Here is an 818,410-nt window from a genome sequence, read left to right as displayed (position 1 = left end):
CAGCTCCAGTCTCAGAACAGGGGCCAGGGACTGGCAGCAGGAATGAGGCAACTTACCTTTTACTGGCTTAGCATCGATAGGTGGTAGTAAGGTCACCAACAGCACAGCCTCATGTCCTTTTAGTTATGTCCTGGGATCTGCTGGGTTTTAACATGGCTTCTGTCACTGAAGATCAGCTCAGATCTTTGGAGGCAGCAGCCAGCCAAGTCTTGGGGTCCACAGCAAGAAAGGCAGTGAGTGTGGCCTTGGTGCACCTCCCTGCACGTTTTCAGTACTGTGCACCTGCCCCACATTCACTGCAAGCAGGACTGTGCCAGACTCACCTCTGAGGTGTCCAGCCTACCACGAGGTGCAGCAGAGCTGTAATGATACTTCAGGAGACAGCCAGAGTGCAGAACACCTCACCAGAGGCTTGGCCCTGGCCTGCACCTGCTTGCCTGAAACTTCTTTTTGGCACTGAGACACAGATGTTCTTTCACCTCATCCAAGCCAGACAGTGCTGGCCACAGGCTTGCAGTAAGCTGGGGAGTGTCCATGTTTCATACCTCACTTCTAGGAGAGGAGAGGGTAGCTTTGGATTAAAGTCTGCTCCTTGTCCTGTTCCAGGCCTGCTGGAGGCCACCACAGTGGTGTAAGACCACAGCTCTCAGCAGAGGAGCAGTAAGCTCAAAGTAAGGCTCGCTGTCAACATGAGTACGCTGCACCCTTTCCGAAGCAGGTGGGATGTCCTGTGGGCATGTCTTCATGAAGGATCAAGAGCAACAACTTTCAGCTTCGATCCCAATACACGAAGTTCAAAAAAGGAAGCCTGGAGGCAGTTGGCAGGAGCCCTTGCCATAGCTTCCAAAGGGAAAGGTATCTCAGCCCCCACAGGTGCCAGAGCAAGGGGCCAACATTGGGGCCATAGACTGTGCAGGACTGTCTAGCACCAGTGCCAGTTCCATCCCAGATGATGAGCAGCTGCTCAGTTCTAGGTACTCCCTTGTGCTCTGTTGGGCAGGAAGGACGGCTGAGAGGCGGTTGCCCCAAGCTGCTGTTGCAAGATCTTGTTCATATTCCAACTCATTTCCCTAAGCCAGCATCTCTATGCACTGCCAAAGCTTTCTTGCTCAGTTTTAATCTTCCTTTGCTGCTTATAAAGTCAAGGGAATGAAGCTAGAAACAAATCCTGAAGTGAGGACAAAACTCTGTGAATCATGATTTCTGAGGTACTCTGCTGCCTATCAGGGCAGTAGCTCTTCCTGGGAAGAAAACAGCTCTTATTCTGAGCTCTCCACTAGAATGAGACAAGTAATGAAGGTTTCAAAGAAAAAAAAAACAAAATTATTTGGGTAGTTTGGAACAAAAGTGACAGACACCACAGATACTCACAGCACAGTCTGCTAGGCAAAGTTGGGAGTAAATTCATTAACAAAACAAAGTTACTTCTTTGACTGCATTGTGAGCCTAAGAATGTCCTTGGTAAATCTTGGAACCGCCTTCCAGGAGAGTGTGAACAAGCTGGACTCTCTAGAGCTTGCTGCTTTTTAATAGTATTACACTAGAGGGCATACCAGCCTCTGCTTGGGCAAGCTTGTATCTACCTGATCACACAAGGAACCACCCTTCTTCCTCTGGTGACTCAGATGAAGTAATTTAAGAAGCCAAATTTGCAGTTAGCTTTCAAAGGTCTAAAAATGAACATGTCTCTGCTCTCCCACCCTTCTTGTTAGGTCCTCAAGCCACAGGCAGCCCCAGGCATGGTACAGGGGAAAGACTTCACTCACCAAAATTGCAAATGACATGAGCTACTGGAGGAAGAGGGGCCTTCATTTACGTAGTGCCAGTAATGGAAGCTTTCTCTATAGATGCTCTTGCTGGATATCAATCTCTATCTACGATTAGCTGTAGCTACTTGCGAACTATGTGCATTTTTCATCTGGCAAAGATAAAAGTTGGTTTTACAGGAAAATAAATTACAAATTTGCTGTCAGAAACTTTGATAAGGGAAATCAGCCTTACCAGAGGTCTGGACAGTGAGTGAAGGACTGACCTCACTGCCAGGAGCAGAACAGAGCTGGGACTGGCAGTACCTGGTGCATAGTCCTGAAATCAGGTTGATGGGAAAGCTGCTTTCTGAGCAGAGCTGCTCTCTTGCTCACTTATCATTAAATGGAGTACATAAATGTAAGCAAGCAAGCATTAGGATTTTGAACATAAAGAATAAGAGGTTGAAACAGTGGGAACAGGTATAGCAAGTGGCAGAAAGCCCAGGACTTATGCCAGGAGACTGTTCCATAATCAAGTCTCTGAGCTCACTTGCTTAGAACAGCATGGGTGGCTCACCACCCTTCTACCAAGCAGCTGGATTTGACTAACAAGTTTCTTAAAAGGATTCAAATGAGCTCCTGCTGTACATTCTAACTGACAGAGGTCTGTGCTTTCAGCAGCACAGTTCTCCATATGGAAGGGGCCAAAGCAGTGGCAAGGGGCAGTTTTGGGGATAAAACACATTGCAAGAATTACGTTCCTATTCAACTGGTAACATGCTCACCAGTGGCTCTGTAACAAAGGGTAGGTTGCTGATTTTAATTCAGTAGTGGCTTGTAAGAGAGACCAGTTAGAGGACATGACTCCTTCTGACAGCCCCAAGAAGCCACTCAGGAACTTCAAGGTGGCTGACTCCTCCCCACCCGCGTCGCAAACACCACAGTATGGTGGCAGGGGCGCTGGGGCCCAACCTCCATCCTCTGCAGGTTATTTTTAGCTTCTAAAAGAAATTTGCTTTGGCAGAGGTTCTAAAATACCTTTAGATCTGAGATAGAGCCTTACTATAATGTTTGAATCCCATTCTAAGAGATCACACAATTAGACTGGTTTGAGCCAGGAGCCAAGTCATTTTTCAATACCTTCTTCTTTTGATCCCATTAAGTACCACCAGCTCTTCATGATTATGCACCAAACTTGGGTGTGTAGCTTGTTTTTGTTGTTCCTGAAATGCACCCTTGCCCACCTCAGTATCTGCAGTTTTTCCAGCAATAGCACAGAACCAGTAGCTGGAAGCAAAACTTCCTGCAATCCAGGTGTGGGGAGAGCGTTGGATACAAAACAGACCACTTCCTACCTGTTCAGATCATGGAACTGGATGCCTATCAGAGATCTTCTGGCTTAAAAGCCAGCAAGATGCTATCCCTTTGGTGGTTTTCATGCACTGCAATGCAGTTTACCTAAAGAGCCACACATCCCTGCAGTGAAACCCAGGACTCTCCAGCACAGGAAGTTCAAGTGTAAAGAGACTACACAGCAGAAACCAGAGAAGTTGTTTGGGTGGGGATTTTTCAACAAATAAATGTAGCAGTACACATCTCCCCAGCTAAATCAGAACAAAATCAGTCAAGCCAGTCTATGTTTTAATGGAAAAAAACAATGCCATAACTACAAAATATATTTAAATACATAAATAAGTTACTGTAATAAAAAATAACTGTTTGAACGTTGTATTTCTGTCTTATATAAATAGCACATCTGCACTTAAACTCTGATGCTCTCTTCATGGAGCTTTGGTCTGTATTATATTTCTCACCTGACAGCTTAACTACAGCGCTACCTTTGCAATTACTTCACCCTACAGTGGAGTAGGAGCCTGAATTAACTGCTTGTCTTCCATTATCTGCCCAGTGCATGGAATCACTGCCTCTGTGCAGCTGCTGCTCCTCAAGAAGAGGCTGTTCCCACACGCATTATCCTGAACAGTGTGTTGAAGTTGTTGCTTCTTATTGCATCCCGACAAGCACTGATCACTTGTGTTTTAGGTTTGCCAACTGCAAAGAGGAAAAAAAATGAAGAAAAGAAAAAAACCCTTCCGTTTCAGAGCGAAAAACTGGTAAAAATACTTATTTGATCCAGTCTGAAAATTTAGGGGTTTCTTTCAAATACTTTTTAAACACATGATGAAACACCACCTTTTTTCTAGTACATTAAAAAAATCCTTTCTTTAAAGAAGAATTACTTGTAGCTCTCTGTTTTATAAGAGCTCATTGGAAGGGGAATGCTATAAATAGACAAAAAAGTACCTCCCTCCCCAAAGACCTACAGGACTAATAATGCAGATAAAACAGCCCTGCTTAAGTTGGTAGTTGATTTTTTTTTAGCAGAATTATAAATTAAGAACTGAAGTAAATCTAAAAATATTTTAAAAGTAGTATGTTCAACAGAACTATCAATTTCTGCATCATTGAGAAATGTGGACACAATTCCAAATTGTTCTAAAATTGTGATCCCAGATCATACTGGACATTCACAGTTGACTGTTACATGTAATTGGCTATGACTAAAGAACGAAAGATTACTTCTAATTGAGTTTTAGGCCAAAAAGCCTGAAGTCACTTACGTCCCAGAGGTCGCCTGGGTTAGTTATCTGCCTCACTGGGGTCTGAGACTCCACATTCCCTCCAAAAACACAGACTTACCACGTAACCGCCCAGCTCTCTGGATTGCCTGATTCACGGCTTTCAGATTATTCAAGAGCTCTGTGTGATTGTTGCAACGAATTTTGTATTGGTTTATTAAATCTCTGTTCAGGTCATACAGCTCGCTGTACCGTGCCTTCATGTTTTTCCTGGGGAACAATCAGTGCAGTTATTTGCAACTCTGAGGACAAGAAAGTCATTCCTGGTTTGTCAATGTAGCAATACATGGTTATGATGGCTACCACAGCAACCTGCATGTCTGCCAGCTACAAGGCAACAGACCTGTCTAGACAGGTTATACTCATTACTATCCTAAAAACCCCAAACAGTCTATTTTTGCAGTTACTTTATCCAGCAAGCCGAAATGGAGATGCCGCTTTCCCCAGTGAAAGTACCACTGCCCTGCAGTAGCTTGGGCCTCTTTACTGCTGCTCTTCAGAGTAAAGCTCAGCATTAGCAGAAAACAGCAAATCAGAGTGAAAACCTGACACCTAAAACTTCTTTCTTGGTGTTCTCAAAAGCTCATACACCACAGATAGCTTTTCCTGACTTCTTCCCTTAATATATCTTTTCTATCACACCATCTTGAAGTGAATTCACCTCACCAGATATACATTAAACCCCTACCCTTATCCTCTTGCCTTCCCCTGACTGGTTCCCCACCTAAAGAGCATGACAAGGCTCAAGGAGAGCTCATGGTGAGACCATCAAAGGTGCACTTTTCTGCCTGAAAAGCAAAGACTGGCCGTTCTAAACCTCAAACACACAAGCCAGGCAGCAATTACTCACATGTCTCCCAGGAGCCGTGCATCTTCTGCCTGAACCAGCATGCCGCGGATGAGGTTGGAGTGTTCAGCCATGTCAGCAGTGAGCCTCTGATTCACTGCATGGTGCTCATCCACCTGTCCAATGGAAACAAGTCGTGAGCAACTTGGCATCTTGGGCACACAGGGCTCAGGCTAAATCTCAGCCCAGTGCAATAGAAAGTAACATCCCAACCTAACCAACCAGCACCCCTGAGATTATTCTCCTTCCCCTCACTGCCAGAGCAGTACCTTGGCCCCCAGAAAGGGTGATCATACTAAGATACAAATCTCACATGCTGACCCAAACCTATAGCTACTTTATCCTGAACAACCAACTGATGGGAAGCAAGGGCCTGTTCTACAGAACAAAAATAGACAGAAAGTTGAAGCTGTCCCACAGAATATACAGCAAGCCATTGTGGGCTGATTTCCACAACAAAGATAAAGCAATTTAGAGATCCTCTCATAAAAACCCCTAGTGACTGCTTATCTGGGGTGTCCTACTTAGAAACGCCCAAAGCCTCCTCACCTTCACCAACACTTTCCGCAGCTCCTCAAAGTAGGCAGGAAAATCTGCTTCCGCCTGCAAATCCTCAATGGCCAGGAAAGAGGCCATTGACTGGATAATGTCACCAGCTAGATCAATATCATCTGTGTTGATGGAAATCTGTCAGAAAGGAAAGAATGCACTTTAGCATTCTTCCATGCCAAAACATCTCCTGGAACTGCCTGGCAGTACTGCCTCTCCAACAGTTACTCAGGCTCAAAGCAGGTCCTTTTATCAAGTGAGTATGGGCAAGCTCTACAGCTTTCAGTAGACAAGAAGACACTGATTTCAAAGGGGCTTTTATTCAGGTTTGGGATAGAGGGGCATCTGTGCACACAGAACCAGTGCAAAAGTTACAGGCAGCCTCTGTGCCTCACATTATGGCTCCCTGAAACCACTCTGTATGAAAATAAATTCCCTTCTTCCTACATATCCACAGACTAAGTAATTTACTTCACTAACAGACCCTGGAATTTTGGCCATCAACAGCAAATGGACACAAGTTTCTAAAAGCATGAGTATTTTCTCTGCCTGTTCAGTTGACCTTCATTTTTACTGCCTCATACTGGCAGTGTGAGTATACTGGTTTCACTGGAGTATCATGAAAGGTACTCATGAAAGTACCTCATCCATGAAGGTACTCACCTCTCCACCAGTCTTGATTTTAATGCAGAGCTGACCTGCATTACGAAGGGAAGTGAAGCAAACCTGAAAAGGAGCGCTCTGAAACTCTGCATCCTCTGGCAGCAAGAAGCTCTGATTCAGCCACATAACGATCTTGCAAAAATAAAATTAAGAGCATCAGCCATCCCTTGTGTGGAAAGCCTGCGGAACCACACAATGTCCCTGTACATGATGTGCACCAGAACACTCTGTTCAGGTTACCCCAGAAATTCCATTTACTAAATTTCATCCCCTAACTCCATGCCATTAACTTGTGAGAATGAGGACAGTTGAAACCTTGCATCAAAGCTGAATATTCCTAAAAAAATCGAATCAAACAAGCAGAGACTGCTATGAAACTGAGCCACTACCTGAGCACTGTGCTGCCTTTTTCCTGTTCTCTGCTCATCTACAAAGCTCAACACTCTCTACAGGTCTCCTGCTATCAGCAGGCACACAGCAAACAAGATAGTATCTGAAACACCTCCTGATCTCAGGCCTTTATTTCCTGCAGGAATTCCTGATGCTTGGAACGCCTCAACTGAGTCATCTTTTAAAGACAGAGAAATGCAGGGTTGAGGGGAAATACACAGACTCCAAAGGCCAGTAGTGCAGCTCACCACAAATCTTTTCCTTTGCTTTTGGAAATCTCAAACTGATTGCAAACCCACCACCTAGGCAAGACCTGAAACCAGGAAGAAGAGTAGAAACTCACCCTTTGTGGCCTCTCATTCATGGTACAGTTTACAAAGCTCAGGGGCTCCGTGGCTGAGTCGGGGCTGCTCAGAGCATACATGGAGAAGCGGGGAAGCTGTCTCGTCAACTCAAATACGTGGAACTGTGTGCTGTAAGCAATCCAATGGAAAAACAGGGAGTTACTAACATAGCAGGGATTCACCTATTGAAATGGTCCCTGGTTGTTTTTTAGCTGGGGAATGACATCCAGACATCCACAGTTTCCAGTTACATTATCAGCTGCTTACTGCTTCCCAGGAAGAAACACTGAAACCTGAAAATTCCAGGCTTATCACATCATGAGGTTGTATGATTCCTCTCCATCGCTGTCATTTTCAATAACCCTTCCACTCAAGTATACACTCTAGGCTAATACAATTTTACTATATGATTGGGTATTTTCTTTGCAAGTTCAGTGATGTCTTATTAAAAGCAGTAATAAAGACAAATAGAGAAAACAGAAAGGGAATTCAGTCCCATATAGTCTTTTTGCAGTGGGTGGCTAACTCTCAAAATATGCCTCCCTGTTCAGGTAAGGATGCTGCCTCCTCAGGCCCCAAGAGCTCTGGCAGATGTGAGCAGGAAGAAAGTTGTTTTCAAGGATATATGAAGAGACATTTTATTTTCTATGGAGAAATATTTCTATGGGAGACTGGAAAAATGTTGTCTCAAAATCAAACAGGTTCTACTTTCTATTTGCCCTGAAGTCAAATGGGTTCAGGGTTACTTTACAGCTTGAGAGACACGGCTGTGTCTCCAGGCTTGCTCAGGTACTCCATCCAGAGCAGCTACCATGCAGGACCCAGAGAGGCAGCCCCTTAGAGATGACAGGATAGAGTCTCTCCATCTCTTGATTCCCTCCACACACCCACAGTAACACATCTCCCAGACAAATGTGCATTTCTTCCCTAAAGGCAGAACCAGAACACAACAGATCACAATGGTTGCAGAGCATTTAGACCTAGTCTGGGAAAGAACTCAGTGCCACAGGTCCATCAGTGTTTTTAAGAAAGCATCCCAGCTCTTCTTCCAGTAACACAGAGAAGTAGGGCATCCAGGAATTAACGGTACACTTCTCATGGGACAAGCATGAAGTCACATTATTGCTGTTTCCTGGTCCCACAGTTCTGGAGACCAGCAGAGATCACAACAAAAAACTCACCTGTTTCGGTAACCCACAAAGGCTTTGATGTGCAAATCCACAGGGACATCTTTGGGTGGAGTAAGGGGAACACGAACACAGCCTGAGAGGTTCTGGAGACTGGGGTGGACCACATGGCTCTCTCCTTCAAATATGCCCTCAGCAAAGATCAGCACAGCACGGATGATTGTGTCTTAGCAACAGCAAGAAAAAACAGTTCCTAAATTAAAAGCTGTCCTCTGGCAACAAAGCACCGCTGTTTTCATAATTAAGCATGGTCAACTCCTTGCACCCCTTCTCTGAATTACTGAAATATCCCAGGTGACCAGGACTGCCACACCTGAACCCAACTGCATCTGCAGTGTGCCTGGTGTGAGGTGAATGTGCTGTCTTGGGGTAGTTCCAGTTTTGCATGTAAAGCCAGCTGAGATCCAGCTGCATTCATGCAACACCCTCACTAATGCAGCTGTGGGTTGGTGTTTACAGTCAACACAAGGAGTGCTGCAGTGCTCCAAGGCTGATTTCATCCAAGTTAAATGTTAATTGCCTCAGAAGATAACATATAATAAGAAACAAATTCCATCAAACTCCTGTCCCCTAAGACCCATCCAAGGAACACAGCTTGACTGAAAACTCTGTGAAAGGAAAGAAACCACAAAGGGGACATTACAGACAATAAAGGGGAGACATTCAAATCACCAGCTAAATATAACTAAAAATTTGCATGAATTTACATGAAGTGAATGTCAATGGTTGCAGGTTACCACTCACCGTTTGTGGTGGAAATACACAGCTCCACATGGGCAGACTGGCTGTCAGAGCCCAGATTAACTGAGAGGGCTGTCTGGAGTTGGGTGTTTGCTGGAATCACACCTCTCTGCCCATCAGCTTCCTTCAACCGAGTGTTCAATTCAGCCTGTTGCAAAACACATACCCTTCAGGATCAGAATTTCAATATTTTCATTCAAAAAGCCTAGAAAACATACACACAAGTCAGTTCTCTTTCCTTGGAGAAGACTGCATTACAGCAACTCCCAGATACTTCCAACAAGCTATGAATGGTGGCTGGATTAGGCATGGAGCTGTGGACACTTGGACTATAATGTGCTTGAGTGTTTTGCCATGGATGGATCTAAGTTCTGTATCCAAACGTTTACTCAAAAAATCACTTAACATGTATCAGTTTTAAGCACAAGCTTATAGAATTCCAAGCTTCTGCCACTGGTGGTCATTTGCTGTTCAAATATGAGTTCGCTCTTTCCTCAGACTATCTTTTGAAACTATTTCTGCACATTCACCATCAAGCCACCACTGCACTTCCTACACCCTGGCAGTGCTCCCAGCCCTCACCCAGTGACCTGATCCTCTCACACAATCCCCTCTGACTCCCAAGCTGGCTTATGCACTGAAAATTACAATCTGCAGTCATAAGCCAAAGCACAGGGCTGAAGGGAATCCAGCTCTGAAAACAACTGTTCTGGCAAGAGGAAGGAGCAAAGAAAGCTTTATTAAAATACAAAAAGCAAGTTCTGAACTTGCACAAGGAGCAAGCCAAATGCAGAAGCAGGAACCCCCAGCAGACAATCTCACTACATCCTGACAAGCTACAGCTCTGACTTGTCTGGACTGCCCCACAACTGCTTCCCAGATTGCTCCAGGTTTATACCAACAGGAATATATGTTTTAGACCTACACATTATTTAAGCAGTACCTTTGCATTTTCCTCGTAATTTTTTAATTCCAGAAGCAGATTCTGTCTCTTTTGACTAAGCTCTCGGATCAGATCCTGCTCAGCACTCGTATCCATTAGGTTTCCTTTCATGTCCTCACCTCCTGGCAGATAGCCTCGGACTGTACAGAAACAAAACATAGCTCCTTTCAGCAAAGACTTTCACAGCCTCCCCAGAACTTCTGTTTCTGTGACATGACTCCCTTGTATCACCTCTGCAGCAGATACTAGTTCTGGTCTCTAGATAGTACTATTCAGCTGAAAACCTGAGCACTGATTTAGACCCACAGAGGCTCTCATTTTCTTGGTGACTGTGGCAAAAGAACTGCACATTAAATGAAAAGAAAAAGGTAATTTTCCAACCTGTCTTTAAGCTGTACTCATCTGACCAGACAAGTGCAGCACCCAGTCCTTTTGAAAGAGGATTCCCCCTGCAATCATTCTTTCAGGTGCTTAGGCAAGTTTACAATTATGCAAAATTAATAAAATGTGTACCTAGATTTCTAGAGCTGGTCAGAGGAGTTGTTGCTGTCTGGAAGTGACTGTAAGTCGCTGTTAATCAGCCAGTAAACAACATTTATACACACTCGTTTTTCCCCAAATCAAGGGATACTTCACTTCAAGGGGTAAGACTTTCTTTTCAGTAGCCCAGTAGAGCATAGAGTTATGGAAATACCTCTACCTGTCTGTGGAGACAGAGGACCTGAATAGGTGATGAGACAACTTTCATCTTGCTCTAGGGCTGTCTGACTGCAGCTGACAATGAAAGCCAGGGACAAAAGTCTTTTACCTGGGAAGAATATGCTGCCTGATTGCACATGACTGCTGTCCTTTAAAAAATTGCATGAAACGTGAAATCATTCAACTTTCACACTGTCCTCCAATGAAAGGACCCACTTTATTATTTCTGAGTGATTCATTTGTTTAAAATGAGAGCAAGACAAAAACCACACTGCAACACAGAAGAACACCTCATGTGAAAGGATGCTAGTCACAAATAGAACTCTAATAACATTGTCTATATAACCCCAGCCACATTAATTACTAAGGCCAAAAGGGATCCCCATCATGCCAAGGCTTGTTTACAATGGACCCATCACAAAAGGATGATCGTATTCAGTGATACCAACCTACACACCTCTGCTAGGATAAGGTACTCCAGAACTGCTTACAATGCTCCCCTTCTGTAAGCTTGGGAAAAAGGTTTATACGCTGAGACCCAAGTGCAGCAAATCCCCACAGCCTGTGATTAAGACAGCAAAACACTCTGCTATTTAACAAGAACAGGCTTTTGTTTCAAATGGGTTATGCCAGACCTGCTTGTCTCAGGCCACTGACGCCAAGGAGTCGGATAATCACACCAATGTCTTTCCTGAAGCCATCCCTGTAAATTCATATTGAGCTTATTTAAATAATCTGTGATCATATTTGTTTCCACTCACAATAACCAGGTCTGACTTCTTGAATGCATGGTGGGACAAATCCACCACTTCCCCAGTTTCAGGATAGCATTTTCCAGGAAACAAAATGCTGTTAAGATCTAAAATTTCTAACATAAAAACTCTTCATCTGCAGAAGAAAATCTAAACACACACACCCTTAGCTCTCTAAACACCTTTACCTACTGTAAAGTAGCCAAAGAACTAAAACATAGAAAAAAAAATTCATCTATTATAATGTAGCCTGAAGAACCAGAGTCTGTACTGAACATCATTATCTTTGCATTAGGATGAGGCTTCTTCCATTAGACAAATGAATTTTGATGGTTTCTTAGATCATAATGAAACACACGCTGATTCTCACAGAAAAGGCAATATTCAAAATCCTGTTTGCAGATAGCGTAACTCAAAATTCCCTTAACTGCACATAAAGCAAAGGGAATTTGGCACACAAAATGTTGGAACCAAAACAATGTTTAGCTAATCTGAGATGATGTGATGTGCCTGATATTACTGTATTACATTAATATCTTGAGCAATGCTTTTACCTTCACCATCAATTGAGCAGCAGATTAACTGGGTGCTCCCATCCATTCTGTAATCCCCCTCCACCAGTCCTGCAATTGAGGAAGCAAAGTTGTCCTTAAAGATGACCTCCCCAGTGCGGTCACTGCGTGCATCAACCTGGAACAACAAAGAGTTCTGAGCCTCAGTAGGAAGAGAAAAGCCAACCCCAAAACAAGTGTCGTGCCATACTCTGAGCTGTTAACTGAAAGCCAGCTCTATTCACAGAACTGCAGGTAAAGCTGCAGCTCTGCTCATCTGAACACCACACATGAAAAAAATACCACCAAGAAATGACCTCTAGGCAGACTCTAGAAGGAGCTCGAAGGAATTTCTCTTCAGAAATGCTTCCTTAAGTTACAAAACCAGAAAAGGAAGGAAATAAAAGGGATTGCAAGTCTGCACTAGAAAGTTTATACACATAGGATGCAGCAATGATCGGACTGAACCAGAAATAACCTTAATGCAGTATTTACAACCTCTCCTCTTTGCTGCAGCCCTTGTGTGGTGAATTATTTTTATACACAAATACCACAACCTTCAATTATCTTTCACTGGATAAGAAGGGTGAGGTGGGCTCAGTTCCATGCACTTTGTATTTTCCAAAGCACAGGTCACAGGATTGCTCTTTCTAGGAGTTTGGACCATTTCAGACCAACAAGTTGGGTAGATACTGCCAATAGAAAAGAACAGGAGTAAAGCAAGCAGAGGTTCTCTCTTTAACAATGTTGCACATCTAATCCAACGTAAATTACAACATCTCTGCACTCCAGACTGACAGCTTGATAAGAAGTTATTAAAGTGCCACAGGCTAATGAGAGTAATAAGAGGTGTGAAGAAAAAAGCCAAGCTTTACAGAAAAACCTGGCAAGCTGCATCCAAGAGATATGTGGCAGTTAAAACAGTCATTTCTGGCAAAGAGGAATACCAAGGAACAGGCTTAAAAGACTAAGACTGAGCTTTAAAGAATGCCTTTACATAAAATGAAATAATGCTTCATTAATCCTGCCACAGTAGAGAGCAACGCTGCTCTTCTCTTACATAACAGCATTGTCTTCCCTGTAGTTGGGAACATTTAGAAAACACTGCAGAGGATTATTAGCGTGTCCTCAAGACACACCCGAATAGAGACACTCAAGAACTCTAGGATGTGGCATAGGATCTCTGCTGCCATGGAAACAACTTGCCACACCTTAGCAATTGACTCCGAGCTAAGCAGGGGAAGCAGCTTTTCTCCGATCTTGCACTTGGCACAGAACTTACCAGCCAAACGAGATTTATTGCAATAGATCTCCAGTACTCAGGTTTCTAAGTATTTTCAGTTTTTGGTTGTTGTTCTCCAGATAACTTAACAGCCTGGTTCAAACACAGCCCCCATATCTACAGCTCCTCATTCTCCCCGTGTACAAACTCACCTTCCCATTAGACCAGCCAGTGATCAACTCACACACTCCATCAGAGTTCAGGTCAAAAGCATGTATGCTCATTGCTTGGTTTTTTGACTGAGGACAGAAAAGAAAGAACAAATTAAGCTTGGATATGTTTTCTAAATTGTGCATGTTTGACACATGCCAAACACTGGACTACAAGGCTACAGAGATTACAGAAATAAATACAACTATGTCTCTTAAGAGGAAGTCTGAGCACTACTATTTCTAAGGTCACACACACGAGAAATCTTAGCCATTGCACTACTAATCTAATCCACTGCTTTCAAAAGATCTGATCATTCCTTTAAATACATTTCCACCCAAGCAGATGATTAGAACTCACAGAAACTGTGTAAAAAACCAAATCCTCTAGGAAAAAAAATATCAGGGCTTCAACACTGTCATAAAACAAGACCATTGAGGACAGCCATGAGCTTCTTCCTGCCACCTCCTGAGGAGTTTTCTTATTACTATGAAATAGACTATTCTGTGTTATATTAATAATATTAAAATGAGCATCAGGAAAGGATCTTGACAAATTGATTTGCTGGAACAGCAAATTGTTATTGATGAGAAAAATTAACTTTGAACATAGACAATGCAAGATTTCAGTCTCTGAAAAACAGTTTACTGATTCAACCAGTTTCCTAACATGAACTCAAATGTCTCTGTTGTTAAGCTGAAGAATCCCTAGTTGTATGGGTGCATCCCTGCCATTTAAACCACGACCAACAGCCCAAAAGTAATGCAGGAACTGACATGGTATTTTATGTGAACCAGTATAAACAGGTAGATTTTGTAAGAACAAAATCAAGTTCTCTGCTCAGCAAAGTTCACCTAAGGATAACATCTGCATGACCTGAAATTAGATACCAAGTCTCCTGGCAGCCTTCAAGCTTCCAGTGACAATACACCAACAATGGACTAACCTTAATCCTCCAGTAGCGTGCTGTCTTGTTGTAAACTCCGACAGTGCCATTAGCAAGAGCATAGCCAAAGCGACTGCCATACATGGGGCTAAGTGCAGTGATAGTCTGGCGGGGAAAGGAGGGAGAGAGAGGATACAGGAGTGAAAACTTTTGCAGCTTCAAGGAGCAGGGAACAGGCTATAGATGTATCATATGAATCCTACAGTACTTAAAGGGTAAGTAAGTCTGTTGTAGGAAGTATTGAATACTGAAGTAACTACTTTCAACAATAGGTCTGAAATCACTGAAGGCTTTGTAGGATTTCTTCACACAAGCTATATTGCCAGTGTTAGGACACACTTCAGCAAGGATTGCAGAATTGCCCACAAACTGTGTACTTTGACCAACTATTTCCTACCACAGGCAGCAAAACAACTGGTCATAGGATTCCTGTGGTCATCAGTGCTAACACACTATTATTGAGAAATTACACACAACATTCCTTAAGCTTAAGGAGTTCACGATGCCAAAGGTTCAACTTGCCTGGGTTAGGAAAGCCCTGGAGATATTATTGGTAGAAAATCTTTGCCCAGTACTAGTGAGATAAAAATTAACAACTCCCACAGTTGGACTTCTTTGGAACACAACTGGAACACCAGGCTAGGTGTCCTACCTGAGTAAGTTTCAGGGAAAGACCTGAGAGTCATAACTTGGCCTGTTTCTCACTCCTTTTAAGACCCATTCCTCATTGAGCAAAGGTTCTCCAGGCTTGGAAATTCAGGTTTTCCCACACACTGAGACTAGAGATTTTAATGTCAGGAGAAATAATTGCAATCATCTCTCTGGTCTTCTGTACAATGCAGCACAAGAGACTTCCTTCAACGAAATTCTTCCCCAACGCCTTATTTAAACTCCTCTGACTGTGCTCCTTGGAAGTTTTTGCCATGAAACCTTGTTTTCAAACAATTTTCTTTTCTTCTCACAACCTTCTGCAGAGTCTTTCCTAAGTATCAAACTAAATTATGTCCAGTCAGGACAGAAGACTCGAGCAACAGTCAAACACAAAGGTAACAATACTCCCTAAATGTATACTTGATTGTCTATTTAGAAGAATCACAACAGTCTACAGCTTCCGTTTAAGCAGAGTAAGTGATTAAACACAGCAAATGCAAACTATCCAAGACTTCCAAACCAAACGTAATGTATACAGACATTGTTCCCTGGATTTACCTTCCTAAAAAGGTTTAGGTTCAGCTGTGTCCTTTTGTATTAGAACAGCAGAATTGTAACAGGCCTCCTACGACTGCAGGTGTAAATTTACTACAATTCTAATGTGGATCTGGAAATAAATCACACTTGAGAGTGATAAACATTTAGCGTCCCTTTAATGAGAATATCTACGTGACCAGACTGGCCACTGCACAGAAAGCAGGACATATTACAGGCCCAGTTCTAACTGCAGTGATAGCAACAACCTCCTTTTCCAGAACAGTGCCTGGATTTGTCTTTTATAGCTCTTCGTAAGTGGTTTATTAGCTAAGCCTTTTAGTCCCATCTTGGGCAGCAGGGAGATCTTTAAGGACAAAGGTCTGTAACCTTACTCTACCTTGGGTCCAGAAGGGCTGTGGGAAGACTGAGAACTCTTCTAAATGCAGTGATAAAGGTATTTTACTCCCTCCCAAAAAAAACAAAATCAGTGGGGATCTTCTCTCAGTTAGTAAGCTAAAGAACAACTCCTACACCTATTATTCACCCCTCTGTAAACCTATCTGCCCAATACCTTACTTTAGTCACAGCTCTTTTTATGCAGCCAATGTGTAACTCCAATTACAGTATAAACTTCCCTGGGCATCCCCCTAATACCCTGACATACACTGTCTGGACAAGTTACATCATCATGATTGCATCAAGCACATTTGAGGAAAACTGTAGAAGACATCTGTTTACGCAGAGGACGCTACGAGCTTCAATCACAATCCAGCAACTTTAATCACCTCTGCACAGGGTCCTGACTGTCAGCCAAGCAATTGTCACCTTTCTCAATGGGGTGAAAGGTTTGTAAATAAACAAAGCAAAAAACCCCCTGCATAATGAAAGACATTATTAAACTCCAACTTTTGCAGTTCTAGCAGGATACTGTGCCAAATAGTTAAATAACTACTTAACTACACAATAAATCTGAACCAGAAAAGCTTCAGAGTACACAACACTTTCAGCTCCATCAGCAACTATAATAAACATTAGCCAGAAATAATTTACCTCTGTCTCTGACATTTCTGCCACAATCTCATCTTCTTTAAACACACGGATGTCAAAATCTTCAGAGCCAACAAGAAGCTGAAAAAAAAATAGTGTTCCTTTAAAATAATTATGCAAGCTAAGGAAGCAAGCAACAGGATCCAGAGGACAAAAGAGTATTTCAAGCCCAGCAATCAAGTGGTTTTAACAGATCTACGAAATGTTGCCAGCATTGCACTGAACATCCCTCATTAAAAAAAAAACAACACATTAAAAAAAACCCAAACCAAAAAAACAAACAAAAAACAATAAATCAATGTACAACCACCTCTGTACCTCCAACCTAAATTGTGGCTGCCACTACTGCAAAGTATGAGTAAAATTATCAAAACGATTATACCACTAGGTATTGAATTGGGTGTTCTGCATCCTCATTCCTTACAATTTCTTATATTTTAGTTCTTTTCCTATTTCCTAGTTCATCAGGTAGAAAACATTTCAAATTCAATGAAAAGGAGCCCAGTGGAAAAGCTCATACAGAAGATGGTGACAAGTCTCAGGTTCTCTTTTGAAAACTGAGGAACAAGGGTGCAGATCTGCTCAGTGCCTTGTCCATAAAGTCATCCATCAAATCAATGACAAACAGAATTATAAATCAAAGTCTAAAACCTGGTAGTACTTTTCCCCACTGGAACCCCTAAGCCTTTCATCTTTACTTGGCAAAAGAGATACAAATCCATAACACAGTTGGATTTTTAAAAAGATTAACGGTTTTTTTCTTCCCAAGTAAAGATGCTTCAGATTATGTCAAACTAAATCACACCAATCTTAGTCTACTGCAGCTATTGAAATAATTTACAGCAATTAACATATTTAAGAAGCATACATTTACACATTTCTTGACCAAGCTGCAACCACCAGCAACAAGCAACCACCTAAAAACACGCAATCCTGAAACAATTACTGGGGATGTTGTATTTTCCAGAGGTTCATTACTTTGATTCACCACATCCACCTCAGTGACTTTCATTCCACTAGACAGAAATTTGAAAGAGCAAGTCAAAGTTTTGCCCCACAAAACTTTTTGCAAGACGGCAGAAAGTAACCTTCATCAATCCAAAAATCCTGAGGAAGACAGTGACAAGTTAGCTCTGTCAGCTACTAAAAGTATATTCGTGCAGTTTTAAAATCAGTCAATTTTAAATGCAAACGTTTTTACTGGGGTGGAAAGAATGGAAATGAAGCTAGCACAGTCAATTATCAGGTAAGATAATTTAAGAAGCTGTTTCTGTGCATATTCTCAGAACTTCAGTTTTAAACCAGAGGCAGTTTCACAAAAGCCACAAATAGAAGTAAATAAATATGCCAAAATGCTTTAAAATCACCTAGATAATTAAGATCAAAAAGAACCCTAAAAAAAATCTCAGTAAATGCATGTTGGGGTAACTGGCCCAACAAGGTAGTTGGATAATGCACCCAACTCTACTCAGCTCAAAGTAGTACCAGATTACACGAACTGCCGAGAATGAACCTTTCTCAAGCAGAAAAATATAGCAAAACAATACAAACCCACATAAAAGCACAATTGCAAACCATTTACAACTAGTGCTATAGATCACTTTCCTGGTTTTTTAATCGTTATACACTTTGTTTAAATACCTCTCAGCACATTAAAAAAATACAAAGAGGAGCTGTGAAGAAATTGATTTGAAACCCTGAAATCGTTTCACTTCCTGAAGATCCCAATTAAGCAGTGTCTGTATCAGTTTAGTGCTTATAAAAAATACATGGAAAATACTGAGGCCCTTTACACCTCACTATTATATAATCCAATTGGATATTCCAAATGAGGATTTTTCAGGAACTAAACAAAGAAGCTTATGTAATTATGTTTAATATTTTAAGACAGATGATAAAATAGTGTTTTTAGCATAATGATTTAACTTCATATTGACTTGCATCTGATGTATACTAGGAAACCATTACTCTTCTTAAAGATTCATATCTAGAAGCACAGTTGTTCATTTGGGATGAAGAAATGTTTCCAAAAGAGAATGCCATACTAATTCACAATTTCATCCATCTCTGGAAGCCTCCATTATAAGAACAGAAGCTGTTTCCTATTGTTTGTCTCACATCATATCAGCAAGCTATGTGTTACAAGTTATTGTCATTTTAAATCAGCAAAGCAAAGACTATTTCATTTTCCCAGGTCACTACAAGGAAACAGGAGAGTTGGATGTGAAGACAGATTTCTTGATTTTACCAAGTGAAGCTTTTCAAAAGGACAGCTTTTTAAAAGTTCACTTTTACATGTAAGATGCTTGCAAGTTGTTTCTCTGAAATTTAAAAGTGTTTATAACCATATGCAAGAAACACCACTGAAAGAGATGCCTTGCCAACTGATATCACAGACATTTCATTGTATTGCTCCTGGTGTAAAGAAAAATCAGAAACTTTAACTGGTAATATAAGTCAGTTGTATTTGATAACCCAAGGATTTTTTCTTATCATTTCACTGCAAGACCACAAGAACAGCTGAATTAATGTGTAAATGGTTACAAACCTCAGTTTTCCCATCACCATCAAAGTCACACAGTGCTAATGAACGGACATTGTCTCCAGTAACCTAAAAGGAGAAGGACAGTATTCAATTATGGTCATAGCTGTTAGAAGCTGAATTATGTTTATTATCTCAACTGCAACAGAACAGTTGACACAGTCAGTGTCCAAGCAATATCTGAGTATTGAATATGCAGCCAAAATACGGTTTAAGGGCTGAGATAAATTAAGAACAATCAACAACTAAATTAATGTTTATCATATTCAAAAAAATTCAAGATGAATCAGTAGCATTGAAAGAATCTAATAACACCAAAACCATTAGGCCTACCGTCCAAAAACGGTCATTTCCTTCATAATCAAAGCCCTGCAGGGCACAGTTCCCACCAATAATAGCAAGTGGAGGTGAAATATCTCCCAGCTTTCCAAGAACTATTGCATTGGCTCCATCTGAAACCTACAGAGAAGTATTAATGGAAAAAGAAACAGCAGACAATAATACATCAGAGTACACAAATCAAGAAAGCTTCCAACACTACTGCTGTCAGTTTAGCTGAGCTCTGAATGCCTATAATTTTTTTTTAATTTGGTCTTGCTAGATGATGTGTGACATATGAATGTGATGTAGTCTGTATGTGTGAGAGTAAATTTTTATGTATTTTTAAATACTGCAGATATTCTACAGACAAAATGTTCTGAATATAGTAGTAGAAATAATGCATAGCACAGATACATAATTAATTGACAAAGGAATGTAAAAACTGTAATCTTTACAATTCAAAGAAACAGAAAATTATGGAGATACTAAAAATGCACACAGTCATATTAACTTGCCTCTCTGTAAAACAAATCCGAGTTGTTATACACATCGTAAGCCAATAAATTAGTCTGTGTTCCAACCAGAAGACAATCATAACCCAGCTGAGGGTTCAGCACCCCTGAAGTCAGACAAGTGATCCCTTGATTAATGTTGAGAAGAGAAATGTCTGAATCTTGGTTACTTTGCACCATTCGGTTTGTGTTTGTTGTCTGTCCTCGGGCATGAGGATTGTGAATAAAAACCTGCAGAAACAAAGACATAAATATTAATACAACACATGTATCTGTTTGCATATAAACAGTAAATACTATTGTTTGAATAGTAACTGTGATGGGGAAGAAGGCATTCACTCAACCTAAATGAGGACAAAAGACTGAAGGTTTTACTGACAATAGTATTTCTCACAGTTATTCTTTCAACTCTGTCAGAAAAAGGGAAATGACAGGAAAAACTGTGCTCTGGACAGTAGGGTTGCAACACCATTGTTTTGTTTGTTTCTGAAAATGACAACTGACAAATCTTCAGCGCAAGGCAAAAATAGGAAACCAAAGGCAGCAGCAACAAACTAAACAAATTACATCTAGCTGGTAACAATGTTTGCAAAACACCCCAAACATTTGGGACAATTTACCTGGTACCTATCTGTAACCTCCATCTGTAGGTGAACAGGGTTAATTTGAAAAGGAACCCATGATGAATATGGTTTTACTCTCACTGACCAATATTCAGTCACTGCAATTGTTTGGAGCCAAGTCAGAGGATCACAGGCTCAACAGTTTGCTTTCTGGCTGTGCAGTCTGTCCCTCGGACAAGCCCTCGTTCTGTGCTGTTCTTAAAGGCGCCAAAATAAAATTAATAATGCTGGGAAACATCACAGATTAACCCTCTTTGTATTTACAACCTAAGTGCCTCTGTGGGTTTATGCTTTAACCTATGCTTTATTAGTCAGGTTGTACTTAATCCTGTTTTGTTTATGCTTCTAACTCAAACAGAGCACACAGGATGCTCTCTGTTCCCGCCAGGCTCTTTGTGCATCAGCCACAGAAACCTCAGCCCCGTTATCAGCACAGAGCTTGGTCTGTAACAGCGCCAAGGCTCACTGCTCTGTGAACGGCACAAAACCGATGGCTTCAAAAAATCCCGTTGTTTGCTAGAAAACGTGTAAGTTTCCTTGGCAACTTGGGTTTGTGGAATGGCTCAGGCTGGAAGGGGCCACAGAAGTCACCTAGTCCAACCTCCTGCTCCAACAGGGTCCCCCAGAGCGTTTTACTCCAGATTGTGTCCAGACGGCTTTTCAAATATCCCCAGGGCTGGAGACTCCACAGCCTCTCTGGGCAGCCTGTGCCACTGCTCAGCCGTGTCACCAGCTACTAATGTTTGCAAACTCTCTTTTGCCACAGAGTGACGTTTCGAGCATCGGGTCCCTGTGCCCGCACGCAGCTCGGGCGCCTCGGCCGCGGCTCTGCGGAGGGCGAGGGGCACAAGCCCCCAGCCCCTGGCCCGGCTCAGCCCTGGCGCCAGGGAGCTGGCGGGAATTAGTGCGGCTTTCGCGGCGGCCGGCGGGGCTGCTCGGCCGGGCTAGGCCGCGCCGCAGCCCCCGAGGCTGCTCCTGCCCCGTTACCTTGCCCGCCTGTGTGGCGGCCGCCAGGCAGGGGTGCGTCCCGTCGTACCGGCCCAGCGCCACCATGCGGGGCAGGATCTTGTGGTTGAGCTTCAGCGTGAACACGGGCACCAGCATGATGGGCGAGGGGCCGCGGGGCAGGGCGGGGCACGCCGGGGGAGGCCGGGCCGGGCCGGGCCGGGCAGCGGGGCCGCCGCCGGACGCGAATCACCGGCACCGGCACCGCCCGCGCGCACGCGCAGCCGCCGCGTCAGCGTGAGGGGCGCGGCCCGAGGGGCGGCCGCGTGGGGGCGCTGTGGGGCTGGGCCGGGTAGAGAGCTGAGGGGGAACTGGGGGGCAGTGGGGGAGATGGGACTGGGGGAGCAGCGCAGTGCGACTGGGGGAGCAGCGCAGTGCGACTGGGGGAGCAGGGCAGTGCGACTGAGGGAGCAGGACAGTGGGATTGAGGGAGCAGTTGGCGGAGCTGGGGGAGATGTGGTGGGATTGGGGGAGCAGTTGCAAAGGTCAGGGGAGCTGGGGTTCAGCTGAAGTGTAGGACTGGAGCGGGGCCACTCACAGAGGTCAGGGGAGGCAGGGGGTGCAACTGGAGATATTAGGGTGCATCTGAAAGAGCTGGGGTGTGTGTTAGGGGTCCGGGAGGGCAAATGCAGAGGTCAGAAGAGCTAAGAGGCAGTTTGAGATGCAGGGGACAGTTAGGGGAGCTGGGGGGCAGTTGGAGGTGTGGGACTAGGGGAGGTATTTGTGGAGGTCAGGAGAACTGGGGGAGCAACTGGAGGTATTGGAGAGGCCACTGGGGACAGGAGGATAGAGGCACTTGCCCCCCTGGACTGTCACAGTGGCCCTCAACACCCACATTGCCATCTCAGTCCCAGCTTCTCTGCAGGGTCAGCACCCAGCTGGGGCCAAGGGCTGTCTCCTCTCTGTCCCCACTGCCCTTGCCTCATCCCTTGCTGCTTGCCGGCCGCCACACACACCCTTATTCACACCTCAGTTGGAGTAGATCCAACTGAGTGATCTCCAAGCCAGTAAAACCCAACCCAGAGTTAAAATGTCCCATGAAGCCAAAAGCACAGCCTCAGAACATCATTGCTGCTGTTTTATGGGATTAGGCACTGGCTCATACAGCATCCAGCCATTGGGGCACTGGGAGGAGGTTGTAGATGGGGCTAAAATAGGGCAAACCCCCACAGAACCACAGTGTAAACACTGATGCTGGTCCTGGTGTGGATTTTGGCATATAGATCCTCGTGGGTCTCCCTGCAGTGCCCATTCCCTGCCTGGACACAGGCTGGATAGGGAAACACTTGCTCAAGGACATGACTTTTGAAATTCTTAAATTACTTTAGGTTTGAGAAATATTTTAACATGGTAACCCTCACAGGTGCTGTAAATAGGCAGTGCTCTCTGACAGTGCTTGAGTCCAGCACCTGCACTGGAACATTATCACCCACATCCCAGCAAGAGGCAGGTTTGGAAAAGGATGCCCTGGAAAAACAGCTCTTCCTTCCTTGCAGAGGCCACTGGATTAAGGCAAAGATTCATTTATTTCTAGGAGAGCTGGCAGACACGTCCCAGTTGGCATTTCATTGTGCGTTGGCTGAGCCCTGGCCGGCAGTGGTGTCCCTGCCCCGCATGCAGAGGAGGGCTCTCAAAAGCAGCACTCGAGCAGGGATCATGCGATTCTGAATGTGACAACCTCCTTTTTCTCTTTTTTAAATTGTTTTTACCAAGTTTCTCTGGCAGCTCTATCAATGTGCCGTTATGCTTGGAAAAATGAGGCAGCAGTCACGTGCAGCATATTAAGGAGGGTGTTTTTTCCCCTTTGTGGCTCTGTTTGGGGTGAGTGTGGGTGTCAGTGCCAGCCGTGCAGTGGGTCCCCCCTCCCTCATGCTGGTTTGGGTACCAGAGCACAAAGGCAAAGCACTGGCATGAACTCAGGCACGCAACAGGGTTTTGCTCTAGGCCAGCAAACACTGCTGTCCTCGCAGGAAAAATAGTAGAATTCTAGAAAGGTTTGGCTTGGAAAGAACATTAAAGATCACCCAGTTCCAACCCCCTGCCATGGGCAAGGACAAAATCTTCAGCTCCCCTTCCAGCAGTGCTGAGCATTGTTCTGCCAGGCTCCACAAACCCAACCAAGCAAACTGGGGGGAAAACTGAGCTTAGAGACCTTTTTAAGCTGATAACATTGAAAATAGATGGAAATTTCAACTTCTTGCTAAATATGTATGATTTGAGCTGTAAATATTATTTTGAATCACTAATTATGGTATTGGGTTTGGCACGTCTGCAACATGGTTAAATTACAGCTGCCACTTTGAATCAGCTGGCTCTGAAACTCTTAATATTGAAATCGTGGCTTTCAGCATTCATTTCCCTTCATTTGAAAGGCCCATCATCTATAAAATTGAATTAAATTTATTTATTTTATAAATAAAATAATAAAACATAATAAAATTTATTTACATCCAAATGTACGGCATCCAGTCCTGGATCCTAAGCAGTGCTCAGGACAGGGGTCCTTCCCTTTTGCCACTTTTACAATGAGGGAAATCCCGTAAAATCCTCACTAAGCCCCTGGGTTTCACTGCTGTACAGACAGGGGCTGCTTTGTGGCCAGGATTGGTGTGACAGTACTCGAGGGATTATTCAGCTTCTTCACTGGAACAGGGGTCTTAAAATCCAGCAAGACATCATCACTACCCTCCTGCCTGACTACTCTGCACAGGCTTGGCAAGGCAATGCCCTGTGACTGGTGTTGGCTCTTTTCTAGCTCCTACTAACATAATTTATATACTATAACCATTTGATATAATATTGTTTAAGCCAATACTATTTAATATAATATAATATCATATAATAAATTAGATATGAATGGATGGATGGATAGATAAATAGATAGATAGATAGATAGATAGATAGATAGATAGATAGATAGATATGATATCACCAGACATGCTTGGCACAGGTCCTGGCTTTCTAGGCAGGTTGCATGGAGAAGCTGGCCATGACAGCACAACAGTTATGAGGACCAAGAAGCTGTTTCTTGGAAAAGACTTCAAATCTAACAAAAAACACACTACACTTTCATCTGTCTGGCAGAGGAACGCTGAGGAGCACTCAGATATTGAGTTTGGGAAAATGTTGGCAAAAATAACCACCCCCAGCCTTCAAGAAGGGGATAATATGGCTGTAGGGAGTGGGGAGGGATGAGCAATTTCATCTGCACACCTAAGTACTCCTTAAAATGAATAATGAGCCTATCTGCAGGGACTTTTTCCCCATCCCAGGTTTGCTGCCTTAGCTGGAGCAGCATTTCTCCCCCACCATCCCATGCCCATTCCTGGGATAGGAGATGCTTTTGGACAAGGATGGAAAGAGCTGTGCTGCTCTCGGGGGAGGCAGGATCCAGCACAGCAGCTGCATGAATCATTCCCAGGATAGACAACAAGGATCTCTGGATCTCAGGAGCAGGGCTATAAAGACATCAAGGAAAATATCACATCCTTTTATTTCACACCTTTATACCAAGAGGGTTGGTGTTTTCTTTGCAAGCTCAGGCAAGTGTCTACTTGACATCCCAGGGAATTACTCATCCCCTCTACTCTTGGCTTCTAATTAACAACTAAAGGGGAATAAAATAATTAAATATGCCCAAGGTAACGATACTTGGAAACTTTGGGTCACGTTTCAGCCAGGGGAGGCGGCGAGTAGTTGGAGCAGGTGAGTTTGAAGTCTGTGGGAACCTGAAAGACACAAAAGGGAAGGAAAGATGTAAGGAAAAAAAAACAAAGAAAAAGAAAATCCAAGTTGTACACTGGGAAAGCTTTAGATTGGTCAATTAAAATCATGCCTAGAGTTAAGGTGATGCTTAAAGCCTGTCATGCAGTTGCCAGCAGTGTTGGGCAAAGTGGGGGATACCTGGAGAACCCCTTTCCCAGGAGAGTGCGCAGGGATGCTGGACAGCCCCTGACCCACTGTTTTTCTGCTCTTGTAGTTGGGGGACAAGGTAAATTCAATCATTTTTATTTCTCAGACAGAGCTTGGTTGATCCTCACCCCCTTCCTTCCCTTGGGGGCTGCAATTCAACCCTTGTTAGACCTCGAAGTAATTCCCATTAACATTTATGAGAATTTCATGATCAAAAGAGGAATCAGCCCTTTCATCTTCCAGACATGCCCCAACACAGATCACCTGGTCCCAAAAGCCTGTACTGCCAGGTGGGAGCTCCCACCTTGTGCCAGGGTCTCTCAGGATGCACACCCCAAAACTGGCAGGGGCTTTGTAGGGTCAGTTCACCTTCCTGGACCCAGTTCATGACATCAGTTCAGCATTTCTTCCTTTCCCTTCTCCCTATAAATCAGTAATCAACAAACCCTCACCCTCTCTGCACTGCTTTTTCAAGGGGAAGGTAATATTGATAGCGACGTTCCAGATAAGAAATAAGGAGTAAGGGCCAAGCCCTTGCCTGGAGCCAAAGGATGAGCCGGCAGCTGAGCCCGACTCATAATCCCGGCTTTGGGAGTCCCAGCCCTGGCGCAGCCGGCTGGGTCACAAGGCGGCTCCCAAAGAGCCCACATCAAAGCGTACTGCCGGCTTGTGAAAGCGTCCCAGGATTGCACGCCGTGCAATTCCTACTTAATGGAAATCTGCCCGTCCCCTTCCCACTGCCAGCGGGCCCTCGCTGAAGGTGCCTTCCTATGGTTACAGACGTGATGTGGGCCAGCAAGTCCCCAAGGAGGGCATTTCCCCAGGAAAATGGGGACATGTCATGTCTTTGCTGATGGCTGGTATCTGGAGAAGCACCAGCTGGGATGTATTTTCCTAAAGCTGCAATCAAGGTGCAGGCAGGGAAGCAGGGAGCTTCCCAGGAAGATGCAAGGAGGGAAAACAGGCAATGGGTTTAGCTAATGTCTGCCACTGGGAGCAGAACAAGTCTTTGCTCCCAGTTTTCTGGGAGACAGAAAGAAGTCTCCACAGCCTGAGGTCACCCCACTGATCCGGTTTCACTCCCAAGTGTTTCCAAGGCTTTGCCTATGCACATGGGGAGCGGTTGGGAATGGCTTCCCAGGGCAGACAAGGGATGATTCACCCTCTTCCTTCTCTGCCGAAGGGCTGGCAAGCGCCGGCAAAATAAAACGACGTCAGCACCTATTTCCCGTGTTTCAAACACTTGTTTATCATCAGCAAACAATAACCTGAGATTCAGATCAAAGCCGAGCCTGCTTTCTAAGCAGCAATCACTCCTAGGGTTTCCTACTGGCTTTCAGCACTTGCATGTGTTGGGTGATTGCTGGGTGCTAAAATAAGGTCCCTTATTTTTTCTATTAGGGTTTGAAAGGCCAGTCCCAGCTGGGCTACAGCTCTGTGCACCTCTGGCAGCTGAGTCCTGGCCAGTCGTGGCTCTCCTGCCCAGAGTCCAACACAAAGAGGCAGCTGGAGCAAGCAGAGCTGAGCTGTCCTTGCTGCTGCTGCAGTGTTGGGGACACCCGTGGGTACACTGCATCAGCACCCTGCCTGGCAAGCAATAGGCAATGGTGAGGGACAGGGTACCCCCAGGGACTGTCCCCCAGGGTCTCTGTGCTTTGCCCACATTGGGTTCGTAGCTCCCTTCACCTCTGCCCACAATCCATACCCATTGGGCCAGCAGAGGCCCCCAGCTACCTGGGATGTTGTATCTGGGGGAAGGAGGGGTCACCAAACCCATCACTGCTCCAGAGGGGATGATGAGCCCAGAGCAAGTGCTCTGGGGGGACATGTGCCATGAGAGGGGCACCTGTGGTGGTCTGCAGGGTTCCCTGAAGGCGATGTGCTGGATGGCGGCACCACGGGCAGCTGGAGGTTGATGCTGGTCCATTACACACCTCTGCGTGCCCACAGGTGACCGGAGCCACATGCCCTTCAACAGAGAGCCAAGGCAGACCTGTGCCAGCTCACCTCCACGGGAGCTGGCTGCTGTTCCTCCCTCCTCGCCTGCCTGGCACCAGCCTTGAGTCACTGCCAGTCACCGGCACCAGCCCTGGCACCTTCCCATGGCTTTCATCAATCAGCTGTAGGCGCCCCAGGTGTCACAGCAACAGGTGCTTCTGCCACTTTGTCCTGAAAGCTGTCAGCCTCCTTCACTCCCGTCCAGGGAGCCTTGTACCTTAATGTGCCTATAGTGATGCTCAGCCATCACCATCCTGCCGGTGAGCATCATCTCCTGCTCTGCCTGGAGCACTGGAGCACCACGCTGACTCACCCGTGTTAATCTGCCCAGAAATCTCGGGGTAATTGCCACGGACGTGCCTGGGGACAGAGCCAGGAATCCCACACAGGGGACATGAGCGCCAAGGGGCACAGCTCTGGCATGGCAAGGGCTGGTGAATAAATGCTATGCAGGGATCCTGCCTGTTTTGCTCGGCTCTGGGGAGCAGCATTGGGCCCATTGAAATGATGGAGAACCCCCAGGCAAATGGAGGGCAGGGCCCGGAAGGCAAACTGAGGCTGGCAAGACCTTGTCACAGAGGTATTTAAACAGCAGGAAGGTGTCCCCAGCTCATCACCTCAATCACAGGTTGCTTCTGGAGGTGGCCTGATTGATGTGTGTCTGCCTGACAACCCACTACTCCAGTCCTATCCCAAATTAATTATAAAATGTATCCCAAATTAATTACAGAATAGACCAGGAGCAATGCAAGATCTACCAGAGCCCTGACTCCCAGTCCTACATCACCTGGAAGATGTTTTTTTTCCTTTGTACAGAAAGGGAGGAAAGAAGGTAAAAAGGATTGGTGTCTGACTGAGAACACATGCTGGAGAGCTTTTCCTGCACCCTGTCCTTTCATGGCAGTGATTGCTCTTTTCCTTTGGTGTGGGCTTTACCTTCTTCCCCCAGGCTGGAGAAGAGGAATCCAAAGAGGCCACCTGTGTCTGTATCTCTGGGCCACCATCAGCTGGGGACAGGGCCAATTTTTGCCTGAGTCTCTGGGTGCCAAGCAGTGGGGCATGACACAACAGATGCCACGGTGGTATTGCTCTTCCTCATGTATCCATCATAACACAGCAGGAAACATTTCCCTGGACATACTACTGCACCACAGGAGTGCTTGGCTGATTATTTCAGGAGCAGACCAAATGCAAGATCCCAAGGAGATGTTGCCCCTCTGCCATGACACCAACACAGCACAGTGGGTCATAGCCAGGGTGGCAGGTGACCATTTGCACGTGTGTTTCCCATGTTTGTGTTTCCCTGCTCCCACAGGAGCAATAACACCCTTGGCATGCGCCTGGTCCCTGGCACTGTCCCCTGCTGTCACGCCCCAGTGCATCAGCAGCAGTGTGACATTCACACGACCGCAGGCAGGGCTGACATCCTGGCATGTCAGGGCACCAACAAGCTGCTCCAGGGTGGTGTTGAGGAAGGGACCCATCGGCTCTGCCTTCATTAGGCTTTTCCATACTGATTTCCCACACTGGCCTGGGGAGGCTAGAGGAGACACTGAGTTGGGGTGCTGGCAATGCTCCCCATCGGGTCAGCCAACAAGCTCCCAACAAGCCCAGACAGCTGAGTGGTAAAAATAGTCCCTGGGCCGCTGTTTCGGCTGGATTAGCATTGACAAACCACCTCAGGCAAAAACCCAGCTGGGATAAAACCCCAGGGTAAAGGAGTCACAGCAGGGTAGCTGGGATGGGGTATCACTGACATCAAAGATCATACAGAAGCCCAGGGATGAGGAGGAAGAATGCCCCACAGCTGACAATGCCTCCTGCACATGAAGTAGACTGTCCCCACACCAAAAATCTCAGCAAGCGGAGAGTTTTTTGTGCCTTCCACCCCAAACCCTCACTATGCTTTCGAGTGGGTGGGTAAAACCAGCTGGAGGAGTTGACCAGGGTGATGGCAGCTTGCCCGCCACCCTCCTCCCCTGCATACCCAGCTAATGGCACACGGAAATTAATTCAGAGGAGTAGGATGGAGCACCGCAGTTGGGAAGGAGACAGGGCCCCGAGGTGCCATGCACGGCGCCGAGGGGACGTGGGTGCCACTGTCCTGGGGCACTGGGAGGGCATGGCAGGCTCCGGCCAGGCCAGTCCAGCTTGTTGCTGCTCCTGCTTGTGGGGAGGGTGTAGGAACCACAGGACAGGGTCTCGAGTAGGGACTGCATCCCTGTCACCTCACAGTGCCAGCACCCCATCACCCCACTGTGCCAGCTCTGAGAGGAGGAGACAGATTTCCCAGCAGTGGTGGCACTCCCTGGATTAATGTATCCCCCAAGTCAGATTAGCAGATTGATTTTGGCATCAATCAATCAATCAATCAATGGCTGGACTGTGGGGGGCTCCCTGGGTGCGCCCCCCTCAGTCCCCAGCCCCGTCGAGTGGAGCAACACTTCCGAGACAGGTGTCATCTATGTGATGAGTTCTGACCGTTCTCTGCACCCCTCCCGACATCTCAGCAGAGAAGGGTGGTCACCCCGACAGCCCCCCATGCTGCCACAGCACCCCGGGGAGGGGGGCACGGGGGGGTGCAGGAGCCCCGGGTCACGCTGGGCCGCCCGGGGAGTGAATCAGCAGCGCCCGGGGCAGGAGCCGCGCTGAGCCGTGCGCAGGCTGCAGGGGCGGAGGTTTTGCACTCGCTCTCGCCTGGCCAAGGATAAATAGGAGGCGGCTGCGAGTCCTGCCAAAGCTTCTTCCCATCGCCCAACGCGTCCGACAAGCAGGCAGCCAGCCCAGCCAGACATGGACTCTCAGGATTGCCCTTGTGCCACAGGTAAGGCAGCGCTTCTTTCCATGCCGGGGGGCAGCGGGAGCCCCCACGTCCCAGAGGGAGCTGACACTCCCGCCTGCCAGCCTCCTCCGCCATTCCCGAGGTTCTCTCTCGTACGGGCTGGGCCAGCAGCTGAAGTCCTCTCCCAGCATTGCGGTGTCACACGGGGAGCATCTCACTAGGAAGCGGCTGGGAATGCCATGACCTCCCTTCTGAGCGAGGCTGAAGCATCAGTGGATGCTTGGAGGGGAGGCAATGCTCTCTCCCGCGGATCTCTGGGTTGTGGGTATCCCCTCCCACCACCTCCTCTCAACCTCTTTTTCTCCTTTTCTCTATGTTTTAGGTGGCACCTGCACCTGCGGGGACAACTGCAAGTGCAAAAACTGCAAATGCACATCGTGCAAAAAAGGTAAGAGGGATCCCTGAGCCCCCGGGGGAAGGAGGCGGGGGCAGAGGCACTCGGAGGGGTTTCATTGCACGTCCGTATATGCACTGAATCAAATCAGTCTCAGCATTGCCAGAGTTGATTTTATTCCTCACATAGCATTTTTTAACCCCCAAAGGAACACAGTGTGAATCCCACCCCTCTCCAGGCAATACAAGTCACCCAATATTACCTAAACCTGAGCATTGCCCTCGATAGCACCTCATGCTCAGCACAAGAGGATGCTGGGGAGGAAACCGGCACTGTGATTTCTTCTGGGTGCTCCCGATGCTGTCACCCCTAGCAGAGCCGTGTGCCGTGAGGGTTTGCCAAGAGAGGGACTGGGGAAATCCTGGTGAACCCCTGAGGGTTCCACACTCTCCTGTTGCCTCCCCAGTGCCAGCTGCGGCTGCACAAACACCCTGGGAGATACTGCCAAGGATGGGGATGCTGCTAAAAGGGAACAACATGCCTACATGGGAGGTCTCCAAAACAGTGAGACCTTGCAAGCTCCAGCCCACGACTTTCAGAGAATGTCCTAAATATTTTTTTGTCTTTCCCACAGGCTGCTGCTCCTGCTGCCCAGCAGGATGTGCCAAGTGTGCACAGGGCTGCGTCTGCAAGGGGCCCCCCTCCGCCAAATGCAGCTGCTGCAAATAGGTGACCCCTGGCCGCTCATCTGGGGGTGATGCACATCCAGGGGGCCAAAGAAGAATAACCTTATTGTGTGTGTTGCTTGTCTTTTTTTATATATGTGTTCATATTTCTTTAGTGTTTGTCACTTTGACATGTAATAAGCTACCTAAATAAAGCTATATGTATATAAAGGTCTATAAGGAACTTGGTGCTTCTGTTGGATGTGGCAGTTTCCCTGGGGAGCAGGAGGACAGTGCATGTGGGGGGTCATGGCAAAGAGCCTGAGTCTTATTTTTGCAGTCTTGGCGCTGCTCTCCCTACCAGCAATTCTGACTCTTCTTTTAACACTTTCCCTACACAACAAGGGATTTTTTTCCCCCTCCCACCCTCTTGTTACCCAGAGGCAAATCCCATGCTGTCTCCTCCACCAGAAATCCTCAGGGCTAATGAGCAGCTTATTATAACAAGCTTTCACTGTAATAACTACCCCAGCCCTGCCCATTTCCAGAGGGAATGTTTCCACTGCAGGTGGGGTGGCAGAGAAACAGGTTTAGTTTTCCTCCTGGCAGTTTTCCTCCTGGCTGGAAGAACCAAACTGCTTATCCACTTGCCACCTCTGCCAGCCTGGCTGGGTGCTCCTGGGGAGCCTCAGGTGGCCTGGTTCCCCACCATGGGGTGCAGTGCCCACGATGGGGTGTGATCCCCACAAAGGGTGCAACGTCTGTGATGGGATGTGATGCCCAAACCAGAGTGTTATGCCCACTATGGTTTGCAATGCCCATACCAGGGATGCAATGTCCATGATGGGATGTGATGGGGTGCAATGCCTGCGATGGGGTGGAATGCCCAGGATGGGATGTGAAGCCCACACCAGGCTGTAATGCCCACAATGGGATGTGATGCCCATGCCAAGGTGCAAAACTCACGATGGGATGCAATGCCTGCAATGCCCATGTCAGGGTGTGATGCTCACCCTGCACAAACACAGCCAAGCCGTTGCCAGAACACTGCACCCCAGGTGCCACATGCCACCCTGCTGCTTCCCAGGAACATGACAGGTTCTGCCTGTCCCTGCACTCCTCAAATGCAGTCGTTCATGGCCTCTTTTTAGGTTCAAAACATTTCCTGACCCACCCAGTCACTACTGCCAGGACTCAGCCAGGGATTTGGCACAGCCAACAGCACAGCACCCCTGCCCACAGGGTGATAATGCCAATCTCTAGGCTCCAGGAGGGATCCTCCCTCAGGGTGTCCCCCGAGATGTCACCATCACCCCACACTTCTGAGGGGTGCAAAGGCCACCCCTTTTTCAGCTGAATGTAGGACAGGGCAGGCACGTGGCAGGTAGGGGGCAATCCCACTAAACTCCACCCTGCGAAGAGCAGGATTATCTCTTTTTCTCCCTGACTAGAGAGATGTAAGTGCCAACCATACAAAAATATCACTGGTAAGACCACAATAAGAGTGAAGGAGAGGTGGCTAATGGGATTTATCACCAAACACATGGTTTAACCTGCAAAGCTCGCAGCATCCCTCTGGCTTTGCTGGCCCCTGGGGGTTTGTGCTGGTCCTGCCCCATGGCTCTGTGCTGTACGGATCCCTGTGCCCCATGGCAGTGTGATGGAGAGCAGCTGTCAGATGCTGTCCCCTGCCTTCAGGAGAAGGAGAGGGGGTGTAGATGGGGGTTCCAGCACCCCAGCTCTGAGCCCTGAGACCCGTGCTGGGCAGCTGTGGCTCTGCTGCTCACTTAGTGGTTGCTATAAAATCAGAGTTGGACCTGGCACTCCTCTTACATGGGAACAGACTTGGGTTTAACTACTCCAATCCCTGGGAAATTGGAATACCAGCAGTAATACAGGAGACCCCCCCCGAGTACTCCTCTCCCCATTGATGTCTGGCACAGCATTTCAGCAAGTCCATGGCTCAGGGGATACTCATTCATTCCTCCCTGCCCTGCTTGTGGGATGACCTCATTACTTAGTGGAAATGCACAGATTGGGAAATCAGGCATTTTCCAGGCTTTTTTGCTGTCCCAGCTTCAGACACAGTTCTGTGGGGATGCTGTGCTCTCTCTTCCCGCCCACAGTGACGGGTCTGGGACAATGTGTCCCGGGATCCAGCACAGCCCCTCCATGTATGACATGCAGGATTTCTAGGAATCGGGGAATTCCCCTGCTTTCCCCGCAACTTTGGCCCTGCACAGTCACTCCCCACTTTTGGTATGGTGCCGTGTAGGGGTGCACCATCCCATTTCGGTTGGTCAGGGCTCTCTATTCCCCGAACATGGGCGCAGCAGAACCCGCCCTGCTGGAGGGGGGCCCGCGGGGACAGCACATTCCCGAAGCACTGCGCTGGGGGTGTCCAGGAGGGAAGTGATTGCACAACCCGTGTTTATGTGCAGGAACACCACACGTGCTCGGTTATTCCACCTCTCCTCCTTCCCGCTCGGCCAGTGGCGTGTGCAATGCCCGCTGGCTTCGCCCCGCTGCTGCTGGCAAACCCTGCCAGGAAAAAAACGACTCCGTGCTTTAGCAAACAAGCACGAGCCGTCCCTGGCACAACCTCCCTGGCACACTGAACCTCTCCTGGTCCTAGAGCCCGCTGGCCCAAGGTCCAGGGGGATGGGTCCCGACTACAGCACCAGCTCTGAGCCCAGGCTTGCCCCATCTGCGACACCACCAAGAGCAGCGGGTGCAGGCACAGGGACAGCCTGGTCCTGGCCCAGCCAATATTTTCCATGCTGGATGTTGAACTGGCGACCGGGACATGCGAGGTGGTGGAAGCCAGTTGGCACACAAACACTGTGACAAGGTGGAAAACTCACAGGGTTGAGAAATTGACTCCCAGCAGCTCCCAGCTGGCAATGCCATGCTCCCTCACTGCATCCCCATGCTCACCCGAGGAAACAGCATGAAGCTCTGTCAAGGGAGGTTTAGGTTGGATATTAGGAAAAGGTTCTTTACGCAAAAGGTGGTCGGGCACTGAAATATACTTCCCAGGGAAGTGGTCCCTGCACCAAGCCTGACAGAGCTCAGGAAGTGTTTGGACAACACTCTCAGGCACGTGGTGTGCTTTTTGGGCTTGTCTTGTGCAGGTTCAGGAGTTGGACTTGATGATCCTTGTGGATCTCTTCAACTCAGGGTATTCTGTGTTCTGTGATTCACCCCTTCTGGGAGGCCATCTGAGCACTCCAGCCCCACGGCCATCCCACTCTCCAGTGGGATGCTGAAACAGCCTGTCTCATCCTCAGGGACAGCGCCCTGCACCCCATAGCCACCCCTGAAGTGAAGGGCACTGCTGCACCACAGCACTGCACACATGGGGCAGCGTCACGGGGATATCCCAAGTGTGCAGGACCTGGTGGCAGTGCCATGCCAGCGCTATTAGCCCCACACCCCGCGCATTTCAGCGTCTCGGGGTGCAGCACCCTGCCGGGGAGAGGGGTGCGAGTGGGACATCCCGGAGCGGGCTGGGAGAGAGGGTGGGTGGGCAGGTCCGTGACCCGGGTAAGCACAGCATGGCACGGCAGGGGCCCGGGGTAGGGCACGGCCCCGGGGTGAGCACGGCCCCGGGGTGAGCACGGCCCCCGGTGAGCACGGCACAGCCCCGGGGTGAACACAGCCCCAGGGTGAGCAGGGCCCCGGGGTGAGCACCACCTCCCGTGAGCACTGCCCCCGGTGAGCACGGCACGGCACGGCACCGCCCCCGGTGAGCACGGCCCCGGGGTGAGCACAGCACGGCACGGCACCGCCCCCGGTGAGCACGGCCCTGGGGTGAGCATGGCCCCGGGGTGAGCACCACCTCCCGTGAGCACGGCCCCCGGTGAGCACGGCACGGCACGGCACGGCACCGCCCCCGTGGGGGGGGTGGGGGGGGGGTGGGGTGGGGTGGTGGGGGGTGTGTGGGGGGTGGGGGGGGCACCGCCCCGGTGAGCACGGCCCGGTGAGCACGGCCCCGGTGCCGGCAGCCCCACTGCACCGTGCGCAGCGCCAGCACCGCCCCGCGTCTTGCCCCATAAATAGCGGGCGGCCGGCACTGGTCCGTACAGCTGCCAGCCCGCCGGACCGAGCCGACCCGACCCGACGCGAGCCAAGCTAGACTGAGCTAAGCCAAGCCGAGCCGAGCCATGGATCCCCAGGACTGCACATGTGCCGCCGGTAAGTGCCCCATCGTGTCCCGCTGAGTCCCGCCGAACTCCCGGCCGCCTGACTCCTGGCTGACTCCGCTCTCCTTCGCTCGCTCCCCAGGTGACTCCTGCTCCTGCGCCGGGTCCTGCAAGTGCAAGAACTGCCGCTGCCGGAGCTGCCGCAAGAGTGAGTGGGGGGATCAGGAACTGCCACTGCCCTGTGGGACATCCATGGGGACCTCTCTGCTCATAGGGGAACTTCTCCTGGTACTGTGGGGCTCCCTGGGCACCTCGCTGCTCCATAGGGGAACCCCTCCTTGCCCTGTGGGACCCCATGGACACCTTCCTGCCCCACAAGGGAACTCCTTGCTCTGTCGGACCCTCATGGGGACCGCCCAACTCTTGTCCTGTAGACAACCCCTCTTGCCCTGTAGGACCCCGTATGGAGACCCCACTACTCCTCCTCTTACCCTGTAGGACCCTCATGGGATCCTTCCCTTTTCCCCTGGCCCATCGAGACACCCCACCACACATCTCCCCTCTGGGGGTCTGCCACTGCCCTGTAGGACCCTCACGGAGAACTCCAACCCATTGGGATCAGCCCTGCTCACGCAGAGTTAGTGTTTCTCACTCTCCATCGGGTCGCCCTGCCCCAAGGAATCCCAATCCCTTCCACTTACCTCCTAACTCTTGTGTCCCCCCTAGGCTGCTGTTCCTGCTGCCCCGCGAGCTGCAGCAACTGCGCCAAGGGCTGCGTGTGCAAGGAGCCGACCAGCAGCAAGTGCAGCTGCTGCCACTGAGCCGCTCACCTCTGCCTGTAAATAGCCGGCACGCTTCAGGGATGGGGGGTGGGGGGCACAGAAGAGCCTATTTTTTTTTGTTTTTCACGTTTTATATTTTCTGTACCAGTGGTGAAACTGGATGGAAATAAAGGAGTTTGTCTGAAGGTACGAGTGCTGTTGTGGGGCTGGGCTGGAGGCTGAGCATTTTCGCCACGTGGGACACCTGTGTGGGAATTGTCGCTGCGGGATGGGAGAGGGCTGCTCACAAACTGCCCCTTGTCCTTCCCTAGGAGGGCTCTGCACCTCTCTGAGGGAGGAAAGGAGCTTCGCAGGGCATGGGATGGACTTCATCCTGCATGTGGTGTGGTTCTTGGCATCTTTAAGGTGCTGGTCTCCCACGGACGACAAATGATATGCCCAGGGATGTGGGCAAGCAATGAATGGCAGGAGGGGCTCCAGTCCTCTCCAGCCTTTCTTTGGCTTCATGGCAGGTGCCTCTGTACCACACTGGGGCTCCCTCTGGGTGAAAGAGCTTGTGAGAGCAAATGTGGTGGGTGGGAGGGTGACCTGGGCTGGCAACATGCCTGCCCCGAGCTGCTGCTAGAGAGCACTTGGGCAAATTCTAGTGGGGACAAACCTCTCTTCCTCAAGAGCTCGTGCTTTGCAAACGCCACTCTACTGCAGAGTAGATCCATCCCCAAAGGGACATTTCCCTTGCAGCCTCCCCAGGCCAAATACCTACAACTACAGTGCCTGACTCCAGCTGTGGGCATAACCTGCAAGCACTTTTTTTCCAGCTCATTTTTGGGAAGCACCTTGCTCAAAGCTGCAATGACCTCTAGATGCAGGGGGGCAGGTAACTGTAGCCATGAAGGCAGTGGTCCGCTGCCTGGATGAGGGGTGGCTGCTGGGCTGGGGGAGGGAGGGCAGTGGGAAGATGCATGGGATGTGTTTTACTTCCGAATGTCTCCGCCAAGTGAAAGAGTCACTTTTTAGGCGCCTGCTTGCCCATGCACGTCTCCTGGGTGTGCCCCACCACAGACGTAGGTTCCCAGCCCTGCTGCCCTCACCCCTTTTGTGCCTCTTTTTGCAATTGCACAGCTTGGCCTGGCAGGAAAGTCTGCAGCCCTTGGTGACAAGGCACCACGGACAGGACAAATTTAAAAAACAGCAAAATGCCCACTTGCATACCCAGGTAGTCCTTTCTGCTAGGCTGGGTGACACAAAGTGGGGTGTCTGCACAGGGGGAGCATGACAATACAGGGATGATCCAGGCATCCAGGATGATCCAGGCTCACCCCTTCCCCACAGGTTTGCCCAGCTTCAGCACATGGTTCTGCAGGGGGTGCCCAGACTGCTCAGCACCCAGCTTTGCCAGTGAGAAAAGCAACACCCAGCTCAGCACCCATTTGCCTTTTAAATGTGTTGCGTTATTGCATTAGTGTCTGCCTAAGCAGCCTCCCAGCACTGCTTGTTGCAACAGAGATGTAGTGCTGGGGATGGGTTTTAAGGGTCTGCCCTGCCCTAAATGCATTTAAAACCAATAAATCCCACGGGAATACGCTTTGCTGGCAAAGAAGACTGGCATGGCTCTGGTGCTGGAGCCACGTGAAGCACGGCTGGAACCCCGGCCACTGCAGCGGAGGGGCTGCAGCCCGAGCCCCCCGGGGCCAGGCGCCGCATCCTACACCAGAAACAAAGCCGGGCGCGGATGGGGTTTCCCCTCACAGGAAGCGCCCCAGGCATCAACCGCTCCCCGTTCCCAGCAGCGTGCCAGGGTGGGACGTGGGCACACACCTCTGCACCCTGCCGGTGCCAGCCTGTCCTTCCTGCTCCTCGTTCTGTCTGCACGCCCGTCTGGCAGAGCTGGGGACCCCCAGCCTTGGTGTCCTTTCCAGCTTCCTCAGGAGGGATTGGAGGTGAGGAAAGCCACAGGACCCATGTGAGGAGCTGGCCTGGGACGTATTCAGTGCCTGGCATTGCCTGTAGCTGGTGTCAGTGAGGTGGGTGGGGGCTGTCTGGTGCCCTCAGGAGTATTTTCTATGAAAAAAAAAAGAAAGTACTTTTTGATGAAGGAAGTGCTCTCAGCCTGCGGACAGCTCTGCATAGTGGGAGCGTGAGGGGAGCAAATAGAGGCTGATGTGCTTTATCCAGCCCCCCGAAGAAAAGCCCAGGTCAGTTTGCAGAGGTGGTTTGAGGTGCTCATGCATCCCTTCTGGGCACGCAGGGGAGCCAGAGCAGGAGGTCCTGGGTGCACTCCCAGATGAGCAGCCCTGCAGCTGCCCATGGGGCTGCATTCAGTTCCGCTTTTTGTGGCTCACTGTGTGAATCCCAGAGGGATGATGGATGTCCGTGACCCTGCGTGCCGCTGCCATACACCATGTGCAGGCGGGACACGTGTCCTGTGCAGACAGGATGTGCGCTCTGTGCAGAGGAGTGATGCGCTGTGTGCAGAGGAGACGAGCACTTTGCACACACGTGACAGGGACCTCTGTGCTGAGGGGACATCGTCCTGCGCCGAGGGGACGAGCGCGGTGTGCAGAGGGGACATCGTCCTGCGCCGAGGGGACAAGCGCGGTGTGCAGAGGGGACATCGTCCTGCGCGGAGGGGACAAGCGCGGTGTGCAGAGGGGACATGCACCCAGCGCAAACGCACCTTGTGCAGCGGCGATAGGCATGTGTGCACAGGGGAGCTAACGCCCCGCCCTCAGGGGATGTGCGCCCGGGACAGAGGGAAAATGCACGGCGGAGAGGAAATGACAGTCGCAGGATTATTGCAATGTTGGAAAAGCCCTCTAAGGTCATCAAGTTCCGCTCCTACCCCAGCATTGGCAAGCCCACCGCTAAACCAAGCCACGCAACGATGTGTTTTTTAAATCCCTCCAAGGGTGATGACTCCACTGCTTTCCTGGACAGTCTGTTCCAGTGCTTGACAACACTTTCAGTGAAGTATTTTTGCTGATACCCAGTCTAAACCGCCCCTGGCACAGAGAGGAGAAGCACTCTATGTCCAGGGGATGGGCACCCAGTATGGAGGTACAGGCATCTGATGTAGAGGGCACAGCTCCCTGTGCACCCTGGGCAAGGGAAGAGGCGCCCTGTGCGCCCCGTGCAGAGGGACAGGCACCCGCAGAGGGGACAGCACTCCGTGCCCTCCGTGCAGAGCACCCGGCTCCCGCCGCAGGAGCGGCTCTCCCGGGCGGCTCCGCTCGCGGTGCCGCCGAGCCCTTCCGCAGGGATCTGCTGCCACCTGCCTGCCCGCAGCACTGCCGCCCGCCCGGCCCCGGCTCCTGCCTGTCCCCGCTCCTGCTCGCTCCCCTACTGTTCCCTCTGCCTTCGGTCCCGCCCCTCAGGGCGGCTGTCCCCCCATCCCACCCCAGGGAGCACCAGCGCCGCTCTGGGGTGGACCATGGCTCTCCTCCTCGCTCTGCAAAGGTGCCCGGGAGCCTAGACGGACTCAGGGAGAGCTGGGGTGGCACAGCTACCCTGCCAGGCCGCCCATCCCATTAGGACACCGATTTTGCCAAGACACCCGTCACAGCAGGACCACCGTCCCACCAAGGCATCTGTCCTACCAGGGCATCCATTCCAGGGACAAGTGCTCCACTCAAACGGAACCGACAGGCAAGGATACACCCCTGACCCCCTGCATGCACTTTGCAATTAGGGGGAGCTACTGCAGCCCATGCCAGCGCTGCCTCCGGCCTGGGAGCTGCTTTTTACATGGGATTTTTTTGGAAATAGAGGCTGTATTAATGGGGAAATCTGTTCAGGTTTGAAGGTTTGATTGTGATGATTTGGAACAGTGGCAAGGTCCAGACATCATCTCTTACACAAGCAGGCTGTTGCACGTACCCTCGTGGGTCCATGAAATTCCCAGTTCCCAGATTTTGCCCAACAAATCCCGTGGCATTGGCAGTATCTGCTTTAATGGTATTCTGCGTGTGTGACCAAGAGGGGGCCAAGCACAGCAGACCCCTATGCACCCTCAGGACACCATTGCACTGGTGATGGCGAGAGCACCTGCTGGCTGTGAGGTTTGTTTGCTGGTGTATTTGGCCATAGGAGGTAAAATCGGTAAAAAATTCGTTACCCTCATTTCACCTCCCAAGGAATCAGCTCACAGACGGGGTTTGCCAGCAGGAGTTAGCGGTGACTAAGAAAGGAGGGGAAGAATAGAGAGGAACAACCCCATGCACTTTATTTCTGTCTGTACGTCTCTACTTTCGGTGATTACAGCACGGCACACGCAGCGAGGGGAGGCGGGAGGCAGTCTCGAACCTGGGACCTCCGGAGGCAGCCGCCCCGCCCACATTCTGTCCGCGCCCTACTCCGAGCTCCTCACAAAGTTGTTCTCGCGAGGGGGCGGGAACCGGCGCGCGGCGCTGAGCGGCGGCTGGGCCAATAGGAGCGCGCGGCGCGGGGAAGCGCGGCGGCTCGGCCAATGGGAGCGCGGGCACGGGAGACGGGGCGGCCAATGGGGCGGCGCGGCGCGGGCACGGCGGGCGCGGCGGGCGGCGCGGAGCGCAGGTGAGGTGAGGGCGCCGCGCGGGCGGGTTGGGGCTCAGTGTCCCTCTGCCTTTTATCCCCGCTTCTTCCCCACCTCCGGTGCTCGCTTCCCGCTCCCCCCGGGTCCGCAGCCCCTGGCAGCCGCTCTCCGCCCATGGCTCCCTCTCTGCAGGCCGCTGCGGCGGGAGGTTGGCTGGGAGCACTGGCAGGCCTCCTCGTGGGCCCTCCTGGGGCTCCCGGGAGTTGCCGCTGTCAATAACCCGCGCTACCGCAGCGGGGCCGGCTGTGGGTTGTGTGAGAAGGGGTCTCTTCTACCGAGCGGCTTTGTGCTTGTCGGCAGTGCCAAGCCCCGCTGTAGAAGAGTAGTTTAGTGTTGATCCAAGGTGCCGTATTGGTGCTTCAGGAAGCAGAAGTTCGTTGTCTGGGAAGGTTTCAGGAGAACGGATTTGTGCATGTGTGTGGTTTGGTGTCTGTTTCAAGTGCTGTGCAAGAGGGTCGTTGTTCAACACTGGGGTTATTGGTTGGCTCCTAGTAATTCACAGAATGTTAAGGTTCGGAAGGGGCTTTAAAGCTCATCTGGTTCCAAACCCTGTTACTGTGGGCAGGGACACCTCCTGCTAGACCAGGTTGCTCAAGGCATTATCCAGTCTGGCCTTGAGCACTGCCAGGGATGGGGCAGCAACAACCTCTTTGGGCAACCTGTGCCAGAGCCTCACCTCCCTCACAGTAAAGAATTTCTTCCTAAATCTAGATTTCTACCCTCTCAATATTTACCCATTACTCCTTGCCCTGTCACTACAGTTCCTGACAGAGTCCCTCTCTGGCTTTGCTGTAGCCCCCCTCAAATACTGGAAGGTCTCTATGATGGAAGTGTCACCTGCTGTCAGTGTTATGATGGTGACTCACGAAAGGCACGGTGCTCGCAGCCCTGCCCCCGGCTCAGCTGCTGTTTCACAGCAGGTTTTGGTAAGCTTGTGTGCCCTCGTAGTTCCTAAAATCATATCCTGAGCTGGAAGGGATCCACAAGGATCATTGAGCCCAGCTCCTATCCCTGCACAGCACAGCCCCAAGAATCACCCCACGCAATAATCACAGAGTTGTTAGGCTTTCATACACGCCTGGCAAGATGCAGAAGGTAAAGCGTTTATGATATTTGGGTCTCTGGTCTTTTTCAGATCAGTAGGTTTGATGCAGGACAGGATAGGTGTCTTTAAATGCTTAACGTGGACCCTTCATGTCCTTGAATGAGATTATGATTAAAATAAAGACTAACTGTTTGGAACAGGGAAAGTGGTAAGATGGCAAAACTGCCAGCTGAGTCAGTTACTCAGAACAGTGGGGACTTGAGACCATTATGAGGAATTTATAGCAGGTAAAAGGAAGTGTTCACAAATGTGTGATAGTGTGTATTGGAAGAAATCACTTAAAATGCCCACTCTTTAGATTCAGTTTAAATAAAGAACAGTGTAGAGTAGAGTTGTGTGCTCTTTCTTGTCCTTTCTCACAGTGGAAGAGCAAGTAACTCAAGGTTACTGCCTTTAAAACTTTGAAAAAAACATCTTTATTCAACATACCTACTCTAAGGGCTTTCTGGGGTTATAAGAAGATTGGACTTTGGCATATCTACCTACAGATGAGATGAAGAAGAAAATATGCAGGACTGAAAGCCTATTTATAGGAAGCAGAGGAGCATTAATTGATCGGTGGTGGAAGAAACAATAGGTTTGGAAGGTTGTTGTGTGGTCTATTCAGGTTTTTCCTGTATATGCCTTTTGTTGCAGAGGGAACAGGCTGTTGTACCACATGGGATACCAAATATAGCTTGAAGCTTTTAGATATTTGTTTTTATGCTGACCTATTGTGGTTTTATCTGGGTTTATCGTATGGAAATTTTCCTTCTGTTGGGTTTGACAAACATTTATTACTGTGTTTTACAGATGAGAGGATGGTGTGCTGAAAATGTGCAGCAGATATTTGGGTTGTACATTTGTCCACCTGCTCTTTGATTTTCATCTGTGTGTTTCCTAATGAGTTCCCCTGTCTGTAACACAGGGATTAAGTTGCTGACTTCCCTTCTGAAATGTCTGGATGTCTGCTTGTGCCAAGTGCCATGCAAGAGCTGGGTATTGTTGCTGCTGCTCATACAGAATTCCCCAGGCCTGCAAAATGGACCTTTTACTTATTCATGTTTAGCTTAACAGACATTCTGCTGCATTCTGTAGCAGCCCAGGCTTGGAGCCTGTCTAAAAAGCAGTTTTGCCTCAAATAAGCAAATAGAGCATTGCCAGCTTGCTCTTAACTACTTGTGCTCTTGTGTTTTCTTTCCAAAAGAAGCTGATCCTCACTCATCAGATGGGTCCTTCGAGCATTTTTAGGTGGGAATCTCTTTGAGAGGCTGACACTGAATTTCTTCCTTTTTGTTTCCTATTTTGAAGAATCTTTCTACAACTTGGGGAACTCTTGGCTCATCAGCTACTCTGAAGGTTGTGGGTGAGGCTTTTCTTCTCCCCTATGACGCCTTCTTCCTTTCTTTTTCCCAGAGCACTGGAAAAATCTAATTTTTTTGCTGTTTCTCAAAGTTAATTAGTTAGTTGACACAAACCCTGTCAATATGTGAAATACAACAGACACTTGCACATGCATTGGAGTATTTCAGCTTTGTGTCTTTCTGAATCTAATACTGTAAAATGTTCATCGTGGCCATATGTGGAATAGAATAGCTACTGTGTTCTTCCTTAGATAGCATTGTAGTGCTCTTGAGGAGTTTTTAGTGTTTTTTAGGTAAGAAATCATCAGTTATAATCAGTCTGAATAGACTTAAGAAACCGGTTATCTTTTCTGTTTTCTTTCTGGTTTAAACTTAGACAACTTGTACAATATATAGTGTTTATGTGTGGTTTTAAATGTTGGGGAGACATTAAACTGGGGTTTAACAGAATTGCAGTCTATTGCAGCAGCTTCTATTGATAAGTTACCAAAGTTGTTTTATAGAGGAGCCTTTTCAGTCCTGGCTTTTAGCCCAAGGTCAATCTGGCCAATTAACTGAAGTTAATTTAATTTCTGAAGTATTTTCTTTCCCTCAGGTGTCAGTTGTTGCTCCTTCCCCAGCCAGACATGAAAATCTGCCATTGCTGTGCTCTTTACTGTGGTAGCAGTTTCCATCTTGCACAGCAGCAGCATGAAGAGTCAGACTGCAGTCTCTTGAATGCAGTAAATTCTGTCAGGGTGGAGACAAAGTTGTTTGTGCTGTTATGAATATTCAGTCTAAATGTTTGAATTCTGTCACTTAGAAAAAGCTATTTAGTGTTGGCTAAGTTTTGAGGTGTTGCTTCCAGTGCTTGGTTGTAATCACAAGTACTTTAACTTGCTTCAAAATAACCAGTTTATTCCATATTTGCTGAATTAGGTTCCGTTTCACAAAGTTGTTGCAATTGTCCTGCACAGGCAAACTTACATGACAGACCTTACATGGAATTAATGTGGTGTCTGCAGCTAAAAAGTGCAGATTTGGGAGCAGTTCTGTAGCACTGATTGTTCACACTTTCGGTCTCAGTGCTCTGAGAAATTGGTGCTCCTTACACTCCCAGCTTTTTATCACAGTAATGAAAAGAGGAAGTAGACCAGATCGGATCAAATCAAGCTGATCTCTGTGTTGTTCTTGCAGTCACTGCTCCTGGAGGATCTGATCAGTTCTTAAATGTACAGGAGTGTGGCTATTCTGGTCAGTGTCTGCCAACAGAGGCTGTTCCTGGCAGGGGTGCATCTGAGTTATTGCAAGTAAACACTGGAAAGATGCTCTGTACTGCATTGCAGGGCATGAAGCTGCTTATTTCCACCCTCCTCCTCCCTGTTCCTCTCCATCTCGGTGGCACGCTAATCTGTTCAAACAGATCCGGTCTCTGCTATCTCACCTGCTTAACAAGTCATTGCAAATACGAGTATTCCCTCCCCCAGCTTTCCAGAAGTGTGTGGGGAGGGCTTATGAAATTCTCCATTCCTGGATGCTGCTGTTAGGGTTTGTCCTGGCACCGAGGCAGGAGGGATCATTTCCTCTCTCAAACTGCATATGTCTGAATGAATCATCATGCAGTGCTTTTAAATCATTTGTCCAGACAGAGGAAAGCACTGCTACTGCTCCTGGGTAGTTGTACTTGGGAATGATGGTGAGACTGAGAATGTGAAGAATGTTCAAATTGTACTGTAAAATTGCTTTGGTATGGTTGAGGGGTACCAAGAAATACTCAAACTGCAGGCTTTTGTTGATTTGTAAAAATCCATGTTTTCTTCTTAGTGGGTTCCCTTGAACCAGATAGTCTCCACTGATTTTTCTTTTGAGTAAATGATAAACAGCTGGAGTTGATGCTTGAGATCTGGTTTGTCTTATTTCATCCCAGGCCCTCTGGTTTTGGGTGCAAAAGTTACAAGAGAGGGGCCGTACTGAAGATTTCCATCTCTGTTGCACCATTCAGCACCACAGATTTCTGTGCTCTTCTGTGGCTTTACAGAGGTGCCTGATGCTCACCACATGTAGCTGGTTTAGCTGCAAACCATGATATGGCGTGTGAAATTGAGATTTTGGGTTTCATATTTCATTAATGTGGACACCATTGCAGCTACATGTCTTTTTCCATAGTGATCCCAAGCACATACACTTTTGTTCTTTCTGTAAAAATAATGGGTTCCATTCTGAATTTAGAACTGTACGATGCATTTAATGTCTCTTCTGTTACATCCCTTGCCTTGTGCTTTAGTTTCTTTAATTGTTCTGTCATTGGGTCAATGCAAGGAATTGTCACACTGGTAAAACTTTCTGCAGGCATTGAATTTAGACACAGGTCTTCTACATTGGAACAACATGAACTTACTTCTTTTGGCTGGGGGTTAAAGACATACAGAGTAATACATTTTAATAGATAGCTAGTTATGGCTGTTTATGTGCATCTATAGCTTGACTGTTTTGCTATTAATTTAACTTAATGTTTATGTGTATTTTCAGCCCTCCTATATTCCTATGCTTGCACGTGTATGCATCTTTCTTTATAATATATAAAAATATAGAATCACAGAATGGTAAGGACCATCACAATCATGGAGCCCAGCTCTCCAAGCTATCTGTTTATGAGTGTATGCAAGTAGTTTATAGCTATTTTAACACCAAGTTCTTCACAGGGACTTCTCTGCTTTCGCCCTCCTTTGTATCAAGGCAAAATATTCACTGGGATATGGCATCTGCATCCCACTTCTGACAGGTCCATAGATGGTAGTCCTGCAAGGGAAAGCTCTCTGGGACCACTTGAAAGGATTTCCTTGATGTTTAATGCCTGGGGAGGATAGACAGTGTATCCTGTTAAGAAGACTTTCTCTTGCCACTCTGTCTGTGACCCCACAAATGTAGAAACTGTTTATAGCTGAGCAAGAATTTTCCGTTTTTCTCTGAAGGTTTCTGTGTGTCTTGAGTGAAACCTGCAGCAGAGATGGACACAGAAGGCTTTGGAGAGCTGCTGCAGCAGGCAGAGCAGCTGGCAGCAGAGACAGAAGGGATCTCGGAGCTCCCGCACGTAGAACGCAACCTGCAGGAGATCCAGCAGGCTGGGGAGCGCCTGCGTTCTCGCACTCTGACCCGCACCTCCCAGGAGACTGCGGATGTGAAGGCGTAAGTACGGAGCTGACACTGGAAACTGCACATGGGGTGGAAGCTGTTTACGGGTTTCGTTTCCAGCGTGGGGGGAGTCCTGCCGGAAGAAATAGAATGACTGCAAAGCTTGTGGTTTTTTTATTTTTCCTCCAACCTTTCTCCCACTTCCAAAAAATAATGGGATAATTGAAGGATTTGTCTGAGGAGCTACTGTTCTTGATTTTGGACACTAAAGCCAAAAAATGCAGTACCTTGCTCTGGCTGCTGCTGAAGATGTTTACCAATGTGGTGTACATTTTTTCTGTTTGGAAGGACTTGGCAGCTGTGCAGCACTGCAGTGGAAGAGCAGAAAGATTTCAGCAGGGCTGAGATGTTTAGATAGAGACGTAGGGCTGTTCGAAGTTTGGTTCTGTGCAGTTTGTATAACACATCTGGGAGCACTGTCTGTACATGGCGAGCTGCTGACCTAAATATTGCCAATGAGTCTGGGTTTAGAGTTCTGTCTGTTCAATACTAATTTCATATCTGTACAATTTCTTCCTTATAGATCGGTTCTTCTTGGGTCTAGAGGGCTTGATATATCCCACATTTCTCAACGACTTGAGAGTCTAAGTGCAGCTACTACATTTGAGCCTCTTGAACCTGTGAAGGACACTGACATCCAGGTAGGGACATTTCTGACGTGTGAATTACACTGCCCTTGCCACTGCTCTTCCTTTGTTGTGGTTCAAAGCTGTTTGAAGTGTTCTGTGGAGATAGCCTTGCTCTCTGTTTAGTTCACTGGCTAGAGGAAGTGCCAGAGTTAGCCATGAGAAGCAGCATTAAGTACCAAGATCAAAAGAAGTACTTTAAGTTCCAAATTCTTGCTGAAGTCAAGAGAAGCTAGGTACATACTTACTCCCTTTGTGGACCTGTCTTTCTTGGCTATGCAAGCCTAAATTGCCCAGGGATACCCCTCCCTCATAGTTTTGAGATTTTTTTTTTTTCTTTATCTGTTTGGCAAAACATGTGGAACCACTTGGCAATTTTGAGGTGTTTAAATAGGGAGCATTTAAGTCAACAAGCAAAAGTGAGTATAGCTTTTGTCTTTCACTGTATCTCAGATGTTATGACCTTGTCTTGGTAGTAGACTGAATTTGCCATGTTTCATATGCTTTACCAGATGATTTAGTTTTGTAAATTTCGCTATAAATGTCTTAGATATTATAATGACCCACCTATTTTTGCTTTCTGATCATTGCCTGCCCTTGTAGAATATCTTCATGATGAAACCTGCAGTATTCATTACTCAGTTGAGAGCTGGTAACGGAATTGATGTTGTGGGTTGCATTGAAGGCAACGGTCTGAATTACTGGTCAATCATTTTGAAGCTTATCTTTTCTCTCCTTTCTGGAAGATGGCTCACTTAGGAGGGTCAAAGGACTTGTAAGCACTTCTTTCTTTTTTTGCAGAAGTAGTATGCTCTAAACTACTTCAGAAGGGGAAGGGAGGCATGTGAAATTACCCCATTTTTTCTAATGTATGCTTTATTTTAGCATTTGGTGCCATCCATTTTGGGTGGAGGGCCCTTAGTTTAATCTCATGCTAGTGTTAGGAGCTCTGTGGTCTCCTGTCTTCAGGCAGACTTATTTAACTCGTTTTCTAAGGCCTCTGTTTCACTAAAAATCAGTGCTCTCTGGAGACTTTATGTATTGCCTGATCATGGAGTGAGAGCTCTAAACCACTGGCATTGCTCACTTTCTGTTTTTTCCCATTTTATTCCTTTGTTCCAATTTCTGATGTTGTTGTCTTTCTAACTGGTGATGTTAAACTTGGTACATGTCTTTCTTGACCTCATTCTGTCTAGATTTTTTTCAACAACTCTTGCCTCTTTTTTCTTTTACTTTTTTTTTAGGTTTACTACTGCTGTTAATTCTTTGATTTCTACCTTTTTTCATTTATGCTGTAAGAAGAATCTGAGTGTAGATTCTCAAGCCCAGAAGCAGTGGAGCGCTTGACTCTTTGGAGCTGAGATTTGTGGTGTATGAGAAAATGGATATCATTGCATAATAATCACATTTTTATATTATTACTAGTTACCTGATTAAAATGTGATCTTCTTCTTTCTTAATTATAGCAGATCACAAAGCTTTATTTGAAATGGTAATTATGGCATATTCTGATGGTGATCTTGGTATGTTTTCTTATCTCCAGTACATATTTTTAATCACGCTTGTCAATATTTGAATATATCCTCCTGTTCAGGAAAAGCTCAAAATTTAACATAAAACCAGTGGTTAATTGCAAATCAATGTGTTTAAATGGCCATATCAGCCAATAAGATTCAGCCCTTTCTTTAGGAAAACAGCTAAAAAGTACAAATGAGAAACAGGATTAAAATCAATCATTTAAATCAAAGTTCCCTGTTTGCTGTTTTGAATCATGATTAACACTAGTGATTTAATCACTGATCGCTCTAACAACTCATCTCTGAGGCCTAACACTTGTGTGCTTTGAATCTTAAATTTTTTTGCAGGCCATGTGCAAAAAACATAGTGAATTAGCTAAAAGTGATTTTGCAGGGGTTAAGGGGCAAGGGGCTCCATTTTAGATCGTCTTGGAGGCACATGAATAAAGTGTCGGTTTTAAATGTTTTGTCCCTGCTTGTTTTTGCAGTTGACATGTGCAAGGATTTTATGTTGTCTTGTAGAACATCGTCCTCTACTCTGAGGATATTTGCAGTCACGCCTGGAGCTGGCTGGTGTCAACAGTGCTCTGTACTTGAACGTTACTTGCTTAGAATATGGACAGGTATCTTCACTCCTCTGTAGGTTCTGGTATGCAGTCATGTCATCAACACTTTAAGAATAGCTTTTATTAAGATTTTGTTAGTTACGTGAGAGTACCTAACACTTTTATTATTCTTTTGTGTGTGGTTCCTCATATATGTGTTCCTTAAGCTTTAGTTTGACCATGTGGTGTTATCAATTCATAAATACTTTACAGCATCATTTGACAAAGAAACTGAAACTTTTTTGAGGAAAGCACCTGAAACTGCTGGTCTGTGCCCTCTTCCCCTGTGAAGTGGTGGTGGGACTCTGCATTGGCGCAGCCTCTGTGCACCACAGCACAAGAGGAGGTGGTGAATTTGGGCACTTGTGCCAGAGGCACAGACCTAATGCTTAGCCTTTGCTGACTGTTGCAGTTGTGTGAAGGCTACAAATATGATTAAATCTTTACTGCATGAATTTTAGGGTTCTGCTGACTTTTAAATTCTATCAAAGCTCTTACAGCATTAAATACTCCTTGGACTTCCTGCCATGTGTTCCCACGTCACTCCTTTGCATCCAGAAATTTCTCTGGCAGTTTGCTTGAGTTTTTCTGCATTCTTACCTAAAGCATTTAGTTATTGTCTTTGTTCCTTCTTCCAGTGCAGTCTGTTCTAGCAGCCTGTGGGAGGCCAGCACAGAGAGATATGCTAGAATCTCATCTCTCAAATGATGGCAATCAGCACTGCAGAAGGAGAATGCCAGGAAGTACCCTATTTCTTATATAGAGAGTAAAACACAGCAAGAAAAATCAGAGGGGAGCATCCTAGGGCATGAAGTCCTAGGATGCTGGTGCAAGACATTCAGAAAGTGTTAAGAGAATCTAGGAATTCACCTTAATAGAAGTCTTAGCTTGGGTTAACGAGCAAGAGGAACTTTCTGTACAGAACCTCTTTAAATGATGGTCTATAGTGCTGACTAAAAAGTGCACCAAATTGCAGCTCAATTAATTATCTGAATTATTTATCAGTTGTAAAATGTAGATTGCTTGCACATAAAAGGGTTGTGAGTCCAGGAAATGTCTCCCACTAGAGCAGTAGGCTGGGAAGATTATGTAAAAGATTCTAGGCTTGCCATTAAATTATAGAAATTTGTATTTTTCCTCTCTTATTTCTAAGTTTGTGTTCTTAAATTGCATGCAGAACTACAAACACTTTGCAGTAAATCTGTTTTATAATAATTCTTACGTCAGGAGTTTATAAAGATTTTTCTTGTCAAAATGCCCTATTTTGGCAAAATCTTTTCAAAATTAAATGTTAGTCCAGTGATTCTTAATCTCATATTTAGCATGAATTTGTGTGCTTGAGTCTTTTTGTTTGTTTCTTTTTGGCTTTTAAAAATTCAAGGTAAGGTTTGATCATCCAAATCCATGTCCCAAAATGGGGTGTGTGTGTGTCAACATAACATTGACATTCTGTTCAGAAAAGGTATTTCTTCACTCTTCCAATGATGCAAACTATGATGTCCTCTTCTAGTGAGCACTGTGATAGCAGATTGTCTGTCAGGTCACAGTAATGGCAGCCAGAGGAGGAATTATTCCAAGATTGTGGAAAGGCTGTGTGACTGTAATACGTGAGGTGGGACCTGGCCCCTGCACTTGTGCTGTTTGGTTTATGTATGGAGGTCAGAGAGAGATTTGGTGCTGCTCTGTCAAACTGATTTTTGGGTTACCAGGCAGGAGTTAGTTGTTAGATCAAGGCCTGATTTAGTCCTTCAAAGGTCATTTGACTGGTTACAGTGAATGTTATGCTTTACTGTGGGCTTTGTGTTTTGAACATGTCACATTGGCTTGATACTAGATTTGGTCCCCCACGTGCTTGTTCTGAAAAATCTAAGTCCAATGTCTTGGCTGTAATTTTAAAAAATGGTTTTGCTCTCATTTTTCAGCCTTGATCCAGCTCTGTGCAGATTTGTGAAATGAATACTAGAAGCAGACACAAGCTCTCCTTGCATGCCTTGGTTATCTGCTTAGAAAGTTGGAGGTGAAGGGCTAGCTCCATTACACTGAAGGAAGATTTTGTTGAATTATCTCATTTGTACAACAGATTCACCTTGGCCTTCTAATCTAGGCACAACTGAAAGGTTGCATACTAGGGTTTGATTTTGATTTCTGGGTGTGGATATTCAGAGTAGTGACTGAGTAGCTCTCTGGAGGTCCAGATACAGAAGAAGGAGCTTTTATCTAAATGAGGGCAGAGGGTTAGACTGAAATCTGTCCAAGTGGCAAGAGAGACTGAAATTAAGTATGTGGGATGTTTTGAAGCTTTTCAAAATGCTGTAATAGGTTTTGTATCAAAAGTAGCTTTGACTTCTGCTTTAGTGTTGGTAGAATCTGGGACCCACGATGCTTCCCCCAGCCCTGTATATTCTGTTTGTGTGTGTGTGTGTGACTCACAATTTAAAAACTCTTACTCTGACATCAGGTACTGAAAGGGTGCATTATTCAACAATTGAGCTCTTACTGCTATTTTATGTTACCATTTGTGATATACTTTGTGGTATCTGCTAGAATAATACCAAAGCCTGTGGTAATCTACTGGAGTGTAACTGAAATCAGAGTTTATAAATGGAAATGCTGACACAACCTTAAAGGGCCAACCTCAAGTGCTGTTCACCATCCATTGTTTGCATTAGCTTAGCCTGAAAATGCATTTTTCCTTTTGCAGATTTTGTCCTTTCTCATTTGCCAAACATTGATTTCTCCCCCCCGCCCCCAAGTCCTTCAGTTCTAATGGAGCTTGAAATTAAGGTGGCTTTATTTTTCTGTCGCTTCCTTGTTCACCCTAATCGATGATGCCAGCACAGCTGTGGGGACCTTTTAACCATTGCAGAGCCATGATGGTGAATGCAAGAGGACAACCTTTGACCTTGTCTTTTTAAGGGTTGGTCATTAGCTGTTGGTTTCTTTGCACTGCTGCAGCCCAGATGAAAAATACTATTTGTGATCATAGTTGGGAGTTCTTCAAAATCTGTAGAAATATTTGGCTCCAAAAATACCTCTCTTCAAAGGTTAAGTAATTTTTTGTCTTCCCTTTACTAGTGCATGCTAGTATCCAACCATGTTGTTTTCTTTGCCTAGGCAGTCTGATTGCATTCAGGATTTGAGCCTTAATGTACACATTTAGGCATGTAAATCAAGAATATAAATATCCTGGTAATTAAATGTGGCCAGAGGCAGTTTGCACACAATGGAAGAAGGCAGTGGTGGGGAATGAATGAGTAGTTTGACATGCAGCAAATGGAGCTAAGGGATGTGGACCTTGGAAATATAAATTACACAAACTTCCTCAGCTCATCTCTGATGTGTTTGATGTCTCCATCTTCTAAGTAACGTGCAACAATTTTACATAAACTGCAGCCTGCCTGTGCTCTCTGCTGGGTGATGAGGCTTGCAGGGCCTTGGGCAGTTTACAGCCCCAGTGAGGAAGCCAAGGGATCAGTGGCCTGTCTGACACTTGACAGTCTCCCAGGGCCCCTCTGAATGAACAGGCTGGCCCAGAGCCTCCCAAGGCCTGTGCTGACTAAAGGATGCCCTGGGAAGTGCCAACTTGTGTGTAGATTGGGATGTGACTAGGATTTAAGAGTGCAGGCTTCTCTGATAGTCAGCATGGGGTGTTGGGGTTTGTTTTGTTTTTAAGTTAAAAGGAATAAAACCCAACAAAAGCAAAATGCCCCCTTCCTTTTGGTATCAGGTAGATGAGTGAATAACACTATCAAAAATAAAAAAGGAGGAGGAAAAAAAAGCCCAAAACATTGGGAATGTTTCTGGAGGATTTGGGGTTTTTATGATTTTTGGTTTCTTTGCTTGTCAATTTTCCCCTCACATTTGTAATTTACATCTAAGCAGCAGTTTCCTCTAGTTTTCATTACTGCTTTAGTGGCATCGTTGAGTGCAATTTAAAATTACCCTGGTCTTAATTAACCTTAAAAACAAACATGTGCACCCCCAAAAACCCCAAATCATGGTACCTTTAATGTAGAATACTCAGGTGTTTCATTAGTTGGCCAGATTACAGTCATTCAGTAAATTCTCTGATACTGAATTATTTTAAATTTTTTCTGTTTGCTTGGTTGCATACTAATTGGAATAATTATGTGGTGATCTTCCAGTTCATCATGGTTCTGATCATGGATTCCTAACCCTAAGGGGCTGGGAACAGGGAGAGAAGATACGTGATCTGCCTTTCTCTTTCATCATGGGTAAATAAGAGGGTATGAAAGAGATATTTCTGAACTTTATGCTAATGCAAGGTCATGAGATGGAAAAATTGGGTACTCTTGTAGCTGTATTTATTGATCTATTTAAATTCTGCTACATCCTGGCACATTTCACATTTCCTATCTGCTTTATCCAGATAGGTTCTTTGCATCTCAAATCAGGACAACTGTAGACTTAAAAAATATTTTTGTAATAGATACTTCAAACATCTTAAAACATACCAGATTTTGAGTCATAATGCTTGACTTCATTCCCCCTCCCCTGTTTTACTTCTTTTGCTGTGCAAGCTCTGCCCTTGCATGAAAATAGTTCCAGTTTCTAATTGAATGTTAACTCATACTCCTGTGAAGGAGCAAATACAGTATAAAATGTAGTTTGGACATGACGTGCCCAAAACACAGCCTCCCCTGTGCTGAGGTGTAGACATCTCTGCTTCTCTTGGTAGCAGTGCAGGATCCTTTCATAGCTGAAACTCAGGAGCAAACCTGGATGTGAGGATCTGAGCCAGAATTTCCCCTAGACCTTACTTGTAGCAATGTCACTATTGCAAGAAGTACCGTGGGATTATTAATGACTTTCAGGATCTGTGTTGCATCTACCCAGGAGGACGTCATTTCTGGCAAGGTGGTACCTCTTAGTGTCACGCTGTCCCATTAATTTAGTGCTCGCTGAGGTCTTGTATTGACTGCTGACCTAGACAGTGTGTGCTCAGCATGTGCAAATGAATTGTTGGAATTGGTGTTTTCATGGTGCTGGAAAGATTTAGCAGAATGGTTTAATCTCTCCCCTTATACAGATTGGTGAGAAGAAACAATGCTGAGATGCAAATTCTTCCAACCTGGCTATTTGCCTTCTTCACATATCATGTCATAGAGCACTTACTTGGATTAAAGAAATGGTTTTATTTATTTATTTGAGGCTCAAATGTAGCTTTTGCAAAGCAGAACTCCTGTTTTGCTTTGTAACATCTTTTAAACCACTACAAATCATAGATCTAATAGGAGAGGATTTGGAGTTTTCCAGTATCTTGATTATAGCACTGAAATAAAAGATTTGCAGGGCTGTGCTGGAATTTCACAGTGGAACTGATTATACACAGAAGTGAACCCAGTTCATCTGTGTTGCAATTAAAGGGAAAAAAGAATTGTCAAAAATTAACAAGAAGGTAAAGGAGATTTCTAATATATGAACAGCATTTTGTGTAGTAGCAGTATAAGACCACAATTGCAGGGGGGTTATTGTTTTCTATATATTTATTTTTAAAGCAATCCAGTTTTCTCCTTGGACCTTGCTATGACCTTCTAGTGCCTGTGTGGAAATTGGAAGTGGAAGCTCTTGGCTTTGGGAAGCCCTGCTCACAGCCATGCTGAGGTCTTGTTGAAGGGACTTCTCACAGGTGGCAGAAACTTTTAGTCCCAGTGTTGCAGTGGGTTAATGAATTTAAGCCCACACATAGGTATGGGATCAAAAAATTAACATTTACCTATTTAAATCAATACGGCTTTTTAGCTCTTCTGAAAAAGAGAAGGAAAGAAAGTTTCCTAACTGCAGTAGGAAAAAAAGAATTGTGATCTTCAGCAATCATGTCTGAAATGAGACAGAGGGGCTTGGAGCTGACCTATAAGAGAGGTGAATTTGTTACCTTTCTCCTGTGCTATTGTTTTTGTGGGTTTTTTTGCTAGTCTTTATTACATGAGCATTGTCTTGACCATCTTTCTCAACTAATCCCTCATGGTGCTGTGAGCTGTACAGACCAAATCACTCTTCCACAAGGGAAATCTGTAATGTGAGTAGGCCAGACTCTTTCACCGAACTCCTGTGGTCACAAACAGCATAAAAAACCTTGGACACTCTGTTTTCAGTGAGGCAGTTAATCAAATTTATTAGGAAAAGCAGCAGCTGCTGCAGCTCTCAACTCCCTCCCCTCCTCTCAAGATCCCCTCATTTACTCAAGCCTCTTGAAAGTGTTACTCCACTGATGAATTCCACTGGGGTTTATTACTAAACCATTTGCGTAATTTAGCAGTCTGGGAAAGGCCACAGGTATATTGTTGTGCATGCCCTCCTCTCCTCTGTAGTAATTAGTCAGTTTGACTCTACATCCAAAATCTTAATCCTAGTCATTATCAAGCTTTGGTTTAAAACAGTCGCTAACTAAGAGTGTGTCAACTGTTTCTCAATGACTGGACATCAAACTGTGGATGTACTTACGCTTCCCCATGTAAAACAGCAGCCTGAAAATCTGGCAGTTTGTGGAAGAAATGTTTGGGTTGTGTGCAGGGATGTTTAACTTTCCTTTTTGAAGTAAAAATGAAATCCTTATTCCTGCCAAGATACGTTCCTAAAAGAAAGTTGCAGCCTTTTGAGGTAGAACTAAGGATACGTGCATTTGTTTCACTGATTCAGATTTTTGGCACAACTTCTCACTGTCTCCTGTTTTCTTTCCTATCCTTTATTTCTCATCATTTTCCACTTTAATTTTTTTCTCCTTACTCCAGTTGCATTCATTCCCTTTGCCTTTCTGCTCTGAATTCATGTATTACCTCTTCCCCACACTTTAGTCTCTGCTTTGACACCCTTTTGGGTGGAAAAGAGTTATTTGTTTACTTTGAGCTAAAAAATTAAACTGTTCAAACAAACAACAGTTACTGCAAGATGTCTCATTGGTTTTCCATGCATGTGGAAATGACTGAAAGAAGCTTAGGGAGTTGGATATTTTCCATACCTTTCTAATATTTGTATCTCAGCAAGCATGCAAGATGCTTGATGGTTTCACCAAAAGCTTATGCAGCATTTTGAGCCACAACTAATAGATAATTTTTAAACTTTATTGGAGCAGCATGCTTAATTGTTGTTTGGTAAAAATGGCTTGAGAAGGTTGGAGAGATCTAGTTTTAAAATAACTTTATGGGGGAATGAAATATATTGCTAGCTGGTGTGACTGCAGTGGAAGTCTCTCTGGACTATGGTCTTCAAGTATCAATTTCTGGATAATCCAGAAATTGTTACCTTCCCTGTTACCTTCAGGGTCTACTGTGGGACGGAGGTAGGAAAGGGGAGAGAGGTTTAGTCACATGTGGTATGTTTGTGGGAGCAAAGGGAAGGTTTGCCAGTGTCACACAAGGGCTGTTCAAAGGCTGATGAACAAGGAAAGGTAGTGCTAAACACCTCAGTGCTTAGTTTCAGTTTCAGCAGCTTTATTAAACCTTTCTAAATCCTTTAGTTGGCTATCCTAGACTTGATTCAGGGATAGAGGTTTAGCTGATACCAAAGTTGTCAGGTTGGTTGCCTTTGCATGCTTTCAGTCAGCACTGGATAACTCGGAGGAGAAACACGGCAGAGATGTTCATGGGGATACCCACTTGCTTTATTAGGCTTCACCTTGTTTCCTAGTAGTTAGAGACTGGTTATCCTGAAGCATGAGGAATAATATTTATTTCCACAATTTCAGTGTTGAACTCAGCTCTGGGTACTGTCAATATCCATATACATACTGAGTCAGTTTTTAATCCCATTATGGTTTTGGCATTGCCATCTTCCTGTGGCAGTAAGTTCCACAATCCAATTACAGACGATGTTAAAATTTATTTCCTTTTATTGGTTTTGAGCTGGACATAATTTACACAGACATTGTTTCCTTTTTGTTCAGACCTATATGAACTGGATTTCAAGATCTGCCCTTTCTAGAACACTTATTTCACTTGAAGTACCAGCTCGTACTTTGTTCCTTTTTTAAAATGTTATTCATCCCAGAAGTGTTCCCAGACCATGTCACATGCTTTTGACAATTGCCCAAGTCTGTCCTGCAGTTTCTTTTTTAAAGGGTATCTGTTCAGTTTACACAGTGTTGTTGATAATGCTAGGTTGTTTGGTTTTTCTGATAATGATATTTGGTGTAGCCAAACTCAGTGTGAAAGGCAGAAGTAGTAATCTGTGAAGGATTTGATTTTAATCTTGGATAAATGGGCGTGCATAGGTGGAAGTACTGTACAGTATCATGACAAATCCTTATCTCTAAACACAAACCAGTGGGATTCTTTGGGCCAGATTCTAGTGTATGAGAAAAGAAATTTCTGAAGAGAATGGGGGAGAAAATGTGGAGGGAAAAAAACAAATCACATTTCAAATAGATGATAGAACCTGCATGTTATCTCCAGATCCTCTGAGCAGTAATTGATTTTGTCTGCTATGGTTACCATACAGTAACTCTGAAACATTCATTATTTCTTTCCTGCCTCAAGGCTTGTAGCAGAAAATGGCATATTTAAATCCTTTTACTCTGTCTGGTAAGTAGATACAAAAACCTGAAGGTTTTAATGAATCTGAAATAACTCCTAATGCACTAGTCAAAAGACTTGCCATTGTCTTGACTAAATGAGACCATGACCATCTTTAGGTCCTATTGAAAGCAAAATGCTGGAAGCTGGATGCACAGATCCGTCTCACTGTGGAATTACACATTTGGACCCTGTACTCTGGTTGTTTGTTTTTCATAGATCCAACCCTGCTGTATTTCTTTCAGGGTTTCAACCCCTCTATCATGATTTAATTTTTCCAAGGTTAAAAATGGCTTATCCAGAAAATTTGGAACTCATTGCTAATGGTAAGAAGCTTGATTACTCAACAGATACTGTGAATCAATATCACTTCTTTATTTTTGTTTTGCTGTTTGACTTGAGGTTGATGCTTTGGCTTCATATTTGCTGGTAAGATGAAGTGCATGACGTTGCTGTGCATAATTAGTTAATGTTACAATGAATGTTTTGTTGTTTATCTGTGCTTTCATGCTCTTAGATGCTTTATTCTCTACCTTTTCTAATGTCCTCTTGGTTTCTTCATTTTTTGTTTTGTTTTGTTTTCCTCATCTGAGGAAAAGTTTGGGTTTGTTTTTTGTTTGTTTTTTTTTTTAATGAATTATGGAAATAAGCTCTCAAGGTGGACACCTCCTCTGGTTTGTTGCTGGAGCACTGAGGGAAGCTGAGCTGGGAATGATTCCCATCAACTAGTAGTGTGAAATCTTTAGCTAAGAGTTGATGGTAACTTGTCACTCAGTTATATCCCTGTTAGTAACTCTAGCAGAACTGTAAGCTCTTCTTCTTTCCTTCCTTCCTTTGGGTTACTGTATTTGCTTTCACCTTGCTTTGGGATTTTCTCTGAGGAATTTCTCCAGCAGGTAACTGGTCTGTGTCCAGCACTGTATCTCTTGGAAGCTGTCAGAAGGCAGCTGCAAATCTCCAGGCCTTCCTGCCCCCTGGTGTATATTGAGTCCACAGAGTCAGCAGGGCAGTCCTCTGTGTGAAAAGAGTCTGGGACTTGTTTTGAAGGCTGGATAGTTCTTGCTGATATTTAGGGGTGCTGGATTTGGGGAGGAAACATTATATATGAGTCCATATGTCCTCAGCAGTGCCAGAAATGGAATGCCTTTTGCAAAGCATCACCAGGAAAAGAGACGCAAGTCTTGTTCATCAGTCAGAAGTTATTCCTATAATAAATACCCAAAGCTAAGCTTTGAGAAGTAACATTCTTCTGCAGCAGAATAGCAGAACAGATCTCCTTCCTGCAGGGGATTGAATCTGCAGTGTGTCTTAAAGGGCAGGATTTAGTTTTCTGTCTCAACTAGATCTGTCTTCTCCTCCTGGTTGTAGGTTTGCCCTGTTTGTCCTCAAAAATTTCTTCCTCAAACTCTTCGGCATGCATTGATTCTGAAGAATTGCCTGTAACATTTTCTCTGTCGGAGATTAAATACTAATTTCCAGCCAATATATTATGTATTAGCAATGCATCCTGGCAACAAATGTTGCTTGAAACCACATATTCCAAGAGGAAGGTGGGAAGCGCAATTCAAAGACTCATGTTGTTGCAGAGACAGTTCAGCAGAACATGTTGCATGTGGGAAGTGCCCCTGTGGATCCAGAGAAGGTTCATCTTGCTGTCTTGGGGGAGTTTCTAAATCCTTTTATTTTACGCAGACCTCTGAGGTGGATCCTTTTACTTTCAGCACCCCTGGTTGGTGTCATCTACAGGAAAGAACACACATTGGTACTGGGATTTGCAAAGCAATGTTTGTCTTGTGGCAAGCAGTCTGGATGGTCATGGCTATCCAGAAAAAACAGGGTTTTTTCCTGATACTTTACAGGAACCTTACCAGGGAAGCTTGAAACTGGAAAATCAGATGCTGAAAGAGGAGAAGGATGGCCACTGTTTGAAATGAAAATGGTTTTTGCTGGTGCTCTTTTATATGCTGATTAATTGACTTTAAGCAGTTTATACAGGCAAAAACTCACTGTTGCACTGCATCTGGTGCAGGAGTTAGAGTCTGGTTGTCCATGCCTTCACAGGCTGTGCCTTCCCATTAGTGAGGCTCTTTCTAGTGTCAAAGGCAATGGCTTGCTGATTTCATCCTATTCCTAACTGAACTTCCAGAGTGATAAATTGAAAACTGTCATGACCAGTATCCTGTTCCTCACTGCTTTATAGAAAATGCATGCAGTAGAGAGTGAAATTGAGTCTCTACTATGTGTGACTAAAGAAAAGGGCTTTTTGTGTCTTTGACAATTTATTTTCCAGAGCGTTGCAATTTGGTTTTGTAAGCTAAATGTGTAGTTAATTCACTTTATTAAGAATCTGAGGAGTTGTGTTAAATATGTGAATTTGTGCAGGGAAAGTAGGTAGGTAGGACCTCAGAGTTTAAACAACTCTTGAACTTATTTATTTTACTCAAGTTTTTTACGTCTTGAAACAACAGTTTCATAGTAGTAGTTATAGCACTGGATCATTGGCCTTGCTGTGTAGTATTGACTAATTATCTTTTAAAAAATGAACTTGCAGCTTCCAGAGCAAATCCAGAGTGACACCATGTCAGTACCACAGGTGGCAACCTTGTGTTCTGACAGAGGCCTCCATGTGGTCACACAGTAATGCTACTTAGTGTAAGGCTGCTGGCCCTGGGAAGTGCCAGATCTGAAAGGCTGAAGTTCTGGCCTTCCTAATACCGTTTGTGAAATCAGTGCAGTGAATTAATGAATGTAGCATTCATTGATGGGCACAGCTTCACAGACTAAATCGTACTTACTCAGACTGACAGTGTCACAGCTAATTCCACTGGAATCTTCCATGGCCATTGTGAGTGTAAATAATTTAAGTGCAGTGCTGCCTTTTGAAGTGTTTGTATGAATTCAGAGCCTTTTGATATATTGTGGTACATTCCATTAGAGTAATTTTACCTGTGGGTACATTGCATCAGAGTAATTTTACCTGTGGGATCATCAGAGCTTCCTTTTGTGTTAATATCAAAGATTTAGTTAATTGTTACTTCTGATAGCCCAGCGAAACGGAAAGGAAGAGATGTCTTTTGTCCCTTGGTTTTTGGATATGGTTTGGGTCTGGATTTTTGTTTGTTTTTACTGTTAATCTCTGAACTTGGCCAGGTGCAACTAGAAGCATCTGCTGAACAAGTTGCTGCTACCAGTAGTAGAAGCAAAGCTCTGCGGGTGTCAGATGTAATGTCAAATTTTTGTGGTTGGTAGCTAGATGTGTTGATTTCAAAAACCCTTAGTGATTCTTAGGATGTGTTATTGAAATATCTTTTAAAATACTTTTGGACTTTATTTTCAAGAGACATTTCAGCTACTTTAGAGCTTAGGTACATTGACAGGCCCAGGACATAGAAGCACAGGGAAATAAAGGCTGAAATAGGAGCAGGTTCATGCAAATCGGTATTGAGTGTATCTGTGGAGATCTGAGGACTGGAATCTCCAGCAGAGCTGCAATTCAATGTATTGAATTGTTAGTGTGCAGCCAGGTAGGTTATTGGCAATGCACGTCTGCTTGGCTTCTCCCTCCAGTTACAGCAACTTCCAGCTCACTGAATGTCACGTAGTTTAAAAGTACGTGCTGGGCACGGCAGCACAGATAGTGACTGACAGTAGGGAAATGTTGCCCTGCAAGCTCATAACTTATATTAATGACTGGCTAAAACAATTGGGAGTTTCAACTGCACATGGAATATCAAAATGCATTTGTCCCTGGCCTTTGACTTCTTGAGATCTGTATTGAGATCTAAGCAAATGTGCGTCCTCCACGGTTTGTGTCTGATGACAAATTGCATCTTACGTTGTTTTATAGCACACTTTGTGTGCTATAAAACAACTGAAATGGAGCCCAAGCAATTAGCTTTTGAAGCCAGAGGTTATAAATGAGATGCAAAAATGGGAGAATGTTCTGAAGTTTCAGGGTTTGGTTTTCTATTTGGGTTTTTCAGGGAAACTGAGGGCAGATTTAGAACAAGAGCTCATAAAGACCCAAGGATATAGTATTTCAGCACTTGAGATTTATCTATTTGTACTCACTGACTGAAAGCAGCACATTCAAATCAAACCAGCAAACTGCTGTCAGATGTATTGTGGATGAACAGGGAATGGGTTTTTTTCAGAGGTTCTGCAGGACAGAAGGAAGCCCAAACCTTGGAATGATAGGATTGAGCAAAACTGAGTGTGTTATAAACTTTGAAAGCAAGTGGCTGAAATATGTTCCAAGAGTATTCTGGAGCAAGAGTGCCAGTTTAAATATTTATGCAGTATTTTATTGTACTGATTCAAATATTGAATAGCACCTGACCCTTGAATTTTTGGATCCTTGCCTGACTGGCACCCCCTGATGCATATATTTACTTCGAAAATGGCCTTCTGTGGCAGCTGCTTTTCATTGCAGGAAATTGGGAAAGCTGGATTTTGATCCAATTTTTGTCATGATTGTCATGCTTGACTTTGAGTTCAAGAAATGCCTTCCTATGCCTGAGTTTCTTCAGCTGAAAATTAAAAGTTGCATTTATCACTGGCTCTCACAAGATTGTGAGATCCTGTAGTGGAAGCTCATATGGATGTTTTCCTTTTTGCTATTTTCTCAGACCTCTTTCTTGTTCACAGTCTTGAGCAACATTAGACAACATTTAGCTGGCCTCCTTGTGAAAAAGAAGGTTGTTTCTTTCCATCAGTAGTTTTCTAGTTTGGCAGTGCTGAGCAGTCCTTGGCTGCCGCTGTGGTGCAGACTGTCAGCAGAGCACCTTTCCCCACCTGAAACAAGAAACTGAAGCTGTGCTACAAACACCTGTCCACTGGCAGTTCTGCTGAAACTAGCCTTTTATCATTAAGACAGCTGCAGTGGCTGTCACCAGTCTGGTCTGGAGATGTTCAACTTCTCTGAGCAGAAACTGGGCAAAGACTGCTGTTAGTTGCTGCTCTGAGCCAGAATTGTGGCCATGAAAAAACCCTTTAAGCTGGCAGTTGTTTATAGAGTCATAGGCTAAAACTTTGGTCAATACAGCTACTGCCTGCTACACAATATAATCATTTTATGCAGCAGTATTTAGTAGTGTGGTGACTCTCACTTGAGATGGATTATTTAGGGTGTGCCTGATGCAGAGAGTGAGATGAAGTAGCAAAACCTAATGGTCAGAAGTCTGGCCTAGGCTATTGCTGGGTGTATACCCTGCTCCCAAACTTGAATTGTGTACTGGCAAACTGCTCCGTGTTCTGTGAGGACTTGGGTATTCCTGCTGTGTTGCCTGCCAGACTTGCAGCGTTGGCTGCTTTTGCAGAGCTCAACCTCAAGATGCAGATGTCCTGACTTCAAAATACCAGCAAAAAGTCTTTCCAAATTCCCAGCCATGCACTGTGCTTGTTTATGGCTGAAACCCCAGGGATGTAAGATGGTTTTAGCAAATAAACTTAAGGGATCTGTGGAGGGATTTCTGAAACAATCATTCTCTGTTTCCCTCTGTGTATTTGCAGACTCGGAGAAGAAAATGGAGAATTCAGTTGGCTTGTTTACCCAAGCTATTACGCTGGCTTAGCCATTCCATGATGAAGTTCTATTTCAGTACTGAGCTTACTAGGCTGTGAAGATAAAAATGATCAATTTGATTGTTTTTGTCCTCCTGTTTTTACATTCAGGTTTCACAGAGTTAGATCAATGTCTGCCGCCATTTCTTCCTGTAAAGCATACCCTGAACCTTTCTGCAGACATACACAGCTTCTCCAAGCATCCAAAAACTGTGGGTTTTTTCCACTGCCAAGAAATACAGTGGTGGCTCAGCATTATGGCCGTGGCTCTGACTTGGAAGCCAGAGTTAACTGAATTTAAAGCATTTGCATTTGCAGAGCAATATGGCCTGATGGTCTCGCTTTCCAGTGGGTGTCCAAAACTCATGCTCTGCAGAGTCTGCCTTTGGCTTCATTTGATCAAACTGATAGGATGGATGTGTTGAGGGATGGTGCAGGACTGATGCTGTGCAGGCAGTTAAAATCTATGAATTGGATTAAAATCCAAATGTTAGTATGCTTTGATGGGATTTTTTTTTTTTTTGTTTTCTTTTGACTGAGATGCTTTTTGGAGATAAAGATGGAACCAGCTCCTAATTTGCAGTTGCTTGGGGCTTTGCTGTTTGAGGTTTCTTTATTTTGCTGCTCTTACGTATTGACCTGCTTGATTAATTTTGTGTATGAACTTCTGTCCTTTTTATTCCTGACTCTTCTGCCCTGTCAGAACACAATTGAAAAACAAAAATCTACAGTTTAGGGGACCAGTTAGGTCTAGACTTTAAAATAAATGCTTAATGACTGTGAAATAGTATGTACTTCATTTCTTGCTTTGAGACTTATTTTTTTATTAGGAGCTGAGCTTGACAAAGAAGGATGAGGCCAGCAGCAGTTATAAAGGGTGCATTGTATTTTTACTGAAATACTGAAGTATTGATTGTTGACTTATTGATAGCCTTAATGCACAACCATTTCCTTAGTTAGTGTTTGAACGTCCATTAAAATGTGGCTTGGTGCCAGAATATTGAAATCTTACAGTTATAATGTAATTTGTCTGTCCAAAAGTACTAATGTGGTTTGGATTAAAAAAAAAAAAAGATAAATAGGCAAGTTTTGAGTTTCTTTATGTTGTATTTGTTAACCTTCACATGCTGAACCGAACCTCTGATGCAGGAGATGCTGAAAGGAAGACAGAGGGAAGCTGACAGAAATCCTAGTGTTTTGAGGTTTGTGCCTCTTGAAATTTTTCACCTTTCATCTTTGACATGCCCAGCATTTGCTGAGCTGTTGACACACATTCAGGGATGTAGAGTAATATTGCTGACTCTAATTTACTAATTTTAAACTAGTCATTGTTTTTTCTAGGGGAAAGTTTTTTATTTGTATAGCTTTACAAATGTGTTGCATGTTAGTAGCACTACTCATACAAAGATGCCTGTTGTGTTCATCTCTTTTTCGAGGCCTTTGCTGGTATTTGTGTTAAAGCTGACTTTTTTTTCTGCCATGGAATATCTTGGGCTTAGTGTTTGTTTCCCCAGTGATCTGACCTCCTCCATTCTCCTGCTTCAATAGTCTGCTGGAACTGATAGTTCTGTGCAGAGGTTGCCATCTCCATTGTTCACCATCTTCCCAAAACATACAAAGATGATGGAGAAAAACTTTCAGATTTTTTTTCCCTATGCAGTTCATATCCATTCAATTACTGTGGTTGGTCTGTGGAATTTTATGGTGGTTTTTCAAAATTTTGAGTTTGGGTGACAGATGATGAAGCAGTTTGGAAATTAGTCTCTTCTATTTCATCCCAAGTAGGAAAGAGAGAACATAAGAAGCTACTTTAGATTTTCAGCTCATCTTTGTGTGGAGTACAATACAACGTCTAAGCATTTGTACCCACTTTCCACAGACTCTTGTATGGCATGGTCCCAGCTTACCTGACTTATTCAGAGTTTTGCTTTAAAAGGTGGAAAAGAAAGGACATTACCACATAGCAATTTAATTAACACTATGGTAACAACTATTTATAGACTTTAAATAATTGCAATGCCAATTTAAGTTGCTCTGTTCCACTTTTTTAGATACTAGCAGTAGGACGAGATGATAAACTCCCTCTCTACAGGAGGGTGAATTAATAGGTGCCCCAGAAGGCCTGGAAGGGGCATGATTCGATTGCATTCCTCGAATGCCAGATACCTAAATCTCTCAAATTAGATAGCAAAGAAAATCTCTTGAAAGATTGACTTGCAAGAAAGGCCCTTGCTGATAATGGAGTACCCTAGGGAAGATGCATTTTGGGTGGTGTTAAACTTCAGCAGCTGAAAACAGGATCTTGTTTGGAACAAATATTAATAAAAGTTTTCTTTTAAAAGAAAAAGTCTTTTAAAAGAAATTCTTCTGTATCTTTGCCTCCAGGTTGTCCTTACTTCCAATAAATACACACAGGAAATAATGTTATTTGCAGGAGCCTAGTTCAGTAATAGTACATAAATAATACGCTATATCATAATTGAGTAGCAACAAATATTTTTATATATACTTTTATATATAAAAATATGCATTGATATGTGTAATGATAACCATGCTACTGAAACTGCAGGTCCACAAGGAGGTACTTGCTCAATAGGTGAAGAGTGGTTTACACCCCCCCTGTAAATACATCTGCAACCTGTGTTATTGTGCCCAGTAATAGTGAGAAGGGTAATGCTTCAGTGGGGATGTCTTGTGTTTTACAGCATGGTGTGGTATTAGAACTGCAATTCCTTGTGAAGATAGATGGGAGACACTCAAGTTGTGCTTGATGACCAGAGTTAAAGCAGCTACATTACTGGATGTACCTCCTGAGTGTTAAACATTGTGTTTACTGCTTTTCATTTCTGAAATGTATGTTGTGGAATCCTGTCTGCCCTCTTTGGATGTCCTCTGGAAGGATCTTCTGCAGTAAGGCTTCTCATAATTTACATCTGAGACTGCAGTGCTGTTACATCTCTAGGGATAATTGGAGCCTCTTCTGCTCCATGTTGGGGGAAAGGATAAAGGGCTTTTGGTGGTCTGTTTTTCACGAATATGTAAGTTGTATGACATTAGTGAATCAGCAATGTAATTTCACAGGAAAAGTTTCTGACAAAATAATACCAGAAACCTGCAATGTGATCTTAATGCTTGCTTATAGATACTAAGTGGGTGTTGTTCAATACAATATCTGATGTATCCAGAAACAAACATGTGAGCACACTAAAGTAGAGTATCATAACCAGAAGGAATAACTTAGCCATTTTAAGCAAATGGAGCGGTGCAGCTGTCACACTTCTGCATTAACTGGGGATAGGCACTTGGTGTCTGGGTACCCACCTAAGCCCTGGCTGTTCCTCTGGGACAGAAAGTAAATTCTGCATTGCTTTCTGCATGGATCTTGCAATATGGGCTCCTGTGTAGTAGGAGCTCAAGGAGGATTAACAGCACATTTTTGTTTACATCACTAATCAGTCTTTAGATGCTTTAGTCTTGGCACTACTGATCTAGTTCATGTTTGAAATAGTGACCTCTATTTGAAAGTCACTTTGTCCTTTTAATAGTTTTCTGAGTCAGCCTCTGTCCCTTCCTGAGAGTCTCTTTATCTATACACTTGAAAAGGTTGTTCTTTTTTTGTGAAAGACTAATCCCCATTTTGTATGGCTATGCACATTGCATTAAATGAAAGCTCTGTGTATTCCCCTCACTTGCCTGGAAGGAGTCCTTGCTTTTCTTCTAATCTAACAGCTGGTGATGCAGTTTCAGTGGGCTTGTTACCTTCAGTTTTGAAGGTTTGGATGGACAGATGAGGAGAAGGTGGTGGTGAGAGTCTCATTCCCTGCAGCCCATTGTTTCCCAATCTCTAGCAAGTTTATTTTGACTTTTGTCTAGGCATTTGCTAAAATGCTTTTATTGAAAGCATCTGCCTAGCCCCAGCTAGCTGACCTTAAGACATACAGCATTGCCAATCCTTCATCATCTTGATTGAGTCTAAGATTTGATCCCTCCCAGTTATTTTCCTTCTAGTTCTTCCCATTCTCTAGCTATCTGTGTCCTCACAATGTCTTTGCAAAGAATTACTGGGTGATAACCCAGAAGCAATGGTGGCATAAGTACTTTTCAGTGTCAGAACGACAGATATATAGATGGATAATCATTGGGAAAGGTGAAAGGCACATGAGTACAAAAGAAATAATTACTGACTTTAGTCTTCTAGTTTTGATATCCAGACAAAACCTCTGTACCTTTAGGATATGTGTTTTGTAAGGGATTTAAGGCCAGGATAAGCTGGTCATACCTTTGTTGTCCTTTTTCAGTCAAATTCGACAGATGGATGCTTTTATTTCCTCTGCTGGAAGTTGCATCCTCAATATTGCATCCTAATGTACGATGACAAGGCAAAGAGGTTCAGGCAGAGAAATGAAGTGATAAAACTCCAAATGACTTAATTAGGTCCACAAAGGACAGATTTTTGTTTGTCTTCCAATCATGTCAATCCTGCATGGAAATGTTGCTGGGAGAAGACCTGGTGCTTTTACTATGTATAGCTGCTTAATCATTCTGCTGATGACTATGATATAAAACCATTAACCAAGCAGACATGGCCATGCTCTGTGTGAGCCAGGGCTGGAGGAATCTCCCTTCCCAGTTGCTGGGTGTTCTGTGATCTGCTTGAACACTGTGTTTCCACTCCTCCAGGAAACAGAAGAGAACAAACGTTGACAGATGTTAGTCATGTCACTTAATGCAGGACTGGAAGGCACTTGGATATTAATGTAATGAGCACAGTATAAAGACCTGAATAGAGTAGACCTGACTTCTAATTAAGCCCGCTGACATGCCAATACTGATTTCATTTGTACTTTCACTATGGGAAATACATGTTTGGTTTGACAAAGCAGCCATGCACTGCTGTTGTTCACTTTAACCAGCATGCTTGTGGGTGTTCATTTCCCATGCTGGCCAGCAGTTCCAGTGCCACTTTCTTTAGAGCTGGCAGCTGTAATTAAAGCAAAAGCACATATTTAGCTTCTCTGCCAAGAAAAACCTAAAATGCTGTCTTCGTCCTGGCTTTTCACTGTTGACTTCAGAACAGCATGGCATCCCATCCCAAGAGAACATCCTTGTGCATTTTGGTATTCAGCAGGTCTTTTTAAGTCTAGTGCTGGTGTTTGTTGCCTCTTTGCACCTTGTGGTTTAATATGGGGAGCTGTCTGGATTCCTTTGGCAGAGAATTGAGCAAGTTGTTCTTCCTGAATATTGGGATGCTGCTAGAGGCCCATAGCTCACATCTAACTTGCAGGGTGGGCCCTTCAGAGGGAGGCTGGGGACACAATTTTGGGCAGCACTCATCATCATAAGGGGTGAATGCATCTATCTTTTTCTGTCTGCTGTTGGTGACCAGGCTGGGAGCCACAGCTTCTTCTGTCTGTGTGCCCAGTCAGGCCCTGGGCTGTAAACAGCTTGTGCTATGTGATGTAACGTGGCAAAGGATGAAGGTTCTGAATCTGCAGTCAAGTTTCTGTTACTGCATGGATTGAATTGCTGTGGAAATTAAAAATATGGACTTGGTTCTGCATATGTGACTCTTAGTGTTGCAAGTCCATGTATAATTGCTGTAATGCAGGTGGCAACACAGAGCTTTCTTCTGTCAGACCAGTCACAATTGATAATGCAACCCTGAAGAAACAAAGGTAATAGCACAGAATTGTTTCTGCTTTCATACATGTGGATGTGCTTTTCTGTGTGGTGCCTTTTGGGTTTTATGTGATGAGGAATTTGGAGACATTTTGTGAGAAGCAGGAGCATTGATAATTGCTTTCTGGTTAATCATCATAGAAGGCTCATGTTTGCTCCTAGCTGATGCTTTGCAGCTTCTGCCAGAGTTAATAATTCATTGCTGGACTGTGTCAAAGCATGCTCTTAAGTCAGGTTCCTCCGTGGATTGCCAGCATCAGTAGGAGTCAGAAAAGATGAAAGATGGGCTTAGTGTTTGACAGCCATTAACTTGGTGTGGGCCTCTAGGCAGTGTTAGGTTAACTTCTTCATCCTGTGCTTCCCTGCATTTGGGAATGTGAGGGACGTGGGAATTCAGCTTCCTGTGAAGCTGTGTTAAAAATTTCAGTAGCCAGACAGAAGAATGCTGCAATGAAGGTGTGAATATCAGTGGCCATATGGTTCTGGTTTAATAGGCTGTGGGTCGAGAGGATTTGCTTGCCACGATGCTGAGGTGACAGTTTTATAAAAGAGCTCTTTCACTACGAGGTTGAGTTGCTTTCCAACGGTCTGTGCCAAACCTCCCAGGGAGAGCATGCTTTTACCACCGAGAGTTGAATTTGGTCATGTCGTTGCTTACAGTCCTCTGCAAGAGGGATTGACATGCAGCGTTTGTACATAAAAAAGGGGTTAGCAATCTGAATTAAAAATTAACACATTCTCCTCATAATTACAGACTTACAGCAGGCTAATGCAGTACAAAAGAGGGCTTTCCAGACAGAGTTTAATGGCCTCAAAGCAGAGCCATCACTTCTCTCCCCCCTCCTTTTAAATTAGCATTGGCATGTTTAAAACACTCTTCAAATTCTGCTGCAAAATAGCTGTTTGGCTTTCAGTTGTGGTTTTTGGTGGTGTGGGTTTTTTTAAAGGTGATTATTCTTTTCAATGCTAAAGATGGAAAGTGGTTTGCATATTCATGTCACATTATAATTTTGAAAATAATCTCCTAGTGGATATTTAACAATGGCTTTGGGTAAATGGACACTTGTTGCGCTTTGTTTAAACGATTACATCTCAATTATCACTTGATGGTGAGAGCATGGGTAATACCCTCCGTTCTTTGTCAAACAGGCTCTAATTAAAACTGGTTCCTGCACTTGCCTCTTGGATAAATATGGACGTGAGGTAGTTCAGTGACACTCTGTCAAATTGCCGAATTGAGTGCAAGTTCCCCATTCATCCTGACAAATGATACCACTAATTGGGGTGTGGATGGCAGGAACAGCACTGCCAGTGTTGGTGCTAATCCTCTCTGCTTGGCTGGGCTCCCCCCACCTCTCCCCTGCTCGGGACCGGCACTGTTCTAATTTTACAGGATTTGTGTTTCACTTCCCCCTGTATCTGCCTGGTCACACAAGACACTGGACCTCAATCCATTCTCTCAGGGGTGTTTCCCACTCTCTGCCTTTACATACTGTCTCTTGTTTCTTACAAATTTAGTTCCAAAGCTGTGTTGAAACTCAGGTCTCCTTTGAGCTCTGTAACAAGCCAGTGACTCCCAGTGTGAGTGCTTTGGTGGTTTTTCCCCTGCAGGAGGATGGCTGTCTGTGATGATGATACTGGGTGTTACTGGAATTGGTCACTTCCCAGTTCTAGTTTTTCTTTTGACTCTGGATGACCCATTTCTCTTGGTCTGTGAAAGTTACCCTATTGCAACACAGCCCAAATTCCCTGCTAGACAGGCCAGTAACATCATAATATACTCAACCTGACGTTTTGCTCTTCGCTGCTTGTGTGTGAATGTAACTGTATTAACGTTAAAGTATTAGCCTGGATTTTCTTCCTCTTCTCTTCACCACAATCTGCTTGGAGAGGACTCCTGAACTCTCTGGCTGTTCTTTCTGCATCCTTCTGAAGGGGTAGAATGAGTGTGCAGAGCTGAAGGCAGAGGAAGAGACCTTGCCGGTCATTAGTGCTGGATAATCACCCTGCTGGCCTTGCAGAGAGGACCAGCTAATGCTTTCAGGCTTTCTCCAGAGCCAGTATGACAGTGCAGTATTTGCTGCTGCTGCTGCTACAGTGCTGGTTTAAGCAGAGAAGAAATTTTGGGAAGGAGCTACCTATCACTGTTACAACTCACTGCCAGCGATGTCTCTCAATTTTGCTGGCTAATCCTCACCAGCAATGGTAGACATTGAAACTGCAGAACTTCAAAAAGGAGCTAATACAGGAGCAGATAGAGGGATGCTGTTCCTATTCTTCCCCTTTTCCCTGTCCATTGCAAGACTGAAAGAAAATGAGATTATATCACTGATTGCAGATTACCATGTTTTATGGTTTGTTGGTGGGGTTTCTTTAAGGTAAGGGTGATTGCATCTTTTGGTTTTTGTAGTCATGATGAAGGAATCTGCTTCACTTCAGAGATGATGCTTTACCTGACAAGGCAGGAGGTCATTGTCGACACCCAGAGATGGAGTGAAGGAATGATCCTGACCCAGAGAAAGATATTCTTAGTCCAATTGCTTCTGCATTCTCTTTGCATTCTCATTCCCTTAGAGGATAGGATGCTTTCTACTCAGAAGGAAAACTTTTATGTTTTTCCTTAGCTGTGGCCCAGCAGCCCTGAACAGTAGTTTTCCCTCTTCTCCTCCCACAGTCACATCAGAGTGCAGAAGTGATTGATGCATGAGCTGACTGAATGCTCCACTAAATTGATTGCCAGTGAAACAGATAGCAGTTCCGACATCTTAGCTGGGTTAGCACTCACAGTTGTTTACACTAACAGCCATTTGGGGTGGGTAGTTTCTGTTCATATTCCTCAAAGCTGTTGTTTTAAGAAATCCATAGGTAAGGGGAGACAGTACTGTGCTGAGCTACACTGGGAAGGCTTTTCCTGGCAATGCAATATGCAAAACAAAGTATAGATATATAATTGTGCTGATTGTAATGCAGTTGTGAGTAGCTTCTGCAGTAACATTACATGGCCAGAAAATAACAAAGATTGTCTGTTGATAAAAGCAGCATCTTTAAAGTTGTGGCTAGCAGCTCCAGATGGATGGCTGTGCTCCTGAAATCCCTAGGAGGCTGCAGTCAGCCGTCTCTCTAGATACCTTTACCTGTTTCAAGGTTTGGCTAGAAGGCAAAGGCACTGTGTATCCTCTGTGCTTCTGTCTCTGCACCACTAGTGGGTTATGCAAACTAGAGGTAAATAGGGGGAGAAACCATCCAAAACCGGAGCAGTGTGTGTGAGGTGAGTGGCAAGTTACTGAGGGAAGCACAGCAGCAGGGATGGTGCCAGTCACAGATGCTCAGAAATGCAGGAGGAATGCCAGAGTTAAATTATCCCTGCAAATGTATTAACCTTCCTCTCCCAAAAGGGACTTTGCCGGCACTATGGCGTGTAGCTGGTTGTGATCAATAGTTTTCCCTGCAATGCAACTGACTGCAGTTTTCCACTGAGAATGTTGGATTTGGACCTCTCTTCTCCACTCATGAAATGCCTGGTAGGAGGATTCAGATACTCGATGTTCATTTGGTCACAAGCAGGGAGGTATTGCTCCTTGCAGTCATTTGAGTAAAATCACCTTTAGGATCAAGTTTGCTAGTTTCAAAGCCAGAACACACTGTAAGAGATCACTCTGCCACCTGTGAAACTCTGAACTGTGTGAGGTGCAGTGATGCCTTTGGGGTAGATGAGGCTGTGGCACAGAGGACATTCTGCAGACATAACCGTATTAATGGGAATTGCTCCCAAGCCAGAGAGTACAATGTTAATTCAGAGACTTCTGGTTTTTCCCTATAAAATGTCCTGCACCATATTTTTTGGTATTTTGTGTCCAGCATATATGTTGCAGCGTTGTTTAAATTTAAACAGAAGTGAAAATAATGAATTGGTGGTACTGGTGGTGATTCTGCAGATACATTAGTGTTCATGCACACTAAAACACTCTCCTGGTAGCTTTTTGTTCTTCATTAAACGTAGACATCCCAAGTCTGGATTTTTTTGCCTGTGTGTGTTTGCAAATCCAAGACATGGCATTTTGTGAGCAGAATTACTGAAGTGTGAAATGAAGTACTGTGGCAGTAGGGCTGTTCTGGAATTTAAAAAGAATGAACTTTGAATTTGGGAGTGTCACCAGCAGTTTGCAGACTGGAGCTGGGTTGGTAGCATGGGTTAAATGTGCACTTGGGACCTGTGACAGTAACTTCCCGATAGTGTTACACACACGTTCTCTGAAATGCTTCTTCATGGTTGTACATTTGGCATATTAGCAAATGCATTTTTTATTCCTTTGGTGCATCTAATTTTTTTCTTGAAGATAGGGGTGGTCTGTTTCTCGATTTTTCTGTGGCTTTCTGCACTGTAATGATGGCACCATCACCTGACTGCTGGAATACACTGGCCTGACTTTAATCATCGGGTGACTGGCTCTTAGCATGGTTTCATCTCTGCCGTTTTACATCTCCTCTTGTAATTGCATGATAGCTTGCAGCATTGTTTTTCTATTGGTGACAGTGAAAGGCACACACTAAGTATTTATGTAACCTTATACTTTTTCTTTTGATGTTAAAGTGTAGGTGAAGAAGCGGTACTTTGCAAATAAAATCCTCTTTATTTGATTGTAAGCAGCATATTTTCACCCCTCATGTGCAATCATTTGTAAGACAAGGTTATATATACACACACTCTTAAGTGTTGTATGGAGGAAGTAGGTTGAGCCTGTATGAATAACAGGGCTGCTTTTTGTAGTGCTGACATTTTCATTGATATATATATGCTTACAATTAAATAACCTGTGTAAAGCTACAAAAGAGGGATGTTCAATGTATATAGTATCTCAGTCTTTTAACTGCTAAATAACCAAACACAGTAAAACAATAGAGAATCAAAGCTCCCCTTTAAAGAGCATCAACACCAATTAATATGCAATAAAATCATCTGGATGTACAAGTTGTACCAACAGCTCTGCAGGTCTAAAATGGCAGAAGCTTTCTGTTGCTGTATAAAAATCAAACAACCATTTATTTCAGCCTCATGGTATGTGCAAATTCATGCAGCTCAGTTAAGGGAATAGCTTCACAACTGGTGTTACAATCTGTGGCTGGAGTGCTGCATCACAATGCAGCAAATGCATTTTCCACATTAACCAAACATGACAGCTGAAACGATTATTAACCATGCAATATGTCGGAAGTCATCAAAAATTCACATCAGAGTAATTGCAGTGGCTCAGGGAAAAAAATAGTAGCATCTCTCTCCTCTAGCCTGCCTGCCGCCTCACCCCCTCCTAATTCCTACATGGTACAGTCCGTTAACAATAAAATATCCTTCTGTAACCTATAAACTGTTACTCCCATCAGTTACTGGTTTCAGACTGATGCTTTCCCTAGAATTTTAATAAAGCACCACTGGAAAAAAAATATATAGATGCTTTACAGGCAGTGGTGTTCAGCCGTGGAAAGCAGCTGCTTTCTTATTGTCTTGCTGGACTCTTGACTGTCTCAGCCATTTCAGGACTTGCAGGTTTGATTTATATATATTTTTTTTAAGATGAGAAAACTTGAACATTAATAGAGATAGATACAGCTGTGTAAGCCTAAATAACAGGCAACTGAAGTGTGGCAGTTACAGCCATCATTAACAGGTTTGTAACTCCTCAATACTGAGATCTACAGGTAGGAATGTCTATCTTTTAAAATATATAAAATGGGGCTAAAAAGCTTGCTTTGATAAGAGAGAGTTTTCCTTCAGGTGTCTTGTATGGCGGTTTTTGTTTGTACTGTTGCTGCAGGTCGTTTAAATTTGTAGGTGAGTAATTAAAGAGAACAGGTGGGTAGTGTTGGAGGAAAGGTCCTTTGCTCATAGAAAAGAAACAGGAAGGTCTGTGTCTTTACCTTCCAATGTTCTTCGCTAGAGCAGCTGTTGGGTGGGGCAGTCCAGCGTCTGCTTTGGGTTTCGTTTGTGTTGCCTTTCTAAAGACCCTCTTGACATTGCTGACTTTGCTTTTCATTTAAGCAGAAATACAGTAGCATAACTTTCTCAATGCCTTTATTCCTGTTTTCTCTTCCCTAGGCTATGAAAAGTCTATGGAAGTATTTTAAACAAAAATAAAGATGCTACTTGATTATGATTTTTTTTTTTTCCTCCTGATTTTCATTGTGGTGCAAATATACTGGTCGACTCTGTTTCCCCTGTTCTTACAGATGTACTTATGATTTATTTAGAAGATATGTTAAACTTTCTTTATTTTGAAGTAAGGATTTCAAATGTGGGGTGAAAGTAAGAGAGCAAATAATTCTACTCTTTCAAAGTAAATTAAGACACTTGGAGATTTGCCTTTTTTGTTAATTTCTTAAATGAGATAGTGAAGCATATTTGCTTAGTCAACTGGAGTTTGCAGCCTAGATCCCACCTCTCTTTCAAGTGAATAGAATACGTTATGAAAAGGGTTAATCCAATAAAGTCATAGTAAAGGGAACCAGTCAGGGAATTAACATTTATATAAATGTGGTGGCCGTGACTAGCTGGGTGGGTGGCAGCTGATTTAATACTCTCAGATCTGGGGACTTAGAGGCTGCATGAAACTGGGAGCTCTGCCTGGCTTTGGTGTAGGGACAAAAGTACAGGGTGGGTTGCTTTTTCTCCTTCCCTTTCAATTCTATTTTTGTATAAGAAAGAAGGCAGTTTAATAAAACATACTGTGCTGGGGCAGCGTCTGAGATCTTGCAGTAGAGAGTGACTTCCCTCCTTTGGGGCTCCCTCCCCAAATATTAAGGTGTCTGTGTGCCATGTTCTGCACTCTTCCTTTTGTCAACTGAGAAATGCTCAGAGGGAAGACATGGAACAGTGGCATAGCATGGCCAAAAAGTTGCCTCTCTCCAACCAGATCTGCTGTGCAAAGTGGGGTCTTGCCACAAAACCAGCTCAGCAAAAAATCAAGTAAAGGACAATGAAATGTGTGGTTTGCGTGTGTAAAAATATGGAGGAAACCATCCCATCCCCACCGACCCCGTATTGGAGATGGCTCAGTTATCTTTGCAGTTGGTACAGTGTGGCAAATTATTTTCCTTTGTTTGAAGTGGGTGGGAGACAGAGTTCAACTAAGCTCCATAAATTAATGTATGAAAGAATGACTGAGCCACTGTGATGAATAATTAGCTGTAGGTCTCTTGTAGCAGGGTTTTCCGTGGTATCTGTTGGCAGCATCTGGACTTGACATTTAATTTACATTGAAGTCCGAAAGCTTGTGTGCCTTGTTAATGCAAGGCGCAAATAAAGGCATGCACTGCTAGACAGTTCCTTAGCCAGGGTGGAGTACAGCCGGAGGAGAAAAATGGAAACCTATTGTCTCTGGTGTATCCCCAGCACACCAGCCTCATGCCCCAAGTCTGGAAAGTTTAAACCTTAGGTTTATTACACAAGAAGAGAAATAAGCTGAAAAAGGATAAAGTGTTTATTGTAACATATTTATTGCAGCAGGGAATTTTGATGTATGCTTTTCTCTCTCAGAAATGTCTAATATTTTTAAATATAAATTGTATAATTATAACAGGCATATTTCAGACTTCTGTTCCTTAGTTTAATGATCTGTAATTAATAATTCATATATAATTTAAATAATTAACTTTGTGAAATGTATCAGTAACGCAGTAAAGAAAAATCTTTTCTAAAGACCATGGCATGTTTAAATTGAGGATTTAAAGATATCATGACGTGCATGAACTCCAAGTTGCTTGCTTTCACTGTCAGTAAAATATTTATATTTATTCCAGGGGATAAGGTGTCATGTTGAAAATAGCTATTAGGTGAACAAAGTAGCTATGATTTATTTACAAATATTGAGGAAGGATGGGGTAGCTAACTTGGGTTTATTTTTTTTACTCAGGTGGATGATTTTGCCAAATCATCTCATGTTATTTAAGAGGGCTGAACTTCAAATTGGCACATTTTCTTGACATTCCAGTATGTATTTAAAAAAAGAAAGTTATATTTTTCACTCTATAGTGAATGTAATTTTGTCTCTTTCTTTGTTGTGTTAGCCACTATCAGTGAAATAAAGTAAATTTAACTTGGGAAAGGTTTTCTTTCCCTGTGTGGATTTTTCCGAGAGACTTCAAATTGCAGCAGAAATGTTACAGGAACCCCTTTGTGGAGGAACAGCGCTGGGGAAAGCCACCTATGCTGGTTTAGGATTTGCATCCTGGTGTAACTTGGTTGTGGCATTTGCAGGGCTGACAGGATTTTGATGTCTGAACCAGGCGTTGTCCCTTGAAGGCAATGAGCATTCGCTGCCTGCATTGCTTTCTGTCTGAAATGCAGATGGAGGGTGGAAGATGCTGCTTGGCTTTTCTTTTCATGAAGCAGAAAGATAACTGGTGCTCCTGAGGAACGTTCAGGAAGGCAGTACGCAGGCTTTCGGCTGTGGGATGGGGGCACAGCAGCCGAAATCTTTCCGCTTGAGTCAGCCTGAGAACAGGGAGAGTGTCAGGCTCAGTGCTTCCAGGCGCACTACTTGAATCCAGAGCAGGTAAAGAGAACCAATTTTTTTCACTATGATTTTTTTCACCTACAGCTTCAGACTAACTTGAAGGCATTTAACTGTTTCTACGCATCTGAAACTGTGAAGGAAGAGATGTGGAAATATCAACCATGTTTTTGTTTTCAAAAAATCCTGAGAGCGTCCTTGTTTCCCACAAACAGCAGGGTTACGTGTTCTCAGTCAGACAAGCAGAAGGATAAAGCACTTAACGGGGTGGTGGAGACTGAAGGACTGCACTAAAATTTTTAGAAGTGAATTAGAGGAGGCTGGATGTTAATGAGTAGCAAGTTTGTTTAATAATTTGCCCCTCTTGCTGGTGATCCATGGGAAGTGTAATTTCAGGATGGGGAATACTTCACTGACTGATTGGGATGGCAGTTTGGCTTTTGGATGTGATCCTGAGAAATGAATTTTCTGCTGTCAGGTTAAGTGGGTTATTGTGGTTGCCTATATGTTAATGCTAATACACAATTAGTCCAGGAGCAGGCACTTCAAGCTTGTTCCTGTGCCTCCTTTATGCCTTTTGCTTCTCTTTTCAAACTACTCCCTTACTCTAGCTAGTGTTTTCTGTGGGGTTTGGAGAAATAACTCCTGTAACAGGGCTGGACACTCCTCTTTCCTCAGTTGTATCAATTTTTCCTGTGGTGCCCGTGGATTTCCAGTATCTGGTTTCTCAGTTTGCACCATCTCGGGAGACTCCTCACCAGCTCTCAGTACAGGGAATTGAGGTGTGGTCTGCAATGGCAGCTGTGGTTCATCCCTGCCCCTACCATGCAGGGACGTGACATGGGAGAAATTCAACATACAGGTTTCATTTGTCACTGTGTTATTTGAGCATGGTTTCGTCTTAGAGCAGGGAGAATGCACAGCTACTTCTTGAGGAAATGTGGAGTTAACCACGATGCTAAAATGGCAGCGAAAGAAATAAGAAAATGGCGTCATCAGTGAAATTGGTTTCGATGGCTTGATTTGAGGGCGTCCTGTCTGATGCAAGGATGTTTCCAGCAAGAGGTATTACATTACAGCCTTAGTTATGACTATACAATGAGGGTATTAAGTAATTTAAATCTGTAGGTTTTTTCTCACAGTATTCCCTTAAAAAACATGGTACTGGAGAAGCGGGTATAACGGCTTATTCTAGTGGATGATCAGAAATTTTTTTTGTTTGCATGCTATAAATATTTTTACTATGAGGTTGCTTTGTGGATCTCAAGCCTGCTGGAATTATCTCATAATTTAATTTATTTAAAATAAATTCCAAAAAAGAGGCAAAGCCATAAGTTTTATTTTGATTGTAGATCTCTTGATGCGCTTGCGATTTTTGTAGCATTGTATTTTTTAATCGTGATGCTAATGCAAGGACTTGTATAGTGCAGGGGAGAGGCTGTAGCCACTCATCATAACGCTGAGCAAAGCCCCACACTGAGGTCATCCTTCTGCATTTGAAAATGTCGAGAAAAACAGGTAGCCGTGTATTTGGAAACTCGATGAATGAGCTCAGGTTGCAGACTGTGGTCTCTTTGCTCTGTGCTGATGCCATTGCTGATGGTGAAATGCGAGTGCCACGGGAGATGGGCTTCCTGTGGGTCCTGCTGGCTTCATCTGTGTGGACAGCTTTCCTCACTCAAGAAGCTGTATTTCAAGTGAAGTAGCATTGTGTTTAATTGCCTTTGTAGCATTTTGGTTTCTTTATCTTGATTAAGACAAACAGAAACACCATCTAAGATGTTTTTAGGTGCAATGTGCCAGTCTTCAGCTGAATAAGTTCCTTCTGGTGTAACGTTTCCTACTGCCATAGTTGGCTGGCAAGAGTCTGTCCACCTTCTTTCTCTAGTTCTAGATATAGATTTTCATTGTTAATCCTCCTGTTCTTTGCATGACCTCTCAGCAGGTTAGGGCTATTCTAGACTTTCTTATTTGTTATTGCACAGATCTCCTTGGTGCTTTGTACCTTGATAGCACCTGGGATTCTTGTTGAACCACTCCCAGTTCTATCATAGGGAGAAGAAAAATAAGTATATGCCTGGGGAGAAAGACAGGATCACTAGAGAAAGTAACACTGTTGTTTACACTACTTTTGTGTTGCATTAACAATTGCTGTCAAAAATGATCTGTGCAGTGGAGGCTGATAATTGTATGTGAAAGAGAGCCTCATTCTAATCAACTTTGCTGTAAAATTTTGGATTAAAAAAGGTATTATCTTAGTTTTATGCCAATAAAGTCTTTGTGACTTTGAAAGAAGCCTACTAAGCTCCATTTTAACAGCATTCCCATGCACTGTGCGGCCCAATATAACATGGCAATGGCTTTTGGAGTAAGAATGAGAAACTAACTTGTGTAATTGAAGTTATTTTGGTTTCACTCTGATGGAGGGGACAGACAGAAAAAACAGTATGGATAATTACTAATGTATTAATAATTAGGTACACTGTGTAAGTAATATATAAATTATATATATTGCTATGGTTGATATATTGTAGTGTTTCTTAAAACAGTGTCCTACTTCACTAATTTTAATTGCACTTGTATTTGTTAAATCTTGCAAATGTCTCTGACATATTTTGTAAAATCTAAAATACACAGGAAGAGTGCAATGTATTTCCATGTTATGTTAGGCGTTAAGCTACTTGTAAGTACAATTTTAAGTAAAATATTGAAATCTCATAGTGCATGAAAGCCTGAACTCACTGAGCATCCTGCATTGAATTAGAAGAAACTAAAATTAAGCGGAGTCATGTTTCATGCCAGCAGTGATGATCTCCATTTATACATGGAACAAGCAGTGCCACATAGCAGAGAGTTCATTTTTGGCGCTGCTGAGTGCCTGGCACAATATTCCAGCAGGAAATCTGAGCAGTGGTATTTTTCTAGACATTTCCAGTGTGATAAATGTCTAGAAAAATGTCAGCTCCCTGTATGTTTCATGGTAAATTTTGCCTTTATTCACTACAGACACCTTGCACTCTCCTTGCTGGCCACATGCTGCAGATGTGTTTCAGAGGACTGCAGTTGGGTGAGGGATATGCTGATGCCTTTCAGTGCTGGTGATGGTTTGATATTAACTGATGGTTTGAGACCATCGAGGCCTTCCGTGCTTAATGGATGGTGTCCTGGCTGAAGTGAGTGCTAAGAGGTGTTTGTATTTCCTCCCTCCAAACCTGTATGTCTGAGGAACACATTTCCAGTCTTCACTTGCCAGATTCAAACAGGCCCAGCAAGAGTCAAAGAGCGTGCACCATCTGCCCCTGCTTATGTTAGAGCTGATCTGTGATTTCCCAAGGAATGCTTCTTTCAGCAGTTTGAGTTGTTCCTGTCACGGCTAGAAGGAATAATGATGTTTATCCAACACAGCAAAATTCTATGTTCCTGGATACCGTCTTAAGATTACTGTGAAAACTGCATGAGTTTCACAGATCAAACAGTCTAAACCAGTAAAATAATACAAAAAAAGTACCAGATCTTTGCATTGCGGGCACTAAACTGCGGCAGAGAGCTCTTTGTAAATATTTGCTTAAGGCTCACTCTGCAACATAAAGACTGTTCGAGCCTGGGCACTGCATCAATGTGTGCCAATAGCAGGGTGGGGGAGCTCTGTTCCTGCCCCAGGGCTTGTTTCTGGCAAAGGGTGCTGCTGTGCATCTTCCGTGGTGCATACAGCCCTGGGGAGAGCCTTGTGGGCAAGTGGAGGTGCCCCTCTTGTTCTGCGCCGTGCCTCGGCTCCAGCCTGGCGTGCATAGACTCCTGCTGCTGCTGGGGTGAGGTCCAGGTTGCTGCTTCTCCATCGTGAAGGGAGACAGTATTGCAGCTCTGCAAAATTTGATTTTGCTGGAGCAGGAAGCCACTTTAAAATCTAGCCACTAACAAATGCCTAGAATTGTTAGTCACGCAACAAAGCAGAGATGAAGCCAGGCTTTGTATATTTTAATGACTTACTGCCACTCAAATGCTATCTGCTTGCAGGGTGGAGAAGAACTCTCCTAGTTTGACTCTAAACCAACTGAACATGAGTATTGACAACAAGTGTGAAGCACAGTCACAGTGCAAGGGGGGATGTGATTCGAGACCCCTGTCATGGCAGGTAGCAAATCAGCAGATCATCCCCAAGCCAACTTTTTGCCTTTATTAACACAGTTTTGTGTCCTAGCTATTGCTATGTGCTTTTCCTGCTTCAACATGGCTGTTGCTTTGAAAGTCTCTGATGCAAAAACTGACTCTTAGGTCTTTCCAGACTGTAAAGCCTTCTGGTTTTTCCCTGCTTCTCCTGTTCAGTCAACAGGGAATTAAAAATGTTGCAGCATTTCCCACTCTAAACATGATGGTAAGGAAGTTGAGAAATGTATGTTATAGCTTGACAAGTGCAGCTGTCTTAGACTAGGGAATTTTTTTATTGCTAAGTCCTTAAATTGAACAACGTATAGAGCTATGGGATGAAACTCATGAGACTGTCCTTTCCAGTGGACCTTTGTGTCTGTGTACAGTGATACATTCCTTGCCTCTCACGCAGCTTTGAAGTGATACTGACTGGTGAATCACCATTTCTTGGGTTCTCTTCCTCTCTGAGGATCCCTGCACTCAGGCCCTCAGTCTGTTTTGGCCACATAGCAGTTTTGCCATCTGAAGCTCTTCAAGGAGGAAGTGAATTTCACAAATGCTCTTGGCTTATTGTGCTTGGTAGCTGATCTTAGGGCATCTGTTTTGCTTCTTTGAAGGGCACAGTATTACACAGGCTAAGGTAGGTAGGGAACTTGCTTATCTGCATGGCTTTAGCCCAAAAAAGCTGGTGCTTTCTGAAAAACAAATAATAGGAGACCTATGGAAGCTTCCAAGACATGTTGGTGTCATGCATACAAAGGAAGAGTGAATAGACTGAAATACTGCTCATGCTGCACTGGTGTGTCCCCATCCTCAGGAATACAGTAGTTGGCCACCCCATGGCTCATCCCCTTTGCCCTGTCTATTTAAAACCAGCTAGCAAGCGCTGATGCTTGTGTCAGCACAAACAATAATTTAGATTTAAAAGGTGCCAGTTAGTCTTGCTTCATTTTCTGTTTCCAGAGAAAATATGGCCAGGAGGATTGTGCCAGGGTACGCCACCTCAGGAGTCTGCTCAGATGCATTCACATTTTCAATACAATTGTATTTAGCAAATTATTTCATAGAATTGCTAGCAGAAATAATAAATTCAAGTGCCTCACCTGCAGTTGCCAAAGAGTGGTTTTTTGGTTTGTTTTTTTTTTTTTTACTGTCCCTGCTGGATTCACTGGATCTACTGGAAATCCAGCACTTGGAAATATTTTAATCAAACTGCAATTGACTTGAAATGGTCCCAGATTGTTCATTTCATTTTCTTCTTTCTTTCTGTGCCAGTGAAAAAGTACCCATTGCTGTCAACATCCAAGGCCTCAATATACTATTTGGCAACATTTTCCTTCTCTTGACAGCTTGAATACTGAGATCAAGTATTAAAAGTATGGCCTGGCTGATGAAAGTAATTAAGAGACTTCTCTCAGCCAGGAGAGTTTACTAACCTCATTTACTGCAGTAAATGGAAGAGACTTTCAGTCTCCTGTCAAAAAGAGACCATCGGTGCGTGCACGTGTGCCCTTTTGTACCGATAATGAACTACTGGAACACTCTTGCTGGAATTCAGGCTGGAGCAAGGCAGGTGCTGGTTGCTGTCAAATCAGTCTGTGGCAGTGGTTGTCTGAGATGAGAGGTAATAGTGGAGCAAGCACAGGCTGCCAGGGGTCCTGTCCTGCCCTTCTGCTGTGGGACCACTTCTACAAACCATGGTCGGCTGAGAGTGAGGCTGGATGGTTGCAAAAAGGGGAGGCTGTGAGAAGAACAGGCTGAAATTCAAGGTGTAAGAGGTCCAAGAGGATCTGGGATGTGCTTAGGAAAGATGCTGAGAGTCAGTAGACATGTGAGTGTAAGCGGGACTAACTGAGAAACGGGAACCTGAAGGTGGGAGAGTGGGTGTATTTCTATGCCTGTGTCCCTGTTTTGCAAACACCATCGCATCGGATATTGTACAAATGGTGTGTGGGAAACATTCAGCAGTGAGTGTTGCAGAGAACTGGTAATAGAGAAGAGTTACGCTGCTTCCCTTCCAAACTAGATGCAGGAAGGATGTGTAGGAGTCAGACAGTAACAGAGAGGAAAATCAAAAGCCACTCACTAAAGCAGGACAGAGTGATGTGACATTAAGACTTTGTGAGCTTTTTGCATAAACCTGCCTCAGGGAAGTAAGATTTTTATTTTCAAGCAAAATCCGGACTACGGTGGGATGCCTGCACTGGCAGAGCTCATGCACGGAGAGCTGCAAGGTGAGGTTTTCACCTCTGAGATTATAGCAATGCTTCTGTTGGCTGTTCCTATCTTTGCCATCTGCCTCTGCGAAATAGCCTTTTGTCTGCTAACAATAATCTCTGTTCTCCTCTTGCATTTCTCTTTGGATGCTGAATGCGAAGCAAAGTCTCGTTACTGTTGTACAATCAGCAGCATCTCCCCGGAGAGGGTGGCTCCTGCTTTGTGGGTCGTGCACTCCCCGTGTGTGCTGAACGCCGCACCTCCGTATCCTTGTTACAGTCTGCCAGCGTTCGTGGCTAAGTCAAACCTTGCCTCTGGGATTGCGGAAAGCTTTTAGGGCAGATGTAACTGGTGAGCACAACCGGCACTGTTCACAGCCCAGCCTTCTGAAGAGATACGTGAAACCTTAAAGTTGTGACCCGGGATTTCTGAGGACAAAAATTCTCTAGTGTAAAGTGCATCCCTTCCATCTTTCTGCGCATCCTTGTTCCGAGGCTCTGCTTTTTCACGCAGCAGAGGTGCATTTGTGTGCATTTATGTATGGCCGTGAAATCTCCATGTCTGGTGATCAAAGTATAGTGTGCCGCTAGGTGGCAATGCGATAAATCGAGGGAATCCTGCAGCCAGCCGGACACACCTCACTTTTTCTTAACGCGTCAAATTCTGGCCCCCAAAGCCTGCAGTGACACCCCCAGGAGCTCTGGTTTGGCCTAACTAAGCAGAAGCAGTCACACAAGCAGTAACAGGAGCTCCAGCATCAGTTACTGAAACTCCCTCTTCTGAGGTTTAACAATTAGCCTGTAATTAACTGAAGCAGCAATTGTCATGCTAGAGTCATAATGTTTAGTGCAAGACATAGGGCAGCCTTTTTAAAATGTACCACTCCTCAGTGAGGCATTAAAGATATTATTTGGAATGTGTGAGGATTTTCTTTTGCTAAAGTAGTAGTTTTTGAGATTGAAGAAGACAATTATCATCCTCTAATTGGCAGTTGGTGTAATGTAATCCCTTAAACAGACCTAGTGAACTCTCTGGGTGCTGGGCGGTTTCATTAAGATACTCAGCCTGGATTTACTGACATCAAGGGAAGTTCGAGAACATCTTAAATTACTCTGTTGATTATCATCATTTATGTGTACATTTTGTAGGCAGGTACCTGCTCAGCTAAGGGCATCCCTGCAAGGAAAGAGGGGAAGACCAAGGGCGGGAAAGGTAGGATTCTTATCTCTTGGGGTTTTCAGGAGTCCAATACTCACAGAGCGAGCAGGGAGCCAGGCATCCAGGACCTTTGCAAGCTCACGCCCTCCATCACATCCAGATAGCTGTAGGTCTGCATCTTGGAGCCAGTGGGCTGCTTTTGCCTGTAAAATTAGCAGCATTATTAGAATACAGCTAACACACTGTTCTCTGCAGCATCAGATATCTGCCATCAGAAACGGATCTGTCTCTTCTGCTCATATATTAGTATGTGCTTTGAAGGTCTAGAAGCATGGCTTGTGTTAATTCCAGATAATTTTTCTCCATTTTAGGTTAAAGGTGGGGAAATTAAAAAAAAACCAAAACAAAACAGAAAACTTCTTTCCTTCCCAAAGTCCTTCTATCTATGCAGGCAGGGACAAGCCTTACAAGGCATGTCTCCATCCCTCTCCTACACAGAGCTGAGGCTGGGTCTTGGCCCAGTTAGGTGACTGCGGCAACCCTTGTCTCAGTGACAGCTGCTGTAATAGCTGGTCCCCAGACGTGTGCAAGGATCTGGATTTAGCTTCCTTTTTTCAGATTGTAACTGTGATTTCTCTGTGGGCATTGTCTAAAAATAAAGCAGGACCTGGCGGCTGGTGGAATGAGGAATAGGCTGGGTAGCAGTGACCGCTCTCTTCGTGTGTAATTCAAGGGCTGTTTCTGGGGAACTGCACCGCACGTCTCTCGGAGGATGGTGGCTTGTTCTCTCTCTGGTGCACAGAAAGGGGTCACATTCCTATTTCCAGCTGAAGGGGGTCACAGCCTGTTCCATGTACCTCAGATGCTTGTTCTACATATTTCAGAAGGAAAGGGTGCAATGCCCTTTATTTCACGTGCTGGTGCTGGGTAGCAGGAAGGCAGGCACCACACCTATGCGGTGCGTTCCTGCCAGATTGCTTCAGGTTGGGGAGATTTCAAATGCTCCTCACCTCCCAGAGCTAAGTATCACTCTGTGATACTTGTGGTTGTATGTATTACTGCTGCAGGGCTGTTTCTAAGACCTGCCATAAATATATTTTTCCAATGGTCCAAATCTCCCTGTGTCACCACAGAAATTTTTTGCAGGAAGATGGGGATACTAAAAGGCACAAAATCCTGATTCCTGACAAATTCAGTTGGACACTGCTGCAATTGTGTTTTCTCTTTATAGAAGCATAAAGCATGGTCCATTGAGTTCCCATCTCTGGGTTTGTTAGCAGCTTTTAGTTTTAGAGCTGTGGAGTGAGTGTACAGACTTTTAACATATTAGCACTTAATGGAGTTGATAATTTATAGTTGATTACTTCAGAGTGAGACAAAGGCTGCTTTTTCTTTTTTATGACCTGAATAATGATTATGTTGAAGTCTGGGAGTACAGATCAACTTGGCTTGTTTAATTGGTGATGTAACAGTGAAAATGCAAAGTAAAGATATTCATGTTAAGATGTGATAAACATGTTCTGATTGTTGTCTGTGTGTGTTGCTGCAGTTTAGCCCACAGCTACTTTTTTTTTTTTTTAAGTTAAAACTATTTTATATTTCCTAGTATAGGTCATAAAAGTAACCTTTGGGATAGGGAGCTAACAGCTCATCTGAATCAGTTTGTTCATGCACACCTGACCTCTTTGAGATTTACTGATACACTGAAGATTAAAAATACACTTCTTTCTTTTTATGTACTCCAGCTGTATTCATGGAGAGAAGCTGTGTGGTAAACTTTTCCTGTATGCTTTCCAACTGTTTAGTTATTTCCATCCTTCCTCAACTGACTATTTTTAAGGCTCTTTTTCACAGTTCCTATCGGTCCTTCAAGAGCTCTGCTTCTGCCTGAAGCTGCCAAGTCAAAGCCTGTTTTATTTTTTTCGGCATACTCAAGTCCAACAATCTTATCTTGGCTTATCGCTCCTACCAGCTTCATCCTAGCTCCCTCAAATGGAGAGCAAGAGGAAGCAGATGCTGGGACACAGAGATAAAAGAGAATAGAAGCAGGACATTTCACTAGGATTTAATGCATATTAAAAGAGAGGATTAATGCATTTTCATTTTCACATTGCTCTGGAGGGCCATCTTACTGTACCTCTGGTGAAGTAAAGTGACCTTTAAACTTCTTGGGACTGGACTGCAGAGAGAGCTCTGAGCGCTTCTCAGAGCTGAAAGAGCTGAGTACTACAATATGTATCTGATGTTAGTGTGAGGCTGATTTTTTTGGCTGAAGTTCTGTTTCTCCTTTCCTGCAGGGATTTCTGAAGAATGAAAAAGATAATGCATTGCTGTCTGCCATTGAAGAGTCTAGGAGGAGGGTAAGTTGGAAGAAAGTACTGGTTTTTTTTCCTAAAAATAAAAACAGGGGAGCTTTGCAGAGTCCAGTTTTCTTCCCTTAAAAGGGATTGGTACTTACTCTGTAAGAAAAAGACAGAATTAGCCTTCCCCTCTTCATCTCCTGTATCTTCACATCTGAAAAAATAGTTGTTTTGAAGATCATCTGAGCAGCAACTTGCTTTCTGATAAGAAATGAATCTACTCCTGTTTCTGAATCTGTTTGTGCTTTTGATACCTGTCATGTTCTGGGACAGTGATTTTCACAATTGAATTATGCAGCATGGAAAAATGTTTCCTGTTGTTTATCTTAAAACTGCTTCTCGGAAATGTCATTCTGTGCTTCCTAGTGCTCATGTTACATTTGTTTCCCTCCGTGTACACTGGGGGCATCAGGTTTAGAACTGAGCCTGTGTTTTTTTCAAATTGTTAGAAATGGTATGTAAGCATTTTTTAATTATTTCAGTTATATAAAACCATGCTGCAACTATTGAAGCATATTTAAAACCCTGTTGAAATTATTATAGTGAAGGTGCGGATAAGACCTATATGCTACCATGAAAGTATAAAGTGAATTTATATAATGCAACAAAGAAACGCAAATCTTATACTCTAGTTGCATGCATGCACTGTAATTGTTTGCCAAATGTCACAAAAAACCAGCTATTTTTTCTCCTATCAATTTTTTTCTTCTGAGGAACATTTTGCCCATTAATTGACAATATCCTAACAGTGAACTTCAATGAAATGAAAAACTTAGCCAACCAAGACATTTAGTTATGTACATTGCAGCATGGAGCTGTGTAAACAGGAAAGAAGTAGAAGACACAATATAGCTTATTCTCTATTTAGAATTAGGGGAGATTCATTTATTTCCTGTCCTGGTATACCTGAGGCTGTTAGTCTTACCCCAACAAGAACAGAAAAGGTAGTGAAGCATCTTCTATATCCTAATGCTATTGCCAAAATAAGGGAATATTTCTCTCACTGAGGGAAGGGTTGTTTCCTCCCACATGTTCCCCAGTTGGATCTGAAGACAACGTAGCACATCAGCCATTTTAAATGCAAAGGTTGTTTTTTCTTGGGATGTGATTTTCCTGTGTGCTTTCCCAAGTTACATTCCTGATGAAAGAGATTTTTGGATTCTTTGACATTGGTTAATTTTCCCTTAATATTTTGATTTTTATGTTACCCTATTTCCTGTTTAAAAGGAAAACACACTGGTAAAGACCTGAATTGTTATGGGTAATAAACACACATCTTTGTTAAGAATGCAGCAACTCAGACTTTGTAGCCTGCAGAGAGGTGAAAAGCTAGTGGTCATTAGAGAAGTTAAGTCTCAACAAACCACACAGATCAATGATGACCTGGATATTTTGTGTGTGCTGCTAAGTTAAGAAGCAAGCCCACTGATTTTCAGCCTGCTCAGATTCGTATGTTGCAATGCCATGGAAGAGACACAGTTTCCCTCTTTTACCAGCTGGGGGTATGTGAGAGTTGTCTTAATTCCACACACTTACTTCTGAATTCCATACTTTCTGAATTCCCTTGTACCTGAACAGGAAGCCTGTTAAACTAGTGTGCAGCACACCATTAGCTCTTGAGGGCTGACCTGGTTGGTTTATGTAGTTGCTATTTTCTGTTTCATTTTTGGGCTTGTCTATTAATATAGCAGAGCTAGGCTGGTGGATGGTTATATATGTTCCTTAGTTCTTGTTCTTCGTCACCAACAGACTTTTGCCATGGCTGAGGAGTATCACCGAGAATCAATGCTGGTTGAATGGGAGCAGGTGAAACAAAGGATTCTTCATTCTCTGCTTGCATCAGGGGAAGATGCTCTAGATTTCACCCAGGAAAATGAGGTAACTCTGTCTTTCTAAATGCTGTTCACAGTCATGCACAGCACTGTACACAGTTGGCATTCCAGCACTGCTGAAACCACCTCTGAAATATTCTGCCACTACAACTGTGTGAAAATGAGAAATACCAAATCCCTGTTCAATTCTAAAATGGCTATGCCTAGCAGAATGCATTGTCTAGCGAAATCTCAAACCTTTGTCATTGTTTCTATTTATTGACCAATGGGTGCAGGCAATGGGGCTGCTATTGCTGAAGCTGTGTTTTAAGCAACCTATGTGCTGGCTGGAAACTTAGTCACACAAACACATACTAGGTCAATATACCCAAGGGACAGAAAACACACTGGGGAACTTCAGGAAACCTTTGCAGTGTGAGACCAGGGAGTTTCTCAGGTGTAGTTGTGCTTATGCATGGGTCTTAGAGTGCCTCTTTCCCTTATCACTGTGCACTAGTCTGGATTTATGGCCTTTGTTAGGAGGCTGATGAAGTCTCTCATGTTTCTTGGCAAAACCAAATGAATAAACAGCAACAAAAAAGCTTTCATTTTTATCTTGCTGTGTAGTGAAGAGCAGATTAGAATTTTGTGCTGCTAAGATCTCTAGTGTTCAGGTTAATCCAGCAGTGATCAAATCCTTTGGGCAAGACTGACTCCGTGTTTAACAAAAGAGATATTGACTATCTTGTTAAAACATTCCTTATTTTCTGTTACAACTTAAAGCTTTACCATTTATTCTCTTAAAGAAAATGGTTCAGTTAAATGAGTAGAGCAAAGCACAGTTACGTGCAGAGTGTTGGGAACTCAACCCCTCTGAGCTGAAAGCATCAGACAGCAGCTGTGATCTCTGGAGCACAAAGTTACATTGCAGCTGCGATCTCTGGAGCACAAAGTTACATTGCAGCTGCTGCACTGTGCACCATGCAAATGCTCACCTTGAGAGGAGAGGTGATAGGGAGTGGGGGAATGCAAGTTGCTGTGCTTTCAGGCCAAAAAAGAGAGACCTTTTTTATAGCCATGTTCTTCACCTATGAAAATGAATTCTTGTTCATTGGGATGACCTGCAAGTATATTAAAAAAAAAAAAAAAAGCCCTTTTTGCTAATGGGGTATGACCTGTATAGGGATTTGGAAATAATTAAAGCTGTTAATGAAATGTCCCTTTCTGATCGCTGTTCTTTTAAATATAGGTTAATCCCAGTTAGCATACCTCTTTTTATAGAGGCTGTCTTTCCCAGAAAATATTTTACTGATACTTTACTGGGACTTCTCAAAGGTTGTTCAGCTTTCCAATATTAGAAATACTAAATAATGCAGACTGAATTAATTTAAAACTAGGGACAGCTCTCCCATTATTTTAGGATGTGAATCTGAAGACTTGGTAGTTACACTGATAGGTTCTAACATCTTTGATTTGTGTGCTAGTTACTGGTATGGGGTTTTCCTTCTGGAGGGTGGATGTTAACTGCTAGCAGAAGTAATTTAATAAGCCACTCTGAACAGGTAAAACCCCTTTTCTGGTGTTTTAGTGTCAAATGGATGCTACCCCCAGTCCATGGCACTTGAGATGCCAAGCATCAAATTGGTGGGAGGAAGGAGGGGAGAAAACTCAGCTCCTAATGTTTTTCATGAATGAGTTTAAAGACTCAATGTACACTATCACTCAGAATTACTCCACTCTCTGTTTCAAAGCTTTCATAGTAGCACTATGTCATTTCAAGAGCATTTAAAATCCTTGATATATTCTAGTCTTAGCCTCAAGAAGTCAAAGGTCTGAGAGGTTTGAAGTGCATCTACTGTGTTAAAAGCCTGTTATCTAACCTCCCCACAGCAGGTTGTTCTTCTAAAGCCTTGTTCCAGTCAAATAAGTTTTTTGTGTGTATGTGACACAAACAGACACAGCCTGTAGAATACAGTAGAGGTTTAATTGATATCCACTGGAGATGGAGAATCAACTGAAAAGGCACAGATCCAAACACAGCAGGGGGCCAGTCTGCCTGCGAGCCAGTTCTCAAGCTTTGGACAAGCTAATTTGGGCAGAGTGAAATACCAACACATTATTCATGGAAATAAGACCAATTAACAGGCAAAGCTCATGATTCAAAGAACCTAGTGCAGGACTTGCCGTTAAGGTTTTCTGTTCCCCTTGTCCTTCAGCCTGGCCTCCTTGTCAGGGAAAACCAGAGCTGATAAAAAGCTGCTTCTTGTGGGGCTGAAAAGGGATGAAAGCTTGAGTTTTGTCTTCAAGGTATCAAACACCTATGCTCTCAAGGTGTTTGTTAAGACTGTTGTGCCATGAGGTGCCAAGGCATTTATTTCATCCTTTTATTCCAAGTTTTTCTTTCTTACACCCTTGCCTGAAGCTTTTCCACTCCTGCTGTCGAGCAGCACGTTCCTTCAGTGGTATAGCAACACTGGCACCTCTTGGTTTCTGTTTTGCCCCTCTGTGTCATGCCTTCATATCCCTTAGATCCCAAGGACTGCAAGATGCTTTCCATTCCACCACAGTGTATTTTGATGGGGTTTCTCCAGCTTGGTCTCCTGCCTAGATATTCACTGTGTCTACTGGCCAAGCCATTTGGAGTGCTGACAAAATGTCTGCCCAGACTTCTGCTGAGGAATGTGCATATGCATATGAGGATGATGAATAATGCATCTTTACGTGCACAGGGTTTGGTGTGCAAGTGAGGCTGAATGCTTGGCTGAGTGCAAATGAAGGAGGTCTCCTTTGAAAAGCAGCATCGTTTGGCTAAGTGAATTTAAAAGGTAAAAATGTGATGGCAGTGCAGCAAAGCTGCAGCTTTGAGGAATGGATAATATTCAGAATAAATATTACAGTTCTGAAAAATGTTTCGGAAGACTGAAATTCAGAGCAGGGTATAGCAAAGGCGGTTGAGAAAAACAGAACAAGCCATTCAAGTAATATCAGACTAGAGATACAGAAAGATATGTGTGTGTGCACTTGCAGTTCTGCAGTCCTTTGTGCATCCCCCACGTTTTTGCATTTCCTTTTGCTGCTCCAGTTAAACTTCAGAACCTGACCTGGAACACAATTCTTCTTGTATGCTCCTAGCTGCTTTTTGAACACATCTTTCATTGTCTTTTTCTTGCTTGCAACTTGTTAAGTTCTGACTTGCCAGCAAAGGATATCCTCCCCTGTCCCCACTTTCCCCCCACAAGTTTGTAGGGAATGTCTCTTCTTCTTGGAGAGGATTGCCTGTGCAACTCATTTCTGCAATTCAGGGGGAGCAGTGGAAAGTGGCCTTCGCCATGCTGACTCACTGCTTTAGTTTTCCTTCTGAACTTTCCTTTTAGCACAGCCATGAGATAGTTCAGTGAGCTAGTGCTTTCTTATAGTTTAATAATTCAAAGATGAAGCCAGAATGCACGTATGAGATAGGAAATAAAAAAAGAAAATAAGCTTGCTTCCGTGGCTCTTTTTCCATAGGAAAGAAAAGAATAAGAAAATTAGGACAAAATCTAGACTTCCTGATTTTTTTTTTTTTTTTGCTGAAGTGCCAAGTCAGTAGAATTTAAAGAATTTAATTTCAATGTGGCGGTTCTCAGCTGTGGCAGACAGTTAATAAGTGATCCTTAAAGCATAACAGTTAGGGTAAAACTAAAACTGGGGAAAGGAAAACCCAACCCCCAGAGCAGTTATTTCTTAGTTTCAGATGTGCACTTTTGAATTCAGATCCTTACCTGAATTGTTTTGAACCCAGCAGTCACACACCACTCTCTGGAGTGGCAGCCACGTGGGTGCTCTTTGGTGCTGCAAAGCAGAAAAAGGAGCAGATTCACAAACAAAGCCACAATCCTTGTGTGTCTGGTGCTTGGGCACTGGCTGAAAAGTGACACTAAGTCACTAGCAAGTACTAATCTTCACTTGCTTTAGGAGATGAAACCTCATTGGTAATTAATGACAACGTCCATAATTTAGCATTACTTTAAATAACTCTGCATTTTATCTGGCACAGCACAGGGGAACGCTGCAAAGCGCTATTTCTGCCATCATGTCTGTTTCCCAGGAAACCTGCTTTAACAGCTTCTTTGTTCTTTAGAACAAAGAATTTGTCGGGTTTTAGGTGGGTTTAAAGGAATTTGTGTCAGATGATTTGTCACTGAAAGAAAAATGCAGATGCTTCTGAATATCAGTACCATTAAGAGGGACTGTGAAGAATATTTTTAGTGTAAGTTCAGTTGCAGAAAAAATGTAGAATTGCTTTTGGTTTTCTTGTAACGCGTTTTTGTACAGCTTAAGGTCTAAATGCACCTGCCTGATTTTCTTATCAGGTTGGACATTATTTAAATAGCATTATTAATGAGAAATTAATGCAGTAATAAACTGATTTCAGCCATTTTAAAAGGTGGTCCAGGTTCATCCTTGGTACCTTCATTCATTTGTATTTCATTATATTAGGGCAAATGCAATGGAGTAATTTTTATTCTGTAATCAACTGTTTTATGCTGTGCAGAAAGCAGTAATCACAGATATCACAAATCTCTTATAATTTCTTTATAGAGGTCAGTGCCCTTATCTCCATATAAAAATTCCTAGCCAGTGCAGAACAGCTTCTTGGCCATTGCAATTGTGTAACTTTGTTTTTATATTTTAACTTGTGAACACTTTCCTGATCAAAACTGCTGGACCAGGACTGTGGGTAGCCATTGGCTTTGCAAAAACTTATGTTCATGAGTGTAAGGGGAGTATTACACAGTAGAAGATATTCCAGGCTAAACTAATACCAAAATAAAATTAATTTGGGAATGGCTGAGAGAATGTTCAGTGCAAAAGTGATCAGTACCATGTCGGGAAATTCATATGTTTGTATTATTTCATTTTGAAGTTGGGATACAGTTCCCAAAAAAAGTGAGATTCTTTTCAAGACTCTGCCAGCATTTCATCCTCATTTGAAACAAGAAATTGAGTGATGGTACCATCTGGAGAAAAGCTATCCATTTCTGGATCTGTTCCTGAAATCCTCACAAGCCAGGTCATGGCAGGAACATTGCTCCTGCCATGCTGCAGTCTGACAGGTGTCAGCAAAGCTGAACTCTAAAGCTGATTAAACTGGAAGTGAAAACAGTGATTTTTCTATTGCATTTGGGCTTAATGTTTTTTGTACAGGCAACAAGTTGGTCAATTTAAGTGAACTCTTCCGGGCAAGACTAGAGCATGTCCTGTCCTAAAGCAATCCTTGGAGGTGATCCTGTCTGCACCATAAAGTACTGACATGCTGGTAACCAGTGTAGGAACTGGTAGAGCGGTTTGACAGTATTGCTAAGGTGCACTGTAAAAGCTAATGAGGATGTTCAGCCAGTTGTAACTGACTTTGATGGTAAAAAGCTTAATTTTAAAACTCTGCAGATGTACCTGCTCTTTTTTGGAAAAAGTTGCTGGTTCCAGTTAAGATGAATATCCATGGCCTTGAGTTATATGGTAACAAACCTGAAAAACTTGCTTTTCTGAAAGCTTGTTTGTTCCTTTTTGCTTGCCCCAACTATGTCAATTGGCTTAATAATAAATATTATGCTTCTGTACTGAGCTTGTCTTGCTTTGATCTTCAGACCAGCATGGTTTCTGAAGCAGCTGATATTAAAGGACTGTTTACCTCAAAGGGATCTGTCTTTAAAATGATTGTACTTTATTTTTCAAACCCAAGACTTGCAATGCTGATGCTGAAATGAAGAATTATATTCTTTTAGAAAGCAGGAAATAGCAGAGAGTATTGTATACTTAGTTGGGAGTATTCTTTCCTCCAGAGTGTTGAACATCTATCTTCAGTGGTGGCTGTACTGAAAACATACCTGAGCCTTGTAGTGAATACTTTAAATCATTTTTGTGCAGCATTAGACCATTATGGCATGTTGTATTTTGAGTTTTATAAGAGTATGAATTTTGTATGCCATGACTCCATTGGCTGTCTCTCCCTGCTCAACACTCAAAATATCTCAGTCTTGGCATAGTCTCTGTGGATAAAAGGACTATTTTTTCAGGTCAGGATATTGCCAACATACTTCCTCCTATAGCAGACCAGCAGTGGGGCACTTTTCAGCACACAATGGGATGCTGCAGTCCTATTTTATGTCTATATCATGGCGCTGGGACAAAACTGGAATATCAGATCTGCCAGACTGGATCTGTTTGAGCTTGTCCATTGAATTCTTTGTCCTTGCTGTGGTGGAGGTTCAGACTAGATGCCTCACAGCGAGACACTGACAAGAAGCAACCTTTCAAGAAACAAAAGCAAAGAATTAAAATCATAAGATGCTACCAAGAGACACTGATGACCTAATTCTAGAGAGCTAATGGTTGGTTTGTGCACTGAATAAGGAGGATTTCTGTCACTTAAGGAAGTTTAAGCTATATTGGGAAAATATTGGGGTATTGCAGTGAGACTGCGTTTTTCTCTGTAGATAGTTCAAAATCCTGTTTTTAGTTCTGTCAGGAACATGGCTTTGCTGTTGTTCTTTAGGAGCAGATGTATTGGTGAAATGCACTATGGTAATTCTATACTTTATACCTTCCTATATGCTTCTCATTTAACAGCCCAGCTATGTTATTGAGGTGGGTCCTCCAGGTCGCAGCTCTTTGGACAGTGTGGAGATGGCATATGCTCGTCAGGTGAGTGGAGGCGAAAAAATTAAACATTGTGTTCTACGTGGAGAGAGACAGGGAAAATAAAGATTTGAGCTCAGTGTGTAAGAAGATGTAGTAGGTAAAACATGAAAATATCTGCCTGGAGATAAAACGCAATTTGCAAACACATAAATCTTGCATGGTGTTTCTAGAAGCATACTCACCTCTTTGCTGTAGGATATTTTTTGTCAAAAAGACATCCTGAGCGCCATATATGACTGTAGAAAGCATTTATGCTTGTAAAGTAAACTGAAATTCTTTCAAGTTTTCAAAAGCAGTAATTTTTTTTAGGATTTGTGTCAATCCATAATTGTATATAAATGAGGGCTTTGTATTCCGTTTATTTTCATATGTGGAACATCATTTTTCTTATGTGTATGTGTGTAGGAAAAAATATGCTGAAGTGTTAATCCTGATGTTTGTCAAATTATATCCTATTTTAATGACATCACTTATGAGAAGCTTTAGTGCATCAGCTGTGAATTAATATGCCTGGTAGCATTAGACTCCCTCAGAAAATTTTCAGGGAAAACTGATAAACCTTTACATAACCAATTTGTTACTTTTGTTATTTGAGATTATCTGTTTACCAGCACTGCTGAGAACAAAATGAAAGAAAAGGACTTGATTTTTCAAAATGGAATATGTGAAACGACATAGACAAAGTGTTGCCTAATTTGCACACAATTACTGTTATTGTGTGCTTTGGCTCAGTCTGGGCTGAGGCAGAGAGCAGCTTGTGCATCTGTTTTCCTACATCTGCATTCAGTTATGGTAACTGGGAAGAAACTAATGGCTAAAGGTGCACAGTTGTGCTGATAAAGTTTACATTTGATTTAGTGGCTGTTAATAGTTTGTTAGTTTAGTTCATATCTACTGGAATATACCCACAGTAAAGGTCTTCCTTAAAGCATAATTATTTCTGTAAAATTTTGATGCTGTCACTGTTACTCTGTGCTGGTTTTTGAGTATGGGAAGCCCAGTCTCTCTAGCAGTCCTGGCTTTGGGGTAGCCGTGGAGTCACCATGGCCGGTGGGCCCTTGTCAGGGTCACGGGCTGTGCACACACTGCTGCAGTGTGCCCAGGAAATGCAGTGTTTGTGGCCAGGCTTCTGCTCCCAAAGCACTTTGTGCAGTCACTGCGTGCTCCCAACAAGGGCTCCAGAGAAGCTGGCCTGGCTGAGCTGTCTTTATGTCAGCCTGCCTCAGTTCAACAATAACCGAGTGTCAGCAGTCTGTGCAGGGCTCCTGTGGGTTCACTGGAGAGTTGGGAGACCTGGAGGTCAGGCAGGAGACCTGCAGATCCTTGCTGCTTCAGTTTATCAGCAGCCATGAAATGTGTTTTAATTACACTGAAGTGATTAATTGTTCTTTGTGGATAGTTCAAACTGTCTCACAGGAACACGACGATGTCCACAGACATAATTTCACTGATGCTGCATTCTGTTTGCAGTCCTGAGCTCTGCAGCTTGTTTGCACGCTGGGCGTGTTGAAGTAGTGCATGCCAAAGGGAGTTGAAGTACAATGCCATTGCCTTTCTAGCATTGACAAGTATTATTTTCAGTCACAGTGGAAGATCTTTGGACTGGGAGTGGAATAAACAATAGCAGACGAAGTTCATTTAAGATCAAGAGTTAAAATGGGGAGGTGTGTGTATACATTTAAGGGCAGGCTCTGAAGGACCAACTTTCTGATCATTTCCCTGAATACTACCACAAACCAGCGAAATCCTGTTTCTTTCATGTCAGCAGGTAGGAGGCTGCCATGCAGGGGAGTGTCACAGCCATCCACTTATCAGATCACTTCTGAATCTTTATCCTCCAACAATTAGCTACAATTAGTCTAACAGGGCATTCAGCACAGTGCTCTGCTGTGCACATTCAGCACAGTGCTCAGCGCAGTGCAGAACCCCTGAACAGCTGGGCTGCTGGTGGCCTTCAGTCAGGCCTGGGGCTTAGGGTTGCTGTGAAGGCTCGGCTGATGCTGATGCCCATTCCTCTGCCATTGGATTACAAGCATCTGATGATGGAGGGAAGCAGAGGGACTTGCTGGGGACACTGTTTTTGAAGCCTGGTTCAGATTTTGCTGCTGTTGCTGGGGAGGGGATGGGGCATAACATGTATTGTTAAATGTGCTTACTTTAATTGTGTTTCAGATTTATATTTATAATGAGAAGATAGTGAATGGACATCTGCAGCCTAACCTGGTGGACCTTTGTGCTGCTACGGCAGGACTGGATGATAAGGTACTGCCAATGAGTTAACATAAGGAAATTCATTTAAGCAGTTTTCAGGCTGTGATTAACAGCCTGCTGACATTGAGGGGAAAAATACTGATATTGCCAAAAAATATTGCATGGCTCCACAGAAAACACAGAGGCAATCCTGGAATTTTCTCCAGTACAGCAGGGCCCACCTGCAATGAAGTTGGTCATGGTGAAAATTTCTTAACACAGCGAGGAAGAAACGAACCTGGTGTCCCATCATGAATGATAAGCTGTTGAGAGAAAAATTGCATTTAATTTTAGATAGATTCTGTTGTGTTTGGTTTACAGAATGTGGTCTCTTAATATCCTTTGAAGGTATTTAGTTGTAGGTAAAGCGTCTTCAATCAGACTCTGCTAGAGCTGAAATAGGCTCCCATAGCAAAGCATAAAACTCCTAGGATTGACTTTAAATCAATGATCTGCCTACTTTTCTTTTTTTCTATTCTTTTAATTGTGTTGCCTTGATCCACCCCAAAAAAGAAAACAAATACACAAACCTTGGAGAAATGCCTGGAGGAGAATGCTGCAGGAGGGTCAAGCTATGAAAAAACTGTGCAAATGGAGAGAGCAAAAAGCTGTTCAGAAGATGAGGGGCAAACTCTTCACTTGGATCTGAATTACAGATGTGCATCTTTGCTCTGAACAGCTCTGTTTGTTTTGCAAGGGGACAGCATGGGGAGTTTGTGTTCTTGCTGCTTTGAAGCACCGAGATCAAAGAGCTGCCCTTGCCCAAGTGAACAGTGCTGTTAGTTCTTAGTATTTTGCCATTTCAGCAGGGATGCCCTAGTCCTGTAGACACTGATACGATCCTGTCCTTGTGAATAAGCAGATCTGGATGGTTTTCAACCTTTATTTATAACTGAGCCTTTGTCCAAGTGATCAGTGTCCTTTTGATGCTTCTTATCACAGCTGATCAACAGCTTTCCAACAGCAGTCAGAGACATTGCTTACATGGAAAGCTGATGGTGCTGTGGTATTTATTGAGTGGGTAGTGTGAACTGAAAATGAGCAAGAGACTGAGTACCAAGTGCCCAGCCTAGTTTTGGAAATAGTTGTCAATTCTTGGGAACAGCTTCAGGTACAACATTTATAGCCGTCTTCTTGCACAAGAACTATGCAAAAAAGCCTGTGAAATTTTAATTCCACGGGACAGAAGCAGCTTACCTACATGCTTGTGTCCAGTATCTCCATTACAAATCTAAGCTGACATTACTCTTGTGTTCTTATGCTTTTCTTAAGCATCAAAACACCATGTAGCTCAAAACACTGTTGCTTGTTCATCTCTGTACTAATCGTTGAGGCATGGAATGACTTGTTTATAGAACATCTCCGAGATGTGGGCCATGGTGAAACAAATGACCGACGTCACCCTGGTTCCTGCCAGCGATGCCCTGAAGGTGCGGACCAACATGGAGGTGCGCATGGAGTTCGTGAGGCACGCTCTGCACTACCTGGAGGAAAGGTAAGATGGGTGCTTTGGTGCAGCTTAGTAGAGTTCCCTAATAATAAAAGCCAGAATGACTTTGTAATGCATGTAAAGAGTCAGCTACCTTGTGCTGCTCACAGATATATCTGTTGCCTGTCTTTTTTATTGTGGAGGGCTTTGAGCAGCTACTTAAATATAAAACTGTTTTAGTTTAACAGTGTTCTAGTTAAAAAGGCCTTGAATCTGTGGGGAGGTCATTTAGAAGATGAAAAGACTTTTATTCTTTCTTCTATGTTTATAAATATTCTATATATGCATAGTGATATGTGAAGGTTTTTCACTTGTGGAAAGTGATCTATTTCCCTTCTGCAAAAAAATATCCTCTTTTCTATATGCAACCCTTTCTGATTGCTGGTTGCTGTCAGTCTGTGAGGACAGCATGGGGACAAACCTGGTACAGTGAGTCAAGGTCTGATCATGCTGTTTCTATGCTGGCAAGTTTTTGGAAAAGTGAAGAAGTTGAAGTTGAGACGTGTAGCAGTGATTTTCAGACCGTAGAAAGTGGTTAACTGTGTGTATTAGCAAGTACTAACAAGCAATGGGGCCTAAGCTTCTTGACCAATAAAGTTCTTGGAGAATTGCAACCTGTGAAGTTGCCCAAAGCCAAATGCCCATCCACTGCACATGTGGCTACTGCAGTGTCTCTCTTCTAGCAGCTGCAATGTGATGGCAGCAGGCTCGTTCAGCCCAAGCAAGCAGTAACTGCAGAGTACATGGGCATTTGTTAGGGACACAGAGATGCCATCAGAGCATGGAAAGCGCTATGCTCTGACACAGCACTCTGGGAAGAGATGCTTTCACCTCCTGGCACAGCCTCTTCTTGGCCCTGACAGTTGGTTGTCACACCTCATCAGCACTTGGTGTCACCCAGGGGTGGTGGCGGCTGCTGCCTGTGCACAGAGGAACTGACACATCAGAAGGATCTTCTGTTCCCAGTTCTTCAGTCTCTGCAGAGTGTGATGAGCCTCTTAACCTGATTTGCCATATATCCAGCTGCTAATGGAAGTTAGGAATTAGTTATATGCAGTACTTCCCCAGTGCTCCCAACTGTGGACATGAGGCCTATCAGGCTTGATTTTTTTTTTTTTTTAAATTAAATCCTCACCCAAGCCCCATGTCTTCCTTTGTAGCTTTTCTTCCCTATTGGGAATTGACTAATACTGGAGTGTTTCCATGCCTCACCAGCCCCTCACTTGGACATGGAAGAGATGTAATGCCACTCACAGCTGTTCATGCATTAGTTCCTTTGGAACAACTGTGATCTCAAGCCCTGAGGCGCATGCACTTGCCTCAGCCGTAATTATAGTTATCAAGATACTCTGATACTTGCTTATATAGTCGTTCAGATTTATAGTCTGATGGTGCACGAGTCTAGCATGTGCTGCAGAGAAAGAAAAATAATTTCATGCCATTTGTTGCTGCTGCTTACATAAGTCGTCCTTCAATATACAAATTTTTGAGACTACTGCTTCTAAACATGAGTATTTGTTAAATTGATCTGCCTTGATTAAATGCTTTGATGGGTTATTTTAAAAGGTGTTCTTAAAGCTGCCTTTACCAGTTACATTTCTCTAAATTCCCTTTTCCCCTGGTATTTCCATCAGATAAGTCCATAGCCCTAAAGCTGATGTTTTTCGATGGGGTGGGGAGACAAACACATCTGTGGTATTTAACTGTTCTTTTGTGATAGGATGGAGAGTTAAAGTATTAGGATGGAAAGGCTTTTTGCCAGTTATGTAATTGAGCTTAACTTTGCACTATGAGAATCTAATAAGAGGAGCTTCATAACAGAGAGTTGAACTTGCAGCAGTCCACCACAGACTCCAAACTTGGGTGTCTCCTTAGACTGCTAAACACAAGGATCTTCCTAAATTAACCAATTTTTTTGCCTCGTTTTGTTGTAATGTAATGATAATGTTTGAACATCAAGTTAATCTGCTTTAAATTGCTAATTCTGTCAGATCTGAAAGGCAGTGCATGTTTTTGTGGCAGGTGTATCTCAGTCTGCTCATGTTTGTTTTGCTTGTGTGCTTTTTCAGTTACAAAAATTACACCTTTGTGACAGTCTTTGGAAACTTGCACCAGGCCCAGCTGGGTGGAGTCCCAGGGACTTACCAACTGGTCCGCAGCTTCCTGAACATCAAACTCCCAGCATCTGTCCCTGGTCTCCAGGTGTGTCCAGTCACCTTCAGTGACCAAGCTAGAATGGTAACACAAATCTGTTTGCCCCAGTGCAGCCACCTGTGGCTTTTCTGTTGTTTAAGCTGCTTTTAGGGCAACAGGTTCTTATTCCTCCTCTAGAATTTTTCACTAGGAAAATAGGAGATAGCAGACAAAATCACTCTTGAGTTCAGACCTAGTCCCGAAGCATGGTGGGTGCTCAGTAGCTTGAGTTCTAAATTCTAGAAATTGTGGTGTCTTCTGCTGGTCATCTTAGAAATCAACAAGCAAGAATTAAAATTCATTATTATGATTTGTAGCATTAACTTAAAAAGCAGTAACTTAATCTCCCTGTTTTGCTTTTTCTCTTTTTTTTACATTTATTGTAAGATAGTGAAAGCAGTTTTTTAATCACCAAATGTGTAATGAATTCATCTGAATTGTAGCCTGAGCCTTTTATTTAGGAATCTGAATAAAACCCTTCTTACCTGCCATGTAGTAGAAAGTGCATAGTTGTGCATCTACAAAATTGTCAGGCAGTGTGGGTTGTAAAATTAGATTTAAAAGTTAAATGAAGAAATAATAAATCATAACACTGGAGAGCCTGCTAAGTCTAGCTGTCTATTCCCTACCTGCTGAGATCAGTGATTAGTTTGATATCTTTCTGTTTCGGTAAAAATGTTTTTAATACCTCGGTGGCCTAATCCAAATCCATCTCCTGGGTGGGGAGGATAGCATATGCTAATTCTGGGATTCTCAGAACCTTCCTCAGAAATGAAATCTGGGCAAGCAGAAGAGACTCAAACCTTTCACTGCTGAGATGTGCAGACCTTTCCCACAACTTAACCCTCATGACTTCTGATTTCTGTAACAGAATTTTTTACCAAAATCAGAGTGTGGGTATAAGGGCAGAAATAATGAATGAGACAAAGGATAAAGAATAATAATTCAAATATGTTACTTTAAGAAAAAGTTAAATATGTCCTACTTTCCTTTCAGGATGGTGAGGTGGAGGGCCATCCTGTGTGGGCACTGATTTACTACTGCATGCGCTGTGGAGATCTGAATGCAGCCATGCACGTGGTGAAACGGGCACAGCACCAGCTGGGAGAGTTCAAAACCTGGTTCCAGGAGTACATGCACAGTAAAGACAGGAGGTAATTGGGAACCAGGAAGGATCTTTGTGAGGGGTGGGAATTGCTGTGGAGTGGTGAAATAATCAGTGGCTTGGTAGAAATAGAAGAAGCTAAGGTCTCCTCTGGTGGTGATGGCTGCCTGGTGTTTATATTACCTACCTAAATTACATGTAGAAGTTTGCATGTTTTAATTTGTGGCTTTGAAGTCAAGAAATCTCAACACAGAAATAGTTGTTTGAAAATATTAAAAAATTTACATTTCAAAAGTAATACAGTGTGGTGTAGCTTTACTTTTTTACAGAAGGATATGCCCAGTGTAACAGTGGGATATGGCATGCTATAGATCAGATTAATCTGCTGTCATGAGTCCTGTATCTTTTTATTTCCCCTGTTGCTTATTTTAGCTGAATTTCCTTTGGGGAACACTTTTTACTACACCTGTTTTCATACGAATGCTGCATAGGAAAAGCAAGCAGTGTTTGTTAGAGGTCTTTAGAGGCCTCACTCTCACATCTTTCTTGTGCTTATTCTCTTCTTCCAATTTTTGCTGTCCAGCACTAGAGGCCATTGGCCAAACTGGTGCTGATGTGGTTGCAAAGTAGTTGAGTTAGTGAGCCCTAAGGTGTGCTCTGAACTCCACAGTGGTTTTCTTTTCTATCTTTCCACTTGCAATGAATTTAAAAAAAAAAACACAAAACCCCCCAAAAATCAAACAAACCAACAAAAAATAACTAACCAAGCTAACAAAATAAACTGAAAGGATAAAAATCCAAGTGCCATTTACTGAGTATTGTATGCCATGGTGTTCTTCTATAAATCAACCTGTTTTGTAGAGTATCTAGGAGTGCTCATTATATCAAGGTTGTTCCAGAAACCTCGTTGAAGCTACTGTCACTGTTTTCATTACAAAGACTTTTATGAGATACAATATAATTGATTTATTTTGTTTTTATTACAGATATGAAAAAGTCCTCTGCCTGCAGATTTGACAAACAATGCCTTAGTCTAGGAGAAAGAACACTTTATTGATTAAATTCTGTAAAATTCTCAACAAGAGGTTGCAAGAAAAAAAGAATGACAAAGAGCATTATGACACTGTTTAATAATGATGAAAGTGTCTCTCCTAAAAGACCTTATGGGACGATGACCCATAACTTGTTAGTTACTAACACAAAGAATTCCAAAGATGATGTGAGCTCTCTTTTTCTGAAATGCTGCAATAGCAGAGTCAGACAAAAATAGCTCATCTGCCACAGTATTAATGTACCCCTAAAGAGACTGTCATATGTCCTTTTTTTCCCTACAGTGAGCATTTGAAGATGATCCTCCATAACTTTAATTATGTGTTTAAATTCATGTGTGCAAAATTTTTACCTACAGATATGAATAGGAAGTGCAAAAAATATTGGCCAGTGCTTACTGTTATTATGCCTTTGCTGTGGATAAGTACCTATTTACATTGATTTGTGTCCAGGTTTCCTCATACAGGGAAAATGAGTTTCATGTGTTTTACTTCCATCTTTTCTTTTCCTCAGACTGTCTCCTGCCACAGAAAATAAACTACGTCTTCATTACAGACGAGCTCTGAGAAATAACACTGACCCCTACAAAAGGGCTGTTTATTGTATTATTGGCCGTTGTGACATTACAGACAACCAGAGTGAAGTTGCAGATAAAACAGAAGATTATCTTTGGCTAAAAGTAAGTCTGGTGTTGGGGTTGTGGTGTCTAGTTTTTCTGTTTTTTAAGAACAGGTCTAAATGGTACCACATTTCTACACTGCTGTGCTACCCTTCTAGGTTTGGTGTTCTGTATCACTGTAGTGCACATGACTTGACCTTGAAGATAATGCAGGGCTGGGAACCTGAATCCCAGGGCTGTTCTGTTACCCTTTGTAATATCAGATGTTAGTTTGGGTACAATTGTCTTTGGAAGTGTCATGTTCTTCATTTGACACTGGTCTTTGGCAACTGTTTTTGCAAGTAGTATTAGCTTGCTACAGTGAGGATTCTTTAAATTCTCCTTCCTGCCTGGATATCTGAAATGTCAGTGTCAGTTTACCAAAGACAGTGCTGTCAATGTCTCTGTAGTCTAAAGTCCTTACAGTTCTGGTGAGTGCATGATAGACAGTGGTTGATACCTGTTTCTCCCCTTTATCAGAAAAAAGGTGGTAGAATGATGTATTTGTTAATATAATATTTGTGGCAAAAAATGCTGCTCAAGAGTATTCAGAGTTCCATCATCAGAGTTTGCTGGCATGGACAGATATGGAACCCCTGGGTTATATCTGCATGGATTTCAGCTGTTGCTGCATTAGTCATCTTTGCTTCCCAGCAGTGGATGGAGCTGATATTGTGACTAAATGCAGTTTCAAGTCAGCTGGTCAAATCCTAGGAGGGGCTCAGATAGAATGAATATTTTCTAAGTACATGGCTTGTGCAGGGGCAAATAGCTGTTTTTCTCTTTTTTGGACATGTTTTTTAGCTGAACCAAGTGTGTTTTGATGATGGTGGCACGAGCTCCCCACAGGACCGACTCACGTTATCACAGTTCCAGAAGCAGCTGCTGGAAGACTATGGTAAGAAACCACAGTCGGGGCTTTTCTGCTTAGGACACTTTCCAAATGTTATTTCACAAACCCCAGTCTGCACAAAAACCCTACAGCTCTCCACTAGTGACAGGCGTCTTCAGGGTGTCCATGGACAGCCTGCTTCCCTGGAGTCATGGCAGACTTCAGTAGGGCATGATGAATGAGTCCCATGTTTTCCCAGCAATCCAGAGAGTTAATACTCATCTGTGAACAACACTGCTGCTGTTTCTCCTTTATCTGTTAATTGTGGATTGATTTCTCTCACCATAAATATGCAGAAGTCTTTTAGCAGAACTTCCAGCTTTGGGAATACAGAACAGAAAAGCAATCACTAGTTAATGTAGGCATATATTTCCAAGCTTTTTCTCTGTGTGCATCTGATACTAATTTTTTCCCTTGAATTAGTATTTCAAGTAAATTTCACAGTTCCTTCCACTTCAGAAAGTTTTAAGAACATCCACGGAATACATTTTCCTGTAATCGTCTTCCAGTCAGTCAAAATTAAGTCACTTGGAGCTGTCCAAAACATACTGAATTTGATTCTCCACAGCCTTCTAGTTTGTAGTATCACTCACACTCAGATAAAAATATGTGGAAAAGAAATATAATAAGCTACTGTTGGTGTAACTGAGTAGGAAAATCCAGGTTTTTAACATTATTTGTACCACTTGTCATAAGTATAAATGAAGACAAAAGGTTGTGGTCTTTAGGGAATCGATCGCAGTCTATCAGAGGTGATGGTCTGTTGTCTGTAAAGAACAAAGGAACTTTTCTGAGTAACTGATTATTCTGTTTCACTTTTTGCATATGTCTTTATGCCGTGGTCTTTCATGGTAAATTTCCAGTGGAACAGTTGTAGGTGAGACACTGATGCATGGTTAGGAATTCAGTTTTTTGCACTGTGTTTATTTTGGCTGGCACCTAATAGTAATGATACACTGTGACAGAAAGTATCCACTGTCAGTCATCGCTGATTGCAAAATCATGAAAATGATGTGAAAATGCTCCATGTGTTATGGTTTTTCTTTTCAGGTGAATCACATTTTGCAGTGAATCAGCCACCTTTCCTCTATTTCCAAGTGTTGTTCTTGACAGCACAGTTTGAAGCAGCAATAGCTTTTCTTTTCCGGACAGAGCGCTTACGCTGTCATGCTGTTCATGTAGCTTTGGTCCTGTTTGAGTTAAAATTGCTCCTGAAATCATCTGGGCAGAGTGCACAGCTATGTAAGTCCTATTTACTTTTTAATAAAGGAATATTTTTTGAGCCTTCGGAGTACCCTGTAGAAACTGACAGATCTATGCGATTGATTGAACAAATAGCATTTATCAGAACAATCTCATAAAAGTGAATTGTTTTAGTTGCATTAGACCTCTAGATCATGGTTCTGACTAATTTGAGATGAAGATCAGAGTTTTCCTGGCATTAGATTCTGTGACAGTGTTGTTTCTGACATTGCAGTAAGCCATGAAGCTGGTGACCCTCCTGGTGTCAGACGTCTAAATTTTGTGCGGCTTTTGATGCTTTACACCCGTAAGTTTGAGTCAACAGATCCAAGGGAAGCTCTCCAGTACTTCTACTTTCTCAGGTAGGAACTAATATGTGTCTTTAGATTTTCTCCTAGTTATTACTGTTTCAGTATTCCTATCTGGAAAGTTCTCAGAAACAGGAGTACCTTCCTCCTTCTCTTTGTTTTGTAGGAACGAGAAGGACAGCCAAGGAGAGAACATGTTCTTGCGTTGTGTTGGTGAAATAGTAATTGAAAGCAGAGAGGTACATTTGGCCATGTTTTGCCTTCCTCAGTTAAGCTGAAATTCATTTCTTCATTTAAATCTTTATTAGTCAGGACAGTCTTATAGTTGCTTGCTCTTTCTGCCTGATGTAGACCTAGATGACAGAAGGTCTTGCAATTGCCTTATGTTTAACATATTTAATCATGTCTTTTTGCCTGTTATTTAGTTACAAATATTTTTGACATTGGTCACTGTTTTTCATTCAGTGACTCTGTCTTTGTACTTAATAAATATGTTATGAAATTCATCTATTTTTTTTATTTTTTCCTTCTTTACATCTATGTGGATATAGTTTGATATGATTCTCGGAAAGCTGGAAAAAGATGGTAGTAGGAAGGTGAGTTCACAATTTATGTTTATATTTTACATTAAAAGTACAACCTATGCATGATTTCCAAAGTAGTCATGAGGCTATCTTGCTTCTCTTTGTTCTTCACTAGCCAAATTATTACTGTTTGAACACATTCAAATTCTCCCAGTATGAGTATTTTACTATGAATAATCTATGACCTGCTCTAACAGAGGGGAGGTCAGAAATTGCAGGGCAGACTATGTCACTCTAGACAACTGGTGTAACTGAAGAAGCAAATGGCATTAAGGTAACTTTAGTGAGGTCAGAATTCTGTCTTCCCAGTAGGAAATGGAGTTTAATTTAAGTGGGTGTGTGAGAGTGTTGTGTGAACTGAGGTGTGCATGTGAAAATAATTTATGACATCCTCATTCACCTCAGAGAAGAAATGTATTGCAACCCTTGAAAAATCCTTGTAATTAAAGGAGCAAAGGCTAACGGACCAAAGCATAGCCACAGATGATCTGACCTTCATATAGGTGAGGGTGAGTATTGGATCAAAGCTGAACCATTTTTAGAAGTGATGGATCTTACTTCCACTGTAAAAACAGTTACCTAAAAGTAAAATGTAAGATTACAGAGTCAGAAAATAAAGGAAACCTTAAGGTTTTACCTGGAAAGAGGAGAGTGCATGCAAATGATGAAAATTTTAGATTATCAATGCAGGTTTTCTGTTTGGTGTGACAACTTTGGAAGACTTATGTGTAAAGCAGACTGCGGAATCATTTACATCTTAATTTTAAGATTAGGGCTCATGCTGCTGTCAAAAATCAGGGAAAAGTTATTTCTGGCAGGAATTTCGTTTAGATGCTTTGTCATTTCAAAAGCAGTGAGATTGCATGCAAAGAGCAAGGTAACTTGATAAACTTTACAAATATTTTGTTCTTTTGCACTTTCTTTGGTGTGAAGCCAGCAATTTTAAATTTAAGCTAAATTCTTCTAAATCGTATAGTCTTATTTTTACATGCTCAACTACAGTAATTTCCAGATACTGTTGACTCTTTCTTCTCTTTTATTCTACATGTTTATTATTTGTTTTGAAATTCTTGTTGGCCTTTCATTTATCTGTGTGAGATTTCACTTGCAGCCTGTCATGCCAGTATAAACAAACTGCATTCCTGGAGCCCCTGGAATGCTGAAGTCTTTTGTGTTTTCTCCTCTGTAATGTGTCATTAGCAATTAACAGCTCAAACTCTGAGTTATTTTATCTGGGTCATTTTGAATTAATTAGAAGCCAAGGATGTCTCAGTGCTGACTCCATTTAGGAGAGAGTCCCTCTTGCAAGAGCTCATTCTGTTTTTAATGTCTCACTTTTGCACATTCCCATGGAAATGGACAGGCCATTCTAATCATAAGCCAACATGTAAAATATTCATTGCCTTGACAGGATATTCTGGAGTATTTCAGCCTTTTGATTCCTCTTTCCTCTTTTCATTTTTGTCTCACTTCTTCAGCCTGGAGTGATAGACAAGTTTACAAGTGACACAAAATCCATTATTAACAAAGTGGCTTCTGCGGCAGAAAATAAAGGATTGTTTGAAGAAGCTGCAAAACTCTATGACCTTGCAAAGGTATATGTCTTGTGTACTGCTTTTAGTATGTACTTGGTTCACCTTTTTTCTTCCCAAACGTTTTCCCTGTGATTAGGAGGTTAAATTTAATCTCTGAGATTGAATTGCCCTTATTCAAGCAGTTTATTTCTGCTGCTGGAAGAGCAGAGCCGTGGGCTGCATGAAGAGATGTTTCAGTTAGCAAATCCAGATGGATTGCGCTCCAGGGATTGTGATTTAGGACATTGTGGCTCTTGATCAATGTGCTCTTTTGAAGAGAGTGCTGCACTCATGATTTAATTCTGTCTAGTGGAGTTATTTACCTGGAGTGTACTCTTCCAATTTCAGAGACATTGAACTGAAGTCTAAAATAGTTGGGCTTTATACTGAGTACTCTTGGTTCCTTTTGAAATAAAAGTGGATACAACCATAACCACTGTTGTAGAGAAAAACTAGGGGGAAATGCTTTTTCTTGTGACCCAGCAGCATTATGTTGCTTGTAGCTAACGTGATCTTGACTCTTCATGGGAGGGAAGTGGCTCTGGGGTTGCAGGAGGCACTGGTGCATGAGAGTTTTCTGCTTTTTCAGTGAGATTAAGACACCAAGTTCCATCATGCTTCTTTTATTTCTGTGACTTTAATGCCAACAGAACCCTGACAAAGTTTTAGAATTGATGAACAAGCTCCTCAGTCCAGTGGTTCCCCAGATCAGCACTCCCCAGTCAAACAAGGAGCGGTTGAAGAACATGGCCCATTCCATTGCTGAGAGGTAAGAATCAGGTAAAGGCAGGACTGGGTGATTCACCTTAACCTGACCTGGGTCTGGCAGTGCTGTGGGTATTTTTTCCTGACGTTGTTTCTGCAGCCTGGACTGTGGCATCTACAGTATATTTAGAAAGACAAAGAAGAGGTCAGAATTTACCCTATCCTGCTCCTGATGGCTTGCAGTACTTAAAACAGAAATCTTCAGGGGCAGGTCAGGTAAATTTGGGAAGAAGAAGCTTTATCTATTGGTGAATCAGGATTGCCAGCTGGGGATAGAGTCTGTTAAGGAGCAATAAATATAATGAATTGTATGTTTTATATTATTTTTAAAGCAAAATATTTTAACATTCACAGAGTTGTTGCATGCAATTCACTTGTTTGAAATAGTATTAAGAGAGAGCTAGAAACCCAGTAATTCTGAGTTGTAACAATAGTTCAGGAGCTGTCTGAAAACCTTTTTTCACTGCTACTTTAATGAAAGCTAAAAATGGAATATTTACGATGAACTGTGTATGGCTAATGCAAACGGTGGACCTCATGTCCACAGCCTGGTATATTAGTCAAATATTGTGTGGTGTCCAGAAAAGAAAGGAAGCAAGTGAAAGGAATGTCTCCCGCAGTGTCTGTATACTAATTAGTGTATGTGCTTGAGAGATATCAGTGCTTAAGATTCACTAGCAGCTAGAAATTAGGAATAACCTGATTCTGAAAGGCGGTAGTTGCAAAATATGTCCATGATTTTTTAAAATCATCGCCTTTTGGTGCATCTTGTCACGGTGACTGCCATGGTCAATTCCCATGTTTTACTAGAGCAAAATGTGGATACCTGTGAGAAATGTCTTAGTGGTTTTTATCAACCATCGAGCTGCAGAGAGAATAAAAATAAACCAAACCCACTTGCTGGCACTTTGAAATTGGGGAAAAAAAAATACAGAAATGTATTGATTTCCATCAGAGGCCTTTGCCTTTCTCCTTTTGACAAGTGGCATTTGCCAGTCACTCCTTCTAGTGATCCTTTCCTTCATTTGGCCAGGCTGGGATCGAGAGAAAATTGGTGCCATATTGACATAGTGAGAGACTGATTTGGTGGCAGACATTAAAGAGAATTAAATCTATGGCTTGAGTTAAAGCTTCAGCAAAGGCTGTAATGGGCTTTAGTTTGCTACATGCTTTGATCTGTCTGAAAGCACTAAATACTACTGGGCAATAATGCCACTTCACAGCTGCAGGCCTGGGTGATTGCAAATCTAGAGCAGTTCTGACTAGCACATCTTCTTGCCCGTTAAATGTAAGACAGGGCTTTTCCTCGTGCAATGTCCTGCAGACAGTGCTGTACAGATGCAGTATTCCTCCTGTGTGTTCTTTTGATGATTTTAGAGCAGGGGAGACACCCAGCAAAGAGGCCAAGAGGCTGTTTGGCTTCCACATCTGCAGCACCACTCCTGCTGTTAAACCTTGAGGGGGGAGCTTCTTTGTGACCTCATGCAGTTAGGAGTGAGAACAGGCAACCCTCCAGTTCATCCCATAGCCAGCGTAGCTCCCAAGAGCATGCAGAAGCACTTAATCCTTAAGTCTTAACTTCTTGCCTGAAGCAGGCAGTTGTGCTGGAGGATTGTCTGCTGTAAAACAGCGTGTTAAACATGCTTGTACAGAGCTTGCCTTGCAGGTCTCTGCTGCCTGGCACTCCTTCCCCATGAATGTGGGAAATGTAAACATTTAAAGGAAACAAATGCTGGATTTGATGCAAAACTGGAAGTGATTAAAAGTGTTTTTTAAAAGCCACAACCTGTGAAAATTATGCCTTCTGGTTAAGGAAAATGAAAGCTGTCCTTTGTTAAATGCCCTCTGTCCTTGAGTTTGGTGTCTCCACTTCCAAGAATTGCAAGGGCACAATTATAAACGGTTGCCATTTTGCACAATAAAATTGTAACACAATTTCTTTCAGGTACAAAGCACAGGGGATAAGTGCAAAGAAATCCATTGACTCCACGTTCTACCTTCTGCTAGACTTAATCACATTTTTTGATGAATATCACGCTGGTCACGTTGACAGGGCCTTTGATGTAAGTTTCAAGAGTTCTGTTTGAAGTGTAGCCTTCCTAATGCCCTTGAAAGCCCAGAATGTCTCAAATAACACCACTTTAAAAATTGTATTTAATGAGTTAGAAGGGACTGCAATGTTACAAGAATTTAAAAAGGTGTTTCTTCCCTATTGCTTGATAAACAGGGTGATCTTCCTGGAGCTATTTTGTAGACGTTGATCAAAATATTCCTGTTGCTCAACAAAATGAGGCGATAAACTAGTAAATGACAATGAAATTATTTCTCTTGAATGGAACCAGAAGCATTTAATTAATGCTTCAAAACCACACTTTGTTAGTATATGGTACATGGAATGTTGATGATCTGTCCTGATTCCTGCTTTTCTTTTTGAAGATTATTGAACGCCTAAAGCTTGTACCTCTTAGCCAAGATTGCGTCAAGGAGAGAGTTGCTGCCTTCCGGAATTTCAGCGATGAAGTAAGTAAAGTCTTGGATTTAGCTTCCTAAATCCCTTGGCTTTGTTAAAAGGATCTTAAAACCTTGTCATCTCATTATTCTTATTCTTTAATGGAGAAAAAGGATGAGATTATTTTGAATTTGTACAAGTAGACTCTTGGCTTGCAACTTTTTCTCCCTAGTACTGCCCTTTTGAGCACTAAAATTCCCTACCCAGAAATCCTGTTTTCATTTTGAAGAAGGCATCTGCAGACTGGAGCCTCCCTGAACTTGCTGAGTTTGATTCAAGAATTCAGAATATTGAAAACTTCTAACTTGCTGGTGACTTAGTTCTTCTGTGCTCTTAATGGTCACTAAGCATTTGTAGGGTGTTTGTTTCCTTCTCTTTAAAGTACAGGAGTTAATAGATTTGTGTATTAGCAAATGAAGCATATTGGAAGGCTGTTACTGCTCTTGAGCTGTTTTAACTAGAGGGTGACACTTCTTTTTTAGGCAGTAGTTGTGTGTATTTGCGTGCTTTGGGTTTTATCTGACCTGCTGCTAGCAAACATGATTGTGCAGCCATTGGGCATGTCTGTCTCAAAGCCCTGGGCAGTGTTTTTGCTGGATGGTGCAGTCATAGCAGGGGTAACTATTACATGTATGACTGTTACAAGAGTCTGTATAGCAAGGCTGATGGTTCTGTCAACCTGCTCTTTGCTGCAATATGTCCTTTTTCCCCCCTCCTTTGTGTAGATCAAGCACAATTTGTCTGAGGTCCTGCTTGCAACCATGAATATTTTATTCACCAAGTATAAGAGGATGAAAGGCACAAGCCCAACCACTCCTGCGAGACCCCAGCGGGTAATGGAAGACAGAGATTCGGTAAGAATATAATCCTCACTGTCTGACAAGTTTTCCTGTGTCCTGTTCCCCTGGTTTCAAGAGATTGGGCTTCAAGTAACTGTGAATCTAATGGTCTTGCTTTTGGCTTGCTGAGTTACTTAGACTCTTAGACTACTGAACTTGTCTAGTTACTTAGTCTCAAGGCTGGTCTCTGATGCTTTCAGCTTTGTGTAAAGAAAGGTTGGAACTGGATGATCTTTAAGATCCGTTTAAGCCTAAGCCATTCTGAGTCTGTGATACATTGAGCTAATGGAGATATCACACCTATATATTCGCCTCCTGGAAAGAGAAAACTGTTCACTTTGCTTCTTAGTGGAATCTTAGATAGTAAAGGAAATGGGGACAGCGCAGTGTCTCTGGGATGATTGATGTTGCTGGCTTGACAACTGAGCTCTTGCTTTTCAAGCACCTGATTGCCACTCCTTTCATTTGAGCAAGTGCCCACGTCTGGTGGAAAGACCTTCTTGACTCTTCCCCTTGTCTTGCTTCTGCAGTCATGCAGGCCAGCGTTTTCCAAGTGTTCTAGGGTGATGCACCAAGATGCTTGAGCACATCCCCTTGGTGAGCACCAGTGTTGTTCTGCTGCACCTGCAGTGGAGTGGGCAGCTTACAGCAGTGCTTGTTCTGGCTGCTGTTGAAATGCAGGACAGCAGTGGGTTTGACCTCACCACTCGAGCTGGTGCAGAGGCATTTCCCCAAGCCACTGGCTGGAGCCTCCACCTTCAGCAAGCTGCAGAACAGGCAGTGTTTAAAATGACACAGCCAGATTTGTGGGCACCCACCTGCCAACATGCAGGGTTGAGCAGAAGGGTTCTCAGCTTAACGCCCGTCAGGTTTGGTCTTGTAACTCTTAGTATGTTAAAGCTGCTGCAGGCACTTGGAAACCAAGGCCAAGCTATTCATCCCATCTTAACAGATTAGAAAATAAATATCAACTCCTTTTGAGAGTGAAAACCAACTTGGGCCATAGCCAGCTTTATTCCAGGCTTTAGTCAGCTGCAAAAGTGCCTTTGATCTGTAAATTGCAATATTGGTAGAAGTCTTAGTAGCATTTTTAAATTACATAGAAAAATGAAAGACTCAAGTAATGGTACAGCTTTTGTCTTTGGGGCACAGCCTGCGAGGGCTATGTGATCCTGCCTTACAGCGGTGCTTGTACTCTAGATCAGCAGCACTGGAGGTGGATACATGCTGCTTGGGCTTCTCCCACCTTAAACTCTGCATGTGTGAAGAAGTCCCAGGCTAACACAGTCTGTCACATGCTGTGTGGCTTCACAAGGTTGGCACTGAGCAAACAGCCTTAGCTGCTCGCTTTCCAAGTGAGTTGTTTGTGTTTTGGTTTTGTGATTTCAGTCTTGCGCCTCATGTAGATGCATTTACGACCTCCACAGGGGTGGAGTGCTGTCAGGTGTCAGCTCAGGATGAGTACCATGGGCTGATTGGGGATGGGATTAGCAGCCTTGCTGGCAGAGGTTTGTGCAGAAGGAAGCCACCATGATATTGTGTCATATCCACAGCGTGCTCATTGTTAGCACTGCTTCATAAACATGCTCTGCACTCTCATGCTGTCACAGTTGTGGCAATGAACTGATGATGTGCCTTGCTGAAAACCCTTGAAAGTTTTTGTTTTTTCAGGCTTTAAGTTTTGTTAATCAAGCTTCTGGCCTTGTGATAGAATCTCACGGCAGCAGAGTGTCAGTGATGTTGGGAACCTGGGGTTTCTGAGTCACAGGTCTCTGGCTGCCTTGTGCAGTACAAGCTGTGCTTAGCCATCAGAGGGGACAGATGTCCTCTGCCTCTGCTGTCAGGGAGGGGATAAGAGAACAGCTATGTGACTATAGTGTCACAAGGGAGCATAAATCTGCTGATGTAGGATTAGCAAGAGGAAAAAACCTACCGCCCTGTAGCTCCTGTCTGCCTAAAAATTCACAAATGCAGAAAAATGCCAGGCCTGGGAAGGTAGGATAAGAACGGCTTTAGCATGTGTTCCACTTTTTATTTACCCTGAAGAATTTCTTCCAAGACTGCAGGAGCAGGGAATCTAGATTGTTTCAGTTGGGAGGCAGCTTAGGGAATTTTAGTGGTGGGAAGAAATGAGGGCATTACAAATGTGAGGAGAGAGGTGTTTCTTCAGCAAAATCTCATTCACCTGGACAAAGATGGCAGACATGAGCTTCAGTCTACTGTGTGTGACAAGAATTTGTCTCCTGAACTTCCCTGGCAGAAGGGCAGCTTTTCCATATTCTCTGGGGAAACAAATTTATGGGGAAATCAGGCCCTTTCAGAAGCTTTAACAATCTCAGCACATTGCCAGGTAGACAATGAAAGTGAAAAATTTCCTTTCCTTGAATAGGTCTTTGAAATCCCTGGCTTTTCTCTAGAACCATCAGAACAGATAGATTCAGATCCCTCTGTTCATCAGAAGAAAAGATAGTAGCTCTTTGTATCTCTGAGGCTTACTCACATAGCAGGGGAACAGCGTCCCCAAGAGAGGAGCTCAGAGCTCTTGAATTTGCTCTCTGGTGCCAAGCACTGCTCTGCCAACCACCCTGAGCAGGATCCTGCTGCCGTGGGTGGGACTTTGGCAGGAACAGCATGGACCTGTCAGCAACAGCAGGATGGAGAGGAGGAGTACTACTGCTGGAGCCCCCCTGAACCCAGTAATCTCTCTGCTAAACATCTCTTGTCCCACTTTGGAAGTGGACTAGACTTTACTTAGGAAGGATCAGTTTGGGGTCAGGGCTGGCATTTCTGCATTGTGTTCATTTCAGAATGAAATCACCCAAGCTGTGTTTTAAGGTTTTTTGGGTGTTTTTTAATGTATATAATTAATTAGTTTTGGGAATGAGGGAGTAAAGTCCTGTCCCACTTGGCCTGATCCATTTTGTCAGATTTCAGGCAGAGATTTCAGGGAGCCCAGCCTGCAGTGCTGGAAACCATAGCTGCAGACACAGCCATGACCCAGATGCTGTGAGTGCAGGACAGCAATGTCATATGCTCCTCACCCCAGTCCAGGGTGGTGAACTCTCTGGAGCAGCCCAAGGGCATTATCTTGGCAAAAATTAGGTAATGAATGGAATGGAATTGTTTGGGGTTTTTTTTTTTCGTATCTGTGGTCTTATTTAAAATCACAAGTAACTCTAACATTCATTAAGTAATTACAGCCAATAGAACACCTAGACCTCCAGGCCGCTCTTAACCTCTGCAAACCTCTGTTTGTTCTTCCCAAAGTATTGTTTTGATTTTTAAAAATAGGCCAGCTCTGGTATCATTGCTACTGTAAAGGTAAAGAGAACACTAACTCACACCACTCTTCAGCCCTTCTTAGTCATGGTGAGAGTTTTTGCCTGTTAATACTTTACTGCAAAGAGTTGGACACCTTAACATGATTTTTTTTTTTTCTACCACCTGTTTTGACCTCCACTGAAAAGCAGCAGCTCAGACATAATTACACAGCCTCACTGTGTAGCACATTTGGGAACAGACTGGGAGACTGTGACTGGAACAGAGCGAGTGATTTCCAGGCCACCTTGTTAAGTTGCCAGTGCATTGGCAGTAACTGACAGCCTGGGAGGGAAACTGTCCTGGGAGATGTTAGCAATTAGGTCACTCTTGGGAAAACTCTCCCAGCTTTTCCGTTTTTCAGCCTCCAAAGCTTCTCTGTGGCTGTTGAATAACAGACTGGTTTAACATCACCCTGAAAAAAGGGTGGAATTGGCCAAGGAGGCATCAGGGATAGTGTTCATAACAGTTCCCAACCAGAGAATGGGCTTCGGTCACTTCTCAGTTTGTAAGTTCCTGCTGTCAGATTTACCATTCATGTGTCAAGAGCAACCTAAAAAACCTTTGTCTTTCCCTGCAGTCAGTAGGTGAAAGCAAGATCTGAACAGTAGGATCTTCTGGTGCAGTAATTTCGAGATGCTTAATATTTATGAAGAAACCCCACTTAGCAATCACAGCAGTCTGAGCAATTTTCTATAAAGATTTTGGGGCTTTTTGTATTCTCCTGACTTTTACCAATTATTGCAATGATTTTCATTTTACTTCACTGATGGTTTTAACAGATGAAACAAATTATTCCTGAATTCCTTCAGCTGTTCTGGTGTGCAAGAAGGGGTTTGGTTGCTTTAGGCAAAGGTCTGAGTGGGCTTGGTACCTCTGCATTCACTGTGTTACTGGTGTCAAGAGCCTTTGAGGAGATTGGTATGTTGTAGGTGATGCTGGAGATCTCCAGGTGTGTGTGCAACTGATTTGGTTTTGGTGCTTCTGCTTTGAGAACATTAATGCTACATTTAACAGGATCAACTTTATATTTTACAAGGTGGGAAAGAATCCTGTTGCCCTGGGAAGGCCCGCTTCATGCAGGAATTACAAGATTGCTGCAGTACAGCAATGCCCCACATTGTTGAAAATGTTTTTTCTTAGGTATTTTCAAATAAATGGGATTATTTTTTAAGCAAAAGAGTAACTTGACATGCTTTTAATGGTTGGAAAAGGGGATAATTGGATTTCCTTCAAGACAGAGAGACTCATTTTCCAGAGAGCAGCTCTGAGAAATGAAGATTACATGTGCTTGTTTGAAGAGACAAGTGTTTAGCTCATGTCTAACTTAGCTTTTGTTGGGGTTTTTTGATACTAAAGTAGCTGTACTTTGTTTTTCTGTTTTTTAGCAACTTCAGTCTCAAGCTCGTGCACTGATAATGTTTGCTGGGATGATCCCATACAGAACATCGGGAGACACAAACGCAAGACTGGTGCAAATGGAGATCCTTATGAATTAGCAGATCAGCTTTGGCTGGGGTTGCAGCAGCCTGTGCCTGTCTTTAGTACGTTCAGAGGGCCCATGGGACCAGTGTCATTTTGTATTCTGTATTTTTGTTGACAAAAATAAATTTCTTTGGTTTTGATATTTGTTTTTGACATTTTCATTTTCACCGATTCTTGTGTTTTTATGTTTTTATTAATTTTGTTTTCAATTGGTTTGCATTTAGAAATTTATTCTTAATTAGTTAATGGGCTATGCAGAGCAAGAAGTCATAGCTCTGCAGTAGGGACACGAATAAGGAATTTCGTAGCAGGAGAGGAAATGGAGAGGAAAACTTTGATTTACTGCTTGAGGAACGTACAGCTAGGAAGCTTTAGGGGGTTTTGAGTGCATGTTAAGTGTTGAAAATGTGTCTGGTGCCCCACCCACCGCTGTGACACACTGCCATCAGTCCATCCTGTTGTCTCGTGTGGCACATGTGCTGCTGCGGTGCGGGTGAGCTCTGTGTGCTGCACAGACCCCTCTGCTGGGCTGGAAACAGGTATATTTTGGTAGGAGAGTTTTTTGTGGGCAGCATATGAGTTTTTAGTCAGTTGCATTCCAAGTGGGCCCCTGTCAAGTTCACCAGAAGTGAGGAAGCTGAACCAGAGAGGCCCAGGTGTGGGTGTGTTGGGCATGGGTGGATATTAGTGTTGATTTAGTGGGAAGCCTGAGTCTTACAAAAGGAAGGGGCTTTAAAAATGGTTACCTTTCAATGTTTTGAGCTACAATTAAGTAAGTGTGAAAGCCCGAGGAGCATGTCACAGTAGAAGCTTTTATTTTTAATATAACTGCATATCTTTGAAACAAAATGGGAGGAATGTTGATGGTTTCTCTTGCTGCTCCCCTGCTGCTGTGTCACCCTCTTGTGTGACTGGGATAGGAGAGCATGTGGAGTTTGGAATGCAGACCAGGCAGCAAAACGTAGGGGCTGATTTCAGCCTTTGTATGTTACTAGCTATCATGGGAGAGAATTCATCTCCATTTTGCAATATCTAAGTTTACTGGTATGGAAGAATACCTGACTGACTTGATGACAATTTCCCAATTACTTTTTTCACCAGAAATGTTGTAGCATAAGTTTTGTCCACCTTTTGGACAGGAAGCAAAGGGCTTGCCAGCCACCCCAATCCATGTCTCAGCGTTAGCAAACCAGCTGCTGGGTTCCCAGTGGATAGAGCTAGGGATTGTGTACAGCATGGAGAGCTCCTGTAGCATGGCCAGGATTGTTCCACCTGAAGGCTGAGAGAGACCTGGACAACACCCTGCAAGTAAAGGGGAGTTGGTGAGTTACCAAGGAGTTATTTGGGGGTGGGAGTGGGGTAGAATCGCTTAACAAACTTGTCAACAGGTGAGTGTGGGAAGTTGTATTGGCTGTTAACATTTCTGGCATATTTGTGTGGAAAAGCTTCTTGGCATGTGTCAGTTAACAGTTGATTCCATCCCCTAGAGAACAGGCACTTCCCCTGTGGACAGTCGTGGTGGGGCCAGGGCTGCCTCACATGCAGTCCTGCAGGATGACCCTGCTCCTGTGTTTTCCTTGCTGGTGCACAGCCCCTGTCCCTGAGTTACTCCCAGCATCAAACCACTTCCCATACAGAGAGTCTGGCAGGTCTGCACCTGTCCTCAGGCAACCACTGACCTGAGCAAGAGAGAAACGACGTTTGCTGGAGTCTGGGAGGGGTGAAGGCCACCTTTCCCACTGTAATTACCTCTGCCTGATCTACTGTTCATGCAGGGACAGAAGTCCTTTGGGGCTCAGCTCTTACTGCTGCCGTTTCAGGACCTTGTTATCTCTTGCCCATGCCCTGCTCAGGAGAGCTGTCATGCTTCTTCACTGGCATGATGTGATGTCCAGTGTTGAACCAGGGAACCTTCTATAAGCAGCACATTGCCCTTTCTCTATATGCCCTTCAAGGATGGCTGTAGCACATTTCTGGTGCTTCTCAGCCTTCATGGGTGTTGGTGAAAGGGAAAGTTGATGTCTGCATAGTTTGTTTCCTTTGTGCTCAGTTGTGACTCCAGGCTTTGGTCTGTTTTTAAGCTAATCAGAAACTGAATTATTTCATGCTTTCAAAATCTGAGATGATGCTTCTGTAATGGACAGATGGGAAATAAACCCCAGGGAGTCCAGGTCCTGACACTAACCAGGTAAGACCAGCCCTGTTTCAGTCAAGACAGGAGGTTGTGGGTATAAAAAAAGTGCCACTGATGCTTGGAATTAATTTATTGCTTGTTGATTGCCCTGTGATTTCTTCAGGTCTGTGCAGGTGGTGAATGTTACTGCCCATCCGTCTTCCCACATTCCCTGCAGTGGCAGGTTCCAGCTCAGTGCCGAGGCCTGGCTCTGGCAAACCTGTCTCTTCTTTCCATGACTTCAAGTGCTTTGCTGCTTTGAGGTAGATGCTGACGCACATGCTGGTGCTTTGCTGAATAAGGCACCCCCATGGTTTTCCAGATGTCCCTGTTTTCCCTCCACCTCATGCTTATTCTGCTGGAGAGAACAACCAGCTTCTGCTCTCTCAGGTTTTGTATCATCATGCTCTGACTTTGCTAATTTACAAGTTTAGTCATTTTTAAATATGTTTATGTGCTGGAAGGGTGTTTTGGGATGTCTCTAAATGCATAGCTTGTGTTTGGTACAGCCTGTTTAAAGGTGGTGTCACTAAGCACACCCTTTACAGCAGGGTGTAGTGCACAGTGTGCAGCAATGCTGGGGATGTTCATCTGAGCTGAATTCATTCTGAGTAAAAACTGACAAATCTTCTCTAAGTCAGTGGAGCTCTGCTCTTCATATGAGAAGAAAGTACAGATTAAATTTAGGGTAATTGCATCTGCTTTTTCCTACTGTGAGATTAACCCCTGACGTTAAAGATCCTCCAGGTAGATGAGATGCATCTGAAGGGTGACTCATTGGTTTGAGTCAAATACAGCTCAAGCTTGTATTGCTGCAGGAGATCAGAGGAGAAAGTGAAAAAAGGTGTTTTCTGTGAAAGCATGTGACATCCTGCTCTGGTGTGGATGCAGCAGAGGCAGGCAGTCTCCAGGTCTGTGTCCCACAGTTTGCGTGGCTCTCTGGTTCTGAAACATCCACACGTGCTGCAATACCAGCACAGCAGCTCCTAAGGCTTTACAGGCTGTACCTCCTCCAAGGAACGAGGGCTGAACGATGTGGTCTGGATTTACAGGGGAGTTGCAGGGAAATCTAGAGATAGAGCAGAAGTTTACAGTGACTACGTTACCTGTCCAGTAGGGAAAAAATTAGTTAAAGCTCTGTCCAGGGTTAACCTGGTAAAAACTACACTGAACTAAGGGAAGACAGTCAGCTTCTGTGGGAATTGATACTGCTGAAACGTGCCTTGAGGGCCTCCTAAACATTGTCAGAGAGCTGGAGTCAGTGGATCCTGTCTTCTCAGCTGTCTCTGTGAGCTTTTCCTAGTCCCCACAACAAAATTAATCCTTCTAAGTATTTTCACCATTACCCCTGAGTATGCTGGTCATAGTCAGGGTACTGCCTACAGCCTGTGGGTTACATTCCTACTCCTCTGCCTTTTCTTGGATTTCCCCACAGAATGCAGATTCTGCATCTCAATCTGATTTTTTGTTGTGTTTTCCAGACCCTCTGGCTAGAGTGGACCTGCTAAATGAGGTGACTTCTATGTTCACCACCATTTCCTACTGCTGTTTGTCTAAGACAGAGTTTGGACCTTATTCCTTGCAGGAGCTGAAGGAATTGTGTTCAGAAAAAGTGAATTTAATGAACTTCTTTTGGTTTTGTTACTCTCCCAACCCTGGTCACCCCAGCCTCTCAAAGAAGCAAAATGTTTTCCTTCCAAGCTTGAAGAAGGAAGGGGATATTGTTAATTCCAGTTCTGTGTCCCTGGGGTGGGACAGCACTCAAATACTGCCACTGTTTGTGTCCTTGTACCAGCATTTTTGTCTTCTTTCTCTCTGGGTCTGAAGTTGGAAGAATGGAAATGGTGTCTGGAAGAGATGGGAGATGACCTCTATGTTCCCACTGGGAAAGGTTACTGGCAGTTGGCTGAATAACCATCTATTTTCTATTCCCAGGGTTCCTTTTCTGTGGTGCTGAGAAACTGAGTCCTGCTCTGCATGGTGGGTTTGCAGCACTGAGCCCCTGCATCGTTCGTGTGTCCTGTGTCACTCAGGGCGGTAGGTTCCCTCTTCCACAGGGATGGAAACAGGTCAATTAAAGCCTTTCAGAATATAACATTTTGGCAGTCATTTTAAAGAAGCTGTGTAAAGCACTGCACCATTCTCTGCTTAACTCTATTTTGGGTTCATTTGATACTTTTAATAGCCAGAACAAACTGGGGAATCCGAAACTGAGGGAAAGCCCTGCAGAAACAACTTGGCACCTCTTCCCTGTGAGTGGAGGGGCTGGAGGGAGGTGCTGCAGAGCTCCCCTCCCTGCCCGCAGCTCCCAGCGCCGCTCGGCCCCGGTATTGTTGCTGCAGCTGGTGTTGTGAATCAGGCCGACGACAAGCGCTTCCTACAATCCGGCTATTTCACTACACCAGGGTTGCATCATACCACTCGCTTCGCTCTTCGCCCGCCTCTGGAGCTCTCCTGTCTCTTCCGGAGCATCTCTGACCGTGCTGTGTTTAACAGACACCACCCTCCCCCCCTACTTAAGAGACTGATTTGTGCTGGTTTGGGCAAATCAGCAGTTTCGATGAAACAATGAGGTTCTAAAATAAAGCCATTTCTGCTGGGTGTGAGTCTGCTGGTGCATCTGTTGTGAGAGGAAGCTGGTGTCCACTTTGTGGGGGTGTTGTATGAGGTGCTGGGGTGTGGCTCCTTCCTAGCCCCCATCTCACCGATGTCCCTGCTCTCCAGGCTCCGAGGTGCTCTGCAGTGCTGCTAGGGCTGAGCACATGGATGCAGACCAGGCTGCCTGTCCTCAGCTTCCCGGGTAAGCGGGTGTGTGGGGCTTGGGTGATCACGGCCGTCTGCTCTCACACAAACAAGGGGGCTGGAGCAAGTCCTCAAAAATCAGGTCAAAATTTGTGAATGCAAAGGCAGCCAGAGGCAGCAGGGCAGGCAGGTCCAATTTTCCATTAACTTGCAAAGCCACAGGGAGCTGAAATTCCAATGGGCTGCCCTGAAATTTTATTGCCGGCCTTGTTTGCTGTCTTTGCTGATCTTATCTGTAAGTGCTTTCGTGGCACATGTGACAGGGGCTGCAGGGGTGTAACAGGTGCCCATCCCTCCCCCTGTCCTCACCTCCTGTGGCTGTGGGGTGCATGGCCACGCAGCCTCAGCTCATTTTGTGTGATGTGAGCAAGGGTTTAAGTGGCTTTTTAAATCAAGGATGGGACGGGGGGGGATTCTGAACCCTGGGTGTTCAGTGGTGCCCTGTACCCAGCTGGGCTGGGAGGGGAAGGGGGCTGTGGGACCATGGGCATCTCTGCTGCCTGGTACCAAGAGCTGCCAGCTCCCAGCCCTGGACAAGCATGGACACACTGCCACCACTCTGTGTATCCTGGCCTCTCCAGCCCCCTGGAATCTGAGTCCCAGTAGGGGCATTCCTCAGAACCCCTGATGTCACACCCCCCTTTTTCCCCTGGTTTCACTGGGAGATAAAGAGGCCATTTGCCTCTTTATCTCCCCGCATCCTCATGCCTCCCTGCATCCGGCCCTGCTCAATGCCACAGGCAGCATCTTGGAGACCAGCCAAGATGATTTGCAAGATCTGACGGGTCTGGGGCAGTATCCCAGGGAAGGACGAGGGTGCGTGGGAGTCTTGCTCCCTTTTTCCATAATAAATCCCTGTGGGAACTGAATGTTCCTGGGTCGGGGCCGGAGGCAAACTCAGTGCTGCATTTCTCTGCTGATCTGTCCTTGGGACTTAATCTCAAATCCGTTATCGCTGCCCCCATCGAGTGCTGGGAGGCAGTGATGCCCATTACAGTAGTTTTGGTATCCCTTCCAGCTATTTTTTTCCCCCTGACCAGCTCGGGGTGGTTCAGGCTGATTCCTTTCCTCTATTAGCATCAGTGGTGGGTGTGTGCCGGTCGCCTTGCTCCAGTTTTGCGGGGTATAAAGGCAGCGAGCCCCTCTCCACCCTGTCCCCCACCTGGCAGGCACCTGGGCAGGGGAAATGGCTGAGCTGCCCATCCCAGATCTGCCCCCGGCCCGCTGCAGTGGCCGCTTCACCATCAGCACCCTCCTGGGCATGGAGGAGGGGAGCCGCGGTTCCTACACACCCACCGAGGGGTCCGGCTGTGACAGCACCCAGCCCACCCACCTGTCCAGCAGCACCCTCTGCACCAGGACCTTCGGCTACAACACGGTGGACGTGGTGCCTGCCTACGAGCACTATGCCAACAGCAAGGGGGTGGGCGACCCCAGGAAGGGCAGGCCCTCGCTGGCTGACCTGCACTCCATCCTCAAGGTAACGGGGGCTTGGCTGTACCCATAGCATCTCTGGTATCCCCTGGCCATGCTGCTGGTCCCTACGATGTGTCTGGGGTGTGTCACTTTGTCTCCTGCCTCTTACTGTCATATCTGGTGCTGTGCCAACTGCACATCCCCAAGAAGGCCCTGGGAGAAGCCAGAGAACCCAGCTGTTTCCAGCTGTGTGCTCAACCAGAGCACTGCCTCCAGGGACGGCTGGTTGCAGTCCACCCTCACCTGCCTTGCCCTTGTCCCACAGCCTGACCCGGGCCGCCTGCGCACACCGGTGTCTGACCTGCAGCAGAGCAATGGCCTGCCAGAGGCTGGGCCAGAGGCTGTGCTGGAGGAGGCAGAAGGAGAGCCAGGCAAAGCCTCTGTGCAAGAAGAACCTGTCCGCTTTGGATGGGTGAAGGGCGTCATGGTGAGTGTGACCCATCCCACATGGAGCATCCTCCTGCCCTCCCACCCCCTAAGCAGTTTAACCTTGTTGCATTTTTCCCGATATTTTTTGCAAGTTTTTTGCCCCTGTGCTCTGGGTGATTCCCTGCCCTCCTCGCCGGGTGGTTTTCTCTGAGGAGCAGCAGAGAAATCCCCAGATGTCAATGCCCTGATGGCCAGTTCCCCTCTGTCCCTTCAGATTCGCTGCATGCTGAACATCTGGGGAGTTATCCTCTACTTGCGCTTGCCCTGGATCACTGCCCAGGCAGGAATTGGTGCGTGCTGCAGTTCACCAAGGGCTGGACAGTGCCTCTGGGCCTGTCATCACCCTAACACCTGGGGGTGGTGGGGCTCCTAGAGAAGGCTGGGGGCCTGAGGGGTGCAGGAATGAAGCACTGCCCTTTCCCCACAGCCCTGACATGGCTCATCATCCTCATGTCTGTGACAGTGACCACCATAACCGGCTTGTCCATCTCTGCCATATCCACCAACGGCAAAGTGAAGTCAGGTAGTGTGTTCCCTCCTGGTCACTCCAGGTATTTCTCTATTCTGGGGCTGCCCCGTGGATGTAAACTCTTGGCATAGGCTGTGAGGTGCAGGGGGACCCCAAAACCATGGGGGAGGCAGTAATGCCATGGGGTGTTCCTGCTGCCTCAGGAGGCACCTATTTCCTCATCTCGCGGAGCCTCGGGCCGGAGCTGGGCGGCTCCATCGGGCTGATCTTTGCCTTCGCAAACGCGGTGGCTGTGGCCATGCACACGGTGGGCTTTGCTGAAACTGTCCGGGACCTGCTGCAGGTAAGAAAGTGTCTCTGTGTCCTCTGGGTCCCAACCCCTCTCTACTCCTCCATCCCCACCTTCTCCTGGCACAACCTGTATTGATTACCGATATTTGTGTTATCATTGGACCACTAATAATCAAACAGTGGCTGCTAAAACTCATGGACAAATTAGTGGTTTGGCAAGGAAGAGGGTTATTTTCACAATGTGAATGGTTCCCCAGGAGCACAATTCCCTCATCGTGGACCCTACCAACGACATCCGAATCATTGGGGTCGTCACTGTGACAGTGCTGCTGGGCATCTCCCTAGCTGGCATGGAGTGGGAGGCCAAGGTAACCCTCTCTCCTGCTCACATCGTTCCCCTGGGCTGATAAGAGCTGTTCCTGCTGCCCTCAGGCATCTGAGGAGCAGAGGATGCGTGTAGCTCCCCAGAAATGGGCAAGGGTTTCTCCCAATGTATTCTTCACTTTCTCTGTGCCCAAACCCCCAACCCCTCAGCTGGCTCTTTCTGGTCTGGCAGGCACAGATACTGTTCTTCCTGGTCATCTTGGTTTCCTTCATTAACTACCTGGTGGGTACAGTGATCCCAGCCACTGCTGAGAAGCAAGCAAAGGGCTTCTTCAGCTACAGAGGTGGGTCCACCACAGGCTTGGGTTATACTCAGTAGGTCCAAGTGCATTGCTGGAGCCTGGTTTTTGCTGCAGCTGGGGGAGATGTTTGCAATGGGAAGGTGCTCCTTGCTGAGAGATGTCATTAAAAGCACAATGTCCCCTTCTGTGGGGTCCCTGCTGGCAGGACTATGCCTCTAGCCAGTGCTGAGGTGCTTTAGCCAGGAAAAAAGCAGCCAGAAGGTCCTAAATGCTTCTCCTCTGCTTCCTTCCCAGCTGATATCTTTGCTCAGAACTTTGTGCCCAACTGGCGTGGACCTGAGGGCTCCTTCTTTGGCTTGTTTTCCATTTTCTTCCCGTCAGCAACCGGCATCCTGGCTGGGGCCAACATTTCAGGTGACCTGAAGGTGGGTTGTGACTGTTGCTGCCTGAGCCAGCGTTTCTCAGGGCTCAAGCCCTGTTTTCCCTGGGGCTTTCATTTTGATCCAACCATTAGACTCTATTTTATTTCTTCTGGAAACTTTGCGTGGGGGAGAGGGTGTCAGCTAGGAGATGCTCTGTGGCTTTGTGATACAGTGAATTAAAATTCCTCTTTTAGCAGCCACAAATAAACTTCCATGTTAGCAGTGCTGCTGGAAAGTTGTCTTACATATCTCTGCAACTCCTTTGGGCAGGATCCTGCTGTGGCCATCCCCAAGGGCACCTTGATGGCCATCTTCTGGACTACTGTGTCTTATCTGGTGCTTTCTGCCACCATTGGTAAGCAGCATGTCCTGAGGAGCAGTGGGTGAGTGGGCTGGGTGGGTGGGCTGGCCCTTGCCCAGAATGGGAGGCCTGGGAGGATGCAGGTGGATGGGAACAGGAGCAAGCTGTGGATACTGGCACTGATATCCTGGTGTGAGTGCCACAGGTGTCAGACCTTGGTCATTGCTCAAAGCCATTGTGCAGTGAGGCAGCCCCATGGCAGGGACTTGGGGGTTGTCACAGGCAACAGGATGTGGGGCTGGACTTTGTGAATCCATGGAAAGATGCCAGCCCTGCTTTCACCCCATCTGTCCCCCCAGGTGCCTGTGTGGTCCGAGACGCCTCGGGCAGCCTGAATGACAGTGTGGCTGTGGGCTCACCAGGCTGCGAGGGATTGGCCTGCAGCTATGGCTGGAACTTCACCGCCTGTGCCCAACAGCAGAGCTGCCGATATGGGCTCAGCAACTACTACCAGGTGCCAGTCCCTCAGGGTTGGTGTGGAGGTTGGTGCACCAGGGATTCTGGGGTTCCTGATTCCATGTTTTTTGTGCAGAGTATGAGCATGGTGTCTGGATTTGGCCCCCTCATTACAGCAGGGATCTTTGGCGCTACTCTCTCCTCGGCTTTGGCCTGCCTTGTCTCAGCCCCCAAAGTCTTTCAGGTGAGGGGGTGGTGTGTCTGCACACCCCAGCTCCTTGGTGCACCGGATACTCCTTGGTGTAGGGCTCTGCAGCTGTGGGCCGAGGAGGATGCTGCCGTCAACATGGGGCATGTGTCCAGTCTGGCCCTTGCTCTTACGGATGCAGGAGCCACCACAGCACTGCCATCCCATGACCCTGGCAAAGCCTGCTGTCCCCATGGCTTCTCTCTTTGCAGTGTCTCTGCAGGGACCAGCTCTACCCTCTCATCGGCTTCTTTGGGAAGGGCTACGGGAGGAACAGCGAGCCCATCCGTGGCTACATGCTCACCTATGTCATTGCCATTGGCTTTATCCTCATCGGTAAGCGTTTGCTGCCCCAGTGCCTTCCTGGGCTCGCCACCAGCAGGGTGGCTCAGTCCCCGCCACTGACAGCTCACTCTCCTCCTCCTCCTCCCACAGCTGAGCTCAACGCCATCGCCCCCATCATCTCCAACTTCTTCCTTTGCTCCTACGCCCTCATCAACTTCAGCTGCTTCCACGCCTCCATCACCAACTCCCCAGGTGGGCTGTGCCATGCCACGCCGTGCCCTGCAGCCGCTGGCTCCCCATCCGGCTCCCCATCCCGGCAGCAGCCGCTCTGTGTGTTTGCATGCAGGCTGGCGACCCTCCTTTCGGTATTACAGCAAGTGGGCTGCGCTCTTTGGAGCTGCTGTCTCAGTGGTGATCATGTTCCTGCTGACCTGGTGGGCGGCCCTCATTGCCTTCGGCATCGTCATCTTCCTCCTGGGATATGTCCTCTACAAAAAGCCAGGTGCGTGGTGGTAACCTGGCACTGGCAATGCCCCAGAAGATGTCTGGCCCCATTGCTAATCCATCTTCCCCATGCAGATGTCAACTGGGGCTCCTCCATGCAAGCCAGCTCCTACAACATGGCCCTCAACTACTCCGTGGGGCTGAGCGAAGTGGATGAGCACATCAAGAACTACAGGCAAGGGCAGCTCATTGCAGTGCTGGGCACAGAGGGAGTGGGGTGAAGAGCCAGCTCCTGTCTCCGGTAAACCCAGGAAATCTTTGTGTCCATGGCCACATCCTCACCACCACCCTCAGTAACCAGGAGTTACAGCAAAATGTGCCTGTCTCCAAAATCCCATGTCTGTGCCATGTCGGCAAAGGTGGAAAGCTGGCCAAACCCTACCCTCCCTGTACCAGGCAGACATAGACACTGGTCTCACCTGCTATAAAAAGAACAAAGAGTGACACTGGACCCTCAGGCCACATAATGTTTTCTCATTCTAAAGATTGTCCCTATAGCTGCTGCTGGCCAGGCATGGGAGAAGAGACACGGCTCATTGCAGAGACGCTCGGTGGCTCCAAAGTACCATCCCTCACCTGCTCTTTCTCCTCCCTGCAGACCACAGTGTCTGGTGCTGACTGGCCCACCCAACTTCCGCCCAGCACTGGTGGATTTTGTGGGGACCTTCACCAAGAACCTCAGCCTGATGCTCTGCGGCAATGTGCTGATTGTGAGTCACCTGCAGAAACTGGTTGGTTCCTTGTCCTGGGGGCTCTGGCCACCTGTTGGTGGTTGGCTGGGAAATCCAGTTGTATCCTGGTGGGCTCACAGGGTGGAGATATCAATGCCTGCTTGGGTGCTGCTGGATGATGAAATGTGTCAACTGGAAGCCTCTGTGAGCTGTTAAGCAATATTGGTGAAGCATCAGGATGTCCTTATGGGCTTATGGCTTCCCTTTGCCAATGAATTGTGAAAGATTTGGAAGAATGAAGTAGCTGCTCAGATGGCAGGGGGGTCCTGCAGCCCTGAAGTCTCCAGAGCAATTGGGTGCAGTAAGAATCAGCTAATCTGCACCCACAGGACTGTAGGGATTGTGTGCACTGGCTATCAACTCCCTGGACTCACTGGTTTTCTTGCTGTGATTGCAAACTGCCATGTGTGCAGTGGTTACATCCACCTCTTGCCAATGATTTGGGAAGAGAGGAGCTAGAGGACCTTGGTGGCAAGACCACCAGTTGGAAGGGGCTGCCTGAGCTCCTGCCCCCAATTCCTGCAGGGACCACGGAAGCAGAAGATGCCAGAATCCCGGCTGATGGCAGACGGCCACACTAAGTGGCTAACAAAGAGGAAAATCAAAGCTTTCTACACAGATGTGGTGGCTGAGGATTTGAGAAGTGGCGTCCAAATGCTCATCCAGGTACAGCCATCACTTGCCTTCAACCAGCAGGGTCACTCCTCTTTGTCACAGCTTGGGGGGTGCTCTGACCACCCTCCACAACCTCCAGGCACCCCCCTTTGCTCCCCCATGGAGTGGACTGACACCACCTGTGTCCGTCTGTCCCTGCAGAGGGGTCTCATGGGGACATCTATCTGTAGGCTGCTGGCCTTGGGAAGATGAGACCTAATATCTTGGTGCTGGGCTTCAAGAGGAACTGGCGGACGGCATCTCCACAGAGCCTGGAGGACTACGTGGGCATCCTGCAGTATGGCCATGCTGGCTCCTCCACCTCACGGGAACTCTGGCACCTGGCGGTCGCTGATGGCTGCAGCCATGTGCTCAAGGTCCAGTGCCACCCCCCCATTAACTGCCTTCTCCTCCCTCCTTCCAGTGATGCCTTCGATTTCAAGTACGGTGTGTGCTTAATGCGGATGAAGGAAGGGCTGAATGTTTCCCGCGTGCTGCAGGCACACGGTAAGTGGTTTTGGGTGGCTGGGGATGCTCTGAGACATGCTGGAGTTGTGGGATGTGCCAGCCACTGCCATGTCTGAAGGAGGTCACAGTCTTGGCGGAACATCTCTCCTGTGCTGGGATCAAAGTAGATGGGGACAGTGAGGCACTGCTGTGCTGCCCTTGTTCTTCTCCTCCCTCCTCAGTTAACCCCACATTCGAGGCGGCAGAGCATCCCGAGAATGGCACTGGCAGCAGAGCAGCCCCAGGCACAGGTAGGTTGTGGCCACCTGGAGCATCCCCAGCTCTGAGGATTATTTTGTGGGCAGGAGCGGGGCTTTCAAGCATTGATGGGGAGCAGGGCTGGGACCAGGAGGAAGTGATGCCTTTAATCTGTGGCTGGTAGTGCCCCTTGCTGACACCAGAAATGTCTTGCCCCGGCAGTGGACCCCACCGCCTTGGCCAGTGAGCAGCAGGCAAGCACCATCTTCCAGAGCCAGCAGGGCAAGAAGACCATCGACATTTACTGGCTCTTTGATGACGGAGGTAACCTTCACCTTCCATCTCTCCAGCTAATGCGAGCCCAACACCTCCATCACAGTGCCCAGGAGGGCTCAGTCCCTGCCAAATGGGGCCAGGGCATCCCTGCCCTTTGGCACCAAGGAAGCTCTGGTGAGCCCAGGGGTCACTGCTGTGTCTCCCATTGGGTGTTTTGGGGACAGGTCTCACCCTGCTCATCCCCTACCTCCTGGGGCGCAAGAAGCGGTGGGGAAAGTGCAAAATCCGTGTGTTTGTCGGTGGGCAGATCAACAGGATGGACGAGGAGAGGAAGGCGTAAGTGCTGGTGGCCACTGCACCTCTTAGCCACTTGCCCACCGCCACTGACCAATGGGTGGTGACAGGAGCTGCTTCCCATCCTGCTGAGTGCTCCCAGTTTTTGCCATAATGGGATCTGTGAGCTCTGGCCTGACTGCTTTACCTCATTTCTCTGGAAATCCATGTGGTTGCAGAGTGGGAAAACCCAAAGTGCAAACTGAGGCCAGTGGCAGGGTTTTCTGCTGTGGCAGGTCCCTGTCAGAGCTACTATTCCCTGCTAATTTTGGGAAAATATGTCCTTTTCCCTCCATCAGGATTGTCTCTCTGCTGAGCAAGTTCCGCCTCGGCTTCCATGAAGTCCACATCCTCCCTGACATCAACCAGAAACCCCGGCCAGAGCAGTAACCAACTTCCTCCCCTTCCCCTGCCTCCCCAGCACCCCCAAACCTGCCCAGACCCTCTTCCTTGGCACTGTCTGCTTTTGTTGCAGCATCAAGAGGTTCGATGAACTCATCGCTCCCTTCAGGCTGAACGATGGCTTCAAAGATGAGGCCACAGTGAATGAGATGAGGCAGGGCTGTCCCTGGAAGATTTCTGATGAGGAGGTTGATAAAAACAGAGCCAAGGTAGTACCAGTGTGGGGGGATCTCCTGCAAAGTGTCTCCTGCTTTTTAGACAAAACTCAGTCTTTCTGGAAACATTATTTTGTGTTTCTCAATGCTCTTTGCTCTGCAGTCACTCCGACAAGTGAGGCTGAATGAGATTTTGCTGGATTACTCGCGAGATGCAGCACTCATAGCCATGTAAGTGCCAGCAGTGCCCTCACACCCATTTCTTGCCCCATGGAAAGGTCCCTCTGGATGTTCACCCCTCCCTGGGCAGGGAGATTCTGCACAGACACCATAATGCTGTGGTGGGATGGTGCCACACCACAGGAAAAAGCCCATGGAAGACACAAAGGGCTCCAGACTAAGTCCTGTTCATAGGGGAGGATGTGGTGTTGCCCCTTTTTAGGGAAATAACCTGCAATAACCTGCAACCCCCTGCCTCATGCCCCTCACTTGTGCTGCAGCACTCCACCCATCGGCAGGAAGGGCCGCTGCCCCAGCTCCCTGTACATGGCCTGGCTCGAGACCCTCTCGCAGGACCTGAGACCCCCTGTCATCCTCACACGAGGAAACCAAGAGAATGTGTTGACCTTTTACTGCCAATAAAACCTCCTGGATCCCTCACGACTCGGGATGTGAATTTTTCAGGCCAGTTTTCATCTTGGACCATGCTCCTCTGGGAGTCTGGGGGAGCAGAGAAGACAGGGTGGTTACCAGGCACAGCTGCCACCTTCTTACAAACACTTGACATTTCTGGTGCAGACAGCACCACACAAAGCAGGAGTGCAGCTCATCTCCAAAACCACAAGACTGGCTCCCTTGTCGAGCTGCAGAAGAAACACACAATATTCATTCACCTCAAGAGTTACAGAATTTACTGATAATCACCACCAGGATTAGAAGTGTCAGTAGAAAAATAAAATGTACAGAATTTTCAATCATACAAAGATTTGTTCATGACAGCTGAAGCTGTGAATGAGACGAAGCCAGGTGGAAGCAGGGGGGATGTCACACACAGGGAGCAGGGCCACAAGTGTAAGCAGGTGTTCCTCCAGGGCAGGTGGCTTCTCCAGAAGGTGTTTCCTTAACCAGTGCATTGGCTGAGCTCCCCAGCAGAGGCTCACAGCACTGTTGAGCCTGGGACACCTTGGTGTTGATGTTTTTGCCAGCTCTTTGCAGTTTTTGGCAAGTTTGACCAAGTCTACCAATACCTGCTGAAAACTGAAGGGATTCCTCCATGTGCCTCACTTGGAATAAAGGAGTGGAAAGGGAAAGCCAAACCAGTGAGGGGAGGAAACTGCCACCAGTGCTTCAACTGCCATCTGGTGCTTCAACTCAAGGCCATTCCTCCTTCCTACTTAGCTCTGGTTTTACTGGAGAGGGAGGTTGCCAGTGGCAGCCAGTGGAATGGAAGTTCTGTGAGCACCAAGGTAACACAAAAAACTTACCCCCTGTTCTAATACCAGTCAAGACAAATCAGCTGATTGTTCACCTTTTATGCAAGAATTCCCTGAAAATTTCACAGCAATACAGGCATAGAGAGACATTGCCAACTCCAAATACTCCAAACAGGGTCAAGCTGCCAACTCAAGTAAACCAGAACCTCCTCAAAACAGACTCTGGGAGATCCCAAGGGCTAGAAAACAGATTTTCACTTCACCCAGCACTGAGTGTTTTTATTGAGCAATTTTTCACTTGTTCTGAGCTCTGTAACTGCCCCATTTGCGTCCTGCACCCCTCAGCTGTTCCTGCAAGGAAACCTGCTCTTGCTGTAGCTGTACCATGGGGCACATGGATAAAGTGCTTTCTCAGTTGCAATCAGCTTAATGGCTATTGAGTGGTGCCAGGCACCAGGGCAGGGTAAGGGAGAGCACAGCAGGTGCTCGGGACATTGGTGACACCTGAAAGAGAAAGCCAGACCTACCCAATTCAAGCTCCATGAGATATTTTTAATCCATCCAGGAAAACACAGGATAATTCCTGTAAATTAAACTGTGCACTCTGTACACATGCTGAAATATGAAGTGGGAAGGGGAAAAGAGAGAGAGCTTATTCCTGCTTTTTCATTGTTTCTGCCCTCACAGGAAGACTGGCTCTCTATAAGCAGCACAGCACACAGAGCCCTCTACAGATCCAGGGTTTAGTATACGTTACACCTCTTGGACCTCACCCATCTAAGGAGAAGGACTCACATTAAATTATTTCCTAAAATGCACATCTATATTCCTTGAATTACCATGGGCTAAAATTTAGAGTAATCTCAGTATGTAGCTCCTACAAAACACCTCCTGCTGTCAGCAGACAACTCCTGAGAAGTCTGTGCTTAGAGAAACCCTTTTCCATTATAAACACAGTGCCCTGTAGAAGGATCACAGAATCAATTTAGCTTAGAACAGCCCTCTAAGATCGAGTCCAAGCTTTGACTGATCACCACCTCATCATCTAGACCATGGCACTAAGTGCCATGTCCAGTCATTGAGCCATGAGGATGTGGGCTCACAGCAGATAAATGGCATTAAGAAATGCTGCAGGTACAAAAGGAGCTGATTTGGAAACCAAAGGAATTCAATGAAGACACAGATGGGAACTGTCCCTGAAAGGCTGGACAAAGACAGCACTTTCCCTCCACAGCCTGCATGGTGTGAGCTGGGAACAGACAGACCACAGCCAACCCCTAGGGGTGGCTACACTGCCCAGCCACATCCCTGGAATTCAACCTCAGCTACCCCAAAGAACTGAGCCCCCAGAAGAACCCAGTTAGCTGCTCAAGTGCCCCAGCCATGTGGCACAACTCTGGGCACAAGTGCAGAGCTACCAATTAGTTAAAAGTCATTTAAAACCAAAACAAACTAAAACAATTCATGAGGAGACAGTACTGCCTGTCGATAAGGGTTGGTCTGGGGCTGTGTTCACATGGACACAGGAATCACCCAGGCTCCTGCCAGAAGCCTTGCAGCTCTCCCAGCCCCTGGCATGCTGTTGGCTGGATGCTGAAAACGCAGTGCACTCCCCACACTGGGGAGGCCCCAGGTCACAACCCAGCCTGGCCATGCAGCTCTCAGCAGCATGAGGAATTTTATCCAAGCTGGCCAGCAATGTTTCCTGATAAGTGCAGACACCCAGTTACACCACACCACCATGAACAGCACCAGCAAGTCAAAGGAGAATGGGAATGTTTGAAAACACACGTCTCCTTCAAAGCCTGAGAAGCTGTGCACACACACATGCACACCCTGGGATTTCTGGAGTGCCTATTCCTCTGGGTTTTGCCTCTGGGCAAAATGTCCACAGGGCCAGAAGGGCTTCACAGTAATAAAATTCACAAAACCAGCAACCTTTTTAATACCAGTCATTTCCCCTGTGCAGCATTCACAGCCAGAGCTCCCAGACACAATTTTGCCCTCTCATCCATCTAAAATGAGTTTTTCTTTTGATGCTCCCAAATTCACTATGGCTATGACCTGGTATTAAGAAGTTTGGGCCAGGAAGAAAACCAATTAATTTTTTAATTTAAAAAGTTGACATTAAATGAGCTTCAGGTTCACTGAAAACAAAGCAACAACAGATCAAAGCAGTGGGTGAGCTCTGAGGACATGATGTCAGTCTGGTCCTGTTCCTAGCCCAGCACAGCTGGTGTCACATCTTAGTTGTGTTCCACTACCACAATTCATCACCAGTGAAAGGTACCCAGGTCTCCTCTGGAAGCCAATTTCCTGCCCTCCAGAGAAATAAAGTTTCACTTGGCACTTAACGTTACCAAAAAGTAACAAAATTCACAATTTTTAAATTTCAAGCCACGCTGGAGGAAGGAGCAAGCCCTCCCAATTCCTTCAATCAGTGGAAGAAGCACACGGCTGGAGCTGTGCTCCCTGTGATTTGTTCTGAGGCAGCAGTCCTTCACTCCCCCTCTGGTTTGTGTTCTGCAGCCTCTCCAGAGCAGCTACAGAGTGGCCAGAATGCGCAGGAACGAAACCACCACCACACAGAACGTCTGGCCCACGCCAAAAATGAGGGCCTCAAAGGGAATCATCTTTTTCCCTGCAGCTCTGTAAACTCCAGCAATGGCTGCACCTGTGGAGAGGGGGAAAAGCCGAGATAGGAATGTGAGACAGCTGCTCTGCCACAGGGATGAAGGGGCAGCCTCAGGATGTGAGACTGGGGCAGAGAACAGCAGGGTCTGAACCCCTCCCTGCACTCCAGCAGGCAAGAACGCTGGGCTGGGGATGTGTGACAAACCTCAGCCTGTAACCCGTGCATGCTGGTGGCAATGGGTGAGCTAGTGCTGAACCTCTGCTGAGGCCTCCAGCAGATGTGGTTTGGGACATACCTTTGCCACAAGAACCCCCACCGAGAGCCCATGGGTTGTAAACATTACCCACTTCTGGGTACTGACACCAAGCCTCTGAGAGATTTTCCTCCAGGTGCTCAGAAATCTGAAAGCCCCCTTGGCTCTGCACCCGATGGGCACGTTTGATATGCCCGACACAGGGCTCGAGATGGGGTATGGCCCAACCCTTTCAAACGTGGGGCAACGGGGAAACAGAGCCAGAACGTTAATCCCCATCCCGAGGAACACCGCCATTCCACGCGCTCCCGACGGCAACCTCTGATCCCCGCGGCCGATACTGGCGGGCATTGCCGTACTTGTGAGCGTGCCGGCGGTGATGGGTCCCACGATGCCCATCAGCAGGACGCTCACGGACATGAACCTGCCGTACTTGTGGTGCCGCAGCGTGAAGAGGGCGAGCAACGCGGCCGGGACGTGGAAGGCGAGGGAGGAGACGAGCGCCCACAGGAAGACGCCGTACCACATCTCTGCGGAGAGAAGGGCGGTGAGGGCGGCCCGGGGCCCGCGGGCCTCCAGCCGCCCCGGCGGGCGGGCCCCGCTCCGAGCAGGGAGGTACCTGGGAAGGTAGAGAGCGGGCTGGAGTAGGTGGTGGTGCCATTGCCCACGCGGGGCACGAGGCGCAGGCTGAGGATCTGCTGCAGGAGCCCCCCGCCAGCGCCGCCCGCTTCGCCGCCCTCCATCCCCGCACCCGCCCCGCCGCCATCCGCCACCGCCTCTTCCGCCCTCCTCCTTCCGCCTATCCCAGCCAATGGGAAGCGTTGTCAGGTGACAGACAGGGCTCTTCTCCAATCACCACTGGTCAGCGGGCAGCTGGCTCCGCCCTGACCCCGCGCTGCCATGGGAACGGCGGTGGGCCGCAAAGAACGCTGGGAGCCTTCGGTGCGGCTGGTGGGACGCTCCGGCCCGCTTGGTGGGGCGCTCTGGCCCGCTGGCGGCCTCTTCTCGCTGCTTCCTGTGCGCGTGGAGGCGCGGCTGTTCTTCCTGTCCGCCAGGGGGCGCCCGCGGGAGGCAGCGGCGCTCTGGGCGCGCGGTGCCGTGAGGCGGCGGGCCGGGCCGGGCCGCACCATGTCGGAGTCGGAGTCGGAGCAGTACTCCTCGGCCGAGGATGACGACTATGTGCCCTCCGGTGAGTGGTGGCGGGCGGGAGCCGGCGGTCCCGGCGGTCCCGGTGCTCAGTGTCTGTGCTTGCAGGTGCGGAGTACAGCGAGGAGGATGAGAGCGAGCTGGTGCGGGAGGAGGAGCCGGCGGACAGCCCGCGGCCGCCCCGCGGCAGGAGGAGTCCCCGCCGCCCCGGCAGCAGGTACGGCCGTGCTGATCCGGCCCGGTGCTGGCGCTGCTGCGCGGAGGGTCGGGGGAACGGGAAACGCTGCTCTGCCATCCGGTTTAGCGGCAGGAGCAGAGAACCTGGGGCCTGATAGACATCGTGCCTGAAAACCCTCCCCAGCAGTTGTTTATATTAACCTTTTAAAGCGCAAAGCACGCACGTATGGGAGTTTCTCCCATTGAAATAAATATATACACACTTTAGTTGAGGTTGGTTTCTATCTAGCCCAAGTTCTCCTCCCCTCCTGGTTCCTGCATTATCCCAAAACCACAGGACCCTGGAATGGTTTGGGTTGGAAAGGACCTTAAAGTCCATCTTGTGCCGTGGGTAGGGACACCTTCTACTAGACCGGGTGGCTCAGAGCTCCATCCAGCCTGGACTTGAACACTTCCAGGGATGAGGCAGCCACAGCTTCCCTCGCCAACCTGTGCCAGTGTTTCAGCACATTATGTACTCACAGAAACACATACACACAGGCCAGTTCACTTCAGGGGCACTGGCTGCATCAGTCTTGCAGCATTTTCAGAGCATTTTCAGAGCAATTTAATGAAATACGTACACCCCCAAGGTTAAGAGTGCACCTCCCAGATTGAATGTCATAGTAAAAATATGAAATATTGTGTTGCTTTACCCAAACTTACAGTTTAGCTCTGGAATAGTGTTGCTGCAGCTCCATATTAGTTTTTTCTTTCTTTTTTGGTGTCTGCTTTCAGGAAGAGGAAGAAAGGCGGTCTCCTACTAGAGCCAGATGAGAAAGAGGAAGAAAAGGCTCAGCAGAACGGAGAGGAGCAGAAAGAGGAGGAAGTGGATAATGTAGAGCAAGTACAAAGAAGCAGAGAAGAAGAAGAAAAAAGGAAAGAGGATGCTCTTTGGGCCAGTTTCCTCAGTGATGTAGGACAGAAACCCAAAGCAGTGGCTGCTACACAAGTGACACAAACTAAGAAGGTAATGGGGGCCTGGACCTGCACCCAGGGAGTGTGGGAAGGGCCTGAAGGTTTAGAACACACAGTCTTGGCTCTGGGTGATATCAGGTGTTAGACAAAGCTGGGAAGAGGCTGGGTTTGCCCCTTACCCCTCTGCTTTGTAAGACTGGCATCCCCTGGTGGGCCAGACTGCAAGGTGCTAGTTTCCTTCCAAATCGGGAGGTCTGTGATCTGGTGGTGCTGCTTTTGGAGCAGTTTGGCAGCATCTCAGAGTGTCCCACGCAGCTCTGTCGGCTTCTGTTCCTGGTCCTGGATTCCTCTTGTGACACAGGAGTGATGAGCTTTGGTCAGAGTTGTGCCTGTGCCTTTCCTAATCCTTAAAAAAAAAAATAAAGACTCTGTGTGTATGTGAATGGGAAACAAGAGAGGTCTGTGCTGGCGTCTCAGTGACCCTAAGGAGGTCTGGAAGGTGCTGCATGTTGCACATTTGTAGCAAGATTGAATCTGGCTTTCTTGTGTCCTCTGTAAGCCCCAGTAAGGTGCTCTCAGTCTGCAGAGGCTTTTCTGGAGAGAGACTTCCGTTTGTGGTTGCTGTTTAAAAGGATTTGGTTCTCAGTAAAACCAACTGCATGTGTTTGCCTTGCAAAGCCTTTCATGCTTAAGGCAGCACAAGTGGAGAATGTACCAAAACTGAGCCTCTCTTGCTAGAATTAGCAGTTTGAGTTTTTTTAAAGGTTCAGCCAAAAAACAGTGTTCAGTAACACAAGTCTGGAGTCTGCCTGGTGAGTACAGTTCTGACTGTATGAAGCTTCTTTCTATGACTGTTGGAAGGTTGCAGAGCAAGTATAGTTGTGTAATATTTGACTGCAACTTTTGGAAAAAGAGTCCTTTCATCTTAGCCCTCCTGCTTCTCCTTATTACTAGCTGAGCAGCTGAGGTGGTTACAGGTAGAGTCAGAGGGAAGAAGAGAGGGAACGTTTTCTTCTGAGCGATTCTACTTTTATGGGCAGGTTGCTAAAGTGTGACATGTCTTTGAAAGTTCCTCCATGGAATAATTCATGGAGACATACGGTTCCTCTGTTCTCTTTGTGACCTTAACTTGGGCTTGCATTGTCTGCATGAAGATCTCTGTGGTATGTGGTTGATTGAGAGCAAGAATTTGGGTTCTATTTTAGTAGCTCACAGAGTCTGAGGTTTTTTATGTGTGCTTTTAGAAACTAGCTGTGACTGAGTAAATTAAGAGGTATTGTTGACAAATTGCTTAATAAAGATTTTCCCTTTTCAGATTAAAGAGATGTTATTGACAAGTGAGAAGATCAGCATTACTTTTTCTGCTGATGGGTTGTGTTCTTCTCTATTCTTGAGTAAAAAGCAACATACTTTTGTGGAATTTGCCCTGGCAGCTTTACAACCTGGTGGTGCTTAGTTTGGGAGAACCAAGTCTCCAGGCTTTTGCTTGCTTTCTGAACCACTGCAGTGTATTCTTGCTCCTTCCTCATTTATTACAATTTCACTTTTTGTTTTGAGTTTGTTTTGATCCTAGAGCTCCAGTGAGAGCCTGGAACAAAAATGGGGAATTTTGTTTTGGTGGAAGGGGTATTTATTTCCTTTTTCTTGTCTGTGGGTGACTTGCTTTGACTGCCAGTCTAAACTGCAGTGCTACCCAAGGTCTGTGTTGGGCCTTCAGCCCTTTGGAATGATAATTTGGTGTAGCTCCACAAATGCATTATTTTCCTTTCTCCTTCATGTATTTTGTAGGCTGAAGAAGAGAAGAGTGGGAATAAGTCTCAGGAGAAGCCAAAAGATTCAGGAAAAGTGACAATCACCAAAACATTCGATTTTGCTGGTGAGGAAGTCAAGTAAGTTGGCAGATGTGATGTGTCCACTGTGGGCCCAGTGCAAACTGGGGTGCTGCTGTGCTGGGGGCAGGCTGGAGCTGGGCTCTGGAGTACACTGAGTCTTCTCTTTCCTTCACACTGGTTGGTTTTTTTTTTATTCTGAGCACATACAGACCTCAAGGAAAATGAAGCCAAGATTTTACTGCCCGAGAGCTGCAGAGTATCCTTATATGCAGACCTCTGTCTTTGCTCAACTTCAAAACATTTGTAAACGTAATTCAAATTCACTTAGGCTTCCCCATCTGGCCAGTGTTTCTAATGGTTGGCAGAGCTCCCTGGTGGCACTGTCACTGAAGGTTGAGACAAGGAAGGAAGCCCCTCTGGTCCCATAGGGATGAGGCCAACACATTCCTTCAGGCTAGTCCAGGTCCTGTGCAGGGTCAGGATATTGGCTGGCACTTTACCTGGAGATGTTTACAATCCACGACAAAGACTTGCAGGCAGTTAGAGGTGTTTTGCTGAGCACACTAACAGCTGAATGCTTTTGCCTCTGAAACAGCTGCAGCAAAGGGGATGGGCTGGGTAAAATCATGCTTTAGGCTGAGTTTGGATTTCAAGAGGCCTCTCAGGCTGTGCTGCAAAAAGGGCGAGGTGTTTTATAAATGTGTAAGACCAGATCTGACTGGCTTGGGTGAATCCACTTGAAGTCTCACTGCCCTGTGACCTGCTTGGTTCTTATCATGGGGGCTTTTATTTTTATGTGGTAATCATTAAACCGGATTTTGTCAGGCTAACTGTTTCGTGTGACAGCAGAGGGCAGCAGTTCCCAGCAGTAACACTCACCCTGCCTAAATCTGGAGGAGGAGGAGGCAGAGCTGGGGCTTCTGCTGCTCTTGCTTTTCGTGTTAGCACTGCTGCCTGAGCTGTTCGAAAAATCTGAGAAGAGCTGTGAGCCATAGTAGGGATGTTGCTACTTCCCTGGGCAAGCCAGATTGTAGGAATACTGTTTGTTGACTGATGAACCTCATTCACTTCATTCACTGTCCTTTGAAAAGTTGGTTGCCTTATGTGAACAGAGGTTGTTCAGGGCTCCTGAGATGCTGATTTTATGCTTTTGACACCAGTATCTCATCTGTAGTTTTTTAAGGACTGTAACTAAGTAAAAGACATATTTTCTTGCACCAGTTGCTTTTCTAAGTGTCCTTCGTACTGCTCATTGCTGACTGTTTCCCTTGGGAATCTGCAGAGAAATCACTAGAAATTTCTACTAATTTTTGATGAAATAGGCAACAGCTGGAGGCTAAGTGACAACGAGAGTAATTCTGCAAACACCTAGGCTAATGCATATTTTGTTTACAGCAGTTATTGTATCAATAGGTTACAGAGCCAGCAACAGAATGTTTTACAGTGAGGTCTGGAGCACCATTTTCTGCTGGTACCAGAGTTAAAGTTACGTTCTTTAGCTTTTAGGTAACAGAAAAAACCTTCAATGTTTTTTGCCCCCTTGATTTTTGTCCTATTAAGAGCTGACGCTCTTGTGTTGTTTGCTACATCTTGCTTTTCTAAATGGGTTACACTGTTAGCTGTGGGTAGGGTACAGGGGATTGGCTACTTGCTACTCACAGCTGCTGGTACTTTCCCCTAATGGCAGTAGGTGAGGGCCAGAGGGCTGCTTTTTCTTCAGAATAGCAGGAGGTTTTCTTTGCACCACCCTAACGTCTGCAAATGCTCTGAATACCAAACACTGATGTCCTTGCCTGGGGAAGCAGCTGGCAAATCGTTGGTTATAAAAGGCCAGCACAGGGTAGTTATGTGTGTGTGCATTTGTGGACCGAAGGAACTGAAATGAGAGCTGTCTCTGTCTCTTCCCTTTCTAAATGGTTTGAGGCTACTGTTGAGTGTTGCTCTTTTGAAAGCTTGAGAAGAATTTAGATCAGTATTTAAGCAGTGAAAGATTCAGGACACAAATTTTCACAGTCTGCTCGCTGAAGCTCTTAACAGAAGATCATTTAACCCTGATCTCCTGTTGCAAAACAATTTATTTTCTCCTCTAAGAAGATGGTATGATCTCTCTTGCCTGATTGGAGTAGCAGAAGTATCTTGAAAGTGATCTCCAGCTACAGGGCTATACTGGAATAGTAAAAGGCTTTTGTGTTGTCAAATTCCCCTGTAGGTTATTGCTGCACTTAATGTCTGTTTTGATGAGTCTGTGCTTGTATCAGTTGCTAATGCTGAACTTCAGGTTCAGAGTGTTTAAAATTAAAAATTACCGAATGAAGATTTTAATTTAGTGGCTTTTAATTTTAGAAAATACGTTGTATAATTTTGCCTTGTAAAACTAAAGGTGTTGAATCCTGGAACCAGAAAGAGTCTTAAACTGATTACAGTCCTTTCCAGCTGGGACTTTTTTGTCAGCTTTTTCTCCCTCTCTCGTGTTAAATAGATAAGGAGCAGCAGGTGACTGTCACCCAAATGGCTGTAATTGTGGGCAGCAAGAGCAATTTGCAAAGGCAGTTCAGCATCTAAATGGAAGTTCAAGACGTTTCTCCCTGGCAGAGAAGATTGAAGCTCCTTTGAAGCCTCTAGTTTATGAACTTGCCTCACAGTACAGGACGTGTGTTTGCATTAATAGGGAATTGCATCCCTAGTGCCAGGGTTTAACTGTTGTGATTCGTAATTGCTTGTTTTCTCTTCAGCACTCCACAAACAGGTTTGGTCCTTGGCTTTCTTTAAATCACTGCTGTGTGCAGTACATCAAAATGGTTCTTCTGTGTCCTTTCCATGAAAGTCAACTTTGTGACCAGCTGGGACTGTAGCAGAGTGGAGCTCATACACATGAAGCTGGTCTGACCCAATGGTGTCAGTGTGACAACATGTGAGGGAAGAGCAGAATGAGATTATTGATTGTTATCAAGAGTAGATTTTACTTTGAAACATCTTAATTTGGCTTGTAGGAAGCAAAACGATATTCAGAGGAGTAATGGTGCCTGGCTTAGGTGCTAATTCAGGAATGGGAGATCCGTGTTCAGCATCACGCTTCATTCATACACCGTGGATTCCAAGTAAAGGACTCCAGACTGGAAACTTTGTATTTCTGTGCACTTGCTTTGTTTATGTGGTTTAAAGCCAGAGCTTTACACAGGTTATTGTGGTGGGAATGCTTTCCTGGTACTGCAGAGTTGCTGTACTGTACTGGTGGTGCTGTGTTGTGCTGGCAAAGCTGTGGCTTGTGCTGCTTCAGTGACCTCAGCCGCTTCCCTGTGTGAGTGAACCAACAGCCAAAGCAAAGCTCTAGTAGGGCTCCACTCTCCATCTGTCAATGGGGAAAGCCCTGCTCTTCTCCTGAAATCTGACAAGGTGTTCCTGTCACATCTCCCTTTACCTTCCCACAAGAATGTCTTCTCCAGGAATGATGGGCTGGGATCCAGGACTCCCAGCAAGCTGAGCAGTGACTTTTTGGGCAGAAGAAGCTAAGGTGAAGTAACTGAGAGCAGGTTCTCGTCAGGAGGCTTGTGTGTGCTAAGGAAAGCCCTTTCTTGGCCAGTACCCTGAGTCCCTGTACAAGAATGTCATTGATGATTGGAATTGTGCAGGCAGGGCTACAGGCCATGGACAGTTTCTTTTTTTGGTGTCCTATGAAGCTGTCAGGTTTAACTTAGGCCTGGTTTTGCGAGACAGCAAGGCCTGAGCCCAGTCTGAGGTGTTCTCTGGGCTGCTGGGCTCTTCATCTTGGTGAGGTCCTCAGTAGAGTTGTGCAGAGCTGGTAAAGGACTGATTTATCCCCTTGCATCAAAAAGTGCTGACCTCAGAGTGGAGCTGAAGTTATAATTCAGTTCTCTGCAGTTCTACAGTGCTGCTGCTTCAGGATTTCTTGATGCTGCCTACCCTTACTGAAATATTGATTTTCTTTTATTAATTTTAGCCTACCTGTGTTCTTGTTGAATGGACAGCTATGTCCTAGGACTGGTCACTGTTTTAACTCTGGATACGCTGTCCTGTTCTAGAGCTTCTTCCACTTGATCCCAGATCATTTTTAGGAGATAGCAGGTGGAAAGGGCTGCAGGAGAAGCAGATCAGACATTTGAGAACAGCCTGAGCTTTCCGCGGTCCTTGCTCAAGCTCTGATTCCTTATCAGTGGCTGATGTCCTCCCTGCTCCTTACGTGACAGCTAAGAGCAATCAAATGTGATTAACTTAACAAACAAAGGGTGTGTCAGCTGAGGAGTTTGGGAGACTGTCACCTATTTTGTTGCTTTGCTTTGAAGACAGTTAAGGTAGCTGTCTGAGGAATAGCAGCTGCTTCTGCTTCGTCCTGGCAAGCAAGAAGAGCAGAAGGAAAATCCTCTTGCTGATAATGTATTTCAAGGGGAATGGGTAAAAAGAGCAGGGAATTGACTTGCACAAGTCTCAAGATTCAGATCTGGCACAGAGAGCAATTTTAAAAATGTGTAATTGTCCATCTGTGTTCTTGCTCTGTGATCTCAGCATGGCCCTGTCAGACTTGTCAGGCTAACGAGCAGTGAGAGAGCACATAACACCATTAACTCTCTCCTTACCTTACCATCTCCCTGATGTTTTTCAGGGATCTCGGTGGATGAATCAATGCAAGGGGCTGGCAGCATGCTCACACTTCTTGCTGGGTGTGAATCTTGGTCATTTGGTTTGTGCTCATGGGATTTTGAGCAATGCTGAGTGAAGCACAGTAGCTCTTAAAATCAGGAGAAAGATAAGAGGTTTGGGTGGACATCTGATGTTGTAGGTGGTGTGGTGCACATCAGATCAAGGTTGATGTGCTTGATGTCTTCCATATGTGCTTTTTTGGAAAAGCTTTTGCTGTGTTGCTAATACCTGTGAGTGAGAAGACAGGTGAGCATTACCAGAATTTGTATCTTGAAGACTGATGTTTGGAAAGCCCTGCCTCTTTTCCAGGTGGATAGCAAGTGCTCCACAGCTTCCACCAGATGAGGTGGATGGGTGTTGTCAGGCTCGATGTGGAAAACAATGAACTGAACAAATAGGAGCAGAGGAAGAAATCACTCATGTTTTGATGTGCTTTTTGCAATGGCTTTGACTGCAGCAGCAAGGAATTGTTAGAAAAAGACAAATGAATTTCAGTTGCCATTGGAAAAGCCACTCTGAAGCTCAGACTCCTTGAGGACTTCTGTTTTGTGTTGCTGACTGTTGGTGCCAGATGTCCACAGGATTTTATCCTCAGTCTTCCTTGGCTAAGGTGTTTTAGAGAAATGTGTTCTAGCCACTTTCTGGTGGCATACCACTTTCTGAAGGAGGCTTGCACAGTGCAGGCAAGCAGCAAAATCCTTGGCTTTTAAGATTTTACCAGAAATTTATTCTGAACAGTAGAAGCCTGGAGATGTATGCTGTGGGACCATAAAACAAATCAATCCATTCAGAATTACATGGAATATCAATGCAACCACTGTTTAGAGGTGGCAGACTAAAAAGTGGGTGGTTGCTTTTCTACCAATTTATACCAAAATGCTGATCTTGGTATAATGGAGTGTCGGCAGCAGCCTGTTTCTGCCCTTATTCTGTTGTTTTTCTTAGAGGTCAAAGCATGCCTCAACTATCCACAGTTTATATTGGCTTTTCCAATTTAAAAAACAACTATTGATTTTTTTTTTTTTTTTTGGAAACCAATAAGTGAAAATATGTTACCTTTCAAGAATGACACAGTCCCAGGGCCGCATTTTGATAACCTTTCCTCTGTGTGCATCCATTCCCTGATGCTTCAGAATTTCCCTGGGGAATAGTAACATTGTGCAGTGCTGACTGGCACAACGGTGGCCTAGAGATGAGGTCAGTGAGCGTGAGCAGGAACTATGCTGTGTGCTGGTTCACTTGTGAGGAGGCATTTGCCTTTCTCAGAGGCAGCTGCAGAAATTGTAACTGCATAAACATAGCCAGGACTCTAAGCCAGAGCACTTGCTTCTGAAGTAAATCAGGTTATAGTTTGCTTAATGTGCTTAGAGAAGAGAATGGCCTAATGAACAGTGTCTAGTCCACATTCTTTTAATAGTAGATGTGCAGGTGAGGCTTCTGCTGAGACGGGGGAGCTGAAGCACAGAGGGGCTGTGAACAGCAGTGTTACACAGTTGCACTGCACTCACCTGACACGTGCTGACCCCCTGTTGTCTTCCTTTATCTCACCATGCTTTTGAAAAAGACTGAGCAGGTGCCCACCTGAAACTCATTTAGACTTCTAATGTGGCTTGATGCTTTCAGGGAAATAATTTACACGTGCTGGTTTCATTTGTGTGGGTTTGCTGGTAATCAGTGGGATGAAAAAGAAGGCTCAGCTGCGATCTCCAGAGGTAGGAGGAGTCTCAAAGCATCACCAAAATGATGGATTGACCTCCTGCTTTTCTTGGTCTTTCAAGCAGTGGGGTACCTGGGTGCTGCATTGGCTTTGAGAAAGGGGTGACAAACTCTGTTCTCTCATCTTCAGGTTCTTCAGTGTGTATTCTGCCTGTGTTCTGTGTAAGTTAGTGTGGAAGTACTTCAGTAAAAATCACACCCTTCCCCAGTAGAAGACCTTGTTTCTTTCCACCTGGCTTTCAGGCAGTTTCCTGGCTTTTAAAAATCTGGTAATAGAAGATGCTTAGTGACCTGTTCAGGTCTCACACAGGCTCTTTTGGTATTAGTAAGGGGGTCTTTGGTCCCTCCGTTCATGCCTTCATCTCAGGGGCCTCGGGTCCAGTCCCAGCATTTTGCTCCTTGGCCTGTTTCCCTTGCTTCCAAGCTGTTGCTCATTCCTGACAGCTCCAGGCTCAGAAAAGGGCTTTTGATGTCTGGTGAGATGCTGGCAGAGCCTGCTTTGCAGCCATTGGGCCTGGGGTTTCCCCTGCTGGAAAGTGCAGATTGCAAGATGCATTATTTTTTTCTGTAACTAAGAGATGGTGAAGCGACAGGGTTTCTGTGTTAGCCTGAAGGGAAGGCAGAGCTGTTCACTGCCTTACTATCTCATTACCACATTACAAACCAAGCCAAGCTTAGTCTGGCCTTTCCCTCATGGGGATGCTTCTGCTTTATAGTGTGTGTTGGCTCCTGTTGTGATCTGTGTAACCTTTATGTCCAGTGTTCATAGTGCTAAATGAATTTGGAACCCCTGACTCTTGATACCTATGGTACTCCTTCCTTCAGCAGGAGAAGCTGTGACATGAGTTCATGTCTGTGACCTGAGTGCTGCTCTGCTTTGTAAGAGTTGGGGGATTGCAGGGATCTGTCTGGCTTTCAGTGTATTTGCAGGTCATGGTTAACAGTGTCAGGGGACTGTCACACTCACACATGCAGCCGCTCTGCATGTGTGAGTGTTCACCTGGATTCACCTGGATTGCTCAGCTCTGAGGTGTGTTCCATGATGTGAGTTAATCCTTTTGAGAAGTACAAATTAAAATATAGAGATGCCTCAAAGACTGACATGCTAATGCATGGTAGGATTTTGAAGCAGTGCAATGGAGCTGGCCAAAGGAATAGTTATCCAAAGAAGCAAAAAGGGACCTGATAATTGGAGATGCTTAAAATGGGTGAGTAAGGCTCTGGTCAACAAGATGAAGGCTTGTGCCCTGGCTGTGGGTCAGCTTCTCCAGAGAGCAGTGTTTGACGTGCTCTACCTATTGCAAGTCCCAGTGGGAGCTTAATAAATGGAGTGCTGCTTCCCTCTGGATTTATGGAGCCTCTTGCAGAAGCTGCAAGCAGAAGTCCAAAAGGGGACTGACAGCTTGGTCAGCATCTCAGGAAGCAGCACTGTCCATATGTTATCTTTGCATCTGTCACAGAGTCTTTGTCATACAGGAGATGACAGAAAATCAGTCGTTTCCTTCAAGGCTTATGAAGTTAGGATGTGGACGTCAAAAAGTACTTCTTATGCATTATTGATGTTAAAATAGCATTCACCTTTGCTTGTTCTCAGGTGAATTGGTTTGAGATGCAGCCTGGGCTGACTGCTTGGATAGCAGCACACACCTGCTGTGAGGAGCAGCACCAGGCAGGCAGCTTGGCCCTTGCCTGACTCCAGGAGAGCTCTCATCACATTTGATTCTTTTTAGAAACCAGCCAGCAGCTTCTGTCTACAAACCAGTCAGCTTGTTCTCCCTATCTAGTCAGCCTACAAAATTATCAGTTATTCCAGCTTGGTCTTGTCTCTGTTGCTTCAGGGAATAGGCTGAGTTTCCCAGGGAACAGCTTTTCCCCCCTGGTTTGAAGAGGAAGGTTTGGAGAATAGTCTTCCCCCTTTCAGAAAAAAACCAGCAATGTTTTACTTTGAAATTAGAAAAGTGATGGGGATGTACTAATTTTTGCTCTGTCTGCTCTACACCAGCTAGTTCAACATAAAATACATACATATGCAGTGTGCAGGCAGATGTGGTCTGGAGGTTCACTTGTGTGAGGACTTACTTTCCTCCTGGAAAATACTGAACCTGTGCACTCCAGCATTTTCAGGACCTTGCAGGCTGGAGGATTGCCTCTCATGCAGTGCATCTGTCTGTGGAAGGCACACGGGACATTGCAGCTCGAGCACAAAAGTTCAGGAAAAAAATATTCAGAAGAGATATTCCTCGGCTCAAAAGGGATTAGGTTTTTTTTAACAAACCCCTGTAGATAAGTATTATTTTCTCCTCAAGTGATCATTCCAGAAGGCTGGAGGACTATTTATTGAGACTAAGCACAAATGGGTAATAGTGAGAAAGGGTAATTAGCCTCATTTTTGTCCTCCTTGGTCTGTGATTCCCCAGAGCTAACAACATTAAGATAGTGTGGAAAGTTTTATAACTGTGTCAGGTCTAAACTGGGGCAGGTTTCCCAAGTGAGGAATGTGTCCTAAGTACACGTGGTAAAGAGATGGCATTTTCCACAGCTTCCACTCTTGTTCTCCCTTTCTCAGAAGGAGGGTCAGGGGAGATGGTAACTTTGCACTGCTGTGATTGAAGATTTTAACTGTCTTCTCTGCTCTAAGTCCTCTTATACCCAAATACCAACATGTGTTTTTCAGCCTGATGTGCACCAGGTGTTTTGGTTAGGAGAATGTAGCTATGTTGAGCCACTTGGGGGTGAGTTGGAGGGATTTTGGCACTTGGGATGCATAAGGTTGCTATTACACTGCAGACTATAGATACTAGCCTGCGAGCCTTCTCGATATGCCTGTTTGTCTTTCCCAGCTTGCCCTTATCCTGCCTCCGTTTCCCCTCTGTGCAAGGATGAAGCTCTGCTGATACATTTCTCAAAGGGCTTGCAGGGCACCTTGCTGCTCACTGCTGAGCTGGGCACTTTGCTGACACACCGCAGCCTTGGCATCCCCTATGCAAGTTCTGGTTTTGGCCAGCAGGACTGGATTCAGCTGAGCTGGAGTGGAGGCATCTGAGCACCACACTGGGGCAAGTGCTGGGCTGTGGGTGTTGTGCTGTGCTACGGTGTGATGGACTGGGACTCTCCTCTTCACCCCCTGGTAGCTCTACACCTGGTGTAAGACCAGGGTGCAACAGACAAGTTGGTGTATTAGACTCACTCTGCCACTGAACTGAAGTATGAAAATTTGGGTTTAATCCCTTTCTGCAGATTAGCTGGAGTTGTCAGCGTAATGCTCATTCCAATATGTATTCCTCCTTCCTTGTAGCAGTTTATGGGGCTAAGGGCACTGCTGTGAGCAGATGAAGCACTTGTTCTTAAATTAATATGCTGTATGTCAGTACTGTAAGTGCTCTGTGGAATCCCTTCTGGGACAGCCTTGACAGCAGGTGTGCTGTCTTCATGTGGTTTGGTGCTGAGCATACATAACTGGGGCCTTTTCCATGCACATAGGTTGCAGCATTTCAGTTGGTAACTGTAAAAGGAATGGTGGTAAGTTCTTCGGTGGAAGTTGGAATTAACATATCACCACTGGGCACCAAACCAGCAGGCTGGGTGGGTATGGCTGTGCCTAAATGCTTGGGTGTCACTTTGAGCTCTGTTCAGAGATGAAGTGTCTTAAGAAGGACATCTGTAAGTATTGGAGGCACCTTGTGATCCAGTTTCTAGCGTGTTTTCCTTATAATAACTTCTAAATATGGAAGACATTTCTATTTTACAGTTGCACAATACCTTGTACAGTAGCATCATCTGTGCTACCAGGCTCTGGCATGGTCCAAAAAATTAATAACTGTTCTGTGTTTTGGAAATCTTATTATGCAATTTAATAGCAAAGCACTGTAATGAAATCTCTATGAGAAGTGATGAGAGTGAGTAGTTTTGTGTGTGAATTAAAGGGGCTGCTAGTGGGCGAGACACTAGCTACTTGTTTTATTACTGACAATATACTTATTTTCATGTTTATTCCTGGATTATAATGTGTGAATAGCATCCCAATAAACAGTCAGGCAAATAGTTATTTATCAAGTATTTAAAAGTGAAAGGTCTTGTAATTTTCCTTAGTAATGACTGTGATTTCTTCCAGCTGGATTAATGACTCCCATTTCTCCCCACGAAGAACAAGAATTGTTTTGGTTTCTACATGGAGAGAGTTATTGTCTCCCATAATAATGCAGACCAGAGGATTTCTTTTTCCTTCCTGGCCTGAGATCTGGGAAAGGTTGAAGTGTGCATAACCTGAATTAATACCTTGTAAAGCTCTTTAATACTCTTTCGTCATTCCTGCTGGAGTGGTGCAGAAGTTGCTGCTGGCATCAGCCCAGCAGCAGCCTGCCTCAGAGCAGCTTTTGTTTCAGTTTATGAGGCAGTAAGTAGGTCTTGTGATGGAGTTGCCTTGAAAGGTCACTTTTAATTACATTTCTGTTGCATTCCTGTGTCCCCAGCTGGGCAGTCCAGGTGGAGCAGGTTGCTTGCAGCTTTGCAGCTGAATTTGTGCAGTGGACAGCTCCAAAAATATATGCTAGAGCAGCTGCTGGCAGGCCAAAGGCTGCAAAGAAAATGGAACTAAGTGTTGTATTTTGTGGCCAGCCATTGTTGCTGGTACCCTGAGGTGGAGGAGGGTGCAAGTGTCGAAGCATAAGTAAACCCTTGGTAGCAGCCTGTCTGGTATCCCTGGATAGCTGAAGTGTCTGTCACTGAAGGCCTGTGCCAGACCCTCCCTGTGCATCATGTGCTTCATGCTGAGGGGCCTCAGCAGGCAGAGGTTTCTGCTTTCTCACCGTTTCTGGGATTGAGCATCTTCCTGCTCCAAGGACTGGGGCTTGCAGTGCTGGTGCAAGCAAGAGCGTGCTAACTCTGTCAGAGTGCAAATCCCTGGAGCTGTTTTTCATTTTAGCCTTGTGCCTTTCTTTGCCTTGGCTGGTAGATGAGACATCAGTCAGTTTTGTCTCTGGCTTGGAGAAGGCTGAAGACACTCAGGCGGTTATAAGGCCAAGGGCCCAGTGTAGAGATCCCAGCTCTGCCACTGGCTTTGAAGGCTTGCTCAGTGCTGTGTGTCCAGATCCTGTAAGCTGTTTAATTGCCAAATTCCTGTAGGTTTGTGGGAGCTGAGCTGGGCTGTCATCTCTTAGCAGAGTCAGTGGGAAGGCTGTCAGTGACCCCTGCCTCCTCTTGGTCCTACACTCTTCAAGGCCCAGAAACATGCAGGGTTCAACAGCTGGGATCCAACCCCAGTGCAGATCCTGTGGCTGTATTGAGACCAGTGCAGTTTGGGTCTTTTCCAGGGCACATGGTTACTATGCTACACCTGTCAGATTCCTGCTTAAGGTTGCCTGATGTTTCTCTCTGTGGCTCACGTGCTCCCTGCATGCTGGGGGTGACAGGAGTCACCCTGATGGCACAGCAGTGCAGGGGGTGACAGGAGAGGGACCCTGCCAGGAGCCAGCACTGCAGAGTGCACAAGAAAGGGTGCTGCTTCTCAGCTCGGCAGGGTCAGAGCTGACTGTTTAGATGCTGTGTTTGGAAATAAATAGACTCTGATTGCATTGATCTGAACTCAGCCTCATGGTTGGGGGGAATTCTGTCTTACTGCTGCATGAGGACACCAAGTTTATCCTGTCAAATGAAATCCATGGACGTAGGGTAACCTTTGGTGTGCTACTGCTGTGTGATGTGACCACTGTTGATGAGGGCTGTGACTTGATGGTGTGTTTCAGGTGTTCTAAATTGTGATGATGCTGTAGCAAGTTTGGCTTTTTTTTCCTAAACTGCTTTTCCCACCCCTTCCCTTACCAATCTGATCAGCAAACACTTCTAAATATTCATAGTGTGGGATTTGTCTCTATCCACATGACTGCCATGGTTTGAAAGGCATGTGACAATGCAGGGGGGAAATGGGGTTAATCTCCTCCTGCGCTTGCAGAACAAGGCTGAACAGTTGTACAGTCCAGGCGTGTATTCTTGTGCCTTTTCCATTGCATTTGCAGTCTGTGGAGAAGGAGAAAGAGAATTTCAGATGCTGATTCACTGTCAGGGTGAAGACATGGATGCATTAGTGTGCAAGTGAGATTTCAGGACATCAGTGCCTCCAGGGTTAACAGATAACTCCATGTCACTTTCCTTGATGCAAGCCCAGCAGAAACCCCTTTGGAGCTACAGCTCCTGGGGTTTCTCCATGACTAATACCTAGTTTTTTCATGGAAGTTGTGGGGTCAGGTTGGTGAGTAGGAAGCAAGCAGTGATTAGCCTGACTTGTAGCCACGTCAGATCCCATGATCAGGCAGGCTTTCAGCCTCTCATCAGCATATGCTCTAGACCAGGGATGAGCCTGCACACCCTTGCTGGAGCAGATGCAGCCGGAGGCTCAGGCTGCAGGAGGGTGGGATGGAGGATTGTTTCTTCTGGGCTGACAGAGCTGTGGGTCAGGCTGTCTCTGTGCCCATAGAGCTGTAGGGCCCTGGAGAGGCTCACAGGCTTGTGCTCCATGGGAGCAAAATTGTTAGCTTGGCAAATCAGGGCAACCTCATTAAGAGCTACTGAGAGCATGAAAAGCATGTTGCTGGAGGCAGGTCATGGTAAATGAAGGGGCTAAAGTAGCTGGGATTTTCTAACAATTAATTATTGAGTGGTTTTCTAGAGATTCTTTCTCATGTTTATAATTCGTTCCCCACTGTAGATGCCATATTGATTTATAATTTTTTGAAGTTCAATATTTTGCACCCTCGGGGCCTCAAACAAAAATTAACTAGAAAATGAGAGTAAATTTGTGCGTTCTGCCTTGTCAGAGCTTTCTCTCCCATTCCCCATGCCCAGAGCCGGTTTCCATGCTCTGGTTTGGGCTGCAGATGTTGCCAAGCCTGTGTGCCGTGGGCTGCAAGATGTGGGTGGCAGAAGACCAACAAATGAGGAAATCAAGAGCACAATTAAGAGCCTGGAATTGCCCCCAGTGACCTGAGGGAGAGCATTTAGTAGCTGCTGGTGAGGCAGGCCTGTTTGAATGAATAAGCATTCCAGTTTGTTGGAAGGAAAAAAAATCCCCTCCTCCCCCAGCTCTAATTAGCTACTCTTTTCCTTTTTTCTGCCATGAATATAGAGGGTTTGTCACTAGAATGAAATTTTAACAAGATGTGTGTTCTTCAGCTTGCAGCTGATGAAGGTGATCTCTTTGCAGGGGATGTGGAGACTCTTGTATCTGTTTTCTGTATTGCTTTGATGTATCTTTGATTTTACTGTTAGCTACAGCTCTTCCTCAGCCTCTGGTTTGTCTCTTTTCCTCCAACAGAGTGACTAAAGAAGTGGACTCAAATTCAAAAGAAGCTAAATCTTTTCTGAAGCAGCAAGAGAAGGTGCAGTCAGCAGCTCCAGCTTCCTTGCCGACAGTCTCGGGGTGAGTATGTGATTTCTCTGCTCAGGTGTGGGCCCTTAATGAGAAAGATGGCACTTGAGCCAATAGTACAGGCTGTGCAGTGTTTAATGGGTGTTTGTTTTCTGCAGGATTTCAGTGAGAGCAAGACTAGGCCTGGACAGATGTGATGATTTGGGCTGGAGGGAAGTGGGGGAAGCAAACTATGAGTTCCAGTGACTCACTTCATAGGTTCAGGCTCAAATTTCTTAATCCTCATAAATCATTCATCCTAGTAAGGAAACAGTGGTTTGAATGTCTCAAGCAGCCTGATGAAACTGCAGGTAGCCAAGGAACATGCCTGAGATAGCCTGCAGTTCTTTTGACAAGTGCTTCTCAGGGCTATAAATGGCCATGTCAGGCTGGGCTGTGGCTTCTTAGAGACTTTGGGTGAGCATTTAAATGAGAGACGGTTTTGCCTCTTTGATGTTCTCTAATATAATTTTGATGTGGATTTGTCACTTGCTGTTCAAGCTCTAACACCTAATTCTGAGATTATCATAATGCTTGTCAAAGATACAAGGAGGTCAGGGTCCCCTGTGCATCTGACATGCCACTCTGGTTCTTGATGAGCCAGGGAGATCACCAGCTTCTTAGGAATAGAGGAGATGCTTCTGTGTTCCAGTGATGATTTTTATTTAACTCAGTTGTTTGCATTTATATTTGAAAGACATAAGCTGCGTATGATTTGATCACATAGAAACAATACCGTTTAAATAAATACATTGTCCTTCCCATCTGCTTAGAGCAATTCTCCAGTGTGAGTTGAGGCTGCCTTTCCCTGAGAAGCTGTTATTCAGTTGCTGCAGCTGGATTGTCACTCATTTTTCCAGCTAAGTGTTGCATAGCTTATACTTAGCTCAGGGTAGTGAAAGCATAGTGTGTGTGCGTGCGTGACCCTTGACAGCTGCTGTTCCCGGAGGTGAATGAAGGCATAGATGAGCATAGTCTTCATGCTCTTGTTCACACTGCACAAAGGTCCATCCCTGCAGAGCTCATTAATTGTAACCTAAGTATTGTGTACAGGGTTTTGTGCTGAAAAACTTGCCATGGGTTGGGCTGGCATTCTTTGTGCAGTTTTGGTGGCCAGAGTTTGTTCGAGTGGTGGCTGAAGCTGGGGCAGCTCCTCACTGTGTGCACTGCTGGTGGTCCTATGTCTTCAAACCTGCCTTCCAGTTTCCCCAGCAAATGCCCTGCTGTTCTGAGTGCAGGCAGGTTTGGCAGCCCACAGGGAAAGCTCCAGGGGCTATTCACCTTCCAGTTATGCAGAGATTGATGTTTACTCCTGTGTCTTACAGGCCCAGGGGAGGAGCTGGGTGGCTAGTGGGCCTGTGCAGCCTGGTCATTACCAAGGGGCATGGCTGCTTTTGCTGGAGCTTGGATTGCTCAGGAGTAATAGCCAGAGCTCAGTTTGGGTTAATGCTGCAGATAACTGAAGAATTCACATCAAATATGGAAAAACGTGGACTAAAAATCAATATAAGAAATAATGAGTTCAAGGACGCCTTTAACTTTCCTTCAGTGTGATTATTTTGGAAGCAGCTTAATTAGGTCATCATTCAGCTTGCTGATGTGTGATGTCCTACTGACAGTTGCTTGCCCAGAACATGAGGTGACCTGCCTATGGAGAAGGGTGGGGAAAAATACCCTGGGCTTGTATGTCTTGCCTTTCTTCAGAGCACTAAATCCCAGTGCAGCACAGCCCCAAGTGCCTTCCCTTTCTCAAGCTCCTGCAGTGCATCCTGGCTTTGTGCAGGGATGCTACAGCAGAGGAGCAGCAGTGGTGTTTGCATTAGTGTGTGGAGCAGCCCAGCTCTTTTGAGGGTTTAGTAGGACGTTCTCTGGGACAATCTGGTCAGCATGTGCCCTCTGATCTGAGAGTGCTCCAGGGAGTCTTGGGTTAGTGTCCGAGACTGATCCGTGAGACTGCCAGCAAACATGCTTGCCTTTGGACTTAGGAGGATGCTTCCATCTGGGAAGCCAGCCAGGGTATTTTCAGGTGAGAAAATTACTAGCAGGCTTGTGGTATTCCTTAAAGCCAGAGGCAAGCCCCTTATGTTAAGAAAATTACAAAGGTCAGGTTTGAGACTTGAGCCAAGCTATCCAGGCCCTGCTGTTCTGGCATGGTGACATGCCACAACAGTGCTGGGGGACCAACAGAGCCTGGCATAGCCTGACAGTTCTTTGCAGGTACCTTTTGTCTACTTAAAACAGAAGTTTTGGGGGAGAGAGTGCATTTTTCCCTTATGCATTATGGGAGAGCCCCAGTCTATTGCTACAAGGCAGTGAAAAATGTGATTTTGGTATCCTAGCTGTGCCTGTGAACACCCACTGTGCTGCGAGCCATTGTCAGCCCCCAGGAGTTTTGTCAGCTATTTAAAAAAAAAAAAAAAAAAAGCCTTGCCCTGTGTGAAGGGAATTTGAGCAGCTAAGAGTGGCCTCTCCATCTGGCTTTTCTTTTTTCACCTTACAAGCAGCATGCATTATTTCTGAATGCAGCCAGCCTACCCTGCATTTATTTAATTTCCCTTCTCTAAACAGACAGAAGTAATCCACAAAAGCAACGGTCACAAAACCAAACATCCGGCTCCACGTCTCCATGTTACAAACCCTTGCAAACTAACTGGTCCAGGGGAGGGGATGTTTGGGGCTGAAAGTGCATTTCCTGAATGTGTTTAACATCCATACCGGATATGCTATAAAAAGCTAGATTTGTGCTTGTGAGGGACATGGGGGTGGTTGGAGGAGAATAACTTAAACACTTGGCTGTAATTAAAGCCAGGAGTACAAAACAACCCACCCAGTTCTCTCAGCAGGCTTTGCTAGAAAGGTCAGAAGCCCTTGGTTCCCAGGGATGTGATGGTTTCCCAGCCTTCACATTATTCCCATCGTGTCCCTCTGTGACACACAGCTAGGCAGTGTTCTGTCAGCAGAGAGTATCGGTTTGTGGGAGAGGTTTGGGGTTGTGATAACTCTGTTCCAGTTCTTTCTGTTGTGCTCTTGGGTTCTGTTAGCCTCTTGCCAATGCCATCAGAGGTATCAGATGTGGTGAGGGGACCCAGTGATCCCTTCTCATTTGCTGCCCCAATAAATGGGTGGAAGGCTCCTAGCATTCAAAAAAAGCCCTCCACCCACCCAGCTAAGCCTTCTTGTCCATGTGTTTTAGGGCTCATTTCCTATTCTTAACCACTGCTCCAGGAGCTTTTGGGGAAAGCAAGAGTAGCTCCTGGCTCCTGCATTGACTCCCCAATGCAGGTCATGCATTTCATGTAAATGAAATGCATGACTTGATGAAGGGGTCAGTGGGCATTCCTGGTATTCCAAGAGATGTTTATTGCCCTCTCCCCATGCCAGGCAGGACCTGTGAGCAGGATCCATCAGCTCTGCACTAGTAATCCCATTTTACAACCAGCATTTCATATTCAGAGGATGTTAAGCAAATGAAATCGTCCAAGCAGCTTACTGCATGTACTTGTGAGACATGACAGGGGGTTGAGCTCCAGGCTGGGAAAGCCCTGCACCGACCAAGCCCTGCAGTGGGAGCAGCTGCGATCTGCCCGTCGGTCCTTGGTGCTTGTCAAAGCACGGTGGAATTGCAAAGGGAACAGTGCTGCTGTAACAGTCCTGAAAATGGAAAAAATGTAGTTGGTGGATCTTATTTGAGATTCTCCTCGAGGCAGCTGTTTCTACACAGCCTGAACAGGAGCCAGAAGGAAAAAGAGAGGTTTTTCACTGGCTTTGTTCTTGTCTTTCTCATTACCAAAAAACCATTTGTAATTAAACGTGGACTTGCTCACTCAGCCCAGCTGTTGCTTTTCTGTTTGATCCTGCCTGAAATTACAGTGGTGGATGTGTGACCTCGTAGGCCTTTTCATGCCTTGTAGGCTGGTATAAACACAGGGTAGAATTTGCCTTTGAAGCAAGCAGGCACCGCTCCCACAGAGTTCAGGAGGTGCTGTGCTTGCTGACCCCTGGGAAGCATTGAGACTGCAAGGATTTGGACCTCAGTACAAGACCCAGCAGGAAGAGGCACTGCTGGAAAGCTCTGACCCTGAGACACATACTTGCCCCAAGCAAAGAAAGCCAGATAAACTCTAGCCTGTTCATGATGGATGCCTTCCTCCCAGAACCTACAGTAGAACAGTTCACATGGACTGACTATTAAATGGTGTGAAAAGCTTCAGGCCTTTACTTTTAGAAGTCATTTACTCTGCTGCATGCTAATGTTGGAGTAGATGGACTCCAGCAAGAAGATATCTGTCCATGGCTTCTCTCTCACTTTCAGCATGCAGGAGGAGGCATGGTGGCAGTCTATGTGAGAGGATAGGACCATGGGAGAACATGGTGCCTGTTTGCAGCATCCTGACATGTTACTGTAATTTCTAAGCTAACCTTCCTCTCTAGCCTGGCTCCTCCTAGGAGCTACTTTGCATCCAAAGCTTTTTCTTGCAAAAGATGCTTTTTCTGCATGACTTGGCTGGATCTCTTTGCTATCACGACCAAAACTAGTTACTTGAGATCATATGTGGACACTGGTGAGACAGGCATAGACTCTTATTTTCTGGAATCTTCAGACAATCCAGAACAAGTGCTACAGCACTTGTATTCCTCCAGGGAGCAATTTAATTTCACAGCAATCCCACTGGGATTTTTTTCCTCAGAAAGTAGGAATTTACTGTCTACAGCTCAGCATCAACTGCAAACAATTATTTAGCTAAAACTCTTGCACATTTTTCTTACATAGGATGAGTAAGAATGCCAATAAAGCAAGTAATCAAGACCTTTGGGGGAGCTGGAGGTGTTTTTTTTTTTTCAATAGTCATTTAAACACTTGAATAGTTCTGTTCTTCCTAGTGAATTCTAAGCTTCTCATCTTTCTCCTGCTCTTCCCTTACTGTGCTCCAGAGAGTGCTGTTCTCCCAGACGGAGAGATCCAGCCCCTTGCACCATAGCCAAACGTCTGGGTGTAGTAGCACATGACATACTTTTCTGTGAACATGGTAAACCAGCTAGGGGCAATATTCTGTGCCCTAGAGCTAGTTTTACTTATTTCCTATTCGTATGCTTCGGTTGTGAAAGATTAAATGTGGCAATAGCTGTTCCAAGTGAATAATTTTTCTTTGGGTCTTAGATTCCTTGTTGTTATTATCTTTATTTTAATTATTCATTGTTAGTGTCTCTCTACTGTTTAATGCGTATCCACTCCTTGAGTCAACGTGGTCATGAGGTTGGGTGAGTTTCTGGAGTATCTTGGTTTTATTTGCTAGTGGAACTGAAATGAATTACTCCGTAGGTGTATGAAAGGTGTTTGTATGTGTTGGGAAGGGGAAAAAAGGTGTTTGTATTGTCATTGGGAAAAATGATCTGTAGCTCAGTGTTGAAGTGTTTTCATCAGCCATAGTAAATAAGAAGCTGATTGCTGCACTCTTGTAAATCATTTGAAATACCTCCTCCTCTGAGCATCTGCCTCCCCTCTTGAAGTCAGTGTCGCATGAAATGAGAGCCCACAGGACAGAGGGTTCCCATCTCAGCTGGTGCAGGTCTGGCAGCAGCCAGAGCACCCACAGGGGTTTCACAGCCCAGCTGAGGAGCCAAGTGAGTCTCACTGTCTGAGCTGTGAGCCGTGGCTGCACTGCCATCAGACCCTGTGCTGGGGACCTGACTGCTTCCTGCAGCCAGGCTTATCCAGGGCTGCAGTCACCTCTGAGGCTTAGCTGTGGGTGGGAGAGCTCTGCCATTTTGGTCTTTGCCCTTTTCTGAACAGTTCTTTCTCTTGAGCTTATGTTTTAACATTTTTTGATAGGAAACAGAGCTCTGAGTGTGGGAAGTTTCATCCTCACTCTCCCAGACTCAAAGCAAAACGTGCACTAAACATCCTTGTTTTAAACTAGTCTCTCAGGAGCAGTTCTTTCTTGTTCTCAGGCCAAATGAGTCAATGCCTTCTACCCTGGCCTCTGTTTTGCAACAGAAATGAATGAGATTCTTTAGCTCTGTGCTGTGCTTTCCTGTGGCCGTGCTATCATGTGTGGCTGCTTTTCTTTGGGGCAATGGCATCTTATTGGAAAGAAGTTTAGCAGTGCCTGTACAGCTCTGTGCCTTACTCCAGTCCTCTGTCTTGATGTGGCTAAGCTGGATCCCTGGGCTGGACTAAGTGGGATCAGCTGTTTCTTTTTCTAGTCTCGTTGGAGGTTCAGCAGAATGGAATCTCAGCTATTTGAGGACTTACTTCTCTAAAGCATCTGTTTTATAAAATAAAAACAACCCCCCACTAGTTTCTGGCCTTTGATAATTCCCCAATGAAAGTTGTGGGGCAGTTTTCCCTTAGGGCAGTGCAGGTTTTATGAGGCTTATTTTCATTTTCTTTCATCTCTTGGATCATGAGCATTTCTCTTTCTCTCCCTGTGAAAATGATTGAGGAAATTAACTGCTAATGGGGAATGAAGCCAGCTGTATTTTTATTCCAGACCCCTTGCAAAGTTGCGAAGGGAAACCCCTGTATCTTCCCATGTTGGACTTGCTCTGATTGGAGTGAGAGGTGAGAAGGGCAGCCTTGCTTTATGGATAAAGCCTGGGATTAAAGGTAAATGCTAAGAGCTCCTGTTCCCAGCTGTGCTATGCCTCGGGAGTGTGTCTACCAAGAAGATTTGTTTCCACTCCTGTTTTATTTTGCTTTTATAGTGCTTCCTTGCATATTAACTGAGCTGTACCATGTCCCTTGAGTGTCTCCCCCATACCAGATGCTTGTGTTACATCCTCTTGCTTTCCCACACTCACGTTCCTCCCTTTTTCTCATGTCAAGGAGCAAGTTCAGCTGAATCATTCTTCATAAAATATGAACCAAGGAAGTCAGACTGGAGTGGCAGTCAGAGTAGAGTGATGCTCCCTGCTCTCAGGCAGTCCTGTTGCCCCAGGCTTTTCACATGGTGGTGGCTTCATTCACAGAACATCTCATACTAGTGGTCTCATTCATGGAAAATCAGCACACCAGTATTTTCCAGCACATTTGTTAGCCAAAACTTTGATCTGCACGCTATGTTGTCAGCCTTGTGCAGGACTGTGTTTAGAAAATGGGCATGCTCAGGCTGGCTGGATTGATATCAAGATGTGAAGTCAAGCAATTAGAGTTAGTTACCAGCTAAAATGCCAGCTTTCTCCCTTCCTGCCTGAAAGGTGGTGTCGGTGTGACTCCGAACTCTTCAAAGATGCTTGATCTCCAGAGCTGTAACCTCTTCAGCTGGCACCAGTCTCTGCCACTACTCTTTTGCTTGATTCCAGAAGAAGACCAGGAGAGGCTAAGCAAGTGTCTGCCTGGCCCATGGGGATTTCCTCTGCCATGAGGATGGTTAGGATGGCTGGGATTCACTTCCGCTGTTGCTGTCCTGGTATGGGGGTGGCAGAGCCCTCCATTTTTTGCACTGCTCTTACTCCTGCGGAAACCCTGAGCCTCAAGTGAACTGGTGCATAGTCTGAGCTGAAAGGGCACCTTAAACAAGCTCCAGTCTGCCTCAAGCTCTCCAGGGTGTTCTAATGCAGTCTGCCAAGCTATGGAGTACTTTGTTTCCCTATCCAAGGAGTTTCAAAGCCTTACTAATGTGTTGGGTTACAGCCCAGTCGTCTTTGCCCTGGAGTCCTTGCCGTTGTGCTTTTCAGAGTGTGCATGATCCTTGAGGCAGTTGCTGTACAGAGGGACCCTCTGCAGTGGCAGATAACCAGTGTTGTGTTGGCAGCAGATGTCCCTCCGGGTGTGCAAGGACATGTGTGACATGCTCTTGTACCCGCTGGGGCAGGGAGTGGAGGAAACGGATTTATTTGACATTTCTGTTGGAGACCGCTCTTGTTTTCTGGAATCCCAGGGGAAAATGTGTTTTGTGCCATCTCTTCTAAACAGCATCTACTTTTGATTCTTCCCTGTGAGAGTGATGATGCCCTGGCACAGGCTGCCCAGAGGAGCTGTGGCTGCCCTGTCCCTGGGAGTGTTCAAAGCCATGCTGGATGGAGCTTGGAGTAACCTGGTCTAGTGGAAGGTGTCCCTACCCATGGCAGGGTGGTGGAAGAAGATGATCCCTTTAAGATCCCTTCCAACCCAAACCATTCTAGGAGTCTACAATTATCAGCAAATAATAGAGGATATATATGAGTCTGATCTGACCCCGTGCAAAAGCCTTGATATCCTTTCAAGAGCTCATACTTCAGTGCTGTTACTAAAAGCCTCCAGGCAGCCAGTGGACAACAGTGACGCCTGTTCATTGCCCGACGGCCTGGCTGGAGAACAATGATGGCATTTCTTGAAGTAGCAAGTCCTAGGCATGTGCAGAGTTGGACTGTAACACTTCCCCCCCCCCTTTAAAAGCTGTAGGCTTGAGAGCAGCAGGTCTGGTTGAAGCATCCATGAATGCAAGTACAGAGGAAACTTGTACCTCTTGGAAAATACTGAAAGAAAGCGAATGGCTGTTTTTTAGATGCTTGCCTGTTTTGCATTGAGGCTGAGTGTGTGTACACTGTGTGTCACCAGTATATTTTGGCTGTTCAGAGGTCGGTTCAGATGCTTGTTTAGCAGCAAGGAGGGGGTTAAAGAGAACCCGCAAAGGCTGGCTGATTGCTGTTCATGGCTTTCATAATGCAAAGCCTGTGGGAATTCAGCCGGCTTGTCTCCCCCACCCCCTCCCCTCTGCTAGAGGCAGGATAACCTTCCTGACTCCTCTGGAGCTGCATCCCTGCCAGTATGGCTTGCACAGGGAAGCTCTGCGTAAACCCAGCAGAGGTGTAAGCGTGTGAAAGATGAGATTATTAAACTTTCTTGGGAGAACACTGAAAGAGTCATTTTCCAGCATGGTCGATCTGTTTCCTTACACTGTGACTGGGATGCAGCATGCCTGCCTCTTCATCTGTGACCTGCAGATTTCCCATTGCAGGGCGTCTGAGGAAGCAGCTGGTATATGCGATATCTCTAACCCTCTGGAGACTGGGATGTGGGGATGTCCTTGGCTTTGCCGTAGGTTCTGGATGATGCACAGCAAAGTTGTTTAGGCCAGAAAAATATGAAGGTGGTTCAGCAGTGGTTTGTACAGCACTCTGCACACTGACCTGTGCTGCAGCCAGCAAAGTTCTGTGATGTGCACCCTGCTACCAGAGGTTCCATGTAGCATCTGGCGTTAGACGTGCTAAACAGACAGTGCAATCCAGGGCCTTCTGTGCAATGTCTGCTTTAAGGACAAGCACCATCATGGTGTTTTTACTAATGTGTGAAATCCCTTCTCCCTCCCTGCTATTTGCAATAGCCCTTTGGAAAGCTGGAACGGCTCTCCATTTCCTTCCCCGCTCACATGCGTGCATTTGTGAGCCTCGCCAGCACTGTTTGGCTGTTTGCACTGGGAAAGATTTTTTTCTACTTTTCCAAGTCAAAGAAGAGTGTGTAGCATTTGTTTTGGAAACAAAAACACTTCTCAAGAATTACATGGCCCCTGCAAACAGATCAGCACAAAACAGGTCATGCTTTGGGCTGACTTTGAAGACTGTACAGGATAGCTGTCTCCATCCTCGCTTTATCGTTTCATGGCCCCTGTGTTTAACAAGGGCCCTTAAGAATCTTTTGAAGGCCTAGTATAGCAGCAGTTTTACAGGTCCTGTGGGACAGTCAGAGTGCTTAGCAGCTTTCCTGTGGTCTGTGTTGTGATTGCAGGGCAGGGTTGGGATCTTTTACGGGGATAGAATACCTGCACTCAAACAAATAGGCAGGGTTTTTCATCCTGACTTTGCTCAAAGCCTTTGGAAGTAAAAGTTTGCTGGTGAATATTAATAAGAGGTTTGTTGGTCATAGCTGCTGAAGGACACTACAGAGCTGTCTGTCTTCTACTTCCTTTGTTACAAACAAATGTCTCCTGGAAAAAAGTTTCCTGCTGCCTCCTTCCTTTAGCACTAGGCAGGCTGGATGGGAAGTAGGTAGCACTGCTGTTACAAGAAGAGCTTTCCTGTCTCTGCATGGCACAGGGATCCTCTGGTCAGCTTTCATACCTTCCTGCTCCAGAACCTGCCCTGCTCATGTTGTGATAGGTCAGTAGGTATTCGTGCTGCTTTGTCCTTAGCTACTGAAGTAATCTTTTACAAGTGTGTGACTCAGTGGCAGGTGTCACACTAGACTATTTGGAGTCAGATCTGTTCTTGAAATAAAAGGAAGGCTTTGAGTGCTGTCCAGTTTTGTCCACACTGGCAGACTAAACCATCACAAACATCTCAGCCTGAAGCAGCTTTGGGCAGCATGTACAGCTGTGTTGGAACACAGCGCCTTCATGAGCCCACCCTGGCCTCTCACTGCTGCTGTGTTTTTTGAGTAAGAAGGAAAAAATGCAAACCTTCAGTGTCCTTTCTTTGTCCGGAGCTGTGTTTTCCACGAGGGACTCTAGGCTTTAGCACCATTTTCTAGGCAATTTGAGCCAGAACCAGTGGGTTTGTGATGCAGGTACCAAAACCTTTGCTGGAATGGGTGACAATATTTGGGACCAACTGTCCTGTTAATGTACCACCTAGAAATCTCCTTTGCCTGGTCCTCATCACTGTGCTGTGGTTATTGTTTTCATTCATTCTGGCTGTTAAACGGAGAAGTGAAGGCACTCACAGGCTAGCATGCCTGAGGTTATCTGGCAAGCCTGGTGGATGTATTTCCCATATCTGAGGCTGTCCCTGAGCTTCTGGATTGCCCTTCTTGTAGTACTTGCTTCCTGTGCAGTCTTTGTCACTGCTAGGCTAAATACTGCTGCTTTTAGGTGAAAAGTGTGGTTGTACATGAAAAAATGTTTTCAATAACACAAAAAAAATAAAGACAAAACTCCAAAATCCTGTCTGAACTGGGCATGCCCAGTGTGGTGGGCCTGAAACTAGCTCCTTGACAGTAGTAGTCAACTACTGTCTGCCTCAGCTTCTGCATGGCACACTTCTCCCCAGCCACTCCTGTGCCAAACTAGTGACTTTTATCAGCCACTCTGGTAAAGAATTGCAGCTAATTTTAAGTTGAAGACCTCAGCAAATGAAGAATCCTCCCTTTCTTTGAGCTTAATTAATGGTAGCAACTAATTGTTGAACAAATAGTTTGAAACAGTTAAAATGTGCCAGAACTTCCCAGAATACAGCAAATTTCTTGAGCTCTGCTTTTGTAGGTTTTATTTAGGTGTCAACTAGGACATGGTTGTGTTTATGCCTGTTCCATGTGGAAGATTGCCACTGCTCCTATTGCTCTCCAGCTCTCTCTAGGTGTCTGTCTCTGAATTCGAGGATGCACAGGGGCTGATTTATGTCATTTACTGACTTGACCAAGGGCAAACTCCCGAGCTGTATAGCTGTGAGTGATTAATCTTTCCTCATCCATGGAGATAAATGTCAGGATGGATGTCAGCTGTCTGGTTGATGCATGAGTGAATCTGCTTTCATATGTGCACCTTGAGCCAAACATACATGCATGAATTTTTTACTGTTTGTGATCAACCTGGAAATGCAGATTGTGTTGGAGGAAGAGGCCTCTTGGTTTTAAATATTGATACCAATATAACAGGGCTGTGGCTGTGACAATCTGGGAGCCTTGAAGCTTCAGCTCAGAGATTATGCTGAATGCCGTGGGGGATTCAGTAGTGTGCAAAATAAAAGAAAGAGCTTTGCAAAGTGATGACATGCTTCGGATGGAGAAATAACGGATGGAGTCCTCTTGGGTCTGCGGCTATGGGGCTGAAAATGGGAAAGAAGAGATTCAGTCTGAGTCTTTGGAAGAGGCCCCTGACAGTTTTTTTATTTACTTTGATTTGTGATGTAACTAAAAAGAAAGCAGCTGCCTAGAAACTTAGGCACCTATGGATTGATTGCTGTGGAGGAAGAGGTGAAGACCCTGTTCCTTGGAAATGCTCAAGGCTTGATGAGTTGGATGTGGTAGGTCATCATCATCTCTAGAGCCTCAGTTCAGAGAGTATCAAGTACTTCTGCTGTGTGGTTCTTGAACTAATCAAGTTGAACAGTCATCCAGAAGGCATGCTCAGGGCTGAGAAACTTTTTAAAGCAACTTTGAATGTTGTTCTCATCTCTCCACTCCTTTTAGGACTTTGAGCTATGTGTGGAGGTAATGCACAGTCAGACACACTAGGGTTCCTGCATGTGCCCTTGCCTCTTCCCCATCACAGCTTGTGAATAAATTTTAAGAGGCCTGCAGACTCCTGAGCTGGCTCCATGCAGAGCATACCTGCCAGTTCTCAGAGAGCTTGCTAGCAAAGCAGAGCTTTGTGCAGGATGACCTGTGCTGCTTTCACATCTGAGCTGGCTTTGTGCCTTCCTGTGCGTGGTCTAATCAGCTCTCCGAGTGGGATTTGCTGGGCAGTGCCTGTTGAGGCACCCAGGCCAGCTGCACAGCGGTGAGTGGAGGTCTGACACTTTGGCCATTGCAGCTCCACTTCCTCCCCTGCTGCTGTGAAGGTGGGGAGCTGGCTGTAGGGTACTTTCTGGCTTTTACATTAACTGGTTGTAATAAGCGTAGTCTACGACATGAGTAATAGTTGCTCCTTATTTAATTTTTGCAGGCTGTTCCAATGTAGAATGTAGTTCTTGCTGCAAAAAACCTTCAAAACAAAGGGGTAACTGTTGATGAGGGTAGCAGAGAACATCCCAGCACAACTGGAACTCCTCTGGGCAAGGTAAAGCTGTGCAGGAGGAACTCCACTTTTGTACTGTGCCAGAGGGATTTCAGCACCTGACACATCAGGGAGCAGCCTGGGAGCACATTGTCATGAGTTAGTGTGTATGCCAGTTGTGTACACTCTGCCCTGTCGAGCACCTCAGTCGAGTTTGAGCACCTCAGCATGGTTAGTTGGTAAAGGAAAAGCAAGCTTATAAAAATTTAGGATAACTGTCTTCATGTAAAAAGATAACACCTCTGAGAGTCTGCAGGGGACAGGGAGGGGAATAGCAACCCAGTCTCTTAATTCAACTGAAGTTTCGCTCAATGTGGAGAGAGTAAATGAGAGGAAGTGATCTTTCTCTGCCAAGTCCTTTATTTAAATATAAAAGGTTTTCATGACGATTTGCAAAAGATACTGTTAACAGCATGGTCCTTTGCGTGACACTTCTTTCAGGCTCAGGCTCCTGCAGCGTCTGCCAGATGATCTAGCCACTGACTGTTGTATTCCGACTATTCCTCTCACATCCATGGTCGTTGGATCTTTTTGCTGAGCTATTTCAGTGCACTTAGTTGAAACTAGCCTGACTGCCAGCATCGCATGCTAAAACAGCCCTGCAACAGCTGAGTGCTGGAGACAGTGTCATGGAAGACATGGATAGATTTAAATTGTGAAGGAACTTAATTCTTAGTTAAAGAACTTAATCTTTCCAAAATGAGGTTGTTTTCTCAAGGCAGGAAACATGTACCAGGGAAGGACCGCTTTCTTCTCTTAGGTATGTGCTCTAGGGCAGTGGTCGAGGCAAGGTCCTGGATAAACCAGGCCCTTTGGACAACAGCTCACTTGCTATCTCCTGTTTTGAAAGCTGCTCTCTCTGTATGTGTGTTAAGGTTACTGTTAGGATAACCTAATAGTAGGATATTAGGATTATCGTCTGCTGTTGCATAGAGTTGCAAGAATAAATAGTTCATGTCCTAGTGCAGCATCTCTGGAGTCACATACATACAGCTGCTGGTGCCTGTGGTCTTAGCAGTCAGAGCTCATTCACAGATGTCATGATACCCTTTTCTTCAGCTTTTTAATTAAGCAGAGATTTGAATTCCATATATTTCTTTCCACGTTTCTTCAAAGCTCTTATGTTTGCCCCCTTCCCCCCACTTCGTCTTTCCCTAGTAGATTAGAGCCTGCTGGAAAACATAGAGCGCATTGTGAAGTCCAAAGCAAAAGCTGACTCAGCGATTCTTCCCATTTAGGCTGCCACTGTTCATGGAACAGGAGGTTAGCCTTAAACTACTTCTGCCAAAAAATACTACTGCCCATTTTATTAACTGTTGCTGTGTCCTTTAACTTAGTTTTTTTTAAAAATGTAGTCTAGTAGTGCCTTAACACTCTGGGAAAGAGGATTTTCTTTTCAAATGCTGGAATAATTCTCATTTCTCTGTAAGAAGGATTTGACATCTCCAGATCTCTGGAGAAAGGCTCTGTCCTAGGTTCAGCCTGTGTTGCTACCTACAGTGGCTCCTGTCCTTGAAGGCTTTCAGCTCATGCTCTTTTGAGGAGAGGGGCAGTGGATGTGGTGCTGGGTAGGTCACTTTAGAGCAGGCACAGGGCAGTACAGGAGTTAAAAGGACTTGGTTATCATTTTCATTATCCTTACTAGCTGGAGCAGATCCACTCATGACCCCAGAGCAGATGAGTGTCAAAACCTGATCCATGTGTCTCTCCACTGCATATGAACCTCGATGCAAACATGGCAGCAATGCTGGAGAAGCCACTGCAAAGAGAAAAGCAAATCTCATCAAGTTCCTGTGTTCTCCATAAGGCAATCAGTGACAACTTGGGGTGATATTCCAGGGAGAAAGTGGATTTTGAGGAGGGAGCTGGCCAGAGAGCAGTGTGTCATGTGATGGTGGTGGGAATTTGGGGTGTTTGTTTTTTCCAGAAATATGCTCAAGTGCCCTTTTTCCATTGAGGTATTAAGAATTTACGTAGACTCATCCTAGTTTCATTAGTGGATTTAAAACAGGTTTTGGTATAAGGCAGCCAAGCACATCAGGAGTGGAACAGAAAATATTCTTCCTTAGTCCAAGAGCCTGGAAACTGCCTCTCACTCCAACTAAAGCAAGTGACAAATGCTGGTTTTGTTGTAATCTAAAATCTTTCTCTTTTCTCCCTCCCCCACGTCCATCATGTGTATGAGTGCATAGGCTATTTATTAGCAAATTTAAAGCCACAGGCACAAAACTATGTAGAGTCACGCTAAGGCCCCTGCACTAGAGGAGGAACATGTTGAATTAAAAGATACTTACCAAAGCAGCTGAATTCAGTCTCTTGATTGCCTTGACTCGAGGTACTTTATTGATGCTTTTCCTTTTAACCCTTATTTCTTCTCCAGTTTGATCTGCATTTTTGACAGGTGATTATTATCACTGAAAGAGCTGACAGCTCGGGTAGTCTCAAGTGCTGCAGAAGTCCTGATGGTGGTTTTAATGCATGCAGGTTGTCTTAGAAAATTCAGAAGGATGAGCTGTAGAAAACTTGTACAAAACATATGAAGCTTGTCTGCGCTGTTCTGTTGGGGCAAGACCTACCCTGGTCCCAGAGCAGCCCTGAGATCACAGGGTGTTTTGGATATCAGTGGGGGGGCACTCCTAATTGTGAAATCCAGAGCAAAGGGTTGCCGATAACAACTAGACAACTTCTGAGCACTTGCCTGGCTCTGTCCTTAGAGGTGAATACCTCTCTCAGCTTGTGCTTCTCAGCTGTACATCAGTGACCCAGCTTCTGGGTTTGTTCTTCACAGCAGGCACATCTTACAAAATTCATCTTGTTAGTGGGCAGTCTGACTTGTCTGAGTCCAAAGGAACAGCTCATCAGGGTCAGACCCAAACCCAGGCTGTCACTGTGGAAATACCTTCCTTCTGTGCTGGAAGACTATAGGGACACTCAGACTGGTTGCTCAGGATGTCTCAAGCCATGTTCAGAGTTGAACTGTACTATATAAATGCTTGTCATACTTCAAGACCTGTTGATGGGAAGAAGAATATTCTTAGAATCCTAGAATGGATTGCATTGGAAAGGATCTTGAAGGGATGATCTTATCCAATGCCCCTGCCATAGGCAGGACACCATCCACTAGACCAGGCTCCTCCAACCCCCACCCAAACTGGCCTTGAACACTTTCAGAGATGGGACATCCACAGTTTCCCAAGGCAAGCTGTGCCAATGCCTTTCCACCCTCACAGTGAGGGATTTCTTCCTAGTAACTAATCTGAACCTCCTTTCTTTCAGTTTAGAGCCATTGTCCCTTGTCCTATTACTGCATGCGCATCCACCGTGATGGACGATGCGTGTCCTGGTGCAAAGCCTCATGTGTGAGGGTTGAACAACTAACAAATGCTAGGATGAAATCATTCCATGAAGGGCCCTATTTTTAACTTCTTAACATACAAAATTCTTTGTAGCTGCAGTTTGGCAGGGTTCTGTCTCTTGCAACAGGGGTCACTGCTTCCATACAGTGCTAGAGTTGGTTTATCCTATTTTTACTAAGCTGCGAAAGTTGTTTTTCTAGTATGCTGTGACTCTGCTTGCTTCCCCACCCTTAGACTCCATCTGTACACTTCAAAATAGAAGGAGGAAGAGGGCAGAGAAAGAACAAAGGCTCATAATACGAATGGAAGGAAACTAGGGAAATTCAGGAGGAAATGGACAGTGAGAAATACAAAAAGATCCAGCTGCGCTGAATGCATGGGGTGTGAATGCACAGGGATGCTTTCTACTTGTATTAAGAGCTCAAGACCTGCATTGTGGAGCTGAACTTTCCTTTGAGTCAGTGACCTATTCAGACACCTAACAATGTCCATTATGTACAGTCAGCTTGTTTATGCCCCGTGCAGGGCTTTCGTACCTTTTTCCATGTACAGTAAAACCACTTACAAAGGGGCCGGGCCAAGCTCAATTTTGCTGTACGAGCTCTTGACCATCAGCTTTCAGCAAGCATCTTCTAACTTCAGAAAGATTTAAGTGGAAAAACTGTAATGACAAGATGCTGAAGGAGAGCATCTGCTGATGAAAGCACTGTTCTTAGTTGACTGATAGCAAATGTCTCTTTCCTCTGAAGGACAGGGAGAGGGGAAAGAGGTAGCAAGAACTGAGTCCCTGCCCCTCTGGAGCTGTAATGATCAAATAGATACTGTAAGCCAGCCGGGAGAGGGGAAAGAGGTAGCAAGAATTGAGTCCCTGCCCCTCTGGAGCTGTAATGATCAAATAGATACTGTAAGACAGCCGGGAGAGGGGAAAGAGGTAGCAAGAATTGAGTCCCTGCCCCTCTGGAGCTGTAATGATCAAATAGATACTGTAAGACAGCCTGAAGAGGTGAGTCCAGAGCAATGCTGAGGCTTAATGGCTGTGTGGGACTAGCCTGACAACAATGCTTGTGCATCACTGTGGGGTGAGGATAGTGGAGAAGGGAAACCCCGGGAGCTGGAGGAGAACATCTCTGCCTTGCAGACCCAAGCAGTGCTGTTGCTGCCTTCATCCTTGCTGCAGAAGAGATGAGGCTGTCAGCCCAGAGCAGAGCTATGCTTGGGTTTGTTCTACAGCTGCAGAGCAACCAGCTGGCCCACATTTAACGTAGAAGGGGATTCCCCAGGAGGCTTTGTATGCTCTCTGTGGAGTTCGGGGCAGCAGCTGCACAAGTGCCTAACTGTGCTTCTCAGTAGAGATATCCTCTGTGACCTTGGGCAGCCCAAGGTTTTAGTCCTGTTGCTTGGAAACAGTTCCCACCTCCCCTACAAAATATAACGAGTTTTTGAGTCATGTGGTGGCTCTGATTAACATGAGAGCTGAGGTACAGCTTTTGGGGTAGGAGGAATCAGGACTTGACCTTAGCCTGTAGTTTTCAGCACAAGGATGTAATTCTCAGTTGAAGGAGGTACTGTTTAACCCAGCCCACCAAGAAGCAGCTGTAAGCAGTGACTGAAAGAGCTGGAGCTAGAAATAAGGTACATATTCGTGGTGAGAGCAATTTGGGCATTGGAGCAAGTCTGTGCAGGCACTGGTGCTTTCTCCTATTTAAAGAGAGAAAGCATTTTGGCAACTTGCTTGTTCTGTCTTATGCCCTTGTTTAACCACCACTCATTCAGTTAGAGCCACTTAGCAGCTTTTAAGACATTTCTTTAGGGGAAAAAAATGAATGCTACACATTCAGGAAAACATCTGTCATCGCTGGGAGCAGAAACTGTAGCTAATGTGGTCCCTAGAGCATGTGGGAGAGCTCCAGTTCGTTACTGCCTCTCTGCAGTCCCTTGTGAGAGAACAGAGCTGATTGTGAAGGTGAAGAAGGACTTAGCAATGTTGCCAAACATTTAGAAAATAAAATCAAGGGGTGCCTCTTTGAAACGTCAAACGTGTGCACAGCACATGATACACAAGCAGTGTTTTTATTCATGTTTGTTCTCAGGAAATTGTGTTGCTTTGTAAGCTGAGCTCTTTTAAGTGTCTTAAGTTTGGCACACTACAAGCTGGGCTTTAGCAGGCACTTCTGGAAGTTGTCAGTCTGAGCTGTATTTTCCTGACCCAGATCCTTGCAGTAAGAACTGAGGAATGGAGGATTTAAATAGAAAAAAAAGTAGAAGCTACAGTGTAGCTAGATAATGTCAGTCTTGTCACTGCTTTTAATATTCATCAGGCACAGCGATCACACTATGTCAGTTTTAAGTTAAGCAACCCTTAGTCCTAGTCATCTTCTGCCTACATACATGAAAGGGATGACTGAGCCCACAGCTGCTAAAGGCATCTCTCAATTACTTATATTTCACTGGATATTTAAAGATTAGGTCAGGGTGTAGAGGATGAAAGGGTTTTTCTTTATCTTTTAATAAGAAACTTGTATTTGCAGCTATGAAAAAGACCAAAGACTAAAGTGTCTAACATGCTCCTCTTTTCCCTGCTGCTTCCTCCAAATGGTGTGGGGGTAGGGAAGCATATGGAGATCCTACAGGGAATAAAACAATGTTCCTCTTGGTCTACTGCTTACCACAGCCCAGCCCCGTTTCCCAAAATTGATGGGTAAGGATGTGCTGTGCTGGAGTTCTCATGACATAGCCTTGCTTGCAATGCAGGAGACCAAGCAACATTCAGGGAACTAAATATATGGGCCTTTGCACGCTTTAAATATGAACAACAAAGGGGAGGATGTAATGCAAGAAGCACTGAAAGATTCCTGTAGTCTCTTGCTTTTGCTTTCTCTGCTGACTATCAAACACTTTTTGGGAAAAGGACCTCTTCATTAGCCTTGTGATGTTCCAGCCCTTCAATCAAAAACATAGTCATCCTTGGGATCTCCAGAAAATCATCTGGCAAAATCAGGGAGGACCAGATTAACCTTGTCGTAAACTCAAAGAAAGAAGCAAGGAAAAGAGTTTGGAGAAGCAAGGAAAAGAGTTTGGAGAAGGTCTTTGAGCTGTCTGTATTTAAACCTGTGGGAAGGGGGGTGAAAGGCATGGATCCCATTGTAAAACAAAGCCAGCAGCTTTCATATCCCCTTTAAGGCAGACACATATGCCAGGAGCAAAGATGCTCCACTTGCTGTAGCTGCATGATCTCAGAAATTAGTAGTGCATAGACTGCACTCTCCCCAGTGTGTGCTCAGGAGACGGGTGTGAGCTGTTCCCACACAACCTTCTCAAGAGCAGCCTGAAACCATGTTTAATGTCCTCCTGCCAGCCATTCATCATTATGTCAGCAGGTTGAAACAAGTGATGAAGTTGCTTGAAGAGGATTTGATGGTGAGAGTGTTGTGTGTGGCGTAACAGACTTTCCCAGTGTCTTAGGGTGCTTGCTTTGTTAGTAGCTTAACTGGACATAGAAAACTTTGACTTCGTGATCCATAGACTTGGGGATGTGGGGGAGAGCGGGACACACCAGACCCAGCACCCTCTGTATCACTAGATGCACATGATGTGGTTGAGGAGGACATGAGGCAAAGGCAGCATGTCTGGAGAGTAATGGAGATGCTGAGCAGCCCAGGCACCATGTAGCTTTGGGGAAGCAGAGTGAATCTGTGCATCCTGCTGCTGGGGTGCTCCAAACCAGCTTGGGTTTTCGAGGTGGCTCTGGGTGCAGCCACCCCATGCAGAGTGAAGGCCTGGGGGAAACCCTGCAGCTAGAAGTGCCCTTTGTTATTTGTCTGATCTTGCCTTCAGGCCCTGAGGCTGTTACAACTGGATAAGCTAAAAAAGCAAAGGGATCAAGGCACAGTGATAAAAATCCTTGATCTGGATTACAGGCAGGTGAGTTACCACCACTTCCATGACACAGCCAGGCTTTCTCAGCCAAGCTGTACATACAGGTAGTGTACAATCCAAAGGAAAGAAGTGCAAGGTGAAGAGGAGCTGACCCTGGTAGCCAGGCACAGCTAGGAGCCAGTACACATTGGCTCTGCCTCTGAGTTTGCTGTGTGACTTCATCTCTGCATACTGCTGTTTTCTTCCCCAAGTCGCAGGGTGTGCCTCACACCCGTGGAGGACTGAGGGGTTGTGTCTGTCCACTTCTTAAGTGCATCATTCCTTGTGATGCTTTAACCCTGAGAGTTAATACTGCCAGGTCACCTTTCCTGTTAGAAAACACCATCACCTGTAACTTTGGCCCCTCTGCTCATGTGTTCATGCACCAGCAATCCTTTGTTGCTCCTGAGTTTGAAAGAAGTGCTTGCTGCTTCCCACCTTCATCTCAACCAAATGTGCAAGGTCAGGAAGCCAGTAGGGAAAGCCAGCCTCAACTCAAAGGAGAGGAAAGAGGTAAAATAAACATTTGCCTTCTGAAGTTGCTACTTGGGACTGCACTGATGCAGACTTTCCATCTGCTCTGTTCTCTGTGGAGTTGAGCGCAGTAGGGTCTGTTCAGGTAAGCATCACCCCACCTGGGAGATGCTCCTGTAGGATTTTGCTGCGAGGGAGAAGAAAACTGAAGGGGGTTTTTGTTCATAACTGAAGAATCCCGCTTCTAAGCAGTGCCTTTAGGCATATATTTAAATGGCAAAAGCTGTCAGTTTTTCTTCCGTCAGAATTTATTCCTGTTGCTGCATTCAGGCAAGGGTATATGTGAAAAATGATCGTCTCTAGTGGCAACTTCAGAGTCTTTTGCCATTCAGGATTGGTCTTGTTTAACTCTGCTGCTGAGAAAGGGCATTCAGGCAGTCTTGCTTTGTTTTTGTTCCCTCTGTACAGAGTCAACATGGCAATGATAAGAGCAGAAAGTAAGCTTCAATTTCTCTTTGCACACTGTCACCAGGCTAGCTATCAGGCTTTGGGCATCTTTGTGTTCTCCCTGTTCTTTAAAGCAGGAGGGTAAATGGGAGTCCCCAGGTTAGATGTCAGCCAGCACAGGTGTTTGTGGTAACCCACAAGTAAGGAGGAACCCTAATTTGATGTGCCTTCATATTGAGTCTTTCATATTGACTGTCTGTGAGTTTTTCATGTTGTATCAGAAGAGTGTTTTTCTGAAAATTCTGTAGTTCTGCTGCTGGGCCAGTATGGACTGATTTCATACTCTGCTCTTGCTGCTGCCTGGATGGTTGCACTAGTAAACCTGTTTTTCTGAAGCATGACATTGCACTTCACCTTCTCCAGCACAGAGGATTTTAGAGGGTCATTCACATGGTCTGTGACCACAATACGGTCATTCAGAGTCCATGAGCAGTTTAACCCTTTAGTTTTTCTGCTCAAACTCTTATAAAAGGGACTCTGTGAAGAGCACTGATTTGGTGGCATATACCTTTCAGTCAGACTCTCTGGGCTGGGTTCTGGATAAGAGCTCTGCTCTACTCTTAACCAACCAGCACAAGCCTCTTGTTGCAAATTGAGTCACCCAGTGGCACATTTGATTGATTGTGGGAGGGCGTGATGCTAGCTTTGAATGAACTGCCGAGCCTTCAAACACTTGGCAAATTTTCCTTCTAAAGCTCAAGTCTTGAGGGAAAGCGATCAGGGAAGAACCTCAAGTTTGGAGCAAGGAAAAGAAAGTTTCTGCCTCTAATGGCTGGAAGGAAAGGACAGCCACTCTGGCTGGCTTAAGCTAGGATAGGAAACTAGGAGGCAAATTAATGCTGCTTCTGATTTTCTTCCTTTTCTGCAACGCCTGGCTTCAAGCAAACGTCAGCTGGAGGGGTGCGGAGGCTGACTCGGCTTTTGAATGCCGGAGTTGGCAGCTCTAGAGAAGAGCTCCCATGTGCTCTTGGTTACACTGATGTCCGTCTGCCTGGGAAACTTGGGTGTGTGCTCTGGTTTGCAGCACTGCTTGCTGCCAACATGTGGCTGGATGTAGGTGGCCTGCCGTTGCTGTAATGTGGCGGGTACTAATACATCAACACTATGCAAATCTGCCTTTGCTTAGCTCTTCCTCCTCCCAGATGTATGGCACTGCATGCGGGGTTTAGGTATCTGGAGCTGCAAGGGGAGTGGCTGCTGGAGGGTTGTATCTTGCCCTAGTTTAGTTACATGCTCAGAGACAAGACTTTGAATTGGAAAAAGCTGGGGTTTGCTATTGGCTTCTCAGTCTATCCAGCCCCCCTCTAGTCTAAAAAAATTGTTTATTATCAAGAATGTTACCATCCTGGTTGGAATAAAACTGCTGGGTGACTTCTAACTGCTTCGCTGCCTTAGTAGTTAAAGAAGGAGCAGATCAGCTGGCTTGATTTAATAGCAGAAGTGGAGGAAAGCTGATGGTGGTGCATTTCTTTTTTTTTTTTTTTTGTCTGCAGTGATCTTTAGCTCAGGAGAGCACATCTCTGCTAATTGACTATTAAACAAGATTGCTTGCTGAGGTGCGCTGGCTTGCCATTTCAATCCTTTAAGGAATAAGCCTCTGATCAGCTGCACATAGGGCTCTTAAATATAATCTGCCTAATGACTGGAGGGCTTTGACCTTCTGTTATTAAGGCGCCAATGTTTAGGGTTACAAACCAAACCTTTGGGGTGGGGGGCTGAGCAGGGGTGGGGTTTTTTCTGAAATGGTAATACTCCAAACAACAAAGGCTGCTTTTTAATCTCAAAGCAAGGCTTGGAAGCAGCACAGTCAGTCTAGAGATAAGTCTCTTTTAGCTCAAGATTTCTAGGATTGCACACGTGTTACCACATGTCTGGACCACCAGTTAGACACCTACCTGGCCACAGATCCTTTGTCCCAGTTGCTGTGCATGCAAATAATGTGTGTTTGCGTGTGTTTACCCAGTTTGGAAAAAATCTGAGCCCTGAGGGATTCAGGCTTCCTTTTGTGTTATGAAACGGGCCACACTGAGAGCCAGCTGAAGCAATGCTCACTGCCTGCTTTGCAGACACTGCAGGCTCCAGGAGGGTTTTGGAGCCTGTGCACTCAGTGTTTGAGGAAGGATGGTTAGTCTAGTGTTTAGTGAGGATTCCGACTGCCATTTTAAAGAGCTCTGCTGACAGGCTCCAGAGGAAATCCCAACCCAAGCCTGAAAGATAGCAGCAGCTTGGGGTCAGAGTCGGAAAGGGCTGGGCAAAAGGCGGGGCTAGCTGCAAACAGAGGTAGACTCACTCTTTCCCTCTTCAAATCTGTTTTGTTCAGCTGGCACCATCCTCCTCCACAAGCATGGATGCAGGGGAGGAATGTTCCTTGTCATGGCAGGCTTTGGGTACTCTCCCCAGGGTGTGGGGAGGGCACAGATTACTGGGATGCTTTCCGGTCCTGTTTCTCCCCCGCTCCAGTTGGTTGATATACATCATCCTAAAGCCTTAATATTGTGTGGCAGCAGGCTAGAAATGGGAAGGGGAAAAATACTCGCACTTGCTGGGCTGTTTTAGAGTAAATGCTCCAGGAACAGTTGGTATTTCATTGCTGATATTAAACCTGGATGTGGGGAGGGAAGGGAGAATGTGGCTAATGCTGAACACCTGCCTCTGACAAATAATCCACTAGAGACCCTGCAGTAATTTTGTAAATCACAAGCACATTTTCAGCCTTCCCAGAAATGTGGACTTCTAAATGCTAATCATTAAATAGCCTAAATTACCGATCCAGCAGACTAATCTATTAATTGAGGTAGGCTTAGAATAGCCATTGAAGAACAATATTTAGTAAGTGGTATCTAGTTCAGTACTCTCCATCTCTTGTTGTTCTGACCTTACAATACAATCTCTTCTTTGTGTTATATTAAAATGTGTCGTAGAAAGGCTGTTTAAATGGTATCTTTTTGACCCATCACATGGTATGTGTCTGTAGGAGAGAGGGCTCCTGCATGCAGCAATGCTGCAAAGTGGGAGACTGTGAAAGGAATGATGCCTAGAGCATCAAAATCCAGCCCACCTGTTTCCCCTGCTTTTCCTTTCTTGCACCAGACCCTTGTAATCAGAGAATACTGGAGATTTGTTGGATTGCTCCTAATAAAGCCTCAAAGCAAGGATCAGCAGTGGGAGCAATGTATTTCATTCGTTGTAACCTGAAGTAAAGCTGCTTCATGCATGTTCCACTAAGATGAGTCAGGTTGCCACCTCTTTCTAAGGTGACATTACAGGATGTCTGTCTGCAGACTTTGGCCTTTTATTTGGGAGGGGAGAGGAGGGAGTTGGTTTCCTTTGCAGCAGCAAGGGCAAAATAGGCTTTTAATAAAGCTTAAATTCTGCAGCTGCTGGCTAAGTTAAAAAAAGAAGTGCTGGCACTCTGTCCTCCTGGAGATGAGCCTTTCCCAGATCTCTGCCATGACCCGGGGATGTGAGCCATCCCTTCTGTTCTTTTTTCCTTTGTGCCACTTTCTTGGATGAGGATAATGGGAGAGCTTCTTCCCTTGGCAAGGCTTTACCTTGCTTCTCCTTTTCTGCTCATGGAGGTGGTTTCGGTTTGTGAATGGAAGGAAAAGAGTCATAGAAGGAGAAGTGCTGTAGCACAGATATCATGGAGGAGGCTGTGACTTTTTGTTGGTTATAAATAAACTCAAATACCTGATTATAGACCCTGAAGAGAACTAGAAACTCAAAAGCCAAAAGATAAGTAAAGGAGGAACTTTATATATGGCACAATAACACTTTCCACCAAGGTACGTGTGGGTCAGCTGCGTGTTGCTGGAGACCTGAGAACAGCCCAGCTGAAACACCAGATTACAGTCCAGATATGGGCAAGAACGCTTTGTCCAAATACTACTGTGATAGAGGCAGATAAGGGAATTTTTTTTGTTCATGCCGAAAGTTTCCTGCTTCTTACTGGTCTCCTGGGACATTCAGCATGACCTCCTTGTACCTGGCTATTTGCAGAGCCTGGTCCTGATGCTGGAGAGCCCAGCAGCATGAAGTCAGGAGCAGGGCAAAGCATCTCCCTCTCCCCTCCCTTCAAATGTAATTTTTCTCCTCCTTTGCTAACGGTAGCCTCGGGAGAGCATCAGAATTATTCGCAAGCACATTCTCCACTGGAAATCACCAAACGTTTTGAGCAGCTTGAGGCATGTGGTTTGACAGTAGAGGACTCAGAATACAGACATAACTGGGTGCTTAACGTCAGTGAGCACACTTCAGTGTTGGGGTATCCCAAGGTAGCTCCTAGGCAGAGTGTGACAGCCTTGACCCTTGATGCAGTTGTCACATATGAAGTTAAAGAAAATCAGGAATTATGCTATCAGTGAGATTCAGTGTCTCCTCGCTCTTGCCAAGGACTGCTCTCCAGGAACTGAAAGCAGACAGAATGGTGAGCAAGTCTTAGCAGTGTGGGTCATTGGGTGCTGCATGCTGTGAAGGCTTTCACTAGTCCTTATCTGGGAGTTTTGCCAAGAAACTGGTGCTGGGGGAACAGAATCTCAAGCTATGAGACAGAGAAACTTTCACTAAGAGATCTGATTGTAATTGAAAAATAAGGAAACAAAACCAGCTAGAGTAGGGTGACAAGGTTCAGAGGATTGCTCAGTAAGTTGTGTCAAAGGGAGTTTAGTTGTCCTGAAGCAGATCACAGAAGCAGTTGAAAATTGGGCTGGGCAGAGACATGGAAAAGGAGCATAGCCAAGAAAAGTCTTGAACTTCCATGGCATAGTGTAAAGGGCAGAAATTTCATGGGTTAGTTGCTTGAGGGTTCAAAGTGCATGCCCGGGCACTCTGCCTGAGCCCCTGCCTTCTCTGGGGTCGTGGCATTTTCCTGAGAGCTCCCTGTGAGCATTTGTGGTTGAACTACAGCCTGCATTTCTGAAAGAGGCATCCACTCACAGTGGAAAGACTTACAATTTGGGATCCACCACATCCTTTGAGAAGTTGTTCCCATAGTTAATGCATTTACCATGTAACTGTTTCAGTTCCCTGAAGGAGTTTGAGTCCTCAGCTGGCAACCTGCCTGCCGTGCTCAGCACTGCTGCATAGCTCTCTGCCTCCTGAGACTAAGGTCTTGCCACAAGGGGACTAAAGACCTTCCTGGGATCGTGCAGGCTCCTCTGGGACAGCCAGGGAGCTGAACATGCTCAGTCCAACCAAGAGTGTGGAGTGAGTTTTGTGAAGCATTAGTCTGTTCATTCATCAGCCGTCCAATGATCTTGTCTCCTCTCTGGGTGATGTGTGCCTTGCTGGTTTGTTCTCAACAGCTGGTAGGTCATGCAGGATTTGAGAAACAGCTCTGGCATTGTACCAAGCCAAGGCTGTGGGACACTCAACAGTGAATTCCAGAGATGATGTGTCATGAAAGTCCTGGCCCTGCCAGCCCCTCTGCACGAGACTGCTGGAGGTAGTGGGAGCCTTGCCGGGTTGCAGTCCCCATGTTCAAGGAGAGCTTTGGCTTTCTGAGCAGATTTTGGTCGGTGGATGTTAGCTGCAAAATCTCTTTGGGAACCTCCAGCTTTGTGAGGGCGGAAGGGAAGCCTTGCATTTACCCCTCTGCCTGCCTCCAGCTGGAAGGTGACAATGGAGGTGTGGTTGGGAGAAGTCAGCTGTTTCCATTTTCTTCCTCTGGGGACTTGAAATCTGTTTTCAGTTAGGTAGGTCCCTGGGAAGAGGAGGGGCAGCTCTTCTAAGTGAGTGCTGCCAAAGCTGAAAGGCACTGGGAGGTGGCCTTGCCAGCCGTACACATTTAAAACACTTCAGTCAAGCCCTGGAAGAAAAACAGAGGATAATCTTAGTTTCGCTTCTTGAATACATTTTGGGCTCTCTGCACTGTTCTCTGGTTTGTTACTTAGCTTTTCTGCAGCCTTGTTGAAACAACTGAGACAGTTCTTGTTGAGAAATAGAGCACATCCTTTCATCAGTTGACTTTCTGTTGCCTGTTCTCTCCTGGCTGCATATTATGTTTTATATGGCAATCATGTTTAAAGCTTTTAGGGTATTTCTCTTCTTTCCTTACCCCTGAAATACCCTCTTTGATCTGGATCGTTAGGCCAGCTCTTAATCTGGGCTGGAATAGGAGAAGGTAATTGTGATGGATCCCCCAGTGATATTACCCTTCCCAAAAGCAATTAAATGTGATCAAACCCTCATTTTTGTTTTATGACTGCTTGTAGTAGTGCCCAAATATTTATGGTCCCCCAAAGTCCCACGTGCTGTCAGGCCAGGCTTTCCACTGGAAGATAACATGTTATATTCATGCTATTGGTTAACTTGCACAACACTGCAAAGCAGCTGCTCCACTGGGCTCTAGCTTGTTGCTCGTTGTAGTGATGCATTTGTGCTATGCAGCCCTGATTCTCCTTCACCCTCACTTAATTTCCTGGGAACTTTCCCCTCTCCTAGGCTGCTTAGCTTTGTGAACATTTGCCAGTGGGAGGTGGTGTATTTGTTTTAATCAGATGTATTCTTAAAGCTGTCAGATTAATTGCTAGGCTAGGAGGGGGGACCCTCCCTGCCTCTGTCCTGCCGTTCACACCTCATTTTGATCAAAGCCTGGCATTGGTCTGATACAGTGGGAAGCTAACCAGGATTAAACACTAAAGCTGTCTAGGAGCCACAGGGACAGACCCAGGGACTCTGCATTGCTGGGGGGACACTGGGGGTTGTTTTCTCAAGGGTGGTTGGGGTGTTGGATCCTCCTTGCATGGCACACTGCGCTGTGAAGAGTAACCTGGGAATCACACCAGCTGCTTTGTCATCCACACTCATTCACTTTGAAATCCCTTTAGCAGTGGAACAATTCCATTAGCAGGACTTCTTAGGCCTGATTTGGAGTGGTTTCCCTGCCAATTAAAACTAAGTCCACACACCAGTCTGGAGAGCTTGTCATAACCAAGACATTCCCTGCGTACCTCGGGGCTGCTTGCAGCTGAAATCTTGAACAAAAGATCTGCTGTTAGACAAAGGAGGAAGGAGTGAGCCTCTGAAGAGAGGAAGAATTTCTCCTCTGGTTGCCAACAGTCCTTTTCTAACTGTTCTTTTTTTAAGGATTGGTCGCCAATAAATCCATATCATTTTGCAGACAAAGCTGTCAACATTTTTAAGGTTGCACGGTGAAATAATTTCAGTGCTGTTGGTTTTAGCAGCTCTGAATGTTCTCAAACAAATGCCTTTTAAGATAAAAATGGCCTGTGCTTGATCCCAGCCCAGAGTTGGGATCATTACTTTTGTTTTAAACGTCTCAACTGAACCCAGTGAAGTCAGTGAGAGCTGCAAGTGTTTGAAAGTCAAGTCACACTTATTTCCATGGCTAAATATGGGCGTAATGCAGGGTGTTACTCTAAAATGCTCCAGCCTGTGACCCAAGTTGGAGTCCAGCGAGTGTGCTGTGTGCCACAGACACCGCCTTCAGTAGCTTCTGACAGCTTTCAGGTCATTAGCCTGTTGGACCTGAGTACCAAAAGCATTGTGCCCTCTCACTCTTATTTTTTGCTCTTACCTGCTGTTGGGGTAGGAGTCACAGCCACGTAGGAGTGTAAGCTCACTAGCAACTTGCCTATGCGTGCATTTCTGCTGGTTTCTGTCCATTGGGTCAGAAATGAGAATGGTAGAAGCAGGACACCTTCCTCCTGCAATCCTGCACATTTCCCACACAGTTAGAGCTTTATAAGAGGTATTTCTTGACACTCTCAGTGGCAGCACTAAGATACAAAATTAAATCTAGCCCACCACCTTGCAGTGGGGTAGGCGCACTGGTTCTGTGCTGGTGCAGCAAAATCCATCTGAAACTGACACATTTATTATCCCTAAACGTTTGAAGAACTTAAGAGCAGTGTAAAATATATATGAAGAGCATGCATGAGATTTTTCAATAAAATTAATTAATACAAGCAGTGCTTTGCAAATTCGAGTGAGTCCATGTGGGAACAGCTTGGGGAGTTCTGGTGCATGTATTTAATCCTGCAGTTGCAGGAGCAGGTCTGGTTTGTATTGCATGGATGCCCTGGGTGGAGGAGAGCTCACATGAGGAGTGACTGCAGCTTCCAGCTGGGAAGGGACAGCTCCATCAGCATTTGTCCGCAGCTGTGGGGCTGTGTGTGCTAACAGGGGCGTAGCTCTGGCTGGAGACCAAGCCCGAGTTACAGGTCCTTACCCGTCAGCCGAGTATCAGGCTGGGCTGGTTAGTACTGGGCTGGAGTCCTTAACGTCTTCATAGTATCAGAAGTCATTTGAATGCTGCAGCTCTTTCAATTAAGCTCCTGTTGAACTCCACGCACAGATACTGTAACATAATTGGCTGGCCTGCTGCAAGTGCATTAGGAGAGTCTGCTGCTGAAACAGCCTCTGTCTGTGCTCCGGGCTGGAGGGGAGCCAGGGCGAGCCCTGGGCTCCACACAATGTCATACTGATTAGGAGGGTGCGAGATTTTGTTTTTGCTAAAATAGTTCTGCCAGTACAGCCGGGAGGGCAGCTGCAGTTACACTGGTACAGAGGGGCCTTATGCTGCTCTGAATTGTCCCTGGCTCTGGGGGCAGGCAGGGATGCTGCTGAAGTATCTTTATCCTGCAGTAACAGCCTGTGCATGGCAAGTGCTGCCCAGCTCCACAAGTGCAACTTTATTTTGTTGATATCCACCCCATAGCAACTTTGTCTCAAAGGCCCAAGGGAAATATTTTGCTTCCTCTAGCTGTTAGGAAGCGGGTTCTCCATGGCAGCAGTCCCTTCACAAAGGTTTCAGTGCTGAGCAGGAAACCCTGGTCCAATCCCTAATGAGCCCTTCCTGCTGATAAGGGAACTTGCAGGTCAGGGGCTCTGCCTGAAACAGCCAGCTCCCTGAGAACTGATGTGCTTTTTGATGAGCATGTCCTCCAGAGCCTGTAAAATGAGATTCTATGCCCTCCAGCGAGGTGGGTGCAGACTTAGATGCCACAGAATGGGACCTGCCTGAGGAAAGGACAGCTCTGGCAGAGCTGTGCACCTGTGTTATTGTTGCTGCTCTCTGACATTCCTAAGCTGGAGCATCCCATCTCTCCCCTGCTCACCAAGTTTGCCTCTTACTGTACATGGAGACACAACACTGGTTTTATTCTTGGAATAACTGTATTCATGTGTGCAATGTTATGTGTATTTACACCTGGGTTGTTCCCCAGTTTGGGAGGTGGACTGGAGAATAAGGTGCTGTCCTGTTTTGGAGCAAGGAAGCTCTTAGGTCTCTTTTTTCCAGCTTTGTGCTCTGAAAAGGCCTATCTAGTACAGTCCATGGAGATAAGATGAAGTATTTCTGTATCTTGGAAAGTGCACTAGAAAAGAAGTCACTGCTTGGTATCTGCACTGGCAGCCTATGGCATGGTGCTCTGCAAGCCTCCTTCACCAACTGCCATGTCAGTTTTGCTGTTCATTATCTGGTTCTATGACACTTATTTCCCTCCTCAAGGTGAGGTACACTCTGCCAGAGCGGCATTGTGCAACTTGTAAAGTCACACCTAAACTCACTGGATTAATAATAAATCCAGCAATAAACCTGGAATACTGGAGCACTGCCCTTCAGCAGGCCATTGCTTGTTGCTGCTGCTGGGAATTGGGAGTGACATGATTTTTTCCCCTGTGACAAATCTTTGTTCCCCACTGACTATATTTAGACACAAAAACATCCAGAATCAAGTGTGCCCATGGCAAGCTGTGCTACTGCCTGCAGCAGCCCTCACCAAGGCAGCATCACGTGGGCTTTTATTCTGTCGCATATGCCCTTGCCTCTCCACACTGATGGAAAACATAATTTCAGCCAGGCTTCGATTGCTAGGCTGCTGGGGTGGAGTGGTCTGGCTGTCCTTGCCTGATAGTGCCTTTTATCTCCATCTTAAACTTTTCAGCGTAGAGCCCGGCTGTGGGAAGAAGAACTATCTATCACTCTCTTTTCTGGAGAGGTTATACCTCCTCTTCTGTCTGCCACATTGCTGTTTGAACACTAGTGTGCTTTAGTTGTGATCCTGGATTACCTCCTTGACTTAATGGAGCCAGTGTCAAAGACTTCCTGCAGGTAGAAGGAAGCTGTGAACATTGTTCATGTATGGGTCTCCACCATGAGGCTATCTGAGGTCTTGGGGAGTATGGGGTGACATTAGAAACCAGAAAGGACCTGGGGCTTGGCTTGGCTTGGCTTAGCTCTTGAGATTGCAAAAGCAGTGATGACAAAGCAACTTGGGGTTAGCCTGGGTTGGCAAGCCTGAACAAAAGCCTGAGAAAAGTTAACTCACACTATCAGCTTGAGTTAAAACCCCCATTTCCTTGTTCCTTATAAGTACTTGCGGTCCTGCTGCAGTCAGACCATGATCCTTTTGCATGGGTGCAGTCAGAGCATTTTCACCATGAGCTGACTCCTGTTGGCAAAGCCCTCTGTGCAGCAGAAGTGAGTCTGCCTTGGTCTGCTGGCAGGATAACAGGCAGGATTATTCCCATTTTCCCAGTGCACTTGCATCTCTTGCTGCTTTTGGACACGGCTGCCTGCTCTGCAATGCCCTGTAGCACCACGCAATGGGTTTTGTCCAGCCGTGGCTGCTTTTCCACAATGGTTTGGTGCATGTCGCTCTTCAGAGTGCAGGAAGTTTGACAGCCCCCACTACAAAGATAAAACCCTGTGTCAAAAATCCCCACTACTCCTAGAGCACTTCAGGCAGGTTCTTTGGCTCAGTTTCTGTGTGCTTTAGGGTGTAAATGCTGGGTGCCTGCTACCAGCTCAGCAAGTGGAGCATATGGATGGGCACCCCTGGGTTGGCAGTGAGTTCCTTGGGCTGTACCACACTGGCCGGGTGGTGGGAATCCATCAGTCCCCTCCCTGCCAGATTGCCTTGGGCAATGTCCTCCAAACCGGATCATCACCAGCCCTCCAGCACCGTCCACCCTGCTTTTATCTTCATTTCCTCCTCGCTTGTTTTTTTTTTCCACCTGGGATTTCAATGTTTGTTTGTTTGGTGTTAGGGAGGCTTTCTTGTTTGCTTTTTTAAATACCTGTTGTGACAGGCAGAGCTGACAACAAGCCAGGCTGCTCTCTTCATCCACCTGAGAGCCTCTTTGGGAAACAATGCCAAGCAGGGGAGGTGGGGGTTTGGAAAAGTAGAAATACAGTTGGGTTTTGCCTGGGACATTTTCTGTCCTTGGCCAGTTACGTGCGGTGAGGGGGAGAAGAGCTGGTCAGTTTTAGGTTCTGAAGAACAAGACCTGTTAGATCATTCTGGGGAAGGTTTCTGCAAGTTGGCAAGCCGGTGCCTTCATTCTGCTGCGGTCAGCTCCATCCACCCAGACCATCTTGACCTTAAGGAGCACATGGCACTATGCTTGCCTTTCTGACATGTGCCTCTCTTGGTGCCTGCCAGTGTTTTCAATCCTCTGTTGAGGAAGACAGTGTGGGAGTGAACAGCAGAGCTGGCACATGGGCCACCAGCCAGGTCTCTGCATGCATCATTCTTGTGCAGTGTCTCTCACACCCTTGCACGCAGAGGGAAGGATAGCGGGGCGGGTGATCCATGGTGCTCTGGGCAGGAATCTTCCACTTTATTAAAATGAAAGTATTTACTGGCTACATCAGTTGCCCAGCTGTGGTTAGTTTGCATGAGAACCATTTCCTGCAGTTAAGGAAACTATTCAGCTTTACAGCAGATCGTGGAAGGAAGAGATACTACTATGTCCAAAATCTTGTGCTCTGCTCTCTGCTGAGTGGGCAAATTTCTCCTGAATCCCTGCCATAAAGCCCTGACTGGAACATTGCTGTGCTGCAAGTAAATATCACAAGTTCCAGTGAGGAAGGAAGGGGGACAGGAGAGGTGCAGCAGGGGAGCCAAGGCTTGGTGATGATCATGGTGCCTTAAGGGTTGCAGGGCCTGAGATGCCGTCTTTCTGCACTTGGTGACATTTACTTGCTAGCATCCTGTCCTGATGGTGGCATCTGACGTGCTGCTCAGCTCTGCAGGGAGCCAGCAGAGAAGTGGTTTGTGTTGTAGTGTGTGTTTGAGTTGAGTTCTTCTGCTTGAAGCCATTGCAAAGCGATTCAGCCATGCTGGAGATCTGGGAATGGATGCCTCTTGCTTGTCCTCTTCTGCCAGACATCATAAATACACTTGCCCTTGCATAGTGTCATCATCTAACACACAGCAAAAACTGTCCATCCAAGTTCTGAACCTTGCTTGAAAGTCGATTTTTATAGGTTGTAGGTGTAACCTGTCTTTTTAAATGGTAATTGGTAAAGGTGATCTGTGATAATCTTCTTCCAAAGGTTGGGGCAGAAGGTACAGGGGCTTTCCTGGCCTTGGAAGATTTCCTGCTGATGAAATCACGTCACCTCTGTGAGTCCACATTTATTTCTGCAGAAGGAAAGATTACTCTGCAGTGCCTCATGGAGCATTACCAGATGTTTTGGATGGATGCTGGAATGTGATGGAGTGTCCAGCACTAAATTGTTTCTGTTCTGGGAGGTGCAAAACCCAGCAATCAGGCCAGAGAAGTTGCCCCACTCCGTAGTCTTGTCTCCTCTACCCCATAGCTGCAGGATGTGCAGGATGCCTTAGTGGAATCAGCATAACCTAAAAAATATTCTTGGTCCAAGTCTTGCAGCAGCTACTTTGTCACAAGACCCTCATTGGCAGAACAGGTTATTTGCCATTGTTTATTGGGGCTCAGGGGGCTAGGTTTCATTAGTGGGGGGGAAAACAAGCAACTCATTTGTGATTTGCATACATCAGTGACTATCCTCTTCTGTGTGTTTGCTCACACTATTTCCCCGAAATAGCATAACAAGAAGTGGGGTAGGGGAACATTGGGGTGTTAGCTAAGAATCAGTAATATCCTGTTTTATGTTCAGCATTTTCTTCTTACAAATTGAGCCCTTCTTAAAAGTACTGATAGATTACAGAAATAAGGTCTTCCTGCTACAGAATTGTTATCCACAACAAGGAGGATACTACAAGGCAGATGGAGAAGCAGCACAGGGTCTGTGGTCTGTGAAGCCAGCAGAAACAGAGCAGCAGAGGGTTTGTGATCCCCAGGGGTGGAGGTCAGGCTCAAACTGGGGACACTGCTGGCTCCTTGGCCAACATATGAGTTAGGTGTCCTTTGGGCTCACTTTGTTCATTGGTGTTGGACAGTGTGGTCTGTCAGCTCCTGCAGTCTGACCCTGCTGGTCCCTGCCTGCTATTGGCCAGTCAGCTTGATCTTCTTTGGCCAACTGGTGCTGCTTCAGCTGCTAAATAGTCTCCATAGGTATTTCACAAAGACAGGAGTTTCTTTCCGTAGTGTTCCTCTTCAACAGCTGCAGCATGGCTGTTGTGGATAGGAGAGGCTGATTTGCAAAGACATCCGAGATCCACTGTGTCAAGGGAAATGTGAGGGCAAACAGGGGGAGCAGCACAGAGCTCTGCCTTTGGATAGCAGGAATGTTCTGCATGGATGGAGGAAGGAAGTGACTTGGCAGCAGTGGAGCAGACAGATACCTCAGTGAATCACAGGTTCAACATGAGTCACTGCTGTCACACGCTTGTGAAAAAGGCACACGTCACAGGGGGCTGTGTGAGGAGTTGCGTGCTTCCCAAGGCATCTGAAGCATTCCTCCTTCCCGGAGCCGGTAAATCCGTCACTTGTGCTAGACCCGTTTTGGATGCTGCATTTTGAGGAATATATTGGCCAATAGCCGAGAGTCCATGGAGAGCAGTGAGAGTGGTCAGAGGGCTGGAAAGCACAAGGAATGAGAAAAGCTTGAAGGGACCTGGGATTGTTTAGTCTAGGAAAAAGCAAGCTGGGGGGGCGGGCAGGCAATATGAAGAGCTTTCAAAGACATAAAAGGCTGCTGCAAAAAGTAAGGGAATTATCTGTTCTTAGTAGCTACTAGGAAGAAGATACTAGGTCACGGGCTGAGCAAGGAAATTTAGTCATTGGGGAAGACTTACATAAGTGAAAGGCTGATGAATTACTGAAGCCTCAGTGTATGTGGGGTTGGTGTCAGGAGACCTTTAGAGCACCCATCTCTGGGTGGATGGGAGAGGAACTCATCTTGCTTTGGCTGGTGGGATGCTCTATGAAGTCTTTGTAGCCATGTTCCCAATTGCTGGAAGATTATTTCCTAAATAATCAGACTTGTGATGAAGTCTGCCTCTTTTAAACAGGCATACATTTCCCAGATGCTGCTGACCTTCATGTTACAAGACATCAGGGATTACATGTGGCGGTGACACTTCATCACTGCTATAGCAACAACTCTCCAAGCCCTTGGTCAGCCTGAAGGCTTGCACCAAGATGGGGGGAAGCCTCTTTGTTAAGGACAGGGATATAGAGCATGTTCACCTGTGGTGGGACAGCAAGGGAGCCCATGGCTTGCTGCTTGTCTCTGTGTACGACCGTGCCAGATGATGCACAGGCAGTCCTTGTCCTGACAACATTAGCTAGTGCAGAGGAATCCCCCCTGCCAAGGCAGACCTCCCCAGCACTTTTTTATTTTTTTGGTTCGGGGGCTGACTTTGGCCATGCTTTTTAATTGTGAAAATTCAGAGCATGTCTTTGTGTCCTAAATAAGCGATTGTCCTGATTGTCATCCCTGGGATCCATTATGTCTTAGCAAATTACTTTCTCACTTTTAAATGCCTTAGTGATTAAAGATGCCACAGCAGATACCCTTAATGAGTACAAAAAGGGTAATAATTCCTCTTGTTGGCACTGAATGCAATTAATCAGGCCCCTTTACTTGCTTTTTAAACAGATGAGGCATTTAAGGCCAAGCAAGTTTTTAATTGGACTTTAATGTTTCTCATTTACTTCATTTTGGCACAAGCGTAGGAATTCCCACCCCCAGGTTTGCTGGATTTTTTCAGGGTGATAAAAGGCTCAGCATGGAGTGAAGACTCAGCAGCAGACTCAAACATGTCATTCAGCCTGTGCCTGGCCCCACTGCCTGGCCCAGGCTTGGTCCTGTTGCAGCAGCACAGAATTGTCTGGACAGGAGCAGAACCAGGTTATCCAGCCCAGAGCCAGTTTCTAGCATGGGGCTGACATTGAATATTAACAATAGTTTTGGAGTAGTCATCAACACAAGGGTGCAACATAGCCTGCCCTTTTTTGTCAGATTCCCTTGCCTTGAAGGAACTGTTGACTTGTGAGTATTCTTGGGATTATCTGGATGCCCTTGATGGAGGTCCATGTCATAGCCCAGAATCTGTAGCTTCAAACATGGGCTGAATTATCTTTTAAGTGATATTCCTGAGATCCATGGCCAAGAAGACATACAGAGGCCTTGAGCACCATTACAGATGGATGTGTGCATCCAGATATTGTTAATTTATGCCAGGAATTGTCATGGGAGAAAAGATACACGATGAGCAGTCCTCGTCTAGTTTGCAGCTGCTGTTCCCTCCTGTGAAGCCAGCACTACTTCTTCTTTAACCTCTGGCCATAAACCATCTTGCCTTTGGTTCCATTCTCTCCTATCTGTCCTCCACTGTGCTTTGGGGACAGCAGTGGCCTGTCAGCATGTCCCAGTCTGTGTTTCTTGCAGAGACATGTTTGGCAGCCCAGCTTGACCGATTGGCCCCTGTCCCAACTCAGCTCTTCCCCACCAGCAACCAACAGCCTGAAGTTCAGCCAAAAAGGCATCCGTCTTGGCATGTGTGAGCCTGCCTCTTAGCCTGCTTGTCACTCTGCAGGGCAGGGATTCCTCTAATGCCCAGGAAAGATCCCAGAACTTTCAGCTGGGTTTTTCCAGGTGTGTGCTGTGTCCTTTGCAGTCAGACCTGTCTGTATTTCAACAGACAGTGGCTGTGGGCTTCCACCCAAGGAAGGGTCAGTGGATGCAGATGAGCTGTGGATGCCCTTGGGTAGGTGAGATGGCTCTTAGGTCATTGGGATTTTTTGCCCCAAGAAAACATTCAGGAAAAATCTACAGACAAGGGATTACACCCTCCATTTCTGCATCCCTGCTTTTCCCACTTCAAAGGGAAAATCTTAAGCACAAGTGTGTCTGGAAAGTTAAGTGTGTTCAGAGAAATGTGGTTTTGAATACCTTGTGTTAATTTGAACACCTTCTGCTTGCCTGGCTTTGGGCAGAGGAGGTTTGCCAGCTGGATCAGCCACAGCACTTCCCTAGATCTGTGTCAGGGCATCTTTAAGGCCTCCCAGTGCAGTGTAAGGAACTGCTGTGCACAACCACCAGGCTCTGCTTTCCAGGCAGCTGCACAGCAGGGAATGCCATGGGGGATGCTTGCCCAACATTTTATTTGATTTGTCCTTACTTTTTGTCACATCTCCTATCCTTTGACTCTCTCACATCTTGAACACACATCTGATACTGGGTTTGGTGGTTGAGCAAGGCTTGTATAGTCCTGGGTAGCCAGATGTGGGAACCGAGTCTCTCTAATTTTATCTTGTGCTGAGAACATCTTTGCCCATTTTGCCCCCTTACACCACTTTCCTGCTACGTGCAGATAAGGATACCTGGAGCCATCATGCCGTGAGAAGTAAGGGAGAATTGGAGGCTGAGCAAGGCTCAAGGTTTTATTGTGAGATCATGGTGTGAAGGGCTGTAGACATCTTGATGAAATGTTCAGGTATAAAGGCGAATCAAAGAGCATCCAGCTTGTTCTGTGTCCCCGCAGAGTGAAAAACTGCTGCTTGTTGGCCTGTGCTACAGGGACAGCCATGGGCAGGGACTGAAAAAAATAAGAGGGCCAGGTCCTAGGACATTTCTGCTCCTCTGGCTGGTATTGAGGAGGGGCGGGCAGCTTTGTCCAGTTGCTAGAGAGCCTGCCAAAATGCTCCTAATCTCAAATATATCTATGTCAGGAAGCTGCAACCTCAAGTGACTCTAGCCAGCCATTCTTTCATTGGGAGTCTTCTGGCTGAAGCTTACAGAGTTGTCATTTTCTTTGATTTAATTCCATATAAACTGCAGAATTACTTTCCTTTAGAGGCTTGCAAATTACGGAAGCATAAACCATGCTAATGATCCGATAAGGACAACTTTGGATATGTTCCCGAGTACGGTTACCCCTGGGCAGGAGTGTGCTCAGAGAGCACTGATAGAGAGCAATTTGCCATGCTCACCTGGCTGCCTTCCTTGGGCCCCCCTTCCCAAATTCCTTCATCTCTCAGGAACGAGAATAATTTCCTCTCTGGCTTCTTGCAGAGGCAAAGGCCCTGCAGACCTGAAGTTATCTCTGGAATGTGTGTAAACACCGAGTTCAATGGGATGTGTTTGCCCCCCACTGCTGGAGGGGCTTAAGAAGGGTTAATACAAGTTTGTTTTACAGGTTCCTATCCCTGAGAATTGTCTTGCTCGGAGGGCAGCCCAGCTGACCTGAGCCTCTATGTGTGCATTTCCCAGCATAAAGGAGAGATTCAGGGGGCCCCACCATGTGGGTGGGATTTCACTCCTCTAAGAACAAGGAGATGAAAGACCAAAGTGGTCTTCCTGCCAAACAGGGACCTGGGAGATGGTTTGGGATCACAGTGCATGTGCGCTGGGACTCAGTGTGCAGCTAACAGGATTTAGGTGATGCTTGGACAGAAACAAGTCAGGAGAAGAGTGGGGGCTACAGGCAGGTCTGTGCTGCCATCTTCAAAGCATTGAAACGTAAGCGGGTGGACAAAAACTTAGAAGTGACGTGAGGGCTGGAACAAAATGGGAGGCATAAAGAGCTCTATCTGTTTGCATAAAAATAATTCAGATGTAATTTTGTTAGTAGTGTACGAGTACGTCACTAATGAGACTCACCTGGAGACCAGAGTGTTCTTGGATTTAGACTAAGCAGCAGCAACCAGAACCTAAAGCTAGAGAAAAATCAAGCATTAATACCAATGAAATGGTTAATTCCTAGATGTGTTGTCAGCACTGGTGACGCACTGAGGCTGGATCCCTTCCAGAAAACAACACTTTAACTGAAGACAAAGAATCAGACTTAGCACAGAGGTGATCAGTGGAATGGCTTGGCCTGGTATATACAAGGGGTCAAACGAGATGATTTAATGATCTCTTTTGGCCTGAAAGCTCTCTGTTCTCCTGAGAAGATAAATGAAAAAGCCCTTTCACAAAAAGCAAGCACTTGAGATATGTGTGTAATGAACTCTGCTGCTTCCAGGGGAACGGCAGAGCAGGATCTGCAGGAAGCGTGACCTTGCTGCCTGCAGGCTGCCTGGAGTTGGTGGCCATCTGTTTGGTGGTGGTGGCTCACCATCATCAAGGCCACCACTCTCACACGTGACATTTCTCAGCTCTGTTTTTAATTGCCATCTCCCTGCATTTAACTAACATTTGCTCCCTAATCTCCTTCAGGGTGAAGAGGCCAAGCGGTATGAGTAGCCTCCTGGGGAAGATCGGCGCCAAAAAGCAGAAGATGAGCACACTGGAGAAATCTAAACTGGACTGGGAGAACTTCAAGGAGGAGGAGGGGATTGTGGAGGAGCTGGCGATCCATAACCGAGGGAAAGACGGGTAAGAGCGACTTTATCTAAAAGTTGTCCAGCATTTCCCATCATTTCCTTTACATGTGGGAAGCCCGTTGCTTGCTACAGAGTTTGAAAACCCATGGGGTTTCTTAAGGATTTATTCTAGGGATACATAAAGCCAGTACCTGCTGTAGGCATCACAAGGAGACAGGCAAGTCTGCAAACACCTATCACTCTCTGCTAACAGCCTTGTGAGTTCTCCAAGTCCAGTCAATTCTGGCTTTTTTATCTCTTCTGCTTGTGACACAGAGCATGAACTGGTCTAATGCAGCCCCCCAGTGAGGAAACGCAATTGCCTTTGTCTTGTTTTCTTTTTTCAATTTGGGAGGTTTTTGTTCTGTTCTTCAAATGATGCATTTCAGCTGCATCTTCCTCCTTCTGCATAAAGATTTACGTAAACCCAGAACAGCTGGCAAGGTGCGTTGAAGATTATGGCAGTGCTGGGCGTTGGTTGTGTGCATCAAGCAACGTTCACTCCAATGAAGTTAATGGAAGTATCATAAAAGTAAATGGCAATGCTGTAAATAAAACAGAAAGTTAATAACATGCACTGCGGGGAGTGATAATGAGATCAGAAGCAGAATTTCCACTACAAGTGCTTTGCTAAGCTCTGGGAAAACATAACCAGCTTAGTGGACAGCTCATAAAATGTATATTTTATTATAAGCTATTATTTTACTCTGCAGGAAAAACTCAGAGCATTCCAACAGATTGGATTTTCTATTTTAAACAGACATTTTATAGCTGTCAAACTATCAAATAGATCTATTTTCAGTTTGGTCTTGCACCCTTCCACAACATACCTTCTCCATCAGGTGTCCCCTGATCTATTTCTGGTTGCATGCCCTTGAACAAGTAGAGCAATTCGGTAGGAGTGCTGGAGAGGGGCAGCTCTTCGTCCGAGATCCCTGAAGTCCAAGGAGGTGAATGATTTACACCACAGGTGGGGCAGAGCAGTGTTTTGTGTCATCTCTTGTGTGCCCAAACCCAGTATGTTAACTGTTCTTGGCCAGAGCAGTTTCCTTTCCCACCCCATCCAAGCAGGACAGCTTGCTCTTCATGCATGGCAAACCTTGCTGAAGACACTCACGTAATGGTCCTTGAAGGCTGAAGAAGGGATCAGCACATGGAAAAGATGAGCAAAGCAGAGAAGCAATTTTAAGAGCATCTTTAATCTTGGACAGCTTTAGGTTTTGCTGCCTGTCACATCCCAGGCTAGAAAATCTGCTGAGCTCTTGGCAAGCAGTTTTTGTCATTAAACAAATGAGGAACATAATGCCAGGATAACTTTAGACACTCCTTACAAATATGTTTATGCTACTCAGGCATGCAGTGTGAAGGGATCAACCAAGTATCTGCTCACTAGGAATTACTTCCACCTTCAAGGTAAAGGGAGAAGGGAGGAGCACCGATGGAGGCACAGCCCTCTGCATTTTTGCTTACAGGCCACCATGGTGTGAAGGGTGCAGTACCCTCAGAGAGCAGCCAGCCCGCCTGGGGGGCAGGTGACACAGACACAGCTGCTGCCGGCCTCAGGTCATTTCACAGGAGCCTGTTGTCCCTTCTGCAGCTGCCTCTTCTCCTTTAATAATGTCGACTGTGCTCACCCTTCAGTGGGCAATCATTTACACATCTCTATAAAAATTGTAATGAGCCGTTGTTAACCCTTCAACCCAGGCAGGCGGGAGCGGGGCACTGCCTTTAATCCCTGGTGCTGTTAAAAACCTCTGCTCCCCACGTGTCCTGCTGTGTGATTGTAAATGTGTGCCTGATGAGGAAAGCTGCAGCCCACTCCTGGAGATGTTTGCTTGATGCCACTCGTGCCTGTGCACTTACAGACATGGTCCATGCGTGTCTCAAGGAAGGCAGGAGGATTTATTTTTTGCTCAGGAGGGAAGACAGGCTGAATTTCTTTTTTGTTCTAATCCCATAGAAGCTGCTGTTCACAGCCCAGAGCTCCTCGTACCTCCCTGGCTCTTCTCCAGCAGTGGGTCTGTGGCATCTTTCTGCTGCCAATGCTGGTTATCAGCCAGCCACAACCTGGGCCTAAAATTCCTGAGGCAGAGGGGACATGTGCTGCCCCATGACTCTGTCCTCCCTTGCCTCTGATTTTCCACCCCTTGTACCACCAGCCCCCATCCAGTGATTTGCATTTCCCTAGGAGTAGAATCTGAGCTTTTACAGCCTGGCTGAATCCTGAGGGCCTGTTCTGGATTTGACAGGAGGGGCTGGAGTAAGGAGCAGAGGCAGCTCTCCCCTTTGCTGTTCATCTCTCTGATGTGCTTTATAAATGGAAATGTGTAGTGGCCTCTTAATTGGGCCACCTTTGTAGGGCAGCCCCGTGGGGGAGCAGCCGGCCCCATGCACTCCTGCACCGTATGACTGATGGTGACTGACAGGGGACAGGCAGCACCGCTGAGACCCTCCTCAGAGCAGCTTGCAGCTGCCCTTGTTAGCAGAGAGAGCCTTGCTCCCAATGGATTTACTTTGCTTTGCTGCGGTTCACAGCTGCCCTGTTTCCAGGCAGGTTGATAATTTACAGGAAGGTATTGATTCAGGTAGCAAAGGTTGTTTAGACAAGTGCAGGACGGGTGTTTGTGCCTCGCTCATGCACTTTGCACCGTGTTTGGTGGCGCCTTGGTGTCGGTTGCCCGGAGCTAGCTGAGCACAGGGAGAGCTGCAGCTCCAGCACAGGCTTCAGAGCACAGAGGGGCTTGTGCCGACCCTGCAGCTTTCCTGCTCGTGTCCATCTGCACCTCCAGCCGCTGTGTGCCTGCAGCACAAGCCAGCCAGGCCCCACGAGCCCCGGTGTATGCACAGGTAGTGCCTGGGGGATCTGCTCTGGCCCCTACAGCACTTTGCTGTGGCCAGCCAAGGACAACGCCACGGGATGACGTCGCAGTTCCTCCTCCATGCAGCGCTGCTGGCTGCAGCTGTGAGACCGCATTCCTGGTTCATGATCCATATCGATCCCCCAGGAGCCAGGCCCTGCCCACCGGAGAGGCACAGCAGTCATGAAGGAAGAGGAGGAGAGACTGACCCCTTGCTGGGGTTGATAGATGGGTGTTGCAGAGGGGCTAAAAGAACTTCAAGTTCAGTAGGTCAGGCTATTGCTGCCCAAGCCATTGGGGTGTTCCCAGATGAACATCGGTAACTCCTGTCCTTGTCTTCCCAGCTGTGGTTGTGGTTGGTGTTTAGCAGTGGAGGGGGAGAAAAATCACACGCCCAGCAGTATGACACTGAGCACATACAGTGTGACCTCCCAGCTTCCTTCCTGTGGCCTCTCTGAGCCCAGCCCTAGGAGCCGGTCACCTCCCTGCTTACAGGGATGAAGGGAAGCGACACTCCCCTGCCTGCCTTTCCTGAACCAGTGTGAGGAGGGGGCCTCGGCACACAGCCCTCCTCCAACAGCGAGGGGCAGGAGCCACAAAAATACCTCCTCCCAGCCACCTCTGCCTGCATTGCACCATGCTGGTCCCTGCCCCTCGCAGCCGGCGGAGATGAGCTGACCCAGTTGTGTCAGCATGAGAGAGGCTGGAACTGCGATGGGAATGGGGTGGCAGCAGGGACGCATGGGGCCGTTCACCCGCTTGGGGGAATCACTCGCTGAAATGAATCTGGATTAATTCATTTCCAATGATGACTGGATGGGCAGGAGCATCAGGGCTGTCCCTTGCAGCAAGGGCAAAGGCTCCCTGCTGGGAGCACATTCAGTACTGGTTCAATAGTTGTAGCATAAAGAATTGCGAAATCACAGAATGGTTCAGGTTGGAAGGGACCTTTAAGGGCCAACTAATTCAACCCCCAGCAGTGAGCAGGGATTCTTTATCTAGATCAGATTGCTTAGAGCCCCATCCAGCCTGACCTTGCAGGGACCTCATCACCAAATGTCCCTCTGTCTCAGAGAGACCACTGCTGATGGTAGGAGAGGCCTTCAACCTTCCCATGCAGTTGGGTCTTGGGCACCTTCATGCACACTGCCAGCCACCCAGCTGCCTGGAAAACCCGCAGAGCCTGAGATGCTTATCTTCCCTCAGGTTTTGGTCTTGCTTTCAAGCAGTGGGCTGCTCTGGTGGGCAGGAAAAGCAGTGACTGACAGAACAGCCAAATTCAGTGGTTCCCCATGCATCTCGCACATGAGTTTAATGACCTTGTCATAGCAGTCCAGTGTTTGCCACCCTGGAACAAATGCAAAACAATTGTGATGATTCAATTACAGCTCCTGTTTTGAATTGCAATTTCGCTCCCTCTGTAGGTTAATTAGTAGCACAGCCCCGGGCTGTCTGTGGCAAGGGTTTGCAGCGAAGTACATTAAAATTCAGCTGCATGCCATTAATGAGCAGGAAGGTGCTTTTCCAGGCACAGGCGTGCCTTCTTCCTCGCAGCACTCAGGTGCCATGCTGAGGGGCAGCACTAAATACTCAGTGGTGGTTAGAAGCTGGTCCTTGGCTGGGAAGCCCCTGGCCTGCATCCCTGAGCTGCTGCAGGCTTGCTGGGTGATGCTTTTTGCATCCCTAATGCTCCCTGTGCCTGTTCCTGGCTTGTATCATGGCTCTGTCAGCTTATATTGAGGGTTGTAGTTGGGTTTGAGGTGCTTTGCTGGGTGGTGCAAAGGCCTGCCCTAATCCACTTCAAGGTGTCTGTGGAGGGCATTCCTCAGCTGTAGGAGAAGAGCTGGAACCAGAATCAGCCAGTTCAGTTCTCTAGCCTATGGGACCACCAGACCTCTGGGGGTCCCCCACATGACGGCCAGCAGGTGACAGAGCAATTTTGGTTTCTGTAGGAGAAGTTCATTGCAGTGATCAGTACATGGAAAGAGAGGGAGGGAGGCAGATGGTGCTTTCCCTCCCTACTCGTCCCTCGGTTTGCCCCAGGATGGGGTCCACACCAGCTGCCACAGGCACACAGCCACAGCCTCTGCCTCTGCCTCCCTGCAGGTACATCGAGAGGAAAGCGTTCCTGGAGCGTGTGGATCACAGGCAGTTCGAAATCGAACGTGACATCAGACTGAGCAGGATGAAGCCCTGATGTGCCAGAGGTGGCCGTGGGGGATCCTGCTCCCTTCTGCGCCCCAGGGCTGGCTGAGGGCTGCTGGCCACCAACGGACCACCAAGCACGGAAACTGTTCTCTACCCAAGACTCAGCCTGTATGTCTCAACATACAGGGTTTTCCTTTTACTGTAATAGTTTGGGGAGGGTATTTGTCAGTGGACAGGGGGCACTTGGAGGGTTAAATGGCCCAGCAGGTGACAGAAGACACTGGTGTAATTCTGGCTGCAACTTTCCAAGGAGAAGAGGCAGTGGCACCCATCCTTTACCAATCCCAGGTGCTTCTGGCAGCAGGAGGAGCCACCAAAGCTGGGAAAGTCCTGGCGTGTTTGGTGGTGAGAGTGGAGCTGCAGGAAGGTTTCGTGGCTGCTGTGCATATGCAAGCTGTGGGCTGGAGCCCTTCTCCCTGCTCTGCCAGCCCCGCAGCACTCCCTGCCCCTCCGCCCTCTGCTCCTGTCCAGACAAAGCCAAACTGTCTGTACTTGTTTGTGGGGTCTGATGATGCTGGGGGGGTTAAGCAAGCTGGTGAAGAAATCCTTCCTTGTTCATGCTCTCTCAAAAAGATGGGAGCAGCTGCAGCAGGCAGGAAGGGCCAGGATCTGAGTGTTCACGTGAATAAAGTATTCCATCCCAACGCTCTTGCATGCTGGCAGTGTGGTTTGTGTGGGAAGCAGAGGACAAAGAAATTAAGGATCACATAAGAGTAAGGAGCGTCTGACTGCAGTCGTGAAAACCTCTCTCAGGGTGCCTGGTGGGTGCCCTGATAGCAGCCTGGGGGTCAGAGCAAGTGCTTGGATCACTTTCCCTTCTCAGTACTGGGACTGGTGGTGCAATTAAATCCAGAAGTGGGGGTGACTGGGTCAATGTAGTCCTGTAGCAGTGCTGCAGGAGTAAGGAAGCCCATCCAGAGCATGGCCACGCAGGGACTTTGAGCAAGTGCAGCTGCCCGGGAGGGCAGGCCAAGGCGCCTGGGTGTGGAATGAGCAGCTGGAGCTGGAGGCCAGCAATGCACCGTCATCCTGGCTATCCGTGCTGTCCTGGCTCTGGTGGAGTTGTGCAGCTCCTGATGTCTGGCCTGTGCACATCCTTGGAGTAGAGGTACTCACCAATGTTTCCCCACAGGATGGATGCTCTGGGCCTGCTTGGTGGGGCAGCCCGTGCCGGTGCTGTGCTGGAGGAAAGCCCCAGCCTTCCTGCCCACAGTTCAAGTGATGCCATCACTGCCCATGGCACCTTGCCTGTGGCTCTGAGCATGGTCTGAGCCTTGGGCTCATGTGTCCAGTGCTGAGTCAGCCCCTGCTCTGTGGCAGTGCTGCAGGATAGTTGAGAACAAAACACCACATGCTCAGGGGAGCTGCAGCCTTTGGCACCCTGTTCTGTACAGAATCAGCTGTAATGGACCTGCTTAAACAAGCCTGAAATTGGACAGAAACAAAACAACGGAGTGATGACATGTTTTCATCTCCAAATGCTTCCAAGCCAGTTGCTTCTCTGGCTTAGGCTGCAAAAACAACTGGAGTCCCTGTGCAGGGCATCATTGTGGGGATATCTCATCTTGTGGCTCCTGAGTGGCAGCAAGTGGCCCTGGCTGGACCTCGTGGGGACTGTGGTGCAAGGCAGGTGCTGCTGCAGCAGCTGGGCTGCTCTCCTGCTTGGAGTGGTAGTGCTGGACCATCTCCAGTACCTTCTCTCCTTGTGTGCTGGGCTGGGAGGCAGCCAGTCCTGCCCCCCTTACAGGGTTCCTCCCAACAGGGACCCCAAGGCAGCTCAGGCTTGTTTTGCTGCATATCCCCAAAGATGGTGAGATACCGAGGCGGCCACAAGCAGGGCTGGGAGGGCTGGGTCTGCAGTGAGTGCTGAGCAGGCAGCCAGGGAAATTATTTGCCTTTTGCTTCACTGGTGCTGGAAGGAGAGGAGGGAATATTTGGGAACTTCTCTGCCCTGTGTCCCTTCATGACTGTGCTCCTGGGGCCTCATACACTGGGCAAAGGTGGGGAAGGGTCATGTCACCCCTGCACAGGCTGGGGCCCTGTGGCATTTGGCTCCTGGGGGCTGCCAGCCAAAATCTTTGCTGCAGCGTGGGCATCCCAGCCAATCCAGCAGCTCAGCAGCACCAAGTAGGTAAGAAATGGAAAATAATTCTGTGCATTGTATTATGAACAAGAGCAGAATGGAGATGCAACAGGTACCCTTGGAGATCCTGAAGGCTAGAGGCACCAAACGCAGCCTTGTTTTTAAAAGCATTAAAGAGCTCCAGGTTATGTCCATAGTGAGTCCTGCAGCTGCATCTGGCTCTGGATGGCTTGGGGCTGACTTTGGATTCACGTGCATGCTAATGGTGTGTTAGAGAGACATGGCCAGCACGACCTTCCCTGGCATGCTGGTGAACTGGGAAAATTTATGACCTCCAGTTTATGGGATCCTGCCTGCCAGCCCCAGCTATGCTCTCCACAAACCCTCCAGCCTCTACTCTGGCGTTTTTTCTTCGGCTGAGCAAATGTGGAAAATCTTGAAATCTTGGAAGCAACCTGACCTGCTGGAAAAGTGCAGTTTAACAGCAGTGGCCGAGAGTCTCGACTCCCCTCTCTGCTGGGCTCCCCAGCTCGTGGCAGTGTGGCGTGCCCAGCTCAGCTTGAGGATGCTGGGCTGCAGTGCCAGCTCCCGGCCCAGCAAGCTGGGACAGGCTTGGCGGGACAGCCGGGAGGCAGCCTCCAGCCTGGGCTGATTCGTGGCTTCTTCCACACTCCCAAGCGTCCCGCGTTTTTGCTTGGTTGGATCATGTATTCCTCGCCTCTCTTTCCTGAAGACGAGGAGTGATTTACAGGTCTCCAGAAAACACAGCTTGGCTGCTTTGAAAGGAAAAAAAAAAACCAACTAAAACCCCTCTCTGCTTGCTATTTCCATTGCCCAGTCGCCTTCCCACAAATGGGGGTGGCCCAGGACCCACCAGCCCTCAGCATCCCCACCAGCCCTTGACATTCCCACCAGCCCTGCGCTTTCTGTAAGGAGCAATGTTCTGAGGAGATGTGGGTCCCTCTTTTGAGACAGTCCTACCTTGAGCTGTCTTCTCTGGGAAGCTCACGTGTCCTTCATGGGTAGGGACCCATCCTGGGCATTTGTTTGAGGTAATTTTGGCCCTATAAGGAGTCCCTCATGGCCAGAGCATCACCTCACCCTGAGGAGCTCCCCCTTCCCTGGCCGCCTGAAGGGGCCCCTTGTGCAGCTGAGCCCCAAACAAGGCTCCGATTGTGTCCATGTGCCCTGATGGTCGGGGCTTTTGCAACGGCGTCCGTGTGCTGGGGCCGTGGTAAAACCAGCTGTATCCAACCCACACCCACAGGCTCAGCTTTACTGCTCTGCTGGGGTTTGGGGAGGCTGTTACAGTGCTACAGGAATCACAGCAGGGAGGTAACATTGTGCATTTCATGCTGCTTCGGTGGAAGAGATGCAGGAATAAATGTTGGCTCTTGACACGGGAGGAGACTGAATGCCAGCTGCCTCGGGCTGCATCCCATAGCCCCAGCCAGACTGTCCCAAGGAGACAGTGGACAGAGCTGCCATGGGGCAAAGCTGGGAGAATGAGAGACCAGAGTGTGGAGCTGACCCCAGGAGCATCTCTCCAGGGCAGCAGTTCCCCGAGGGGCAGAGCTGTGCCTGGAAGGTGATGGCTGGCAGCATCACACCCTCTTTTCCAAGATGATGTTTTCAGCTTCTTCCCACCTCTTTCCCTCGCAGCAAAGTCCCACCCAGCAGCACAGTGGGATTCTGTTTGCAGTGGGTTCAAAACTCATGGGGAGTAATGGAGCAGCCCGGCCCGTGGGTCTCCCACCCCATTTGGGGAGGGTCCTTACCCCGGGGCATCCTTGTGCTGCTGATGGGTGCTGGCACTGGCATTTGAACTCAGCCGATGGCAATGGCACAGCCAGTCCTTCCCGCTGTCAGTCCTTCCCGCTGTCAGCCCTTCCCACTCGCAGTGGTGAGCCCCAGCCGGGGGCGCGGATCAGCGCCAGCCCTCGCCAGGGGATGAATGGGGAGACAAACAGAGCTGCTACTGTTGGGGCAGCCTGAGGCCCGCAGTCTGCCTCGGCTCTGCTGGAAGTGGGGGTTGCCCTGCCATCCTGGTCTTTGGAAAGGCGAGCAGCCTCCCCTGACATCTTCTCTCCACCCCTAAGAACCAGCCCAGTGCCATGGAGAAGCACGGGGATAAATCCTGGTTGTGATCCTGTTGGGTCCCGTGATATTACAAGCCAAGAGAAGTGTTCTCATTATTTCCAGAATATTGAAGTCTAATAAATCCTGTCCTGCCTTATAGGATTTATTTCTCCGTTCATTGCTAGGAGACTCAGTCCTGTGTAATCCTATTGCTGCTCCAGGAGGTGGGGAGCAGCTTTCTGAAGCACAGACCTGGCAGGATTGTGGGCAGAAGCAGGAAGCCCCAGCTGAAGCTGCTGGTCCCTGAAAACATCCCAATGGGGGGACAATTCAACCTCCTTGTGTGTCTGACTGTCCCAGAGCTGTGCCCTGTATTTGATTTACCAAAATGAAACTCATCCAATGGTTGGGGCATGGCTGGGCCAACAGGACATTAATTGCAGCTAGCCAATTAATATGGCATGGCATGGCTCAGCCTGCTTCCCCTATCCATTGTACATCCACCATGGTCCCCCAAATCCCACTGTGGAGTCCTCCTACACCTTCTCACACCAGATCCAGCAGGAAAAGCTGCAAAAACCAGGAAAAGCCAGGCCCAGCACAACCAGTCCCCTGCAGGCACAGCCTGCCTGTGCAGAGCCAGCCATGCCTGGCTCACCATACACCAGGGACTCTCCGGAAGACAATGATGGACACATGAATATGGCTGGAAATTTTGCCACTGAAGTGTTTTCCATAGCAACCGTTGCTGGGGCAACCTTCATCCCGAGGAGCATCCATCCCGAAACACCCAGCCCTGTGTCCACTGGAGCTGGCAGAGAATCACGGCATGCCACTGGTGGGACCCTTGCCATACCCCACCAGCAGCAGCACAGGGATGCTCTGAGCATCCTCAGTGCTGCAGGGCCCCTGTAACGCTCCACTTCTCATCTTCTTTTTGGCATTTCATTTTCTCAAAAGTGGGAGAAACCAAAGAGAGACCTGTTGGTGCCTGTGGCCCCACGGGCGCTTGGCTGTGGAAGAAGGGATATGCAGGAGCTGTTGCCAGCTCAGGGTGCTCAGCAGATGCAAGCAGTGATTTTTGGCTCCGATGGACTGAAAACGGGATCGAGGTCAACAGTGAACACTTTGATCTGAGCATCAACACAGGGAGAGGGAAAAGTGAAATCCGCACTGCTTTTAAGTCCAAAAGCAGGGAGCTCGCAGCCCCTCAGCACCTGCCTGAAGTCTTGTGATGGCAGCTTCACCCTGGGGACACTTCAGGGATCCCAGGAGACTCTCACTGCTGGCCTGGTAGGCCCACACTGGGCTCACTGGGCTCTCCAAAGCAAATACACCCTGGCTTCATGGGATCAGCTGCAGTGGTGGGAGAAGGGCTGGGGAGCTTGGAGCCCATCCCAAGGATGCCCACGGTGCTCAGTGCCTGTGCTGTCACCAGTGTCACCAACAAGAGGAAACCGCAGTCCTCAGGCTGCGCCTGCTGGGGCAGCTGCGGTTTGTGGGCGAGACCGCAGTCCCTGCCACCGGATGTCTCTCACCCTCAGCTGTGCCTCAGTTTCCCTTTCTGCCAGTGATACACAGGGACACTTGCCTCCAAGCTGAGGACAGTGCTGGCGGCTCAAGTACTGCTTTTTGGTGAAGGGCATGTGTTCGCAATCTGGCCTCAGCTCTGCCACCTCACCCTGGTGTGGCCTGAAAGTAACCCCGGAGGGTGAGAGGAAATGCCGTGGTGGGGGTGGTGGCCGGGAGGCACGTGCACAGTCAGGGGCACATTCCTGACCTGTCTCCACACGCACCACTCGCTCACTGGCCCGCAGCTCTCACGCAGGTCCACTCACTGCCCACTTGCCCATGAGCCCGCTGGCTGCAGGCACCCCTTGTATCCCATCCCTTCGTTCCCTGTGCTCTGGCTTTGACATGCTTGGGGAGCAGCATGGGTGTCCATGCAGCTTGTGCATGTCCATAGGTCCTGTGTCCCCACGCAGCTCACGTGTGCCTCACAGCTCCCAGCTGCAGCTGCCCTCCCAGCCTGCTCCCAGCTCTCCGCAGATGATGGCAGGGACTGTGGCACAGCATACGGTGACACCAAACCCAGGTTTACCAGCTGTTGGGGTACCCGTGGGCCATGTGGCCCGGGGTGTTGGAACAGGCCATGCAGGCAGCCATGGTGTGCCACAGGTATCATGGTATGCCCTGTAGCACACGTGTGTGCCATGTGTGCCAGGGTGTGTCATGTGTGCCCATGTACTGTGTGTGCTAACTGTGCCATGCTGTGCCATGGTAGCCATTGCACCTACAGGTACCCACTACCTGCCCCATATATCCCCCTGCCATTACACACCCTGCCTATTACACACCCCAGAACACTCCAGATACCTTACTGTTACCCTTTAATGCACACCCACTGGACACCTGTTACATACCCATTAACCTTTAATGACCTTTGCTCATTACGCACCCATTGCAGAGCCTTTTTCCTTCATCTGCACATCCGTTATACACCCATTACACACCTGTATAGCCTTTATTGCACACCAAGCGCAGGCCCACTGCAACACCTGTTGCACACCCTTCTGTGCACAGCTGTTGCACGCCCGTTCCACTCCCCTTACCGTCTGTCGCACTGTCACAGCCCCCGGCACGTGTCACCCGCCGTGTCACCCCTTTACACACGCGCTGCTCGCGCCCCGCAACCCCCGAGCCCCTCGTGCCCGCCCCGCCCCTCGCCCCGCCCCTCGGCTCTGGCCCCGCCTCCGGGCGGGCGCAGCCAATGGGGGCGGGCGGAGCGGCCGGGCCGGGCGCGCGCGGCGCTATAACGATCCCTACGGCGCCGCCGCCGCCCGCGCGCCCCGGCCCCGCCGCCCCCGGCCCGGCCCGGCCCGGCCCTCGGCCCCGCACCCGGCCCCCCGCGGCCGGAGCGGCCCCGCGGGAAGATGAACTACCTGGTGAGCGGGGACACGGGGGAGGACACGGGGGCGTGTGCGGAGACAGCCGGGGCGCGGGGAAACGGGTGCCGGGGGGCCCCGTTCGAGGAGGAGGAGGACGAGGAGGAAGGCCGCAGCCCCCTCGCCGCTCGGCCCGGGCAGGGCCTCTCTCGCGCGGCCGATCCCACTGGCGTGACCTTGGCCGAGCCCCCCCCGCACCGGCGCGGCCAGGCCTTGCCTGCCCTCCCTTCCTCCCGGCGGGTCGTGGCGCTGCGGGATCCGCGGGGGGCCCACCGGGGCCAGGGGCCTCCCCAGGCCTCCGCCCCACCGGGCGGGTCGGCACCGGCGGCGGGATCCGCGGGAGAGCCGGGGTCCGGCCCTGCCGTCCCGGGCGGGCCGCGACCTGTCCCGCCGCCACGGCCCCGCGCAGCGCTGGCAGGTGCCGCCGTGGCCCGGCTCGGGGACCCCGCGGGGTGCAAGGGGCCCGGCTCGGGCTGCCGTGGGATGGCCACGGCCACGGCTGACTCACCGCCCCGGCACTTCCTCCCAGTCGGCGCAGGGAAGGGGCGGGAGAGGCAGAGGCGGCCCCCCGAAACCGGGGAGGCGGAAGGGCCCGGCCCCTTCCCAGCACCACCTCTGGGAAGGGTGGGTTTTGCTCCAGTGGGGAATCCCGCGGTGGCTGGCGCGGGGAGATCCAGCCGGCGGGAGCTGCTCGGCGAAGCCCCCGGCCCGCGCGGCTCCGTCCCGGTGCTGAGCTGCCGCCCCGCTGTTGCCCGCCGGGATGACGCCCCACCGGCCGGCGGGGCCCGGCTCACCGCCCCGCCGCGGGGCTCTCTTCCAGAACGTGCTGGCCAAGGCGCTGTACGACAACGTGGCCGAGTCCCCGGACGAGCTCTCCTTCCGCAAGGGCGACATCATGACGGTGCTGGAGCGCAACACGCAGGGGCTGGACGGCTGGTGGCTCTGTTCGCTCCATGGCCGGCAGGGCATCGTTCCCGGGAACCGCCTCAAGATCCTGGTGGGGATGTACGACAAGAAGCAGCAGCAGCAGCAGCAGCAGCAGCAAGCGCCTGGCCCGGCACAGGGGCAGGCACCGCCGCAGCCTTCGGTGCCCCAGTCGACTCTGCCCTTCCACCATCAAGGGGGCTACACTCCGCTGTCGCCTGCCTCGCAGTACACACCCATGCACCCTGCTTATGGCCCCCAAGGGGACAACATCTACCTGATGCCGGTCCCCAACAAGGGACAGCAGGGTCTGTACCCAGGCTCGGCACCCACTGGACAATTTCCTCCTGCCCCAGCTAAGCAGCCTCCCACCTACCCGAAGCAAGCGCCTCCCCACAGCTTCCCCAACCCTGGCCAGGAGATCTACCAGGTGCCCCCCTCCCTGGGCCAGGCAGCAGAGGCGTACCCTGGGGGCTCTGCCAGTCCCCCCCAGGATGTCTATCAGGTTCCTCCCTCAGCTGGTCAGGCTCAAGAAATCTACCAGGTGCCACCGTCATTGGACATGAGGAGCTGGGAAGGGCACAAGCCCCAAGGAAAGGTAGGACAGGGAGACTGGAGTGGGGTGGCTGTTGAGGTTGTGGGGTGTTCTGTGGGGTCCACGGGTGGGAGTGGGTAGCAGGACTTGGATTTCTCAGCTTGCCACTCTTGGAGCAGGTAGCCCATGTGCCTATTGCTGGGGCTGTGTGGGCATCCTTGCCCGCACTGCTGGCAGGAGTGGGTGCACTGAGAGAGTCCCTGCAGTGGCTGTGGTGCCCCGGTTGGCATGGGCTGCCTCTCTTGGGGCTGGCACAGCATTTAGCACTCTGGTCCTCTTGTGTGGGCTCTGCTGGTGTCACCCAGGGCATGGCAGCATGTCTGGTGTGGGCATAGGGTGTAGATAACCCACAGGCTGCTTTGGGATGCCAGATTCTGGAGCTGTGGAAGTAGCTTTGGCACCCGCCACAAGGTTTCGTTCCTCCTGGGAGCGCACACAGGAGCAGACAGGCAGTGCCAGCATTTCCCGACTGTGCCAGGCAGCCTGCCAGTACTTGCTGGATATACTGGTGAGGCAAGGGTGAGCCACCAGCCTGTCCCCAGCATGTAGCCTAACGGCTAGATCCGCCTGGCTCTGCCCCTTCCCTGGCACGTCATCCCGGGGAAGAGGAGTGAGGTGCTTTCAGTATCGTGTTTTCTGGGAAGGCTGCTCCAACTCATACCCCTGGGAAGCATCCTGTGAGGGGAGGGAGTTGCCAAATCACAGCCAGGGCAAAAGGAAAATCCTAAAAGGAAGGACCAGCCCAACACCTCAGCCCTTCTTGGCACTGGTTGGGCAGGGTGCCATTACCCTCTGGGTTTGGTTATATTTCACTCTGGTGTTGCCATGAAATGACCCATTTGGGCATGGAGCCACGGGCAGGGATCTCCAGGCATTGGCCGATCCCTGCCCACGCCTGGATGCCCAGATCGGCTGTTGCTTTCTGCACGCCACGGCTGTGCTGGCCGGGCTTTGTCTCTCGTTGAGACTCTATCGCTGCTATAAATAACCGGTGATATCATCCCGTCCCCGGCAGCACTGCACGCCCGGCCGGGGAGCGCCCTCCCGTGGCACCGGGCAGACCCTAATTCCAGGCAGTCCAGTATGGAATCCAGCAGCCATCCTCTCGCCGGCCCCATTGCTGGGTTTTGGGGGGGTGATGCGGGGTAGGGGATGCTCAGCCGTGCCCACATCATGTCTTTTCCATTTCCAGGTGCTGGTGCCCACCCGTGTGGGGCAAGTGTATGTTTATGACTCTCCCAAGGGTGAGCAGGTTGAGTACGATTTCCCTCGCCACCTCATCTCCACAGTCTCCCAGGAGATCTACGATGTGCCGCCTGTCCGAGGAGGGGTCCCGAGCCAGTTCAGCCAGGAGGTGAGGCTGCTTGGGGTGTTGGGGGGGATCTCTGACTCTGCCCTTCAGAATGGGAGATGATCTGTCACACCTTGGGATCCAAAACTGGCCAAATTGCACCCAAAACTCTACTTTATGGACCTCGGTGCTGCTTCTGAGCACCTCCACCCTTCCTAGCTGGTCCCTGGGAGGAGATGGGTGCCCACAACATCCGTGACACATCATCCCATGTCCCATTCCCCCCGCCCCCATCTTCCTCCAGGTCTATGACACCCCTCCCATGGCAGTGAAGGGTCCCAATGGGCAGGACCCGGGGCAAGAGATCTACGATGTGCCCCCCAGTGTGGAGAAGAACCTGCACCAAACTGTAAGTGCTGCTGAGAAGCTCCCAGTTTCTCTGTGTAAGAAAAACAAGCAGATTGTTACAGGGAGAAAAATAATTTACTGGATCAGTCTCCCCAGAGATGTGGTGATGTTCCTGGCACTGGAGGCTTTCAGGATGCCAAGGAATGGGTTGCTGAATGTAGCATCCAGGGGATGAGATTGAAACAGATGATCTTTCAAAGTCTCTTCTGACCTTGGCTGCTCTTGGATTTTGTGATTCCTGTCCCAAAGGGCAGGGGAGCACGTGGGGTGCATGGCTTCATCCCAGTGCCCACCCAGTGCTCACTTGGGTGCCCTGCAGCTCGGGGTAGCTGGCCTGTGCCTCCACAGGCCAGTTCTCCCAGCAGTGCTGATGGTGCCACTGCTCTGCCCTTGCAGGTGTACGATGTCCCCCCCTCAGTCAGCAAGGATGTGCCAGATGGCCCAGCGCGGGAGGAAACCTACGATGTGCCTCCTGCCTTTGCCAAGCAGAAAGCCTTTGACCCCTCCCGCCACCCGCTCATCCTGGCCCAGCAGGAGCCATACTTGCCGGAGGATGTCTATGATGTGCCACCGGCAGCTGGGAAAGGTGCTCCTGAGCTGCCGCTCTCCCATGAGATCTATGATGTGCCCCCCAGCCTCAAGAAGCTGGGGGGACCCACCTTCCCCTCCCAAGAGGTGTACGATGTGCCCCGGGACCTGCACGCCCCAGGCAAGGGCTCTGTGGACACGGAGGGCGAGTACATCTATGACGTCCCACCACAAGTGGACCGTGAGGCCAAGGGTGCTGATGGCAAGCGCCTTTCGGCCTCCAGCACAGGCAGCACCCGCAGCAACATCTCCACATCCTCGCTGGACGTGGTGCCTGTGAAAGAGCCAGCCAAAGGAGCAGGCAAGGAGTTCTCCCTGGACTTGGATGCTGCCATGGAGACACTGGCCAAGCTCCAGAATGGCGTCAGCAGCGCTGTCTCCTACCTCATGTCCTTTATCAGCACCAACTGGCGCAGCCTTGAGCACATGGAGGCCAACGCTGCCAACATCCGTGGGGCGGCCGAGGGCGTCCGGACAGCCCTCCGGGACCTGCTGGAGTTTGCCCGGGGGGCAGTGGGCAATGCTGCCCAGGCCTCTGACCGCTCCCTCTACACCAAGCTCAGCAAGCAGCTGCAGAAGATGGAGGAGGTCTACCAGGCCCTGGCACGGCACGGCCAAGCGCTGGACGCTTGCCACTGGGCCCCCAGTGCTCTGGCCAGCAGCAAGCCGGGCACAGATGACTTGGAGCACTTCATCATGCACTCACGTGGTGTTCCTGATGACACCAAGCAATTGGCTTCCTTCCTGCATGGCAATGCCTCCCTCCTCTTCAAACGGACAAAGCTGGCAGCGGAGAGTGGTGGCCATGGGCCCCCTCACCCCTCTGACAAGGCCAGCAGCATCCAGTCACGGCCCCTGCCCTCCCCCCCCAAGCTGCTGGCCCAGGAGTCACCTGATGGGCCCTATGAGAACAGCGAGAGCGGTTGGATGGAGGATTACGACTATGTCCATCTCCAGGTGAGCATGGGTAGGGGGGCTGCTTACCACAGGGAGAGTTTGTGATGGTGTCTCCCTGGCACGGGGAATGAGGCAGTTCTGCTTCTGCCACCCCTGTTCTGCTCTTAACCTCCAGCTTGAGGGCTGTGGGGACCAGGGATGTCCCAGGGCAGGTGGGGGCTCTCTCTGGCAAGGGTGATGTTGCTGATCCCTTCCATGTCATGCCCCTGCAGGGCAAGGAGGAGTTTGAGAAGACCCAGAAAGAGCTGCTGGAGAAAGGCAACATCATCCGGCAGAGCAAGGACCAGCTGGAGCACCAGCAGGTAAGGGCACTGGGGCAGGCAGGTGGGTGCTGCTGGGCTGAGCACTTTGGGTGGGCAGGGCTCCAGGTCCTGCTTCCCTCATAACTTATGCTGTGCCCGTGGAGAGGGACGTAGGCACCTTGATCCTGGAGAGGGGCCTGGTGTGCTGTCCTGGGGCTAGCACTGTCCCTCTCTGTCTCACTGCCCTGGGGGTGGTGGCCATGGCCACCTGTGCTGGTGGCTCTGTGGAAGGGAGCAGGTGCTGGCTCAATGGCTGCCCTGCCTCACGCCTGTCTCTCCCACAGCTGAAGCAGTTTGAGCGGCTGGAGCAGGAGGTGACGCGCCCCATTGACAATGACCTGTCCAACTGGAGCCCCCCTCAGCACTACAGCCCCGCGCGGGGTGGTGGGACGCTGTGTCCCGCCGACCGCCAGCTCCTCCTCTTCTACCTGGAGCAGTGCGAGGCCAACCTCACCACACTCACCAATGCTGTCGACGCCTTCTTCACCGCCGTCAGCACCAACCAACCCCCCAAGATCTTTGTGGCCCACAGCAAGTTTGTCATCCTCAGTGCCCACAAGCTCGTCTTCATTGGGGACACGCTGTCCCGCCAGGCCAAGGCCCAGGACGTCCAGCACAAGGTGATGCACTACAGCAACCTCCTCTGCGAGATGCTCAAGGAGATCGTGATGACCACCAAGGCGGCTGCCCTCCACTACCCTTCTCCTGCCGCCTCCAAGGACATGGTGGAGCGCGTCAAGGACCTCGCCAACAGCACACAACAGTTCAGGATGGTGCTGGGCCAGCTGGCAGCCATGTGATGGCCTCAGGGCCATCTCTCCCCTCTCTCTGGCTCCCACCCCTTCCCAGACACGCGCCCCCCTCTGTGCGAGTCCTCTCTGCCTGGTGTAAGCAGACATGTACATAGAGACTCCCATGCACACCGGGGGGCTGGGCCTCTGTGGGGACAGAGGTGAGGGGCTGCAGCCATCATACCCCTTCCTCTTCTCCTTCTGGCTAGGGGCTAGGAATGGTTTCAGAGCTGTGCCCATAAACAGAGCAAAGCTGGGAGGTGGATCTATGCCCACTCCTTCCCCACTGTCCTCCCCATAAAAAACCGGCAGCCAGTCCTGGCCTGGAGGGCATGGGGCCATATCCGTGTTGAGACAAGGATGTGTCTGGCAATTTGAGGTGATGCTGTGGCTGCTCTGCTCTCGGGGGAACTCTGTAGTGCACTCTGGAGCATGCTGCGGTGGCCAGGAGAGTCTAATGGTGTGGAAGCCATCCCCTGTGATGGTGGGACAGTGTGACAGAGATGGGTTGTACTGTCCCCTTGTGCTGGAGGCTGGGGATAGGGGTCCCCAGGGGAGTAAGGGGTGGTGGGGAGCTGCTGGGGCAGGAAGGGGCTAACCTGTGCGTTCTCACGTCTCGGGCTGTGGTACAGTACCAGCTGTAACCGAAACGCGAACTGAAATTGGTGCCTTTTGAACACAGGGGAAGCTTCCGCTGGTTCCCGGAGCTACCAAGTGGCAGCCCCCTCCAAAACCTGGCCCCAAGTCCCCCAGCAGCATAAAGATTTGCCTAGAAACATCCTCCATCTTCTGGGTATCTGCATCTGCCTGCTGGGGTGAGGGAAATGCCCGTGGGGTAGGGCTGATCCTGGGATACAGGGAGATCCTATCCTCCCAAAAGATCTTGTAGCTTGGGAGACGGCTGGTGCACAGAGGTTTAATGGCACACAAGGGATTGGGCCTAAGAGGGTTGAGGGGAAATGAGGGGGGACAGTGGGGCCACTATGTCCCTGAGCTGGCTTGGGGCAGATGTCACTCAGAGCACCTTGCGAGGGGTCATAGACACCACGGGGGCTAGGGGTTTGGTGTGGCAGAGAGGATGGTAGCCACGACCCCAACCATTCCTGGTTCTGGCTATCCATCCCTTCCAGAACCTCAGGAAGCATGGCACCCTCAGACCTAGTGGCACCTCTGCTAGTGCCCTGGGACCTCAGCACACCTATGGACACACACAGTCCACAGCTACACAGGTGGTCCTCACCCCCAGCACCTCCAGTGGTCCCAGGCCCATGGCCCCCTTCATGCCCACAGTACCGACAGGGAACCAGAGCCCAGTGCCACGCAGGTGCTTGTTGAGGGCCTTGCGGGTGACACCGGGCTCCACTGTCACCGAGAAGTCCTCGAGGCTCAGCTCCGCGATGGCGTCCATGCGGCTCAGGTCAAAGCAGACGCCACCCTGGCACAGGGGCACCCAGGGCTGTGGGCACAGCAGGGCACCAAGAGCCCCTGGGGGGTCAGAGGTGCCTGGGGAGCTGATACCTGCACGGCGTTGACGCCTCCTTCGAGGCCGGTACCGGTGCCAAAGGGCACCATGGGCACGCGGCAGCGGTGACAGAGCGCCGCCAGCTCCTGCACCTGCCCCACTGCCTGGGGCCACACCACGACATCCGGAGGGGCACAGCTGGGGGACAGGCAGCATCACTGAACCACTGACTTAACCCTCCCCATGGCCCCTTGTTTACCCAAACATTTGCCAGCCCCAGCCCCTCCTGTACGACCTTCCCCAGGGCTCCCAGCTCCAGGGGCACTCACGGGTGCATGGACTCATCGTGGCCGTGCTGCTCCCGCACCGCTGCGGCCGTGGAGACGTTGGGCGCCCCAACCACAGCCCTCAGGCTCTCCACGAAGTCGGGGGACAGCGAGGGCTGCGGGGGGAACAACGAGGATCCCGTCAGGGGTGCAGTGGGGAGACTCTGATCGCGGCCATGGGCCAGGGGCAAGCGGCCAAGTGGCCACGTCAGGACCTCAGCGACCCCCGGGAGCCCCAGCCCCACCTTGGAGCAGCAGCTGCGGTGCCCCAGGGCTGCCCCCAGCGCCAGCACCCTCCGCAGGGCCATGTCGCGACGGGACAAGAACGGCAACATGGGAACTGCCCAGGAGCAGGACGTTGCCCTGCCCCGCCGCCTGGCTGTCCCTCCCCCACGCTGACACCTTAAGGTGGCTCCAGCCACATGTGAGTGTGTCCCTGCCGGGGGGACCTGGTCCCACCAGTACCTGTGGTCATGTCGCCGCCCTGCCTCTTGCCTGAGCGGAGTCACTGCATTCTCCATGGCCCCTGTCCTCCCAGGTGTCCCCATGCCTGCTCAAGTATCCCCGCAGCTGGTCAGGGGTCCATGACCCCGTGGAAGACCACATGTCCCCGTGCTCCTCCCCTCCCAGCCAGGAGTCACCGTGTCCCTCTGTCCATCTGTCCCCATTCCTAGCCAGGTGTCCCTGTGCTGCTCAGCCCTGCTGGACAGCTGTCCTCATGCCCAGAGAACTGCCCCAGCCCCCCGCTTGTCCCCATCCCCAGCCACGTGTCTCCCGGCCACCCGCCTGCCCCGTGCCCGTTCCCGTCCGTCCCGCCATGGTGACAAGGACACAGCGCTCAGGGGGGGTGGCAGCGTTTATTGTTGGCTTCAGTTGGCCTCCAGGATGGAGTTGATCCAGTCGCGGAGCATGGTGACGCGGGCGTACACGCCGGGCGTCTGGGTGTCGCAGGTGCTGCTGCCCCAGGACACGATGCCCACCAGGTTCCAGGCGCCGTCCTTCTGGCACACCAGCGGGCCGCCGGAGTCGCCCTGCACAGGGCAGCGGGTGAGCACCGGGGCGAAGCCCGGGGGCAGCGGGGGCAGAGGGGGCCGGGGACACGTACCATGCAGGAGGAGGCTCCATCGGCGCCGGCACAGACCATCACGTCGCGGATGCGGAAGCCCCAGAACTCCTTGCACTGGGCGTTGGTGAGCAGGGGCAGAGCCACCTGCTGCAGCACCGACGGTGTTTGCGAGTCTGCGGGGAGCGGGGGGCGTCAGCGCCGGCAGCGAGAGCCGAGCGGGAATGGGGACAAGGAGTGGCACGGGCAGAGGGGCAGGAGGAGGGGGAGGAGGACAGGACCGTGATGATAGTGGAGATGGGAACAGGAATGCCTCAGAGTTGGGGACTGGTGACGGGGATGAGGAATGGGACAGGGATGAAGATGACGGTACGGGAATGGGATGGAGATTCAAATTCAGACTTGGATGGCGACCTGGTTGGGAGGTTGGCACGGGCATTATAACTCAGATGAGGACAGGGACTGACAGCGTGGATGAGGAAAGGGACAGGGGAGACAGGAGACAAGGATGGGGATTTGGACGAGGCAGGGGGCAGGAATGGGGATGGGCACAAGAAAGGGCAGTTACCGCTGGAGTCAGTGAGCCCCCAGCCAGTGGTGACGCAGGTCATTCCCCCCGGGAATTCCTCAGTGGCCTTGGGCAGGCACACGGGGGACACACGATCCGACAGCTGTGCCGGAGTGGCCAGTTTGATCAGGGTGATGTCGTCGCGGATGGTCAGCATGTTGAACTTGGGGTTCTTGAAGACCTGGAGCAGGCAGCACTGCTCTCAGCACCTGCACCCCTTGCCAGGGCGCCAGGCACTGGGCGCTCCACAGGGACCAACAGGGAGCCCAAGGACCAGCGGGGACCCCGGGGATCGCTCCTCTGGCTCCTGTGCTGGCAGGGTGTCTGAATTGCAAAGCCCAGTCCCTGGGACACAGGGGAGCAGGCACACACCCCAGGTCACATCCTCTGCAGGGGTGAAAGGGACCCTGGCGGCTGGACCCCCATCCCTTGGGAGTTCCTGGGAACATGGGGACACCCAGGAGACCTGACCTGAAGGATGGGTAGGAGCGGGGACACCCCAGAGGATTGCAGCACGGGCATGGGGGACACCGTGGACACCCCAGGGAACCCAGGATAAGGGGAACCGGGAACTCCTCAAGAACACAAACCCCAAGACAAGGGGGACCCGGACATAAACCCCCAGGCCCCCTGTGGTGGCTGTGGCACCCCGCAGGCGCAAGGACCCCGCCCCGGCAGTACCTTCTCGATTTTCAGTTCCTGCTGATCAGGGCCGGGTGCGCTCTGGTCGTAGGCGCCCACCACCACGGTGTCGGTTTTCCTGGGCACAGACAGGCACTCAGCACGGGGCACCGGCACGGGGACGGGGAGTTCCCTGGGCACCCCGTGCCCGTGCCCAGCCCCGGGCCGGCCGGCAGCAGAGCCGGTGCCTACCTGACGCCGCAGTGGGCAGCGGTGACCACCCAGTTCTCGCTGATCAGGGAGCCGCCGCAGAAGTGGAAGCCGTCGTAGCGCTGGCGGGGAGAGCTGTCCTCAGCACCTGGCACTGCCGCCGGGGTGCTCCGTGCCCGACCCCCACACGACACCCACCCCTGTGCCCGGCCCGCCCCGGGCTCTCACCTGGAGGGACACCTGCCATGGCCAGGACCCTGGCACCGCCGGCTCCCCGTTGACGATGCGGTTGTAGCCGCGGATGACGGGTGTGATGGCGGGCACGCCGCAGTCTGCGGGGCACAGGCAGCCGTGGGACGGCGGCTCCGGCCACCCCGGCCCCGTGTCCCCTCCCCACCGCTCCTGCCCGCCCAAGCCCCGAGCCCTCCCCACCGAGCCCCACGACCCCACGCACTCTCAGGGAGGGCGGCACGGGCAAAGCCCGCCAGAGCCAGGCAACTCAACACCCACAGCAGAGCCATCGCCACTTGTGAGGACAGACCTACCTGGCACCCGGCAGCTCTTATATGCACCCCTGGGCACCTCCCCGCTGCTGCTGCCCTTCCCACCGCGGCCTTGGGAGATAGCGCGGCACCTGGTACGGCACCGGGACGTGGCATGGGAGCATGGCACCTGGAACCATGGCCTTGGCACTGCACTGGTCTGGTCTAAGTGCTGCCTTCAAAACATCCTCGGTCCCCTGCATGGGTGGGCTTGCCTGGATTAATTTTGCTCCTGGAGCTGGAATTCCCCCAGGCCTTTCATAGCCTGGTTCTAACAACTCCTGTTTCACTGCTCATATGTTCCTGTGGGCCTACAATTCCAATTTGTTCCTATTGCAGTGGATGTCTGAGCTGAGTTTTGTTCACACCTCTGAACAGGGATCTTCTTCCACCTCCTTTGTACATGCTAGATTTAAAAAAAAAAAAAGTAGCCAAGAGTTATAGACAACATGTTCTATTATGTCCCTTCCAACCATAATCAGTTTATCATGATACCATGACCAATTGACAGCCCATCCATGCAGGGGACCAAGGCCATGGTTCCAGGTGCCATGCTCCCATGCCACGTCCCGGTGCCGTACCAGGTGCCGCGCTATCTCCCAAGGCCGCGGTGGGAAGGGCAGCAGCAGCGGGGAGGTGCCCGGGGTGCATATAAGAGCTGCCGGGTGCCAGGTAGGTCTGTCCTCACAAGTGGCGATGGCTCTGCTGTGGGTGTTGAGTTGCCTGGCTCTGGCGGGCTTTGCCCGTGCCGCCCTCCCTGAGAGTGCGTGGGGCCGTGGGGCTCGGCGGGGAGGGCTCGGGGCTTGGGCGGGCAGGAGCGGTGGGGAGGGGACACGGGGCCGGGGTGGCCGGAGCCGCCGTCCCACGGCTGCCTGTGCCCCGCAGACTGCGGCGTGCCCGCCATCACACCCGTCATCCGCGGCTACAACCGCATCGTCAACGGGGAGCCGGCGGTGCCAGGGTCCTGGCCATGGCAGGTGTCCCTCCAGGTGAGAGCCCGGGGCGGGCCGGGCACAGGGGTGGGTGCCGTGTGGGGGGTCGGGCACGGAGCACCCCGGCGGCAGTGCCAGGTGCTGAGGACAGCTCTCCCCGCCAGCGCTACGACGGCTTCCACTTCTGCGGCGGCTCCCTGATCAGCGAGAACTGGGTGGTCACCGCTGCCCACTGCGGCGTCAGGGAGGCACCGGCTCTGCTGCCGGCCGGCCCGGGGCTGGGCACGGGCACGGGGTGCCCAGGGAACTCCCCGTCCCCGTGCCGGTGCCCCGTGCTGAGTGCCTGTCTGTGCCCAGGAAAACCGACACCGTGGTGGTGGGCGCCTACGACCAGAGCGCACCCGGCCCTGATCAGCAGGAACTGAAAATCGAGAAGGTACTGCCGGGGCGGGGTCCTTGCGCCTGCGGGGTGCCACAGCCACCACAGGGGGCCTGGGGGTTTATGTCCGGGTCCCCCTTGTCTTGGGGTTTGTGTTCTTGAGGAGTTCCCGGTTCCCCTTATCCTGGGTTCCCTGGGGTGTCCACGGTGTCCCCCATGCCCGTGCTGCAATCCTCTGGGGTGTCCCCGCTCCTACCCATCCTTCAGGTCAGGTCTCCTGGGTGTCCCCATGTTCCCAGGAACTCCCAAGGGATGGGGGTCCAGCCGCCAGGGTCCCTTTCACCCCTGCAGAGGATGTGACCTGGGGTGTGTGCCTGCTCCCCTGTGTCCCAGGGACTGGGCTTTGCAATTCAGACACCCTGCCAGCACAGGAGCCAGAGGAGCGATCCCCGGGGTCCCCGCTGGTCCTTGGGCTCCCTGTTGGTCCCTGTGGAGCGCCCAGTGCCTGGCGCCCTGGCAAGGGGTGCAGGTGCTGAGAGCAGTGCTGCCTGCTCCAGGTCTTCAAGAACCCCAAGTTCAACATGCTGACCATCCGCGACGACATCACCCTGATCAAACTGGCCACTCCGGCACAGCTGTCGGATCGTGTGTCCCCCGTGTGCCTGCCCAAGGCCACTGAGGAATTCCCGGGGGGAATGACCTGCGTCACCACTGGCTGGGGGCTCACTGACTCCAGCGGTAACTGCCCTTTCTTGTGCCCATCCCCATTCCTGCCCCCTGCCTCGTCCAAATCCCCATCCTTGTCTCCTGTCTCCCCTGTCCCTTTCCTCATCCACGCTGTCAGTCCCTGTCCTCATCTGAGTTATAATGCCCGTGCCAACCTCCCAACCAGGTCGCCATCCAAGTCTGAATTTGAATCTCCATCCCATTCCCGTACCGTCATCTTCATCCCTGTCCCATTCCTCATCCCCGTCACCAGTCCCCAACTCTGAGGCATTCCTGTTCCCATCTCCACTATCATCACGGTCCTGTCCTCCTCCCCCTCCTCCTGCCCCTCTGCCCGTGCCACTCCTTGTCCCCATTCCCGCTCGGCTCTCGCTGCCGGCGCTGACGCCCCCCGCTCCCCGCAGACTCGCAAACACCGTCGGTGCTGCAGCAGGTGGCTCTGCCCCTGCTCACCAACGCCCAGTGCAAGGAGTTCTGGGGCTTCCGCATCCGCGACGTGATGGTCTGTGCCGGCGCCGATGGAGCCTCCTCCTGCATGGTACGTGTCCCCGGCCCCCTCTGCCCCCGCTGCCCCCGGGCTTCGCCCCGGTGCTCACCCGCTGCCCTGTGCAGGGCGACTCCGGCGGCCCGCTGGTGTGCCAGAAGGACGGCGCCTGGAACCTGGTGGGCATCGTGTCCTGGGGCAGCAGCACCTGCGACACCCAGACGCCCGGCGTGTACGCCCGCGTCACCATGCTCCGCGACTGGATCAACTCCATCCTGGAGGCCAACTGAAGCCAACAATAAACGCTGCCACCCCCCCTGAGCGCTGTGTCCTTGTCACCATGGCGGGACGGACGGGAACGGGCACGGGGCAGGCGGGTGGCCGGGAGACACGTGGCTGGGGATGGGGACAAGCGGGGGGCTGGGGCAGTTCTCTGGGCATGAGGACAGCTGTCCAGCAGGGCTGAGCAGCACAGGGACACCTGGCTAGGAATGGGGACAGATGGACAGAGGGACACGGTGACTCCTGGCTGGGAGGGGAGGAGCACGGGGACATGTGGTCTTCCACGGGGTCATGGACCCCTGACCAGCTGCGGGGATACTTGAGCAGGCATGGGGACACCTGGGAGGACAGGGGCCATGGAGAATGCAGTGACTCCGCTCAGGCAAGAGGCAGGGCGGGGACATGACCACAGGTACTGGTGGGACCAGGTCCCCCCGGCAGGGACACACTCACATGTGGCTGGAGCCACCTTAAGGTGTCAGCGTGGGGGAGGGACAGCCAGGCGGCGGGGCAGGGCAACGTCCTGCTCCTGGGCAGTTCCCATGTTGCCGTTCTTGTCCCGTCGCGACATGGCCCTGCGGAGGGTGCTGGCGCTGGGGGCAGCCCTGGGGCACCGCAGCTGCTGCTCCAAGGTGGGGCTGGGGCTCCCGGGGGTCGCTGAGGTCCTGACGTGGCCACTTGGCCGCTTGCCCCTGGCCCATGGCCGCGATCAGAGTCTCCCCACTGCACCCCTGACGGGATCCTCGTTGTTCCCCCCGCAGCCCTCGCTGTCCCCCGACTTCGTGGAGAGCCTGAGGGCTGTGGTTGGGGCGCCCAACGTCTCCACGGCCGCAGCGGTGCGGGAGCAGCACGGCCACGATGAGTCCATGCACCCGTGAGTGCCCCTGGAGCTGGGAGCCCTGGGGAAGGTCGTACAGGAGGGGCTGGGGCTGGCAAATGTTTGGGTAAACAAGGGGCCATGGGGAGGGTTAAGTCAGTGGTTCAGTGATGCTGCCTGTCCCCCAGCTGTGCCCCTCCGGATGTCGTGGTGTGGCCCCAGGCAGTGGGGCAGGTGCAGGAGCTGGCGGCGCTCTGTCACCGCTGCCGCGTGCCCATGGTGCCCTTTGGCACCGGTACCGGCCTCGAAGGAGGCGTCAACGCCGTGCAGGTATCAGCTCCCCAGGCACCTCTGACCCCCCAGGGGCTCTTGGTGCCCTGCTGTGCCCACAGCCCTGGGTGCCCCTGTGCCAGGGTGGCGTCTGCTTTGACCTGAGCCGCATGGACGCCATCGCGGAGCTGAGCCTCGAGGACTTCTCGGTGACAGTGGAGCCCGGTGTCACCCGCAAGGCCCTCAACAAGCACCTGCGTGGCACTGGGCTCTGGTTCCCTGTCGGTACTGTGGGCATGAAGGGGGCCATGGGCCTGGGACCACTGGAGGTGCTGGGGATGCTTGTGCTCGTGGATGTGTTGGGAGTATTGGGGGTGCCGTGGTGTCCATGGGTTCACTGTAGTCCCAGGGGTGTCCATGGGAGTGGAAGTGCCATGTCCCCAGTGCTTTTGGGAATTCCCATGTGTTTGTTGTTGTTGAGGTCCCAGTGATATCCATTTGGGAATGAAGAGAATCCCCACCTGCCTCCTCTTCCCATCCCCTTCTCGCAGACCCTGGGGCCGATGCCTCGCTGTGTGGCATGGCAGCCACGGGTGCCTCAGGCACCAACGCGGTGCGCTACGGCACCATGCGCCCCAACGTGCTCAACCTGCGCGTGGTGCTGCCAGATGGGCGCCTGCTCCACACCGCCGGCCCCGGGCGCCAGCCCAGGTGGGCACAGGGAGGTCAGGGGGCTGTGCTCGGTTGGCCATGTGCCACATGGGCACCTGCTCACCAGCTCTGTGCAGGAAACGGGCAGCCGGCTATGACCTGACCTCTCTCTTCGTGGGCTCCGAGGGCACCCTGGGTTTCCTGACTCAGGCCACGCTGCGCCTGCACCCGCTGCCTGAGGCCACCGCTGCCACCATCGCCTCCTTCCCCAGCGTGGGGGCGGCTGTGGCTTGCACCGTCCAGGTGCTGCAGGCCGCCGTGCCTGTGGCCCGCATTGGTGGGTGCCTGGGGCCAGAGGTGGGGGGGGAGGTCCAGGTGTCACTGGTGGAGCTCAGCGCTGCCTCCTCCCACCCAGAGTTCCTGGATGAGGTGATGGCAGATGCCTGTGGCCGCTTTAGTGGGGTGGGGCTGCCAGCAGCGGCCACACTCCTCCTGGAGCTCCATGGCTCCCGGCGCAGCCTGGCTGAGCAGCAGCAGCAGACGGGTATGGCTGGGAATACGGATGATGAGAGGGTGTCTGGGGCTGGGGGCCATGATGGACACCCAGGGATGCGGGATGGGTACCCAGGGGCACGGGATGGGGGCACCAGGGGTGTTCTGGAGTGAAGCATGGTGCTGGGGGGCCATGATGTGTCACTGGGGTGAGGGATGAGTGCCCAGGTACCTTTTGGGATTTCGAGAACATTGAGATCATCAGGATGAGGGACAGGTTGCCACAGCCTAGAACTGGGGGACTGGAATCATGGATGGCTGCCTATGGATAGGGAATGGGCGACTGGTGGTTTGGAGGTGAGGGATAGGTGCCCAGACCAGGGAGAGAGGGACCAGCAATGGATGCTTGGGATGGTGGCTGGGAATACATGAGGGTGAGGGATGGGTGTGTGGCTGGGGGTCTACTGAGGGGCTCAGGGACATGGGACAGAGGGGACCAGGGGTGTCACAGGGCGGTGGACAGGAGGATCCAGGGACAAAGGACAGAGGGACCAGGACTATCCTGGGCTGTGAGATGGATACCCAGGATGGGCAATGGAGGTCTTGGGGTGAGGGCTGGGTGCCTGGGGGTGCCGTGGGTCCTGTCCCAGAGCTCCTGGTCACCATCAGAGGAGATCGTGCGACAGAATGGTGGCTCCAGCCTGGCCTGGGCGGAGGGGCTGGAGGAGCGAGAGCAGCTCTGGTCCATGCGCCACAATGCCTGGTACGCTGCCCTGGCCCTGCGGCCCGGCTGCCAGGTGAGGCACAGGCACAGGGATGGGGATGATGGCAGCAGCGTCCTTGGTGCTGTGAGTGCCACAGCTCTGCCCTCCCTGGCCCAGGGCTACTCCACGGATGTCTGTGTGCCCATCTCCCGCCTGCCCGATGTGGTGGTGGAGACCAAGAAGGACCTGCAGGCCTCTGGCATCACCGGTCAGCAGGGCCACAGCCCCTTGGGACAGAGGGGGTTGGGGGGTTCCCGCCCTCCCCACGATACCCCATCTAACCTGTGGCCTTGCAGGACCCATGGTGGGACACGTGGGTGATGGAAACTTCCACTGCATCCTTGTCTTCAACTCTCAGGACCCAGAGGAGGCCCAGCGCATCCACACCTTCACCGAGCGCCTGGGCAGGTGGGGCCGGGGTGCTCTGTGGGGCCAGGGCTGGACCGACAGACGTCCCCATCCCCTGCCCCTCCCTGTCTGGCAGGCGGGCGCTGGCGGCAGGCGGCACCTGCACCGGGGAGCATGGCGTGGGGCTGGGCAAGCGGGCACTGCTGCAGGAGGAGCTGGGCCAGGAGGGGCTGGACACCCTGCGCTCCATCAAGGCTGCACTCGACCCCCACAACCTCATGAACCCCGGCAAGGTGCTGTGAGGGGGAGCACCACACTGAGCTGGCAGTGGGGGGGCCTCAGTCCCTGGAGTCAGGGCCAGGGTGGCCATGTGGCCCTTCACTGCCACCATCTGTGTCCCCACAAATGCTGCTATCCCCACCTCTGGAGGCTGGGGATCCCCAAACCCCAATAAACCTTTTTGCACTTGCAGTGTCCATGTGCTGTGATGTTTTCTGGGGGGCAGGACTCCCAAGCCTCTTCTCAGGGGGCTCCTGTCCCAGACAGCACACACAGGAAGGGGCATCATGGGGGTCCCACTTCAGCCCCTTCCCCTGAGCCGCAGTGCTGCCGGTGCCAGGTGGGAGCTCTCTGGGACCTGCTGAGCACCACTGAGGCCATCCCCACATGGCAGGCACAGGGAAGGGGAATCGGTGTGGGTGGGTGGGTCCAGCACCCCACTGGCATCATCTGCTTCACCAAGAAAGCCAGTGAAATAAAATAACAGTGAATATTTTATTGAACATTGTTTTAATACCATATCAAAACACCTCGACTAATGAAGGAAGCTCCCCCCAAGCTCTGAACTCTTTTTTTCCCCCGGTTTTTTTTTAATATATAAATACAGAAAGGTTTCCCGCAGGGGCACGGCCACCGGCAGGGGAGGTCTCACCAACGAAAACGCGCCCGCCGCACCAGAAGGGGACAGGGATGGGCGAGGGGGGTCACTGCCATGAAATGACACTGTCTTGGCACCTCCAGCAAAGCCACCTCTGTGACCAGGGGTGGCTGGGGGCATCTGGGGGGCCATTAGGGCCCTCCCTGTACCCTCTTCAAAAGGGTCCAACTCAAAGCCAATGGAAAAGAAAGAGGGGGGTGGTTTTGGCAAGAGGAGCCCGGCAAGGGGGCACGGGAGGGGCGGCGGGGATGCTGCAGCTCTCCAGTCTCTGAGTGGTTATAGCTGAGTTAAAGAGTGACCAGTCTGTAAACATCACCGGGGCAGGGAAGCTCAAATTGAAGAACACGCCAGTCAACACGAAGCTTCAGTTGTGGTTTGTTGTTTGGTTTTTTTTTTTGTCCATTTTCTCTTTTTTTCTTCTTTTTTTTCCTTTTTTTCCTTTTTTTTTTTCTCATTGTAAACACTTGAAAGACGGACCCCTGCGACTCAGCAGGGGGGAGCAGTGGCCCCGCTCCCGGCGTGGGGCAGAGTCCCCATCTCAACGCTGCCGGGGCCAGGGTGGAGATCTCCAAAAGGGAGATGGGAGAGAGGAGAAATTTCCCATTTAGTCAGTGCAAAAAAACCGAGCAGAGCCCCCGGGCGAGTCCGGGTGGGAGGTGGGGGGGTTGCCGGTGAGAAATGCCGCGTGCTCCGTTTGGCCGGCTGTCCCCCGGCAGCTTTCCCCTTTCGGTTCGGGGAGAAAAGCCAAACATCATGGCAGGGTTTCGGCCGAGGGCGTCCCCGGGGCCTCCCTGGCGGGCAGAGCTCTCCTGGTGACCAGCGGCTGTGGAGGGGAGAGCAGGTCGCTCCGCTTTTCTCACACTGTCTTCTCCTGGATGTTTCTTTATGTTTTAAATCTTTTAAATTAAAAAACAAAACAAAACAAAACAAAAAAAAAACAAAAAACAGAAAAACAACAGAACAAATAAAAATAATAAAATAAAATAAAAACTGCGCCGTTGTCCCAAGTGGATTCAAGTTTCTGGGTTTTATTTTTGTCTTCTCGAGGAATTTAAAGTCAGCCCAAAACTCCAGGCGGGGCAGGGGGGACGGGGAGAGGAGGTACAGCAGGTATAGCAAGGTGCCCTGCAAAGGCAGAGAGAGACCATCCCGGGTGAGGAGCAGGAGCCCTGGCTGTCACATCCCACCCTATCCCACCCATCCTCCACTTCCAGCCCCGGATTTAAACCCAACATGGGAATATCCCTTCTGAGCAGCCCACCACAGGCTCACCTTAGAGAGAAGTCAGCAAGCACGCCCGGCGGGTCAATCAGAAGGATGCTCTGGGCAAGATCTGTTCACTTCAAACCATGAGTCTATACAGCTGCAAGAGGAGAGCATGTTACCACCACACTGCTGAGCCTTGGGTCCCCTCCAGTCCCCTTGCCACCCATCTGGCTGTCCCTTCATGGTACCTTTTGTGATAAATGCAGAGGCAGGGCAGCCTGGCTATCGTGTCCCCCTGCAGCAGCTCCTCCAGGCAGATCACGCACTCGCCAGCATCCTTGGTCAGCACGTCATCTAGGAGGGGAGGACAGGGCAGCAGTGAGACAGGGACCACCATAGCATTCTCCTCCCTGGGATGGAGGGGAGCCCACGGCCACTGCTGCAGAGGTAGCTGGGATGGGGTGGAATGGCAGCAGTGCTGGAAAACACTGGCAGGAGGCACATGTGGAGGCACAGGAGGGAGATGGGTCTGGAGCATCCGGAGCAAACACAGCCCCTACACGTGGCTTCCAAAAAATCCCCAGCGAGTAGGGGGTGAGCATCACTCCCACACCAACGGTCAGGAGAGAGGTGGGCGATGCCAGAGCTTGCAGCCCAGTGCTCAGCCTCATGAACCTCCCTGCTGGCAAGCAGGGAAGGAAGGCAAAGACCCTTCGAGGGGTGGGGAAAGCCCAGGAGGACATGCAGCCCCTGCCCTTGCCAGGCAGGGCCAGCAGGGCTCCCTGTGGCACAGAGAGGAGGGGAGGGGGGGCCCCCCGGGTTAGGGGGCTGTGTTACAAAGGAGCCCAACAGCAAAAGCAGCGATGTTGAGCCATGACAGGGGAGCAGAGTGGAGCTGGGACTGGGTGCTGCACCATCCTGCCGGAGCACAGCCCTCTTGGGAAGCCCAGCCAAGCCGCCTGACCACAGCAAACATCTCCCCAGCCTGCCCAAAGCCATCCCAGGGCGGCAGGACGCCATGCCCCCCCCACAGCCTGGCCCTTACCGTTGTAGGAGAGGCGAGGTTTGCTCAGACACATGATAAAGTGCATTTCCATCTCATCAGAAGCCACAGATTTGGAGCAAATGGGGCACTTGAAACCTGGAAGGAGAGCAAAGAGACGAGCCCTTAGCGAGAGCAGCAGGAGGAGTCCACCCTGCATCCTGGGGAATACCTGGGGTATGGCAGCGGGCAGCGCCTCACCTGCTGCCTGCATGGTGATCCTCACCCCACAAAGCACCCCCTGGGCACCCGCTCATCCTGTGCCGGCCACCAGCAATGCCAGCACAGGGGACAGCCACCGGACAGGGGACAGCCGACGAGCTGGTGCGCTGGTCGTCCCTGTGCCCGCCGCACAGAGGGCATGGAGAGTTGTGCCAAGGCAGTGCACACGTGGCCATCAGCTGCTGCCAGGCCTTAAAGGGCGAGCAGCAGCCTGAGGCATGCAGCACCCAGCCACTGGCAAGTGCAGGGGCACGTCCCCGTGCCTGGACAGTGCTGTCCCTGCTGCCAGAGCTCAGCACCACATGGCTGAGCCAGAAAAGCTGCAAGGAAGGAGGTTTTTTGTATGGTTGCAGCAGAGGACTGGCAGATCGGAACCTGAAACACAAATGGCTGCTTTGTCCAGCTTTTTGCGGGTGTGAAGTGGGTGCTCACCCCTTCGATGCCAGCCTGCATCCTCAGGAGCAGGGGGACCCTGCAGGCTGATGAGCCAGCTTGACCTTGGACCTGCCTGGTGACTTGGGCTCTTGGGTAAAGCTGGATGGGATGACCAGATCTGCCCTGTAACCTTGCTTGAGCTGGTGCCAAGGTATCACACCAGTGTCATCTCCTGCTTGAACCCTGCAGACCCCCACGGCATCGTCCCCAGCCCCACTGAGTGAGGCTGCCCCAAACCCAGTCTGAAAGCCTGAAACTCACAAGGAGCAGAACCCCAACCAGCCCTCTAGGTCACCCATCTGGGACTCCCTGCCATTCCACTGCAGGCAGCTCGAGGCCATGTGGTTTGTCACTGCCCAGCAGAGCAGTGCAGCTCAAGCTGAACACGCGCGTGCCACCACCACGGGTTTGCACCAGAATATCCAGCAATTCCCTGCCTGCAGAGAGGGAGAGGGTAATTTAAGGATCTGCCTTCTAAAAGCAGATCAGGTTTGACTGCAGTGCCGCTTAAGAGCTTTCTTCATATATATGCAAAGGTTGCTCAGGAAAGAAAAGAAAAGGAATGTACACAAATTATCTAAGGATGAATCAGGTTCTTGTTTGCCACCACGTGGATGTGGACAGTGCAATTTTTTTTTGCTTCTTATAAGGGAGAAAGTACAGGGTGGCATTAAGGAGAGACAGCTCAGATCTCTGCTGTGCAAACAGCCCCAGTAACTGCTCAACATCCAAGCGTTCATCAGCAGCAGGATAAATACAGCTTACTTCCCAGGTCCTTGGATGCTGCCCCTCCAGAGTGTGGTTATTTCCCAGGAGGGCGCAGAAAGGATGAGCACCACAGCTGGTGTGGGATTGGCTCTAAAAAGAAGTGTCAAAAGAAGGAGCCCTCAAGCCCAGAGGTCCCTCCAGTGGGGTGTCCTGCTGGCCTGCAGCATTACCACCATGGGAACACATCCCTGCCCCAGCCTGGCCGAGCCATGGGGTCTCTGAGTCCAGCCCCATTTGCACCAAGCCCCAGGCGATAGGGCAGCGCCACAGCCAGGGCCTCGTGGGCAGCAACACCGATCTGCCTTCTCCTCTCCAGCCTAATTTTACTCCTGACCGATTTATACCTTGTGGCAGCCATGCCCATTAGCTGAAGTAGCTGGTTTTTTCCTCCTCCCAAGTGTTTACCCACCCGGTGTATTTATAGCGTGGATAGCTCGGATAACCTCCCAGCCTGCCTGCTGCAAGACCCAACTGGCCTCCCCTTGCGAGACACCCTCCCGCTGCCCTGCTCCCCTGGCAGCCCGCCTGCCCCTGTCCCTGCCTGAACTGATCCTGCCTGCAGCGGATGCTTTGCCAGCACCACGGGGGAGCTCTGGGGACTGCTTTCCAGCGGCAAGTCCCTGGAACGGCTGTGAAGGGCTCCCTTTGGAACAGGCATTTTGTCTGCAAACTCTGTGTCAGGACAAGGCATTTGTACAGGTTCAGTACTGTTCCCTGTGCAGCGTGCGGGCAGACCTCGTTTCCTCTGGTCCCCCCTTTTCTGTGCCAATGTGTTATTTTAAACAGCTGTCCCAGATCTGCCAGCTCTGGCAGCACCCGAAGGGATCCTATGAGACGTGCAATTGATGTAAAGGGAAAAGGCCCCGGATGAAACTGCCTGGTCTGCGGCTGCCAGGGCACGGCCGCCAGCAAAGCAGCAGGCCAGGCAAAGAGTGAGGCCCTTCGCAGGCTCCAGCAAGCGGCTGTTGCTGTATCTCCAGGCCTCTTTGCTAGCTGGGATAGCTTTAGCACGGTTATAAATAGCTGGCATGAGCGCTCGTCATGCTCCTCACTGCTCTCTGGGCAGCTGGCTGGGGCACCGGGACTCCTGACACCACCACGGCCTGTGGCAAGGACGTGGGGACGCTGGGCGGACTGAGGGGCCCAGGCTCAAGCCCCAGCACGTATGTGGCATCCTCCAGCCAGACAGGTCTGGGGGCTGAGCCAAGTGCACAAGCACACACACACTTTTCTGGCTCTGCATTTTACAAGATGGAGGGGGAAAAAAAAGAAAGATGAACATGTAGTTGTGTAAATTCCCCAGTTTGAGCAGGAGTGAAGAGCCGGTGTGGAAAGGCCCCTCAGGGCAGGGGGCTGCTCCACACCCCAGCTGTTGGCACAAATACTTGACGTTGCAAAAGCAACTGCTTGTGTTTCCCTCCACGGCAGGCACAGGAGCCCAGCACCAGCTCCTGGTGAGGGGAAGCAGAGCAGGGATGAACTCCCTCACCCCTTCTCCAGGTGACCTTTGGGTGAAGGTGACAGGCACACAGGTGACAGGCCAGGGGACAGCCAGCACCAACACTGGCAGGCACCAAGCCCACTGCCTTGGAACATCCCTTCACAGTTCAGGCAGGAGCCTGTCCTGCCGATGAAAGAGCTGCTCTCCACATGGCCAGCCCCCTCCGGGCCATGGTATTTTCCACATTCCCCGAAATCCCCGTTAATTTATCCTGCCTAAGCTGCCAGCCGGAGCAACGCAGGAGATTACATTTTGACAGCTGCTCATGGAAAATTCAGCTCCCTCCCTCCTCCTCGAGCCCTTTCCGTCCTCCTCCCACATGCCTAAAAAAATCAGAGGAAGGGCCCAGCTATTCCTCCTTGCCTGGGCCTCCCACACCCATGGGGAGGCCGGGGGGTTGCTCCAGGGACAGGCCATGGACACTGCCTCTCTCCTGAGGTATCTGGGGCAGCTGGCGATGCTCCTGCCCATGGCACATTAAACCTGAAGCTGGCACTGTCACTTCTTGCAGAGATGTGTGGGCAGGTACCAGCTACCGACCAGAGTAAGTGAAGAAGATGAGGGTGCTGCAGGAAGGAGGCTGGCCTGGAAAGGCAGGTTCAGGTCAAGACCTGGACTCTTGTGTCTTGCAGGAGACTTTGAGAAAGCCAAGAGCTTTCCAGGGCTGTGAGACACAGGCTGGCAGGTGATCTAATCTCTCCAATGGCTTGGTCTAGAAACCAGGAACAAGTGGCGCTGGTGCTCTCCAGGGGCTACTGCCCTCTGAGTATTTTTAGGAAGGTTACATGGTTAATTTTAGAGAGTTGGGCAAAGTAGAGCTGGGAACCTCTGCAAATCTCCACCCAATCCTATGCATGCTGAGAAAGCCTGGTGCTTAACCCTCACAGTGCTAAAAGCACTGCCACAGAACTGCAGGGAATTTAGTGGTGGTGGGAGGGTCAAGACACCTTTCCAAACCATTTTTAAGTATCCCAAACAGAGCTGATTCTGAAGCTAGGATAAGAAATTCCCATCACATGTGTTTACTGAGCACTACAACAGGGTCAACCACACCATGTCCTGGGAGTGGAAGTGGCTGCTCCCCGCTCCCCTCAGAGATGGGTGAGACCATGTCCACGGGAGCTGCAAGCCTGTCCCAGATCCCAGAGAAAGGCATGTGCCATGCCTACCTCCATCTGCCAAACCCTCCTCCTGCTGGGTGTGCCTCCAGGCAGACTGCTTACAGGCCACGGTGCCATTAGCAGCAGCCCCAGCAGTAGGACACCTTGTCTCTGTCACTTGCTGCACAGCACCTCCAGCAATGGAAGGAAGACACCAGTGGGGATGATGTGCCCTGAAGGCAGGAGGAAATAACAGCCCAGGCACAACGCCAGCAACCCACCCCATTCAGCATTCACCAATGGGATCCCTGGTTGCCCAGTCCCCCACTACTGCCATGGGATAAACCAGGAGCCCTGCGAGTGGGAGTGGCAAAACAAACTCCCCAAAATCCTTGTGTGGATCCCAAAATGTGCCTGCCCCGGGAGGGGTTCCTTCTCTGGTGCCCAGCCACCCCATAGGACACCTGGAGAACCAGGGAGCTTGGGGTAAGCCCCAGGCTGCCCGATGATCATAGATTTGGAAACCTCAGCTGCACAGCCCATCTCCATGTCTCTGGAGAGCATCCTGGGCTCCCAGCCAAGGGAGCTGGCTTGTACCAGGTAAGGATGCATCCAAGCATGAGATAAAACCAGGGAATATTTGGTCCAAGCATGCAGTCCTGGTGCCTCCTCCTTGCTGAGTAAACCATGAGCATCCCACCTTCCCCCATGGCTTCCCTAACACTGCCAGCTGAACCAGCACCAGGTGGAAGCTCGAACATATGGATCATCTTGAAAAAAACCTGGGGTAGTGACTGAAGAGGAGGGAAAGACTGAAAGATCAGATGATCAATCTGAAGCATGTGGGGTTGGGTGAGGCAAATGGGCTCCAAGTCCTCCCCTCCCCTTACCCCTCGAGGACTCCAGCCCAGCCCCAGGAGGGAAGAAGGGATGAGGCAGGAGCTGCTCTCTGTGCCAGGCAAGTGAAGGAAATCTGAAGAGCCATGATATTCAGACCCAACCTCTCTGGGAAAATAAATTCCCTACAGTCTTAAAGCAGTCTCATTTTTTTAAAGCGATGGTCACAGAACAGCACATTGGAGATGCCAAATGGATGCACAGCACACCTCTCCAGCATGGGGGCACAACAGGGACCTGGCAGCTGAGGACTCCATGAGTGTCCCCTCCTGAGTGGAAGCTCACCATGGAAGTGATGCTCTACCAGCCTCAGTGATGCAGTCATCGATGCTGCCTTGCACCAGGGACAGCAGGCGGCATCAAGTGCCTGCAGGCCAGGGCACCCAGCAGAACCAGGCCAGAACCCACTTTGCCCTGAAGAAGGCAATGGCATCAGCTGCATGGGCAGAGGCAGGAGCCGGGGTCCAAGGCAGCCCTGCTGCCCTGGCAGGACTCAGGGCACCAAGTGAACTCCATGATGATGCTGGACTATTGTGCAGCAGAAAGGCTGACACGAGCAGGGACACGTAGGCAGGAAGGAGTAAAGCACTTAAGCTGCCTCATTTGCCAGCTTTGAAAAAACAAGTGTCCTTCCTCCTGATTCAAGGCTGCAGAGAGGTGGGAGAGCATGAAGGACGGGTCCAGGGCGGAAATAAGACATCCCACCTTCCTGGAGACGGAAGGGAGGCCGGGCTGGGGGAAGCTAATGAGGCAGCCCCAGATGATCAGCCAAGTAGGGGATGTGGTTTGGATGGGACATCTCTGGATGGCAGTGCTTGGAAGAAAACTCAACTGTTTCTGCTGCCTTGGCAGAAGGATGGTCTTGTTCCATCCCCATCCCACCTCATCATTTTCTGGCTGATTGAGTCAGTCCAGCTTGCTGAGAAGGGAGAAAATAAATGTTTGTAATGTGAAAGCAGCACCCAAAAAAATAAGCTGCTTCTGTGCAAGGCCAGGTTTTACAAGGTATAAGAAAGGCTGTCCCTGGTGTGCAGGGGCTCCTGGCAAAGTCCCCACGTGGCAGGTGTCTGCTGTCAGGTCAGCCACACACCAGCCAAAGGTGGCAGGGATGTGCCATGGAACACAGAGCTGGCCAAGGCCAGCACCATCCTAATGCTCAAGGCATTGTTAGGGAGACACCTCTGTCCACTCTCACCCAACTTAAGCCATGAAGAGGAGATGTAGCAGCAAGGAAAAGGCATTAGTGCTTTAGGTGGGATGTGGGGAAGCCACTGGGGTCAGAGGGATGCAGGACACAGAGTGGGAGGGCTGGGTGGATCACATCGCTGAAGCCCAAGACTGGCTTGCTGCAAGCCAGGAGGCAGAGCTTTTTTTTAGGCAGTTGGGTTCTTATGGGGGTGGTGGGGGAGGACGGGAAGAAGGAGAACAGATTGCAATTCTAGGGCTGAAGAAAGCTGGAGAGTTGGAAAGGAGTAGGAGACACAGGAGAGGGAACCCCACAGGAACATTTGTTCCAGAGCACCCAAAGCTATTGATTCTCAGCAGATGGACACACCAAAGCCTTACAAAACAACTCCAGCACAGGCCACAGACACTGACAAGCAGGAGGGCAAAGAGGCCTGGTTATATGGTCACAGAATGTCCAGACACCAAGCATCCTTTTTGCCTATCATTGTTTGACTATTGCAATTACAACCATGAAAGAGGCAATTTTTGAACAGAAGTACCAATGCTACAGGAGAGATCATCTTCCTCCTATAGCTCAGGCTATGCTGCAGGATCCATTCCCCCAGACCTGGATGAAAAAAGGCAACTTCCCAGGGTCACCCTGTCTTCTGGTGAGCCCTAGTTTACCGCAGAAACACTCCCCCAACTGCTGGGAACAGGTTTCATAAGGAAGACTGTGTAGCACAAAGTTAATTTTAGCATCCCGGAGAAGAGCAAAGTTAAGCAGAGGGGTCCTGGGTGATGGCACAGCGAAGGCCTTAACACCTCCAACTCCTGATGTCAGGCTGCAGAGCTCACATTTACCAAGTTACGAGCTCATCCAGGGCTCCTGCTAGTCACAAAACATGTCTGGGGCCATCTCATGGCTCAGGAGAACTGCAGGGATGCTCTGGTGCTGCCTCCACACCTCTCAAGGGATGCTCAGGTTTTCAAATTTACTGCCCTGAGACGACAATGATTCTTAAGGCACACCTGGGAATTTCCAAAGGGTTTGCCTGCATGCCTGTTTTTTTCCTCCCACATATTTCTCGTAGGAAAGAGGAGGCCCAGCCAAAGCCCTGCTGTGGGCAGCAATCATCCGCAAGATGCACAGAGCCAACAGAGTAACGAGGGGGTCCCAAGTGCTGAAATGAAGGAGCGCAGGGGATCCTCTGGCAGCACGGTGGGATGCAGCAATTTGGAAATCAGAGCAGAAAGGGAGAGTTTGCCACTTTGGCTTGACAAGGGCTGGGAGGGAGCAGCGAGGAAACGTCACGCGGGGATTGGTGGGGTGAGTCATTTCTGACTAAGACATCCGTTGGGGAGGCACCCACGGAGTCCCCACTGCCAGGCTCCTGCACTGCGGAGCTGCCAGAGGAATTCCCGCTTTTGGAAAGGTTGAAATGCACAAGCCTGACCTGAGCCACTCCCAAACACAGTCGGATCTGACCTCATGGGGTGATCTGCTTCCTGACCCCCGGGTTTTTCCAAAGCAGAAAACTTGTGCTTTGATGCTGCTGAGGTTCCATCATGCCTCAGCTTCAGATGATCTCTTGGGAAGATGATGGGACACCCAAGAAGCACATGATGACATGCCCTGGATTTGTGAGGCTGGGAGTATGGCCAAGCACTGATTGCACCCACATACCCCTGCCTGCCAGGAACTGAGCCCAGTCAGCTCTTGGGACACCTCTTCCCCAAGCATCCCACAGCAGCACCGCACAAAGAGCATGGTGGAGGGTGGCTTTGTGCCTGGCCCGTGGTGGGCAAGATCCCTGAGGCAACTGATTTTCATCAGTGCAACACCCCCAGTGCCTGGGGTGCATGGAAAGGATGACACACTGCTTTTTGAGGTAGAGAAAGGGCAACTTTTATGTAGTACGCAGCAAACAGAGCATAAAACAGAACTGCACCCACAAGCAGTGCATGGCTGGGAAACATATGTGGCCAGTTCAGACCAGTTGTTTCTGCAGAAAGACAGAAAAAACTATATTTTTACACCATTGGAAAAAAAAAAAAAATCTTAGTGAGGAGCATGCTGCAGAGCAAACCCTGATCTCACCTGCCCCTCATGTGGTAGAAAGGGCTGCATGACACAGAGCATCACCCTGCTCCCCAGGAGGGACTGTGATTGATGAGGGATACCCAGTGAATGTTCTAGGCTACCAGGACAGCAGGAAGGGGAAGAAGCAGGTGCAAAGCTGGAGGGTGATCACACCTCTCTGCTGTGCATGGTGCAGAAGGGAAGGGATTCTCTACAGCACCAAGCTACCTGGACAGGCAGCACGAGCTCACCTTTGATAGCCAAAGGCTAGGGATTAGGGAGGAAGATCTGTGCTGAGGATGGGGATACACCACTCCAGAGCTTCCCAGCTGCCTTTGGAGCGTGGAGGCGGCTGGCAGACAGAGGCAACTTTCTGCAGCTCCAGGACCCCTCCAAAACACAAAGCATGGCACCTCAGATGAATGAGCCCCTTGGTGAGCAGCAGGGTTGTGCCCACACTAGATCCTGCTGGAGGAGGCAGGAGGGGCTACACACTGTGCCACAGGCAGGAACAACCCTGCCCAGGTGTCCCACCTTCTCTGCCCCATCGCTTCAACATGTGCCAACCTCCAACATGGGAAGGGCTCCTTCTGAGGAAGCAGACAAAATGATGACAAAAATCCCAGCTGTGGGATTTGAAGTTCTCTCTCCCCATCAGAAAAGGGAACACCCAGAGAAGCACAGTGTATCCCCACTTCCAGATATCCCCACTTCCAGTGTATCCCCCCTTCCTGCGCAGGGCCTTGCGACACAGCATCCTCCTGTGAAACATTCACTCATGACTACGTGCTGGGTGCCACCTGTTTTGTACCTGTCTACAGGGAGCAAAAAGAAATCAAAGGCATCTACAAATCCCCTCAAAAGAGTAAGATCCAGGCAAATAGCAGACTTCAAGGGCTGTGAAATCAATGGTGCAATAAATAAGCAGATGGACAGTAATTTCAAAGCAGCAAGATCTGACTGGGGATAACCTGAAATACCAAGGCAGCCAAGACAGGGTGCTCAGCCTCAGCCTGTCCTGCTCAGCACCAGCTTAACAGAGGGTTGGCCCCAAAACTGATCTCAGCCCATACTGACTCGACCTTCCTGCAGACAGTAATTTAAGCCATCTGCCTAGAGCCAACCCCCCCTCCTTTCCCCTGGCTACAGATGTACAGGCCTTGGATGGATTGAAAGGTGGATCTAATTCCCCTGCAGCGCTTCTGACAAAGTGCAGCTCCATCGCCTTCTAGGGAGAACTCCCAAATGAAATACTGCAAATACCCTGGCTGCAGGAGAAACTACAGGTTTTCCCCTCACTTGTGACAAAGACTTCTCCACAAAACAATCCCCCAAATGCCCACCAATGCAACCATCCAGGATGTAAAGAGCAGAGCCCCCAGTACCACCCTCAAATCACTGAGCTGTGATCAGAGAAACTCACAGCCATGGTGAAAGCCAGCGGGAGAAGGAAGAGAGCTGCCTTTTGAGGCAGTAACAGGCAAAGAGGCACAGAGGATATGGAAATGTCAGTGGCCTCATCCTGGAAGGAAATAAAATGCTGGGCAGAGACATGGGACAGGGTCAGCATCACTCAGTTCTCCTGCCTGACTGCTGCTTTCCCTCTCTTGTGTTGCAGGCAGCTGGCCTCTAAAAATACCCACTGCTGTCACGCTGTCCTGCCTGCTTGGGCCAGGAAACAGCTCTGAGCAGCTTTCAGTTCCATTCTTCATCTGCGCTGCTGTGATTCCTTCATCAGGATCTGTCCCAGCCCCTCTTCTGTGCTTGGCAGGTGACAGTCTCTAAGGAACGATGGCCATAACTTGACATAGACTCAATGAACCACAGGTGCTAACTGGGAATATACAATCCCTGGAAATTTCTGCTAGGGTTGCTAAAAATAGCAAAAAGGTAAATATTTCCACAGCATCTCTCTGCTTCTCTACAAAGTGCCACAAAACTGTTCCACAAGGCACACAGCCTGGTTTCGTGCCACTGATGGGAGGCCCACAGCTACATGAGTGTGCATGGCCACAGGGAGCCACAAATTTCTCAAGCTCATTCAGCCCACAATACCACAACTGTCCCAGGGTCACCCTGGTGCTGATGCTGGCCAGCTCTGGTCAGAAGGGAAGGAGGGAAGAGAAGAGTGAGCTCCACCTCAGACGTGCAGTACAGCCTCTCCGATGGTGGGAGATACAAAATACAAATACACCCTGGATGGAACACCTCCAGCTGCCCACAGACCCAGTGTTGGGTCAGACCAATGCATCTGCTCAGGCTCAGCTCGTTGCACATGGCCCAAACCTGGCAGCATGTGGGCACAGGGACCACAGCAGGGAGCACCAATGGGTCAAGCCCCATGCCAGCAGCACAGAGACCAGCCATGAAGACCTGCCTGCTGCCTCCCTGGCATTTCCTTCCACCTTCCCCAAACCCTAGGCTCTACAAACCCGCAGCAGGCTGAAAAGTTAAACCATCAAGAGAGAAGCAGTCCTTGTCCCCCACCACAAGCACTCCCCTCCCTGCCTGCAGCCCAGCAGGGCAGGAAACCTGCTGGCAGCTGGGCTCTGCCCACGGGAAATGCTGTGCAACGACACGAGAAGAGGCCCCAGGCAGTAGAGCTTCCTGCAGCTGCACCTCCAACAGCCTCCCATAAAAAAGCACTAAGCAAAAGCATTCAGCCAGGCAGCACCTGCAAGGGATAGCAGGAGCACTCCTGGGGGGTACTCAAGCCCCCAGTGGGTTCACCTGCATTTGAAACCTGCCTGGTGGAACCAGTGCAGGGGAGACATTCAAGGCCCAGCTTTAACCGCTCTTCTTCTATCTGAAATAGAAAATTGGTCTGTCTCTATAGAGGGAGGCTTGCTGCACCTTGATGTACAGCCAGGCCAGAGCAGGGGGAAAAAATGGTCTGCACCAGAGCCTACTGCTTTACAGCATCACTTGGCTGCCCATGTACATCATTCCCAAGCCCTTATTATTTGAATTTTCAAGGGACCCAGGAGAAAGCCAGGTCACATTTACTCAAAACCAAGTACTCAGCACATCTGGGGTTTTGGTGTACCAGTAGCAGATGCCACAAAATGCACCTCATGGTTGCCCACCATCTGCTTGAAGCACTACGGGACTGGTCCCTGCAAAGGGAATTTATCTGAAGAGCCCTTTACTGTCTGTCTGTTCTGTCACATGGGAGATTACATTGGAGGGGGAAAAAAAAAGCCTTTTTTTTCTCCTCCTCCAAAGTGGGTTTTTCTCCCTCCCTGCACTTCTCTTGAAATTAATTTTTAGCATTTAGCAGCATTTTCCCATGACTCTCCGCGGCTGCCTTGGCCAGGCGCCAGCCTGATACTGCTCCTCCACCAAAGATGTCTGTATCTGATTGATCCTCCGGCCAGCAAACAAGAGAGAGAGGAGCCTTAATAGCACATTAATAAATAAGAGAAGCCTTTACGGTTATTCCAGTCACCGGAACAAGCATCTCAGCAAAACAAACCAGCATGGGATAAACTTACGTCACGGGCTGGGAAGACAATCCTGGCTGGGAAGTGGGTCAGCCCAGGAGCACGAGAGCATCATTCTCAGCATCTCTGGAAGATACACGTGTGGAAGGGGGAGAAGGCACCCAGCTACCCTATACTGATTTATGCACAGGTTTAGAGAGGAGAGAGCCCAGCTAATGTGCACAGCAATTAGTGCCTAGCTCCTGAGGAAAGCAGTTGGGATTTCAGAGGGCACTGGGGAGGCAAGGCAGTGCAGAGACAGCCTGCGCTAGCTCTCACTGCGGAGACTGAAGATAACTGCCGCCACCGCCGGCTTCTCACGCACAACGCCAACGTTGACGCACTTAAACTTCATCTCCAGCTCTGGTGTGCATTAAAGCTGCCTTTGAGTCTCCTGTCTTCGGGTGTTCAGCACTTTGCTCTTCCGAGGTAGCTGCTGCCTCTTCCCCCTGTCCCAAATGGATGCTGCCCTGGCAGCTGGCTCAGAGAGGGCAGAAGCAGAAAAGCACCCTCTCCAGACCTGGAGAGCCCAACAGCTGAGCATCACCAGCATGGGCAGTCATCAGGACCATTTCTGCACCCACTTCCCAAATGATCCACAGGCCTGGCAATGATGCAGGTGCTTGATCTGGCTGTCAGACAGTTACCAGCACCACAAACCCCACAAAAAGATGGTTTGAGGACAGTCATCTTTGGAAATTTCCACTAACAAAAATAGATTCAGAATGGCAAGTTCGTGTAGACCTTGGGGTGCCCTTCCCCTGCCCTAGCTCCTGGAAGGGGGGAGGGAAGCACATATGATGTCTGCATGTTGAAAACTTCATAGACTCATACAATATCCCAAGTGGAAGGGAACCACAAGGATCATCAAGTCCAACTCCTGGCCCTGAACAGGACAACCCCAAGAATCACACCGTGTGCCTGAGAGCCTTGTCCAAACACCTTCTGAACTCTGTCAGATTTGGTGCTGCGACCACTTCCCTGGGGAGCCTTCCAGTGCCCAACCACACTTCAGGTGAAAAACCTTTTCCTAACATCCTACGTAAAGCTCCCCAAGCACAGCTCCATAATCTTCCCTTGGATCCTGTCACTGGTCACAGAGAGCAGAAATCGGTGCTGTCCCTCTGTTGTCCCTCCTGTGGAAGCTGCAGCCCATGATGAGCTCTACCCTCAGTCTCTTCTCCAGGCTGAAAAAGCCAAGTGACCTCAGCTGCTCGTTGTGTGGCTCTTCCTCTAGACCCTTGGCTATCTTAATGTCCCTCCTCTGGATGCTCTGTCACAGCTTAATACGCTTCTCGTATTGTGGTACCCAAGTCTGGACACCTGAGTTGAGGTGAGGCCACACCAGTGCAGAGTAGGACAATCACCTCCCTTGACCAGCTGGCAATGCCATGCCTGATACACCATGGGATACAGTGGGCCGTTTTTTGCTGCCAGAACACACTGGTGACAAGTTGGCGGCAGGACAGTCAGGGCTGAGAGCAGCTTTCTGACTAGCAAGCTAGAATTCAGCCTTCTCGTTCAGGTTTAGAGAATGTCCTGTAATGGCAGGACTATCTGAGGAGCAAGGATTGCCAGGCACCAGCAAGAAAAGGCTCAGGACTCAAAGCTGTTGGAGTACAGCAAGGGTTCACCACAGACAGGACTCTTCCCAGCTTGCAGAGATGGGGGCTGCCCAACACAGGCGTTCACACACCTTCAGCTCATACTCCAACAAATAAGCCCTATTTCCCACCCCATATCCTGGAGCCAGACTGAAGAGTACTCCCAGCCTTTTTTGCTCTCAACTGTGCCTGGAGAAGGACCCAGCCCAGAACTCTGGCTGCCATCTCTGCACCAAAAACCTTCCTGTCTTCCGCAGGCTGGGCCCTCCTGCTTTGGGAAACTGCAGCTGAGAACACAACAGTTCATTTGGCAAAGAAGGCCTCCTGATATTGGTGCTACCAGAATCCAGGACAAACAGCTTGCTTCATCGGTGCACAGAAAGCCAGTGACATTCCTGGTGGTATACTGCACAGGAGGATGAGCTAGGCATTTCCTTGGGCTAGCCAGCAGACAAGGAGATATGGATTTATTAGAGCTTCAAACACTCAAGGGCTTTGGGTGATGAGTGGGATTTCCAGATAAACTTTAAGCTACTTATAGCCTCTGCAAACTCCCTTAGATCCTCTGATGAAGATGAATAACATGAGATACTGAGAGAACCACACAAAGCTGAAGACACGCAACACTAAACCATGTATCTCTGTGTTCTCCCATCTTCCCACTAGCCTTGGCTTCAGTGAGAAGTCCTAATGGTCACAAAGCTATAGAGGTAGGGTCAAGTGCTATAGGTAAACTCCAAAGTTGCACAAGATGTGCCATTTTCGACTCATGGAGGCCAGGAAGTGGATCTCAGAAACCCTAGGAAGACAGGGAAATCCCAGAGCAGTTTCACGTGGTGTTGGAACAGTTACATAGCTTGCGTAAATTGTGGATATGACTGGGAAAATCCCCATCAGGAAACCAGACTCACCTGCAGAGGTGTTGTCCACTTGAACGGAGGGAGAAGCTCCACCATAAAGGTCAGGGCTCCTTGCCCACACTGTTTGGAAGATACAGGTAGGCTTTGCTGCTCATAAGAGCTGCATCTCTCCTGCCCTCATCCTGGGACACGCTAGAGGCCATCAGTATCTAACGGCTCCTCCTATCCCAGCAGCCACAATAGATTCCAGAGGGTTTGGCAGTGGGCTCTTCTCACTGACCATCACCATATACAGCACCTTACAGTGATGCTGCAGCATTCACTGGCCTTGGGGATCACTTTGCAACCTCCTTCTGCACAGGCTTCCCAGCACAGCCCTCCTCTCTTCCTCCCCAGGCACACCTAGCTCTTCTGCTGACCTTCAACTGCAGAGAGGAGGAGTGACACCGACCAGGGCAGAGCTCAGCTTGCCCCAGCTCACTCCTCAGGGTCCGTGCTGAGGGGCCAGATGAGCCATGAAGCAGCAGGGGAGGCACAGAAACTCTGCATGGCAGATAAAGGGAGCAGCGAGGCGCCACAACTATCTGCGTGCTCCTGTTATCACAGGCATGCTGCTGTGATGACAGCACCTTATCACTGCCCTCAAGTCAGGGCTCCTCGCTGTCCCATTGAGGACCCCACAGCTCAAAGGTTGCACTTTGAGCTCCCAGATCATCCCCCAAACCCAAGTACTCCTGGAAGAAGATGAATGCAACCTTCCCCATGTATAGAAATCAGCACCATCCAGGGTCTTCAGAAAGAGGCAGGCAGGGCAAGAATCCACTATCCAGCCCTGTTAGCCACAGAGTTTGGGGGGCTCCTCTCCTTGGTAGTACAGCAGCTTAGGCAGATCCCAGAGATCCCCAGGCATGCCTCCTGCTGAGTGGGTTTGGTACGTTGGCGGGTCCCCTCATCCCCACCCTCGAGTCATCCTTCAAAGGGAGCAGGGACAGTCACGCGCAGCAATGTCAAAGCTCCTCTCCATTTACCAGAGCACTGCTGTTTCAGCACTTTCCAGTGGCTAATGGAGTGGCTCAGCACTGTGAAAGGAGCAGGTCGATGGGGAGGCAGGGGGGAAGACACAAGTAGCTCCTGACTGCCCTGCTGGAGGTTAACCAGCTGTAACGGGAGATTAACAGGAATTTCAGCAATCTTGAGGTGGCTTACTTCCCCCCTTCCCTGCAGTCTCCAAATCCTTCATTAACTTCTTACACTAAGAGAGGAAGAGTGCAAAAGTTAAATGAGCTCTGACAAGTTTCCAGAAGGGTTTTCAAGCATCCTCCAATCCTTTTGCTATTAATTAGCAATAAGGAAGAACCACCACCAGGAGAGGCTTCGGCACGGACTGAACAGCTCTCGCTGCTGCCCGCACATGCTTCAGCTCAGCTCAAATGCTCTCAGAGGGCCCCAAAAGAGGCACCAGAGAAACCCAGTTCTTGCAGCACTTCCCACAGCTCACACTGCAATCTTTCAAGGGCACCGTGTTTAACTTAGCAGCACTGCACTAACTCACTTGAGCGGCTGAAAAACAGCTTACTCCATTTTGCAGCTGGTTTGTTTTTATGAACAGGTTTTTGCCTCTCAGCACTGCAGTTTAAGAACTACCATTTAATGCAACTGACACTCTCTGACCAACCATTGTGAGCTGCAGGGTGTTTCTGTGACGAGACCCTCCTCGCTCCAGTGCCAGGCGCAGCCAAAGCCCCCATGGCCCTCATTCCCACAGAGACTTGAGAAATAACTGGAAGGATGTTGTGCCTTCATTTCTCTCTGTGTTCAGAAACCAGCACAGCAGCACAGTCTGTGCAAGGTCATGGAGCAAGAAAGTTTGCAGGAGCGCTTGATCTCAACTCTGGTGCCACATGCCAGACCTCTCCATCTGCCAGGGAGGATGGCAAGCGCTTGGCTTATCCGGATCAATAGGAATCAGACCTGGGGCGTTCTGCCACCGAGGATGCAATGCAAGACATACATCTTCGATCTAATGGAGAAGAGCAGCCCCTGGAGACTGGGCAAAGGGAAAAAAATCCCAAGTTTTTTTTTTTTTCAAGAAGTAGGAAAATGGGCCCCACGAGACTCTTCTTGCACTTTGTTTTTATCCACTGGTTCAGTTTCAGGCCTTCCTGAAAATGAGGCATTGTCCCAAGGCATATTATGAAATTCCCAGACCACGTCACACAAGGAGAACACAGCATTTGTGGGGGGGACGGGTGGGAGAGAAATCCCAGACTATTCCAGGAAATGCAAGGAGACATCCCTGAAATGACTTCCCCTCCAGCCAGGAGGGGAAGGGAGGACCTCCCACCTCGCTCCCTGTACCCAGCCAAAACTAGGTCAGTGACACAGCCCTGCTCACAGCCACAGCTCCTCTCCAGACACCAGGACACATGGAATAATCTTGCCAAGAGGGTGAAGGGGGTAACCTTGCCCCTTCCCATAGCCTGACACATTTCCTGCAAGAGAGCCCAGCTAGCTCCCCAGCCCTGTTAAAGAGGCAGGCAGTTCCTCCTCTGCTTCCTCCTCAGCACCACAACAGTGCCAGCTGGCTTGAATGAGAAAACCCGCTTTGACCTCTCGCTGGACCTTTATCAGACAAAACAAAGGAAAAAAATCCCTACACCTTGCTTTCAAAGGCTTCCTCTGCCTCTTTCCCAATTTTTAAGGCTGGGAACTGCTATACCCGACTGGCAACCCCCAAACACCTTCAGAAGAGACACAAGGAGCTCAGCCTGGTCTACAAAAACCAAGGTCTTGAGCTACAGCACCCTCAAGACCTCAAGACCACCATACCCCAAGTCAAGGGGTGGGGTGCCACATCCACTGCTTCACATTCCAGAGCCAAAACACCTCTCTTCTAGAAAGCCGCCTCCCTTCACAGCCCCTTCCTCCCTTGACCTTGACACAAATGCCAGCTCCAGCACGCACCCAGCCGTCCGTGCCAGGGAAGGGATGGGGATGAGGGTCCAAGAGGGGGGCAGCTCCCCCTTCCCGGGTGAACCGTGCCCACTGCCGCCCCCGGGCACCCACGGAGGGAGGGGAAGCGGGGGGAAGGCTCCGGGGAGCCGGCACTCACCGCTGTGCGAGCTGAACCACCGCGGTGCGATGTGAAGGGGCAGCGCGTCGGCCAGCGAGGCCCTGGCGCCCAGGTACAGCATCCCGTCTCTATGGTGACCGCCTCCCGTCTCCTGGAAACCGTTGCCATGGGCGTACGTGGAGTCGGAGCCCGGACCGCCGCCGCCGCCGCCCGGGGCCCGCTCGGCCTCCCCCGCCGCCCGTGCCGCCGCCGCGTACAGCCCGAAGGGGACGGCGCCGGCCGCCGCCGGGTCCATGCCCATCCCGGCCACCGAGCTGACGGAGCGGCTGCGCAGCCCCATCGCGCCGCCGCCGCCGCCCGCCCGGTAATGGCCGAAGGGGGGCGGCCCCCCCCCTCCTCCCGGCGGCGGCACGGCGCTGTCATCCGTCGACACCCCCGGGAAGGGGCCCCGCGAGCGGGTCGCCGTGCTCTGCTTGCCCCCCATGTGGGCGCCGCCGGGCCGGAGGGAGCCGAGCGACAGCCCCCCGCGGGGAACGGGGCCGCGCCGCCCCCGCTGGGAGGCGAGAGGGGGCGGAAGGAAGCGGGGGGGCGCGAGGAGCTACGGGCGAAAACCCATCCCCGCCCCAGGCATCCTCCCCCCGCCGGGCCCGCAGGGGCGAGGGCGCCCCGAGTCCGCCGCCGCTGCCGCCGTCACCCCCGGCGGAGGCCGCCGAGGGCTCCGGGGCCGCGGAGCGGGGAGGGAGCGGCGGGGGAGGCGGGGGGTGGACGCCGGCAGGGTCGCTCCGCCCGCCTCGCTGGTGCCCGGGGCGCGGCCGGGAGCCGGGCGCGGATCAGCTGCGGCCCATGGGCGGCGGGGGCGGCGGGGGCGGCGCGCCCCGCTCCGCTGCGCTGCGCCGGGCACGGCCTCGCTGCGGCCGCCGCCTGGTGCTGGGCGCCGCGCCGGAGACAATAGCGGCCGGCAGCACGCATGCTCCCGCCCCCGGCCCCCCCGGCCCGCCGCCCTTAACCCCTGCGCCGCCGCCGCCCGGCGCTGCGCTCGCCACCGCCGCAGGACGTGGAGCCGCCGCTGCACTGACTGGCGGGCGCTGCCCCGCGGAACACAACCCTCGATCCACGCCCCGTACACATCGTGCTCTGTAGCGGGGCTCCGACCACCCGCCGGCCGCCGCGATCAGAGCCCCTCCGGGGAGGCCGGACCCGCACAGGGACCCCCCTCGGGCCGCGGGACCCCCGCCGGCTCCACGGGACGCGTTGTCCCAGTTCACCGGGACGGGGGCGGGTGGGGGGGTGGTGAGCAGTGGCACTACATCTCCCAGCAGACCCCGCGCGGCGCCCCGCGGTGCGCAGGCGCGGCGCAGGCTCCGCCGGGGCGGCCCAAGATGGCGGCGCGCTGGAGCAGCGAGAATGTGGTGGTGGAGTTCCGCGACGCCCAGGTCGGGGGGCTCGGGGGCTGCCGCATCACCGCGCCGCGGGGGCAGCCCCCGGCCGGCCCGTGACGAGCGGAGCGGGGGGAGGTCCCGGCCCGGGAGGGCGCTGCGGCCCCGCGGGGCCTTTCGCCGACCATGGACGGGGCTGAGGCGGTCTGGAGTCGTTTGCGCGGAGATAACGCCTTAATTCACGGGGCTCTTAATTTGTAATTTTAATTAGGTCTTGTGTGGTTTTTTAAAAATACATTTTCAGGCTTAATATAAGATATTACCCTTTCCTGTACATCTTTCTTCATTTCCTTTTCCTGGAGGCGCTCAAGGCCAGCGTGGATGAGGCCCTGAGCAACCTGTTCTAGTGAAAAATGTCTCTGTCTATGGCAGGGGGTTGGAACGAGATGAGCTTTAAGGTCCCTTCCGACCCAAACCATTCTACGGCTCTAGGAGTTTCCCCCGAGGCTGTTACAGCTACTGTCTCACTGCTGTATAAATTGCTGGGTGTTGCTCCACTAAAACGAAAAAGTGGGTTCTATTTTTTTATAAATAGCAAAAAGGTCAGCTTTTGTTTTTGAAACTGATGGTGACAGGAGAACTCCCCTCAGAGTTTGCTTATGTGCTCTATTAGAAGTTGTTCTCACATCCTTGGAAGTGTTGATGGCTAAGTTGGATGGGACTTGGAGTAACTTAGCCCAGTGGAAGGTGTCCCTGCCCACGACAGGGATTTGGAATGAGATGATCTTTAAGGTCCCTTCCAAGCCAAACCATTCTAGGATTCTGTCATTCTGTTCTAAGAAATGTGGGTCTTTTAAAGTGTTGGCATTTGCTTAACAAAGCTACATACAGTGACGGACTATGAACTACTTCAGCAGGAAACCCAGAAAAGTTAAAAAAAAATACGTCTGGAAGCTCTCTCATCTTGCATGACCTCTTGTTCTGGAGTGGTGTCAGCTCTGCCTTCAGCATTGCAAACAGAGATATTGAATCCTGTGTGCTGCATCCAGCCTACCCTCTGTAAGCTCACAAAGCTTTTCACTTTCGTACCTCAAAAGCTTTGTGCATCAGTTTTGTTTTCCTCCCAGAAGTGTTAAAGGAGCCTTCTCTGCTACTGAGGGTTTGCCCTCAGGAAACAGGTAATGAGATACGAGGGTACATCTTCCTATATCACCGATTCAAGTTGCATCTGGCTCAGGAGATAGGAGGCCTCATGACTTTATTGCTTACTCATAATGACTGGTGTGTGGGAGCAGAAGGGACAGGTGTTGCCATCCCCTGCTGCAGCAGTTGGTTTCAGTGTCACTCCTGCACTGGCACAGACCTTGGCAGAGGGTGAACACGGGGGTTTTGGTCACTTTGCTTTACTCCAACGTGATCTTTCTGGAGCTGTTCTGACCTGCCTGCTCTCCTGTGTGAAACCAGAGAACTGCTGTGTCTGGGGCTGCCAAACTGCTGCTTCAGGCTAAATTCATTTATATATTTGTGTCTGAGCTTTTTTTAGGAGTCTGCAGGAACATTTTTGCAGGTGGGAAACCTGAGCTTGAGAAATTGGAGCACTTGGGCTGAAATCATCTAGTACCAGGCTTGAGCTCTGCATGTAGGCCACACTATCTCCAAAATCCCTACCCCAAAACCAACCTAAATGGAAGCAAGAGTCAAAAAAGTGGGCAGCTATTACATTTATAGCCAGTACACATCTGCAAGCGCTGCAGTTGTCTTTCTTCACCATGCTGGAGTGTGTCATGTGAAAGCTACAGCACCCAACCTGTAACACTACAGAAAATCACCTTGTTTTGGGGCCAGTGTTACCTACAAGTGTCATCTTTCTGTACAAGCTGACAGAGGTGGCAGTCTCTGTGCTTTTCTGATTTAGGTAAGACCCACAGGCTCTTCTCAGGCTGCTGGCACTATCAAAAGGAGAGTAAAACTCACTGCACCCACTGGTGAAATAGAACCATTTGTAGCCACTCATTGTGTAGATGGGAGGTTAAGTATTCAGGGAACTGGTATTGCTTGCTAAGAGTTTGCAGCTCTTGAAAAACAGCATAGCTGTGTCAAATTGGGTTGGTCTGTTGCCCCTCAGGTGGACAGAAAGAAGCTAGATTGAAAACTAATGGAAGTTCAGACATGAAAAGGAGTTTTCCTTGGCTTTCCTAGCAGAAATCAAGTGAAATACCAAAGTAGATGCTTGAAGTCTGAGAAGATGCTACTCAGAGCAGGTTCTTAAATGTGCAGTGCTTCTGCTGTGCTTACTCCTGTATTGTTATTCATGAACAGCAGTTCTAGTTAACCTCAGTGTTTTAGGATAAAAACTGCTTTCAGGTTGGTTTGTTCAGTTTCAACTCCCCCATTCTGGAAGGCTGTGCTGTGAAGACTGACATATCACTATAGCAAGCACATTAAATGACAGCTATTTTGTTTTTTTTTCATGTGCCTAGATAATACTCTTGTATCGTAGGGAACTGTTTGTTCCTGTAAAACAACTTAATTTGTGACCGCCTGATATGTGAAACTTTTTACTTAATTCTGATTGTTCACTACAGTTTATGATGTTTGGTGCCTGGAATAAAAAACAGTTTACCAGTGTTCATTACTGAAAACAATTTGTAAGGATTTATGAGATCCTGCTGCCAACACTAGAAAAAATAAACTCATATATGAAATTATCAATCACTTTAAATTGACATGGTTTTTTTCTTTCTTGAGGAAAAATGGCCCCAACTATATGAAATATATCTCCTGACTAGCTCTTCATCCCATGAGAAGGCTCTGGTGACTGTAATGGCTTTAATGATCCTCAATTTCTCAGAAGAAAAATGTGTAACATCTGGGAAAAGTTCTTTCTTCTGTTGGTTTCTTTTGTTTGTTTCATGTTTTTTTATAGATTCAGTAACCTACTTTGTTGTTTTGCAAGGTGCTGTGGAATCTAGAAAGCTGGAATTGTTTGTTGGTTTGTTTGGTTTTTTTTTTTTATCATTTAGAGACTTAAAACCAGCTGCTAATTTACAGCATTAGTTTTAGGACTAGGGAAACCTTACCAGATGATTGGATTTGCTACCTAGGAGAAAAGTAAATGAAAGTAACTGGAACTGTAAAAGTGGTGAAACTGGCCTTGGTTTACCATGAGCTCCTGCTGAAACTGCAGACAGCTACAGCTCTTTGCCATGTGGTCTCTAGAGAAGAATAGGTCTGTGATGCTGTTTTACCTTCACTTGGGATATTTGCAAGGAGGGGATGGGCCCTGGTTGAAAAAGCTCAGAATTTGTGATGGTTGTTTTACTGTCAAATCTGACTGAAATGGAGTGAGATTTCTGTACTGTCTGTCAGGTTTTAGTGATTCTTGTAAGTAGTAACTGTGGGACATCCTGAAGTCTTGTTACATCCATGCTGAGAGCACTTAAAATCCTGAGCCTTCAGAGAGGCAGCTTTGAAGATGACAGCAGTTAGTGTGAAGAATGTGGGGCATATTCTGATTTTGTACTGTGAATGCTTAAAACTCTATTGAAGTCATGTCTATGTTTATGGGCTGAACAGTTTGGCTTTCTGAGTAAAATTTTCCTTTCTTCTCATGGCATTTAAATAAGATGATCAGCCAGTGCATTCTGCACAAAAAAGAGGGGAAAACAATATCCAAACAGTCCTGGTTTTAATTTTTTTTTTTTCTAGTGGCCTTTAAGTTGTCTCATAGCCTTCTTTACAAGCAATGCCAAAGTAAATTCTGATGCCTCTTGGCCATCTTTCATTTTTGGAGACCAGCCATACACAAATGGTTGCACTTCTATCTCCCAGTATATATATAATTAAATCTGGCCCTGCAATGAAAGAGAGAGAGACTGAGAAAGTTCCTGAGCAGGAGCAGAGGCTGATTAATACAGATTATTAGAGATTGCTGATTGAAAGGCTGCAGCTGTGATTGCCATAGTGGGGAGAAGGGAGCAAGGTCTTAGTGCTCATAATGTTGTCTGCCAGGCTTTGTCTTCAGTTTATGCTAACAAAGATATTTTCTGTGTGCTGTCCTGCATCCCAAAATCAACCACTGCACCCCATTGCCCATCTGTGCAACTTTAAGGGGATGTTACTTTCCTGAACTCCTCCCTAAAGCCATGTGTTTGCCTGAGCAGCTGACCTGACAGGTGTCATTTAGTTTTGTTCTGTGTTTCTCTTTACAGGCGACTGCGATGTCAGTGGATTGCCTGGGACAGCGCGCTGTACTCTCGGGGTGAGTGTGACAGTCCCTGTTAGAAGTGACAGTCATTTCCACATGCCAGAGCAGCAACCTTCAGGCTGACCTCAGCTGAAGGGTTGATGGATTGTTTCAGAAAGGTGCAGCTGAATTCTGTTCAAGGCTTAATGAAACGGATTCTGGGTCATGTTCCCAATGGGATACAGAGTAGAGGGACAGCAACAAGAGCACAATAAAATACTGTTGTGGCTTTCCTGGTAAATTATTTCCCAAATCCCCATATGGGAGATGGAACATCATGGAGTACTATTTGGATTCTCTTGAAATACAGATTAGATTATTTCCTAACACAGAATTTGCCCCAAATATTCCTGTGGGACTCTCTGACCTGCTTCTCTGCTGGTTCAGTGTGGGCTGGTAACTCACCAAGAGCAGTAGGTGCCACAGACTCCCAAGCTTCCAGGAGAGCTTGGTCTTATGTATCCACCTCCAGGGCAAGTCCAACCAGCTCCTGCCTTTCAGTACTAACAGCTATTCCTGTCCTCCTCTCAGTGACACAATTGCCACACCAATTAGGATGTTCATTTCAGAATCATGTGGGTGTAGCTGATCTTTGGTCAGCCTTCAAGGAACCAAGTCCTTTGGTACAACTCAGGGATGCTTGCTTCCATGTAAACCCTTAGTCTGACAGCTCTGCACAGGAATAACCAGGAGGAATGGCCAGTGCTCAGAGCAGCTCTATGGTCACTATGCAGCTGAGAGATGATGCTGGTGGGGTTAATTATGTAAGGTTCAATATGTTTTGATGCTAGTCTGCCACAGGGTTCAGCTGCCTCCCAGTTATTTTCTGGGCAATTTTTCTTGCTTGTGAGATGAATCACACAGGATGATACCTTGCTTTGTGGGGAGTTGGCCACATCCAGCAGGATGCATGAGCTCAGGTCTGCCTTCATGCAGAATTATTTCTGCTGCATATAGAGTTAGCTCAGGTAAGTAATGGAACCAGATCTGTGCAGGACTGTGTCCGCCCACGTTAACAAGCTGCTGCTGCAGAGCAGGAGCTCTGTGCAGGTGTTCTTGTACTGTCGGTGGAACCAAGCCCTCTAACTGGTGTGGAAAGAAGCACCCACGTAGAATCATCTTTGTCAAGGTTCATTAACTCTTGCTCAGAGCTACCTATCCTGGCTGAAGCTGTTGCCTTGTGCTCCCAGCCCTGTGTCACTTAGGTTCTGCTGCTGCAGCATTAGGCCAGCAAAACCTATTTGAATGTGTTTTCACCGTTTTCCAGCACTTCCTTTTGTATCCAAGTTATCTGGGTTTTTCTGTGGTGTGGGCTATCTATTACATTTGCAGATCCTGTCTGCTTTCACTGTGTCTTGTCTTTGTTGGTGGGTTGTGATTTGTTTTTTTTTAAAGTGGGTTTTGAAGTATGTGGTCAAAGTAGCATTTTCAGGAATAATGTTTTCACCTGTCTTGTGAAATGCTTCTCTCCTTTTGATCCTTGCACCTCTAGACACAAGGCTGTGAGCTCCGTGTGAGCTTGGGTTTTGAGATCAGTCCTGTGAGATGCAGCCCCTTTGTGTCTGTGTGTTTTGCAGCCGCCGTTTCCTCTACATCGTCAACCTGGATGCACCAAATGAGGGTCATCGAAAGATCTCCCGGCAGAGCAAGTGGGACATTGGGGCAGTGCAGTGGAACCCCCATGACAGCTACGCCTACTACTTTGCAGCTTCAGTAAGTTCACTCATTTAAAAGCTGTAGCTCATCATCTTCCCTGGTCTTTCTTTCATGGGTGAACCTCTGCAGAGCTGGAAGGCTGTGTAGAGCTGGCACAGACATGCTTCTGCAAGTCACATTGCAAGATCAAGGCCTAACTCTGATTTACTGCCAGTGAGTTGTTCAGCTTGATGGCTCTCAGTTATTGGGCAGTCAGGGCTGAATCTAGTTTTGCTTGCTTGTCATTTACAAAACACTTTGCCAAATAAATCAGGAATCCAAATGGTCCTTTTCTGGAGGGAAGTGCTCTATTTCTGATTTCCATTCTGAGATTTTTGCACTTCTTGAATTTCTTGCTCTGTGCTGTTCTGTTTTCACCTCCCTGCCTTGCTGCTGGGCTGTGGTGGACCAGGCAGTCTGTAATTAGCACAAGTCAATACTAGCTCACTGCTGTAACAATTGGGGTTTACAGCTGGGCATTGACTGGATCAGTGAGGAGTTTCATGAGTCAGTGGGCTGGGCTGAAGAAGCAGTAATGTCCATGTGAAACTGAATACAGGTTTTGGCTCTGCTCTGTACTCTGTCTGTCATGCTCTGCAGCTTGTTCACCCAGAGCCCTGAGCTCTGCCAGTGGAACTCTCAGCTGTCACCCACGGCACCGTGGCAATTGGCACCAGCCAGGTGCAGACTGGTCTCAGGGTGAGCTGCCTTTTCTGCCCTGTTGTGTTTGCTTGTATAGCCTGAGAGTTCTGGACTAGCTAGAGATGGAGAGGTTTCATCCATTTTTTTGAGAAAACACTTAACCGAAGGTGATTTCTTGGGATTTTTGTTCCTTTTGCTTCTTGGACTGGCTGTGATTTTAATTAAAGGCAGTTTTAAAAGTGGACTGGTGCTGTCAGCTGGGAGCCTCTGCCTATTTGCCCTCTGACATTCCCCAGCCTGTCTCTTCCCAGCTCTGGCACATGACTGACATCTTAAAGGCACTTTCAGCAGCGGTCTGCTTCTGAGCAGAGAGTTAGTAAAACTGGCAAAAATGAGTCCTTCAGTGCCACTTCTGGATACAGTCTGTGGAAATCAAAACCAAGTAAGGAAATGCACTGGGCAGGCCACAAGTGGAGCAGGAAAACTTCTTTTTGGACACACTCTGAAGACAATATCCAGTGATGAGTTCATGCTGATCTGAGCAGGACCCTGCTGCAAAGGGGTGCTGTGCCCATCTTGCCCATCTGAGCACTCCTGTCTCTTGCTGCTCTGAGTGGACACAGGAACCCATTTTGTTCCAGACTGAAACCAGGTGTAGCTGGCATCAAACCTTGCTGCTTCTGTTTATATACAAACGTGCTATGATGCTCTGGGGATTTGAACATAGTTGCTGTCACACACTGGTTAAAGAATCCCCAAGATGAGATCAGGCAGCTTTTTCAGTTTGGGTCAAAACCGTCACAGTTTCAGCCATTTCACTGTGTTGTACACAGCCCAAGGGTCTTATCCCTCAGTATCCCTGTGGATGGAAAAGGAATGTAAAAGGCTGCCATCCTGTTTGCCAGCAGCCTCACCTGGTTTGCAGTTCTGTTAATTGGAAATGGTGGAGGCAGAGGGGAATCTGTCCTTGTGTTTAACTTCTTTCCAGAAGAGCTGGAGCATATCCTTTTGCTGTGCTTGGCTGCATCTGCCCTCTAGCTCAAGCGTGTTTCTGGGGACTCCTAAACTGTTATTTCAGAGATGCTGTTGTTTTCAATCCTAGATCCTTTCTTTTTCTTTTGTGTGGCCACAGATGCTTGAACAAGAGGGTGATGAAATTGTTGGAAGTGAATACTGATCTGATACTTATGAAAAGAGCCATTTTTTAGAAAATGCTCCTGTTGGGAGGAACAGTCTCTCTGGTGATCCTTATCTTATATCTTATCTCTGGAGTCTAGATAAATCCCATTGAGTAATTTCACTCTACCCCTTAAATACTTCTGTCAATGAGAGCCATGCATAGAGTTTTTTCTTGCCCCAAGCTCTTTTGCAGCTCTGCTGTGAGCAGTTAAAGGAATGCCATGTATTATTGCTGAGCTGGGATGAGACCTTCCCTTTCAGAGAAGGCTGTAATCAGTTTTACAGCCTTTTTTTACAGCCTAATGCAGTTTTATCTAACTGCAAGTTGAAATTAACATGAAGCAGCTTTGGGATAGGAAGAAAATTCGCCCCCACCAAAAAAACTGCCACAAAAATTGTAAGGTAACAGTTGGACTCAGTGATCTTAGAGGTCCTTTCCAGCTTCAACAATTCTGTGTTTCTGTGAAGTCTCTTTATCTTTTCCCTCATCTATCTGTAAGTCTGAAAACAAGGGGCTAATGAAGAGAAAATTTTAAGGCTGTGTTCTTTCTAGTTTTGTGAAATCAGCATGAATTTCCAGTCATGGCTCAAGACCCCCTGTGCTTGGCACTCTGCACCCACAAAGGCAAGTCCTGCCCCCACATAATTAGAGTTGGCCTGGCCCGAAGTGAACCTTGATTGAGACAGAACATGAACTTACAGCATAATAACTAGTTTCAAGTAACTTTGTGTGTGGCTGCATTTGGGCAAGGATTTATTCTTGGAATGAGTGAAGGAACCCTAAGTAATGTTGTCATTGATACATCTGGTTTGCCTTTGTGGTTTACAGTTAGTGATAAACACTTGAAGCTTTTCTCCTGGGCTGGCAAGGATGGGGGGGAGTGCCCTTGAGGAGTTGACCTTGAAGCCATTATACTGTATTGTTTGGTTTGACAATGGCCCTGATTATCCCAGAAGGGAATTGAGAGAGAGTTGAGGATGACTAGTCGTAATCCATCATCCCCCTCACCAAAAACTCCAGTTGTGAATCAAACAGATTGGCAGGGTATTCCTGCACAGAGAGAATTTGTCTGCCTGTTGCCCACAGTTGCAGCATGTTGTTAGGAAGTAAAAGCTCTGAGAACATAATTTTGTGGAAACATTTTGCAATGTGGGGTTTTTTTCTCCAATTCTAGTTTTATCTCCAATTTCAAGTGGGTGTAATTAAAGTGCAAGCTTTTGAAAGTCCTTGCAGCCTGTGGTTTCATCTTTGCTCTCCTGCTTTGGGCAAGGACTTTGCTAATCACAGTGTGACTCCTTGTTAACCGAGGTTGTTCAAAGTGAAGGGAGCCTGGTTCCAGCACACAGATCCCTGTCCTACCTTGTTGGCCTGAGACTGTCTCTCTTCCATCTAACTGCAGAGTAATCAGCGTGTTGACCTGTACAAGTGGAAGGAAGGTAATGGGGAAGTTTGCACATCTCTGCAAGGACACACACGTGTGATCAGGTGAGGAACAAGCAATGCTGTGGGCTACTGAGTGGAAAATGATGTGTTGTTTCATAGAATGTTTCAGTTCTGGCCCCACTCAGGCTCTGCTCTGAGCCTGTTTTTACTCACTTCCTTGGACTGGACTGCCGTCACATTTGGTGATGATGTCATGTGTGAAGCAGCTTACCTTCTCATGGGTCCCCCAGTATATCAACTTAGCCCTTGATGGCTTGAGTGTCATTGCCTTAGGCTGCTGTCCTTGTGAAGAGCAGCAGCCATCATCTGGGAAACAGATAGCAGCATGTTTATTAAATTGAATCCCAGCTGTGTTTCTGTGTGATAGCAGCTTAATTAAAGCAGGTAATCCCAAAGACCAAGTTCAGAGAGTGTTACAGTGATGCAAGGGGAGATTTTTGCCTCTTGTTTTAAGGTCATATTTCAATGCTGCATTGGAAATGCAGTTGAAGGACTCTTTTTACTCAAGCTCCTGACTGTGGAAAGTATTTGCAGCCCTTGAAATGACAGTTGTTTGGGCTGACTGGAGGCTGTTTGTGTCCCAGGTGCACTTGGTGCACCCAACAGGGAGGCATCCCAGAGTGAGGGGTTGATGCCAAGGATGTGTGGTTACTGAGAGCTCTTTGAGACAGTGTCCCTTTGCCTGGAGGGGAGAGAGCACACACATGGTAGCTGTAAAGTTCAGGGCCAGGAGGATGCTTCACTGGAATTTACTTAGAAGCATTTCATTGCTTCTTGGAATTTACTTAGAGAAATTATTAAGATCTTGCATTTTACTTACAAAGTTTCAGTAGATGTCATGGAGTTGCTGTGACTTTGTTGGAGAAGGTACTGGCAGCTTGTGAGAAGTTGATGCAAATTCTGTGTGTGCTTTTCTTTACTGATCTACTATGATTTTACATTTGCAGCGACCTGGACTGGGCAGTGTTTGAGCCAGACCTACTGGTCACCAGTTCTGTGGACACATACATCTACATCTGGGACATCAAGTAAGAACCAGTATGTTTCTACATTGTGGGGAAATCACTGGACTCCTTTCCATAATTACTGAAGCATGCCCTGACAGATGCTGCTCTTTAGCTGTGCTTACAGGGGCTTCAGCTACTTCCCATTGTGTCCAACATGACTTCTGCTCCCCTATTTTCAAGCCAGTTCAGAGTCAGTGAAGGGCAGTAGAGTGGTACAGTTAGGCTACAGCTGTCTAGCTTCACTCCCTGCCCACTTCAGGTATTTCCCTGGGGGCTATTCCTGGAGCCCAAGGATGTTCCTCAACCTGTTGGGTTTTTTTGGCTGAGTTAATGAGCACCATTTAATGATCCGATAGCCATTTTCTACTAAATTCAGTGATTGTTGCTGGTTCTCCCTCAGTGGTGGGAAGACTGACAATGTATTCAGGAAGGTTTTCCTGTTTGTACTTTCCCTTGTTTCCTGCTGCTGCTTTCTGTCACGAGTTTTTTCAGGGTAGCACGTATTTCCAACTATGTATCCAAACTCCACCAATATGTAAGCCCCATATTTTACACTGGAGAAGCAAGGAGCTGGCACTGGGACTGTGGGGTTCTCTTACTGGCTGTACAACTCTTTATGACCCCCAGCAAATCACTTTGTTCCTCTCTGCCTCCCTTGCTCAGTTATAATAGGAGGATAATTATATAACCCCACTGCACCAGGCTACCCGGAGGCTTGCTTAGCTCCTATGAGCAAGCACTTAGATCCTTGGTTAAATGGTGCTTGAGAATGACAATATATTATTAATGTGTGATTAAAAGGCACAGAGATACAATAACTGCTGGTTGTGTTTTCTTGTGATACTATCTTAGTGCCAAGCAAAAAAAAAGTATCTCTGAAGGTTGTTATCAGAAGTCCTCTTTTAATTCTGTTGTGCCCTTCCATTGTTTTGTGCCTGCCTGTATCACTTGCTCAGAAATGCTTCCTTAGGCAGTCTCTGAAAGCCTCTACATCCCACTTGTGCTAGGAAGGGCTCTGAGCTTGCTGTGGTGCTGAGGTCCTGGCGCTGCTGGCCTCCAGAAAATTAACATCCTGCTGAAGTGACTGTCTCTAATGACACCCTAGGGAGGTAGCCCTGCAGTAAGGGCAGCTGGAAATTCCCCACTTAAATTTTTCATATAAAATAACTTTTTGATTAGGCAGAATTTCTTGGAGGGAGAGGTGCAGTCCATTCCAGAAAATGTTCTGCTTTTGAGCAAACAGAAAAAGCTGAAGACAATATTCCTTATTTTCACTGTCACTTTTCATGAAAGAGAAGGTGAATTCCTGAAGAGCAAGGTCAGGAAGTAAATTATTGCCTTGATCTATGCCCTGGCTGCTAGGAGTTGTCATGGTGCCGCACTGGCTTTTGCCACTGCGGAATTTGGTTTGTAGACAGACAGAATTTGGTCTGCATACAGCTGGGCTGATTTCCTACTAATTTTGTTATTATATGCTAGACATGAAGTTTTTGCTCTGTAGTAACTGCTCCATCTGCCTTGAATCAGGCTCTGCAAAGGCTCAGTGAACACATCAGTGGCTTTTGTTGAGTGTTTCCACAGCTCTGTTTGTTCCTTTTAATCCTCCTTGGAAAGGCTGTTTTGTTTCTTCCTGCAGCAACAATTTGTGAGCTCTGTTTCCTTGCCTACCCAGTTGCAGTATGCTACACTTTGTGTATGTTTCTCCTCCCTCTAGCCCACTCCAGCTCTGTCCTAAACCTTCCTGCTGCACATGGTGGCAAGATGGGATCATAGAACGGTTAGGGTTGGAAGGGACCTTGAAAATCTAGTTCTATCCCTCTGCCAAGTTCCGCTAGACCAGGTTACTCCAAGCCCCATCCAGCCTGGCCTTGAACACTTCCAGAATGGCTGTTGTCCTCCAGCTGGTCACCTTTATGCCATTTAATGTTGGTGTATTTTGGTAAGCAGAAGGTGCATTAGGTCCCAAGCCAGCAATAACCTGGAGTAGCAGCGAGCTCACTGGGAAGGCTGGACTTCGCTGTGTGTACTCACAGTGGCCACATTGTATTTCAGAGACACCAGGAAGCCCATGGTCTCACTCTCCGCAGTTGGTAAGTCTGACCTGTGTGTGATGTAGACATTAAGCAATGTTATTGTTGCATGCTCCTACTGTTATTCCTTCCTCCCTTCATGCTCTGAGGCCAGGTGTGACAAAGTACAGAAGTGCCACCATGTGTGGTGGTCCTGTGTAGAAGCAGCCTGAGAGGCTCCAGTTCACAACTCCTTTTAGAGAAGCAAAATTTAGAAGAGATGTGGAGCCCCTTGAGGTTCCCAGGCATGGAGGGCAGTTGTGGTACTTGGACTTGCTGCCCTGACACTGGTGAGCAGCCACATGGAGCTTCATCCCTGCTTAACTGCCCTGCTGCACTGCTTGTCCTGGGTTGCCTGGCTGTAATTTCCTCATGTCCTTTTGTGTTTGATTGAATCAGATAAGGAACTAAACCACACCCCAGGCAGCACTGTGCCAGCCTGTCCCCACACTCACTGAGGGCTGGGTACACTAGCTGGCTGTATCTGCTTTCCTGGGGCACTTGCAATGTGCAGGGAGCACACAAGGTGCTGTCTTTGTCTGTGCTTGCTCTGGAAAGGCTCCTGTCCTGGCTGCTGGCAGGGTGAGTGTCCATCCCCTGCAATACTCCCCACTGGCAGGTGCTGTGTGTCTGTCCGCACCGGCTGGAGCTGGGACTGGGCATGGATGATGAGCAAAATGTCTTTTCCCTGAGTTACTGTCCCCAGTACTGGAGCAATCCTCACAATGTGTAACTCTAATGCTCTGCTGCTTACACCTCGTTAGGCTACACATCTGCAGCAGCTCGAAGTTCCCTCCCGGCCAGCAAACCTCTCTGTCACAGAAATGCAAAAACGTTACTGAGTCAGAGAGAAGCAGTGGTCAGTTCTGGTGTCTGGGGTGAGATTTCAATGCTGAGCCAGCCCAGCAGCCTGCTCCCCAGAAAGCTTCCTTGCTTCCTTCCTTGCTTCCTCCTGTGCCTGATGCTGTTTAATGCTGGTCCAGACGTTTGTGTACCCTTCAGTGAGTGGATCAAATCAATCAACTGGCAGTCTATTTGCAGCTTTTTATCCCCCAGAATAGCTTTTTGCCAGGTTGTCAGGATGAATCTGCTCACCATGCAGCAGGAGGTGGTAGTGGAGGTGGGGAATAGCAGCAGGCTGAGATCTGTTTAGCTTTCTCATGGATCTCACCTTTCTGATAGCTCAAAAGATTTGAAAATACTGGCAGAATAAGGATGAACAGATGCATTATGCTTACAGTATCTGAATAATCCACATTAACGAAAGCTGTGCTTTGTTTCTTATTAGAAATAACTACCCGTCTTCTGATTTGACTGATGGACATATCCATCTGAGCTAATGGATAGGAGTATTTTAATCAGATACAGCCCCTGGCTAGAAGATGTGATAAAGATCTCTAGGCATGCAGCTGGAACACTTGCTTTGCTGTCCTGAGGATACAAATGATACACTAAGGAATCAAGAGTTAATAATTTTCATACCATCCTTCATGCTGGCTTCTGGGATATCCTTCCTCTGAACTACCTTTCCTGGGCTAAGAGCAGCTCTAGGCCCAGGTCATTGGAACCACTGTGCTGTTTTCTCTTTAATTGCTTGTTTTGGCCTGTTCTGTTTGTGCTGCAGCTGGAGCTTCCCAGGTGAAGTGGAACAAGAAAAATGCCAACTGTTTAGCAACAAGCCATGATGGGGATGTCCGAATATGGGACAAAAGGGTAAGCTGAGGACTTTTTGAGCAGTTTGTACGTATTCCCACCTACACAATATGGATATTGCTCTGGTGGCTGATAAATACTGAGGAAATGTACTACTTTATCCCAAATCTCTCTTGTGGGTCAGTTTAAACTTGAGAGAATTGGGAGTCCAAGAGCCTGAAGAGAGTCTGTAGGGTAGTCTCCTTCCTCAGAATCTCTGCCCATTAACATTGTCCTTTTGATCTCATAGTACTTAACTGTTTAACTGAGTATAAAGTATCGTTTAGGGCTGCACTTGGTGACTGGAATTTGCCACACCTTCACAGGATTTTTTTTCTTCAACACTTTTGCTGAGCTATTTGCCCTTCCCCAGCAGTGGTGGTTGTTCTAACTGTCTTGCCCCTGTTAAAGTGTCTCATTTTATGCCAAAGAACTAGACCAAATTTCAGGAGTCCTGTGCTGAGAAGGACAATGTCTCTCCTTGCAGAAACCTAGCACTGCAGTGGAGTATTTGGCAGCTCATCTCTCCAAAATCCACGGTCTGGACTGGCATCCTGACAATGAGTATACACTGGCCACTTCCAGCCAGGACAACTCTGTCAGGGTAAGTGTTGCTTCTGCAATTCCTGCTAGTGAGGTGGAAGGATCATGGAGCAGATCCCCTCCTGCTGCTGCTGAAGTTTTGGGGAGTACTTGCCATTGGCAAGATCTGGACCTTTGTTGTTTGGTTTCTGGCCACCTGGTGTGTTGAGCCAGGACTGCACTTTGAGAACAGGCAGAGAGCTCATTGAAGAATGGGTGCACATATGTTTGCCACATATCTGTGGTGATTAGGGCAGTATTGAAGCTGAAAACAACTGCCTCTGCCTGTTGCTTGCCAGAAAGGAGCAGACCACACATGCCAGAAGAGCCTTTTTCCCGAAATGCAGTGTTGCCAGCCTCAAGCTGATTACAGCAACTTGAGGGGAAACATTCTTCAGCCCCTGGAGTTTCCAAACTCATGTTGAACAGGATTATCAATAAGACACTGCCTGCAAGCACTGCTGTGCAGGGCCTCCTACTTGGGGGGAAATAGTGTGCTTTGTATGTCAGCCAAATGGAGTTCATTCACATTGAGCTAAGCTCTGAGGCAAATGCAATTGATGTGTATTCTAGCAAAGCAAAAGGTTAGATTCTTCATTAGAAAATTAGCAGTAACAGCAGGGTGGGCCTGCCTCCAGCCTGGACTGGCACATTGGCTGGGAGCCTGCAGGGTACCTTGTAGCTCTGAAAGCCCAAGCAGGCTGCCTGTCTCTCTGCTCTAATTACTCAAGCTATGATCACTGTGAATATGACCCCAAGTCACTCGTTTTCTAAGGGATGCTGCCAGATGCTGATAGCTTGGTATTTGTCCTTTGGGGCTGTCTCTGCTGTTAATGAATGGGATTACTAATGATGCTGTGGGCACCCTGGCACGCTTTTTGGTCTGTTCTATCTGCAAGACACATGGAAAACTACAGCCTGAAAGTATAGCCAGCTGACTCCTGCCTTTGCTTGCTTTTCTCTTATTTGTTTTTTTTTTGTTTGTTTGTTTTTAAGTTCTGGGATTACCGTCAGCCTCGGAAATACCTCAATATTCTTCCCTGCCAGGTTCCCGTCTGGAAGGCAAGATACACGGTGAGTGAGAAACTCCTACCAGCTCCACTTGTGCTCTGAGAGGAATGCACAAAGAGACAGTAAATAAAAAACTGCCAAAGGGTTTCTCAGCAATTCTACTTGTGGACATTATTTAGTTGATTTTAAAAATCCCTCTTGGTGCCTAAAAGGCCTAGAAAAGCAGCATCCACAGTGGGGGCACTCAGGAGAAGGAGTGAATGAGCACCCAGCCATGTGAAGCTAAGGCTCTTAACATCAGTCATAACTGTTTCCTTCCCCAGAGCTCTGAATGTGGCCGGTGCTGTGCCTTGAATCTTTGATCCCCTTTACCTGTCCTGACAGTGAGAGGTGTAGGATTGGGTTCCATGTTCCTCTGAGCATTATGACCCTGAGGAGCTGCTGGGGCTCAGTCCCTGAGGTGGCAGTTCTTGCAGCTCCAGGCAGATTGCAGTAGGGATCCCCAGTGAAAAGTCTTTTCATGGTGAAATCCCTCCAGCCTCACAGCTGAAATGTGAGGAAGCAGCAGAAGGAAATAATTCTTCTGAAGTGGGCTGCATTGAGTGTCTCAGTGTACTACATCTTACCCCTTGAAAGACAGTGGTTTTGCACAGGAATTGCCTTGGACCGTCCCAGGTTTTGGCCTTATTCTGTTTTGTGCTGAGCTCATTTAGCCCTCTCATTTGTGTTGGTGGGAAAAGGGGAAAATGAGAGTGTAAAAAGAGCAGCATGGGAGCATAACTCTCCCTGGCTAACTGGTAGGGTGTTTCTCTCTCAAGCCATTCAGCAATGGGCTGGTGACAGTGATGGTCCCCCAACTCCGCCGGGAAAACAGTCTCCTCCTCTGGAATGTCTTTGACCTGAACACGCCTGTGCACACTTTTGTGGGACATGATGATGTGGTGCTGGAGTTTCAGTGGAGGAAGCAGAAAGAGGGTGAGTTCAGGGCTGAATGTGCTCTCTTCCCTGCAGTGTGGCTGTCAGCTAACCAAGGGTGTAGAGACCAGGCTCGTGGTTGCAATGCTGTTGCTGTTTGACTCTTGCCTTTCCTTGGAGTAGCTCCAGCCCACCTTCCTGCCCCCCTCAAACTACAGCTGTTCTGTACTGGTTTTATGGCAGTGCCCACAGAAGCACTGCCTTGTTTCCATGCTAACAAAGCAAATCTGTCAAATGCTGAGTGGGTCAGTGGCGACTCTCATTGCTTCCACTCTCCTGGGAGTCTCTTTTTAAATGAATCTTTCAGAATAAACTGTGCAAATTATTAGATAGGTGCACAAGTGCAGGCACCCTGTCCCTGCTCAGAGCTCTGCAGGCTGACCAGTTAACTCCTCACATCATGGCCTGGATTAGCAGCCTCCAGAATATCCCAGACCACAGACCCAGCAAGCCCACATTATTTGTGTACTGGCCAAGGCAAGGGAGGAATAATATGGGATAGAGAGTCTGCTGTTAGAGTTCAGTCCTGACTAAATTTTCCAGTGTAAGCGGCTAAGAATAGGAGATTCCATACCAGAGGTTGCATAACCACACAGAACACAGCTTTGTTTCCAGCACCTCAGCTGCCACTGACAGAATGTGCACGTCTGGTTTTGGTGTCACTTGTGCTACAGCTTAGCAGTGCTTTATAAAAGTGCTGGTCCAGCCCTCTGCCACCAGCTGCTGGGGCCATTCAGCTAAGTCACCTCCTTCTCCATAGCTTGATTTTTCTCTTTCAAAAAGGAGAGTTATGGAGAACTGTTTTTGGATCTGGAGGCACAGTCTAAGACAATTTGTGAATGAACACTGAAGCTGGCTTGAGCCACAGTTGGTTGTCTTAGCTGAGTTAATAGATACATACCTGGGGCTGGCCGTCTTGCTTGTCTCAAGCAACATAAATCAATCACACAAACATTCCAAGTCTGCTTCAGAGTGGAGACAACAAAGATAGCACAAATTTCCTTGCACAGTTTGTTGTGCTGTATTTAGACAGCCCCTGTGCCTCAGCAGAGGGGTGTAGGAAACAGCTGTGCAGCAGCAAATTCTTAAGCATAGCAGCTGTTTGACAAGGGAAACTTAAAACTCTATCACAAGACCTAAACATGGACATAAATAGGTCTGTGTATCTCTGCCTGTTGATAGATAGTATGTAGTTTGATCTATTTCCTTATGACCTGAACTTGGCATCAACCAACTCTTTCAGAAGCAAAAAGAGGGAGGGCAGAACCACCTTCCCTTAGCTTAGAAATGTTTTAAAACATCTGCCTCTCAAAACTGATTTGATGAACTAAAAGATATTCTCACTTTACAGTTATAGTTGAGAAATATTTATTTTTATAGTACTATTTCTTCTATTGAAATAAATGTTTTTGTGAATCTTGTTCATTCCTAGTTGGAAAACTTGCATCACATTCATTATAATTTGTGCTTTTGGCTTGTAAATCACAGTCTGTTTAGTGATGTGGTAACTGTGGTGTGGGGAGGCACAAAGGCTGATGTACCTGAGTCAGTTCCAAGCAGAAAAAGACTCACTTTGACTTACAGTTTAGTGCCTTATCATTTGGATGTGTCTGTTGGCTTGTTTGACTCTGTTTACACTAAACACAAGGCTGAGATAGTCTCTCTTTTCCAGGGGGGTCTCTAATTGTTTGTGTCCTCTTTAGGCTCTAAAGATTACCAGCTGGTTACGTGGTCCCGAGATCAGACCCTGCGGATGTGGCGGATTGACTCGCAGCTGCAGAGGGTATGTGAACACTTTGGCTCTTGTGCATTAAACAGTTTTCTTACAGGCTGGATTCACCTCCCTTTCCTTGCACTCCCAGTCACGCCTCTGATATCCTAGAGCTGCAGACACACCCAGAAACATCCCCAGGGAGACCTGTGATGGAGCTTCTCTTCGAGTCTGTGTCTCAAAAGCTGCTGTGGAAGTGCAAGGCTGCTTAGTTGTCTAATAGCAAGCGCAGAAGTTGTTTAGGGAAGGTAGAGGTCACTTTCTGCCTGCATTGCCTCTGAAGATGCCACCTCCATGGCTTCAAGACTGTGTTTCTTGGTATTTGAGGCACCAGCTAAGTGTAGGGATTGTGCCCTCCACTCCCTCCTCTTGTGTCAGTCGCCTCTAAGCCTGGGTTGGGTAGTGTGAGTGGATCTACAGCAGTTACAGATTCTGATGCAATTACTGGAACAGCTATGCTGGCTCATACCAGAGGTTCATATGGCCACAGTATGTGGCCTGTCACAGTATGTGACAGGCCACGTGGCCCTGTCACATCTTCAGCTGATATCTTGGGAGGGGGTAAGAATGAGGCAGGCATGGAGTAGTGTTTCTCTCCAATGCCCTGTCAGCCTCCTGGAGTTTGCAGCTTAGGAGCTCATGGAGTCTGGTGTCTTTGTATTTGATAGAGCTAGATGAGTTTTACTTCCATAGGCTTGTTCTGTTTTTTCTTGGATCTGTGTAAAGTTTTGTTACTTTAAACATCATATCAACAAGGAGTTTCATGGCTTTTCTGCATGTTGTGTGAAAAACCGGCTCATTCTTTTATTTTGCAATTTGATTTCATTCCATTGAAGATGAAGGGAGCCATATTCTCTCTGCTACTGATGACTCTGTAGACCTCCATCATATATATCCCTCCTCAGCTGCCTCCGTTTTCAAGTCAAAAGGTCTTGATTTAATTCATCCTTTGTGCTTTGATTTTCCTTTTGCCTTTCATGACCCTTTTTCAGTTCTATTATATACCTTTGGAGATGGGAATCTGAGCTTTGTTCTTTCCAAAGAATTCTCAGTACTCAGTTTAGGTTTTAAATTGTTTGGCATAATTCCGTGAAATTGTCAGCTTAGTCTGGCCTCTACATCTTGTTCCCTCAGTCAGCTTGAATTTGCCATTTTTTCCCCAATGTGTGTTGCTTTATATTTATCCAAGCCAAAGTTCATCTTTCATTTTAATACAGTTACTCTTGTAAGGTCCTTCTATGATTGTTTGCCATCAGCCACACTTGTTTCTGCCCTGAAAAACCCAGTGGCATCAGCAAACCTGGTCATGTCGCTATTCACCTCCTGTTCCAGGTTTTTAATGAATATGTTGAGAAGCATGTGTCCCAGCACAGATCCTGTAGGAGTCCTGCAGGTCTGTAACAAACTTTCTCTGTGAAAAATGACCCTTTACTCCTACCTGATATATTTGTGAACATTTGATTTCCTTCCTGTCTTTAAATCAATTGTTCGTTCATGCCAGAGTCTTTATTTTTCCTCTTCTGGCTCCCACTCTGTTGTCCTTGTCTTTGTCTGGATCAAACTACACACGTGATGGCATGTGCTGGTGACCAATGCTGTAATTTGCTACATCACACCCTTATCCTTTCTCTTCCGTTCATCTTCCCAGTTTTCCTGTGCTGAACTTGAAATAGTCTCATTTTGCTACAGGACTTAGAACAATAGGCCCCCAAGTATGTACTTGGGTCTCTGGATCCTACTGGAGTATAAATATGAAATGCAGAAAGTGTGCTACTATTAAATTTGATCTAAAAAATTAGACTAGTTTTAACAAATTAATTCAAGGAATTAGTCATATCAGTTTTAGTTTTGACTAAAGGTAGACCTCTATTACTTAGACTGGCCCTGTCAATTAAGTGGCTTTTAAGTGAACAGGAGATTTGGCCTGGCTGTCTGAGGTGACAGAGTTGAGGATGCTGGAAAGTAGAAGATCACTTGTCTTTGTCACAGAAACAATGCAGTCTTAGTCATGACTGTGCGTGGACAGACCTACCTTGCAAATCCATCTGTTTGGAGAAGTGAGTTGTTTAGTGGTGGCTCTTCCCACAGCTTGAATTCTGTTGTGCAGCATGTGGGTGTGTTTGTTCTTTTCAGCTCTGTGCTAATGATATCCTGGATGGAGTCGAGGACCTCATTGATGGCATTTCTCATCTGCCAGAGCCAGACAAGACCCTTCACCCCCAGGACACGGAGCCCCAGCATAACTCTGGACATGGGGATGAGGAAGGTGAGAGAAGTGATGGCTTGTGGAACCTCAAACACCAGCATCTTTGTGTTGGAAAGAAGCTATATCTTGGCGTAAGAAAATATCATAGGCAAAGCACAACCTGCTGCTGTTTCAAAGGTTAATGGATTTCTCATCAGAGAGGAGGAAAAACACAAGGGGTTCCTTGGGATGGTCCTCCCAAGTTTTTTCTCTTCTAACGCAGTGATTCTAGCTGTGAAATGAAACTCTTCCTTGTCATGATTTTCATTTCATTGCATTCTCTTTAGGTTGTAGTTGTACCTTGTTGCAAAAAACAAGGCAATCAGAAAGTAAATTCTGCCTTTTAAGAAGGTAGATTAGTTTAAGCCAAGAGATGAAGAAGAAGGAAACTGGTGTGGTTTTCCTTGTGTCCAAAGGGAATGAATATGGCTTTTCTGTAGCAGGGTAGGTTTTGCTGCAAATAACACAACAAGCAAATCCCTAGGTAGGAATTTCAGCTCTTTCCAGCCAAAAAGCTGTTGTGGACTGTTGATGTCTCACCCTGGGGGTGGCTGCATTTCAGCTGCAGACAAAGCCTCCATGTTATGTTAGTAAAGCACGTTGGGGGATCTTTGAAGAGAACAGCACTCTGCAGGTGAATGAGAGAGCCCCCAGCTGTGCCTTCGCTGCACAGCTCTCTCTGCTGCTTACAGAGGAGCTTTAGGAATCTGTACAAATGCATGGCTTTGGAGGATTAAAAACTAATTGGAAGGGAATGGGAGGAGAAGACAAAGGGAGGGTACTGCCCATACTGGGAACCTCAGAGATGGCTTTTCAGTAAGCTGTGTGGTGTCTTGAGCTAGAAATAATTATCTTCCCTGAGAGCCACTGATCTTCCGTTAATCTCCTTTTCAGCTCCCTTTTCTGGAGTATATCTGAGCGCTGTAATAAAATTGCAAACAAGAATGATTGGCTAAGCATCCTACCTATCCGATCCAGCAACCCATTGGGCAGCAGTAATAGCAGATATTTGTCCCAGCAGCAAAGTCAGTAACTTTTAGGTGAATGGCTGTAAAAGGTCAACTTTTTTGCATTTTTTTTCTTTCTTTTTTTTTTTTTTTTGCTAGGAATAGTCTGTGCAATGTGGTATTGTAAGTGTGAGAATGACAGCTGAAAAATCAGGACTTCCCTTCTGTTCTTGGAACCATCATAAAAAAATATATTTTGCCTTCTTTAGAAGTGATGCCACGGCAAAATGACCTAATGGGGCTACATAGCAAGAAACAAGGCAAAAGCCAGGCACAGCCACAGGCAGCAACCAATTCTTCTCAAGCTCAGTGAAGTTTGTTATCTTAACCATAATCCTTGGTGTCCTGCAGCGCTTGTCTGGCTGTTTAAATGTGTTCTGGCCCTCAGGGGTTATTGTCCTCCTGAAAAGTGTTGGAACTGGAGAATTAGACCCGGTATTTTGATGAGTCTTTAAGGGCTGTTAAAGCACTAGAGTGCTTTGCAACATTAAATGCAATCGGCTGCTACAAATGAATTAAGCCTCTATTAGGGCCAGAAACACTCTCTGCTCTCTCTCAAAGCATTGTTATGCTTTGGAAGCTTTCCCTGAAAGTCAGGAGAGGTGGAGTGTTAGTCCCGAAGACCAGAGCTCCTCCTGGAGACTGCTTTGGCTGCAGTTCTTTCCTGCTGAACTGAGACACTCCAGTTCAGTTGGTTGTTACTCTGGTAGCACTGTGCAGGGAAGAAAAAGGGTCTCAGGTGAGAAGAGAAGGACCATTTAGGACTGTACAGAGTACAGGCAGGTTCTGTAACCTTCCTGGGAACACTGTGTGCAGACAGGTTTGGTTTTCTGAAGAGAAGGGTCAGAAACATGCCTCTAAACAGCAGCTGAAGCCCTCCAGCTCACAGGTTTTGCCAGGTAAAACTCATACCTCCATGTGTCAGAAAAGCAGAGGAAAACAGAGGTCTTGGCTGCCTCCTGACATCATATGAAAAAGTCTGACTGTTACAGCTTGTCTCAACCTGTTTTCCATCCTTCCTGTCAGCCTTAAAAGAAGATTTCCTGAATGACCCCCTGGTGGGAAAGAAAACGGACCAACTGGGGCTGCCTCAAACACTGCAGCAGGAGTTTTCTCTGATCAACGTGCAGATCCGAAATGTCAATGTGGAGGTACAGCTTCCTTTTGCTCGTGTGTTAGGAGGGGATGTGGGCAGGCTGGCTTACTGGAGCCTTTAGAGGGGAACCTTCTTTGCTGCAGTGACTGCTGTCTGTAAACAAGTTTTATTTTGAGCTATAGAGATCCTCTTGGCCAGGGCTAGTAAGAAAGAGGATAATCCCAGACACTGGTGTGAGATAAATGCTACAGCACAATAAGTACACTGGCTGATCTTGAGAAGGCCGGATGGGTGTTTTCCTCTCTGCCTGGACTGCAGAGTGGAAGGTGACTTGTTCCATGCAGTTGATTGCATTTCCACAGGTTCTGAACCCCATCTGCTGAGCCCTCCCCATCTTGATCTCTGTCCCTCAGTTTTGGCCTCTCCTTTGCACTCCAAACGCTCCTCTGTGTGTGGAAGCTGGCTGGATGCACAGCACTGAACTGGGCTGGGAGGCTTGGAGCAGCTTCCTGTCTCCTTTCCCCACCCCTGTGGTTTCACAGCTCATGGCATGATCCTGATGAAGTCTTCTGAAATAGTGGTGCAGGATTTTAGAAGGTGTCTGTTACTGCTGTACTGGGCCCAGAGCTCTCCATGGCCAAGTGAGGTGGGCTTGGGTGCAGTAGCTGTTGGGAGGAGAGCCTGGCTCTTGATGCTGCCTGGGCTGGCCATGGTCTCCAGATGCTGGGATTCTGGAATGTCAGCCTGCTGGTGTGAGCTGAGTCCAACCCCATCTGCCTGGGGCTTTTTGCTGTCACTGTGTTTCCTGTCCTTGAGAACAGCATGACTTCATCTTACGGGTGTGCAGAGGAATCAGTCCCTCAGTGTGAATTTAAGCCACTGTAAGTTTAAAAGTCCTGGGAGATCTAACTAGAGAGCAATTGCTTTTACTCACAGATGGATGCAGTGAGTCGCAGCTGTACGGTGTCGGTGCACTGCGGCAACCACAGAGTCAGGATGCTGGTGATGTTCCCTGTCCAGTATCCCAATAATGCTGCACCGTCCTTCCAGTTCATCAACCCAACCTCGATCACAGCTTCCATGAAGGCAAAGCTGCTGAAGGTATGTGAGGAGTATAAAGCATCTTTATAACTGTAAAATTATTGATACTTGATATCTGGATTTTACTGATACAACCAAACATCAGACCTTGCTGAAGACATACCACAGGTCATGCTGATAAATCATGAAGCCCATAGCATGAGGTTTCTGTTGATGTTGTCGTGCAGTATTTGCCTTTTTCCATTGCCTGTTTTTAAACTTGTGTTCTTCATTGCTGCTGGGTTCCAGTGTCATATGTATAGCCTGAGGATCCCTAACATCCTTCTCCATATGCAGTTGCCCTCAACCCAGTAATAGACAAAATGACCAGCTTAGCTTCCAGCCGCAGAATGATACTATTTTTGAGCTGAGATGTTGCTTCCTGCTCTGCTACATGAGCTGCTTTAAAAATTAGGGGACTTTTTTTTACACAGGCCTGGCTAATTAAGACCAGGTGTTTGATCATCTGGTGTAGCAAATCGTATTTCTAATGAAATCCCTTCCCCAGCAACACACTGATGGATCATTTGGGTTCCTCCCTGAAAAAAAATTGATCCAGTTTGCCACAAACTGGTATGAAATACATGGGCCACGGTAATATTGAAACTTAAATACTGGCTCAGCATGCTGCTAGGTGAGCCTCAGTGCTCTGATCAAAGCTCACAGCCATTCCTCAGAGCAGATGGCATACCAGTGGCTCCAGTGGACATTAGGGTATGTCTGTGGCATCTTCAGATCCTGGCATCTAAGCTGCTCTGCAGACAAAAAGGATGTGGACAAAGTGTGGAGGTAACCATGAATCAATTTGCATCTTGTATGTATTCCAGATACTGAAAGACACTTCTCTGCAGAAAGTGAAGCGGAACCAGAGCTGCTTGGAGCCTTGCCTGCGTCAGCTGGTCTCCTGGCTGGAGTCTGTCGTGGTATGGAGAACTGCGTGGGCTCTCTGCCCTAGTTTGTTGTCTTTTCCCATGTCCCACACTTCTGATTCTGCAGTGAGAGTCTGGCCTCGTTAGATGTGTAAATAGACCCCTGTGACTTGCCATTAAATTTGTGTGAGCTCTTCTGGTTAATGTTGAAGAGAGCTGGGCAGATGATTAGATGTGTTTTGTTTTCTGCAAATGAGACCCTGAAGGTTTGCTGCTATGAGGAACTCTGATATCCGGGTTACCAGGAGTGACTTGGGGTTGGAGCATCTTGGTGGTGCATGGTAGCTTCCCCACCCAGAATATATCTCACTGACTGCCAGGACATGGTTATGACCTGTGAGAGAAGATAAGAGGCCTCAGGTTGTTGATGGATTCATTCTTGTCTGAAAGGCAGTGGCAGATGTCTCTACCTCCTCAGTTTTAGTCAAAGATCCTGCTAGTCCTATTCTAGGGTTTTTGTTTTCTTCCCTGACAAAAAAGCCCCAAACTGTGAAATTCTGGCTTTTTTCTGCAGCCTTGTGCTGAGGTTTTATAGGGATGATACTGCAGATAAATCCAAGTCACACTCTGCTCTTAGCTGAGAGATCTGTGATACCTACTCAGCACCCCAGTGTCAGGTATTAGGTCTTTGTGTGGGTGAAGTGTACTGGAGTGGGTGTTTTTAGCATTCAGGAAAAGATTGGAGAGTCTCCTCAGGTTTCTTATCTGAGAGTTTTTGTTTATTCATCACAAATAAAGGGCTAAGGGTTTTTTTCTGTAAAGGCTTAATTCTGCTTGGTTTCAGCAGTAATACTGTAAGAGTGGGAACTTTCTCTGCTGTATGGATATCTGATTACTCAAGCAAGGCACCACTGCTTTCAAAGAATTCCTTTAGACCGACATTGTAATATTCTTTATCCAAATAAATGCAGAGTTCTGCCAAAATTCCTATGGATAGGCCTGAGGTCCCCCAGTATTTCACACCACTTGCTTTCCTCACCTGAAGACTCCCAACCTGCGTTTGACACCCACAGTTGTGTGGTATTCCCACTCAAGGAGATTTTGTGCATCACTGAGGTATCATGTTCAGCTCAGCTTGCTGTCTTGAGAGTCATATCTATGAGTCTGAAGGTCAGATTTTCTGTAGAGTTTCCTCCGGTTTCTCCCCAAGTTAAACTCTGCATTTCAGCATGGCTGTGGTGGCAGAGAAATCTCTAGACAAGCAGCCAGAGAAGCTTTTTCCTCAAAGGCAAATGTGCCTGCAAGTGCCTTTGCCATTGAAGCAGTAACTGTGGTCTGAGCTTGGTCTGTTCTCCCTCAAAGGATGAGCACCTCCTGTGAGGCTGCTTGGCACTGCCATGTCCGGTGCTCCAGCTGGATTTCTTTCCTGTGGCAGCAGGAGTGTGACCTTGGGTAACTTCTGTTTCAGAACCAAGAGGACAGCACGTCCAGCAATCCCTACGCTTTGTCCAACTCCGTAACACCCCCCTTGCCCACGTTCGCCCGGGTCTCCAATGCCTATGGCTCCTACCAGGACTCTAACATCCCATTTCCACGGACCTCTGGAGCCAGGTTCTGTGGTGCAGGTCAGCCCTGTCACTGATACGTTACAACAGCCGCCTGGGGAATGGTCCTTTTAATGTCTTGGGGAACACTTGCCTCTGAACGAGACAAGGCTTTGGTCACTGCTGTGCAGGGAGTAAGGAATGATGTTAAAGTAGTGATATTGTGGTAAATCTATAGATGAGACTGGTTAGCAACTGTTTGCAGTTGGTGTTGCATGCGGGGCTTTAGGGTTTGGAAATGCAGGGCTAGCTGAAAAGGTAACCTTTGGCTTGTGGCATGCCAGAGGCATTGACAGATTTCTTTTTATAGAACACTGAGAATAGCTGTTTTCCTTGCCTAGTTCTCTCCTACCAGCATCACATGACTGGGTGTATTCTGGCGCTCAGTCTTCACAAAATTCCTGTGATTTGGGGTTGAATTTACCCCTTGCTGAAACCATATTCATGTTACTAACCACTCTTTTCTCATTTTGCACTCTTTCTGTGGTCCAAAATAGCTTTCCCAAGGTCATTAAGAAACATCTCCTAAATGGGAGGTGGGGTACAATCACATCCAGGTTTCCAGGAGAGCATATAGAGGGTAAACATCATTAAAAACCAGGTTTTAGATCTGAGTGAGAGCTGTTAAGTTTCACTGTGCTGTTTCAGAGGCACACATGCCTTCTCTGGACCTGACTGGCATCCCAGTTTGAGCACGTTTTGAAAGCTGCTTTCCATACGGGCCTCACTGAATTCCCAAGCAAAAGTAAAACAGAATAATATTGCATTGAATGGTCTTAGTGAAACCTGCTAAGTCCTGAAATTCTTGCAAGAGTGGGTGGCTGAGGACACTTGAGGTGCTAACAAACGGGTAAGGCTTGTGAGAGAGTGCTTTGGAGTTGCCTTCAGTTGTTTGGGGCTCTCCTGTTGAAGAAGAGAGTTGTACAAGCTGCAGTGGTTTCTCTGCTTTGCCAAACATCACTTCACCTCTGGAGTAACAGTGCATGGCAAGTTCTGGTGGAGAGTTAAAACATAAGCATGTGTTTGGTCATTTTCTTTTCCCTGTTTTTTCTCTACGAGCTGTAAGCCACTTGCAATGGTGCTTTTGAGAGAAACATCTCAAAAAACCCATGCTTTGTAGTGGGTTTGCAGGGAGTGGATTGGGTTGAGAGAATGTGGTTGTCTGCTTTTAGTTTAAAATCACTAAAGGTGGTGGATAAGAGCCGAGCCTCTTGCCTCTGATACATGGGGAAATCTGGTCATTTAAGTTGAACCACCCCTGAGTAATCTACTCCTTGTTGCATGATCTTTATGCCTTGCCCTATCTCTTCAGGGTACCTGGTGTATTTCACGAGACCCATGACCATGCACCGAGCCGTGTCCCCAATGGAGCCCACACCCAGGTGAGTGCCCCTTGTGGTGTTTGAGGTGTGCTGCTGCCATGGGCAGGAAGGTGGGAAAACACCAGGTCCTACACTGGGGCTACTCCCCTCTAGTGTTAGCTGTGCCCTCAGCACAGAGAGCCTGGGCCCTTACACCAGTGGGCCTCAGCAGAGACTCCTTTTGAGACAGTGGAACCATTGCTGGCAGCTTGGGTTAGTGGAGATGTCAGTGTAAGCCTGCAGGATATTTTGGTGGGAAAAGCCCCTGAAAGTGTTTTCCATTTTTTCCAGGTCTCTGTCTGCTTTATCAGCTTACCATAGTGGCCTCATTACTCCGATGAAGATCCGCACGGAGACTCCAGGCAACTTGCGTTTGTACAGTGGGAGCCCAACACGCAGCGAGAAGGAGCAGGTCTCCATCAGCTCCTTCTACTACAAAGAGAGGGTAAGTACCAGACCAAAACACTGCTCCTAGCACTTCAGTTTTCATGGTCTGTTTTCATTTTGCATTGCTAGTAATGGAAGCTTTATATTCCTCTCAAAAAGACATCTTTTTACAGGCAGCTCTGTCAGATGGATTTATCTCCTATTAGGAGCTTCTTTACTGATCCCCTCTAGCATTTGACCTGCTTATTTTGAGGTTTCTCTATGCTGACCATCAGAGTTTCCTTCAGTGCATTACACTGTCACCCTTTGCATTATGTGGAGTTAAAAATCTCACCTTTTAAGAAGCTGTAGTTTTCAGATAAGTACATGTAGGCGCCTCTTGCTCTTCTGGGTACTCCCTGTTATCTATAAATGCAAAGGGTTGTGGCTCTCTGCAGCTTACTGCCAACTTCTCCTGGACTATGGGATGTAGTAGGTTATTTCTATTTCAGGTGTCTCTTTCAGGAATATGTGGTCCTTTGGACCTTTTGTTTTTTTAAACAAAAATAATTTCTGCATGATTTTATGAAGATCTTCCGATCCACCTACTTCTGGTTTAGTTGCAGGTTTTGCTGTTGTTCCTGTTTACAAGCAGGGCTTTGGAGAAGAAGAGTGGGGTTGTTTCCTTGTGGGACGTAGTGGTGAGGAAGACCTGTTGTAATTGTAGGGTGGCCTCAGGGTAATTGTGAAGTAGCTATGAGGGCCTAATGTGCCTGGAACAGATGCTGTGGGAGCAATAGGCTGAGCAGGTTGTTGGAAACAAACTGCTTCAGCAGGGGGTGAAGTGGCTTGCAAAAATGCAGTAAGCTTCCACTGAGGGCCTCAGAAGTTGGAGCATTTGGGTAGTTCGTTCACTGTCCACGCAGAGGACATGAATCTGCTGCAGCACTGAGGAGCTTCCAGGTACCCCAGGGAAAGCCAAAAGCTGTCTGCATTCTGCTGGCAGAGGAGTTTGGGAACTTGTGTTCCAGTAGCAGAGGAAGTCAGAGCCTTGAACACTCATCCTTCCTGGGCACCGAAAAAATCTGGTTTTTCTGGTGGTGCTGGACATGACAGGCAACCCTGTTTCTGGGACTGTATCCTGCTTACATGTCATTACACCTCCCAGCTGTGAGGAGAACCCCAGTCCCCAGTGCAAGTTCTGCTTCCATACAGACCCCAGAAGACTCTGTGTCCCCATTCTGGCTTTTTTTTCCCCGCACAAACTTTGGTTTTTTTATGAAAAAAGAAAAGTGCTTCCTGGTACAAGAATTACAGCCTAGTCTTTGTAGGAGAGTTTATTTAAAGAGCTACCTCTGTCCTCTGCAGCGGGCTTGTCTCCGACACACAGCCTCTCTAAGATGACAGACAAGGCTAAAAATAACATGTGAAAGCAGCTTGGTGCAATTTCATGTGACCTGTCTCCCCAGCCCTTGTATTGATGGCGACAAGATTTTTGTCACAGGGAAAAAAAATCAAGAGAACAAAGCATGTGTGCAGCCATGTCTGCTGCAAGCCAGGGGAAATTCCTGTGTTCCCCTTGCTCCTGCTGAGCTATCTCCTCGCATGCTGGAATAAATGTAAGAACCCTAGCAGGGAGCTAGTTCAAATGTTCTTTCAGATGAAATTGTCTTTAAAAAAAAACCCCAAGAAGCTTGTATCTCCCTTCAGTAGAAGTTTTCTAATTCTTCAGGAGTTGATGTCATGGTCTCTGTTAGATCAATGCTACATATTTTTATGTCATTTCATTGTGAGTGTTTAAAAAAAAAACAGACTCTGACTTTAGTTAACTCATTGCTCTGAAGCTTGGATTTTATGTTTCCATTAAATAAAAGTTAAAATTTTGTGTGTCAAACTCTGATGTTTGACAACTTCAGCCCCAAAACTGAATTTATCAGCGAAGTATTTAAATACCATGTAGCAACCACTGGAATCACTACCATTAACAAACAAATGGAATTTGCCCATTGCTAGACAGGAAAGATGTCATGTTCCCATAAAGACAGGGGAGTTGCTGATTCTGGCAGAGAGCTCCTTAGAAAGTCAAAATGAAACTAAATCTGCTGCTGAGCGTTTCTGTGCTCATTTAAATATGCATATATATATATATATACACACACATACATATATATATATCTTTCTCACTTTTTATTCACACATGCACACTTCTCCTTTCTTCCTCCCTCAATTTCACTCCTCAAAAAAAACCCACTGAAGAGCAGCAGAAAGGAGGAGCTTTATCTATACCGTGGCAGTGCCGTCAGTGTTTTGAACCTGGGCGTCTCTTAAAGGTGTCATGGAGTTGTTTTTTCTCCCTGCAGTTAAAGGGTTGTGCCAGTGGGGATCTGGGGACAGCTCAGCGTTGCTGTACATGGGGATGGTGACGGTGGTGTTCTTATCCTTCCCATCAGGGAACTGGTGGGGGGACTGAGCTTGATTTTGCTGCTTTTCCACTGTACTGATTTTCCTTTAACTAACCCTTTTCTTCTTCTCTGTGAGGCCTGCTGGAGGAATCTGTAGCACACGGCTGCAGCCTTCTCCTCTCTCTTTCCATGGGGTCCAGCAGCCAGCCTTGGCTCCCTGGCTGCAGGGCTCTCCCAGCAGTGAGATGCAAGGGGATGTAGAGGCTGAAGGCATGGCTGATGGTCCTGGCTGTCTATCATCAGCTGAAAATAAATGCAAAATACGCTGTGCATGACCCAAATAGCCCTTTTTATTGTGTTGACTCTTACAGATCTATACACAGAAATCTTTATTCAAGTGAGTGTTCAGTAACGTGCTTTGAAAGATTCCATTTGTTGTTGCTATAATACTGGGTTGAGCGCCTACCGAAGTGTCTTCAACTTCCTAATGAAAGCCTACCTTGGAGCCTATTCTAAATAGTCAATCAGTGAATTTGATTGCTCACTCAATCTGAATGAGTTTCTCAACCCATTATGCCAATTAGCACATGGCCCTGCCAAGTAGCAATGTCTCTACATCCCTTCTAATATCCTGGTGTATGTCTTTTACTGTTTAAAACGAAAGTGAACAGTTATAGCAGGTTCCAGTGAATGAAGTTCTGGAGGATGCTGGATGTTAAATAGAATCTGAGTACACAGGAGTGCTTATTTAGCTCCCTGCAGATATCTGTGCCATGGCACTGGACAGCTGTGTTAAAAATTATGCAGTTTACACTTAGCTGCCTTCCTCTTCAGGCAAGAGGAGTAAAGCTGTTTGGAGTTTAGACATGTGGGACACTTGGGTGTTGTCTCTGCTCAATTAATGGTACGAACAGTCACACAAAGCAGTTCAGTGCTTCTTGCAGTAATACAGCTCTGTGTGGAAGACTTTATTCAGATTTATGTTTGCCAAAGTCTTCCATAGAGGCTGGTGTGGGGCACAGACACAGCAGCCCTTGCTCTGCCAGAGCCATAGGTAGTGCTGTGTAGTATAATTGTGTGAGGATGAAAGTGGGGATCATGGTTTGCAACTGTTCTTTGTGTACCAGAACCACTGGGAACAGTATCTTTTACTCTGCTGGTTCAGGGCACTTTTCATTTCAGTTTATTTACCTTTGTCTTTAATTTTCTTGGTGTCTTTCTTCCCTTTTCCTGGGTATAATGTTTTCGCGTACAGATGTCTCCTCGCTCTGCCCGGCGACGTTGGTCCATACAAGCAATTAACGACTTCCCGGTACTGTGTGCTGTGCTAATTCTGTCCTTGATATGACCCTGTCTTCTGCCCAAGGGCCCAAGAATAAAATGCCACCTGCCTGCCTTTGAGTAACCTGCACAGAGCTGGGGGACTCGCACTCCACACAGGGCCTAGGGCTTCACAAGAGCAGATGCACGTGTAAGTGGGCAGGAGCAGACAGTAGTTTGCAGGGTGCAATTACTGACCTACAAGATGCCTGTTTCACCTGACCTTGTGGTCAGGAAAGGATGCCAAGGGGTAATTTGAAGTGTAAGAAAAGATCTGAAAAACCGTGCACTGTAGAGGAGCTGAGTGATTATTATACATCATCAACCAGCTGATAAGACTGGCATCAGGGCATCTCATTTTTGAAGAGATGACGCCTTGCTGGAGAGGGAGGGAAGACCACTGAAGAACTGTGGAAGAAACAAATTGGTTGAGTTCCTGACAACAATCTGTTGTCTCATTAAAATGAGCTGCCACTTCTCAGTGCAATCCACCACACAGTCTTATTTCCTGGACCAATAAATAGAATTTCTCTTAACTTGTTATCTTCTTCCAGCCCTTGGAATTGCACCACCCTGTATTCATTTAGAGTGGTTGCACTTCAGCCACCCTGGTAGGTACTCCCTCCTCCTGGCATCTGACCTTCCAAGTCTGCTTTGACAGTTGTTTTCTGTTAGTCAGGTCCACGTGCCCCTCAAGCTCGAATATCATTCATGAACATCTTGATGATACCAGGATTGCTCAAGCTGTGCTATACATTTGGGCAATTACTATTTCATCACTCATCTTCCAAGCATAGACAAAGCTCAGAAAACTCCATTTCAATTTAAAGATGATCTCTTTAAGTCTGTTTTGTCTTAATGTCTGCATGAACAACTGTTTTTTCACAGCTGCTGTCCTTCATGCTATCTCTTCATAAGACAGGAGGGAATAAAATAGAATCCTGTAACACCTAATTTAACTTGGTATAATAGGATCAAACTTTACTAATTACAGCAGTTCTAAGACTGTACTAGCAAATAATAGGTGAAAGAAATGAGAAGCAATTGACTTGACTCCATCAAGGCTTTTTGCAAAGAAGCTAGTAAAGAAATGTGAGCAGCAGAGGCAAGAAATGAAGTTCTGTCTTGAATCAGGAGCAGACTGAAAGAAAGAAAATCAAGCCCGAAATTTGCCAGCTTGTGTGGTAAATTGTAGAGCACAAAGGCCACAGTTCAATCCCCTTACCACTGGCCTGGAAGGAAGAGCAAGTAGTGATGTGATCAAGTTATAATTTTGTCTAATGTATACTTAAAAGTGATACAGGGGTTAGTCCAAGCCTTGAAGGATTGATTGTATTTGTGGATAATCTTTAGAAGAGGCTAAACTGGCTCTCTGAAGTGGGCAGTAATCCCTAAGGTGAAGACACAGGCACACACGAGGAGAGGTGTAGGTTGTTAGTGCAAATCAGGTGCCTTTCTTCTGGAAAAAGAGATCAGCATTGCTTGAGATGCTTGGGGAAGCTAGAGCTTAGCAAGTTTACAAGAAGCAATAATTCCTCTTCTTTTGTAACCTCCTCTTCCGAAGTGCCCATGCTTCAGGGCAGGTGCCAGCTATTGATTGATGGAAGCTATAAAGAAATATTCCTGCTGTGGGGCACTTGATTCAAAAGGGCCTTGGATTTTTTAGCGCCTTTGTGGAAGGTGCCTGATACTGTGGGAGATGCTGGAAATAGTAGATGTTGATTATTGTGAAGAGAAAATCCAGGCAGTGCTGCATGAGCCACACGGGGGAGTTAATCCGTAGGCAGTTGTTCAGAATAAAGGAGCATAGCTTTCTACAGAGAGGAAGCAATTTTTGCATTTTATTTTTTAAAAAATTAATATAAGAAGCAACTTGAACCTGACTTGAGCAGGTCTAACTATTTTGTATATGTCTTACAGCAGCTTAATCTCTTGGCATCGAGTCTGTTTTCTTCTGTTCACAACCTTTCCCTTTGCCCTACTAATGCAGTTTGTACCACAAACCCTGAAATTTTGCATATGCTGATGTGAAACAGGCACTTTACATTTCAGGATCCTACTTAGAGCACTGCCTGCCTCAGCAGGATCCAAAGGCACACACACCCAAGTGTTCAGCATCCTTTCCAAGCGGGCACGAAGCATTTTGCAATCCTTCTGCTGAGTATGCAGTGATGATGGTGGTTGCTACAAAGCAGTTGGTGGCTTATTCTTGGGCTATCTGTTTCTACATGTAACCCATTTACTGCCATCGTTATCACCTCAGATTGCAGCAAATTACAGCCTTGGGTATAGTAGTGCAGGTGCAGGCTGGCTTTTTTAGTCATTATTCAGTGCTGTTCCCTGCTGTCACCTCCAACCCCATGATTGCCATAAATGCTCTGGTTTCTTTCCTTATCGTGCTCTGAGGAACTGATGAGTCTTAATTTACTTATCACTGTAGCTATTTTCTTTCATATCTTCCTCTCCTTAAAGTGAGGAGCAGCTGGGTAGATGCAGTTCTCCTTGGCATGGATTCTAGGCTTCAGAAAGAGCTAGAAATGTCATGGGCAGTGCAGAAGACCTGTGCCTTTGTCCTTCAGCTGCCAGTAGCTAGCTTGGTGCATGCTGATTTCTGCTTCAGCTCCAACTGTTGTGTTCCCTGCTCCCCATCCTGACCTGTGCTCCAGCCCGTAGGAAGAGACATGTTTTCTGTTCTACCCTAATGCCCCTGAGCCTTGGTGACACCTTTTGATTACACTGCTGTGGCATGTCCTCCTGGGGGAAGAGGTAGAATGGGAGGGAGGTGGACCTTGGCCAGACGAACCCAACCTAGAGCTTTCTTTGTCTGTGATAATCCCTGTTAAAAGTGCTCAAATACCACCTGGTGGAGAGCTACTCCTGTAATTAACACCAGCAATTATTGTATGCAAAGTAGAACTTCTACTGTCAATGAACTTTGCCCCATCCATGATGGTTCCCATACTTCTGATTGTGGGGATTTTTTCTAACTTTTACTTGCTGTAGCTGAAGTAAACTGGAATTGCAAAAAGCCCAGACGTTTTTAATGGTGACACTACATGCAGGTTTATGATTTTTTTCTGTCGCAGCTTTAGGGGCTGGAAGTGGTAGGCATGGAAGTGTACTACAGGCAGGGCCTGTGGCCATCAACTAACTCCATTCCTGGAGTTGTACCAGTAAAGAATTAGTGTTTCCTTTTTTGCCAGTAAATAAGCAATTTTAAAAGGAAGGAAGCATGGCAATTTTGAGTCCAAGTTTTCAGGGGGTTCTACTACATTTAGTGTTTCCATTTGTCTAGTGATATGCTGAAAGCAAGCAGTGGAAACCATTCATGAGAGCTCTTTTTCATTCTCATCTCCATTTGTTGTCATTCTCAAAAAAAAAAAAAAAAAAGACTCAATTGCCTGTGGAAAGTGATATGTGTTGTCCATGTTTCTAGTCTTGAAATGCCTGTTGGGAGGCTTCTTCAGTCCACTCTTGCAGGAGGCAGGAGCAGGTTGAATCTGCTCCCAAAGACTGGGCAGAGGGAGTTCTCCATCAGCTGTGAATCCTGGGGGCAGCTGGCTGACAGATGGTCAGGAGGTGGCAAGTTGCTCTCCAAATTACCTGCCAGGCTCTAGAAGTTCGTTGATAGCCCTGCAGAACGTGGTTCTGTGTCTGCAAGCCTGGGCTCAAACACCTGCTCAGACACAGCACAAATTACAGTTTTTGCTGTGAGAAGCATGGTAGCCCTTCCAGGACAGTGCCTGGGCTCTTTCCTCCTGGCATGTCATTGTGCTGGGGCTCCCAAGCTTCACTCATATACTGGTTTTGGTAGCATCAGCAGCTCCTTTATGCACCTAGGAGACAGCATTTGCTGCCCTGAGAAGGAATGAGGTACAGGTGCCACTGTCACTTGGGAACCTTGTTGTAATACAGCCCACATCCTTGAGCATGGGAAGGGCAGCTAAACTTTTAGGTGTTATCAAAACAGGATTAGCCTGCCCAATGGCAAGAAAGGCAGAGCTGATCCAGGCAGTGCCTTGATTAGGAACTGATGGTCTGAAGAGGGGTGGGTCTCTCACCTGACCCCATTCTACCCACCTTCCACTGATGCCTTTCAGCTTCGGGGGATAGATAAGTACAGCAGGCAGGTTCCTCTTGGATGAATTAGGATTTGAGGGGATGTAGCAGGGAACTAGTCAGTCAGCTTTTCCAGAGCGCTGGATGCTGACAGACCTGTTTCTGCCAGTGTTTCACACCTCTGAATACTGGGCACCGTGCAAGCTCTGCTCCTCTTTACTCTGGAGAGTGGTGGAAGATCAGGGGAATGGCGATGCTGTGTAACATGGGCATCCCTGGAAAAACCTACCTTTGCCTCCTTTGAGGCTGAAATGCCTTGTTCACTTACTGTCAAGCTGGAGCCTCTGATCCTCAGCTGTGCAGTGTTCGGAGAAGCTTTAGGAGCTCATCCCTTTTGCTTATTGTGGCATGTGTTAGTAATATGCTCAGCATGGCAAGACCTCCTCAACACATTGGCCTAAGCTTGGGCCAGGCAGGCAGTGGCATTTCTTAAGGTCATGGGAAGCTTTCTAAGGATTTTTTGTGTCTGGTAAGCTTGCCCAGGTTCTCACAGGACTGCATGGTCATGGTCAAAGGCCATATGGCACTCAGCAGTCCCAAAGCTGGCCTCACACCCACAGTAAAGGTGACACTGTTTGCAGATCCAAGTCCTGCCCTTCCTGTATCCCAGTCTGCTCTTTAGGAGCGCCAATGTGAGCCTGTGTGAGCTGTGTCTGCCTTGCAGAGCCATCTGCACAGGGCTGCCTTGCTGGCCCCTTGAGAGAGGGGCTGTTGTGCTTCGATGAGCTGTGTGGGAAGCCCCAGCAGGAGTGCCTCAGGAGAGCCTCCCTTAACTCAGCATGACCAGGAGCTTCCGTGTTGTTCTGTCGGCTCTGTGCGGCAGTGAGGGAACACGCCATAGGAGAGCAGCATTGCAAAGCATTGGAGCCCTGCATAGCAGCCAGTGCTTCCTTCAGTAGAGCTCCAGTGCCTTCTGCCTGTCATGCTGCCACACATCCTCTCATGCCTCCTCCTCACTCTCCTAGAGCAAGGAGCTGGAAGAGGTCAGGATACCAGACAAATACTCTATGGTGTTTTACACAGCCAAGGTAGCATTATGCAGCTTGGCGTTAAGATAGCCTCTGTATCTCTTACAGGGAGTATTTGGGAATCTTGGCTTCTGGTTTCTGTTCCCTTCTCTTGGTTCCTCTCCTTTCTTCTCCCCACTCTTATGTCCTGAGCCAGATGTAAGTAGCTGTGAGCATGGTGGCTAAAGATCCTTGCTAGGAAAACTTGGGCCCTGCTTTATCATCTGCTAGTTGTTTGTTTGAAGCTGTTGATAAAGTAGGAGGTGGGAGCCCTGTGCTGGTGCTGAACAGGGCTGTTCTCACCCTCAGAGGGCAGACCTAGAGACAGTCTGGAGCTGTGGGCTTGCCCCGAGATGAAGGGTGAGCAGCAGCTGCCTCCTGCATGTCTCTGTGCTGATGCTGGCTGAAGTCAGCAGTGGTCTATGACCAGAGGTTTCCCAGAGAATGAGAATTGAATGGTCCTCCTGCCAAACTTGCCCAGGTTTGATTGGCATCCCGATGCTGATTTATTCTATTATTGGCTTTCACAGGGAAACTCACAAAATACTTTTTGAGTGAGTTTGACCTTGAGCTCGCTGCCTTGACCTGCTTTTCACTTCCTACAGATGGAGATGCTTGCTCTCCTGGGCATGTCATGGATGTTTCCCAGGGTAACACAGAGCCTTCTGAAAGGCAGGTTTGGGTGCTGCTTGCATTATTCCTGACCCTAGTGCTTTGTTCCTGTCCCAAGCAGCCCACTGTCCTTCTCCCCAGTAATACATTGCCATTCGTTCTGCAGAAATCAAGGAGGTGGAAAAGCAAACGAGAGGGGACAGATGCCAACAATCGACCCATCAAAGCTGCTGGTAAAGTTATTATCCAAGATATCTCCTGCTTGCTGCCTGTCCACAAGCTGCTGGGAGAGCTCTACATGTGAGTATATATGGGCTGTCATCCTTTCCCAAATGAAAGCAGCTGTCTTTGGCATTGCTGTGCTTTAATCCTGACATCAGTCAGAATGGATCCTTCAGTGTTTCTCTACCATCTTCCTCTGTTCTTGCCTCACTGCTTTTTTTTTATGGTATCCCTCTGCCTTTGAGAGGGGTCTTGTCTCCTGTAAATCAGAAAAGTGTGAGGGAATAAATTTGCGATGGGGTGTGGTAAACAGAGTTTGAAGTGCTGCTTCAGCATTGTCACTACCAATGTTACAGGTTCAGGTTTTCACTTGCTAAAGAGAGAAATTATCAGTAGAAATTATTTTTCAAATGTCATGTTAAACCCCACACTTAAATGCAGAGGCTTAAAAAGATCAGTAAATGCACATTTTCATTCTATGAAATTGTTAATAGCTCATAAAGCTTGTTAATTTCAGAAATATTTGATATGTTCCCACTTAGAGACTTGGTTGTACATGTCAGGTCTGTAACTGCAAGTTGTTCTGCTTTAATGGAAAGTATGGAGTTCTGTGGGCATTTTTGTGTTTTTGTTGGTTTTGTTGGTGTTTCTTTTTTTACAAAGGACTTCCTTTTTCCAGACTTTCTAAATCACATAGTTACAAAACCTCTGTTCCTGAATTTTTTCTTTCTTAGCTTTGGTAATACTGTGTGGTCCTTAATGGAATTTCCAGTCTATGGACATTCAGGGAAGAAGCAGGTTTCCTTTCTGAGGAAAGAAAGGAAAAAAACCCTTCCTTCTCTCTTGTGCTATGTTATTAAAAATAATGCTCTGTAAAACACCTGTTGGACCTTTCTTCTTGGGATATCTTGTGTAAAGAAGACCCTTTTTTGTGTACTGTAAAATCCTAAGCAGTCGAACTGTTGGGAATATTTCTGATGACAGGCACAAAAGCCCTCCTGGGTTTCCTCAGCCCACCTTGCCAGCCTGTCAAGGCTTCCCAATGGGTGTGTTATCCTCCTGGGGAGCAGGGTGAAGGCCAGCCTGGTTCCCCCAGCGTGCCTCCATGTCCCTGAGTCAGCCAGAGCAGATTGGGCTGAATGGGAACAGGATCATGTAACCAATGGCACCAGCTTTTAGGGACAAGAATGATTCTGGACTTCATGATATCTTGGCAGAAGTTTGGTCCGATATCCTCTTAGAAATGGTGCTGCTTAGAATCAATCCCAGCTAGTGCGGGGCTGGACTTGCTATGTGGTGTGTTAGCAAAAATTCATAGTGGGAGAAGAGTGGCAATGAACCCTGAATAACAGAGAAGGATGGGATGGGATCCTTGTCATGAAAGACGCTTATATTCAGGATCAGGAGGTTCTGGGCTGCACACCACTGCCAGTACCATGTTCCCACATCCCTCCCCACCTTCACAGGTAATGTGCCCATCAGAGCTGAGTTACCTCCTTTCTTTTCAGACTGAATGTGAATAACATCCAGGAGACTTGCCAGAAGAATGCTGCCTCAGCCTTGGCTGTGGGGCGGAGGGATCTCGTACAGGTATGCCATGGAATCAGACCTCTTCTTCAGCATGCTGGGCTATCCTCCAATGGCTTGTGCTGTCACTGACACCCAAATGGCCACCAGGATTCAGCAGCTGTACCAGGGAGTCTCTGGCTGCTGAACCAGGCCTGTGGAACAGCTGCCAAGGTGGTCCCCACCTCGCTGACTCTGGGCATTGAGAGATTACTTCCCAGGGCTGCACACAGATTCTTCTATGCCCTTTGCCAAACCGAGTGAAATACATTTTTCAGAGAATTCCTGTAGGCAAAGTGAGGAATGCAGCCTTCTGTTGAGTCATCAAATGGAGTAACTGTGCACAGAGTTGCCTAGCTGCTGTCAGCATTTTGATCCGTAATTTTTTTCGTACTTATGTAATTGTTCCCATTGTTTGGCGTTCATCTGTGCTGGCACTGGGTGCTAACTGCAGCTATCTTCTCCCAAGAGAGCCTGGGCCCAGGGGCCCCAAAATGAGGCTGGCCATTTACTTTCAACTAAAAATAGGAGAAAAATTGCTATTGGGGCTTTTCCCTGTGATTAGTCTATCGCAACAGGCAGAACATTTGACAGGACACAGGAGCACCTGAAAGAGATGGGAACTAGTACAGGAGCTGTGCACATCTCCTCAGCATTTGGCTCTTCCTAGAGCTGGACAGGCAACATGCACAGTCTTACCTGATCTAAGCAGAAGCTGACTCAGGCTGTTGTCTTGCTTCTTGGTGGGTTCTGTGAGAGCAGCAGAGAGAAAGTAGGTCTAGTTCCCCTTTGGCTGTTCTTCCTCTTGCAGTCTGGTTTGTCCACATTGGACCAGAGTTTGGGTGGAGTAACATCAGCAAGATTTCTCTGTGATAACTCTTGTTTCTTGCTTGGTTTTCCCTCTCCTATGTAACTCCAGCCTGTAGTGCAGCTCACAGCAGACATGGAGGCTTTAATTGCAAGTTACAGTTTTGATGTGCTCTGTAGCAGTGTAGAAAGTGGCATCTTTCCTTTTTCCATTTTCCATTTCTTACTCAGCCCAATCCTTGTTTCTGTTTCTCTTCTGTTTCTCGTTCTGGTTTCACGGGGAGCAGCTTTGGGACTACTTTTTCTGGCTGTTCTTTGTACTTGGAGCATGTGGTTTTTCTTTATTGTCCATGTTGTCAGTTCTCTAATTTCTGCTTCTTTTTAGCACCATGCTCTTTTTCCGTTCCTGTTCTTTTTTTCATGCTAAACTAGGAGCTTTCCTTTTCCCTTAAATATTCTAATTTTCCCATTTTCACAGCCACAGCAGAAAAAACAGTCCTAAATCAGTGGTATAGAGACTGACAAGATGGAACCATTTTCAGAGTAGAGGATGATAAATGAAGGAGAAATCTCACGTGAAGTGTTAAACTTTTGTAGTAGAAAAGGCAAACTGTGTCCTGTCTGTGCCAGACTGCACTAGGAAAATAGTGTTCAGTAACTTTCGCAATTAATCAAAGGATACTTCTCATGCAAATAATGATTTACCAGTAAACTTTTTGCCAGCAGACATCTCTGAACCCAGAACCGTATCAAATCTAAACCCTTTTGAGGCTTGTGAACATGAAATGCACTAAATAGGCTATAGACTGTTCTGCTTTTGCATTTAACCCAAACACAAAGCAAGTGGGACAGGGACGGCTTTGGTTTTGTGTTATTCTCTGTATTATTTGTGACACAGAGATCGAAACTCTTCCCTGCTGTCAGGGAAAAAAAAACCAAAGCAGACGAGCTCCATTATTATCTGTCTGTCTGTGTGTGAATTTGAGCACACCTATGCCCTGGGAGTGTGGTTTATCCTAATTGTAGCTTTGCTGCTTTTCCTTCCTGTCTGCCAGGTTTGGTCACTGGCCATGGTAGCCACTGATCTCTGTCTTGGACCGAAGTCCGACCCAGATTTAGAGATACCTTGGGCACAACATCCATTTGGACGTCAATTACTGGAGTCTTTGTACGTGTCTGAATGCTGGGGAGGGGTTGGGGAATGGTTGCTGAAGCAGAGCTCCCGTAACTATATATGTGTAAGGGCTCATTTCAGATCTGGGGTAGTGCCACAGCATGGATTTTTTCCTGTCTCAAGCCTGCGATGCATCACAAAGGGAAGCTCCAAACGTGTTTCTGGCATACAGGAGGCAGCCCTTGACCTTCCACCTATCACTCAGTTCTTCCTTGGCCAGCATTGAGCAATAGGCCAGGCATAGGTGGAGCTCTGCTTTCCATGCCCACAATTCCTGACTGGGAGATTTGGGTTTCCTGTTCCCCACTAAACGAGCCTGTTGGTGCAGCACCTTTTTTCACTTTCAGATTCCCTGATGTCATCTAGCTTTATTGTGAAATCATTCCAGTGGCCTCAAAGCCAAGTGTTAGCTACAGATATCTTCCAGATGGTGAATCTGCTCAGGAGGGCACATAACTAATACTAGATATTATTGGTCAATCCACCCTATTTGGAAGTGCAGGATTTGTGTGCTGTGCTTTCCACACTGTTGCTCAGCCGAGCTCTCTCCTGCTGCATGGCAGCAGTGGGAGCACAGCACAGGTTATTCTTCATCACTCTCAGCCTTCAGAGCAAGCCAGAAACTTCCTAGCCTTCCAGAAAACCTGCAGTGGGCTTTTGCCTTGTGATTTAGGTGCAGTATGCTTGCACCCAGAGGGCTTTGTCAAAAAGTTGTTGTTGCTGGGAGTGAGTCTAATGGCTCCAGCGTTACATCAGAGCACAAGTAGTGCTGGATTCCCAGAGCTCCATATTTCTCCCACTAGTTAGGGCATGAGTGTTTTCAGAAGGAGGGCTTGGCTCCTCAAAGGTGTGACAGAAAAGCCAGCCCAGTCCCTCAGTGCATGTGTCTCCTGTGGGCAGTCATGACACCCAAACCCATGTATGCAACAGGCTTGAAATTAGCTGCTCTGGAGTCTCAATGGTTTTGCCACTGAATTCTGCCCAGTCTCACACTGTCTTTTTAATTTCCCAGGCTGGCTCATTACTCGCAGCTCCACGATGTGCAGACCTTGGCCATGCTCTGCAGTGTGTTTGAAGCCCAATCCAGGCTCCAGGGGTGCCCCAACTCATGTGTCCCCTTTCCTCAGCGTGCCTCCAACCTGGCCTCCCACAGCCGATATGTATGATCACCATTTCTTTCCTATTTGTCTTGGATATCCTTGAGCATCTCTCACTTAGATTACATGATTTATTCTCCTTTCCCCCTCAACAGCCCAGCTTTACTTCCTCTGGCTCCTGTTCCAGCATGTCAGATCCTGGAATTGGCACTGGAGGCTGGAACATAGGTATGAGACCTGGCTAGTAAATGAAGCAATCTCCCTCCTTCTGGCCACGGTTTTAGATGGCTTCTGTGGTGGGGAAAGGAGGGAGTTAGTACTGGTTGTGATTGCAGATGTGCTCTCTTGCCAGAGCAGCTCTGTGGCGTTTGGCCAGCATGGTGTGGCTTCATGGCTGGAAGTGAGCAGGGCTTGCAGTATCTGTGTTGAGGCTCCTGCAGTCCTGCACCTGCTCACTTCAGTAGATGCTTCATTCAATGAGTATCAGAAGTGGCCTCAAAATGTCATCAGCCAGCTTATTCCACGGGGTTCAGGGGGAAAAGCAATGCTGTGCTTTTCCCCTCTCACTGGAAAAACAACAGCAGTTGGAAAGACTGGGTTCTTGGTGCCATGAATATCCGCAGAGGTTTTTCACTGAGCTGCAAAGGTGACAAAGACCAGTCACTCCTAGGGGCTCTGGTGTCCTGGTGATATTCACTGGCTAGGGCAGCATCAGCCCTGTTAGCACCAAAGCTGTAACTTTTCAGTGTGCTATCAAGGCACCTGTGACATGGGGAGGAGAGGATGGGGGTTAGGGGCGCGGATAATCTCTTGTAACACTTATTAGCAGTCATCTCCCTGCCCGCAGGGCAGTACCTTGCATACAGAGGCCCCTTTACGTAACAGCAGTCCTGGTGATGAGAGTCCTCCCTGTCTAGGAAAGAGGAGCCCAGTTCCAACAGGGATAATGTTCCCAAGCAAATTCCATAGGATTGATTGCTTTGTTAGTTTTTGTCTGAAGCAGAAGGCAAAAAGGATTCCTCCACGTCAGATTTCTCTGTCTGGTGATCCCCATTCCTGTCCTGTCACTAAAAGCGCAACAGAAGCGCTTGGCAAGTAGAGTCTGGCACTTAGTTCTTGGAGGTGGGGCAGTGTTTGTTGGAATGCAGAGGGTGGTAGGATAGAGATAGGACAGAAATGTCGGGGTGCAAGCCTGTGGTCTTTCATGTCCCTTCCTGACCCCAGTTTTGAGAGGGGAGATGCACTCACAGCCTCTTGGTGCTTGCAGCAAACAAAGACACAGAGCAGACCTCCACTCCCTGGTGTGAGTCTTCTCCTGATGACTTCCGCTATGGAAACCTAATGTATCCTGATCATCGGGAGCGGGAGAAAGACCAGCATGAGAAAAACAAAAGGTAGGTTATCATGTGCCTCAGGGGTATTCAGAGATGTCTTACTTGTGTCTCAGTCACCTGAAACTCCATAACCAGGTCTCTGTTGGTGCCGTGCAGTACCACACCTTCCCCTAGACCTTGTCATTCACCTAATTACATGACAAAGCTTCCGCCTGCAGATCAACGCTGCTGGGATTACACATGATACATCCCTAAGAGGCCATGGTGGGGGCCCCAAAGGGCAGTCCACCCACGGAGTGTGCACCCTGGAGCATTGAGCAAGTCAAGGCCAGAGCAGTTTGCATTCAGCAATGTTTCAGCAACACGTGGGAAGTACCCTGCTACGTTTCTAGCAGTGTGAGCTGGTTGCACAGCCATCGCTGGAAAGAGGGTTAGCCAGAGTCTCTGCGAATCAATCAATTACAAGTCTGTTTGTTCCTCCAGGCTGCTGGATCCTGCCAATACACAGCAATTTGATGACTTTAAGAAGTGCTATGGAGAAATCCTTTATCGCTGGGGCCTGCGAGAGAAGCGGGCTGAGGTTCTGAAGTTTGTCTCATGCCCTCCTGATCCCCACAAGGGAATTGGTGAGTGTCTGGTCCAGTTGCCCAGCTCTGCCCAGCCACAGCTCTGCCTCAGGAGTTTAGGAACGTGCAATCTGCAAGGCAGGATATGTTGTGGACGGAATGGACAAACTTTATCTGAGAGACCCACCCAAGGGAGTCACGAGGGTTTAAAATTGTTATATAGGTGTAATTAAACCTTGGTACAAATTGTTCCACAAGGTAATGATGGCAAACCAATTATTAATTATGAATAAACTATGACAGGTTCATTTAAATTTATTAATATAATGATAATTATTAGAATAAAAAGACCTTAATCAGAATTATTTATGACACACATTATAGAAAGTTAAAACTGATACTACAGTGCACTGGTTATTAAATCAATAATATCAAAGCTAGCTTAATCATTATCAGGCATTGATGTTCACCCATAGCAACGACCATAGGAAAATCTCTCTCACTTAGCCTTGAGGAGTGACCTTGAGGGGTGTCCCCACCCAAGGGAAGGATCTTCACACACACCTAAGAGAGGTGTGTTAGAAATTTTCACCATTTAAAATTGGAACTGGTCTTTTATGGTATGAAGTGATTGACTGTCAGTCACACAATTTTAGATAAAATGTTGTCCTGCCTGCTCAGCAGAACATGCTTTATTTTTGAGCAAGATGCTATCAGCTCTTTGGTTTCTTCTTCTGTAAGCATCTGCCTCTCCCATCCCTACCAGGGCTTTCACATCCATGTTGATGCCAGTCTTGGTGAGGAAGCATTTGCCTAACTTATCTATGTGAAGGGTCTAGTGTGAGGTAGTATCATGAGGCTGGTTTGAGCATTCTTCAACACTAAGAACAGCAAGCCCCCCCTGCTCAGTCCATCACCAGTCGCTTGCAAGTAAGGCAAAATCCAAGCTGTTTTACTCCTGCTTAGGCAGAGCATCCTGCTACATGGATGAAGTGTCCATTGGTTACTGAAATGTCACTGAAAATGTGTCATTTAACCTCTGACAGAGGTTAGCTCTGCCAGTAAATGGGTTTGACTTCTTCATAGCTCTAGGTGGAGGTGAGGCCTGCAGGTGTTGGTTCAAGGGCTTTGTAGACTGTAATATCTCTCCAGCAAAGCTGGAAATGCACATAGTGCCATGCCAGCAGTTCTGTGCTGATGGATGTCCTCTAATCCCTCTGAGATGCCCTGTCTTCATCTGTGATCCTGGGCTGAAGTGTCCTCATGTTAAAATTGCAAGATCTCTAACTGGGTGAGTTAGCCAGCAAATAGGTAAAGAGAGCTTTTGTCCCAAAATATTTTCAGCAGCATAGATGCCCTGCTTAAGGACAGCTACCAAATTTTCTTCTTCACAGACCTCTGGGAACAGATGTGCTTGATCTGGGGGGAGAAAAACAGGGGAGGGATGCCAGAGAAACAGCAGTAGTCTCACCTTGTCACCCAGGACAACTTCTGGGGAGTAACTAGAGTGAAAACAGGTGACTTAACCCACTGCCTTTGCCCCTTCGTGGCTGACAGTCTGATACAGGAGGCATCAGGTGTTCTCTGGGCTCCCCCGATGAGAAATGGAGGCTGTTCTTGTTTGCATGGTGACACTTCACACTGGTGAGAAGTGGATGAGACCAGCAGAGAAGCCTTCATGTGTAAGGATCTAAGCTTGAAATCCAACCCACCTTCCCAGCAGACAGCTGTAGCCATCAGGGGAATTGGTGGGCCAGTCAGTGCCCCAACATCCCGGTTGCCTTTCTTTTAATCCTGTATGGAGAACAAACCAAGGTCTCTAAACACCAGCTGTTCTCCCATCCTAATGGAGCTTTGAGGCACATCCCTGGGCAGTTTAAGGGGCTCATCTGTTGAACAAGGGGCTGCATGCAGGGCTGCTTTGTCCGTCATTCCACTGGCACTAAGTGTCTCACTCTCCCTGTGTTCCCTCTGGCAGAGTTTGGCGTGTACTGCAGCCACTGCCGCAGCGAGGTGCGCGGCACCCAGTGCGCCATCTGCAAAGGCTTCACCTTCCAGTGCGCCATCTGCCACGTGGCCGTGCGGGGCTCCTCCAACTTCTGCCTGACCTGCGGACACGGAGGCCACACCAGCCACATGATGGAGTGGTTTCGCACCCAGGAGGTGTGTCCCACGGGCTGTGGGTGCCACTGCCTGCTCGAGAGCACCTTCTGAGCAGTGGGGACAGCAGGGCATCCGGGAACTGATTGAATATTTAATTCCCAAGCCATGTTGAGTCAGCTCAGCTCCGCTCGGTCTGGAGGAGATCGCCACGAGGAGCTGAAGTGGGACATCCTGGCAATGTGCTGTGGTGATGTTTACAAGTGCTTCCGTTACTCCTACGCTTCCCAGGTTGCTTTCAGACCAATTTGACCAAATTCCATGTGTCCATTGCTGGCAATGGATGCCAGACCAGATAAATAGCTCTCTCCTGCAGAAGGGTGTGTGAGTATTGGTTAGTTTGGGATGAAGAGGTGTTTGGAAGCTCCCCTAGAAAGGGCCCACCTGGCAGAGCAAAACTCGCTTCAGCAATGTAGAGTCTTTTCCAGGTGCCTCCTTACATGGGCTCAAAGTGAGAAAAACAGTTGTTTTACACAATTAAGGCAGAAATAATTCTCAAGCAACAGTAAGCTCTAAAGGCAAGCTGCAAATGACACTTGAAAATTAAATAGTCCATGGAACTGTGTTCAGAACTTCTTTGGAAGCAGCCAGGGTCCTTATTTTAAATGGCTGTTTACATCATTTAGGTTTCCCCATAAAGCAAGAGAAGGAAATAGCATTTTTCAGGATTATTTCTTAAATAGCTTTCTGCTCACTGATCAGTACCTGTGGCTGGTGTGAAAAGCCCAGCCAAGCACCCAAGGTCCCTGGGATTAGTTGCTTCCGGCAGTTTTAGTACTGTTAGGCTTTAAGGTGTCTCCATCTCCTGCTTTCACCACGTGATAAAATGCACTTTAATCTGTCTCTGTCTTGTTGGTGACACTTTCTGGTGACTGGGAAAGGCATCTGCCTTTTGAATTTGGGATGCACACTGTCTTTCCACAGATGTGGTGTTTTGGAAAGCTTTGCTCCCTCCCTGAGAAAACACAAAGAGGACAATTACTCCATGCAGCTCCTTTTGGCTGTTGTCTCCAAGTGCTATGGGGAAAACTATGGATAATTTGAGATTTGCTGCTGCTTGAGTGATGAGGTTCCTGAACAGGGAGGCAGCAGTTTCTAGGGAAAAAGGAGGTTTGGAAGTATGGTGGGATCCACAGTGGCAAAAGGTTTATGACTTTCTTCCTGTGGCACATCAGCTGGGGAATGTACTGGATGGATGTGTCTGTTTGCAGCTGTGCCTGCTGGGCACTCCCAGTGCAGGGACACTGCTGTGCGGTGTGTGCACTCCTGGAGCCTGCAGCCTGTGCCTCTCCAGGGCTGCCTTCAGCCTGAGCTTTGGATTTGGGCGAATGTGTGGTCAGGGATGAGCCAGATGGAGCTACCCCCACCTGTACCGGCACTGATCCCTTCTCCCATGCTTGCCTGCTGAGTGGGGCTACGTGCCATGCCCGCTTCCAACCCTGTGCTAGCTCAAGCTGTGGGATCCTGCTGTGGAATAAACAGATGATGTATCTTAAACAATTAACATTAAAATTATTTTTTTAAGTGCTGTTCCAGTAGAATTTGTGTTGCTGTGGTGGTTCTCCCTCTGTGGGGAGCCCCCAGCAGCTTTCCCTCCCCGTGGGTGGTGAGTGTTGCACCCACGGCCCTCTCCCTGCACCCCAAAGCAGGGGGCTCGGTGGTAGCAGAGCCCTGCAATAGCTGAGGGGCTGCTGGGTCCCCCAGCCCTCGCTGGGACAATGTGCTATCAGCTCTATCAGCCTAGGAACAGCCCCCGGTTGTGAGGCTCCTCTCGGGAAAGCGAAGCCGGGCGGCGTCTGAGCTGCTCGCAAACCAAAGCCCACATCCTGCAGCTCGGGGAGGCCCTGGGCAGCGTCTGCCCCCCAGGAAAGCGGGCGGGTGCATCAGGGTCCTGCCCGGCGCCGCGGCAGCCCCAGGGGCAGAGTGCTCTTTGCCAGGAGCGCAGGGAGAGGGCTCCCGCCCTCCTCCTTCCTACGTGACAGCATTCAGCAGGGAAGTATGTTCATTTCCATGCTTGAGTGCTCCTGGAGCTTGGAAGGGAAAGGAGATTTGTGATTTAAAGGTGACGGACCGACAAATCGTGGTGTTTAGTGTGTTATTACAGTCCATTACGGTCCATCTCCATAGTATGGGAATGCCCCTGAGGCGGAGCATGGCCGGCACTTCAGAGGAAGGCGGAAAAGCCTTTGCCGTGCTGTTTGTGCAGCCCTGCACAGGTAGGTGGAATTTCTTCCCGGATGCTGCCAGCATTTCTCTCACACCCTGCAGCATGTCTGGTGGCTCCTTTGGGAGCAGCCTCACTCCATTCAGGGGTGACTATTGCACAGAAACACGAATGGCTTATTCCACCTGCCTGGAGCTGGTTGAAGAGAGAAATGTTGTTGCCTTTGCTGTGCAGGGCAGCAATAAATGGTCGGAAATGGGGCGTGGTGATGCCCCACACCAGCCTCTTCTGGGCTGCCCACCCCCGACTGCCTCCACTCACCCACCCACTCTTTGGAAAACTTGGTAAAGTGCGGAAAGTTCCCCAGTCTTGCTAAATATCACTCTGAATTGCAGGCTTTAGAGAAGGGAGAGGAGGCTGGCACTGCTCAGGCAGCGAGTCTTGGCCAGAGCGTGCACCAGACCAGCTCGGGACGTTTCCATGGTCAAACCAGGTGAATTGAATAGATTTTCCAGCCGATGGACAATGCTGAGGACTGTGGTCAGTTATGCTGCAGGGCAGGGGGTGACCCATCCATGGTTTCTGCTGGAGCAGGAGCAAGGGGGTATTGGATTAATCCAGCTGCTCTGCACGAGGCAGGAGTGAGCTCTTCGCACGCCGCGTGGGAAGGGTGTCAAACCACTTCCCTCAGGGCATCACCAGTGCTACGCGTTTGCCAGGGCTCCAGGAGGGACTGGACACTGCCAAGGAGAGGAGCTCCATCCCAGGCCACCTGTGTCCAGAGAGCCCAGCCAGCAGTGCTCTGCAGAGATGCCCACACACCCCACACCTGCTCTGGCACTCTTCCCAGGCTGGTGCAGAGGAGGAGGCCGAGCACAGAAGACCTGAGGTCCGACCTTGAACAGCTGCCTGCCAAAACTTGCTTCAGCTGCCTACCAAGTGCGTCCCAAGGGCTGTTACCTGTGTGTATCCATGCTAGCTTTCCCAAGGATGGGGCTGGAAGAGGGAGAGAGTGTTCCCACAACAACCCACGCTGTGCCCTCAAGGCCACTGTCAGCCTTTTAAGCCCTATTTGTTTTCCTACTGAGGGTGTAACAAGCATGGTGTGTCTTCCCTATCCCCACTGAGGCTTTCCATGTGTGGAGTAGGAAGTTTAATCCCTGATAATCGCGCTTGGCAGAGAAACAAGTGTTTAGCAGAGAGGGAAAACCTTTCCCCATGGATGCAATACCATGCAGAGTCTGTATCGGCCTCCTCCTCCTTGGCGGCCGCAGCTCCACTATCCCAGCATCAGCCCCAGAGTGCTGCAGGGCCTGATCCTGCCCCAAGCCCAGCAGCACATTCCTGGTGTCTCCTGTGTGCCAGCCCCAGCGCCTGTCCGTCTGTCTGGTGGGTAAACCAGTTCAGGAACTGATGAGCCAAAGCCATTTATTTGGCTGCTCTCATTTCAGCCAGGCTGATCAGCAGCCAGCTCCACTCCCTGATGCTGCTTGTCCTGGGACTGGCACAGTGCAGGGACAGGATGGGGACAGCAGCAGCAGCAGGTCACTGGCACAATCCTCTGCTGCCAATGTGGTGCTGTTTCAGTGGTGTCTGTTGTACAGCTCTGTCCCAGAACCATCCCTCTCCCAGTGTCACCATTGCTCAGTGCATCCCTGCTCTGCAGGTGACAGGATCCCCCTGCTGCCCATTCTCACTGCAGAGCTGGGGGTTGGCTTACCCACTGTGGGGACACCCCTGTCCCTTGCATGGGGGGACAGAGACCCACCACAGAGCCCAGGAGCTGTTGGCGCCCCGTACCAAGGGCAGATGAGATATCAGCTCACAAGGGGCTGGCTGATGTCCCCAAGCCCTGCGACAGCACATCTGCTGTACATCCTCCATCTGCTTGGGAGAGGATGGCAGTGGGGACCCACAGGTCACCCACAACCCTGTGGGCTGGCAAAGGCTGGACTCATCTCTACCACACACTGTGATTACAGAGGGTGACCCTTGGCAGCATGTGGCCCCAAAACACAAGGTAGGACTGGGCTGCACAGGCAAGACCAGCCAGCAGTGACTGCATGGTGGGGTCAAGGCCAGGGGTCCCCTGCATGTCCCCCAGCACCCCCCCAAGGGATAATGGCCATTGCACCTGCCCTGAGCATGCTTGGGGTCTGGAGTCCTGGTTTGGCATTGGGTGCAGTGGCCTCCAGCTGAGAGCCCCAGCTCATTCAGATCTGCCTCTGCCCCCCACCTTGCCCTCATGCTCATCCAAAAATCCTTAATGTCCATCCAGAAGCCACCCTGATGCCCAGAGGGCTGCTCCAGACTGAGCTCACCCACCACAACCAGGACCACCTTGACCATTGAGGGTATTGGGAAACCCCCTTGGGAGAGTGTGCCACTCCAGCACCTCCTTTGGCATCTCCCAGCAACCTCTCAGGACTCCCCTGCTCCTCCCAGCCCCCAAAAGAATGTTTTTGACCACCACCCAAAGACCCTCTGAGGGACCCCCAATGCTCCCCAGGTGCCCTGCAGCAGCCAGGAGCATGCCCACCCTTAACCCTTCTGCTCCCATTGAGGTGCAAAATCAATCTGACCACCCAAAAAAGGACTTTTCCCCCGAGCAGGTGGCAGGGCCATGCTGGGAGCCGAGTGGGAAGGTGGAGCTGGTGCTGACTGCCACAGCAGGTTTTGCATCCACCTTGATTAAAGGTCTCAGTGAATGCCTGGCCAGCACCCCACAGCACCCCAAAGCCGGGGGGCTGGGGTGGTGTGATGATCCAGCCTTACAGGTGGGGCTAGGGGGGCTCCCCATTCCTGGGATGGCAAACCCTACCTTAATCACTGGTTGGAGCCCGGTGTGGCCGGTCATACCAAAATTTGCTGGCGTGTGGCCAGCCCCTGTGGTCAGGGGTGTGACCCCAGAGCATATCCCCCACTTCAGAAGGAAGTCCTCCCAAAACAGGTGGGAAAGCTCCTTTCTTGTCAGTCTTTGTGAATTATTTGGATGTGATTCTTCGGGGGATTTGGGGCTGCCCCCTGCTCCCCTGGCTAATTGAGAATTTAATTAAATAGTGAAATAAATCTGCAAGCAGCTGGAGAGGGGCTGTCGTGCCTGGTGGCAGGTGATGCTGGGGCGGGTTAGTCCCTGGGGGACCGCAGGAGGGACCCTGCTCTCCTAGGGGGTCAGAGACAGGACTGGGAGTCCCCCTGCCTTGGCCACCCTTGGAGGGAGGGTTGATACCTTGAGAAGGGTGATTCCTCCAGGGGTGCCCTACATCCCCCAATTACCATCCCGGGATGCCCCCACAGCCTCATCGCTGTCCCAGGGATGCCCATAATCCAGTTCTACCCCTGGGATACCCCAATGCCCCACCACAACCCATCCAAGATTGCCCAGACCCCCTCTTCCCCCACCCTGAGCGCACCCATGGGCCCTGGGGACACACTCTCCTCCCCTGGGGACGCCCCATTTCCCATTCACCCCGCGGGTGCCCCGTCCCCCTTCTCCCCGTCCCGCCTCTCCATGGATGAGCATTCCCACCTTCCCGGCCCGGGGTACCTGCGGTAGGCGGAGCCTCCATGCCCCACCCGTCCAGGGCTGCCCAATGGCTGCGGCGGGGCGCGGCCAGGGGCGTGGCCTGGCCGCATATGCATGTATGCAGATGAGCAGGTGCGGGCAGAGCGCGGCGGCGGGACGGGACGGGACGGGACGGGACTTGGACGGGGACCGGGACAGGGACGGGGACCGGCGGCGGGGCCATGGCCACGGCGGGGCCGCGGTCCTTCAGCGCCGCCGAGGTGCGGGCGCGCTGCGCGCAGGGCGCCTGCCTGGTCTCCTGCCACCGCCGCCTGTACGACCTGAGCGGCTTCGTGCGGCTGCACCCGGGCGGGGAGCAGCTGCTGCGCCGCCGGGCAGGAACCGACGTGAGCGCGGCGCTGGACGGACCGCCGCACCGGCACTCGGAGAACGCCCGCCGCTGGCTCGAGCAGTACTACGTGGGGGAGATAGAGCCCGGCGACGAGCAGGTACCGCCGCGGGGCCGAACCGGGACCGGGCTGCATGGGCTGTAGGGGGACCAGGGGACGGCATAAACAGTTTCTATGGGGTGCCCCAGGTTCCAGGACTGGGATGGACAGAGACTATAGGGTGCCCTAGGTCCTGGGTTGAGTGATCGGGTGCTCCACGTCTGTGCTCTCTGGGATCTGGGCAGTGCAGGGTCTACGGAGCATCTCAAGTCCAGAGTGCTTGGAGTCTAAGATGTGCAAGGTCTATGGGGCACTGTGGGTCCAAACTCTGCAGGGTCTGAGCCACACAGGACCTGTAGGGCACCCCATGTCCAGACTTCTCAAGGTCCAAACTGTTCAGGACATGCAGAGGCTGGATAGGCTTTGGTGTATACATGGCAGGAAATTTCTGGGGTGCATGTAGCATATAAGGGTTTAGTGCACTCAGATCTCAGTCTGAGCTGTGTGGGACACGGTGTATGTTGGGTCTGAGCAGCACAGGATCAGGCTCTGTAGGATCTGGGATCTACAGGTGAAGGGGTGAAGGGGACAGAGGGTGTTTGAGGCTCCTGGGATCCTGCATGGGTGGTGCCTGAGGTGTGCAGGGTGCCAAGGTCGCATGTGCCTCCTGGCTCCCAGGAGTTCTGTGGGGCCTGAGGTTCAGGGGACCCTGAGGCCCGTAGGGTGCCAAGTGCCCAGAGCCTTGTACCTACAGGGTCCCACTCCATGGCCACATCCCACCCTGGCCATGCTAGGAAGCAGGGCTGATGGGTGGTTCTGGGGTGCCAGAGTGGTGTGGAGGGTTGGGGTGTTTGGATGGGTGCAGGAGATGGATCTCAGTGTCAGTTTTAGCAGGACTGTATGGCACTGAATGGGCAATGGGACAGGACATCTTTCCTGGCACTGTCAGCACTCAACCAGAGCCCAAGGTGCTGGGCACTGTGGTTTGCCAGTGGTGAGCAATTGCTGCTGGGGAGAGGAGCCCAGGCGTCTCTCTGACTGCCTGATGTGGGCTATGGGTGTCGATGACACAGCTCTGTCCCCGCTGTGCCAGCCCCGTGCTGCCCAGGCAGAAGGGAAAGTTCCCCGGGGAAGTTCCGCTGCCTCCGGCTGGCACTGGGCTCTGCTGCCCAATTACCAATCTTCACGAGAACGCCGTGGGCAGGATGCGGACAGCAGGGCCAGCCCAGCCCCCTTCACCAGCCCAGCAGCGGCATTCCCCTCTCGACATCCCAGCGAGGTCGGTGACCGGCCGGTCCCTCTGGCTGGTTGTTTGCGCTGGCCGGGTGTCCTTCCCCACGGCGCAGCCTCGGCCCCAGCGCCACAGACAGGGCTTTGTTTCAGCCTCGGTGCAATGCCTGCATTTTCCCCGGGTGGATCCCGGCGATGGCACCTCCTCTGTTGGGACACTCGAGAGCCACCGCCTCCTTGCAGGCGTGACGAGCCCAACGGGTTGGGGCGAAGGAAGGTACCGGACAAACGGGTTCTAGCACCGCAGCCCGCGCCGAGGGGAGCTGCCACCATCCCAATGCAAATACATGGCGTGATAACGCCAGGGCGCAGCGAGATCAGACACTGCCTGGTGCCAGATAAACCATCCCAGGTGTAGCACAGAGGGGAGGGATCAGAGCTGCCTGCTGCGTGGTGAAGCTGTGTCCGGCATGCACTGACGTGTGAGCAGCTCTGCCCTACTTCCTACCCCCCAAAAATCCTCTCCGGGGAGAGGTGATGCCCTCAGTGGTGCGTGGGTTCATGCTTTGGCTACTTTGGGGCAGATGTACCCCAAAGAGATCTTTGTATTGCCCCAGTCTGGTTCCAGATCCACAGCTTTGCCAGTGCCTCTCCTTGCCCGTTGGAAGTTCCAGGGCTGCATCATCCCCGTGCTGAGGCATTCAGGATGCTGTGGTCCCACAGGCATCCAGCACCCTCCCCTGCTTCCCCCAGGGACTTCCAGGATTTTGGAAAGGGGGAAAACTGTGGTAATGCAGGACAGATAAAGAAGATAAGATCTAGCCTTCATCCCACTGGTCTCTCCATGCCCCTTCCTGTGGCTCTGTCCTTTGGCCACAGGTCCCTCTTCTGCGTCACTCAAACCCATTTGGCTAAGGACAAATTAACCCCCAAACATTTTATCTATGCAAGCAGGACATATAGGGGAGATCAAAGCACATACCAATAATTACCCAAACTAGACAGTGGATTTTAACAGTCTCACTAGAAGGGAAGTGGATCATCTAATTACCCCTCTAGTTTAAGCAATGAGAAACTTTCATCACAGCCTCTTTGGGGTGCCTGACGTGGCTGTGAGTCACAGCAAATCCTCCATCCTTCTCAGGTTTAGTGTCCTTCTCTTCCTCTTGCCAGTATTGCTGCATGTCAGGCTCACCCTGGCTTTCCATCCCAGCCTGAGCTCTCTAGGACGTAGGCGGGACACCTGAGGCACCTCTTTGGGGGTGATGTAACAAGAAGTGACTTTTTATATTGCTAGTATGATGAGGAGGAGTTAAATTCACCTCCTTTTAATAGTCCTGCTGCACCCAGTGTTTAATGGGCTAAGACACAGCCTCATGGGGCTCTGCCTGCCTCTGCCCACGGACCACGATGCTGATGGGATGGTGGTGCTGGGATGGTGCCACCAAAAGTGAGGGCCTTGCTTGGGCTCTCTGTGCCTCTTGGGGTGTCCTCATGCTACATGCCTGTACCTGCACTGCCAGCAGAGCTTGTCCTATGCAGACACCTGCAAACTGAGCCTCTGAGGAGCTCAGTGAAGGTGCTGGAGGCTCTGGAGCAACACAGAGGTATGGTAGGGCTCCTCTGGGGTTTGACTCACTGGGTAAATGGGTGGAAAAAACCCTGGGTCCAGGCTTTTCGCAGAGCAGCTGTCTGCAGGTAGCATCACCCTGTCTGGGCCAGGGGGAGGTTTCCAGCTTCTCTGCAAGTGTGCCAGGAACACTGAACGCTGTGCTGGATCACCCCTTCTGTCAGTATCTGCTCACATCACAGCTGGATTTTGTTCTTTTAATGCCTCAAGCTCTGATGCAGAACAGCACTGGGGTGGCACAGCCAGTGCCCTCCAGCTGGTGCAGAACCAGTGATGAGCGCCTTGTCTGACCCACGCAGGGCAGCTGGATGCTCACAGGTGGATGCTGGGTCACCCAGTCACTGGATCATGCCGTGCCCTGGGTGTTTGGCCCCGTTGTGTGTGAGCAGGAGAGCCAGCACCTTGCCGGGACTGCTGCTCACTTACGGTTGCAGCACCTTGTAGGCGTTAACTTTCCCTTCCTTACATCTGGCCTCTTGCTCATCTTCCCTGGCAGGACCTGTTTGCCTGGGGACAGCTCGGATGCATCTCCACCACCCACAGGTGACAGCAGAGCCCAGCTCAGCACAGACCCTCAACGCCCTCCCAGCCCACCTCCTGGAAGAGGATGGGCAGAATCCCCAGCATTGGTCTGGGGTTGGTGGGGCTTGATCCCAGCAGGGCCCCTGCGTGCTTGGGGCAGGCAGGAACAGGCCATCCTCTGGGGAGCCAGTCAGGACATGCCAGTGTGGTTTGCATCCTGGTTGCGCCACAGCTCCCAGTCCTTTCATTGCCAGCCCCAGGGTGAGCAAGAGGAGAGCCTTCCTCCAGCTGCCCGACAGAGAAAGAGGAGGAGGAGGAGATGACTCAGGTGGTGAGAGGGAGCTGCCACAGCCCATAGGACAATGGCATCTCACTGATGTCACCCAACCCAGTGACATGTGGTGAGGTGGAATGTGAGCCCCCCAATCCATCTCCCTGACCTGGGAGGACAGGGAAGCCTCCAGCCATGACATGGTGCTCGGGCATCCATGGGCAGGGGAACTGGAGGTGTGTGAACATTTCGGAAAAGGGAGGAGAGGTGCCGAGCATTGCGTCAGCCCAGCTTTCTTAAGCATCCTTCCTGCTGCTGGCTAGGTTGTGGTGCAAGCATGAAGGTGGAGAGCACCAGCCCGTTTCTCAGGGCATGGATAAGCCGTTTCACTCTATTAAAGTCAGATTTTCTTCCAAAGCACCTGCAGGGCAGAGGCAAAATCACAATTTCACCATGCCTAGCTGGATTTCAAGGCATCCCACCTGCCCCGGGGTTTTGGAATGTCTGGCTGAAGGACAGTGTGTGATGAGGAAAAAAGCAGTGGGAATCCTCACAGAGGGAGGTGTGGTGGTCCATGGTATCAGCTCATATCGGTGCTCTGCCTGCAGTAAAATTGATGCCAGTGGGATTCCAGCCTGGAAATGCTGGCTGGAAATATCCCCTGTCCTTCCCTGCCTGCTGCCCCAGGCAAGGGGCTGCCTCAGAGCTGGGTAGTGCTGTTCCTGTACCTGCAGAGCGAGGCTTGAAATGCTTCTAACCCTGGAATGGGGTGGGAGCAGAGCTTGCAAGGAGTGCCTGCTGTCAGCAAACAGTGCCTGAGCCCTGCCTTGGTGTCACCAACATGGCACAAAGTCCTGGCAAGGTGACACTCCTCCTACATGCCAGGGCCTCCTGCAGCTGCCAGGGAAGCATTCCCATCAACAGGATGGCAGTGCATCCCTCTCAGAGCAGTGGGGAGAGCATCCATTGAGGAGCTGGGAGAAAACCCTTCGTCTCTGGAAGCAGCACAGCTGGAAGCTCTGTTGGGCATGGCTGTGCTGCGGCTGCCAGGCCACGCCGTACCCTGCTCTGGGTTAATGGGTAACTCAAGGTGACAAAGAGGGAGAAAAGGCATGTTTGGCACGTCCTGCACGGGGAGCTGGCACTGCTGCCGGGGGGCACGGCTGGCTTGGGGTTTGCATGGGCACGCTGCAACCTCACCAAGCTCCCCACCAGCGGCACGGCTGGCGCCGGAGCTGGCACAGCCACGGGAAGGAGGCTGATGCTGGCAGCAGGCAATGTGTTTGCTTCCAAGCACCAGACAAGGCAGGTTTCTCCTGTTTCTCAGCCCACCTTGGCAGTGGGATTGCCAAGTGGGTCTTCATCCTGCCACCACACCACCAGTGCATCCCCTGGGCCTCAGTGTGTTGTCTTGAACCACAACCACATCCCACTCCCCGTATTCCATAGCCCATGGAAAGGTTCCTGGCCCAGTGTCACCCTGTGAAGGGCACTTTGCCTTTTCCCCTGGGTCAAGGTCCCTCCTGCTCGTGTTTTTCCACGTGCCCACAGGCAGGGGAGTGCCACACTCCCCAGGTCAGTCAGCCCGGCTTTCTCAGGGACCAAAAAGCCAAGCTGGGATTTTGTTGGAGACCAGTGGGGTGGGAATAAAAGGAGCACTAACCCAGCAATGCCCCTCACTTTGCTGGCAGCAGCAAGGTGACCTCTGCTATGGCACTGCCCATTTGCAGGGGGAAATGCTGGTCGAGGGCCCAGAATTTCTGCATTGCCACCCTGAAGCTCCAGTGCCATCCAGCAATGGGTAGGGTATTCTGAACCCTGGGCTTGGCAGGAGGTTTCCAAAGAGCCCCGAGCCCATGATGCTCAGTGCACAGTCCGAAGGGCAGCACAGCTCACCGGCAGCTGCTTTCCTCAGGAACCTGCTCTGCAGGAACTGACTGACTTAAATTCACCATGATTTCCCCCATATTTATTTAGCAGGCACGAGCTCACTCTGGCCATAGCCCTGAGTGCTACAGCCATCACCATCCCCAACTGAATCTGCCACTGATGCTTCACCACAGGGTTTTCCTTCTCTTTTCAGATCCTCTCTGAGACAGTGGATGAGAAGGAGGTGGTTGCCACAGCCCAGACTCCAGAGCAGACAGATCTCTGCTACAAAACAGTGGATGTGGAGAAGGTAAGAGTCCTGCTGTTTCTCCAGCACAGTTTGCTCTTGGGAAACACCAGGTGACCTCTTCCCTGCATGAGTGGTGGATTTCTGCTGACTTCTTGGATGGAAGGGATGGTGTGAGGGAGGCAAACTGATTCAGCCACTTCTGCCCTTTCTCCCGGTGTGGATGGCATTGCTCATGCTTTTATTGCACAGGCGTGGCCAAGCTGGGAGGTTCCCATTGCAGCAGCATGGGAGAGATGGCTTTCTCTGACAGTGAGAGAAATGTTGCCAAGCCGCACCTTGCTTGCTTTTATTTCTTTCTTGCTTTATTTATTTTATTGCTTTATTTATTTTATTTTTTCCCTTGCCTGTGCACTGTAATGAGCAGGAAGGGATTCCCCAGCCTGGGCAGGGTGATCCCTATGTGTGCAGGGTGCTTCCTGCCCTGCAAGCTCCTTTCCAAGCATGCCACAGTAGTGGTGATTTATCCCCAAGGTGTCTTTGGCTGTCCCTGCCCCACATAGCACAATCTGGTCACCACACCTTGCATGGTCCCAGCTGGTTGGTGAGCATGCTTTTATCTTGCAGAAAGGTGGGATTTTTTAAGAGCAGGAGAATATCTTTCACCCCCAAATTGATATTTTATCAGTAAGCACCTTTAAAAGAGAATGTGCCATTTTAAAACGACCTTTTTGCTTTAACTTTTCCCCTTCCTCCCCCATTGGAGAATGGCTCCATTCCCATCCCATAAACCAGCTGGGGTTGTTTCTCCTTCTGTGTGATTGTGTTCATCCCTGTCTGCAGCAGAGCCCCTGAAATGCCCACAGCTACCCTGGCACCTCGCCTTGATATTCCCAGAACTGAGCCATCCCCACCACTAGCAGCACAACCCCAGGTGCCAGATTGCTGTGCCAGCTCTGTGTGGCACAAGCAGCCCAAGGAGAGCTGCTAGGCAAGGGGCTTGGCTGGGCAAGTGTGGTTTCAGTCCTAGCACAGGGGTGGGACCAAGAATCCACTGTATCTGGCCAGGCCAGCAGAAGATGCATCCGAGGATGCTGAGCAGAGACAGAGGTGGTGCTGCCAGCTGTGCCTCCCTATTTTCATGCCATGCCAACATGCATGCCTGCAAGGGTGCCTTCTTGCTGTTGCACCTAAGTTCAGCCATGCACAGCAGCAGTGCTGGAGTCTGTGTTCCCATCCTGTATCCCTGCTCCCTATCCCTTCCCAATTCACTCCTTGTTGAGGTGTCCAAACAGGGAGGAGTGAATTGTGGCTGCCCCATGTGTCCTCTGCACAAGGAGAAAAGTCCTTGGCTGGGGCAATGCCATGGAGATGGGATCCTCGTGCTACCCGAGGTGTTCTGCCAGGGAATATCACTGCTCACTATCTAATCTCAGCAGCTTGAGAGGCAAAGAGCCTCAGTTATCAGAGCCTGATGCTGAGCCAGCCACCTTCACCTTGATGCTCTGGCACGTCCCCAGAGGCACAGGCATGAGCTAAGCCTCGTGTTCACGGGTAGATGGAGCTGATGTGTGCCTGGTCCTTCATCTGCCCTGTGCTGGTGCTTGTGGGGAGCTCAGGGCACCTTGAAACAGAAAGCAACTGCTCTTGGGCATGGGCAGGGCTTTGCAGCCCAAAGTCCCACAGCAGCAGCTCAGCTTTGTGCCTGGTACTGGGATGGTTTGTGGGTTCCACAGCACTACAACCACTGTCTACTCCCTCAGGACCTGGTAGACTGGCAGAAGCCCTTGCTGTGGCAGGTGGGCTACTTAGGGGAGAAGTACGACGAGTGGGTGCACCAGCCTGTGGATCGGCCCATCCGCCTCTTCCACTCAGATATCCTTGAGTTCCTCTCCAAAACGGCATGGTGAGCTCCCGGGGTCTGCCCTGTGCCCTGGGTGGTGCCTTCCCAGGGAGAGGGGAATGGCTCACCAGGCAGCAGGACACTCCCTCTGACACCTCCTTCTACCCCATAGGTACGTGGTGTTCATGGTATGGACGCCCGTGGTGCTCTATCTCAGCTGGGTCAGCTACACCTCCCTCGCTCAGGGCAACACCAGGCTCTTCTCCTCCTTCACTACAGGTACGAGCAGCAGCAAAGCCGTTGGGCTTCCCTTCTGACCCCACTCTGTGTCCAGGGGCAGGACAGCCCTGGGTGGGGGGAAACCTCTGCACCCCTTCCTCATCCCTCCTCCTGTACGTGCTCACCGTAGGCCACATGCAAGCGCAGCAGGTCAGCACCTCTCCCTGCGGCCACCAGCGTGTGTCTTGCATGGAATCACCTGTGCTTGCCCACCTCCATCCCCTCCTCTCAGCACAAGATTTTGTTCCCCCAGGGGATCAATAGAGGCACAGAGCCCTCTGAGCTGGGCTGCAGTTTGCTCCTTCTGGCCTCCCTTCCCTCCATTCCCAAAAACGAGCCCTGGGTGCCTCCCACCCGCCGCTGCCGCCCACCCCGAGCCGCGCTGAATGCCGGCGTGGCGGGCGAACAAACCAGGCTCTCAGCGCCGCCGGCGCCGCACAGTGCGGGGCTTGTTTGCCCGAAGCGCCTGCCCTTGAATCTCCCACTGTCTGCTCCCGGCTCCCCCGGGAATAACAAGCGTGGCCGGGGCAGGCTGTCTTCTTTGTTGTCTTTTTTTTTTTTTCCCTGGACTCCCTATTTTTTTTGCAAGGTGCCACCCAGTGCCAGCTGTGCCCGGCTGTGGGGTGGGGAGCGCCTGCTGCATGGGCACCCCCTGCTCCTTGTGGCATTTGGCACCTTGCTGTCAAGTTTTGAGGGTTATGTTTTCTTAAAAATAAGCAGGTTTTGCGGAAATCCAAATTTTTCTAGGAGAGACACGGGGCTGGCAGCCAGCCCTGAACGAGAGAGGTGGCTGAAAAATGTTCTGCGGGGGAAAGTGCCCAACAAATCTATTCTTGTTCCCCCAAAAAAAAGAAACACCAACACCAACAGCACTGTTTTACTGTCACGAGTGCTGCCTGTGCAATTAAGGTCCCTCCTGCCTTGTTCTGGTGGGTGAAGCAGTTTTGCAAGGATGATGCAGTCCCTGAAATGCACATCCAAGCCCCCGTTGGAATCTGGAATGCAGGGAACCCCCCTCACTGGCTTCCTGCAGCAGCAAGAAGCTAACTGTTTCTGTAAATTAACAGGAATCAAAGGAAAATGTGTTTTGGAGAAGTCGTGGGGCAGGTAAGCTCCCTGAAGAAGCTCAGGGAAGGAGGTAGAAGAGGGAGGGAGGGAAGGAGGGAGAGCTGAGCATTACCCTGATGCCAAGGGGAGGATGGTGATGGATAAAAGCACCTGCATGTCGCCTGCCCTGCTGACCACTGCATGTCTCGTTGTGTAGAGTACTCCATCCCCGTCCACAAATACTACTTCCCCTTCATCTTCATCCTGGGGATGATCCTGTGGTCCCTGATAGAGTACCTCATCCATCGCTTTGTCTTCCACATGAAGCCACCCGCTAGTAACTACTATCTCATCACCCTGCATTTCTTGCTGCATGGGCAGCATCACAAGGTGAGTCACAGCTCCTGCCTCCGCTGGCGCCTGCTGGGCCGTGGGAATGGTGGCCTTTGCCCCACTGGAGCCTTTTACTGCGTGGCCTTTGCCCAGGCAGAGCCTGTTTGTGCCTGTTCAGTGTGACTGGTGGCATCCCAAGCGAAGCACTTACCCAATACCAGCAAGGGCTGTGAGATGGCCTTGGAGGAGCTGGAGTTAAATCTGCAAGCGGTGTGGTTGGGCAAGGGGGAAGACAAAAAGAGCCATGGGCTCCCTCTAGGTTCGCTGGAGGAAATGGCCCTGTGGAGCTTGGGCACTTGCCAGCTAAAACCACCACCTGCCTGGCCACCTTAGCATGCATGGGGGGCTGCTCTCGCCACCGGGTACAACTTTAGGGAGGGTTTTTGGTGTTGGCTTCTCCCAGATGGGCTTCCCCACCACTCGGCAGGGATGCTCTGCGGGAGGTATGGTGAGCTGCCTGTCCCACCGTCCCTCTCTGCTTCCAGTCTCCCTTCGACAGCTCCCGCCTGGTGTTCCCTCCTGTGCCAGCCTCGCTGGTGATCGGCTTCTTCTACGGTGTCCTGCGGCTCCTGCTGCCCGAGGTGCTGGGGCTCTCGGTGTTCGTCGGGGGGCTCTGCGGCTACGTCATCTACGACATGATGCACTATTACCTCCACTACGGCTCACCCAAAAAAGGCACCTACCTGTATGGCCTGAAGGCTTATCACGTCAAGCACCACTTTGAACACCAAAGATCAGGTAGACATGTTGCCCGTGCAAGCTGGCAGGGGTGAGGGCCGTCAAGTCCAGTCTACCTGCATGCATGCAGCTGATTTCTCCAAAATATTTGGGATTTGGGATTTGGGATGGGGAAAGCCAAGTGCTGCAGTGCTGGGGAAGCAGTATGTGAGGTGCTGTAGCCCATGGGTGACATTTCCTGGGTCCCAGGTTGAGAATGGGGAGCCAGAGCAGCACAGGGGTGAAGGCAGCAGCCTGTCTCACTTGTGGGCATCAGTGCTGCCTGGGGATGCCATGGCAGTGGCCAAACCCCCATGGCACTGGGATGTGGGTGTCTGTCCCTGCCCAGGGCAGCATCTCTTCCTGATGAGAGGCGTTGACAGGTGCAGGGTGAGGCCCTGGGCTTCCCCAGATCCGCCCCACACCTTCCCTAGCCTAGCGCTTGCTCAACCTGCCCTTTGCCCGGTTTCCTAGGAGAAAACGCCCCATCCAGATAAGCTATCATCCATGGGGCTTGTTGGCATGGCCCAGCCAGCTCCTGCTCCCTCTGCTCTTCCTCCTTGCCCTCACTTTGCCTTCCTCCCTTCCCAAAATGTGGACACTCCTCCCTCACCAGTTAACACAGAGCCCTTGCAACACCCTGGCGATGGTGGTGTCATGGACTGAAATCTCTCTTCCCTGCCCACAGGCTTTGGCATCAGCACACGCTTCTGGGATTATCCTTTCCGGACACTGATCCCTGAGGAGACCTTCAAGAAAGAGGACTGACAGCCCCAGTCCACTGCTCAGCTGCTGTCTCCATCCCCCCTGGACTGGGCTGGTGTCCTTCCCCAGCCCCCAGCAAGGCCAGCTGGTCCTTGCCCCATTTCTGGGGGCTGTGCCACAGCAGTGACTCCAAACTGGTGCAGCCCTGTGGAGTGCTGTGGTCCAGCTGTGGCACTGGCAAGGGAAAGGGGGGCTGAGGGTGGTGAGGAAAGGGGAGGAGGCTGTGGGCTTCCCTGGGGGACTCCTGCCCCTGCCTTGCTGCCCTCCCTCTCCAGGCTATGGATGCACGGGTAGATCTGCTGCCTGAAAGATGAAGTGCCTGATGCTGCCCTCCCTCCTCCACCCTGGCACCTTGCCGGAGCCCTGTCTCTCCCGGATGTCCTCTCGCCAGGGCATCCAACGTGCTGCAGTTAACCCGATTGCCTAACTCGTGCCGAGGGGATTCCCTATCCAAGGTCCTTCTCCGGGCCGGATCTCAGCACAGGGTGTTTCTTTTCTTTTGGGGTGGGTCCCACAGGTCTGGATTGTGCCTTTTCTAACCAGAGCACCCACATTTCTCTGCCAGGTTTATCAAGTTCACAGTTTTCATAGACATTGGCTACTTGAAACTCAAACTCCAATGAAAAGAATTACTATGAGATGCCTTTTTTTGCTGATCCTGTGATTTTATTTTTTATTATTTTTTCCCTAATGTTTACTGCACATATTTAAAGGTTTGGAATAAATTTATATGTAAAACTGTAGACACTACAATTGTAAATAAACTGTATATTTTGAAAAATAAAACTTTCTAAAAAGGGTCTGGCAAATGTATCCCCCGGGGCTGCTCGCATGTTCTCCCACCCTCGGTGTGTCCCTTTCCAGGTGCTGATGGCCCTTGGAGCCACTGTTCCTGGCTCCCCTCATCAACCACAGTGAGGGAGGAGCTTTGCAGGGGAAATCAGCAAACCTGTGTGACGCCAGGGCTCTGGGTAAGCAGAGGCTGCCACTCACTTCTGTGAATTTGGGCAATAGTGTCACATGCTCCCCAAAGTTTCCCAAAATCAGTCTGGCCCTCTGACGAAGCTGCCTGCAGAACTTCCTGTGCTCCCAACAGAGGTCAAGCGCTATTTCCAGCACAGGTGCCCACAGCCTGACTCCTTTGGTGCTGGGGGGTCCTGGGCCTCAGGGGTGGGGAGAAGAGCAGGGGTGTGCTCTGGAGGGTCTTGCTGCAGGTGCAGGAAGTTCAGCAGGACACAGAGACCTTGCTGTGAGTGTTACAATGCCCTGGGTGAGCCTTTCCACCGCCGACAGCAGGGAAGAATGGGTTGTGGTGCTTGAAATAGCAGAAGCATCAATACATGGGGGCACAACCTCCCCATCCTCTTCATCCCCTGCACTTCCTGTGGGCAATTCCTTCTTCCACCAGGTAAAACCCAGCACAAGGGCATACAGCCCGTGGGGATACCCCAAATAGCTTTCCTGGAACTGGGAGCCGTCATGGCGTGGGAAGCTGCAGTGGGTTGCACAATGTCCCTTCCGCTGTGACACCCTTTAAACCCATGCTCGTCCTGCCTTGCCCCTCCAGTCTGCAGAGGCAGCCGAGGTCAGCAAAGCAGGACCAGGAAGCAGCCGGTTTCTCTTGGTAAGTGAACGAGATTCTTCCTCAGGGATTGTGCTGGAGAGCCTGAAGAGGACGGGAGAGTGGCTGCTGCTGGTTTCTGGGTGTGTTTCCATCTTGTTTTCAGCCTGTAGAGCCTGGCATCCCTCTCTTAGCTCTGGCTGCATCAATGGTGCAGGTGGCTGCTGCTAATTTCCCTGCTACAGGGGTGGTTTTCTGTCCCTGTTATCTGGATGTGGGCTGGGGAGCAGGGACCGTTCCTGTGGGGAGGCTGAATACATCCCCAAAACGATGAGCTTGATTTAAAATCTTAAGTGGGCAGAACAGAGCTATGGGGAGAAAATGTGCAGAAGCTGGGATTGATGGGGCTGTGAAGATGTGCAAGCCTTTATTAGATGGGTGACCACAGAGAGATACTTTGGGTAGAAATGAAAACAGATCTTTACAGTCAAAGATGCAGGCTCTGTGGGCAGGACCCCAAGGTGATGCGGGGCCAGAGCTGGGAACGCTGCCCAGGAGATGCTCCTTGTGTCACTGATGTCCCTGCTCCTCTGTGTGGAAGCTCTCTGGGATAGCTCACAGTAAATTAATGTACATAAATCAAGCCAAAACATCTCTTGCTAGTGCAGTGAAAGATGTGCCACTACCATTGCTACTGATGTCTCTGTGTGCACCTGCTCCAGTCTGCATGGGGAGCCGCGGTGCCGGGCAAAGCAGAGAAAGCAAAGCAGCTGGAGATGTGAGGGGCTGTGGGAGGATGGTGTGCTATATCAGGGCTGTTCCTCAGGGTGGAAGGCGTGGAAGAGCTGTATCCAGCTGATCTCCAAGCAGCACCTGAGGCTTACCCGCACCAGACACTGCCAGCCCACATCCCCAGCAGCCAAGCCCTTTGCTGCAAGCATGGACATCGTGGAGAGGGTCCTCTCTGTGGCCCAGGCCATCTACGCCCAATTTGAGCAGGTGAAGTGTTGTAAGCACCAGTGCCAACGCCTCGTGGAGCGCATCCAGATCCTGCTGGAGCCTGTGAGGATCCTCAGGGCTCAGCCAAAACAGCACATCTCCCACCACGAAGAGGAACTGATGAAAAAACTGCTCCAGGCACTGGGGGAAGCCCAGAAACTGGTGATGAAATACAGCCAGACCAGCTGGATTCAGAAGTTCCTGCGAGCTCGAAGTGCTGGTGAGGAGTTTGTCTGGGTGAACGAAAGCCTGGAGGACATTGCCCAGGGGCTCTCGCTCCTGCTGCAGGCAGAGCAGAAGCAGGCTTTCCTGGAAGCTTTCCAGGCAAAGATATGTCGCAGGCAGGATGCTGAGGATCTGAGGGATGACAGAGCTTTCTTGGATCAGGTGATTGCAAGTAAGTGCATTTAGCAAACCCTCTTTCCATGATACTGGTGGTTGGCCCTGCCCTCCAACTGCTCCAGTTGCTGCCCAGCTCTGGCTTGATGGTCACAGAGAGTCAAAGGGGCATTTAAACTGTGAGAAAAACAAATCACACAGCCCAGCTTGTTCATCCGACAGCCCAACCTCTGCTTGTTTCTCTCCCCAGGTACTGAGGAGCCTGAAGATGTGGCTGAGGAGATCTACATCGACAGGCAGTGTATGGAGAGCAAGGTAGACTGGATGCAAAGCGAGCTAAACAAAGTCATCCGTGAGATGGAGCGTAAGTCGCTGTCACACCACCTGCACCCTGTGCACTGTGTCCTTTCCCCCCGAGCCCTGCCTTACACATCCTTTGTTCCCTTCTGGCATATGGCTGGAGCAGGCTTGAAGAAGGTCAATGTTGGCAAAAGAGAAGACATCACTGAGATCAAGAGGGACCAGCTCACTTTCCACAGGCACCTGCAGGACACTGAGAGCTATGACCTTTATGAGGGCGAGTACCTCAAGTACCCTGTTGCCATCAAAACCTTCAAGAGCCCACTGACCACTGATCCAGTGTGAGTCCTGGGTGGGAGCAAGTGTGCCCCCTGGGAGTGTAGCATAGCACCATGCCATGCCTTGTTCCAGGGATCTCACCACACTGTCCTTTTCCACAGCAAAGTGAGAGACATCTTTGAGAAGGAGATTCAGACCCTGAAGAAGTTTGAATCTCCAAACATCCTGCGCATGTATGGGATCTGCATTGAGGAGAACGGTAGGGGTGTCAATAATATCATCCTTTTCGTCCCCTGCCTCTCCCCAGCCCTAGCCAGTGGCAGATGGTTTGTTGTCCCCTCCCAAGAGGTGGCACAAGGCAGGCTGCTTTTGCTTTGCAGATGGGAGCCCCTGCTTCTCCATCGTCATGGAGTACTGCAAGCACGGGACGCTGCGGGATGTGCTGAACAAGCACCAGCACCTTTCCTGGGACATCCGCATTCGGATGGCACTGGGAGCTGCCAGAGGCCTTTACAGGTGAGCACCTTTATGAATCAGTAAGTCCGCCTGATGATCCAAAAGCCATGCACAGCTTCCTGGTATCTCCGAGTAAGCAGTGGTATCCTGTTAGACACTGTTTCCCAGTGACACCACCTCAGGACACTGGGACGAGAGGGTGGTGAAGAGGTAGGTAGTGGATTTGGATGCAGTAGCACCCATCTACCCTGGTCACTGTCCCCTACAAAGGCCTGGAAAGTCCCCTGCAAGGGCCTGGAAAGGGGAAATCCCCTTCCCCAGATCCACAAGGCAGATTTGGAAGCACCCAACAGCATGGCCAGTTCTTACAGGTCCTGCCCATCCACAAGCTTGCTGTTTTGCCCACAGTGACTCTTCCAGCTCCTCCTGGAAAGGTTGGCTTGGCAGGGTTGATCCACCAAGACAGGCAGCAAGCTGCTGGCTTCTCTGGATGCATGTCAGTCATTCCCTTCATGGCAGGAGGGAGTGCTGAGTTGGGGATGGGTCCATCATCATCATCATGTGTTGCTCTTGGTTCCATCCATCTGCAGGTTGCACCAGACGGGGGAGAAGTCCCGACTCCATGGCTGCATCTGCAGTAGCAAGTTCCTGGTGGCTGGGGATTACTGTGTGAAGGTAAGCACCACATTTGAAAATGCCTTTAGGAGTTTTGAATGGTTATGTGGATGTCTCCCTCCACCAACACTGAAGGGAATTGTGATGGTCCAGGATAAAATGGGGTAGTGCCATCTCCCCTATCACCTATGGCACTTAATCCTCCCTATCTTGATCTGATCATCAGCAAAGGGAGTGTTTCTGAAGCATCCACCCTGGGATGAGCTGAAGCTGGAGCAATTCACCTGCCTTCACCTCTGGTTTTGCGTGCAGGAAGAGACCTGTGCTGGGCAGCACACATGGCTGCACAGCTACCTTTGCTGCCCAGGGCATCTCACTGTTTTCTCCATCTCAGGGCAGTCCCCAGCTGCACCACAAGTTTCTACTTCTCTTTTTCTCTCTCTCATTCTCTCAATCAGCTGTCAGGATTTGAGCTGTGTGAAACAGAATCATCCATCAAGAGGAAAGCCAAGAAGAACTGGAAACAAGTCTCTATGTTGGCTTACATTGCTCCGGAGAACCTGAAAGACATCAACTACCCTTACAAGAGGCCCTGTGAAATATACAGGTGTGTCTGTCCCTCCCAGGAGAGATGCCTGCAAGCAGGCAGGTGTCTGCCAGAGCAGCTGCTGAGCTATGGAAAGAGGCCAGGTTTAATTGAACACATAAGCAGGTGTTTCCAGTCCTCCAACACATAAGCAGGTGTTTCCAACAGTCCTCTCCATTAGAAGTGAGGAATACATGGTGGAATGAATGCTGAGACTCTTGCTTGTGTCCTTCCAGCTTTGGGATCGTTCTGGCAGAGATTGCAACCTCCAAAATTCCATTTGAAGGTGAGAGAGAAGTATGTAGTTCCCTGTGCAAAAGCCACATGGCACTGTGGGTCCTGCCTGGCATTGGATGCTCCCTGCTCCTTCCCTGAGCATCCCATGCAGGTCCCAGAGGCAGTGCCTGCTGTGCCTGGCTCTGCATGACAGCTTCAGAGCTTCTCCTGGAACTCCAGTATAGTAAAGTACAGCTTGTAGTAAAGCTTAAAAAATGCTTAAACCACAAACATGCAAATAATTTTGTTTCTATTGGATGTTCCTGTGCATTTAAGCATAAAAATATCTTCTGGCTCTAGTGGAGCCAAACGGTGTCATGCAAAATGTGGTGGGATTCATTGCAGACGGTGTTTGGGTCACTTCCCTGCTGGCTTCTCCCTGCCAGAGGCTGCAGACAGGCTCTTGGCATGGTTTCGTGCTGGGTTTCCTCCCCAGCACCCTCCTGTGGCAGCAGAACTCCATCCTGACATTCCTGCTTGCACGTGGTTTCTAGGCTGCACTCCTGAGGAGATTGTGGAGAAAATCTGCAACCACCATTACTGGGACCCTCTTGGGGAAGATTGTCCTGAAGACCTGAGGAAAGTAATTGAACAGTGCCGGGCCTTTGACCCTTCCCAACGCCCTTCTGCTGAGGGTAAGTGCTCTGGACATCTGCTCCACAGGCCCTTTGTATCCTTCAATCGGCTACCTTAGCAGTCAGTTTGCCCCTTATTTCCCAAATTAATTTGCCTGGCTTTGTGTTTTGGGATCCTGTCTTGACCTTCCTTTTACTGCTAACAAGTCCCCCAGTTCCAGACCTCATGCATTAACATTTATCTACCCATTCCATGACAATAATCACCAGGCTGTTTGTTCATTTGGCATTGCATATAAGTAGCTTTTTCTCTCAGACAAGCACTGAACTGGAAGTAGAGGCTGTGGGTAAATCCCCATTAGGTCCTGCAGATCCCATAAGCAGGAGGAGCAGCCACAACACTCTGCAGGAACATTTCCTGCCTTGGGCTTTGAGCAGTAAATTCCAGTTATGGACATAGCTCTATGACAGGGAAGTTTTCACCACCTCTGAAGCTGCTTTGTGTCTAGTCAGACAATTAAATAGTCTCCATCAGAAGATATAACAGAAACATCAGGAAAAGATAGAGGAACTGTGTGGCTTTCTGGTGTGTTTGGAGTCACAGAGGTCATACTCTTCCCTCAGTTCATCTGTCTAAAGGGAAAAAACTTCTTTCAATCTCATCCACTCTATCCTATAGGACCAGGTCCATACAGGAGATGTGGGAAATGTGCATAAGAAACCACTGTGTGTCATGTCTTTGTGCTTCCTTCACCCACCAGCACCTCCCTCACCAGACTCTGGCACAGGGAATCGCCCTGGCTGAAGTGAAAACGCCAAAATGTCATCTGAGATATTGGCAAAGCCACACTGAGGAAACAGCGTGGCTTTATTACTCTAATATGACCCTAACCCAGCACCCACCACTGTGTGGTGCTGAACTGGAAGCACAGCTTGTTGTAGCTGTTCCCAAGGGTTTTTCCATAAACACCACTACCTCTGTTTGGGCTCCTTAGGTTGTGCTGTCTGCTCAGGCCTGTTCCCTGCTAATCCCTGCCCTTTTGTGCTGCTCGACGAGACTGTGACTCAGTGTCCTGGCCCTTATCAGTGAGGGAAAGCCATATTCTCATCTGTTAAAAAAACCCAAACAAGCCTACAACAAATACTCTGTGTTGATTAATGCCATCCTTGTGTTTTGCAGAGATTGTAGACTCCCTGGCTGACCTGGAGAAAAGCAGAAACCAAGGAAGTTAACTGTGGAAAACGGGGCTGGGTGACCAGGGGCAGCAAGCCCAGGGGTGTCACTCGCCCCATTTTCCCCTCGCAGAGACTGATGGCTCAGTACACGTGTGTTTGTTTCTGTGGTGCCTGGGGTCACCTCGGAGGCAGCTGGAGGGTGAGGGGCTTGAAGGGAGGCCAGCAGGAAGCTTGGGGGGACAGAGGGATGGAACAGACAGTTTATTTTACAAGGAAAGGTTGAGGGGGTTGAGCCTGTTCAGCCTGAGAAGAGACGACTGAGAAGGGACGCCATCAGTGTCTGCCAGTATTTGAAGACAGCTCCCAGAGGATGGACCAAACTCTGCCCAGCAATAGGACAAGAGGCAACGGGCAGAAACAGATACACAGGAAGTTCCACTTGAGCATGAGGAAGAACTTCCTTACTGTGCGAGTGATCATGCACTGGAACCTTGCCCAGAGAGGGTGTGGAGTCTCCCTCACTGGAGATATTCCGGAAGCATCTGGACACAACCTGTGCAACGTGCTCTAGGACTATCCTGCTTGAGCAGGGAGTGGGACCAGATGACGCACTGGGTCCCCTCCAGCCTGACCCATTCTGTGATTCTCCTGGGCCCGGCTCCTCTGCAGCCCCTCCGCCTCGCCTTGGGCTCTCCCCCGGTTCCCCCCAAATCCTTTCCGGTTCCCCCCTGGTTCCCCTCAGCTTCCCTCGCGGTTCCGCCCGGCTCTCCCCGGTCTGCCCCCAGCTTCCCCCCAGACTTCCCTTTGCCTCCCCACCGGTTCCCCCGGACTTTCCCAGTTCCCCCCCGGCTCTCCCGGCCCACCCCAGCGCGGCCGCGCCGTCGCCACAGCAACGCCACGCCCATCTCCCCCCCCGCTTTGAATCAATTTGCGTTCCCGCTCTTTTCGCGCCTCTGCGGCTCCGCCAATGAAATCTCGCTCCTCCCCTCTTTCCCCGCCCCCTATGCCGTCAGGGTTCTCCTTACCCAATCAGCTAGCCTTCCCTGAGGCGCCTTGACCAATCAGAGGAGGCTCTACTGCCCTGCCTCTCGCCCCGGTCATCCCCAGGTCCGTCGTACAGACGGACAGACCGACTGGCCAATAAGAGGGCGGAACTATCTCCGGCTCGCCCAATGGCAGCAGGCGCGGGGGTCGAGGCCAGCCAATAAGGCGTAAGGGGCGGGGCGGCGCGGCGCTCGAGCGGGCGGCTGGGCCTGGCGGAGGTGAGAGAGGGGCGGTGGGGCCGGGGTGGGACCGGGATGGGACCCCCTGGCCGAGATCCCGGCACATTTCATTCCCGCCGGTCCGGTCCGAGTCCCCCAGCCGAGCACTCGGGCTGCCTGCGGCTGCCGGAGGGGGGACATCCCTCTCCCGTGCCCTTTTTGCGGCGGGTTCGGTGTTACAACAGGCGAGCTCTGTGAAAAAGCCAGCAGAGAACCCCCGCTTGTGGAGCGTGTGTTTCGTTTGGGTGGTGTTTTTTTTTTTAAACCTGGTGTCAAAGCAGGTAGGGCAGAACCCTTCGCGGAGCGGGGCCTGTGTGCGCTCCGCAAGGGGAAGCTGCTGCTTCAGCCTTCAGCCCTGGGGAGCCCTGAGGCTGCCAGCGGAGCTCTGCCCCCTGGAAGCTCTCGGGATTTCTTATGTGGGCCCAGGAAACTCATTTGTGGTGACTTTCTGTCTGCGAGCTCTGCCCGGGACTGCCCGGTAGGCAGCTGGTGCTTTGGGCCGAGTTTCAAGATGTAACCGTGAAAATGCCAGTATTAAGGTTTTTATAAGTCTCCCAGTTAATGTACACACTGGAACAGGTTGTCCGGGGAGGCTGGGGATGTCCCAGCCCTGGGGGTGCTCCAGGCCAGGTTGGATAAGCCTTGAACACCTGGTCTAGTGGGAGATGTCCCTGCCCAGGGCAGAGGGGATTGGGATGTATCTTTAACCAACCTCTTCCAACCCCTTAACATCATGGTTCTATGTATGGTGAAAATAAAGCAATTATTATATTTATAGGTGTCAATTCTGTCACAAACATGAACAGAGGACTAGAGAAGCAGTACTTGATTGTTGAATATTATCATGTCTTGGCCATGCAGCTGTTCTTGTGGGAAGTGGCATTCAGCACCTATTTTTGGCCTTCCTTAGGCTGAATTGGTAATTAGAATGAGAATGATGAAAGACTCATAAGTTAGAATTTCTTAAATAGTCTATAAAAATATTTGAGCTTTAGTACATCCTCCTTTATTAATTCTTGTATACATTTTCTAGCTACTTTTTATACTACAAGTAGCTTGTGCCCTGTTTATACAGCCCTAGCTGGATACAGTTTGGTGTGTGCTTTGGACTCCTAAATAATGCTAAAGATCTGCAATTCCCAAGGCCTTTCAGGTTGATGATTGCTTAAGTACTTTTTGGAGAATGTGAATGACTTTCAAAAGCTTGCAGAATTTAATCTACACACGTCTTCCAATGAAGAACTTTTGTGATTTTTTTGGTGCATGTATTCATTCAATTAATGAAATTAATGATAACAATAATAAATGTTTTGTGTTGTAAGAACAGTGTGACCAAAGTTGTCTTAATTTGGTGGCTGACAGCAGCATAAGAATTAATAATGCCCAAACTGTTGTCTCCTCTGTTTTTATTCAAACCCTAAGGTAGTACTCCTTTTCAGGAGATAACCTGAAATCCATATGCCAAAGTTGTAGAGGGTCAACCATCCTTAATAATATATATGCATATATATATATTTATATATTGCACTATATACTGCAAATTTCATGTTTATCCTGTCTTGGTCTGAAGATGGAACCACAAATGCTGATGCTGCAGATAACTTGGTACCAATAATGTCTCAGTCATGTGTTCTGCTGGGATGCCCTTTCTGGATTTGGCTGGTGTTGGTAAATACCTGAAGGGCTGTTTGGTGAGCTCTGGGTAAGGGTCACAGTGATCTGTTATGATAAGGGAATTTTATTTGAAGAAACTTGAACATCAGCTCACCTCCTGAGAGCAGGTGCAGCAAAGGACTGCCGTGGACCTTGTTTCTGGCAGTATTTATCGGTGCTTGTGCAGTGCTGCTCACCAGCAAGAGTCTCTCAAATATTCCCAAGCTCCCTTTTCCAAAATCCACATGAATTTACATGGCAAGTAAATTATGCCAGCAAGAAAACGTTAACTGTGCAAACTCATCTAAATGCTTATTTAAGTTGATTTTGCAATGTGCCTTTGGTGCTAGCTGCTGTTGAGCCAAAGACTTTGAGCCCAGGACTCTGCAAGGTTACTTCCAGCTCACATATGTGTATTAACTTGTGGTTTAGCTCTGCTGCAAAAGGACAAATTTTCTCTTAACTCTGAATTCTAAAAGCTTTTGTAGTCACTGAGTGCTGCACCTGATTCTTGCTCCCATCAGGCTAAAGTAGGGTGTGCACTTGCAAGTAAATACTAATTTTCTTCAACTCTTTGCAGAAATGGCTCAAGAAGAGATGGAAGTTGATCTCCAACCAGTGGCTGGTTACCCAGTGGAGAACTTCCAAACACTTCCCCTGGAGCCCTCTGGTCACACAGCACTCTCTTCCCATGTTCCCATGCTCAGTGAAGGAGGAGGCAGCGCTGCAGCCCTTCCTGCTGACGATGCTGTTGTCACACCCAGCGCTGGTACAATGAGGGAAGCAGCTGCAGAGTCTGACCCACCACTAAGTCCTGCCACAGCCCCCAGTGGGCTGCAGAGGCTACAAGGGGCGTTTGACCAACCCTTGCCTGTGCCACAGCTCACACAGCGTCTGCAAGTGAGGAGAGCTCTCAGGCAGCAGAGAATTGGTGGTTCCCAGAGGACAGTCAGTGCCAGGTAAAGCAGAGATGATCAGAGGGCTGTTCAGACCCAGTTTCAAGCCCAGCATTGGTTCAAAACTGCCTTGCTTCCTGACTTACGGAGCCCAGCCCAGGTGTGTGGCTGGGGCCAAATCTGGGGTACCTCACCTACCTCTTAAGCTCAATAATAGCACAGTGACTTCTGGTTTGCTTTTGGCAGGTTCTTAGCCCTTGTTGAGTGAATCCCCCTGTTTCATATGTTGGCAGGCTTGGTGTTGACTTCTCAGCCCTTCTACACTTTGAACTTTGTTTGCAGAGCTTCTGCTCGCACTGTTCCCTCTGCACAGCCAGATTCCTGTCCATGATTCCTGCAGCAGTGCTGACTGTCGGCAGTTCCAGCCAGCATTTAGCTCAGTGGAGCTTGTGCTCTGATTTGCATTTCAGCTTTGATTTGGGGACTGCCTGATGACATTTTGTGGTGACAGTTGCTGCAGAAACTTTCACAAACATACAAACAGATATTTTTCTGTAGAGTTTTTTGTTGCCTTTTTTTTCTTTTTTAACTTTCAGACAAAATGAAAAATCCTCTCTGTTTAATACCATTCGTGATGGGATTAAAGGGGGATGAGTGGGGATGCTCTCCAGCCAGAAAGAAATCCCAATTTCTGGTTTATTTGGGTTTTTTTCTCATTTTTCTAGCTTTTGTACATGCCAAGGGTGAAATTATAATTAACTGAAGCATTGCTTTTAAATTCAGTGAGACCAAGAGCTCCTCTCCTCCCAGCTGATTAAACACAACTGTATTGCTTACCCTCAGATTGCCTGTGAAGGTCACTGTAGTTGTCAGGGCTGGAAGGCAACCCAAAAAACTCTTTTAAATCTGAAGGATAATTGAGATGATAGCTGAACTGTTGGGGGGAGAGGGGAGGATGTTTCTGTCTAGGGATGAAGTTCCAGTAGAAGAGGGAAAGTAGAAAGACTAGGCACAAAGTCATCAGTGGAATGAGGCTCTGATACAAGCATTTTACATTTCATAGTACCAGTGGCTCCAGGAACCAGGGCTGTGTTAGGGTTGGAGAGACAGATTAGGAGTTTCCTTAGGCTTATTAATGAATTATACTGCTTTGCTTTTCTCCTCTCCAACCCCACCATCCTCTTCCCCTGCAAAAGAAGGCAATGTAGTTGTTGTAATGAAGAGACTTTCTTTGAACTGAGCAAAATGAATTGTTGCTGATCCTGCAGATTGTTCACAGAGTGGTTTGTCCTATGGGATTGCTCCCCTACCAGAGAAGGCCTGGTTTGATAGCTATGATACCTTTCTGCTGCAGTCAAAACCTGTGAATTTTCCTGCAAACGTTTACGGAGAAACATGCTGAGTTTTTAGCCTACCTGAAATGACTTTGACTTTCATTTCTTGCTTTTCTGGATTCAGGGCAGGATTGGACCATTACTTTCGACTCAGCAGGACCCAAGAGCCAGCTGCAGGATCAGTTCCACACCTGGAGCCCCCCAGTATTGCAAGGGACACCCAGGAACAGCACCCAGATGAGATAGTAGAAGTGAGTGACTCTGACAGCAGCACTTCTGAGGAGGAGGAGGAGGAAGAAGCAGTGGAGGCAGCAGCACCACTGTTACCATCAGCCCAGGAGACACCTCCAGCAGCGAGCTCAGGAGGTTTGTGCTGTATTTGAGCTGTGTAGAGACTGATTTCAAACACTTTTCTTAATGTTTGAAAACTCAGTAGGGAAATCCTTTCGAGCTTTGCAACAGACGGTGCTCAGAGATCTTTGTGCCCACAGCTGACAGGAGCAGGTTGCTGCCACACGGCTTCCTGGCAAGCAGCTCCTAAGAGCAGCAGCAGCAATGGGTGATTGCTACCATAATGTTAAATACAATCTTTTTGCTGTTTGCAGACTGCTGCTTAGTCTGAACATTTCCAGGATTATTTGTAACTTAAATTTTAGAGATTATTGCTTGCCGTGCTTCCACTATTATATATTATCAAGGAGTGTTGCTGAAGACATCAGGTCACAGTTTGGACATCAGTGACTGCTTCCAGAGAAGGATCTTATTCAGTATTTTTTAATTATTTGAGATTTCAATCTGCTACAGTTTAGTTTTCGTTTCTGTAACTTGTGAGACTTAACTGAGGAGATGGAGGTGCTTTTTATTTTTCTTTCCTCAACTTTCTCTGTCTCGCAATTCTTTAGCTAAACTCATGTTCACAGGCTGACACACACTTCAGTGGCATTGTGATGAACATGCACAGTTTAAGAAAAGAGTGACATAGTTAACTCGCTAGTCAAGGTTATTGATGCCCAGAGAATACAAGAACAAGGTTATGTTTTTATCAGTCTCTAGGGAATGTCATTGTGATTCACTCTCTGCCCTCAGTTTTGGTTTTGATTGACCAGCCCACCTCATTACCTTTTTTTAAAGGGTACATCTATGAGGCATCTTTTGAACAGATCCATTCTGCTTGCTCTGGGCTAGTTTTACATGTGACAGGAGCTCAAGCTGTCAAGTGCTGTGTAATATTGTGTGAACATATGCTCTCTGTTCGATTTTCTGGAATTCCCTAGATGCTTATATAAGCCAGTGGCTCCTCTTACAGCCCAGAACCACAGAGGCTGAAAACTTTATTGACATTAGTCAGGGTTAGGTGATACTTCCACAGGATGGAGAATATCTACCTTGATTACTACATGTGATTAATAACTCTTTGTTTTGTCAGGAGCTAAAGGGGAGGCAGTGATTTCTGCTCCTTTTTTACTGTGCTAGTGGTGGTGATCCCCACATAGCAGTTCTGTGTGCCTATGCCTCAGCAGATGGGCTGACAGAGGCCCATCACAAAATCATAGGGAGAATATAGGCAGAAATGGTAGTTCAGACAATTACCAGATGGAAAACTGCTGAAGTCAGAGTGAATGGACAGCCAGCATACGGGAAATGCTTTCTTGGCACATGAAATATGCATGCTTAGATCCCTTGGCAAAGCAGCTTCTGCATATTGGTGTCTGTCTTTCTCAGGGCATAATGATGCAGGGATATAACCTTATATCAGCCTAACTATAGACCAGATTTGTTGGTTTCATGCAGGTCAGAAAATTCTGATAACAATTGCTGTCCTTAAAAGACCTCTTCTTTTTCACTGAAATTCTATTGCTTTTCATAAAAGAAAACATAAAATTCTTCAGCGCTACTGTTGATGTGTAGAAGGGCTTACACCCTATGGACTCTGTCCAGGGCACTGATTTGAAGCTTTGTGTGTAACCTGTGCTGTGTCACTACTTAACCTGTGCCCTGATGGTTTCAGATCAAAGCAGGAAAACTCCTTTTCCCCTCATTATGAATCAGTTCATTTAAGCAGTGCTTTCTGTAGTTTCCAGTCAGGTTGAAGCAGAGCCACCTCAAGCTTTGTCTCAAGCTTCTGCAGAACATGAAAGTCATGAAGATGAGGCTGAAGTCCAGCAAAAGCAAGTAAGGTGAACTAAATGCTTTTGGAGACAGATTACTTATGATAAATGCTGCATTTTCTAAAACTGTTGTGTTGGTTTTTTTTAATTTTTAATCCTAGACAACTCCACTAAAGAAACTGGAGCCGTCAGTTCCTGTTGCACCTCCAGATGAGGAGGAAGGAGATACCTGTGCAATCTGCTTTGAGCAGTGGACCAATGCTGGGGACCACCGTCTGTCAGCACTGCGATGTGGGCACCTCTTTGGCTACACATGCATTGACAGGTGGCTCAAGGGACAGGCAGGGAAGTGCCCTCAGGTAAAATGGATGTTTATATGCACTGGAAAGCAGCACTTACTATGGCTGCCTAACTTGTGCCTCAGATGTGATCACTGGAACTGTTACAACTGCTTGCTGCGTGAAGGTGCTGTCAGACATAAAAAACCCCACTGTTTTGATATTATTAGGCCAGGAACAACTAGCAGTACTTTAAATGATGGGTTATGACTTGGTTCTTCTCCCTGAAGTAGAGCATTTGTGAGTAGCAGAGGCAAAAGTTTGAGAGTTCAAGTGCTAAACTTGGAAATGGTTTCAGAATGCCCCACTCTGGTCCTGGAGAGAACCACCTCAAATGGAAATAGCAAACGAATTCCTAGAAGCAATTAATTAAACATAAAGAATCGGTTATTGGACAAAAAATCTGCCTGAGAACTGTTTTGGAGCCACAGAATGGTTAGGGTTGGAAAGGATCCTAAAGGTCATCTAATCTAGTTTTTAGTTGATTGATCTTCTGTTTTGATCTGCATCTGCTTTCACAGGCTTTAAGAGGGCCAGGTTGTCTAGGGAGCTTGCAGAGAGCAAACTGAGAAGCAAGTTACATATTTTCATGTCCATTTGCAAGTGGTGAATCAGCTTTTGAAAGTTTTCTTTCCATGGTTAATGCTGATCTCTTTTGATGAGGTCTGCACTTCTCTGTGATGTTTCCATTCCTTATTCCTTTTTTCCATGAAGGAATGTTGACAAAAAATAGGTCAACGAGTACCTTGTAAATAGGATTCAGTTCTGCTGCTTTCTGAGTCAGTGGCTGGAAGCCCAGGGCTTCTTTGGCTTTGTCATTTTGAGAGCTTCGGTATTCTTGCTTGACTTTGCAGGATTCCCTTCTCAAAACAAGAAACTTCCTCTTGACGTGTGCTGTGACTAAACCTAAAGAATCCCTGTTGCCATAGCAAAGCCCCAAAGTTGATTTTTCTTACTCTGTCAGTTCTGTGTAAGCTTTTCTTCCCCCACTTCAGGCCCAGACAGAATTCTGAGAGACCTGTCTGGCATCTTTCCTCTTTGGAGCTTTGTGGGTGCTTTTTTCTTGAACACTAACATCTCAAGGGTTGCTTGATCCCTCTTTTTCTCCCAATGATATAAATACTAAAAAGTTCCTGGGAGAATTTTCTCTGGAGAGAACCTTGAAGCTAAATCATCTTCCCTTCATTTTCAGTCGCTGTCCTTTGCAACTGGGCGTTCTCTGGTTGAATAGCCCGGAGTTGCTGTGCATGGTCTGTATACTAAGTGGCTTGAGTGCAAGTTACTGTGAAATTGCAGCATTCCTGATCCTGCCAATGACAGCTGCTGGCTGCCAGGAAAACTGTCATAGCCATTTACTGCTCAGTAAGGCACTTCTTTACAAGGGGAGGGAGGTTGTCTGCCCTGAGACTATTGCCTGTGTTATCTTCCTGCTACTAAATAATAGAGAAGTCTGCATTTGAAGCACACAGCAATTTAATGTTTGAGCACTTTAATAATGAGCAGAGGTTACTCAATCTGAGTGTTCACTTATTTTCTGATCAACAAAGAATACTTGCAAAACAATAAACTTGGAAGAAATTATGGCATCTGCAAGTTCTTACTTGCCTTCTTTTTAAAGTGAATGTAAAGTACTAAATGGTTGCAGCTAGATGCACAAAATTACTGAAATATCCGACTCTCTGTGTGTCACTGAAATCAGTCAGATGTCAGTGTTTCATACAACATTGGAATACTTTTATGGATTTGGGCCTGTAGAATTTGATTAAAGGAATACAGTACAGAAATAAGAGTTGGGAGTATGCTCAGAGGTTCCTAAATCCTTGTCTGTTGGCCAAGCAGCTAGTCTTGGTGTTTTCAAACCTAAGGTTGGGCTGGTGTTTTCGTTTAGATCTTTTTGTTTTCTCTTCTTTGTCTGATCTGGATTTTTTTGTCTCTGGAACTTACCTGACCATGCTGCCTTGCTGGCATTAGCAGAACACATTTAGTGGGAAGCAAGGAGATGGATTATTAAAGGTGCAATAGGATGTGTGACTTAAACTGTTGTTGTAGCCCCAGTTAGAGCTCTGGTGTCTGTATGAGGGAGCATCTTGCCAACATGCTGTGTAAATGTTTGTGGCTTTGTTATCCAGTGGACAACCCCTCCCTTCAAATCAAAATAAAACAATACCTAGAGACTTGTGGGGATGCATAATGTGGATGGTTAACTTCCTGTAGATGAACTGAGCTTGTGTTTGGTTTCAGTGCAATAAGAAGGCCAAGCGTTCCGACATCGTGATCCTGTACGCCCGCACGTTGAAAGCGCTGGACACCACTGAGCAGGAGCGCATGAGAAGGTAAGGAGTCTCCATGAAAAGACACTTGGTGCTGAAAACTGCACTCCAGTTTCTACTTCGTCCTTTCCTGTATTGCCTAAAGCAATTGGTGCATTCCCTTGGGGTTTATCAGGAGTGTAGCTGGCTTAAAGAACAAAGGCCTTGCTGTGTTGCACATCTGAATTTTCTTTTGGAACAGAATTCTTGAGTTTGCATTTTGTGGCCCTGAAACAGCAAAAGCTGTCTTGTGCTGTATCCTGAAATGTTATCATGGGAGAACATGCAGAGTTGGTGCCAAAAAGCTGTATATTGCTAATTCATCATTAGATGGGAAAAGCAAGGCGTAGTTAGGAATGCAAGGAGGGTGAATAGCTGACCTTTTCTGCCATCTTTTCTGCATGCATTAAACAGAGTAATATCTCATATGAGTCACTTTCCATCTTGCTTTGTCAAGCTCTTCATGTAGCTTAACTTGCAAAAGGTCAGCAAGCATTACTATGATTCCCCTTTCCAACTTAAATGTAGGCTTTGTATTGAAAAAAGGGAAAGCAGGTATGAAAATGGGGACTCGTTGCTTTTCAGTAAGATGCTGTTACAGATACTATTCTGAAATTAAAAGGCTGCAATATCTGAGTTACTCTGAATCTTGTGTTGAATAGAATTTAATTGGGGTTTCTTCACATGTCTACAACTATACCACTGTTCTTTTAAGACCGTCTTTCAACAGAAACCTCACTATCCTGGTAATTACAGATCAGAAATGATTGAGGAGTAACAGTTGTGAAGGGAAGAATCTCTCTTTGCTCCACATTGCCACAGCCTGATGTTGTTTGAAGTGTACCTTTAGAAGGGTCATGCTTCTTTTACTGGATTAACACCAAAATAAATTGTATATAATGTTTTTTGCAAAAGCACAGAGGGCATTTGGGTGTTTAAATCTTGTTATCTCTCATGGAGAGGTACTTGTCTGATTTCTGTTTGTGTCTCAGAACCTCACTGCAGCCCTTCCCCACTTGCCTTGCCCCTCCTCTGCGTCCTATTTTTGTTGTAAGGCAGGGAGCAGTGACTGCCTGTGAGTCCATGGAGCTGCTGGCAGTGCCTGCTTTGTGGCACACAGCCACGAGTGGAGCACAGATGTGTGTGTGCATGCATCAGTATTGTTTGCACGTAGTCTTGAATTAGGTATAAGACCATGGGGTTTGTTTGTCACATTCGAAAAACCCCACCAGCCCTCAGGCTCTGGGTAGTTACATAAAGAAAGTGTTTGTGATGGTTTAATAGGCATTTCACCTGTTTCTTCTGCAGAAAAAAAATCACATGAAAAAGCTATAACAAAACAGAATTCTGTGCTTTGGAACATGCAAGGCTAGGTATGTGCATTTGGAAAACACCTAGGCAAGCTAGAGCTCTCTGCACATGAGCGATAGAAATAACTGGAATATTGCAGCTTTCAAAGTACAGAATGCAGTAGGCAACATAGACCAAGTGTACAGCTAATTTTAAGGAGTGTTTCTTTCCCCACTTCAGCTATTCCTTCATATAAGCCTATATGAAAGAGAAATTCAAGTAACTTACCAAAAGTGCTGCTGCTAAATGGTGTGTATGCACTTTTAGGCTCAAGTTGAGGTAGTAAGTGTGGCTTCTTTATGGGCATTCACAGAGAATTTATCTGTATCATTTTTTCTGGTATGGATATATTTTCCTAAAATACAAGATTAGCTACTGGTAGTAGAGACAAGCTTGAAGATCTTGCTGTTATATAGTTATGCTATGATGTGCTGTGTTACTGACACGGTGCATTACATGGACATTGATGGCATAGGATTTGCTTAAGTGTTTCTGTAGGGGAAAGAAAATTGATTTCTCTTTCACTCTCCTCTACTAAATTAGTACTTTTGGAGAGGTTGAGGAGAAAGGCTGTTGGAACAATACTTGTGAGTCATTCAGAACAATTGCATAACTGAATATCTCAAGGTGAATGTATTAGGTTAGTGCAGCACCAGGTTTTCTGTTACTCGTGGATTTGCCTGAGCAGGACTTGTGGTGGGATGAAGTCAGAGGGCAGGAATTGATGGCACGGAAAAGCATCCTAGGTAATACCTAGTCCTAAGGATTGCTTTTCTCTCCTTCCTCCAGCTCTTTAGAAAAGGAGCAGATGTTGCGGAGACAGGCAGAGCTGGAATCTGCACAGAGCCGTCTCCAGATCCAGGTTCTGACAGATGAATGCAGCAAACTCCGCAAGCAAGTTCAGGTGAGTCTCATGCTACAAATACACAGAGGATTTCCTTTCTCTTCGACCTGCCTTTTCCATGTTCCCATAGAGGAGAGAAGACAGGATTCCAACTTTAATAATCAGCAAGTTTTAGCAAACTCAATTGGTGAATCATCCCAAGCTGGTAAAAACATCCCAGGCTGGAATATTCATGTGTGCTACAGTAACTTTTTTTTGGTGCTTTTAAGACTTAATTGAAGTTGCAGCCCAGCAGAAGAGTTGTTTGGCTGCTGATGTTGCAGGTTCCTCATAAGGTTTTGTGGTGCCTGGGAAGGCCTGGTAATACAGAACCAGACTTACTCTCCTCATCTTTCTTGTAGTTACATCAAAATTTTGGAAATCTCTATACCAAACCTGTAATACAACCTATTATCACTACTTAGTTAAGAGCCTTTGAGAAGCAGTTTGTGAAGAGGCATGGCTACTTGCAAAATCAAAAGAAAACAAAAAAGCCCTAGGGGTCTGGGTTTTTTTGAAGGTTAGTCAGCATTCCAGTTTAGCACCCTTTGGAACCATGGGACCTGGCCTGTCAATAGGGGAGGCTGTACGAGCTGAGCAGCTTCTGAGAGGCACCTCTTAGAACACAAATTACTGACAGTAAATGATGGGTTGTTAAATGACAGCTTCCTTCTGGCTTATGCAATACTGAGATATTTTGTAAACCATCCCAGCTCCTATAAATTATGGACTCTGCTGGTACTTCCAGCTGTGAATTAGCTGGTGTATTCCACCAGTGCTAGGTTTTCCAAGAGCCAGTTTCATTGCCAGTTTGCTACCTTTTGTTGTATGAGGCAGATGATATCCTCTCACTGTCTAGCAGCCTGCCTAATTTTATGCTTTTCTTTATTCCTGGATTTTTTTAATAGCCTTGGCTATTCGTATGTGTACATTAAACATCTTTGCTGAAGTCTTCCTGTGTGACATAAGATAAGGCTTTATAAATTGCCTGAATTCCTGCATGAAGCCATATGCTCACCATCACCAATAAGAAAATTGGTCCACTTCAAACTTTGGCTTAAGAAAAATGCAAATAAGATAAAACTGCAGGTCCATAATGTTTTCCTGCAATTCATTTGGTGTTAAATGATGGAGTATTCAGTGTAACTGAAGTCACATGTTATAAAGATTAAGTACCCTGTGTTCTTTAAGCTCTGTTTCAGTATTTATACTGCATTCATCATTGTCCTGTAGTGGTTAATGCAAATGCTGGAAGCAATTTTAAGGTGCTTGTTTATACTATGAATAAACTGAAAGTAAAACAATCTACTGAGGAGCAAAAAAACCTCAGCAGGAAGTCTGCAGTAAGTCTTCAACTTATTTGATTATATTTTGAGCCGATGCCTAATGAGTTCCTTGTTTTATGAGAAGTCATATAGTAAAGCAACTACTTGCACAGAAACATTTAGGCTGAGAGGTTTCTAGTCCAGACCTGGTTGAATGATTGCAGTGTAGGGTTGGGTTGTTCAGGGTTTTTTGTCACTAATGCTCTTGAGCTGTAACCAGCAGCAATCATGGCACTACTTATGACCTTTTTTTAGGTTTGTGTGCATTTTTCCCTGCTCCTACCCATTAACAGTCTTGTTCATTTTATTTGTTATTGAAGTATGTAACATGACTGAGACTAGGAAATTGATGGGTCTTAAGTCTTTACCTATATGAAAATACATGAGAGAAGGAACTTGATGTTGAGGGGAGCTCTGGAAGAAAGCTCTCAGGAGTGTGGGCTGTGCTGAGCTGTGTCCTGCCCATCACATGGCAGGTTCAGGCTTGTCTTTTGGAATCAGTGCTGGTGACAGCTTACTTTTACCTAATGTTTTTCCTTTGGGAGCAGAAAGAACTTGAGAATGAGATGTGAGCTACTGCATCTGTCATTCCTCCTGAATCTGCCAGCATTTGCAGTAAAAGTAGCTAATGATAAGCAAACTATCTCTGGTTTCTGGTATTAATACCACTGATCAGCTAGGGTAGGAGATTTGATTTTTGCACATGGGAAGCAGTAGCTCTGTTTAAGTATGGAGCAGGAAAAGGAGAACTGGCAGGGAAATGACAGGAGGCTTCACACTGCTGTGGAGAAGAAAGCAAATTTAATTGTGAGCCTTGCAGAGATCAGTTTATATTGCTTGATGTAATGGAAAAGCTTTTTTAAAATGGGATTTTCAGAGCATCCACAAAAAAATGAATGGCGAAATATCAATAAAAACTTTTGTATCCAATACCTCTAGAAAAAAAATAACCTAATTGTTTTATTGCATAAAAATTGTTCATCTTTGTGATCTCTGTGTTTACCTCCAGCTGATGTCTGGGGAAGCATCAGGAAAACTCTGCAAAGCACCTTAAAGGAAAGTATAGGATTTATATAATGAACTGAGTGTTCTTTTGAGCACAATTAGTGGAATTTGTCTGCAGCACAACATTTTTAATCACCTTGGTAATGTGCCTCCAGTAAGACTTCCTGGTTCTGCCGGGTTTGTCCTTTGTGTTTAAATGTAAACATTGTACTAATAGTCCTTGTGACTTTAATTGGCTGGTTTCCTTTTTAATAACTTGTGTGACAGTTGAATGTTGAGTGCAGGTGACAAGGAGAATTTTGTAAAGTCCCCAGAGCAACAAATAATTTTAATCTCTTCTGATCCCCAGTGGTGGTGGTCTCCTCCCCTCACCTTTCAGAAATAATGAGTTTACTAAATTTTTGATTATAAGTTTCTTTCTTCTAAGTTACCTGTGTTTTCACTGGCTGCTTACTCTAAGCCTGAAGCTACAGCTTTCATTGTAAGCATCCTGACAATCCTCACACGCCTGCTTCCTCCCCCAGGTTGTTTTGTCCTTTCTTGCTCTAATGCGGTCACCTGGAGTCTTCAGCTTCCTTTTTTTTTTTTAATTTTTATATTCCCTTGGGACATTTACAATGTGCTTGATGCCAAACAGATCAGACCTCTGTAAAGTGTCAGAACTGCTCTCCTCTTGAGCAGCTTCCAAAAGTTATAGGTCTTGATAACTATTAATGTAGAGCTTGATCTTTGATCTTGCCTCTTTGAAAACTGCTGCCTTAGCTTCAATATGAGTTAAGTGGTGGAGGCTGGTTCAGTATTGAGGCTGACTTGCAGTTACTGATACATTCATAATATCACTCCTGTGACCCTTAATTGTTTAAAGATTATATAGTGTTTGAAGCAGAAGCTGTGTTGCTCAGACAACAGAAAGCAAGCAGCAATTTTCCTTCAGTATACCTTCCCTCTTAAATATGCCTGAGATTCTGCATTGTCTGGTTTTGACCTTGGATTACAAGATGGTCAAAATGCTTTTGGGGAAGGGACACTTTTGGTTGACTCACAATATGCTGGTGCCCCTACCTGCATTCTCACCTCACTCCTGATGATCTCAGCAGAAAAAGGAATTCAAGGAATACCTTGCTCCTCATGGAAGCTGTTCTTGGTCGTGCCTTTGCTGAGCATCCTTGAGCATTCATCAGTTGGGGTGGAGGAAAAGAGGGGAGGAGGTGGTAGAAAACAGGACTGGAGCTCTTGAGAGTTGTGTCGTTCCTGGAATTTGCTGCACAGGGTTTACAAGAACAGGGTCATCGTCATTAAATAGACTGACTTGTTTCCTGCAACGCCCTTTATGTTGAATCTTGGGCTTTTATTTTTTTATGGGGCATTCTGGAAATTCTGGAAAATGGTTTTAATTGACAATCTCTTGTGGTTTAGCAGCACATAAGACTTGGCAGTTCATTCTCTTCTAAACAGCATTGGTCTGGTAATAATTGTTACTGGCTTTTATGTGTTGCTCAAGAGTCCTCTCTTTCACAGGGTGTAATACGTACAATAACAGACTTTGAGTACATTCTGCCAGAATTCACGCAGCATTTGAATGCTTCTGCTGCTCACTGTCATAGGCCACGGACTTAGAAATGTAGCACTTCAGGAATAGCATGGAAATGGGACTGTATTACCCACTTTTATGTAAGAGCAAGTACAATTGGAGCATCCAGAGCAGAGAACACGGAGAGTTAACACTGCTGGTGATGCATTAAAGCTCTTTGGGGTTTTTCTCTGCAGGAGCTGAAGGCTCTGGTGGCCCAGTACAATGTGAGCACTTCACAGCAACCTGGCAGCTCCCGTACCTGCCTCCCAGGCAGCCTCCCCTCCAGCCACAGCCAGCGCAAGTACCACTTGGAAAAGGCTTTTTTGGTGTCTCAGACCGGGAACTGCAGAGTAATGGCATACTGTGACTCACTGAGTTGTCTTGTGGTGTCACAGCCCTCTCCACAGTCTACTTTTATTCCTGGTAATTAAGCAAGTCAACATTTGGGGGTTCATAAGTAAAAGTTAATGTCGTTTCTGCTTTGTCCCTGCTTCGTGTTTCTCTGCTGGACCTTTGCACATGCCATGGAAACAGAATACTCATAAGACTCCCCATAGTTCATCTGGTCCCTGCCTTGGTAGCTTCTGCCTAGCAGAGGAGCTTGTTTCCCCTGTCACTTCTATGGCAGAGTCCTAGCAGAGGCTCTCTGGCTCCCCTGCTAGAATGCCACATCCACAAGAAGGTAAAAGGCATGTCTGGTAATCCTTGCAAAAGTGGATCTTCTGAAAGAGCAAGGGGCCAGGCAGTGGGGTCTGTAGAGAAGCTTCCAGGGGTTAAGTGAGAAACACTGATTCCTGAATTGTAGGTGGATTGGTCCACATGGAGCTGATTTGTCAATACTCTTAAAAAACCAAAACCAACCAAAAGCAAAATCCTTTTGATATGAATGCTTAAAGCACTGTTTCTTAATGAGGAAACAGGAAGCCAAGGAGTCACGGGCAGCCCTGGTTTTGTCTCACTGTTATGTCCAGGGGCCAGTGACCTGGCATCTGGACCAGTGCCAGTTGCTTGTTCAGTGCAATAGATGTGGCATTAGGAGTCTGAGAGCACTTATTTGCGAAATGCTTTCTGACTGACAAAATTTACTTTATTTGGTTAATGGGTTTGAGGTTAATGTGCCTTATCTAGGCATAACAAAGTGGTTTTCCGCATTTAACTGGTCTCATTTGCCTGGCATTTTCATCCAGGGACTGAATCTCTGAATGGAGGCTTTGTGATGACTCTTGTAGCACACAGGTTAAGTTCACCTGTAACCATTCTTTGCTGTGATGCTTGTTCTTTTAAATAGCCATGTAATCCTGCTCTGTGTGGTTTTATCAGGGCAAGAACCTTTGAAGAAGCTGGCTGAAGAGCAGCAGGCCTTGTAACAAGAATTGTAACACTGATACTGAATTTGCTCTTGCTGGCTGAGATCCTTAAGGATTTAGCTGTGTTACCATTTAAATTAAAGAATGATTTGTGGTGGTTCTTATCCACAACAGCAAATAACTTACATGACCATCCCACCACAGGCTTCAATACAGACTTTGTAGTTCTGGCATAGAATAGCAAGTTCTATGCATATGCTGCTTTGCACTAACCTGCTTTACCCTTCTTCTGTGTCAGGTTGTGGTGTTAAGATGATGAGCTTGGCCAACCTGAAGAGCAGTCAGTACATCCCCATCCACAGTAAACAGATTCGAGGCTTGGCTTTCGGCACTCGAGCAGATGGTTTGCTGCTCTCTGCTGCCCTGGACAGCACTCTCAAACTCACCAGGTGAGCCCTGCTGCCTGTCCCTGTGGGGTTTGGCTGTGTGCAGGAGGCTGGGTTGGATTTTGTTCTGTCTTGCAGCACTTGCTATTCTGCTTTCTGAAAGACGCTGCAAAGATGAGATCAGGTCTGCGTATTCTTTCCGCATATGGGAACAAATGGAGGGGAGGACTTACTGGTACTTTTGCATCTTTAAGGTGGAGGTGCATGGAGCTACCTCTCCCTGATAGTTTGCCTGGGGAGAACTTGGTGGAAAACAAGTGGTTCAGCACAGATTGGCTAATTGTGTTGAGAATAAATGTAACATAATATGTAAACATGACATTTACTGTCCATTTGGTTTTCTGTTACTGCAGGGAAATGTGAAGCGTTGGAACTTGTATAGCATAAAGCAGAAATAAGGGGTGGTTAGGCTGGACTCTTTCCCTGCACTGATGTTGTTTTCCCCCATTTTAAACTTCTTGCAGATCATGGAATTCATCTGGGATATTGTTGAGCATGTGCTAGTGGCTCTCTAGAGCTAGCAGACACTTTAGAGCAACAGGTTGGAGACTAATTATGCAGAGACTGAGAGAAAAATGTGTCCAGTCCTGTTAAAATTTACACCTTTTGAATGTGTTTTCTTGCTGCTCTGCTGCTCTTCAGTCTTAATCTTACAGTGCTTTAAAACTTTATTGGCTGATTGATGCTTACTGAGCTATAGTAACATCTCTGTGCAATCTGTTTGTCAGTATTGGTTTAGACAGGATAAGTGTCTGTTGTGTGGCTGATTAGTCGCAATTCTTTCCCACAAGTGAAAAAATGAAAATGTAATCCCTCAACCAAGATGTACAGAATGTTACTTTCCTGTAACCATGTTGAAACATTTGCTAGACTAGTTAACAGTAAACAAGACTGTCTCTGCTTAAGTCAGTGTGTCAGATTTCTAACTGATTAGGCTGATACTCTTTTAATGGTTTCATCTGAAGAGTGACTTCTCATTGCAGTGTCTGCTCAGACACTTGACTCCCCTATCTTCCTCTCACTACCTGGTTGGCTGCCTCAGAGCTTGTAATCCTCTTGCTTTTGTGCTTGATCCCAGAATGTCTTGGAGTTAGGTGCTTGCCTCAGCAGCATCTTCATACTTTTTTGGTCTCCCTCTGAAAGAATAGTCCTCCTTTGATCATCTTTCTTCTCTAATTACTCATTTCATAGTCATCTTCCCCAAAATAATTATCCAAGAAGTCTTTATGTCTCCTGCTCTGACTTGCAGTTGTTTAAAATAGCACTGTGAATTTGTTTTGATTTGTTTGGGTTTTTTTTTTTTGTCCTGTTGTTTTGATTCAGTCACCGTTCTCATATCAAACTCCCTGTTCCTTAGCTAGGTCTTTATAGTTGTTCCCCTTACACTTACCTGGAAGCAATTACTTGTTTCTCTGGAGTCCTGAGCATAATCACCTTCCCCAGGGAGAAGCACATGTGTTACAAAGGATATCTGGAGTTACTTTGATATGTGCAGTCTTCTGTCTCTTGCTGTTCTCAGTGTGCAAATGCATGTTGACAATGCTGCCCTTTGCAAGTACATCCTGGTCTGACACCAACTTCACCTGCTGTTGTGGGTTGTGCCCCTCTGTAGACTCCTCTGTTTTTTAGAAACTGAATTTGTAGAAGGAAGAATGAGTACTATGAATTTGCTTCCAATTGTTCTTACTCCACTCACTATCTCAGTCTTAAATTGGATTCTTTTTTGGCATAAATACTGTTCCTCTTGTGTACAAAGAGGGGAAATAATTAGTGAGAGATGTAATCTGAAGAGTTGAGCCCTGTGATCTCAAGAATACATGGTATTACAGGATTACACCAGAGTTGCTTCTCCTAATTGTTTCCAGAAAAGTAATTTAGCTTTCTCTTTCCAGTGAGGCATCTGAGACCCTGCTGTGTGATTTCCTCTCCCAGTCTCCAAAGATCAATCTGGAAAAAGAAGCATTGGCCTGGAAGAATTATAAATCATTTAACAATATCCAAGGGATTATTCTGTTTGGGTTTTCAGATTCATGTCTGGAGTAAAGGAGGAGTTAATCGAGAATTTGGTCCAAAGAGATGCTTTTGTCTAAAGACTTAAAAAAGCTAGATTAGCTTACTTTAATTGTGCTGTTTTTTCATCAGTAGATGCTTGTGCAACTGGCCAACACTTTGCTTTTCTTCTGCAGCTTGGCAACAAACACGGTGGTGCAGACATACAATGCTGGCCGTCCTGTGTGGAGCTGCTGCTGGTGTCTTGATGATACAAACTATGTCTATGCTGGATTAGTCAATGGCTCTATCATGATATATGATCTGAGAGACACCAACTCTCACGTCCAAGAACTGGTCCCTCAGAAGTCCAGGTATGGCAGAAGGATTTGTCATTCCTTCAACTAATATGCATTAAGTTAAACACAGCTTCTTCCGTAAATCACACAACAGTTGCAGTAGTTTAAATTGTATTATGTGAATCTCTTGTTCAAAATTTCACATTTAGCACAAATGTGAGAAGTTTCTCATAACGTTGTATGGTGTATATATAAAACTTATGCAGGTGCCAAGCACTTGTGCTCTTTTTAAAGCACAAAAGGGTCAGAAATAGACCTACTGGTGCAGCATGAGCAGAAAAGCTGAATTTGTTTTGGAGCTGGGTTTAGTATTTAGTTTTGAAAGGACAAATCACAAAGAGGCGTAAAATTTTGATGCTTCTGTTTCTTATACTCTGGGAATCAAATGCTGATTTGTGCTCATCTGATGTGTGCTGTCTGGAGCTTCTGTAAAACATAAGGCTCAGTAGTTAAGTTGAACTTCATTTATACTTGACACATCCATTGGGACTCCTTGCTTGAAGGACCATCTCGTAGCCTGCTTAGGCCCTTTCTTCACTGTGCAATTGGAGAAGTGGAGCTCAGCAGCAGCGAACAGGACACCAGCAGAGCTGCAGCTGACAGCACTGACTTTTGCCAATGACCCTTGCAGATGCCCCATGGTATCGCTGTCCTACCTGCCCCGGATGGCCTCAGCGTCACTGCCTTACGGTGGAATCTTGGCTGGGACCTTGGAAGGAGCCTGCTTTTGGGAACAGAAAGCTGGCAACTCCTACCGGCCTCATCACCTGCCCCTGGAACCTGGAGGCTGCATCGATCTCCAAACCGAGGTCAACACACGGCACTGCCTGGCCACGTACAGGCCTGGTAGGTACTGGGGTGTGTCTGCAGGGCTCTGCCCACTGCTTCTCACTGCTCTGGGCTGAGTTAGGCACCAGCTTTGGTGCTGTGGGCTCAGCAGAAACAGCACCTGCTCTCACCAGAGCAATGAGTATCTGCACGTAGATAAAAACTGGGGGTGTGCAAAAGGAGACAGCTGCAGGGTGGTGCTGCTTGTATTCCTACAGCTGAAGCCTATCTGTGAGTACATTTTTCAAAATGTACCTCTTATTTCTACTCCACAGGTAAAAATAACCCATGTGTGCGTTGTGTGATGATGGAACTGACTTGCAGCCCACTGACAGAGGCCTCTGAAGATGTGGTGTGTTCTTCTAACCCGGTTCAGACTTTCAGTGCTGGGCCCACTTGCAAGTTGCTGACCAAAAATGCCATTTTCCAGAGCCCGGAGGATGATGGGAGTGTGTTTGTGTGTGCTGGTGATGAGGCGTCCAATTCTGCCCTGGTATGTCTTGCTCCTTTCAGTGTGGTGTAGGGGATTATTTAAATTATGAGGAGAGAAGCATTATCAGTCACACCATCAATGTGATTTGATGATTTTGTGATCTGGGAATTGTCTTGTCATGTACATTGCCCTGTGCTAGTTGGTCTGTTGTACTGCTGTGGCAAGTGTAACTTCCTGATAGTATGGGACTCCCAGTCTTAGCCAAGGCCTGTGGTCCCCATCCGTCAAGGGGTATGTAGGCAGTGAGCCTCTGTTGTCCCCCAGGGGAATGGGGTTGGGCACAGTGACACAACTGGGCCCTCTGAATGGTATAACAGACTCAGTGGGATAGCTGGTGTGGTAAGTGCTGCAGGAAAAAGATGCAGGCTTTTTAGGAATGATGGGGAAGAGGAGGAGAAGGGTTGGGCTTTGTATGAAAAGGCAGCCCAAAAGCAGAAGATGGACAACAGATTGCATGAGAGTTCATGAGTGGGGTCAGAAAGGGTGGTCAGGGTGGCATCATGCTGTGAGTCTGTTAAAGACCATTTAAACAAGGTGTAGAAGTAGAGAAAGGGTCCTATAAGTTAATTGAGAAAATCTTTTCTGGAGAGAGGAAGATTTCTTCTGGGTAGGAAGGGAGAATCCTGCAGTCCTTGACCTTGTCTGTCCCTCCCACAGCTCTGGGATGCTGGAAGTGGTTCCTTGCTGCAGAAGTTGCCAGCTGACCTGCCTGTGCTGGATATCTGCCCCTTGGAAGTGAACCAAACCCACCTCTTGGCTACTCTGACAGAGAAGATGGTGAATATCTATAAGTGGCAATGAGCCGTCCCTGCACTTGCCACAGACTGTCCAAATATGCTGCTGATAACCCTACACAACTGCTCAGTCCTGAACTTGCTGCTTACTGGAGACAGGATCCATTACAGCACCTTTCTGGCAGTGGAAGGAACTGGGATGCACTGGTGCCCAGAGCAATTCCTTTCTGTTTCTGTATTTCTCTTTAGGCCTGCCCTTGTTTCTTCTTTTTTCATTTTTTTAGTCAAACACCACAAGCTGCCTCAGCACAGCAGTAATTCCTGGAGTGTCTCCAGTGTGTGTTGCTGCACTTTTTTTTTCCACTGTGAATACAGCACAGGGACTTTCAAATCTCTGCTACAAATGAATAAAATAAGAGGAGCTTGAAGACCTGAGACTCCCACTGCACTTTCTTGTGGAATCCTGCTGTGATTACTGGTTGATGAAAAGGCATCTCGTAGCATTGCTGATACGCAGTGTAAAAGCAAGTTCACTGCTGTGGGGAACATGCTCCCAATGTTCTGTTGAAGGTCTAGGGTCAGTTGGCTAACAAGGATGGATTCCCTAACAAGGATGGATCCTGTTTTGGGGCCATAGAGAGAATAGGATTGGAAAATCTACAGAGGACCTTTTTTCTTTGTGGTTTTTTTCCATGAGCATATAACTTGCACTGTAATTCCTTAATTCTTTCTCTTCTCTCCTTCCTGTTTTACCTGCAAGCAAACTTGGATAGTTTGGTTGCTGAAAATGAAAATAGTACTGGAGAAGTACAGGTAAAGAAGAGTGAGATGATTCTTGTGCTGTTGGCTACTGCAGTCCACAGTGTTCTTCCTTAAAGACAGGAATGTACTGAAACAGCCATTACATTGGAAAAGAATGCTGGCTGCTTTTGTTGTTTGAGGGTAGGGGAGCTGGCTTTTTTTCTGTTTTGAGGAACTGGTGGAAGCTCAGGGATATGATCAGCTTGTTTTTACTGACCTTTTGCATTCCTTAAATCAGTTTCCAGCTCACAACTGGTCACAGAGAGCTTCCAGTTGTGTTTGTGTGAGTGTGCTGCAGCCACTGGTTTGTGTAAATGTGAGCCCGTGGGGTGGGATCACATCTTGGGGATGTGTGGGCAGGTGGGTTTTAACATCTTACTGTAAGTACCCTTAGGACTGGGGTGTTTATCTCCAGCTCAGATCATGGAGAAGGGGGCTTTCAGTTCCATTTTAACTGACTGCAACAAAGTCAAACTTGCAAAGATGTTGGAAGCAGCAAGGCAAGTTCCCTGTGCTGGAAGGTTATTTCTTGGCACACCTCTGCCTCTGGACATGGTGTGCAGCAGTCCCATTCAAATTGAGTGTGCCACCACTTCATCTGCCAGGATAATTTTATTATCTGAAGTATGGGGCTTGCACAATGCGATCCTGTTTTTCTTAAGTGGGGCTGAGAAGATCTCAACTTAACTTTATATTTTTCTGTACAATATTTTGTTCCTATATTTTTATACTGTAAAAATAAAGTCTTTATAATTGTCATATATAACTGGTGCTGCTGTACTTTGAAAATAGGTCTCAGTGACATTCACTGCATGTCTTATGAACATAACCAAGGGTTCCCTTATGCAGGTGAGGTTTCTCTTGCTTTGTGTTACTTCCAGGTCACACTGAGCTTCGGGCTTAAATAATGAAGGTATTTAGTGAATGAGTTCTTGCTGAACCATCCTAATCTGGCTAGCTGAGGGGAAGGGAAAGGGTTGATCAAGGTCAGGCTACACACTTGGGACATCCTTTAAACTGAAAATAACTCACTGACATGAGAATTTTTGGCATTTTAACAATGATCAGGAACTAAGGGTTGGTAGAATGACATTGTGAGAAAGTCTCTGGTAACAGCTAAACCAGAAGGAGCAAGATGCTCTCTGTCATCTTAGTATAATGAGCTGCTTGTTCTCAGTTCTTTTGAGGCATCATTTATGTTCTGTCAACTTCAACCCCATCTTAACCACAAGAAATTTGGAAAGTTTGAAACATACACAGGAAAAAGGATTAAAATATTTTGATTTTTTGGGTAGTGCTTTGATTTTCAGTTTTCTGAGTAACACTTGTTTTCTGCTTTATGCCACCATTACAGGAGTAAGAAATACAAGCTTAAATGCTATTAAAATAATGGAAGATGACACTTGTACATTCAAACAATGTCAGAAAATGTTCAAAGATACGTGAGGGAATCTTGTAACACTGTCCTACTCCCAAGTTTGCAGAAGGCTGAAGGAAAGCACACCTAACTGGTGTGCAGAAAGCCATCAGCACTGAGTGCTGATAAAAGGTCAGTTGTGTTAATTAAATACTTGCTCATGTCTGTCTGGAGTCAAAGGGGCAGATTTGGGATGGAAGAATGAAATAAATCGTTGTCTCTGTGCTGTGCAGGGCAGCTGCCATGAGAGGCTGAGCTGTTTTGCTGGTGTTTCAGGCATGAAGCCACTATGTGGCTATTTCTGCCTCTGTCTCTGGGAAGATTTTGTTGTTATGGAGCAGGGTGGCCCCTTGGCAATTCCTGTAGTAAATCTGGTGTGAGGCGATAGGTAAAGCCAGGCAGTGCTGTGTCTCCTGCAGACAGGGCCTTGCTCTTAGCTGTGCATGGACATTTTAAAATATTTTTCTCCAGGCTATTGCAGGGCAGTACCTTTTTTAAATTTTAGTTCCTGTAAAAGCAGGCCTGGGGGACAGGGCAGTGCTGGCCATAGCTGGCTGTGGTGGCTGCTTGGCTGGCAACAATCCAGCCCCTGCTGCTCCCTGCAGAGGTGTGCTGTGGGGGGGTGGCTTGTGGGGAAGGGGAAGCTGGAGTTGGAGAGCCATGCTTTCAGAGAAGGGCTGTCCTCTGTGCCTCTCTCTAACAGGGGTGCTCTGATGTTGGGCTGTGGTGATCCGTGGTGAGAGCAAAGGCTGGACAGCAGGGTGAGGAAGCAGACAGCTCCCAGCCTCCACATCACGGGAGCTTTGCTGCTGTAGCACCTACCCTGATGCTTTAGGTGTTGAAATGACTATGGTGAGATTTTGAAAAATAATCAAAAATGTTGCTGATGACAAAAGGTAGTGCTAAAGCAGGATCCAAGAAATGAGGACAGCTTGGTGTTGTGTGCACACGAGGTAGGACCTGACAGTGCTTTGCTCAGCTCTGGCTGTACCCACTGCCTCCTGGAGGGTGGAAAAGCAGCTACTTTGTGTCCCTAACCAAATTGGATTAAAACCAGGCAATGTAGCAAGTGAAACAAGCAGCTTAAGCTGAACCTTGTTACACCGAGGTAGCCAGAGCGTCCCAGTGGGATATCATTTAGTTCTCCTTTTTGGTTTGTGAAGAGAGGTGACAAGATTTTCTGCTTATGTAGATTTGCAGATTTTCTACCAAGGCAGTAAATTCCTTAACAGACCCAGCTTTCTGCTGGTTTGTGCAGGAGAGAGAATATGGGGAGAAAACAGTTCAGGGAGGATAAAGAGGAGGGAAATGAAGGAGCAAACAAAATCTTATTTTCTGTTGGGTTTGATCTGCACTGAATGCCAGAACTGGTAAATATGAAAACCAGATTTCACTGTTGAGAGAGGCTGGAAGAGGCCACACAGTTACTCTCGCTGGGGTGGCACTTTTAAGTTTGTATTAAGAAGTTTCTAAAGCCTTCAGTGAAGGTTTTTTCCATCTGCAATGTGAATCAGCTGAGTGCTCAGAACACTGTTTGAGTCCAGCTGCATCTCTAATCCTTGCATAGTCACCTGGAAAATTGAGCAGAGGGGGTCAGCAGCAGGACTGCCCTCGGCTGAGCTGCTGTCGGCCCCTGTGAGCACTCAGCCTGCAAAGTCAGGCATGTTGATGTCAACAGCCTCCCTCACTTAAGATAACAGTATTTATCATTATTTGCTTGCTTTTGTGATAGTCAGAGATATTTAGAGATACTGCTGAGGAGGCAAAAATGCCTCCTGCTCACGTTACCTCTCTTTGTAAAAGAGCTGGGCTGTGCTTGGATGGCAGCCAGAGCTATGAGTACCCTGGTGTTACTGAGCACTGGGTGCTGCAGGCCCGTGGGAAACTGTCCTGGGGTGCACCAGCCAGACGAGGGAAGGCGATTGTTCCGCTCTGCTCTGCACTGCTGCAGCCTCACCTTGAGTTGTGGGTGCAGTTTAGCTCACTGCAATAAAAAAAGATATTAAGCTGTTACAGAGTGTCCAAAGGATGGTAATGAAGATGGTGAAGGGCCTTGAGAAGAAGCTGTATAAGGAGCAGTAGAGGTCACTTAGTTCAGCTGGTAGGAGACTGGGGAGGGACCACATTGCAGTTACAACTTCCTCATGAGAGGAAGCGAATGAGAAGTCACTGATCTCTTCTCTGTGATGACCAGTGACAGGATCTGAGAGAATAGCCTGAAGTTGTGTCAGGGAAGGTTTAGACTGGATGTTAGAAAAAGGCTCTTCACCCAGAGGGTGATTGGGCATTGGAACAAGCTCCCCAAGGAAATGGTCACAGCACCAAACCTGACAAAGTTCAAGAAGCATTTGGACAATGGGCTCAGGCACATGGTGTGACTCTTGGGGATAGTCCTGTGCCGGCCTAAGACTTAGACTTGATGATCGTTCTGGGTCCCTTCTAACTCAGCATATTCTGTGTTTCTGTGAAAATAGTGCCTCTAAATGCAAAAGAAAGAGTAATTTGGGGATCTACATCCTAGAAAGCTTATCTAATCCCTGGGACAAGCTTTACAGGTAACAGGCTCTCTCCAGCATGTTCTGGTCAAGAGAAAAGAAATGTCTCAAACTAATTTCAGTGATTATCCCACCCTGTGAAGCATAATTAATTTGAGGGTCCAGGGGCTTTGGTCTTGCATCAAGTCCAATTTGGTGCTTCCGCTAGCGGCAGAGGTCGTGGAAGGGGGACCAAGGCCCTGTGCTTCCAATGGCATCAAGCTGGCAGCAGCACTGAGTGCTTGGGAAAGCAGAAGAGGGATTGGGAAAGAACTGTGGCAGGTTGGAGGAAGGGCTGGAAAACTGCCAGTATTTTTTTTCTAAAGGTAGGTGCTAACTACAACACAGAGCTGCATCAATATGGAGGACAACAGTCTCTGCAGTTATGGCCTAGGGCTTCCAAGGGTTTGTGAGGCAAAGATGTGTCAACAGCATTGCTCTTTGGGGAAAAAGAAAGGTCACGTCAGGCTGAAAAGTTGTGCCTGAGAGGCACAAAGCTCCCCTTGCACTCAACACTCACAGGGTTGTAGATGAAATATTGTCTTCTCTTTGTCCACAGTTTCCTTGGAAGTTGAGTATTTCCGTGGTCTTCTGCTTATTTCCAAATGTGGATGAGCAGCAGTGCTGCAGTACTCTGACCTACAAGAAAACCTGAAACAGAGTGGGGTTGAACCTGTGTGTGTCATGCAAATAAACCACGAAATACTGGGTTGTTGTTGCCTTAGCCAGCAAGAAATAGCTGAATAGCACTGAATAAAAGTTGAATAGCTCGACTTTCTTCTCTGTAGCAGGATTTGTTGGTGGAGAGGATCATCCACTGGGAAAGGCAGTGCTGAAACTTTGGGGAATGCAAAGCTTTGGAGGGAGACAGCTGAGCCGGGCTGCATGCAAGGGGGAGGGCGTTAGGGCGCTGTGTGGAGGCTAAGCTGGGATTCGTAGCTGCCACATGGGAGCAAGCAGTCTGTATCCAATTAAAAATTGGAGCAGCTCCTCTGCATGGATCAAGGAAGAACTTTTGTTCTCCCTGAAGTGGTGAGCTGGAGAGAAAGGACACTGCTGGGAAAGTATGAGAGGTGTTCCAGCAGAGCTGGGGGCCATATAAATGGGGTTTATGACTTGAGGTGATGAGACTGAGATGTGCTGCCCACTGCAAAAGCAGGGGTCTGCAAGCACTTAATGCAGCACCCAGAGGGTGACAGCCTTACTAGTAAAATACTTAAAATGAGGCAATAAGGGAATTTCTGCCAAAGGAGAGGGGCTGTAGTTGCAAGAAGTCGCTGAAGTTATCACGTGGGCAGAGATGTTGCTGAGCCCAAAGAAAAACCTCGTCCTTGTATAACTCACTGTGTGAACATGGTGAGCATAGGGCTCTTTTATGAAATGCCTGTTTATACAGTGGACTACACAGGATAGGTAAAACCCAAGGTTGGGAGAAAGTGTTCCTTGAACAAAAAACGAATTTCTGGAGATCTCCCAAAGGTGTGGGAAGAAGTGAGCTGTAACCCAGCTCCACTGCTCCCCTCCATCCTCATCCTGTGACGGATGGACGAGCAGAGCCAGCTTTTTCACTGGGCTAACTCTTCAAATAATTGCCACTAAACCAAATAGGCTGCCAAGCACGGGCTGGATTTTGCTGGCTTTTGTTTTCAAGTGTTCCCAGCTGTGCAGCCCCTGGGTGACAGCCCAAAGACACTTTCCCAAGCGCTGTGTCCCAGTGTGACATTCAAACACAAGAAGAATGCAAACTTTGCCCCTCCCTCTCCGGCTCTTACCTTCACCTAGATGAGGTGGCTGCAGGTTGGTGGCTGCACTGGGCTCAAAGTGCTCTGGTAGCTCCTGGATTGGCTAAGACAGCGGCATTCCCAGGAGAAGGGTTTCTCCCAGGCAGGACTAGACAGCCTGGGGCAGGAATGAAGCAGCCCTACAGCTCTGCTTCACCCCAGCTCACCGAGCCAAGGCTCACCCGTGGAGCATCCTGGCATCCAGGCAAAAAGCTTCTGACTTTGGCCTGATTCCAGCTTGTGCTGGGAAAACTGCTCCTGGAGTCAACCAGGCTGAGGAATTAAGGTGGTATTCTGCCTGTGCTCCATTTCCATATGCCACTGGAAGCAAATCTGAGATCTACGTGGGGGCAAACCCATCCTAGGAGGGTGCTGTGAGCTAGCCCGGTGAATCCTGAGGGGATATCTGAAGAGCTGTGGTTGCTGAGCTGGTGGTGGACTTGTGTCCCACTGCTGCCATTGCCCCAACACCTGGACAGGTATTTTTTTTACCATGAAATTTTGGGTCTGGCTGCTGGGGCGGAGTGAGCTGTGGTATCCCAAAAACACTGCTCTGAGGGGGGCTGTGTGGTTGCAAACAATGCTTTTAGATGACCTGTCACCAAATTCAGCATCCCCTCCCTCTTATTGCCCTAGGAGGAACTTGTAGATCCCATCTACAATGGGATCAGCCATTGTAGATCCTCGTAGGATCCTGTGTAGGCTCTCCTACAGCCTATTTGTCTCCACTCCCATGGACAAACCCTGGAGCCACTATAGAGCATGACACACCAAATCCCAGCCCGAACATAAAAGTCTCTGGCACTGACAGCGCAAGAGCTGCAGCCAACCCACCAAACCCAAAAATGAGCTGTCTCATGGCACCCCCAAAATGTGAATTTTCTGCCCTTGTTCAGTTCTCTGCTCCCTGTGGCTATCCCACGGCTGGGCCACCCTGGTGCAGGCTCTTGGATTTATCCCATCCCCTCCAGCCAGCCCAGCATCCTGCCCCAGGAAGGGCCAGGAGTGCATCCATATATAGGCAGAAGATCAATCCAGCTGATAATTCGGCACTCAGTATGGAGAAATGACAGCAGGGAAGTTGAATGTCCTCATTTTATTAAAGATTTTGGGTGTTTTTAGTAGTTAGTGAATCTTTTGTCTTCATTCTTCTGTAGTTTCCCTTTGTCCTTCCATATTTTTTCTTCCTTCTTTGGTATTTTTTCTTCCTTCTTTGGTATTTTTTCTTCCTTCTTTGGTATTTTTTCTTTGGTCTCCTGTGGTTTTTGTTTGTTCTTGTGCATTTCTTTTCGGATCTCTTGTATTTTTTCTTTGATGTTCTGTATTTTTCTGTTGATGTCTTGCACTTTTTCTTTGTTGTTATGTATTTTTATTTGACTCTCTGGTTTTACTTCATTCTTCCGTATTTTTTCTTCATTCTTTGGTATTTTTAATTTGTTTTGCTGCATTTTTTCTTGGTTTTGTTGTATTTTTAATTTGTTCTTATGTATTTTTTCTTTCATCTCCTGTATTTTTTCTTTGTTTGTCCATATTTTTGTTACGTCGTCTTTTGGTACTTCATTCTTCTGTACTTTTCCTTCGACCTCCTGTAGTCTTCCTTTCTTCGTCTGTATTTTCATTTCATTCCTTCGTATACTTTCCTTGATCTTCCCTATTTTATCTTTGTACTCCTGTATTTTTATTTCATTCTTATGTATTTTTTCTTTGATCTCCTGCATTTCTTCTTCGGTATTCTTAATTTTGTCTTTGATTGCCTGCATTTTCTCTTCGTTCTTCTGTAATTCCTCTTTGTATCTTTGTATTTTTTCCTCTGTCTTCAGATTTTTCTCGTCATCCTGCTCGTCGTTAGCCCTGTGCTGCGCAAAGTTCAGTTCCCCCATTACGTTTCGTACCTCCTCAGTCGCTGGGGCAGCCGAGCTGCGAGTTGGAAATGAGATATTTTGGGCAAAAACTCACCACAGCTATTGGACACCTGCTGAGGGAGGCGCGGGATCGGCTGCCGCCTTCCCAGCGGGGTGAGCACGCCCAGGCTCGGCTCCTCACGTCCCCGGCCCCGGCGGTGGATCGGCAGCGTCGCCCGGTGTGGTTGTGGGGACGCGGAGGCCGCTGAGGGGCTCCGGGCACTCTTGATGGATTCCGGGGGCCGTTAAGGGAACCGTTGGTGGGCTGCGGGGCGGCTGAGGGGTGGCGGGAGCCCTGAGGGGCCGTTGGGGATGTCCAGCCTCGGCAGCCCCTCAGCCGGCGCCTCGCTCTCCTGAGGCGACAACGGCCTGGGCGGGGCCAGAGCGCGTGCTGGAGGCGGGGCCAGGGCAGACCACGCCCCATTGCAAGAAGGGGCGTGTCCCGCTGGGGCAACGTCACGGGCGCGCTAATTTGCATACGCCGTGCGTGCCGCGGGGTGGGCGGGCGGACGCCGGAGGTGGCGGATCCAAGATGGCGCCGTGCGGACGTGTCCGGAGCCGCTGCCCGGGCCCGGCGCTGCTCCTGCTGCTGGCGCTGGCGGCGCGGCCGGCGCTGCCCGGCCCTGCCGGCGGCGCTCCCGGTGTCGGCGGTGCCCAACTGGGCGCGGGGCAGCCGGCGGGGCCGGTCGCGGCCGTCCCGCGGAGTGCCCGCGGCGGCGGGTCGGGCAGCGGGTGGAAGCTGTCGGAGGAGGCGGTGTGCCGGGAGGACGTGGTGCGGCTCTGCTCCAAGCACAGCTGGGCCAACAACCTCGCCGTGCTCGAGTGCTTGCAGGACGTCCGCGAGGTGAGGGTCGGGCCCGGGGCCGGGCCGGGCCTGCCCGCGGCGGCGAACAAAGAGCGGGGTCCGCGCCGCCCGCGCCCCGCCGCGCCGCCGCCCCGCGTTCCCCTCATGGTTTGTGTTCGAAAAATCGGAGTTTGCGCTGCGGAGCTCTGTGAGGGGAATGAGCTGCTTACGCGGTGGCCGTGAGTGCTCCGGAGAGCAGCTCCTCTTCATTTGCGCCTCGGGGCTCCGCGCAGAGCCCTCCGGGCAGGGAGAGCTCTCGGGGGATGGCTTTGTGTTCGGGCTCTGCTGCCTTGCGGGGTTAGTCGTTTCCAGAGGTCTGGAAGAGCGCAGCCCGCCTAGTGCCGAGTGAAGGCGCCGTGCTCGTAGCAGCAGTGACCTGAAGAGATGGTTTTTTCCCCGCGGTCAGGTTCCCACCTTCGCGTAGAGCTCGGCTGCAGAGGCGGCTCGTTTCCAGTCCTCGGCTGTGTGTGTATGAAACTCGGCGTGCAATCATTAGACCTGGCTGACTTTACGGAGAGGTTAACGGGGCAATCTGTGTTGTTCCCAAACATCTGTGGTGAGCGGTTTTAAGTCCAGCTCAAGAAAAAACTGAGTTGCCACCTCCGAGTCTTCCAGCTCCATCTTTTCATTCATTCCTAGGCTCAGTTTGAAGCAGCCTTTGGGGGATGTGCCTTTGATGAGCTATTCTAATCTTCAGGTCTGTGTAATTCCTGGCTTCTCTGCTGTAAAGTCCAGGAATGCCAGACTGGGTCAGTTTTAATGGTGTTTGGCCCAATTGGGAGTGCGATTCGGCAAAACCTGGGCTCATTTCTCATCCGTTATGATGGGAACAGCAGATAGTAGTGACAGTGGTTACTCTGATCGAGGGGAGTCTTGAACCAGTAAGTGTCAGTGATTACTTCTGCCTTAAAATGCAAAGGTAATTTAGATTTTTATCTAACTTCATGTTTTAATTTTGGGTGGGTAGTTAGTAAGACACTTGTGGTAAGTGTTTTAAATGAGTCCTACTGCAACATCTTTCACAGTTATGAAACGCTTTAATATGTGCTTTATGAATAACTTGCCCCTTGCTGTTTCTTTCACCTGTCTGGGGTCTTTTGGCCCCCTTTTAGGGAGGCAGCCTATCTGAGAGGATCTCAGAAGCTGACCTCACAGGCAGCGGCTCACAAGCTGCCAGCCTGCCAAAAAGGCAAGCTCTTGTTCCTTTCTTTCCAGTTGCACAGCCCCTCCCTACTCTTTTCATAGTTCCAGTGCTTGTTGGTTTTCTGCCATTTTAGCGAGGTGAACCCTTTCGTAGTCTAGTTTTTCGGTTTTCTGCTGGAATAGTTTTGTCATTTTTCTGAGTTAAAGCACAGAGTGGGGTGAGTGCAGGGCTGGGACAGGGCTGTGCAGGGGGACGGAAGAGATCAAATCGAAGATGAAGAAATGCTTTGCATCATGCTTTGTTTTCACCAAGTACAAACCTTTATGTTGGCTCTGCATATCTCCTGAGAACTCCCTTCTTTGAGTGTTATGTCTGCTTGTGGTTTTCCTTTTCCCATTCCTAAGCCTGTCTTGATGTCAGTAGTTTGCTGGCTGTTGGTCTTGTCTGGCTGTAGTGCTGCCTGATGCTCAGTGCTGAAGGTGAACCTTTTCCTGTGTGACATCCCAGGCATCAACAGGACATCTAGGGGTTCTTTTGGATTGAGTTTTCTCTCTGAAGGTGCCACTCTTCAGCCTTGTTTTCACTTGTCTGTCAGCCTGCAAAGAGCACTGTCAGCTGCTCTTAACCCTCCATAGTTTGTCCTCATTAACACCGATGTGATGGGCTGCATCCTGATGTAAAAGTGACTTCACAGAGTGCTGCTTTGTGAAATTAATTAGAATAACTGACTTCTGTGTATCCCTGCCGTTTAACACTTGATATTTCGAGTGTGAATAAAAGTCATAAGTTGTAAACATTGGGTACCATTTCAGCTCATAGGTAACAGGGTCAAGATGTTGTCTCAGACGTTTCCTTTGTGCTGGAGGTGACAGCAGAGGAAATATGTGACGTATTGGCTGTTGTTGATATAACTTTTACTTTTGACTCTTGAGCATTTGACCACTTGTTTGGATGATACCAGAAAAGTGACTATTACATTTTAAAATGGGTGAGGATCTAGTCTGAGTCATACAGCCCACTTAAAACCAGTCAGGCTATAGTAAATGGAGATCTGGGGGAGTTGTTTTGTGTGTGATACTGTCAGTGAGGACAATGTGTGGATGCTGTTAAAAGTAGCAGGCAAGATTTTTAGAAGCAGTTAGGCTGCAGAAACAGCCTTTTTTCTATAGGTGTTTAAGGCACTCTTACTTTTCTTATAAGAAGTGTTTCTCTAAAGTGGAGAAAATTTCAGTTTAAAACTGGAAATGTTACTATTAGGATTATCCGTTGATTTTTCTTAGTGTGATACAGGTAAGCTAGGACAATTCTCAAGATGAATAACCAGGAGAAACAACTACTTGAAACGTTCCTTTTGAGTCCATAAAATATAGAGAAAAGAGAAGGTATGCTTATTTTGTTAGTCAGTGTGAATGGAATCACACGGTTTCAGTATCTGCTGATTTCTAGGTGTGGATGTCTTTAAAGTACATCCTCTCTTGCTTTTATTGGGTAGTTCTGAATCTAAAGGAACCAGGAGTGTTGAGTCTGTGGTTGACTGGTACAGGAGCCCAACTTGTAAGGCAAATGGTGAAAGAAGCTGTTCAACACAAATATTGAGTAAAGAACAGTGTGACACAAAGAAAAGAGTTAAAAATCCCCAAACTCCACACCCCAAACCCAACACAAACCAGAAAACCTACCCAAACCCCCAAATAGTAAAGTTTTGGTTTTGAAAGGTTATTTGTAGAATGTCAATTTAAAGCATTGTCAAAAGAGTTACTTAAGCACTGTGTATTTTTAGAATTCTTGAGGAAAAAATAGTCAGATCCCCAGACTGATATCAAATACATTTTACCACTGATTTTTCCAATGAGTCAAAGAAATGTTTAATTAATGTAGTGCAGAATCCTCTTTCATTTTGTAGTAGAAGGATGGGAAGGATGCTCCATGATTGGAGAAGGAAGTGATTGAGGTCAGAGCTACTTAGTTTAAACATTTTTGACCATAATCAGAAAACAGAATAAAACACATATTTTGGTGCATTTTGCAGATGAATTAATTTCCTTCAAGTTAAAAGTATTCATGCATTGGATGTATTACAGTTTTGAGTGAATTAAATTTTGTCATCGAGGTTTTAATTATTATTCACATAATTCTATGTCACAATATAAAAAGAGTAGAATGGGGTAGTGTATATGTCTGTTTTTAAAAACTGTGTTCCAAAGTGCTTTTTTTCCAAAAGTATTCAGGTTGGGAGCCTGTTTCTGGGAAGGCTTTGGAGCCTGCATTTCACTGAACATACTCTGTAGCCTTTAAGTCCTTTTTTTTTTTTTGTGGGCTGCCTGTTAAACTGTTTTGCATGGTTAATGTATAAATAAACCCATGAAATATTAATATATTTTCTAGGTAACGATTTTTGCTTGATTAATGATGATTTGCATTTGAAGCATGACTGAGTTGTTGAATTTGAGGTGGGAAACATTAAAAGGGATGAAAATAATCTTAACCAGTGTGGTTCTCTTATCTGGTTTACTAGTGGAGCACAATTTTACTGTTAAAACCTACATTACACCTGGTTAATTGGTGAGTGGATTTGATACCATAATTGTTAGTCTTTGCTTGCATTGCCCTTGTAAAGATTATACAATATTTAGAGCATGATATCATTCTGTATAATGCTAACGCATTATAGGCTAAGTATTTTTTCTAAGATCAAACAGTTGTGGTTAAGCTGGGATTAGAGATCAAGGTTTTGGCCTCCTGCTACTTTCTTCATCCTGAATGGTTCCGTTTCTTTGGTAGCACCTTTATGGCAAAGACAGTGTAATTGAGCCTGAATGAGCTGCCTTCTGGAAATAATAGGGCTCTCTTAGTGTTGAGGATTGGATTAAGAACAAAACAAGTTATTGTGAAAGCTGTGTATTTCAAGAATAGTGTTTTTCCTGTTATTTCAGAATTGTAGTCAGTGTAAAAGGCCAGAAAATTCATTTGATGTGACTTAATGGACTGGGGAGCTTGTGCCATTTGACAGGCTGGGAACTGTCATATTTCTTCCATTTAAATGTTTTATTCCTCACTCTGTATGTACCTGAGCTCCTTAAGTGATCTGATAAAATAGTGTCAGTGAAATGACTTGTTTTAAAATTACAGATGGAGAATAGAAATGAGACAATAATGCATGCTTGGAGTCTTCATCTCTTTTGGTAGTATTTTAATTGTAGGAAAAGCTGTGTGTGCTCAGTCCCTGTCCTGGTTCTGTAGTGTTTTCTACCTTTTTGATAAATGGATTAGAAATGTAACGGCTTCTCTGAAGCTTTTTGCTTGCACTGAGGTGGAAAAGTGTGATCTGTCACAGTAGCTCATTTTATTTTATTTTATTTTTCCTCTTTTTATCTCCCTAATTTATTGAGTTAAAGGTCAAAGGTTTTGTTTTGACTTGACATGTGACATTATGTCATATTTGAGCACCTACTCCTGTTATTCCATCTCTCTCAGCTTTCCTGTGCCCAGGTGGAGGCTGGCATTTAAAGCACCCTTTTTGAGATGTCTCATTTGTGGCAGCAAATGACTGGTTACCTGTCCAGAGCTGTAAGTAATTGAGGGCTGTGGATTAAACATAGCATGAGGGTCAGCTGGTTCTCAGGAAATGCAAATGGTGAAGATACTCTTGACAGAGTTGGCCATCTTTTTCAGCACTGAGGGGTTTTATTTCCAACAAAATCTCCAGGCATTCTCCCTGGCCTTCAGGTGTGCTGCTTTAAGTAACTGCCTGTTTAAGTTTTAAGAAACTGCTGGGTTAGTAAGTCCATGGTTGTGGGATGGAAGCTGTTCTGATTCTCCAATCATTGCTATTGCAAAAGAGCAGGCAGTTAGTATTCCAGTGGTGCTCTTACAGTGCCTACAGCATTATCATCTGGTTCAGATATCAACGCTCAAAGCGTTGAGGTTTTTTTAAAGGCAATGATCATAAACCTGAAAGATGTACCTTAAGCCTTGCTGAGGGCTTTGCTTACATTTTCCCTGCTTTCTAAGGGATATTGACCTGGTGATCATTTAAAGTCTGTAAAGGACATGGGAGTTTAAGAACTCTTGCATCACTGAGAAAAGTAAAAGGAGAATTCTTATCCGTGTAGTTGGAGGTGGTCTAACTCAAAGGAAAAATGAGATTGAGTTAATTGTTGGGCTGTAACTGGACTCTACGAGTTGAAGCCTTTACATCTGAATTAAAAGTTTTCAGATACTGTTCTGGCTTAAGCTGAATTTAATTAAGAATTTAGAATGGTTTGTGGTAGATGCAAATTAATTTTAATGGTCAGGATAGTCCCTCCTGCTTCTAAAATTTATAAAATGGAAGATGCACTATCCAAGTCAATGGAAGGGAATGGCTGGACTTAGGAGAAAAGATTGACGTGATTAAGTGTTGGAAGACACATGAGCAATGGGAAGGCAAGGCTGGAACACTGAAGGTTTTTCTCCTGAGGCTTGGTTTCTTAACCGAGATTAGCAGCATTTTTGTTCTAAGGTTTTTGTTTTCCCTTGTGTTTGGATAGTGTAAGCCCAGTTTCCTCCTGGCTTTTGTAGTTAAGTCTTAAAGTAAAATACTAAATATACTTTAAAAGTTTGATGTGTTTTTAGGTTGGTTACTTTGGCATCAGCCTTTGGCTTAATCTTAGGATGTAACAATATTTAAAAGGACTCTTTTTGCTGAAGCCATGTTTGAGCCGAATAGAGGGGAAGATGATCTCTCTCATGCCAGGTCCTGGACTTAGTATCTTGTGAACAGAGCATTGAGCACAGGTTCTTAGTTCTCCATATCCTTAGCTGCCCTTTTCCTTATCAGAAAGAGTTATTTTTGTGGGTTTTTCAGGGATGGGTTTGTTTGTCTTAATTCCATGCTGTTCTTGGCGAGCTGGTACTTGTGGTAGCTGGTTGTGTATCAGTTTGGCCTGGGATGTTTGGCTCAGTAAAAGAGATTATCTTACAGGTCTACTTCCTCCAGTGAGCTGGCACTGCTGGCCTGCTGCAGCGCTGCATACCGAGGAGAAAAGGAGTGAAAATACAAGGAGAGAAGTAAAGTTTGATGCAGGCTGTGCAGCCTGGGCTTGGCTCAGGGTGCAGTGAGGGAAGTTGTGTTAGGGGGAGGTGATCTACTGAGCCAAATAGCTGAATATATTGAAAAGCAGAGACTTGGTCAGTTGTTACAGTACAGACAGGTACAGCTAGGTTGTGTTTTGCATGTACTCTCTCCTCCCTTGTACTGGATGAAAGAGCATGTCTCTGGTGCTGCTTTGGGTTGTCATGGTTGGAACAGAATGTTTTGAGGATGGATTATTCTTGGCAAATAAAGTGTTGTATTTGTTTTCTAGTATAGAGATGACTAGGTGTTCTTTATAGTGTAGCTTTGCTGCATGCATGCACCACTTTTCCAGTGGATTCTGCTTCTTTGGTCTTTGGAAAATGCACCCTTACTTTGGGAAAAGCTTTGCAGTTATTCTTCCTAATAATATACCCCAAAGAATTAGATGAATAAAAGGTCTAGGTAATTGCCTTTTTATTTGAACTCTTGCTTTAAAATAGTTTTTTTTTCTTTTTGATCTTCTGACTAATTCAGTTTTAAAGTCTGTGAAATTGGTTGCTATGGCAGTAAAATTTTTCAGTTCTGTTAGCTGATAATTTTCTGTTATCATGGGATACCTTGATTTTCTGGATGTTCAGTTTATCAGTACCCATCACAGTGCATTAGGTGAAGAGCAGAGATCCTACTTTCCCTGGGTACCAGCTTGTGGTATAATTGCAACCTTTTTCATCAAGACATGAGATGAAAACCCATCCTGTTCCACTTCTGAGCAGGGGTGGCATTCATAAAAACTGTCCTGGAATGGTGTCTGAATGTCTGCAGCTCTGAGCTGAGGAATCTCCTGCAGGAGTTAGAGGTGTCTGTTTTCTCTGTGCTGTCTTCAGGGGTATCATGCCTGAGTTTATTACATTCTTTTCCTTTAGATAAATGTATCTTGAAGTTCTTACAGCTTTGTGAGCTTAGATTTCCTGTATTTGCATTAGAGTGCATTTCTTGTTTGTAATGTCTACAGTTTTGCCTTAACCTGAACACCTGATGCCTTTAGTAACATTAGGCTAAAGACTAATGGTACACATGGAATATTCCTTTTGCCAAGTAACACCGTAGGGAAAAATGACCATCGGACGGGACAGGAATGCTTATTTGCTGCTTTTTTTTTTTCATCTCTGTCCGAAGCAATGCATTGCTGAGAATTGCTGAGGTGGCAAAAGGTAGTTTAATGTAGTAAGTTTTCGTGGTTTCCCTACATACCTGAAGTATTTTACTCCTTTCCAGTTAGTGGTAGAACTGTGTGCTCTTTTATGAAAATCTTCTTGTAGTTTCCTTAGTTGATTCTGGGGAGTTTTGAGTCTCTTTTAGAGAATGAACCTGGTTATGTTGGTGTAAATAAGTGCTTATATGTAACAGTGTGGGTTAATACCAGATAGCTCTTACAGCCATGCTATGCAAAGTCAATCAGGCAAATGTGCTGTCTTTTGTTTAAAAAATAATGAGTAGCTTAATCTGGTAGCAAGTTTGCTGTCTAGATCTTTTGAATCTTAATAGGAAGCTCACCAGCCTTCATCATGCTCAGTAGTTTGCTAATTGAGGCTTTCTTTTCTAGACTGTTCTGTTATTGCAGGGTATAATACTTTGCACCAAGTGAACTGCAAAACAAACTCAGCAGAGCATGCATTCTTCTAAGTGTTGAAGTAATTGCCCTACAAAAAGGTTTTGATGGAATTAAATAAAAGACAGCAAACCCAAACCTGCTTGGCTTGTGGACTTTATCTGACAGTCCAGACTTGATTTGAGCTTTTGTTAGGCTGTTCTCAGCTGACTTGAACTAAGGTCATAGCAGATGTATATGTCCAAAATACTAGCTGTAGGAAGAATGGGATTCTGTACTTCCCTCACAGAACACAAAGCTTTGCAGTGTTTCATATTTTGGCTTCATGGTCTGTGGTTTAACAAGCACCAAACATCTGGTGAACCATCACTGATAATACTCTCACCTCTGACTCCAGAATTGGCAGCACTGTATAGGGCAGAGTTGCCTGGCATAATGCAGAGTTTGTTTCAGCTCAGGCACTCATCAGTGTGGCTTGAGCTTGTCCACATCAAACCCCTCTCACGTGCTCTGAGGCTATGTTGGCTTCCTTTCCATGAGCAGCTCACAGGTAAGGCTTACACAAAGGGAAAAGCATACAGCAAACCACAAACGACTGGGTTTTGCTTTCCCTCCCCTCCTCCAGGCATTTGTGAACTCTTCCAGCATCCTCTCATATAAAACCATAGTCTTAACTTGTTCTGCTGGGGAGGGTGCTGATGGAATTTAAATTCTTCTCTTTGTATGTCAGCTCTTCCCAAAGTAATTTCCCCAAACACTTTCCTTCCTGAAGGCATTTCAGTGAAACCCTTCATGACTTTGTGATGCTCTCCAAGATTATTTAGTAAATGTTATTTTCTAATGTCAGTTTTACTTGCTGAGGTTCACAGTATCTCAGACTTAAATACTTAAAAAAGGCACGAAAACTTTCTAAGAATGCTGGAGAGCTCAGGTATGCTGTGTGGTGCTGGCTTGAAGATGGGAGGAGGATTCAACTTGAATTTCTCTGTTGTATAGTTAGAAGATGAGAATCAGTGTTAGTCACTTAAACTGCTGGGTTTTGCCCCACCACAGCAGTATTATCCAGTGTGGTGTATGGGTTGGTTTTGGGAAAATGGAACAGGCAAAACCTTTCTACTGCGTAGAGTTGTACATCATGAATAACTTTAAATAACATGACAGCATATTGTTGCTGTCTTAAAATGATCATTTATCTGTTGAGAAATGGAGTTTTATCTCTGACTGTAACCACTTCTGCTTTGCCTACTGGGATCACAAAATTGGAATTGGGATCCTGCCTAGGAGATCAAAGTTTTAGGTTAAAAAGAAAATTCCCCTCTGTGAACTTAATATGAAGCTATTCAAGCAAGAATGGTAAAAAAGGAAGATGTTAAGAGAATGTAGCAGAGTAGTGTAGAGGCTGATAGGCATTACAATATGGGAGAACCTTTGTGTATCTTCACATCTTTGTCTCAAGTTTTAAGGCAGAGTATTACTTCATATACCATAATTGTTATGATCTTAAGTTGGGCCAGATGAGTTTTTCTGAACAGAACTTTTTTCCTCAGGAACCATTTAAAATAAACTTGTGGAGGCTGGCTAATATTATTATCCACTACTTTGGGAGCCAATGATGCTGAAAGTACTCTTAAACAGCGCTTTTGGGCTTTGGTATGATTTTATAAGTTCCTTGTTTGTATGGTGCTCACTTTTTGTAGCATTAAAAGCTGTAAAATATATCAAGAGATCATATTTGAAAAGTATCTAAAATAATGGCTCAAAGCTGTCAAAAGACTGTACCTGAGTAAAATTTGGGCAGTGTGAGTACAGTGCTACTTGCTCCCACATTTATAGAGCTTGTTGCTTTGTTCTACCTTCTTTTGGGGTTTGATCCCTTGGTAGCATTTCATACCAGAATCCAGGACCTCAGCAATGAGTTTCCTTCTGGTGAAACTGAAGCCATATGGACAGGGAAGCTGCATGGGTTGTTAGGAAATGAGTATCTTTATCAGAGGAGGTTGGGGAAGATGGAGAATTGAATAGCACAGCCACTTCCCCAGTCATGAAGCCAAACAAAGGGAAGGACAATGATGTTAGAGTTATTCTCTTCTAGAGGCTACTGTGCAGAAGCTGAGAGGATTCAGTCACAGGCAGATAGTGCTCTTTGCCATTGTTTTCTGCCTGAGACTCTTGCTTTTTATGGAATATTAGAGCAGTAGGCTTCTGTTGAGCATCTGAGCCTGTAGCCATCATTAATAGCCAAGATGGACACTCCTCTTGTTTTTAGCATAGAATTTTTCATATCCCTTATTATTCAAATGTCAATCCAATGCTATGCTAGTCAAGTCATCTAATTAAGACTCTCCAGAGCAAGGTATAGGAACAATCATTCTGGCTTGTTCTTGTGTGGAAAGTACAAATTTTCATAGAAATAGACTGTAATATTCCTGATAACATTGATAAAATCACAGAATTGGTGGTGATGTTGGATATAGTTGCTGAAAAAAATGATTAATTTTGCAGAGAAGCAAATAAGAGTTTTCAGTTAGAATTTCTTGGTTTCCATGGCCTATTTCTGGGATTTTGACCATGGAAGTATTTATCTTGAAGTTCCAAGATTTTAAGTTGGATGCGGTAACAGCAGAAAGATGTTGGCTGTTCCTGGAAGGAGGCACATGATCAGGTGAAACTTCCAGAATAACAGTGACTTGGAGAGTACAGAAACCCTTTTTATCCTGGTGTTCCAGGCAATGGTGGTTGTTAGCTGCCACCAAACTAAAGCTCATCTTGCACCTTGCTCTGAGGATTGCCACAGCCTTGGTGCGAGTGGGAGAACAACTTCCACGTCAGGTACCATTCCTGTGGAGTTACCTGTAGAGTCATCCAGTTGGCCTGGATGAGAAGTGTGTTAGGATCCTGTGACCAGGAGCTGCTGGTTCAGATAACTGTGCTTTGGTTTCCTCAGCTACAGTACTTGGCAGCAGTAGAATGGTGTACAGGCTGAAAGCGTGGGCTGACAGCGAGTCTGTCTCCCTGCCGTGAACAGAGGTGAGGTTGGGTTGAGTTTGTTCGTTGTTTTTGCTTTTCAGCATGACATGTTCTGTAACAGTTGAGCTTTGCCCCTACAATGTTGGGAATGAGTAGCATCTCTTCTTAATCATGAGCAGATTGTGTTGGGTTTTTGTTTTAAATTAGTCTCTCACCTGAATGATTCTATAATTATTTGTTTGTTTTTCCTTACAATGAAAGATATGAATGTGTTTAACATTTACTGGCAAGACTTGCTGTATCAAAAGATAACAGGACACTGGGCATCGATCTGAGTTACTTGGTGTTCTGCATCCTTTCCCACAGTCTATTGCTAGCTTTAATCCATGAAAAATATTTTGTGAAAATGTGGAACAATTTCTTTGCCTGTAGCATCAGAGTCTTAAAAACATTGTGGGATTGAAATGTTGCTTCATCCTTCTTTTAGAACAAATCTGTCACATGTTTTAGTCCAAAAGGAATTATAGGACCAAAAGAGTAGTAATATGCTATTTCTACGAAATACGAAAAGGCCTGAGGCTCTCGTGAAACAGAAATGTGGAGTAGGATGTTACTGACCTGAGGAATGTGTTTTTTCTTAGTTTTGATATTCACGTGCCTGATAAATATTTGGGATTTGATTGCCATAGGCATTCTTCTTTCCAGAAAACAGCAACTCCTCCTTTTAATGTAATAGAGATACCCTGGGAGTAGCTGTGGAGGAGGGAAGGGGCACAGGCAGCTTGTCCTCAAATTCTCCAGGCAATGTGTCTTGCCAAGTTTCTGGCAAATGTTTAAGAAGTTGTATGTAACCTGCAACAGTCGATGGATCTACTTGGGAGTGAAAGAGCCTGAGGTACTTGTGTGATGAATACTGCTCGTGACTTTGGAAATTCTGCAGTGCTCCCTTGGCTGTAACATTGTGGATGCATTTGGGTAGTTTTATCAATGAAACTCCCTGTTGAGAAGAAAGTGCTCGCTGAGGAAAACAGCAGATAAAGTTACCAAAATAACCCTTGCTCCCTGGAGACCTGCTGGAGGAGGGAAGAGTCTTGTCAGTCACACTTGGATTTGAATAACATGACATAACATCATATCAAATGGTTTAGGGTGAATGGAGCAGGGGGGCTGCACTTCCAGCCCCTCAGGCTTGCTTTGTGTTCAGAGCTTGGTTGCTTGTGTAGGATGTGTGGGATTGAAATGTTAAATTAAGTGTAATAGTTTTAAATCTTGGCATGTGTCAGGCTTGTCCAAGCTTAAATAAATTCAGTGCAGAACTAAAATGATGTGCATCTCTTACGTGGATGTGCCATAGTTGAATAATTGTTATGTGAGCGGAGCCCAATTTTATATAAGATGTTTGAATTTTTGCAGAATGTCCTAGTGAATCTGAATATATATTTTTTTCTCTGAGCTATTAAACAAGTTTTGAGTAATCTTTTTTTTTTTTCCTTTAAAAAAAAAGACTTTGCAGTTGACTTTATTTAGCCTGTTTGACCATTTACTTATTGTTGAGGAATCTGTGTCCTGAATGGTGATTTTGGTGGGTGTTTCAAATAGTTTATGCTGTTATTCTGAGGCAGTACTCTTGCAGAGAGCAGAGGCAGTGGCTCTCTCTGCAGAATGACGAGGAGGACCATGTTGGTCCATCCAATTCAGTAGCGAGTTCTGTGGCAGGTGGAGAATATATTCTAGAGATGTGTCAACAGTTACAACTAAATTGCTATGTGAGGATTGGGGATTTCCCTATTCCCAGAAGGAGAAACAGATTTAGCTAGAATATCTTTAGTAACAGTCTCTTTTTTGTTTGTTTAGGGAGTGAGCTGACCTGTCTGGTCACTCATCCAGAAATGTTTCAACTCACTCATCCAGGAATATTTCAACCTAAGTTTCTGGACCAGGTGATCAGCTCTTCTCCCAGGAGTGATTTCTCTGGACAAAATGGTGCATGTTCAGTACAGTTTTCAAGTATTAGATGCAACTCTTGCAGCCTAAGATCTTGCTGCAGTTGTTTGGGAACAAATGAGGCGAATCTGTTTGGTCACAGAGCTTTTCTCTGCTTTAATGTTTGTTTTTGAAGAAGGAATGGTGTCAAAGATGTATTTTGCTGGTTTGGAGAAGGAGTGGATAGCTCTGTGTTTTAGCTGATAGAAAATTTGGTTGTCTGCTTTTAACTGCACATCATGGCATTCAGTAATGCCAGTAATAATGTGGGCTAATTGTATGTTTATTTTAGGTGTTTCTTTTCTGAACCAAGTATTTTGTTTATCCCGTGTCAGGGGAAGATGAATAAAAGTTTCTTATGAACTTTTTCTGGAGGTTTTTTGTGCTTCTAGAAATGCCTTGTGTGTAAGGTCAGCATTCCCTGGAGGTTTGCATGCCTCAGCCAGCCCTTGATATATGTTTGTAGCTCTTGTCCTGCTTTTTATGCTGTCTTTGCAATGTATTAAAACCTCTGCAGCATGCTTGAAGAGAGCATTCCTGAGAAAGCCATGTCTGGCTTTATTGTCATGCTTTGTGACACTCCTAGGAAGAGTTTCCAGGAGAGGCTGAAGTGTGATGGCTTGCTGGCTAGGTCAGGCTGCTTCAGGTGCTCAGCTCTCTGGTTAAGAGTCTTGGAGCTGATGGGATAGAGAAAAATGCTCTAAAAGAGCGTGTTAGGGTGAGCATCCGTACTGCAGAGGGGAAACTGAGGCATGGTGTTGTGGTTATGCATTGCGTGTTATCATCATAAACCACAGTGATGGGTAACAGCTGGGGGCCTGGGCACCTGAGAGAGTGAGCACTGATCTGACTCACACAAGAACATTAAATCCATGAGTAATAAGTTTCTAACAGTTTTCTGCTTCACTACAAAGGCCGTTGCTCCTGTGGCCAGGGTGGCTGAACAAAACAACAGCTTTTGTTTAGGAAAGATGGAAGGTGGTTCCAGCACTCTTGGCTATGAATAGCAGTGGTTAGGAGTAGCTTGAGGTGTTTTAGTAGTCCCTGCTCCAGATATGCTCGTCCTTGGAGAGATGGGGACAGTGTCAACTCATCCAGGTAAAACCTGGGTGGCTGAAGTTGCAAGTCAAGACCCTGTGGGAGGAGTGTAGTACTAAAGTCAAGGAGGAGATGTTTCAATTCCATGTAATAGAAATAGAACAAAGACTTTGTGAAGTCTTGATGGGAAAAGATGTCTGTATTATAGGAAACCGGGCTTAAGGGGGTTAAAATTTGTACCTGTGACATGTGGCTGTGTAAATTAATTCAGATTAAATATCTAGGGAAGTTAATGGAAACATGTTTTAATGAACCCTGGCTAATTACTCTATTTAAAGTTCTTGATCAATACCCAGGAGATCTCAAATGCTTGCAGATCGTTTTTTTTTAAAAAGCCTGCACTTATATATATTTTAAATCTTCTGCATAAAATCAAAACAACTGGAGTCACTTGGTTTGTAGACTTCTGGTTCACCAGGGCTTTATAATATTTGGAGGTGGTCTGTAAATTGAAGCTGAAGACTTGAGCATTTCCAAAAGTATTAATTGTGAATTTTCGATGGGAAGTGCAGAGGAATAAATGGGCTTAAGGGAGCAGACAGGAACAGAACAGAGTTTCTCGAATAATCTATGGTGTAAATGTGTGACAAGGCAGTTGTTTGTGGTTTTCTAAGAGAGGAAAGAGTTCTTGTAAATACTTGCTGGTGCAAGTGAGCTATATAAACACCACCTCTTACTCAGAGCCTTCATTTTCTTCAGAATACTGTGTATGAATTTAGTGGACTCGAAATTAATCTTAAATAGAATTGTCAGGCAGGCAGCCTTACCCTGAAGGGATAAAGTACTGTCTTTAAATTGGTTCATATTAAGAAAGCTGGGATATGTTTAGTCTTTTCTGATTGAGCTAATTAGCAAAACTGCATTGCATGTTCATAGTTAATACATCCCTGTGTGTGCAAATGGATAATGAATGCATAACCAAGCTTAGGAAAGGTAACCTTTCAGCAAACAGCCTGCAACACTGTCTCCTTGATGATTGTTTCATGGATTCTTGGGGTACTCTGTGACAGCTGCCAAGTCTGTCAGACAGTTGGCTTTTATTCCTGTCTGTATTCAACCCAGTGCAACTTGTGGTCTTCCCTTGGTAGCAGCACTAATTGTATCAATGCAAAAGTATCTTTGCACCCTGCTTCGACTGGCATGAGGAAGGAGTAACTGTGCACAGGGAGGCTTTGGCAGCTGTGAGGTGCATTAATGCTGTACTGCTTAAAGCCTTGCCCTCTTCCTCTGCTTTGGTGGCAAAGGGTTAGAAGAAGCAGCATGATCCTTGAAAAATAAAGTTAGGAGCCTAGTGGTCTCATTAAGGGAATCTCAGGTAGAGTGTTCTCTGTATTGGTGAGCATCAGGTCACACTATCTTAAAACCACCCACAAACCCCACATTGTAGGTCTTGATGAAGACTGTAAGCCCTCACAGGCTCCCACTGAAATGATTTAGTGGTTAATGGACTAACTAAAAGGATTCTTTGCCTGGGAGCTTTTTAGAATTCAAACTGGCAGTTAGTTGGAAGGAGCCATTCCTGAGGTATGAACAGTCTGCTCAAAAGCTTTTTAATCAGACCCCAAAATTTGTTAAATGGTAGAAAACTTGAGACAGAAGTTGTCTCTTGTAGCCAGAGAAACCAGAGCCCAGCTGGGTCTTGAAGTTTGCAAGAGGGAAGTCCCTGCAGAAGGCAGTGAGCAAACAGGGTTAAGGGATAACATGGAAATCATGGGACTTTGTGGCAGAATCCTGTTCTTCCCTCTTTTACAGAAAAGCAAACACACCCTTCTCATAAATGTGAGATCCTCCATTCTGTGCTATCTGAAAGCTGCACTTGTGTAATGTTGTGTTAGCATACTGTTGCCTTGAAGTTCTTGGAAAGATCACAAGATTGAATAATAGCCAATAAACATTGTTCTCCATTTTCCTTCAGAAAAGAATGGGAAGTTTGGAATGCCATGCTTTAGTGTCATTGTAGAACTGGCTTTCCATGTTGTCTTACCTTCCATTTAATGTTGCTTTTGTGCCTAACTCTTGTCTGCTTTGTTTCATTGCTGATACGTCTCTTGTTTAAATAAGGAAAACATCCCTGTTATGTTATCAAGAGATTGTTCAAGCATGACTAGAGATAAAATTAACTAGCAAGTCAGTGCTCTGTGCTTTGAGGAGTGGCTTCAGATGATAGCTCACATTCCCATACTAAAAATGACCTAAGCCAGTGATATAAAAAGACAGGGGTGGGCATGGGATATCAGCTGGAGTGAAACCTTTCATCCAGTGGTGAATATGAAAGGACAAGATCTAACCTTAACCAGAAGATGTCTTTCTTTGTATGCAGAAGTTTAACAATTCTTTGACAGTTATCACTCTTCGGGGCTTTCTGTGCTCGTCTGATTCCAAGCTTGTCTGGCTTGTGGCCTTTGTGGGGCCTTTACTGAACAGCCTCAGTAAATGATTGTAATCACAGTGATTCTTTCCTGCAATCTTGTTAGTCTCCAGCAAGAAGGTGGGGATCAGATATAGACAGGGTTTCTAGCTGCTGGGCTTACTGATTTTCTTTTTTTTTTTTTTTTTTTGTTAATACCCTTTTCACCTCGATTCTCCTGGATGTGCTAAAGGCAAAGAGGCTGCTCTACAGCTGTGATCACATCAAAGCCTTCAAGTATACCAACAAATCTTTTGAGACCAAGCAAATCCGTTCTGTAGTTTTACTGCAGTGAATTCCTAGTGTAGATCTCAAATACTGGCTGAAGGATTTTCCCTCTGTGTGATTTGGTGTCTGCTTGGATATCCAATGGCAACAGCTGTGCTGGTGAAAAATCGTGTGTCTGGGTGATGTCTTCTTAAGAAGCATGTAGAAAATGCCATAGCCATTCAGACTTCCTAGGAACAATAGTGATGAGTTAACACAGTAATAGTACCTGCGTTTCATCCCTTACTGCCTAATTTTCTGTAAATCTGTGGCTAATAGTATAATAGAACTTTACATTTTTCCTCAACCTCTTAGGTAGTTGAAACAAATGCCTTTATTAATGAGTCATCTACTGGCAATTGTATTGATTGATGTAGGTATTATTAAAGAGGCAACACAGTTGTTGGTCCACAGCTTGGTATATTGATGGTTGTGTTCAGATATCTGCTTAATTCAGTGTTAAAATTGGATGTCTGGGTATGTTGCTGTATGCAGACTCCTTTGCAGGTTGTCTGCAAGTAGTTCAAAAGCTGGTGCATCTTAAAAATCAAAGAACCTTGTAGCCACCTCAGTTGATATAAAATTACTTTCTTGGATCTTACAGCAGCTTTACATTCTGTTGCAAGGTTATCCTGGACCACATCTTTGGAGCTTTAATTCATTCAACTAGAATGTCTTTGCATGCAATATTTGCTTTGCTGGTTTACGAGGCTTAGCTAAGCAAGTTGAGCTGCTGGCAGGACCAGGCTGTGAACTGAACTCCTGATGGAGCAGGAGGTTGCAGGGTGGACCCAAAACTTCGATCAACCATTAACTTGAGCAGCCCAGCTCCTCAGACAGTGGCACTGCTGTTGGTGTTCAGGACAAACAAAGATGTGTAGGGAGTGGAGCAGGGTGAATCCTAGAGCCTGGTTTGAACTGCCATGCTTCAGTGTGTTTGGTCTCCAGAGCAGCAGCTGAGTCACACTGACAAAATGGTCAAGAAGCTGTGCAAGACTTCTTAGGCAAGTTTTAAACACTTAGTAGTGCCTGTTAGAAGCACAAAAGATGTACATGAACCTCAACATCCTGAAGTCTTTATTCAAGTCCATCAGTTTATGGATATCCTGAAGATACAGTGTAGTGTTAAAATGAGGAGCAGCCTTGTAGTAGTATTGCTCTCTGCTTTGAAAGTTATTGTCTGATAATCTCAAGTAATCAGTTTTGGAAGTTCTGGAGAAAATCAAGTGATTTCTCAGAAGTTGAGTTGCCAGTGAGTCTAATGTATGACAAACAGCAGCAGTAATTCAGTTTTATTAGACTTGGCAACATAACACCTCTGCAACTAAGCTGAAGGGGCATTTGATTTAAGCATAATACTGTGAGTATTAGTGCATAAAAGAAGGTTCAAAGCGAGAGGATACTACAGAGTGTGTTTCCAGATAGTTAAAATGTCTGTAACACCTTCTTTTCTTGCTGTCTCCTGTCTTGTTAATCCTGCCACTGCCAGTGAATGTGAATTGAGCAGAACTGGATGAACGTTTTGCTGAGACATGAGAGCTTCACAGACCTAACCAGTTGCTAAGCTTTCTCTCTGCCATACTCTTAACAATGCTTTTCTTTCAGGCTTATTCTGTTTAATTGTACTGTGGTAAAAGGAGGCTTTCTAGTTAGACTAATTTACCATTATTTTCTCTAGAGTTGCTCAGACTTGCATATGTGTTTTGCATGTCTCGAAAGCTGTCTGATATTAAACCAGTTTTAGTTTTTCAGGTCTGAGATAGGCATTTCCATGTTGAAATGGATGCTCAGTCAATAAAAAGAGCACCTTGATTTACTGTGAACTTCTGGGTGGGAAAATGTCCTTAAAGAAGGATATAGGCTTTATGGAAATGCATCGTTGTCCTTTCTAGTCAATACAGAAAGGTTGTCTGGTGCAATTTTCTGGTGACCTATTTCTAATTAACATGCAAATTAACTGCTTGGTGCTGGAAATCAGGATTGCAAATACGAAGTGCTAATATGCGTTAGGCTGGGAAATCCCCAGCATCTGTTAAAGCTCCAGCACTGTCTGTCTGCGTTGTTTGCTGCTGCCTGTGGAGCAGTTCCCTCTGGAGAAAGAGCTACTGCAACCTGCTGTCAAACGGCTCCTTTGTCTCACTTTAAAGAGAACAGGTTTTAATTTTCTGATGTTGATGCTTGTTGTCTCACGTAGGGAGTAATTTGAGTGCACTTACAGCCCTGGTTCACCAAAACTGCCTGTCATGAAAACAGCCAAGACGAGCTACTTCAGATATTTCCCCAGAGGAATTGCAGTGTTTCATGAAGTAACTTATTTCTTTGTACTAGTGTTACGAGTGCCAACTAAATGGAGAAATTAGCATATTTATTAGTGCTTGTCATCACTTAAAATTTGGGTTTTCATTAAATGCAGCTGTATGATTTTATATTTAGAAAGTGGCTTTGATCTAACAGGTAGGGATGATTAATTTAGTAAAGCTCTGGTCAGAAGTGAAGTTGTACCTTTGTCCTTGAGGCATCTGCTTATTTTCATGCCACAAAACATCTTATTTTTCCTCTTCAGCATTTTTGTGCCAATGTTACCTATTACCAATGATTGTAACAGCTGATTTAGTAACACATTTTGGCACAAGCTGTATAAGGTACAGTAAAACTCCACTTGATTTTTGCATTGCAGCTTGTTTCTAGTCCTGGCAGTTGAGAGAGACCTTTTGTGCCAACCGGGCAAATTTCAAGTGGAAAAAATGAAGCAAAAAAGTGCTCAAAATCCATTTTCTTCACCAAAATGCAGCTAAAACTTAAGCTTTGTAAGAGAATTATGTTGAAACATCAAACTGTCAACAAAATTTGGTCTATTTTCAAGTGGAGGAAAAATCACTTTTAGTTGTGTAAGTCAACTATTTAATTTAAAGAGTTAATAACCAAATGGTTTGTTTGCAGACAGACTCACCTCTCTGAATTCTCCCAAAACAGGTTGTCATCTGGTCCCCTGTGAGCTGGCTCTGGCAGAAACAGTGGGAGTGTGTGTAGTCAGTCCTAATCTGCCGTATTCTGAATGTTACTAAACTGCACCAGTAAAGGTGTCCAGAAGTGAATCTGTCTGACGTTTTGTACTAACTAGGTTGGGGCAATGTAGTAACAAAATTACTTTTGTAAAAAAATTGTAGCTCAAATTATCATGAAGGCTGTTAATGTGTGTAATTAAAAAGAAAGATTTCTGAAAAAAACCAGCATTAATTACTTTTTAATTCAGGGGTGTTCTTGCCTAGACTGTACTTTTTTTCAGAAGATACTATAAATCTGCCTGAGAAGAATTAAAGCATTTCAGCAAACCTCCTGTCAGCACTTTGCATTGTGGTGATGCTGTGTAAAGCCTGAACACCACACGCCTTTCCCAGCTCTCCTGTCTTTGCAGTGTAAAGCCTCACTCTGCTAATCCTGCTTCCACTGAAACTTTAAATAGATGAGGAAGAGGGATCAAGTCTTCTGTTCGAATGACTGATGGATTTACTCCGATTTGCTTATCTCAAAGGGCAGTCAGAAGTGGCTTCCAGTGGTGAGCCCCACCTGCATTAGCAGGATCTCGCTTGTCCTGACGAGGTTTCCTACTGCACAGTCATTGAAGGAGGCAGGCTTCCAGAAATGTGTGGGAAACTACCTGGGTGTTTGAGGGTGTCTTACTTCAGAAAGTCAGCAAACTTAGTGCCAAGTCTGTGCAATTGGTTTTGTAGGGAAATTTACTGTTCCAGATGTTTGGTACTTCTGTGCTTAATCTCTTCCTCCAGTTCTGAAGTTGAACTGAGTGCTTGTGATAACGTGCTGACTTAAAAATAACAGCTAGTGTTTCCCCTTAGACCAGACAAAGCATCTTGCATCCACCTCTCCCTTTCCTAAAAGCAAGCCACAATTAGTCTTGGTTTCCAGAAGCAATTTTTATTTATGGCATTGCAGAGCTCTCGTTTGCCTACTGCTGGTTTCATGTTCATCAGGTTATCCTTTTTGGCACTTCTTTAGGAATGGAAGGACTGGAATCAGTGAAGGACAGATCACTGGAAGGCATGAGAGAAAAATATATGTTTCAATCATACTTTATCTTCCCAATTCTGTGTTGCAAGAACGATGGGAGCAGATTGGATTTCTGTCGGCTGTTGTCTTCTTGTGCAATAACAACTGGTTACTTGAGGAAGTAGGACCACAGCTTCTGGAACAGGGTAGCATTGCTTGTACTCAGAGAAGCAGCTTTGCAAGTTGCAGTGGGCCAAAGCCTTGGGTGTCTTAAATTACTTGCAAATGTGTGAATCTGTGGGAATCTACTGATCTAGTGCTTGTGGTAACAAGCCTGGGAACTTAGTCAGAGCAAACAGCGTTTCTGGCAGTGGTTTAAGCTGGATTTGGTGCAGGGGCTCCCTTGTGGTTGTTGCATGTTTCTGGCAACTTCGTGGTTGCCTGCAAAATGTTGGGTTTGCAAATCTTGTGCTTTGAAATGTAATGACAGATATAACTGATGAGGAGCAAACCAGCTCTTTTGCCACACAGTACATTTAGCACAGGAAGGTGTGTGCAGTACAGTGAAGACTTAAGAATAAGTCCTGAAACCTCATATTAATCTGCAATTCACTCTCATTTTTCATCCAATTTGCCTGAAGGATTGGCAGGCACTCTGGCACACTGGGCCTTTTTTTTTTTTATTTATAAAAATGACTCTGTTAAGAGTCAGCCAAGCTGTTCTGTCAGCCTGCAAGTGTAACTGACTCGCAGGTTTGTGCCCTTTGGTTTCTTAGGGTAAGAGCTGCACCCAGGACATTTAGATTGATAATACAGAGATTTTTCTTGTTATGTTCTAGCCTGCTTTCAGGTTAAGCAGGGCCTGGGGATTGTTTTTGAGGGAGCAGGTTCATGATCACTCAGGCTGATCTAAGTTAATACTGCATTTACACTGTGTCATCCTTTCCCCCTGCAGCACTGATCCTGGAGGCTGTTGTGTGTGGCATCATCTTGGTGAAAAGCAGGAAACCAGCAGAAAACTCCTTACAGAATTTCATAAGGAGAGGCAGGGAGAGTAGTTTGGGGCTTTTTTTGATCCTCCCTGGTTAACTGATGCATGTTATAATTCACCAACTGTTAATTTGTTTCCTGAGTTCTGACAGACTTCCCTTAAGTACATGTAAAGTACCAGAGACCTCTTGCTTTGTAACACAGATGCAGTGGAAAGCTCTGTATCACTGGAAAGGGTTAGATGGACATTTAATTGTATCACACCTCTGTGCATTGTGAACCTTCTGTTGCTCCTTGCTGAATTTGGGTGACTGGAATATCTGTGCTTCAGCAACTTGAGAGATGTGAAGATGATCAGCTTGTCCAGTGCTCTGCTGAGCAGTTACACCACTGTAGTTGCATAATACTGAGTGTTTTATTTTGAATTTAATTGTTTTGGGGTTTGTCTTGAAAAAACAGTGATAATTTCTTGTGCATAAATAGATGAAAATTGAAGTTATTTCACAGTATTCTCTTCTTGACTGCAGTGTAAATGCTGGTTTGGTAATTTCCTAGGTTATCCATTATCAAAATATCCTTGTTGATCTGGTTGCCTCAGGTAATCTGGTAGATGCTAGGTTATAGTAAGAAATGTAAACCTGAATCTACAAAATTCAATTTTGCAGGCTTCAGGAAGCCTGAAAATGTTACTTTTGGAATGCCTGGGTTGTGATTAAATGAAAATTGTCTGATCATGGCAGTTCTTAATTTGCTCTAAGGCTTTTCTGTCCTTGCTTGTTGTTTTGGAGGGCAAGGAAGATGGAGGTAATGCATTGCTATGTGCTCTAGTCTGGGCAAAGAGCACTGAACCAGTCGTGTGGATGCCAAGCCTGGCACTCACCATGAGCTGCATATTTAAAAGTGTAGCTGATAAAAATGCATACAAAGGAAAAGAAAAATCTTTAAATGACCTTTACAAGCCCAAGCTATTCTATGATTCTATAATCTTGCTCTCACTATGTAAGGCATGTCTCTTCCTTATTGTGCCATCTGGGTTCAAATGTAGTTTATGGAAAATTTTGTGTGATAACTTTCTAATTATTGGGAGGATTGGAAAACCCCTAAAGATTGTCTCTGAATGGTGAAGAGGTGCTGGAGAAGATTTTGCTCTTGAATTCTTTATACTCTTGTTTTTTTAGATGCTTCAAACTCTTCTTATGTCACATCAGGACTCTTTCCCAAGTGATTCCATTGGAGCATTGAATGCTCACTTTTAATATATATTTTGCTAAGATTTAATTTTCACTAAAAATAAAAAAGTAAAATCATAAGTGTCTCCTAAGAGGTAGTATCAGTTCTTACTGTGGCGGGTATTCTTTCTTCATACACATTTATCAGGGATGCTCCTAGTTCTTGGTGTCACTTGGAAATATCTGACTTCTCCCTGAAGGGCATCTGTTTGATAAATGTCATACCTCTGGTATTCTGGGCTTTATCTTTCCTTAAAAATTGTCTTGGAGGAATCGTTTGTCCATCTTCTTCTCTACTCTGTATTGTGTGGTAATCCTAAAATGAACGGGTAAGTTAATTGGTAATCTGGTGGGTATGTTTTAAAGTTTTGTTTTGCTTTTGCATGGCAGCAGAGTTAATTCTCACCGTGAACAAGAACTCTTCAAAGCTATTTAAAGAGATCGCAGGAGACCAAAGCAGGTGGCTTTAGTCACAATGTTGACCTCTGCTTACAGCATTCAGATCTCACCTTGCTGTGAAACTTGCACTATCTGAACATTTTTTTCTTATCGTGCAGATAGGAATCTGCATGCGAGGGATTTGAACACTCTCATGGGGTGTAAAACTGCTTACCTGAGGGTACTGCTGTCACCTTTTCCCCTGAATGTCCCCAGAAGTGTGCCACTGTCTTTTTGTGGACGTGCAAACCACATGAGCTACCCATGCCACTTGGATAAGAACAGATCAAATTCTTGAAGTCCCATTCTCAAGCATTATCTGTTGGAGAAAACATCTTTATTCTGCTTATTGGTCAGGACAAAATAATCTCCCAACATTATCAATTTCTTCAGTGAGGATTGTCTGGGCTTTGCCATCAGCATACTGGAACTAATCCTGAAAACTAAGCATTGCCTGTTGGGCATTTCTCTGCCTTTAGAGATCTGAGATTTGCAGCTGTGTTTGTTTCTTCAGCCACAATCAGAAGTTCTGTACCTTGCTTTAGTGTGTACCTTCAAATAGTTTAATAGTGTGTGACTATTGAAACAGTCATCGTTGACCAGAGACTAGAATAAAGTGTTTTCTATCAAGTGGTAATTGGTGCTGACTGAATACTTAAACTTTGAAGTTCTCTTTTAGACAGAATAGAAAATTCTGTTATAGCAAGAAGACAGCATAGTACTGCCTGAGTACTTGCTTGCAGCCTTTCCAGCCTGCCCTGGATTTTAGGTCTGTATTCCTGAGCCTTGTAATTGATTTTGCTGTTTGTCAGGAATAATGGTGAGCAAGAATAACCAGCTGTTCCTAGAGCAGTTGAATTGTTGATTTAATTCCTGTGTTTTGACAGGTGAGAATTGTTCAACAGTGATGGTGGTGGTGGTCCTGCATGGAGCATTGTGCTGTGTGTTGGTATGAAGCTGTAGCAGTGATGAGCTTATTGCTGTTCTCCCCTCTGCCTCCCTCCCCCATTATTTTCTCTCTGTCATTATTAGCAGAAAAGCTGTAGGTGTGCTCAGTCTTTTTAATTGCAGCTTGTCTTTATTCATAGCTTTTTAAGTAGGAGTTATGGAAACAGTAATTGGGAGAATTTGCAGGCAGGTGTCTGGCTCGCCTGCATCCCAGTAAGACATTTTTCTACTATTGTTGCTTTCCAGAAAGCTCTTCAAGCTCACTTTTAAAATCCAGCATCAAACGTGGATTATTTTGGGTTGCTCATCTGTGCAAAACTAGTCAGCTGTAATTTCTTTGTTTGGCTTGAGGGGAACTGTTACTGACCTGGCTGCTTACCATGGTATCATTTTAAATTCCCCCGAATTACCATTACGGTTCAGAATTTTCAAGCAAAATGCTTGGCTTTATGTCTCTATGTAACTATTGAGCTGAGCAATTCAAGCTGAAAAACCCTAGTGCTCTTTGGAAAGGAGCTCTCAAAAACACAAAATACATTAAAAGCTAAGCTTCTATGGTAGAGCAGACCAGTACCTAAGGGGGACGTGTTCCTTAGCTCAGTGCTCCAGGCTTCTTCTGGAAACAAGGTTAACAACTCAAACGAGTGCCTAACTTTGTGAGGAAGGGCAAAGCTTTAAATAAGATGTATGTACAATTTTCTTTATTTTTATTCTTTATTCCACATAGTGAGCTGAAGACAGGTAGTTGGTTTGGTCCTGTAACAGGGTTTTTGTTTGCATGTTCTGAAGGCAAGCAGAATTTTTATTTGTAGTTTGTCACTAATCCCATGGAAACCTTGCCTTAGCACTGGCTGTAAAGACTTATTCCTGTTGATTTTTCTGTTGAACAAAATCCAAGTGATTTTATCAAAGGTTTGCTTTTCTTCCAGTTATGTAAGGAAAACATTATGATTCATCCAGGTGAAAAGTTCTGCAGCTGTGTATAACACCATGCTGGTCCTGTGCTTTTGCAGAAATTATACCCAAGCAAAGGTGGGAAAAAAAATATATTTGGTTGGCTTGTCATATGTAGTCTCTTAAAACGACTCGTGGCTTGCATCTGCCTTTCCCCTGTATTCCATACACAGATTCCTAAATAGCCAGAGTGCACCGTGTGCCATGAATCAGGCCTGCCAGTGGGTTGATGACTCATTTCCTTATTGGTGCAGATGTGTATAGTAAATGTTTCTGGATAACTCTTTTCATATGAAAAGAGTCTCCCCTGTGGGAGATGAACACACAGCAATCGCTTCCATTTGGTGTGCACAAAAACTTCATCCTGAAAAAAAGCTCAAATCACCCTTTCTTCACCCTTTCTTGGTGAAGAAAAGGTTATCTTGGAGCAGTGGTTGAATTTTGGAAACTGCTGTGTGATCCCACTTGAGGGTTTTTTCATTTGTGGTTGTCGGTTTGGTGTTTTGTTTTTTTTTTTTTTTTTTTAGATCTTGCTTCTCTGTCCAGCTTCAAAACAAGCTGCCTTTTATGCCAGCATAATTCTTTAGGTAAATGCTATAAGCATTTATTTATCAAGTTTCAGTAAGACTCATTTTCCATGGTATGCTCTACCTTTTCACCAAGCGGGAATGAAACACTATAGTAAAGGCATTAGCACAGTAGGTTTGCTGAAAATCAGTTTCAGATAAAATCTAGGTGTGTGTTGCTGAAGTATAGCAGAAATGAGGTACTAAAGTGAAATAAAGTGCATTAGCCATGTGGCACTGCTGGAGTCTCTAAGAAGAAAAATGGTGTTTCTGGTTTGGTGCTGGTGCTGAGGTCTGCGGCTGAGCACTGCACCTGGCAGCCCTGCTGTGAGTCACTGAGCCCGGCCGCCTTCCCTCGCCAAGACATTTATAACTTGGTTTAATGTTGTGATGTATAATCTGTCTGAATGCAGAATGCCTAATGATGTTGTGAATCAGCTGGTTTCATCTTGTCATTCTGGTCTTTTTCTTGTCATGGCTCTTGCAAAAGGAGAACCAGACACTAGGGAAATCAATTTACCACAACGATTTGTGTGGCTCCCAGGCAGATTGATTTAAATAAGCAAGAAGCTTAGATTTGAATAATTTCAGTCTTGCTTGAACACTCTAGTAATTTTTCTAGAGCTTTCTAGTTTGGAGATATTATTTTGCAGCTAATCTTAGCTTTTATTGCTAAGCTTGATATGTTTCCTGACTAAATTGATATGATCTGTAATTATTTAAATATTTGCATGTTAATGTTTCTATCTTTTTTTAATAATGTTTAAAAATGGCAAGCCATTATCTACTGAATTACTTTTCCATGCATTAAGCTGCTTTTGGATAGAAAAGGAACCTTAATTAAAATGCAGAAGATGAGTACTGTTGAAGTAGAACTAAAGTACTCAAATACTGGATCAGAGCAGTTGTTTTACATGGAAAAATGCTTAATACATTGGTTTAGCTTTCCTGGTCATTGTGACCTTTGAGACTCGAGAACAAGTTTTTTGTTTTTTCTAAAATTTCTTAATTATTAGAAAAAATTATTCCCTTTTCTCAATTCCTGTTCTGAGCCTTGTCTTCAAGGTATTGATGTGAATGCAGTTGTAATTGAGAATCTATTTTGTCTGCACCTGTGGAAAGGGCTCATTTGTCAGAAGCTGGCGATGAGCTCACGGAGCAGGAAGACAAAGGTTTGCCCTGGAAGTGTGTTAGCAGGTTCCCAAGTGTGTTGGTGTGTTCCCAAGTGGTGTTTTGATGGCTTCAAGCCTCTGTGAGTTGCTTGTCACACAGCAGTCCTGCAGTATCCTCATGGACTTTGAATTTGGTGCACTTTGTCCAGTCTTGTTGCTTGATGGTACCGTCCTTCAGATGGACTTGGTGGTGGTTTTGGTTCTCCAGTGCAAGGAGAAAGGACTCAAATTCTGGTCGCTTGTGCTTCCTTGAATCTCCTCTGTTTCTTGGTCAGAGGCAGGTGGTAGGTAAGACTAAGTCTCTGTGCCTAAGACTTCAGTTGCCTTACCCTGCTCAGTGTTTTTTGGCTGATCCAGAATGCATTTAACTAAAATTCATCAACGGCAAAAATGGTAACTAGAGCTGTTAAATTGTGGGTACAACAGGATGGATGCTCTGCCTGGCTGCCTTAAAGAGAGTTTCAGAACTTTGTTTTGAGCGCTTTCTAATTGTGTTGATAAAGGACTTAAAAATGGTGGTAGGTTGTTGCCAGCTATTATTTGGGAAGCACAGCTCAATACTGTCTTCTGATGTGCAGGGTAGCGTAGGGAACAGAGTTTATTTTGGATGTGCATCTCATGGGCAGCCCTTCCTGTATGGGAGGAACTTGAAATGGAAGCGGGGCATTGTGCTGTTTCTAGGACTCCCTAAAAATAGCCTACAGACTTTTCCTGCTGAGTTCAGCGGGTGATGGTGAGAATCCAGCAAAACAGATCTTGTGGGGGAAACTCACCCAGGGTTGGAGAAGTCCTCTGGACTGCTGAGGCAATGTCCTAATTGTCTGTTGCAGAGTGGTGCTGCTCACCAGCTGCTGTTGTGGGCTGTGCTGTAGGCTTTCATATGTGTTAATACTTTGTGCATATTTGCTTATTCCCACTGTGTACAAGTGCAGTTTTGTTCCTTAAGTGAATTTATATGGACCTCTCTAGTTTAATGGACTGCGCTCTTTTGAATAACCAGAAAGCTTTCAATGGGGAGTTTCTTTGGGAGAGCTGGAGAATGAGTATTATAGCAAGTCTGCCTTTTTCCTGGCATAGGATGATCTCTTGAAGTATTTTAAAATCCTGGCTTCTGGTTCTTGATGGTGGTGTCAAGTCAAGAGCTTGTGTGGCTTTTGATTTGGTATGGCTCTTCTCAGCTCCCATGTTATGTTTGACATAATAAACTTACGTTGTGACATGTCCTAACAGTGTTTTAATTGTTGTCACTGTAGTCTTGGGTAGCCTTGAGTTGCCATTGGATTCTCTCAGCAGCTGTGCAATACCTATGGCTTTTCCAATGAGCTTCTGAATGTTGTAATAAAGAAAGGAAGGATGGACTCAGCTGAGGAGAAGGTGGTGGCTGGGCCTGGTCACTGAGCATTTGCCATAGATTTTTTTTTTCCATCCTTGAGTAGTGCTGTGATAAAACTGGCACATATGGGTCATGATAAGGTCAATGATTGTAGTTAGCCTTGAAGTGAGAGAAGAACTGAAACAGTTTATTTTACCAACAGGGCATCGTCCTACTTTGGACTCTTGTTCTTCACCTGCCACTCACTGCAATGAGGAAGTGAGTAATGTGTTGGGCCCCTGCAGATATTCTGAAGAAAATTCCAGTGTTTTATTTCAAATCCAGTTGTTAGAAGTGCCTGAACACAGGCTGTGCTTAGGGTGCTCTTGCTTTTGACGGGAGACTTCCCTATCACATTTCATCTCTCAGTAACACAGTTACTGGCAGACAGGGTCCAGGAGACTTTGTGCTTTCAGGAAATCTCTTGCAGGGTAATAGCACTGGAAAACTGGTATGTAAGGTCCCTTGGTACATCCTCCCCTCTCACTGGCATTGCCAGATAACAAAACAGATGTTGAATATTGTGTAGGAGTTCAGGGGGACATACACCATGCAGAAGGCTAAAATAGTCCTTGTGACAGCCAAGGACTAGTGCTGGCTGTTGTGTAAGAACCTCTACAGGCCTGTTCATCCATGTGTAACATCCATCATGTTTTGGAAGTAGTGATGTTAAATGTAATTGTGCCTCTCACCACTGTCCTGAAGGAAGAAGGGAAGACTTCAAAATAAAATTGTTCTTCTTGTGGTTTGTGGTTAAGGCTGAAGTGGCTTCTCTGAGGTATTTGATTTTTATTGCCTCTAAATAGAATAGCTGGCAGAAGTTAAAAATAGCAGAGTCTGCTTCCCACCTGTTCGGATGCTTGGATTATTTTGATTCAGAGGTGGAATGTGTGAATGCAAATCGTTAGGATTAAAGCAGTGCTGCTCGTGCCCCTGAGCACGGGCAGGAGATGCTTATTGCGCCTTGGTGAGGATGGGCGCCTGATTGATGTGACACGTGTGTCTTGCTAGAAGAGGGAGGAAAATGCTCCTGGGGAAGGATCTTTGGGAGCACTGTATGGCTTTCAGTGTGGAAAATTGGAGTCATGAGCCCGCATGTTGAATAACAAAGCCAAATATGAATATTGGCTGGTAGAGTGTTTAGAGCATTGTTCACTCTGCTGAATGAAGCAAGAGCCCTTGGCAGGGGAGCCTGGCACTGGTTAGAGGTGCTCTCCAGCAATGGTGGTGTAATGGAGCTGCCTACAATGGGGGGAATGTCAGTACTTGATGGCTTTGCTCTGCAGCACAGTACTCCCTCTGCTGTGTTGTGGGAGTGGGGCAATGAGTAAGCACCATTTGCTCTGAAACCTGTGCTTCTCCTCTGCTTTGGTATGTGGAGCTGTTTGTGTGAACTGCTTTCTTAGCTCCTGTACAAAGCTAATTTACAAAGGATTTCTCTGGTTCCAGGCCATGTTCAGCCAAAACATGATTCCCTGAAGAACAAAATGTGGTCAGAACAGTGTTTCCATCTTAGGAGATGGGGGCTTTACTACTCCATGTACAACAGCCTTTTATTTGCTTGTGAATTCTTCATGGCTTTTTGGAAGCTTTCTGTAAACTTGGGGTGCCATGGAGTATATACTGTTAAAAGATGTGAAGTCTCTGTATTGAGAATAAATCATAGACTTACTAAGAGATTATGAATGTATTTGATAAAAGCTCTTCATTAGTTGTTGCACTGAAATTATTTGTTGAGACCTCCATTTCTTTCTTACCTCATTTCTCCTCTGCATCACCAGCAGATGCTGTGCAGTACTGCCAATACTCATGTTACTGATTTTGCCTCTTTACTAGAATACTCTAAAGTTTATCTGGGATGTTTTTGGTTGGGGTTAAGGCAGAATGCCTTCCAGGAAACTAGTTTGAAAGTAAAGCTGTCTCAGCGTACCTTGTGGGACTGCTTGATGCTGCAGGTGGAGATGCCACTGTACATTCCCAGTAAACTCACTGGTGCCGGGGGGCTCTTCCGTAAGCCCATTTGTACTAACCTGGCAGAAAAGTCCAAAATCACAAACACTTTTCTGTTGATTTGCTGATTTGTGGATGGTGTGATGAGCTGGAGGCAGTGACAGGGGCAAGGAAGACAGCAGACTCCCTGTCACCTTGGTTGATGGGATAACAGCTCTCCTCCTTTTATCACTTTTATCACTTGTCACTCTACCAGCATCCTTGCATGCCTTTTGGTCCCTGAAGCTTTTTGCTAGCACTGCGAGAGATCTTTCCACAAGCAAATCCTGAAACCTCCTGGCAGGATCTGCAGCTCGGTGTCAGTGCTATGCTTGGTAGCAGAGCTCTGTTGTGGAGGAGTGTTGTGGGAAACATTATATCTGGTAACAGTGCTGCCAAACTTAGGTGGCAAACCCATAATTTCAAGGTCTGTCGTGTTCCACAACTCAGTGGGACTGCCTGGAAAGCCTTTGAGAGGTGGAAGAGAGGAGTGAGGAAAGAACAAACATCTGGGGCAGATTTGCTTTGATTGTGCTGACTGTTGGAACATGCTCTGATATGTGGGTCTGTGTTGAAAGAAGAAAGGCTGAGAGGGCTTAGGGGCTTGAGAGTCCCCCATGCAGGGAGGCAGAAGCATCAGGGACAAGAATAGTTTGTGTGAGGAGGCTGTGGTGCACCTTCCAGCATGGAGCAGCTGTGCTGCCTCTGAGCACCAGCCTGCAGCTCTGCATGGGTGGGAACAGCCAGCTCAGAGAATGTGTTTTGCTGGTAAGAGCCAGCAAAGACACTTGCCTGGTTAGGCAAATGGAATTGGCATTTCTTTAAAATTGCACCATGGTCTGTGGTCACTTCTGATATACCAGAATTAAAACTTGAGCATTTTCTGTCCTTTTCCTGCCATTGGTATTTGCCAAGGGAGGGGTCTCTGCTGTGCAGGAAAAGTACACAGCCTGCTGAAGAACTTGCTTAGTGTCAAATGTGAAACAAGCAAAACCACTTTTGACTACCTATCAAAGCTACAGCAGAAAGAGTAGAACTTGCTGAGCTTTCTTGGTGTTTGAAGCAAATACTGAACACTGGATCATCAGAGTACCAGGGGACACGGCCTGCTTCATCTTTGTCTCATTTGTCCATGGCTGCTGAGCCAGAAGGACACACATGTTGTCCTGGGGTTTTTTGATATTACTTTGTGCTATCTTTTCTGAATAAGCATACTTACATTAATGGTGTCATACCCCTGGAGGATGTAAAATGTCAGCAAAGGCAGGAAAGTTTGTGGAAATCTAGAATTCCGTTAAAACAGTAAAAAACACTAGCAGAACTTGATGTTTGGGGTGATGTGCTGCTTGTGCTATGTGTGTGTGCAAGACGACTAAAGAAATTGCTGCTGGTCCTGATAGTTTGTTTTTAATACAGAAAGTTCTGTGTATGTTTTGGAGGTGGTTGTTAGGTGTTTGTGTATAACTTGGGCTAATACATTTGCATAAACTAGGAACACCTAACCAATGTGAACATAATTATTTGGGTAAATGATTTGCTGCATTGCAGCCTTTAGCTCTGGTTGTAACTGGGAAAAAATATTTAAAAATATTTAAATGAAATAAGCAAAATATATGGAAGCTAGGAGCTTGCAACTTTGGTGTATGATATATCCACAGTTACCATGCTTTAAACTGGCTATTTTCAAAGCATGGATGGTAAATATAGAGGTTTTTTGCTGACATGACAACATGGGGTTTGTTTTTAGTACTAAGAGTTCACTGGCATTAGAGAATATTTCAAGCTTGACTTAACAAGTTTAACTTTCATTGCTCACTAAATGTGTAATTAAGTTACGACATCTTCTCATCTGTTTTGAACTTAAATTATCACTGGTTTTAACTCTCCTTTCACACATGACTTTTTCAGGATTGCAGGATGTGTGAAAACCATTTACTGTAGCCATATGCTTGTTGGCTCAGAACTCCAGGATGTTTCAGTAGGTTTGAAGCATGGGTGGTTGTGTGATGTGTGGTTTTTCTTTTACAAAAGCTGTGTTGATTCTTGCCTAGACTACTCTATCTCCTCATGTTTCCAGAAATTCTGCAGGCTCTTTTCTAGTGGTTGCATTGGAAAGGGATCAGGTTTGCAGGAGGGTGGCTCCACCAGATAGATGACTCCTTGATCCCTGCCTTACATCTGGCCTGTGCTGTTTCCAAATGTCTCTCAAGTCTAGCTAGCTTGATACCTGTGGATTGAATCGCTTTATTGTGAGTTTGCTGTCCTGGCTGGGTGTGTTTGATGTGAAGAGATTGCTGTTTTCTGTGGGAAGGACACAGCTGGGAATCCAATTGTCCCTTTATCAGCTTATTGGCCTCCCCCTTAGAAGCTCCTAGGTCTGCAGGTCCACTCTGCCCTTTCTCTACAGATACTGGTGATAAATGTGTTCGTTTAGATCAAAGTGAAAAAAAACAAAACATGAGCTGTCTGTACTGTGTGGCTGTGTGCACCATCCTCTGTAGTATAATTGACTCTGTGACAGTGCAATAAACTGGGGACCACCCACAGTCTGGCTGGACTTCTGTCTACCCTCTCTTTCATAGCAGTGTAGCTGCTTTCATTAACATATTTTCCTAATTTACTTGAGGTTTTTGCAATCTTCCTGAATTTAGGGAGAGAACATCTACTGGGTTCTTCCCATCCACAAGCCAATTGCCTTTTTATTTTGCTGTTTTGGTCCATGTTGCTTTCTCGATGGCTTTTGCCTAAGCTGGGTCCAAAGTGTGTTGTCTTCAATGTCTGAAGATTATCCATGGTTAGTATTTGAGGTATGCCTGGTTCTTGCTTTTCAACAAGTTCACTGCTACCCTTGCCTTAAAAGAATAGTTGAAATGTCTGCCATCATCCTCATAAGAATAGTTGAAATGTCTGCTGTCATACCATCTTCTGCTCTCAGGAGGGATTAAATTCTGGGAATTAAGGCATTTGGGCAGTTGGCTTCAGACTTTTTAATTTGCATGACTTTTTCAAGGAAGCAAAAGAATCTTAATGCTGGAGATTTAAAATAATCCCTGCAGGGAGTTTTCCAAGACCTTGACTTTCACAGAATTGTAGAACAGTTTGGGTTGGAAGGGACCTTAAAGGTCATCTCCTTCCAACCTCCTGCAATGGGAAGGGGTGCCTTCTGCTAGACCAGATTGCTCATCCAGCCTGGCCTTGAGCACTTCTAGGGATATGTCATCCACAGCTTCTTTGGGCAACCAGCCTCACCATTCTCATCCACATCAGTTGATGAGGATACTTACGTTGCTTTTCAAAATCCCATGGTGTAAATTATTTTTCCTTAGGATGTGATGCAGTAAGACCAAATCAAGTGTGTTTTGTATACCCAGCTGGAAGGGGCTCTGGCTGTCGCTGAGGGAGTGGCTGTAACTGCACCCCAGGCAGTGTGCTGTGCACTGGATGGTGATGCATGACACTCGTTCAGTCGCTATCAGCTGTTCATATGGCTCCCAGCACGATGATGGTCCATTTCTGCCGCTACAGCACCAGCACTTTGTGCCCCTTTGGGCCTGGGTAGTGGTGGTGGGCTGCTCACTTGCTGTAGAGTTTTGACCTAGTTTTATACTGCTGCCAAAGTAGACAGATTTAGAAAGGGATGGATGACTGTCATGGTTTACTTCAGTGAATTGAGATCTGATGGATGGGAAAAGGCACTTTTAAACACAATGGTGTTGACGGCTTCAGCCTGGTAGTGATAGGACTTCACACAAACCTTTGAATTTTTCTGTGGAGTTCATAATAATAATAATGCAGTGGGATTTGTGGCTGATGTGTCTGATTGCATGGAAGAAAATGCTTTTTCTGTTCAGGTTTTCTTATAACTGGTACTTGTTCTAATCTCTTCTTTCCTGGGGAGGTAGGAAGTAGTGTTCGTACTCTGGAATGTGAGTGTTAGTGTGTGAAGGAGTTTGGAGAACTTTTTAGAGAACTGTAAAGGGAGGCTATATATTCCCACTGAAGCTGCTAAACAGCAAAAGCTTCTGTGAGCCCAGAGGCACACACATTTCCTGTAAAGGCTGTTTTTAATCCTTCAGTTTGGAGATGTAAGAGTCCTTCTCTCTTGCTAATCGGTGGAATGTCCTTGCCATCAGCTTTCTCTCCTAAAATGCCTTGACTAGCATGTGGTGATGGTCTGGGCTGCTGTCTTCCTTCCCCTTGCCCTGGGGGTCTTCTGAGCATCCGTGTTCCACAAGCTCACCATGTGGACTGACACAATGCAGCTTTTCTTGTTCTTCAACTTCCCTTAGTGGTAATTTGAGACTTACTTCCCTTTCATGACTCTTACTGCACAAGCATATTGTTCTGAAATGGCTCTTTTGGAAGCTTTCTTGGGTGGATATAGTGGACAGAGGGCCACAGGATGTCTCCTTAGCAAGGCAGAACTGGTGTGGGTTGCACTGGGGAGATTTTTCTTCTCCGTCTTTAGACTCAGCCCTTCAGTTTATCAGACAGAAGCTAAAAGGATTGTTTTTCTCCTCTTGCTTCACTGAGATAGGGAGAAGCAAGTCAGCATTGCATGAATCGACCTCTCCAACGCTTCCAGTGGTAAGAAGGCAGAAGGATCACAACTTTTAGCTAGCAGGGGGTCATCTTGTTCCACATGGAAAGGATTCTTGGCTAGATCTTGCACTTGGCGTATTTAAGTACTGAGCTGTGAATTAATGCAGTACTAAAGCTTGGTTAAGGTCCCATTTAAGTTCCATTACTCTTCTCAGAAGAATAAGGCTTGATTTTGATTTCACAGAGCTGAGGTTTGCTGCAAGCACAGGGAAGGGTGGTATTTCAATGTGTAACATTTTATTGTTATGTATTTCAAGAAAAGCTTATTTAAACTTCTCAGGTCAGTGAGAACTGGTATGTTATCTTTTTGGGTTCATCTTTCCAGAAAAAACCTGAGCTTTAATCTTTGGTGATTCTGAAGCAAAGGTTACCAGGTTGGAGGGTGCAAAAATAATTGAAGTGACCCTTCAGGGTTTTGTGGGAGTGCTCTCTGACCCTTACAAATTCTTCTGCCTGTAAATGGGTTAGTAAGTCCTGTCCTCTACAGAAGAATTCCAGTGCTAGCCTATATATTTTTATAAGGAAACTATCCTTGACTAAAAGACTGAGACAGCAATTTCAGTGGGGGGCACTCTGCCTCCCAGCTTTTGCAAGTAATCTGAAACCTTCATCTGTTGCTGTAGGATGCAGAATGAGTGCAGAAAATTAAGGAAAGCACACCTTGGAAAGCATACCTTGTAAGTCACAATAGTGTTGGTCTAAGAGGCTGCCATAAAATAGAGCAATTTGTGTGACGTCTTCGTTTTCAGTTGAAAAAATCAGTTCTGCAGTCTGATGATAACCAACAGACATCTGCTAGTCTTTAAAAAAAAAAGTTGTTATCCAAATTTTCAAATTTATGATTGCTTTGGGAGATACAGATTTCAGATTGTGTCAGTCTGACCAAACTGCAATTAATTACTGGAATCCTTCAGGTACCATTTTTTATGTTCAAAGTGGAGAGGTGATGTCTGCCACTTACTGCTATAAAAAATAAAAGTGCTTTAGTTAATAATGGCTGTAATTAAGAACTTGGAAACATTTTCCAGGCTTGCTTTTTTCCTCATAAACTTGTGTTCATGTTTCCCAAAGCACCAATGGTGCAAGTGTTGGTGTAGCAGATTGTGCAGCAGCAAATGCTTGCACTAAAAAGCTCTGCTTACTTCCAAAGCTGCTGAAATGCTGCTTCTCTTATGTCAGATCCCTGAGGTCGAACATCTTAGTGTCAATGATGCAGAGTGTAGACTGTACATTCTACACAATGGTGTAGAGTGGTTTTGTGTCCTGTGGCTCTTACAGCGTGTCTTGCATCTTAAGTGTCAGGAGTAGCAGAGACTGTGTGCATCAGGGTTGACTTTTCTGTGGGTGTGACAGCCAGGTGATTTTGTCCTGCCTTTGTGCTGTTCTGCTGTGGAGAGGAGATAGGGGTTTGTATGATTAACTTTTTTCGAGGAACTCTTCATTGTGAGATCTACTCAGGCTAAAAGGAGAATGGATTGGTTTGCACTCAAAGTTCTTTCCAGAGGAGCTCCCCAGGAGAATATAGTGAATATTTTGAAATGATGTATGAATATTGGATGTCACCAGTTTCTCACAGTTGAAGGTATAAATTCTGGGGCTGCTTTGAACCCGGCCTTTTATGTACAGCTGAAAGAAAAGATGTTAGTTCTCAAATGGGGGATATGAACATTTCAGTCTGGGGGAAGGGAGCAAGTCCTACCTTTCTCCTTCAGTTGTATGCACCAAACTAATTTTTCTTTAAAACTCTGCTCCTACATCTTTGTTTTCCCACAGGTGCTTTTTTGCCCTCTTAGTTTGGGCAATTGTGGCAAGTGCCGGTGCATTCATTATGTTTTTGCAGTGTCTACATAAATGCTCCTACTCTTCTGCTGTTTGTTCTTTCAAGTTAATGCAGTATAGTGTCTTAAGTACCTGTTAGCTTGTCTTTTTGGTAATTAGGTATCATCACTCTTGTGATGCAGATTTTACAATTTTCTGTCAATTGTGTCAGCTTGTTTATTACAGTGGAAAAGAGTTGACAGTATTTTAGTTTCAAAAGTTTAGACTCTTCTCTGTTAAATGCATCACATCAGTAGTGAACTGACACTTTTTTTTTTTCTCCTTTCAGCCAGATAATGAAATCTCCTCAGACTGCAATCATGTGAGTATTACTTTGTTTATTCAGTCTCTAGCTATGGCATTTGCACCTCCTATCCCTTGTGAACCTGAGGTATTTTGCATAGTTTGGTACCTTGCAAAGGCTGTTAATCAAGACACATATGGGTTTCTGTACTGGCCTTTGGAGGAAGAGCACAAGGTGACTTCTTTAACCCAGTGTAACCACTGTGGTCTTAGTGGAGACTTCAGAGTGGAACATTTTTAAGAGCTTTATAAATTGTGCTTCTGTATCAGAGGAGGATAGCAGACGTCTTTCCTGTTTTATAATTGTGGGGTGGTTCCCGTGAGTTACTGGGAGCAATGTGATGTGTTCCTTTTGGGAAAGATGTGAGCAGTACCGAATTTAAACTCTTAATTTCAGCTGTTGACACCTTCTGTATTACTTTCACAGCTGCTAAATTCTTAGACTCGCTTGGAAAATGCTGTGGGGGTGTGATATTTAGAGGCAGTTTCAGACACTTGGCTGGTTTTAGAACAGATTTCCTCTCAGCACTGTGTTTAACAGTGAGCAAACTATTAGCCAGTTTTTGGGCTGTCAAGCTGACTCTTCAAATCCCAAGACTCTCAAAAAAAAAAAAAAAGAGAAAAAAAATTGCTAAGGTTGGTATTAGGTTTCTTTTGGTTTTTCTCATTTGTATTCTGTCAGTGTTCACCATATCAAGATCCTTAATTGCTTGGTTAGCCCTGAACATAGACAGACAAGTGCATGCCTCAATGACAGTCTTGATTTTGGATGCTTGAGAAGATGTATTTTGCTTTATTATTGGAAGATATATTCCAGAGATGAAACCCGGCCATGCTGTACAACTAGTAATTTCCAACTGTGTTTATAAATTAACCTTTAGCACTGCCTGACTTCACTGGCAGCTGTAATTCTCTCTTGTGCAGGGTTGGATCAGATGAAGGACACAACATGTTTCTGTTTAAGTCTTTTTGAAAAAGACAAAACTCCAGTAATTAAAATGTATCTGTCTGACATTTAAATGTGCCAGCAAAAGTTACCTGAATGAAGAAGAAATTAAGAATTCTAGAAATCAAAGCTGGGGCTTTCTTCTGCTGGATTAAGTGACAGCATCTCTGCTTCAAGGCAAATGTTGGGCGGATGTGGATTGTGGAAGCCATTCACAAATAGGAAGTGTGGGCAAAGTCTCATTTTCCCAGGCAGAAATTGTGGGGAGGTAATAAAAATGAGATCACAGAGAGGTTGTCTCATATCCAGATGTTTTCTTTGCCTCTCTCTGCAGTTTCTCTGCAGTACAATTGCTGATCATCCCCTGGAAAATACTGCCTAGTGCTAAAATCAGGAGTTTTAAGTGGCAAGTTTAACCTTCTTACTGTTTGTGGGAAGGTTCATTTGGAGAGCATCTCATTTCGAGACTCTCCAAAGTGTGAGATTACAAATGCAGAGATGTATTCTCATCTTGTGTCCTCATTCTTGTACTTCAGTTCTGGCTGGGAGAGACCTACAGTACACATTGCAAGGACAGGTTCCCTGTTCATTCACTTTTATGTATTAAACCTCTATGTTTACAGTTTACTCCATCTGTAACACCCTAGTTTTGCATCACCTCCTTTTTTAACTTTTCACAGCTCCAAAACCATAAGACGTGTGGAAGATGGTGCATTTATGTTGATTCTGATTTTGGTTCTCTTGCTGTGCTTCCACCCTCCTGGAGTGGATGTGAAACTGCTTTCCTTGTGTAGAGCATGTTGTTATGTTTCCCCAGTGTTTTGTGTACAATTGAAACATCAAAATAAAAGTTGGACCAAATTTTATCTTTTTTGATACTAATTTGTCACAAATGCAGAGTTTGTAAAATTTTTTTTTTAAAACTAGTTAATCTTTAAATTAATGAAAAGTGTTTAAATGCAACTTAAGTTCCTAGAAAAACAGATGAGCTAATAGAGCAATCAGGCAAGATTTCAGCCATTAATTTGCTGAGGTTTTGCGACCCTGCCCTGTATTTTCGCTTTATCGTGCCTCAGGGGGACATCTGGGAGGTATATATATATCTGCAGGGTGTGACTTGCCCAAGACTGACTCTTGCACAATGACCCTGTGCATTGAGGCTCCTTCATGAGCTCATTGCTAGCTCTGGGAAGAACACTTGTCCTTACAGAGGCATTTTGCAGTCTAAGCTTGAATATATCATTTTGCTTAGCAAGAGAGAACCTCCTGTAGGTTTGGAATATATCTGCATCCAAAAAGTTGTCTGGTCGCAGCCCTCACAGAAGGATCAAGCTTCTTTGTCTCCTTCCTTTTTTTTTTACTAAGTTTTTGTAAGGTTTTCAGCATAAAATCTGCTTATATTGGGGATTTAATTTGTTTAGATCACTTGCATCAGACACATGGCACAGAAAGGTGTGGTGGGCTAACAGTGCTGCTAAATATACAGCAGATAGCAAGTTAAAGCTTTCATTATTTTTTCCTTTCTGTTATGAAATGTTCTTCATTTGTTACATTTGCTTTTAATGAGTCAGCTCATGACCTTGCAGAGATTTCTGACAGCCTGAATTTGTTCAGTATGAGAAAATTATTGCAGAAATGAAGGGACAAAGTTGTTGTCAAGGAGACTTTTTATTGATCATTGCACTGTAGAAGGATGATGATACGGATTGGGTATGAATGATGCTTCATTGTTTCCTGAAGCAAAATGTTTGTTATTCTCCACAGAAAGCTCTTAAACCCCCTTTCTACAAATGCTTTCTCTATAGCTCTTGTGGAACTACAAGCTGAACCTGACTACAGATCCAAAGTTTGAATCCGTGGCCAGAGAAGTCTGCAAGTCCACTATTGCTGAGGTAAGCGAGGAGGAAGGCATGGCTGCTCTTGTGGCACTGAGGCTTTTCCATTTCTATGTGATAGTGAATTAATGTGTGAATAGTGATCTGGGGAAGCTCTGGTCTCATATGCCAAATTGCTAGCTGTAATTAATTCACTCTCCTTGCTGAAGAAGCCAGGTGCCTTAGTGGTACCAGGCAAAGGGATGACAGAAAAATGCTGAACTAAAAGCCCATCAGCTCCCACCAGACCTATTGTCAGAAATCTGTTACGAATTGGATTTGTCCCCTCTTTATCATGTGTTTGACATTTATAACTGTGGTTGTAGCAGGGGTTCTGCTGAATTTAACATAAGGCTGGTTTTGGACTGTGTCTTGCTAGCAGAAGGGATAAGCACACAGACATCAAATGATAATCAACTTGAGATTTTTTTTAAAGTTTCAAAGGGTAGTTGCTCCAAGGGGACTATGTTAGGAACTTCCTCTTTTTAGGTTGCACTTAGAGTTAGTGCTCTGTATCTCAGGCATCCACACACCTTGGTCCAGCTTCAAAGATGACTTGATCAATCATTTCTTTCCTTGTGCTCATGTTGAGCTCTTGAGTCTGTGTGCTCATGCGGGAGCTGGCTGAGCTGAGATCTCTTCCTCTGTGGTGGTTTTCAGCTAGACTGTAGGAAAGCAGTGGAAGCAAGGCTCTCTGCAGCTGTACAGGCTTCAGCTGACTTAATTCAGTCACTAAGTCATGCTCTCAAAACCATTGTTTGTATATCCACCAATATGTCACCTAGCCATATACTTGCCTTTAAAAAAAACATTCAGTCTGCTCTAGTGTAAATTGTTTAGTGTAAGGAGTGATCAAGAAAATACTTATTAAAAGAAGACTAGAAGATGAAACAGTGGAAGGAAGACAGCTTGCATCAAACGATTGTGTTGTGCTTGGAGTTTGGTAACTCCCAAAAGCAAACACTGCCAAATCTGTTGAATCCCACTTTTTTGCGATCATAGAAAAATTGTGTTTTTCTGGTTTATGTCATATGGCCACTGCAGAATTCTTGCAACCAAGGCATTCTTGAAAATGCTCTTTTAATAGTCTGTTTAATTGCCACTTTTATACAGTGGCAGTCTGGCATTGCTGTAAACGATGCCCTCTAAATCTGGGATATGATATCTAAAAGCAGTGGGACGAGTATACAGAATTTTAGAATTTTGCTATTTGGTGAGTGGTTTTTAGTTAAAAAGGTTAGATAAGGAACAATAATCTCATGTTTGATCTTCTGGTGTTTAATACTGTGGCAGGTGCATAAACCATTCCACTAATATTTTTTAAAGGTACTTCTACAACACTCTTTAAAACAGGTATATAGTGGACATATACTGCTCACATGCAGTGTTAAACCATTTATATTTTCCTTTAATTCCCACTAACAGGTATAGGTGATTTTTTGCTGGGTGAATGAGCTCTGTTTTAAGTATTGCTTTGCACTAAGAACAAAATACAACTAGAAGAGCAATTCCTAGAAAAAGTCATTTGGGAAATAATGACTGAGCCAACTGGGTATGAGTATGTTCTGAAAAGTGTACCTTTAATTTTATCAGCTAAATACAGATTTTAAATTTCAATTTCTGTTTTTTCAGCTGTTGGGGTTTTTATAAGTTCTGGCAGGAGCTTTAACCTAGAATTATAGTTGGCTACCAAATAGCGGTGGTTGCTTCAGAAGTGGCCTGGCAATAACATGATCACTTGGTCTTTTCTGTAGTTCGGTGGCTCAGGCCGTGGAGCTCTGGGGCTGTTTGCAAAGCCAGGCTCTTCCAAAAACAGCATGTTGCCGTTGTGTGCTGGTTTGGCACGTGGTACTTGAGCTGAAGTAGGGCCAAACCGAAGATGCAGCTTTCTCAGAGAGCACTTGCTCAACTCTCTCCTTTTCACCCTGCAATGAATCCTATCTGTTTTCACTTTAAAATGTTTTTTACACCTTATCTGTAACAATTACATTTACCTTAGTATCTGTTTTTGTAATAGCTATTTAGATTAAGTATAAAATGTTTCATCAGCCTACATCTGCCTTCAAGTAATGATGTTTAAAATGTTGCATGTTTTATTTGTTACATAGGAAGTAATGGCCTCATAAGCTGAGGCAGAAATCTGTTTTATTCGTCTGGTCTGACCTGTGTGAGTCTGTCACAGGGTGCCCTGAGTTATTCTTGTTTGAATTAGAATATATCTTCCTAGAGACAGCTCTCCATTTTTTAAAATTTCCAATATAAATATTCCAACTTGGTATTTGAGAACCGATAAAATGGTTTCCTGCCTGTTCCCTTAGCGCTGCCCTTGCTTGTTATCTGAAACTGCCAGAATTATTGATTGCCATAGATCTTCCTTGAGATTGATGAGCCCTTCAGTATTTTTACAGGGACAAATCTTTGATGTAATCAAGTCAGCCCATGTATCTATTCCTTGCAAACCTGTCACCACTGAACTTTAGTGTCTGCCTGCCTGTTCTTTCTGCAGTGTTATGGCTGCAATTTTCAGCATACTCCTGAGCAGGGGCCACCAGAACTGGGCAACTATTTCAACATGGGCTTGCCAGGGTTAAAGAGCTGTGTAGTCATGGTGCTCCTTGGAGCAAGGCATTGCACTGCTTTTATGGAAAGATTTCTCCAGGGATGATCCTTAACTGATAAGTAACCATGTTTTCCCCTTCCTTTGGAAAGACACTGTCAAAACTGCCTGCCTCTTTTACTTCCAGAGGTGGTGGGTTTGGCCTGACTGTCTGCTTCCCTGAGCATTGCAGGCTGTGATTTATATTGGGGACCTGTCTGTTCTTGTACGCTGCTTTTCCAATCCTCGCACAGCTTTCAGCTTTGGTTAGCTGTGATTTTTACTTTTTTTAGACCACTGAGTAAAATGGTTTTAGTACCAACAATCAGTTCATGCAAGAGCCTCATAGAAATGAATTTGATGAGGATTTTCCTTTATAGTATTTTTCATCCCCCAGCAAGTTATAAACAGTTCCATAAATAGTGTTGACTTTTGAATCAGTCTCACTTCTGGCCAAAATTTTATATTGTACGAGGTCAGGTGGCTAATGGGGGTCTAAGTATGATTTAGAGATGTTGTAATATGCTCGATTTTCTAAATAAAGGTTTGTCAAACTAGCATTTTTCCTACAAGTCTGCTTGATTGCAGGGGTTCAGTGTAATTATGAAAGACGATTATTGAGCAATAGAGTTTATAATCCTCAAGGTCGCTGTGTGTGCTTTTTTTGGATGCTGGCACACATGAGATTTCTCATTTCTGAAATATTTTCAATTATTCTGACTTACTGAAAATCAAACTAAAGCCTAGAGGGCTTCTTTGCTAGCAGATTTTGAAGCTACAGATGGAAGTTTCTTTGTGGATTTTCTTATAAGGTTAAATTCAGTAGCTGCAGCCACTGTAATTTTCTTTTTTTTTATTTTTTTGTTCTAACAGATAAAGGAGTGTGCAGATGAACCAGTTGGTAAAGGGTTCTTGGTGTCATGTTTGGTGGATCACAGAGGCAACATCACTGAATACCAGTGCCATCAGTACATCACTAAAATGACAGCCATTATCTTCAGCGATTATCGGTTGATCTGTGGCTTCATGGATGACTGCAAAGCTGACATCAATCTCCTTAAATGTGGCAGCATTCGACCTGGAGAAAAGGTATCCGGAGAACATGCGGATTGTCAATAGGCTTTTAAAAGTCTTTCACTTCAGGGAACTGATGTGGTGGCTCTGCAGTAGTATTACTGTCTTACTTGCAACTCAGAAAATACATGGTGTAACTCATGTGTCTGAAAAGGGGAATGTCCTGGTTGTTTGCAGTTCCTTTTTGATAAATATGCATTCATTCCTCTGCGAAGAGCTGCTGTGCAGGGATTTTAATTTGTCTTTCCGCACCTCACTACAGGTGATCTGGCAGGTAGTTGTCTCTTTGATGAGGCCCTCTTGAGCTTGACTTGGTACAGTGAATCCGAACAATAGATTTAAGCAGGCCTATTGCTTGGCTTATTTTACGGTCTGGTTGGGTCTGGCAGGAAGGTTATCGAGGTGAGGATGCCTGTGCTATAACCCTTTCTGCTTTCTCAGGCTGTAGTTTATAGACTGGTTCAGGAGCTTTTATCTGTTTGCTTCTCCTTTCCTCTGCCCCCACAAAATCAGTTGAAGGGCACAGGGTGCATATTTTAGTAGTACAGACTTACCAATACTGTCCTGGTTTTACTAAATCAGTGTTCTTTTGCCACGTGAGACTTAAGCAGAGGCTGATGCAAAGAACAGTTTATAGTGACTAGATGTGGGATTATTTTCAAGGCACTGTCTTTCCCTGTTTACTTCATCATACCTGATGCAGGCAGCAATTGTGTAGTGCTGCAGGAGTGAGTGATTTTTTCTATGTGAAGTTTTTGTGTTTAGGGATAAAGTTGAAATTAGCCTATCAACTTTTTACAGTGCTTTTTAAATTACAGCTTTTGTGCTTATAACAATTAATCTCATAAATGAGCTATTCATGAGGGGGTTTGTAATAAGATACACATTTTTGGTTAAAAAAAGAAGCTTTCCTAGTTGTCTGAGATATTCACATCTATAAGCAGCTTCACATCCATTGTATGTTAAATTGAAGTGCTAGTGTATTCCAGAAGCCTTAGATGAGCCACAGAAAACACAAAATTAAGGACTCATTTCTTAATGCTTTGTTTCTTAAGAACAAAAGCAACCATAGAAGGGTGAGGAACTTGTAGGCACTGTAGGTTTTTAACAATCAGTATAGAATCGGAAGTGTAACATGGGAGTCCTGCATTTCAGGTCTGCATATTGCCTGTGACTTGACCAAATTTAAATCAATTAAAATACTTATTATGGTAGTACTGAGGGGACACAGCAGAGAGGATTTTCTAAGTAGTACTGAGGGGACACAGCAGAGAGGATTTTCTAAGCATAAACCAAATCTCATATGGTAGGGGTGAAACCAGCGTGGGCAGCCCTGTGTGTGTAACTGTGTAGAACCCACTGTGTTGGTCAGTTCAGATGGGTGAAGGAGGAGGATGGCTGTGGCAGCTGAGGTCACAAGGCACCAGGAGGAGGGAAACTGGCTCACCAAGTTTCTGTGGGCTAGCAAAGTGATCACTGACCAAACTTCTATGGGGTTTACTGTGGTTTATGCATATTCCTCACTTTCTTGGTACCCAACCCAGAATATTGTGCCTTGGTTTGTGAAAGCGTTGCAGCCTGTCATATATCTTTTGTTATGCTGTCATCCTTGGCACTTAGAGCAATTGAAGTACTCTATACTGCTATGGAAACAGCTATAAATGGCTATGCAAGCATTTCTTTTGTTGGTGTTCTGTTCTATCCCTTTGCTGCTTTGGAGAAATCTAATTTGCTCCCATCAGATGCTGGTTAAGGTTTTATTTCCATGCTGTAGCTTCTGAGAGTTACCTGTAGAGAAGCAGTCATTACCTTTTTGTATGACTGAAGGTAACTGTCAATTTATTAAGTAGGACCTGGACACCTGAGGAGGAAGATGGGGGAAGAGATTCTTTCTCTTTTTTTATGGAAATAAGCACAGCTAGACCATGAACTCCATCCACATCAGGCAGCTAGTAGATTGCAGTAAAATAGCTTCACCAGAGTAACTGGGATAAACTGGCATTTTTAACTGTGAAAGGCACTTAAATTGATAATCTGGAATTACCTTGCCCCTTGAAGCTTCTCTGCTAGCTAACAATGTTCCTTTTCTATGCTTCCTTTTTTTGTTTCAGCTTGCTTGATACTTCCTAATTGAATTCTGTTCTTGTTGTTTGTTGCTTCTGGTTTGGTGGTTTCTGTGCTTTCTTTTCCGCATTCCTAGATGGCTTTCTGCTCTGTAAGAGCAATGAAGTTCAGCTTAGAAGTCTTGATCTGCCCCTAGATTTCATTTTGCTGTATGTAGCAGAAGGGCTGTAGATGTGTCATTTGAAACCGTTAGATTTTCTGACATGCCTGTGTTGTGGAGGTGTTTGTGGGGGGTTGTCTTTATCTTTTTCCAGCTAGTGGAGAAACATTTAATAGTAGTTTCAGTCACCTCTCCAGTTGGCTATTGTGCTTAATAATGAATTTGGTCTCCTGGTATTTAAAAGTTGTTTTATCTTCATGCAATAGGGATCTAATTTGAAATTGATATGGGTAATTGCAGTGGAGATTTTCTTCTTCAGATGCTGATTGAAATGAGCTACTTTCCTAATCCTGTTCATGTCCAGGATTGTATCAAACTAGTGGGTAGTATGTAGTTGCCAGGGTGCTCTTTAGCCATGATGTCTAAGCTGTAGTTATTTGCCTTAGTGAAGGCTACATAAGTGTCAATTACACATCTCTTGCAGTACTTTATCAGATAGTAGTATTTTTCCTAAATACGCCGTAGGACACTATTGTTTTCTTGTTTCTGTTTTGTTAGTGCTTCAAGTACCATTGCTCTCTTTCCTTGGTTTCACAAAAGTGCTGGACATGAAGAAGCTGAGTCTAAATGGGAAGCAATGATAACATTCAGCTCAGTCTTTGTCTACTCAGTGTAGTAGTATAGCAGTGTATGTGTAGTATTATGCAAGGTACTATCAGCTGAAGTATTGGGAATTAGCTAATCCAAGAGATATCCCAGCACCCCTGGTACGTGGGTTAGCCAGGTGGAACTGGAGCTCCCAGTAGATCTGCTGGGATTCCATAACCTGCTGCTCTGGCTCCAGTGGGTTGGCACGGGGTGCAGGGTGCTGTGCTGATGAGACAGATTATGTTTTACCCTCCGGCCTGCTGCCTCTTTCTACTCTCTATTCTCTTCTGATCACTTTTCTAGCTTCTCTCTGCGAGGCTGCAGCTGGAAAAGGTGTGTACTTGAGGCATGTCAGGTTTCAGACAGGATAAAATCCTTCCCAGGAAACTTCTGAAAAAACTGACAAAAAAAACCCCCACAGTTGCAAAGCTTAAACTATAGTGGGGGTAAAGTGAAATTTCTAATGGAAAATGAATAGTAAAGCCAATGTTTTTAAAATTCTGTTTTGACCTAAACCTGTGTGCCTGGAGTTTGAATTTTAGTCATAGGAATTCAAATCTCCCAAGGTGTTGTGCTGAAGGGGGTTTGCTTGGGCACATTTAGAACTAAATTCCATTCCTCTGTGGCTCAAAGTGCTGTGGGACAGTATTGGAAAGCTGCTTGTATCCTTTGTGGATCCAGGTTTATCCTTTCATAAAACTGTGAAGAGTTTCAAGGCTCTCCAGACTAGATAATTATCTAGTATGCTTTACAGATATTTGCAGCTTTCAGTTAAAATCCTCCATTTAAAGCTTGATAGTGGTGGTGAAGCATCATTCCAAAATCATGCCTGGTTTTTAGATTTAATCTCTTGTATTTCAGTGTGTTGCACTGGAAAAACAAGGCCTAGACTCTGTCAACAGGCAGCAGGAGGAATCCTGACTTTTGGAGTGAACTTAGAGGTTTTCAACTCTTCAGTGGAGGTTTTCTGACCATAGGTGCTGGATAGAGGATAATCTTTTTTGGGATTCATCCCACAGCAGAGCTGCAGCAGGTGTTTTACCCTTGTACACACCAGGCAGCTGGGGCTGGAGAAGGACAGGGAGAGCTCATGCTGTGGGATGATGACCCTTGGCTTTGGTGCCTCTGAAGCTGAGCTGACCGTGCAGGACTGTTGGCACATGGAATGCAGGTGAGAGTAAGCAGCTGTGTGTGGTGTAGAGCTGGGAAGTGATGCAGGTACCACTGATGTGTGTCAAAGTTGTACTGTCATTCTTGGGATGAGCCTTGATTGCCAGCTGCTTTAGAAACAGGATAGTTGAGTGCAGCTGTACACACATTTGTTTTTCCTTCCAGTCTGCAATAAGAGATTGTACAATATTAAATACATTAGGTGTTACCCTATAATTAAAGCTTGAAGTGATATTTCTCTAAACCATGTTTGTAGAGTCCCATGGTCTGTTTGGCAGTAGTGTGGGTGCCTTTGTGCACTTTTGAGGAAATGAAGAGTGAGACTCTCCTTAAAATTGCCTAACTAGTCAGCACTAGCTCTCCAGGAGCCTGATCTGCCTGAAAATGAACCCCAGATTAGGTCAGTAAATCTTCCAAACAGTATCATGTGGGCACAGGAACCTTAAGGGCACCACAAGGAAGCATGTAAATGCTTGATGGTTGGAGGAAAGGGCATGTTTCAGGAGCCAGATGCATTATTTTGTGTGTTTCTATTGAGTCTGACATGTTTTAAAATTGCTCTAACACAGAGCAGCAGAGTAGCCAGCACTGCAGGATGATCTGCCCAAATGTAAAAACTGTATTAGCAAAGTAACACAATAAATGAGCCATTTCATGTTGTGTCCCTAAAGTGTAACAGCAAATGTTCAGCATCCAGCATATGGAAACCTGCTTTCCATATTTCCTATTAAAAATAGGTTACATATATAATATGACTCTGACTAGGAATCTAAACCCACACTGCAATAAACCAGGAAACTTCTGATTTTCCTAGCAGGAAAACCTTGCCTTGTGCCCTCCTTGCTAGCTTGCTAAGGAAAGCTGTGGGTGAGTGAAAGTAACCTTGCTCTGCTTTGCCTCCCAGCTGCAACTTCACTTAGGCAGGAGCAAAAATGTGCCAAAGGAGCTTAAAATTGTTGTTTTTAATCATTCACACTTGACATCTCTCAGCTGTAATTACTACCTGTGACTGACCATGAGGGTTTGCAGAACAGGGTTTGTGTTTGACTTGGTTATGGATAAATGGCAATTTTAAGTGATGTGGTGAATGTACTTCTGAGTAGTATTCCTCAGAATACAGATCTGAGGTTCACTCTTATAGGGACTGTTGATACATAATTATATTTCTTCAAAGATACCTGCTCAGTGTACGGAATTGGCCAGTGCTCACTGAAAGAAGGGAGCAAACCAAAATAAGGAATTTTGGGGAGTGTGGGTTTTGGCATATTTGCTTTCTTTTTTTGTAGGGGAAAACTGCTTTTAACCCTTTTAAACTGATGATATTTCTGAGTTGCATTTACAAGTTGACAAGTAATCAGCCAATTCCGCTTGTGCTCCAAGCGTAGCAGAATTAAGGAATCAAAGGCTGCCTGTGTAAGGAGACACACGTCAGAACAAAAAGATTTGGGAGAGTTGCGTGGCTTTGAGTAGTCATGGACATGTTTTATGGAGACTGCTCTCTTCTTAGTCATGCTCCTGCAACAGCAGTGGATGATCTGCTTGACAGAGCAAGCTAGAGGGATGGCTCCTAAATGGTGACTGCAAATGCCAGGCAGGGTGATTCAGCTGAATGTGAACATGCATGCCTTGTTGCATAGTCAGATAGTAAGGAGTTTAGTGGCAGTATCCTCTCACAGCGGAGCAGCATAAATTAAGGTCGCCTTCGCACAAAAAACTTGCAGAAGCCTTGATAAATCTGTACCAGAAGAATCCATGTTTGTTAGGGGAACCAGACCTCCTACAAAGGTATGGAGGGGGCATGATTCTCTTTCTAAACACATAAAAAGGGTGTAGGAAACTAGATGGAGCTTTGCTGAGCTTTGTCCTGCCTCTTCCAGGCTTTTAAACAAAACACAGATTCTCTGTTTATTGGCAGTCGCTGCTCACAGTCCAAGATTGTCTTCAAGCCTGCAGGACAGTGGATGTGGCGCACAGTACTGGGCCAGAACTGCTTTGTCCCAGACCTCTGTCTACTCTTGAATGCTTTGCATTTTTTTTATTCTCTTAGTGGAGGAATTAGCATTGAGAAGCCTACATTGGTCAAAGCTCCTTTGTGGCCTTTTTCGCATCACCGATTTTCACCACCCAAACTGAAGGCTTGTCTTGGCAGGGCAAAACTATGATTTTTCTCTCGTCAAGTATCTTCTTAATGTGATGCTGTTGCTTGCTGTTGCCATGGTGCCAAGAGAGCTGTGTCAGATTAAAGATAATTTGGCTGTTTTGGTAAACTGCTCTGAGCAGTGTGACTAAGTAGTGATAATCTCATTAAGTCACATTAAAACAAGCCCAGAGCATTGGACGGGGGGATTTCACGATGACCATCAGTGGGATGGTGATGTATAAAGTGTGTTTAGTACAGGTATTAATTGTTGCCTCCTCTGAATTTAAATGGAGCTTAGGCTGAATGTTGGGAAGTCTGTATGTAGACAGTTTGTTGCTTGATTAATATGGTACTTAGCCAGAATCACAGATGACTTGATTATGTAAAAGCTTAGTTACAGATGTTGCCTTGTTCTCCCATAGGATGCTCACTCACAAGGAGAGGTGGTGGCATGCCTGGAGAAAGGCCTGGTAAAAGAGGCAGAGGAGACTGATCCTCGCATCCAGGTTTCTGATCAGTGTAAGAAGGCAATTCTTCGTGTAGCTGAACTCTCTTCCGATGACTTCCACCTGGACCGGCATCTCTACTTTGCATGCCGAGATGACAGAGAGCGATTCTGTGAAAATGTGAGTATTTCCTCTTGCTTTCTCTCTACAGTAATCCATTAAAAAAACCAAAACCCCTCTGGAAAAAGGAATGAAACTGTAGACTGGAGCCTGAGTGATACTGTACAATACTGAAAACGGACACCTTATAGGTGTAATTTTGCAATAAATCCAGTATTAAATTCACTCACCCAGCAAACAAGCATTATTTCCAATGAGTTGATGAACTTAATTGGAATAAATGGTTTAATGGGTGTCAGAGCTGGTTTGACAGGACGTGGTGAAGGAAAGGCAGAGGTGAGTGACCACTCCTGCAGCTGTGAGCTGTTGCACAAGGTAAGTGTGGTCTGACTGTACTTGCAGCACTTTTTACCCCTGGAGTGATGAGCTGGAGAGCTGCATTGTTCAGTCTCAAGTAACTTGTATCAGCTGAGTGTTTTCACGCTATAAGGGTGATGAACACGACCAGATTTTTTACAATGCAATAAAATTTAAAAGATTTTTATTGTATGAAAGCTATCACTGTCATTTGACATACTAACTCAAATATATTATTTTTTTTTTAAAAATTCTCTTCAGGTGGAGCTTAGCCTGCTCATTAAGTGTTACAAGTCTTATCTTTAATGGCAAATGTTATTATTCTGTTTCACAGACTCAGGCTGGGGAAGGCCGAGTATACAAGTGCCTCTTTAATCACAAGTTTGAAGAATCAATGAGTGAAAAGGTATGTATCCTGGTGAGACAAATCCTTACTGCAGAAATCATTAGATCATTCCTCAGTCCCAGCTGCATTATTCTTTTCCAGTGTTAAGGAAAATCTGTCATCTAGGTGGCCAGATAATCGGCTGCTTTAACAAATGCTTTTACTTTGATATTTTTGTGTTTCAAGTTTCAGCCTTTAAAGTGAAGGATTTAATCAAAGCTTTTGGGTGGGTAATTTGGGAAGGCCGACATGGAGCTCAAGTGGTAACATTGTGATTGACTGTTTAAAGTGGCAGTGGCAGCATGCTGGGGTAAGCCTTGCATAAATGCTGTTCTAATTGTACAGATTAGAAACAAAAAGGAAGCTGTGTTTCTTTCACTTGGTTTTTAAGGGTGTTTTCAAGCAGCACATTCTGTGGGAAGGATGCACAGTTCAGTGCCTGAAATTTTCCTTCTGATTTTCTTGAAGATGTTGTTTCCAACAATAGCAAAAAAAAAAAAAAATTGTTCTAGAAGGCTAGTCCTGAAAAGTTTGCATTGGTATAGGTGCTTTGTAAGACAGCAATGCCTTCAGTCATTTTGGAAGCAGCATTGTAGTGTTTGGGATTATATGAAATGATAATGTGTTGGAAAGGATGTGAAGATGAGTATCTGTAAAACTCTCCTCAGAGAAGATCCACCAAAGGAGCCCAATTCAGAGTGCTGGAGGGATCAAACTAATTTCCTTTTCATTAAATGCATTAGCTGTCTGACAGCTTGGTTCCAATTAACAAATTCAAATCTGAATGAATGATTGCTGAGGGCTTGATACAAAGCTCCATTTTGTAGAAACATGTTGCTGAAATGAACTGCTGCTATTGCTTTACCTCTTTTTAGTTATCCAGGGACACTGGTAGTTTTTCAAGGGTGTTTTCCCTGATTAGGTGACTGAGGAATGAATGTAAGACGTAGAGAGGTTAGACCAAGCTGCCACAGATGACTTTGGAGAGAGAGAGAGAGGAGTGGATGCTCTGAGGATGCAGTTTGCAGAGCAGAAGGAGCACTAAATGTATTTCTCACTCTTGTAGCTGCCAAGGTTGGACCATCTGCAAAGTCACTGGTTTTGCAGAAGCTGTTACCCAGCAGAGTCCCTCCTTGCCGATGGCGTCGGCTGCTGCATACACATGTAGCCAGCAATAGCTGCTGGTGGGTGGTTCACTTTGTGTCATCCAGAACTGGCTCCCAGTGTATTCAGCCTTTCTCTGCTTCAAGGGATGAGATATCTGTGAGCCTGTATCTCTGTCCAGTCCCAGGGTCCCAATCAGGGCTCAGGAGCATGAAAGAGGGAATCAGAATATCTTGGAGTAGGGCTTTCCAGGTCCCTGAGTAGATGTGGGAAGGAGGAGATGAAGTCAAAAACCTGATGTAAGAAAGTGGGGAGCAGGTTCTAGGACTCTTCCTTGTGCCAAGATTGCTCCCTCCTCTCCCTACCCTACACATTTGCTGTTTTCCTTCCTTTCAAGTGGGCTGGGAATGGACAAATTTGTTTGAGCTATTCTCAGTTATCTGCTGCCCTCAGATTTAATTTTCACGTAATTTAAACCAAAAGCTATGAAGTGTAGCAGTGGTTTTACAGGCCTTTCTTTGGATGAAATTTAGAGGGTTGTTCTTGCAGCTGCTGGTTCCAGGTTTGGCCACAGTGCATCCTCATGAACCTCACCAGTTGTGGAAAATGGCTAGAAATTCCCATGGTTAGACTGTTTTATCTGCTGTCATCTGCTCAGCGCATTGCAGAACTAATCCAAGAAATGCAGTATTTTGTAAATGCAACTGGAAAAAGTTATTTCTTGAGGGCATGGGGTGAGCATGTACCACAGCTGGGATAAATGTCAGCAACTGCTCCTAGTTACCACAAATGAGTCACGCTCTCAGCCGTAGCTCTTCACAAAAAGCCGGATGAATGTGCAGTTTTGAGAACTGCTCTGCAGAGAGCTGCTGCCTTTGAAACCTCTGATCTGTTGACCTCGGTGTGCATTGTTAACTGTGTGGTTTCTATGAGACAAATGAAATTTAGCTGCAGTCCAACTTAAACACATGAATTTAAAAGCATCGGTTGTTTTCTGTGATGCAACTTGAAAACTTGACAGCAGCAGGTCCAGCTCTGTGCCTCCAGCGCACGAAAGCTCATTTCACCATCCCAATGTGTCTCCTGCAGTGTCGTGATGCCCTGACAACCCGCCAGAAGCTCATTGCCCAAGACTACAAAGTCAGTTACTCTCTGGCCAAGTCCTGTAAAAGTGACCTGAAGAAATACCGCTGCAATGTGGAGAACCTGCCCCGCTCTCGGGAAGCTCGGCTTTCCTATCTGTTGATGTGCTTAGAGTCTGCTGTGCACAGAGGTAAGAGGAATTCAGGGCTTGCTGGGACCTTGATTTTAAAATAAGGGACTTCCAGTTTCAAAATAAGGGACTTTATGAGTTTCAACATATGTTTACAGTCTCCTTCTCCAAGAACCTTTTTCCAAATTTTGTTTCAAAGGCAAATTTCCTCATCATGGTGCTTTCATCACTGTTGTTTTGACGATCAGAATAGCTGAGTAAACCCCTCTGCCACTGCGCTCCTTTTGTGCAGACAAGAAGTTTAAAATGCAAAATAGCAAATCCCACTTGGACTGCTGATGTGTAGTTGCAAATCCTTCTATTCACTGTGAATTCAAGCAGCTCTTTTCCTCCATTGTGTAGTAAGCATTAAATATGCTACAAGGTTAAAACACAGAATAGAGAACCTGTTTATCCTCACTCAGGGAAAACCAGGGATACTCAGTCTGCTGCCTGCTGTAAATAATGTCTTTTCTTGCAGTTCAGTAGCTTGGGTAAATGCCTTTATTTCTCTGACTCTGGTTTTTTTTTTCTACATAGAAGGAAGGTAAATGTGAGAATATTATTTTTGATCATTTAAGTTAATGTAAGATGGAGGTGTTCTAATACCAGCTGTTGTCTCCAAAGGCATTAGAAGGCCCAATGCAGCTGGACCATACTAAAGGTTCTCTGTGAAATTGCCATAATGTGAAATAACGTGTTACATCCTCTAGATGTGCACTGGAGAAGTGCTTGTTTTTTCTCTTGGCATGCAGCTGTGTGGTTTCAGAGTGAGCAGTAGGGCTGCATGCTGCAGTGCCTCTGGCATAGATGGAAAGGCTACCATAATTCCATAAGCAGTCTCTGCATTTGTGAGTTTCAATAACTCATTGCTTCTGATTGATGTGGAAATTATGTGCCCTGCTTGTAGAAAAGTTGTGGGATTTTTTTTTTAACTTCTCCCTGCAGTAGGGCAGGTAGTTTCCTGAATTACATGCAGAAAATTGCTGTTCAGTAATTTACTTTCATGGTGGAACAGGTTCTGCAGTGTGTCATGCACGAGGCATAGCCCAGGAGGAACGCAAATTATTCCACACAGGACCACGTGCATGTATAACAGTGCTTGGGAATCCCTATTGGGATGTCCTCCATTCCATGAGATGTTGTGCACATATGAATAGGTTGTGATGGAGACTGCAGGAAAGCTTGTAGCAGATCTAAGCATTTAGTACAGCAAGTTTTCTGTGTAGCTGTAGCAGTTTGTTGGACATTCCATATAGACTCTTGTTTTAGTCTGATTTTTGGCTTCCTGAGCATTTCGGTGCTATTGCCGTAGAAAACCTTTTCCTTGGAGAAAGTTTAACCTGCTGTCCAAACAAATTCCTCTCCCAGTTACATACCAAGCTGGTGAGCCACCAAAGGTGATTTCTACAGTGGAAAAAGCAGCCCTTGAGTATGTGGGGAAAAGCTGACTTGTGCCACAGAACTGCAGATTCATGAGTGCTTTCAGCTGTTCTTCAGAAGCAACTCAAGTAATGTGAAATCGAAAATCAGATTCTCCTAATATTTCAGGAATTCTTTAAAAAAAAACTCCTGTGTTAAATCCATGGACTGGCTATGTTCTACAGGCGTGTTTAAATGACAGGATCTACCACAATCACTGGTTTATTCCCCAGCACGAGTGCTTCAGCACATTTGTTGCAGCCTGGTGTTGTTCCGAGTGTGGACATTGTCTCCGCTCTTCCAACACGCCGGTAGCACAGGTCAAGAAGGGCTCTGCTAAGCATTGAAACTAAATCACATCATCTTCTCTTGGCTCAGGTCGACAAGTGAGCAGCGAGTGCCAGGGTGAAATGCTGGATTACCGGCGCATGCTGATGGAAGACTTCTCTCTGAGCCCAGAAATCATCCTAAGCTGCCGAGGGGAGATCGAGCACCACTGCTCTGGCCTCCATCGCAAGGGTCGCACCCTGCACTGCCTGATGAAAGTTGTCCGGGGTGAAAAAGGAAACGTCGGGCTCAGTTGTCAGCAGGCAGTAAGGAGCTTTTCTATCACTTCACTTATGGTTGGCTCAGTTGGTAGATTGGAGCATTGATTTGTCTGTCAACGTTTTGCCTTGCTATGGAGGTTCTGCTGAAGTCAGGCTGGCTCTGCTGGGTGCCACTGAATGCTGGAAGCAGTTGTGTAATTGCTATGCTGTGAAGTGTAACTTGGTATCTAGCAGCACATCAGTAAGGGTAGTGTTTTTCCCCTCAAAAATACATTTTGGATTGTTGTGCTCTGGATTTTGTATTGGATTTTTTGTAGTTCTTCTCCAACAGCTTTGAAGTCATGGAATTCTCTCCTTGGTGCAAGATGTAGGGAAACTTGCATTTTATAACTCTAAAACATTCCTTCTCTTTCCCTCTTCCCATTTGCCCCTGTGCCCTACCCTTGGAAATGCACAAAACCTTTCAAAGTGCCTTCTCACTCAATTTTATTTTAGCTCTTTCATTCAGCTTTAATGATGGAAATGGAACTTCAGGGACAGGGAGGTACAGCAGGCTGTTGAGTGTTGATGTAGTCGCAGCCAATGAAGGAAATGTCATTTTTCTCCAAAATAACTCTGTAAAATGGGATGTTTCTTTACCTTATTTAAACTCCATTTTGGCCCAAATACACCCTGCTTTATAATTTCTTTAAATTGAAAACAATAATTTAATTTTTGTTCAAACTCATTAGCACTTTTTTATATGATATTACATTTTTATACTTAATACTTAGTTTTAGTGAACCATGAGCTCAGGAAAGTGACATCAAGGATAAAAAAGGCAAGGGAGTGTCAATGCTGATGCAGGAATTTGGGGAGATGCATACTCTTGACCTCTTGCAATATATGGAACCACTCCTCTATACATTTTTGTTATAAATGTAGCTTAAACTTGAGACCCCAATAATGCCAGTTTGTATGTATTATCAGCGATATATTAATATCTATTAAATTTTTGTAAGACATAAGGTGCTTTTGTGATGAAGCTTCTTTCTGCATAAGTACCAGGTGTACTGGTGCAGCAGCTGTACAGTTTGAGTCATTCCTGTGGGGATCTGTAGTGCATGACTTATGCTTTGCAGCCTTTGTGTGAAAAACTGAATATTTGTTTCTGTTTAAATATGAAATTGAAACTGCTTCTTCAGAATTTCCTCATTTGCTCATATTCATAAGCTCAGTTAATCTTGGGAATAACTTTTAGATGCATGTTCAGAGGAAGTCATAAGTCAAAACAGACCCGCAAAAGTGATACGGGATTTCAGACTTTCAGAGAAAAATAATGTCTTAGAAATTTAGAGCAGGTTAGGAGGCTTTTTAGTTCTCTTATGCTTAAGCTACTGCTTTCTTTTTTTACAGTAAGTTAATGCAATAGTAAATAGGATTGTCCATGACTCCTCTTCAAGTTAAATGTATTTTGTTCTCTGGGCAAAGGAGAACACATGTTTAAAAAATGTGTACTCTATAGACCCTAACTTCCAAAAGCTTGAGCAGGCATCCCTGAGGAAATGTTATTTCATGGGGCATCAGAACAGGACATTTTTTTCCATATTTCAATAAAACTTTTGCGTCCTCTCCAGGCAATTAAAAACCTGATTTAGACTAGCTGGATAGGCACATCATATTTAGACACTGATTTGGGTTTCAGCTGTAAATAATATTCACGAAAGTATGGCAAATTTGTGTGTTTGGTATCATCAGCCTTATGGAATGAGGGTACCTCTAAAGCTTAAATTAAAAATACAGTATGTAAATGTTACCAGTTCTATTCTATAAATTGGTACATAAGTAGTCCAAGTTTACAACTGACCTTCAGAGTGTAACTGGTCTCACACGATGTTCCTGGGCTACTTCACAGTGATAATTAGGGTCCAGCAGTGCTGGACTTGGCAGCACAAACTCTTAAAATAAAACTCTGCAGAGCAGAGTTCATACATTGTGATGTTGTTACTGGCATAGAATTGCCACACTGAGAGGTTGTAAGTGCTCTCATTTAGGTCTTTAACATTTGTTTTCCTATCCGCAATTCCTTTCTTCCAGCTTCAAACCTTGATTCAGGAAACAGATCCTGGTGCTGATTATCGCATTGACCGCGCACTGAACGAGGCCTGTGAGTCAGTGATACAGACAGCCTGCAAGCACATACGGTCTGGAGACCCCATGTAGGTGCCTCTCAGTCAGAACTGATGGGTTTTTTCCTCTTGGGCATCTATGAAGGTTGTGGGGCTGACCAGCAGAGACACTAAAACCTGTCCAGACTAGTGACTCCAGACTAGTCATGCAGGGTTGAACTGTTTCCATTCCTGCTGTACAAGCAGGCCAGTATTTCTATAGGAGAACCAGGTTTAGCACTGGTGAAGGGCTATCACAGGCACTTCGAGTAAATCTGTAATGTTTGACATGCTAATTTCTGTAACAACATAAGTCTCAAGCAATATCACAAAATAACAAGCCTGGAAAGGCCAGGTAAGCAAACTCATACTGCAAAGACTGGGGAGCCAGTCTTCAAGTCTGGCTCCCCTGAGCCAGATTTTCTATAGAATACTCCTTATGATTTTGTTGTATATCAGACTTGCTGAGATAACTAAAACAATGGAACATAAGAGGGTACAAATCTGATACACATTTGTTTTAGATGTAATCTTTTTGAAGGAAGAGAAAGATCTTCACTGAGTTTGAACATCTTATGTATGGTTCATTGGGAAGACTGATTTGGCAACACCAGCTGTTACAGGGAAGCTCAGCATGATTATAACAGTCTGTGGCCTGGCTTTTTTCTTCTGTTTGCAGGATTTTGTCTTGCCTGATGGAGCACTTGTATACAGAGAAAATGGTAGAGGACTGTGAGCATAGGCTCCTGGAGCTCCAGTATTTTATATCTCGTGATTGGAAGTGAGTACTGTAAAACCAGATTTATCCTCACTTGATGTTTGTATTGAGTGTTTGTATGCTTTAGCAGTTCCTTGTAAAACCATATAGCTTGTGGTCGTTCAGAAAAGGACTTTTAAGTATGCCAGGTCGGTAGGGTGTTAATTAATGGCTGTGTAGAACATTAAAAGCAAAAGCTGCTTAGAAAAGGTGTGATGCCACTTAAATCAGGTACTCTTTTAGAAATGATGCAACCTTAAAAAGTGCTCAAGTTTGAGGTCTAAAATTCTTTGCATCTTTATTAAAGAATTCTGTCTGACCATATTGAAGTTGAAGGTTTCTTTCTGTGCAGGTGGCAGCCAGTTGTATCTGCTCTAAGTGCTACAATATGCGACTTACAGAAACCAAGCTTTCAAGTATAACAAAGACTCACTGTGTGAGAAGCTTCCTGCCTCAATTTCTGCCTTTTTTCATATTCTCTAGGTGTGATTACAGCCTGTAGAGCAGATGTAGTACCTTTTGGAGTCTTACTTTTCCACCTTTCTGATCCAGAGATGGCAGTGCTTTGTTTTAAATACATACAAAGCCCCTTGTGTCAGTGTTTGTTAAGCTGAGGAGAGAATAAATTTGATAAACGTGACCAGTGAGGAAAGAGTAAGTGTTTGATTTGTCTTCTACAGAAGATTGAGAGGTGAGGAAATAGAGTACATTAAATGGGATTACTGCAAGAAATTGAGTAATTGTTCTCAGTGGCCACAAAGAGTGTAAGGCAAGAAGTCCTGGGCTTCAATTACTGCAAGGAGTGTTCAAATCAAATGTTAAGAAAATCTTGATTCATAGCAAGTCATGTATTTATGGACAGCATTCCCAGTAGCTGAAAGCTGTTGTGCTCTGTGAATGTTCTTCTTTTAAAATACATTGGGCCTTCATGGACCAGAAAGTTTAGGGCTTTGTGGCTGTTTATTTATTCATCTCTATAATTGTCTCTATAGAAAGACAAGAATACCTAATTTTTTTCCCACTTTCTCTGTGTCTTCATTGCTGAGTCTCCTGCCTATCCTGTTTCCAGCAGCTAAATCATTGATTGAGCCAAATTTAAGTGATTGGAGGAAGGAAGACTGAGTATTTGCATTTTCCTGGGAGTAAGGATAATTCTAATTCATAATGCAGCCTGGGTGATGTTAGCTTATCTTTGTTTCACCACTGTTCCCCACAACTGGCTTATAAATCTGTTGCACTGACTGTGCACCTCAGACAGATGCACAGAGTTGAAAGGGTTGTGTTGATACCCTTAGCATTGTCTACATAATTGTGTCCACTAAAATCACTTGATGCTTGTTTCCTATAGTGTTGTATAAATATGGAGTTTCCATTTTGGAAAGTTAACAATATCTCAGTTAGCTTTCATGTAATTAGACATCATCTTAAGAGATCTGCACTTACATGCAAAAGCAAGGGGTGCTGACTTTTCAGTTGACTCAAATCCATGGCAGACAGAATTAATCCAAATCAGATTTTTATGGAATTTGTGTTTCAGAATGGCAGCAGCACAAAGTACATGTAAGATATTACACAAGCAAAATGCAGTGTGTGCCTGCCTTTCTGCTGCTTCAGGACATCGAGATGATTTCTTTTCTCACAGAAAAGAAGTGTCAGCATTTGGCTGGCATGCTGCAGAAGAAAATGGGAGGTGCTTCATGAAGTGTTGAAAATTTGATCTGTAATTAAAGATTTTAGTGTTACTTTTGCAAGATCAGGGAGTTGATTACAAATTGAATGGTGGGCATTTTGCCACCTGTTGGTTCAGTTGGTCAGACGCTGCCGCTGAGTGATGTCCTGTTGGTGCCTGAAATTTGCATTTTCTGCCTCAAAAGCATTTTGGGATGTGAAAAACATTCCAGGTTTGAATGAAGTGCCAGTGATAACTCTTCTGTTTGCAGATTGGACACAGTCCTTTACCGCAAGTGTCAGGGAGATGCTTCCCGCCTCTGCCATACCCATGGCTGGAATGAGACCAGCGAGCTGATGCCTCCAGGGGCTGTTTTCTCCTGCTTGTACAGGCATGCATATCGAACAGAGGAGCAAGGAAGGAGGGTAAGTGCTAATAGGCAGCTTGCTGCTTGTTCATCTGTGGTAGAAAGGTTGCACACACGTTTGGGAGTTGGACATGCTGTGCTAAAACTCCTGGAACTCAAAAAATCTACTTTAAATCACTTACTGTAGGTGGTAGTTGTGCTGCTTCGCGTGCCCAGCTCCTCAAGGGTGCCCTGAAGGTCTAGGTGGTTGTTCTGGTAAGACAAAATAGGCCATCAGGATGTGACATGGACCCATGGAGGGAATTGTGTGCTGACACCGACTTACATTTCTGTTCAAATGCAGTGCAAGTCCTCCCTCATGTCTTTCCAAAGAGGAATGTGATTCCTTGTAGATAGCCAGCATAGCTGCAAAATTGGTTTTGGGCAAAAAGGAGTTTCAAGATCAGCTTTCCTCGGCTGTTTCTAATTAAGTTTTGATTTGTGCCCAGCTTTGGATTATATTCCATTTAATTCTTCCTATTGATATAATGCATCCTTCCAGTTCTTTGGAGCATGCTGTACTGGTAAATGTGCTTATGCTGTCTTTAAAGAAGACAGTGGGGATCTGACTTGCTGCCCTGCAGTCTGAAGATTCACCATAATCGCATTTGTGGTAGAGCTGCTCTTTTCAAGTTTGCTGCCCTCTCGTGCCTTTAGCAGGGCACTCAGATGAAAGCACCTGGGTACTCAGTTCCACTTCTTTTGGCACTGTAGTGTACACAGCCCCTAGGAGTTGGTGGGTTTACACAATGGCCCAGCTTAAAAATTAATTTCCACAGCTTGATTTAAAAGGTCTTTTGGGGCAGAGGTCAAGTATTGATTGAAACCACCTCTTTTAGGAATAAATTTTTTAATGCAGTTTCTTAGTCTGCTGAGTTGAGACTTTTTCATTCTGTTTTGTATTCGTGCTGACCAAAGAAATCAATAGCCACCCTGCAAATAATCTATCAGAGAGAGAAAAGGTTTTTAAGTGTGTTTTTCTTTTGGGAAGTAGGCTAAGGGGGCAGCTGTCATTTTGAAATTTAGTCTTGGGAGCAAACTCATAGGAGGTTAGACCTGTACCGCTTTCCAGCGCTGTTGACAGAATGCTAGGTAACTTGCAGTGGTATGGATCTTTAAATGTATGAAGGTTTGATCTTCAGCTGGTGCATTTTAGATCTGATAAGCACCACACCAGCATCCTTTGGTTTTCTACAGTTTCTTTCTTCCTGTCTTGCAAGTGCTGACTCCGATGTGCTGCAGTGGGGATTGCTGAGAAGAAATTACATCTGGACTGTATTGCCTTATTCTGGGCTTCCTGTTTGGTATTGAGGGCATGAGCTACTTTGACTTTCTTCTGCAGAATCAGTCTGTAGCCTTGAGTGAAGGGGGATGGTGCAGCAGATAGCCTGGGGACCTGCTGTGACATCTCATTTCACAAAATCAAAGTAGAGGTTTAAGAATATAAAATTAAACTTAGCAGAATGAGAAGAGCGTCTATCTAAACTAAATGACATAGTTCCAAGCTGTTTTGGAACCGAAATTGCTTGGGGGGGCCCTGGCAGGCCTATGCTGAGCAGTGCAGGACTCTTGTGCCTTCTGGGGCTGCTGATGGCATTTGTGGTCACTCTGAGAACCTTACCTGAGAGCGCCTTGTTTGCTCTGTGTGGATTTAGGGACCTTATATGCCAAACACCCCCTATCCTCTTTGCAGCTATCACGAGAGTGCAGAGCAGAGGTCCAGAGAATCCTCCATCAGCGAGCCATGGATGTGAAGCTGGACCCAGCCCTCCAGGACAAGTGCATGATTGACCTGGGGAAGTGGTGCAGTGAAAAAACAGAGACAGGGCAGGTACTGTACACAATATCATCGCTACTTTGTTTGCAAAGGGCTGGAAAGGACAAAAAAGGGATAAAGGGATATCTTGCTGCTTCTCTTTATAGTGGAGAAGGTGTTAAAAATTAGTCCAGTATGAAACAATCTACACCAGACTTAGAGGCAATGCAAAGAAGCTTTGCATGTTCAAATGTGTAGTGGAATGAGAAGAGAGAATGGGATAGTTAGCAAAAAGGGCTTTAATGAAGCAATCCTACTTCCCTCAACCTCTTACTTGTAATATTCTACTGCAGGCTTGATATTTCCCACTTAAACTTTATCCCATTTCCATTTGGCAAATACTGACCTGCTTCCTGTGTTTATACAGCACTGCACTAACATCTGCAGCTACTTAACAAAGTTTCAACAAATACTTTTATGTTAAATTGCTGTGCCCTAGGTGGGCTGTAGCAAAGGGAGCATTCTGCAGCAGATGCTGTAGACATCACAGTATTTTTGAAGTGCCTATCACAGGTTGTAATTTGCGTAACGAACCTCTCTTTAAGGTTATGGAAAGGGCAAATTATATGTGATATTCCAGAAATGAAAGCACATCATGCAGCTTTTGAGAAGAAGTGGTAACATCCTAGACCAACATTCTCAGTCGCTACTATATGTGTGTGTTCTGGGAGTGCTAGTAGAGGAGTGGGATTAAATGAAATTTAGGACTTTACAAAAAGGAGGGCAATTTCACATGCGTATAGATGTTTTAAGCCCAAAATTTCAGCTTGGATTCTTGGACCACACACTAAAATGTCTGTTTCTGTAGGAGTTGGAATGCCTTCAGGACCATCTTGATGACTTGGTGTCTGATTGCAGAGACATAGTGGGAAACCTCACAGAGCTGGAGTCTGAGGTGAGTGGTTTTCAGCCTGGGGTAAAGGGAGTAGTTGAGCATATCTAGTAGAGCATGTCATTTGAATACCAATAAAAAAAACTGAGGTTAGAGGAGCTGCAGAAATGTTCTGCAGCTCTGAGGTTAGAGGAGCTGCAGTATTCTGGGATCAAAGAACATCCCTTTTATCCCATACAGTGGAAGTTTTCATGGAAGTTCTTGAGGAAGAGAAGTGAACGACACTTCAGGATTTTATACTGTTGATGCCATTTCTCCTGCTTTAAAGATCACTTGTGAAACTGAAACTAAGATTGGCACAGGAACCCAGTTGCCTTTAGTACAAGTCAAGATACGTGATGGGACTTGAGATTTTGGTCTTGCAAGTAGTTTTGAGTACTGTATTGCAGCTTCCCTCCCAGTCCCAAAAATTTTGCAAGCAAGGACTATGAAGTACATCAGTAGAGATTTTCAGTGTGGTTGGCAGCTTTACCTGTTTTATGAAGCTGCATATTTGACTCTTGAGCCCCAGACTGTTCCCCATATCTCTTAAAATTTACATTCTGTCCTAGGGAAAGCTGTCTTCCAGTGGTTAGAAACTTTGGTTTGCTCAGAACTGTGCTAAATCTTCAATTCCTACGTAGGTGTAAGGTGATTTCTAATGGTCTAGCACCCAGTTTGAAGGAGAATGGCTGAATTATCCAAGCCAGGAGTGTCTGTGGAGACCAGGCTCTTCCCTTAAGCTGGAAAGCTTGTCTTGCATTTACCATGTTGGCAAGAGTGAACCCCATGATTTCCAGAGCTAAATGAGAAAGCTGTCTGGATTGCATTTTTCAAAATCCTGTAAACTGGGTTGAATTTGAATTGTTACCACAGTTTTTTCCAGAGCCTCTTTCTCTTGTGCATTTACTGTGAAAATGAAAAGCTCTGTTTTCTGCAGGACATTCAAATTGAAGCCTTGCTGATGAGAGCATGTGAGCCCATTATCCAGACATTCTGTCATGTGAGTACTCTGCAATATCTTTACCCAAAAAGTGGGTATCTTTGAGGAAAAAGCTCAGTGGGAAAGTTTAGAGAGTTTTAGTATTAGTTCTTGCTACACTTCAGAAGTAAAATCAGAGGCAATCAGTTCCAAAAACCCTTAATTAAAAAATCACCCTAAAATAAAAATTCTTAGTTCCACCTAGTCTTTCTGCTGTTGTCAGAGCCCTAGCATAAAAGCTAGTTTGAAGATGAAAATTGCTCTGTAATTGCAAAAATCACCCCTTACAGTGAGTTAAATACTAGACTTTTTACCTTCTTTACATGCAGGCAGTGTGTCTAGCCACTCTGTGCAGCTGCTCAGCGCTGCTGAAATAACTTCACTGATGTAGGGCTGAGTAGTTAAAGAGCAGTGAAGGCACCTAATTGTAACATGTCGTGTAAGCACTGAGCCTCTGCAGTGTGTTCTCCTGAGTCTAAAGTGTGTGTGTGTTTCTGTGGTGGTTATTTTTTGAACTGTATAAACATAGTTGTGTACTGGAGTTGTGTGGTGCACCTCTAGGGTGATCAGTTAATATAGTGAGCTCACCATGGAGAGTGGGACTGTAAGTTCCATATTTCCTGGTCACAGTGGGCTAAAAGAGCATAAAACCTATGACTTGTAAGAGTAGCTAATTTTTAAGCCTTTCATCTCTTCTTTAGGAGGTTGCAGATAACCAGATTGATTCTGGAGACCTGATGGAGTGTCTAATACAGAACAAACACCAGAAGGAAATGAATGAAAAATGTGCAATTGGTGTTACTCACTTCCAGCTGGTAAGCAATGCTTTTCTCTGCTATCAGTGGAAGCCTGTTCTGTTCTTTCAGAGTGTTGATAGGAATTAGCTAATTATGAAAACTTTCCTTCTTTGGAATTGATTTTCCACTATATTTAAAGAGCTCTTGTGAATTCAGACTGCTGTATTTGCGTGCCTGGTCATAAATGGTCACTTCTGGAGATGAGTTCTTTTCAACCCCTCCTTCCTCCCTGGCATATGGTAGACAGGGTCCCAATTTCTTCAGCAGTGCAGCATCCCCCTTGCCTCCACGTTAATAAATTTGAACAGAAGTATGTGCTAATTGTATGATTCAACAAGTGTTCTTTTGGCCAGCACTTTTTTTTCCTAACTCCAGATGACCAAAGCTGTTTTTCTCCCCATTTCTCTCTTGCAGGTTCAAATGAAAGATTTTAGGTTCTCATATAAGTTTAAAATGGCTTGCAAGGAGGATGTGCTGAAACTGTGCCCCAACATCAAAAAAAAGTATGTAGTGCCTGACCAAACAGCAGTCTGATTGTGTAAATATGTAATTAAGTGACAGGTTATTTCATGATAGGACAGAAAATTCTGGACTTCCTTTAAAGGCTGATTGTTTTGTATGTGTTCCCTTAGTGACTGTGTTCTGCAGATGCTTAAGGTAGAGGCCTTCCTCTTAAAATTACTTCTGCCTTATTCCTGGGTAGAAGCCTCTCCTCTTTATTTTACTTGCTGTGAAATTAGCTAATTATTATAATTAGTGGACTGCATGTCCCAGAATGTTTTATATCCTTGCTAGATTCATAGTTTTCTAGGAGGCAGACTACTGTTGTTCTATTTGGTGATCTGGGAAGGGAAAATATCCCACTTGTTTTATCTGGTTTATTCACTGCAGTCTAAGGGTTTTTTTTTTTAATGTCCTACTGCAATAGTGTAAGGCTAAATTACACACAAGGTCAGTCCTGTCTGTGGATAGCAAGACTATTTGCATTTTATGAGATAAATGCCCTTCCCATGGTGTAAAAGGATTGCTTGCAATGCTATGTAGGTATTCACCTTCATCTATTTCTGAGATGAAGCAAAGTGTTTCTAAAGTGCTGAGATGACTTAAGAGCAGAGGCCTTGCTGGGCAGAGGAATTGGTGGGATTTTGAATGTCTTCCTGTCTGCTGATCTAGACTCCAGTTTAGGTTTTAATTGTGATCCAGTTACTGTACATAGACCTGTACCCAGAAGTAAGCACAGATGCACAACGACTTCATACTGTGTTTGGATTATAGGAATTGTTTTCTCTGGTGTGGTAATCCAATACCAACCTTGGCTGGTCTTAGTGAAGGGTGTATGAGTGAAAAGCTTTTTTCTTTTCTGCAGGGTGGATGTAGTGATCTGTCTTAGCACAACTGTGCGCAATGATACTTTGCAGGATGCCAAGGAGCACAGAGTCTCTCTGAAGTGCCGCAAACAGCTGCGTGTGGAGGAGCTAGAGATGGTAAACATACCTGAAACTCTTGTTCTCCCTGCTCTTCTAGTGAGGTCCTTCAATTTTAGCTTCCTGGTTTGTCCACCTTCAGGGAAAAAAAGGAAGCTCATTTGTAAGATGTATCTGTTTTATTTTTTCCACTTTTCTTACAACACAAGGCTCAATTGCCCTTCACGGTGAAAGTACTGATTGTCTACTTTAATGCCTTAAATATAGTCTCACGAAGGCTAAGGCAAGCTAAATGGTCATTGGAATTTCAGCTAGAAGTGATTATGTTTAGTGTTAGCAACGTGCTACACATTCTGATGTCCTTAACGTCCTCTAGGAGAGAACAAAAGCTTCATTTTACAGACTGAGGAAACAAGCACAGATGAAGCAACTCGACTCCAGCTGCTCCAAGTTGCTCAGTGGATAAATAGGAGTAGTGTTTGTTCTGGTAGGCAAAGCTGCCTCTTGACTTCCTGCTGCAGTGCTTGCAGTAATAAACTCTTAAGGTCTTTGTCCAGTAGATACTGTTTAAGTGTTAAAGCTTCACCTTAAGTAGGTCTGTGTCAGAAGAGGCAGCACTCTTGCCTTTGTATGGAAAAATTCAGATTCTGGGCATCACCAAAACCAGGAAACTTCATTCGCATCCTCCAGGTTACCTACTAGATGGGTGGCTGTTAATATGTCCTTTAGCTTTCACATGGAAAGATTTCAGTTGTCTTGGATAGTTGTGATGATGCCCATTTAGGGGAAGCAGTGACAAAAACTTGCTAGCTCTATCATTTGATTTAAACCCTTTCTTTGGTTTAAAAAGCTGACTGATCACGGCAGGGAATTCCAAAGTTGATTTCCTACTAAAACCATTGTTCACACCTAAGACCCTTACATTCAAAGAAACTGAATGCCCATTGTGAGGGTTGCTTACTTTTTGTGAGTAGAGGTCTTCAGTTAAGAGATTAAAAAAGTAAAGTAGTCTTGAATCTTACTTTAAGGTTCATATTGTATTTTTTCCTGCAGACTGAGGATATCAGACTTGAACCAGAACTGTATGAGGCTTGTAAAAGTGACATCAAGAATTACTGCCAGAATGTGCCCTATGGCAATGCTCAGGTAATGGAATTTATTAATAATTTACAATTTAATTTGTACTTTCATTTCAGAAAACTTTTGAAGAACACTTTTGCCCCTGTAAGTGCAACTTGAGATTTTCGTTTTGATACCACTCAAATATTTTGGTAGTACTTCAGAATGTTAATTTCTTTTTTTCCCGCTGGTACGCAAGCGTTAATACCTGGTGAATGCAATGCTGTGAGCACTTCATTCTTCAGTTAATGCTGGTTTTAAGCTATTAGCAACTGGTTACTGCAAATATTGCTAAAGCTTTCTTAGGCATAATGTCTGCAGGATGACATTTGTGGGTTTGGAGTAAGTCCAAGAGAACTTCTTCATCTCATTAAATCTTTGTGAGAATAGATGAGCTTAAAGCAAGTCCTGGAAATAAGCATTGGTAATGACTTGGATAAAATCTTGGCATTGGGATCTTAACTGGCCAAATAAGGTGAAGGTGGTCATTAGGGGAACACATAGCTGTGTACGGCAGAATCGTATCAACGTGTCCATTATGCCTGCAATGCTGTGTTGTAGATTATCGAATGCCTAAAAGAAATCAAGAAGCAGTTGAGTACACGGTGCCACCAGAAGGTATTTAAACTGCAGGAGACAGAGATGATGGACCCAGAACTGGACTACACGCTCATGAGAGTCTGCAAGCAGATGATCAAGGTAATGGCAGTGTGTTCATTTAAGAGGGTGAGATTGGGACATAAGAGCTCTATCAGCTTTGAGCGTCCCATAAAGGTTTGTTAAAATACTGCTGTGCTCTTTCAGAAGTATGATTGCTTTTTTTGCAACGTAATCTGTTTCTTAACTCTGAATCAGGCTGAGGTTTCTTCAGGGCTCTTCTCTTTCAACTTCCCGATCAAAGCCTGTGCACTAATAAATTTGTCTTCCCAACCGCCGGCAGAATTGAGGAGGGAGTCTGTGCTGAGGCTTCTAATACAGTTTTCACCCAGTCAGTTTGGATTTGGATTGGCTTTTAGCAAGGGTGAAGAAGTTATGATTACAGAGAAGAGTAAAATCGTCAGTTTGCTCCTGACCTGGTGCACAGAGACTTTTATCAAACTGGTAAAGCACGCAAAATTATGTAAAACTTAAAATTAGAAATGATGGCTGGAAATCGTACCATGTAGAAAGCAACAATGAATGTTCATACAAGACACTCTTTCACAGTAGGCAGAATTGGGTTTGGATTTTGTTTATTCAAGTGCTTTTAGTGATGAAACTTTTTGGGGTTTGGGGTTTTTTTCATAGCGGTTTTGTCCAGAGGCGGATTCAAAAAACATGTTGCAGTGTTTGAAACAAAACAAGAACAGTGAAGTGATGGATCCTAAATGCAAGCAGATGATTACCAAGCGCCAGATTACACAGAACACAGGTATCTTTTTCTGAAAAAAACAGAACTTGCTTACCTGAGCTATTCAGCATGGCTGGAAGAGTATCAGTTTTGTTTTATTCTGCTTTATGGTTTTCCATGTACACATTGACCTTAGTCAAGTTCTTGAGGTTCAGCATGTGTTGTTGAATCCTCTTTATTCCTGAAGCTCCTACCTCACAAATTGAAATGCTAGTGTGGAAAAATACTATTTCTCCCAAAAATTATGTTCCTTGGTGGTATAATGTTGTCCAGGAAATTTCTATCTCTCTTTGTTTTTTGAGTGTTATGTTCTATAATCCAAAGAGATGAGTGCTCTAATGAAGTGCTGTCATCTGTCCTGGTTAGATTACCGCTTAAACCCCGTGCTCAGAAAGGCGTGCAAAGCAGACATACCAAAATTCTGCCAAAACATTCTGAATAGGGCCAAGGATGATACAGAGTTGGAAGGACAAGTCATCTCATGCCTGAAGTTGAAATACGCAGACCAGGTGAGTAGAGCTGGTGCCTGCAAATGAGGAAATGTGCTGATCAACAGCCACTGAATAACAAATCAAGCTTGGGCTTGTGGTGTGTTCAACATATGTTGCAGGCTATACATAAAGGAGGTTTTTATGTTCCTATAGAAGTATTACGGAATACAGGTTAAAATACAAGGTGGTTGATTTCTGAAGGTCACTGAGTGAGTTAATGACTTTCTCCTCCTGATAGCGTCTCTCTCCAGACTGTGAGGACCAAATTCGGGTGATAATCCAGGAATCAGCCCTTGATTATCGGCTGGATCCCCAGCTTCAGATGCACTGTTCTGATGAGGTAGGAGAAGTAACTCCATAGCTACTTTTTCAGGATGAAAGCTCTCTTCATGTAACAGATTTTTGTTTGTCAAAACATGAACTTTCCTAATAAGTAAAACAAAAAAATCCTGTGAGCTGCTTCAAGCTAGTCAGGTTCTTTGCTTGTGACTTTTGCCTAGTGTGCAAGAATTGCAGTTTTGTGCGCAGTGCTAATATGAAGTTAATTTTTTCATCTGGGATCCCATCAGTATGCATGACTATGGAAAAATACTTCTTTCCTGTTGTCAAAAAGAAACTAGTTCTCTGGTCTTGTCAGCCTTAACTGGAATACAGTCAGGCTTTTTGAGTTTTCAGTTTTGCTAACAGAGTTGGTCATGCTTCAAGTGTTACTTATTTCATACTTTCACATTCTCTCCATGCTGTTTTCTTCCTTGCCCTCCTCCTCAGCTCAGCAATATTGACTTCTTGCTGCTGGGTTTCAAAGGGTTATGCATATTGCATGAGCCAGGCTGCATTTGGCTTTGGGGATTTTGGGGGGGAAGGAATCTCATCATGTATTCTTTAGCTGCACCCTGTGATGAACTAACATATTGAGATATAAATGTGCTAAAAGGCAGAATGATTGTTGTGAACTACTTATGTTAAAACACCTCTTTCAAAATAGATTTCCAGCTTGTGTGCAGAAGAAGCAGCAGCTCAGGAGCAGACTGGGCAGGTGGAAGAATGTCTGAAAGTGAATCTGCTGAAAATAAAAACTGAGATGTGCAAGAAGGTAAAGAAAATAAATTGGATGTGCTCTCAAGAGCTCCTATCCCTGCAGAAGTCTCTGATTTTTCCAGATCACAGCCTAGGTCATGTTCTAGCTAGTATGAGGCCAGAACGCTGAAATTTCCCTATTCATCTCAGTTCTGGCCTGCAGTGATTCAATTCAGTTTCAATTTGCCAGTGAAAATTGTGTTGAGAGTTCTCCTTTGCAATTCCAGACTTGAATGCTTTCTTGATTATGGTTGCCAAAGGTTCTTCTTACTAATCTGTTTTTGGTGCTGTCTCTCCATTGCAGGCTTTCCTAGGCCCAGGCTGTGTCATCGAGGGCAGTATGAATTGTGCCATGGCTTTGGCACCTGATTTCAGTTCTAACTGAAGTAATTCCGGCATATTGTCTTTGTAGTTTAGATTAATATGAATATCTTAATGAATGTTACAAACCAGGACAATTGAGCCTAAACCAGCATTCATAGCCTCATCCAAGGACAGTGGTGGATTTTCCCATGATCCTGGATTTAAAAAGATGATACACCTTTCAGAGACATTGATCAGCATGAGTTGTGTTCTCTCTCCCTTTTCTGAGATGTACTTGTAATTTCCTCCTCCATAGGAAGTGCTCAACATGCTGAAGGAAAGCAAAGCAGATATATTTGTTGACCCAGTGCTCCACACAGCCTGTGCCCTAGACATCAAACACCACTGTGCTGCCATTCCGCCAGGGAGAGGACGCCGTAAGTGCTTGTGCTGTACTTGTATAACCTCTCAGTCCTGAGGTACTTAACCTGCATTTTCTTACCAGCATAATCTTACATACAAGGTATTTCCACCAGTCATTTGTGGGCAACAGGATGGAACAGCAGCAGAGGTGGTAGATGAATGTGTGTCAAGAAGTCTTTCCTTGTGTCCAAGGCAGGACCTATTCCTCAATCCTGATGTAATATCCTTGTAGCCTTATCTGCAGATTTAATGGGTGTATTTTATGTGCCATCATTCTTAGGATTGCTGACAGTAGTGTGTGATAGCAGATCCATAAACCTTCTATAAAATCTCTGCTCAGTTAAATTCCATTGAAAATGAGCTTTTAATACACATGGACTCATTTTCCAGTGAGGTTTATCTCGCACCTTGTATCAGCTTCACACAAAATACAGCTCCCAAGTTTACATATGACAGTGTTCTATCAGACTGTATCAAAAGCTATCCTAGAACTAAGCTCCTTTTCTTACAGCAACAAGTTGGTTTGGATTCACAATATTCACTCTAAGCTAATCCACTTGGTGCTTCTTTCTTTGTGTTAGTCTTTGTCCATGGTCAGCTTCTTCACTTCAGTATTTAAATTTAAACAGAAGTTGTGGGGTTTTTTTCTTCTCTGCTTAAATATAGCACTGTTTTCTTTTCCAGCGTGCAGAGGGTAGGTAATCATGACTGCACTTTCTACGTTTACATAGCAGCTAAAGGCTTTGAGACTTTATCAGCTGTTTTAAATCATCCAAGACTGAGTTCAGCAAGTTCAGACCACTTGAAACATTATATATTTAAGTATTTCCGAACCCTTTCTTCTCTTGTTTGAGGTCAAGCTCTTGCACTTTGTTACTGTTATTAGGTTAGCTACCTGGATAGTGTGTGTGGCTGTTTAAGGAAAGCTAGTGGGGGGAAAAGTCCTGAACTTTCCCATCTTTCTAGTTTATCTGGCATGAAAAATAACAGCTAAGTATTTTCCTGATCATTATCTTTTGTGCTGGTTACTGAATGCATTTCTGAAATTCCGGATATCCTTTATTTTTTCCTGCTTTGTCGTAATTCTTTTGATGTGTGTTCTGATGTGTTTGCACTGAAGGTCTGCAGGGGTCTGTAGCTTAGAGAGGGCTCTGCCTGTGAGTGCTTGAATTGACAATTGTGCAGTGAAAGTCTGGAGTTGGTTTAACTAAGTTTGTGGCCTGTTTGCTATGAGCTAAATAGCTTCACTGCAAAGCAGAAAGCATCTAATTAGGAATTAGTCAAGTATGGTAGCATGAATATAAAATACAACATTTTATGTCAGTGTATCATATGAGCATATAAAAGAGCTTATTAATTAGTTGGCCATGCCCCTCCGTAGGCACTAGAACACTGTGATCCCATTTCCTTTTCACAGGATTGTATGAAAATTCAGGAAGTTAAACCTTTCAAAATATATTGTTGATCAAAAGAAACTCCTAACAAGCCTAAGGAGATAAGACTGTGTTTTTTCCTGAACTGAATTTGATCTTAGCTCTGTCTAAAGGCTAGTGGCATGGAGTTCAGAGTGTACAGCTCATTGAAGGTGCAAATTTATAAGACTTCATAAAATCTCATGTAAACCACATGAATTATATATTGGATATGTACTATAGTTTCTTTTTGGAAGTCAAAATTGCTTGCATCTCCAAATCCAATACTGATCATAAATCTTGGTGAAATTGCTAGCCTCAGGGGTAGTCTGCCAGATCTGTTTAGAAAGCCTTGTAGCCATCAGCCTTCATGAGAATGGAAGAGCCCCTGTCTGCACCATGTTATCAAAGCCACTGTTTCTGTTTTGTAACACCATCTTCTGCACATTACAGAAATGTCATGCTTAATGGAAGCTCTGGAAGATAAGCGTGTGAGGTTGCAGCCTGAGTGCAAGAAACGCCTTAATGATCGTATTGAAATGTGGAGCTATGCTGCAAAGGTGAATATGTAAAGGATTTCAATTTTTTTTATGCCTTAGGTCTCTATTGCAAGGTATTTATGAAAAACTCCAACTGTAATGAAATTCTTGTCTCTGAACGAAGTTTAGTATTTTGAGTTTGGTCCAGAAAAACTGAAAGGGGTAGTCTTGGAACTTATATCTTATTCTCTCTGCATCTGGGCTACATCCCTAACAATGCAGAATTAAACTGTCTTTTGTGCACCCAGGGCTTAGTCTCCTGTAGAGAAGATCTGGGGCAATGAAATAGGGGCAGGAAAACTTCCTGTTATAAAGATGCCTCCGGAGCAGCAGTTCCTTCAGGTGAATCATTTCAGGCCTGCTTTTTTCTGGTTCAGGCCAAGTCTGATGATGACAGGAGGCAATAGCAGTACTTGAGACTAAAGCTGGTAAATGTCACAGCTGAGGGTTGCATGGAAAGCTCATTGGCTCATTTATTTCCTTTTCACCTCCAGGTTGCCCCAGCAGAAGGTTTTTCTGACCTTGCCATGCAAGTTATGACCTCCCCATCCAAGAATTACATCCTGTCTGTGATCACGGTTGGCATCTGTGTACTCTTCCTCATCGGCCTGATGTGTGGACGCATCACCAAGCGGGTGACAAGAGAGCTCAAGGACAGGTAGAGCCTGGATTGCCTGCTGAAGAAATGCCTGCCCAGTGCCCAGTTTTGTACAGCCCTCCTCTGTATAGTCTACCCAACCCCTCTTGTGAGAGGAGAATAAAAAAAAAAAAAAAAAAAATTAGAACAGCAGCAGGTGTTGGCTCAGTTTTCCCATCCTGGATCTCATCCATGGCATCTTCATCCTATGAAAGTTTGTGTGCAACATTGGCAGCCCAGCCAGCAGCTTTTGTTACCCCTTTGTTAGCAGACTCTCGTTTACCTGCCTGTAGACAAGTCTCTGTTGTACTGTTGGAACTGCCTTCACTCTCCAAATCAGACTGATACGACCTGCAGCTCAAGCAGTTTTTAAGTAAATTTTTAAAGACAGACATTCTGCATACCAACTATATGATTTAGGTAATGGTTCATACTGAAATCTAGTCATCCTCTGTGGCTGGGTGAAGTTGAGGCAGGAAATTAAAGGGTAAATTGCATCTTACACCACAGTTGGCCTTGTTTTGGACATCTTGCTCGTCTGTGTAAAGCATCTTCAGAGCATAGTCTTGGACAACCTAAGGACACCAATCACTGGTGTCATCTCCTAGTGAATATCCTGCTTTTGTGACTGTGGATTTTTTTGGCTGAAAAGATGTCCTCCCTTTCTTCCTCTGCTGCTCGCAAGATAGAATAAAATACTGACCAGGATTGAATACTCATGTGAGCTGTACAACTTGTATTTCAGCAGATTAAAGACGCGATGTAGACACGAGGTGTGTAGAGCCTGTCAGTAGTGAACTGTCAGTGGGCAGGAAGTGCTCTGAGCAGTTACTCGGTCAAGTTTTTTATTAGCAATGATGCAGTAAAATTCTAACACTCCTTATATTTTACCTTGCTGCTGCTAAGCTGTTACCCTTCCAAATTAACTGTGTGTAGGTCGTATTGACACACTGGCATTGCAGTGCTCTGTCAGTGATGCAGAAAGCGCCGGAACACTCAAGATGCTCTCTCTGTATAATGGTTACTTGTGGGACAGCACAGTGGTTTGTAACAACACTCTGAGTCTTAATGGTTTGAATGGTAGCACTGAAGAGTGGTTTTCATTTCCACAACTACAATTGATGGTGATAACGCCTGGCATTTCCTGGGATGTAGGTTACAGGTGTCAGTCCAGAATGTCAAGCAGGAGTGGATAGAAGAATGATAGTGTGGTATGAAAGGCAGAAACATCTGGATCTTTAAGGGAAGTAGCTTTTCCATAGTTACCATCAACATGTGCATTTATGCTATGTATAGTTGTACTTCCAGAAGCTGATACTTGCACCCAACAGCCCAGAGAAGATGTTTTAGAAAAACTGCACCATTAGTTGTGACCTCTTCTTACCATCATCTTTGTTCCTCAAGTACAGGGAGGTGTGGAGCACGTAAGACACGTGTTCTGACTGAAACATGGAGTGTGTTGATGAAATCTAGAGGAGACTGTATGAGAGTCGATGTGTACAGCATATGTTTTATTCACCTTTTAGATGTGCTCACCTGTGTGTGCTATGGTAAAAACCATGTGCCTGAAACTGTCCACCTTAGGCTGATGCTTGAACCATAACTTTATTTTCCCACTTAACACACTGCTAGGTAAGACCTGGCATTTCCAGTTCTCCCCATTGTTCTCTAGAAAAACAGTGGAGGTGGTTTTGAGACACTTTGGAGTGTGGACCAGCTGATTCAGATGATGCTGTGTACACAGAATGGCATTTACAAAATACTGTGAGCTTTTGCTTCGACTTTTTGCTGAAGCTTTCTGCAAACATACCTTCATCCTGCTCTGAGGATGGTGGCAGATTAATATGGGTTTACACTTACTATGCTAGTGAGTCTTTCACAAACACTTCTGGTTTTGTAGCAAAGTACTATGAATACAAGCAAGCAGCAGCAAAAGCCTGAGCATTGAAGTTTCAGTGGAGAGTTAGTGTATGGTAGAATTGCAGTTAAGTGGTGAAGTAGAAGTGAATTTAAGCCTGAATTCCTTCTCTTGCCCCTCTTCCCTAGAGCTAACAGAGCCTGACTGGCCATCTGTCAGTATGAAGTGGAGCAGAAGAGAAACAGTTAATCAGGTCTCTTGAGGTAGCACAGGTGTGTAACACCACAAATATTAGTTTGGAAATTAGAAGTGTGTCTTGTATCACTTGACTGAGTATTGAAATGACTGCTGTAGAGATGGATGTGCTTGCAGAGCTGCCAACAAGGGAAGTGGGATCTTGGTGCTGCTCCGTGAGTCCTGCTTCTCCAAAATGTCTATCAAACATAATTAAATTGCCATTGGAAGGCTTTTTTTAGACTGTTGTGATTTTTTGAGAAGGCATTTTGTAACCTGATTAGCTTGAGAAGCTTAATTAGATGGTTTATTGTCTAGAAATAGCATCTTCCACTAAATTCCAAAAGATATTGCAGTGAAAATTGTAGGTTTGTAGCCATAGTTCCGAATGTAAACCCTGTTCAGCTCTGAAGGTGACTTTCTTTACTTTCAGATATAAGGCTTTCTGGGTTGTTTTTTTTTTTTTCCTTTTTAATTTGGAGAAGGTTAAGGTAAGGGTGCTTGGAGCATGGCATTAGGTGTCTGTGCTCTGCAATGCTGTTAGTCTGTGGTTGGTGGTGTTTCTGCCTGTGTCAGGCTGACCTGGGAGTTCAGTTCCAGTGTGAGTGTGCTGGGGTGGTGTTTGAAGTGTGTGGCTGGAAGCCCTTGGAAGCCAAGGTAGGGTACTACATAAACTTTTTAACACGGTAAAGACACAGACCCAGCTTTTAAAGGATGGATGCTGGCAAGGGGTCCAGGCCATTTTATCATTGAGCATGTTATCTTTTTATGTTGTGAAGAGGGGTCTCCTACCACTGGTGATGACTAAATCTGCTTTTTTTTTGACTAAGAATCTACCAGTCACAGTCTTGAAACATTCTCCTCCTTTCATGCATACCTAAAAATCTAGAGGTTTCTAAGGCACAGAAGCCCACAGGAGTACTCTTCTAAAAATAACCTGGTTGTGCTGTTGCCAGCACATCATCTTGCCTGCAGGTAACCACTGCAGGGAAAGAAAGAATCATGGAGTCACAGAACAGTTCAAGATGGAAGGGACCTTAAAGCTCATCTCATTCCAACCCCTGCTTTGGGCAGAGACACTTTCCAGACTAGACCAGGGTACTCAGAGCCCCATCCAGCCTGGTCTTGAACACTTCCGGGGATGGGGAGTCCACAACCTCTCTGACTAACCTGTGCCAGTGTCTCACCACTCTTGTAGGAAGGTGTGAGAAATGATTGTGAGAAACACTCCCGTTGCCTTGAATTTGAGAAAGCCTTTTTAACTTCTGTTGTAACAGAGAGTGTTAGCAATAGCTGCAGTCAGCCAAGAGAAGTGGGTTAGTGTGGAAGAACCTGCGATAGTGTTTTCATGACCCTCACCTCTCATGGGAGAAATCTGCCTTCCACTGAATGCAGTTCAGGAGGTGGTTGTTGGTTGGGGTTTTTTTTCTCCTGGTTATCGGAAAACCTTCTCTTGGAGAGCTTATTCTAGACATGGTGATGCTGGTGCTCAGGGTGTGGGTGGAAGAGCTGGATGTTTGGGATCTAGCAAGGCGTGCAGCTCTCCATTTGCTTCCTGCTGCTGCGAGGGCTAACAAGTTCGGCTTCCTAAATGATGGCATGTGCACGTGTCAGGAACTGTGCATGATGTGCACCTCAATACTTCACTCCTGCTAGCCTGTTACAGTTCATTCTCATTCACAGTAATATGTTTATTTATTGTTTATCTAGTGGGTCTTACCAGTTCTTTTCGTGAGTTTCAGCTTGGGATACTCCTGCCTTGCTTTTGTCATTAGGCTGCTGGTAGGAACAAAATTCCTGGCACTTGAAGTACTGCCCAGCAGGTTGGGTTGAATATCTATGTGTCACTGCAAAGGGCTGGAAAGACCTAGTGAAGGTTGAATAATTCTGTAGCAAAATGTTAGCATTTCCTCCAGAATCTGACACTTAAATCTGCGCAATATGATCAGTGTTGCTCTGAAAGAATCCACAGTAAGTGCATTGTTTGGAAAATAATGGTGGTGAATCGCAAGTACAGAAACTAACTGCAGGTAGGTATAGAGGGAAGAAATGTTACAAGCCAGAGGGATCGCTGTAATCCCATAATATTGTAGAGGAATTGTGTTCAAGTTGGATGGCGATTTCTGTTAAAATACGTTATTATTTAGTGAAAGAAGATTGTAGGATTTTTTATTTTTACTTTATCAATTTTGTTTGAAAAAGAAATGGTAGTTTTGAGGTGTGTATGAGTGTTGTATGAAACCAGAGTATTTCATGTAGCACTTCTGTCCCTATTTAAAGTACAGCTCTCTGGACTCAAACAGCTGTAGTGTGGGTTTGTGTAAGAGCACGTTCTTAATTCTGGGGTTCAGATCCTCCAGGCAGTTCCCAGGTACTGATCTTTGTGCAGTCTCCCTGTTTGGGAGCCAAGTGATTCATGGTTCCACCATATGATTCCTGGTTAGAGGGGACCCAGATCGCACGTGTGCCAGAGAGAATTCAGCTGGCATCGCTCTTTGTCCTGTGCTGGTGGAGCTCTGCATCCACTCCACTGAGTCCCTGAGCACTGCCTGGGATAGGGAGGAGTAACAAAACTGCTCTTCGCTAGCCAGATGCAAGATTTTCTCCTTCCACAGCACCCCAATTTGATTCCATAGCTGACCAAACGCAAAGATCCCTTCCAGGGTGAATCACATGCTCAGATCCCCCTGCTGCCCCTGTATTGACTGAGAAGTGCTCACACAGCTCTCGCCTTGGGAAATACTGAACTAGGAGAAAAGGGAAAGGTGTGAGTGCCGCCTGGAGGAGCGGAGGCTCGGAGGCTGTGAGTAAGTTTGTGTAGGACTGGGCCCGAGCTGGGTGTTGGGGAAAGAGGCTCCCTGTGCCCCACTGTACAAACAGACCCAGCGATTCCTGTTGTACAGCAGATGCTGTTTGAACGTAGTCTCTTTTTTTATTATAATTATTATTTTTAATTGTGACGTTAACGAGACCTTTTTTTTGTAAATTGTTTCCCCTTTCTGTGTATAAATCCTGGCCGCTCCTCGTTTCGGTTGGTTTTTTTGGTTTGTTTTATTTTTTTTTTACATGTCCATGCTGTGTAATTTTGAGATGTTACTGAAATTCTGAACATAATAATGTGCATTTTTTTGTTTTTCTGTACAGATGAAATGGGAGAATTTAATAAAAAGAGTCTGCAGGTTTGTACTCGTGGTGGTTTATTTCTGAGGGGCGAGGGGCGGGGAGGTGGGCGTGGCGATGGGCGTGGCCTCGTTCGGCTCCGCCCCGCGCGGCTGACGGGGCGGGTGACGCACGCGCAGGGGCGGCTGTCGCGCGGCGGCCGCGGCCGTAAAGCGCGGAAGGTCAGCCCGGCCTCCCCCTGCCCCAGGTGAGCCGGCGCGGCCCCGCCGACCCTCAGCCCGCTCCGCGACCCGCCGCCCGACCGCTCCGGGCCCTCCTGCCCCTCTCCGCCGCCCCGCAGCGCGGGGTCCTGGGCGCCGGCGGGGGCGAGCAGGCCGAGGCGGCGGCCGCACGCCCCGGAGCTCCCTGACGCCCCGAGCCCTGGCGCCCTCGTCCCTCAGGCTCCCGGCACGGACTGGAGGCTGCGGGTGAGGGAACCTCCGGTGGTGCTGCTGGGGGAGCTGCCGCAGCCAGGCCCTGGGGTAGAGCTTGTGGTAAAGCTGTTCCCGGAGGGGCCTCTCCAGTGCCCTGGGCCAGTTACATTGATCACAGACTGCGTTTCCTTCTGCAGGTAAAGGCCTGGAAGCGTTAATAATCAAGCTTATTTGTGCCTTATTAACTTCTGCCTTTAGAAAGCATTCCAGAGCATGATCTGTGCCTGATGGCTGTTTCGGCTCTCCTTGTCACTGGTGTGAGAGCTTTCCCACCTCTCATCTGGTTCTTTGCTCGTTGTCAATTTGCACTGTGTCAAAACCAAAGGTGTAACGCTCTGTTCCTACTTTATGATCTAAGTTTAAATCTTAACGACGAGATTGTTGTTTCAGAACTGACTGCCCTCCTGTTTGTTTGCTCATCAGCTTTCCCATGTCCACTTATATCCCACACCCCACGTGATTCCTGCTGCCAGCCTTGTGTATAATAAGATAAGTGGTAATGTGAGCCTCATCTTTTCCTTCCTAGAAGGAGTGGCACTGAGGTAACGTCCGAGCACTTGTAGGTGGTGCTTTAAGAGAAGTGACAAAGAGCTGCCGGGATGTTTCTCCGATTGCTGTCCGATGTCCAGTGGCGCACAGCTCACCCGAGATGGAGGAGAATGACGAGCTCCCAGCGAAGTACCTCAACTACAGCAGAACCTCATCCAGTTTCGCTGCCAGCACAGGCACAGGTTGTCATCTGTGGTGGTGGAATCATGGGCACCTCTGTGGCATATCACCTTTCCAAGATGGGTTGGAATGATGTAGTCTTACTTGAGCAGGGCAGGTAAGGATTTCTGGTTAAAAACCCAACAAAACAGGACTTCTGTGCAGAGCAACATCTGCTGTAATGTATTATTTCTATCTCTTCGCCTGGACTAAAATGAAGACCTGGAAATAGCCTTTCCCTTGGGGTTATACTGAACCTTAGTAACAACACTTACTGCCCCTTTCCAAGCACAGGGCTGCCCTGCAAGGTGGATAGTATACCTTCTGTGATTGTGGTGGGGTAGCCATGGCTCAGGGCCAGACTGCCACACAGCCATGCCATTTGCCTCTGCAAGATAGAGAGAAAGTAAGCTGAGAAAACTTGTGGATCAGGATAAAGATATGGAGATTGTACTGCCATGGGCAAAGCAGACTTATCCTAGGGAGAATTAATTTAAAATAATTACTTTATTTCATTCAGATTAAAATAGATTCTGGTAGTGAGAAACAAAAGCCAAACATTAAAACACCACCTTTTTTTTCCCATGCTCAACTTCACTCCTGCACTCCAGGATCTTCTACCTTCCCACAGTGCCCTGAGAAACATGGGGGTGACACAGTGGGGTGTGATTGATACTGGACTTCAGTGTGGGTCCTCCATGGGCTGCAGGTCCCATCAGAAGAACTCTGCTCTGGTGTGGCTTTTCTATGGGCCACAGTTCCTTTGGGAGATATCTAACTGCTCTGCTGTAATTGCAGGTGATCTTGTAAAACAAATCAGCTGGCAAAGATGATAAACTGTTTCAAGAGAACTAAAAATCCACCTAACTCCTCCAGCCCCTGTTGACCTCTCAGAGCAGGATGCCATGTTTGTCTAAAGCATCATACAGTCAGCAAAGCTCCAGAGATAGCAAGAGGTTTTAAGCAGGCATTACTAAAACATCACCCTGTAGGCTGGTTAAATGCTCAGATTATCCAGTTTGTTGGAGGACTTAGTGCCTCTCTGTAAAACAGCTAAGGCTGTTAAGGTTTGGCTGAGCAGAAGTGCCCTCAATGAGTTGGATCAGCTGTCTGTAGCAGAGCACATAGTTCCTGTTGAAAGCTGTGCATCCCAACATTTCCCCTGTTAATTTAGATGTCCGTTTCTGAGGGGGATTCATGTTGTTTTCATTAAGCAGTCTGGGGATCCTGGGCATGAGACACTGCTGAGACTTAAGGGTTTGAAGAGGTGTTTATTGCAGCAGCTTCTAATGCCCTAAGTAAGTGCTGGACTGTATATTTATTGTCTGCCTTAGAGCTTCTCACCTGATACTGCCTTCAGGAATAATTAGCTCTGGTTCCTGGAGTTCATGTGGCTAGGAAGCAGCAAGTTCTTTCTGGTTGGAAAGAGAAAAAATTGGGTATTCTCATCTGAGGCCTTGAGAGTGGTGTCCTGACCAAAGTGAGGTGCTGGGCTGTGTTTGCAAGGGAATGTCATTTTTGCTAGCTTGGAGCAGGGTATGAACAACTCCTTAAAGATTGTAAATGAGTTAAGATGCTGTGCAGACTCAGTCTGTGCATGCTCAAGGAGAAAGAGGAACATTGCAGTAGCAGAAATGTCTTATGAGGAGCACAGCATTTGGAGACTGCATCAGCTCTTAGGGTTGTCGTTGAGTAGAGGTGTAGCAAATATTCCTTACCCAACTGAACCTTAAGTTGAATTACTGAGAGAATGTAGACACACAAGGTTGAAAGCACTTGTGTCAAATGGAAAAATGCAGAATGGCTTTAGCAGCAGCACAGATGACTTGCAAGTATTGTGGAAGCAGGCTGCAAGGGAGATGCTTAAATCTAATTGTCTTCCCCTTCCCATGGTGCATGGAGCTGTGTAGGTTTCTGTCTGTACAACAGCCCTTCACCAAATAGCTCAGTGGTTTAGGGGCAGTTTTAGAAGGGACAAGAAACATGTGCCTGTCTATGGCAGTTGTTACAGAGTGAGAGTGACTTTCTCATACTGTAGTCTTTGAAGATGCAAGACTCAAAACCAAGTTAATTTTGATTTGAGGGAAATCCTGCTTTCAAGAAGGAAAGAATCAGGCAGCTCAACTTAAGTATAAGTTTCGGGGTTTTTTCAAAAAAATGCTTTTTTTGAAAAATGTCAGTGTTTAGGACTTGTTAAAGAGAAAGTGTTTCAGAACACAATGTGTTTTCAAAAGTGAGCAAAAGGAAGATCATTCTAGAGGTTGTGTTATCCCTGCATCGTCCAACTTGAAGTGTTGCTCTGGTGTGTTTGGGGGAGAAGTCGCTGTCTGGTTTATGCTGCCAGTGGAGTTGCTGGAGGAGCCTGGTGGGGAGTGTGTACCTGGCAGCTGTGTGAGGCCCTTCTCTGCACCTTCTCCTGCAGGTTGGCTGCTGGTACCACTCGCTTCTGTGCTGGCATTGTGAGCACAGCCAGGCCTGTGTCTATAGAGCTGAAGATGGCACACTATTCAAACAAGCTCTACCAGCAGCTGGAACAGGAGACAGGAGTGCAAACAGGTACTGAAAGTGTCATCACTGAGTAATCTTTGGAAAACTGAATAGAAGTACCGACACTGAAATATGACTGTGGTTTTATAGTGTTTCAAGGCTTGGTAGTCCTGTTCAAAAACAATACATATGGACTGAATCATGCAAAGGGATGTCACTAATGTAATCAGAATGGGGAGAATAATATCAGCTTGGCAAATTTAAGGCAGACTGCCTGCAAATTGTGGCAGTTTGCATGTTGTCTGTAACTTGGGCAGACACGGGAATTTTCACGAGGACATGGAAAGTATATCACAGTGACTGGAGCAAATTGGCCCATTCTGTGCAACTATTCACTTCTCAAAAAGAGAAGGTAGTTAATGCTGAAGCATAGGCAAAGCTGTGTCTCTTACTCTAGTCTAGCCCTGGAAATAACAAAAAAAGATTGTTGAAATTCTCCTCCCTCCAAAATGTTTGGGCATGTACCTGATAGGAAGAGCTTGGACACTGAAAGTTTTCTGCTGACAAGAGCTTGTGATGTGTGTCAGACTCAATATAGGTTAATACCTGTGCCTGCAATTAAGATGAATACTAATGTAATGCAGGTGTTGGAGTCACAAAATATCTGCTTTTAGTTGTTGAAGTTTATTCTTCTGAGTAGTTATTAGATCTCTTTTTGGCCTGTAACTTCTCTCTCTTTTAATGGGTACCATGTGTGAAATTGGGGCTTTTTTTGTTAATAAACATGAGAATATGCAGTATAAAGAGAACACAATTAAGAATGAAATCGCTTTTTTTGAAAAGTTCTCTCATGCACTTTTTAATTACTAGCTGATAAGTGTTTAAAGTTATTTGAGGGTGTGGGATTTCCAGGCTCCTGAGTAGTGGAAGCAACAGGTCTGCAGTTATGCTAAAGCATAACTTTAGTTATGAGTCTGAGATGCAAAGGAATTCAAGATCCTGTCCAAATCTGACTTGACTTTGGTCATTGTCATAGGATACATGAAGACAGGCTCTATTTCACTGGCTCAGACTCAGGACCGACTGATCTCTCTGAAGCGCATTGCTTCATCGCTGAAGTACGTATGAGCAGGAAACACAACTCAGCTTCAGTGTGCACCAGCTCTCCTGCAAGACAAATGACATGGTGTTTCTTATGTTCTGTGACAGTGTAATGGGGATACCATGTGAAATTATCAGCCCAAAGAAAGTAGTGCAGCTCCACCCACTGATCAACATCCATGACCTTGTGGGGGCCATGTATGTGCCAGAAGATGCACTCGTGTCGTCTGCCAATGTGAGTCTGGCTCTGGCAACCGCTGCCTCACGGAATGGTAGGAGCTTTTTTTATCTACAGAGTGCTCTCCTGCATGATAGCTACATTCTTTCCATTAAAGAAAATTATGTTCTTCATCTCTTTTGATATTCTAACTGAGCACTGAAGAGCAAAACTGTTATTTCTGTAAAGTTCAGATTCTTTAAACCTGTTTTTCCTGAAAAAACAGGCTGAACTCTTTTTGCATGCTGAATCAGTACAGATTTCTTGTGATAGGTCCAGCATCTGTTTGCTGTCCTTAGTGGTTATGTATTTCTCTGAAAAAGCACATTCTCTTTCCTTCCTAGAATTGACTCATAATTACACATCAAAATATTTAATTACCTACAACTGAAAAAGTGTGACTGAGCCTTGTGGAATATTTCATTGGGCACATATGCTTTGGAAATGTAGTGATAAATGCTGTTTGCCCAGCACTTTAGCAAATTTGGAGTGGTCTAAAACTGGGAGAAAGGTTAGGTATGCTAACAGAGAATAAAGGTCATTAAGGATGAAAGTCCATCAGACTGGAAGAAGCTGCTTAGGAAGATACCTCTCTTAGTTTCTTTTAGCCCAGTTTATTTTTGCATACCACTTATTGATTTTTTCCTCAAAATGACTGCTTTCCCATAAGAGAATCAATCACACCATCTGAAACCAGAGTTTTTTGCATAAAGGAATTGTAATGGAAAGAAATCCATAGTTGAGACTCTTTTTTTTCATGTTGTTGATACTGGGTATCTATTTATCACCCAGATTGTCACATGGGGAAAAAAACTGTAGCTCCTCACGGTCTCAGCCTGTACAAATAGTACATGTGATGTTTACAAATAACAGGGTTTCACTTAAGAATTACTGGATCAAGAATAGAAATTTTGTCTCAGAGAGAAAATAAGCATTTTGGTTAAGTATAAGGTTTTCAAGCTAACACTCTGACACATTAGAAAGAAGGCTCATGCCATACTGACTTCCTGATGTCCTTTCCAGGTGTCCAGATTCATGAAAGGACAAGTGTCAGTCATGTCACAGTGAAGAAGGGTCGAGTGACTGGAGTCGAGACTGACAGAGGGCGGATTCAATGCGAGTACTTCGTCAACTGTGCTGGCCAGGTTGAATTATTTACATTTTTCCTTCTCGTTTCTGTTGCTTAAGAATATGTGCACTTCCTTCTGGTTCATTTTTTTTGTGTTTTCATTTTGGATTTTTTAATGGTTTGTGTTTTGGCGTGGTTTACTGGAGTAGATCAAGTCATGTTACTCAGCAGCTTAGCCCAACAGGGCTGTGAAGGAGGAAAAGCAGTGCTTGCTGTTTGCTGTGCACCAAAGGCTGGGTGTTAACCTGCTGAGCAGCACCAACAGCTTGTTGGTACAGCTCTGCCCATTGTCTCTCTACTGGAAGGTTCACCCTTCTCTCTCACCTCCCTCCCCAAAAATTTGTTTGCTTTTACTCCTTAATGTCATGTCTTCTCTGCTGGAAAATACACCTGACAATTGCAGTTTCTCAACTAGCAGCTGTTCCCCTTGTCAGCAAAGGATCTTAGTACAGGCACCTAAAGGCTGCCTATTCTGCTTCTAGATGCTGAACCTAGTGCTGACTTTGGCCTAAAGATCTTCTTTTGCTTTTCTGTTGTAAACTGGTACTTCTTAGTTTTGAGTTGGGGCCCCACTTTTCTAGTTCTTGTGTTAGGAACAGAAAACCAGTCTTTGTCCAAAACAATTCAAATTCTAAGAAAGAAGAAAAAATTTGTGTCTGTTAAACGTCTGGGAATCTGAACCAAATCTTACTTGGTCTTTTATGAAAGTAAAATCACAGCGGTGACCTGTGCCTATGTCCTGCTTTTTTTTTTCCTGGAGCTGGTTTCTTTCTTTTCCATGCTGACCAGCACTTTTTTTGGTTTCAGTGGGCCTATGAGCTGGGCCATTCTGGGGAGGAACCAGTCCATATCCCACTCCATGCCTGCGAACACTTCTACATCCTGACTCATCCTTTGAAGGAGCCTCTGTCAAGCAGCTTACCAAGTAAGGATTCTTCAGGTCTTTTCAAGTTTCTTGGTGAATTATACCTGCCTTTCCAAGGTGACCTGTAGTTTGTGACAAAAAGGCCAAACTTGGGCTATCGGTCCTCAGCTCATTTGCGATTGTGAAGTACCTTCTTGCTGAATTGCTCTGAATATCCTTTTTCAGTGGTAGAAAGAATATCTTTCTTTACTCTTGCGAAAGCTTTTTCTGCAGAAAATTATTTTCAGAGGTTGTCAACTTAGCAGGAGAATGACCTTGACTCTAGCTTGAGTAGTAGTTGTGTCTGAGTCTTGGATTGTTGTATTTGGCTGGAGAGTGTGCTAGCCCTGGCACTATGTTTCCCTTGCAGGCTGCTGGCCCCAAATGGCCCACCTGTTCCTTTCCTCCAACTGAAGCTAAGGCTTTACAGTGGCATTTACATGTCTATGAGCTGTAGGGGCAACCAAACACTTGAGGTAATTGCTCCTTCCCCATGTTCTGGCTTTTCGATCTCCTAAAAAAAAGCCTTTGTGTTTGAAACCTGTGGCTGGGAAGTAGAAAGCTTTACTTATTTACTCTCAGTTAGGAAGTTTTTCTGCTTCTAGTGAGTAATGTACATACTGTCCAGGGAATTCAGATCTCTGGCCAGAGTACAAGTGCTTCACTTTTATTTGACTAATTAAAATCCCTGTGTGTGTGTATATATTCACATATATATTCTCAGCTTTTCTGTACATGGCAAAAATTGCTATGGAACATGCCAGGTGGAATAACATAAATACTTCAAGTTGACACTACCAGTGGAAGGAGCAATCCAGACCTGCTAGTCCTTGCCCCAGTGCTACCCACCTTCTTTGTGCTGGTGGCCTGCAGCAAGCTGGATCCATGAGGCATCCCCATTAAAATTAACTGTTCTTAGAATAGGGAGAGAAAGGGGGAAGGGCAGGGCATCTCTTGGTGGAAGGTCTGGTCTTGGGTGCAGTTTCAGTGAAACTAAGCCAGTGTAATAACTTTGCAGTGCCACAAGGAATCTGAATCCCTCTTGTGTCTTTTCACTCCTGGGAACACTGTCCTGCTGGCTTGGGGCTCCTCAAGTTCAATTCAGTTTTTTGTACTGCCCAAAAGTTAACATGCATGACTGTGGTGGGAGCTAATGGTTTCATCTAAACTGGCTCACCAGGGTGTCACGTGAGAACCAGAATGGTGTGACAGCATGGGGCTGGGGGACTGAGACTGTCCCTTCTCATGTCAGGAGGCTACTGGCTTGGCTTGGTGTGTCACCAGCCCCTGTTGTTGGTGTTTGTGGGACAGCAGCCCAAGACAGATATCCCTTCTCTCAATTCCCTTTCCACCTCTTTTCTTCCTTCTGTAGCTGTTGTTGACCCAGATGGCAGGATCTACATACGCAACTGGCAAGGTGGCATCCTCTCAGGAGGCTTTGAGAAAAACCCCAAACCTATCTTCACGGAGGGACGGAACCAGCTGGAGATCCAGAACCTTCAAGAAGACTGGGATCATTTTGGTATGTTAGGGAGGAAAGGTTCCCACAGCATTGAAACATGTGGCTTCAGCAGAAGGCAGAGTTCACAGCAGTGAAAGCTGTCATTGACCTGTGGGAAAGACAAACATTTTGTCAAATTCATTCATCTCTTCATTTGTCCGTAATTTGCTGGAAAACCCTTTACCAAGGACCTCAGTCTCTGACGGGAGGGTACAGGAAAGCTGGAAAGGGACTTTTGATGAGGGAACAGATTGCCAGGACAAGGGGGAATAGCTTCCAAATGACAGAGAGCAGGATTAGATAAGATATTAGGAAGAAATTCTTTGCTGTGGAAGTGATGAGGTAGTGGCACAGGTTGCCCATTGTTCAAGGTCAGGTTGGATGGGGCTTGGAGCAATCTGGTTTAGTGTGTCCCTGCCCTTGGCAGGGATTGGAATGAGATGAGCTTTAAACTCATTTCCAACATAAACCATTCCAGATTTCTGTGATATCTGTGTAAAGTTTAAAAACAACCACTAACCCTCAGCATGTATTAACTTCCTCTTGAGCAGCAAGGTACTACATAAACTTCCCAGCACTGCTCTTCCATTTCAGTTGATTTTTGACTGTCAGTGCCACATGTTGCTCCTCTTGTGATGCAGTAGATCAACACTGTAGTCCTGCCACATAGTCCTATGGTATTTTGTTTCTGCAGCTCTCAGCAGTGACTGACAAGTGTGTTTCCATCAGTGGCAGTTGCTTTGTGGGCAGAAGTTGGTATTGTGGTTTCCCAGACTTCATCCCACCATTGACAGTGGTGGTTTATTTTATATTCCAACTGTTCTGTCTTTCTTGTCCCATTTTATTTATTATGTTTTTATATTCTGCATGTACTTTTACATGGAGGGCTCTTTCTGTAGGAAAGAGCATGGCATGGTCTGTGAGTCCCTTTCTTCCCCAACCACTCCTGCCTCTTTGATGTCTGGTGAGTTGGTATGTGCCCTCTCATCTTCAAGTTTGCCTTATATTCAGGAATCTAGTTTTGCCTTGGGTCAGAGCTCTCTGCATCCCTTATGAATGTGCATGCCTCTGTGACTCTCGGCATGGATGGAATTTCACAATTACTTTCTGCAGTCATAGTATGTTCTTCCAGCTATTTTCCAGGTTAAATTGAATAATTTTACTTTGATTTCTGAGAGACACCATACTGATACGGTAAAAGTTTAAACACCAGGGGGTGGGGCCACGATGGGGTGCTGTTTTGTGCTGGCATATGCGAAAGATTTTTAGATCCCTAGATGCCTAAAGACTTGCTTCAAGACATTAGCTTTGGTAATAAGTTGCTTGAGCTCTGGACCAACTTCCCTTTTGGTTTTCATTTGACTGAAATGAAAAGGCACTGCTTGCTGGCACCCCCAAATTGCCCAAGTTTCTGAAGCAGCTGCATGCTATGTTCCAGCATTGCTCTTTAATCCATTCAAACGTGCTGAGCAGTTGAGCAGAGTCAGAGCTTACTCAGGCAGTATTTGATCCCTTTCTAGGGCCGCAGTTCCTGGGGTTTGAGCTCTTGTATTACTGCTTTGATCTTTGTTGTTGGAACACCTTTTGATTTTAAAATAGGCTGTGGAGTTGCTTAAATTGGACTGGGTACGAGAACAAATCTAGCACTGATCTTTCTTTTTATCAATAGAAAAATAGCCTGTAACTACAGGCACTCACTCTGGAATTCTAATGCTTGAGAGAGGGAAGAGAAAGAACAGGTCAGAAAGACTCTTTCTGTTTGTAAATTCTTAGGTAATGTGAAATCTGATTATTTTACTGCTTGTGTATAAAGCTGAGGAGTGTTCTTAAGGCTGAATCTTGAGGTCTTTTATCTGGAGTACTAAGCAGAGGTAACTTTTGGACAAGGAAAGCCAAGTAGATACCTTATCCTTTTATTAACGCTCTCAAATGTCAAACTGTGAAGAGTTGCCGAAGGACTTTTCCAGCATGACTGGGCAATGAAGCAGTGAGGAAATTCAATGAGGATAAATGTGAAGTGACGCAAGTGCATGGGGGTGTGTGGGGATGGTCTTATTTTCACCATGCAATGTGATGGGCTTTGAACAGACCTTGGGGTTGTATTAGTTCTGTTCTGTGAAGACATCGGTGCAGTGGCAGTCAAAGCAAAAGAGAAATTAAGAATTATTAGGAAAGGAGCAGAAACCACAGTTCATTACGCAACACTAAATCTACATCCTTGTTTTGCCAGAGAGTTGTTCTTGTTCTAGGCTCCCTGTTTCCAGAGGGTATCATAGGATTGGAGAAAGCCTGGTGGAAGAGCAGCAAGAGTCTGATCAAAGCTTGGAAGTTGCCAAGAATGGAATGACTGAGTGGTCTGGAAAAAGTAGATGACAGAAGGGAAATGAACAGAAGTGTATAGAATCTGGAATCAGATGGACAGGCTAGAAGGGGAACTGCTGATCACTGTCTCTTCTAATGCTGGGCGGCATCAAAAAATTGAGTGTGAGCTTTAAAACAAAAGGCGGTGATTCATCATACAACAAATATGAACACATGGAACTCCTTGTTCCATGTGTGTTGGGTGTTTTCATGAGGCTGGAGAAGACTGGTCTAGTACTTAGAGTACAATTTAGGGGTTTTAAATTGAGAAAAATATACCAAGTTTTTAGGAAGTCCTCTGATCTGATGGTAAGTGGAAGCTGGCAGAGTGCATAGGGCAAGTGTCATGTAGGTTTGCCTGTTGATACTCTGCACTAGATACCTATTTGATGCCTGTACTTATTGCTTTCCCTGACAAAACTGAACAGTGCTCTTGCACTGTTGAAAACAATACTGGGCTCTTTGTCTAGATCAATATGGCTGCTTTTAATGTATGCTGTGTGATCCATTTTGAGTAGTGTGATTCCAGCAAGTAAACCATTTCTCTTGTGACTGTATCAAAACATGGAAGCAGTTTCAACCTGAAGCAGCTGAAATGTGTTGAGACTAAAGGCTGTGGCTTTTTGTCTCTTTATTGTCTTGGGTCCTAGGGCCACTTCTGGGCTCCCTCCTGCGCAGGATGCCAGGTTTGGAGGCCCTGCAGATCATGCAGTTGGTGAACTGCCCGGAGTCCTTCACCCCAGACATGCGATGCATCATGGGAGAGTCGCCCACTGCACGGGGCTACTTCGTTCTGGCTGGCATGAACTCAGCTGGCATCTCGTATGGTGGGGGAGCAGGCAAGTAAGTGGTGTATCACTGTTGTGTGTGTAAGTAAGGCTTTAACCCAGAGACTGCTCAGATGATCCTTCTGTGTAGAATGTTCTGGTTGGTATTTGTCACCTCCTCTCTGCCAAAGACTACTCTTTCGTTTCTGACTTGAGTGAAGGAGAGCAGCAGTTGCTGTGTTCTGATTATGTTCTCCAGTGTGTATTTCAAATCTGTGTTGGATTCATCTTCTGTCCTGCACACCTCTCCTCTGGCATCATATCTCAGTGAGCAGCTGGGGATCAAGTAAGCCTCCTTAGACCTATGTCACAGGAGGTTTAGGTTGGGTATTAAGAAAAGGTTCTTCACCCAGAGGGTGGTTGGATACTGGAACATATCTCCCCTGGGAAGTCGTCATAGCACCAAGCCTGCCAGAATTTAAGAACAGTTTGGGCAATGGTCTCAGGCACATGGTGTGATTCTTGGGGTTGTCCTGTCCCAGGCCAGGAGCTGGACTCAATGGTCCTTGTGCATCCCCTCCAACTCAAGATATTCTGTGATTTTATGATTCTGTAACTGGTCTGATTTTTTTTAAACTGCTGGGAAGAGATAAAAGCTTAGCAAAGTACATATTCTCTCATTTTCTGTGCTTTGTGATCCTCTTTAATTTATCATTTGATTAAAGTCTTTAGATCATTCAAGTTGACACAGCACTTAATTCCTCTGAAAGCAGGGTGAATCTGATGCTGATGAAGCACCATGTATGTGATGCCAGTGCTGCCAGTAGTTTAAGACTGTCCCCTACAGTAAGCTAGGAGTGGAATAATTTCCCAGTAAAATCCAATTCCTGTGTTAATGCAGATACTTGGACAGGCATTTAAGTGTGATCCCAGCAGCAAAGTTGCAGGATGATAATTTCTCCCTCTGATTGCCATTTAGTTTTGATGACCCAGCATTCCTTCTGCCACACAGCCTTCTTAACAAGCTGCTTGTTTTTCATCCTGGGTGTTCGTATCTGCATTTGCCTTCACCAGTTTCTGTCCACTGTCTAATAATTTAACTCACCAGAGAAAACAACTCATGATTTTTTTTTGTTGTCACATAAAATACAGAGTCTTTGCAGTGAGGTTCTCTTAAGAATCAAAATAATTTCTGAAGGTAAAAGCACTATTTGTTCATTTGTTGCTACAGCCCCAAAATAAACAGCTTAGCTTGCTAATGTAGCTTTTCATGATCAGTTCCAAGGCCCTTTGTTTTGCTGTCTACTGGCTGTGAACAGAGCCTTCTGCTCTGCTAAATTCTGAGTTGCCTGTGTCCTTTAGCTCTGGAGCATGCCTTCATCTTTCACTGCTGGAAGTGTAGCTAAACATAACTTTCCTGGCACCTTGTGCTGAAATAAATGCTGTCACTGGTGGTTTGTGGCTGAGCCTATACCAGGCACTGAGAAACGACAAAGCAGAAGCCTCAAACTCCAACAGAACTGTACGTGCGCCTCCTTTGGTATCAGAACCCAAGGATTTGATACAGTGTCAGCCAGCTTACCTGTCCAGGCTTTGGCTTCATTTAGCACATGTCCTCAACTTCCTGCTGCCCTTTATGCTTCATCCTAATGGACAGTTAGTAGTTTTGAATCTGGTGGATGCATTTTGTAAAGGGAAACCTTCCAGATTCTGCTAGTGTTTAGATTACCGTGTTACATATCTTCTCTGTCCCTATTGCAAGAAATTCCCATGTCCAAACTGCTTTGCTTCTGACTTCAAAGCTACATTCTTTCCCTTAAGACACTGGCTAATATCTCAGTCTTTCTTTATTTCTTCCATCAGGTTCCTGGCAGAGTGGATAGTAAATGGGTATCCATCGGAAAATGTCTGGCCTTTGGATCTGAAACGTTTTGGAACCCTTCAGAGCAGTCGCACTTTCCTCCGTCACCGTGTGATGGAAGTCATGCGTAAGTGAGGTGTCAGCATTCAGTTCTGGCCAGGCTGTCCAAGATTTTCCCCTTTGCTGCACTGTGTCTCCTCTGCCATCACTCTTGAGAAACATTTTCCTTCTTCCTGACCTCCTTTGTGGCAATACAGCCCCTTCCCAGGAGAAAGGAAAGGATGGGTTGGCGGTTTTTTTTGTATTCCAGTTCTTACTAACTTTTCTAAAAAAATGCTGTTAGTACCTTGCTCTCTGCTATTTCTGTGCTTTGCCTCTGGTATAGGGGAATTTGTATGTATCTCTGTAGGACTCCAGCCTAAAAAAGGAAGCCAGAGTCTTAACTGGGAATGTTACACTGTCTCAAACATTGTTATTCTTTGCACATCATTACAGTGCGGAAATACCTTCACTTCCAACTTATGGCTGGGTGACCCAGTTATCTTGCATAATTCAGGAAGTCTTCGTAGACATACTGCTTTCTCCTGTCAAAGTTTGCAATAAATACTTTGCAGAATAGATTATAGATGCCATTTTTCTTGTCTAAAGCCATGCTTTGTTTCCTCCTGTTGTTTGATTATCTGTCATATTGTCTGAATATTGTGGGTGACTTCTTCTCAAGTTTGAAATAGAAGTACGAAGTGTTTCACAAATTTCATAACAGGAACAATTACTTGAATACCAAGTCTAAACTAAAAACATATGTTCGGGTGAAAGCAGCGAATTTGGGTAAACCTCTTAGCCCTTCTATATCCAGGGAATAAAAACCTTATGCTGCTTTGACCTTCTTCCCAGAAAAAATAGCTTTATACTTCGGGCATTATTCTGCAGTTGCTTTCCAGTACAAACCTTAGTTCTGATAGCTACAGAATCACTCTAGTTTTTATAGAGTGACCACTGTATTCCATTTCTGCAGTGTTACGTTCCCCTTCTAATCTAGTCTTCCCTAGAAGACTAATCTACTCTCTTTCAGGAGTACCAATACAAGATACTGCCAAAAAATTAATTAAATTATTAGCTATGAGGCAGAAATGGTGGAAGTGTTCAGTAAGAGATATTTGTCTTATCTTCAGTTTTAAGCTGTTTCTGACCTAGGCAGAATCTTAACATTTATAAAGTAGTATTCAAACATCGTTGAGTTACTACTCTCCACTGATAACTAAGGAGGATGGTCAGTGTTTATTAGGGTAACTTGTTTTCTAAATAAAAATATTCTATACTGGCTGAACAGATATAGGAGCCATTTGGAAAAGCTGCAATAATTACAAAAGGCTGAATTGCCAGTACTTAAGAAGGCAAATTAGATGGTCCCTGTAGCTGTGGGCTGCCTACCCCAGCATTAGCAATGTCAAAATAACTGTCTGATATAGTACACTTCCAGGGAAGAATCCTGCATAATTAATGCTAGTCAGCATGACTTCATGAAAAATAGAGTTTTTGTTATCTCGCAGAATTGTCATGAGACCATAAATATCTATAAATATAAGTGTTCTGTGCAAATATTGTTACTCTGATTTTGAAGAGCTATAAATGGATCAAAACAGATTTGTGGATTTTCAAAAACAGGAAACAGAAGGTTGGAACTGTTTTGAGGGAGTTTTATTAATGGTTCAGATATTAATAAGTACTGATAATCTGGAAGGAAAGTTTAGATAATCACTTTGCCTAATGAAGGATCTTTGTGACCACTGCAGCTCTCATGTGTGATCTGAAAGTTCCCCGCTGGGACTTCCAGACTGGCAGGCAGCTGCGCACTTCACCGCTGTACGACCGCCTGGATGCACAGGGAGCCAGGTGGATGGAGAAGCATGGATTTGAGAGAGTCAAGTATTTTGTCCCACCTGGGAAAGGTGAGATCATATTCTCCTCTGCCTAGTGCTTCCTGATTGGCCTACGTAAGGTCTTAATTCATCCAGTTTATGAATTTTTCCTTTGATTCTTCTTTGTATTAGATCTGCTGGATTTGGATCACAGCAAAACCTTTTACAAACCAGACTGGTTTGATATTGTGGGTTCTGAAGTCAAGTGCTGTAAGGAAGCAGTTTGTGTTATTGACATGTCATCTTTTACCAAGTTTGAAATAAGTGTAAGTACCTAGGAAGGGACCACCTGGTAAAGGTGACCTTTAGTTTATTATTGCCTGCTTTTGCAAAAATATCTGTGTCCCACTGAGGATAGATAGAAGAAGTCGCACTGTATGGCCAAATTCAGGTTGTACCACAGTATTTAGCACAGGCTGGATTTTGTCAAGGGCCCAGTTTATAGAAATACCTACCACCTTAGTCTATACATAGAATTTGACCTCCAGCACTGTGCCACTGTTGTATCCTGTTACACTCGAGACGTCAGTGTCGCTATCATCACAAATTGAAATAATTTGGGCCAGGACGTTGATGCGATCTTAAGCTGCCCCAGTGGATTTGTTTTGCTCAGGCAGCTTGTCTGACTTTCTCTCCCTTTTGATTCATGTAGTCCACAGGAGATCAGGCCCTGGAGAGTCTGCAGTATCTCTTCTCGAATGACCTGGATGTGCCAGTTGGGCATGTCGTGCATACAGGAATGCTTAATGAGAAAGGAGGGTATGAGAACGACTGCAGCATAGCCCGGCTCAGCAAACGCAGGTGGGTGTGCAGACAGCATCTTTAGGCATCACCCCTTGGGTGTCTGAGCATTTTAGGACTTCTTCATGAAGATCATAAACTTCTGTCACCACCCCAAGATAAAAACTTCCAGTTCTCCACTAGTATTCCTAATTCAATAACTCAAGTGAAAGGGAGCTTCTGAACTTACACACGCTGGGGGAAATAAGTGTTTTTCTGGGATTACAGATGAACATAGATTTCCTCAAAGTGTTAGACCTTCAGATGTTTCATTTCTCAATTGAAATACAAATTGTTTTCAGCAGTCACTGGAATTTACTAATTTAGGTAACTATTTAAAGTGCAAACTAACTCCTGACCAATGTCCTTACTGGAATTGTGCATTGAAAATACAACCTTTTGATTATTTCAATTCTGATTGCAGTATATGTAGTCTAATTCTCAGTTCTGCACTCTCTCAACGTTCTTTTTTGTGCTCTCTGATGCAAACTGACATGATCACAGGCTTTTACCCTTAGACTCACCAGTTTGGGCTCTCTTTGGCATCTAATAAAAGCTTTCTCATTTTTAAGAACTTCATGGCCATGCCTCAGCTGAGTGTTGGATTTATTTTTCTGGATGATTTTCTATGAGTGTTTTCATTGTATTGGTGTGAAAGCATTTTGTTGCTGCTCTTTCAATTAGAAACAGCTTTTCTTTCTCTTCCACTTCTGTCTGCATTCATGTATTGCTTGAAAGTATTGTCCTTCTCTGTGTGAAACCAGTAGCTTTTCTCCTTGCCTAGTGATTTCTGCAGATGTTATCTCTGTCAATAATGGACTTTAACTCGCAGCTTGTATCAGACACACACACAAGCAGCTCATTTTCCTGTATCAAGTGGAGTTCTGTTTTTGAAAACTGTTAATAATAACCACCATTGTGTGTGAAAAGACTTTTGCTGAAACAAGAAATTACTGTGTGAACCATGCACTCCTGACCGTCAGAGTAGACAGAATCCCTGGTGGTGAAGAGCTGCAAGTCCCTTCTGCAAAGCACTTGTGACTTTTGAGATACTCTGTAAACTTTCTGCAAAACTCCCTGTATTCCACATCTAGTCACTTCTTGTCACCAGACCACTGGTAGTGCTTGAAGGGGGAGAACTTTTTATCATGACTGATAAAAATCATTGGCAGTGATGGCATTGATCCAGGGAGTTTAGCTATGGTTTTCACAAACCAGCTTGTTTTTTGTCTCCTTTTAACTTAGAAGCTGTTGAATATCCCAAGTAGTTGGTGAACAAAGGATGACCTGATACACTTTGTGGTTGTTCATTGTTTCTTGGATTTGATTTCTCTGTTCCAGCTTCTTCATGATTTCCCCCACTGACCAGCAAGTTCATTGCTGGGCCTGGCTGAAGAACCGCCTGCCCGATGACAGCAACCTGACTTTGGAGGATGTGACCTGGAAGTACACGGGTAAGAAATCACTGAAAGCAGACCTCCTCAGCCCAAAATCACAAATGGTGTCTCATGCTGCAAGCCAGTTAATTGTTTAAAGTGTATGGAGTGGTGATTTGGTCTCCTTTCCAAACATTTGGATGAAAACAGCTATTCAGAGACTTCCTTCTGGCAAGCCATGGGAAGACAGCTTTCCTTTACTGTGGACTGTCAGGAGAGAGTTCAATGTCTCTCCTCTCTTCTTAAATGTAAACGGACCTGTTAGTTCAATAAACACTGAGACTTTAGAAATTGGAGCACACATTCACACTGGACACTGGGCAAGACTTCTCCAGTCTTGTCCTAATGCTGTTTCGTTCCCCTCTTTAGCTCTCAATCTGATTGGCCCCCGTGCTGTGGATGTCTTGTCAGAGTTGTCCTATGCCCCGATGACTGCAGAACACTTCCCCTCTCTCTTTTGCAAGGTGAGTGACTGTGCTTCTGTCCTCACCCTGTGAGGTTTTTCAAAGCATGTGTGAAAGGAGAGGAAAAATTGTATTTTGGATAATTTGGAGGGGATTTAGATATACAGGAAGGTTTACTGCAGGTACTGAGCTAGGTTAGTAACAAACTTGCTAGGCTCACTTCTCTTTGTGTTCTGCTTGCTAAATATATAGGTGAATATGCATGTTTTCAGTATTCCTCTCACTGTAGACTTGTTGCCATTTGATATCTTGACATATTTCGTATAATCAATTATGAAGCTGTCAGAGGGGCAGCTGGGATCGGGGACTCTGGCGTCATTGTCTCGTCACATTAAAAGGCTGAGCAGATAGCTGCTATTCAACTTCTGTCTTGTATCTGGAATACAACCTGTGTCCTGACCTAGTTCCAGGGCTTATTGCCAAGTGTCAAGAAGTGACTAACAAGTCTGGATAATGTGAGATCACTATTTGAATTTGGAAATTTAAATTCATTGCAAGTATGTCTGGGTGGCAAAGGGGAGAGAGTGCTGGGCAGTGTGGATGTGTTACACATTGTGCTCCTTCTGGATCTCTGTGCTGTGTTCCAGTCTGGATGATTTCACCCCCTCTGATTCTGCAGGAGATGAGCGTGGGCTATGCTAATGGCATCCGTGTGATGAGTATCACTCACACAGGAGAACCTGGCTTCGTGCTTTATATCCCCATAGAGGTAAGAGTGCACTGCAGCCTGAGCTAATTAAAGCAGTTGCTTGCATGCATAATCGGAAACATTTTCCAAGTTGACTCTGGGTGATGAGATGTCTGGTTTGCACCACAGGAAAGCTGCCTGAAGGCGCCAGGGGGAGATTCCCTGCTTTATATTGCATTCCAGTTGGGCAGAGCTCTTGTGCTCCAGTGTCAGGGGACAGTGACATTCCTGGTGGTGTCACATGCTGTTGCTCTCTCGCGGTGTCAGTCTGTGCTTCACTCTTCCATTGCAGTATGCCCTTCACGTGTACAACGAGGTGATGAACATGGGACAGAAGTATGGGATTCGGAATGCTGGTTACTACGCGCTCCGCAGCCTGCGCATTGAGAAGTTCTTTGCGTTCTGGGGGCAGGATCTGGATGCTTTTACTACTCCTATGGAGTGTGGACGCGAGTTCCAGGTCAAGCTGGAAAAGGTACACCGCCTTCTGCATTGGGGTTGCTGGGAGAGCAGAACTGGACTGAAAGGCTGCCAGCAAAGCAGATGGATGTGTTTTTATGGAGCTGTGTGCAATAGCTGTAACATATATTCTTGTACTTCAGAAGGCTGCTAGAAATACAAAAATGCTCCGTCCTTCCTCCTTCCTGGGCAGCATTGCCAGTGACCTGTGCCTGGTGCTGCCTGTGTGTGCAGTGCCCAGTGTGGCAGAGGGTGCTCTGTACCTTACAGATGCTCAGAACTCTTGCTTCTCCAAGCTGTTTTCCCAATCTGATGAAGCAAAAGCCAGCCTGTGCACCAAGTGGCATTTAATGATGTTAAATATGAGGCTAGGTACCAATAATAGGTGTTCTCTATTTTTAATAAAACAGGGGAGTTCATAGAAGAGTGTAGAGTTCTGTGGAGCTTTTGTGGTGGCAGGTGCTGTTGCTATCACTGGCTTGTTTTCTTTTTTCCATCTTTGCATGAGCCAAATGCTTTTATCAGTTCAAGAAAAGAATGTAGTGACCAAGGATACAAATTTTGCTTTAGTTACAGTTTTCCTTTGGTTTATAAAGCACAGTAGACTTCTGGAACAAGAAAAATGGCAGAAACTGGATTGGAGACATGGTTTGCACTAGAGTGAAAATTAGAATGATGTTTTTTTCAAAACCAGCTTCACAAGCTTTTCTGTGTCTTTTAACATATAGAGCAACAAACATGGCAGAAATGCTATCTGAGCTATCTTGCATATGCTGCCTCCATATGCAAGAGCTGGGCTTCTTGCATATGGAGGCAGCCTATTTTGATAGGGCATAGGTTCCAAGCATAAATTGCCCTTGTATTGGCAAGCTGGTCTGCTACACCTCAGCAGCTGCCACAGTTGGTGCCACATCAGCTGATGCTCCCTTTTCCCCACAGGGAATGGAGTTTGTTGGCCAGGAAGCGCTGTTGGAGCAGAAGCAGAACGGGGTGTACAAGCGCTTTACCATGTTCATTCTTGAGGACCATGACACGGATATGGACCTCTGGCCCTGGTGGGGGGAGCCCATTTTCCGCAACGGCCGCTACGTGGGCAAGACCACCAGCAGTGCCTACAGCTACACCCTGGAGCGCCATGTCTGCCTGGGCTTCGTGCACCACTTTGATGAGAAGACGGGGGAAGAGCTGGTGGTGACGACTGACTTCATCAACCAGGGAGAGTATGAGATCGACATTGCCGGGCAGCGCTTCCAGGCCAAAGCCAAGCTCTATCCCTTCAGCTCCCTCTTCACGCAGCGTCGCCGCAAGGATGAGGTGGAACTGAGTGGCTACCAGAGGGAGTAGTGCTGAGTAGACTAGACCCACTCCTTGACCCAAGCTGGAGTCTTCTCCCACCATCTTCCAGTGCTTTCTCCTCACCTCATATATTTCTTTGTTTTCCTTTCTTGTCGTGCAACTTTTAAACTTTTTCCAGTGTGTTACATTTTGTATATTTTAAAACGTTAATTTTCAAGCTTTCCCAACCCATCTCTCTCCCTCCTTCAACCCTTGCCAGGCTCCCCTGTGCCCCAGTGGATGAAGCACGGTGCTGAACATGCAGGGCTGCCTGTGTAGGAATGAACCCCACCAAAAGCCCTGTCCTTCTAGTGATGGGAAGGGCTGGAGTGAGCCCTGAGGACTGCACCCTTCCTCTCTCCTCTCCAGCATAAGGCATGGGACAGCAGGTCTTTGCTGCCTGTGGTTCAGATGATGGCTGACCTCACCCTGCTCTCCAAATACCGTGTTGTAGAGGGGTTGGTGTGTCGATGCACACAGCAATAGAATGATCAGCTACCTCACTGGCATGAGACAAAGCATTGTGTGAGCACAGCCAAGAGACAGGTTTTGGTGTTGTCCAGCCTGTCACTGCCCTCCTTTGTCCACCATTTTGGTTTTTCCCTAGCAGGGAGTCAAGTAGATGAAACATCAGCGTATTGAGATGACAGTAGCACTGGTAAGTTCATTGTTGGTGGGATTGGATATTTTACATGAGGTCACTGAAACTAAATGGCCTTCTATAAATATAGTCAAAGATCAATGTGCATTTCACTTCTATAGAGGAATGTTGTCTTTTCTTTTTTATTAGCGAGAATACTGATTTCTAACAAGGACAGATGTTAGTGTTTAATATTAAATAGCAGTGTTGAAATGCTGCTTCTGTTAAAGCTGCACAATATACAGTCTCTTTGGAGATTGTCTTTCACTTTGTCTATGTGACTTGGTCAAACTCATCTGGCAAGGTTCATGGAGAGCTCCTGTTGGTTTGGGGAACTTGAGTAGCAGGAGGGGATGTTGCCTTGTAGTTTTAGCTTCCCATGGTTATTTTGAAATTGTAGGAAAAGACACAGCACAGTCTAACCTGTGGTGTGAGAAACACTGGGCTTTCTACTGCTGTTGAGAAAACAGCTCAGCAGCTCCTGCTGGACTCAAGAAGTTGTCTTCTGATTTCTCCTCAAATCTGTTGCACTTCTTTGTCTCTCAGTAGTACATCAGTTGAAGGGGTTGAATAAGGAAGTGAAGGGAGCATGATAGTGGGATTATAAATTGCTTTTCTTCAGCACTGCTCTTTGCATCTGGCTTCTCATATAGATGCTCCAGATAGTGCAGCTGGAAATTCACCCCTTCAGGTGTCAAAATGTGCCAGTTCAATCACTGATGGTAAATGATAAAGAAATGGGGAAATGCTGAATTGCCTTGTGCACATTTGCATCATCATCTTCTTCATATTTTGAGCACACTCAAAAACAAAGATTCTTTTTATTTACTTGAAAAAGATCTGTTAAGTGTTTTCTCTGCCTCTGACACCACATACTCCTCATGGTCTTTCTGCTTCAGCATCTGTTCTGGAGTTCAAACACAACCTTGCACTGATGTCTGTCCTGTAGTGAACACTTTTTCTATGGTCTAGAACCATTTTTGGGCACTTTATTTTCCAGTTAAATGGTAAGCATCAGTAGTGTAAATATGGGCTCAAAACCTTCCCTGGTTCTTGTTTTATGTTTGCTGTCTGCTGCTTTAGTTGCTTTAAGCTGTGCCTTCAGTTGAGTCTGTGGCTGCCAGTTCAGGAAATTGTAAGGGAATTTAGGAATTGAGCATATGGTGTAGTAGGTTGAATGTAGATGTCACTTCCCTGAGCATGCATTCTTTTGTCTGTGGTGAGTTCCACTGAAGTGTGTGGCTTCTTCCAGGATTTCAAACTTAGTTCTGAATTGACATGCAAAATCTTCCAGTTTCTGAAAAGGAGTGACCACACTGGGGCAGCTTTTTGAGATCTCACAGCCCAGAGTACTCTGTGCGGCTTCCGTAGGCGGAGATTCTGCCTGGTTGTCATTTCTTCCAAATTCCTCTGTTGTTGCTCTCTGAACTGAAATTTTGCCTGGTGTGTTAGAATGAATTTCTTAAATGGAAGGTTTGTAAAGCAACTAATAGCAGTTTAAACTCTATGATTACTTTTTGCATATCTTTTCTGCATAGAGAGATACTGGGATCTCACTGTTCCCATGCTGGATGTGTGTACCAGGGAGAAGCTTGGTCTTTCTCCACTGCTTTTATGAGACACTGCTTTGCCTTCCCTATATGGGGAAACAGGCATTCATCCAAAGAAAGAGTTTTGTGTGTGATATTTAGGATGTAGAGCAGTCCTTCTGCTTAGGGTTCATTGACTGTTGGTTGTTGCTGAGTGAGGCTCGATACTCCTTCAGGAGAAGGCAAAAAGTATAGGGCTGAGGTGTGCTGAAGTGTGTAATGAACTGCTTCACTGAAGAGATATTTTTGCTCGAGGTGTTCAGTTCTCTGCAGAGTTAGAACTAGCTAAGACCAAACTGGAAAGCTAGCAGCATGCTGTCCTCTACCGACCACTCGTTCCTGACACATTAAAATCCTCCTTGTGACTATTTTTCCTTTCCCCTAATTTACAGGTGCCTGTTAGATCCTCAGGCAACTTTTCATACATGCGTGTCTCTTCTCCAGCAGTTCTGACAGTAAAATTGTGTTTTATTGAGCTACTTTTGTCATTATGTCTGCCAAGGTTTATTATATGTCTGAAAGGTTTATTTTATGTCTAGATCTATTGACTTTTCCATACCAAAAATAGAGAGTGAAAATAATTTTCCACCATGCTGGTAGATATAGCAACACTTCATGTAACGCTGTGTTTGCTGTTTGGGACTTGGGTGGTTTGGTAATTGTCAGTCTTGCAGCTCATTAACGCCTACTCTGGCCTTCCCTGCTATGAATTCTGTTCTTGTTTTATATCAGAACCTGAGAGGTCTTTGACTGCTGTTCAGGCTTAGTCAATTTAATTTCTGGTGTAGCTATTTTTAAACTTACAGTGTAAAGAACAGTTTGCCTTTGACAACTTGAACAGCCGTCAAGAGGACAATTGGATCACGTTTTAAAATAGTGATACTGAGTTGGAGGAAGATCCTTCTAGTGTAGTGTTTTCATCTCAAGGTATTAAGCAGTGATGTAAGACTCTAATCCCTTTATCTGATGATTAACGTAGAGTGCCTAAAAAAAGAACAACAAAATCTGTTGAAGAGTTACTACCTTTAGTACACCTTCAAATTAAAAAATTAGAAATCAGATCTTTGAAGGTGCTGTGGCACAGTCTTAACATCTAAGATGGTAAATAACATGGACTGTAAAATTCTACATGCTGATTATCATCATTACAACTGCCTTTAAATGCTTTTTGTTAAAAAGGTGGCTTGTTCTCATTCTGTGCAGTAAGACTATGAACCTCGGATTGAGAAACACAAAAATAGCATTTCTCTCCATGGCAGTGGAAGGGGAAATTGCCTCATTCTGTGCTGAAGCAGCAGCTGCAGGTCTGCTCTCTGCACCTTATGTGTATCAGTTGCAGGGTTGTTACCAGTTCTCTGAGCCTTGCTGTTCAGAATGGGAACAGCCCTGTAGATTCCATTCATACAGGCATCTTTGGAGGGAAGGTAGCCAGTGAATCCATCTAATTGTCCATCCATGGGAAGGGCTGACTTGCCTAAGTACTATCTGAAGTCGGGGAACTTGTGGAAGATGTAGTGCTTCCTTCCATTATTACATTCTCTTAACCTTGCTGTGTCCTAAGTTCTCATGTTTTGTTAGTCTTTGAGTGAGTACTACAAGGCTTGAGTAAAATTGGTACCAGAAAAGTGTGAGTTTGTTGTTCATATTTAACGATCTGAGGATAAAATTAACACAGTCTATTTCTAGAATTATGTTTTCTGTTTTAGGAGGATGTGTTACAGTCATTTTCACATCCATGTTTGCCAGACTTAGTTTCTTTTTGTTTTCTCCAGTATCTAGATTTGACAGGCCTTGTTGGACAGTTTCTTATTTTGTGGCAAGGAAGAGAGGTTGTGTGAAACTTCCACTGCATCTCCATGTCTTAGTGTAAGCTTGGATTCCTCCTTTCTGCTGTTGCATTTGAGTTACCATCGGTCATGTTGCTCTTCCTGTAACAGCTCCAAACTCCAGCATCTGCTGTTGTAGAATTTCTCATGCACAAGGTTCCTCTTCCTTCTACTTGATGCTTTGTCATCAGAGCCAGGTTGACTCTAGATCTGTGTCTCTGCATCCGCTTAAGGTCATCAACTCTTAGATGGTGCTGATGCCAGCATCAGAATTCCCAGGCAGGTTTGTGGCTGCTGTAAATCCCATAATTTAACCCTCCCTTTCCCTGTGCCAGGATTTTCCCACTGTCCTTAACACTTCTTTACTCTCCTTCCTCAGATGGCTGAATGCATTAGTTCCTTTTGCCATCAGAGAGCAAGGCATGGCAAAATACAAACTGGTGGAGGGATGGTGGAGTGGCTGAGCTGGGGTGGAAGGAGAGATGCTGTGAAGGTTTGATCCTTTGCTCATTACTCAACTCCTTAAGCCCACCCTTGACGAGATATCAGCCTTGATTGCCAGCTCAGGGAGCACAGTCTTGCAGCTGTAAAGGTACAGGACTGATATCACCAGCCTCATCCTTGCAGCACATTTGAACCAGAATGGTGATATTTTGGGAAGAAATCTGTAAAAACAAGGTAGTTTCTGTGTCGGGGGAGTGGGGAGTTGCTTGCAAGAGCAGAAGTAATTTTTATTTAAAACACAACACTTGGCTGCTGATAATGTCAAGCAAAATGTTCACAATTGTTCATATTTGTCTTCTCAAATGAGTTTATTATAATACTGGGTCAGAATAATTTCCACCCATTTCAGGATATTTTCCTGTTTTAAACTAACTTTTCTTTAATTGATTGTTTGGATTTCTGTTAAAAAAAAGGCATTTAGTCATGGAACAGAACTTGGGGAAGGTGGGGGTTGGTGTCATCTGATGACTTCAAGCTGTCACTAAGAAGCATTTAAAATTTTTCTTTGCACTTTAAACTTTCCTTAAGTATTATGGCTGTAGCAGTGTGCTTATAGCCCTTGGCAGGAGTAGTCCTTGCATTAGAGAGGGAAAAAAAGACTTTGAATATTTATAAATGCCTTAAAGCTTTAGGTGAGGTGTTTGGGCACTGACTGTGCCTGCCATTTAATTTCCTTCCTGGAAAGCTGTGTGCTGCGTGCCTAGAGCTGGTAATTTTTAGCAAGCACTGGGGGATGGTGGAAGCTGGTGTTGAAGTATGAGACTGGAATTTGTATGGAGCTGGGAGCCCCTGTGCCTGTCCAGCTGCTGGGCTGACACCTTCCTGTTTGTTTCCCCCCTTGAAATGGATTTATTCACACTTTCCTTGTGGTGTAATAGATTTTCTTCTTTCTCTAAAGAAGCCTGGGCTGGTGTAGAGTACTCTGTGAGTGTTCCTTTGCATTAAAGGAAACAAAATTCTCTGCCTGAATGCTTCCCTGCTGTACCAGCTGACATTTGCAGGCAGGAGTCGGGAGAAGCAGGAGTGGAGGGGATCTGCTGCTGCCCATAGTGTTTGCTGAGATGGCTCTGAGACTTCTCATCTCCCATTTGTCTCAAAGCTGAGCTGGATTACTGATGTCAGGCTGGCTTCTGGATTACAGCACAAATCAGAGCTGCTCTGCAGGTGTGGCACGCTGGGCTGATGTTCTGTTAGAGATCCTGCCTGCTTGGAATAAGGAATCCCAACAAAGAGAAGCAGTACGTTATAATGAGGAAGGCGTTCACATTAATATTAACGGATTTGTTAATACTGGTAACAGTTGATGTTCCCACACACATTCTTGACACCTGCTACAAGCAGAGCAGATACTTGGGAGTTGTCAGCCATCCCAGCTAGGACCTCATCCATTTTATGTGTAAGGAAAAAATCCTATGCTGTTGCCTTTCACCATGGCACCACTGAGATTTTTTCCATGCTAAAATTCCCTCCTTTTCCCATAGTGGGAGAGTTCTCACTTTTTCCAGTATAACCAGTGGCAGATTAGTATCTCTGAAATCCTTGACAGGTTCTCCTGCATCTCCTGGTCAGGTTTGCAGCAGGACACTCATCCAAACCTCTTCAAGCTTTTGTCTCCAGAGACCAGATTTTAAAAGGGCTGGGAAGATTTCTGATGCGTGCTACTGCCGGAATTTTAAGAACAACTGAAGTTTGAACCTGTGAAAACACTTTTCTAGTGCCTTATGCTTGTGAATGTTGTGCAGTGGATGTAGCTGAGGTGGGACAGAGCAAGGAGCAATGTCAGCAGCGTGGTTCCCCATCCACTATGGCAGTCTCCCTCTGCCCTCACAGGGCCCTGGCAAGCAGGTACCAGCAGGTTGTCTCCAGCCCTCAGGGAGGCTCTTTAATCTCTTTGCAATGTGGGGTTGGAGAAACTTCGTGCTGGGTACTCTTCCTGTGAGGGGAAAAGTAGTCTCACCTCTGCTGAGTTTAGATTTCGAGGGGTTTAGGAGAGACAAAGCTGCTCTGATTGCCAGACGCCATGGCACAGGACATGGACAGTTGTTCCCAAGCGCACAAGTCAGGGTGAGTTTGCTGCTCTCCACTGAGGCCATGTTGTCATGTATGCTGTATTTATATCATGCTTGATTTCATTTCATATTTTGGTTGGCTTAAATGTTGCTAGGTTTGTATATTAATAAAGAGGCATTTTAACTACTTCTGAATTTGGCCATTTGTTATGCAAGAGCCTTGTGTGTCAGAATCCAAACCCCCCTGGTTGTCTGGGTGGGTCCTGAAGGGACAACAGGCTTCTTGCAGGATCCAGCCTTAGGAGCTGGAGTGAGTTCTGGACCTGCTGGGTCACTCTAGGGAAGTCCCTTCCCTGCCTCTGCCTGCATCCATGTTCAAAATTATGTCCTTCAACAGTTTGTCCATGTCATTCCCTCTGCTGTACTGGGGCACAGGGACACAGGCTGTGTGGGACCAGACCCTCTGTTTTAGGGTCCAGGGGGTTGAGAAATGGATGTGGGGTCTGGGTGAGCAGTGGCATCACCAACTGTTGGGCTCTGGCTGGAGGGGTTGTGCTGGGGCTCTGCTACTGGACACCCAGGCTGGCACAGGGCCAGGCTCTGCTCCTGCCCCAGTGAGGGAACATTAACCACAGCAGGGTTGGTGCCTGGCCTGGGAGAGGAGGGGAGAGCAGAGCATCTTCTGGGCCCCACCAACCCTCTCCTTCCCTTTCCCTCCTGCCCCCACCAATGCCCAGGTTTGGGTGCAGGCAAAGGCACACAGGGCTATGAGAAGAAAATCACCAAGCAGATTCGATGCATGATTTTTATTGACTTTAAAAAAACCAGTTGGTTTAAGACAGTTGTGTGCAGAAGTACCCATGTACACAGAGGCTACAGGCCGAGCTGCCTGCCTGCTCCTAGCCCTAGATCGGAGCACTGCTCTCTCCCTCTGCCGGTGGGGCAGGAGCCGATGGGTGCTCAGATCAGGAACTGTGTGATGCAGACAACCTCTGCCAGGTGGGCCAGCCTGGGCACCTCCTCCCTGCCTGCCCCTGCCCGTAGCCTGTGCCTACATCTCCTCTATGTACAGTACAGTGGTGCGCTGGCCGTGCAGCACGCGCCTGCCTGCGGCCGCCCTGCCAGGGAGACACGAGTGGTCGCGAGTCCTAGTGGGACAGCTTAAATAAAAAATAATCATATAATAATAATTAAAACAGAAAAAAGGGGGGTAGGGGAAGGAAGTTAGCCAAAAAAAAAAAAAAATATACCGTCAGGGCAGCCAGGAGCCACAAGTGCACCCGTCACTGGATGCCAGCACTGTGCTGCCAGAGGGTTTGGTACCTGGGTTTAGTACCAGCATCTCTGCTTACCCTGTGATTGTCAGGCCTGGCCCTGCTCAGCTGCACAGGAGCTGGTCCAGCCTCATCACACTGAATTTGGCCTTTCTAGCCACCAGCACGGTGGCCTGGATGTGTCCCTCTCTCCCAGCAGCACCTCCCAGCTAAGATCAAGCCTGGTGCAAGGAAGGAAGTGGGTACAACTGCCAGATACATCGGCCACGTCCCTGCTGCTAGCGCAGGCACAGCCTGGCGTTGCCCATGGGAGATGGTCAAGGCACTCATTGTTGCTCGTGGTTTTGTGGTTTTAATTTTTCTTCCCTGTAAAAAACAAAACAACAAAAACCACCCAGGAAGGTAGAGAGCAGGGCTTGCAGCAGCCTGTGTCCCAAGGCTTGGGGCTGCCTGCACCAGGGCAGCTCCAGTTCTACAGACCAAAACCCACCACGAAACTTGGGAGTTTAAATCCCTGCAGACAGAAAAGCTGAATTTCCCCAGCCCAGGGGCTGCTGAGTTACCTGCTTCAGGTGACCAACCCACACCCTCGTGTTTTAAAATTGCAGAGAAACCTCAAAAAAATAAACAGAAGAAAACCCTGAAAAACAACCAAACCAAAGTGGAGAAACAGGTAAGAGGCTGCTACAGAAAAGCCAGATACAAAAGGGTTAAAAAATTCTCCAAGCCCAAAAAGCCCTACAGTGATTGTTCCTCAAATTAACTATTGCAACCAGGCAGCATGGGCAGAGCTTCCCCAGATGGGCACTGCCCCACAGCCCCTGCTCCACTCTCAGCTCCGTCTGCGCAGGCGGAGGGTCCCTCTCCAGGGGACGTTTTCCATGGTTGCCTTTTTCTTGAGCTTTTCAGCATCTCCTAAAAAAAACCCCACCCACCTGACTGACCCAAACAAAGTGGTTTTAATGACACCTCTGGGGAGGCAGTTTCCTTCAGCATCTCCCCATCCCATGTCATAGGCTGCCAGTCCAGCCTGGGAAGCCTTGGGGACCCTGAGGGCACTGGCTGTACCAGACTGGTGTAAACCAAACGCCATCCTGGCAAACGGAGCAAAGACTTTGGGATTTCAGCTTCTCACCAGAGCTGTTTAGAGCAACACAAAAGCAAAAGCACAGTTCACTCACCCACTAATCTGATCTGTTTTTTCTCAGCCTGAAAGCAAAGGAAATCCTGTGTTCTTGACCCTGCTGCATCCCACAACCCCTTGAGCATCCTACAACTGCTTGCAGAGCTCAGCCAGAGGGACCAGGCTGCTGCTCCTGTCGGTTTCTAAGCTGCCTCCTGTAGAGTCACTCCCGAAATCTGTCCTACCCTTCCCCAGTCCTCAGGTAGAAGAGCAGGGATGGTGGGCCCCAAAGTTGGGGTTCCTCTTCAATCTCCCTGCATAGCTGTGCCAGCAGTTGCCAGCCTGCAGCAGAGCATTGGCGATCGCCGGCTTCCCGCAGCTTCTGGCTCCCCACCATGGATCCATGCGCTGGGATCTGCCTCTGTGCCAGGAGCCTTCCCTGGAGAAACGATGCCATCAGCTGCCCCAGGTGGGTAAAAGAAAAATATCAAAATAAAGGAAAAAAGAAGCAGCTGGTTCCACTGGTGAGGCTGCGCAGCCGCCACAGCTCCCTCAGCTCCCTCGGCCAGGGCACGATGCTTGAGGGATTCCCCAAAGTCACACGGCTTTGGGGTGGGGGTTTGTCTTGTTTTAAAAAGAGCAGCATTTGGTTTGACTGTAGAGAGATGCAAGGCGGCCGCCCCCACCGCCTGGTCGGTCGCTGATTGTGTTTATAAATCCTTTCTCAGCTGGGTTTCTTAATAATAATAATAATTAAAAAAAGCAAAAAGTCTCCTTTAGCTCTGAACCTGATTGGCTGCTGGAGGCACCAAACACCACTGGGGTGGCTCTGTCAGCAATGCGGAACTGCGCTGCCCATCCGGCGCTCATCGCCCGAGGCCACCAGGGAGACCTTCACCCTCTGCCTCCACAGGCAGCAGGACCTGGCGGAGCAGGGAGCTGGAGGCTCAGCCCTCAATTTCCCCGGTAAACCTCGATCTTGCTGGTTTTGGCCAGCATGTCGATGATGTGTGCCTCGAAGTCGGCATCATGCACCCCTGTCTTCCTAAACTCCCCGGCGTAGCGGTTGTTCTCCCAGTAGTGGTGCCAGTTCCCCCGGCTGTCAGCACCAAACCCAAAGACGTTCACCTGCAATAGCAAGTGAGAAAGTGAGCCAGAACCACCCCCACCAGGCTGGGGACACCCTTGTCTCAGCACCCCCAGCACTGCTGGGAAAATTTTTGAAGGTGCCCATCCCTCTGCACAGCCTTCCCACCCTTCAAGGGTGCCCATCACCATGGTGTCAGGCAACCAAAGCGACTGCTGCAGTTTGACCCAAAGAATCTACCTCCTTCCTTAAACTTTAAGGGTTCAGGATTCCAGCAAACCTCTTCTATTCTAGCCAGGAGCTGAAGAAGTCATCACCTACCTCATCGCAGACGTGGAGGGCAAAGAAGAGCACCAGCATGCCAGTGGAGGGGTAGCGCCCGTGGTGCTCCGTCCAGCGGTCGTGGATGTACTTGAAGAAGGCAGGATTGTAGATCTGCACCTGGGAGGACAGACTGGGGTTAGCACAGGAGCCCAAGCCTTTAGCATCAGTGCCCTGGGAACCCTGGGGGATGATGGGATGACAGGGGCCATGGCCACACAGGTGCTCATGGCAGTGGTAGGGATGAGCCCCATGTACCTTTTCTTTGTCCACACGCAGAAAAGGCTTCACAGGTGCATATGTGCTGGGAAAAGAAAGGAGACGCAGGTGAGCTCTTGGGGGTTCCATGCCCCCAACTCCAGCCTGAGTTGCCAAGGGGTACTGTGGGAGGGAGGAATTGTTCCCAGTGGAGCTGTCCTCAAGCTAGGTGAGTCACCAGCCTGGTGCCCACCAGGTACTTACAACCTGATCTGGCCAGTGGACAGGGCACTGGCAATCCAGAGCAGGTCCAGGGTTTTGAAGGGCACGAGCACGAAGCTGACATTGGCGGGCAGGTTCTTGGCACTCTCGGGGTACATGAAGTGGTGTGTGGTCCGACCACCCACATCGCCCTCAAAGCCCACCGTGGGTGCCTGGTTCATCCTGGGGAGAGAGTAGGGAGGATAACACCACCCTCCCAAACCCCTGTGCCTTGTAGATGACACGGGTGTCCCCCATGAGCTGTTGAATGCTGCCAAGCAGCACTCTCCCACCCAGGGGAGGTGGCAGTGCTGGACTCACTCCCACTCATCCCAGTACCCAGTGGTGCCAGCATCACCCCATGTCTCTGTGCTGCCCGGGCAGGCAGGTCCCTGGCAGTGCTCTCTGGCCCTCACCGCATCACAAAGTCGTGCCCATCGATCTCTGGCCCATAACCAGAGCCGCGCAGGTTGCCTGAGTTGCCAACCACGGCGCAGCGGCGGCAGCGGCGCGGATCACGGGAGCGGTAGGGATCTTCACCCGGCACGATCTGGAAGAGCTTGCTCAGGACCTCATGGGTGTTGTGGGACTTGAACTGGGGCTGCAGCATCTGCAAGGAGGGAAGGAGGGCAGGGGGGAATCAGCTCCCTCCTGGATGGTGGAGGAGAAATCTGTGCCCCCCCGTGCACATCACGGCATTCCCATCCCTGCGCTCACCATCCACCACCTCTGGACGTCGGGCGGTAGGTCCATGTTCTCCTTGGTCCACACTGGGGACACGGTGCCATCATAGCGCCCGTCAAACCAGTCGGTGGCCCCGGGCTCCTCGGCCGGGCAGCGGCGGCAGGAGCAGCCCCGGGGGTATGGCCCCGCTTTGCTGAGCCGCTGCATCCCGGCATAGCCGGGCACCAGCTTCACCCGGTGGATGCCGCCCAGCCCACCGGGGTCCAGGTAGGCGATGCTGTGGTGGGAGTAGGTGAAGAGGAGGGACATGACGAAGACGAGAAGGAAGGCGGTCGAGAGGAAGCAGAAGCGCAACGAGCACTTCATGGTCGGCGGGTGGCTGAGCCGGGGACGGCGCCCGCTCCGGCACAGGGCGCGGGCATAGGGCGCGGGAGGGCGTCAGCCGGCCAGCGAGGCTCCCTGCAGGAACGAAAGCTCTAACTCCCTGCGGTGGCGGTGTGGGGAGGGCGATGTAGAGCCTCCCAAGACCCACCGCACCGGGCTCCTACCTGCTGGGCTGCAGCTTTCCATCCGCGTTGTCCAGCCGCGGCGAGGGCCCCCGGTGGCTCCACGTGCCAGGCAGGGAGCATCTGCTGAGATGTCCGGCACAGCTCGGCGCACCGGCCTCAGCCGCGGCACCGCGCCCCGGCGGCTCCTCCAGGTCCCGGTCCCGGCTGCCGCTCAGCTGCGACGGTGCTCATCATCCCCGGGGTTTAGCTGATCCGCTGGCACGCTGCCCTCAGCCGCTGGCTCGGGAGCACGGCCACCACGAACACCACACCGGCCTGGAGCGGGAAGGAGGGGACGGCGGGTCAAGGGGTGGCGATACAGACTGCGGGGCTGCGCCGAGCAGGAGAAGGATGCTGGGCGCTGAGGAGTTTATTCCCCGCTCAACGCCCCAAAATGCCTCCCAGCTCGTCCCAGGCACGGGGCTGCAAGGCACGAGCCATCCCCAAAGGGGAAAAGCAGGCGCAGTGTGCGGAGGGAGCTGAGATGCCGGCATCGCTATCCATGCCTGGGGAACTCCCGGCAACTCCCGGACTGTGCCCTCCCTGTCTCTGCCAGACAAAGGCTCAGCCATGAACTCGCCTCCCGAGCCAAACAAGCGGCTCCTTTCTGCAGGCTCAATTCTCCTTCTCTATCAAGCTATAAGCAGCCCCTCCAAAACCCTCTTCGCCGCCGAGACAGCCGGGAAGCAGCCGCTCCGCAGCCTGACGGGCACGCTGGGGATGGACGCTGGCGACTGTGACCCCCCCGCCCCGAGTGGCAGCGGGAAGGTCACTCGTTCGCTCGTGATCCTGGTGGGTAAAAATAGCCAGGGCAGAGGTGCTGGCGCCTGCGCCCGGGGAGGGACGGGAGGAGCGGCCAAGCCCCCCGAGCCGGGGGAGTGGCAAAGCCGAACCGCGCTCCTTGGCTAAATTAAAAAAAAAACGTTGAAAAATCCCCTTTTAACCCAGTCACTGAGCTGGGGCAGGATCCAGAATCCCAGGGGGTTGGAGACATGACCTCCCCTCCAGGCCTTTTTGGGGAGGGGCGACCCTGCCCCAAGGCCAAACCCTGCAGAGACATCACCTGCACGGCTCAGCCTTGGCCCCAATTAGGCGAGCGCCGAGGCCGGCAGCACTAATTAGAAGCTGGCAAGCACCAGGATGCCTCTTTCCTAGGAAAAAAACATCTCTGGAAGACGCTGGCTTGCTTTCCAGGAACAGACTGCTAAGCCCCCAAAAACCTCCTTGTTGGGATGGGAGGAGATCACAGACCCCAAAGTTCATTGCACTGCCAGGCATGGATGGCTCCTACTCAAATCATTAACCCCCTGTCAAATATTTGTTCAAGTGGGGACAGTCTTTAAAGGAAAGAGCCAAAAACCGAAGGCACATCCCAGTTCAAGTGTTTTCCTGGATTCTGGTGGGGAATTTTAACATGCCTAGTGGCACACACATGGCCAGCAGTGACTGCAACCAGTTCCTTGGGCTGCTGCCAGTGGAAAAAGCAGAGTGGTTGTTAAACAGAGGGTTTGCATTTAGGGGAATTTGGGATAAAGCCAGTAAAAAACTCTAACACTCCCCCCCTCCCCTCCAGATGCAAAACGCTGGAAAGATTCGGAGGTAAAAGGCAATTTTGGGGCTTTTTTCAGCTGTGATATGACAGGGCCACCAAGCAGGATGGGCTGATCCCCTTCCCCTGCTCCTGCTGCTCACCATCCCACGGGGTTTTTTAAAGGCTAAAGGAAATGAGCTATCACGTGCTTGTGTTATTTTTGTTCCTGGTGAAAGGGGGAAAATCCCTTTCCGGCTCCCCAGCCCAGCCTGATCCTGTCTGATGCATCCCAGCCCTGACACCATCTGGAGCACATTTTGTCCAGCCCCCATCCTGGGGCCTCCTGGAGCTGCCCCCGACCACAGCGGGGGGACAACCCCCCTCCAGCCCAGCTCATGCGCGGTGAAAGAAGCCTTAAATCCCAGCGGCTGGTTTGAGTCATCATTTTCCTAGCAGGAGCTAGCAGCTATTTCCATCTGCACTGGTCCTTACAGCCCCCAGCAGGGACAGGGCGCCCACACATACAAACATACCCCGACAATATCCATGCCCTCCCTGCCCAATCCTAATCCAACCCTCCTCCACAAATAAAACCCCACTTGCAGGAGCTTTTTGCACCAGATTTTGATGTGCCTTTCTTAAAATAACAAGGGATTTCAGGATTTCTCCTGTGGTGAGCAAGCTTGGCCACTCAATGATGCCACTAAATACCCTTCCCTTCCCAAATTCATCCCTAGGATCCTAAATTGCCTCCTGAGGACCATGTACTCATTAAACACAAGTTTCTCTTTGATTGCAGAAGATAATGAAGCGAGGCTATTAAAAGGTCCTGGCAAATTGCTCTGCTGCTTTTACAGGTGGATGGTTTTTTCCAATCATATAATCTTTCATTTCAGGATGAGTGCTGGAGCGATGTGACCGACAGCCCCAGGGCCTGGAGGATGCCTGTCAGACAAAACGCCATCAAGTACATCCCCACTCGGCATCTTCAGGTCTGTATGGCTTTGTTTGCTCATTTCTGAGATATCCTGAGGTTGTTGGCACCAATTTCTGTGCCAGTAAATGGGAGGGTGGGCAAAGGAAGGAGCCATCACTGGGAGATGGGGTGTCACCCTGTTTGGGGCAGGGAGAGAAAAGGAGTGGAGCAGCAGTGGCAGCACTGTCTGCACTGCCTGCTGCTCTTCCCAGAGATGATTGGGCTGAAAATTCCCCCAGTAATCTTTGGGAAATGCAACCCTGGGTGACCAGGTGCTACTCATCCCATGACCCCTTTGCAGGGACATCACCAGTGGACCGTTGAGTGCTAGAGCAATGCATAGCTCTTGCAGGCAGAGGAGGGGGAACCACACAGGGACCCTTTGGACTGCACTGGCATCTCTGTCATGGGTGGAAAACCTGAGAATTACAGTTTGGTTTTTTTGACAGGGAAGGAGTGGATGTGAGTTGAGTCTTCTCCCACCTCCTTCAAAGCCAGGCAGAAGCACCGAGTGGTGACCTCTCCTTGTTTCAGGCTCAACTTCAGCGAGCTGGATTACTACAAAAATTCATAAAACTGTTCAAATTTCCTTTTGCCCATGGCCCAAGCGCTGCCGGAGGTTGCAGCCCCGGGCAGAGTGCCAAGGAGCCGCTCGCCTCCGCGGGGCCGTCAGCTCGCGTTAGCTTGGAACAGCAAGCGGGAATCTGCCGGGGGCAGCACAGGAGGGGACGATACCCTGTCCCTCTGCATCACTGGCCTTCCAAAGCCAAGCCAAGACTTGGCGAGAAAAGTGCACCTAATTACGGAGGTCCTTTCCTGCTTCACCCATCCAGAGTGATTATATTTTCTGCTTGAATTTTTTTCCCCACTGGAAGCTGGATGGGAGAGGGAGCAGGGAGCAGACCCAGTGTTGGCACAAGGATGTTTCTCCCTGCCATGGGGTGATGCCCTGAAGGACTGATGGCCAGCAGTAGGCAAGCACCAGGTATTAAGAAGGCAATTTCATGCGTTAAGTCATCGCCACGTCCTGACAGCAGCGACAACCTGGTAACTTATTCTTCATCCTTTTAATTAATCATACTCTTATCAGCCAGCTCAATCAGCTAATGGAGCCAAGTTAATTGTGTTTCCCATGTTTTAAACCCTACTTGTACCCCTGGCTGCCAACAGCAGCAATTCCAGCCTTTCCTTGTGTCTGGCCTCCAGAGGGGTTATTTCGGGCTCATCCCTCAGTGCTGGGATAGAGCCAGGAAAGAGTGCAGAGGCCAAATCCCCAGTGCAGAGTTGGGATGGAGCCAGCCACGCTGAGGCCATTTCCTATGGAATTTGGGGGTGCAGGGAAGCGCCACGGGTGGGAAAACAGAATGGAATGCTCCCACCCTTGCTGGTGGATGGGCCTGCAGGGACTGGTCCAGCAGCATCCCAAGCCCCTCGGCTCAACCACAGTGGGACCCCCAAGGAACTGCTCCAGCCCAAACGCCCTGTGCTGCCTGATGGCGCGATGCTGGGTGGGCACTCTCCCCCCAAAACTCACACTGGCAGAAGCAGCCAAGGCAGATGCCCATCTCTGCAGCTCACACTCACAGACCCATTGGGATCAGCCAGCCATGCGTGTGTGTGGCTGTATGGCTGATGTCCCTGTCCCTGAGAAAAGACACAGCTTGGCCATTCACCAGTGCTGCTTCCCCCATTCTCTGCCAGCCCCTCTGTCTCTCCCCAGGCTGCTGCAGGGAAGAGGGGACTCTGATCCCTGCACTCCAGGAGTGTTGATAAGCCCAAGGCTGTGCTCACAGCATGGCCTTGCCATGCTCAGCTCCCTGTGCCAGGAGCAGCAGCTCCCTCCTTGAGACAGGACAGGCAGGGAGGGGAGTGGGATTCTCCCCCCAATCCTGAATGCCTGTGGAACTGAGGGGCAGAGCCAGCCCAGCTGCCTTGCACCCCAAGCACTCACCCCAGAACCCCCAGACTGCACCAACTGCCTCAGTCTGCACCAGCTCAAGTACCACCAGCTGAGGTACCACTCAGCTGAGTACCACCGAACCCCCGGGTCACACACCACCACACCAGGTGTCACCAAGCTGAGTGCCACCAAGCAGCCAGGTCTGGGGATGGCTAGCAGGTGGGGGTGCCAACCAACCCAGCAGAACAGAGGAGGCAGAGTCTGGGGCTTGCCACCCACCACTGCTTGCTCCCCTCTCCCATCCTTGCCCCAATTCAAAGCCATCTGGCCCCATGGGGAGCCAGCCCCCCACTGTTGGCCACATTTCCATCTCATCCTCTGACAGCCACAGGCTGGGGTCAGCAGGGTCTGCCTGGTCCCTGTCCCCTTTCCTGCCTGCAGCAGGGCTGCATCCCACAGACAGCCCTGAAGCAGTCTCCCTGCAGCCTCAGCTGCCTGTGAAGACGTTGCCACACCGCAGGCAGACATCCTCCCGAGGAAGGGCAGGGCCCCTGCTCTTCTTTCACCACCAGCATCCGGTGAGCTGCCAGCAACACCCTGAACCTCCCCGCTGGCTGGGAAGGAACCATTTCCCCTCCACCACTGCCACTGGTTTTACCAGCCTGGACCCGTTAGCTTCATGCCTGATGCCTCACCAGGAAAATATGTGCAGGAGTGCGGGACAGGCAGATGTTAACCCGGAGGCGTCACCACCACTGCTGGTTGTGGCCCTCTGCCCAGGGAAGGAGAGCAGCGACACGGGGCCCCCCTGCACTTTCCTGTCTTCCTCCCTGGGTCTCATCAGCACCAAGGATCGAAGGTGGTGGAAACTTTTGGCTTTTGAGGGCTGGTTGATGGGTGCTGTACCCACAGCAGCCCTCTCTCCCCTGGGGCACAACCCAAGCTGAGAACTGCACACTTGGTGCACACTGTGGGTGGCCCTGTAAAGCCGCCCAGGTTTTATCTGCCTGCAGGCAGCACTGAGAGGACATTGAACTCGTTAGGGAAATTACACCTATGAGATTTCATTGCAGGGAAGTTACGAAAGGCTCCCCAGGCCGGAGGGCATCAATCCCAGCACAGCCCAGTTACAGCCAAGAACTCCCATAAAATGTAGAACTAGAGCAGTTCCACTGGCGAGGGCCCCTGACTTCTCTCTGCTAGCTGGGGCTCTGCTCAGACACCTGGGGAGAAGAGGGAGCATTTGCAGCTTCCTAATTAGCCCAATTACTGCTGCAGATCAAAAGTCCTTTGCTGGGGACACAGTGGCACCCAGAGCAAAGTGACAGCAGCTTGTTCTGGTTTCCCAAGAGCAACTGTTGAGGGTGTTATTTAGAGCTCAAACACTGAGCTATCCATCCCATGAGAAAAAAAAGCATGTATCACACATGCATATATATATATAAAAAATATTTTTTAATACATTCACCACGTGCAGTGGTGGGGGGTATCTTTGGGAACTTTGCCTTGGAGCTGGGAACCAAATCACTTGCACTTTCTAAAAAAAGCTTTAGGAAGATGCCGATGGCAAAGGGCGACATTACACCAAGTGATGCCCTGGAGCCCGGTGCAGAGCCCAGCAGGGCAGAGAGAGGAGGTTCTCAGCCTCTCCCATCACACCCCAAGCCCGCGGGGTCAGGCAGGCTCACATAAATCCCGGCTCATGAAGAAGCACAGAAGCCGGCCAAGCCACTGGAAAGCAGTTAGCAGCTTGCAATCGTGCAAAAATTAAATACAACGGGAGGAGATGAAAGCCACCGAGCTGCCGGGACCTCGGCGTGCCAAACCGGGCGGCATCCGGCGTGCCGAGAGCCCGCAGCAAAACCACCGAGCCCTCGGTGCCACCGGAGCCTTTCCCCAAAAAGCGGCAGTTTGGAGCTTGTTTGGGCACGAAAACTCAAGCGTTCCCGCAGCATGCGGCTGCCGGGGCTCTCCCCGCCTGCTCTCCCTGCCTGCCTCCGGCGCCGGCGAGGCGTGGGCGGTGAGCGGAGCGCGCCTCGCCGTTCCCAAGAACCGCCATGAGCTCCTCGGAGGAGAGGGAAACGCTTTTGACAGGCAGCTGCCGCACACAACCAGCAGCGGGGCCGCTGTGGCTGCCAGATGGGGACAGACAGACAGACGGACAGACAGACGGACAGACAGACGGGCACGCGCGCGCCGGGGGGGGGCGGCGGGCAAGGCACCCCCCAGCCCAACCCTCCCCGCTGCCGCGACCTTTGCTTCCGATAGAAGGGGAAGAAAGAGGAAGAAAGGAAAACCGAGCCCAAAGCGTTGAGGAACTTCCCGTTGGCGCTTACCGCCTTGGCCACGATGTGGCCGGGGAGGCTGCTCAGGGATGGAAAAAGAAGAGACTGAGGTAATGCAGGGCAAAACTGCCTTCACCAGCTCGAAGCCCACACGCCTTCCTGGAGGGAGGCTCAGCAAGTTTTGGGGTTTGGTGTGATTTGGTTCCCCCTAGCCATGTTTTATGATTGCTGTCAGCAGGCAGGGATGTGGCCCTTCCTCCAGTCTGAGCTTGCACACTGCCCAAGTGCCATCCTCCCCCCAGTATTTTCCTGCTGGGATGGGAAGCTGTCACTCTAGGGAAATATTTGGGAACTTTGGGATAAGTGTTCTGACTCTGCAGCTGGAGCCCGAGCAAAACCTTGCCCTCCTCCTGTGTTAATAGCACATGAGCCTCCTGTGCATATGGGGACCCCTTGAATTGCCAGGCCCTGAAATATAGTCTCCAGCATCAATCCCACTCTGGCAGCCGTGCTTCAGCCAGGGAAACTCCCTGAAACACTGAGACAGACACACAGATCAGACCTCACACCAATGCCTGTGATAGTGCCCCCCCACCCCACACACAGAAGCAGGCAAGGGACATCCCCTGCTCGGTGACACAGTTTTCTACCCTGTCCCCAGGGACGCTCAGGCTGTTTGTGAAATCCTGGCTGCCTCTACCCATGCAATGGATGCCGTGTGTCAGGCAGCCATGTGTCACACTGCTGCTGAGGGACCTTAAACGCACACTGGCACTGCTGGGGACTGGGGCCACACACAGCCAGCCCTCCCACCCTGGTCCCCCGGCTCTGCCCTCAACACCCCAGGGCACACGGCGGGAGGGGAGCAGCCCCACCAGCCCCAGCCCCGACACCCCTACTAGGGCCAGCATCCTCCCCGAGGCGAGCTCATCCTCCCCGGGCAGCACCCTGGAGCTGCACCCCGCGGCTGGGGCCAGCACATCCTCCCTGGGGACAGCACCGCAGGGCCCGGCCAGCATGAACCGGACCAGCGCAACGTCCTGGGTCTGAACCCAGTTCAACCCGGGTGGATGCTCCCGGCAGCCAGCGCCCAGCACCGGGACCAGAACCTAGAACCCGGACCTGCACCCCGGATAGGGAACAGCACATCCTCCCGGGGCTGTTCAGCACCCACTCCACCCCGGGTGGATGCTCCCAGCCCCGGGACCTTCACCCACCCCTGGGATCTGCACGCAACACCGGGACCAGCAACCCGGGCCACCACACCGGAGATGAACCCAACGCATCCCATGTGGATGCTCCCCAAGGCCAGCTCCCAGCACCGGGACCAGCCGCAGCACCGGGGCAGCTCCCGGGCGCGCTCTGCCGCCGCCGCCCGCTGCTCCCGCCGCCTCCCCGGGATCGGCACCCCGAGCCGAGCCGGGCCGTGCCCGCACCTCCCGCCTCGGGCCCGCTTCCCGCCGCGGTACCTGGCTCAGCTCCGGCATAGCCCCGCCGCCGGGCTCACCCGGGCCCCGCCGCCACCGCCCTCCGCGCCGTGCGGGGCCGTGCCGTGCCGTGCGGGGCGGGGGGATCGGGCCCGGCAGGCTGGGAGATGTAGTCCTGGGCCGCCTGGCGGGGCTTGTGGGACTTGTAGGAGACGAGAGGGGCCGCCTGCGCCCACCCTCCGTACCGGCATCCCAGGAATCTACCGCGGTGCCCAGCCCGGGACTCATCCCGGCGCACAGGCACCCCCAGACCGGTGCCCAGCATCGGCATCCCCGGTACCCAGCTCCCGGTACTCATCCACCGGGATCCACCCCCGTACCCTCCCGCCGCATCGATAACCTCCTGAACACCCCCGGTACCCAATCCGATACCCAACGCAGTAGCTACCTCCGTATTCATCCCGGTACCCACCCGCCGCATGGGCATCTCCAGGCATCGGCACCCCAGTACCCATCCCCCGCCATCCACCCCAGTGTCCACCTGGCACGCCGGCATCTCCCGTTACCCTCCCTGGTACCCAATCCGGCACCCACCCCAGTGCATCGGCACCCCCAGTACCCACCCCGAGCGCACCCCAGCACCCACCGGGCACCCACCCTGACATCCACCGGGAACCGACACCAGCGCCCACCGCCCGGGCACCCCTCCTCTCTGGGAGGGTGAGAACCCTGTGGGGAGCCGGACTCGTGACAGGGATGACCCAGGGCACTTAAGGGTGCGCACCGCCGCTGAGACTCATTTTAGAGCAGAAAACGTAAAAACCCCATTCCCCCTTCGCAAGGCCCCCAGACGGGGGAAGAGGGGGGAAAGCAGCAAAGGTGTGCGCTGTTCCTTTAAGGCGTCTGTGCCCGCCGCGCAGCGCACGCTGGGAGTTGTAGTCCCTCAGCGCTGAGCGCCCCGGAGCGCCTGCGGGTGCTGGACTCAATATCCCAGCAGGCCCCGGGGCACCTGGCTGCGGACAGAGGAGGGGGCTATGGCGGCGGAGTGGAGCGCTCTTCTCCTCACCTGCCGGCGGGGCCATGGCGGCGTGTCCGCCCTGCAGCGAGGCAAGTGGCAGGGCGTCCTCCCTCCCTGCCCGCCCCGGCGGGGCGGCGGGACCGGCTCTCAGCGGCCCCCGCTTCTCGTTTGGCAGAGCTGGAGGTGCGGCGGCTGCGGGGTGGGCTGGGCCCGCGCCCCCCCGCGCTGCTCCTGGCCGTGGAGGACCCCTGGGCCCAGCTGGGCAGCGGCGGTGCCACCCTGAACGCTCTGCTGGTGGCGGCCGAACACCTCAGCGCCCGGGCCGGACACACGGTGAGAGATGACAGCCTCTGGTGGGCGTGGGGAGGCTGCAAGTCAGTAGGGGACTCTGAAAGTGAGTGGGGGTGTCTGTCCTGTTCCCGCTGACTGTTCCCTGCTTTCCTCTCCCAGGTGGTGACCGCTGACGTCCTGAGGGACGCCCGAATCCTCATCCTGCACATGGTAAGAGCCGACCTGCAGCCCAGCATGGGACCTCTCACTGCACCCGTTCCCTCCCGGTGACCCCCATATTCTCCGTCCCACCAGGGCCGCGACTTCTCCTTCGACGACTGCGGCCGTGCCTTCACCTGCCTGCCCGCAGAGGAGCCTGGCGCCCCAGCCGAAGCGCTGGTCTGCAACCTGGACAGCCTGCTGGGGACCATGACACACCGGGTCTGTGTAGCCAGGGGATTGGGCCCTGCGGGTGGGTTCAGCTCCCAGCAGGATGGGAATGGTGTTGGGTTCCCGGGCTCCTTCCCTGCCATCCCTGGGCACGTGGTCCTTCTCTTGGCAGATCTGTGTGGGCTCCCCGCCTGGCGTCTGGGTCTGCAGCACTGACATGCTCCTTACCGCGCCCTCAACACCAGGTGAGAGGACACCAGCCTTGCTTCCAGCACTTGCTTTGGCCTGGGACAGGGTTCTTCACCAGCAGTACAGCTGGTTCAGCTCATGCCGTGCTCCCATGAGGCTGGATGCTCAGATATTGCTGTCCTGTGCATGGTTGGGAGCATCCATTGTGTCTGCAGTGGGGTGGCCAAGGCTGGATGCTGCTGCCACTTCCTCTGCCGTGGTCCAGGTTTTCAGGCAGTTGTGCCCAGTGTGAGTACATACACTGCCCCAGGAGGCACTGGTCTCTGTCCCTCCCCCCAGGGATCAGCTGGGATGGCTTCCAGGGCGTCCGAGTGATCGCAGTGCCCGGGAGCCCAGCATATGCCAGGAACCATGGGGTCTACCTCACCAATGAGCAGGTTGGGGCAGCTCCCCCTTCAACAGGCATCCCTTGGAGGTGCAGGCATCCCCAGTCCTTTGATCCCTTGGATGCTGAGGTCCCGGCACTGCTGTGGCTGCTTGGCTTGGGGTTCCCTGAAGAGCTCACTGGGGTGGTTTTGCTCCCAGGGGCTGGTGCGTGACATCATCTACAAAGGCACGGAGGCCCAGATCCAGCAGTGTGCAGGGCCAGATGGCACCGTCCCGCTGGTACGGCACAACTCAGGCACTGGGGACCCTGCCAGCACTGTCCCTTGTGTCACCACAGCTGCAGCCTCAGCCGTGATGTGCCCTGGCAGGTCTGCGGGATTGTTTTCTTCTCTTCGGATGCTGCCGAGCAGCTTCTGGCCACCCACGTCATCCCTCCTCTGGATGCCTGCACCTACATGGGGCTGGACTCAGGGGCACCACCCATCCAGGTGACAGCCCCTCTGTGGGGGACGGGACCCATTGCCACACAGGTGTTGCTGCTGGGCATCTCTGTAGGGTCTGTTTGCCCCCACACTGCCAGATTTGGATGGGAGAGGTAGTGGGAGGGACCACCCAGCAGCAGGGTGGGGTTCAGGATGGCTGGACCCAACAAGTCCATTTTCTCCTCAGCTCTCCCTCTTCTTCGACATTGTGCTGTGCATGGCAGGGGGGATGACAGAGGAGGATTTTGTGAAGGGTGGTGGTGATGCCAGTGTAAGGAGTGCCCGCTCTGTGCTGTGGACAGCTCTCCGTGGCTTCCCTCTTAGCATGGGTAAGTGCTTCCTTCTAACTTCTAGTGGAAATTGTCCCTGCCCAGGGTGTTGTAACTAGACGATCTCTTAAGGTCTTTTCCAACCCTAACCATTTTATGATTCTATGCTGTGGTGAGTGTATGTGATGTGACACATTCCTGGGCCCTCTTCCCCTGCCTGGGGAGAGATGGGGTGGTCAAGAGATGGGGTGGTCAGGGCCTGACAGTCACCTGTGTCTCCCCACAACTGTGGGTCTCCAGGTCTTCAGTCCCCACCCCTTCAACTGGGGATGTTCAGCCTGGCTCACATGAGTGTCAGACACACCCACAATTTTTTGTCGATGTGCTGAAAGCTCTCCTGTCCCCACTAGCCTGTATCCCCAATGCCTCTTACGACTACCTGACTGCCTCTGCGAGCGACCACATCCGCAGCCTGACTCGCCTGCCTGGCTCTGCCAGCCACCTCCGCTTCTGCAAGACGGCCCATTCCCACGTGGATGTATGTCCTTCCATCCCTAGCCTTGCTCGTGTGCATTTTTTGGGGGTTGCTCTGGGCTGTGTGCCCACACCCTGGCCCCACATGTCTCTGTGCCCTCAACAGCAGCCCTGTCTCCTGGAGGATGGCTCTTCAGTCACCAACTGCCTGCTGGAAGGAGCCGTGCAGCTGGCAGCTGGGAGTGTCATCCAGCATTGTCACCTCCAGGTACATGACTAGGATGGAGCCCGCAGCTCCCAGTGCACTGAATGGGCAGCAGGGTGACGTTGCTGCCTAGGATGGAGGAACCACAGCTGTGAGATTTGGGGTGCCTTTCCTCATGAGGCTGCCTTTTGGCTGGTTCTGGGCACCGTGGTGGCTGTCACCCTCCGTAAACAAGGGGACAAGGCTGCCACCGCTGGGCTGTCCCAAGCTGGGAACCTGGGCAGACCCTGTCCTTTGGGGGCTGTGTTATGGCTGTGAGCCCTGGAGGCTGTTGCCTGGCCTGAATTTCTATAGTCCATGTCTCTGCAGCCTTGTGACAGAATTATGTACTGCCACCTGGCTTGTGCCGGCTCCAGCTTGTCTCTCAGGGTAGTTGTCCCCTTCCATGGTCAGGATTTGGCTCTGGTTTGGGGTTTAGTCATGCTACTCTGGCCCCTGCTGCTTCCTCCTCAGGGTCCCCTGGAGATCGGTGCTGGCTGCCTCCTCTCAGGCCTCAACGTGGATTCCTCACCAGCCCTGCGGGGCTGTCCCCTGCGTGACATTGTCCTGCAGGGCCACCACGTCCAGCTGCATGACCTGCCCTGCCGCGTGTTCACTCTCACCGGCCGCCTTGACGACTGGCAGGTGCGGGGGCAGTGAGGTGGCACGAGGCTCCCAGAGGAGCCAAGGTGTGACCAGCCCCTCTGTGCCCCTGCAGAGCCCTGTGGAAGAGGCCACCTACCTGAACATACCCTGGGCTGAGTTTTTCCAACGGACGGGCATACGGTAGGTGCCACATGTCACGATGGGACAGGAGACGCAGCTCCTGAAGCTGTCATGGCCATCCCAACCTATCCTGCATTCCAGCTCCCCTCATGGAAGGTGTCCTTGAGCCCCAAGGCGGTGCTGATGGGCTCTCCCTCCATCAGGGAAGGGGACCTTTGGGATGCCGAGACACCACGGAGGAGCCGCTGCCTGCTCAGCGCCCGGCTCTTCCCAGTGCTGCATGCCCGCGAGGCGCTGGGGCTGGAGGACGTGCTGTGGCTGCTGAGCCCAGCCATGGTGGCCAGTGAGCAGCTGGCACGCTGGCGGACAGCCTGGCGCATGTCCTGGCAGGAGCTGCAGCTCTGCCTGGACACGGAAGCAGAGCTGGGTGCCCGCCAGGCCCTGTTCTTCCTGCAGGGCCAGCGCAAGGTGCGGCGGGTGCTGCTGGGGCGCCAGGACAGCAGCCTCCTGCCACTTGCCCACAGTGCTGTCCACGAGGGCTACCACGAGGCCATGCTGGGCACACTGGATGAGGGTGAGCTGGACTCAAGAGCTGCATTTCTGGTTATCAGGACTGTTCAGTGCTGCCCACCCCCTTCAGTGATCCCCCCCCTATTGCAGGACCTCATTGGGGTGCACCTACAGGGCATCCAACAAGCCCGTGTGGGTGCAAGCCATGCAAATCCTGCTCCCCTAGGGCCAGCTTGTGGCAGAAGTGGGCTGGTTTGGGATGACCTGCATCCTGGCTGTGGCTTTGCAGCTTCCTTTTGTTTTACTTCCTAGTTGCCTCCACGGCCAGCGACGCTGGTATTGCAGCACGGGCACTTGCCTGTATTGCTGAGGTCCTGGGCTGCATGGCACACGGGGAAGGGGGCTTGCGGAGCGGTCCTGCTGCCAACAGGGAGTGGGCCTCAGCTTTTGGGTGCCTGGAGAGCGGGGACATCGCTGGTGGTGTCCGGGAGCTGGCTGCTGAGCGGCAGAAGTGGATGAGCCGGTGAGGCTGGGGCTGGCAAGCAGCAGCTGCCCCATTCCTGGCAATGGTGTGGTCATGGAGATGTGGCAGTGGGCTCAGCATCCCTGTCATCCCAGGCCAGCTCTGCTGGTGAGAGCAGCTCGGCATTACGAGGGGGCCGAGCAGATCCTCGTCCGGCAAGCGGTAATGTCCTCATGCCAGTTTGTCACTGTGGAACAGTTGGAGCTGCCACCCTTGGGGCACTGGGTGCAGGTGGTGTGTCCAGCCCGCCTGGACCTCTCTGGTGAGCGCATCCCCCCTGGTCCGATGATCCATGTCTCACCCCTGTGGTGCTGGGGGGAAAAGGAGTTGGGGTGCCTCAGGGGGCTGATGGTGAGTGTTGGCAGGTGGCTGGAGTGACACACCCCCCATCACCTACGAGCACAGGGGGGCTGTGGTGGACGTGGCGGTGCTGGTGGATGGGTGTCGGCCCATCGGCGCCCGGGTGCGGCGCATTGTCCAGCCAGAGCTGCGCCTCGTCAGCCTCAGTGGGACACCACCGAGTGAGGTGGTGGCAGAGCTGGTGTGCCGGGAGCTGGAGCACTTACAGGATTATTGCCAGCCACATGCACCAGGTGAGGTGTCGCCAGCTGCCAGCCTGGCTCTGTACTTGCAATGTCCCTTTCATGCCAGGGTGGCCCTTTTTGGGGCCAGTGTGAGGAGGGAGCAGGTAGCACAGCAGGCATCAGCTTTACTTCCTTTTTGTTTTCAGGAGCTCTGCTCAAGGCTGCTTTTATCTGCACCCAGGTCGTGCAGTTCCCCTCACAAAGACCCTTGCAGGCCCAGCTGATGGAGAGCTTTGGGGGTGGCTTTGAGGTGCACACCTGGTCCAAGCTGCCCCACGGGTCTGGCCTCGGTAGGTCTGCAGGGAAGGGGCTGGGCAGTCCCTCACTGGTGCCTGGCAGTGTCTCCTGCTGCCAGCAACAGGATGGGCATTCCCCTTGCTGCCCCCTGGCCCTCAGGTACACAATGGTATCTCACTGCCCTGGCCCCACCTGTGCTCCCTGCAGGTACCAGCAGCATCCTGGCAGGAGCAGTGATGGCATCCCTGTACCGGGCAGCAGGGAAGGCTGCCAGCACTGAGTCCCTTATCCATGCTGTGCTGCACCTGGAGCAGAGGCTTACAACAGGTAGGGCCTGGGGGAGCAGCTGACCCACAAGTTGGGGGGTCCTGGCAGTGTCTGACAAGCCTCTGCCCTGCAGGCGGTGGTTGGCAGGACCAGGTTGGTGGGCTTGTTCCTGGCATCAAAATCGGGAGGTCGAAGGCCCAGCTGCCACTCAGAGTGGAAGTGGAGCAGATCCTGGTCCCTGACGGTTTTACCCAGACCCTGAACGATCACCTGCTGCTGGTGTACACGGGGAAGACTCGCCTGGCGCGCAACCTGCTCCAGGTAGTGCCTGGGTGCCCCTGGGTGTCAGTCTCTGGCCTCTGCTCCCCCCGTGGCCTTTGGTGCCACCCCCTTTACTTGAGCAGAGCTTTGCTACCCGAGTAGGAGCTGGCATCCAAGGCTATGGGTGCAGCACTACCTCTTCAAGTGCTGCCAGAGCCAGGAGGACAGTGACAGGGATATTCTGGCCTCTTGCAGGACGTGGTGAGGAACTGGTATGCCAGGCTCCCCTCCATTGTGCAAAATGCTGACGCGCTGGTGAGCAACGCCGAGGAGTGTGCCCAGGCCTTGAGGCAAGGTGTGAGCCCCCTTCCGTGGGTCAGGGTGGCCCTTTAAACAGCTGAAGAAACACAAACTTTCCTGGGGAGAGGCTGTGCTTTCTTGTAGAGGGAAAAAGCTGGGAGGTGTAGTGTTTTGCAGCTGCAGAAGCCTCAAATCCTGCCCCAAGCCCATGCTCAGCAGGCAATACTCCAAAATTCAGGCTTGAACAAAGATTTTGAGGAAGAGGGGGTTAGATGTGCTGAATTTGGTTGATTATCTGTGAGCCATTGGTGACAGGGCCGGGGGCCATGCCTGGTCAGTGCGGCAGGTTTATTTGGCTGCTGTGGAGAGGAAGCTAGAGCATTAAAGCAAGCAAATCCTTCCCCTGTGGAGGATTAAAAATAAACAGCAACGTGACACAACTGGGGTTGCCTGCTTGGCAGGTAGAGTTGGGAGGAACTGGAAAACAGAAAGCAGAATTTAGCTTGGGCTGCGCAGGAGAGGCAGAGATGTTTCTGCCCTTTGGATGAGAAACGGAGACAAGTAATTTGCAATATTCCCTCCTCTGCAGGTGACCTGCTGCTCATTGGCAAGTGCCTGGACTGCTACTGGCAGCAGAAGAAGTGCATGGCCCCTGGCTGTGAGCCGCTGGCTGTCGGGCGCATGATGGACGCTCTCCGGCCCTATGTCTACGGGCAGTGCTTGGCTGGGGCTGGCGGCGGCGGCTTCCTTTACGTCTTAACCAAAGCCCCTCGGCAGAAAGAGGCTTTGCACCAGATCCTGGCAAACACCGAGGTGAGCTGTGAGCCCCTCATTGATGCAGGCAGCTTGCAGCAGCCTTGTATAGAGCATGAAGAGCATCTCTCCCCACCCCATGTGGGGTGCAATTGCTTGTTGTCCCAATGCCCTCCCCAGGACCTTGGAGGTGAGAACAAGTCCTTTGCTGGCTCCTGCCCCAACCTGTGACTCTTTTTTTCTAGGGACTGGGCAACTTCAGCATCCACAGCATCAAGGTGGACACAGGCAGTTTCTCTGTGGAGGTTGTGGAATGTGATACGAAGGATGGTGCTCACCCTGGAGGGGACAGGGCTGTGTGAAGGCCTTCAGCCCTGGCCCATTCCTGGCAGATACCTAGGGCAGGGAGCAGCTTGGTGCCTTCCAAAGCAGGGAAATCCCCACTCCTTTAGGGGCAGCTTCTTCAGCCAGCTCCAGCCTTAGGTCCTTAGGTGCCTTAGGTCTTGATACGGCCTTTTTATGCTGCTACTTGCCCCAAAAGCCAGAGCCTGGAGAAGCTGTGACAAGTTGTGCAGGCAGGCAAAACTACCCCTCTTGGGTAGCCTTGCTGGAGGGACAGTTGGCTAAGGCCTCCAGCCTGATTTTGGGGTTTCACTCCAGTTTTTACAGCTCTCCAAAGGGAACAAGCTAGTGTTTGTGATGCTACCTTTAGCAGGAATCTCCCTGCTCTTCCAGCAGCAGGGACCTAAACTGTCCATTCAGCATGCAATGCTCCTGCACCAGGGATGCAGCTGGATGTGGAATCAAGGCTGTTTCAGAAGTGAAATAGCGAATAGTGAAAGCAAGTTACTAGTCCCTGCCGTCTGTCTGAATAAAAAAGCTTGTTCTCACCATGTGTTAGTGCCTCTCTGTCCCTAGCAGGGATGCTCCCTCTCCACTAGACTGCAAGGGCCCAGCAATGCATGGGCAAAGCTTTTCCAGGGATGGGAATGGCAGAACATGTGCGCAAGGGCTGGTCATTCCCCTCCACAGCCCTGACTGAGGGAGACAGCACAGGACTGCAGCCACAGGAGGCAGCTAGGCAAGACAGGAAGGTCTCTGGATATCCTAGCACAAAGTAGAAGAGAACTGGAGCAGAGCAGAGCTCTTGTCTCACATCCCTCCAGGCCCACAGCTGAACATACCACTGGAGACTGCAGCTCAACCAAGCGAGGTTTATTTACAGAGTAGCTGTACAGAGCCAACAGGGACACAGCCCCACTTCCTGCAGAGGCTTTCTAGTGATTTTCCAAGCACCTTCCCAAGGAAATCTCTCCTTTTCTGCAGAACAGTCCCCATCACCACCAGGAGAGAGGCGGGGCTCAGCATTTGTGACTCCAGTAGCTGACCCTTACACTGGGGGCACAGAGGGAACCCAACTGCAGCAGCAGACCCGTATTTGAGCCACACCAGCTCCACCTGTCCTGGCCTGTGGCCTTCTGCAGAGCAGCAGAGCACAGGGAGTCGGGAACTGGCACTGGCCTGTGTTCTGAGAAATAGCATCACACTGCTCTCAGCATGAAAGATTCCTCTGGTGTCTTGTTTCTGCTCCCACAAAAGAATGGTAGCTCTTCTTGCTGGGCCCAGGAAAGCCCTTTGCTCCAAGGAATGCAAGCAGAAGGGCAGACATCATCCATCCCCACACCACCTAACAGCCAGCCCCAGGACAGGATCTGGGCAGGTTCCAGGACTGCAACCTTCCTGCCCTTAGCTCCAGCGTGGTGCCAATCCAAGCACCAACCAACTACAGGCGCAGCCGCTTGATATCCTCACTGCGGAAGTCGATGCGGAGAGCCAACACCTGCCGGACCTCGGCCGGAGTAAGGCGCCAGGTGAGTGGACCTGAGTTTGGACCCCAGTAATCCAGGATCTCTGTCACCTGGAAAAAGAAGGGAGCTGTAGGAGATGACTCAGCACAGACTGCCCTCACAGGAAAGTTTGAATTTGAGCACCATCAGACATGGGGCAACTTTTCCAACTTCTCCCCACCCTGTAGAGATGATGACATCTGGATGAACTCAGTAAAACCACGCGCAGTGCAGCTGATGCTCCCACAATCCCCCAGTAGAAGCAGACCAAGTGAAGCTCACCCTTTCCAGGTTGAGGATGGTGGCCATCTGGGAAAGACGGGCAAACTTGTCACGGATGGTCCAGGTGGTGACTGTGGTGAGATAGGCGATGAGGGACCTCAGCTCCTTGTCGAACTGCAGACCACCGAGCTGTGGGCACCGAGGGAGATCTGTTAACTCTCTAAGCACACTCAGGGGTTGTGCCAAGACACTATTTAAAAGTCAGAGGGAGGTAGGGGGAGGTCTCTGAGCAGGAGGGTCCCAGTTAGACCATTTACTGCAGACTTAAGAGACTTGTGTTTAGATCCACGTTAAAACCCAGCCCCCTTATTGGTGCCAGCTCTTCTCAGTCCCATCACAAAACCCACTTTCTCCCTGTGGGTGCTACTGTATAGGTGTCCCTGAGCATGGCACTGGTGATGGTAGAGCTTCTTTGAGGGTAACATTTGCCTCTGTCCTGCCCCATCCTTTACTGAGGGTTTGCAGTCAAGCCAGACTACCCAGTAGAAGAGTGTTTTGCTTACCCTGCTGAAGGTGGATTTAAGCAGCACTTTCTCCAGTTCAATGGCTATGAGACTGGTCATAAGACCAGTGAGGGTATCATAAATCACTGGAGACAGTCCAGCCTGGAAGCAGAAACCTGTGTCATTCTTGTCAGGAAAAACTGAGCAGAGGTCCCTTAAACCCAAGGCTAGGAGAACTTACAAATTAGGACTTGCAGGCTTGGCAAATGGAGAGCACCACAGAGGTGATCCAGGTATGTAGGGCCTGCAAGCAGGCTCTGAGAACTGTGGGAGAAGGGGGTGACTGGATCCCTAAGACTGAGGGACAAGGCACTGGAAGACACCCCTCCTTGCAGAGCAAGGAAAGAACTGGAGGATGCCATGTGGAGGTCTGGCCAAAGCCTGGCAGGCTGCCACCTCCTTCTCTCACCTTGAACTCTGTCATCTGCTGTTCCAGATTGACGATGAACTGCTGGACCCAGGGATCATTGGCCTCATAGTCGCTGAACTCCTCCTGACAGTGAAATGCAGAAAGGGCTGTTTATGTAACCTGAAGTAAACCACAGCCAATGGCCCAGAGGACAGGAAGAGAGGTCCCTTCTGGTGCAGCACTTCGTCCCTTCTGTTTTCTAATGCTCCTTTCTAGCTAAATGTCCCTTTCCAGGCTTGGCTGTAGAGCAAGATATGGGTATTTTACTGATGCTCTGTGCAAAGGAAACAGCAGGTAGCTGAGGGGGAGAAAACTGTAGTTGGTCCAACTGTGCTGCTGAGCAGAGGATGAAGAGTGCCCAAATACAGCTGGAAGCAGAGAACACTGAGCCTCACCTCCTCGATGTTGTGGGAGACAGAGAGGAACAGGTTGATCCAGGGCTTCACCTGGGGTTTGATGGCTGTGCTGTTGAGCTCACTGAGACCTTCCTGAGGGAGACAGCAAGAAGAGAGCACAGTGAGGCACAAAATCTTTACAACCAGGCTGTCTTGATGCTGCTTCCCATTCTCAGCTGGGTAAATTGACCCACATACTTGCACAGGAAACTGAACTCAGAACACTTTTCTGGTACCGGAAGGCTCTGAAAACAATGTGGCAAGAGGAGAAAGGATGTTGGCCCAGAAGCTGTTGCTGTGCTGACTTGTAGCCTGGTCTGAAGGGCTTGTGCTTCCCCACCCCATCCCACACACATCCCAGCTACAGATTTCCTATCAGGAGCAAGGCACATGGGGTAGGAAAAAATGCAAACTCCAGCTTTTCTACACAGCACCAGCCAGGGCACTGTGACTGAACTCAACTGATGCCTCCCACCTCTGGTGCAGCTTAGCTCAGTAGGAGACTTTAAAAGGAGGATAAAAGCTGTAACCACAGTTAGTTCCCTGAATTAATCATAACCCCAGCACATGCCATCTCCCCTGAGCAGCAGGCTGTCAGCAAAGGCTGTTCTGTCCCCTGTGATGAGAGCTCTCAAAGCCCTTTCCTGCCAGCCACCCCTCTTTGGCTCAGCAAGGTGTCACGAAAGCTCACTCAGCATGAAACTATGTCGGTACCGATTCTGACTGGCATTTGATGGAAGTTTTTCACTAAAACTGGAATTTCTGAGCAGGCCCTGCTGGCAATTGTCCTTTTCTGAGGCAAATTCAATGTGTGTGTGACTCAGGCAGTGCAGGAGCTTCCTGCTCAGCCTCTGGATTGTTTTGCAGCCACTTTTAAAACTGCACTAGAGTCAGACTGGAGAGTTTTACTCCTTGCTGCTAAGCTCTTTGGTTTTGATACTGACCGCAGTCCCCAAGAGTGTTTGCTAGCAGTGCTGAACTGAAGGCATCTGCCTGCCCTGAACTGCAAAGCCAAATGAAAAATAGCCTGGCCCCTCTGTGGAAGTACAAAGGTGAACCTGGTTCCAAATATTCTGCTTTGCTTGGTTTCTTTCCACAGAAGGTACTAGGTCTTCCTGCTTATCTCCCTGCCAGAGACCACTGTGAAATTTTACAACAGCAGGCTTCAGCATGCCACAGGAGACTGGATTTAGCCAGAGTCTTCTGCTCCCTGCTGAGGAGTATATGCATTTGGGAAAGAAGGAGAAACCTGAGAAAAGAGCAGCTCTTCTCTACCAACAGCCTGTCTTCAGCATTACTTAGTGAGGCTGTGGACAACTTGACAATGTGCTGTGCCACGAGGGAGAATGGAGGAGATGGAAATGCTATTAATATTTGTTCTCTTGAAAATGCTGAACCAACTGCAACTCCATGCTGAGTGAAGACAAATGAAGCAACATTCCTTCTGGCTCTGCAGCTGCTTCCAGTGCTTTTTATGCAGCCGCCAGCTGGTGCAGCTGTGTAAACGGGCTGGGGCTGTTTCCATGCCTCAAAGCTCCCTCCTGCACCCTACCCAGCACTCCTGGAGTCAGACATGGCCCAGCCCTACGCTAAAGTGATTCCTGCCACAGTTCTCCCTGAAGACACCAGCAGCCAGTGTTGGAAGCCAGCAGTAATTCAAAGAGACACTCACCTGCAGCAGGTCACGGAATTTGTTGGAGACAGCAGCCATGTCTGAGAGGCAGCTTTCAATCTTGGCCTGTGCTTGTTCACCCCCAAATCCCTGGCTAAGCAGTTTGCTGCAGTCACTCTGCAGGAAAGAGATTCATGAGCAAGCTGCAAATTAATAACCTGGGCAGTTTTTATCCCTCCGTGTTGCTGAGCTCTGGCTGCCCACCAGTGTGTGGGCTAGGACAGGAGCCCACTCTTGCTCCTACAAAGGCAGAGGCTGCCGGCTCCAGCTGGGGAGAGAGAGGACAGCAAGAAAGGAAGCCAGAGACTGTCTAGCCCTGCACAAGAGAACTGCAGACTCTCCATGATGCACATGTTATTCCTACATCAGGTTGGTCAGGCTGGAGAAACTGGTATTTCTGGCTGCTACTATCAGCCGGAAATTGCTCTCCCAGCTCAAAATTGCTTCCCTAAGGCTGGAGGGCAAAGACCTCAGGAATGCAGGCATATCAAAGTCCAGATGGTTTACCTTACTTCCCCCCATCCCTGCCAAGGGAGGATATTAGAAATCTGATTTAGGAAAAGCTAGTAAAGAATACAGACCGCACCTCCAAAGTCTTCTTTAGGGTCATGATGTTTTCACTGCAGACTTCCACATTGTTTAAGGTCACCTGAAAAAAACCCGAAACAAACCCAAGCTGGATTAAATGGAATTTTCCAGCACTTCTTCCCCAAGTCATCACAGCAGCCCAAGAAGCACTCAGGGAATCACAGTTACACAGGCTTGGTGTGGAAGCTCCACAAACATGAGATGAGGCAGCAGCATCAACCAGACATCAAAAGGCAAGCCACCCACCACACCTGAACAGGTTTTCAGGTTCTCTGAGCACAACAGTCACACCAATCCTGTTCCCAGGAGTACCCCATCGTCTTTCTCCCCACCCCAACTCATTCTACACCAGAACAGCCACCAAACCCACCAGAAAGGACTGCTTGGCCTCATCGGTGCTTTCAATGCCTTTGGTGTCGAACTTGCCCTGCTGCAGACTGCTGTGCATGATGTTCACAGCACTGGTCACCCCTCTCTGGATGTCCTGGAAGGTTGTGGCTGGGAAGCCCTGCTTCAGCTTGTTGTACAGAACCTCCCTGTGAGCAAGCAGAACACACCAGGGTTTAGAGCAAATAACTGCAAGCAACAACAGAATTATGCTCTGTGCCAGGGGACAGCATTCTGTCTGAGCTGTGACCTGAACAAGGTAAGTAGAACTTCACAGGGACATAAAAAGGCTGGGAAATATTTCCTGACAGCATCTGAATGCTGAAATAAAAACACAACCACCCACTTTTCTGAGCTTTCCCAAATATCCTGCCTGCAGCTGCCTGCTGTCTTCAGTCACAATTCCCCATTCTCACATTGGAATGAAAAGCAGGACAATTTCTGCAGTCTCAATCCAAGTCCAAGTCATTAAGTAATCCAAAGAACAACATGGGGTGACCGTGTACCCTCAAGCAGGGCAGAACTCCAATGCTACAAGGCAATTCCATCTCATAGGGATTTTGGGCCATGAGGTTCCTTTTTCTGTTGTACAGGTGGATCACCACTACTGTGAGAAAAGATACCCAGATCCAGTTTTGCCATTGCTTCCTATGAGCATATTCCATGGAGATGACAAGCCAGAGGTTCAAAGGCAAAGAACACAAGGAAGACCTTCTGACAGCAAACACTGTCTGCAGAATGTAAGGTGGAGGCATGTTACAACGGACCTGGTGTATTTTTGTTACCTGAAGTCAGACTCCAGCTCGGTGGTGGAGTGGTTGATCATGGCACAGAGACAGTCTATGCTGGAGCTGGACAGAGCACGCCCAATGCACTTCTTCACTATGTAAAACACATCATCCACCATGCTGGAGGTGAGCTGGCCCTTCTCGTAGCTGTCCATGGCAACAGCCTGCAAAGAAAGCTGTCTCAGTGCTCTGAGCTCTGCAACTGACACTGCCCCAGCAGTGCTGAGAGACCAAACTGCCTGTTTGCCCCCTTCACCCTGAGTGGAACTGTATCCTGTGTGGCTGGCATCACTCAGAGTAGTTTGCAGTAGCCCACAGACCTGGAAGATGCCCAGCGCTATGTCTAGAGTCAAAGTTCAGAAACAACCACTTGCTTTTCAAGGCCAAGGGAAACAAAAGACTTTCTCAACAATGGCAGACTTGCCATGTATGCATATCCCTTTCTTGGGATGCTCACTGGAGGACTGAGGAGCACACACAGAATCATCTAAGAGGTTTTCCCCTACCTTGTTGACAGTCTCCCTCATGAAGTATTCCTCCATGGTGATGTAATAGCCAATGAGCTCTTGCATGGTGCAGCTCAACAGACAGTTGTTGAGGAGCTTGTCCAGGTATTTTTGATGCTCTGTGGAACACAAGAGAATCATCAGCAGGGACCTAGGGCCAGGAGGCAGCTCCACCAAGTCCCCTTGCTGCCTGTCCTGGGCACCCAATGGACAACACCTGCCAAGCCCAACCTGGAACAAACCACAAGCCTCAACTGCAGAGCTGAAATTGCTGAGCTGGGTTTTGCAGGTGATAAAAGTGATTTCCATAGAGAGTACCAAAACCTTGAGTCTGTTTATCCGTGGCCTCCCCTCTTAGGATTTGTACCTTCAGTGACCAAATGGCTCTCCCTCCCTTTGGAGATTTCAGTTTGTTATACTCTACAGTCATTCTTAATGTTGGTTTCCCTGTCAGAGGGAACAACCACTGCTGAAAACAGGAAGGCCAGGCTACACAATCATCTTCCACAGAGTGCTCCCAAACTGTCGTTGCAGACCCCGTGTCTCTGCTCTGCCACTAACTCAGGTATATTTCCATTTCTGGCTTTGATGAGCAGAGCCTATGAGCATTGGTACTCAAGGTGTTACCTTGCTTTACCTCTTCTGAGGCCATGGCATCTCCCACCTCAAAATCAGCTATTATTCGTCTCTTGATGAACCTCAAGTAGAGCTCACTGCGAGCATTCATCAGAGTGACTTCTGTTAAAATAGGGTCAAGCTCCCTGGAAGAAATAGTAAGGATCAAGACAGCAAGACTACAAAAGGAGAGGCACTAATTTAATTCAGTTAAGTAGTGTGTTCTCTGTACTATGAGATCAATACTGCCCCTTTCCTTCTGTGCTTTCGAGTGGCAAAGCTCAAGAGAATAACAGGATAGTGAAAGAATGCACACACAACACACAATCATAATATCCCCCAAAATCATCTCCAAGGAGGTATCTTTACAATATTGCTTTTTTCTCCCAAACTCTACTCCAAGATTTAGCAACACTCCCCCTCTTTTTCCTCAGAGATGTGAGGATATCCACTTCAAAATAACAGTGGTAAGGACTGCAAGACTCAAAGCAACTGATGTAACTTCAAAATGAGCCCTGTTTTGAGTGGGAGGTTTGACTAGAGATCTTCATCAGTCCTTTCCCACATCAGTTTTGCTATAATTTCATGAGCCCTATGTTGCCAGTATTAGAAATGCCTGGTCCCTGCCATCTCCACATACATACTTTTGTGCACAGATTCATATTTCTCTGAAGATGATGATGATGAATCTGTTTAAGCTCAACAGCTCAGAAAATGTGAGACAAAAAAGGCATATTACAGTGCAGAACACAGTGTTCAGATCAGAGATGACTATGAAAAAAGAAAGACTGACACATCAGCTTTTTCATCAGTGTGCACAGAAGAATTTTACAAATCCTGTTTGAAGCCTCATGGTGCACAACTGTGAGAAGGAAACATTATCTTTATTTCACAGGTGAAAATCAGAAAACTGGGATGCATGCAGAGTTACTCAAAGCAAATAGTAAGTGGGTATTACTACTGAAATAATAATTATGTGGGCTCACAGACAGATCTTTCTTGAGGAACCTAAGTTTTCTTTCAAGGTATGTTTGTAAGTCAGGCAGTCCCAGAAGGGCTGGGTGCACCTTAAAATGGCCTTGCTTAAAGGTTATGTAAATATCTATGGTAAGAAGAAAAAGAGCGAGATTGAAAGCACTGCGGTTTATTATCAAGATACTGATGGTACAGAGCTGCTGCAGCAGTAGTACAGATTAAATAAGACCCAAAAATTTATTCCTGATTCTGTCACAAATTATCTGCCCTGTGGGTTCCAAGGACTGTACTCTGGCCATGAAACAGCAGCAGGCACAGGCAGTTAAAATCTCAGTCCTTCATGTGCAGTGATATTGCCAACCCTCCAGGAATGCTTAGAGCCAAGGCTTGGAAGTAATGACTAAGCAAAATAAAACCCCACTACAGAAGCTTCCTTTAAAGAAGGGCAGTGAAGGGCACCTAACAATTGGATTTTATGAGTTAATAGCCACAAAGCTTCTGGAAGACTGGGAGAGTTATCTAAATGCTAAGTAGTGTTAATAACAACTCAAGAGTGAAAGATTAGAGAGCATAAAGAGTTTTTCTTTGTACCTTGGTTCAATCTTCTCTGCAGAAGAACTTCTCATCATGCTATTCTGGACTTGCTGGAACTGCAATCACAAAAGAAAGGGAGAGTCATCAGTCTTTGCTGATGACTTGGAGTTAACAGCCACTTCTTGTTCTGTAGCCTAAGGAAGTGCTTCTTGTAGGGTGACAGGAGTGCTTTGCAGGAAGTACTGCCAGAGAAGGGAAGCACATCAGTTCACTTCCACTTCCTTCTTCTCCGAGACAGAGCTCATCCTACCAAGAAGGGTGGTGGGATGGGACATGACCAGAGGCACCATGAGACAGTTACAGCAGCCCTGCATCCAAACAGGAACAAGGCAGTGGGGAAGATGTACTGAAAGCACTCTACAGACCCGCACAGCAAAGAGTGCCCAGGGTGCATTTACCATGTTCCCAGTGAATCCTTCTCTGCATCAGAAAGCACAGCTACAGGCCAAACCCCTTCAGCTATCAGGGTAAATATGCAGTAAAACAAGGTTTATGTCAACACACAAGGTCAAACTCTGCTGCCTCTATGGCAGTGGGGCCCCACAGAGCTGGGTGGAAGGCACAGCTGGCTGCATGAGGCAGCCTCACACTGCTCTTACCTGCCTGTGATAGTCCCTCTCCTTCATGAACTTGTCCACCACCTTCTCCACCTGCCGGTCACACTCCACCTGCAGGTGCTTGATGAGGGTGTAGAGCCTCCCTGGCCCATAGTAGGTCTCCACAATGGGCTGGTGGGTCTCCACAATGCGAGCAATCCCTGCAGGGAGAAGGGTGAGACTCAACCAGCAGCTCTCAGAGCACAGCAGAGCTACACAGGTCCACAGACCAGACCTAACAAAGGATCATTCACTCCACAGATAAAGAGTGCAAATCTCCTGGAGCAGAAGCCATCTCTCTGTCCCTAAACAGAACTCCTGCCATGCCCTGTGTGCCAGCTGCCCTTCAGTCCAGCAAGATATAAGGTATGAAGCTTCTCCAGGACAAAGCCACACAAGCTAAACCTGGCAGGGAGCACAACTGCCACCCAAACCCAGACTCAGCTTTCAGCACCTGCCAGGTTACAGGGAAAAATCAGCCTAGGGATGGCTCTTGAGCACACGCTGCAGAGAGCAAGCACTAGTGAAGGCAAGAACTCCTTGGAGGAAAAGCTCATCTCCAAGGAAGTGTCTCTACAATATTGCTTTCTTCTCCTAAACGCTCTACTCCAAAAGTCAGCAACACTCCCCCTCTTTTGACACTACTGCCAAGAAAGCTCTGTTGGTGCCAGGCTGGGAGAGTAACTTGGCAGTGGTGCAGCCTAGAATTAGAGCAGATTTCGTAGAGAAGGTGGTTAATCACCATGGGATCTCAATTACTGTCGTTGGCAACATTCCCACAGAGCATTCAGATTCCCTTCTCTCCCTTCCTTCTCTGCTTTCAAGCTCCCATGGTGCTTCCTCAAGAGCCAGGCCTGGAGGCACCAACAGCTGCTCATCCCTAAGGGATCTGATCTGTTTGTCTGGAGAGCTGCAAGTCTGAAGAAACCTCCAGGGAATACCCATTTGTTTGAGGATGCAGAGAACAGGAAGAGTATGATTCCTGGAGGAAGCGAACAAATCCTCTGCAAATCCACTTTGTGCCTGTGCAAGATGTACATAGGAGAACTGGTTTATTGTGATGCCCTCTCCTGGCTGGAATGAATCCTACTAGTTGTGTCCCTATCCCTCAAGTGTGACACACCTGTAGCTCACAGGGGAATGAGGCATTTTGTGAGCTAAAATTAAAAGCATTTAAATTGATGGACAGTCTCATCATGGACTATTCTCAACCAATGAGGAAAGAGGAAAGGAAGATTACCTTCGAAGAGGAGTGTCAGGGTGTCTGCAAAGATGACAGCAGCTCGACGGTCACTCATGTCTGTCCCCATCACCAACTGCAGGTTCTCTTCTGCTTTGTTGGCCACCTGCATGACAACAGGACCAGTCAGCTGAACACTCAAAGGTATTCTTCATCCCACAGGTCCTCTGTCCTTGCCCTAGAGAGCTTTTGCTGGCCTTCTCAATGCATGAGCTATTGCTGTTGTTCCTCCTTTGAACAGGAATCCTGTCCTCTCTTATGGAAAACTGAAGGCTCAAGGAAAGGCAGAAACTTGTTCTTCTCTTTCCAGGCTCATTGTATGAGCTTTAAGCAAGTGCAGAGAGCAAGACACAGAAGGAGAAGTTGGACAGCCCCCAGGATCTGTATTCAGACATCAAAAAGCCCATCCCAGCATGCAAATGCAGAGAGAGAGATGAACTAAGGCCAGTGCTACTTTTTAAGATTAACAAGCCACCACCAAAATCTCCTTCCACAACATCTGTTTCACAGAAACTTTGTTTTGCCTTCCCCCTGGGTTTCACAGGGCCTGTTACCTGCTTGCAGAGATATTCAGAGAACTTGCTCAGCCCCTCTTCATGTAAGCCTAGCAGAGGAAAGATCTTGAAGAACCGTTCCACCTGGGGCAGGTCTCCCTGCTTCATAGCTGTGTCAAATTTCTCTGTAACAATGGTCTTCAGACGCTGTTCTGCTTCCTGCAGGAGCTTCAGGTTGGCATCAATTATGCCCCCTGGTCCAAAGGACAGAAAAGAAAGGGAAAAGTGACAGCACAATGTTAGTACTGTATCAAACGCTACATTTTCTCCCAGGAGAGAGACCAGCACTGCACAGCCCCAAGCTGAGAAGGCAAAAGACACACTGGAATTCCTCTACAGGCAAAGACAAACAGGTTGGTGTGTGATGTAATGTTGTGATTCTGCATGGAGGATGACAACCCATCCACTGGGATTTTCCTCTTAGGAATCTGGCAATTTACTCCTTTTCTAGTTGCTCTGCTTGGTAGCACACAACAACAGAAGAACAGTTCTCCTTGACAGAGCCTTCTCCCTCACTTCTTCTGGTCTGAACATTTTGTCCTTTCCTTAGAAATACTATTACAGCTGTGTGCTAGGAACTTTCCTTTCAATTAATGAAAATTCTGATGTAATAACACTTCAAAACCTTCACCTCTAAGTCAGTCTATAAAATACTAAGATCTCCGGCCAGAATTAGATCTTCTGCTCTGTCTCTTGGGTTGAGGCTATCTACCATGAGAAATGAGCAGCCTCTAGATATCCATTGGAAAGGTGACTCATCAGCATCTCCTCACAAACAGTGCTTACCTTCTTTGCCCTGACGACTGAGCTCAATTACTGACTTGTCCAGAGACAGATAGCGATGGATATGAGCTGCTGCTTGTTCATAGTCTTCATTTCTCAAGGCTGTCTGAACTCCATCCATGCAGAACTTCAGGTCAAGGATGTCATCAGCTCTCTGAATGGCCTGGTACAGTCGGTTCTGCAAGAAAGGCAACCAGTAATGCTTCCAGCTGCGGGATGGGCCAGGGAGAGGGAATTGTGAGAAGACAATATGAGGGGAAAAAAGAAATAGACTGAAGCAATACTTCTCTGCATAACAAAACTACTACGTAGGAAAAGAATCCCACACTACTTAAATCCTAAGAGCAGTGGCTCCACAAGAGGAACAGCATTTGTCAAAACTGAGATTGAACTCGGAGGTCACACTCCTCTGTAACAGACAGGCAGAGACCAGAGATACCACCACATATTATTTGTTTGATCTGAGCAGTTGTGCTGCGTGCTGGCATTGACACCTCTCAGCCTGTCCCTGGACAAGGAATAGAACAGCCCAGATTCCTGACCCGGCTTGGGTGACACGAGCTATCTCCACTGTCCTCAGTGCTGTGTTGACAAGAACACTAGTGAGTACCATCCTCACCTTATTCAGGGTATTCTACCAGGAGCTGTGTGTACAGATGGGGATGTGGGAGAACCAGCTGCTATATGGAGGAGCATCCCTGGAAGTGTTCAAGGCCAGATTGGATGGGGCTCTGAGCAACCTAGTCCTAGTGAACAGTGTCCCTGTCCATAGCAGAACAGCTGGGAATGAGATGAGTTTTAAGATCCCTTCCAGGCCAAACCACTCTACGATTCTATATTTATTCTTACACCATGCAATATCCAGGAGCCCAGAAAGACACAGCTAAAATAAAGAACAAAGCAGTTTCCAGCCCACCTGCCCACTAAAGGAAGGGCACATCTGCTGTGCTGTGAGCACAGAACACAGCTTGGCAGTGACAAATCCCAACCTCCCTCAGCCCAGTTACCTTGGCAAGGTCAAGCTGACGGACTTTACTGCTGACGTTCTCGGCCAGGTTGCAGGTGAAGGTGATCATCCCTGCTAGCTGCTGAGCATCTCCCTCAATCAGCTGCAGATTAGGGCTGGGAACACAGTGAACTGAGCATGAGATGCACACATTAACCAGTCAGATGGCGTGCAAAACCAGGATGGCTCTTCCTCCAAACACAGCTGGCCCTGTCACAACATTGTCTCTCATTTCAATCCCTTCCTCTGGGAGCAAAGCAGGAGTAAGGAACAGAGTGATTGCTTCGGGAGAGGCTGCACAGACTAACTGTGTCTTGCTACCACCTAGGGCATGAACAAACCACTGGGCCTTTATGACATTCTCCATTTCTGAAGTGGAGGTGAGGTCTGAAAACCTGTCCTCTGAGCTTCTACTAGACACAAGGACACTTAGGATGACTTTCCAGATGTCTGCACAATGTTCACCATGCAGAGCCAGTAACACTTGGTCACACCTGTAGACAGCCTGACACAAGACACCTGATCCAGGCATTGGTGCTGAAACCTGGCAATCTGTGAGGTGACACGTTTAAAAAGCTGCTCAACCTACACCAAAATGGGTCAGTCTGGATGAGGGCACAGCTGTCAGTGCTGCTGAGAAGAACTGGGCACCAATGAGGATCCAGCTCCTGCTCCCTACCACAAACAGATTTAAAGTCTCACATTTTCTGAGAATGGATGTGCTTCCCCTACAACCCTGAAAGGAATATCTGGGTCATGCAGCAAGGAGAAGGAAGGAGAGGTGGTGAGGATCACTAACCCCATGCGATGAAGAGCAACCATCTTATTCTCTATAGTGGTTTGCTGTTCCAGGAGGGCATCCAGCTCTTCCTGCACGACTTTCTGGAAAAAAAGATGAAGGAAGTGTTGTGTGACTTCGGCTCTCTTCCAGGCCAGCAACTTATCACAGACCCTATGTCCAAGCCAAGGACACAGAGCTAGCACGGCATTAGTGCTTTCAAGAGCTCATATGATAAATAAATCCTTCTTAAGATTTCGTTTCAATACTCTAAATCTTTAGGGTTTTGCCATTTGAAAGCATCGGGTTTGGAATCCTCATCACAACACTTTTAAGTCAGATAACCCACAAACTCCTCCCCCGGCCGCGCTGCCAGTGGATGAGATCTCAGAATCTCCAAGCTGCTCGATTCAGGGATCCGCGGAGGCGACACCGACTCCCGGCCGGGCCCCAGGGGCGGCTGAGTCCGTGTTAAACACCTCTAGAGAGGATCCGACAATGACAACAATGATCCACAGAGACAGCGAGGCATCCGCTTCCCGGGGCCCCGCCACCTCCCGTGCCCGGCCCCACGCACCTCCTCCTCACACAAGCGGCTGTAGGCGGCCTCCAGGTCCGCCAGGTCGGTCAGCGACTGGATCCGCTCCATGGACAGGGCGGAGGCGGCGGGGCTGCCGCTCTCCCCCGGCAGCGCCTTCGGTCCCGGCGCCGTGGCCGCCGCCATCTTGGCTCGCAGCTGACGCGGTCGGTACCGCCGTGAGGCCCGGCGGGGCCATCGAATGCGGTGCCTGAGCCTTGGGGCGGCTCGGCTCCGCGCGGCAGCGGGGAAGCTCCTGCGCCTCTGGATCTCTATGCTAGAAGGCGGCTGAAGGTTTTTTGGGGAGGACTCTTGGTGCAGGCAACAGCTGCCATAGCGCCGCAATTATTCAGGCACTGCTTGGGGCAGCCTCCTCCGCCAACAAGGCGCGGGCGCGCGCCGGACCCGCAGAAAGCCCCGTGGAGAAGGCGCGGGAGGGTAGCGCGCAGGCGCGGCGCTGATGGCGGAGGAGGCCGGCGGCGCGCCCGCCTAGGCCGGAGGAGCATCCGCCGCCATCCGCACGGTGAGCGCGGCTCCGCCTGCTCGGTGGTGGCTCCGCGGCCGGAACGCCCAGGACGGGCCGCTGATTTGGGGGCGGGGGAGCGTCGCGGAGCCTTCGGGGCTTGGGCCGGGCGGGGGCGGCCGGGCCGGGCAGTGACCTGTGGCGGTTCCCGGGGCGAGCGCTCCGCAGGGCGCGGGGAGCCCACCCAGGGCGCGGGGCGGTGCTGTGCTGACTCCTCGTCCTGCCGAGGCCTCGGCAAGGCTGAGGGCTGGTTTCCGCGGCCCGGGGCGGCCGGTTGGTGCGAGGGTTCCCTCCCGCCTCAGCCTCGCGGAGAGGAGTGGGCCCTGAGCAGCTGCGGGCGGCTGCGCTCCCGCTCGATGAAACGGCGGCGTCGGGGACGCGTAACGGGGCGGGGATCCTGGAGGGATTCCCTAATTGTGTTTGGTTTCTGAACAACTGAAGCCATGAGTAATTAGTAGTAATTAACTGGAAGTCCTGCTCAGCCGCCCGGCAATAAGGAGCTCAGCTGGCGCTCGGCAAGCGGGACACCCCGGGAGAGCCTTTTTGCCTCGTCGCGCTAATAAATACCAAATAGCGGCGTGGCAGTTGGGTTCCTGGTGTAAAGTGATCGGTGCACACGTAGAGGGGCAGCGGTTCACTCTGTGCAGGATGAAGGGCTTTCTTTTGAGGAATTCGTATTTGTGTTCTACTTGTTGCAGAATTAGTGGAGCTACAGTAACGTGAAGCAAACCCGTTGCCAACATGTTTCTGTACAACCTGACATTGCAGCGTGCCACAGGCATTAGCTTTGCTATCCATGGCAATTTCTCAGGTAATCTTTTCCTCCCTTCACATGTCTTAGCTTGAGCTTCTTTTGGATTGTACAAGAAAGAAGAAGGTGTTTACAGTTTTCTTCAGTACGTCTTCGGTTTTTTTGCTGGTGCATTATCGTTTGCTCTTGAGTGTTACTTGAGCTGTGGTAACTTGTGGAAAGATTGGGAGAAGTTTGGCTTGATTATCTATTGATCTGTTTTATCTATAGATTTAATTGTGTATTAAGTTTAATTGTGTATTTTGACCAATTTTCTGGTCTGTTAAAAGATGTTCAATCAATAGTGGTACCTAATGCGATGAATGAGTTTCTTTTAATTTCTCCATAGCAATCCTAAAACTGGCATTTGGTGGTCAAAGTTTTCCCTTCTTCACTTGTAGCACTTGAAGTTGGGTGTTGTGCTCTGTTGTCGCTGACTGGTGTTCATGTTTTGGGTTCTTCAGGAACCAAACAACAAGAAATTGTTGTTTCCCGGGGCAAGATCTTGGAGTTACTCCGCCCTGATCCCAACACTGGGAAGGTTCACACTTTGCTGACCGTGGAAGTGTTTGGAGTCATCAGGTCCCTCATGGCCTTTAGGCTGACAGGAGGGACCAAAGACTACATCGTGGTGGGCAGTGATTCGGGCCGCATTGTCATCCTGGAGTACCAGCCCTCCAAGAATGTGTTTGAGAAGATCCATCAGGAAACCTTTGGCAAGAGTGGATGTCGCAGAATTGTTCCAGGCCAGTACTTGGCTGTGGACCCAAAGGGCCGTGCCGTCATGATCAGTAAGTCACTCTGTCAGTTTGTGTTCTTATTTTATCTTCTGTCTGGGGGATATTTATTTTGGAGCAAGTTTCTGCCAGGTATAATTGGAATTGTTTCTTATGCAGTATTTTAAGCATTGAGTTGTGTCAAGGAGAATACAGGCATGCAGAATGGTACCTTGATGCTGGTGGAATTGCACAAATAAATTCTAATGCTAGGCCAAAATAAATTGGAGAGAGACCAGTTTGCTTAGCAGTGTGCAGAGCCCTGAAGTGTGATGTGTGGGAGAGAAGATGGGATTTCAGGCAGTAGTGCTACAGTGTAGCCGGTTACTGCTACAGTGTAGCCAGTTAGTTCCCATGGCCTGAAATGATGTTCTGAGTTCATGTCTCTTCTCTGAGGTGCGTCCTGAAGACACCCAGATGCATTTCTGATCAGGCTGCACAGGTAGAGAGACACTTGAAAGAATTTTTTTTTTTTTTAGGATTTAGTGTGAGATGTACGGAACTTTCTCAGTTTGCTGAAGACGGCTCTGTGCGGTGCTGATGGTAGTTTACCAGTGTGTTTTTCTATTGGGAATACCAGTAAATGATATTGTTCTTTTCTAACATTTCTGGTTTTCCTGGGTGAGAAGGTAGCACAGTCCCAACTGTGCCATTCACACTGATATTTGAGTGATGTTAATTATGTTGTGGATGCTGTGTGTCAAGCAAGGATGTGTTTTCTTAGTTACAATATTTCTGTGGAAAAGTTGTTGTTGGCTTTAAATAGCAGAACATCTGGCTGCTTCTTTCCAGTTGTCTTTGCTTCCTTGCAGTCTGTCATGTCTTGTGTGGTGGAATGAGTGAGTAGATCCACCTCAAGCCATCATAGATGGAATATTGGGCCAGGTGAATGTAGCTCAAAGGGTCAGGCTTTGGCTTTAAAGGGCTTAAGTTGTCATTTTGTGCTTGCAACCTGAAAGATATAAAATGAAATATTGGAGGTTAATTGGTGGCACAGAGATAAACGTCAGTGGTGAACTTTAGCTGAAGTAATGCTGACATTCTCTTGCAAAGTTACAGCTCGATTTTGGGCTGTAGTTAAGGTCAGATTTGATCATCAAGTGATGGGCTTCACGTGCTGTTGTTGTTTTTTGTAGGTGCCATTGAAAAGCAGAAGCTGGTGTATATCCTCAACAGAGATGCCGCTGCTCGACTCACCATTTCTTCCCCACTGGAAGCCCACAAGGCCAATACCTTGGTCTACCACGTGGTGGGAGTCGATGTGGGATTTGAAAACCCAATGTTTGCTTGTCTGGAAATGGATTATGAGGTGAGAACTTGATCTCCCTTTGCTGTCTTTTGAGCTTTGTTGTTCCTCTCCTGTTTTTCATCTATCAGTAGGGAACACTGGCTGCTTTTGCTGTCTGCGAGAGTTTTCATTTTTCAAAAATGTACTGGCTTTTTGTCTCCCCTTCAGCCAGAATGTGCAAGTCTCTTCTGTCTTTGTTTTTTTTGTTCTTTTACTGAAAACACACGTATTTTCTTGGTCTGAACTTCTCTTGTGCAGCTTCCAGCAAGTCTTTTGGCCTTCATTCCTTTGTTACTCAAAACTGTTTCCCCACACATCAGCTTTGCTCCTTCTTTTAATACTTTTCTTGAAAGACACCTCCATGTGTTCTTTTTTAGGAAGCAGACAATGATCCAACAGGAGAAGCTGCAGCCAACACACAGCAGACATTGACATTCTATGAACTGGACTTGGGTTTGAACCATGTTGTCAGGAAATACAGTGAGCCCCTGGAAGAGCATGGCAACTTCCTCATAACAGGTAGGGCCCATAAAGTCATTTTCTCATTCATCTACTTGGTTCCCATTCCCCCAGGGAAATACAATTAATATTCTTTGCATCTTAAAAGGTGTTTCAATTGTAGCCTGAGCTATTAGTATAAATTAATTAATTTACCTCAGAGCCAGGTAATGAGGGATGGTTCACACATGGAAATCTGGAAGAATTCATAGACGCAGCTGCAGTTGGAGAGTGCTCCTGAAATTAGCTGGTAGCAATACAAATGGATTTAGTTTTAGGTAATGTATAGGTGCTGTTGTACTCTCTTGCATAGGATTCCATCAGCTAAAGGCAGTAGGTGAATCCATGGACTAAAAGCCCACTTGAGGGGTGGGATGCAAAGCCAATATAAAACCTTCAGCTAGGGAAACTGCTCTAGGTTCCTCTCCAAGCACAAAAGATGCTGAGCTAGGAGAGCATCTTTGTATGCCTGCCCTATTGCATCTCCTGTAGGCAGCTGTCAGACAGACACCAAATACTGTGCTGAATCTGTTTTGATATATTTGGTTATGCTGGGAACTCAATAGAAACATTTTTAAAATCATACTTTAAAAGTGAAAGATTCGTCAGAAAACCATATCATGGATGTTTCTGACAGCAAACAAATGTGCCAGAAACCCAAGGCTTGTGGTTAACTGACAAGTTGCTAGTGTGGTATTTTGGGCATGTCATGGCTTTTGAGACAAAAATAAGCCAGGAAGGATAAAACTTGAAAAGTTTGTCTGAAGCTGCAAGCTTCCTGTTTACCTGGTTCCATCTGCCCTGTTCTCATGCTGGCACAGGCAGCTATACTCAGTCTTTTGTGTTCCTTTTCAATAAGAGCAGATTCATATACGCAGGGTGATGGAGGGCACTGGAAACTACATTGCTTTACAGAAAACCAAATGTTCTGCCAGCAGTAAGTCAGATCTGTGGTAAAGGCTTTTCTCCTGACACTTCTCTTTCAGTTCCTGGTGGTTCTGATGGCCCCAGTGGGGTGCTGATCTGTTCTGAAAACTACATTACCTACAAAAACTTCGGTGACCAGCCTGATATCAGATGCCCAATTCCCAGGAGACGGGTGAGAATTTTTTAAGGTTACAAATGCTTGGCATTTGCCTTTCAAGGTTAAGGGCATCAGGAAGGTTTTAAAGAAAGGATAAGCCAACACATTTTTAACTTTTTTCTATCTCGCTGGCTGTGTGTTATCTGAGAGGGAGGACAGAGGTGGGCATAGCCTGAAGTGATGAGTATGGTTCATGTCTCTTCGCTGAGATTTACACTGGAGATACTCCAAAGACTCTGATCAGGCAGCATTTTCAGTGCAAGATAGGATTACTTGAGATGGTGAGACACAGTGGCACAGCTATTGTAGATGCAGGTGAATTCAACAGCTGCTCTGTTGCATCTAATGCTGCTTCCTCTTCCTTTGGTGTTGGGAATTACATGCTTTGGCAGTGGTTTGAACACCTGCCATGGTGTTCAAAACCAGCTGTGTGTGGGTTGCAGCCTGTTCCTCTGTTTTTGGCTTTGATATGTGAAAGTTGCCTGGAGAGGAGAGTAAAAAAGGTGAGGGATGATGCTTAGGCACAGTGTCCCACAACTGTATTTTGTTCTGGGGCAGAGATGTACCTAGGGTGACTACGTGTAACAAAGGGGTTGTGCTTTGTGTTAAAAGCCTCCTTGCATATTGTGACCTCCAAAGTTACCTGTGAAATGGAAATACTTCAGTGAGTGAAGTCACATCTGTACTTATCAGGCAATTCCACTGATGACCTCCACTCTCTTTTCTGACAGAATGACTTGGATGACCCAGAGAGAGGTATGATTTTTGTCTGCTCTGCTACACATAAGACCAAGTCCATGTTCTTCTTCCTGGCACAGACAGAACAGGGAGACATCTTCAAAATTACTCTGGAGACTGATGAAGACATGGTAAGCATCCCATGAATGCAAAAGCATTGAGAGGAATCCTTAATCGATTACTTTCTCTAAGGTGATAAACATGTGCACTCACACAGCTAAACCCACAACAGTAAATATTTTACATGATTTGTGATACAATTAACGCTGGTCACAACTGTGGGCTGTTTACTCAAAGAGACGTGGTGCAAGGTTTGCAAAATCCTGTGGAGATTATGCTGCAGAGTCACTTGAGCATACTTCACATGTCTTACAGGTGATCTTTTCTTTGAAGATGTAAACTGATTCATGAACCTAGTGGAGAGTATTTCAGTAACTAATTCTGTGCAACTTAGTTTCCTTGGATTGCAGCAAGTGCCCTCTAGTCTCTTAATTGAGTATTTACATGCTACAATCAGTATTTTTGCAAATTTCAGTAGCTAGCTTGGTACAGATGGTCTGTGAGTTGAAATAACAGGCTTGCAGTGGCTTGCTGCTTGTTTTAGCTCTGAAAAGATCTCTGCTGCCATGTATTAGGTTTTTTTAGTAAGTGTTAAATGTTAGTTTTTCCTTCATCTAAACATGTCAAATTTGGTACAAGGGATGATTGTGAAGCAGGCACCAAGCCTGCCGGAGTTCAAGGAGTGTTTGGACAATGATCTCAGACACATGGTGTGATTCTTGGGCTTGTTCTGTGCAGAGCCAGGACTTCACAATCCTTGTGGGTCCCTTCCAACTCAGAATATTCTGTGATGTTCTAGCGGCTGAAGATTGTTCTTGGATGTTTCACCAACAGCTGTTATGACCATATCCAATACAGAAATTTGCTCAGGACATTATTTTTCGCATGTTGGAGAATGGCTGGTGTTCAGTGAAGCAAATTTCTTTTCTCTTAGTCAGCTTGCTATTTTTACAGCTTTTGTTTTCCAAACTGACTCAGTGTTACAAAAGGCAGAAAGTCTTGGAATAAAACAGGCAGCCTGGCTTGTGAGTTCAAATAGTCTGTTGGATTTTGTGATTTGTAATCTGGTGCCCCAGACTACTGATGTGTTAAGCCTGGCCCACTCTTGCTTCATTTTTTTGAAGATAGCTAGGCAGATTATTTTTATTAAATCACACGTGGAACTCCAGTACTTCATCATCACAGTCACATCTTCATTTGCTCTCAGGTAACAGAGATTCGGCTGAAGTACTTTGACACTGTTCCTGTTGCTGCTGCCATGTGTGTGCTTAAAACGGGATTTCTCTTCGTGGCATCTGAATTTGGAAACCAGTGAGTAAACAATTTTACGTCAGTGTTTTGCCCCTGAAACAGGCTGGTTCTGTTCAGGCCTGCAGTCTGACCCTTGAACTTACTGTGCATAGAAGGAAAACACCTCTGATTTAATGGGTAAATTAGTGCTTTGTTCACAGGGCTTGAGAAGAACAGTTGGATTAGACTATGAATGGGGGAATTTCCTTGTTTGAATTTAGATTAGATGCTGAAGCGCAGAGAACAAAAGATAACTTGCTGTTGCAGCAGGTTTTGGAAGAATTGAGCACTTGATGTTTCTCTAGGGTTCATCACATATTATCTTTTCAATTAGTTTGATAGTTTTGAATTTTTGTGTGTATGACCCACTCAGAAGTAAATAGAGGGTCTTATCAGTAACTGTGTTCTTTTCCTTAATAGATGCATACTTGAGGGCTTTCTCTTAATTCATGTTTTGGCTTCTAGATACTTTAAAGGGTCATGCCCACCTTTGAAGATTAGCTTAACAGTGTCTGAGTGGGGAATTCACAGGAATGGAGATTTAAACTGTATTCTGACTGCATCTGCAGTCAGCCACCTGAGGGAGCCCCAGCCAGTTTGCTGGACTGAATCTGAATTGAGGAACTTCTTGAGGAAGCCATATTTGGGCTTTATTAAAAACGGGAAGTAACTCAGTCTATCTTTCTCGGGGTTTTTTGTTGGTTTTTTTCCCCTTCTCTGGAAGTTTAACTTGATTATTGTGTTATTTAGGCTCATAAAATGGAATAGGGAATGTGGTTAAAAATAGTAAGGTGAGAATATTCCAACAAAACAGATAACTAGGTGGAGTTGAAGTCTTAGCCATTGACCTTGCTTTTGGCCTCAGCTGTCAGTTGGTGCTTTGCCTTTAACACAGGAATATCTGAAAGGCTCAAGGGTAAACAAAACACTGAAACTCTGGGATACCTTCCCATTGACAGCTGCAAATGTGAAAGGCTGAAGCTGGGAGGTTGGGGGTGTTTCTTGTTTGTGGGTTTTGGGGGCTTTTTGGAGGTTTTTTTTTTCTTTGCTGGCCTCTGATTATTTTAAAATATTTTGCAACCAAGAAGACAGTCCTTAAAGCCAAATATTAATAATTATTAATAATTAATAAAATGCTGTATAATGTGGGGTTGGATTTCTTTGTTCCCTGGTACCTGAATATCTGGCTAAGCCTTGCTTAAAGAAGGCTGCATGACCTTTGTTCTGAACATGCTGTGACAGTCTTCTTTCTGTCTTAAGTTACCTGTACCAGATAGCTCACCTGGGAGATGATGATGAGGAGCCAGAGTTTTCTTCTGCCATGCCTCTTGAGGAAGGAGACACATTCTTTTTCCAGCCACGCCCTCTGAAGAACCTGGTACTGGTGGACGAGTTGGACAGTTTGTCTCCTATTCTGTGTTGTCAGGTATGTTGCCATCAGCAAGTTCCCATTTACCATATGTGTAAGTGGAGTCACCGTAGCTGTGTTATCCCAGATTTCCAGAAATACTACTTTAAGTAAAGACTCATAGAAAGGCAAATCTGCAGAGTTTTCAGGCAGCTGCCTGAGATTGGTACCTGACCTGGCAGCTTTTGATTCCTGTGGAGATAAATATGTGTCTGAACACAGAGTGTCAGCCAGCAATTCTGTGCTTCTTCTCTGTTGACCATCAGACCAGTTCTTTGCAGAGTTTGGTGAAACTTGACATTCTTTCAGAGCAGCAGCTGCAACACCCTGTGACATTTTCACAGCTTTTTGGTGTTTGAAAAAAACATTCTTAAGCTAGTAGTGTGATATATATATATATATATGTAGTTTATTTTTATTTTTTCATTCCATGGATGTTGTTTTGACACTTTTTCTCCACACAGATAGCAGATTTGGCCAATGAAGACACACCCCAATTGTATGTGGCTTGTGGTCGGGGGCCCAGGTCATCTCTGAGGGTTTTAAGACATGGACTTGAGGTAAGATATCCAACACTTCAGAAGAACAATCTGAGAGATGAGGGCAGTATGGGGAAATCCTTGAAATAAAGGTGCTGAAATGTGGGGATTCTCCTTTTGCTGTAGTCTGGAGAGCTACTTTCTCTTGCTTTTTGAAGAAATAGGAGGGTTGTACTGTTTATTCTTACAGTCTCAAAGGCTCTTTGTTTACTTGACTTCAACAACCTGCATTTTGTCTCTCTTCTAATTCTTGAGTGTATTGAGCTGGAACATTCCTGGTGTCTGCCAGCTGCTGCTGATCTCTGCTGGGGGCGGATGACCTTGTTTTAAAGCTGATCATCCAGAGCAATAACGTTGCCATATCATTGCTGAATTTATTCTGCCCTGTAGCACATCTGGCATGGGCTGAGAGCATCAGAACTGGGAATTGCTAGCTTTCCTGCCCAGTTATGGGAAAGCTTAAAAACTGCTGGTGGTTTGGTTGCTTACTCTAGTAAGTCTAAACATCTGTTTGCAAAAGAACCTTCTTCCTGTTTACTCTTAGGTATCCGAAATGGCCGTCTCAGAGCTGCCTGGTAACCCCAATGCTGTATGGACTGTGAGGAGACATGTTGACGGTATGCAGTATTTTCCTGAAGCACGGGGAGATCATAATACTTTGTGTGTTTTGTTTGTTTTTTTTTTTTCTGGTTTTCTGTCCAAGGAGGTAGGAATGGTGCTACATGATGGTTGTGTGTCATCTCCAGAAATTGTGGTTTGAGTCAGCAACCACCTGCTTGTCTTTAGAAGCCACCCACCCTCTGGTCCCCTGGAATTGTCAAACTTCCTTTTGACAAAGAAGCAGCTGCCTGCAGCTGCATCCATCACCCAATATGCTGTGTCAGCTGTACATTTGCAGCCTGAAGCTCCTGAACTTCTCATTCTTTCCCTTAAGGTTTTGTCCATAAGTTCTTGCTCAAACATCAGCAGGCAACAGCTATTCCTCTTGTTGGAGCATACTCACTATTCCTGATGTGTGTGTTGACAACTGTAGTAATCAGCATTTTGTGAGAGAGTGGGATACAAATTATGAAACAAAGATGATAAATTTGCATCAGTGTCTGTATTTTATTACTTCCTTCTGTGCATATCTGTAAAAAAAACCCCTTTGGACTAGGACAGACTCCTTATTGAAAACCCAGCAGTGTGGAGAATGATGGTGATTCCGGGAAGGTCAAGATTTCATGTTGGCAGAATGTACTGGATTGGGGAATTACTGTGTTGTGGGTTATTTTTCTCCTGATCTGAAATACTGGCCTTACTAAAGTACAAGAGGAAATGTAGTCCCTTGTTTTGACCTTATTTTGAAGGTGAGAACAGAGTTGTACAGAAGCACCTCAAAAGCTTGAAGAGAAACTGTTCTAGGTACTGGCAGTCTCAGGGATTTCCAAGGCAGTGCTTTGTATAACTCTCACAAAGACTTCCCTAAGCTTTTGCACAGGATCTAGAAAGGCCAGATTGTTGCAATAGAGACCTTAGCCCGCTATGGTGACATGATACCTTGTATTTTAGCAGAGTAGTGTGTCTTCCAGGGAACCAGTAATGCCGTGGGAATTTCAAACATTGCAGTGGAATTTACCTTGCCATGCAAGACCGGCCGACAATTCCTGTGCTCATGTCCTGAGACTTATGTACTGCCTAAGCAGCATGGGAGGAACTTTGATCATGAAGTGCATTCATGTTCCCCAGAAATAAAAGGGTCAAAAGGAAAGTGTTTCCACAGTTCATATAAAAAAATACATGCTTTCCTAAAAAGGGGTATTCCAGTTTGTTAGGAACCTTCTCTCCAGCATTCTAGAAGAGGATATGGTAAGATTTGCTCCCTGTGAGGAGTGGAGACTTCTGACATCACCCTGCATTTTAAAATCTTTTATCTTGGGGTTCCAGAAGACAACTTTGACTTTTCAGGAGGTGAAAGACCATTGATGATCTGCAGGAAATGGACCAGTCTCATTGCCTCCTCTTCTTTCCACCTTCCAAATTCTCCAGGTTTCAGCATGATTATCTCCATGATTTCAGAAAGCCTTGAATCTGTAACTATTCCCTGAATACAGTTTATAGTTATGTGAAACTCATCCCCAGTTTCCAGCTCTTGGAATTCAGAAATTATTTTAGTGGGTTTTAATCAGAAAGAGTGCAGAACCTTTTCAAACATGTATCTAATCTTGAAGTTGCCCATGAGGGCTCACTTTGCAGTGTGGGGCTTCCTGGCTCTGCCTCGATGCTGCAGTGTGCATGTGCTGCAAGGCCTCAGTAAGAAACATCCAGGGTCTGCAGTCTTCAAAGCAAATACTAACCTTGGCTGGTACGTGGTGATACTACCAATACCAAGCCTTTTTTTTTCTTTCACAGGTGGCTGGTGGTGGAGGTGCTGATCACCACAGGTGTGTACCTACTGCTAGGGGCTACTGTGCAGTCCCACAGGTTAACCACAGAGAATCCCAACAGCATGGGGATACATTTATGCCAAGCACTTCAGTAAACAAATACTAGAAACTGGTGTGTAGCTGAAGATTGTTGCCTTTGAAGTTCAGTAGTTGAGGAGTAGAAAGCAGATCCCTGTCCATCTTGCAGTCCTTGGGAAGCAAAATAATCAACTGTGTCTCTGTGGGACAGTCATTTCTTGCTAAAATTGGTTGTGTGTGTTTCAGGGGTATTTTCAGCTCTCTTGCAGACGAGGGTTAGGCTCCCAGCTGCATTTTACAGATCTCCAAGAGAAAAAGATCCAATGTGTTTGGAGTACTTGCAGGTATTACAGCATGGGCATATCCTGTCATTATGGGATTCATCTGCCCGTGAGACATAAGTGGAAGGGGTTTGCACCAAACCCTCTCTTGCAGCCAAATATCTGTGGATGTAGCTGTGTGCTCTGCTGTGTTGACAGATGGGAGCTGGGAGCTAAGAGTCAGCATTCCCTACCTGGCATTGCTGCAGGAGCAATGTGCAGTGAGTCAGCACTGTGGAGTCGCCACACAGTAGTAAACAGAAGCCCAGGAAAATGTGCTGTCATCCCCTCAGAGTTTAACTGAGAGTGATCGTGAGCTCTGCCGCTGCTCACCAGTTTGTTCACTGAACTCCTCTGAGCCAGTGGTGACTGCATTTGTATCAGTGCAAATTCAGATGCTGCAGAGCGTGAGAAAGCTGTCATGCCTGGACTGGCACATAAGAATGGAATTCTCGAATGAATCCATCACAAATAACAAAAAGCACAATAGTGTAGAATTCATGGACTGAAACGTCTTGTTTTCATAAATGGTTGTGACGTGTGCATGAAGCTGCAGAAAACTTGTAATGCATGCATAGGAGAACAAGTCCAGCTGTGGTTCTTCAGAGTCATTGAAATGTCTCTTACTTGCTGAAAGGAGCTGACTGGAGCAATTATAACAGTAATAAGCATCTCTTAAGTCTTGTGTCTGCATACAAAATGATGTCTATCTGCTCAAAACTCTGGGGAGCCTGATGTTTTGCTTGGGATTGTGCAGAGCTAAGTAGATATCTTTTCATATTGAAATCTATAGATCTTTTCTTTTTGTGAGAACACTTCTCAGTGTGCCCTAGGGATTTAGTCCTCTTAATTTCAACTAGGCTGCTATATTTTCTAAACCAAAATTGTACTGTTTGAATCTAGATGAATGTGTCTTATTCACTGACTTAATTCTGGTAAATCAAACCCTTTATTTCAAAAGCTCCAGCAGAGAGTCATTAAGCAACACAGACTTCAAGCAAAAATGTACTTGTCACCATTATTGACACAGACTTTAAGGCATGTTCTGATATAAATGTAGGCCAATGGAAAGAAAGCTAAAAAAGTAGCAATAGGTAGGAATGAGTTTTTGTTTAGAGTACAACTAAGGGAATCTGTTTTGTTTTCAAATGGGAGTTCTTTGTCCTTTTCCAAATCACATGCTTAAACCTCCAGCTGGGACACAGTGGTTTATCATGAGAATAGACAGCCCCCAGGGAGGAAGGCAGTAGCTCTGAAGTAATTTGGAAAGCAACAGTGGTCTTTGAAATGGAATTCTTAGAACATCCTGTCTATGGGATATTTATGAATCAAATGCTTAGCCTGTGAACTGCTAGAAACTCCATGATCGAGGAATTCTTGTAGACTTCTGGTGTTGAAAAATTCGTGTAAGTTTGTAGGAGAAGCTGCTATTCAGTGTAGAAAATAAGCAGTGTGTAAATGTGTCTTGCTGAACTCTTACCATCTGCTGTTAATGCTGGAGGAATTCTTCTGTTAAGCCAAGTGTTCAAGGAGTTGGCGTTACTGAGTGGGTTCTGTGTTCAGGTTCAGTTCTTGCTTTCTCATTCCCCTGAGTGGACTGGTTCCTGCTTGTGGGGTTTTGGAGCTGTTGGAGGCTGTGACCTCTTAAAATAGAGTAGTAACAGAGTTCATGCCACAGACTGCTGTTGGAATTGCTTTAGTTACACAGAACTCTTCAGTTTGATCAGAGCTGTGGTCTGTATACCAGATGTTGCAGAGAAGAACGATAGCGTCTTTTTAATTTTTCACTTGCATATTTTCAACTGTATGTAAGAACTTTTTGTTATAAACGTGACACAGCACGTTTGGCAGTGCTTCCCTCTAAACAGGGTGGATAAGAAAAGGATTATTAGTTCTTGAAGCATTTGTTTTGGTTAACCCATTTTGGGTTCTTTAAGCTGCTGCATTGTATTTTGTGGCATCCTGTTTCCATCCCAGTGAGATTTCTCTATTTTCCTTTTCTATTAAAGTCACTAGCCACTTCTCCATGTCTTCTACATTTGAGAATGGTGGAGAATCTGCTTTCAAGGGGAGGAAGTGTGACTGCTCTCTTACACCCTCACCTCCACTAGATGTGCTCTGGTGCCCAAGTCTGAGCTTTGGGTTGAGTTGGGTTAAAATGAGGAATTTTCTTTTTAAGAAATAGCACTTGCATGACAACAGCAGCAGAAGTGGAATTGCTTCTCTGAGGCAATCTTATTTCTCTTCCAAGGCTTCTGGCTCCATTTCCCAATAGACTTCATTGTTTCTGTTGCTTTTGTTATTCTGTTTTAATGAGCCTGTCCTCTTCCCCTCCTAAGACCTATTGCTTTCTGCAGAACGAAAGCAGGCAGCAGTAAACTGGGACATTCCCTTCACCCAGTCCTACTACCCTCATTTTCCACAAAGTTTCCCGATTTCCAAATGAGATCTTAAGATTATTTTGATCAGCATAGCTGCTCTATGCCCAAGCTACAGGAGTTTCCCAAGTTGTCCCCTTTGAGAGAAGCTAGTACTGGAGATAATAGAGCAAACACTGACCTTTACTTCTATTGGGATAAATGACAGTATTGCAACTATGTTAAAAATGTAATTGTTTCTCATCCCAGGAGACTCAGTGTGAATGGAAGCCAGTTGAGGTTCTGGAGGAGGGTAGAGCAGGTTTAACCCTAAATTCTGCTGCAATGCACCCTAATTGTTCTTTGCAGCCTTTTATTGTGTGGCTGCTAGATAGAGATTGTGGTCCTACAACCTCCTGTGTGCAGCATCCATGGTGTGATTTCTGCAGATAGATTCCTTATGTTCAGATTTTCAGAGTATTTCATTTGACTTCATTGGGTGTCAAATCTGGATTTAGCTCCTTGTATGAGATGGGACAACTGTCTTAAATGCTTCTAGAACTCGTGCATTCTTTGAAAAAAATAGACAAGAATCTCGCTTGCCAGAATCCAGAATATTGTGGATTGACTCTGGATCTGGATTGTGGTTTGATCCCTGGCTTGGTCTTGCATTGTTTGGAGTCCCACAGTGGCTGGCTTTTGCACAGCGTGTCCTAGAGCGAACTTGTGGCAGCAATACTGTCAGCAGCTGTAATTATCAGGAATTTTGCTGAAGAGTAACTGCTAGACATTTGTCAGACTGCTGATTGTGTTGGGAAGCCTTGCATTTATTAAATCAGCACTCTTTTTTTCCCTGTCTCCCTTGACCAGATGAATTTGATGCCTACATTATTGTGTCCTTCGTAAATGCCACACTGGTGCTGTCTATCGGAGAGACTGTAGAAGAAGTGACTGACTCTGGATTCCTGGGTACTACGCCCACCTTGTCCTGCTCTCTTCTTGGTGATGATGCTTTGGTACAGGTAAGGGAAAGCTGCTTCTGACATGTCTGCCAGTCTTGGCTTGCTGCACAAAAGTGATTTCTACAGTGGTGCCATATATGTCTAAAGATGTGGGTTGGCAGAGAATGATGCTGATTCAGCCTTTCCCTTTTATGTCTTGCTGAATGAAACTGGACCAATTGAAGATGGTCCTAATCTCCTTCAGTAGTTTCTTGCTGTGGTTGAAAGAAGCAGTGCTCCCAACTGGCAAATATCTTCCTGCTGGTCCATCCTGGTACATAGCTGATGGATCACTGCTGCCTGGAGCAGTGCTTGCCTTTGACTTCTGCTGAGTCAGAGCCACCAGTGAAATGGGAGTAGTGAAGGCATGGTAAATACAGAATTGGTGTGACCTTTTTTTTGCTTCAGGTTTATCCAGATGGGATCCGGCACATCCGAGCAGATAAGAGAGTAAACGAATGGAAGACACCAGGGAAGAAAACCATTGTGAAATGTGCTGTGAACCAAAGACAAGTAGTGATAGCACTGACTGGAGGAGAATTGGTTTACTTTGAGATGGACCCGGTATGTGTGTTAATGTCGTGAATGAGTTTGGATGAGGTACGGGGTATGCTGGGGATTGATCCTTGATCAGACCTGCAGAAAAGGATTCAGTAGTAAAGCATTGTTCTAGAATGGATACATCAAAGCCCTGCATATCTAGACTGTGTCTATCTGAGATTATTTAGTGGCTAATTAAAGTCTCTGAAGCTCGTAACTGAGGCTGAAAATTGTGTATTTATACTCTTGCTCTTCTGGTTCTTCCAATTGCAGCTGAAATAAATTGTTACATAAACAATATAACAATTTTTAAACAAATCCAAAGTATTATATTTAAAAACAAAATGTGTAATTAATAAGTCATGGGGGTTTCTTTTCTCAGTCAGGACAGCTGAATGAGTACACAGAGAGGAAGGAGATGTCGGCCGATGTAGTTTGCATGAGCCTGGCCAATGTTCCCCCTGGGGAGCAGCGTTCCCGATTCCTTGCTGTTGGACTGGTGGACAACACTGTCAGAATTATTTCACTTGACCCTTCAGTGAGTAGCTGTGCTGTTTTTGCCCTTCCATTGGTTTGAAATGTTCAGAAGGGTACTCTAGAGGTGGATTGTGTCTGTCCAAACTGTCTTTCCATATTCAGGTGTGTGAGCAGGAATGGATAGCTTGCATGGCTTTTCTGTGCTGGTTGGGAGGAAACATGGCCCTTGAGCCTTCCCTGTAACAGATGCCCTAGTTTTATCTAGACTCACCCATGCCTCTGGAGGTTCAGCTGATGAGTCACAAAAGCATTTTCTTCTTTTGTTTTGGGTGGGTTTTTTGGTGGGTTTCCCCCTCTCCTTGTTTATGACTGTGTTAAAAGCAGACTCATTCTGCAAGCAAATTGGCAGCAACTCAAACTTACCATTACTATACCTGTAACAGATGAGGCGTTCAAAGGTGGTTGCAGTAAGCTAAATTTTGCTCAGGTCACTTCATGCTGAGTAGCTGCAAACTGTGCTGGAACTGTTTGGAAAGATCCAGTTTATCTTCTCTAAAGTCCAGAGTGCTACCGCTCCTGCTTGCCAAAACCCATAGAACCAGCATCTATTGTGACTTTTTTTTCTTTTTTCTGTTGTGAGTACTTCTTTCTGGAGATCTAAAAGGGCATCTTTAAGATCCTTAGATGGAGCTTGAATCCTGTCTTGTCATGCCAAGCCCTGCTGACTGGTGTGGTTCCTCTCCTGTCTCCCCCAGGATTGCTTACAGCCCCTGAGTATGCAGGCGCTACCCGCACAGCCCGAGTCGCTGTGCATCGTGGAGATGGGTGGCACAGAGAAGCAGGACGAGCTGGGGGAGAGGGGCTCCATTGGCTTTCTGTACCTGAACATTGGATTGCAGGTGAGGGGTTCCTGCCTGGTTCTCACGGGTGTGTCTTAAAGAGATTTTGCTTGAAAGGTGGATTGTTAAAATAGCCCTGTCATCATGCAGTGCAACACAAAGCCTGACTTCCCTCTTTGTTACAATGTGCTTAACGACCGTGACTGGGAAATTCACTGTGTGACTTGTAGAGGTGTGAGTTTCCCCGTATATTCATAGACTAAAAACTAGTCATAAGACAGCACATTGTCCCAGATTTTATGTAGGACAGACTGTGCTTTTCCCATTCAAGAAAGAGCACATATTTTAAGAAATACTTTTGGGTGAAATGTTGTGCAGCTCTTCAAAAACTGCCTGTAGGGCAGAGTATCAGACAAGTAACTGCCCACAAGCAGAGGCTCTGCTCTAATAATTCTGCTGTTACACAGCTTTTTGTTACATCCAGTACAGGCTCTCTGATCTTTGACCAAAAAATGTTGTTTTGACAATTTGACATGGGGTAAAAATAATCAGCACAATTCAGGTTCCTCCACATGCCTCAAGTTTGATGTCAGAATGCAAATCTTTTTAAGTAGAATGAGTTTTGGGGTAAATCCTTTGTACCAAGAGGGATGGCGATCTGGAATCCACCCTCAGGTTTTCATGGCTTATGTGATATACTAAAGTCCTTGGTCTGTTTTTTATTTTGGAGGGGGTCCTTTCTGCCCTGTAGGACTGTGCAGGAGCTGTGCCACCTTTGCTATTCAGAGTGTGGCTGTAGGGGAGAGTTGTCCCGACAGCTAGGAAAACAAACAGCTAATTCTTCTGAAGCTGCCCCTCTCTGTTGTTTTGAATTATGACTGTTCTAAATTATTTCTTCCCTGCAATCTGGATCTAACTTTTGGTTTTGCTGATGTCAAGAACGGTGTGCTGCTGCGAACCGTCCTGGATCCTGTCACTGGCGACCTTTCTGACACCAGGACGAGATATCTTGGCTCACGGCCTGTCAAACTCTTTCGTGTCCGAATGCAAGGCCAAGAGGCGGTAAGGGAAGCAAGCTCTTGCAGGGGTGCAGATCCACTCTCCAGGCACTGCATCCCAGGTTTTCTTACGGGTGGGCAGGGTGGGGAAGCGTCCCTTCAGCGCAGCAGGACCCTCTGGGTAAGGGTGGGAAGTAGAATGACTTCATTATGGTGCTGCCTGGCTCACAGCTTGTTCTTTCACAAACAGCCTTGTTCTTATTCCTCATACTACTATGTAGTGCTGCCCTGCCTTCTCTGAACTAGGATTCATCTGACCCATAGGCTGTGTTTACAGTGTGCTTGGAGAACTCTGAGCAGATTCTTGGGCTTAGAGGTACATCTTGCCTGCTTGAGTGCACAGAGATGGAGAGAACTCTGTGCAGAAAACTTAGCCTTGAATGCTTGTTGCATTGAATGGTTGTGTCCTTGCATGTTGGGAATGGCTCAGCCAAGGGCTGGACAGCTGCCATACGTGGTTCAAGGAAAATATTTGCAAGATTTGGCATGGAAGGAAGAAATGTATTTCATCAGAAGTGCCATTTCCAGCCCTTCTGATGTGGCACTGGGGAAATCAGCCACCCCCTGCTTGACTCATTTTTGGATGACACCTTCAGAATTGAGAAATATTGCCGATCAGCGTAGGGAACTGGATCTGGGAATTTGATCTCTGCTGTGGTGTTAAGGTGCACTGGGTGAATCTTTTCAGCTTGCTCCTGCTAGCTGTAACTTGGAGATGAGGAGCTTTGCAGCTCTAGCAGGGAATACCTGTAGAACAACTGAGTGCTTTTTTACTTCGAGATCAGCTGTTGTCACTCAGGCAGAAACTTAAGGTGGCACTGAAACTCTAATATTAAACCAAATGTATAAAACTCAAGAGTTTGGAAGTTGGTCTGCTTCCTTTGTTTCCTGTAGCTTGATTGAAAATAGGCTAGTGATGATTCTCAGTAAATTTCACTGAGAGTGCTACAGCATCTGGATTGTGACAAATAAGTAAATATTTATTTTAAAAGACCTGTTTCCATTAGAACAAGCTATTAAAAAAAAGGAGACATGACAGTTTTGTTGATCTTGGATTTTGCAGGTAGTAGTTTTAAATACTCAGCTGGAGTATTTGTTACCTTGATAGAGCTTTAAAGTTCCTCTTCATGCCATATGCAATTTCCAGATAAAGCTTGAAAGCAAGGAGTGTCTCCTTAGGTGTGCTCTGAGCTGGGTGGGGTCCACCCGTGAGACTTGAATTGTTGCAGTGGGTAAGATGTGGGCACTGTACATCCATTCCTGTTGCATAAAGTGAGTTTGCCTCCATTCCCAGACCTAATAAATTTGCTGTCTGTCTTTCCCAGGTGCTGGCCATGTCAAGCCGATCGTGGCTCAGTTATTCCTATCAGTCACGCTTCCACCTGACTCCCCTGTCTTACGAGACACTGGAGTTTGCATCTGGTTTTGCTTCTGAGCAGTGCCCTGAGGGCATTGTGGCCATATCCACAAACACATTGAGGTAAGCACCTACAGGGAAACACAAATGCTTCCGGGCTGGGATGCCAGGCAGGCAAAGCAGTGGTGAATTCCAACAGACATTCAGAAGGAAAGAGGTAAAGTGACTTGACTTCAAAAAGACTTTTTTATTATGGATAATGATTTGATAGAAGCACTTGGATGGGTTTCAAAAAATAGACAATTTAAGGAAAGTTATTCTGTCAAAAAGAAATGGGGTGCATCTCTCAAATTTGTATTTTCTAGCTTTTTTAAATAATAAGTGTCATTCAAGTTATTCTTAAATTCTCTGATCCTTGGAGAGGGAAGCTTTTGATCAAAGTGAACCTGTTATGTATTAGGATCTTGTGGTTTGTGATCTGAATTGGCTGCTTTGCAGGAAATAAACCACGTGATTAAGAAACCAGAGGCACGACAGGGATGTGTTTGTTGCCTTTTGTAAAGTTCAGCTGAGATACTAAAAAGAGAAATTAAAATAATGGACCACAAATTCAGATGCTGTGCTGTGTGCACTTGAACAGGCACTTTTTTCATATCTGTCCTCATTGAAATATTACAGCATTCATTGCTTTTAAAGGAGTCATTCTTTTCTGAAAAGACTTGTGGTTTTCAGACACCAAATGCCAGAAGAACTGCCATTTCAGCTGCCTAGTCACGGGAGGAAAGAGCTGGCATTGCATTTTTCATACTCTTTTTAACTGAAGTGCATCTGAGGGGCATTTGATTACATGTCAGAGTCAGTGTCACATTTAGATTCAGATGATGTGTTTCCCAAATGTGCACTTTCCTTCTTCCATGTACTCTTTGTTCCTCTTGGGATAGACTTGCTTCAGCACCACTGAGAATGCACCCTGGGACAGTGAGAGCCCTCAAAGGCCTTGCACTGCAGCACACACCTGGGACTCCCATTTTAGAATGTTAGGTTTGCTCTGCTCTCTGGAGGTGTTTGGTAGTAGCTGTCTGGCCCGAGAAAGGTGCTGCTCCAGCACTAGCAGGTTTCACAGACAAGAAGTTCAATTCCAGTTTTGTTCTCTTGGACAGCTGTTTTTAGACCCTGTTCAACACATGTCACATCTTTGTCCCCCAGGATTTTGGCACTGGAGAAGCTGGGAGCAGTCTTCAACCAGGTTGCCTTCCCATTGCAGTACACACCCCGAAAATTTGTCATTCACCCTGAGAGCAACAACCTGATCATCATTGAGACAGACCACAATGCTTACACGGAGGCCACCAAGGCGCAGAGGAAGCAGCAAATGGCTGAGGTAATTGAGGTGGGGGACAGGTACACACATCTGTCCCCTGGAGGGGACTTCTGCAGCTGGAAGTACTCCTTGCCCAGTAGTTTCCAGCTGCCATTGCCTGCAAGGTTTTCTGCCCTGTGCAAATGCAGCAGTGGAAAGGGGAGTGGAGAGCTGCCTCAAAACGCAAATTTCAGCAGAATGTATCATTTCCCAGTGCTCCTTCCCTTGCGTGTTGTTAGGGCATGTTTTAAGAACCATCTAGTGGAAGATGGTTGTGCTTGTGTAACACCGTTTTCTGGTATTTCTGTGGTTGGTTGAGGATGTTTGCATTTCAGTGGGTTGTTTATTTTCTTCTCAGTGTTGTTTGCAGCGTTGCCAATTTGGAGAAATGGCTTCCCCAGACAACTGTCCCTTGAGCAGGGCAGAGGTGACACAGCCGTGCTCTGAGCTGCTGAGGCTCCCTGGGGAATAAGCTCAGGGTGGGTGGAAGCTTTGGGACTTAATGGCTTTTGTGTCTTCACAGGCAGTACCTTGTCCCAGAATACCTGGGCTTAGGCAAAACAGGGAGGTTATATTCTGTGCAGAGCATCAGCATGCTGGGAAAGGAAATCACTGAGTTGTTCTTTTCTCCTGTCCTTTAATGTGCCATAGGAAATGGTAGAGGCTGCGGGTGAGGACGAGAGGGAGCTGGCTGCAGAGATGGCTGCAGCCTTTCTGAACGAGAATCTTCCCGAGTCCATCTTTGGTGCTCCCAAGGCAGGGAATGGTCAGTGGGCCTCTGTTATCAGGGTGATGAACCCCATCCAGGGAAATACATTAGATCTGGTTCAGCTGGAGCAGAATGAAGCTGCTTTCAGGTAAGAAGCATTGCCAGATGCAGCAAGTCTCTGCTTGTGATAAGTCTTACATGTTTTTTTCTCTTTGCTTATCTGTTGCTGAGCTGAAATCCATATGCAACATGTTATCAAGAGACTGGCTTGAAGTTCCGGAAGTGATTGCCACATGGTTAAAGCTTTTGTCTTGTCTTTCCTTCCCTTCCCACCCTGATCTTGTCTGCATGTGGCATTAAGAGCTGGTGGTACTCCAAATGTGATTGCTGGACCCCTGTGCTTAAAAAACAACACAGGGGTGTAAATGACAGATAAGAGAGTTAGGAACAAGAGAATGTGCTGTTATCTGTCACTTCCCCTTCTCTTCCAGATAAACTGAGGATAAATGAAATGGAAAGGGAAGTGTTAGAGGACTGGAGGGGAAAACCAACGCAATAACCATGAAAAATAGCAAGTGCCTCAGTAGGTGAAGTAGAGTTAGATTGTGCTGGTCCAAAGGGCTGACCTGCCATTTCCAACCTGCCTGAGCTATTTACTGAGCAGGAAATAACACTGGAAGATGAGGAAAGTTATTTGTACTTGTCCAGATTGGAATAGCCTTTGAAAAACAGCTTCTAGTAGAGTTTTGCACATCACTAGACAGTGTCCAGCCTGTGAAAGTGTAAAGTAACACTATGGCCACTGTGAAAACATAAAGTACTTTGGGCATACATGACAGCTGGAACACATATGGAGAGTGTGGAAGACTGAACAAATCTACATTCAACGTTTCTGAAAGGGGGGAAAATGACCTCTTAAAAGGAAATGTCAGTGTTGACGGGCTGGACTCTCAAATCTTTGGTGGGCAGGTGCAGGCTGTGCTGTTGGGGAATGCAGTCCAGGTGTGCAGCATTAGTGTGGTTGATGACACTGATGTCCTGGTGTGTCCTGTCATTCCCAGCGTGGCTGTGTGCCGATTCTCCAACACTGGTGACGAGTGGTACGTGCTGGTGGGAGTCGCCAAGGACCTGATTCTGAACCCACGCTCAGTTGCTGGGGGCTTTGTCTACACATACAAGCTGGTGAATAGTGGTGAGAAGCTGGAATTTCTGCACAAGGTGAGGGGAGCAATGGGGTCATTTCCAGGTTGAGTGTTGGAGTAGCTGTTACTTGACTGCTGCAGTAATATTGCAATACTTGGTGAACCCTGGGCAAGATCATTGTGCTTGTGTTACACACTGGAAGCAGTCTTGGAGAAAATAAGCTTTCTTCTACAAAATCATTTGGTACATCTTTTGCAGAGCTGAGGATTGAACAAGATCTCCCAAGAGTCCCAGTTTTACCATCTAATAGGGTAAATTGGAAAGAAGCAATGTTTTTCATGCCCCTCTTAGGGGAGGGGAAGGAAATGGCTGTTTGCTTTCTGGAATATGAGCTCAGAGAGCTGCTTAAGCACTTGTTTACAGAGCAAATTCATACTTGGGTCACTTGAACTCTGATGCTAAGACTATCAGTCCTTGGCTGACCATGTGCAGCTGGTGTGAGCTGTCATCTTCCTTGGATGCTGTTTGATTGTGTGTAGAAATTACTAGTGACCAACTTGTTTGATAGGTCTCAGGGGCTTTAGCAAAGGTTTCAAGCAGAAAAATTACTGTGCTTCCCATGTGTTTCCAGCATGGCTGAGATTTGAGCAGATGAACACACAGAAAGGAATGTTGTGGCTTACTCACTTCCTACAGTCCTAATGTAGTGAGTGGGTTCTCTCCTGGACCATGGCCTTTTCTGGTGCCACTAAACACCCACTGGGAATTTGACAGAGTTGAAGTTGTGAAATAAACTTCTCTTAGCCAGTGCAGCCAAGCTAGGAATGCTGTAACTGGAAGCTCTCTACATGTTCCTCTTCTCTGCTGTGGCTGATCATTTTGGACTGATTAGTGATAGGAGATTTTTGGTCTATGAGTTACTGTGGACACACTATAGTTGGTCAGATTTATAAATTTCTTTGGTGGCAGTGTCAGGGTGTCTATGGCAGATGGCTAAACTACATTCATGGCTTGTTTTAGAAGCAGTCTGGGTAGATTTAGGCAAAGTCTGAAGTTTTTCTGTTGGATTTAAACCAAAACTAAGACCTGAGGCAACCAGACCTTTCTCTTCTTTTGCTGCAGGCCCAGTATGGGGTTCTTACAGCAGTCATATGCTTCAGTGAAGGTGCACTGCCAGCAGTATGTTGTGTATGAGTACCTAGGGCTCTGTTAGCTCCATGTGTGACATCTGCTGCTGTCAAAAGGCCTGCAAAGGACTGACCTGTTGCCTCTCCTGGAGAAAAGTACTGTGATTAGCCTTTTGCCTTTGAAGCCTTGGTACAGGCCAGTGAACTTCAACCATACCATTAGCTGAATCTGTCCTGAGGCTTGATGTAACGTTGGCTCTGTTAATGAGGATTTCAGAGTCTTCCTCTTTCCTCTCCAGACCCCTGTGGAGGAGGTCCCTGCAGCCATTGCTCCATTCCAAGGCCGAGTCTTAATTGGAGTTGGAAAGCTCCTGCGTGTATATGACCTGGGCAAGAAGAAACTGCTTCGGAAATGTGAGAATAAGGTACTGCCTTCTGTTCCTGACCAGAGCTGTCAATTTGGAATGAGTGATACTTTGCAGCAGGAGTGAAACTAGGGATTTAGCTGCTACTCCAGCCCAAGTGTCTCTTTTGACTTGGTCATGAGAGCTGTGTGTTTGCCTTGCTGGGTGCATCCATCCGGAGTAGTGCTGTGCTAGACTGGGCTGTTGTGCTGCCGCTCTCCATCCCATGCACACACCACTTTCTTATCACCATTCTGCCATTAGTGTTGCAAGTTCCTTTTTGTCCCAGCTCAGTGCAGGCTGTTGCTGGCTGTGTGCAAGGTCTGTACAGACCATTCCTTTGGCCAACTGCTGCAAATGCAAGAGGTCTTACCCAGATAAGATAATTGCTGGAAATGTTTCATTAGTTTAGGTGATCAGCAGGTGGGGAACAGAAATTGGAGGGCACATGTGGCCACCTTGTCAGATTTCCAGCACGCTGGAAAGGGGATTTTCTCCTTGAAGCAGATGGTCCTTCTTGCTGAGCATCTCTGGTACTTCAGGAAAAGAAATTCCAGAGCATGATTTTCTAACTCCTGACTGCATGCTACTCCCTCTCTCGTGCAAGCTGTAGAACCTGTGCCAGTAGCTCATTACTGCACAAAAGAGCTCCAGCAAACTCACTCCCAGACAGACTGGGAACTTGCAGAGGAACATTTTTTTTGTGTTGTGTGGTTTTGTTAGGGTTTTTTTTTTTCCCCCTTAAACATGACTCACATGAAAAATTGAAGCTTTCCTTCTTGGGCCTTCCATGACCATGTAGTGAGGAGACATGGAAGCAATGCCTGCTTGTAGGGATGCCCTGGCATCTCCATTCATGGAGCTTGTGCTCTGGACAATGTTCATACAGAGAAGTCTGTGAATGCCACGTGGTGCATGTTAGGTTGCACTGTATTGATGATGTATTTGGAGTGGGACTGTATATGGCAGAAATGAGGGATGGTTTTGGAGGAAATGATGAGAACTGGGGAGTGAGCTGTAGTTCATGGCAGGAAATAGTATTTTATTGGGAGTAAGTTAGAGTTAATGGGTTATGCTTCCATGTTTGAAGCACTCAGGTTTTGTCCTTTCTCTCTCAAAAGCACATTGCAAACTACATCTGTGGGATCCAAACCATCGGGCACAGAGTGATTGTTTCAGACGTTCAGGAGAGTTTCATCTGGGTGCGTTACAAAAGGAATGAGAACCAGCTCATTATCTTTGCTGATGACACTTACCCCCGGTGGGTCACTACAGCAACACTCCTGGATTACGACACTGTGGCTGGAGCAGACAAGTTTGGTAACATCTGTGTGGTGAGTGTGCCTTGCTGAAGTTGGGGCTTTTTGGACGTGTTTTCCCTTAAAACATCCATGATTTATCTTAAAAGAATGAGAATCTGTCCTTAGCTGGAGACAACGCCCTGTACCATTGACTTGTTTTCATGTGGTGACTGTTTTGTCATCATAGTGGGCTGCAGTTTATCGGTTTGTTAAATTATGCAAATAAGTTAAAGCATCAGCAAGTCGTGAACATATTTCTGAAGTATCAAGTAATTAGTGTTTATATTGCCTCAAAATGTACTGTGAATAAACCTAGAAAAGAAGCTTGTGACTGCAGAAGGGCCCATGAGAACTTGAGTCAGGGTTATCACTCTCACTTTTTCTGACTAAACCTCATCACTGGCATTTAGCTTTCTCTCTCACTTCCTCTCCACAGTTGGCTTTGTCAGCCAACACTTCCCCACTTGGCTGGATTTCAGCAAGGGAGGAGTAAAGAATAGATGGTCTTTCTGGCAGAGCTTTGATCTCTTCCTGAAGCGTGCTCGGGTGCTTTGGAGTGCAGAGTTCAGCAAGTGTCAGATGCTGCATCTGTAGGATTTGGCCAACACACACAGATCAGTCCTCTTCAGTTTTCCTGCCCCACATCCATCAGACTGTTTCCTTAGTGGAAACCACCTTCAGAGCAGTTTGATCATACCTCCCAGGGTGATCTGCAAGTGCCAGGCCAGGCAGAGGCTGGTTGTGAGGCTCTGCCCAGGTCTATTGGTCTTGATACCACAGTTGTCATGTAACTGTAAAGGCTGTTTTGGAGAGGCACCCTGATCGTTCTGCTGTAAGTGTAAAGTGGTTCTTGGAGAGTCCACAAAAGCAGCCTTTCAGACAGCACGAGGATTATCCAGAGATAATGTGCTGCTTCTCTCAGCTTGCTGATTCTTTCTTCCTCTTGCAACACAGGTGAGATTGCCTCCCAACACCAATGATGAGGTAGATGAGGATCCAACGGGCAACAAAGCTCTCTGGGACAGGGGCCTGCTTAATGGAGCATCGCAGAAGGTAATACTTCATGGGAAGCACATCGTTACTGTAGGGAAAGAAAGCACTGCTTTTCTGTGAAGGCCTTTGCAGGGTTGTCCAGGAGATGTATTGGCAGTTCTGCTCCTACACAGTCTGCTGTGCTGTGGGTGATCTGTTTTCACTGTTGCTGCAAGCCAAATTTCTGAAATCACAGCTGAAGCCTGTTAGGTGGTGTTTGATGGAAACAGCTCATTTTCTTTTGCTCCTTTCTCTCATTACTTGCATCCGTTTGTCCAGCTGAGTTTTGCCATCTGGTCACAGGTGGAAGGCACTTCCTCTCTAGAAAGGCATTTCAGAACTAGCAGTTGGCTGAATTTATTCTGCTTTCCTCTCAAGCCCTTTGATGCTTTTGTATAAGCTAAAGAAAAAACATGCTTCTGTGCTTGCTTGATTTCAGGCTGAAGTGATTATGAATTACCACGTGGGAGAGACGGTGCTTTCCTTGCAGAAGACCACACTGATTCCAGGGGGCTCTGAATCTCTTGTCTACACCACCTTATCGGGGGGGATAGGAATCTTGGTCCCTTTTACTTCCCATGAGGTAAGCAAGCCCTGGAATCAGGCTGCAGTCTTGCTGCTTTTTGGGGACTCATCCCCAGCCAGTATATCAACGTGCTGCACTCCTGAAGGGCTCCACAGTTCTTGAAAACCTGAGCCTACAGGAGAGCCTGTGACTCCAATGCAGAAGGGAAGAGGAGTTTGCTGACTCCTGCACTGATTCTATAAAGAGTTGAGAGCTTTTCTTGTTGCATTGTTCTTCTAAATCTGTGCTTTCAAGGAGCCCTTGGATGGTTCAGTGTCTCTGGAGGAATCCTTTGGCATGCTTTGTGTAGCCTGTAAACTGTTGATCAGGCAGTGATGTTTCAAGTCCTGAGGATGGTGCTCTCTTCTCCGTTTACTGTGGCCTCTTGGAGCAGTGGATGCAAAGACATTCCTTGTTAGAGCTGCATCCCCGTGCTGCACAGATATTCTGTCTCATTTTTGGGAGTCTGATCCTGACCAGGATGGCTGCTTAGCTGTGCTGTGGGTGCTTCCCAGGTGGAAATGGTGAGGGGGTAGCCCTTGACATTGTCTGCTGTGTGCAGGGCTGCTCTAGCAGAACCTGGTAATCACAGAACCAGAGAATGGTTTGGGTTGGAAGGGACCTTTTAAAGATTGTCTTGTCCAACCCCAAATGGCCATGCAATGGCAGTGTTTCAGCCAGTGCAGGAGCACCTTCTGATGGGTCTTGTCTTGCCTTGCTAGCAGCACTGATGTGTACCAAACTGTTCTCTTATCAACCCTTCATCTCTCAGGATCACGACTTCTTCCAGCATGTGGAAATGCACTTAAGATCTGAGCACCCTCCTCTCTGTGGACGGGACCATCTCAGTTTCCGCTCTTACTACTTCCCAGTGAAGGTAGGTCCTGAGCTCATGGGATCACCTGGTCATGGGGATGCAGAGAGTTGCTCTGGGGCACAGAGCTGCCTTGAGGCTGGTGGAAGCAAGGCATGGTTGTTGTCTTGAACAAGGCGAGGTGGCTGTTCACTGGGGAGTACTGGGGCCCTGTCAGTCATGGCTCCTGCAGTGCCTGTGGCAGCTCTTAAACAGCACTCTGAAAGGAGAACAGTACTTAGCACTTAATACATGTCTGTTTTGGTTTCTTAACTCCTGTAATGAGCCTCCCGAGGGTTGATCCTAAGCCCCAAGCCCAGAGGTGCTGTAGCTGCACTTCTCCACTTCCCACAGCATCTCAATTTTCCACCAGGACATGTAGCATTACGTAGCTGTTGGTGTGACTGGGTCAAACTGAGTGCTGCCCTGGGTTATATATTTTCCACCACCATTGGAAAGGGAAATTAAGTTCAGAAACAGCTGTTCCTGCCTATTTCTGCTTTTGAGGAACTCTTAGAAGCTCTGAACTATGCTATGAGCAGAAGGATCCAGGGATAGCTACTACCAGAATAATGTGTGTAGAGTTAGAACACTGTCCCAGCAGCCAGGGCTCTCCAGATGCAGAGGGTGGTGGTGTTCTCAAGGAGCTTGAGGCTGACTTGCAGCATACACAGCCTCAAAGATAGCTCCCACCAGACTGAAGATGCCTTTGTCATCACTCACAGCCTGCCCCAGCCTTCCCAGCGCAGGGCTCAGACCCAAGAGGATCTCTCTTCCTTTTCCTTGTGTGATTCTTCGGCTGCACCCAGGCCTTTTGGGCTTCTCTTTCGTTAATCAAGCTGGCCAGTAATTAATGTGATGCTAGCTGCTACTATTCAGCAGATGAGGTCACCAAGCATGGTCTTGTTTCCAGGACAGGATTAAGAAACTCCTGGGAACAAATTGTTTGTGGCCATTTTCTCCCATTTAGGCAGGGTTCAGTGCTTCTGTGTGGTATTGATTCAGTTCTCTCCTCCTTGCCCTTCCAGAATGTGATTGATGGGGACCTGTGTGAGCAGTTCAACTCCATGGAGCCTAACAAACAGAAGAATGTGGCTGAGGAACTGGACCGGACCCCACCTGAGGTGTCCAAGAAGCTGGAAGACATCCGCACACGCTACGCTTTCTGAGCAGCAGCTGGCAGGGGCAGAACAGCTCTCAGCTCCTCTGGATGCTCTTCCAGGCGCTGTTGGGAGGAGGAATGTGTGGGTTTTTTCTCCCTTTTCAAATATTGGTTTGGTCCTCTTGGTTTATGTTTCAAAGTATCGTGACTCCAGTATATACAGTATCAGCTATTAGGTTTCCCAACACATCCCACTGCCTATGTGAAGGCTCCTGACATTCCGGCTTCTGGCCAGAACAGTTCTCTCTTGGGAAGTGCCCAAGGCAGGATGCCAGCTGACCCTCAGCCCCATCTCCTTGTCCTCCCTTTCAGATGAGGGAGTCCCAGGGTGTCTTGCTGAAAGTTCTGTAGGGCAGATCCAGCTGAGTCTTTGTTGGGTCAAGTGGGGTTTGTTATTTCCCAGTGTTTTAGGAAAAGAAGGGAAAGAGCTGCAGCATGATTCAGGATTACGAGGCTCCTCTTAGTAGCCCGTGGTGAGCTGCTCTGGGCTTGCACTAGTCCAAGGAGCAGCCAATGGGAAGCCTAGCTGTGTGAAGGGTGTAACTGTGACACTTGTCTTGAACGTTTTCTTCTGAATTGCAAAGGGGTTTTTTGGACTCGCCATTTCTGACTGTTTTCCCTGTAAATAGAGTTTTGTACAATGTTGACTCTCTTGGGGGTGGGGAAGAGCGAGGCCTGAGTCTGGGACTTGATTTGTTTCATAATAACTTTGGCAAGAGAGTGTCTCCAAGCTGTGACTGTGAGCAGCACATGAAGAATAAAAGCCTGTTTTTTCACTACCCTGGCGCTGGGGCTCTTCTCCTTCGTGGCAGCTGCTGCTGACCTGGCGGGAGCAGGAGGGGAGGCGGAGGAATATAAAAATATGCACACCCTGAGCCCCTGTGCTCCTGCAGGCCCCTTGCTGCCCCCCTGCCCTGCCTGGAGCTGGTCCCCTCCTGGTTGCTCTGCCCTGGGACACACACAAAGTAGGATATGGAGAGAGGGAAGAGATTTCTCCAGCCATTCCAGAGCATGGCTGCACTTCACAGCTCCTGTGTTGCCCAGTGCAGCATCCACAGCTTCGGAGGAGCAGCTGGCTGCCAGGAGGGCTGGGAAAAGGTCCCTGTCCCAGAGGCTTGGTAGCTGGCTGCAGAGGCTCCCAGTTGGAGTGCACCCACACAGCAAGTGCTTCCTGGTTCTCCTGCTCCCGGCTAGTGGGATCTGAGAGCCTGTGGCATCCCGGTAAGGATGCTGCTCCCCATGTGGGGCTTGGAGAGGCAGGTGGTCCTTGGTCTAGTGCCTGTGCTCCCTTTGAATAGCTTCCACTTTCTGCAGTGCATGTGCTGTGTCGGGTGAGGACAAACACACCCTCCTGCCCTGTCCTTTGCACCCTCCTCTCCTGTTCTGCCTTGTCTCGACATCACAGGCCTGTGTTGGCAGGGGCTTAATCCAGAGCTGCACCCTTTGACTCTGACATGGCACCTGGAGCCCCACCCGTCCTCTGCCGGCAGAGCAAAGGGCTTTGTGCTCCCTTTGGTGGCCTCAGTGGGGACGGCTGTGTCGAGGGAGGGGCAAAGGGGAGCTGAGCTGCGTGGAGTCCATCTTCTGGCTTACCATGGACTTAGGGTGCTCATCTTGTGCTCCTTATCCGTTGTCCTCCCTGAGGGAGTGATGGTCTGGATCAGAGGTCACTTCCAGCAGAACTCTGGTGACGCTATTTGTCATGCTCATGTCCTGAAAGTGAAAGCAGGGAAAGGGGGTGTATTGGGATGTTCCCAAGCTGGTTCCAAGCACAAGGTTTTACTTCCTTGTTTGTGCTTGGTGAGTAACCTGCCTCGAGTGCAAAGCAAAGCCTGGAAAAGACCCACTCCCTCCCCATCATAAGGACCCAGTTAGCCCCCAGCTCCCCTTTGCTGGAATAGTGAAGGTTTTCTCAGTGAGGGTTCCCCCCCTGCAGCCGCAGGGGACCGGGTCCTGCTGCCGTGTGGGAGCAGAGCTCCCGGGGCTGCGCGCTGGGAGCTGTTTGCCTTGGGCTCGTCCCAGCGCTGCTTTCCAGCCTGGAGCAGCCAAGGAGGGCAAACCGCCCCCAGCGCTGTGCTGCGCAGTTCCACACTTTCCCTTCTCTTCCTCACCCCATCCTAGCTGCCAGGCTGATGAGTACGTGGGCAGGGAATGCTATTAAATGGCTTCCTCCAACGACTGCAGCAGCTGCGGGCAAAATCCCTGTGGGCACCTGAGTGAAGAGCTGGACCAGCTCCTTCCCTGCTTAGAGCTGAGCATCTCACCCCCAGCCGAGTGCTGGGAGGGAGGCAAGGGCTGTGCCCAAGACTGGCCAGGAGCGGGGGAAGCTTGGCAGGAGCACGGCAGTGGCCCTGACTCCATGCCAGGGGAATCCCAGTGTGCTCTCACAGGCAGAAGTGCATTCCTTCCCACGCGTTTCCCTAGGAGCACTGACCCACTCTTTGATAGCAGATTTCTCTTGCTGACCCTTTGGATGCTCAGCAGCCCTGAGCACAGACACAGTGGCTCTTCCAAGGGGCTGTTCAGGGGGGTGTGGGGGAGGACAATGTCCCATGTCCCTCGGCCCCTGCTCCTGGCAGGAGTTCAGCCCTGAAGCATCCTGAGAGGATGACGTGAGCTTGGGCCAGAGGGAGCAGAGTCCTGCTGGCCTGGAGCCAGCCAAGAATACCTCTACCCCACTGAGCTCAGGGCTGCAGCGCAACCCTCCCCCGGCACACGCTGAAACACACTTGGCCTGGCTCCCACTTTGAGTGCCCCAAAATGTGCCCATGAGTGCTCGGCCCAGTCAGGGCCCTGGTACACGGGGCCAGGAGAGCTCAGCACACTGGAGGTGCTGGTGCTGGCAGACCAGAGCACCCCAGGGAGTCTAGGGTTGTGCAGAGTGGTCAGCCGGGCACCCCAGGGGCGATGTGGGCACCTGACTGGGTTGGGTGGGCACCCTGCAGGGATGGCTCAGCTTCCTGAGGAGTGGAAGAGGCATGGACTATAGTTAGACCAGCACCTCAGGGGTCGCTGCTGGGGCAGTGAAACACCCCAAGGAGCAGAGAAGGACGCAGGAGGATGAAGCCAAGCACCCTGGGGACACTCCGATGGATGAGCTGAGCACCCCCGGACACCCAGCCTGGGCTCGCTGACCACCCCCGGGGACACCTGCCTGGAGCAGCAAAGCACTCTGAAGAACAGGGAGGTACCGGCGACGGTCAGCCAAGCACTCTGGGAATACCCAGGTGGACTACCTGCGTACCCTGGGGACACCTCCTGCTCTCGCCGCCTACCCCGGGGACACCCGCCCGGTCGGGGCAGCCGAGACCCGCGGCGGGGCAGGGCCGGACTCTCCCCGGGCCGTTCGGGGCGGTCGCTCTGTCCCCGCTCCCCGCCCGGCCCCCGGCCGCCGCCCCGCCCGCTCCCCGCGCCGCCGCCCCCCGCCCGCCTCCCGGGAAGCGCGGGCACGGCCCCGCCGCCGCCGCCGCCCGCGGGTGGACGCGTCCCGCGCCCGCGGCCCCGCGCGCCGCGCCAGGTGGGTCCGCGGAGCCTCGCGCGGGGGGCGCGGGGGGCGGCGGGGCACGCACGGCCCCGCGTGGGGACGCGGCACGGGGCACACGCACCCCGCGACCCGGCCGCATTTGCCTGGGGACGTATTGCAGGGACATGGCACACAGGTCCCTTCACTGGGATGTGGGTGGCACCCCTTCGCGTGGGGACACTGCACGGCGCCTTTGCGTGGGGGCACGGCACGGCACGCGGCACGGCTGCTTTCCCCTGGGACACGGCATCGCGCGGGGACACGGCGTGGCCCCCACGGCACCGGGACATGGTGTAGGGACACAGATGGGGCTCCTTCTGTGCTGGGACGTGGCGTGGACCGTGCGAAGGCACAACACACCCCTCTTCTCAAGGGGACACACTGTGGAAGATGTGGTACAAGGACATACTATGGTCTCCTTCCACAGCAGGGGGACATGGCAGAGCTCCCTTCACGGGGTGTAGGGACACGACACCTCTGTGTGGGGACACAGCATGCGGTGGCTTGGCCACTTCACCAGCCCCGTCCCCCAGCGGTCCTCGGCTGAGGCCGGACTAACTCATTGCTGGGATAACGGGGCTGGGTTGAGCGCTCTCCTTTCCTGGAAATCCCCCGAGGGTGTCATTAGAGAAGCCCTGGTAGCCCTGCCCCGAGCGGGACCCAGGCGCACACGGCTCCACGGCCATCCACAATCCTTGGCCACCCGAGGCTCACGCGGGGCTGTGGCTCCCCCTCCACCCCCGGGACTCGGAGCGACTGTCCTACCTGGGGGCTGCAGCCTGGGCGCCCTCCTGCCCTGGGGCTGCAGCCGGGGCTCTCTTCTCCCAGATCCTCTCCTGCAGTCCGGGGTGGTGCTGCACCCCTGTGAACGCATCCCTGACAGTGCCCTGTGACGGCCCCGGGACCTGCTGTCTCCCTACCACCAGCTGGAGAGGTGAAGCCAGAGGGGACTTCCGGAAAGGGGGACTAACCCCCCATCCATGGCAGGGAACAACTGCCCGGGGCTACCGGAGAGCAGCCCAGTGCCCGCAGCCTACAGCTGTCCCTTGTCCCCACACCATCCACGCCACTGCCCTGGAGGCTCCCAGTGAGCCCCAGCCATGTAGGCACAGCCTGGGGCTCCACTGATGGCCACCATCAACATGCAGCAGGGCTACGCTGCTGTCCTATGTGAGTACAGCTGGGGGACAGGGGGGATGGCCTCAGGGGTCACCTCAGTGGTGTCCCTGAGGGAGCTGACACCACTGGCTTTGGCTGCCCAGGTGTCCTGGCTGTGCTGGGGCTGGAGGCCGCGGCGCCGGGCGAATGTGAGCTCACCCGCCTGCTCCAGGACAAGCTGCAGTACGAGATGCGCCTGCAGTACATGGTAACCCCAGCTGTGGGAGGTGGGGGGACACGTGGCATTGCAGGGCTCCAGTTTGGTCCAGGGGGGACGTGGGAAGGCAGTGCCCACTGCTCTGTGGTGACTGGGGTGCTGGGTGCTGTGTTTTTCACTTGTGCCAAATGGTGCCCAGGGCTACTTCTGCTGGGAGCTGACCACATCAAAGGGCTTTTGCACCAGCTCCCCCATGTCATGCTGAGTCTGGCAGGGATGTCCCCATCACTTTGCCCTTTGCCAGCCCCCATGCTCTTTCTTGCCTTTCCAGAAACATTACTTTCCCATCGACTACACAGTCCGGGTCCAGTACGAAGAGGTGCTGAGGCCATCCAACATTACCCGCCTGGTAAGACGGTGGCAGGGGACAGTCCCGTGATGGGAGCTCTCCAGGGACCCCCGGGGGCTGCATGGCTCTCACCGTCTTGCCCTTTAGCGCAACGGGACAGTGTCGGAGGCAGCACTGCGGTACCTCTGGTTCCATGTCAGCTCCCAGGCAGTGCTGCGGATCCGTGAGGTGTTGCCAGAGAAGCACCCATCCTGGAAGTACACCCAGGAGCTCTGCCAGCTCTTCGATGCCCTGGGCGAGGAGTACAGCAAGTACCGGCAGGTGAGGATCCCCTGGCACCCCAGCCCAGCCTCACGTCATGCACCCACGTGCTGGGAGGACAAACACCCACAGCCCTGAGCAGCCAGGAGGGGACAGCACGGGCATGGATATTTACGGACGGGGACAGGGACAGGGTGCAAGGGCAGAGGTGGGGAGCGAGGTGCAGGGCCGTGGAGCAGCACTTCAGCATAATGCACATCTGGCATTGGTGGTTCAGTGGTAGAATTCTCGCCTGCCACGCGGGAGGCCCGGGTTCGATTCCCGGCCAATGCAACAGCTGTAATCTTTTCTTGCTTGCAACCCCTCCCCTTGGGGGACCGACAGACTTGGGGAGGGGGGAACGGGACTGTCACACTCACACCTCTGTCACAGGGTGGCACTACCACGGCCGGCGGTTGCGGTGGATCAGGCAGAAAGTGCACACGAATTCATCCCCATTTTCCCGCTGACAGTCCTGCCTCTGCCCAAGCCACTGCTGCCTCGATGGAGCTGCTGAACCCCGAGGCAGCTGCATTCGGGTGCTGGATGTAGATGGCCTGTCACGGCTGGGTCACCAATGTGAACCCAAAGTGTGGCCGGGTTTTCCTGTGCCACGGGGCAGGTTCTGCAACCCCTCTGAGGAGAGGGTGAGCTTTGCTCAGTTGTCTCATGAGAGGGTTAATTCTGAAGGCTAATGCCAAGCTCCCCTTGCAGTAGGTGATGTGAGGCAGCAGAAGAGGTGTTGCCATGGGCTGGAGTCGCGGTATGAGAGTGGTGTGTTGGCATGCAGTGTGAGGGAGTTGAGAGCCGACAGTGGCTGTTCTTGCTGCTCGCAAGGTTTGGGAGTGTGGGGGAGGGCTGGGATGCTCTGCACATCTGGCATTGGTGGTTCAGTGGTAGAATTCTCGCCTGCCACGCGGGAGGCCCGGGTTCGATTCCCGGCCAATGCAACAGCTGATTCCTTTTGCGCACCCTGGTGTCCTTTGGCGGCTGCCAGGTACCTGTGGAATATCACAGGGGCGCTCCCTTGAAGTGCTCCTGTGGGCATCGCTGTGCCCTCGGGGCAGACACTGTTGTTCGTGTGGGTGCTCAGGCCCGGAGGGTGGCAGCGGCAGCTCTGCCTGTGTTGAGTATCCGTGGCTTGCTGGCTTTGGGGGGCAGTAAGAGGAGATGGTTTGATGACTGAGCATCTCGGCTGGGTGGAAGGGAGGGACACTGGACACTGGCTCCATGACAGTGAGGGATGCTATGTCGGTGGCAGTGAATGTCCCTGGCTTAGGAGCAGTGGGAGGCTCTTGTCAAGTGTGCCTAGGCCACAGAGAAGGGTGGCAGCTCTGGGCAGTTCTACATCTGGCATATGTGATTCAGTGGGACAATAATTTTGCTCCCCCCACAAGGGCCAAGGTTTGGTTTCTGGCCAGTGCAGCCCGATGGAGGCTTTTCACCTCTGTGGCCCCTCTCCCCTCCACCTGTCTTGGGCTCCGTGTATCCATGGGTTGCTTGCTGCTGGGAGATGGAGCTGCACCCCAAGGCAGAGGTGTTTGGGTGCTGGATGGAGGTGGCCTGTCAGGGCTGTCAGTGTGAACCCGAATGGGTTGTCCTGTGCCACGGGGCAGGTTCTGCAGCCCCTCTGAGGAGAGGGCGAGCTTTGCTCAGTTGTCTCATGAGAGGGTTAATTCTGAAGGCTAATGACAACTCCTCCTTATTGGTGATGTGCGACGCAGCAGAAGAGGCGTTGCCATGGGCTGGAGGCGGTATGAGAGCAGTGTGTTGGGGTCGCCTTTGTGTCTGTGTCCCATTTCTATGTGTGTGTGTGTATGTGTGTCTGTGTGTCTGTCTGTGTGTCTGTGTGTGATGTGTTCACAGCTAGCTATGCCTGCCCATGTTGCACTCTGCTGGATTTGGGAGGGTGGGGCAGTGCCGGGAAAAGCTCCACATCTGGCATTGGTGGTTCAGTGGTAGAATTCTCGCCTGCCACGCGGGAGGCCCGGGTTCGATTCCCGGCCAATGCAACTTTTGCATTTTTTGGCACCCCAGTGTCTCTGGGGGGACCATGGGGACTGCCCGGTGTGCCTGGAGGGATTACACACATCCTGGCACATCTGTGCCCCTGTATGGCTGCGAGGGATGTCATTGTCTGTGGAATAAAGCCAGGGCACCTTGGTGACTCCTGGAGGGGCTTGGTGGCAGAGAGGGATTCTGACTCATGGGCAGTGACAGTGAGGGTTCCTGGTTTGGTGACAGTGACAAAGTGCTTTGTCTCGGTGGCAGTGAGGACCCCTGGCTCAGAGTGATGTGGGCTCCACGGGACTGGGAGATGTCACCACATCTAAGAGGCAGCTGTATTTGGGTGCTGGATGTAGATGGCCTGTCATGGCTGGGTCACCAATGTGAACCCGAAGTGTGGTTGGTACTTCCTGTGTCATGGGGCAGGTTCTGCAACCCCTCTGAGGAGAGGGTGAGCTTTGCTCAGTTGTCTCATGAGAGGGTTAATTCTGAAGGCTAATGCCAAGCTCCCCTTGCAGTAGGTGATGTGAGGCAGCAGAAGAGGTGTTGCCATGGGCTGGAGTCGCGGTATGAGAGTGGTGTGTTGGCATGCAGTGTGAGGGAGTTGAGAGCCGACAGTGGCTGTTCTTGCTGCTCGCAAGGTTTGGGAGTGTGGGGGAGGGCTGGGATGCTCTGCACATCTGGCATTGGTGGTTCAGTGGTAGAATTCTCGCCTGCCACGCGGGAGGCCCGGGTTCGATTCCCGGCCAATGCAACAGCTGATTCCTTTTGCACCTTGGGGGACCTTGGTGGCATCCTGGTGAACTGTCCCTGCAGACAGATGTGGAGGCGGTGGTGGCCGACCTGGTGAAGCTGATCCACAGCGCAGGCGCTGAGGGCCGGAGCAAGGCTGTGCGCCCCAAGGCACTGCTGGACAACTGCCTCAAGGTCATGCGGATGCTGTACGGGGTACCCTGTGAGTTGGGGATGGGGTGGGGGGCCCGACCTTGGGGACTGCAGGTGCCACACAGGGGGGCTCTGTCCCACGCCATGGCACCTGTTCTCTCTGTTCAGGTCGGTGGGAGTCCACCTAACGCTGCGTAAGACCTTTCACTCGACACCTCCTTGCCCTGGAGCCTCGGATGCTGCCTCTGCTCTGCTCCTCTCGGAGTCCCACAGGGGGTTACCGAGGAAGTTGCCAACGTGGGACAAACGCCACCCCTTCTGGGACCAAACACTGCCCCTTCCAGGACTGTGGGACTGTTTACGGCCATGGGATCTTGCCCATCCAAAACGTCTGGCTCCTTCTGCGTGGGTGTGGGATTGGACAGAGTCCCCCCATGGCAGGCAGCTGTTGGGGTACATGCTGCCCTCCCTGTCCACAGGGCTGGTGAGGGCATCACCCTATTTCTCTCAATTTGTACTTTTTCCTCAGCTTTCATTAAACACCAGTTAATTTTCTAGTATTGCAGCTCAGCTTCTGACTGGGTCCCGGGAGCCTCCAGCCTTACCCAAAATAAAGGACCAGCAAAGAGAACCCCACTGCCTCCAGTGCCTTCTCTTTTGGGGTGTCAGCCCCCTCCCTCGCTGCTGTGAGGGAGAGACTCACCCTGATATAGGGACCCCTGCCAAGCTGCCTCCGTCAGCCCAGGCTGCTTCCCCAGCAGAACATCTGGATTTGTTTGTTGTGCTTGGCGGCGCGGTGCAGGCAGCACGCCGGAGGGACTAGGGCTGCCTGCCTGCTCCCCCCCTTTACAGCTTAGTTAATTACCTTCATCAGCTATTAGAGACCTTAATTGGTGTATTGCTGGCTGAGTGGTGCTTAGGCTCATGAGTTTATGGGCACTGCAGTGTGAGTGGAGGCAGTCTCCCTCCTCTTCCTTTTCCTCCTCCCTTCATGCCTAGTGATGATTCCTGTTTATATAAAGCCCACACAGAGCTCTTATAAAACCCACCAGCAATGAGCCACTGCTTGATAAAGAGCTTTAGCTAGAGTGACCCTCTCTCCCATCCCTGCTGGCTTTAATAGAGCCCCTGTGTGGTCCACAGGCACACCTGGGGCTGCCTCAGCCTTGGGGCTGAGCCCCAACCTCCTGCTCCCTCGTGTCAAGTGTGGGAATGATCCTCCATCCTCCTCCACTGTGGGAAAACTGAAGCTGTCCCTGCAAAATGACCTCTTCCAAGCTTCCCAGAGCATCCCCACAGCAATGGGCTTGCCAAAACCCTGCGTGTCCAGCCCACTTGAGATATTGTGCATTTTCTTCCGATCCCTCTTTCGAGAGATGGCTTAAAAAACGTCAGCTTAGAGCCTTTACAGGAATGCACTCACAGAATGGGGAATGGGAGCCTGCTTGCAATATCTCCTGGTGTACCACGAGGGATGGATTCAGGGAGGGTCAGCCCAGGACGCCATGCCCAGCCCCCAAAAGACATCTTTAGGCATGTACTGAGACTTGGGAGATCTCCTGCTGTGAAACTCCCAGCTGCTGGAATAGGTAGAACTTTTGCTGGCCTTGAACCAGAAGGCAAAAATCCTGGCAGCATCCTTGGGGTGGGCATGGAAAGGCCAGCTGTTTTTGGGGTGGGCAGGACAAGGGCTGAGTTTGGGAGCTGCCTGGGATGTCCCCATAAGCAGTATGACTTATGGCCCTAGAGTCAGGATGCCCAGGGGGTTCCCTTGGCCCCAGGGGATACCTTGGATTCAGGACCACGCTTGGAGCATCCTTCCTTCTGCTGCCCTGGCCCAACTCAGCATCCCAAGCTGGGGGGGCAGCGAACCCAACTCTCACCTCCCAACCTGTGTGTCCTTGTTTCTACTCCACCTTCCCCCTGCACACCTCCCCCCCGATTCAAAGTGAGCCTGGAAATGGCAATTCATTCACTTTAATTAATTATTTAAGCTCAGTGGGTGGATGCTGCTCTCACCAGGGCAGCCTCTCTCCTCTCCAGTCCCAGAAGGTGCCATTGCTGGTGGCCGAGAGCTGCGTCAGCAGCCGCAGGACGCCCTGCACACTCTCCTCCAATGTCACCGGGCCCTGAGTACCCAAGGGACAGCAGGAGAAAAAGTGAGCCAAGATTCTCCATCCCAACACCCTCATTCCTACCCCACGGTGTGGTGGAATGCCAGACCTGGCTGGGATGATTTGGGAGCAGCCAGAGATGCTCTAGCAGCCAAAGGATACAGCTTTGCAAAAATTAATTGTCCCTCATATAGATGCTGTAAGGATGGAGGTTAATTTTTTCATTCCTAATTAAAAAGTGGGTCGTTTGTCAGCCAGAGCAGGGTAAGGGACAGCTGAGTGCAGGGCCGGGGTGCCCTCTGCTGACACACTATCAGGATGGGAAAGGAAGTAAAAAACAGGGAAGAAATTGGATGGTTCTGGGGGAAAGATTGGAATTGTCCCTTTGCTTTGGTGGCACAGCCATCGTGGGACCAAGGGACTGTGCAGGTGTGGGTGACCAGGGAAGGGATGTCCATAGCCAAGGGTGCCCCAGGAATGGATGATGTTATGGGAAAGGATGTCCAAGGGAAGAAATGCCCTAGGAAGGGGTGCCCATGAGAAGGGATGTCTGTGGGAAGGGACGCTCCTGGGAAGAGATGTCTTTGGAAAGGAATGTCTCTGGGAAAGGATGACCCTGAGATGGGATGCTCATGGGAAGTGATGACCCTGAACAAGGATGTTCATGGGGAGGGGTGGCCTTGGGAAGAGATGATCTTGGGAAGAGATGCCCCCAGGAACAGATGCCTGTGGGACTCTGCTGAGCCAGAATGGCCATGCAGCTCCCATCACTCACCATCCCCTGTTCCAAGGGAGGTGTCACACATCCAGGATCCACAGACACGCAGAGGATCCCGCTGTTCCCGTACTCCAGGGCCAGGCACTTGGTGAGCATGTTCAGAGCAGCCTGGGAGGACAAATTCCCTCCCTTACCATCATGATCTGGCAATGCCACGGCCAGTGGTGGGAGGAATCCCAGAGGAGGTGACCCCCAAATTCCTCCCCATCCTCCCAGCGGTGGTACCTTGCTGCAGCGGTAGCAGATGTCCTGCCTCTCCTCCCAAGCCTGTGCAACCTCGATGGAGCCCAGGATGCTGGAGATGTTGATGATGGCAGCTCTGCTGCAGCTCATCTCACGTTGCCCTTCGGCCTCAGCCGCCTCCTTCAGCAGGGGCAGGAAGGCCTGCAGGGGATGGGAGCTCAGACATCACCATCCTCTTCCTCCCTATTCCAGCATTTGGGATGGGGGTTCCTGTGTCCTCACCTGGCTTGTCTGCAGAGGCCCAATGGTGTTGGTGGTGTAGACGAGGCTCATGTTCTCTGCTGTCTCGGTGGCCAAGGTGCTGCTGCGTGTGGTGCCCGTGTTGTTAATCAGCAGGTTGAGGCCAGCCCTTCCCACCTTCTCCTGCACCTTCCTGACTGCTGCCTTGATGCTGTTGGGGTCTGTCACATCTACAGGGGGACAGGAGGTCTTGGGGACAGGCTGATGGCCATGACCCTGGCAGGATGCTCTAGGACGTGGCAGGAGGCAACTCCCAGCCACTGAGCATCCTCCTGGTCCCATCAGTGACCTGGTTGAGCTGAGCCAAACCGAGGGACCCGCCTGCTTGGTGGCATTTCCTGGAGCCACCCACGGCTGCAATTAAATCCTGAGACGCTTCATCCTCTTCCCGCCCCAGCACTCACCTAGAGGCAGGATCATGACGTTGGGAAAGCCCAAAGCCACCTCGTTCACAGCCTATGAGGAGAAAGGGGGGGAGGGGGTCATGTGGGGAAGCTCACCGCGGTGGCCCTGCACCGTGCCGGGGTGGGAACTGGGTGGCCCCGCATGTCACAGCCGACAGGTTACAACAAGATCCAGAGGGAGCAATCTGGGGCGAGTCACTGCTGCTCTGCACCTGGCTGAGCCCGGCAGCTTCAAAGCTCCCAGCAGCAATGCCCCCGGCACAGGAGCTGCCAGCAGCCCCCCCTGCAACCCCCATCGTGCACATACCTGCGCCAAGAGATGCAAAAAATTAAATACAAATATATTTAATACTTCTATAGGTATTTTTAATATTTAATACATATATGCATTTTTGTTATATATATGTATAGATATACACCCATGTATTTTTCCATGCTATTCATCCTGCAGGTTGCTGGCGCTCAGCCTCCCCATTCCAGGCGGGATGGTGGCATCGGCAGGCACTCATCCCAGAGCTGACTCTTCCCTCCCTCCCCCCGCCCCGACCCCATTCCGCAGCCCTCCCTACCTTGCCCTGGGGGTCCAGGCAAGCAGCGAAGAGGTGCCGAGGCGGGCTGGGCTGCTCCAACAGCCCCTTCAGCAGCCCCAGGCCCAGCCCCCCGTCGCAGCCGGTCAGCAGGACACTGCCCACGCTGAGCCCCTCCATCCCCACTGCTCTCCACAGCCGGTTGTGCCACCTCAGCAAGGTTTGGCAATCGGCCTCGATAATCCGGGAGGTGGCAACGCTGCGGGTGCTGCTGGGATGGGTGGAGGTGGGGGACACCGCCTGCACCCCCTCTTCTGGAGGGGATGCGGCAGCAGGATGCTCTTCTGCATCCCAGGGTCATCCATCACCTTACCATGGGGCTGTCTCACTCCTCCATACCCCAAAACACCCCCACCCCTCCAGCCATGGGAACCCCAAAGGGGTGATGGGACTTTCCCATCTGTCCCTCATTACTGGGGCGACCCCAGGGGGCCAGAACATCCATAGGAGCGCAGGCAAGGCTATTAATTACAGTACAACCTTTATTAATACTGGAATCTTCACAGTGCATTCGTTACTTGTAGCAGTGACTATGGAAAATGGGGGAGGGGGGAAAGAGGGGAATTACCACCAGAAAAAAAAAATTAAAATAAAATTAAAAGAAAAGAGAGAATGAAAGAAGAGAAAGAAACTTGGCAGAGGGACAGGGAGAGGGGAAGCGGCGGCAAAGGCGGGAATACGAAAGGGGAAAATAAATTAAAAAAAAAAAGAATAAGGACCAAGTTAACAACAGCACCAGAAAAGTTACTTCAGTCGAAAGATAGGTCAGTTTTTTTTCTTTTCCAAGGAATTTTTGTTTTCTGTACAAAATAAGAGACCCCCCCTCCCTCAAACCCAAACATTTCTCACTTGGCATCAGCGGTTCTGGGCAGGAGAAGGGGAAAGGGGGAGAACTAAATTGTTATTCCTAAGGGGGAGGGCTGAGGGGCTGCGATGCGACAGACAGCGGGGCGGCAGGGGGCTATGTACAGCGGGGGGGCAGGGGTTGTGCTTTCCTCAGCCGCCGGCAGAAATCAGCTGCTTTGCTTGGGGGATCTGAGTCAAACCTCCTGTGACCAAACCCAGCCCTCAGCAGGACCCCTGCACAGGGTCTGTGGGTGCTGAGGGACACGGAGGGGGTTTGTGGGGGGCTACAGGGATCCATGTGGGGGGGGCAAAGAAGAGGTTCAGCATCCTCAGTCCCTGCACCCTGGTGTCCCCCCAGGACAAAGGGGACAGCAGTGCCTCTACCCCCAGTCCCCCCACCCTCTCACACATCCCCCATTTCTTCTTCCCCCCTGCGCCCCCCACCCCATTGCTTCTGCCCCCTGCAATGAGGCTGAGCTGTGCTGGCCCCAAGCAGGCAGCTGGGTGGGATGGGGCCAGGGCCCCCCAGTCCTGGTGCTCCTGGTGCTCCGTGGCTGCTGCCGTGGCCCTGCTGGCACCGTCCTCTCCTGCTGCGGCTGGGGCCACCCGCCTGCACCCGGGGGAAAGAAAACAGGGAGGAGAGGGGAAGCAAGAGGGGAAAAGGAAAAGAGAAACAAAGGGAAAGAGTGGAAAAAAGGAAAGGAGAAAAGAGGAAAACAGAAGGGAGGAGAAAAAGAGTTAAAGAGGAAAAGAGAAGACAAATGGGAAAACAAAGAAGAAAGTAAGAAAGAAGGAAAAGTGACAAATAAGAATTAAAAACCAAAAGAAAAAATAAAACAGGAAATTAGAAAAGGAAGAAAAGAGGAGAAAGAGGGCCAAAGAGAGAACAAGTGAAGGAGGGGTGTAGGGAGAGGGCAGGGCAGGAGGAGACAGAGGGGCGGGAAGCAGGGGGCACCGGGGAGGGATAGGGCAGCGGGTGCCGGCGGGTGGGCTTCCTGGGGAGGTGCAGCGGTTGTCCCCGGGGGTCCATCGGCCAAGGCAGGCATGTCCCCGCTGGCCGGGTGTCATCACAATATCCGCGGGGCCGACCTGTCATTGGTGACGGTCCTGCGCAGGCGCACCCCACGCCGGATGGCCACCAGCATGTCTTCGGCTGGGGGGTCCATGGAGGCCGCGGGGGGCGGCGCGGGGGTCTCCTCGCTGGGGCCTGACCCCATGAGGGCAGTGGGGAAAGGGAACTGGCCTTCCCCCAGGGCATGGGCGCCGGCCACCAGCTCCCCGATCTTCTCCACCAAACTGTGCCGGTTTGCAGCCAACTGTTGGTCCTCCTCTTCCTCAGCGGAGAGGTGCTGGCCGGTCCCGGGGTACACAGAGATCTCCATGGCACCACCACCCCAGGCGGTGTTGGGCAGGCTCAGCCGCTTGGGCGAAGCTTTGGCAAAATCCAGGGGGTTCGGAGAGGCGTCATCGGCGTAGAACACGCACTCTTCGCTGCCCACCCGCGTGGGGCCAGTGTAGCCAGGGGAGTCGGGCACCGTGGGGGTCTTCACGGGGACGATGGGGGGTCGAATGGGGATGGGGCCAGCGTTGGAGAGCGTACGGCGGACCGAGGGCTTGGTGGAGGGCGTGCGGCGGATGGTGGCCACCCCTGGGGTAGTGCCGGCCGGTAGGTTGGTGCCGGTGGGCAGCCCGGCGGTGGAGGCAGGACGCTTGGTCTGGATCATCCGCCGGTAGTTCTGGGCGATGTTGCTGTTGCGTGGGATGGTGGAGGACTTGTCGAAGTCACTCTGGGGGTCACACTCCACGTCACCATTCACCGAGTAGCAGTCGTAGTCGGAGCCTGGGAGGGGCAGCACCATCAGTGTGGCTGGGAGGACAGTGGGGGGCCAAGCTCAACTCATCAAAGCGAGCCCCAGCCACCTCCATCACAGCGCAACAACCACCGAATTCAACTGCCAGCATCCTGACACAACCGCTACTGTCCCAATCATTGCTGGCAAAACTTGGTCACTGTCAAACCCAAACATCACCATTGGAATGCAACCACAACCACCCCAACCACCACACTGAAATCACAACCAAACCCAACTGTCACCATCACAGCCACCCCAACCACAGCCACCCCAACATGATCACAGCCAAACTCCACGTCACCAGCACATGTTCACACCTGGCTCAGCCATCATCATGCCAACGTGATGACAGATGTGGTTATTTGATCTCCAACTACCAACCCTGCTGCCATCACCTACCATCTGCCACCATCTCCACCTGTGCTCAACCTCTGCACACAGACACATCACCACAAGCCATCACCTGTCACGGCACTTCCTGGCACATCTGTAGCCACTGAGCCCCAGCGAACAGCCAGACAACCAGGAAAATCTGTGGTTATGTGTGGCACCCACCAGTCCCTACATGGTATGACCACAGCCCAATGCTGTGACACCCACAGCACACAGATGTGCCCCAGGACCACCAAAGCCTCCACTGTTCCCTCCCCCATTCTAAGTGCCATTTCAGGTGGTCTCAGGTACCTCCAAGGCCAGTACCTTGGGAAGGGATGGTGTCCTCAGAGCAGGATGGGGTGGTGGTCTGCGTGCTGTAGCCACTGGAGTACTGCAGTGAGTCCCGGCTGCTCTTCTGATGCTCCAAGCTCAAGCCCCGGGTCAAGACCATGGCCAGGTCGCTGGCGGCAGGGGACACCTCCTCCCCGTGCTGTGGGGGCAAGGGGCACTGTCAGCACCCTGGTTCCTCTCTTGCGAGCCCCCTGAGAGCCCCCCACCTCTGTGCCCTCCCTGCTGCAGCCAGTACCTTGGCAGCAATTGTAGCCGGTGACATCCGGGGCCTGGGAGCATCCTCGCCGCCGATGCCCGGGTAGCCACCAGCAGGAGAGCCCATCTCGGCTTCCCGCAGGTGCTCCACGCGGTCCTTGCGCCGCTGCAGGGTAGGGACCACCGGCTGGTCATAGGGGCTAGCCTTGGACCAGTCCTGCAACGGGCAAGGCATGCGATTCATGCTGGTGACAGCAGGACCAGGAGTGGGGCAGGAGGGGTCTCAGGCTGATGTCCCCCGTGTCAAGCCACGGGTGCTGCTCAGGATGCTCTGCCCCATGCAGGGAGGGAGGGGAGGGTCTGGGGCTGAACCCCATGAGGTGAGGGGGGAACCATGTGTGAAATGCAACGCTGGTGGGGTGGCAAGGACTAACCGAGGTGGGGGAGCTGCACTCGCTAACTGACTGGCAGGTTTCAGAGGCCTCTGAGGACGCCGAGCTGGAGGACTTCTGCTGTGCCGTGCCGAGCCGAGAGCCAGAGGGGGAGAGAAGAGGCAGTTAGCAAGCAAAGCCAGAGCCACGACCCCAGTTAGAGCAGCACCCACAGCTTCCCTGGCTGAGTGAGGCGCCTAGCCCTTCTCCCCTCTGGTGGCAGATGCAGGATGTCAAGCAGGATGCGACCTTGGCAGCGGGGTCAAGAGCTGGGATGATATGCCACCCCAACCCTTCCCCCTTCTTGCCCCAAGCCATGCGGAGCCAACAGGTATTTTGGGGAGTAGGGACCTTGCTGGGTTGGTGATGCCAGGTTAGCACAGGCAGGTGGGAATAGCAGCTCCCTGGGGATCCTGGAGCATCCTTGGCACTGGGGATGGTGCAGCATTTGCTCCATGCTGCCTGGTGGGTGACTGGCACAAACTGGGTATTATGGGGCTGCAGTGATTGGGAAACACCCTGTTCTCCTGGCACGGGGAGTGGGATACCTGAGCCTCATCCCTGGGGGGATTCATAGATGGAGTTTCTCTGCCATGTGGCCCATGATGCCCTTGAGTACGGCAGGCACCCTCAATAGTCCCAGTATTTACTTCCCGTGATGCCAACACAGCTGGAAACACTCCTGAGGGTGGATCTCATCACATCTGCACTGGACCCTCGTGTCACACCCAGCACCACCCACCCATTCTAAGGGAGGGGAAACTGAGGCACAGAGGTGGGCAGCACTGACCACCCTCCCTGTACCTGGCTGGTGATGTCCGAGGGCATGGGGGAAGGTGGTTTGGAATAAGCGGCGTCCTGGGAGATGAAGCCGGAGTCGTGGGAGGAGACGCTGGAGAGGCGGGTGGCGGCGGCAGGGGGCTGCGCCAGGCTGCGGTAGCGATAGGTGGAACTGGGTGAGCAGGTCTGAGCCCCGCCGGGCCACGCCATGCCACCCTTGGCACTGCTAACGCTGCTGGGGGGGCGCCGGGGGGACGGGGACACGCCGGTGGGGAGGACAAAGGAAGGAAAAGAGAATTTAAGACAGAGGTTCGGAGGTCGCAGGACGGCCAGCGCCCTGCCACACACCCCGACCTGGGGAAACTGAGGCATGCGGTCCTCCTGGGGTGTCCCTTTTCCTCCTGGGGTGGCCCTGTGGCAGGGAACAGGCTGGGGAACATGACAGAGGTGGTATGTTTGCCCCCAGACCCCTATGCACAGCTCACATCATCCCCAAACCCCAAAGGACAGGGCATGTGTCAGACCCCCATCCTGCCCCACAGGTCCACCAGCCTTGCCCAGTGTGCCAAGACCAGTTCCTCCATATTAATGGGAGCCACTTGGCCATATGGACATGAGAAGTCCTTATGGACCTTGTGAGCATCCCCAGAAGCAGTAAGCATCGTTAGCCCACTGGGGTTAATGAAGAGGGCTGGATTTCCTGGCGGTGGCTGGGTGTGGAGCCCACCCCACCATACCTGCACATGCTGGACTTGCGGGAGCTGGAGCTGCTGGGCGAGGATGGGGGGGTCTGGTAGGACCAGCTGTAGTCAGAGCCCTTCAGGTCCTTGATCACCTGCAGGAAAAATGGGGTCTAAGTCCCTCTCAGAGGTGCTCCCCTGCTCCCCTGTCCCTGGCTTGCCCCTGCTGACCTGCTCACTGGCGGGGGGCAGCTTGTGGGGCTCGGCGGTAAGCACCACCAGGTCCTCGATGATGCCCTGCAGGTGGGTAATCTCTCCCAGCATGGTGAGCTCCCCGTTCTGAGGACAGACAACAGGGAACATCAGCACACACTGGGCAGCAGGAACAACCCCCAGCCCCCTTGGTCCCCAGCACTCACCACCACTGGTTGCAGGAAGGTGATAAAGGTGCAGAATCGACCTCTCTCCTCAATGAGGGCTTTGCGGACTGCCTGCTTCTCTGTCTCCTCCAGCAGCAGATACATGTCATTGACGTCCTGCAGCGCGTTGTCCAGCTGGGGCTGCAGGTCCCCCTTCCCTGTGAGATGGGGCACTGTCAGCACTGGGCTCCCCTGACACCCTCTCCCCAGTCTGCTGGCGGCCCCACTTCCAAGCTGAGGCCATTTCCCCAGCTTGGGCACATCACCCCATCCTCACATCCCAGCAGATACCACAGGTCTCCCACTGTGCCCGTATCCCTGGAAGGTCCAGGAGCATCCTCACCCCACAGCAGCCCTGGGCATGGGGCTCCTCTGCCACCCCATCCCCATCCCTGGCACCTGGGACCAGAGGACCCCTTCGGCTGCCCCGTGGTGGGGCTGGCATTGCCTCAGGACGTGGGGTGCAGGCTAAGCTAAGCTAAAAGCAGGGTGAGGGTGGGAACAGGGAGCGAATGGACGGATGGACAGACAGAGGCTGGGGGACTGGAGGGAGCAGATGAGGAAGCAGAGAGGGGGCCGGTGGTGGGGGGCAGTGGTTCACTTACCAAGTAGCTCTACAGGAAGGATGTGGAGGGGAGGGAAGAGAGAAGGAGACAGAGAAAACGTGTGAAAAGAGGCCGAAGGCTGGGGCGCATGCCCCGCCTCCCTGCCACCCCCGGGGTCGTGCTGGCACCTCCCTTTCTGCAGGGGGCAGCAGGACCCCCCTAGTGCCCACCCCCCAGTTGGCAGTGCCACAGCCAGGACACCTGCCCTGGCTGGGGGTGCTGCAGAGGGGCTGGTGGGGCACCCCCAGGAGACCCCCTCTCACCTTTGCGAGCCTTTTTCTGGAGCTTGAGGGTGTCAGAGGACTTTTTCTTGATCTCATGGCGCGCTCGCTTGTACTCTGGGGGCACAGAAGTGCTGTCAGAGAGGACCCCTGCCTTGCACAGCCATCCTGCACAGATCCATCCCATCCCCCCCATACCTTTCGCGTGGTCCTTGTCCAGCTGATTGGCAGTTTTCTTCCAGTCCTCAATCCTGTCCTGCAAAGGGTTTATCAGGCTCTCCATGAGGGCACTGGAGCAGGGAGAGAGAAGCAGAGTGCGTGGGAGAGTGCCGGAGCTGGGGGGGAGCCATTCCCGCATCCCATGCCCAGCCAACATCCAGCATCTCCTTCTTCAGCGAGGGGTGAGCCCTGCCAAGCTGTGTCACCAAGGCCCTGGTCCCCCTTACTTGGTGAACTGCCGGAGCTTGGCCTCGATGCTGCGGTGCCGCATGCACATCCGGGTCAGCGCCGAGCCGATGTCCCTTGTGGCACCTGGTAAGGAGCAAAGTGACACTGACAAAGGGACACCCCCACACCAGTCCCAGCCCAGTTTGTACAATGGGAGCAGGGTGGCTCATGACAGGGATGATCAGTGCTGGAATGTGCTGGGCTTTGGGGACCCTTTGGGTTGGGGGTGGCTTGTTTTATCCCATTACTAATCCGCAAAATAAATAAATCACCATCCACTAACTAATAAATGAAACACTAAATATCCCTCCTGGAGGCTTTGAAAATAGAACCTACTCCCATTTTTTCCTGGTTTGTCTTAAATTTGGCACTGGGGGGCCAGCAAAGGGAAGGGATGAGGTACTCTGGCTTAGTTCCAGGCAATCAGCTGTCCCACACCTCCAGGCACAACCCCGAGTGGATAAAAATGGAGTCCAAACTCCTCGTGGGAAATATTTGCCAGCAGCAGAAAGCAGGAACATCTTTTTTAGGTGAAACCGTTGTTAACTCTGAAGCCTAAGGATGGCCACATGGTGGCAGTGGTGCTGGCAAATCCCAGGACAAACAGCAATCTAAAATCCTTGGGTGCAAACTAAGGAGTGACATTCAGCCCTTCTCTCCCCTAAAAAAGCCTCCAAAGACGCCTCCCACCTTTTTGCAGGAGTTTTGGATGCTCCTCAGGCCCCCAGTGCTGTAGAAATAGGGGAACCCATGGGCCAGGCCCTTCTCTTGCACTGGGGTAGTCTCCTAATCCAGCTCCTAATGCTCTTATCCCAGCTCCTGCTGCTCCTAATCCGATTCTCACGCGCTGTGCAAGGCCAACAGCCAGCCCCCACCCAGTGCCTCAGTTTCCCCATGCTGTTGCTCTGCCTCCCACCCTCCCAAGAAGCCCTGCAGGTATAGCAGCAGTACAGGGTGACGCTGACTCCTGTGGTGCTGGTCCTCAGCTGTCCCCAGCATTGACCCCATGTCTCCTCCACGCTGTGGGTGCCTGGGGTGGTGGGGAGCTGGGGGAGCCCTAATCCCCCTAGTGCAGTGGGCTAGTGGGTTTGGAGGCAAAGCTGATCCTGGCTCAAGCTGCTGCCTCCTCCTCCTCGCGTGGCTCCAGATGGCCTGGATGCCGCCAGTCTGCAAACCAGCCCAGGACCATCTGCTTGGCAGAAGCCAAGCGGTGGGAAGTGGCTCCTCATTGCCAGCAGGCACCCGGAGAGGGTCCGGGGATCCTTCTTCCTCACCCCCCAACAGTATGGGGGACCCCCATATGCAGACTCAGCTCTTCAGTCACCTCCCTGGTGAGTTGGGGTTTGCCCCCAAAATAGTCAAGCTTGGACTCCTGAATCTCCCTCCGGTTAATTCCCCTTCCCTGGAAACCCCCGGAGCAGCTGGGACACCCCTGGGAACTTCCCAGGTGGGTGTCAGGGACAAGGAGGGTGGACTGTGCATCCCAGGGGGCAGAGATGGGTGCAGGGGACTATGGCATAGGGCTGAGCCACCCTGAATGTCCCAGCCCCATGAGAAAATGTAGCCAAGCACCCATAGGTGGTGAGGAGTAGCATCCACATGGCTGCCCACCTCCTTCCCCCTCCCCACTCCTTCTTTCCAATGCTGCTTCCCAGGGTGTGGGAACAGGTTGGACATCTCTCTGTGGATGGTGGAGCTGCTGCTTGAAGTCCACCCCAGCAATGTGGGCAGGGGACACCCCACAGGGGAAACTTGCCACCTGTCCCCCTGCCCAGCCAAGCCTGGGGACACCCACCCTTAGGAGAGAGGACTCTACCTCGGGTGTTGGTGGCCATGTCGGCCACTTTCTGGAAGGCATCCAGGAAGGCAACTGCGGCCAGCACCGTGGTCCTGGGGCAGAGAGAGTGAGGGGGGAGCTCAGTGGGCGTGGGACACACTGGGATGTGCCAGCAAGGAGAGGGGATCCCCCATGTCCCACCCTCCCCTTGGCCACTCACCTGAGCTGGGAGTGCAGCTTGGTGGCCTTCGAGTTGAAATCCTCCCATATGGGGTAGGAGCTCTGCAAGGAGGAAGGGTGATGGTGAGAGACAGAGCCCCTCATCCCCTGCACTGCTTCCCCAGACAGGGCAGGTGCCCCCTGCACTGGTACAGAGAGACAGGGCAGCTCAGTAGCTTCTCTGATTGCTAATAAAGGCTGAGCATAACCTTTTTCTCTTCTGTTTTCTTCCCTTTCTGGTCTGGCCACCCAAATTTATAGACCATAGAGACCTCAGGATTTTGAGTGATCTCTTCCTCACAGGGGTCAAGGTAGGTTGTAAGTTTGGAAATTTGAGGGGATGAAAAGAAAAAGCTTTAAGACCCTAGCCAGCAGCAGAGGAGGTACCACCAGCACCTGCAGTTTCCCCCAAAAGCACTGATGGCTAAACCCACTATCATGGAGAGCTCCAGCCCCCCAGCTGGGAGGGGAGCCTCAGTCCTCACCTCCCCAGAGCCCAAGGACCAACAGGAGGGGAGGTTAAGGTCCCCCCAGCCCTGAATGGGGCAGCTGTGTGGAGACAGAGCACAGCTACTTGGGAGGCCATCCCAGTCCTGTCCCAATGAGGTCTTGCCATCCCAGCAAGGCCATCCGTGCAAGACCAGTCCCATTTGCCCTTGTGGCCAGGCTATTCCAGGGCTGTCCTGGTGCAACCATTCCAGTGAGGCCATCCCAGGGCTGTGCCAGTGCCACTGTCCCAGCGAGGCCATCTGTGGCCTGTCCCAATGCCACTGTTTCAACAAGGCTATCTTAGTGCTGTCCCAGTGAAGCCAGTCCCAGTGAAGCCTCAGAGATGCCAGTCCCAGTAAGACCCTGCTGGTGCCATTCCACTGAGGTTTCTCCCAGTAATGCCAGCTGCAGAGCCATCCCAGCAAGGCCATCCTGGTGCTATCACAACAAGGCTGATCCTGGTGCCACCATACAGCGAGGCTATCCCAGTGTCACCATCCCAGTGAGGCCAGTCCATGTTGTCCTGGTGAGGTTAATCCTGGTGTTGTCTTGACAAGGCCATCCCAGTGCCAGCCTTGCATGGCCAGTTCCGGTGCCATCATTCCAGGGAAGCTATCCAGGTGCCACCATCCTGGCAAGGCCATTCCAATGCTATTCCAGTGATGCTGGTCCCAGTGCTACTGTCCCAGCAAAGCCATCCCAGTGGGGCCAGTCCTGGTGTCAGCATCCTGGTGAAGCCATGCCGGTGTTGCTATTCTAGCAAGGTCAGTCCTGGTCCTGTTGTCCCAGTGACAAAATCCTGGTGCTATCCTGGTGTTGCCATCCGATAGCAGTGACAAGCATCTGGAAACTCCCCTATGGCAGCCACTAGGCTGGGGCGTGGACATCACCAAATATCCCCATGGGCGCTATGGCTTGGTGGCAGCTCTGGGGACAAGGTTTGCATTGAGGGGGCATGAGACCAGCCCAGTATTGTTTTTTGGGGATCATGAAAGCCCCTATTTCCTCATGAATCAGCAAAGAAAGGGTTTGAGGGTGCCACTTCACACACCACTTGCAGCAGTGCCTCCCTGGTTGTGGGTCTCCAGGGACTGTCATTGCCAGAGGCCTGGGCCACCATTCCTAGGACATTGTCCCTGGGCCACCTTTCTTGGCCACCCTGGGCAGGGCAAGTGAGGCTCCCCTGTAAAAGGGAGCAGGTTATGATACCCCCAACTCCCTGTGATGCCAGGCAAGAGGAGGATGGCAAAGAGGACAATGGGGACAAGGACATACCAAGGTCAGTCAGGGGCGCCGAGCACGCAGGGAGAGGCAACAGGAATGAAGCCAGTTTGGGAACTGTCACCAACAAACAAATTCTCCCCACCCACAGGCCAAGGGGTGCTGAAAAAGCCACTCATCACCAAAAGAAGGTCCCTTTGCTCTGTGACCAGCACAGGGGTCCCAGTCATAGGATCATAAGCACATCACTGCCCTTCAGTGCTGGCAGCTCAAGCAGGGAGTTACTTGTCCCCCAGTGCCCATGCCAGGACACCCACGTGGCTAGGAGATAGGGACAATGCACCCTCAGGTGCCACTGGCACTTGGCTGGGGCTGCACAGGGCATGAGCCCCAGCAGTAGTGTGGTGGGATTTTCCTTCTTTTTCATTATTTTTCTTTCATCTTTCCCACCTTCAAATGGCGTGAAACTGAATCCAGCCCGGGCTCCTCGGCTGAGGGGTTCCCAGTGCAACCGCATCCGGATGGTGCTGGGCATGTCACTGGGAGGTGACAGCTCTGGGCTGGCTTATCCCCTTCAAAGCCTCAGCAGGGGAAGGGGGAAACTGAGGAAGGGGCTGCCCCCACCTCCCCCTGGGGGTGTAGGACTCAGCCAGGCTGCTTGGAGAGGGTGAAGGCATTTGGGGGAGGGAGATGATCACCCCAACAATCGTCTCCCACTAGCCCGGGGGAGAGCTGGGATTTTCTCTCGGGAGCTTTTCTCCCAGCCCCGAGCCAGTCCGGCTGTGGAGCCACCACCGCCCCTCGAAGGGGTTAATCTCCTTCCCAGCAAGGCTTTTATTTTTTTTTTATCCCCCCTCCCCTGCTTTGGCAATGACAGCATTGTCTGGACGGGTCTGCAGCATGAAGAGAGGAAGAGGAGGAGGAGGAGGAGAAGGAGGAGGAGGAGGAGGAGGAGGAGGAGGAAGAGCTTTTGCTTCCCAAAAATTACTAGGGCTAAACCCTAGCGCTAGAGCTGACTGTGGGAATTTCGGCCCCCTGAGATGAAGAAACATGGCTGGTTTCCTCCTCCCCACTCAGCTCCTAGCCAGAAATGCCCCCCAGCATTTTTAATTTATTTTTTTGAAATGAAAACAAACACAAAAAAGCGTTTTTTTAAACATGGCCCCATCCTGCTCCCAGGGAGGGTGGAGGCAATATCCTCTCTCTGGGTTAGGAAATGGGATCAAGGAGCTGGGAGACCTTTTTGTTCCATTGGTGTCAACCCCGCTGGGTCCTGCAGAAATCCAGGCTGGGCACAGGGGGTGGCAGGGACAACCCGATGCCTGAAATGGGTGGCAATGCCCGGCGTGGGGCCAGTGACACCTGGCGAGGGGCAGCGATATCTGGTCTGTGTCACCCGACAAGGGGCTCTGGCACCTGGGGATGGATACAGGGCTGATACACAGCCAGGATCTCCAGTACAGGCTCCAATGCCCAACACAGGGCCCCGATGCCCAGTACGGGGTTGATATGGGGCTCTGGCACTCAGTGCCACACTCTGACACTTGATGTGAGACCTCGATGCCCGAAATGGAGCTCTGATACCTAATGAAGGATACCAGGGCAGATATAGGGCTGCAACACCCAGAACAGGGCTCCGACAGCCAGTAATGGATCTGGGGATGATGTGGGGCTGCAATCCCCGGGGCAGAGCTCCGATATCCAGCGGTGGATTATAGAGCTGATGTGGGGGCTGAGATCTCCAGGGCTCCGATGCCCAACACAGGGATCCGATGCCCAGTAAGGGGCTGATGTGGGGCTCTGGCACCCCGTGCCGGGCTCCACCAGCCGCTGTGGGACCCCGACACTCGCTGCGGGGCTGATGTTCGGGCTCCGATACCCGATGCGGGGTTCCAATCTCCATCTCCGTGATGGGCAGCGGAGCCCCGGTACCCACCGCGGGACCGGCACCGGCAGCGCGGGGGCTGCCCGGGGGAGCTGGGTGCTGGCAGGGCGGAGCGGGGGGAGCGCTGTCACGACAGCAAACCCGGGATGCGGTCGGGGGGTCCCCTACCTTCATGTCGTTGATGATGGCTTGGAAGAGGCCGCCGAGGGCTCCGCACTCCTTCTCCGCCGTCTCCATCGCGGCGCTGCGGCAGCCCGGGGCGGGCGGCGCCGCCGGGGGAGGCCGCGGCGGCGGGCCAGGCTCAGCGGCGGCGGGGGGCGGGCGGCGCCCGGGCGGCGGCGGCGGCGGGGGGGGCACAGCGGCGGAGCGGCGGCGGAGCCGGGCGGGGCATCGCCCCCCTGCCTCCTTCCCTCCCTCCCTCTCGCCCTCCGCGGTTGCTGCGCGGACCCGCCGCCCCCTGGCAGCGGCGCGGAGCGGAGCGCGGAGCCGAGCGGGGCGCGGGGAGCTCCGGCCCGGGGCGGCGGCGGGGGCGGGGCGGGGCGGGCGCTGCGCGGCACATGCGCCGCCCGCCGCGGGGCTGGGGGCTGCGGGCAGCGGGGGGATGCTCGGGGTCAGCCCCAGGGATTCTCCGGGAGCGGCTGCGGGCAGCCCGGAGGGCGCGCAGGGATGACGGGGCGGGGGGCAGCCCCGGTGGTTCTCGGGGATGCTCTTAGCGGGGTCGGGGAGCTGCGCCGGGTGCCCCAGGACTACAGCGGAGGGAGATCCGAGGGATGCCTGGAGATGTGGGACTGGTGGGGGCGGCACCGGGGTTTGCTCCCGTGGCGGCAGGGATTATCTTGGGGTACTGGGTAAGGAGCAGGAGAATCCCAGAGAGTATATGAGGACACTGCACTTGGAGATGCATGGGATGCCCGGGGGCAGTCCCAGAGCTCTGGAGGTGTCAGCTGCCTCTCCCCAAAGGGTGTTTGATCCCCACTGCTTTCCTGACCCTCCAAGATGTACTGGAGGCTGAAGTCCCTCCGCGGTGATTACGCGGCAGCTCTGAAATGTCTCAGTGCACTCGATTATCAGGGAGCCATGGGAAATGCAGGGCCTGCCAGCAGGCGAACCGTTCCCACAGCCATCCCGAGGTCCCAGCCCCAGCGTCCCAGGATCTGGGAGTGCCAGGCTGAGCCCCGACAGACCTCCCTACCCCTCACAGTGCAATGACGCTCAGCTGGGGCAAGGGTTTCAGCCCGAGCCACCTATTCCCCCCTCCTGCCAGAAAAGTAGTCCTGATCTCAAGCTGATGATGCCCACACTGCTCTGCACTGCACTGGTCAAGAGCCACCCATAAGGAAACAATTATGGCTCAGCACTCCGGCAGGCAGCTGGAATTTCTCTCCATAAACCCAGTCCCTCAGTGTGGAAAGAGGCTGCTCAGCAGCAATAAGCTCGGCAGGCATGAGGCAGAGACCTGGGACCAGCAGCAGCCCTTGGACCACACTGCCAATGACCCAGGGGTCCAGCAACAGGTACCCCTCAGCACCCTGAGAAAATGGAGGGCTTGAGAAGCCACCGCTCGCCCATCCTGGAGGGTTGGCTGTTAAAATTAACCCGCCGTGACTGGGTCTGGAAAGCCCTTTCCCGGGAATGACAGGAATGTCTTTATCCTGGCCAAAGCAGTGCCGGTATGGGGCTGTTTGGGGAACCCACTGCCAGAGACAGTCTTTGCTGTAAACAGGCCAGAAGCCATAAAAACTCCACAAATTCCTCCAATCCCCGTTTTCCTGGGACCAAGTGAGGGCCCGAAACACGCAGGGGATGTAATGGTGTTCCCCCAAAATGCAGCAGCCTGGCACATGCCAGGGTCCCTCAGTGCCACAGGACAGGATGAAGGCAGCACCGCTGGCTTCTCAGGGCCAGGAAAATGCCTGTCACTGTGCTGTGGTTTTGTGACCGTGGCCTGGAAGAATTTCAGTGGTGTTTTTTTTCCCACTGGGAAGAAGAGCAGGCGAAGTCCTGCTTGCTGGTGAGCCAACGTGGCAGGGCTGGGCCAGCCCGGGGCACAGGGTCAAGCAAGATGCTCCATGGCATCCCCTGCCCTTGCTGGGTTTTTGGCTCTGCTTGGGAACAAAACTATGATGGGAAGCCCAGCAACAAGGAATGGGCTGTTCTGCATTGCTTGTTTATTTTATCACGGGGAGCTTAATGCAGGAACAAGGAATGGAGTCTGGGGTTACGTCCACTGCCCCCTGTGTCCCCTGGTGCCAGCTGGGAGTTGAAACTGTGCCACTGTCCCTGCCAAGAGCCAGGGACTGAGAGGATGTGTGAATGCAGGGAGAGGGCTGAGTGTCAGGCACAGCAGTGACTTCCCAAGTGAGATGCCACCGGCCACTTCCAGCAGGGCATCGGAACCAGAGGGTGGAAGTCGGGATGGTGTGAGAGATGGCTGGCAGCCCCACGTGCTTGTTTTCCAGGGTGGAAGGCCAGGGGTTGCTCCCGTCTTCCCTTTCCCTCCTCCGGTGCTGCTGGCAGCAGGCTGGGCGCTCAGCTGACAGTCACGGGGAAGGCATTAGCAAAGCAAAGGGGAGTTTCCTCGCCCCACTGCAAGAGAAGAGGAGGTGCTCTACCCTGGCCCTCTCCTCCTGCAACCCTTCCCCACGTCCCCACAACACCCACAGGAGAGGCTGGGCACAGCCTGAGGGTCCCCCCTCGTCATACACACAGTGGGGGGGAAAACCAGCCCCATGCTGAGCGCTTGCCCATCTCCACTAAACCCACCGGATCCTCCGGTGGCCAGCAACCGGTGTGCCTGTTCCCTGGTCCGTGTCCCCTGGTCCCTGCCCCAGCAACTGTGCACACCCGCGGCGGCCGCGGGGATGCTCAGAGGACCACCCGCCGGTCCAGCTGCTCTGCCCGCCCAGCTCGCTGGTGTCTTGCTTCCAGGTGCTTGTTTTGGACCTTCTCAAAGTGCTGCAGCAGCTCTGTGTAGTCGATGTTGGAGGCTGCTGTTCTCCTGAAGCTGGTGCTGGGCCTGGTGTTGTCCCTGCAGAGTGGGAAGGGAGAGTGAGGGGCAGGAATGGGCTGGGGATATTTGGTACCGTGAGCATCCAGCACTGGCAGCATCGAGAGCTTGTCCTGAAGAAGCTGAGCTCAGCAAATCCTAGTCATGCTGTTGCCTCATAAAACATCCCCAAAGACATTTTCTTCTTCCAAAGGTGTGAGATAGGGCCCCAAAAGGTCCTGGGACAAGGAGGGGACAAGGCACATCTGCATCTTGACCCCACATGGGACGTTTAACCCCTCTGACACAGATGCTCTCCTCTGTTCCAACCCATTCCAGTCAAAAGCAGGAAGGAAAGGATGTCAGGGCCATGTGCCTCAGTTTCCATGTCTGTTTTTTCGAGCAAGCAAAAAACATCCAGTAGCAGCAGAGACAATCCCCAGGGGTGAGTACCCATGGCTGGAGCCTCCAAGTGCAGGCTCCCTAGGGTTGCAGCCATGGATACTCATCCCTGTGCTGTCCCTATGCAAGGAAGTGGGAAACACCAGCCATAGGATGCCCACGGGAAGATGGCAGGCAGCCCTGGTGGCCCTGGTATGTCCCTGGGGAGGGGGCAGCTGGGGCTGGCCGGTTATGAAAGCCGGCTTCGGTGTTTGAAGGAATGTAGGTCAGAGTTAATCAGATGCTCAGGCCGTCTGACAGCTCGAAAAACCCCCACTGCCAGGGTTAGTGGGGAGAAAAAAGGAGGGGGAAGCACATGCAGCCCCCTCTCCGCCCCCCCAATTAAATATCAGTGCTGTGTTGTGGGTAGGAGCTCAGTGCCGGAGGCCATGAGGGATAAAAGCCATCCCAGGGAAGCAGTTAAAAGCCAAGGAGCGACAACAGCGGCCGGGGGTTAATTCAGAAACCTGCCCATCTTGGGAGCTCTTTCTGTTCCCAGGGCTGCGCCAAGGCAGAGCCAGCTTTATCATCAAGCACCCCCCACTACTCATTAGCCAAGGGTTGGAAAGCAAATCCCACTGGCAGCACCCCTGGGCAGGGAGCACGAAGATCTCAGCTGGTCCCCACCCAGGGAGATGCCATCCTTGCACATCTCACAGATCCCCAAGGGCCCAGAGTGGGAATGGAGCAGCAATCCGGAGGCATTAGCAGGGTGCCAGGCTCCTTTTGGGTGCTGTGAAGGCTGTCCAGGCTGCAGGGGGGATGCTTTGGGAGCACCCCCCAGCTGCTGGAGTCTTTCTCCATAAACCTCCTTCCCAGCTCTGCTCGTTTCCATAGCGACCCCACAAGTGAAATTTTCCATCCCGGATGCCAAATGCCTGTGGATGAGGCACAGCCCTCCCAGGGTTACCAAATATAGACACAAAAAACCCCCCGAGCCAACACTCCCGGCCACGGGGACAAGGAGCAGCCACGGCCGCAGTGGAGCTGGGGGGTGAAAGCCAGAGCATGGGGCTGAGCAGGGATCGGGGCTGAGCCTGGAATGGCGGGGATGCTCAGCTGTGGGGGAACAGCTGATCCAGCCCTGATGCTGATGCCGGTCCGTCCTCACGGCACTTACGTGGTCTGCATGAGCTCTGGGTTGGGCACGCACTGGAGGCGGTGGGAGAGGAGCTGGAAGGCGCTGCTCTGGGGCAGCAGCATCAGCAGGCCATAGAGAGCCTTGATCAGGTAGGGGTTGTTCTTCACATCTAGCAGCTGCAGGCGGAGATCTGGAAGAGGTCAGAAGAGGATGGGAAGGCAGCGAAAATGCATTTCATCTTCAGCTGCAATAGCAGGTTCCTCCCGCCCCTCTGATAGTCCTGGGGAGGCTCTAAGCCTCTGCCAGCCCACCCAACGGGCACCTGATGGCACCCCTCTCCCCTTTCATTAACCCAATCATCTTGGTCTCTCACACTGTTCAGAAGTCTCTCTCCTTGACACAGCCCCCTGGGGGCAACTGGCTCCCCAGTCACCCATTCCTGATACCACTCATCCCTGAGGCTGTCCATGCTGTCTGCCTGAGAACACACATGCAACATGGGATTGCTCCTCAGCTTCTCCAGATTTAGCGGAAATATGCACCCTGGAGCATCACACATCCAGAGGGCTGGGTGACAGCCTTCTGGTGACTCTCTGGAGCAGAAGGGATGCCCTCTGCTTGGTTCTGAGGCTGGGCCTCAGTGCTACTCAGTAGAGGCAAAGCCACCCTCTGGCTCTATCCCTCACTGTGCTCATGGTGAAACAGTCTTCTGGAGCTGTAAATACAACTGAAGTCCTAGATGGGGCAGCCCAGGAGATGGGGCAAGGTCTGTGCCCCATCATGTCACCTTCTGTTTGTCACTTGCACCTCTGATGTTTCCCAGTGAAGGGAGCCATCCCCAGGGATGCCACTTTATGTGGGACATATCTGTACCCTACACCGAGATATGCAGACTAAGGTGAGTGGGGTGGTGAACCCTCAGTGAATAATTCTGGGGCATGAAAAACACCACAGCCACGGGGGTGGCTCACAGATTGGGACAGTCATCCTGGGGATAAGGGACAGGGTCTACATAACTGAGGGTCTCTACTGCCCAGCTGCTGTAACCCTCTTCCCTTAAATATTCCCCAATATTATCCTGGACCTATATAGATGTCCCACAAAGTCCTTTCCAGGACACTTTCGAACAACCTCAATGCCCTTCTGCACCTTCAATGGGAAGTCCAGGGGTGGCAAACTGACACCATGAGAGATCCCCCCCACAGCCAGAGGTCACCCTGACATGTCCCCTGCCACCATCACGGCTCCCAGTGTCACACCCCTGACTCCTGGTCAGGCACTGCTGCATTACCCAATGGGGGACCCACAATGCTGGATGCTGGAGAAAACATCAGCTGTTTATTTTAGGGCTTAATTCTTCATTTCTAGGAAAAAATCCCTTTTTTCTTGATAAGGGCCTCAGCAGCACCCACAATGCCACCCTGTGCATCTGAGGGGGGCACAGAGGATTCTCCCCATCTGATGCCCTACCTGTGCACCCTTGGAGATGCTCAGCATGACCCAGGCCCCCCCCACCCCTTCCCCCATCCCTTTTGTTGGATGCCAGCACCGCTCGCTCCCTTAACCTATATCTGGGGGGCAACGCTGCCCCCCCGTGCTGCCAGCATGCCCTTTTCCCGGCGGGCAGCTCCAGTGCTGGGCAAACCTCCCGGCAAGAAGTCTCATAACTTCTGCTCTATTTATTCGTGCGGCGGCTGCTGCCCGCGATGGAGGCGCAGGGAGGGGGAGCACCGTGCGCCGCCCCTTCCCCACCCGGGGTTTCCTCCTTACATGTGAATATGGGGCACTCGATGAGCTGCACCAGCTTGTCCACCTCGGTGAGGAAATCCACGGTGACCTCCAGATCCCCACTGGATGTGGCTGTCAAGGATGTTACCTTGGAAAAAGGTGGCCTGGCAGCAGCAGATGGCTTGCGCGGGTGATGCCCGGTGCGGACTGCGGCTTTGCCAAAGCCTCCCTGCATCCGCAGCTCCTGTGGAATGCGAGCGGGCAGGGAACAGGCAGGGCTTGCGTGCAGGCAGGGCTGAAAGGTCTGCAGGGTGGCCAAGGGATGACAGAGGGAGACAGGATGAGCAGGCAGGGATAGGGGAAGAGGCAGGCTGCCCAAAAAGCTGAGAGCAGGCAGGATGAGCGTTCAAGGGAGGACGCTTGCCTTTACCCTCCTGGCCCATGGGGACGGCATGTCTCCCAGAAGGAATGCCGGTGTGCACTGGGAAGGGAAGTTGAGCGTGTTATTGAGCTTCTTCGTTTGGAAAACTACTCAGGGAGGCTTGGGGTTTGCTGGCACATGAAAATAATCATTCTGCTGCAGGCAGATGGTGAGCTCACCAGGGATCGTGCCGTGCTGGGCACTGCCTGCTCCTCACCAGGCCAGGAGGCCAAAGCCTTCATCTTCCTGGGAGGAAGAGGATGTTGAGGAACCTCCCCTCCTGGGCAGGGAAAGGTCAAGGCTCAGTCATTGCACGCCTTCCTCTCTTTTCACCACAAAAAAAGGGATGACACAAGGGGAAGGGAGCTGGCACACGCCCAGCACAGGCTGCCCTGCCCGGTAATGATGGGCTGCAGGCAGTAGGCTGGGCTGGCCCGCAGAGTGATCGTGGTTGCCACAGAGGGGCCAAGGGCCAGCTCAGCCACCAGCCTGGCAGAAAATCCCCAAAGGATACAATTTCTGGATGAGATCATAGGCATGCTTGTAGTTCTGGGTAAGGAAGCAAAGGGACACGGTCGTCACAGGGTTGTGACACCAGGACCGGTACAGGCAGCAGAAGAGGTTATGGCTTTCCTGGGGAAAGAGAGAACCATTGGGGTTTGGTCACCACTGGGAGCACAGATATGGCATGGTGAGCCCCAGGTACTCGACAATAACCCACCAAGCTGGCAAGTGCCACCAAGACACAAAGGGGCGTTTCTGGACCTACCAAGTCCACCAGGTGCTGGCATGAGCCTCAGCCTCAGGAGACAGAGACCAGGTGGGCCTTGGGGTGACAGCATGATCAGGTGGCCCTCAGGGCTGCTGTGTCTACCACAGGATGAGGGGCTGGAGGACGATGCTGTCCCACCCAAGGCAACATGCCTGCATCACTGGTTTTCAGCAGGAGAAGGAGGAGGAGAAAGTTCCTTCTCTCCTTCCTTGGATGACACTGGTGCTGCTGGCAGCTGCTCAGCAAATCGTGTGGGCATGTTCCTGGGAGGGACAGTTGAGGGACTGTAGGACTCTACTCCTGCTGTCACCTGTCCCATAGCCCAAGTGGGGGCAGAGGGAAGGAGGCAACAGCTGTTTTAGGGCTCAGTAAGCCCATTCCCTTTCCAGGGTGAAAAGCAAGAGTTGGGCAGAGTTGGGCATGTCCTCCAAGCCCATCCTCAACTCCTGAAGGGTGGATGAATAAAGAGGCTGCTCGAGCTCCAAGCCAGGGACCTACCAGGCAGAGACTGAGCAGCAAGACACACTCCTAGGTGGCTGCCAGGTCCACACCACCCCCATTATGTCCCCTCCAGCTGCTAAGCCTGCTCTTGCTGCCCATACCGGGGTCTTCAGGTCCTTCAGTTGGTTTCTCAGCTGGAAGAGCTCGGAGGACGTCAGCAGGATGGTGTTGAGGGTGTGGACCATGGTAGAGGCGAACTTGAGGTCCTCCTCCCTAAGCAGTATGTCTGCCATGGAGTGAAAGATGTTCTCTGCATTCAGAAGTAGACAAAGCTGCCTGTGTATCACAGAGGAGACAAACCAGTGGGAAAGGATGGTTAATGAGCACAACCAAGACTCTGATGACAGAGGACCAGGGAGGACATCTGGGTGCATCAGAGGTTGGGTGAGCATGGTGGCACCAGAAGGGAGATGCTGTGGGGCAATACCAGGCTCTGCATTTGGAGGATGCAGCCATTCACACCAGAACAAGAACAAAAAAAACACAGCTGGGCTAAGACATGTCCCTGGTCATGTTGCTCCGGTACCCTGCTGGCACCCACCACCATGGCTCGTGCCACCTCAAGCCTTCTTGTGACCTTCCTCAGGAGGTTTCAGTGTCCCCTTCCACCCTGACCAGTGTAGCGAGCATGCAGCAGCACCAATGTAGATGGCATGTGATGGCCCAGTCAGACCAGTATCCCACTGACACTGGGGAACATCCCAGGGAGCATGGCCAGTGGAGCAAAACAATCCCTCCTGGAATTGAGCAACCCAGCAGCCCTGGAGCCAGAGGCTGCTCTTTGAACTCCTCCATGCTCTGGCTGCCATGAGATCCGGTGCTGAGTGACTCCAGAGCTCCAGCTGGTGAAGCTGGATGATATCTCTGCTCCACTGGATATCCTGCCAGAAGTGCTCTCCCCAAAACACAGTGTGACTAGCACTGCAGCCCATGCTGATCTGCCTGGCTGGGTCACAGCAGGAATGTCCTGCTTAACAAACCTTGAGGCATTCCCAAGATTTTCAACATTTTTTAGACCAGAAATAAACAAAAAAAAACCCAGATTTTTTTCACTCACATTTGTTTGGATTTGGGGATTTCCTGTTTTTCTCCAGGCTCTTGCCTTCCTGGGCAGTTTGTCTGAGGACACCTGAAATGCTGCCCAGCACCAGCTCAGATCCTCAGCATGGCAAGTGGAGATGCAGGGAAGCTCACCTGGCTCCCCACATTTCCCCATGGGCTGACAGGGAACCTTGGCAGCCAGGCACCCCCCACAGAAACTTTGCTTTCCCCTAGCTCCTACCAAGCACAGTTCCCCATCAGATAATCTTAGCTGGACATCAAATTCCCCCCTGGAGGCACCTCTGAGAGGATTAAGAGGCAAAACAAGGAGCAACTGCTTGGGCTGCTGGGGGGGGAGGCACACCTGACCCTGCCCTGCCTGGCCCAAAAGTCATGTTTTCACCTCCTGAGGTGAGGAGAAGGAAGGATCTGAGTTTCCAGCCCCTGTTCCTGTGAGAAAGGACCAGAGGAAGACTCTTTAGCTGTGGTTAGACATTGAAGACCATACTCTAAAGCCTGGTGGTTTAGGGACACAGGAGGAGAACGAAGAAACAGATTTTCCCTCCTCAACACATGGACGAAGAAACCCTCCATCTTCCTCCTACCTTTTCATCCTGCCAAATAATCCCTCCCCTCCTCAGCCAGCCTCGGCTGCTCTCCATCAGCAGCTCCCGCATCCCGCGTGGCTGCAGCCGGACAATGAGATGCTCTGTGCGGGATTTTATGTAACCCAACCCAGCAATCGCCCTGGACCCCGCTAAAATGGAACGGGCTGTGATAAATAAGCTCATTTATCCCAATTATTCTTACGTAACCGGTTGCATTCATGGGGATGAAAACGCTTCCCTGATTTCTCGCCGCTTGGATGCGGGCTGGCTGGAGGAGGGAGAGCGGTGGGAAAGTGAGGCATGGAGGGAGGAAAGGGGAAGGCAGAGGCTTTTAGTCCAGCCTGATGGAGCCAAAAGCAAATCAATAGCTCAGCATTGCAGGCAGGATCCGGTCACCACCAGCTGCAGCAGAGCAAGCCCAGCCTGGGCAGGACCAAGCTCAGCACAGGAGTAAGCTGGCTCCATGCTGCCCTTCTCCAGCAAGGGGGGATATCTGGATGCCCTATCCTTGCCAAGCTTCCTCCAGCAGTCGTGCTGGGCACTTGGACCTTGAAGTGGGATGGTTTACTGTGCCCAAAGAAGGGATGGGTCCTCCAGGGACAAACACTGGGACAGTTTTAGTCTCCACAGTGAAGTGCTTGGTACGTCTGGGACTAGCTGCACTACTTGTGAGGAGTTGTGGAAGTTTTACACCTTCCAGGCAGAAAGACTATGGCAAGAGCTTAAACAAGAAAAACAGTGCCAGGGAGCACTGAGGGCAATTCAGTGACCTCCAAAGCTCCCCCATCACAAAAAGGATGCTGGTTGGGTTCCCCCTCTGCTGCTCGTCCATGGAAAAGGAAGGCTCTTGCTTTCCATAAATAGGAGCTCTGCCATTTGGCTGGTGAACGCAGTGCTCGCAGTGAGCAGGGGGATGAATGTGAGCTGCTTTCTAATTTCAGGCCTGGTTTTGATTAGTGGGGAAGGGTTGGGATTGTCCCCCCCTCCTGGCATTGGGGAACTGGAAACTGTTGAGGTGTTAAAGGAGCAGCCGTGTGGAGACTGTCCCCCTGCTTCAAAGCCGTGTCACCTTGTGGGGATGCTGTCCTGCTTGGGCACCAGCCCCTCCAGCTGCCCCCAGGTTCTCAACCACCAGCAGAATGAGTCTGCCAGTGCACAGTATCCTCCTGTGGCACAGGCAGAGACCTCAAACTCTCTTTCATAAAGCTCCTTTGTTGGCACATCCCAAAAGCAGTCCCCAAAGGAGGGGACAACTGGCTGGTCCTGCAGCTGCCGGCCTCCATGACAGAAGCCAGCAGCTGAGCCCAACTGCCAGCACCAGGCGGCTGCTGGTGGGATGGGAGGGTCCCCAGGAGCCCATCCCCTGGGAGGCTTTGATGGCATGAGGAGAATGCCAGGCTGGCTGGGAGGAGGCAGGGAAAGGGGCTGAACAGAGGACAGGTGGCTTCAACTGAGATGCTGGCGGAGTGGTTGTGGAAGGGAACAGGGCAGAGGGGACAGCGAGTGGGAGCCATAACCCTTATATGTACATACCATAAATAAAAATATATCCCAGATATACACATCCCATAAATATGTGTGCATACATATATATATATATATACACACACACATATGTATATACATATATATATACACATATACACACACCCCCCTTAAATATATATATTGCCCCAAATATATATGACGTGACGATGAAAGGAGCCGGCTAATCCCCCTGAAGCATCATTCCAGCAAGATGCCTCTCCCTGCATCCCTGTGGTGATGTGCATCCCACTGCCCTTGGGGACCCAGAGACTCCCCAAGGATCTCCTGGCGTGGAAGAAGAGGGGAAGAAATGTCCCCAGGGAGGCAGGAGCTGCAGAGCATCATGGCACATGTTGGTTATGCTAGGCAGCCAGCGGCACAGCCACGTGGCAATAATGAAATGTGGTATTATTTAGGCCATTAAAATTTAACTCCTTAAATTAAAAGGGTTATTCAAGCCTTTCTGATTGAGCCAAGGAACGTGGCTGCAGGCAGATGGCAGGCAGCATCTGCCTGCAGTGTGACGATGGGGGCACCCTGAGCTCCCAGTGGGGCTCCCAAGGGACCCGGCAGGTCACCTCCAGTCCCTGCTGCAGACACAGGACCCTGCCCGTCCCCTTGCCTACAGGACCCCCGATAACACGATGCTGGCCAAGGGAAGAGCCACAGAGATCACCACAAGCTTTGCATGGCCATGTCACCCTGGGGTCTCCCTGTGTCTCTGATGCAGCAGCACCAAGTTGCCAGCACAGCAATGTCAACTGCAATGAATTCCCATCACGCAAATGGTCAGTGGGGTGGGATGAAGTATGGGAACAAGCAGAACAGGGATCATACAGGGGCAGGGAGCTGCTGCGGGGCAACGTGCTGGAACCCAGAGATGTTGGCGAGATGGGGTGGCTTTGGAGCCACATCTCCAATTAAGGACAAGCCCCGGCATCCCTCCCAGCCCTCTTGCTTTGACAACTCGATGCCTGGAAACCAGCTAATCTAAACATCATCATTTCAGGGAGCTGTCAGAGCTCCCATTCTGCCCACTTATCCCTTTAACCACTTCAGCCCTGTCTGCTGCCCCAAGCCACCATGCAGGAACAGGGTGACAGAGAGTCAGGCCAGATCAGTGCTTGCTTGAACAGGGTGAAAGTTTGTTTTTCCCTAACATTTAAAAAAAGTAAGATGAGATCCAGTCTCACTGCAGAACTGTCTCCTCCTCTGGGACCTGTGGGGTGCCTGGGGGAAACACTGGTCCCGTCCCATTGCCCAGCCATGCTGAGCACCATCCCGCTGTGTTCAATTAAGCAGGTGCTTCTTCATTAAGCACCAGTGATTCGCTTTATTAGCTCTGGGCTAATAGACACGGGGCCCCAGCAGGAAGAGGATCATGTCTCGTCCCACTTCCAGCAACTGGGACAGAGCCTGAGCTGGGGAAGGAGCTGGCTAAGGCCTGGGAGTGATGCTTCGAGGGGTTCTGCTCCACTCTTCTGCTCATGGGTCTCACAACAGCTTAAACAGCTGTGAGGAGGGCAGAGCCCCTCCATGCTTCCTCCCAACTCTCCTCTTCCTCTGTTCTCTTCCTCTCTCCTCCCAAAGGCATTCCTCCACCCTTCCTCCACACCCCAGGCTTCCCAGCAGATGTCCCAGCTTAACCCACCTAACCAGGGAATCCACATTCTCCGTGATGCCCACTGCCCATCCCCATCCCCTTGAAATACTGCTGCCAGGAAAAGCAGCATCCCCAGCCTGGCCCAGCAGCTGGGGTCCTTTAGGAATTTGCAGAGGAAGCATAGATAAAATTAGGATGGGAAGGGGAGAAGGAAAAGAGAGCAAGTGGGGAAGCAGGAGGATATCATTGTCCCATCCTTTTCCTCCATGACAGCAAAGAAAATCCCAGTCCTCCATCTTAATCCCCCCCCTTTCCTGAATCCAGGCTTCAGAGCTGCTCCTCCGGGCAAGGGAAACCATGGCAACCCCAGCAGCTCCCGCTTTACAAAATTCATAGCATTTTATGTAAGGGATTTTGAAGGGTTTGGGCGGTTTAGAAGAAGGGGAGCTCCTTCTGCAGGAGGCAGGTCTGGGGAGGAGAAGGACCCTCACCAGCTTTGGTTTCTTGGAATGGTTATCAAGCTCCCCAGGGAAACTCAGCAAAAGCTGCAGACCAGGGACGTGCATATCCTGGGAGGAAATGTGTGGATTCTGGGAGATGTGTAGATCTGGGAAAGCCGGAGGAGACAAGCCCTGCGTTGCCTTCGCATGAAAAGGGAAAGGTGCAGAGTGTTTCACTGCAAACAAGAAAACCCTCCCACGGAGCGTCTGCTTGGCAGCAGCCGTCAGCATGACAACTGCCGAAGGAGCCGCAGTGCCAGCTCAGCGCGGGGCTGCGGCCGCCTCAGCGTAAGGAGCTCCCCAGGGATCCCTGGGGATCCCCAGAGCAACCAAGACGGATGCCTGAGAGGAACACAGCACAAATGTACATTAGTATTTCAGGCCAGCTTCAAATGGTGAAACAGCATCTTGATCCTGCACAGCCTCAGCCCGTGGCTTCTGCTCCTCCTGATGCTCCCCTTGGACATCGGGCCACCGGGAGGTCCCTGTCCTGGCTGGCAGGATGGCTTCCCCACTGCCCACTAAAGCTGACAGTCCAGCCTGAAGCGGGGCACATTCACTTTGACTTGTGATGAACCCACCTTGGGCCCTTGGGCATGCCTGAAGAACAACACCCTTCAAAGAGATCAACTTCAGTTCTCCAAGCAGATATCCAACACCTCCAGACATTTTTATGAATAGTGAGATACCTGCAGCTCTGTACCAAACAGGAGAAGGAAACAGGGCTGTAGCAAGGAGAAGGAAGAGTAATATCCTTTGGGATGGGCCAGAAGCTAAAAGACAACTAAACTCGGAAACCTGATATTCCACTCAGCCCAAGATACGGCCCAACTTTCAGGCAAAACACAGATGAATTTGACAGCTCCTCCAAGGTGAAGCCCTGCACCAGCCTCCAGCTGCTCAAACTGGTGTCTCTGAGGAGTTTCCTTGAGGAAACTTTATTGTGACTTATGGATAAAGCTATCCTGCCCATAGAATTCTGGAATGGTTTGGCTTAGGTGATTTAAAAACCATCTTGTCCAAACCTCCCTGCCATGGGCAGGGACAACTTTCACTACTAGACCAGGTTGCTCCAAGCCCCATCCAACCTGGCCTTGAGCACCTGCACTGATGAGTCACTGACGACTTGCAAAGCTTACAAAATCCTGTAGGAACATCTGAGCATCTACAGGAGGCTCACTTGAAAAACAGGCAAACCTCCCTCCTCCAGGAAAGCAAAAAAATTACCTCCCTGAAGCACTTCTTCTCCAACTTTTAAACTTGCCAATGACTCAATGGCAAAATGGATGGCAAGTGCAAGTCTTGCCCAGGGCTCTTGGGGCTTCAGGCCCTGGGCAGGAGGCACCAGCAGGAGCATTGGAGCATGTGCCTCACTCCAGCCATCACTCCAGCTGAGAGGAACAACTTATGCTCTAGTGAGCCCTCCAGAGCCTGTTCCCAGAGGGCCACTTACACCAGGCACTGATGTTTTCAGGCAAACTCTGTTTGGAAGGGGAGGAAGGGTAGGGGCTGGCTTGGGAGTGGGGGAGAAGTGTAGAGCAGCAGCAGATCCTTCCTTCGAGACGTCCGCTTCCCTTTCAGGCTGACAGCTGTGGCCTAATTTTCAAGAAAACTGACAAGCGCCTTATTTCTCCCCCTATAATTTCTCATCACTACAAATAAAATAGGTTAAAGGAGCGGGTGCAAAGCTGTGGCAACAGGAGCTGGGAGAGGCTGATCCTGTTCAGGGCGTGCACAGCTTGTACAGAGATGGGAGCTGTGGTCCCTGTGCTCACCCTTCCCCATCACTTTGCTTTAAGATGAAGACATAGAAATGCTTCCATTCATAAAAGCAAGGCCCAGAAGCAGGCTGCTGCCCTAGAGGTGGATGAGCCTCTAGATCCTCCTGTAGGGAAGGCAAATATGGGGGAAAATGGTCCTGCTAGGCATCTCTAGAACTCTGAAAGCAGAGGGATAGACTATGGCAGGAATATACTCTGTGTTTGAGGGCAAAGCTTTCCAGAAAGAAGGAAAGAAGGGACTGGGAAGAGGTGGCAGTGTCCCATGACTCAGGGATGAGCATACCCTGGGGTGGGAGGTGAAGCAGCCTTGTCTCTTCTGCCAACAACTCATGCACATCCTGGAGCTCAGGGAAGGAGGTGCCTGTAACTCAGCAAGCCCTGCTGCACTCCCCACTCAAGTGTCAGCTGAAAAAAGACCCCATTTATGCCATGGTTTAGACATCCCAGATGTTATTTCAGCTTCAGTGCCAGGCTTGCATCCATACATCTCAGCATCACAGCTGGATCACAATGCCTGGCCTGCCTTCTGAGCCTGATCCCTGGAGGGATCCCAAGGAGGGATGCAGCCTGAGGAGCATTTCCCCCTCAAACCCTCCAAGGCCCATAGATGCATGAGAATAGAGCAGATGGATGCTCCCTGCCCTGCCAGGACCCTAAGAGAGCACCCAGTGCAGCTGAACATGGAGAGCAGCTCATGGACCAAATGGAAGGAGCACTGAATGGCAGGAGCTCCAACCACGGTGGCTTTTGCACAGCTATATGCTTTCAGTGGGGAGCTTAAGATGTCCCATCCGCAGATATCTTATCCCAGGACATCTCATCCTGGGAGCAGGTGCCCAGCTGCACTTACTGGCTGATGTGACCTCTTCTCAGTCTTTAACTGAGTGTGCCCTGAGCCTGGGGGATAACTCTGAGCAAGATTCCCTGGAAGACAGGTGGGGGAAAAAACACTGTTACTCAGCCTGATTTCCTGTCCTGGCTCTTCCCTCCACAAAGATGAATAAACTGAGCTGTCACAGTTGAAGAGCCAAAGAAAGAAACACCATCAGAACACCCAAGCCCCAACCAAGAGGATCAGACAGGTTAAGCTGCTTCCCCATGATGAGGGTTCTCACCCCATCAGCCAGGCAAAGAAAATTTGGGAGACACTTTGGGAGCTGCTTGTGCTGAATCCCTGCTCTGCAGAACATGAGAGTCAGCAAGCAGGGAAGCTGTGGGCTCCTCTCCCCACTGCCAAGTTCACCTTCTCCCAGCTCCCTCCTTCCACAGCCTGATTTTCCACATCATTCCTGATGTGATCCTAGGGAAAGTGCTGGGAGGAAGCAGATATCCCTACCTGGGGACCTGCCCTTTGAGGGAACTTGGCCATTTTGCGAGGATTTTCCTCTCCTGTGCACATTTCCCCTTCCTCCCCTCCACCCTCTCACTGACCCAAATTAGTCCCAGCCCACGCCGGCAGTGCTGCTCACATGTGGTTCCCATTTTTCTACAGGAAAACCCATCAAATCCTTCCAAGCAGCTCTGAGTACGGCTGGTCCTGGAGCAGCTTTGGTGGACAGAAAACCCATTTCCAGGGCCTGGTGCACCTCAGCTCATCCAGCCCCTCCAGCTCAGTGGAGGAATCTCCTGTCCTTCCCTGGGGGTCCAGTCCTAGGAGGGAGCTGGCAAGGGCTGGCCCAGCTCCTGCTCTCCCAGCAGGGATAATCCTTAGACAGAGTAACCAGGCCCCTCCCTTGTGAAGGTCATGCTGTTGGTGACTACTGGTGCATTGCAACTCTAGAGCCAACCTTTAGCCTGGGGAAAACTGGGTTCCCCCCTCTGGCTCCTGCTTCATGAGGCTGGGAGGGTATCAGAGAGCCCAGAATGTCCCAGAGCCTCACTGAATTAAGACCGCAATAAGCACATGCTTCTGTGGGCTTGTGGAGCCCACTGGGTAATGTCGAAGAGGCAATTTGAGAGCTGAGGGTTTCTGGAGGTACAGTGGGGTTGCTGGCTTCCACCCCAAATTCCCACAGGAGCCTGAGGAGAGCCTGAAGGGCATTCATGGTGCAAGGCCTAGGCAGAGTGAGATGCAGGAAAGCAGAGCCTGGTTGCCACCACATCACTGTAGCACTGTTCTGTATCTCCAAGCATGGGGCTTTTCATGGCAAGCTGGGGAGAGGAAGCTTTGGGGAGCAGGGAGAATCAAAGGGAGGTGCAGAGGAATGGGCTGGAGATAAGTGAGGAGAAACCCACTGACTTCTGCAGAACTGGGAATGTTGACCACCCTGCTCCATCACCCTGTGCCTGGCCAGGCCTTGGATGGGAGGGAGTCCCTCTTTCTGCTTTTCAAATGGGCAAAAAAATAACAAACTAAAAAGCTTTCTCCAGTTCCTCCTCTTGGCGAGGCACGAGGAGGGGGATGGCGAGTGCACAGTTCATTAAAGCCGGAGGGCAGGCGGCCAGCGAGCATCCTGGCAGGCAGAGCAGTGGATTTTCGCAGGCTCGCTGCCTCCCGACACAGAAGCTTCCCTTGTAGCACTCACAGCTGTTTGGATTTTACCCGAGTTCATATCACAGTTTATCAAAGAGGCTCCATTTTTTTCCCCCTTCTTTTTTTTTTGCACTTCGCTGAGTACAAGCCAAACGGTTCCCGCAAAAACAAACGCAGGTTTTGTTCTGCATTGCAGTGGCACGGAGGGTGGGAGAGAGGAAGAGGTGACACGTGTCCCCCCTCCAGCCCTGATTCACTTACAGAGGGATTTTCAGGGCATGGGTTTGGCAATGGCAGCTGGAGGGGCCCAGTGGCACCAGAACACCCAAAAGATGGAGCAGGAGTGGATCCTGCATCCCAACACCGGGTGCCTCCAGCTCATCAGGAGGTATTGGGATGTTTGGCCAAGCAACATTTCAGGGGAGCTCAAGAGCATCCAGGCCTGGGAGAAGAGGGCTTTGACTAGCCCCAGGTCCTGAGCCTCTCCCAGTGAGGGGCTTGGCAGTGAGGACAGCACAGCAGGAGGAAAGGACAAGGTTAGGGATGGGGTGGGAGCTGGGATGGGGCTGGGGGGACATTGGCTCACTGCAGTATAGTGGCATCCTGCAGTTGCGGCATCCCCTTATGACCAAAACAAACACCCACTGGCTCTGTATAGGATTCCCAGTGCATCCCTTGCTCTCCAAACCTATGGCTAAACCCCCATACCACTCCCTCCCGACAGCCCTCCTCACTGGGATGCTGGCAGGCAGCCCTTCCCTTCCCACTCTCCCAGACGGAGAGAACAGCCCTGGGAATGCCAGGCAGGCCAAGTCAAAAGCAATTTAACATGCACCTCACTGCCGGCCTGCCAAGAGCATGGGATGGATGTCTGTGCTCCACAGGACACACTCCTCCAGCCCTCTGCTCCCCTCCTCTCTGATTCCTCAATCTAGTTAGCAGGTTCAAACTCACTTTGTGTCTTTTTCCCTATTTTTTGTGGAGAAACTGGTGTCATCCAGTCAGCCCCAGCCTCTCAGAGGCAGAAGAGCTCTGTCATGCTGAAAAAGGGGGAATGGCCACCCCAGCCCCACAGGCATCACGTACAGCCCTTCACCCACCCAGCGTGACCAGCCAGTGTTTGTCCTCAGCCTTGCCTTCCTCCCTATCCAGCTCTCTACTGCCCTAATCCCAGCAGGACTTTGAGACCTCAAGAACAGTCAGAATTTCCAGCCAGGTGAACTTTTCCCGTCTGCTGGAACTGTAAATCTGCAGCCCCATCACGAGACTCGGGATTTTCCAGCTCTCCAGCTAATGCCATAAATTGGCTGAACAACCTTATATGCTCCAGCCTATGTCTTCCAGAGCAGATGAAGAACCAGCCAGCCCTCCTGGCCAACCCCCACAGGGTTCAAGCATCCCCCCAAAAGCCAAGGACCATCCCCAATCAAATGGACAAGTCCCACCAGGTGCATCACATGGGAGGTGGTTGAAAAGTCATGCCAGGACCTCTTCCAAGCAGCTTAACCTCAGAAAACACCCCGTGAGAAGGTGCCAGGCAGTGGGGAGGTTTGTTTAACAGCTCTATAAAACAAGCTGAGACAACCCCTGTGTGCGGGCCCCTGCCTGGGGAGCAAAGTGCTGACTCAGGCATCCTCTCTGCCCCAGGGTGCCACTGCTCTGAGAGAAAATGGCCTTGCTGGGCTTAAAAGTTAAGCCCCGCACTTCAAAGCATCCGCACACGACATGCATAGGGATGTCTCCAGCCACTGGAGCACATCCCATACCCCGAAGGGTTCATTTGCTGCGGCAAGGTACATCAGCCATGAAAGTCTGAGCTGTTCCATCTCAGAGAGCAGCAAAAAGCCAGCTACTTTGGTGCTAGGCTTGACTTAGCCAGCTGAACGAGTTTCTGGAGCTCAAACTGACCCTGGGGACAGCACAGGAACTGCACAACCAGCCCTGGGGAGGGAGAAGAGGGGAGAAGACAGCTCCTTCCAAGGACAGCCAGCCCTATCCTCGCACTGTGCTCTGAGCAGCAACACTGATGTCCATGGGGTAGGGCTTAACCTTTCCCTTAATCCCCCCATCCCACAGAGCTGGTACCAACCAAGAGGCATTAATTCCAGCCTGTAAATCTCGGTGTGAGCTGAAAAGCTCGGTGCCGCTCTGCTGCCTGCCTCCTGACCGGCCAAGCAGCTTTCTCTCCACAGGGTTTCTGCCCGGAGGACAGCCGTGCTGCTCCACGGAGCCATGTGATGCTTTGGAAGCTCCTCTGCATTTTTCTGCTGCTCCAAGCCATCGTCGGGAGGTCAGTTGCTGAATGGGAATATTTGCTTCTTGCTTAAGGGCTCCATTGAATCCAGGATGGCCACGTGCCAGCCAGAGCAATTAGCAAGAAGGGTGGAAGGTCTCGGATCTGCTTATCAAGGTGGGAGGTAACAGTGATACTCCTGCCTCTAACAACACTATGGGAGCAACCTTTGAGTGCAAACACGCCTGGCTTGAGAGGAGAAGGCAGCACTCGGTATTCTTAGTTTTGAAGGCAGAGTAATTTTACTGGCTTCCAGCCTTAAAAAAAGTCACAAGTGACAGTAAGAGAGAACTGACCCCCAAAGGAACCCTGTCAGCTGCAATGCAGAAAACTGATACCAAGCAGCAACAACAGCAGCAACAACAACAACAACAAAAAAAAAAAAAGAGATCATGGGAGCACATTTCCCTCCTTCCTCCAGGGGAGTGGGGTGGGACAGCATGAGACTCCACTGGATTCATACCACTGGAATTCCCTTGGCACATCCCTTGCCCAGACATTCATGAGGCATCCAAATAGCTTTGAAGAGCCTTCTCCTGGATGTTGCTCTTCCTTTCTTACAGACCATAGATTACAGAATATTCTGAGTTGAAAGGGACCCACAAGGATCATCAAGTCCAATTCCTCCTGCTGGGGCTCAGCTTAGCATGAAAACTCTGCCACAGCCATAGGCTTTCTCTCTGGGAGGTTCCCTTAGGTTGAGGGGATCCTAATCCTAAAGCCCTTGGCACAGATGAAGCACCACAGATGTGATGTTGCACTGAATCCCACTGGAGAAGGCAGCAGACCAATCCATCTCTTGGATGCACAAACAGCACTGACAGAGGGACCATGTGCCAGTGTTGGGTTATCTCCTAGCCTGGTGGTCACAGGCCAAGAAAAAATTCTCTGGATACTTCCTTATGAATTATAGAAGTTTTTGGAGCTGTTTCCCTGTTATTTTAAAGGAAGTTTGTGTTTTAGCTCCACCCTGTCTTCTCTGGCAAAGCATCTTGAGATACTCAGCTTGGGGCTGGGGTTACTGATGATGAGACCACCCACCACAGCCACTGTCTCTGCCTGACCTAGGCTTGGAGGGTGAGTTCTTTTAGCGAGGGCTGCAGGTACTTCTCCCGCTCATGTCCCAGGATCAGGCAGGCTCTGGAGCAGCTCTACATGTCTTGGGGATCACAAGTCCTTAGAGGGCAAAAGAAGGTCCCACCTCCTACAGAGATCACTGGTCAAACCCCACTTCTATCCTCAAGTACACAATGTACCATAACTTCTGTCTCTGGGACTCCAAGGACATATCAGGAGAGTGACTAAAGTCCTTTCAGAGTCAGCAACCAGGCATGAACAAACTTGAGTTGGATTAGAAATAAACTACCTTTAATCGCAGACACCATGGTGACCTCACAGACCTTTGATTTTGCCCACCGGCAACATGACAGGGAAAACTGCTGTGCTGTGCTGGAATAAAACCCCTGTCCCCCATTTCCCTTTCCTGTGAATGCTAATCCTTCAGCTGGAAATCATTGCCTAAACTTAACAGGTCTATTTTTCTTCCCTGCTTCACTGTTCCCGGGCCAGCCTGGGAAAGAGGCAGCAGTGGTCCTTGACCACACTTTAGCAGATGCAGTCCCAGTCTCTCAAGCATCCCCCTTGCGCTCTCCAGCTCAGGATGAAACATCACCAGCATCTCTCAAGTCAAACATGAGGCTGGCTTCTCACCCTGCTGTGCTAAACAGCTGAGCTGGCTTGTGGACAGGGGAGGGATGTAACGTGGGAACTCGCATACGGCTTCAATTTGAAAAGTGGCTATAAATAGCTCCACGAGGCTCCCACGTTCACTGAGTCTCTCCAGCAAGAGATCAATCTTTGCCAGAGAGTCCTGTAAAAGTTTTCTTCCTCTATTCTCATCTTGCTTTTTCTGGAAGCAGCAGAGATGTAGTTTACACCAATCCTTTACCTGCTATCAGTAGGTTTCAGAGTTAATCACTGGTACCTGAGGGCATGGCTCACCCTTCCAGAACCACCACTTTGGCTACAGTCCTGCATCTACTCCACATGAGCAACAATGTGACTTGACAAAGGACAGAGTCATCTATTTTTTAATTTTTTTTTTGCTTTACCAGATTTTTTGGGGCATGAGTCACCATAAAAAGCCTCGGCTTGCTGAGCTGCTGTGAGCCAGTCCCACCGCACCTCTGTCTGGCTGCTGGGAAAGCTGGGCTTGCCATGCAAACTCATCCTGCCAGAGCCAGAGGGAAAAGTTTGAGGTGGCCATAGTACAGGAGAGCTTTTAAATGGGACCCTGCCCAGGCTCACTCTCAGTCTGGTCACCCTGCTTCCCTAACACAGCATGGGGCCACTGCCCTGCCAAGGGTGGCTCATCCTAGGGGCTGTGCTGACCAGGGAGAGGAGAGTGGACACTATGAGTGGGATATTATCTCTGGGATGAATCCAGACTTGGGCAAAAACTGCTGCCCAAGCAGGTACTACTCCACACCCAGCTCAGCTTAGCAAATTTTGGGAGCTCTGCATGTTGTACTTTCCCACTGCAGTGATGGGATCTCCTCATCAGTACCTGGCACACCCCTGTGCCTTTGGAGAGGTGGCACTCTTCTCCCACAGAAGCATTGCTTGTATCTCATGCTCTCCCCCTGTTCATTTGGATGCCACATCCCTTAAAGCAAGGGAGGAAAGCCCAGGGTCCTGCCAGCTGCTTCCACCAACCTCCTCACTGATTTCTCCACCTCGCCTTGACCGTTAACCCTGTTATTTCCCAGCAAGCTGAGGAATGGATATCCCTTGCCCCAGATTTCATTGCATTAAAGATGATTCCCTGCCAGCTGCCACGACACTTGGCATTCCAGCCTTCACATTTGGCTCTCCAGCTTCCACTGCAGCTCCCTAAAAAGCTGAAGCAAAATCTACCAACTCCATGCGTCAAAACACATGGCTTTGGATGGGCGAGCAGCTCGCCAAGCCGGCTGGAGGGATTCACTTGGCTTGGCACTCCGAGTGCAAGCCTGTCTTCGTGCTCCGGCTGGTCTACTTGTTTCTTAATGAAACAGGCTCTGACAACACAGTTTAATAAGGAGCCACTTAGCCTCCGGGGATGGGAGAGAGAAACATGGTGCCTTGACATGTGAAAGACAAATCCCATTTGCTCCAAAACCGTTTGTTGGAGAGCAAGGGCAACTTGAGGAAATGGTTTCAGCTCTGAGTGAATGTGGTACTTGGGCTGCTTGACCCTGCCATGCCTGTCCCACCCATCCCAGGGCTGCTCAGGGACTTCAGTGAGGCTGGTTGGGTGCTCTGACCTGATGATGAAGGCTCCTCTGGTTTCCAGGAGTTTCCGTTCACTGCTGAAGCGCTTGAGCAGGTTGATCATGAACTTGTAGAAGTAGGAGTTCATGGTGGGGGTGGAGGGTGAGCACTCCAGGCCTTTTGTACCTGGGGAGGCAAGGTGAGAGCAAATTAGAGCTGCCAGGGCCCTGCTGCCAAAGCCTTGATGAGAGAGCAGACACTCAAAACATGGTCACAGCACTGAGAAGAGGAGGGCAGGGGCATGGAAAGATTTTCAAGCCTTGTATGACTACATCTGGTTGGTCCAAGCAGAGCCAGCCTGGTCTCAGCTCTCTCCAGCCCAGGAGAAAGCATCTTAGGGTGGTCCCAGCCCTGGAAGCAGCACCTGGGGGTAAAATGGGATTTTTGGGAGTTCATCCTGGAGCTGTTCAGCTTCCATAGCTGGTAGAAGAAGGGGTGCCTGAGGCTCTAAATTGAACCAATCTCATCTCCTCAGATATGGCATGTAAACTCCTCCCAAAACCACGAGATTGCTGGTGAGTTGAAGAGCCTGTAATCCAACCCCATGAGCCACAAATGCCCTGAGTCCAGCGTGCACACCGTGGCAGACACACAGATTCAGCCCCGGGTCACAGCACGGACACCAGTTTACACTTCGTGATGTGATTTTCCCTGAGCAGGAGCCACTTGGTGCAATAGTGTCACATAAAATGTGCCCCTGGGCTAGCTTGAAGTACTGGTCAAACCACAGTAGAGCTCTGGGCTTAGGGATTGTCCTGGTCTCTAAGACTCTTGGCAGGGAGGGCAGGGAAACGGGGAGCTCCCAGCTCAGGGAAATACCCCTTCCACACATGAGAGCAGGGAGCTGGCAGGTAAAGATTGCTTTTCCCACAGTGAAACCCCAGGGGAGATGGTTTATTTAGCAGGACAGCGCTCAAAGCAAATATTTGGAGAAAGCATTTCAAAGGCGACTTTGCCACAAGGAGAGCTCTCTCCCTTAATTTCTCCTTTGGAAAGGCCATGTCTAACTGTGGTAAGGAGGGAAGCCGGCACACACCAGCACCCCAAGGCTATTCCCCACCCACTATTTCCATCAGATAACCGATGGAAACCTGAGCAGTTTGATTTATGGATGTTGTCTGCTTCTACGGACACTCAGCGGAGCATGGAGCAGCCAATTAAAGATGCAATTAAGCTGCCAAAGCCCAGGAAAGCTGATGGAAAAGCTGCCGGTCTGTTTTCCACTCTGCCTCTCCCAGTGATAGACAAGAGATGCACACAGGGCAGCTTCCCCAGGTTTGGATTTAGCATTTAAGAGAACACACAGAGCTAAAAAGAAAGGAAAATTAAATACGAGGTCATCCTGACCAGAACTTGGTGTTCTCTTCCCACTGGAGCTGTGTGTTCACCCACCCCTTGGTATATCTGAAACCCCAAACCAGGCTTTGAAGCAGGCAGCTCCCTGAGCACAAGTGTTCACCATCGCATCACATTTCCCCTCAGCTGCAGGGAAGATGATCTGGGCAAAGGAAAAAAAAAAAAAGAAGGGATCCAGCCGAGCCAATGTGCTCCAAAACAAAGGTGTGTTTGTTCGAAGGCAGGGAGTACCCGGCGTGAAAATACAGCCATGGCCCACATGTCGTCACTACAGCTGCTCAGCACTGCTCAAAAGGGGGTAGAGACATGGTTTGGAGGAGACATGGGGCAGCTCTGCCATCCCACTGTGCCTGCCTACAGCTCAGCCTTGTACCTCCCAGCAGAGCCTGGAAAGGGAGGTGAAGACCAGGCAGAAACTGTCTGCAGAACCTTCAGTACTGCTGTCTTCTTCCATCGACTGGTTCCTGAACCTCAGAACCTTCTGCCCAGCCCAGGAGCAAGGAAGAACTGAGATACAGAGATGGTGAAAAGTCTGCGCCTTGTTTTTCTTAGGAGAGGAAAGCATGATGTGAATCTGCTCGCCCCAGGGAGCCTCTTCACCATACTTTGCCTCTGGGAGCACTGAGAATGAACTCCAGAGGGATCATTTCTCCATCTCTTGCCCACCCGCTGCACAGCAGCTGTGCCTACATGTCCCTAAGGAAGGCTTCCACTGTGGCACACCGTGCCAGAGCAGCCTTGCCAGTGCTCTCTAGGGGTAATGCTGGGGGTGAGAAACCAGTGTGTAGGAGTCTGCCAGGCTGTAAAAGGCTCAACCAAACCTCAGATGGAGTTTAAACAGGCACTATTTCTTCCAAGCAGGCAAAGCAGTTCTCTTCCAAAGCCTCCCAATCTTCCAAACTTCCCGTTTGCTCTGTTTACAGGATGTCTAGGAAGTGGCTGGCACCTTGAGCGCCATGGTGTAACCCTTCCTGGCGTAGCTCAGAGCTCAGCTCACTGCCCTGCGGGTTACAGCTCAGCACAGTGGCATTCCCAGCTTGACAGAACTGTAGGAGCAGCTTGTCAAGTGTTTCTCTGAAGCACGAGAGACAAGCAGGAAGAAGTGTTAAGAAAACTGTGGCATAATTAATTGAAGCTTGCACCTCTCCCCCTTTCCCTGAAGCAAGACTTTGCAGATCCGTAACCTGCCAGATCTGCTGTTAACGTAGCCGGGGCTAGTGGCACGTCACGGCTCTGCTGCCTTTTTTTTTAAATTTTATTTTTAATCTAGCATGGAGGAGGGAACTGGAAGAAGAAAGATACCTCCTCAGAGGAATAATGGAATTCAGTCCAGACATCCACTAAAATAGGTACAAATCGGAATTTTTGGGTTCAGAGAAACATCAGAGCAGTGAAACATGACAAAAGGCCTGTGGGAATTGCAGCTCCATGGCTGCAGTGAATCCACATCAACCTAAGCCCTTATCACGGAATCACAGAAGGGACCTTAAAGCTCATCTAGTTCCTATCCCCTGCCATGAGCAGGGACACTTCCCACTAGACCAGGTTGCTCAGACCTCCATCCAACCTGGCCTTGAACACTTCCAGGGATGGGGTACACACAGCTTCTCCTGGAAACCTGTGCCAGGGCCTCACCACCCTCACAATGAAGAGTTTATTCCCAATATCTAAGCTAAACATATCCTCTGTCAGTTTTACACCATTACCCCTTGTCGTACTAATGATTACAGAAACTTCATGCAGCCCACAACGCTAGGCTAACAAATCTTTTCCCCAGATTCCCTTCACAGACTGGGATAGCGCCAGCGACACGAGTGGGATTCTTGGATCACCTAAGTAAACACCAACATCTGTTCCCCCATCCATGGGCGCCAGCTTGAGCAGAGCACAGTGAATGTCTGCAAACCCCTGGTGCATCCCCGAGCGCTCACTGGCTGCTCATGCTGTTCCCATCGCTTGCGTGGCCACGCTATAAATCAACCGAGACAGGCAATTAGGGATCTATATTAAGGCCCTTATAAATATATATTGTACATCACCCTGGAACATTCAGGCTGTCTGGCTGCTTGATGGGCTGAGCTGTGTCGAGACCTACAGTATCCAAAGTGTCCCCACATTGTTCTGGGTGAGCCTGGAAGACTCCGACACGAACTTGGATTTTCCTATCTCAGCCACAAAGTGCCGAACTTCACCCTGGCATAAAACCTAACTTCTATTAATTTACTATAATTGGTTTCAAACCAGTCTTAATTAAAACCGGTGTGGACTTGCTTAACTCCATTGAAACCAAATTGAAATAAGATTGGAGCAGAACTGATTCCTTTCTGAAGCGAGCTAAAGCTGGGTAAGCTGGTTAAAGAGTATCCACAAGGGTATTTGCGGTGGTTTAGCTAAAATGATTTACCGCAATCTCTAATTGAAGCAATTTCAGCTCGGATATAGGGAGGGTAAGCTAAGAGTTGGCGAGGCCAAGCATCCTTCCCACCCGAGTGCTTTCCCCAAGGCATCATGTTTCCAGCTCAGCCCAGAGAATGATCTCCCTCGGCTCCTCTGGGAGCAACAGGGATAAACCCGGCGGCAGCAGCCGGAGCTGGTCCGTGAGCCTTCAACCCACCCGAGCGCCAGCGGCGTGGGAGTCGGCACTGCCAGATGGTGCTCGGCGAAACCCCGGGCAGCGACGTGGGAATCTGCGCCGCGTCTCCCCCCCGGCAGCCTTCCCCAGGATGTTTTGAATTTTAGCTTTTGCAAACACGGAGTGGCGAAGCCTCGCGGAGCAGGATAAAAATAGAGCCGTAAAAAAGGCAAATCCTCCCCTCCTCCCCCCAGAAAGCGGGTGCAGGGCGTAGCTGGAAACAGATGTGAACATGTCGGCAGCTCAGCTGGGCTCTGGAAAACCTCTACTCTCCCCTCTCCAGAGCACAGGATGCTGCTGAGGAAATAAACCCATCAAAATTTTGGATTGCATGGCCAGGGGCTGTGCTCAGCCTGGTTTTGCCTGGGCACACATGATGTTTCTTCCCTTCCTACCTGGCTAGAGCTGTGTGTTTGTAATTCCTGAGACCTCAGCATCTCAACAGAAAGGAGGTCCCAGATGGGTTGGGGTACATATTTTGATGCCAAATGAGTCTTTTGCTGTTGCTGGTTTCCCCCACTTGATGCAGGGTCTGTGCTCATGGCTGCCTTGGAGGAAGGCAGCAGGCACTAATAATCCTGATGGTTTTCCTAGGAAGGTTAGCAGTCTGCTATTGCTTCATTTTTCTTTGCTAAGTTAAATCAATAAGTAAAAATGCAGCAGGGGTATAGCGCAGTCATTGTTCAGGAGCACAAAGTACCCAACAGAGCTGCCAACCAGGAATAGTTAAGCTTCATGGTGAGCTCAGAGCAGCCTGAGGCTCCTGCATGGAATGGTGAAGCACACAGAAGATAACTTGTAGGAACGAGCAGCAATGGGCTTTGCTGGGCCATTTCCACACCAATATTCATTCTGCTAGTTTGTTTTTCACCTCATTCCTCACCTCACCCTCCAAATTCCTCACAACATCTTGGGGAAACTGAGGCAGCCCAGTTTCGTAACTCCAAGGGAGGGCTTGGCTAGCAGTGATTTATCTACACCATCAGCTTCTCCTTTGTTCACCACTACAGATCAGTAATCCCAGCTGTTATTTGGGAATCCCCAAGCTTTCTGGCTAGCTGTATGCTGTGACCATCTCAGGAGAGATGGATACCTGGAGGCACGCCAGGAGAGTTAATGCTACATCTGGATGGTCTCTCCTGGGGCTTTCCACGGCATCCCAGCTCCACTGTTACGCTGCATCCAGAAAAAGAAACGGATCACCCTTTCCTTTGAATTCCCCTCCTCCCCAAGAGGCAGCAGAATGTTTTTGACAGTCAACCATCCTCAACAGCTTCATACCAGTAGGAAAAGAGATGCCACAGCCACCAACCATCAATAACCAGACTCGGTGCTCGGAGCACTCAGGAACAGCCCTCTTTTCTCTTGTTTGCTTGGCTCCTCTGCTCCTTGCTGTCACACTCCCAAGTCTGCAAAAACTGTTGGAAACTGGCTCCTTCAAGAGCAAGTAGTTGGTGGTGTGATGCTAGCTGCCTCACTGCCTTTCGTTGGGAGGAGGAGTAAGGACAGGTTTCACTTTTATCCTTCTCTAACACTAGAAATAGCAGTTTAGCAAATCTGAGCAACCTGACCAAGGGGCTATGTTCTCTTTTCTACCTTTCATGGACCTCCTGCACCCTCCACATTCTCACTTGATGTTTGCAGAGGCTGCCCTAACATTTTCCAGACTGTTTGGAGGTGGGACCTTGTAATACGCTGCCACCTCTGCAGATCTATTACACAAATGAAGCAACAGACAACAAAAAGGGAGTGGTTTGGCTCACTGAGAATAAAATCCCCCCAAGGTATGTCAAAAGCAAACCCTATCACGAAATATCTCCACTCTGGAGCATTGCATATTCTCCGGTGGGGTACAGCAAGTCTGAACTCAATAGACTACATTTCTCAAGGACTTTTAGCAGTCTCCTCCAGAGTAATCCACTGACTCATGGGATATCCATGGTCTGCTGGTGGAAACCAGTGACCTCAGGCATGTTCGTGCATCCACATATGGAGTCAGGCTCCTGGTAAACATCCTATAGTGTGAGGTGTTCAGAGGGTGCAGCACTCCAGCAGGAAGCCAGGCGGGAGAGACCGGACCAAGGCGGAGAGGAAACAAAGGACTGTAACTGCTTCACCTTACAAAGCTGTGCAGAAAGGAAGGAAGAGATGTGTGCAAGAGATACCCTGTGCAAGGCAGCAGCTAGTCTAGCATCCTTTTGTAATGAGCTTTTGTCTCTCGTGCAGGGCAGAGCGGTAGACCAGGCTGAAGAGCTTGCACCCCTATGATATCATGGAATGGTCTGCATTGGAAGCGACATTTAAAGGTCATCTAGTCCAACCCCCTTTACATGGGCAGGGACACCTCCCACTAGAACAGGCTGCTCAGACCTCCATTCAACCTGGCCTTGAACACTTCCAGGGATGGGGCACCCCCATCTTGTCTGGGCAACCTCTTCTAGTGCCTAGCCATCCTCACGATGAATAATTTCTACCTAATACCTAATCTAAAACTACTCTCTTTCAGCTTGAAGCCATTCTCCCTTGTCCTGTCACTCCATGTCCTTGTCCAAAGATCCTCTCCAGTTTTTTGGAGCCCTTTCAGGCACTGGAAGAGGCTTTAATGTCTCTCTGGAACCTTTTCCAGGCTGAACAACCTCAACTCTCAGTCTGTCTCCTTAGTAGAGGCGCTCCAGCCTCTGATACCCTCTGTGACCTCCTCTGGACTCACTACGACAGGTCCATGGCCTTTCTGTGCTGAAGACCTCAGATTTGGATACTGTCTTCCGTGTGGGGTCTCACCAGAGTGGAGTAAAGGTGCAGAATCACTTCCCTTGACCCACTGACCTCCGTGACAACCCCTCTTGGGTCATCTGCTACTCGTCTCAACTTCTACAGGGTTGGAAAAAAAAAACTCCCAAAGCAAAGCAGGCAGCTGGATTCCCATTGACAGACCAGACTGGCATTTGCACCATCACTCCAAAGACCAGGGGGCTCTTGGGCACAGCCCTGTAGCCCTTGTCCCTGACAAAGTGTGCAGAAGGTACCAAGGAGACACTACTGGAGGCCAGCAGCAGCTACCCTCTCCCAGGGCAGTCAGAGCAGGTTGGGAGGAGATGCTGGGTCTCCCCGGCAGTGCTGAGCTGGGCTGGCCCCAGCTCATTGTGCTTGGAGAAGGCATCGAGGGCAGCTGACCTTACGTAACCGGAGAACAAAGCAGCTAAATAAAAACGGGAGCTGGGAACGGGCTGCGGAAGTGGGACACGGCTTTCCTGACTAATCAACCAGCATCTGAAGGAAACCAAACTCAATGGCAGGGAAACAACTGCATAAACACATGCCGAGGGAAGAAAGGGAGAGAGAGGAAGCAGGGGGAAAACCATGGGGGCACTGGTCCCTTCCACCTCCATTCCTGCCCTTACTGCTTGGATGGCAAAGCCTGAAGTGCCAAGACAGAGAGCACAGCAGGAAATCTGCCATGAGCTCAAGGATTTCAAGGGGTGACCTTGTCTCCCTTTACCTGCAAAGTCACCAACTGCCCACTTGGAAGGGCCTCAGGGACAGAAGAGGATTGGAGCTGGGATGGCTCAGCAGCTCTCCTCCCACTGGCAGCTTCAATGGCAACTCAGTCTGAAGTGGGTGAAGGGAATGGCGAGATTTAACCCTGGGGAGAAGTGCTGGAACCTGGCAGCCCCCACTCTGATGGGGCAATAGCATCCATCTTACTGCCAACACAGCACTGTCTGAACACCACAGTGCCCTAGGGAACTATCCCACACATCCCAGTACAAAACCAGTGACTCCAGAAAGGGGTACACTCTCTCTTTGGTGCCAGCACCAAAGACATTTTTGCCTGGGAAGGGCAGAGTTTTGGCTCACTTGCTCACACCACCAAGGACCACGCTCAGACATGGGGATTTCCACTGGCCACCCTCCTGCTCCAAAAAGTCCTCCCTTCAAGCAATCCTCTGACAAAAAGAGGATTTTCCAGGAGCCTCTGATTTTCCAGGCATAATCCAGGAAGGTCCTGGCCCAGCTGTGACCCTGTATTTCCCGGGGGGAGCTCCCCAGCAGCCCATCCAGTCTCAGCCTTGGGTGGTCAGAGCCAGACAGGACTGAGGCCATCATAAACATCCAAGGCCAACGAACCAGCTACTTTTTCCCTCCCCAAAAACATCTGCCTTTGGTTAAAAGCCAATGACCTTGCAAAGCTCAGCCCCAAATAAATTCTTAAGGAACAATTTTCTCGTGCATTACAGGGAAGAGGAAAATAGGTGAGGAAACCAGAGCCCATTAGGACCTGTGCCCTATGTTGTCAGTAAGTTGCCCCAGTGTGGGCAAATTGTCCCACACTGGGGCAACAGGAGCTCTGGCTCCAGCAGATCTGCTCCAGGAGGGGAGAGCCAGACTCTTTTTAAAGGTTACACTTGAGTAAGTGAAGCCAAGTTGCTCTTCCAGATAGCTAACAGGGGCCACGGCAGTCGTTAGGATCCACGCCATCCAGCCTGCTATTTTTAGATCATCCAGAAGGAAGGAAACCTCAGACAACCATCAGTGTGAGCTGAACTGCAGCTCCTCAGCTGCTTGGCCAGCACTGCAGGAGCTGCTCCACCCAGGCAGTCTCACTTCTGACAGTGGGAGGATGGATGAGACTTGCAGAGGGCTTGGGGAGGTCACCAGCTCTGCAGCCCTCACCTCTCCATCAGAGAGATAAAGCTGCCAGCAGGAAACAGGTAGATCCGCAAAAAAAATTCCCACCCTGAACAGCCCCAGACCTGAGCTGGTTGCTGGCGCAGACATTTATAAGGCCAGGTAGGTGTGAGTGATCCAGGATCTTCAGAGAAAACAAAGCCTGGGGACGGGAAAGCAAAGCCTCCCTCTCTGCTGGTGATTTTGCAAGGCCCTGTGGCTGCATCCTGCACAGGGAGAGGCAGCCTTGGCTCAGTGCTCGGGTTGCAATCCAAAGCTCACATGAAACGTGCTTTTGGCTGGGACGACCTGGCCTGGGGAGTACAACAGGGAGGCCCTTAAATAGCAGCGGAGGAGGAGAAGGAGCAGCCAAGCAACTGTAAATGATGAACCACAGACAAGGAAAGGTGGAAAAAATTTCCCCATGTGCCGGGATAATTAATAAAAGGCTGGTTTGTTTTTTTATACCTCTCAAGTCCCCAGAAAAAGGGACTGTCTCTCTCCTGAGGTTTTGCCAGACATTCAGAGCTACATAGCAGCTCATAGCCAACGTGGGCAGCCTGGCACAGGGATCCCTCTGCAGATCTATGGATGTTTTGGAGACGTGGGATTGCAGCCAGCATCCCACCCTGCACTGATTCTAGGGCTCTGAGGGCTTTTACAAGGAGAAAACAGGCTGGAACTCAAGGTCCCATAAAAAATAGGACAGTAATGACATTCCTCCACACCGGCCTCTGGAGCATCCTGCCACTAGACTGAGCCCTAAATCCTCAAAACGTAAACCAGGGGAAAGAGCAGTAAATATAAAAGCAGCACCCTGGCAGACTCAATCCCCAAACTGTGCTGGGTGGGGAGGAAGACACTGATTTATTACTGTAGAAGAAGCTTTGCCTTTTGCCTGCGCAAACCTGACTGGTGCCATGCAACATGGAAGGAGCCCAGGAGTGGGGAGGCACAGGGCTGTGCACAGGGGCACTCACTGGAGGAGCTCAGCTGGCCAGCCCTGGCTGGGACATGAAGCTCCACTGGGCCAGGTCGCACATCGGAGCCATAGGAGGGACCGTGACCCTCCTCCGTCTGTCCTGCTGGGGAGGAAGCGATCTCAGCCAGCAATTCCAGGTCCTTCAGGATAACCTGCGGAGACAGGGATGGTGCAGGGTGAGCACACGCAGGGGCACATGGCTTGGTGAGCTTTCCTGTCCAAATCCACACCCAGAGAGTATGAACTGGGAAGAAAATACCAAATCCCAGCACACTGAGAAAGGTGTAAGTAAAAGAGGGCTATGTACAAAACTCCAAGTGGAAATTTCAAATGCTTGCAGAGGGAATGGAGCAGGAAAGAAAAAAGAGGAAGAAACCCAGTTTCTGCTCTAAAAGTCCCAAGGAAGCACATGAAATTAAACCAAATTTACATAACCAGGAGTAAGGCTTGCTTTCCCCTTGTCCCATTTTGGGGAAGTCTGGGTTTTGTTTCCCCTTTATAAACATAGCTTTGGGATAATCCCAGCAAGAGCACAGGGATGTTCTGGGGCAAACACCAGCCAGCTCCCCTATGCAGGGCAGTATCCCAGGGAAGGCTCAGCTCAGGACGCCAAGGCAGAGCTGCCATTAGGATTTCATAGCTCTTTCCTTCCAGAAGTCACCAAATTAGTCTATATATAGCATTTCTGGAGAAGTTATTACCGGGTGGGTTTTTTTTCCGTCCTCAATCCTTCTCAAGTCTCAGGCTATTTTGGGCCCCCCTTCATTCAAATGTCCTTGGGTTGAGATGTTTCATCAGCCATCCCTGATGCTCTAAGTGCAGTGGGACTGTGCAGAGCAAAAAGGCTGCCAAAGAGGGTTAACTGCCACATCTTAACTCCTCAACATCTGGCAGAGCACATCTCCAACCACCCTTTGCCCACTAGCACAGCATCCCAGGCTTTCCCTGTGATCTCACAGTGCATCTTTCTGAGGAACTGCAGTCATACAGGAGTTTTAGTTTCTGAGCCAACACAGAAAACCCCTAGCTCTGGAAAAACAAAAAGCCAATCATGTATTTTTTTTTAATCATGCTAGAAAACACAATCCCTGAAAATCAGAAAGAGGAGCTCCTGTTTTTTTTTTTTGTTTTTGTTTTTCAGATATCTTAAGCTGGGTTCATTTCTGGGGCTTTTTTTTTTTTAATTAAGGTTGATTTTCAAGCCCCCAGCAGCCTCAGAGCAGGCAGTGTGGTGTCCAGGCTATGTGCGGTGTAGAGGCAGTGGTGAGGAAGCAGCCTGCCATGAGCACCACAAGGCTCCAGCATGCTTGGGAAGACCCTATGCCTATAAACATGATTGAATCTCAACCCACAGCTCCCAAGGGCAGGAAAGAAAATAAGACAACAACTTATACAGCTGTCCCCGAAGAATACAGCACCTCCATGATGCTGTCAAGGCTGAGAGCTCATTGCCAGCATGGGAAGACTCTACCATGCCCAGCCTTCATCCTCTTCCAGGGAGAGGAGCCTGTGGTCCCTGGCAGAGGGAAGACCTTGGTCCTCCCTCTCTGCCTAGATTTAAAGCATCTGTGGCTCAGTGATGCTGCCTGTGTTTCATTTCAAGTGGAGGATGTCCCTGAGTAGAGCTCAGGATGCCTGGTCTCCTGAAATGTATATTCTCTAGTGGCTAATCATGTGACTCAGCTGAACTTGCAGCCTTTGAAAAGGCACCAGCTTAGGTCTCAGGCTCTCACAGTGGGGAAATAACACCCGTAAAGGTTTCCAAGTCACGCTGGCTGAAACTGGCAAAGGGACTCAGGGCTTGGCTACAAGGGCTAGCAGGCAGGCAAGAGCCAGGACTCTCATTCATGTGGTGCATTTTGCCAAACCCAACACAACCAGGAGCTGAGGCCATATGTAGCTGATATACAGCATGACCTAGCCACTCGTGACTGCCTCCCTGCTGCACTCACTGCTGCCCTGGTCTCCCCACCCAGCCACATCATCCAGCTTAGTCTTCATCAGCAACTCCTACGGCTTGAGGAAACAAAACCAAACCCCCAGGCTGGGCAAAAATCAACCCTGCTGCCACCCAAAGCTTTTAGAGTCATGACCTGAGCTCAGATCCTTAATCCAGCCTCTCAGAGCTGTGTGATGAGCCCTCTCTCTGAGATGCTGCTTGGGTTCACCATGCAGCCAGGGTAGCCAGGGCAGAAGTGACAGCACCACTGGATGGATCTCTCAAGCTTTGGAGAGGTTAAGGGGTATCTCCTTTGTGCAGGTTACAGGCAGGAGTTGGGAAAAGCAGCATAGGCTGAATTTTGCAACTGAAAAACATGGAGGAAGCAAGAAGCAGGAGGGATGGGTACATGAGCACTGGGAGGAAAAGCAGGCAGCTGCAAAGACCTAGGGTTTTCCAGCCGTGGGAAAGAGGCAGGAAGCTCCAGCTCCCGCTGCTTCTTCCCCGCATGCTCCAGAGTGGGTTCCCAGCTGGGGACAGAGGAAAGACAGGAGTGCTTGGTATGCACTGCACATCCCTGTGCTAAGCAAAGCTGGAGCTGGCGGCTGGCTTTGTGCGAGCCAGGAGGCTGTAAGAAAGCAATATCCTGCTATTGCCATGGCAACGACCGGCTGCGCCAGGAGCGAGTTGGTCCCATCCGTCGGGAGCCCAGCGGCCATCGGACGGACAGTGCTGGAGCACGAGGGGCAGAGCCCTTCCCAGCTGCCAGGCAAAGGTGTGATCTTGACAGCTAGCCTGGAGGATCAGCCCTCAAGGGTGTTTTCCTGGTCCTGAGGGGATTTCTGGGAAGGTTTCCCAGCGGTGATGAGACATACAACAGTGTGCCCTGCTCTGGGCGAATGTGTGCCTGGTTAGTGTAAATAGGAAGGAGCAGGGAAAGCAGCAGCATGATGGATGGGGAGACCTGTCCAATGTCTCAAGCTATTCCCAGCACAGGGATGAAGAGCAGCATGGAAGAGGATGAGCTCTGGGTGGCCAGGGAATGAGAAGCAGGTTTTCAGACAGTTATAAATAAGCAGCTATTTCTCCTCTCTGAGAATAGGCAAGATTTCTCCCTGCATTGCCTCCCGTGCATGGATTTTGAGGGCACACACAACTGTCAGCTTCTCCAGATCTAGGTCAGGTTAATCTGCCGCTTGTTCTGGTTGAACGGAGCCGAGACCAGCTCTGCCGGCGGCGGCACGGGGGGAAAGCAGCCCCCGGATGGTGTGTGCCGGCTGGGATGCACCTCCCTGTGCGTGCAAAGCGGTGCCTTGGTGCTCCTGGAGGAGAGGGGGCATTTGCTGCTGGTCAGAACACTGGTCTGGCCCCTGCCCATGGCACAGGAAGGGGAGGTGACCCCGAATATGCTGCAGACCCCTGGGAGTGAGACTTAGCATCCCACAGCACGTGATGACTTAGCATCCCACAGCACAGGACACCAAGACAAGCTGCAGCAGCAGCTCCTGGGGCACACAGAGTGACAAGGATATGGACTAGCTCCTCACGGTGCTGTCCTTGCTGGTATTTACAGACAAGTTAGAAAAAAAAGAATAAATTAAAATGCCTGTGTGCAGCAGGGAGATGTTGCCAAGTGGCCTTGGATGTCCTAGTGGACATCTAGTATTCCCTGGGCAATGAAGTGGGGCACAGAACATCAGGTTATTTTTGCCAAGGAGGAGATGGGAATTTAGCTGAAGCAAGATGCTACCAAGACGGAAAACAAGAACGTTAAAGGCTGCAAAGCACTTCTTCAAAGGGGCCTAAGAATCTGCGAGGCTGTGGAAAACCCCACAGCATTTCCAGGATGGGCAAGGCAGGTGTTGGAGAGACTCAGTGGGAATGAGGAAAAGCCAAGGATGCTGCTGGGTGCTTCCTCCTTCTCCACAACACAAATGCAGCCCCTTTTGTTTTATATTTTTCCTCCTTCCAACACTTTTAGCCATAGCTAGGGAAGGAGGTGAGCATGGGCAGGCAGCTCTGGAGCCAGGAGTGGCCAGGAGCAAGGCTGGCAGAGCCCCAGACACACACACAGTGTGAAAAGCAAACTTAGGTCCTCCCCACCTCCACCAGCTTTAAAGACAGCAAAAGAAAAGAAAACCCACCATTAATCTTCCCACACCAATTTAACCAAACCTCTTTTCACATCCCCGACACAACAACTTTTATCTTGTGATCTTGCCAAGATCTATTTTTTTGCCTTCCCAGGAGAGGATGGGGAAGAGAGGGAAGGCAGAAAGGCTGGGGGCTTCTCCTCTCCCCCCCAGGGCAAATCCTGCCAGGTCACGCTGACACATGCTCACAGCACCAGCAAATACAGCTGGCAGTGGGGGGAGGCACTTGGTAATAGAGCCACAGCCATCCCAAAACAAGCTGGAATCTGAAAACTCCCTGTCCACCCTCCTGCTTTTGTAAATCCTGCAGCTGGCTCCCTTGCTGGGGGTGTGAGGGCCAGGCCCGAAGCACCCAACACTCGGTGCTCAGAGCAGTGTCACTGCTCAGAGCACCTCTTTAAATGTGTTCAATCAGTACACAGGGGGTTTAACATGCCACCTGATGCCAGTCAGGGCAGGATGCCAAGGAGGTATTTCATACAATCACAGAATCCTAGAATATGCTGAGTTGGGAGAGACTCACAAGGATCGAGTAATGGAATCCTTAAGGTTGAAAAATACCTCTAAGATCACCGAGTGCAACCACTGTGCTCACAACTAAGCCATGTCCAAGCACCACAAGTGGTATTTCTTCATGGACTTAAGGGCAGGGAAGAAGGCAACACAGGTCCAGCTAGCGGGATGGGGCTGGAACAGCCCTGGAGTATCCCTGCAGGCCATGCTGTGGGAGGCTGGACGCCTGCAAACCCTTCAAATTAAACACCCACAGTCCCTTATGACAGGCAAAGGGTTTGCTTTTATTTGCAACCCTGTCTCCCACCCACCACCTCCCTCTGCATGGAGGGAACCATGCACCCAAAGCGCAACTCATCAAATCCTGCATCCTACATCTCCATCCCACCCTGGACCCTCTCTGAGACAGCTCCCCAGGACAGAGATTGCCTGTCCTCCATGGCAGACAGGTTTTCTGTGGTTTTAGTCTGCTCCATGGCCTCACCCAGGAACACTACAAGCACCACCTTGAGCCCAGACTGCCAGTTTACCTCAGTTGTTCAGTGTACATATAAACTGCTTATGCATATGTATACATAACTTAGGAAATTATGGTCTGAAACTGGCGCTGAGCCAAGAAGCTCCCTATGGATCGTACTCCCCACAAAGAAACTTCCTATTTCTGCAGGATGCAGCACACAGATTATTGTTTAACCTTGTGGTCTTGAGTCCTCTGAGAAAGCATCATCCCACTTCTGCTTACAGGCTGCTTCCACCCATGGCAGTCCAGGCTAATCACATTTCCCACCATCTGACTGGAATTATACACATTTCTCTACACCCCATTCCAGTCCCAAGCTCAGCCTCAAGGTAACTTCCCTCTTGAAAATCAGTAGCCTCCTTGCTTCAGTAACTCATAGCTTTGAGTATCCCTCCAGAGAAACTTTAACACCAAAAAAAAGTTCAAATAAAGCCAGGCATATGTATATTACAGTTCTCCTCTTTGCAGTCTTTAGCTTACACCCTCTGCTTTGCATCAGGTCACGATATTTCAGCTGTGGCAGATGAAAGGCCAGGAGCTAGAGTACAATGGCTCTAAACCCAACAGAGCAAAGCTCCAAACCAAGCCATGCTAAGACAGCTATTTGCTTTGGCACAAACCTTTGTTCAGCTTCATTGTACTGGGATCGGGCGCAATAGGAGAAGTTCGCCCGGATTTAGTGACAGCAGAGCTCAGAGCAGGGCAGAGACCTGGTTTGAAGCCCTGCAGTGCTGCAGCAGGACACTGAAGCAGGACACATTAAGGAAAGGGATAACTATCAGTATACCACCATCCCAGGGTTTTCTTCTCTTCTAGTTTAATACTGGAAACCCAAGCGAGGGCAGAACGTTTCAAGCCTTGTTTCAGCTTCTTGTGGGAAGTTGGCTTGAGGGTCATGTAGATGTTCAAGTACATCACAGAATCACAGAATGGTTTGGGATGAAAGGGACTTTAAAGATCATCTGGTTCCAATCTTCCTGCCATGGGCATGAACACCTTCCAGTAGATAAGGCTGCTCATCCCATCCAACCTGAACACTTCCAGGGATGGGGCAGCCACAGCTTCTCTGGGCAACCAGCTGCCAGTGTCTCACCATCCTCACATGGAAGAATTTCTTCTTAGTAACACATCTAAACCTGCCCTCCACAGCCAGTAGCAGCCCAGGCTCAGTTCATTCTCTCTAGAGAAGGTCACCAACTGTTGAGGAGACTTCTGAAGGAAGTACTCCTGTACTCAAAGCCTTGCCCAGCCAGTGCATAAAAAGCACGTTTTCACCTTGCAGAGTTGAGGAAGCCAGAGTCTATCCTGCTTCACATCAGACACCAGCTCCACCTCATGCGTCATTCCTGCATGACTCACACAAAAGTCCCAGCACAACTTTGAACCCCCAACAAGATCGAGGGGAGCAGATAAGCAAACAGGAACATGTTCAGCCATAAAGAAACCACTCCATTTTGGAGCCGGAAAAAGGAAAACAAAGCAAAGAAAGAAACTAAGTAGTGTCACTGCTTCACAGTTTTCTCAGAGATGCCTCAGCTCCTGTTGTGCTCACTTCAGCTCAGTGCCTGCATCCATTCAGAATCCAGGGAACTGAAAGGCTACATCCAAAGCCGCCTTTGCACCATGAACTTGCAGGAGGCGGCAATCTAAAGAACATGTCTTCTTTTCAGCAGTGCCTATCAGCAGTGGTGCCTTTAGCTTGCAGGTGGAAAGGTCCAATCCACTGCTCCCAAACAGCATTTTCTGACTTTTCACCTTTCCTGACATCAGTTTTTCAACCAGGGCAGCAAGACTCAACCAGATGAACTGAGCAGGCAGTGCAGAAAAACCCACTCCCAGCCGGATCCGGTTACATCTTGTAAGGAAGTTTTTAAGCACATCAAATTTTAAGCAGGGCTTTTATAGATTGCCTTCAAAAGCAGGTCTCAAACGCAAGATGGAACATCTCCCTGTCAGGGAAGCACAGGAAGCAGCACGAGGTGACGCAGTGCAGCAGCACAGCATCTGACAGCCAGGAATCCTGGATCCCGACTTGTCTACATATCAAAGGGAACTGCCTGCTTCAGCTTCACTCCAACTTCTCTGTGCTCCCTTTGTGAATCTTAACTAGGTCTCTTGACCATTTCTTTACTGGCACAGGAGAATTGGGTAGGAAGGAGAATAGGAGAGCTGGCAGAGATGACTCAGGACACTGCAGATGCATCATGAGATACTGGCCCCTGCTCAGCACAGTGGAGGTGGTGCAACACCCTGTGCTACTTGAATGATAAAAACAGGCGTGAGAACTGAAGGGGCATGGATCTGGCTCCATCCAGTTTGAGTCTTTCTTTGCTTTGGGCCTGATTATTTAGGGGCAAATGTGGAGAGAGACTGAGAGCAGCTCAATAAGACAAGACCTTAAAAATAAGGTGCCTGAGCACAGTCTTTCAGTCTGATGTACAGACTAACACTGACCCTCCAAAGCCAGACTGTCCTTTGGTGATGAGCTGGTAACAAGCAACTGCTCCAGGGCACATCAGAGTGACAGGTAGCTTCCACACTGTTTACAGGGGTCAGAGGAATGCTAGGCACTACAAAAGCATGTTCAACCTTGTTGGGAATAAAGATGATACTGACACTGCCGCCCAGCAGGTTCCCTTGGGGAGGGCAGCATCACAGGATGAAGACAGCAAAAAAACCCTATGAAGGTGTGTGTACATCTTGTGCTACAGCACACAACGTGCACAGCCCTCTCCGGAAAGGAGAGGGAGATGCTTCCTCTTCAGAGCTGATGTTTACCTCACATAGGCCCCCATGCTGACCAGGGGATCCCCAGGACATTATCCAGGAGCTTCTGGGGGTCATGGTCTGCTCCAGGACAACATGACTGTGCACACGAATACCAGGCTGGCTAAGCAAGCACTCCATATCCCCTTTTCTAACAGGCATGGACATCATAGGTTTGCTAGCTCAGAGTGTCCTCATCATTCCTAAAAATGTCCAGCTCAAAACCCCCCTACTAATTCAGTCATTTCTATTTCCTCTGCAGAGAGCAGCAAATCTGGTTGACAGCCAGCTGAGTGGTGGTGTTTAATGGATTGACTGGTCTATGGATTTCCTTAAAAAAAAAAAAGCCACCTCCAAACATTTAAATAAATAGAAGCCAGGATTAAATAAATCAGCTTAAAATTACTTTTGAGCCATTCCCAGTTATGTCACATGGAGGAAATGCATCACCAGGGTCCTTTCTTCACTGTTTTTTTCAAATATTAATAAGCAGTGTAATTGCAACATGACTCACTGCGATCTCCTGCCAAGCTGGAGAGACTATCTGCAAGATGCAGGCTTTCTAGAGCGTTGCAAAGGCAGATGTGTGCTTGGGGACTCTTTTGGAAAGGTTTGCATCGTAAGCAGCAGGGGATGGAAAATGGCCAGGCAGTTGCTTGCCTTTGCAAGTCATTCCCTCGCTTGCTCATTCCCTTCCCTCCTCTCTTAACGACCCCCTCGCACATGGGATTTATTGCAGGATTGGGGTTTGGTGCTCTGAGCATGCAAGGCACAGCATAGCGTGTGATTTTTATTCCTTGAGGAAGGTCTGGGCTGAGAAACCAGCCAGGATCATTTGTAGTTCCGGGCAAGAGGATCCAGCTGATGGTGGAAGCTCTACCAGTGCCTGGGCCAGTTGTGGGCCATGGTGCTGGCCTCCCACCCAAGCACTAAAATGCTCCAGGGAGCAACTTAGAGTGGGATAAGACAACAATGACACCAAAATTGAGATGACTGTAACCAGAGGAGTGAAGAAGCAAGACAAGGAAAGGAGAAAATGGTGCACCACCTTGGGAGATGGGAGATGAGCAACAGCACAGCAAGCTGGCTCAGTTTGCTGCCTGATTATCTTCACTCACTTCCAAGCTCAGTGGTTCCCAGCCAACCTGATGCCACCGGGCATCTACTGCATCCCCACCAGGCAATGCTGCTGCTGCCCTCCAAGCAGTGGGTGCTGCTTAAATGCCTCATGATATGCATTTGGCAGTGCCAGCTTGGAAACAATCCCCCTTGCATCTTTACGGAGGTTGTTGCAAGGCACCTGAATTCCCACTCAACAAGGATCTGACCATGACCCAGCCCCATGGGTGAAGCCCCATCTGCCTTCACAGGCAGGCCAAAAGGATTCTTAGGAGCTGGCTTTCAAGGGTTGACTCTCAGAGATAAGGAGTAAGGTTTATACATCAGAGAGCCCCCAAGACAGCAGGATTTTCAGCTGGGCATGTACCTGCGGGCTCTGCATTGAGTCTTCTTCAGTTTGGCCAGCTGGGTAAAACAAAACCCTCCCAGTGCCAACACTGGCCAAGCCTCACAAAATACCTCAGTTCCACCAAAAACCCCAGCTAGATGTGGCAACAATAAGCTTCCAGGATTTCTGCAGCAGCTGCAGCACTTACCTCATCTGACTCGTCTGAGAGGGTCCGCAGCAAGATGGGGAAGAGGCTGTCGGTGTGTCGGAACATCTGGAAGCAGAAGGATGGGTGGCATCAGTCCTACAGTCTTGGTCATGCCCTGCCACAGGACCACCTGCCCTGAGGGAGGCTGCCAAGAGCTTCACCAGCATTGTCCATTTAAGCTGGAGAGCTCTTCTTCCTCAAGCTGTGGGGTATCTGGCAGCCAAAGGCTTCTCAGAAAAGGCAGGTGGATACACATTTACAGAGCTATCAAGACAATTACAATTTGCAATGCTATCAAGGCAAAGGAACAGGCTGGGAGTTGACAAGCTCAGCTGAATGCTGAGTCCCCAACTTACCTTCCGAGGAGTCTTGATGTACAAGTGGTAAAGCCATTTCAGGACTGCAATTCTGGTCATCATCCCAATGGATGTATCACTAAGGTGGTAGTCCAGCACCTGAACTATTCCATCCAGGTTCAGGGTTACCTGGATCCTCTCGCAGCTGCACAGAACGGAGAGAAGCTGGTTCAGTGCTGTGACATCCCAACTCATTACTCCCATGATAAGGAAGTCTACAACATTCCAGAGGCTGCATCAAACACCTCAGCTCAAACCCTTACTAGATGCCACTCAATAGACCAGGCTGCTCAGAGCCCAGTCCAGCCAGGCCTTGAACATTTCCAGAAACGGGTCATCCACAGCTGCTCTGCGAAACCTGCACAAGTGCCTCACCACCCTGTGAGTAAAGAGTTTCTTCCTAATGTTTAATCTAAATCTCTCCTCTTCTAGTTTGAAACTGTTCCTCCTTGTCCTATCACTATCTACCGATGTAAACAGTCACTTCCCTTTTGTATAATGCTTTGGAAGCAACAGAAATCCTCCAGGCTTTAAGGGTTACCACTTTTCCCAAAACAGCTGGTATCTATGCATCAGAAGATACCACTCTAAAAGAAAACAGTGTCATGGCTGTGTGAGAAACTGGTCCATACTGCAGTTGACAGATTTGGGGTTGAAAGATTAGAGATCTATAAAATACACTCAGAATCCATCTCAAGGCTGACCAGCTCAAACAGCTTCAGAGAACATTAACCCATGTGCACTCAAACTCCAGTCTGATGAAGGCATCCAGGTACTGCTGATACCAGTGGATTTGTGCTGAGAACTGCAGATGGTGCCCTGTCTGGCAGTGGGTGTGGGATGCAGCACTCTGCTACATCACTGCCTTGAGAACTTCTTTTTGCTTTCCAAAAGCCATCCCAAAAGATCAGGATAACTCTTCATCATAAACAAGAGATGAAATGAAATAACTCCCTTAGTTCACCAGGACATCGTGTCTGTTAGAAATTGACAGCTGCTGCAGACTCTCAGCTCTTGCTCCCCAGTTTTTCTCCCACATAGGAGGGACCTGCATTGAGACAGGTGACCCCAATGCAGAAGTCATCATGATATAGCATTTTTGTGCCCTGATTGTGATCCTGGAATCTACCTGATGGTTTCCCACCTCCTTGACAGCAAGGACATGGGAAGTATCTGTCACAGGAGACTCATTTAAGGACAGATGATGGTTAGAACCAAGATGGTTGGAGACAACCACCAAGAGGAGCCTGCACTCAAGAGCCGTATCACGCCTCTTCTACCCAAGCTACTGAATTATTCAAGGCTGGACTAGGCTCTTGCCGATTTTTCCAGCATGCACAGAGCTGCCGTGCATCTCGTTTGATAAGAAATCCTAAGGGGCAGATTTCTCACGGTATAATTTGCAAGTAGAGCTGTGGCTTAATAGGATTTGATCTTCCCCAGGACACACGTTGTAAGGGTGAGACGAGGAAGCTGCAGCCCCTCAGAGCCCTGCAGGGATCTGATTGCTTGATCTGCCTCATATAACAGATGCTTGGGGCTGCAAATTGCATTTCACTCTGATGTTGAAAACAACAGCCGAGGGCCAAATGCTCAGACACATGGAACTGAGGGGAAGGAGGGACCCAGAGCATGAGGAGTTTGGGGGAGATGTCCAAGGGAGCAGCATCCCAGTCCATTTAAACCAGGCTGAATGGACACCGTATTTGCTTTTCCTACAAATCCATCTCCCATGGCAGCTGCACAGCCTGCCATGCTCCCAGCACAAGGCTTCAGATGGAAGAGGAGAATGAAACCTTGACCAAGTAACACCTCCACACCAAATATTTGCATTGCCTGCACAGGATGGGGAAAAAAGAAACCTCAGGGTAATGAATGTTTTCAGAGGGAAAAGGCCAAAAGGACAGCACAGAGAATTGGTGCCTGAAGCTGGGCAGTTTGGAGGTGGTTTTGACGCTGTCACATCCCAGCAGCTCCATGCTGCTATGAGGCAAGTGGGCAGGATGCAGGTGCCATGGGTTGCCACAGCACTGTCAGTCCACTGATGCTGAACTTCTATCAGCACAGTAGAAACTTACTTCTACAAACAATTTCCAATCTGGTTTGTGCCAAAATCCCTTGAGAAAATCCCTTCTCCATCAGTGCTTGTGATACAGTACCTGGGTAGAGCCTGGGTGGCTCAAGCCAAAATCCACCTGAGCGGAGCCCAGAAGGTGGCTGGGAGCACTGGACTGACTTGGAGCAGGGAAGCTCCCACCCACGCCACGTACCACTGCCCTTGGGTCTGCTGAGCTCAGCTCCCACTAGAAGGGATTGCAGCTGGGAAAAGCTCCCCCCGGCTACCCTCTGCCTGCAGCTGCTGAGATAAACCTTTTAGGGGGGTTACTGGTGGAAAAGCAGCTCCTTTACTCAGCACAAAACCAGGGCACCACCATGAAAGGTGAGTGGTCTGATGAACATGGGAAATGGGGCTAAAACCTCTCACCAACCACACTCCTCTGCCTCTGGGATAGAGTGGCACCAGACTACCACGGGCTATCACCTTTCCAGCAGTTACAGCAGCAGCTGAGCACTGCCGCAGCTCTTCAGCCAGGCTCACAGCTTGGCCTGGCTCTCCTTAATCCCCAGGCAGGAGGGAGCAGGAGCAGCAGTAATGGCATTGCGTTATTGTGATCCTCTGGGCCTGCCACGCCAGCTCCCAGCGCCGGCATCTGCGGCAGGGCAGATGTCAGATGCAATCACTTCCATCTAACCCACTACCCCAGATTCTCCTCTGGAGGATGAGCATGGCCCTGGCACCACCCCCACCGTTTGCCTGTGACAGCGAGAACATGTTTTTAGGGCAAATTGAGCAATGATGGGGGCTGTGCCAGGCTCTCACCTCTGGATACTGGGAGTCTTTGCTCAAGCTCAGTGGTGGGGTAGAAGACCCATCCCCCAGCACATCCCCCCCTCTCAGAAAGCACCCTCCAGCATGGGAACAGAGCTTACTTTCCCACTACATTCAATCCACAGCAATGTTTTTCACCCCATGTCCTTTATCAACCCATTTTCTCACTTCCCCCCTTTCTTCAAGGGCTTCTGCCATCTCTCTCCTCAGCAGTCGCCTTTTCTCTGCCAATGCCTGAGCTGTCATTTCTCTCCTGGACTCCTGCCTAGCCCAGCTGCTTTCCTGACCCCATTTTCAGACAAGGTTAAGGTCCAGGCCAGGCTCTAGCCTTTAGGCAAGCCCAGCAAAATGGCCTTGCCAAGGGTGGAAATATTCAGGTTCTTTCATTGTGGTCCAAGTCACAAGGGCAGCTCCCATACAGGCTGGCAGCTGTGCTGCTCAACGGGCTTGAGCCAGTGGCCAGGAGGTAAATTGCTCCTCTCTGCTATTGGTCTCACAAGCTGTCACTTTCTTGTCCTCCATCGCTCTCATTTCAGTGCTCTTGGCTTACTTCTGCTTACTGCAGTTTCCAAGATCTTCCAGGGAAGTGACAAGGCCAAGGTCTAGGCAGAGGCATCCAGTCCAATGAGCTGTAGATCACTGTGACAAGGGATGGGGCAGTGTGCCTGAGGTTCCCCTCCAACTCACCCACCCAAGCATGAAGTGGGAGCAGCAAAGGGAAGCCATCTCCTCGCTCCAGGCTGGAGAGAAGGGCCAGGAAGAGCCACTCCGGGCCTAAATGCTATGCAAGACAAACTGCAGGAGAATAGGATTCCAAGGCAGGCTTGGTGCCTTAGCTCAAAGCAAATCATCATACTGCCTTCAGCCAACCATCTCCTGGGTGCTGCAGAGCACCCAACACCATCCCTACCCTCCACCAAAGTGTTCCCACCTCCATGAGCTCCCCAGCCACACCCCCAAGGTGCATCAGGCTGTGGGCATGGGAGTACAGCAACTTCCAGCATGAGACAAGCAGTAGCTATTCTAACTTTGTAGTAAGCCCTAGCTACTACACATTTAAAAGCCTGGTTTAAATGCAGGCTTGTGCAGTTCAGCCACGTGGCAGCCACTTGCCCTTTCTGCAGAGCAACACTCAGCTTTATATGTCCATGAATTGCTGACCACCACAAACCACGAAGCCCTCCTTGCATCAGGAAGTACCACAAAAGCCCTTGGAGATTTCATGTCCATTATCTAGTTTGGTGAGAGGCTGTGGTCCCATCAACCAGACAGCCTAACACTGACTGCTTCCAGCTGTGCCCAACCCTCTGCCCAGTAGCACCATTAAGAAGTTGTCTCAAACTGTCCAGGTCTTGTTTTGAAACACCAATGCAGTTACAAGAGCCTAAAAAGCACTTTCCAGCTGTTTTGGTCCATTGACGCAGGACAGACATCTGGATCTTCTCCTGTGGCAGCTCAGACAGACGGAAGGAAGCCCAGGCTCTGCTCCAGCAGCCACGCTTCCACCTCCCCTTCCTGATCAGGGCTCACACCAGTGCAGGCAGCAGCAGCATGGCCAGCCAGGCCACGGGAAGGATCCAGTGCCTTTGAAATGCAGTTCTGGTCCATTTCAAATGCCAGTTTTTGCAGAAAATGGAAGCAGGGCCTCCCATCTGGATGGGGAACCCCACAACCCCTACAGCCCTGCTCAACCAAGCTCTCCCAGCAGCCAGTTTCTGTCTTGGCACAGACACAGTCTCCATTTCCTAGTAGATGCCACCAGGAAACTCCCTTCAAGTGAAGCTTGCAAATACTTGGGAAGCATTTTGGAGCACGTTTTAGGAGTGGTGGGGGGTGGCACATACAAAATGTGTCAGCTTGTGGCCACAGGAATGTGCCCAGTATCCATGTATCGAGCATTCAGGCCTTGTCATCTTGGATGGCATCTTCCCAGAACGTGGCCCTCTGCAGACGCCAGGCCACGATCTCCTCTGCCCCCACTGACCAAGGTCTTTCCTTCCCTGCTGCTGCAGCACTGTCCCTCTGCAGCCGGCTGGGGAGGGCAGGGGAAGGGGGCGTGGGAGCTGGATGCTTGGCGCTGGGCCATGCTCCATCACTTGCTCACCGGGGGAGGCTGGGGGAAGCAGGGGGGGGAATGAACAAAAACAGAAGCAAAGAGTGACTTCATCTTAAAAGGCAGCTGCAACTTCCTCTGTTTGCAGGCTTTCCAGCTTTTCCCAGCAACGCAAGGGCTTCCTGCGGTCCTGCCTTGACACCCAGTGGGCATTCAGCGTGTTGGCAGCTGCCGCTCCCCTGTGTGAATTATGGCTGCTAATGGCCACGGGTGCCAGCTCCAGCCTCCCTCCAGCGCCAAGCCAGACAGCCTGAGCGATGGATGGAGCACCAGGCACATGTCCAGGGCTCCTGTCAGCCCCCCCAACCCTGTGTTAGTCCCCCACAACAGATGCCACAGCGAAAGTGTTTCAGGTCCCAATGCTGGACCAGCAGAGAGGTCACACAGGGCAGGTAAACCCCACAGTAAAGCCTGGAGTTTCCTGTTGAAAAGGCCTTAGGAGGACTCAAGAAAAAGTTCCTCTAAAAAACCAGGTCTCATTGAGACATGGAGAGTCTTGTCTGCTGTCCTGGATGGTTTTCCCTGGTGCTTGAGTTGCTGACAGAACATTACAGCTCGGGCAGCTGCTCTGGCTCTCGGTGACACTGAGACAAGTAATCCCAGCTCTCCCTGCTTCTCTCCCTCTTCAGTTTTCACTCCCTCTCTTCCTCAGGTGCAAGATCTTCAGCACACAGCTGTGGCTATCACTTGTGCTCCTGGCTCAATGCCTCATCTTTTTCTTCTCACACCCCCTTCCCCATTTTAGCCCTATGCACATCCACTTCTGCACTTGCTAAACTTCAAGAGCTGAGCAGGGTCAGAACACAGCAACCACAAAAAATCCAGAGAAAATCATTTAACTGCCATAAACCAACATTTAGGTGCAAATGAAATGACCTGTACTTCCAAAAGAGAAAAAAACTAGCGGCATCATTAAAACCTAGGAGTAGCTAGGCTGTGCAGAAATGCAAAAAAGGAACAGAGAGTACAGACCATCAATCTGAAAAGCTGATGCTTGCACTGCTCTGGGATGTGTTGTGATGGGCATCATGCTGCTAGATGCAGCTAAAGCAAGGCATCCTATTTTGGGGATCACAACAACAAATAAAAATAAGCATCAGCACAATAAAAGTGTTGGAAATCACTACCTCTGAGTACAGGAACTGCAGGAAGCAGGAAGAAGGGAAAGCTATTAGAACAGATGGATTTGTCCCCCAACTCAGATAGCTGGATGGGAAGAAAGGTATTTGCAGGAGAGATGATTTAGATGAGATATCAGGAGAGATTGTGCTGGGCACAGAAGTAGTGCAGGGCTGACCAAAGCCACACAAGGCTGGCAGGGAGCCAGTTCCAGCTGTGCAGTCCCAGTTCCAGCCCCATAGCCCTGTTCCGAAGGCAGCTGCCAAGACAGCAGCATGGAACAGGGTCAGTCTCTTCGTGGGAAGAAACACCTCAGCTCATCATGAAGTCAAGACATACTGGTGCAAATACATCAGAAAGAAGCAGTCAACTCCTACAGCATCCCCAGTCATCCATCATACTGGGACCCAAAAGACCCCAACTGCCTCCCAGCCCAGCCCAGCCCATCCTCTGTCAGTCATTGTCTGTATCCTGACAAGCCTTCCCTTCTTCTCAAGCCCCCCTGAAGCAACATACAGACCCTACCTGGTTACTGTGAAGACACCGCTGTTGCTGGAGTCACCAGATGCATCCAGAGAACCTGGGGGCAGAAAAACAGACACAGCTAGTGGGGTAATGGGGAAGGTAGAGAGCAGGACTGGGAGGCTGAAGAGCTGCATGAGCTTCTGCAAAGACATCACCAGTCACTGTCTGAGGGCCCAGGGACCCAAGGGATCCTTTCTGCCTGCACTGAGCATTTTACACTCCTTGTCAAGCCCTTTTCTGCTGCCAGACAAGCTGGTACAGAACTGCACTTACCCAGCAAAATGGAGGTGAGCACAGCTTCAGATCTCTGCCCTAAACTGGGTCCACTCCTCTGTAACAGAGACCCAGACACATCCTGCTGATGGTTTCAACCATTCTCAAAAAAGTAGCTCAGAACTGCAGAGCTGCCTTTGACCCTCCTGATTTCAATGCCTAAAGACACCACATGCACAGTGAAGGTAGAAACCAACCCAGAACATCTCCACCTGGCCACAGACTGACTCCATGTCAAAGCCAAGTAACTCGCACAGCTTTCCAACCTCTGCTCTGTGCTAAAACTGGGTCTTACAAGCACGGTGACAAAGCATGACAAGATGAACTTGACTCTTTGTGCCCCCTTGTGCCAACAGACTCTACTCACACAAGCAACATCACCACATCAACACACCCAGTGAGCAGAGCTAAGAGTTTCTCTCAGAAAGGCATCAGAGTTTTACCTGATCCTGCTTGCTTCAAGGTGCAATCTGATGCCAGAAGGGCTGAAAATAAAGCAACTAAGCTTTCTGTTGATATTTTAAGGCTCTTCAGTGATAGATTTTAATACAGGGAGGTATTCTTGGGACAAATAAGGAACAAAAATGTTTTTGCTACTGTGCTACTGGAGTAAATTTTTCTGCTTTATCTCTTCTAATAAGAAAACTTGTACAGAGTTAGGTAATGAAAGCTTTTGCACCTTTATTGAGGACTAAGATGCTTATTTAGACTGAGCTTTTGAGGGGCCTGGGTCCATGTTATGGATAGAAATCAAAGGATAAAAAAGGAGGAAAAACAGCGTTGCATTGGCCGGGAATCGAACCCGGGCCTCCCGCGTGGCAGGCGAGAATTCTACCACTGAACCACCAATGCTGCCCTGAGCGCTGCCCCCGCGCCTGCCGCCTGCTCCTGCAACCCCAACCGCCACCCACGTCCCTAATGCCACCCACCGGCATCCTGCTGCCACCCGTGCCCTGCCCTGGCAGCTCCCTGCTTCCCCGCATTCTGCTGCTGCCGTTGGACAAGAAAATCCTTCAGTCTTAATCCCATCCTACTGCTCCCTCTCATGGCAGGATTTTCCAAAAGCCACTGGTGGGCGTGTTATAGGAGAGCACTGGGCTGACGGTGCAGCTTTAGAAGAACACAGATGAGCCCTCGTGATTTGAACATTATTACGTATTTCAAACACCTGGACAAAAACGATGTGCTGTGCCAGAAGAAATGTTTAGTCATGCCAGGACAACAGCATCCAAGGGATGCTGGAGGGCTAACACCACTGCTGTTCCCAGGCATTGATTCATGGGGATCACTTAGTTACTTTTCACTTGAACCCTCTTTCAGGTCTCCCATCCCACTTGCAAACTTTTGCCTTTCATGTTCTGGAAATTTTTGTACTGGGAAAATACCTGCCAGATGGTCTGGAGAGCACCATGAATCTGGAAAGGATCCAAAATTCTTTTCCTTTCTGTTCTCTACCCTTCCCCAGCACAGACTTCTTCCATGCATATATTGATGCTCTCCCAGGACTAACACAGCTCTCTAAGCTCTCCTTTGGGTGATGATAGCTGCTGCCAAACCAGAAATTATCTTTTTCAGGTCAACTAAATGACTAAGTTGAAGGGAAGCATGGTGAGAGGATGGGGATGCTCACCAGGGCATGCAGCATTGCAGCACCACTTGGGCTCCAGGCCAGAGCAATGACCCTCTTATGCAGACTGCAACAAACATGTCTCTCAGCAGAGGATCATCTGTGCAACAGGTCTCCAAAGAAAGCATAGAGGTCCCATGTGCTCTGAGCTGCTTCAGGACACCAGACCAACTCAGAAACTTCTCTTGAGAACATTTCCTTGACCTTCCTCACACCTCTACTGGCCCACATCAACTAGGACTCACCGGTGGTCACTGCCTCTGGCTTGGAGAGGGACTCCTCCGAGGTGGGCTCTGCTGGTATAGTCATTGATGGCTTGCCCTCATCCATCTCATCATCCTCTGGGATGACCAGCTTCATCAGGCTCTGGTTGCACACGTTCGCCACCTCCTTGATGTCTGAGTGAAGGCAGTGTAAGGAACATGCAGTCTCACACATGGGCAGGTGCCAGCCATGGAGAAGCCACTGCAGCCCCACCAGAGCTGCCCCAGCCCAGCTCTGCAACCCGCCTCACACCCAAGGGGCCAGTGTGGGTGTTAGCACTTGGTGGGAGAACTTCTCCTGGACCTGCACCCCAGGGGCAGGAAACAGACACTGGAACAGGTGCTTCCCTGTGGGTTGCTGTAGCAGGAATGGGAGCAGCTCTGAGTTACAAGGATACTCTTCTTGCGATCATCGTAGGAGAGACATGGCAGGACAGCAGTCAGGATCCCTGAGGAGTAAGGCAGCATCACTCGGCCAGCCAGCTGGATGAACTCCCTCATCCAGCACATGGCTGTCAGCTGGATCAGGTCATCTGGAAGACATGGGACAAGCAAAGGTGAGGGAAAGGGCAGCACTGGCTCCACAAGCCAAGGACTGCCTGCAAGCAGGGAGCTGCCTCTGCTCCATCCCAAGAGACCCTTGTCTGGGACAGTTTAGACCCAGAGGAGATCAGTAAGACCTGAGTCTGCAGTGAGCCTGAGATTAAACACAATCATTCGGTTTCAGTTAACCCAGTCCAACCCATAATGCATGTCTCCTCATTTCAAGTACTCTGTCAAGCTTCCCAGTGCATAAGGATATTTCTTCGGTCACACCCATTGCAGCAGTATGTCTGGGTACACAGCAGAACCACAGAGCTACAGTGGTGGCCACAAAGCCCACACACATCCTTAAATCTCTGACCTATGCACCAAGTGCCACCAGAGGTTACAGTAGGACCCTACAGAGATCCTTCTAGAAGGGCTTGATATCCACAGGTGCCAAATATTTTTCTTTTAGGTCCTTCTGCTTTGGGAGGATGCCAGACCTGTCTTGTGGCTGGAGGATGTGCAGTACAAAAGCAGTTGTGCCAACTGTCTGTTCCCCCCTTTTAGCAGGATTTGGATGCACAGTGACAAAAAAAAAAAAAGACAAGCAGGTGAGCTGGTGAACAGCCTGCTGGAAAACTCCTGGCCTGAATCTACAGTGGGCACAACAAACCAGGAGGCTGGTGCTATTGCCTGGTCCTGTGCACTCACCTGCTGCCTGGCAGTGGATCACCAGGATATTGGCCATTTCTGCAAACTTCACACTGGAGGGATTCTTTTTGATCTCCTTGAGGAATTCCCCAAGAGCCACCTCACACCTGCAGAGAGACAGAGCAGCTGGTCAGCCCTTGGTCACCTTAGACAGATAAACTAGGGAGAACATCTCCAGGTGCACATGGAAGGATGCTGGTGGCACGGAAAAGGTGTCTCCACACAGGGGCAGGGGCAGAAAAGATGAGACTGACAATCTCACCGTGCCCCACAGCAGTGACTGCACACAGCTGCAAGGACAGAGGTGATGGCAGCCAGGAGCACCCCCCCAGTTTACCATAACTCCCCCACAGCCACCCAGGCTCTGTGGATACGGAGGTGCCTGGGATGGGGAGCACAGAGAGGAGCAGCAGGGCAGGTGATGCCCAAAGCTTTCAGTGCTTGTTCCTTGACATGCAGATGCTGGGGAAAAAAGAGATAGGGAGGATCCAGAAAGGCCTGGCAGCAGGATAGACTCAGGCTGGTCTCGCCACTTACTTATGCCCTACAAAACCAGTCCAGCCACTCTCTCTCAGCACAAAATGCCAAGATCCTCTGACTTCCCTGAGAACATGCAGACACTCCTGAGCTTCAAAATGCCTCTGTCTTGGGACCAGCAGTGTATCTGTGGAGCAAGCTTCCAATCCTTGCTTCCCTTCTCCACTCAGGAGATGCTGGGCTGGAGCTCTGCCTTGCTGAGAGAGGTTCTCATGCTGCAAGTTTCTTCAGAGAGCTCATGCCCCATCCCAGAACCACACTTGAGCCTCTGCAGCTCTGACATCGGGTGCTGGGAAGGCAAGAACTCAACCAAGCCAAAAGAGCTTGTCCCCCAGCATAGAATTTGGTGTCCTCCACAGCCACAAGATAGGGGAGGTCCTTTCCAAGGACACTTTGATCCACTGCCCAAGCCGATCCATCTCCCACCATGCACATGGATCTTTGCTGCAGTTACACCCAAGAGTTGCAAACCAATGGAAAAAGTGATGAACAGTGAACATGACAGCCCTTGCACCCAGCCAGCCTCCACACTCACATTTTCCGTATCTCCTTGCTGTTGTCTCCCAGGATCTGGAAGAGTCCATCTAGGATTTCTGGCAAGTAATCCAAGAGGTTGATATCAGGCACGGACTCTAAGACCAGGATCTAGATCAGCGAGGAATATGAAAGAAGAGGTGAGTTTTGGAGATGCTAACTAACATCACCAGCGCGAATCTGGCAGGATACTGAGGAATTCAGAGCTGAGCTGTGTGCGCTGGCAGGGGGAAAGAAAAGAGGCCAATGTGGAGTTGCCCATCTCGGGAAGCAGCTGAGCTAGCATAACAAGGAAGTGATCAGCCTGCAGTAGTGCTACATTTCCAATCACAGCTCTGTAAACAATGCAGGGATCAGGAATGACTGCCAAGATGCATCCAGGCAGACCTGGGATGGCAATGGCATGGCTGAAAGAGACAGCACAGGGGAACACATCTCCCCAGACTCCAGCCTGGCACCAATAGCTCCTGGCTTCCAGAGAGAGAGCAAGTGGAGATCCCTTGCCTCCTGGAGAGCAGCATCTCTCCATCACCTCTGCATAATGGAAAGCAGCCCTGCACTATCCCTTGGGAGACTGTAACCTCTAGAGCACAGTATGTCTATTTATACAACCAAAACTTTAAGTGTACTTTCTAACTTGGTGTGTAACATCCTGAACACGTTGGCAGAAGCACAGTATGATGTCCCTGAGATTGCAACAAGGTGACAGGGAGCTGGCCTTTTAAAGAAGCAGGTGAAAAACTCTGTGCTGGCTTAAAAACCTACCCAAATAAATCCAGGTGCCTGAGCCCACACATCACCATGAATATCTACAGTCTGTCTGGACCTGGGAAGCTGATGGGACACAGCACTCTGGAGTTTGGACTGGCAGGCACACATGCACCCCCCTGTACCTACCCAGGATATGATGAACTGGCGGGCATACTGGTTGTTGGAGTAAATCCTCTCCCGCAGCAGTGGGATGAAGCCTACCAGGTCGAACTGGTTGCTCTCTGTCACGATATCCTGCAGAGCCCAAGCAGAGGGTGTTAGGATGGTTTGCCAACACATGTCCATGCAGCAGCCCTCCCGCCCTGTATTTTTAAGGCACGTGACAGGAAAACAATGACAAGCATGAGTCTGCAGGTCAGGAGACCTGGGGAGAAGGAATCATGCCGTTTATTCAGGCAATGAGCTGGCAATCCCCTTCAGGCAGGGACTAATACTGAGCAGAACCCAGAGAGGGATGTTCCTGCCTGCTGTGTGCCAGCCTGGCTGAACAAGAGGATGGAAGTTTCTCTGATTCATGCCTCAGTGATGTGCTGCACACATGAGCAAGCACTTCTGATGTAGCCACGTGGACTGGGGGGGGGGAGAGTCCCCTGACTTCCCTTTATAGCTCTTTCCACACACTTGGTGGATTTCGCTGCATGGCTGAGTCCCTGACCTTGCTGCACTGGAGCACATCTCCCAATAGCAAGGCTTGCAGCAGGAGACTGAGTTAACTGCTGTGATAACAAGCAGCAAGGGCAGAACTTGGCAGGAAGCTGTTCACCTCTGAACAGCAACAGAAAAGGAACTGAGAGGTCTGTGGCAGTAAAACCCTGTCAGCAGGCAGAACAGGAACGGGAACCAAGCCCATACCCTGAAGCAGCAGCAGAGCAGCTCCACTCACATCATGACTCCCTTAGGCAAGGGAGGGAGAGCAGAGGAACAGCCCTTCTGCTGCCTGGGAAGCACTGCAACCCTCAGACTCAAACCTTGCTTCCACCAGCTCCCACAAGCTGAATGCACACATGGCACAGTGAGCATTCAGCTGCCTGAGAAGGCCACCAGACCCTTGATCAAAGAGGCTGCAGTCAGTGAGAGAAAGAACTGTTTCGGCAGCAGCCACAGGACTGAGGTGGGATGGCTTCAGCAAGCTGCATCCTCGAGGACTGACATGTCCCCAGCCAGGACATGTCCCCAGCTTGCACCAAGGACTCTCAGCTGGAGAGCAAAAATACCTTGAGGAGCCGATCAAGGAGCTCAGAGCCACTTTTGACATTTGGGTCAGGATCAGCAGCCAGCTGTGAATGACAGAAACAAAGAGACATTGCAACAGTGGGTCCCAGGTCTGCTCCCTGCTCTGCAGCACAGCTCACAACAGGCTCACAGGACTGTTGCTCTCCTTTGACAACACAGGGACAGACATACACAAGTCCCTTTACGTCCAACTTCTCATTACGCTCCAAAAAATTCTCCTGATAGACTTCCTATGGGGGAGATCAAGCACACATCGCCTCCCCCAGCTATGCAGGTCTTCAGGGGCCAGAAGTCACACTCCCAAGGAGCACAGAAATGCAGGTTACCAGTGAAAATCTGCAAAGGCAGACATACACAGACATAGTTTTGATGCTACAGAGCCCACAAAGCCAAAGTGCTGCAGAGCCACCATGTCTGCAGCAGTTCTCTCAGCCTCATTTTCTAATACCATTCAACAAGCAGCAGGAGAATACATCCTGGAGGTGAGGACAGAGAACAAGGTATCTTACAGTCAACTTCATACCCACAGTATCAGTGGCTACTGTGCAGAAACTGCTCATTTTGCTGATCCTTGTGGGTCCCTTCCAACTCAGAATATTCTGTGATTCTGTCCTTCAGACCTGTCTGGGTCAAAGTAAACCAGTTTGCTTTGAAAGAAAACCTCAGACAACTTGGTTTGACTTGGAGATGATGAGGACTAGTCCTCGAAAAGCACATGGGGGTTAAGAGGAAGCTCCTTACCTTGCTGAGGCCATCAAAGAGCACATTGAAGTGTGGAAGGACAGAGCCCCTGGCCACCTTGACAATGTTGTAGAGAGCCTCGCAGGCATAATACCGCAGTCGACTGTCAGCGTCATTGAAACACGTCAGCACTGGCTCAATCAGCTCCTTCAGGTACAGCCCAGAGTCCTGGGGGCACGAGGAAACTGGTTAGCTAAGGACCATGCCACAGGGAGCGGGAAGAGACAGGACTGCCCTGGAACATACTGCAAATATTCAGGCCTGTGATGACTTTAGTGCACCTATGCTAGACAGGATTTACTTATGAATTTTGAGTTTTACTACTGAATTTTGTTATTCAGGTACAGTGAGAAGTGATCAGGTTTGCTGTGCATCTGCCTCATCTCCTGCCTGCAGAGCAGAAGGAGCCTGGGATGGATTTCTGTGTGGGCCAGTCTCAGCAGTGCACAGCAGGAGATAGAAGAGCTGCAATTCTTGTCAGCTCTGTTAACACAAATTAGCACCCAACCTGCTGAGTCTAGTCCAGCTGCTGGAGACTGAAGATGGACAGAATACCTTTAATCAAGCCTAGGGAGCTGCCAAGACGCAACCCAGGCCAGAAGGGGCTCCTGAGCCCAAAGGATGCAGCTGGGTGTGCTGGGAAAACTCCAACACAACCTGTAGGCTGCAACACAGGGAGGGAGCCGGGGAGCTGCAGGGCCACCAGCCCGAGTCTCTCCATCACACTGTCCCAAGAGGAGCTGCTGCTCTCTCACCACAACCTGCACAAACCAAAAAGCCTACCTTGCCCAGAGCAATAGAGCAAGCAGCAAGGCCAATGAGTCCCCCTTTCCGGCTGTGGGGATGCTGGGAAAGTGCGAATTCCTGTGACAGGATCTGGATCACGTGCTTGATCTGAGACGTGCTGTTCTGAGCCACAAACTCTCGCACCAGCCTGGGGAGAGGAGCAGGAAGCACACAGGGAGGCTTAGGTTCTGCCTGATACAAATGCTGAAGGGCTTGGTGTCTGAAACAGGGACTTTCAGCTACAACAAGCACTAGAGAAAGCAGTACTGAAATGGGGAATGCTGAAGGAACCCAAAAGTGAAACCAGAGCTCTTCCCTGCTCACATCCACCAGCAGCTCCCTGCCCTCCTGCTGCTCTAGCCTGCAGCCTCCTACACCATTCACAAACTCTCAGCCCAGGATGTGTTCTCAAGGGCCAACCCAGAGCAGCTGCGTGCTTGCAGAGAAGTTACCAGGTCTTCAAACACCCTCTCCAACAGGGCAGGTGAGTGGGGTCATTTACTCCCAGCATTGCACAGGATGGGAGCTCAGCACACACCCTGAGTGCTGGTGGCTCAGCAGGGAATTGCTGCCCACCAGACTCACGCACAGTGCCATGGTTTTGGATCCTTCCAGCCACTCATAATGTGCTTTAGTTAATTACCCATATACTTAACTTTACTACTAACAGTATACTTAAATATACTCTTAAACATCGCAAGACCAAACAAAAAGTGAACGCAATTTCCATATACAAGATCTGCTCCTCTGCAGGTACTTGCAGCTCATTATCCAGAGATAATTAACACATCAGCTGTGGATGAAGAGACATATATCCCTGCTCCAGCCCACAGAACTGCTTCCAGGTCCCAGCCTGCCCACCCAGCTCCTCAGCCTCAGTTTCCTGGAGGCAGAGCCCCTGGCCAGGCAGGGAGGTGCAGGCAGCTGTGCAGGCAGCTGTGCAGGCAGCTGTGCAGGCCGCCACAGCATTGGTGGTTCAGTGGTAGAATTCTCGCCTGCCACGCGGGAGGCCCGGGTTCGATTCCCGGCCAATGCAGTGCTCTTTTCCTACCTTTTTCTTGGATTTCTATCCATAATGCAGACCTAGGCACCTCAAAAACTCTTCCTAAATAATCATCTTTACCTTAACTGTCAATAAAGGTGCAAAAGCTTTCACTGCTTAACTCCATACAGGGTTTCTTTGGCACTAGATGAATCTCACACTCCCAAATAGGTACCACTGGCCAATCACACACTTTATAATCCAGGAAAATCATTACAGGAGATGTTTATGAACTCTTCCTCCCCGAAATTATGAACACCAGCTCTGCTCTCATCTCACTCTCTGCAAAGCAGCTGCTCCGTTTCTCCCTGGGGCCACTAGGCAGCCCCTCCCTCACTCTCCCAACTCCCAAGCCAAGTTCTCCAACAGTTACAGTCCAATCCACACTCACAGACTGCTGCTTTAGGGATAATGGCTCCATTTCCAGTCCTTCTCCTAGAAGAGGAACACACTGAGCTCGGGCAAGACAGACCACTGGGGTGATTGTTTTACTGCCTACATTTCACAAACAGATCTTTGTTTGAACAGGAATAAGTTTACAGACTTCCTTCATGAGCTTAAAGGGCTCAAGATTTAATTAATGAGGCAAAAAGGAATAAAAAGCAATGTGCAGCATCAGAGCTTGCAAGCAGCAGGAGCTGCTCTCACATTACCAGCCAAAGGATAAGGAGATTCCTGAATCAAGAGGCAGCAAGTCTCTCCTGGCTTGATGCCACAGACATGGGAGTGACGCTGCTAGGGCCATTCCGTGATGGGTTTTAGATGAACTAAACCTGTGAAATCTGTAGAAAAGGTTAGCTCTTGCCTTTTTCCTCCTCATACTCTTCCCAAGTAGTACTTCCAGCTCCATCAGATGAACTGTCTGACCCAGAGCAGACTGTGATCGGTGTAAGGCAAGAACAAACCCTTAATCCCAGGGCAGAGTAAGCTGGAGCAGAGCTGCTTGGATAAGGCACAGAGTATCACCCCTCACAGTGCAGCAAAGGGGTTACTGAAGTAACCCCTGAGGCTCCAGTCATGAGGACACTGCAAGAATCCCACCCTGCAATACTGCAACGCATGCACAGTAAATTATTCCTATAACTAAGAGAGAAAACCAAACACACAGAACAGCAGAAGAGGCTCACTGGTTTGGGTTTGTACCGAGTGCACACTCACCCCTGTCCCAAGTGCCATTTTTCTCTGCTGACCTCTCACACAGCACCTTCCATGTTCGAGGCAGGCAGTTCCCACACCACATTCCCCACTGAACCCTCAGCAGAGCAACTCCATCCCCATATCACCGACTGCCACAAGTGCCTGACTGCTCCCCTTGCAGGCTCACTGTGGCCACATCTCCCACCCAAAACTCACCGACCAGCTTGAACCATCATTCCCAGCCCTGTGCTGGGCTGCACCCTGAGGTGATACTTCGGATCTCATGTGGGAGCTGAGCTCTCAAGCAATGCCCAGGGAGGACACAGTCCTTCCCAAGGAAAGCTGTGGCCCAGCATAGCACCTAGACCAGCACAGCGAGGGTGAGAAGACGAGCAGGGAACACACACAAGCAACAGCAGAGGGGCATGGCCATACTAGAAGGTGCCCGCAGACCTTTGCCTGGGATGCTCTGAAAGTAAGGCCTAAACAGCAACTGAGCAGGAAGAAACAAGGGCAACACCCAACGGCCAGGGCAACACTTCCCATCTCTCTAGCCAGGATCCAGCATGGGACAAGCCTGGGTGAGCTCTCAGGAGAGAGGTGGGATGGCACCACAACTCTGGACGTGTCGCAGCAGAACAAGCAGTGCATTTCCAAGGAATTCCTACAGTGACGGCTATCACGTATTCATTTGCATAGGGCTGTGCAGCTGCACCGGGCACCCACCGTCAGGACGAGCCTTCTGTCAGGGGCTCCTGGGATGCGCCCGGAGCCAGCGGGTCCTCACTGGCACCCAGGAGCCGATGCACTCGGGGATAAACTTCAGTGCCCGGTGGGATGGGGCTGGGAAACAGGGAGCAGCTCTGGGAGAGATCCCTCCCGCCCGGGCACCGCCCACGGCGCTATCCCCGGCAGGGTCACCGTGTCACCTGAGCCCCTTCCCAAGGATGCCGGGCCCGCAGGGTCCCGGGCCAGCAGCCCTGGTACCCGGGACGTCCCGGGGTGACAGCCATCCCCGCAGTCCCCAGCTCCCGCCGGGCAGCCGGGCCGCTCCCTCCCGCCGCCCGGTGCACGGCTGGACCCACCCAAGCATCACGGGCAGGCTCCCACCACGCCGGGGCCGCAGGGAGTCCCAGCAGCACAACTACTCTCCCCGCCCTTCCCCGGGGCGCCGGGCCGGGCTTCCTGACCCCAGCCCCGGGGCCGCCCGCACCGGCACCGCCCTCATTCCCGCTGCCCTCCCGGTTCCCGGCGGCTCCCGCCCCTCACTTCTCTATCTCCAGGGCAGCCACCTTCCTCTTCTCGTACAGCTTGTCGGTCAGCGCCCGCACCACGCCGGGAGTCAGCGGGGACAAGTCCCGCTCCGTGTTCATGGCCCCGCCGCCGCCACCGGCGGCCACGTGACCCGGACCGGGAGGCGCGCCCACGTGACCCCGACCGGTGCGCGCCCACGTGACCAGGCACCGCAGCGCCCCCGCGCGGCGCGGAGACACATTGCACCCCCGGCTCATTAACGCCCTCGGGTCATTAACCAGAGCGTCATTAGGGAGAGGCGCCTTCGCCCGGGCACCCCGCGGGGCACAGTCCCGGTCCTGGGCACTGGGTTATGTCTACAAGGGTTAGACAGCACTTAATCATTGATTAATGGAACATTTACAAAGTGATTCCACAGGCTTAGCTGTAACTGCAACAGTCACTCAATTATGTATAAGGTGCTTAAATTAAACTCATGTATGCACCCACAGAGACACAGGTAGATACAGGTGAATGTACCCAGCTATACTTATTAAAAATTCCCCTCAAATGCCAGTGAAATACTTGGATCGAATGCCTTGGTGCTCCTCAGCAGGTCAGAGTTGAGCCTCAAGGTATCGGGGTATCAGCCCAGGCTGCAACCCTTCGGCTTGTGGCACAGACTGATTGTTGGTGTGTGGCTAAACATGTCCTGTCCAAAGGACTCCCCTCCTTGTGTCAGCATATCTGGCCACCTCACACTTCATAGGGTGCCTTTTGAAAGTGACCGGCACATCTAATTTCAAGGTCCCTTTGATGTCCTTGGCACATCCAGCATAAGAGGTGTCCCACCTAGGGAGAACCAGAGAGCCCAGACTAAACTGGAACAGGATTGATAGCAAAAGGGATGGATGTGATGAGCAGCTGAGCCAGGAATCTGCACCTCACTGTGGATTTATGTGAGGTTTGATAGAGAAAGGTAGGAACAGAAGATGCTACTTCCCATAACATGGAGCCTTTCTGCAGGGCTGATGCCCAGTTCTCATTCCATCTGCTTCCAGCCAGCTCCTGCCATATGGAAAACTGAACCAAAGAGGGATTTTGGCTTCAGCTGACTGGCTATGGGCTCAAGGGTTGCCCTTCTTCAGCCTGGTACCTTCCCACATGCAGTAAAGACCTCATAGAGTCCAACGATGTGGTGATAATCCCCAACAACTAAACCTAGCATGTCTAGAAGAACAGAAAAGCCTCCTACAACTTGCTAGGAGGAAATCTTGCAGAGTCCACAAGAAAAGCTTGGGGGACAGAAAGCCCAAGGAAGAAAACTATGTCTAACATCTGGCTGCTGCTTGGCCAAGTCAAGAGCTGGGCACACATTTCCCCTTCATAGACGATCATGCTTCATGGTTAATCAATTTACCTTCTCCACAAAAGTCCTCAAAATGAACCGAGAAAAGGGAACATAGGTATGAATACAGGATGGCACGTGGATTAACATCACAGCGCCACTGGCCCAGCAGGGAGAACCCAGCACATCTCCCTGCTTCAAACACAGCACTTAGCACAAAGGCCAAGTAAAGTCAGATGGAAAAAACCAGTACTAAAAGTAATGAGCATAATGTAATTAAACCACAACCAAGTTCGATTAAAATGTAGGATCAAATACAATCTAATGGAACTGGGACATCACACATGCCCATGAGAACAAAATGTGAGTTCAGAGACAGGGCAGAACATCCCCCTCCCACCTTTCCTGTCTTGCATTCAGCTGAAGAGAAAATCAGCTGGTCAGAAAATCCAATTTCCAAGAACTCCCTCCCTTCAGAGCAGAAATCAGTCATTTGCTTAAAAAGGATTTCTGACACCTGTTCCCAGGTCTGCCATATTTTGGGGGACGTTTCCTCCATGGGACAAGCACTGGTTCCCAGACCAGAGCATTACCTGAGCAGGTCCTCACCTGGACAGGTAGGATGCCATAGTTATAAAGAACCAGAGGGAGTTTCTCTGAATCACCCAGCAGGTGCCTCTTGAAGCACAGCACAGGGTCCCCGTCCTCTATTACAAAGGCCTGGGCACAGGATCCTCACCCATGACAGATGCCCCTTTCCACTGATAGTGAAGGTCAGGCTTTTGGATTTAGTTCTTTGTGGCTGCAGGAGAGGCACAGAAATAATTTCAGCTGGCACTGACCCATTTCCCACTGGGCAAGCAATGCAGCAGAACACCCACTGTGTTTTCCCTAGCTGGTGCTCCTGTACCTCACAACAGAGCTCTCCCTCACCTCTCTCTCCCTCCTAGTCGATTTAGGGCCATTCATGAGAGGAATCTGCTTCAAAGATACAGAGCCTTCCAGAATAACAGTTAAAAATCATTTCACTTAATTGAATCATGCAGTACAGCAGGTAAATAACGAGGCACCAGATGAGACATGGCAAATCCCCTGGCTGCAGTGATATGAGACATATGCAACAAGCACAAGCACAGCATGAAAACAGTACCAAAAGAAGGCAAAAATAAATCAGCACCACCATCAGTAAAGATTATTTCCAAGGGCATTAAAAAAGAAATTGCTTATTAGGGCAGAAAGCTGACTTCCCTTGTTCCAATTCAGCCACTAAAGGGTTGGGGAAGGCCAGGTCAGAGCCCCACTAAAGTCCCAGGGCAGAGGAGCTGGGCTTGTTTGGGTAAGGGCAGCAATCACTCACTCCCTTGGCATAAAATAGCATAATACACCCCAGGATCATCTGATTTTACAGAAACAAGGAGGAAATCATGACTGCTGACTTGCTGGCATAGAAACTGCTTCATCTAAGCCTTTGTCCTTGGAAAGCCCCAGCTCAGCGGTTGCACATCTCAAACACTTCCAGTTGGCTACCTAATGTTACCCTGTTTTCATGGTCATCTAGGCAGGCTGAACTATCATCTTCATTTTTCTGCTTTGCTCTAACAGCAGCTACCACCTCCCAGATCATCTCATGCCAAGCACTCTGGCATTGTGCTAATGGATGAAAAAACAGTCTCATCCCTAAAAACACCCTCGCTTACTTTCCTTTACCCTCAGGAAGGGTGGGGAGGAGGGCATTTAGGATTGCTCAGCTGCAGCATCCCACTCTCCCACCTGCAGACCCATGTCTGGCTGGGTCTTATCAAATCCCAACAAGTTTTTTGTGAGGCCCTTCTTGATGTACAGCACCTTCATGAGCAGACCCTGGGACGCAGAGGAATGTCAGCAAAAGCAAGTGGAGGGAGCTGGAGAAAAAAGAGTAGTGCTGTTAGCTCTGCTTGGAGGCCCCTGTTATCTTCTGCCAAATTAAATTAGGGTTTAATTACAAGCTAAAGGGGAAATCTAATTTTGATGCTAGAACAATGCATATATTTTATAATAACAGAGAAACAAGCACATTCCAGTGAAGTCCGCGAGGAATTAATTTCCTCTGGGGCCACTTGTTGGCTGCTTGCCTGTTTCTCTTTACTCCCATTTCTTTAGAACCAATTGAGGTTTTTGGAAATGGGAATGCTGAATCAGTGCTCAGCTTTTAATCACCCCATCTCCCCCTCAATTGGCTTTGCTGGACGTGAGCCTGCAGGCACTTGCTCCTCCTGATGCTGAGTCACCTGAGTCTGCTGAGTTGGTGGCAGCTGAGGGTCCCAAGCGTGTGGCAGGAGAGCAGCCTCTGCTCCAAAGGCTTTGGCATGACCCCCGTGCTGGCTCTTTCCTGCTGTGGATGCTATGACAGCTCCCTGTTCTGCTCTGCATGTTAATTAAGCAGTAATGTATTTGCTCTGGGTCCCTCAGCAGCCACCATGTGATTCTGCATGGCAGAGCTGCAAATGAAGATGGTCTCCAAGCTATTAACACCTCAAATTGCTCATCAAGAGCCCGGCAGAAGGGCAGCATGTCAGATATTATTTCTGATCCACATTAAGCACTGTTGGTATTCTAAGTGATCAGATTAAACTAATTCAGTCTGACATGATTCAAGAGAATCAAGTATCAAGACTCAGGAAGGTGAGATCAGTAGAATTTAAGTATCCATACATCTAACCTTGCTGGAGCCCATCAGCAGAGCCTCCCAGTATCCACCAAACACACACATTTAATTTGGCCAAGAGAGAAAAATGCCTTTTTTTTTCCCTGCCTGGACAAGACTCTTGTGTGCTTAGATTTTTTTTTTCCAACTGTTCAACCCATTCTTTCCTTTTCACTCTCTGGTCCCTCATATGTGTTCCAGAGAAATCTCTTTCCAGGGTTAGAAGTTAAGTCTCTCACTTGTATCCTGGCCACCCAGCTTCTCTTCCTGTGGCATTGCCAGAATCTTGGCTTTGGCCAGTGGTGGTTCCATCTTGGAGCCACCTGGCATTGGCTCTGTCAGACATCAGGGAAGCTTCTGGCAGATTCTCACAGAAGCCACCCCTGCAGCCCCCACCCCATGCTACCAAAATGTTGCCATGCAACCCAAAACGTGTCAACCTTTCATTAGTCTGTAATAGTACTAAGATTTTATGATTTGGCCTGCCACTATGTTTGTGTCAGAGGGAAACCTGCAGAGAAATCACAGTGGGAATTGCATTTCCTGTAATTACATTGCATCCTCACTGCTGGATAGAGTCTGCCTAAAAATGTTGTTTTAACTGCTGCTGTATTTCTATTTTTAATGTTGGACTTTTTTTTTAATTACATTTGAATTTAAGTTCTTTTCTCCATGGGAGCTCTGGAGGGCTAGGGGTGTTTTGACAACCCCTAGCCCTTGAATTTCAAGAGAAATTCAATCAAAATAGTTTAAAAACCAAAGAGGATCTTTAGCAAGGCTGATGTACAGTCTGGGATTTCTATTTGCCCCTTTAACAATTTAATTCCAAATTCTGTTTCATACAGAAAGATGGGTCATTTGTTATCTTTTGCATTCTCCTTGGGAATTGACCCTATTTTCTTCCCTTGGAGTTTGAGCTAACCCGTGAAATCAAAGGCAGTCTCATGACTTTCCTGAAAGAGATAAGCAACACTATTTTTAAAACATCTTTTCAAAAGCCTTTCTATGGAGAAAAGCCTTCTCTGTAGGGAAGGCAACCCAAGAAAGAAAGGGAAAGAAGCCATGTGTCTGGTGTAGTGTTATTTTTCCAGGCACTTTGAAATTTATTTTGTGTAAAACTCTCTTGAAGTGGCCTGTGCATTGTCAAGCTTCTGATGTGGAGGCACCAAGTAAAAGGGCATTAATGTAATGCAAGGATGAGCACACATACTGTGCCCTGTGCCCCTGACTGGGATACTTTTTCCTCCCATTTGTTAGGTTGTGGTTTTCCAGGGCCACCTCCCACTGCTGGCACAGGGTGCTTTCCTCAATGTGTGTTAAAAGCAATAGTCTCTTCTGCAGCCTTTTCCCTTTTTACAGACAGGAGCAACACATAGAACTGTCCCAGCAGCTGCAAGAAGATAACCATCAATATCTCCCCCATGGAGGCAGAGGTGCATTTCTTATTTAAGCATGATGGCAAAGCAGAAAAATTCCTTTTAGACCCTGCCAGCACGATGCTGAAACCAAACAAGAAGCAGGCAGGTAGGGCAAGTACCTTAGAAGTGTCCAGGCACTGCTCATCCTGCTCATGGAGTTTGTACTTTTGCAGGGACAGGTCCAGGAACATTTGGACAGACCCCACTTCCACTGGCCTCTTGGAAGGCAAACCCATCTGGTGCATTAAGGAGAACCTGGAGCTGGTGGTCTTCTGCCTGTGCTGCCAAGGGGTGCACAGTGGGAGCTGGAGATCAGCCCCCAGGAGCTGTTTTGGCAGCTGCTTCTGCACAGGTCACTCATCCCATGGGCACTCAGACTTGTGACAAAATGTTTGACTCTGATCTCAGAGGCACAGATAGAGTTGCTCCAATGTGCATTCAGCAGTGAGGCTGCTGTGACCATCAAGCAGCTGATGCTGAGTGTCCTGTCTCTGCAGGACAGACAGCAAGACCCTGGTCCTGGGAAACCACATCCCACTGTGAAAATTAAAAGGCACAACTACCTCTGCAAAATCGTATCAAAGGAAGCTAAAAGGAAAGCCTGGGTAGTGTTCCAGGAGGAACCACATGTAAGAGATAAGAACCATTAGTTACATAAACAGGACCTCGTATTTGTGAAAGGAAACCAGGCATATGTTGTGGATGTCACTGTGAGATATAAAAATACTGAAGCATTTTTACAAGCAGCCGTGATGGAAAAGGTGAGGAAATACCAACACTTTCAAAAACAAATTCACCAACTAACGAATGCAGCAGACATTGTGCATACAGATTAAAAAACAATCTCATGTCTAAAAACACCCTCAAAGTGCCTCAGGAAGGGTGGTGAGGGCATTGAGGATGGCTCAGCCGCAGTGAGCCGCTCTCCCGCCCGCAGCCCCCGCACAGGAGCAGGCTCTGTCTCCACAGCAAGAAGGGCAGGAGGAGGCTCTGTCTGCACAGCCAGACAGGCAGACAGGGCGGGCGAGGCTGTGCGCAGAGCCCTGCGAGCGGCGGGGAAGCGCCGGGCAAAGGCCGCCCGGGCCGGGGCTGTTCGGGCCGAGGCCGCCCACCGGGGCTGCAATGGCGGCGCTCGGCCACACGGGCGCGCCCTCAGCCCGGCCCGGCGGCGGGAGCGCTCGGGCTGTGAGGGGTGAGGGCGAGAGGGGCCTGGGCTGGGGCCAGGGCCGGGCAGCGCGGACACACGGACACCACACGGACACACACGGACACACACGGACACACACGGACACACACGGACACACACGGACACACACGGACACACACGGACACACACGGACACACGGCAAAGCCCCCGGCCGGCTCACAGCCGCCGGAGAAGCTGCTGAGCTTGCTCGGTTGAACGCAAGAACACGCAGCACGTGGGCTCTCGGCTGTCAGCCACACTGTTAAATGCCAGAGACTTACCTTCGCCCCAGGAAAAAGGATTTCTCTGGAAGGCGTTTGCACAGTGGGAGAAATGAATGCGCAGGTGAACAGTAGTTGCATTATCTGGGTATTTATTGTCTCTCTCCCTACGTGGTGTGACACAGCTCCTTCACCTCTGGAGTGAGGCCAGAGGAGGCCACAAAGTTGATCAGAGGGATCGAGCACCTCTTCTGTGATGAAAGGTTGAGAGAATTGGGACTGTTGAGCTTGGAAAAGGTTTTGGGGTGACCTAATTGCAGCCTTCCAGTAGTGAAGGAAACTTACAGGAAAGATGGGGCAAGACAATTTACAAGAGCATGTAGTGACAGGGTAAGGGGGAAGGCTTCAAACTGAAAGGGAGTAGGTTTAGATATTAGGAAAAAATTCTTCCCTATCCTGCCTAAGGTGCATGCTTGGCTCAAGATGATACATTTATTTATTAAGCTGCTGGACTCTGCACAGTTCATCTCAGAGGGTCTTCTTGGCTATCTCTAGGCAGCTCTCATGGTTGTTGAGCCTCTGAACTTGAAGCATGATCAAAGGTGTTGTTTTCTCCTTGGTTTTCTAGGCTGCAGGATGTGTCTGAAAAAATCCAGGTTGGGCTGGTTTGACTTGTTACAAAGGTGATTATGGGGCTCTCAACATTCCACTAATTTTTCCTAAGCTGTTCACAGCACATCCCTGGACATGCTCAATGCCAGGTTGGATGGGGCTCTGAGCAACCTGGTCTAATTGAAAGTGTCCCTTCCCATGGCAGGGGGATTGGAAGTGGATGGTCTTCAAGGTCTCCTTCCAAAACCCAAACCAATCTACAATTCTGTGACCTCCTTGCATGCAAAAGTCACCCAGTGGGTGCTTGCAGGGCATCCAGCAAACACCCCACACTGGCTCACCACCCACCCAGTTACAGTTCCTGCTCTCCTCAATAGCCCCCTTTCCTTTCTATGCTGCAGCCTATTTATTCTGCACTCAAATGTCCGAAATGCTGCATCCCAATAGCCAGAAAAGGCACTTGTGAGTCATGTGTTCTTACAATTGTAATAATCTCTGCCTCAAATTATTATTGGTTGGATTTGTACAAAGAACAACAAACAAAAAATTGCAAATGAAAATCCATACATTAAGAGAAACAGGTGATACCAGGGCCAGTGCCAGCAAACCCTTTCTTGGAAGCTGAGGGGAAAGAACCCATGTGAAAATCCCAAATAGCCAGCCTACCTGCAGGTAAGGAGGGACTCACTTGTTTCTAGGATATCCTGTGAAATCTGAGGGCTGGTTTTAAAAGAAACCTCAGGAACAGAGATACTTTGCACTTCACAGGAAAACACTCCAGGCCAAGGCTGGGAATGCAGGGAGGAAGGCAAGGAGCAGAGAGCATCGCCTCCACCTGCAGAGAGGACCCATCCCAAAGAAGAGGGGCCAAAGGGCTGTGGAAGTGCTTCCACCAGCACTGTGGAGCTGAGACAGCCTCCTGACAGAAGCAGGTCAGCCTGGAGCTGGAGGGACTGACAAAAGTGTCAACCCCTCTGGGTCCCTGTCACCCAACTCAGCCACACCTTACACAAGACAAAATGCATCCAGGAATTAATGTGGAGATTTAATGGGAGCGCAGGTGGATTGAAACCAGGGAGAGAGGAATCTTTCCTATGAGGGCCAGGACAACCCCCTGACACTTACTCCTTCCAGCTTCTGAAATGTTAAAAAAAAGTCTCAGCCTGTGTGTTGGTTTCTGAGCCTGCTCGGGACACAGCTGTACACCACTTCCCACACCCACCTCCCAAAATAGAGCAGATAGAAATCACACTGCTTCTGCAAACCACATGTGAAGACTCACATGGGATGACATGACTCTGCCAGCTCAGGCTGTGTAAGAGTCACCAACATCAGGACAGGGAGGTAATGACACTGCCTGAGGTCCCTGCCAGCACCAGGGACATGCACCAGAAGCCACCACTCCCCCTCCATTAAATGCAAGAGTTTGATAGAATGTCCTGAGTTGGAAAGTACCCACAAGAATCATCAAGGCCAACTCCTGGACACCCAACAGTGCCAAGACTGCTTCTCTAGAGCATGGTGTGACACCACATGTGCAGCATCCTTGGCCAGGCACCCAGGGACCACACACGGGGCCAGGGTGCTGGGTAAAAACCAACCTCCCAACAAAGCCCCAACTCTTTCCAGGTGATCCCAGGACAAAGCACCAGACACCACACACCCAGGAGGTATTTAAATGGCCTTACATGATGCACTTTGAATTTCTCCTCCAGGCAATCAGATGCAGATTGAAAGGGCACTTTGGAGCAAGCCATAGACAGCTCAAGAGAGTTTGCAAGATCTGATTTTTGGGTTCACTGAAAGTCCTCAGCTCCTGCTGAAACCCACAGACCTGAACTGTACCATCACTTTCAACAAGTCAGAGGAGGGTCTGAGGCCCCTCAGGCTTCATCCAACATGCCTCATGCCTCTCCCACAGTATTCCTATGGGATGTAGCTCATCTGATTTTTTGGGGTGCAGGTGCTAAAGCTCCTCAGCCACTTGGTCCAAGGTGAGCTGGACCAGGGCCAGCCACAATCAGCACTGCAGGCTAGCAGAGCAGGTCCTTGTACAGATCATCTTCAGGCAGCAGTACTTCTCTCTCTTGACAAGTTATGGCCCTGAAAGTAGTCTCCACTGATTTTACTGTGGTTATTCTGACTTGCACTGATTTTACAGATGACAGAAGCCATTAAGTCTTCTCCTTCCTCATGCTTCACACAGCAGCCAGGGCATTTATAAGCATCAGGTGAGTTCGTGATTCTCTATGAGACAGAAAAATGCTTCTCTATCAGACTGGAGCCAAAGGTCCTTCTGAATAAATCAGTAGCTCTAACAATAAATACAATTTGTAGTCTTTGTTCAAAATTAAACAAGCCCCGACAGCTGTAATTTGGAGGTGCTATTTAAAGCAATCTGCACCAACTACCATCTTACCAGCCACTTCAAAAATCAGCTCTGCAAACAGATGACTACTGGCTCCTGTAATGGAGAGCAAAGGAGGAGAGATGTGTTCCAGCTGTCCGTGTGTCCAGGATCTGAATACCCACCGTTTTCAGATGTCTTCATGGGGGCAAGTGCTGAGAGCTTGGAAGCACAAAGAGTATGGCTGCAGGGGTTAACAATATTAGGAAGCAGTGGGAAGCCAAAAACTAGTTGGGCATAACCACCTGAGAGCAGCAGGGGCTCCTGGTTGGATCTGACAGGAAAGCAGAAAGCTTCCAGCCATAGAAAGAGAGAGATTCTCAATCTGTCCTCTTCTTAGGGCAAAGGCTGCAGGAGAGGGAAGCTGGATCTCAAAAGCTGAATCCTGAGGACACGCTCACAGCATGGCTGGTGGGCTCCCTGCCTGCCAGCATTGCTGTCTTTCCACAGGGCCAAGAGCAGGGCAAGGAAAAGGAGGGAGGTGGAATGATGGAGCACATCCTGAAGTCCTCACCTAAAAGAAAACATTTCTGCTCATCTGAACCACTTCTGGCAAACCCCAGAAGGTGTCTCCACCGGCCTGTGCCGATGCGGCACATCCCGGGCAGGCAGCAAAGCCCCAGCCCAGCAAATGGGATTCTGCAGCAGGTCACCATGGGGCAAGGAAGGGGAAGGTAAAGCTGCAACGATAATGAGCACAAAATGAAAAGCAAACCAAAAAAATCTCCAGTTTAATATAATTCCTAGGGTCGAATCCCAAAATAAATCAGACAGACACTGAAGCTCTCCCCTGCTGAGTATGCCAGCATCACCATCCATCTCCTGCCCAGAAGAAGCAGGGATCCTCACTCTGGCAGAAATCAGAGTAAGGATGTGGGGAGCTTTTACCCCATGTAAAAGCCAAGTTAATGTTGCTGCTGAGTTACTATTAAAGGTCACTTACATGGTACATCAGAATTCCTCCCTGCTTTACCTAGAGCAAGGCAGGCATACTCCCCAGAAATGTGCTCACAGTCCAGTGGTCCCACAGAGCTCCTGGAGATGGGACAAGGGATGACCAGACAGGATTGACCTGGTCCAAGTGACAGTGGGGACAGCTGGGGCAAGGGGGTGGTGATGGAAGCCAGCAGGCAGGAAAGAGGTGACAGTTACCAGTGAGAGGGAACATGCAAAGCAAGCTCCCAGCTGGAAAGGTTTCCTGTGGAGGAGAAGGATGACTCTCTCGAGGGCAGAGACACTGAGAAGGCAGCTTTGAGTCAGGCACTGCTGAAAATGCATGGCATGGCAGCTGGGCCCAGAGGACCCCTGGGGTGCCTGACCCCCTGGAACTCCTGCCTCCCTCTGCTACATGAAGCACACAGTGGAGAGTAAATCAGTCCTTCTTGCAGCATCCCACACCACTGATTCTGGGATGGGCATCTCTTTGGGCTGCTCTGCTCTTTGTGAATGCCATTCAATCTCCCTGGAAGCTGAAGTCTTCCCTCACTTTTCTCCTGGCTGCCTCCCTGTCCCAGCCAGGGGTACAGATAAAAGGTGACACATCACTAACATCCCAAAGTCATCACACCTTAACCCAACTGCTACTGGTTCTCTGAGTTGGCAAAGACAATACACAGCAATGTGTCAGGGTTCAAGGAGCATCTGGACAATGCTCCTCATCATAAGAGTTAGTTTTAGGTTGTGCTGCCTGTCTAGGAAGCACCTTGGGCTAGAAGAAATCAGCACAAAAATCCCCAGTGCAGACTTAGACTGAAAAACGTGTAAAGTTTTGGCACCTGGATTCACTACAAGGGGCTTGAGCCTCTCCTTCTAAGACTTGAAAGATTGCTCAGCTACCCTCTTAAGACAGGGAGGCAGTACCAGGAAAGAGTACTGGTATAGTAGAAACAGCACTTATGGGCAGAGCAGTGCCAGGGGTCAGATGGATTTTCTCTTAGGAAAGCTGTTTGATGCACAGCTCACAGGAATCAGGGTGAGAAAAGATGGAGAAATTGAGAGAAATGAGGTCTGGGAGATTATGTCACCTTACCTATCACTGCTACATGCAGTGATGGCTGTTCCCCCCAACAAACCAAGAAGAAGCATCAACGATTTGTTTCATAAACACTAAAGCTCTGTAGAAACAGGCCTTGAGCCTCCTGCACCTTCTGCCCAGAGGAAATCCACACAGAAGCCATCCAGGCAGCACTGGTGGAATGGCTTGGATAGGGAGAGGGATGCCCTTTGCAGAGCCCGTGTACCTTGGGCTCCCACTGTGAGCCTTGGCTGATGAAGATGTGCAGAAAGCAAGGGCAGAAGCTGGCTGCTCCCCAAATTCGCAGCTGAACAGTGCTGGCAGAGCAAGAAGAAGTCACCTTCCAGTCAGTGTCTGCTGACTGGCTCTAAAATCAGAAGGCAACCACCACCCAACCCCCCCAGCCTGATCCAGGCATGGATGACACATGAACATCTCCCAGGCTTGGTCCTGATGGCACAGTACAAAGCCAGGGAGACAGTCAAACACCTAACAGCACAGGCAATGCTTTCTCCTTCGCTTTGTGTACCCTAAATTCACCCCTCCAAAACCTAGAGGCTGCTCCCTAGTCCACTGAGGAATGACTCCTTGGCAAGCTCCTTATTTACTTTTCATTCTGTCTGAATGAAGCAAGTAGCAAATTTCCAAGTCTCTCTTGCTTCAGCTCCCCAGTGCCTCTGCCTGTGAGTAGAGAGACTTTCTACAAGCTGTCCATGGCAGCCACATGGCCACCCCAGAGGTGATCCCCAACCAGCACTTGCTCCAAGAGCCTCCAACTCTGAGAAATAATAAACCACTTTTTTGTTACACCCAGTTCTGCTGCTGCCAAACTTCCTGCAGCTGAAGGACACATCCAGCAGCACCTTCCCCTCACAACTCAGCTCTCCTTTTCTAAGCTACCCAGGGGATTTAAGAAGAGAAATAGCATGTGAGGGGGTACTGTGAAAGCCCCATACATAGGGCCCTAAGGAGCTGAGAGCACCAGGGGGCAAGAAGGACGTATGCGCTACTGTCACCCATCTGACACTCTCCAGCACCAGGGGCATGGGGATAAATGCATTTCTGATGGATGTTCCCAATGTTCCTGCCTCTCCCTGCCAGTGGCTGACAGAGCGTTGCTGTCAGATTTCTGCCTTGCACTCTTTTTCACTGTCTGCATTTTCCATTTCTTCCTAGTTATAAAAACAACAAAGCAAAACCCCATCAACTCTAACACAGAATTGGGTTTTTTTGGTCAGCACCAAGGCTGGGATCTGGCTCGCAGGCTCCCTGCAGTTACACCTGCCTGGGGACATGCAATAAAAGAGGACAGAGGCAGGAGAAATCACTAATGCTCTCAGAAGACCCACCTGGGAGGAGAAAGGCTCCTGTTCAAAACAAACAAGAAAATCCTGAATGAAAAGAATAATTTTCTACATGTTTAGCTCAACAAATCCTTTCCCCAAAGAATCTACTGGCAATTTGTTACCCTGGATCTGTAGCCAAGAAGTTCTCACTGTCCAGAGATGTCAGATCAACACATGAAGGTGGTTTGACATGTGCCACGAAGGTGCAGGGCTCCCTGCTGATGCATCCTGGCACATGGACTGCTCGGTGCCTCTTAGCTCTGTCCCAGGGAGGGAACACATCTCACATGGAGGAGACAATGAGGTGATGCAGGAACAGCAGTGATCAATGCAAACGACAAGGCATGGGTCCTGAATAAAGGATGAAAGCTCTAGAGAACAGCTACATTTGGGGATGAGCCTTTGGCAGCCTCTGTCACATGTCTCTAAGAATATCCTTGTATGTCCTTTGTATTGAATATCTTCCTTTTGAGGGGATACCCGAGGAAAGCTGAGGAGCTGGTCACTGCTTTTAGAAAGGGGACAAATTAGTCTTTCAAGAAGAAACCTTGAAGGTAAAAAATAGGATAAAATGTTTGAATTGGATTCCAGGTTTAGTATCTCCTGTGGGGAGATTGTGCAGGTCTATTCTAATGTTACAGAAAACCTCTTGGTTAAGACTTTCTGCAAAGTCTTAACTCAACTTTGAGCTATCAAAGATCCAAGGGGTGAAGAGAGCCTGTTTTTTTCAGTCTGTCTCTAACCGTGTAGGTACAGACAAAGAGTAACCATGAGAGATTCATTGCTCCACAGTGTCAAAGAAGGGGCATGGATTGGCATGATTGAGCATGTCCAACCCCACAGCCACAGCTGGACTGTGCTGCTTCTACCATTGCTCTGATCAAAGCAGCAGCAGAGACCAGAGAATGAGAAGAAAAAAAAAAAAAACAATTGGAAGAAAAAACGATCTAGGCACACAAGGGTCTTGTCCAGGCAGAAAAATATTTTTCTCTCCTGGTCAAAATAAATGTGTGTGTTTGATGGATACTGGGAGGCTCTGCTGATGGGCTCCATCAAGGTTAGATGTATGGATGCTTATATTCTACTGATCTCACCTTCCTGAGTCTTCATACTTGATTCCCTTGGTATCAGACTGAATTAGTTTAATCTGATCACTTAGAATACCAACAGTGCTTAATGTGGATCAGAAATAATATCTGACATGCTGCCCTTCTGCCGGGCTCTTGATGAGCAATTTGAGGTGTTAATAGCTTGGAGACCATCTTCATTTGCAGCTCTGCCATGCAGAATCACATGGTGGCTGCTGAGGGACCCAGAGCAAATACATTACTGCTTAATTAACATGCAGAGCAGAACAGGGAGCTGTCATAGCATCCACAGCAGGAAAGAGCCAGCACGGGGGCCATGCCAAAGCCTTTGGAGCAGAGGCTGCTCTCCTGCCACACGCTTGGGACCCTCAGCTGCCACCAACTCACCAGGCTCAGGTGACTCAGCATCAGGAGGAGCAAGTGCCTGCAGGCTCACGTCCAGCAAAGCCAATTGAGGGGGAGATGGGGTGATTAAAAGCTGAGCACTGATTCAGCATTCCCATTTCCAAAAACCTCAATTGGTTCTAAAGAAATGGGAGTAAAGAGAAACAGGCAAGCAGCCAACAAGTGGCCCCAGAGGAAATTAATTCCTCGCGGACTTCACTGGAATGTGCTTGTTTCTCTGTTATTATAAAATATATGCATTGTTCTAGCATCAAAATTAGATTTCCCCTTTAGCTTGTAATTAAACCCTAATTTAATTTGGCAGAAGATGAGAGGGGCCTCCAAGCAGAGCTAACAGCACTACTCTTTTTTCTCCAGCTCCCTCCACTTGCTTTTGCTGACATTCCTCTGCATCCCAGGGTCTGCTCATGAAGGTGCTGTACATCAAGAAGGGCCTCACAAAAAACTTGTTGGGATTTGATAAGACCCAGCTGGAAATGAGCTGTCCCAGTACCCATGGCTTCTTCCCTAAGCCCTCATGAGAGCCGTAGCTGATTTACAGCTCCCAAGGGGCTGTGTCCTCTGAACAAAACTGTTTCTGGATGCACTCTGCACTTTGTAACAGCAGCACTTCAGTGCCCAGTGGTTAACTTGGCTTGGTTTCCTGGGGCATTATGGAAAAACCGTTCACTTCTGTCATGAAAAGTGCCCAGCCCAGACTTCTGCTCTCTGCAAAGAGGTCACAGCAGGAGGAATTGCCACAAATGTGTTTATAGATGTGCCCCAGCATGCCTGCAGGACTGCTCTTGGGCTTGGAAAGCACATCCCAGGCTGGATGACCCTGTTTCCAGGGGTGTTCAGATGAGGCTTGTACTGCAGAGTCAGGACAGCATGGAGTTGCTACAGAAACTGGATACAAGGAAAAACAACCTCAAGTGGTCATAGACCTCCTTCACTTTCTGATGCATTTCACATTTTTCAATCCTCAAAGCACACACAACCCTGACAGACACGTCAGTAACATTTTCAGTGTGTATCCCACTTGGATTTGCATGCCTGGCTTCTCCCATGCCTTTACTACAGTGACCTTCACTCCACAAAAAGTGCAGAACCACTTTCAAGGCTTCCCTCTCTTGATGTCCAGACAAGGTAACTGACCCTGTGAAATATTGGGGGGACCTTTCTGACAGCTGCTTCTCCTCTGGGAAGAGGCAGACTTCACGCTAATGCTTTCAGTTCCCTTAGGCAGAGTGCTCGGCATGAGATAATCTGGGAGACAGTAGCTGCTGTTAGATAGAGCAAAGCAGAAAAATGAAGATGATAGTTTAGCCTGTCTAAATGACTACGGAGACAGGGCAACATTAGGTAGCCAACTGGAAGTTATTGAGATGTGCAACAGCTGAGCTGGGGCTTTCCAAGGACAAAGGCTTAGATGAAGCAGATTCTGTGTCATCAAGTCAGCAGTCATGATTTCCTTGTTTCTGTAAAATAAGGTGATCTTGTAAGCATAATGCTTACAGGAATTTGTAAAAACGAATTAAAAAAAAAGAAAAAAAAAACCATATATTGCAGGAAAGAGGGGATAGAAGGGTCAGTGCCAGCAAGCCCTCTCTTAGAAGTGGAGGGGAAAGAATCCATGCAAAAACCCCAAATAACCAGCTTGCCTTCAGGTAAGGAAGGGATCACTTGTTCCTAGGATGCCCTGTGGCCTTCTAGGGCTGGTTTTAAAGGAAACTTCCTCAGGAACAGAGATGTCTTGCACTTCACAGGAAAACACTCTGCTTAAGCAGGATACTCAAGACCTTCTCCTGATTCCTCATGGTTTTGCTTCCCCAAATGCCTCCTTTTATTTCTCACTCCTCCCTCTGATACAACACCACAACCCAAGTCCTTTCAGAGCCTACAGATGCAATGCAGGGAGCTGGGCTGCTGACCAGCCTGAAGATTATGAATCTCTCTGGACACAAGGAAAGTGGAATGCCCACTCCCAGGGGAGTCAGGCTCTGACTGAAGAAGCCAGGTAGCCACAGCTGAACTCACAGATGCCCTTTGGGATTTCCAGACAAGACAGTCTCACCAGTGTCCTGATCACTATTTCCCTCTCCTGCAAAACCTTGGGGCTCAGAACTGTGCCGGGACAGTCCCACTGCAGGTGATTGAGCAAGACTTCCTCAAGCTACCACTGAGGCAGCCCTTTCTCAGAAGACCAGTATCAGCAGGAGCTTCATGGAGACACACTTCACATATACTTCCACATGTGCCCAGTGGTCCTGGAGCCAGGGAATGCACTCCAGGGTTAGGTGGCATTTTCTCTGTAGAGTTGCATTTCCCCTGGGAAGAAAGGCACAGAGAGAACATCCATGACCCTGCTAAAATCTCCTCCTCTGAGCTGCTCTCCAAGGGTGCTGCAAAACCTGGCTGCCCTTGGGACGCCAGGGATGGCTGAGAGACTGGGGTGAGCGGTTATGGAAATATTGACAAAAGTTAAGTTGTCAATTATAATGATCCCTGGGAACAGTTTCCCACGTGGATGGACATCACACTGATCATTAGAGCACACTGATCATTGCACAGTGTTTTCCCCTTCCAGGACTCAGGGTGAGACCAGCCCTCTGCTCATGTTTGTTTGTGGACGAAAAGCAATGCTGCTTCCAGACACTCCCACCCTTCACAGGACTTTTGTTTTACTCCTTGCTTCTCCTGAATAAAGCACTTGGGATTTGCTTAATTTACTTCCTGCCTGGGCTTCTAGTCTGAGTGTAACTTACTTTCCCTATCCTTCCTTTCTGCCTCAGCACACAACACTGGTAACCTCCTGTTTGCCCCAAAGGAGCAATATTTCCGTCAGCCTGTATTTTGGGATCAGCACTGGGTTTTGGTAGCTATGGAAACACAAAAAATCCTTAGCAACGATGGTGGCCAGCAAGGAAAGCAACTGGTGCTGCCATGGAAACTTGTGGCCTTAAAACAGTTTCTTGAAGTCACTCGCTTCTTTTCCCAGGCAAACATCAAGGGGCTGCACAAGAAGCCCCAGTGGAAGGGATCTGATAGGGAAGGGTCAGCCCTAGGCAGGGGCCTCACCTGGGCAGTGCTGGAGCATCCTTCCAGCACCATCTCCGCAGTCTCGCCCGGCTTCAGGTCCAGCTGCAGTGGCTGCAGCTTAAACACAGGGCTGCCAGGTCTGGGGATCTGGGAAGAATCTTTACTCTTGCTGACACTGAGAGCAGGGAGACAATGATGCTGCTGAAATATGTTGAAACCTTCTGTGGTCCAGTACAGCTGATGTTTTTTCGTCCTTTGTTTGTCACTTTGAACTCGTAACGGCAGGGAGTGAAGCTAGAAGAGAAGCAGAGATGGAAAATGTCATGGGAGCTGCTATTTCTCTGTGATCACTCAGCTTCAGCACTCTGGTGACATTCCCTGACTGCACACTCTGAAATAAAACTTGCACCCAAAAGGCTGCCCAAGCTCAAAGCTTAAACCACAGCCAGGTCTTGGTTGCCCCAGAGTTTATCACCACCCAGCAGCTGCTCTGTTTGCATACAGCCAGGAAGAGCTTCTTGAAAAGCACCTCCTCAGTTGCTGCCTCATCTCAGAGCATCACCAGCCTTTGCTGCTTAACACTCTGAGGGTTTTACCAAGGTGCTTCCTGCAGGTCTCACCGTATCAGACACTGAGCTAGCCTGTCTTGGCTGCAGGCAGAGGGAGGAACAGCTTCACTGCCGTTTCACCTTTCCCTTAGGAGCTACTGCCTCAGGTGGCTTCCTCTGAGGGTGCTACTGAGGAGCTGCAGGGTATAGAGACTCAGCTGGTGATCTGAGCACCACTTGTCCCACTGGTGGGGCCCCTGCCATGGCACACCCTCATCTCCCCTGCTCTTAAAGGGCATCCAACCCTAATCACTCCCAACACGTCACCCTTTGCCAGAATAGTGCAGCTACGTTTGTGTTTTATAAAGAGAAATGCACTGTGAGAACACAGGGTCAATAGAAGTTTCCCCAATACGAAGACAGCAGCAAGACCAGTCTGGCTGCTGAGGGAATGGAGTGACAACAAGAGATTAATAACTCCAGCTAGACAGGAAACAAAATGAATGTTCAATGGAAATTGATTCCTTCATGTAAAGAAACCCTAACTGCAGGCTAGTCTGGAGCTGTTACTTTACTCTCAATAAATCTGAGCATGACCAGGAAACAAATTGTTCCTGGAGCAGTTACGGGTTTTTTGAAAGGCACAGAAAATGTGGCTGTCTGCTGCCAGCAGAAGTGATGGTATAGAAGTTGCTCCAGAACAGACTTTTAACAACTGATATGCACCAGCTTAGCATAAAACAGTTTATGTTGAAGACAGCAATAGATGAAAGCTTGTAGAAGCTCGGGATAGGTGCAGAATTTGTAGCTCTAAGAACACCCAGTGTTTCCTGGGTCCCATCTCAGCTCACCCAGTAGTAGCTCTGCAGCTGACAGCCCTGGCAACAACCCTAAACCAGGCTGGTGAGCACAGATGGGAAGGGACAGGCTATGATGACACCAGGCTCATCGACACTGTCTGCTCTGTTGTGTAGCCAGTTGCAGCCAGGCTGCACAGAGCACAGGACATACTGGACTAGGATCCACCTCCCTGCAATGTCCTTGCTTATGTAGATGGCTGGTGGATATATATGTAAACCCCTGAAATCTATCCTAAATTCTCAAAATAGGATTAACTTACTCTTTCTACCCAAAAATTTAGGTATTGGGAACACTGCGGACCCTCTTTGCAGGCAGGGAGAAGAACAGGCACCTCAAGAAAATAATTCTCATCCCAAGAACTCTCCAGCAGAAGGCAAAGAGCACTCTGATAAGGCTCCTCTTTCCCCCATTGACAAGAGCATGTCTGATTTCAGACACAGGTGTTAGGATCTGTGAAGGCCCTCCTTTGAGCTCACCTCAGTTCACATTGTCAGTGCATCCTGCCCAGCCTCAGTAGGCTTTCCTCTCCCTTTCAGAGCTGGTCCTGCAGCCACCATGGCTTGTCTGTGCTTCGGACTTCTTCTCTGGAAGAGATGGTGAGGGAGCAGGCAGAAGAAATGAGGAGAGAGCCACTAGGTCTGATCTGATAAAGCACAGCCTGGCAGGGCAGCTGGAGAAGAACAAACCAAGGAGGGCACTGGGCAAAGACAAATTCTGCTGTTCCTCCCAGACTCCCAGGCAGAGGGGAAGTAAAACAGCACCATTCATTTAGTCGAGGTGCTGCCAAGAAGCTACTGCCGAGGTTTGCACTGCTGTGAGATGATACTCCATAGGGAACACAAAAGCAAGCACTGTTATCGCGAAGAGAAATATGGTTATACTGGTAAAGTAGCATTTTCCAGCCAGACACTGCTGGGACATGCTGTTTTTCTCCAATTGTTACTTGATAAAGTGAGGAAATAAATGTATCAGAGCTAGAGATAATTCAGTAACAATTTAGCAACTGGTTTCCCTTTAGGCGGCTTCCAAGGGTATCTAACAACTCTCCAATGGCCATTACATGTTTCTGAGGGAATCTCTGGCTTCAGGGAAACAGAGCCAGGACTTTGTGCACTGAAGAAGATCTAGCCTGAAGGACTACAACACAACTGCTCCTTGCTGAGCCCACAGGAGAAGCAGCATCTGAGAGATCTCCTACCCGAAGTGGGGTTCCAACTTGAGCTCTGGAGCAAATGGTTTGTCGGTGACAATCGTGGTGCCAGTGCTCACAGCCTGGACAGGGATGAAGTTCATATAGCTGTTCTCAGTGAACACCTTCACCATGTCCTGGGATTTATCTGTGTCATCCAGGTTTGCTGTGACAATCACAGACACCTCAGAATAAGGGGCGACCACTCCTTTACTGGGTTCAACCCTCCAATGAGCATTTGCCAGCCTGTAAGACAAGCCAAACACAAACTTAGGATGGAAACCATGGACTCTGCTCTGCTGTGAGGTGCAGGAAACAGGAGGACTAGAGAGGATAAAAATCATAAAGGCTTCATTTCCCTAAATCTAAGTTACGGAGTCTGGCAACAGCAACTCTCCAAGAGCTTATACAACCTATATTTTACCCTCCTTTAACAGACTCACGTCATTAGCCCAGTTTTGCTCAACCCAAGGGATGCTCCTCCTCAGGAGAAGGTTATTCCCCCTCCAGTCTCTCTTTGGAGTGCTTGCCAAGGGAAGCTATTTACTCTCTTCTGGCTTCCTGACAGCTGAGCTGGGTCTGCACAAAGGCTCAAGGCCAGAGGAAGCCAGAGCTGCTCAAATCCCACCCCAGCAGCCACACGGCTGGAGAACACTGCTGAGAGCCTGAAGAATAACTCTGCAAAGCCAGCTGAGCAAAACCCAGCACCAAAGTCTTCTTTCCCAAGGGGCTGTCAGTGCTTCTCAACAGCCCCTGAAGGACTCAAGTTCTCGCTTCCCACTGATCATCGGATGCCAAGAGGTGCCCCAGTGCCCTCTGCTTTGGAAAAGTCAGCTCTGCATGGTTAGAGCAGGGCAGGAAAGCAGTAAGCAGAAAGAAACCTGCAAGATGTGCCATGTGGGCATGGCATGGCCCTCCTAAGCATTCTCATCCTCTGGTTTCTCATGGACCTCCCTCTGTGGATGGGGCAAGAGAGCTGGAAGTGCCCAGGGAAGAGAGTGAAGGCATTACACTGGGACAGCTGCACTGACACAACTCTGCAGGCCTGAGCCTGGTGTGAGCAGGTAAAACCCATCCTTTACATGCCAGACCCACCCAGCATTGCTCTCTGCAGAGGTGGAAAACAGAATTTTATAGTGGAGCCAGGAAAAGCTGTCCTGGCAATTCTCCACTTTGGGGTTACATTTATCCCTCAAACACCTAGAAATGCAGCAAGATGAGAATTCACCTCACTCCTCCTTGGCCCAGGAGGCTCAGCCTGGACTCTCACACAATGCCTGATGCTTTATCCACAAACAAGTCCACAATGTCAGGGTTGGCTTTAACCAGCTCCAGAAGTTCAACCCACCCAACATGGAGAAGAAAAAGACTCTTCTCAAGCCTATTTGCAAGCCTCTCACAAATCCCCTCTCTACTACCATTAGAATAATACTTTACTCATCACTGTATTCAAATTAAGGGACCAATTTTTCATCTGCCTACAATAATATAAATGCAGAGGAAATCTTTTGTCTTGAACAGAGTGAGTTCAGCTTTACAGCAGGGAGCTGAGGGCAAAGTGTGGCCCAGCAGATGCTGGGCAGTTCATGGCTGCAGAGTGTTTTCTGTCCCCACTGAAGATCCCTGCAAGTGAATACAACTTGTTCTGCTCCACAGGAGAGGAAAAATGAGACCAGGAAGAAAAGCAAACTGTTTTATACAATGATATCTCTCTCATTAACAGCCACCTTCTGTACTCATCATTCCTCTGCCTGCTTTCAATCAAAGAAATTGCTCTCAAAACCACAAGAATGGCTTCTGTACTTGACCATCTGGTACATGATTTCAGCTTGTGATTTTGGGACCAAAACAGTGTTCCTTCAGGAACATCCCAAGTAACCTGAGCTCCTACACCTGCCCCAAACCAGCACCAGTTATTTCTCACTGATGAGTGTGCATCCAGACTGACCATTTAATCTGAAAATTCAATCTGTAAAATTCCCTGCTAACTCCACCAACATTCCCACCACTTTCAAGACATAAAAGCAGTGATTTGTCATTGAGGAGAAAAAAAGTAAAAAAAGGGAGGATGCAATTAGGAACTAGAACATGATACAAAGCACCAAATGCAGTTTTTCCAGGCAGGATCCTTAAGGCATCTCCTGATTTAGGGCAACCAGACTGAGCTCACGACAACTCACAGCCCACCCCTCTGGAGGCAAACCTGAGCCTTGCTTTGAGATCAGCAATTAGGAACCACCTCACCCAACAAACGGGGACATCACACCCATGCTGCCCACAAAGGTTTAGACTGTGTCAGCTCTGAGACTTGGTCTCCATAATGGAAAGCCAGGGATACAGCCACACCTCACAGGGGTGTCCTGGCTCTGCAGCCCACAACCTGCTCTGCAGCCCACAACCTGCTCTGCAGTGGATATATGGCTTGGCTGGCCAGCTCTGTGAGGAGGAGACATCTCCCAGGGCCTGCTTACCAAGAGTCATTTGAACACAGATGGGGAGGAAAAACCAGGAGCAGGCATAGCCCAGAGCTTCTCCATGCCCCTGAACAGTGACCACTGCCAGCTCCAGCAGTGACTACAACACAGAGGCAGGAGCAGCACAAAAAGGACAGACACAGATCTCACAATCCCAAATGCTACCGAGGTCACCAGATGCAGACAACAGTCAGCAGCACAGTTAAAAGAAACAAAGACACAATAGCTGCTTTCAACTGAAGAGGCCTTAGGAATGAAATCAGATTAAGCAGGATGAATCTCCTATTACAGAACCATATTCCTGCCTGGTGCCCTTCTTATTGTTTCACTTATTCAAAAGGAAACAAGAAGTGGCTCAGGGGTGATGCAGGGAAGGGAGGAAGCAGCTCAGGAAAGGTAATGAGTTTTCTTAAAAAGTCCATGAACAGCATGAAAACACAGAGGCATCCTGGGTGCAGAATGATAATGGCCCTTCAATCAATCCACAATTGATTTCACATTTAAACTGTAGATCATCTCAGTAAAAAGCCTTTTGTAAGCCTGAGATGAAGAACTGGAATCTGCATTTCAAAGGAAATGCTCTGGATGCTCAGCCACCCGCTCTTGCAGCAGAGCTGGGCTTTTAGTGGGAAAGGAGCTGGACTGATGTAGGAGACACAAGTGCCTGAGGCAGACCTATTGCTAGGGCACCTGACCTGGCCAGCGATAATGAGGTGCCCTCACAGCACTAATTAACATCCCACACTAAATGTCAGGTGGGTAAATGATGCCCTTGCCTTGCAATAGGAACACATGCCCAGAGCAGCTATAGACTGATAATGGCTTAAGCTTCCTTCTCCTTCATCCCCTGGGCCCTTCTGGGACAAGGACTTTCATGGTGGTTCTCCTGGCAAGGATCAGGAAGATGGAGCAGACAAAACTACGAGGGACACCAGAAAATACTGAGTTTTATTCTTTTGGTCCTATTTGATCTCATGATGGCAAAACACTGCCTAAGGCACCAGCAGCCCTGGAGTTAACACCCTGAAGAGGCTGTTGTGGAGGAACACGAGTGACGGATGCTCTTATGTTCAAGTGCTCCATTTCAGCAACACACAAACCTCTCACACTGTGGAGCAAGCCCAGGGCACTCACCAAAGGGGATGTCACCGAACTGCAGGGCGGGCACATCGAAATGGAAAGTCGGTCCTATCACGAGGCCCCTGCGAGGACAAAGGCAGGGAGGCAGCGGCTTTGTTAAAGGGAATTGCAAAGCATTCGGGTGTCATTAGGGCTGCGGTGGACAAAAGTTGGTGTCAGAGCCACCCTGGGTTTCAAATGGACCAGCACCCTGTGGTCAGCACAGCACCCATGTGGACAGTAGGCAGCCAGAGCAAAGTGGTCAGCAGCTGATGGGGCTTAGGGCACCAGACCAGGCAGGACATGCCCCGAGTTGCTGCTGGTCCAATGGAGGATCCTAAACACATACCCAGAGATGCCTCAGTTTCCCCATGTGTACTGTGGTGGACACAGAGGTGTCCCTACAAAAGTGGACTCACTGTAACCAGCCTTCCTAGCCAGAGATTCCCTGCTTTGATACTTCTTATCTGGAACTGGTGTTTCCATGGAGGACCTTTCTCAGGAGATCTTGACACACACGATCATTACAGTCAGGTTTTTGAGACAAGAATCCAGGGGAGCCTCAATAATCCACTGCAGCAGATGAAAGGACCAGTTTGTCACCAGTGCACCAGCTGTCACAGCCAAGAGCAATGGCTTAAACCACCAAACACGGGTGTGTCCTTAATCCACCACACTGCCTCACATTCTGCAGACAGGCTCCAAACTGCAAAAGTCACCAACATCCACTGAAATCAGCACTTGAATCTGCACAAGACTCACAGATTTATTTAATGGTTGATGCCAATAAATGCCCACTCTGCCTTTTAGTTAAAAATCAGGGACCACAGTGAACTGTGCTATTTTATTCACAGGACTGCCATTGGCTCTGCTCTACACACTCGACAAGCAAAACCTGCCCTTGCTCAAGGAGAAAGCTGCTTATGCAATAACATCCCGTGATCAGTTTGGGGGAGGGACAGAGGAGAATAAATTATTTGATTGTGAAATGTTCCCTCTTCATTTAAAAGAAAGAAGAAAAAACAAAAGGCAGCACTTCCTTGCAAACAAAAAGCCAGCATAATTGTTTCTCTACTGAGGTCAGTCCTACTCACCACTCTTCTCCTGCAAAGTAATAACCTTCTTGTTATTTTTTATCCATTTCCCTTATCCTATTGGTAAAATCAACTGCAAATTCCTTTCATTTCTTTACTGCCTTGATCCAGTGCCTCCCAACAGCAGCAGCCCAGACACAGCCAGCTCCAAAGCTCCAGAGTATCACCTTTCCTGCCTACCTCACATTATCCCACCAGCCCATGGCTCAGATGTGCTGGGACAAACCCTCACTTGAGGATCCTGAACTCAGGTTTACCTGCAGTCTAGCTGCTTAGCACAGCACTAACAGCATCATTTACTCATTTCACCTTTTCTCATGTAATGAAAATAATAAATTGATAGAGAGAAACAACAAGGTATCAGCATCAAAAATGCACAGAGAGCGCAATCTTTTGGTAAGAAAGCAACTCAGTGTGTCCTTCCCCTGCTACAAACAAGCTTTTGAAAGTGTCTGGCATGATGTAGTGCTTCATTTTCTACCTCTTTTGGTTGCTCTCTCTTTTTGTTTTTTTTGCAGACTTGACACCGTTGGGGCGTAGACAAATAGGTAGAAAATTACTTTGCTTCCTTTCCAGAAATTATTTTTTCTTTCTAGAGCCAGAGATATACCATGGCTGAAGTGTGGTGAGGGACCCCCTCTTCCCTCAGGAGATATGCCTTGGATCTGGCTTCCAATTTCTAATCTACCCCTTGGGCTCGTTTCCAGTTTGGCCACCAGTTTTCACTCTGAAAAAGTGATGCTGAGTTTAAAATAATCTCTGATTTCCTTCCCATGCACTTAGAGGAGTTTTGAAATCCATTCAGCGAAGGCACAAAGCTTGCAGAGTTTGGCATTGCTGCATGGCTTGGAAGTGAATCAGGGTATAGGTGACACAACAGCACAGGACTTTGTTGCCAAAGTTCTTAGCTTCTCTGCTTTCTGAGATCAGACCAACTTCTCTGCTTTTCTGTCTTTTATTGACAGAATCTCCCCATGTTTTGTGACTGGCTTTGAACAAAATTCTCATCTGACCATCTCAATAAACTGAGATTCACAGTTTCACGTGATGCAGGGCATCACAACATAAAGGAGTAATCATCATTTCAGGTTTTTGAGCAACTAAGAAAGTTCATTTTGAGCTTCAGTATTTGCTATGAACAAATTGCCAACCACTTCTTCACTGCTGGCTTTGCCAGTTGCCCAGAGCTGATAAATTCTGTCAATCACCTGATCCAGAAGTATCCACCAAGTAATTTATGGAGGCACCTTCAGTACAAATGGAGGCCAGCAAAGCCCCTTTCCAGTGGAGCAGGAGATCCAGCTGCACAATTCACTGCACTGGGAAAAACTTCCAGATATCCCCACCATGTGGCACACAATTTCTGCAAATTCTCATCCTAAGGGATTTGGCACTAGAAGACAAATGCCTGAGGAAGGCAGTCACATTTCTGGAAGGGATTAAGAAGCAAAATTAAACAACTTGCCATTTAAAGATAGCTGATTTCTTTCTTCATTTCTTTTTGCACCCAGGGACCACGACTCTTGGACAATTCCCACTCCAACAATCCACTGGATCAGCTCTGATCTGTAAGGAAATGCATCATTTTAATGACTCCATGAGATCCTCTTCCAAGGGGCCAATGGAAGAGTTAAGCTCTCCCAAGGGCCTCTCAGGGTCATTCAGGAACAGACTCCTTTTTCTCAACACACATCATTTGCTCTGGTTCCTCTAAGTCCCAGACCAGCTCAAGGCTTGCATGCAAGTAGTTTTCCTCTTTCTCTGTCGTGAAAAAGCTGTCCTGGCACAACCTCAGGAGATTTCTGCAGCAAAGTGCTGGACAACCCCATCACCAGAGCCAAAATCCCAGAGCCAAGCGCATAGCCCTGAAAAAGGAATCCCTTGGGAACAACTTTTTAAATCCATCCTTTCCTTCCACAGTTCCAACAATTGTGGCTGATGGGCAGCAAGACAGTTTGTTAGCACAAGCCCTAAGTAATTATTGTAGATGGCATTTACTGAGTAAACCCTGCACAATTACTGTGTAAATAAGAAGCTGTTTCATGACATTTGTATCTGTCACTTGGAGCAGGAAGGCAAGAACAGAGCAGCTGAGTTAGGGATTGCAGCTCCCTCCAGAGTGGCTGCTGAAGGACTTTGGTCCTCACACCTCTTTCTCTTAGATAGGCAAACCCAGAATATTCCCTGGAAAGAAATCCATCCTGAAAAATGCCTCCCACTCCTGAAAAACACCTTAAGCAGCACCATGCAGAGACAGAGAGGAAGGACAAGGTAACCCAAACCATGCTGTGTGCTCTGAGCATTCCCTGCCCTGTGCCAGCACAGCAAAGCCACCACCTCTGAGATGGGGTCACTCGGGTGGGGCAATGACAACTGCTCCCTGAAAAGGACTTGACAGCACTTCTGGAAGACAGGACAAGCATAAACCTTGTCCAGTAGACTGCCTGGACTCTGTTTCTCTAGGAGGGTGCTGTGCTTGCTGAGCACAGCAAGGCCTGTGCAACATCACCTGGAGGGACTGCTGACTGAGAGCCACAAGGTGACAAGTCCCATGCAGGGAGAGAAGCAGGTGCTGGCCAGGGATGGTCCTTCTGCAGATACCCTGGGCTCAGCAGGGCTCAGCCACCTCTGGTCTGGCAGCATCTGGGCACTGGGAGAGGATCCAGGGTCAGGGAGTGCATTTCTAATTTGGCTCCTACTGCCTGATGATGGATCCATGTAAAAAGGACCCATCCTGGAGGTCAGTGATCTAGAGGGCTTTAGTGCCCATTCACTAAAGCTGTTCTGGTCTGTAGCTCTCTGGCCTTTGAGGAAATGCTGGCAAAGCTACAGCATGAAAGCTTATCTCTACACTGTCTGGATTGTTCTGGGATCAGTGATCCAGAGCCAGGCATCTCCAGCTTGTATGGGAGATCGCCTGGAAGCTGCAAGGACAGTGCTGCCCTGCTGACCTGCAGACCCTTCCCAGCAATATCACAGGAGCCCAGTAATCTGGGAGAGTATTTCCACCTCACCTTCACTGAGGGTGAGAGAGGCAGGGGAAGGAGCTGTACCTGAGATGTCACAGTAAACTGCTTGTTTATAGACTCGGGCTTCTTGGGGCTTAAAGAACACAGTGATTTCAGCCGAACAATTCGGCCTGACCTCTCCCTTCTAAAGCAGAAGGAGACAGCAAAACGTTTATCCTCAAACATCACATTTCTTGTTTTCAACCACAGCCCTGTAAGCCTTTATTTAGAGCATCAATGACAAGCAAGGAGTGAGCAAGACTTATTGACAACAATGACAACAGAGTTTGGAAGCAGCTGCAAAAAATTGAAGTCACTTACCTTTACTGGCATCTGGTAGTAGACCTAAACCAGGGGTTTAATTCTGGGCCAGGCTACCAGTGTGCCTGTAACTGTCTGCTGCATCCTCTGGGTCTTCTCTCTCTGCTTCTCTCCCCAAGACTCCTGGCACTGATGCTCAGTCCCAAGGAGCCTTGTCATACATTTTTGGAGGAGCTCACTAAAGGATCTCACTTCTTGCAACAGGTTTAAAAAAAAAGCACAACTTATATTTTCTCAAACCCCAGCAGTAAAACTGTTTCTTAATGCACTTGTTGACATAAATACATGAACCTCTGATAACTGTAATACCACTCCACAAGGAATGAAAAATGTACCTTACAGAAGGAGACAAAAAAACAGTTATTTTTTCTGTCAAAGTGAGGCTTTGATTCTGCTTGCTGCTGGATACCCTCACTACTCTGTCCAAAATTCTCGAACTGATGAGAGCCTCCAGCTCTCCTGAAGCATAAATATTAAATAACTATAATCCTGCCCATCGACTTAGGACTTAGAGCTCAAAGGACACCACCCCCAGAAAGTCACTGGGGTGCAGCTGCAAACAATTCCCTAATGTGCAGCCTACTTAGAGTTAACAGAACAGAGGAAAGGACAGGGAGAAAAAAACCAAAATTGTTTCAAACACTCACAAACCAATAAGAAGGAAAGGGAAGTCTGAAAGAATTCACTCACTTGAATTTTACTCAAAACCTAGAGGGAGCACATTTGCTAGATCAGATGTTTCTACCCAGCAAGCAACTGGAGGAAGATGAAGCCTAACTATCCAACAACATGCTTGCTTGAGGAACATCAGCTGGCAACCCACACTCAGCATGTGAGACATCACACCCCTCAGGTCTCACTGGGATGCTGCATGGACTCACCAGAGAGTAATATTGGATTGACAGGAATAAAAAAGCATCTGGGTTGCTCTGAAAATCAGCTCTGCTACAACACCTGGAGTTTGGATAAGTCCAGCACTGAGAAGAAACACTTGAATGATCATTTCCCTGGCTTGGCTAATTAGACCCTAATAACTCACCAGTGCTCATCACCCAGCTGCTCACTGTGTGTTTAACAGCCTGAATTCAGTGCTCTCACCCTGGGCAGAGCCTCCCAGTGAGGGGGATGCACTAGGCAGCTGCTTGCCTTTGCTTCAAGCTCAACAGCTGGAGGTGAATGCACACCTCAGCTGCACGGTGTTCTGCACTTCTCCTTAAATGTACTGCCCGGGCTGAGCTGCCCAGGGGCATTGTTTGGTCCTGCAGCTGCTGTGGTCTGTGCCCAGAGAGCTGCAGCCAGCCCTCGTTTGGTTCCTGCACTGTGCCTTGCCAGGCCTGCCAGCACCACCAGCTACACAAACAATCCCTGCTGATACGCTGGGGAAGGCCATTCATGAAATGTCAAGAGCAGTGATAATGCTCGAGGTCTTCATCTCCTACAGGGGTGAAAAGCAGGGGAGAAGAGCACACCCTGAGCCTTAAAACCAAAACACATGGCTGCAGTAAAAGGGAGGGGAGTTCAGCAACAACTGGGAAAGAAACGAGACCAAATTTCAGAAATGTCACCCAGATCAGTCCAAGGAAAATCTTCCATTTGCTGAGTAGAGACTCACATGACAGACAGCAAACTGGGGAGAAGGTATTTGAATGAGACAGGACAGGAGCAGAGATGCTGAGGGTGCAAACTGATGCCAGGATTTGACTTCAGACCTACCATCAAGGTTTACAAGGGCTTTGCATCAACAGATTACCAGGGACAGGCACCTTAGAGTTTTTGCTGGCTGTCAGACAGTGCCTACCATACACAGCATCCAGTTTTCTGGGACTGTGTTATTTCTTGCAAGACTTGGGGATCTTGGTGTAAAATATGACTCTGCTTTCTCAGATTTTACACCACATCATCCTTTAGTGCAACACTGGCTGCTCTGAAGACAAGTTCAAACAAGCAAGAAGAAGGTCTCAGAGCCAAATCACTACTGGGAAAATCAGAGAGTATCCCTCCTTCCACCAAGGCCAGAAAACAAACTTCTTGGAACCTAACACAGCACTATCAGTCCTTCAGGTTCACCATCTCACAAAGTGCTGTTTGGCTGTTCCTCCTGCTGGATTGCAAGCTGATGGTACTCACTGGGTCTGTTTTATGTGCTGCCATCAGATCTATTGGCCCTGTGGACACTGGGGCAGTTCAGTTATTACTCAGAGGCTGACAGAGGCAATACATCTCCTGTTAATGGAAGCAAGTGTAATACAATTCATAAGCAGAAATGAAGCTAAGCAGGAGAGGAAGAAAATTAAAAAGAACCATTGGCCTGATGAATATGCATCTGCTAACAACAGTGCTCTGTTCTAGCTGAGTGAGTTTAGCTGACTTTGGGATTTGTCAAATGCCAAGGCCAGCACATCTGCGACAGAAATATAACTGAGACAGGGATCTTACCCCACTGCTTTGGAGCACAGGAATAGCAATATATCAAAGAGGCAAGGAAAGGGACAGACCTGACAGAGCAGGGGACCTGGGAAGGGGGTGCAGGGCCAGAAGGCAGGGACAAGGGTGGGACATGATAATCAGCCTGTGCTTGATGCTTGTGACAGCTCTGTCTTGCTGTGAGCTCTGTCCATGTCATCTGTCCTGCTCTGGTCACTGTCTACTGAGCTGTGGGTGAACAGGACTAGGATGGCAAACTCATCTGCTCCCCATCTAAGCCCTGGCAGCCAGACAGGCCAACTGCATACCTGAGCCCCTAAAGTGACTCGCAGCAACTATCCCAACTGCAGCAGTGGATACTGGAGCCCTGCATTCATACCCTTGCTCCCAAGAAAACCAGTTAAAAACTCTAGACTCCTGAGCTCCTCAGATCAAATCACCATTCTGCAGGACTCAGTGCATTTGGATGGAAACTTTTGGCAATACAACACAGAGAGCTTCCCTGTACTGTCAAGGAAACTGTAAGCCAGGGCATTTGACTCCAAAGGTGGAGGGTAAGAAGAAATCATCAGTTACACATCATCTACTATTCTGTACTATTCAACCAAATTCTTTGAAGACATAACATTCTGGAAAACTTTCGCCATTTCTCCTTTCATTACTGCAGTATATCAGACTATAAAACTAGAAAATGTTGTTAGATATTTCTCCTGGGAAATTAAAATAGGCTGTTGAAGAGGTTCCTCATATGCCTACCTCCCCAGAGGATAAAAAGAACTACTAGTCCAAAGGATATGCCTCGTTACCCACCCTTGCAGACTTCAGCTACACGTGTATGAGCCTCAAGACACCTCAGAGCCACCGCTCTGCCTGGGCTGGCACATTCTCTACAGGATGGCCATCGAGCCAGAGCACAGAAAACTACTGTGGATGGTAACCAGGACAGAAGTAAAGCTATGCAGAGCTGTGAGCATGACAGTGCACCACTTCTGGCACCACGTCAGCCTCCACCAGGCTGCCACGGGCAGGTGGCCTGAAATACAGACTGTGGATAGATGATGAGACTGCACAAAATCTCCAGCTGTTATTCCCTGGCTTTGCTACAGCATCCAGCAACAATGCAACACAGGAGGGTTCAAGCTCACCAGCTCACCGTGACTCGCAGCTACAGAAGTGATCTCTGTGCAGCCAGAAACACATGTGGATCCTGTTCCCCCTCCCTAAGCCCCTAAATGATGAGAATCTGCTGGATCTCCCCAAACCCAGATAAGAAAAAGCTGGTCTTGAAAAGCTGGATACCACCAGTGTTTGGCCAAATTGCCTCCTCAGTTTGGCAGAGGGGGAAGACAATCCACAGAAAGGAAATCACTGCTCAGAGCAGACAGAAAACAAGACAGAGCTGGCAACAGAAGCACTGAAATGGCACCCAAAGAGCAGTCTGTTAGTTCAGGGCACTCAGGAGAAAGGCAATGCCAAAGCTAACATCTGCCTCTTTCCATAAATAATTGAACCCACCACAAGCTGAGGGGTGGACCAGAGCTCCCACTGGACATGGTGCCTTCTGCCAAACATTGAAGTGCTTGGCAGTAACCTCTCCTTTGGATAGGGACCAGTTTCCTCAGCTGAAGTGGAGATCTGCAGGAACAAACAATGCTGTTATCTCCTGAGGCAACCTCAGGTCCATAACCCAGCCATTTTGAAGACCACCTTCATCTCCTCAGAGTTAACACATGACACTGGGAGTCATGACCAGGCAATGACAGGAGAATGATGACTCGTCAAGGTCAGGGAAATGGTAACAAATCCTTGTCCTCCCCTTCCTCTGGTTTCTATTTCCAAGGAGTCAGCTCCCACGTGTCTGCAGTGTGATTTACAGCTAAGCTGTGGTGGGAAGGATGCAGCAAAAAGCAAGGACTTTCTCCTTTGGTAGCCACCTGGGCTTCTTGCACAGCTGCTTCTGCTGACCCATCATGTGTATTTGTAAAAATAAAACACAATTTGAGATGTGCTCGGCAAGTCAGAGTTGCATAACAGTTTGTTTCCCACAGGCTTGGATGGATGCTCAAAATGTTCATGGTCACATGGTGATTCCAAAAATCCCTGCCTACCCTTTTTGTTAGGATTTTTGCCTGTGAGTTAACCCTATACAGACTACAGTGACCTGCTGCAGCTTCTAGAGACAGCAACACCTCAAAATGCTGGCAGCTAATGGCCCACAGAGCAAAGCTTCTGCACAAGCCCTGCAAAGCCACCCTGCCCAGAAAGCCTTTCCAAGACTACTATCCCTCCACCAGCTTCCTAATTTCTGGAAGCAAGTATTTCCTCCAGTCACTTGTCACAAGGCTTTGATTTTCTATAGGGTGCTCCCAGACATTATGGGTGATGTATGGGAAGAAGAGGGCAGCCACTGTTGGCCAGAAGGTCAGAGGCAGCAAGATCCCAGCTTTGGGGGCCTCTCCAGCAGATGGACAAGGCAAGCAGAGTGTCTGTCCAAGCTGAAAGTTACAGGGCCATCAACACAGAGAAGGCTGCAGAAGTCAGTGGCATTGAAATTTTAGATTCTGTATTTGATAAAGAAGAGCAAATACTGTCATTTGATGTAAAGACACCCATATGCCAAAGCAGGGGGGAGACAGACAGGACCAAAACTCCAAATGTGAAACCAACTGTTCCATAAATAATGGCATTATAGGAAATCAAAAGATTGATAATGCTGGACAAAACAGAAGGTAGTAGCTCACTTGTATTCAGTCCTAGAGCAAACCATGTAACATTACAACAGCAATTTAGGAAGGGTTTCCACTCAAGTTTTGAGGCCAGGCTATGCTTTATGTCTGTCCATCATTAGATGGAGTACCAGGACTCTACAGTGGGCAGCCAGGCTTCTGGAGCTCACCTTAGTGCACTTCAGGAGCACAGGGCAGGTTAAGCTAGTTGTGGAGACATAGCCCCACTGTAGTGAAAAGCAGGAGCCTGGGGAAACACTCCGAAATCACCTCAGAACACCACAGGATGCTCTTAATGCTCAGCTGATCAGCTCCCCCTCTCTGCAACATTCCTACTGCTCTGACACAAGCTCTTGGTCACATCATGCTTCTGTCAGCTATAGTGGTGTGAAACTTGCATTGTTCTGACACTGGTGGCTCTCTGTCTTAGATGGGCTATAGGAGCAACCAAGAAGAGAACACGATCTCCTTCTTTCAAAACAAAAAAGTGGTTAACCTTATTAAAAAGAAAGCAGAGTTTGGGATTATTCTAGGGTTTATTTGAAGATGAAAAGGGATTTTGCACTGCACAGACAGTACGCATTCTTCAGCTCACACCATGCAAATACTCAGAATTTGGGCTCTAGTTGATGGTAGGATGTGGGGGTTTGTTGCATAAACAGAAAAGCAAAATATTTTCTGTCCCTGGGGGCAATAGAAAAGTCCATTTAAACCTGCCAGCCTGGTGTCCAAGCTCACAAATGAAAGGAGACTCAGACATGGTTCAGTCCAGGTTACAGGAAGGGATTGGCATTTCCATGATTAACCTCAGGAAGAATTTGGCCTCTTTTGCACAGAAAACCAGTACAGGCTTCAGGTCAATATGTGAACTGACAGTGCTCCAACACCCTCTGTCAGTCCCCAAATGCCATGTGTAAGATGTGTCCTTACCTACAATAATTGATCCCTCTGGACACTGCAAGGACACGCACGGAGCGCCCTCGATGTCAAGCGCTTGCAGCAGAGCTCGGCTTTGTCAGGCTCCCGTCCCTGCCAGGAGGCCCCAGGGCAGAAATGCTTTTTGCAATCAGCTCTCCAACCTCACCAGAAACCCACTGACTTCTCTCTCAGCACACAAAGCCAGCTGAGCAGAGATCTGTCAAGTGACCTCATTCAGGGATAAGGAAGAATAGGAGGAGGAGAAGCAGGAAGGGAGGTTCTCAGCTATCACTTACCTGCGGCTCCAGGGAGAAAATGTCGCTGTTGAACAGCATGGGGTCTCCTCGCACCTTTGCCCTCTCGCCCCGGAGGATGTGGGAGAGAAGAGCAAAGCGTTCTCGCCGAGTGGTGTCCACTCTGTGCTGCCTCAGAAAACCACAGAAATTGCACGTTTCCTGCCGACACAGCCTGTGATAGTGCCTGCAGCCCCAGGAGAGACAAACCCAGCAGGGTGTTTAATAAGCCACACATTTGCAGAGGGAAGTGGAAGTGCAGGAGCAGCAAAGCATTTGGGGAGGAGAGCAGCAGCTCCTCAGCAAGGGGCTGACCCCGAGCCACAGGGTCCCAACTGGATCAGAGGATCATTTGTTGTTCACTGGCACAGCAGGTAGTTTTACTCCACACTTACACGCTCAGGAGAGATTTTGAAAGCCAGCAGCCCTCAAGAGAACCTCCTGGCTCAAAGCCACTGCAAAGCCACTGCCACAACTGAGGGAGAATCCACCAACCAACTGGCTTTTCCTGGTACTGAGCTGCTCATGGGATGCAGATAAAGATCAAGGAGTGCCCACTGCAGGGCTTCCCTGGGAAAGCAAGAAGCAGCTGAGTTTGAGCTGCAAGTCACCAGCATCACTCTTTGCTCCTTCCCTTTTGGACCTGCAGGGGTAAGCAAACTCTATTTGCCCTGCTCCCTGCACTGCCTTCCACCAGCTCACCTTTACTTGGTAGCTGCAGCAGAAATCACTTCAGTGTTAAAAGATCACAACCAAGAGATGAGAAGGAACCACTGCTACAAAGCAGTTGCTTCTGAGCTGGCAGGTCACTGTCCCCCCTTCACGCTCCAGTCCCCTGGCCAAAAGAACCAGCAGGTGACAACTGGGGGGATGAGTGGAAGCTCCATATGGAGTGAATCGAGGGATTGCAGTACAAGCAGGACAGCGATCATCACCCAGCCCAATTCAAATACAATTAGAGAGGAAATACAGTCATGGACATTACCAGCTGCACACAGACAGAGCCTCAGGCTAACACTGTCACCAGCACCAAAAATACTCACTGTGGCTGCTCCCTGCAGAGCACAATCAGAAATGTCTCTCCATGGCTGACCTATAGTGCTGGGCATGGGGAGGGCTCCCACCACTGGGATGAGCAACCCTTGACTCAACCTCCATCAACAGACAATTCCACCATGATGTCCCAAAAAGTCCTGCAGGAGGGAGACAGAGCAAATTCCTGGATAGACCTTCTCATGATCCAGGGATTTTTGGGCCCCCTCCATGGGCAGGGTCCTGCACTGCCTCCTCTCATGGAAGTCCTCTCTGCTCTGAGATCTCAAAAGTCTCTCTGACAGCAGGACAGTGGCCTTGGAGCTACAACCAACCCTAAGACTGTAAGTAAGGAAGAACGTCCTGGTCAAAGTCTAGGACATAAACTGGCATGAAAGCAAATTAAGGTGGGAAAAAAATCTCATCAAATTTAGCTGTGGGGAAACCTGATTGTTTCTGAGGGGAAAGAGGATCCCTCACAGTCCAGGCTGAGACAGGCAGGTGGGAAGAAATGGGAAAAGAATGGTCAAGAGAAGTATCCAGAGAAGGTTGTGAGATTTTCTTTTAACACACTGAGCTTACATGGAAGTCAGACACTGTGTAATTAAATAGAGAACAGTGGAAAACTAGTTTTGGCCTGCAAGGCATTTCTGACCTAATTACGTTGAACTTTATTTGCTCAGAAGCCCTTAAAAAGTGCTGCAGTTTGAGGCAGTTTCCTCATCAACTCTGGGTTCAGACTAACTCCTATGAACCCACATCCATCCAAGTCTGAAAAGTCACACAAGGACTCCCTGAATCACCCAAGCTTTTCGGTGTCATTTTCAATCCATCCCCCTGGGCTGTGTTTCTCTACTGTCTGAAATGAGAACTTCAAAGCTTCCCCAAACACACCCTTTGAAGAAACAGCCCCATCTCTCACCACCATGAAGACCCATAGTGCCCAAGCCAAATGCACTTCCAAGCACTGTGTTGTCCTTGCTTCCCTGCAGAACTCTCCACTGCCAAGGCCTCCCCAGTGTCTAAGGAAGGATAGAAATTCCTCATTGTGCTGGACACTGGGAGAGTGCAGGGCAATTCAACATCCTATAGCAGGATGGTCTTGACTATCTGGGCCAGTGAAGGTCCCTGCCCTGCACAGCACTGGAAGGGAGCCTAACATCTTGTCAAAGCTGGAGTGGAGGGAACTGCAGTGAGCACCAGAACTGCTGAGCCACCTGCAGCTGTGTTAAGTCCTACTGCTCAGTGCAGTACCAGGTAAGGAGTGTTGACAGTCAGCCTCATGGACCTTCTGTTGCACAGAGATCTCTGGACCCCAGTGGTTTGTGGCTCCCACAAATATGAATTTGATCTCTGAGGAAATCCAGTCATTGCAATCAACCTTTCTTCCCCAAAACATCATCCTCAGCTGGAGCATAGGTGGAACTGGAATGGGAAATGCTGAGCTCTGTTATCCTGGTTCACACACCCTGATGCCTGGGATGGTTTACTTGCTCTAAACCATTTAAAAGCACCAATATTCCCTGAAGCCATATATTGGTTTTAGCCTCGGGCAGGATATCTCACTGAATTGCATCTTTCAAACTCACATCAGTTTTAGTCGATCCTCCTCTTCCTGAGTAGCAAAAGCCTTCCACTGGAAGTAGGCTGTGACATTACTCTGGTTGTGGATGATCAGAAGAAAAGTGTCACAGCTTTTAGCTGATTGAGCAGTTTAGTGGATCAGAACACTTATCACATCCCTACAGCTGTGTGAGGATGTCCTGGACACCACATTAAGCACTTATTTCTGGGCATGTTTGTAGAGATTTGTCCCCAAGGTGACAGTATTTACAGTGAGATTTTTCAGATATACTCAGGTGACCAACTCAGATCACAGGGAATTCTGCATCAAAGTCATTCAGGTGACTCTGAGGAGTCACAGCTTGCCCAGGGTCTCCTGCAGGCATTCCTGTCTCTCCTGAGCCCTTGTTGCTGACAAGGAAGGATGCCTGGGGGCATGTGGGCAGAAAAGGGGGACCCAGAAGAACAAGTGAAGTGACAGCCCACGGCAGGAGGGGACACAGGCAAGGAAACACAACCCAATTCTCTACAACATTCAAGATGACAAATCACTACAAAATGAACACCATGAAAACTATCATCATCTCCCTGTCAAAACCCATGGCCATATCAGTCTTGAAATATTTGGGATTTTTCTGATCTCAAAAACCAAGCTGAAGCATTTCAAATTAAATAAAGAAGAGCAGAAAGAAGGTTTAAAAGAACTGAACAGCTTCTATATGAAGACTGAATGGGATTTCTCAACCTAGAAATTGAAGAGGAAATAGATAGGCGAGGTTTGCAAAAGCATGAATGGCCTGGAAAATGGGAATAAGGAAAAATTTGTCATGATCTGTCATCAAACAGGAACCCAAGGGTCTGAAAATGTTATTGGTCAGAAATAACACAAAAGTAGTGCCACTCTTCCAGGGAATATCCCATTCTTTGGAACACACTGCTGGGGGAGGCTGTAGAGGCTCACTGAGAACAACTGGACTGATGCTTGGAAGATAAAACCATCAGAAGTTATTAAACAAAGATGAGACTAAAGCCTCCAGCCCAGGAAAATGCCAACTCCAGAGCCCAGGAGGGAGGAAGCAGATGCTCTGCCTGTCTCTGCACGCTTTGCTAAACATCCCTGACTGCAGCACTCCCAGAGAGGAGCTGGGGCTGCAGCCACCCTGACACTCCTGGCTGCTGGCACTGAGGGCTCTGCTGAAGGCTGGAGGCTTTACCAGAGCACCTTGTACCACACAGGGAAATAGCTGGCATGTGCTGAATCCATCCCCCCACAAATGGCTGGGTACAGGAGAGCAGGCACAGGTGCCAGGAGGATGCTGCAGATCTTTCTGCCATGCAGAGGAACTGACACAGAGAGTGGAGCTGTTGGGGTTGGCTGAGGGCAGCTGCAGACTTCATGTCTTGGGTGCCAAATTAAATGTGACATTTCATTTAAGACTCTTGGTTGTTTAATACATATGTTTAAAAAATAAATCTCTGTACTGTACCAGCGATCCAGCATGAGGCATTTCACTTGACAGGGTAATGTCCACAGTATGCAGCTTGGGATGCTCTGCTGCCATGAAAGCACATTTACTGAATCTAGATGGATCTGCCCTATCATTATTTACACAACATGATCTTATTACAGACTGTCAATTCTCTCATCATTACGTCCTTTGGATACATTTCCTACAGATGGCAGGACACAGCTCTTTCTACAACCTGGGCAAAGCAACGCCTGGACTTGAAATTCAAAGCCAGACTTTTCATACAGCAGTAGAGCAGATGTTTTATGGGTTGTGCAGTCCTGAATAAGGCTCTGACACAGCAGAAACACCACTGTGTTTATCCCATCATCCAGCTGAATGACTATAGACACAGGTATCTTAGCACATCACGATCACTTTTCACTGCCTGGAAGTGAAGAAATCGAGCCCTGGGTCATCCTCTGTGGGGCCTGTAAAAAGACTGAGGGGGAATTTAGAGAAAAGCTAAAACATCTTCCTGAATTCTTCTAATACTACATGATCAGCCTTGTGCAGAAGGGAATGCTGTTCAGAGCAGCACAAATTGTTCTTAAATAGAAAGACAAATTTCATTTAGCCTGAAAGTATATCTCAATGACTGGATGAGCAAACCCTTGAACAAGATTTCAAAACAAATTTCAGGGTTTATGAAGAACATTTTCCTAGGATTCAACAGCTAGTACTTTCCCTTCATCAACTACTGCTCTAAATACCTGAAAGCTGGTAGCCAGACTGATTAGATAGAATAGAAATAAAACAGCCCCTGCTGCATTTCATCCTCTGAGACTATCCTTCCTCTATCCCTGTCACTCCGTCTTTGCTGAATTTGGTTTTTAAATCTTTTTAGCAGTGCATGACAGTCAAAGTTGAATTATTTGGCTATTACAGAAAGCAAGTTCAATTTCATTTGCCCAGTTTTTCAGAAGACTGGGCCTTGCTCTGATCTCTTCTATGAGCACAGCTGAGTCATTCCCAGGTTACAACAAACCTCAAAGCATCCTGATCAGTGGCACTGCTGGTGTTAATGATCAGAAGTTCCCAACATGGCCCAAGCCTCAGCCAAGCACCCACTGAGCTCAGGCAGCACATTGCAAGAGGAGGGTCTCTACCCAAATGTATTGTGAGCAATCACAAGAAAACTGATGGGGATGAAATGGGAGATGGAAAGCCATTACCAGTCCAGTGGGTACAGGAGTGGTTGTGGCTCTTTAGACAGCTCTCTGGCATGATAAAAGTCAACTCATTTTCAATCAGGCTCCTCACTGTGCAGCCAAGTACTCCCCATTATCTCCTCTGCACTGTGCTTAGGAAGATCTGTGTGTCTTGCTGGATGAAAGACTCCAGCACAGGAGTATCTGGGAGCCAGCATGGGGCCTTTGCTGTGCCTGGCATGAAGGAACCTTCCAGAATATACTGGAAAGGACACCAAAACCGTGGGATGATGAAAGACAGCGCTGCTGCATGGCCAGGGTGCCACAGGCCATTTTTAATCTTTATTGCTGCTACAGTAATGATACACTGGGGTACCTGCCTGGCTGAAACATTGCTTTTGGCCCCTGGGGAAAACACTGCATTCATTCTAATGGTCTGGCAAAGACAGACTCAATATACCACTTAATAAATCAATCACCCTTCAAGCTGCTCTACTGCTTCTCAGCAGATGCTGATTGATCCACGAGGAAAGGAATCTAATGAATGGGCAGTTCTGCCCTGAGACATATCCAGAGGTAATGACACTTAAGAACATATTAGTGATCTCTGGGGATGATGGAGTAGGCAAGCTGCAGTCAAGGATGACCTGCAAAGAGATGGAAACCACGTTCTTCCAGAAATCCTTCATGTGCTAAAAATGGACTCTGCAGGCTCACAGGAAATCTGTTTCTGTGCATACCTGGGGATGAACAAAAGAGCCCAAAAGAGAGTTTTCCAAACAACCCTCCTAGTACACAACCCCCAGTCTGTGCTCACGTGGTCAACTCTGCAGGTTGCTTTAGCAGGGATTTTGTCAGGAGGGGTGTTACATAGTTGTGGAACTACAAAGCTGTGCAAAAAAGCCTAGAGCAAATGAAGCACAAACTTTATTCCCCTTCACCTACCCTCAAAATGACAGACCATCTGTCTTGAAACACAGGGCCCTGATGAGAGGGCAAAGGCCATACTCTGTGTGCAAGCAGCAGAATAACCTGATCTAAAACAGTATAAAAGTCATTATTACAAGCAGTTCTAGACAAGAGGAACAAAGGCGGGAAGCAGTTGTTACCTATTAGCTGTTTTGACAGAAATGAGCACTTTGGAGACCAATTAGACTCACCCATCAAGCTAATTAATTGGAACTATAAAAGCCTATAACCAATCAACTGGATAAAGCATTAGGTACCAGTCCTGCATCTGTGACAGCACTGCTACTATTAAGACACAAAACCAACATAAAATTGCACAAACTGCTATTTACAACTTTTTTTTTTGCCTGCAATAACTGACTCCCTCAACTCACTTTGAAGCAAACAGAAGGACATAAAAGTTCAACAGGAAACAGCCATGCTGCTGGGAGTTCTCACAAGTGAAGGAAAAGCAGAAGGAGCAACAGCCACCTGTGACCAGCAGGAAGAAAAATCCCACTGCAAAGTTTCAAAATTCCTTATAGTCCAAGGCAAAGCTTGGTCTTGTAATAACTGCAGCATCAGACTGGTTTACACCTAAGGTAACACAAGAAACAATATTTTTTAAAACTCACAGGACACGGTAAGTTTATACTAGCTACCAGTACCAAAGACAAATGGAAAAAATTACATCAGTTGGTGCACCACAGTGAAGCTCTGGAGTCAAAAGATGCTGCTCCTTTGGAAGCAGAAGGTTTCCCCACCTCTGAGCACTTGGAGGAAACTCCTGCCAATCTGTCTGTCTGAATGAGAGTTGCATGAAGATGGACAACACAGTGGTGGCCAATGGCAGCTCAGGGTCTGCTGCCATGAATTTAGCGCAATAGTAGTTTAACACTGCTCACAGCAGCATCACCACCCCCTCAAACACTCACACAAGGCTAATTTCAACCCAAAAAGGTTTGGTATTCCCATCCTGGTATCCTGCACAGCACAGGGGTGACTCAGATAAATACCTAATGTGGTAGTGAGTTGCTCAGGCAAGTATTGAACATCCTCCTTTCTGGCTGAAGTCAATATAAATGGAAAGCACTCAGGAACTTGTTTGAGTGATCTCAGGAATGTAAAATGCAAGGCGACAAGAGCTAAGACCCAGTTAAACCCTGCTGCCTATCTACATCCATCGGGGGATTTACAAAGGAAAAAATAAAAAGAAAGGAAAAGGCTTCATCTAGGGACTAAATCAATAGGATTTTCATTTCATTTCTCAAACAAGTTCCTGGAAGCCACTGATTGCAATGCCAGCCTTGCCAGACAGATGACGACCTTTGGTAGGAAGGGGGGGTCTTAAGGAAAAAGAAAAGGTCGTTTTCTGCAACATCTACACAAAAGCACAGATGAGTATCAGAGCAAGGCAGTAGTTTTCTCAGGTGCTTTACCCTCGTGGGTAGCTGAGATGTTCACAGGTGCTGGCACATCCACAGCACAGTTCCTTGCTCAGCCTCAAACAGCAATAATCAGCCAGGGCTGAGGGTTTCCTGCATGTGTACATTGACCACTAACACACCACCAAGCCCTCACACGGATGGCCTCACATACCAAAGGAAGCTGATTCAGCCAAACCTGGCATCACTTCTCACTGCAGAAAGGGATTCAGCATCACAACATGTTTATATTCAGCTGGCAACCCCGTGCTGCTCTGCACAGCAGCTGAGCAGTCACTAACAAGCTGACAATTCCCCTTGGCCCATTTGCAATGCTGTGCAGCCTCTACTACAGCTTCCCCTGCTGCCAGTCAAGCACACCCAGTCCTGTACTTACTCATTATCTTCCCCAAGCCCCAGTGACTCTAATACATCCCATTGAAGTCACTGCCATTCCACAGGTGACTGAAGAGCTCCCTCGTTAAACATTTTAAAATATGCCTTAATATTCCCTGTGATCTTGTGCCCCATTTTGTCCATTGGAGATGACATCAGTGGTTTTTTTCCTCAGTGTTTTCCCCCAGTTCCCTGCAATGAGGCTCAAGGGTCTGACTGCCAGCAGTCCCATCAGAAGATGGTTTGTAAAGAGCACAGAGATGGTTAAGAGCTATTTGCATGCACAACTTGACTCTGATTGCCTCAGGCATCTCTCTTTTCCTGCCACCTATAAACATCACCTTAAGGGATGTAAATGTCAGGGCACTACCTATCCTGTGACATTACAGCCTAGGAATTGGACAGGGAGAATAAAAGCCTTGAAGACTAAAGAATAATTATTGTTTAATTTGCAGTGTGGTTGTTTGGGTTTTTTTACATTGAAAACATCCTGTTTTAGTCTAAGAAAGGACATATTTTATCCGCATTTCAATGAAAGCTGCTCTAAGAGGAGCAGCAATCAAAACTCTGAATGAGTGCATATGGAGATTAGAACAATACAGTGACATGGAAACAAGACCCAAAAGGAAGATGCCATTTACAGCCTGAAGAATTCAATCCCAGCTAAATGAAGCACCATTAACAAGAGCACATCAAGGGAGCTGAACAGGAGATTTCTGTGTATTCACCAGTTATGCAATCTGGGACTCTGGGATGTCATCCAAGCTGGTAACTGTTTGCTTGGCCCACCAGAGAAGCTCCATGCAATGTGTTGGAAATAATGATGAAGATGTTTTGATGCACTTTGGATTTAGCAGGAGCAATTAGGATTTGTTGCCAGGTAAACAGCTCTTGGCTGAGGCACAAGACTCAGTGCTTTAATGCTTAGGGAGAGGTCAGGGGAAACAAACTTCTGCCCAGCAGCTGCTGGGCTTTGGGTTCTTGTACAGCCCCACCAAGAAAACAAGAGTTCTTGGTCATAGTGCTTTGCTGGTGGTCAATTTTTCACCTTAAAAACATGTTCTACAGAGTTGGATGATGATTAGAGCAACACACACAAAATAATGAGAACAACTAGAGCCGTGGGCAAGCTGAACTTTATACATGTCAGTAGTGACAGCTGATGAAAATGCTGGAGTTTCTGCTCATTAAGGAACTACTGCTGCAATTAGGCCTGACCTGTTCCCATTACTAGTGAGAACATCACCACTGGCTAGTGGAGAAGCCTTGGGCCAGCACTGTTTCTGTGGTGGACCTCAGACCTTGCAGAGAGGGGAGGAAAGACAAAGCCCCACAGCCCCAGAGCTGGATTGTTCTACTCCTGCATCTGCCCCAATCTGGTGGTGCCAGGACTGCTGGAGGTCTCTGCTGGGGCTTGGGGTGCTCATTGCCTGGTGTGGGAAAGACACAGAATTATTTTTCCTATTTTTTCATCAGAAATTTTGCCAGAACAGAGAAGCTATGGGGGAAGTTTGGGGGAATTTCTGGCAATAATTCAGTGCTACATGCCCCACCCCATTCCCTTCATACTCCTGTCCCTTGTCTACATATTCCTGCCCTCAGATGGCAGGATGGGAATAACACTCCAGGGAGTGACTTCAGGGGATGCCTGAGAAAGAACATATCTTCCTTTTTCAAATTATCAGAAGAGGGTGCAGGCAAGTTCAAGGCTCAGTCCTCAGGACTGAGACACTGACTGCAAATCAGCCCCTGCATCTCCTACATCCCACCCCAGGCTGTACCCACCAGACACCTCTGTTACCACTGTAGAAGGAACTCATTACCCCTCATATAGTCCTGGCTCTCCAAGACCCAAAGACAAAAGTTCCATGGTTAAACTTAACTCCTCTGAACTTCAGCCAACATCACAATCTGTTCCCTGAGCCACCTGATAAGAAGAACTGTGAAGGAGACATCCCTGACACACTGTAATAGCCAAATGGAAACCACTGCCAAGAGATGGAGCTGGCAGGCTAAACTTTGGCCTCTTATCCATTAATTGTGAGCTGTTCCTTAAGATAATTCTCGTCCCATTAGATCTACCCTTTCCATGAATCACTACTGCTCCCGACAGGCAGAAAAGATAAGGTTTGAAGGGTTTTTTAATAGCTTGTTTTCTTTTGCTTTTTTAACTCTGTCCTTTTGTATGTTTGCTTTCTTGTACAACATCTAAACCTTTACAGGTCCAGATCTCCCAATAGCACCCTGTAAGCCCCAGACACTGATCTTGTTTTGAACAGTGTGTTTGCTCAGATAATCTCCAGTGGCCCCTTCCAACAAAAGTTATTCTATGATTCTCTCTTCTAAATCAGCCCAATTGCTTTTCACATATTCCTCAAATTTCTCATATTTCCTATACACCTGTGCATATACCAGTGGGTAGATGGAAGATGAACAGGCATTAGAGGAGCTCAACCTTTAAGAAAGCTCCCACTGAAGAATTCATGATGACATTTTGACCAACATTTAACAGAAAACAGAAAAAAACCAAAAACAAACACAGGAACTTCAGGGTATTTGAAAAGAAATCTGAGAAAAAGTAGGAATGACTTAATTAGAATAAAGTTACGGCTTCTATTTAAAAATTTAAATAATCTGTTTGAAATTTAAACTGGCTTTCAAAGGTTCACCATGAAACAGAAGAGATGACTGATGCCATCAACTGACAAGGGAAATCAGATCAGCTTTGACTAACAGGAACAGCACAGGCTGTCCACAATGCAGCTCACGTTGGGCATCTCATGAGAGGACCACTGGAAAGCCACATGCTTGTGGTCTCCCAGACAATGGGTCTATTTGGCTGACAGTGGTGAGTAACCATTTCAGAGGTGCTTGTGCTCTGGAGGGTGCAAGCCAGCTACTAACATGCTCCAGCACTCTCCAGGAACTCTGGGAGTGAGAAAGCTCAAAGGTTACATCTGGCTTAAAACACCAGAAGCAACAGCAAACCCCACACGTCCTGTTCATTTCCAGCCAGGGCTGCAGGGCAGCAGCTCCAATGCTCTGATTCCTTTTGCTGCTCTTTACCAACTCTGCTATCACCCAAAGGTGTTTTGCACAAGGAGAGCTGAGCTGCCTCACCTCTGGGTGCTGATGTGGTAATAAGCTGTCTGCTTCCCCAAATTGTGAACCAGCAGAGTCTTCTGGGTGCTGTACTTGACTGGACAGACCGAGAAGTCCAGCTGGTCAGGGAAGTCCAGGAAGGCTCGGGCACCAATGGCCCGAATTGGCACAATGAACTCTTCCCTCTTAGTGATGCAGAGGAGCTGGTGGAAATAATCCTGCAGGAAAAGAAACTGTCTCAGCACAGGACATTTAGTGCCATCCACATAGCAGAAGAAAAACTGCTGTGTTGTATGACCCTAACAGTAGCATTCAATAACTAATAGTACTTTGTACCTCAATGACCTTTCATTCCAGTAGGATGACTTGGACAGGGCTGTTAACTTGCAAAGAAGAAACAACTCTATTGATTCACCTGCTTTCACAGCAGAACCTGACAAAATTATCTGATACTTTGATTCTGAGGCACCAAAATAGAGTAATTTCAGGTAGTGGATTACAGCAATAACAGAACCTGCTTTCACCACCACTGCAGACTACTGAAGGCACCACTAAGAATGTAGTTTTCCACAACACTAACTCCAACCCCAACAATGCAGCAATGATGGTGCAGCTTGGCAGGGGATGCTCTGGTACATTTTCAAAAGCACTTTGCCACAGGCAGGATCAACAGCCATTTTTGGTGAAATACCAAGCTTTAACGCCAGGCAAGCGTGGGGTATGTGTGTATTTCCCACCTCTTTCCTTAACATCACAGGGACAAGGCTGGGGACATGTCTCCTTAAAAAGCCATCTGATCCATCTCCCCTCACTGAATGGGCTCAGCCCCAATGCCAAACTATTCCTGCCAATGTCTGACAAGTACTTAAATCCCTAAGAATTTCAGCCCTGCCCTCAGCAGTCTATTGCAGCTCTGCCCTAGACTTAGAGAGAGCTCTTCCTGTGGTACAATCTCATTCTCCCTTTACATCTCACACCAGCTGCAGGGGACACAGCAATAACTTTGGTGCCTCTGCTGCATGGTTGATGCTTTAAACACCTCTCTCTTCTAAGGTCTCCAGGAGTGACTTGGTGCATCCCTGGACAAAGGTGGGATGGAACTACAAACAGGAAACCCTCAGGCATCCCTACCAGAGCAAACTAAACCCTGCTATTCCCAGTCATTGGCTTGTTCAGGAAAGAGCCAGACAGCCCCTCCCTCCAGCTGTCTGGCATTTAGCAGTAGAAAGGTGAATCAAATCACCAAAACCATTTCACTGTAGGGATGAGCAGATCAATCACCAGATGCACGACATGGCATCACCGTGCTGGCAGCCTTGCCTTGCTCCTGCTGAAATCAGTGGTAGAGCTGCTGCTGTAGGGCAGGGAGCCATTGCCTCCAGCAGCTCCTGTATCGATGAGTTGATAAAAGCTCTCCCTCTTATCACTCACTTGCTGGCCTGATCTTTTCTCCTCAGTGCTTTCAACTCGTTTGATATTTTTATCATTGTTGAAGCAGCAAGCAGACAATTTGATTTAGGAATTAAGGAACATAGCAGCAAACTCCCTTAACCAGAACCAATACAGATTCTTCAATGGCTGGGGCCTCTCACTCCCATACCCGTTCTCTCCAAGCCTGGAAAGGGACCTAAGGTTGCCAGAGGAGGCACAGACACACAGCTATTGCTTTAACCCAAAACTAATTCCCAGTGCCTACCAACCACCTGCTCAGCAGCAGTTTAAAGTCACCCAAACAGCTGCAGTCACATCCAAGATGGTAAAAGACTGAAGGAGGATATTTTTTTTCCTAGTCATCTCAAATATTCATACTTGAAATTGCAGAAGTGCTTTTGCTGCTCCTATTTGGAAGGTAAAATACCAGGAAGGAGCTCCAGCAAATGACCTACAGGATTGAAGATCACATTTCAGGAGAGCGTTTCATCTTCAGCAAGTCTCTCTGAATTAGCAATTTTGCACTCAATCTTGCAGCCTAAGCCCTCTAAAATAAAAGCTTCGGGCAGCCCATGGGAATTTAAAGCACCTATTATCTGGGCACTTCACGTCCCAGACTGCTCAGATCCTCAGAAACTGCATTAGCAAATGAAGAATGCTATTTACCCTTTTTTTTGGTTGTTGTTATTTTGGCCACACTACTGTAACAAAGGCATTGTAAATCCAATTGAAAGCTGTGTGTCTTTTTAAGCCTTGGCATCCTCTATTCAGTTATCTCTCCCTTCCAGATGCCAGGTAGACTGAGGAGAATGCAAGGAGTTCAGATCAGTACAGGGATAAAGAGAAAAGAAACTTCAGCAGCTGGAGGTATCTGAGGGAAGTAAAAGGGAGTTTTCAAGTTATTGTCATTTCTAAGAAGCAAGGGGATGAACATCAATGTAAATAAGAGCCCAAGGAATAAATCCCTCCACAAGCCAGCACATGCAGCCATTCCCAGCTCTGCTGCTGGTGATGGGCCCTGGGACTGCAGGCACAGCTGTGCTCAGGGAAGGAGACTTCATGTCTGCCAAGGCAAGACAAGAGCATTGAGGATTTGGCCTCACAGAGGCAGCCAAGGCCTTGAGAAGAACACTGCCTCTTGCCATTCATGCCCATGCACACTATGTGCTGAGCTCCTTTTCCAGGGACGCTGCAGCCAGAGCAAGGTTTGATCCAAAGACTTCAGAGTGTGCTGACACTTCCCCCAAGGTGGGACCCTGCACCACAGTGGATGCAGTGTCACACCAAAAAGGGGAAAACCCAAGGAGACAGGGGTGTGCTAGGCAGAGGTTGGCTGTCCCTGCTGATGTGAACTCATGGTTCACTCAGCTTTAGGAAGCTGAGTTGTCCTCCCTTGGGAGAAGAGGACTGCAAATTCTCCACTGCAGCACTGCCCTGTGTTACCAGGACACTAACTCTGGGACAAAACACAGGGGCACAGCTGACACCAGTTTAAAAGCTTGCTTTACTCTGCAAACCCTAAACAGACTATTTAAAACCAGGTTTTTAAATAAGCCTGAGTGAGCAAGAGGATGCATCACTTCTATGCTTTAAAGATTATTTAGACACAGCTTCAGGCTACAATTTTCATGCAAATACCACTTTTGCCTTCAAACAACCCTTTTCTCAATTTCAAGGAAAACACAGATGACTGTAGGATTATTCCTCTGCTCTTATTCCCCTTTGATAAGCATTAAGTTACAAGCTCTGGCCTTCCAAATATCACCCCTGTCATTTGAATTGGTAGCCACTGAAAATAAACCAACTGCTTGTCTCAGATGTTGTTCCACAGAATTATAGAATTATTTCATTTGGAAAAGACCTTGAAGATGATTAAATCCAACCATTAACCCAGCAATGCTCTCAGGCCCTTTACAGACTCAGGCCAACATTAATTGGTATCACAGTGACATCAACCTTAATGCCTGCCCAGTACACCAGAATCAGATGTCAGTTATCCTGCATAACCAATCCTAAATCCTTCACTGAATTCCCTGCAGCAGATAACTTGCAATGAAAAGATCCTTGTAGCATGAGGTAATATAGTAAGTCAAGCAGGGAAAGCTCCCTGCTGAAACCATGGTATCATATAAGCTGGAAAAAAGGGGCCATTATAAAAGAGGAGATGCTGAAGCATGAGAAGAGCTCCACAGGAGAAGGGGTACCCCTGCTCCTGCCCCCTCAGCTACAAATTCACAGGACTCTTTGAAACCAGTCCCTGTTCTCCAGGTTCATTCTGCCCATTCATTTGCTTTCATCTTCTGTCCCTTTCCTCCCTGCAAGAGTAATTTTAAAAGTCTGTTTGGAATAACTTCCATGTGCTACAAAACATCTAACAGGGCTGGACTGAATTTTAAAGGAGTTAATTTCAGTAATGCAGTAACTCATCGTCCTGTCATCTTTCCTATTAATCAGTGAGCAATATTTCAGTCTCCACTGAGCATCAGGAATGAATTTTGCAAACCTTACAGATTGAACTTATATTGCCTGAAAAATATTGTCTTGCTATGGTGAAAAGAACAAGAGGACAGAACAGAATAAGCTGTGCTATGATTTTATGTGCTTCCTGCTTCCTTCTTCCTTTCAGATAATCTATTAATACGCCTGAAGGACACACAAATGTAAATATTCCTGTCTGTTGGGTATTTGCAGTCAGTTCCATAATGGTTTCCAATTAGGCAGAGACTGTCAGACCACAATGCAAGGACACCAGGAAACACAGGGTGGCATGAGAAGACCCACGCTGGGCAACTGGAGCCATAAACCAGGAATGTGTAAATCAGAAGCAGCGAGAGGAACTAATTGGAAACGTTGCCCAGCAGAAACATTAGCATTTCATATTTATAATGCAAGTGCCAATAAACAAAGAGACATGTCGGCTATTCATTTACTTTCTGACAGTCCAGCCGTGTGATACATTCCCAAATGGCTGAAAGACAATAGGAAGCTGCTCATTTGTCAAGAAAGGGCAACATGGCACGTGGCATTTCAGCCAATAACAACTCACATGGTCCTTTTATTTAGGGTTCAGCCACAGTTTTGCCTTGAATCAGGAGCAACTTCACTGCAGTCAGACTTACCCCAGGGAAGAACAGATTCAAAGAAAGAGAGTCATATAAACCAGCTGCAACATCCACAACCCTGATACAGGGGGTTGTACCTGCAGCCAGGTCACTGGGTCATCCATAATCCCCGTGGATTATGGAGCAGCTGAGATGTAGAGGCTGCTCAGAGGAGCACTCCAAAACCTTCCACAACTAAAACATAGATATTCTGTTTGCCAGAAGCTTCAAGCCCAGTGTAGGTGGTTTTTCAGAACCATTTCTCAATGCCTGCCTCTTTGCTAAGGGGTTTTCAAGGTGCTCTGCACCTCCTGCCCGTGCTATCAACGTGTTTCTAGCTGAGCTACAGCACTTTGGTACTTCGCTGACTCGCACTCCATCAAGTACAAGACAAAATGTTCAATTCACACAAAATTCTGATTCTGCGGTAAAAATCCTCACGTGCTCCTTGCTGAGCAGCACACAACCCTCTCCTGATGCCCTACAAAACCCCTGCAAGGAGTCCAAAGCCCAATTCAGTGAAACAGCCAGGGGTGTCAGTGAAGCTATGCAGTGAACCTCTCACTGGCAGAGCTCCCTGTGCCATGCACTCACCAGTTCAAGGGCAAGGCAAGGGACAGAATATGGGACATTAGTGCTCTTGCGGGTTATCTCACCCTACTTCTATCTGTCGTGATGTTCACATGTCCCTCTGCTGCCTCTCAACTCCAAGTGCAGCACTTTGCCCTTCACGGGTATCAATTTACCTATTTCACCCTGAAAATCAGCACTAATTTATACTAATTAATCACATTTTCAAGGCACCAGTGTACTTTTCAAAGCCTACCTCAGTGATATTAAGCTCTTGTGTCATTTGGGTAGTACAGAGAACTGCCCTAGGCCAGCATAATTTTTGGTCTAAATTTCAACAGTGTTAAATAATTGCTCAGTCCCTCCCAAGGAACAGGGAGCTAGGGAACACAGGGCATTTCCTCTTTAGGTTTCTATATCCATGTTACTTGAGGACTGGACAAAGTGTTAAGTATAAGCAGCAAAAGAAGATGGGAAAACAGCCACACCCAAAGAGATCCTGCACCTTTTCCTTGGTGCAGAAACATCAGCTGGCTCAGAGCTCCCCCCATCTTTGCCTCTCGAAACAATTCAGGTGAAGAACAGTGCTAAGAGATAGCAGGATGCTGGTGGAAAGAGTCAGCCTGCCTCTCTGTTTCCCTGCAAGGCTTCCTCCCTTCCCACATGCCATGTCCCAAATCCTCCCGTAATAACAAGCGTCCAGATAACAGCACTGAGATTAGCCCCGCCAGGGCCTCAGCACTGATGTTCAAACCCCCAACCAAAAGCACAGCATGTTTGGCACTCAGAAGTTGCAAGCTGCCAGAGGCACCAGTGACACACATGAAGACACAGCCACAGCAGTGTCACTGCCCACAGGTTGTACCTGCCCTACACAAGCTCTTTCAGGCAGATGTCCAAGGCACCTGCAGCTCACCAACCTCCTGCTGACTAAGGGCACCTAGAGCTCAGTGTGCCTGTGCCAGGCTGGCTCCCTGCCATGGGCACAGCACCTCCTGTCCCCTGGCCTCACAGCTGGGTCATGGGCAGGCAGGTGTCCTCAGGGACAGCACAGCTGCAAGGGTGGAGAACAGAGGGTGTGAAAACACATCACCTGTGCTTCAGCCCAGGGGGAGGCAGGGAAATTAATCCCATCTGCCTGGGCAAAGCAGCTCAGCCAGAGGCAGTAGGGTAATGCCTGGTGGGAAGTGCCAAGGAGATCAGACACCAGCAGCAGGATGGAGACAGAGCACCTGAACCAAGTCATCCACATATTCTACAAGCCTAAAGAACCTGCTTGCTTCTGCCTGCACACAGACATGCAGCTGTGTTCCAGAGGGGGGCATGTGCAACTGTAGGCAAAACAGCACATGTTATCCTGGGGCAAGGAAGAAATTCCCTTCTAACAGACTGAGTTTGAGTGGGGCAGTCCAGCTGTGGGGATACAGTGCTGTGGGCAGACCACCAAGAGAAGAACACCAGACACTGTGGCCTTACTGGGAATAAAAGCAAAAGGAAGAACACAGCAAGACAGAGGGATAACCCCCAAAACAAGGAGATGGCACAGAGAATTTAAATGGGCCATAAAGAAGCAAGGGAGAAGCATGAAACATTACCAGGAAAGGTTGAGGCAGAAGATGAGAGCGGTCAACGTGCCAAAGTGATGGAAAACCACATGACACCCCAGGCTGTGCCTATCAATTATGGGCTTCAAAGGCGTTTTCTGCCTGGAGAAACATGACCAGCACTGACTCACAGTGTGGTTTCATTACTAAAAGCCAATCTCGGCTCCCCAGGGGCTCTTGCTGCCTGGTGATTGTGGCCAGGCAGCTGCCAGAACAGGCAAGCTTGACTGCTGGCATTCCTTCCTTCTACCAGGAGGCCCTGCAGGCACCTTGATGCCAGGTTCTGCTCTCTGGAATACACACACACAGAGACAGCAAAAAGGCATTTTCTAGCACCCAGATATCAACCTCTGAGCACCAAATCAAATCTCACAAAGCCTAAAACAAATTATTTTGACTGACAGGCAGCTTCACTGATAAACAACAAACTCACATGAGGCTTGGAAAAGAACAGAGGTTTGCTCTGCACAACCCATCCAAGCCTGATAACCCATAGTAAAGGCAGTCCAGAACTCTCCAAACACCATCTGCTTTCAGCAACACCCTGGGACAGCAAGTTCCAGGGGCTAATTTCACACTGAAGACAAACATTTTTGTCACAAAGACTCCAGGAAGATGTCTAAGAAGCCAGTCTTAGACATGGCTAAGATCTTCAGCAAAAGCCACCCAGGACATCTATGAGGGTAGTGAAGAGCAGCTGAAAGACAGAAAAGCCATTTGACAGCAAACAGGTGAAGAACTTTTATATGTGAATCATTACAGTGCCTCTGTTTGAAATACACATGGCTGTTAGCTGGATTTTCACGGAGGACACAACCTCAGGTTACCACAGTCTAAGTTGGTGTGATTCACAGGAACCTGGGAATCTGGTGAGAAACCCTGAGACAGAACACAATGTTGTTTTTCTCCAGGACATTACCAAAAGCCAACACAATTAGAATGCAATAACTTCTCTTGGGATTATCATCTCTGTCTTTGTGCACTTAAGTACTCCAAATATTTTCCTCATAGCTGGTTGTATTTTTACACCTGTGCTGTCCAACAGTTGAGGTCTTACTAGCTTCAAAATTAATTCTTTTGGGGGAAAAAATTAACAGCTCACACATTTGTATGCCCCTTTTCAGGGTATATAAATCCCAAGATGCAGCTGTACAAGTTCATTATTTTTTGGTGAGAATGGCAGAAATGTTAATGCAGATGTTCTTTTCCACTTGAAGAAGCATGAGGAGAGCAAATCCACTGTTTGTCTGTTGGCTTGTACTTGGCAAAGACAAATATTTTCATGTGCTGCATGGATACTGGAACAGCTGAAGCCAAAAGGCTCAGTGGGAACAAAAAAGAGCAGTAGGAACAGAGAAACTGAGGCACATTTGAATCAGCAGAGAGGAAACCTGCAGCAGAAGTACCAGAATCAAAGTAGACCTCACCAGTGGAATCACTTGGGCATAGTCATCCATGCTGCACTTTTCCAATATTCCCAAGTTAAATGCCAGATCAGGAATGATGTACTATGTCCAGGAGTAACTGAGGGGCCAGAACTGCATCCTTCCTTGCCAAAGGGTCTCCCCTTTGCAGCCATGTCCCTGTCAAAACCTGTTATCTCAGGACACACTTGGACTTCTCTTGTTGTTCCTCCATCAGTCCTATGCCCCAACAGCCTTTTTTGTCCTCTTGTTTGTTTCTCTCAGCAGGTAGATTTGGGGAAGGGGTTAATTCACCTGCTCCTATCACATTTCCATCTTCCCATCCTGCATTTCTCTCATGCACACATCTTACTCTTCATGACACAATACCACATCTAATTACACTGTTCTTTTTCTGGCCTTTCTCTGCTTCCATTACACTTTATGTACACTGTTATGTATCAAGAGTAATCCTTGTGTCTAAGAAAGTGCTTTGGGAGAAAAGTTTGAACTCTGCTCCTTTCCTCTCTCCTGTCTCTTCCCACCAGCTTGCTCTTGGCACAAGGCTCATTTGAGAAAATGTTCCCCTGACTGAGATTCTAAAGGTCTCTGTTTTCCTCTTTACAGTGGAACACAATTGCTGACATTTTTCAACTTTTCCCTTCTCAAGTTTCTTGGGAAATTGTAAAACTATCACAATTTTTTCAACTGAAGGTGGAGACCTTCAAGAACACATTGCTCTGGAGGTGCTGTGGTTCTCCAAAGGGAAAGCAAAACACCATGTTGCCATTGGAAAACCTGAGCAGAGGTGAATTAAGCTTAGCAGGAGCCTGAAATGGCACCTAAAAGCCTCCCACTGCTTCTGCTAAATCAGCCCAATTCCAGGGCTGTTTCAAAACACATTTCCTGCAGTGCCAATGCCACTAATTATAACTAATTCCAGCATAAAGTAGAGAAGACTCAACACCTGAGCTTTAAGTGTGAGTTGCACAGAAGCAGCTAAATAAGCTGAGAGAGGCAGAGATTCCTGCCAGGAACCAAAATTAACCAAGGAGCCACAGGACACAGTGCACACTCGAGGTCAAGCATGAGGGCAGGTAAGAACTGTACACCCCTCAACAATGCCATCAATCCAAGGCTTTCAAGGGAAAGAAAGGGGCAAGAAAAGGTCCTTTGGGTTAGATACCAGCAACATACAGCCAGAATTGGGAGAATCCCCTGGGAAGATTTCCACCATCTTGCAGAACAAAGGTGTGGAGACATTTTATTCTGGATGTGCTGCAGCAGATAACTTGCTGTGCTGCACAACACAGGAACTACATCCCTCTTCCAGCACAGTGTTAAATCTCCACGTCACAGCACCTACCTTGTCCCTGTTCCTCAGAACCAGGGGCATTTCACAGACCTTGCCAGGGATGAAGTTCTGAAACACCACCTCTGGTGGAGAAATCTGAAGTGAGCTCTGATACAGATCAACTGCTGAGACCTGGAGAGGCAAGAGAGAGCAGGGAGAGGTTCAGCTGCTGGGAAGAAGATTCATGAATGAGAATCCTGCACTGATCCCCAGTGAAGAACAGACTCTGGGTGAGTACATCTGCCCAGCTCACACTGGGGAGACAGTGGCTCTCCTACTTCTGCCCTGGGCTGATCAAAAGCTGCTGGACCACACTCAGCAGGCTCAAGCCAAGCAGCTCTTTCGGCAGGTGTTTCTCCAGGTTTCCTTCTCCAAAATTCCAGGTAGCAGTTACCTCCAGCAGAGCCATGTGCTAATGGGGTCACAGAGCTCCAGGGCACTGGCTGACAGAGCCCTGAGCACTCTTGGAGCAAGTGAAACCCCAGAACTTGTATCAGGCTCCAGGGGAAACAATTTCAGGATGACCTTTACTCTGAGACAGACTGAGTCCCACACAACTCCAAATATTTCTTTATGTCTGAAGCTTACACACCAACAAGAAGAGAACAGTACCAGAGGAGGTAAGGGCCAAAAAGAGAGTAACACAGTAGCTAGCAGAAGGACAATGTAGGTGAATGCTGGATGGGGTAAGGCTCAGCTCTTTTCTCAGCAGTTCTGGGCAACTTGAGTAAGACTGGATCTGGTATTTCCTTTTTCCACGAGCTTTAAATGGCTGCTTTCTTGCAATCTATTATTCGTGTTATATTTAATACCATTGCAGAAGTATGTCTGTAATAATGCAACAGCAAATGCTTACTGAGCAGAGACATTTCTTTGACAAAACTCCTCTCTGCTTTTGTCTCCCCTCTCTGGCTGCACTGTTCCCACTCAAAACACACAGGCAGGTCTCCTGCATCTCCACAGGAGTCACAACTGGCTGAAGCGAGTGGCTGCAGCATACTGCCAGTTATTTGTGCATCCATCTGAGGCACTCCCAGCCTCCTGTGCTATGCAGGGTAATCCTTAACCAGTTTGTTACAGCTCTCTGGCTGACAATTTCAACAGCCTATCTCAGTCATCTACCCGTCGGGACTGTGCTTTAAACGGAGCAGTCCGCTAAGAACAGCAGCTTTAAACACACCCACCAGCAAACACTGATCTAGATAAAGCACATCCACTCCCCTCTCCTCCCACAGGCAAAGCCCCTTGTGTATCTGGCAGCCTGCAAAATCTAACACCCTGTCAGGGTTCCACACATTGTTCCAACCCAAAGCATTAAAGCAATTGGTTTTGTTAAATCAGGAGTAATCACCACAGGCCCCCAGCCTTCAAAGGCCAGCGCTGCCACTGTGGAGGGAATCCTATGACCCCAAGCATTTGACAGCGACCACACCAAAGCAAGAGGTAGCTATTTCAGCAGGAGAGGGGAAAATGGCAAGTTCATTTCCCTGTGTCCTGGCCCAGCCTTCTCTCATTAGGGATGGCAGCTACACTCCAGCAAACCCCACCAGCTTCAGCAGAGGTTATTTGTGTTGACTTAGAACAAATCGGGACTCCAGTGTTCCACCATGGAAAAATGTCTTGCCTTTTCCCCAGCAGAAGGAACTGCACCACCAGCAGCAGTTTGAAATGACAGCAGGACCTGGACACTAAGGTATTTTAATGAGCTGGAGGGAAGCCTGTCACAAGCACACACCCTCTTCAAATGTCACATCAAGCAGAAATGAAAAGGGCAGGGAAAGGCTACCTTGTGATGGGAGGTCTCACTCTTGTCTTGAAGCTGGACAACCTGGGGCAGATTCAGCTTCTTAGTGCTGGCCAGTCTCTGCTTGGTGATGAGAGACATCTCCTTCTGGAAGGCAGAGGGAGTCAGCTGAAAGGTAAAAAAAAAAAAGGCAAGAGACTCAGAAATGCCCTTGTTCAGAAAGGCTTTTCTTGTTCAAGTGCCAGTGATGAATAATTTGTGATCACAGCCACTAGGACAGTTCTGGAAGCCCTGGAAGTTACCTGCTGAAATATTTAACATCAGTAAATTAATGATATAGAGCAGAATGCACATGCTCTAACCACGTGGCTGTGTCCCATTAGCTTCTCCATGATTTGATGTGACATGTTTGGGGATTTCTGCTCTTTGGGCATTTGTTTCCTCTTTACTTTCACTGGACTGAGCTGATGACCTTTGCAGAGAGTGGGGAGGAGTTATCAGAACTCCCCTAACTCCATCCTCACAACACTCACAACCCACAGTGTGGGGATGTCACTGCTGGGTGAGTCTGAGGGAGGCAGGAAAGCTGAGCTGTGCCAAGACTGAAGTGCACAGGAATGGGTCCAAGTTTCAGTGCTCTCATTTTAATTAGCACTTGTTTTCTCTGTCTGGCCTCACAGACCCCTCCACAGAGGAACAGAGAGAGATGTCCTTGACAGAGTCCCAGCACCAGGGCATCTCCAGTCAAGTGAGCTGCAGTCAGCAAGGGCATTTTTGTGGATGGGAAGGAGGAATTGCCCTGACTCCACTGCTGGGCTGGATCTGTGCTCCACACAGGAGATGAGATAGACCAGCTGTTTTGGAAGCTGTTCTAGCTGGGGCAAGCCATGTCCCTTGAAGCTCCAGGTAGAGTTTGAGCTGCCCTCCACATCCCAGGCACCGAGGGTAGGTTCATCAGAGCAGCACAAGTCAGTGTCCAACCTGACAGAAGGAATTACTGCCACACAATGGGGACAGAAAGAAGCATAAGCTCATGGCTTCAGATTTACATCAGTTTAACTTAGCTCCAGTCACTTCACCAGCTTCCTTGCCCTTCTCTGGACTTGCTCCAGCACCTCAGTGTCTTTCCTGAATGAGGGGCCCAGAACTGGACACAGTACTCTTGACTGTTGAGAAGTGCAAATGGATTTGATGTGATTATTTCACTGAACAAGGGGAACTTTCAGTAGGTACCTTTGTACACATAGATACGGATGTGCACATCTCTATGCCTGTGTGTGGCAACTCATGATGGTCCATATGGTAAGTAATAGAGTGAACCTTGACAACAAATTCTGCTGGATCACTGAGGAGACCTACTCAAAAATTTCTTTAACACTTGTGTCTCCAGGCTGTGGCATCCTTCAGAACTCGAGAACACAAGGTCTCCCCACCTGGTTTCCCATGGGCCACAAAGACACACCAGAGCCTGCTGGCATGTCTCACTTTTCCATCCAGCTCCCTCTCCCATGACTATTGGAACCCTATTTCCTGGAATTATTAACCAAATCCCTATTAATATCCAAACTGTCCTTTATAACTCTCCAGAATCTACTCAGGAATCTAATTCCCACCAAAAGAATCTTCTTTTGGTGAGTACAGTAGGAAGGCAAATGTCACTTGGCTGCTTAATTTTTCAAGATCAGCTGACCTGATGTGACTTTGTGTCTGGCCCTACTAAGGGTTCAGAGTGTTAAGAACAACCTCAACCCCAGGGACACTGCTGCCCCAAGCGTTGGCAAAATCAGAGCACTGTCCTGCTTTGCAAACCAAGTGTCCACCCTTTGTGCCAGAATGTTTCTGCTAATGTTTGTAACTAATGGAGCAGAGAGTTCACGACTCTGATTAAGAACTATAGTTTCTCAAGGCTAATTTGGTTAAGTTACAAAAATTATCCAACAAAAATGACTCCTTCCAGGCGTGAAATTACCACACTGCCCAAGAGCATTTCTCCATGGAGAATGAGGGCCCTAATTTTCATTTAGTAACATCCAAATTCAAGGCTTCCTATAGGCATTAGAAGTTGTAACAGCAGAAATAAAAGCAGGAAACCATTAAAGGAACATGAGCAATTAGCTCAAACAGAAATGCAACATATGGGAAAGCAAGGCCACTTCAGAATTTATCCTAGTGGCAGTTCTTCTCTAGCATCCTTATCCTACAAGAAGCACAGGTAAACAGGGCCATTCTTCTTCCAAACACCAGCCTGACAACCACCTTTCTTTGTCTGTGTCACACAAAGTGGGTGTGCAAGAAAGGGCAAGAAGAGAAGACAACCCCAGAAAGTGGGTTTCAAGCACTGGCAAGACTCAAACATGGACAACATTTACTAAGTACTACTTTGGACTAGATATAATGTCCCCTCCCTTCTAGCAAACTGGACCAAAGAACAGATGCATTTAACCACTTCTTATTTTCAGAGATGGGAGACCAGCCCTAAACTAAAATTATTTGCATCCTGACCTGAAGTAAAATCTCTGATCATATGCTCTCCTGTTTCCTTCTGTTCCACATCTTTTTTTTGTGTGAACTTGCTTTATACAGCAAGACATTGTCTACACAAAGATGACCATTTCTTTCCCTTCGAGTTTTACCCACATCCTGCAAGCAGCCCAATAACTTCATTCCTTTATTTTCAAAGCAGTTACACCATTGTACATATAATCCACAAGGCTGCTGTTTCCTTTTGTTCCTACATGAAATATGAGAGCACAGCACTGTCCTGTGGACACCAGAATATGCTGTAACAAGAACTAGAATTTAAACCTGGAAATAACTATTTTTCAAGAGACAAATCTAAAGGGGGAATAACATATTAATCTGGATTTCAGTGATTTATTATTGGGTCTTGAGAGTAACTGGATTATTTGTTCCAATTTTCTAACTGCAATTTCATTTCAGTTGAAATGAAGTCTGTCCATCATGCCCACAATGCTTATTTCCAGATGGTTTCTACTCTCCACACCCCCATCCCAGTCTAGCAGCTTCCCCCACCCTCTAGCCCTGGAGAAATGCTCTTCCCTACCCCATAGTTCCACTTCCCTAAAGCCTCCAGGGATCAGCATCCAAACTGGGGGAAAGAAGCAGACAAAAGAAATCAGCCTGATCTCCCTGCAGGGACAAGATGAAACACCAGCCATGACACAGCACAGCTCCTGCCCACCACCCCTGTCCCATGAGGGGAGAGCTCCATGTTGCCCACCTCAGACAGCTCTGTGGTACTCAGCAGGATTTAATCAGATTCCTGATCTAAGGGTAAGTCTGGGGAGGTAAATGGATTTTAAGATTGCTGTGCAGCTTGCAGTGATGGTGGGGACTTCTCGCTTAGCTGCAGATGCTGGAATAAAAGGAGGGCTGAGGAGGCTGAATCTGGGATGTTCTCGGTGATCTTCAGCTTGGCACCCTGTTCTGATAGATCTGGGTTTCCTGAGACATGTACCCCAGCCCTGGGCATATTTCTTCATTGCTTTTCTAGGTGGCACAGCTGTCCTGGCACAGCTGGGTCCTGTGACTGCAATAGGATTATGAAGTGTGCCTTAGAGTGGCATTTAGTAATGCTCCACAAGCTCCAGGTAAATTAATTTTAGACACTGCAGACTAGCCCATCATGTCTTTGCTTAGTGAGTAAAGAAAAAATTTCCATACTGAATTACAAAGCAAGAATTTAATTTGTATTTTGCTCACCCAGAGAGGACCCTGATCATATCAATACAAAGGACAGCAGGCAAACCTCTGTGTTGCCACATCTCTGACAATGCCTTTGGGGGCATCCTTTGGTGTTGCACCTGGTGAGTACCCTCTGATGAGCTTGTTCCAATTAATCAGGCACACATTTACACACACACCAGCCAAGGGCACCCAACTGGCAGGAGCATTTCTCCTGCCAGGGAGCTTCATGCATTTTTGGCACAACAGATGCTATAAACAAAAGCTTCTCAGGAGACTCTGGGCCACAGGCAAACCCAATCCTTGCATCTGCTTGGCAGGGAAGAAGGAACCCTCTATTTGGAAACCAACATTCATTATTTAGGGATTTACAATTCAGTCAGGGAGGATCTAAGTCCTGAAAAATAACTGGCTCTCCAACTAGCCAGCCTGTGGAGACTCACTCCAAAATATCTCCCACATGACATCGAGCTACAAAGCTCAGTGAAAACTGGAGAGTTGGGGCAAAGAACCTCAGCTGGGGTACCCTTGTGCACTCAAGACACCCAGACAGAAGTGCAAGGAAGGAAGCTGGATGGAGGGGATGAGTCCTGGCTCAGAAAGCAGAGCTTGGAGACAGACATCAAGGTGAGACCCACCAAGTCTTTCATGCCTGGTCTGAGATGCACTCACAGGATTGCCTCCTTGTGCTCCTTCCCACAGCTCCAGCATCCTAGAACCAGCCTTAGAGCCTCTCACCTGCTCAGCACAGGAATTATTCCTGCCTGCTGCAGGCAAAGAGCACAGCTGGAGCCAGATTTCATGCTCAAAGGACTTGCTAGAGAAGCTTCAGGTGCTTAGCAAAGGAAACTGCTGGCAGGAAAGGATCTTCATGGAATTGCATGATGGAAATAACATGAAAACCCACACAAGGCTTGCAAGCACCTCAGCACCCAGTGCCAAACCTGATGCTGGTATCTCAGCCCAATCTCAAACTCAACAACCTTGCCCTCACACTCAGCTGTGTCCCTGCTACTGAACTCACCATGTATTTTTCCAGCCCAAACCTTCCTCCCCCTACCAGGCAGATGGAGGGAGCCCAAGCCATTCCTTGGTCTAGCTTGTCAGCCCAGACAATGTCATTTCTACATCTACACTGCTGCAAGGAGAATGCAACTGAGAAAAAGCCTGATCCACAGGCTGGCACCTTGGATGCTCCAGAGCCAAGGAAAAGCCTTGGCTGGGGAGCTCTGCTCCCTGGATGACAAAGTCTTTTAGCTAATGACTATTTAATGTGCAATGCATAAGCAGTCTCTGGAGGGAAAAAAAGGACAAGAGCCATCTTTAAAGTGAAGGAAAGATTTGTTTCATGCTGTGGGCTCACAGCTACTACTGAGACTCCTTGCCCCAGGCAAGGCAGAAAAGAAGGGTCTGCACAGGACCTCCACCCTGCTCCCAGGTGAGGGTTTTGGCAATGACCTATACTGGATAAATAAAAGCACCTTCACCTCTTTAGGTCAGTAAAAGCAATTTCTTAACACTGCCTGGCTCATGAACAGCCTCCTCTGTTCTGCTGACATGCAGTGATTTGTTAATGCACCTTTCAGCTGCATCCCCAAGATAGAACATGGGACATTTCCACATCCCTAAAGCCCATCCACTCCATTTCTGAACCATCCCTTCACTTCTGCAGCATCAACTCTCAGTGCACAGCACAAGCTGCACAATGCTCATATCCTGATTAGCTGCTTCACCCACCAAGACACAGAGGTTGGGCATCAGCCGAGTTCTTTGAAATGCTTCTGTAAACCTCAATCCCAACTAAGATGGTCTAATCTCAGTCTTCCAAAGCTTCTCAATCAAAGTGAATGTGTGTTCATGCCCAGTTCTCACAAAAGAGTTTCAATCTCTGGAAGACCATAAATAATAGTTCAATTCAGAGACACCAAACTGGAGACAGGGAACCAGCCAAAAACAGATGCAGGAATGACAACCCCTGAGACTGACCTTGGCTGCTTCCAGCCTTTGCCTGCTTCTCCAGCACAAACACACACAATACTGGCTGCCAGAAAATTAAGTATTCTGTATTTACTGGATTGCTGCTGTAATACTACAGCACTGGCTGTAACCCAAGGTGTTACAGAACAAACTTTAACTTCACTGAGTTATTTCCTATCCTCCAGGTATGGAACACATCTGGATAACCTGCTATGAGTAATTTGCACCCCCCTGGAGTAGCCTAGCCTTTTTATTTTCTCTAACTGCATACAGCAGTCTCCACTCAGCTCTGCTCCCAAGCTCTCCATACTGAGGCTAGACAACCCGGGCAGCAAAAGTCACCCTCCATCCTGGGAGGGGACACAGCCACTGGCACTCCAGCACAGGAGTGGTCACCAGCATACCCCCCTTTCCCCACTCTGCAGGGCCACACTCACACATTGGACTCCCTCAGCCAGTCAGGCTGTGGCCCTTGTTCAGGAGCAGCAGGGCTTCCCAGACAGTCCCAACACCACCATGGCAACAACAGGGATGTTGATGGGGAAGAGGTTGTGGTGATTTTTTGGACACGATGGCAGCCTTGGCACCAGTGGGACAAAGGGATGCTCAGCACCCACCTGGGGCCCACAGAGGAGCTGCTGTGGTCCCCCTGCCCCAGGGCAGCAGAAACCAGCTGCACTTTCCCACATCTGCTGGGGCATTGGTGATGCCTGGCTGGCAGTGCCTTGTCTCAAAGCAGTAACAGCAGCTCAGGGACAACACACAATGAACACAGCAAACACACAGTGAAACTCCCTCCAACACACCTGCACAGACTTCAGCACATCCCAAGGAAGCAGAGGGGGGACACACTTGCCCACAGCCCAGCACAAAAGCAAGTCAGGCACCTTAGCATTTCAGACAAGCCACCCTGCTCCATTCTAGCAGCATCTGACCAAACCAGGCTCCAAGCTCTGCTCTCTTTACAGGCACAGGTAACTGTTAGCTTGTGCAGGGAGCTGAAATCCTTCCTCCATCCCCTGGGAAATGCTCTTTGCATAGCTCTTCTACTTCTGCAGAAATAAATGAGCATACAGCCAAGGGCAACAGGCAGGCACATTGCATTGTTAACCTCTCCTTTGCTGAAGTGCTAGAAGGACAGAGCACTATGGGCCAGCATCCCCCAAAAACCCCACTGCAGGCTCTGAGATGACACCTCACAGCACAGGCACACTCTGGCTTCTGAGCACCAAAACCAGAGACCCTGGGGTGTTTGCAGCAGGCACATCAGAAACATCTCTTGTGTCATCACTGCTGCACTCACCAGATCAAACCAGTTAACAGAGTTAACTGGATACTTTTGGTGTCTAGCAGAGCAGACAAAGCTGCTGCAAAGGCTGCAAGGAAGATCTAGAGAGAAGTGCTAGCACAGACAGCTCACAGGATAGAAGAGATGCAGACGGGAGCACTCCCTACCCCCGTTTTAACCCATGAAGTGCTCACTTCAAGAAAGGACTGATTGCAATGCTCAATCACTTCAGATGTTATCAAAATATTTACATTCCCTACTGAATAATTGCACTGAGATCACTTACCCAGCTGCAACCTTATGAAGACCCAATCCTGAAGCCCCAAACAAGCAGCCCACAGTCTGCTTTGTTTCAAACAGGGTTCATATTTGTTTTCTTCTAAGAAAGAAGGAAAATAAAGTTGGGTCCTTTTAGCCATGTTTCCCTTGCCTTCCTCTGAGCAGTGCAATCACCCATTGCAAGGAAGAACATAGATTTATTTTTTGGTAACACAGACCTCAACACACAGCCTTGGGTTTATTTTCTCCCTTTTTATTCCCATGCTAGGAATCAATTTGCTTTCCTCTTTTTTTTTTTTTTTTTTTACTTAATTTACATCTCACTTTCAAACCCTGAACTGTTTCTGTACTCTTTTCTAAATCAAGACACTATTTCACATTCCTGCCTTTTAGACACCCTGACATTAGCTGTGCAGTTAACTGATTTGAAAATAATAAATTGTTTTATCCTCACTGCCTCTTAAAAGAAAGCAAAATCCTTGACCCCAACAAGTGTAATGCCTCCTAGGTTTTCTTTTTCCTTAGTTCTATGAAACCATTTAGTCCAGCCAGCTGTCTTTGTGTCAATGCAGAAGAGAATTTACAAGCCTCCAGAAGTTAATCACAGTTCAAGGGGAATCTCTGACATGGAGGTTAGGAAAGGCAGTAACCAAGGCTGTGCCTGCCAGGAGACAGTGCCTTGGAAGGATGGGTAGGCTTTGGATGGAGGCTCAGGCCTGACTCAGCAAGGTACTGGCACAGGTTCTCAGCCTCAACAGAAAAAACAGACAGATGTCAAGGGTGACAATGTCTGTGCAGTTACAAGATGGTTCAGTAGTTGTTCCTGGGGCTGCCACTACCTTAATCCCCATCTGCCTTGGCATCCTGTTTCCTGGCAGCTAAAAACCATCAGAGACCCCATGATACTGAGGACAGAAACAGCAGCAGCACCACTCTGTAGGACCAGGGCTTCGTGGTCTTTCCCCATCACAGAGGCAGAGCAGGGCTCAGCTTCTCCTCCCTCACACCCAGCTCTTCTCTGTCAGCAGGGTTGTGCCAGGGCATTCTCCATCCCACCCACTACCTTGGGGCACCCAGGCTGGGAGCATCAGGCTCTCCTCTGCTCCACCCAAGATGTAGAACCTCCTACAAGCCCAAACACAAGCAGCTCTCTGGAAATGGACATCTCATGCCATTAAAACCATGGCAACACCTGAGCACCCAGCAAGATCATCCCATGGTCAGCCCCAAGGAAAACCCCAAATACCACAGGCAGACCTTCCCTCCAACTTCTCCAGGCTAAGGGAAAAAATGGTCATGTGCTCAGCCAGATGCCACAACAGCTCGGCTGGCACTTGGTAGCACTTCTGGCGTCACCTGGCAGCTCCATTTGCAGCAGGACAGGTCTCCTTGGCTCCTGGCTTCACAGCAAGTTGGTCATCCTCAGCCCAGCAGGTCTAGTGCCTCTGCAGGGCCCTTCCAAACACCAACAGCTGGCTCTGTGATGTGAAGAAAGGCAGAGAAAGATTAGAAAACACAACAGTTGTAAGTGGGACATAGGGAAGGGACAAACCCAGCCCCTGACATGCATTTCAACCTGAGCCCACAGGAGCACCTGGCAGGATTAGAGCAGCTACAAAGCACCAGGCTGTTTGAAAGCAGTGCTGTGAAAGGAATAGCTTGTTTTATTTATCACTTGAGAAGCACCAAAGGAACAAGCTGCTGTCCTTGCTACTGCCAGCCAGCTGGTACAGCTCCCTGCAGCACACAGGGCTGTGCTGAGAGGTGCTGGGGCAGTCTGCAGGCACCAGCTCTGCTAGGCAAGGAACTTACTAACTGAAGCAGGCAACAAGAAAAAAAGAAAAATCAAAGCTAAATGTGGCTTTTCCAGCACTGGGCAACAGGTCCAATACAACCACACAAGAGCCACAACTGCAGAGCTTGAACTCAAATAAAATCCCAAAGCATTTGGCTGGTTTGCTTAAGAAGGGACTACCAGATTGTGTTTGGCTTAGTCAAACATTTGACTGCATTTTTATCCAAAACTCTTTTGCTTAAATGATTGTGATTTTTGCTAAAAAATAGCCATGCAGAGGCCATTCTGGGCTGGAACCTAAGCCAGAGATTTCTGATTTTTAAACAAGGCACGTGGTACATCCCTTAGAAGAGCCTCTGGATTCTGCCCTGGAGGTACTGTCAGATTCTACAGCCTTTACCTGGTCAATGTCTCCATGCTGACTTCCATCACATCACATATTGGCAGTGGTAGCAAAGGGACAGATTTTCATTTTCCACAAATAGGTTGCCCACATTGAACTGTTAAAGAAGTTCCTCAGGTTCTTCCTTTGAACCTCTTCCCATTCTTCACACATCCTAAGAACCACCATGAATCAAAAAGGCATTGACAAAACCAGCCCCAAACATCTCCTGAGACTCTCCTTGAGGGAAACATTTCCACTCCTGAAAGACCAGCTTTGTAATAAACATATGGCCTCAAAAGCAGAGCCACTCATGAAATTAGAGTGATTGATTGCAAAAGCTGGTTCAACTGGGTCTGTGTAGCAAACACCAAGGTCCTGGAAGAGTAAACCTGTCCAGCCACTGATACCATTTAAAACAACTGGAGGTTTAGAAGACAGACACTAGCCACATAAAAAAAAAAAAAAATCAATACATAAATTACAAATAGTTTAAAAATAGGCATTTGAATAGGGGCAGGAACAGCCAGGTTTGCATCTTAGTGACCATCAGCACAGGCACCCTGAGTTCCAAGGCTGAGCTGCAGGACAGACCCACCTGACTGGAGCTGCCAGCCTCACTGCAGAGTTTTGGTTTCCCATTATAGGAACAGCTCAAGAGGGTGCAGGTTTGATTTGAGCAGCCTGTCTCTGCCAAGGATGAAAGCAAGGACCTGAGTACCCCATTTGTGACTTCCTCTCACGTTGAAAAGTCTTCCTAGTGTACTCTGGCACCTGATCTCATTAAAAAGGAAGAGAGGGAACAGATGGAAACATAAAAAGAAACTGTCAGCTGCCAAACACTGATGCCATCCTGTCTCCATCTCTCTCCCCACTGCAGCAGAGCACAACCAGCAGCTCTTTGCAAGGACAAGGCCAGCACAAGACAAGGAGGATTTCAGGTGGGGAATAGATTATATCTTGGTAAATAAGAGCTCCTTTTGTCAGGAAAGGCAACACATGAGAACCATGCCATGTTTAGGAACCCTCCTGTCCCTGCAATCAGCAAGGAGTGGTGTTCTGGCTGAAGCAGCCAACATGCCTTTCCAGCATGTCTCCACCTCCAGGCACCAGCAAACCCAGCAGCAAAGTCCCAGCAAAAGATGAGCTGGGATCCCCAGCAGGGCCTGTAGGAATCTCTCATTCCCCTCTCCCAGCCTGTAGTTCAGGTATTGAAGCATCCCAGAAATCCTCAGCAGACCCAGGGGATGTTCCTACCAACAGCATAAGAGAAGGAACACAGAGCCACTGTGTTCACTGTGAACACTCTTCCTTTTGAGGTGTTTGGTTCATGCCTGTCCTTGAGCATCCCTCCTGGGTACCACCACAGAGACAGCCCTGCAACTTTCCCTCTCAAAGCAGCACAGGGACTCCCAGGGCAAGCAGGCCACAGAGAAGAAACATTCCCCATTTGCTTGACCATCCCCAAACATTTTCCTCTTTCCCAGAGATAGAAAAAAAAAAAAATTCTCCTCCCTGTGCCACAGGCAGCCCACAAGGTGGACCCAGGATGACAGTGAAGGTTACAAATTTGCACTCATCTGATTACACCTCTACCAGGTACCAGGCAAAGGGTCTTGTCTCACAGGGGCTCAGGTTTCCATATTTACTCAGGAAAAGGCAAAGTCACAAGGGGTAGCAAAAAACTCACATTCATCTCAGTGCTGGGAATGCTACAGGGAAGCTGATCTAGCCTCTCTCTGTAATTAGCCTCTCTAATTTCTGAGCAGCCCAGTGGTTTTAGCAATATGTAAAATCAGCTTTCTTAGTAGAAAATGGTGTCTTTCACCAGACTAACTTGATGAGAAAAAAATGTATTACTGACAAACCTTATCTTGTCCATATCCTTGAGCATTGCTGGCTAGATCAACATACCTTTAAAACAAGTGCCTGGAGCAGACCTGAAAGACAGAGAAAACAGCATCTCAGCCTTGTGGCAGAGCTGTGATGCAGAAGATACTGCACAGGAAAATTAAGGTGTGAGCTTATTATGCATCAGCTTTTCCCTAGCAACTACCTACAAACAGGGTCTTGTCCCAAAGAAGGCACAAGGTGTCACACACCACATTTGTTGTGGGTTTGGATGCCCAGCACATCTGCAGTAAGGTTACAGCACCTGCCTCCTGCCTCAGCCACCCACCTAAAAACCATGGAGAGAAATGGAAAGGCACTGACCATCCAGCTGGTGCCTTCAGCCCTCAGCATCCTCCATCACTAAAAAAACAGGAGAGGGCAAGTAAAAATTCTGCCCAGGCACCAGGAACCTCTAGAGGCATCCATCAGCTGAACTGCTGAGACACAAATATCTACAGTTTCTCTTTAGCACAGCCTTAAGGCAGACCCCTTGTTTCAACCTTCCCTGGCTTCTGCTCCCACCTTTATAACTAGGAACTGCATGCTAATTTCTCCCAGACAAGTTCACAACAACTTGCTGGGCTGAACACAAAAAGATAGCTTCAGTTTAATTTCCCTATGACTACAAGACAGATATTTCCAAACCCGTTTGGAAACTATTTTTTTTTTCCTGGCTGGTCTCCCCAGCACTGAGAACTCCTTTTACAAATTATATCTCTGCATAGAGACATCTGGGATTAACCGAGCCAGTTACATCAAACCTTCACAAGGAATAGCTGGGCTGCAAGGGGAGCTATGAATCTCTTTATGGAGCAGATCCGGGAATTAGCCCAGCATTGAGGCTGGTCAGGAAGCCAGTTTGTTAAATAACACTTCTCCAGGAGCAAAAGGAGCAATAGCTTTGCAGGCTGACTGGGGAAGGTTCCAGCTGCTAGCAGAACACAGCTCCCTCCCCTGCTGCTCTGAGAGCCCTCCCTCCCCAGGCAGAGGCAGCAGACAGACAGCAAATCTCCCCTCAGACAGAACATTTGAGGCTGTAATGGCACCTTCAGTCCCTGGGCTTTGCTCCTCTCCACTGCTCAGCAAACTTTTCTGCCTCACTGGACACACTGGTCCCTGCATGCCCTCAGCTCGAGAGGGGACCCTGGGGAGGTCAGACCAGCCCCTCTGCACTTTCAAGCTCACTGGGCTGCATCTCTGTGCAGTCCTCAAACCCTGCACATAAGGACAGCCTATTTTTTTAGTCTCACTGGCAAACTGAGCTGAGAAGCAGTTGGGGAGGAGCATTCACTTGGGAAAGCAGGATTTCTCCTTCCCAGCAAGTAGCATTTGCAGGGCAGCAGACAAACTGGCTGACATTTGCAGAGAGCTCTGAAGGCACATAACCCTCTGGAAATGTGCATCATCAGTCCTGCTATTCTTGGCCCACTAAGCTTGTTTGTCTCCCACAAAAGCTGTGAGAGAGCACAACTCTTGCACGTGTGCAGTATCCCTGGGAACTAATCCTACATTTGTCCTCCTTGACTTAAGCGTTCATTTGAGCCCACAGGAAAATTTCAAGGCCTAGGAACACCTGGCATGAACTCTAAACAGCCCCAAACATCAAGTCAGGTATCAAGTGCAACCTCTCCTGGGGATGTACACCCAACAAGAAATCCTCTTTCACTATGGTCATAATCCAGGTAAACAGCTGCTCTCGGAGAGCAATCCAAGGAACTTCCCAGCACATCCCTCTCAAAGCCCTGCTTGGTCCTTTAGCAGAGCAGGGGCTGCTGCCAGCATGGACTTCCTTCCTTCCCAAATTCCCCCCTTGACGTTCCCACTTGCCCCAAGTCTATGTACAAGTCCATCTGGCAACTTCACAGCAACAGCAGTTATTCTTCCAGTAAAATAAATTCATCTAGAAGAGAAAAGGCAGCTGGCATCTGCTCACTGCTAGAGCCTGCAGCAGACATTTCTACATGTTTTATAAGGCTCTTTTCTCTCCCTTTCACTCCACATAAAGCAGACTGCACAGGTGATCAGTAGGATCAGGCACACAGCCCTGGAAAGATTTAGGTGGAAGAAACTTTGGATGTCTCTGGTCCAATCCCTCCACACAAACCATAACATTTCTGAGTAAAAACACATTGTGCAGGGATGCACCCAGCAGTGTTAGGTATCTCCCAGGACAGAGATTCCACACCTCTCTGGATCACAGAAGCCTTCACCTGCCTTTAAAGTTACCAGGTACACATTTGGCAGCTACAAAACAAGCTTCAAAAGATACTGTGTGCCATGATCCCACAGTCCTTGCTCTGGAAGTTAACCTCAGTGTATGCCTTCAAAGTCCTTGGCTACTCGAAAAGAAGAAAAAGACTCCCATTTTGGGTGTTGTTTGTTTTGAAGCAGCCATGTGTTGAACCAAAATGCCAACTGCCTCATACCATACAGCAGAAAGGCACTGAGGTTATCTGCCCTGCATATACAAGTGCCAGAAGATGGGTAACAGACCAAGAATCCCACAGAAATAAAAGCAACCTCTTTTAGCAACCTTTATCTTTGATCCTGCAAATGTAGTGAGATACCTACTTCTTCTTCCATGGCCTCTTGCAGTCCCAACAGCACCAAGCAGGCAACATCAAGGCCATGGCATCACCACTATCTGTCTCACTGCCTGGGCAATCAGCTGAATAAAAACACAGCACATCAGAGATGGACACTCAGACAGTTGATTATACCAACCAAAGGGATCAGCCATGAAATAGTAAAGAGAAGCCTGAGTCACAAACAGCCTGACAGAGCATGTGGTAAATAGGCTGATGAAAAGGAAAAAAAGGAAAAGGATTCCCAAAGCACCTAAGCCACACCACAGAGGAAAGGTCAGAAAGCAGGGAACATTCCAGAGTCAGGCCAGCTGTAAGTGAACCCAACTCACGGCTCAGAAAAGCAGAGCTGTAACACGTCCTGAGCGCCAAGATTTGCTCAGCTAATGTATGCCAAACAGCAGCTCTATTTGTTTTCCACTGGATGAATAATCCTTTCTATCAGGATGCAATCAGGAGCCTAACTCCGATTTAGCTGGGACAGCCTTTCCTCTGATTAGGAACCTGGAAATCTCGCTCAGCCACTCACAAGTTTCTTGCTTGGAGGGAGATTGTTTATAACAGCCCAGCAGATTAAATACAGCAAACATTTGCTGCAAAAATCAAAGCAAAGACAGAGCTGCTGCTCGCCTCTTCACACAGCTGCAGAGCTTTTTAGTTGAGGGAACAGAGTAAAGGATCATTCTTTCACTGATCCCTTAAAATTAAAATTATGCAACTGCTTTGCATCACTCTTTGCCATCAAAATATAAATTACCGAAGGTGTTAATTTCTTTCTGGAGTCAGGGCAAAATAATGAGGACTTGTGACCTCCACATGCCTGCACTTTGGACTTGTCCATATGTGACTTACACAACCACTGCAATGACAGAGTGCAAAAACCAAGGTCTCTCCTAACACCTGATAACTGAGCCTGGAGGGGTACAGCTCAAAAACCAGCAGTGCCAAAACCTGAAACAAAGACACAAAAGGCAGGCTCAAGCTGAACATGGGACCACTGTCAATGTCACTGTCAGAAGTCCAGGACAGAAAAGGAAAGGTCTTCCTCCTTCCAATCTCCATCAAAAGGGGATGATTCCCAAGTGCCTCCTACCTTCTGGGTAGTAAATCAATCACTTGCAGACCACCAAGTCCCAGATGTCTTCAACACAGGGCTGACTGAATTATCCTCATCCAGGGAATTAGCTAAACGCAGTTTAACTAATTGGCCCGCTTAGTCCAGAGTATTTTTAAATCCCCACATATTGATCCAAGTTGCCAGAGGTGTTTTAATCCTTGAGACCTCAAGATGCTAAACACTGGTTGAGAAGGCAATTTTAAATACCTAAATCTTATTTTCTTCAGTGTTTAAATGACTGTGAATGAACTGCTCATCCATCCTTGCTACCAGCTCTTGCTAGGAGTAGGATTCATTCAGCTCCATTTTGCATGCAATTCCTGTGTAAAACACTGAGCTGAATCAACAGATCCTGTCCTGGAGGAAAAGGTAGCCCTTCCCTGAAACTCTGTGCATCACACAGTCGTAATATGGCTCTGCAAATTAAGGGCAAAAAGCAGGACAGAAACAGAACAATAAACTGGCATAAACTGCTGGATTTTGAGGCCTGGTATGCCCCTCCTAAAAGAGGCATCCCAACACACTTGGGCTAAAGGACTGTTCCTTCAAGTACAAGGAGAAATACAGTAATCCCTCTGTTCTTCTCGTAATTCAAGTCACCAGAGAGCTGTCCATCACCCCATGGCTGGAAAAGTTCAGATCCTAATTAAAGACAACATTTAAAGCCCAAAGCAATAAAGACAGATTCATTGGCAGCACATGGCAAGTGATAAAAATACAGAAGCTTTTGGTAACAATTCTTTGAAGGGAAAACTAAAGTTTATAGGAATCACCGCTGGAAGGCTCTTAGAGGAGAGGGTTAAACATTGTCAATTGGGAGATTTAAGCATTAACTGGGAAATGTCAAATGCTGTCAAGATATGATAAAACTCTCTGTAGTAATGCCCTAGCAAAGGGCTCATCTCTGAGAATGCAGACTGATGGATCATCAGCCCTGCCAACAGAAAGCAGCCCATTAGAAGTTAGTACAGAGAGTACAGAAACCTCAAAAAAAAAGGTCACCTCATTAACACAACTAGCATCTCCCTCCAGTACCTGCAGCTACATCTGCAGCCCTGCCCTGCTGTCAGGAGTCCTCTCAGAACATCCAGTTAGTGCTTCCAGGATTCCAAACCCTGGCTTTCTGGGAGCTGCGCTCAAGCCATTTCAGGGAAAAAAGATTAGGACGTTCCTTAACTTCATCAGCAGACTTCCAGGAATTTTCTCACCTCAGAGAAAATGAAATGAGAGAAACATTTTTATTCATTTGCTCCAAAGCAAAATAAAACAAGCCACTGCTGCAATAAGACAGCTATCACTGGAGTAGAGCTCTTCAAAGCCCTGAAATAAATAGCCTTGCCTCTAGCTTCCAGCTGCATGGGATTGCTTTACACCACCTTACACAAAACCCAAAATAAAATGCTTCCTACAAGTTATCAAAGAAACAGCATCAAAAATGTTGTTGATGCCCACAAGATTACGCATTAGCTTCTAAATTTCCCCATCCTTTGGTCTCCAGAGCAAACCTTCAGGTCTGACTCAAACCCAGCATTAGGCTGGTCTTCTGAAATGGTAATGAAAGCGCCTTCAGCAAGATCAGACAGACCACAGAATGTTCCTTCCTTATTAGTTCAAGTCCTGCTGTCTCTGACCAGCTTGATTGCCACAACAGCCACTTGGCCTGTGGCAGCTGAACAGCCACAGAGCCTGAGCAGGGGATGAGGCAAAGCCTGGGGAAGAAAATCAAGTGTGGAAGAGACTGACAGAGTGAGGAGCACTGGGATCTGAATGTCACACCATCCCTCCAGAAATGTCTCCATCTGGCTTCACAACACTAGAGGCTGGTGCTCCAAGAAACAGACACCTGGTGCTTTCTCTGCCCTTGCTTGGCACGCCAATATTTAAGCAATAGATACCTTTACATCAACTCCAAGATTTCCTTTGAGAAAGGAAAGAGAGAGAGAGAAATGTGGAGCAATATACCTTCCAAGGAAGATTAAAAGAATCAAGGCTTCATGAAACCAATCCAGGTCCCAGACATTTTTGTATCTTTACAGATGTTACTATACGAGGAACAGCATACATTAAAATCCATTTCACAGGGAGAAAAGCTTTGGAGAAGAGCACAAAGGACAGCACTGCAAACTCTTTCAAAGCCAGTGGAGCACACCTACTCCAGGGGGTGGCCAGCTCTAATTGCCACATTGCTTCCCAGTAATGATAGGAGGAAAGGAGTCAGGACAGCTGCAGAAAGTAAATGAGACTTCTCAAAGGAGAAAAAGGGAAAGAGAAAATATCTAAGATCTTTTTACCATGCCATTTGTGACAAGAACCATCAAAGCATGAGAGTCAGCGATGGACAGCTGGGGAGAACAGTCAGGATTCAACAAAACTGTTCAGACAGGATAAAATCAGAATGAAGATTAACATTCATCAAAAGAAGTAGATAGTCTTTTGCTTTGCCCTAGAGGTGCCTCTGTGTCATGAGGTAAATATCCCATTTTGCTGCCCAGAAGCAAACCATGACCACTCTTTTCCAGAGGGGGACTGCCACAGCTCTGTAGGAGGGTAAGGATTGGACATCATCTCTTCTCCAGCTGGGAAAGAGATCTGACAGGTTCACTTTGACACGCATCAGAGTGGGCTGTCCTGCTCACACTCATGCATGGTAGGATGGGTAATTGTTCATAAGCTTTTCAGAGCCACAGAAGAAGCTAAATCCAAAGCTCAGTCACCCTAACTCCTTTTCTGCTCTAGTTTCATAAAGGTAAGGTTTTGAAAATATCTCTGTGACTTACCTTTTGTGCCAATGATCCCATCTCCATTAGGGTTAGCTCTCTTTCCTTAAGTAAAAAGGAAAGGGCAGGGGAAGCCTGACTGAGCAAATTGCTTCCCTTTTGTCAGGGGTATTTCCTTAGCCCTCCACCACTGGAAGGGAAATTATCTTCTGTGGCAAGGGCAGAGAGTTCAGCACAGCTCTGCTAGCAAACAGCTTGGCCCAGGTCTCCCTTGTTGACTCCTGCTTTCTAACAAGCATTCAATTTTTGAGGCAGGATTTTAAAAAGGGGGGCATCTGCACAGCTGAGGAGACACAGGATTCCACTCCCTCCTCCTGCCTTCCACAGCAGATCTAACACCCAGGAAAAAGAAGACCTGGGAGTCATCAGACATAACATCTCATTTATTCGTTACAGCTGCCCCTGTTCTTCCCCCCATATCATTATGGACAAAATATATAGCAATTACAGTCCCCCCTGTGGGTACATTCTCCACAAGGTTTTGATGTGCAGCTCTGAGGCAGAGCTCCATCTAAATAGAGACAGCTTTGAGATCTGCATTCCAAAGCTCAGTGGGAAATGGGCACCTCAAATCCTTAACAAAACATCAAGCAAGCCACCTAGGACACTGTGCCCTGTGCTGTAGCAATTCTCTTCACCACATCAAAGATGACAGTGTCATTTGACATATTGCTCCTTCTTCTTGCTTTATAGGACTCCTGTGTCACAGCATTGCCTCCAAAGCTTCCCATTTCCCCTACAGAGCAAGGTTACCCCAGCATTTAAACATCAGACAACAGGTTTACCTGACACTTTAGAGTCAGATAAGGCACAGCTCAGGCTCTGCACAATTTACGGTGCTTCTGGAAGCTCATGGCTACAGCTCAGGTAGCCATGCATTTAGACAAATTCCTTCTCTGGACACAGCTTCATGCCACCTGCCAGGGCCACCACACAGTCCACTGGGTCTCAAGGCACATTTTTCATTGCCCTTCAAGTCCCAGAAGGCCAGGACTTGAAAGGGAAATGCTAAGGACATAATCAGAGCAACCCTGGCTGTAGTGAGGGAATAAAATCAGTCAGATAGAAGATAACACCTCTTCCAGTCAGTTTCCAGGAATCCTTAAACAACAGAGGATTATTCCACACAATAACTTCTGCAGCCTGGGGAGATAGAGCTGTGCATTTGAATACATGCCCAGTGTGTACGGGCTTGTAGCAGGTTGCTCTGCATTCTTCTCCCTTTATTGCTGTTGAGACATTTTGACTCCTCAGACCTAAATTCTGGTTCTGCAATAACTCCCCACTGCCAATGGGCTGAAAGGAGGAGGATGTGATCCTGGAAGTGTGACTGACCACAATTCAATCTTTCCCATAAGAAACAATGGGCAGAGGAATTCCAGAAATACACACAACCTAAGCCCACAGGAATAGCACACAGGGCATGGAAGATGGAGAGACAAGCAAAATCACTGGGGTTGTCAGCTGCCAATTCAACACCTGGTAATGACAAAAGCAAAAGGAGATTCTGCTTTTAAAATACCAAGAACTAACTGCTTATTAGCCTGAAGTTGAGTGGAAAATCCCTTTATAACGCAAAATTAAACTTCATCATGTCCTGGTAGCCCTGTCTGACCCATCTTCAAACACATCATCCTTCTGAAAGATCTCGGCTGCTTCACCTTGCAAGACTGAACACCAGACAAATCTCTCACTGCCAGTGGTCCTGCTGCCTCTTCCAATCCATTACATTTTCATCACCACCTTCCCAATGCCTGCTGCTCACTGAGGTCAGTTAAGGATGAAGGATGAAGGAAAGCAGGACTATGACAACAGTAACCAGAGTAGGGTATTAAACAGCTGACAGCAGAGCTCTGAAACAGAAGAGACAGACAGGGAGGTGTTACTGTACACAAGCTTTCACAATGCAAATGCAGTATAGACAGGGCCATCATTTGCTCCCAGGCCTGGAAAACCCAATCCCCTCAGCAGCAGCAGCACTATTTACACCTGCAAACTTCCTTATCTAAGTCTTAAGGACAGAGGAGCTTCACTGTGATCCAGATCCAGCTCAGCTCTGAGCTGTGCTGCCATTTTGAGGTGTTCCCTCTGCTGTGGGGCATTCTCAGCATTAAGGCACAAAACCCTAAACCAGAACATGTACACACAAGGTTAGGTGCAAGCATCCTGATGTCCTATTCCAAAAAATAAGTTGCAGAGTAAGGAAGTCTGTCTTATCCTCAGAGTTTTCAATAAGCATTAACAATATGTGCACTGCCACTTAAACTACTTCAAGGAATCCTTCCCATGCCCACTGCCTGGTTCACCAAGTACAAAATACCTGCTCTGGATCAACCCTTCCTTATTGTCTTCCTTCTCCCACACTTCTAGGTTGGACATCACAGCTCGCCAGTCATGACTTGCTTTAAAAGTGGGTTTGTTTTGCATGTTACATTCTATATTTGCTGTGGTACTTTGTGATTTTAGGCTTGTGTTTTCCAATTTTTCTTAGCAGTTACAAGCACTAACACAAAAACACAAAAGAGAACAAAAAGCTCTCCTAATTCTAACACAAACAGCCTGGGATTCCATGAAAAGTTCAATACCGAAAGGAAATGAGGAAGATTTAAAGGACTGTTCTGCAGTTAAGAGTCCACAAAAATAACACAGCAGAACTGTAGAGAGTCCCATCAAAACCTGCAAAGCCCTAATTCATGCCATGCTTTTCTTTCAGCCCTCAGCTTCACAGGAGGCTCAGAGTACATCCACATACCTATCACACGTCTCCAACAGCAGCTTTCAGATATATGGACCTCTTACATTTGGTTTGCCAGTCAGACCCTATTTCAGTAGCATCACTGCACCTTGCTCTGCTATAGTCAGGGTCAAAAATTAGCATTTCCATTTGTCCATGCTCATAAGCCAAAACTGTACTGCAGAGGCCTGGGAAAGCTTCTCAGTACAGAGACAGCTCCTCTAGAATTAATGCATCTTGCATCAGAGGCAAGGCCTTAATATTTCAGCAGGAACCAAGATTTCATGTGTTGGCCCTGTTCCAAAAACTTGGGCTACTTACATCACATGCACTAGATTCAAATAAAGCATTATAGTTTAGTTAATTTTTTCTGCTCCATATATCTCCACAGGCATAAGAAACAGGCTTCTGAATTTGAAATGGAGCATCAAGTTTCTGCAGAGCTTCACTTCCCAAAAAGCAAATATTTACATCCACTAGTACCAGCTGCCTCTTTTCTTTTCTCCTCCATTTAATTTGCAGGTGCATTGTTGGTACATCTGCTCTATTAATTAAAACTGATTTACACAAGACAAAATAGAATCCTTATTAGAAGCCTTCAGTGCAAACGAGTGACGTCTAAAATTGCACTGACATCTTCCAAAATTCCCATGTCCCATTTTTGCACCTTTGCTGCTTGAAAAGTGTTTTGCTCTGTTCAAGTCCATAGGGCATTCCTATAGCTGAAACCAAAAGATATTTCAGCCTAACCTGACTCTCCTGACTTGCTCTTAGCTGCTGCAATGAATGATTAACACCGTGGGGACTGAGGAGAAGGTTAGGGATGTTTGGCTGTTTGTTTCCATGATCTAATCATTTTTCAGGCTCATCTTTAGGAGAGCAAGGAGTGGTGATGTAGTTTGGCTCCTGGCCTTAGCTGACCTTACAGTTTTTAGCAAGGCACAACCCAAAACACGACTGCTAAAGCAATGCAGTGCAACAGCTCTGAGGAGCAAAGAGCTTCACCACAGTGATCCCCACAGCCACAGGTGTCCTCCTTCCTCTGAGAGTGCTACTGGCTTCACTCAGGTTTGCCTGTTGTTTGTAACCCAGTGGCAACTTCAGGTCAGGAGGGCTCCTTAGCAATCCCTGCCTTTCATTATCACTCTCTGAAAAGTGGCATCTTCCAGACATGGCTCAGAAGGGGGTGGGAAGGGGAAGAGAAGAGCACACAGCACAATTTCCATTTATGCTTCCTCTGAAAAAGACAATACCCCTCTGCCAACTACAAAGAAAGTTCTGTGTTTTTCCCTGTTCCTCCTATATCCACATACTTTCCTGATATCCTGATAGCTGCATCAAGAGAACCTTGCCCACACAGTCCCTGTAGGACACATCAGCCACAGAGGCCATCTCATTCCCCATATCTTGATCCCAGCATCAATTTAATCTCTACTGTGAAAAGCCACAGAAGTGGAGTCCTTAAAACTCCTCTACCTTCAAGGGAAAAAGCAAATATACAAGTTGGCTCCAAGAGCAGATGGTGTCTAAAGGAAATTATGATAATTAAGCTTCAGAGTTGTAGATTTCCAAGGGACTATTCCACTCCAGCATGAGACCTCTAGGCCAGTGCAGCAGTTAAAAGTTTCACCACACTTTATTAATTGCTAATTACTGCTTCATTACTTCCACTCATGCTCCTGAGACTGCTGCTGTCACTATTTCCTTCAGGGGTCACTTCAAAACTGCAGAGTGACGTGATGAGTAAGGTCAGTTACTGAAACATAAATAGGTCTTCTCAACTGCTACATGTGCTCAGCCCCAAACCAGTTCTGAGGCCTGCTACACTCACTAAGCACAGTTTGTCATCTGGATTGTACAAGAGGACTCAGAATTTGTCCAATTTACAAGTGCACATTTGTAACTTCTGTTATGGCTCCCTTTTGGCAAACCCCACTGTCCCAGCATCCAGCCTAAGCAGCAGTGGCTGTCCTGCCTGTCCCCTCTGTAATGCAGTGAGGAACTCACCAGAGTTTATCTGAGGTTAATCCATTTCCAACTCAAACTCTCCCCCCAAAAAGAGTGAGCAAATCCAGTCAGAATCTGGTTCTGAGTTTTTGCACGCAGAGAGCGGTGATACTGCTGGGAATTGAAAGTTGGATAATATCCAGAGCTTTGAACAGGTTTCCAAGTCTGAAAACAGTTTTCAAGCGCAGAACTTTCACAAAGCTAGTCACGTAATTAAGAGCCAAACCACTTATATGAATATAAATTTATGGGCTAATACTACCCTGTTTCATAATGGAAACAAAGTTAATTTGGGTTTTATTCAGTGCCAGTGCTATTAACTATGCATCTTAGGCATAACTGAACTTCTCCATAAATCTAAATTTCGTTAACACCCTGGAATCAATTACTTTGTGATTTATAGTTAAGACCATAGTGCTGACAATTATTAAACACCAGCTTACTCTGCTGTTTCCACACGAAGTGCAAGCTCACCCTAGGTGAGGACCAACCCCTCCAGTGTTCCCAAAGAGCAAAAGTAAGTTTTTGAACTAGCTTTCCTTTAATTCCCAAAACATTAGCTGGATCCAGGTCCCTTCCAGTTTGTGCTAACACTACTCAATGCCAGTTCTAAGAACTGCTATGTGGTTTTCAGGTGTGACAACAAGCTTCTGCTGCCAAATATCACCATTCCCACCAGCCAGGACTCCTACAGCAATCCCAGCCCTAAGTGCTCTAAGCCCAAACACAACCTGTGCAACTGATCTGCTCCATGAAGGGCTCTACATGCTGTGTGCACAGCTGGCAGTGTGGTTTGCTCCAGCTGTGTAGCTGGGCACCATCAGCATTGCCACAGCAGCGAAGGCAGGGAGCTGCTCAGAGGGCTCACACAATTCTGATGGCCCCACACTCCTCTGCTGAACATTCACCTGCCAGAGCATACTGTTATTGGTGAGAACTTGCAGCTATTCAGCAGCCACCTTGGAATCAGGTTTAATTGTGACCCCAAGACAGATTTCATTACATTTCAACTCAATGGTGTTGAGTTGTGCTCTGTCATCAACCTGGGGTAGTCAACTGATTATAAAGCAAGTATTTAATCACCTTAACCTTCTAGAGACTCAAATTAGGGCACTATACCACAGTCCCTTTATTCCTTAGTCTTAATTGAGGTTTCATTACCCACTGGCTACAGGGTCATTGTTTTGAGGCACAGGTACCTGACAGCTGAGGACCTGGGGCTACATCTGCATGAGCTTTCATTTATATCAGGCAGCATTTGCTCATTCATCTCTTTGATACCCAAATAATGATCTCTGGCTTCAGCAACAAATAAGTTTTGAATATTGATTCACTTTTGCTCTGCTATCCCCCAATCTAAACAAATCAATTCACCAGCAAGTGACAAGCACTTCTCCCTGCTATCCCCCAATTTAGATAAATCAATTCTTTAACAAGCGAGTCATCCCCGTTTACTAAAGCACTATGAAGATGCACTTTAATACATCTGTTCAAGTTTCCCACAGAGGAAAAAAATATTGTTTTAATAATATTATGGTTTTAATAAAAGGAACCACTGTGGTGCTCTAGCTGTATTACAGGTAAAACTTCATCTCCCCAGTCTTGATAGGGGACACGGAGGACCTGACAAGACAGAAAAAGGACATTTGTTAAATAGCTGTTCAGCCAGGGAGAAAGCTAATTTGCTTTGGGCTCAGTGCTTTGTCTTTGCTTTCAACATCAACTATTTGAACTCAAAAACTGCTAGGCATGCTAGCATATTAAGACCTATCAAAATTCAAATAAGATGCATAATCTAAATAATGTAGAGTATAAATTGACTTTAAGAACTGAAGAAGTTGCATATGCAGCTTTTAAGGTCTACAGCAGCAAAATGAAGACATCCATATTTTCCCTTTATTTTCCAATCTGCCATTTCATGTCTTTAGGCACTGTTTTTATACTGTTATATTGAGAATGCAAATATTTCATAAAACTTTTTATAAGCTTGAATACAATTCTGAGCATTTACATTTCCCTGTAATTCAGTAAAACCATGAACCCATTAAACAGTATTTCTACCAAAATCAAGCTGACAATCCCCCTAATAGGCACTTCCGACGCAGTCTCCTGTTTCAAGGACATTTCCAAAGTCTTCATGTCCCCTGAAGAACATTTTGACATTAACAGTCAAAGCCAAAGTCTAAAGCTTCACTAGAACCAAAAGAGGCAATGCTGTCCTGCAATTCAGCATCCATTCAACTCCTCTTCTGTATAAAGATTTCCCCAAAAAACACCAATTAGCTTTAAGGAAACAAAGGTATCAGAAGAGGATCCATTTCCTGCATCATCTCACACCTCTAGGACACAGAATGACCCTCCCCAGCTCTCTAATTTGGTGCTCACCTCTAAAGAAAAAGGCAATGAGAAAAACACATTAGCATTAATAATTGCAATCAAAATTAGCCAGCAAGCAGTCTCCAGACTAATTGGATAGCGAGCCCAAAGACAATCACTTGGAACCCCTGGCAGTGCAGCAGAGCCAGCCCTGAGGAATAAGGCACACAGCTTTTTCTCAATCACACCACTCAGCGAAGGCAAGCAATTAGGATGAAAACATTTGGATAAGAACAAGTAATAGCAAAAGCAAATAATAGACTTTGCAGACAAAGTACAGTGTATATAAACCTTGTCCTACCAGAGCAGCTGTCACAGCCAGGAGAAACTGAAGAACCTTAAGACAAAATCCTTGCTGCTGAAAGTAAGTTACAGCAACTACAGAGAGGGACATGGACTGCAAGGCTCAGGGACAAGGCCAAGGGAACTGCGTTCAAGCCTCCTCCACTGCTTTGACCATGTCTGCAAGTGGAGTCTCTCTGAGCTAGTAAACTATAAAGTTAAAGTTAAAGAGAGAAATTAAGACCACTGTACCCTTCATTCATTGACGGTAGATCCAAATGGCAAGATAAGGATAGTCTGGCTCAAAAAAAAAAAAAAAAAAGAAAAAATTAACTCAAAACCCCCCTACTGCACTTCATTGTTTTGTTCCATGTTTGGTAAAGAAACATGTAAACAGCATCACTGAAAACCTAAAATAAAATACTTTATTTTCTCTAAATAACATTTTTTCCTTTTTCTTTAAAAAAAAAGTCTTTTAACATTTCCAACATTTGTAGATAGAATGAAAATATGCAACAGCCACGTAAATTAACATCTTTTCTTCTACTTCAAAAAATATAAGCAACCTTCAAACCAAAAAGCACACACTGATTACTTACAACACAAAAGCTTCATGGCTGTACAACCCTGAGGGTTCCCACACAGACATGAACACACTTGTGTGCACAAGAAAGATAGCACACAACTTGTGGACTCTTTGTTCAGGTGGTAACACCTCAAAGCCTTTGTTTTAAGGACTTTTAGCAAGGAAAGGCTGGCAAATCCCAGCAACTGCATGCTATATGAGTCTCTCATGGCTGGTGGAAGTTTCCTGCATTTAAATGTCTCCTAAAGGTTCAGCTTGTTATAAGCCTAAGTGTCTACAGCCACTGGCTAATTCTTTTAGTAAATTTCATTCTTGAGAATTGAGCTCAGCTTTGGACCCATAAGAAGTCACAAGAGAGGGCTTGATGGCAATCCAAATTATTGCCTGAAGAGTAAGCAATGAACAGCCAGAGGCTGAGCGCTTCTCTGGCATAAACAGATCCATTTGATCCTTCTGTCAAGTGACTGAAGTGCACAAAGAACTGGAAGTCAGGATATCAGCATGGCATTCACGAAACAGCTGCAAGAATGAGATGGAGAAACCATTATCAGGCTTTGGCAAGGAAATTTTCATCTCAGTCCTCACTCACTGAAGTGCTAAAGAAGAGGCTGATATTCAAAGGCTACGAGGTGAAAATTCAGAGGCTCTTGTTTAAGAATGGTAAATGGGGACAAGTACTGTCAAACACCACCATTTCATACCATCCAAAACGGTAAGGCAACTTACACAGGATTTCCCCCACTTCACCTTTAAGAATTGTAACCAATTAAGCAATTGTAAGTTAAAGGGATGTCAAAAGACAGTTTTTAAGTATGGTAAGAGGAGGCTCTGAGGCTTATGCTCACCTGTCAGCCCTTGCTTCCACTGAATCAAAGATTCTGTGTTATTCTGAATCCTAAAACACCCAGCTCAGTGGCCAAAAAATCAAGGTCTGGTTTTCTTTTCTCCTACTTCCTACATAGACAATATGATGCAATTTGGATTGATAGTTTCTCTATCAAAACATCCTCTCAGCACTCTCAACACCACACCAGGTTTGCATTAATGTTACCTTCACATTAACAAGTTTTTTTAACACCATCTGTCTGCCTGTGAAACAAGGTCTAGCAGCAGCAACTCACACAGTTCTAGAATTATTTTTAAGTGGAATGTCACTAGTCATTTGCTGCTGCTGAGCTTGCACAATCAGGTGGAGCTGTCTCTTTGCAATGGCTGTGTTTAAATCCCATAGAAACTCCAACAGCTTGCTCTGGAGGAGAATCTCCATGGGCACAAACTGCAGAACCTGCTGGGGAGAGTCTCTGTCCAGCAAGGAGCTCATCAGTGTATTCAGATGCTGCAGATACTCCACAACTGGAGTTGGGAGGCCTTGGTAACCAATGCACAGCAAAGCAGCACTGGTCCTTAGGGGCTCCTGGGAGGTTGGACACACGAATGTGATGCTCCTGAAACAGCAGTGCAGGATGAACACCAGGCCAGCTGTGAAGCGTGTCAGGCAGGACAGAACAGGCAAAACCAACACATCTCCCATTGTCAACTGGGCCAAGGAATGCAGAACACACTCCAAAAGCTGCTGCTGGTACTTTGGCTCTCCATCATAAAGTAAAGAGAAGCTGAAAGTCAGCAGTGTGGCTGAGTCCATGCGCTTTATTTCCATACTGGGTTGGCTTTCTGTGTCACAAAGGGAGGGAAAGCCCACCACAAGGCACTTGAATTGGTCACAACTTTCATTTAGGACTTCCTGATGGCACCTGGAAAGATCAGACACTTTTGCCAGTATGAGTTCACCAGGAAGAATTTCACAAGAGTGACAAGGCTGCAGCATTGATCTGCTTTTCAGCCTCCCCTTGTCCAACTCCTCCACAGCTTCATTAAGATTTTCCAAGACCTGAACATCACAAAAGGGAGAACACTTTACCCCTGGCAGTCTTTTTCCTTCCAAAATGTACCACAAGCTACATTCCAGGTTAGAAACTGATCCTTCCAGGATGCATATGTTCCCAGCATTATTTAAACTATGCTCCTCAGCCCAGTGATTAAAATATCCCTTTGCCACTTTATCATTCCATGTCAGGGTTTCCACCATCTTCCTTTCATTGTATGTACTAAAATATTTGTTTCTTTGCCCAAACCATTTTGCATTCATGCTGCAACCAGCCTGGGATTTCTTTACAAGCCAGTTATTTCTGGCAATGGGTTTCATGTGAAACCTTTGCATGAAGAATTCTACTGCACAGTCTCTTAACTGGTTCAGTTTCATCTGCTCTGCTTCTTCCATGCGCTCAAAGAGACGGATGTTCTCAGAGATAGTCTCTACCTGGCACTTGTGGAAGAACATGCAACACTCTTCATGTATTTTAAGGAAGGATTCTGGTAGTGCATGCTGGGGGAAAAGGGCTTTGTTGACAACTTCTGTTCCAAAGTTCCGCGTCATTTTAGGAAGAAGCAGATGAAGGCTTTCTCTGCCCATATAGCGAAGACAAACCACATAGGCCTCTGAGTTTCCAGCTTTGCTGGTGGCTGGTTTAAAGACATGGACCTCCTCAAAAGAGCAGTTTAGCAAAAAGAGCAGGTTGATAGAACAGTGTTCAAAGAGAGTGAACATCTTCAAAACAAAGGATCCTCCAGTGCCCAGGATCATTAAAGCAGTGATTGTTTCACAGTAATGAAGGGGTGAGACGAGAGATTCCTGCTCACCTGGATTTCCCTGGCAATCAAAGCTGCCATCAGCAGTCACCAAGTGAACTGTGGACATACTGCTCACAAAGTTCTGAAGTCCTGTTAGGTGTCTTAATGTCATCACATCCCCAGTGTTATCTGGGCCAAAGTGCCACCAAGGTAAGGTATTTGCTATCAGACGGTCATCCATGATCATCATAAGGGTGTCATTGGCTTCATGATATGGATTTAGAGTATTAGCTACCCAATTCCAGTGACAAGGGATGTGGTGGGACTTCAAGTAGTGGTTAAGGCTGGCTATAAAAGCTCCAGGTGCTTCACAGAGGTGGACAGAATTCAGTTCTCCATCCTGAAGAGCTTCTTCTGGGAGAAGAGGAAAACTGCACAGGATCTCATGAAATTTGCACCATGCCTGGGTACAGAGCTCAGCATTCACAGATTTCTTCACATGAGGAATTATTTTCCCTGCTTTATTGGTAAACGAGGTGTGCCGATGCCAGTCCTCTAGGTTCTTATCACTCAGTTGGTTCTTCACTTCATTCATTGAGTCCTTCAGAGCCAGGAGTGAGGGAAATTCCACGTGATCACATGTAAAAGCATCACTGGGATCTGGCAGCTTCCATTCATTATTCTCTGGTTTAGTGTAAGTAAACTTCTTCGCAAAGAGCTTCTCAATTTCAGAGAGAATTTCAGGGCTGAACTTTTCAAGGTTGGTCTTCTGATCAATATAAGGCTGCTTACATTTATCCATTCTTGGGTGGATTCACAACCTGGACAACAGCAGGGGAAAAGAAACCATGTAATTCCCATCATACAGATATAGAAACAGGAAAAAGTTTTTTACAAAAAAATTAAAAAGTGTCCTGCTTAACTGCTGTATTCTGGAACAGGAGAGCAATGCTTCACAGAATCATGCACCAATAAGAAAAGCAAATGAGGGCTATCCTGAATAAAGCCATTTGGAAATCAGCAGGTTCAGCAGTTCAATTGCCCTTCTTACTATTTACACAGCAAGTGAAGAAGAGTTTGCTGGTGCATTGGCCCTTCAGTGACTGGGAATACTCTGCTCACTTTAAAGGTATAAACACTTAAATACAAATATCTATCTCTCTCAGTCACAAATGAGAACACATCACAAGGTCTACAAAGTCAGCAAGTGGCCCAGAACTCTTATGATCTGATTATGACAGCATCTGTCTGAGAGCTCAAAGTATGGAGGGTAGGATGGCCACAAGCAAAGGTAGCTTTGAGATGGAGCACAGCTGCTGCTCCTCCAATTTCCCAAGCGGGACCAACTCTTCCAGACTCAGCGTGATGCTGGGAGAGCCTCTCACTGGCACCCTTGAGAACAGCCCTTCAGCTGAAGAGGCCCTGAAGGGATGCTGGACACTTCACTGTGAGCAAAACCCCTTTTCTCTGCTTAGCATTACTGTTCTCTGCCAGATGACCGCAAACCCTTATGCCTTCCTTTAATAAATGAAAAAACTGTGATAAACCTGAAATGAGAGGGCTTGGTTGCAGCTGTGGTCAATGGGAATGTGTGCTTGATGCTAAAGAAGAAAGTAGTGCCAAGTGTTGTGCTGCGAGTGGGTAAAGGCCAAAGAACACAAGCATACTCCACACAAAGCTGACAAGGCTGATGCCATCTGCTCCAGCACTCAGCACAAAGCACACACAGCACAAGTGACAGCCACTAACCAGAAATCAGCCAGCCAGCAATTTATTCCAAACTAAAATGTTCATTTAAGCAAAATAATTTAATCAAAATTACCACCTGAGACAGGAAATCTCTCAGCCTACCATTTTAACCATCCCCCAAGTCTCCCTATTCCCTCAAAAGCAAAATGCAATGACCTTAAGTGTTACATAACAACTGAGTTTGAGAAAATATTGCATTAAAATTGAAAGAATTGAGAAACTTTGGAAACAATGGCCAACCTCAACACTTTACTCCTCTGCTTAAATCCATGTAGCATCTCGAGCCACAGCCCACAGCTGTCTCCTCTCATCACCATCAGCTCTCTGAGGAGAGGGGAGGCACATGGTCACACACACAGCTGATGTTTCATTTTGCCTTTCCCCAGCCCAAGGCCATTCAATGGCCAGGTTTCATTTCACTGTCCTTTATGCAGATGTGTTCTGGCTTTAATCTCATCCTTTCTCATAGGATCTTCTGGGGGGAAGAGGAAAATTGAGAGAAACACAGAGAACACTGTGCTCTAGGCTAGTTTTATTTCATTTTTAAACACCAACTATGAGGGTAGGCTTTAATTACAGCTCACCCCAGTTAATCACAGAAGAGGTTTGGGTTGGAAGGGACCTTAAAGACCATCTCGTTCCAAACCCCTGCTATGGGTATGCATACCTTCCACTACAGCAGGTTGTTCAGAGCTCCATCCAACCTGGCCTTGGACACTCCCAGGGATGGGGAAGCCATAGCTTCTCTCGGCCACCTGTACCAAGATCCCATCGCCCTCACCGAGAAGAATTCCTTCCTAACATCTAATCTAAATCTCTCCTCCTTTAGTTTAAAACCGTTCCCCTTGCCACCACTACCTGCTCGTGTAAATAGTTACTCCTCCTCTTTTGTACAAGCCTCCTTTAAGTACTGGAAGGGGCTCTAAGGAACGTTCTCCAAGGCTGAACAACTCCAGCTCTCTTAGCCTGTCCCAGAGGTGCTCCAACCACAATACTAACAAGCTCAACCGTAAATCCAAGCTCACTCGGCGCACAGCAAGAACAGGCAATTGCCTGCTTTTTCATCATCATTTCCATTCCGGCCCCCTTCCGGCCGGGCCCGGGCTCTGGGCTCGCCCCACCGCGCAGCTCCTCACCATCCCCGCGCTCCGCTTCCCGCCTCAGTGCGGCCCGGCCGCCTCCCTCCGCCCCGGCCGCTCCTAGCGCTGCGCCCGCCCGAGGCGCCTCCCCGCGCCGCCCGCTCGCTACGCGAGGCCGCGGCTGCAGCGCGGCCCGGAGCCGCTCCCGCTCTTACCCGGCGGGAGCGCTCCCGGCCCGGCCCCTCACTCTCCGCCCGGCCCGCCCTCTTCTCGGGGGGCACCGCCCTGGGCCGGGCCGGGAGAGTGTCTGCTGGTGGGGCTTTGCTGTCAGCGCGGGGCGAGGCTCGGAGCTGCGGCGGGGTGCGAGCAGCCGGGTGCCCTGTGAAGGCAGCGCGGCCAGTCGGGTCCATTTCCTAAACAGGAGCTTAAAAGCGGCTGCTTCTCACGAAGAGAGGGGAGCAGAGCAGCCTCCTCCCCGCAGCGGGGCAGCCCAGCATCGCTGGGAGTTACCCACGTAGCACTTACCCCGCGCTAACACTGACAGGCTGCTCAGGAAGAAAAGGGGAGAAAAGCTTTGTTGGGATGTGTGGCCACCCGCTGGAGAGGGAGGGCTGGGGCTCAGCGCCCTGTGTGGTTTTCCCCGGCATCGTGGGCCGCCTGCCCTGGAGCCTGAGCCAAGTGCCATCGTCTCCCAGCCCTGCAGAGCCCTGCTGGCTCACCGCAGTCAGCAGTGATGCTCCTCCAGAGCTTGCTTTCCCCTCTGTAACCCACAAAGCAGGCACTTCAGAAGGCTCTTCACATAATAACCTGCTTTGCTGCCCTTTCTAAATCCCCAGGAGACTTGTTACACCCAGCTTGGGTTAGCAGGAGGCAAGAGCCTTGAAATATTAACAGAGTCATAATGAGCATCACCGAGCATCCATTGCAGCATCTGTGGAAACACACAGACACTTCAGACTGCAAAACAGCATCTAATCTGCACACAGAAGCAGGAAGGTCGAAGCATATTTATTATTACAGCAGACAGCAGGTGCAGGTTGCTCTCGAGACTTTAAATAGTGCAGGGATTTTCCTATATGCAGGTTCAGGAGTGTGGCACACACCAGCCCTTCTGGGAACAAATAGCCAACAATGGAGCATGAGTAAGCAGAAATCCTTTTGCTTTAATACCAGGCTTCCTGCTATTGATTTTTGCACTCTCACATATTCTTCATGAAGCTAAATCCAGTCTTAAGCCAGAAGTAGTTTTGGTACAGAAATTCAGTGAGTGCTATCAGCACTCCAGAAGTGATAACTTGGGAAAATTTTGCTTGAAGTCCAGTAACTGGAAAAAAAAAAGTCCATCTTAAGGATATAATAATGTATAGGTAAGTGATCTTTTCTTCTGCTGTAGGTACATGAGAGCATTTATATGTTAAAGTCATAACTGAACATAGGGATCTATAACCAGACAATTCTTCTCCCCTCTTTTAAACTACTTGCTTGTTTTCTGAAATGAAGCAATATTACTAGAAAATAGAAAAAATCATAAGTATAGAAAAAGCCCAGTGCTACCTATAAACAGGAATACAGGACTAAAACTCTTTAAATCCCTTGGGGGGGACAGAAAGAGAGAATGTATTTTTCAAGCTAGAACTATCATATTGACCCCTAATAGTGGTGTAACAAAAAGGTACTTACTGGCTACCTCATCAGAAAGAAGTTTTACCTAATGAGAAAGAGCTGAGGTGCAGATGGAAGATTTCTGTGTCTGTCTGAAATGCCTCTTCAGCCTTTAACTGGCCCATTTGAAAATCACCTTTACTCAACCAACATCTCTGGCTATGTAAAAGTAAAGGGAGAGCTGGGGCAAATGAATGAAAGCAGATGGGCAGCTGGGGAGGTGTGGAGCTGAGGCTGGGGTGGGTTCTCCAGTGCCTAGTCTGGTCTCTCTTGGTTGTACAGGACACACAGTAATGGCGTTGCTAAAATCTTATCTTTAGCTCATGAGAATTTAAAGTTAAGTAGCAGGTCAAAGATATGTTACAGTCTGAAATATTTGCATCTTGTGTTTATAGTAAAAGCCTGAACAGAGCTTTCCTTTAGTTTTGGCTTTCTCTCTGGTATCTCTAGTGGTGCTGTGATGTTTTGGTTGCCTTCCTTTTGTTGTTTCTGTGTACTCACACCCCAGCCACAAGGTTTACATTGAGTGACTTCTGTGGGCTATAGGTAATTAAAACATTGAGTTTAGGGGTTGGTTATTTTGAATTTCTTCTTAAACATATCACTTTTCACATGTTCTTGGGTTTTTGAGTGTTTGGTTAACACTACCAAGAGGACAGCTACAATTCAGCTTGTAGGGGAAAGTGGTATGTAAGCAAGACTTGACCTTTGCATTTCTACCCTGCCAGGCTTTTACTGTAGCTTGCAGCTTCTCAGTGTCACACTCCCCTGGACTCCTGAAGATAAGGCTCTTCCAAATCACAGGAGAGAACAATTCATCACTGAGCACATGACAGCACAAGAGTCCTAGCTAAAACAAATGTGATTGAATAGCATGCTCAAGAAAAATGTGATGCTTTTTCTGAAATTAAACTTTTAACTCAGCTTGTAAGCTTCAGTATCCTCCTATGTTTTCTGAAATCTCTTCAAGTTAAAGCAGAAATTTGAGTAGACACTTCTATTTTATGCAAAATATTCTCTTTTTTTGTTGGTTGGTTGGTTGGTTGGTTGGTTGGTTTGGGGTTTTTTTTGATCCATGTACGATACTTAAAATGAGAACATAGCAATTTCTTCCTGCATTAGTCCTGCTTCTATGAATCTAAACTTTTATCAGCTGATCAACAGCTGATATTTTCCCAATCAGACCATAACCTGTGTGCAACAGCCCCAGATGGAAACATCTGTCTTTAAGGAAATATTGGGCATTTAAACATAAGAAGTTAAACATCTCATTAAGAACAAAGTAGTCTTGTTTATGCCCCTAACTTTTTTTTTCTTTTGTAGATATATGGTATAACTCTACTATGTGATGGAGCTGGGGAGTATTGGAGTGTTTGGGAGCTCTTTCAGTCATATTGGATATGCAGGAAGTCCTCTGGTAAAAATATGCTGAGCCATGGAAGAAACTTCAGAGATTCCATGGGACACCAAGTAATTATCCTGCTTCTAAAGATCAGTCCCAAAACCACATAGTTTTGCACCAGATCTCACCATGGTTTTATCTATCACTGTGAAGGATATTTGTAAATTGGGGTGATAGCATTGATGTGGCAGAGTAGTCATGAGAAGGCTCTCAGTCAGACATGAGGAGAATCATCCACAGTGATTATGTGGATGATTATTATTAGATTTATTGTTAATACAGTATCTAAATTTTGCCAGTGCAGTATCTGAATCAGAACACTGTCATCTATGGCAATGTGGTGCATGATGCTGGGACAGCTGGTTGCCCTTAATGAAGTGGTTTTCCATGACCTTGGGGACTAAACTGTAAGGGTCATTCTTGTTCTGCTGCTGGCTTACAGTCCAAATTCAGGCAGATTTGCATTTCACTTTCATCACCAGAGGAATTGCAGCCACTATCTACTACAGGGATAGTCAGTTGGGAAACTCCAGTAAACAGTGTCTAATGTAGACAGTAAAATGATGTACAATTGTCTAACCTTTACTGCTTTAAACAAAAATCACTGAAATGAAAAGGCAAACATGTGGACTATTCAATAATGTGTCATTATTGCACCACAAGCAAGATAATGAGGAAGCATTGATCCTGTTGGAACAGCACAAATACATCCTGACAGACCACAGCTACAAGTGGTAATATGTTCACCTACTGACCTCCAGAAAGCAGTGTTTTTCCAAAGGAGGTTTTGGGAAAATGGGGACATGGTCCAGAGACCAAGTGAAAGGTATGGCATCAGGTTCCACTGTGTGAAAGCATTATCAATTATTGAAGAGGAAACCAGACCACAGAGCACGATAAATTTTGGTCCTGTATTGTTTTGATATGCCTAAGTGGCCTTCATAGGGAGAAGTCATGTTCTTCATATGGAGAAGCATATTGGAGCCCCAGGCCAGCAGCTGGCTGTGGTGCCAGGATATGAACTGCATTTACCTGTGTTGAATAGGGAAATACATCTATTGTCAAGAATCCTTAGTGATACATAGAGCTGTGTAGTATCATTTAACTCTCTTGAGAATTGTTTTCTTCTGTGACAGACCTGAAAGCTTTACTCCCTTATTCCTTATAATTTTTAGTTCAAGTTATTTGTGTTTATTGTAGGCCAGAGGGGTACCTGGCCTTTTTTAGTCTCTAGTCCACCAGGATCTGTGATTACTTTTCCACTTATCCTCACTAAAGGATTGTTTCAGCCCTCCACCACACCTTCCCCTGAGCTCTCTGATTTTTTGCCTGCCTCAAAGCACTTCCAATTGAAAAACCCATCCATTCATTCCAAGCCTGACGTACTGCTGATCCCTGGTTGTTCTTTTTCTATCCCTTCAGAAAGTAAAACTCTCCCTTGAATCCCAAAATGATCCTTTTTTATACCCTTTCTCTCTGAGTTCCTTGCCACAGGTGCTTTTGCTTCCACGAACTCCCATGGGCACAACCCCAGTCTTATCCTTTGCTGTTTGATACATCTCCCGGAGCTGGAAGATGGAAGTTTTGGCTAGTGTTAGGTAATCTCTGCTTTTTTTTTTATTTCTGTGGGATCATTTATTCACAGGTTTCATCAAGTTGCTTCCTCTTTCTGCCTGAGTCTTATAAAGATGGTGAGGTTTTACAGAGCAGGCGTACAGTTTGTGAGTGCTGTGGCTGCTTCCCTGCCAGTAAACATCATGAAACCCTTTACATTAACTCATCTCTGCCCTAAAAGCCTTTTCCCACTGCCGTCACAGGAGGACTATTCAGGACTGCACATTTTGGGCAGCTGGAAGCTTTTTTCTGACGTCTGGCCTAACTGAACACGCATCTCCTCGGCTTCCTGCTGCCTGTCTTAAGTTTCTGTATCTGTCCTGCCTCCATGGCAACATTTTCGGGCTGTCATGGAAGCATTGCTTTGCTCTCATTTTGTTCAGCTAACCATGACAGGCTCTTTGAACGTCTGGTTTTCTGTTCCCCTGGCCAACCCTTTGCTGCATTCACTGTGGTCAGAGGTCTCTTTGCTGTTGATGTACAATGAGCAGCACGCACAGCACTCCAGGCAGATCTTGCTAGAGATTGTTATTAAAATGATCTGTAGGGGAATAACTTTTCTTGTATATAATTTGATTTTATTTACCTTTCTTGTGGCTTGTAACGCTCCAGTGGCTGTCTAGGCTAGCCAGTGTACAGAAAATAATGAGTTTTCCAAACAAAGCCTTTCCAAATTGCTAAAAAACCCTAATTAATTCTTGGCATTTAGTAATTTTTTTAATCAAACCTGGAGCGTGCTCTTTCTGTACTCAGCAGAAAAGCAAAATCTTTTCAAGTTTTCCATGTCACCTTCCTCCAAAACACTGAAGCACAACAGTGGCATTTTTAAGTATGAGGGAATTAGGAGAAATGCCCCCCCAGGTAAGTGAGCACTGCACCTCTAAGGGCATGGTGATGCCTGTAGGGGTTTGGGGGGGATATTTTCTTCTGAACTAGGCTGACCAAGTTGTCCCCGCTGTGTAAACGCCCTGTGAATATTTCTGCAGCTCAGTTCCCCTTCCCAAAAGAGTGATGTACAGTAACTGTGAGCAGACTGCAAGATAATTTGATACTGTGATAATGTCAGCACACAGGGAAGTGGAGACTTACCCCAAAGCATTAATTAAATGTTTTGATGAAATGCTTGCAAAATACTTCACGACGCTTTCTTTAGAGGGAAATTGCTGTAGGAACATACAGCATTGTTAGAAAATTATTTCAGGTGATTGTATCTGCATCCTGTAGCAGTTGAAGCTCTCACTACAGAAGCAGGGCTTGAATGACAGCCAAGGCAGTAAAATCAGGATTATAGATACAAATTGCTGCAGACACATACAGACAGAGACGACTGAGATTCTTTCAGGGCAGAAGACTCTCAATTTTTTTTCAGCGTTATGCAATCTATTCAATACCTTATTTTTCTAGATAGATCTGATTTGGAGTATTCCCTGCAGTCTAATTGGCATGAATGCCCCCAGTGCACAAATTAATTTTGTGCTAGTAGGGTGAACGTTTATCTCGTGCTTGTCCAGCCAATGCGGCATTACAGGTTAAAACTCAAGTAATTTCTGTTGCTGTTAAATAACAGACACTGCAGAAAGAGAGATAAAATGGCCCCTTTTTGATAATCCTGTTTTCCATGTAAATCCAAACTAGGAAGGAGATTGTCTTAGATGAGAGCAAATTGGGAAGAGCTCTCAGGCTGTCTGATCTCTCTTGTCTGCTTTGCAAAAAAGAATCAGATTAATGAACGTAATCAGATTAAGTCTGAAGAAGGGAACATATCTGGGGGGCATCAGAACTCCACTGATACCAACAAACTATATGGAAAATCAACATTAAGGGCCTAACATTGCTCTGTAATTTAATTTAATGGCAGCAAATAATGGGTTTCAAAGAAGTCCTGAGTGCTGGCAAGAGGAGCCTGGGCTTCCAGAAGGCAGAATGACTTGAGGGAGCTGGGAAGTGGCTCTAAGTCCCTGGGTTTGGGTGAGTGTTGCTTGGGTTAATGGTGACTTGCAGAATCCTTTGGCATGCTGTCTCACAGCCATGCAGTGTGGCCCCTCTTTGAGCAGTTAAATCTACCTAAAACCATCTCTGCTCTCAGTCTGCTGTGTTTTGTACAGGAAAACAATGCTGAAAAAAAGGGAGGTTACACCTAGAACAGGGGTAGAGAGGCAGAGGTGACCAAGATTCAGAAATTCAAGAGCAAAAATGACAAAAATGAGACATATCTGAAAAATGGGGGGAAACATGATAAAAACAGAGTTAGAAAGGGAGCACAGAAGGAAAAATAATTTATAGAGCAATATTAGATCCTTAATGTTGATTTTTCCACTGCCTCCAGCTAACTGAGAGCAAGATGCACAATGCCAGGGCAGCAATGTACTGCTGGGTCCTGAAGTGACAGCACCCCACCTGCTTGTCTCTGTAAGAGAGGTGTTTTAAGCTTTCTAGGAGAAAGTAAGGAAGAAATGGAAGTGTGAACAGGAGGGAGAAAGGGAGAAGGTCAAGGACTTGAGGAGAAAGGGTCCTCATTATGGTTTCTCTTCAGATTCATTTTCTGTTTCTTCAGTGCCAACTGTATTTTTCAACAAACAAAACAGAACTGGATGTTTAAATTTTGCTGGTTGTTGCAGAGTTCCAGTCTGTGCTGGCATCGAGGCCAACACTGGGTTTCTGCTTTCCAGCATGAAGTATATCTCTCTGTAAAAATGCCCAGTTTTTTTCTTGCTGCATTTATTACCTAGTTTGACTTTGAAGTTCTCAGAGTCAGTTTTCTGGGGCAACAATGATCTGTTTGATGCAAGGTCTTCAAGACCAAAAAGGGAAGAGGAATGGAAGAAGTAAGAAATCTAAGACCTGAAATGGGTGCTGCCCAGTTTTCTAAATTTTTGTTAATGTCTGGCTGATTTGTCTAAGAATTGACAAGTTCTAATTGAGGTTTTGTCCCTGCTTGGGATATTTATAAATTCTACCCCCATGGGTCCTTTTTGGATCTATTAAGCTGTGAATGCATATTGTGGATGTGGCCTTTCAGCTGGGGCATGTAAGGTCTCTACTCATCACTGCTTTTCTTGAATTTTTTTGGCATTCAATTGTCTTGGAAACATCTCTGGCTCTGTAAAATGTGGTTCACATCAGTTGTTGGGATCAAACACTGATGCACAAACAGATCCATATGACAAGGTTGTTTTAATATCTGTTTTCATATACAGCAAGGCTAAAATTAAAGGGGCAGATGGTGGGATGTCTGTCTTCTTTCCTGTGTCTCCCATAATCAGCTGAACAGAGGTTTAGCGTATCTCAAAGCAGTATTTCCTTTTGGGAAGGGTAAGGTGAATATCTATTCAATTAAATATGAATAAAAAGCCCTGAAGGGAGCTAATGGGTCATCACCCCTGGTTGCCATGAAAGAATGGGAATATAATGATGTGAGATATGGAAAGGTCTGGTGTCAGTAGTAGGTAGTACAGGTCATCTGGCAGAGTCTGCACGCTGCCAGGGGTTTGAATTGCACAGGAGCAGGTGACTCCAGCTGGTTCCCAGGTGACACAAGAGGTGCAAATCCAGGCAGATCCCTTGTCAGCTGCTGAAAAGTTGTGTGCATGCGTGTGAAATTTCTAGGCTTAATCTGCATTACAGTCTGTGTGTGCATGTGTGTAAGCTTTCTGCAGAGCTCTAGAGCATGTGTGTCATGTGGGGTGAGGCCAGAAAAGCAGATGTCCTGACCATGCCCCTCCTACTCGGGGATTAGAGATGCTCAGGGGACAGCAGAGAGAAGCTGGGACACACCTCCGTGACTCACCACCGGAGACAGCAGCAGCTTCTGCAAGTCCAATAGGCCTCTGCCCTTTGGTCAAATAAAACCCTGCAGCTCCATTTCCAGCAACCATCCCCTTCTTTTGGTTAACCAGAGAGGAGGAGGATGGCCTATGCTGAGGAAGACAGGTAAGGTGCTGTGAAATAGGGGATGCACAGACATCCAAGCTGGATGGGGCTAACAAAATTACATCGCTTTTCCTCACCTTGTTTTCCTCTTCTTTCTACTGGGCACTCAATAAATGTCAGACGAAGGCTGCTCGGAAGTAAACATCTTATTATTGGAGAGGAATCTGGCCATCTGCCTGTACAGGTGCTGGTATTATGAAATATGGCAGCGAGTGGGTGACCTTGGGAGAGGTTATGGGCCAGGAGAGGCAGAGACTGTGAATACGTGTGGCCATGTGCTCCCAAACATAATGCTTTAGCTGTTTATTGGGATATGTTTGGTTTTTTACACGGATTTTCTTTCAGCCAACCTAGAAGCACAATAAGGGTGGTTCTTTCTCATGCCATAAAAGATCTGTCACCGGTGACAGTCCTGTGTTTTGCAACAGATGCGTTTCTCCGGTGGATGACAGCAATCACAATAAAGGGGATTGTGTTTTCAGCTGATCCTGTGATTTAATCCAAAGCGATGCTACCAAGCACTATTATTAGGTGTGCATTGTTAGAGCAGCTAGAGGGGCCTTTGTGCTACATGTATTAATTCAAGCTGTCAAAAAGCTTGCACAGGCCTTGTGCTCATGGAGTTTCAGGCTGAACACTCTGTTTGGTGACCCACAGGTCAAACTCCCCCTTTGCTCCTGCTGAGCAGGTATCTCCCTTGCATTCAGAATTTATCAGTGCTTGCCAGTCCGTTTGATGTCATCCGGAAGGTTTCTGAAAGCTAAATACTGCAAGCAGATTAATTTTGGCATCGCTGTGCCCTCAGCACTGGGGACAGCTCTGATGTGCCCAAAGCCTTTGGGATGGACAGGGCTCTGCCAGGCCCCTGTGCACTTGCTGAAACTCCTTTCAGGCAAAGAAACATATGCAGCACTGGAGATTTACTTCTTCAGTTAAGAAGTATTTTCTGTTGAAAAGGAAAGAAATTCAGTGTAACTTGGCACAGCTCAGTCAGTCCTGATATCTTCAGCAGACATTGATCCATCCCACATTCCTAAAATTTCTGAGGCTATAGGAATAATATCCATTCTTTAATGGTATTTTGCAAATGTGTATGCACCTTTTTAAAAAGGAATACTGAAACAAGGGGTATTATGGTCACAAGGAAAAGTACTGGTGACGTTGTTCTTTTTTCATGCCTGCCACAGGTATGTCAAAAGCTTGGGTATTACATATAAATTCTCTTGGTTCCCTTGAATTTCTAAACAAGGTTTACAGTTATTCAACAGAGAAATTGGGGGGAATTGTTCATTAATGTATGTAAAGCACTTTTAAAGCTTTTGTCTGGGAGCAAGTGATAACATAGTCAAGTGTAGGCTTTATTAATGTCACTTTCACAGCTCCTGCTTATTTCAGGAGCTCATGATACACTTAGAAAATTCAGTATGCAATGGTAAATAAACTCTCTCATTTCCAAACTTTTCCTTTGAAAAGCACTTCAGCTAAGTATTACTCTTCATTTTAATCCATGCATATGGGAGTTTTTTCTTCCCATTGGATTGCAGGTTTATGACATTTTTGGGTATTTTTTACTTTACAGTTTGTAACTAGGACCATAAGTTTGATGTATCATACACTGGACGGGATTTACAGTAGTAGCTAGACACCTAAGACATTAAAAACTCACAGAAAACACCTGTGCAATAACTACTGAGCCTGTCAGTATAAAGAAAAAATCCTAGAATTGAGAAACTTTGTTTCAGAGTCTGGTACTTCAGTTGGAGGAACCAGTTGTACATGGACAGTCAAATCCTCTTAGTGGCCTGAGACCTCCTGGAGTGAGGAGCACCACCTTGAAAGCTTTTCTGTCTGTCCTCTAAGGCTGCAGAGAGCAGCATCACAGCATTACTAAGGTGTACACCTCTAGAAACACAAGACTTGATTAAAAAAACCAAACAACTAAAAGAAACATTCCTGAATAGACAGTGACTGCTTATCACCATCTCCAATCCTCACCTGCAGCCTCACAGTGTCTGATTTTCTCACCTTTCAACAATCAGATCAACTTTTCATACAGAGAACCACTGCCCCTGCCTGTGTTGGTTCTGTCCAGGACCCAGTCCCCTACCATGTACAATCATTAATTCTACTCATCAATGGCACCTATTGAGTTGCTACCAAGAACTGCTATTAGTACCCCTGCTTTTGAAGAGGGTTTCCAATCAACCTTGATATTGACTTTCAGAAAGTATCAGCATTGTCCTATTGGAAACAGGATTATGGGATTATTTTGCTATTGATTGTGTTTCAAAACTGTGCTTAAAGCATCTGAATACCAGGCTAATAGGTTAAAAGTTGAACTCTTCTCCCTTCCCGTGAGAGAGATACACAACAGGCACTGTAATGCCAACTTTTATCCCACCTTCAGGCAATGGGGCTCCCTGCCGGATAAGACTTTTTAACCAAGGTATTTGCCGAGTCCCCCTCTTGAATCAGGCAGCATAAGCTCTGGAGCCCAAATTCCTGGTTTTCACTTGTTTTGATGGAGACTGATGTCATTGGGCCTCTTGCCTAGGTCTAGACTGCAGGTGTGATCCCATGCTCACTCTGTGGGAGAGAAGAGGCTGAGTAAGATCTCCATGTTTATCCTTTGGTACTGAAGACACGAGGTATCGAGAAGGTGGGTGTTTGACATGTGGTGCCAGCCCTGGAAGGAAGCAGTGGGAGCTGATGGCACTCAACACTTACAGAGATTGGCTTCTCCATCTCTGTGGATGATGCTTGACCCATGTCTCAGAAGTTTACCTCCAGCAGATGACAGTGTCTACTCCTTCAACAGCACAGCATTCCAGCTGGGTTGTTCAGGTGCCTTCAGAGCTCTGTGTGCTTGGATTTCCCCATCACAGGTTGGACATCCCCATGCACACTCATATAGGTGGCAATTTCTCAGTCTAACTGTGCAAATGCCTTCCTTCAGTAACTTGGGAGAGACCAGAGCCCATCAGAAGCAGGAGTGCTTATGCCTTGTGACATTTCTGTGATCTAGATATCATTAGCCATTCTTCATCTACAGAATGAAACCAGCCAAGGGGATTCAAATTATTTCCCCGTAGTCAAGGGTAAAATACATGAGATTAAAAGCGATACATCTTCAATAATAGCAGTGAAGCTTCTATTATTATAGTCTTAATGAAATTTCTTTTCCTCTGCACCTTTTTAAGGACTTTTATCCTTTGAAGCTTGTTCTTTGAATGGGCTGATAGTCTCACTGACCTGTTCTCCTCCTGCAGAAATAGCTACGAGGTGTATAAGGAAACGGCAGATTGGTTGCGCGCTCGCACTGCCCAGCGGCCCAGGATCGCCATCATCTGTGGGTCTGGGCTGGGAGGTCTGGCTGATGTGTTGGATAACAAGACAGTCTTCCTGTATGAGGACATCCCTCACTTCCCACGGAGCACAGGTGAGCACAGCCCAGGGCATTGGTGCCACACCCACTGCAGCCTGCAGCAGAGCCTAACACAGGGATCTCTGAAGTCTACTCAAGTCTGCAAACTAGCTCCTCACTGGTGAAATCCATGCTCACAGTAAGAAACCATATGTATCATAGCACAGAAATATGTGTTCATTTATTTGACTTCCAGCTCCTGCTTTTGCAGTGCTTGGCCCTGCTGTAAAGTAAAATAATCAGTTTACAGATCCCTCTAAAGTCAAAGTCCTTGAGACCTGTAACTAAAGTGACACTCTGTTAATTTCCAGTGGCAGGGCATGTTGGCAGATTGGTGTTTGGGGAGCTGAATGGACAGCCCTGCGTGTGCATGCAGGGACGTTTCCACTCGTATGAAGGCTACTCTTTCAGCACGGTGAGTTCTCCTTGAGGAAAACATTCACGTAGGGGAGATGTGCTGTAAAAGCTGCAGAAGTGACTGCTTGCCTTGCTATCTGGCAGCAGGATGTTAGCTCTTGTAATGAACTTCCAATGCTCTTGAAATGAGTCTTTCTTAGATTTCAGATTTGTCCCCAAAAAATGAAATTGGGAGTTCAAACTGAGAGGTGGTTGGTTTCTGCTGGGTGAAGGTGATGCTGCACAGCCACACAAATTGGCTAATCCTGCTAGACTCACAGGGGGAAATAGTTTATCATATAAGGCAGATTAATTTATATGCTTTAGCTTGGTCAGTTTAATCATTATTTAAATCAGCAACCAGAAAACTTTTATAAGAATAATCTATTTTAATCTTCTTTTGCATTTGTATAGTTTACAGCTTTTTTTTTTCCCTAGAAAAAGCTCCCAGAAAAAAGCTCCTAGAAAAAACTGCAATTTGCTATACCCTCCTATCTAACATACTGGAATGTGTGGAGATTTGTATTTAAGTTACCTACCATGCACATGTGTACATTTCTGTTAGGAAATACAAATAATGTTTATTTATTGGCTTATGCTTTTTTTTAATTTGGAAAATTTTGAGATTTTCCTTGTAGCTGAGGTTGTTTGCATTTGGATATAAACTGTAATATTTGGCACCACTCAACTTCTTATAGAAAAGCAACCATTTTAAAATCACTCAATACAAAACTAGCTTTATCAAGACATGTTTTTCTATTAAAATCAACTAATTTTAACAAGATGTGTTGTCCATAGTTAGGAATTTTTTTGCACACAGTAGCATTTGATCGATAGCAGGTATCATCCAAATTCCTTCATGGCTCCTCAAAATCAAACTTCTTAAATTTTTTTTTTCCAGCTCCCAATTGTTCCTTAACTTTGGATTGCTCTCCAAGTCCATGTGCATAAGTAGTTACTTCAATCAGCACAGTGGTTTGATCTCTGCAAGACCTTGGCAGTGAGCAAAAACTATCTGCACGTTCTTCCTGTACCACCTTTATTTGACCTTAGTGCAACTGTAGGAAATGTGGGCTTGGATTTTAATGGCATTCATTACAAGATTATGTTTCTATTTGTTTTAAGAATGTTAACATTCTATTAAAATTTGAGGAATGTTTATAACTAGAGAAAGTTGTTTTGTCTCCATATATAGACTCTTCTTTGCATCCACAAATTGTGATATTACAAATGTAGCAGCAGTAGATGTCCACTGACTGTGATACTCATTGCACATATGCCTTTGGTTCTTGTAGGCCACATTTCCCATCAGGGTCTTCTTCCTCCTGGGGGTGGAGATCTTGATTGTCACAAATGCTGCTGGAGGACTGAATCCCCACTTCCAAGTGGGGGACATCATGTTCATACGAGATCACATCAGCTTGTTTGGCTTGGGAGGGCAGAATCCCCTGCGTGGACCAAATGATGAGAGGTAAGAAGGCATCAGCCCCATGTTACCAATTAATCATTTCTACCTCCAGCCATGGGCTGGGACTGCCAGGTGTGCCTACTGACAAATATGTACTGATAAGTAGAGTTTGGCTCCAGGTATCCACAAAGGAAGAGTCACAGCAATAGCTGTGTGTGCTGTGCCACCTGCACTGCCTTCCCTTGACTGTTGCTTATTCTTACAAGCCTACAAGGAGTCTGCACACAAACCCCCCAAAGGTTTTGTTTTAGACAAGTAGACTTCTGATCCTTCTCCTGACATGACCAGCCTACCATCTGCTAAAGACACCTACTGCTCCTCTTCTTGTCAGCCCCTCTCTCTGCTGCTTCCTCTTAATTGAGCAATCAGTGAACTGTGCTGTCTCCAGCCTGGGTTTATCAACAGCCATTTCTGGTGTGATGGAATGGGTACAACAGAGGCCAAGCAGTAAGTGGAGGGCAGAGCAGAGATGAAACCTCTAAATCTTCCCGTAACAACTCTTGTATCCAGGTGATTAAGCTGGGTTGCCTTTGTTAACAGCATGTATTCTCTGAAGGCATCGCTCTGATGAGAGGTGGTTGTCTTGGCAGCTTCTTCAGAGACCCCTATATCTTCAAGAGTGACCTGCTGCTGGCTGAGCTGGGAAATCAGGCTTCCTGTAGTGGCTGTGTAGCAGAATCTTTACCTTATGGACAGTGCAGAGAGGGGCTTCTAATATATCCTCACCCCTGGACTGCAGTTGCCACCAACTTGGATCTGCTTTGAACAGGATTTGCCTTGAGAAGGGACCTAGATGACCTCGAGGTCCCCTTCCAACATTAATTTACGATCCTAAAATCCTACCAGGACACCATCAGACTGGTAAGGTGGAAGGCAACCAGGATAGACAAGGTCACAGCACTGAGAAGGGACATGCCAGAGGAACCAGTGTTTCCCAAAAAAAGCACTTTGGCTTTCAAATGGCATTAAAAAGAGTATTAGGACACATCCAGTGGAGATCCAGGCTGCGTGAAGGAAAGCAGATCAAATGTCAGGAAAGTCAGCATGGAAGCAGTAAAAATCCAGTGCTGTCACAAGCCTTATGGCAGGAAAGAAAGGGGCTGGATTGTGATAAGGAGAAAACAGTAGTAAGAATTATTTCCTAAACAAGCTGACAGGAAAGAAACCACGTACAAGCCAGATGTGTGAAGCCAGAGGACAGGCAAGGGAGGAGGGGAAGGAGGTGGTAGTTAGTGAGTGAAGAGTGAGTTCAGATAATAAGATGAAAATAAAATCTGAAAGTTAAATCTGTTGTTGAGATGGTACCTTCATCTTGAAAAATTGACGTGTTTGCAGGGCAGGCTTCCGGATTGTTCTCAGATCTTTCCACAGAGAAAGTGCTGCTGAGAGTGAAGTGGCCTGCCTGGTTTTCAGTTAGTTCCTCCCTAATTTAACAGCAGACCTGGCTCTTGCTTCTGAAGGAATCTGAAAGGTGCTGGCAGCTGCCTCAGGAGAAATAATCACTGTGCTGCGATTCCATGGCAAGAGGACAGTACCCATCTGAAGCGGAACATCTTTACATTTTTGTAGGTATTACCGTGGGTTGGAGGAAAGAGTGATCAAAAGCAGAGAAGCCACATGGAGTGTTTAAAGCTCTCTGGACTTGCATAATTGCTCTGGAGCAGGAGGAGAAACTCCAATCAAACAACTGCATCTGGACAACGTTCAAAGGCAGCATAGCTGCCTCATTGCCTCCCAAAAGCAGCTTCTTGGTGAAGACTGCAGTGCTCTGGGAGGTGACTTTTGTACTGCTGACCAAGGCATCAAAATGGGCAAAAGGTCTTTATGAATCAGGTTTCAAAGTATTGCAGAGATTTAACTGAGCAAACTCCTAAAATCCTGTCCAGCTGAGCTACCAGGAAGGATTTATCTAAGCACAACAGAACAAAACTAGAGGCAATGAAGTGATGTGGAAATAATATTTTTTTAATAAATTAGAGATTGGGCTTCTGCATTGCTGGCCATCCTTCAGAACAGGGAAGCAATTTTCATGGTGATGAATACTTATTACCTTAGACCAGAAAGGAAAGTTTGTTTTTATTTATGTAATATTTAGTGTTTATAAAAACTAAATAAGCCACCTACTGCCCTAAGCATTCAGCTGGAAGAACAAGTAAACAAGCAGAAGCCTTAATAGCATAAATGAGGGACCTGGTCCAGTCCTGCTGAACCACGTTGGTGAACATGGCTGGGAGTTTATTTTCCAGGTTTCCTCAGCAGCAGCATAACAATCCTTGCCACCTACTGCTCTCCTCAAGAATAGGATTCACTCCATTAGGAGCAGGAATGAGCTGTTATTTTGAGACCTAAAGCAAGAGACCCAGTCTTATAGCAAAAGATGAAAGCTACCTAAAATATGGCCCTGGAGCTCCAAGATGTTAACTAGCTGCCTGCTGTGATGGGCCTTAAATGTAGGGACTGGTGCTCCATCAGACCTGGCTCAAACCCCTCCCAGGGACAGCCTGTGGTTCTCTGTGCCTCAGGGAGCCCAAAGAGCAGCAGCTCTATGGTGGAGAATGTTTAAAAGTCATCATGGGCAGTTAGTGGGGAGAGAGAGAACTGACCATCAGTGCTCCCTAGAGACAGGAGCCCTTGAAAGATCATGCCAGAATGGTTCCTGCAGTAGGGAAGTAGTGCCAGACCCTCCAACAGCCATAACTTCTGTGTGCTGACAGTCTTGGGCAATTAGATCTACCAGGAAAGTTATACCCAGGGAGATGGTAGGTGCTCCATTCCTGGAAACATTCAAGGTCAGATGGGACAGGGCTGATCTTCAGCCTGATGTAGCTGAAGATGTCCCTGCTCATTGCATGGGTTTTGATGAGATAGCCTTTAAAGGTCCCTTCCAACAGAACTGTTCTGATTGATGTTAGAATTACTTTATGATAAGGGCAGAATGAGAGAAATTGCATCCATGGCAGGTCTGCCCTTAACATTTCCCTTTCCTCCAAAGAGTGAGCATCCCTGGACTCTGACAGAGGGAGCAGTAGCAGTATCACATGGCTGTGTCCTTTACTGCCTTGCAGGTTTGGGGTGAGGTTTCCCTGCATGTCAGATGCTTATGAACAAGATCTGCTGGGCCTGGCAATGGAGAGTGCACAGGAGCTGGGATTCCTGAGCTTCACCAGGGAAGGAGTGTACTGCCTGCTGGCTGGGCCCTGCTACGAGACCATCGCCGAGTGCCGCCTGCTGCAGGCGCTGGGAGCTGATGCTGTGGGTGAGCTGCCAGGCTGGGTTGGGCACGTGGATTGAACAGTTAATTCTGCTCAAGGCTGACTTGCTTCAGTCTTTGACTCTCTTTAGTCTCCTGGGGCTGGAGGAATGAGCTCTGTGTATTTCTGCTTCATTCTGCAGTGGCTTAGTGCAGCTCCTGGGATGGATCTGCAGAAAGTCCCTGTGCTTACGGCTGCGCAGGACAGGGATCCCTGCACAGCTTTGTGTTTATTTCCCAAATACAAAGTCTCTCTTGCTCAGATGGCTTCACTTCAGCAGGACTGAGTGAGGCCCGATAAAAATGAAGTCTTTTCCTGGTATTTTTCTTCTAATTCTGACACTGTAAAGATTTTCACTGTGCTTTTTCTCTACAAACCAGCCCTCCATATGAGTCTTGTTTAGGGATGGTAATCATGGATACCTTTCTAACTGTGTACAAGAGTGCAGTGATCCATATGATTCCTCCAGCTATGATTCTTCTCATGACCCCTGGCTCGTGCAAGTCTGTTCATTAATACCTGCAGACTCGTTGTGTGTGAGAAAAGGAGCTCAGCTTCCCTCAAAGCCATTTTTATTTGCGATAGCTTTTTTAGCCAAGGAAGAGAAGACCAAATGACAAAGCAAATCAGTACTTCCTTAGCAAGTCTGCGAACAGTCTGACACATCTTGAGGAGGGAGCTGTGGCACAAGGATCAAATGCAGGAGGTTATTGTGCTGAGCAGAGTTGTAACTATAGAGCTGCAGCTATTTGAGCCTCGTACATATCACAGCCTTTAACTATTACAGAGTTCAGACAAAGAGCTGGGGGGAATGAGACAAGGACATGTGCTTGGAGGTAGGATTGTGATTTGCAGCCTTGGAGAGATCTTGTTTTGATGCACACTTTGACTCATTCTGGTCCTTTCCTCTCCCACTGTAGGCATGAGCACTGTCCCAGAGGTAATCGTAGCCAGGCATTGTGGCCTCCGAGTCCTTGGGATCTCCCTCATCACCAACAAAGTGGTGATGAGCTACGACAGCCAAGAGAAAGCCAACCACGAGGAAGTGCTGCGCATCTCGGTGGTCCGGGCTGAAGCCCTGCAGAAACTGGTCATACATCTCTTTGGGAAGCTGGGGGAAAGCACAAACTCTTCATGATCTCCAGCCATTTATCCTTCATATCATAACATGTGTGAACACTACCACGTGTTGGGGGAGAGCTGTTGGTGGGACTGTACCCTTCTCTCCTGATTTTGAGTAGTCCTTTTGATCTTTGTGCTTTATCTGATCAGGTACAGAGGTTTGCTTTGAATTTTGCCAGAATGATCCCCTTGTTAGTAGCCAGTGACCAAAAACCAGCTTGTTGGCGCTTAAACACTCTGGCACATTCCCAAATCCCAATGTCAGCAGAGCCCCTCGGTACTGTGGCCTCCAGCTGTCTCTCCTGGGCACTTTCCTGCCTCAAGTCTCTGCTCCCCCACTGCACATGAGCCAGGTCAAGAGTTGGTTGTGGGGCTTGGTGCCTGCTTTGGTAGGGCCTGGTCTGAAGCTAGTGGAAGTCCACAAAAAGACTGAGTTTTGGCTACATGAAACGGGCCAGGCTAAAGATGAGATCTGCTTGGGGCAAGCAATGGTGCAGAGCAGGAATATTGCAATTGATTTTACAGCTTGGAAAACCACTGCATTCCCATGGGGTTGTGTGACCTTCCCCTCCCAGAAGATATCCCAAAAAGCCCTCTTTGCTCATCCTTGGCTCCTCAGGACCAGCTGCAGAGCTCAGTAGCTGTTTGCTACAATGCAGCACATCCTCAGCACCCCTCACACCTCTCCATTCTGATTCATTGCCCAATTTAACAGGGCATGAAAATTCAGCTCAGTACAAGGCATGGCTTATCTGTGAACCATCTAAACATTGCCAATCTGGAAACAGAATCCAGGTCCATCTCTGCCTGGTTTTGATCAGTTTCTGGATGTCTTGGAGGTCAGTTGCTTGAGCACTGGAGGCTGTTTTCCTGTTGGTGTCCCAAGACAGAGAAATCAGTTTGATCCCATGTTTCACATGGGCTTTGCTGCTGTCCCTGCAGCAGACGTTGGAGCACTAATGGTTTGTGGAATTTAGTGAAGTGAAGTTACAGTGGAAATATTTTGAAACAGATATGGTCTTTTTCTGGGACTTTCCTGGTCCTCTTGCATAGAGAAATTGAACCAAGCAGTGAGTAAAGGACAAACAGGAGAGGTTCTCCCTTACCAGAGTGCTGATGGTCTGTCAAGAAAGGGGGAACATTCACCAGAATGGTGCATTATTCATTGTTCCTCAAAGGTCAAGCTGAGCTGTGGATGCAGCTGGATGTGAAACAGTGGCTGTAATTATTAGATAACCTTTTTCCCTTCATTTATCTTGTAGTTCTTTATAAAGCCCATCACTGTCATAGCTGAATGTTTTTAGTTGACTCAGTGGTCTGAACTGAAGACACCCAACTGGTCATGGAGAGCTCCCAACCTGCCTTCCTAAATTTAGCTGATCAGTTGTTTACCACTGACGCTCGCCCTCCGTCACAGCCTTCAGCCTTCCATGACATTTTTTCCATTTTTTTCCGGATGGGTATTTGCTTGAAGCCTTTCATGCTGCAATTACTGGTGTCAACTGCAGTATCCATGGTGCAGATGTTGCCACCAGGAGGAACAGTTGTGCTGTGAATGTTTGCCATTAAACAGCAGCACTTCAGGTATAGGGGAGATCTTGGGGTGTCCCCCTTGTCTCCTCCTGGGGAGGGTTACCTGTGGTTAGCCCTGATAAATATCTGCCCAGCCCGGTCTGGAGGACTTGTGGAGGGGGAGGATTCATTGCTTGTGCTTTGCTGGCAGAGTCAGCAGCTCCTGGCACTTGGAGAGGCCCTTGGAGACAGCAGCTCTTCCCCTTTGGTGGGTCTGACTGTCAGGACAGTCTGTGGGAGCAGCTCTGGTGGTAATCTGCAAAGGGAAAGAGGCTCCAGCTCCATCTTCCAGAATGCTGTTGCCTTTTCAGATCAAGCAGGAGTGAAGTGCTTGTCAAGGGGGGCAGCACAAGCAGGGAAATATGCGAAGTGGCAGATGTGCAGAGCAAGAAGGAACCACTTCTACCTGCTCTCTTTTCACTCTTGTCCCAGTATGGGCTTGTTACAGGGCAGGGAGAGAGCAGATAATTTCCCCTGCCTAGAAAATGGTGCTTCACATTCGTCTAATTAATACTTGGTAAATACAAAGTCTCTCAAGTGGGAGTGGAAGGCAGCTGTGCAGCTCGCTGTAGCTAGCAGCAGCCAGAGTAGCTAAGGCTGGGATTTCAACAGACTCCATTAATTAATCAGAGTCAGGCTGGGCTGGGATGTGAAGGGAAGCATCCAAAAAACCCTTGCTTTTGTGCTGGTACTTCTCAGGCAGGGTTTGAGATGATGAGGAGCTTGGCAGCAGCAGCACCTGCTTTCAGCAGGCCAGGTCTGCTCTCTCCAGCTGCACCGGAGGCAGATACTGTGCTCTTGTGTCTGAATACAGCTGAAATGCAACTTAAAATTGAATCTGAAAATCACCGTGCAGCTCAGTCTTCAGCAAATTGTGTCTGTTAAAAAAAAAAAAATCCTAATTGCATCTGAGCCTTAAAACAGTTTGGGGCTCTTCTTTCAGCTGTCCAGAGTTGGCTTGGATGGGCCAAATTGTGCATGAACATCCGGATTTTTGTCCCTGTCAGTGATAAGAGGAAGATGCCCTGGAAACTTTGGAAAAGATCATATTCATTTGCAGGCGAATGGGGAAATACAAAAATTAACAGAGTGAGGTCAGCTGGCTTTGGAGATACTTGTAATACAATTTTGGGGTTTTTTACTGCTGATGAATTTCAAAAGTCTGAAATACAGTGATGGAAGATGGATAAGATGTGTGGGGAAGGAACTGTGAGGGAATAAAACCTGCTGTGATCCTGAAAACTGTTTATGTTTTCTGTGCCAATGCCATTGGTTATAAAGGAAGGAGGTGCTGCCTGGTTAGGGAATGCCAGCAGAAGGGCTGTCCATGTGGCTGTACCCATGGCAAAGGGACACCTGGAGCACCTGTGTCAGTGCAGGGCAGAGCTGGCATGGCTCCTTTACTCACTCCCAGCCATGGATTCATGAGCCAGTCTGCCCCATCCTCTGTGCCAGCCTTTTCCTTTCTCATCAGTCCAGAGAAAACTTTCCAGCTCACAGGGTCCTGCTGTTTCCAGTCCCCTTGAGAAGATGGAGGTGTTATATTGATGCCTTCATGTGGGATTCACATAAAAGTCTGAGGCCAAGAGGAGAAACCTCTGCCACAGCCCTTGGCTGGACCATATCATGAGTGTTTAAGCAGAGATTTCTGCTGTTATCTGAGAAACAACCCTGTGACCCAAAAAATCTGATGGTGTGATTCATCCTGTTTCCTTTGCAAGCCTCGGTTTCCCACATTTTTTTTTCATGAGGTTTGCCTTTTGCATTCTTTCCTATATAAAAGTAAATCAGAAAGCTTTTAAAAACCTCTGCTATCTGTCTCAGCAGCGAGCATGTGCCTTGCCTTCAAGTTATCAAAATTCCCTTAGATGTTTCTCTTTACTGAAAACCTGCAGTTCAATTAAGGGGATTCTGCTATAGTGGTCTGTTGTTCGGGTTTTCTTCCAAAAGCTTTAGGTCTCCACTGCAAGGATTTCATTTGCAGGAAAGAACTAAACTCTCCCCTGCTGTGCTGAATGTGCAGAGCAGGAGGGAGCAATGTGGGTCACGGCATGGGCTGATCTCAGTGCATTGCTGAATTAAGTCCTGGCTCTGTAAAGCAGCATGATTGTCTGTTATTTCCAAAATCTGACGTCATGTTCAGATTGAATCATAGACTGTCCTGAGTTGGACCCACAAGGATCATCAAGCCCAACTCCTGGCCCTGCACAGGACATCCCAAAAACCCCATCATGTGCCTGAGAGCACTGTCCAAATGCTTCCTAAATTCTCTCAGGGTTGGTGCTTCACTTCTCTGGGGAGCCTGTTCAAGTGCTCAACCACCCTCTGGGTGAAGAATGTTTTCCTAATATCCAGTTTAGGTGGTGGGACAGGAGTGAAGGCTGGGAGGAGCTATCCAGCCTTTTCTCCAGTAGAAGAGACGTCCCCGATTCCTGGACACCCATGTAGGAGATGGCTTCAAACAGCAGCACAACTACCACTTGCTTTCCTTTCCTGGAGCTTCACAGCCCTCTCTAGAAGTCTTTCTCAATCTTAACAAATCCCTTACTGCAGCAACAAGAGCTTCTTGCTCTGCCAGCTGCTTCACAGAGGCAGCTTGGGGAAGGATTTCCACAGAGAAGGGAGGGAGCGCATCTGAAGCCCAAATATTGCTCCCAGGCCCTGGTGATCGAGATCCATCTCTGCATTGGGCTGGGGCTCTGCTCCCTGTGGAGCAGATGATGGAACAGTGTTGGTCCCTGTGCCCCTTCTTTCTCCAGCCTGGGCACAGCTGGCGACACATCCCTAAACCCAGCCCTGCAGAAGAAGTGAAAGTCCCCTCTCAGCCCCCAGGAAAAATCTGCTCTGGAGGGAGTGGGACAGTAAAGCAATGGGCTCTACTGGGGAAAATTGTACTGCAATAATGGAAAATAGAAGATTTTTGGGACTAATTTCTGTGCCAAACCACAGGAAATGTGAATGGAATACCCAGGACACCCTTCAGTGTCCCGTGTATGCCTGAAGGCTGCGTTGTGCAGCAGGGAGGAGGAGAAGGCCATCGCCCTGCTCCATGTCCCAGTGTGGTTCTCCTCATGGGATGCTGGCACAGCATCTCTTCCCATGCCTGAGGTCCTGCATCCTGCCCTGCCTCAGCTTCCCACAGCATTAGAGCCAGGCTTGGCTCCATCCCCACTGCACTGAGCTCCTCCAGTTCCCAAGGCTGTGTCCCCTGCCATTCAGAGGGAGCACCTCACACCCCCTGTTCTCCTAGCCAAAAGACAAAACTAAAAGGCACCAGCACCCGGCAGGATGGGCAGTGCCTCAGATAACTCCCAGCAGCTGTCTGGTGCCAACTGGGTCCCTGCTCTGCGCACATCTGAACTTCCCTGATGCCTTCTCATCTTTAATTAAGCACTTCCATCGGCTCAGCCTTCTTGCTAGATCTGAATTTTTTTTTTCCCTGTAGCCATGGCAACGCTTCCCCTGGGCAGGCTGCACAGGAGCTGGTGACAAACCCCATGTGTGGCTGTTTTGTTTGGGCCTGGAAACTTCTCTGCCATTTAGGAAAACTTGGGAAAAGAAAATCCCACCACAAGCTGGTGAGCAGCAAGGGGAGCTAGGGTGAGAAACGTTTTTTGGGCTGAGCATCATTTTCATCCCCCAAGAAGCCCCACTCCTGCAGAGATGGAAGAGCCTTGATCTGAGGATTCCTTGGTTTTTCCTCTAACAAATGGGTGTAGTGTCCAAATTTTGTGTCTTCACTCTAGCCATGGGTGGCAAGTGACAGCCCTGCTGCGGCCATTGCATGATCCCTTGGTGGTGGTGACATAGGGACTGCCATCGCCCTGCTCCTCCTGCTGGGACCAGCAAATCATGATCTGTGAAACTGCCATGAGGCAGGAGAACAGTGACACAGATGTGGTGACACAGGGCATGGACATGGTGACAGGGCTGGGTGGCACAGGAAGGGATGCAGGGACTTGGGGAAGGAATTGAGTGACAGGCAAGAGGAGGCAGCAGGGCAGAGAGACAGGGCAGGGTGTAGTGTCAGGAAAGGGGTAGGTGACATTAAGCAGGGTGGGTGATGTGGCACAGAGGTAAGTGGCACAGGGCAGGGGTAGGTGTCATGGGGCAGGGGTAGGTCACAGAGTAGGGGTAGGTGACAAGGCAGGAACAAGCGTCAGAGCGCAGGCTGCCGACCCCAGTGCTGCTCCCAGTGTCCCGGTGTCCTGATGTCCTGGTATCTCGGTGTCCTGATGTTCTGGTATACCGATGTCCCGGTGTCCCAGTATCTCGGTATCCTGGTGTCCCAGTACTCCAATGTCCCAGTATCCCCATGTCCCGGTACCCCGATATCCCGATATCCCGATATCCCGGTATCCCGATGTCCCGGTACCCCGATATCCCTGTATCCCGATATCCCGGTATCCCGATGTCCCGGTACCCCGATATCCCGGTACCCCGATGTCCCTCTATCCCGATATCCCGGTACCCCGATGTCCCTGTATCCCGATATCTCGGTACCCCGATATCCCGATATCCCGGTATCCCGATGTCCCGGTACCCCGATGTCCCGGTACCCCGATGTCCCGGTACCACGATGTCCCGGTACCCCGATGTCCCGGTACCCCGATGTCCCTGTATCCCGCTCTCCCGGTATCCCGCTGCCTCCCCCCGTGCCCGGCCGGTGTCCCGGGGCGGCGGCGCCCTCTGGCGGCGGCGGGCGGCGCGGCGGCGGCGGGTATAAAAGGCGGCTGCGGGCGGCGGCGGGATCGGGAGCGGCGGGATCGGGAGCGGGATCGGGAGCGGGATCGGGAGCGGGATGGCCGGCCCGCAGCAGGCCCCGCATCTCCACCTGGCCGAGCTCACCGCCTCCCAGTTCCTCGACATCTGGCGGCACTTCGACGCGGACGGTCAGTCCCGGGGCGCGTGGGACACTTCACTCCTCAAAAAACCGGCGGGGAGGGCACCGGGCTGAGCATCCCTTGGGCTGCAGGGCTGAAGGGAGGGTGGTGGAGAGTCCCTGGACATCCCGGAGGAGAGGATAGAGCCTCCACCGCCTCAGCCCGGGGGTAACGGAGAGCACCCGGGGTGATGGAGAGACTCCAGGATGGAGAGTCTCCGGGGTGATGGAGAGTCTCCGGGGCGCAGCCCCGTTGGTTGAAGCTCCGGGATCGGGGCGGCGATCGGTCCCCCAGGACGTTCCCTTCGGGAAAGGACGGGGAGCCCCAGAACTAAACCCCGCTGGGAGCCCTCAGCCCATGGGACGCTGAGCCCGGGATATCCCGGGTCTCCTTGGCACGTCCCCTGGGTGCCTTGAGAGCTGGGATTCGCTCGGGGCTGGTGTTACCTCTGGGTGCTGCTCTGGGGGGTCTTATTCTTCTCGGGGTGCCCAGTGCCCACCCTCTGTCTCCTCCGTCCCCCTGCCTCGGCAGTGCCCCATCCTTGGTACCTGGAGGGAGGGCGGCAGTTCGGCCACTTGCCGAGCTGCCCATACCACCCAGACCTTGCCGGGGGTGACAGAGTGGGTGTCCCACACCCAGAGCAAGCTGAGGAACGGTCCCTCCACTTCTGGAGTGCTTGGTCCCTCCCCGCCTGCTCCCCAGCCCCGCCAAACCTCTCCCCTGGGGATGCTGTGGCAAAACCCGTGTCCACTATGTGGATGTCACCTTCCCTTGGAGTCACATGTGGGCAGGACATCCGTGATCCCACCACTGTCAGCCCCAAAAAGGAGGTGAAATGCAAAAAGCAGCATAGTTTTGTGGGAAAATAGTTTCTTTCAGTGCTGCGGTGCCGTGAAGGAGGCTCAGCCCGCTGGGAACAGCAATCCAGGGGAAAGCTCCTGCCCTTCACTGGGTCTCCTGTTCCTGCAGGGAGGTTTGGGGACCAAAACCCTCCTGGGAACTGCGTCATGCAGCTTCCCCAGCTGCACTGCTGGAACTGGAGCTCAGCTTGCTCCTGGCTGCACTGTTGGGGTCCCCCCTGCAGCCCCACAGCACCGGGGACGGAGGTCCCTGTCACTGATGGAGCTGGCACTGGAGCAGCCACCAAGGGGTTGGGAAGGTGGCACTCCAGTGGGAGTGGGCAGCTCCTGATGTGGGCATCCAGCTGCCTCCCTGCAGCGCGTCCCACTGCGCCCTTGGGATGTGCTCTGTCATCTCCGAAACACAGCGGCAGGCACGGATCCAGCTTGGCCCACGGCCCCCGGGCAGGGCAAGGCTGTCGAGCTGCGGCACGGCAGGTGCCCAGGAGACGAGGGACTCAGGATTCGGGGAAGAAAGTGGCCTTGACAAGGACAATGTTCAGCTGCACCAAGCAGGAGCTCCAACAGCCCTGGCTGCTTCCCTCTGCCAATGGAGGGACCTGGGGTTCATTCCCCTGCACACGGGATTACTTCACCCCAGCTCATCCCTGCATTTAAACCCCTTCATTGTGGCTTCCATGCCTTGAGCCACTTCCCCTCAATGCTTATCATGTCCCAGAGATGTCCCCTTGGATGTTTTTGATGTCCTCACTTTCCCAGCCACAGCTGCCCCGAGGCTCCGAGGTGGAGCTGCATGGACTGGCTGTAGCTCTCCGGAGGGGATTTTCCATGACACTCCACATCCCGCTGCTCTGCGGACATGGATCAGACCTGCTTGGAGGAAGCCAAGCTACCGGCCACAGCTTTTCTTGGCCTTATTCTTTTTTTCCCAACTCAAAACTCCTAATGATTTTTTTCCCCAACTGAATTCGAAGGAGCTTGGGGTTCTGCACCCACAAAAGCAAAGCCCCTGGGAAGAGCAGTGGGAAACCAAGCACCTCAGTGGCTCACACCAGCACCCCTATATCAGCCAAGCCCCTCATCCCCTCCTGGGAAGGATGCTGCTCATCTGTTGGGATGTGGTCACCAAAGAGGAAGGTACCCAGGGACTTCCCCAGGTGCTTCAAGCTGGGATTTGGATAGGTTATTCCCAGCTGCTGTGTTGCAGTGGGGAGAAGATGCTGCCAGGGAACCCGCTGGTGATGATGCCAAAGGCAGCACAGAGCAGGGAGCTGTGGTCCAAGCCTTCAGAGGTTGAAATGCAGAGCAGTCTCGGGGGCAATGCTCACAAGAAAGAGCCCTGGCTATCCCTCAGTCAGGCACTTCAGGGGAAAGGGTAACATCCCTCTGCTGTGTCCAGATGTTGTTGGAAGGGAGGGTTTCTGGCAGGGAGGTGACACCTTGCCTGGCAGCACCATGGGGCCAGTGTCTTCACTACTGTCCCCAGCTGTAACATGACCCTGCTGCTTCCAGGCACAGCGGCCACCCCGCAAAGCCACCAAGGGCCAGCACTGTGGGAGCCATGTGTAGCTGAGCCCTGGCTGAACCATCCTGCTACCAAGCATCCCACAAGCAGGGCTGTGGGTACCCCGGGTTCCAGAGGAACCACATCTCAGCACAGATAGCAGCAGTGAGAGGTGCAGTGTACACAGGACAGGGATCTTTTAGAGCTCCTGGCCGCTGTGGAGATTGGCAGTGGTCACCCCTTCCTGGGGCTGATCCTGCACCCAGGATGGGGGATGCTGTGTCAAATGCCTTGTCTCTGCTCCCCATTTGCCGTTGTGCCCCCCACAGAGGGTTGAGAGGGGACAGTCCTGGTTGGGAGATGCTTGGACAGTATGGGGAGGTATATTTTTTAAACAGCCTGGTTGAAGCATCAGAAACAGAAAATGAAGCAAAGACCAAGATGAACAAAGTTCCCTGTGCCCGACAAATGGGTGCAAGGGACAAGTCCAGGGCTGTGTGTCACCTGGGCAAATTTGGGCATCGCCAGTTGTGTAACACTTAGCATCAACATTGGCTGGCATTTCTTTGCTGCCACAGTCACCTTGGAGCCATGTCCTGGTGCAGAGGGAACAAGTGCCCTGTGCCCTGGGAGTATCTGTCCCCTCTTCTCCTCTCCTCTGACACCATGGAAGTATTACTGCATTTTTTTCTCCCCCAGGAAATGGCTACATTGAAGGCAAAGAGCTGGAAAATTTCTTCCAGGAGCTGGAAAGTGCAAGGAAAGGGGCGGGTGTGGTAAGAGCATCTCTTGCTTCTGCTCCCTCCTTCCCCTGTTCCCTCGTGCCCAAAGATTCAGGCTCATGTCAGCCCCATCTCCTTTGAGCACTGATGAGTGGGACCAGGGCTCCTCTGGGAGGAAAGTGGGAGAACACCAGTGCAGGGAGCAGGGGAACTGCTTCCATCCCCTCTCTCCTTGCTGGCAGGACTCAAAGAAAGACAACCTGGCTGACAAGATGAAAGAGTTCATGCACAAATACGACAAAAACGCAGATGGCAAAATCGAGATGGCGGAGGTGAGCGGTGCTGGACCTGACAACCCAGGTTGTTTGTGTCCTTCCCTCCCCATCCTCGTGTTTCCCCTACACCATTCCACCATGCCTGTGTTCCCCACAGCTGGCCCAGATCCTGCCCACAGAGGAGAATTTCCTGCTGTGTTTCCGCCAGCATGTGGGCTCCAGCTCAGAGTTCATGGAGGTGAGTAGGACAGGCTGTGCTGGGGATCCCCAGGGAATTCAGTCCAGCTCCACCATGAACAAAAAAACTGGGAGCTTGAACTGCCCAAACCTCCCCTGCTCTCCCTAAAAATCCTGGCATTAATGCAGCATTGGGAGGCAGTGCTGGTTTAGGGGAGAGCAGGAGTGTGGTGAGTTTTCCCCGGTTCTCAGCACCCACTGGATACTTCTCAGGCCAGCTCGGTGCCTCATCCCAGCCTCCTGGAGAGGTGAGCTGCAAGGATTTGGGGCTGTTTTGTAAAATCCTCCTCATAGTTGCTCCTAAGTGGCCAAGGGATGAGCTGAAGCCAACACTGCTCTGGGCCACCCCACAACCTCGCTGTGCCCTTGCATGGGGTGAACCCACGCAGATGGGAGAGAAATTGCAAACGGGGAATAAAACATAGCTGGGGTGGGAGGGAATGTGCAGCATCCTGCTGGGGGAAGGAGCTCGTACTTGGAAACTGAACCCTGGGTGGAGGGGAAGGCTGAAAGAAGAGCTCCCTGTGACATGCAGGGGGTAAGCAGGCACTATTGTTTAATTGGGGAATGAAATTAAACATAATTAAATATTAAAGCCTGGTCTTGCGTACTGACATGAGGATAAAGGTGCTTGAACTCTTGGCATGGGGCTGAACAAAAGCACCGAGCCTCAAGGGCGAGCAGGTGCCACCTGTGAGATGGCCCCATCTCCTTTAGAGTGGTGGGGAACACTCCCAGCAGGGGTTTATGGGGACACACACACGTGTTGGGGGAAGTGGAAGACATAAGCCCCCATGAAAGCTCACAGCTGTCTCTCCACAGGCTTGGCGCAGGTATGACACGGATCGCAGCGGCTACATCGAAGCCAACGAGCTCAAGGTGGGCTGTGGGCACAGGGTGGGCTGGGCTGGGTCCCTGCCAGTGGGAGGACATCCCTGCTGGGACAGCCAGGGAAGGGGACAGCCAGCAAAACCCTCTCTTCCCAGGGCTTCTTGTCGGACTTGCTGAAGAAGGCGAACCGGCCCTACGACGAGCCCAAGCTGCAGGAGTACACACAGACAATCGTAAGTGGGACCTGGGGCACTGTGTCCCCACTGGGGGTCTCACATCCCAGATGGGTGGCACGCAGGGGAGGAGGAGGTGATGGGTGACAGGGTACTGTTTGTGTCCCAACAGCTGCGGATGTTTGACATGAATGGCGACGGGAAGCTGGGCCTCTCCGAGATGTCCCGGTAAGGTCATGGGCAGTGAGAAGGAAGAGATGGGGAGGGAAAGACACCTGAAATGCTCATGTTTAGGAAAAGCCTGCTCCAGCTTCCAGTGAAAACTGCTTTCTTCTTTAATTTACTCATGTTTCTGAGCAAAACATCACTGGGATTTAAGTGTCTTTTTCTGGCTGCTTCCCGCTCTTCCCTGCCCTTCTTGTTTTTCAGACTTTTGCCTGTGCAAGAAAACTTTCTTCTGAAGTTTCAGGTAACATAATACTACTACTACTACTACTAACAACATCAACAACCCATTTTCATTGCTTGTACCTCCATCCCCTCCCTCATGTCCTGGTGTTCCTTGCCACTTCCCAGGGAATGAAGCTGTCCTCAGATGAGTTCAATGCCATCTTCACCTTCTACGACAAGGTAGGGAGCCACCTCATGGGAAACCACCCCAAATAAATACAGCTTGGCAAAAATAACCCCAAATCACATGTTTTTGGTTGGGGCAATTCCCTGCTCTAGTTTGGGGTAGGAGAACTGGGTTTACCTCTGGTTGTGCTGGGTGAGGGTCTGGGGTTGCCCTCTGCACCCACATCCAAGGGGGTATTGTGGGGCTTGTGTCCTTCCTGCTATTGATGTCCCTCCCACACTATCCAGGATGGAAATGGCTTCATTGATGAGAATGAGCTGGATGCACTTTTGAAAGACCTGTATGAGAAGAATAAGAAAGTAAGTGGGGAAAGAGCTTGGGTGCCACCCACAGAGTCCCCCAGCTCCTTCTCCCCTCTCCCAGCAGCATCTTCCTGTGTCCATGCTCCATGGGGACCAGGAGATGCTGGTCCAGGAGCTGACAGTGCATCCTCATAGAAAGCTGCACTGGAGCTGGGGGGAGTGTAATCTCAGCCTGGGGGTGCTCCCCAGGGAGAAAGGGGATGCCCACCCCCACTGCCCCCCGTGCCTTGCAGGAGATGAACATCCAGCAGCTCACCAACTACAGGAAGAGCATCATGAACCTCTCCGACGGGGGCAAACTCTACCGCAAGGAACTGGAGATGGTGCTCTGCAATGAGCCCCCCATGTAGGACCCCCCATACACACAGCCCACGCTCCTCCTTGAAAACAAGCACAAGAGGGGAGCCCCCATCACTGCAGAGCTCCCCAACAGCTCTTGGGTTTGCTGTAGGTTGCTAAAATCCCATTTGGGGGGGAAATCTCTTTTTTTTTTTTTTTACCCATCTGCCTGGTTTGTTTAATTATATTATTTTTTTTCTTTGCGGGGGTGTTGTTTTCATTCCTTTGGTCTCTTGTTGAGTTTTTATCATTTACCAAAGAACAGTTTACTAATAAATTCAAGTACTGCTAGACTGGAGCCCCTATTTCTCCATCCCATGGTGCGCTGGGGGGTGGCAGACAGAACGGGAACACCCCCACACTCTGATCCCACAGAGGATGCAGCTGGTGGGTGGGAAAAATAGATAGAGCATTTGGGAAAGCCTCTATGGAATGAGGGCCATTGGAAAATCCCTGGGGAGCAGAGTGCAGGCACACTTTGGTGGGCTCACTGTTCCTCCCAGCCACCCCTCCCAGACCCTGCCAAAGTCTCTGGGACGTCCCAAGGGTTGTTTCCCCCACTCCCAGTTTTGGAAACCAGTCCCAGGATGACAATGCTGGTGGAATACCAGTGCAACCTTTCCCACCCATCTACCATCCAGTGCAGCCCAGTTGAGGCCAGTATGGACCAGTATGGTGCAGTGCAGTCCCACCTGGACATGTACAGCCCTGTATGACCCAGTAAACCCCCACAGAGCTCAGTATGGCTTAGCACAGCCCCTATGGTACAGAGCAGTCTTGTATGGCCAAGTACAGCCCCACATCACCCAGTATGGCCCATTACAGCCCTGGACATCCTTGTGTGGCTCAGAATGGCAGGTCAGGTACAGCCCACTATGGCCCAGTACAGTCCTACAGAGCCCTGTATAGCTCCATATGGCCACGTGCAGTTCAGCATGGCCCAGTACAGGCCAGTGTGTCTCAATACAGTTCAGCATGGCACAGTACCATGCCGTACAGACCTGTGTGGTATTGTACAGTTCCTATATGGCTAAGCACAGCGCAGTACAGACCTTTACAGTTCCACAGGGCCCTGTACACCCCAGAATGGCACAGGGCAGCCCACTACAGCCCCATACAGTATGTCCCAGTACAATCCTGCACACTCCTGTACAGCTCCATATGGCCAAGTACAGCGCTGTATATCCCTGTAGAGTCCCATATGGTGTGTTACAATCCTGTATAGCTCACTGTGGCCCAAGACTGCCCTGTACAGACTTGTATGGCTCCATATAGTGCAGTGCAGTCCTACACAGCTCAAGCACAGTGCTGTACAGCCTAGTACAGTGCAGTACCATCTTGTATGTCCCAGTACAACCAAGTACAGCCTGGTACAAGATGGTCCAGCACAGCCTAGTATGGCCCACCACATCCCAGTTGAGTCCTCCATATCCCAGCACAACCCAGTACAGTCCAGTACAGTCTGGCACAGCCCAGTACAGCCCGGCACAGCTCGGCACAGCCCAGTACAGCCCGGTACAGCCCGGCACAGCCCGGTACAGCCCGGCACAGCCCGGTACAGCCCAGTACGGTCCAGTACAGCCCGGCACAGCCCGGCACAGCTCAGTACAGCCCGGCACAGCCCGGCACAGCCCGGCACAGCCCGGCACAGCCCGGCACAGCCCAGTACAGCCCGGCAGCGCCCCGGACCTAGCGGGCGGCAGGCGCTGCTGCACTGACCCGTAGCGGCCGCCAGGGGGCAGCGCCGGCGGTGGCGGGTGGCGCATGCGCGGGGAGGAGCGGCCGGCCGGCGCTCGCGGTGTGAAGTGCCCGCCCGCCGCCACCAGCACCGCTGTATCCGCCATGGCTCTCCTGCACAGCCGCCGGCTCCTCGCCGCCCCGCGCCTCGCCGCCGCCGCCTCCCGCGCCAGGTGAGCGCTGAGAGGTGGCTCAGCCCGTGGGGCCGCCCGCCGGTGTCGGCGAAGGGGTTTTCCCGCGGCTGAGCCCCGCTCCGAGATGGTGGTGGGGGGTGGCTGCGGGGAGCGGATCCCCCCGCGCGGCCCGCGGGTGACGCCGCGCTCGGGAAGGGGGTTGCCGGGGGGACGGACCGCGTGCGGATTGGCTGGAGAGGGGGGTCCTCGCACTCTGATTGGCTGCGGCCCAGCCGGGTGCCCCCCGCCTGCCCTTGAGGCGCCGCCGTGGAGGGCGCGTAGGCACCGGGAGCCCCGAGAGACGGGGCCGGGGGTGCCCGGGGCTGGGGACACTGCGCCTTCAGTGATGGGGCTGGGGACACTCTGCGCCTTCAGTAACAGGGTAGGGTGCTGCTGGTGGTGTGCACTGTGCTACAGGGCACGAATGAAGTGGTGGATGAGAGAGGCTGGACGTGCCTCGGCCATGTGCGCTAGCAGCCCAGGAGTCATCCGTGTTCTGGGCTGCATCACCCAGGTAAAGTGAGGGGATTCTGCCCGTCTAGTCCGCTCTGCGGAGACCCCACCTGCAGCACTGCATCCACCTCGAACTCCAGCACATGGGAGGACATGGACCTGTTAGAGCAAGTCCAGGGGAGGCCACAAAGATGCTTAGAGGGATGGAGCACCATTTCTACGAGGAAAGGCTGAGACAACTGGGGTTACTCAGCCTGGAAGAGAGAAGACATTGGGGTGACCTAATTGTGGCCTTCCAGTACCTAAAGTGGCTACAAGAGAGCGGGAGAGGGACTTTTGACAAGGGCCTAGAGTGCCAAGACAAAGGGAAATAGCTTTAGATTGACAGAGGGCAGGGTTAGATTAGATATTGGGAAGAAATTCTTCCCTGTGAGGGTGGGGAGGCCCTGGCACAGGTTTTCCAGAGAAACTGTGCCTGTCCCATCCCTGGAAGTGTTCAAGGCCAGGTTGGACAGGGTTTGGAGCAACCTGGTCTAGTGGAAGGTGTCCCTGTCTATGTCAGGGGTTTGGACAAGATAATCTTCCAGGTCTCTTCCAACCCAGCCCATTCCAGTATTCTGTGTGCTATGAAATGGGGCTGAGGTGCTGCTGTCTGGCTGCCCTGTGTAGTGGGACCGCAGGGACCTCTGCACTGTTCCGTGGGCCTGGGTATCATGCATAGTGCAGTAGGTCTGCAGTGCCCCATGATCCATGAAATGGGGTGGAAATAGTGCTGGCTGTGCAGAGCTGTGCTCTCTGGGGTCAAACCCTGGCAGGAGCAGGGTGGGAGTGACAGTGTTTCTGTGAGGAGCAGTCCTGCACTGGCAGCTCTGGATTCTGCTGTCTGTGGTCAGAAAAGGGTTGGATAGAAGGGTGTAGGGTGCTGCTGGAGGTGTATGAAGAGCCCAGAACAGCTCCACGAAGTACAAAGACTGGGAACACCAAGACCAGGTGGCCAAGAAGCAGAGTGTGTAGAGGGATCTGGACAAGGCCTTGCTCTCTCCAGAACCCTTTGACTCCTGGCCCTCACTGTTGGGGAAGGCTCTGAGAAATAGTTTCCAGCCCATGTCAGAGCAGGAAAGCAGTGGTTTTCTTCAAATCCCAGTTTCAGCAGATAAACAAGGCTATTAGATATCCATAAACCCTTGTGAGAAGAATGCTCCCAGTCACTGCTGCTTCTAAACCAGCCTTCTGGCTCTTCTCAGCCATCTAGAACTTGTGTTTTGTCCCCATGGACTGTAGCAGGCCTGTGAAAGGTATGGAGCCTGCTGGCATAAGCTTTGCTTTTCTCAAGCTTGTTATACAGCAAACCATAAATTACCAAATTGAGTTGACATCATGCAAGAGAGGCTGTTAAGTTCTGTGAGTAACGAGCCTCAGAGCTTCTGTTCACAGCCCCCTTTTTCCTGTTCAGGAATAGTGGCTTATTATGCAACAAGGGAAGCCAAGCAGTCATTAGCAGTTTCTGTTTCCTTATCTTCCTCGATATAATGTGGTGCTCCAGCTGCTACCATTACTCTGCTGAGAATGCTCTTTCTGAAATCAGAGCAGAGATGAAGAGATAGGAAATGGTTAAAACGGCTCCCTTGACATACAAATGCTAATTAGGGCGATAACTCAGTCTGCTGCTCTGATGTATCACAAGACAGCTATTTAAGTATTTTTCTTGGTGGGAAGCTTACCCGAAGCTCACTGGGACAAGGAATTCGTAGGCTTGAAAGGCCCTGTAGTAGCCAGCAGCCTGTTGGCATTGTTCTCATGTAAATATTTGCTTTAGCTGTGGTACCCTGACAGCCTTTGGACAGCCTGACAGCCTTTGGCCCCTTGACTCTGCTCTGGCTTGCAGAACTGCTGTGGGGGCTTTGGCAGAGCTTCTGAAATCCATTGTCTTATGTGGCTGTACCTCAGGGAACGGAACGTGTGCTGGCCTCTCCACAATGGAAACCTTCACTGGGCTTGTAAATGCTTGCTCTCCGGGCTTGGCTTGAGTCCTTAAGCACCTCTTAGGTCTGTTCATTTGAGGCATAAGTTCCACATACATTCTTGAAAGGTGTTGCCGATTTATGCAGTTCCTGGTGCATTTTCCCACCCTCTCTGTCCCACTGCATTTGTAGCTGTGTGTTGAACCAGCTCAGGAGACCGGCCTGAAGAGTACAGAGACTTTTTGGGTAGCAGCTCTGATCAGCATCTAGAATCTGACTGGGCCTACTATGTTGAAGTCCTGTAGCTGGAGAATGTGCTTCCTTTGGCTTACATCTAGTATCCCTTGGGTAGTTTAACCCCAATTTAAGTTTACCTCTAGTTAGTTTTCTGCACTGAAATACCTCTGGCCTGGCAGAGATGTGCAGTTTATAGCTTTGACCTTTATTCAAGCCCAATGTTCTTTTAATTGCTCAAAATAAAACACAAGGCACTGCAGGGACAACAGTAACAGGGGGTAGCAGTGTATTAGGGTTTGTGGCCTTGGATCCCCAGTAGGTAATTTTTTTCCCAAGCCCCTTTGGGAAGGCTTTGCCTGTGATCTCTTCGGTATCCTGATGTGTTTGGGTGAGTCAGCCTAGACTTTTTTTTCCTGTTTCCCTTCCAAGTTCACCTCCCTGGAAACACCAGAGTTGTCTTGTTTCACCTGGAAGACTTCATGCTGAGAACGGGAAAATAAGTCCTAAACCTACCCTTCGGTGCCTTAAGCTGACAGAAAAACCGGCTCAGAACAAAAGTACTTAACTCTCTGGAGTGCTGCAGCTTAGTTAAATGCCCACAGGATCAGCATTAATTGCAGTATGTTAGAGCTCAGTGACCTGCCTAAGCCTGAGCAGGATCGGGACCTAAATACCCCAAACACTGTAAGCTGCTTGGGGAAAAGCCCAGCAGAAAGAAGGTGCTGTCACCATCTCCAAAGTAGCAGCTCTTTAAAATAGAAGGCCAGGCTCCTGCAGCCCTTGATACCAGAATAATCCTAGACCAGGTAAACTGCAGAGACACACTGCTGCTCAGTGTTTTTTTCCCTGCCTCTCCATTGCCAGGAAGGCATTGGGAGAGGTTTGTCCAAAGCCGCCTGAACCTGCAGTGGGATTTTGCCCTGACAGCCCCCTTGACGTGTCCTGCTCAGGTTGGTTCCCCAGGTCACTCCCTCCGTGCTGGCTGCAGCCCCTGTCCCTCTCTGGAGGGTGTGTGTTGCTGGCATGACTGACTCATCTTCCTTTCCAAGCTGACCCAATACTTAAAAGGTAATTAAGACTGGTTAGTGGTCTTAAAAACGCTAAGCACATCTTCCATTTTTAAACTACCTGAGGTGGCTCTACCTCTTCCTCAAAGAAAAGAGAAACAGGCTTTTTTAAAATTTGGAAATAGTGTACAGATGGGATTACAGATTAGTACAGATTAGTCTGAAGAGGGCAAATGATGTTTGGGGCTCCATGAGATGCAATCTACATACATGGGACAGTGCAAAATATGTTTCTGTAGTGAGTAAACTGGATCTAAATGGACATGAAACAGGGACAGAGTGGAGAGGAAAGATGGTTTTGTGAGTTCTGCTGATCATGTTAGAACTTCCTTAACCCTCTGCTGAACATGTTAGCTTCCTTAAACTACCTGACCCTGCTGCCCACAGATCAGTATCTGCCTATAGAGTCTGCACTACACACTCAGCAGGAGGTCTGGCTGGCCCTGGGCTGGCTCCACGCTGTCTGCATTGCCTGGGGCAGGAACCAGCCCCAGGACAGCATTCCCAAGTTAGGAAGGGATCTTACTATCAGATGAGATAGCCTTTCCTGGGCCGCAAAGCTTAGTAAAGCTGATATGTCTCTCTGTCTCTGCTCTTCCTTCAGCAATCAAGGCTTGAGTTCTTCTCCCAGGAGATAAACCCAATCTACCTTGTATTGCACCTCTTTGTTCCCCACCAAGCTGGGGGACCTGGGTAGGTGCCTGTGTGGTGAGTCAGGATGCTCAGAGCTGTATGCAGTGCCTTCAGGAGGGGGCTGTGGCAGCAGGTTAAAACCACCACACTGCTGCTCCTGCACTGTCTGCAGGCCTGCAAAGCCTGGACGTGAGACAGGGCAGAGACTGTGGCCAAAGAAAAAAACAGGTTTCTTTTTATAGCATGGTCTGCTCTGCCCTTGACATTAAGAGAGCCTCTCCATCTTCAGGGTGTGCTGCCAGCAGGGCAGAGGCAGGTGGCTCCTTGTGCTGGCGAAACAGAAAGCTCCTCCTGATGCAGGGAGGTTTTGTGCTTGGCAGCAGGGGAAGGGTCTTCACATCAGAGCTTGTCGCTTGTCAGATGGAGAAGAAACTGTCCTCTGTGATTTCCTGGAAAGCAGCATTTGTCTACAACACCAAGGGAAGCAGAGTTTGTAGGGCAAGGAGTGGAAATATCTTTGTTATGTCAGCTGATGGGAGAAAAACAAATTAGTTTTCATGTACTAGAGGCCTTCCAGGAATTTTGAAGAGGCTCCACATTCATGCTTTGTGCAATTGCCCGGTCTGGCCAAGGTTCCCTGGAGGGGAATAACCTATGCAATCTCACCTGCAGGCTCTGGGCACTTGTCCAGAGCATGAGAGTTCAAGGCTTCTGTTTCCTGGGCTCTTTGTGGTGTCAGCACATAAGGCAAACAGAACCATTTCGACATGCTAATGACTGAGATGGAGTCAGTTATCTTCAGCCACAGTGAACTGAGGCTCTTTGCCCATTCTGCAATATAAGATGTGAGCTTAAATGGTTTGTTTTGGTTTTCTGGGTAAGTCTCTTTACACTATCTGTACCTTTTTCAGTGGTTTAAAGACAAGATTTCCCTTGAGGATTTCTGTCATTTCACATCTCTACCCAGTTCTCAAGCCTAATGCATAGCTTCTTGTTTCTCCCTTTAGCTCATGGTGGTCCCACGTGGAGATGGGTCCCCCCGACCCCATCCTGGGGGTGACAGAAGCTTACAAACGCGACACCAACTCCAAGAAGATGAACCTGGGTGTGGGGGCATACCGGGATGACAACGGGAAGCCATATGTCCTGAACTGTGTTCGCAAGGTGAGCCAGGTGTTGGCTGCTGGGTAGGGCCAGATCCAGGTGCGAGGTACCCTGAGGGGGTCAGGGAGGGGGAAGGCCGCTAAGCAAGTTTTGTATGTTGGTCCTTAAAATAAGCTTTGTCTCTAACAGAGCAGGACAGTATTCCTGGATGTCTCCCTTAGCGGGACTAATGCTTTTGAGACACGACAGAGCCGTTAAGTAGTACAGGACAAAACAGGAAATACATATCCTGTTCCCATTCAGGTAACTCTAACTTGTTGCTGACTTCCATGAGTCCTCCAACGCACCTGTCCTCTGAACTTCAAGGTGTTTCCTGAATAGGGGAATGTTCCTGATGTTCTAGGGCACCCCACAAGGGAGGAAAGAGCTGACATTGGTCCCTTAATGGATTAGTCTTATAAATTCTGCTGAGCCGATATTACCAGTTTCTCCCTAAGCCAGTCTAAAACTCCAGCCCAGGGAGCTGGGTGTGGACATTGCCCTTGAGGGGATTATGGGGTCTTTCAGGGCTGTCAGGGTAGAAATAGGCCGTTAAATAGCTAGCAGCTGACACAGGCATTGATTAGCTGCACAAATATCGACAGAGAGGGTGCAGGGAGGGTGCCTGGTCCATGTGTCTCATCAGTGAGGGCTTTAAAGCCATCCCTTGTCCTCCCTTTCCCTGTGGAGCTGGGTCTCAACCAGGGAGCCTGAATGGTGTCACAAGGACAGTTTCCTGGTGGTATGTGAATGCTGCCGGGGGGGAAGGGTCTGTCCCATTCCCAGCATGACAAGGCCCTTCAAAAGATGTGCTGCCATACCTGGTTTGGGGATGTCTCCTAGGAAGAGATACTATCTGCCTTGCAGTAACACCCAAGTCTTGCCTTCCTGCAGGACAATTCCTGCTTGGGCAAAGATACCGGTGTCCTTGTGCAGCAGCAGTAGCTTGTAATGGGCTGAAGTGGTGCTCTTGTCTGTTGCTGAGTTTCCTGGTTCCACTGTACCAACGCTGTCACTCACTGATAGTTCTAGTAGCTGCTGGGTTTCATCTGAAATGTTTACTGCTGCCCCTTGCTTGGAAGGAGCCCTGGAGAGAAACTCCTGTAAACCAACCTTTGCCTCTTTTGAGCAAGCAAATGTGCAGAGAGGTGACCTTGAGCTGTCCATCATCCTCTCCATGGTGATGCCTTCCTCGCTGAACTTGTGTCCTCCTTTCCAGGCGGAGGCCATGATAGCATCCAAGAAGATGGATAAGGAGTACTTGCCCATTGGGGGACTAGCGGATTTCACCCGGGCAGCTGCAGAACTAGCTCTGGGGGAAAACAGTGAGGCTTTCAAGAGCAAACGGGTAAGGAGAAGTCAGGACAAGGGGGGCAGGCAGCACTGTCTGGCACACGGGGTCTTCCACAGCAAATGTGGAAGAACTGGCAGGGTACTGATGCTTCTGAGTTGTGGGCTGGCTGGGCCAAGGACAAGTGCTTCCTCTGAAGGCTGGGGTGAAACAGTCCTGTCCAAGGAGGGGATTTAACCTTGCTAGGGGACCCAACTCTCTGCCCTGGAGCTGGAGCTGCTGACCCCTGCAGTCCCTCTAGCCCCTTGTCCTTGTTTTGGTGTGCTGCTGCCAGTGCTGACATAGTGACTATTCTCTCCCTGTATCACAACATGGCTGCTCAGACTCAGATATTTGTTTCTTTCCTTGCAGTTTGTTACTGTGCAGGGCATTTCTGGGACTGGATCTCTGCGAATTGGAGGCAACTTTTTGGTGAGTCCCTGGCCAGCAGCCGAAGGAAAGGACATATTTTGTCTAGAGCTGAATCTTCAGGGTTTTCTAACTGCTTGAATGTATTCAACCTGTTTGAACACTCTTTTCTGTCGACAGCAACGGTTCTTCAAGGCCAGCCGTGATGTGTATCTACCCAAACCATCCTGGGGCAATCACACCCCCATTTTCCGTGATGCTGGCATGCAACTTCAGGCTTATCGCTACTACGACCCCAAGACGTGCAGCCTTGACTTCTCTGGGGCCATGGATGATATTTCTGTGAGTTGCCTTCCATGCCTGGAAGAAGGGAGGTCATGTGGGGAAATGGGTGATCTTACTTTATCCCAAGTATGATGAAGCAGCATGAAGCTGTGTCAGGGGAGGTTTAGGCTGGATATTTAGAAAAGGTTTTTCACCCAGAAGGTGGTTGGGCACTGAAACAGGCTCCCCAGGGAAGTGGTCATGGCACCAAGTCTGTCAGGGTTCAAGGAGTGTTTGAACATTTCAGGCACATAGTGTGTTTCTTGGGGTTGTCCTGTGCAGGGCCAAGAGTTGGACTCAGGGATCCTTATGGGTCCATTCCAACTTGGAATATTCTGTCATTCTATGATGCCTGAAGGCATTAAATCAAGGCTAGAAGCCTTGCAGAGCTCAATAAAGCTGTCTCATCTGCTGAGGAGAGTGCTCAGATATCATTAATAAATCATTCTCTGTAACATCTTCGTTAGAAAATTCCAGAGAAGAGCATCATCCTCTTACATGCTTGTGCTCACAACCCCACTGGGGTGGATCCCCGGCAGGAGCAATGGAAGGAGATGGCAGCTACAGTGAAGGTAAGCAATGTCCCAGGTGTACTGTGCCATTCCTGGGAAAACCACATCTCTGGCCTTTCATGGATGGCACCTGGCCTTCACTTCGCTAAAGGTTATTCCCTTCCCTGAAGCCAGGGTGGGTGTCATGTTCCTGACAGGAGCCAGGCAAATGCAACCAGAAAGCTTCTAGCTGACCATCAGGCTTTCTGCTGGCACATTCCCAGGAAGCTGGAATAAGGAGACCTGAAAGGAGAGCAGCAGGGTTGAAAGCATGAGCTGTGATTGCTGGAGTGGAGCACCCAGTGCTGGTGTATTAAAAATGCTGGAAGATCTTTCACATGCCTGGTGTCTCCTTGCAAGCTTCAGCTGGAAACAGACAGGGACAGGTTCTACCTTCTCCTCCTTCCTGCTGCTCCTCAAGCCTGTAGCCAGTGAAATTTGGCTTGGAGATGCCTGGCCTTAGTAGTGTTCTGTGAATTGGTAGATATTAAAGTGACCTCTGTGGCCTACAGAACAGTGGGTCTCCTGACTAAGGGGTAGTGCATCTGGGTTATCTGCCTAGCTGACCAGAGCACTCCCAGGTGATTTTCCTGGAAACTGATGGTAGAGAAGATATTGAAGTAGAATATTTTATTACTGTTGAATCTGCTTCTGCTTCCTGAGCCAGACTTGCACATCCCATAAATGCACTTTATTAAAGACCCCCCATAAATGGAGGGTCTTTAGCTGCTATTGTGATGTGGGCTGGGTAGCTACAGGTTTTGGGCTGCTTTCCCTGTGGCCAGTGAAGGGGAATGGCTGTCTTTCTGGAGGAGTATGGCTGCAGGTAGACAGGCCACTGTCTGCATGGCTCTTCTCAGCCTGCTGCCCTGCTCCTTGGAGGAGTTCTTGGCTTCTGTGACACTCTCTTCCATCTTTGCTGGCAGAAACGAAACCTCCTCGTGTTCTTCGACATGGCCTACCAGGGCTTTGCCAGTGGGGACATCAACCGGGATGCCTGGGCTGTGCGGTATTTCATTGATCAGGGCATCAACATCGTCCTGGCACAGTCCTTTGCTAAGAACATGGGGTTGTACGGTGAGTAGGGCAAATAGTTTTATCCATTCCCGTACTGGTGGGACCCCAATATCTCCAGAGTTTAGCAGCCAGTGTCTTCCTGCTGCCTGTGTTCATCCTGCAGTACTGAGCAAGGATAACCTGCTGGGAGCTGGTGGAGACCTTTCTACTGAACAGGGATCCACTAAAGCTGTGTGGCATTGGGTGCCACCATATAAGAAGGATATTAAGCTTTTAGAGAGTGTCCAAAGAAAGCTACAAGGATGGTGAATGGTCTCATACAAGGAGCAGATGAGGGCACTTGGCTTGCTCAACCTGGAGAAGACTGAGGGCAGAGCTCATTGCAGGCATCAGCTTCCTCCCAAGGGGCAGCATCTGCTCTCTGTGACCAGTGACAGGACCCAAGGGAATGCCATGGAACTGTGTCAGGGAGGATTTAGGGTGGATATTAGGAAAAGGTTCTTAACCCTGAGGGTGGCTGGGCACTGGAACAGGCTCCCCAAGAAAGTGGTCATAGCATTGAGCCTGACAGAGCTTAAGGAGTGTTTGGACAATGCTGTCAGATGCATTTTGGGATTCTTGGGGTTGTTCTGCGGTCGGCCAAAAACTGGACTCAATCATTCCAACTCAGGATATTCTGTGATTCCCTTTCAGGAGAGCGCGCGGGTGCCTTCACAGTGATCTGCAGTGATGCAGATGAAGCCAAGAGGGTTGAATCACAGCTCAAGATCCTCATCCGCCCCATGTATTCCAACCCACCCGTGAACGGAGCCCGCATTGCCTCTATGATCCTGAACACCCCTGACCTACGGAAGGAGTGGTAAGAAATCTGTCATCCTCGTGACAGTGAGGTCTCTTTGTGTGGCCCTGTGCTGTGCTTACTGTGTGCTGCTGTCACAGAAAGCTCTTAGCTTCAGGAGCAGTCAAAACCATGTTTACTCTTGAGAAATCCCTGCTTATGGCCTGGCATCAGCTGATAGCAGTTTAACCTGACACAAACAGGTTTTCCTTGTGTTACCAAGGCAGAAAACCCTGTAAAGGAGGGGTTAAAGCCCCCATAGGATTGCAGGCTGCAGGAGCTGCCTATCCAAGAAGCATAAAAGTCTGAGGTCTTTTTAGCCATGTAATGTGTCTCATGTGGGGGAAGTGGAAGCGTAAGCCCCCTGAGAATAAGACCCAGGAATGTAATCCTCATGCCCTAAGCCTGCTTCCTGGTGTGAGCCTGTGCTGTTTTCCCAGCCTCCTGGTGCTGGGTCCCTCCCAGCAGCTGGCCTGGCAGAACAAAGGCTGGCAGTATGCTGTGGCCTTGCTGGGGGCTGTGTTCTTTTGGCAGGCTGACACTTGTGCCTGATCCAAGGCCCAGCAGAGACATTTCCTAGCTGTGCTGTTTCGGAGCAGGGCCTGTGTGCCAGTGCTACCCCTGCACCCTTGGTCAATCTGCAGATACTATTTTATCTGGGTTTGAGTAGTGCTGCCATGAGGAATCCAGCTGACCTGTGGCTTTTAGACATGAGGGATGTCTATACTCTGGTAGTAGTGTCCAACAGCAATGGAATAAATAAAAAGCAGTCACCTTCGGGTATCAGGAGAAAGAAGCAGCTCTCCTGTCTGTAATTCTCCTGTCTGGAACTACATCTTCATGCTTCCTGATCTTTGCACATCTGCATGCCCCGATGGGGCCCCTCCAGGCAGAGAGGTCAATTCCCAGTAGCTGGGGTGGGGAGAGCAGTGTTGGTGTGTTCCAGTCCTGCTCTGAGTGGTTCCTGGGTTGGCTCCTCAGGCTCACGGAGGTGAAGGGCATGGCTGACCGGATCATCAGCATGCGGACTCAGCTGGTGTCCAACCTTAAGAAAGAAGGATCCTCCCACAACTGGCAGCACATCACTGACCAGATCGGCATGTTCTGCTTCACAGGGCTGAAGCCTGAGCAGGTAAAGACAATTCCCATGGTCTCAAAGTGTCATTTGCAGTCCTTGTCAGTATGTTTTGGCTGCAGATGTGAAAATGAGCCCTTGTAAGCAGTTCTTCCTCAGGACAAACATCCTCCAAGCCCTAAGCACTGGCACATCATGGGGACCCCAGTCTTGCTCTGTTCCCTGCTGTACTTGGGGAAGTTTAAAGTAAATGTAGCTGTCATGTCTATCAAAACAAGCAGACACTTGGTGCTGCTCTGAGGTGTCCTTAAAGGTCAGCTCAAGTGAGATGACTCTTCCAGCTGAACATCTGCAGTGTTGCTGCTTGGCCTGAGAGCTGAGCAGCATCTCTCGGTGCACAGGGTACACTGCTGGCTCTGCAGGTAATGGGATGCCCTGTTTGCTGACACCCAGTTTGCTTTGAGTTTCAGCAAGCTGGGTAAATTTGCATTTTGCTGACAGAACAGAGGCTGACCTGCAGTTTGAACTTTGCTCTTTCACTCCAGGTGGAGCGGCTGATCAAGGAGTTCTCCGTCTATATGACAAAGGATGGACGCATTTCTGTGGCGGGAGTTACGTCAGGCAACGTAGGTTACCTGGCTCATGCCATCCATCAAGTCACAAAGTAAAGACAAAGGTGTGCCCTGGAGCTGGTGGCTTTCCCTTCCCCACCAGTCGAAGATGGGGAGGGAAAAGAAACAAGCAGAATACTTCCAACCACAGCACTTGAAGCCGCTGCTGAATGTATCTTGTAGATGAGTTGTTGTAGAAGCCTAGTCAAATCCGCCCTGTGTTGTGGAGCAGGGTCATCATTGCTGGCTCCTCCTCGTCACAGCCATTTTTCCCTGCTGTCCATCCTTTCTCCATCAGCCCCAGCACCTATCTATGCTGGAGGAAGCAAATGCTTAGCAATGCCATCCTACCAGTGTAGGCACCAAAGGCTTCTCCACACACATTTCTCCATGAGAAGGCTTTGTGAGGCTGTTGGCTGCTGGCCCAAGCAGCTGCAGGCAGGGAGCTGGCTGTGCTGAGTGGAAGGGCTGCTCTGGTGCGCTCCTCCGACCTCCTCAGCCAGTCCGTGCTGCCAGCAGGCTCCATCCTCCTCCATCATCCCAGCCCGGGGCTGGGCAGCACCAAAGGCGTCCTCTGACAACCAGCTCTGAGGACTTCTCACTACCAAACTCTGCTCCGTCGTTGGCTTCGCTCTTTCCATCTGGGACTCTCCTTTCAGGTGTAATTCACAGTGGCATCGGTGCATGGGGCAGACCAGTGTCCCTCTTTTAAACCTGTCTGGTTCTCCTGACTTCACTTTTGTGCCCGGAAGTGAAACAATTTCTCATTCCCACCCCAATAAGAATCTCCTCTGAAAACTGCTCTCTGGTGGTCTCTGCCTCACCCCATTCCTGTCCTAAGCCCAGCAGTCCAGCCCCATACCTCCAGCAGCCCTCCCTGCATTCTTTGTGTGTGTCCCAAAGCTCTTAAGCCAAGAGGCTGGCTCTGCAGTGTCCCCCATCATGTGGGGTTGTGGGATATCCGTCTCATCTGTCTGCTCTGTTCAACCACATTTTTGGTGACACCAGGAAACAGAGATCTTGAGAGAAATCTGAGAGCTGATGACTTAAGAAACATTCTGTCCTTCTAAACCAAGTGTCCCTGAGGCCCTGTGACTTACTGGACTCTGATTTTTAATCCAAATAAACTGGTGCATGGCTAGGTAGAGCTGGGGACTTGATCCTGTCATTGGGCAGCTGGATCCTGTCCCTTCCATGCACTAAACATTCCCTCACAGGGACATGCCACCACAGGGTGTCTTTACATGACCAGTGAAACCCTGAGCTGAGAATCCTGTGTAGAGATTGTCTCCCACAGGTGTGCCCCAGGAGCACAGGGCTGTGTGAACTGAGATTGTCCAGGTGGGAGCTGGTGTCACAGAGCTGAAATTGAAGCCTACAGGGTTGAATGTAGGTGTTGCTGGGGAGAGGACAAATTTCCAAAGGCTGGCTGCCTTGGGACACGGGGCCATCTTTGGCCACTGGTGCACGATGGAGTGGAGCCTCCTGAGGCGGACCTGGAGGCATTACCTCTTGAGTCTGTGAGCTTTCTCCATCTGCCGGCACCTTTCACCTCTGCAGCCGTACCAAGATATTTAGCAGGGCAGTCCTCGTTTCCCATTCCTGCCCAGAGCAGCTGTGTGCCCCTTGGAGCTGGGACAGGTCCGGTCTAGCGCACCCGTCCCGGTCTAGTGCACGTTGTTGCCAGACTTGCTGGAAGGCTGGATCCTCCCGCTGCTCCCTTACACGGTTTCCGCTCCCATGCCTCTTGTTTACTGGCCTGATGCCCACAGCCGCTGCTTGCTGTCCTTTGTGCAATAAACCGCTTTCCATGCCGCACACGCCGTACGTGCTGCCCCACGGCGCTGTGGGTTCCTGTGCTGTGGTGCCCGGTTCTGCGTGGCTCTGGAGCTGCCGCCTCCTGCCCTCTTACCCCACGAGGGACCGTTCTCCTTCCCGTTCTCTGTACAATAAAAGCACCGTGGAGCACAGCCCTGTCTCTCGCTCTTTCCTTGCCTCGGGTCCCCGCGGGCTCAGCCGCTGGCAAGTGCTGCCCGGAGGGAGGTGTTCCCCCTCGGCTGATGTACCCCGGCCTCCGAGGCCGGACTACAACCCCCGGCGTGCAGCGGGCAGGGCGGAGCCGCCGCCGCGCCGCCGCTGCCGCCGAGCCCGGCCGGGGCCGAAGGCAGCTGAGCAGAGCGAGCTCGTACCTGGTGAGTGGGGCCGGGGTACGGACCTACCGGGGGCACACACGCGGGGAGCCCAGCGACCCGATGGGGCAGCGTCGCGTTCCCCAGGGCATCCCCTGCGAACGCGGGTGACCGTCACCGGCTCCGGGCCTTGCTCCTCCGGGCGGGGGGCGCCGCAGGGGCCCGCGGGTCTGTCGAGTCACCCTCGGAGAAGCGCCTGCTCTTGGGGTTTCTGGTTGTCAGAGTGTGGTGGCTTTGCCTGGAGGGAAAGGACACCCTTCAGCATCCTCCTCCATGCCATAGTGGAAGCATCGACCCCCTGCAGCATCCTCGGCCGGGTGGGAACTGCAGCACACGCGGACCCACCGGCCTGGCCCCTCCACACTCCTACCCACGAGGCAGAGGGCAGCCCTTCCTCTCCTTCCCCAGGAATCTTTACAGAGGATTCATAGCACAAGCACAGAGTTTAAATAGCCCAGAAGCCAGGAGTGAGCTGAGGAGGAAGAGTCTCCGTAGATGTTTTCTAGATTTCCTTGGAAAGAAATTTCTCGTGGCCGTGTAGATTCCTACAAAATCCTGCCAGGTTTTTGAGGGTCGATCTCGTCCAGCTTGGAGGCACTGTGGTGAGATTTGGACCTTCCAACCCCCAAGGGCTCCACCAGATCTTCAAAAGCTCTTGAGACATCATCTCCTGCTGGTAGTCACGCTGGGGGTGCACTGGAAGGGGCTAGTCCTGCTTTTCCTGTTGACAGGGTGTTTCTGCCACACACGGGTCATTCCTGTTGAGCTCAGCCTTGCCCTTTACTCAGGAGCATGTGCACAGCAGCTCTTGCAGAGCTTGCAGGAATTGGGGTTGAAAATCAGGAAGTGATCCATTTCGCTGGGTCTTGTTCCCAGAGAAAGTCGAGTCCTGCTGTGAGGCTGCAGCTCCTCAGCCCCACAGCCAGGGCTCAGTCCCCCATCTGACAGCAGTGGTGTCCTCTCCACGGATTTGAGGGACAAGAGGTGAGTTCTCCTGCTATATTTCTGCTACTGGATGTGTGTGTGCTGTGTGCTCCCAGGCTAAGACCCAGGGAACTCATTTCCCCTATGCCCAGGTTGTTCCTTGTTAACATAATTTAACAAACACATAACAGTGACCTTCTTTATCCCCTTGTAGGAGTAGGGAAGTGCCTGACTCCGTGTTGCTGCATCCCAGCCTGTTCGCTCCCCTCCCTGCCTGATGGAACCAGCACTGGCTGAGGACCCCCCTCGAGGTGCCTGGCTGAGCCTGGCGCAGGACCACTAGTGGGACGTGGATGGTGGTGTGTGCCACCCGAGGAGGGATAATGGCTCAGGGCACTGGGAGCATCAACAGTGACTACAAGGATTGGGAGTGGAGCGACGATGCGGGCGAACGGGCCAGGCTCCTGCAGAGCCCTAGTGTGGAGACGGTGCCCAAAAATGCAGACAGCCAAGGAAATGGTGTGGGGGCCACGTCGGCTCTGGGAGCTGTCTTCATTGTGGTCAACGCTGCCCTCGGGGCTGGGCTGCTCAACTTCCCTGCTGCCTTCAGCATGGCTGGCGGTGTGGCTGCAGGCATCGCCCTACAGATGGTGAGACAGTAGGGAAGGGATAGTCCCCTGCCCTGTCCTGGGAGGGTGCATGGGAGGGATATGTGGTACCCCAGAAAGGGCTTTGGGAGGACTGTTCGGGAAGAAGCTCTTTGGGGTGAGGTGCGCTAGAGATGCTCGGTGTGTTCAAGGGTGGCTGCCTGGGCTGGCTCTGGGGACCTTCCCATATTGTTGGCTCAGTGTTCCCTCCCTGTCTCTCCCCCATCCCAGTGCATGTTGATCTTCATCATCGGAGGCTTGGTCATCCTGGCGTACTGCTCGCAGGCCAGCAACGAGCGCACCTACCAGGAGGTTGTGTGGGCTGTCTGTGGGAAGGTGCCTGGTGTGCTGTGTGAGGTGGCCATCGCTGTCTACACCTTTGGCACCTGCATCGCCTTCCTCATCATCATTGGAGACCAGGAGGACAAGAGTAAGTGTGTCCCACGGAGCAAATAATAACCAGTTGTTGTCCCTTCAGCTGGAAGGGCCAACCTGACCATCTTGGTTGTCCCCACAGTCATTGCTGCTCTGGTGAAGGAGCCTGAGGAAGCTGGAAGCAGCTGCTGGTACACAGACCGCAAGTTCACCATCAGCATCACCGCCTTCCTCCTCATCCTGCCCCTCTCAATCCCCAAGGAGATCGGCTTCCAAAAATATGCCAGGTGGGTGGGGAGAGCCCTCTGGGGCTGGGAGTTGGGGTGGGCCAGTCAGCACCCATCTAGCACAGTTGCAGGGGACAGGGACTGAAAATGCTGTGGTTCTAGTGCAATATCTGCCCACTCACCTTCTGCTTCCCCATGCCTCAGTTTCCCCATCTGGGAAGCAGAGGAGCTTCTGAGCAACGTGCAGCCACAGTCTGGTACTTCAGGGCTTGTGTCCCTCCCTTCTGCGCATTGGAGGAAGCAGGGAGAACTGCTTTCAACTGCATTGTCTCCTGTCTTTGGAGTTGGCAATCCAGCAGAAAGGAGAGCCAGTAAGTGTCCCTAGGCTAGGTGGTCTGCAGGCCAGCCCCGCTCCACCAAGCATCTTGATGTGACCTGGCTGCTGGAGCAGCCAGGGGCACCAAGGAGTGTCACTGCTTCAACACTCGCTTTTTTCTCCAGCCCAAAACCCAAGTCTAGCAGGTTCGCTGCTCACAGAAGCACTGGATAACTCCCAAATGCAACAGAACTGTGTTGGCATCTGCTTGGGGAAAAGGGGTTGACATTTCCTGGCATATTCCCATGGGAAAGGAGAGCAAAAATGGGTCTGATAGGCAGGAGGGGGTTAGCCTGGGCTGTGCAGGGGGGAAGTTGGGGATGGAGATGCTGAGAGGAGACCCTCCATGAAGTGGGGAGGCAGACCACTGATGGCCTCCTATCCCTCTCAACAGCTCCCTCAGTGTGATTGGCACATGGTATGTCACAGCAGTCATCATCATCAAGTACATCTGGCCTGACAAGGAGCTGGTGCCTGTGGAGATCCCCACCAGGTGAGAGCAAGGGACATGAGACTGATGGTGGCCATCACAGCATGGCAGAGCCAGGCAGGGGGGTGGGAACAAGGGCTGCAAAGGCTGGGGACGAATGTTTCACGAGTGTCATCCCTGGTCCTGGGGACTCTGCATGTTGCTGCCAGAAACTCCCAAGTGGCTGCATCTCTGCATGTTTCAGAGGAGCAGATGGTGAAGAAAAGGAAAAGGACCTCTTAAAGGTCCCCATGGCTCCATCACAGGTTTTGTTGAGCACTGATTGGCTTTTATCTCTGATACATCCAGGCCCTGGATTCCCTGTTCAGTGCTTTTGCTCACCCAGCAACAAGGGCTGTGTCTGTACTTGGATGATTTTGGTTATTTCCTTGGCCAGCACAGCCACTGTGGCTTATTCTGTTCCTCACAGTGTGGGGATATTTCTGCATCCAGTGCAGGAATTTTATGGCAGAGCAAAGGTCAGACCAGTTTTCTGCACTGCCTAACTAGATCCTTATTTTTTACTGATATTTTTACTTTTGTATGCTCAGGTTTGGCTGGTTCTGTCTCAATGAAAGGCCTTGGTCTTCAGGGAGTACCAGGTCCCAGGAAGCCTCATTCCATGCTATGGCATCATCTTGGGTGGGGGGATGCAGTAACAGCAAAGACACTGAGCACTCCCAGCTCATCGTCCTCTGGGGCCCTGGATAGGGGGCACAGGGGTCCTGGTCTGACTGGTGGCTGTTTCTCTCCTGCCAGTCCCTCCACCTGGACAGCTGTCTTCAATGCCATGCCTACCATCTGCTTTGGGTTCCAGGTAAGGCCATGAGCTTGGCAATCCCCTTCCACCCTGTGGTTGCTTGGGTGGGAGACTAAAGCCCTGCCCGTGTTATCAGCTGAGTGATCAGCTAAAACTCTGCCCATGTGCTCAGTGCACAGCTTTGTGAAGAGGCTGAAGCCTTTTTAATATCTTACCACTTCTGGATGGAGATGGACCCATTTTACCCCTGCTAGGAAGTACAGGGCAGCCTATCCAATGCCTTTTTCTTCTCCAGTGACAGACTGGGGGGGATCATGATATCACAACAAACGTGGGATATCAGGAGTGGGATTCCATGTGGTTCAGCCCATCATGTATCCTCACTCTCTCTGTGTCCTGGCAGTGCCATGTGAGCAGCGTGCCCGTCTTTAACAGCATGAAGCAGCCAGAGGTGAAGACCTGGGGTGCAGTGGTGACAGCAGCCATGGTGATTGCTCTCTTTGTCTACACAGGCACTGGTAAGTGAGGAGACACTGAGTGTCGCGCAGTCCTTGGCACAGTCCTGTGAGCTTCAGGAGGGCAGGGACCCTCTGGTCAGCAAGGGTCAGAGTGAGAAGAGAGGGAGTCCATTGAACCCCCTCTGCAATGTGCCCTGTGCCACATCCATCCTAGTCTGGTCCTTCAAACAGATGTTCAGGAGACTTGTCCCTGTCCCCTGCTGACTGCTCCCTTCCTGGCAGGTGTCTGTGGCTTTCTAACCTTTGGAGCTGGCGTGGAGCAGGATGTCTTGATGTCCTACCCCTCCAATGACATCCCTGTTGCCCTTGCCCGGGCTTTCATCATCCTCTGTGTGCTGACGTCCTACCCCATCCTGCACTTCTGTGGCCGGTGAGCACTGGGAGAAGGATGGGGCTGGTGTGGGAAGGAGGAGCAGCACAAGGAAACCCTTCTATCCTGGGTCTGTGCCCACAGGGCTGTCTTGGAGGGTCTCTGGCTCCGCTACACTGGGGTAACAGTGGAGGAGGATGTGGTTCGGGAGCGGAGGAGACGCCTGCTTCAGACTATCAGCTGGTTCCTCCTGACCCTCCTCCTGGCTCTTTTCATCCCTGACATTGGCAAAGTCATCTCTGTCATTGGGGGCTTGGCTGCCTGCTTCATCTTTGTCTTCCCAGGTAGGGCATCCTGGGATGCTCAGGGGCTGACAGAGGTCTCATGGCCTTGTGTCTCGAAGAGGGAGGGGGCAGGATGGAAACACAGGAACCATGAGATATTTGAGTAGGACAAAAAAGTGGTGTGAGCCCAGTCAGCAGCCCAGCTATTTTGGCTGGACTCTGTGCTGTGTAATGGGGAATGCAACTCCCTGTTTTGTGGAGTGTCTGTTCAGTCCCCAGGGGACAGTACTTACCTGGTTCTAATTTACCTCCCCTGCCTTTCAGGACTCTGCCTGATCCAAGCCAAGCTCTCAGAGATCCAAGAAACCAGGGCAATCAGGTAACCGGAATGTGCCTCCCCTCTCCCTGCTTCCCCTGTGGATATTGGGGTGAAGGACCCCTCTGAATGTGCCCTGTCCTTCTGCATCCACAGCTGGTGGGCCCAGGTCAGCTATGGGGTGTTCATGGTCACCCTTGGAGCATTCATCTTTGGACAGACCACTGCCAACGCCATCTTTGTGGATCTCACAGCCTGACTCCTCCAGGCTGGACTGCACTGCTGCTGCTGAGGGGATGGAGATTTCCCCTAGGACCAAAGGGAAGTGGGAAGAAAACACCTTGGCGTGTTGGGAAGATGCAAGAGGACCGTTGTGTCTTGGCTGAACAAGCCCTGTGGTGGTTTGTATTTCATTGTCTTAAGGCACCAGGCAGTCAGGCTTCTCTCAGCCTTGGCTCCAGTGAAGCCAGAACAACACTACAAGGGGACCTGTCATCCAGGGCAAGCCCTTTCTGCCCCTTGGGGAAGACATCACTCCCTTAGACATCACTACGGGGTCATGGTTGGGGTTTGCAAAGCCATGCTGCTCTCATCCATGTACCCATGTGCTGGTGGAGCTCCTCTCCACAGCTAAAACTCCTTCTCCCAGCTTTGGAGGGAGAAAGATTGTTCTGCATAAAGGGAAATAGTAATCATGTTTATCAGACAGGGGGACAACCCTGTAGTCATCTTCTGTGTCAATGTTTGGTTTGAACTCTGCTTTCCTGCCAGTCTCCTGCCCCTGCTCTCACATCTCCCTCTACCTGGGCTGCACTCTGTGTTACAAAGGCCTTCTGGCCTGTTTGGGTTTACTTTTTGAGGATCAAGGTGACCCTGGGGTAGGGACATGCCAGTGCAAAGTTTTCCCTGCCAGGGGTTGCTCACTCAGTAGAGAAGCTGCTATGACTGCAACCTACTGAAGATACTACAATAGAGCAAAGCTCTTCTCCAGATTTACAATCCCGTTCTTCCAGGTGTCCAGCAAATGGGACTGGGCCAGGTTTTAAGGAATGCTTTTGGGATAAAGCAGTCAGTATTAATTTATTTTGTTCTCTTGGTCATTTACAACTGTATGGCTGGTGTTGCTCTGGGCTGTCCCTCTGTTGCCTGTCTGGATGATAGTTTCATTCCTGCTTTTGCTGGAATTAAATGTCCAGCTGTTCAACTGGGTTGAACAGTTCCCCCAGCTGCAGATTCAGTTGGGGGTGTTAAAACTCAACAGCAAAATTTTCTTGTTCTGTCTTTGAGCTTCTTTTTATCTTGTTTGGCTTCTAAAACCCTTGGAGAAGGAGGAATTCAGGTGTACCTATTGATGCATCTGTGACAAAGGTTCAGCCCAGATTTGTGCAAAAACTGGCCCTGCCCCTCCTGCATCTTGGAAGCAGCACAGGCTGTTGCGGTGAGGAGAGCCATGGCATGTGCTCCTGTACTTCTCATCGTGGCTCTCTCCCTCTGCAACCAGAGGCTGCAGGAAGGGCGGCAGCACGTGGGTGCTTCCCCACGTGAAAACACTTGGTCTTTTCTTACTAATGGTGTGTGTAAATGGGGACGTCCCCATTGCTGCTTGGGACAGGGAGACCCAGATGGAGAAGGAGGAAGAAAAGCCCCAAGCACAGCAGGAATGTTCAAGGGATGCTGTAAAGGGACAGATCCTTCCTGCCTCTCCCAAGGGATCTCCAGCATCTGTGCCCTCATCTTTTGACAAAACCAGGCCCCATTAAACCCCCACTTGTATGGCACCAGCTATGTCCCGAGCCCCTTTGCCAAGCTTCTGCCTGCGAGCAGGTGCTGGGCTCAGGAGACCCTCTGGCATAAAGAAGATGTCCAGCTGTCCTGGATGTGGGGAGCACAGAACCAGCTCTCATGTAGCCCAGCAGAGATGCTCAGCAGATGCCAATGCCAAAATACCTTCCAGTGCCCACCCTGCACCAAAATGAGAGGGTGTGATACCTGGTGGGTCTTGTGGCCCTGGCTTTCCTGAAGGTGTGCTTCGGTCCCTTGGCCGAAGTGGAGGAGGACACAATGTCCCATGTCTTCGGTTGTCACCTGAATACACCTGGGCTCCCTCAGGGCCCCCGCAGAGTCCGTGCGGCTGAGGGCAGGGCAGGTCCGAGGTGCTGTGGGCTGTTCCTGTTTGCCTTACTGCTCCCCTGACTGTTTACAAACACTGGCCTTTTAACATGTATTTTGTACATGCAGAAAGTGGAGGGAACTCAAATCAATAAAAGTGACGTTGTGATGCGTGCGCCAGGCCAGCACGAAGTGGTTTCTGTGGGAGATGCTCCCGGGTGGGATACAGGGATGAAGCCATATCCTGAAATGCCATGCTAGCTCTCCGAGCTTTGGGATGGATGGCGTGGAGCTGGGAGGTCCCACCGCCTTCCTCAGGCCCTCATGCACCGGGGTATTCTCGCTCCCAGGGCAGGGGAATGCCAGGGCAGGCTCTGTAGGCCCCGGTGTGGCAAACCAGGGTCGCCCCGGGGCTGGCAGGCGGGTGTGGTGTGACTGAGACAGGCGGGAAGGGGCTGAAGGGAGTTTCCTCTCCGGAACTGAGTCCAGCGAGCCGGGAGGGTGCAAACGGAGGGAGGATTTGGGTGGAGGGAGAAAACGGTCCCTGAAGCATGCAGGGCCCGCGCCGGGCGCTCCACAGGACCAGCACCCGCCATGTTGTGGGGGAGCAGCGCCTGGGCCGTACCAAGGCAGCGCCAAGCGGGGAGGCTCCAGTGCCTGGGCCCGTACCACGGCGCTGAGCGGGGGGAAAACCGTTCCTGGGGCTGTACCATCGTCGGGGGGGGAAGTAAAGCGGAGCGAGGGAACAGGGAGGGCTGCACCACTCGGAGGGGGGGGGGCGCCCCCCCCGCCATGACTCCGCGCGCCCTTTGGCACTGCCCGCCACTTCCCCTTCCCGCCCCGCCCCGCGCGGCGCCTCGCGCTCATTGGCCGGCCTCGGCAGGGCGGGTTGGCCGCCGGCGCGCACGCGCAGACCGGGAGGGGTACGGAGCTCTGATTGGCTGAGAGAGTAGGAAGGACTTCTGCCCCTCCCGGCCAGTGGCGCGCGGCTCTCACTCCGCGCGGAGGGCGGCGGGACGCCCTCCCCTGGTTTGCCCGGCTCTGATTGGCCAGCTCTCACGCGGCCCCGCGCTCTGATTGGGCGACAGCCCCACGGCGGGGGCGCGGCAGCTCCGCGCGCATCCCGCCCCTCCGCCCCCCCCGCGCCCCCCCCGCGAGAGGACGGGGGAGGGGAAAGGCCGCGGCGCGAGCGCGCGACCCCATCCGCCATTTTGTATCGGAACGGCGGCGGCGCGAGAGAAGCGCGCGAGCGGCACCGGCCAGGCCCTCACGACACCGCCGAGGTGGGAGCGGCGCCCGCCCCGTCCCGGGGAGGGGGGGCTCTGGGTGGCTGCGGGGGCACTGCGGGCTCCGGGGCGCCGGCACTCGCCGTGGGGACGGCGCCGGAGGCGGCGAGGCCAGGCCGGCTTGCGCTGGGGGCAGCGGGGCCGGCTGAGGCACCCGCCCGGCCGGGCCGCTCTCCGGTGTGCGCGAGAGGCAGCGGTGGGGCCCGCGGCCCTCTCTCCCCGCGCTGCCCGGTCCTGCGGCCGCCTCTGAGCGCCCGAGCGAGCTCCGCAGGGTCCGAGGTGGGAGCCACGGGCGCTCTCGGTTCTCTGGCGGGGGGAGGCGGCGGGGAAGCCGCCAGCTCTTGAGCTGTGCTGATTTCTACTCCCTGGCTTGTGTAACGCCGCTGCTGACAGGTGGAGCTCTGAGGACTCCGGGCCGGGCCTGCCCCGGGCCGGGCTCGGCGGCCTCCGGAGGAGATCGGTGGTGTGGTGTCTTGCCCACAGAAATTACCGAAAAAGTGAGCTGTAGTAAATAATCCGGTGACATAACCTTCTTGCAGACCACACGGGAGAAATCCTTCTCAGTGCTGTCCTCCAGTTAAGAACACGCTGCCCAGTAAAATGGACTTGTATAATTCTTAACTAGAAATAGCAACAGTTGGGTGTTTTGACAGATACTGTATCTCTACAACAGCTCCTTTACAATAGTTTTCTAATTTGGATTAGTACCATTTGCTCCTTAGACAAGAAGGCCAGTGAGTATTCGTGTTTTAGTTTCAACAACCAGCAAATAATTGGGACTGTATTTACAACAGAAGCGAGATAATCCCGAAAATACAGCATCGGTCTGCTGGTACATCATGAGCTCAGATTGTTTCTGAGTCCCACTTGTTGCAAGGAAGCATGGCAGCTGCTCTCAGAAACTTTTTTTTGAGCAGGTAACAAAACAGGTATGACTGACAAGTCATTCTTAGTGTACCCAACTGAAGTGTTTCCTGTTTCTAGGGTAACTACTTTGGCGTTGGCTAAAATTATAGGCAGGGTGAGTCCAAGTGGGGTGACTTTCCTATAAACAGGAAACATTGGTAATAGACTGGTTTGTCCTTTCCAGTCTTCTTGTCTTGATTTTTTTCAACTCTTGCTTTTGAGTTCGCTCTTAACTGTGGATGCTGTTGGCCTGGTGTCTCTAAACCAAATTCACAGACAGTTTGTTGCCTATCAGTGTCTTCTCTTCAGAAAAATACCTTATCCTGTTTATCCTATATCGTGTTCCTGGGTATTTAATTAATTTTAGTTTATGCTGAAATGGCCACTCCTGGTGTTCAGTTGAGTAAGTGGAAGAGAAACTGTACAAACATAACTTTGGAATAGAGGACAGTAATGTTTTCTGTCCCCATAATGGGACATAACTAAATCGTTTTGGGAATTGTTATCACTGAGAGTCATGGTTGAGGCCATCACTATTTTAGCTAGATTTCTCTTTTGTTCCATAAACATCACTGATACTGCAGTTTTTCTTTGAGTTTTGAAAGAGCATTTAGCTGTTTTAAAACTTTTTAGATGGTAAGAAAACATGAAGCGTTTGAGAACAGGCCCCTCCTTTTCTTACCTCCAGAATAAACTTTATTTTGCAGTGTTTATCTAAAGGAGAATTGGGAAGTGAGAGTTTCTTGGTGGCTGGTTTTTTTTTTAAAGTCCAGTTTACATGTGAAAATGCTTGAAGCAGCCATGTCATGTTTGATGCATGTCTCACATATTTGAGGTGGGTTCCAAACTGCAGCTTAACTGGCCTAAGTGTACAGGAGCAGCATAGGTGCTTAGCTCAGCCACACTCAGTAAACTAAAGTTACTGTGTCTGCTCATCTTCCTGACTTCGATTTGACTGGAACTGGGTGCAGCTTTCCAGTGTATGGAATGTTCAGGTGGCTTTTTTATTTCTAAACATCTGAATTTGAACTGGTTAAACGAATTAGGAGCTTATTTTATTGCTAACATGACTTCCGTGGTAGGGTTTTTTCCTTAGGTGATTTCAAAGTGGTAGACATCCTGAAATATATAGTATAATTAAAAGTCACCCTTCTCCCTTGGATTGCTCCCAGTGTGGGGCTTCAGAGAGGTGTGCTGCTCCTCTGTGTGTTCTGTTTGTTCATGGGTTTGAGAAGAGGGCAGGGACTGTTCTGAAGAGCAGATTTAGCAGTGGTCCCTTTAGCACGTTTTATGTGATGTTTTTTGACAGGAGTTTAGAACCTAGGCAGCAAACATTACTGTCTGTGTCACTTGAGCTATTTTATCCTCCACATGCGGCACATGTGCCCTAAAATCACACAGCTCTTGAAATCCAGTGGGAATAGTTACTTCTACAAACTTCTGAAAAAAGATCCAAAGTTAAAATAATTTTGAAATTCCATTTTTTTGTGAGGCTGTTTCTGAATTTGTGGAAGACATCAGGTTTGTCAACTTCAGCATCAAGGCTTAGTAACTCCTAGTGATTTCTAGTTAGTAGGGAGTGTCTTTGTCCCACCTGATGGGTGGTTTCATATTGGCTCTCTGTTTTGTGATTCTTGGATTCTTGCCTAAAATTGTATTGCATTTATGTTATAATAATCCAACAGAATTCTGCTTTTGAAAAAAATCTACTGAAATAGATGCTTAATGTTTTTTGCTGCTGGCCTGTTGTTTTCCTTAGGAAGAGTTCAGGGTGTGTAATGCTGTAGATTTTGGTAAATATATTTTACCTCTTAAAAATGGCCTGTGTTGCACAATATAAAATAGTAATATGGTAAGAGCTCCTGAGTCCTGTGCCAGGTATCTTAATCCATTACTGTATCATAGGATCTGTGACTGAAAGTAGCTAGTTTTGACAGTTAATCTAAATTTATTTTTTTTATAAACTCCCTGTAGCAGGGAGTTTATAAAAACTTGTCTGAACCTGGCATATTTGTCCCGTGGACTGAAAGCTTCTTGAATTGTTGAGGCCAGTGTAGGGAGATTCATTCCCACTAAGGATATATGGATCTAAAAATAAAGTCTGCTTCGCATAGCATTCATAGCTTTCTTAATCAGTGCTGTAGTAATTGAATTTTAGCCTTGCACTGAATGATCAGAGAAGTACCTGTGCAGTTTTGCTTTCCAGGCAAGGCTCCCTTGGTTACTGTGTACTCACCTAAGTTAGGTTGCACTGTTTGAACCTCTGAAGTGCTGTTGATGTTGTGTCTGTGGGAGCTGTCAGGGTTTGCTGCGTGTCAGCATACAGGCGGCGCAAACCATATGTTTAGAACATAAGTAGGAAGCTGTTTCCTGAGCTATTGTGTTCTGTCCTTGACTCTCCGTGTTTGCTCAGGCTCTTCCTTGAGAGGCTTCCTTGAAAGGGAAAATCCCATTTTGCCTCCAGCTTGGATTCACCAGTGGCACTGCCAGATTTTGCAGTTGCAGGGTGGCAAAGCTTGTTTTGCTTCCATGCAATCAAAGCATTCCCTGCTTTTTTGGGAGACAACAGAGATGCTAATAGGAGGGTGGGATGGTCAGTGTCCATGCTCTGCAGGGTGTTTGTATGGCTGCAGGGAGGCTTGAGCCCAGCTTCAGAACCTAGTGCTAAAACCCCTGGTTTTTAGGTGGAGTAGGTGTGTTTGCTGTTCCATTTGTATTGGTGTGAGGAAAAATACCCAGAGAAATGGGGTTTTTCTTCCTAGGGGCCTGAAAGGCAAACTCTGAAATTCTGTTATTGCCTTAAAAATGGTCAAGTAAAGTTTTGGATTATGTCCTGTTCTTGAATCCTGAGTTCAAACAGCCTGTGAGTTCTGCAGGCTGGTTGCTGTAATCTTGTGCTCTGATGAGACCGAACTGCTCTTGCTGACTGCTAGTTTTGGTAGGTGCAAGTACTGTGCCAAGGTCTGTGTGCTTGAGTTTTAACAAATGCTTTTCTGAGGCTTTATACTGGTCATATATGTTAAACCTCGTCAGTAAGATTGTGTTGGAAGGAGTGTACTTGCCAAGCCCAGTGACATTTTCTAGATTATTCTAAAAGAGAAATTTAAAGATTATTGAAAAAAATTTTTAAAAACCCAAACAAACCAGGTAGTATACTACTGAGAAGTCTTTTTTAACTTTTGTGCCAGTCCTCCCTTCTACGAAGGTGTTCCACAAACAGTGGCCTTTTAAACCTTTATATGTAAAGGTAGTGAATTCTAGCTAGTCAGATGTACTAAAAAGAAATCGAAGTTTTGTGTAATTCTTCTTGCTGCAGTTTTAGACATGCCCTGAAATTCTTTCAGAGGCCAACGGCCTTGTCATTGAAGAATGCTTTCCAAATTAGTGCTTGAAAATTTGTTCTTCCTGAGATGTAAGTTTTATTGCATAAGAAGGACCTTGCGTAGCTTCTTTGAGTAGGCAGGGTTTTCTATGGCATAAGGAAAGTCTGGAAATTGGTGGATTTGACCTTTCTTACAAACAATTTACCCATATATTTATGTAATATAATAAACTTTTTCAAAGAGCAGAATGATATTCATTGCCTCTGATAGGATTTGTTGCTTCTGATGGTTTGAAGTGTAGGCAGATGTTAAATAAGGTATAGCTCCAAGTGTAAGCAAGTGAAAACCTTTGTATAAAGGGAGATGGGAAGAAGAGTTCTAATTGTACCCAGCACAGATTTTCAGCTTCCTGTGTGCTGCTGCTGTTGGGTCCTCGCAGAGGGAGGGCCGACATGCCGAGCTGTGCTGCTGCAGGAATTGTTCCCTGGACTGGTTTACCCTCAGTTCCGCGTGCCAGGCAAACACATCACCCGAGCCATCCATCTCCATGATGAGGCAGAAATTGTGTACTGGTGGTTTTGGCCGTGAAGCCAAGACAGCAAAGCAGTAGTTTTTATTCTGAAAAAGGGATCTTCAGACTCTTGGCATGAAGCCTAGTAACCTTTGTGTTTTGATCAGGTAGAGCTTCCAAGCAGTGACTCTCCAGCTTGATTCTACCTCTGGTAATGTACAGTGCTGCTTCTTGGAGCAGCTTAGAGGTTCCTTGGAGACTCCTCACTGTTTGATATGCAGGACTTACTTTGGGATGCAATTTTGTCACATTGGCAATCTGTAACTTAACAGATGAGATGTCAAGTGCTGAGTTTTGTGTTGTCATAGAAATTTATTAAGCTGGCAAGCTCTGCTGTTGTAGCTCACTGGAAAGCTGTTTTAGTGTAAGCCAAATGTTAGGGTTAGTTTATTGCAGTTCTTTGTGTGTTGCTCATTCACAATTGCTTGTTTTGGTGTGCAGGGTTGCGGCAATACTGCTTGGATGCACTGAGGCAAAATATTGCAGAGATGGTAAAAGTACGTTATTTATATTAACTTGTGGTCGATGCTTGGAATGATTCTGACCTCTGACTGTTGTTGTGTGGTATCTCATTCGTTATTCCTCTCATTTTCTTCTTTCTCACAGTGCTGAAAGGGTAGTCATTCTGACTGAGCTGTTTGCTGGCTCTTTCAGACTGCAAAATCCAGAAACAAATAAGTGTGGTCAGGTAGTGTAAAACCAATTAAGCTTGTGTTGTAAAAACTTAATAGTACTTAATTTTCCTTGTTAACATAGTTATGTGACATTGCTACAGAACTTAAATCTAATTTAATACTGTTTTCCAGGTGCCATGTTTCAGAACAGACTAAGACAACTGAGAAAGAAGAGCTGAAGAAAGTAACACAGAAATAAATACAGGCTCATTGGGGGAAAAAAAATTGACCTGTCTCTGAGGTGACTAAAGGGGAATAATGGTGATTTTGCGCCGGGCTCGGCCGCCTGCTTCCGCCCCAACCAGCAATGAATCTTGACTCGCTCTCGCTGGCCTTGTCTCAAATCAGCTACCTGGTGGACAATTTAACCAAGAAAAACTACCGAGCCAGCCAGCAGGAAATACAGCATGTAAGTAAAGTGATACGGCACTACAAAATAAAATTGGAAAGACAACTGGAGTTTCTCTGCTCCTTTGAATTTGTACTCTGTGGTGCTCTTGTGTATGTTACTGTTTGCTGTTTTCTCTGGTGCTGGGAATTGCAGGGTGTGTCTGATACTCCTGCTGGTTCGTCTGCCAAGTCATGGAATGCAGCTCAGAGCTGAGACCAGTATTAACTTTGTAGTTGAATATCAGGATTAACTGCTGCTCCTGAAGGGTAGTATGAAAAGCTTTCCTAGCCCCTCCAAGTTAAATCATTCCACTTTTAACATTCAGTAGAACACTGATTGGGAAGGGAAGGAAAATGTATACATTCAGTGATCAGAGCTGTTGAACTGAAAGCGTTGAGTATGAGGTAATTTACCTCTGAATTCTCTCTCCTCCCTCAATGGAAGTTTTTTGTCCTCTTTTCATTCAGTGACTCATGGCTTAGTGATGAAGCCAAGCTGACTGTCTGGGCCTTGGTTTTTCAGAAGGCAGGCAGAGTAACCGCATGTTGAGACCCAAATATCTGTGATCCGGGCAAGAATTCTGGTTTAACTGACCTTTTTAAAAATAGCTTTGACTTGCAGGGTGGACTGAAAAGCATTATCTGCAGAGGAGTGCTTAGGAGGAAGTGAATGCTACTGAGCTAGTTTTAGAAACTGGTTTAGTTCAGTTCCCAGCAGACAGCTGGGCCACTTAATAGTGGATTTTTTCCTGCAGCAGTACAATCCTGCAGTGATTTGAATCAGATTAGAAGGGCCAGAGGGCTTAAGCAGTGAGTTTCTGTAACAGTTGATGTCTTTAAAAGTGCATTCATTGCTTATCTTGAGGTGAGAGTGATTTCAGCATTATTGGCTGCTTTAAATGTAGGATGGAATAGGCCTCTTGTAACCTTTGTAAATTTCCTATGTTTTTGCAAGTTCAGTTCTCCAGGGGCTCATTTGGGATTATGCTGTCCTTTTGATCACTGTTAGTTTCAACAGATGGTTTTTGCAGAGAGGTGTGACTGAAGCATGACTTCATTTGGGAGAAGATATGGTTGATCTGCCATTCAGTTGGAGCATGGCTCTCTCAAATGGGGACTTGTTCTTTACCTTCAGCCAACTCTCTTAGCCTTACTGTGGTGAGAGACTGGAACCTGGTCTGGAAATGGCTGGTTTGTGTATGGTTATAAAACAGACCTAGGATTTCAAGACTGAAATTCCTAAGATCTTAATCCATTGTCGTCATCTTTTTTTTTCTTTTTAATTTTATTTTCCTGGTATTGCTTTTGTGGTTGCTAATACAGTATTTCCTTAGTTGAAGAGAATATATGTACATGCTGTAAGTCTGTCTCATGGTACACTGCTTGGGGTAAATTTTTGGCATGATTCACTCCATTTTACAAAGTTTCCATTTAAGCATGTTGAGATACGGAAATTCATACTAGAGTTGTTGTCACAACTGACCAAAGTCACACTTGCATTTAAATACATAACTGAAGTGTAGCAGCAAGGAGCTAATTTCTGTTTAAATGTGCTATCAGTAGTCATTTAACATAGCTGATGCTTAAAAAAAAAAGAATATATGTTAAAAAATCTTCAAAGTATTTTATACATTTGTCAGACACAAATTCTAAACCATGGCTTCCTCTGAAGTGAGTTTTTGTGGTCTCCTTTTCCTGAAGTGGTAAAGAGAGCCTGGTTGGAAAGGGGGGAAGGGCTTTGTGCACAGGTTTATCTAGGAAAGCAAAACTTTTTCAATCTAGAAAAACTAGAATTATTTTTCCTGTATCTGCCCAGACATGTTCCCTGATTAATCCAAATACATGTGGCTCAAGCTTTATTCTATCACAGATGGGTTGAGGTTGGAAGGGACCTGTGGAGGTCATATGGTCCAACCTCCTGCTCAAACAGTCACCTAGAGTGGGTTGCCCAGGAATATGTCTGGACAGCTTTTGAGTAACAACATGGATGGACACTCCACAACTTTTGTGGGCAGCCTCTTCAGCTTAGTCACCCTTGCAGTAAAAAAATAGTCTTTTGATCTTATTTTATGACTGCATATACCGTCGTGTAAGTGTGTATCAAGGCTGCCAATAGAAAGGGCTTTTTCAGCTTTCTTCAGGAAAACTAGCAATTCTCATTCCCTGTTTCCTGGAAAAGCTTTTTTGTGAATGTAGTTAAAAGATGATACACTGCACATTTAGCCTTCTCTTCCCTTCTTTCCCATATGTTAAATTTTCAAATTATTATCCTCTGTTCAAGGAAGCAATCTACTTCTGATGCAGAAAAGTTGTGTTGATGGCTTTAGTATGTTGAGTTTTCTTTGGCATGTGTTTACTTTGATGAGTTCACCTTGGTCATAGCACCAGAGAGCTCATTGGAAAGCTGATGCACTTTCATGCCAGTCTTGTTACCACATCCAAATTTTTGTATTTGATTGGGATTGCCTAAACAAACTGCCTGTTTTCTGAAGCCTGAGCTAGGCAGTAGAACTTATTGTCAATTCATGTTTGCCGCCTTTTGCACCAATCTGAGCATCATCCTGATCCTGGGATATGGCTGCCGTCAAAGACAGAGCCATCACCACAGCTGGGCTGTTTACTGGACTGACATACCACAGGGATGCATATTACAGCCTCTGGTCAAGAAGCAGAGCTTGGTCTGACTTGCAAGTTTCATTCCAGCAGAACAAAACTTGGTAGCCACTGGAATAAGCAGGCTCTGAGGGAGAGGGGAAGCATAGTGTCAGATAACAGTAGAAAAACTTAGATGAAAACTCCGTCAGAGACGGAGCAGACAGAGCCTAAAGCAGCCCTGTTTGTCTCTTTGCACAAGGAAACTACTGGCAAACAAGGACATTCATGATGGGTGAAGCAGTGGGCTTGGTGGAGGCAGTCAGACCAGAGGCAGAGCTGCAGGTTTGTGCTGGCACATTTGTGTCTCCTGCAGCTAGAAAAGGGGAAACAGTGGGAACAGTGTTGCCAGTAGATGAAGGCTGGATTTGTCGTTAGCTGCTACTGTTTGGGCATAGAGGCAAGCTGCTTTTGATTGTATTTACATTTCTGACAATATGGGTTCCATTAAAAACAAGCAATACTGTCTGCTTGGATGGCGGGTAAAGAAAGGAGTAATTTCTGAAGCAGTCTGGGGCTATTTCAGACAACAAGCTCATGAGCTGGTCTGTAGCCAAGAGTTAAGGTAAATGGTAAGGGATGCAAATAAAAATGTAATGCTGTTAAGATTTAGTAATGAGTGATAGGTGTTACAAGTTAGCAAATGCAGATCACCCATTTGAACAAGCATTGGATTCAGCTGAATGGGGTCTAATGATGGCAAAGACTTGGGTAAAGGTCTCCGTTGCAGATGTTCAGTATGCAGTCTTTGATTTTAAAGCTTGCTAATGAGCAAGTTTGGGATGAACTTTTTTCTTTACATGACAGAAAAAACTTTGTGTATAATACTCCCTTATGTCTTAAAGACCCGGGAGTAATAGCAGTCAAGACAGTCATGGCCAGGAGACAATACCAAAGCTGCCTGCAAGATCAGGGAAGATGCCTTGTGGTGGCTTGTCTTTTGGAGAAATTCTTGCTATACAGGCATAGCACCGGTGCTGCTGGCCAAGGCTGTATTCTTGCGGAGTTAGGCTCTGCAGCTGTGGGGAAAAGCGGGTTAAAATGAGGCCACGGTACTGTGTAGATTCTGGGCTGCTTTGGCATCAGAATCCTCAGGGTGACTTGAAAAACCCTTTTTACTTAGCTTTCTAGGAATACCACCTCTGAAATGCATGGCTTCTGTGTCAGTGACTTGTGTCTAGATTCTTTGTTTATACTTTTTATTTGCAATGGAGGTTAGTGAATTGGTTTTGAGGTTGCTGATTAAAAGAAACATTTATAGCAGTTTTGTTGAAACTGTAGATGATTTAACTACTAGAAGTATTGCTGTATCCATGATACTAGACCCAGATCTTGCTCTGGAATGACTGTTTGCTACCAAGTTGTTTTTTTGATACTTTTTTCCAGATTGTGAATAGGCACGGTCCCGAGGCAGACAGGCATTTACTACGCTGTCTATTCTCGCACGTGGATTTCAGTGGCGATGGTAAAAGCAGTGGCAAAGATTTTCATCAGGTACAGTTTGCTCCAATGCATCTGTTTATTAGTTTTGATTGTTAAAAATCTGCTGTGGGATTTGATCCAGATCAAGCACAAACGCAGGTTAGAAGCATTAGCTTCAAACGAACTTTTCTGGTTATATGACCTTTCAGCTGCAAGTACTTTTTGCCAGTCCTCAAGTTAGAATATAAATTGTTGATATATGACTTACAATCTCTTGATCTGGAAAAAAACAGGCAGCGTCAGTAAAAATGCTCTTTTTACCACATGCAGTGCTTTAGTTTGAAAGCCTTTCTGTGTGCTTTAAACGTTTGTCCAAATGCACTGACTGACACTTCTGGTGCTGACTGTCTATTGGCAGGAATGTTTCCATCCTTAAGCAATTTTGCTGCAGACCTTTTAGCTCATAAACATGAATCAAATACTCTTGGGGTTTTTATTGCAAGTGTGAGGATGTTTACAGAAAGTGAAACATTGCACGTATGATGGAGAATGTTTCATGACTTTGTCAGTTTTAAAAGCAAAGCAAACCTGAAAAAAGCTTGAATGGAAAGAAGCTAGTTAATGTTAGTGATAATTTGGGCACTTACAGAAGTACTTTGTCCTTGTTTAGTTTTTCTGTACACAGTGAACAGTAGTTTATTGTCCTGTTATGAAACTGTGAGTCTTCAAGTTATCTTGTTCTTTTCAGACTCAATTTCTGATCCAGGAGTGTGCGTCGCTGATTACAAAACCAAACTTTATCTCGACGCTGTCGTACGCCATTGACAATCCCTTGCACTATCAGAAGGTTTGTATGCTTCTTGAAGGGGATCCCAGTGTTAGAAATTGCACTGAACTGGTCTTTAGGGACCAAGCTGGTTTTCCCTTGTGTTCCCTTGTACTAAAATCCTCAAAAACTGAGCTTGCAGGGTTGGTGTGGGGAGGCTTTTCCATTAAACTATGCAAGTTAATCAATCACTTAGAATGACTGTAAACTTAATTTTAATGCTTTACCTAATATGGGTACTTTATGGCTTGTTTGTGGCACCAGAACCAAAACAAATCATCAGTACTCCTGTTTCTTTCAATATGAAAGCCATGAAATAGTGAATAGTGAAATAGTAGGACATACGGGAGAAACTTTTAGATCAGATGTATCCAAAAGTAGCTGGAAAGTTGTTTGTTTAGCCATAGAAACTGTGTTAACCTGCAGCAGAATAGTTACTAATATCCCAAGCTTGCAAATAGACTGTGGATAGTGTAACACATTGCAAACGAGACTAATCCCAAATCAGCTTTCATGTAACTCTTCTTACCTGTTTCAGAGTCTAAAGCCTTCACCCCATTTATTTGCCCAATTGAGTAAAGTCATCAAATTAAGTAAAGTTCAAGAGGTAGGTGAATGCTTATTTCAAAAATATTTTAATTTTTTTTTTTTACTTAGCTAGTTAGAATGGATGATGTCCCCTTACTATGATGTTTGTTGTTTGTAGGTGATTTTTGGTCTCGCTTTACTGAACTCTTTCAGCTCAGATCTGCGAGGTTTTGGTAAGTGAAGCTTCTGAACTCCTACAGCAGGGACAGCCCTTTTCAGCAGTGGGCTTTCTACATGAGTAGATGTGTGCCTACCTGACTTGACCTTGCAATTAGTGGTGCCATTGGGAGGAGCAATAGATTACACAGTCATCTTGTATGACGTTGAAGGACCCTTTCATGAATGACTTGCTAGATAATGAATCAAATTGGGGTATTGTGATACCTTTATGTCTAGTTGTTCGTTAATATTTGAGTTCTCAGGTGTGAGACTTCTATTTAAATCTGAACTGCTGTGACTTGTGGTAAACAAACTCAAATGAAGAGAGTGGTACCTAGCTAAATGAATCTCATATTTAAAACAGAACCCCAGGTTTTGACTCTAACCTCTTCTGCTTCCCAAAGCTGCCCAGTTTATCAAACAGAAACTCCCGGATCTTTTGCGCTCTTACATTGACGCGGACGTCAGTGGAAATCAAGAAGGTGGCTTCCAAGATATTGCAATAGAGGTCCTGCACCTTCTCCTCTCCCATCTCCTCTTTGGGCAGAAGGGAGCCTTTGGGGTAGGACAGGAGCAGATTGACGCTTTCCTCAAAACATTACGTAGAGGTAAGTGGTGCTGTTCAGGAAACCTGACCAGATGCAAACTTTGAGATGGATTTTCATGACTTGCTTTCAGTGCAGAGAGCTGAAGTGGTGGGGAACTTGCCGACTTAGAACTCAGTGCATTTTCATAGTTCTAAACTGACAGAAAAGTACTGCTGCTCTGATATTGGGTCATAGTGTACTGTTTTGCTTTCAATAAGCAGTAATGTGGTCTCATGTTTTTGAAAAGTTGTGATAAAAAAACATTGAGTAAGGGATATTTAAGTCTGTGTCTGCTTGTATGGGATGATGTTTATGGATTTAACTAAAGCAGCTCTGTGCATTGTAGTTGAAAGTCCTCTTACTGTGTAAGGAAAATACCTTGCCATTTCAAACAGGTGCGTTTTAAGCACTGTTTTATTTAAATTGGATGCAGATCCATAAGGAAATGCTAGCACAGTGAGGGAGGTGCTTCTGAGTTAGATTCTGGTTCATTTCCTGAAAGCTACCATCTTAGTCTGTTCCTTTCCAAAACCAGTGTTTGCTGTAAACCTGTTCACTAGGGAGGATTTGGACACAAGATGATAATTGAGTAACTTAACGCACTCCTTGGTTCTGCACAGACCTAGAGGAAGCTATTCTTTATACAAGAACAAAATATTTGTTCTAATTGTTTAAATGTAACTTCTTAGTTTGTACTTACTTTAATGAAGATTAGTGTATTAGCTTGAGTAATTCCTGCCACTTTGCTTTGGAAAATTGGGAAGTCTTCTCTGAATAGCCCCTGGATGGTATAGAGATGTTATGTGTCATGTTAAAGGTGGTCTCAGGAAGGCCCATTCACAAGGTGTCTGCTCCTCTCCACTGTGACCAGAACTCTCATCCACACATCTGATCCTCTTATTGCTCGTGTGTTAAACTTTGCCTTCTAGGAAGGAAAAAGGAGTATTTACTCTGTCCATGCTCAAGTGCCTGCCTTAGATTTGCTGTACCTCTTAGACTCAGTAGCATATCCTTTGTTTCCTAATATTTCCTGAGTTGGAGGAGCAGCTTTTGCTGGACTGCTGCATTGTTTCCTGCTCTGTGCTTTTTTTGGATGACTGCTGTTAGTGACAATCTAGTTCTATACTTACACCAGCACAGCTGCTGGCCTTTTGGGCAGCTGCAGTGAATCTGCATGAACTCAGTCTAGTTTGTATTCTTCTTCTCTAGGAATATCAAAGTACCAGTAGAAAACTGCGAATGGGATGGAGGGATGCTGCATCAGTGCCCCCTTGATTTCTGCAGCAGCAGGCCAACTCTAGCGCAGCAGTGGAATAATTTTGCATAGTCTTTCACATGCAAGTGGCGTTATGGGTGTTTTGACACTTTTGTTACTCTTGCTTTTAGATTTTCCCCAGGAGCGTTGCCCTGTGGTGCTTGCACCACTTTTATACCCTGAAAAACGGGACATTCTAATGGACAGGATCCTGCCTGATTCTGGAGGGATAGCCAAAACCATGATGGAGAGTTCTCTGGCGGATTTCATGCAAGAAGTTGGTTATGGCTTTTGTGCAAGGTTCGTAGGAAAATGTAATTTTCAAGTATCTTGGGGGGTGGTGGTGGTTTTCTTTTTTGTTTCTTGTGGCAAAGGGTAAAGAACACTTAAACTACTAAAATAACTAGAATCTCATCAAGTTTTTTGAGGTCGTTTATTTGGGTTCCTGTTCTTTAGAATGTTATACACATTCTAAAGTGTATAACATGCCTGTGGACACTAGGATTTTGTCATGGTGAGAAGTGCTACATAAAAGGATTCACATTCCTTATGAAGGTTTCATAAGACTTTGACTGTCACTCTTTTTTTAAAATGAAAACAAAAGTGTCTGGGTAGACATAAATTCCAGCTAAATCCTACTAGAGATTTGGAAGAACTTTGCTCTTATGACAGACTCCTTTTAGCTCATTATCCACACGGCATAGGTTATAGAAGAACTGAAGATGGTCTCACTTCAAGAGAGTAGACCAGCAGCAATTTTCTGTTTATGTTGGATTTTGATGAGTGTGGTACTGATCAAATGACTGGTAATGACTGAGATTATTTGTAGCTGTAGACTTTTATTATCTTAGTGAACTTCACAATTGCACCAGTTTTTGCCTGCTTAGGCTTATTTTGGTAAAAATACAACTGCATTAAATTCATCCTGGGTTTGTTTGTATTTTGGTAGACATACATTGCCCACATCCTCAGTAGTGTTCCAGGTTCTTGCTCCCTACCCCAGTCTGAAACATAAGACAGGGAGCTCTGGACTTGCTGGAGCCGTGTGAAACATGCTGTTGTCCATAGAGGTGTGGATTTATGGGGAGTCGTGTCAGCAAGACTAGATATCTTTGCTTATAGCACCTAGCACAAGTGCCTCATTACATGGGCTGTTCATTTATAGACGTGTGAGTGGGAGTGGTTACTAGGAAAGTGGAAGGAGAAACTGGACTTCAGTCAGAAGCTGTCTATTGAAGAGTTAATTTGAATATGTTAAAGGTTTGTTTTAAGTGTGCAGTTGGTTTTAAAGGGAGCTTAGCCCTCAGAATGAAGCTAACCAGCTTTTTTGTGAAGGAGGATTTGTCGCTGTTGAGCAGCTAGCAGAGTAATGAAGGCACCAGTTCTCAGTGGCAAGAAGGAATGACCTTTATTGTTTTGATTTCATCACATATATAGAGTTCTCAAAAGTCACCCAGATTGGTCAGTCAGAAGCCTTCCCCCAGGCCTGATTGGCCAGGCCTGCACTGTCCAAGTTCTGGGACACTGTTCCAACAACATCCAAACTTTATCTTTATTTATAAAACACAAGAAAATTTCTCATGGGAAAAAGCTGTGCTAGCCACAAGGATTCATTAAGAAGCATAAGGTAGAAGTAAAAGGATCTGTATTTTAAGAGAAAGGCTATTGATTACTTCAGGGAGGTGATGAAATCTCAAAGGTATTAACATAAGTTTCTGTTTAAACCGTGAAGTAAAAACACAGGAAGTGTGTTGGAAGATGCTGAATTATTTCCTTTGTTAACACATGCCTGTTAATAATACAGTTTGTATACTCACGCTATATAAATCTTGCTGGCCTAGTTATGAAGTGTTCAGAAAGTGGAAAAAAAGTGCAAAAAAAGCCTTCAGTTCTAAAGTTGAAACTCAGGCGTCTGCTCATTGTTTTCTCTCTTGGCTCCTGGGAGGTTTTTGCTGGTGCCCTCTGCTCAGGGATGCCAGGGCTTGTATCAAGCTGAAAGGCAAATATTCACATCTTACCTTTGACCAATGCATGTCAGCGTTTTGAAATGTGCATTCTCAAAGCCTTTGTTTCACTTTTAGGTAGCAGGAAACTTGAGTCTTTGAAGCTCTGTATCACAGGTCAATAGTGGAAGTGCTTTTAACCAAAAACAGTGCTAAACCTACCCAGTGCTTTTGCTTTGATAGAGCATAGTCTGTGAAACATCTCTGTGACATCCCTGTCACTTCAGTACACCTAGCTTTGAACTCGAAACGTAGCACAGTATATTTAATGGAAATAATTGCACAGATTTTCTACTGAATTTTTCTTCTTGATTGTCCTGGAATTTTGTTATGTTGGATCATTTGAGTAACTTGACTGAAGTCTTACATTGTGCCACAGTGAAACTTGCTTTCCTATAAGATCTCTCTGTTTTGTTGCATCTTAGTGTGGAAGAATGTCGCAACATAATCATGCAGTTTGGTGTTCGGGAAGTCACGGCTGCCCAGGTTGCCAGGGTTTTGGGGATGATGGCTCGAACTCATTCGGGATTGACGGACGGTATTCCATTACAAGTGAGTGGCATGTTGTGCTGGGGATTATATTTCAGCAGAAGAAGGATTACATTTCAGCTGGCCTCTAGGAATTTAACAATTGCTTGTATTATTCAATATTTGTACTTCTGACTGTTCTGTAATACTTTTGTGAATGAAAGATTCTCAGAAGTGTTAAACTGATGCCATTACTAGTCTGAACTTCTGTTTATACCTTCCTAGTGCAGGGAGTTCTGTAGCCAGTGGGTGTTGATTGCTTTATTTTTTACTAGTGTTTGATTCGGTGTATTTAACTTGCAGTCTATTTCGGCTCCTGGCAGTGGGATTTGGAGTGATGGCAAAGATAAGAGTGATGGAAGCCAAGCCCATACCTGGAATGTGGAGGTCTTGATTGATGTTCTAAAAGAGCTGGTAAGTTTTGTGAGCATCTTGATCTTTTATGTGGAGAAAGCAGGGCATATCTTGGTATGGTTGTAAACCTACTTAAGCTCCCAACAGCCTGAATTGCTTTGAATCTCCGTAATGTACATGTACTTTGCTTGGGTTTTTTTTTTACCTCATGAACAAGAAATTTTTGAGGAATTCTGGGAAATAGAAGCTGCTTGAATGAGTGACTTGGGTGCAGTTTGAGATTTATTCCACACTACTCCCATGTACTTCAGTATGTGTTCTCTCAGAGTTTTTGTATTTCAGAGTATTTCTGCCAGTGGAAAGTTCTATGTATCAGTTACCTTGTTTTGGAGAAACTTCTCACTGTAGGCATCAATGATGGAAATGAAAGTATTTTTATTCCTTCTAGTTCCAAAATGCTTGCCTATTGCTTCTTAGGTATGATGACACTTCAGGAATAGGAAAGTTTTTCCACCACTTTATAAGCAATAATATTTGTAATGAGCTCTGTTAAAACATGAGTACCAATTCATTTATTTGCCTTGCACCAGGTGGGATTTTTTCTGCATGTTTCCTCTAATGGATGCAGGAGTCACTGTTCTGTTTTTCTAAACCTTGGGCCATAACATAGCTTTGTGTCTGGTGCTTACCTGTCTCTGAAATGAGGGGTCTGTGTTCCATAATGACCACAGTTCCCTCCAAGCTCCTTCATCAATACTGTTTCACACTGTTCTTGAAAATACAGTAGTGCTTTACAAGGATTTGGAGTTCACATTTTGCCAAAGGAGGAGCAAGTTCTGCTTGCCAGCAGGTCAGACCCTTCTGCCTTTCATCAGAGGATGTGGAAGCCTAGGAAAAGAATAAGTTAGTTTGCTAAGAAAGGAGCTATATGTTTGGGGGTCAAGACTTGTTAATGAAATGTTTGGAAGGATAGATAGCTACTGTAATGCTGAGGAAGTCCAATCTCACAGGGTAGTTTGAAACATTAACTGGCTACAAATTCTCACAACTATCTAAATACTTTTCTTTGTTAAACAAAACCCATGCTTTCAACTAAAAGTCAAGTGTATATTAAGCTGGATACAATACTGATGAAGTGGGGCTCTTTCAAAACAGTACTGAAGATTGTAATGTGCAAGGCTGACCACCGTTGTTTGTCTGATTGCAGAACCCTAGCCTGGACTTCAAAGTAGTAACATATGAATTGGACCATCCAGGATTTCAGATTCGTGACAGCAAGGGCCTGCATATTGTAGTCTTTGGCATCCAGAGAGGGCTGGGCATGGAGGTTTTTCCTGTTAATGCCATATACAGACCTTGGAAGCATGCAGAGGGCCAGGTATGTTTACCAACATCTTTGCTCTATATATAGAATATTTGCAAAGTTCCTTAATTTCTTGAATGATGAATGGAGATTAGTTGTGTGAATGTTTAGATAATCTGCATTTGAGACCTTGGCCTGTAAGGCACAACCCTCAGGAATGTTACAGAAGTACAGTGTGTAATTGACTGCGTTTGTGTGGGACATGGTCACTTGCTGTGTACTGTGACCATACCTTTGGCCTCAGCAGAGTTGTGGTGTGTAGTGCAGCTGAGCATAGAGCTGCTGCTGCATGACAGTGCTCTGGGGTGCTTACCTGCTTATGCAAAAAGGCCACAGCTTTGTGCAGACAAGTACCCTCAGCACACCCATATCCATCATTCTCAAAAATTACAGAAGTGTGAGGTTCAGTCTTGAATAAAGCACATGGTGAAGCTTGGCTCATCCCTGCTGCTTAGTTGATTTGCATCATTCTCAAAAATGCACCACTTGATGAAGTGGAATGAACCTGAAACTCCAATATCTAAAGTGTTTTTGGCATCTTTTTTTATTCCAGCTCTCCTTCATCCAACATTCTCTCATAAACCCCGACATCTTCTGTTTTGCTGACTACCCTTGCCATACTGTTGCCACAGACATCCTGAAAGCACCACCAGAAGATGACAATCGAGAAATTGCTACATGGTAAACCTGCTCTCAACTGCTTTTCATGCATAGAGTTAGAGTAAGATTACTTTTCTGGTCAAAGGTGGCTTTATCTTCATGCAGCCAGATGTATTGTAGCTGTGTATACATACCAGTAGATCAGCCATAAGTAATTGTGACATGTTTGATTGGTGAAAGGACTCACAGTATTAGAATCTCCTGTGTACTTCCATAATACCTTGCCTTTGTTGGAGACTTTGGCTTGTTTGGAGAGTTTCTGTTGAAATTTCATCCTGCAAGCTGAAAGGAGGGGATAGAGGAGGTGGTGTGAAATTTAAATCTCTTTTTCCCAGGATGATACTAGAGAAACTTGCTCTACTTGTATGAAAGAAGTCCTAGAATTTAAATAGTAAATTTATGTGGCTGTTGGTGAGTTACTGCATAAAGCTGACTAGTGTGATTTTCTGAGCTGACCTTTACTCTGCTTTTTTGGTATAGCCATGTAGCTTATTTCAGTAAGCTACTTATTTTTCAGTTGTGCACCCCAAAATAGGAAATTGAAAGATAAGGAATACAACTAAATTGGCAGTGATCACTTGTCTGTAAAGCAGCAAAACAAGTAGAATATCTTCACTAAGTTTTACAAGTGAGGACTTTGAGGTGTTTTAGAAAGTGTATTCTATTTTTGGATATGTGTTTCAAGTTAAATTATCCAAGTGACTCACCTCAACCTGAATTTCTTCAACATCAGCTTTCAATTCTCCCTCTTCCCTCTCAGAATCAGGAGCTCTTGAACTCTTTAAGTTATGAGTTACTTTTCATGGTCTCTGGCAGGCTTAATTGTACATAAGAGCTGCAGTGTCAGGTTGTTTGCACTGGGTGTTGCTTTATATGACCTTACAGTTGTTGCGATAAAATACTTGAATCCAAGATCCTGCAAACTTGCTGCTTGGTAACTTTTTGGGGGTTGTCTCTTTGTTTTTTCTTCTCTTTTGTTAGGAAGAGCCTGGATTTGATTGAGTCTCTGTTACGATTGGCAGAAGTGGGGCAATATGAACAGGTTAAGCAGCTCTTCAGTTTTCCTATCAAGCATTGCCCAGATATGCTGGTATTGGCCTTATTGCAGATCAACACGTCCTGGCATACCTTGCGCCATGAACTCATCTCCACGCTCATGCCAATTTTCCTTGGCAACCATCCCAACTCAGCCATCATTTTGCACTATGCATGGCATGGACAGGTAAGTATTTTCACTGTAGTTTGTTCTTGTAACTTGAAAGCTTATTAGATGGGTTTAGAACATCAGTGTTTGTATTGGTTTGGTTTTTGATAATATTCACTGAGAAAATATTCCTGGAAAAGTACAGAGACCCAAGTCAAACTTGACCTTTTTAAACATTTCAGCTTTAATCAAAGTTGACCATGGTTTGAATAAAAAAAAAAAAAGGCAAAATCAAACAACCCAGCAAAAGAAAACCCCAAAAACCTCACAGCAACATCACCCACCCTGCCCCCTCAACTCTCAGCCTCACACATTTAAAGTGTAAGAACTTGAAGTAGTAAGAGGTGAGAAGGTTTAAACCAAAATAGTCTCCTTTGTACTTGCCAAAAAGATGAAGGCTATTCTAAGCATAAAGAAACTACCTGCACTGTAAGTTTTCAGAGTCTGGGTGTTTTCTAAAAACTTAGGACTGGCTGCTGACCTTTTTAAAGGAGAGCTTCCATGCAGAGATATGGCAGCTGTGCATGCAAATCCCATACTTTTAATGGAGTTTTTGTTTGGTGTGGCCTTCATAGTTGTGTGCACTGGTAGTTAAACAAGCAGAAGTCATAAGAAATTTAAAGCATAGGAAGCCTCTGGGGTCAGAGGGAATCTGCATTAGCAAACATGTTTCCCTGTTCATCTGGAGTAGAGTTAATGGCAAGAAGCTTGACCTCTGAGGTCATGCTATGAATGTTTTATATTTTCCTGATGGAAGTCTTTAAATTGAAGGATGACAGGTAGAATAGATGCGAAGTGCTTTTTGCATGAGATCTTGAAGTGGCAGAAAAGGCAATTTTTCCACAGGGTAGGCCTCAGACTAGGGCACAGAATTATGGTTGCTGTGGGACATGGTGCCATTTGATGACTTAAAGATGTTTCACTTACCCTTTAAACAAAAGCCTTGCTGCCATAAAAATCTTAGTTGTGTTGTGGTTTAAAATTGCTGCTGTGTGAACAAAGAGCTAGATACTGTGCTTTCCTTTCTAAGGTGTGATACTGAATTTTCTCTTCTAGACATCATATCAGGCACAGCATTTTGTAAATTATTTGTGTAATTTACACAAATAAAAAAGTCCAAGATCGATTTGCCTATAATTGAGAGGGATTGGTCCTGCACAGTAGAAAAAAGATGGGGATGTATCTACCCATCTCTGCAAATGTTTCCACCATTTGCAGTCATGCCATATCCTTTGCTTTTAGGTCCTGGATAGTTTATTTTTGCATAGAAAGAGCTTAACTCAGAAGCAAGTTCTAAGGCTAAAGAGTAAATATGTATATTAAACTTTCTAGTTGTGAAATACCCTGCTTAGTGTTCACATAATTGATCCTATTACTAGAATCATGGAGTACAATTCTAATTTAATTCTCCTCAGGGTCAGTCTCCTTCAATTCGTCAGCTTATCATGCATGCCATGGCAGAATGGTACATGAGAGGGGAGCAGTATGACCAGGCAAAATTGTCACGTATTCTTGATGTGGCACAAGACTTGAAGGTGAGTTTTGCAAAATACTGCCATTATTTTTGTCTGGTGTCTAATGCAGAATCGCTTGTCTTTTAACCAAGGCTGAGCTTAACTTAGACTAATTTAGTGAGGATTACATTGTTTAAGCATGTCTGAATTAATTTGTTACTGCTGTCCATCATCTTAAAAAAAAAAAAAGTCCTGTATTCATGTGACTTAAAGTACTCTTCAGCTGAGTTGTGGTATCTGACTACATTCCAGCCTGTCCAGTTGTGAACCCAAGACATTTTACTTGGTATTTGCAGTGGGGTTGCTTATCATGGCTTAGCTGACCAGTACCTTGGGAAGCAGCACAACAGAACTGCTTGCTGTGTGAATGTACTGTGAATCCATGAAGAGCTTTGACTGTTTTAACCTTGAATATTATTAAGATGAGAATGTAGAAAATATGTCAGATGTTTGTGTGAAGGTGGCACTGCTAAACATAATGCAATGGGGATTTCTTGAGAATGCTTCTACTTCTTTGTTTTTACACATTGACAAAAGACTGGAAGTTGTGACTAATTTCGAGGCCTTTATTGCTTCTTTAAGTTAGGTGCAAAATAATTGGGTGTCTCAAAGTGCAAGAGCACCAGCTGCTGCTTGAAGTCAGTTTAGTTGTAGCAGTTAGAGTATTCAGAGATGACCTCTTGGAGCATATATATTCCGTGTGTCTCTGAAGGGGTTGAGGTCTGTTTGCAGGGAGATGCTAGGCTCATCTTCTTAATTTTATAGCAATTACAGTTTGGTAGCTCTTGACCACTTGCTGGTGGCTTTTTATATCACAGAGGAATTTAAAACTGTCAGCACAAGGTCGCTTCAAAGAAGGTGAAGTCATGATTTCAAATCAGAGCTCTTGCTTATTTGTCTCACAAGTGAGCTATAAGTGAAGTTGTTAGTACCAATCTTTGTTGACAAAGAAAGCATAGCAGCATGTCATAATAAGACTTGTTTACTAAAACGTGTATGGGGACTAGGAAGACAAGAAAGGAGAAAGGGTATCTGTGTGTCTTCACTAGTAGTCTTCTGATTTTCTTTCTTTAGGCCTTGTCAATGCTGCTAAATGGTACTCCATTTGCCTTTGTTATTGACCTTGCTGCACTTGCCTCTCGACGGGAATACCTCAAACTTGACAAATGGCTCACAGATAAAATTCGGGAGCATGGGGTAAAGCAGGATTTTTCTCTTTATTTTTGCACTCTTACCAGTGACTAACTTAAGTCACTTTAACAATTTTATAAGTAGCTTTAAAGTTGTTGAAAGTGTTCATGGTCTGATAGTTCAACTTTTTCACTGAACTGTAGTAGCTTAGTGCAATTCTTTCCATGGTGCAATTGCCAAGTTGTAATAGTGACTTGGATGTGGTTTGGGAGATTAAGATAACATTTCTTCCTCAGGAACCTTTCATCCAGGCCTGTATGACTTTCTTAAAGAGAAGATGTCCCTCTATCCTGGGTGGCCTTGCTCCAGAGAAAGATCAACCCAAAAGTGCTCAGCTTCCTCCAGAAACCTTGGCGACTATGTTGGCCTGTCTGCAAGCTTGTGCTGGGTAAGGATTATATTGCTTATGCTGAACATGTAATCCATTTCCAGCTTGCTTTCTGGCACATGGTCACAGCTGGTTTGGAATTTCACATGGAGAATGGGGTTAATGAGAGTGTATAAACTTGCAGGGATAGGTGCAGCAGTAAGTTTAATTTTGCATTGAAACTTCTATTGTAGGCAAGGTCACGAGAGCCTGAGTATTCTTGTCTTTATCATCAAACAGGTGAGGTGATCTTGGTGACTGGAGGCTGGCTGGTTAATCGCATCCTCAGATGTTAATGACTAGATACAGGGCTGTAAATCAGACTAAGAAATCCAGGCTATGGTTACAGAATGGGACAGCATCTTGGAAAACAGTGGCTTTATAAAGGATTTTGTGGTTGTGTTAACCAAATGCTTCTGTCTGGTAACTGCTCTGGCACAAAGGGCTCATGCAGTCCTTATGTGTAGAAAGTGGGGAGTGGTGATTGTAGTGTAATTGAGACTGAAACTAGCCATGTGTAACTTCTATTGTCTTTATTTGAGAGAGACTCAAAGTAGTGAAAGATGGAAAATATTGAAGATCTTTTCCAGATCAGATTGTTTACCTGAAGTCAAAAGAAAAGGGTTTGGGTTTGAGAGCTGCTAGAGGGAGGGGTAGGGGTTTGAGAGCTGCTGGAGGGAGGGGTAGACTGCAGAAAGGCTGGTGGACACTGAAGTTGGACAAATCAGTCTTTACATGCTGTTTACACATGTAGTAAACGTGACTGAAAATTGTAAAACATTTGTGGTGTCATTTCTTAATGCTGTCAGATCATGGTGGTATTGAACTGCAGCAGTATTTCAGAGGTAACAAGAGACAGCATAGTGTGGTGTGTGAGCCAGAGTGACTGGAAGCTGGAGATGGTGCTCATTTTGCCACTACATTTTTGCACCAAACGAGGCTGGCATGTCAAAGTGTGTGTTACCTGATCTGAGTCTTATACTGTGTCCTTTGGCTTAGCCAGTGTTGTCTTGAAAGAGATAAGGAACATCTTTAAAGGTACCCAAGATGATTTGTGGCTCTCATGTAGATGCTAGAAAATTAGTACCACGGTAGAGTTGGTCACAATTGGTATTGGAACGGAAAGGGAATTTGAGGTTCCTGTAAGATTTTGGGAGAAAGGATTCTCCTATTTTCTGCTGGAACCTGTGCAATTGAAGTTCAGATGCTGTTGAAATACTGTTTCTGAATAAAATGGTCTAGCACATGTCTTGGTCTTAAGAAATAGCTGTTATTTTTTAACTCAAAGTGCATCTTTTCAGACTGTCGCTCAAACTGACCTTATATTCCTTATTTTGCATGCTGCAGTGTCTGTGTTTTAGAGGTTTAATAGTTAACTGTAGATTTGAATTGCATCTAATATCATTGTGTTCTGAATTTTAATGTGTTACTGAGTTCTATTTATTCCATTAATTCCAAACGCCACTAGTTCTCTACTGGCACAATTCTCACAGCCTTTGGTTTCTTTTTATAGCTACTTTTATTCCCTTTTATACAAGAATGTGACCTACTTGCAGTCATTTTCCATTAGTTATTCTCTTTGAGCTTTAGAAAGGAAAAGCTTGGATTTCTTTCATGAAGCAGTTGCTTTGATTAGCTTAGATTTCAGTCACGAATGGAAGCAGGCGTTGTAAAGACTAGAAGGTTAAAATCACAGTAAATATTAAATACATCTGGGAGGGTAGTTGCACTTCACTAGCTGAAGTGTGCCATCTCCTAAATCTGTTGATTTAGGAGCCTTCTCTTTAATTAGGCTGTAGTTAGTTCTTGTCTTGTTTTGTGACCTGGGAGACACTTTTATTTAGCCACCAGGTTCCCTGCATGTTCTGAGACTTATTTTTGGTGCAGCTTGTTTATCACTGGTGAGCACTGCAGTTCTGGCATCGAGTAACACTGAGCCTTCAAAAAGAAATAAATGTTCCTTCTATTACTGAGTGTTTTTACAATGAAGTCAGGCTTGGTTGCAGGCACCACAGGCTGACCAACCATGTAATTGATTAACAAGCTGCTTATGAGAAGTCCTTCCTGCATGGAGCTGCAATGAGTTGAGAGGGATAGCAGCACCTTCTCCACACACTCATGTCCTGCACAGTCCAAGTGTGTCAGTGTGGGGAATGGTCATTTCTTCTCAGTCCCTGTCCCAGGAACGGAAGAAGCTTCTGTGTATCTGTGCCTCTGGAATGAAAAGGCTTCTTCCTGCTTTATAAGAAAGTGTTTAGGGGGAAAAAAACCAGGAAGAGAAGTGACCATGTGATTCCAGCAAGCTGAAACTTCCCTTACAGTGTCAGTTTTGTTGCTCTAGACTGTGGTCCCTGGCTCTCAGCCCACCGACTTCATTTGCCTCAAATGCAGACTGGGTTTTTGGGTGGGTTTTGTTTTTGTTGGGTTTTTTGGTTGGTTGGTTTGGGGTTTGGTGGGTTTTTTTTGTTTTTTTTTTTTTTTTAGAAAACCTGCTGTTCTGTGCTATCTAAAAATAATGTGATGTTTGCAACTTGATGCAGCAGTGTGTCTCTTGGTGTGATAAAAAAGTTAACCTTCAGTCTGCCTAGATGGCGGGACAAAACATAAGTGGTTCCCTCCAAAGCACAGATGGCCTAACCAGGCACCATAAATATTGAACTCTGGGATTATAAATCTGTCTCTGTCCTCATTCTGGGCTGCCATATTATCTGTCTACAGCAGGTTGGAATTTGTTTTGCAAAGGCATGCTGTAGTATTTAAGCGTAAAGACTGCAAATTTAACCCCCAAAAAAGGAGGAGGACAAAAGACTGAGGTTGGTAACCGCATGTGAACTGTGCTCTACTGTCCCCTGTCCCATTTCATGGCTAACTGAAGTGCTGTATGGTCTTGAAATGCCTCCTGCATCAGAAAAAATCCTGTGGTGCCTGTCAGTTGGTCATACACACATTTAAATGTTGAGATTTCTGAGACTGTGGCACAGAGGTGAAGGCAAATACGTACTGTAGATACTGATTCTGCTGTGTGCCATGCTCAGAGCTCCATAGTTAGGTCTGGTTGCACTTTCTGAGAAAGAAATCTCTTTGGTGTTTTTTGAAAGTGGATTTCTGATTGCGTTTTCATACATTCCCTCAAGCGCCTTTCTTTTGAAATCTTTTACACAAGGCTCTGATGAGAGGATGTTAAAGAGTGTAAAGGAATCGGCTTGTGTAACAGTTATTAACAGGTTTGTTGCCCTGTATGGAAAGCTGGTCACCCATGATAACCACCCCAGATTCCCATCTCTCATGGATGAGATTTTCCCCACACTACATAGAGGATCACTGGCTTTGGAGAACAGCTGGAAGCCCTTAACTGATTCTGTGTATCCTATAATGGGATACCTGCCAAAGCTGAAGGTTTAGTTGCCAGGGTGGTTCCTCTGGTCTTTTTCCCCTCATCCCAACAGCTGAGCAGTAGAAGCTTGTGAAAACTGAGTTGAAATGAGGAATCTTCAGACAAGATTAACAGTGCAACAAAGCTGTGTTAGGATAGTTGCACCAATAAAGGAAGGAATCTGCAACTTTAGCTGTCCTCACCAAAAGGGTAGAACTAAAGTTCAGGAAAGCATAAATAATTGGCTGTTTTTTCCAAAAGGAAAATGTTAGTGTTCTGTTATTATGTCTGTGGTTAGGTAAGTCAGCAACAGGAGCTGGCTTTCCTTCCAGTTTGGGAACCTGGCAGTCAGATATGGAACATTTTGGAAAGAGGTACTGACTGCTCTAGGTTGTGCAGTGGCTTTGTGCCTAAGTGTGAGTTTTCTGATGTTTTTTGATTATATTTTCCTTGAATAGTTAAGTTTCCTGTCTCTGTTTGGGTTTACTGCCGATGTGTGAAACATGTCTTTCAGTTTGTAGACAGATAAGTTTTAATGAAGCAGGTCACAACCTGTGTATTTACCTCTTCTTTTTTCTGTCTGAGTACATAGCCCATGTATCTCATCTTTAGAGAGACCTTGTGTATAATGAGATTCAGAATGAGAATAACCATAAATTGTGAAATTTGGGTACAGAGAGGAGCAGATTTGAGCAAGAGATCACAGCATCACTATCTGTGTGTTTTAATTCATGAGGCTAAGCTGTATGTAGCCCATAATATGAACAACAGCAGGCAAAGACTCTTCCAAGAGCTGTTGGAGCCATGTAGGTATATATCCCAGCCTTCTCTTACTTGCTGGGGTAACTGTAAAGGAGTATTTGAATCATTGAAAACAAAGGAGTAGTCTATGGGAGATTAGGATTTAGAACTACACTTTAAACTTTTCTATTTAAATATAGCTGTTTCTCTTGGGAGATGAGCTAAGGCAAGTTTTGCAAATAACAAAACGTAGCTTCTGCTGGGATTGTTTTGCAACTTCATTTTGTGAAATGTGGCCTCAATTTCTCTAGGAAAATCAAATAAGTTAGGGGCCTTATTTTCATGAATGTTACATGACTCACTGTTGTGCTCCCATGTCCCAGGAGTGTTTCTCAGGAGCTGTCAGAGACGATCCTCACCATGGTAGCAAACTGCAGTAATGTCATGAACAAGGCTCGGCAGCCCCCGCCTGGAGTCATGCCCAAAGGACGCCCGCCCAGCGCCAGCAGCTTGGATGCCATCTCTCCTGTGCAGGTAGAACAATCATGTGATGCATTTTCAGAAGGTGGTGTTGGTTTAGTGCTAGTTCTGCTGTACTGGTTGAGATCTTCCTGCAGGAATGTCAAACATCATCTGGCTCAGGTAGTTTTGTGCTTGCATGTTTGGATAACTTGCTTGTAACTAGAGAATAACGCCTGAGGGATGTAGTTCAGAACTATCTTTCACTTCACCAATGTCTGTAAGAAGTAACTGTGAAGTATTATAGGATGGGAGAACTAAGGAGGGACAGATATTTGGTTTATTTAAAATAACTGAGGCTTTCTTTTAAAGTGCTAAAATTTACTAAGACTTTTGAAAATTAAGCACTGCCTTTGAACCTGATGTGTCTTGTTTGTAGCTTCACGGGCCAAGCCACAGTGCTAGAGCATAAGGACTTGTTATAACTGGGGCTCTTCAGCTCTCAACTGAACTGCTCTTTTAAAAACAAGGTACATTTCAGTTAATCCCTGCCACTCATCATCCCTTCCTCCTCAGGGAGCAACACATTACAGACAGATTTTACTTCTAGCAGTTATATTCAATGGCAGTTTTTTAAGTGTTGGCAAGTTTTTCACATGAAATAGCAGAAATTCAGCATTTAAGAATTACCGACTTGTCAGTAGATTATGTAAACTAAACACAGAGTGGTTTCCTTGTGAATTGTTGCTTTATTGAAGTTGCTCGTCAGATGTACCAAATATCTTGACAGCCTGCTGCAAATAACTCATGAACAAACAGCAGCAATTTTTAGCCTATAGTCATGCAGTCTTCTGGGTAGATAACACCATTTTCTGTTGTTTTTAGTCAGTTCCTTAACTTGCTGCTGTTGCAGCCTGCATTGTGTCTTCCCTCCTATTCATGAACCAGGTCTTAATGCTTTTTATTGAAGACTTCATTCAGGTATTTAGCTGTGAAAAGTGGGCATAGTAGGGTCCTTCAGACAGACAAAAATACTCTCAAGTTTGAAATTAAATAGCTTTGTAAGTCTTGAGGTGAGGTCTGAGGTCGCAAACTGCAGAGTGTAAACTACTCTAGTACAAAAATCTGCAAGTAGAAGTAAATGCTGCTTATTGTAAGCATTTATTGTTAATGCTAAACTACAGATTTTGAAACCATCAGCCTTTCTGTAAAACCTGTGAGAGAATAGGATTTCATGGGATTGTAGAGGAAAAATTAAAGCACATTCTATAGACAGTCTTTTGAGGTGATCTGGATGACTTCAGAATTTACAGTAACCATGCAGAAGAGCTTTTCTCAGGAATGTTTTGATACCTAACGGTCTTTGTAAAAAACATGCCAAAAATCAGCTGAGTTGTGGTTTATGGATGTCTGTATAATCTTCCTTTCTTCATTCAGATCGACTCGCTTGCAGGAATGGCCTCTCTTAGTTTAGGTGGCTCAGCTGCTCCTCACACCCAGAGTATGCAAGGCTTCCCTCCAAACTTGGGCTCTGCATTCAGTACTCCTCAGTCACCAGCAAAAGCATTCCCACCTCTTTCCACCCAAAACCAGACAACAGGTTTCAGTGGCATTGGAGGACTGTCTTCACAGCTTCCAGGTACTGCTATTTGGGTGGTTTGTTTTTGACATGGCAGAGCTAAGACACTGTTATTACTGTGGTTGGAAATACTGAATGTGATGATGCTTCCTTCCCTTTAAGGGTGGGAAGTCACATTGGACAAACAGCTGTGTCGTATGGGAGGGAGTTACACAGTCGTCACTCCTGGGTCATTGCTGAAACAGCACTTCAGAGTGTTGCAGCTGCAGTAGGTGAAAAGTTTGAGTCAGGAGGATAAGTGTTTTGACAAATATAGCAGCATTATTTTAGTTTGGGACAGATGAAGAATTGTTTATATTAGAAGTGCTTGATATTAGACAGCAATGAGGCATAAAGCTCTGAGTTCTTGGAAATAAGTGCTAGGAGGAGAGGGAAGTGCATAGTGTGAGGGTGCAACTGAGATGACCAACTGTTTGCTTTCATTAAGTGGTCTCACTACAGGTTTATTTTTTAGTAGGTGGTCTTACTACGGGTAGCCTGACTGGCATAGGAACTGGAGCCCTGGGCCTTCCTGCAGTGAACAATGACCCATTCGTGCAAAGGAAGCTGAGCACATCTGGACTGAACCAGCCTACATTCCAGCAGAGTAAGATGAAACCTTGTAAGTGGTAGTGTTGTCTGTGGCTGTGAAGTGTGACTGTGGTCTGCAGTTAATCTGTGTTTCCTTCAAGGGAAGCTTGGATCTGGAAGGTGGTAAATGTTAGAAGTGTGGCTCTTGTATTGTTTTATTAGTCTGAAAAAAGTGCTTGTAAACCTGTATCCTCAAAGCTTGCTGAGTGGCCAGGGGGCATTAAAAAAAAGCTGTTAGCATAAAAATGTAATGTGCTATGGATTTGCATGAACAGTGTGTTTCTGTCCTTTTTCTGCTGTGCTGTGTTTTGAGCAAAAGTGTTGTCCTGCTCTTGACAGAGAATTGTATGCTCCTTGTACAGGGTGGTTTTTGTGTTGTTTGTAAGAAGGTTAAACCTGGGGTAAGGTCATGTTGCAGCAGAGAACTTGACAGGTGCAGCAGTGAAACAGACTGCAACACTGGATGCAAATAAGACTAATAAAAGTTGGTGGAAAGGTAGTTTTTGAAAGGAATAATTTGGTTCCTAACACTAAGCCATTATCCTTAACTCATTTATGCCTCTGCAGCATGCTCACAGTGAGATGTTGAAGCAGTCAAATGTTCAGGAAGCACAGCCATATGCTAAACCTTGTGCATTGCTGTTATGAAGGAGCTTTCAAAGAAGTCATATGTAATAAAAGCAAAGTTACCTATCTCTGCAGATGTACAGTGGAGGTGGCTGTAATTGGTTTATATTTTGGGTCCTGAACATTCAATATAAATGTGTTGGAAGCTCACTGGCTGGCCTGAAAGTTTGTGTGCAAGTTTGTGTGCATGTTAGTGTTGTGTAGCATGCTTTCATAGTCTGTTCTGCATTCAGTTATTTAGTTGTAAATTGAGGTTAGCTTGGGATGCAGTGGGTTCCAGGAGTACAGCAGTGTGAGGTTAATGCTATATTAGGATTCAGGTTTTTTTAATAAATATAGCATATTGAAAACAGATTTTTAAATAGCAATTCTTGTCTACTGGAAAGGTTAAATATCCTGCTCTTCAGAAGAACTAGCAATTCTGTATAGATTGGTGGAAGAGTTGAAAAGGATTAGATGAAATCCTGACTGCTTGAAGTTGTCCTGAGCATGATACCTGTTCCCTTTTTTAACAGCTGACTTATCTCAGGTGTGGCCAGAGGCTAATCAGCACTTTAGCAAAGAAATAGATGATGAGGCAAACAGCTACTTCCAGCGTATTTACAACCATCCACCACACCCAACCATGTCCGTGGATGAGGTGAGTTCCCTTCTGTAGCAGTTACAGCTCCTGTCCAGAGACTTGCAATAAAGTTGTTTGTAATTATTCCTTCATGTATTAGTTTTAGTGGGAAATAATAAAGGACTTGAGGTAGATGCTTTCAGTATTGCTTTTTTGCTTGGTTGAAGTTTTCACAGTAAACTTGCAGTTGTGGACTGAAGACTTCAGATGTCTAATTAACACTCCTAAAATGCTGATAAGTGGGAAGGATTCAGTGTGATGTGGAAGCTTTTGTGTTGAAAATAAATGCTAAAGAGTGTCTTTAAATAGTCTGTATAAATTATCTTTAATATATTTGTTTTTAAATTATATAAAAATGACTGCAAGATCCAGATATATAAAAGTGTCCCAAGTTCTACCTTCTGAGCTTTTGATAATTATTTTGGCTAGTCTCTATGAGAGTAATTACTGGTCTGATGTACTTACTCTTTGAAGTACTTCAAATTCACTTCAATATATTTGTGTGGTTATAAATTATGGAAGACACAACATTAATTTTCATTTTTCTAATTTGAAAGTAATGGAGTAGGCGGTCATAAAAAAAAGTTTTGTGTGAAGACAGTCACTTAAAAGAGAACTGAAGAGGAAGCTTGCTGTAGTGATGTAGTGTTGGTCTGCTGGCTAAAATGAAGCAGATACTTTGCAGTTCAACTTGTAGTAGCACAATGTACCTTAGTAATTGCAAACACTCATGAAACCTGAAGTTGGAAAAGGGCTGAAATAAAGCAAATCTGTTAATAACAATTTCCAATTTCTTCACAGGTCCTGGAAATGCTGCAGAGGTTTAAGGACTCCAACATTAAACGGGAACGAGAAGTGTTTAACTGTATGCTGAGGAACTTGTTTGAGGAATATCGCTTCTTTCCCCAGTACCCAGATAAAGAGCTGCACATAACAGCTTGTCTCTTCGGGGGCATAATAGAGAAAGGACTGGTTACTTATATGGCATTGGGCCTTGCCCTGCGTTATGTTCTTGAAGCCTTACGAAAGCCTTTTGCATCCAAAATGTACTATTTTGGTATTGCTGCACTAGATAGATTTAAAAATAGGTGAGTGTGGGTTTGGGTACACTTCTAATAGTGCCTGTATTGTCTTGTGAACCTTGAAGCTGTTCTAATCATGCAGTACAAGGTTGCACATCTTAACTTTGGGGTGTCCTCAAAGACACGCCGAAATGAAACAAAATGTGTGGATGTGTTGGGTAAAGTGTAACCTTTCTAAAGTAAAATGTTCAGTGTGGTACCTGTATAAATGTGGGACAAACTGAGATGCTGAAACTACTTAGATTCCTTATAAAAATCAGTGAAGTATTGAGTTAGATGAAGTAACAGCTTGTTAGAAATGGGGTGAAGTGATTACTCTTCACAGGTTCTTTCCGGTGGAGTGCTATTTGCACTGTTCGTTACTGAAGGACCAACTAGGAGCTAAGCTCTAGAGCTTTGCTTTTACACAGAAATCTCAAGTATGGCTAAATAATCGCAAAAAAAGTTATTTCTCAAAACTTGTAATTAATTGCAGATAGAGGAAATTCTGGATGTGAGGTGTGGTCTGGTTTGCTGTTTAAAATGCACTGAGCCAGACTACAAAGTACTTTCCCAGTAATCTTGTTGCAAACACTGAATAGAAATGTGATTGTGTACTAGGTCAGAAGTATAGAGGTGTAGGATGAGTTGCTGTGAATAAATCTTGTGCTTTAATGTTAAATTAATTCATTTCAAATAGATTTTGCTACAAAAAATGTTTTGGGGAAAAGGCTTTATTTATAGCACAGCTGCTTTAAGGAGTCCAGAAGTAATTCTGTGATGCAGTATGGGCATGACATACCTCTTTGATGCTTGTTTCTCTGTAATACTGTTTCTGATCTGGGCTTACGCATCTGACTAATGCATGTTTTGTCTGACAGATTGAAGGACTATCCCCAGTATTGTCAGCACTTGGCTTCTATTAGTCACTTTATACAGTTCCCACATCATTTACAGGAGGTGAGTATGTCTGTATTAGCAACATTAACTTTCTATGATGTTAAATTCTTTAGAGCAAATTTCTGATTTCCTTTGGAAAAGCAGTCTCACTTTGGAAAAGTGTCATCATTTTAGACCGTGTATATCCAGAGAATCAAATGCATTTTCTTAAAGGTTTTGCTCTGGGGCAGGGTAGGCAGGTGAAGTTGCCTATCTGGTGCCTTTCCTGTTTCTATAAATCTGTTTGGGTTGCTTGTGTTGAAACAGCTACCTGAATATAACTGCATGATCAACCAGTGCACATGTCTATGCATGAAAGTTTTAAAGTGCCTCGGTGGATTCGTATTCCAGTCTCAAAGATTTGGAGTTTTTCTCTATAATAGAGGGCTTTCAGTTGGGTTTATATAGTTTCATACTTAGACCTGCTAAAATAATCCAGGAACAATTTCTTCCTGAAGGTCTGATGAGAGCCATGGGAATACCTTGTTGTCCAAAGCAGTGTTCATCATATGGTGTCTGCCTTGAAGGTGCTTTTATTGGTAGAAATATAGAAAGACTAATCCCAGTGGCAGAGCTTAAAAGCATGAGCTAAATAAGGAAAAATGTTCGGCTCATACCCAAAGCTATGAAGTCCAATAGCAGTCTTCGTTTCACTAACAGCTTTCAGACTGTATCCCTTAAATGACAGTCTGATGTTTCCAGTTTCTGGGGAAATCCATAGCACTGGGGAAGAAACTCATTTCCTACTATTTGTACTATTCAGAAGATGCTGTATCTTAAAGCTGACTATTTCAGACCTGTGGTTTTGCTTATTAATGGTGAGCTTCAGACTATTCTATGTAGCTGTCAGAGTCCTTGCAGAAGACTTCTTACCTGCTTCATCGCCCGCTTCTTGATATTCACACATTGCTCTTAGGCTCTCTCTCCTCTTTTGTTCTGCTGTTCCAGGCCAGGATGGGGTTTTTTAGGTAGTGGTCTGTAAAATTTTAAGCATGTTAGATTTTGTGGGAACTTTTTGAGGCCAGAGGTAGAGCTTGAGGCTCCTCTCCAGTAAGAAAGTCAGTAGCAACAAGATGTGTTTTTTTCAGGGTATACAGTTGTATTTGCAAATTCCCTTATGGCATGGGTATCAAATATTTTAATGATTTTGGCAAACATTTATAGTGCTCATGCTAAAAATCAGCCTGTAGATCTGTTGCTGCATGTGAACTTTTATATGTGCTTGTTCACCCTGTTTTAGTACATAGAATATGGACAGCAATCCAGAGATCCTCCTGTGAAGATGCAGGGTTCAATCACCACCCCTGGAAGCATTGCACTTGCCCAGGCTCAGGCCCAGGCCCAGGTTCCAGCAAAAGCTCCTCTTGCTGGCCAAGTCAGCACTATAGTGACCACCTCAACCACCACCACCGTTGCAAAAACCATTACAATCACCCGACCAACTGGAGTCAGCTTCAAGAAAGACGTGCCGGTGAGCATTGTGTCATTGTGCCCTTCCCAGAGAGGCAGAGGTGTTCAGTTGCTGCTGTGGTCTGAGTACATATAGACAGAATCTGTTTTAATTTGTGTACTACAAATTTTCAAACTGTGATCTGTATTTTAGATTTAAAGCACAAAAGCTTGTTTTAAAATATGACCAATATTTTTGCAGAGAGAAGGCATTTTGATCATTAAACTACCCAGTTACTTTGGGGTCAAGCTGAAAAGTGTTCTTGAGGCTTTAATTATGAAAACAATTACAGAACCATCGTTTCTGTTAATGACTTGCAGTAGGACTCTTAAAATAGTTGGCAGCTGCTATTCTGCTTGGGACTTACGAACACTTAGTGTACATATCTGACCTCACAGTTCTAACTGTGTTAGGTTTTTCACGTCTTTAGTCACTTGCGTAAACAACTCTGAGCTACTTTTCAGAGTTATTACAGGGTTGGCAGATTGATACTAGTGGCTATTGCACAGAAGGTTTTGGGGCACACTTGGTCTCATGTGTATGCCGAGGATGGCCAGTGCTGTTCCTTTATGATAGCTGCTGTGCTGTGAAGTCAAGCCTTTCTTTCTGCTTGGGACTCTTTGAATAGCTCTCTGTAAAGAAGGCAGAAGCCAAATGCAGATGGAAGCGTTGTGAAAAACTGGGGGGGACAGTTCTTAGTGTAGCTATTAATGTCTTTCACACTTGATTACATCACATAGAGACTTGTTACTTTGAGGTGTTTGTTTTCCCATTTTAAACTGCAGTCAAGCTTGATACTTAAAACTGCATCTCCTTTTCCCTTAATTGCAATGTACCAGGCGGTAAAGCCCTGGGGTCCAGACCTGCAGCTGGAGGAACCAAAAATCACATTTTGTTGACTTCAGTTGCATGCTGTCTCAGAATGAGCCTCTGGGATTTCTCAGTCCCAGATCAGCTCTGAAGTGCTCCTGCAGACTCCCTGCTGTGTTAAATGCTGCTCATTGTTGTGCTGTGATTTTTCTCTAAGCTATAATTGTACACAGGCTTAAAGGACTAAAGGGTGCCATTGCAGTGGCACCTGTTATATTTGAATGTAGAGGCTTTTTGTGCAGCAGCATTCTTCTGCTGAGTATTGATCATCATTTTTAGATTAAAAAAATCACTTTGCTCTTTTAGAGCACTGCTGAAAATGAATGTGAGACAGTAGATGTCCCCTGATAAAGCACAATTCTATTTTCGCTTGATAGAACAGAGCAAAAGTTTCTTTTGATGTCACCTTTAGGTATTGCTTATTCCTAACTTCTTGTTCTCCCTCCAGCCTTCCATTAATACTACCAACATTGATACGCTGTTAGTAGCAACAGATCAAACAGAGAGGATTGTGGAACCTCCAGAGAATGTCCAGGAAAAAATTGCTTTCATCTTCAATAATCTGTCTCAGTCAAATATGACACAGAAGGCAAGTATGAAAGAGTGCTAGTAAAAATAATCTTTATACTCTTAATTTTTTTTTAATATTAATTTTTAAGTGTGGGCTGATAATACTTCTACAAAATTCTAACTTGAAAAGCTTCAGGAGGGAGCAGACTATAAAGAAATCATAGTTTCCAGCACTTTTCTGCTTTAACATCTTAGGAGATAAAATTTTCCAGGGAGAGGAGAGATGGGTAAAAGATACCTGTTCTTAATCTTGAATAAACATTAATGTCATAAGCGGACTGGGTACCATTAAATGTTGGAAGGTTAAGCTCTGGTATTTCAAGCAGAAATTCAGGGAATTTTTCTGAACTAGTTGATGTACAGTCCTGCTGCCACCTATGCTATTGTCTCATGGATGGATGGCTTGAACTTGTAAGGTGACATTTATTTCCAGTTGCCTGGTAAAAAGCTGGGAAGTGAAGGAGGGGTGAATTGTTGTGCCTTGCTGATTTCATGATTGAATCCTTACTGGATGACCAGATCTTTGGGTAATGAGACACTGATTTCAAATATTTATCTTTTTTTGTAGAAAGACAACCTTAGTGTTAGAAGCAATTGACTGGCCACGAACTTTGTGTTGGTCAGAGCTGACCCCTGAAGGTGTTGATTGTCTTCTAATCTGTTCTGTGGTGTGCTTTCTCTTTGGTTTGCCCACAGGTGGAAGAATTGAAGGAAACTGTGAAGGAAGAGTTCATGCCTTGGGTATCACAGTATCTTGTGATGAAAAGAGTCAGTATTGAGCCTAACTTTCACAGCTTATATTCAAACTTCCTTGACACACTTAAGAATCCAGAGTTTAATAAAATGGTTCTGAATGAAACCTACAGAAATATCAAGGTAAGTACTGCAAGTTTTCTAATACTTAGGCAGAGTTAAAGATTTAAGAGTGTGCTGTTGTCCTCATGCTGTTTGCTTGTATATTGCTGATCCTCAGATACAGAATATGATTTGAAAAGCTGCTTTCTGGCTTACACTAGACTTGCAGGTCATCTTTATGAATACTAGGATTCTTTTCAGTTAGGAACGTACAAAAGACTTCAGTTGTATAAGAGGAGGCAAATTTGGATTTGAATTAATTTATGTAGGTGGACTTCAAATTTGTGTGAGGTTTGCAGATTATAACCATGGGGAAAATTGCTTATGGTCTAGTTGTTTTGTGTGGAGGAAAGTGCAAAGATAAGAAAACTCTGCTCTTTTGGTCAAAGATGAATAGGGGAGAAAGGGCGTGTTTAGGAAATGGGGGTGTAAAAGCCAAAATTTATTAGAGGGCTAAGATAACGTGGAGGTGAGTAGGAGGAAGCAGTAGCCCATAAATGATGAACAGATGAAACAAATTTGTAAAGAAAGCACTATTTTTAAACCTGTTGGTGGAATTTCCTGACCACCGTGGGTTACGCTATAGTGCAAAAGCATCTCCTGGCTCTTGAGAGCACAGCTGATTTTGCTCTGTTCAGCTGATGCTCCTCGGAAGTCAAGGAACAGAACTAACAGCAGAACGCCTGTTTTATGATTTATGACATGATGACATGATTCATGTTTTGACATGACCATGAAATGGTTTCCCTGGAAGGTTAAACTGTAGTCTTTAGGTCTGTGATGAGGCATTAAGAGAAGCACGAGTTACACTTGGCTGTGGGAGTAGTTGTAACAGTCTAACAGAGTAAATGGTAAGGTCTGGGAAATCATAATCCTCTTTTTTTGATCCTTTTAAAGAAAGGAATTTTGCAGTCATTATAGTGCAGATTTACAGGGTGCTGCATTGAAGTGAAGGCTATTCAAGTATCTCTGTAATGTGACTGAAGCTCAGAACTTAATGTTCTAAAACTTTGCTTTCAGTCAGATCAGCTGTTTGATTTGGTTTGGAGTCTGATTATCTTCCACTTGTTGATTGAGATGCTTTTTTTTTCTTTGTTAGGTGCTATTGACATCAGATAAAGCTGCAGCCAACTTCTCAGACCGTTCCTTGTTAAAGAACCTTGGTCACTGGCTGGGAATGATTACGATGGCTAAAAATAAGCCCATCTTGCACACGGTGAGCTTCTGTCTTTACAGACTGCCTTGGCATGAATTGGTGTGGTGTTATGCAGTAACATAGGCCATTTGGGAAACCTTATCACCTTTCTGGTGCCTCTTTCATGTGCCAAGTACAAAGTATGACTCTACAGTTGGTTATTTAAGACTTGTAAATTTTTTTTTAAAATCAGAAAGGTTATTAGCTGAATTTATTTTGGCAAAAGCTTGTAAATCCATGTAAAAATATAAATGTGTAAATCTTTGTTTAAAAAGTAACTGCTGCTTAGCAGTCTGTAAAATTCAAGGGCTGTCTTCACTCAACCTTGCCTGTATCTGAAAAGGAAGCAGTGTGTAAGTGGAATAGTGCAGTGTTTTTGCTGTTTTCTCCACCCACTCCCACTTCAATTGTTGATGGTATTTTTCAGGATTTGGATGTGAAGTCGCTACTTCTGGAAGCATACGTTAAGGGACAGCAGGAGTTGCTTTATGTAGTGCCATTTGTTGCCAAAGTCTTAGAATCCAGTGTCAGGAGTGTGGTAAGTGTCTTTGTGCTGACAGAGTTATTGCTCAAGTGACAAAATATTGCAGGAAGTAATTAGCTTTTGTCACGAAGTGAAAACTGAATTCCATGGAGAGAAAGCAAAGGGATGTAAAAAAGTGAAGAAGTTCTGTTTTAAGGGAAAAGTACATGGCCATGCATTTTTGCAGCATAAATAAGTGGTGTTAGCAGAAATGTACTGTGGTATCCCTGAACAGAACACTATTGAGAAATGGAAGCATGCCATTGAAGAGGTTCTAGGATATATTTATTTTTAGATTTTTTTTTTCCATTTCTCCCACCCACTTTGATCCTGATCAGCTTGTCAGTTCTGCTTGACATAGAACTGACCTCTCAAGAAGTCAGGTCATTGTATTTCAAGTTTTTCACTTAGGTTCCTAATGTATTTTCAGTTATACTGAATTACTGGAATAATTATTACTAAAATACTGAATTCACCTCTAATCACAGCTGTACAAAGGTTTCCACAGCTGTATGCACACATAGCTGCTTGTGTTTCAGACATTTCCAGTCATAAATTATACAGATGATTGAAGAAGATTATGTAATACTGCTCTCTTTTTTCTCTTGTAGGTCTTCAGGCCTCCAAACCCATGGACAATGGCCATCATGAATGTTTTAGCTGAGCTACATCAAGAACATGATCTAAAAGTAAATTTACGGGTTTTTTTCTGTACCTGCTGAGTGTAAGGTTTTATTGACATATTAGTCAAGAAGGATGTTGTGAAGGGCTAAGCAGTCCTTCTCACTGCTTTAGCATGGGGAGATTGCTTGGGCATTGTTTAATTTGGTAGAACTTGGATGAAACTCTTCTCCATAAGGTCAGCATGCAAGATAGTTGTCTAGTCCTGAGTCACTGTTAGTCTCTGAAAAGGGTGGGGTTAGAATGGGGAGCTTGGAAGTCAAGTGGCCCAATAGATGTTTTGGGTATTTTCCTTGTGATGTGACCTAACCAAGAATTGTTTTGCAGTTAAATCTGAAGTTTGAGATTGAAGTGCTCTGCAAGAATCTTGCATTAGACATCAATGAGCTGAAACCTGGAAGTCTCCTGAAAGATAAGGATCGTCTGAAAAATCTGGATGAGCAGCTGTCTGCTCCAAAGAAGGATGTGAAGCAGCCAGAAGAGCTACCACCCATCACAACAACTAGTAAGTACATCACATAAGAATCCAGAACCTCACTGTTCAAGTTCAAATAAGAGAGGTATTGCTAATACAAAATGAAATATGAAGCTACATATATGGTATTGTAACATTCCTGAGTACTTGGGAGCACTTGGATAGTTTTGTAATAAAAGTAGGTGTGCAGAGTTTGAAGATGGAAAGGGAATGGAAGCCATCATGAGGACCTAATTCTGTATTATGTGTGTGTAGCTACTCCTTAGACTCCCTCCTATTAACAATGCACCAGGTGCTAAACTGTTGTAACAAACAGCTCTCTTAAAATGTATTGAAGATACTTTGAAACTAATCATTGGACAAATGGAGAATGAAACTTGCTTGGTAAGTTCAGGAGTTTTCATGATCAAACTGCAAAGCTTTTGTTTCTAGGTCATTTCCTGGTCTAAGAGCTATAAGAATATATACTTGTGTTATAATAAGCAGTTGATTTTCACTAGTGGCTCAATACAAACCTATTTGTGTTCCTCAGCTGCTTCTACAACTCCAGCTACCAGCACCACTTGTACAGCCACGGTTCCTCCACAGCCCCAGTACAGTTATCATGACATCAACGTCTATTCTTTAGGAGGGTTGGCTCCACATATTACCTTAAATCCAACGGTAAGTTTGAGAGCTGATTTAGTTTGCTAAAAGCATTTTTATAGCCAGGGCTTGCACAGATCTCAGCTGGTGGGAGCTATCAGGACTTAAGTCTAAAAGGAGCTTTTGAGCTCCTTTTGTCCAGTCAGCAGCTCAGCTCTTCAGTCATTCTTAGCTGGTGCTCCACTGCAGCTTGGTTAGAAAAAATAATAATTTGTGCCAGTTTCAGATTTATCAAATATTGTAATAGCTGCATTTGTAACATGGGAGTACTGCACAAGCTGTGACAGCACCCTTACCAGTTGTTCAGAAAATGCAAGTGCCTAGGGTAGGTGGGATTCCAGTGTACTTTATCTCAACTTTCCTAATCCCCCTGCAGATTCCGCTCTTCCAAGCCCACCCCCAGCTGAAGCAGTGTGTGCGGCAGGCGATCGAGCGTGCGGTGCAAGACCTTGTCCATCCGGTGGTTGATAGATCCATCAAGATTGCCATGACCACCTGTGAGCAGATAGTCAGGAAGGACTTCGCGCTGGATTCGGAGGAGTCACGGATGCGCGTGGCTGCTCACCACATGATGCGGAACCTGACTGCTGGGATGGCCATGATCACCTGCAGGGAGCCTTTGCTGATGAGCATCGCCACCAACTTGAAAAATAGCTTTGCAACTGCGCTGAGGGTAAGAGCTTCATCATCTGAGGTTTAATACCCTACTTACAGGACTGTAGGCATCCAGCATTAGCAAATCGGTTCTCCACAATGGGGACTTGTTAATTACGTGGCTTAACTAGCATGGGGATGAATTCATTAGATAAAAGTTTCATGACTCATGTGGAATTAGAGTGAAAAAAGTGTTTTGAAATTACAAGTCATGCCAAACACTTTTAAACTGGGATGGTGGATCTTACTACATACCACACAAACTTCCTGACTATCTTTTTATTTGGCCCTGGTGTTCTCTCCAGTTTATTTACATTGTGGAAGCCTTGGCATGCTTAACTTTCTTCAGGGTTTGAGGCAGAAAATCTAAAGTGGGAAGGACTGAATTGAATGAGGTGCTATCTTGGATTGTTTCAGCATGCATGCTTCAGGCAGATTTTATTTACTTGTGCTGTTAGCAGATAGGTAGTTTACACTGTTCTGCAGAGCTTGTGAATTCATTGGGTTTTCTGGAGGCTGTTTTCAGGTCTCTTAATGAAGAATGCTCGAGCTGAACTGAGTGGAGCAGCTTGTGAGTTGCTGGCCACAACAGCAGCTACTACCCAGAATTCTTGCCAGTGTCAGCAACAGGCACAAGAGCATAAGGATCTTGGAAAGACCAAGACTCAGCTGTACTTTCAGCAGTTAGAAATTAGCCAGTTTTTCTATCCCTGATGACATATGACATTGATACAAAGCCAGTTTTAATCCAAGGAAGTTTTTTATGGGATAACTGTAGAAAACATTGTGTTGCAGAAAAAGTGCTGTTTTAGACATCTAAAAGCTTTTATCTGCCTTATTGTTATGAAGTGGTTCAACAGGAGTATAATTCTCAAGAATTACTGAAAGACAAGGAAGTCCAAGTTGATGGGACAGGCTGCCTTTATAGATGTGTTCTATTTCTAGTGGGAGTTGCTGCTTTGCACCCTGGAAACCTGAACCTGTTCAGGGTTCTCATAAAGCAGAATCTGAAAGAAGGAGGGAAGAAAATCTGATTCCCTATCAGAAAGGGAACCCACTGGAAAAAGGCTTAAGACTGCTGTTTTGCACTGTTAGTGCTGTGCCTTTATATCTTCCAATTACAGCATAGGAATCAGGAAAATTTCCACTGTGAACTTAGACAGACACACACTGGATTAGCATCGCTGTGTGTGTCTGTCTAAAGCAGGGCTTTATTTCTGTGCCCTGGAGATGGGTAGGTGGAGAAGATGGAGAACTCCTGCTGTTTTGTTCCTTGTTGAAAGTCTTTACTGTCGTCTTGCCTACATGTTTTATTCAAAGCTATGCAAAATTAAATTTAATATTGTATATTCTATGGGAAGGGAGTGTGATCCTAAGAGCATTCCTTTTTATTGCTGGTGTTCTGTATAGGCAGTGGTGCAGGTTTTAAGGCTAGTAGTAGACGGAAAATTTACATCCTTCACTGATTATTGTGATTTTCAATAGGCAGCTTCCCCACAGCAGAGGGACATGATGGAGCAGGCAGCTGCCCAGTTAGCACAGGATAACTGTGAGCTTGCCTGCTGCTTTATCCAGAAGACAGCTGTGGAAAAGGCAGGCCCTGAGATGGACAAGAGGCTCGCAACTGTAAGTATCGAACTGCTGTCTTCTAAAAGTATTACATGTGCTCATACACATGGAGATGGGTGTCTAAAATGCAGCGTGATGTTTGTGTTTTTCCCAGGAATTTGAGCTCAGAAAGCATGCTAGACAAGAGGGGCGTCGGTACTGCGATCCTGTGGTGTTAACGTACCAGGCTGAGCGGATGCCAGAACAGATCAGGTTGAAGGTGAATTCTGTTCTGATGCTACTCTTCTCTCCCTCTTGATAAGGAAAAGTGGATGGCACAGCATCAGCTGAGTAATTGTATATTGTTAGTCTTGCCTAACTGTGCAGCTGCTGTTATTTTGATTAGTATGGAAACACATAAACACATTATTCCAAAATGAATGTTTATATAATTTTCTCAATTCCTTGAGTCCTTTTTCTGTGCAGTTCCTCTCACTGAAAGATGGCTAGTCTGTTTTGTTGTCTTTATATTTTCTTTTCTTTTGTGTCCTTTATATTTTCCTCATTTAAAAGACATACCATGTGGTTTCAGCAGTGCATTTCTCAGTATTCAGTTATTTCTGTTTCTGGCAATGCAAGTTTCATTTTTAGAGCAAAGTACCCCTCTTAGGAGGTGTGGCAGGAGAGATAGGACCTCAGTGCAGAGCAGCTGAATCCTACTTGATGTCTAGGCCACTCCGTTACACAAACTGCCCTCATTTTTTACTGCCTCGGTGCTTATCAGTGAGGTTAATTCCTGTTCTTTTCTTTGCAAAGGTTGGAGGTGTGGACCCAAAACAGCTGGCTGTTTATGAAGAGTTTGCACGCAATGTCCCTGGCTTCTTGCCTACCAATGACTTAACTCAGCCTACAGGATTCTTGGCTCAGCCTATGAAGGTAGAGGTTTCTGAATTAATTGTCTTGAGAGTACTGTAGCCCTTTTGGAGACTGTTGCAGAACTTGTGCTTTTGTTAAAAGGACTCATAAGAGTCATGCATTTGTATTGGTTGGGGATAGTGGTTGGAAAAATGCATTAGTTCTAATGACAAAGTAATGGCAATATAAAACTTCCATCCAGTCTTAGGGGTTTGTAACCCAAACTGGGACAAGATCTGCAGCTTATGATTACTACATGTAGTTTTAGTGGCAGCGAAACATTTTATTGAAATCTCAGGTTACTTTTGCAGGGAGGTCATGGATGGCAACTGTGAATTTTAAGATAATTTTAAGATAATTAACAAGTTTCTGTATGCATACATAAGGCCTTACTGACAGAAAAAGGGGGAAAGGCTTCAAACTGAAAGAGGGCAGGTTTGGATTAGGTATTAGGAGGAACTTCTTCCCTGTGAAGGTGGTGAGGCACTGGAACAGGCTATCTGGAGAAGCTGTGGGTGCCCCATCCCTGGAAAGTGTGCAAGGCCAGGTTGGGTGGGGCTTTGAGCAACCTGCTCTAGTGGAAGATGTCCCTGCCCATGGCAGGGGGGTTGAAACAAGATAGTCTTTCCAACTCAACCCATTCTGTGATTCTGACTGACAGAATTGTTTGCTGGTTATTTTCACAGCTTAATTTGCTCATATGTGTGTACTTAAAATGGCAGCATAACAACCACAGTACTGTAGAGGTCTAAATTCTGGATGCTAGAATTTGTGAAGCAGAAGAACCAGTCAGTATTTGAGTGTCACAAATGCAATCCCTGCAAAAATCACTGATTCCCCCTTTCTCTTAAGCAGCAAGCTTGGGCTACGGATGATGTAGCACAAATCTATGACAAATGTATGACAGAACTGGAGCAGCACCTGCAGTCCATTCCACACACCCTGGCCATGAATCCTCAAGTTCAAGCATTACGTAGCCTCTTGGAGGCAGTGGTAGTGGCTCGGAACTCCAGGGATGCTATTGCTGCACTTGGACTACTGCAGAAGGTGAATGTTGACAACTTGTCTCTGTAACAGCTTGCCTGGAGTTTATTACTCACATGGCTCATATATTGTCTTGTTGGTGACCTTGTTTCTTCATGCATCCTGTGGAACTTGCTTGGTGAACACTACTGAACACTACTGTCTTTGGAAATCCAATAAATAAGACTGGGAGGGAGCTATTGTGTTCACCTGGGGTATTGTACACACGGTGCCCAGACTGCTGTGGGAAGAAGCAGATCTATGGAATCCTGGGACTTACAGTTTTATTCAGATGTGGCAAGTAGAGAGCTGTTGCAGTCCAGAGCAGTCTGATTTCAGGATAATTTTGAGGTTAAAAAGGTGTTTGAACTGCCCTTGTAGATAGATAGGATTGAGCATGGTACTGGATTTCTAGTACCATTTTGGGAATTCGGTTTTGCAATAACTGATAAATGACTATGCATGATGAGTTGACCCTGGCCAGCTGCCAAGCATCCATCCAGCTGCTTCCTCTTTCTGCTTTTCTGCAGGACAGGGAGAAAATGCAGCGAAGACAAGATGACATGTTTGTTCAGATTATGATAGTTTAATAGGGAAAGTAAAGGCTGTGTGCACAAGTGAAACACAAATCTCTACTTCCCATCAGCAGGCAGATGTCTAGCTACTCCTCAGAAAGCAGGGATTCAGCACATGTAACATTTGCTTGGAAAGGCAAACATCCGAACTATGAATGCCCTTTTTCATCCTCCTTTCTCTGAGCTTTTATTGCTGAGGATGATGTCATATGGTATAGAACATCCCTTTATTCAGTTTGGGTCAGCTGTCCTGGCTGTGTTGCTTCCCAGCCTCTTGTCCATCCCCAGCCTACCCACTAGTGGGAGAGGCAGAGTGGGAAAGAAAAAGCCTTTATCCTGTGCTAATGCTGCTCAGCAATTGACAAAACTGTGGTGTGTTGTCAACACTGTTTCAGCACAAATCCAAAGCATAGCACCATATGGGCTGCTATGAAGCAAATTAACTCCATCCCAGCCAGAATTTGTAGGCTGTACCAGTGGGAAGTGTTGCCGTGAGCTCCGTGTGCTGAACTGGCATCATTGCCTGTGTAGTAGTGCAGAGCAAGTGACAGACATGGAGAAAAATCCACTTGAGAATAGTGTAAGGACACTGAGCTGTCTGCATGAGGATCCAAGAACAGTGCCAAAACAAAAGTAACTGAAAGCTGGAGGGAGATTTTTTTCATTCTTGTCTGCTGGTGCTTATACCTATTAAGGGATCCAGTCCTGACTAGGACTTGACCAAATAAATTGTGTTGCCCCTGGGAAACTCATCAACCATTTGCTGTACACTAACATAATGACATCTCTGAGTGCTACAGCTCTTTCTCTAAGGAAGCTGCTCACTCACCTCTGGCAGGTTCATGAGTATATACGTGAGTAAATATTTTCTCATGTAGTTTTCCATGAGCCATATGCAGAATTGCTTGAGGAGGCATTGACTTAGGGAAGCTGCAGCATGAACTAACATGGTCTGTCAAGCTATTTGGTGCACACAAAAAGCTAGTGGGGCACAGAGAGACCTGTAGGTTTGTTTGTGGTAGCATAGCTGTATATGGTGAATGTATAGATGGCATAGTAGCTGGTAAAATCTCACACAGTCTTATCAAGAGGTCAGCACAATTACTAATTCTATTTTTTTCATATTTGTTGAGTCTTCTGGTGATAGCTCTTGCTGATGTAATGTGCAGAAGATTTGGAAGAGGACTTGTTTTTTCCTCTGCTAACAGGTTGCATGTATTCTAGGCTGTAGAGGGCTTGCTGGATGCCACCAGTGGGGCTGACGCTGACCTCCTGCTCCGCTACCGTGAGTGTCACCTGCTGGTGCTGAAGGCTCTGCAGGACGGCCGTGCCTACGGATCTCCGTGGTGTAACAAACAAATCACTAGGTCAGTTAAAAGACAACAAAAATATTCATGTAGCTTTCATCATCTTCTGGGAGTTCCTGTGTTACTCTGAATTCCCTGCCTGTTAATATTTCGCATTTCTGCAATTTGGACCAAAAATAAATAACTAGCTGTTTTTGTCAGAATTAACTAGATCTTCTGATAATGCTGGTTAATTTGAGGACATGATAGGAATCTTTCATAGAATTAAGCATTAGAGCATGGTTTGGGCTTTTTTTTTTTCCCCTTCATTTTGCAGAGAATCTCTGTATACTGTCACAAACAATGTGACATGGCATATGCCTGTAGCAGAAGTTTCAGCTAGGCAGATCTGCCACTTCATCCTTGGAAGAGAGGCTTCTTATGCTGAATAAACTGGAGTGTTCTTGTGACCAGTTGTGCAGAGCAACAGATGTTTGAGTCTGATGGTTCTGAACTTAAACATTACCTTTGAGAATGCCCTAGAAGAGGCTTCTTTTGAAGCTGGATAATGAATCACAGTGAATGGCACAGTTTCTGAAGTACTATATTTGAGTTGCTTCACTTAAACTCTGTTGTTGAAGTACACTTTTTAAAAGAAATCCAATTCTTCAGGTGCCTGATCGAATGCAGAGACGAGTACAAATACAATGTGGAAGCTGTGGAGCTGCTAATCCGCAATCACCTTGTTAACATGCAGCAGTATGACCTTCACTTGGCTCAGGTAAAGGGAATCTGCTCTTTTGAAGGAGGAGTTATGCACTCAGTCCACTGTAAGATCTGTGGTTGAACTTCATCTTTTTTGTGTTGACAGTCCATGGAGAATGGCTTGAACTACATGGCCGTGGCATTTGCCATGCAGTTGGTAAAGATCTTGTTGGTGGATGAGAGAAGTGTTGCCCACGTAACAGAAGCAGATCTATTTCACACCATTGAGACACTCATGAGAATTAATGCTCATTCCAGAGGAAACGCCCCAGAAGGGTGAGGCTATAGTATTGTGCAATATGTTACTGGTTTTGTGCTCATTTATGATTTGCATGCAGGCAGTGTCTTATATCATTTAGTCATACAGCTTTAAAATTTCTCTAGGGCTGCAGTCTTATGTTAGTTTAAACTGTCACTCTAATGTAAATGTGCTCATCTTAGTCAAAATAGAGACAACTGCAGCATCATGTCAAACTGAATGCTCAAGCAAGAAAATCTTTCTATGCACAGTGCTCCAAAATTCTGTGGTGCTGCAAGAAACTTGAATTCCTGCTTTATCTCAAATTTATGCAATATTGTTACCTGTTTAAATCTTACGTATCTAGATGTCAGTATGTTAATCCGTTAATCACAAACAATTAAATTGGATGATCTTTTCTGTTTATAGCTTACAGAGCAATCCTTCACCAGTTTCACATGGCCTATGTTTCCACCAGCAAACTGCCCAAACCATTTGGGCAGCAAATGTTGCCACAGCACCTGGCAATACCTGTGGGACTTGCTGGCCTCCTATTTGTAAGGGGAAAGCAATTGTTGCTGGGTTTGAGAAAGATACGTATTAGAGCTTGGAAAACTCTGAATCTCTGTGAGAGCAACCAGCAGCTGGCTGACGGCAGTGGCTGTCATTACCAACACAGCTGCAAAGAGGATGTCCCAAAACCAAAGTTCTTTTATCTCTAGTTGGCATGGATAGACTGTCTTCACTGTATATCTTGACTTTCACTGCATCCAAATCCAGTGGCCCAGTCAGGCTGTTCAGCACTGGCATCTCACTATCTGGGAGTTCTTTATGGCTCCTAAAGTCTGCAGAAGTGAAGCTGCTTCTAGTCCCTGTGGTGCTTTGTTGCAGCACTCTGCTGTACAAATTGGAGTGGAACTTCAAAGCTTGTGTGATTTCAATGTTCCTTCTTTCATCATAAATGTATCTGCTTTCATGACTTATTTCTGCTATTCCAGTGAGGACTGAAAGATAGAAAGTTTTAGTATAAGAAATAATTTGCTTTCTTTCAACTCTTAGACTGAGCTTCCAGTTCCCACACCTTCTAGAGGAGGAGCAGTTCTAACCCAGCTCTTGCTCTGGTCTGTTGCATTAGATTACCCCAGCTGATGGAAGTGGTCCGATCAAACTACGAAGCAATGATTGACCGTGCTCATGGAGGTCCTAATTTCATGATGCATTCAGGAATTTCCCAAGCGTCTGAGTATGATGACCCACCAGGCCTGAGGGAGAAGGCAGAATACCTGCTGAGGGAGTGGGTGAACCTCTACCATTCAGCTGCAGCAGGCCGTGACAGTACCAAAGCATTCTCTGCGTTTGTTGGACAGGTAGAGCTTTTGGAAAGAAAGGTGCTTTTTATTCAACATAAGTAGGGTGTGATGCCCTCCATTTTAAAGCAGTGTTATAACATGTGTTAGGCCTCCTTTTGAAACTTCCAGATGTATGGCAGTTTACTGTCAGCTTTTGATGAAGCCCCTGTCCTCCACCAAATCGTGTTCTTCAGATATTGTAGCAACAGGCTGTCACTTCAGACCATGAGTTCTGAGGCAAGTTTGGTGGGAAAAGAACTTGAGCTGAGATAGCTGTTGGAGATAGTTCTGTCATGCTCTGTAATGTGCATTACAGTGTTGCACCTTACGGGTAAAAGCTCTGACAGCCTCCAGGAAGATGTCACCAGTAGAGATTCAGGTAAATTGTTTCAGGTCATGTGGGCAAGGGAATCCTTTTTTGAAATTACATCATTAGTAGGGAAGGTCTTGAGACTTCATTAGCTGAAGTGGTGCCTAAATTCGAACAACGTTCAACATGCCACTCTGGAGCACCTTAACAGGTGTGGTGAACATCACATCTGGGTGTGAACATCTGCCTTCTAGGTGTCATTGAGAAGAGAGATGGCCTCAGTAGCCCAGCATGTGTGGTAACAAACTCCCTGTGTCTGCAGCATCTCCCCAAAACTGTGATCCTTGCAGGCAGCTCCTTGACTGCAGCTGCGAGGCAGCCCTGACATAGTCTTTTTGCATTGTGTTCTTTTTTAATTTGTGTCACTACCACAGAAATGCTGCAGACTTTGCAGCTACTAATGGACAGAAGTTCAAGTTTCAAAGTATGGATGAAGATTGACTGATGCAGTGATTTTTTTTCATTTCATTTTAGTGTATTTGTGTACTGGCTTACAGACAGCTTTCTGTTGGTCTGACTTTTACTGCATAGCATTTTTTGAATATTTTTAATAGATAATGTGCTAAACCCCCATTTTAAAGAAATATTTTATCTATTTTTGTGACCTCCCTTTTTTTACCTTAAATCATGCTTCTAAAGTACACTTCGGTATAGTGTGCTCACAATACTTAGTACACTTTTGTCCCACTTCACTCTTTATCACACTTGTTTGATTACCTTTTGTACCTATTTGATCAGTTTTGAAATAACAGTTGAAATAGATTGAAGTGCAGTGTTTATTTACAATTGATTCCTTACAGGCTTTAGTAATGAGTTCTAAAGAAATATTTTGTAATAACTACATTAAATAAGGTTCTGTTACTGAACTTAAAGGACTGCTTAAGTGTTGCTTTCTTCCCACGAGTCTTTAGGACACGAAGAAGCATAGAACTTTGAAGGCAGATACATAAATTCTTTGGGTTTTTTTAAAAAAGTTTCTCCAGAAATATTAGAAGTTCTCCACGTTGTCTCCAAGTTACCAGTTGTGCTGTTTTTATAGCTTTGTCTGTGCAGTAAGAGTTTAGAAATAAGATGCTTCATTCAAAACCCAGAAGTTCTCTGCAGTGTAATTTGTTTCATTTTGATGGTTCTAATACTGTGACTTCTCAGCTATGCTGATGGTTGAAAATATTTGGGATTCAAAAACTTGTATTTGGGAATAAATGTGTTTGCTAAAATTGTGTTGCCACCCTCAAATTGCCATGCAAACATTAATCTCTCTGGAGAGTATTATAAAAATTAACTGTGGCTGGCAAGGTGGGTGCTTTGTAAAGGTTGTGTTGTTTGAAATAAATTGCAAAATGAAATGTCTGTGGTTACAGTGCTGAGGTTTTTTCGTTTCCTGGCTAGATGCACCAGCAGGGGATCCTGAAAACAGATGACCTGATCACCCGTTTTTTCCGTCTTTGTACTGAAATGTGTGTTGAGATCAGCTATCGAGCCCTGGCCGAGCAACAGCACAATCCTGCAGCCAACCCCACTATGATTCGAGCCAAGTGCTACCACAACCTGGATGCCTTTGTGCGACTTATTGCACTGCTGGTGAAGCACTCCGGGGAGGCAACCAACACAGTCACAAAGATCAACCTCCTCAATAAGGTTGGGAATGCTTCTTCTCCTCATTGCATTTAAAGTGTGTTGTAGTCTGTACCTTTGCTGTTAAACCTGAGGTGTAGACCTTAATGCATGCTGCTGCTGAAGTGTCTGATGAGAACTTAGATGGGGTGGTCACTGAAATTACGAACTTCTGGGTGAAGCATCAAGATGCAAAGTGGTTTTCTTGTTCACAAAGATTTTATCTCAAACCAATATGAAATTCACCTTTGTGCCTTGAAAGGAAAAAGTCAGCAGCTGTTGTTTTAAGGTTGTTGATTCCTGAGTGTTTACCTTGATGTTGTGAGGGCCTTGCCTGTGCTCTTACACTACTTGGTTTAGGGCTGGATTGTCTTAGGTAGTGAAGACCTTCTGACACTGCCCAGTCAGTCATTGTGACTGTGGTCCAAGGGAGAGCAAAGAATAGTGGTTGGGAATTGCTGAAAAAAATTGTAATACTAATTTATGGAACACTTATAATAACTAGGATTTTTGGTTCCTGTTAGAATCTACTGTTTGGGTTTTTTTTTGTTTTTTTTTTTTTTACTGATGATTAAAGTATTATCTTTAGACTGACTTGCAGAGTAGTTCTTGCTGTCACCACTGACGTGTCTTGATCTCTTTAGGTTCTTGGTATTGTGGTGGGAGTTCTTCTGCAAGACCATGATGTTCGGCAGAGTGAGTTTCAACAACTTCCTTACCATCGCATTTTCATCATGTTGCTGTTGGAATTAAATGCTCCTGAGCATGTGCTGGAGACCATCAACTTCCAGACGCTCACAGCTTTCTGGTATGTATTTGGGATTGGCCACAATGCTCATCCTTTCTTGGTAGGATCAAGGATTTTCACTTGAAGGCTATCTGACTGTTCTTTGTGATGGCTTAATCACCTCTGGAGTAACTGGTTCTACTGTGGACTGACCACTTGCTTGTTTTAGGGAAGATGATTGGTAAAACCCAAGATGCTCAAATGCCTTTGCTTTTAGGGCTGTGTATGTTTTTCCCTTCAATGTTGTGAAAAGCGATCTTATTGCTGTGCACTTCTAACCTGCTCTAACTTTTCTTTCAGTAACACATTTCACATCCTGAGGCCTACAAAAGCTCCAGGTTTTGTTTATGCCTGGCTGGAACTGATCTCCCATCGGATATTTATTGCAAGAATGCTGGCACATACACCACAGCAGAAGGTGTGGCTGCAGTTTATCTTTTCTGAATTAGAAAGCTTACCCAGATGTTTATCTGGTGTGGTGCTGTTTCACATCTCTTGAAGTGCACTGGTAGCATGGCTGTTCTGGTTTTGTTGTCTGTCATATTCACAAGTAGCCTAACTGCATGGAGTAGACTCTGTGTGTCAATAACTGTGGAACACAGGGTGAATGGAATTTAATAAACATGCCTTTGTCAATGTCCAGAAGAGCTGTAGCCTTCCTTCTAAGCTTAATATTGTCACCTCAATATGGCATGTTGAGTGTTCTGGAAACACCCCTGGCACAATGATGTGCACCTGAAGCCCTTGAAGTGAGCTGTGCTTCACTCAATGCTGGGGCTGGAAGTAGCTAGCCCTTATATCCATGTTTATATAAAGATCAATCTAATTATAGTTTTGAAATTAAGGTAGCTGGTCTTCATTGCATGTTTTCCACCTGCTGTTTTTTTCTTGACAGGGTTGGCCTATGTATGCCCAGTTATTGATTGATCTATTCAAGTACTTGGCTCCTTTCCTTAGAAATGTGGAACTCACCAAACCTATGCAAATTCTTTACAAGGTAAAAAAAAAGTAAACAAATAGATGCTTCCAATCAAACTTGTCTGAAAGTAGAGGTATTCTGGCAGCAAAATAGAATTAGCTGTTGTCTTCCAATTCATATCTTGGAGTTGAATGCAAATGGTGGGGGAAGCAAGCTGCCTTCTCGGATTAGTTTTCTTCTGGTAATGTTAGCCACATGACACAGAAGGATGGCTCTGCAAGCTTTTGGACAGTTTCAAAAGTTACACACCTCTTATATTGAATCTTTTATTTCACAGGGCACTCTGCGTGTGTTGCTGGTCTTGTTGCATGATTTCCCAGAATTTCTTTGTGACTACCACTATGGGTTCTGTGATGTGATCCCACCTAACTGTATTCAGCTAAGGAATCTGATCCTGAGTGCCTTCCCACGGAACATGAGGCTTCCAGACCCTTTCACCCCCAACCTAAAGGTAGAACTTACTTAAAGGAGTTTGATAATAGGAAGTTTTAATGCTCAAAATACTCTCTCTCCAGGTTAAGATTATCTAACTAAATCTTTGGGTATATGCTAGGTGGCTAATCCTGGAATGATTAGAAGAAAACTTTCTCACACTGCCAAAGTACTGTCCTGTTGTTCTTCTCTGCGTGAGCTACGCAGGTTGATGGGAGGAAAACTGCAGCACTCATTATCACTGAAGAAGGCTGTTCTTTACTTGTGTGGATGTTTGTACTTCTTTAAACTACAAGACTGTCTGGAGTGTAGATAGGGAGACCTCAAAGGCAGTGGCTGAATTTCCCTGTGGCCTTCACCCTTGAATTTTTTTATCCTCTCAGTTCTTCAAGACATCATGTAATAAGTTTGCATGTTAGAGATCAAGTTTTTTCTGAAATCTGCAAAAGTCGAGTGTTGCCATTTCATTGATGGAAGGAAAAGTGATAACAGCAGTAGTCGATGTAATGTTGCTTACAGATCTGCTTTTCCAATTTGTTCCACTGCTGATGGTTTATCTGACTGGGTTTTCTGTCTACAGGTGGACATGCTAAGTGAGATTAATATTGCTCCACGAATACTCACAAATTTCACTGGAGTGATGCCACCTCAGTTCAAGAAAGACTTGGATTCCTATCTCAAAACCCGTTCTCCAGTCACCTTTTTGTCTGACTTGCGAAGCAACCTACAAGTAAGTTGGATGTTTTTGAGGTTTCTGTGGGTGCTCAGTTTAAATAATGTGGCACAAATTATCTCAGTGGTTCAGCCACCATCATTTCTTGCAGGAATTTTGTTGGTGTGTTGGCCAACATGTGTTCCAGGCAGTAGAAAAGCCTGTGAAAATTCACACTCTGATTAAGTCTTCTGCCACTCCCTGGTAGGATGTGTTGCAGTCTTTTAGAATCTGATTAACTTTTGACTCCAGACAGATTAATTGTTACAGAAATATATGGATCTTCATGCTAATGCTTTAAGAGTAAAAATGGTCAAATTAGCTAAAGCCCAGTTCAGAATTGTGGCTAAAACCTCATTTCAGGCATCTCATGGCTTGGCTTGCAGCAGACTTGAGATCTGAAGTTGGACTTCCTGACAGAATCAATTAGACGGAAACATTTACATGTTGGAGGTGTTTCAGCCAGCCTCTGGCACTGCTGGTGAATTCACATTGCCTTACCTGATGATTTCCTTTAGGTAGAGAGTTTAAAAAGAAATAAATTTTATATATATATATATATGTAAAATGCATAAATAAAATATATTTATAATGTATAAACTATATATATACACACACTCAAAAGTATATATGCGCTATAATAGATGCTTTATTAAAAAAGCATGAATGCAAAATTGAATTTGTGGATGTCCCAGTGTGTTGTCTTCTGGATGATCAGTAAGATACTTGAATGCTGTTGTTGTACATGCTGTACCTTCGAGTGCTGAAGGAATAGTGACTGTTAATGTTTTTCCTATCTTTGCTATTAGGTATCAAATGAACCTGGCAACCGCTACAACATCCAGCTGATTAATGCACTGGTGCTCTATGTAGGTACTCAAGCTATTGCACACATTCACAACAAAGGCAGCACACCCTCTATGAGCACCATTACCCACTCAGCTCACATGGACATCTTCCAGAATTTGGCAGTAGACCTGGATACTGAAGGTGAGCTGGAAACACTTCTAGTTCATATGATGTCACATTTACAGCAAGTGGACCCTCACCTTAAAAAGATCATTGAGTTGCTGCAGTGTGTCCAGCTAAAGGCAACAATGCTGAAAGTTCTGGAAAACATGTCTTGTGAGGAATGGTTCAGGGACCTGGGTTTGTTTAGTCTTGAGGAGGCTCAGGGGAACCTGAGCTCTGAAAGGATGTTTTTGTGAAGTGGGGGTCTCTTCTACCATGTCTGCAGTGAGAGGACAAGAGGAAATGGCCTTAAGCTGTTACAGGGAAGATTCAGATTAGATATTAGAAAAAGTTTTTTCACTGTGATGATGGTCTGATATTGGAAGAGGCTGCCCAGGGAGGTGGTGGAGTCACCATCCCTGGAGGTGTTTAAGAGGCATCTGGATCTGGCACTGGATGATGTGATTCGGTGGTTATTGGGTTACAGTGGTAGTGCTGGGTTGATGGCTGGACTTAATGATCTTAAAGGTCTCTTCCAGCCTTGATGATTCTGTGATTTCATGTAGCTTATAGTGAATTCACAGAAGGGAATGCTGTGTTAGAATATTAAACTCTTGAACATAGGAGCAATGTTATAACCAAAAGTTCAACATATTCAAGGGAATTAGAAATGCCTTTAATGAAGAAGAATTGAATTCTTACTTCTCCATCAGCTTGACAACTTTTACAAATCTTCAGTTGGTGTTGTTGTACCTCCATAAGGCTCTCAAACATTAATCTCAAGCACTGCTGGTTGCTTCTTTATTCCCCTTTTTGTGCAAGGGAAGCCATGTGTACTCGTTCTCTCCTGCAGGTCGGTACCTGTTCCTGAACGCCATCGCCAACCAGCTGCGGTACCCCAACAGTCACACCCACTACTTCAGCTGCACCATGCTCTACCTGTTTGCAGAGGCCAACACAGAGGCTATCCAGGAGCAGATCACCAGGTCAGCAGGACAGCATTTAACTTGCAAACACTCAGCTTCTTGCTTTTCTTCCTTCTGCATTTTGGATCTTTGAGCTCTAACTGTTCATGCTTTTGGATTTCAGGGTTCTCTTGGAACGACTGATTGTAAATAGGCCTCATCCCTGGGGTCTCCTTATTACTTTCATTGAGCTGATTAAAAATCCAGCATTTAAGTTCTGGAACCATGAGTTTGTTCACTGCGCTCCAGAAATTGAGAAGTGAGTATGACTTAACCACAGAATCTTTAAAATGGTATCTCTGAAGCAGTTGCATCGTGAGTTTGTGGTGCTGTCACAGCATCCATTTGCTGCCATAAATGCACCTACCACTGTTTTGCTTCCACATGCAGGTTGTTCCAGTCTGTTGCACAGTGCTGCATGGGGCAGAAGCAGGCCCAGCAAGTCATGGAAGGGACTGGTGCCAGTTAGATGAGCTGCATCCTGCGTTGTAAGAGTGCCAGCCTGGAGGTCCTGTCCCATCAACTGACTGAAGACTCCGTAAGGCTCCTCCTGACCTTCCCAGCCCCCTTGATTGGGTAGACACAACAGACCCTGGGTGAAAGTCTTATGTGGGCATGTTCCAAAGTTTGAAAAAAATTTTTTGACTTTTGGCCAAACTTCAGAAGATGCTGTGAATATCATTTGAACTAGTGTAAATACAAGGAACAGAAACATTTGTCTGGACTTTTGGGTTTGTGCAAATTGTGTAAAAGACAGGTGGGTAACTGGTGCCTGTCCATCTTGTAATAAAGGGGCAGCTGCTGATGCCAAGCACTTGTCTGGGGCAGACCTCCTTGTCCTGACATTCCCAGACTCCCAAAGAATATTGAAGAGCCAGTAACTTATTTTTCTTTATGTGGACGGGGGACCTTTAAATCACTAAGTTGTTTAAAAGAAAAAGTGGATGCATTTGGAATATGGGAATTCTATGGAGTACAGGAGGGGTGAGGGAGGGGTTAAGGTTCAGTGTTGCTTTCCCCTCACCCTCATCAAATGCTGATAGACAGCAAGTGGAGTGGCAGTCAGAGAATGCCTCCTTTTTGTTGGAGAAGAAACAGGCCCTTTGGGTGAGGGTCAGCTGTTTTCAGTAAATAAACCAGAGACCAGGCCTATAGCTTCTTTTTCTTTTTTTTTTTTTTTTTTGACAGTTGTAAATTTTGAAAGATGAGGGGTTAAAGCTAGACCTTTTCCCACCCTCCCCTGTGACCACACAGTATAAGTTTGTAAAAAAAAATTTAAAAAAGGAAAAAAAAGAAAAAAAGAAAAATTAAACAAAACAAAAAACCCAAAGGACCAATACAGCCCATTTTGTAAGGATTTTCAATGTTTTGTAAAGTATTGGTCCACGTGTTGTATTTTGTAGCCTTTCTAGTTCTTTGGGCTTTAGTTCTCCCACTCTTGTATGTATGCATACTGTAGTTACACATTAAAGTCATGACATGCAGCACGTGCCACTGTGCTTATTCTCTCCAGTTCTGTCCTGGCCAGTTGGTGTCTTCCAAAGTCTGTTCCACCCATCCAAAACATGAAGTTTTCCAGTGTGTTTTGGGCACTGCCTGTTGAAAGCAGCTGGGTTTGTTCTCTAGCATGAGGTCATCGAGCAGATGCAATGACTAGACAGGGCCTTGCTTTGAAGTGCAACAGGAAGGGCAGTTGTGTGGAAATAGAAATGGCTTAGGTGCAAGTTGATGAGCAGAGTTTTTCTTGGACAGGAGACTGCAGTGGAGGGATACAGAGTGTAGACAGCCCATCATCAGCTTCATTTCCAGTGCCTTCCACCCTCGTGTGATCTCCCTGCTGCTGGGATCTGTCCAAGGTTGTGGTTAGCTGTTGTAACAGTAGGCAGCTTCAGTGTTGTTAATACTGCAAGGTCCTTGAACCTAGCAGATGCTAGGAAATAGAGCTTCATTGCTTTCTTTTTCTGTAACATCACTAGTTTGTTAAAGCTAGGTGACTGCTGTGGTGGGGGCAGAGAGGTCAGGATTTCCTACTCAGGTTTAAGGGGTTCTGTACCTGGCTTTGCATTTGCTGCATGGAGGAAAAAACAGCTGTGAGGGACCACTGAGCCAGCCCTGCCAGTGGATGGCAACTCAAAAGGAATTGTCTTCCTCTTTTTGTTCTAGACATTAGTCAACTCTGTGTCAAGGAGTAGGTTGTGGCCAGGTCCTACAATTCCATGGCATTTCTTTGCCAGGTTAGCAGTTGTGCTGAAACTGAGCTTTTGGAAGTTGGAATTTTTTGGTTCTGCTGTTGCCACTCTAGCTTACTACTCCTCCTGTGGGGTTAAGATACACAGAATTACCAGCAACCAGTTTTTCTGTATCTGGTCCAGATGCCATTGGATTTTGTTCTTCTGTTTAACTCTAGCAAACCCTGTGCAAAACTTGTTGCCTTGTCCTGATGGCTTGAAAGAATTTCTGGTTCTGTACTGATGCTGCTGTACATGGCTGGTTCTCTTCAGGTTTTAAGAACTTTCAGGCTTAAAAGTGTAGAGAAGTTGGACAGGACTCACCCAAGATCCCAGTATCACAAGTTGGGCTGGTCGGATGGAGGCCACTGCATTTCATACTCTCCCTTTGTTGCCAGATTTTATGAACATGGACAGTCAGGTGTAGAAAGGAGACATTTATTTATTTATTCTGCACAGGGTGCAATGTGGACAGTTTTCCACAAATGAAGCACACCAAGGAGTAAAAACCCATTTATACATGACAGTTTACCTAAACCCCCATCTATCTAATACATAGCTACTGCCTACCTAATGCAGAGTCATTTAGCTTGTGCAGCCTCATGTAGCACTTGTTACTGTGCCTGCCTAGGCCTCTTCAGAGGTGTCTGGTGGTCACTGGTGGTCATTCAGGGAGGTGCCCTCTACTCAGTTTCTAGCAAAGTTCAGCTCAGGACATGCAGAACCCAAGGCTGAGTGCCAAATAAGACTTGACCTGTAGCTCTGGCACCTTCTTAAACAATTGCCAGGCAGGACATAAAATACAAAAGCTTTCCATGAGCATTAAGCAACACCTGTTTAACACACCTGATAACATCTGTTTGTGTTCAGAAGAGGGGTTAAAGATGAGAATGATACCATCAGCTTCCATCTGCAACAGAGATCAAAGGAAGCGACAGAGAATTCTGCTTTAAAACATAAATTTTCCCCTCTGGAAGTTTTTGAAATATTTTATTAAAAACCTCCCACATTCTTCTGGCTACTATTGTTCCCAGTTATATTTAAATCTCTGAGGTAGCTGTTCCATTATTTGCCCCATTTTGATATACAGTCCTACTACTAAAATAAAAAGCAAACAGGTTAGTATTAACAAGACAATTACAGGATGTAGCATTTTATTAAAAATTCCTGATGCTGTTGGAGACCATCCAAATAAAATATCCCACCAATGGTGAGTTCCATCTCTCTTTACTCTTTCCATTACTTGATGGATTTCTTTGGGGTCATGATGGACGGAAGTCAAAGTTCTTCTACTACTCTCTTTAGCTTCTTTTAATAGCCTTTGCAAATTTTTATGTTCTAGCGATTTCTTTACTAATGTAAGGCTCATACCCATAGAGGGAGGTTGTATACTTGAAATTAAGTAACAGTTTGGTTTTATTAGTTTTATCCTTTTATTAGAAGGAACTTACTGGGAATAGTAAATAAAAATCACAGCCTCTGATCAAGGTACATTTACAAACAGAAAGATCAGAATGTGATCTAATTCAAAGAACCCTTGTTCTATACAGCTGCTGACATCTGTGGTTTATCATGTGTTTTTGTTTATGGGCCCATACTCTATTATTCTATTGCAGAAATTTTGCTTCCATTATTGACCATGCCTAGAGCAATAATAGGATGAATATCATGTACTTCATACTCTTGAAAATGCTTAACATAAACTAAGTACAGGTGAAAGGTTTAGTGTTGTAGTGTTGTCAGCAGCTCCACCTGCCAGATATTTACTCTGAATCTCTCTAAGGTATGAGCTACCAACTGGCTTTCTGCCCTCTAAATCTGGGCAAGGAGTCGCTCTTGCCTTAAATTTCTGATGCTGAATGAGGGAATCCTGTGCTGTTCTGACAGTGTATGTCTGCCTTCCTAAAACAGCCATTAGGAGGGCTGGGGTTTCTTAGGGCCTCTGGAAAAAGGTGGTATTTGTGCTCCAGAGCTCTCAGGGCACAGTAAGGCCACTCAAAACCACTTCTATTGCTGGGAAGATACTTCTTTCTGTAGAGGTAGCCAAAAATCCATGGGCTGTATGAGGGACAAGTGGACTCATAGTCAGTCTCTGCATTTGTCCTCTGCTGCAGAAAAGGTGGCCAGAGGCTGACCTTTCCCTCAGGATCTGTCCCAGGCAGATCACACCCAGGAGCGCTGAGGTTTTTATTTTACCAGCTCTAGCAGCTGATGCAAGATCATTTTCTGTCCATAGCGCACATGCAGAGCTTGCTGCTCCCTTCGACTCAATTTCTTATAAGCCTCATTATTTAGCAAGTCCTGCTCTGCTTTCAGGTCTGCCCTGTAGGACTCCAGGGTCAGAAGCACACTGTCATAAAGGAGCTTCTTGCAAGGGGTTTTAAGTCTGGAGAGAGCCTCATTCGAAAGGGTAGAGTTTTCCTCTTCCTCACTGTCATCTTCCCAGCCATCTTGCTCCTTATATTCCTTGAATTCTTCTTCTGACATGCACAGCACCTGTAATGACCCAGGCAAAGGGATGTCACTGGCAGTGTGAATACATCAGGCTTTCTCTTCTGTGGAAGAGATGAGCCATGTGGAGCAGGTGAGTTATTCCTCAGCTGAGCTAAGGAATAAGAGGAATAAGGAAGGTTAAGAGATTAAAACTGGTTTAGATACCCAATTGCAAGTAATTATGGGCTAGAAGAACATTAAAACAGCAAACCCGGGTGGTGGTAACAGTCTTGTAAAACATCTCAGCTGTCACCTACAAAGTTGTGACAGCTCTCTAGAACAGCAGTGGCCATGGAGCCATTCAAGACAATTACATGAGTACACATGGGTGGCTAGTTCAGGAGAGGAAGATGATTTAACTGCTGGGCAGCCACACCCCTACCCCTGTTCACACAGGACTATTAGTGCCAAACTGCCTACCGGTACTTGTCCCCTTCACTGAGCCATTCTACAGTGCTCAGCTGCACTCTGTGCTCTCCTTGTGTAGCTCTTCCCCCACCTGGCCATTCTTACCTTGAGGGTCATGGACAGCTCTTCCTCTGTCAGCACCTCATCCCAGCCAAGCACGAAGGCGCCTTCCTCCCCCACCATCTCCAGCTGGCACAAGAAGTCCCACTGCTCTGAGACCAGCTGCTGCTGCGCTTCACTTTTGGCACCTGTTTTGAAGACACCAGAGCTGTGAATCCAGACGGGATGGCAGTGGAGGAAGAGGGAGAAGAGGAAAGAGAAGGCAGAAAACCAAGGCATGGCCCTACCACCTGAAATGCTGTGGAACAGGCTTATTTTTCATGTCACCTTTGATCCCTATTTAAGAGAAATCCCTGCCTCATCCTCTCCCACCAGGGCTGTGGGTGCCACTCACGCTGCAGAGCTGCCCTGCGCAGTGTCACCATCTGGATGTCGGCTGTGTCATTGGTGTTGCCAGGGTAGGGCTCTGCAAAGCCGTACATGTGCAGCAGCTGCCAGTTGGCCATCTGCCCATATGTGTTGAAGATCTCCTGTCCTTTCCCCACGGGCTGCGTTGTAACCATTCTCAAACATTGCTGCAAGCAGAGAGAGGAGAGCATCTGAGCTGTGCTGATCCAACTGCTCAACATGGGGTTTTGGAGAGCTCAGATGACCCTGAGCTCCTCCTGATGAACACCAAACATACAGCAGGGCTTTGTATTAACGAGATCGCTGCCCTGGGCTGAGACCCCACCTTGCTGTGTCCCCATTCCCAAAGGTCTCACAAGAAGGCTGTGACAATGCCTGGCGCAGCAGCTTTGCACTCACAGGAGAGTATTCCAGGTTGGCATTGTGGTTGGCCACATGATTCAAAATATCTGCTACAGGCACCATCATGGGAGGATTGGGCCCCTTCTCATCTTCGTCCTCTTCCTCCAAAGGTTCCTGAAAGCTAAGACAAGGGAGATGAAGACAAGCCAGTGGTACACATGGCTACACAGAGCAAGCTTTACCTTAAACTTACATTCTTGTGCAACTGTAACCTCTAACATAGCCTGTAATCCTACTCTCTTGTCCTTGCTCCTTGCTGGAGAAAAGCCCTCATTTCTCACCTGTAAGCCATGACAAATGCCACCAGCTCCTTATACAACTCCAGTGTGTGTCGTTTGGGGTCAAAGATGTTGGGGTGGGACTTCATGAAGGGCAGGATGATGGAGTTGTATTCCAGGTGGATGTTAGCTAGATCCTTTTCCACAGCTTCTGGGATGCCTGTGCCCTGCAGGAGGCTCGTTCGTTCTTCTTCAGGCCTGTTGCAAGAAAAACAGCATGTTCTTCTCCATCTATGTTAATGCCAAGGGTCTATTAACTCCTTTTTTTAAAAAATCGCTTCCCCATGCTCTCCAGGTCCTTGTTCTCTAGCTCTGACTGTAATGTAACTCCCAGAGGGCTCCTGCCAGGGCCAGCACAGGGCTGGAACAGAGGGCTGGGGTCACCCAGCAGGACCACATCCCTCCCCAGGACTCCACTCAGCAGCCCCAGGTCTTTGCCTCCCCAAGCCCCCCTTGCTTTCACCTTACCAGAACATGGGGTGATCCAGGCTCCGGAAGTCCTGCCAGAGGGAGAAATAGGGCTGCCAGTGGGAGTTGCTGGCTGTGTACTCATGGAGCAGGGCCAGCAGGAGAGGGACCCAACCGGACTGGCTCTGCAGGGACTCCTGGGCTACACAACCAGACACGATGGAGAAAAGCTAAGTTGTTCTGCATTTCAGAACCAAAATCTCGTATGACAAGCCTCTGTGCCTGTCTTCAGCCTGGAGGCAGATGTTGAGCTTTTATTCTGGTTTATCTTCAGTTTGTCCTGAGCTGAACCAGGACTAGGAGCTGCTTCTCTGGAGTGATGGATGAGCTCTCCCAAGCCCCCCTGCCTTGCCCTCAGCCTGAGGCTCGGGGTGCCTACAGTACCCAAGGAATTGTTCTTTTTCCTATCAGTGCCTCGAGGAAAGCAGCAGGGTACAGGTGCCTGTCATTTAGAATTTGGAGATGTTGCACAAATGAAGTTTTCTCCCTTCCCAACACAACTCTGGGCTCTCTTAGGGAAATGACAGGGTGTCCAACCCTCCCCTTTCCCACCTCGTACACAACAGCCCTACAGCATCCTGTGCAAATCAGGAACGTTCCCGAGGCTTTACCACAGACCTGCTTATTCCTTTAAAAGGCAAAGCAGACTCGAGTGACACAAGAAGCTTGCACACACCTTCCTGCAAGAGTGCGTGGATGGATGTGGTGTGCTGGGACAGCAGCGCCGTGCGAGGGATGGTGAACAGCACTTCTCCTGCCTCCAGCTCCTCAGCGGCCAACATTCCGTACCCCGCCACCGCGCCCTCCTTGCTCAGGCGAACCTGCGGCCAGAGGGAGCAGTGAGGGGCGGAGCGAAGAGACCAGGGCGGGCCTGGGGGCGGCCCGGGCCAGCCCGTGGTGCCTCACCTTGGGGCTCAGCTCAATCCCGGTCCGCCCGCACCACGCCAGGAACCCGCACAGGGGGTCGGCACTGCTCTTCCCCTGGGCGCCACTCTCCACCGCCGCCTGTGGATGGAAACGTGGGGTGAAGGCGAAGGAGCCGTGAGGCTAATCGCGGATCCCTCCAGCCCCGCCGTGCCAAGTGCCGCTGTGTCCTCAGTGCCGCTGTGTCCGCAGCCCCCCGGCTGCCCCGTACCTTGAGCCGCTTGGGCGCCGACGCCATGACGCTGCCAACACGTGTCTCGCACCACGTGGTCCCCGTCGGGCCCTTCCGGGTAGGGAAGCTCCTCCCCCTGGGCGGGGCTGACGGCGGGCGGGGAGGGACAGTAAGGGCCGGAATGCGCCCGGGAGCAGAGGGGGTCCTGCCCGCGGGGCTCGGGGGATCTCACAACACCTCTTTGTATGTCCAGCCTCCGAGCACCTCTCTGAAGGGTCTGCGCTCCTTATGGTGCCTCTCTGTGGGATCCAGGGAGCACCTCGTGTCTTTCTGCCTGGTCTGAGGACCTTTCGGGGTCGGAGAGGTCTGGGGGCGATTTAGGGCCTCACTGGGGGCTTCATCAGGCTCTCCCTGTACCCTGCTGCTCCATCCCGCCCTGGAGCTTCCCCCTCACTCCGGGGCCGGTGCACTTCGGGGAGCTGCGTTGCCTCCCTGGCTGCCGCGGGGCAGCGCAGCGGTGTGGTCACAGCTCCAGACGTGGGTTAAAATCAGCGGGCTCTGATTAATCAGGATAATTAAGCTTGTGCTCTTGTTCAGTCGACAACATACACACACACACCCCACGGTCCGTACGGGCTCTGATCTCCCCTAAAGAGCCGTCCCGAGGCCGCTGTTCCCCCGGGTCATTAGTGCTGTCCCCCGCCGCAGCAGAAGGGGGGCTGATGCCATCACTGGCTGCTCTAATGAAGCCAATTAGCGCGCACGAGGTGTTTGAAGAGGCCCCACGGGGCTCTCCGCGGGCTGTCTCTAGGGCTCCCCCACCCCGTCTGCATTTGGGGTCGGCTTTAATCTTCTCCAGCCCCTTCCGAGCTGGGCCAGGATGGGCTGGCATGGTGGGTTTACTGTGGGGCAAAAGGGTCGCTTTCTGAAAAACGCGGAGGAAGGGAAAGAGAATATGCGGGGTGGCCTTCAGGTGCCCACCGCGGGCTCTGTGTCTGTGTAACCCAACTTCCCGCAGCCTCCTGCCTCCCTCCTCAACGCGGCTCCTGCAAAAGCGCCGCTGGGACTCGGCTTGAACTGAGTTTGCTGCAGCCCCAGCGCAGAGCACTGACCCCTGTGCGGCCACATCCCCACTGCTGCTCCTGTCCCCGGCGGGTCCCTCCTGCCTCCCTCTGGGAGCGGCGGAGGTTTTACAGCAGCTCCCGCAGCATCCTGCTCCGCTCCCTGCCTGCGCATCCCTACGGCACCGGCATCTTCCCAGGGCGCATCCCTGTGCCGATCAGTGCCCAGGAAGATGCCCAGAACCCGGGTGTTCGGTCTGGAGTGCGCCGGCAGCCTCGTTGGGGTGCCGTGGGTGTGGAAAACATCCAAGTGGGTCCCCACGTTGTACCGCCAATGCTGCAGCAAAGCAGGGTCCCCCCTGCCTGTGACGGACATGCCCCCCCGAGCCCAAATGTGAGCCTGGATAGCTCAGTTGGGAGAGCATCAGACTTTTAATCTGAGGGTCCAGGGTTCAAGCCCCTGTTCAGGCGCTGGCTTTATCCTTTAGGATCAAGGCAGGGGAGTCTGTGGGCAGGAGCAGTATCCCGTCTCCTGCTGCTGGAGCCCTGGGGGGACTAGGGTCCCCAGGGCACCCCTCTGCTTCTTTTCCCATCACTAACTCCCCACGTTCTCAAGAGCTGGTTCCAGCCCATCTGAGACTCCCCACAGCACTACTCTGTTCTTCCTGCTACCCAGTACTCAGAGATCTCATGATGGATGATGGGGACAGACAAGGGTGTTACTTGGGGGTACACTTAAAAGGATGGAGAAAGAGGATGGATAGAAAAGGGACAGGCACAGCAGAGCTGGAGGGAAGGAAGTCCAGGCTGGGTTTGAAATGGGGGGCTCCGCAGTGGCTCCAGCATGAGAGTGGGGAAAGCTAGCAGGGGCACCCCGGGGCTGAGTATGGTTGACCCTCATGGAGGTGTGCAGCACCTTCCACCTGCCTTCTGGCAGGCCCGGGTCTTCCCTCACCTTTGGGTGTTTATCATTCCTCTCCTTACTCCCCTCTGTGCCTGCCCTGAGCTCCATTTTGGGCCCCTACCCACCCTAGCTCAGGCAGATGCTCCCGGGAAGCCATCCCTGGCCCCCTGACTCGGGGGACAGTGATGTTCTTGCAATGACACTGCACCCACATCAACCCACAAGCTTATTTTATTGTCCTGACAAACTTTGCTTCCCAGTGGCTCCGATCCTTCCACGCGCATGTGCCACAGCTCGGCCGAGCTCCGGCCCACGCCTCCGTCGTCATTCATTTCTTGCCAGCAAGAAAACAAAGAGATAATAAATAGGAAGCTTATTTGCAGGGAGGGCCCAGGGGACAGCCTGGGGTCATGGGCCGGGCCGTGCCTGGCCCCAGCCGGGGCCGGCGGGGGGGCTGCAGGCAGGACAGCCCAGCCCCGGGCCATGCACACTGTGGGGCTGGGGCACTGGGGGGCCTGGGGGATATAGCAATCTCTATTTAATTACATTAAAATAGACTATTTAAAAAAATTATTTCTAGTAGTTAAAAAAGTGTCGTGGTCCATCCCATCCCAGCAGGGTCATGGAGTTGTCCCAGGGGTTTGAGCACACACTGGCCAGTGCAGGGATGGACCCCAGTCTGCTTCACGCTGGGCAGGCCTGTCCAGGGGCTGGTCTCTCACAGCGGGTTCCAGGGGTGGGTGCTGGCAGGGTGGCCACCGCGGGTGACAAAGCAGGGCACTGTGCACCCTGCCAGCCCCACAGCCACTGGCAGACCAAAGGCAGGGGAGTGGGTGCCCTTCCAGACCCCACAGTGGGGCTAGTCCTGGGGCCTTAAATGACATGGCAGCAGTTGAACTGCCCCAGCGAGAGGAGGCTCTCCTTGGAGCTCTGCCGGAGTTTGAAGGCCAGGGCTTTCTCGCAGAGTGGGAACTGCAGGAGCCTGTCCCGCAGGCTGCCCCCCTTGCTCTTGCCCGGGTCCAGCTTGATCGCGCTCTCCGCGCCCCCTTCAGGGCCTGAGCTCTCTGCCGACTGCTGGGCCAGGCTGGTCTGCTCCCCCTGCCCTGGGGACACGTCTGCAGGGCTTGGGAGGGTGACAGGGATTGTGTCTGCCTCCAATACCTGGGGAACTTCAGCAGAACTGCTCTGGGGTGACAGGATGGCTCCCCTTTCCTTGGGGAACTCTGCTGAAGAGTCCCCAGGCTCTGTGTTCTCCTCCCTCCTTGGCGGCTCAGCTCCATTTCCCTGCAGCACCGGGGTACCCCGGGCCCCACTCACTCCCTTCCCAGCCCAGAGCACCCCCGAGCGCCCGCCCCGGCCCCCCAGCTCAACCCCCGACCCCCAGACCTCCCCGCGGCCGGGCAGGCGGTGGGCACGCAGGAAGGCTCGCATCTGCTCCTGGTTCAGTGAGCTGCTCTTCCTCTCCATGGCGCTGGGCCTCTCCTCCTCCTCCTCGTCCTCCTCTTCCTCCTCGCAGATCTGCTGCAGGGCCGGGGTGCTCTTGGTGATGGTGGTGTCAACGGCAGGGACCTTCAGGAGGGTCCCCGTGGGCTGCCGGCCACCAATGTCCCCTCCGGGGGGCAGCCGGGACCCCCCGGCGAGGCTGCCTGTCTCTGCAAAGGGCGGGAGGCTGCTGGCGCTGCCCACAGAGCCAAACGTGTCTGACAAGTTGGGCCTGAGGAAGGGGAGAGAGGGAGATGTCAGCACCCAGCTGGGCATCACAAGGGCTGTGGCAAGGAAAAGGACAGCACCGGCCGAGCCCCTGCACTGGGGACCCAGGATGACAGGGAGGGGGACACGGGACAGGGGGCAGCAGGGGGGCTCACCTGCTCTGCACCTCCTTGGCCAGGTTGTACACGAGGCTGAGGCGGTGGCCCTGTTTCTCCTGCTTCTCCCGCAGCATCCTCTCCGCCAGCAGGAAATACGTGGCTGTGATGTGGTTGTAGCGGTCAGCTTCCAGTGCCCTGTGTGGGACAGGGGGAGTTGCATCAGCAAACAAGGGTCATGCTTGGAGGGACCCCCAGAGCCCTTGGCAGGGGCTCCCACCCCGGTATCCCATCACTCACTCCTGGATGGTGTCCCGATCCGCGATGTTCCCGCACACCATGGCCTGGAGGATGATCTCATGCTCCTCCTCAGACACGCGCTTGTGGGAGGTGAGGGGCAGCAGGGAGCGGCTGGCAGGGGATGGGTCCACCCCCTGCAGCCACGCGTGGCCCTCGATCTGCTCCAGGGACGCTCGTCGCTTTGGGTCCCGCTGCAGCATCCTGGAGATGAGACTGAAAGAAAGGAGTGATGCTGCAACCCTGCAGCACTATGTGAACCCCAAAGTAAGCAGCTTTGCCCCTTCTTCCCACCTCAGCTCCCAGGCATCTGCCAGGGCTGGGGCACCCACCCTGGGGGCAGCAAGTCAGGGTCTGGGGGTACAGTGGGGGGGTGGTGCTCACTCAGCGCACTGTGCCGAGACGTGCGGGGGGACGGTGTAGCGGCAATCCATGATCATGGTGAGGGTCTCGCTATCATTCGCCTCCTGGAAGGGGGGGTGGCCACACACCAGCATGTAGAGGATGACCCCCAAGCTCCAGATGTCTGCAAGAAGCAGCAGCAGCAGTTCAGGTTGCACTCACCATGGCCCAGGAGACTCTCCACTACAGGGACCCTGAAAGGGGCTACCCCACCAGCGCCCCGTGCTGATTCAGCAGACACCCATGCTCACTGGGATGTTCCTTGGAGGTAACAGCTCCCAGGTCTTGCCCGATGGACAGGGAGACCACACTCCCACCAAGGACCTTCCGATCCCCACACCCAAGCAGGTCTCAAGGGACTTCACCAAAGCAGTTGAGGTGTTATTACCTTGTCCAGGCAGGGACAGGAACGCCAGCCCCAAGCTCTGCATCCCCCCACCCCCCCCACCCACAGTCACACTCCCACCCACAGCACTGTTTCATGTCATTGCTCAGCTTCCTGGTTCCCAAACCCCATCACAACCATCCTGGCACTGGGCTGTGCCTTAGGAGACACTACAGCAATGAGAGAGGGACATAGCACTGATGTCAGGTCTCCAGCTGCATGGGGACCAGCTAGAGAGGGATTGCTGCCCTGTCCTGGAGACAGAGATGGAGCCAGAAGCATCTTCACTGGCTCCTCCTGCCCAGAACACAAATTCCTGCAGATGTGTGGGTTTAGGATGCTGAGCACGCCCCGGGGCGCTCCGTTAATACCTTCAGCTGCTTAAGTCAAGTGTTTGAAAATTTCTCATCTGCGTCGGTTTTCTCCCTTCATTTCCCTTTGCAGCGCCACCAGCTTATTTTCCTCCCGCCTCCATAAGCTATCCCTTTTCTCAACTCGGGATCCGCCTTTCCGAGCCAACGCTGGGCTTTTGCCTTTAAGGGCTCATGTTTTGCTTTGCTAAATCCTCCTGCCCTAATTCCAGCCAGCCAGCCAGCTCGGATCCTGCTTCCCTCCCACGTCCCCTCTGTCACAGCAGAGCCTCTTGGAGCCCCCGGCCCAGCTCCCTGTGCCCTGCAACAGTCTCCCCAGGCCCCTTCCACCCAGCGGAGGAAGGGCACTGGGAGTCATGGAGAGGAAGTGGTTTTCAGGGCGGGGATGGAGCAAAGGAAACTTTCGGAGCTCCTCCACCCAAATAGCAGCATCCCGAACAGATTTCCTTCCGGCCTCACCCTGCCAAATAACCACTAGCGCCGGATTGCTGGCAGCTGTAACCTCACACTGCTTTTCCTGGAGGATGCCACGCCAGGTTCACAGCCTGCTTGGGCTTTTTCCCCTCTCCAGCATGAACCATCACTCTGTGGGATCTCTGTGGATGCTCAGAGGACCCATGCTTTGCCAGGGCAGGGCTGGGCAGCCAAGCACCCAAGAGACATGCTTGCAGGGGCCACTGGGTGCTCCCAGCATAAGGGGCCAAGAGTGAGGTTGTATCCAGCTGACAGGACGATGCTCCAAGGCAAGGGACAGGAGGGAGGCAGGAGGGAGGCAGGAGGGAGGCAGGAGGGAGGCAGGAGGGAGGCAGGTCCCCAGGGCACCCCACAGCCCTTACCAACAGCCGGGGCATCATACTCATCCCCAAGCAGGATCTCTGGTGCCGAGTAAGCCAGGGAGCCACAGCTGGTGGTGAGCATCTTGCCAGGCTGGAAGTGGTTGCTGAAGCCAAAGTCGGTGAGCTTGACCACCCCTTGCTCCTGGAAGAAGACCACATTCTCGGGCTTGAGGTCACGGTGCACCACATGGAGCTTGTGGCAATAGGAGATGGCGTGGACGATCTGGGCGAAGTAGTGCTTGGCCCGTGGCTCGGCCAGGCCGCCCTCGTGCCGCATGATGTGGTCAAACATGTCCCCACCGTCACCAAGCTCCAGGATGAGGTAGAGCTTGGCGTGGGTGTCGATGACCTCGTAGAGGCGCACCACGTTGGGGTGCTGCACCAGCTTCATGCAGCGCACCTCCTGCAGGAGCTGCCCTGCCGCCTCCCCTGCCAGCTTGCTCTTGTCGATCACCTTGACGGCCACACGCTGCCCGGTGAAGACGTGCCGGGCCAGCTTCACCACCGCAAAGTGGCCCTTGCCCAGCGTGCGCTCCAGGTCGTACAGCCCCGCGATCTTGCCCTCGCCGCAGCCCTGTGCCCCGGCCATGGCGTCAGGTGGGGGACAGACATCAGGCGCTGTGGAATGGAGGAGATGCTGAGCAATGTGGAAGGAGGGATGGGGTGCCCCCAAATACCAGGTCCCCCAGCACCACTGACACCATGACCCCCAGGACATCAGAGTCCCCAGCAGCCTGGGCACCCCTGACATTCCACCTCCCAGTCCCCATCCTGGGACCTAGGCACCCATCTGTATCCCCACTTCCAGTTCCTAGTACTCTGGAGATCTCAATACTTCCATTGCCTGAGTATCCTCGGGTAGCCCACAATCCCCATGTCCACGTCCCCAGCATACTGAGCACTCCAACACCCTCCCTTTCAGTTCCCAGCATCCTGGACATCCCGATACACCCCTCTACTTCCCAGCACCGCAGAACATCCCGATACCCTCTCCTCCAGGTGTCCAGAACTGTAGCACTCTGGGCACCCCAACACCCCTGTCTCCAGTCCCTACTCACCCTGAGCACCCCTATATCTCCCTCTCCTGGTTCCCAGCAGCCTGAGCACTCCATATCACTACCTCCAAATCGCCAGCAGCCCTGCCAGCCCCTATTCCCAGAACACCCCAAAAATCCTGGGTACCCCAGAAATACCAACCTCCAGGTATTTGGCATCCTGCGTACACCAATATGCTCACCTCCACTCCCCGGCACCTTTGCTCACCCCCATACCTCTGTCTTCAGTCCCTAGAGAGCCGGGCCACCCCCATATCGCCAGCCTTCAGGTCTCCAGCACCCCTGTCATTCCCGTATCCCCATCTCCAGTCCCCAACATCCGTGCCACCCCCATGCCCTCACCTCCAGACCTCAGTACCTTGGGCACCCCCATGCTCCCCCTCCAGCGCCCCGGGCACCCCGATACCCACCCCAGCCCCTGTCACCCGGTGCGCCCCGGCGGAGCCGCACTCACCGGGGTGCGGAGCTGCGACCGCCGGGGCTGCGGTGCCCGAGCGCGCCCGCCCCGGTGACGTCAGGGCGGCTCCGGGATCGCGCCTTAAAGGGCCCGGCCCGGCGGGGCTGAGGCCGGGGCGATGCTCATCGCACCTTCTGAGGGGCAGCTCCCGGGTACCGCAGCCGCCGGCAGCTCCTGCGGCCCGGCTCGTTACTGCCTGTTTGGGGCAGTGGGGACTCGGTTGGCCTTAGCAGTAACGAGGGCTGGTGATGAGCTAAATGAGCTGCCCGCCTGCCTGGATGCTTCGAGGAAGAGAGGGAAAGCCACCAGCCCGGGCTTGTCTCCCGAGGGTCCTGCCGTTGGGGGGTCCTGCCGGGATGCCCGCTCACGGGCATCTCTGCTGTGCCATTGACCCACTCCATCGTCCGCTCCCACCCTCGCTGGAGCCTAAACCATTGAGTCGGGAGCGCAGCCCTGGCCCCCCTTTCCCCCTCGCTTTAAGCCCTCTTTTCCTGGAAGCGGCCCGGCGAGCGGCCGGCTGCCTCATTTAGCTCGTTACTGGCCATCGGGATGCGCACAAAGCAGATGTTGCTCCTGCAGATTAAAAAGCTCTCAGCGCGGCCGCCCTCGTTCCTGCTAATGCCTTCCCAGAAGTCCTGGCCCACGGCCCCGCCGGCTGCAAACAGGCCCTAATGAGCTGTGCTGAGGGCTCTGTGCGGGGGCTGGTGTCAGCGGGGACCGGGGCAGCTGGACTGCGGACACGGAATCCCCAGGGCTGGGAATGGAGGAACTGGGGCTGGATGGGACACTCAGCACCCACCTGGGCCTTGGGAATGGAAAGGGCTGCCAAACCTGCCTCTTACCCAGGATGAGTCTGTCCAGGCATGTGGGGTGCAGGAGGCATCCAGGTGCTTTGGCACAGGAGTCCTGACTGGGTGTTGTGC

General features: G+C 47.9%; 37 protein-coding genes, 2 long non-coding RNA genes and 10 other non-coding genes across 101 annotated transcripts; 32 read left to right on the top strand and 17 right to left on the bottom strand.

Annotated features, from left to right (window-relative positions):
- Window positions 1–3,372: 3,372 nt before the first annotated feature.
- BBS2 (Bardet-Biedl syndrome 2) lies at window positions 3,373–21,877 on the bottom strand. The gene is made up of 17 exons (XM_085071753.1): window positions 21,652–21,877; window positions 20,045–20,272; window positions 19,542–19,667; window positions 19,215–19,277; window positions 16,670–16,747; window positions 14,432–14,536; window positions 13,488–13,574; window positions 12,057–12,192; window positions 10,052–10,191; window positions 9,112–9,256; window positions 8,362–8,533; window positions 7,180–7,309; window positions 6,447–6,578; window positions 5,784–5,921; window positions 5,238–5,350; window positions 4,449–4,597; window positions 3,373–3,800 (listed from the first exon to the last, which is right to left on the bottom strand). The coding sequence occupies exons 1-17, from the start codon at window positions 21,766–21,768 to the stop codon at window positions 3,694–3,696; spliced, it is 2,166 nt and encodes a 721-aa protein (XP_084927879.1). The 5' UTR covers window positions 21,769–21,877; the 3' UTR covers window positions 3,373–3,693.
- An 8,370-nt stretch (window positions 21,878–30,247) lies between these two features.
- LOC146432236 (metallothionein-1) lies at window positions 30,248–31,660 on the top strand. Its single transcript, XM_085071752.1, has 3 exons — window positions 30,248–30,403; window positions 30,744–30,809; window positions 31,390–31,660. Exons 1-3 carry the CDS (start codon window positions 30,373–30,375, stop codon window positions 31,482–31,484), a joined length of 192 nt encoding a protein of 63 aa, XP_084927878.1. The 5' UTR covers window positions 30,248–30,372; the 3' UTR covers window positions 31,485–31,660.
- Window positions 31,661–35,460: 3,800 nt separating this feature from the next.
- On the top strand, window positions 35,461–36,532 carry LOC146432235 (metallothionein-2). Its single transcript, XM_085071751.1, has 3 exons — window positions 35,461–35,617; window positions 35,708–35,773; window positions 36,292–36,532. Exons 1-3 carry the CDS (start codon window positions 35,587–35,589, stop codon window positions 36,384–36,386), a joined length of 192 nt encoding a protein of 63 aa, XP_084927877.1. The 5' UTR covers window positions 35,461–35,586; the 3' UTR covers window positions 36,387–36,532.
- A 4,295-nt stretch (window positions 36,533–40,827) lies between these two features.
- Window positions 40,828–118,334, top strand: NUP93 (nucleoporin 93). 5 transcript variants are annotated; one of them, XM_085071750.1, is made up of 23 exons: window positions 40,828–40,898; window positions 46,317–46,530; window positions 47,060–47,177; window positions 87,379–87,441; window positions 89,191–89,319; window positions 95,862–95,936; window positions 98,106–98,195; window positions 99,539–99,678; window positions 101,742–101,874; window positions 102,862–103,019; window positions 104,534–104,699; window positions 105,483–105,576; window positions 106,621–106,812; window positions 107,048–107,174; window positions 107,287–107,359; window positions 107,672–107,716; window positions 109,183–109,299; window positions 109,929–110,047; window positions 111,989–112,106; window positions 112,480–112,563; window positions 113,278–113,406; window positions 116,326–116,397; window positions 118,098–118,334. In XM_085071750.1, the coding sequence occupies exons 2-23, from the start codon at window positions 46,352–46,354 to the stop codon at window positions 118,206–118,208; spliced, it is 2,532 nt and encodes an 843-aa protein (XP_084927876.1). In that variant the 5' UTR covers window positions 40,828–40,898; window positions 46,317–46,351; the 3' UTR covers window positions 118,209–118,334. The 5 variants fall into 5 exon arrangements, with proteins under 5 accessions (XP_084927876.1, XP_084927871.1, XP_084927872.1 ...); XM_085071745.1 differs by lacking the exon at window positions 116,326–116,397; XM_085071746.1 differs by lacking the exon at window positions 116,326–116,397 and having other exon boundaries at window positions 40,854–40,903.
- A 5,606-nt stretch (window positions 118,335–123,940) lies between these two features.
- Window positions 123,941–132,592, top strand: SLC12A3 (solute carrier family 12 member 3). 2 transcript variants are annotated; one of them, XM_085071742.1, is made up of 26 exons: window positions 123,941–124,649; window positions 124,911–125,072; window positions 125,289–125,364; window positions 125,502–125,597; window positions 125,747–125,886; window positions 126,092–126,202; window positions 126,391–126,502; window positions 126,755–126,885; window positions 127,153–127,237; window positions 127,543–127,725; window positions 127,816–127,883; window positions 128,099–128,222; window positions 128,322–128,423; window positions 128,518–128,673; window positions 128,751–128,850; window positions 129,274–129,385; window positions 129,932–130,072; window positions 130,252–130,358; window positions 130,485–130,567; window positions 130,750–130,818; window positions 130,988–131,089; window positions 131,266–131,377; window positions 131,674–131,760; window positions 131,850–131,985; window positions 132,095–132,162; window positions 132,432–132,592. In XM_085071742.1, the coding sequence occupies exons 1-26, from the start codon at window positions 124,356–124,358 to the stop codon at window positions 132,571–132,573; spliced, it is 3,099 nt and encodes a 1,032-aa protein (XP_084927868.1). In that variant the 5' UTR covers window positions 123,941–124,355; the 3' UTR covers window positions 132,574–132,592. The 2 variants fall into 2 exon arrangements, with proteins under 2 accessions (XP_084927868.1, XP_084927867.1); XM_085071741.1 differs by having other exon boundaries at window positions 123,945–124,649; window positions 127,543–127,697; window positions 127,776–127,883.
- A 235-nt stretch (window positions 132,593–132,827) lies between these two features.
- Window positions 132,828–137,031, bottom strand: TMEM170A (transmembrane protein 170A). The gene is made up of 3 exons (XM_085071744.1): window positions 136,872–137,031; window positions 136,612–136,782; window positions 132,828–136,038 (listed from the first exon to the last, which is right to left on the bottom strand). The coding sequence occupies exons 1-3, from the start codon at window positions 136,993–136,995 to the stop codon at window positions 135,908–135,910; spliced, it is 426 nt and encodes a 141-aa protein (XP_084927870.1). The 5' UTR covers window positions 136,996–137,031; the 3' UTR covers window positions 132,828–135,907.
- A 254-nt stretch (window positions 137,032–137,285) lies between these two features.
- CFDP1 (chromatin remodeling protein CFDP1) lies at window positions 137,286–199,272 on the top strand. The gene is made up of 7 exons (XM_085071743.1): window positions 137,286–137,441; window positions 137,507–137,615; window positions 138,353–138,584; window positions 140,321–140,421; window positions 154,043–154,147; window positions 193,417–193,575; window positions 198,527–199,272. Exons 1-7 carry the CDS (start codon window positions 137,381–137,383, stop codon window positions 198,615–198,617), a joined length of 858 nt encoding a protein of 285 aa, XP_084927869.1. The 5' UTR covers window positions 137,286–137,380; the 3' UTR covers window positions 198,618–199,272.
- Window positions 199,273–205,599: 6,327 nt separating this feature from the next.
- Window positions 205,600–212,376, top strand: BCAR1 (BCAR1 scaffold protein, Cas family member). Of its 2 annotated transcripts, XM_085071738.1 has the most exons (7): window positions 205,600–205,735; window positions 206,556–207,257; window positions 208,447–208,608; window positions 208,850–208,954; window positions 209,350–210,498; window positions 210,711–210,800; window positions 211,085–212,376. In XM_085071738.1, exons 1-7 carry the CDS (start codon window positions 205,724–205,726, stop codon window positions 211,598–211,600), a joined length of 2,736 nt encoding a protein of 911 aa, XP_084927864.1. In that variant the 5' UTR covers window positions 205,600–205,723; the 3' UTR covers window positions 211,601–212,376. The 2 variants fall into 2 exon arrangements, with proteins under 2 accessions (XP_084927864.1, XP_084927863.1); XM_085071737.1 differs by lacking the exon at window positions 205,600–205,735 and having other exon boundaries at window positions 206,388–207,257.
- Window positions 212,377–212,652: 276 nt separating this feature from the next.
- LOC146432229 (D-lactate dehydrogenase, mitochondrial-like) lies at window positions 212,653–213,770 on the bottom strand. Its single transcript, XM_085071740.1, has 4 exons — window positions 213,625–213,770; window positions 213,383–213,495; window positions 213,110–213,251; window positions 212,653–213,026 (listed from the first exon to the last, which is right to left on the bottom strand). Exons 1-4 carry the CDS (start codon window positions 213,712–213,714, stop codon window positions 212,790–212,792), a joined length of 582 nt encoding a protein of 193 aa, XP_084927866.1. The 5' UTR covers window positions 213,715–213,770; the 3' UTR covers window positions 212,653–212,789.
- A 447-nt stretch (window positions 213,771–214,217) lies between these two features.
- LOC146432228 (chymotrypsinogen 2-like) lies at window positions 214,218–216,364 on the bottom strand. Its single transcript, XM_085071736.1, has 7 exons — window positions 216,296–216,364; window positions 216,070–216,173; window positions 215,884–215,963; window positions 215,692–215,770; window positions 215,011–215,191; window positions 214,485–214,618; window positions 214,218–214,410 (listed from the first exon to the last, which is right to left on the bottom strand). Exons 1-7 carry the CDS (start codon window positions 216,360–216,362, stop codon window positions 214,249–214,251), a joined length of 807 nt encoding a protein of 268 aa, XP_084927862.1. The 5' UTR covers window positions 216,363–216,364; the 3' UTR covers window positions 214,218–214,248.
- A 685-nt stretch (window positions 216,365–217,049) lies between these two features.
- Window positions 217,050–219,225, top strand: LOC146432227 (chymotrypsinogen 2-like). The gene is made up of 7 exons (XM_085071735.1): window positions 217,050–217,146; window positions 217,269–217,372; window positions 217,480–217,554; window positions 217,656–217,751; window positions 218,252–218,432; window positions 218,825–218,958; window positions 219,033–219,225. Exons 1-7 carry the CDS (start codon window positions 217,080–217,082, stop codon window positions 219,192–219,194), a joined length of 819 nt encoding a protein of 272 aa, XP_084927861.1. The 5' UTR covers window positions 217,050–217,079; the 3' UTR covers window positions 219,195–219,225.
- A 447-nt stretch (window positions 219,226–219,672) lies between these two features.
- Window positions 219,673–223,305, top strand: LDHD (lactate dehydrogenase D). 4 transcript variants are annotated; one of them, XM_085071728.1, is made up of 12 exons: window positions 219,673–219,818; window positions 219,948–220,060; window positions 220,192–220,333; window positions 220,417–220,558; window positions 220,825–220,984; window positions 221,062–221,261; window positions 221,340–221,468; window positions 222,086–222,213; window positions 222,298–222,388; window positions 222,477–222,588; window positions 222,665–222,821; window positions 223,001–223,305. In XM_085071728.1, the coding sequence occupies exons 1-12, from the start codon at window positions 219,729–219,731 to the stop codon at window positions 223,289–223,291; spliced, it is 1,755 nt and encodes a 584-aa protein (XP_084927854.1). In that variant the 5' UTR covers window positions 219,673–219,728; the 3' UTR covers window positions 223,292–223,305. The 4 variants fall into 4 exon arrangements, with proteins under 4 accessions (XP_084927854.1, XP_084927855.1, XP_084927857.1 ...); XM_085071729.1 differs by lacking the exon at window positions 223,001–223,305 and having other exon boundaries at window positions 222,665–222,999; XM_085071732.1 differs by lacking the exons at window positions 220,192–220,333; window positions 220,417–220,558 and having other exon boundaries at window positions 219,692–219,818.
- On the bottom strand, window positions 223,284–243,389 carry ZNRF1 (zinc and ring finger 1). 2 transcript variants are annotated; one of them, XM_085071734.1, is made up of 5 exons: window positions 242,945–243,389; window positions 225,717–225,812; window positions 224,920–225,025; window positions 224,738–224,828; window positions 223,284–224,361 (listed from the first exon to the last, which is right to left on the bottom strand). In XM_085071734.1, exons 1-4 carry the CDS (start codon window positions 243,387–243,389, stop codon window positions 224,771–224,773), a joined length of 705 nt encoding a protein of 234 aa, XP_084927860.1. In that variant the 3' UTR covers window positions 223,284–224,361; window positions 224,738–224,770. The 2 variants fall into 2 exon arrangements, with proteins under 2 accessions (XP_084927860.1, XP_084927859.1); XM_085071733.1 differs by lacking the exon at window positions 223,284–224,361 and adding an exon at window positions 224,474–224,590.
- On the top strand, window positions 243,388–292,132 carry WDR59 (WD repeat domain 59). 2 transcript variants are annotated; one of them, XM_085071726.1, is made up of 27 exons: window positions 243,388–244,338; window positions 248,493–248,542; window positions 250,105–250,240; window positions 253,444–253,529; window positions 254,435–254,515; window positions 256,547–256,584; window positions 258,188–258,276; window positions 258,743–258,859; window positions 259,834–259,911; window positions 260,667–260,823; window positions 262,527–262,606; window positions 264,728–264,860; window positions 266,873–266,997; window positions 267,879–268,043; window positions 268,850–268,945; window positions 270,360–270,516; window positions 271,808–271,877; window positions 272,148–272,301; window positions 275,880–275,936; window positions 281,849–281,982; window positions 283,413–283,494; window positions 285,333–285,445; window positions 286,464–286,611; window positions 286,704–286,776; window positions 287,816–287,942; window positions 288,366–288,508; window positions 290,427–292,132. In XM_085071726.1, exons 1-27 carry the CDS (start codon window positions 243,388–243,390, stop codon window positions 290,660–290,662), a joined length of 3,876 nt encoding a protein of 1,291 aa, XP_084927852.1. In that variant the 3' UTR covers window positions 290,663–292,132. The 2 variants fall into 2 exon arrangements, with proteins under 2 accessions (XP_084927852.1, XP_084927853.1); XM_085071727.1 differs by lacking the exon at window positions 275,880–275,936.
- Window positions 292,133–296,442: 4,310 nt separating this feature from the next.
- Window positions 296,443–308,325, top strand: FA2H (fatty acid 2-hydroxylase). The gene is made up of 7 exons (XM_085071725.1): window positions 296,443–296,786; window positions 302,463–302,558; window positions 304,259–304,401; window positions 304,511–304,617; window positions 305,882–306,054; window positions 306,543–306,795; window positions 307,463–308,325. Exons 1-7 carry the CDS (start codon window positions 296,520–296,522, stop codon window positions 307,540–307,542), a joined length of 1,119 nt encoding a protein of 372 aa, XP_084927851.1. The 5' UTR covers window positions 296,443–296,519; the 3' UTR covers window positions 307,543–308,325.
- A 410-nt stretch (window positions 308,326–308,735) lies between these two features.
- MLKL (mixed lineage kinase domain like pseudokinase) lies at window positions 308,736–314,870 on the top strand. Its single transcript, XM_085071724.1, has 11 exons — window positions 308,736–309,163; window positions 309,927–310,496; window positions 310,689–310,802; window positions 310,905–311,079; window positions 311,179–311,276; window positions 311,398–311,533; window positions 312,064–312,148; window positions 312,547–312,695; window positions 312,911–312,960; window positions 313,445–313,585; window positions 314,706–314,870. Exons 2-11 carry the CDS (start codon window positions 310,040–310,042, stop codon window positions 314,756–314,758), a joined length of 1,458 nt encoding a protein of 485 aa, XP_084927850.1. The 5' UTR covers window positions 308,736–309,163; window positions 309,927–310,039; the 3' UTR covers window positions 314,759–314,870.
- Window positions 314,871–315,012: 142 nt separating this feature from the next.
- Window positions 315,013–338,460, top strand: RFWD3 (ring finger and WD repeat domain 3). Of its 2 annotated transcripts, none has more exons than XM_085071721.1 (13): window positions 315,013–315,963; window positions 318,197–318,575; window positions 319,971–320,212; window positions 321,921–322,018; window positions 322,116–322,313; window positions 324,534–324,625; window positions 326,741–326,855; window positions 330,932–331,160; window positions 332,343–332,493; window positions 334,677–334,853; window positions 335,470–335,684; window positions 335,942–336,159; window positions 336,817–338,460. In XM_085071721.1, the coding sequence occupies exons 2-13, from the start codon at window positions 318,199–318,201 to the stop codon at window positions 336,958–336,960; spliced, it is 2,256 nt and encodes a 751-aa protein (XP_084927847.1). In that variant the 5' UTR covers window positions 315,013–315,963; window positions 318,197–318,198; the 3' UTR covers window positions 336,961–338,460. The 2 variants fall into 2 exon arrangements, with proteins under 2 accessions (XP_084927847.1, XP_084927849.1); XM_085071723.1 differs by lacking the exon at window positions 315,013–315,963 and adding an exon at window positions 316,071–316,441.
- An 88-nt stretch (window positions 338,461–338,548) lies between these two features.
- Window positions 338,549–345,757, bottom strand: LOC146432220 (uncharacterized). The gene is made up of 3 exons (XR_014854502.1): window positions 343,418–345,757; window positions 342,166–342,296; window positions 338,549–341,095 (listed from the first exon to the last, which is right to left on the bottom strand). It is a non-coding gene; the product is annotated as an uncharacterized LOC146432220 (long non-coding RNA).
- A 63-nt stretch (window positions 345,758–345,820) lies between these two features.
- Window positions 345,821–424,932, top strand: GLG1 (golgi glycoprotein 1). The gene is made up of 26 exons (XM_085071720.1): window positions 345,821–346,171; window positions 383,075–383,107; window positions 385,840–385,926; window positions 389,378–389,593; window positions 396,183–396,386; window positions 397,018–397,089; window positions 399,262–399,445; window positions 401,225–401,439; window positions 403,471–403,592; window positions 404,221–404,322; window positions 406,239–406,392; window positions 408,067–408,204; window positions 408,998–409,084; window positions 410,001–410,063; window positions 410,744–410,857; window positions 411,254–411,342; window positions 412,206–412,323; window positions 413,317–413,409; window positions 413,944–414,081; window positions 414,670–414,793; window positions 415,139–415,281; window positions 415,502–415,603; window positions 416,249–416,356; window positions 416,960–417,080; window positions 418,932–419,038; window positions 419,512–424,932. Exons 1-26 carry the CDS (start codon window positions 345,860–345,862, stop codon window positions 419,677–419,679), a joined length of 3,414 nt encoding a protein of 1,137 aa, XP_084927846.1. The 5' UTR covers window positions 345,821–345,859; the 3' UTR covers window positions 419,680–424,932.
- Window positions 424,933–425,049: 117 nt separating this feature from the next.
- Window positions 425,050–452,211, top strand: PDPR (pyruvate dehydrogenase phosphatase regulatory subunit). Of its 7 annotated transcripts, XR_014854501.1 has the most exons (20): window positions 425,054–425,476; window positions 425,869–426,165; window positions 428,470–428,603; window positions 429,571–429,652; window positions 429,744–429,907; window positions 430,876–430,997; window positions 431,789–431,906; window positions 433,258–433,407; window positions 436,398–436,590; window positions 438,378–438,502; window positions 440,169–440,324; window positions 440,427–440,560; window positions 440,947–441,095; window positions 442,416–442,528; window positions 442,880–442,974; window positions 443,594–443,683; window positions 443,955–444,137; window positions 445,061–446,114; window positions 446,996–447,103; window positions 451,562–452,211. XR_014854501.1 is itself a non-coding variant. In XM_085071714.1 (18 exons), exons 2-18 carry the CDS (start codon window positions 425,939–425,941, stop codon window positions 445,463–445,465), a joined length of 2,640 nt encoding a protein of 879 aa, XP_084927840.1. In that variant the 5' UTR covers window positions 425,050–425,113; window positions 425,869–425,938; the 3' UTR covers window positions 445,466–446,349. The 7 variants fall into 7 exon arrangements, 2 of the variants coding, with proteins under 2 accessions (XP_084927840.1, XP_084927839.1); XR_014854500.1 differs by lacking the exon at window positions 446,996–447,103; XR_014854497.1 differs by lacking the exon at window positions 446,996–447,103 and having other exon boundaries at window positions 449,891–452,211.
- Window positions 452,212–452,815: 604 nt separating this feature from the next.
- Window positions 452,816–465,830, bottom strand: ST3GAL2 (ST3 beta-galactoside alpha-2,3-sialyltransferase 2). Of its 2 annotated transcripts, none has more exons than XM_085071717.1 (8): window positions 465,682–465,830; window positions 457,521–457,796; window positions 457,006–457,431; window positions 456,705–456,898; window positions 456,292–456,471; window positions 456,088–456,133; window positions 455,830–455,949; window positions 452,816–455,549 (listed from the first exon to the last, which is right to left on the bottom strand). In XM_085071717.1, exons 3-8 carry the CDS (start codon window positions 457,336–457,338, stop codon window positions 455,376–455,378), a joined length of 1,047 nt encoding a protein of 348 aa, XP_084927843.1. In that variant the 5' UTR covers window positions 457,339–457,431; window positions 457,521–457,796; window positions 465,682–465,830; the 3' UTR covers window positions 452,816–455,375. The 2 variants fall into 2 exon arrangements, with proteins under 2 accessions (XP_084927843.1, XP_084927844.1); XM_085071718.1 differs by lacking the exon at window positions 465,682–465,830 and adding an exon at window positions 464,264–464,430.
- On the top strand, window positions 457,794–462,753 carry LOC146432217 (uncharacterized). Its single transcript, XM_085071719.1, has 3 exons — window positions 457,794–458,312; window positions 459,948–460,043; window positions 460,477–462,753. The coding sequence occupies exons 1-3, from the start codon at window positions 458,091–458,093 to the stop codon at window positions 460,543–460,545; spliced, it is 387 nt and encodes a 128-aa protein (XP_084927845.1). The 5' UTR covers window positions 457,794–458,090; the 3' UTR covers window positions 460,546–462,753.
- A 726-nt stretch (window positions 465,831–466,556) lies between the features above and the next one.
- On the top strand, window positions 466,557–474,413 carry FCSK (fucose kinase). Of its 6 annotated transcripts, none has more exons than XM_085071709.1 (23): window positions 466,565–466,746; window positions 466,833–466,990; window positions 467,108–467,158; window positions 467,243–467,368; window positions 467,490–467,562; window positions 467,846–467,943; window positions 468,092–468,172; window positions 468,262–468,381; window positions 468,563–468,704; window positions 469,055–469,182; window positions 469,285–469,386; window positions 469,837–470,007; window positions 470,081–470,148; window positions 470,292–470,662; window positions 470,911–471,121; window positions 471,217–471,383; window positions 471,527–471,714; window positions 471,887–471,995; window positions 472,150–472,269; window positions 472,343–472,530; window positions 472,726–472,825; window positions 473,360–473,583; window positions 473,769–474,413. In XM_085071709.1, the coding sequence occupies exons 1-23, from the start codon at window positions 466,674–466,676 to the stop codon at window positions 473,883–473,885; spliced, it is 3,186 nt and encodes a 1,061-aa protein (XP_084927835.1). In that variant the 5' UTR covers window positions 466,565–466,673; the 3' UTR covers window positions 473,886–474,413. The 6 variants fall into 6 exon arrangements, with proteins under 6 accessions (XP_084927837.1, XP_084927835.1, XP_084927836.1 ...); XM_085071712.1 differs by lacking the exon at window positions 467,490–467,562 and adding an exon at window positions 467,612–467,688 and having other exon boundaries at window positions 466,570–466,746; window positions 467,817–467,943; window positions 471,487–471,714; window positions 471,852–471,995; XM_085071708.1 differs by having other exon boundaries at window positions 466,571–466,746; window positions 469,288–469,386; window positions 471,487–471,714; window positions 471,852–471,995.
- Window positions 474,414–474,723: 310 nt separating this feature from the next.
- On the bottom strand, window positions 474,724–488,981 carry COG4 (component of oligomeric golgi complex 4). The gene is made up of 19 exons (XM_085071716.1): window positions 488,619–488,981; window positions 488,063–488,145; window positions 487,265–487,379; window positions 486,261–486,435; window positions 485,475–485,668; window positions 484,921–485,026; window positions 483,684–483,841; window positions 483,082–483,140; window positions 481,528–481,661; window positions 480,901–481,019; window positions 480,392–480,558; window positions 479,590–479,755; window positions 479,218–479,280; window positions 478,632–478,748; window positions 476,960–477,052; window positions 476,565–476,648; window positions 476,156–476,257; window positions 475,653–475,781; window positions 474,724–475,441 (listed from the first exon to the last, which is right to left on the bottom strand). Exons 1-19 carry the CDS (start codon window positions 488,763–488,765, stop codon window positions 475,307–475,309), a joined length of 2,346 nt encoding a protein of 781 aa, XP_084927842.1. The 5' UTR covers window positions 488,766–488,981; the 3' UTR covers window positions 474,724–475,306.
- A 42-nt stretch (window positions 488,982–489,023) lies between these two features.
- On the top strand, window positions 489,024–518,440 carry SF3B3 (splicing factor 3b subunit 3). The gene is made up of 26 exons (XM_085071706.1): window positions 489,024–489,141; window positions 489,840–489,952; window positions 490,396–490,722; window positions 491,844–492,016; window positions 492,373–492,514; window positions 493,480–493,592; window positions 494,309–494,446; window positions 495,583–495,686; window positions 496,926–497,091; window positions 497,538–497,633; window positions 498,157–498,229; window positions 503,604–503,755; window positions 504,143–504,298; window positions 504,657–504,812; window positions 505,507–505,650; window positions 506,530–506,652; window positions 507,974–508,128; window positions 509,212–509,386; window positions 510,017–510,222; window positions 511,136–511,292; window positions 512,644–512,769; window positions 513,870–514,082; window positions 515,004–515,102; window positions 515,521–515,664; window positions 516,419–516,523; window positions 517,528–518,440. Exons 2-26 carry the CDS (start codon window positions 489,883–489,885, stop codon window positions 517,666–517,668), a joined length of 3,654 nt encoding a protein of 1,217 aa, XP_084927832.1. The 5' UTR covers window positions 489,024–489,141; window positions 489,840–489,882; the 3' UTR covers window positions 517,669–518,440.
- Window positions 493,746–493,825, top strand: LOC146432213 (small nucleolar RNA SNORD111). Its single transcript, XR_014854613.1, has one exon. It is a non-coding gene; the product is annotated as a small nucleolar RNA SNORD111 (small nucleolar RNA).
- A 2,645-nt stretch (window positions 518,441–521,085) lies between the features above and the next one.
- IL34 (interleukin 34) lies at window positions 521,086–526,671 on the top strand. Its single transcript, XM_085071705.1, has 7 exons — window positions 521,086–521,178; window positions 522,013–522,354; window positions 522,447–522,550; window positions 522,831–522,908; window positions 522,996–523,169; window positions 525,972–526,110; window positions 526,209–526,671. The coding sequence occupies exons 2-7, from the start codon at window positions 522,312–522,314 to the stop codon at window positions 526,226–526,228; spliced, it is 558 nt and encodes a 185-aa protein (XP_084927831.1). The 5' UTR covers window positions 521,086–521,178; window positions 522,013–522,311; the 3' UTR covers window positions 526,229–526,671.
- On the top strand, window positions 523,372–523,442 carry TRNAG-GCC (transfer RNA glycine (anticodon GCC)). Its single transcript has one exon. It is a non-coding gene; the product is annotated as a tRNA-Gly (tRNA).
- TRNAG-GCC (transfer RNA glycine (anticodon GCC)) lies at window positions 524,028–524,098 on the top strand. Its single transcript has one exon. It is a non-coding gene; the product is annotated as a tRNA-Gly (tRNA).
- On the top strand, window positions 525,090–525,160 carry TRNAG-GCC (transfer RNA glycine (anticodon GCC)). Its single transcript has one exon. It is a non-coding gene; the product is annotated as a tRNA-Gly (tRNA).
- Window positions 525,839–525,909, top strand: TRNAG-GCC (transfer RNA glycine (anticodon GCC)). The gene has a single exon. It is a non-coding gene; the product is annotated as a tRNA-Gly (tRNA).
- A 1,337-nt stretch (window positions 526,672–528,008) lies between the features above and the next one.
- Window positions 528,009–530,746, bottom strand: LOC146432206 (uncharacterized). 2 transcript variants are annotated; one of them, XM_085071704.1, is made up of 6 exons: window positions 530,389–530,746; window positions 529,820–529,871; window positions 529,398–529,585; window positions 529,158–529,316; window positions 528,930–529,040; window positions 528,009–528,169 (listed from the first exon to the last, which is right to left on the bottom strand). In XM_085071704.1, the coding sequence occupies exons 1-6, from the start codon at window positions 530,524–530,526 to the stop codon at window positions 528,056–528,058; spliced, it is 762 nt and encodes a 253-aa protein (XP_084927830.1). In that variant the 5' UTR covers window positions 530,527–530,746; the 3' UTR covers window positions 528,009–528,055. The 2 variants fall into 2 exon arrangements, with proteins under 2 accessions (XP_084927830.1, XP_084927829.1); XM_085071703.1 differs by having other exon boundaries at window positions 528,074–529,040.
- Window positions 530,747–530,870: 124 nt separating this feature from the next.
- On the bottom strand, window positions 530,871–543,709 carry MTSS2 (MTSS I-BAR domain containing 2). 11 transcript variants are annotated; one of them, XM_085071691.1, is made up of 15 exons: window positions 543,369–543,709; window positions 539,607–539,668; window positions 539,426–539,499; window positions 537,609–537,693; window positions 537,361–537,452; window positions 537,205–537,279; window positions 536,942–536,950; window positions 536,337–536,494; window positions 536,149–536,256; window positions 535,975–536,072; window positions 535,262–535,472; window positions 534,461–534,538; window positions 534,067–534,243; window positions 533,805–533,970; window positions 530,871–533,119 (listed from the first exon to the last, which is right to left on the bottom strand). In XM_085071691.1, exons 1-15 carry the CDS (start codon window positions 543,435–543,437, stop codon window positions 532,320–532,322), a joined length of 2,262 nt encoding a protein of 753 aa, XP_084927817.1. In that variant the 5' UTR covers window positions 543,438–543,709; the 3' UTR covers window positions 530,871–532,319. The 11 variants fall into 11 exon arrangements, with proteins under 11 accessions (XP_084927817.1, XP_084927819.1, XP_084927818.1 ...); XM_085071693.1 differs by having other exon boundaries at window positions 535,262–535,469; XM_085071692.1 differs by having other exon boundaries at window positions 534,461–534,535; window positions 543,369–543,708.
- Window positions 543,710–545,346: 1,637 nt separating this feature from the next.
- VAC14 (VAC14 component of PIKFYVE complex) lies at window positions 545,347–604,062 on the bottom strand. Its single transcript, XM_085071690.1, has 19 exons — window positions 603,908–604,062; window positions 600,457–600,607; window positions 599,674–599,841; window positions 598,914–598,976; window positions 597,826–597,933; window positions 596,930–597,039; window positions 595,858–595,964; window positions 595,017–595,151; window positions 594,601–594,753; window positions 592,456–592,510; window positions 585,809–585,953; window positions 585,453–585,518; window positions 575,905–576,058; window positions 566,262–566,394; window positions 551,232–551,406; window positions 550,372–550,490; window positions 549,479–549,558; window positions 547,748–547,898; window positions 545,347–546,228 (listed from the first exon to the last, which is right to left on the bottom strand). Exons 1-19 carry the CDS (start codon window positions 604,009–604,011, stop codon window positions 546,066–546,068), a joined length of 2,340 nt encoding a protein of 779 aa, XP_084927816.1. The 5' UTR covers window positions 604,012–604,062; the 3' UTR covers window positions 545,347–546,065.
- TRNAG-GCC (transfer RNA glycine (anticodon GCC)) lies at window positions 593,510–593,580 on the bottom strand. The gene has a single exon. It is a non-coding gene; the product is annotated as a tRNA-Gly (tRNA).
- On the top strand, window positions 601,425–601,495 carry TRNAG-GCC (transfer RNA glycine (anticodon GCC)). The gene has a single exon. It is a non-coding gene; the product is annotated as a tRNA-Gly (tRNA).
- Window positions 604,063–611,187: 7,125 nt separating the features above from the next.
- On the bottom strand, window positions 611,188–628,027 carry LOC146432201 (uncharacterized). 2 transcript variants are annotated; one of them, XR_014854496.1, is made up of 5 exons: window positions 627,827–628,027; window positions 624,228–624,464; window positions 623,506–623,613; window positions 621,660–621,914; window positions 611,188–611,369 (listed from the first exon to the last, which is right to left on the bottom strand). It is a non-coding gene; the product is annotated as an uncharacterized LOC146432201 (long non-coding RNA). The 2 variants fall into 2 exon arrangements; XR_014854495.1 differs by lacking the exon at window positions 627,827–628,027 and adding an exon at window positions 626,690–626,783.
- A 21,655-nt stretch (window positions 628,028–649,682) lies between these two features.
- HYDIN (HYDIN axonemal central pair apparatus protein) lies at window positions 649,683–669,661 on the bottom strand. The gene is made up of 5 exons (XM_085071203.1): window positions 669,532–669,661; window positions 668,183–668,275; window positions 660,969–661,094; window positions 659,195–659,314; window positions 649,683–649,937 (listed from the first exon to the last, which is right to left on the bottom strand). Exons 3-5 carry the CDS (start codon window positions 661,065–661,067, stop codon window positions 649,734–649,736), a joined length of 423 nt encoding a protein of 140 aa, XP_084927329.1. The 5' UTR covers window positions 661,068–661,094; window positions 668,183–668,275; window positions 669,532–669,661; the 3' UTR covers window positions 649,683–649,733.
- Window positions 669,662–685,353: 15,692 nt separating this feature from the next.
- Window positions 685,354–692,816, bottom strand: CMTR2 (cap methyltransferase 2). 6 transcript variants are annotated; one of them, XR_014854494.1, is made up of 3 exons: window positions 692,223–692,371; window positions 687,555–690,158; window positions 685,354–687,228 (listed from the first exon to the last, which is right to left on the bottom strand). XR_014854494.1 is itself a non-coding variant. In XM_085071687.1 (2 exons), the coding sequence occupies exon 2, from the start codon at window positions 690,137–690,139 to the stop codon at window positions 687,827–687,829; it is 2,313 nt and encodes a 770-aa protein (XP_084927813.1). In that variant the 5' UTR covers window positions 690,140–690,158; window positions 692,691–692,816; the 3' UTR covers window positions 685,354–687,826. The 6 variants fall into 6 exon arrangements, 5 of the variants coding, with proteins under 5 accessions (XP_084927813.1, XP_084927812.1, XP_084927810.1 ...); XM_085071687.1 differs by lacking the exon at window positions 692,223–692,371 and adding an exon at window positions 692,691–692,816 and having other exon boundaries at window positions 685,354–690,158; XM_085071686.1 differs by lacking the exon at window positions 692,223–692,371 and adding an exon at window positions 692,381–692,521 and having other exon boundaries at window positions 685,354–690,158.
- A 7,934-nt stretch (window positions 692,817–700,750) lies between these two features.
- On the top strand, window positions 700,751–713,215 carry LOC146432198 (purine nucleoside phosphorylase-like). Its single transcript, XM_085072143.1, has 6 exons — window positions 700,751–700,773; window positions 704,043–704,212; window positions 704,509–704,612; window positions 705,889–706,064; window positions 709,127–709,317; window positions 710,233–713,215. The coding sequence occupies exons 1-6, from the start codon at window positions 700,751–700,753 to the stop codon at window positions 710,448–710,450; spliced, it is 882 nt and encodes a 293-aa protein (XP_084928269.1). The 3' UTR covers window positions 710,451–713,215.
- A 3,555-nt stretch (window positions 713,216–716,770) lies between these two features.
- Window positions 716,771–723,062, top strand: CALB2 (calbindin 2). The gene is made up of 11 exons (XM_085071683.1): window positions 716,771–716,898; window positions 719,953–720,029; window positions 720,218–720,307; window positions 720,408–720,488; window positions 721,310–721,366; window positions 721,474–721,551; window positions 721,664–721,719; window positions 721,921–721,960; window positions 722,068–722,121; window positions 722,356–722,427; window positions 722,664–723,062. Exons 1-11 carry the CDS (start codon window positions 716,808–716,810, stop codon window positions 722,778–722,780), a joined length of 813 nt encoding a protein of 270 aa, XP_084927809.1. The 5' UTR covers window positions 716,771–716,807; the 3' UTR covers window positions 722,781–723,062.
- A 1,437-nt stretch (window positions 723,063–724,499) lies between these two features.
- On the top strand, window positions 724,500–738,258 carry GOT2 (glutamic-oxaloacetic transaminase 2). The gene is made up of 10 exons (XM_085071682.1): window positions 724,500–724,679; window positions 730,038–730,194; window positions 731,393–731,521; window positions 731,876–731,935; window positions 732,053–732,214; window positions 732,664–732,768; window positions 733,674–733,824; window positions 734,458–734,623; window positions 735,584–735,734; window positions 736,223–738,258. The coding sequence occupies exons 1-10, from the start codon at window positions 724,534–724,536 to the stop codon at window positions 736,343–736,345; spliced, it is 1,350 nt and encodes a 449-aa protein (XP_084927808.1). The 5' UTR covers window positions 724,500–724,533; the 3' UTR covers window positions 736,346–738,258.
- Window positions 738,259–738,373: 115 nt separating this feature from the next.
- Window positions 738,374–745,967, top strand: SLC38A7 (solute carrier family 38 member 7). 2 transcript variants are annotated; one of them, XM_085071681.1, is made up of 12 exons: window positions 738,388–738,480; window positions 739,354–739,461; window positions 739,616–740,051; window positions 740,280–740,478; window positions 740,566–740,710; window positions 741,421–741,519; window positions 742,255–742,312; window positions 742,659–742,773; window positions 742,996–743,143; window positions 743,228–743,427; window positions 743,692–743,746; window positions 743,840–745,967. In XM_085071681.1, the coding sequence occupies exons 3-12, from the start codon at window positions 739,755–739,757 to the stop codon at window positions 743,940–743,942; spliced, it is 1,419 nt and encodes a 472-aa protein (XP_084927807.1). In that variant the 5' UTR covers window positions 738,388–738,480; window positions 739,354–739,461; window positions 739,616–739,754; the 3' UTR covers window positions 743,943–745,967. The 2 variants fall into 2 exon arrangements, with proteins under 2 accessions (XP_084927805.1, XP_084927807.1); XM_085071679.1 differs by lacking the exon at window positions 739,354–739,461 and having other exon boundaries at window positions 738,374–738,480.
- A 951-nt stretch (window positions 745,968–746,918) lies between these two features.
- On the top strand, window positions 746,919–803,557 carry CNOT1 (CCR4-NOT transcription complex subunit 1). Of its 10 annotated transcripts, none has more exons than XM_085071676.1 (49): window positions 746,919–747,075; window positions 752,685–752,961; window positions 756,981–757,088; window positions 757,765–757,863; window positions 758,381–758,449; window positions 758,549–758,603; window positions 758,994–759,197; window positions 760,563–760,731; window positions 762,860–762,986; window positions 763,266–763,376; window positions 764,524–764,694; window positions 765,233–765,360; window positions 766,321–766,561; window positions 767,959–768,078; window positions 769,132–769,254; window positions 769,485–769,636; window positions 774,113–774,263; window positions 775,626–775,827; window positions 776,285–776,428; window positions 777,540–777,664; window positions 778,448–778,734; window positions 779,589–779,667; window positions 780,887–781,117; window positions 782,415–782,555; window positions 783,233–783,412; window positions 784,491–784,607; window positions 785,014–785,124; window positions 785,721–785,798; window positions 786,118–786,295; window positions 786,798–786,928; window positions 787,287–787,583; window positions 789,050–789,190; window positions 789,288–789,392; window positions 789,929–790,048; window positions 790,883–791,074; window positions 792,850–792,992; window positions 793,584–793,692; window positions 793,783–793,952; window positions 795,050–795,281; window positions 797,023–797,271; window positions 797,892–798,055; window positions 798,335–798,452; window positions 798,930–799,031; window positions 799,291–799,464; window positions 800,026–800,175; window positions 800,967–801,147; window positions 801,962–802,094; window positions 802,198–802,332; window positions 802,464–803,557. In XM_085071676.1, the coding sequence occupies exons 2-49, from the start codon at window positions 752,860–752,862 to the stop codon at window positions 802,540–802,542; spliced, it is 7,128 nt and encodes a 2,375-aa protein (XP_084927802.1). In that variant the 5' UTR covers window positions 746,919–747,075; window positions 752,685–752,859; the 3' UTR covers window positions 802,543–803,557. The 10 variants fall into 10 exon arrangements, with proteins under 10 accessions (XP_084927802.1, XP_084927797.1, XP_084927803.1 ...); XM_085071671.1 differs by having other exon boundaries at window positions 790,880–791,074; window positions 795,050–795,302; XM_085071677.1 differs by having other exon boundaries at window positions 776,282–776,413.
- On the top strand, window positions 774,591–774,726 carry LOC146432194 (small nucleolar RNA SNORA50). The gene has a single exon (XR_014854615.1). It is a non-coding gene; the product is annotated as a small nucleolar RNA SNORA50 (small nucleolar RNA).
- On the top strand, window positions 783,921–784,059 carry LOC146432193 (small nucleolar RNA SNORA46). The gene has a single exon (XR_014854614.1). It is a non-coding gene; the product is annotated as a small nucleolar RNA SNORA46 (small nucleolar RNA).
- Window positions 803,558–804,723: 1,166 nt separating the features above from the next.
- Window positions 804,724–810,037, bottom strand: SETD6 (SET domain containing 6, protein lysine methyltransferase). The gene is made up of 9 exons (XM_085071678.1): window positions 809,954–810,037; window positions 809,725–809,823; window positions 809,495–809,639; window positions 808,819–808,960; window positions 808,354–808,548; window positions 808,070–808,193; window positions 807,657–807,837; window positions 807,308–807,450; window positions 804,724–806,797 (listed from the first exon to the last, which is right to left on the bottom strand). Exons 1-9 carry the CDS (start codon window positions 809,978–809,980, stop codon window positions 806,489–806,491), a joined length of 1,365 nt encoding a protein of 454 aa, XP_084927804.1. The 5' UTR covers window positions 809,981–810,037; the 3' UTR covers window positions 804,724–806,488.
- Window positions 810,038–811,373: 1,336 nt separating this feature from the next.
- Window positions 811,374–811,446, top strand: TRNAK-UUU (transfer RNA lysine (anticodon UUU)). Its single transcript has one exon. It is a non-coding gene; the product is annotated as a tRNA-Lys (tRNA).
- A 646-nt stretch (window positions 811,447–812,092) lies between these two features.
- LOC146432189 (SNF-related serine/threonine-protein kinase-like) lies at window positions 812,093–817,615 on the bottom strand. Of its 2 annotated transcripts, none has more exons than XM_085071660.1 (6): window positions 817,485–817,615; window positions 815,976–816,593; window positions 814,366–814,507; window positions 813,985–814,197; window positions 813,745–813,882; window positions 812,093–813,593 (listed from the first exon to the last, which is right to left on the bottom strand). In XM_085071660.1, the coding sequence occupies exons 2-6, from the start codon at window positions 816,562–816,564 to the stop codon at window positions 812,753–812,755; spliced, it is 1,923 nt and encodes a 640-aa protein (XP_084927786.1). In that variant the 5' UTR covers window positions 816,565–816,593; window positions 817,485–817,615; the 3' UTR covers window positions 812,093–812,752. The 2 variants fall into 2 exon arrangements, with proteins under 2 accessions (XP_084927786.1, XP_084927787.1); XM_085071661.1 differs by having other exon boundaries at window positions 817,441–817,549.
- Between the last annotated feature and the right edge of the window lie 795 nt (window positions 817,616–818,410).

The sequence above is a fragment of the Lichenostomus cassidix genome, chromosome 11, assembly GCF_008360975.1.
Source record: "Lichenostomus cassidix isolate B80296 chromosome 11, HeHo_3.0, whole genome shotgun sequence".
Taxonomy (NCBI): Eukaryota; Metazoa; Chordata; class Aves; order Passeriformes; family Meliphagidae; genus Lichenostomus; species Lichenostomus cassidix.
The sequence above is the reverse complement of the archived record's forward strand: the minus strand, read 5'-3'. Positions and strand labels throughout refer to the sequence as shown.

Coding starts and splice junctions, on each gene's coding strand:
- BBS2 (XM_085071753.1), bottom strand. CDS start 21,768: ATGCTGGTGCCCGTGTTCACGCTGAAGCTCAACCACAAGATCCTGCCC. Junction 13,575..14,431: donor CACGCTACTGGAGGATTAAG/GTTAGTCCATTG, acceptor TTCTGTCCTCAG/TCAAAAAACCAAGCAATGAG. Junction 8,534..9,111: donor GTGTATTTCCACCACAAACG/GTGAGTGGTAAC, acceptor GCTGTTGCTAAG/ACACAATCATCCGTGCTGTG.
- LOC146432236 (XM_085071752.1), top strand. CDS start 30,373: ATGGACTCTCAGGATTGCCCTTGTGCCACAG. Junction 30,404..30,743: donor GGATTGCCCTTGTGCCACAG/GTAAGGCAGCGC, acceptor TCTATGTTTTAG/GTGGCACCTGCACCTGCGGG. Junction 30,810..31,389: donor ATGCACATCGTGCAAAAAAG/GTAAGAGGGATC, acceptor TCTTTCCCACAG/GCTGCTGCTCCTGCTGCCCA.
- LOC146432235 (XM_085071751.1), top strand. CDS start 35,587: ATGGATCCCCAGGACTGCACATGTGCCGCCG. Junction 35,618..35,707: donor GGACTGCACATGTGCCGCCG/GTAAGTGCCCCA, acceptor CTCGCTCCCCAG/GTGACTCCTGCTCCTGCGCC. Junction 35,774..36,291: donor CTGCCGGAGCTGCCGCAAGA/GTGAGTGGGGGG, acceptor TGTCCCCCCTAG/GCTGCTGTTCCTGCTGCCCC.
- NUP93 (XM_085071750.1), top strand. CDS start 46,352: ATGGACACAGAAGGCTTTGGAGAGCTGCTGCAGCAGGCAGAGCAGCTG. Junction 46,531..47,059: donor GAGACTGCGGATGTGAAGGC/GTAAGTACGGAG, acceptor TCTTCCTTATAG/ATCGGTTCTTCTTGGGTCTA. Junction 112,107..112,479: donor ACGTTGACAGGGCCTTTGAT/GTAAGTTTCAAG, acceptor TTCTTTTTGAAG/ATTATTGAACGCCTAAAGCT.
- SLC12A3 (XM_085071741.1), top strand. CDS start 124,356: ATGGCTGAGCTGCCCATCCCAGATCTGCCCCCGGCCCGCTGCAGTGGC. Junction 125,598..125,746: donor CAACGGCAAAGTGAAGTCAG/GTAGTGTGTTCC, acceptor CTGCTGCCTCAG/GAGGCACCTATTTCCTCATC. Junction 126,203..126,390: donor GCATGGAGTGGGAGGCCAAG/GTAACCCTCTCT, acceptor CTGGTCTGGCAG/GCACAGATACTGTTCTTCCT.
- TMEM170A (XM_085071744.1), bottom strand. CDS start 136,995: ATGGAGGGCGGCGAAGCGGGCGGCGCTGGCGGGGGGCTCCTGCAGCAG. Junction 136,783..136,871: donor CCCGCTCTCTACCTTCCCAG/GTACCTCCCTGC, acceptor TTCTCTCCGCAG/AGATGTGGTACGGCGTCTTC. Junction 136,039..136,611: donor CACCGCCGGCACGCTCACAA/GTACGGCAATGC, acceptor CCCTCTCCACAG/GTGCAGCCATTGCTGGAGTT.
- CFDP1 (XM_085071743.1), top strand. CDS start 137,381: ATGTCGGAGTCGGAGTCGGAGCAGTACTCCTCGGCCGAGGATGACGAC. Junction 137,442..137,506: donor TGACGACTATGTGCCCTCCG/GTGAGTGGTGGC, acceptor CTGTGCTTGCAG/GTGCGGAGTACAGCGAGGAG. Junction 193,576..198,526: donor CATAACCGAGGGAAAGACGG/GTAAGAGCGACT, acceptor GCCTCCCTGCAG/GTACATCGAGAGGAAAGCGT.
- BCAR1 (XM_085071737.1), top strand. CDS start 206,496: ATGACGCCCCACCGGCCGGCGGGGCCCGGCTCACCGCCCCGCCGCGGG. Junction 207,258..208,446: donor GGCACAAGCCCCAAGGAAAG/GTAGGACAGGGA, acceptor TTCCATTTCCAG/GTGCTGGTGCCCACCCGTGT. Junction 210,801..211,084: donor ACCAGCTGGAGCACCAGCAG/GTAAGGGCACTG, acceptor TCTCTCCCACAG/CTGAAGCAGTTTGAGCGGCT.
- LOC146432229 (XM_085071740.1), bottom strand. CDS start 213,714: ATGTTGCCGTTCTTGTCCCGTCGCGACATGGCCCTGCGGAGGGTGCTG. Junction 213,252..213,382: donor CACGATGAGTCCATGCACCC/GTGAGTGCCCCT, acceptor CCTGTCCCCCAG/CTGTGCCCCTCCGGATGTCG. Junction 213,027..213,109: donor GAGGCGTCAACGCCGTGCAG/GTATCAGCTCCC, acceptor CCCCTGTGCCAG/GGTGGCGTCTGCTTTGACCT.
- LOC146432228 (XM_085071736.1), bottom strand. CDS start 216,362: ATGGCTCTGCTGTGGGTGTTGAGTTGCCTGGCTCTGGCGGGCTTTGCC. Junction 215,771..215,883: donor GCTGCCCACTGCGGCGTCAG/GTAGGCACCGGC, acceptor GTCTGTGCCCAG/GAAAACCGACACCGTGGTGG. Junction 214,619..215,010: donor GGGGCTCACTGACTCCAGCG/GTAACTGCCCTT, acceptor CGCTCCCCGCAG/ACTCGCAAACACCGTCGGTG.
- LOC146432227 (XM_085071735.1), top strand. CDS start 217,080: ATGGCTCTGCTGTGGGTGTTGAGTTGCCTGGCTCTGGCGGGCTTTGCC. Junction 217,373..217,479: donor CATGGCAGGTGTCCCTCCAG/GTGAGAGCCCGG, acceptor TCTCCCCGCCAG/CGCTACGACGGCTTCCACTT. Junction 217,555..217,655: donor TCACCGCTGCCCACTGCGGC/GTCAGGGAGGCA, acceptor CCCCGTGCTGAG/TGCCTGTCTGTGCCCAGGAA.
- LDHD (XM_085071728.1), top strand. CDS start 219,729: ATGTTGCCGTTCTTGTCCCGTCGCGACATGGCCCTGCGGAGGGTGCTG. Junction 222,214..222,297: donor CCCTGCGGCCCGGCTGCCAG/GTGAGGCACAGG, acceptor TCCCTGGCCCAG/GGCTACTCCACGGATGTCTG. Junction 222,389..222,476: donor GCAGGCCTCTGGCATCACCG/GTCAGCAGGGCC, acceptor GTGGCCTTGCAG/GACCCATGGTGGGACACGTG.
- WDR59 (XM_085071726.1), top strand. CDS start 243,388: ATGTGGGCGCCGCCGGGCCGGAGGGAGCCGAGCGACAGCCCCCCGCGG. Junction 250,241..253,443: donor CCTACTACTTTGCAGCTTCA/GTAAGTTCACTC, acceptor ATCTAACTGCAG/AGTAATCAGCGTGTTGACCT. Junction 253,530..254,434: donor GGACACACACGTGTGATCAG/GTGAGGAACAAG, acceptor TTACATTTGCAG/CGACCTGGACTGGGCAGTGT.
- ZNRF1 (XM_085071734.1), bottom strand. CDS start 243,389: ATGGGGGGCAAGCAGAGCACGGCGACCCGCTCGCGGGGCCCCTTCCCG. Junction 225,813..242,944: donor GTGGTTCAGCTCGCACAGCG/GTGAGTGCCGGC, acceptor CTCTCCTTCCAG/GTTTCAAGTGCCCCATTTGC. Junction 225,026..225,716: donor ACCTCGCCTCTCCTACAACG/GTAAGGGCCAGG, acceptor CTCCCCTCCTAG/ATGACGTGCTGACCAAGGAT.
- FA2H (XM_085071725.1), top strand. CDS start 296,520: ATGGCCACGGCGGGGCCGCGGTCCTTCAGCGCCGCCGAGGTGCGGGCG. Junction 302,559..304,258: donor AAACAGTGGATGTGGAGAAG/GTAAGAGTCCTG, acceptor CTACTCCCTCAG/GACCTGGTAGACTGGCAGAA. Junction 304,402..304,510: donor TTCCTCTCCAAAACGGCATG/GTGAGCTCCCGG, acceptor TCTACCCCATAG/GTACGTGGTGTTCATGGTAT.
- MLKL (XM_085071724.1), top strand. CDS start 310,040: ATGGACATCGTGGAGAGGGTCCTCTCTGTGGCCCAGGCCATCTACGCC. Junction 311,534..312,063: donor GCTGCCAGAGGCCTTTACAG/GTGAGCACCTTT, acceptor ATCCATCTGCAG/GTTGCACCAGACGGGGGAGA. Junction 313,586..314,705: donor CCAACGCCCTTCTGCTGAGG/GTAAGTGCTCTG, acceptor TGTGTTTTGCAG/AGATTGTAGACTCCCTGGCT.
- RFWD3 (XM_085071721.1), top strand. CDS start 318,199: ATGGCTCAAGAAGAGATGGAAGTTGATCTCCAACCAGTGGCTGGTTAC. Junction 318,576..319,970: donor CAGAGGACAGTCAGTGCCAG/GTAAAGCAGAGA, acceptor TTCTGGATTCAG/GGCAGGATTGGACCATTACT. Junction 331,161..332,342: donor ACAGTCTACTTTTATTCCTG/GTAATTAAGCAA, acceptor CTTCTGTGTCAG/GTTGTGGTGTTAAGATGATG.
- GLG1 (XM_085071720.1), top strand. CDS start 345,860: ATGGCGCCGTGCGGACGTGTCCGGAGCCGCTGCCCGGGCCCGGCGCTG. Junction 410,064..410,743: donor TTATCCAGACATTCTGTCAT/GTGAGTACTCTG, acceptor TCTCTTCTTTAG/GAGGTTGCAGATAACCAGAT. Junction 419,039..419,511: donor TGTGGAGCTATGCTGCAAAG/GTGAATATGTAA, acceptor TTTCACCTCCAG/GTTGCCCCAGCAGAAGGTTT.
- PDPR (XM_085071714.1), top strand. CDS start 425,939: ATGTTTCTCCGATTGCTGTCCGATGTCCAGTGGCGCACAGCTCACCCG. Junction 440,561..440,946: donor TTACCAAGTTTGAAATAAGT/GTAAGTACCTAG, acceptor TGATTCATGTAG/TCCACAGGAGATCAGGCCCT. Junction 444,138..445,060: donor TCCAGGTCAAGCTGGAAAAG/GTACACCGCCTT, acceptor TTTTCCCCACAG/GGAATGGAGTTTGTTGGCCA.
- ST3GAL2 (XM_085071717.1), bottom strand. CDS start 457,338: ATGAAGTGCTCGTTGCGCTTCTGCTTCCTCTCGACCGCCTTCCTTCTC. Junction 456,472..456,704: donor GGGCACGACTTTGTGATGCG/GTGAGGGCCAGA, acceptor CTCTCTCCCCAG/GATGAACCAGGCACCCACGG. Junction 455,550..455,829: donor CCCTCCACGTCTGCGATGAG/GTAGGTGATGAC, acceptor TTGCTATTGCAG/GTGAACGTCTTTGGGTTTGG.
- LOC146432217 (XM_085071719.1), top strand. CDS start 458,091: ATGAACTCGCCTCCCGAGCCAAACAAGCGGCTCCTTTCTGCAGGCTCA. Junction 458,313..459,947: donor CTCGTTCGCTCGTGATCCTG/GTGGGTAAAAAT, acceptor CTTTCATTTCAG/GATGAGTGCTGGAGCGATGT. Junction 460,044..460,476: donor TCCCCACTCGGCATCTTCAG/GTCTGTATGGCT, acceptor TTTTTTTGACAG/GGAAGGAGTGGATGTGAGTT.
- FCSK (XM_085071712.1), top strand. CDS start 466,674: ATGGCGGCGGAGTGGAGCGCTCTTCTCCTCACCTGCCGGCGGGGCCAT. Junction 466,747..466,832: donor CGTGTCCGCCCTGCAGCGAG/GCAAGTGGCAGG, acceptor CTCGTTTGGCAG/AGCTGGAGGTGCGGCGGCTG. Junction 467,159..467,242: donor GAATCCTCATCCTGCACATG/GTAAGAGCCGAC, acceptor CCGTCCCACCAG/GGCCGCGACTTCTCCTTCGA.
- COG4 (XM_085071716.1), bottom strand. CDS start 488,765: ATGGCGGCGGCCACGGCGCCGGGACCGAAGGCGCTGCCGGGGGAGAGC. Junction 487,380..488,062: donor GTTGCTCTTCATCGCATGGG/GTTAGTGATCCT, acceptor CTGTGTTCCCAG/CCCTAATCTGCAGCTGATTG. Junction 483,842..484,920: donor CCTGACACTCCTCTTCGAAG/GTAATCTTCCTT, acceptor TTCTCCCTGCAG/GGATTGCTCGCATTGTGGAG.
- SF3B3 (XM_085071706.1), top strand. CDS start 489,883: ATGTTTCTGTACAACCTGACATTGCAGCGTGCCACAGGCATTAGCTTT. Junction 505,651..506,529: donor ACCTGAACATTGGATTGCAG/GTGAGGGGTTCC, acceptor GCTGATGTCAAG/AACGGTGTGCTGCTGCGAAC. Junction 508,129..509,211: donor ATATCCACAAACACATTGAG/GTAAGCACCTAC, acceptor TTTGTCCCCCAG/GATTTTGGCACTGGAGAAGC.
- IL34 (XM_085071705.1), top strand. CDS start 522,312: ATGGCCACCATCAACATGCAGCAGGGCTACGCTGCTGTCCTAT. Junction 522,551..522,830: donor AGATGCGCCTGCAGTACATG/GTAACCCCAGCT, acceptor TTGCCTTTCCAG/AAACATTACTTTCCCATCGA. Junction 522,909..522,995: donor CATCCAACATTACCCGCCTG/GTAAGACGGTGG, acceptor CTTGCCCTTTAG/CGCAACGGGACAGTGTCGGA.
- LOC146432206 (XM_085071703.1), bottom strand. CDS start 530,526: ATGGAGGGGCTCAGCGTGGGCAGTGTCCTGCTGACCGGCTGCGACGGG. Junction 529,872..530,388: donor GCCTGGACCCCCAGGGCAAG/GTAGGGAGGGCT, acceptor TTCTCCTCATAG/GCTGTGAACGAGGTGGCTTT. Junction 529,041..529,157: donor TCTGCTACCGCTGCAGCAAG/GTACCACCGCTG, acceptor TTGTCCTCCCAG/GCTGCTCTGAACATGCTCAC.
- MTSS2 (XM_085071691.1), bottom strand. CDS start 543,437: ATGGAGACGGCGGAGAAGGAGTGCGGAGCCCTCGGCGGCCTCTTCCAA. Junction 537,694..539,425: donor CATGGCCACCAACACCCGAG/GTAGAGTCCTCT, acceptor GCTCCTTACCAG/GTGCCACAAGGGACATCGGC. Junction 534,539..535,261: donor CCTCGGACATCACCAGCCAG/GTACAGGGAGGG, acceptor GGCACGGCACAG/CAGAAGTCCTCCAGCTCGGC.
- VAC14 (XM_085071690.1), bottom strand. CDS start 604,011: ATGAACACGGAGCGGGACTTGTCCCCGCTGACTCCCGGCGTGGTGCGG. Junction 598,977..599,673: donor TCTTTGATGGCCTCAGCAAG/GTAAGGAGCTTC, acceptor TGTCATTCACAG/CTGGCTGCTGATCCTGACCC. Junction 546,229..547,747: donor CCAGAGCTCATGCAGACCAC/GTAAGTGCCGTG, acceptor CCCACTCTGCAG/GGACAACACCAGGCCCAGCA.
- HYDIN (XM_085071203.1), bottom strand. CDS start 661,067: ATGTCTCTCATCACCAAGCAGAGACTGGCCAGCACTAAGAAGCTGAAT. Junction 659,315..660,968: donor GTGAGACCTCCCATCACAAG/GTAGCCTTTCCC, acceptor TTGCCTCTCCAG/GTCTCAGCAGTTGATCTGTA. Junction 649,938..659,194: donor TTCTGAGGAACAGGGACAAG/GTAGGTGCTGTG, acceptor CTTTTCCTGCAG/GATTATTTCCACCAGCTCCT.
- CMTR2 (XM_085071687.1), bottom strand. CDS start 690,139: ATGGATAAATGTAAGCAGCCTTATATTGATCAGAAGACCAACCTTGAA.
- LOC146432198 (XM_085072143.1), top strand. CDS start 700,751: ATGGCCTATGCTGAGGAAGACAG. Junction 704,213..704,508: donor TCACTTCCCACGGAGCACAG/GTGAGCACAGCC, acceptor GTTAATTTCCAG/TGGCAGGGCATGTTGGCAGA. Junction 704,613..705,888: donor AAGGCTACTCTTTCAGCACG/GTGAGTTCTCCT, acceptor TGGTTCTTGTAG/GCCACATTTCCCATCAGGGT.
- CALB2 (XM_085071683.1), top strand. CDS start 716,808: ATGGCCGGCCCGCAGCAGGCCCCGCATCTCCACCTGGCCGAGCTCACC. Junction 720,030..720,217: donor CAAGGAAAGGGGCGGGTGTG/GTAAGAGCATCT, acceptor CCTTGCTGGCAG/GACTCAAAGAAAGACAACCT. Junction 721,720..721,920: donor GGCCTCTCCGAGATGTCCCG/GTAAGGTCATGG, acceptor CTTGTTTTTCAG/ACTTTTGCCTGTGCAAGAAA.
- GOT2 (XM_085071682.1), top strand. CDS start 724,534: ATGCGCGGGGAGGAGCGGCCGGCCGGCGCTCGCGGTGTGAAGTGCCCG. Junction 731,936..732,052: donor GAATTGGAGGCAACTTTTTG/GTGAGTCCCTGG, acceptor TTCTGTCGACAG/CAACGGTTCTTCAAGGCCAG. Junction 735,735..736,222: donor CAGGGCTGAAGCCTGAGCAG/GTAAAGACAATT, acceptor CTTTCACTCCAG/GTGGAGCGGCTGATCAAGGA.
- SLC38A7 (XM_085071679.1), top strand. CDS start 739,755: ATGGTGGTGTGTGCCACCCGAGGAGGGATAATGGCTCAGGGCACTGGG. Junction 741,520..742,254: donor CCTGTGGAGATCCCCACCAG/GTGAGAGCAAGG, acceptor CTCTCCTGCCAG/TCCCTCCACCTGGACAGCTG. Junction 743,144..743,227: donor ATCCTGCACTTCTGTGGCCG/GTGAGCACTGGG, acceptor CTGTGCCCACAG/GGCTGTCTTGGAGGGTCTCT.
- CNOT1 (XM_085071666.1), top strand. CDS start 752,860: ATGAATCTTGACTCGCTCTCGCTGGCCTTGTCTCAAATCAGCTACCTG. Junction 785,799..786,117: donor ATCAAGAACATGATCTAAAA/GTAAATTTACGG, acceptor ATTGTTTTGCAG/TTAAATCTGAAGTTTGAGAT. Junction 797,272..797,891: donor AGATCAACCTCCTCAATAAG/GTTGGGAATGCT, acceptor TGATCTCTTTAG/GTTCTTGGTATTGTGGTGGG.
- SETD6 (XM_085071678.1), bottom strand. CDS start 809,980: ATGGCGTCGGCGCCCAAGCGGCTCAAG. Junction 809,640..809,724: donor GGATTGAGCTGAGCCCCAAG/GTGAGGCACCAC, acceptor CTCTGGCCGCAG/GTTCGCCTGAGCAAGGAGGG. Junction 808,549..808,818: donor CTGGATCACCCCATGTTCTG/GTAAGGTGAAAG, acceptor TTCTTGCAACAG/GCCTGAAGAAGAACGAACGA.
- LOC146432189 (XM_085071660.1), bottom strand. CDS start 816,564: ATGGCCGGGGCACAGGGCTGCGGCGAGGGCAAGATCGCGGGGCTGTAC. Junction 814,198..814,365: donor GTCTCGGCACAGTGCGCTGA/GTGAGCACCACC, acceptor CCTTTCTTTCAG/TCTCATCTCCAGGATGCTGC. Junction 813,883..813,984: donor GATCGGGACACCATCCAGGA/GTGAGTGATGGG, acceptor TGTCCCACACAG/GGCACTGGAAGCTGACCGCT.